Genomic DNA, 1,153,433 nt, shown 5'->3' on the forward strand with positions numbered 1-1,153,433 from the left:
CTTGAAAGATGGCAAAGAGATGATGTCTATTTTAAGCCCCATTGTGATGCATTTTTAATTCTTCTTTTTAGCTTTGCGTTGTGCATCAATATATAATCACTATATATAGATATATTATCCATGGTTGAAGTAGTGTATTGTCTTTGTTTGGTTCTATAATCATTATTATTCTACTGCTGTGATTATTTTCAGAAATGCACTTGTGTTGCTGCATTTGACATAAACTTTCACATAAATCTTTCCCTGTACAAACCTTTTGGAAGTGCCTTAATAAATCTATTACTCAGACTAAGAGTACTGAATTCTTGGCATTCCTTTAATTTGTCTCCTCTCAGTCTGAAGCAGGCAAAACAACATCACACCTATGTGGCCTCTGAAATGTAGACTCCTTAAGCATGAATGCATTAAAACGCTCACACTCTGTGAGATTGATTCTCTGAATACAGTTCCTGCAGGCTACTGCCAGAGTACAAACTCGAACATTACACATGGGTAACAATGAGGGGACTGGCATGGTGGGTACAGAAATTGTATACCCTATCCATGTGTGGACATGTGGACTTACAAATGCATACTCATGCTACAGAACATGCTTTTGGACATGTGTGTCCATCCTATAGAGATGGCATCCAACAAACAAAGCTATGTATTTTCCAGTTACTGATATGTGACTAAGCTAGTGAATCACATATTATGGCTTCCCACAAATCAACACACTGTCTGTACTGTGGGACTATCATTTATGAAATAAGTCTGCACAGGACTAATTTGACCTGTGTGAAGGTGACAACAGGGCTGTGTGAATAAGGGACCTGTAAGGGGACAGATACGCACATTGACAATGATGCCAAGTGCAGATTGATCACAGATCATTAACTCTTCCCTAAAAATATTTTCATACTCCTCAGGGAAAGAGCCTCAAAAAGCTGCAAATCAGCACAATGCCTAGATTGGCCACATGACAGGATCAACTGAGAAACAGGGGGTGGGCACAGTGCCACAGTTGCATAGCAAAAGTGACTCAATACCAGCCTAGACTTGGACCCATAATGGGAGATACATTTGACAGTCCCAGCTCTCTGCAGGCTGAACAGACGGAACCTACATGAAACATCACTTCCATGCATGACAGTACATCATGTAGCGAACAACAATTTGGCATGTGTTGTTTATGTGGCCAGCTGAAGGGCAGAGTGGGTCAGGATATGCCTTCAAACCAAAATTTTAGCAAGGCCAGATGTGATTTTAAATCTCAGTGCCAACATACACATAGCTCACTTTATACATGTCTCACAAATGCAACATGCATACACAGCTAATGCTGTAATGCAAATACATGTTTTCTGCCATTGACAACATCCATGTGTTAAAAGATGTATGGGGATGGCAGTGAAGTCACCTCACCCAGTTTTGTGCGGCCAACATAAGGTAGATCAGGATACACAAAACACACACAACAATGTATTAGGACTCAACATATGGCACTGAACACAGATACATGCACATTGACTCTCCAATTGATGCCATGCAGACTGCGCCTCCATGGCTTTGACTTTACATTCTGGCATACATGGGCACAATCTAGCCTGTGAGGAGGGAACATATGGTGAAGTACAGAAAAATAAATGTGGATATGAGTCACTTGTCTTCTCCTCTGGTGCACCATAAAGCTGTTCATACAGGAGTAGGACCTTAGTGACCAGCCTCTCCAGCTTCTTCGGGGAGAAGGCAGGAGCCCTAGCACCTGATGGATGTGGCATGATTGCTCCCAGAGGTGGTACACAGCAGCTCAGGTAGTTGAGGTCCTGCTGGCAGCAGTGTCAGGAGTGAAGTGAGGGATTTTTCAGAACATGGTGATCACGTCCGCCATGTACATGGCCTTCACCGCCAGCAGACACAGCCGTTAGCCTGTGACCACCACTGGGCACATTAGCCTATGGCTGTGTACGCAACAGTTGCAACTGCCTATCGCCATGACGATTTCCACCGGTGGCCACGGGCGGTTCGTAATGTTCAGTGGAGTAGGTCAGGCAGCCGCCATATTAGAGGCCTAAAATGCATCATATTTCTCCAACAAATGTGTCACAAGTCAGAAAATGTTGTTTTTCCAGTGGTATGTGTCTGTCTTGTCCTGTCATGTAGCTCCTACTACTCAGACACCATTTTTGTACATGTGTCAATTTGCTTTTTGGGCACAGTCCTTCTGGGCAAAGGTCATTCTAGAGCTTGGGACATGAAGTAACAGTCCAACTGGCAAGTTTCATGCACAAACTGTTGATGACTGGATAGATGATGTGTACACATGTGTTGCAAAGCAAGGGGTTAACATGTTTCTTCTGTGTGATTAACAGTTGTGATGCCTTGTCACAGTTTGTCATTGCATGCATCATGTATGTTGCAAGGTACACATTAAATGATGGACAACATCTTTTCCTGTCATACTTAGGTACACAGGAAGGGGGAGGACCAGATAACCACCTGTCTATCATCCACTGCCAGACCTTCAGACCATGCAATAACTCCACATCATCCAGATCTATTGTCTGAATTGGCAAACAATCATGGATCTTTGTTGTTAGTTGGAGCCAGATCTGATGCCTGCCATTCATCATCAAAATAGCATACCACCCATTGCACAGGTCATGTCGGTGTAGCTCTTCCTGGCCACAGAGTCCTTCCAAAATACAGTGGCCCTACATGCAGGGATGCCCCAGCCTATGTTTAGTTTTGTTTTGAAGGATGTACTCTCAGCAATGGTGAAACACCTGGACAGCTACATCCGGTTTCCTCAATGTGAGGATTTCACCCAAGTGAAGGTAGAGTTTTATGGTTTGGCACACATCCCACATGTGGTGGGAGCCATTGAAGGTACACATGTTGCACTGGTCCCACTGCATGGCAATGAACAAGTGTATCGCAACAGGAAGAGCTTTCATTTCATCAATGTTCAAGTATTTTGTTTACCGGACCACTACATTTCACAGGTCTGTGCCCGTTATCCATGTTCAGTCCATGATGCCTTCATTATGCGGTACAGCGCGATCCTCCAGCTGATTTCACAACTGTACCCAGAGAGGGCCTGGCTGGTTGGTAGGTCACATATGTCCTGTTTGTTTTTGGGCAATGTCCACTGCAAACATTGTGATGAGAGCGACTCACAGTTGCACATATGTCCTATTCCATAAAAAAGGACTCTGCATACCCAAACTGTCCATGGTTGTTGACGCCGGTGAGGACCCCAGTTATGCCAGAGGAAGACCGCTTCAACGATGCCCATGGAAGAACACGCCATGTCGTGGAGCCAGCTTTTGGGCTCCTGAAGAACAGATTTAGGTGTCTGGACATGACGGGTGGAGCCATCCTCTACTCAGACGAAAACTTTTGTAAGATCATTGTGGCCTGCTGCATGCTCCACAACATTGCCCTGCGGAGGGATATCCCATACATTCCAGATGAGGGGAGCTAGCAGTGACTCTGGGTGAGAATCCTGATTGCTAAGTGAGACTTGAACATTTCACTACCCTGATTACCTGCTTTGCTTGTGTCAGTCTCCTTGCAAATGTAAGTGGATCTACTGGTGTTTGGTATGATGTTTTGGTCATAGGTATTAACCCCTTCGCTGCCAGGCCTTTTCCCCCTCCTGTGCCAAGCCTTTTTTGGCTATTTGGGGCAGTTTGCGCTTAGGCCCTCATAACTTTTTGTTCACATAAGCTACCCACGCCAAATTTGCGTCCTTTTTTTCCAACATCCTAGGGGTTCTAGAGGTATCCAGACTTTGTGGGTTCCCCAGAAGGAGGCCAAGAAATTAGCCAAAATACAGTGAAAATTTAGTTTTTTTCAAAAAAATGGGAAAAAGGGGCTGCAGAAGAAGGCTTCTGTTTTTTTCCCTGAAAATGGCATCAACAAAGGGTGTGCGGTGCTAAAATCACCAGCTTCCCACCTTTCAGGAATCAGAAAACCCAATTTTGCAACACAATTTTGGCATTTTACTGGGACATACCCCATTTTTACGATTTGTTGTGCTTTCAGCCTCCTTCCAGTCAGTGACAGAAATGGGCATGAAACCAATGCTGGATCCCAGAACCCGCAACATTACTGAAAAGTAGACAAAATTCTGAATTCAGCAAGGGGTAATTTGTGTAGCTCCTACAAGGGTTTCCTACAGAAAATAACAACTGAAAAAAAAATATTGAAATTGAGGTGAATAAATCTGCAATTTTTCTCTACGTTTTACTCTGTAACTTTTTCCTGCAATGTCAGATTTTTTAAAGCAATATACCGTTACGTCTGCTGGACTCTTCTGGATGCGGGGCTATATAGGGCTTGTAGGTTCATCAAGAACTCTAGGTACCCAGAGCCAATAAATGACCTGCACCCTGCAGTGGGTTTTCATTCTATACCGGGTATACAGCAATTAATTTGCTGAAATATAAAGAGTAAAAAATAGCTATCAAGAAAACCTTTGTATTTCCAAAATGGGCACAAGATAAGGTGTTGAGGAGCAGTGGTTATTTGCACATCTCTGAATTCCGGGGTGCCCATACTAGCATGTGAATTACAGGGCATTTCTCAAATAACGTCTTTTTTACACACTTTCTTACATTTGGAAGGAAAAAATGTAGAGAAAGACAAGGGGCAATAACACTTGTTTTGCTATTCTATGTTCCCCCAAGTCTCCCAATAAAAATGATACCTCACTTGTGTGGGTAGGCCTAGCGCCCGCGACAGGATATGCCCCAAAACACAACTTGGACACATCACATTTTCAGAAAGAAAACAGAGCTGTTTTTTACTGAGTTCTTAGCTGTGGATTTTGGCCTCTAGCTCAGCCGGCACCTGGGGAAACCTACCAAACCTAAGCATTTTTGAAAACTAGACACCTAGGGGAATCCAAGATGGGGTGACTTGTGGGGCTCTGACCAGGTTCTGTTACCCAGAATCCTTTGCAAACCTCAAATTTGGCTAAAAAAAACACCTTTTCCTGTCATTTCGGTGACAGAAAGTCCTGGAATCTGAGAGGAGCCACAAATTTCCTTCCACCCAGCGTTCCCCCAAGTCTCCCAATAAAAATGGTACCTCACTTGGGTGGGTAAGCCTAGCACCCGCGACAGGATATGCCCCAAAACACAACGTGGACACATCACATTTTTTCACAGAAAACAGAGCTGTTTTTTGCAAAGTGCCTTCCTGTAGATTTTGGCCTCTAGCTCAGCCCGCACCTAAGGAAACCTACCAAACCTGTGCATTTTTGAAAACTAGAGACCTAGGGGAATCCAAGATAGGGTGACTTGTGGGGCTCTGACCAGGTTCTGTTACCCAGAATCCTTTGCAAACCTCAAAATTTGGCTAAAAAAACACTTTTTCCTGTCATTTCGGTGACAGAAAGTTCTGGAATCTGAGAGGAGCCACAAATTTCCTTCCACCCAGCGTTTCCCCAAGTCTCCCAATAAAAATGGTACCTCACTTGGGTGGGTAAGCCTAGCACCCGCGACAGGATATGCCCCAAAACACAACGTGGACACATCACATTTTTTCACAGAAAAGAGCTGTTTTTTGCAAAGTGCCTTCCTGTAGATTTTGGCCTCTAGCTCAGCCCGCACCTAAGGAAACCTACCAAACCTGTGCATTTTTGAAAACTAGAGACCTAGGGGAATCCAAGATAGGGTGACTTGTGGGGCTCTGACCAGGTTCTGTTACCCAGAATCCTTTGCAAACCTCAAAATTTGGCTAAAAAAACACTTTTTCCTCTCATTTCGGTGACAGAAAGTTCTGGAATCTGAGAGGAGCCACAAATTTCCTTCCACCCAGCGTTTCCCCAAGTCTTCCAATAAAAATGGTACCTCACTTGTGTGGGTAGGCCTAGCGCCCGCGACAGGATATGCCCCAAAACACAACGTGGACACATCCCATTTTTTCACAGAAAACAGAGCTGTTTTTTGCAAAGTGCCTACCTGTAGATTTTGGCCTCTAGCTCAGCCGGCACCTAGGGAAACCTACCAAACCTGTGCAGTTTTGAAAACTAGAGACCTAGGGGAATCCAAGATGGGGTGACTTGTGGGGCTCTGACCAGGTTCTGTTACCCAGAATCCTTTGCAAACCTCAAAATTTGGCTTAAAAAACAAATTTTCCTCACATTTTGGTGACAGAAAGGTCTGGAATCTGAGAGGAGGCACAAATTTCCTTCCACCCAGCGTTCCCCCAAGTCTGCCGATAAAAATGATACCTCACTTGTGTGGGTGGGCCAGGTGCCTGCAACAGAATAAGGCCCACTCTGCTTTGGGGACCCACATAAGTGAGGTGTCATTTTACTTGGGAGACTGAGGGGAACACTGGGGAGTAGGAATTTTGTGCTGGAGTGGTGATCCTACTAAGAAAAGTCAGGAAAATATGCTTTTTTGAGGTTTACAGAGGAGTCTGGGTAAGAAAATGTTGGGGGATCCACGCAAGCCACACCTCCCTGGACTCCTTGGGGTGTCTAGTTTTAAAAAATGTCTGGGTTTGGTAGGTTTCCCTAGATGAAGGCCGCACCCAGGACCAAAAACATAGGTGCCCCCTCCCCCCCAAACAAAGGTAGTTTTGTAATATATCATTTTGATGTGTCCACATACGTCTGTGATGTGCCAAACACTAAAATTGTGAAAAGAAACGCACTTAGGTCATGTGAAAAAGACCCCTCACCCATCAACCAAGTTGGTGGCATGCTTCATCATCGGGGTCCCACCCGAGGCACCTAGCGTGTCACAGGTGTGCTGCAACGCCTGATTACAGCAGAGCAGATTTTGTCATTTTTACCACACATATTGGTTGGATTTGGCACGAGGGTGAGTGATGGTTCAGTGGATCAAATTTTATTAACAAGAGATTTCACAAAAATGAAATGCACTGTTAATAACTGAAAGGCAAAAAACTGAACCAATGACTCACAGCTAGTGAGCTGTAAAGCCGCGACAAGGCACCAACCGCTTTATAGTCCATTCACACACCTTTCATACATGACACGCACAAGACCATTCACACCGCCAGCCATGGGCCCAGCACATTACAACACTCACATCGACAGACAGCGCCACTCAAGGGCCCATCACTTACATACGCCCACATGCCTGATACAACAATCACACCAGCTGATGGGAGTGTGTGGACTGGTGTTTGGCTGGCAGTGTGTTTCAGTAGCCAACAGCAAATCAATATGTACACTATGTACACCCTCAGACAAGCCCCACTCCACACACAAAGGCATAATTTTTTTTTTTTTTTTTTTTTTAAAGAGAGGAACCCCTAACTAAGTAGAAATAATTACAAAACTACAAACACAAAAGCTCTAACTAAGTACATGACAGAAATGCTAACCATGAAACTGAACACATGAAAATACAAAACATACATGAGTTTACACGCATGGTTGTTCCCAGTAATTCTTCTGGGTGTGGTAATTCTTAAAACAACCCCCACACACAGCCCAGGCTTTGAAGGACAATCTGGGCAGTACATTCGAGTCTCCCTCCGGATACCTCTTCGAAAACGCACTCTACATTTCTTAGCTGGAAAGTCTTTTTTGGGTGTGGGAGGAATGTGCTCAGCAAAGTGGCGATCTTTCAATCTAGCCACATCCTCCACTACTGCTTCTCTAGGAACTCTGGCCTGTTCCACCACAATAAGGCTCTCTATCACTGACTCCTGAAATTTCACAAATGTCATCTTTGACTCTGGAGACCTATCCCTAAACACAATAAAAGCATTAAAGGTTGCTAAGTGGAAGAGGTGAATTGGTAACTTCTTATATAAGACTTACGAATAGCAGTATAAGGTTCCAACCTCTGATCAACTCTATCTACACCTCCCATGTGCTTATTATAATCTAAAATGCAACAGGTTTGCGCACTTCAGCAACCCGGCCCCAAACAGTCACGGGGGAAGTACTCTCATCATGGATGGTACTTAGCATGTAGACATCCCTCTTGTCTGAAAATTTTAAAGCTAGCAGCTCATCATTCCGCAAGGCACAGCACTGTCCCCTCTCAAGTTTTTTTTACAAACAAGCTCCCTTGGATAACCTTTCCGGTTACAACGAATTGTGCCACAAGCAACAGTGTCCACTTTAAACAATTCCTTGAACAACTGCACTCCAGTGTAGAAGTTATCTACATACAAATGGTGACCTTTGTTGAACAGTCGTCTACCAAGATCCCACACAATTTTCTCAGTGACTCCAAAAGTGGGAGGACAACCAGGGGGGTCAATATTGGAATCCCTACCAGTGTAGACACGGAAACTATACACATATCCTGTACTACTTTCAGACAGCATATACAATTTAATTCCATATCGTGCCCTTTTGCTAGGAATGTACTGCCTAAAAACCAAACGAACCCTTGAAGAGGACCAAAGACTCGTCCACACTTATCTCTTTGCCTGGAACATAGACCTCAAAAAACCGATCTACAAAATGATCAAGGACAGGCCTAATCTTAAAAAGACGGTCAGAATCTGGGTGATCTTGTGGCAAGGCTAATGCATTGTCAACAAAATGCAGCATCCTAAGAAGAAGCAAATACCGATTAAGACTCATGGTCGCAGGAAATATAGCTGTTGCCATCAAGGGACTAGTAGACCAATAAGAAGCCAGTGACGGCTTCCTTATCAACCCCATCAAAAAAGTCAAACCCAAAAACTTTTTTATCTCCTCCAAATTTGTGGGAATCCAATGGGCAGCTCTAGAGTGTGGCCTAAGTCTAGTAGCGTTGTCCCTCAAATGCTGCTCCGCATACAAATTAGTCTGCTCAACAATCTCTTCCAAAAACACATCATCCATGAATAACTCAAAGAAATTGACAGGCAAAAAGTTATCTGTATTGGCGCTAAACCCCGGGAGACCAGTAAAGGCAGGCAACTCTGGCTGCTCCATGTTTGGGGCAACCCAGAGATCAGGTCTTATAACGGGAAACCTTTCAGCCCCAGGTTGCTGCACTAATGGCACATCAGTGTCCTCCTCTAAAACAGGCCCTTCATCTGCACTGAGTGTGGCTTCCTCATCAGAAGATTCCTCTCCAACAGAAACATCACTGCCAGAATCTCTCACTTCCTCCTGTGCCTCAGATGCAGAGTCCGTGTCATAATCATGATCAGACAATGACTCAAAAAGCATACCAACCACCTGCTGAGCGGTCATCCTGCGGCTAGCCATGATCTTTCCTACTAAAATTAACTGGACAAATTCACCACTAACAACCAGCACTGTGTAAGATAAGTAACAAAGTGTAGCTTTATTAGTAAGAGTTATAAACTCAAAAACTATACCGCTCACTTGCCTGAAAAAGCTTGATTCACCAGCAACTACTCTGCACAGACACAGCAATCACCAATGATATCCCACTAAAAAGAAAGAAAGAAAAGCAAATTAGAAATAAGACAAAACAAATATAATTGTGCACAAATCTAAGCACAATTTCACACACAATCCTGCATTTAGTACACCCCCTACAAACATGTCATTCATGCATGGCAACAATACTCCCTTGGAGTAAATTGTTTTTACTTACCTAAAACATGCAACAATGCAAACCGCAGGTCAACCACCGCCAAAACCGCAAGGAGCCACAGCAAATAAAGCAAAACCTTTGAACTAGAACAAAAAGGAGGAAAACATTTTTTATCACAAATGCAAATACTTCATCAGTTGACAAACACCCCACCATCAAACATTTAGAAATTGGTGCCTAAGTGGATTCTGCCATAGGGGCAGATGGGCCGACTAAAAAAATAGGCCTATCTGCCCCAAGGAGGGCAGAAAATACCTTTAGTAGTGTGTCCCCATGGGGAGCGACCCTTGCCCAAAGGGACAGCCCCAAACAAAAAAACACACACACACTATCCCTGGTGCCTAAGTGGCTTCTGCCCTCCTTGGGGCAGATAGGCCTAAAAATAATAGGCTGATCTGTCCCCAAGGGGTGCAGAAATGGCCTTGGTACATGTGCCCCCAAAGGGGGGGGGCGACCCTTGCCCAATGCCCCCCCCCATCCACTAATACACACACACACTATCCCTGGTTTCGAAGTACCTTCTTCCCCCCCTTGGGGGCAGATGGGCCTAAAAAAATATGCCCATCTGCCCCCAAGAGGGGCAGAAATGGCCAACAGGTCAATGCTCCCCTATGGGGGTTCGCCCCGTGCCCAAGGGGACGCCCCCCCCACAAAAATAAACAAATAAAAAAAAATCCCTGGCGTTCTAGTGGTTTCTGCCCCCCTTGTGGGCAGATCAGCCTAAAAATAAATAGGCCGATCTGTCTCCAAGGGGGCCAGAAATGGCCCTAAAAGACATGCCCCCCCAAAGGGGAGTGACCCTTGCCCAAGGGTCCGCCCCCCCATCCACTAAACACACAATCCCTGGTGCCTAAGTGGCTTCTGCCCCCTTTGGGGGCAGATGGACCTAAAAAAAATAGGCTGATCTGCCTCCAAGGGGGGCAGAAAAGGCCAACAGTTCTATGCCCCCTTGGGGGGGGTGCCCTTGCCCAAGGGGGCACCCCCCCACACATAAATAAACAAAAATAAAAACATCCCTGGCGTTCCAGTGGTTTCTGCCCCCCTTGGGGGCAGATCAGCCTAAAATAGTAGGCCGATCTGCCCCCAAGGGGGTCAGAAATGGCCGTTTTATATTTTGCCCCCAAAAGGGGAGCGACCCTTGCCCAAGGGGCCGCTCCCCGACACTCAAATCACACATAAATAACAAACAAACAAAAAAATCCCTGGCGTCTAGTGGGCATTCGTGCTGCCCGATCGCAATGCGATTGGGCAGCAGGAATGCTCAAAGAGACACCGGGGGAAAGGAAAACCCTTTCCTTTCCCTCAGTGCCTCTTTTTGCAAACCCCCCACCCACCGGGAAGACAAACTCAACTCTTCCTCTTTCGCCGCGCAGGAAGCAAATGGCTTCCTGTGCGACCAGCACCCTGTAATGAAGTCAGTGCGCGATCGCGCGCTGACGTCATTATGGGGGGGGGGGAGGGGAGGGGAAGGGCTTTCCCTTCCATCCCTGCTTTGGGGGGTGGGGGGAAGCACACAGAGGGAGCGAGAGCGCTCCCTCTGGGCACTGTGCCGCAGGACGTAACCATTACGTCCGTGGCACAGAACCGGTTAACTTTTCTGCCTAAACGTCTTGTATTGTTTTTGACCAGGTATCTTTACTGTGCCATCCTCATGTGAGCATTTTAGAGTTATGACATGAGCAGGTATCTGTTGCTGTTCTGACATATGAAGTGGACATGGTTTGATCCAGGTAATGTTGGTCACAGATTTAGGGTGTATAAGTTCTGTGGCAAGGCAGCTTGGACAGTGGGTGGGTAGAAGTCTGAACTGCAGAATACACTGGTTTGATGTGGTATGTTGGTCCAATTGTCTCATGTGTGTGATCATATAGCACTGAAATATATAGTCATCAGGTGCAATCCATGCATTCTCCCGTCACATTGTGTAGACAATGATCCAATATGACCTTTTTGTAGCTGTCAATGTGTTTCATCATTGCAGGCCACGGTGCCTGTGCCACAACACTGACATAGGTTTGTATCACACCACCAAATGCTTGGTCATTATAATGGGATGGATCAGTGACTGTTGTACTGCCCTCTGTGCAATGGTGTATTTCATGTTGGCAGACCTGGTTTTGGTATGTGATAATGCTCAATCTGGTGACAACATCCACCAAACAGTTAGCCTTTTCTACAAGATGAGGTCTGACAATGTCCTTTCTTCTGTGCTCTGGGGATGGTACCTTGGGATATCTAGCCAGACTCAATATGGCTCGGCCATTCTTGGCCACGGCATTCCAGACATTTTAACAGCCCATGTGCTGTACAATACAACAAAATGTTGGTGTGACCAGACACTTGTATCATTGTGTTGTTAGTAATCCTCAGGATGACACTACTTGAGACATATCCCTTCTTCCATTACCATCATGTGTCTTCTTCATGTGCATCACACAGACTTACATTTCAATATTTCAAAATGTGGACAAGAAGGTAGCAGGCAATGTTTTAGTGATAGGTGAGTTTATTGACATAGGTGCAGGAAATAACTAAGAGATACAACAGAAAAGTAAAGTGGAGGAATCAATCATGATGCATGTAATCATATTAGTAGATGCCACCACATTTGAAGTTCACATTCCAGTGTCCTACTGCCATAGGAAATGGACGGTTGTCAAAGAACAGTCAACAGAGTAAATATGTGGCACACAAAGGAGTTCCTTCAGGAAGAGGTACCTTGCTTGCAGTGATTGGTGTCTTACCATCTGCACCTCCTGGATGCTTGGCTAGACGTCCCCGTTTGGGGAGGGGGGTGGATTCTGCTGCTACAGAGGCAGAGGTGTCTGAGGTAGGTCCTTCCCCTGACAGGGCCTCCCTTCCAGTGGCTACCACAGATGTTCACAGGACTGGTGTTGCTTGACCAAAGGAAGGGTGTGGTGTTGCGCACAGTCCCTGATTAGGGTACTGCTGATCTCCCCGAACACCCTTGATACGGTAGCCTCCTACTTTTCAGAGACTCATGATGGAAGTCCCTCTGCAGCTGCTTGAGTTCCCTGACTACTGCATGTACCTGGCCTATCACACCTTGGGATTCTTGATAGGCTCCCCAGACTTGGATGATGGTGTCCTGGCCAGGACCTTACCCCCACGTGCCTGCGCCCTTTTCACAGTTTGCCCCCTACCACTGGTTCCAGGACCATCATTGTCGGAGGTGTTTTGCTATGTCTCAGGATCCTTGACTGGGGTGCACAAGATGGTTGTCACAGTCCTCGGGACACTGGTTGGGGGGTGATTGGCTGCCTGAGATGTAGAAGCAACCAGACTGGGAGGACTTGATGTGGTCACTGTGAGGCTCACTGGTGTCATCTGACCACATTGCCCTGATGGGCCAGAATTGTCCTCAATATACAGACATCCAGGAGTGTTGTCCTCACTGAGGGCTTCATCCATTGGGGCAGTGCAGTCTCTTGAATAGGCTCGGAGTTCCCAGTGGCAGCCAGACCTGTTGATGTGAGGGATACAATGTTACAGGTTGTATTGTGACATCTACCTCTGACAGTTTACAGTGACATTTGTCAAACGCCATGTACACACTGGATTTGAAGGTTTACCTTATGTGAGAGGGACACATGCTATCAATTGTATTGAACTTTGAATGACATATCAATTCCATTTCAGTCAACCAGCTACAGATTGTATGAGTTCATTAGCACTTGAGAGGATGGTCATAGACTTACATCTTGCCAGCAGTGCAGGCAAAACAGTGGCTGGGCAGACTGTGGTTTAGATCATTTTTCGCCTAGTTGACAGTTATTCAGGAAGACCCAGGATTTTGTTGTGTATGGGATTGTTGTCATCATGTGGTCATTACATTTTTAATGTGTCTGCTGCCAATACCATTCAGGTGATGCATTTTTGAGGCCCTTGATTTTTTCCTCATTTTGGGGCACACTGGTTGAGCTGTCCTTGCCTACATTAGTTTCATCTTAGCTGCTCAAGATGGATCTAGGTTGTTAGCCAAATCACAGAGTCTACCATGATCTGTATCTTGGTTCCTCCCAGGTGTGTATACTTTATTTGTGATTTCCAAAATAAGAGTATATTTTCAAGTGTACACTGGACTGGTGTATGGAGTGACATTATTTGTGTGTTCACAGGCAGATGTACAATGTCATATGGGCACTAGCCTGGTTATTGGAGTTACCTGGACTGGCCCTCCTGTGATCTACAGTCATATTACTCCAAATACTACACACAGTATACATAGGTCATCCTCTCAGGTTAGTACACTTACATTGCAAGTTAACAGACATGATTTTTGGTGAGATGCACACTGGGCTTGAGTTTGGATTTGGGAAGACAGAGCTTCTTGACGTTAGCAGTCATGTCACTCTCTGTACTTCATGCACTTGTTATATGTCATCACCCCCAGGTATGTATACTTCATGTGTGATTTCCAAAATAAGAGTATATTTGCAAGTGTACACCGGAGTGGGGTATGGAGTGACATTAAGGGAGGCTCCTCTGAACTGCAGCCATGTAACACCCTTATTACACACACTAGACTGATGGTTTCCTCCCAGGTGAGAACACTTCAATGATGAGTTGGTGCACAGGTGTATTTTGGAGGAGGAAACAGTTCTGTTGTTTGTAGGGGAGCATTGCCTGCTATGATTTGAAATACTGTTGTCTTCAGGGAAGGGGACACTGTTCTGGTGTTCGTAGTGACAGTGACAGTGCCTCTTGGCCTTATCATTCCTGTCAGTGCCGGTACTACACACACACTATACAAATATCATCCTTCCATGCGAGTACCCTTCAATGGTGAGTTCAGGGACAAGGGTCATTGGAGCAGAGGACACTGTGTTGGCTGAGTGGAGTGACAGGACTGATAAGGCCAGGAGGAATTGCTACTGTCAGTGCCTGTACTACACACACACTGAACAAATGTCATCCTTACAGGTGAGTACCCTTCAGTGGTGAGTTCAGGGACAAGGGTCATTAAAGCAGAGGACACTGTGTTGGCTGATTGGAGTGACAGTAGCAGTGCCTCCTGGCAGTATCCATTATGTCAGTGACTGTACTACAGACACACGGTACAGATGTCATCCTTCAATGGTGAGTTCAGGGAGAAGGATCATTGGAGCAGAGGACGCTGTGTTGACTAAGTGGAGTGATAGTAGCAGTGACTCCTGGTCTTATCAGTCCTGTCAGTGCCTGTACCACACACACAGACTATACTGATGCCATCCTCTCAGGAGGGTACACTCCACTGGGGAGTTGACATACAAGGTAATTTTGAGTAGAATACACTTCTGGTTTTTGTAATTGTAGAAAAGTGCCTGCTGGGAATTGTAGTGCAGTCAATCCCTGTACTACACACAATATACAGTGATGTTGTTCCTCTAGGTGTGTCTACTTCACTTGTGAGATGCCTGACCAGGGTCTATGGACTGGTTGGCACTGGGATGCCGATTGGGGTGTGTAGGAAAGTACCATCTTGCCTGGCATGTTACCGTCATATTTCACTGTATATATGTTGTTTTAGTCTACGTGTCACTGGGACCCTGCCAGGCAGGGCCCCAGTGCTCATAAGTATGTGCCCTGTATGTGTTCCCTGTGTGATGCCTAACTGTCTCACTGAGGCTCTACGAACCAGAACCTCAGTGGTTATGCTCTCTCTGCTTTCCAAATTTGTCACTAACAGGCTAGTGACTAAATTTACCAATTCACATTGGCATACTGGTACACCCATATAATTCCCTAGTATATGGTACTGAGGTACCCAGGGTATTGGGGTTCCAGGAGATCCCTATGGGCTGCAGCATTTCATTTGCCACCCATAGGGAGCTCTGACAATTCTTACACAGGCCTGCCAGTGCAGCCTGAGTGAAATAACATCCACGTTATTTCACAGCCATTTACCACTGCACTTAAGTAACTTATAAGTTACCCATATGTCTAACCTTCACCTGGTGAAGGTTGGGTGCAAAGTTACTTAGTGTGTGGGCACCCTGGCACTAGCCAAGGTGCCCCCACATTGTTCAGGGCAAATTCCCCAGACTTTGTGAGTGCGGGGACACCATTACACGTGTGCACTATACATAGGTCACTACCTATGTATATCGTCACAATAGTAACTCCGAACATGGCCATGTAACATGTCTAAGATCATGGAATTGTCACCCCAATGCCATTCTGGCATTGGGGGGACAACTCCATGATCCCCCGGGTCTCTAGCACAGCACCCGGGTACTGCCAAACTGCCTTTCCGGGGTCTCCACTGCAGCTGCTGCTGCTACCAACCCCTCAGACAGGTTTCTGCCCTCCTGGGGTCCAGGCAGCCCTGGCCCAGGAAGGCAGAACAAAGGATTTCCTCCGAGAGAGGGTGTTACACCCTCTCCCTTTGGAAATAGGTGTGAAGGCTGGGGAGTAGTAGCCTCCCCCAGCCTCTGGAAATGCTTTGATTGGCACAGATGGTGCCCATCTCTGCATAAGCCAGTCTACACTGGTTTAGGGATCCCCCAGCCCTGCTCTGGTGCGAAACTGGACAAAGGAAAGGGGAGTGACCACTCCCCTGACCCGCACCTCCCAGGGGAGGTCCCAGGGCTCCTCCAGTGTGTCCCAGACCCCTGCCATCTTGGAAACAGAGGTGTTGGGGGCACACTGGACTGCTCTGAGTGGCCAGTGCCATCAGGTGATGTCAGAGGCTCCTTCTGAGAGGCTCTTACCTCTCTTGGTAGCCAATCCTCCTAACCTGGTAGCCAAACCTCCTTTTCTGGCTATTTAGGGTCTCTGCTTTGGGGAATTCTTCAGATGACGAATGCAAGAGCTCATCAGAGCTCCTCTTCATCTCCCTCTTCACCTTCTGCCAAAGGATCGACCGCTGACTGCTCAAGACGCCTGCAAAACCGCAACAAAGTAGCAAGACGACTACTAGCAACCTTGTATCGCCTCATCCTGCTGGCTTTCTCGACTGTTTCCAGGTGGTGCATGCTCTGGGGATAGCCTGCCTCCTCCCTGCACCAGGAGAACTGAAGAAATCTCCTGTGGGTCGACGGAATCTTCCCCCTGCTAACGTAGGCACCAAAAGACTGCAACACTGGTCCTCTGGGTCCCCTCTCATCGTGACGAGCGTGGTTTCTGGAACTCAGCAACACGGTCCAAGTGGCTCCGACAGTGCAGTGACTCTTCAGTCCATGTTTGGTGGAGGTAAGTTCTTGCCTCCCCACGCTAGACTGCATTGCTGGGTACCACATGATTTATAGCTGCTCCGGCTCCTGTGCACTCTTCCAGGATTTCCTTTGTGCACAGCCAAGCCTGGGTCCCCGACACTCTATCCTGCAGTGCACAACCTACTGAGTTGTCCTCCTGAGTCATGGGTCTCCCTTTTGTGACTTTGCGTGGACTCCGGTTTACTTTCCTTCCAAGTGCCTGTTCAGGTACTTTTGCATGTGCTGCCTGCTTCTGTGAGGGCTCCCTGAGTTGCTGGACGCCCCCTCTGTCTCCTCCTCCAAGTGGCGACATCCTGGTGCCTCCTGGGCCACAGTCGCACCCAAAAACCTCTACGGCAACCCTTGCAGCTAGCAAGGCTTGTTTGCGGACTTTCTGCATGGAAACACCTCTGCAAGCTTCATCGCGAAGTGGGACATCTGTCTTCCAAAGGAGAAGTCCCTAGCTCTCTTCTTTCTTGCAGAACTCCAAGCTTCTTCTATCCGGTGGCAGCTTCCTTGCACCCTCAGCTGGCCTTTCCTGGGCTCCTGCCCACTCTCGACACTGTCGCGCATATTGGACTTGGTCCCCTTGTCTTACAAGTACTCAGGTCCGGAAATCCACTGTTGTTGCATTGCTGGTGTTTGTTCTTCCTGCATAATCCCCCTATCACGACTTCTGTGCTTTCTGGGGGTAGTAGGTGCCCTTTACACCTACCTTTCAGGGTCTTGGGGTGGGCTTTTTTTCTAACCCTCACTGTTTTCTTACAGTCCCAGCAACCCTCTACAAGCTCACATAGGTTTGGGGTCCATTCGTGGTTCGCATTCCACTTTTGGAGTATATGGTTTGTGTTGCCCCTATACCTATGTGCTCCTATTGCAATCTATTGTAATTCTACATTGTTTGCATTACTTTTCTTGCTATTACTTACCTAAGTTTGGTTTGTGTACATATATCTTGTGTATATAACTTATCCTCATACTGAGGGTACTCACCGATATACTTTTGGCGTATTGTCATAAAAATAAAGTACCTTTATTTTTAGTAATTATGTGTATTGTGTTTTCTTATGATATTGTGCATATGACACCAGTGGCATAAGTAGGAGCTTTACATGTCTCCTAGTTCAGCCTAAGCTGCTTTGCCATAGCTACCTTCTATCTGCCTAAGCTGCTAGAAACACCTCTTCTACACTAATAAGGGATAACTGGATCTGGCACAAGGTGTAAGTACCTCTGGTACCCACTACAAGCCAGGCCAGCCTCCTACATTGGTTGTGCAGCTGTGGGATAAGTACTTGTAACTACTTACCACTTTGTCATTGTGTTCTTTTCATAAGAGAATAATATACAAAACAGTTCAGTGTATGTACACCTAACCAAAAAGTTTTGCTTTTCTTCTCTCAAACTTTTTACAAAGTGCTGAAAAGTATTCTAAAACTTCTAAAAGTTTCTAAAAGTTAGGAAAAGTTTTTTTACTCTGTTCTTTAAAAAGTTCTGAAACTTTTTCTTCCTTCTCACTATTTCTAAACCTTTTACTATCATGTCTGTAGAAGACCCTACTCTTAAAATGGTCAATACTACTTATGACAATTTGAATTACAAGAGCCTAAGGAGTCTCTGCTTAGAAAGAGGTTTAGTGATAGGAAAGATCCCTACCAAAGAATTTCTATTTAACATGCTTATTGTAAATGACGAGTCCCAAGCAGGCACATCAAATGAGAGGTTAATAGAAGGTTCCCAATCTGACTCAGGGGATCTCCTTGAGGGAGGTAGGAAGGGTTCTGATCAGGATCTGCCCTCTAACAGGACACCCAGTAATGTTGGTAGTAATGGAGGTTTCCATCACAGTAGGGAAGTCTTTATTCCTAGGGGCCAAGTTGCTAGAGTTCAGTCAGTTAGGGAGAGATCCCCCTCTGTTGTTTCCAATTTATCTTCTGTGTCCAAGCATTCCCAACCCACCCACCCTGAGGATAACTTGTTAGAAAGGGAACTCAAAAAGTTGAGGGTTGAAGAGACCAGGCTGAAGCTTAAACAGCAACAGCTGGCTCTAGACAGGGAATCCCTAGACTTAGAAAAAGAGAGACAGAGGTTGGGGTTTGGACCCCATGGTGGCAGCAGCAGTATTCCTGATAGTAATCCTGTTAGAGAGCCTGATTCCAGGAATCTGCACAAGATAATCCCCCCTTACAAGGAGGGGGATGACATCAACAAGTGGCTTGCTGCACTTGAGAGGGCCTGTATGGTACAGGGGGTCCCTCAAAGGCAGTGGGCTGTTATATTGGGGCTATCTTTCACTGGAAAGGGTAGGGATAGGATCCTTACTGTTAGAGAAAGTGATGCTAACAATTTTGCAGTTTTGAAGAATGCAGTCTTGGATGGATTTGGCTTAACCACTGCACAATACAGGATTAAGTTCAGAGACACCAGAAAAGAGTCCTCACAATACTGGACAGACTTTGTAGACTGTTCAGTGAAGGCCTTGGAGGAGTGGTTACATGGCAGAAGAGTTTCTGACTATGAACGCCTGTATAATCTTATTCTGAGAGAGCATATTCTGAATAACTGTGTGTCTGACTTGTTACACCAATATCTAGTGGACTCAAATCTGACCTCTCCCCAAGAATTGGGAAAGAAGGCAGACAAATGGGTAAGAACAAGAGTGAACAGAAACGTTCATACAGGGGGTGACAAGGATGGCAAGAAGAAGGACGGTAAGTCTTCTGACAAAGGTGGGGACAAAAGTAAAACTGAGTCTTCATCGGGCCCACAAAAATACTCTGGTGGGGGTGGTGGGTCCAAATCCTCTTCCAATAATCAAGCTAAAAAGCCTTGGTGTTATTTGTGTAAAGTCAAAGGCCATTGGACAACTGATGCCAGTTGTCCAAAGAAAAACACCAAACCTCCCACTACCACAACCCCTACTGCAAATTCTAGTGTCCCTAGTAATAGCAGTGGTGGTGGGAGAAAACCTACAAATAGCCAATCCAAGGGAGTAGCTGGGCTCACTATTGGTAATTTAGTTGGGGTTGGTCTTGATAGGGAGACCACAGAGGCTGTGTTAGTCTCTGAAGGTGCCATTGATTTGGCCACCTTGGTTGCTTGTCCCCTTAATATGGATAAGTACAAGCAACTTCCCCTAATAAGTGGTGTTGAGGTTCAGGACTACAGGGACACAGGTGCCAGTGTTACCATGGTGATAGAGAAACTGGTGCACCCTGAACAACACCTACTGGGTCAGCAGTACCGAGTGACAGACGCTCATAACAACACTCTTAGCCACCCCATGGCTGTTGGGAATGTCAACTGGGGGGGGTTACTGGTCCAAAGAAAGTTGTGGTTGCCTCAGATTTACCTGTAGACCGTCTACTAGGGAACGATTTCGAGACATCAGCTTGGGCAGAAGTGGAGTTGGAGGCTCATGCAGCAATGCTGGGCATTCCTGGGCATATTTTTGCTTTGACAAGGGCTCAGGCCAAAAAGCAAAAAGGGCAGGGTAACTTGGATCCTGGAACAATGGACCAAGTGTTCCCTAAAGCTAGGGGTAGCAAGGATAAATCCCTACCCACTATCCCTCTCTCTACAGATGATTCTCCTTCTGAGGAAGAAGAATTTCCTCCCTGTGCAGAACCTTCACTAGATGAGCTGGCAGCAGACACTGCTGAGCTTTTGGGTGGAGGGGGGCCTGCCAGGGAAGAGCTGAGTGTGGCACAGCAATCCTGTCCCACATTAGAGGGTCTCAGACAGCAAGCTGTCAAGCAGCAAAATGGGGATGTCAGTGACTCACATTGAGTTTACTGGGACGACAACCTCTTGTACACCGAGGCAAGGGACCCAAAACCTGGAGAAGCCAGGAGATTGGTCATTCCCCTGCAGTACAGAGAGTTCCTCTTAACTCTTGCACATGACATTCCTTTGGCTGGGCATTTGGGCCAGATCAAAACATTGGAAAGGCTTGTCCCCCTGTTTCACTAGCCTAGGATGTCAGAGGACACTAAAGATTTTTGCAAGTCTTGTGTGACCTGCCAGGCCAGTGGGAAGACTGGTGGCATACCAAAGGCTTCCCTTATTCCACTACCTGTGGTTGGGGTCCCTTCTGAAAGGGTAGGGGTTGACATAGTTGGCCCCCTTGACCCTCCTACTGCTTCAGGCAATAGGGTTATCTTGGTGGTTGTGGGCCATGCCACAAGATATCCTGAAGCAATTCCTCTAAGGACCACTGGAGCTCCTGCAGTGACAAAGGCCCTCCTGGGAATCTTTTCCAGGGTGGGTTTCCCTAAAGAGGTTGTATCAGACTGGGGTAGCAACTTTATGTCTGCATACTTGAAGGCAACGTGGAAGGAATGTGGTGTAACATACAAATTCACCACTCCTTATCATCCACAGACTAATGGACTGGTAGAGAGGTTTAATAAAACTCTCAAAGGTATGATAATGGGACTCCCTGAAAAACTCAGGAGAGATGGGATGTCCTGTTACCTTGCCTCCTTTTTGCTTACAGGGAGGTACCCCAGAAAGGAGTGGGCTTCAGCACCTTTGAACTCCTCTTTGGACACCCTGTAAGAGGTCCACTAACACTTGTGAAGGAGGGTTGGGAACAACCTTTAAAAGCTCCCAAACAGGACATAGCGGACTATGTACTTGGCCTAAGATCCAGAATGACTGAGTACATGAAAAAGGCCAGTAAAAACCTTCAGGCCAGCCAAGAGCTCCAAAAGCAATGGCATGACCAGAAGGCTGTTCTGATCTAGTACCAACCAGGACAGAAGTTGTGGGTATTGGAGCCTGTGGCCCCAAGAGCACTCCAGGACAAATGGAGTGGACCCCATCTAATTGTTGAGAAAAAGGGTGAGCTTACCTATCTGGTAGACCTGGGCACTGCCAGGAGTCCCCTTAGGGTGATTTATGTCAACTGCCTAAAACCCTACTATGACAGGGTTGATCTCACCCTGCTCATGGCAACAGATGAGGGACAGGAAGAAGAGAGTGACCCTCTCCCTGATCTCTTTTCCACCACTGAATCTGATGCTTTAGTGGAGGGAGTAGTTTTGGCAGACTGTTTTACTGCAGAACAGAAAGACAACTGATCTCCTTGGACAGTTTTCTGACCTCTTTTCAATTGTGCCAGGAACAACCTCCTGGTGTGAACACACAATTGATACTGGAGACAGCTTGCCTGTCAAAAGTAAAATCTATAGGCAGCCTGGCCATGTAAGAGACTGCATAAAACAAGAGGTGCAGAAAATGCTTGATCTAGGAGTGTTTGAACTTTCTGAAAGCACATGGGCGAGTCCTGTGGTGCTTGTACCAAAGCCTCACTCAAAAGATGGAAAAAGGGAGATGAGGTTTTGTGTAGACTACAGAGGTCTCAATCAGGTAACAAAAACTGATGCTCACCCTATACTCAGGGCAGATGAGCTCATAGATACACTGGCATCTGTCAAGTATCTAAGCACCTTTGATTTGACTGCAGGGAATTGGCAGATCAAATTGGCTGAGGATGCTAAACCTAAAACTGCATTTTCAACTATAGGAGGGCACTACCAATTTGCAGTAATGCCCTTTGGTTTGAAAAATGCCCCTGCCACTTTTCAGAGGTTGGTGAACACAGTCCTGCAAGGGTTGGAGGCTTTTAGTGCAGCATATCTAGATGATATAGCTGTCTTTAGCTCCACCTGGGATGAGCACCTGGTCCACCTTTGGAAAGTTTTGGAGGCCCTGCAAAAGGCAGGCCTCACTATCAAGGACTCGAAGTGCCAGGTAGGGCAGGGAAAGGTGGTTTATCTGGGACACCTGGTAGGTGGAGAACAGATTGCACCACTTCAGGGGAAAATCCAGACAATCATGGATTGGGTTCCCCCTACAACACAGACCCAGGTGAGAGCCTTCTTAGGCCTCACTGGGTATTACAGGAGATTCATTAAAAACTATGGCTCCATAGCAGCCCCACTTAATGATCTCACTAGTAAGAAGATGCCTAAAAAGGTATTGTGGACAGCTAGCTGTCAGAAAGCTTTTGAGGAACTCAAACAGTCCATGTGCTATGCACCTGTCCTAAAAAGCCCATGTTACTCCAAGAAATTCATTGTTCAAACTGATGCATCTGAATTAGGGGTAGGGGCAGTCTTATTACAACTGAATTCTGAGGGCCAGGATCAACCAGTTGCTTTTATCAGCAGAAGGTTGACCCCTAGAGAAAAGCGTTGGTCTGTCATAGAGAGGGAGGCCTTTGCTGTGGTCTGGGCACTGAAGAAGTTGAGGCCATACCTGTTTGGCACTCAATTTATTGTTCAGACAGACCACAAACCTCTACTTTGGCTAAAACAAATGAAAGGTGAAAATCCTAAATTATTGAGGTGGTCCATATCTCTACAGGGTTGATGGACTATACAGTGGAACATAGACCTGGGAGTACCCACTCCAATGCAGATGGACTCTCCAGATATTTCCACTTAGACAATGAAGACTCATCAGGTCATGGCTAGTCTTATTGTCCTTCGTTTGGGGGGCGTTGTGTAGGAAAGTACCATCTTGCCTGGCATGTAACCCCCATATTTCACTGTATATATGTTGTTTTAGTCTATGTGTCACTGGGACCCTGCCAGGCAGGGCCTCAGTGCTCATAAGTATGTGCCCTGTATGTGTTCCCTGTGTGATGCCTAACTGTCTCACTGAGGCTCTGCTAACCAGAACCTCAGTGGTTATGCTCTCTCTGCTTTCCAAATTTGTCACTAACAGGCTAGTGACTAAATTTACCAATTCACATTGGCATGCTGGTACACCCATATAATTCCCTACTATATGGTACTGAGGTACTCAGGGTACTGGGCTTCCAGGAGATCCCTATGGGCTGCAGCATTTCTTTTGCCACCCATAGGGAGCTCTGACAATTCTTACACAGGCCTGCCAGTGCAGCCTGAGTGAAATAACATCCACGCTATTACACAGCCATTTACCACTGCACTTAAGTAACTTATAAGTCACCCATATGTCTAACCTTCACCTGGTGAAGGTTGGGTGCAAAGTTACTTAGTGTGTGGGCACCCTGGCACTAGCCAAGGTGCCCCCACATCGTTCAGGGCAAATTCCCCATACTTTGTGAGTGCAGGGACACCATTACACGCGTACACTATACATAGGTCACTACCTATGTATAGCGTCACAATGGTAACTCCGAACATGGCCATGTAACATGTCTAAGATCATGGAATTGTCACCCCAATGCCATTCTGGCATTGGGGGGACAATTCCATGATCCCCCGGGTCTCTAGCAAAGTACCTGCGTACTGCCAAACTGCCTTTCCGGGGTCTCCACTGCAGCTGCTGCTGCTGCCAACCCCTCAGACAGGTTTCTGCCCTCCTGGGGTCCAGGCAGCCCTGGCCCAGGAAGGCAGAACAAAGGACTTCCTCTGAGAGAGGGTGTAACACCCTCTCCCTTTGGAAATAGGTGTCAGGGCTGGGGAGGAGTAGCCTCCCCCAGTCTCTGGAAATGCTTTGATGGGTACAGATGGTGCCCATCTCTGCATAAGCCAGTCTACACCGGTTTAGGGATCCCCCAGCCCTGCTCTGGTGCGAAACTGGACAAAGGAAAGGGGAGTGACCACTCCCCTGACCTGCACCTTCCAGGGGAGGTGCCCAGAGCTCCTCCATTGTGTCCCAGACCTCTGCCATCTTGGAAACAGAGGTGTTTGTGGCACACTGGACTGCTCTGAGTGGCCAGTGCCAGCAGGTGACGTCAGAGGCTCCTTCTGATAGGCTCTTACCTCTCTTGGTAGCCAATCCTCCTTCCTCGGTAGCCAAACCTCCTTTTCTAGCTATCTAGGGTCTCTGCTTTGGGGATCTCACCAGATAACTAATGTGTAAGGAAATGCCTCCTTGGCATGGTTGCCCCCTGACTTTTTGCCTTTGCTGATGCTATGTTTACAATTGAAAGTGTGCTGAGGCCTGCTAACCAGGCCCCAGCACCAGTGTTCTTTCCCTAACCTGTACTTTTGTATCCACAATTGGCAGACCCTGGCATCCAGATAAGTCCCTTGTAACTGGTACTTCTAGTACCAAGGGCCCTGATGCCAAGGAAGGTCTCTAAGGGCTGCAGCATGTCTTATGCCACCCTGGAGACCTCTCACTCAGCACAGACACACTGCTTGCCAGCTTGTGTGCGCTAGTGAGGACAAAACGAGTAAGTCGACATGGCACTCCCCTCAGGGTGCCATGCCAGCCTCTCACTGCCTATGCAGTATAGGTAAGACACCCCTCTAGCAGGCCTTACAGCCCTAAGGCAGGGTGCACTATACCATAGGTGAGGGTACCAGTGCATGAGCATGGTACCCCTACAGTGTCTAAACAAAACCTTAGACATTGTAAGTGCAGGGTAGCCATAAGAGTATATGGTCTGGGAGTTTGTCAAACACGAACTCCACAGCACCATAATGGCTACACTGAAAACTGGGAAGTTTGGTATCAAACTTCTCAGCACAATAAATGCACACTGATGCCAGTGTACATTTTATTGTAAAATACACCACAGAGGGCACCTTAGAGGTGCCCCCTGAAACTTAACCGACTATCTGTGTAGGCTGACTAGTTTTAGCAGCCGGCCACAAACCGAGACATGTTGCTGGCCCCATGGGGAGAGTGCCTTTGTCACTCTGAGGCCAGTAACAAAGCCTGCACTGGGTGGAGATGCTAACACCTCTCCCAGGCAGGAATTGTCACACCTGGCGGTGAGCCTCAAAGGCTCACCTCCTTTGTGCCAACCCAGCAGGACACTCCAGCTAGTGGAGTTGCCCGCCCCCTCCGGCCAGGCCCCACTTTTGGCGGCAAGGCCGGAGAAAATAATGAGAAAAACAAGGAGGAGTCACTGGCCAGTCAGGACAGCCCCTAAGGTGTCCTGAGCTGAGGTGACTCTGACTTTTAGAAATCCTCCATCTTGCAGATGGAGGATTCCCCCAATAGGGTTAGGATTGTGACCCCCTCCCCTTGGGAGGAGGCACAAAGAGGGTGTACCCACCCTCAGGGCTAGTAGCCATTGGCTACTAACCCCCCAGACCTAAACACGCCCTTAAATTTAGTATTTAAGGGCTACCCTGAACCCTAGAAAATTAGATTCCTGCAACTACAAGAAGAAGGACTGCCTAGCTGAAAACCCCTGCAGAGGAAGACCAGAAGACAACAACTGCCTTGGCTCCAGAAACTCACCGGCCTGTCTCCTGCCTTCCAAAGATCCTGCTCCAGCGACGCCTTCCAAAGGGACCAGCGACCTCGACATCCTCTGAGGACTGCCCCTGCTTCGAAAAGACAAGAAACTCCCGAGGACAGCGGACCTGCTCCAAGAAAAGCTGCAACTTTGTTTCCAGCAGCTTTAAAGAACCCTGCAAGCTCCCCGCAAGAAGCGTGAGACTTGTAACACTGCACCCGGCGACCTCGACTCGGCTGGTGGCGATCCAACACCTCAGGAGGGACCCCAGGACTACTCTAAGACTGTGAGTACAAAAACCTGTCCCCCCTGAGCCCCCACAGCGCCGCCTGCAGAGGGAAATCCCGAGGCTTCCCCTGACCGCGACTCTTTGAACCTAAAGTCCCGACGCCTGGGAGAGACCCTGCACCCGCAGCCCCCAGGACCTGAAGGACCGGACTTTCACTGGAGAAGTGACCCCCAGGAGTCCCTCTCCCTTGCCCAAGTGGAGGTTTCCCCGAGGAATCCCCCCCTTGCCTGCCGGCAGCGCTGAAGAGATCCCGAGATCTCTCATAGACTAACATTGAAAACCCGACGCTGGTTTCTACACTGCACCCGGCCGCCCCCGCGCTGCTGAGGGTGAAATTTCTGTGTGGACTTGTGTCCCCCCCGGTGCCCTACAAAACCCCCCTGGTCTGCCCTCTGAAGACGCGGGTACTTACCTGCAAGCAGACCGGAACCGGGGCACCCCCTTCTCTCCATTCTAGCCTATGTGTTTTGGGCACCACTTTGAACTCTGCACCTGACCGGCCCTGAGCTGCTGGTGTGGTGACTTTGGGGTTGCTCTGAACCCCCAACGGTGGGCTACCTTGGACCAAGAACTAAGCCCTGTAAGTGCCTTACTTACCTGGTAAAACTAACAAATACTTACCTCCCCTAGGAACTGTGAAAATTGCACTGTGTCCACTTTTAAAACAGCTATTGGTGAATAACTTGAAAAGTATACATGCAATTTTGATGATTTGAAGTTCCTAAAGTACTTACCTGCAATACCTTTCGAATGAGATATTACATGTAGAATTTGAACCTGTGGTTCTTAAAATAAACTAAGAAAAGATATTTTTCTATATAAAAACCTATTGGCTGGATTTGTCTCTGAGTGTGTGTACCTCATTTATTGTCTATGTGTATGTACAACAAATGCTTAACACTACTCCTTGGATAAGCCTACTGCTCGACCACACTACCACAAAATAGAGCATTAGTATTATCTATTTTTACCACTATTTTACCTCTAAGGGGAACCCTTGGACTCTGTGCATGCTATTCCTTACTTTGAAATAGCACATACAGAGCCAACTTCCTACATTGGTGGATCAGCGGTGGGGTACAAGACTTTGCATTTGCTGGACTACTCAGCCAATACCTGATCACACGACAAATTCCAAAATTGTCATTAGAAATTGATTTTTGCAATTTGAAAAGTTTTCTAAATTCTTAAAAGACCTGCTAGGGCCTTGTGTTAGATCCTGTTTAGCATTTCTTTTAGAGTTTAAAAGTTTGTAAAAGTTTGAATTAGATTCTAGAACCAGTTGTAGATTCTTAAAAAGTATTCCAACTTTTAGAAGCAAAATGTCTAGCACAGATGTGACTGTGGTGGAACTCGACACCACACCTTACCTCCATCTTAAGATGAGGGAGCTAAGGTCACTCTGTAAAATAAAGAAAATAACAATGGGCCCCAAACCTACCAAAATACAGCTCCAGGAGCTTTTGGCAGAGTTTGAAAAGGCCAACCCCTCTGAGGGTGGCAACTCAGAGGAAGAGGATAGTGACTTGGAGGAAAATTCCCCCCTACCAATCCTATCTAGGGAGAACAGGGTCCCTCAAACCCTGACTCCAAAAATAATAGTCAGAGATGCTGGTTCCCTCACAGGAGAGACCAACACCTCTGAAATCACTGAGGATAGCCCCAGTGAAGAGGACATCCAGTTAGCCAGGATGGCCAAAAGATTGGCTTTGGAAAGACAGATCCTAGCCATAGAAAGGGAAAGACAAGAGATGGGCCTAGGACCCATCAATGGTGGCAGCAATATAAATAGGGTCAGAGATTCTCCTGACATGTTGAAAATCCCTAAAGGGATTGTAACTAAATATGAAGATGGTGATGACATCACCAAATGGTTCACAGCTTTTGAGAGGGCTTGTGTAACCAGAAAAGTGAACAGATCTCACTGGGGTGCTCTCCTTTGGGAAATGTTCACAGGAAAGTGTAGGGATAGACTCCTCACACTCTCTGGACAAGATGCAGAATCTTATGACCTCATGAAGGGTACCCTGATTGAGGGCTTTGGATTCTCCACTGAGGAGTACAGGATTAGGTTCAGGGGGGCTCAAAAATCCTCGAGCCAGACCTGGGTTGACTTTGTTGACTACTCAGTGAAAACACTAGATGGTTGGATTCAAGGCAGTGGTGTAAGTAATTATGATGGGCTGTACAATTTATTTGTGAAAGAACACCTGTTAAGTAATTGTTTCAATGATAAACTGCATCAGCATCTGGTAGACCTAGGACCAATTTCTCCCCAAGAATTGGGAAAGAAGGCGGACCATTGGGTCAAGACAAGGGTGTCCAAGACTTCAACAGGGGGTGACCAAAAGAAAGGGGTCACAAAGACTCCCCAGGGGAAGGGTGATGAGACAACCAAAACTAAAAATAGTAAAGAGTCTTCTACAGGCCCCCAAAAACCTGCACAGGAGGGTGGGCCCAGAGCCTCTTCACAAAACAATGGGTACAAGGGTAAAAACTTTGATCCCAAAAAGGCCTGGTGTCATAGCTGTAAACAGCATGGACACCAAACTGGAGACAAGGCCTGTCCCAAGAAAGGTTCCACTCCAAACTCCCATCCAGGTAACACTGGTATGGCTAGTCTCCAAGTGGGATCAACAGTGTGCCCAGAGCAAATCAGGGTCCACACTGAAGCTACTCTAGTTTCTGAGGGTGGGGTGGATTTAGCCACACTAGCTGTCTGGCCGCCTAACATGCAAAAATACAGACAGCAACTCTTAATTAATGGGACTAGAATAGAGGGCCTGAGGGATACAGGTGCCAGTGTCACCATGGTGACAGAGAAACTGGTTTCCCCTGGCCAATACCTGACTGGAAAAACTTACACAGTCACCAACGCTGACAATCAGAGAAAAGTACATCCCATGGCAATGGTTACTTTAGAATGGGGAGGGGTCAATGGCCTGAAACAGGTGGTGGTCTCCTCAAATATCCCAGTGGACTGTCTGCTTGGAAATGACCTGGAGTCCTCAGCATGGGCTGAGGTAGAACTAAAAACCCATGCAGCAATGCTGGGTATCCCTGAACTGGTGTGTGTGAAAACAAGAGCACAGTGCAAGGCACAGGGTGAAAAAGTAGAGCTGGAGTCTGGAAAAATGGCCCAGCCTACCAAGAGAACAGGAAAGTCAGTTGGGAAACCAACTGCAACACAGCAAAAGGAAGGGAACCTCTCTTCTCAGGAAGAAGTTCTGCCCTCTGAGGGAACTGAGCCTTTGGAGCTTGAACCTTATCAGGTTGAGCTCTTAGGCCCAGGGGGACCCTCAAGGGAGGAGCTGTGTAAGGGACAAGAAACCTGTCCCTCTCTTGAAGGCCTTAGGCAGCAAGCTGCTGAAGAGTCCAAAGGCAAGAAAAATGGAACGCATAGGGTCTATTGGGAAGATGGACTCCTGTACACTGAGGCCAGAGACCCCAAACCTGGTGCCACTAGGAGAGTGGTAGTGCCTCAGCTGTTCAGGAAGTTCATCCTAACATTGGCCCATGACATTCCCCTTGCTGGACATTTGGGACAAACCAAGACGTGGGAGAGGTTAGTCAACCACTTCTACTGGCCCAATATGTCCAACATGGTTAAGGAGTTTTGCCTCTCCTGCCCCACCTGTCAAGCCAGTGGTAAGACAGGTGGGCACCCAAAGGCCCCCCTCATTCCACTTCCAGTGGTGGGGGTTCCCTTTGAAAGAGTGGGTGTGGACATAGTTGGTCCACTAGAACCTCCCACAGCCTCAGGAAATATGTATATCCTGGTAGTAGTGGATCATGCTACCAGGTATCCTGAAGCTATTCCCCTTAGGTCGACTACTGCCCCTGCAGTAGCCAAGGCCCTCATTGGTATCTTTACCAGAGTGGGTTTCCCTAAGGAGGTGGTGTCTGACAGAGGTACCAACTTCATGTCAGCATACCTAAAGCACATGTGGAATGAGTGTGGAGTGACTTATAAATTCACTACACCATACCACCCACAAACTAATGGCTTGGTTGAGAGATTCAACAAGACATTAAAAGGCATGATCATGGGGCTCCCAGAAAAGCTCAAAAGGAGATGGGATGTCCTCTTGCCATGTCTGCTTTTCGCTTACAGAGAGGTGCCACAGAAGGGAGTAGGATTCTCACCCTTTGAACTTCTGTTTGGTCATCCTGTAAGGGGACCACTTGCTCTTGTTAAAGAAGGCTGGGAGAGACCTCTCCATGAGCCAAAACAAGACATAGTGGACTATGTACTTGGCCTTCGCTCTAGAATGGCAGAGTACATGGAAAAGGCAACCAAAAACCTTGAGGCCAGCCAACAGCTCCAGAAGTTTTGGTATGACCAAAAGGCTGCACTGGTTGAGTTCCAACCAGGGCAGAAAGTCTGGGTTCTGGAGCCTGTGGCTCCCAGGGCACTCCAGGACAAATGGAGTGGCCCTTACCCAGTACTAGAAAGGAAGAGTCAGGTCACCTACTTGGTGGACCTGGGCACAAGCAGGAGCCCCAAGAGGGTGATCCATGTAAACCGCCTTAAGCTCTTCCACGACAGGGCTGATGTCAATCTGTTGATGGTAACAGATGAGGATCAGGAGGCAGAGAGTGAACCTCTCCCTGATCTTCTGTCATCAGACCCAAAAGATGGTACAGTAGATGGAGTGATCTACTCAGACACCCTCTCTGGCCAACAGCAAGCTGATTGTAGGAGAGTCCTACAACAGTTTCCTGAACTCTTCTCCTTAACCCCTGGTCAGACACACCTGTGTACCCATGATGTGGACACAGGAGACAGCATGCCTGTCAAGAACAAAATCTTTAGACAATCTGACCATGTTAAAGAAAGCATCAAGGTGGAAGTCCACAAGATGCTGGAATTGGGAGTAATTGAGCGCTCTGACAGCCCCTGGGCTAGCCCAGTGGTCTTAGTCCCCAAACCTCACACCAAAGATGGAAAGAAAGAGATGAGGTTTTGTGTGGACTACAGAGGGCTCAATTCTGTCACCAAGACAGATGCCCATCCAATTCCAAGAGCTGATGAGCTCATTGATAAATTAGGTGCTGCCAAATTTCTAAGTACCTTTGACTTGACAGCAGGGTACTGGCAAATAAAAATGGCACCTGGAGCAAAAGAGAAAACAGCATTCTCCACACCTGATGGGCATTATCAGTTTACTGTTATGCCCTTTGGTTTAAAGAATGCCCCTGCCACCTTCCAAAGGTTGGTGAATCAAGTCCTTGCTGGCTTGGAGTCCTTTAGCACAGCTTATCTTGATGATATTGCTGTCTTTAGCTCCACCTGGCAGGATCACCTGGTCCACCTGAAGAAGGTTTTGAAGGCACTGCAATCTGCAGGCCTCTCTATCAAGGCATCCAAATGCCAGATAGGGCAGGGAACTGTGGTTTACTTGGGACACCTTGTAGGTGGAGGCCAAGTTCAGCCACTCCAACCCAAGATCCAGACTATTCTGGACTGGGTAGCTCCAAAAACCCAGACTCAAGTCAGGGCATTCCTTGGCTTGACTGGGTATTATAGGAGGTTTGTGAAGGGATATGGATCCATTGTGCCAGCCCTCACTGAACTCACCTCCAAGAAAATGCCCAAGAAAGTGAACTGGACTGTGGAATGCCAACAGGCCTTTGACACCCTGAAACAAGCAATGTGCTCAGCACCAGTTCTAAAAGCTCCCGATTATTCTAAGCAGTTCATTGTGCAGACTGATGCCTCTGAACATGGGATAGGGGCAGTTTTGTCCCAAACAAATGATGATGGCCTTGACCAGCCTGTTGCTTTCATTAGCAGGAGGTTACTCCCCAGGGAGCAGCGTTGGAGTGCCATTGAGAGGGAGGCCTTTGCTGTGGTTTGGTCCCTGAAGAAGCTGAGACCATACCTCTTTGGGACTCACTTCCTAGTTCAAACTGACCACAGACCTCTCAAATGGCTGATGCAAATGAAAGGTGAAAATCCTAAACTGTTGAGGTGGTCCATCTCCCTACAGGGAATGGACTTTATAGTGGAACACAGACCTGGGACTGCCCATGCCAATGCAGATGGCCTTTCCAGGTTCTTCCACTTAGAAAATGAAGACTCTCTTGGGAAAGGTTAGTCTCATCCTCTTTCGTTTGGGGGGGGGTTGTGTAAGGAAATGCCTCCTTGGCATGGTTGCCCCCTGACTTTTTGCCTTTGCTGATGCTATGTTTACAATTGAAAGTGTGCTGAGGCCTGCTAACCAGGCCCCAGCACCAGTGTTCTTTCCCTAACCTGTACTTTTGTATCCACAATTGGCAGACCCTGGCATCCAGATAAGTCCCTTGTAACTGGTACTTCTAGTACCAAGGGCCCTGATGCCAAGGAAGGTCTCTAAGGGCTGCAGCATGTCTTATGCCACCCTGGAGACCTCTCACTCAGCACAGACACACTGCTTGCCAGCTTGTGTGCGCTAGTGAGGACAAAACGAGTAAGTCGACATGGCACTCCCCTCAGGGTGCCATGCCAGCCTCTCACTGCCTATGCAGTATAGGTAAGACACCCCTCTAGCAGGCCTTACAGCCCTAAGGCAGGGTGCACTATACCATAGGTGAGGGTACCAGTGCATGAGCATGGTACCCCTACAGTGTCTAAACAAAACCTTAGACATTGTAAGTGCAGGGTAGCCATAAGAGTATATGGTCTGGGAGTTTGTCAAACACGAACTCCACAGCACCATAATGGCTACACTGAAAACTGGGAAGTTTGGTATCAAACTTCTCAGCACAATAAATGCACACTGATGCCAGTGTACATTTTATTGTAAAATACACCACAGAGGGCACCTTAGAGGTGCCCCCTGAAACTTAACCGACTATCTGTGTAGGCTGACTAGTTTTAGCAGCCGGCCACAAACCGAGACATGTTGCTGGCCCCATGGGGAGAGTGCCTTTGTCACTCTGAGGCCAGTAACAAAGCCTGCACTGGGTGGAGATGCTAACACCTCTCCCAGGCAGGAATTGTCACACCTGGCGGTGAGCCTCAAAGGCTCACCTCCTTTGTGCCAACCCAGCAGGACACTCCAGCTAGTGGAGTTGCCCGCCCCCTCCGGCCAGGCCCCACTTTTGGCGGCAAGGCCGGAGAAAATAATGAGAAAAACAAGGAGGAGTCACTGGCCAGTCAGGACAGCCCCTAAGGTGTCCTGAGCTGAGGTGACTCTGACTTTTAGAAATCCTCCATCTTGCAGATGGAGGATTCCCCCAATAGGGTTAGGATTGTGACCCCCTCCCCTTGGGAGGAGGCACAAAGAGGGTGTACCCACCCTCAGGGCTAGTAGCCATTGGCTACTAACCCCCCAGACCTAAACACGCCCTTAAATTTAGTATTTAAGGGCTACCCTGAACCCTAGAAAATTAGATTCCTGCAACTACAAGAAGAAGGACTGCCTAGCTGAAAACCCCTGCAGAGGAAGACCAGAAGACAACAACTGCCTTGGCTCCAGAAACTCACCGGCCTGTCTCCTGCCTTCCAAAGATCCTGCTCCAGCGACGCCTTCCAAAGGGACCAGCGACCTCGACATCCTCTGAGGACTGCCCCTGCTTCGAAAAGACAAGAAACTCCCGAGGACAGCGGACCTGCTCCAAGAAAAGCTGCAACTTTGTTTCCAGCAGCTTTAAAGAACCCTGCAAGCTCCCCGCAAGAAGCGTGAGACTTGTAACACTGCACCCGGCGACCCCGACTCGGCTGGTGGCGATCCAACACCTCAGGAGGGACCCCAGGACTACTCTAAGACTGTGAGTACAAAAACCTGTCCCCCCTGAGCCCCCACAGCGCCGCCTGCAGAGGGAAATCCCGAGGCTTCCCCTGACCGCGACTCTTTGAACCTAAAGTCCCGACGCCTGGGAGAGACCCTGCACCCGCAGCCCCCAGGACCTGAAGGACCGGACTTTCACTGGAGAAGTGACCCCCAGGAGTCCCTCTCCCTTGCCCAAGTGGAGGTTTCCCCGAGGAATCCCCCCCTTGCCTGCCGGCAGCGCTGAAGAGATCCCGAGATCTCTCATAGACTAACATTGAAAACCCGACGCTGGTTTCTACACTGCACCCGGCCGCCCCCGCGCTGCTGAGGGTGAAATTTCTGTGTGGACTTGTGTCCCCCCCGGTGCCCTACAAAACCCCCCTGGTCTGCCCTCCGAAGACGCGGGTACTTACCTGCAAGCAGACCGGAACCGGGGCACCCCCTTCTCTCCATTCTAGCCTATGTGTTTTGGGCACCACTTTGAACTCTGCACCTGACCGGCCCTGAGCTGCTGGTGTGGTGACTTTGGGGTTGCTCTGAACCCCCAACGGTGGGCTACCTTGGACCAAGAACTAAGCCCTGTAAGTGCCTTACTTACCTGGTAAAACTAACAAATACTTACCTCCCCTAGGAACTGTGAAAATTGCACTGTGTCCACTTTTAAAACAGCTATTGGTGAATAACTTGAAAAGTATACATGCAATTTTGATGATTTGAAGTTCCTAAAGTACTTACCTGCAATACCTTTCGAATGAGATATTACATGTAGAATTTGAACCTGTGGTTCTTAAAATAAACTAAGAAAAGATATTTTTCTATATAAAAACCTATTGGCTGGATTTGTCTCTGAGTGTGTGTACCTCATTTATTGTCTATGTGTATGTACAACAAATGCTTAACACTACTCCTTGGATAAGCCTACTGCTCGACCACACTACCACAAAATAGAGCATTAGTATTATCTATTTTTACCACTATTTTACCTCTAAGGGGAACCCTTGGACTCTGTGCATGCTATTCCTTACTTTGAAATAGCACATACAGAGCCAACTTCCTACATAATGCAAGAGCTCACCAGAGTTCCTCTGCATCTCCCTCTTCACCTTCTGCCAAAGGATCGACCGCTGACTGCTCAGGACGCCTGCAAAACCGCAACAAAGTAGCAAGATGACTACTAGCAACCTTGTATCGCCTCATCCTGCCGGCTTTCTCGACTGTTTCCAGGTGGTGCATGCTCTGGGGTTAGCCTGCCTCCTCCCTGCACCAGGAGCTCTGAAGAAATCTCCTGTGGGTTGACGGAATCCTCCCCCTGCTAGCGCAGGCACCAAAAGACTGCAACACTGGTCCTCTGGGTCCCCTCTCATCGTGACGAGCGTGGTTTCTGGAACTCAGCAACACTGTCCAAGTGGCTCCCACAGTCCAGTGACTCTTCAGTCCAAGTTTGGTGGAGGTAAGTCCTTGCCTCCCCATGCTAGACTGCATTACCGGGTACCGCGTGATGTGCAGCTGCTCCGGCTCCTGTGCACTCTTCCAGGATATCCTTTGTGCACAGCCAAGCCTGGGTCCCCGACACTCTATCCTGCAGTGCACACCCTTCTGAGTTGTCCTCTGGTGTCGTGGGACTCCCTTTTGTGACTTCACATGGACTTCAGTTCACTTTCCTTCCAAGTGCCTGTTCAGGTACTTTTGCATGTGCCTGCTTCTGTGGGGGCTCCCTGAGTTGCTGGGCACCCCCTCTGTCTCTTCCTCCAAGTGGCGACATCCTGGTCCCTCCTGGGCCATAGCAGCACCCAAAAACTTCTACTGTAACCCTTGCAGCTAGCAAGGCTTGTTTGCGGTCTTTCTGCGTGGGAATACTTGTGCATGCTTCATCCCGACGTGGGACATCCATCTTCCAAAGGAGAAGTCCCTAGCTTTCTTCTTTCTTGCAGAACTCCAAGCTTCTTCCATCCGGTGGCAGCTTCCTTGCACCCGCAGCTGGCATTTCCTGGGCTCCTGCCCACTCTCAACACTGTTGCGACTATTGGACTTGGTCCCCTTGTCTTACAGGTACTCAGGTCTGGAAATCCACTGTTGTTGCATTGCTGGTGTTTGTTCTTCCTGCAGAATCCCCCTATCACGACTTCTGTGCTCTCTGGGGGTAGTAGGTGCACTTTACACCTACCTTTCAGGGTCTTGGGGTGGGCTATTTTTCTAACCCTCACTGTTTTCTTACAGTCCCAGTGACCCTCTACAAGCTCACATAGGTTTGGGGTCCATTCGTGGTTCGCATTCCACTTTTGGAGTATATGGTTTGTGTTGCCCCTATACCTATGTGCTCCTATTGCAATCTATTGTAATTCTACACTGTTTGCATTACTTTTCTTGCTATTACTTACCTAAGTTTGGTTTGTGTACATATATCTTGTGTATATAACTTCTCCTCATACTGAGGGTACTCACTGATATACTTTTGGCATACTGTCATAAAAATAAAGTACCTTTATTTTTAGTAATTCTGTGTATTGTGTTTTCTTATGATGTTGTGCATATGACACCAGTGGTATAGTAGGAGCTTTACATGCCTCCTAGTTCAGCCTAAGCTGCTTTGCCATAGCTACCTTCTCTATCAGCCTAAGCTGCTAGAAACACCTCTTCTACACTAATAAGGGATAACTGGACCAGGCACAAGGTGTAAGTACCTCTGGTACCCACTACAAGCCAGGCCAGCCTCCTACAGGGTGACAATGAAGGTGGTAAAAGATGAGCAGTGAGCATGCATGACAATACATTATGGTGATATTTTTGTGTTGTGACCTACCAGACTCAACTCCCCCAGGTATTCCTGCAAGCCCTCAGGAGACAGGATGGCTAAAACGTTCTCCTCCCAGGATGTGAGTTGTAAGGGCGGAGGTGGGGCCCACTGCCAGTCTTCTGGACAACCAGCTGGTTCCTGGATGCCATGGACCTTCCCCTGAGGTCGTTCCACCTTTTCCTGTCGTCCCTTGTGCGTGGGGTGGGGCCTACAGGATTCAATCTGTTGACTATCCTTTGCCAAATTTCCATTTTCTTGGTGATAGTAGCGTGATGGACTTGGGCTCCAAATAAATATGGCTTGACTCATGATTTCATCCACCATGACTCAACTCATCCTCAGTGGAACAGAGATTTGTTGGGGGTGACATGATGGGGACAAAAAAATAAGTGGTGGGAAATGAAAAGGTGAGGATGAGTTTATGGGGTTGGGAAGTGCAAATGGATGTGATTGGAAATAGGAGGTGTTTAATCTTCCTTCCAGGGCTATTTAGGGTCTCTCTCTCTTGGGTGGTTCCTCAGGTTTGGATTGCAAGACTCCAGCAGGAATTCTCTGCACTCTCTACTTTGACTTCCAAAGAAACTGCATCTGGACGCTCAAGGACACGACAAGCTGCAACAAAGAAGCAAGATGACTACTGCAACATTGTATCAACAGCTCCTTCTAGCATCTGCAACATTTCACCAGTCGTACATCCCCTGAGGACAGCCCATCTTCAGCCTGCATCAGAAAGAAGAATGAGTCTCCCTTGGGGTGAAGGAGTCACTCCCATGTTCTACAGATACCAACAGCAATGATGACCGGCTGCATGGATCCCCTCTCCTGCTGACCTGCGTGGATCCTGCACCACAGGTAGTGGAATTAAGTGGTCTAGATGGTCCTCTCTTCCAGCTGTTAAACTTGGGTGGAGGTAAGCCCTTGCCTGCCCATGCAGGACAGTACCACTGTGCACTGCATCCTTTCAGCTTCCAAGGCTTATTGGCATCTTTTCACAAGATCTTCAGGTGTCCTGAAGCTCCAGCCCCCAGCAATCCATCCTGCAGTGCACAGCTCCCTGAGTAGCGCTCTGGCATCATGGGAGCCCTTTTTATAGGGCCTCTTCTGCGACTTTCGTGTTCCCATCCTGTGAGGCTTCTATGGGTGTTGCCTGGGTTTCTGTGGCTCTCTGTGTTGCTGAGGGCCTGTATTGCTACATGCACTACGTGCAAGGTAAACAGTGGTGCAGGGTGTGGACCATTGGCCTCTGCTTCCATTGGCCTTCGCTTCCATTTTGGTTCACGACTCCATTTTGTCGAGTCTGGTTCTGTGCGTAAGGCACTGTTCTGTGTTTTTCCACAAGCTTCGGCAAGCCGCAGGGTGGGGTGTTTTTCTGCTCAACTTCGCTCCATCTGCCTGATACGATGGGCGCTATTTACATTCCACGAGCTATCAGTTAGAACAACAGGGGGATGCGCCTGTACTCAAGGAGGAATGCAAGCTTCAGCTTGGAGCCCTCTTCTGGGAACTTGGCCCGTTCTGAGGAGACGTCTCGAAGGGTGAACAAGGTACCGTCGATTGCACAATTTGTAAAGGAGGGGGTCTTTTTCTAGAAAAGACTCCTCGGCGTTAGTAAATACTATAAAGGTTGGGGGCCTGGATGGACTGGTTTAGGAACTCTCTTCTGGGTTGGACGCAACACCAGGAGGACTGATTGTCCAGAAGGAGGCTCCCTGTGCCAGCCGATTTGGGTTCCCCGGCTTTGTGTACGGCGGAGGGATGCAGACGCTCTTTTCGGTGATGCTTTTCAATTTATTAAGCATTGAAGTATATTGTGTGTGCGTGAGTGATATGCACTTATTCTTGCAGTCATTTTCATGCTATTGAGCATTGAAGTATATTGTGTGCGTGTATTATATGCATTTACTCTTGCAGTTATTTTCATGCTATTCTTCATGATATCGCAGAGTGCTTATATTCTCACCATTATTCTCATGTTATTCTCTTGATATATATATATTAGTGTGGTTAGTTTTGCCATCTGAGAACTTGCCCCTTAAATAAACTTGATTATTCTACTCACTAAGGTGTCTGAGAGTGATTGCTTTACATTGTGCCTTAAAATATCCTGAAGTGCATAGTTTTGATATTCTGAAGAGTAAAGCAACACAAATTGGCGTAGTCGTTTGCAGGATTCGAAAAAAAAAAAAAAAAGGAAAATGCTTAATAAGATCAAAGCGAGCTCAAAAGCTAGTTCTCATGTAGCAAATCCGGACATAGAAATACCGGGGTGGGAAACTGCCCCGTATAAACTTTTAGCTCAGGAATGGTCACATTGTGCTGGTTTGTGTGAAAATTGGAATGTGTGTATGTCAAATGCAGAACCTGAAGATGTTCTTACATGTTTACAAAAGGTATCAATTGATAAGGGAAGGGAGATTTGTGCGTTGGGGAGGCAAGGCTGGATCTTGCTTTCTGCGTACCGAAAGTTGTATGAAAAATGTTTACAGTTACAAAAAGACCACGAGCAGCTGGAGAAGGAGTTAGTAGGAGCCCGAAATTCCTCTACCATGTTAGCTTGTCAAAATAAATTATTAAGTGATAAGCTTGAAATGTACCAGTTGGTTGCAGAGAGAACGGCCGTTAGCGTAGCTCAATATAAACACAAGAAACGAAGAGGGAAAGTTAATAAAAAGAAGGTGCATTTAGCTGTCTCTCAGGCAGGATTAGCCTTTGATCCTGAATTTTGGGATGGAAACATCTGGGATACGTCTGATTTTTCAGATGAGTCCGGGGGTGATAACTGTCAAGATGTTAGTCAGGAAAAGACAGAGCGCAGGAATGTTGTCCGTGCGCAGCCCATATAACGGCGAAAGTTACAGCATAGCCCAGCTAACCCTGGAGGGGTGATGTTGGATGCCCTGGAGGATTATACACAGCAAGAACTAAGTGATGTGATAGACAGATTTCGACAGAGGTCTGGGGAAACATTGCTTACGTGGATGGTGCGAGTGCATGATATGGGGGGTCAGGGGGTCCAATTGGATCACGGCGATGCCCCGAGGCTTTGTATGTTAAGTACAGACCCGGTTATCCAAAATGAGTTTAGAACTTATCCAGGGAATGGTCCCATGACCAATTTGTTAGAGTTAGCTGCGCAAGGGTGTGCTCAGAAGTATCCGACAGAGTCAGACTGGCCGCCTAACGATAAACCTTGGTATACTTTGAGAGATGCAGTACAGAGATTGAAGGAAGAAGGGATGAAAACAGCTATCTTTATGGGTAATGCCCATGATTTGATGAATGGAATTTTAAATGTGTCTGTGCGAAACCGGTTGATTAGGGCCGCTCCTCCTGCATATAAGTATGTCATCATGAATTTGTTAATTAATCAGACGGGTAACCCATTGTCTCAGGTGGTAGAAGCGGTGCATGAGTTAAGTGATTTAGGAGAATGGGCTAAGCCAGAGAGGAATTCACGGTCTGAGAATCGTACTGAAAACAACAGGGTGACAAGGCGGGACATGTTTCAGGCCTTGTTGCGAGATGGGGTGACCAGGGATGAAATTGATGGGATAACCACCAAGGACATGTGGGAAATGTACTGCAAACGCGGCTTGGATAAAAAGGAGGGGAGCAGGAAAGGGAACAAGAAGGATAACAAAGTGGTGAACCAGAGAAAGGCAGGAGGGGAGGAGCGTGAGGGTGAAAAGGGAGAGAGAGGGAGAGAGCCCCACAGTAGAGAGAGATCCCCAGATGATGGAGATTGGGAGGAAGAGCACCGAAGCTCAGAGGGAACCCGGAGCAGGGAGAGAGACCGGGAACTGACAGGTTCTGGGAAAACTCGAGGAAGAGAGTGGGAGAGGGAGCTGGTAAGCTCAGAGAGGTTGCGAAGTAGAGACAGGGAGGAGGAGTTCCCTGAGAATTACCGCAAACTGTATCCAGATCTGACTTGGGCAGACTCTGATGTGCGCAGAGTGAAAATAGATTAGGAAACAGGTCAAACTCCGGTGCAGGGATGGGCTCGCAAAGATAACAGACCTCATGTCAAAGTAGAAATTTATTGGAAACGTGGAAATGTTCAAAAAGTTCGAGCCCTCGTTGACACCGGAGCAGAGGCCTCTTTGATTCATGGCAACCCAAGAAAGTTCAGGGGACAGTACTTCACCATTACGGGATTGGGTGGAAAAGAAACCCAGGCAATGCAGATAGTGGTTCCCATGAAAATAGGGGCACTTCCAAAGAGAGAATACACTGTCTTGATTGTGCCCATTCCCGAGTACATTATTGGAATTTACATTTTGAAAGGGATGACCCTACATTTGGAAGATGGATGTTATCAATTTGGTTCCAAAAGATTTATATCAATAGCCGCCGCAAGGGTGGGGCTGTTGAAGATTCCTCCGGTAATACTTCCCCAAGCTACTAAGGTGATTCAAATGAAACAGTACAGAATACCGGGAGGACATGAGGAGATTAGCCAGACTATACATGACTTACTGGAGGCCGGGGTAATAGTTCCCATCACCACTGTGTGGAATAATGCCCTCTGGCCTGTTCGTAAAAGTGATAACAGTTGGAGGATTTGCATTGATTATCGCCAATTGAATAAATATACACCTCCTCTGACTGCAGCGGTCCCAGACACCATTACCTTGATTGAGAACGTACAGAAACACAGTGGGACTTGGTATGCCACCATTGACATTGCCAATGCGTTCTTTACGATACCAATAGCTACTGAGAGCCAGCCTCAACTGGCATTCCAGTGGGTGGGGCGTCAGTACACCTTCTGTAGATTGCCCATGGGGTATTTACACAGCCCCACTATCTGTCACCGGCTGGTGGCAGAGCATTTGGATGAAGTACCAGTGGTTCCTGGAGTGCAAATTTCCCACTATATAGATGACGTGATGATGCAGGGAGAGACACAAGAACAGGTGCAGATTCAGCTAGACTGGGTGGTGGAACATTTGCAGAATAAAGGGTGGGAGATTAACCCCGATAAAGTGCAGGGACCGTCTCAGAGCGTGACATTTTTGGGCATTCAGTGGAATCAGGGACACAGAGAAGTGTTGCCAAAAGTGAAACAAAAGATTAAGGAATTTGCAGTGCCGCGAAATCGGAAGGAAGCCCAGAGTTTTATTGGACTATTTGGGTATTGGAGACAGCATATACCCAATTTGTCTCAGATTTTGGCCCCATTGTACAAAGTTACACGAAAGAAAAATGCGTTTGAATGGGGAGAGCAGGAGCAGCGCGCGTTTGAATTGGCGAAAGACGCCATTCAGCATGCTTTGGATGTGTGGCCGATTCGGGAGGGAGACATCGAGTTGAATGTGACAGTCCAGGGGCAGCATGCTAATTGGAGTTTATGGCAAAAACAAGGAAGAAAGAGGGTGCCCCTGGGATTTTGGACAAAGAAGTTACCCGAGGCAGGAGAGCGATATACTCCCTTTGAGAAGCAGCTGCTGGCCTGCTATTGGGCCCTGGTTGATACTGAGCAAATTACACTGGGACACAATGTGATTTTAAGGCCTGAAATTCCCATCATGCAGTGGGTGATGAGTTCCCCTAAGACTCATAGAATTGGACATGCACAGGAAGCCAGCATTATCAAATGGTATGTCCAGGACAGGGCACGAGCGGGTCCAAAAGGAACCGCAGTTTTGCATGAGCAGGTAGCGCAGGCTCCAGTAGAGAATTCCGAAATGTTGCACGATGTACCTTCAGTGTGTGAATCCCCAGTAGGGTGGGGCCAGCCGTTCGCAGACTTGTCTGCAGATGACAAAAAACATGTGTGGTTCACGGATGGCTCAGCAAAATATGTTGGAGCGAAAAGGCACTGGAAGGCAGTGTCCTATAATCCTGTTACAAAGAAGCTTTTGACAACTACAGGACAGGGAAGAAGTAGCCAGTTTGCAGAGCTTTATGCTGTGTATCAGGCTTTAAAACAAGAGCTACCCGGAAAATGTCACATTTATACAGATTCCTGGTCTACCGCCAATGGGTTAGCTACTTGGCTTCCCACGTGGCATGCACATCAGTACAAAATCCATAACAAAGAGGTATGGGGGAAGGAGTTATGGCAGGAGATCTGGGAAATGTTACCTCAAAGCACCGTGACTGTCTATCATATGGACGCTCACTGTCCAACTGATTCATTAGACCGATGGTTCAATTGTCTTGCAGACGATCGAGCCAAGATTCAAGAGGCTGAAGTGGAGGCGCAGAATTCTGATTTGGTGGGAATGGCTAAATGGGCACACCAGAAATGCGGACATCTTGGAGAAAAGGCTACTCACAGGTGGGCCGAGATTAGAGGGATGCATCTTCCCCTAGATTTGATTAAAACAGCAATCATTGAATGTCCCATTTGTCAGCATGCACAGCACAGACCGGTCCCACAGGTAGTGAGAGGCCAGCTAGGCAGAGGTAAATTGCCAGGACAGATATGGCAGATTGATTACATTGGACCAATGCCAGTGAGCAGAGGGTGTCAGTATGCCTGCACAGTGGTAGACACTTACTCTGGTTATCTCATAGCCTTTCCCTGCAAGCGCGCAACCCAGCAGAGCACCCTGAAAACATTAGATCTGTTGATTCTGTACTATGGAGTGCCGCTCCAGATTCAAAGTGATAACGCCAGCCACTTCAAGGGCAGACTAGTGCAGGACTATTGTGCACAGCACAATATTGAGTGGATTTTACACATACCTTACTACCCACAAGCAGCGGGACTGATTGAGAGAATGAATGGGTTGTTGAAAGAACAATTGCCTAAACTGTCTGATGGGACACTGAAGGGGTGGAGGGATAATTTGTACGATGCTTTGCAAATTCTGAACAACCGACCCCTTACGAATGCTGAGACACCTCTCATGAGAATGCTCACACCTGCTTTACAGATTAATCCTTTTACAGCAAGCAATACCATTGTGTATTGGGAAACAGCTCCAGGAGCTTTGGCCCCATATCGAGCTACACCAGAATCTGCAGGACTTGACTTGCATGCTTTACACATGCATCGATTGAAGCCTAGAGACATCACTCTAATTGAAACAGGGGTGGGAATTCAGATTCCCCCTGAGCATTACGGTCTGATCGCCCCTCAATCTGGGCTTGCCCTGAGAGGCATCCAAGTTTTAGGAGGCGTGATAGATGCAGACTACCAAGGCGAGTTAAAAGTCATTCTCTTGAACAGTGGTGATGCAGACCTAGTGGTGCAACCTGGTGATCGCGTTGCCCAAATTGTCATCATGCCGGTTTATGGAGGTGTTGTTAAGAAGGGGAGCGCCCCAGCTCTTCTCACTGTAAGAGGCAAAGGAGGGTTTGGATCTACTGACAAGAACCCAGGGGCCAAAGTGTGGATTGAATCCCCAAATAACCCTCCTCAACCCGCTGATGTCATCGCCACTGGAACAGACAATGTCCTGGTAGTTATGCGACCTGGTCAAGACAAATGGGAACATGTTCCAGCTGACAAATGCTATTTGCCAGAATGATAATACATGTTTTGTCCTTTGTTCTTTTCAGATCATCCTGTGGAGTGCCTGTGCCATGAGTGTGGTGTATGGAGCCCATTCGGGAGACTCCACCGGGGAGCGGGAGGGGCTCATAGCCCAAAAATTCAACCGTCAGCCGCAGATGCCGACGCTACTGCATCAACCGAACAATGTTTGGATTCATCTGGTGCAGGAAGTGCTGAATATATCTCACTTTTGTATGAGTAACATGCAAAGCGTTCAAGATCTGATTACCACTTGTCTAGTGGCAGTGCCCACTCCTGCTGCTGTACTATTGCACATCTTTAACAATACAAACCAGGATGGAATGGTGGATGTGAGTGACGTTCGCTCCCATCTGTCACTCTATGAGTACTGCCGTCATTGCCCGGAGGTGGGCAGGCGCTTGTGGAGGAACATGACATCTATACTCACGTTTAACATCTCAAATGGGGATGTGTGCTATTCATTGACCTGTGATCCTATGAAAATAGGTAAATGTGCTCAGCTCAAATTGGAGAAAAGAGACAAAAACTTAACTGCTGCACAATGAACGTTGTGCCACTCACGGAATGACCTGACCTGTTTGAATGTAAATAATTCGATGTTTTGCCAGAATGTGGTGCCTGCTGCCAGCCACATTCAAAATGTTAAGTTGCCTAAAGATTGGCTCTTTTCTTGTGGTAACCTTTCTTTTACTTATATTCCAGCCAATCTAACCGGAGGGCCTTGTGCCTAGTCACGCTTAGGCTTTCTCATGTTTCCTATGGATACTGCTCTACACCCTCGCTATACCAGAGACACTATTCAATTACCTACGGACTGTGATTCTGAAATTTCATTGCTTTCCAAAACAGAATATGTCAGTTTAGCTGGTTCTATCGTAGGGGTGCCAGGACTCGCAGTACATAATACCAGAGTTATTAATAAACTTGCATGCCTAGTAGTCAAGAACATTAACTATACATCAGCTGCTTTAGCTGAGCTGTTATTAGATGTACAGGGAACTAGAAAAGCTGCTTTGCAGAATCGCGCTGCTATTGATTATTTACTGCTTAAACACAACCATGGCTGCAGTGATTTTGAAGGGTTGTGTTGTTTCAATTTATCCGACCACTCCATATCAATCAACTCCCACATAGAGGCCCTGCATAAGTTAGTGAAGGGGGTGCAGCAGGATGTTGATAAGGGGTGGTGGGATTGGGCTTTTGGATGGCTGCCTAATTTAGGCCAACTGCGTTATATCCTTGGTGTAATCATTATCATAACAGTTATTTTAATTTCGTTATGTTGTTGTATTCAGTGTGTGCCTAACCTTCTATCTCAGTGTCGCCCAAGAGCATTGCCATTTCAGCTTATAGGATATACTTAGTTGTAAGTTGGCCAAATGGTCCAAGGGTGGAGTGTATTGCTACATGCACTACGTGCAAGGTAAACAGTGGTGCAGGGTGTGGACCATTGGCCTCTGCTTCCATTGGCCTTCGCTTCCATTTTGGTTCACAACTCCATTTTGTCGAGTCTGGTTCTGTGCGTAAGGCACTGTTCTGTGTTTTTCCACAAGCTTCGGCAAGCCGCAGGGTGGGGTGTTTTACTGCTCAACTTCGCTCCATCTGCCTGATACGATGGGCGCTATTTACATTCCACGAGCTATCAGTTAGAACAACAGGGGGATGCGCCTGTACTCAAGGAGGAATGCAAGCTTCACCTTGGAGCCCTCTTCTGGGAACTTGGCCCGTTCCGATGGGGACGTCTCGAAGGGTGAACAAGGTACTGCCGATTGCACAATTTGTAAAGGAGGGGGTCTTTTTCTAGAAAAGACTCCTGGGCGTTAGTAAATACTATAAAGGTTGGAGGCCTGGATGGACCGGTTTAGGAACTCTCTTCTGGGTTGGACGCAACGCCAGGAGGACTGATTGTCCCGAAGGAGGCTCCCTGTGCCAGCCGATTTGGGTTCCCCGGCTTTGTGTACGGCGGAGGGATGCAGACGCTCTTTTCAGTGAAGCTTTTCAATTTATTAAGCATTGAAGTATATTGTGTGTGCGTGAGTGATATGCACTTATTCTTGCAGTCATTTTCATGCTATTGAGCATTGAAGTATATTGTGTGCGTGTATTATATGCATTTACTCTTGCAGTTATTTTCATGCTATTCTTCATGATATCGCAGAGTGCTTATATTCTCACCATTATTCTCATGTTATTCTCTTGATATATATATATATATTAGTGTGGTTAGTTTTGCCATCTGAGAACTTGCCCCTTAAATAAACTTGATTATTCTACTCACTAAGGTGTCTGAGAGTGATTGCTTTACATTGTGCCTTAAAATATCCTGAAGTGCATAGTTTTGATATTCTGAAGAGTAAAGCAACACAGGGCCCCCTCTGACTCTCCCTCCTGGGTGGAGTCCACCTGGTCCTTCCTGATCCCCGGCAGCTCCACCTTCTGCTAACTGCGGTTTTTGCATGTCCCAAGGCTTGTTGGCTGAATCCAAAGACGCAAACCCAACTGCAATCCTCCTTCCGGTGTGGGACATCACCTGCATCCTCAAGGAACTCAACTTCATCTTCTTGGGTGCAGTGACTCTCCTTCTTCACCGTCGACTCACCTCTTGCACCTTAAGTCTGCTGGATGGGGGCTCATGCCCTTCCTGGACTATGCTGTGCTCCTTGGACTTGGTCCCATTCTTCCACAGGTCCAGGAATCCACTGTTGGTGTCTTGCAGCTCTTCTGGGTTTTGCATTCTTCTTCTTCCCTTCTCTGTGTGTGATCTGGGAACTTACCGTGATTTACTCCTGCTTTCCTGGTCACTGGGGTGGGTTGTGGTACTTACCTTTGGGCTTTCCTAGTACTTCCAGCTCCCCTCTACACACTACACTTACCTAGGTGGGGGGCCGACTTTTGCATTCCACTTATACGATTTGTGCTCCCCCTAGGACTATTTCTCTCTGATTTTCACTAATTGCAGTTTTCTAACTGTTTTTATGCCTATTTCTGCATACTAGTGTATATAATTTGTGTATTACTTACCTCCTGAAGGAGTATAGCCTCTGTGGTATTTTTGAAATTTGTGTCACCAAAATAAAGTACCTTTATTTTTGTAACTCTGAGTGTTTTCTTTCATGTGTGTAAGTACTAATTGGGACTACAGTGGTATTGCATGAGCTTTACATGTCTTCTAAATAAGCCTTGGCTTCTCATCCACAGCTACCTCTAGAGGGCCTGGCTTCTAGACACTGACTACACTATTAAGGGATACCTGGACCTGGTATAAGGTGTAAGTACCATAGGTACCCACTACACACCAGGCCAGCCTCCTACATACAGTACTTGTTGTTTTAATCTTATAGGTCATAATCTCACCAACCAGAAAACCAAGCAAACTTTCTAATTAGCAAGCAAACCAATATTCTCTTCAAAGAACACATTTCAAAACCATCAGGTAAACACCTTAACAACTGTTTCCTTAAAAACATCAAATGCAAAAAGAACAGAAGCTTGAATCCAGTGGCACAGTAAGCACAGGTCCCACATCTGGGCATACCCTTCCCACTTAGGGCGACAAAAGAAAAGAGAACAGATGATGGACGGAATGCGGAACAAATGAAACATGCACCCCCAGTCACAGATCTTTGTTTAATCCATTAGTTGTTTTGCTCCCCATGTCATTTCAGTTTGGACCCAGCCATATGCAAATCAGTCTTGATCCTTCTCCCCATGGGAACTATCCAGCCCGAACTGCCAGGCCAGGTCCTCCCTGGGCAGTAGGGTTAAGACTGATTTGCATATGTCTGGGTCCGAACGGGGGTGGTGGGCAAAAAAACGGATGGATTCAGTCGTGGCCTGCGATGCTCAAAAGGGATTGGGTGGTGCAGTGCGTGGCAGAGGGGGAGAATGACAAAAATAAATAATTTTATTTTAAAAACATACCTGAGTTGCTGCTGCCTCTGCCTCACCTCTCCTTGGTCCTAGTCACAGCAGGCACACGCTGCCAGCCTGCCCTATGGCCCATCTTAAAGCTGCTTTCATGCTGCTGGCAGCATGAGAGCAGCGTTATGATTGGCCAGGGCATCCTGGCTTGGCGTTCCAAGGTAGACTGGGAGCCTTTTCCTCTATCTCCAAACCGGCAACACATTGCTGGGTTGGAGAGAGTACAGTGCACATGTGGGTTTGGCCGGCACGAGACGGCCGCCCAAGCACACATGCGCACTGAGGGGAGTGCAATTGTATTGTATTGTTAAAGGTTTGCAGCTGCTGCTGCTGGCAGGGGGCAACGCTGGATGGATTAAACATCGATCTGTGACTGGTGAAGAATATTTCATTTGTTCTGTATTTAGTCCATCATCTGTTTTTTTTGCTTTTTTCACCCTAAGTGGGAAGGGTATGCCTTGATGTGGGTCCGGGGTCTATTGCGCCACTGGATTAAAGTTAGCCTGGCTAAAGAGGGGTGAAACCCCGAAACCAGACTCAGGGGGTCATTACAACCCTGGCGGACGGTGTTAAAGCTGCGTAAATACCGCAAACAGGCCGGCGGACAAAAAAAGGGAAATATGACCCTGGCGGTAACCACCAACAAAGACAGCCACTTTAACACACCGCCCGCCACGGCAGTACAGACAAGCAGCGTGGCGGTTACCGCCAACAGACAGGCGGGAGACAATGTACCGCCCACACAATTACAATCCGCCACCTTTTCCGGGGCGGATTCACCGTGGATAAAAACACGGCGGAAACAGCTTTTGCTATGGGAAAACGCTCACCTGAACACATCCCACAAGGAAGGAGGACACCATGGAGCCCGAATTACAAATCCTACCTGCCCTTGTCTTTCTGCTCCTCTACGACCAACAGCTACGTAGGCGCCGAAGACACCGGTGAGTACTGCACCTACGACACGGGGGAGGCAAAAGTTAGGGGGACACCCAACAAACACCCCCTCCCCCACTCTCGCATATTACAACATACACACCAATGCAGTCACAAAAATCATAGTAACAACCCACAATCCCCCCGGAAGAATGAAAACACAAAGCGAATTTCGGGCAAACATTGTAATGTGGCAATATACATGTCATACAAAAATATACAGATATATAAATCTCAAAATCACTCTTATTTACACATACAATCCGAGAAGTAGTGCAGATATGTACACCACAATGTCCGTGCACCAACAGTCCAAAAATGCATGGGCGAGGCCCACAAACTATGCCTGACCAAAATCGTAGAGAACACTGCCGGGGAATCAGATAGAAACACTACAGGCACCTCAGGGGGAATGGAAGGGGGGGCACCTCAGCCACATGAATGCGAAGCCAGATCCACGACGGGGCTCCATGCCCATTGATGTATCCTGGGGAGTGCAAAGCCACAGTCTCTCAAGTCTCTACAGTGGGTGGGTTGCCGACTGTGCCATCTTGGGGAGTGCAAAGCCACAGTCTCTCAAGTCTCTACAGTGGGTGGGTTGCCCACTGTCCAATCCTGGGGAGTGCAAAGCCACAGTCTCTCAAGTCTCTACAGTGGGTGGGTTGCCCACTGTGCCATCCTGGGGAGTGCAAAGCCACAGTCTCTCAAGTCTCTACAGTGGGTGGGTTGCCCTCTGTGCCATCCTGGGGAGTGCAAAGCCACAGTCTCTCAAGGCTCTACAGTGGGTGGGTTGCCCACTGTCCAATCCTGGGGAGTGCAAAGCCACAGTCTCTCAAGTCTCTACAGTGGGTGGGTTGCCCACTGTCCAATCCTGGGGAGCGCAAAGCCACAGTCTCTCAAGTGGATAACAGTGGGTGGGTTGCCCACTGTGCCATCCTGGGGAGTGCAAAGCCACAGTCTCTCAAGTAGATGCAGTTCTCTACTGGTACTGGGTGGGACTGGTGCCCAGACTGGATGAGTCTCCCCGTGAAAGTTCATGTCCTGTCACTGTCCCAGCTGCACATGGGAGAAGGATGCCTGATGTGGCGGCCTCTTCATTCCTACACGGTGCATGTCCTGTTCAGCGGTGCTTTGACATGGCGGTTCAGGACTGTTCAGCGGTGCTTTGACATGGCGGTTCAGGACTGTTCAGCGGTGCTTTGACATGGCGGTTCTGGACTGTTCAGCAGTGCTTTCACATGGGGGTTCTGGACTGTTCAGCGGTGCTTTGCCATGGCGGTCTTTGCCCTGTTCAGCGGTGCTTTGACATGGCGGTTCAGGACTGTTCAGCGGTGCTTTCACATAGCGGTTCTGGACTGTTCAGCGGTGCTTTGCCATGGCGGTCTTTGCCCTGTTCAGCGGTGCTTTGCCATGGCGGTCTTTGCCCTGTTCAGCGGTGCTTTGACATGGCGGTTCTGGACTGTTCAGCGGTGCTTTGCTATGGCGGTCTTTGCCCTGTTCAGCGGTGCTTTGACATGGCGGTTCAGGACTGTTCAGCGGTGCTTTGACATGGCGGTTCTGGACTGTTCAGCGGTGCTTTGCCATGGCGGTCTTTGCCCTGTTCAGCGGTGCTTTGACATGGCGGTTCTGGACTGTTCAGCGGTGCTTTGCCATGGCGGTCTTTGCCCTGTTCAGCGGTGCTTTGACATGGCGGTTCAGGACTGTTCAGCGGTGCTTTCATATGGTGGTTCTGGACTGTTCAGCAGTGCTTTGCCATGGCGGTCTTTGCCCTGTTCAGCGGTGCTTTGACATGGCGGTTCTGGACTGTTCAGCAGTGCTTTGCCATGACGGTCTTTGCCCTGTTCAGCGGTGCTTTGACATGGCGGTTCATGACTGTTCAGCGGTGCTTTCACATGGCGGTTCTAGACTGTTCAGCGGTGCTTTGCCATGGCGGTCTTTGCCCTGTTCAGCGGTGCTTTGACATGGCGGTTCTGGACTGTTCAGCGGTGCTTTCACATGGCGGTTCTGATACGGACATTGGTGTGTGGCATGACGTTCTCTACAATGGGCATTGGTGGGTGGCATGACGTCCCATCATTGCCCAGCGGGGCTGTGGCATCCGGGGCCCTCCTGGCCTGTGACTCCGGCGGTGGTCTCCTGACCAGTAACGATACTTGGGCCCTCCTGGGCTGTGACTCCGGTGGTGGTCACCTGACCACTGACGATACTTGGGCCCTCCTGGGCTGTGACTCCGGCGGTGGTCTCCTGACCACTGACGATACTTGGGCCCTCCTGGGCTGTGACTCCGGCGGTGGTTTCTGGACCAGTGACGATACTTGGGCCCTCCTGGGCTGTGACTCCGGCGGTGGTCTCTGGACCAGTGACGACGGTGCTGGCGGTTGTGTCTGGACCACCGGAAATGATGGCGCACTTCTCCGCTGTGACACTCACAACTGGCTGGGCAGACTTCCTCTGGACCTTCCCCACCTTTGTTGGAGTTACAGCTGACTCACAAATCCCCTTCGAACCCATGTCACTTGTTGTCCCACCAGGAGTCTTAACACGGTCCCGTCGGCCACTCTCCAATTTCAGAGCCTTTACAGGGGGTGGGCTGCCAGTGCCTTGGCTCCGGGTCCTACTGCCTGCCCTGGTGGCCGGTGCACTCCACAAACCTTGAACACGCACCACTGGTATTGGAGGCTTTTTGGCTGAGGCGCTACGACAGGACTGATGAATTGGAGGGGGGGTGGGGGCAAAAAGGTCAATTTGACATAGGGACAGTTTCTGACGGACACTGGGATGGGTAGCTGGAGGGGGTCTGGGAGTGGAGGAAGAGGAGGTGGTTGTAGGAGGTGTCACTTTAGGTGTTTTGGGTGCAGGTACTGGAGGCTGTCGTGAGGTGCATGGATGTTGGGTGAGTGATTGCTGGCGTTTGTGTACTTTGGGAGGGGGCGTCACAGACACACTGGGAGAGGACACAGGGGACGTGTAAATGGCAGTGGAGGTGGTGAGTGCAGGTGATCCGCTTGTGGTGCTGGGTGTCCTGGAGTGAGTCCTAGTGCCTGTAGATGTGGTGAATGCAGGTGTGTGTGTAGACGAGACTGGGAGGGAGGAGGGAGAAGAGGAGGAGGGGGACACAGTGGAGACAGTGGATGTTGCTGTGTCTGTATGTGGGTGAGGCTTTCGTGAGTGCCTGTGGTGTGTGTGGTGCCTATGTTTGCTTGAGCTACTTGTGTGTGTTGACTTGTGTGCATGCTGGTCTGTAGGTGTGCTTGGGATGGGCTGGGGTACAGGGGATTGGGTCTAGGAGGAGGAAGTTGGAGGGGGGAGGCTGGACACAGGGACAATGGCTGCCATCAGTGCTGAGGCCAGAGATTGCAGGGTTAGCTGAAGGACAGCCTGACCAGAATGAATGCCCTCCAGGAATGCATTACCATGTTGCAACTCTCGTGCTACACCCTGGATGGCATTCACAATGGTAGACTGGCCAACAGTGAGTGACCTGAGGAGGTCAATGGCCTCCTCACTGAGGGCAGCTGGGGTGACTGGGGCAGGGCCTGAGGTGCCGGGGGCGAAGGTGATGCCCACCCTTCTGGGTGAGCGGGCACGGGGCGAACGCTGAGGGGCTGCTGGGAGGGCGGTGCTGGTAGGGGATGTGGCGGCTGTACCTGTAGAAGTGGGGCGCACAGATGGTGCCGCCACCACAGGGGAGCTCCCATCGGCGGACGAGTCCGTGTCATTGGTTGGTGATCCGGTGGCCGACGTGAAGCTCCCCTCGCCCTCCGTCCCACTGGTGCATTCAGAGTCTGTGGTGTGGCCCTCCATGGGCATGTGGGATGCAGCTCCCTCGTGCTCCGGTGCCACTGTACCTCCACCTGATGATGCTGATGTACAAGAGGACAGGGAGAGCAGGAAAAGGGGGGGAGACAGAAGAAAGAGAGTTTTAGTGCATGGCGGACAAGACAGACGCAGCAGCCCCCTGCATAACGCCGTGCTCCTGCCCTCTGCACATGCAATTTCTGGGATATTGCCTACATGGCAATGGTGGACATCTGCGCACATGGATGCCACGGGGCAACTATACCTCAACTTGGCACTCTGCTGAGGTGGGGTTGAGTGCCACATGGCCTACATTACGGAGGGGCCTTGCCTACAGAATTCGCCCTGGCCTAGGGACACCCACAGCCCACCTCCCCACCCAGACACCTCCACTGCACGCAAAGTCCGCAGAATGAGGTTGTACTCACCCCCTTGTGTCTGCTGTGATGTCCTCAAGCGCCCATCCAACTCCGGGTAGGCCACCGCCAGGATCCGGAACATCAGGGGGGTCATGGTGCGACGGGCACCCCTCCCACGTTGGGAGGCCATCCCCAGCTGAGCCTCCGCCGTCTTCTTACTGCAGCGGCAAATGTCCTCCCATCTCTTCCGGCAGTGGGAGACCTGTCTCTGGTGGGCCCCCAGGGTCCGGACCTCCTTGGCGATGGCACGCCAAATGTCCCTCTTCTGGTGGGTGCTGACCTACATGACATGCACAAGGGAAGAGGAACAGTCATTACCAACTGCACCGTCAATGTGAGTGGCCCCCTCCCTACTCTGGCCATGTGGCCCATTCATTCACATGCATTAATGTTCTATGTACTCTGCCCCCTTACCTCTTCCACCCAGCCCTCTCCACCCAGGCCTAGCCCATCCAACGTGCTCCCTGTGTACTAACCTGTTGGTCTGGAGGACCGTAGAGTAGCGTGTACTGGGGGAGGACCCCATCCACAAGTTTCTCCAACTCCTGAGCAGTGAAGGCAGGGGCCCTTTCCCCAGATGCAGTAGCCATCGTCGCTTCCAGACCGAGTTCACAGCAGCACTAGCAGTGTAGGTCCTCTCCTGTCGAAGGTCAGGTATCTAGTGATTGAAGAGATAAAAAATGGTGGTGACATCCGCGGCGATGCGCATCATCACCGCCGGCGCACCTGTTCTTTGGCTCCTGGGACCCATAGGGTCCAATGTTAACCAATGCAGCATTGCACCGCGGTCTACAACCGCCTACCGCGACGGTGTGCAACACCAGCGCAGTTACCCCACAATCCCATTGTCCCAGTTTAGAGGTCAGGCAGCCGCCATTTCAGGGGCCCACATGGCTTCATTTACTACTGCGTCACACATAGCTAGGCCTACACTCAACACACATACAGGAAGGGTTTTGTGTCTGGTGTGGTCTTGTGTGTAACTGTGGGTACATACCTGGAGGAATAGTGACTGGTTCTTTGCTGTTGTCCTTCGTAGGCACCGTCAGCTGGGACATATGAGAAGATGGCAGAATCCTCCGGTGTACCGACTGCTGGTGGACCTGTTGACAATGGAAGAAAGACATGTCATCGTCACCTACAGGTTTGACCGTGCCACTATCCAGAAACTATGTACCCAGTTGGAGCCAGACCTGATGTCACCGATCCGCCATCCGACTGGAATCCCCCCTGACGTGCAGGTGCTGTCAGTGCTCCATTTCCTTGCAAGTGGATCATTTCAGACAACAGTAGCCATGGCATCAGGGATGTCCCAGCCTATGTTTTCCAAAGTCTTGTCCAGAGTGTTGTCTGCCCTGCTGAAACACGTAAGGAGATACATCATATTCCCTCAGGTGGAGGATTTACCTACAGTGAAAGGTGACTTCTATGCCCTTGGACATATCCCCAACGTCATAGGTGCCATTGATGGGACCCATGTAGCTCTGGTCGCCCCTGCAGGAGTGAACAGGTGTACAGGAACAGGAAGAGTTATCATTCCATGAATGTCCAGATGGTCTGTTTGGCAGACCAGTACATCTCGCAGGTAAATGCTATGTTCCCTGGCTCTGTGCATGACGCCTACATCCTGCGCAATGCGCGATCCCTGATATGATGGGTCAACTCCAGAGGCACCGTGTATGGCTATTGGGGGACTCTGGTTACCCCAACCTTTCCTGGCTATTGACCCCAGTGAGGAATCCCAGGACCAGGGCAGAGGAACGGTACAATGATGGCCATGGGCGGACTAGGAGGGTTATCAAACGCACCTTCGGCCTCCTTAAGGCCAGGTTCAGGTGCCTCCATATGACAGGTGAATCCCTATTCTACTCACCGAAGAAGGTGTGCAACATCATCGTCGCCTGCTCCATGCTCCATAATTTGGCATTGCGACGCCAGGTGCATTTTCTGCAGGAGGATGATCCAGATGACGGTGTTGTAGCAGCTGAGGAGCCTGTGGAGCCTGTGGACAGTGATGAGGATGAAGCTGAGGAAGAAGAAAATGACAACAGGGAGTCAGTCATACAGCAATATTTCTAGTGACACACAGGTGAGAACATTTTCTGGTTTGACATTACATTAACTTTCACACGTCTACCTCTATCCTGTACCTACATTTCACTCACTATTTGTTAATTGAGTTGTACCCTTCCATTTCAGTTTCACAAGTGTGGTAACCTACGTGTCAACTGCTTGCATCCTTAGGGGCTTGTGATGTTTGACATAGGTATGTTAGCCTTACAATGAGTAACCCATTATGACACTGTGATTGATAATACAAAGTACCAAATCATAGACTGACTCCAGATTTTTGGGTGTTTCAAGGGTGTTTATTTAAGTGCTCATAAAATGTTGGGGGGTTGTAAAATGGTGATGGTTGAGGGTGGAGGAATGTCCATGGCAGAGTCCAGTCTATTAGTTTCACAGGTGCACTGGCCATCTGGGCTTTGGAAGTGGAGCTGGGGCAGTTCAAATATGGACAGGGTAACAAAGTGGGACAGTGGGGGGGACAATCAGGGTGGTCTTATTCCCTGGCGGGGGACTTGCCATCTTGCTCTGTCCTGTTCCTGGATCTCAGGGACCGCTTGCGTGGTGGTTGTCTGTCTGCAGGGGGTGGGGTGCTGGTGTGGTGGTCCTGTGGCGGTGCCTCCTGTCCACTAGCGCCGGCGGAGGTGGTTGGCAGTTCATCGTCCTGGCTAGTGTCAGGGGCCCCTTGGAGTGCCACGGTGTCCCTCAAGGTCTTTTGAATGTCCGTCAGCACCCCTACGATGGTGCCCAGGGCGGAGCCGATGGTCCTGAGCTCCTCCCTGAACCCCAAATACTGCTCCTCCTGCAGACGCAGGGTCTCCTGCAACTTGTCCAGGACTGTTGCCATCGTCTCCTGGGAGTGGTGGTAGGCTCCCATGATGGAGGAGAGGGCCTCGTGGAGAGTTGGTTCCCTTGGCCTGTCCTCCCTCTGTCGCACAGCAGCCCTCTCAGTTCCCCGGTGTTCCTGTGCCTCCGTCCCCTGGACCGTGTGCCCACTACCACTGCCCCCAGGTCCCTGTTGTTGTTGGGGTGGTGGGTTACCCAGGGTGCCCTGTAGTGGTGGACACACCGCTGATAGACCTGTCCTGGGTAGGGAGGTTTGGGCCCGCTGGGTGGGTGCTGTGCTGGTGTTACCAGAGGGTGGCAGCTCGGTGTTGGGATGTGGCTGGGCAAGGGGAACCGACTGTCCTGAGGCCCACGATGGTCCGGGTTGGTCATCAAGATCCAGTGGGGCAGAGCTGCTGTCGTCACTGTGGGCCTCTTCTGGGGGTGGAGTGGTGTTGTCTGGACCAACTGGTGTGGTGACGGACCTTCGGGTTCCTGCAGGGGTATAAGTACATGATTATTGCATGTGTGTGTTTCATGGTGTGCAATGGGTGGGTGTGCGTTAACCCCAGTGCAGGCATTCCTGTGTGGGGGCTTGTGTGATGATGGTTGGGGGGGTGTTCTGGGTATGTGCAGTGAGCATGCTTTAGTGAGGGGTGAACATGCTTAGTTGTGTCATGCAGGGCTTGGTGTTGGGATGGGTGGTTTGTGTTATGGATAGATTAGTGAGGATTTGGGGTGATAGGGGAGGGTGTGAGGGTGGGGGGGTGTGATAGCATGCAGGTAGGGTGGGGGATGTGATAGTTAAGATTTGACTTACCAGTGTCCCATCCTCCACCGACTCCTCCGAGGCCCTCAGGATGCAGATGGTCAAGACTTGCTCCTCCCATGTTGTTAGTTGTGGGGGAGGAGGTGGGGGTCTGCCGCCAGTCCGCTGTACCGCGATGTTGTGCCTGGAGACCGTGGAACGCACCTTCCCCCGTAGGTCGTTCCACCTCTTCCTGATGTCCTCCCTATTTCTTGGGTGCTGTCCCACGGCGTTCACCCTGTCCACTATTCTGCGCCATAACTCCATCTTCCTGGCTATTGATGTGTGCTGTACCTGTGAGCCAAATAGCTGTGGCTCTACCCGGACGATTTCCTCCACCATGACCCTGAGCTCCTCCTCGGAGAAGCAGGGGTGTCTTTGGCGTGACATGGGGTGGTGTGTGTGAGTGTGGGGTGGTGTATGTGGTGATGAGTGTGGTCAGTGTAGTGGTATGTGGTGTTTTGTGCGTGGATGTTGTGTGGGTGATGGTGTTGTGTGCCTCTGTGTGATGGGGTTGTCAATAGCTTTGCTCTCTCTCTCGCCTTCTCTCAGAATTTCTGGTTGTAGGGGTTTGTGGGTGATGTGGGTGTGTATTTTATATTGTGTTGGGTGTGTGGGAGTGGTGTGTTTATGTGTATCAGGTGTGTGTATTTGTAATTGTCCAATGTGGCGGTGTTTGGAGCTGTGTGTGTATTTTGAGCGCGGCGGTGTGTACCGCCAATGGAATACCGCGGTTGAATGACCGCTGCGTGGATTCGTGGGTCGTAATAGCATGGGCGTGTTTCTGTTGGCGTGAAGGTGGAGGATTTGTTTCCGCATGTTTATCGCTGGCCTTTGGTGTGGCGGTGTTGTGTGGGTGTCTGAATTTCGGCGGATTCCGTGATGTGTGTCATAATTGCTGTGGTGGCCTACCGCGGCCGCGGCGGAGTATTGGCGTTCTTCTGCACGGCGGTAAGCGCCTTATACCGCCAATGTTGTAATGACCCCTCAGTATGCCTGTTTCCTGTTCAAGGAGGACCTGGCCTGGCAGTTCAGTCTGGACTGTTCCCATGGGGAGCAGGCTCAAGACTAATTTGCATATGATGGGATCCAAACTGGGGTGGCGAGCAAAATAAACTGATGGATTAAACCCGGATATGTGACTGGGGTGAATGTTTGATTCCTTCCACATTCTGTCCAACATCTGTTCTTTTTGCTTTTGTCTTCCTAAGTGGGAAGGGTATGCCCAGATGTGGGTCTTGCGCACACTATGCCACTGGATTCAAGTTAGCCTGGCTGATGAGGGGTGATACCCCAAAACTAGTCTCAGGATGCTTGTTTCCAGTCCAGAGTGGACCTGATCTGGCAGTTCGGGCTGGACTGTTCCCATGGGGAGCAGGGTAAAGACTGATTTGGCTGAGTCCAAACTGGGGTTGTGTGTTGAGCAAAAAAACTGATGGACTAAACCTAGATCTGTGACTGGGGGCGAATGTTTGATTTCTTCTGCATTCCGTCCATCATCTATTATTTTTCCTTAAAATCATCAACCAATTTTTCTAGTGCTAAACAGACAAAGAACTTCTATTTTTAACTTTCTTACTACAGACTCCAAACCATTTTTTTTTTTAAATGGTGTCTAAAATGTACATGTTTGTTCTTTTTAACATAATTAAAGAAAACCTATTAAGACAATATACACACATTTTTGCATGAGAGTTAAATATCTTTCTCTAGCAATATTCGGCACTTTGGGCCTAATTAAGAGTTTGGTGGATGGGATACCCTGTCTGTCAAACTCCTGACAGGGTGGCTGCCTCCATAGATGCTTCCTGCCTTGCTGATGGGCAAAAACCTCAGTTTCCACCCGTCAGCCTAGCGGGAAACAGATGGTAGCATTGTCTCGGGCTCCAAATCGAGCCAGCGGCAATGCTGTTTCCTGAAGGGTGCACCAGCACACTCACAATGTTCAGTGTCTGCACAACAGACAGTGAACATTGCGAGGGTGCTGGGCAGGGGGACCCCTGCACTGCTCATGCCAAGTGCATGGGCAGTATAGGGGCCCCCCCTTTGACCTCTGCACCTGTTCGCTGCCAGTCTTTTCATGCAGTGAGAACGCCATGAAAAGGCTGGTGGAGAACAAGGTCATAATCTGCAGGGCAGCAGTGCATGCAGCGCTGCTCTGGTGGATTGCGACCTCCCCCGGCCGTCAACCCTTCTGGAACACCGATCCCAGTGGAGACGGCAGAACCCTTGCAGTCTGACCGCCAGGGTCTTAATGTGGCGGTCGGACCGCCACAGCAGCAGCCGTCCTAACCGGCACCGTGAGTCACACACTGGAGACCGCCACTAAACAGCCACATATCCAACATCGCCAGGACACAGGTGGGAGGGAAAGAGGCAGTCCCACCACCAGCGGACCGACAACTATCCACCCACCACATTACGAGCCACAAATTACCACAGTGGTTCTTCCATCACGGAAAACCATTGGTGGTGCAAATTGCCGAACTTACAAACCCACTTCAGACGGAACACAGCACCACATTAGCCAGTTCAAATACCCCACAGCTGACACACATACACACAGCAAACACACCTACTCGCTGCACTATATAACACACCCCAAACAACCCACAATCCTTTGCAACCAAAATGACAATCGCATACACAGAGAGCAGGCAAAAATTGACAGATACCACCTTTACACAACGGGCATACATACACATCTTACTCAGCACATACCATACAACTGCATGAACAACACAATACGCACATAACAAATACAAGCAACCACCACAACCGACCTTCGCATACAACTAAACACCCCAACCCCACCAAGCACCCTACACCGCACCCTTGCACACACAACACCCACCCCCATCTACAACACAACCACCACCATGTCCCAACAAAAGCACCCACGCTTCACAGACAATGAGGTGAGGGTCGTGGTCGATTAAATTGTCAGGGTAGAGCCACAACTGTTTGGAGCACAGGCCCAGCAAGCATCCATTGTCAGGAAAATAGAGTTATGGCAGAGAATTGTCAACAGGGTCAACTCAGTAGGCAACCATCCATGCACAAGGGAGGACATCAGGAAGAGGTGAAATGACCTATGGAGAAAGGTGCGTTTCATGACATTACGCCACCAGATTGCTGTGCGGAAGACTGGCGGCAGGCCCACACCTCCTTCCCCAGAGTTCACATCATAGGAGGAGAAGCTCAACGCCATCCTGCACCCAGAGGGCCTGACTAGAATACCCGGAGGACTTGACTCTGGTAAGTAGCTGCCACACTCCTGGCACAGATTCGTCCTACCCAGCATGCTTCCAAACCACCCAAACACTCCCAAATTCACTCTATCTCCCACTATACCTCCCACCTAATCACCTATTGCCCCTTTGCTGCATGCCACACCACCACCACCACCCAGCCCCAATGCCCAAACAGTCCCTGGCAAATGCGCATATAGCATTGCCAATAACAATCACTACGACTCCCACAATGCATTAGGCCATCTACAACAAAACCTGCACTGTGCACTTCACAGCATATCTCTTGCATGTATGACTATTGCATTAACTACACCAACTGTATGCTTTGACTGAGGACCACTACATGGCAATGAGAGCAATGCAATGGCACTACACAATAGCAAACATGGCCAAACACAGCCACAGCACTGTCACCAAACCTAATGGCCACTAATCCAGATCAACAGCCCTACACTGACTGATCATGGGCTTGAAAGTAAGAAGTTATACCCCATGCACCAAAGGCACAGACAGGACAAGCTACCATGCATACACACATACCCTCTTCCCACTTGGAAACTATGCTGCAATGTACAGCCATCCCCACTCACATCTAGCAAGACTTATTTGCCACAAGCTAGCAGGGCACACCTGTCATGTAAACCATCACACAGGACCTGAATCCACCCACCCAGCAAACGTTACCTATCCTGATTGGCACCTACCTCAATGAAGCATGGTACACATCTCCCTAACAAACAATGTTTGCAGTGCTGCATTTGTCATTACCATTGCTGGGAATCATGTCAAGCCACTGTATACATCACACAAAGAGATAACCAATCACACGACTACCATTTAACTATCTCTCACTCCATCCACAGGTACCCCTGCCACTGCCACCATGGAGAGGATACCAGAGACAGACAGCCCCAGATGAAGGCCTCCGTGAGGAAAACACCTCTGGATGTCTGGACATTGATGACTTACCTGGCCCATCTGGGACACCTATTCACTCCACCATCTGAACCCCACCCTGCCCACATCAACGCCCCCCACCCCACCCTGTGGCATCAGCATCACAGCCAATCCTTTGTCCCCAAACCTGTGTCCCAAGGACAGTTCAATCAACAGTGTGTCCCACAGTACAGGGACCTGAGTTGACCCCTCACACCCAAGACAATAAAGGTCCTGGTGAGACTGGGAGTGGGCACACCGTACCAGGGGCGCAGGCACATGGGGGCAGGGGGAGTGGGAGTAAATCCAGGGGACAGGGCACCCAAGGGAGTCAACTGGCCAGCAAACTATCTCCCATGTCCTTGGAGCATACCAACAATCCAAGGACAGGACGGGCCAGATGATTACCATGTTGGAGGAAAACCAAAATCTGCAGAGGGACTACCACCAAGAGGTCATGCAGCAGTGGCAGGCCCACAATTTCACCATCGCCTTCATTGCATGGGTGCTTAGGGACATCAACAGCAACCAGGGTGCTTTCTCCTCCCACCAGCAGGCCCCTTCCATTAGTCACATCACATCTGAGCCTTCCACATCTACCGCAGCTCATGGAATGGAGGCCCTGTCAGGGGAACCCCAGGCCTCTGGCACCCCTCTCTCTGTAGCTGAGGAACCCCCCACAAATGTGGACATCCATCCAGACATCCAGCTGGAGCAGATGCCAAGACCAAACCCAGTGCCAGGAAGTGAAACTCTCCTGCTTTCTCTCCCTTGTGTGCCACTGAGACACCGTGTTGATTGTTCAATGGCATTACTCCAATTTTCCCAAGGCCCATGGACACTGGACCTGTCCTACATACTGCTGTGCCACCTACTCTGATGATTACAACTACCATAACCCCACTCATCACCTGTTTGTCAATGTATGCATCATATCATTTATTTTCACATTCCCCTGTATGTACAATTAACACTATTGATCGCAGTAACAGCAAATGGGTCTTTACTTGATCAAATACAAATGTTTTGTATGCAAAATGTTATGTGGGTATGGCCCAATAAACCAACAGGCAATGTAATGGACATCAGAGGAAGGCATCTACTGCAGGGCACACAGTACAACAGTTATATCCCAGGGCAGATGTAAGATAGTCACTATACACTCATCCAACCTGCAAAAGAGACCATGACAGGGGGTTACCTCACGATAGAAGGCCTGGGCCACACAAAGCACATATGCAGTACATAGTTGTCCATCCCGGTATTGATTGCCACCAAAGCAGGGCACAACAGATAACATTTCTACATCCCCAATCACAGGAAATACATCACAATACATTGTAGCTGCCATCTGTCATGTGCAAAACTCTATTCTGTAAACAGTTACCAAAGGCTAAAGTGTATGAATGCCTCAAGTCGTAGATAGCAGGGGCATTGATTGACATAACACAGTCAGTCGGTGGAAATCCATGAAAACAGGAGAATGCAGGACACATAGCTCAACACAGGTCTAACCACAGGATTTGTGAATCTAACACCTTGCAGTGAGTACACATGCAAGACATGATACATTTAAAGTCTACACCTAACATCCAAGCTGTACCCTCCTCCAACACACACACACATAGGGATGGGAACACATTACAACACCACTGATGATTCTAATCAGGAGGACAATTGTCACCAATTAATGTGTATATATATGGCTTGCAAATAAACAGTCAGCATACCTGAATGTTACTGAAAGTACTGATTGAGGAGCTCAGTCCTAGAGTCAGCTGCACCATCCACATCTGTTCCTCATCACTTTCCATGTCTGCATCACCAGCCACTGGTCCAGCTGCCTCGTCATCATCAGCTAGCAACGGTATCTGACATCTCAGGGCAACATTGTGGAGCATGCAGCAAGCAACTATGATCTGACATACCTTTGTGAGAGTGTAGAGGAGGGCACCTCCAGAGACGTGCAGGCACCTGTACCTGGCTCTCAGAAGGCCAAATGTCCTTTCAATTACACTCCTCATCCTGTCATGGGCCTCATTTAAATGGAGTTTCCCTTCTGTGGCAGGGTACCTTACTGGTGTCACAGCCAGGGAAGGTTAGGACAGCCAGAGTCACCTGTGTGCACAAAGGTAAGAACTATTACAATACAGGTACAGCCACAGGAAAGAATGTGATGACAGGTGTCATAACAAATACACACATCCAAATGCATACATACCAATGAGCCAAGCCCTCTCTGTGTGAAGTTGTGCCATCATATGTGGGACATTGCTGTTCCTCATAATGTAGGAGTCATGCACAGATCCAGGAAACTTGGCTGTCACCTGTACGATGTACTGGTCTGCCAGACACAGCACCTGATCATTTATCGAGTGGCAGCTCTTCCTGTTCCTATACACCTGTTCTTTGGCACTCGGAGGGACTAAGGCTCTATGGATTCAATTTATGGCCCCTATCACATTAGGGATGTGTCCCATGTCATAGAAGTCTGTCTTCACATAGGCCAAATCTGCACGTTGGGGGACCCTGATGTAGCTGTCCAGGTGTTTCAATAGAGCACAAAGTACATCCTTCAACACAAGACTGAAAATGGGCTGAGACATCCCTCCTCGCAAGCTAGCTGTAGTCTGAAAGCACCCAGTAGCAAGAAAGTGCAGCACTGACAGAACAACTTGTACTGTGGGAGGGATGGCATAGGGATTGCGTATGGCAGGCAATAGATCAGGCTCCAACTGGCCACATAGATCCATGATGGTCTGACAATTCAGACGATAGGTCTGAATGATATGCCTGTCCTCCATGGTTGCAAGGTCAACTAGTGGTCGGTATACTGGTGCATGTCTCAATTACCTCATGGCATGGTATCTAGGATAGACAGTAGAAAATGTACTATGTGATAAGTACTTCACACATGTAAGCAGAACATGTCATCATAATACACACCTAACCTTGTTCACATGTGTCGCACTGCTGATACATACCATTATGGGCCTGCAAAGAGTCACTGTTACATGCATGTCACATGTATTAGCTAAACTATGATGGCACGACATAGGCCTACTCTGCAGTTTGTACATAAGTGTGTATGACACACTTATTTAGGGACAGCAAAGCATGATACGTGCATAAAATGGCAGCACAGGACAGTTGGAAGCGACCTAAGTCCGCCGGCGTATGTCGTTATGGCGGTAGGCAGTCGCAACCGCAGTGCAACTTCTCATTGGTTAACATTCCTACCTATGGGGAATTGGGGCCAATGGCAATCACCACAGGTGGTGACGGTCCTGTATGCGGCGGCAGTGACCACCATTTTCTGCAGCCTTGCTCACTTGACTCCTGACAGTCTTGCAAACAAGATCTCCACAACGTGAGCTGCTGTGCACTGTCTCTGGAAACCATCATGCCATGTCCTGCAGGTGATCGGGCCCAAGCCTTCACCCCACAAGAGCTGGTGAAGCTTGTGGATGGGGTCCTACCCCTGTAAGGACAGCTGTTTGGGGCACCAGAGGAAAAGGTGAACCCAATGACAGTCATGTGAGATCGGGGTGTGTGTGATGGTGTAAGGGGTAAGTGTACTGGGAAGGGAATACATGCATGCAGGTGTCGAGACGAGCCACTCACCTGAAAAGCAGGGTGTCTGCAGGGGCGATGGTATGCCCCCGACCTCCTGGAACACCTCTCGGCACTTCCTGGTGGACACAGGAACCCAAGTAGGTGTCCCAAAAGGAAAGGGGGAGTGGAAGAGAAAGAGACAAAACACTGCCACATCTTGCCGGTCCAGCAACACCCTGTATCTTCGGGGGGCAGGTCGTTGTTGATAGAGTGATAGTAGAGTTAGTGCACTCAACTTCCTTGAAACTGAATCTCTCTTTCTGATAAGGGCACGGGAGTGGTTGAAGAACACCGGGATGTTCCATCACTTTTCTTGGATAATAATAACTGTTGCCACAATTAATAACACTACAGTACCAAAAACCCAAACTGAGTACCATAACAATAAGTACTGCAACACTATGGCTGGCTTCACAGAGATTCACTGTTGCACACTACAATTAGAACTGTGGTTGCACTTATCATGCACAGGAAAGACAAACAAGGGCATTAATTATATCACATATAACTTTCCTGCATGCATAGGGTTAAACTAAAAGGAACAAAAACAATTCAAGAAATACAAATGTCCACTCTGGGTTTAAACAATTAGGGTGGCACCGTTTGGTTTGGTTTCACAGTGTGTGTGAAAAACCCTTCAAAAGCAAATTCCTCAAACCTGAAACACAGGTATGAATGACACAATTTAAATCCAAGAGTTATGCTATTAGAGAAAGAAAATTCACGTAAATGCTTTTTAAAAATTGCACTGTCACTTTTTGTAGTACTTGAGCTCAAGCAGATTTCCTGAAGCACATTTAGGCAAGTAACTACAATAATAATGTAGAATGTTCAGAAATGCATTAATCTCTTCAAGATAAGCACTCTGCCAAAATACGAGGTCTGAAATACACCAGCTGTTCTAGGAAAGCGCAGCGCTCAAAGAACAAACTCCCTAGAGAATACTAGTCACTTAGCCTTAGTCTTTTCCGGAGTGCTGGAGGAATGCCTGGTGTCAGCTGGTACAGGAACGAAGGAAATAATTGCCTCAAAAGTCCTGAATACGAGGATGACAGCAGGGACTGGACTGCCAAATCAGATGCTGAGATCAGGAAGCAAAACAAAGCCAAGCAGAGAGGCATGCTTCACTCTGCTATTTATAGCCAATCAGGAAAGCAGTTGAGTTTCCACATGTGGATGAGTCACCACACCCAATTAGAAGCACATGTCTACACCACACACAATTAGAAGCACATGTCTACATCTGCTCACATTAGCAAACAAGCATTGGTAAAACAAGCATTGATAAAACCAATTGTGTAACACAGCACATTATGTTTACTTAGAAACATGAAGGTTTAACCAAGAACAGAGATATGATTTAACCCTAATCCCTGGGGATGCTGACAGATAACGCAGGAGGCACCTTGGGGATTCCTGACAGCAGGGGGGCTGGAGTTGAGGCATGTGAGCCAGGATAAAGGGCATGTGTAGGCACTTGGTGAGTCAGATGTGTATTGTTCAATGCTGTTGGAATGGGGCATGTGTAACTGACTTTCTCATTCTGTTTGTGTCATCCATGCAGGCGAACACACATCAGAAGAAAAGGATCTGACGTGCAATCCCCGAGCAAGTGTGGACCCTAGGGGTCCACAGCCGGTGGAGCACCCATTGCAGAAAGCCCGGGCCCGGAAGACCACAGAGGTCAAGCTGGAGATGTCCTCCCTATGAGGGAGGGGTACCCAGTGGACTCTGACCCCCCCCAAAGGCCTCCATTGTGGTGGTGACCTACCCTGAGGTGGATGGGCATTTGAGAGCAGCGCAGCAGCCACAAGGGATTGCATACTGACTGTATCTTGGTACTTGGCTGGGCTTAATAGGGATTAGGTGCCTCAATGCAGGCAAAGTGACATTGTTGTAAAGACATCCTCTATTTCGTTTATTGTAAATGGAGTCTGAAAGGACCCATTGGCAAGAAAGTGCAGCACTTGTACTGTGGAAGGGATGGCATAGGGATTGCGTATGGCAGGCAATAGATCAGGCTCCAACTGGCAATATAGATCCATGATGGTCTGACGATTCAGACGATAGGTCTGGATGATATGCCTGTCCTCCATGGTTGCAAGGTCAACTAGTGGTCAGTACACTTGTGCATGTCTCAGTCTACTCATGGCAGGGTATCTAGGATAGACAGTAGAAAATGTACTAAGTGATAAGTAGTTCACACATGTAAGCAGAGCATGTCATCATAGCACACACCTAACACTGTAGACATGCATCACACTGCTGATACATACCATTCGGGGCATGCAGAAGTGCAACTGTTACATGCATGTCACATGTATTAGCTAAACTATGATGGCACAACATAGTCTTACTCCGCAATTTGTACATAAATGTGTATGACACACTTATTTATGAAGAGCAAAGCATGATATGTACATAAAATGGCAGCCGTCTGGCCTGCTGCACAGGACAGTTAGAAGTGACCTAAGTCCGCTGGCGTATGTCATCATGGTGGTAGGCGGTCGCAAACGCAGTGCAACTTCTCATTGGTTAACATTGCTGCCTATGGTGGATTGAGACCAATGGCAATCACTGCCGACGGTGACGGTCCTGTACGCGGCGGCCATGACCACCATTTTCTGCAGCCTTGCTTACTTAACTCCTGACAGTCTTGCAAGCAAAACCTCCATGACGTGAGCTGCTGTGTTCTGTCTCTGGGACCCATCATGCCATGTCCTGCAGGTGATAGGGCCCAAGCCTTCACCCCTCAAGAGCTGGTGAAGCTTGTGGATGGGGTCCTACCCCTGTAAGGACAGCTGTTTGGGGCACTAGAGGAACAGGTGAGCCCAATGCCATAGTCATGTGTGATAGGGGTGTGTGTGTGATGGTGTAAGGGGTAAGTGTACTGTGGAGGGAGTACATGGATGCAGGGGGCATGGAGTTGAGGCATGTGAGCCAAGATGAAGGGCATGTGTGGGCACTTGGTGAGTCAGATGTGTATTGTTCAATGCTGTTAGAATGGGACATGTGTACCTGACTTTCTCATTCTGCCTGTGTCATCCATGCAGGTGAACGCCCATCAGAAGAAAGGGATCTGGCATGCCATCCCGAAGCAAGTGCAGACCCTAGGGGTCCACAGCCGGCAGAGCACCCATTGCAGAAAGCCCAGGCCCGAAAGACCGCAGAGGCCCAGCAGGGGATGTCCTCCTGATGAGGGAGGTGAACCCATCGGACTCTAACCCCCTAATTGCCTGCATTGTGGGGGTGGCCTACCCTGAAGTGGTTGGGCATTTGAGGGCAGCACAGCAGCCACAAGGGGTTGAGTACTGACTCTATCCTGGCACATGGCTGGGCTTAATAGGGATTAAGTGCCTCACTGCAGGCGAAGTGACATTGTTGTAAAGACATCCTATATTTTGTCTATTGTAAATGGATTTCATGCACCCTGGCTGAGTTTATATAATAGATGTGTTGACATGGTTTATTGTCAGTGGATGTACATCTCCCATTCCTTGACCTTTCCGTTTCTGGAATGTGGAGATGGTCTAATGACATAGGCACATGTGTGAGCCCATCTAACCTATGCAAAGGTTCTGAGTATATGTATCACCCTAAGCATTGAGTATGACCAGCTCCATCCATCTGCATTTGTGGCTCTGAGATGTCAGCCCAATCCCATCTGTGTATAATACCTGTATATACTAATGTGTGCCTCTAGTGTAATCATAAGGACTAAATACATCATGTACTAGTAATGGGATTGACTGAATGTGGGGCTGCCATTGTAGTTCCACAACAGATATAGCCTTAATGGGACTGGATTATTGAATTGATAGCTGTATTGTCACATATATATGTGATCTGTTGGCTGTAGGGTATGTGGAATTAGGCAAACTGGGATATTCCTAAATGTACCATTGATGAGGTCTGGTTGCAGACACCCTGCAATCCTAGGTGCAATACTTGTGGGGATGTAACTGTTATACAAATGGGATGGTACAAGAGGTGGTAAGGGCCTTTGCCAGGTCTCATATATCTCACCATGGTATGTACATGGGATGAATGACAATGCTCTAGCTATTGATATGCTACATTGCACAGTTACTCCCTACATCATGTCCTAATGGTAAGTTGGGGAAACATCTGATGGCCTGGAGCTTTTCTGCTTGTCTTGGCCATACTGAAGTGGCAGATTAGGACAGGTTGGCCTGTTGCATGACACATGGCATGTATATGTGAATCTACTGATGCATTTAGTCTCCGCAGGCTGGCTCATGTAGTAGTGGAATGTGTAAGTGGTGTACAGGCAGTGGTGTTGGTCCGTGTGTTCCTAATGCATCCTGACATTAACCATCTGAGATTTGTTTTGTCTTGGCTCTGTGACAGGTATTATCATTTCTGGAATGGTGAGTGAGGGCAGAGTTGTCATGTTGCGCAGTCTAACAGGTGTAACTGCATGTGTTGTGGCACTGTAAGTGGAACATGATTTAATTTGTGTGTTCCTGAAGTACATCTGTTGTGACACTGCACTCAGTGATTGAGTATGGATGTGTTATATGTGATATATGGTCCTTTGTAGATGCTACTAGCAGTATGATCAGTTGTGATGTATGTGTTTGGTGTCTGCTGATCCGGCTCTATGATTGGGTCAGACTATTCAAATGGCTATACCACAGACTCATATTTTCAACATCAGATGTCAATTGTTTGGGTGTCTGACTTTTAATGGACAAATCAGTGTTGATTTCTATATTGGATCACTCTACAGAGTGTTTGGTTTGGCATATAATGTGACAGGCAGGTGCTGTGCACTCTGTGAGTGGAGTTGTCTTCAAAGTAATGGATATGTTACATGGTAGGCAGGAGTGTTTTGTGCAATCACCTGGACATCCAATGGGTGATAGGGGCGTGGAGAGGTATGATGTGTATTCAGGCAAACAATTGATACTGCATCCATGGCATGCTGTGCCAGCAGATATGGCTTTGGCAGTCATAATGTGGATGACTTCAGTTGGGCTGTCCAACTTTGATATTGAATTAGGTGTGAGGGTGGGCATACAGGTGTGGGTAGAAGTAACTGGTTGTGACATGACATAGGTAATGTGTATTGGCAGCTGCAATGGCCTACCCAGGATACGTATTGTAACAGATGTGCTTGTCAACCAGTGTGTGTGAGAGCTATATTTTAACCCATTTTCGTCCGATCTCTCTTTCTCTCTCTCTATCCCTCTCTCTCTATTTGTGTGCATCAGCATCGTCAGGCAAAGGAGAAGGGGCACAGGTGAGTGGGGAAGCAGCAGCCCACAGGACCCAGGAAGCTAGAACCAATGACAGCGAGGTACCCACTGGGACGGAGGGCAAGGGGAGTGCCACAGGGGTGACCGGATCTAACACCTCTTCTTCAGAATTCTCCTCCAGTGGACACTCCCTGGTGGTGGTGGGCCCATCTGGGACCATCCCAGCACCATCTTTGTCTGCCACTACCTTTACTAGCACCTCACTCCCTGTAGCTCCCTACCCTGTTGCCTGTGCCCGTTCACCCAGGAGGGTGGGCATCTCCTCTGCCACAGGCACCTCCCCTGCCCCAGTCAGCTCTGCTGCCCTCAGTGAGGAGGGTATTGACCTCCTGAGGTCCATCTCTGTGGATCAGTTCATCATTGTGAATGCCATCAAGGGACTGGCACCTCAAGCCCAACAGAGCAATGTGATAATGGAGGGCATTCACGGTGCCCTGGCTGGCCTCCACAGATCCTTTCTAGCTCTGGCCTCCACGCTGATGGCAGCCAGTCTGCCTTTGTCTACCATCCCCCCTCACCTACCTCTTCCCAGTCCTATACTCATCCAAAGCACACATACATACAGGTATGCATCCACCTCAACACACAAGGATACCACAGACAAGCACAAGCACCACAAAACCCACCACTGGGATGGACATAAACAATACCCACCTGCAGGCACACCAACGTCCACTACCTACACTGACTCCCCACCACTGCCCTCCTTGACAGACACTACTGCAGCCACCACACCATCAGTCACGGATCCAGCCACAACACTTGTCTTACCCACAGTCACCACAATATCAGAACCGCTGACATCCACCCTAGTCACCACACCCGCACCCACTACAACCACCGACACCCCTACATGCAGCACATATACCATACCTGCAGACACTACCCCAACAGACAGTCACCCATCCAGCATGGTACCTCCCTGCACCTCCTGCCCCCTCCTCCGAAGACACCTAACCGCCTGCACTCACCCACCCAAAGACATTCAGTACCCACAAGCATTCCACGCACGCACTGCATCCAAGACATCCACACGGACACATCTTACAACCAATTGTTCCCCCTCCACTGCCAAACCCTTTTGCCATGACTGGCCATGTGTGTCTAAGAAGCATTTCCTCTCAGAGTTATCCATGTTCCCTACTCCTCTCCCACCCGGTGATACCCCTAAGCATTCTTCCTCCCTTCCCAAGTCCAGTCATTCCACCTCCAAGTCCTCCCCTGCCCCCCTGCTAGTGCCTATGCCCCTCCCCCTGCCAAAAAGTATACTCCTCCCAAGCCCAGGCACAAGGACTCATAGCCCAAGCCCAAAGACCCCCCTCCCAAACCCAAGCCCAACTCCCCCATCACTCCCTCTAATCCCTGAGGTGCCTACCTGACCCCTTGATGTTCCTACCCTATGGAGGTTATTTTGCAGTCAGGAGTCAAGTTGAGGCACCCTAAAGTGGCATTTCTGCCTTTGGCACTTTGGTCTAGCCATTGGCCTTTTAATTGTAAATATGTTTGTTTTAATAATGTTTCTCACCTAAAACACCTGGCCCAACATGTTGTTGGATTCGATGTTGACATACTTCTCCTGCCTTTCTTTCAATATGTCTGTTTGTGGGCTTTGGTTTGTGCGTGTGTGACGTGTGTGTGTTGGTTGTGCCAGCTGTTGTGCCTGGGCTGCATGTGTCGGTGTGGCCCCACCATTTTTCCTGCTGTCATTGCTGTGTAATGTGTGTTGGATAGGTTTGTGTTTGTCACATGCATGTATGTTGCAAAATTGTGTTGTGTTTGTGTAAGGACGTGTTATGGTGCTGCTGTGTGCCCTTGTGTGGTTGTGGCGTGTGTGTGGTGATGGCTATGTCATATGCGTTGTGTGTCGTGTTAGCGTGTTGTGATGTATGCTTCGTTGTATGGCAGTGTGATTGTTTATATTGGTTGTCTGATGTTGTTACATGTTGTTGGCATGTGTTTCATGTGGAGGTGTGCAATGACATTCCTTGGTGAAGCATTTGTGTAGCTGCAGTTGTGATGTCATATATATTAGTGCTGTTGTGGGTGGTTGTGTTAGAGAGTGCTGGTGCTGTGTGTCTGTGGGTTGGTGTGTGTGTGTGTGCCAAGTGTGTGTTGGCCGTCATGTGTAGTACGGGCCCTGGTGTGTGATGTATGGGTGTGCGTGTATGTATGTGTGTGTGGATGTGCATATGAGTGTGTGCTTACGTGTGTGTGTCGCCGTTGCAACCCGTCCCGGATGTGAATGTTGTGTATGTGTGCGTAGTGTGGGTTTTCCCTACAGTGTCAGGTAGGTGGGTGTACTCATGGTTGTTGTCTTTGTCGCTGGTTCGGGAGTCATTGTGCAGGCAGGAGCAGTGGGAGGATTTCCAGTTCAGGTTTTATGGTGTCTCTATTCGGATACATGCTCCAGAAAGTGGATGTTTCCTTTTATAGAGTTGGTTTCCCCCAGGTTTTTCGTGGTGGTGTGACCGTGGTGCAAACCTTGGGGGTGTGCAGCTTCATAATATATGTCTGGCGGGAACATGGTCCTTGCTGGCCTGAATGTGCCTACCACCGTCCGTGGCAGCATGTCCCCGGTACTGGCGGTTGTTTGACTGTGTTCTCTTGGGAACACTGCCATGGTCATAATTTGGCGGGCTTCACCACCGGCCCCTTGGCAGTACGACCACCACTGTCAACATGGCGGTCCTGGTACCACCAAACTCGTAATGACCCCCTATGTCATATACAAAACAGCAATCCATCTTCTTAAGTGTGGTGAGTACATTTATTGAAAAGAGAGACGTACTGAGCCCAAGAGTCATTAGAAGTCTTTAGACTATTTCTCAACCTGTTGCAAAGGGATAGCTCTTACTCCTAGAGATATAGGTAACCACTCTGCCTCTGCAACTGAGTTAGAAGTGAGGGAATATCTTCAACATATCCAGTCACTTGGTGCCACTCCAATGAATCCTGTGGCTCAGTAGTGAGAGAGGTAGCATAGAATATCCACATGCATGTTGCAAGCAGTATGCCCACAGTTCCAAATTTGAGAAGACACACAACAAAAACAGGCATGTAATCCATTCCACAGAACCCCAGCACCCTATTCTGATATTAACATTCCCCCAAACTAACAGAATCCTGTAACAATGAATCTTTCCTCCTTTATGATAACAAGCACCCTCAAAAATGTGTACTAATCTTAGCTCTCCTACAGAAGCATGTTATCCTAGCAAACAGTGACATTTGATAATGGAGGGGATATTTGTCAAAGCCCCAGCCATTTCCCCAGTTTTGCACTGTACCTGCTAACATAAATAATACTACTGCACCACTAATTTATGCTTTGACAAACAATCTTCAATTAAGACTGAGGGCCTGATTTAGATCTCAGTGAAGAGAAATAATCTGTCACAAATGTGACTGATATCCTGTCCCCCGTATTACGATCCCATTACATCCTATGGAGACTGTAATACAGCAGTCACATTTGAGATGGAGTATTCCATCTGCAGAGATCTAAATTAGGCCCTGAATTTTTTATTGGATGTGAAGTCAAAAACAACAAAGAAAAGACACAGGTAAATGATAGTTGACTTTGAATTAAAAATGATACATTCTATTACTAAACTATATCCAAACACCCAAATTCGAGCATGCTACTTTAATTTTTTTCACACATATTGGAAAACGTTTTTAAAAAACATCTGTATCTAACAATTATAAGTCAAGCAGTAAACTTCAACTTGAACTGAGAAAACTTATAGTTTTGTGTTTTGTACCTCATGAATGTGTAGATGAATTCTAAAATCATTTATACAATCAGATTATTTTCTATAAAATGAAGAAAAATTGGCACCACTTCTAAATTATTTTGAAGAAACATGATTTGGCCATCTAAACAGGATGGGTCACAGGAGAAATCATGATTTGCAATTGAACTATAAATTTGCTACTTGGCCTCCTTAACCCGTTGGCAGCCAAGGACGTAACGGCTACGTCCTTGATTGCAGCGCTGTGGCGCCAAGGAAGTAACCGTTAAGTCCTTGACCTGGCTCATGAGGGGAGCGGTAGCGCTCCATCCATGCACCTCACCCCCAGGGCATGGATTGAAGGGGAATTGTCTCCCCTTCCACCCCGCCACCCCATCCCCCGTGACGTGTGATGACGTCAGCTGGCGATCGCGCGCTGACCTCATCGGAGGCTGCCCCCACTGCGCTGGAAGCTCAGCTTCCAACGCAGATCGAAAGAGAAATGCAAAAGCATTTCTCTTCCGATCTTGTGCTGGGGGAAGGAGAGGCATCAAAGGAAAGGAAAGGCCTTTCCTTTCCTTTGATGTCTCTCTGAGTATTTCTGCTGCTCAACCGTGAAGCAATTGCACAGCAGAAATGCCCACTAGACGCCAGGGAGTTTGTTTTTTGGGTGAAATTGGCATGAGGGGAGTGGCCCCTTGGGCAAGGGCACTCCCCAAGGTGGGCATTTTTTAGAAGGAATTTTCTGCCCCCCCCCAGGGTCAGATCAGCCTATTTTCATTAGGCCGAGCGGCCCCCATGGAGTGGAGACACCAGGGATGTTTTTTTATGTGTTATTGACATGAGGGTAGCGACCTCTTGGGCAAGGGTCGCTCCCCAGGGGGGCAAATTATTTTAAAGCCATTGCAGATCGGCCTATTGCAATTAGGCCAATCTGCCCCTGGAGGGGCAGAAAACTCTAAACAACATTTTTTTTTGTTTGTTTTTTACACATGGGTGAGCCACCCCTTAGGCAAGGGTCGCTCCCCTGCAGGGCAAATTATCTTTAGGCCATTTCTGCCCTCCTTGGGGCGAAGATCAGCCTCTTTTTATTAGGCCAATCTGCTCCCAATGGGGCAGAAACCACTAGGCTCCAGGGTTTCTTTTTTTACATCAATGTCACGCAAGGGGAGCAACCCCTTAGGCAAGGGTCGCTCCCCTGGGGGCAAATTTATTTTAGGCCATTTCTGAACCCCTTAGGGGCTGATCAGCCTATTTCTATGGGGCAGAAACCTCTTAGGCACCAGGGATTGGTGTGTATGTGTGTTTTGTTTGGGGGGGCAGCCTCTTGGGCAAGGGTCGCTCCCCATGGGGGCACATTACTGTTGGCCATTTCTGCCCCCATGGGGAGATCAGCCTATTTTTGTAACGCCCATCTGCCCCCAGAGGTGGCAGAAAGCACACCGGAGACCAGGGAAGATTTTTTTTTTTTTAAAGAGGGTGGGGGTATGTCCATCCCCCCGCCTCAAATAAATGACAAAGTTGTACATCCCTCCGGTGGACAGATGGGGCAATTACCCCCGATCTTCTCCCCGGGCGGGCAGAAAGCCTAGTAGATGCCAGGGAATTTTAAAAAAAAATAGTCGGGTGGTGGCTACCAACCAATATGGGCATGGTTAGGCCCCCACCCCAACTGAAGGGGGTAACAGTCTTTCAGCTCTCCCCCCACACACTAAAACATCTTATCCCACAGCAAACAAGAGGACATCTGATTATTTTGGGTTTTGGTTTTACATTTGGGCCATGAGAGCTTGTCTAACTGTCAAAATCGTCCCACTTGGAATGGTGAGGGCTACACTTTTTGGACTTTGGGACGCTGCCATGCAGAAAAATCTCCGAGACCTAAACACATCTGAAAACTAAACATCCGGTGGGTCCAGGGTTGTGTACTTCACATGCACCCGCACCATTTTCTTACCCACAATGTCCTGCAAATCTCTAACTTTGCTGGAAATCACACATTTTTCCCACATTTTTGGGATGGAACCTTCCGGAATCTGCAGGAATCCAGAAAATTCCTACCACCCAGCATTGTTGCATCTATACCAATACAAATTCTGCCCCACTTGTCAACCTAAAAACATTTTTTTTCAAATTGCTCTTTTTGTACCCGCTTTGGTTCTCCCTCAATTTCAACATGTTTTTGGCTCTTCCATTTCACAGGCAATTGGTCCACCTACACAAGTGAGGTATCGTTTTTACCAGGAGACTGAAGGAAACATTGGGTTGTACCGGTGCGGAGATCCCACACAGAAATGTGGGAAAAATTTGATTTTTTAGCTACAGTTGAGGTTTGCTGAGGATTCTGGGTAAGAAAACACTGGGGGATTCACGCAAGTCACACCTCCCTATACTCCCTTGGGTGTCTAGTTTTCAGAAATGTTTCGGTTTAGTAGGTTTCCCTACATGGCTGCTGAGCCCAGGACCAAAAACGCAGATGCCCCCCGCAAAAACAGGTTGTTTTGTCTTTGATCATTTGGATGTGTCCACATAGTGTTTTGGGGCATTTCCTTCCGCGGGGAGTACGCCTACCTACACAAGTGAGGTACCATTTTTATTGGGAGACTTGAGGGAATGCTGGGTGGAAGGAAATTTGTGGCTCCTCCCAGATTCTTGAACTTTCTATCACCGAAATGTGAGGAAAAAGTGTTGTTTTTTTGGCCAAATTTTAAGGTTTGCAAAGGATTCTGGGTAACAGAATCTGGTGAGAGCACCACAAGTCACCCCATCTTGGATTCCCCTAGGTGTCTAGTTTTAAAAAATGCATAGGTTTGGTAGGTTTCCCTAGGTGCCGGCTGAGCTAGAGGCCAACATCCACAGCTAGGCACTTTGCAAAAAACAGGTATGTTTTCTTTGCAAAAATGTGATGTGTCCACGTTGGGTTTTTGGGTAATTTCCTATCACGGGCACTAGGGCTACCCACACAAGTGAGGTACCATTTTTATCGAGAAACTTGGGGGAACACTGGGTGGAAGGAACTTTGTGGCTCCTCTCAGATTCCAGAACTTTCTATCACCGAAAAAAGTCTTTTTTTTGCCAAATGTTAAGGTTTGCAAAGGATTCTGGGCAACAGAACCTGATGAGAGCCAAACAAGTCACCCCATCCTGGATTCCCCTAGGTATCTAGTTTTCAGAAATGCACAGATTTGGTAGGTTTCCCTATGTGCCGGCTGTGCTAGAGGCCAAAATCCACAGCTAGGCACTTTTCAAACACACGTCAGATTTCAATGTAAAAATGTGATGTGTCCATGTTGCGTTTCCTGTCGCGGGCATTAGGCCTACCCATGCAAGTGAGGTACCATTTTTATCAGGAGACTTGGGGGAACACAGAATAGCAGATCAAGTGTTATTGTCCCTTCTCTTTCTCTACATTTTTTCCTTCGAAATGTGCAAATAACCACTGCTTTTCAACACCTTATCTTGTGCCCATTTTGGAAAGACAAAAGTTTCTTTGATACCTATTTTTCACTCTTTATATTTCACCAAATGAATCACTGTATACCTGGTATACAATGAAAACCCATTACAAGGTGCAGCTCCTTTATTGGCTCTGGGTACCTAGGGTTCTTGATGAACCTACAAGCCCTATATACCCCCACAACCAGAAGAGTTCAGCGGACGTACCAGTATATTACTTTTGAAAATCTGACATCGCAGAAAAAAGTTACAGAGTAAAACACAGAGAAAAATTGCTTTTTTTTCACCTCAATTTCAATATGTTTTCATTTCAGCTGTTATTTTCTGTCGGAAAACCTTGTAGGATCTATACAAATGACCCCTTGCTGGATTCAGAATTTTGTCTACTTTTCAGAAATGTTTAGCTGTCCGGGATCCAGCATTGGTTTCACACCATTTTTGTCACTAAATGGAAGGAGGCTAAAAGCACAAAAGTAGTAAAAATGGGGCATGTACCAGTAAAATGCCACAATTGTGTTGAAAAATGTATTTTTCTGATTCACATCTGCCTGTTCCTGAAAGCTGGGAAGATGGTGATTTTAGCTCCGCAAATCCTTTGTTGATGCCATCTTCAGGGAAAAACCACAAGCCTACTTCTGCAGCCCTTTTTCACATTTTATTTGAAAAAACTGCGTATTCACTGTATTGTGGCTAATTTCTTGGTCTCCTCAAGGGAACCCACAAACTCTGGGTACCTCTAGAATCCCGATGATTTTGGAAAAAAAGGCAGCAAATTTGTCAGGGGCAGCTTATGTGCTGCCCAAAACAGCCAAAAAAAGGCCTGGCACCTGAGGGCGAAAAGGCCTGGCAGCAAAGAGGTTAAAGGGAGATGCAAAAAAAAAAAAAATGGAGGTGAGGTTGGCATAACTCTTTTAACAATTCCATAGGGAAAAAGTCACTCCAGTCCATTTAATTTCCTATACGTTTTGAAAAAGGTACAAAGTTTCCAGGAAATTAGACAATCACTGAAAGGTAGTCTGAATTCTCGAATTTCCAAAAGAAGTAAAGAAATGTCTAAAAGACTATTGGCCAAAACCGAACAGTTTTCATTGTCTGGAGCTTCCGACCTCTGGACAATGTTGCTTGCATCTGGCCTTACTAATAATATTATTTAGTTTAAAACATTACTCTCTTGTTTGAAAAATTTACAAAATTCTATTGGCATCTCTCTAATGTTTTTAATTAAATATCTTTTTCGTACCTGATGTTGTCTTCTTCATTAGACGCTTGGTGATTACTTAAACATCCACTCACCAAGAGTCTCAGGTAATCAAAAAATTCATTATAATGTTTCATAATCCACACACAATTTTTTTTTTTCTTCTATTGTATTCCTTCTATTCAACTTCTTCTACCTCTGTATCATCATACAAAAAAACTATTATGTTTTTTTTTTAAGTGTACACCCAAATTCACAATGCCATGGTCTTTGTTCAATGACATCTCTCCATGCATTGTATGAAACTTTAGCCATTTTATTACTTTCTGTTTTTAAATAGGTTTTGCTGCACCTTTTATGGTCCACTGTTGTGTGATCAAATGAAAATTATTAACAATGACATCTCTATATCAAATTACTACCAATAACGAAAATCCTGAAATAATTTTTTTTTTTTACATTTTAGTCTTTTAAAAACTGGAGTAATGTAATTCCATCATTCTGTATTCTTTCTTTTAAGTCAGGGTCTTCTTTAAAAATATATCCCCAATATAAAACTAGTCAAGAAAAAATTGTTATCTATCTTTTTTCTTTTTGATTTAAACAAACTCTTTAAAAAAATGTTTAATCCATATAATAAAAAATGACAACCGGCCAGACATGCATATACAAATACAATCTGTATAGGTATGGGAAACTAGCTACAACTCACAATAAATACAATAATCTTTTATCTAACACCTAACTACCTTCCTCCCTCTCACCTTAAAATAGATTTCCTGTTCTATATGTTACTTTAAGTAAACCAAATTGTTCCTAACTGTCCACACTTCCACTGTACATCGCTCTATTGGAAGCACAGGAAATTATTTCACTATTGTTGTTTTCACATATATTTATAAAAAGTTTTTAAAAGTAAGATGTTAGTATTAAAAATGAATATTGTTTTAGTTTTTTTACAACAATTCATTTATTTCAATTCATTTTTTATTTTAGGATTGATTGTCTTTTGTATTTTTTAATTTATTATTTATTTTATTCTTTGTTATCTATATTTTCTATAAATTATAGTTATTGATTAGGCAATTATTAACATTCATTATATTTTCTACCATTTTTCTATAGCATATTTAACTTTATTTTTTGAATGTGATACAATTATTGGGCATTTTAGTTAAAACCCCACCCATTATCCCCAGATCCTTTTATTCCCATCCCTGAGAAATGATTTCAGATATTTTCAACTAATATGCATTTTAATATTAATAGTTATCAATTGAATTAAAATATTTATACTTAGGTATTTCTATTCATGCCTGAATATTAATACACTGTCCCACCGATTAACATTAGAGGCAGATGTAGCAAATGTTTTTTCATGGAACAAATTGCAAAATTCGCAGTTTGCGCCATGCAAAATGCGAATCGCGATGCACATTCCCATTTTGCGGGTCGGGACTGACTCGCTAAATGGGTGTGCGACTCGCAAATAGGAAGGGGTGTTCCCCTTCCTATTTGCGAGTCACACCGCAATGCAGAATTGTTTTGTGACCGCGAACGCGGTCGCAAAGCAATTCGCAGTTAGCACCGATGTGAAGTGGGTGCTAACTCATTCGCAAAAGGGAAGGGGTCCCTGTGCGCCCCAAAAAAATTTTCAGAGCAGGCAGTGGTCCAATGGACCACTGCCTACTCTGAAAAAATGAAACCAAATGGTTTCATTTTCCCGAGTGTGTTGCAACTCGTTTTCCTTTAAGGAAAACGGGCTACAATACAAAAAAAAAAACTGCTTTATTAAAAAAGCTGTCACAGGCATGGTGGTCTGCTGTCTCCAGCAGGACACCATCCCTGTGAGTGCAGGGAATCGCAAGGGGGTCGTAAATTGCGACCCACCTCATTAATATTATTGTGGTGGGTCTTTGCGACCCCCTTCAGGGACACCATTCTGCCAGGGACACCATTCTGCATATGGTTTTGCAACTTGCAAATTGCGAGTCGCTCCGACTCGCAATTTGCAAGTCGCAAAACCATTTCTACCTACATCTGGCCCTAAGTACTTTACATCCTGCTCCATAAAAGTTAACTTTGCCTTTTAAATAAATATAAATGTTTTAATTCTAATAATCATTAATCAAATTAGATTACTAAAGTATTTCTACCAGGGTATTTTAATTAACACCCTAGTATTAATACACTTCCCTATTCTTTAACCCTAGATCCCTTAAACCCTATTCTTAAAAATGTTTAGCATATTTTAAATAAATATGCATTTTTATTCTAATAATTAAAAATGAAACTAAATTATTTATAACCAGGTACTTCAATTAATACCTGACTATTAATACTTCCACACCCATTTTTCCCAGATCGCTTTCATCCCACCCCAAAGCTATTTTGCATACTTTAACCAAATATGCATTTTAAATCTAAGAATTAAAAATGTAATAAGAGTTTTTATACCCAGGTATTTCAATGCATACATGAGTATTGATTCACTTCACTACCCTTTGCCCCTAGATCCATTACATCCCAACATAAAAAAATATTTTGCATATATTAAACAAATAAACATTTTCATTTTAATAGTCATAAATTACATCTATTATATCCAGTTTTTTAAATTAATAGGCAAGTATTAATACACTTCTTTATCCATTACCCCTACATCCTTTAAATACCACTCCTTAGAAATATTTTGAATTTTAGAAACAAATATGCTTACACAAAAATAAAATAAGCAAATATTTAAATTTTAAAAAATGATTACAACTTAATTTGCTCCAAAATGTAACTCAAAAACACAATAACATATACTTACCATTATGCGTAGTAAAGACATCTATCTAAAGTCATGCATGGTAAAGGCCCATGTATGGTAAAGATGGCATTGTAAAGCTTCACCACGGTAAAGACTGTGTGATAAAGGCTGTTTCCCTTCTTAAAGTCTGAATTATATCCTTCTCAAATGTAATTAGTTGCATTGGTACTACCCTAACAAACTTGTTGAAAATGCTGCATAACAGAACCTCACTAAAGCCATTAGAGGACAAATGAGAAACAGACATTGGGTGGGTACTGCACGACAAAGACAGACAAAAAACCATAGAATACCCGCACAAAGGGCCTCATTTCAATTTTGGCGGTCAGACTGTCAGACTGCCATAGGCACGGCTGTAAAAAGATCGCCATGTTGGCGGTCATACAGACCGCCGTATTACGAGTTACACAGCCAGGACCGACAAAAGCCATCTTAGAAAACAACACTGCCAGTATGTTAGAGGGCGGGAAATAGGCGGTCCGATCACCAGCACCGAGAGCCCATCAACCAACCACTGAACCTCTTACAAGTTCAAAACTGCAGTGGCAGTCATGCCCTGGCAGTCCTCAAATGGCGGTACGAAACAAGGCAGCTCGCGGCCACCACAGTAATACACAACACCACATTGGATGATTTTAAAAACAACACAGCTGACACTCATTCACACACCCAACACTCCCACAAGCCACACTATAAAACATACACATCCACACACCACAATCCTTTGCAACTCCGACGCAAAATACACCATTTAGTGCACCCCAAAAAATAAAAATTCCAATGTGATTGGCACCCCTCCATGTCTCACTGAGCAAATATCCCACACCCTCAACAAATCCACATCACACTGATGAACAGTAAAGCCTACTCAAAGTTAACATTTAGATCAAAGTCCACATTGGAGTTTACTCACTTGAGAGGATGGCATTTGTATAGTCTGTGTGTAGGACAGGCACTGACAGCAATGCTAAGGCCAGGAGACCCTGCTACCCTCACTCTACTTAGCCACAACACTGTCCTCTGCCACTATTACCCTTCTTCCTCTACTCAACCATTAAGCTGTACTCACCTGGGAGCATGGCATCTGTATAGTCTGTGTGTATGACAGGCACTGACAGCAATGCTAAGGCCAGGAGACACTGTATACCCAACGCCAAACATCAGCGTACTGTACATCTGTTCAAATATCCCTCTATGTTAACTTGCAATGGAACTGTACTCACCTGACAGGATGACCCATGGACACTGTGTGTACATCTTGAAGTAACATGACTGTATGGCCAAGGAGGGCATGTCCCTATAACTCCAAAACCAGGCTAGTTCCCATATTACAATATGCATCTACCTGTGAACTCACATATAACATTTACCCACCTTGAAGGGACCAAGACACAGATCATGGTGCACTCTGTGATGTGGCCAACCACCTAGTTCCATCTTGAGCAGCTAGGCCAAGATACCAAAAATGCGGACAGGAAGGACAGCGCAAACTGTGAGCCAAAAACATTAAAGACAGATCAAAGGCACCAAAATGCATCATCTGAATGGTATTGGCAGCCGGCATATTCCTAAAGCACTGACCATATGATGACAACTATCAAATATACAACAAGGTTCTGGTTCTGCCTGCATGACAGTGAACTACTTCTTAAGATGACCTAAACTACATCCTGCCCAGCTACTGTTTTCATTGCACTGCTGGCAAGATTTACGTCTATTACCACCCCTCCAAGTGCTAATAAACTCAGACATCCTGACTGAAATCTAATTGGTATGTTACCAAATTGTCAGGTCCACACCGTTGATAGCATGAGTGCCTGTCACATAAGGAAAATTGGCAAATCCAGTGTGTACATGGTCTTAGTCCAATGTCACTGTTAACTATCGGAGGTAGATGTCACAATACAACCTTCAACATTCTGTCTCTCACATCAACAGGTCTACCTGCCACTTGAAACACAGAGACCACTCAAGAGACTACCACAACTCCCTATGGATGAAGCCCTCCGTGACGACAACACTCCAGGATGTGTGGACATTGATGATGGTTCTGGTCCATCTGGGCAACCGGGTCAGACGACCCCCGTCAGCGTCACCGTGCCCACTTTGACTCCTCCCAGCCCCATTGCTTCAACATCTCAGGCAACCATTCGCCCCCAAACCTGTGTCCCAAGAACAATGACATCAATCTTGTGCTCCCAGTCCAGGATCCTTAGTCACAGCAAGGCACCTCTGAAAATGATGGTCCTGGAACCAGTAGTAGGGGAAAAGATGTGCCAAGGGTGCAGGCACGTGGCAGTAGGATGCATGGGAGAAATGGTGTGGGCCAGCAACATGTATCTGCTGGGGATGGTTCTGGCCAGGACAACATCACCCAAGACTTGGGAGTATACCAACCATTCCAAGGCATGATGGGCCAGGAACTTGATGAACTTGGAGAGCTCAAGGAGCTACAGAGGGACTTCCATCATGACATTTGTGAACAGTAGCAACATGACCTCCCTAACAGGGGTGCTGAGAAACATCAACACCACCCTGAGCAGGGATTGTCAACAACACCAGACCCCTTCAACTGGCCAGTCTATTCCAGCCCCTTCTACATATGTGGCAACACTGGAAAGGAGGCTCTGCCCAGGGAAGGACCTGCCTCAGAAACCCCTGTAACTGAAGAACACCCCCTGCAAGCGGGGACATCCACACAAGCATCCTGGAGGTGCGGATGGTAAGACACAAACAACTGCCAGGAAGTGAGCCCTTCCTGATATAACTCCTTTGTGTGCCACTGATTCACCCCGTTGACTGTTCTCCAACCACTTTCCATTAGTAGGACACTGGACTTTGAACTTCAACTTGTGCCATCTACCATAATCATTACATCCACCATGACTGATTCCTTCACTGTCAATTTATTTTTCAGAGTTTTACCTTTATTTTGTGTGCACATGTAAATAAACACACCTAACACTAAAACAATGCCTACTAGTAATTTTTCATCATTTTGAAATGTTGAATGTTGAATGTTAAATCCATGTGATGTCAATGATGAATACATAAGATGGTGATGGAAAGAGGGATATGTCACAGGTAGTGTTTTGCTGAGGATTACAACTAACACAATGACTCAAGAGACTAGTCACACCAAACATTGTACAGCACATAGGCTGCCAAAATTACTGGACCGTCATAGCCAAGAATGGCAGGACTATGTTGAGTCAGGCTAAATATCTCAAGGTACCGTCCCTCAGACCACAGAAGAAAGGGCTATGTCAAAACCACTGTCATTCTCACTTTGCATTTCAGGATTCTCACCCGGTGGCAATGCTTGCGCCCCCTCCTCTGGTATAAAAGGGAAGTTCCTCCTCAGCACAATGTTGTGAAGCATGCAGCAGGCCACTATGATCATACACACTTTTTTGGGTGAGTAGAGGAGGGCTCCACCAGTCTTGTCTATGCTCCTAAATCTGGCTTTCAGGAGCCTAAAAGCCCACTCCAGGACACAATGGGGGTGATTCTGACTTCGGCGGGCGGCGGGCGGCGGGCGGCGGAGGCCGCCCGCCGAAGTTCCCCCGTCAAAATACCGCTCCGCGGTCCAAAGACCGCTGACGGTATTTTGAGGTTTGCCCTGGGCTGGCGGGCGGCTGCCAAAAGGCCGCCCGCCAGCCCAGGGCAAACCAACCTTCCCACGAGGACGCCGGCTCCGAATGGAGCCGGCGTAGTGGGAAGGTGCGACGGGTGCAGTGGCACCCGTCGCGTATTTCAGTGTCTGCACAGCAGACACTGAAATACTTTGCGGGGCCCTCTTACGGGGGCCCCTGCAGTGCCCATGCCATTGGCATGGGCACTGCAGGGGCCCCCAGGGGCCCCGCGGCACCCCCTACCGCCATCCTGTTCATGGCGGGTTTCCCGCCATGAACAGGATGGCGGTAGGGGGTGTCTGAATCCCCATGGCGGCGGAGCGCGCTCTGCCGCCATGGAGGATTCAACAGGGCAGCGGAAAACCGGCGGGAGACTGCCGGTTTTCCTTGTCTGACCGCGGCCGAACCGCCGCGGTCAGAATGCCCTGCGGGGCACCGCCGGTCTGTCGGCGGTGCTACCGCCGACCCAGGCCCCGGCGGTCCGTGACCGCCGGGGTCAGAATGACCCCCAATGTGTTCTTCCATGGGCATTGTTAAAGTGGACTTCCCTGATGTCATTGGATTCCTCACAAGAGTCAACAACCATGGATGGTTTGGGTATACAGAGTCCCCTGTAATGGAATGGGACATATGTGCAACTATTAGTCCCTCTCATTGTTTCTTCTGCAGCATACATTTGATACGAAAACACACCTGACATATGTGATGTACCAACCAGCCAGGCCCTCTCTGGGTAGTCAGGACATCAGCTGTGGAACTGCGCTGATCTGTTAGATGAGGCATCATGGACTAAACCCGGATAACGGGTACAGACATGCGAAATGTATAGGTCCGCCAAAAAAACAACATGGATATTGATGCAATGGATGTTCTTCCTGTTTGGATAGATTTGTTCGTTGGCATGCGGTGGAACCAAGGTAACAGGTGTACCATCAATGACTCTCACCAGATGTGGAATGTTGCCAAACCATAGAAGTCTGCCTTCACATGTGCGAAATACTCACATTGAGGAAACCGGATATAGCTGTTCAGGTGTTTCACCACTGCTGAGAGTACATACTTCAATATAAGACTGAAAACAGGCTGGACATTTCAGCAGATAGGGCCACTTTATTTTGGAATGACGATCTGGCCAGGAAGTGCAACACTGTCATAACTTGTACAATGAGTGGTATGCTATTTGGATGAAAAATGGCAGGCTGGCTCTAACTGACCACAGAGATTCCCAATTGTTTGCCTATTCAGATTGTACATCTGGATGATGTCTGTCTTCCATGACTTGAAGGTCTGGCAGTGAACAGCAGACATGAGGATGTCTGATCTTTCCGCTCCCTGGGTACCTATGTGGGACAAGAAATGAGTAGAGCCACCATCCATTTTTATTTCCTTGCAACACACATAATGCATATACTCACATACTGTGACAAGACATGCCATGATTTGATGACCTGATGCTCAGCACACATTACCAATGTCAATTCCACAGAAGTAATATGTTTCCCCATTGTTTTACCACAAATGTCTATACATCATTTATCTGGACAGCAACACATTTTTCCCTGAAACATGCTACTCATAATGTGAAATAAGTTCCAGAATTTGAAATGACCCAGGGGGGCGGGGGAGGAGAGAGGCTGTCTGTGGCCAAAATAAACTTGTCATATGTGCCTAGCGATGTATACAAATGCTGTCAAAGTAGAAGAATATACATGACATGTCAAGAATCAGTTGCTTAGACCATTATTCGGAGTTGTGATGCATTTATTATTAGCCAAATACTACCTAAAATGCTTTTAAAATGGCAGGTGCCTGACCTACTCCACTGGACACTAGGAACTGCCCACGTCCACCAGCGGAACTCATCATGGCGGTAGGCAGCTGCAATCGTGGCGGACACAGCCTTAGGCTAACGTTGTTGCCAGTGTCAGTCTTGGGCCACATCCCACTGCCGGTGGGATGTGTCCACTGGCAGTGATTGCCGTGTGCATGGCAGAAGTGACTGCCATGTTCTGAATAATCCCTCACTTCATGCCTGACACTGCTGCCAGCAAGACCTCCACGACCTGAGCTGCTGTGTACCACCTCTGGGAGCAATAATATCACATTCAACAGGTGATAGCACTCCTGCCTTCTCCCCGGAGGAGGTGGAGAAGCTGTTGGAGGTGGTCCTACCTCTGTATGGACAGCTCTATGGTGCACCAGAGGAGCAGGTTGGCGCCACTTGTTCACTTTTTTCCCTGTACTTCAACATATATTCCCTCCTCACATGCTAGATTGTGCTCATCTGTGCCAAACATTTTAGTAAAGGCCATGGAGCTGTAGTCCCAATGGCTTAGGAAGCCAGAAAGTTGTGCTGTGTCCCATACTTTTTGAAATCTCTGCCAGAATGCCAGGGCATACCTCACAAGATGTCAGTTGACCCACCTAATTTGTGGAGGGCCTGAGCAAGGTGGTGGATTGGTCTACGGGTTGGGAAATGTCTGCAGAATTGCCCATGGACTCAGTGACTGGTATGTGCCCCGCTTGGGAATTTTGGACTAAACAGATTGTTCATTGCAATGTGTACTAATATGTATGTAGCTATGTCATTTTGTATGTGATCTGAGGACATAATTTCCTGTCTTGTGTTTATGCATCCATGCAGGTAAACACCCATCAAAAGAAAGGGATTTGGAGAGTAATCGCCAAGAAAGTGTGGACTCAGGTGGTCCACAGCCACAGAGCGCCCACTGCAGAAAGAGGTGGAAGGACCTGAGATGCTAGGCCCGGAAGATTGCAGAGGCCCAGCTGGGGCTGCCCTCTCAAAGTGGGCAGGGTGTCTGTTGGACCAATTACCTCCAAGAGGCCCGCATTCTGGCAGTGGCATATCCGAAGCTGGATTGGCGTTTAAGGGCAGAACAACAGCCACAAGGGGTGAGTGCACAGAGAACTGCTGCTTATCCCATTGCCAGATAATTGTGTGGGGTACTGATTCATCTCCCTGACAACTAGGGATGAGCCATGTGTCACTCAGTATTTGGGACTCTGTTTGTATTGACATGTCATGTGTATCTAACTGTTGTACCTTGCCTACCTAGGACCTAGTACAAACCTTGGGAGAATTCACAAATCACTTACTCTGCAGGGTCCAAAAAAGACTATGCCTACTCCTCTACTATTTGTTGCTGTAGTGTTATTTGTGAGCCAATAATCACTTCCCTTCAATGTCCCAGACAAAAGGTAATTGCAAGAAGTCTACATTTAAGACACATTACTAGAAGCAATTCCAAGACATTATTCACTTATGTTGTGGATAGTCCATATATAAAGGAATGTTCATTCATAAGATGAATGGTGGTGGTGTTGCTTCTCATTGGACAAACAGGATGGAGTCATTCTATCTGTGACTGTGAGTTCCGTATCTCAACAACATTAAAGGGACAGATGGGTACTACTGACACACTCAGATGTTGTCATTGTCATGGGTGTCAGACATTTATGGTGACTATCCAGAGGCTTACTGATTCTTTGTTGTGTATATCCTTGAGACATTTCTCCCTGAAATATTTTGCAGGGGCTCCCCTGCCCAGCACCATCGCAATGCTCACTGTGCGCTTTGCAGACAGTGAACATTGCAAGGGTGCTGGGGCATCATGCAGACTACAGCATTGCCACCGGCTCGATTTTGAGCCAGTGACAATGCTATAGCTTGTTTCCCACTAGGCTTGTGGACAGAAACCGAGGTTTCCAGCCACCATCCTAGCAGTAAACTTTTAATGGCGCCGGTGGGGAGGTAGCCTGTGTGGCGGCAACCTTCCCATCAGACGTTTGGCAGACAGTGAAAACCGAACTTGTAATGACCCCTTTAGTGTATGGGTGTAACTCACATGACTAGGCCACAATCCTCTGGGACCAGGGCAGGATCAGTAACCTTCCTCAGAATGGCTGGAGAGCTACCATTTAGCAGGGGATAGCTCAGTCCAGGCTCAATGTTTTAACACTGAGTTGCTGGAGCATCCATTTGTTCTAGTGTTGGAGAGAGCCCAATGTATGTCACACCTCTTCAAAACTGCGCTGGGGCCTCTCTTTCCCCAGATGACCTCAGGTAAGTCCTCATGGGGTCGTTGTCCTCCTACTGACTCAGTGTCTGTAGTATCTTCAAGGTTGTGACAGAGCGGGCATTAAAATCTTTCTTCTTTATTTATCATCCTCCACTTTCCTTTTCCTGTTCGTCGTCCTTCTCTTATTTTATCCACTTCCGCTTGATCTTTACCTCATTTCCTGCATCCCTTTTATCTGACTGAGGTTCGGTTTCTTTATTTTAACTTGCCAATTCCTCAGGCTCTCTAACGATCTTCCCACAATCCCAGACTAAAAAAGAAAATAAGAAAACAGTTACATGGGTGACAGCACTTATGATTGTTTGCTAGCTGCAGGACAAAGAAGATTGGCATTTTATCCTTAATTAAACAGAATTTTCATGTTGTTTAGTAGGAATCACTTGCATTTAAAGGAATCATTGAGTTCTTGATATACTATGGCTTTTAATCAGAGATGGTGGATGTTTTGTAAGAGACAGCTAGCAAATTTGGTAAAGGGGTATCCAGCTGCAAAGACCCTCCTTTTCCGTTCCTGATTGTGAGATACATGCTTGGACACAAAATCCAAACAGCTATCTAAGAAAAAACAGTTGCAAACTTCGAAATTGTTTTGGGGACAAATAATATTTTAAGGAGCCAGAAATGACTGCCATCCAATGTCATTCCTTTTACCCATCAATCTAGCAATATTCCAACGCAAAATATCAAGGAAGGGAAGAGGTCTATCCTTAATGGCTGCTCCTCCCAAAGAAATAGCCAATTGTTTTGACACAGAAACGGACAGTCAATTATTTCCATCCAGGTTACTTAAAGTATCAAAAGTATTACTGATAAGTATATTGTAGGATTCCTTGGTCAATTACAGAATATTGGTACGAGTCATTGTAACTGTCCAAACTGGGAGGGATGTAAAATAGTTTAGATTGTAGATGCCTGTAAAAAAGTCCAAAGGGAGAGGTGCAATACCAGTAAATGTTACCTTCATTCAAGAAAGGTCCCTTAACATATAACCTGCAAAAGAGGCATTGTTAAAATTGACCACTACATAGCCATCGTCAAAGATCTTTCAAGCCTTATCCAACAACGAATACCTGCAGACGACATAAGGCTGCCTGAATAAATTGGGAGTATATTCCACGTGCCTTTCAAACCAATAGACAAACTTATTTCTAAAATTGAATATGATCCTCCTTAGATCCAGCCTGAAAAGTTGGAACATCCAGCTTCATAAACATACTGCTGCCTCGCAATAAAAGCATCAGGCCTTGTTGCTCCTAAAGTGGCCCTTGTCTGAACCCAAGCATGTCCTGTGCTCATCCTGCGCTGCCAGGCTCCTGAAGGCACTTGGTAGCGTAGTCGTGGGGACCCTACCCTTCTTGTGACAGGAAACTGTAGATCCTGTAGCCCATGCTCACCAACAGCGTCATCTGTTCCTTTGTAATAGATATCATGAAGCATCTGGAAATAACCTAATTTGCTGTTAAACTTTAAATGAAGAAAGGAAAGAGTTCTAAATACCATTATAAGCATAATTACTTAATGAGGAGCCCTATAGAACTTTGACATTAATGCACTTTTTGCATTCATGCGTAATGAATCAAGACGTGTTTCTTGGCTAAATGTTTGTACTTTCCTATATCTAAAATGTAGCATTTTTTCTGTACTTTTCATTTGTTTCTCATATTATCAGATCATATCCACCTTTTAAACTAATTTGTTTTATGTTTTATGTACAATAAATAAGGTATTTACTAAATCATAATTGAGGAGCGTACATGTCCAAAGAACCAACCAAGATGGACATATATCCTTAGTGCTTTGCACCTAAAGACAATAAATACATCCAAGTACATCTTTAAGTGTTGAATTGCCAACCTGACATGGCCGAGGAGGGAAAAAAATGCTTGTGATGGTGCTTTAGGGAAACACCATGTGGGCGGAGCAGTAATATTCATAATCAGTCTTTGACATTGAAGGAGAACTGTGAGGTTGTGATGGAGAAGACAAGGGCAAAAAGCCCTTGGCCGGTATGAGGAACTGTGACCCAAATCTGAACGGTGTCTATAGTTCTCTACTGCCAATTAACTAAGAGGGAGTGGAAGCAACTCGTAACAATGCAAGCCACTATGGGAATAAGTCTTGGTTGCGTGGTAAGACCTGCCCGCACATTGCCTACCGGCTTGGACATATAAAACTAAGATGGTGCTCATGCTTTGGAATCTATGATAGTGAGAGCAAGGGGTATCTGGTGAATCCACTGGTGTGCATCACGCTTAAGATAACAGTGTGTACCAGTAAATACTACTGAAAAAGGTAACAGAAAAGGCAGTACTGCTGGACCTCCCGACAGCAGCACAATGCCCTACAAACATATTTTGGAGTTTCCCACTGTAGCCAATAGTTAATGCCCTGTTTTGTGACAATATACGAAAAGCCTTTATACACTATGTGGACATTAAGGGGCTTAAATGAGAGGCTGTGCTCTAGTAGGTCTTGTCTTTAAGACCTGTACCTAGGGTGTGAGGATCGCCAAATACTCTGATGTATTGGTGCACTTAAAAGCAACTTTGTCTGATTTAGGGCCTCATTACGAGTCTGGCAGTCTTAAGACCACCTGACTCATGGTGGCAGTTGGACCACTGCACTCCTGGTGGTCTGACCTCCCGATTTCAACCCTGATGGTCGGACTGCCAGGGGACCGCTGTCAACAAAAGGAACATGGTTCCCAACTGTGGCGGTGGACAGAGTTGTGGTCAGCCACAGTGGTGTTGAGTTTAGCACTATCGTGCTGATCACGAGTACCCTTTATGCCAGCCTTTTCATGGGGAGGTCCCTGGAAGAAAGGCAGTGCTGGGGTCCACAGAGGAGGCTCTGCACTGCCCACCGTCATGTCGGGGCTGGGCAGCGGGTCCCCTGCCCAGCACCCTTGGAGTGCGCATTCAGAGGGTGCTGGAGGCCCCCTCGATGTTACAGCATTGGCCTCGGCTCCAATGCCGCCGCACTGCTTCCACCTGGATGACTAGCGGAAACCTCCCCTCTAAATATAGACGTTTCAGCCGGTCAACCCAGTGGAACCATCATAATAGGGCCAGGGGAGACCACCAGCTCAGCAGCAGTATCCTCCTCACGGGGCTGGCGGGCCAGCGTTTGACCCGCCAGCTTCGTAATGAGGCCCTTAGAAACCAGACAAGGGACAAAGCTAAATTCTATAATACCGAAGTTCAAGGTATTGGCAGACAAAGGGATCCTATATTTATGGACAGCAGAGCACACAGAGTACATATTTGCCTGGCTGATTAAAATGCATAATACTGTAGATAGGAATCTAGAAGTTAGAAATAACACAAACAATGTTATAACAGAAAGTAAAAGTATCCTTGATGTTTTTCTCTTTACTGGTCCCTGCCACGTTTTTTCCATATCCTCTGGTCTCCAAACTTTCCGTGTGTTTGGGGTGGGCGAACCCCTTTGTTTTCTTTGTGGGCAAGTTTGATTCTGATCGGAGGCTTACCTCTCAGTCACGGTGTCGCGTTGGCTCTCATTATCCTAAATGAGACTACTGGATTCCTAGGTAGCAGGATCGTTCACGGTGTGGGGGACTGAGTCTGACCCACTTGGAAGGACCTCTGTCACCCCAAATCCGGTTTTGCTCCGGCTAACTAGCAGTGCCTCATCTCTCCCAAGGGGAAGGGATGATTGGGCAGCCGAGCGCATGACATCTTTGGAACTTCTCAGGGAAGTCGTGGTCACTCAGATCCAAACCAGCTCTCTCATTTACAGTATGATCTCATATACAAATGACAAAGGCAGTTTAAGTTTTATATATTGTTTTAATAAAACAACTGCATTTTAGATATTAAGGCGTACATACAACATAGTAGGATTGAAATAGTCACGAGGAGAGTGAAACATAAGAATAACGCTATCATGGTGTTAACAATTTCTACTCTCTCTCAGCTAGTTCTATTTCAAGCACAGCATGTTAAGCTTCTAACTTGCCTTTCAGATTCCCTGGGAAGCCATCAACCCTCATACCTGAGCAAAGGCCTGTGATCTGGTTCAGCATCTGCAATGAGGCAGTCAGCGTCTAGTTGTGGTTCCCTGGTCGGAATCTCCCTCTCGCGTGTATTGGGACAAGGAAGTGTTTTTATAACTAATATGTCAGCGTGATCACAAAATGTCCCTACGCAAGAATGCCAAAGACTAAACTCCTACCACGTCTATCGGCAATGTACCAGACTGTATCCTTGACTGAAGCACAGAATGAACAAGAATGTGTTATTGAGAACTCCAGTGCTGAAGTAGGCTAAACAGTGTGATATAAAAAATAAAACAAGACCGTAGAACTGTTTTTTTGAAAAATAACAGTACGAAGCCGAATAAAAAGCATTTAGAGCAAAGTGCACAGAGGCTCTAAGCTGCGAGCAAAGGAATAAAATACATCCAGGGCAAAGTGCACAAAGGCCTAAGCCTGAAGCTAACGCGCAAAGGATACATAAAACTGACCACACTACACGCTCCCCTTGTCGGTAGCAAGTGGTTCTAATAATATAAAAATATGCCCCAGATACAAAAAATACATCAAATAGATTTCGAGAAGTCCAGAGGACAGCAAAGCAGAAAACTAATTTAAATTGGGAAGCATGTGGCATTAAAGCCAAATTTGATACAATGTCAATTTTAATTTTAAAAAAATCAAATTCTTAGACAGAAGCCACGGAAAGCAGGAGATCCTCCACTTCAACAGATGTCAATATCGGAAAATCCACGCCAAAAACTAACATGGAGCAGGTGTGTTCCAAAGCCCCAGAACCATCCAGGGTGGCACCCCGTGCAGGGCCTATGAATGAGACAATACCATCTTCCTCCAGGAAGGGAATCTCATAAACTGCCTCACGAAGCAAACGCAACCGTAGTGCACAAGTCTGGGAATGAGCCCTAATCGGGAACATCAACAGATCAGTATCGACCACTGGGGGGCGCTGCAGTGAGAGACAGAGAGCCAGTGCATGTTCAAACGAGCACCAAAGGCACCGAAACACGGGTTGCACACAATCCAAAACCGGTCGGAATGACAGAGACCAGTCACACTCCAATTGTCCCAGGAGTGTTGCTCCAAAATGCTGCATCACGCGTTCACGACACAGCTGCGCTGACGGGAGTGCCAATATGGGATCTCGTCGCGGTGGGACAGCCATTGCGGAAGAACAGCAGCAACAGCAAAACACCAGCCAACAAAGCCAAAGTAATCGGAAATCCCCCAAAGATGCTTCTGAAAATAGAATGAATAGCCGAAGGTATTAAACCGAATATGGAAGAGAAGGTATGAGCAAAACCAACACCAACAGCTTTGAAAAAATGTGCAATTCCAGCAGTGCTGGACGCATTAAATATACGTCCCACAAGTTCACCAAAGTGACTCGGAAAGTTAGTATTCAAAAGGGACTGTATTTCTGCTGATGACCTTGCCACCTGAAGTGCGTAGGTCTCGCTAGCAGATGTAAGGGCCACATGCTTTTGAAACAATAGAGCTTTCAGTCGACTCAACTTGTCGAAATTCACCTTGGAAGTAGCGATATGAGGCCAGATGTCCGCTACCTCCCTAATTTGAGTGGGGGGAAACAACACATTCCCGCAGCACGTAACGGCCTTGGTGACAACGACCACGTAAACTATTCCGGCACGCATGCCACAACAGGGTTCACTGTTAAGAAGGACGTAGCTGCCGTTTGAAAGCACCTGGAAAGTGTTTTTAATTACCGGGACTGGAACTCCCTTAAGATAACAGCTAAGTTAGCAATCGAGGCATTACACGCCCCGTGCAAAGACAGCTGTTTACAAACCATCGAATGGCTGACAGAGGTTTCTCATTCGGCACCGCTAAGAAAAACCTCCCTCATACCATTAAGACATCTGTATAGAAAGGGAAGCTCCCACACCTCATGTATGTAACTGTCTCCCAACCGTTCATATCTACCCACCCGAATGTGCTTTAAACAAGAAGTAAATTGCAGAGTGGAGATAGGCAAATTAATAACCCCGTGAATCAACCACTCAGCTGACGGAATCTCAGCCACAGTAAAAGGCAATTTCTCCAACTTTTCAATATTTAACATAACATATGTTGCTTCTTTCTTAGCCATCAGCTGTTGTTGACGTGTCAAATTAAAGGAAATAAATATCTCCCTGGCACGAATGTGCTGCCATGGAACGCGACCCGCCTTCAAGGTCTGTAGAGTCCAACCCAACTGCATGATGGACCGCGTATCAGACATATCAGATTTAATATTGTCTATAGCAGAGGAAACAATGTTGTCAATTGTATATACACGGTCCGAAAGGGTATGCATCCCATTATCCACAACAGAGAAAGCCTGTATCAAATTTTCCTGATCAATTTGCCTCAACCGGGCCGCTGCCTCTTGTTGTGAAAGCTTCCAAATCTCATTATATACTTCATACAAAAAACGTTTCTTCCGCGGTATTCTTGGTCCTGACAACAAATCTTGCAAGTCAGTATCATTAGACAGTAACGTGAGATGTGTCTTAACTGCATCCAGCGTGGATGACTTCAACCATTGTTGACAAAGTTTCCCCACGCTGTATGTAGTAATGATATCAGCATGTTCTGGTGATATGTAGCGAGGGTCTGCCCTACTAGTCCTGAACCCCCTCAAAGAGGGGACAAAAAATCTGATGACACCCATTAGTGTCTATGGGCTACAATAACCACCCGCCCGGACGTATCAATGAAGTGTTAAGCGTACCATTCTGGACCCAGTCTGTAAGCTCACTAAACGTGGCATTAATATATTGCTGCCAATTGTTCAATTTGGAAGGGACAGGTATGCTAGGCAAATTCAAATCTCTAATCGTTGCTAAGCCCAAACAACTAGTCTGTTGTACAGTTTCATTTAGGAAAATCATTTGAACAGGAATACATGCCCTAAACAATGTGTCCGTACCTCGCATTTGCCAATTTTGTGTTCCCCTGACACTTTTTAAATCAACAGTTTTGGACCAGTATTCATACCCCTCAACTGAAAGTTTGGACACAAACAAATTTGAATACAGTAATTTAGTATCAGTCAATAACATTTGCTTATTAGCATGCGGAGTAACTTTAAAATAGTAAGACTTAGCACTCTGTTGATTATGCCCAGAAAAATATGCAAATTTATCAGAATATGTTTTAGAGCTCCCCTTTGGAGGAGTTGGGCAATGTTCCCATTGCATATATTCAAATATCGAAGTGGTGTCCATAATAATTGTAGCAAAACATGTCACCATAATTATCTCTAAATAGGTAAGCATCTTCATTTTCATAGACAGTATAATATTGCAATTCCGTCAACATAGAATCCACTGTCTTTACATTCCAATCATCAGAAACAATGCCTTGTATAACGATATCATTCATTGATAATTTGAGAACATACGGTATTTGAATTATTTCAGTGGGACCATATATATCAAACATCACTCTATCCCACACAATCCCATCCGGAATCGGCACTGCAGAAATGTTCACAAAGGACAAGTCCCTTCGAACCATATGTGACGAAAAATGTGGTTTCAACACCATCTCCACGTGCTCAATGTCAGATCGTTCAGGAAGAAAATGATCATGTATCACCAAAAAAAAGGTAACTACAAACCCCAGCCATAAGAAAAGAGTCATCACAGTCATAAAAAGCCACAGATAGTTCCAAGGAACAATAAAATACATGTTTGTGATCCAACACAGCAGCCTACCTGGACCCGAGGCTGGTGTTGAAGAGGACGAGGAGTCCGACACGGTATCATCAGTGGTGTTGAAGCAGCCAGAGGCAGTTCTCGCAAAAGGTGCAATCGTAAACAAAGAAGCAGATGGTGGCTCTCGCCTTGGCATGCTATAAACCACATGTTCAGCAATATCAGTAGAACGTACAGCAACTTGATCAAAAGATTCCAAATTATTCGCCGTCTGTGGAACAATCGCAAGATCAGCTTCCACCCTCCCCAAGCTCGGAGAGGAAATAGCGTTGGTGCAAATCACCTGCAGCGGAACTTCTTCCCCAGTAGTGAGAGGGATTCCGGAACTACTGGGTGTCCCTCTTGGTCTGCTGTGCAGAATCGGCCACATGTTGTAACTTGACATTGTCAATGGAAACAAAGCGATTTCCTTTGGCCCCTTGCAACGGTGGCAAAATTACAGTTCTTGTGCCGTGGATCCCTAACACAGGGACAGGCATCCGATAGGAAGGACCAAACGCTTTTTTCACTGCGACCTTTTCACGCACAAGATCCCCAATCTTTGGAATCCAACCAGTAGCCGTTACTGGTTCATCCTTAATTCCTGTGGAGGCAGCACTGGCAGAAGAGTTATCTTCACGAAATTGTTGTAAATCCTGCAAAACAGTGACACAATCATTTATGTCACAGGGCGTATCTGCCGTCTCCACACCAGGACCATCTAGATCAGGAACATACATTTGTGTTCCAAACAGGCACTCATATGAAGTACGATCCCTCAGGGACCTTCTAGGCAGGTTATTAAGTGCTCTCTGTACTCCATATAGGTGGGCTAGCCAACTATGACCCGTACCTATAACTCTGGCCGTTAAGGATTGCTTTAAATCGCGATTTAAACGCTCCACGACAGAATTTCCCTCGGGATGAAATGGAGACGAGAACTGGAGCTGGACCCCCAACAAAGCCATGGTGTCCCTGAATGCCTTAGAGGCAAAAGCAGGGCTCTGGTCCGAATGAAAAGCCGCAACTGCATATGTATCGACAAAGATGCGCAAATCTTTAATAACAGTCCGAGTGTCAGCCGAGCGCTGTGGCCAGACCCACACAAATCTGGAGCACGAATCTACAGCAACCAATATATATTTGTATGCACTATCTGGCGTCAGTGGACCACAATGATCCATCGGTATATATGACCACCTGATATTGGTCAATAGGCAATGTGCCAGCGGGAACTGGGTACTCCATTTCATATTGAAGAAATTCTTGAGTCTGCAGTTTAGGGTCAAATATGGAATCTACATCAGTGGCTGTCAAAGACGTTGCCCATTGTATCCATCGCAGGTGAAAAGCTTTCGAATTAGGAACACTCGCTTTTGTAACAGCCTCTAAGGCTGGAATCGGGGAAACAACAATGATGCGTTGGCACTGGGCAAGAGGTCGTTCTTTAATCACAGCCATCTGTACAGCAGTGAGAATTTTCTCAGTTTGTGCAAAACCTTGTTCTGCAGCAGAATACAAGTGCGACTTGTATGCTATCGGGACTGTCTCACCCTCATTAAAGGTGACATATGTAAACCCAATGGCACCAGGTATAACCCTGATGATCAGATGCGTTTTATTGTCCCGAGTGTGTAAATGCTTTACTGCTAAGAGATCAGTTTGCAAATCTTGAAGAACACGTGTATGCTCATTCGTCCAAAATCTACTCTAAAAATTTGGGCGAATCAACTCGTATAATGGCTTTATACGTGTAGCATAATCAGGAATGTAAATTCTGCCAAAAATTAGAAACCCCAATAACGACTGGAGTTTCCGAACCGTATTAGGAGGTTGCAACTGAGCACATTTCTCCAAAAAGTGTGGCACTAAGCTCTTGTCCTCATTCGACAACTCATATCCCAGGAAAATGACGCTGAGGAAGGCAATCTTCGATTTTTTTAAATTAAATTTGTAGCCAATTTCAGCAAATCCCACAACAATGCATGCTACCCGCGATAGATGTTGCAGTAACTCATCGTCCGTCAGATAAATATCATCAGCATATGATCAAACTTCAGGGTCCAACTCGTGCAGAATTTCAGTTACACAAGCCGAAAATAGTCCTGGGCTATTCTTATACCCCTGAGGCAGACGACAAAACTTTTTTTGAGAGCCAAACGCACTAAAGCTCATATAGGCGGTCATTCCTACCCTGGCGGTCCGAGACCGCCAGGGTAGGGTACCGCGGATGCACCGCCAACAGGCTGGCGGTGCATCCAGGGCAATTCTGACCGCGGCGGTACAGCCGCGGTCAGAAACGGAAAACCGGCGGTGTACCGCCGGTTTTCCGCTGCCCAGGGGAATCCTCCATGGCGGCGCAGCTTGCTGCGCCGCCATGGGGATTCCGACCCCCATACCGCCATCCTGTTCCTGGCAGTTTTGGCCGCCAGGAACAGGATGGCGGTATGGGGTGTTGTGGGGCCCCTGGGGGCCCCACCATGATTTTCATGATTTTCAGTGTCTGCTATGCATCCGTCGCATGCCTTCAACTCTGCCGGCTCCAGTCGGAGCCGGCTTCCTCGTTGAAGGCGCTTTCCCGCTGGGCTGGCGGGCAGCATTCTGGCGCCAAAGTAGGAATGACCCCCATAGTCCCTACTTTTGGGTGCTATATTTTGGCAGAAGAATCCATTCGAGATATCTAATGTTGTTTTGTATTTCTTAAGCACTATATTATTCATGAGCGCTGCGCTGTGTGAATTTTGTATAGCATACGTGCGTGTATGTCCATTTAAATGTCTGTAATCCACTACTATCCTATAAGAATGGTCCGGTTTAGCCACCGGAAAGAAGGGATTATTCATCAGCGAGACACAGGATTCAATTACTCCCTGGTACTCCAATTGTGTAAGTATTTTCCTTACTGATGCCCTCGCTTCAAATTTTATAGGATATTGCGGTTGCAGCTGAGGTTCGCCCTTTATCGGAATTACATGATAAGGTGAATCCCTATCCCACCCCACATTATTTCTATATAAGGCGGGAGCCTGTGCCAGAGCCCATGTTTTACTATAGGACTCTGCTAGTTCTCCCGGAACAAGTGGTGAGAATGAAGGTGTAATAACCTCCTCCCCAACTGGACAGTCGCAAATAAAGTCTGGGGGCCAATCCTGTTCGGCCAGCAGAATGTCATACAATTTGACCACACGGTCCCAAAAGATGGTGTTTATAGTGCGCTCAATGTCCCCTTCTAATTGTAAAGTTACTGTATAAACACTATCGGGATCAGAGACACGCATATCTGCTGTTTCAACTTGTATGAAGTCATCAGTTGCTTTCACCTCCAGATGCTCTAGAAGATTCCGGCAAAATATTGTGACCTCTGCCGGGCTGTCTAACAGTGCTAACGCCCATGTCTTGTTCTTCAAGAGAACTCTCTTCTTGAGTGGCATGTCTAACTGAGACTGCCTCCACCTTCTTTTTAAATTGCTGCTTTTGTTGGATCGGTTTCTCTTCCTTCTTGACAGAAACCTCAGTTGAGCGTTGTGATTCCTGTCTCGGTTTCACGTACTCCGTTCTCCGCTCTGACCGCCCACCTCTCTCATTTCTCTTTTCCGACGAGTCCTGAAAGGAACGAGATTGGCGTGTATCATTATATTGATATCTATCAGGCATCTTCAAATTATCCCTATTTCTGAGATTATACCTAGTCTGCGGGGTCTCTGGTTGCGGAGATTCTCCCCTTTCTTTTTTAGGTGTTTGTTGTTTTTTCTCCCAGCGCTTTTTAGTACCCTCAGGTTGCTGCTGTTTAGTAGTATCCTTACTATTCTTACTCTGAAACTGAGGTTTCTGCGGTCTAGCCCCTAGGCTATCACGACCGATACTCGAATATGTTTCCGCTATTATTCTCGGCAGCTCCCGCTCCTGATCAAGTTGCGGGACGTCACGAAGATGCATACGCACTGCTAGTGCCACTGCCTCCCCTTTTAGATTACTCAGTATGATGGAAGAAACTGTGGCAAAATTGCCAATCAGTTGCATCCCTAGATCTAAGGCTGGGGCAGCCCAATATTCATCTTGAATTTGTTTAAGCACTTCCGGTAAATTAGCCAGTGTCGGTGTACCGTGTCCTGTAGTGTAGAGCGTGGCAAACACCGTGCCCCATGTATTACAATGGTCCACAGTAGGAACCATACCAAACGGTAAACACATCGTCAATATTCTATGTTTATCCTGAGGTCCCGTATGGGGAAATACTGCTTCCAGCGTATTCATTTTTTGCGCCAGCCAAAATGGAATTTCCTCTCGTTTTGCCGGTACTTTACCAATATCTGAGTGTACAGTGGCCGGATTGATACCCGGAACCACTGCATGTGGTTGCGCCGGAGCGGCACGCGCTGGGTTTGTGTTCAGTATCTGCATCACAAATTGAACTAAACGTCTATATGTAGCTGTTAATTCCGTATATAAGCGACGAACTTCAGCCACCGCCAATTGAGCAACCGCAGGACGTGGTGTATATGTAGCCAATAAAGGCCAGGTAGGACCATCATTACTCAGTGGACCTAACCTAACAGGTGCTATGGTGTGATGTAGGGCGCCATCAAGCCAATTGTTATGTTCTTGATAAGATAGAGGTATCTCTAAATATGCATATGCCCTGTATTGTCCAGGGACATTAGCAAGAGTGTAATCGTGAAATGTGTGCGTATTCCCATCAACAGCCGGAAATACTACCCAAGAATAAAAAAGTTCTGTTCTATAGGATGCATGGGCATCCACCACAAACGTGACTGGACCCCCCTGGTTCGTTAGACCATGTGCTAACAGGTGTCCTGTGAGGGGGTGTTGCATATTAGGTACGATGTTTACTGCCTGGGGATTCGCCATTATGAAAACAGCGCTAGTTCAGAGAAGGCACACCAATATCGGGGTTTTCCTTTTCAAAGTTCAAGCTTGAACAACCGACCACTAAGTAACAGGATGTACCTATCTCGTGGTGGTGGAAATCCTCAGCCCCACGGACGTCTCCGTTAACATAACCGAGGAGTCAATATATATATATGAGACCGAGAGAGTCAACCGGACCCGAAAATTAGAGCCAGACCAATCGTTGGCAGCGCCATGTCGCGTTGGCTCTCATTATCCTAAATTAGACTACTGGATTCCTAGGTAGCAGGATCGTTCACGGTGTGGGGGACTGAGTCTGACCCACTTGGAAGGACCTCTGTCACCCTAAATCCGGTTTTGCTCCGGCTAACTAGCAGTGCCTCATCTCTCCCAAGGGGAAGGGATGATTGGGCAGCCGAGCGCATGACATCTTTGGAACTTCTCAGGGAAGTCGTGGTCACTCAGATCCAAACCAGCTCTCTCATTTACAGTATGATCTCATATACAAATGACAAAGGCAGTGTAAGTTTTATATATTGTTTTAATAAAACGACTGCATTTTAGATATTAAGGCGTGAGCCGCAATAACCAGAACCGTACAACACAGTAGGATTGAAATAGTCATGAGGAGAGTGAAACATAAGAATAACGCTATCATGGTGTTAGCAATTTCTACTCTCTCTCAGTTAGTTCTATTTCGAGCACAGCATGTTAAGCTTCTAACTTGCCTTTCAGATTCCCTGGGAAGCCATCAACCCTCATACCTGAGCAAAGGCCTATGATCTGGTTCAGCATCTGCCACGAGGCAGTCAATGTCTAGTTGTGGTTCCCTGGTTGGAATCTCCCTCTCGCGTGTATTGGGACAAGGAAGTGTTTTTATAACTAATATGTCAGTGTGATCACAAAATGTCCCTACGCAAGAATGCCAAAGACTAAACTCCTACCACATCTATCGGCAATGTACCAGACTGTATCCTTGACTGAAGCACAGAGTGAACAAGAATGTGTTATTGAGAACTCCAGTGCTGAAGAAGGCTAAACAGTGTGATATAAAAAATAAAACAAGACCGTAGAACTGGTTATTTGAAAAATAACAGTACGAAGCCGAATAAAAAGCATTTAGAGCAAAGTGCACAGAGGCTCTAAGCTGCGAGCAAAGGAATAAAATACATCCAGGGCAAAGTGCACAAAGGCCTAAAGCCTGAAGCTAACGTGCAAAGGATACATAAAACTGACCACATTACAATGGAAGGCTACCATTTTGTGCTCCATTGCTTCTGAGGAACAGAGCTGCTGTTTGGAGAGATTTCTTTTCATTGTCTTCTTGCCTATGGACAATTTAATTTTCTTTTTTCATACTCTTACTCTGTAATGAGAGGTTGCCCTAATTACTATACTCCATTAAATGAAGATTTCTGCAGTGTGCTTTTTCTACCCAATGGAGAATGATGTCGAACTGATATCCTGGACATAATAAGTAAAGATAAGGTACCTGGTTTTGCTCTCTTGGCTTTTCTACATTATATAAGTTCCTGTATTAAACCCCATTATAAATTACCTTATACCACTCTGGCTGTCATGTGTTACGATTACATAATTATTAAGTGGTGCTTCACTTCCCTTTTGTCTGGCTTATACTAATCTGTATTATGCCTTACAATCCTGAATGCTGTTTTTGAGCCCCCTACTTCTTTTTTATATCTAGGCAGAAGAACGAGTTACTTACCTTCGGTAACGACTTTTCTGGTGGATACATTAGCTACTTGTGGATTCCTCACCTAATGAATACTCCCATTGCACCAGCATTCGACGGAAATCATCTTCCTAGCTTCTGCACGTAGACGAGGACGTCACATTTGTCCACGCGACGCCGTCTGACGTCATACAGGCAATAAGAGGTCCTCGCCGACGTGCCGACGTCAGTACCAATATTTTTTACGTGCCTGAGAACAATTAGCCAAAGAGATGAAAGACACAAGCAATATTTCATGACATTGTAAACAACACATCATTGCGAGAAAATAGGCTGCTAATTTATTAATAATTTTATTTTTATTTTTTAATAAATATATACACTAAATATAAATAAATATATATATATATAAAAATATAGATATATACACATGCATATATATATACATAATCTATACCAGTCCTCAAAACCAAGAGGAGCACACTCAAGAATTACTTGGTTAGACAAAACAGGTAAACGGGGAGGCGGGTGGGACCGTGAGGAATCCACAGGTAGCTAATGTATCCACCAGAAAAGTCGTTACCGAAGGTAAGTAATTCGTTCTTCTGATGGATACAACTACCTGTGGATTCCTCACCTAATGAATAGAGTCCCAAAGCAGTACCGCGCCCGGTGGTGGGTGCCTGAATGGTCAAACCAAGAAATCCTGCAGCACTGACTGTGCAAAATGGCCGTCCCTTCTGACCTCAGAGTCCAAACAGTAATGTTTCGCAAAAGTGTGAAGGGACGACCAAGTTGCGGCCTTGCAGATGTCGACCACAGGAACACCTCTGGCCAAGGCCGAAGTGGCCGACTTAGCTCTGGTGGAATGAGCTCTAATACTATCAGGAGGATCCTTCTTTGCCAAAGAGTAACACATTTTAATGCAAAGAACAACCCACCTGAAGAGTGTTCTCTTGTGGACTGCCTTTCCTCTACTCTTTCCCACGTATCCGATGAAAAGCTGATCCTCCAGCCTGAAATCCTTCGTCCTGTCTACGTAAAAGCTTAACGCCCTCTTTGGGTCCAAGCGATGTAGTCTCTCTTCTTCCTTTGAAGGATGAGGCGGAGGATAAAACGTGGACAGAGTAATTGTCTGGGCCAAATGAAAGGGAGAAACAACCTTCGGAAGGAAAGCAGCCTTGGTCCTCAACACCACCTTATCCCCATAAAAAGTTGTATAAGGGGGTTTTACCGATAAAGCCTGCAACTCACTCACTCTCCTTGCAGAAGTTCTAGCAACCAGGAAAACTGTTTTAAGAACTAACAATCTTAAGGGGCAAGAATGCATAGGCTCAAAAGGGGACCCCATAAGGAAAGCTAGGACCAAGGACAAATCCCATGGAGGCATAACGAAAGGATTGGGAGGACATTTATTCATAAGACCCTAGAATCTAAGTACTATAGGAGATTTAAATAACAAAGGCTGGTCTGGAAGGCAAATGAAGGCTGACAGAGCAGACAAGTAACCCTTAACAGTAGCCACTGCACAACCCCTCTGTGCTAAAGACAAAGCGAAAGATAAAACATCTGACAAATGAGCACGTAAGGGATCAATCTGCCTCTCTCCACACCATACCACAAATTTAGGCCACCTATTAGCGTAGATAGATTTAGTGGAGTGTCGCCTGGCCGCTAAAATAACATCCACTACATCAGGCGGGAGAGAAAAGGAACTCAGGTTGCCCCGCTCAATCTCCAGGCATGAAGGTGCAGACTCTGGAGGTTGGGGTGTAAAACCTGCCCCTGCGACTGCGAGAGGAGGTCTGCCCTGAGAGGGAGACGGAGCGGAGGGCACAGTGAGAGTTGGAGAAGGTTGGAATACCACACCCTCCTTGGCCAATCCGGAGCAATTAGAATTACTTGGGCCCGGTCTTGGCGTATTTTCCTCAATACTCGAGGAATCAAGGGTATGGGGGCAAACGCGTAAAGCAACTGGTCGCACCAGGTCATCTGAAACGCGTCCCCCAACGCTCCCTGTACTGGATACTGGAGGCTGCAGAATAACGGGCAGTGCGAGTTCTCCCGGGTGGCAAACAGATCTATCCGAGGAAACCCCCACATCTGGAAGATTAACCGGACTTGATCTGGATGGAGACGCCACTCGTGGTCGGTCGAAAAACGACGACTGAGACTGTCCGCACGTACATTCAAGACTCCGGCCAGATGATTTGCTACCAAGCAAATCTGATGGTCCTCTGCCCAGGACCATAGCCGAAGAGCTTCTCTGCAGAGAAGGTACGACCCCACTCCTCCCTGTTTGTTTATATACCACATTGCGGTAGTATTGTCCGTCAGGACCTGAACCAACTGACCACAAAGGGATGGGAGGAAGGCCTTGAGAGCCAGACGTACAGCCCGTAACTCTAACAGATTGACATGAAACATCTGTTCCTCTGGAGACCAAAGCCCTTTGATCTCCAGGTCCCCCCAGATGAGCTCCCCACCCTAGAGTGGAAGCATCCGTTATGACCGTGGTCACTGGTGGAGGCTGCGTGAACGGCCTTCCCCGGGAAAGATTGTCGTCCGCAATCCACCACTTCAAATCCGTGGCAGCATCTCTGGAGATCTTGACAGACCCTTCGAGATCCCCTTTGTGTTGAGACCACTGCCTTCGGAGGCATCACTGAAGAGCCCTCATGTGCCAGCGAGCATGCATGACCAACAGTATGCAGGAGGCAAACAGACCGAGCAGACGTAGGACCTTGAGGACTGGAATGACCGCTCCACTTTGAAACATTGGAACCAACGCCTGAATGTCTTGAATCCGCTGAGGCGGATGAAAGGCTTGATTAAATGTTGTATCCAGTACTGCCCCTATGAACAGGAGACGTTGAGAGGGCTCTAGGTGAGATTTGGACACGTTCACCGAAAAGCCCAGGTCGAACAACAACTGGGTTGTCGACTGCAGATGATGCAGCACAAGCTCCGGGGACTTGACTTTGATCAACCAGTCGTCCAGGTAAGGGAATACTGCTATCCCCTTCCTTCTGAGCTCTGCCGCAACCACCAACATCACCTTCGTGAAGACTTGAGGTGATGAAGTAAGACCAAATCGGAGGACCGCAAACTGATAGTGCTGCGACCCCACCACAAACCAGAGATACTTCCTGTGTGACTTGAGTATCGGGATATGAAAATAAGCATCCTGCAAGTCGACAGACACCATCCAATCTCCCTTGTTCAACGCCAAAAGCACCTGAGCTAGGGCCAGCATCTTGAACTTTTCCTGTTTGAGGAACCAATTCAACATCCTCAGGTCCAGGATTGGTCTCAACCGACCATCCTTCTTGGGAATCAGGAAATACCTTAAATAACAACCTTGACCCTTTTCCTGCTCTAGAACCAACTCCACCGCGCCCTTTAAAAGGAGGACTTGAACCTCCTGTTCTAACAACAGGAGGTGTTCTTCTGAACAATAAGATGGGCGGGGCGGGATGGGGGGCGGAAACTCCCGAAAGGGAAGGGTGTAGCCTTTTCTCACAATGCTAGTAACCCAGGCGTCTGATGTGATGACCTCCCACTTGCGAAGAAAAAACAGTAACCTTCCCCTACTGCACCCCTCCAGAGGAAGAGGAAGAGGCAGAGTGCTGCTGAGAGGCTCCCCTGGTACGAACCCTACCCCTCCCTCTAAAAGACCTATAGGTGAGAGAAGAGGTAGGCTGTTGGAATTTCCCCCAAAAGGAGGAAGAGGATGAGCCACGACCAAATCCTTGAAACCTCCTAAAAAATCTGGAGGAAGCAGAAGAAGTGGCTGTGGCCCTGCTCTCCTTAAACCTTTCCAAAGCCGAATCTGCCTTGGCACCAAAGAGCTTGTCCCCATCAAAAGGGAGGTCCAATAGGGTCGACTGCACATCCAAAGAGAACCCTGAGTTGCAAAGCCAAGCCTGTCTTCTCGCAACCACAGCCGTGCCCATCGCTCTGGCCACCGAGTCAGTTGTATCCAACCCAGATTGGATAACCTGGGTTGCAGCAGCTTGAGCGTCTGACACGAGATTCAACAGCCCTTGAGGAACCTCTGTATGGATGAGATGTTATCTCATCCATCAGAGCATAAATGTACCTCCCCAAAATACACGTAGCATTGGTGGACTTTAACGCCATGCTACATGACGAGAACCCTTTCTTTGACTGCATATCCATCTTTTTGGAGTCCCTGTCCACCGGCACTGATGGAAAAGATCCAGGCGCAGATCTTGTCGAACAGGAAGCCTGGACCACCAAGCTTTCAGGCGTAGGGTGTCTGGAAAGAAAGCCAGGGTCAGATAGTGCAGCCCGATACCTCCTGGCCACAGACCTATTGACAGCCGGGGAAGATACCGGCTTCTTCCAGACCTCCAACACAGGCTCCAGCAGCGCCTCGTTAAATGGCAAAAGAGGTTCTGCTGATGTAGAGGCCGGATGTAAAACCTCAGTCAGCAGATTTTGCTTCGCCTCAGTTACCGGCAAAGGCAGCTCCAGGAAGTCAGCTGCCTTCTTTTTCACAGCATGAAAAGTGGCTGCCTCTTCAGTATACTCCCCTGGAGATGACAAGTCCCACTCAGGGGAAGTATCAAGGCCACTAGCTGTGTCCAGCCCATGAAGACCCTCGCCAGAGTCCTCAATTTCTCCTTCCTCCAGGACCTGCTGATACTCTTGTTCTTCCAAGAGACGGAGAGCACGTCTCCTCGAATGCAGCCTCTACTCAATCCTCGGCGTCGACATGGCGTCAGCGGATGTCGAAGAACGATGCCGATCACCGGATCCGTCCGACGCCGGGTCAACAGGCGCCACAGGTAGCTTTGGCGCCGAACCAGGAGTCGGATGAAGAGAAGACTGCCTCGGAGTCGCAGAAGGCCCAGACGGCGTCACTGGCCGAAACACTGAAGCCGATGGAGCCGCAACCTCCGGAGCCGAAGCCTCTGGAGCCACCGGAGCCAACACCGGTGCCGAGCCCACGTTCCCCAGGGGGAGAAAGGGCATGAAGGGTGCTGGTCGCAGCGGAGCCGGAGTACCCAAACTGAAAGCCAAAGGACCCGAAGGCCCAGCCGGTGCGCCACCTGGAGCCATCTGCTGAAAGATGGAAAACATTGCATTTAAAAATGCGGTATTATCGGCTCCAGGGGCCGGAAAAGCCGGATACTGGGGTGCCTGGGTCGAATGCGACACCGATGCCGGCCTCGACGTCTGCAACGGCGGTGAGAACATTTGAGGGTGTGGCACCTCAAAAACTGAAGGCGGCTGGCCCGAAGACCCGGGTGAAGTTGGCGAGGCTGGAGAAGGCAACGGCGTTGATGGATGAGGAGTGACTGTGGGACTGACCTCCCAAGTCTTCCGACGCCGAGTCGATGGCGACCTCGACCGAGACCTCTCCTTACTCGACCGGCGCAGTGATTCCCGACGGCGCCGGGAGTCTCGATGACGTCGATGAGACTTCGGCGAGGAGGATTTTCTATGGTGCCTCTTCTCCTTTCTCTTCGACTTTGCCATAAAAAGTTTGGCCTCTCGCTCCTTCAGGGCTTTCGGATTCATGTGCTGACATGAATCACACCTGGCCACATCATGGTCGGAACTCAAACACCACAAACAGTCCGAATGTGGGTCAGTAACCGACATTTTGCCCCCACATTCTCGACAGGGCTTGAAACCAGATTTCCTCTGAGACATAGTAACCTCAGAGAAAAAACACACAGCCAAAAACACACTGTAACTGCCAAACAGCAACAGTAGCTCCCTCGAAGATAACCGTTTCGAATGGCACGGAAAAAACTGACGTCGGCACGTCGGCGAGGACCTCTTATTGCCTGTATGACGTCAGACGGCGTCGCGTGGGCAAATGTGATGTCCTCTTCGACGTGCAGAAGCTAGGAAGAAGATTTCCGTCGAATGCTGGCGCAATGGGAGTATTCATTAGGTGAGGAATCCACAGGTAGGTGTATCCATCAGAAAACCTATTTTAAGATATTGCACAACAAATATTCAGTTGGAAGATGGCTAATGATTCTACTGCTGGTTCAAAAATGGTCCCTTCTAAAGTTGAATCCAAAAGACTTAAGAATGACCCTCCATTTCCTAAAGTGTCTTCAAATAGTCAAACTTTGGAGATCACGTGAGTTGCAGCAGTGAAGTCCCAGGACTCTGAGGGGCAGACAAGGAGTCCCATGCAAAAATCACCTGTGGCCAGTTAGGACTATAAAGCGCGTCTAACACACCTACTGCACAGGACATTGGGGGTGGCAGCAGTGAGGGAGTCCAAGTCCTAAAATTCTGAGGGGCAGGTAAGAAGCCCAGTACAAACTTAACCTGTGACCAAAAAACAGTATAAAGCACGGTTAACACACCCGCTGTGTGGGACATTGGGAGCAGCATCAATGAGGGACTACAAGTGCCAGGACTCTGAGGGGAGGGCAAGGAGCCCCGTGCAAAAATAACCTGTGGCCAGTTAGTGCTATAAGGCACCTTTGACACACCTGCTGCACAGGACATTGGGCTGGCAGCAGTGAGGGAGTCCTAGCCTCAGGACTCTGATGGGCAGGCAAGCAGCCCAATGTAAACATCACTTGTGGCCAGTTAGTGCTATAAAGTATGTTTAACACACCGAAGTGTGGGACATTGGGAGGGGCATCACTGAGGTACTCCAAGCCCCAGGACCTCTGAGGGGCATGCAAGGAGCCCAGTGCAACCATCACCTGTGGCCAGTTAGGGCTATAAAGAGTGTTTAGCACACCCGCTGAACGGGACACACCTGGACCAAGGGTGGGCCCATCCTGCACCTGTCAGCACCAGAAAGAGGCCGGACCAACCCCCTGGACTCTGTGGCTGGACATCGCTGGGGAACTCTGTGTGAATGTACTTTTATGACATTGGCTCCTAATTAGCCTACAGTTCCTCTTTGGACAATCTGCCCTCTGACTCTTCAGTCAGCCTTTCCTTTATTAGGCCCTTTAGTTGGTTAGGGCTTCCCCCAAATCTCCTGCATTGGAGAGTTGGTAGACCCCCTTGTGCTTGATTGTGGAAATATTTATTAGGCCTCGATCCCCACAGAGGAAGGGTATTGTTTTATGACTAACGAGTATGTTCTGTTTTTAGTTGGTGGTACTGTCTGTGGGCTATCACAAATGTTATTGGTTTCTGATCAGGCGGGGGCCCTTCAGACCAAATAGTGTTACATGTGGGGGTTGATATTGCTGGGTCGAGTCGGGCATTGGGTAGGGCCCTGTTGGGAGGGAGCATTGGTCCAAAAATTAGCCTATTACGTTTTTTTCCGTTTTTTTCTTTACTCATAATTATGCTATAGTTTGTTGGCTGGTTTTGTATGGCCGATTATAGTCCCAAAGGGTGGGCTTGTTACATATCAAATATACAATTGTCACCCTCCTTCACCAATATTCATCAACAGTGTACAGTTGTCTGCTGGGCTCTTCGTCTCTACCTATATGGTGATAATTATCCAGTGGCCCTTTGTTAACGATCGGATAAGATGGGCAACAGGAAAGCCGTAGAAAGCTACCGCATTGCTACACCCCCTGCCAAGAGCACCTCTATTGATATGATGCTAAACAGGGCCTTGGGGGTCATTAGCACAGAGATTGAGCTTAACGAACAACAATTGTCCTTACAATCTGGACCATCCCCAGACCTGGGCTCAGCACCAGCTACACCACCTCCTAACTTATAATAGTCCATGCCTATTTCACCTTATCTCATCGATAGTGAACTTGCCACTGAATCTGCGCCTGTTCCCGGGCCCTCTACCAATGGAACTACTAGACCTGCAGGGAGAGCCAAGAGTGCTAGACAGCCAGCAGGACATCTAAATCACGCTGCCAGCCATACCTCCCTCAGTTTTATGCACCCTAGCAAGCTACCGCCCAGTGCACCCTCAAGGAATCTGCTAGTGAAGTTCCCCTGCACAAACCTGCATGGATAGAGCAATTTATTGAGTATTGTATTTGTAAAGTTAGAGAACTTCTTTGGAGTGACCTTCGCCCCTCTGTGCCTGGTTGGAAACTATTGAGAATGATTTGACCCTCAGACAGGCTCAGGGCCAACCAGTGACAGAAAATCCCTCTGAACCCAAGAACTATAGGCCACCCAGGAAGAAACGGCCACAAGTGCCCCATTGCCAACAGACACAGGCCCCTAATAAGTACACTGCCTTAGTAATCCTAGCTAGAGTCCCACAATTGCGAGTAGTAGCGAGCAAGACAGAGTGAGTCATATGAAGAGCTCCATAACAAAACCCTTGGTTGGCGTGAGCAGCATAGAGACTTTCCTCTATCACACACCAATAACAGGGTTGCCTGGATAGGGCCTGTTAGGATGAACTGAGGTGAAGATTATGTCATAATTTTTTCTTCTCTGGCCCAAAAAGTGCTATTGGCTTGCGCACATAATAATCTTTCAGCACATTAAGCCATTGCTTTAGATTATTTTCAAAGGACATTTGCCCAACAATATCCCTTCACCCATCAACTTCCAATTTGAACCCCTGAGCATTGATTGTAGGAAAGTGCCCTCTTTCATGGCATGGTTAACCCCATTTTTTGCCTGATGTCAGTCTGTTTGTCTGTGTTCACTGGGATCCAGCTAACCAGGACCCCATTGATTATGCTCTCTCTCCCAAAAGTCTGTATTTCACCCACAATTGGCATACTGGTGCCCCCTTATGAGTCTCTATGGTACCTAAGCACCGAGGCACTGGAGTTCCAGGGGATCCCTATGGAATGCAGCATATATTTTGCCACCCATAGGGAGCCCATACAAAGGCTTCTGCAGGACTGCCATTGCAGCCTGTGTGAATAAGTGTAAGCACCCTTTCACTGCCATTTTCACTACACCAGGTCACTTATAAGTCACCGCTAGAGCAGGACCTCCAGTCCTGAGGACAGGGTGCAAAGTACCTTTGTGTAAGGGAACAGCTGCACTAGCAGAGATGCCCCCAAAAACTCCAGGCCCCTTTTCCCAGACTCTGTGAGTGCGGGGATGCCATTTTATGGGTGTCATGGACATTTGTCACTACCTATGTCCAGCTACATAATGGTAACTCAAAACATAGGCATGTTTGGTATCAAACATGTTGGAATCATACACTTAGAGGACACCCCAGTATTGCCATTTCAGCCTTTTCCAGGTTTTCTAGGCAGCCCCAGCTGCTGCCCCCTTCCAGACAAGTTTCTGCCCTCCTGTTGCTTGAGAAGCTCGGGCCCAGGAAGGCAGAACACAGGATTTCCTTTTGGAGAGGGGTGTTACACCCTCTCCCTTTGAAAATATGTGTTACAGGCTGGGGAGGGGTAGCCTCCCCAAGCTACTGGAAATACTTTGAAGGGCACATTTGGTGCCCTCCTTGCATAAACCATTCTATACCTGTTCAGGGACCCCCAGTCCCTGCTCTGGTGTGAACCTGGACAAAGAAAAGGGGAGTGACCACTCCCCTGTCCATCACCACCCTAGGGGTGGTGCTCTGAGCTCCTACAGAGGGTCCCTGGGATTTGCCATCTTGGATTCAAGGTTGGAAGGGAACTCTGGGAGCATCTGAGTGGCCAGTGCCAGCAGGAGACGTCAGAGCCCTCCCCTAATAGGTGCTTACCTGGTTAGGTGACCAATCCCCCTTTCAGGGCTATTTAGGGTCTCTCCTTTGGGTGGTTCCTCAGATTCGGATTGTAAGACTCCAGCAGGAATCCTCTACATCCTCCACTTCGACTTCTCACTGAAGAAACTGCATCTAGATCCTCCAGGAACCTACAAGCTGTAACAAAGAAGCAAGATGCCTACTGCAAAATTGTATCTCCAGCCAGCAACTGTAACAGTTTCCCAGTTGCTCATCCTTTGTTGCTCATCCTCTGAAGACAGCGCGTCTTCAGCCTGCATCAGAAGGAAGTGTCGTAGTTTGGACTCTTGCTCTAGGCAAGACTGCTGGTTAAAGGATGACAGTACTTTTGCTTGTAGGCGACTATGCCTATCCTACAACAAGTCGCAACTGTTGTCCCAACCTTATCGGGTCAATAGGAGCACCTCACCAGAAACACAATCGTAAAAGGTGATTTTTGGCAGCCTTTACGCATGGACTCGAGAATAAGACATCTCAGGGAGTGTCGTGGTTAAACGGAGATTACCCCTTTCTCACAGATTTATCATGTCTCATACAAACACAGGCAATGACAAAGATGCAGTAAAGTTTCAATGGTTTTTATTAAACACAACTGCAGTTTGTGACATGTTGCATGGGCTGCAATGATTAGGATAATGAATAATGCAAGAAACAGAATTGTGAAAACAAGAGTCATTATTACAAAGACCCCCACCATCTTGCAATGCATGTAAAAGACATACAAGATGTGATATGCCCTAATACCCTAATGTGAGAGGCCTAACCTCCTACCTAAAGGAGAGCTGGGTTTGCTAAACCTAATCTGCCAATGCCATGTCCAGGAGAGGAGCCCCCAACCCTCGTTACCATGGAATGAGGTCTCTATTTCCGACTCCGCAGGGACACGAAGACTGGGTCAGCGTCAAGACGACGTGCAGCATCGGTATCAGCGATGGTGGCGATGTCCTCTGGTCGGAATCCCTCTGATTATCTGTCTAAGTGTGATGTATTTATACAGATCTACCAGGACCCCTGACGTAGGTGTGTTCCCAAACAATAGATAACAGACATGCTTGGGACGGCAATTATTATAAACAAATCCCTAGAAAGTATAGAGAGGGAAAATCGCTAAGTGTGAACACCTACTGTTTGTTTGTCTTTGTTGCTTGATCTTGACACCTTAGCGCGGTGGCACTGATAATGCAAAGCATAACAAGTGGCCTAACTACAAACAAGGCAGCCATCTTAGATGAATTAAATAATTAAAAGGGCTAAGACAGAGCAAGCTAAGTAGGTTAAAAGTCACTAGGTGACGGGGGCACGATTCTGCAAGCCAGAGGCTAATCTAACTCCTGTTATCCCATTAAAACAAACTAGGATTCACTACACTCCCTTGGGGTGAAGGAGTCACTCCCCTGCTTCTGCAGACACCAACTGAAACGACAACTGGCTGCATGGATCCCCTCCCCCGCTAAGCTGCGTGCATCCCGGGTGGTGGACTGAAGTGGTCCAGACGGTCCGCTCTTCCAGCTTTCCCACTTTGGTGGATGTAAGACCTCTCCTCCCCACGCAAGAGTACCCCCATGCACTGCATCTTTTGCAACTTCCAAGATTTGTTGGCATCCTTCCTCCAAGTCGTTTGTGCGTCTTGTAAATCTGGCCCCAGCACTTTATCTTGTGATGCATAGCTTCCTGAGTGGTTCTCCAGAGGTGTGGGAGCCTTAGTCATAGTGCTGCGTGGGCCTCTTTTGCAACTTTCTTGTCCCCATCCTGTGGGACTCCTGTGTGCGCTGCCTGGCATTCCGTGGGCTCTCTGTGTTGCTGAGGGCCCCCCTCTGATTACCCCTTCTGGGTAGAGTCCACCTGGTCCATCCTGGTCTCTGGCAGCCCCAATTTCCCCTAACTGTGAGCTTTGCGTGTGCCAAGGCTTATTGGCAGACTCCGACGACGCAAACCCGACTGCAAACCTCCATCCAGCGTGGGACATCACTTGCACCCTCCAGAAACCCAAATTTATCTTCTTGGGTGCAGTACAGAATTTTCTTCTCCACCGGTGGTTCTCCTTTTGCACCTTCATCCGGGTTAGCAGGGGATCCTGCTCTTCCTGGACTCATATGTGCTTCTTGGACTTCGTCCCCTTTTTCCACAGGCCTTCTTGTCCAGGAATCCACTGTTGGTGTCTTGCAGTCTCTTCTGGGTTTGCATACTTCTTCTCGTTTCTGTGTGTGTTCTGGGAAAGTTATTGTAATTTACTCCTGTTTTCCTGGTCGCTAAGGTGGGTTGTAGCACTTACCTTTGGGCTTTTCTACTACTCCCAGCTCCCCTCTACACACTACACTTGCCTAGGTGGGGGACTGACTCTCGCATTCCACTTTCTTAGTATATAGTGTGTGCTCCCCTAGGCCCATTTCTAACTATTGTGATTTTCACTATTGCACTGTTTTCTGTTTTATGCCTATTTCTGCATACTAGGGTATATAATTTGTGTATTACTTACCTCCTAAGGGAGTATAGTCTCTATTTTCTTTTTGGTATTTGTGTCACCAAAATAAAGTATCTTTATTTTTGTAACACTGACTATTTTCTTTCATGTGTGTGACTACAGTGGTATTGCATGAGCTTTGCATGTCTCCTAGATAAGCCTTGCTTGCTCATCCACAGCTACCTCCTGAGAGCCTGGCTACTAGACACTGCCTACACTACACTAATAAGGGATAACTGGACCTGGTATAAGATGTAAGTACCCATCACACTCCAGGCCACCCTCCCACATTGATTGCCAGGCCTTTATGGCAGACGAGAAAGCGGTCTGGTTAATCTCTATGTTAGAAATCCCTCCTTTCAAGAAATACTCTCCAATAGCAGTCCAAATCAATACCCTTACTTTAAATTAGGCGTAGTGTGCCTATAATGGCAGTTCAAGCTCTGATAGGTTAGGCAGACACTCATTCAATCAGATACACCATACCAACATAATAAATTACGTAATGCTGGATATTAGATTACGGACAAACCAGACTGATATGGCAGTCATTGCCCACTCTGATAGTGATCGCAATGCCCTGATTCTTAAGCTGAGTATATCCACTAGCACACATTCTAGCACCCAAGGTGAGATTTTTGATAGAAGATTGAGAATCACCAGCAACAGACTCAGGGTTAAATGGTGCAGAGTGAAATATTCACAGGAGTCCATTAGAGGGATTTATAGATTGGTCGCGATGGCATGAAGGGCTTGATATCACTGGAATGGGCACGGTGTACTATTGCGGAACATGAGGAACTATTTCTACGCTGAGACCGGGAGAACAGTGGAGAGAAAGTGCCTTCTATCCTGGTATTGTAACTTATGTAGAGATGCTAAAACCAAATTGTTTGATGTGATTATAAAGCAAGACAGACCACTGATTCAGTCCAGCAGATGGTCCTATAAAATGTGCGATTAGCCGCTAAAAAGAGTGGGTGCGGGGAATATGGGAGGGTCTCTTAAATGCTGCCGGATCAGATGACCATTGTTCTTTCTGGGACTAGGTGTTCTCTGGTAGTAGGGACAGGTATTGTTCCATAGAAAATAATGTGTCAGCCAGTGACTGGGTCACTCATATCTCTAGCTTAGATGTGCAGCAGGGAGACCAGAAGGGCGCCATATGTAATTTAATGGGCTCCAGGGAACCACAACAGCTATGCAAAGTTAGAGGGGGAGGAGGCCATAAACCCTATAGCTGTTTTGCCAGTGCTCGTAATATGAAAATAAGATCCTGATGTCCTGGAGATCGCAGTGCTGGAAATAAGCCTGTCATCAGGAGGACTGCCCCTAATACAGCCCCAGGACTGGACAAATTCCCTGTTGACTTATTTTTGAGTGAGATAGGCATCAGGAGTGCCTATTTCTCAGTATTATTTACAGCTATCATGAAAGGGGCACCAATCCCATCGACGTGGGTAGGTGGTGAAATTATCCCAATTTTTAAAAAGGGCTCACATGACTTGCCTCAGTCTATATATCAGAAAGTCTTACAGATAGCACACAAAAGCTACTCAGCAGGGTTATCCTGGGTAGACTTTAGGAATGGCTATCAGCTAATGAAATCTTAACATCTCTTCAGGCGGGCTTCAGACAGTCCTTTAGTACAATCAACCAAGTGGTCTGCCTGCAGATGGTAATAGTCATTATTCTGGGTGGGCGCCGACTTTATGTAGTGTTTGTAGATTTATGCTCTGCCTTTGACTTAGTTCCGAGATCGACCTTCTGGCAGGTACTTTCTGAGATGGGGGTCCAAAGCCATCTGCTAGACATTATATATGCGCAGGTAAGATGTGGCCGAGCAGGTGAGTTAACCGAACCTTTCTCTGTAACTACAGGAGTCAGGCAGTGATGCCTACTTGCAACCACTCTATTCACACTTTACATTATTGGCTTGGTAAACATTTTAGATCAGTGTGATAATGACGCATCCAGATTGGCAAACCTGAGGGTACCTGCCCTCATGTTTGCTGGTGATGCATTACTCCTTTCTAAATCTCCTATGGGTCTCGAGAAACTATTGGACCACTTCGAGAGCTTCTGTAGTCAAAGGGCTTAGAGTTCAATGTGAGCAAACCCAAGTATATGGTCCTGAACCCAGGGTGTTCAACTAGGGCAAATCCAACGCTAGCCAGGATCCCTCTTGAGCGCATGTACACATTTGTCCATTTAGACATAACACTAATAGAATATCTGCGGTGGCATACACACATTACACAGCACAGGCTAAAACTGGAACAAGTTGTTGGAGGAATCACTAAGATGTCGCTTAGCTCACATTTCACCCTATACAGCCAGCTCTACAGATTTACAACCACCAGGCTCTAGTGACAGCCTCCTGTGGAGCAGACTTGTGGGGACATCTGGGTGAGATGACATTAGCCATAGTGGAAAACTGATTCCTGCGCCAGTTGGTTGGTGTACCATTATGCACTCCCCTTCTCCCACTCAGGCTGGATTTTGGGCCAAGAGCAATACCTTACAGCATTGGTCTGCACCCTTTAATTTATTAAAGGAGAACTTGGGCCACCCCAGAGCTCCGATCCCTTCTTCAAGGGCTAGAGGAAATGCTTTTCCTCGCTGGTTCTAGTAATATACCCTGGATAAAATATGTGAAAGCCACCCTGTTAAAGATCGAGATAGCAAGACTATGGAGCACCCATGGTGAGGCCAGGGCAATCATCAAGTCCCACATAAAACTAGCTTACTGGCAATATAAAGATTCACTTTTAGACACAAGTTTTGAGTTAAAGACCTCTTTATAAAGGAGGATTTCCTGGAGAAGATAGAGCCACCCTTAGCTAAGCGGTTGAATCTGCAATTCCAGTATGGGACATTGCCCCTCTGTTCCTTCACAGCCAAGTCGGCACAACCTTTTAGGAGGTGTGATTGGTGGTGCCTGGCCTCTGGCGCCCCAAATCAAACCACTGAGCATGCCATGTTTTTTTGTTCTGCCTACATGAGCAGTAGGAGGCATTGAATAGTCCTGTTGTGCTTGGATTTGGGTGTTAGGGAGCATAAAGAGGCCCTTAGGATACTGAGATTCAACACTAATAAAATAATGGTATTTGCATTTACACAATATCTAAAGGGAGTGTGGAGATTAAGGCAAAAAATGTGTGCCACTCCTGGAAAATTGGATAGCGGTGACTCATCCGATGTATGGTATATTGAGCACCCAACTAATACTAACAGTCAGAGTGTTGTGTGAACTAAACTGTTTGTTGCTGGCCCTTACTTATTATTATGTTGCCTGCGCTCATTTATTGCCATAGCTATGGGGAACCCCTGCCTGAAAGGTGATGGAGAACCAGATAAACAATGTGTGTCAGCCCAGATAATCTTGAAAGTGATGACATTCTTTTTTGATGTGCAATATACTTACACCACCCTACTTTCCCCAGCTAGAGTACTATAGGAATCCTGCTTGCTGCGGTATATCACTCTTTTACCTTTTTCATGCTGTTTTAACTTATTTATTGTCTATGGAGCTCAGGGAAGCAAGTATATGAAAGGTCTTGTTTATTGCTTTTAAGTGTAAGCAACTTGTTTGATCATTTTGCATTATATGTTTTAATGTAACAACTTTTATGTCTTTTTATGTGCCTCTGTGCTCAAGTTCGTTAATAAAGATCCTTTTTTGGAAACAATTCTGCATGAAGTGAGAGTCTAGAGCCATTTATGAGTGCTACTCATAACAAACTACAAAAAATTGAAGACAGATGAATTGTTATAGAAAATAGGAATTTTGAGATGGAGCAACACGTTAGTATGGTTCAAGATATTTCCAAAAAATTATCTCAAGTGGAACGGGAAATTGAGAAGTTGAAGCTTCATGTTGAGGATTTGAAAAACAGAAATTGTTGCAGTAATTTATGATTAGATGGTTTGGTGTAGGGGGTTGAAGGTCTTAACCACCTTGACTTTTCGAAGCAAATTGTTCCAGAACTCATCAACATTACCAATTCCACTCCCATTAACCTACAAAGTTCTCACTGCTTGGGAAGACTTTAATATCATTTATCTAAACCTAGGTGCATTATTGTATTGTTTCTCAAGTTACCTGATCGCCCTGAAAGCAGAGAAAGATAAAAAAGACTTGTTTGGTTGGTCATCATCTGTTTATTTCTCAAAATATAGCTAATGATACTTATGCCAGGAAAAAGGGGTTTCTTGCTAAGACACCTCTAAGGGGACAACTGAATGTCTGATATGGGTTTCTTCATCCTTGTCTCTGCTAAATAGCTCAATGTTAATATTGAATTCTGGGGACATGGCTAACTAAGCCATGATGCGGGACACATTCTGAGGGAGCTTGCCTATACCTCCGTTAAATCCTGTAACATCCTTAGGCATAGCTGCTGCCCAAGAGCAGACAAAGAGCTTCTGAAGTGCCCCTATGTCAGCTCTGGCCCCTTTGAACCGGCTGCAGGAAACACTGGTACGGACACTGGATCAGAGTACCTAAGTGGCCCACTTAAGGCCTCTGAGGTGTCCTGGCTGGGGGTGAAGTGGTGTGAACTCCTCCCTCTTGCCTTTGGTGCCTCCCTCAGTCCTCTTGTGCCGTCCTGAGAACAATCTCTGCAGAGGATGGGGATGGGCACCCATAGCCCGTGCTGCTGCCGTCATGGCAGCTGAGCACAACGAAGGCCTGGCCATCATGATCCAGTTGGCACCTTCTGACTGCATGTACAGCAAAGTTCCTGTGCTGTGGCCACCCTAGATGACTAGGTGAGTCTGGATGTACACCTCCAGCTGCAGCCACCGCCCACTCCTGAACCACCTCCCCTTGAAGGCCCCCTTGGAATCTGCCCATGCAAAGAGACTGCTTGACCCCAATGCTGTGAGGAAGTCTGTAGCTGCAGTGCAGCTAATCTCAGGACTGGACTATGCTGGATAGGAGGTCCCCCTGCACCCCACCCTGCTGGGAATAAGATGAACCCACATTTCAAGCAGCATCTGAAGTCCAGATCAAATGCATCCCATGCTGCAATACTGGGGACTGGACCACGGTTTCTGACTGGAGAGGGGATGCTAGTTCTCATTAATATTTGTGAGACACCTGACTGCTCGTATTGCTTTGAGCCTAGCTACTGCTTTATCTTTGACAGAATCCCGGAAAGGGCAAGTGAATCAGGTTTTTGAACTTGAATTGAATCAGGGTCTTGAAGCCAACTACCCAAGCTACATAGTGCCAACTTGACACAGGGTGACGCTGCCCCCTCCACCCTTCTGCCTCCTTGCAAAACTCACATGCTCACTTTTTCAGAACCCCAGAGAAGGATTGGGACTGGATGGCTGTTAGACCTGACAGGTTTTTGGTGGTCACCCCTAACTTTTTGCCTGCCTCCCTCCACTTTTTGGACACTGTTTTTACTGGCTTTTAGACTCTGCGCACTTTACCACTGCTAACCAGTGCTAAAGTGCCTGTGCTCTCTCCCTTTAAACATGGTAACCTTGGATCATACCCAATTGGACTATTTAATCTACTTATAAGTCCCTAGTAATGTGCACTATATTTGCCTAGGGCCTGTAGATTAAATGCTACTAGTGGGCCTGCAGCACTGGTTGAGCCACCCACTTAAGTAGCCCCTTTACCTTGTCTCAGGCCTGCCATTGCAAGGCCTGTGTGTGCAGTTTCACTGTCACCTCAACTTGGCATTTAAAAGTACTTGCCAAGCCTAAACCTCCCCTTTCTCAACATATAAGTCACCTCTAATGGGTGCCCTAGGTAACCCCTAGAGCAGGGTGCTGTGTGGGTGAAAGGCAGGATATGTACCTATGTAGTTTACATGTCCTGGTAGTGTAAAACTCCTAAATTCGCTTTTACACTACTGTGAGGCCTGCTCCCTTCATAAGCTAACATTGGGGCTGCCCTCATACATTGTTGAAGTGGTAGCTGCTGATCTGAAAGGAGTAGGAAGGTCATATTTAGTATGGCCAGAATGGTAATACAAAGTCCTGCTGACTGGTAAAGTTGGATTTAATATTACTATTCTAGAAATGGCACTTTTAGAAAGTGAGCATTTCTTTGCACTTAAATCTTTCTGTGCCTTACAATCCACGTCTGGCTGGGTTTAGGTGACAGCTCCTTGTGCATTCACTCAGACACACCCCAAACACAGTACTCCGCCTCACTTGCATACATCTGCATTTGGAATGGGTCTTCCTGGGCTGGGAGGGTGGAGGGCCTGCTGTCACACAAAGGACTGCCACACCCCCTACTGGGACCCTGGCAGACAGGATTGAACTGAAAGGGGAGCTGGTGCACTTCTAAGCCACTCTTTGAAGTTTCCCCCACTTCAAAGGCACATTTGGGTATAAAACAGGGCCTCTGCCTTACCACCACAGACACTTGCTGGAGAAGAAACCTGAACCAGAACCTGCATCCTGCCAAGAAGAACTGCCTGGCTGTCCAAAGGACTCACCTGACTGCTTTCTACAAAGGACTGCTGCCTTGCTGTTGGCCTGCTGCCTTGCTGAACTCTTGCCTTGCTTCAGAAGTGCTCTCCAAGGGCTTGGATAGAGCTTGCCTCCTGTTCCCTCAAGTGTCAGGACCAAAAAGACTTCCATCTTTCAACTGGACTCCTTGTGTGCCGAAAAATTCGACGCACAGCTTGCTCCGCGGTGAAAAATTCACTGCACGCCGATCCGGAAAGACGCCGCTCGACCCCGCAAGGAAAAGATCGATGCGACGCCTGCGGTGCGACCGGAACTTCGACGCATGGCCCGCCTGGACAACACCGCCCGACTTCCAGAGAGGAAATCGACGCATCGCCTGCCGTGAGGAAGAAAATTCCACGCACAGCCCACCGGAACGACACGCAGCCGGACAACAAGCCCAGGATTCCACGCACAGACCCCGGAGTGTCTGAAACCCCCACGACCCACAGAGGAGACCTGTCCGCACGCCGGAAATCGACGCACGTCTTCCCCGTGTGAAAAATAACGACGCAAGTCTGTGTGTGAAGGGGCGAAACCGACGCACACACCATTTTTCCACGCATCTCCTCCTGTGTCCCTTTGCAGAGATTTTTCACTCCAAACAAGGTACTTTGTGCTTGAAAGAGACTTTGTTTACTTTTTAAAGACTTAAGACACTTCATATCACTTTTCAGTGATATCTCCACAATTTCTTATTGCATCATTTATCGTTTTTGACCTGCAAATACCCAGATAAATATTATATATTTTTCTAAACACTGTTTGGTGTATTTTTGTGGTGCTATCTTGTGTTATTGTATGATTTATTGCACAAATACTTTACACATTGCCTTCTAAGTTAAGCCTGACTGCTCAGTGCCAAGCTACCAGAGGGTGGGCACAGGATAATTTGGATTGTGTGTGACTTACCCTGACTAGAGTGAGGGTTCTTGCTTGGACAGGGGGTAACCTGACTGCCAACCAAAGACCCCATTTCTACCAATGGCTATATGAAGTCATTGGCTCTGCAGCTGAAACAGGAAGCCCCAGGAAGCTCATGGAGAGAGACTACCAATTATTTTTTGCCCCTGGCCCAGACTTAAAAGAAGATCCCACAAATGTTGTGCTACCTCTTGCAGATCCCCAGAATCCTCTGATGCAGAGATGAACCCACCATGGCTGTGCTCACCTGATCGCGTGGCTGACCTAGCCGCTCCGGTCCAACAGGTGGACTCCCCGGGGAGATCCGAATTTATCCAACATTTCTGTGGATCTGAAGAGATTGCCCTTGACAGTGGATGACCTACAGGAATACTGACCATTTATCCTGATCCATTGGGGCTGTCACTTATAAACATGACACTACTACCGGCCACAAGATGCAGAAGCATAACCATCACTCCTGAGGAACCACAATGAGTCTGTCATGCAGCAGAGACTATGTTTGGTTTCAGGGATGTTTAAGTGTGACAAATACTTCTGAGTGGGAAGTACTGGGTGGGGGAGGTAGGGGTGATGAAATTTCATTTGGCTTGTTTTGTGTTCACTATAACTTAGCCCACAACATCAAACTTCACCACGTTTGTCTCACACCACACACTTGCCTAAAGCTCACTCCATGCTGATCTGGAGTGTAATGAAACATCTGACAGGTTTCCTACCTACACCTTTCGCGACCAACTGATCCAAAACGGTTAACATCTCCATAATGTATAGGCTTTTAATGGACTACAGGGCAGGATCAAAAGGTCTTCCATGCTCCACTATGCTAAGAGAATATTTCAGATAGTCATTATACTTCAGGAGGCCCACCTAATTGCTGTCCAATGACTCTTCCTGCTATGCTTCAGCTATGACCAACTGTTCCATGGGGACAAGAGGTGTGGGATACTTCTTCACAAGTCCTTTCCATTGACTCATACAATAACCCTCAAAGACCCGAAGGGCAGATACCTCAACATAGAGGGAACTCTTAGTTTTTTGCTGGTCTTAGGACTCTGCACATTACCACTGCTAACATGTCTGTGCTCTCTCCTTAAAACATGGTAGACTGGCTTATACCCAATTGGCATATTTAACTTGATTGTAAGCCCCCAGTACATTGGTACTATCTGTGCCCAGGCCCTCAAACTAAATGTTACTAGTGGGCCTGCTGCTCTGATTGCGACACCCACTTAAGTAGCCTTTTAAATATGTCTCAGGCCTTCCACTGTAGTCTGTGTGTACAGCTTTAAATTGCTATTTTGACCTGGCAAAAAACCTTTTGCCAAGCTTATATCCTACAAATATAATACATCTGTCACCCCCATGGTAGGCCCTAAACAGCCCCAAGGACAGGGTGCAGTGCATTTAAAATGTTAGACATGCACATTTAAGTTTGACATGTCCTGGTAGTGAAAAACGCTTAACTTTGGTTTTCACTACTGCAAGGTCTACCTCTACAAAAAGACAACATTAGAATTACCTTATTACATTTTATAAGTGTGATTTCCAAATGGGAACAGGTAAACCCTTCAGGTTTGGTGCCTCTGGAATCGCAATTTAAAATTCTAAGTTATGATGAAGCTGGATTAAATTTACAATTCTGAAAATGCCACCTTTGGAAAGTTGGCATTTTTTGTCTTAACCATTTGGTGCCTGCAGTCTGGGTCTTGGCATGGGTGACAGTTGGCCTTAGTGTATTTCTCATAGACAGCCACACTAAATGGGGAGCCTAGGTGTGACTGGCTGGGCCATCACTGGAAGGGTGAGAGAGAGGATTTGGGCCCATTTCCCACTTACACTTGAATAGTTTGCGTCCGGTCGCCACACAAAGGGCTGACTATCTCCTGTGGTTAGGAGCCAAGGCCAGGATGTCAGGGCACCTGTGCACTTTAAATGCATGCTTCTAGAAGCTTCTCCCCACTTCAAAGGGACAACTGGGTATGTATGTATGTGTATATATATATATATATATATATATATATATATATATATATATATATACATACATACACATACATACACTGGACCTCACATACCACCACTTCAGTACACATCCTGACCTGTGGATACTCTGCCAGGAAGGACTGTTGTGCAGGGTGCAGCGAGGACATCTTTGCAGGAATTATAAACTCAGATCTCAATCTCCACCACAAAATTCCACAACTACAGCTGAGACATGCACTCTTTTCCTATCTGTAGAAACTGACAAACCCACCTGAATATAACCCACTTGAGGCTAAACTATTCCAAAGAACCATGGGGAAGGGGGGATCTCCCAAATCTAAAATCAAAATAAAGCAGGTAAGATACTCGGTAATTATTCAAAGATCAAATCAGAATACAGAACCATTGGTTCTATTGATTCTACTATTAATGAAATTTAGGATACCATGACAATTACTAAAATAGATATCCCCAATTCTTTCCAAATGTTCTAAAACTCCTTGAATACTAAGGATGTACATCTTTGTGATTATTTGATGAGATTCCATTGCATGATGCAGCTGAGGCTCTTGAAGTGGATCTAATGCTTCAAGAATTACTATAAACTATATAATATTATGGTTGAAGCCTTTTTAAAACCTATAGAGCCGAACACATTACACAATCACTTTTTGATTTACAATACATTTGAAGTCACCCCAGTTCACATTCATACGTTTGATTTTGCTACTTCCTCTCTTTGTTGATGTACCAGAGAAAATGGGTCTATAATGTACATGTAATTCGATTGTCATAATGTTCAATCCTTTTGGAAACAAGATCAGTCTAAATGTTTACAGGTTTTTAATTGTAATTCTCTACTCACTTTTTCAAATGGCTTTTTGGGTCTGTATCACCTGATTTAGACATCTTTACTTATTAGATCTCTTGATGATTTTTTTCATGTTCAAAGGATTATTCCAAGCTTCCAGTTTCTTCTTGGTGGAATAAAATATGTGACCACGATAGAATACACACTGTGTCTTCTTTTACCCTTCAACAAAGATTTTCTTCTAACTTAGGCCCTCATTACAACCCTGGCGGACGGTGCAATGTTGGCGGTAGCAGCGCAAACAGGCTGGTGGTAATTACCGCCCCATTATGACATTTAAACATGCCAAACTGCCAATGTCCCCCACTGTCCGCCATGGCAGTAACGACAGCCAGGCTGGAGACAACGGTCCGCCTGCGGGATCATGACCGTGCATACCACCATGGATTTCGAACCGCCACGAAATCCATGGCGGTAGGCACTATCAGTGTCAGGGAATTCATTCCCTGGCACTGATTGGGGTCTCCCCCATCCCTCTACTGAGTCCTCCCCCAACACCCACGACCCCCCTACTACCCACCCAAAGGTGGTAGGGCCCCCTCCCAACCCACTCCCCCCTCGACCTCCATAGGCCACCCTAAACACACACCCCAACTCACACACACCATTCACACACACACGCACATACAAGCACACATGCACACACGTTACAACCCCACTACACACATCACACCCCCGCAAACATACACGCACCCACACACCCCCTCTAAACACTCACACCTACATTCACATACACACCACACAACACCCCCCACCCCATTCCCCTGTCGGACGATCACCTTACCTGCTTCAGTGGTCCTCCGGGTGGGAATGGGATCCATGGGGGCTGCTCCACTGCCAGCGCCCCGTCATCAGAACACCGCCACGCCGAACACTGGTACATAATTCGGTGCAGTGTTCTGATGATGTGGCGGTGACAGAGGAGCAACCTCCACTACACAGCCGACTGCCAGTATGGCTTCTGGCGGCTCTCCGTCAAAATAATGGCGGAGAGTCGCCACCAGTCATGATCTGGTTGTTGGAAGACCACCAACACTCGCAGTCTTCTGTCCGGCGGGACCTCGGCGGTCTTCAAAAAAGACCGCCGAGGTCGAAATGAGGGCCTTAGTCTGGTGTACTTTTACAATTTTGTTATATTCACAATCAGTCTCTACTCCTTCTATTTCATCATGTTAAAAATAAAAAAACTTTCCTTTTCATTTCTTTTTCTATCTTCCTTCTCATTCTTTTCCTGGTTCTGTTTTTCTTCTTTCTTTTATTAAAACAATTCTGTAATCTAAATTTATATATGCAATTCTGTATAGTATTTTTTAGAAGATTGTAATATTTCTTTTTTATTCCTATCTTGTTCTCAAAATAAAACAATATTTAACTAAACAAAATATCCCCCTGGCAAGGATGGATAGTGCATACAGACATATATTGGTAGAGCAAATCCTAAGTATTAAAGATCAAGACCACAACGTCATTGGTTAGCAGTAAAGCACTGGGGATAGATAGGCTGATGGTCAAATTCTCTAAGGAATTTCAGGAAAATCGGGCCCACAGACTCTTGTTGATCCGTGCGGAAACCATCAAAAACTATGCTGCCCACCACTGTGGGACGCAGGAATCTCTGCCTTTTTGATATCAGGAAAGGATGAGACACTGTCAATCATATTGGCTTATACCACTGAAAAATATGGACAGTAAAACAAGAGCCAGGATAATTTCATAAAGACTGATGCCACTGATGATAGGTTTAGCACGCTTCAGTCGTTCTATGTCTCAAAATCTTCATGCACTGTTTTGCAACATTTCATTACATGTATTCAAAGCTGCAGATACCTGCTGTCTTCCTAAACACTAATAATTACTTTGATTTTATAAAGGTGGTATGGGGAAGGATGGGTTTAGACTCCTCTATGTCTAAACTCACAGACTTGTTGTATGCTGGTCCTCAGTATATATACCTGCACATGGGTATTTAACTACTCGTTTTAAGATAGCCAAATAAAACAGGCAGGACTGCTCCCTGCCTCCCCTCTTGTGTACGACTGTAATGGAACCAGTGACTGGGGGTTAAAGTTTGCATTGTTCAGCATTCCGTCCATCATCTGTTCGTATTGTTTTTGTAGTCCTAAGTGATAAGGGTATGCCGAGGCATGGGTCCTGTGCTCACTGCACCACTGGATTCAAGCTAGCCTGGCTGTTGAGGGGTGATACCCTGAAACTGGTCCCAGGATGCTTGATTCTGGCCGAGGGATGCCCTAGCCTGGTGGTTCGGGCTGGATTGGTCACATGGGTAACATGGTCAGGACCGATTCGCATATGGCTGGGTCCAAACTGGGGTGATGTGGTGGGCAAAAAAATTATGGATTAAACTGAGATCTTTGTGACTCTGGGTGAATGTTTGCATTGTTTGGCATTCCACTCATCATCTGTTCTAAACCAGGTTAGGGGCACTATAGTAAGTGACAACTACATGCCATTGTTTTCAGCAATGGCAACCTAAACAGATGGATCAAGATTCCTCTGGTAAAGGCAGAACAAATGACATTTGTAAAGACAACTTTAATGCCAAAGATCTTTCTTTGTCAATATTCCCATTTCACTAACTAAACATATTTCAGACTCCACACACCTTGCTGCTTCATCTGGTATGGGACGGTGGGTGGACCCATGTCAGCAGGGCAATATTGACAATGTCATATCACAAAGTGGGGTGACGTTTGCTGAATTTGAGGTCTGCCTTCTAGCTGCCAAGCCCACATATCTGCAGCATCCCCCACCATATATGCCTCAATTGATAGGTGAACATGGGTCACTGGAGGTAGGCAAACTTCAAACAATTAAAGCCTTAAAACCTCAGGGTTAGCAACCCATTATCAACCCAGTGACTTCAACTGTCCAGGTCTAGCATGCTCTGGCCAAGGTCACCAGACATATCCATATCCTACAGAGATTTTTTTACTTGACAATCCTAGATAACCACAGAACATATAAGGAATGGTACAATCAGTGTTTTAGAAGGGGAATTTATAAACACGGGCAAATGCACCAACAAAATACTCTTGATGCGTTAGTAAGTTAACTGGATAATTTATCATAAATTGTTTGACCAGTAATGGCCCCTTACATTATAAAACTGTGGGGTGGAGTTTTTGAACTCTGAGAAACCTGCACAGCTCTCAATTGTGGCCCATTATAAACAGTGCATATAATAGGGCACAATTGACAGCTCTGGATTTGAGGCTGAATCAAGGCAGTGCAAGTTTCTCACAGAGCCTGCAAGTGGGTATTGAAGCAGTTTTATTCAAAACTAAATGACAACTTACCCACTACCTCTTCCTTGTGTTGTTCTGCGGTCCTGCTGAAGTCCGAGGCTCCAGGGCAGCAAGAGTCTCAGAGCCACTCCCCTAACAAATCCTGATGCTGCTCCCATGCTGCTGATAATGTTAGGCAGCATAAGAGAAGCACCAGAATTGGCAGGAGAGGGCTGCCTGAACACCCCCTGGGATAGTGGGGCCTGTGTCTGCTCTCCACCCAGCTATATAAGACAGCCAAGTGGAGAGGTTAATAATGCACGTCAGGCTGGCCATCGCAAGAGAGCTGGCCAAAGTGACATGCAGTTTAAACTGGAGCTGCAAAACACTGTTCTCCACTGGCAATCAGGAGCTATGGCTGCGTCCTGTTCTGCCACTTGTCTCAGCTGGACTGAAAAATAAAATGGCAAAGAAATCTATTCATTACCGTTTTATTTTTCACGCTTGCTTCACTAAAAGTGAGGGGCGACACTCCTCCACCATAAGAGAGGAACCACTGATTTTGGCATTAAGCTTCTAAAGCCTTTTGCTGTTCTTTTGAGAAGTCTTTTAAGCAAACTTCTGTTTGCGCTTCATGATGTTCCCTCTTCATTTGTCCTATATGAAAGGTCAATTGCTCCTTCTCGAGATGCTTTCAACTTCCACCACTTAATACACAGTTATAATATCCGTCAAGTAGGTCTTAAAGGTGGGGGCATAACCAAAACACATGACCTTCCAAATGTGCCCCTGTGAAGCTCCCCCTTTCCATCAGACAACCCTAGCTGCTAAAAATGCAAAACACAGCAAATCTGCATGATCTGTAGAGTAGTAGAGTGGAGTGCTGTGGCTTAAAGGGTCACCGACCGGGCCAGGCTGGGGAACCAAAAGCAGCCCTAGCAAAAATGCTCAACACAGCCACGCATGCTTCTTCCCTTAACAAAAGCTTGTTTTCTCTTCTCCCTCTCTGCTTTCTCTCTACCGTCCTCCTCCCTCTCTTTTTATTGCTCTTGAAGCATACCGTGCCTTCTGCAATTAACACTGGGACCTTGGGAAGGCGAGAGAGGCACCAGAGGCGTGCCTGGGCTCTCAAATCTGGCCTGGAATAGTCTGATGGAATAAAAAAGACCTGCCCTGGACACCACTGTGAATAACACCCTTAGCAAATGAAAAGAAAGTCAGTGAATGGAGGCTCTCTGCTTGGTCTAGGGTATCAGGTGAGAGATTAGTCTGTGACCTGCTAAAACATGCCAGATAAATTAGGTTTTGGCAGCGCCCCATGGTTTCCTTAGAGACTGGAGATGAATCTGGAGCCCAGCTGTGAGGTGCCCAGTAGACACCGAGAGACTTCCAGGGCTGAGCACATTGCTGGCTGGATGAAGCAAGATCAACAATAAGGTGATTTTATAACAGGCTGGTGTGTATGAAAGTAGGGCATAAGCTTGGACTGATTCAGCCACATGCTGAGAGACAATTTAATTGAATTATTCACTCTGACGCAGCCCTATCAGGTTTTTAGAGACACAACCTGCACTAAATCCTTACCATTAATGTTCAATTAGTATTTTAGCATTTCCAAAGTGTTTTCTGCACCTTTGCACCTCTGAGGCCTCAGAGCACTTTCCAAGGAGGCTACTAGATAGGACCCGATCTTACAGGTCATGGATGTTGACAGGTGTTGGTTGTGGTATCACCCAAAGTTTATAGTTTTGTTGCGCAAGAGTGCCCTGAGAGTGTGTTTTCAATTTGTCACACATGAACACACTTGACACATAGGGGGTCATTATGAGTTTGGGAGAGAGTTTTTACTGTCCGCTGAACTTCTGACGGGGAGGATGCTGCCACATATGCTACCACCACGCCGCCCCCATTAAGAGTTTCCCACTAGGCTGATGGGCAGAAACCTCAGTTTCCTCCCGTCATCTTAGCAGGAAACTGGCAACAGCATAGTCACTGGCTCGTAATCGAGCTGGCAGCAATGGTGTAGCCTGCAAGATGCACCAGCACACCCACAATGTTCACTGTCTGCAAAGTAGACAGAGAACTTTGCGATGGTGCTGGTTTCATGGCAGTGGTACCGCCATTAAACCTCTGGTAGAGAAGGGGGTTGTAGTCCCCAGGGCAGCACTGCCATGGCGAATTAGGACCATCACCACCTCCAGACTGCTGAGATCTCCGATCCCGGCAGAGATGCCGGCCCGACCGCCAGGGTTGCAAAGTGGCACTCGGACCACCACCTCCCTCCGTGAGTCTGGCGGTCTAGTGACCGCCAGACTCATTATGACCCCCATAATCTCTGTTGGTGATCTGCATAACGTTAGCTTTGACATTCATTATTCTTTATAGAGGTGAGATCCAATATTTGCCAGGCAAGTCAAGGGAAGGTGCCCCCTCAAGAGGAAATAGTTGGAGTTGGTCCTGGCAAAGAATTACCCAACCCCTGATGAGTTGTGATAGGAGCCTGACCACCGGAGGCCCTGTTGCACCACCAGTAGGTCTCTGTGTAGAATGCAGCCAGGTACAATTGAAGTCCCAAGGCCATGCAGGCACATTTAGGCTAGGGCTAGATAACCACTACATTTCATAGTGAAATCCAGCTTAGTTGCGTGCACTTCCCTATTGCATCCAGTGCTGGAAAAGGATCAACATTTCTTGGAATCCCACAAATTAAAGGTCAAGGTGTGGCAGTAAAAAGGGGGTGGATTTGCGGGTGACACAGTCATCAACAAGAGCATATGTGATAGTAAATCCATTCTGGCTTACTTAATTGGTTATAAACAAGCTGCATTTTGAAACATCTTACGGGATTAAGGCATCTGGTGCAGAGATCTTTGTGAGTCTAGAAATTTTGAGCACCTGCTGGAGATATGTGTTTTAACTAGTTACAGTTGTAATACGGAGGGTTAACGTGCATGCTCCACAGCACAATGTGATATAAAGATCACAGATTTGAATTTCATGTAGATAGTTAATTACTGTGTTCGTAACAGAGATCCTTTTGTTATTTGCAATACATAAGTCACAATACTGAGCTATGAACCAGAATCAAGGAACCACAGGTGAAACGCATGGTACAGGTTTAGAACCGTATTGTTTTTTTCCAATCATACAAAATTCTAAGGTTGCTAAAAAGGGCTCCTTTGGGTAGTAATAAAATCTTATTAGTATAGACAACTTCATTACATTTTAAATCCTTACTTTGTGTTTTTCCACACCAAGTGTTCTTAACGTAGTAAATGCTAAACTTTATTACTGTTATTAATAATACAGTTACATCTGACATTCTTAACAGTGCATGCATATCTTACAGACAGGTGTTGAACAAAGTCAAAAACTTGCCTCCAAATCACCGTTTCTTTTAAGCATTTGTGAAGTAATAACAAGCTGGGTGCCTTTGGTACCCTCCATTTCATTGGTATGGTAGTTACGTACCAGATAGCTCCTAGCTGGGATTAGACTCCAATAAAAGAAGGGCTGTTGGGGTTTTAAGTGAGGCCATTCTATTGGGCGCAGCGTGAAGTGAAAATAAGAATTTCCTTTAACCCCTTGCAGGTTGCTACACTGAACGAAAAGTAGGCAATATACAGAAGTTGCTGAATGTATCCCAGGGTTTGCAAATTACATCAGGACAAATTCAGCATGGGGCCACCCATATGTACCTTAATAAAAGCTGACGAGTACGGAATCCTGCTGGATCCCTCTCACTTCCAGTGCTACGTCGGGTTATATCACACAACAAACATATGCCTAAAATTAAACAAATCAATAGGCTTTTCCAATGCTTATTAGCAGTATCAAATTCATGTGTATAACAATAATAGCGCAAATAATTATAATAGAAAATGGTTACATTTTAAATTCTGAAAAGAACAGTTTATGAATTAAACATTACTATCGTCTGCAGAAGAGGTAGTGATCTTTGGAGCGTCTCAGTATCTTTCATTCTCCCCTTAGTAAAACTTTCTTGTGCAATCTCTCACTCGGGTAAACTTTTACTGCCCTTTTCTGCCCACAATTCTCAAAAATCCTCCATCACCACATCTCACTCATTTCCTTCCTCTTCATCACTGTCTTTTTCTTCTGTCCTTCTGCATATAATTTCTTGTATCACCTCCCATTCACTGTTCCCTCCCCTCTTGTTCCTTACCTTAAAAAAACTGCATTTTGTTTTCCTTTGGTGCTGTCAATATTTCACAGCTGTGGACACCCCCTCCACATACTTACATATAAAAATGCCAATTACAAATACAACATAGGTGACCATTGCTCTGTGTGCTCTGCAGAAAGGTCAAGTATTGCAGGTATATGAAATCTGAATACCTTTATGGCCAGGTGACAGGCACCCATAACAGGCAATGTAAGAAACGTGCACTGTCTTTTCCCTCAACTCCAGAGCTCTCAATCGTGGCCAGTAACAAAGTGCCATACTCATAATGAGCTCATCAAGACACCTAGAGGAGATTCAGGTCACTGCATGCCCTGTACAAGCCTCATATGTTGCATGAACGAAAATAAAAACTGCAGGAATACTTCTGAAAAAAAAAAATATGCGTAGGCAAGGCAGGAGGTGGTGTAAGGTGAAAGATAAACAGGGACTGCAATCGCTGACATTGACAAGCTTTTTACAAAAATTGTTGAGCATTCGATCATTGTTTTTGCTTGTTAAGTTAGGGATCCATCGCAAAGTAAGTTTTTAGTCTAATGACAGGTCTTGCCAACCTTTAAGTCCTGACTGAACCCTAAATGGTTACATGAGCCGCTGTTCACTGTGTCTACAACACACACAGGAGGCTGGGGTTTTTCCTTAGAATCTAAGCCGCTTCTGGCGGGGTCTGTGGAAGCACAGGCCCTTGAATAATAGACTCAGCTGCACACCCACTGTGACTGCCCTATCATACAGACAGAAAGCATTCTGATTCCTTGCTAGTTATCTAACAAGCGCTTAGAGGAGGCAGAAACCTGCAGGCACACCTGAAACTTTAAAGATGGGGACGGGAGAGGGTGTGACTTTATGGCCACAGCTGCCAACGCTGGAACTAAGGAACCAGAGTCGAGTCCCAGCGTTGGCTCAGCATCCTGGGATTCTGGGAAAATCATTTAATCTCCCTGTGCCTAAATAATGAATGTGTCCTTACACAATGTAACTAGTGCTCAAGTAAACTACTCCAATACAGTCCTCAGACCCTGGTTCTGTAACTGCTCTCCTTGCCTTAATGTTTAATTAAACAAACCATTCCTGTTTTGCCAGACTCTTGTCTTTTTTGTTTTTTTTTAAGGTAAATTCTCATCAGATCAACTAGGGATTGGCCCATGCATCAAACCCTGGCAACACTTTGCCCTGCACTCACGTCTCAGTAGTTCTCCCAAGTCGAAAAGAAAAATCTTCCGGAAGTCATCCGATGACTTCAGCTGGACTATTCATGGAACTATTTGGGGAAGTCATCCCAAGCCATACTGAAGTATGCTTATAGGGCAACATATTTAAATGAGATGATTCCAGAGTCATCAGTAAAATTACCCCAGGATGAGGTGCTGATTACTTCAACTTAAAGTGTGATGATTTCATATTACTCCAGAAATACTATGTGACAACTTTAGGATGAGTGTGAATTACTCTTGGATGACTTCAGGAAAACGTCAGGATTACTCTTAATTAATCAGGATGATTCCAGGACAATTTCAGTATGAGTTTGAATTACATCAGGATGATTCCAGGACAACTTCAGGATGAGCCTTTAATTACATCAGGATGATTCCAGGACAACTTCAGAATGGCTGTGTGTTATTTAGGAATTACATCAAGACAACTTAAGAATGGGTGTGAACTACTCTATGATGATTTTATGACATCTTTAGAACGCACATGGGTTACTCCATTGTTATTTTCTATCATCTTTAAAATTATCATTAAATACTTTTGAAAAATATAATGACAATTATGTGATGAATTTAAATAATTTTTCAAAGGTTTGAATGCTTGCAGATTACTCCCAAATTATTAAATATTCAGTATATGTTAGGGTTGGATCACTTCAAGGATTCTGTGCGGGGCGTACATTCTCTGACACTTTTCCTATTCAGGGGCCATTAGGAAGACATTTTAACAAGCATTTGCAATGCAATGGGTCTCGCTTTTGCTTGTGTTAGAGCTATTAGCATTGTAAAATCCTAACTGGACTTTCCTTGTCACATAAATTAAAAATCAAAAGTAAAACAGTTGACAGAAGCACCCAGTTTTACATATAATAAACTTGCTTTTATACACCGCTTCATACTTTAGTTCTGCCATTTTTATTTTTTAAGCTCGGCAGATAACAGATGTTACTTTTATCAAATAAACAGTACCCCAGAAAAGCAGCCTCCTAGCTCAAGAACAAACTCAATTTAGGGGGTTATAAATCCGTGGTTATTTACATAATAGTGATCCAATCGGAGTTTAATTCTGGTTTGGTGCAGACATAAAAACAAAAGTAAATATTAATTTTAGAGGGGCAAGATAAAAACACACAGAATCAGCAAAAGCATTATTTTACAATAATTTGAATAAAAGAATGATACTTTGAGTTATGTCGAACAAACTTAGCATCTTGAAACTGCACAAATGTTAATGACTACTCCCAAAATCCCAGAATTGTTTTCAGCTCAAGAATGTGTCCTGAGACGCGGCTGTTTTCTAGTCATCATCATCATTTAACTTTATTTCGGTAAGTAAAAAAATACCATAAAAGTACAATACATACATCAAAAAATATTTTTAAATTAAAAAAAACACTAAAAGTATAAGCACAATGGGAAATTAAAAAAGTTAAGAGAAGTTCAGATCCAGGTAAAATAATCAGAATATATGTCTCCTAATAATGAAAAGTTCCACGCAACAAGAGGCCAATTTCCTGTGTCCATAAATACTCAATAGTATAGTAAGACAGTACCTTTGTGCTAAAAGTTCAGTACTAAAATCAAACATCAAAGAATCAATAAATATATATAAATAAGTCTCAAAATTAGCTACCCAGTCTTATTCTTTAAAATTGCTAATCTAAAACGCCAGATAGATTCGAGAAATTTTGCCACTGATAAAACTATCTGGACAGATGAGTCTGATTTTAAAATTCTCTCAGCATGACGATAGGACCTAGCACCTATATATTTACAAAGTGGAACAATCCAAAGGGCTCTTTGTTTGTGGTATGCATGGCAATGAAAAAGAACACGTGAGACAGACTCTTCACTTTTACAACCCATCGGACAGGACTTAGATCTACTGGTGGAACTAGGCCATTTGTACGTTAAAGAGCACAAAGGAAGCGACCCTATTCTAAATCTGATAAAAAGAGCTCGTGCAAATGGGGATAATGGTACATCCATGAAGGGCTCAAATTCATAATGGCATTTGATTGATAAATAACTATCAGACATAGACAACGGGACAATCTTAGTAAATTGCACAATCTGGACATTGTGCCAAAAATCATCTTTCAATGACTGCACAGCATTTTTGGGAATGGAAGATGGATCCAACCAATAGGACCCTAAGCCAAGATTAATTAAGGACTGTTTGACATAAGCACACCATTTGGTTTTGATGATAGTATTACGGCCCACCAATTCGAGAAGCCCGCATCAAAATGGAGAGAGGGCGTCTGTTGACCAAAGCCGGATCCAGAATAACAAGGGCCTTAAGGCGGCAATCTGCGAGATAGAAAAAAAGTTTAGATCCATTCGGATGGGCAAAGATGGAGTGCTAGAGGGAACTTTTAGCAACCGTTGCAAGAATTGGTTTTCTGCCCTTACAAAATTCGCCAGGTTACAATGGCCCCAAAGTTCGGCGCCATATAGGGCCCCCCCCCCCCCGGCTTGGGATTTATATATATCAAGGGCGGGAGACATTGCGAACTTAGGAGATCTAGAAGCAAATCTTACAATGCCACCCGCCCTTTGCTTCAGGCACAATAGAGATTTCTGGCGGTGAGCATGCCAAAGGTGTGAGTCTTCCAAATTAATACCTAGATATTCGAAGGTGCCCACTCTTTCCAGGGGAGCACCTTCTAAGTAGACCGGCCTCTTCATTTTACACCTATTATCCCTAAAGACCATGTATTTTGTTTTGTCTGAGTTGATTTCCAACCCGTGGTCCTTGCAAAACTCCGTAAATTGGGAAAGCAATCTGGAAAGGCCCATGGCAGTTCGTGAGAGTAACAAGGTATCATCCGCAAACAGAAGACAAGGGAGCTTCTGCCCACCCAAGCTAGGGGCATCGCCGTGGCAATCTGACAGGTATGGAATACATGCCTTAATGAACAATAAGAATAAAGTAGGCGCAAGAACGCATCCCTGCCTCACACCTCGAGCTGTTGGAAAAGCTGGAGTCAGATCGCCAGCCGGAGAGCTTTATAAAGAGCTTTAATAATGTTGATCATAGAACCCGGGACTCCAGTGTTGCTCAGGACCTCCCAGAGCTTAGTGCGCGGGACAAGGTCGAACGCAGATTTTAAATCAACAAAGGCCACAAATAAGTGGCCTTGATTTGCGTCAACGATCTTCCACTTGATGGTGGTGAATCGGAAGACCTGATCGATGGTACTGACCTTGTCCCTAAATCCAGTCTGGAGATGGCTTAAAACCTGATTTTTCGTTATCCAGTTTTTTAATCTGGATAGCAGCTGGAAAGAAAATATTTTTTGCAAGTTATCCAATAGACTAACTGAGCTATAATTTCCTGGGGAGCTCGTATCTCCTTTTTTGTGAATGGGGACAATAATTGCCACCTTCCACGAATCCGGATAGGATCATGTTGCCAAAACAATATTCGATACCCTATTGATGTACCGAGTCCATGCGGATAAGTCTGATTTGTACAAATCAGAAGGAATACCGTCTGAACCAGGAGCCTTCCCTGTTCTTTGGGCACAAATTGCCAGCTCTGTTTCTTTTAGGGTAAAGGGCGGCACAGCAGGAGGGCACAATAAAGAATCATTAGGTGTATTGTCCGGATCCGGGCAGGATCCATACAGTTCCCCAAAATGGGAGAGACAAGTTTCTGCATCAATGTGGCACTCAGGAATAAATGAAAGGGCAGGATCTCTGCGTGAAACCAAAGTCCCAAAAAGTTTGGCATCATGCGCACTGGCCGCCTCCGGCAGGTGCTCCCATAGGTTTTCCTCATGTTTGAGTTTAGATAACTTGCAAGTAGAAACATTGATTCTACTTGCTTGTGAGATGGCACTTTAGTTTTAGAGCTTTAGACAGGCGGCTCTTGGTCTCCCGACACTCCTTATCAAGCCATTTGCAGTTAGGTACAAAGGATTTCTTTTGGGTTGTAGGAGATTTAGTAAAAAGCTCCTTGAGATCCACAATAAAAGCCACATGAGAAGACAAAACTTCTGAGGGAGATAATACAGTAAGATCATCAAAGAGCTGGTGACAGGAAACTAAGGCGCGAAGCTTATCATTGAGCAGATTGGATTTAAAAAAAGAAGGCCAACTCAACACGCGCCTATTGCTGGATAAGGCCAGAAAATCCTTAGAGGCATCCGGGACATGAGACGGAGCATGCCCTTTAAAGAGAGTTGCGTTGTATACAATCTGTAAAGGGGCATGGTCACTAGTGCACCGAGAGCCCACCTCTACATCAATTATAAAATGCCAAACTTGAAGATCAAAAATGATGTAATCCAGAAAGCTACTATAAGAGCCTCTGAAAAAGGTGGGTCTAACAGGATTGTCATTAGGAAATCGACCATTTCCAAAGCGAAGACCATATGTTACTACTAAATCTATTATATGCGACACCCTAAGGGAAGGAGTACATAATACTGAAGGGTTTAAAAGCGGGGGAACATTCCACACCTCATCTTCTGCCTGAGTAGCCTCAGCGAAGGCTGAGTCAAATTCAATTTGAACATTGAGATCACCTGCAATAATAACACGATATTTAAAATGGAGTTCAGATAAAAGATTATACAGCAAGTGGATAGTGTCAGACTGATAATTAGAGGGACCTGGTCTGTTATAAATATTAATGCATAACACAGGAGTGCCTAAGTTTGGCGATATTGCTATTGCTAGGATATCACAAGAGTCGACAGTGATTTCCTTAACCCTGCCCACCTCAGTCAGCTTGACCCAAGTACATAGTCCCCCAGTCGCCTTTCCCCTAGGGGACTGATTGCTTTTTTGGTGAAACAGCAATAGCCTTGCCTGAACACACAATCCGTAGACCAAGTTTCCTGGAACATACATATAGAGAAAGATTCGACATAAGCCCCCCACTCAGGGTCAGATAGTTTACTCTTAATGCCAGCCACATTCCAAAATAATAGTTTCCCTGGTGTGGTGCTACAAACAGGCATGCAAAAGTTGACATCAGAAGCTAAATTGGAAATCGCATTAGGGATGCAAGGTGGAGCCCCTATAATATTGACACCCATACCAAGTACAGGACTTGGAAGTGGCACTGCCTGGGGGTATGGAGCGCTGTGTTTGCAAGAATTGGGATGGTGTAGTCAATCCACATCTGATGTGTCCCCTAGAGGAATGGGGACTCTAGTATTAACATCTTTGATGTTGCAAACCATGGCAGCCCCATCACCAGGGAAAGACAACAAGCCGGAAGAGGCAACAGGAACAGGAACATTGCAAGGAATTGTCTTAACCCTAGGTGGACAAGAAGACAAGATCTTATGACCCATAGCAGGCAGGCTTTCTCTAAAAAATATATCAGAATCCATTCTTAGCAGGTTGCGAGCTTCCATCTGCAAAAGCCCCTTGACTAAAGCGGGGTTGGCAAGGTTGAGTTTGATGGTATCCCGCCCACCTAGACAACCTCGCACACGTGTGGCAAAAACAATATCAGCATGGATGATGGAGCCACAACCCCTGGTGTGGCGAATCCAATATGACACCTTGTTGATAAGAGAAGAAGTATCTTCCCTCATATGGGGTGTAAGTTGGGGAACATTACACATGTCAATACAATTTTGATTGGACGCATAGGTAGGACGGGCCACAGATTGATCAAAATTAGGAGAAGAGGATAACGAGTTTGCTGGAAATGGGGCCGAATGGTTTCCATGATAAGGTCTGTGACTGGGGCCCTTGTCAACTTCCCGTAGCAGTGGAGAATCAGCTGGCAGGGTGGGAGGAACCAAAGGGGGGAGGAGCTTGTGATGACACTGGAATCAAAGAACACAGAGGGGTTTTATCGGATTTTTTAAGGACCTCAAACAGTAGACCCTTAAGCTCCCCAACTTCACGTTTTAGACTGGAAACTATTGTTAGGATATCTTCACTAGGAGGATCGCAATTGGGGTTAGAAGGCACAGGAGGCAAAAGCTGATTGGCACCCGCCAATTCTGGTTGATCCAGGACAGAAAACCGGTTTGCGCAAGGAATCCCATTGAGAATGGGATCCAAAAAGTTACATCCAAATTGGAACCAGAACCAGGCGGAGAGGAAGGACTGGCCAAACAAGTCGAACTGGAAGGAACAGGGACTTGGGTTGAAGTTTTCGAAAGTTGAGCATCAGTAGAGTTGTTAAGGCCTGATGTTAAAAAAGGGAGTAAAGATCCTGGTTTCAGTCTCTTACGGGCATTACCCTCTTTTTCCTTAAGGATAGATTCCAATTCCTCAATTAAGTTATCAATTTCTCTAGAAACACAATTAGAATGAATTTGCGTTGCTCTGTTAGATTTAGTGGTTTTGGACTTGGCTGAAGCTGGCTCAGGACTAGAGCGGACCTTACGCTTTCCCATACTGAATAGCAAAAAAGCAAAAAAGACTCATTCAGCGCCGCTGAGAGGCACAACACAAGAAAACAAAAATTAAGAGAAGTGGCCCAGCCCAGGCTCTTCCGGGCGCTGACGGGCGAAGGACGGGCCCGCCCTTGGCCCGGGCACGTCTCAGTTTTTAAAAGGGGGACTTGGCCCCGCCCCCTGGTTCCTCGGCTCGGGCTTCCTGGATCGGTCCTCCGTTGAGCACGTCCCGCGATGCGGGCGCGCTGCTCAGTTTTTAAAAGGGGGACTTGGCCCCGCCCCCTGGTTCCTCGGCTCGGGCTTCCTGGATCGGTCCTCCGTTGAGCGCGTCCCGCGATGTGGGCGCGCTGCTCAGTTTTTAAAAGGGGGACTTGGGCCCGACCCCTGGTTCCACGGGTCGGGCTTCCTGGATCGGTCCTTCGTTGAGCGCGTCCCCTTCCGTTGATCGCGTCCCTCACTGTTTTCTAGTCAATGTGAGAAAAAAGGAACAGCATTTCAAGAAGTAAATATAAAACACAGAGAAGGCTGAGTGAGCAGAGCCACTCTTTTTAGTGCGCGCCTTGTCCAGGAATTATGCCACTGAGGAATGTGCTCATCTCTGCAATAGGGCTGCCTGCCCGGCCCCTTTAACTTTGTCCTGCCAAGGTATCGGCCAATCACCTGTGGTTAAATCAAAAACACAATTCCAGTGATGAAGTAAGCTGACCTACAAGATCAAGCTGCGTAAAAAAACAGATGCAACAATGCCTTTGGAGAGCATGTTAGCAAACTCAAGAAAATCCTGTGAATTTCGGTCTACATAAATGCCTGCGTCTCTTTATAGTCTTTTGATCTCTGGCTCACCGAGCACAGAGAGCGGACTGATTCCCGCAGGCTCAGAAATACTGCATGCCAGATTTGCAGATGGATGTCAGACTGTCTGAACTTCCTATTCCTGACCAGTGGAGGTCATGTGGGAGACAGTTTCCTCCCAAAGGAACTTCCACAGAGCAGGTAAGGCTGAAAGGCACAAAAGAAGGAAAGAATCTGAGGGTATGGCATACCAACGGCCTATTGGGGCAGACTGGCATTGACACACATGGTACATACCATCTGTAGCGCGGTACCCTGAAGAGAACTATCTGGGCGCGAGCAGATGCCAGGATTTATAGTAACAGCTACCAGATGTAGCATCTCGCATCTCACTGTATAGGGATGTGATGGGAATCACGGGCAGCGTTAATGTTTCTCTGCTCTCTTAAGTCGAGTGGACGTGGCCTACAGCATGCCAAATAAGGGGCCCACGTTTACAGCTGCCCCATCACAGAATAATACTTCTAAAAACGAGTTAGAGCTATTAGCATTTTAAATTCCTATCAGGACTTTTCTTGCCACATAAATTGAAAAAAACAAAACAAAAAACAAGCGTTTTCGGACTATGTAAAACCCAGTGCAACCGCGCTGCGTAGAAAATAAAAAGAGAGTAGTCCAGAAACCATGCTGAAAACATGGAGCCTCATATGTTTTCAGTAGTTGGCCGATGCGCTCGAGGAGAGCTAAACACCAGAAAAGGCATGACGGAGGCATGTCTTTCTCAAATAAAATAAAGCAATTTTTAAAAGGCAAGCCCACGAATCAACAAAAGTGATGTATGTGACAAGGGTGTGGTAAAAGCCCACACAGAGATTACAACAGGGACGGAGGGCTTGCGCGCTCGACCCTAAAAAACTGATTTGTAAGTATTTACTTTGAGAAGCAGCATCCCCTTTTTAAAATGGCATTTGCATTTGGGTGTAACAGATGTTCCTAATTTGTACAATACACTGAATTAAAAAAATAACTAGTAATCAGACCAACCAGTGCTCCCTCTTTGGCCTATAATTTCATGCAGTTTCACAGTAGAAGGTGGACAGTGATACGAACCTGTGTGAAAAGTAGATGGCAGCAAAATGGTCATATGATTTGTATTTAAAACTAGAACTGCATCTTGTGACATTCACCAATACTCACAGAGTCTTGACTTTGAGCTACAGTTTATTATACTATGTTTTTTTACTATAGTGATGTGCTGATTGAAATAAAATGGAACTGAATGACATATTAACATTTAATTTTATTTAGCTAAAAAAAAAACAACAACAAAAAACGTACTTCTCTTTATAGGAACCCAGGACAATATCAATTTAATATTAAAGATATGCTAAAAGAAAAGTAGTCAATGAAAACAAACAATATTGTTGGAATTTTAACTATTTAGCATTTTCTTCATTTCTCTCCGCCAAAGCATTATGATGCCAAGCTTCCTCTTCATAGGTCTGTTTGGAGATTGCCAGCTGTTGTGCGCGGTACACAGGTTTCGTAAACTCTTTTACAAAATTATAGATTAGTACCTTGCTTCTATTAGACTGACCTGCCTTCCAAAATCAGCAAATGTATTTATAGTGAGCATGATGAGATATTAAGAACATAAAGGTTCATAGGTTTTTAACAGAAAGTGCACTTCCCATAGGGACTGTGTAAAAGTTGCAAAAAGAAGCACATGCAAAATTAAGTCATTTATAGGAAGGTAGGAAATGAAAGAAAATATACCTCTCTCCCATCTATAAGAGTGATGGGCCAGAATGTGGATGCTGCTAGAAAAGTTCAATCTGCAAATGTGCAAATAATTGTTGTTCTGTTTTCTTAACTGAAAAGTAAAGGGGAGAATCTTAGCTCTGTCCCACGGAAATGCCATAGTTTTACAAGGTAGTCTAGGCACAGCCTCTCTGGATTTTCAAATCTAGAGATCATGGCATGAAGGAAGAAACACAAAGTTAAAGTACAGACGTAGAAAAGTAAAACCCAATAGAATGTTTTCCAGGTAGCAGCAATTGTGGTCAACAGATGTCAATTGTGCAAACAGAGGACAAACAGACATGGACTCAATATATGGCTTCATCAAGATAGGCACTGAGGGAGATGTTATATTGAACTGAGCTTGCATTATGAATGTCTTGAAAAAGGTTAAGAAACTTCTCTGGCAAACAGTAGGTTATGGCAATTAGAAACCTTAACACAATGCTTGATAAAAAGCCTGCCAAACAAAGCCTTAAATAACAATAACCTCTTTTGTGGGGGGCGGGAGCGAGAGAGAGAGAGAAAATAGTGAGGAGTTATACCTTTTGCAATGTGATTTACTAGGGTGACAACACTTGCCAAGAGGTTTTAAGGCTCAAAACAAACAACATGAACTTTACATTTTTTATGGAAACAATACATATCTTTGACCTGAATGGTTGTTGCTAGGTATTCCCCGTGCAATGCTCTCTTCTGAACCAGGCCATTTGGTACCCCAGAGGGCCCATTAGAATACTTCAGCTGGTGCTGTAGAGCAGTCTGCATATAACAACAAAGAGATTTAGTATACATATCGTCATTTATACATACTGTAAAAATTGTAGATGGTGATTTGACATCTAAACAGAGCATGTGTAACAGTGAATAAAATCAGATGAATATTACAATTTTTGTGCAGAGAATACATATATTTGACCTGAATGGTTGTTACTAGTTGCTTCTTCTACAACGCTCTCTTTTGTACCAGGGTATTTGCTAATCAGCAGGGCCCATTAGTATAGTTCAGCAAGTGCGGTAGATCAATCTACATATAGCAACACAGTATTATTATACTTGTCATCATTTACGCATACCATGAAAAAAATGAATAAATAAAGGCAGTGAATGTAGATGGTGATTTGACATGTAAACAGAGCATATGTAACTGTGAATAAAATCAGATGGTTAGCACCAAAAATGCATATTAGCCATAATCTATCCATTGAACAGTTTCCTTATGTAGGTAATGTTTGTTTCACAAACATAAACTATTGATACTACAGAAATACTATCTAGTCTAAGAAAAAAAATATAGTAAGAGGGTGGAAAATAAGCAAGTCACCTTATGTACTGTAAATGAGTCACTGCATATTTTAGAGAATTCCTAAAAATGTTGCCTGGCCAAATAATTTCCATGTGTACCTCATAACTGTGCCACTATTTAATAACGGTTATAAAGGCATCACATTTGGTACATGCAAACTTACTTTTGAGCTATGCAAGTGTAAGGTGGAAACAAAGGTGTCACAGAATTAGGTGCTGAGGGTTATGTGCTCTGGTTTTAATCCAGGAGTATCACATACCTTTTAAGTAATCATGCTCACCTTCTAAAGGTTTCACTTTTGCTTATTTTAATACATGCTTTTCGTGCTCTCCGGACCATTCCCGTTTTCTGCATGTCTCACTGCTGGCTCCAGTCTTCCACCTTCCTGCCTTGATGCTCCTCTGGTATTGCACTGTGTATGAATCACTGGAACTTGCTTTGTCTTACAGAGCACTATGCCTGTACAAGCGACCCCCTTCACCATCTTCTGTCTGTGCTGACCCTGTTCACCAGGTCCAGGTCAGAATAGCACATCCAGTCCAGGATTCTGATTTCAATTTTACATGTGGAGTCTTGTTCATCCCATTAGGGAAAGAGGACTACAAGTAGTTCAACGTAAAAAAAAAAAACAAAGGATGCAATACTCTTACATGGATTTTGGAATCTTAGGCTCTGAACCCCGGGAATCATTTCTGAACATCAGCTGCTGAGGGCTCTGTGTAGGTGGAGGCTTGAAAGGAGGGCATACTGACAGCATTTGCGTCGGAAAGTGATATTGAGGAAGGCACATCAATAAAGGAGGAGGTTTCGAAGGATCCTATGCTGGAAACCCCTTGCATGCAAAAACAAGATTCCAACAGTGGTTTAAAGTTAAAGGAGTACTACAATTAAAACAATAGTGTGTTGCAAAAAGATGAGGAAGATCATGTACTTGGTTCTTGCTCCAGGGAGTAACTAAGACAAGAAAGAGAGGGAAGCCTACCAGAGCTAAGCAATTGAAAGATTGCAAATGAAAACAACTAATGGCATGCTGTGGGTGGGCTGTAAATCCGCTGAATTAAGAATATCCCTTCAGCACAGCTGTTAAAAAACAAATATAATAATAATAATAAAAACAAGCATTGGCAAAGCCAATAAGTCTCACCTATTCAACAGCTATTGGGTTTGCAATGTATTTTCGCCGTGCTGTACACCAGTGTGGATACTCTTCGGCATGGTAAAAAGTTAGTAGCCTGGAGTGTCAGAGTGGAATGGGGGAGAAGTGCTAAAGAGCGGATTAGGTGGAGTAGAGTCTTGTAGAGTGGAGTACGGGAAGTAGAGTGTCCAACCCAATCCACTAACTCAAATCCCACCCACCACAACTCAATTCAGAGAGTTGAGCAGAGGGGAGTAGAGTTCAGTGACAGAGTGTCATAGAGTAAAGTGGTGTAGAGGAGAGTGGCGTAGAGTGGGATGGAACGGGGTGAAGTGGATTGAGGTAGTCTGGTGGATTGAAATGGGGTAAGGTGGATTTGACTGGGGTGGAGTGGGGTACAGTAGAGTGGATTGGGGTGGGTAGATTGAACTGGAGTGACAGGACTGGGGTGGTGTTGATTGGATTTGGGGTGGTTTGGAGTATAGTGAATTGGAGTGAAGTGAATTTGATTGGACTGGAGAGTAGTGGATTAAATTCAACTGGAGTGGTATGGATTGGATTGAGTGGGCTGGAGTGGAGTTCATGGGGTTAACTGGATTTGAGTGGGATGGGGTGGGGAAGATTGAAGTTGAGCGGATGGGACTGCAGTGGGTAGATGTAATTGAAGTGAGGTGCACTGGATTGGGCTGTACTGGACTGGGGTGGATTGGAGTGGGGCAGAGTGGAATGGGCAGATGGTTTTGGATTGGAGTGGGCAGACTGGAGTGAAGCCGCTTGTTTTGGACCGGAGTAGGGCAGATTGTTTTGAATTTGAGTGGGGCAGATTGTTTTGGATTGTAGTGGGTCACATTGGAGTGGGGCAGATTAGAGTGGTGGGGACTGGAGTGGAGTGGTGCAGATTGTTTTGGATTGGATTGAGGCAAATTAATTTGGATTGGAACTGGGCAGATTGTTTGGGACTGGAGTAGGGCAGATTGTTTCGGATTGGTTTTGGTCAGATTAATTTAGATTGGGCTGTGGCAGACTGGATTGGAGTGTGGCAGATTGGAGCTGTGCAAATTGTTTTGGACTGGATGGGGCAGATTGGAGTTGGGCGGATTGTTTTGGATTGGAGGGAGGGACATCTTTTTGGACTGGAATGGAGCAGATCAATTTCGATTGGAATGGGGCAGATTGTTTTGGATTGGGGTGGGGTGAGGTGGATTGAACTGGATTGGGTGGATTGGAGAGGGCAGCCTATTTTGGATTTTAGTGGGTCAGATTGGAATAGAGCAGATTGGAGTTGGGCAGACTGTTTTAGATTGGATTGGTGCGGATTGGAGTGGAGTGGGCTGGACTGGACTGGGGTGAAGCAGATTATTTTGGATTAAGTGCAGCAGATTGATTTGAATTGAGTGGGGCAGACTGAGTGAGTGGTTTGGGGGTCATTGGGGTACGTGGTTTGGTTTGAAGTGGGGTGGATTGGAGTAAGGCAGATTGTTTCAGATTGGAGTGGGGGAGATTGGAGTGAGGCAGATTGTTTTGGATTGGAGTGAACCAGATTGTTTTGGATTGGAATGCAGCAGACTGGAGTGGGGTAGATGGGGTAGATTCTAGTGTGTGGGTTGGGAGGATTGGAGTGTGTTGGATTGGAAGGGGGCTGGGGTGAACGGTTTGGTTTGGAGTGGATTAGATTAAGTGGGGTTGATTGGGGTGAGGTGGGGTGGATTAGGGTCAACTAGAGTAGGGCAGGCAGGTATTGGAGTGGTAAGGGGTATACTGTACGATTATAAATTAAAGAAACATTTCAGAAATACACATATGAAAGAAATGATGTCACATTGTAATATTTAGGTTAAGACAATTGCTGTCTTTTGAGAACAGCGCTCATAAGCCAAAACAAAACATTAGAAGTGCAAAATGAGAAAAGAAGACTTTGCAAAATATAAGAAAAGACTTAACTATAGAAAATAAAAAATTGCAATTTTGTTTGTCCTGCTGGGCATGTATTTGCCAATCTCACTTCTTTTGTTTGCAGAGCCCTAGAAGTCAAAAAGAAGTATGTCCATCATGTCTGGAGCAGCAGATGAGCACTGATTAAGTTGAATCAATGAGTGCTTGGTCCCTGCGCCACAGACAGGAACGGAAATTATAATAGGCCTACAGTGACCAACTATGGGGTTGTAAAGAACCGTGCCAGGCAAGAAAACAAATGGTAAGCAACTGGAGGGGTACTATCTCTTTTTAGATAAAGTACAGTCTTGCAGGATTGACTATAAAAAGTAGACAGGAGCCAACAGCAAGGTGGGGAGTCTAGACGAATTTATCAGTTATAGTATGTACTTGAACATCTACACAGGTATGTTTCCATGTAGCATCTAATCATAATGCAAGAACAATAAAAGCACTTCTGGAAAGGGTACAGGTATGGACAATATGACAGACCAAAGTGACAAATTCCCCTTATCAGTGTTTCGTCTGGTGAAGCAAAAAAAAAAAAGGGCAACCGTCCTGACCAGGGTTTTGTTGCTGGAACCTTAGTGTTCTTAAATGTGCATTACTTTTTATTTTTTTATTTTGCCCTCGTCTTATGGAGCACTTGGAACCATTTATGAGAGAAATTTGATGAAGTCTTCACAGGTGTGTGTATCAACAGATGAGTGGCTCTTGATGCGCATCTAAGCAAATGTGACACAGACCTGACAAACAATTATAATCTGGGTTATAGGAAGGCCTGCGAGAAACTACAAAATTTGTGAATTACACACAGTTACACAGAATGAAGTTGTGTGGTTATCTTGGGTAAAAATTGATTGCTTACCTCACATTTGAAAGCTAGGGAACTGATTCGAGGAGAAAAAGGTCTCTATCCAGAAATGACGTGCTTAAACCAGTCTTACGTGGAAAAAGATGTGAGAAATGTTGTGTAACCTAAAATGTTGTAATTTCACCAGTCCTGGGGGTTTTGCATAGGCCTGGTCAAGTGTGGGCTGTAATGAAACTATCTGGTTTGGCAAGGTTCTGATGGAAGTGGCAGGAGAGAATGTAGGGAGGAAGCAGCAGGTAATGTATGGGTTTGTAAAGTTCAATGAGAAAGGAACGTATGGACTGCAATAAACAGTGAAGAGGGCTCAGTGGAGACAGAAGATGGAAGCACTTTGTTTCCATCTTCAGTGAAGATGCATTTATATAAATCACCTAACCATGTACAAAGATTCTTGACGAAGTAGAAGGTGTCTGTTGTTTTCGGTTTGTTGCTTGGTACAGTATCTTGACCAAAATGTTCTCCATTCCAGTACAGTGGTGAAGGGAAAAAATCTACTAGCAGCGGCTTGTGCTGCAATGTCCTTTTCCTGAGTGCGGACCACTGCTATGAGGGCTCTTTTCTGTGTTGATTGATGGATTAGGCTGATCAAAACCAAAGACGATAGGATGGGAGTCTGAATGGAAAATCATAAGTGAAGGGCATTTTGGTTGAAAAGAATCGCATGAGAGCAGTGATCGGAGGTGCACAGCACAAGATGGTATTCATTATCAAATTGTCAATATGTTGCATTAATGTTGGAAAGATGAAAGACTGACTTCACCACACGAGAATTCAGAGGGATCCTAAAGTTGCGGTGCTTAACCCAATGAGTTATCCCTATTTGAAATACTGTTACAAATGGTGAATTGAGAACTCAATGGGTTAATAAGACTGCTTCTAAGAACTTTATTCAAAATGCACTTAAAGGTATCATTCCCAGTATCCATACCTCAGACTTTCATTTACACAATATTGTAATTCATTTATGAGGCAATTGTTGCAGCGGTTGGTGGAGTAAAGCACTTAAGTGTAAGGATATTTTGTGAAAATAATAGCTACCTAGAAATTTGGTAGAGTAATGTCACTTGGTAAGTTTTCCAACTGCTGCTAGGATTTCCACCTGGCCAGTTTTACATAAGTTAGGAAAATTCCCTAATGACTGTATATTTGCTATTAGATTACATAATGAGTGCCTGTATACTTGCCATTTTATAACATAAAAGTATATGTAAGACGAAAACAATGTAAAATGTGTTCTACAGCAGCCTTGTGACCCCTAAATGACAAAGTAAACAAAAACAAAAAGGCTGTGTTAACAATGAATACAGGCGATTTAATATACAGTTATATTTAAGAATCGCTGTATTCTCTTAAAACATTTACAGATGATTGGTATTTTTTCTGGAAAAAGAGAAACCCTACTTATTGCTAATCATCAGATAAACACTGTGGTAGTAACAGACTAAGTAAGTGGTGCAACGTAGTGGAAGAAAACATACTGAAGAGAAAAAAGCAATTACTAATAAATAATCAGTTTAACGTTACAGATCTTTTATAAACCCTCTGAAAATCTAAATGCCTGTGCCACTAAAATTGCTTAATGCGGATGAACGTAACCGGAAGGAGAACATTCCAGACCAAAGGGAGGTTTGCAACACACACATGAGATTTTTTTTTTGTGGGATGGCTTTTTGACGGTGATAATCTCCAAATGGAAGGCAAGCATGCCTCTGATACCTGCTGGCAGCAAACCGATTTTTGCTTGCTGATTAAATCTTCCCATGAAGCGAAACTCTTGAAGGTGGCAGAAATTAAAGCAAGAGCACGGAATAGCCATAGTACTTGATGTAACAAGACTCCACTAAGATCTCTTCAAGTTGCATTGTTTCCACAAGTGCCCGGGTGCATGCAGTGACGTCATTTTCGGCACCACAGGATGAGCGTAAGGTGTTTCACTAACGATACTAAATCTGGTCTCTTGCAACTGTTGCACATAACCCAGTTACCAAACGTTTGCTGGAAAAGTTCTATTTCTTCAAGTTTGGCTCTAGACTTCGTCTTACTACAAAAACATTTCCCAGCCTCAATTGGTAAGGGACTCTAGAAATCGTACATTTTAGTTTACTTTTTTGTGATGCTCACATTTCCCTCTCATGGAAGAGCACACGATGAAAAGAGGTTAATTGTTAAAAGGCGTCTCCTGCATCGCTGCCTCCCTGATTCATACAGCACAGCAGACACTAAAGTAGTGTGAATCGCCTGGAGACACAAGAGACATACAAACAGGAAAAAGTATCACCTGTATGCCTCTGAACTTCGCAACATTGTGAAAAGGAGATAAGTTATTTATTAAAAACAGTACTTTGCAGTGTTTTCGTCCCTCAGCATTTAGCTGCCATAGATATAATTGTAATGCTGCGCAAAGGGTGAAAAGAGGACCTGACTTTAATTTTTGTCTACTTGCATAGGATTAACGTAAATAATTTTTGTCATGAAATAATGTAAATTTTTCACTGCTTGACTGGAAGGCAGATTAGCGGTAATCTTTCTTGACTTTCTTATGTCTGGTTTGCCCTACAGTTCTGAGAGGCAGTACATGTATTTGTTAGTCACTGTTCAAAGCAGAGTACTTGTGTTTATTTAACTAAAAATGTACAGAACTTGCACCTCTGCACGGATGAAATATTTTAATCTGAGAGTTCCAGCACTTCTTGAAGGGAACAGATATTTAACAGTGAGTCCCTGCATTTCTATATCTTTATTTCAAGCACTGCCATAAGATATCCACTGCAGACTTACATACTGGCGTTCAAGGTCAGTGCCAACATTTAAGGCTGTGTCTGTCTGTGGCATCGCCCAGTTTTTAGTTTTACAATTTTGATCACTAAAAGCTCAGGTTAGGATGCAAGAGCTGCATAAAACCACATTTTGGAATTCACCTTTAGGTGAGGTGGGTGGGAATGCAAAATAGGTAATTTGGGTTTGCGTTTGGGAAGTAGCCGAATGGGTTTGCGTTTGGGAAGTAGCTGGTAGAGAAATGGTAGGGGGCAGCACGTTTAAATATCACAGCATGCGTGTGTCTAGATAACAGAGCATATGCTTCATAATGTTCCCTATTTGATTGCAGTATATATACTATAACTTGCCTCACCCTACTGCTTGGTTCAGTCTACCCTGCTGTATTATAGCATACTTTATTTAAACTTAATCCCATTGGTACAGCCTTTAATGTTTTATTTACATCATTAATATTAAGTTTAGATCATTTTAATGCTTAGGTCTATCTTATTATCAATTTGAATATAAAAACAATTGAATTAAAAAGCCCGTAAAAATATTTACTGACATATCTAAAACACGGCTGTCTGATATCTTTTGGATTTTTATTTGCATGTAATAAAAGATACATGTAATATCTAAAATGGTGCTCACTGTGCAGTAATCAGCAGGCAATTCTAACTGCATAAGTGGCTAAACTTTTCTAACAAAAATGAAACCAAAATAGAGGATGTGTTCTACAGTAATCATCAGATCTTCCTCAAGCCATCAAAAACACTGTCATCTTGCTCAATGCAAATAGTGTTTGTGAAGTAACCAATACTCCTTTTCAAATAATCTTCAAAATATCACAAAGTCGTCTTGGAAAAGTAATCACACACTCATTCTAAGTCATCCTGAAATCATCATGAACAACCACACCTTGTAAAGTCATCAGACCTCATTTTCAAGTCCTCCTCAAATTGTCAGGTCAAGTTTCCAAACCCGCGGATGACTTCAAGAGCTTGATGATGTGGGATGACCAGAATATAACTTCTAATATCATTGGATGATCATCCAATGACTCTGGGATGGATTCTAACGTAATCCTTTTTGACCTGGGCACGCTGGCCGCAAGGAAAAGAGTGCGTCCGCTGCCTACGAGGCGAGCAATCTCTGAACACCGCGACGAAAACCGACCCCCGCCGTAGAGCGAACTAACGTACAACTTTCGAGACTCTAGTCACATGAACATCAACTGCTCTCGTGGTTCTCAACGGCGCATCTACGGACATTACGAAGCACACCTGCAGCGATCACCTGCGAAACAAGACTCTTAGGAGCACGCTCACGTTGTGCGGGGCTGCTAAGAGAGCCTTTGGGTTGTTCCTCTAATGGCAAGAGCCTTGAGCCCCCTTCTCGAATGCTACAATCTACTTCTGCTTTAGGCAAGATGGCGGCATTACACCGCATTCATTCTAATTCATTGACCACACGCACAAGTCGTTGCCATTTTCATTACAGGCTCGTCGTGTCTGGCTTCATATCACGGGCGACCAATCTAAATTGCCGTATCTGTTGCCTCACTTAAGATGGCGGCCCGTTGACTCCGCTCGCCTAACATATTTCATGCAGCTGTCAATGGTGCGCGCAGTGCTCTCTGGTATTGAAGCCCGTCCTCCTCTGCTCCCCTTTACCCTGCCTTCGGGCGCAGTTACTGGAGAATCAGCTTGTTCCGCCATGTTGCTGTCAGCTGTTTCTCTGCAGCCCGCGACCTAAAAGTACCAGTCTCTGGGGGGCTGGCCGAAGACCGGCAGCTCAGAGTGGGGAGTGTCCCTGCCGCCCTGCTGACACCTCCCACCGCACCTCGCCCACAGTAATGTCCACCAAGGAAGGGAGACAGTCGAGCACCGAACGGGCGGTGAAATGTGAGTGCTTGTGCTAGCCGCCCCCACAGCCCTCTGGCAACTTATGTGGCTTAGTGCGCTGCGTCCCCTCCCGGTGGTATATGGCGGGGGCTGCTCAAATACCGAGGGAGTGGCAACCCAGTGTGTCCTCCGGCCTTCCATCACTTTCCAAAGATGTAGGTGACAACAACAACAATAACCGCGTGGCCTGGCAATTATCCTGCTGCCAACAGCGTGTTCGCCCAAATAGGCTGTGTAAACGTTGGGACGTGACAGGTGTCTGTATCCAAATGCATGTGAAAAATGTGAGGTATTCAGGTTCGTGTTTTTGCGAGAGTCTCTGCCTGTATCATTGAATGGTAAGTAGTAAAACCTTGTGGCTGGTGCAAGTATGTGTTGGCGTTTGTTATATGCATGAGCCTGAGTGTGTATATGTTACAGGTGTAGGGATTCGCATTTCTTAATCTGGACCTGAGCGTTCATGTGCGATGGGTGTGTGCATGCGCCCTTGCTTGTGACAGTTGTTTGAGGTAGTGTGTGACTAGTGTGCATGTTTGCAAAATGTGTATATGGCATTTGGGCCATGGTAGTTTGTGACTTGTCCACAAAAGCAGTGGAATGTCTGCTAGTTTACAGTCGGGCTTCAGCCCAAATACATAATGTTCCTCCCTCTTTATCAGACTAAATACCAGATGCTATTTACCGTATGTCTGAGCAAATAGTGAAGAAAACTTGACTTTCCAACATTCATCTAAATACATTATAAAGATATTTATTGCAAGTCACACAATGAGTCCCGTGACCGTATAGACTATAGTGGAACAAAGATGAAGGCCTTGTTACTTTAAACGGTCGTAGAATCTCGGAAGTGACTTCCAGTATGCTTTCAATGCACAGCAGAACTTATTTTATTTCTTATAATAAATTGCTAGACCTTGACTCTTCTAAGAAAAAAAAAAACAAGTAACGCAATTGGTGTCTTGTTTTTGTGTATAGATATGAAGGATGCCAGCAGCACCTGTCCTGTGAATTTAAACACATACAAAAGCACTATTTTATGCAAAAAAATATCAGTTTAATATAAATTGGAGTGAAAACTAATGTGGCACATTGTGTAGGAGCATGCGACTATTACATCTTTCCAATGACGATCTATATCATAAAAAATAAACATGTTAACATAAATATCGTCTTTCTAATGTTCACGTTTTCCCTTTATTTAAAAAAAAATCAGGAGGAAAAGCCAATTCTCATTTTCCTTCTATTAAGTCATACTGTAATTATTCTCCACGACATGCTTTTCACTCTCATTGCTGGTTCTGGTTGCATGCATTTTGATATCAGATCTCAAAGGTAATAACTTATTACAGTAAAGCAATTACATTGTTTCTTTACTACAGTTGAGTAGATGTGTCATAACTCAACTGCAATATTGAAATAAGAGACAGGGTTACCTACCTGGGTTCCAGGCTATCTTATATGAAATACTATTTTGGCTGCCAGAGGGGTAAACAGCAATTATTTACTCAGCTGCTAAGTATCAGAAGTTACGTACTGTTTGGATCGTTGCCCTGCAACTATCAAATAAATGTCATTATGTACACCCTCACCAGATAAACAGCTTAAACTCTACTATTTGAACAGTGTCGAGGCAAATGGGCAAACCTCTCTTTTTTTCCGGACCCAGGCTAAACACCAGAAATGTACTAATTAGCCATCTTCCAGAAGTGATTGGAGAGGATGGTCAAAACCTCGGATCACTGCCAATACTAAAGTCGAGACCCACTCCCCAAATAATTGTTTAGTAGTGTTTAGTGTAACCGACCTGCGGATGATGAAAATTCAGCCGTAGCGTAATCTTGAAGTCTGGTCCAAAACAAGGCAAGAATTTAATGTATTTAACATTAAGGTATTATTCCAGAGTAAAGTAGGAACAATTTCGCCTTCAAATAATATAAAAAAAAATACAGAAAGCCAAGACCTGCTTAGTTGTGGAAAACACCAAGCTCACAGTTGACATCATTACTTTCTTTTTTACGTTCAAGTATTGATGCAAACACAAAAGCGTCCCGCAGGAAATTGAAGGATCTGTGTTGAGGAGGCCATCTGTCAGGGCTGCCCTCTTATGGTGTGGTGTGTTGTTTGTTGAGATATTACATCGTTGCCTGGAAACCTGGAGTACTGGACTCTGGGGAATATATATTTTTATAGCTTGCAGCTGTGAATAGAAGTGAAGTACAGACACTTCCAAGTCATGGACCGAGACTCTGACTTTTGTGTCGGCATTGATGCCTCCTTTCTACGCCTCTAAACAAGTAGTGGTTTAGTTTCATCGACAAAGGGGATGAAAGTATTGACAGTGGAGTGCAGGACTTTATTTTTTGGTCAAGAAAAAATACAGGCTATGTGTGGGATTACAGTACTTGGCAGCCCTCGTAGTCAAGGTCTATTCTAGTGAATATCAGATACCTTTTTCCCACAAAAAAAGTTGACTAGGTTGCTCGCTCTACACGTTTTTTGAATGTACAGCATGACTTTAATATTCCCGGACAGCCTGATCTAATCTGTTGTCTTGTTCATATGGAGTTTTCTTGGTCCGTGTTATTTCTTGAAATGTTGCTTCCTTTCTGTCACAACTGCATAACTCCTATTTATTACTGCACAACAACTGGCAGTTGCTTCTTCCAATGGGTATTCTGACCCCGGTACATTTAATGGACATTCCACAAACGAGTACTTTAAAAAAATAAAATAATATGTAGTGATTAGTGCTAGTACGAGATAAATAATTGAATGTGACAGATGGCATTATGATTGAGTGTTCTTTTTAGTTGTTAAATAGTCCCTCATACATTCCACCAAATAACAGGTGTAAAAGAGATTAATAGTCCTCAGGGCGAGCCACATCCCACTCTGTGTATTTCAAAGAACGTGTAACAGTACTTCTCACAGATGGATGTGCTGCCATGCAAGACCTAAGAATTCCACATGCTATACACATGACTAGTAGTTCCAGTCTGAAATGAAAGCCCCAAAACAGCATAAGTGGAAAATGAATAAAGAAGTGGCATCAAATATGTTTACCCAAAAGCTTCAATTTACAGCCTAATGTATTATTATTGAAACCCCAAGAGTCACGACTTGTGTGACAAAATGTCACCACTGTCTTACTCAACCAAAGAATTATTTTCTTCAGCCCACTCCATTTCATCTCCGCAACTAGGCCATGATTTACTAAGAGTCCATTCACAAAAAGCGGTCTTGGATTGCTCACTGACTTTTTGCGAGCCAACCTATGTTCTATTAGGTTGGTTAGCAAAATCGCCATTCACCAAGAGTTGCAAAAAGACCTGCCTAATGAATATTAATTAGCCAGGTAGCAATTTGTGACTCCCTGTGATTGGCTACAAACCCAGTAATGGCGGCCTGCAGATACCTTCCCTGTGGTTGATTTCCCAAAAGGGGAAACTTTTTATTTTTATTTATTTTTTTAAAGCAGTCCAAATACCTAATGGAACCGCTGCTGCTTCAAAAAAAAAAAAGTAAATACAAGATTTCTATTTGGGAATATATCAGAGAGAGCATGTTGTCCTCCCCCAGACTGCTGTCTATTCCTTCTGAGTCTGCCAACACATAAAGCACATGTACCCAAGCATGCTGTTACACATAACATACAAGAGGAGACTTTGGTGCATGTCTTGACATACCCTATATTTATGAGTAAGAGCCAGTAGACAGCCTCCACAATGCATTGAAGGGGAAATCACCTGCAGCCCATTGCTACAATGAGCTGCTATCGCTTCCATCAACGTTTAGTTAAGGGGTCGGTAATCACCCATGTGACCCCTATCACCACAGTGTTGTGTACTTTACTGGTGAGAAACAAAAAAAAAATCATGTTGACCATTTGTCAAGAAGCTTCTGACATGGGTCTTGAGAAAAATTACAAATTCTGCCAGAATTAAAATAAAAATAAAGGTTAGGTTGCCATGAAGACAATTCCCCAGGGACTTTGTTTTACCTTCAGACTTCTTCCACTTAAGTTATATTTAAATCTATAACAAACAAGTGAAGCAGACATTCAGACTTGAAGCCACATACTCGACTACGCTGGACAATTTCCTGCATGCGCAAAACCTCATGAATGTACAGAGTAGCATGTGCAGCTTGTGGAAAACCATGCTGGGAGAAGCATGGGTATAGAGAGCACATCTCCATTAACAGATATAAAAAAAGAAAAAATAGGATTTTAGAGCGGCACACCGTGTACAAAAAACAGTAAAAAAATAATAATAATAATAAAATATGCATGGAAGCAGGCTGCCAAAACCGAACGTGGTTTATATCTTGTTAGCCAACATCTTTCAGCCTTAAAGCAAGCAATGCTGTTTCGTCCCTGAAAAGTAACCAGGAGTTCGGGTAAGAGTGGTACAGGAAAAAAGGTTACATGATGGCTTTAGAGGGATAGGGGTTACTTGAGGTGGGTAACTAGAGAAAAATGCCATAATCTGATAACAGACCACAGTCACAGAGGCTGAGTGTTTCGCAGTGAAAAATCTGAAAATCAGTAATGCATTATATGGTTCATATCTTTTTATTTGTTTTTAACAAGAGAGCAGCAATGTTAGGAGTGTTGCATCACTCTTTGCATTAACTCCAGTCATGAACAACAATATGCCCCAAGAAAACAATAAAAAGGAAAATAAAATAAGAAACAAAGTACTCCTTGAGATAGTATGCTGAGGATGATGGGGAGCGTCACCGTTGATGGTCAGGTTTTAGGACTCCGGTTGGTGTCGGGGTAGCATCATCTTTTGATCATAGAAGACATAGGTACTTGTGGCCTGTAAGCTCTTGGAACTCTTTGGTGAGTAAAATGTTGAATGGGTTGCACAGTTCCCTCTAGGAGTCAACCAGAGCGGCAAGGATGAGTGTAATTCTTTCCGTCCTCAGAGTGTGCCATAAACGGTGGAACCACAAGAGTTGTGTTAGGATGTGGTCTGTGCCCCAGTGTGTTAAAACCTTCTGTAGTGCCGCGTTTAGAGCCAGCCCTGTCTGGTGCCCCATACAAGATTTGAGCAGGAATGTAAGAGCACTGGGGAGTCCTAGGACTATATAGTCGGAAATCGGGGAAGTAGTGTGTCAAAACGTGTATTAAGTTCATCTATAATAGTAGACCAGTATTTCATAAGTTTAGGGCAATCCCACAGCAGGTGAAACAGCGTTCCAGAGGATCCATAGCCCCTCTAGCAGCGTGCAAAACTATCTTTGTGGCAGTTTCGGTACTGGGCACGTTTTGTGTGATGTGTCATGTGCTATAGTATACCTCCGCCCATTCCTTTTGAGTGAGTTCTAACCAAATTTCTGCTTCCCACCTCCTCTGGCCTGCTGTTTTACTAAGTAATGTGACTTGGCGCAATATTCAATATAGCTTAGTGACTAAACATCTGCCAGAAGTCATAGTCACCTGCCATTTCTCAAAAGTGGTGAGAGTCCTCTGTGCTCCGGGTCGAATGGCCTGATGTATAAGCCAGTGACGGACCGGAAGATAGCACATCCGTTCTGATTCAGGTAGGTTATAGTCCAGTCTGAGTTGCTGAAAACGGAGCAGGCCCTCTTCGTCGAACAAGTGCCACACAGAGCGGTATTGTTCTCGCTGCCATACAGAGAATGACACATGATCTACACCCAGCGCGAAATCTGCATTGCCTGTGAGTGGTGTCAGAGAGGACAGAAAAGATGATAGGCCTTTACATAGGCACACTTGATCTCATACTTCCATGGTAGTTCTGAAGACTGGGGAGGAGCAGAGACTCCGTGCAGGGTGTGGTCCTTTAAGAAGGGGAATCTTTAATACGTGCTTTCCAGCTACTGCCCGATCTATCAAGAGCCAGCATTTCTCAGACTCTTCCTTACCCCACTCTAGCAGGTATCTGAGTTGTGTCACCTGATAGTGTTGCATGAGGTTTGGGATACCCAATCCTCCTTCGTCTGGAGGTCTATAGCTAGGTCTTGCCGTATTGTAGGGCATCCTCCATCCCAGACAAAGAAGTTAATTTCCCTTTGAAGGGAATAGATCATGCCTGCCGGAGGTATCACAGATAAGGTCTGAAAAAGAAATAATATCTTAGATAGGACTATCATCTTGAGAGCGGCTACTCAGCCCAGCCAGGAAAACCAAAAGTTTTTCCACAAGGCTAGATCTTGTTGAGTTGGCGTAGAAGGCACCCTTAGTTAAGGGACACAGTCGCCGTGGCTGAAGATGCTATATGAATCCCCAAGTAAGGGATAGATTCAGTCGCCCATTGGATCGGGTATTGCCGTGCAAGATGTGCTACTGTCTCCTGAGAAACTGAGAGGTTGAGACCCTGGGATCTATCTACATTGATGCAAAACCTTGATGCCTTTCCAATGGTCTCCAGTTCCACCAAAAAGGCTGTTAGAGATATAGTCTGGTTATCTAACGTCACCAAGATGTCATCCTGTAGACATCCACATCTATCCCCCCCAATATAGTAGGAATGACGGACTCGCAACACGTCAGGTTCAATCTTATTGATATCGAGGCCCACCAGATGTGCTCGGGCTGTTTCCAATTGTCACCATATCCTTGGGGCTCCTGTGCGCTTATGGTGCAAGTGCTTCTTTTTATCTCTGCAGAGTTTATTATCTGCTGCCAAAACGGTGATGAACTCCCCCTGGGTGACAACCTTTAGGATTTCCCAGAGTGTAGTTATGGAAGTGTCTGCTGTGTCATTTGTTTCTAGAAAATCTACCATAGCTTTTTGAAGCCTAATGACCACTTCTGGTCTATATAGCAGGGTATTTCGCAATCTTCATGATTTGGAGGGGCGTGGTACTGGGGGAAGATCAAGGGTAAGAGATAGCAGCATGGTTGGAAAAAGATCGCTGCTCAATTTCTGACTCAGTTGTGAGGGTTTGGAGCGCTTTGGACCCTAGGAAGTGGTCAAGTTGGGCATATGTTTTTTGGATATGTGAGTAAAAAGTGTAATCTTTCATTTGAGGGTGTTCTCACCATATGTCGCTCAACCCCATCTCATGTTACCATTGTACCCCCTCCTGTGAGGGAGACCCTTTGTTGATGTAGATTTGCATGGACCTATCTTAAGTCCTTATCAAATACCAGGTTAAGGACTTCCCTAAGTTGGAGTAATCTGTCTTGGGTAGACATTGTGTCTGCCACCACCCTACGGAGGAAGCGCTCTTGGCCTTCATGGGGAGCCTAGTGGGACCCCAATGTGAAACTGTAATCCCCAACTTGTACAGTGTGGGACAGCAACCGGCCTTTAATTTCAACTACTTTGCCTCTAATCTGGTCGCTGGAAGAACGGGATGCCAGTAAGGCAACACCTGCCGTTTTAGTTGGAGCAGAGGAGAAGAATTTGTGGGGAAAGGCTCGACCTCAACCTGTGCCAGTCACTAGCTACTAAATGGTTCTTCTGTAGGAGGCAGAGATCTTCTCCTCACTGATCCAGATAGGAAAGAAGTGTCTAGCGTTTGACTGGGTTATTGAGTCCCTTCATATTAAGGGTTACAGTTGTAATGGTGGTGTGTATAGCATATGTGGAAGAGACATGCAGTTTAGTCACTATGAGTGGTACCGGTTTCCTTTCAGTGTTGACTACCTCGTTGTGGGAGTTTCCATGTGTGGATATGTCAGTGATGAGGTCGAACCGCCTGTGTAAGTACACCCCCCAGCCACATTAATAAGCAATAACTAAACATCGTAAAGAATTAGCGTATTGCTTCAAATAGAAGTGGACTGTCCCACTGAACAAGGATTATGGGGCTGTTCTGTGGCTCAAGGCTCCAACCCTCTGTCCTCGCCCGCCTCTCGTGGTGCAGTCGTCTCGGAAGTCCTGTGTGCCTCAGGTTGCTTCAGTTTTGTCGGGATCACCGGACAGTGACTCCATCATTGCCCTCCTCTCCACTGCCTTAGTCCCTGGTTCAGGCCTATGACCTCCGGGCAGCTTTTCATTCTTTCCCCAACATGAATGTTTACGGGCTTGCCAGCTAACTTGTCTTTTGACGTCAGTGGATTCTTCAATGCCCAGTACTTGGCAGGCCTCCTATAATGATCTAATTTGATTGAGTCAACTCTCAAACCGGAAGATGATCTGAAAAGGATGTCCCTAGGAGTATGAAACGCCAGCACTTCTCAGGTGTGCCGTCACAGGCCGGAAGTCGCATTGCTTTTGTAATGTGATGGTGGCCAGATCTTGGTAAAGCATGTGCGTGTGGCCTCTAAACTGAACCGGATGACGATCCCAGGGTCTGTGCAGTATACTTTCTTTTAGCTTAAAACTGTGGATACAAACTAGTATGTCTGAAGGGTGCTTTCTCTGGTTTTGTTGGGCCCACTCTATGTACCCGATCAAGTTGCATTGCTTTGTCTGCTGGTGCGTGAAGGATCTGGAGGAAAAGGGCCCAAACCTATTCATCCAGATCATTCCCCTCAGCATTCGTCACCACCCCTTTAATATGTATATTGTTTCGCTGTGATCCGTTCTCAAGGCCCTTCAGATAGGTCTGCAGTACATTCTGTTTTTCCAGTAGTCTGATCATTTCCTGTTGTAGCTGCTCCATTTCTTTTTCTCAACCAGATTTGTAGTAATTTAATTCATCTTTCTTAAATGCCTGGAGGACATTGCACAAGGATGCAAACAAGCTCTTGAGGAAGGATCTGGTCACTAGCCCTTCTGTGTCTTCAATCTTTGAGTGGTAATGTGAGCCGACTGGCGGTGTGCAGTCGTCAAGTGCCCCCCGGTAGGCTTGGTCAGCCTTTCTCCTGGAGAGCGGTCCTAACTACCCACCATCTTGGCCAAGCCCCTCACTAAAGCATTAAATAAGGAATGTAGAAGTACTTCTCAAATACATGCTGTTGAAAACCTGTAGCCCGAGAGCAAGCACAGTGCCATCCAATACCTCATTGTCTGGTTGATTTACTTTACCCCCTTGAGGTGCCGGAGTTGTCATGAAATACTTTAGCCCCAAGATGCCCTAGAGTATTTGCCTGTTCTGTAAATTTCAAATCATGTGTTTGTTGAGCAAGGAGTCTATTGATGTACGTCCTTATAAGTGAAGTACTCCGCTTTAATCATGTTTAACTTTATATATTAGAAAATAAAACAGATGCTCTTTGATCTGTGCAGCTACCTGGATTACTTCTGATGTATCAGCCTTCTTTCTCATGCCCAGCCCCATTTGAGACTGAATCATAAATGTTTCCTAAGTAGAAAATACACACATTTATATTGTCAGGTTGATTGTTTGTACGACTCATATTTTGTAGAGTAAACCTAACTTGATTTAACCCACTGTACTAATTTATCTCTTGAACAACAAGGCATTATTTTTTTAGTAAAACTGCAGTAGACCAGAGTTCTTGTACGTTAGCTGCTTTGCAGACTGCGTCACTGGAGACACGGGGAACAATTCCTGGTATCCCAGTTCACCAAGTTGTGTGGCCCTTGACTGCCAAATCTGGCACCACCTATAAATTATAAAATTCAGACTGTGAGCTAAAGAGCACTTGTGTATGTAAATATATGTATTTTAAAACAACCTAATGTTACCCCATAGATTATAATAAAATTGACTGTTCATTAAATGTTTTTCAAAAATTGAGTTGTTCTTTCTTTCACTTATGGCAGTATTGGCATGGCTTTTTGTGGGAGGATAGTTTATTTCTGGACCTATTCTAAGCTTGCTTACTGATTATTAATTCAATAAATGTCACTTAAGCAGTAATGTTACCTAAAACACTAAATGTAAATCCATGCATAGAATAAAGATGCAAACTGTTACTTGCATGGCAATTATTTTAATGGCATGGCTTGTATTTTTGGGTCTTTGGACCAAGCAAGGCTCCTGGCTCAGCTTTCCTTATGAATGTGCTGGCGTTGCCACCTTTTGTTGGGTCCCTGTCAGTTAAAAGCTATAGTTTCTCCCCTTCTTAAAAACATCCTTACAGGTCCCTAAGCTCCCCAGCGGCTTCCGGCGTTCTGCAGTTTGCCAGCTCTGATCAGACATGTGTAGAAAGTTGTTAAAACAGCTCTCATACCAACTCGAATATGTAAACTTTTTGTTTAGATGCAATCTGGGTTCTGTCATGGTCACAGTCAGGGCTTGAAAAATCTCCTCAAGGTCGAGCTATTTTTAGATTCCACTCCGACCCTTCTGGCCAGTGAACAAAAAAACAGGTGTTCTATTCAGTCAGAATCGGGATTAGTAATTAAGATGCCTTGAAATCTTTATTTTTTTTTGATAAACAGTTTTTATTATTTTCAAAAGGGAAAGGGAGAAAAATACAAAGCAGTAGACACATGTACCTTATGAAGTTCCGTCATTTCATCTTCAATGTTAACAGTCAACAACATTACTGGCCGTGAAGCTGGCAACAGTTCGGGCAACAATTCAGGTCTCATTACTACATTACCAGTTATGCGATCCTTCTGGTCTATGTCAATAATTCTAACCATTGTCCCCATATCTTCTCAAATGTTTGTGGGCATCCCCTAGATTTAAATACCAATTTCTCCTGGTTTGCACACCAGTCTACCCCCCTTTTCCACTTCCGGAATGATGGGCCCTCAGGGGAACTCCAGGCAGCGGCAGTATCCCTCTTGGCGACCAATAACGCCGTGGCCGTTAGGGCGCGCTTTGCGCGTGTTCCTCCCATCTCTTCCATTACTCACATTAGGATTAGTTTAGCAGATTTTTGTACTTCTTGTCCCAGGGCCCTTCCCAGTTCCCGGATCACCCCATTCCAATATTTCTGTATTATTCAGCAGGTCCATACCATATGGAAGAAATTTGCTGGATCGCTCTGGCATCTTGGGCATTTGGCAGAGGGGCGGGCTCCCATCCTGTGCAGTCTGGACGGTGTCAAATACGCTCCGTACAAATAGTAGAATTGTACCACGCGGAGTCTAGCAGACACCGCCAGTATCCTGGGTGCCATCAGGGCCTCCCTCCATTATGCATCCTCCAGGGCTCCAACCCAGGATTCCCACTTGGTCCTAATTAGATTTAAGTTATCAGGGGCATTGTTAATTACCGTTTTATAGATTTGAGAAATGCCTTTCCCCTCTAAATTTCCCATGAGCAATTTGTCTTTGAGTGGATTAAATTCCGGTATGGGGCCTGTGGTGGGCAAGTGGACCCTCAGGGGATGTCTTAGTTGGAGGTATCTGAAGAATTGTGTTTGATTTGGATGAAAATATACCTGCAGGTCTTGAAATGATTTCATAGTTCCCCTTTTCCATACATCTCCCACCAGGGAAATGCCTATTAGGTCCCATTCTGCAAATCCTTCCAGCGCATCCGGGGCGCTTAACCATTTCCCTCTCCATAATGGAGTCTGGAGGGTGACAACGGCATTCCAGTGGGTGTACCGCAATGCGGCGCGCCATGCCAAAAAGACCACCTTAGTTATTTCTTCCATATCACGGGGTAGCGGTGATCCGTATAGCATGTCGAGGATATGTGGGAAACCCAGGATTTCCAGTTCTGTCCGGTAGGCCGGGTCTTCCAAACCCCCAGCGAACCAATCATGGATCACAATTAATTGAGTGGCCAAATAATATAAGTAGGGGTCCGAGGCACCCATGCCCCTGTCGTATACCCCCTTTCGACAGTGCTGTATCGCTACTCTGTGCCTGGCGCCTCGCCAGAGAAATCGTCCTGTGATGCTTTCTAGGCTTCTGAACCAGGAGTGAGGAATAGGGAGGGGGAAGTTCTGAAATATGTATAAGAGCCTCGGTAAGATCATAATTTTATATAAGGCCACTCAGCCCATCACATTTAGTGGTAGGGTTTGCCATCTCTGCAGATCTGCTTTAACTTGTGTTAGCAAAGTAGATAGGTTTTTGGCCCATGTCATTTCAGGCAGAAGGTACACCCAGATGCCTAGATACTTAAAACTAAGCCTGCATAGGGGTATTGTATCTTGCCAGTCAAAGCAGTCACGTGAGCTCGCCAGTGGGATCAGAATTGATTTGGTGGAGTTCATCTTGAGTACCGATATTTGTTCATATTGCCGTAAAAAGCAGAGACTTCTTGGACCAGTTAAATTAGGTTCCTCCATGTATAACAGGACATCATCTGCAAATAACGTTATCCTGTCTTCTCGGGCGGGGCCCCATTTCCATCCTCGATATGTTGGGTCTGTCCTGATCGTCTGAGCCAAAGGCTCAAAGGCCAGGGTGAATAAAAGAGGGGATAGAGGACATCCCTGCCCGTGTGCCTCTGCGAACCTCGAACGTGGAGGACAAGGTCCTGTTGACCTGCACACAGGCCGTAGGGTTAGTGTATAACGCTTGGATCAGGCGGCGGAATCGCGGTCCCAGACCCACGCGTCGGAGCACCAGGAGAAGAAATCCCCAATCAACTGAATCGAAGGCCTTTTCGAAGTCAATATGCAAAAGGGCGAGGTTTCGGGGCAATCAGCGTCTCTCCGCCAGAGCCACATGTAATCGACGGATACAGTGTTGTGTGCTGCGGGTTGCCATAAACCCACATTGATCTAAGTGGATTAGTTGCGGTAAGACCCTTTTGAGACGAGTGGGAGGATGGAGGCGAAGATTTTAATTTCGGTGTTAATCAGTGATATTGGCCTATAGTCCGCACAGTGTTGCGAGGGGGGTTGAGTTTTGGGGAGCACTACAATCGTGGCAGTATCTAGCTCTTGGGGGAAGGATCTGGTTTTTTTTCTACCTCTGTAAAAAGGCGCATCAGGTGTGGGGTCAGGTCTTCCCTATATGCTTTGTAATATTCCTAGGGGAACCCATCGGGACCCGGCGTCTTGCCCGTACTCAGTGTCGAGATCGCCACCCCCAATTTCCTCTGCCTTAATGGGTTCTTCTAAGATCTGTGTTTCTGACGTGGGTAACTGCAAGAGGGGAACCTCATCTAATAGTCGTCGGGCCTGACGTAGGTCTATTCCTGTAGACGCCTGGTACAGAGTACGGTAGTAGTTGGCAAAGGCATTCGCAATTTCGGAGTGTCCTGTAACGAGGTTCTCTTCTCCGTCATAAATTTCGGGGTCAATCCTGGAGGCATGTTGGCGGGAGACCAGCCAGTATAGCATTTTCCCGGTTTTGCCTCCCCCCCCCTCCCCCCCCCATAGATTTTCCCCGTGCTGGCCCTCCATATGTGTTTCGCGACCTCCAAGGGCTGATCTCGGATTTCTTCCCGAATTAGGAGGAGTTGTCGCATCAGCCCCTCACTTGGGTTCCTTGCACTCTCTTTTTCCAGACACATCGCCCGGAGCTCTAGCTGTGCAATTTGCTGAGTTTTGGTGCGTTCCTGGTTTCGTATCAGAATTTTAGCCGTATCTCGTAACACCGCTTTACCCGTTGCCCATAGAACGCCGATTGAGGTCACTTATCCTTCGTTTAAATGAAAGTATTCTCTTTGCGCCTGTTGCAGTTGTTCCATATAATGTTTATCTTGGAGGTACCATGCGTTTAGCCGCCACATAGGGCGGAACTGGGATTGTGCGGGGCCCAATGTGAGCCGGAGCGGGGCATGATCAGAGACTCCTCTAGCTAATATTTCAATGTGCGAAAGGGCTGTGCAATCTGTGCTTAGGAGAAGCACCAGATCTATTCTGGATTGGAAGCCATGGGCTGCCGATGTGTGGGTGAATTGTCGCAGTCTCGGGTGCCATATCCTCCAGGCATCACAGAGCCCCGTCGCAGAGAGCCACCCATTGATCTCGTTGCTAATGTGTGTCTGTACGCAGAGAGCAGACCGGCTACATCTAAGGTCGGGTCTGGGGTTGCGTTGAAATAGCCTCCCAGCATAGTACGCCCAGGGGGAAGGTCTGAAAGTAGTTTGGTGAGTGCCTGGAGAGTTCAGCTGATCAGGGGGGGGGGGGGCATAGACACTGATTATATTGATTGTGACCCATTCGACCTTGCCGGTAATGGCTACATAATGTCCCTGTCTGTCTCTCCATATCTGAATGTGTGTCATGGGGAAGGTACGGTGTAATAATATGGCTACCCCCGTGATCCGCGTGTGAACCCCGCGTGATATACCCTATCAAATCCCCAGCGGGCCAAGAAGGGGCAATTATCACCTAAGAGATGTGTCTCCTGCAACAGGAGTATTTCTGGTCCGTATCTATGTATAAAGGTGAACACTGTGGTACGTTTGATCTTGTCAAGGAGACCATTAACATTCCATGAGATAATTTGTGTTTGATTCATGGGGGATGGGTGGTTTTGAATAGAGTTTCACAGTGGATATCCCAGCTTTTCACTATTGAGCTGTGAGATTCTGGGGAGCCTGCCTCTTGACCTCCCTGTTGCGGATCGCACATCCCCATTGTGTCGACCGTATCCCTTAGTCCTCTGCTTTGTATACTAACTAACAAGCATAAACATTGCATTAATATAAAGACCCTAACATTGGCCTCTGAAACTGGGCCTGAACTCCCTTGCCCCCCAACTCCCTCCCCATCCCATACTTCCCCCCCGAAGCATCTGTCGCCCATATATATAACACCTCACTTCTAGAACTGGTAAGGTGGATCTTCAACTGGTAGAGCTGTGGTAGTGGTGGTGGACCCCTCCATATTGTCGGATCATGGGTAGATATACAGTAACTGGAAGCTAATCAAATTAGGCATAGCGCTCTTTTCGATGGTTCGCTTCTTTCCCAGAACAGTTTCTTGTCTGTGGGATCACAGAACCGGGCTGCGGGGACAAGTCTGTCTTCCAATGTCTCCAGCTGGGATTGGGTCTCATCTTGTGGGCCTTGGCTTTTCGGAGTGTTTTCAGAGTTCTCCAGTGGTTGTGGGTTTCGCAGCTCAGGCCAGCGGGTCTCCAAAGGGGATTCTGATCGGGATCTACGTCTCCCCCTTTGCTGCCGAGAGTGCGTACGTTGGCTTCGGTCTGACTGTTTCCCCCTTTGGTGAATTGGCATTGTCTTGGGCAGTGGTCGAAGATGCCTTGAAATCTTATTTTGTCACATTTGCTCTGTGTTCAGAGACAGAGGTCAAAAGTCAGTTTGTCTTCTTGCAATGCAAATACTTATCTGTGTGACGGCAGAGTTCCAGGATTTTGTAAGGTGCACTGTCTGACCTATGTAAAGTGAAAGGCCTTTGGTCTCCGCTTTCTTTCTAACACATAACCTTTATATAACTAAGTCAACTTTACAAACATATCAAAATATATTTCAGTAGCTGTGAAAGACCTTTTTTGTACTTCTGTGTGATGGAAAAAAAATATTTTAATAGGATGAAAAAAAGTCAGAACACTGTACTTGGTGATGTGCAAATGATAAATGTTTTCTGAAACCTAATTTTCACAGATTATTGTTAATACATTATATAGTTTTATCAGTAAAGCCGCAAGTTAGTGGGAAGGTTTTTGGACATTTCTTGGAAGTTTACTGTCTGTAAAGTGCGCTACCACATCATGCTGAGTGTTTAAACATAAACTGAGAAACACTCCTACCCTGATGGCAAAGCTATTCGTAAACTAAGAGGCAAGTCATGCATGGATCATGTGTACCCTATACTTGTGCTAGATTTATTATACATGGAGCAAATATTTAGTGTATTTAATCAAACAAAAGTGGATTTTTTTTTACAGCAGAAATGCTAAACTCACATATGTAGAGGTGCACGCATGTGAGAATGAAAAAAAAAAGTGACTGTAAAATACCATATTTTCCTAGGATCACACAATTTGATACTTGTTTCCGGGTCAAGTACATAATTACAGTTAGGTCAAGTAGATTATTCAAGCTACTTGACCTGCAGGTCTAGTAACATTTTTGTCATTTTTCGAGGCCTGACAATATTTAAATCAAGGTGTTAGACAATGTTGGAAATATTATTGGCAGAGGGTAGATTAGAGATATATATAATATATATTTTTTGGTCCTTCAGTGCTTCTCAACACCTTTTGGTATGCTTAACTGTGACCTTCTGTTTACACACCTCAAATTGGTGGGAGGAGTGCTTTTAGTTTGTTCTAAATTTTAGCCAGAGACACTGTGTTAAACGGAAGCCTTTCCTTTCGGTCCTCGCCTGTGCTGTACCTCAGGACTACTGTTTGTTCCCAATATGCCCAACATCGATATAGAACCGATGATGGAAATGATTGTGGAGTACTAGCTGAGATTACCCAACTGTTGATTGAAGTCAGTGGGGATCAACTGTGCTTCAAATGTCTGAAAAACTTAATCATTTCGATGTCTTGCTAAACATCCCACTCCTACTTAATGTGGCCAAAAAAGAGTTTAATTAGTTTGGTTCACAGGCTCATTTAGTCACAGCCTCGTTTTCTTCTCTTGCCATTTTCAATCTTGTCATTTCAGTTAAACCAGTAGTGTCTGAAGTGGTGATGGAGTGTCATCATATGGTATTTGCAGAACTTCTATTGTGGAAAACTTCTCTGACACTTTAGAAGCTGAACCTAGCTCCCCAGGCTTTATACACCTTCTAAACCTCAGCATTTTCCAATCCGAAGACTTCCTGCAGACCAGTGTCTCGAGACATCTTTTAATGCAAAAGTGTGCTTTATATATGTCTTTGTTCAACTATGCACTCACCCACTTCCTTTCTCATATTCACTCCTTTTCCAACCCTAGATCAGAGCTTGTTTATGGTGAAGAGTGGACTTCAGGTATGCTCACCATTCTGCATCCCTCTCTTCTTAATCTCTTCCTTTGTAAAGTGCTTTAAGTTTGTAACGTTGGCATATTGATGGAACCTTCTGGAAATGTTGGGACATCCACGTTTATTTTTACTTAGAAGACTGGCTGGTTAGTTCTTCTTTTACCTATAACGTTCTGTGCACCAGATAACATAGTTGTTATACTACCTGTGCTGTTAATAAATTGTCATTTTACCTGCTATCATCAGATGATCACTATTGTGATTATTTTGTTAATGCTGGTCAGAAACAGTTTCTCCCCATGATATCCTGGGCCAGTATTGATGCTTTTTTACACTTAAGGTGTCTTACATTTACTGTACTGGAATTGTATGGAGGACACTGTTCCTGTGTCTCAAGGTCTCCTTGGTCTAAAATGTCTCACATGCTTAGCACCGGATGTGCTGCTTCCAATAGTAATTATCTCAGAACTGTTGCAAAGAGGGTGAGCACTCAACTTATTGATCCCATCCCTGATGAAGTTAAACAGCATCTTGGATGCTTGAACTATCACCACAGTCGGCACCATAATCTATGCTATTGTGATTCAAAATAGCATAACCAGGAATTAGAAGAACCGCCTTGAAATGCTTACAATCAAGGCGGTCTCTAGACTCCTTGGCTTACTTCTTTAAGATTCAAGAGGGTGGCAGTTCATTGTGCGGCTTCCCAGTGTCCCTTCTTGCCTTTCACTGTATCTTTTGTATGAACACATTTTTATTGAATTTTCTCAGAGAAAACCATAAACCCCTATAATACATGTCGCCTAGGACATCTAAAAAATAACTGGTGCATACATTTCATCATGTGTGTCATTTCACCTCGTAATAACCCCACCGTTTCCTCACATCCTCATATTATTATGGGAAAAGCCTCTTGCAAAGTAGATGGATCCTCCATTTTTGTACACCATTCCATAGCTTGCTCCAGACTGACACTGGAGTTGGGTTCACTGATTCCACAACCAGGCATTTGGCAACCAGTTCCCACAAAAGAAGTTTAGCATTGCCCCCCAGGAGCTCTAGTAAGCTGAAAAGGGCAATACATGGGGAGGGGTTGATCAGTTTATCCAGCACTTGGGATAAGGAGCGAAAAATAGTTGTCCATTACCTTACAATTACTGCGCTAGCACAGACCACATGAAAGAAGTTGGCAGCCTCCTTGCCATATAAAGAGCATGCAGATGATAAACACTGGCCTGCCCTCCATAAAGTCAGCCACGTCAGGTACATGATTGTCAGGAATTTCAGTTGTATTACGATTTCCATGCCATACTTCACCTAACAGATAATATGCTGATAGCGGGATATGAGAAAGTTTATCGAACATAGTGATAGGCACTGTTCGCAACAGTCTCATCACTATGTCGCCAGCTACCTCTTCTTTGCCGAAATGTTTAAAAGGTCATAGTGTTATTCCTCTTTTTACTCTTTCAAGTCCATAAATAAATATCCCTGTGAGCTGCAGCATGCTAGCTTGCAATGTCATTGTTTTCTTGTATGCCCACGATCTTGGCTCTATCTTGTGCCGATCGCCCCACCCCTTCCTCTTTGTAATTGAAAGTGATGTTAAACAAGAAACTTTGTGACACAGAATATTGTTTCAGGTAAAGGTTACCCGGTAACTGTATGGACAATTGAAGACTGGTATCCAAATTCCCATTTATTGCAAACCAGTTAAAAGAGTAACCTTCAACCAACTTAACGCTTTCGTGGAAAAATAAAACCTGCATTTAACCCCAGTAGGTTTCTGTGCGGAATGTGGCACTGAAATCATTATTCCATTTGGTTGTATGGGGACAGGGATATACCAGCAACTCTAATTTTATTGGGTTTGTCAGCTATATTCAGTACTGGGGACCACCAGCTGTTAATACAGTGGGGTGCTGGGATGTGGTTTCAATTGTATAATCCTAATTTGGCTCACAGTTTCTCAAATAATCGAGTGGCTCACATTAAATAATGGCCCAGCCTCTCAGCAGAGAAAATATTAGACTGTGGTGTCTGTTGTAAGACCTACTTATGATCATTAAAACCTTCTCCGAACAGCCAATATTCTTAGTGTTGTAATAGAGAATATATCAGACAAGAGTACATTAGCGGCCACCTCATACAAGATTGTCAATAGTGATCCCATTAATGAGTTAAGGAGGGTTGCCAGCAGTGATGTAAAAAAATCTCTATCAAGTTGGAATTCACAACCATAGTTGCAATGCCTGTGGCATCAGGGTAATTCACCTCAGTGCCGCATTATTTATCATTCAAATATCAGATTTTAAATGTTTTTCAAATTAATCTATTTTTCTCCAAATATCAACTTGTGAGTTATGAAAATACACACATTTTCAGCTCCAAAACACATTTTTGAATTTCGATTATATTAATTCAACCAAGCAAAAGTTTTATAGGTTGGGCTGCTCACAGGAGGGCTACTTACAGTTAGCTGGAGAGCTGCACTAGCCTCCAAGGTACTTGTTGGAAAAGCCTGGTACAGGACCATGCTTTTTGGCGTATTTCTTCAGGCCATAAACGTAATCTTAGTATGTTCCCTGTAGCTCCCTTTCAGTCATGATTCTCTTAAAACATATACATATCTATACTTTTTATAAGAAACTTCATACCTGCTTAGGTCTTTGCATTTAACAGCAGCAGAAAATGGATGGAAATCAACTGGCTGTTTGGATTGACTGACAGTCTTTGTCATAAAAGAATATCTTGGTTAATCGATCACGAAACAAGTATACCAGGAGCATATATACTATTCACACGTTCCCCTTCCTTATTTATGTTTTATCGATCCCTGAGTCTCTATCAATCTTTCCATTCTTCAAACAATGCTCCTTTCCTCTTGAAATCGTCAAGAATAACTTTAGTGATATGGTCAGTTGTTTCTCCCAGGGGCATGAAAAATTGTCTGAATGTCCCTTTGACTCTTTGGAGTTTTTGAAATCACATCTTACTGTTGTTCAATAAAAATGTAAGATCATTAAGCAAACTTTCTGGATCACATTAATCGAAGACTGAAATTTATTTTGGGATTCATTCTTTCACGATAAGGAACTCTCTCTGTTCTCCTCTTTCTCTTAGGCAGTTTCAGAAGTCAGGTGTGTCTGGCTTTGAATAAGTCTCTTCTTGTCTTCTTACTCAGTGAAATAAAATCAGATGGGAGAAAGAAGCTCTCTCTCGCTGACTTCTGTGAATTTTCAAATGAGGAGTAATTTGTAGAGTTATATTGTACTCCGTGTTGCCGCCGCTAGCTGGTCAGTCTTTAAATCAATCAATTCAGATTTATTTAGGTACAAAATACCATAAAAGAACAATATACAAAACACTATTAATAAATATAAAAATTAAAAACCAAGATTTTTAAAATATATACTGCTTTACATAATAGTAAAATGAGACATCAATCAATCGGGGATTTGTAAAGCGCACTACCCACCTGTGAGGGTCGTAAGGCGCTGAGACATGGAGGGGAGATGGAGGAGGGGGTGCTGCTATTGCTCGAACAGCCAGGTCTTGAGAAGTTTCCTGAAGGTAAGGAGGTCTTTTGACTGGAGTAGGTGGGTGGGAAGAGTGTTCCACGTTTTGTAAGTGAGGTGCGAGAATGATCTACCACCGGTTGTAGTTCTGCAGATGCGTGGGACGGCTGGGCGAGGTTGGCAGAACGGAGATGCCGGGTCGAGGTTTAGGAGCAGACTCATCTGTTGAGGTATTCTGGTCCGGTGTTGTGCATTGCTTTGTGAGCGTGGGTGAGGAGTTTGAAGGTGCTTCTCTTGTTGACTGGGAGCCAGTGCAGGTTTTTTCAGGTGGTCTGTGATGTGGCAGTGGCTGGGGATGTCCAGGATGAGGTGTGCGGGGGCATTGCAGCCTCTTCTGGAGTTTGGCCGTGGTTCCTGCATAGAGGGCATTGCCGTAGTCCAGTTTGCTGCTTGCAAGGGCTTGGGTGACTGTTCTTCTTATTTCGGTGGGTATCCATTTGTAGACCTTTCGGAGCATGCCAAAGGTGTTGAAGCAGGAGGAGGAGATGGCGTTGACTTGCTGGATCATGACTAGTGAGGGGTCCAGGATATATCCTAGGTTGCGTGCATGGTCGGTGGGAGCCGGAGCGGTTCCAAGCGTGGCAGGCCACCAGGAGTCATCCCATACGGAGGGGGTGGGGCTGAAGATGAGGACTTCCATCTTGTCAGATTTGTGCTTGAGGCAGCTGATCTTCATCCATTCGGCGATGGCCTTAATTCCTTCGTGGAAGTAGGTCTTGGCCGAGTCCATGGTGTGGGAGAGGATAAGCTGGATGTTGTTGGCGTATGAGATAATGTTGAGGTAGTGGGATCGGGCGATGTTAGCGAGCGGGGCCATGTAGACGAAGAGGGTCGGGCTGAGGGACGAACCCTAGGGTCCCCGCAATTGATTTCGGTGGCCTCCAAGCGGAATGGGGGGAGACGGACTCTCTGGGTTCTGCCGGTGAGAAAGGAGGTGACCCAGTCCAGGGCTCTGTTGCGGATTCCAGCATTGCTGAGGCGTGAGCGTAGGGTGTGGTGGCAGACTGTGTAAAACGCAGCTGAGAGGTCCAGGAGGATGAGGGCCGTGGTTTTGCCGCTGTCCAGTATGGTTCCGATATCGGCGGCAGCGATGAGGGCGGTTTTGGTGCTGTGGTTGCTGCAGAATCTGGATTGGGAAGGGTCCAGGGTGCGGTTCTCCTCTAGGAAGCGGGTTAGTTGTCTGACAGCCTTCTTGATGACTTTTGCTGGGGAGGGGGGGAGAGATAGGCCGGAAGTTCTTGAGGTCCTTTAGGTCCACCTTGGGTTTTTTGAGGAGGATGTTGATCTCTGCGTGTTTCCAGCTCTCCGGGAAGGTGGTGGACTTGAAGGAGCTGTTGATGATCTTCCGTAGTTGGGGTGCGATGACGGAGCTTGCTTTGTTGAGGATGTGGTAAGGGCAGGGGTTAGATGGAGAGCCAGAGTGGATGGTGTTCATGATTTCGATGGTGGCGTTGTCGTTGACGGGGGTCCAGGAGAGCAGAAGGTTGTTCGGAGGTGAATCTGTGGTGTTGGTGGTTGCTGGGGGAGTCTGGGTGCTGAAGCTGTCGTGGATTTCTGCAATCTTGCGGTGGAAGTAGGAGGGCTAGGGAGTCTCAGAGGTCTTGGGATGGCGGGATGTCGATGGCGTTGGAGTTGGAGCTGGGGTTGGAGAGTTCATTCACGACGTTGAAGAGTTTCTTGTGGCTGTGTGCATTGTTGTTGATTGTCTTTGAAGGCGGTTCTTTTGGCGGCTTGGATGAGTTGGTGGTGTCTGTGGATGGCGTTTTTGAAGGCTGTGTGGTTGTCCAGAGTCTGATCTTGGCACCACTTTCTTTCGAGTCTTCGCCAGCTTTGCTTAGCTTTGTGGAGGTCAGCAGTAAACCAGAAGAACCTTCTGTCGGTGCGTCTACTGGAGGGATTCTTGATTGGGGCGAGAGTATTGGCACAGGTGTTGACCCATTGCCTGAGGTTGCAGTGTCGGTGGTGTCGATGGATGGGTTCTGGGAGAGGGTTGTGATAAGCTGGTCTTCGGTGACCTTGTTCCAAATGCGGTGGCGGATCCGTTGTGGGTGTGTTGTGGGTTTCTGGAAGGAGAAGTGGATGCAGCGGTGGTCTGTCCAGGGGAGTTCGGTGGTGTGGCTGAAAGGTGCATGATTGCTGGCAGAGAAAATAGACTATAGTGTCCTGTGGAGTGGGTTGGTGTCGTGATGAGCTGTTTGAGGCCGAGGTTGGAGAGGTTGTCGAGCAGGGTGGCGGTGTTGTTGTCATTGGTGTTCTCGAGGTGGAAGTTTAAGTCTCCGAGGAGTATGTAGTCCGTGGATGCGAGAGCCTGCATGCTGATGATGTCGGTAATGGAGTTGCTGAACTGCTGTTGTGGGCCAGGAGCCCTGTAGACGAGGGTCCCATCGGAGGGTGGTGTTTGGGTCAGTGTGGATTTGGAAGTGCAGGAGTTCGGCGGTGCTGAGGGTGTCTCCGGTGTTGGTCGCGATCCTGAGGGTGTTCTTGTGGAAGATGTCAATGCCTCCTCCTGGTTTGTTGGAGCGGACCCTGCGGGGGATCTTGTAGCCGTCTGGTATTGCTATGGCAATATCAAAGTAATACAATGAGGCAATTGCCCGCTAACCCTCATGACCAGGGTAATAAATGTAATAATAATAATAAAAGTCAGTGCAAGGGGAAAGTAGCCTAGACTTCCATTGAATATAAACAGCTTAATAAAATCTCTCTATAACATAAATGTAAAACAAATGAGATTTATTAATACTTTCAGGCGTTATCTCCATATGAATCTTATGCTAACATATAATTCTAATAATAACAAATTGGCATACTATTTATAAGCAAAGGTAGGTGCTCCTAAAAGATACGTTGATATAATGTAATATGACACGATATAGATATAGATGTAGATGTTATGATACATGTTTGATGTTTGCTACAGTAATGTATAATTTCATTTTGCTTGCATGTTCGCCTAACTGCAGCAACTCAATCATTTAGACACCAGGCATGCTCACAATCTCCGTCGAGATAAGGGGCGGGCACGTTGCATATTGCAGACCACATCCATTCATCACATCACAAATTGTTCCCCCTAACAACCAAAGCGTATGCATGCGGCATCCATGACGGACACTCACTAGACTAATTCCCTTAGCAGCCTGCACTCGGCTACATTATATATGAACCCGGACGAGCAGACCAGAAGGGGAACACCCTCTTCCCGGGCCGACGGTCCGGCCCACCAGTGGGCGATGCGGCTTGCTGATTGGAGGGTCCTTCCTCAAATCGCAACTTGGATTACCCGCTCCATTATGGAAACGGAGCCTTTTATACAGAACGTCCGCGGTAAGAGCGGCGTTCATGCTGAATTTAGGAGACCGCACGTCTGACTACCTGGGCACTGGCCGATTAACGAGGCCGTCTGAAGGACACAAGAGTGTTCTCGACCACAAGTAGGTGAGATTCCACCACACCTGACACACGCTTCCCCACCATTGGAGGTACTGATAATCCTTTTTCTACCCCTTGTTCTGGTCCATAGATATCGGGAGCACCATATCTTTGTCGCTTCCTGGCTATACATAGCCTACGGATTGTTCTAGTTGATGTGAGTTTTTTACCACACTCTTTAATATATATATATATATATATATATATATATATATATATATATATATATATATATATATATATAATTTCTAATATATATTTCAGTAAATCTCCTGAACACTGGATTCAAGCGACATTTGGCTTATCCAAATAGCAAGAGCCATCTGATTGACACCAAATAACAGACTCCTGGGACTGCGACTCCTGTAAGTCCCTTTTCGCTTTATATATATATAAAAATTATTTAGGGTTTGACTCAAACTCTGACTGATGTTCTTGACTCACAGTTTATTTTCCAATAGGGAGACCCCAGCCATTGCGTGTCAATTTCCCCACATTGGAGCATAGGTGAGTTGCACTTAGATATCCCTATTAATAGATAGTAATTCACATGAACCCCAATAATCCGGTGATTTATGACCCCGTAGGTGCTTCCATTGCAATCATCCCTGTCCTGATGATGACCCCATCCTGATTTGCCTGCATACGCGGTCGAAAGGTCGACACATTTCTAAAAGAGTGGATGTGAAAAACATAAAAGACATTTAATGATACTCCAGGGCCTCCTGGATTGTAGGAGCCACTGGAAGATCATTTTATACAACCACACTCTGCACTACTTGTATATATCACCGTCACTCACTTGCACTTCTGCACTTTCACTGTTCTTTTAGGAGCACCTACCTTTGCTTATAAATAGTATGACAATTTGTTATTAGAATTATATGTTAGCATAAGATTCATATGGAGATAACGCCTGAAAGTATTAATAAATCTTGTTTGTTTTACATTTATGGTATAGAGAGATTTTATTAAGCTGTTTATATTCCGTGGAAGTCTAGGCTTAGGCTACTTTCCCCTTGCACTGACCTTTATTATTATTATTGTATGGCAATATCAGGCACTGAGGATGGGTTCATCCAGGTCTCGGTCAGGAAGGCGATGTCTGGGGATGCTGAGTCGAATAGATTCCATAGCTCTACTGCGTGCTTGTGCACGGAGCAGGTGTTGAGAAGGGTACATCTGAGATGCTTGCGTCCTGCCTTGGTGGGTGGTTCGTTGGCGTGGAGGCTGGTGAAGGTGCAGTTCTGGCAGGAGAAGGGCCCGCGGGTGGTCTGCGGGGAGGCTTGAAGGCAGGCGGAGAGCAGCTGGTGTTGAGGGCATGGAGGGTGGCAGCGACGCGGTGAAGACGTGCATGGTGGCGGTGGGGGGGGGGGGAGGGTGCCAGGGGTTCTGGTGCTGGGTGCGGTCAAGGCGCGAATGGACACAGATGGGCTTGCTTGGCGCGCCTGCTGCGCGGCCACGCAGTGGCCACCATTAAGTAGGGAGGTGGGGGGGGAGAAGAGCACAGCTGGGAGGCGGGAGGTGGATGAAAAACGGTGCAAAAAAGGGGCGGAGCCGCGGGGGCAGCAGCAGCAGCGGGAGGAGAGAGAGGGGGGAGAGTGAGAGAGAGCGCGGAGAGAGAGTGGAAGGAGGAAAAGACGCGCTAAGGGACAGTAGTGGAGCAGAGAGCAAAGGAAAGCAAAAGGAGGAGAGGCGCAGAAGGTAGCCTAGTAGGACAGCAGAGGTCTCCCACTAGATACCAGGGATGAGGTGCAGGCAGAAGCCTGCGGGTGGAGGGTGGCCTCGAACTCCTGACAGGGGTCAGGAGTTCTGAGGAGCCAGGGAAAGGTAGTGCATATCATTAACAAGATCCAATGTTAAAAATATAGATAAAGTGTATATACACGACCAGGAAGTTGGTTAAAAAAACTAAATAGTAAAACAATCATTCCGGAGGTAACAAATCTCTCGGCACTACAATACCTCACAAATCAAAGATTAATTTCTAATAAAAATACGTAGTGGACCACAACTTGGGGTCTACACTCAAGTTGGACATTCAGAAGTAAATGTTCTGCATCTGCCTTCACAGTTTTTGCTCTAATACGCCATATTGCCTCTAGGAATTTTGACAGAGCGCATGCAACATATCCTTGAGAATTTGTTTTGTAGATCCTAACAGTCAAAAGACGTTGCCTAAAGCCCAAGGATCGACATAATGGTAAAATCCAACGAGCCCTTTGCTTAGAGTAAGCAGGACAGTGAAATAAAACATGGTCAATGCACTCCATGTTTTCACAACCCATTGGGCATAAATCTGTATGACCTTCGGAATTATTCCATTTATGAGTAAAGCACGCCAAGGTAAAGATCCTATTCTAAATCTAATGTAAAGTGCATGTGCTAAGGGAGATGTAATCAAGTCCATATAGTGCTCAAATTCATAATGGCACTTAACTGATAAAAACTATCTGATACTAAAAGAGGGGACCGCTGCTAACTTTTCTACTTGCAAATTTAACCAGTATGCATCCTTTGTTATCTGAATAGTATTCTTGGGAAGACAGGACGGATTTGACCAATAAGCGCCCAACCCGAGTTTAAAGAAAGTGTTTTTAACGTGACTACACTACGCAATTTTTTTTTTGGTTTTGATTGAGGGAGCATTTAACATGGCGTTCAACCATACTCTATATGGGATCAAGCTATCCGTGGACCAAATCCTAATCCAGTACAACAATGGTTTTATAGCAGTTATGTCTGAGATTGAATATAAATTTAGGTCCATGCAAATAGGCAGTGTAAGGGAGCTAGCAGGTATTTTTAATAGCGCTTTTATAAAATAATTCTCTGCTTTCCTTAAACGTTTTAGATTGCCATGGCCCCATATTTCTGCGCCAAATAGTATCCCCTCGTCTAATTTGACTTTTGTAAATTTCCATTGCGGGAGTAATGGTGAATCTAGGAGATCTAGCAGCATATCTCAGGATGCCCCTGACTTTTGTTTCAAACTCATGGAACACTTCAGCAATAGGGCTGACCATTTATGTGAGTCCTCCAACCGAACCTAAAATTTTACCCTCCAACAGTATCTGTTTCCTTACTTTATTTTTTATATCACCAGAAACCAAATATTTGGTTTTAATGGCATTTATTTGTAGACCATGCTCCCTGCAAAATTCCTTTAGAATACTCCAGATCTGATAAGATAATATTTTTTGCAAATTATCTAGGAGGCTAATTGGTCTATAGTTACCTGGAATTAGCCTATCCCCTTTTTTTATAGATGGGAACAGTTATCGCTCCTTTCCAAGAGCGGGGATAGTTTCCACCCTCCAAGACTGCATTCAACACACTATTGACATAGGGACCCCAATAGTTAAGGACAGATTTAAACAAATCGGACGGTATTCCATCTAAACCAGGGGCCTTTCCAGATTTTTGTGCTTTAATAGCTAACTCAGTTTCCTTGAGGGTAAACGGTGTAAGTCTGTTTGGCGCAGGCGAAGCACGCATAATTACACTTTCTCTGCAATTAAGAAGGCCAGACTCCTGACAATATAGATCAGTAAAGTGGCCAGTCCAATTTTCAGGAGGAATATGACAATCGGGTCTAGGATTCTCATTCCGCCCCCTTTGAGCCACCAATGACCAAAAACGTTAGGAATTGCTATCCTTTGTAGCTAGTAATAATTCCTGCCAAGTTTTCTCTTCCCAGTAGATTTTGCTAGTCTTCATTGCAGATGCATACTTGTGCCTAGCAAAAGTTATCATAGGTCTATCTTTTGGTTTTATTGCTTTTAAAAGAGTGTGCTTGCCATCTTTACACATTTTATTAAACCACCTGTGTTGCATTCCTACTTTGTTATTTCTTCCCTCTGCTAGATCTGAAAAAAGACCTTTAAGGGGAGAAAAAAAAATCTTTGTGGAGGGCCAAAATCTCATTCGAGGTATGCATACCGGGGATAACAAGTAAATGGTTGGTTGAAACTAAACCGTGCAATTTCACCACTAAATCATTGGAGCTTTTAACGGATTCCCATCTTATGGCATGCTTATTATTTGACACCACTACAGGGGGTGCACCTTCAGACTCTTGCCGAACATCACCTTTAGCAAAAAAACACCCATCATATGCTACCAGAATCGGCGAGTGATCACTAATATATATGTTACCCACCCTAAGATCTTTGATAACATACCAGATCCTCACGTCAATGAGCACAAAATCAAGTAATCTGTTATAGGATCCTCTAAAGAAGGAAGGTTTAGCTGGCATGTCTGAAGGAACGTGTCCATTTCCTATATGTAGACCATGAGTTATCATAAGATTGATTACCCCCAAGGCACTAGTACTAGATTTGTGCTGTTTCGTCGAAGACGAAAAAGGAGGAATTCCACAATTAGAATCCTCTGCCTGGGTTATCTCAGAAAAGAGAGAATTCGGCTCCATGGATGCATTAAAGTCACCAGCTACAATAATAAAATGAGATGGAAGAAAATCCAGTAAGAGAGCATTCAACTGAGAAATGGTTTTAGACGTTTGGTTTGAAGGACCAGGTATAAATGTTAACAGACAAAAGCAAGAGACCCTGGTTTAGCTGCACTGAGAGTGCCAATATATCATCTGAATCCACATAAATTTCCTTGATTTCTCCCACCTCAGATATTTTTATCCATGTAATGAGACCCCCAACTGCTTTTCCAGCAGAAGATGGGATAGCCTTCTTACAGAATGAGCTATACCCCTGCCTATAGACATTTGAAGTAGCCCCTGTTTCCTGAAATAAACTGAAATTAAAATTATCAATATAAAGCCCCCAATCTGCATCATCCTACTTATTTTGTATCTCAGCTACATTCCATGACATAAATGTAGGAGTTAAGGGCCCTGTTCTCATGTGATCACTCTGGGGGAGCTCCAGTGTACAATCAGTAGTGGTGCTCCTAGTGGATTTTGGCGTATTTGGTTTGATTGCTTGGTCAAATTTCCTGGGAAGGGAACAATCAAAGACTGGTTCAGTATCTAACATATCGAACATTATTGGTTCATTATCGACAACAGAGAATGGTTTATCAGTCCAGGGAACAGAAAAAGAATACAGTCAATCAGTGACTGGGGGAACATCTGTGTACATTGGGTCCCATAGAGTCTTTTCCTTGTTCAAATCCATGCGCTCCCTTTTCGAAGACATAAGATGCAACATTTCAGTTGGAAGAGGGTCCCCGCTTCCCTTAACATGCGGACCAATGCTCTCAGTATTAGAGGATTTCTTACTCGAAGAACTGTTCCCGGGCTCACAACGTTCGAAACAAATATTTGAACCATTTCACAGAGGATTACGTGCCTCCAGGGATAGCAAACCATTTACCACCTTGTGGCTAGATAACATTAGCTTACCAGTGTCCCAGCACCCTGCCTTCTCTGTAAGACGTAAGTGAACAATAGAGCCACATTGTCTCACCTGCCGAATACAGTGGGTCACCTTATTTTTTAGTGATAAGCTATCTTCACAAATATTAGTGGATAGAGGAGGTACCTTACACAAATAAATTGGATAGCCACTATTGAAAGATTTGGCAGAAGTTTGCATAATGGTAGAGTCCCACTCCATTTTCACACGTAGGCTGGATGTACTTGCAGCGCAAATGTGATCCTTATGCTTTCAGGAATGAGGGGGCTAACATGTAATACTCTCTCAGCATGGGCAGAGTATAGCAGACAAGCTAGAGCATGCCCCATTTCTTATATACCTCAAATTTGAAGAGAGAGCGGTAATGGGGATCGTCTCTTCCTTTTGTAATGGTACGATGTCCCTCTTCCAGGCAGTGGGTCGAAGGACATTAAGTACCCACATCATTATTTATTTCAGCTCCCTCACTTCTTCTCTTATGTCAGTAATGGAGGAGACCATTTCCTCCTTAGAGAGCACCACAGTAGGTTGGTGACTAACAGATTGTGGATTAAAAATAAATCCTCTGGGATCAGGTATTGATCAAGAACCTCCAATGACGCACAACAATTTACACAAAGGATGTCATGAAGTAATACATTGTGTAGCAAAGCACTCTCTGAAGTTGAGTGTGAAGAACTGCTTCCCATGTCTTTCATAATTGGGCCTTCATCCTGGACCACCAGGGCCAGCAAGGCATCACCGTTAAGGGCAGTAGGCTCCTTACTATGAAATTTAACCTTGAAAAAGGTAGAGAGGGAACCACTTATCGGCCCTTTCCGAGGGCGCTGCTCTTTTTTCTTCAACATGGATTCTACTTCATTATTCAGACTGTCAATTTCATTGGTTACACAATTTGACAAGTTTTGTGAAGATTGATGAAGCTTAAGGATTTTGGTTTGAGCTGGGTCCACTGCCGGGCTTTCCTTCTCCTTGGGCTTCCCCATCTCTAACTAGACAACTAACAACAACTCACGTGTGCTGTAACAATAATAACTGAGAAACAGGTCCTACCTCAAAATCAAGGAAGCAAGGGACCTGTCTCAGACGGTCTCTGACGGGCCCGCCCACGTCCCGTGCCGCAGGTAAACTGGAGCACTGAAGTAGCATGTCTGGTGCTCAAGGTGCCACCCCATACATCCGTGGGGCAATGCGGCAACTGTGAGGCGTCCCACTCCGTGAGGAAACTGGAGCGCTGAAGTAGCGCGTCTGGTGCTCAAGGTGCCGCCCCCTACGTCCCTGGGGCAGCGTGGCAACTGTGAGGCGTTCCACGAAGTGAGGAAACTGGAGCACTGAAGTAGCGCATCTGGTGCTCAAGGGGCCACCCCCTATATCCCCAGGGCAGAAGGGAACTGGTCAGTCTTGATACTTCCACAAAGCACTGCGCTTACCTTGCAGTGTCTTTTTTGGGTGATAGTCAGATCTGCCTTTTTTTTCTTCTTCTCTGCTTGTTAACCTCATTGGCTAGCAGTTGATGCTGGACTTGGATCCAACCTATAGGAGAGATGTTCTGAGTTACTTCACTCTGAACAGCGAAGAACCTAACTTTAAACAGAAGTCCAAAAGTGTCTTTGGCCTACGCAGCCTACTGCACAAACTAACCCAGTGCAGGTTGCAGCCTTACATTGTCACTTTCTCCGAATTAACTTAAAAGAGAGGCCTAACACTGATGTATCAAAGGATTAATTCCAAGGCGCTCCTTCTAGTGCCTAATGCGATTTCGGATGACAAACCTATCCCTTGACCAAAAAGTTTATCTTCAATATACCATGTCTGAATGTGTGCTTGGAGAAGGCGCCCTAGTAAATGTACCCAGTTTCTGTCGAAAGATCATTGGTGGTCAAGCTTTCTTAATAGCGATACCAAGAAAATAGAACAATATCCTATATGAACTTTGAAAATAAAAATCCCTATTAAAATTTAGGGAACTTTTGATGCTGCTCAGCCTCTCGGTGACATTCTGCACAGTCTTCCACCACACCCTGATGGAGAGGTTTCACTGGATCAGCATCCGAGACGATAACATCAAATGGATCTCATCCTTCCTCTCTGGAAGAACTGAGTCCTCCTCACTCCCTTCACATCAGAGCCCAAGAACATAATCTGCGGCGTCTTTCAGGGCTCATCCCTCAGCTTCACCTTTTTCAACACCTAAATTACACCCCTGGTCAACATCATCACAAACCAAGGGTTGAACATCATCTACGCAGACAACACCCAGCTTATCTGCTGGCTATCCAAGCACCCCTCTACCGCAGAAGCCAATTTCCACTGCTGCCTGACCAGCGTTGCTAACTAGATGCAAGACTACTGCCTCAAACTCCTAGCTGACAAAACAGAAGTATTGATCAACAAGCGCACCACCTCATAGTGGGATGTCTCCTGGTGGCCTGACGACCAAGGACCTTCCCACAGACCAAGCCTGAAACTTCTGAATCATCCTGGAAAACAAACTCGCCATGAAGAGCCAGATCAATGCAGTCTCCTCTGCCTGCTTCCACACCCTTTGCATGCCCTGTAGTCTCCACCAGACTGACCATCATTCAAGCTGTCGTAACCAGCCGCCTGGACTGTTACAACACCCTGTACACCGGAATCACATTGCACTTCACGAAGAGACTTCAAATCATATACAACACAGCAGCTAGACTCCTACCAGACCTCCCCAGGTGGACCCACATCACCCCCACCTGAGAAAACGCCACTGGCTCCCCACAAACAAAAGATGCCAGTTCAAGATGCTGACGCGTGCCTACAAAGCCTTTCACAACCAAGTACCAGCATACTTCAGCAGCTGCCTGAGCTTCCACCAACTCTCCAAACCATTGCGCGATACCTCTCGCTCTCCCTCACTCATCTCACGCATCCACTGCAGCAACAGTGGCGGTCGTTCCTTCTCCTACCTAACCACAAAAACCTGAAACAGCCTTCCCATCCACCTCAGGACTTCCCCTTCCTCCAGGAATTCAGGAGGAGTCTCAATAACTGGCTCTTGGACTGATGCCCCCAATAAGCCTGGATATTGCCATGGGTGACAAGGACCCTCTACAAATCCTGATTGATTGATTGCAAAACACGGCTATATCCCTAAATCACATCTTATAATGTCTATTTGGTGGTAACTTACGGTCAGTAAGCCTAATAGAACCCAAGTGCCAAGAAGCCCACAGGTGGACGTTGCACTTTTAAAATGTATAAATAATCTATTCAATTTCTTTTCACCAGACTACAGCATGCTACATTTAATAGCAAGCTGTTGGGATAGGAATGTCCCTTGCATGATGGTGTTTTTTCCTGCACTGAGTGCCTGACTACGAACATCTTGTATCTTGATCTTTGATTTTGGCTTTAGCCTCATGGTAATCTAGTGTTGTGTGACTACCTATACCTATCACTTTACAAAAGGGAAATCGTGGACGGTCCTGTGACCTTGAGGGATGCACTCAGTATACCTTCCTTTGAAAAACAGTGGACTACCACCCCTCTCACAGGTTGAGCATTTAGAGTGGTGGTGGTAGCATATCGTGTATTGTGAACGAGTAGTTGGGATCACACCTTTTTATCTGTACCACTGGAGTGTAGACCTACAGATCCACTTCTGTAAAGTTCCACTTCTGTGCGCTATCCTAGTGATAACATCCCAAAAGTACATTCTGCATGTGAACCTGGGTTGTACATAAATTGTATGCGAGAACCAGTAATGGATGCCTGCTTGTTCCATAATGGATGCTACTTGTTCATTTTCGCAAGGTGTAGGTGAGCTTTTTTTTCCAGACATAAGCGAATTGCTGACTTTCCTGAAGCTGGAGAGAGGAGACAGTGCTCCCTTTAGAAATTCAGCTGGGCAGTTTTGCTGCGAACCTTTGCAGACTAAGTCTTTCTGAGCTCTGCCATTTGGTAGATGGTGGAGGTGAAGGGAGGGACTGCAGTCTGTTGTTCAGTGTGTGAAGGGTCCTCTAGGTGAGGCCATCCTTTTGTCTTTCCTAATCATTGTTCACTATGGCTGTTGCTTGACAAGCGCAGGAAAGCTCCCAATGTTTTGTGTCTCAGTTGTGGGTACTCCAGGCCGAGGGCTACCCTGCTGTGGGGGCATCACACTACACCAGTGGTTCCCAACCTGTGGGCTGGGGACCCCTGGGGGTCCGCGAAGCCTCCTCAGGGGGTCCGCGGCTGCTTAAAACATTTAATAATATTAGGTCCCAGCTATCAGTAATGACTCCTCGGGGGTCCCCGTGTTCCAATAATGATTCAGTGGGGGTCCCCGGGCTCCAGTATTGATAAAATGGGGGTCCACAGAAGTCAAAAGGTTGGGAACCACTGCACTACACAAAGGCTGCGTCTGGCGAACAGCCTCTACAAGACATCTGAAAAAAACTTGTTTTGAAAATGCAGACACAGAATCCACAACACCCTGCTGCTTTAACCGTATAAAGGTGGGAGCCAGTGATCCACTTGTGGTTCCAGTTCCAGGTTTTCTTTGCCCAAGTAAGAGAGTGCTCTTTAGAGTGCACAGGAGACTGCTGTGCATCCAGAGCTGGTGCCTACCCGTCAGACAGCTTCCCAGAGGTGAGGAGACATCACCTGAAGTCGACCTGGAGGGATGAAGCTTCCCGATGCCCTACAGCATCTACAAGAAGATAGAGGGGAGCAATCTGCTTCATCCAGGGACCAGAGCGCAGTCTCTCACAATGAACAGTCAGCACCCAGTCAACGTTGTGAAGTTGTGCTTCAGCAGACCGTGCTGCTGCATCTTAGTGAGGTTGTGCCTGAGTGGATTGTGCTGCTTTAATGTCCTGAATTTGTCCCTAGACGTACTGGGCTCCTGTAACATTGTGGGCCCAAACAGATTAGACCTCTGGCACTTTAAACAGCACCAGAGTGAACTGTGCTGATAACCCAGCTTTCTGAGACATGGCTAGCTCATACTGTCAGAGGAGGAGTGCCCTGAGGCGTACCTGTGACCTTTGACCTTGTGATCCACCACCTCACCCAAAGCACAGACGTGGACGTGTGACCTGCTGGCTAGCTGTAACGTTTTAATAGCATGCATGCCTGTGCAGACTCTGAATGTAGTTTTTTTTGCTGATGCCATCCTTAGACTTGATCTGAGTGCTGCAGCATTTTGCAGTCAGTGTGTCTCCTTTCAGAAGAGGAATAGAAAGTCAAATGCATTATACGGGCCCCTGCCATCGCCAAAGAGCACACTAAACATTGCAGTGATGAGATAAGGAACAGCAGGGATGTGGAATTCCTATCGCCCGACGCCCGGGACATCTTGTTTGGGGTCAAGGGCAATAAGTTTTTATGTTTACTTTGTCCTTGGGACAAGTAGGCCCAACCCTCTGCAGCACAAACCCTTTGGTTGCCTGTTTACAGAGAGTGGAACTGTCTGCAGTTGAGGTAATGTGTTTCCAATAGATAATGCTGTTCGAACTTGTATTTATGGTTCATTATTTGAAAGCCTTCATTATTAGGGTGAGTGCTGTAAAAAAATGTTTTAAGGTCACACTTCACTACTGACGTTGGTTCCAGTACAAAAAAAAAAAACGTGTATACACATGTTTGAAAAGTTTAGGCTATGAGGCTAAGTATAATGCTCCCAGAATGCTCTCTGATTAGATGCAAATGAAGTGTCATTTAGTAAAATGTTTTGATGCATGCTAGTATTTCCCAAAAATATTTCTAATGGAAAATCAGTGTAACCATTTTCAACACGATTATGGGAAGCATGAAAATAAACAAACACTGACAAAGCCAACTGATCTGACATATTTTTATAAGTCTTTTAGTTTCATCAATGCGTGTCTTGTTTTGACATGGCTTTTGTAACACTTTATTGTTGTGGGAGCTACCAGGCCCTCAACATTGTAACAAACACTGGCAAAAAAAAAAAAAAACGTTTTTGAACTCTAAAAGAACAAGTTGCCACCAGTGGCATAACAAAGGCCCCGCAGCCGCCCTCCAGGGGGCCCCTTCAGCACAGCACCTGCCCTGAGTGAGTCTGGATAGGGGGCTCCTCCAAGTTCTTTGCAAAGGGGCACCCTCCAGTTTCGTTACGTCACTGATTGCCACTGTAGTTCCTGACACTGAACAAAACTACTTTGTGTGCCAATATGCTCCTGGTGGAAGAGCAGAATGCAATCACTCACAGTAAAGCCAGCCGAAAGAGAGAGAAATAGAAGTTTAATAAAAACAAAATGTCTTTGTTAACACCAGACCTAATTAGGGGCCAAGACCCACATGTAGGTAGCTTTTTGCATGTCGTAAACAGCGACTTGCGCTGTGTGCAACGTGCAAAAAGCACATTGCGATGCACAAACCCAGTTTTGCGATTCGGTAACCTGGTTACCGAATCGCAAAACGGGTTTGCGACTCGCATTTAGGAAGGGGTGTTCCCTTCCTAATTGCAACTTGCAGTGCAATGTAGGATTGTTCTGCGAACGCAGGTGCAAACCAATCGCAGTTTTTCAAATGGGTGCTAACACTTTCGCAAAAGGGAAGGGGTCTCCATGGGACCCCTTCCCCATTGTGAATGTCACTGTAAACATTTTTTCAGAGCAGGCAGTGGTCCTAAGGACCAATGCCTGCTCTGAAAAAATGAAACAAAAACGTTTGTTTTTTCGTTTTTGTAATGCATCTCGTTTTCCTTTAAGGAAAACGGGCTGCATTACAAAAAAAAAAAAAAAACTGTTTTATTGAAAAGCAGTCACAGACATGGTGGTCTGATGTCTCCAGCAGGCCACCATCCCTGTGAGGGCCGCCATTCGCAAGGGGGTCGCAAATTGCGACCCACCTCGTGATTATTCATGAGGTGGGCATTTGCGAAGCCCTTGCGAATGTAGGATGGTGTCAGGAACACCATCCTACATTCGGATTTGCGACTCGCAAATTGCGACTCGCTCTGACTCACAATTTGCGGGTCGCAAATCTGAACCTACCTACATGTGGCCCCAGATTCTTAAAGAAAGTCACAAAAGTGCACCCATGGTATATGTCGTACCCCTATAAAATATCTGTGAACTGTATTTTAGCATGGATAAATACGCATGTGTAGATTTGCTCATGTGAAAATCTATGGAGCATTTGCAAGTTCATTTTCCCTCCAGCCACTTTCTTCCCAACCCTGGAAGAAGTTCTAATTCTGCCATTGTCAGGAGTAAATGTCCAACCTTTCTTATTATGGGAAAATATTAGAGAGAAGCTTGTGAAAATCTTTAAAACATGCAGGTTTGTAGGTTTGCAGACTCAAAGGCATTCCAGCCCTGGAACTATTGCTTACTGCTTCCTCCAGCCCCAGTATGCAGATCTGCAGAAAGGTGGCAAAATAAGGAAATTGCTACAGTAGGGATTGAAACTGCAAGTATTCAAGCCCTACTATGGTAGTAGCCCTGGCATAATCAGAGAGGTTATTATCAGAGCTCTTATATAATGAGATTGCTGCCGTAATTTGGCGCCACACTACATGGCACCAAAGGGACAAGTAGATTATTTTACAGGACAAGTAGATTTGAGAAGCAACCTGTCCCCTGGACAAGTAGATATTTTAATAAATTCCACACCCCTGGGAACAGTTGGGGCTAGTAGGTAACTAAGGGCCAGATGTAGGAAAGCTTTAGCGACTCGCCGTTTTCCGAGTCTCTAAAGCCCATCTGGTATGTAGAAATGCATTTTGCGAGTCGGAACCGACTCACAAAATGCATTTCCGAGTCGCAAATAGGAAGGGGTGTTCCCTTCCTATTTGCGAGTCGCACTGGTATGCAATTCCAAATGGACTCGCAGTTCCCATCCACTTGAAGTGGATGGTAACCCAGTCGCAAACGGGAAGGGGTCCCTATGGGACCCCTTCTCCTTTGTGTCTGGCCTAAAAAAACAACAATTCAGAGCAGGCAGTGGTCCAATGGACCACTACCTGCCCTGAAAAATACCGAAACAAAAGGTTTTGGTTTATTTTTCAAAGTGCAGCTCGTTTTCCTTTAAAGAAAACTGGTTGCACTTTGAAAAAAAAAAAAAAAATGCTTTAGTTAAAAGCAGCCACGGACATGGAGGTCTGCTGTTCCCAGCAGGCCTCCATGTCCGTGAGTGCCCTGAATCGCTATGGGGTCGCAAATTGCGACCCACCTCATTAATATTAATGAGGTGGGTCTTTGCGACCCCATAGCGACTCGCAGAAGGTGTCTGAGATACCTTTCTGCATCCCAAATTGCGACTTGCAATTTGCGAGTCGCAGGGACTCGCAAATTGCAAGTCGCAATTTGGGAAGTTGCTACATCTGACCCTAAGTGCACAAACCCAATAGAAATGGTAATGCTGCACCTCTATCCGATACTTACCCAAGGCAGAACTAAAACCGGTGAGAGTGCTGGCAGAGTGGAAGGGGGATGACCAGTCCCAATTGGAGTTGCCCATCACTAGATGAGGGTCCATATTTGTGGCCTGTAGAGTCTAGTATTGAGTTTTCAGTGTGCATTGCAGGATACTTTTTTCGATAAAGGCAGGGACTATTATGGACAATCTGTTATTGCGCTTATGAGTGATTGTTGACTTCTGAGCTTGAGCACCCTAAACTACCTGTCTGAGAAGTCTGCTCACCACCTCTATGACTGAGTCAGATGCTGAACGGGTTGTATTTGGACCTGTTTGCAAAGCTACAGTAGGATTGTCCCAGGGAAATTGGAAGCAAATGACCCAGCCCCCGTTACTGAGGCCCAGTAAGGTCTGTATACTCTCTGGACCATCGATCAGGAGCTAGCAGTGTGGATTTATAGAAAGATGAAGGTAAAGGTGCAGACTTGTAAGGTAGTTGCATGAGACCTTATTTTAATGTAATCATTTACTCGAGTGAGGGTGTCTGGCAGGCATGAGGTCGAGTTGTTTTATGTTTTATTTGGGAGAGGTGAAATAACCTGGGTGCTATGAATGTAATTTCAGTCGCATTCAGATCCTACAGTTTGTCCACAAACAGTTTTTTCACTGTATTAGCTTTTATACAGCAGTCAATTGACAAACTGTACAACATCAAACTGGCAGTATACATTTGATAAGAACTATGGGATTGCAGGACAGAACTGGTAGACTATATGATAAAGAGGGAGCAATAGCCAGTTATGAGTCCGTGTTTGAGGAGCAAGAATGTCAGGGTAGGGAATCCGAAGAGGAGGGGCGAGGTTATGGAGTGTACAAGTTAAGAGACATATTGTTATACACAGATGTTTTGCAGTGGTTTATTACTGTTCTGTCTGAAGCAGTCCTTTATGGATATAGACGTAGATGATTTTCTATTGAGGCATGCCATAAAAAATTGTCAGGGGTTATTTCTACTAAGACCGACGTTTTAAGTAAGTGGTATATTAAATAGGAGTCTGCAAGTGGGGTAATGACATACCACATCTTGTTGAAAACAAGGGCTCAATGAGGTTCCATAACTTAAAACTTCCCATGCGTTATCCATTTTTTGCAAACAGAGAAACTCTTAAACAAGCACATAAAGAACAGAGAATTAACTAAATAAATGTGGTGTAACAGTTGTATTTTCTACAGAGATAAAAATACAGAGCACAATATCCATTCTGGAACACACGGATCGAAAGGAGGAGTCGAGACACTAGTCCATCTCTATCAAATGAACCACCAAAGTCAACTGTTGGAAGGAATTGAACAGCTCAACCTGCTCATATTTCGAAGGTTGTCTCCCTGCATCCAAAACACAATCGCAAAACAAATATTTACAACAGATTGCACTTGTAATTGGACACAAATAAACCATTCACCGCCATCAATTCAACTTAAATGTTTGCTGTGTGATTAATGCATGGGCTGAAAAATTCAACCTCTCATTGACTGAACTAATGTTCAGCATATTCTAGGAAAGAGTCCACAAATGTTCAAGGTCAGTCTCATCTACACAAACCATGTTATATATTGTCCACAGATTGCTATGGTCTCTTGAAAGACTACACCAGGCTGGTTTGCGAGAGAATAACACAATCTGCAAGTGGCAAGAAAATGGAGACTCACTGGAAGGCATGCCTTTTAAGGAGTCATTCCTTCTTGTGGGTCCGTGAAAATTAGTGCTTGCAATAGACATGCTTTTGTTCAAAGGATGTCACTGGTCTTTACCCAGGTAACCCTGCTGACATGTACTGCATCTAGTTAAACAGGCAGCACGCTCAGATGTTACAGCTCAGGATGCCCTAAATATGACTAACAATATGTGGCATCTTTTGGTAGATAATTACTTGTGCTTTGTAGTCTCTGAGATCACATGAGTAACTGGGATGTTCCCTCGAACGCAAAATGCAAGACTGTGTCTTCATAAATTGTGACTTTATAATTCCCCCAGAGTTCCTTCTTTCACAACCCTTTAGCTCTTGCATATGATGGCTGTCGATATAAATGGATGGGAGGAGAGTCACTTCTTCCACAAAGCAGCTTGGGACACTTAAATGCACCTTTGCTGTTACTTGTATGGGCAACCACTTCCACTGTCTCCTTTTCCACCAGACAGATCTCTAATCGCTCTATACTGACTGGACTTTTAACAGGGCAGACATGGTGTTGCAGATTCAAGTCTGCTGCTTCCTGATGTGTTTCTTGGCTCCACCCGGGTTCTTCCCCCCCCCCCCCCCCCCCCCCCTGGGAATTCTGTCCAGGCCCTCTTCTTTACAACACAGACCAACAGCAATGTTGGCAAGGAAGCCTCTTCTCTTGGGCTGATCAATGCCTGGCAAACAGGATCTACCATCTTGAATTTCTCAATGAGTGGGAGGGAGGCGGAACTTACCTCAGACAGTAATTCGGGGACTGCAGCAAAAGTAGGACTTTATTGTGCAGAATTGGAGTCTGCCCATTAGTTGGCTTCATAGTTAGTCTTGCCTGTTAGCTCCTGTATGTAAAAAAAACAAATAGTTCAGAACTTTTGCATCATAGCACTTAAAAAAAAAAAGTACTTTCAGTGGTGCTCCACGGAAACCACGCTGGTGTACAGCGTAGCTAAGAAACATTAACAAAGCCAACAGATCTCGCATAAACAAGATCTATTGCCTTGGCTAATGCTTGTTAAAAGACAACCATCCTCCTGTGATAGTTAATTCCGACAGTTGAGATGCCTTAGCTGAAAGGGAAAATAAGGAGGTCTCTTTTGGTGTAAAGGAACATATATGTAAAGGAGTAATAGGCCTTCTCACCAGGATGCCTGCTCCCTGAAACAAATATAGTTTTGTGCAATTGGTTAATCTGCTAGTGTAAAGGCTGTTTAGACTCCTGTTTGGATTTAATTGATGGAATCACTTGAAACTTTAGAATGACAAATATTTATTCTTTTTGAGAGGTGGTGCAAGGTTGTTAACTAGTTCCGGGTTGTCTGCTTGTAATGGACAGTTGTAAAAAAAATTTGCACTGAGTTCAGTCTGCGTTCATATTACTAAAATCTATATTTTGAAAGCACTTTGTCTCAAAGTAAAATCTTTTGTGCATTTTGAAGCACCCTATTTTAACTGTGTAAGGCAAATTTGAAATGATGAAATTCGTGTTCACGTGCTTTCTGTCGCGTGCTGGGACCTTGTAGAACTAAAAATACAGGATTCGGTCCTGGGGCTCTGTGATCACCCGCAGACATGTGCAGTGACTGTATTATCCAGGTCATGTGTCCAGTAAAATAGTTCATCCTACTTTTATTTTTCGTTTAAGGTGTGCGTATTGTTCTACACGTAATAAGCGAAAGGCGGAACAACAAAGTTAAAGATTATTTTGTTCTTTTTAGCCATGCCTTTTGATCTCGTTCCCACACTCCCTAACTCCACCCTCATTACACTTAGGGTCACAGTTCCTAAATTTTTTTGATGCACTTCGACCGCTGCTTGATGTTAATACCACTCCGTGAGACTGCACTTAAAGAAAAAAAAAAAGAGCCTGTGGAATGTCTCGATAAAAGGCTGCTTAATGGTCTTGTTATATTTCAATTTGATATAAAATTCCACACTTGTTTTTTTTCTTATTTGTCGTCTTCTCTACATCGCCACATGTTTATGCCATGCTTTTTGCTTGGGTTTTACCATTTGAATTGTCTTTATTCTGGTAATTCGTATTAAAAGTGCAGCCGAGTCGATCTTTGGTGTACTGTTATGAACGTGCTTACTTTGTTTTATAGCGCGCCAACCTGCCACCTCAAAGCAACTGTAGATCGCTACCGAAGCCCCCTACGACCTTGTTCGCTGACCTAGACTAAGTATTGCACTCAGTCTCAGAAACTGATATCCCATTCCTGGAAGTGCTGCTGCGTTTATGAAATAAAGATGAACCAGCACATAAATTAAGAAATCATTGGGCGTCATGTTGATTATTATTTTTGGTGTGTTCCTTTTTTAGTAAGATTCTTTATATGCTGTTATAGTACTACTAGATGTATTGCATTAATAATATCAACCTGCTCTTGTACTTAGTGACATCTGGGAAGGCATATTTAAAATTCACATGCAGGCATACTTTCATAGACTTATCATGTCCTATGTTTCAGGCGTCTTTATTCATTTTAGAGAAAGATAATCATTCAACATCAGACAGACAGCCCACCACTGTAATCTCTCTCTACCACGATTTACAAACTCCCCCAACTTCCGACCCCCCCATCTCCACCTCCCTCTCATGCCTTTATGGTACACTTCCATCCATTTCCTGCTCTTCACTGTGCATGGAATCACCTTTTACCTCTATTTTGTGCATTGTCAACAATTTACCTGTTTTTATTGAGGAATATCAAGGCTCTCAAGTTCCCTGGACAAGCCAGTCCTTTTGAGATAGGACAACATGGGGCCACTTAACCTATTTAACAAGTGATACTGGTGCACTTCATTATAATTTGTGGTTGTATATTACTGTAAATTCAGAGTTAACGTGAACCCTAAGTACTGGACCCTGGCCATTGACCATCTGAATGGTGTGCATGTTAGTTCCTTTAAAAACGTAGGCTCTTGAAACTATTAACCCTTCGAATTTTGGTTAGGTTAATGTGAAAGCACACCACCCCTTGAAACCTATCTAATTCTCCCAGCAATTCCAAGAGAGATCTCTTGTGGCCTGCTTGTGTAACTAGCATGTAATCGGCGAAGGCAGACATCTGAAACGTTTTATGGCTTAGTGTAGTAATAACATTGATAAAGGAAATGTCTTTGATTCTTTGAAGTAGGATTTATAGAGAGTGCTGAAAAAGCTGTGTGGAAGGGGCCTTGACTTGTTTCCTTACAGATATCTTCGCATCTTTTGTACTGTTCATTCGCTGTGACCCTTGACAATAGTTTCCACCTCTTCATTTTGTCTGGGAATATCCATGAGATGTAGTCCCTTCTTTTTAAGTTGTCTCTAGTGGTGTGGTCCTTAGTAAAGTGGCAAGATCCATTCCACTCTGTTGGTAAACTCTTCATGGCTATTTTCCCATGGAAGTTCAATAGAGATATCACTTGCATGAAGCACAATACATGGGTTTCTTATTTAGCTTAATGATGAGCATCTTCTTGTTACTGTTTCCTCCCTTGACCAGGTCACTCCTTGATGACCACTAAAGCTATTCAAGACCCTGCCAAAAGGTGCAACAGGAAGGGTGCAAAAATCTAATAGATATTACTTGTCTGCACAGCCATTCAGCCCCAGGGCCGTGGCACATTTCGGGCCCTTGGTTACTTCCCTCATTTCTTCCTTTAGTAATTAAAGCCTGCCTCCTGTTCATCTGCTACTGTATTGCTAAGTTTGGGTTGATTGAAAGTGGCTAGATACAGGTGCCTATCATTTGAACTTCTAGCCTTGGGTGTGTAGAGGTGTTGGTAAAATGATTGAAAGGCCACAAACTCTTTACAGATGACCCTATCCTTGCTGTGGGTTATACATTTTAGGAAAGCAGTGCTATTCGCACAAGCACTCCTGAGGGGATTTCCGTCACATGTTTCTCTTGTCAACACTCTCCTTGATGGATATGCGTCTTTACATGTCCCGATCACCTTGGTTTTGAGTGTTTTAATAGATCTGAGGAAAGCTCGTATCCCATCTGCTTATTGTTCGTCAGCAGCAGTTTAGGTATAGAGCCAAGAACCACTAACGAAGAGCCCAGGCAAAGCAACTGGTAGGTTTAGTTAGGGCTTCTACACCAAGTTTGATCCCTCCTCCTCTACCCTCTGGTTATTTGCTGGCACACCTCTTATGGTTCGCTATGCAATGGGTCTGTGTCCAAAAAAACGTTTGAAGGCCTCAAACTGTTTCAAAGATCTCTTGGCTGACATACGTGACTGACTGGCTCATGCAATTCCATCACCGATGTCGCCATGTCTCCTCAGAGCGGCTTACAGATCCCTAAATCCCCAACAAGGCAGGGTCTCAATAGCCAGGCGGGTCTGTTAGACCACAATTGGGCAAAAAGTTAGTTCCCCTCTATCTGCATTCTCCTATGTCTGTGCCTGTTTATTTGCAGATCTCGCGTGTGCTGTTCAAGGGGCACTTCTCCCAGTCATCCTAGTGATCCCTGTTCGCCACCCACCCAGGTGACTATTTAGAGACTGAAGAACCCAGTGGCAACTCACCACACAGCGCCCCTCTCAGGCGGTCTCTGCTGGCATTCTCAGCATTGTCTTGTGGCTTCCACCACATAGATAAGTACATCTTTATATTCTTTTCCTCCTTTGCACCATGGAGCTGTCACACCAGCCTCAGTGATATCTCCAGTTCCTCGGGTGCTCCAGCTGCAGTTCTTAGCTGCCTCTCTCACACTCGCACAAGACTGTCAGTGGTCTTTCTGAGGGCAGTTCCGTTGCCACATAACAAGTCGTTATGTTTTTCCCAGCTAGCTTGGCTGAACAGGGGTGATACCCCAAAACAGGTCCCAGGATGCTTGTTTCTGGTCCAGGGAGGACCTGGTCTGACAGTTTGGGCTGGGCTGTTCCCATGGGGAGCAGGTTTAAGACTGATTTGCATATGGCAGGGTCCAAACTGGAATGGCATAGTGAGCACAAAACTGATGGATTAAACCCAGATCTGTGACAGGGGTGAATGGTTGATTTGTTCTGCATTCCGTCCATTACCTGTTCGTTTTACGTTATGTTTTTTCCTGGCCTTTTGTGGGACTTTCACCATATCATTTGTGACGCTGGCAGAGCACAAGATCTGCCTTCGCTGCTCTTGCCTGTGGGGCCTCGATCTTCTAGTATGCTCTCCTGTTTCAGCCTTTGTGTATTCTTGATTATTGCACATCAGTTGGGCTAGTGTTTAGCGGATCTGAATCTTTACTTCTGTAACCACACCCCAGCTAATTTTTTGTAACATATAGTTCAAAGCAGAACACTGTTGATTATAATGCTGTCATATTATTAAAACAATTATATCAATGAGTGTATTTCAAATTGTTGAATTATGTTCTACTATGTCTCTTAAATTCTAAAGTTGTGCCTACCTGTTACTTAACAGTTTTTGTCAAGTGGGCTTAGTTATTTAAATGCTGAAGTTCTTGTATATTTTTGGGTTAACTTGCCTAAACCCACGTATAGCTTTTAACACTTAATACTTTTAAATAAAAAAGTACAGTGTATCTGTATACAAAACTGTTTGTCCTTGCCTTCCCAAGCCAGGAGCCATTGTAGTTCTTAAATTTTGCAATCACATTTATTTTGTCTGGCTAAGGGTATAATCCTTACTTTATGAGTTGAAGGTTTTGCACATAACAAAGTGCATGCAGTACATTGCAGACACTGTAATGTAAACAGAAGAAATCTATTCGCACCAAAGGATCTACGCAGTAGGCTCAGTGCTATTAGAAGCAATGGATTTCAGTAAAACCCCATCAATTTAAATCAGCGGTGGTGTTATATGCACATAGATAGAACTGCAGAAATCCACACTTAAAGCTTCTTGGGATCGGCTTGCTGTGGGCGCACAGAGAATTTTCTGTTCCACATTTTATTAAGATTAAGAGCAAATTATTCTGTGACACAGCAATCAATTATCATTTATTGATGAAAAGTGCTACTTAGGATCGAAGAACCACGTATAGGTTGGCATCTTGAGCTCCCTTTGCAGTTTGAATCACCCACAATAATTATAGTAAGTATGTGCGTGAAGTTCTTTGAACTTTGTAAAATAACTTGCCTTTTTTAAAAATAATATGTTGAGCATGCTCTATGCACAAGTGGACCCTTTAGGCCTTAGCCAGCCTTATGTAGTCAACAAAATGAAAACATGAAATTTATATACATGCTTTAGAGGGGTTCTGGATCAGCCCTCTTTAACCACTGTGTTCAGCTCTTATTCATACGTTATTACCATCCACCATAGCACATAGAATGAGACTCTGTGTCAGTCCACAGCAGCCATAAGATCTCTTGCACATATTCCTAAACCAAAGTTCACGTCAGGGCTGGTGGCCAAAACTTCATTTTGTCAGTGCATTTTTTTTCTTTTCATTTTGCATTTTTTTTATAGATATCCTTGTCTGTTTAAACTATAATTTCAAATTACAGCAACTGAAAGCTAGTAGTGCCTTTCTATGGACCAAAAAGAATCCTATTTTCCTCTGATGCGTCCTAAAGTTAGCAAGCATTAGCAAGGCCAATAACCTTTGCCTATGCAAAAGCAACTGGCTTTGAAAATATGTTTTGGCCTTGTCGTACACAGCATGGCTGGTGTTCAGCATGGCAAAAAGTTAATAGGGTAAAGGAAAGTGGTGTGGGGTGGCGTAGAGTGATGTGGAGTTCAGTGGTATGGAGGTGATCATCATGGAGTAGTGTAGTGTTGTGGAGTGCCATGGAGGAAATAGTGTTGTTAATTGGAGTGGCATGCTGTCGCAGAGTGGTGTAGAGCTGAGTGGAGTGACTTAGATGCTGTTGCTATGAGTGGAGTGTTGTAGAGTGGCATGGAGCGGAGTAAATCGCTGTAGAATAGAGTAGTGTACGGGAATGGAATGCCAGAGTGGAGTAGAGTGTTGTAGAGCTGAGTGGCATAGTGCCATAGAGTGGAGTGGTGTGGGGTAGAATAGAGTTGGAGTAGTGTGTTGTAGAATGTAGTGGAGTAAAGTGGCATTTAGGGAGTAGCATAGAGCCTTGTAGAGTGGAGTAGTGTTGAGTGGCATAGTGTGGAGTAGAGCTTTGTAGAGTGGAGAGACACAGTGGAGTAGAGTTCAATGGATTACAGCACCATAGAGATGAGTATTGTAGAGTTTTGAGTTGTAGAGTGGAGTACAGTGGCATGGAGTGTAGTGGTGTTAAGTACAGTGGTGCACAGTAGATTGGTGTAGAGTGTATTGGTTTTGAGTAAAGTGGGGTAGAATGTGTTTGCATAGGTTGTAGTGATGTATAGTGCAGTGACGTACAGTAGATTTTCAGAGTAGAGTGAAGTGGGGTAAAGTGAAGTGGTGCAGGGTAGAGTACAGTAGCATAGACTAGAGTGCAGTGGAATTAAGTGGTGCAGAAAAGATTAGAATGGCAGGGAGTGCCATCCAGTGTAGTGATGCGGCATGCAGTGGTAGAGAGTGCAGTCTTGCAGAGTGTGGTAGAGTGCAGTGGCGCAAGCGCAGTGCTGAAGAATACAGTGGTGCAGAATAGAAAAGTGTGATGCCGAGTGAAGTGACGTAGAGCGCAATGGCGTAGCATGCAGTGGTGTAGAGTATAGTGGCACAGAGTGCAGTGCTACAGTGTAGTTGGCATAGAGTGCATAGTTATGAGTAAAGTGGTGTTGTGTAGTGATGTAGAGTGGTGGAGTTTACAGTGGCATAGAGTGGATTGTTTTAGAGTACAGTGAAGGGGTGTAGAATGGAGGGGTGCAGTGGCACAGAGTGGAGTAAAGTGGCGTAGAGTTCAGTAGCATTGAGTATAGTGTTTGCAGAGTAGATTGGTGTAGAGTGCAGTGGTGAAAAATATTGATTTTGAGTAAAGCGGCGTGGAGTGGTGCAGGGTGTATTGGAGTGGCGTAGAGTGGAATGACAGAGTGTAGAGTGCAGTGGTGCATAGTAGAGTGCATTGGCATTGAGTGGAATGGCATAGAGACTAATAGAGTGGCATAAAGTGCACTGGCATAGAGTAGATTGTTTCAGAGTGCAGTGGTGCAGGATAGCGTGTAGTGACGTAGTGCATTAGTGTAGAGTACTGTAGCGTGGTGCTGATTAGAGCTCAGGTGTGCAGATTAGAGTGGGGTAGAGGAGTGGTGCAGGATAGTGCAGTAGCATAGAGTGTGGTGATGTAGAGTGTATTAGAGTAGAGTGGCAGAGAGTGTTGATTTGCAGAATAGACTTGTACAATGCTGGTAGGGGTGTATAGTAGTGTAGCATAGAATGCATTGGCATGGAATGCTGTAGAGTGGTGCAGAATAGGGTGGCTTAGAGTAAAGTGGCATAGAGTGCTGTGGCATAAAGTGTTGTAGAGTATAGTGGCGTAGGGTATTATAGAGTGCAATGTAGATGGTGTAGAGTGCAGTGGCATAGAGTACATTGGTTCTGAGTAGAGTGATGTAAAGTGCATTGACAAAGTGCAGTGGGGCAGAGTGGAGCGGCGTGGAGTGGCTCAGAGTGTAGAGTGCAGTGGTGCATAGTCGAGCAGTGTGGGGTAGAGTGCATTGGTGTAGAGTGGTGTACAGTAGAGGCATACAGAGAAGAGGCATAGAGTATTAGAGTGGTGCAGAGTAGAGTGCAGTGATGCAATGTGGAGTGGAGCAGAGCACAGTAGAGTAGAGGGGAGTGGAGAATAATGGAGTATGCATGGAGTGGTAGCAACTTCCATTACAGTCAACACACCTTCCATTGAAATGACCATTACATTTGCACAGACATACCGTTTTACTGATAAAAGTATAAAGCGCACAAATGATAATGTGTTGAAATGTCATCACCTAGTGTATTGATTTGTTTTGATCATTTTAAAATATTTGTTTCCACCTCACTTCAGAATTACCAAAAATGTTTCATTGGGGCTTTTCAAATTCTGAAATATCTGCAGTTTTATTTACAGACATTTACATTTTATTATGTACTAGGAAAACCACATCGTACAGCCTTCACCAAGTACTCCCCTGGAGCCAGCCTGATTGTCACATAAATCCTCTCACTTTGAAGTTCGAGAAAGAAAAGTAAACCCCAGCTCCATGGAAGACCGAGCCTGACATTTGACCTTTGTCTTTGAATACATAGCAGATGTGACAAGATGAGAACAAGGTTTAAGGGCCTATTTAGTAAAATGCATATAACTGTTGCACCAGCTTTCCAGGGCCTGTTCTGTTTGGCTAATGCTTGTTATTTAGATCAGCACAAACGTCTTCTGTTTCTTTGCATTTTGTGAACCTGTACTGATTAGAATAAATATTCTTTTACAGCTTTGGGAAGTGAGTTTGTTTTAGAAATATCCAAGAGGAGATCCTGGCACATTTGTTGGGATGGCATTGCAACCCTCTGTCCTTTTCGTTGCCTGTCCGTGACCCAATTAGGGATAACTGTACACTTAAAAAATTTTTTTTTGCCAGGCTGCTCGTTACCATTTTCATACTGCCTGCATCAAAACGCTGGGCTTGCTAGATTCCTCCCTACCTCCATGCAGGTCATAAAGCCTAGAGGTGGGCTTACAATGGGCTGGACATGAGGTAGCCTGCTGCAGCATTCTATGCATTATTCCTCATTATAAATCGTTTTCTTCCATACGATAACGGCAATGAGTAGATCTGGTCTGTGTGTGTTTTATCTCTTCTCTTATGCCTCCCTAAAGTATAAAGACGACCTTTGCAAGGGTTTGCAAGAAATGTGCAGCTCTGCATCGTAATGTCTGTGAACAAAACCTATTCTATTTAAGACTGTTTCTCTTACAACAGGATGCAGACATAAACCGGGTGTATAGTCTGAATCTGGGTGAGCAGGACTTTAAAACTCCCGATCTTTTACATACCCTTCTTTTACCATCACCCTTGTATTCACCCACCCTTTGAGTTTTATTGTGTTTCTGTGCAGCACATTCCTCTTCTGCATCATCTTGGTAACATTATATATCTATCCTGCCTATACATCTCTTAAGGTGGCAGGATGGCTATCTTAACTTTCAACTCTATCAGCTGTTTCACCTTGCTGTTGGGTCAGCTCAGTGAATTAGGACCTAAATTCAGTAGCAGATCTGCCATTTTCCTTTCCTCCATTACAATTATACCCCTTTTCACAGTCAACCACTATCCCTTAGGGTTTCCTTGTAAAGCAAGCAGACTGGCCTCTCTCTTCTGAAGCATTGGTGCTCATTGACATATACATTTACTTAGAAGATTGCCTTCTCCTGCATCTTGGGGGCACTTGTCTTGCTGCTCATTCTTTCCACATTGTTGTTTTAATATTAGTAGTTAGTATCAAAGATTTACAAAATGCCCTTCTGAGGCCCCTTTGGTGCATGGTTTAAGCTAGCTGACCAGGTGCCAAGTCACCCATTAAGGATGTCGTGTAGACCTGAGATTACATAAGGTTTTAGAGATGAAGAAGTTAATGCTCCGCCGAGGAAATTCTAACATCTTTTGATGCCAGCCAACACCACTGATTAAAACTGCTGCTTTAATAAGCTGTAGATTCTGAGCGCCTTGACACTACCATTCTATAACCGTCCCCTTGCCATTATGGAGGTTTATATTAGTTCAAATACATCCTACGTCTCTTGCTGTTCTCAGAACAGACCTCTCCATACAAAGAGCTGAATGGGACTATACCACCGTCATCTTTGTTTCAGAGGTATTTATGGTGAATTCAGCTGGATGGTCTGAGTTCTGAAGCCCACCTTTGCGTAAGACAGACATTTTCCCGTAAGCAGCTTTGACATTTCGTGTTGATTATAAGTATGTATTTTGATTTATTTCGGTTTCTGCTAGTTTTTAGTTTTTGTTTGATGTTAGACCTGACAGCCTTAGGGTGGTCACCCCCAACTTTTTGCCTGCCTCCCTCCACTCTTTTGACACAGTTTTTGCTGGTTTTAGGACTCTGTGCACGTTACCACTGCTAATTAGTGGTAAAGTGCATATGCTCTCTCCCTGAAAACATGGTATCATTGGTTCAAACCCAATTGGCATATTTACTTGTAAGTCACTAGTAAAGTGCCCAGGGCCTTTAGATTGAATGCTACTAGTGGGCCTGCAGCACTGGTTGTGCCACCCTCATAAGTAGCCCCCTAGCCATGTCTCAGGCCTGCCATTGCAAGACCTGTGGGTGCAGTTTCACTGCCACTTCGACTTGGCATTTAAAAATACTTACCACACCTTAAACTTCAGTTCTTCTACATATGTCACCCCTAAGGTAGGCCCTAGGTAACCCATAGGGCAGGGTGCTGTGTAGGTAGAAGGCAGGACATATACCTGTGTGTTTTTATGTGTCCTGGTAGTGGAATACTCCTAAATTGATTTTTCACTGCTGTGAGGCCTGCTCTATTCATAGGTTAATTTTGGGGCTACCCTCATATATTGTTTGAGTGGTAGATTCTGATTATAAAGTGGTAAAAAGGGGTATATTTAGTATGGCCAGAATGGTAATACAAAATCCTGCTTATTGGTGAGGTTGGATTTTATATTACTATTTTAGAAATGCCACTTTTAGAAAGTGAGCATTTCTCTGCACTTAAAGTCCATCTGTGCCTTACAGCCTGTCTCCAATACACGTCTGGGTTGGGCTGGTTGACAGCTGCCTTGTGCGTTTCACCCAGACAACCAAAAACACAGGATTCTCAGTCTTACTTGCACACATCTGCTTACTGAATGGGTCTTCCTGGGCTGGAAGGGGGAGGGGCTTGACACTTACATTTCAAAGGCTAGTGGCCTGCCCTCACACATTGGACTGCCAAACCCCGTACTGGGACCCTGGCAGACGAACCTGTACTGAAAGGGGACCTTGTGCACTTCAAAACCACTCTTTGAAGTCTCCCCCACTTCAAAGGCACTTTTGGGTATATAAACTGGGTCCCTGACCCTACCAGGGACAGACACTGAACAGACATTGAACCAGACCCTGTAACCTCCCAAGAGGAGTTTCCTGGCTGCCCAAAGGACTCACCTGGACTGCATTGCCGTGAAGGACTGCTGCCTTGACGTTGTCCTGCTGCCTGGCTGGCCTCTGGCTATGCTGAGAAGGGCTCTCCAAGGGCTTGGATTGAGCTTGCCTCCTGTTCCTAAAGTCTCAGGGCCAAAAATACTTTTTCCACTTGAAAGGAACACCTTGTGTGGTGGAAAATCAAAGCAAAGCCTGCCAGAATCGACGCACAGCCTGCCTAGCGGTGAAAGAATCACAGTATTGCTGACCCGGAACGACGCAGCCCGGCTCCCCAAGTGGAGATTGACAAAGCGCCAGCGTTGCGACCGGAACTTCGATGCACGGCCCACCGGATCGACGCATCGCTGAGGCAGAACAATGCAACCTGACTTCCTGCGTGAGGAATTGACGCAGCTCCTGTTGTGCAACTGAAATTCCAACCATATCGATACAGCATCCACTCTACACCACCGCATCGCAGTGAGGATCCAAGACTGCACACCGGAAATCGACGCAAAGCCCTTGCAACGTGGGAAGAATCAACACATAGTCTGTGTGCGTCCGGAAATGTGACTCACACCTTCCTTTTTCCACGCATCTCCTCCTCCGCGGTCTTCGTGCTTGTAATTTTGACGGATACCAGGTTCTTTGTGCACACAAGATACCATTGTTGATTTTTAAAGACTTACGACTCTTCTGGTAATTGCAAAAGTGATATTTCAACTTGTACTTCTCAAATCTTGATCGTTTTTTACCTTAATGTACTCGGATAAATATCTTATATTTTTCTAAACCTGTGTGGTGTATTTTTTGTGGTGTTCTTACAGTATTCTTGTGTGATTTATTTCACAAATACTTTACACATTGCCTTCTAAGTTAAGCCTGACTGCTGAGTGCCAAGCTACCAGAGGGTGTGCACAGGTTATTTTGAATTGTGTGTGACTTACCCCAACTAGGATAGTGGTCCCTACTTGGACAAGGGTGTATACCTCTGCCAAAGAGACCCCCTTTCTATCATTTAGGGTTCTGGCATTTAGCACCCAAAATAGAAAATCCTTTGCAACAACTTTGAAATGACCACCACCGATTGAATCTGATTGGTGTGGAAACGAAAAGCAGTATGCTCATCTGTCGTGAAAGGAGTGCAATTTTGGACCTAAAGCACAACTTAAACTTATCCCAATTAGAACTTAATCTTGAAGTGAACTAAGCACCAAAACAAATCTTAAAACCAAGGCTTTGTGTGTCTACCTAAATAGTGTGTCTTCTTGATTCAAGGTGTGAATCATGCATATCTGTCCAAACCATGAAAACAAAGACAAATTGGAGAAAATAGTATGGAGTAGAACTCAGTCAGTATTTTATTTTATTTCTGGCAGCATTATTAAAGGAGCTTGTTAACTACTGAAGCCTGTCAATTAGAATGCCCCCTAGAGAAATGTGAATGTTCTCGTCTCTACTAGGAGGAACTCCTTCCTGATCTTTCAAATGTTAGTTTGTGACAGCTGAGCCATATAGCCTTGTAGGATGTATTCTGTATAAAAAAAGGTAAGGCTGACTTTCATTGGGCCTTTGCTTTCTGAAACTGTATGCAGTTCTGTTCAACACCCACAAGAGACCACAGCTCATAAACTACATATGTCCATGTTAAATCTACCAAGGAATAGGTCAACAGTTCGTAAAGGTCTAAAGGAGGTTGGCATGATTATCACTAATAAGGGTCTATGATTCTGCTATGCCACTCTCTTTGTCAGTTGTTGTGTCTTTTAATAAGACATTTTCACTGGTAAAGTGACCCGTGAACAGACAGTTTATTTCTCTGCCTCCCACTTTACAATGGGCTACTAATGCAAGGGCTGCTTAAAGCACATCCGCCCTCCTCAGATGCCTTTGTGTCCAGGTTCTCTCGCTTCCACCTGAGCCTAAGGTTTCCCAACAGGCACACATGTAGTTACTACTGCATGCTTAACAAATGACATGCTTGTTAAGTTTACTACTTTTTATAATGGTCTTTCATCCTTCAACAAAAATATGGTGGAATGTCGTCCTTTTTTCTGTAGCTCACATCCGTGTTCCCTTGAGCTCGCATAACACAAGGGATATTAACACCCTGGGCAATTGAACCTTTCCATCCAGTGTCCCTTGCCTTACTGGACCTTAGTGCTTACGCTAATGTCACCATCTCTATGGAAGCATCAGTAGGTCCTGCCTCTACACTGTGAAGACTAGCAAACTCAATCCTTTGGATGCCTAGCCTTCTGTGTGACTTTTTTGCATCCTTTTTATCTTGGTTTAGGCTCCTATTCACAACCTAAGCACTTAAGACATATTGCCACGCATCTTCTTAGCTGATTTTGGTGACAATTATTCTGTGATCTGTCATTCACAGATGCCCTTCTTTGAACACATCTTGAGACTCTCATCTTCCCAGTGAACTTTGACTTTATATAGGAGATGCCATACTTATATTGGAACATAAGTAGCCCAGGGGCATCTTAGCTGGTCCTCTCTGGCTGTTGTGTGCTTGTGCAGACCAGCATTGTTGCCACACTCCGTCTATTACATAAAATATGCCATGTAGGGATCTCTGGCTGCTTGCAGCTATGATTGCTCTTGGTATATCCCCAAGATCGTAAGTTAACAAAGCCTCCATAACTCTGCAGTGCTCTGCAGCTGTGCCTTTTTGCTCCTAGATCTCTCTTCTGTTCTTGCATTCGGCAATGCACTTTCGGAATTGTGAAGCCACCCTCATGAAACACCTCTCACCAAAGACAATGTTCTAGGTATTATATTAGACCACCAGTATCGGAGTTACCCCATATATCTGCTCCACAAGTAATTGCACAGAGGGATTACTTTTATAGATTGTCAAGATTTCTTTATCTGCTTATTGCCTAACCTTTTTGCAAATCTAAACACTGCCTCATTTAGGACAATAAGCAGTGGATTTCTAATAGTCTTCAGGTGCCCCAGCTACCAGCTGTATGAAATGAAATACCCAAATATGAAAACTAATTCACTCTCATTATATGTCCCTCATTTATTTTGCAGGGTTGAGTCTTGGGTTTTCTGGCCATAAATTATGCTAAATTATGTTTTTAGGCTTATTCTCCTATCCCTTTTTCTCTTTATACACTGAATAGGTCAGTCAATTGCTGTAGACCATTTTCATTTCTGAGTAAGAGCACTGAATCATCTGTATACAGTAAAATTAGAACCTACTTTGTTCTAGTTCTAGGCGACTCAAAATTTCCAATTTGCAGTGACTTATCAACCCTATTAATGCATAATGAAAAGAGAAATGGGGCCAGCACGCACACTGCCTTACCCCTCTCTTGAATGAATGAGTATGCCAGTGAGTGATGAACATCTGAATTAGCAGGACTGAAATAACCAAGATTTCAACCGTTGTTTGAAAGAAGATTTGTCAGGAGAGGCACAGATGTTCGAAGGCACTGCATTCCAGAATTCAGGAACCAAGCAAAAAAATGAACCCCACCCCCAAGTGAGTGTGACACAGTAGGAACCACAAGCAACAACTGATTAGAGGATCTCAAAAATCTTGATGGAGCGTAGACCTGAATTCTATTCCTCAGATAAATAGGACTTTTGTGATTGAAAGCATGGAAACTAAACAGCAAACATCTAAATAAGATGTGCTGGCGGGCCGGTAGTCAAAGCAAAGATTTTAAGCCATCAAAGATGGAATCATGTCAGGGAATGTTTAACGGAAGCAGAGGTGCAGTATTCTGGATTAACTGAAGGTGCTGCAGGAGATATGCAGGAAGGCCAAGGCACAAACTATTTTCAAAATCAAGGTGAAACGTGATCAAAGAGTCTATAATCGTTTTTTTTGGTGAATTCAGGTACCAATCTCAAACATTTTTTTAAGCTAATAAAATCGAGAAACGGATATGGTCTTCACCTGAGGTACAAAAGAAAGATTTTTATCATATTTGACCCCCAGGTTCCTGGCATGTTCCACAGAGCATGCGGTGGGTGGGGCCAACTTCCGCAAGCACTAGTCCAGAGAGAGGATGAAAATCATAGCTTCATTTTTTGACACATTCAACTTTAAACAGTTATGCTTCATCCAGCCTGCCACTCTTGCCAGACAAGATTGTACTGTTGGCCTCAGAAAAAGACAACAGTAGTTGGGTGTCATTCACATATGACACAACCTTAAAACCTAGTGACTAAAGAATTTCTGCAAGTGGAGCCATATAAAAGTTGAAAAGCATGGGACTCAAGGCCGAACCTTGTGGTAATCCATGAGTTAATGGCTTCAAATCCTTGTTTCATCCATAGTGGATTCTGGATGTTGCCCTTTGGTATAACCTGGCCAGTACTGAGATTATCTTAATTGGGAACCCAGAGATTTCTTAATCTCCCATAATTTAACATGATTGACAAGATCAAAAGCATTACTCAGGTCCATAAAACAGAGGTGCAAATGGCCAGGCTTCACCTTGTTATATTTGCCAATTATCAATTTCAGGTTTATACACTATTCAAAAGTACCAAGACCTCTCCTGAACCCATACTGCTTATCGGTAAGGATAAAGTTCTCTTCTGCCCACGTTTCCTGCTTACCCAAAATAACCCTAGCGAGTACCTTCAACGGATAAATCCAGGAGAGAAATGTTTCGGTAGCATTTAGGATCACTTCTATTGCCCTTTTTGAATATCAGCACAATGACTGATTCTGTCAAGTTGTTTGGGATTTATCCTCTTACAGAAGTATTTAATACTACTGTCAATACTGGCACCCATGGTTCTATTAATTAATTATATGCATCTAGTGGTTTCCCATCTGCTCCTGGGGCCTTTCCCTTCCTAGACTCTTTTAGGGATTTCATCACTCCCTGGATTGTAATTATGAGTTACCCAGTATTTAATTGTGCATAAGTGCATAGGCCTTAATCTGATCTCATTTCAGTATTTGGAAGGGTCATTATAGTCGTCACTTCAAAATACCTAATCTATATGGCATGTGTTACTGTTTTCTGACGGAATTCCGGTCTCAAAACAGTAATACCTTTCCACCCTTTTAAAATCCATTCTCCTTTGAGAATGTTACAAATAGTTTTAAGAACAGGATTGATCTAACAGACCACTGCCTACTCTTAAAAAGAAATTAAACTGCAAAGTTGAATTTTTGCTTTTTAAACGCTGATCTCAGCAGGCCACCATATCTGTGATGACTGCGGTTCTTATTGGGTTGCAAATTGCAACCTGCCTCATTAATATGCATGAGCTAGGTCTGCTTGCAACCCACTAGGAATCGCTATGAAAACCCAGAAGAGTTTCATACATTAAGAATACAGATTTCCTAATTGCGATTCGGAGTGAATTGCAATTAAGGAACCCGTATTTCTAATGTTTGTACATCTGGCCTTTCATCACTAGAGTTAAATTTTAGCCCAAAATGTGTAGTCCAGCGGTCTGGAGATATCACTACAACAAATTGGTGGTGTCTATTTTCTCTGATGAAAGTTAGATTAACAGTTTTCTGGAACAAGGTGTTATCATTGGTGTTACTTGCCTGCACCAGCATAGCCCAAGCTTCCGTCTGAATTTCTTCCTCTTTGCCTGTGCTGATTTACATCTTTGCCTGCAGTAATGTACATGCTGTTTATCCCTTGGTTCCTTATGGAGTGCATCTTTTAGATCTGCTAAGGCCGACTTAAATTCTTGATCATACTAGCTATTCTATGTGCCCTTGTCCTCCCTGGCTTGCTATGTAAACGTTCTGTTAGGGGATGCCCAAATAGTCTCATAATACTCAATCACACAGCCATAATTAGAATCATTAAGCATACATAAAGTGAGTCCTGACATTGAAATCCTCGATAAGTGTCAAAGAATTTAAAAATACCAGAATTAAATCTGTAAATGATTATGCACCTCTTCCTATAAATGTGGGTGCAAAAGTCGCTCCAGTTGTCTGGGTGTCATTAGCGAATCTCAGATCATATTTACATAATGCCCAATTCATTATTTTCCCATATTCAGTATGCACAAAATGCCTTTGGCCCTGACATTTTACATCTAGGACTCCACAGTCTTCTTCTGACAGGAAGGTACAAAGTGTAGTATTAAAGTCACCAGCTCACAAGAGAAGAAGATCCCTGCCTCTCCTGCATAAAAACTGATCTAAGTCCGTATCGGTGTTAGTGGCAACCTCAAAAGGTTTGGCATCAAATGTGTTACTATAAAAAATATTTAGTATCAAATTGGGGTAAATATTTACCGCCTGCGGAACAAATTGATAGAAATTTGCATTTATGAAGGTTTTTTTATTTTAACAGGTAAGTCAAAGATAAAGGACCACCTTTCGGCATTCCTGCCACAAATAGAATCTCATTATGCAAAAGTTTCAGATAACCAACCCTGCTTAACAGCCAATATAAAACTTTATTTTTTAAATCTGTCTAGTTTTCAATAGTATTGGGCTGTAATAGAGGGACTCCTTTTAAAACTATTGTGTAGGGGTGCAATTAAGCAATTGGTGCAAAAGTTCACTAGCCTTTACTTAAGTTCTTGAGGTACCATCAATATATTGTCATGGAAGGTGTGATTAGAGCTACCTCATGGAGACTTGAAATATTCCCTCAGTCGTCCAACTGGATTTGGAAATGTTTGAGAAGTACCCCCTGCGTGCCGATAGGTGGCATTGATTGGCTCTGTGTCGACATCTTCCACGCATGAAGTGATATGCGAGGTGCCTATATAGGCACTATCCAAATACGCTGATGTCCTTTTTTTTTTTTTTTTTTTTTTTTGTTCTTTTGGCACCAGTTAGCTCTGAACCACGAAGAGCTACCCCTCAGTCATTTTGTGACTGTTTTCTTCTTGACTTTTTTTGCAACTTTTTGAGAACTTATTCTCCTGGTGTGTCAAGGTTGTCCCCTAAGAATCCTACATGCTTCAAGCCATGTAGTGCCTGTCACGGGCAGGTGTCTGTGACAGACTCACTCTTGGTCTGTCTGTGGTGCTTGGAGAGGAACATGACTTCAAGATCTGCTAGGACTGCCACGCCATGCACCTAAAGGAGCTGAGGAATGTTCCTCAAGCCCCTCGCCACCTGAAGTTGACCACCACACAATGTTCAAGATCCTTGATGTGCGGAAGGTCCCAGGATTGCTCACAGAAAGACCACCTTGTAGTTGTCGTCTCAATCAGCTAAGTCCCACCACAAGAAGTCCAAGTGGCAGAGTCTTTGACTTCACTGCACCCATCCAAATTCTGGGACGTGGCACAGGAGTATCTGTATTTCACGTGCTGCTTCTTGGTGGAGCCTGGGCCAGGTTCCGCTCTGTGCCACCCTAATATTCCTGGAGTGGAGCAACCCCGCCCCCAACTGAAAACGTTCTATGAGACTCTGCACCTCATATTTGGGTGGCCAACCCCTCTGGAGCACTGTCGGGGCCCAGGGGTTTTGGGAGGGGCTCCCACTGGATTCCCACCAGCGTATTCGTCCTGGGTGTCATTCTGGCCCCTTGGATCTGGAGCTGGATCCGGAGCAGCCCCATCTGTGAGACCACGACCTGCCTCAGCGCCCACTCCCAGTGCCACGAATGTCCCAAGGCAGTGCCATCTACATAGTAATTCCTGACTCCGACACAGAGCCCGATGAGCGTCATCTGTCTGGACCATGCCTTCCGAATAAGAATCAGTGCCTTTTTACTTTCTACAGGCCTGGCGAGGGAGAGAAATGGGAGAGCTCTGAGAAACATTATGGATACCATCATCCCCTAGATGACACAGAGAACAACTGGTATAAAGAACAGGCAGGTGCCAGTGGGTTATATACTTCATCATACACTGACTTCATCTCTCCCCCTACTGTGGCTATGGAGGAGCGAGTCTTATTTGCTATGGTTGTACGAAGGGCGGCTGAGGTCTTGTACCTTCAGTTGCCCTCAGTGGCAGTGAAAACAGAGTGTCTAACCAAGGGGCTAGCCCAAGCCCGTTTTAGGGGCTGCTATGCACAGGGTAACTGCCTGTCGCTATCGCCCGCATCTGGGGAACCCAGTTTCCAAACCCAGTACCCCACCCAAGAAAGCTTGGTGGTACAAGCCTTTACTTCCCAAGTCAACCCTGGTCCGTTTCACACTGCTCCAGCAAATAGGGAATCCAGGAGGCTGAGTACCTTTGATTTTGTCAGCCTAGCACTGTGGTTGGTGAACACGGTGTGCCTTTTAGGTTTGTATGACCATATGATCTGGAACTTGGGTGCGCAAGTGCTGCCCATGGTCTCAGAGGAGACACGATCCATTTGGTTGCAGGCCATTACAGACAGCAGATATGCAGTAAAGTTCACCATCATATGTGGACTAGATATGACTGACTAGCTGGGCGGAGCAATTTTATCATCTGTGGCCCTTGCGGGCCACGCCTGGCTGAGAACCACTGCATTTTCGGGGATGTCCAAGCTTCACTTATAGACCTGCCCTCTGTTAGCTCTAGCCTTTTTGATGAGAAGGTGGACTCGGCCCTGGAGCACTTGAAGTATAGCAGAGCTACAGCCAGGTCCTTGTGCCTATCCATTGCTCCTCACCAACCCCAGTTCCCCTTATGCCCCTTTCATGGCAACAGAAAGTGATAACATCTACGTCCATTCCCATCTAGCCACCATGCTATTCCCATCTAGCTACTGGCTTTGCTGTAATTTTGTGATTGAGGACGACATTCCCGCAGACCCCGTGGGGCCACTCGCCAGAGGTAGACCCAGTCCATCACCCCCGGCAGCTGCTGCTTTCTAACCACTATAGGGTGCCCTCATACCAACATGGGCATTGATTTGGGGTCAGGATACACCATCACCTGCACCACTGGCAGTCGATAATATCTGATAGATAGCTTTACAGATATTCCAAAGGGGCTATTCCATCCCCTTTCTGGACACCCCTCCACTGATTCTTCCTACTTACAACCGACTGACAGAGGACCATCTTTCCTTACTCTGTCAGGAAGTGCTGGCTGTCTTGGCCATTGAGAAGGTGCTGGCATCACAATTTAGTTGTGGTTCCTGTTCCCGCTACTTTCTGGTGCCCAAGAAGTACGAATACCTTTGTCCTATTCTAGAACTGCACCATCTCAACAACATCATTAAAAAGTAGAAGTTCAAAATGCTCACATTACCTCAAGTCTTGTCTGCCTGGAGACTGGATGGTAGCGTCGAACCTGCAGAATGCATACTTTCACATCCCTGTCCTGTCTGCCCACAGGTGTTAGCTACAGTTCACAGTGGGCCAAGAGCATTTCCAGGTTTCTGCACTCCCTTTCAGGTTTACCAGCTGCCCAAAATGTTAATTGAAGTAGTGGTTGAAGCACATCTGGCGGTCAGGGGTTCCGGTCTTCCCCTACTTAGATTTTTTGGCTGTTGAAGTTGGACTCACCCCAGGCAGTTCTTTCCCACCTCCAGACTGCAGCAGACCTTGTGCATTTGCTGGGGTTCACTGTAAACGTGCCAGCCTTACCTGACTCCCTCTCAGACTCTCCCTTTTGTCAGTGCGGTTATCGACACAGTGCAGTTTAGGACCTATCCCACCGAATGGCGAGTCCTAGATATCCAGACTATGATACCGATGTTTCAGCCTCTATCCTGGATTTTGGTAAGACTGACTCTGGGGGTGATGGGCCTCCTGGCCTCCTGCATCCTGCTGGTTATACATGTTCTGTACCATATGTGGGCCCTGCAGTGGGACCTGAAGCACCAGTGGGCACAGCATCAGGGAAATCTCTCCAGATTTTGAAGGGAATTGCAAAAGATCTGCAGTGATGGCTGACTAATCACAATTTGGTCAGTGGCCGACTCCTCTCCCTTCAACAGCCACAGTTGATTGTAGTGACCGATGCTTTGCTCTTAGGCTGGGTTGGCAATCTGGGAGAGGTAGAGATCAGAACACACTGGCTCCGGTGGAGCCCTAGCTCCACATCAACCTGTTGGAGCTTCGGGTGATCCAAATGCCATTGAAGGCCTTTCTTCCCTTGATCAGGGAAAGTCTGGTGCAGGTGTTCATGAACAACATCACCGCCAGGTGGTATTGCAAAAACAGAGCCCATAGCTAGGACATAAATGGTCCTAGGTTGCTTGTGTTCCAGTTCAGGGAGGACCTGGCTTGGCAGTTTGGGCTGGACTGTTCCTATTGGTACAGGGTCAAGACTGATTTGCATATAGCAGGACCCAAACTGAGGTGGTATGGTGTGCAAAATAAAGATGGACTGGGATGTGGCACGAGTGATTACCAATAGCTGAGATTAATTCAAGCATTCAATCCATCACTGTTTTGTATATTTATGTGTCGCCCTAAGTGGGACAGGTATTCCCAGACGTGGGCCCTGCACAATTTGTCAATGGAACCAAGCTGTACCAGGCTGATGAACCCATAAGTAGGGCAAAACCAGTTCTGGGTTGCTTGTGTTCAGGTTCAGGGAGGACCTGGCTTCGCAGTTCTGGCTGGACTGTTTTTTCGGAGCAGGGTCAGGACTGATTTGCGTATAGTTGGGTCCAAACTGTGGTGACGTGGTGTGCAAAATAAAGATGGACTGCGATGTGCCACGAGTGATTGCCAATAGCTGATATTCATTCAAGCATTCAATCCATCACCATTTTGTATATTTATGTGTCGCCTTAAGTGGGACAGTTATTCCCATATGTTGGCCCTGCACAATCTGTCAATGAAACCGAGTGGACCAGGCTTATAAACCCATAAGTAGGGTAAAACCAGTTCTGGGATTCTTGTGTTCAGGTTCAGGGAGGACCTGGCTTGGCAATTCTGTCCGGACTGTTTTTTCAGAGCAGGGTCAGGACTGATTTGCATATAGTTGGGTCCAAACTGTGGTGACGTGGTGTGCAAAATAATGATAGATTGAGATGCAGCCTGAGTGATTATCAGTGACTGAATTATTCAAGCATTCAATCCATCACTGTTTTGTATATTTATGTTTTGCCCTATGTGGGGCGGTGTTAGAAATGGAGTCTTTGGTTGGCAGTCAGGTTACCCCCTGTCCAAGCCAGGACTCTCACTCCAATCAGGGTAAAAGAGAATCACCTTCTGCTAACCCCTGCTTACCCCCTTGGTAGCTTGGCACGAGCAGTAGGCTTAACTTCAGAGTGCTAGGTGTAAAGTGTACAGTAACTTAATGAAAATACAAAAAAATGACACAACACAGGTTTATAAAAATAGAGAATATTTATCTAACCAAAACAAGACCACAACGACAAAAATCCACAATACACAAGTGAAGTTATCACAAAAAATGCAAAAAAAGAGTCTTCATGTAATTTTAAACACATACTAACATTTTTAGCGTGAAAATGTACTTTAGGTGTATCAAAAATAACCCCGCATGGGCGAGTGTGCGTCAAAAAGGGCTTGCGATGCGTTGATTTCACTCACGAGTGAGACCTTGCGTCGTTTCTCCTTTAGTCGGGTCGGCGTGCGTCGTTTCTTCTCTCGGCAGGAGAGTGATGCGTCAATCCGGTCAGCACCCTCGGGTCTGGGCAGGCCTTGCGTTGTTTTTACACGCCCAGTGGTGTTTGTGTCGGAAATCCAGCCGCACGATGATCTGAAAACCACGCAGCCCGGGTTGCGATCTCACCAACCTCTGTCAGCGATGCTGTGTGTCATTTCTCCATCCCCGGGTGTCTATCTTCGGGTCGTGTTGTAGGCGAGCGTCGCATTTCAGCTTCAGATCGCAGTTGCGTCAATCTTTTTCCCCGCACTGCGTTCTGTGTGTGTATTGTCTTGGGCTGCCAGCTTCTCCTTTCAGGGTCCCAGGAACTGGATGGGCACCACTTGGCAGAGTAGGAGTCTCCCCAGAGACTCCTGGTTCTGGCAGAGAGAAGTCTTTGCTGTCCCTGAGACTTCAAACAGGAGCCAAGCTCTAAATCAAGCCCTTGGAAATCTTCACAAGATGGAAGCACACAAAGTCCAGTCTTTGCCCTCTTACTCTGGCAGAAGCAGCAACTGCAGGATAGCTCCACAAAGCACAGTCACAGACAGGACAGCTTTTCTTCCTCAGCTCTTCAGCTCTTCACCAGGCAGAGGTTCCTCTTGGTTTCCAGAAGTGTTCTAAAGTCTGTAGTTTTGAGTGCCCTTCTTACACACATTTTCTCCTTTGAAGTAGGCCTACTTCAAAGCAAAGTCTCTCTTGATTGTGAAATCCTGTCTTGCCCAGGCCAGGCCTCAGATACTCACCAGGGGGGTTGCACTTTAGCACTGGTTAGCAGTGGTAAAGTGCCCAGAGTAACAAAAGCAGCAAAAACAGAGTCCAGCACTCATCAACAACCTGGGAAACAGAGGCAAAAAGTGAAGGGAGGCCACGCCAAGGATGAAAAGTCTAACAGGTGGGTATTCTCAGACGTGGGTCCTGTGCACACTGCCACTGGAACCAAGCTGTACCCGGCTGATGAACCTATAACTAGGGCAAAACCTGTCCTGGTTTTCTTGTGTTCCAGTTCAGGGAGAAGCCTGGCTTGGCAGTCCAGGCTGGACTCTTCCTATTGGAGCAAGTTCAACACTTATTTACATATAGCTGGGTCCAAACTAAGGTGGCATGTTATACACAATAACAGTGGATTGGGATACGGCCCGAGTGATTACCAGCGGCTGAGATTGAGTCAAGCATTCCATCCATCACTTTTCTGTATATTTATGTGATGTTATCCTGGCAGCCAGGCGTCCCGCCACCAAAGTGGTATATGGCTGCCGATGGCACGATTTGTGGCAGGGTGCGTATTGAAAACAATCAACCTTCTTTCTGCACCAATTTGCCAGCTTTTACTTTTTGTACTCTTTGGCCTAGCAGGCCTGTGCTCTGGGCACAGTTAAGGGCTTCTTATCAGCCACAAGTCACCTGTTGTGACTAAGTTCTTTAAAGGTCTCCAACATATGTTTCCTCCCAGACCATTCATCATGCCCCAGTGGGACTTGAACTGAGTTCCAGCCTTTTCGACGTACTTGTTGTTTGAGCTGCTGCTTAATTGCCCAATGTGATTGCTAACCATAAAGACAATTTTTCTAGTGGCCATCACAACAGCTAGGAGTTTAAGCGAACTGCAGGCACTTTATGTGCACCCTCCTTATACCAACTTTTACCCAGACAAGCCGGTCCTATGAACACCTGCCTCCTTCCTTCTGAAGGTAGTGACACTCTCATGTAGACCCAGATTTTACCTTGTCTACCTTCTTTGCTCCAGCTCACCCTTCTAAGGAAGAGTATAGACTCCACCACCCGGACCCAAAAACAGAATTGTTGTTCTACCTTGATCGTGCCAATAAGTTCCGGGTATACAATCAACTGTTAGAAGGATATGTTGGAGTTAAAAAGGGGAAAGCCATGCAGAAATGGACCATCTCACGATGGATAGTGATCCTCCTAAAGATCTGCTAAGCATTGGCCAAAAAAAAACATGGTGGCTTGCATGCTCATTCTACTAGAGCCAAGGTCTCAAAAACTGCATTAGCTCACGGAGTCCCTGTCCTGGATATCAGTCAGGCTTCTACGTGGGCATCTCTGCACATGTTTACCAAACACTACTGCCTGGACAGGCAGGTCCATCGTGATGGGCACTTTGCCCATTCGGTCCAGGAGGACTTTTGGTTTGAATAGGTTTTTCAGGCCCACCTCTGGGGAGCCTTTGGTTGGGTATCTATTCTGAGATCCGGAATCTGCACCTAGAAGTTTCTCTCAGATGAAAAAAATGTACTTAACTTCGGTAACCCTTTGTCTGTTAGAGACTCTATCTAGCCATAGATTCCTTACCCACCCACCCTCCCTGCTCTGGGAACTAATTACAGTGTAAGGGTCACCCTTCAAAGGCCTTAAAGATTAACCCCAGTTGTCTGTGTTCCTTGTGGCTCCATGCTGCAGGCGTGAACAGTCACAAAAAGAAACTGACAGCCTGCTGGGGTGTTGCCTTTATAAGCACCGGGCACGTCCCTTCATGGATGACCCTGACATGGAGCTGAACGATGACCCCTTTCACTTCAGTTTGTACCTTTGCAGACATTTAATGATTAAGTTGTTCTGTACTGACATGATCACATTTGCCCTCAGTACTATCATTATGCCTTGCGGAATTAAGAGGTGGTGATAAGCTTTCTGCCATTTTGTCCTCTATTGTGGCTAGGGCGGCCTTGATTGATTCTGTTTTCTTATGTACTTCTGTCATTGAAGTTTTTGAAACACAGCTCTAGATTGTCCTGTTTCTTCTTAATGGCTGCAATAAGAGACCCTGCTGTGTCCTCATTTGTGGACCTTGTGTCCTGGGAGGCAGTACACTTTCAAGGGCCACTGTTCTTTCTAGTAGCTGGATGTTTGGTTTTCGACCTCATTGCATGTCTCCATACTTTTTATTTTTTGCAGGTGGTAATTTAAGGACTAACAAGGCCAAAGTAGTGATGCAATCAAGTAACTCATTACATTTGCAAGTATTGCGATGTTTAACTGTAACAGGTGCTGTGTTCTGCAAAGCGTCCAACTTAGTGTCCAGATGTGTATCACTTTCCCCTATTGCAGCAGATGACAAACTAGTTACTGCACTCAAGGTACTTTTTATTTCTGACAGCCTCTCCCCTACAATTCCAGCTTGCTGTTAATCCCATAGCACGAGTCAGATAATTTGTAATACTATTTACCCAATGCGCTTCTTACCACAGCCTCCTGAAATGTATTTCCATTTCCCCATAATTAGGCACTGGAACATCAGGTGGTGATGTCTGACTGTCAGGCATCAAACAACTGATATCCGGGGGTGGCCCAGTTCAGCTGTGTATGGTCCCAGATGGGTCCAGATAGGCCTATCTTGGCCCCGTCTTCCCCTAGGCAATGGTCGAGAACCTGTTGCACGCGTCCCATGCCACAATGGATGAAGTGTGCCTTTAAGTGCTTTGGCCAGGAGAGGAAGGGCTCACGGCCCCCACCACTGCCTTCTCTATTCACCTGTGCGTTTGGAGACAGAATCCTGTGATTCGAAGTCCTGCTGTTTAAGTGTCCTGTGCAGTTGGGGATGAAGAGTGCTTTTAAGCATCTTGGCCAGGAGAGGACGGGCTCACTACCTTCGCCTCCTCTCTCCACCTGTGTGTTTGGAGATAGAATCCTAGGACTTGAAGTCCTGCTGCTGAAGCATTCCCAAACAGTAAGTAAATTGGTCAGTTAATGAGAGTTCAGGTAACTTTGATGGCTTTAATTGGTTTTACATAGGACACGAGTAGTGCTGTCACTGCTTATTCTACCTTGTGAGAGCGGTTTGTTAGGTCTTAAATATTCCAAGCTTTCCTGTGTTGCATACCCTGTGAGGGTATGGAAACGTCATTTCATGTGAATGTGACTGTGGCACTTCAGACACTGAGATGGAGCTAAAATGTAGTTTGGAAAGTCTTTTTGTGTGGAAAATCTGATTCTGGCAGTGAGCACCCTTGCCACATTCTTCTGAGTGATATTCAGTGCTGACTACACAGAAAGGGATTGAACCACTTGAAAACTAGTATGGAGATGGAACGCCATTAACATTTAATGGATTTAAAGAGTGATGCAATGTCCCACGGTCTGTTTTCTAAACTATGCTTCACTGAAGACATTAATTCTAGATGTGCTCTCCACTCAACTCTTCTAATCAAGACTACTCTCCCTTTTTACACTTTGTTCCCTAGGCATCTAGCCAAGACATTTATGGATCTCAGAGAGATGAATGTGTTTAACTCAAACAAGCTAATGCCCATTACTCCCTGTCTTACCTGTGTTGACCTCATAGCATGTAGTGTGGCTTGTTCATATGCTGGTACTTCCCATGAGTAGTCTGATGCCTCTCCTGGGTGGGCTTCATAGAGAATATACCAAGGCTAATTTAGTACTAGGAATTCTCAAGTGTTTCTGCTCTGCCACTCCTAATTTATATTCCTGTGATCATATTGCATGGCTGTATGATGCTTATTCCTATTGGTTGCTCCTGGCCTCTCTTGGATGGTCTCCTCAGGGCTCATATCATAGATGGTTGTATGATTTCTCATTCCCCTGTGACTTCTGGATGGACTCATCAAAACAAGTACCCTCGCTGGCCCTACAGTTCTCATTCAAAGCTCCCTGCCACACCTGATGGGTTCCTATTATTTCTGATTAAATAATGGCTGCTCCTTTGTTAGTGCACAGTGTAAATGGTTGACCTACAAAAGCATATGCCATGACCACTACATAATGTCCATTTCTATGAGTCTTCGCTCTCTCTTATGAAGCTAATCATCAAGCACATACTGTGTCTTATATAATGATTGCTTATTCATGCATGGACCCATGGCTGTTTTTATTATGTCCATTATTATTGGTTGCTCTCTGTTGCTCCACATGGATTCCACGGAGCATACGTCATGACTGGTTGTAAATTTTCTCATTGCTGTTGTCAGGACTGTTGTCATGGTACTTGCTTTCACCTAGTATACTTATCATTGCTATCAGTAGCTCCTCAGCATTATGTTGAGGCTGTCTCTCTAATGTACATTTCTATGGGTCTGTTTATCAGACATATACTATAGTTGGTCACGTAATGGTTACTCATCCATCGATGGCCTTATCATATTATATACAATTGCTAGTTATATAATTCCCATCTCAACGGATTGCACCCTGTTGCACCTGGGTGGACTCCCTAGTCGCAAGATAGTCTATGACTGGTCCAAAGTTTGATTTTCATACTTTCCGCAATAAACCATCAGAGCATATACTTCTGCTGGGTGTATAATGTCCATGTCGATGGATTGCCCCCCTGTAGCTCCTTGGTGGACTTACTACAGCATATTCCATGGTAGTTATAATATTTCCAATTCCGGTGCTAACTGCTGCTTCTGGGTACACTACTCGGAGCAAATAACATGGCTGGTTATGTAATTTCTGATTCCAAGAGGTTACTCTTTGCTGCACCTAGGTAGACGCAGTGCATACAGCATAGCTAGCTGCATAATGTGCATTGCTATGGATTGCTTCCCACTGAACCGGGTAGATCACTCAGATCGTATAGCATATCTAGTTGAATAATGCTCAGTGCAATGGATTGTTTCTTTGCTGCACCTGTGTGGACTCCATATAATATGCATTAATAGATCCAAGCTTGCAAATGTTATTGCCCTTCAGCTCTGGACACTTCTGCTGGACTCATAACTAATAAAGTTTAAATTGTATTCTAAAGACTAGGGACCTTCAACCATTTCAGGAGCTACTTATGTTCAATGAAAATCACCTTGAACTACAAATATTATTTGTTTTGGAAAAGAGACCGCTTTAGGCAAGATTACCAGCAGTGATCACCTCAGTACTTCAGACAGAGTTGCCAGCAGTAGTATAAAAGAAGCATTTTCAATGCAATGGGTCTTGCGTTTGCTTGAGTCCGAGCTAAGAGCTATTAGTGTTGTAAATTCCTAACTGGAGTTTTCTTGCCACTTAAATTGAAAATATAATGTTAAACAGTTTACATAAGCAGATTCACGGCCGTCATGAGCATGAGTGCGAAGGAGAGACACAAAAGGAAAAAGAAGTTTGCTTGCAGACAAACGCATCTGCAAACGTGCAATTATCCACGTAACAAGGCCGATGACCAGGGCAGTAACAAAACTGCCCCAAGGAGGGACAAATCTAAAGAATTCAGATTCCTTCTTAAAGATTTAAAATGTGAGGAGAAGGGGAAAGGTAAAAAGAGGACAAAGACACAGCGGGTGTCACAGCACCCAACAGTCCCTGAGGAGAAACAGGCAACAGGCCGATTTCCCTCCCCGTCCACTCTCTCTCCCCCACCCCCTCCACCCCCAGGAGCGCTTGCTTATAGTCACGGCTGTGGGACTAATAATGGTATCTCAAAGGCATCGGCGCCCCCTCCCCAGTTCATGCGTCAGGGAGTCTCCTGTTCTTGTAAACTGAGAAGTCGCAAATATCTAGGGCATGTCAATTCTCTAAACTCCCCGGAAAGCAAAGCCAAGAAGGGGTGCCATAACTCCCTATAGGAGTTCCCCTTGTGACGTAAGGGATAAGGTGATCTTTTCCATCCCCAGGATCAACCAAATTGTATGTAACCATCCCAGCTGCGTCGGAATCTGAGATGTTCCCCAGTGAGTCAGTATATTTTTGAGAGCTGCCCCCAGTGCTAGATCGATCTATCATCCCCGCATGGATTTGAGCAGAAATGTTAGGGGGTTTGGAAGGCCCAGTATGATATAAGCCAAGAAGCGTGGGTGTTGGGTGTTCATGTTAGTGTCAATGTCATGTAGTTTTCCCTCCCAGTACATAGCCAGCTTCGGGCATTCCCATAGGATGTGGGTCAAAGTGCCTATACTATTGCATCCTCTCCAGCAAAGAGGTGATCGTGTGCCGTTCATCTGATAGCCAGGCTAGGCCGCGATACCAATAAGTCGCTAACTTTATCGCAGTCTCCGTGCTCACGGCGCAACGTGTTGTGTGGTGTGCCTTGCAGTGGATCACCTCCCAGCGAGCCTGACTCAGTATTTTGTTATTTTGTGTCGCCCGGGTCTGCAGCCCTCGCGCTTTATGCTCCAAGGCCAGACGAGGCCCACCTCATGCGTCCCTGTGGCTGGCGGGGTGTGTCCTTGGTGCTGGGGGTGTTGTGGCCGAGCTAATGGTGCCCCCCCACCTCCCAAGAGGTACAGGCAAGGGATACCCTGAAAGAGGGGATGGAGAGGCGCAAACGTGCAACCTATCTGTCCACCATCTTGGCTCCGCCCAGATAAAGGATTTTTGAAAGGCAAGCCCATGAATGAGTGATAATGCTGGGCGTGGTTAAAAGTCCACAGATTGATGACAACAGGCCAGAGCGCTTGCGCGCTCGACCTAACCAGGATTTGACATTTTGAAATGCTTGTACATCGGTAATATTGAACAGCCATAGCTGCAATGCCGCTGATATCAAAGTAATAATAATAGTAATTAGTCTCCCCAATAACACACGATTTATCAGTCAAATATCAGCTTTAAATATATTGTGGGAATCCAACCTTCTTTTCCAACGCTCAGCATTTTTGTTGGTTCAATTTTTATATGCATATATTTTATTTAGCTAAGCAAAAGCTTCTTATTTAGGAGGCACAACACAGCTAGTTGGTGAGTTTGAGAGCTTCCAGCAGCTCATGAGTTGCTCGTTAGAGAAGCCTGAAACAGACTATTCCAAAGATGGTAGAGATCCACAGCCCCCCTCGTATTTTTTGAAGTCATGAGTATGCCCAGTTTTTTCCCAGAAAGGGTTTAAGCAGCCTTTGTCATACTTACATTAAATCAGAACACCTAGCAAAAGAGGTCAGACTACGCTGAAGTATTTCTAGCCATCCACACAGTAGCATTTCATGCATAAGCCTCCTATCTCTCGCACCCTTTTTCTTCAATTCATGATACGTTGCAGGGACAAAAACATGACAAAAGCAAATCTAAAGTTCTCATGTACATTAAAACAGTGAACCTTTAACCCTCTTAACAGACACAGACTCTTTAATTTTTTTTCAGGAATCTTTTTATTGGTATTTCAAATGTTGTAACAATTATCTCATAGCATTTAGACATTGTGATTGTAGCCACACAGTAAATAGTTGCAACGACAACGCATTACATAGGTACACGAACAGTGCTTACATCAGCTTGTGCATTTACCGTGTCTTTAGTTAGGCTATTAAGTGGATTATCTAAGTTGTTGTTCGTCATTATACAGGTAGCAAGCTTTACCCGGATTCGTTTGACAACATTACAGCCATTTACTCCCCTTAGTCTTATATTGAGGAGAAGTTATTTATAATTGAAGATCCTGGAGCAACAACAAATAAGAACAATAACCTTCATAAACAGTGGCGTTCATTATTTACTGATTTGTGATGGTGGTAGTGTTGTATCCTCTTGTGTGTGGAAATTTTCTCGATATTATATGCATGCGTTAGTGTAGCGCTGAGCCGCGGGTGGGTCACTGTTGTGTAGCAAACACCATGTCTGTTTGGCTGGTTGGGATCAGAGTGGAATGCTCTGTGGGCGTATCAGTAAGCGTCCCATATTGCTCCCTGTGTCTGATGCGTACTGGGCTGACCTGCAACGCTAGTCTGTCCCCGCCGTTGTGGGATCCCCCTCTGGGGATTGTAAGTGTGTCATCATGGTGTCCCAGCTGTCTGATAGTGGATATTTACGCAGGCCAAGTATATCCTCTCTCCTCAGTGCCACCCCCTCAGCGCCCGCCCATGCCACAAATGATCGCTTCCAGGCCAGCACATTTGGAGCCTCTGCCGACTTCCAGCTGCGAGTTCTAAGTCGTTTTGCTGTTATGAATTCCAAATCTAGGAATCTTGTAGTAGCTCTGTGGTGAGGGCCCCTAGGGAATAGACCCAGCACACAACTCTCCCATGTAAACTGTATGGCGCGTTCTGTGCATACTGTCAAACTGTTGACCACGGCTACCCAGTAACCATGTAGGGAGGGGCAGGACCACAGCATGTGCTAGAGATCTGCATTTACACATTTACATCAGGGACAGGCTGCATCAGAGCGAAGGAAGTATTTATTAATACGAGCTGGCGTGAGATATGCCCTATGTATTATGTAAAATTGTATAAGTCTAAATCTGGAATTGCGGGGTATGTTAGTGTGACTAGCAATGACAGACGCCCATTGCTTGTCCGTGAAGGGTGTGGCTGAGTTGCTTTCCCAAGCTGTGCGCAGCGCATCGTTCTCGTGCGCCGAGTGAGTTCTGAGAGCTTCCGTGAACCATTTGATCAGATGCCTGCCCTGTCCCATTACCTGCATGTATTGAATGAGCAGATGGGTCGGGGGAGCTGTCGTTAAATCTCCCCACTCCCTTGATAATAAACGTAGTAGTGTGGTATATAATAGAAACTGTCTGGCGGGGAGGCCTGTGCCAGCAACCAGAGCAGCGAACGGAATCAGCTTACCCTCGCTATACAGGTTGTCCAAAGTGTGCAGTTCTGCATTGTGCCAAGTCCTTAGCTCCACCCCAGTTACTGTTCCAGAGGCACAGGGCGTGCCCAAGAGCGCCAAGGCTGGGTCAAATGGAATGATCCCGCTCGTGAGTCGTAGGGACCTACGATAGCAGCTATGGGCCACTTTAAGAAGAAGCTCCTCCGGCGGTGCCGAGCGCGCGAGCGGGTGGAATAGATTTGTAACTCCTAATGGAGACCAGGGTCCTGCGGTAGTTGCCAGATCTGAGAGCTGGAGCCCCGCTAGCCATCTAGACACCCACTGAAGCTGCGACGCTAAGTAGTAGTGCTCCAAGTTAGGAGCCAAGAGTCCACCTTGTGCCAGTGGCAGATACAGTTTCTTAAGCGCCACTCTACAGCGCCCTTTGTTCCAAATAAATTCTCTTAATTTAGGTTCCAGTTCCCTAAAGAAGCTGACCGGTACATAATGTGGAAGCTTGGAAAAATAATATAATAGTCGTGGCAGCACAATCATTTTCAAAAGGGCAATTCTGCCTGCCACTGATAGTGGCAGTGTTTGCCAGAAGACCATCTGGGATCTAATGGATGACACTGCCCTTCTAAGGTTTACATCAAACAGGTCCTCTTTTCGGGGATAAATTTGGATGCCCAGATATCTAAACGTGTGTGGTTGCCAGGGAACTACCACTCCAGAAAGGTGCAGCTACGGGCCTGGGAGTGTAGGATCAAAGGGAAAGAGGCAGGATTTTGCCCAGTTGACCCATAGCCTGGAAAGGGTGGCAAATTGCTGCCAGATTGTCCCAACTTCCGGAGGGATCCGGGTGACATCTCTAAAGTACAGTAAGAGGTCGTTAGCATACAGTGACACTGTATGTATACCGTCTCCCAGTGGAATGCCCCAGTGGGGGCCCCGGCTGCAGAGCTTCTCAGCTTGGGGTTCCATGGCAAGAGAGAACAGCAGGCGAGAAAGAAGGCAGCCCTGTCTGGTGCCCCCGTGCACCTCTACCGGCTCCGAGATACCCCCGCTCGTCCTGACCAGGACCCGGGGGCTCGTATATAGCAATTTGATCATACAGAGGAAAAGAGGGCCAAGGCCAAATTGCCGCAGAACTCCAAAGAGGTATGGCCATTCCAACGAATCAAAGGCCTTATCCAGGTCCAGATCCAGACAAGCCCGCCAGCGGCCATTCCGATGTCAAGTAATGCATAACACGAAACAGCCGCCTGATATTATGCGATGTATCCTGTGCAGGCACAAAGCCGTTCTGGTCCGCGTGTACAAGGTCTGCACCATTGGCCCCACCCGCTCTGCTAGCGTCTTGGCTAGTATTTTATAGTCTGTATTAAGCATTGCCGATGGGCGATAGGCGCCAAGCTCCAGAGGGTCCTTCCCTGGCTTGGGGAGCGACACCAACAGCGCCTCATTCTGTGATACCGACAATGAGCCCTCCTGCACTGACTCTTCATACATGCGGAGAAGGTGGAGCGCAAGGACAGTGGCAAAGGTCTTACAGAAGTCGGCAGGGAGTCCATCTGGGCCAGGAGTTCTGCCCGCAGAGAAGTCATGAATGCTAGCCTGTATTTCAGAGAGCTCAAGAGGCTCCTCTAGTGCGGCGCATTGTGCCGCTGTCAGTCGGGGTAGTGTGATTTCCGAGAGGAATTCTGCACAGGCTTGTCTGCCCGGCTGCACGACCGAGCGATAGAGGGTTCTATAGTGGTGTGTGAACTCTGCGTGTATCTCTGAGGGTGTATGAAGCACTGTGCCAGACACTGAGCGTATTTCTACAATTGGGCCACACTCCTGTTCGCCCCTAGTCAGCCACGCCAGAAGTCTGCCCAATTTATCTGCCGAAGCATGGGTGCGAGCCGAGTGGGCAGCATAATTTAAGCAGCGCAGTCTGTCCAATAAAGCAAGGTGTTCAGTCCTCGCCGCTGACAGGAGCGCCATCTCCCTGGGTCCCCGAGCAGCCTCTCGTTCAGGGTGCAGTAGGGTTCGTTCCACCCGAGTGAGTTCATTTTTGACAGAGCGCCGTTGACTCCACTGCGTTCCCATACAGTGGCCTCTGATGAAGACCTTAAAGGCATCCCACTCCACCAAACCGGAGGATGCCATTCCTCTGTTGTCCTCAAAGTATTCGGGGATTGCTTCATCTAATAATGCTTTAAACATTGCGTCTTCCAGAAGCTCGGGCCTGAGCTTCCAGGTGTGGATCGCTGGTAGACAGGCATCCCATCCTAGTCGTACTATTTGTGGGTTGTGATCTGAGTGAGTGTGGCCTAAGTAGTCAGTGTCTTGGATTGCAGTGTATAAATTATGAGTGCACATTATTCTATCTAGGCGCACATGCAGCAAATGTGGGGCAGAATAGTATGAATAAATTCGGTCTGTGGGGTTACGGTGGCGCCATATGTCTAGCAGGTGCCAATTTGTGGTCCAGGTGTTTAACGCTCATGCTGCTGCCAGAGTAGGAGCTGTGGGTAATGGTGGAAAGGAGCGGCCTAGGTCTGGGTCCAGTACACTGTTAAAGCCCCCTCCCAGGAGCCAGGAGTAATCGCTCCACCCTGATAACTGGTGGGACATATTGTGGAGAAACGAGGCCTGATCCAAGTTCGGTGCATATATGGAGCCCAACACCAGTGCCCTGCCTGCAAGTCGTCCCCTCACCACCACGTACCGCCCTTGTTTGTCAATTATCTGGCCCTCTTCCACAAAAGGTATACCCGGTTTGATCCAGATCAGAGCGCCCCTTGCGAAAGTGGAATATCCTGCCGCATATAACTGACCTCTCCATCTACGCCGCAGACGAGGCACTCAGGAAGCACCAAGTGGGTCTCTTGCAAGAAAGCAATGTTTGCTGAGTGCCATTTAAGGTAGGAGTATATTGAATATCTTCTCTTTGGCGTGTGTGTATGCCGTGCACATTCCATGTAAGAGTGGTGTAGGTACTCATGGTGGGTTTTGGTAATGAGTGCAGCTAACTAACAACGCGGACCACGCATGCGGGGTTATGTGTGGAGTAATAGGGTTCCAACACTCCATCAGGCTGCTAGAATATGATCTCCAAAATAACAAATACAATACCATAGGAGCAGAGGCGCAACAAGCACCCGCCCAAACCATGTAGCCCACTGGGTCAATATAGCAACTGTATGTAATGAGTCTCCGCGGGCAGGAGAGTGGGGTAGGCCGTGTGCTTGAAAGACGAGTGTGCGGTGAGGCGCATTTCCCGGTATGCGCTAATGGCTGTGTGCGGGGCCAGTGTATATTGCTGACCGTAAGGAGGGGAAAAGAACAGGAGCGCGGGGGGGGAGGGACCGAGGCGTTATTGCACAGGTGCGCCCCCAACCCGCCTGATCAGCCATATAGTACCGTTTAGTTCTCAAGGTGTGGATTGGTCATTAAAGAGACTGGGGCTTAAGGGGCGTGCAGCCATAACGTCAAGGGGTTATGATAAGTGCAGGGGCGCAGGCTAGAATAACTTGTCTGCTGTATGTGGGGTCACCCCCAGGCGTGCCGGGGAGTCTGCCCTGGAGGGGCGGTCTGGTGTGACAAGTTCCTCGCTATTGGGCTGTGAGGCTTCTGTTCCTATCTCCAAAGCCGTCGAGGGAGAGTTAATGGCCGCCGCTGACTGCAGTGCCTCTCGCAGTTCCTGAAAAATCTGCTCCAGATAAGGGACATGCTTCGCCCTCTCCGGAGTGACATCACGTGTCCTGTGGGCACATTTCACACGAGTGCGCCTGTTCGTCGGCGTCTTTTCCGGTTCTCTACCACTGATTCTGCCAGTGGACTCCAGCCATTACCAATCCGCTTCTGGCGTGGTAAAGAAATGTGATTTGTTATCCACTATTATACGGAGCTTGGCCGGAAATAGTAGAGAGTATTCAAGATTCAGGGTCCGAGCTTTCACTTTAAGGGCAGATAAGAGGCACAATCTTTTTGCACTGCCAGTGTGTAATCCGGAAACATGGTGACCTGGGCATTTTCCACTCGAGGCGGCGGGACGATCTGATTGACCTCCGGATGTTTTCTCTGTCAGCATAGTGGAGCAGACAAAGTATGAAGGGACGTGGGCCGTTTCCCGGTGGTCGCGCTCTAGTGGGGATCCTATGCGCACGTTCCACTGAAAAGAAAGGAGACCGTGTTCCCTCCGGTACCAACCCTAAAAGCCAGGTCTCAGAGTATGCAACAGCGTCACGCCCTCCGGTAGTCCAACAACTCATATGTTGTTCCTTCGGGTGCGGCCTTCAGCATCCTCGACACGACGTTGGCGCTCCTTTGTGCGGGCTAGTACATCTCCCATTGTATTCTCCAACCGAGCTGTTGTGGGCGTCAGCTCATCCAGTCGTGTCTCAAGTGTTTCTGTCTTGTCCACCTTGTCTATCTTGCCTTCCAAGGATGTTCGGGCTCGCTCCAGAGATGCGCCTATTCGCTCCACCGCTGCCAGTACGCCATCTAGTTTTTGACTGTCTTGGGCCTCAGGCTCCTGCGTGCCCATTGCGCCGGCGCCAGAGCGGAGGGGACCAACCCCCGCCATAGCCACTGCCCGTGTGAACTCCCGCAGGGAGGCAGATCGTCACGCCCTTCACAGGACAGCTCCAAGGGATCCCCGCTGCTCCTGACTCACCAATCCGTCTTTTAGGGCGAGCAGGATGAAGCGCACAGGATATCGTTCGGCCACGCTCCCACGCAGCTGGCTATACACTGACTGGTCAACGGAGTCTGTCCCCACACCTCACAATGCGATGGGAGCCCGCCACTGGCTCCACAGGTCACAGAGCTGCATCAAGTGACGAGGTATCCAGTAGTGATGTCCCTCGAAGCCCCCCAAGTGGCAGTCTTCTGCAGCTCCGTCATGCTGGGCAACCGGGCCAAGCCCGCTTGCATGCTCCACCAGGCCACAGCGGAGCAGCAGCATGAGCAGCCTAGGCACCGGCGTCTCCTCAATCCCACAGGGACCTGGTCCTCAGTACTGCCCAGGGGGCCCCACCATCTAGGCCACAAACCTCTGCAGGGTGCCAGGAGTGCACCGATTCAGCCTCACCTCGCTCCCACGCTCTCGTCCGCTCCGGGCCGAAGCTCGGCCCCCCTCCGGTCGCGCACCACACAACCGCGGGGCCGTTGATGTGGCTCTCCAGCCGCAATCTCCACTGCTTCCCCCGGCGCCCACTCAGGAGCCGTCTGCTCCGCGGGCAGCACGCTGCCCCTGCACTCCAGGCCAGCCACCCCAGTCAGTCACCCGCGCGCAGGCTTCCGCATCCGGCCGCACGTGCGCCGCTGCCATGTGACATGGGCCCGCAGGTCCGCGAACGGAGACTCCGACGCGTCGGGGGGACCCAGCGCAGCAGGGCGGTCGCTGTCGCTGGCCCCGCGTGCTGCTCCTAATGCCGGATAATCCGGGATTCGGGCGCGGAGCTCTAGCTGCTCACGTCCACCATTTTAGATGGCTGCAGACACAGACTCTCATGTGTAGCGCTTCCACGGAATAACATGTGTCTAATCCAAAAATGCAAACAGAAACTACTCGGGGTATCAAGTATTAGTTAAAGGTAGCTACAATTTAATACAATACAACCTGCACAACATTTACAAGTTATGCAGTTACATTTGCCCAGGATAAAGCAGGTCTCGAATACATACTCAAGATATACAGGAGGCTTTTGGTATTTACATTTTCTTAAAAGAACAGGTATGTTCAGTGCTCACCCCAAAATCACGAGATGCACAGTATTTCACAAAGCCATTTAATTGCCTAAGCAAGTTGTGCATGTTTTCTTACTAGCTAAGCACAATTTAGCAAAGCTGGAATAAAGTCTGCTTCATTAACTAATAGGCAACTCGGAACTGAGCCTATACACGTGTATTTTGTCACGCTAATATGTGTATGAACAAAGAAATGTAGATTCATCCTGACCATGGTTCATTTGAACCAAATAAGTACATTTAAATCAGTCTGTTATTATTTTGGGTGTTGCATATATCGCAACCTTAAATTCCATTAAAGCCTTTGTAGTTTTAATTGAGCAAATGTATAGCAACTTTTGTTTTACATAGTGTTGCTATGGTAGAATTTGCTGCGTTAAGAAATCTAAATCTAAAAAGTATGCCAATTAGTCAAATCAGTGGCATTCATGTTATCCAGCTCAGAAGAGTAAAAAACTGAGATTCGTTTGTTGGAATTGAAACGTGTCCTACATATTGTGTATAGAATCCTGCAGGAGGAAATATGCAGAGACTTGCATCCAGCTATATATATTTGCATATCATTCTTTCTTGGGAGGGTGACAGCATTGTTTCTTTCGTTTCAGTATGTCATTCGTAATTATACTTTGATGCCACTTTTCAGTGCATCATCTTTTATAGTTAGAGAATTGCAGAATACTGCTGATGTTTAATAAAAGTGAGAGGGATATCGCAACACAGTTGTAATCCCTGCAGATTTTACACTGATTCACAGATGATTTCATTAGCCCAAGACATTGCTGCTTAACATACAAATAACCCAGAGCAGTTGGTAAGCCTACCTGAGGCGTTGAAACAAAACCGAGATTTATCCAACTGTGAAAACGCTTTGCCGGCCTGGGGCCTCCTTTGGATGGGCATGGTCTACCCATCACTTTCGCCATAATCAGCCTAGTGCAAGTGAGCATAACAAGTTGTGATGTTTTTAGCTTTAATTGATGGCTTTAATTATTTATACTGTAATCCAATTAGAGGAAGCAAAATATAGATTTATTGGTAATCCAGTAGGGGCCAAGATCAACCTTACATTTTCTGTAGGTGAATACAGGGCAAGTTGAGTACATTTACACTATTGCCTTTTAACTTTATGATCCAGTCACACGATTCTGTACACAAAGTTAGATTAGTGGGTGTTTGCTGTGTACTTCATTGCTTTTATGTTTCTATTGTCAGAAACTGATTTTTTTTTTAGAATGTTTTCTGTTTTATTACTTAGTTGAATACATTGATGTTGGCGCACACTCCCATTATAATTGGTCTGGCCTTCCAGTGAGAGACTGCAAGTCTTTAACAATGAGGTCAATGGGATCATTTTTTCAAATCCGATCTTAAAGCACTCAACTGGCTCCTACTTTGTGCCAGTATCATTTTTTCCTCTGCTCCTTCCATAAAGCATAATGTTGCAGAGTTCCGGAATACCCCAGAAACTGGCCCCCATTGGACATCAACCAGGAACCTTTGTTGACCACCTATGTGGTTATTTTATGGTTGGAAGGAACACCTGCTGGGAGCCAATGTAGCCTGGCTTCCCTATCTTCTTTCTCTGTCTGTAGTTCTCTGCGGTGAGCCCTCTGCAGGATTTGGACATCTCCAGGTCTGCCACAGGCAGTGATTGTCCCCACCCAGAAATCCACCCTAGGATCACGACTCACATGCTGCTTACGCCTGGAATCCGCAGATGAGTGCCGTGGGTCTTGAATGTTCGGCTTTGGCCCAGAAAGGGGCGACTCTTTCTGGTAGCCACGGTGCTGTAGGCAATGGAAACGCCAAGAACAGACCGTGCTCTTCAGAAATAGCGCCAGAGGGAAAAAAAAACTGAAAAGGGGAAAAACCTCCAAACAGATAGATTCCTGAAACAGGAACAAAATAACAGGAATCAACCGAGGCAAAATATAAGTAATACACAGAATTGACGAGATCCAGAACCGATAGGCTAAGAATCAGGAGCGAAGACACCATCAAAACAGAAAGTGTTGCAGCGCAAGGAAAGAAAGAAAACACACCCCTTAAATACCACTAAACAGGAAACGACCAACAGGAAGTTAAAGGACACCATCTTAGATAGGGAAAAGTACAAAGAATAGAATAGACTAGGAACCATAGAGAATAGGGAACAAGGAATGCTGGGAAGAAAAAGGTAACATGGGAAAGGGGAAAAAACATAAAGGAAGGTACAACCAGATGTCCCAGAAAAAGAAGAAAAGAACAGGAAAGGAAAGAACAGGTAAGAGGGGTCAGGGGGCATGAAAAACGTGGTGCACATAAACAGAGCGAGGCCCCATGCCCATTCTGGGGCCTCGCAAGGTACACAGCAGACTGGGGGCGCGCCGCGTCCTGTAGACGCGTTGTGCGGCCCGAGCCGAATGTTCGGCTCGGGCGGCAGTACGCGGCGCGACAGTAGGTCCCCCCCTCGAAGGCCCAGGTTTGTGTGGAAATAAGCGGTGAAAACGACGAATCAGAAGAGGTGCGTGAACAGAAGATGCATCTTCCCAAGAGCATTCACTGAGAGGATAACCCTTCCAATGAATCAGATACTGAAGATGTTTGTGAAAAATACGAGAGTCACAAATTTCTTGTACCTCATATTCAGGTACATCATCCACTAACACAGGAGGAGGACAAGGAAACTGACTTGAGTAAGGGTCAGGTACATAAGGCTTGAGCTGGGGAACATGAAAGACCGGATGAATTTTCCATGTACGAGGCAAGCGAAGATGGACAGTGACAGGATTAATCAGCTGAAGGATACGGAAAGGCCCGTAGTAGCAGGTTGTGAACTTATTCTGAGAAAGTTGTAAGGGCAAGAATTTGGATGAAAGCCAGACTTTATCCTGAAGGTGATAGTCTGGAATGTTCCTACGTTTCTTGTCTGCTATTTTCTTCATATATCTCTTGGTGTTCAACAAATTGGATCGAATTAGTCTATGGATTTGTAGAAGTCGTCTGGAAAGGGAAGTAATCGCAGGCAGAGGAGAGGTAGACTGAGGAAAAGTAGGAAAAGAAGTAGGATGATAGCCATAAGAACAGAAAAAAGGAGTGACCTTGCGACACTATGGACAGTATTATTGTAGGAGAATTCAGCAATAGGGAGATAAGTGTTCCAGTTGCTCTGGGTAGAATTACAAAAACAACTAAGTTATTGCTCTAATCCTTGGTTCAGACGCTTGGTCTGTCCATTGGTCTGAGGATGGAAACCCGATGACAGTGCTATATTGATATTTAGTGTCCTACAAAAATATTTCCAAAACCGGGAAATGTACTGAGGTCCTCTGTCAGAGACAATGGTATGTGGAAGTCCATGGAGACGGAAAATATGATAGATAAATATCTGGCTTAGTTCTTGGGACGTAGGTAATCTTTTCAGGGCAGTAACGTGAGCCATCTTAGTAAAGGAATCAACAGTGACCATGATAACCCTGTTTCCTGCTGATGGAGGGAGCGAACACATGAAGTCAGTAGAAATGGTGTGCCAGGGAGCTGGTGGAACAGGCAATGGCTGTAGTAATCCTGCAGGTCTGGTACGGGGAATCTTGACTTGGGCACAAATGGGACAAGCCTGAACGTATCTTTCAACATCCGATTTCCAGGTAGGCCACCAGAAAAATCGCGAGAGAAGTTCTTGTGTGGCCTTGATGCCTCTATGACCAGCAACTGGCGAATCATGGCACATTTCTAATGCCTTTTCTCTAACTCTGTTAGTAGGAAGGAACAACAGATTCTGATAATAATAATATCCTTGCTTTTGACATATAAGGGGTTTTAGTTTCTCTACTTCTTGGTCAGACAGGCTGGAGTATTCCAGTTGTACCTCATCCAGGAAAGACTGAGCTACTCCGATGATCTTACTAGGTTCAAGTAGATACTGAGATTGGGTAGGAGTACAATCTGGATAACGGCGAGACAGAGCATCAGCCAGAATGTTTTGGGATCCAGGAATATAGGTGATGTAAAAATCATACTGACTGAAGAAAAAGGCCCAACGAGCCTGGCGACTATTCTGGCATACAAAATTACGTAAACATTGTAGATTACGATGGTCTGTTCTCACCTCAAAAGGCTCCTTGGAACCCATAAGAAACTGTCTCCATTCTAGGCAGGCTGTTTTCAGAGCTAATAACTCACTTTCTAGTACTGAGTAATGTTGTTCCGATGTAGAGAGTACATGGGACAAATAGAAAACAGGATGTTCAAGACCATCATCTTCTTGTTGTTGGAGTAAGACAGCTCCGATAGCTCTTTCGGAAGCATCGGTAACTACAATAAATTGTTTGTTGGTATCTGGGTGTCTCAAGATGGGGGCTTGAGTGAAAGCCTTCTTTAAACCTTGAAAAGCTGTTTCAGCCACCTTAGTCCAGACAAAACCTTTCGTTAAATTTTCCTTCTTTAAAGTGTGGGTTATGTGGCTGGTTTGTTTCGCAAAGTCTAAGATAAACTGCTGATAAAAGTTTGCTAATCCTAGAAAACATTGTGTTTCCTTAATAGAAGAAGGAGAAGGCCACTCTAGGATGGCTTGTACCTTTTCTTGGTCCATAGCTATGCCGGTGGGACTTAAATGGTAACCCAGATATTTGACTCCCGTCTTGTCAAACTCACACTTTTCTGGTTTGCAAGATAGTTGATGTTCCCGGAGTCTTTGAAGGACTTGTTTCACGTGAGAAGAATGGAGTTCGGGACGTCTAGAATAAATAAGAATATCGTCTAAGTAGATTACAACTGTCTGGTTCAAAAGGTCAGAAAACACAGAGTCCATAAATCTTTGGTAGATAGCGGGGGCATTAGTGAGACCAAAAGGCATAACCTTGTACTCAAAGTGACCAAATGGGGTCCTGAAAGCTGTTTTCCACTCGTCTCCTTCTTTAATACGTAAAAGGTGGTAGGCTCCCCGTAGATCCAGTTTGGTAAAACGTTGAGCCCCTCTGACTGCCTCTAGAATATCCTTGATGAGAGGCAAAGGATAACGATCCTTTATAGTTATCTTATTCAGGCCTCGAAAATCCAGGCAAGGACGAAGATCCTTTGTCTTCTTGGGTAGAAAAAAGAGGGGAGCCCCTGCCGGAGAAGACGATGGAACAATAAGACCACTCTGTAAATTCTCTTCCAGATACACCTTGAGAACTTCCTTTTCGGGTTCCGTGAGGGAATACATCCTCCCAAAGGGAACGACAGTTCCAGGTTCCAAGGGAATAGCACAATCGTAATCTCGATGTGGAGGTAACACAGGTCTGGATGGTTTTTGGAACACATCTTGAAATTCTAAATAGTGTTCAGGGACTCGTTGGACAGTATTGATGGAATATCCGGTAGTACTTTCAGTAGGTGTCATTCTTTTAGGTGACCAATATTTGTCGGAAGCAAAACAGTTCTCATGACAAAACTGTGAAGACAAGGAAATAGTCCGGGTTTCCCAATTCACCTACGGATTATGTCTTATGAACCACGGAATTCCTAGAATGATGGTATGGTTGGGGGATGATATGAGATCAAAGGAGATGTGTTCTTGATGGTTTCCAAACTGTAAACTTAACGACAGGGTAGTAGTATCGACTGGACCAGAGGATATCAAGGATCCATCCACTGTGTGCACTTGTTCTGGAATTTCTTTGGGTTGTGTTGAATTTGTTGAGTAGTGGCCCAAGTCTTATCCAGGTAAATACCACTAGCACCACAATCTAGTAAGGCCATAGTTCCTTCTTGATGGCCGTCAGGTAGCTGTAACATGACAGGTAACATGAACAAGGACGTGGTATTGTCCTTAAATGAACTGATGGAAGGTATAGCCGATGATCCCGTCCCCTCCCTTCTTACAGAGGACGGGAAGTGGTGTTTCCCGATGGCCTTTGAGGACGTACAGGGCAGGTACGAAGCATGTGTCCAGCAGCACCACAGTACAGACACAATCCTTTCTTACGTCTGTCTTCCCGCTCGCTAATGGAGAGCGGGCCTCGAGTAGTATCCACTTGCATGGGTTCTCCCTCTATGTCTCTAGCAGGAGGGCGAGGTTCCTCAGAACGATGCAACTAAACCTGTGAGGTGCTTGGCTGGGAAGATCCTCTATTCTTTCTCTTTTCCAATCATCGTTCTTGAAGATGGTACTCGATGGAAAGTGCTTGATCCATCAGACCACGAAGATCTTCAACTCTGGTGGAGTGTACTAACTCATCTTTTATTTCACCAGAGTACGCTCCACCCAGGTGGTCTCTGCCGCTAGCTGACGAAAACGCGTAATATATTGAAGGACATCTTGTGAGCCTTGTTGGATGTCACATAAGGCTTCTTCCGCAGAGGCCTCCAATCCTGGACGACTAAACATTTGTTTTAAACGATTCACGAAGGCGGAATAGTCCGACAATACCGGGTCGTTGGATGATACCATCGGGGTTGCCCAGGCCAAGGCAGGACCGGATAATGCACTGATAAGATAACCCACCTTTGTCCTGTCATGGGAGAATTGGGTAGGTCGGAAGGCGAAATACACCGTTAATGTATCAAGGAATTCCCGTAGTTTAGTTGGTTCACCGGAGAAACGAGGAGTAGAGGCGGAGATAGTCGGAACATCGCCACTGCGGAAAGCCACAGCCTGTCGTAACGCAGCATTTTCATTGCGTAGTTGTTGCAATTCCTGAGCTTGTTGCTGAATAGTTGTCAGAAGAGATTGATCAGGATCTGCAGCAGCCGCCACCGTATCATCCATGGTGTTAGAGGACGTCGGGAGAATTTTGCGCTGCAATCTGTCACGACTCACGTGCTGCTTACGCCAGGAATCCGCAGATCGAGTGGCGTGGGTCTTGAATGTTCGGCTTTGGCCCAGAAAGGGGCGACTCTTTCTGGTAGCCACGGTGCTGTAGGCAATGGAAACGCCAAGAACCGACCGTGCCCTTCAGAAATAGCGCCAGAGGGAAAAAAACCCTGAAAAGGGGAAAAAACCTCCAAACAGATAGATTCCTGAAACAGGAACAAAAGAACAGGAATCAACAGAGGCAAAATATAAGTAATGCACAGAATTGACGAGATCCAGAACCGATAGGCTAAGAATCAGGAGCGAAGACACCATCAAAACAGAAAGTGTTGCAGCGCAAGGAAAGAAAGAAAACACATCCCTTAAATACCACTAAACAGGAAACGACCAACAGGAAGTTAAAGGACACCATTTTAGATAGGGAAAAGTACATAGAATAGAATAGGTTAGGAACCATAGAGAATAGGGAACAAGGAACGCTGGGAAGAAAAAGGTAACATGGGAAAGGGGAAAAAACATAAAGGAAGGTACAACCAGATGTCCCAGAAAAAGAAGAAAAGAACAGAAAAAGAAAGAACAGGTAAGAGGGGTCAGGGGGCACGAAAAACGCGGTGCACATAAACAGAGCGAGGCCCCATGCCCAATCTGGGGCCTCGCAAGGTACACAGCAGACTGGGGGTGCACCGCGTCCTGTAGACGCGTTGTGCGGCCCGAGCCGAATGTTCGGCTCGCGCTGCAGTACGCGGCGCGACACCTAGTGGGACAACAGGATTGCCTCCTTAATGTATGTTGACTGGAGCTACACTGGATTGCTGCCATTCATCCTCAAGTGTGGGGATCGACCCCCTGGTTCCTTCAGGCGCTTGTCCATGCCAGGAATGAATGGAGGCTCATCAGACCTGAACCCTACTGCCCTGTGCAGTGCCGGGTGACAAACTCCTTTGCAAACACCCTGAGTATATGTTACTGAGTTACTATGTGGATTAGAAGAGCGTTGGAAGCGGTTAAGGCAGAGTAGGGTGCCCTCTGCCTTGGAATGTCAGTACTTGTCTGGGCCACTTGTAAGGGCGAGCACCTTTACACAATTATGGGATTTCTGCTGTAGGGTTTGGAGAAGGCGGAACAGGAATATTTGATTCCTTCTGACCAAATGTGTTTGCACCACGGCAATGAGAGTATGAATGTGTTGCTAGCATACAGGGAGTGCAGAATTATTAGGCAAGTTGTATTTTTGAGGATTAATTTTATTATTGAACAACAACCATGTTCTCAATGAACCCAAAAAACTCATTAATATCAAAGCTGAATATTTTTTGAAGTAGTTTTTAGTTTGTTTTTAGTTTTAGCTATGTTAGGGGGATATCTGTGTGTGCAGGTGACTATTACTGTGCATAATTATTAGGCAACTTAACAAAAAAAAATATATACCCATTTCAATTATTTATAATTACCAGTGAAACCAATATAACATCTCAACATTCACAAATATACATTTCTGACATTCAAAAACAAAACAAAAACAAATCAGTGACCAATATAGCCACCTTTCTTTGCAAGGACACTCAAAAGCCTGCCATCCATGGATTCTGTCAGTGTTTTGATCTGTTCACCATCAACATTGCGTGCAGCAGCAACCACAGCCTCCCAGACACTGTTCAGAGAGGTGTACTGTTTTCCCTCCTTGTAAATCTCACATTTGATGATGGACCACAGGTTCTCAATGGGGTTCAGATCAGGTGAACAAGGAGGCCAGGTCATTAGATTTCCTTCTTTTATACCCTTTCTTGCCAGCCACGCTGTGGAGTACTTGGACGCGTGTGATGGAGCATTGTCCTGCATGAAAATCATGTTTTTCTTGAAGGATGCAGACTTCTTCCTGTACCACTGCTTGAAGAAGGTGTCTTCCAGGAACTGGCAGTAGGACTGGGAGTTGAGCTTGACCCCATCCTCAACCCGAAAAGGCCCCACAAGCTCATCTTTGATGATACCAGCCCAAACCAGTACTCCACCTCCACCTTGCTGGCGTCTGAGTCGGACTGGAGCTCTCTGCCCTTTACCAATCCAGCCATGGGCCCATCCATCTGGCCCATCAAGACTCACTCTCATTTCATCAGTCCATAAAACCTTAGAAAAATCAGTCTTGAGATATTTCTTGGCCCAGTCTTGACGTTTCAGCTTGTGTGTCTTGTTCAGTGGTGGTCGTCTTTCAGCCTTTCTTACCTTGGCCATGTCTCTGAGTATTGCACACCTTGTGCTTTTGGGCACTCCAGTGATGTTGCAGCTCTGAAATATGGCCAAACTGGTGGCAAGTGGCATCGTGGCAGCTGCACGCTTGACTTTTCTCAGTTCATGGGCAGTTATTTTGCGCCTTGGTTTTTCCACACGCTTCTTGTGACCCTGTTGACTATTTTGAATGAAACGCTTGATTGTTCGATGATCACGCTTCAGAAGCTTTGCAATTTTAAGAGTGCTGCATCCCTCTGCAAGATATCTCACTATTTTTGACTTTTCTGAGCCTGTCAAGTCCTTCTTTTGACCCATTTTGCCAAAGGAAAGGAAGTTGCCTAATAATTATGCACACCTGATATAGGGTGTTGATGTCATTAGACCACACCCCTTCTCATTACAGAGATGCACATCACCTAATATGCTTAATTGGTAGTAGGCTTTCGAGCCTATACAGCTTGGAGTAAGACAACATGCATAAAGAGGATGATGTGGTCAAAATACTAATTTGCCTAATAATTCTGCACTCCCTGTAGATGTTTCACTTCTGCTTTTATAAAGGGGCCCATGAAAATATGGCATATTTTTCATTTGATCGCATAGAACATTTGTTCTGTGCACAAAATCAGCAATACAGAGTGAGGTTGGGCTAAGGCTCTTGTGAAATGCAACATGCAAGAATAAAACAGGGCTTACTCATTAACTTTAAAGCTCTTTTAAAAAAAATCTTTTGGCAGATGTACCTTGTGTTTGATAGCTCAGCCACATGAGGTCTAATGTAAAATATCTGTAAGTAAAGACTGAGGAAAAACGATGCTATCACTATTACCAGCTGACTGTTAATCCCCAGGAATTTCTCTAAAAACTGCCTACCATGAAGCGACAGAGAACATCTTTCATTTTTAGGGTAGAGCGTGCAAGCACTCCGGCCCCTGTTGTAATCTCTCTGTGGGCTTTTAATCACGCCCATGTCACGCTCGTCCCTTACATTGGTTCGTGGGCTTGCCTTTTGAAATTTGCTTTATTTGATTTGTGAAAGGCTTGCCTACGTCATGCCTTTTCTGGTGTTTATCCCTCCTCGAGCGCACCGGTAAACTAATGAAAACATACGAGGCTCGGTGTTTTCCGTATGGTTTTGGGACTACCTTTTCCTTTTATTTCCTACGCAGCACAATCCCGCTGGGCAGCAGTCAAGCGCTTTGCATGATATTGACCCTGTTGCATGAATAATTGCACTTTTGCCGGTTTCATGGATAATTGCACCTTTGAGGATACGTTTGACTGTGAGCAAACTTGTCTTTCCTTTTGTGTGTCTCCTTCACACTCAAGGCGGCCGTCGGCCACTTATGTGAAACTGTTTTACTTTTCATTTTCAGTTTGTGGCAAGAAAAGTCTGGTTAGGAGTTTACAAAGCTAATAGCTCTAACTAGAGCAAATGCGAAACCCATTGTAATACAAATGCTTGTTATTTACAGTATTTGTTATGCCTCTACTCTGAACCACATCACCCTTGGGCATTGGAGAACAGGTTGAGGAGGAATGCGACTAATATAGTAGTGACTTGTGGGGGAATAGGAAAACGGCCAATATTGGAGTCTGTCACAACAATGAGAGACTAGTGCAATAAAAAGGTCTTAATGGCTTTCCTGGAGAACATTAATGTGGGGGTAAATATCGCATTCCCAATTGAAGATGGTTCCATTTTATAGGTCTGTGATGGAAATCTACGTTCACAAAGGTTGATGAATCTGGACACATAGAAAGGGGAGACTGCTGTATCAAGTGTCTGTTAGGAACTTAAGGACAGATTTTCTCTCATAGGTATGGGGTGCCTTGTCAGATAGACTATGTCAGTTAGCTAAAGAATTTTAAATTGGATTCGGGAATGCATGGAGAGTCAATTGAGATATCTAAGAAAAGACAAAAACAATCTAACTTTCTGATGAACGCTACCAGGCAACCTGCAATGTTTTGTGATTGTTAAAGGAAGGAATTTGGTACTCTGGGGTGCATAGTTGAGTTTAGGATGGACTAGGGTGCCGGACACACTTTGTTGGGGTGGAAAGGAATGAAATTAAAGGTTCCAGTTAAATGATGAAGAATGTTTTAGATGGCAGCACTGATATACGGTCTCATGCATGTGTAACTGGTCAGGAGAATACCCAGCTTTTTTAACAATACTTGTTGTGAGGATTCGTGCAGTTAGGATGGAGCAATCTCTGAAGAGTTTGAATGCTAGTTTTTTTTTTTTTTTCTTTTTATAACGTGCTGGCAAAATATAATTATATATTTTTCCCCAAAGGATATGGCCGTTAATATAGTGAACACGTTTATTCCTAGGCATGAAAGTCTATTATTCCATATAGTTTATAAACCAAAGCTACCGATCCCAGTGTACTTAGGTGTGGTTTGCTTATTTAATGCAGTCGCCACGTGGAGCATATCTGTGAAGCAGACTTTTAATGTATCTGAAAACCACATAACAAATCTAGATTATAATCAGAAAGTAGCGTTTGAGTAGGGAGGCTGCAGAGTTTTGAATGGAGCAGCAATCGTGCCGAAAACAACGTATTTTGTATTGAAAGCACGAGTCCCAAAATATCATAAATAAATGAAAGAATGCATATCGGAGTGTTAAATCGTTTAAAGGTGTAGGAACGAGTAATGCAGACAATGTGGGTAGAAACGATGAATGTAAAGTCAAAGGTGATGCCCTAGCTGTAGGCAGAGGGCGAGGCTAAAGGGAAGAAAGTAAGGGAAGAGCTGTGGTATTTATTAATTCCAGTTTTCCTGCTCCTCTGTGTCTCTTCTTCTCCTGCTTTCCCTCTATCTAGTTACCTATTTGTGCCTTAGGTCAGCTGTAGGTCGATATATGAACTATATAGGAAAAAATTTATTCTAACATAGAACTTGAACATACAACAGCAGCATTGGAGATACTGGAGGAGATTGGAATAATATATATAGAGATAAAAAGAATGAACTAAGCACAAATATTATTTAACCTTGCATACTAGAAACATTTCCGAAAATAAGTAAAACAAATGAGTCAATTTGTGCAATCCCACATTCACCAAGATAAACTGTGATTATGCCCCCATTTTAGTACCAGTTCTTGCACCATGAAATATTTGAGCGTGATAATTTGTGTTTGTGGTATTTTCTCTGTATGTTGCATTTCTTCAACGCTTGAGTCTTTCTAAACGCTGTGAAGACCAACTACCAGTAGCTTAGATTTATCAAAGGAGGAATTCAGTCCACCTACAACCATGAAGAATGTCTTCCCTACTGTATGTGTGAATTTCAGAGCGTGATATCATTGGGGGCATTGCTTTGCAGACCAATGGGCATGCCCAATTTTAGGAGGCTTTGTAGAAGGCACAAAATTGTATCTCAAGCCAAGAAGGAAAGAGGGAGTAATTGGGGTGTACCCGGAGCCACGTCAGGAGGGATTGATAGTGCCTGCAGTGATTTGCTTTGTTTGTTATTATACAAGAGAGATTGATATAACGTGTAGAATGTGTCCAGAGCTGTACAGTGAGTAAAACCTGTAGAGTGATGAGTAGTGTAGGGCGTTGGTCCTGTCGAGCCCCAGCTGGATGGTAGGAGGAAGAGAAGATTTGCTTTTTTGAAAGGCTTAAGGCTGGGGCAGGGCCCCATCCTGGAGAATTAACTAGACCCTTGGGGACCCAAGAGCTTGATGTCCTTGCACTGATTCATGCCAGAGCCACCGGATCATTCTTCCTGGCCACCCATGTCAGAGTCCATCCTTAACGGAGAAGGGTCAAAGAGGATGGAGAAGATATACAGAAATGTGTCAAGCTCAATCCTGTGTGTTCCGTAAGTGGAAAGCGCACTTGTCTGTCACCACTGTTATGTCTGACTACCCTAGAGCATGGGTTTGGGTCACCAAACCTAAACTTGACTAACCTTGGGGTAGGATCTGTTCCAGACATTGACTCGCAGGTGTCATTATGCGTCTTGTTTTCCTGAAAGGAGTTGTAAGCAATGCCTGGCATTTAGGTGACTGTTTGGGGGCTTAAAAGGGAAGAACCTCGCAGGATTTTGAACCCTATTACTGATTTTGCTACCAGAGATGTTAGAAACATTACCTCTCTTCTTTTAATGTGAGCTACAAAGACCTGTACATGTTGACAATTATTGTCTGTTCCCAGCATAAAGGGCATTTGTTTATCTGGTTACTATCCGTAGTCACGGACTGTGGACATTTCCAGAATGTTTATGTTCTGTTGACACAAGTGCAGATGATGTGTAAGGAAAGTATCAAAGTGTGGCATCCAGCCTTCTAGGTATTTGTTGTTACTCTGAAAGGAGTGTGTAAATGGTTTCCTGCACATTGATAACCAGGTGAATGAACCGAGAGTATCCAAATATGGAACTGGGTTATTTCTGTGTTTTACAGTAGCACATCGGAATGTCATACTGCACTTGGAAAATTGAGTGACAAACCTACATTGATTTCCATAGAGGCATAAGTGTAAGAAGAATGGGAAATCCGGGCTACAAACAAACTTTCTTTTCGATTAACTGATGGATGTATATTCTTCATAAAGGCTCTTTCAGTGGCAGCAAATTTGTTATTGTCAGGGAATGCATACCTGGACCACTGATCACACCTCCGAAGCAGTTGATTCAGAGTTTAAACAAACCTTCAAGTTCTGTCTTGTTGCAACCTGGCGAAACATGTTGATGTGAACCATAATGTGTGCCGCTTAGAGATTTGTGTTTCCTGTTAAAGAGATTTTTTTTCGTTTTATATAGGCCACCCAGCCTACTCATTCATTTATTACCAGGTAACAGCTTGGTGGTTTCAGGGGCTTCTGAACCTAAAAGCCAAGTATATAAACTGCATCTTGTAAAGACATTGCGCCACTTGCAACAACTCTTCTTCCACTCTTTGAACTTCACACTTGTCTGATCATTAGGATGAGTTACAGAAATCACAAAACAAGGTGCTCCAGATGACAGCCTAAATGCAATGATGGGCCTACTCTTCCAACTGTCGTCTTAATCTCCTTTTCAGTCCCCCACCTCTACTGATTGTTTTACCACTGATTCCTGTGAGTTCACTAGAAACTAAACACCCCGCAGCCAGCAATTTCAGATGGTTAGAGGAGAATTTATTGCGTCATGCACACGTTTTGGAAATGGAAACAGTCTAGCAAATCCTAAAAGCCTTGTTCCGATCCCCAGTTTGGAATGTAATGTTCATTAATGCAGACTTCATGTATTATATTATGAAACATCGTTGGACACACACTTTCTCTCTCAGTTGTCAACAGGGTTATTGTATCTGAAACAGCTTACACTATGCCTCTCATTAAGGCCCTAAAAGCAAGAGTTTAGAACAATGAAGCTTACCATTTGTATAACATTGTCCATGAGTGGAAGTTACGTCCGCTAGTAGTGTTTGTCCATGAATGGAAGTTATTTCAGATCATGGCGTCAAGGCTTCCTCGAAGTACACCAAATGATCAACCTGATAACAAGACCCAACTATATCAACCTGTTAACAATCAGCCAAATCCCAAAGAGCACATCATTACCTACATGGAATACATACTGACTGAAAGATGCCTCAATCTTAAATTAGCCAAGGAAGTTCCTCTGATTTCAAATGTTAAGCAACCCCCATAAGTTAATGCATATTTCTCGTGCTCCCTATTTGCCATCTACATTTTTTGTCTCTAAAATACTCCAGCTCTTGAACAATATTTTGATTCTCCGTGTTTAGTCATATATTTGAGGCACACTGAATCCTCATACTCTCTTGGCCATCTTTGAACTTATTCCCACGATCCTCTCCATACCAACAGTGGGAAGATGGGGAAGATGGGTAGGAGGGGAGTAAAACTCCTAATATCTTTGTAGTAGCAGCATAGGGTCAATATGCAGAGCAGCATGCTCAAATAGTGCATTCTGAATTTGAAGAAAGTTAGCATCCAGGGTGAATGGAATGCAGTAACAGCAGGTGACAGCATGCCAGTGAGTTCCTTTCCAAGCAAGCCATCCATCAATCTTTTGGCAGCAGATGGTAGATCCAAGGTCTAAAGTTAAAGAGCTCAGTAACACAGACTTTCCACAGGACATTCCAGAGCACTAAGCATAAATAGATGTTTAATGAGCTCCCTGGGCCCCTACTAACGATTAGGAGAAATGGTAATTAGTACGGAAAGTCAATTTGGACCTGTAGTTACAAGGTTTACTTCAGGGCGGCTCATATCTCATTTTCACATAAAAAGTATGAGTAACGACCTGATCAGATCGAAGGCTAAACTAAATCTATAGGGCCTCTCACCTGGGGTGCTGCGTTGTTAAACTGCTGATACCTTTCCTTGCTGATGGGGCCTGGCCACTGAAGGGATGGTGGAGCCAGTCCAGCTTGTCACCTACTGGTGGAGTAGTGCATGGGCTGACCGTTCTGACTCTTTTGGACTCCCTGCGTCCACTGTGTGATGAAGGATTTGATCTCCAGCCAATTGAACGTCCTAGAACCATGAGCACTAGATAGTGTCACCCTTTAACTAGAAACCTCCCGAGACCCCCTCCAAAAATAGCTTCATTGTCATTTCCCGTTTATAGTGCGATACAGGGATGTGGAATTTTTATCGCCTGATGTCTGGGACATATTGTTTCAGGTCTAGGGCAACAAGTTTTCATGCTTATTTTGTCTTTGGAACAAGTATATCCGACCCCTTGCAGCACAAACCCTTTGGCTGCCAGTTTACAGAGAAGGGAGCTTCCTGCAGTTGAGGTAATGTGTGTCCATTTATTAATGCTGTTCGAACTTGTATTTATGGTTCATTAATGAAAAGCCTTCATTATAAGGGTGAGCTCAGTAAATAAGTGTTATAAGGTCACACTTCACTACTGACAGTGGTTCCAGTAAAAATATAAAAAAAGCATTTGCAATGCAATGGGTCTCGTGTTTGCTCGATTTAAAGCTATTAGCGTTGTAAACTCCTAACCTGACTTTTCTTGCAAGGAAACAGAAGTTTGCTCGCAGTGAAACGTACCAGCAAAAGTGCAGTTATCCCTGTAACTGCCAAAAGTGCAATTATCCCTGTAGCTGGGTCGATGTCCTGCAAAGCGCTCTACTACTGCCCAGCAAGAGAGCGCAGCCTATGAAGTAAAGAGAAAAAGTAGTCCAGAAACCACATAGAAAACATAGAGCCTCGTATATTTTCAGTAGTTGGCTGGTGTGCTCGAAGTGGGCTAAACACTGGAAAAGGCATGACTTGTGAAATCGACCGAATTTTAAAAGGCAAGCCTACAAACCAACCAAGCGGATGTGCTTGACATGGGTGTGGTTAAAAGCCCACAGAGCGATTAGACCAGGGACAGAGCACTTTGTGCTCAACCCTAAAAAAGTGTACACATGTTTGAAATGTTTAACAATATGAGGCTAAGTATAATGCTCCCAGAATTCTCTCTGATTAGATGCATATATTTGCAGAAGCTTGTAGGCAAGAGTGATGATTCTTTGCTTTCAGAAAGAAAATGTTCTGAAAAAATGCAAATGGGAAAAAAAATGGTTTGCTACTATTAAACGTTAGGTGCTATTTCTTTGAAGTGTCATTTAGTAAAATGTGTTGATGTATGCTAGTATTGTCAAGAAATATTCCTAATAGAAAATGAGCGTAACCATTTGCAATAAGATTAAGGGAAGCTTGAAAATAAACAAGCACTGGAAAGCCAACCGATCCAACAGTTTTTGTGAGTCTTTTGGTTTTATTAATGCGTGCCTTGTTTTGACATGGCTTTTGTAACACTTTATTGTTGTGGGTGCTGCCAGGCTCTCACCATTGTAACAAACACTGCTAACAAGAAAAAACGTTTTTGGTCCCAAAAAGCACATACTGCCAGCAGTGGCATAACAAACCTACCTTTAGCCCCCCCCCCTTCAACACAGAATCTGCCCAGAGTGAGTCTGGAGCCCCTCCATGTTCTTTGCAGGGCAGCCCCCGCCAGTTTCATTTGTGTCAATATGTTCCTTGTGCAAGAGCAGGATGCAATCCCTGACAGTAAAGCCAGCTAATAGAGAGAGGAATAGAAGTTAAATAAAAACAAAATTTCTTTGTTAACACCAGACCTAATTAAGGACCCAATTCTTAAAGAAAGTCATAAAGGTGCACCCAATGTATATGTCTTCTAATTAGTGGTTTTCATTAATTCACAAGATCTTACAGAAGTAGACGAGGAAATCGTACTCCTAGAAAATATTTGTGAACTGTATTTTAGCACGAGTAAATAAGAATGTGTAGATTTGCTCATGTTAAAACCTATTGAGTGTTTACAAGTTCACTTTCTCTCCAACCACTTTTTTCCCAACCCTGGAAGAGCTTCTACTTCTGCCCTTGTCAGGACTACATTTTCACTCTTTCTCATGGGAAAAGATTTGAGAAGAGCTGGTGAAGATCTTTAAAACATGCACGTTAATAGGTTTGCAGACTTGAAGCCATTCCAGCCCTGGGTTTATTGCTTACTGCTTCCTCCAGCCCCAGTATGTAGATCAGCTGGAAGGTGGCTAAATAAGGAAATTGCTATAGTAGGGATTGAAATTGCATGTATTCAAGCCCTACTATAGTAGTAGCTCTGGCATAATCAGAGAGGCTATTATCAGAGCTCTTACATAATGAAATTGCTGCCCTAATTTGTCGCCACACTACATGGCACCAAAGGGACAAGTAGATTTTCTTTTACAGGATAGTATATTTAAGAAGCAAAATGTCCCATGGACAAGTAGATGTTTATTAAATTCCTCACCCCTGGCGATACTACCATCAATTTAGCCTTGTGTTTTTGTAGCATTGGACTTTTGTTGGGAAATACAAGCAAGGGCATCCATGTTTGCATAGGGAAGAAGCCTGTTGTGAGACCTATAGAGTGATTGTATATATATACACATCACTTTTGTTGTCTGGCTATGCGAGATTAGTATTGACATGGCATGTGGTGGTAAAGATGTAGAATTTTTGAGAAAAACTATAAGCACAGCATGAAGAGTACATCATAGGCTTTTAATGTGTTAATACAAGAAGAGTAAGTTTACCACTAAGTTTGTGTAGGCACCACTCAAGAGATGTTATCCATACAGTACTCAGTGAGCAATGCAACAACTAAGCTGTGAGAAGTAAGGGTTTACACTATGATACTCACCAGAGGTTAGAGTGCTTATGTGCGTCAGAATAGTAAGTTGTTCAGGTCGTATGGAGGCAGTGAGTTCCAGAGTTCGTAAATAGGGGGAAGAATGTTAAGCCTCGTGTCATTGTAGATTGGATTAGAACAGGATCTTTGAAAGACTGCCTCTTCCTATGGGATGTCTCCTAGTGATATATACTGGTCTTCAATTTTCATTTGGCAAATCTATTGACAAAGTAACTTGCAGTCAGGTGGAACTTTAAGTGAATTGGTTAGAGTGCTTCAGAGCCCAGTAGTATTGGCAAGTGAGGAAAATATGTGATATAGACCAAAAATGGGTGTTTTAGTGTAGGACGTCCAACTCCACAGTTCAGGCTATTTGAGACTTGCGTATTATCTCAGACGCTCGATCTTTGGTGAAGGTTTAAATAGAAGGCCTGGACAAAGATATTTATCAGGGATACTACTGATTGTAACCTGCCACTCCAGAAAACCCTAAAACGTAAGGCTGCGCCTGAAGTGAAATGGGCCCGGACTATAACAGTTTAGGTGTCAATGCTGTTATTGCTTACTTCGTACAGGTCACAGTACAGTGTTGCTGGAACAGTTTTCACAATTGGGGGTGCTGTCATCAGTGTTACCGCACCCAAGTCATAGCAAATGTGATAAATTCAAGCATCATGCACAGAATAGATGTAGCAAAGGAGCTAAGTCCATTCTTCAAGATAGTGGTATGGGTGTGGTATGTAGCCAGGGTTGAATTTCGGAGCATACAGTCACAAATATATTACTAAAGCATGCTGTAGTAATGCACTGCTGTTTACAGGCAGACTATTTTTGTTGAAGTGGCAGCAAAATGTACAGAGACATGCAGTTTTAGTGATAAATTGACAATGTGTGGAAATCAGGTTTAAGTAAATAATCAGCTTTTCCATATAATTTCCAACAGCCTTTCCTTTCACACTCCCTGTACTGCTGCAACATTGTCATATAGTACACTTTACTTTCACTTTGTAGTCATTGAATAATAAGTAAATACTGGTGTCCATGTTAAATAAATAAGCAGCAATTTGTCAGAAGACATAGCTTGACATTTGATCACTGACTATGAAACCAGAGAAACGTGACAAGATAAAGACACATTGTAAACGTATCTTTATTGCCCATTCACTTTCTGACCTCCAGCATGGTTATTTCTGGGGGTGCTGCAGCACCCCACACTCATACTTCCAGCACCTGTGTATGGAAGCAGCCAGGTTTTATTATCCCTGGAGCACCCAAGGTGATCGTAAATATTTCGAAAAGGGGTTGGAAGAGCCTATTGGAAGGATACTTACATAGATTTGTATGTAAGAAGCTGACTTCAAAATTGTTTTGTAAAAGTTAGCCTTTTTCATTTTGCACATTTAGCACAATTCACTCATTGTGTTCTCTGAGCCTTTTTGTGTTTTTTCATGATCACTGTTTGGTCCTCTAGAAACACTCTTATTTTGTCACCCACCCAAACTGTACTGAAGATAGAACATGCCTCTTTTCATTTGCTGTCCTGATAATACTACTATTAAAATAATATTTATAATATTGTTGCTATATGGTCTTAGAGGTTCAACCTGTGTTTTCTCACATCTTCACAGTGGGCCTAAAGTACAGAGGCTTCTTTTGCAAAGTAGGTGATAGTATTACATATTTTTGTGCAGACTTACCGTTCATATTTATCAGCCAAGATTTGCTCAGACTCAAGCAGAACTAAGATGTCCGTTTCTCTACAGGACAGTTACATGGTGATGCCACACACATTTTGTGTACATTACCTACACATCCACACCAAGCTTTTTCATCACTTTTGTTGCACTTTCATCACGGTACTAAGGGAAAATGAAACAGATTTATGCAACTCTGAAACACAAATGAACTTAGCGAGACATATGTAGCAGGTATGTGTGGAGTCATAGGCTTTGCAAGAATACCATGGTCTCTAACGCATCAAGGAAAACAGGCTTCAATCACCAGTTTGAGTGGAATGGATGTTTTTTTTCTTTAGTTTGAGGTTTTTCCGATGCAGTTCTTGGTCCCAAAAATGGGAGTTAATTTGTCACATAATGTTAACCCCTTCGCTGCCAGGCCTTTTCCCCTCCTGTGCTGAGCCATATTTTGGCTATTTGGGGCAGTTTGCGTTTGGGCTCTCATAACATTTTGTTCACATAAGCTACCCACGCCAAATTTGCGTCCTTTTTTTCCAACATCCTAGGGATTCTAGAGGAACCCAGACTTTGTGGGTTCCCCTGAAGGAGACCAAGAAATTAGCCAAAATACAGCAAAAACTTCGTTTTTTAAAAACAAATGGAAAAAAAGGGCTGCAGAAGAAGGCTCGTGTTTTTTCCCCTGAAAATTGCATCAACAAAGGGTTTGCGGTGGTAAAATCACCATCCTCCCAGCTTTCAGGAACAGGCAGACTTGAATTTGAAAACCCAATTTTTTAACACAATTTTGACATTTTACTGGGACATACCCCATTTTTACTATTTTTTGTGCTTTCAGCCTCCTTCCAGTTAGTGACAGAAATGGGTGAGAAACCAATGTGGGATCACAGCAGCTAAACATTTCTGAAATGTAGACAAAATTCTGAATTCAGCAAGGGGTAATTTGTGTAGATCCTACAAGTGTTTCCTACTGAAAATAACAGCTGAAATAAAAGAATATTGAAATTGAGGTGAAAAAAACAGCCATTTTTCTCCACGTTTTACTCTGTAACTTTTTCCTGCGATGTCAAATTCTTGAAAGCAATATACCGTTACGTCAGCTGGACTCTTCTGGTTGCGGGGATATATAGGCCTTGTAGGTTCATCAAGAACCCTAGGTACCCAGAGCCAATAAATGAGCTGCACCTTGCAATGGGTTTTCATTCTATACTGGGTATACAGCGATTAGTTTGCTGAAATATAAAAAGTGACAAATAGGTATCAAGAAAACCTTTGTATTTCTGAAATGGCCACAAGATAAGGTGTTGAGAAGCAGTGGTTATTTGCACATCTCAGAATTCCGGGGTGCCCATACTAGCATGTGAATTACAGGGCATGGGTAGGCCTAGCGCCCGCAACAGGAACTGCCCCAAAACAGAACGTGGACACATCAGATTTTCACAAAGAAAACAGAGCTGTTTTTTGCAAAGTGCCTAGCTGTCGATTTTGGCCTCTAGCTCAGCCGGCACCTAAGGAAACCTAGCAAACCTGTGAAGTTTTGAAAACTAAACACCTATAGGAATCCAAGATGGGGTGATTTGTGGGGCTACGACCAGGTTCTGTTACCCGTTGAACCCTTTGCAAATCTCAAAATGTGGCCCAAAAGACACTTTTTTTCTCTCATTTCGGTGACAGAAAGTTCTGGAATCAGAGAGGAGCCACAAATTTCCTTCTACCCAGCGTTTCCCCAAGTCTCCCGATAAAAATGGTACCTCACTGGTGGGGGTAGGCCTAGCGCCCACGACAGCAGAAGTCCCAAAACACAACGTGGACACATCACATTTTCACAAAGAAAACAGAGCTGTTTTTTTGCAAAGTGCCTAGCTGTGGATTTTGGCCTCTAGCTCAGCCGGCACCTAGGGAAACCTAGCAAACCTTCACAGTTTTGAAAACTAGACACCTAAGGGAATCCAAGATGGGGTGACTTGTGGGGCTCTGACCAGGTTCTGTTACCCAGAATCCTTTACAAACCTCAAAATGTGGCCAAAAAAACACTTTTTCCTCTCATTTCGGTGACAGAAAGTTCTGGAATCAGAGAGGAGCCACAAATTTCCTTCCACCCAGCATTTCCCCAAGTCTTCAGATAAAAATGGTACCTCACTTGAGGGGGTAGGCCTACTCCCCGCGAAAGGAAATGCCCCAAAACACTATCTGGACACATCAAAATTTTCAAGTACAAAACTACCTGTTTTTGCAGGGGGCACCTGCGTTTTTGGTCCTGGGCTCAGCAGCCTTCTAGGGAAACCTACCAAACCCAGACATTTCTGTAAACTAGACACCCGAGGGAGTCCAGTGAGGTGTGACTTGCGTGAATCCCCCAATGTTTTCTTACCCAGAATCCTCAGCAAACCTCAAATTTAGCTATCCCATTTTTCCCACATTTCTGTGTGGGATCACTGCACTGGGACAAATTTCATACCACCCAGTGTTCACCTCAGTCTCCCGGTAAAAATTATAACCTCATTTGTGTAGGTGGGCCAAGTGCTTGTGAAAGGGAAGAGCCAAAAACATGTCGATATTGAGGGGGAACCAAAGGGAGTCCAAAATGGCAGTTTTGCAAAAAATCATTTTTAGGCTGACAAGTGCAGCAGAATTTTTTATTGGTATAGATGAGACAATGCTGGGTGGTAGGAATTTTGTGGATTTCTGCAGATTCCGGAAGGTTCCGTCACAAAAACGTGGGAAAAATATGTGATTTCCAGCAAAGTTGGAGGTTTGCAGGGCATTGTGGGTACAAAAATGGAGCGGGGTGCATGTGAAACACCACCCTGAAATCACCCAGATGTTTAGTTTTCAGATGTGTCTAGGTCTTATGGATTTTTCTACATGGCAGCGTCCCAAAGTCCATAAAGTGCAGCCCTCACCATTCCAAGTGGGACGATTTTGAGAGTTAGCCAAGCTCTCAAGGCCCAAATGTAAAACCAAAACCCAAAATAATCAAAGGTCTTCTTGCTTGCTGTGGGATAAGATGTTTTAGTATGTGGGGGGAGAGCTGAAAGACTGTTACCCCCTTCAGTTGCGGGTGGGGGCATAACTAGGCCCATACTGGTTGGTAGCCACCACCCCAATTATTATTATTATTTTTTTTTTTTATTCCCTGGCATCTAGTAGACTTTCTGCCCCCCTGGTTTGTGGATCAGGGGTAATTGCCCCATCTGCCCACTGGTGGGCAGAACAACTTTGGCTCCATTTATTTGGGGTGGGGGTATGGCCATACCCCCACCCTCTTATTTTGGAAAAAAAACTTGCCTTGTCTCTGGTGGGCTTTCTGCCCCCCCCCCCCCCCCCCCCCTTGGGGGAAGATGGGCCTTTGAAAAATAGGCCCATCTGCCCCCAAGGGGGGCAGCTATGGCCAACGATAATATGCCCCCATGGGGAGCAACCCTTACCCAAGGGGCTACCCCCTAAAGAAAACACACGCATACACACACACACACACACACACACCAATCCCTGGTGCCTAAGTGGTTTCTGCCACCCTTGGGGGCAGATTGGCCTAACAAAAATCGGCCGATCTGACCCCCAGGGAGCAGAAATGGTCTAAATACAATTTGCCCATTAGACGTTTTTGCCCCCCAGGGGCAGATCGGCCTGATAACAATAGGCCGATCTGCCCCCAGGGGGGTAGAAATAGCCTAAAATAAATTTGCTCCTCCTCCCCCGGGAGACCCTTGCGTGAAATTGGCGCAAAAAAAAAAAATATTCCCAGTGCCTAGTTGTATCTGCCCCCCCTTAGGGGCAGATTGGCCTAACAAAAATTGTCCGATCTGACCCCAAGCGGGGGGGGGGGGGGGAATGGTCTAAATACAATGCCTAAGGGGTCGCTCCCCATCTCTTTAAAAAAAAAAAAAATAGCCCTTGCGCATAGGCCCTCTGGTGTCTAGAGGTTTCTACCCCCCTTGGGGGAAGACTAGCCTTATCAAAATAGGCCGTCCTATTTCAACGAGTTGGGGGGTACACATTCCCAACTTTTGGCAGAGATAGCCAGGATTTTTGGTGTTTCTGCCTGAAACACCAGATTTCCTTGACAGCAGAATATATTCTGGGCAAGGTGAATTTTTTAGCGGATTGGAACTCCTCATTTCTTCAAGATTCCAGCAACTGGAGACTTCACCCTTGTGTTTTTTAGGTTCTGAATCATCTATGGGGTCCTGGCTCGATCGTCTTCTGTGTATCCCACCTGAATACTCATCTTCTGTGGTTTTACAGGTGGAGACCAGATCCTTTGGCGGTGAGCTCGGATGCTTTTCTGCACTCCTGGATGGGAGATCTGAAATATGCATTTCCTCCGTTCTCGATGATTTGCAGAGTTCTCTCCCAAGTTCGACAGTCAGTGGACATAATCTTAGTAACCCCATATTGGAAGGCACAATCGTGGTTCCCTGTAGTGATGGCTCTGTGTTGTGCCCCTCCGGTTCAGATCTTGTCCCCAGACCTTCTGTTAGATACAATGGGTTCCCCTCAAACACTGATTCAGGAGTGGCAGTTGTCCCTTATTGCATGGAGGCTCTTGGGGGATTTGAACAAGTGTCTGATTTTTTTTGGACCACACTAGGTTCTTTCTCTCAATCCTTGGCGCCTAGTATGCAAAAGCGATATGCCTCAGTCTGGAAATGATGGGTGGATTGGTGCAATCAATGGTGTGTGGATACCATGGGGACAACGGTTAAAATGATAGCCAATTTTTTATCCCATTTGGCCTCTGAGGATCCATCATATAGAACAGGGAATAATTTTCTATCTACGATTTTGGCAAAACATCTTCAGATAGATGGTAAACCAGTGGGTGAACACCCCATGATATGTAAACTTTCTCAGGGTGTACGCATAGTAAGACCTCCTCTTCCCAAATACTCCACCCTTTGGTATGTTACTTTTGTATTAACATTTTTGCAGTCTTGGCCCACTAATGACGATCTTTCAAGAAAACAATTATCGGCCAAACTGACACTCCTGCTTTGTTTGATTTCTTGTCAACGAAAGTCTGATGTCAAGGTTCAGGATATTCCAGGTAGAGGATTTACTCTCACTGGCGTCGCTTTCTGTATTTCCAAATGTTAAAAAAATGTAATTTGAAATGTATCAGTTACCCAAGTTTTATGGGTAACTCAAAACTGCATGTTGTCAAACGTATTAAAGTTTATGAAGCTGTAACTCCTGAGTTGCATAGAGAACAAGCAGATCAACTGTTGATTTCGCTGCAAAGGCCTTTTGGTCCAGTTTCTTCCCCTATCTATTGTGCTGAGTAAGATGGATTTTAGGAGAGGCTGGTTTTTGGGTCTCATTCAGTGAGAGGAACTATGGCTTCTAAGGCTTTTTCCTCAGGGTCTAGACTGGAAGATATTATGACTGCGGCTGATAGGTCATCAGATTCTACATTCAAGTTGTTTCATCATAAACCAGTTGTTGATGAGGCATCTTGAGTTATTGCACAGCCTTAAACTAGCATAATCCGAAGCCTCGGGTCCTGACATAGAATAAAACATTTTTAAACATTTGATTCAAGAATTTTCAAATCTATTAACGTCATGGAGGCGTGGATTATCCAAACCCAAAAAGAGGATCAATGTTTATACATTTCATGATGCTTGATATTGATTTGTAATGATTCTGTTTTCCCGCGGCTTCTCTGTTGATGATTTGGAGTCATGAAGCTGGAATGCTAGGATGATTCTTTCTCTTTTCAGACCCAGAACCAACTTAGGCATTAGGGATCGTCCTTTGGAGTCCTGTGATAAGTGGCACAGACTTCTGCGTCTGAAGCTCTGTTGTGCCAGTTCTTCTGTCCTCGTCTATCGTGGGACTACAGTGGATAAGTAGGGGACTTTGGTTGCAGGTGTTTAGATAACTGTTGTTCTTTGGTCAAGTGTATTTTTGAATATGGCTCTATTATATGAGCAAAGGAAGGAAGGAAGGAAGGGCTACCTGATTTGGTGGACTTTATAGTATTTGATAGGTCCTGATTGGTGGGCCATATAGAGAGTCTTCATGCTTCATCGATAATGTAGTTTTTATCTGTTTTCACTCTTTTGGCTGCTGTTTTTGCAGTAAAATGAAAGAGAAGCACACACTTCGCCTCTGTGTCCTTACTAGAATTGCAAATTCTTGGTGTGAATGATAGAAAATGTTTTATTCTGCTTCTCATCCACCCTGATTTTCAAAGGCTGTGTAATTGACAGCTCAATTAGTCGTAGATTAGTGAACAGCCAGCAAAAACAACTTTTTGCAAAACCACAAGATTGTTCAGGTAAAACATCCTACATCAAGCTTGCACTCGAGCCATAACAAAATCATTATTACAAAGGGTTGCTTTTTGTCTGTAATACATTGAGACGCAGAAATTAATGTGACAAAACGTGTCATGACTGAGTGTACAGTTCAGATGTAAAAACTAGTCCCTGGAATATTGCAGTGGATCCACTTCCTATTGTGTTGAATGATGCACCAACTAGCCAGTAGCAAGATGTGAAATACTACACTCTTCTGGACTCATCCAATGCGTGTGAGAAATACACAAAGCAATATGTGAAGGTGGATGACCCAAAGCCAGGGTCGGATTGGTAACGCAACCCTTCTGGGACGAATTCTTTTTTTTGGTGCATTGATGATGCCCGTTTTGAAGGGTTTGGGGATCAGCTATGTTGTCTGGCATTGCTGATGCTGTGACTCTAGGGAGGCTAAGCGCCCTCTCTGAAAGCCTGCAGCAGGGACAGACGGTCTCCTCCCTATCCCCTGCGGCATTGTCCCTACCCGTCCCTTGCTGGGTCTGTCAGTTAGTGTGTGGAGTGGTTTGGTCCGACTACAGCCACGCTTGATAAATGCAGATCGATACCTGTGACAAAAGAGAGAGTGAGCCTCCTCACTGGAGCACAGGTGGGAAGAGCTACTATCACCCCTCACCTCTCTGTAGGAGGCAGACAGTATCCTACATATGACCTCTCCCCTGCCTAGTTCCACATGAAGGGCATTGTGGTAGAGGGGCAGGCGTTCCTGAGCAGCCACCCTGGAGCCTGGGTGAGGTGGGCCATTTCACACCCCCACCTTTCCCTAGGTGACTGGCTTTGTACTGCCCTGATCCCTGCCCTGCCAGGCTCTGTACAGTTTCACCACAGAGGGAACTGGATGGCAGGGAGCGATGTTTGTCCCTGCAAAGCTGTGCACATTGGGACTGCCTGGACATAGGCAGATTGAGGGAGACGCTTACAAGTGACTGGGCGAAGAAAGGATAGAGGACAAGCTGAAGGAGGAGAGATAGACAGGTAGAGGGGGTGAGCTATGGAATAGATGGGAAAGAGACAGAGCAATGGAAAGAGTAAGAGAGGCAAAGAAAGACAAGAAGATCGAAGATGAGAAAAAGAAAGTGCTGTGTGGGGAGACAGTACAGCTGTGCTGCAGAAGAGGGAAAGAGAAACAGAAGTGAGTGGAAGAGAGAACGAAAGATTTGAGACAGTGAAAGAAGAATGAGGAGTATAGAGATAAAAAGTGTGTGCGAGGTAGAGAATTCTGTATGCATACAAAAAGGAGAGTGACAGATCAGACAGAAATTATGTAGGCCATATGCCTCACTGGTTTCTCCCATTGGGGGTATGCAACTGTTGTGCATTCATTTTCTGTGATGCAAGAGCTGAAGCTGCATGTCTAGATATGATATGACTACCTGTTTATCTGTAGTGTGTGTTTGTAGAGGATGGCCGAGTGCTTTCATACAGCGCTTCACTTTGCATTTTGCTAAGCACCATCTGGTCAAGTGTTACTTTTACCTCATTTAAAAGTACTCCGTATTCCTAGGATCAAGTTTGTTTATCCTTTATTAGGCCACTTGACCTGCCCATTGCAGCAGATGTCAGCAACGGTCACAACTCCTTGAGCCCTCTTGAGTACATTACTAATAACAGCAGCCACCATACCCTTGGTGCTTTCGTGGGGCAGTTCACAAGGCCTCTACAAAAACTGCTGCTTATGTCCTATAGCTCAGCAGTGAAGCAAGTTAAATATACTCATTCCCCATCTTTAAGTGTGTGCGAGGTTATTTATAATAGGCTCAGTACATTCAGTGAGTACTGCCACATTTAAGCAGGTACCACTGGCTGCCACTTCAAAGAGGTTTGTGATAGGACAGCAATAGCACTTCTAAACTCATTGGTAATTCTTCAGTGAGGCAATACTTGGATTTCTAATAAGGTTTTTAAAAATGTTGGGTGATGTTCTTCTACTCTCCAGCAGTAAGGGACATTCAAGCTTCCCGCTTCACCTACCAATGGCTGGGCACCTACCTCTCTCGCCTCCCTATAGCTGGGCACCTACCTCTCTCGCCTCCCTATAGCTGGGCACCTACCTCTCTCTCCTCCCTATAGCTGGGCACCCTCTGCACTCTCCTCCCTATAGCTGGGTACCTTCCTCTCTCTCTCTGCCCTATAGCTGGGAACCTTCCTCTCTCTCCTCCCTAACGCTGGGCACATCCCTCTCTCTCCTCCCTATAACTGGGCACTTTGCTCTCACTCTTCGCTATGGCTGGGCACCTTTATCTCTCTCCTCCCCATAGCCTGACACCCTCTGCACTGTCTTCCCTATGACTGGGCACCAGTGCTTAATTTGTCAGTAAAAAGTGCTGGTGTCCAAAGCCCTCCTCTAAAAAACATGGCTGCTGCAATTAAATGTGTGAACACGGAATACCGAGGCATCATAATCCTGAAGCCATCTTAAGCCTCTTCAATCCATTTAAAGCCACTCCCTGCCCCCTCAGCTCACTTTTGAAGCATTGTGCTTTCACCCTTTGTGACGCTCTTTTGTTTTTCACTTCCTCCTTCTTTCCCAAATGTCTTTTGCTCGCATTAAATGCTTGAGGCAGAAAAATAGGTGCTAGCCCTCAAAAATAAGTTCCGGTGCTCCGCACCAGACACAACAAGCACAAATTAAGCACTGCTGGGCACCTTCCTCACTGCATTACATCTTCATTGTGGACAATTGTAAAGGCCCAAACCTCCCAAAGTCCTCCTAATAAAATTATCTTTTGCTCTCTTTTCTCACACCTTTCACTTCCTATGTCAGTCTGCAACTGTGTCTCTCTTCCTTTCTGTCTCACCACTTGCTACCTTTCTCTCTGCCTCTCTTTCTCCTCTCACCCATCACCTGTTCTAGCATCTGTCACTATCTGGCATCATCCTTCTTTACTAAGCTCTCTTCTTTATTTGCCTACTTCCTTCTCCAACTTCACCTCGCCTCCCTCTATTTACCTAATCTCTCTCTACATCTCCCTTCTCATTGTACTACACCTTTTCTACTTCATCTCTTTCTACCTATCTTTTTGTGCCTCATTTCTTTCTACCTCACCGGTCACCAAAACCCTGCTAAAAATCACCCAGTCTCTCTGCCTACCCAATCACCTTTTATGACTGCCTCTTTCTCTGCTTCACTTATCTTTGTGTCAGATCTCTTCCCTACACCTTTGACCTAAAACCGTTACTTTCCCTCTCTCCTCTCTGATATCTAGAATGTATGTACCTATCCCTAATTTCTGTTTTAGTCCTTTCTACCACATTTCTGTCCACCACACCTCTTTCTTGCAAATACATTTCTCTGTATCCCTCCTGTCTCTACCTCTCTGTCCCCTACTCCGTGTCTAACACCACACCCTCCCTACTCTGACACCACCTCACCCTTTCCCAGCACCTGGCAGTCCTTTTCATATTAATGCACTGTCTTTCTCCTCCACCTGCTTTGCCTCTCTCACTGCCTCATCTGTTTTATCTATTTCTTTACCTCACCAGTCTCTGTGTCTCAGCTCTCTCTATCTTTTTAACCTATCCCTCTCCCTTATTTCTCTCTACTTCACATTTCATACACTACTTCATTTTTCTCTCATCACATTTCTCCCTCTCTTACACTTCCCAACCTCTCAGTTTCTCTTATCATTTGAACACTCTCTCACCTCACCACTTCTTTCTAGCTCTAATCCCATTGTGTTGCTTCACTCACAACTGTATTCTTTTATCACTAATTATTTCACTATCTCTAGCCATCTTTTTAGACTATCATTGCTTTTCTCTCTGTCTTCCATCTCTTTCTCTCTGGTCCACCTTTAAACGGACCTTCTGTGCTTCACATTGTTGGCTCTTTCTTTGTATATCCATCTACTTCACCTCTCTGGCTCTTCCTTACACTTTCACTCTTTATCTATCTCAATTCTCACTCTTTTTCTCCACCTCACCTCCTGTCTCTACTTCACTTCTTTTTATTACAAATAATCTCCTTTTCTTACGTTCACTCTTCTCAACCTACCTTTCTCTCTACCCAACAGCACACTTTACCTAACCAATCTTTCTGTACCTTAATTATCATTTTGCCCCTCTCTTAACCTTACAGCTGTCTCTTGCATTTCTGCCTCATATTTGTGCCTAGGTACTCCTGCAGCAACCTTCTTCCTACATTACCTTTCCCTCTACTACATCCCTCTGTGTACCCCACGCTCTTACTTACATTTCATTATTATTATCTCCCTCTATATGTATCTACCTCTCTGCCACACTCCAAAATGCTATCTATCACTCAACATCGCTCTTCCTATCTGCCTCTTCCTACATCTCCATATCTTTTTTTGGCCTCCTTATCATTCCCTTCCTACCTGTGTGTCCTCATCTCTCTTTATCATCTCAGTTTTACCTCCCTTGTCCCTCTACATCTCACCTGAACATTCTCATTACCTCGCTGTCCTTTCAATTTTGCTTACTCAGCAGTGGAGGAGCTTACGATCAAACCAGCGAAAGAAAGGAGGGACAAGGCAGGGGAAGAGAATTAAGCAGAACATTATTTTATTTCACCCAATAGAACAGTGAAAATCCTCAGATTAGTACTTTGGTTTTCATGACTGCAGCAAGAGGGAAAGTGGTAAAGAGAGATTTATGTACGATTGTAGATATTCATCAATCAAAGCTACAATCTGAAGCACCAGCATGCTTTAATGCTGTGCCCTGGTCCACCAAGCCGCCCTTACTGTGTCTTTCCTAGAATGGGGGGAACTGGTGGATTAGATAGTGATTTGCACATAAAGAATTGTTTTTGCATGACAAAACCGTTTCTTTTTGCAGTTGAGTCTAAATTTTTTATAACTGCTTGTTCAAGCTTTATTTTGGTACTTTTTGACTGGCAGGTGCAAGGTAGCTCCAGCCTTTGGCTGTTTTTGTGTGCCCCCTTATCTGGAAAGTTAACATATAATATAGTGTTGTTTGACATGATGAAGTATTACATTAACTGAAAATAGATTTTTTTTTAAATCACAGGTCTTCTGAATAGGTGCCCCAAAATAGGTTCTGCCTGCCCCCCCTAAATCCTTAAGATGGCTCTGAAAATACAAGACCTGTAGGGGCTTTGTGTGTCCAGGATGTCCTCTCACTCATTTCTCATCCAGTCAGCAAAGTGGGGTTTCTGTAGGGAAGGAAAGAGATAATTAAAGCTTTCCTTCCTGCTTCCTAATTTCCATGCCTACTTTTGCCAGGCAAAATCAATAAAGCACCTGGATTCTACAATTCCCAATACAGCAGCATTTAATCAAAACGTTGCAGGAGGAGGACTAGGAAAATAGCTAATCAGCCCTGCAGGTCGACAGGAGAATCTTCTTCAATAGACTGTGTTTCCGACCATTTCTTCAACTCCTTATGTCCAGTCATCTCCTCCCTCTTAGAAAGGAATCCTGGCTTGAACCAAGGCTTTCAGTGGCCCACTCCAGTTCCTGAGGCCCAGGCAGAAGGCAGGCCACAGCTAACACCTCCAAATCTAATCAGGCTTACCTAGCCCTTTGTTTTCTGTAACTCTGTCAAGCCAGAAGGACCACAGGTCACCAAACCCAGAGGACAGTCACATCCACCTATCATCCCCACTCCCGTACCCAGAGGACTGACTAATGCAGGCTGTCCTAAACCCTTACATCTTTGGTTTGAGCTAGATTTCTATGATTGACACTGCAAGTATGTATTCAGCTTTTAAATATATAGTATTTCTTGGCTTGACCAATGTTGCTACCCACTATTAGTTTCAAATGCTTTATTTACCACACATATTTGCAAAAATGAGCCCCCCATGATATTAATCCAGCATTATTTCATTTAAATACTGCGATCCGCAAATGTGTGCAACCATTTTTGGGGTGCCCAGGCCGTTTTTTTACCCCAATCTGACCCTACCCAATGCCCACTCACTATTGAAAAAAAAATAGGTATTGGAGAAAAGCAGTGTTGTTTAGTCTAGTTCTAAAAAGGTCTAGCACGTCCCTCCAAGCATGAGGAAATATTCTAGGCCGCATCTGAACTTAAATAAGCTAGCAAAGAGACTGTTGTTACACGTAAGTAACTTTTTCATTGAGATTAACTTATTTCATTGGCTGTGGTGCCCTTCAAGTGTTCTAACGTTAGACATAATTCCATAGAATTCATTGCATTCTAACTTTGTGGTATTTTCTTAAATCAGCTGCACAACCTAAAACGATTTACTGATTTTAACTTAACAAAGTGTTTTCACTATCATACACGTATATGATGATGAGAAACACTGATTTGTATTATACGCTGAGACACTACTCTTTCTATTGTAGCAGTCCCTTTTCCTCCAACACATCGCTTGACATCGGAGGAAATATTTGATTCAGATGGGAGACCTAGGGTTGATGTACTGAAGAACCATTTAATCAAAGAAGGTCGTGTGGTTGAAGATATTGCGCTTAGAATTATTAATGACGGTGCAGCGTTATTACGGCGGGAGAAAAACTTAGTAGAAGTCGAAGCTCCTATAACAGGTAAAAAATGTTGCTTTTGTTTGGGTAACCCAAAGTTATTTTGTGCTAAATTATTTCAATACACTGACGGAGGAAATTGCTGCTGTGCCGAAATATTAAGTTGCTGTTGCAGACAACAGGTTTATTACTAAGTTTGTAAATAAATGTTTAACTTTTGTTAGTTATGTTTATTTTAAAAAAAAGAAAACACAGAAACTTAATACACATACAGTTGGACACGACCCCCTCACTTTTTGTTTTCTTTTACCTTCCAGTTTCGATATTTTCGTCACACCCTTCATAACATGAAAGCGAGGGGTGGCCGAATGCAAACTACACAGATGTTGCGATTTTATCCCTTGACAGCTCAGATGTGTCTCAGTTTAGGTAGACATTACAGTCTCCGACAGCAGATCTATACAACACCATCTTACAGGAGTTAGTAACGCCATAGATCTGAGCGATACAACACATGAAATGCTTCCTCGGGAGTTTGAAAGTAACCATCACTGTAGGAAGAAATTGCTTCCTATGGTGATGTGATTGATGCCATAACATCAGCAATACATGTCCTCATGTAAGCATCAGCAATGCTTAATTTGTAAAACAGAGTGCCAGTGCCCAAAGCTCTGGTCAGGAGCCCGCCACCGGTAAAATGCTCTAAATTCTAAGGCTGGTAGTTTTAAATCCACCTCGTGACTCTAATCCACTACCAGACACTCCTTTCTCCTTTCTTTATCTTTCTCTAGCAGTTGCCTGTTTTCTCCTTTTGTGACTTTTTATGCTCCTTTCTTTCTCTTTTTCCATCTTTGCGGTTTGTGTGTGCTCTTGCTCTCTGGAAGTATGTGATGTGAAAAAATAAGTGCTGGTCCCCACAAATATGTGCCTGTGGCCCCCACTGGAAACCACCGGCTCCAGTGAAGCACTGAGCATCAGCTCTAAAATCCAAAATATTAAGCTTCAAATATTTTGCAAATGCACTAATTGGTACCTGAACACCAGATTGACATTTTCTGAAAAGACATTCATTTTGACACCCCAAATATCGATTAATTTTCAGGAAATATAGCCATATTTTCTCGAAATATTCTTTCACGTTTAAAAAACATACGTAACAATCTTTACAATCAATTTCCTAAATAATGCTGTCATTCCATAATTTTTTTAGATTCCTAGTCATATAAAAAATCATTGGTATTGTATGCCTAGAGTTCACCTGTTGTATACCTCATAAAGCAGCCATTGCCATAATGTGTCCCAGCTGTCGACCACTCGGCTGACTGCAGTGCCCCATATACCTGCCAGTGCCATGCCATTCACACAGAAGGATGCACATGTGTTCTAGAAAAACCTCTTGACGCCGCCACACCAGTACCAACTTACCTAGCTGCGTTGATCCTGATGAGAATCAGAGGAGCGAGGCCCGCAGGATGACATAAATTTACGGCAACTCCAGCAGGGCCTGTGAGCATCCACATGGGCCCAGTGTTAAGCCGATATGGGTCGCCATAGGATAGATAACTATGCTCTGTATTCTTGACCCCCAGGCACTATCATTCCTGCGTAGTCCTACAAGAGAGCTGTGAGGGTCTGGAGACTGAAAGGAGACCACTTGGCGTGGCAGAGGGGACAAGTGGTGGCTGGCAGACTTTTTCTGCCCTGTCCCACCCAGATCTTGCCTCCTCACCTCTTTTGGTGGCTTCTGAGTCTGATTGCATAACACTGTGTTAGTGAGCACAGCCAGCAGTGACTAGAGCTTCCTGGAGGGCTTTTTCATGCCCGGACAATTCACTACAATATTTAGGTAAAAACACAGTCCCTTTCTTGTATACAAACTATACAGGTGAATGACTGTGACCGGCATGCAATGTGACCCATATCCACAGTATGCATATAAGAATCTGTTAATAAACCCTTGGATTGAACTGAGTTTATGCCACTGGCCTATTCACGTTGACAGCCTGGTTTCAAAACATGAGAGGATCCGCCCCACACGCCCTGATGGGCCTCCAGCCACTGCACCAGTAGCAGACTAAAACCTCACTGTTTTTAAAGTTGTTTTGGCGGTGAGAGGTTGGAATGCTTATTTGTGGTAGAGCAATCAGACTGCTATTGGTGGTCTGGGGCCTCTTACTTGTATGTTGCTGGTGATTGCAATGAGTTTGGATTATGCCACTCACATGATGTGATTTACACTAAATAAAATAAATATGCTGCAAGCAATTATTTAAAAGAAGTCCTTTAGGAATTAGATAAGACTGGATCTTTTCTCAAGTGACACATTGCACCATTTCTGTGTTTTAAAGCAAGTGAGAAATACATAGCATCAGCTGGTTACTTCCTGGTAATGCTGCTTGCGCATACGAGGACGCATATCAAGCCCTTTTTATGTGTACCTAATGTAAGATCAAAAAGATAACTACTAAAATATACTTTAGTTTGAAAGCATGTATTAATAAACTCAGGCTAGCCCATGAACATTTACATAGTCAGCTTTTTAACTTTTCTACTGGTTGTGAACCCAGGGATTTATAAATGTCTGCTTACGCAGGGTTGGCAGGCTGTAAGATACAGCGGACCACCATCCTTGCACTTTCTTTCTCAGATAGAAAACGATTTTTTTTTAAGTAGCTTGTTTCCATTAGAGGGACAGGTGCTGCTTTAAAAAATGTTTACTGTTTGGGTGCACATTGGGGTGAGCAAGCAATGGTCAGGTGGACCTCGGCCTGTTTCCCCGTTGGTGTCCAACATGATTCTCAAAGGGGAAAATGTACCTCAGACACAGCTGCTTTCTCCTTTCAAATGTTATAACCATCTTTATAGTCTTGATAACGTTTCAGTTCTTGAGGCAGCACTTGCAGGCACATACCATTAATATATATGATTGCAATCGTAATTAGGCATGGGAAGCCCTGTTCACACATCACGATTCATTCTAATTTTCGAAACTCCTTTTGCAATTGCAAATCTTTCTTAGACTTCCTTTTAGAAATGGGGTCATTGGTTGGTGGTCAGGTTACCCCCTGTCCAGGCAAGGACCCGCACTCTAATCAGTGCACAGGAGAAACACATTAACCCCTACTCACCCCCTTGGTAGCTTGGCAAGAGCAGGCAGGCTTAACTCAGAAGCAATGTGTAAAGTATTTGTACCAACACACACAGTAATACAGTGAAAACACTACAAAATGGATGCCGCACAGGTTTGGAAAAATAGGTAATATTTATCTAAATTAAACAAGACCAAAATGACAAAAAAATCCAACATACAGTGAAAATATGAATTTTCGAAAGACTATGGGTCTTACTCCTTAGAAAACAATGGAAACGATGATTTTGCACAAAGTACCTGGTTAGCGTAAAAAATAAAGCCGCACAGGGGAGCGTGCATCGGAAAAGGCAGCAATGGGTCGATACCTTCCCCACAAGAGGGTGGGTCATTTCTTCTCTGGTCGGTTCGGTGATGCGTCATTTTTCTCCCTCACAAGAGAGCGATGCATCGATTTCCAGACGGGGCATCTCGGATCCGTGCAGAGTTGGGTTGACTTTGACGCCCAGGGACGATGCGTGGAAAATCCTATTGCATGTTGTTTGCGTTGTTATTAGCAGCCGCAAGCGGGTTTTGTGTGTCATTTCTCCAACTGCGATGCGACGATCTTCCAGCTGCGATGCCAATTTTAGCCGCTAAGCCGGCGCGTGTCGTTTATCAGCCGTGTTGCAGCTGGTGCGTCGAAAATTTCCTGGCCTGGCGTTCGTGTGTGGATTTTCAGCTCTTGCCTGCCAACATCACCTTTCAAAGGCCTAGGGACTGATAGGGCACCACTTGGCAGGGCAGGAGTCTCGGCAGAGAGTCCAGATGTTAGCAGAGGAAGTCTTTGATGGCCCTGAGACTTCAAAACAGGAGGCAGCCTCAACTCAAGCCCTTGGAGATTATTCACAAGCAGAAATATACCACAAAGTCCATTCTTTGTCCCCTTTCACAGGCAGAAGCAGCAACTGCCCAACAAAGCACAGCCACAGGCAGGGACAGCACTCCTCCTCAGCTCTTTTCCTTGGCAGAAGTTCCTCATGGTTCCAAAAGTGAACTAATTTTCAGGGGTTCTGGGTCCAATACTTATACCCCTTTCTGCCTTTCAGATAGGCCTACTTCAAAAAAAAGTCTGATGTTTACAAGGACCTGCCTTTCCCAGGCCAGGCCCCAGGCACACACCAGGGGGTTGGAGACTGCATTCTGAGATGGCTGACACAGCCCATTCAGGTGTAAGTGACCATTCCTCCCTCCACCCTAGAACAGATGGCTCATCTGGATATGCAGGCTACACTCCAGCTCCCTTTGTCTTGCTGTCTAGAGGGGATTCAAAAACAGCTAAAATGTCAAACTGATCCAGACAGGGAATCCACAAACAGGCAGAGTCACAGAAAGGTTTAAGCAAGAAAATGCCTTCTTTCTAAAAGTGGCATTTTCAAACTAACAATCTAAAAAAACAACTTTACTAAAATATTTTATTTTTTAATTGGATCTAGAGACCCCAAACTCCATAATTCTGTCTGCTCTCAAAGGGAATCTGCACTTTAATAATATATAAAGGCCGTCCCCATGGTAACCTATGAGACAGATTTTCCTTGAAGACTGAATTTAACAGTATTTCACTATTAGAACACGTAACACACATCAGTACATGTCCCAACTTTAACATAGACTGCACTCTGCCCATGGGGCTACCTAGAACCTACCTTGGGGGAGCCTTACATGTATGAGAAGGGAAGGTTTAGGCCTGACAAGTGTGTACCCTTGCCAGATCGAATCAGCAGTTTAAAACTGCACACACAGACACTGCAGTGGCAGGGTTGAGCCATGTTTACAGGGCTACTAAGGTGGGTGCTGCAGGCCCACTAGCAGCATTTGATTTACAGGCCCTGAGCACCTCTAGTTCACTTTACTAGGGGCTTACTAGGAAATCAAATATGCTAATCATGGACAAGCCAATTACACATATGTTTTAGCACTGGCTAGCAGTGGTAAAGTGCCCAGAGTGTCCTAAAAATAGAGTCCAGCACACATCATCAACCTGGGAAGCAGAGGAAAACAGTTAGGGGAGACCACGCCAAGGATGCCAAGTCTAACACTCCCAAAATGGGTTTTGTATATGGGCCAGCGTAATATGCGGTATCAAAACCTATGATCTTTTTTTAATTGCAGAATTTGCATGCAGAAAATGGTTTGGTCCGTCTGCCCCTTTAAGGTGCTAATCTTTTTATATTGCATATTATGCTTTAATCTTGAAGTAACTCTCCAACATTTAAGATAAAAACGTTAATGTAACTGTTTCTTGTAAATGGAAGGGTGTGCCATATTGGTTACACATGCTTGTGACATGGTTGGCCTGCCCCTTGCCCAACATAAGTAAAGTCGTATAGTTGGCGGTGAGGAGTGCAGTGAAATTCCTTTATATTCATTGTCAAAGTATTTTCAAGTTCCTCCGAGACTGTTACCTTCCTGCACAACTAAGCATTTTTAATTCACTTGCACTGTAAATTTAAGATACTCTTCCAGTGGCGTGAGGGGATCCTACCCTGTTCCTAGACTTCTCTAATGATTCTAGTCAATCTGGTCATGAAAATATTAACCTAAATAAAAGGAAATCCTGCAACATGCTATATTTTAAGGAGATACACTCCTAAAATGATGTTCCTGTATTTATTAATAACCACCACCTTGTCAAAAATTGTGATGAGTGGCTTTTAGCTAGAAGCTCTCAACGGTATGCTTTCTAGGCATGTTTTATTATGAGGCTGGGTATACATTTTTAAGATACGGGTGTTGTCACACCAGATGGTAGCTATATACTAGAGCAGTTTGTTGTTAAATGTCAAAGCAGTTGTACTCAACATTGTTTCAAAGTTCTTGTGTGATTTCAACAAGTGCTTTAGATCAGTGGGTCCCAAATTTTTGACTTCTGTGAACCCCCACATTATCATTACTGGAACCTGGGGGCCCCCATTGAATCGTTATTAGAATCTGGGGACCCGCTCCACTATCTGCTGGGATCTAATTTGTTAATATTTAATTTTTTAAGTAGTCACGGACCCCTCGAGGAAGCTTCGCGGACACCCAGGGGTCACCGGACCACAGGTTGGGAACCACTGCTTTAGACTATTTTCTGTAACTTTTCACACAATCCTCAGTATGTTCCCTTTGAATGCTTTGCCTAGTCTGATCACTGTACAACGAGACGGTAGAGAATGGTGAAAGATAGGTCCTGGGTATTGTAAGGCTATAAAATGGGAAAGGGATACTGGCTAAACGAATCCATTGTTAAAACCGCAGCAATCTCTAGTTAGGGTGCCACCTGGCTGGTATTGTTGCGTTTTGATCACTATTTCTAGGTCAAAGCCAGTATTAAAAAATAATCAGCAAAACTGGTATTTATTTCACTTTAACATGTAAATTCAAAAACATAAAATACAAGAAATAATCACTTAGTTTTTTGGAACTGTTTCCAGTAGTGCTAAATGTGTATTAATGCAAAAATCTATATTCAAGTACAAGCTCCTTGGTTCCAAGATTTCAAAAATAATTACCAGTATTTCTCTCTGTAGAAGGTAGCAACCATACTTATGATGTGCAGAAACAGGTGTGTTTGCCCTATCATCTTTAATTCAAACTGTATAATTGTGCGTATTTTGTGTGATTAGTTTGAAGGAACACAGAAGAACAAATCAAATGAAAAAAGTGATCTTAAAACCATTTGGCATTTCTGAATGTGCCATGCGCTCGTTTTGTTTAAATATGCAGCTGCTTACCGGGCAGAGGGAATAGAACTCACTATAAATACCTTTTCAACTCTAGCCTGAAAAAATTAGATTGTATTGTTGCAGAGAAACTGGATAGTGAAAGGGAGATTGTATTGTTGCAGAGAAACTAGATAGTGAAAGGTCTGCTTGTTCTCAGTTTTTTGCGAGGCTTTCTTTGGAAAATATGTGGTAGATTTGTGGGGGTGCTGCAGCACTCCTATTTTTAGCCTAACTATAGGGATAGGACATGGAAGGTATGATGTTTCCACGAGACCATGCTTACCAGTACTTGTAAGCCTTTTATTAAGTGCTGCGGAAGTGCCTTATTGTACCACCCCTGGAGGCTGAGATAGTCTCAAGTCAGTAATACAAAGTAAGGGCCTCATGACTAAAATGAACAGAATCACAAAAAAGTTAAATTGAACTTACTTTTAGATCTGTCTTAAAGGCAGCATTAACTGTTTTGACAGGCACATGTCGCCCCCCCCCCGAAAAAAGCCCCCTAGTCGACGCTTTCACCATTGATCTTTTGACATTTCACTTACATTATATTTCCACCCCACCCCACCCCAACAGAAAGCATATATCAACAGACCAGCCCACTCCAGCCATTGGATGCTTTCACTTTGAATGACTACATTTTGCTTTTGCACATGTACACATACACCTAATCAAATACTTCCTCAGCAATAGCAATTTTCCCAATGACTGATACTCCCTATGCATAGTTTGGTTCCATCAACTATTTTCGTAACTCCTCAAACGTTTATTGTAAACTGCAATGTTCATCATCACTATAAAGCAGTTTTTCTATATTTATTTATCCAACTGAAAGTAAGACTAACCCATTAAAGTAGCTAAAGAGTATATGCATATTTTTAAGTTGAAACCACATCCCTACAGGTTTGTGATTGACATTTTAACCACTTGAGAGAGCCCTCTAGCATCTACTTGTATAACTACATCACCACTGTTGGAAGTTGTACCAGCGCTTTTTCTATGCAGAAAGCACTCGTTTCAACTCAGACACACCCCTACATCCACTGAAACATAAACACCCAAAACAAGCTATATAAAAGTAGTAGTATATACCAATGAATAAAAGTACCTGTAAGTAGTAGGGTGTGATCACAAACTGGAAAAAAAAAAGAAATTTATTGAAATATGCAATTTAGAGCTTTTACTAACAAGTAGCCTGGGCTAGTAATTAACCCTATGAGAACCAAGCACAAATTATTAAAATAGCAAAAGTGTGTAAGCCCATTTCTATACAAAAACAATGCCCCTGACCTTGGTGCAGGTAATTTGAAGCAATTGCTTTTGACTTGAGCTGGATCTCTCTTAACAAGTGGAAGTGCAGCCTCATTTCAGTGCTTTTACATTTGACTTGTGAGGCACGCGTAGTAACAGCAAGTGGAACTGCAACTTCATGAAAGAATTTCAGTGCTCTTGCATTTCACTTTTGATAGACACCTAGTGATAACTAGTGGAATTGTGGCTTGATGTAAGAATTTCAATGCTTTTTTATTTGACTTGCAAAGGACACATAGTAATTTCTTGTGGAGCTGCACCTTCAGGAAAGAATATTAAAGCATTTAACTTGGGAGGGACACCTAGTATCAACTTGTGGAACTGCAGATCTAGGCAGAAGTTTTGAAGATTTAACATTTTAGCATTTAGCTTAAGAGGGACATCTAGTAACAACTTGAGGAATTGCAGGTTTGAGTATAGGTGTGTGTGAGAAAAAATAAATAAAATCTATATGTGTATATAAGCACACACACGGGGCGCCAGAGAGCCGGCATGCAAGATGGCCACACTGTAATCCGCCAACATCGACTGCACTCCATCCATTCCCCAAACAAGTGAACATAGCTCTGCATGCATGCAATGATTCCCATTAGACTGTGAGACTTTATTGAGTTGAAAACCTCTGGAAGACTACTAAACTTGCTTCAGCACTGGAGCCACCGAGAGACCCAAGATGCGACCGCAGTACTGAGCTTGGATCCACCATCAGAATGACAGTGCTGAATGGAACCCAAATACCCTGCGTGACTTTGGGGTAGCTGCTGGGGGTCGACCACAAGCTGTGGAGGATTGGCAGCAGCTGAGACTGGCATTCCCTGAGGAAAGAACGGGCACGCTGTGGTGACGAGATGGGATGACCTGAAATTTTGGGAATGAGTGCTTGTCATTCAATGACTACCTAGTAAGTCTTCCTTTTTCTGACAGTGTGCGTTAGACGGAATGGAACTGTGAGGCACCTAAGGAGACTTGAAAGCAGCTACTCGGAATGCCGCTGAAGGCCTAGGCATGGATTGGCTGTTTTAGCGAACCACTCATAGGCTTGGTGAGGTGCGCCCCTTCTAACTGCCCCTAATTGCAAAGCAACTCTCATATAGCGCATGGGTCCTACCTTGCACAAAAAAATCAAACAAACTATTTTCTAGCTTCTGCTGCTCACACTACCGCTGGTTCCTCTCTGCTGTTGACTGCAGGCTGCATTCAGGTTTAAGCTGTAGTGTGGGCAGACTTCAGAAACTCCAAAGATGTGCTCGGTGAACTCCATCTATCATTCCACCACATGGATTCTGACTGGCGTGCATCCTGAGAACCAGCTCCAATTGCGCTTACTGGGATGTACTACCTCTATCCTGTTGGACGCTTCCTGACGATTGTGCCGGGCTGCGGCGGAACCTTCAAGATCCTTGTGACCAGCTGCCATTAGTCATGTGTGGTGCATAGTCACCAAAAGTAGTGCCCAGACTGCTTGTGGCACACTGGTCCTGGGTTGTGGCGGGTCCAGACAGCCCATTTACAAACAGAATTGCAGAAAGACGCACACCCAGACCTCAGCTCTGTTTTTGAGCAGACCCAGTGACGCATTCACGTATACCCAAACTCAATAAGCAAAGCTCCATCACGATAACCTTGCAGCCTGTGCTGGGATCAGGGATTGACAATTTTGAATGAGTGTATGGTGATTGCATGAGCCAACTGGGCAGCTTTCTGCATTACGGCACTTCTGCAGCGTAATACAGGAAACAACTGATGGACCTTCCCTCCTGAATGCAACTGTATTAACAGCACATTTTCACTTAAGCCAGACCATTTCTACATGACTATACCAACATGGGGAAAGCAGATGGCCATGAGACCAAGCTGCAGTTTGACTCATGCAAATCAGCAAAGGATTCAACTGACAATCTGGCACAGCTTTGGGCATAACAGACCTAAATAATGAAGATGCTGATATGAAGATGCTCCTTTTAGCAAGAAGCACAGCTTAACTTCTGTAGAGGCCAAAATGGACACCATGTGCACTAGAACTGACTCTGTCTCACAAACCTGAGAAACATGATATCTTTCTCTCTCTTTCTCTCTCTCTCTCTCTCTCTCTCTCTCTCTCTCTCTCTCTCACACACACTCACACACACACACACACCTCTTTCACCAAATAGCTTTATAAATTGGCTTGCATTTTCCTTCTTCCTCCCACAGCCCATGTCAATAAGCATTTTACTGGAACATAAATATAGTGCCACTCAACACACTTTCTCAACAGTACGGTAGAAGGCAGTGCATATACCAGCATTGCCACATTTACTTATCCTATTGTAATCCAGCACAATTTATTAGATCAGTAGAAGTGGATATGTACCCTTTTATGTTGAAGCCACATCCCCACAACTTTGTGGAGGACATTTGAAGCACTTGCATCTCACTAATTTGTAAAAATATGAGTTATTGTAGATTTGTGACAGACTTGTTCCTCTCAAGTCCGAAGGAACTGCTTAACATCTTGTTAAGGTCTGAAAGACTGAAGTCTTGTTAAAGACTTCACACTGTTTCTTCTGACTCGAAAAGAACATCTAATAATTACTTGAGTTACTGTAGCCATATGGACGGCCAGACCGGTTCGCTTTGCAGGTACTTCTTAACCTAATGATGATTTCCAAAGATCTATCTCTGTCGAGAGATTATTCAATTTCGGTAATGGTAAGAGACCTTAAAGATAATTAAAAAAAAAAAAAAAAAAAAAGAGCTGGACAATGGACAGGCTAAGAGTGTAGAGTTATTGGTGATCCTCATCCCTCTGACTGGAAGAATGAACGAGGACTGATGTTCCAGTCACTTATGCAGGCCATTCAAACTGTTACAGATGGGCTTGCTTGTTTGTCTTCACAATACATGAGAGATATGTTTCTTTTTTTTTTTTTTTTTTTTTTTAGGAAACTTTGGTTTTATTCATAGGCAAGTCTCTTCTTGGGAGTAAGCTTCTTGCCATTTTAATTTTACTCAGAAGTGTTGTGTGGCGCTGGAATAATCACAAGCTATGTATCACAAAACTGGTATATCAACTTGCCTTGAATGTGTTTTGTTATGTTCCCTGTACTTTTATAGCACACTATCACTGGTGAGGGTACCCTGGCACTGTCGCAGGTGTGTGAGGCTGGCCTGGGGCACACTTATTTAAAGGGCCAGACATTCAGCTTCTTGTGGAGTTTAGGAAAGCAGGAGGATGCTCTAATATGTTGTGGGAGGTTGTTCCCAGCTTTAGGAACACTGTATGAAATGGTATGATCCTTACCTGCTTTTGTATATTCGTGGGTGTGTGCTAGTGAAAGTCCAGCAGAAATCTTGTGCCTGGAGGGCTGGTAAAATTGTAGGTGGACGTTCAAGTAGTCAGTTGTTGTGAATTGCGTTGTACATTTTTGTCAGGAGGTAAGTGTGCACTTGTTTATCGGACCAAGTGGAGTTCCCTTAGGTGAGTTATGATATGAGCTCGGCCCTCACGACAGAGAACTTGGCTGGCTGCAAAAATCTGGATGGTCTGAAGTCTTTTTGTGAGTTGGTTGGTAATTCCTGCATATAGGACTATCCCATAGTCCAGTCAACAGGTGATGAAGGTTTGGGTAACAGTTTTCCTGATGTTCTTAGGTGGCCTCTTTTGAGCATCTTTAGGGTGTAAACACAGGATGGTGCAACTGCGTTAACTTGAACAAACATGGCCAGTTTGCTCCTTTAACCCCTTCGCTGCCAGGCCTTTTCCCCCTCCTGTGCCAGGCCTTTTTTTGCCTATTTGGGGCAGTTCGCGCTTAGGCACTCATAACTTTTTGTCCACATAAGCTAACCAAGCCAAATTTGCGTCCTTTTTTTCCAACATCCTAGGGATTCTAGAGGTACCCAGACTTTGTGGGTTCCCCTGAAGGAGGCCAAGAAATTGGCCAAAATACAGTGAAAATTTCTTTTTTTTCAAACAAATTGGAAAAAGTGGCTGCAGAAGAAGGCTTGTGGTTTCCCCCCTGAAAATGGCATCAACAAAGGGGTTGCAGTGCTAAACTCAGCAGCTTCCCAGCTTTCAGGCAGACTTGAATCAGAAAACCCAATTTTTCAACACAATTTTGGCATTTTACTGGGGCATACCCCATTTTTGCAATTTTTTGTGCTTTCAGCCTCCTTCCAGTCAGTGACCGAATTGGGCATGAAACCAATGCTGGATCCCAGAAACCTAAACATTTCTGAAAAGTAGACAAAATTCTGAATTCAGCAAGGGGTCATTTGTGTAGATCCTACAAGGGTTTCCTACAGAAAATAGCAACTGAAAAAGAAAAATATTGAAATTGAGGTGAAAAAACCATCAATTTTTCTCTACGTTTTACTCTGTAACTTTTCCCTGCAATGTCAGATTATCGAAAGCAATATACCGTTACGTCTGCTGGACTCCTCTGGTTGCGGGGATATCAAGAACCCGAGGAACCCAGAGCCAATATTTGAGCTGCACCCTGCAGTGCGTTTTCATTCTATACCGGGTATACAGCAATTCATTTGCTGAAATATAAAGAGTAAAAAATTGCTATCAAGAAAACCTTTGTATTTCCAAAAAGGGCACAAGATAAGGTGTTGAGGAGCAGTGGTTATTTGCACATCTCTGAATTCCGGGGAGACCATACTAGCATGTGAATTACAGGGAATTTCTCAAATATATGTCTTTTTTACACACTCTCCTATATTTGGAAGGAAAAAATGTAGAGAAAGACAAGGGGCAATAGCACTTGTTTTGCTAATCTATGTTCCCCCAAGTCTCCCAATAAAAATGATACCTCACTTGTGTGTGTAGGCCTAGCGCCCGCGACAGGAAACGCCCCAAAGCGCAACGTGGATGCATCCAATTTTTTGAAAGAAAACAGTGCCTACCTGTGGATTTTGGCCTGTAGCTCAGCCGGCACCTAGGAAACCTACCAGCCCTGTGCATGTTTGAAAACTAGAGACCTAGGGGAATCCAAGGAGGGGTGACTTGCGGGGCTCGGACCAGGTACTGTTACCCAGAATCCTTTGCAAACCTTAAAATTTTGCTAAAAAAACACATGTTCCTCACATTTCTGTGGCAGAAAGTTCTGGAATCTGAGAGGAGCCACAAATTTCCTTCCACCCAGCGTTCCCCCAAGTCTCCCGATAAAAATGATACCTCACTTGTGTGGGTAGGCCTAGCGCCCGCGACAGGAAACGCCCCAAAGCGCAACGTGGACACATCCCATTTTTTTGAAAGAAAACAGAGGTGTTTTTTGCAAAGTGCCTACCTGTAGATTTTGGCCTCTAGCTCAGCCAGCACCTAGGGAAACCTACCACACCTGTGCATTTCTGAAAACTAGAGACCTAGGGGAATCCAAGGAGGGCTGACTTGCGGGGCTCGGACCAGGTTCTGTTACCCAGAATCCTTTGCAAACCTCAAAATTTGGCAAAAAAAAACACATTCCTCACATTTCTGTGGCAGAAAGTTCTGGAATCTGAGAGGAGCCACAAATTTCCTTCCACCCAGTGTTCCCCCAAGTCTCCCGATAAAAATTATACCTCACTTGTGTGGGTGGGTCTAGCGCCCGCGACAGGAAACGCCCCAAAGCGCAACGTGGATGCATCCCATTTTTTGAAAGAAAACAGTGCCTACCTGTGGATTTTGGCCTGTAGCTCAGCCGGCACCTAGGGAAACCTACCAACCCTGTGCATGTTTGAAAACTAGAGACCTAGGGGAATCCAAGATGGGGTGACTTGTGGGGTTCGGACCAGGTTCTGTTACCCAGAATCCTTTGCAAACCTCAAAGTTTTGCTAAAAAAACACCCTTTCCTCTCATTTCGGTGACAGAAAGTTCTGGAATCTGAGAGGAGCCACAAATCTCCTTCCACCCTGCGTTCCCCCAAGTCTCCCGATAAAAATGATACCTCACTTGTGTGGGTGGGCCAGGTGCCTGCAACAGAATAAGGCCCAAAACTTGAAGAGATAGAAGGGATAGCACAGCGAGTTTATAAGGGCATATTCTTTTATACATCTTTAGACGGACTCTGCTTTGGGGACCCACATAAGTGAGGTGTCATTTTACTTGGGAGACTGAGGGGAAAACTGGGGAGTAGGAATTTTGTGCTGGAGCGGTGATCCTACTAAGAAAAGTCAGGAAAATATACCTTTTTATGCAAATTTTGAGGTTTACAGAGGAGTCTGTGTAAGAAAATGTTGGGGGAGCCACGCAAGCCACACCTCCTTGGGGTGTCTAGTTTTAAAAAATGTCTGGGTTTTGTAGGTTTCCCTAGATGAAGGCCGCACCCAGGACCAAAAACATAGGTGGGCCCTCCCCCCCCAAAAACAGGTATTTTTGTAATATATCATATTGATGTGTGCACATACGTCCGTGATGTGCCAAACACTAAAATTGTGAAAAGAAACACACTTAGGTTATGTGACGAAGACCCCTCAGCCACCAACCAAGTTGGTGGCATGCTTCATCATCGGGGTCCCACCCGAGGCACCTAGTGTATCACAGGTGTGCTGCGACGCCTGATTACAGCGGAGCAGGTTTTTTTACCACACATACTGGTTGGATTTGGCACGAGGGTGAGTGATGGTTCAGTGGATCAAATTTTATTAACAAGAGATTTCACAAAAATGAAATGCACTGCTAATAACTGAAAGGCAAAAAACTGAACCAATGACTCACAGCTCGTGAGCTGTAAAGCCACGACAAGGCACCAACCGCTTTACAGTCCATTCACACACCTTTCATACATGACACGCACAAGACCATTCACACCGCCAGCCACGGGCCCAGCACATTACAACACTCACATCGACAGACCGCGCCACTCAAGGGCCCATCACTTACAAACGCCCACATGCCTGATACAAGAATCACACCAGCTGATGGGAGTGTGGACTGGCGTTTGGCTGGCACTTCCAGCCAAGCGCCACCCCACGCACACTGCCAGCCAAGCGCCATCCCACGCACACTGCCAGCCAAGCGCCACCCCACGCACACCGCCAGCCAAGCGCCACCCCAAGCACACCACCATCACTTTTTTTGTTTATAAACAACAAAGAAACCACTAATTATAAAATAAGCACAAAACTACAAACACAAAAGCTCTAACTAAATACATGACAGAGATGCCAACCGTGAAACATCTGAAAATATAAAACAGACCGCTTACGCTCAAGGAATTTCCCAGATTTTTTTTGGGGTATGGTAACTTCTGTAACAGCCGGGCACACACAGCCCAGGCTTTGAAGGGCATTCGGGGTAGTACATCCGGCTCTCCCTCCGGATTAATCTCCGGGCACATACTCTACATTTCTTTGTGGGCATGTCTTGTTTGGGAGTGGGAGGAATGTGATCTGGAAAGTGCCGATCTTTCAATCTAGCCACATCCTCCACCACTTCTACTCTAGGAACTCTTGCCGGTTCCACCACAATAAGGCTTTCTATCACCGACTCCTGAAATTTAATAAATGTCATCCTTGACTCAGGTGAACAATCCTTGTATACAATAAAGGCATTAAAAGTTGCCAAATGAAATAAATGTAGGGCCAACTTTTTATACCACACATAAGACTTACGAAGAGCAGTGTAAGGTTCCAACCTCTGATATACTCTATCAACACCACCCATGTGCCTATTGTAGTCCAAAATGCACGCAGGTTTGCGCACTTCCGCAACCTGACCCCAAACAGCCACAGGGGAAGTACTCTCATCATGGATGGTCGATAGCATGTACACATCCCTCCTGTCTGAAAATTTCAGAGCTAGCAGCTCATTATTCCGCAAGTCACTGCACTGTCCCCTCTCAAGTTTTTTACAGACAAGCTCCCTTGGATAGCCTTTCCGGTTAGAACGGATTGTGCCACAAGCAACAGTGTCCACCCTAAACAACTCCTTGAACAACTGCACTCCAGTGTAGAAATTATCTACGTACAAATGGTGACCTTTGTTAAACAGCTGTCTAGCAAGTTCCCACACAATTTTTTCGCTAACTCCAAAAGTGGCCGGACAACCAGGAGGGTCAATACTGGAATCCCTACCAGTGTAGACCCGGAAATTATACACATATCCTGTACTGCTTTCTGACAGCAGATACAATTTAATCCCATACCGTGCCCTCTTACTAGGAATGTACTGCTTAAAAACTAAACGCCCCTTGAAAAGGACCAAAGACTCGTCCACACTTATCTCTTTGCCTGGAACATAGACCTCTGAAAACCGATCCACAAAATGATCAAGGACAGGCCTAATCTTAAAAAGGCGGTCACAATCAGGGTGATCTTGTGGCAAGGCTAAAGCATTGTCTACAAAATGCAGCATACGAAGAAGAAGCAAATACCGATTACGTGTCATAGTTGCAGGAAATATAGCAGTTGCCATCAAGGGACTAGTAGACCAATAAGAAGCCAGTGACGGCTTCCTGATCAACCCCATCAAAAAAGACAAACCTAAAAACCTTTTCATCTCTTCCAGATATGTGGGAACCCACTGAGTAGCTCTAGACTGAGGCTTAAGTCTGGCAGCGTTGTCCCGCAAATATTGCTCTGCATACACATTTGTCTGCTCCACAATCTCTTCCAAAAATACATCGTCCATAAACAAGTGAAAGAAATGGACAGGTAAAAAGTTTTCCGTATTAACTCTACACCCTGGGAGACCAGTAAATGCAGGTAACTGTGGCTGCTCCATGTTTGGGGCAATCCAGGTGTCAGGTCTTCCAATGGGAAACCCTTCAGCCCCAGGCTGCTGCACTCTTGGCACATCAATGTCCTCCTCTAACACAGGCCCTTCATCTGCACTGAGAGTAGCTTCCTCATCAGAAGAATACTCTCGGACAGAAAACTCACTTCCAGAATCTCCTGCTTCCTCCTCTGCCTCAGATGCAGAGTCAGTGTCGTAATCATGGTCTGAAGACGACTCAAAGAGCATGCGAACAACCTGCTGAGCGGTCACTTTGCGGCTAACCATGATCCTAACAACAAATGGATTGCCAACAACAACTAGCACTAAAATAAGTAATAGACAAAGTGTAGCTTTATCACAAAGAGTTATGTACTACAAAAAAACTATACCACTCAGTTGCCTGAAATAGCTACTCACCAAGCAACTACTCTGCACAGACACAGCAATCACCAATGATATCCCACTAAAAAGAAAAAAGCAAATTAGACATATGACAACACAAACATCACTGTGCTAAAATCTAAGGACAATGTCAAACACACAATACTGCACTTAGTACACCACCTACAAACATGTCATTCATGCATGTCAACAATACTCCTTTGGAGTAAATTGCTTTCACTTACCTAAAACATGCAACTATGCAAACCGCAGGACAACTACTGCCAAAACCGCAAAGATCCACAGCAAAGGAAGCAAAAGCGTTGAACTAGAAGAAAAAGAAGAAATAAATTGTTATAATCACAAATACAAATACTTTGCCAGTTGACAAACACCCCATCACCAAGACACCACCAAGAACTTAGAAGTTGTCCCTGGTACCTAAGTGGATCCTGCCCCCCTCGGGGGTAGATGGGCGTAAAAAAATTGGCCAATCTGCCCCCAAGGGGGGCAGAAATGGGCAACACCTCTGTGCCCCCTTTTAGGGGGCGACCGTTCCCAAAGGGGGCACCCCCAGCACAACACAAAACAAAAAAATCCCTGCTGTATTGGTGGTTCTGCCCTCCTTGGGGGCAGATGGGCCTACAAAATTAGGGGCAGAGATGGCCAATACGAATTTTCCCCACCTTAGGGGAGCGACCGTTGCCCAAACACACACCACACACACACACCACACAATCCTCGGCGCCTAGTGAGCTTCCACCCCCCCGGGGGCCAGATCGTCCAAAAAATGGCTGGTCTGCCATCGGGGGGGCCGAAACAGAAAAAAAAATAGCTCCCCAGGGGAGCGACCCTTGCCCAAGGGGTCGCCCCCAAAATACACACCAAAAATAAAATCCCTGGTGTCTAGTGGTTTTCGCTGCCCCCGGGTGGGGCAAAATACAAAAAAGAAATTGCCCCGGGGGGAGGGGGGGGCGACCCTTGCCCAAGGGGTCGCCCCGAAAATACACATAATAAACAACATCCCTGGTGTCTAGTGGTTTTCGCGCCCCCCCCCAGGGGCATATCCGCCGAAAATACTAAAAACAATTGCCCCCAAAATAAACAAAAAAGAAAATCCCTGGTGTCCTAGTGGAGATTCCTGCTCCACGATCGCGGGCCCTGCCCGCGATCGTGGAGAAGGAATCTTGTGAAAACAGGCACTGAGGGAAAGGAAAAACCCTTTCCTTTCCCCCTGTGTCTGTTTTCACCACCCCCGCCCCCCAAAAACGGAGAGGACTCACCTTTTGTGTCCTTCTCCGAAGACGCGCTGGAAGCAAATGGCTTCCAGCGCGCCCGGCAACACTAGATGATGTCAGCGCGCTGTGCGCGTGCTGACGTCATCGGATTGCCGTGGGGGGGGCGGGGGTGGAAGGGGAAGGTCTTCCCCTTCCATCCCCGCCTGGGGGGGCGAGGGGGGTGCATGGGGGGCGCACTAGCGCTCCCCCAAGTTCCCCTGTGCCTAGGACGAGATGATCTTGTCCAAGGCACAGGGGAACTGTAGCCTTGGACGAGATCATCTCGTCCAAGGCATAGAAGCGGTTAATATTTCCAATGTTTCTAGCTTGTGTGTTGAGCATGGGAGCAGGTCCAAAAACGATAGGCCACCAGATTGAGTCTCATGTCGAGGAGTCCTTCCCAAAAATCACCTCTTCGGTATTTTCCATGTTCAGCATGAGGCACTTGGACTTCCCCTAGGTGGCTACTTAAGTCATGCATGCCATGGACATATTCCTGGTGCAGGGTGTTTTGTCCAAGAGGGACAATATAAGTTGTGTGTCATGTCATCTGCGTAGGTGAGGATGTTGATGTAGTGGTCCCGGATGATGTCTGCCTGTGAGGGCATGTATATGTTGAAGAGGGTCGGACTCAGCGAGGAGCCCTGGGTGACATTATCGAAAATAATACATTTTTTGCCAGTTACTCTTGTTCCAGTGGCGTAGCTGGATTTTCTTCTGTTATTGGGAATCTGCCCAAACCTTACACCTTAATTGTCCTCCTGGAAATAATTTGTTCTAGGTCTGTTGTCAGTCAGGCTCCTAAACCGGCTTCCAGTGATGTGGAGCACTCTGTCTGGCGTAGATAGTGTATTTGTGTACTGGGACCTCTGCTTATGAAATTGTGGCCTAGAGCAGGCCTTGTGATTGTAGAGTTGGGCCTGGAACTATAAGTAAACTGAAAACAGTTGTGTGGTCTACTCTAGATAAAGGTGAAACCTGTTTCCATGGTGGAAATTCCATGCAATATTTTTTCTAGCACACAGTCACTAGAGACCCGCCTGAGATTTCAGAAAAATAGCTAACAGAATTGTTTCAACAGTTAATCCACATATCTGATTGGGGGACAACCCTGCATTTTATGGTGGGCTGCTTGCACTATTTGGGCAGCTTTTTCTGCAGCCTTCTTGTGCTCTGAACTCTTGTTAACAGATGTGGTTGACTAGGGCCTCCAGGAAGATCTTTTCATTCTCCTGGAATCTACATCTTTGTGCTAAAGGTGCTCTTATTTATGAAACTCAGATGAGAAGCAGCCTCCATGTTGGTCCTGCTGGACATGTTTGACCACCCTAATTTTGTTAGTGGAAGCCGTCTACTTTTTATTTAAACAAAATCAGTTTCAGGGGTGCTCAGGTCATTCATAAAGTATTTTGGTATTTTCCCCTGTTTGGCATCCCCACGATTTTCAGGGTGATCTTAAATCTTTATTTTCCTTGGTGATATGTGTTTTAAGTGTTGGTATTCCATTTGTTATTAATGTAACCCTTTTTGTACTTGGTGACATCTTCTAAATATTTTTGTATTGTTTTTTATTTGGATTTCTGGAGTTTGACACTGGCACTTGTGACAGCTTGCTACATGGTGTAGCTGTTTGTCAATTTAGATATGAGCAAAACAACTGTTTATTACTTCAATATACATTGAAAATTACTAATAACTTTTACCCAAGTCGTTCTTATAGCTTTGGGGGCCTGGGATATTCTGAATTGTCACACTTGTAGAAGTTTGAGGTTTAGTAGTTTTGTTGGTAGTGTCATTGGCAGTGCTGCCCTGGGCAAGGAGTGGTGCAAGCAGCAATATCCTCATGACAAGAGCAGCCTGGGAGAAACCTTCAGCATACGCAATTAATAGACTGATAGTCAGATGCTATTAACCTGCTCTTAGGAACTCAACCTTACTCTCCGTGCACCCTTCCCTGAGAGTTTGGTCACGCAAGCCACCTGCTCCTCAGGCCCGATGGCTGATACCTTCCCTACAATTCCCTCAGTCAGGGAATCTAAATGAATGAAAGCATTGTGAAAGAAAAATATTTCAGCTGGCAGTATGCCACTGAAATCTTTGAATGCTAATTGCCTTTTGGCCTGCATTATGCGTGCATTTTAGGAAATGACCCAGTTGGGTGCCACGTATGTCCAGAAGGACATAAAGTAACACTTTCAAGAGGTCCTAAAGAACGAACAAAATGCTGCCAGGCATACCATCAAGTAAGACCTTGATACAGCCGACTCTGTGGCGTGAGCTATGGGTACTTCAATCTTCATTCTGTGAAATGTCCGGCTCAGGACTTCAGGATTTTACATTGACATGCAGGCCAATCTCATTCTCTCCTGTTCAGTGGCACTCGTTTATTTGGGAGCAAGGCTGACACAGCCTGGGACCAAATTAAGGCCACTAAAGCACAGACACAATCTCTGGGCCTCCAGCAACCCCAACTCCAAAGAGACCACTGTTAGTTTTGGCAATTTTGTGAGATTCTCCAGGGCTTCACCCTTCTTAAGTCAGAGGTAAAGGCAGTGGATCCCTCCAGCAAGCCTTCTCCTGCTCTTCTTTTTCCTCACTGGTCCCCACCCCCCCCATCCCAAACAAAAGCAGTCTTAGTTGTCCTCCCCAAGCCCACTTGAAGCCTGTGGGAGGGTGAGTGCCCACCTGTCGGATGGCCCGGAAGACCTAGTACTCTGGATCTTTGGGTACTTCAAGTAGTAGAAAGAGGTTACAGCCTTTCTTTCCATCAAGCTCCACCCCCCATTTTGCCCATGCTTTTCTCCTCTCCTCCGTATCAAGCTTGTAATGCTCCCTTTTGGATTAACTTTGGCACCTCAGATCTTCGCCAAGATGGTGGCGGTGGTTGCAGCCTATCTCAGATTGCTCGGACATCGCAATGTTTTCTTTTCATAAGTGCACGATCAAAGCTGGGTCGCCAGAGGTGGAATTACCCTATCTGCAGTCTACTGTTGAATCTTGACTTTTTGCTCAACAATGCCAAACCTCACCCGAGGCCCTCCCAGTGATAACAGTTAATAGTATCTGTGTTGAACACCACCTTTCTCTGTGCCTTCCATCTCCTTCAGAAGTTTGTCGACGTAAGGGAGATGCACCTGTTCTTCCAAAAAAGCATGTGAGTTCAGTTCTGAGAGTTCTGAGTTTATTAGGTCTGCTGGCTCCTGTATTCTCCTACTCACTCATGTATACTGGGACTTGATGGCCTTGCAATGGTGCCTCTGCAGGCAGTGGCGACTGCACAGAGGAGACCTGGCGCCTGGCAGACTCCATCGTATTTCTTCCCCAGTGCTATAGCGGAAATGGTTTGGTGAGGGAAAGAGTTGAACCGGGAGCTGCAGGATGGCCTTCTCTCCCTCTCCAACCTTGACTTCGGTTGTCACCAGTGCCTCCTCCGTAGGTTGGTGAGCTTTCCTGGAGCACCTGGAGATCAGAGACCACTGATCTCCAGAAGAGCAGATGCTTCATATCAATCTGCTAGAAATTTGGATGGCTCAGGTAGCCCTCAAGGCCTTCCTCCCCTCCATCCAAATTCAGTTAGTTGAGATCTTGACGGACAATGTGACTGCTGTGTGTTATAACAACAAGCAATGGAGAGTAGGGTCTCACCTTCTTTACTTGGAAGCATTGAGACAAGTTTTGGGGAGCAATGGGATCCGGCTCGTCAGCAATCACCTAGCGCAGTCGCTGAATCTCAGGGCTGACAGCGTGAACAAGCCCTATCTTGCCAGCCGCGAGTGGTGTCTCCTATCAGAGATAAATGTGGACATATTTACCCAGTGGGGAACTCCTCAGGTGGAATTGTTCACCTCTTTGGAAAATGCTCAATGCCACTAGTTCATAATGTTGAGGAGTGCTTTGGTGGACCTGTTTCAGTTGAAGTGGAACTTTCAACAGCACTGTATCTCCCTCCCTTCCCACCCAACTTAGGTTCCTCAGGTTCTGAGGAAGAACTATCAAGACCGAGCCCAAGTCATTTAAATAGCCCTGGAGCGGCCAAGGAGGATGTGGTACGCAGACCTTTCATTTCTTTTAAATCCCTCAATCAAGCTGCCGTTCATACTGGACCTTCTCTTCCAGTCAGAGGGGATGGTACTGCACACCAATCTCTGAGGCCTCCACATTCATGCCCGGAGATTGGGCAGGACATCTGGGCTCCTTCCAGCTACCTCCGGAGATGGCTGACAGCATGTTGCCTCTCCCTTAGTCAGCTTACTCTGAAAGAGTAAAAACTTTACACGTTGCGTGGACAACAGCATAAACCCCTGGCAGCCGATGTTTTCTCAAGTTGTGCAGTCTACACTTTCCCCTTGCAAAATGGGTTTGTGTGATTGACACTGTCAAGAGATAATTGTCTGCATTGCCAACATTCCTCTGTCTTCCAGAGCAACCGTCCCTTTTTAAATCAGCCATTGGGATGCATTTTTGAAGACTGAAGTTTGTATCCTCCAACCCCCTTAGTTGTATCCCAGTGGGACCGTATTTTTATTTTGGCTTCTCTAAAAGGGGCTCGGTTTGAGCCACTGCATAGTTGTCCCTAAAGTAAGTGAACTCAGAAAACAGCGTTTTGGTGGTTATTACATTGCCCAGGTAGGTGAACTTGTTGCAGACTATAGGTTCCCATCCTTCTTCTATATGTTATCTGGTTAAATTGGTGTTGCGAATCAGGGCTGCTTTCCTGCCTAAAATGTGACTCGTTTACTTCTGATTCATTTCATCATCTTTCCAACTTTTTACCCCGTCCCACAAAGGAGAAGAGTTGTCACAGACTGGATCCTACGTGGGCAGTCAACTACTAATTAGAGTGCACCAGGGAGATAGGACCACCTCGCCCTATCATATTGTGGTGCCATGGAAGGCAAAGCTGTGCATACAGGAACCATATCCATGTGGCTTATGCTCTGTCTCAAGACATGCTATGGTTTGGCCAACTATGAAGCTTTTGAAGGGATCAGACCCCACTTCATTTGGGTTAAATCCACCATTTCTGCCCTTTCAAGAGGAGTTCCTATTGAGAGATCAGTAAAGTGGGCATCTCTGCACAACGTATTGCTTGGATTCCGAAGTCCGCAGAGATGGTCACTTTGCCAGATCCATCCTGAAGGATTTGCTTCTGCCCATCTTATCCTATGGCTTGGGGCAGTTTGGCAGCTCACTGTATTTACTGGCTGTCTTCACTTTGAGAGACTGCACAAACCCTGTACACATTGTTCACATGTGCCTAAAAATCAAGCTGGTTCAAAATTTGCTTTTTAAAATATATTTTCTTTTAATCTTAAATACTGGCTGTTTATTTTGCTTGCATTTTCTCTCCTCAGTTAGACAAGAAGTTATTTTTATGTGCTTTTGGACATTGGTGTTATAAAGTCTTCAAGTTATCCTGTAACATTGTAGTTGCCTACAGTTTGAGTTCTTGTTTAGGTTGTGATTTATTCTCACCTCCTTCAGAAACAATTATATTAAAAAAAATATGCAGTGCATCTGAAAGTCTTTTTTTTTTTTAAACCAGAGTAAAACAGTCAAGTCATTGAATGTTCTTTAAATGTAACATTTTTAATCCAGTCATATGCCTGTCATGTTTAGCTGGCAGCAAATGTTATTTTATTCTGTTTGTAGAATATACCTGCACTAAAAATAAGTAAATAAATAAATTAGCCATTGTGCTAGCTTGCCAAGGCCAGACCTTGTTGGCTTTGCCACGCTTGTTATATAACATGAGGTCTGGTAGAAGATACCTCAAGGTCAGACCTAAAAACACTGCCTTAAGGAAACGTTCTGTCTTTGAGGAATCTGGGCGTTGTCTCGTTTTCTTTCTCCAGACTGCCTTCAGTAGGCAATTCAAGTACCTAGGCACGGGAAGAAACGAGAATCACTAATGTGCGCTAATTTCAATGATAAATGCTCAGTGAAATCACGCTTGCTTGTAGCAGCCAGCTGTCATTAGTGGCTACTACCCGTATTTTAAGAAAACATTTGTAGTGCATACTTAGCACTGTCTGGGCAGGTACTTCCCACACAATCTTACCTCTGTTCTTCGTAGGAGCACTGCACCACTTTGAAGCTTACAGCAGCCCCCTGCAGTGTTTTTGATCTCTGCTGGATCCCGTCTCTCTGTCTCTACTCTACTACGTGATCACCCACTCTGATATTTGCACTGATGCTCAGGTTACTTGGAGCCATACCTGTCAGTCTCATAGCCGTTGATTTCATGCCTGCTTCTCTAATTTTGATATCACTATACAGTTCTATTGAAGAGAAGATGATTTGTTTTCTCTTCTGATAATTTTAAATGTTTTACATGCTCTTACTGAAGTTCTTCTGCCTGCTTCTTGGTTGTTCTACTGCTCTCACATTCTGTTGATGCACAAATGTCATGGCTGGCATTCCTCCAAATGAGTCCCTATGAATAGAATGACACACCATTGTCACTTGCTCTGGGGTGAATGACGTTGGTTTATGTGTCTCAAAATGTTTTTTGGCATTACAAGAGTGGAAGTGTGGAAAAGGTTAAGACATCCATGCTATTTCACTTGGAAGGTGAGGTCATTTTCAAACTGTTGAGGTTCTGGAATGAAGCTGGTCAACTGCTTTCTTTCGCCACTGCGGTTGTTTCCCTGAACTATCATTTTATCCATGACTAACCCAGATTATGAGTGATCCCTTTGGCACCAAGCGAGGCATAAAAGATTCAATTGACAATTTTGGCTCCTGTTTGAAAATACTGTCTAGAGCCTGCACACTACATGAGAGGAGATCAGGGCACGAGTGAACCAAAGATGTGCCTCAGCCAAGTTTCAGCACCTTAATTTAGGTGCACTTGTTACGATCCTACCCAGCATGTCCAGACTATGCTTTGACTTGAACTGTCCATACCTCGTCATACACTGAAGTAGCCTTAGCAAGTCCGGCCATCTAAACAGAACCGCTGAGTCAAATAGCCAGGAGTTGCCACCAGGTCAAACCTGACAACCCATTGCACTTTTTCCCTCAAACCAACAGCTGCCTAGCTAAGGGCAAGCAGTGCTTCATGTGGCAAACCCTGAACCATGTTGCTTACGTGTGCTGCAACAGAGCGTACGCCCTCCTTGAGAAGGAGCACGTTCTCCACATCATAAAGTTTGGACTGTGGGTTATTTATTTAAAGACTTTTTAAAGTGAGCTTTCATGCCAAAGGAGTCTCCTGGTGCTAAGGAATAGACGCATTCAAACTGGCTAAGACAAATGATGCCAGGTGACATTGATTAAACTGCGAGTTCTCGAGCTTCTTATGAAGCCTTAACAGATTCTTCTCTGAGCGACTTGCTAGATGGATGCCTGTCCAAAAATGGGCACTTTGGACCAGAAGGGCTCTGCTACTCCATCTCATACGTTATTGCAGTGATTTAAAAAAACAATAGCTATGGTTAGGATATCAAAGAGCTTCTGTGAGAATATTCTTTAAATTTGTGCAAGAGGCATTTGGTTGCCTTACTGCAAAATATCTTAAATATGAGGCAAGCAGCCTGAAAGTTAATTATTTTTTCTTTGTCTTTTAAGAGCCCGTGTTGCTGACAAATATATTTTGTCAGTGGTTGTCATTTTGCAAGTTGAAAAGTTGTCTAACAGTGTTCTGAATCTTTTGTTGCCTTTGGATGCTGTTCTAAAGGAGACCTAGATGAGGTGCATTACCAAAATCAATATGCCATTGAGTGAAAGAATTGCATGTTCACCCTATGACAGAATGTGATGCAAGCAAGATATGCAGATGGTACATACAAGATTTAGTTGTCAATTACATTTGATGGTTTGATTCAATTCTAAACTTAGCCCAAAAACTTAAATTCCTTACTACTGGGTCTAGTTTTTCACATTCCACTGGGAATTTGAGCAAGAGTTTAGGTTAGAGGTTAGATTGTTGATATTATTACTGATTATATAAAATTTTGATTTATTCGGATTGAGCTTGAAAGTACACTTGCTTATTCAAGCATTTATAGCTTCCATCGCAAATCGTAAGTCCAACATAGTGTCAGGAGATTTCACGGCTAGACATATTCAGATGGCTATCGTCTGCATAACAGTAAATGATTACCTTACATTGTTATAGCAAATCCACACTGTGTGTTAAGACATTGTCTAAATATATGAATATCCGAGGTATCAAAGGCCATAGAGAGACCTCAAAAAAGTGTTGTATTCTATGGTGGAATCCTTTCCTGCAGTGATGTTATGTGCGAAAGTAAATATAGAATGTCTCAGTATGAAACTGGAGTGAATTTGAAGCAGGGCCCAGGTGGGTGGGACTTGGTCAGGGTCTTCTTGATTGCATTGTACCTACAAAATAAAGAAATCTCAACAAAACAGGAGAGTCTTGACTTATTCACTGCAACGTGTTTTAGTGCTCACCACTGAAAGACTCCAAAACATTTGCTTTTCCATCCATCTACTGACTTTTTATTCTCTGAAATGCATTTTACACAAGAAATACAGACAGTGAAAGTGTGTTTCATCTAGAAACCAAACAAAAAGAAAGGACAGTACAATTACTTATCGTATTTCAAATTAATATTTACAAGGTTTTGTTTGAAACGTCAAAGGAAAATACATTTGACCACCACAGCAATACTGCTTGATGACTTCATTTAAGAACTTTCAGCTCTCGCCAGCCATGCCCGTCACCTTTACTTCAAGCTCCTGCAGTGGCCTGTATTTTCTGTTGCACATGTCAAATAAGTTTCCCTTTATTCAATGCACTGCGTAGATTGTGACCCGGTGCTCCACATTGTTTCTCATCATGATAACCTAGCTTAAAAAAAAGCAGACGCTGAACATGGATTTTGGCAAATAACAGCAGTAATTCTCTACATATAATTTGTCTACTTAACAGTTATTTACAAAACAAAGGAACTATCAATAACTTACACTTCATATGACAACGGTGACAACTTTTATTATTTCTATTTTGTCTTAACAGCATCTCATGACACAAAGTGACCATGGTAACTACCTTTATTCTGTTAATTATTTCTATCCACATTCTTCCATAAGACTACAGTGTCTACTTGTTTTAAGTCATTATTTTGTATAATTATTGCCTGTCATTTAAAATAGAATCAATAGTATATATACGCTTGTATTGCTACAAAGACCAGGGGTTCCAGATACGCCATGGGAAGATTGGAAGGAAGCTTTTGAGGGTTTGCTTTGAAGCTGTTGGGGAGGGGGCACTTAAACCTCTGTCTGGGCACCGAAGATCAAACATTTACTCAATTTTAACACACCACAAATTGATGATATATGAAAAGGCCTTTGCTGTGTCGTAAGAGAACTCTGGTAAGAAAGTTTAATATTGTTGTGGAAAGACCAATATTTTTCAAGTGTTCGACTGGGAGGTAAAAGCGTTGAGGAGTGTTTTGATTGTTTGTGCATATTAGCAGCTACATGTAGATTTGAAATATGAGATTGTTAGGGATCAGTTGATAAATAGAAACACAAACTTGAAAATTCAAGAGAAACTGTTGAGTTTAGATAAAGAGCCCACATTAAAAAAACAATTGCCATTGCTAATAGAATAGAACATTCTTCCACCTACCTGAAGGTATTGAAACGAAGAAAAAACAAGTTTGTGTGTGATAGAAATGAAAATCAGAATGCTGAAGCAGAAGTGAATGTGGTAGTCAAGAAAAAAAAAACTAACCCAAAGCAGCAGTAAGGAGAATAACATTGAAAAAAAGAACAAATCCCAATGTTTTAAATGGTGGAATTTCAAACATCTCGCATCATCTTGAATTTGTCTGGCTATAACATCCAATGTTATAGCTATAGGAAAGCAGGGTATTTTCTCATGTATGCAAGGCTGTTATAGAAGAGAAAAAACTAAGTGTTTCTCCTAAGTAACTTACGGTATATAATTGATTTAATGCAATAGTAGTGATGATGATGAGGTTTTAGTAGTCCCTGATCCTGAGTAAAATGACACAAATAACCCATTCACAGTTTACTTTAAATTAAGGAAATCTACAACGATTTAAAGATATGTATACAATAGAACCCTATAATCCACCTAAATGTTGTGTGTATATCATGGAAATTTAAGTTGAGATGTGGGCCAACTCATGTTCACCATACATGTTGATTGATTTTCAAGCTTTAATTTTAGTGAATGATTGTGTAACATTACAAGAATGTGATGTTTCTCCAGTGGGCTATTTTGGCAGATTGGCAAAAGGTAGGATATGTTGTTAAAAAAGAAGGATTTTGCTTGGATGGAGAGCAAAAGAATCTTGGGATTGCTGATCAGGTGGCAGTGATGAATGTATCAGAGGTAGTCACAGAGAATTCCCAGAGGGTTTTCCAAAATGTTGTTAAAATTGAATGATTTTAACACACCCAATGATTTGCGACAAGGTTCTGTGCCTAAGGTACATGAGATGCGGAATGTTCCCTTGGCATTAAGAGATTCTCTTAAGGAGTAACTACTATGTTGTGTGAATGTGTAAATAAACTCATAGATCATCAGACCGGTAGAGCCCAGTGGTTTTATGCATGTTTGCTCATCTACGCGATCTTAACAACGGTACATGGGTGGATTGACATCCACTGCTTAATTAAACATAATATCTGATTGAGACTTCTACTTGCAGATTCCTTATCTTTGAATTTCCCCAGGCGTCAGACTGCATCCGGAGAATTTTTCTTCGAGCAGTACCCCTGCTCCGTTAGGTGGCGACAGTCGACTCCGCGGGTGTCGTGATGACATCGTGGTCATATATAGGTGCCACCCCAGCGTGCTGACGTCAGTTCTTTTTTTCCGCACCAGCCTATATGCATATCAGGAGAATAGCTACCCCAGTAATTTTTTTTATTAACCGCGACATTTTGTCAAATTAGTTTTTGATGAGTTTTGATGTGTCAAGGGATGTCCTTTCACCGCATGATGTCGGTGACTGATCTGCACCTCGTGTGCCTTTGGTGTTTGGAGCGCGACCATGACCTGAAGTCGTGGTCCGAGTGTCGGGCCACGAACCTGAAAGCTTTGAGGGAGCGGTCTCTGAAGCTCATGGTGGCCCGACAGGTGACTCCGTGTCGTTCCCATTTGAGAGGAAAGTCGGGAGACCGGCGCTGAGTCACCACCATTCTTCTTTGTCCAAGTCATCTGGACATTTGAGTAAGAAGAAGTTGTCGAAGAAGGCAAAACGTTCTTCAACTTCGCCCCGTCACACAACGCGACGCACGAAGAGCGTCGATAATCTAGGCCTTCGTCTTCGTAGCCTCCGTCTGGGTCTGCTCCGCACCTCACTGAATTTCCAGGAGCCCAACTAAAGGAGTTCTATGAGGCTATGCGCCTCATATTTGGGCAGCCTGACCCATCCTCGGTGCCTTCGGGCCCAGGGGAGTCGGTGACGGCCCCCTGGGGTTCAAAGTCGGTGACTTTGGTCCCGACTCCGGAGGGCACCTCAGGATCGTGCCAACGTGACCTTCCCTGGTCAGACTTAGACGCTCCCGGTGCCGATTGGGCCCACAGTTGACATCGACCCAATACTCATTCCCGACGACCCCGAACAACATCGCTCGATGCCAATTCCATTTTCCATGGGCTCTGCTGTGCCCAGTGTTGATCCTGAACCCTTTTACTATGGGTATGGATACGGGGATAGTTTAGAGGGGTCGCTGGACCCTTTAGAAGACCAGCTTGATCCTGAACTGGGCTGGGTACAGGATTTGGGTGATGCCAGTGAGTTGAACACCTCCCCTGACACTGGCATGTTCTCTCCCTGTACTGTGGCTGCGGAGGAGGGTGCGTCTTATTCTATGGTGGTGAGAAGGGCAGCTGAGGTTTTGAACCTCGAGTTTCCTTCTGTGTAGGTCAGGCCTAACCTCCTGACTGAAGTGCTTCAGCTTGGGACCTTCAACTCGGAACCCCTTCTTCCCTCCAACAAAGTACTTATTCACGTCCTCCTGGAGACCTGGTCCAAACCCAGTACAGGGGCTCCTGTGAATAGGATGATTGCCTGCCACCATCGGCCTGCGCCGATTGACCTAAATTTCCTTACCCAACACAGTACGTCTGAGAGCCTTGTCATCCAGGCTTCTTCATCCTCTGGCGCATTCCCTTCCGCTCCCCTGGACAGGGAATCAAAAAGAATGGACAACTTAGGGAAGAAAATGTTTTCTTCTGCCCGTTTAGCACTGCGGACCCTGAACACTGCATGCCTTTTGGGCTGCTATTCCCATACTCTCTGGGATATGGTCGCGCAAGTGCTGCCCCAAGTTGTGGAAGAGGCCCGGAATGTTCTCTCTCAAGCCATTATAGATGGGTCAGCGTAGGAGACTGGCTAATGGCAAGCATGTATTACGTTTCTAAAGGTGCCATTTCTAAGGAAGAATGGGAGAGTGAAGTAGTAACAGATCCTCAACTGGCAAGTGTGAAAAATCAGTTGTCCTATGGGTGGAAGAAGATGTTTAGTAAAAGCGCGGTTTATGTCAATATAGACTCATATTGTTGGAATTATTTGTGGTGGATAATCTGATTTACGGAGGTGACAGATAAGTGGTGTTTGTTTGTTGAGAGAGAGAGAGAATAATGTCCTTACTACACTAAGGTCATGGATAAATGACAACCATGAAGGAGTCAAGGATGGATTTTTGGTGGCCCGCAATGGATCAAGATTTGGAAAGATGTGTAAGGAATTGCTCTAATTGCATGCAGTGTGACGAATTGTATGTAGTAAGCGAGTCTCCTATTGTTCCATTGCAAGTCCCCAATGGTCCATGGAGAAAACAAAGTTTAGATAGCAGTTTGAAGAATAAATATGCAATAGTAATGACTGAATTTTACTCAAAATAGCCAGAGGTCAGTAAGGTAAATAAAACACGTTCAGAGAATGTTAATAATTTTCTCAGTGGTGTAGTTTCAAGAGAGGGAATATCAGAGGCAGTAGTCATGGATTATTTACATCTTCAAAGTTTGAGGAGTTTTTGTAGAGGCATGGAATGGAGCATCAAAAAACTGCTTTGTATCATCCCTTGGAAAACGACCAGTTTCGTTGTGGGCGATCGCATTCAGATGACAATGAGCTGTGAATTGGATTGGAAGTATGAGTTGACGTGTATGTTGTGGAACTACAGGACCACTCCCTCTCCATTCAGCTACAAATGAACTTCCTTTTGTTTTGTTATGACAAGGATCCCTGCAACACTGCCATGTCCAAATTGGATGAAGGGACGCAGTAAAAAGTTATGTGATGCAGAAACTATGCTAGAAGAAAGTGAAGACAAAGCAAAACAGAGACCTAATAAGAAATTGAAATTGCACCCAAAGCAATACCCTCACCTTTTCCAGAGTTAAGCAGCACAAGTGCAGTGGTGGCAGTATTCAGTGTAAACACCACTAGGTGTGAACAGTTGCTTTTTAACCTCTGTCATTGGAGAGAGGCCTACAGGCTCACTTGCTTTTTAAAGGTTCAGCTCCTGTGTGCTTAACTCAGTCTTAGCATACATCAAATTAGTGTGAAGTGGTGTGCTGTGCAGAAGTGGTGCCCTGGCTGTATGTGTTGCCTGGAGAGAGAGTGCCATCCAGGGATAATGCAGTACTGAGTAGTGTATGCATGCTGTTTACATGTGCTGGAGGTGCATGTGCCCATGAGTGGTACAGTACTTAAGGATGTTGAGCTGTGCAGTGGGTACAGGATAAGTGCGTGTGCTGGTTGTATGTTTGCCTGTGAGTGGTACAGTACATGAAGGATATAGTGCATGCATGTTAAATGTGTATGCTGTAGGTATACGTGTCTGTGAGTGGGTACAGTACATGGACTGTGCAGTGCATATATGCTGTATGAATGCCAAGGCCTACATGTCGTCCTGCTGGGTGAGGGGATATCACCCAAGGAATCCAAGACCACTTGCCCTGGAACCTGAAGCTCCAGTGACTTCCTGCTTGAAAATTCAGTGTGCCCTGTGAGGAAGAGGAGAACGTTGGAGGGAGCAAGGTCCCTTGTGGAGCCCTGTAGAGTAGAATCTGTGCGGTGTGAGGAAACGACTGCAGCACCAATCAAGTAATTTCCCGTGTGCATGACTGACTCTGCAACCTTCATGGGGAAAGACTGGTGTTCGGTAAGGACCAATGGATGCCTGGTAACGTTGCGGCGACCTCGTATGCCAGGGGACCACTGTGTTAAATATTGCCATGGTGATAAGAGCTGAAGCCTTGTGTGGCAGCTGTTCAGAGGGCTGCTAGCAATACTTGTGGTTTGTTGATTGGTCCGGAGCCTGTAGAGTGCAAGTGGTGGTGACCAGTGAGCCATGAGGAGCAATTAAGACTGTGGCTGGTCCGATCCCAGTGAGAAGGCCATGGGAGCATAGTCACCCAAGTTCAGTGTTGAAAATGGGGCTTCTGGCTGGCTAGGATATGCACCTCAGCCAGGCAGAACCCACCACTCTAGTCAAGTTACACACTAAAGATAACATGTGCTCACCCCATGGTAGCTTTGCAGAAAACAGTCAGGCTTATCTCCAAAGGACATGTGTAAAGCATTTGCATAACACATTCACACCAGTGAAAAAATAACTACACCACAAAAGAGACTCCACACGTAATTATATAAAAAATGTCTTCTATAGTAAATATAGATCATGGACCAAGAACATCATAAATCTTAGATACTGTGCATGAAATGCATTTGCTAAAAGATAACAATCGTCATCCAGAATTTGGAGAATCCAGAACAACATATTTCCCCATATCAGTGTGCATTATGAAATGCAGTATTTGTGCAAGCACATGAGCCATTATTTTAGTGTGAATAATGCCACTCAGTTCAGAGAAGCAAATACCTGCAGCACTGTAAAGCACCATAACGACATAACCCACAAATACTGTTCTTTGTAGGTATTAGAACGACCTCCACCACAACCGTAGAGTGTGGAGTAGTAATGCATATGTATCATCACAGGCAATCTCATATCAACTCCCCCTTGGTGTCTTCATCAGTGCATGACACATACTGTCCGGGCTCATTAGGTATGATTTAAGGCAGTCAGGGTAAAAAATGACATAGAAGCCCAAACAGTAGGTCATGAAAGTTAGTGACTTTGGTTTGGGGCAAACCACTCATCAGGCACACGTGATCACTATACCGATCCCTAGGGCCCTGGGATACCCGTGCAGCTCCTAGGGAGGTTATGGCACCTCTTGCAAGGAGCCACTGGTGCGGTGAGGGTTCCAGATGAGGAGCAAGATCTCCGTTGAGGCTTCTCACCCCGGGATGGGTAGCCAGGGTAAAAAATGCCATAGGAGATTAAACAGTAGAGCATGAAAGTTAGTGACTTTGGTTTGGGGCAAACCACTCATCAAGCACACCTCATCTCTACACAGATCCCTGGGGTGCTGGGATACCCTTGCAATTACTAGGGAGATTACAGCGCCTCTTGTAAGGAACCCCCAGCGCGGTGAAGGTTCCAGAAGAGGAACAAGACCTCCATTGAGGCTTCTCACCCCAGGATGGGTATTGTGATCAGTGCCCCCAAGGTGGGTCCTAAAGGAAGTGGGAAGGCACATGCTCAGTAAATTCCCCCAGCTGGGCACGGTATCCATGTGCAGTTCCCTAGCCTTCCCTGAGAAGCAATAAGGCGGGCGCCTCCTTTAGAGGGAGTCCGGCACGGGCGCAAATTGTTTCTTGGCTCCGGCCCAAAATCTAGCTAATTGCGCTCTTTTTGTGGCCCCGGCTGCATCTGTGGCTATCCCCCGCAGCGGTGATAGTTGATCCCTGACAGCTTAGGACTCCAGCGCACCCATCCAGGTCAGCACAAGTCACGGGTGGGGTCTAGAAAGCCCAGCTCCACTTCTCCGGTGTGTGAACAGAGGCCACTGCTAGGGAATGCCTTGTCTGTTGAATTCCAAGCAAGGTCCCCAGTCTCTCCTCCAGAGTCAAGTAGGTGTGGTGGGAAATCACCCCAGTACTTCTCTGGCCCAGGCAGCAGTGATGGACAGTGTTGTGCTGTTGTCAGCAAAGGAAAACGCATCTCGGTGTCTTGTGGTGACTCTGGGAGCTTAAAGTGGCACTAGCTAGCGCTTCCCACACGCTGGGAGGTAGCAGAGCGCCCACTCTGCGCTAGTCACATAGGAGGTAAAATCCCAAAGTGCTCACCACATGCTTATGTAGAAGTTTCATTTGGTCAGCCACAGAGCCCCTTGGCGATCCTGCTAAGATAGGAACTCAGAGGAACCAGGGGTCCTCCAACCAGCCCACCCCTGGAGACCACTGGGTGCGGGACACACAGGGGGCTAGCTAGTAGCCGACCAGCACATAGGGCAAGTAGTCCTGATAGCGGTTCCCCTCAGATTTAGCAGTCCTCTGGTAACCCAGAATCAGGGAGCAGCTGGCATCAGAGCAACAAGCAGAAAAGCAGTCCAGGAAGTCCTTTATGCCAGACAGCAGATAGCAGGGCAACTGCAGAAGAGCAGTCCAGATGAGTCCTTTGTGCAGTCCTGGGGTCCTTCTGACAGAGGTTCAGTCCCAAAGGTGCTCTAAAATTGAGGTTGAGCCTCTATACCTATACTCCAAAAATACCTTTGTTCAGGGGTAACTACAAAGGGATCCTTTCAAGTGAAGCACAACACCCTTCAACCCAGCCCTGGCTCTGGGCATCACTAGGGGGTTAATCAGTCCATTGTGTGAGGGTAGGACACAGCCTGCTGACATGTAGGATGTGAACGGCCCTTCCTCTCCCTGATCCCGGAAGACTGTCCGTATGCAGATACCGTTTTCTGTCACATCCAGTCCCTCCTGTGTGTTGGCTGTCTGAAAAATATGCACCAAGTAGAGCTGTCACTCTGCCCCAGACGTGGTTTGGAGTCAGGCTGCAAAGTACTAGAGTCATAACCACAGAGAAATGCTCAATTTCTAAAAGTGGCATTTCTAAATTAGTAATGTAAAGTCTACCTACACCAGTAAGCAGAATTTCTTGCTACCATTCCAAATGACGTACCAAACATGCTCACGCTACTCCCCACAGATCAGAAATTACTACTTAGACACATATAACGGAATTCACAATGCAAACCTATGTGAGGTATAGCATTCATAGTGAAAAACGAAATAGGCTGTTTGTAACTACTAGCACATGTAGCACATACAGATATACATCTGAATTTTTACATACACAGCACCTTGCTCATAGGGCTATCTAGGGCCTACTTTAGGGGGTGACCTAGGTCTAGTAAAAAGGGAGTTTAGCCTTGCCAAGTAGTTTGATTTGCCAAGTCAACGTGGCAGTAAACTGCGCATGCAGACGCTGCAGTGGTAGGCCTGAGACAAGTTTGAAAGGCTATTTCTGTGGGTGGTGCAATCAGCGCTGCAGGCTCACTAGAAGCATTTTATTTACAGGCTCTGGGTATATGATATACCACTTTACAAGCGACTTACAGATAAATTAAATAAGCCAAATAGGTGTAAGCCAATTATACCAAATATTAGGGGAGAGAGCACATGCACTTTAGCACTGATTTTCAGTGGTAAAGTGCCCAGACTCCTAAAAGTAACAAAAAGGGGGTCAGAAAAATAGGAGGGGAAGGGCAAAACATTTGGGGATAACCCTGCAGAAAGTGCCATTTCCAAGATTCAGGAAACAGGACTGAAGTCATACTTTGTTTATCTCTTCTCCTGCTGTTGCGAGCCTCACTATCAGTTGTCTACTACAAATCAAACTAAATACCAGACTTGTGAAAAATTACAGCATCTGCTGTGAAAAAGAAATAAATCTTGTGCAAAACAACAATTCAACATGAAAACAGGCCTTTCACTGCTAATGTATTTGCTAGTAATATGGCAGCAATAATAAAGCTACTTTATTCAAGCATTGTTTTATTCTACTTATGTGTTCACAGTGACTAAATATGACTAACCACTACAAATTTACTAGGTACACATTACATAAATGTTGGATATGGCCCTTTTTGCATGGTTATCCCCAAACTTTTTGCCTTCTTCCTCCTATTTTTTCAGGTCTGCTTTTGCTGGTTTATTGTCTCTGCGCACTCTACCACTGCTAATCAGTACTAAAGTGCAACTGCTCCCTATAGAAATTGTACTGTTGATTGATTTATCCATGATTGACATATTTGATTTACTGGTAAGTCCCTAGTAAAGTGCACTAGAGGTGCCTAGGGCCTGTAAATCAAATGCTACTAGTTGGCCTGCAGCACAGGTTGTGCCACCCACATAAGTAGCTCTGTAATCATGCCTCAGACCTGCCACTGCAGTGTCTGTGTTTGCGCAGTTTTGACTGTAACTTCGACTTAGCAAGTGTACCCACTTGCCAGGCCTAAACCTTCCCTTTTCTTACATGTAAGGCACCCCTAAGGTAGGCTCTAGGTAGCCCCAAGGGCAGGGTGCAGTGTATGGTTAAGGTAGGGCCTATAGGCCCTCATTACAACCCTGGCGGTCGGTGTTAAAGCGGTGGGAAGACCGCCAACAGGCCGGCGGTAAAAAAAAATTAATCACGACCATGGCGGAAACTGGCAACATAGACAGCCACTTTAACACTCTGACCACCACGGCGGTAGAAACAAACACAGTTGCGGTCACCGCCAACAGACAGGCGGAAGACAATGTACCGCCCACACTATTATGACAGGCCAATCTGCCACTTTTTCCGGGGCGGATTCAACGCGAACAAAAACACGGTGGAAACAGAACTTGGAAGGGGAAACACTCACCTCTACACAACCCACGAGGAACCAGGACATCATGGAGCCAGAACGCCAAATACTCCCTGCGATAGTATTCCTGCTCCTCTACCAGGAGCACAAAAGACGGCGGCGGCGACGACGACCACGGTGAGTACTGCACCTACAACACAGGGGAGGGAGGAGGGAAAAGAGTGACACACACACGCAACACCCCCACCCTCACCCACAACAACATACACATGCTGCAACATTACATTTACACCACTCAACCCCCCCCCCCCCCCCCCCCCCCCCTGGAAGAACGCAATGACAAAAGCAAATGAGTTGAACGATTATAATCAATAAAAATCCATTAGTCAAACCTTTAAATACAGTATAAACAATTATGTATACCAACTATTCAAGTCCGGGTAGTGCACCATTCATAGTCCGTGGACCACTGGGCCCAAAATGCATGGGCGAGGACCACACTAAATACCAGATTCGAAATGGAGAGAACACTGCTGGGGCATCAGATCGAAATGAAACAGGCACCTCAGGGGGAAGGGGGAGCACCTCAGCCGGATGAGTGCACGACGCCAGCTCCACGAGGGGGCTCCATGCCCATTGATGTGTCCTGGGGAGTGCAAAGCCACAGTCTCTCCAGTGGGTGGTTTGCCCACTGCTTTATCCTGGGGAGCACAAAGCCACAGCTCTCAAGTCTTTTCAGTGGGTGGTTTGCCCACTGCTTTATCCTGGGGAGTGCAAAGCCACAGTCTCAAGTCTCACAAGTGGGTGGTTTGCCCACTGTTTTATCCTGGGGAGTGCAAAATCACAGTCTCTGAAGTGGATAACAGTCTCCACTGGTTCTGGAGGGGGCTTTGTGCCCAGAGTGCTTCACCTTGCCAAGGACTGAGGTAGTGGATGTGATACTCCACTGGCTCTGGAGGGGGCTTTGTGCCCAGAGTGCTTCACCCTGCCAAGGACTGAGGTAGTGGATGTATCTCTCCACTGGTTCTGGAGGGGGCTTTGTGCCCAGTGTGCTTCATCCTGCCAAGGACTGAGGTAGTGGATGAATTTCTCCACTGGTTCTGGAGGGGGCTTTGTGCCCAGAGTGCTTCATCTTGCCAAAGACTGAGGTAGTGGATGTGACACTCCACTGACGGTGGTGCAACATGCAAGCTGCCCAGGCTCCTGGAACTGACCACCACCCTTGTACGACTGACCACTGGGGATGGCAGCCATGTTTGCGGTGGTGCCACTGGCTCAGGATGTTGCGGGCTGCTGGCGGCGTGGTCAGTAGCGGCGGTGCATGCGGCGGGCTCTGTGGCGTCGGTGCTGGTGGCGGCCTCACTGACTGTGGTGCTGGTGGCGGCCTCACTGACTGCGGTGATGGCGGCGGTGTCAGTAGTGGCGGTGCTGGTGACTGCCTCACTGACTGCAGTGCTGGCAGCAGTGTCAGTAGCGTCGGTGCTGGTGCCAGCCTCACTGACTGTGGTGCTGGTGAAGGGCTCAGTGTCTGGGGTGCTGGCGGCATTGTCTGTGGCGGCGGTGTCTGTGGCGGTGCCGGTGGCGGTTTTGTCCGCCGTGCAGGTTGGCATCGACGTGGACCTGCCTTTGATTTTCAGGCCCTTCCCCACCTTGGATGGTGGCGCAGCTGTCTTGCCACTATCCACTTTTGTTTTGCCTGAGCCCTTGGTGGCAGGTGTTTTTGCCTTCTCCCTCCAGTATGTGGGCAATGTTTTGACTTTTGGAGGTGGCGGAATGTCCTTGCCCTCGCTCCGTGGAACACTGGCAGCCCTGTTGCTTGGTGCACTCCAAAAGCCCGCAATTGCTGGCACCACTGTGCCCGGTGATGTGGTGGCTGAGGTACTGGGTTGGAACCTGGAAAGGTGGGCCCTAGGGGACGGATGGGGGGAGGTGTAGGGAAGAGGTCAACATTAGATAGGAAAAGCTTTTTAGACACACTGGGACGGGTAGATGGGGGAGGGTTGGGAGTGGAGGAAGAGGTAGTGGATGTAGGAGGTATACGTTTGCTGACTTTGGGTGAAGGTGCATTGGCTGGAGGCTGTTGTGAGGTGGATGGCTGTTGGGTGGGTGTGTGACTGCGTTTGTGTACTTTAGGAGGAGGGCTCACAGACACACTGGTAGAGGACACAGGGGATGTGTTAATGGTAGTGGGGTGGTGAGTGCACGTGAGCGGTGTGTGGAGATGGGCGTGCTGGTGATGGAGGTAGTGACCGAGGATGTAGTGCATGCAGGTGTGAGTGGAGACGAGACTGGGAGGGAGGAGGGGGACACAGTCGAGGCAGTGGATGTTGGTATGTGCATGGGTATGATGCTTGTGTGAGTGCCTGTGGGATATGTGGAGCTTATGTTTGCCTGAGCCACCCTTGTGTGTTGATGTGTGTGCATGCTGGTCTGATGGTGTGCTTGGGATAGGCTGAGGTACAGAGGATTGGGTCTGGGTGGAGGAAGTTGGAGGGGGGAGGCTGGACACAGGGACAATGGCTGCCATCAGTGCTGAGGCCAAAGCCTGAAATGCTCTCTGTTGGGCTGCCTGGCCAGAATGAATGCCCTCCAGGTATGCATTTGTTTGTTGCAACTGCCTCTCTACACCCTGGATGGCCTTCAGAATGGTAAACCGCCCAACATTGAGGGATCTCAGGAGGTCAATAGCCTCCTCACTGAGGGCAGCAGGGCTGACTGGGGCAGGGCCTGAGGTGCCTGGGGCAAAGGAGATGCCCACCCTCCTGGGTGAGCGGCCACGGGACACACGCTAAGGGGCTGCTGGGAGGGCGGTGCTGGTAGGTGGAGTGGCGGCTGTACCTGTTGATGCAGTGGGCTCAGAGGGGCCCGCCACCGCAAGGGAGCTCCCATCAGAGGAGTAGCCGGTGTCGCTGGTCTCTGCTCCTGTCCCCGCCATGGAGCTCTCCTCTCCCTCCAGGGCCATGTGGGATGTAGCTCCCTCCTGCTCCGGTGGCACTGCTCCTCTGCCTGTTAATGCTAATGCCCACAAGAACAGGGAGACCACAAAAAGGGGGGGGGGGATAAAGAAGAAAGGCATGTTCAGTGCATGCATTACTTCTACAGTTGGCGGACACTACAGACACAGCAGCCCTCTGCACTACGCCATGCACTTAGAGTTCCCTAATTAATCACAGGGACATGGGGTACATGGCCTATGCCCGATTGCTGCACACATGGAAGTCACAGGAGCCTGATTAGGTGTAGATGGCTCTTACTATTGGTGTGGTTGGGGTGCCACATAGCCTGCCTCACAAAGGGTCCTTGCCTACAAAGCTCGCCCTGGCCTAGGGTGAGCCACTGCCCACCTCCCCCAACCAGACACCTCGTAATGCGTGTAGAGTCAGATGGATGTGACGGTACTCACCCCCTTGTGGCTGCTGTGATGCCCTCAAGCGCCCATCCAACTCCGGATACGCCAGTGCCAGGATCCTGAAGATCAGGGGGGTCATGGTGCGACAGGCACCCCTCCCACGTTGGGAGGCCATCCCCAGCTGGGCCTCCGTCGTCTTCTTGCTCCAGAGCGAATGTCCTCCCATCTTTTCCGGCAGTGGGTGCTCCGTCTGTGGTGGACTCCCAGGGTCCGGACGTCCTTGGCGATGGCACGCCAGATATCCTTCTTCTGGTGGGCGCTGACCTATAGGAATAGTACAAGGGAAAAGGAAAAACTTTAACCATCTGGACCGCCACAGTCATTGGCCCACGTTCCCACCCTTGCCCTGGTGCACATACACTCACCGTCCACTCCAGTCCCCCCCACCCCTGTATCTTCCATCCACACCACTCCAAACAGGCATTGCCCATACAGCATGCTCACAGTGTACTCCCCTGTTTGTCTGGAGGACCGTAGAGTAGCGTGTACTGGGGGAGGACCCCATCCACTAACTTCTCCAACTCCTCCGAAGTGAAGGCAGGGGCCCTTTCCCCAGACACATGAGCCATCGTCACTTCCAGACACAGGTCACAGCAGCACTTGCAGTGTAGGTCCTCTCCTGTCGAAGGTCAGGTATCAAGTGAGAGACAGAAAATGGCGGTCACGTCCGCAGTGGTGCTTACCGTCACTGCCGGTGTACATCGTCATTGGCTTCTGGGACCAATAGGGTCCAATCTTCAACCGCCTACCGCGACGGTGTACAACACCAGCGCAGTTACCTCATATCCCCTTGTCCCACATTACAGGTCAGGCAGCTGCCATTTCAGGTGGCCACATGGCATTATTTTTTAATTCGTCACACATATCTAGGCCTTTCATACACACAGAGACAGGCACATAGCGGATTGACAAATCTGTGCAATAAATTCTTTTTTTTTTTTAATACCTCAGTGTTGGCTGACTCTGTTTTCGTTGTTCTCGTCCATAGGGCACGTCCGCTGGGGCATGTGAGGAGATGGCGGCATCCTCCGGCGTACAGACCGCTGGTGGACCTGTCGACAATGGAAGAGAGACATGTAATAGTCACCTACAGACTTGATAGTGCCACAAACCAGGAACTGTGTACCCAGTTGGAGCCTGACTTGATTTCAGCTCTCCGCCATCCCACAGGAATCCCCCCTCTAGTGCAGGTCCTGTCAGTACTCCATTTCCTGGCATGTGGGTCCTTTCAAACAACAGTGGCCATGGCATCAGGGATGTCCCAGCGTATGTTCTCAAACGTGTTGTCTGCCCTGCTGAAACACCTGCTCAGCTACATCGCTTTTGCCTCAGGTGGAGGATTTGCCTACAGTGAAAGATGTCTTCTATGCCCTGGGACATATCCCCAACATCATAGGTGCCATTGATGGGACACATGTGGCCTTGGTACCCCCCACAGGAGTGAACAGGTGTACAGAAACAGGAAGAGCTATCATTCAATGAATGTGCAGATGGTGTGTTAAGCCGACCAGTACATCTCCCATGTGAACGCCAAGTTTCCTGGCTCAGTGCATGACGCTTACATTCTGAGGAATAGCAGCATCCCTTATGTGATGGGACAACTCCAGAGGCACCGTGTGTGGCTAATAGGTGAGGACAAGGACCCTATAACCTGTGAATAGTTGTCTGGGGTTGTCCCTAAGGGTTAGTGTGTGTCTAACAGTTGTCCCTCGACATTTGCAGGTGACTCTGGGTACCCCAACCTGTCATGGCTACTGACCCCAGTGAGAAATCCCAGGACAAGGGCAGAGGAACGCTACAATGAGACACATGGGCAAACTAGGAGGATTATAGAAAGAACCTTCGGCCTCCTGAAAGCCAGATTCCGGTGCCTCCATACGATAGGTGGTTCTCTGTACTACTCACCAAAGAAGGTGTGCTAGATCATTGTGGCCTGGTGTATGCTGCACAACTTGGCTTTGCGACGACAGGTGGCTTTTCTGCAGGAGGATGGTCCAGAAGGAGGTCTTGTGGCAGCTGTGGAGCCTGTGGACAGTGAGGAAGAGGATATCGACGACAGAAACAACGTGATCCAGCAATACTTCCAGTGAGACACAGGTAAGAAGACATCACTGCCTCCTACATCTCATACAATTGTTAGACCTATCAGATGTCTGTCACTTTCACCCAGTGTATGGACCCTGACCTGTCACTTTGCCTTTCCATTTCACAGATGGGGGTCCCACTATGTGACCTCTGCTATGTTACCTCATGGACTAGAGCTGTGTGACATAGGTATGCTGACAATACAACGGACATGGCTGTTTTCCTTAGCTATTGCAAATACACATTTGTGAAAGCACAGACTGACTCCAGATTGTTTTGTGATTCAAGGGTGTTTATTTAAGTGCAAATTAGTGGAGGGGGTTGTAAATGGTCAGGGGTGATGGTGGAGGAATGTCCATGGCAGAATCCAGTCTATTTGTCTCACAGGTGCATTGTCCAAAGGGGCATAGGAAGTGGAGCTAGGGCAGTTTAAGGATGGACAGGGTGAAGAAGTGGGACAGAAGGATGACATTCAGGGTGGTCTCATTTCTTGGCGGGGGTATTGGCATTGTTCTCTGTCTTTGTCCTGGATCTCGGGGACTGTTTGCAGGGTGGTTCTCAACCAGCAGTGGGTGGGGTGCTGGTGTCGTGGTCCTGTGGCGGTGCCTCCTGTCCACTAGCGCCGGCAGAAGTGGTGGGCAGTTCATCATCGAGGCTAGTGTCAGGGGCCCCTTGTTGTGCCACAGTGTCCCTCCTGGTGTTCACAAGGTCCTTCAGCACCGCTACAATGGTGACCAGGGTGGTATTGATGGACTTGAGTTCCTCCCTGATCCCCAAATACCGTTCCTCCTGCAGCCGCTGGGTCTCCTGAAACTTGGCCAGTACTGTTGCCATTGTCTCCTGGGAATGATGGTACGCTCCCATGATGTTGGAGCGGGCCTCGTGGAGAGTGGGTTCCCTGGGCCTGTCCTCCCCCTGTAGCACAGCAGTCCTCCCAGTTCCCCTGTTTTCCTGTTCCTCTGTCCCCTGAACCGTGTGCCCACTGCCACTGCCCCCAGGTCCCTGATGTTCTTGGGTTTGTGGGTTTGCCTGGGTTCCCTATAGTGGTGGACACTGCTGCTTGACGTGTCCTAGGGACAGAGGTATGGGCCTGCTGGGTGGGTGCTGTGCTGGTATTTCCTGAGGTGGGAGGCTGTGTGGTGGCATGTGCCAGTGTGAGGGGAACCAACTGTCCCGACGTCCCAGATGGGCCGGGCTGGTCATCTAGGTCCAGTTGGACAGAGCTGCTGTCATCACTGTGCCCCTCTTCTGTGGGGGGAGTGGACATGTCTGGAACCTCCTGTCCGGTGACGTTGGGTAGGGGTCCTGCAGGGGTGTAAAGGCATGATTATTGCATCTGTGTGTGCCATCGTGTGCAATGGGTGGGTGACCTTGTACCCCAGTGCTTACATTCTTGTCTGGGACCTTGTGTGATATTTGGTTTGGGGATCTGTGTGGGAATCTGTAGTGGACATGCTTTGGTGTTGCATGCAGGGCTTGGTGTTGGGATGTGTGGGTTGTGATAGTGGGACATATGTGAGGTGTTGGAGTGATGGGGTTGGGGGTGAAGGGTGGGGGTATGTGATAGCATGCAGGTAGGGTGGGGGATGTAATAGTTAAGAGTTGACTTACCAGAGTCCATTCCTCCTGCTACTCCTGCAAGGCCCTCAGGATGCAGAATAGCCAAGACCTGCTCCTCCCATGTTGTTAGTTGTGGGGGAGGAGATGGGGGTCCGCCGCCAGTCCTCTGAACTGGAATCTGGTGTCTTGAGACCACGGAACGCACCTTTCCCCCGTAGGTTGTTCCACCTCTTCCTGATGTCATCCTGTGTTCTTGGATGCTGTCCCACTGCGTTGACCCTGTCCACGATTCTGCGCCATAGCTCCATCTTCCTAGCTATGGAGGTGTGCTGCACATGTGATCCGAATAGCTGTGGCTCTACCCGGATGATTTCCTCCACCATGACCCTGAGCTCCTCCTCAGATAATCTGGGGTGTCTTTGCGATGCAATGGGGTGGTGTGGGTGATGTGTGAGATGGTGTGTGTTGTGATGTGTGAGGGGATGTGTTTGTGTTGTGTGAGTGATGGTGTTGTGTGCCTGTGGATGCTAGTTTGTTGATGGTGGTGTATCTCTCCGTGCTTCATTCTCAATTTTTGTTGTATATGTTTGTGGGTGATGTGGATGTGCATTTTATATTGTATTGGGTGTGTGGGAGTGTTGTGTGTATTTGTGTCAGGGGTGTGTATTTCGAATTGTCCAATGTGGTTGTGTTTTGTAAATGTGTGTGTATTTTGAGCGCGATAGGGTGTACCGCTAGTGGAATACCGGGTTGAAAGACTGCTGCGTGGGTCGTGATAGTGTGGGCGTATTCCTGTTGGCGTGACAGTGGAGGTTTTGTTATCGCCAGTTTATCACTGACCTTTGGTGTGGCGGGCTTGTGTGGGTGTCTAGATTTTGGCGGATTCCGAGCTGTGGGTCGTAATAGCTGTAGCGGAATTCTGCCACCGCAGTGGTGTGTTGACGGTCTTCTGCACGGCGGTAAGCGGGATTTACCAGCAATGTTGTAATGAGGGCCGTAGTAATGTGTTTTAAATGTCCTGACAGTGAAATATTGCTAAATTCGTTTTTCACTGTTGCAAGGCCTGTCCCTCTCATAGGTTAACATGGGGGCTACCTTTAAATCTGATTAAAGTGTAGATTCCCTTTGGGAGCGGATGGACATGTGGAGTTTGGGGTCTCTGAGCTCACAATTTAAAAATACATCTTTTAGTAAAGTTGATTTTGAGATTGTGCGTTTGAAAATGCCACTTTTAGAAAGTAGGCATTTTTTTTCTTAATCCATTCTGTGACTCTGCCTGTTTGTGGATTCCCTGTCTGGGTCAGTTTGACAGTTGGGCTGTTCACACCTCTCCTCTAGACAGTGACACAAAGGGGGCTGGGGTGTAGCCTGCATATCTTGATTAGCCATCTGTGCTGGAGGGGAGGGGAGGAGTAGTCACTCACACCTGAAAGGACTGTGCCTGCCCTCACACAATGCCGCCTCCGTCCCCCTGGTGAGTGTCTGGGGCCTGGCCTGGACAAAGAAAGATCTTGCAAACACTTGAGACTTTGCTTTGAAGTTTGTAAACTTCAAAGGCAGAACTGGGTATAAGAAGCAGACCCAAACCCCAGACTTTTATAATCTTTCTGGCTGCAACGCCGTGGCCGGCCTGAACTGTTGGTTTTGTTGATCACGACGCCGTGATAGCCCCAGGTGGAGCTATCGACTTCAAGGAACTGTAGTTTTGAGTAAATCTTGCAGAATTCATATTTTTCTTACTGTATGTAGGATTTTTATCATATTTGGTCTTGTTTTATATAGATAAATATTGGCTATTTTTCTAAAACTGGTGTGGTGTCCTTTTGTAGCGTTTACACTTATTAATGTGTGTTATGTGCAAATGCTTTACAAATTGCTTCTGCGATAAGCCTGACAGCTCGTGCTAAACTACCAAGGGGGTGAGCAGGGGTTATCTGAGATGGTATCTCCCTTATCCTGACTAGAGTGAGGGTCCCTACTTGGACAGGGTGCAAACCGACTGCCAACTTGAGACCCCATTTCTAACAATAAACGTTTGCTGTTCCCAGTTAAATGTTTTTTTTTCTTCTTTTTCTCAAAATGGAACATTCACTTCCGCAACCTCTCACCTCTGTCTAGAATGGCCATCAAAGTTTTAATCACAAATTATTCTGCAATTTGCACCTTCCTTCCTAGCTGTGTTTTCAACTTTGCTTTTAAAAATTCAACTTCTTTCAGCTTATTGTGTGCCTTAATTTTCCTTTCTTCAATTTCTATTTCTTCTCTTTTGCCTTTCTCTTTTTCCTTCTTGTTAAGTAACACCTAAATCTCTCATATTAAGAAAATAAACGTAATAAGCAAATTCCAATGATTAACACGTTAAGTATTGCTATTTATCTCCTAAAAAACCCCTTGCCTTAATTTCAAACCAATTACTTATAGCAGAAATGTCTTAGCCTAACGTTCCTAACACACTAATAGTTTCTAGAATTTCTAATTCAGGTTCAATGCTAGAAATGTTCTTTGCTAATTCTTCAGTCACCTTACTCTCATTAGGTATGTATGAGGAGCAGTGTTGAGCCATCAGCATTTTACAGATTCCACCTTTTTCTGCCAGCATGATTTTACAGCTCATCGATAGCCATTAATTCTGTATTAACCTACAGCAAAGCTCCAGGTGTACTAATAGGCAGCTTGTCTACTACAGTAGAAAGCTTTCTTATTTTCTTGTCATTCAGGACTACTCCTACTGGAGAAATGATTGCCCCCAAAATATCTCCCACTAATTGTGTTCCATCAGTAGTACTGCATTTATGTCTGTGAGATGGAGTCATTGTTAAAACATGCATGTTATTTACATGATACACATTAGGGAGCAGTAGCGCTAAATAGCAAATTCCCAATCAGCAGGCAACTGGAAAAATGCATCTTGTGCATACATAAACAAAATAGATTCCTGGATTAACTGCCTCCTCTCCCATTATTATATGAACAGGCTATCCAAGAACTTCAAATATGCATTTACAGCTACTTATTCCAATTTGTCTTTTTGTAAACACAGTTTCCCTTTTATGTTGTCTATCTAATTTTAGTTTGGGGTATATCATTTATTCAACTTCCTCTTTCTTCCAGACATTCCTTAACCCATCTTCCCATTGCATTATGAAATGTGAGCTTTTCTTTCTTCTAATGCTAAAATACATTTATTTTCCAATGGTCTTATAAAACGTATAATTTATTTTGGGTGCCTTAACAGTATCTGTCTTTGTAGGAGATCTAAGAACTACCAAGCCACTTTAATATCCTTTGCTTATGGGTGAGGGTTCATTCTTTGCTAGAGAGAAACTTTAGAAAGAATCATGTTATAGTTGGAAAAATACTATTCAAAATGTTCCCATCTATAGAACAAACTAAGCAATATACTACATGCAACTGCATATGAAATTTGAATATGATGTTAGGTTACATCTTCCGCAGCCAAAGACTGGATGTGTGCACAAACATAGCATGTTTAAGTATCTAAAGCTTGGGTGTATTTCCGTACTAATCTGGAATAAACGTTTGTTGTGAAATTTTCATTTGAAACATCTATAAATTAAGCTTTTAATTTCTTCTCATCTATTGTATGTCATTGCAAATGTAAGCGTTTATGTCTCTGGGGATAGAGTCATACCAACTAAAAATTCTAACGCAACTGTTACTGCGATAGCCATGACTATTCTACATCTAGCCTTGATAAAGAAACGGATTTGTCTACAATCAGACCTTTAGTAAATTATAGCAGCAGACAGATTCAGTTATCTGAGTTGACTTATCTTTCTAATGCAAAATGAGCAAACTTTGACTGCTTATTCATATAGCTTATGTACAGTGTTCTTCATGAGACATCTTAATCCCTATTCTTCCTTCTTCTAAAAGTGCTATCCCTACTTTTCTACTGCAACCTTGGCCCTAGGAAGTTCTTCTAAGTTCTTTTCATTTGTCATTATTAATGAATAATTGTCATATTCATTTATCACAGTCTTTATAATTCAGTTAAACAAAGTTCTTTCTAGAATCAGATTTCTCTACTTTGAATCGGCTAAATATTGATTATCCAGTCTTATTTGTAGGATTGTTTCAGGAATCTACATCAAATGCTGCTTCAGTGTGGCATTTTATGGAGGTTCAAGTGATTCTCATTTCAGTTCATTGGGATCTTGACCTTTTAAATTAGGGATGTTCTCTATAGAGTAACTCCACTCCGGTGCAGGGTACCTATGAAAGGTTACTCTTGCTCTCTTGGATCTCCTTTGTGTCTTTTATCTTCTGATTCTCTGATAACAGTGAATTCTCTTTCTTCGACAATTGTTTGTGGTATGTGTTCAACTGACACACTAGACCACAGTTGTCTCCTAATATTTGCCCTTTCTGATTTTTCTGTGTAGTTTTTCTTTTCTCACACTTGTTCCATCACCGGGATCGCCCAGTGGCTGTGGTGAAAATTGAATGATTCCCATACTTTCCGCTGTTAGTTCTTCATTTTCAGGGGATACTTCCACACTACTTTGCGATATCTGAGAAACTTAAACAGGTGAGGACATCTGCCATACTCCCTCACTCTGGTCCATCATGACTTGTGAACACACAAGTTCTCAGACTTGTCTCAAATGTCACCACTTCAGCAAGTGTACACCTCACTCTGGGTGTGAAACGCATGCACCCAATTAAGTATCCCAGGGCATTTCACAGCAGTCTTGGTGATACGTGGAAAAGTTCTTTCCACCTTGGTTTTTGTCACAATTTTCAGACATGTTATTTTAATCGGGTCCCAGTCACCAGGGTTAAGGTTGCAACACTCCTTTTGGCTTGGAGTGGTAGTGACAGCTCCAACCTGGTGAGAAACAGAATACACCACATTAACCAACCTTTTTCAATAGTCGAGGATCATGTCATCTGTGATATTTAAAAGTGCATTCACAGGCACAACAAGCAGTCGCATAACACGTCCTATGAGTGTCTTGTGAGGTGATAATCCACTCCTCCTGTCAGGAGTGCTTTGAAGACTCATCAATACAAATGGCAAAGCGTCTGGCCTTTTCAATAAAGTGAATGCAAAGACTTTGGCCAAACGTAATTTCAGCATCCCATATAGCTATTCAGCTTTACCTGAAGCCTCCGGGCTATGGATGCAATGCAGTCTCTGCTCCACTTGAAGTGCCACTCTCAGCATTCAAATGACCTCAGTGTTAAAAATTGTCCCTCGGACTGACTCTAGAAAAAACGGAAAACCTGAACAGTGGTGTGAGTTCACGTAATAGCAGTTTGGCTACTGTGAGACCCTCATATCTATGTATTGGGTAGGCATCCACCCATCGAGAAAAAATGCACACTGTAACCAGGATATATCTCAGTCCCTTGCAAATATCAAAAATAGCCTTTGTGCAAAAGGTTCAAATTATTCACAAAAAATCCTTGATCTTCTAGAAATGTCATCGTGTTTCTACTTGCAAATGTTCATAAAGCTTCTAAAAAAAGTTAAAATGTGTCTAATAAAACTACAGCTCATGATCACTAATAATAACTTCCAAAGCATAACAAAAGCAGAAATGAGATTTCAAACTTCAGTTCCATCACAATCTCAAAATCAAGAATATTGAACTGGATTCAAATTGACAGTGCAAAAGGTTGCAAACTGCTTCACCCAATCATTGGCAGCAAAATATGTCCATTCAGATGCTTAGTATTTTCGGCTTGGTACTCTTTTCTTCTTTGATCTTCTATTTACTCAACCCTCAGCATCATTGTCACTTTGGCTTGTGTCTTCAGTTTCTTCAGCAGTCTTTTGAGGCACTTGTATAGCAGCTGCTGTTTGTCCACTTGGTCAATTGTTTTCTGGTACAGCTCCTTTATCTACTGCAACTGGTCCTTCATCGGCATCCGAGCTCGCATGAGTCAACTGATTCTGTCTTGACCTTTCTGTACCACCACTGATGTTGACTTGCTCATACCCCCCTTAGGCCATACATGTGCTGTAGCAGCCACTTGTCCAGTTTGACTAACCTGATCCCTCTCGCTCACTGTAACCGACTGTAGGAAGTTGGCTCTGTATGTGCTATTTCAAAGTAAGGAATAGCATGCACAGAGTCCAAGGGTTCCCCTTAGAGGTAAAATAGTGGTAAAAATAGATAATACTAATGCTCTATTTTGTGGTAGTGTGGTCGAGCAGTAGGCTTATCCAAGGAGTAGTGTTAAGCATTTGTTGTACATACACATAGACAATAAATGAGGTACACACAAATCCAGCCAATAGGTTTTGTTATAGAAAAATATATTTTCTTAGTTTATTTTAAGAACCACAGGTTCAAATTTAACATGTAATATCTTGTTTGAAAGGTATTGCAGGTAAGTACATTAGGAGCTTTGAATCATTTCAATTGCATGTATACTTTTCAAGTTATTGACAAATAGCTATTTCAAAAGTGGACACTGCAATTTTCACAGTTCCTGGGGGAGGTAAGTTTTTGTTAGTTTTACCAGGTAAGTAAGACACTTACAGGGTTCAGTTCTTGGTCCAAGGTAGCCCACCGTTGGGGGTTCAGAGCAACCCCAAAGTCACCACACCAGCAGCTCAGGGCCGGTCAGGTGCAGAGTTCAAAGTGGTGCCCAAAACGCATAGGCTAGAATGGAGAGAAGGGGGTGCCCCGGTTCCGGTCTGCTTGCAGGTAAGTACCCGCGTCTTCGGAGGGCAGACCAGGGGGGGTTTTGTAGGGCACCGGGGGGGACACAAGCCCACACAGAAATTTCACCCTCAGCGGCGCGGGGGCGGCCGGGTGCAGTGTTAGAACAAGCGTCGGGTTCGCAATGGAAGTCAATGAGAGATCAAGGGATCTCTTCAGCGCTGCAGGCAGGCAAGGGGGGGCTTCCTCGGGGAAACCTCCACTTGGGCAAGGGAGAGGGACTCCTGGGGGTCACTTCTGCAGTGAAAGGCCGGTCCTTCAGGTCCTGGGGGCTGCGGGTGCAGGGTCTTTTCCAGGCGTCGGGACTTAGGTTTCAGAGAGTCGCGGTCAGGGGAAGCCTCGGGATTCCCTCTGCAGGCGGCGCTGTGGGGGCTCAGGGGGGACAGGTTTTGGTACTCACAGTCGTAGAGTTGTCCGGGGGTCCTCCCTGAGGTGTTGGTTCTCCACCAGTCGAGTCGGGGTCGCCGGGTGCAGTGTTGCAAGTCTCACGCTTCTTGCGGGGAGATTGCAGGGTTCTTTAAAGCTGCTTCTTTGGCTAAAGTTGCAGTCTTTTTGGAGCAGGTCCGCTGTCCTCGGGAGTTTCTTGTCGTCGTCGAAGCAGGGCAGTCCTCAGAGGATTCAGAGGTCGCTGGTCCCTTTGGAAGGCGTCGCTGGAGCAGAGTTCTTTGGAAGGCAGGAGACAGGCCAGTGAGTTTCTGGAGCCAAGGCAGTTGTTGTCTTCTGATCTTCCTCTGCAGGGGTTTCAGCTAGGCAGTCCTTCTTCTTGTTGTTGCAGGAATCTAATTTTCTAGGGTTCAGGGTAGCCCTTAAATACTAAATTTAAGGGCGTGTTTAGGTCTGGGGGGTTAGTAGCCAATGGCTACTAGCCCTGAGGGTGGGTACACCCTCTTTGTGCCTCCTCCCAAGGGGAGGGGGACACAATCCTAACCCTATTGGGGGAATCCTCCATCTGCAAGATGGAGGATTTCTAAAAGTTAGTCACCTCAGCTCAGGACACCTTAGGGGCTGTCCTGACTGGTCAGTGACTCCTCCTTGTGCTTTCTTTGTTCCCTCCTGCCTTGCCGCCAAAAGTGGGGGCCGTGGCCGGAGGGGGCGGGCAACTCCACTAAGCTGGAGTGCCCTGCTGGGCTGTGACAAAGGGGTGAGCCTTTGAGGCTCACCGCCAGGTGTCACAGCTCCTGCCTGGGGGAGGTGTTAGCATCTCCACCCAGTGCAGGCTTTGTTACTGGCCTCAGAGTGACAAAGGCACTCTCCCCATGGGGCCAGCAACATGTCTCTGGTGTGGCAGGCTGCTGGAACTAGTCAGCCTACACAGACAGTCGGTTAAGTTTCAGGGGGCACCTCTAAGGTGCCCTCTGTGGTGTATTTTACAATAAAATGTACACTGGCATCAGTGTGCATTTATTGTGCTGAGAAGTTTGATACCAAACTTCCCAGTTTTCAGTGTAGCCATTATGGTGCTGTGGAGTTCGTGTTTGACAGACTCCCAGACCATATACTCTTATGGCTACCCTGCACTTACAATGTCTAAGGTTTTGTTTAGACACTGTAGGGGTACCATGCTCATGCACTGGTACCCTCACCTATGGTATAGTGCACCCTGCCTTAGGGCTGTAAGGCCTGCTAGAGGGGTGTCTTACCTATACTGCATAGGCAGTGAGAGGCTGGCATGGCACCCTGAGGGGAGTGCCATGTCGACTTACTCGTTTTGTCCTCACTAGCACACACAAGCTGGCAAGCAGTGTGTCTGTGCTGAGTGAGAGGTCTCCAGGGTGGCATAAGACATGCTGCAGCCCTTAGAGACCTTCCTTGGCATCAGGGCCCTTGGTACTAGAAGTACCAGTTACAAGGGACTTATCTGGATGCCAGGGTCTGCCAATTGTGGATACAAAAGTACAGGTTAGGGAAAGAACACTGGTGCTGGGGCCTGGTTAGCAGGCCTCAGCACACTTTCAATTGTAAACATAGCATCAGCAAAGGCAAAAAGTCAGGGGGCAACCATGCCAAGGAGGCATTTCCTTACACCGACCCTTCTGGAACAGGTGTTTTATGATCCAGTGAACCTGAAACTTTGCAAGTATGGCTAGCGTGCACCAGGTTAGGGAGCCCAGCCCACTTGATGGATGTTGTACTGAATAAAAGAGCCTGATGGGGACCTTTCCAAAGTTGTTCCAAATATAACTTCCTTACATGCTTCATCACCATGACCCAGTTGCCTCGACACAGGTGAGGGCAGAGCTCCTGCTGCGGCTGTACTGTAGCCTCTCCAACCTGACAAGACAAAGAACGAACCACGTCAGTCAGTCCTCTGCAATAATCCAGCACCAAGTCATCTGTAAAGTTCACAAGTGTATTTGCAGGGACAGCTGGCAATCTCATGGCTCTCCGCATTATAATTTCATGTGGGGATAACCAAGTTTTTCTGTATGGTATGCTGTGCATACTCAAGACCAGAGAGAATGCCTCTGGCCATTTCAAAGTGATGAATGCACTTAATTTTGCCAGTCTAGACTTCAGAGTATATTTCTTTACTTGTTCCACCAGCCAGAAGCCTCAGATCTGAAACTGCAATGCAATCTTTGCTCGATTTGCAATGCCACACATAATAATTTCAGGACCTCACTATTGAAGTTTGTTCCTCAGTCTGACTCTAGAGACCTCAGGAAGCCAAACCTCAGAATCAACTCCCTAAGCAACAGCTTCGCTACTGTGAAACTGTTATTTCTCCTGGTAGGGTATGCTTCAACCAATGAGAAAAGATGCACACAATGATCAAGACAAAGCTGAGTCCACTGCACACAGGTAGTTCTATAAAATCCAGCGGCATCTTGTTAAAGGGTCCTCCTGATCTTCCTGTAAGGCTCAGTGTTGCATTGGTTCTCCTACCTTCATTCATCTGCTGACATGTCACACACCTATGGCATAGCTCTTCAGCTAAAACTCAGAACCGGGGAGTAAATCAGTTCTTCCTGAATAATCTCACCATTCCATCGCTCCAGTGTGCGCAGGGACATGAAAATTTCTCATCATGGGAAATAACAGGTTATCTGGCAACACTGCTCTTCCATCTCCTAAAACCCAAATGTCATTAGTATTTTTAAACCATCCTAATCTGACCCATTCTTACAGCTCTTCCTCAGAAACTTCTTCCTGCAGTATTTTAATTTTCTTCCACATAGCAGCTACTGTCCTGATTCATTAGTGTATTCTATGCTAAATGTTCATGCCACAATCTCACAGCATGGAGCATCTTCGTCAGCATATCTGTTTCCAACAGTGACCTAGTCATTGCCACTTCTGTGGGCTGCACATTTAACTACTGCAATTTCTTGTGATAATTACAGTGCCTCTAGCAATCTCATCACATATTCCCCATCCTGGATCCCTGATCCAGATGAAGTCATGAGTCCCTTTTGGGACCACAGCTGTCCAAAACCATGGACCCACACCACAGCCATACTGATTATTTGTAAATATAGTCACTCGCAATTGAGCTGAAAGATTTCAGGCTCATGTAAAAGCGATCATTTCTGCCACTTGTGCAGAGGAAGCACCTCAAAGGGAGGAGGTTTCCACCATTTTTTGGATTGTACAACAGCATAAGCTGCTCTCACGTTACTCGCATTGTGACTTAAACATGACCCACCTTCAAAGATTACATAGTTGGGCTCATCAAGATGTTCATCCTTAATATCAGATCTTGGCTTGATGGATAGATCTGCAACATCAAGACAGTCATGCTCACTTTCTTCCCCATCAGTTTCATTTTCAGGCAGTGGTTCTCAGTGTAGCTGGATTAAGTGTTTGACATCTTTTCTGTAAGACATTATTAGCAGCAAAAATGTGTTCATATTTTATAAGTCTGCTGTTTATCCGATACTCGGTTTTTATTTGGAGTGAGCAATATTCTCCTGAGTTGGGGGACCAACACTGAAAAAAGATGGCCCATCACTATGCTCTCACTTCTCTCAGTACTGACCCCAACTGCGGTAGCCACTTTAAGGCAGCTGGGCAGTCCCCCAGCAACAAGGTCAGGACTAGTTAAAAAAAATATGCCTCTAGAGTCTCCTTGCAGCTGAGTAAGCACTAAGAGAACGCAGCCCATCCTCTCACTGCAGAAGAATGTAAACATTTTAATGTAATCACGTATTCCTAGTGCGGAGGTTAGAAATACTTTCAAGTAGTCATTGTCCCATGGAAGCCAATTGGGCGCATCCTTATGTGTCAGCCTCAGTAAAAGCATGGCCTTTAGGGAAAAGTTGGGTATCCACTATCTACAGTAGCCCACCATTTCCAGGAACATTCTTACTTCTCTATTTGTTCTGGGCGGATTCATTTTTAAAATGATCTCTGGTGATACCTTTCTCATTCCCTTTTCAATAAAATGTCCAGAGTCTATGACCTTTTTCTGGCAATATTGTAACTTGCTCTGAGGCACTGTGTCCATTCTCAGCTGATTGATTCAAAAAGTAATTGTGTCCTGTCTAAAAGCTTCTTCTGTATTTTATGCCACACTAAGGTCACCAGTGTAGTGCACAGGAACTGAGTTGCAAGGCATTTGTAAAGTTTCAAGATTCATTTTCAAGATCTGATTAAAGGCTTTCTGTATACCTTTGACACCGTGTCAAAACTCAATCTGTAAATAAGTACAAGAATGGACTGTCTTCGTGCAACGGGATAGAGAAAAAGACCTGGAAGAGATGCACACCAGTAAACCATTCTGTATCACAGAGAATTTGAAATAGTATTGTAGCTGTATATGATACCATGGGACAAATTAATTTTCAAACATCCTATATAATTCCATACTTGTCGTTAGGCTTCTGTAAACCCAAATTGGCAAAATATAAGGACTTCTGACAGTTTCTTAAAAAAATTCCTTGTTTTAGCATTATTTCAATCACTGAAGTAATTCCAGCCACTGTTGTAGGTGTGAGATTATATGGCTTTATAGTAATTCAGACTGGGTCTGCACCTTTTATTAGTCCGATGTCTTTTCCTGAAAAATCCTACACTTCTGATATTACAGTATCTTCCAAATCAGAAGCTAAATCCGCTACCATTCCTAAAGGATGTAGAGCCTGATTTAGGTCTTTGCGTCAGGGAATACTTCATCACAAATATGACAGATATCCCATCCGCCTTATTAGGATCCCATGATATCCTATGGAGATCATAATTAAGCGGCCGGGATATCCGTCCCATTTGTGACTGTATTCCCTCTGCCAAGAACTAAATCAAGCCCATAATCCTACAGCTGTTACTTGTCTGGCCATTTTAAATTCAACGTATTCCTAATGTGTTTGAAAGTCAACACCATCGGATGTACAGTAAATTGTGGTATTTCGATTGCACAAAAGACCCCTTCCTAACAGGTTCACAGGACTTGAATCACACACAACAAACTGGTTATCTTCCTCAAATGATCCTACTTTTAAAGGAACTTTCTTTGAAACTGGGTTAATTCATTGCTTATTTGTGACACCTACGATTTGGATCTTCTTTCCTTAGAGAGGGTCAAACCCCCTCCTTGGCTCCCCCACCCCAAGTGTCAGTAAGAAACAACATTTGGTGGCCATTTACGACTCCTACAGATGGTCCACTTTGGTCTACCTCCAAGGATTCATCCCTCTCCCGCCCCTTTCCCTCAGGCACCGTCATTGCCAGTTGTCAGACTCGAAGCTCTCATTCTCAGAAATGGAAAACTGTTGAAATGGGTTCTGATTTTAGAACGGGTTCGAATTTGCTCTTGGTACTTGATTCATATTGAATCTGAAATTTCTCATGTTCTATGAGGCCTTCATAGCAACCTATGATGGATATGGTGTCTGCATTGCTTGAATCTGACCTGAACTGGAACATTTAGCATTTGTGTTTGATTTACAACCTTGCATTTGCCCATCACCACTTACTTGGTTGGATATCTGTCCACACTCACTTTTCCAGTGCCTGAGCCTTGTAGGAAAGTACCCTCTTTCTTGGCATGGTTACCCCCTTTTTCTGCCTGATGTCATTGTGCTTGACTTTGTTCACTGGAACCACCCATGTCATGTGCGCGAATCCTGCATCCAGTAATCAGCACCATGGACAACACATCCCAGCCCCCCCAATATGAGCGTCAGCCGACGTTGGGTTAGGTAAGTCCTATGTGCGTAGGTATTTTGTATATATTTTAGTCCGGTGTTTCGGGAGAGTGAGGGAGCGTACGCAGGAATCCTGTTCCATTCCCCCGTCAGTGAGGTGTCTGTCTAGGTCCCTCTCCCACTTAGCCCATAGAGCATCCATCAGATTATGTACCATTGCCAGTAGTGCCCTATAAAGCCAGGAGACCAAATGTGAGCCTCCCCAATGGACCGCATTGTCTGTAAGACCTTGTGTGTGGGAGTTTCACCCTCTATTCCTCTCCAGAGGGTCCAAATAGTCCCTATTATCGCCTTGTGTGCCAGAAACTGCCCGCAAGGCAAACCAGTGTGGTCCGCAAGATCCTCAAACGGGATCAGCAATCCCTGACTATACAGTGCGCCTAGCATATGCAGGTCCGTGGTTGTCCAGCAGTGTAGTTGTCGTTTTGTAAAATGAGAGGGGGTTGCCATGGGGCATTCCCACTCGTGGTATATCTGGCGCATAAGGCACCTCCGTGTGTGTTCTTCTAAGGACTCTCCGCCAATTGGTCAGAGCTGTTGTCAGTAATACCCCCTCTTAGTGCCGCGTATGTTAGGCAAAAGCAGCCCATCCACCAGCCCGATGCTACTGAGATCCCCATCTGTTGTCAGTTCCGTAAGCCCCACTCCACTGAGCCACTGCGCAAGCCACTGCATCTGGGCTGCTAGAAAATAAAACTCAAAGTCGATGACTCCAAGTCCCCCGGCGTCTGGGAATAGTCGCAGAGTGGCCAGTGCCACTCGCTGCCATCCACCATCGCAAATCAGTTCCCTAAGCAGCATGTCCAGCGGTCGAAACAAAGAGGGCAGCAGGGTGACAGGCAAATTAGTAAAATAATAGAGCAGTCTGGGCAGCAAAACCATCTTAATAAGAGATATGCAGTCCATAATCGGCAAGCGAAGGGAATGCCAGAAGGTGACACTGGACCGCATTGCCCGAATCGCTGGACCCAAGTTACCTTCCCTGAGGTCCTGTGTCTCATGGTAAATCTGGATGCCCAGATAGCGGAAGGTATGTGGTGCCGAAGATACCTCCTCTGGGCATGAAGACGGATGGCTCGTTCCACGAACCGCCGGGAAGATACAAGTCTTCCTTTTGTTTAGTCAGATACCAGAACAGACCCCGAACTCATCTAGCAGTTGGAACACCTGAGGCAATGTTTCTGGACCATTGTTAAGAAAGAAAAGTAGATCATCTGCGTATAAGGAGACTACATGGAAACGTCCACGTCAAAATATGGCCCATTCTTGGGCCTTATCTTGGAGTCTCGCCGCCAGGGGCTCTATGGCAATGGTGAATAGCAAGGTAGATAGAGGACATCCTTGTCTGGCTCCTCTATGTATCTCGTAGCTACAGGAAATCGTTTGTCCTGTTTTGACCCAAGCCTTAGGTTGCGTGTAGAGCAACGTAACCCTGTCACCCCAGGCCCTGCCCAAGCCCAACCACATCATAGTGGCGTCCAGAAACTCCCAACTCACTGTGCCGAAGCCTTTTTCAAGATCCACCAACACAATCATTGCCGTCGGGGTAGTGGGATGTAGAGCAGGGAATATAACCTACGGAGATTATTGGAGGTGCTGTGAGTTGGAATGAACCCACTCTGTTCCCCGTGGATGAGGGTATTCATATGGGTAAACAGTCTTGCGGCAAAAGCTTTACTAAGGATTTTAAAATCGGTGTTGAGCATGGACAGAGGCCTAAAGTCAGTAACTCTTCTGTCTGCATGTTTAGATTTTGGTAATGGGATCTCTATGGCCTCCCTGTTCGTGGCCGGTAACAGTTTGGTCTCATAGGCTTCAGCATACATCTCCACCAGTCTAGGAGCCAGGACATCACAGCCCAATTTATAGAACTCCGAGGGCAAGCCATCAGTACCCGGGGTCTTACCTGCCGCTAGCGTTTTAATGGCTGTCTTAATCTCCCCCACCGATACCTGCACACCAAACTCCTCCCTGTCCTCGCCAGTCAGGAAATTCCGAGGCAGTGCAGACATGAATCTCTCCCTCTAGGTAGATGAGTCCACCTGGGGAGGACCCTACAAGGAATTATAGTAAGCCGTGAACTCAGCATTGATCTTGAGTAGGTGTGTAAAAAATGTTTCACTCCCTAGTCATTAGGCGAGTGATCGGATCCCCCGGTCTCTGGACGGATCAGCCATGTCAGTAGTCTCCCCGCTTTCCCTTCCTCATCATGCACTTTGGCCATATAAGTCTTATAGTCATGACATCTATGGCCTTCTAGCGCAGATGAGTATTTCTCATGAGCTCCAGTAGTTTTGCCTGTGCTTCTGGTGAGCCATCTAGGTCATTGTCACATCTATGTAAGTCGTCCTCTAAGTGTGAAATGTCCTGTTCAAGGTCCAATCGGCTGTCCATCGTCTGTCCAAGGCAATGACTTTACTGGACGCTGACCCTGGGTTCAGCGTCAAGTATTCCGTCAACCTTTGTAGTAGTGCTGTGCGATATACATCATCTTCCAATGCTGCTGGGTGCAAGCGCCATGTTGGGACAGGTTGGCCAGTCTCCATCGTGGTTAGATGGATCAACAAGGGACTATGATCTGATACAGTCCAGCCTAAGTATTCAGAGTGTGTAGCCGACCCTCTAAGAGAGGCTGAGCAGAGCATTCTATCGATTCTTGAGTGCACACAGTAGAGATGAGAATAGTAGGAGTAATCTCTCCCAAGAGGGTTCTGAAGGTGCAAGATATCCACCAGGTCCCAATGAGCGATCCAGGTCGACATGTCCTTGGCCACTCTGGTAGTGGCTGCCCCCCGCAGCTGAGCGGTTGAACAGTCTAGGTCAGGGTCCAGTACCCCATTGAAGTCTCCCCTAAGTAAGAATGGAACATTAGTAAAACGTCCTAGCCGGGCAGACAATGTGTGTAGGAACTGAAGTTGGTCCTGATTCGGGACGTAGATGCTACTCTGGATCAGCGGCCTACCATACAGTCGCCCCTCCACCAAAACATATTGGCCCTCTTTATCTGTGTCAATATTGCCACCCCCCTTGCATAGGCCGAGTATGTAGTTGCAAACAATTGCCAACGCCAACGAAGGCGATCTGTTTCCACTTGGGTCAGGTGAGATTCCTGTAACATGGCAATTTGTACTCCCTTATACTTCATATAGGAAAATATCTTGTGTTGTTTTGCAGTCTAACCCATACCCCTGACATTCCAAGATAGTATTTTAGAAAAGGTATGTGTCATAGCCATGCCATCTTAAAGGGCCACCAGGGAGCATGTACCTCGTTCCGACGCAGCTCCTTATTGACCATTGCAATAGCACATCACATATGTCTAAGGTACCACAGGCTAAAACAGGCAATACTAACAATCCCCAACTCCCCATCTCTAGAGCAGACAAGCAACTGCCGCCTGCCCAAACAATAATAACCAGTATATGAACAAGTGGTATCATCATCCGACTGGATTGTCCGACGGGTGATCTGGGGTGGTCCGGGAGCACAAAACTGATCTGTTCGTGCTCAAGCCGGCCCACATCTGAGCTGTACGGGAACGGCAGGGCTAAGAGTATCTAGCCCCCAAGGATTCAGACAGTGTCATCTGACGTCTGAGGCATCACGTGGGGGAGCCCTTCCACCACACTAGCCATTGATTCTACATCTGTGGAGTGCTCCCTGTCCAAAGACTCAGGCTCTGATCTCTGGCCGTCCTCAGAACTTCTCGCCTCCGTCAGGCAGGCCGTCGCCTGGAGCGCAGCTCTCTTCCCTTGGTGCGCCTGTTGGTTTGTGGGTTTTGTCACCTGGCGATCGCCCAGAGAGTCTCTGTTGTGGCGTTTGTCCATAATGGTGCGCAGCCAGGTCTATAGGTAGGCCACCGCATCAGGGCCCTCAACACCCTCTGCCATTCCAACAATTCATATATTATTGTGCTGACTGCGGTCCTCTGCATCCTCCGTGCGGTGTTCCAATACCAGAACCCACTCAGAGAGGTGGGTGACCTGGACCCGGAAGGCCCTGTGCGCTAGTTGTACCTCCAGGGTTGGTTCAGTAGCTTCCACCCGGTCAACCAGTTTGTGGTGGTCTGTTCATAAGTGACTTAGTTCAGAAGAGACCTTTCCGGTTGCCTGGCTCAGAGTTAGCTTAGTATCTTCAATCGCCCCAAGGATCTTATTCAGGGTGTCCTGGATCGTGGTAGGCGCTGCGCTCTCCCCAGGCTCACCATTAGCCAACTGTCGGGCAGGCCCCAGCTCCGTCTGGGGTGCCCCTTGTGATTTGGGCCTGAGTTTTCCCATATTCAGTAAGGCTCTGGGAGCAGCCGGGACTCACCTCTGTCTAGTGTCCAGCAATGTGGATGAGCCTCGCAGCACAGAGCACCAGCGACCACCTGCCCCGCAGACCTCCACACACGGCAAGGGAGTTCCCCAGGTCAGTTCCTCACAAGGGGGTCAATCCTGCACCACCACAGCCTCCTCCGTGCTGGCATCTCTACTTGGCATACAGTAGGGGACATGGGGGCAGCCGCAGCCTCTGGCCCTGCGTCAGGCACCCCAAAGACAGCCCCTCCAACGTCGTAGGGGAGGGCGAGGCAAGAAACAGCCCCTGCCATTAACACTCCTTGTGGGGCGCTAGTCACCAAGGCCCCCCCCCACACAGGTGACCACTGAGTTCAGGGGTCTCTCTCGACTTCCCTGCTGCCTCCTCACTTCGTTCCAGGCTCCCCACGCGCCTCAAGACAAGTCCAGGGGGGGCCCCTTCTGTTGCACCATCAACTGTGCTTCTTCACGTAGATCCGAGCCGGGCCACACCCCTAGCACTTCTCCAGTCGCGCTCGGGGCATCACAGCGCACCCCTTAGCGGCATCCCTCAAGTCAGCTGGCAGCCGAATATCCAGGCGTATGCCCGCACCTCGATTTTCCCCCTTCACTGCTTGTTTTCTGGGAAGTCAGCGGACCGCGTAGTGGTCAACCCCAGGCTGCGCCACTCCAGTCAATGGAGACGACCTCTTGGCTAGCGGTGCCAGCTGCGGCACTCAGTGCTCCCCGGGGTGCCTCCAGGGTCTGGCAGAGCCGCATGGCCAGTGCCCCGTCGACCTCACTCGGGGGCACCACAACTCTCCTCACTGCCCCGCTCCAGCTTCTGGGTAGCCGACAAGCACGGTGGCGCACGTTCGCACCACCAGTTCTCCTGCGCCTCTGAACCAGCGGCCTACACGGTAGGCCAGCCGGGCCTTCTGCTCGGCCCGCGGCAACACCCAGCACCTCTAGAGACTCTGTCTCCGGGTCTCTCTTGGCTAGTGGGCCCCCACCCGCTCACAGTATCAGGAATTTAGGAGGGCCGGCTCGGAGCTCCGGCAATAAGCGGCCGCCATCTTAGCTAGTCAAGCTCCTCTCCCGTCTCTTAGATAAGCCTTGGCTGCTCATCCACAGCTCCCTCTAGAGAGCCTAGCTTCTAGATACTGCCTGCACTACACTAATATGGGATGACTGGACCTGGTATAAGGTGTAAGTACCATAGGTACCCACTACACACCACGCCAGTCTCCTACAAGCCTGTTATAATACAAGAACAAGGAGTTGATTTTGTCAGCGTTTAAATATGTACTCCTGAATTGGGATCTACTGGAACACCTCAACCTCTGTCCTGCGGAAAGCCAACTCAACCTTGTTCCATTTGAGCTCTATTCTGAAACCCAACATCTTGAATCCCGCCAACATTCCCTACATACAAATGATTCTAAAATCCTTTCTGAGTCAGCTTCGTTTAGTCCACAATAAATTTCTCCTTAAGCCTTTCCCGCTATATCTTTTGGTTATCATTACAGTATTTTGTATACCTCAGGATATCATGTAAGGACTTTCAAGAATAAGCTGTAACACAAAACTCCCCATATCTCCCTTGTCGAGATTTTCTTGTCAATTGTGCTGTTTAAACACCTGCAATAATTGTTCATAATAAGCACGCACTGATTCTTTTGCTTCTCGAGCAGATTTTCAACCAGTCAATGTTCCTTCCTGGAGCTTTGTCAGCACCGTACTTTGTCATCACCGTAGGTGAGGTGCACGGGCACGCACTTTTTTTGAAGGCTCTTTAAGTAGCCATTGGACAGCTATTTTACATTCATCCCACAGTATCAAAGAAAGCATTCAAATCTGTCTAAAAATCCTTCAAAATCTTCATAAACCTCTCAACTTTTGTCTATACAACTGGGCAGGATTTTCTCTCGACTTTGGAAACTTGTATGTGAATGTTGCAAGATCACCTCTACTCTTTTGCACATAAACATAACTCTCCGCCTAGCATCTCCCTCATAGGCAGAGTTAAAGCCTCATCTTCATCTGGAATTGCTGATTTACCATTAGCTTCTGTAGTATTCCTTGTTTTTTGCCCATTTACTCTCTTATCTGTCAAACCATTTCCGAAAGCACTTCACCAATTCAGCAATGTGCAATCTCATTCCTGAAGATTGCATGGTCAAAATTGCTTCATCTTCTGTTGCCATCAGTGTTGGTTTATTATGTGGGTCTGCTGCATGTCGGCTAATTTCCCTGCTATTGATTCAAATGTACAATCTCTTAATATCTGCTGATTCCACTTTAATTTTTGGTACATCTTAGGGTCTTTCTTTTTCCTGGCTATGCATCTCCTGTTCCTTTATTTTCAGGAGTTTCCTTAAACCATGTGGGGGAAAATTTCATCATTAAATGGTCCTCTCTCTCCCTATGTAATTGGGGGTGTAAATAAGATTATTTTCTCTTCTCTCAAAATGATTAAACATTCTGGGGTGGGCTTCAGGCAACAAACTGTGAATTTTGTGATGTTGTGATTAAACCCTTTTGCTGCTACTTACCCTGCAGCTAGTAGATCTGCAGGCTTTGGTACAGTTGTGGCAGTTCCAACAACTATTGCTAACATCTGAGCTGATACAACCTGTGACACTGGTGCAGGAACGGTCACAATAGAAGCTGTAACACCTGGAGCAATTACACCAGTTGCAAGTAAGAGTGTTGGAGGTGGTCCTCCAATCTGAATCACATTCACATCAATAAGGGTTGTAGACTCCTTACCACTAGTGGTTGTAACACTTTCTGAAACCGCTGTTGCAGCCACATATGGTGGTGGACATGAGGATAACAAGGCATCTAAAATGTAATCCTCCGAATCAGTATCAGTTTTTCTTGTGGGCCCCTCCTCATTTTCCTGCTTTAAATTAATTTTAGGCTTTTCTGTTATTACCGGGTGCATTCTAGCGTCCTCTATCATGCATTTCCTCTGTCTCTGTTGTATTTTATCCCTTTGAGCGTCTGCGTAATTTTGTGCTACTCTTTGCCCTATTCTGGTACCTTTCTTTCTCTTTGATATGAGCCGCTCTCTCCCAAGCATTGAATGCTTCATACTATGTGAGTCTAGGGGTGGTTTAATTTCATATAACTTTTACCTTCATTTTTCCAAAATCTTTAAATCAAAAGTACCATAGTGTGGAAATCTGAATGCTCCTTCTTTTTCAGTGATCTTGTGTCGTTGACGAAGTCAAAAACCTATATGAAGGCCTACATCTGTCACTGTTTATTGACCTGGTGTACCTTCTTTTGGAGCGTCCTCACCCTCCCAAATAGAGACTCACAAATCACCTCTCTAAGGGCCTTAAAGCATTTCATGATTGCAAAAAATTCAACAATAAATGAACAAATATCAATTTAATAATTTCATTGTTTTTCTTTCGGTTAGTTCATAGTCACACAAAATTCAATATTTTCCTCCAGTTCAAGCACACTCCTTTGTGAGTCTATCACAGTACAGCACCTGATGATTTGCGAGCCAATCCTAGTGCAACTCTTCGCACTAACTGACCTATCCTAGCTCGGGGTACTCTGGCATAATTCTAACTCCTCGCAGCCGTTCACCCTCCTTTACAATGTTCTCTTATTTACAGTGGACATACGAGGAGAGTGAATATGCCAGCAGATTCCTTGCTTGACAGGCTCAGGAGAGGCACATCCCACTGTTACCTTATTCTATGAGAAAGAAACTAAGATCCGGATTTCTGATCCTAAACAAATTCAAGATACATTTCAGAAACACTATGAGCATGTGTATAGTGTGGAGCAGGGGGGTGGTGAACATTGTCCATCTTAGACTCTTTTGTGTAGAATTCCTATTCGTAAGCTAAGGTGCTGGTGACAGTGCTCACCTTAGAGGAAGTTTTTGAGGTTCTCACATTTTTAACTAATAGGAAGGCTTGTGGGGAAGACGGCATACCTGCTGAATTTTATAAGAAGCTCTTATTCGCTTTAAGTCTAGAAATACTGAAGCTCACTAAACACGGCCATTGTAGTCAGTTTCTTGAAAAAAGATAAAAACCAGAAAAATATCCATTCCTAAATACTGATTACAAAATAATGGTGGAACTCTTCGCAAACAGAATGAACAGAAAGGTCAGAACACTTATTAATTGGGATCAATGTGTTTTTTGCTGGCAAGTGGCTAACAATGCAGATGTTTTGGGAGAGGCTTTTGATTTGTTTAAACTAAAGCAGGTTCCTGCCCAAGTGTTGCAGTTAGATGCGAAAAAGACTTTTGATTTGATTAGGAGGGGAGAGTCTTTTTTTATACTTGAAGTTCTGCTTCGTTATGAATTCTATCCAGGTCATAGCCAGAACATTTAAGAGTGCTAAGCATTTTTTTAGGCTATTTAGGATAGTTCAAGCTTAGGCGGCCACACCATTTTGTCCACATAAGCTATCCAAACCAAATGTGGGTCATTAATTTTCCAACATCCAGGGTTTGTGGATTCCCCTGGACGGAACCAAGAAATTTGCCAAAATATAGCTACATTTTTGGGGGGGAGGGAGGAGGGTGTATGGGAAAAAACGGTGCAAATGAAAGTGTCTGTTTCTTCCCAGCAAATGGCATCAACAGAAGGTTTGCAATGCTAAAATAACTTGCTTCCCAGCTATCTGTATCAAGCAGACTTTATTCAGAAAACATTTTTTTTTATCACAGTGTTGGCATTTTACTGGTATCGAGCCAATTTTTCCTACTTGCTTTCAACCTCCTGCCAATTTGTGGTGGAAATGGTTTTGAAACCCACGGTGGATGATGGAAAGCTATATATTTCTGAAAGCTAGACACAATTCTAATTCAGCAAAGGGTCATTTGTGAAGGTCCTTCAAGGTTTTCCCAAATAAACTAAGTGTTGAAATAAAGAAAATATTGGAAATTAGAAGGGAAAGACCGACATTTGTGATAATGTTTTCATCAGTACCTTCTCATCACAATGGCTTATTTACAAAAGCAATACTCCATTACATCTGCTAGACCCTTCTGCTTGCTGGTATATACAGGGTTTGTCGGTTTTCTAAGAATTCAAGGTACCCAGGGCCAATAACTGACCTGCACCTTACAATGTTTTTTCATTGTGTACTGGGTGTACTGCAACTCATTCGGTAGAATATAAAAAGTGAAAAATAGCTATCAAGTAAACCTATGTTTCTTTTGAAATGGGCACAAGATATGGAGTTTAGAAGCAGTGGTTATTTGGACATTTCTGATTTTGTAAGTACCCATACGAACACGTGAATTAGAGGTCATTACACATGATCTACTATTCTGTGTTGCCCTAAGTCCACTGATTACAAAATTATACCTCACTTGTTTGGGTAGGCTTAGCGCGATACAGCAAATGGCCCAAACCTCAACATGTACACATTACATTCTTCCACTGAAAACTGACCCTTTTTTTGCAACATACCTAGCTTTGGATTTTGGGCCTCAGCTCAGCTGGTACCTAGAGAAACCTAGCAAACCTTTAAATGTTTTAATACTAGACACCTAGGAGAATCCAGGATGCGGTAATTTGTATGGCTCTCACTAGGTTGTCTTATCGATAATCCCTTGCAAACCTCATACTTTGACTGAAGAAACACGTTGTACTCTAATTTCTTTGATTGAAAGTTCTGGAATCTGTGGGGAGACACAGATTTCGTTTGACGCAGCACTCCATCCAAGTCGTCTTATAAAAATGGTACTTCACTTGTGTGGGTAGGCTTAGTGCCCACAACAGGAAATGGCCCAAAACACACTATGGGCACTTCACATTTTACGCTGAAAACAGACCCTTTTTTGCAACGTGCTAGCTGTGGATTTTGGGCGTCTGCTCATCCGGCATCTAGGATAACCTTGCAGACTTGTACATTTGTGAAAACTAGACACCTAGGAGAATCCAGGATGGGGTGACTTGCCTGACTCTTGCCAAGTTGTAACCCAGAATCCCTTGCACACCTCAACATTTGACCAAAATAATTAATTTTCCTCATGTTTCTGTGATGGAAAGTTCCAGAATCTGCTGTGATACACATATTTACTTCTATCAGACATTTTCCCCAGTCTTAAAAAAACAAAATAGTACCTGCCTTGTTACGGGTAGTCTTAGTGCCCACAACAGGAAACGGTCCAAAAAATCAAATTTCTCCACTGAAAACTGATCTTTTTGTTTTTTGCAACGTGCCTAGCTGTGGATTTTTGGCCCTAGCTCATCCGGCACCTAGGGAATCTTTGTAAAGCTGCACGTTTGTGAAAACTAGACACCTAGAGGAATCCAGGATGGAGTGACTTGCATGGCTCTCACCAAGTTGTTACCCAGAATCCCTTGCAAGCCTCAAAAAGTGACCAGAAGAATACAATTTCCTCACATTTCTGTGATGGAAAGTTCTAGAATCTGTGGGGATCCACAAATTTACTTCCATCCAGCATTTCTTTAAGTATTAAAAACCAAAATGGTTTCAAGTCCTACTCTGTGACAGCATTTACAACTTAATTCTGTAAAGTGCTCTATTGCTAGGATTGTACTGCCTAAAAAAACAAACGTCCCTTGAACACGACCAAAGAATCTTCTACAGCTGTTTCTTTCCCTGACACTTAGCTCTCTGAAAAGGAGGAGAGGCAGAATCTTGATGGAGACGGTCACAATCAGGGTGATCTTGTGGCAATGCTGAAGCATTATCAACACAATGCAGTATTCGACGCTAAAGCAAATACTGATCAGGACTTGTAGACCAACATGAAGACAGAGACTGCTTCCTTATCAAGCCCATCAAAAAAGCTAAACACTGAACTTGTTCAACTCATCCAGATTTGTGGGAGTCCTTTCGCTAGCTCTAAAGTGGGGCTTCGTTCTGGCGCTGTTATCCCTCAAATGCTGTTCAGCATACAAATTACTCTGGTCAACATTCTCATCCACAAATACATTGTCGATAAACAACTGAAAATAATGTATAGACAAAAAGTTATCAATATTCACTCTACACCCTGTGACACCATGTTGCACCACAGAGTTCATCATTTCCAGTGGGAAACCTTTCAACCCCAAGCTGCAATCCAGATTCATCTTGCTGCACTATCGGCATATCGGTGTCCTCCTCTAAAAGAGGCACTTCCTCTGCACGGAGAATGGCTTCATCATACGATTCCTCGTGGACAGAAACTTTTGTGTTAGAATCTCGGACCTCCTCTGCCTCTGATGCAGAGTCATCCTTGGAACAATGGTCAGAGAGGAAGATTAAGAAAGCAAGTTAGCAACCTCTTGAGTGGTAATCCTGCAGCTAGCCTTAATTCTTACTAATAAAAGTAACACAACGAAATACGTCAACAATAGCCAATACTGTGTAAAATAAGTAACAGGTTGTGACTTGATCAAACTGAAAGTAAAACTGCTGGCATATAGTAATCTGGAAGGAGTAGTCAATCAAATTAAAGCAATCAAAGGCCTGTATACTCAAAACCTATACCACTTACTTACCAGAGACAGCTAGACTGAGGATCACCTGCACCTACTCTGCACAGACACAGCAAGCACCAACGATATCCCACTAGAAAGGAAAAACAAAACAAAATTACAAACAAGAAAATGCAGTACGCATCTTGCATAAATCCTAAGAGAATTTGACACAGAATCAACAGAAGCTAAATATGCTGTAATTATTACACCATTTAAAAAACCCACATTCATGCTTGGCAATGATACTCTTTTGAAGTAAGCATTACAAAAAGCTTTTTCTTACCAAACACATGCAACTACATAAAAACTCCCGATCTACCAGTGCCGAAACCACAAGCAGGAGCCACCACCAAGGAAATCAAAAGCTTTACACTAGAATAAAAAAATAAATAAAACATTAAGTTCACAAATGCAAATGATGTCAAGAAATAAAATGGTTAACATTATAAAACACTATCAAGTAGATCACCATATCAAGCTTCCGATCTGCCCCCAAGGGGGGCATAAAGCAAAGGCAAGAATATGACACCTGAGAGGGGCGTGACCCTTACCCCACCCAAACACCACTTCACACTCACCACCCTTCAAATGCCAGCCACACACATCGGCAGCCAGAAGCCGGTTGACACACACCGCTAGCAAAATCTTAAATTCAAACTCCTCATCAGCCAAACGCCAGTCCCCACACACTGCCAGTCAAATGCTAGTACACACACAGCCAGCCAAATACCAGTACATGCAGACAGTCAGCCAAACTCCAGTTCACACAGACACAGAAACTTTCCGTGGTGTCTAGTGGTTTTCTGTCCCATGGACACAGATGGGCCTAGAAATATGGGCGATCTGCCCCAGAGGGGGCAAAAACCAGCCAAAATATTGCCCTAATAAAGGGGAGCAACCCATGCCCAAGGGACTGATTCCCGACATATAAATAGAATACTCCCCGATGTCTAGTGGGTTTCTGCCCCACTTGGGGGCAGATAGGCCCAAAAATATGAGTAATCTGCCTCTAGGCGTGGTAAAAAATGGCCAGAGCATTGCCCTTATAATGGGAAGTAACCCTTGTCTAAAGGGCTCCTCCCCAACATATAAATATACAACTCCAAGGTGTCTAGTGGCTTTCTGCCTTTCTGTCCCTTTGGAGCAGGTGGGCCTAAAAATATGGCCAATCTGCTGGGGCGTGGTGTAAATTTTGGGTGGGGGACAGAAAATAGACAAAACATTGCCCCTATACAGGGGAGTGACCCTTGCCGAAGGGGCCGCTCTCCAACATGCAAATAAAATTATCCCTCCCATAAAGGGGAAGGACCCTTATCCAAAAGGCTGCTCCTGACTTGCAAATAAATGTAAACCTGGTGTCTAGTGCCTTTCTGCCCCCGTTCGGGGCAGATTGGCCTAAAAATATGACTGATCGGCCCCACAGGGGGGCAGAAACAGCCAAAATGTGCCCCCATAATGGATAGCAACCCTTGCCCAAGGGGCAGCTCCCCAAAAGAAAAGAAAATCCCTGGTGGCCTAGTGGGTGCATTCCTGCTACATGATTGTGGCCTCAACCATGGTCGCACAGCAGGAATGCACTTCAAAGAGACATCGGGGGAAAGAAAAAACTTTTCCATTTCCCCCCGGTGCCTCTTTGCTCACCCTGGAGGAAAAACTCACTTTATTCCTCTGACACTCTGGAAGCAAATGGCTTCTAATGTGTCCTATTGTTTTTTTGTTATCAGATCACTGAGGTTGGGGTGTTAAAAGACGCTCTTCCGCTGCCACCCTCAATGGAGGCATGTTGCGAGAAGTCCATGGGAAGAGCGCCTTTGCGTCCCTCATGAGTGAGTGCTAGGACAGCTTGGAGCCATCCTCACCATCCTCACCATCCTCACCATCGAAGGCTTATAGAACCACTGTCGATGGTTATAAGAGAAAACAGGAGTATAGAATCTCCTTTAAATGGGATGGCAAAGATCAAGTTGTACACAATGATGTAGCGTTGTTCTTAAAACCCAGCCTTGACATCTAGAAAAACGTCATTGATGTCTTTCAAGAATTGCAATCAGTGGGGTGGATATAAGATCAACTGGTTAAAAACTGAGGTTCTCTAATGTAACTGCACAATTGACACTTTGCCTTTAGAACTCCGTCCCCTCGTCAATCCAAAACCTGAGAGATATCTGGTAATATATACAACGGAGGACACAAATAACCCATTTGCATTTAACTTTGTACCTCTCATGAACACACATTGATATAAAATTACAAAAACTCACGTTAAAACAACTGGTACATTCCCCGTTCTTAACGCCTAGTAGGATTTCAGCAAACCCCGGGAGCAGGTAAACTCCCTAATTTCTCATGTTCTCACAGTAGACCACAGAAACACATCCTTGAAAAGCTACTTGGTCCACTTCTTTAAAGTTAGACATTTCTTCCCACGAGTCATGCTTCCTGTCATATCCTCTCCTCCCTTTGAGAACTGTGCTATCAGTTGTCCAATACAAAACACATTCTTATCCACTAATTAACATAAACTTTTGAACAATTCTAGCATCTGCAGTGAAAAAGAAAATTAATCTTGTGCACAACAACTCAACATGAAAAACCAGCCTTCCAGTGCTAATTTATAGTTTGCTGTTAATATGGCAGCAATAATCAAGTTAATATATCAAAATATTGTGTTATTCTACTTATGTTTTTACAGTGACAAAATATGACTACTCACTACAATTTTTCATTTAATAGGCGTGCATTATTTTGCATAAATGTTTACTCTTTTCAATTGAATGCATTTTTCCCAAAATGAGAAATTTACTCCAGCACCCCACGCCAAATTGCAGCTATTCTGAGTTGTGTTTTGGTAATAAAACGACGGACTGGAGGGTTGGTTCTTGAAGTGGGTTTCTCCTGTTCCAGTGGCAAATCTAGTATCATTTTCCACTTGCTTGAAGCAGGAGGAATATGTCAGTGAGAGCACCAGTGGGTATCTAGGGGAATGGGGGAAATGCAAGTGCGTTGAGGGTCTAGGCTTTCCAGGACATGGCCTGTGGAGTGTTGTTAACTTCCCCCATTATGTGCTGTGGGTTGGGGGGTGGGTTCTCCTTGGTCTCTTCCATTATCCTCTGGCTTTTATTTGTCGGGGGACAGTAGGGGAAATGTGGTACGAGGGAAGTCCAGGAAGTCTGGAGTATACCTCTCTCCCTCTCCTTGATCCCCCCCATTGGGAAATCACCCTGACTGGGGTAGTGTTGATTTTAGAAGCACTAAAAGTAGGAAGCCTAACTGATCGTTTTCAGTCAGCAAGGAACGATCTTAGTGTTGCCTTCGATTATTGCTGCCACCAGACAGGCTAAGGTGATGGTATTGTCTACCATGTAAAAGCCATCAACATGTCCAAAAGGATTGCCTATCATTGGTAGTGAAACGTTTCATAACCAAGCACTGGGCACAAATCTACTTGTAAGTTGCCCAGGAAATTGGGTTCCTGAACATGTTTGCACAGTTGTTTGGAAATATTGCTTTCTACAAACTTAGCCCTTGCTAGCAGTAAAGAAATCCATCAACAGTTCTTCAGTTTTAGCAGATCAACCTCGTGTTTGTTAAAAAGCAGGGACCCAAACAGTCTTTGCAGTACTGGGGGCGCAATTCCTTGTTCTAAAGATGAGTATAAATTAAATGAAGGCAGTTGCAATTGTGCACTCATTTGTTGTAGAATAATAGGTGGACATGGGTGTAAATGGGAACCTTATTTTAATTTGGAAGCTACCGAAAAACGACCATCACATTACAATCTTTCAGCTGATGTTACCTTCTTGGTAATTATGGGTAAGTACACTTGAGGCTGGTGAAAAGCGATCTTTCAAAATCTCTGTTCTAATAAGTGCGAGTTTATCCACAAAGTGTTTAACCAATCACAGAACATCTGTCAAAGGAGAATTTCAGACAATATGTTTGTGATATCAGAGAGCTCTTTTATAATGTGGAATGTTTTCTTTTGTGTGTTAATGGCGATTTTATAAGCATAAAAATGTTGTTTGGTGCTAAAGTCATTTTTTTTAAAAATTATTGCCCAGTCCTTGTTTAAATTGTATTTTGACTGGCTCCTCGTAGTGCTTTCTACATTTATTTTTACATTGCCATAGATTTGATTTAGGAATTTTCTGGCATTGGGAGAACATGGAGTTGGATTATTCCCCTCAGTAACTTGCTTAGAGATCAACTAAGCATATACATCTGCTGCCTTACTTAACCAAGTAATCTTTATCTCACTTTTTGTGTTCACTGATCTGAGTTCCAGGTAATCCAATTCACTTAGGGCCTGATTTAAATGTTGTCTGATGGGTTACTTCAGCACCACGGTGTCGGATATCCCATCCACCGAAATATAAATCCCATTATTTCGAAAGGGATTTGGATTTCGGCAGATGGGATGTCTGTCACCATTGTGAGAGAGTAACACATCTGACAGTATCTAGATCATGGCCCTTAATCTTTGTCTCTCTGCTTCCTGGTCACCTTTTTTTTTTTTTTGATTGACGCAAAGTTTTTATTACTGTATTAATTGCAATCTTTATGTCGAGACAAGATAAGAAAAGGTCATGATGTGATGCAAATACAAGGAGAGGTTAAGTTAAACAAGGGGGTGTTGTAGATTCAGGTGTGGTCTAAGAAGCGCTCTTTATAATGGGTTGGCTCCTGGATGTTTTTGAGTAATTTGAGGGAAGCCAGCAAATCAAACAGTTCTTTGTCTTTTGGGCTGCTAGAGCCCAGTATTTAAAATCCCCAAACGAATATTCATTTGCAGCACAATCTATGTAGGGAGCAGATACATTCCTAATAATCCATTGGAAGAATATTCATATGTGTTGGAAGTTAATAAGTTAAGATGATTGCAGTAGTAGTTGAGTCAAGAATCCTCAGTAGCAAGATATTTGCAATGTTGTTTAGTCTACTTACTGGCTGTGTGGTGACCGTTATATTACTCTTAGCAATGATAGCTACTTCACTTACAGGTTATGATTGGCCCTGTTTTGTTTATATTGTACTATCTCAGAATGGGGGGGAAAGCCCTGAAGGCAAAAATCCTGAGAGAGGACCCAAATATCCTGGACTTGAACGCTGACCATCCTGACCAGGACTCATTGCTAGAGACACTGCTGGAGAAGAAGATATCTTTCCAGAAAAGTTCCAAGGAGGAACCCGGAGAGGACTTGTACAGCAACCCAAAGGAAGAAGGATAGGTTGAGAGCTAACAATCCTGAGTAAAGAATTGCCATTCAGTCAGGAGCGCTGGAACAAAATGATAGGTATGCATGGATCGTTGCGATGGAAGGAATGAAAAACTTTTTCTCTTTTTATAGGCCAAAGGAAATACTTAAGATTCCTAATAGGATTGGGAAACAAAAGTTATAGACTTCAGTACTGTGAGGGCCATCTTTAATTGGGTAAAACATTATTCTTCAGAAATCCTCACTAAGGTTTCTGAGACAAAGGTCTGGAAGCCTAGAGGTGCCAATAGGGTAACCCGACAGAGACCCCCTGGGGAGGAAAAGTAGCGTAGGGAACAACATCGGCAGGCTGACCACCTGAAGGTAAGTTTAGATTGAGAGCGCGGTGGCCCACTGGCAAGATCATCTAGCTCTGCAAAAACCACACTTCCCACCTGCCCAACGTTGCTTTGGGCACTGACATTGGGAGGGACGCTGACAGCAGTGCAACAGGAACTGCTATAAGAACTTGTGGTATAGAATTTCCTCTTAGCCATGTTTGCATAAGCAATATGGACAGAAATTATATTTAATTACTGTGTCATTAAAATAATCTACAAGCCTGCAGTTTGCGCCTGTTCTTGTGTGCTCTTTTGCAGTAATAGTCTTACAATCTACAGCACCTCACCATATATGATCAAACCTTACAGTCTTTTTCTCTATCTGGACTCTTAGCAAATTCTTTCTCAGCAGTTCCTAACTTTTTGTGTGTCCTGTCCAGAATGGACAAGGGTTTTCTGTGTGCAGAGGTGTGTTTTTTTTTTTTTTTTTTTTTTAGCGCTCTATTAACCTGTTTGTGGCTTAATGAGTGAGACCCAGAAACTAGATGTAATTATCCAATATCTCTCTATAACTATGGAGCGTTGGTATGTAAGGAGACTGCTCTCACTGACATGTGCATTTCTGACTAGGTTCACATGCTTGCTGCCCAGAAATAGCAAAGTCATAAAGTCCTTTTCAGGTTGTCACAGTTCTCTTTTTCTCTGTTTTGTCCAGATGTTATTTGTTGCTGTATCTGTGGAATAGGCGCGACTCCATAGCCCGAGCATTCAAAGTTAGTTTTTATCTTATGTCATTGTATACTGTCATGCTGAATGCTTCTGGTCAACCACTCAACTCCTCATTCATATTTCTACTGAATAAGTCATGACAATGAGTGGGACCTTTCATATTAATGGCCATTATAAATCAGCTTTTACTGTGGCCCAGATGGTATTGAAGGTACTGAAATCTGATTGTCTTCAGCAGTGTGAAGCCTATGCTGCCTCATCTGTGCAATCTACTGGCCCAGAAAAATTCAGAACAAGGCACATACAAGCTGGGTTCCTTTTAATTGGTTGGTCTACAGGGTAATTGACCTGCTGCAGACCAGCCGGTTATATAGATTACAGTATTCAGAATGACACATCTTACCTTCTATCAGCTGGTCAAGCGCTGTCCTCCAGATTGGGTAGCACAGGCACAGCACCTGAGCTAGTACCATAATGTGTTGGTAGTGTGTTAATGCTTTACCATATCACTGATTGAATGATCAGTCAGACTTATGTGCTCAGGAATAATTCCCTAGACCCAGAGCTTCAAACACCAGCACAAAGTAAGAAATAGTGTGAAAATGTTGTGATAGATGTTTAATAGCTATTGTAAGGTGGAGGCTATGCACCATTTTATTAGATAAAGTAAAAGGATCGGCTGGGGATGCGCAGCATTTTGCAAGATAACAATTTGCAATAATATTATAATGATAAGCACCATTTTTTTCTATTTCTGCATGGAATGTTCTCACTCTCCAACCAGCTGCTGCACTCTTGAGGAAATTTTAAACAAAGATCAATTACAGATGTCAGCCTTTCAACTGTTAAAAGAAAAATAAAATGAGGGAGGGTTTAGGGGGGAGGTGTGGTTTAGTGGTTAGAGCTGTCAACTTTGGAGCCTGGGAACCCAGGTTTGATTTTGGGCTTGGCTCAACATCATACAATTCTGGGTGAATCGCTATGGTTGTCATAACATTGGCTCTAAAAAACGCCAACTACCGCGGTGACGGCCGCCAGCATACCGTCAGGGCAGAAATCCCAGAGTGTTCATACTGGCAGATGGTGGTAAGCTGGCGCTGCAACCACAAGCACCACCACGCCAGTAGAACACTGCCAGCTGTATTATGTCCAGTAATACGGCCTGTTGGTTTTCTGCCGGGGGTGGGTGCTGCTGGAAGACCTCCCTGACCAAGGTAAGTCGGGCTTCCGACAGGTAAGGAGGGTAGGCGGGTGGGGGGGGTGTTGTTTGTGTGTGTGTGTGTGTGTATGTCTGCGTGTTGGGGTGTGTGCATGAATGTCTGAGCTTGTGTGTGTGTGATGCATCTGTGTGTGTTGTGGTGTTTGCGTGGTTGTATTCGTGTGAGTGAATGCGTGTAAGAATGGTGAAGTGAGTGCGTGTCTGCATGTCAGTGTGCCTTTGTGTAAGAATGTGTGCGAGCATGTCTGGAAGTATGCTTGTATGCCAGTGTGAGTGATTGGGTGTATGCATGGTGCGTGTCTGCCGGTGTGTGTGTATGGGGGGGATGAGTGTGAGGATCGGAGGCGGTGGGGGGTGAGTTTGGATGGAGGAGTTGTGGGGGGTGTCAGGTGTGTGTTGGGAGGTTTGGGGGAGCCGCCTACCCGTGACAGGGAAGGTAGGGCCTACCACCATGGTAACCCCACAAAAACTATGGTGGCAGGCTCATAATGCCGCCAACAGTACTTTGCCGGGCTGGAGATAGATATCTCTGGCCTGGTGGCTGATACTGCCATGGCGGTATGAGTGAAGAAGTGGCAGGTTGGCTGCAGCCAACCCGCCATTCTCATAATGTGGCAGTATGTACCACCAGCCTGTTGGCGATATTGTCGCCACTTACCACTCACCGCCGGGGCTATAATGACCCCCTTAATCTCTGTAACCCATAACATTTGAAATGTAAAGTGTGAAATGTCTGTGTAGTCCACCCTTGACATATACAATCTTGTACACTGCTTCCCATTCCTCCATGTAATCCACAGCTCTCCGATGTTTCCAGCTAGGTTTGCACTATATAAGTATCAGTATATACATAAAATAAGCCTGATATAGCTCAAAGCCTATGCTGCCCCTCCTCTCCGGTGCAGCCTTCTTGGAGCATCTAGGAATTCTTAGTTTCAGAATAGCATACGGACTGAATAATTTAACCAAGTCAGGCATAAATTCTGGGGAGATTTTGTACTGAAGCAGTATTGCATCAGACTAGGCCAGAAGAAGTCCCTCCCAGCCTTTCAGCATAAGGAAATGCCAACAGTACATCTGTACCATGCAAGGGGCACCCAAGTTGGGAGGCAGACATTCATCAACCTCTTCAAAATCACCAGCACCTAAAGAATGTGAAGGGCTGTTAGATTAAAGTCCCCAGGAAATAATACATTCAAGAGGGACTTCAGCGCAGTCTGTACAACACAGGCACTATGATTCAACCAGACCTCAAGAAACCTCGCCTAATGTGAAGGTTACTACCACCATTTCAAACAAATGTAATGTGAAACTGAGGAGAGCCACCAAATCCTTCCACTCTGGTCGGAATGACCACTGAGCAATGTGTACATGGTACATATCTGATGCTCCGATCTTCTTAGACACCCTACTTCCAGAAAAATATAGTATCATACTTGAAATTAGAGTTGAGGAGAGAGGTTGGCCATCATTTACCATAAATCACCAGCATGCCAGTAGATTGAAAAGCCCAGCTATTCCTCCTTTGATCATTAAATAGCACACTTCTTCACCTTCCACAACTCTCCCTTTACTCTAACTATGATATACTGAAAACCAGGCTCCTCCTCTGAATCTGAAATTCTCCTTCAGTTTTCTCAACCTACTAGCAGGTTCTGACACAGGAAACCATAGGATCCTGCTCAATTGATTAGAAAATTGGGCTAGGATAAACAGACCAACACTTCTGTGGTGCAACTTGTTCTTTTCAGGTGAATGCTAATGAATAAAATGGGTTCATTCAAGTCAAATAACAGAGCCCAGTAGCTGTGAGTTTCCCAAGCCCCCCTCTTTGTCCTGGTCACAGTTTACCCCTTATATACGACCCCTAATACAGATCATCTCCCAACACCAATTTAATTTCCAAATTTACTCAGATGACATGCATATCCACTTCTGTTTAGGAGACCTCTCAAACCAAGTTATGAATATGACTGCATGCCAGAAACATGTCTACCGCTCAATGAAGGACAGTTAGCCTCCACCTAAATAGTTGAATAACTAATATCCTGATATCCAACAAGGTACCATGAAGCAGCCTCCTATTTGAATGGCTAAGGGAAGTAGGTCACAGCTCCCAGCACCCCCCAATCTCCTAAAAAGTCAGTGCGAAACCTTGGGATTTGTTTCGACAAATAACTTTCCTTCAAACACTAGCTTTCAACAGTTGTCAGAAGTACTAATGAACACCTCATGATATGATAGGAAGAAGGCTCGAACTTGAATGGATGCTGTTGAGCCTCAACAATTGCAATTTACTCTACATAGGAGCAGATAAACAGGACCTTCAAAAGCTTCAAAATAAAGTGGCCAAAATTTGTCTCAGTCAGTAATCGGAGCACATCACACCAGACCTAAAAAATCTCCACTGGTTCCTATTGGAGCAAAGGATCAATTTCAAACTCAAATGTACAATTGTAAAATCTCAGGCCGAATCAGGCTCTAAACACCTGCAATCCCTACCTTTATCCTGCACACTAAATTGGGTCTTCTAAATGGTCAATACAATCTCACACGAAAATCTCATGAAGAATACATAATTGGAACTCTAGATGCATGGCTAGGAAACCCATGGAGTCCAGACCTAAGCCCTCAACCAACCCTGATGTCCTTCCCGAGAAACCTGAGTCCTAGCGGAGGTCAATCCTGTTTGTTAGCGGTATAGGGACTGCCAAGCCACCTTACTAGAGAAAAGCCCCCCTTTACTGTAATCTTTATCCTCATGAGACAATAAAAGCTCTCAATATCTACTGGATTTATCAGTCTCAACCAGCTAACATCTCATGAAAAGATCATCCACGTATGGAATGTTTTGCGCTAAAAAGTGGTGACATATCACAATCTAGCGTTTGAAAACTCAAATGTCAAAATTCAGTTTAGATTTGCATTTAGGATGAATATTTTATTTGACATTCATTACACTTTTAACAACTGGGATCGCTAATATTCATAAAATTTGTTGAGGCCACAAAGATCATTCATTGTAACTGCATTTATGCTGTTTTTGATAATCCTGGTCTGAGTGTAGGAAAATCTTTTTATGTATCTTCCCTAAAAACAAAATTTTATATTATAGGGGCTCTGGTATTGAGGAAATGAGGAGGCTTCCGATGAATTAATTTGCAACTCCGATGTAAAGGTATTCTTTAACATTTGAGTTTGCTGGTGTGAAAACACATCCCAAAAGTGTTAAATTCTAGTGCAAAAGACACTCTTAAAATGGCAATTACAAGTTAGTTGGGCCACACTTTTAGTTTGAATTGGAGAGCTGTGTTCTCTAACCCTGCTTAATAAACTGTAGTCCTAGATGTTAGATGTGTTGGGAAACTGATTTTGGAAAGCATTTTACTCTAAGGACCCATTGGTCTTACGACCAGGGGCGGCTCCTCCGTTAGGGCGGAAGGAGCGTTGCCCCACAGCCCCCACCCCCCAGCAGCAGAAGCTGCAAAACCTTTAACAAACAAAATAATAATAAACCATGTTTATTATTGCTTTTGTTAAAGGGGCTGGGCCATGGGGGTGACAAGCAGTGAGGGGGAGTGCACCTCAGCCCCCCTACCCCCCCCAGAGCACATGTGTGTTTGGCCGGCCAAACACACATGCGCGCTGTAGGCTCTCTCCAGCCTGGCAACACAGTTGCCGGGCTGGAAAGAGCCTGCATATGCTTCCAGTCTGCCTGGGAGCACCCTGGCTGGGTGCTCCCAGGCAATCCTGGCGCTGCTCTGAGCAGCATTAGGATTGGCCGCAGGAAAGGCTGGGCTTGTTTAACACATTTTTCAGAGAGTACACATTCATTGATACAGAAATTCTGAGTTTAAAAGTAAATCTTCTAATGACTTTTGCCTGTTGTGACTAAGTAATGGTGTTATAGTTTTAAGATGAAAATAGGCAAATGCTTTTTAAACATGGGTAGGTGGCAGTTAGTAAAAGAAAACGGGAGAGCTAGTGAAAGGCTTCAGACAATCATAATGTGTTTTACTTTAAATCAGTTGGAGATTTTCATAAAAAAATGTTTTCGTTGCAGTGTGTGGCGATGTTCATGGACAGTTTTTCGATCTAATGAAGTTATTCGAAGTGGGCGGATCACCAGCTAATACAAGATACCTCTTCCTTGGTGATTATGTTGACAGAGGTTATTTTAGCATAGAGGTAATAGTATACATTAATATACTTTCTATAATTCACTGTCTCTATGGGTTTGTGTTTATGAAATACGTTGCTGAAATTATGGTGCAGAAGCTTTATGCATCTTGCACAAGCATAAGTACAGGTATTTCTGATGAATACTTCTAACGGCAGATGCCTCACCTTGAGAATACCCACAGGCGCCAGACTGGATTCAGAGATTTTTTTTTCCCAGCAATTACTGCACATACTGGTAGGTGGCATCATGCGGCTTTGTGTTTATTCCATCCTGCCCAGAAGTAACACAACAGCCACAAAATCTGCCGTCCCTGCATAATGATGTCAGTTACTTAGTTTCCTCACCTTCGGACACAGATCCGTAGCTTACTCCCTCATCCTTTCTGTCATTTGACAAGTATTTTTGCCCAAATGTTCTCATAGTGTGAAAGGGATACAGGATTTGAACCCGAAAGGGCTCTCACAAGCAGTTGTCTGTGACAAACCCCTTCCAGGTTTGTCTCTGAGTGGGTTCCTCACACATTTTGACAGGATGAATCCAAAGGCGATCTGGGACCTCAAAGCCAAGCACTGTTGCCAAACACTAAGGGTACGTTTTAGGGTTGGTCTCAGTCAAAGTTGAGGACACAGATCCGGCGTCGGTTTTGAGGCTTTTCTTGAGAAAAGTCTTATTCAGATTCAAAGTCATCAGGTAACTCACAGAAAAAACCCACACAAATGTCTAATTATGACTCTCCATTTTCCCACCACTCTAGTCTGGAGAAGTCACATGGATGTCAGGATGCCTCGTGACTCCGGTTTCACTTTTATAATGTGTAACAATCACACAACTTATCCTGATCCAACCCGAACTCCCTGGCCCATCGGCAACACCCCAGCAGGTCAAGAACTTAAAGAAGGCTACTTTGCGTATCTTTGTCACCCTTCTGGCTACGTCTGGTATGCCTCCGAGACGCAAAGATCCAAGGAGGCCTCCAGCTGGATTAACATTGGTAGTTCTGTCCTCGATGCGGTCTGTGCCTCTTGACCCTACTAGGGTGTCTGCCCCCAACTCTGGAGCAAACCTCTATCCTGGAACGGATAACCTAAGCAGAGTATGTGGCCCCACCCCCTTCAGACACAAACACAGCCACTTCAACCCCATTCTGACTCACATGGAATGAAGCCTTTATTCAGGCCACTGCATATTCCTTTAGCTTCTGAATCTGACCAACACAAGGGTGGGGGTGACAGATGTCAGACATCGTTTCTGAGGGCTATGAGGCAAGCAGGAGCTAGTAGGTTAAACGGTGGTGCTTGTGTCCTTTTACTGTTGATGTCCTAGGGTCTGACCTGTTGTGAGTCCTAAAAACTGGGCCAATCACCCCTTCACCACTTGCCTCTCAGTGGTAATGCTTTTTAGGGAGGAAAGAGGTGCAAGGTGAACAAAGGTATAAGACTCAAAATATACCCAGCAACACCAATACATTAATGTTCAGCCAGATACTAGATTTCATGAAAAAGTAATATTTATGTATGAACACTAAGTGAAATATGACACCCACAAACGATATACCAAGCCCTCCTAGGGCGGCACTCTAGCCTTGTCTGGGAAGAGTCACACATACCTGTCTACTGGCATTGAGTATTACCAATTTCTGATAGGCTATATTCAGTTTAGGTGCCGCTACGAGTCCCACTCTGGCTTTTAAGAAGTCAGAGTGTTCCAGAGCTACAGGGCTTTGAGGCACTGCAAATTTCCCTTGGGCTCTTTGGCCCAGCTCCCGCTGGTACTGCAGTACGGAAGGCCTTGGGACCTTTTAGCACTCTGGCATTGCGGTGGACTAGAGCAGCTGCCGGCATTGTGCTGTAGTCTCATCGCTGCAAGGCTGACATCTGGTTGTCCGTGGATGATGTGGTAAGTACTTCATGTCCTGCTGGCAGGTTGGGTACAGTCACTCTGCTTGCGATGCCCTTACATTGGCGCCGGGTGCACAGATCAGAACCTACTGCTTCCTTGTTGTCACACGTTGCTCCTGCAACATCCCTCCTTCTTGGCATATGGTCCATTAGGGTGATAGCCCTTACACTTCACTGCAGCCCCCTCTGGCATACAGGGCTGCCAACTGAAGTCTGCACAAGCCCAATTGGAGGAACAGCAGTTCCCTTCACAGTGGCCCCTTTGGAATACGGTGTGAACAACTTTAGTCTGCACACAAATAATGACCAGATCGGTCCAGCAGCCATTTCCTCACACCTTGCTATGAAGATCCACTTGCCAGCATCCCCCACTGGGCCTTGCTCCCTCCAGGCACTCTCCTCCACCTCATAGGGCCCTCTGGTCTCCAGAGTCAGGCAGACACTGGTGCTCCAGGGCAGGTGTTGTTGATTTTCTTGGGTGATGTCCCCTCACCTGGCTAAGAAACTGGTAAACATTGATCCCCAGGCTTGGTCACATAAGGCGGAACTCTTGATGAGCTTCTCCACCTAAATGTGACAGTTGGCATTACAAGAGCTTCCAGGTCACCTTTTTATAATCAACTCCCAGACACAAATGTGAATTAGTGCCCCAAGCTTTGAAGTGCATGTTGCAGGGGCTACCATTTTTTCTGTCCTGTCTTTTGCTGAGAAAGCAGGCTGTCACAGCAGGAGTGACGCCAACACAGGCCATTGGATTTACTTGTGGATCAACCCTGAGTGTCAGGCTCTCAAATATATGCCTAACAAAAGGGTATAAAGCCCCCCCCCCCCCCAGCCCTACTCTTCATGATTTCCCCTATCAGTGACATCTCCTTCTTGAGATGTTCCCAGCCCACTCTGACCATGGTCCTTTTCATAATCAAAAAGAAAGTCCTTTGGAAATGCCCAGGATAGCCTTACTCTCCCTTCGTTCAGTTTGTGTCCCATGAAGCTCTTAGGAATAGAGCAATCAACAAATCTGTTTGGGGGGCTCCCTCACCTTAACATGATTTTGGGTTTCTGATATGGATTGCACTGGCCTCCATATATTGTACCATTTCCAGACACTTATACATAACAAAAGGCACATACACTCTCTGCACAGCATTACTTTCGTACCCCATGTAGGCCAAGGTTGATTTAAAGCAGCAGAACTTTGAGTGGGCTGGTAGACCCTGTTTCAGTAATACCAGTAAAAATGACCTGTTTACAATACAGATCATCATTACTAAAACACAAATCTCATAGAGACTTCTATTTGCAGATTCCTTACCTTAGAATTTCCCCCAGGCATCATACTGGATCCGGAGATTCTACCTCAAGCAATACCCTTGCGTCTTGGTAGGTGGCATTGGTCGACTCTGCGGACGTCGTTGGCGTCATAGTACATAGACGCTGCCTCAGGGCAGTGACGTCGGTTCTTTTCTTTCCGTGCCATGTGCTGATCCAGAGAGAGCTACCCTGGTCTCTTTTGGACTGATTTCGACCCTTCTGTCAAGTTTTGTGGGAGTTTTTTGGTGCGTCGAGGATTTCCCTGAAGACCGGGTTCAAGCCGTGCGAGGACTGTCACTGCATGATGTCTGTTACGGATCCGCATCAGGTTTGTTTGTGGTGCCTGGAGCGCGACCACAATCCGAAGTCGTGCTCCGAGTGTCTGGCCATGCACCTGAAGGCCTTGAGGGTGCGTTCTCTCAAGCTCATGGCGGCCCGATGCTGGATTCTGCGTAGGTCCCGGTCTCACTGGAGAGGAAGTTCTCAAGACCATTCGCAGAGCAACCACCACTCGTCTTCCTCCAAATCTTCAGGTACAGGTAAGAAAAAGAAGTCGAAGCGGTCTCATCGCACTTCGACTTCGCCCCATCTCTCGGCTGATGTTGACGATGCTCAAGGCCTCCATCCTCGGAGCCTGCTTCTGGGTCCACTCCGTGCTTCCCCAAGTTTCCGGGAGCTTGAGCGACCCCAGTCCAACTTAGAGTTCTATTAGGCCATGTGCCTCATATTTGGGTGGACCAGCCCCAATACGGTGCCTTCGGGCCAAAGGGGTTCGGTTAAGGGGCCTTCGGGTTCCGTGCCGGTGGTTTCGGCTTCGGCCACGAGGTCCCCTCCGGATTTGCACTGATGCCGGTCGCACCACTGAGATCTTCCCCGGCGCCGGGTCAGTTGTCGACGCTCCCGACATCTGTAGTGCCCACTATAGACATCAACCGGATCCTTAACCCCGGCGAGTTGGAGCGCCGTCTGCTGACGCAGCCTCTGTCTTCGATGGGGCCTACGCTCCCCAGGATGGATTTAGACCCTTTTGCCTATGGGTACAAATTTGGGGATGGATTGGAGGGGTCCCTGGACCCTTATGAATACCAGGAAGACCCATCTTTGGACTGGGCACAGGAATTGGGCGAGGCCAGTGGACTGGACACGTCTCCAGACGCTGGCATGCTGTCTCCTCCTAGTATGGCTACAACGAAGGGAGCGACTTATGCTATGGTGGTCTATAGGGCGGCTGAGGTCCTTGGCTTTGAGCTACCTACTGTAGAGGTCAGGTCCAACCTCCTGACAGAGGTGCTTCAACTAGGAGCTTCCACATCTGAGCCCCTTTTACCATTCAATGAAGCCCTCACCGATGTCCTTTTGGGTACTTGGTCCAAACCCCCACGCAGGGGTTCCTGTGAATAGGACCATCGCATGCTGCCATCGGCCCACCCCGAACAACCCTAAATTCCTGTCCCAACAACCCATGCCTGAGAGTCTTGTCATCCAGGCTTCCTCAAGCGCATTCCCTTCCGCCCCCCCCCCCCCCCCCCCCGGCTGGAACAGTTTGGGAAGAAGCTGTTTTCTTCCTCCAGTCTCGCGCTGCAGTCTGTGAACACCACATGCCTTTTGGGCCGCTATACCCACTCTTTGTGGGATACGGTTGCGCAAGTTCTGCCGCAGATACTGGAGGAGGCCCGTGCTGTTGTCTCCCAAGCTGTCAACAATGGGAGAGATGTGGCGAAGTTCATGATCCAATGTGGGCTGGACACGATCGACTCTCTGGGCAGATCTGTTGCTACGATGGTGGCCTTGAGACGCCACGCCTGGTTGCGTACTTCTATTTTTTCAGGGGATGTCCAACAGTCTCTCATGGACATGCCCTTTGATGGCACTACTCTCTTTGGAGACAAAGTTGACTCGGCCTTGAAGAGATTCAGGGATTCCTGGGATACGGTTCTCTCCTTTCGTCTTTCCACTGCCCCTCGCCCCCAGCTGTCTGCTTTTTACCCCTTTCGTGGCCCCTGTCACATCCCCCACCCAGCCACTGTGCCACCCATGCTGTTCACCTGCTGCGTGGCTGGGTACGTAGAATCCCACGTGGGACAGGGAACCAGAGGTCTGCCCAGACCACCTCTGCCCCTGCTGCAGCCTCCAAACCCTCCTAGTCCGTCCCCTCACTCCCATCCAGTTGGCAGATTTGCCATCACCTGTCCCATTAGGAATCCATCACTACAGACAGGTGGGGTTTGCAGATCGTTCGAAAGGGTAACTCACTCCCTTTTGAATCTACCCCACCGGCCATGCCTTCATCACTCAGCCAACTCCCAGAGGATCATTTGGCACTTCTGCTGCAGGAAGTCCCGGCTCCCTTGGCCAAGGGAGCTATAGAGAAGGTCCCTGTGCGAGAAGTAGGTCATTGTTGCTATTCCCGCTACTTTGTGGTACCGATAAATGAAAAGGGCTTACGTCCTATCCTAGGCCTTCAGGACCTCAACTACTTCCTCAAGAAGGAGAAATTCAAAATGCTCACCCTGGCTCAGGATCTGTCTGCATTAGACCCAGGAGACTGGATGGTAGCGTTGGACTTGCAGGATGCTTATTTTCACATCCCCATTCTGCCTGCCCACAGATGTTACCTTTGATTCGTGGTAGGTCACAAGCACTATCAGTTTAGCCTGCTCCCCTTTGGCCTTACCAGCGCCCCTCGGGTGTTCACGAAAGTGGTGGTAGTGGTTGCAGCTCACCTGCGCAGGTTAGGGGGTCTTGATCTTCACCTACCTCGACGACTAGCTATTGAAGACGGACTCTCCCCAGAAAGTCGTCTTCCACCTTCAGACTACGGTGAGCCTCTTGCACACTCTGGGGTTCACTATAGACGTGCCGAAGTCACACCTGACTCCCTCTCAGACACTCCCTTTCATCGGAGCTGTTCAGGACACAGTGCAGTTTCGGGTTTATTCTCCCGAAAAGCGAGTCCAAGATATTTAGGCTATGATTCCGATCGTTCAGCATCTGTCTTGGGTTTCAGTGAGACTGACTCTGAGGCTGCTGGGCCTCATGGGTCCTGCATCACGCTAGTGACACATGTCAGATGGCATATGCAGGCTCTGCAGTGGGACTTGAAGTTCCAGTGGATGCAGCATCAGGGGAATCTCTCCGACATGGTCCAGATCTCGGAGGGGACTGCGAAAGACCTGCAGTGGAGGCCTTCGAGTCTGCATTGGGTCAATGGCCGATCCCTCGACCTTTCCCAACCGGATCTATATATAGTTAGAGATGTGTCGCTCTTGGGATGGGGCGGCCACATGAGAGAGGTGGAGATCAGAAGCATCTGGTCTTCGGCAGAGTCTGGGCTCCATAATCAATCTTCTGGAGTTCGGGTCGATCAGGCTTGCATTGAAATCATTTCATCCTTCTCTCAAAGGGAAGTTAGTGCAGGTGTTCACTTGACAATACTACCACCATGTGGTACTGCAACAAACAGGGCAGAGTAGGGTCCTGGACCCTTTGTCAGGAGGCACTACGTCTCTGGACATGCCTGGAACATCAGGGCATTACCCTGGTTGTTCAACATCTGGCAGGTTCTCTCAACTCCAGAGCGGACGAACTCAGCCGTTGATGCACAGCTGATCATGAATGGCGTCTCCATCCTGAGGTGGCGCATGATCTCTTTCATCAGTGGGGAGAGCCTTAGTTAGATCTGTTCGCCTCTGCAGAGATCACGCAATGTCAGCTGTTTTGTATGTTGGCGTTTCCAAGGCAGTACTCACTCGAAGATGCTTTTCGTCTTGAGTGGAACTCCAGCCTCCTTTCCGCCTATACCACTTCTGGCCAGAGTTTTCAAGAAGATCAAGAACAGCCGGGCCCAAGTCATCTTGGTGACTCCAGACTGGGCACGGAGAGTATGGTACCCAGAGCTATTGAGTATGGCCATCGATCCTTCACTCAGACTGCCTCTTCGGGCGGATCTTCTGTCGCAGCAGCAGGGGACTTTCTCCACCGACCCTGGTCAATCCGTGCCTTCATGCGTCGAGATTGAGCGGCGCAAGATGACGACTTTTGATCTTCCACCCAACATCTGGGATGTTATCTTGGCAGCCAAGCGTCCCTCCACCAAAACGGTATACGCCTGTTGTTGGCATAGATTTGTGGCATGCTGCACCAACAAATCTGTTGATCCCCTCTGCGCCCCTCTATCTGAGGTTCTTTTGTTCATTTTTTCTTTGGCCACCCTTAAAGGGTATTTATCTGCTCATTTCGGCCTTTCTTAGGTTACTTGATCAGCCCTCACTCTTCAAATCTCCTATTGTGAGTAGATTCCTAAAAGGTCTCCCCCATTTATTTCCTCCCACTTCATTTATCATGCGTCAGTGGGACCTCAATCTTGTCCTTACTTATTTAATGTGTACTCCCTTTGAGCCGATGCACAATTGTCCCTTATGGCTCATCACCTTCAAAACTGTCTTTCTTTTTGCCAACACTTCTGCTTGCAGGGTGAGTGATCTTCAGGCCCTTTTGTCCAAACCTCCATTCTTGTTTGTGCACCCTAACAAAGTGGTGTTGCGCACTAAGGCTTCCTTCCTTCCCAAGATGATTGTGCGTTTTCATATAGGCCAGTCCATCACCCTGCCTACTTTTTACACCCCCTCCTCCATCTTTTCCATGAGGAGGAGTGAGTCCACCGTCTGGACCCAAAAAGAGCATTGGCATTCTTTCTTAATCGTACTAAAGATTTCCAGGTGGACGATCAACTCTGTCGGCTGTGGGTGCGAAGAAAGGGAAGGTGGTGCAGAAATGTACCATCTCTCGATGGGTACTTCTTTGCATCAAGATGTGCTACGCTTTGGCCAAAAAGCAACCCCCTTAGGACTTGCATGCTCATTCCACCACGACTGCTGCTTCCACTGCATTAGCATGCGGAGTTCCTGTCCTGGATATCTGACAGACGGCTAGGTGGGCGTCCCTGTACACGTTTGCTAAACACTACTGCCTAGACAGTCCGGTCCGTTGGGATTGCTACTTTTGTCGTTCGGTCCTGCAGGACTTTCTAGTATGATCTTGGTTTGCAGCCCACCTCCGAGGATAGCATTGCTTGGGTATCTATCCTAAGGTAGGGAATTTTCAACTAGAAGTCTCTATCAGATGTACAAGTTACTTTCCTTCGGTAACGAAATATCTGGTAGAGACATATTCTAGTTGCAGATTCCTTACCGACCCACCAATGCTCCCAGCTTGTGAACTTATTTCTAGGGACAGGGATTCCCCCTTCAGGTCCTTAGCTCTCGCACACCAATCTCAGTGTTCTTAGCGACTCTGCTCTTTGGCGTGGAGAGTCGTTAAAAGAAACTGACATCACTGCACTGAGACAGCATCTATGTACTACTCCCGACATCATCACGGTGACTACAATGCCAACGATGCCCGCAGAGTCGACCTACGCCAACTACTGACGCGCAAGGGTATTGCACGAATAAAAATCTTGGATCCAGTCTGACGCCTGGGGGAAATTCTAAGGGAAGGAATCTGCAACTAGAATATGTCTCTACCAGATAGTTTGTTACCGAAGGTAAGTAACTTGTACTATGCTGCCATCACCATGCTTGTGTTATTTAGCCCTTTGATAAGGGCAATAGTCCTTTATGACTTATAAAGGTATCACTTTGTTTATCCATCCCAGTCTATTCAATACCACAGTCTGTGAGACAGGCCAAGGTCATGGCGCTCACAAGTGATCCATGTTCGCCCATGACCAAAAGTCAGCACCAGGGCTCTAGATATTGTTGCAGCTAGGGCACTCAGTCCAGGAGTGCAAGTCTGTCACCATGCAATGGACCTTTCCATCCAAACAACGGGATGCTGCATCCCACTGCTGTGATGAGAAAAATCTTTTTATAGACCTTTAAGATGCCAGTGAGTTGGACACCTCTCTGGACACTGGGTTAAACTCCCCAAGCCCCGTCCACAGATGATTCAGTTTCCTTTGCCATGGTAATACGAAGGGGTGCATACGTTTTGAACCTCCAACTCTCTTCAGTTGAAGTCAAAACCAGTGCCCTGACAGAATTACTGCAACATAGACAGAACCATTCCTCCACTTTAAAGAGCCTCCTTTGGGCACACTAATGGGCACTTGGACCAAACACAGGTTCTTTCCCACCAGATAAATGAAAGGTTGCCAGGCAACACAGACCTGCTCCTGGAGACCCCGTCCTTCCTCCTCTGCCAACATACTCTTAAAAGTCTAGTGGTCCAGGCATAAAAAATCTGCCTCAACTCGAATTCATTCCTTACTATGCCTCTTGAGAGGAAATACAAACAAATGGAGGCTTTTGGAAAGCAGATGCTGTCTTCAGCCAATCTTGCCCCCCACTCAGTGTCACCCTCCACTAGTTGCCTCCAGACGTGTTATGGAACATGAACCTCTAGAACTTGCCTGCAATGCCTGAAGAAGTCTGCACCAATCTTGTGCAGATTATACAGGATAGGCAAGATGCAGTGAAGTACGTCTTCTACACTAGGCTGGACACCAACAACTGCTTGGGCAGGGCAGTCCATACCATCGTTCTGGTGCCACATGGGCTTCTCTAGTGATTGGCAGGTGTCAGCGATGAACATGCCATTTGATGGCACCTGTTTCTTCAGAGGCAAGGCAGACTTTCTCTCGAGCGCTTTAGAGGGAGCAGGGCCACAGTGTGCTCCCTCAGCCTCTGTGTCTGTGCGTCATTATCTCCAACAGTATCTACCCTTTTAAACGACAAGGTCCACCTCTGCAACAACAGACCACCCAGACATTTTGAGATCTGGAAACCGCCACACAATGTCTAGGCCCCCTAGGGCAACATACTGCTTAATTTCCAGTCCACCCACCGCCAAACTACTTTAACTTGCCCTTAGTGCCACATGGCCATCCTGTTGGAGGCAGGATATTATATTACCTTCACGGGTAGAGCATCACATATGACAAATGGGTGATTAAAAGTATATGCTCTACCATTCCTTTCCACTCCACCACATATAACACTTACACCAGATTAGCTATTGGAGGACCATTTGTCCATCTTATAGAAGGAAGTTCAGGCTCTCTTGAACAAAGGAGCCATTGAGAGGGTCCTGCTTTGGAATAGTGACTGGATGTTACTCCTATCAGTTCCTGGTGCTGGAAAACAGAGACCTCGTCCTTTTTTTAAGACATTCCTATTGTGTTGATTTGCAGGGCACCCATTTCCATATCCCCGTCCTGCAGTCCCACATACGTTACCTGCGTTCAAGTTGAGCGACATACATCTTCAGTTTTCTGTACTCCCCTTCAGGCTCACCAGTGTCCCTCAGGTATTGGTGATCGCAGTACGTCTTTGGAGGTTGGGAATACCAATTTTTTCATACCTTGACGATTGGAAGCTGAAGGCAGGCTCACAGTAGTCCGTCATAGTCCACCTCTAGAAGAGGGCCAACCTCCTCACATTTTTGGGGCTCTCGATCAACATGTCAAAGTCGCACCTGATTTCTTCCCATACAGCTTCAATGAATGGAAGCCTTCTGGTTACAGTGCTATGGTGGGCCTTTTCTCTGGCTCAGTGAGGTCAGGATATTTGAGCTATGATGCTGATGTTTCAACCTCTATCCTGGGAATCCGTGATAGTAGATCTGAGGCTTCTTGTAATTCTCGACTCTTGCTTGTGGAACGTGCCAGATGGCATATGTGGGCTCTGCATTGGGATCTGAAATCTCAGTGGGCTCAGCAGCAAAGAAACCGATCACATTCCATCCAGGTTCTGAATGACTGTAAAAAACCTACATTGGTGGGTACTCTACTGGAATAGGGCCGGTGGCAGATCCTCTTCGTACCCCACCCAGAGTTGACGCTATGACTGATGCATTTTTGCTGGGTTAGGAAGGCCATCTGCGAGAGGTGGATATCAGAGGACTTTGGTTCCTGGCAAATTGCTTCCACGGAGGTATGTGGAGTTGGAGGCTATTTACGTGGCACTAAATGCCTTCCTCCCATCCATCATGGGAAGACTGGTTTAGGTTTGCATGGACACAATCATGTGGTATTGCAGCAGACAGGGCATAGTGGAGTTCTTGATCTTGTGCCAGGGGGCTCCACACCTCTACAACTGGCTTAGGAGCCAGGGCATTTCCCTGTACCAACCACCTGGCAAGATCTTTGAACACTAGAGTGGGTAAACTCAGCCAGCATTGCCTAGAGGATCACGAGTGGAAATTACAGTCATAGTTGGCACAGTGTGTCTTACAGCAATGGGGAGAACCGTGGCCCAAGTTTTTTTTGTGCCTCCTCTGAGAATGTGCACTGCATGAGCTTTTACTTGTTTTAGTTCCCAAGTCTGCTCACTCTATGAGATACCTTCCACCTAAAGTGTAGTTTGAGATTCCTTTATGCCTTTCTACTCCTCCCTCTCCTGCCAAAAGGAACCACTGAGCCACAGTCCTTTGTGGTTTCGGATTGGGCCAGGAGAGTGTGGTACTCAGAATTTCAGGCCACGAGCATCTGTCCCCCTGTCAGAATGCCGCTTCAGGGGGATCGTCTGTCACTGCTCCAGGGCCGAGTCCTACACCCGGGGCTGCACAACCTACACCAGCATGCGGGGAGACTAAGCCGAAACAGCCGCCTTCCTTTATTCCTTCCTGAATAGGTAGATGTTATCTTAGCAGCCTGACATCCATCCACAAAAATCTTTAATGCTGGACGTTGGGAGAAGTTTGTGGCTTTGCTTACCTCTCTACAGATAGAAGGGCCGTAAGTTGAATTGTCAGATGTATTACTGTTTATGCTATCTTTGGTCCAGTAAGGCATTGCTGAGCCACAGTTAAGTTATCTGCCTTCTCCACCTTTTTTTTGTTTACTAGATCTACCATCATTGTTTAAATCACCTGTTGTGATGCATTTTCAGGAAGGGATACTCCACTGGTTTTTACTGAAATATTTTGGGATGCCAAAGTGGGACGATAATTTTGTTCTTAAATACTTTATATGCACCCTATTTTGGTCAATGCGCAGCCGTACTTTTCATCTTGTGACTCTGCAGTCTTACTAATTGCAAGATCAACAGCTTGTCTGGTGAGTGATTTGCATGCGCTGTTTGTTGAGCCACCACATACCACCTTTTTTCCAGACTGACTGCAGCTGTGAGATAGGGTGGCGTTCCAGCCCAAGATTGCAACACCTTTACATGTCAAACAGCCCATTACCCTTCTGGCATTCTTTGCTCCATGTCATCCCTTCTGAAGCTGAAGAAAATTTTTCATTATTTGGATCCCAAAAGAGTTTTGAGCTTTTGCATCAATCGCACGAAGGACCATTGAATGAACAATTCGCTCTTGGTGAGGTTCCCTGGAGCAACAAAGGGTAAGGCAGTGCAGAAAAGAACCATCTGAAGGTAGATAGTTCTCTGCATCACAATCTACCATGCATTGAACAAGAAGCAGCCCCCAGAGGGCTTGAGGGTTTATTTCACAAGGGCCAAGGATGCTACCTGTGCATTGACACATGGAGTGCCTGTCCTTGACATCTGTTACGCAGCAGAATAGGCATCAGGCCATATGTTCACAAAGCATTACTGCCTTTATAGCCAGGTCTGTTGGGACAGATGTTTTGCCTGGTGGTCCTGCAGAGTTTTTTTATCCGAGTCATTCCACAGGCACCACCTTAGGAGGTACTTGCCTGGAGATCAGCATACTGCAATATTTCATCAACCAATGGCTCCTCATCTGACGAAGGCAAAATAAAAAAAGAAACTGACGTCAGTGCACAAGAGTGGCAGGTTATATTTGGCTCTAGCATAACTTCTAGGGCCAGACGAGGTTGAGGTGAAGCCTCACAACATCACCTAGTGTGCGAGGGGATTACTGAAATAAAAATTCTCCAGATCCAGTCTGGTGCCTGGGGGTATTCACAAGGTGAAGAGTCTGTGGTTAGATAGAGTATCCACCAGAAAGACTGCTACCAAACGTAACTAACTTGTCTGGTATAATCATACACTTCCTCAAGCCAATTATGTTAAAAAAATTCACAACATACCCTTGTCTGTAATTATTCTGTCACACGCTTTTTAAGTTCAGTTTTTTTTTTTTTTTTTTTTACATATTTAACAGTTGTCTGTTAACTTCATTTGTTGGAACAATAGCTGCTTGCAAATTATGAGCTGAAGCTGCAACTTTTATTCTTGCCTTGAGAGTAAAAAGAGAGTGATTGTCTTTGCGATTTACAAAATTTTAAAATGCTGTTGCTGTGATTTTAGGGTGGGGATTAGTGGTTGAGTTGGTATGGTAAGGTTGGGAAGCAATGACAGGGCTTGTTAAGTAAAGGTGTGAATATAAACAGGGCTAGGTGGTTTGCAAGGCTGGTTTGAATTTGAGGACTTTCAGTTGTCTTCCAAGCACAGTCCGATTCTTGATGAAGAAATGGGGGTGAGTTATGAGACTTAAATGGTGGTGGGATTGAAATCTTCTCTGTTTAGGACACTGTGGGATGCAAGGGCATCCAGGTGCTGATGGGGATCTAGTAGAGCTGCTGTTGCGTGCGGGTGATGTGTTTCTAAGGGCTTGGGTCCCCTACTAGCCTGAGATAGTTAAGTAAATACAAGAGAAGAGTTAGGACATCGGCATTTGTAGTTCTCATGCTGGAAAATGTTGTGGGCTTAACTATGAATTTATGAAGCTTTAACATTTTTAAAAGTGTTGTATTGTGCACATGCCAGGAAAGTGTGTTGAAAACGATGCCAAGGGCACTGTCTAGATCAGACGTGTAAGCAGCAGTTAGTCCTGACTAACAAATAGGCGATTCTGGTTTGGTGTTTTTAATATTGTGGAGCAGCCACACTGATTATCATATTTTAGATGTTACTCTTTCAGGATATTCTGTTCCTTTGATTCAGATAGGTTTTGATATAGTCTGCAGAATGGTTATAAGTGAAACCATAGAATTGATCAGGACACTAAGTGGACAAATACATTCATTAACAGAAGTGATGATTCTGTGTGGCTGCGGGGTATTCACAAGTCAGTAGATGTTTTTGAATTGACATGGAGGCTAGGATCACTAATTGGATAAGGTTTTGTAAGTTGTTGTTGCACATGGGTCCACTAGAAACCCACAATTGTGAACAAACTTTTCAAATTTCTCGTTATTCGCTGCTGTGGCATCCATCACTGAGAAACAAAGCATATTTATCACTGTTGTGACCTATCAGTGCCAAACCCTTTGTTTAAAATGTAAAAACTTTAAAAGCATGTATAAGAAATTGGGACACTGGTTGATGGGGTTGCAGTCCTTCTTAACCACCAACCACAATTCTTCTCAGGGTGCAGTCACAAGCAAACCCCAAATTAACCTGTGCCCAACCCACTTGTAGTTTAGCACAGGACGGTCAGGCTTAACATAGAGGCAATGTGTAAAATATTTGATAAAGACTTCTAGCTGCAGATTTGTTACCTTAGAGTTATCCCAAGTGTCAGACTCAATCTGGAAGATATCTTTCCATGAGCAGTACCCCTGCGCACCAGTGGTTGGCAACGATTGGCTCTATGTGCGTCGTTCGCTCTGGAACTGATGTCCACAGCATCTATATAGGCAGAACCCAGGGGTGCTGACGTCAGTTCTTTTCTTTCTGCGCCAGTCAGTGCCCATCCGGGAAGAGCTAGCTCTTCAGTCACTTTTTGACTGGGCTTTTTTCAACGTTTTGTCAATACTTTTTGACGTCCTATTGGTGTGGTAGGATGTCATTCAAGAAGGCCGGGCTCAAGCCATGCAGCGCTTGTCACAGGCCGATGACTGTGACAGATCTGCATCTAGTTTGCCTGTTCCGCTTCGAGCCCGACCACGACCCAAAGTCATGCTCTGTGTAGGAAGTTGGCTCTGTATGTGCTATTTCAAAGTAAGGAATAGCATGCACAGAGTCCAAGGGTTCCCCTTAGAGGTAAAATAGTGGTAAAAATAGATAATACCAATGCTCTATTTTGTGGTAGTGTGGTCGAGCAGTAGGCTTATCCAAGGAGTAGTGTTAAGCATTTGTTGTACATACACATAGACAATAAATGAGGTACACACACTCAGAGACAAATCCAGCCAATAGGTTTTTATATAGAAAAATATCTTTTCTTAGTTTATTTTAAGAACCACAGGTTCAAATTCTACATGTAATAGCTCGTTCGAAAGGTATTGCAGGTAAGTACTTTAGGAACTTCAAATCATCAAAATTGCATGTATACTTTTCAAGTTATTGACAAATAGCTGTTTTAAAAGTGGACACTTAGTGCAATTTTCACAGTTCCTAGGGGAGGTAAGTTTTGATTAGTTTTTCCAGGTAAGTAAGACACTTACAGGGTTCAGTTCTTGGTCCAAGGTAGCCCACCGTTGGGGGTTCAGAGCAACCCCAAAGTCACCACACCAGCAGCTCAGGGCCGGTCAGGTGCAGAGTTCAAAGTGGTGCCCAAAACACATAGGCTAGAATGGAGAGAAGGGGGTGCCCCGGTTCCGGTCTGCTTGCAGGTAAGTACCCGCGTCTTCGGAGGGCAGACCAGGGGGGTTTTGTAGGGCACCGGGGGGGACACAAGTCCACACAGAAATTTCACCCTCAGCGGCGCGGGGGCGGCCGGGTGCAGTGTAGCAACAAGCGTCGGGTTTGTAATGGAAGTCAATGGGAGATCTAGGGATCTCTTCAGCGCTGCAGGCAGGCAAGGGGGGGGTTCCTCGGGGAAACCTCCACTTGGTCAAGGGAGAGGGACTCCTGGGGGTCACTCCTCCAGTGAAAGTCCGGTCCTTCAGGTCCTGGGGGCTGCGGGTGCAGGGTCTCTCCCAGGTGTCGGGACTTTGGATTCAAGGAGTCGCGGTCAGGGGAAGCCTCGGGATTCCCTCTGCAGGCGGCGCTGTGGGGGCTCAGGGGGGACAGGTTTTGGTACTCACAGTATCAGAGTAGTCCTGGGGTCCCTCCTGAGGCGTCGGATCTCCACCAGCCGAGTCGGGGTCGCCGGGTGCAGTGTTGCAAGTCTCACGCTTCTTGCGGGGAGCTTGCAGGGTTCTTTAAAGCTGCTGGAAACAAAGTTGCAGCTTTTCTTGGAGCAGGTCCGCTGTCCTCGGGAGTTTCTTGTCTTTTCGAAGCAGGGGCAGTCCTCAGAGGATGTCGAGGTCGCTGGTCCCTTCGGAAGGCGTCGCTGGAGCAGGATCTTTGGAAGGCAGGAGACAGGCCGGTGAGTTTCTGGAGCCAAGGCAGTTGTCGTCTTCTGGTCTTCCTCTGCAGGGGTTTTTCAGCTAGGCAGTCCTTCTTCTTGTAGTTGCAGGAATCTAATTTTCTAGGGTTCAGGGTAGCCCTTAAATACTAAATTTAAGGGCGTGTTTAGGTCTGGGGGGTTAGTAGCCAATGGCTACTAGCCCTGAGGGTGGGTACACCCTCTTTGTGCCTCCTCCCAAGGGGAGGGGGTCACAATCCTAACCCTATTGGGGGAATCCTCCATCTGCAAGATGGAGGATTTCTAAAAGTTAGAGTCACCTCAGCTCAGGACACCTTAGGGGCTGTCCTGACTGGCCAGTGACTCCTCCTTGTTATTCTCATTATTTTCTCCGGCCTTGCCGCCAAAAGTGGGGCCTGGCCGGAGGGGGCGGGCAACTCCACTAGCTGGAGTGTCCTGCTGGGTTGGCACAAAGGAGGTGAGCCTTTGAGGCTCACCGCCAGGTGTGACAATTCCTGCCTGGGAGAGGTGTTAGCATCTCCACCCAGTGCAGGCTTTGTTACTGGCCTCAGAGTGACAAAGGCACTCTCCCCATGGGGCCAGCAACATGTCTCGGTTTGTGGCAGGCTGCTAAAACTAGTCAGCCTACACAGACAGTCGGTTAAGTTTCAGGGGGCACCTCTAAGGTGCCCTCTGTGGTGTATTTTACAATAAAATGTACACTGGCATCAGTGTGCAGTTATTGTGCTGAGAAGTTTGATACCAAACTTCCCAGTTTTCAGTGTAGCCATTATGGTGCTGTGGAGTTCGTGTAAAACAGACTCCCAGACCATATACTCTTATGGCTACCCTGCACTTACAATGTCTAAGGTTTTGCTTAGACACTGTAGGGGCACAGTGCTCATGCACTGGTACCCTCACCTATGGTATAGTGCACCCTGCCTTAGGGCTGTAAGGCCTGCTAGAGGGGTGTCTTACCTATACTGCATAGGCAGTGAGAGGCTGGCATGGCACCCTGAGGGGAGTGCCATGTCGACTTACTCATTTTGTTCTCACTAGCACACACAGGCTTGTAAGCAGTGTGTCTGTGCTGAGTGAGGGGTCTCTAGGGTGGCATAATACATGCTACAGCCCTTAGAGACCTTCCCTGGCATCAGGGCCCTTGGTACCAGAGGTACCAGTTACAAGGGACTTATCTGGATGCCAGGGTGTGCCAATTGTGGAAACAATGGTACATTTTAGGTGAAAGAACACTGGTGCTGGGGCCTGGTTAGCAGGGTCCCAGCACACTTCTCAGTCAAGTCAGCATCAGTATCAGGCAAAAAGTGGGGGGTAACTGCAACAGGGAGCCATTTCTTTACACTCTGACTGTCACAGCATCTATCCCAAGGCTTTGAAGGCACGAGCCCTCAAGCTGATGGGGCCCATCGTGCAGCGCCTCGACAATCGAGGTGTCACTCAAGAGAATGGTCCCAGGATCTGTTATAGAGCCTGAGAGCGACATCCCACTCCAAATCTTTGTGACATCCGGGTAAGTCCTGGCATAAGAAAAATAAGTCAAAGCGTGCTTTGACTTCTCCAGGTCCGTCAGCTGACGAGATGAAGGAGAGTCCGTATTCTAGATCTCTGTCTGCAGTTGAGCCTGCACCTGGGCCGACTCTGCGCTTCCCTGAGTTTCCAGGAGCCAGAGTGACCCCCACCAAACTTAAGGAGTTTTATGACGCCATGTGCCTGATATTTGGGTGAGTCGAACCCTCCGGTGCACATTTGGGCTCTGTGGGGTTCGCAAGGGCCACTTCTGGTTCAGTGCCGCAGCTCTGGCTCCATCGCCAGTGGAGCCGGAGGGATCCATTCCTAGATCCGGATCGGTGCCGGTTGTACCACCTGGACCTTCGAACGGCTCTGGTCCTGATGCCACCCTCCAGCTGTGCCATCCCATCCCCATTTTCATCAATGATACAGAGCCGGAGGGGCATCACTCAGCATTGTATCAGGCACCACCTAGAGCCTTGCCTCCTAGGTCGGATCCTGACCCCTATTCCTATGGGTTAGGACACTTGGAGGAATGGGAGGGGTCACTGGACCCTGAGGAAATCCAGCCTTATGAACATGATACTTACTAGTGTAAGGAACTGGGTGAAACTAGTGGTCTGAACACTTACTCAGATGTTGGCATGCTTTCTCTCCCTACCCTGGCTATGGAGGAGGGAATGTCTTTCACAATGGTGGTGCGAAGGTCCTCGAACATTAGTTAACCCAGTGGCATTCTAGAACAGTGTCTTGACAGACGCGCTTCATCTGGGAGTCTCCCCATCTGAACTACTCCTCCTGTTCTATGAAGCCCTCACAGATGTCCTTTTGGGTAACTGGTCCAAGCCCAAAACAGGGGCTCCTGTGACTAGGACAGTCCCCCATTGCCACTGCCTCTCCCCAGGTATGCCAAGTTTCCTCAATCAAAAAGCCACCCCTGAGAGTTTGGTGGCCCACGCTTCCACCTCCCATGTTAACCCTGGCACTTTCCCTACCACTCTGCTGGATAAGGAATCTTAGAGGCTGGAGGTACTTGGAAAGAAGATGTTGTCTTCTGCCAGCCTGACATTGTGTTCTGTGAACACCACATGGCTTTTGGGCCACTACTTCAAGCCTCTCTGGAATATGGTTGTGCAAGTGCTTCCTTCTGTTTAGGAGGACGCCATTGCCGTGCTCTCCCAAACCATGGCAGTCAGGACAGATGCTGCAAAGTTCACAATTTGCTATGGACACTACACAACTGACTCGCTGGACAGAGCGGTTACGTTGACGGTGGCCTATAGGTGCCACGCCTGGCTTAGTACTACTGGCTTTTCGAGGGCTGTCATGTCTTCTTTGATGTACAAGCCCTGCGATGGCTCCTGTCTCTTCGAGACAAAGCGGACTGGGCACTCAAATGTTTTAAAGACAATTGGCCTACGGCCTGATCCTTGGGCTTATCTTCTGCCACACGCCACCCCAGTCTGCTTTTTACCCTTTTCATGGCTAGAGTAGGGACTACCAACCGCCTCAGTACCCACCTAGCCACCGTACCCCACATGCTCCACAGTCTCTGCACAGCCTGAGAAGTGGTATCCACAGACCTCGTGGATCAGGTACCCGAAGGTCCGGTCAGTCCACCTCCTGGGGCAGCTGCTGCCTCAAACCCTTCCTATCTGCCCTTATAGCATCACAGGTCACCAGTTGGTGGCAGGATTCACCATCACCTGCTCTACTGGCAGTCCATAAGGCCAGACAGGTGAGTTTTGCAGATAGTTCAGAGGTGCTACTCCCTCCCCTTTGTGACTGCCCTTCCCCCCCCATTTCACCATCTGAAGACAAGTTGAAGGAGGATCATCTTTTTCATCTCCACAAAGAAGTTGCGGTTCTCTTGACGAAGGGAGCTATGGAGATACTCCCAATGCCAGAAGTAGTTGGTGGTTGCCATTCCTGCTATTTTTTTATAGGTCTAGGATAGGATGCCTCTGTCCTATCCTAGACCTGTGGTCCCTCAACTACTTTCTCAAGAAGGATAAACTGAAGATGCTCACTTTGGCTCAGGTTTCGTCTGCCCTGGACCCAGAAGACTGGATGGAAGCATTAGACTTGAAGGATTCATATTTTCCCACCCCGATCCTGTCTGCCCACAGGTGTTACCTGGGGTTCAAGGTCGGCTACGAGTATTTCCAGTTTGCCATGCTCCCCTTTGGCCTGACAGCGCACCTTGGGTGTTCAGCAAAGTGATGGTGTGGTCGCAGCTCACCTACGGAGATCAGGGGTGTAAGTCTTCCCCTATCTCGGTGACTGGCTGTTGAAGGAGGCCTCGCCTCAGGCTGTTGTCTCCCACCTCCAGACTACAGCAGACCTCCTGCACATGCTGGGATTCACTGTAAATGTGCCAAAGTCACACCTGACTCCTCGTATGCTTTTCTTCATCGGATCGTTTCTGGACAGTGAAGTTTCAAGCTTATTCTCTATGACACTGATGTTTCAGCCTCTAACTTGGGTTTTGGTGAGACAGGCTCTGAAGTTGATGAGTTATTTTGTGGCACTGGATTGAGCATGGAGAGTCTGGTATCCTGAGTGCCTGAGTATGGCAATTGATCCTCTGATCAGGATGCCCCTTCCGGAGGATCTTCCATTGCAGCAGCAGGGGAGGGTTCACCACCTTAACCTGTCCAGTCTCTGCCCTTTTGCATGGTGATTGAGCAGCAGCAGTTGACAGTCTTTGACCTTCCTCTTAAAGTCAGCAACGTAATTTTGGCAGCCAGGCATTTCTCTACCAAGATAGAATACTCCTGCCGTTGGAAAAAATAAAATGTGTGGCCTGGTGTTCTGACAGAAATGTAGATCCCCTTTTCACAGGTACAACTCATTATTCTATGTCTTGTGCTGCAGGGCTCTTCCCTGGAAACTCCTAAGGGTTATCTTTCTTCCTCAGATTTCTTGATCAACCCTCAGTCTTCAAATCTCCTGTTGTATATAGATTCTTGAAAGGTTTAGTTCATCTTTTTGGTCCCTTCTGCTTTTATCATGCCTCAATGGGACTTGCATCTAATACTCACATTCTTGATGTGCGCTAACTTTGAGCCGCTTCACAATTGTCCCCTGCAGTTGCTCACCATCAAACGGCTTTCCTCGTGGCTATAGCATCTGTCCAGTGAGTTAGTGAGCTTCAGGCCTTATCATCTAAGCCACTCTATTTATCCAGTCATCCTTACAAAGTGGTGCTTAGCACGTGGGTCTCCTTTGTTCCAAAAGTAGGTCAACCCATCACCTCGCCTACTTTCTATGTTCCACCTCACCCTTCCAAGGATGAGGAGCGTCCCCGTCTTCTGGACCGCAAACAAGCTTTGTTGTTCTACCTTGACCGCACGCTGGAATTCGAGGTGGACAACCAACTCTTGAAGGACATGTAGGAGCTTAAAACGGTTGTGCCTTGTAGAAAAGGGCCATCTTCAGGAAGGTTGTTCGCTGCATTAATATCTGCTGCGCATTGGCCAAGAAGTAACCCCCTTAGGGCTTATTCATTCTACCAAAGACAAAGCTGCAACCACTGCTTTAGCATGCAGAGTTCCAGTCCTGGATACCTGCCAAGCAGCATGTTGGCTTCCCTGCACATGTTTACCAAACATTACTGCCTGAATAGTCAGGTTATTTTGTCTGTTTGGTCCTGCAGGACTACCTGATCTGAAATTGGTTCACAGAACCACCTCCGGGAATGTTATTTCTTGGGTATCTATCCTAAGACAAGGAATCTGCAGCTAGAAGTCTCTATCAAGATGAACAAGTTACTTACCTTTGGTATCGTCTTATCTGGTATATCCAGCTGCTGATCCCTTACCAACCTACTCATCCTCCCTGCTCTGCGAATGGATTTCAAGAGAGAGGGCTAAATACCTTTCAGGACCCTAGTTTTCCATACCGGTGGTCAGTGTTCTTCATGTCTCCGCACTTCTACAAAAAAGTCCTGAAAAGAAACTCACAACAGCTTGCTTGGGTGATGCCTATTAGATCCTGCAGGCAACACTTCTGGTGTGGATGATGCTGTCGCACATGGAGCAGATCAACGCCACCTACCGGCACACAGGGGTACTGCTCACAAAAAATCTTTTGAATCAAGTCTGACGCCTTGAATAATTCTAAGGTAAGGAACCTGCAGCTAGATAAGGGGTTACAAAAAATAAGTAACTTGTTCATTTGTGTAAAATTTCAAACAGCAGCTAAGTTTAAACGCACCACAAAAGAATCCCACAACAGATTTAAAAAAAAAAGAGTAATTTTTACCAAAACAACAAAAATGCAATACGTTGAACTAGAGATGTGCAGGTTTAAAGATTCTAGTAAAAATAGCACCTAAAAAACAAAAACCTCCAACTGTGGAAAGCTTGCTGCGCTGGACCAGAAAAAGGTCACAAGTTCAGGCCAACTGCGATAGAGCGCAGGCCAGCTACAAGGAGCCAGTTAGGCCTGCTGAACAAAGTACCTTAAATCCTAGTTGCAGAGTGGTGTGAGTATCCGCGTTGAAGATGCGTTGTGCAGGCAGAGAAATATGTCGGTTCTGAAATGCAGGGAGGCTGTGGTGTGTGGTCCCGCATCATCGTTGAGGGTCCCATCAAGGGTTTGCAATGTGAAGTTCCGTATCAAGGATGCGTTGCAAAGTCGGGTGATGCTTCGGTTCCAAGGAGCTGTGGGGCTGCAATGCAGAGTCCATTATCATAGTCGAGGCAGCCGTTGACAAGGAATGCAAGGGCCTGCGCCAAGGATGCGTTCCACAGCAGCGGTTTCACTGCGGCGACTGATTACAATGAGATGCGCATCTTTGCCATGGTTCGTGTACACACAGAAGCTGCAATCCTCCAGTCCTGCTTGGAGTTGCAGCGAGCAGCAGAGGATGGGCGGTGGTTCTACTGAATCCACATAGGCTTGCAGAGCACCTTAGGCCCACTTCCAAGGGTGCAGGATTGGGGTGGCACAACTTGACAGGGTACATTCACAGATGGCAGAGACCACGTACTGGGTTCAAGGCTTCTGTTAATGAAACTCTAGTCAGGAGGCCAGCCAACTAGCCCTTGGGGTCACTTTGGGGTCCTGGGTGGCACAGATGCAAGTCCAGTCCTTCTCACCTAGGAAAGTGGTCAGTAGGTCAGCACAGCAAGGTAGCAGGGTGGCAGGCCAGCAGAGTGGCAGTCCTTCAGCAGCACAGCAGTCCTTCTTTCTACTAGAGTATCCGCAAGTGCCTAGGTATACTGAAGAGGTGGTGTATGAGGGCCAATAATTATACATGGTACCCTTCCTCTGCACAGCGGGATGAGTCTCTAAATTTCCCTTTGAAATCCCCTAGCATCCTGCCTTCCCTGTCCTGGCTCCAGACTAACTACAGGAAGAATAGAGCCCTTTGTGTGGTGGCAAGGCACAGCTTATTCAAGGTTAAGTAGGGCTAAGCACAGCTCCCCCCTCCCATACTGCCAGTGATGTTGCATACAAGCACACCTAAGTTGCCTTTTGTGTGTGGCTGTCTAGCAGAAATACACAAAGCCCAACTGTTAGCTGTACCCAGTCATATGACCCAGGTACTGGCTACAGGCACTTAATGGCTAAATCAAGAAAATGCCACCTTTTTATAAAACTGGCATTTTCAGAATTGTTATCTAACTTCTGACTTTATCACAAAAGAGGATTTTTCTTACAATTCTAAAGACATCAAACATGAACTGATCACCTGTTCCCATTTGGAAATTACAGTAATAAGATAATTCCAATGTAATCCTATGGGCAAGGTAAGCCTTGCAGTAGTTTTTCACTACCAGGACATGTAAAACTTAAACACTACATGTCCCTCTTTTGAAATCCAACACACCCTGCACTCTGGGCTGTCCAGGGCCTAACCTTTGTGTGACTTATATGTATTAAAAATGAATGTTTGGGTCTGACAAAAGTTTTTTTTTGTTGCCAGGTCGAAGTGGCAGTTTTAAAACTGCACATAGGCTGCAGTGGCAGGCCTGAGACATGTTTGAAAGGGCTACTAAATTATGCGGGACCATCAGTGTTGCAGTTCCACTATTAGCATTTTATTTACAGACCTTGGTTACATGTTGTACCAGTATACCAGGGACTTATAAGTGAATTAACTATGCCAGTTGGTTATGAGCCAATTTTACCATGCTTTGAGGAGTGACCACTTGCACTTTAGCACTGGTTAGCAGAGGGAAAGGGCACAGAGTCCTACGGTCAGGAAAAACAATATAAACAAAATAAATGGAAGTGGAAGCTAAATTGTTTGGAGGAAGACCCACCCTAAGGATGACAGGTCTAACAGTCTATTTACATTAGTGGACAAGTTTGGAATCTGTATACCATATATTATTGTACTTAGGTCAGACACATTCCTGCAGATAGATGTGTTGACAGGAATTTCCAGATTGCTCTGCTTTCAAAGACACTCTGTCAGAACGAAACCAGCTGTGGTGGTGATGGGGAGGACGGATAGCAGACATATAGATCTTCAGCCAAACACTGTTTTAAACTCTACAAACCACTGAAATTCTACAGTTATCCCAATCAACTAGAACTCGTGCCCTAAGCTAACTATAACTCGCACCATTCCAGTGTTCAGTATTCTCAATACTTTCACTGCAAATGTTGCAGTGATATTATCAGTGGTGTCATAGAAGATGTCATGAGTGATGTAGTATGTGAGGTAATTAGCAGCACGTGGCGAAGGCTCAATATATAGTTACCTGAGAGCATGAGTTCTAGTTACTTGAGGTAACTATAACTGGTGAATTTCATTTTTTTTAGAGTTAAAATGTTACATTGTTACTCAGCATTTCACCTAACTATCAAGTTACTTTAACCTTTGTTTTTAAGTGAATTTCTATTTGTTTTAATGTAAAGTAATGTTTTATTAACATATGTAAATCCAACCCCCCCCCCGTGACACCTCCTCCCTCTCCAAATGCAGCCAACCCCAAGGTGGATTCCAAGGGGATCAAAACTTATATTTAATAAAGATTGTTACGTCACTACTGGGAGTCGCCAATAAGCCACCCAGCGGAAAGGAGACAAGAAGTAAAGTAACAGAAAAACCTGAATGAATCGATGATATGAAAGAGTATCCCAAAAGAATACCACTACATAAGAAAGTGAGTTAATAAAATATTTGCTCACCTAGAACCAAATCCTCAGTGTGTAGATAAGTTCCAAAATAATCAACTACACAGTGATCTAGAATCTGAAATATACACGGGATTGTGTCATTTACAGTAAAAAGAAAAACATATACTCACTTTTTGGTAAAAACAAAAAATATATCATATGCTCACCTAAAATGGAAAAAACGAAATGTACGTGGTGTCCCACAATCTCAAAAGACTATTAGTCCAATCTCTGCAAATTCTAGTACAGAGCCATGTTACTCATAACAACCTATCCTAGAATAGACTTCAGTAGGACCTATAATGTGCACCACGTAATAATACGTCATAACCAAATATTCAAAATTGTAACAGTATAAGACTTACTATCTAACGTGCTCATAAGGTCCAAAGCGCGTCTGTGCATTTTTATAGGATAAAGTTGAAAATTATCTTCTAAACATTAAAGAAACGCCCCCGACACACCGTTATATATCGCACCAAACACTGCATTAAATGCGCCAAAGAGTGCAAAAATATCCAAATATATCTCTGTAATAGCAATCATTCAGTCAAGGATGGCAGGTAGGCTTAATCCTTTAGCCAACCTGAAAAGCAGAGAGGTCTGCGAGATAACACTAGGGCCGGAGTGTGATTTGTAAATCAGAGATAACGTCAAAAGAATAATAAGAGGGAAACCTCGAACTCTCACACATCTGTTACTGTTCAGACACCAGAAAATTCAGAAATGGTAGAGGCTCTGCATAACTAAGCACAAATATGTTAATATGCAGCACTACCCTGCAGTGTTTTCCTGCAGCAATAGCTGATAACATCACAGTGTATTAAGGCTGTAGTTAACATAGTCATCTCAACACATGCACCTCAAATAACCCAGACCTATTAGCTTTACCAATGCTTGCTTATTTCTACTTTTATGATGGCTCTGGAGCATAATAACGGTGAGGTTTCAGAAACTCCCTTGATAGTATAACATTATGGATTTGAGCCTTGCCCACTTAGTGTCGTGGTTAAGGTGGGCATTTTCCAGTGTAACTTGCATTTATACTTTAAGTTAAAGCAAGTCGGCTTAACCACGCTCCATTTCGGTGGTATCATTGTATAATTTGGTGCAGTTTTGTGTCCTGCTGTTGATGTACTGCAGAGGTGCGATGTCGTCTTTCGTTTAAAAGCCAGCCACGGAGTGTGCCTGGGTAGTCTCTCTTGGGAATTGATTACAAGCCGGCATATTTCGTTAAGTTGTTTTTCCTGTTACCAGCCGTTTGGGACTGTTATGATTTTGTGGCAATCCCGCCATATTTTTTTCAAAATGTATGCAACATAAAGGTCTCCTTTACTAGTACCATGTATAACTATTCTTCCCACGTAGTTAACTAATTTCCACAACCGTTATGTATTCTGCTGCCCATCTAATTTTCGTATGTTCTTCCCAGCGAGCAATTCTAGTTCCTATTAGTAAATGACACTCCCTCCTGATTGAGGTTAAAACGATAACTATTCTGATTTCCATAATTTCGTGTTTTTCTTCAATGCCTTTCTTGGGCAGCTTACGTTGACGTAGTATCCTATGTAGCATGGTCTAGTGTACACCATTTAGCTTACTTAGTAGAAACTGTTTTTTGCAGCTTACCTGAATCATCTGCCTGTGAAAAAGACATACACCCCTGCTAGGTTGTAACTGAAATTGCTTACACGTCGTTAACTCCAATTTATGAAAAACAAACGCAGGAATGAATTCTGCTAAATAATATGAAGTGGATGATCGAGACTATCAACGTCAATTGACACCCTGTTGTGTCGTCAGCAAACGTTCTCGTCATACTGGGTCTGATTTTTTTCATGGCAATATACCCATGGCTTCAAACAGTTTTATCTAGGATCAACTCGGTTAGCCTCAAGACCTTTGATGTTCCATTAAGAAATTAGTTGTTCAGCCCAACACTTGTGCATACTGTAGCTTAGAGGGTTTGCAGCACGTCTAGATAAAACCCCTTTTCACGTTGGGTTTAATCAAGGCTCTTCAAAATCTTCCAGGATTTGGGTTGATCCAGTGCCATAAAACCGCTACTTCAGAATATGGATTGACCCTCTCCTGAGCAGATTTGTAATAAGTGCAAGATAGCTAGTGAAACTCTCACGCAGTTCCTGTTCTTTTTATATATATTTTCATTTTAAGTTAGGTATTGTACAATGCTAACAGAAATACCTTCCAATACATGGTCACGTTCAATCCATCACATATATCTAGTAGTCAGTTTGAACAAAACAGTTCATCTGCAGTTCACTCATTTTACATCATATCCTGAGACTTCCCATCTGTATCGCCACCAGGTAGAGTACAAGCAGATCTACAGGTCCATCTTGCGCTACAACTCAGGTGGCTGTGTATCACTGTCAGAGCTCGACTTGGCTGCTCTGTCCATTAGGGATTGTCTAAAGGGGTCCCATTTGTCTTTGTGTCTGGACTCCCTTGGCAGTGGTTCCCTGTATATTTCTGACAGCATGTTACACCATACTAGATCCTTCATCCAATGTTTGTTAGGTGACCAGCCCCTGACTCAACATATGCTTGGCCAACAGCAGTGCCAGTGTTGTAAACTTTCTGCAGTGTTTGGGGACACCCACCTGAGTAATACAAGAAGTGGTGTCAAGTCCAGGTTCTCTCTCAACATGTCATTTAACCAAGGTCGCTCTCTAATACCCATGGTCTGAAGCCGTCTGCTAGCCAAGCGTTTCCTAGCAGCAGGTTCACATTACCTGGAGTGCAGAATTTTCCAGTAGAGGCATCATCAAAATACTTCATCCAGTCATTAGTCTCGCCCATGCCCATACTGTACACTCCACAGTGTTGATATCTCTTGTGGGTGTTGTGGATGGCTTCATGAGCAGTGTTTTTAGTGGCCTGAGGACCGCCAAACCTCCTTCCATCTCGTAGTGTGGTGCCTGCCTAATGTTATGCATCCAGTGGTGTACGTTCTGCATCTGAGCAATTAGATCATAAATTTCAAAGTTGGGTGCAGCAAATCTCTGTGAGGCATATGGCAATTACAGAGGGGGTTATTACAACTTTGGAGGAGGTGTTAATCCGTTCCAAAAGTGACGGTAAAGTGACGGTTATACCACCAGCCGAATTACGAGTTCCATAGGATATAATGGACTCGTAATACGGCTGGTGGTATATCCGTCACTTTACCGTCACTTTTGGGACGGATTAACACCTCCTCCAAAGTTGTAATAACCCCCTTTGTCTCCTATTCACCCTTGCCACTTTTTTCAGCCCATGCTAACTTACCCATCATTGAGTGCAATGTGTGGAAGAACTGGCGAGTCAGCAGGAGTGCCAAACTCTGGAAGAGCTAGAGTAGTTGTGGGAGAACTAGCATTTTCATTATGCCAGTCCTCCCCGCTATAGATATTGGTAGGCTATACCATTTGTCTATATTTGAAGTTAGGTTATTTATGGATATTCCGTAGTTGGATCTATATAGTGTATCTATATTTCGGTGGTATTGTATGCGCAAATACCTTATTGGTTCCTTGCTCCAAAGCAGTGGATCTTCCATTGTTATGGCCTTAGTGAACTTGGTTAGTGGGACCATCACAAACTTATCCTAGATTGTTGTTAGCCCTGACTATCGTCAAAAGTGTATTACTTCTCTATTGATTGGATTTACATTGTTGGCCTGTTTCATGTCTAGCAATAGTATATCATCAGCCTAAAGCAAGAGAAAGATTCTACACCTGCCAAATTTAACCCCTGATCCGCTATGGTATTCTTGCTAGAGGTTACACGGCCAGAGCAAATAGTATCGAAGAACGTGGTCAACCCTATTATGGCCCACACTGTATGGGTACAGTCTTGGACAGAGTCCCATTCGCTTTTATCCTAGCCCTCATTGATTGTACAATACTCTGACCCATTTTACTATTTCTCCTCCCAGTTCTTCGTTACTGTGGTGATGAGGAAAGGTGTAGGAAGGTAGCCTCTTTCTTGCCTTGTTACCCCCACTTTTGGCCTGTTTGTGAGTATATATCAGGGTTTTTTTACTGTCTCACTGGGATTCTGCTAGGCAGGGCCCAGTGCTCATAGTGAAAACCCTATGTTGTCAGTGTGTTTGATATGTGTCACTGGGACCTGCTAGCCAGGACCCCAGTGTTCATACGTTTGTGGCCTATATGTGTTCCCTGTGTGGTGCCTAACTGTATCACTGAGGCTCTGCTAACCAGAACCTCAGTGTTTATGCTCTCTCTCTCTGCTTTAAAATTGTCACTACAGGCTAGTGACTAATTTGACCAATTCTCATTGGCACACTGGAGCACCCTTATAATTCCCTTGTATATGGTACTTAGATACCCAGGGTATTGGGGTTCCAGGAGATCCCTATGGGCGGCGGCATTTCTTTTGCCACCCATAGGGAGCTCTGACAATTCTTACACAGGACTGCCACTGCAGCCTGAGTGAAATAACGTCCACGTTATTTCACAGCCATTTTTCACTGCACATAGGTAACTTATAAGTCAGCTATATGTCTAACCGTCACTTGGTGAAGGTTAGGTGCCAAGTTACTTAGTGTGTGGGCACCCTGGCACTAGCCAAGGTGCCCCCACATTGTTCAGGGCAATTTCCCCGGACTTTGTGAGTGCGGGGACACCATTGCACGCATGCACTACATGTAGGTCACTACCTATATGTAGCGTCACAATGGTAACTCCAAACATGGCCATGTAACATGTCTAGGATCATGGAATTGTCACCCCAATACCATTCTGGTATTGAGGTACACAGAACCCGGGTACTGCCAAACTGCCTTTCCGGGGTCTCCACTGCAGCTGCTGCTGCTGCCAACCCCTCAGACAGGATTCTGCCCCCCTGGGGCCTGGGCAGCCCAGTCCCAGGAAGGCAGATCAAAGGAATTCCTCTGAGAGAGGGTGTTACACCCTCTCCCTTTGGAAATAGGTGTGAAGGGCTGGGAGGAGTAGCCTCCCCCAGCCTCTGGAAATGCATTGATGGGCACAGATGGTGCCCATCTCTACATAAGCCAGTCTACACCGGTTCAGGGATCCCCCAGCCCTGCTCTGGTGCGAAACTGGACAAAGGAAAAGGGAGTGACCACTCCCCTGACTTGCACCTCCCAGGGTAGGTGCCCAGAGCTCTTCCAGTGTGTCCCAGATCTCTGCCATCTTGGATTCAGAGGTGTTGGGGCACAATGGACAGCTCTGAGTGGCCAATGCCAGCAGGTGACGTCAGAGACCCCTCCTGATAGGAGCTTACCTTTTTCAGTAGCCAAGCCTCCTTTTTCAGTAGCCAAACCTCCTTTTCTGGCTATTTAGGTTCTCTCCTCTGGGCTATTCCTCAGATAACGAATGCAAGAGCTCACCAGAGTTCCTCTACACTTCCCTCTTCGACTTCGGCCAAGGATCGACCGCTGACTGCTCCAGGACGCCTGCAAAACCGCAACAAAGTAGCAGGACGACTACCAGCAACATTGTAGCGCCTCATCCTGCTGGCTTTCTCGACTGTTTCCTGGTGGTGCATGCTCTGAGGGCTGTCTGCCTTCACCCTGCACTGGAAGCCAATAAGAAATCTCCTGTGGGTCGACGGAATCTTCCCCATGCTAACGCAGGCACCAAACTTCTGCATCACCGGTCCTCTGGGTCCTCTCTCATCCTGACAAGCGTGGTCCCTGGAACACAGGAGCTGGGTCCAAGTGTCTCCCACAGTCCAGTGGCCCTTCGGTCCATATTTGGTGGAGGTAAGTCCTTGCCTCCCCACACCAGACAGTAATCCTGTGTACTGCGTGATCTGCAGCCGCTCCGGCTTCTGCACACTTTTCCAAGGATTCCTTTGTGCACAGCCTAGCCTGGGTCCCCAGCACTCCGTCCTGCATTGCCCAACTCGCTGATTTGGACTCCAATGTCGTGGGACCCTCCTTTGTGACTCTGAGTCGACCGCTGTCCTCAGATCTTCTAAGTGCCTCTTCTGGTACTTCTGCTGGTGCTGCCTGCTTCTGTGGGGGCTCTCTGAGTTGCTGAGCTCCCCCTCTGTCTCCTCCAAGGGGCGACATCCTGGTCCTTCCTGGCCCCAGCACCACCCAAAATCCTCAAACGTGACTCTTGCAGCTAGCAAGGCTTGTCTGTGGTATTTCTGCGTGGAAACACTTCTGCAACCTCCAGCACGCAGTGGGACATCTTCTGACCAAAGGAGAAGTTCCTGGCACCTTCCGTTGTTGCAGAATCTTCAGCTTTTTACACCTGGAGGCAGCCCTTTTGCACCTTCATCCGGGGCTTAGTGGGCTCCTGGACACTTGCGTGACTCTTGGCCTTGGTCCCCTTCTTTTACAGGTCCTCAGGTCCAGGAATCCGTCTTCAGTGTTTTGCTGGTGATTGTGGTTCTTGCAGAATCCCATATCTCAACTATACTGTCTTTCTGGAGTAGTACGGTACCTTTACTCCTACTTTTCAGGGTCTTGGGTTGGGGTATTTTGGACACCCTTACTGTTTTCTCACAGTCCCAGCATCCCTCTACAACCTACACTAGGCCTGGGGTCCATTTGTGGTTCGCATTCCACTTTTGGAGTATATGGTTTGTGTTGCCCCTAGGCCTATTTCTACCTATTGTGATTCTACATTGTCTGCACTACTTTTCTTACTGTTACTTACCTGATTTTGGTTTGTGTACATATAATTTGTGTATATTACTTACCTCCTAAGTGAGGGTATCCTCTGAGATACTTTTGGCATATTGTCACTAAAATAAAGTCCCTTAATTTTAGTAACTCTGAGTATTGTGTTTTCTTATAATATTGTGCTATATGATGTAAGTGGTATAGTAGGAGCTTTGCATGTCTCCTAGTTCAGCCTAAGCTGCTTTGCCATAGCTACCTCTAACAGCCTAATCTGTTAGAAACACCTCTATTTTACTAATAAGGGATAACTGGACCTGGCACAAGGTGTAAGTACCACAAGGTACCCACTATAAGCCAGGCCAGCCTCCTACAAAAGGCCACGCCTGAGAATCAAAGGCCTTAGCCACTTCCAAGAGCACCATTGCAGCCTTGGTTATCGGGTGTATTTAATGTGTGATAGTGAACAGCGTTCTTAAATTATCCGCCAATGGATCGTCCGCGGGTACACCCGGATTGATCTGGTAGTATTAGTCTATGAAGTAGTGGCAGTATTATTTTTGTTACAATTTTAGTTAGTATCTTATTGTCAATGTTTGAGAGATAGCAGGGAGTATGGGTCGTATTGCTCAGGCTGTTTTCCCAGTTTTAAAAGAGTAGTCACCACTGCTTCTCGCATGGTTGGTGGTAGGGATACCGTCACCAGTAACTCCTCATAGACTGACAGCAGCTCCGGGGCCAGCTTTTCGATATATTCTTTATATAAAGTCACCAGTGAGGTCATCCCTCCCAGGTGCCTTATTATTCTTTCATGTTTTAATGGTGCCATGTACCACCGCCAGCGTGAGCTGCGCACACAATGTTTCTCTCGGCGCCCAAACCCAGGACAGAGTTGCCCGCTCTAGAGATTGATTACTGTCAGCGGCCTTTCGATCCGTTTTGAATAGATTCTGGCATAGTAGTCAGTAAATTCCTGCGAGAGTGCATCAGCCTGAGTCTTGACCGGTGCCGCTTGCTTCCTCCTTAGGGGTTATCATGGACATTGCCCATTTTGGTGTAATAAGCCTGGCGAGCGCATGTCCAGGTCTATCCTTCTCCCCATATGATCTTGCCACAGCATATTTGGTTAGAAATGTCAACTCTGCCGAAATAATTTTTATATTTTTGTATGCAGTTTGTGTAGGCTTTCGCGGGTACTGTACTCACTTTTCGCAATTTCCAGTTTGTGGAGCTCGGTTTCTAGCTCAGCTAAGGTATGTCTGATTGATTTTAGTATGTCCTTTAGCCATTCACTCTTCCCGTATTACGGCCTTGAAGGCCTGTGTTTTCTTTGAAATAATTAGGGATAACCTGCCTTATCTCTTCTCTGAACGTAGTGTCTAGCAGCATGGTTGAGTGAAGGCACCACTTCCCTCATGCAATTCTTTGATCTGCCATTCTCAATATGAGCATGATTTGGGGATGAACTTAGTATGTGCGTGCGAGATGTCAAACATCTGTTATCCTTCCGGCAGCGTTGTTCGATACCAGCCAATAATCCAGCCTAAAGGAGGACTCAATGGTGGGTGTGTAGCTGTAGCATATATACCTTCGCTCCTGTGGGCTGTGCATTCTCCAGAGAACTCGCATCGTAAGGTCATGCATGAGTTCATGTATTGCCTTACTCGCCTTTGGTTGAACTCTCCTCATCCCCAATGTGGTCTAATGTGGGTTGTAATGTGACATTGTGATCTCCTTCCCATAGCAGCACCGATGGGACTGTTCGTTGTGATTTTGCAGCATGTTGTAAAAAATTCAGAATTCTCATTTTGGGGGCAATTTGAATTCAATATTTTCACTGTATACATATATAGGTGGCCTTGTATGATTACATATCTACCTTATGGTTCAGCAGTGTCTTGTAGGGGAGTCTACTGTAGACCCTTATGAATTAATATTACGACTCCTCTTTCATATGCTATGTGTGAAGCCAAGAATATATGTGCACTCCAACTTTGGCCATGTTATGCTTGCGAGTGAGGACCTGGTGGGTCTCATGTAGGTGTAGTACATCGATCCTGTGGTGTTGGGTTGTTTAGAACTTGGACATTCCAGATAAGCAATTAGACTCTTTGTTCTCTATTTACTTGTGACGTATTCCACAGTGATTCCTATGTATTTTCTGCATGTGAAATCCTCAGATGGTACAGTATCTGATCGCTTTCTGGATTTTACATTGGTAACAGTGACCATGTTATACGACCACCACTGCACCAACACTGAATTTCAACTCTCCTATGAATTCCCCCCCATAATCTCTATGTACACAAATCAACAAAATTACGTCAGCCAAAAATAACTGTTGTCTTAAGCCCAATTTGATAGCCGTAGCTAGTGGTTGGTGGCTAGAGTCATAAGTGTTCCTTGCAGGTCGTCATCAATTACTCTACAGTATAGTGGGGTCAGGGTCCAGACCCCACGGTTCTTGCAGCAAGTTTCATTGCAACATGCTCCAACTATGCGCCGGGTTCCCCCTTTCCCATGGAACTTATAAAGTTCTCAAATTCACCACTGGCATTGTTCGGTTCCTAACTTGCGCTCCACATTGGAGCGAACCATGTCGCCCCCATATCCCGCTAGGGATGTGTTTAAGGTACATGTCCCTTCGGTACAAATCATATAGCTGTGTAGCAATCGTACTATACGTTACCCTTGACATAACCTGTAGTTTAGCGTCCATTTACTGTACATCACTGATAGGGTTTAACGTGGACATTTCCTTTGTTTTGTTCCTTCTAGGTCATTTAAGGGCATGTTTATTGAGGAATTCAGATGTCATCTACGGGTCATTGAAGATCTGGACCTTTCTGTCCTATAAAAGTGGCGACCACACTAGGTACATCATTGAGTAGTGTATGGCCAAGTTTAAAAAAAAAAAAAAAAAAAAAATCTTAATGCTAATTGACGTCCGTCATACTTCCTGCACTGACATTATAAAATCTGGGTAAATCAATACCTTGTTGCATTTATATTGTTGTTCTCCCTTTTCTCTTGCCAAAGATAAGATTCTGTCGTTATCTCAATAACACAACAGTTTGCCTATGATCGTGGCTCCAGGTATTGGTTGCATAGCAAGTGAGCGGTGCACCTGCTTAGCCATGTACATGCAGGACACATTTCCATCCGGCCAGTTGCTTCAAGGATCCCCAATGATTCTTATGTTGTTTCTAGTGTTGTTCCACCAGGAACAGGTTTCTAAATCTTCATTGTGGAGTTTGAGACTCTCAATGGTGCTTTCCATTTCCAGTTAGGGCTTTGACTTTCCTATCAATGGATGCAGGCTGTTATACATTTCCAGCAGTAGGTATTCAGTGTCCCATTCGTTCACATTCATCTCAGCCTCCCCCGCGGCGCTTGAAGCATTCTGTATCTTGAAGTTGGAGCTTTTCTTGACCTCACACTGAAGTCACAATTGTTTTTGATTTGTTTTTCCCATTCAGTGGCAGGCGGTAAGCAGTGCACATTGACACTGAATATGTGAAGCATTTTTTTCCCATAGCAACCACTCGCATATTCAGCTATTCCAAAATGTTTATTATGTGCTGACAGCCCCCTATTGGGTTACCCCAGGCCTGTGGTACAACCAGTGTTAATTGGATTTCCTTAGTCTCACCCGTACAGCTGGGTGTTTATCGCGGACCGCTAGTCCCAGTTGTGTTATAGCTGTACGAGAAGGTCACCTCCACAGGGGTCCACAGCATTATATCTGGGGGGCACACTCACCACAGTAGCTTGGCAGCTGGAAGCTGCTGGGCCACGCCAGAGTCCACAGCACTCAGTGTGCTATCCTCTTTATTGTACATCCTTGATGCGAGTTGCAGTTTTGGAAGCAGGTATTATGCTGGAGCGCCCTATGCTCCCCACCGTGCCACCAGGTGAAGTCTGTCCGACATGTTCCTAAATCTGAGGACAGGCTGCGTCCACTCCCCAAAGGGCTCACCATCGTCGCAGGCCCGCCTCAGGCTCGCTGTGCATTGATGACTGTTCGCGTTTTGGAGGCCCTTCCGCTATTAGCAATTCACGCCGGTCCCCAGAAGGGTGTGGGTGTCCACCAAAGGTATTTTATTTTCTCCGCAACTCCACTGCCATAGTGGGACCAGGTTGTCCCCAGGGCCTGCCTCTGTGCTGTCCAGCGGCTTCTGACGCTATCATAGCAGGCTACGACACCCTGTGCTCTTCCTCCGGGAATTCCTCAGCGGCCACTCACAGCGCAGAACCCTGGTGCCCACACCCATCGCAGCTGCAGTTCTGCTCTGCCATCTTGCTGCAGCTCTCTACTGCCACCACTAAGGCTGCATTACTGTTCCATTTTTATCACCCCCCCCTTGTCCTAGGCTGTAACAAACATTTCTTTTACTCAGCAAGGTTCATGCACCAAAAAAAACCACTGAGATAAAGAGATAATTCTGGCTCTGGTGTTTCTAAGCCTATATATTCTTTGCTACTGTATCATAAGTGCTTCCTCAGTGATGAGCCACAAGAACCAATAAAGTGACACGATTGGCCACATTGGTTTGACCCACAGTTACGTTACATCATGTGCGCCTTACCTGTTGGATCCAGTTTATTAAACAAGAAAAGACTATTTGCATAGCAATTTCACAGCTCTTTACTTCTTTTGCTTGCTTTCTGTTCGATTTGCCTTTACCAGAACCCTTGGAATCTCACTATCCGGGCAATTCTCAAACCAGGGAAACCTCTGACACGAGGATTTTTAAATCATACTAGGTTTGCAATTTCTGATGATTAGGCTTCCACCCCAGTTCGTGATACCTACCGTTGAATTTTGTTATGCTTAGCTTTGAGCATCTTCGGTTTTGAGTGTTTGTAGTACGTCCTAAAAACAGTTAAGAACTTGCTCTATACATTTGTGTTATCCCTTGAAGGCTGCATCGAATGCAGAATAAAACAATTAAAAAGGAAAAAAGACGTAGGTTGAGTTCTTGGATTTATTTCAGCCACTGGTAGGTAGTTTGAGCTGCATTCTAGTCCATTTGTTCGCCCAATATGCCACTACAGACTGGACCTAAAATGTGGATATCAGCTTAGTTCCTGCTCCAAAAGCAGTTTTTCAGCCTGAACTGCAGATCATTTCACCTCTGATCAGGAATGACCAGTTTTGTACTTGCTGGTCTTTAATAATTAGGTGACTCTTGAGCCTTAAGGCAGAGCATGGACAGGACCCATTGCTGTAAATACGTATCACCTTTAGCGCTTTTCACTGCAGAAAATATATGGAGGAATGCTTAAATCATTCTCAGTCACTGGTAATTTACTCTGGGTTCTACTGCACTCCATTTCTGGTTCAGAAGTTATTAGCCTGTAATATTTGGGTTACCCAAGCGCCGTTGTGATCTGAGGTGTTAACAAATTGTGCCCCAAGTATAAATTGGACTCAAATGAATAGCTAGAAAGATTGTTGATCCAGTGGCTGGATGAACGATTGGTTGGGTCTCTTATTTTCCCCTTTTATTGTGTCTTAATACAAATACAGATTAGAAGTATTTCATAAATTAGTTGAGCTGAAAATATGTGGCTTTCATACTAGGGAGCTGGAACCCTTTGTTAAGTATTTCATTTTTGGTCGATAGCATAGAGTAATCTTTCTTCATCCTTTTAATGTATGTTCTTTGAGAATTGACTTGTCCCTCACCAAGAATTCTAGAGCTTTTTTTTCTTTTAATTTCATGTTTTCCTGAATACAAAAAGTTACCCTGTGAGGGTTGTGTATAAAAACCATGTATTATTATCTTTTTGGCATCATTATCTGTTCCATCCTTCCTCTTGGAGTTGAATTTTCTTTTTAAATCAGTGGGTTAATTGTTATTGGTGGATTTCGGCCACGTTAGCTCCTGCTACTGGATTTTAAAATATTCCTTCACTATTTTCATAGGCACTGTATGAAACTGTTAGGCTGTATATCTGTGGAAACAGCTGTCAGATGTTGACTTTGACTATAGTTTCTAGTGCCACAACCTTCTCTATCATCCAAGAAACGTAACTTTTGAGAGAGGAATGGGAGAAAGGGAAATATTGAATGAGCCTCTCTGCTCTATTCTGTGTCTTTCCTAATATTACTTCTTCCAGTGCTCTTACTTCTTAATAAGTGAACCTTCTTCCTTCTGTCATATTACTGTTCTATTACTGTCAGTTCTTTCTGGTCTTGTAACTTTAATTAAACTATCATCATGGACGTCAATGAGGGGTCGCCAGGGGTTGCAACTGCAACCCCCGACTTGCCCCTTGCCTTCCCTGGCACTGCCTTTGTGACCCTTGGCCTCAGAGGTGGGTGGCAATATCAGTGGCAGGAACACAGTGTCAGCTCGTCCTTATGGACGTCTTTGGGCCTCCACTCTTTGTTTTCGGTCAGCTTTTTTTATAGCACTAATAGTGATAACCATCACATTTTCACTATGAATGTTATAAAACATGGAGTACAATTAGCTGGAATACCTTCGCTGGGTGCTGAAGTTAGTAAACAAAAAAAAATGCTTTCATATGCAGATTGTGTGCATACTTACGGGTGAGAGTGTATTTACGTGATAGTGAGTCTGTGTAAATTTGAATGAGTGTATGTGTGAGCATGTTTGTGAGTGAACGTGAAGGTTAAAGGGTGTGTGATGTCACTTCCACTACCCTTGGTATTTTGGTGAATTGACATACATGACTGTCGTATACTTTGATCTGCTTTCACCTGCACTCTAACATTTCTTCAGAGAGGCAAACACATCTCAGACCTAAATGATGGGATCCATCATATTTCGCTTGTAAGTAAGTTTTTTTTTTTTTTGTAACCTTGGTTTTCTGCTTTTTATATAAGAATAATTATACATGTTTATTTATGTCTATATTTAAACATTGCCCTGAAGAAAATATATATTGATGTGAGGGCATTGAATCTTCAAACTATGTACACTCACTGTAATGCTAGTGTTGTTTTCATTGTTAGTTCTCATAACACACCCTGAAACAAGCAACAGCTTCGATTTGCCTCATGTCACTTAGGTTTTATTGAGAAGTGGTCTAATTGGGAACGAGCAAGCTTGCCCGTATTTTTTGCAATGCTACATCTGTCTCCAGTTGAAAACTATCCTGAGTCTTCACGAGGGTTCCAGATAATGCTGATTGTGCCCAGGATAGAGTAATATATCCTCGACCTTTTCTGATTTACGAGCTTAAGCACCCAAAAACTAGTTTTTCTACTTCCTCCTGCATGGCAAAAATAGCAACTCAAATTTTAGCACACCATCATGTAATATACTCTCTAAATTCACTTCTCCTCAAGACCTAAGATTTCAGGTCTAACCTTACCTGTCGTCTTTCCTGAAATGCAACCTTTCCAGGGCACTCCATTCCAAACTGGAATCTTAGCTGTCATTCTAAACACATCAACTCTAAACACTAGACCGTCAACTAATTAATGTCTGATGCCAGGCTCTAGAATAGTTACCTACACTCAAAACCAGTGTCTTTTAAAATAATTAGCATATCTTATTTCTTCACTGTACTCTCCCTGAAAGGAGGATTTTTTGGTCAGTGTTAACTAGATTCTGTTGATGGAACTTTTTCAAAAGTCTGAGTGCATATACTTTTTGTTGAGAATCCCATCGACTTTTATCAGGACCATACATTTTTTAATACATCAGATAATCTACTTTGCCTCTAACTCTTTTGGTATTCAAGATCTTTTTACATTTAAAACTCCTCTTGTCCTTCAATTTCTTTTGGTGGAGTCCTTATCCTGGTTCCCACTGCTTCTTTTTTCAATAGCAAAATATCAAAGACAAGATTAATCTTGAATACCTTCAGCAACCATAAACATACCACTACTGGACCGAGTGTTTTTTTTAATTAAGTAAGGCCCCCAGATAGTGCGGTTGAAACTTTTTATGACATTTTAGCCTTAAATGCTTTAAAGAGATCCAAACAAGATTTCCCACCTTTTTATTTTGACCCTTCATGTCTCGTTTTATCTGTCTGTTTTTAGCGATTCTTTTTCCTTTTTCTAAATTGCCCTTGACTTGTCCATTTAACAACTGTTTTATTATTTCATCAACTTCTGACACTATTGAAACCTCCCGATTAATTGATAGCTTCAAAAATCTACCACAGATTACATAGATTTGTATATATTCAGTAGAAACATTAACTGCATTGTTATATGCAAACTCCGTAGTCAAAATTCCATCTAATCAATGTCCATCTGATCCAATAGATATAACTAAGTATTTTCTAATTGCTGGGTTTATAGTGTGCCGTTCTCTTTCAGATGGATACTTCTAACTGCAGATTCCTCACCTTTAAAAAAAACAACAACAAAAAAAAAAAAAACATTCATAGATCTAGAAATTTTCTCAGCAGTGCTCCAGCACATCGCAAGGTCGCACTGTTCGGCTCCAGTTTGACTTTGTTCCGTACAGACATGGAGTGTTGCTGCATATAAGCGCTACCCCTGCGCACTAACGCGAGTTGCTTTTTTTTCCCGCACCCTCTAACACATATTCAAAGCGCTCCACCCAGTTAGATGAGTTTTTGACAATTGAATTCCAGCCTGCAAGGGAACGATATCCCCACCTAAAACTACAAGGTTCAAGTCATGCCGTGACCTCTATAAACAGGTGTTGGTGATTGACCCACACAAGGTTAATCACTGGTGTTTGGGCCTGGGTCACAACTCCATTCTGTGAGGAATGTGCCCACATGTACTCAAAGGCGAAGCAGGTACATTGTGAACATCGAAAGAAGCCACACAAGTCCTGCTTGAATTCAAGGGTGCAGTTCTGTACCCGCTCTTGAGGCCAATCACGCTATAGATCCCCTTTGCAGACAAGGTCATGCAGTAAGTTAAAGTCTAAATCAAACCAGAAACTCAAAAAGGCAAAGTGGGGGTCAGTCCTACCCGAAAACTCTATAATGAAAGAAAAGTCCTGATGGCATCAAGATGCTACTGGGTCTCAATCCCGATCTCTGATTGAGAAGCTGATCCCAAAGTTGAGAAAAAAAATACTACCACTACCACAGAACCATATTCAATTGCTCCATCAGCTTTTCTGTTCTGACTCCGACCAGAGCTTGCTTGCACTAGTAGAAGACAGACCGTGTCGATGGTGGGGATGATTTACCTCACATTATGATGGCAGTTTATATATGGAGTTTCAAGTGGCCAGTAGATCTGACACTTCCCCTGATACAGGATTGATTTCTTCATTTGTTCTCGTTAACGGAAGAGCATTCTTCAAAACTAGAATGTAATCCCACAGTTTTCTCTGGTAAAGGGCCCACTGAGACTTCAGATTCCTCTGTAGGGTGTGCATAAGCCGTCTGGCATAGTCAACAAGTGGGATAAAGAAGGCCTACAGGCCAATATGTCTCAGAACTACTGTCACTGAGCCCCAGGACTGAGGTTGAAACATCAGGATTATAGTCCAGACTTCCTGGATTCGTTGTGACAATGAGACAGTCCTGAACTGCCCCATATCAAGACAGCTCCTACGAAAGGGAGTCTCTGCAAAGGAGTCTAATGCAACTTTGGGAAGCCCAGCAATGTCAGAAGGTGTGCTATCGCAAGCTAACCTGTCAAAAGTTTTGTTGTAAGTTTTGTCTTTGGCCTAGGAAGGGCTTCCAGTATGCACCATTAAAGGGCATTTGTCAGCACTTTCAGACATTTTGTGTTTGCTTTACCAACCGTGCTTGTTTAAATCACCTTTTGTGATGTGATTTATTACAGGTGTGATGTTTTCTTCCAAACCGTTTGTAATACCACCTATGAGACCTTAACTTTGTTCTCACTTTGCTCATGTGCACCTCTTTTGAGATGATGTAAAGGACCCAGGCAGGGTTTTTAAGAAAATTGTGGCTTCTATTCACATAAGACAGTCCTTCACTCTCCCAAACTTCTTTGCCCCTCCTCATCCCTCGAAAGAGTAGGAAAGTTACATCAGTTGATCTGCAAAAGTTTTTTAAAGCTTTTACGTTGATTAAAACAAAGACCATTGAGTAGCTGATAACCCTTTTGTAGGGTATTGTGGGGCAAGGCGGTGCCGAAAAGGACTCTGTTCAGGTGGATATTTGGATAGTCCACTGCATAAAAATCTGCTATACATTGGGAAAATAACAGCCTCCAGTGGGCCTGAGAGCCCTTTCCACAAGGGCTAAAGCTGCTGCCACTGCATTGGCTCGTAGAGTGCTGTTCTGGATGTTCGTCAAGCTGCACTGTGGGCCTCAGAAAGAACATTCACAAAGCACTACTTCCTTTACAGTGAGGTTCCAAGGGAAGGCCATTTTGCATGTTCTGTCCTGCATGTTCGGGCTGGATTGTTCCCATGAGGAACAGGGTCAAGACTGATTTGCATATGGCTGGGTTCAAACTGGGGTGGCATGGTGAGAAAAATAATGGATGGATTAAACCCAGATCTGTGACTGGGGGTGAATGTTTGATTGGTTCTGCATTCCGTCCATCCAGTTACGCTATCCCACAGCGTTTGTTTTGCTTTGCTTTTGCCGCCCTAAGTGCGCCGGGTATGCCCAGTCGTGGGCCCCGGGCTCACTGTGCCACTGGATTCAAGCTAGCCTGGCTGATGAGGGGTGAAACCCCGAAACCGGTCCCAGGATGCTTGTTTCCGGCCCAGGGAGAACCTGGCCTGGCAGTTCGGGCTGGACTGTTCCCATGAGGAACAGGGTCAAGACTGATTTGCATACGGCTGGGCTCAAACTGGGGTGGCATGGTGAGCAAAATAATGGATGGATTAAACCCAGATCTGTGACTGGGGGTGAATGTTTGATTGGTTCCGCATTCCGTCCATCCAGTTACGCTATCCCACAGCGTTTGTTTTGCTCTGCAATACTTCTTGGGCCAAGCCCACTCCACAGACCTTCCACCTTTGGCAGTTATTGCTTTGGTATTTATTCTAAAGGTGAGCGATCTTCAATTAGATGTATCCATCGGAAGATCAAGTTACTTACCTTCGGCAATGCCTTTTCTGATGGATTCTCTTATCTAACCGGAGATTCCTCACTGCCTTCCTGCTTGCTCGTTCTTTGAAGTGGTCTCTTTTTATCATTGAGAAAGGTCCCAAATTAGAGGTGTGCACACTGGTGCTGATAATGTTTGGTGCTTGGAGGCCGGTAAAGAGTGAAGCAAGAACCGGACGTCAATGTTCATGGGTGGCAATTATATGCGTCTCTTCTTGTTCAGTTCCTGGGCAGAACAAAGCTAATGTGGAGCAGCACTGTGCACAAGAGTATTGCTGAGAAAATGTACTGAACCAGTCTGGCACCAATGGATGTTCTAAAGGTGAGGAATCTGCAGCTGGTGTGTCCTCGAGAAAGAGAGTTACACAAGGTAAGCAGATTATTCTTCTGGATAATAACTAGTAAAATACCTAATTTTAGTAATATATTGCCAAAGGTGAGATACAAAATGAGAATCACGATCTGATATCACTACAGATGGCACCCCATGAAGGCACACAACTAGCTACATGAACAAAGTTGATGGCACTTTTGCATTTGGCTTTCTCTATACATGTACAAAATGATTCACCAAATAAACACCAAAAGATATCATAACCCTTGCAGCCAAGCAAATCTTAGTATTGTATCCATTGTCATGGTATGCCAAGGGTGTAGAACATTCTGCAAAACTGTTATTAACCGCTGAGAAGCAGGTCCACTAGACTTGGCCCTAGTGCAGATCTCACAATTATTTACTTATTTCTTCACATCCTTACTAATCCCTGGTCAGCCGAACTTCCTTCTGACTAGCCCTTCATTATTCTCGATTACTTTATGATCTGCTAAATATTTTTCATTACATTGTTGTAAAACCTTCTGTTCTAACTTATTTAGTGGGTACTTACAAGGCTTTTCCAAAATACGGTAATCTATCTCTCATTTCAATATCCCTGTTTGTCAGAATTTCCTGACTCCTAGTTTTCTTGGTTGCTTCTCAAATTCACTTTCGGTTTACACTCCTTGGTAGACCCTTTTGTGTTTCCTTAGCAAGGATTGGTTGTTAAGGAATCAGTTGCCTTAGTTCTTCAGCATGTAACCTAGCTAGGAATCTGCCTTTCCACTTTTACTTTCTGGTCCATAAGCTTTTTTGGCTGTCTGTTTTCAATTTTAAGGCTAATATTACAGATATACAGTCATACGACATCACAAAATAATAATAGCATATACATATTTTCATCCAGAGGTTGATTTACATAGTTCATTAATGCAGTTGAATCTAATTCTCTACAATCGCTGATCTTATAACCAAATCAATATATGTTTCCCCCATCATGTTGGAGTCTTGCTTAACGGTGTAACAATTTGTAGTTTAGTTGGCATCTAATCCATCATGTTTATTATTCCCTCCTTGCATGTGGATTTAACCCCATATGTCTCTAGGCCTAGATACAGAAGTGTTGTGTATCTTTCTTAATGTGTTACACTGTATTAAATCTTGTAGCCAGTCATCAAACCTAGGACATGGCCACCCTTTGCGTCCACAACATGAGCGCCGAAGCGCTGTATTTTCTACTCGCATTCGGCATGTTTTTCACATATCCTAAAAGTGCGATATGGGAGGATGATACCAAATGATGTCCTAACAGTTTATTTAATACTTCAGAAATGTCCAGTAACCCCTGCCATTAGGGCAGTTTCAGTCTAAATGTGGAAAACCATCTTCTGGGGCAGCAGATCTTTGGGCCAGCACATCTCCAGCATGCTGTGCCTCTCCATTCCAAATTTCACATAGCTACACAAACAAATTTATAATAGATTATTCTAGTTCTCTGTTCTGCTGGCAGCAGTAATCCTGCTGGGCATGTGCTATTTTATGATCTATTGCTCGAATCCAGTATTTCTTAGCATATGGATATTCTAACAGCATATCTTTTAATAGTGCATTGTACATGGTGGTAAACTTTTCCGGGAATGGGCTTTGTATTAGCATGTTTCCCCTCTGCAGGCTGCATTGGTGAGGATGGGAAAATGTCAAACACAATGGGGTACATTCTGTTGGATACTTCTAACTGCAGATTTCTCACCTTTAGAATACCCTTAGGTGCCTGACTAGACCTGGATGATTTAAACAGCATTGCTCCCACATGCCAGTAGGTAGCACTGCGTGGTTCTTTGTGGACTTTGTTTTGACCCAGAAGTGACAAGGGTGCTGCACATAAACGCTGTCCCTAATATCAGCATCAGTTCCTTTGTTTCCATGCCCTCATACGCAGATACTGAGCTCGCACCTCTTTCCTTGTCCGTTGACAAATTTTGTCTGAAAATGTTATTGTGTTCCAGTGTGCCAATGAACTATGGTCAAAGCCATGTGGTACTGCAGCAACTAGGGCTTGGAGGGGTACTATGCCAAGAAGGACTATGTCTTTGGTGCTGGTTGGCGCGTCAAGGCATTTCCCTGGTTGTAACCCACCTAGGGTGATCTTTGAACTTCAAGGCAGACAAACTCCACCGTTGGCACCTGGTGGATTACAAATGGCAGCTATACCCGTGGCGCAAGGCATCTTACAGCAAAGGGGAGAACCCTCTTTTGATCTTTTCACCACCTCCAAGAACACGCATTGTCAAATCTTTTGTGCACTAAAGTTCTCAGGAAAGCTCTTTCTTAGAAATTCATTTCAGATAGAGTAGAGCTTGTCACTCTTGTATGCATCTCCACCGCTGCCTCTCCTGCCCTGAATTCTGAAGAAAATCTGGAACGAATGGGCACAAGTCATCCTAGTTTCTCTTGATTGAGCAAGAAGAGTGTGGTATCTGGAACTTCTGAACATGGGCTTCTGTCTTCCAACTGGGCTACCTCTTCTGGAGGAGTTGTAGTAGGAGTGCAGGCTCTTGCACCCAAACCTGCATATTCTGCACCTCCAGAGATGAACTGGTGGCAGTTGACTACTTTTGATCCTCCTCACAAAGTTGTGGATACAGCCTTGCTGTCAAGCATCCCCTTACAAAGTCTGTTTACTTTGAACGCAGGACCAAATGTATATCCTGGTGTGCTACCCACAATAAGGTCCTGTTACATGCCAAATTGTTGGATATCTTGTTTGTTTTATCTCTGGCCCAGCAAGAACTTGAAGTGGGTACTGTGAAATGTTATTTGTCTGCCATGTTGGCCTTTTACATTTGTCAAACCATCCTTATTCAAATCACTTGTTTTGTTGTGGTTTCTCCAAGATCTGGCACATATGTTTCCCCTAAGCCTCTTTGTGATGCCACAGTGGGATCTCATTGTGGTCCTCACTTTCCTCATGTACAGTCCCTCCGAACCAATGCACAGTTGTCCACTACATCTGACTGAAGACGGTGTTCCTGGTAGCGGTAACTTCAACTCATTGCGTGAGTGAGCTCCAAGCTATCTCTATGCATCTGCCTAACACCACATTCCTTCTAGATAAAGTGGTGTTGAGGATGGGGGTGGGCTTTTTGCCAAAGGTTATTACTGCTTTTCACGTTGTGCAATCCATCACTCTCCCAACGTTCTTTTCTCCTCCTCACCACTCAAAAGACCAGGAGAGATTCTATTGGTTGGCCTAAGAAGAGCTTTGAGCTTTACATCGATTCCCACCACGGACCATCTGGTAGATCAGCTTTTTGTGGGCTTCTCTGGAGCAAATAAAGACAAAGCAATGCAGAAAGTGACTCAAAGTGGATAATCCTCTGCATTAAGAAGCTGCCTCTGGGAGGACTGAGTCCATATTCCACCACAGCTAAGGTTGCTGCCACTGTGCTGACATGCAGACCTTGTGTCCTTGACTTTTGCCAGGCCACAACAAGGGCAGCAGCAGTTCGGTCCTGCAGCAATTGTTGGTCTTAGACATTCCACAGACCTAGCAATTTGGGAGGCACTGCTTTGGTATCAAAGGTGAAGAAACTGCAGTTAGATGTATCTATTGGAAGAACAAGTTACTTACCTTCCGTAGATCTCTTTATGGTGAATATTCCATCTGACCGTATATTCTGCACCACCCTCTCTCCTCCTCATTCTGTAGAAGTGACTAGTTTGAGACCTTTTTAGGTGTAAAAATATAGATCCGTACACTGGTATCACTGATTATTGGTGAGCTCTGCATCAATGACTCATACAGTTTCTAGAAATAATTTGAGGTTGCCACGCAGGTGTGGTACTTATATATGGTTCATTGTCCCTTCTGGGGCAGAACAAAGTTAGTGTGCAGCTGCATGGCACCACCTACCAGCTCAAGTTCAAGATGCTCACCTTAACTTGGGTACTGGTTTCCCTGGACACTGGAGACTAGATGGTAGCATTGGCCTTTCAAGACGCATATTTCCACATCCCTGACCAGCCTGCCCACAGACACTACCTGTGGTTCATGGTGGGCCAAGAGCACTTTCAGTGTGCCATGATCCCCTTTGGCTTCACCAGCACCCCTCTGGTGTTTACGAAAGTGATGGTGGTGGTTCCAAAACATCTGCGGAGATCATGGGTTCCAGTCTTTACCCACCTTCATGATTGTCTGTTGAAGTTGAACTTGCCTCAACAAGTGGTCTCCCACCTCCAGACTACGGTGGACCTCTGGCATTCACTAGGGTTCACTGTCAATGTGCGGAAGTCACACCTGACTCCCTCTGAGAGGCTACCTTTCATTGAGGCCGTTCTGAGCACGGTGCAGTTTCGGGCTTATCTTCCCGAGAGGTGAACCCATGATATTCAGGCTATGATACCAATGTTTCAGCCTTTATCTTAGATTTCAGACTGACTCTGAGGCTGTTAGGTTTCATTGCCTTCAGTATCCTTCTTGTGGTTCATGCCTGTTGGCATATGAGGGCTCTGCAGTAAGACCTGAGTGACAGTTACCACAGCATCAGGACAATCTCTCTCATGTGGTCCAGATCTCGGAGGGAACTGCAAATGACCTGCTGCGGTGGCTGACAAACCCCAATTGGGTCAGTGGCAGACCCCTCTCCTTCTCCTACCAGAGTTGACTTCAGTAACAAATGCATCGCTCCCGGACGGGGGCAGCCACCACCAGGGAGATCAGAGAACCCTGGTCTCCTGTGGAGTCCGTGCTTTGTATCCACTTGCTAGAGGTCCAGGCTACCTGGTTGGCATTAAAAACCTTTTTTCCTTCAATCAAGGGAAGGCTGGTACAGGTATTCACTGACAACACCACCACTATGTGGTAGTGCAAATTAACAGGGTGGGATACGGTCGTGGACCCTTTGTCATGAAGTCCTGCACCTCTGGAAATGGCTTGAACGTCAGGACATTTTCAAGGTGGTTGAACACTCTGACTCTGAACTCTGGGGCAGACAAACTCAGCCATCTATGCCTAGCGGATCACAAATAGCATTCTCAAGAATGGGGAATTCCTTGGTTAGATCCATTCAGAATAGATGCAGTTTAATTTCCTGACCCAGGCATACAGGGCTGTACACAACTGCGGACCCACCTACTTAAACCACCACCTGAACTTTCAAAAACCCACCAGCCACCTCTGCTGTGAGTCCCTTTCTCTAACCCTCACACCCTGCATCCGTCATAGCAGGTGTTCAAGTCATTCCTTCTCCTACCTACCAGCGAAGACCTAGAACAAACTACCCTTTCATCTACAGACCTCCCCAGCTCTTCAAGAGCTCTGAAATTCCCGGAAGACCTGGCTGCTCGACTAATCAGTTGGACCCTGCCAGCATCTTGATACCCTCATAGGTGACAAGTAGCGCTCCACAAATCCCACCAATACCACTCCTACCCAGAGTTCTCAAAAAGACCAGGAATGACTGGACCCAAGTCATTCTTGTGGCACTGGATTGGGCACAGATACTCTAGTATCCCGAACTCCTGAGCATGACCATTGATCCTTCGTTCGGGCTGCAAATTCAGGAGATCGTCTGTCGCAACACTAGGGAAGGGCCCTGCACCAAACCTGCTCACTCTCAGCCTTCATGCTTTGGGATTGAGCGATGTAAAAACGTAATGATCTGAAATTAAATAAACAGTCAATACACAGACGTGGTGATAAACAAAGTGTAATGTTCATTGCAAATATTCAAGTGAAAATATGCCTTTGACCAAACTGCCAAGTGTTCTGTCTTACTTAAATTGCACTGTTCCTTTTGTACATGTGAACATTAATTGGGGTACATTGTATATACTTAATGATTCTTGTGCAAGCAACTACATAATTAAAACATCAAAGAAGCTATGCCGTGATTTCAACTGATGAGCATTTTGCCACAAACTCTATAACTTGTAGTTAATTATCTCAGTTTCAAGGCCCTCAGTCAGAAGCAATCACCATTGACCAACCCATCCCCAAGGCCACATTCTGGTTACATCTTGCACCTGTATTTTCATATTTGCAAGCATAAAAATTTAAAATTACATTTTTTAGTCACACAGGCACTTTTGCAAGAGCAGCATGATAAAACGTGAAATAGAGGTTTTATTTTTTTTAGAAATGGTTGCTTAGTTTTCAAATCCCAAGGCCCCAATCAAGCATTCCTGTGATAAGGCTAATTTTCTGTCCCTGCACCTACATTTATCACAGTCTGTGATCACACTGTGGAAACTTACAAGTTTCTGTCAACCAGCATCTTTTAAACATGCATATTGAAAACAATCTACAGGAAGATATAAAATGGAAGATTATTTCAAAATAGTTAAACAATGGTTTGCATATATTTTATGCTTCGACAAACCGTCCTTTGAATCTTTGTTCAAACATCAGTCCTATTGTTTATTCAATCAACTTCTATTCTGCATAGTTCTATAACAGTATCTTGCATTATCATAGCATTGGTCACAGCGATATTTACAGGTTTGGCTATAAGTTGGCAGAGATAGTGGAGTAACAGGCACCCATCAGTGTAGACAGGCACTGTACACAACAACAGTCCAGCAACAATCCTGTTTACTAGTATTAGTATCCATTTGAAAATTGTCCAGCCCCATGACTTAAACCATTCTAGTATGCCACAGGACCAATCTGTTATTGTACCCTCATCATGATGTAGATACTGCAATGCTTTAATTACACTTGGAAGAGATCCAGTATGTACATGCAGCACTCTGACCCCACAATTTTACACACTCCATCCTTTTTTATTCCAGAAGTACGTGTAAAACCATCCTATTCTGAAGTGTTACCAGTCTAATAGCTTGCATCTCTGTGGACATGTTTGTTGTCATAGCAGTAATGTCATTCATCACTGCTTCAATGACTGTTCAATTTCCAAATCCCCCTGGCGTTTATCACTGGACCCCAAAAAGCCATGAAACCCTTTGCTATGTCCCCAGCCACTTGTCCTGGTGCATCTCCTGGCCATTCTGCCGTCTCCACACCCCTTCCACCCCACATGTGATGCTGTTGCTCTTTGTGTTTGTTTTAAACAAACTTGTTTTAACTGAGGGGACTGTGATACCAAGTAGGCCAAATACCAGCTCCCATTCAAGTCGGGCATGAGCCAATAATAGGCCTCCCCCTCCCACCCATACAAACACAATTCCCCTACCAGCCCATTTCAATGTCCATGCTGTAGGTAAATAATATTGGCACTTACTATAACCCATAGTATCCGTGCCTGCACCTACATTTATCACAGTCTTTGATCACAAGGTGGAAACTTAAAAGTTTCTGTCAACCAGCTTCCATTAAACAAGCATATTGAAAACAGTCTACAGGAATATATAAAATGGAAGAATATTTCAAAATGGTTGAATGATGGTTAATATATGTTTTATGCTTTGACAAACTCGCCTATGAACTTTCGTTCAAACATCAGTTTATTTAATAAACTTCTATTCTGCATAGTTTTATAGCAGCATCTTGCATTATCATAGCATTGGTCATAGCAACTTTTACAGGTTTTGGCGATAAGGTGGCAGAGATAGTGGAGTAACAGGTGCCCATCAGAGCGGCCAGGCATTGTACATAACAACAGACCAGCAACAATCCTGTTACCAGTATTACTATCAATTTGACAATTGTCCAGCCCCATGACCTAAACCACCCCAGTATGCCAAAGGGCCAATCTTTCATTCCCTTATTATGATGCACTAAATCTCCCAGGCAATGTAGGTGTTGCAGTGCTTTCATTACAGTGGAATGGGTATCCAGTATGCACATGTACCAATCTGACCCCCCAATCTTACACATGCTGCCCTTTTTTATTCCCAGAGAATGGCTAAAACATAATCTTTTCCTGACGGAAACCTGTGATAGCCAAGTAGGCCAAGTAGGACCTCCCATTCCAGCTGAGAGGGAGCCAATAATAGGAAGACCTGTCCTGCATGCATACATACACAATTTCCCTACAAACCCATTTCAGTGCCCATGCTGTAGGGAAATAATATTGTCACTTACTGTAACCCATATTATCAGTGCCATTGCAGATCAAACGCAATGACCCTTCCCTAAGGTGAACGTACATTGGGTGCAGCAGGTCTTGTGTTGTGATCATGTCCTTCTGTATTGATTTAAATCTAAGATAGTTTGCTGAGAAGAATGTGTAAAACTTTACAAGGGAAGGAATATTATAGGGTTATCTATAAAAGTACCCAAGTAGAACTCATTCTGTCGTCTTGCAGTGCAAGAGTCCCGTGCTGTTGGTGGTACATTGAGGAAATCCTGTCTGTGTCTAGTGGCTGTAGGAAGCTTTTCGCAAATGTAGCAGTCAGTCACAGTGAAAACCTTGTGTTTTTCATGTAATATTTTGACAAAAACGTTTGTGTTCAAAGGACTGGATATGATCATCATGATGTTTGTTGTCAGTACTATTACTATCTCTCAGTGCATCACTCATATTGTTACTACTCACTTTTGTCTCTTCCTCAGTACCATTCACAAGTTTTCCCTTCTGTGATGTGATATATCTGCTATGTACAGAGTGCACCAAACACTGATAAGCAAATCAAAAGTATGAACATAGTAACAAGGTACCATTTACCACATATTTTTGACAAGAGTCTCTTGGCTGCCAGGACAGCTGCAGCCCCTAGTCTTTCAATAACTGAATTGAAGGGTTCAACAGGTGAGTACATTTTCTTCACCATCACGAAGGCTGGTAGCAGCTTCTAGCACTTACCAGCTAGTGGTCCTGGGTTACTGTGCACAGATATCACACCATAGATTGGCCACCAAGATGGACTTTTAGCAGCTTTCACTCTGTGTTAGAAATGGGGTCTAAAGTTGGCAGAGGTATACACCCTTTTTCAAGTAGGGACCACAATCTCCTAGTCAAGATAAGTCACAACACAATACACATTATCCTCTGCCCTCCCTCTGGTAGCCTTCACAGAGCAGTCAGGCTCAACTTAGAAGGCAATTTGTAAAGTATTTGTGCAATAAATCATACAGTAACACATTAAACACCACAAAAATATACCACACAGGTTTAAAAAAACGATAATATTTATGTGAATAAGATAAGGTCAAAACAACAAAGATACAATAAGCTCAAGTTGAAATATCACTTTTAAAAGGTTTAAAAGAGTCTCAATACTTAGAAATCAACAGTTGTTTCTTTGCTACACCCAGTACCTGGGAGGAATAAAAAATGAAGCACAGGCACCGCAGAGGAGGAGATGCGTGGAAAAATAAGGTGTTGCGCAGACCTTCCGGCGTGGCACAGACAATGCATCGTTTTTTTCTGCACTGCAAGGGGTTGCGTAATTTTTCAGCCTTGCAGTCGTGGTTCATCACGGCGATGCTGGGTTATTTTGAAGCCCAGGGATGATGTTTGAAAATCCTTTAGGTGCTGGTAGAGGGAGCCTGCACTACGACGATCCTGTGCACGATGTGTCAAATTTTCTGTCGCAAGGCAAGCGCTGCATCAAATTTCCAGTCTGGAAGTCCGTGCTGCTTGGTCCGAGTCAGCGGTGTGGCGATGTCTCAGCCGCAGTGCAGTCTTTGCATCCATTTCTGCAGGTGTTGAGTTGATTTTCAACACAAAAGGATTTCCTTGAAGAGATGAAGTCTTTGTTGGCCTTGAAACTTCAGAAACAGGATGCAAGCGCAATCTAAGCCCTTGGAGAGCACCTCAGGGGGAAGGCAGAGTCAGAGGCCAGCAGGGCAGCAGTCCTTCTCAGCAAAGCAGTCCAGATGAGACCTGTGGGCAGCCAGACAGTTCCTCTGACAGAGTGCAGATGTAGGTCCAGAAGTGTCTGATTTGGTGGGGTCAGAATCCCAGTTTTTATACCCAAAAATGCCTTTGACGCGGGGGAGACTTCAAAGAGTGGATTTGAAGTGCACAAGTTCCCCTTTCAGCCCAGCCCTGTCTGCCAGGATCCCTGTGGGGGGTTATCATTCCTTTGTTTGAGGGCAGGCCACTGGTCTTTTAAATGTAAATATGAGCCCCTCCACCCTTCCTGCCCAGGAAGGCCCATTCAGTATTGAGATGAATGCAAATGTGACTGAGGCCCTCATTATGACATTGGCGGTAAGTGCTGCTTACCGCCATGCTGACTGCCGCCAACATACTGTGACCGCGGCGATATACCGCAACGCGTATTATGGCACACACACATAGAAATCTGCCACTATACAGACACACACACAGAAGCCCGTCACACCAAAGGTCAGTGATACAATGACGGTAACAAAACCGACACTGTACACCAACAGAAATACGGCCACAGCATTATGACCCACTAATCCATTGGCGGTACAGACCGCCGCTCTCAAAATACACATACCCTTACTAAACACCACCACATTGGACAATTCGAACTACATACACCTGACACACATACACACACCACACCTACACACCACACCAATATAAAACACACACACTACCCACAACCCTTTACGAAAAAAAATAATTGACATCTGAGAGAGAGACACGCCAGGAGCACCCACTGAATCAGAGCCACAGAACACCATCACTCATACACCATTAACACACCTCACAACACATCACCCCACACACCCTCACACACGCCACACACACACTACACCTATGGCACCACAAAGACACCCCAGATTCTCTAAGGAGGAGCTAGGGCTCATGGTGAGCCACAGCTATTCGGATCACAGGTGCAGCAGACATCCTTTGCTAGGAAGATGGAGCTATGGCGTAGAGTCGTGGACAGGGTCAACACCGTGGGACAGCACCTCAGAACAAGGGATGACAACAGGAAGAGTTGGAACGACCTACGAGGGAAGGTGTGTTCCGTGGTTGCAAGACACCAGATAGCTGTTCAGAGGACTTGCGGTGGGCCCCCATCTCCCCCACAACTAACAACATGGGAGGAGCAAGTCTTGGCGATCATGCATACTGAGGGACTGGTAGGAGTAGCAGGAGGACTGGACTCTGGTAAGCCAAATCTTTACTACTTTCACCCGCCCTACCTGCATGCCATCACAAACTCCTACCCCTACCCTCACCCCCATCACTCCACCACCTCACATATACCCCACCATCACAACCCACCCATCCCAATACCAAGCCCTGCATGCAACACCAATGCATGGACCCTCATCACAGAACTGCATGGACACCCATCACCACACCATGCACACTAGTGACAATCACTTAGCCAACCAAATCACAACTCACACAAGCCAAAGCTGCCTTGGTAATAACAAACAAAGAGGGAAACATACCCATGCACAAGATGTCACACGCAGAAACAATAACACTGCATTTACATCCCCACAGGACCCCCACACAACGTCACCAGAGAGGAGGTGCCAGCAACATCCAGTCCCCACTCCCACAAGAGGCCCAGAGTGATGACAGCAGCTCTGCACGCCTGGATCAGGATGACCAACCTGGAACATCAGGGACCTCTGGCCAGTCGGTGACCCAGCCACAGTCCCAAACCACCACAGAGCCTCCCCCTCAGGAAACACCAGCACAGCACCCACTTAGAAGGCCCATCCCTCTGTCCCCAGGACACGTCAATCAGCAGTGTGTCCACCACTACGTGGACCCCAGGCAAACCCACAAACACATTACGATCAGGGACCTGGGGGTCAGTGGCAGTGGGCACACAGTTCTGGGGACAGAGACACAGGACAACAGGGAAGCTGGGAGGACTGCTGTGCAACAGGGGGAGGACAGGCCAAGGTAAGCGACTCTCCACGAGGCACTCACCAACATCCTGGGAGCATACCACCATTCCCAGGAGACGATGAGCCACATACTGGCCAAGCTGCAGGAGACCCTGCGGCTGCAGGAGGGACAGTACTTGGGGATCAGGGAGAACCTGAGAGGCATCTACACCACCCTGGTCACCATTGCAGGGGTGCCTTGCAGCCATGGGCAACACCATGAGGGAGCCAGTAACACACCAACAGGCCCCTGACACTAGCCACACTGAAGAACAGCCCTCCACCTCCATCAACGCTAGTGGACAGGAGGCCCCCTCCACAGGAACAACAGGCCACCAGCACCTACCCAATGCAGAAGGAGAACCACCACGCAAAAGGTCCCTGCAATCCAGGCAGAAGCCAGAGAACATTGCCAAGACCCCCGCCAGGAAATAAAACTCTCATGATTGTCACCCTTGTGTCTCACCCTGTCACCCCGTCCACCTTGAACTGCCATTGCTTTACTTCCTAGGCCCCCTTGGACAATGCATCTGTGATACCAATAGACTGGACTCTATCCTGGACATTTCTTCACTCTCAACCCAGCCCACTGCAGTACCCCCTACACTTATCACAGAAATAAACACCATTGGAACTAATACAAGTATGGAGTCTGTCAATTGATTGAAATATATATTAGTTTAACAAGATGTAAACATTGCAATTCAAAAGTACAGTTATATTTACATAGGTATGACCTGTAGTGGGCAGCAGTAAACACACCAGGAGCCAGAGGAGGGCACAGATATCTGAAAATAGAGATGCCAAAGGGTACAGTAAGTGGTCATAGAAATAGGGAAATCAGGTTGCCATGTACAGTGTCCAACACAAAACTGCAGTGGAACGTGAAGTTACAGTGTCTTACCTGTATGTTACTGGAAGTACTGCTGTATGATATTACTTCTGTTGTCCACAGCCTCTTCCTCTGCCTCCTCTTCGTCACTGTCTACAGGCTCCACGGCTGCCACACGACCATCTTGAGGCTCATCCTCCTGCAGAAAAGGCACCTAGTGTCTCAAGGCTAAGTTGTGCAACATGCAGCATGCAACGATGATCTGGCAGACCTTCTTGGGTGAGTAGTACAGGGATCCACCTGTCAGATAGAGGCACCAGAATCTGGCCTTCAGGAGGCCAAAGGTGCGCTCAGTGATCCTCCTTGTTCGCCCATGTGCCTCATTGTAATGTTCCTCTACCCTTGTCCTGGCCTTCCTCACTTGGGTGAGTAGCCATGAGAGGTTGGGGTAACTAGAGTCACCTGCAAATATTGAGGGACAACTGTTAGACACACACACTAACCCTTAGGGACAACACAACACCCATATACCTACATCAACTGGGTGGGGACCATGGGCACACCTATAAGCCATACCCTGTGCCTCTGGATATGAGAGATCACATAAGGGATTCTGTTATTCCTCAAGATGAGGGCATCAGGCACAGAGCCAGGATACTTTGCATTGACATGGGAGATGTACTGGTCCGCCAAACACACCATCTGCACATTCAGATAGTGAAAGCTCTTTCGATTTCTGAACACTTGTTCATTTCTCCGGGGTGGGACAAAGGCAATATGTGTACCGTCAAGAGCACCTATGATGTTGGGGAAATGTTCCATTGCATAGAAGTCAGCCTTCACTGTGGCCAAATCCTCCACCTGGGGGGGATACGATGTAGCTGCGCATGTGTTTCATCAGGGCAGACAACACTCTGGATCGCACATTTGAGAACATAGGCTGTGACATCCCTTGACAAGAAATGGAGCACTGACAGGACCTGTACTAGAGGGGGGATACCTCTGGAGTGGCGGATAGCTGAAATCGGGTCTGGCTCCATTTGGATTGTGGCCCTATCAAGTCTGTAGGTTAGGATAATGTGCCTGTCCTCCATTGTCTCCAGGTCCACCAGGGGTCTGTACACGGGTGTATGTCGCCATCTCCTATTCATCCTCAGCGGTTGAACTCCAGGGTGAAAAACGATGAGAAGATGGTCATAATCAAATATATACTCAGATCAATATGCCTTTCTTTTTTTTTACAGAAACAGTATGTGAACGTGTAGGTCCGTTGATGTGCCTATGTCTGCTGTGACGTGGTTAGTTGCCATGGCCTGTGTCCCCCTGAAATGGCGGCCGTCTGACCTGTGAAGAAGGACAAGTGGAAATGAGGTCCACCAGGGGTCTGTACACTGGTGTATGTCGCCATCTCCTATTCATCCTCAGCGGTTGAACTCCAGGGTGAAAAACGATGAGAAGATGGTCTTAATCAAATATATACTCAGATCAATATGCCTTTCTTTTTTTACAGAAACTGTATGTGAACGTGTAGGTCCGTTGATGTGCCTATGTCTGCTGTGACGCGGTTAGTTGCCATGGCCTGTGTCCCCCTGAAATGGCGGCCGTCTGACCTGTGAAGAAGGACAAGTGGAAATGAGGTAATTCCACTGGCATTGTGTGCTGTTGTGGTAGGCAGTCGACGACCGCCGTGCAACACATCATTGGTTATCATTGGGGCCTGCGGGTTCCAGGAGCCAATGGCGATGTACGTCGGCGGTGACGGTACGCACCACTGCGGACGTGACCGCCATTTTCTATCTGTTCACTCACTTGGTACCTGACCTTCAACAGGAGAGGACCTACACTGCAAGTGCTGCTGTGACCTGTGTCTGAAGGCGACCGTGGCTCGAGTGTCTGGGGAAAGGGCCCCTGCCTTCACTTCGGAGGAGTTGGAGAGGCTAGTGGATGGATAGTACCCCAGTACCCTTTACTTTATGGTCCTGCAGACAAACAGGTGAGTACACTGTGAGCACGATGCGTGGGGCATGAATGTATGGAGCCTCGTGTGGAGAGGGGCTGAGGGGTCCTGGGCAGAGTGCTGCATGTTGGGTGGGCAATGTCTGTGTGTAAGGGGGTGGGAGGGATATAGTGGGCCATGAGTTTAACAGTCCGGACAGTATGAATCATACTGTTTCTGCGGTATCTTTTTCTGTAGGTCAGCGCCCATCAGAAAAAGGGTATTTGGCGTACCATTGCCAAGGAGGTGCGGACCCTGGGGGTCTTTGACAGGCGGAGGACCCACTGACGCAAACGGTGGTAGGACCTGTGCCGCTGGGCAAGGAAGACGGCGGAGGCCCAGCTGTGGCTGGCCTCCCAATGAGGAAGGGGTGCCCGTCGTACCCTGACCTGACCCCCCTGATGTTCCACATCCTGGCGGTGGCCTATCTGGAGTTGGATGTGCGCTTGAAGGCATCACAGCAGCCACATGGGGGTGAGTACAAGTTCAAAATGATGATTTTGCGCGTTAAGGTGTTACCTGGGTGGGGGATGTAGGTCTGTGTGGGCCCCATGCCAGGACGAACATGGCAGGGTAGGTTCCATTATGGGCAACCTCAGCTGCACTCCAACCCCAATAATGCTAGTGGGCATCTACTACTGGGCAGAGTCCTGTGGGTTTCATGTGCAGCTAATGGCGTTAGGCATTGTACCCCATGGCCCGGTGGCTAGCATTGTAACTGGTAGTGCATGGTCTAGCGCATAGGGCTGTTCCCTGTGAGTTGTGTACGCCAACGGTAGGGTTGTTGCTGGCATTGACCAAGTGTATCCTCTGTCTACCCCCCTTTTTTGTTTTGTCACCCCGTCCTTGTGTGCATTAGCATCATCTGGCAGAGGAGCAGAGGCACCGGCGACGGAGGGAGCTGCATCCCACATGTGCCTGGAGGCCGAATCCACCGACAGTTAGGGCACCAGTGGGGACGGAGGGCGACGGGGAGCACCATGACGGAGACAGGAGGGGACAGTTCTGACAGCAACACCTCCTCCGATGGAAGCTCCCTGGCGGTGGCAGACACCTCTGTGCCCACTCCAACTACAGGTATAGCCGCCATCCCCGTACCAGCACCGAACTCCCAGCAGCCCCTCAGTGAGTTTCCCGTGCCAACTCACCCAGGAGGGTGGGCATCTCCTTCGCCCCAGGCACCTCAGGCCCTGCCCCAGTCAGCCCTGCTGCCCTCAGTGAGGAGGCTATTGACCTCCTGAAATCCCTCACTGTTGGGCAGTCAACTATTCTGAATGCCGCCAGGGTGTCGAGAGGCATTTGCAACAAACAAATGCATACCTGGAGGGCATTCACTCTGGCGTGGCGGCCCAAAAGAGAGCATTTCAGGCTCTGGCCTCCGCACTGATGGCAGCCATTGTCCGTGTCTCGAGTCTTCCCCCCCCTGCCCCCCCCCAGCTTCCTCTACCCAGTCCCCTCAACCCCATCTTATCCCAAGCACACCTTCAGACCGGCATTCACCCAAATCAACACACAGAAGTGTGTTGATTTGGGTGAATGCTGGTCTGAAGGTGTGGCAAACAAAGGCAAACACAAGCACCACACTTCATCTCACAGGCACTCACACAAACACCATCCCCATGCAGTCACACCAACATCCACTGCCTCCACTGTGTCCCCCTCCTCCTCGTCGTAAACCTCCCTCCCAGTAGCATCTTCACTCACACCTGCATGCACTACATCCTCATCCACTACCTCCATCACCAGCACGCCAATCACTACACACCTCTTACTGGCAGTCACCACCCCCACATGCATGCATGCATGCACACGTCCCCTGTGTCCTCTCCCACTGTATCTGTGACCCCTCCTCCCAAAGTACACAAACGCAAGCACCCACCCACCTACAGCCATCCACCTCACAACAGCATCCACCTCACAACAGCATCCCTCTTCCCACCCCAGTGTCCATAAGAAGCTTTTCCTGGCAAACATTGACCTCTTCCACCACTACCAGCAGCAGGAGCCCCAGTGGGCAGCCGTCTGAGGCTGCAGGAGAAGGGCTGGAGCCTCCCTCCACCACTGGCAGCACCCCCACCAGCACTGGCACTACCTCCAGTTTGCAGCCGTAGCCACCGTCGGATGGAGTCTAGCCCTGCCTCCATGGACTATCATGCAACCTGTTCCCTGCATATATCATGCCTCAAGCACCCAGGTGAGTGACTTTGAACTGCCACACCCCATGTGTTGCATAACTGGGCGCAAAGCCCCTTCCAGAACCAGTGGAGATATGCATCCACTCATTTTATTATTTGCAGGATGTAGCACACTGGGCACAAAACCCCCTCCAGAACCAGTGGAGCAATGCATCCACTCACCCTATCCTTTGCAGGATGAAGCACACTGGGCACAAAGCCCCCTCCAGAACCAGTTGAAGAAGGCATCCACTTGAGAGACTGTGGCCTTGCACTCCCCAGGACCAAGCAGTGAGCAAACCACCCACTATAGAGACTGTGGCTTTGCATTCCCCAGGACCAAGCAGTGGGCAGACCACCCACTTGAGACTGTGGCTTTGCACTCCCCAGGACCAAGCAGTGGGCAAACTACCCACTTGAGAGAATGTGTCTTTACACTCCCCAGGACATCGCTGTGGGCATGGAGCCTCCTCCAGGAGCAGTGGCACTATTCCATCTTCCGGCCGAGGTGCCCCCCCTTCCCCGTCCTCCTGAGGTGCCTGTGTGTTTTCGACATGATGCCCCTGCAGTGTTCTCTCCGTATTGAGGCAGGAGTCAAGTGTGGGCTTGGCCTATGAGTTTTGCCCAGTGGCCCACGGACGTTTTGAGTGGACAATGTAGAACCTTATGTACATATTGTATATTTTTGTAAATACTGTCTTTTCTAATTATTACGTAAATCTGACTATTTCTAATATATCACTCATTTGACTCAATTCCTTTTGTCCTGCATTCTTCCAGGGTGTTACGTGGTGTAAATGTAATGTTGATGCATGTGTGTCTGGTGTTGTGGGTGAGGGTGGGGTGTTGCATGTGTGTGTGTCACTCTTTTTCCTCCCCACCTTCCCTGTGTACTAAGTGCAGTACTCACCGTGGTCGCCGCCGCCGTTCGTACTCCTGGTAGATGAGGAGGTAGACCAGCATGGGCAGGACCTGCAGCTGGCGTCCTGGTTCTTCGTTAAGTGTCGAGAGGTGAGTGTTTTCCCTTCTGTGTACTGTTTCCGCCGTGCTTTTGATGGCGTTGATACCACCCTGGAAAAGCTGGCAGATGGGCGGGTTGTCTGTTGGCGGTTACCGCCGCGGAGTTTGTTGCTACTGCTGTGGCGGTTGGAGTGTTAAAGTGGCTGTATGTGTTGGCGGTTTCCGCCGTGGTCGTGATCCCATTTTTTTTTCCCACCGGCCTGTTGCCGGTATTACCGTTGCTTTAACACCGACCGCCAGGGTTGTAATGAGGTCCTTAATATTTTAGAATAACTTATCTTGAGATGTTAACTAAATGTTCCCTATGTGTCAGTGTGTCATGTTTATCTTCATTATGTACCATACTTAATGCAACTTTTGTGGAGACATATCCCACCAGAGAAGGTAGGTACAACAACAGGCCAACTAAGATTATTAGTATCATTAGTAAGTCAATTAGACTAATAATTTTGCAGCATTTGCTGTACTCCATTTTCTATTGAGACAAAAAATATTGTGGAACTTCCAAAATTAGCTCAGGTTTTCTTTAAAAAATAATAATAAACTTTTTCCTTTCTTCTTATTACTTTGAACATTGTCATAATAAAAACATTGAAAATCTTTTTTTCCCCGAAAGTTCATTTCAGTTCATTGTCTCAAAATATAATTTTTCTTCTTTTAGATTTAGCTGAGAGTTCTCAATTTTAGCTTTTTTAGTTTTTTAAAACCTTCAAGGTGGTACTACTTCTGCCACTGATTCACCTTCTAGTTCACATCAAAGGTGTAGTGTCAACGATTTTCTGGAATTTAGATCTCTGGTTCTGAATACACTTTTCCTCTGACAATGTTGTTAGATCTACCCATTCAGATAATGCATACTTTATATTTGGAGTTCTTTCTTGCTGGTCTTTAGTAACAGGTGATTCTCTCTCACTGTTTTCTGAATCTAATTCAGTTACTTCAGGTTTTTCATTGATTGACTTCTGTCTTTCTTGTTGTTAGTGCTTTATTTTACTGGTTCTTTTCAGTGAATCATTTTCGTCAGTCCTTTCTTCCTCATAAGTAACTACTGCTGAATCTTCTTCAGCAGGTGATGAACTTGAACTCTGATCAGCTTCAACAGGACTATTTCTTGTGAACTGCTTTCTTCCTCCAGGGTTCTTGTGACTAATTTTGACATTAAAACAGCTCATTGGGCGTGGCTAAGGGTGTCAAGATGGCAGACGCACTGTAGGAGTGCTCTGGACCACTCCGTCATCCGCCCTGTCAGGCTGGCTGCCCGAGACATTTCTGTGCCTTGATCGGCGCTCCGGAGGAGGCGAACGGTGGGCTGGGGTCCCTTGTGAGGGACCTGGGTGCGTGTCTGGCTTTGCGGCCTGCTGCTGCAAGATCTGTGAGCCGCGGTGGGTTGTCTCAAGGAGGTGGAAGACCGGGTTTCCCAGGCCGAAGATGAGATCGCAGATCTTAAGTCAAGGTTGCACAGTTGCAAACACGTACTGGTGAGCTGCATCACAGAGCGGAAGACGCGGAAAATTGAGCCAGGCGCAACAACCTGCGTATTGTGGGCTTTCCCGAAGATGCAGAGGTAGGGCGCACAGTTGACATCTTGGAGAGTTGGATAAAGTTGTGGGTCCCTGCCCAGAAACTCCCTCACTGGTTTGCCATTGAACGCGCGCACAGGGCCCTGGCGCCCCAGCCCCCGCCTGGCGGTCCCTGGAGGCTGATGATTGCGCAGTTCCTCAACTTCAGAGATCGAGACGTCATCCTCCGAGAGGCGAGGGCGCAACCGGACCTTCATTGGGACAATCATGCGATCCTCATATTTCCCGACTACACCTGGGAAGTGGAGGCCAGGAGGCGTTCATATGAAGGGGTCAAACAGAAGCGCCGGGCGATGCAGCTGACCTACATGCTCCTTTTCACCGCTCGTCTAAGGTTCTCCATGACGGAAAATCCTTCTTTGAGTCCCTAGAGGCGGCTTGGGACTGGCTTACGGAGGAGCACTGAGTGGCCCGGAAGAGCTCCTCTGGGTCGAACGGGGAGAGGAGGGCGCCCGCTCCCGGTGGCTCCCCCTGGGTCCGTGGGGGGCGCAGGAGGAGGTGGAGCGGCCTGCGTGGAGGGTCGACAAAGGACGGCCGGGTGGGCCTGAACCAGCCAGTGGAGGGGGCTACGCCGGAGGTCCTTGAAAGCGAGGGCCAGGTGCCGGCCCAGGAGTGTGAGCACCTCAGCCAGTCCCCTTGGATTTCTTGTGGCTGATCTCTTGGGGCTCCGTGCCGGCGGAGAGAGTCTGGGCATCGATGTTTGTACAACATTGGACTTGGAGCGGCAGAGGGCCGAATTGCAATTCTCCGACATACAGGAGCGGTCCACCACTCCACGCTTATGATTAAGAATCTGTACTTACAATTTTGGGTGACAGATGCTTCGGGTTGGAAGTATGAGTTGGGGGGGCAAGGTGGGACTGTTCATACATTGTTGCCTGCGGTTGGGCGCATATCACGTTTTTATATGTTTGGTCCACTGGTCACAAAGGGAGGTTAAGGTAGGGGCACTACACGGGAAGCTATCACACAAGTATCTTCACTGGAACACTCTAAACGAGTCCTCTCATGGAATGTGAATGGGCTCTTAGATAAAATTAAACGGTCCGCTGTGTTTTCCTCTATCCGCAGGTCTACCCCGTCCGTGGTTATGCTCCAGGTAACCCATCTGTTGGGTACTAGGTGCCCGGTGCTTATGAGGTGGGGTACAACAGAGTCTATCATGTCGTATTTTCCAGGGGCTCGAGAGGAGTGGCGATCTTGCTGCACCGTTCCTTGCTGCTAGTGGTGGCGGATTCCAGGTCTGACCCGCAGGGGCGATACCTAGTGGTGTCCGGTCTGCTTGGAGGGTACCCGATTAATCTCCTAAGTGTTTACGCCTCTCCGGGGGCACGAGAGCAGTTTTTTGTGTCCCTTGGGGAGGTTGTGGCAGGACTTCCCCCGGGTCTGACCGTGTTGGGTGGGGACTTTAACTCTGTCGTGGACCCTGAGGTTGATGTCACGGGGCCCCCGTCCTTGAGTCACAGAGTGGGGACGTCCGGTTTGCGAAGATGGATGGATGGTCTGGGTCTTTGCGATGTGTGGCACCCCCTTTTGCGGCAGTATACACATACGTCGGCGGCTCACTACACGCACGTGCACATTTATCTCTTTCTAGTGTCCGCCATCGACGTACCCCGATTCACAGGTGTGGAGATCCTTCTGCATGGGGTATCGGATCATGCACCGCTCCTCCTTTGTCTGGATGGAGGGAGCCCTGGAAGTCGACCGGTGTGGCGACTCAACGCCTGGTGTCTGCAGGATGGTGAGTATGCCCAGGAATTGGGCGACCGGCTCTCTGAGTTTTTTTAGCATAATCTGGGATCTGTGGCGTCACCGGGTATCCTCTGGGAGGCCTGTAAGGCCACAGTTAGGGGGCATGCTAGGCAGCTCCTCCGAGCAAGAGAGTGCGCACATAACCATAAAATATTGATACTTGAGGCGCGGGCGTTACGCCTGGAGGGCCATATTAACGGGTCGGCGGGGACGGAGGTGGCACGGCAGTTGGTCCGGGAGGAGATCAAGCACGTAATGCTTGAGACTGCGAAGCACATGTGGCGAGCCTCCGTAGCCCATATGTACGGGTGGGGGGGACAAAAACAGCAAGCTCCTGCATTGGATCGCCACCAGACCGATGGTTGACAGGGTGGTCCTGGAGATCGTCGACAAATCGGGCGCTGTCTTGCGGACCCCGTAGGCGATCGCACAGAGCTTTGCTGCCTATCACCGGAGACTCTACAAGGTAAGGCCCAGACCTCTTGCTGAGCCTGAGGCCCCATTGTTGATGGAGATGACCCTTCCCACTGTTTCCGATGTGAAGAGGCGTGAGCTTGATGAGCCCCTCAGTCTAGAGGAGGTTGAGGCAGCAATGACGGAGCTGGCGATGGGGATGACGCCTGGTCTGGACGGGTTCCCCGCTGAGTTTTACACGAGGTTCCGAGAGACGTTGGTCCCCCACCTTCTGGCAATGTATGAGGAGGCCCAGGGGGCTTCCCTTCGTACTTGGATGAGGCCTCTATCATGGTGATCCCAAAGACTAGGCTTCCCTCGCGGGATTGCTCAGCTTACCGACCCATATCGCTCCTCAACACGGAGCTTAAGATTTTCTCTACAGTACTGGCCCGGAGATTGAAAAGATTGCTGCCCGTGTTGGTTCACCAGGACCAGTGCGGTTTCATGCCTGCCAGAAGTACCCGTCACTGTATCAGGCGTTTGCACGTAGCCCTGGCCCACAGGGCTCTTCTTACTCCTCCACTGGCGCATCTGCTGGTGGACTTTGAAAAGGCATTCGACACAGTAGATTAGTCATACCTACGTTGTGTCCTTGCGAGGATGGGGCTTGGGGCTTGGGGCTTGGGCTGCGGTTCCGTGCGTTAGTGGGCCTCCTTTATTCTACCCTGTCAGCCCAGGTGCAGGTCAATGGGGCGGTCTTGATCGGTTTCCTATTTGCAGGGGGACCCTCCAGGGTTGTCCCCTCCCCTCCCCTCTTTGGTTTGGCGATGGAGCTGCTGGCGAAACTAGTTTGGGAGGACCCCCTGGTTGAGCGATGGTCCTGGCCCACCAGGAGGGAGGACCCTATAGCATTGTACATGGCTAACCCGGCCAGCAGTGGTCCCAGGGTGATGCAGCTTCTGGGGCTGTTCGCAGAAGCGTCTAGTGGTTAATCCTAGTAAATCTTTATTGATCCGGCTCAACCACTCTAGGAATTGCTACGACTGGCAGCACAGCATTCCTATCAAACGAAATAGCTTTTGGTACTTGAGGATCCACATAGCTCTGTTGCCGGAGTTGACATGGGCTCTGAATGTCAAGCCTCTGATCAGGTGGGTCAGAGAGGACCTTCACAGATGGAGATCCCTTCCGCTCAATACCCTCGGGCGGATCGCGCTTTATAAGATGATGGCCCTCCCCCGGTTTCTTTACCTACTTCAAAACATCCCTTATCACGTACCCAGATGGTGGTTCGCCGACATGGATGCAGCGGCACAACAGTTTTTTTAACATGGGTCCCGTCCGCGCTTGGTGCTTCGGGTCTGTTAGCAGGATGTCTACAAGGGTGGAATGGGGATGTCCACCCTTCACCTTTACCACTTAGCAATGCACCTGCTGGTAATTAGCGACTGGCTGGGGGGTGGATGGTCGGAACCCGCCTATCAGCTGGAGCTCCTGTCCATTGGTTTCCCTGACTTGTTCGGGATGCTCTAAGGGGTCCCTGTGTCCCGTGGGATTCCCGAGGTGACAAGGATGGTGCTTATAGGGTGGAGGGCGGTGTAGCATGCGTCTGGGTGGTGGCATCGGCTTACCCAAAAAAAAACATTGTGGCAGGGTGCTTGGCTGAGGGAGATCTCGACGCTCTGGGGGTTCCATAGGTGGGATCTTATCGGCTTATCAGTACTCTGAGACATCTGGGTGGGCACGCACATGTGGTCCTTCCAGGAACTTCAACAGCAATTCCCGCTCAGCCAGACCCAGTTCCATAAATACTTGCAGCTCCGTCATGCCCTTCAGGTGCACCTTCGGGTGGGGTCGGTTCTCCCAGAATTTAGCCCTGTGGAAACCAAGACACTTATGGGACACCTTGCCAAAGGCGGGGTGTCGCGTATATACCGCATGTTGACTACTAATATATCGCAGCCACTTGACACGCTTCGTGCCAAATGGGATGCCCTGATGGCTCAGAGACTGTTGACTATGTCCTCACGTTTGAGATTGGTGCAGACTTATTTTCTTCATGCAGCATATCTCTCGCCTGGAAGGCTGCATGCGGCCGGCCTCAGGCAGCAAGCGGAGTGCCCACGGTGTGCGAGCCCGTCTGCAGACATTTTCCATATGGTGTGGACATGCCCCGAGATCGTTGCCTACTGGTGTGCAGTGTTAGCGGAGGTGTCCAGGGTGTTGCAGGAAGCGATGGAGCCCGCCCCCATACCTGTCCTGCTGGGAGTTCTCGAGGGAGTGGGCTCCAGCAGGGCAGAACGCACTTTTGTAGGGATGGCTTGTCTGGTGGCCAAAAGGGACATTGCCTCAGGCTGGAGAGTGGAGGCGGCCCCTACTCTGGCAAAGTGGCACCGAGGGATGGACTGGTGTGCCTCTCAAGAAAAACTGGTGTACGAAGCACGGGGCTGTCCTGCTAAATATGAGCGGGTGTTGGGGAGATGGACGGGATCCTGGGAGGAAGACTTGGGGTGTGGTCCCTAGGTGTGAATGGGGGGGTAGCACACCCAAGACTTTATGCAGTATATATGGGGATTGTAAGTCCAGTGCAAATGATTTATCTGTGTAGTGCTCATTCAGAGGCAGTGTATTGTGGCCAGTGGTGTTCTGCCATGTTGGCTTTTTGTTCAGTAATAAAATCAATAAAGCTGTTTTATAAAAGAATAATTTAAAAGCAGCTCATCATGCTGATCCTCACTTAGAAGTAGGACACCACTATTAGGGCCATATGTAGCAAAGGTTTTTACCCATTCTGTGTCTATGGGAAAAAGTGTTCGTACATATGGCCCCTAGTTCCTTCATCTGGATCTTCACTTTCATCGATCTGAACGTCTATAACTTTTTCGTCTTTAAAGATCTGTGCTGCGAACTTGAGCTAGACACTGTGAATCAGTGCCTTCACTCTTTTTGTGTGAGCGACGTAGATCTGTTCTGGGATTCAAACACCCTTTAGCAGTGTTTGTTACTAATATTAATTGGTATAGGTCTTTTCACCTCTTCTCCAGGCAGGTCTTCCTCACTTGTCTTTGGACAACTACCCAATTGCTGGGGCTTAGGCTATGGCACTGTATTTCTTTTGTGGCTTCTATTGCCAAGTTCACCTGATGAGAAACAGATTTCACCATATCAGCCTGACCTTTGCAGCAATCTAGGATGGTTTCATCAGTAACTAAAGCAAGTGTAGCTGAAGGAGTATTGGACAGTCTTATTGCTTTAGTCATAAGCACCTAATGGAGTCAGAGACTAGTCTTTTTTTCAGTTTACCTAATGCTCATTAAAATAAGGGAAGAGCATCTGGTCACTTAAGACCAGTAAAGGCACATATTTTACAATGTTTCTGATGAGAGCTCAAGAAGATCGAACAAAACCTCTTTGTGACCACAGCTGTCTGAAACCATGGACCACTTGAAATCCATACGAATTGTCTGTATAAATTGTCACATTAAACTTTTCTGACAAGCAACAAGCTCTTGTCAATAAAACCTCCTCGGACACTTGTGCAGAAGTTACATTTGGCAGGTGTGATGCTTCAAGGATTTAAGAAATGGAACACACTGCATAGGCAGTTTTCAATTCTCAATATTCTTCTCTTACACAGGAACCACCCAAAAATAAATTCAGGGTGTGTGGCCTAGATGGCGGAGCAGTGAGATGCTCTTTCCTATCGCTTCCACTGGCCATCTGACTTCGGAGCGTCTCCTGTGTCTGAACTCCACCAGATGGCCATGCTTTGGCCTGGACAGTGTTAAGAGAGCAGTGGACCCCAGCATTCAGCCATGAGCTGAGAAGCCAAGTGAGGCAGTTCCTGTGATCATTGCGGCTGCCCACGAGATGCAGCCCCTTTCCTGAGCATGAGGCTGAGGTCACCGCACAGGAGACTCTGGTGGCCCACTAGTTCATCCAAGGGCCCCCACTGCAACTGCTCCTTATGAGTCCATCGGAGCTCCTGTGCCATGATGATGGACAGCGCCCTCCCCTTTGGGGTAGCAGCAGACTGGAGAGAGTGGGGCTGGGATGTGCGAGTGGCAGGCCCTAGAGAGACGTCATAGAAGGGTGAAACACTGTGGCCCATTTGCCATGAAGCGGCCCAGTGCACCAACTAGAAGGCCTGCTGGTGTGGGTGAGGAGAGATCACACAATGTGATTGACCGTGCAGAAGAGGAAGCCCGGCCCTACTCCATTGGGGCAACCTCCCCCCGCATACATTGATCACCCCATCACTTGGTGTGGGCTGGTCGAATTTTGGCACCTGGAGAGACTCGAGAGGCCGACAGCCCCAGGAAACACAACCCACAGTGTGCGACTGCCCTTTGGGATGCTAACTGACTGAGCCTCCTACCTGGTTGAGAGACACCCCTAAGTGAGCTGTGCCCCGGGTGGCAAGGGGTGTGTAGTGGCTTTCCCCAGATGTCCAAGTCTAGCCTTGAGTCACTTTCAGAAATTGGCACATGGCTTCGCCCACTATAGACAGTGTTGACTGTGCAGGCGGTCGAAGCCCCTTTCACTCCCCCTAAAAAGAAATCCCAAGCATGAGGAATGCTCCTAGTTTAGTTGGACTGTACCCGTCCAGGCACAGCACGGAGGCACAGCAACACCCCTGGACCTATAATGGCATTAGCAAAGGCAGATCTCCAGTACAGCCTCTGAGGGTTCAAGGGGTAGCTCAGGGTTGAAGGTAAGCAAGACTTCACAAAGGGCTTAGTGGACCACCTCGCTGACCTGGGCAACTAAATTACGGTCTTCAGAGGGGATGTGGGCTCAGGGCTGCAATGCACTGTAGAGACTGATGCACGCCTGGAAACAGTTGCAATGGCTCAAGTTATCATGGCAGCGACCCACTCAGCTATTGTAGACCAATTCACGACGGCCTTGAAAAACTTAAGGGGAAAGAAAACTGCTCAAAACTGGAAAATCTCCACCTCCGAGGTTTGAGCGAGGAGATCCTGGATACCAATCTTGAGGTCTTGGTAGTGGGGATTCTCTCCTTAATAATGGGGGACGTCCTCCCTGAAATAACGGTTAATCAGATACATCAAACGGGCCCTATAGTGTCCTTTCAAGACCTATCCCAAGCTTTGTTCCAGTGGCATGCAGCATTTCGGTCCATCACAAAAAAACTCAGACGATGGCATCCTCTACATGTGGACGTATGTCTTTTGTCTCTCCTCTGAACTGGGCAGCAAATGCCACATGGTCATGAAGGCAATACTCAGCACGGCCATTGAAACTTCTAGCAACCCTACCTCCTCTTCGTGGCTCAGAACCTGCACCCTCAGGAAAAGGAAACAGGGCAGCACAAATTTTCATTCCTCAGCTAAGCTTTCCAAACATGGGGCGGTTCTAGGCACCAGTAAATCTCCTAGGACTTTTTTTTTTTAATGTCTGTTGAAGCCCAGGCTACCCAACAGAGGGCCAGGGATCAGACTTATGGAGTGGCCATAGTGGATCAAGAACGGCTCTGGCCTGTTTAGACTTGGCACACTGGGCCACTGTGCACAAGCGACTCGCCCCCTGGGGTGGGTCAGTAGGGAGCCCTCGACCTCCTGCCTTGGGAGCAGAGGTGCGCCAGGAAGGGAACTCTCAGACCAGGTAAGCACCATGAAGGATCTTGCAGCGTATCTATAAAATGGACCAAGCACCCTGATGGGGAGAGCCCACCAAAGGCAACAAACATAGGAGAAACATTTAAAACACTGAAGCTCATTCGGGGCGGGATGGAGGCCCACTAACTCTTGACGGCAGTCGGATTCTAACTGATTGGAACCTGGCAGGCTCCGGTCGAGCTGTGGAGAGTGGCCTGCCCCTGCTCATTGGTACATTAGGGGCCTCGAGGCCCTACTACCTGCCATCTCCTCCTGCCTGTTTGTCACAGTTTAACTTAGCTTTTTCTTTTTCTAGTTCAAAATTACTGTTGGGGAAGTTGGGAGGGGATGAGGGAGGGAGAGATATACCTCTCCCACTCAGGCAACGTCATTATAAAATATTTCCTGGGGGAAACGGAGGAAAATCATTATTCAGAATCAATGGAATCTGTTGTTGCCTGGATTACTTAGCATCTTGTTGTTAATATTTAGCTGCAACCTGCGGATGTAGGCGTATCCATGTGAAAATATTTCTGATCATGCATACACTGCACAGAAGTTGATTGGGCTGCGACCACTCAATGTATGATTTTCTGCATTTGGAGAGCAAATTGATTGTAGATTCAATCTAGGTTTTGTCAACATTGCAGTTTCCAGTGCCTGAATTTGCCATAGAAATGACAAGCAGTGTTTTTCTTCAACACATCGGTATTTGCATTCATTCCAGAATTATTCACCATACCTCTTCCATGCTCCTGCATTTGCATTGTTCCATTTACCATTTTCACACCTTGCATTTGAGGCATACATTCATACCCGTATTTCCAGACTGAAAGTAATAGAATTCCGAAATCAACTGATTCCTGGAACTCCTCTCAAGTTGCCTTGTCTGGGCAACCATCAGCTTCTCTGATTTTCTTCTGCTTTGGATCAAACAAATAACTTACGTATTTAGCAAGTTTCAAAATCTCATCTATACTCTTTGTTTGGTGGCACATTTAATTTTGTTGTATATGGTTACTAAGCTCTGGATGCAAACCTATGAAAAAAACAGAGATGAAATACTAGCAACTTCTTTCTCAGTGTCTTCGACTCTGCTGTGCTTCCTGAAAATCTGCACACGACACTCATAATCTGTATGGACTGATTCTCTCAGCTCCTGCAAAGTTCTTAAAATATTCTCCCAATGAATATTTCTCTCAAACACTTTCATATTCAAATGCTATATTATCTGCCTAAATTTGTTAGCTACCTCGCCAGAAACAGCATTATATCGCGGAACCCTAGCTGGTTTTTCAGTTGGCCAAGCGACAGCCTCTAAGCACTCAGACCATAAATCACTAGGGACCACAATCTCAACCAACAAATTCAAATCAGTCCATGCAATTTTTTAAGTTGATGTCAACCTATGAACTTCTTTGTACCGCTTGCAATTTTGGTAAATGCATTGTAAAAGCATAACAATCCTTTCTCGACCAGGGCACATGCATATAATTCCCTCCATGTACATATCCTAATGGAAATTCTGTCAGTCTCCCTATTTCTAAATCACTATTGAATCCCTTTGCCTTCTTCCCTGTATCTGTAGATTTATTTTTACTTGCAGTCCCTCTAATCCACCTTTCTCTATATTTCTTTAAGTCACTCCATCTGCTTGCTTTTTCAACTAAATCTTCAATGTGTGCCTCCTTAAGTCATTGCAGCCAATTCCTTTATTTCATCATCGGTTAAATCCATTTTGTACCTCCTCACATTTTTCATTTTAATTATGTCAACCCCACACTTACCAGCCAATTCTTCTAGCTTCTCATGTGCCTCATTTGCACACCTAGCTGCTTCCTTGATCAAATATCACATTTCATTAACATTTTATGACATGAAAACAGTCGTATAATAGTTTATACTGAAGCACTCATTACAATATAGTCTGAGCAGTACAAGTAAAATCCAAGAATTGTCAGTGTAGGTGAAGTAAACCAAAGTCTGTTTATTAGTGAAGTCTTCACGACATCCATTCAAACCTTACAATGTGGGTAGACTGCTACATACAAGAGATCACAGGAAGCCAGCACGTGTTTTGTCTGCATAACTTTTTCAAGGCTGCAAATAGTACATATGAATGCGTTACAAAGGAATAATGACCATAGGAATGTAATCAATAGAATCGGCGAAGGGCCTAAGTGCGTAATGTGAAGCAACTAAAAGACAGAAAGGATGTCTATGTATAAGTGCTGTGTTCTGTAAATTGAAGCGTATAAAGCCACAACCAACCCAGTGAAAGCCAATTTCCTAAGAATACTCTCTCCCGGCAGCTCGCGCACCAAGATCATGTGATGAGGAGCTTAAGTTAGATTGATAAGAATATATGACTCCAAAGACAAAAGAGCTTGATAAGGTACCAGATCTATTAGTGTACATCCAAGCTGAAGTAAGCCAATGGATGTCGTGAGGACTGCATTAATACTTCATCTACACTGAGACTTCTTGAAATTTACTTTTATTGTTAGGAATATATTGTAGTGAGCGCTTCTGTATCCGCTGTTATGAAAATTGCAGCTCTAGGATCTTGATTCTAGGACTATCACCGCCCCCTTCTATGGCAGGGTGAATTTACCTTGTAGGCACTAATGAACACAAAAAATGTATTTTACTCCATTACAAGGCTCCTTCATGTTGGTGTCAATCCAGATATGCGATCGCAGGTCATAGCCATCAGTCTTTTTTGTTCCTCTGTTTATGACAACAGTCTTTTTAGATCAATTGTCCCCTGTAAAATGTCTTTAAATTACATTTTTAAAAGAGCAACATTGATAGTTCTATGTATAGAAATCATTCATGCCACAACTGTAGTACTGTGTGGATCAATCTTACTTCGAGGAATAGCATTTTTATCTCTACTAGTACTTGCCAATGCTGTCATTATAGTCTCAGGTTGGGCACCCGCTATTGTGCTCAGCCATAGATGTAGTTCAGCCCTGTGTTTGGACACCTGCACTATCTACTAGTGCACCCGTATCTGGTACCATAACAGAATCAGGTCCATTTCCTTGTCTGTGTACCTAATCAATATATGGAGGCTGCCTGGAATTCAAAAAAACATTAAAAAAGATATCCTTCTCATCTGAATCTTGATTCTGCTTTCTTTCTTTCCCTCACTACTTTTATTTTTCTCTGTTCTTTTTTAAACTATTGTAAGAAAGACTCTTTCTCCCTCCATTATGTCCTCCCTTCAGCATCTTTCCTGACGATCCCGTTTCCTCTCAAGCCATTGTTTAAGGGAACCCTTCACCTGCTTTGACATTTTATTTATTTACTTCTCTGTTACCATGCAATCCCATTCGTTCAAAGCCTCAAACTGTGTAGGTTTAGATAATAACTTTTTGTCGTTCATTGCTTATCTCAAGAAATCTAGGTTTCTAATGTTAAATGGACCTTTTAAAGGGAACTGCAAATCTTTATCAGAAGCAGTATTTCATGCCATTCGAAATACAGGTACAGTATAAAACCCAATGCCTCTCGGCATTTCGTGAGCAGCCGTGTTCCCTCTGTGGGAATTTTGTGACCCTCAGTGGAAGGTATAACAGAAACATTAGGCTTATTCAACATGGCACCCAATATTCTCATTCACAAATAGTCTAAAACTATACAAGAAAAAACTAGTGAACAACAACAAATGCCAGTGTGGCTCTGTCAAGGGTCTAGCTTTCATAATGTGGCTCTGTCAGCAATCAACCCAATGACAGTACAGCTTTGTGATATCTTGCCAATCCCCGCACAGCTCCCTGGATGACAAACCAGTCATAGAGCAACTTCCTTGTGAATGAGGAAAACAGTTGCAAAGTCTTTTCTTAATGAACTTACACTAAATAAACTTTGTGTGCTCAACCTAAATAGGAAGAAATAAGCATGTTAGGGCAAGGCAACTCTCACAAATATTAGTAAAAAAGAGCAGTGCCTTTTCAGTACTGGTTCAACCCAGTTCACACTAGGCAGCCCCCTGTCTAGTGGCAATCTGCCGTGGCTAATGTACCGACTCATGTGCACCTAGGAGCAAAGAACATCAACCCAGATTAGAGACACAATTTCCTGGAAAGGAAAATGTATTAATTCAGGTAACCCTATCTGTTTGCACGCTGTGCATTGCAAAACGCACTACCTTATGAAGATAGGTAAACCACAGTATCACAAGATCTTGAGTTTCACCGAATCCGATAACCAAACAAACCAATAATACAATAAAGTATTTTCAAGAATAACATCAATGTAAGAATGATACATCAGAACGACAGCTAGCAAAAAACAATGTAATCCAAATCCATCACTGCATAACCAAACAGATGAGACACAGTGACACACAGCATAACAATTCAACTCTCAATCAGAACCTCAATACTTTTCTGTAGACACAGCAGAATCACTTTGTCATCAAAATCATTCTAATCGGTATATTCTTACAATCCAACTTACTCAGGGACAGCACTGTAAGTCAGGTTTCTCAGAACCATTCTTTAGGAACTCCTGCATAGGATACTCCACTATCTCGATGGACTGGACAAAAGTGGGATCAGCAATAACAAAAGGAGGTGCTCTTTAACGTGCAGCTATTCTCTGCTACCAAGCTTTTGTGGGATCAAAAGGGTACCCCAAAATATGGGCACCCCAACATTTTACCTCCGTCAAACTTACCACATTTACTGGATCTGAAAGGGTATCGAACCTCAGTTTCCTGAGTCAGTGTCTCCACGTTAAGGCATCTCAACAAAACAAAAATTAAACTGGGCCCATTCAATAATTCATTTCAAGATCAAGGAAAGGTTAAGGGATTTTACTACAAAATTGAACTATATGTAGTACAGAGTCAGTGTCTTGAAGGGTCTCTAATCGAGAATTGTGCTGAGTATGTAAAAATCAGAAATTAGTCTAAGTCTCAATGGACAGCAAAATCAGAAAACAGTCGACAGCATCCCTCGTATAATAGGAATATCAAGGAATTTATATTCAGTTCTTGTATAGGAAAAGAGAATTTCTGCAGATTTAATATTGGTGTGAGTGTATCTTTTCTTCAGCAAATCAGAGCACATGAAAAATAAATGTCACATTATCTTAAGACCTAAACACTAAAGCACTACTTGAATAATTATGCAGCACCCCCAATGCTAATATCATCAAAAGATGCTTCAACACAATAAGATCCATTAACAATAACATATTATGTGAATTAATAGGTCTCAGTCAACAAATGGAAGGCATAGATGCCAACATATGTGAAGTTACAGCTGAAATGGGGAAGGTTCTTTGTGAGCAGAATAATAGCAGAAATAGTCCAACAAATTTCAGCTTGACTGTTAAGCAGAGTTGGTGGGGGAGCAGATGGTGAGCTACAGAAATGACTTCCTTCTTGATCATTACAGCATTTTACACTTAATGTCACCTAGTTAACACACACTAGAACTCTCATAGTACTCTTGTTTCAAAAGTATTACACTATATTAGTCTGTATGTATGAAATCCGATGTAAAAATGCATTTTGGTCATAGTTAATCCACAAGCATATAAATACATAAAATTCCCTTATAAAGTCAAGAAAAAAGATTTTTTGTTTTTTAAAAAATAAATTCTTTTGGTGACATTAGAGGTGCCACTGTGATAGCAAATCCTCTGAAGGCACAGAGATCTCCCCAGGGCCAGTGGAGGTCTCTGAACATGGTGGCAGTAGTCTTCAATGTTCGCATCCATGCTTGGCTGCCCCCCAGGGACACCTGCTATACCATGACATTTCCAAAAAACTAGACACACATGGGAATCCAGATCGGTGTGCCTTGCATGTATCCCACAGTATATTAGTACACAAAGAGAGAGTATAAGGGAGTAAGAAAAGACACCTATCGTACTCGACTCCCCAAACACAATACTAAGTCACAAAAGAGAGTATGGGGAAAGTGAGCACCAGAATTTGCGAACATAGAAGCACGATTAGGTGTAAACGAGATGCAACGAAGCTCACTAGCCATTTCCTACAAAGAAATCACTCTCCAGATGACATGTCTTGGACGGTCCTGGAACAATTCTCTCCTTCAACCCCCAGCTTGTCCGATAAACTTTTTAGGGCAGAACAACGCTGGATTTGGAGAGTGCACACCGACATGGCTGGATTGAATGACGAGATACCGTGGTTCTCTCTTCACAATTAGAACCCCCTTCTTTCCCCCCTCCCTCTCGCCTCGCTGGCGGTGCTGCTTCCCCTCCCCGCCTCTCAACTCCTTTTCTCTTCCCCTTTGTTCTTTTTCCTCTCTTTGTTCCTTTCTTTCGCTCATACGTTTCCCTTCTTTTTTCTCCACCCTTCCCCTCCCTTCTCCTTCTCGACCTGCAGTCTCTCCTTGAATCCTCCTTTTCCCTCTTTCCCCCTTCCTCCCTTCCCCCTTGCTCTTCTTTTCTCTGCCGTTTCCTTCCTCCTCTTTTATTCACTGCGTCCTCCTCTCCCAATTTTTCCCTCCCCCTTTTTCCTCTTCCCCTTCTGTCCTACACTCCCCCACTCCTACTCCTCCTAATTTTCATCAATTTCAGTGTTCGATCCCTTTTTCTTTCTTCTTATTTTCTTCTTATTCACTTGTTTTTCCCCGCCTAATTTTATTCTATTTTATTTTATTAATGTTATTTTCATTTTCATTTTTATTTTCAATTTTGTCATAATTATTCTTATTTTATTTTCAATTTAATTTTTGGAAACCACCCCCCCCTCCCCTTTTTTCACCCCCCGACCTTCACCCCCCCCCCCCCCCACCACCTCACCCCCCTGTTTTTCCTCTGTAACCCTTTTCTCCCTTTTCAAGCCTCACTCGCAGCCGGGACACTTCATTTCCCAGCTTACGAGTGACGGCGACCCGCATGGCTGCACGGGAACTACAATTCCCGGCAGCCTCAGCGGGATCGCGCCCCCGCCCTCACAGGGCTTTCACAAAGCTGCGGTCACTGACCGCGGCAGCCTCGGCCCTCGCGGAGGGGGCTTGTCATGTGTGATTACGCCACTAACGAGCGCCCCACCCTCTATGGGCCTTTTACGACCATTTCCGGGCCTCGGCACCTCCGAAGGGACCACAATCCAATCCGGTGCATAAAACGTTCACAGCTCGTTTTACTTCCGGCCCCCGGGCCGCGACGGTGATTACCCACAGCTGCAGGCAATTCATCCCCATTAAGAGTACTATATAAACTAACCACTTTCAGGTCACTTTACCCAAGCGGTCCTGACAGAGAGGTCGGTATAGGCGCACAGCGAGCGCCCACCTTTGATGCAGTGAGCCTACCATCGATGGATACACAGATGAGAATCCCTTCTCTTCTCTTCTTTTCTGTTCTTCTGTCTCTTTGCCCTCCTTTCTTTTTCCAAGCTGTCTCCCCTTGTCTTCTTTCTTTCTTTCTTTCTTTTTTCTTCCTTTTTCTTTTTCTTTTTCTTTTTTCTTTTTCTCTTTCTTTCTCTTTAATTTCTTTTCCATGTTTGCCTTATTGCCTTCTTATTCCTTTGCCCCCACTCCTTTTTGCTCCCTCCCTCTCTTTTCCTTCCCTTTTTTCCCCCTCTGTTCCCCCTTCTCTTCTTTCTTTCCCTTTTCTCTTCTTCTTCTTCTTCTTCTTCTTCTTCTTCTTCTTCTTCTTTCTTTTTCTTCTCTTTTCTTTTTCCTTTTTCTTTTCTTTTTTTCCCTGTCCTATTCCTATTCCCTCATATATATTTTCTTTTCTTTACTCCCCTTCTGCTCTCTCCCTTTCTAACCCTAGAGTCTGACTATAAGGGGACGCTCCCTCTCCAGGATACCAGAGGCTAGTAGCCTTTATTGTTAGGGTAAGGAATTGTCTTCCCTGACCTACCAATCGCCGCGCATAACCTGCATTGCTGCGACCGTTCTATCTGCAACCATTACTATTGTGTTATGCATGATATTTTGTCACGTGTGCTGTGGTTTGCCGTGAATTTTCTTTCTCACCGCCAATTTTGGTCTGTTTGTGTTATTGTATTTACCATAGGTCCTCCCCAGGTATTCCCTTGGCTAAGGTAGGCCCTTCCTTCCCTTCCCTCGTTTTTTCCTATTGCGAATTAAACTGCAGCGCGCTATTAGCATCCGCAACAGGGATCCAACGCCCTGATGAATGCCCAGAGACCCTCCATAGCTCAATCACAAGGGCAGAAACATGTCGGCTAGATAGGTGACCTTGTGAGTCATTGTTCTCACACTGGTCTCCCTTTTCTTTTAATCACACCACACAGAACCTTCTATTAAAACTCACCCTGGTATCTGAGTAGGTGTTTTTATTCCCATAGCATAGCTGGATCCCTATTTTCCAGAAATCTAACTAATTTACGCACTCCCTCCTGTTCCTTTAACAGCAAGGTCGAGTCCGCCCAGGTGGTATTGCCCTACCTGGGTGGGGCTAGGTGGTCATATGATGAAGCATGACACTATATAGTGTGTGAGACCACCTAGTCCGTAAAGGAAATCCCCCTCCACAGACCTTAAACCACCCCTCGTAGTATCTCTAGTTGAGATTTAGGACTGGCACGGTGACGCAATTAGCACACTTCCAATCCATTTGTATCCCACAGTAGACTGCAAACTTCAATCTTAGGCAACAAAAAAAAAAACATTGTGTTCAGCATTCCTGCAGTTCTTCAGATAAAAATACTACCCCAATCGTGAGGCTCAGCCTAGCACCTGTGACACAAAAGTCCCCATATTACATTGTGGAGACATGGCAGCAGGGGTAGCTGCAGCATTTGGGCCCAGACTTGGCCACCACCCTGAGAAACCTATGAAGCACGGACATTTTTGAAAATGAGGCTCCGGGGGGCCACGGTGGTGTGCCTTGCATGGATCACATGACGTTCTGTTATTTACAGTGCCCTGCAAACCTCACACTGCCTAAAATCACACATTTCCTCACATATTTATGATGGACACTTATAGAATTGTTGAAAATAGAGGGGCCTTGGCAAGGCTACAGCGCATTATGGTAATGCTGTGATGAAGCTGTTAATTCATGATGGTGAAGTGCAGTTGCATGCGTGCTGTCTCAGGCATGTGATGTCTGGAACCTGGCGAAAGTGTCAGAGGGCACAAGTGCAGCTAGCCACTTCTGAGGAGGAAAGAAGTAACGGAGATTCCTTCCTCTGCAAAATGCAAGATCGCCAAAAATGTACTACAGTCACGGAAATGCGGGTCGGGGGGGGGGGGGGGGGGGGGCGGGATGGAAGTACACCAAAAAGGAGAGACAATAAACATATGGGAACAATAGAGTTGTGAGATGGGATGACAGAAAGTGAGTTTGTGGGCAGAGAGAGAAAATGTGAGGAGAGCCAGGAAAGTACGAGGGGAAATGAGGCATGGGCAAATTGATTCAAGTCAGAGGAAAAGAAGAGTGAAGAACGGGAGAAGGATGAGTCAAGTGACACAAACGAAGAGAGTAGATGAAAAATACAGTGGAAGGGAGAAGGGGGAGGAGTGTACTGAGAGGGAGAGACTTAAGGGAGTAGAGATATGGTGAGTGAGAAGAGAAAGAAAAAAATGAAGTAGGGTGGCAGTGGAGATTAGTGAGATAACAGGCAGAGGGGTCCAAGGGTAGGAGAAAATGGAGGAGGAGGAAAAAGCCAAAAGTAGGATGAGTGGCAAGTGGGGATGGAGGAAAGGCAATAGAAAGAGAAGAGAGGAAGGAACATTTAAAAAAACAGCAAAAGAGTTAGACAGTGATGAGCTGTAAGAAAAGAGGTAGGGAAGGTGGCATTAAAGATAGAGAAGCGAAGAAAAGAGGTACAGACGAGACATGAAGAAATGTGGGAGTGGGGAAAAGATGAAGGGGGGAAAAGTAGAAGATTGAAACAATAGTGAGTGAAGTTATGGGACGAATGAGATTAGTAAAATAAAAAGGGTAGGGTGGGACAGTGTGAAGAGCAGCTTTGAAGGCAAATGTGGAGCTTTGTGAGACGGTAAAGGAAACAAAAGTGTGGCGTAAATGGCAAAGTGAAGGCTAAAGAGGAGTGGAAAAGGAGCATGAGTGGAGAATTTCCTGAAATGTAACAAGTTAAGGATGCATTGGGCCTGCTGTATACTCTCTTAGATATTTGAGGTCCAGCAGTGTAGGGGGCTGATTCTGAGATGAGTGGTAAAAGAAAATGCACCAATTTGCGAAGGAAGTGCAAACGTTTCAGCACAATACGCTAGTGATTTTTTTTTTTCTATAGGTATAGCATGGTGAAGGAAATATCACTGGTGGTTTCCACGTAAGGTTACCCTCTGACTGTCCATGGTGCCAGTAGCCCAGCTGGCATACCCTCCTGTCCCGTCCTGTATCTTATCTCTGCTTTTCCTCTGTTTCTGACCTGCAGTAAATTATCTGGAATATTTTTGGAACACAGTCAAGAGGGAGTCAAAGGAGTTAATGAAACATGTAACATATGCATTCTTTTTTATTAAAGAAACTATTAAACCCTGACATTGTCATCTCATTATGCCATTTGGCTTGAAGGATATTATGAAGGATTTTGACTGTCCACTTTCCGTAAACCATCCTACACAGGTGGGAGTAATATTGTAGGCTTGTCAAACTTTAATAACTTCAGGCGTCATCCACTGCACGGCATGCAATTTCGTCCCAGTAGATCACCGAATCACATAACAGAAGACGGTGGAGGCAAAAGAACAAAGGACCAGAAATGATAAAGTATTAAGATGAAACAATACTCGACTCTCGAACTCCGAACATAACTCCGAACACTCAAATGAAGGAGAGAGTATGGTTGTCTGAAACCTGCTGGGGTTATTTTGGAAAACGTTCTGACTGAAACTAGTAAGACTTTGAGTTATGTTTTTATAACCTTTCTGTGTTAAAACAGATTTTTCTTCAGTTTTCGGTAATTCTTTCAATGTTTTCCAGTGTAGGTTTTTCTAAATTCAAATCTTTATTGACGTTTTTCTTACACAAGAATCAAACTTTTAACCGCCTAACACAGCATGAATAAAACTGTGTAGATACAAATCCTAACATATGGTGAAGATCCGTTCTTCAAAATATAACATGTTTTGATAGAAATATTCACAGCAATTTCACGAAATCAGACCTACAGTGAGCACCTGCTTGACTTTTCGGGGAACACTTCATGATGAGACCCATTATCCATTAATCCCGAATCCCTATTCTTGCAGTATCATGATGTGGTGCCAGTGCACAATTAGCCACTGTTATGTTGTTTTTCCGGTCTTCGCATACTTGTTTCACTTTTGTTTTTCATTCCCTGCAATGCAGTCCTTAAATTCTTATCCATATATTCCCATGTTGCTCTCGACATCGCGTCATGTTGCTCTCTACATCTATATTAAGTAAGTCTTTATTTAATAGTTAATTTAAACCAAATAATTTAAAACATACCTTCCTCAATACCCGGGTCAATACTTAGGTGGATAATTTGACAAACTTACTTTCATCTGTACCAAGGTAACATTTAGTTCACCTTGAGCAAAATTATTTTCTCATGTTTCTTCTTGAGCTCACTTTTGGTCAAATCTCACGGCTACGGTGTCCATGAGCTTCTCAAAGCGGGTAGTAAGTCTGCTGTCCTTTGCCCTGGAAGTAGTGATTAATTACCTCCTGCCAGACCCAGATATTCCGTTCTATAAATATGGGCTTTAGCCAGTAACGTCGTTCCCACTCAGAGCTGGAGCAGGCACACAATACATGGACCAGAGTTTCCTTCAGAAAAGCACAGCAGAAACAACAGCTATCAACTCATAGGTGCTTCAAAGTTTGAGTCACTTCTCCTATATCGAAAAGGCCCATCAACAGTTGGAGAAACCTTAGCTTGTAATTTTGTGATAAGGGCAGTGACATAAAAGTTTGGAGTTTCAACTCGGTATAGGTTACAGATGCATATCAATTATGAACTTTTTATTGAGGGTTCAAAAGGTCTTTATTCGCTGGCAGCTTGCTTACTGGCTTTCCTAAAAGCATCTTAAGGACCAAATACTATATATTCAAGATCCACCGGATGTTTCACTTCCAGCTCCCCTGAACACTTCCATACCACCAACTGCCAGAGAGATGAGGGTGAATTAAACAGATCTTTGCCCAGGTGTAATTTGAGACTCCCAGCTTCATACCTTATTTAATTTAAACCAGAATTTCAGTAAGGCGTCCCTTTGTGCTAGTGTTTATTCTATAAGGCATAATTCTAGTCTTATCTGGGTTCTCTCATGGAATTTTGGAGCATGGATGTATCTTGATTAGTCCCCTCTACTTCTAGGCCAGTGCTACGATACCTTTGCTGGTGATAATGCACCTTAGAAATAGACACAACATAACATTAGTTGCAAGGTCTGTTAAAAAAAAATATATATCTTAATACACTAGAGTTTATAGCCGGGCTGGTTCACAGATTTTTCGTGCCGTAGGTAAAATTGCATTTCGCTACATAATCGCTTGTCACAGTAGCCATTTGTGCATTGTGTTACACCCTTGCCAGAGGAGGGCGATGGAACTGTCTAATATCACCTTAATGTAAATAACGGAGCTAATGTCCAAAAACAATGTTCTTTACATTTCTGTGTGGAAACAGTTTATAGTGAATGCTCCTGAAACTGTAATTGTCTCAAGAACTCTTCTTTGACATTTCAAGAACTTCTGACTCTTCTTCTTAGCAGTGTTAAAAGGCCATGATCTCGGGGAGAACTGACAAAGACACAGGCAATACATCATTGGCAAATAATGGCATAAAGGCAAATGATACTCACTAGGTATAGAGTATTTACTAGTATGTAGAACTCCTATGTGAAAATTAAACATATTTCCGAAATTACTTTTGTAAATGCTTGAAAATGTTAGCCTAGTTACGATTTCAAGAATACCTGTCACAAGGCAAGCACTTACCATACTTTCTTTTTAGTTTACCTAGTAGATCTCAAAACTCAGGACTGCTTTTCCGGCATAGCATCATTCATTCAAGACAGACACTGCTCCATTGTGAGATGATACACATAGGGGAAAAGTTCCCATGTTAACTACTTGTAGGTGACAGTGTAAGTTCACTACAATTTATGATAACTGTATAGGTGAATTTCTACTCAGAAGCCATCAGGTGACAGGCTTAAATACTATAAGAGTTAATTCTGCCACTGATGTGTACAATGTCACTGAAATGAATACAGCCAGGTTGGTTAATAGTAATAATTGTTAATGTTGTGGTTTGACAAATGAAGTTTGTGGTTTGTGTGTCTCACAAAATTATTTTTGCTATTATTTTTCTGTTCAGCACTTGTATCAATATGTTTAGCGTTGTAGATAGTAAAGGAGCAATACATGTATTCTAGTTACCTTAAGACTAGAAATCATCTCTGTTTGCAGAACTACTGCAAGTAGTGGATGCAAGCTCATGGCTTTTAAAAAGGACACTGTGGTGTTCTGTAACCTAGGGGATGGTGTGGTATTCTTTTACCACCACAAAAGTTCAGGAATGGTAGGGATGTTGCTAAGGATGGAATTCTATGGTCAGAGAGACTCACGCTGAGCTGACTGCTGGCTGCTGTTGTGGTTGGGGTCTCTGGTACTTCACACTTAACAAAGGAGTTTTCTACCTCAACTACTGAAGTTGTGCTAGCCTTCTTTTAATAACTTAATATTGATGACAAGCAATTTGCTTACCTCAACGTGAAGGCAACTCTGAACTTAAAGGAGCGACATACCGGGACCCCAATACAGCCCTGTTTTTGTTTTCTTTTCTCACTTCAGTGTCAATCAGTGACCTGCACCTGCAATAAGGACTGATAGAAGTACTTTTACCATTTTGACATACTATTTAATGCAATTTAAGATTGTTTTTGGTGGGAGACTGCTCCTGCTCGATCTTTACAATCTTAACAGCTGTGTGAGGCTCGAGTGTCAGTAAGGCTTGTGAGCGCATCACGCGATGCTGCATGCACACTGAGTTGTATGCTGAGCCGAGCGTGGCCCCGGCAAGAGTGCTCAGGCGTCACTTGGCAACTGTACAAGAGTATACAAGTGTCACTTGGCAACAATACGTCTAGGGGAGCGAGTCGGAGAACAGAGCATAGCTCTGACAAATGCCAAGAGGACATAGGTGTCATAGCTTCAAGTAGTTGCTTGCTAACAGTGCAAGATAGGCAGTGAGGCAGCAAAATCTCCAGGCGTGCTTGGCAACAGCATGAAGAACATGAACGAATTGATGCTGCATCATGAATAGTGCCTGTTGATGTATGATTAAAAATCGCATAAGTACTGTGAGCTGGAAAACCACTAATACTCATTAAAGGTTAAGACGAGGAACTTAAATTACTGCATCACATCAGACATTGGCAAATTGGGCATAAGAAGAAGTCTGAGAAGTCAAAGCTTTCTTCTGCTTCTCCTCATCCGTCGGCCGTTGAGACGAGGGAGCATCAACGCTTTTGGACTCGTCCTGCGGAACCTGTGCCAACTCCGCGTCTCTCCGAGTTTCCAGGAGCTGGAGTGACCCCTGCCCAACTCTGAGAGTTTTACGGGGCTGGGTGACCCTCAGCACTGAGGGTCACCCAGAGACCCAGTCCTGGATCCTGACCGACATTGGTTGTACCACCCCGACCTTTCCCAACATCGGTATTGACCCTCCCAAGAGCATCCCAGTCCATGGGCAGCACCATCCCCATTGTAATCCCCGACTTGGATACAGAGCTGGCTCCGATGCCAGCAGGAGCTTTGCCTCCTAGATCTGATCCTGAGCCCTTTTACTATGGGTTAGGTCTCGGGGATGAAAGGAAGGGTAGGGGGTCACTGAACCCTGTAGAATACCAGCCCCATGAAGGATTGGACTAGTGTGATGTCTTGGATGAGGCCAGCGGACTGGATTCTTCTCCAGATACTGGCATACTACTGTGGCTACGGAAGAGGGAGCGTCTTATGCTATGGTGGTGAGAAGAGCAGCTGAGGTCCTGGGTCTTCAACTGCCCTCGGTGGCTGTCAAGACTCATCTCTTGACTGAGGTGCTGTAACAAGGATCTTCCACCTCAGAACTGTTGCTCCCTTTTATTGAGGCTCTCACGGACATCCTATTGGGTACCTGGTCCAAACCCAGCACAGGTGCTCCTCTGAACATGACGATTGCCCACTGCCATTGCTCCGCATCACGGGACCCAAGTGTCTTGACGCAACACCCCACCCCTGAGAGCTTGGTGGTTCAAGCCTCTACCTCCCAAGGTGTGTTACCTACCACTTCCCTGGATACGGAATCCAAAAGGGTGGACTCACTTGGGAAGATGATGTTTTCTTCTGCCTGCCTTGCGTTGTGGACCATAAACACTGCATGACGTTTGGCCCGTTATTCCCACAAGCTGTGGGATACGGTTGTGCAAGTGCTGCCACAGGTCCTATAGGAGGCCCAGGCCGTACTCTCTCAGGCTGTTGCCGATGGGAGGGACACAACGAAGTTCACAATCCATTGTAGACTGGAGAGCAGTTTCATCAACAGGGGCCCTGAGGCCCCACACCTGGCTGAGGATGTCTGGATTTTGAGAGAATGTCCAACTTTCTTTGATGGACAATCCCTTTGATGGGACCCATCTCTTCGGAGACAAGGCAGACCCTGCACTCGAGCCTCCCTTTACCACAGCCTTCAAACCTTCCTAGTCTGACTCTACCCCCACCCTGGGCCAGTTGGAGGCAGGATTTGCCATCGCCTGCTCCACAGACAAGCCATCACATCACACAGTTGGGTTTTACAGATAATCCTTAGGGGCTACTCCCTCCCCTTCTAGACTACTCCTCCATCCATGCCATCTTCCTTTGATTGGATGACAGAGGATCACTTGTCCCTTCTCTGCGTGGGAGTTACAACTCTCTCTTGGCCAAGGGAGGCTTAGAGAGCTGCTATTCCGCTACTTTCTGGTCTCCAAAAAAGACAAGGGCTGCCGTCCTATCCTAGACGTTTGGTCCCCCAAGAAAGAGAAAATCAAGATACTCTCTTTGACTCAGGTGCTATCTGCCCTGGACCCAGGAGACTGGATGGTAGAGTTGGACTTGCAGGACACTTATTTTCTTATCCCCGTCCAGCCTGCCCACAATCATTACGTGCAGCTCACGATGGGCCACACACACTTCAGTTCACCTTGCTCCCCTTTGGAATTACTTTGAGGCTGCTGGGCCTCATGGCCTCCTACAGCCAGCTGGTGACACATGCCAGATGGCTTATGCGGGCTCTGCAGTGGGACCTTAAGTTCATGAGTGGAATCTCTCTGACAGGGTCCAGATCTTGGAGGGAGCTACGAAAGATCTACAGTGGTGGTTAGAAAAACAAGATTGGGTCAGAGGCAGATCCCTCTCCCTTCCCCAACCAGATCTGGCAATAGTGACAAATGTGTCACTCCTGGGATGGGGCGTTCACCTAGGAGATGTGGAGATGAGGCATCTGGTCTTCGGCAGAAGCCAGACTCCACATTAAACTGTTGAAGCTCCGTGTGATCCAGTTGGCATTGAAAGCCTTTCTTCCCTCTATCAAGGGAAGATGGTGCAGGTGTTCACGGACAACGCCACGGCCATATGGTATTGCAACAAGCATAGGGGGGTCATGAACCCTTTGTGAAAGGCTCTGTACGTGGCTAGAACAGCAGGGCATATCCCTGGTGGTTCAACATCTAGCAGGATCTTTGAACACCAGTGTGCACAAACTCAGCTGAAGATGTCTAGCGAATAACTAATGGAGTCTTCTTCATCCAGAGGTGATGCAAGGTCTCTTTCAGCAGTGGGGAGAGCTTTGGTAAGATCTGTTCGCCTACGCAATGACAGCAGTTTTGCACATTGGAGTTTCCAATGCAGCAATCGCTCGGAGATGCTTTTCAGATCAAGTGGAACTCAGGCCTCCTGTATGCCTTTCCGTCCATACCACTTCTGTCCAGATTTCTTAAGAAGATCTAGAACGACTGGGCCCAAGTAATCCTTGTGCCTCCGGACATGGCACAGAGAGTCTGATATTCCGAGCCGCTGAGCTTGTCCATCGATCCTCCCATCAGACTGCCCCTTTGAAAGGATCTTCTGTCGCAACAGCAAGGGAGGGTTGTGCACCTGAACCTGTCCACTCTCTGTCTTCTTGCATGGAGATTGAGCGGTGACGGTTGACAGCTTTTGACCTTCCTCCCGAAGTCTGTAACGTAATCTTGGCAGCCATGCGTCCCTCCACCAAAACAGTATACGCCTGTTGTTCGAAGAAATGTGTGGCATGGTGCATAGGTAAGTCTTTTGACCCCTTTCATCCCCACTCTCTGAGGCTCTGCTGTTTATCCTTTCTTTGCCCCAGCAGTTCTCAGCACCTGTTATTTGTCTGCTATTTCTTATTTTTTGAGGTTGCCTGATCAACCTTCTTTAAGTCTCAGACATCTCTTTTCTCCATCCCCATTCATTGTGCCCCAGTGAGATCTGAATTTGGTTTTGACACTTCTGATGTGCACTCCTTTCAACCCTCTTTTTTGGCAATGATTGAATTTAAGGACAAAATCATACCAGGAAATGTATATGTCTCCATCAAAGGAGATTCACTGATCAGCTGGATTAATTAGCTGGAACTATTTGTATATCTGGATCCCAACGTGAATCCCTCTGTCGATGTCCAGCTCGCAAATGTATTTCTGAGGGATGTTATGATTTAATGAAGGAACTCCCCAATGTATTTGCAGACAATTTGGGGTATCTCAAAGATTACGTACATCTGATTAGACTCAAATTTACCTAAGAGTGGGTAAAGTGAGGAATTTTATTTTATTGGTGAGAGTCTGTATGAGGAAAGAATTGGATAGGCCGTTTAATAATGAAAATATCCAGGAGGTGGAAGCCACGGAATGGTTGGCTCCTGTGGTAATGGCCCACGGGGCAAATGAAGAGGCCAGGCTTTGTGTGGACCTTATAGAACTCAAAAGATCAGTGGTAATTGATCACAATCCCTGCTAAACATCAACAAAATGTTTTGTTCTCTTAATATCGCCAAACATTTTTTTCTCACTCGACTTAACCTCAGCTTACCACTTGATAAAATTGCACCCCTGATCTCTAGAATTAACAGCCTTTGTTACGCCATTTTCCACCTTCAAGTTTTGAGAATGCCATTTGGGCTAATATCTGCTGCCTCATTTTTTCAAAGGGCAATGGAGAGGATTTGATGTATTGATGTTTGGGGCTCAACTAGACAAGCACAGTGGTAGGTTGCCTGAGGTGTTGGGAAGATTACAAAATAGTGGACTGACATAACTAGAGAAATGCAGGTTCAGTGTGCTTGAGGTTGAATATTTAGGACACTTAATTACAGCATCTGGCATTAGACCCAAAAGTAGATTAGTGGATGCCATGAAGAACTTACGTTCTCCTCAGAATAAGGAGAAGCTGATGAAGTTCCTTGCCATGGCAGGATTTTACAGCAAGTTCATACCCCAGTTTGCTAACAAGACGGAATGCATGAGAAGCTTGCTGAGAAAAGGCAAGGGGTTTGTCTGATGCAGTGTGTTTGACAGTACATTTGAAGATGTAAAATCTTGTTTAGATAAGGCTTCAAATTCAGGAAGCTTTGAGACCAAGTATGAAACCTTTGTGATGACTGATGCCAGCTCTGAAGGCTTGGGAGCTGACCTTCTGCAAAGATCAAGGGGCAAGGACAGAACCATATTGTTGTGTCACGAGGGTTGAGAGGAGCAGAGATCAGCTTCTTGGTGATGGAGAAAGAAGTGCTTGGAGTCTATTAGGCTGTGAGGAAATTAAATTAATTTCTCTGGGGACCCAAATTTGAAATCAAGATAGATTTTTTTGAAGATAGGAGTGGATTTTGTGTCTAATCGAAAAGTGGGTAGTTGCTCTTCAGGAATCTGAGTTTGACTCAGTCCCACGTGCAAACAATTTATTGGCGGACTGCTTCTCAAGAATGTGTAAAGTACGTGATGAGGAAGATACAGGAAATGTTGAATACTTCGGTGGGGAAGAGCGTGAAGAAGTGAATGTGTGCTTAATCATTGACTGTATAGTACAGGAAGAAGAGTGGAGAAAAGAACTAATGGAAGACGCGTTGTTGCAGAGGGTTACGGTATGGTACTAGGTGGATGGTGCTGTAAGAACAAGTGTGAGGAATATCTCAGGGGGTAATGGCAGGTGAAGGATGAATTGGTCATGGAAGATGATTTGTTGATTTGTTGATGAGAGTGAGCAAACTAGTACCTCCATACAGCTTGATGAAACGTTTGGTGGATAATCCCTATACAATTCGTATGGGTATATCCAAGTCCAAAGAGAGGCAGAGAAGGCTATTGGTGGTCTGCAATGAACCTAATGGTTGAGAGAGAAGTGAGGAACTGCATAGATGTTGTGTGGAGTGACAGAGTGCTAAAATCCAATCTATGGTTTTAAGAGAACAAGTCTCTGGCCCATGGGTAGACATTGCAGGGGACATTCTTGGTCCGTCAAGGTCAAATCGTGTGAGAGGTATGTTCTCGTGTTCATTGATATGTTCTCGCATTGATTAAAGATAGATTGTGAACTCTGTGGAGTCTAGTGTGGTAATAAAATTCCTAGAAGAGATGTTTGAGAGAGAGAACATTTCTTACACACTGCTTACAGACAGTGGAGCGCAGCTGTCCTCTGAAAGTGTGGAGAAGTTCTTGAGGACAAGGGGTATAAAACATAAAAAGGCAGCACTATGCCACCCAGAAACCAATGGTCTAGTGGAAATCTTTATAAGGGTGTTGAAGGAGAATTTGCAGCAATTCTAAGTGAGTGGTGTGGACTGGGAAAACGAGATTAGGAAAAAGGTGTTGGAATATCGTCTCACACTGCATTCCACCACAGGAGTCTCACCATTCAAACTGTTCAGAGGAGGAATTCATAATAGTGTGGTGACTCCTGAATTGGTGAATGAGAAAAGGGTGAAAGTAGACAATAGTGTAGGAAATGTGGAGGGGTGAAAGGAGAAGGAAAGAGAGAAAATAGTGTCTAGGAAGGAACTTTATGATGAGCGGAAAGCTGTGAAGAAAACCATTGTGCAAGTCGAGGATTGGATAAAATAAAAGTTTCCAAGAAAAGAGGGTATGATCTCCAAGTTTAGCCCGCCGTTTAATGTAATAAAAGTGTTGAACAATGCAGTGAAGACGAACAGTCATAGGATCTGGTACCTCAACATGGTGAGACTCTATGCCCTCTTGTTAAACAACCAGTGAAAACCAGTTTAAGAGATGACAATGCATCAAGGGGAAGCCACTGCATTATGTTTAAAACAAGTAGCTATCCACTTGAACTTTGTCTGGTATCAAAGTGTATATGTTTATTACGTAAGGATGTATGTTTCACATTTTGTTCTTTTGTTTAGTGTTGAGTGAGGGAGGTGATGTGTTCTGTTTCCTAGGGATGATGTGGTATTCTGTAGCAACCAAGGACACCTCTGATATTGCAACCATTCAAAACCCTCTGCTTGATGTAGACCGGTAGGAAGTACCAAAGATTACTTGGAGAAGCATTAGCAAAGCACAGGGTTTGCATGATGTTACCACATTAAAGTGCAGACCCATTGCTTTGCTAGTGCTTGTCTTTCTTACGTTAAATGAGCTCTAATCTTGTATTCTATGTGAAAGATGACCCTTTAGAGTCAAAAGGTGGGAGAGACTGTCCCTGTCTCGTTGGTTTTATGAAGTCCCGAAAATACCACATTGTGTTAATGCTTTTGTGTAGTGCTTTCTGGAGCAGTGCATAAGTTTCTTAAAATGCTGAAGCAGATGCATATACTTAGGGAATGGCAACTGAATTACTAAGAAGTACATACAGAAATCTTCATAGTACCATTGATTATCTAGTCAATCCACAATCCATTTTAAGCCTGCTTTGAAAAGCAGATATAATCCAGTTTGAAGATTGTCTGTTGGGGATCAGGATTTACTTACTATGTCTCTTGTATGACGTTTGCTCCAGTAAAATGTCTGACTGACGGTAAAGAAGATAAACTCCCTGCTTTGGTGACTAATAACTTGAAGAACTCCAGTGCCTCTTGATTCTCGGCCTTCCTTAGGCAGTCTCATACATAAAGCAGCAGATGCTGTCACTCACACTGCCTGAAGGTGATGGGAACAACAATGCTAGGCACCCTAACTATATCTGAAGTTCTAAAAAAATACCTCAAACGTTTAAAGCATTACTTTCCTTACAAGTCTTAATTTTCTCCACCATCACCTGCACAACATTGACTAAACCTGCCTTACCGGTTTGTTTTCTCGTTTCATACACTCAATGTTTTTTCCAAGTTGAATACATAGATAACTTTACTATTTGTTCTGTCATTTGTTGCTGTACAGCATAATCTAGGCGCTGAAAAACTGGCCAAAGCTGGTAATGAGCCAGCATTCAGGGGGCATCTTGGCAAAATGAACATGTACTTATCTTGTGTGGACACAGCAGGTTTTTGAAGTTTGCTTAATATAAAGATGTCTTTATGTATTTCTTAAAGAGTCACATTCAAATGTTGTGCTTCTGCCATAGAGAACTTTTATGAAGCTGCTCACCTTTCCCTTAAAAAATGTGAAGCAGCGAGAACCAGACTGCCTTGAATTCCATTCTTCACCCCACCGCTTCCAGTGGGCAGATCGCAGCGGTGGAGTGATTTTACCAAATTTATTTAACTTGAATGTGATAGTTTAATTCAGAGCAGGAAAAACACATTAATACTGAGAAAAGACATGGGAAACAAAAGATCAGGTCTAACTATTCTTCTTTCTAAAGTACATTAGAAGATAACCCTCACATGCACCCCATCTGTGGATGTCCATCTTGTAATAGTCAACCCTCAAGATGTCTTGAATAGAGAAAATGCAATAAAGTACTTCACTATGCTTCCATGGTCTAGTGTTTCCTGTCCATCTTGGCACGTCACTGGACTGACACAATTTTTTTTTTGTAGACTATCCACGGGCACTGAGTTTCTTAGCCTTACCCACAAGTACTTTGTAATTCTTATAATAGTCCTAATCCTGATTTATTTATCCCCATTACTTCCACTCTTCCGTTTTCAATTGCACTTTCTGACATGCATTGGCCAAATGCCTTTGTTTACCAAAACTCAAATAATACGTAATGATGATTTTTTTACGTTATCAGGTACTTTGACATTTTCTTCTCTTTGGTAAAGTCAGCAGCTTGGTGACATAAGTAATATGTGAGCCAGAGGTATTTAAAGCACAGGGATATGATTTCACAGGTTGTGGATGGCTCACATATTATTCACTGGTCTTCTTAACCATTCAAGTGGTTGCATTAGGTCATGGGTACTCGCAAACATTTTCCCAGGGGCCAAAAGGTTTGGTCTGTGACGTGCCTGGGGGCCGCATTGATGCCAGGGCGGTGGCGGTTGGGTGGGGTGACTAGGGGGATTGGTGGCAAGGTAGGTGTAGGGGAAGTAAAGGATATACATCTAGTGGCTGAAATAAACAATGGGAAACCAGAAAACCTGGAATTAATCCCGCTTACCCACTTTTCAAATTGTGTGATCCTAGGCAATTGTTTAGTGTCACTTTCCCTCCTTTTTCTGCATTATCACATTTAAGATGACCTTGAAATACATGATTCATGGTGTGCGCTGAACAAAACCTGCTTCTATGTTTGATTTAATAAACTATAATGTTGTTTATGTATGATAGGAACCCAGGCCACCCATAAAGTGCACATAACAACTGATTTGCCTCTTTAATTTACTATTGGTGGTGTTTTCAGGGTAAGGGAAATAATTAATGTTTCCAAATTTATGTTTGAAAATGCACTGATAAAATAAATAGTACTAAGGCGAAAAGGTTCTGCATGTTAACTAAATACACTTAATTCATTTTGAAGAGTCTGTCTTAGTTTTACACTTATGCTGCAAGATGTCTTTAAAAATGAAGGCGTTTCTTAAGTGCAGGAGTCCCTAGTTGCTTCCTTTCTTTAACACCAATTAAGTTTGAAATAAATGAGTGTGTGTGTACTTAATATTTTTGTTAGTCCGGAGTCGAGCAAACAGCTGCCCAGTGCTCCTGTTGCCCCAGGGGCCGCATGTAAAGGTAAGAAGGGCCGCATGAGGCCCGCGGGCCGTACTTTGAGTATCCCTGCATTAGATGTTTGTAAGACCCAAGGATGTTCGATTTTCTTGATGGGCAACAGTAAGATTCTTTTTGCACAATAAGTCTGTTTTACTTTTAGGCATTCTGTAATTTTCTAAGAGACAATAAATGCCTTACTTCTACTGATCATATCCTCAGGGACAATAAAAAAAAAAGGATGGTGCCTTCTTACCAACTAAGTGGCACGCTTCATTACTGGGGCGACTCCTCGACCAATGGATGCTCGTGGAAGGGAAAAGGGGCAGGGCGGCACATGTTGGGGGGGGCTAGGGGAACTGCAAAAAAATATAAAATAGTTGAAAAAATAACTTGGCTGACCGCAGCTCCGCTTCTCTTCGCTTCAGGCACAGTCTCCCAGCCTGCCCTGCATCCAATCCTAACGCTACTTTCCTGCTGTTGGCAGCGTTAGGGTTGAACAGAGTGCCCAGCCAGGGCGCTCCGAGGCAGAGTGGAAGTCTCTGCCTGCTGTCTCCAACCCAGCAACGCAGTGCCAGGTTAGAAAGAGCCTAGTGTGCATTTGTGTTTGGCCAGCTTGGCTCTGCTGGCCAAACATACATGCGCACTGTGCACTCCCCCTCAGTTCCTGTCATCCCCGCTTTTACAAGAAAATTGTAATAAACATGGGGGGGGGGTGGAGGGCAACGCTCCTCCGTCACAGTGGACGAGCTGCCCCTGTTGACTGGAACTGATTGTGTTCTCTCCATGAACTTTGTTCTTACAAATTAAATGTGTGTAAGTTTGTTTAATTTCGAGTACTACTTACTAAATGTGTTATGATTGGTTACCTGCTTAAATAGTTCAAGCAGTATCTAGTTGGATGCGAAACATTATTAAGCATTGGCAAAACCAACAGGTCTTGCCTATGCAAGAGCTATTGGCTTTGCCAATGTGTATTAGCCATGTTGTATACCAGCGTGGAGTGTCGTAGAGCGGAATGGTGAAGAGGGGCAGAGAGTTATGTATTGGACTGGCATAGTATGGAGTTGTGTAGAGTGGGGTACACTAGAGGAGCATGGAGTAGAGTGGACTGGTGTAGAATGTATTGGCGTAGAGTGTTTCAGAGAACAGTGATGTAGAGTGCAGTGACATTGAGTGCAGAGGCATTGAATTCAGTGACATACAGTGCAGTGCCATACAAAGCAGTGGCGTAGATTAGAATGGTGCATAGTAGAGTGGAGTGACTCAGAGTGGCACAGAGTGCAGTAGCATACATTAGAGTGGTGCAAAGTGGATTGATGCAGAGGGCGCAGAGTAGAGTTGAGTGACATAGAGCGCAGAGTCGAATGACATAGAGTGCAGTGGTATAGAGTGGTGCAGAGTAGAGTATAGTGCCCTAGAGAGCAGTGGCGTTGAGTGGAGAAGTGCAGAGCAGAGTGGCATAGAGTTCAGTGGCCGAGCGTCCAAAGTTTCAGAGTAGAATATCAGAGTGCAGTGGTGTAGAGTTGAGTAGAGTGGTGTAGAGAGCAGTGGCGTAAAGTAAAGTGATGCAGAGAAGAATTCATAAGAGTGGAGTGCAGTGACAAAGAGTGAAGTTGTATAGAGTGCATTGGTTAAGAGTACAGTGACTTTGAGTGCAGTGGCATAGAGTGGGTAGCACAGAGTAGAGTAGCGTTGCTTAGAGTGCAGTGGCATAGAGTAAATTCTTTCAAAGTAGAGTGGAGCGGTCTAGGGTAGAGTGGAGTGGTACAGGGTAGAGTGTATTTGCGTAGAGTGGCATAGAATGTAATGGCATAGAGTAAAGTGGCATAGAGAACAGTGGTGCAGAGTAAATTAGAGTGGTTTACTGTATAGAGTGCAAGGGCATTGATTTGAGTGTCACAAAGTAAAGTTCATTGGCGTAGAGTGTACTGGCATAGAGTGCAGTGACACAGAGTGTAGTTTTGCAGAGTAGATTGGTGTAGCCTAGACTGGAGTGGTGTAGAGTGCAGTGGCAAAGAGTGCTAGGGTGTAGACTAGAGTCTTGAAGAGTGCATATTCATAGAATAGAGTGCTACAGGGTAGAGTAGAGAGGTATAATGTGAAGTAGAGTGCAGTGGTGTGGAGTGGTGCCGAGCGCAGTGACATGGAGTTTTGTAAAGTGGAGTGGTGCAGAGCAGACTGCAGTTGTGTGGAGTGATGTAGAATGGAGTAGGGTATTCATGGTGTGGTAGCACACTGCTAGTACAGACAACACATTTTCAAGTAAAATGACCATTACATTTGCACAGGCATAGTTCTACTAATAAAGCTAAACAGTGTACAAGTGAAAATGTGTGAAAATGGCATCACCTATTTTAATGATTTATTGTGACATATTAAAGTATTTGTTTTCAGCACACTTTGAAAATAACAAAAAATGTGCTTCATTTATGTTCTTAATTCTTAAATATTCTGAAATACTTACACAGTTCATTTAAATGTTGTCCTATTTTTGAAAGAAACCTCTTTCCTATCCCCAGTATTCAGCAAGATTGTGACATAAATCCTCTCATTTTGAAGTCAGAGAAAGAAAAGTAATGAAGCGCCATCGAAAGACAGCGCCTGACATTTACCTCTGTCTTTGAATGCACAGCACATGTGATGAGATAAGTACAAGATGTACAGGCTTGTTTACAGAAAGGGAGCATTCAGAAGGATGCTCTAAATAAGGTTTGGGCAAGGGAAGGTCTAAACTCAAGCTGGAAAGCCTAAAACAAATGAAGCTTACAAATGGAAACCAAGAAGCTGTGAGTTACAAATCACAAAGCCAATCACAAGCAACAGGCAGAATGCATTCCTAGGTTAGCTTTATGAATATTCATGTCCCCAAGATGCCTTTAGCAAGCACAGGGGGTTAGTCAGGTGCCTACTTCATCATTAATAAAAGTCAACATGTTTCTGCTCCCTAGGACGCATCCTTTTGTTGGTCGTGGGGCATTCTTCAGGAACACACAGACCCCTTGTTCTTGCTAACTTTTAATTCCCTAGTTAGCATTGTGTTTAGTATCAGTGCAAGAGAAGGGTAAGTGTAAAAGTGTACTCCTGGAAAATACAGGCATGATCTCTTCATGAAGGATTATCCTGTAGGGTTTTCATCAGAGGGAACTTAATAGTAAAAGCTAAACAAAGTGCATAGTAAATCACAGTTGTTCTGTATTTTTCTATGTTGGAGTAGTATTGCTTTGTGTGCTGGTTGCACACTTATTTTTAACCTCCACTCACACCCCCCACAGATGTACACACTGCTAGCAAAGTTGCAAATAAGAGTGTAGACTACTATTGTCAAACCTTTGTCCCCTCCTTTAGACAGGCTAGTTTCTTACTATGATGACTGGCAAAAGCGTTTAGTCAGGGCACACCTGTATGCTCGACAGAGGGTTAATCTTGCAGAGAGAAACCTGCAATCCAAAATCTACACAACCAAACTCTGGAAATGCCAGTATAATGTATAACACCCTCTTCTCTTTGTCATCCTTGGATAAGGGACTAGTATTATTTAAAGCTAATGTACTAGAATCAAACAAATTCAGAGGAAACTGATGTGCAAAAAATGCAGTTAGTCAATTACATTTCCATGTCCTTACATGGTTGATCCGAGTTTCTTGCAGCTAAATTATTTGTTGTCTCACAGCTTTTTAAACATTAGTGGCTGTAGAGAGGTCCTTTCGTTTTCTAAATAATGGTACCAGAAATGCATACTTGTTATTTAAAATATTTGAATGTTTTCTATGTTTCATTGGACATTTTTGGTTTTCCACAGTGTGTTTTGTATTTATGGGTCCTGAAGATTCTTTACCCAAATACATTGTTTCTTTTGAGAGGCAACCATGAATGTAGACACCTTACAGAATATTTCACCTTCAAACAAGAATGTAAGTATTGAAATACTTTGTTTGTTAAATAGCTTTCTTGACTTTTGTCTGTTATTATGTGCTTACACTTGTAGTAGTTACTATTGTTGCTGCAACTTGAAAAGTCCTTTTCTTACTGTTGGTTAGGTGTAAACCACTAACATTTCCTCTTGATTCTGTTCTTGTTCAAGTGGTAAGATGTTAGAGTATGTCTAGTTGATGATTTAAGATGGTGTCGAAAGGCTGGTATAGTAGAGTGGCTCTATTTCACATCTTTGCCAAAATTCCTATTTTGTTATTTTTTACTAAACCCCATTTATTTCCTAAGTAAGACAATCTTCTTAGGTTGCCGTAAATTTGCTGTCCGCCCACATCATTGTAATGATTGTTGCCCCTTCACATTACTGAGAAAATCTGGCCTAAATAACCTATGCCATTTTTCTTCCTTTTGTCTTCTGCAGGGGTGGAGAAACCTTAAACAGGCTAGTGACAAAATCCAGTGGCATTACTACACTTAGCATGTTTGGTTGTACAAAGGTCACTATTTGTCTCCTTCCAGTTGACAAGGGAGGATTCCAGTAATTTGACCTAAGCTGCTTATAAGCAGTATGTAAAACACCCCAAATTAAGGAATAGTTTTCTCTGGTGCAGACAAGAACTGCAGCACCCATATCTGTAGATTTTGCAGCACCTGTACGAGGAAGAGCTGGATTGCTAAAACAATCCGTGTGAGTTTGGTGACCTGAGTAAACTGCATCTACCATAGTGCATTGGCAGAAGATGGTGGCACATTGTGTATGTTCAGCGCCTTTTATGTGTTTCAGTAAAATTTAGCATAGTGATCAATCTTCATAGTTTGTGTTTTTATTCCGCTGAACTTCATTAATGGCCTATACCTGAATTGTGCCATTTGTTTCAGAATGTTGTGGTCCCCTGCAGCATACAAAACGTTGGTTGATTGTGTTTGCAACATAGGCTTTTGCCACGCTCTCGTGAAAACAGTTGTGGTTTAATTGGTGTCACTAGTGGTCCCTATGACTGAATGTGCCTCTACTGGAGTCACTCAGATTACAGTTAATCCATTTTGTTAATCTCTCCTAGGGTAGGGATTCATTTGTCGAACATCCTCCCCTTAAGATACCCAAAGAGGCTACAACACTACAGCAGTGTTTTGCACAGCAACTGATGGCACAACCTATCATTTCGAGATCATCAGGGTTACACCATTGAAACCAGAATGCTCCCTCTTGAAACATCTACGACTGACCTTAACTGTGTCATTGACACACATACATTATTTTTTTACTTTTACTCTTATAGTGCACTTTTTATCTATTTCTTCTTACTTTAGCATGGACACAAAAGGCATGATGTCACATCATGTGACATAATAAGGAGGTCAGTAGACATGCTACCACTTCTGCTCCCCACTGATTTTTGGTGAAAAATTGCCAGTGCCACCTTTTATCAAACCAGACACTTGAAAGACTTCCTTGTTTATTCTGACTCTCCTATTATTTCCAGAGTTGAAAAAGCGGGTCTGCTGTAGTTTAGAAGGCGTTCCATTTAGATTGATTCACTTATACTAGTGTCAACATCATATCTTAAGAAGGCATTAAACAGATCCCGAAAGAGGACACAGCAGTTTGTATGGAGAATTTATTGCTTGGTTATTGAACTCTATAGATCAGCTACCAGTAGTGAGCATGACAGTGTTACTATGTCTGCTATCTCAGCCCCGAATGATGAACTAAACGTTCTTGAGATAATTTAAGAGTTTGAGAGCATTTTATCCTCAATATATGGTCTATGCTAAAATCCCCAGCATAGTTATTTCACATGAAGACCTTAAAATCATAAGCTGTTAAAATGGCCAGCCTGAATGCTTTCTCAGATACATAGCCATTCTCCTCTTGATTGCAAAGAAGAGTAAAGAACTAACACTACACCGGTGTAACTGCATCCAGCCCTGTGATAAATGCTATCCAGCTCACACCTGCTAAGCCGATGTATACCCTTTGCATGTGGGCACAGCCCATGATTTAAATAGGAAGGAAAACCCTCTTTATAAAAGTACTTAAAATATTGGAGGGTTGAGGGAGGTTTCCCAGGGAGTTCTTCACAGTCGTGGTCTCTGTGCAAGATTATTTAGAGAGCCTGGTAAATGTCAGGGCTGAATACCATACTTGCCTTGACTATTGCTTTCCCACACATTGCAGGATTTATTCTGTGTGGAGCACTGATTTGCTTGTCTACATGGACAGCAAGCTGTGTCATGTAAGGTGTGTAGACAAAAAGGTTGTTCTTTGTTTTGTGATCTTATGTGAGATGAATTTCCATGTTGTTCATGATGACCACTCAGGTGCAGTTATCAATTTATAGAACCTAGTGCTAACCAGTGTGGTGGATGATGGAGTGTGAGAGTTAGACATGCAGGTTATGGTTGTCAGTAAGATGAGAGCTTTGCATAGTTCTGTAGGTCCTATTATTGTATTTCTTATGATCATAGACTACTTAGTTGGTTACTGCACTGGATTGTCCAACCTGAAATCTTGTTCATAATTTTGGTCCTGAGCTGGCATGGTTGGAGACAGAAAAAAGTGGAGAGATGCTGATGATGATTTGGGATGATTTGTTGCTATCATCCCATTAATGAGTATCATTGTGAGATGTAAAAAAGCAGTCATAGTATATATTTATTTGGATATGGAGTGGTGGACTACATTAAAATCCTTCCATTGACCAGAAGTATGTGACGGATCTCTTCAATTATTCCATGCCCATTCATTTGTTGATGGCTAGTTTATTTGGCTGGTACAGTACTGTGATGGACAAGCTCGATAGCAGATATATCTTAAATGAGTGTAGGAGGGATGATTTTCATTTGGCTGCCGACTGCTGATATGGTATTAGTATTTGTGTGGGCAAGAAATGTTATAGATGAACTGATATGCCTATATAATACCCAGGGGAACGATTGATCAGCTATTTTTTGCTGGCCTGCATATAGAAAATAGTTTGCTGGTTGAGTTATTCCTTATCTGTTGGTTGTAAGCTCAAGCCTGAACTTGAAGGTGTCATTTTCTTTCCATGATGTAGTTATGGCTAGAGTAGCCATGTTTCCAACTGTCTTCTGAAGTGTATTTGCTTCAGGGTGGTTTAATGTTGTCTGGGAGTGAGTTTTAGAGCTTGGTGGCTGGACCTAAGAAAGCAGTGCTTCATATGAATTTCTTATGGTAAGGTGATATGATGATAATTGTTGTAATTCTGTAGCACAGTGCCCTGTTTTGTTTTTGTTTTGCTTCAGTTTAACTTGTTGGCATAGTGGTATTTTTGGTTTTGGGGTCCTGTGGACAATGCAGAGTCCTTCTAGCTATAGGTAACCAGGGAACTGATTGCAGAACTGGAGTAATCTGTTCTCTGGGTGAAAGCAGAAATCTTGTCTTGTAGCAGCATTTTGAATGAGTTGTATTTTGTGTTTGTTTTATTTTGGGTGCAGCAAAGTATAAGTTGTTCAGGGCTCGAAAAACCTACTCGATCACTTGCGTTGGCAAGTTTTGTTTTTTTATGAGTTCGAGCTATTTTTAGATTTCACTCCACCCTTCTGGGGAGTGGACAAAGAACAGGTGTCCTGTTCTGTCAGAATCTGAATTAGCAATTAAGATGCTTCTAAATCTTATTCTACATTTGTTCTGTGTTCAGAGACAGAGGTCAAAAGTCAGTTTGTTTTCTTGCAATGCAGATACTTATCCTTGTGACTGCAGAGTTCCAGGATTTTGAAAGGTGAACTGTCTGACCTATGTGAAGTGAAAGGCTTTTGGTATCAGCTTTTTTCTAACACACAACATTTATATAACTAAGTAAACTTTACAAACATTTCAAAATATATTTCAGTAGCTGTGAAAGACCATTTTTTGTACTTCTTTGTGATGAAAAAAATATTTTAATAGGATGAAAAAAAAAGTCTGAACACTTTACTTGGTGATGTGCAAATGATAAATGTTTTCTGAAACCCAATTTTCACAGATTATTGTTAATTCATTATATAGTTTTATCGGTAAAGCTGCAAGTTAGTGGGACATTTCTTGGAAATTTGCTGTCAGTGCGCTACCACATCATGCAGAGTGTTTAAACATAAACTAAGAAACACTCCTGCCCTAAAGGCAAAGCTATTAGTACACTAAGAGGCAAGTCTTGAATGGATCATGTGTACCCTATATGTGTGCTAGATTTATTATACATGGAGCAAACGTTTAGTGTATTTACTCAAACAAAAGAGGATTCTTTTTTTTACAGCAGATATGCGAACTCACATATTTGAAGGTGCACTCATATGTGAAAATGAAGAAATAGGCGACTGTCTAATACAATATTTGAGACCCGTTTCCTTGTCACGTACATTACAGTTAGGTCGAGTAGATTATTCAAGCTATTTGACCTGCAGGTCTAGTAACATTTTATGACTTTTTTGGGGACTTTTGGCATAGTAAATATTAGAGATTACTGGTGTGAGGCAGTCCTGTAATTTCTTTTTTTTAACATCTTTTCATTATTATTCAAAGTGTAGGGTTCATTCTGTTGTATACAATAGAACATAGAGGGAACTTGTTCAATAATCCAAAACATTTTGCATAATGCCACATAGTATGCCAACGCAATCTGTATGGTTCTTTTATGACCACTACCCCATTTGACAGAAAACGCCTACCAACTCTTAGTATCCATTCTCAGGACTCCCCTGAAGATCCACCCCACCTCCCCCACCTCAGACAGATGCCCAATCTCTCCATACTTTTTCCCATTTTTTGGGACATCACCTTCCTTTATGTATCGATTTCTCTGCCCTCTGACACCAATCCAGGTCAAGCTGCCAGTCAATCAGTCGAGGAGTGGCAGTGCCGCCCCAGGCTCTTGCAATATTGTCTCTGGCTACTCCTGCTGCTAGCCTCAGCCATATTCCCTGGTATCTGTTCTCCCAAGATTCCCAGAAGGGAACCATTTAGGATCCAGGGGTATCTCTAGTGTGGTAATCTGGGACATCTTCTGGGCTATGCTGGACCTTTATTCCCTCATCACGGGACACCCCCAGAGTTATTCGAAATGTGCCTTCTTCCTTGCAGCACCTCAGGCACAGTGGATTCTCTGCTCTGCCAATTTTGTGTAGGAGCATACAGGAGTAGTACAACCTATCCAGTATCTTTAACTGTATTAGTCGGAACATGGCCCTGATGGCTATCTCCATGGGGCCACCAAGAGCTTCCTCCCATTCAACATATCCTAATGTTCCCAGGCCAGCCTCCCATGCCTCCCTTAATGTACTCAGTACATCCGGAGAGTTATTGACTAGTATCCTTTAGATCACAGAGATCCCCTTTTTTTGGAATCTGTTCAGCCAGAATCCTGCCCACCGGGGGGGGGGCCTCCGGCAGCTGTTCCCCCCCCTTCTTTAATGTGTCAGAGCGTGTCTCACCTATAAGTATCAGTAACTAATAAAGGCCTGCCCCTTTACACGTCACCCAAGTGTTCTGTGCCATTCAATTCCCACTTCTGGAACCCCTGCAACCCTTGCATCTCTGCCAGCTGATCACTGTAGCAGAGTGGGGAGAGGCCAGTGAGTTTCCCGCCCACCCAAGATACTTGTTTGCCTGCTTCCAGGCCCTGAATACTGGCCGGGTGTGCTGTGCACTAAGGGAACTATAACTTGCACCCTTGCATGCACTGCTAATTACCACACAAATTACGGCACTCTTGGCATCTTTGATAACATTGATAATTTCAATTAAATATTTGCAGTAAAATATTTGCCGAAAAAACTGTGCATGGTGGGGGCGCGAGTTATAGTTACCTTAGGACACAAGTTAGTTACTTCAGATAACTCTTAACTATAACAAGTGAATTTCTGTGGTTTTATATGTTTAAAATGTAAACCTAACTATAACGTCCCTGTAACCTTTGTTTTTTTTGGAGTGAACATATATATACATATACATACATCTGTTGGACCTGAAAAACAAAAGCAGATGAAGGTTAGGGATATTGTTGCTCAGCTGTTGCTGTTGATGACAATTGAGTAAAAGTGTCTCCAAACTTCATCTGCTGTTCTTCAAGTCGCAAGTATTTTTCTGTTCCATTATATTTTGGAAGTAAACAAACCACTTGATAATTATCGTCCATATGTTTTGCAGAGGAAAATGTATTTGGTAAATTTTCTTTTGAAAGAAAACAATATCCTTCCCTAGTTTTTCTGTATATGTTTACTTATAAACAAGAGACATTATAAGAGATTTAAAATTACATTTTTAACAGTTTTGGAAACATTAATGCATATTTTTATATTGAAACCACTTTGTTACGAATGCTCTACCTGCAGTTCACTAGGAGCACTTGCCCTAACAATAAAGGCTTTTCAATATTGAATCAAAAAAGGATTTTGCACATCCTGAACTCATACTCATACTCAGTCATACTGTGCGGCACAGTAATGTAGCAGCAAAAATGTTTTTGCTGTATGGGGCTCAACCTTCCTGATTACTAGACAAACTAAACCCGAATACTTGTAACTCCTGATCCCAAGCAATGCGTCCTGGGTCTCTGGGTATATGAATTGCCCAATCAGCAGTTTTTTGTCAAGCATGCCTAAAAATTAATCTTTCTTAACCCATCTCCTTTATCAAGAGCATGGAGCAGATACCCTATAGCCAGTTTCAATCATATGTTTGGTAAACAATTTACTGGTTTGTATTGTAGTTGAAAATCTGCCAGAAATGTGGTGGGTTATTTATTTTTCCACGGTCTATGTCACCGTGAGGTAAACAAGTTGTATAGGAAACCTATCATTTACCTGTAAGAATGGTTCTGTGTCTGAAGATACTTTCAATTCAAATGCTAGTGCATGTGCATTTTATGGTATCTTTTGATTCCTGAATATAATACTTAATAGCTCCTCTTGCATCCACTGTGTGTAGTGATCTGTTCACCACATTTGATGGTTTTTGAAAAGATGATTGTAATTGTAATGTTTAGCACAAGAACATGAAGTCACTTTGAGTATATATTTTCGGTGCGTTCTCATAATAAACCAGCCCTTTAAATATAATTAAATATAATTTCTGAATAATAAGTACCTTTTTTTTTTTTGTATCCTTGTATCCTTTTTTAAAGAGTTTAGGACGTTTGAGAATGCTATTCTAAGACTTAATCCTGATAGGACTAAATTTATATCCCATTAAATTTGTGGAAACGAGAATATAACCTTGTTGCCCTCTCAAGGAAAAGTTTGATGACTGAAATGGTAAAATGTGCTATTTACTCATACCTCTGATATAAGCTGCAATCGCTGATAAATATACTCTTAAAGAGGCATAGCTGCGCTTGCAATCGAGCATGTGCTTCAAGAATTGGATTATGAGGATCTGTGGCTTTTCCTTGTACCCGAACTGCAAACAATTACACTTGGGGAATACACAATTTTGTCCCCTGATTCCTAATTGCGTGAAAGTTTCCTTTGCAAATAATAGCAGTTCTGCCTTCAGCTGAGTAACTGAGAGAAGGAAATACAGGTCCTTGGCACAAAGGCCCTTATTTTCCTGTCAGAGCCTGACATGCCCTTGGTCAAAAGTGCATTTGCTTCCTATCATCTGGTCCCTCTGGATTAGAACCTTGAGTTGTGTTCTACTGTTGCATTTAGCAGACTTGAGAGGTATTCCGCCTGAATCAAAAGCCTCCTGCCAAGACCATTATGTGGCAACTATATGGCAAGTATTCCATATATTTTGTGTTACCGCTGACACATTGGTATGATATCTAGCTTGCTTGATTCCAGGCAACCAGATGGACCACAAGAGTTCTGAAATGGTAGAACTGTATAAAGGTCGCCAGTTGGTGTGGTTTCTGTGTAGGAAGAAGCTGTGTGTGCCTACTCTCCAGTAAACTTACTACTACCACTAGTCCTTGTGTGGTTAATTGCTCCTTCAAATTGGCAATGCTTTTTCCACGAAGCACCTAATGTGGGAGAGCAGGTGGAGAACAGTGGTGCTTTTCATTCAAGGGTAACAGAGGGTCTTTGGGTTTAGCAGATTGAGCAGCGAAGAACCGGATAGTCAGCTGGTGAACGTCTTATCTGCTGATTGTGGACAACATACTGGCACAAACCGACAAGCTAAGTAGGGTCTTGGCAAGCACTGTGAGTGCAAGCAATCAGCTTCACTCACGTTCAGTCTTGTGCACCCTCCATTGACGGTGAGGCTGCGTATACGTGCAGCGCGCCTACTGTAGCTGTGAGGTGCACTATTGAGTGTCTATGCACAAGGAAGCTAGCATGCACGTCGGAGTGTCAGGCAGCGGCCATTTTTAATTGGGATAGGCCATTCAAACAAGGCTTATTGCCAATAGAGATCATTTTAAATCCTGGAAGCCATTTTGAATCTGGATTAGTGTAATTTACCAGCAAGTTCTAACTGCTATAAATTGAATCTGAGTATACATTAAACCTGCTGCTGAAATGAATAAAGTATTGGTGTGTGTGTGTGTCAGTGATGCATGCACCTCAAGCGTTGGATTTTTTAATATTATTCAGTGTACATTATTACTCCATATCAATACATCATCTGCGTAATAATTGCACATTAAGCATAATAACTTGCTGAGAAGTATCGCACACCTGCTAATAGTGGATTACTGCAATTCAGCGGTCATTCGCTCACCTATTAAGTAGTGGATTGCTGCATTACATTTATGGTCATTGATACACTTATTATGGTGATTCAAATACTTATGAATAGCGGATAGCTGCAATTTATCTTAGTGATTCACACACCTGTCAAATAGTGGATTATTATATTACTTTGAACCAGTGATTAGCACACCCTGGCAGTCGCATCCATTATACCAAAATTATAGAGCGTGTCATTGTTGAGGTGATATGCACACCTTGTAAAACTTATACAGCAAGGCTGAAACATGCAAAACTTTGGACTAACTTCACCTGTGCCTTGTCTTCCATGTGCTGGGGACCTTCAGATGAAATGGCCAGATTGGAAGGAATTTTAACTACTTATCCGTTAACGACAAAGAAAAGGTAGAATTCACCTTCTCTGGGAAGAAAAATAAATTATTACATAGCCTTGGTCTAGAAGGCTTACAAATTTGTAGCCAGATGGTAAATAACATAAAAGCTAAAGAAGGTACAGATGTAGAAGCCCTAGAGTATTTGGATGCACATTATCAACCCACTTCGTGTGTAGCTATAGACGGATTCAACTCTTTCCAAAGGAAACGGGCAAAAACAGAATCTGTAGAATATTATGTAGCTGTCCTCAAGAAATAAGTTGTAATGTGCAAATTTGGGCCATTGAATAAAGACCTAATAAGAGACCAAATTGTCATGCAGTCGAACAATGAGAGCTTACAAGACAAATTGTGAGTTTGTGGCAAGGCGCCAAGGTGAATGAAAGCGTGAATGAGAAGCAGGGTTGAAAAATACTCTTTGTACAAGGTTCTGTATGGAACTTTAAGTTTGCAAACTTATTGGGTGAACAGTTAAACGTCTACCAATGTACACCATGTTACCTTTATGGGTGGGAAAATTCACGCAGTTGGGTACAGAATAGTCACATTTGAATTTAGAGAAAGGAAATCCCATGTACATTTGTGGCAGAAAAAGGTCCATCAGTACTTGGGTGGATAGATCAAGGAGATTTGGGTATTTCCCTTGATCCCAATAGCAGCCACCAAGTTATGTTTTAGGTGAACCTTTGAGTCCCATGGAAGAAGAACTGCTGGAAAGATTTCCTGATGTGTTTTCACTCAAAGTTAGGAAAATGAGTGGGTTTGTTCACAAAATTGTCTTGAAAGATGGAGCTGTGCCTGTATGTCACAAATCCAGGAATATACCTGTAAGGATAAAGGGAAATGTTATGGATTGATTGGATACTTTGAAAAGCAAGAAGATCATAGAGCCTGTCAACAGTGCATAATGGTTGCTCTGAAACATAGTGGTCACATACGATTATAAATAGATCTCATAGATTTGAATAAGAATATTGTTGCAAGCAAGTTCTCCCTTTCCACGATTTATGAACTCTTGTCACAGAATAAAGGCGTCAAATGGTTCTCAACCATTGACTTGACCTCGGCTTATTACAAGATTGAACTGCATTCAGACAGTAGGAGCTTAACATCGTTTGTCACGCCTTTTTGTTTGTTACAGGTGAGTACGCATGTCATTTGGTCTTGCAGCGGCAGTTTTCCGATGCCAGATGCACCAGTTCTTCAAAGGCACTAGAGGAGTGATATACTTCCAGGATGATATTTTGGTGATGGCCCGAGACAAGCAGCAACATGATGCTAGGTTGGAATTAGTCTTGAAGAAGTTGGCTGGAAAAGGATTAACAGCAGAGTTAGAAACAGAGTAAATTTGCTTCAAGATCTATTTGGTGTATGAAGAAGGCAGCAAGAGTATTTTACTCAAAAAGAACATAAAGCAGTCAGCATTCCTTTGCTCCTACTTCAAAAAAAGAAATTAGATACTGCCTTTGCCTGGAATTTTATTCTAAATCTGTGCAGACTTTCGCCATGAAGACATGTGGGTTAAGACAGTTATTGAAGGCAAGGCAGAAATTAAATAGGAATGTCGAGTTACAAGCGGATTTTGAAAGGATCAAGACTGATGTATGTTCAGCTGTTACTTTGCAAGGTTTTGAGTTTGGTGCCTGTCGTATTATGATGACTGATGCCAGTGGCAATGGTCTGGGTGCAGTTTTAACCCAAGTGTCTGAAATAGGGGTAGGATGCACAGTAGCCTGTGCTTTCCGTTCACTAACTCATGCAGAAGAGAAGTTTTCAAATATTGAAAAGAGATGCTGGATGATATATGGGCCCTGCCGAAATGTAGACAACATGTGTGGAGGTCAAGATTAAAATTACGCACAGATCATAAACTATTTGTGAAAGCCCTTACATCCAGTGGTATAGCTAGGGTGACACCACATAGTGCAAGAAGGACACTAAGGTTGCCTTATTTTGTATATGAGGTAGAGTACCTGCCTGGTAACAAGTAGAAAGTGGCAAACTATTTGAGCTGTTCACCATTGCCATTGGGTGAACATAGTGAAAATTAATGGGATGAATAGCGTGGCTATGATCAATTAAATTATTTCAGTGATTTGGATGAAGAGTGTTAGACTTGGCATCCTTGGCATGGTTTCCCCTAACTTTTTGCCTCCGCCTCCCAGGTTGTTGATGTGTGCTGTACTCTTTCTGCTGTTTTTGATACTCTGGGTGCTTTACCACTACTAACCAGCGCTAAAGTGCGAGTGCTCCTATGTAAAATGTATGAGTAATTGATTTAGCCATTATTGGCATAGTTGATTTACTAGTAAGTCCCTGGTAAAGGGCACTAAAGGTGCCCAGGGCCTATAAATCAAATGCTACTTGTGGGCCTGCAGCACTGGTTGTGCCACCCACATAAGTAGCCCTGTAAACATGGCTCAGACCTGCAACTACAGTGTCTGTGGGTGCGGTTTTAAACTGCCAATTTGACTTGGCAAGTGTACCCATTTGCCAGGCCTAAACCTTCCCTTTTTTTATACATGTAAGGTACCCCTAAGGTAGGCCCTAGGTAGACCCATGGGCAGGGTGCAGTGTATGTTAAAGGTGGGGCATGTACTGATGTGTGTTACATGTCCTAACAGTGAAATACTGCTACATTCAGTCTTCACTGTTGCAAGGGAGCTGCACTTTAAATATTATTAAAGTGCAGATTCCCTTTGAGAGCAGATGGACATGTGGAGTTTGGGGTCTCTGAACTCACAATTTAACAATACATCTTTTAGTGAAGTTGGTTTTTAGAGTGTTAGTTTGAAAATGGCATTTTCTTGCTTAAACCATTCTGTGACTCTGTCTGTTTGTGGATTCACTGTCTGGGTCAGTTTGACAGTTGGGCTGTTGATAAATCTCCTCTAGATGGTGAGACAAAGGGAGCTGGGGTGTAGCCTTCATATCCTGATGAGCCATCTGTGCTAGAGTGGAGGGAGGAGTGGTCACTTATACCTGAATGGGCTGTGCCTGCCCTCTCACAACACTGTCTCCAACCCCCTGGTGTGCGTCTGGGGCCTGTCCTGGGCAAGGCAGGATCTTGTGAACAACAGAGACTTTCGTTTGAAGTATGCCTACTTCAAAGGCAGAAAGGGGTATAAGTATTGGACCCAAAAGCCCCAAAGATTAGATCACTTCTGGAACCAAGAGGAACCTCTGCCAAGGAGAAGAGCTGTGCTGCCCCTACCTGTGACTGTGCTTTGTTGGGCTATCCTGTAGTTGCTGTTTCTGCCTATGAAAGGGGACAAAGAATGGACTTTGTGGTATATTCCTGCTTGTAAAGAATCTCCGGGGAGGGGAGGCCGATTACTGTTCGAAAAGCCATGTCTTGAGGTGTTTTCTGAAGAGCAGGAGGTTCGGAGTCTTGCGGAGGTTGGTGGGGAGGAAATTCCAGCTTTTGGGTCGAGGTAGGAGAAGGATCTGCCTCCGGTGGTGGCGCGTTGGATACGAGGGACTGTGGCGAGTGCGAGGTCGGTGGAGCGGAGGTGGCGAGTGTGAGTGTGGAAGTTCACTCTTTCGTTGAGGTAGGTTGGTCCAGTTTTGTGGAGGGATTTGTGTGTGTGGATGAGGATTTTGAAGGTGATCCTCTTGTCGATCGGAAGCCAGTGAAGGGATCTGAGGTGTGTGAGGAGATGTTGGGTCATGGAGAGGGAAGAGTCCAAGATGATGCCGAGGTTGCGTGCGTGGGCTGCGGGCGTTGGTGGGGATCGTAGGGCAGTGGGCCACCAGGAGACATCCCATATAGTTTTGTTGGGGCCAAAGATGATGATTTTGTTTTTTTTGGAGTTTAGCTTGAGGTGGTTTGCTGGCATCCATTTGGCGGTGTCAAGGAGTCCGGCGTGGAGGTTGGTTTTGACGGTGGTAGGGTTTCGGGTGAGGGAGATGACGAGCTGGGTGTCGTCTGCGTAGGATATGATGGTGATTCCCGGTGGCCGGAGGATGTTGGCGAGCGGGCCATGTAAATGTTGAGAAGGGTGGGGCTGAAGGAGGACCCTTGGGGGACTCTGCAGATGATCCTGGTGGCTGTGGAGTGGAAGGGAGGGAGGTGGACTTTCTGGGTTCTTTCGGTGAGGAAGAAGGCAAGCCAGTCTAGGGCCTTGTGTCGAATACCTGCGTTGTGGAGGCGTGTGCAGAGTATTTGGTGGCAGACAGTATTGAAGGCAGCGGAGAGGTCCAGGAGGATGAGTGCAACGGTCTCGCCCTTGTCAACTCTGGTTCTGATGTCGTCAGTACATGCGATGAGGGTGGTCTCAGTGCTCTGGTTCTTGCGGAATCCAGACTGGGAGGTGTCAAGTGCGTTGCTTTCCTCTAGGAAGTGAGACAGGCGGGTGTTCACTAGTGTTCACTGTGTATCCATCATTTTATTTCATTAATATATTAGCTGCAAGCATACTATCAGGATGTATTATACGTCGAATGCACATGTTTTATGTGGTATTGAATATAGCTGCATGCTGGTAAGAGCATGCTGAGATAAGTCACATATGGGTTTGTTTTCTTAGGAATGCAGGCCAAGAGCTCCAAGCTGAAGGAGTTGCTTTTGAGAAGGCTTGTTTATGTGTCATGAACGTATGGCATTTGTGAACTTTCAGGAGTAGATTGTCTTTGCTACACAAACTTCTCACTTGCCAGATATGGTAAGTTGGTTTGCCAGCTGTGATGGATTGTTTTTGACTTTGGCCTTGTGAACGAAGCAATACATGGTGAATTTAATTCTGGCCAATATAGGCGGCATGGTATTGGTATGATGCTTTTGTCGCTCTTCATGCAATGGAGAATGATGGCTTGTCCTCCCAGCCTTATTCACTGATGATATATCCTGTACCTTGATTTACAAAACTCTAGTGGACTTGATTCCTCCCCTGAGACAGAGCCTGACTTGCCAAATAGCCACTAACGGAAGAATGTGCCTTGTTCACAATATTGATTCAGAGGGCAGATTAAGTGCCCTCCTTTAAAACTACGACAAATATTATGACGGAAAACCTACAGCCTGGGCCGGCACCATCTAAACCCTTAATATTTTTTTTTTAAGAGGTCCTCAGTTACTGTTGTGCCTTTCTGGTTAAAAGCAAGTGTTGCCTGTCTGTGAACAGACATCATAAACTGATGCCCGATTACCTGGATTTTCTCACAAACCACACTCCAGAGAGACGTATTGTAGAAGCCATGACCAGTAAGGTAAACCCGAGCCCATTTCCCACCAATCGCCTAGAGAAATAATCCAACTGAATTAACACCTTTGGCAAGCATGACTTCATCTTCTGGTTTTTACTGCAGTCACTAAGCACAGGCTGTCTGTTAGGCTGATACACACTTGCTTGTTGGAACATGGACAGTTAGATCTTGATGGCAGTCCTGGTTGATCTCAGGGCCACTCTGGTTCAGAAGATACATGTAGGGCAGTAGGTGGCCTAGTATGTTATCCATGCTGGTCTGGATACCCTGAATGACATTGGCAGGGCACTCAGTACAAATGCTGTAGTTCGTAGATCTCCCTGCATGAAATCCACTGGGTTCTCCAGCAGCATACCCTTTGATGGGCCTAGACCTTATGGGGAGAAGGTGGACTTCACTTTGGAACACATTGAAGATGTACCTATAGCATGTCCCTTGGGTCAACTGGCCCAAGCTCGGCTATTTCAGCAACACTTCAGGTAATTTAGGGGCTACTTTAAGGGTCTGGCATGCAGACAGTGACATACATTCTTGACTAATGATGCAGCAGACAACCTAGTCATTTCAGGATGTGGAACTGGCAGACAGTTTACAGGTCAGCAGGGGCATCAGTCCTCCAGCTCCTTCTCCCGTGCTACTGCTTTATTGTTCTGACCACAGATTCCTTGCCTTGTAAATATTCCCCTGGCATCAGATTGGATCCAGAACATTTGAAAGCAGTACTCCTTACTCCTACATGCTGGGTGGTGCCGTTGTGTAGCTCTGCGTCAGTGACATTTTGTTCGGACGTATTGTGCCGCATAAAGGTGCCACTTAAGCATGCTGACCTCAGTTCCTTCCTCTCTGTGCCTTCAGATGTCGATCCGGAGCTGTACTCCTTCCGTATATGATAAGCTTTTTATAATCTGTTTCACAAAATATTACCAGTGTCCGGGGGTAATGTCCCCTCCTAAAACAACAGAGTTTAAACATTGTAGGGACTACCATCAATGGGTATCTTACATGTCTCCACTAGATCTACCTCTGGTACGTACGGTAGGAACACGACTCCAGGGCCTGCAATGACTGTGCTGTGATTAACATGAAAGGCATAAGTGATCGCAAAGCTCTACGTCGTAAAACAATGCAAGACTCTGTGCTATTTCCTTTAGGGGTGGCAAGACTTTGACAGGTGGGTCCTCCATATTGTCCAACCGGGCTACACCCTCCCATTTTTTTCTACCCCACCATACCTTACACCCCCATCAGGGTGAATGACGGAGGACCACGTGTCTGTTTTGCAGCAGGCAATGCATGTCCTTTTGGACAGAGGAGCCATAGACAGGGTTCTGACCTCGGAAACAGGAACTATGTGTTATTCCCACAACTATCCCTAAGGACAGTGGCCTCCATTCGGTTTTAGATTTCCACCTTCTCTACAACCTCTGGTGAAAGGATAAATTCAGGATATTTTTCAATCCTCTCCTATGTCGACGACTGCCACCTCCAGGTAAAGGCAAACCTACCAACATCATTAGGAGTCTTTATCAACGTGCTGAACTCACAGCAGACTACTTTGTAGATTCTCCTATTCATTGGAGCCATCCTGCATACAGTGCGATTTTGTGCCTTTTTACTGGAGTGTAGAGTCCAGAACATTTGACCTATGGTCCCAGTGTTTTAGCCTGTGTTTTGAATCTATGGGATTCTATTGAAGCTTCACATGAAATTCCAAAAGATCTGCAGTACAGCCTGCTCAACTGCGATTGGTCCAGCCCCCTCTTTTTACCCTACCAAGAGTTGTGGTATATGTAGTGGATTGGGAAGGCTATCTGGGAAAGATGAGAATCAGAGACCTCTGGCGTCTGGCGAAATCCAAGCTCCACATCAGACTCTTGGAATTGTGGGGAATCCATATGGCGTTGAACGCCTTCCTGCTAACCCTCAAAGGGAGGCTGGTACAAATTTGTCAAAGACAACGCCACTGCCATATGTTACTACAACAAGCAAGTTGGGGTGAAGTTTTGGGTCCTGTGTCAGGAGGCTCTAAACCTCTGGAAGTGTCTGAATTGCAAGGGTATTTCTCCTATCGTGAACCACCTGGCGAGATATCTAACTGCCATGACAATAGTTAGCAGATCATGAATGGCAGTTACATTCAGAAGCGGTGCAAAGTGTCTTCAGCATTGGGGAGAACATTGGCTCTATCTTTTCGCCACCGCTGAGAAAGCTCAATTTCAACACTCTTGGAGAAACATTCTATCAAGAGTGGAGCTCAGGAATGCCTGTATGCCTTTCTTCCCTATGTCTCCTGGCTCTTCTTATGAGAAAGTGTAGGAGCAACTGGGCCCAAGTCATCTTAATGGCTCCAGATTGGGCCAGGAGAATGTGGTACCTGTGACTCCTGGCCATGAGCATTTGTCCTCTGATAATTCTGCCACTTTGGGAGGATCTTCTATCACAACAGCAGGGCAGGGTCTTGAACCAAGACCTTCGTAACCTGCACCTCCATGTGTGGATTGTGAATTGAGGCAGTTGAATTGACCTTCTGGAGGTTGTTGATGTTATCTTGACAGCTAGGTACCCTTCCATAAATTTGGTATACGCTGGGCGCCTGGCAAAATTTGTGGCTTCTTTTAGCCATAGAGCATCACCAAAGGTAACTTGTCTGTTTTCCATCAGTGGCAAATATTCAACCAGCGGGAGAGAGAATCCAGCATTTCCTCCCTAATTGGCTATTCATCACGTCCAACAGATTGGTCGTACAAGTTGTGAAAAACAGGCAGTGTCCTACCTTTTCTCTCCTTCCCACATAATATTCTTCCTACACTGAAGAAAATCTCAGCAGGACATCTTTCAATCCTGCTACAGGAAGTATGGCTGTTGCTTGCCAGTGTTCTAGTTGAGAGAGTACAGATCTCGAAGAAAGAAGGTGGTTATTACTCATGTTATTTTCTCATTGTGAAAAAGGGCAAGGGCCCCAACATTCTTTTAGAACTCCAACCCACCTGAAAGCTCCCTCGTAGGAGGATTAATTCAAACTACTCACATTGGCTCAGATCCTATTTTCACTCGATCCAAGAGACCGTATGATGTCCTTGGATGTGCACAATGTGTATTTTCATACACCCTTTCTGTAGTCTCAGAAGCGTTACCTGTGGTTCAAAGTGGGTCAGGAGCATTTTCAGTTTGCCATCCCCTTTCTGGTGTTCACAAAAGTGATGGGGGTGGTCAGTCCCTGTCTTCGGAGGTCGAGAGTTCCTCCATTCCCGTACCTTGATGACTGGTTGGTAAAGGCAGGCTCACTACAGTCAGATGTGAACCACCCCCAGAGAGCGGAGCTTTTAACATTGTTGGGTTCTACCAGAAATGAGCCAAACTCCCACCTGATTCCCTCAAAGAGGTGTCCATTCATTTTGGGTATCCCTGAACATGGGGGAGTTCAGGGCTTTCACCACACCTACAAGTCCAGGACTTTTGGGCTGTGATCCAGATTTTTCAGGCTCAATCCTGGATAAAGGCAAAGGTAGCTCTGGAGCTTCTTGGCCTTTTAGCTTCATGCATCCTCCCTGTCAACCACTCGGGGTAACACATGTGAGCACTGCAGTGGAACTTGAACTGCCAGAGGGCCGAGCTTTAGGGCTGTCTTTCCGTCTTTCTGACATCATCCAGGTCTCGAAGGAGACTGCTCAAGATTGACATTGGTCGGCAGCATATCGCATTTTTGCTCTCTACTAGGCCACTTTCTCTTCTACAACCAGAGATGACAGTGGTGATGGATATATTGCTGCTGGTTTAGGGGGTCACCTGGGGAGCAAGAGATCAGGGACATTATTGTCCAGTGGATTGCTGGCTTCACATCAACCTACAGGAGCTACAGGCCATTCATCTAGACCTAAAGACCATCTTGTCATCATTCAAGGAGAGGCTGGTACAGATCGTCACAGTAAACACATTCACCATGTTGCTTTGCAACAAGCAAAGCAGAGTGGGGCACTAGTTCCTGTTCCAGGAGGCTGCGAAACTCTAGAGGTGGCTCTGGAGGACATACTTCTGTTCACCAACTACCTGGCAGGCTCTCCGAATCAAACTGAGCCAATGTCATCAGGCATATCACAAGTGCATCTCAAGGTGCTTCACGGTGTCCTCCACCAGTGGGGTGGGGGGGGGGGGAGCAAACTGACTAGCTGTTTTTGCCACTGTTGGGTATGTAGTGTAAACTATTTTTTGTGTGCAAGAATCAGGAAGAACATTTGTTATAAGTTGATTGTGGCTGAAATGAAACAAAAGGCTCCTGTATGCCTTCCTGCTGCTACCTCTCCTACCTGAGTTTTGAAGAAGATTAAGAATGACTGGGCCCCTTGGGAGGGTTAACAAGGTGGCTGATCGGTTGTGATCCTCACTGGCTCTGTTGAGCCTGCACAATAAACCTGTACTCATAATGTGCATGGATCGCCCTAAATGCCCTAGGGTGATTCCCCAAAATATGGAGTGACTGACTGGTGAGCGGGGAGGCTGTGAGAGACACCCAGAGTGGATTGCTGTGCTTAGAGATCCTTGATGAGGCCTGCCTCGGTGCTTGCTTCAGTGAATTACCAATTATGTATGATTGGGTGAATGATAACAGGACATGATCACTGGGGGAGTGTTTGAGGGGTAGAGATCCCCCTTCACTTGATCCTCAAGCTAAATAGGGGACTCTATGGTGCTCCTGAGAACGTACAAAATGAGAGTGAGGGAGAAGAGGTTTGGAGCATTCCAGTTAAAGTTCATTGTATATTCTCAAAACAGTTCGTACTCATGACCAAGACACAGGGGCAGAGGCAGGATCACTGCATAGGAGGGAAAAAAAGAATCTTGGCAAGATTGCACTTACGGAGCAAAAAGATAATTAAATATACCCTTCTGTGCTGTAAATAGTCTTGGAGGTTAAATCAGGAGATTAATTGTGGCCCAGTGTATATGCTGGGAAGCCCCAGGTATTGCGCAGCTCTAGGAATTTTTTTTGCTGGGGCCTGGGTACAAGTTCATTATGTTTCAGTAGCCAATGGTCCAGAGAGGTGTTAAAACTGGTAAAGAAAACCACCCTTTTCAAATAGCTAGGAAATGGAGGGAAGGAACTATCTGAAAATTAAATGCATGGGAGTTAACTAACCGAGCAATTGTGGCAAAGACTAGTGCAAACTCTGTGACGTATTTGAAGGGGAATGAGGGAACAGTAGACACCCAACTGATTCTGTGGAATGCATACAAGGCAATACTCTGAGGAAAAAATGCAGAATATTATCACCCGTAAGAAAAAGTGTAAGATAGATGAAAATTAAGGTGTAAAGCCCAAGTGTTTGAAAGTAGAAAAACACTGCCCACTATTTCAAACCCGCAACTTATGAGGTAATTGAAGATGTTCAGACAAGAATTCCAGAATGAGGTGTGGGGTCCAGTGCGTCAGCAATACCTGGCAATGCAATGTAAGTTGTATGCGTGAGTATAAGGTGGGTCATCTTCAATCCTGGTTTAGCAAGAGGGAGGAAGCAGTTAGATGGCTAGGAGAGTGAATAGAGGTTAGGGGAGGTAAGTAAAAGTGACTCAGCTCTCACATTTGCGTTTGGACAATACCATAGCGCATTCTGTAACATTGAGAACTCGCCTGGGGATGGTGAAATTAAGTGATTCCTATGTAAACATGACCTCCCAACACTGTGATGATAATAGGGAAACAATGACAAATGATTTAATGCTAGTGGAGGTTGCAGAAACTAATCCTTTGAGAAACCCACAACACACCATCACCTGCTAAAGATCCCCCACCGCAGATCGAGCAAGGTCACCGAAGCCCAGCTGATCACTACCCTCTCCCTGAACCCACCTATCAACACCACCGACAGTGGCACAGCAGCCTGAACTTCAGGCAATGAATCGACGACTGTGCCAACACTCTCAACCCGATCAAGAATCTTTCCAACAGACACACCGACAAAGGCCTTCTGGTTCACCGCTGACCTCCAAGATTCTAAGCAAACATGCTGAAGACTCGAAAAGAAATGATGCCAAGATCAGACAATGTACAACCACACAGCCTTCTAGAAGGCCATCCTCAGACACCACCAACTCATCCGAACTGCCAAGAGAACCACCTACAAAGAACGCATCAACAACAACGCGCACAGCCACAAGGAGCTCTTTGACATCGTGTAGGAGCTCTCCAACCCCAGCTCTAACATCAACGACATCCCACAGTCACAAGATCTCTGTGACTCCCTAGCCATCTTCTTCTACAGCAAGATCGCAGACATACATGACCGCTTCAATACTCAGACCCCCCGTCAACTACTGACACCACAGACTCACCAGCCTCCTGCTCTCCTGGACCCAGGACAACGGCACCATCAAAATCATGAACACCGTCCACTCCGGCTCACCATCCGACCCCTGCTGTCACCACATCTTCAACAAAGCTAGATCTGTCATCGCACCCCAACTTTGGAAGATCATTAACAGTTTCTTGGAGACCGCCTCCTTCCCAGAGAGCTGGAAACACACCGAGATCAACACCCTCCTCAAGAAACCCAAGGCGGACCCAAAAGACCTCAAGGACTTACGGCCCATCTCCCTGCTCCACTTCCCGGCAAAATTCATAGAGAAAATTGTCAACAAACAGCTGACCCCTTTCCTCAAGGAGAACAACACTCTGGACCCATCCCAATCCGGATTCCGCAGCAACCACAGCACTGAAATTGCCACCATAGACGACATCAGGACCAAAATGGACAATGGCGAAACTGCAGCCCTCATCCTCCTGGACCTCTCAGCCGTGTTAGACACCGTCTTCCACCACACCCAAGGGACTCGCCTCTACAACGCAGGAATCCGTGACAGAGCCCTGGACTACATCCTCTCCTTCCCCACTGGTAGAACGCAGAGAGTCTGCCTCCCTCCCTTCAGCTCTGAAGCCACCAAAATAATCTGCGGCGTACCCCAGGGCTCGTCCCTCAGCCTGACCCTCTTCAACGTCTACATTGCTCCGCTCGCTAACATCGCCCGTTCTCACAACTTCAACACCATCTCATACGCCGATGACACCCAGCTGATCCTCTCCCTCACCAATGACCCTGCCACCGTTAAGACCAACCTCCACGAAGGAATGAAGGCCATCGCCGAATGGATGAAGAACAGCTGTCTGAAACTGAATTCTGAGAAGACGGAGGTCCTCATCTTCGGCTCCACCACTTCCGCATGGGATGACTTTTGGTGGCTTGCAACACTGGGAACCGCACTAACACCCACTAACCACGCATGCAACCTGGAATTCATTCTGGACTCCACTATCTGAGACCCAGCAAGTCAACGCCATCTCCACCTCCTGCTTCAACACCCTCCACATGCTTCGGAAGATCTACAAATGGATCCTGCCTGAAACCAGAAGAACAGTCCCCCAAGCCCTCGTAAGCAGTGGACTGGACTACAGCAATGCCCTCTACGCTGGAACCACGGCCAAACTCCAGAAAAGACTGCAACGCCTCTGCACGCCTCATCCTGGACATCCCCTGCCACTGCTACATCACAGCCAACCTGAGAGACCTACACTGCCTTCCCGTCAACAAGAGAATCACGTTCAAACTCCTCCCCCATGCTCACAAGGCACTGCACAACACCGGACCAGAATACCTCAACAGGCAGCTCTCCTTCTACACCATGACCGACAGCTTCGCTCTGCCAACCTTGCCCTTGCCACCGTCCCTCGCATCCGCAGAACAACCACCGGCAGCAGATCGTTCTCCCACCTCGCCACCAAGACGAGGAACACTCTTCCCACCCACCTGCCTCAGACTGAGGACATACTTACTTTCAGGAGACTGCTCAAGGCATGGCTGTTCGAGCAGTAGCAGCCCCACCCCCCTTGATCGCCTTGAGACCCTCACAGGTGAATAGTGCGCTTTACAAATTCCATGATTGATTGATTGAAAAGTGGGAAAACACCATAGTCCCATTGGAATGTCAGTGGAACTATGCAAATAAAAAAAAAACTCTCCACATTATTGGGACCCAGCCTACACAGCATGTAAAGAGAAGCCCAAGAACATGGCACTCTGCCCATGACCTTAGGCACTTGGTCATTGCAGTGATCCATAATGGAGGGAAACCCAAAGATTACTGTGCCATTTTCATTATTCAATTTAGGAAAGAAGATACTAGGGACAGTTTGGCAACCAGACCGCAGGAGAACTATACACTCCCTTCCGCATACAAAAAGACTTGGCGCTCTCAACCGCTTCAATTTTAGAAGGGTATATGTATCTGGCTGGCTGCAATACATACTAAAACAGAATTCCTAGCAATAATTTTCTTTTTTGCAGAAAAGCTGTTTGATTCTGTGCACTTACTATTCTTGTTCTCAACACTACCTAGGTTGTGATTTGGCCCTATCTTCTGTCATTTGGTGGCCCTCTTTTATCAGAATCTAGCGGATGTGGTTAGGGTTAACAGGATGATGTCCCATTTACACCCTTTGAGAAGGATGCCAGCTCTCCCTGCTGCCTTACTCACTGTGTGTAGAACCATTGACATGCTGAGTCTGGTTGCTCAATGGGTTAAAGGGTTTCACATAAACACAAGCTTCTTAGAGGTAAAAGCTCACGGTATGACGATGATAGCCTGCTTTACACTGCCTAACCACATGTAACCATACAAAAGATCTTCCAACTGCAAGTTGTACTGGCTGAAAACGAATTGGGAAAAATCCATTGTATATAAAACTAATGGCTGGACCATAGTGAAATAACTCCCTACAGGAAATAAGGCCTCCGAAGATATGTTTAAATAACTTGAGATAAATATAACACAAGCAGCAGACCTAGTCATAGAAAGAAACATAGGACAGATATTGGGTGACGTCCAAGCGCATGTAAATCACTGGATATTCTTCCCTCTTCCAATAATGGGTTGAGCTGAGGTCCACAAAATGTTCATTTTGCCAAAATGACTTTATGTAATACACAATAAACCCTTCCCCCATGCCAGAGGTGATCTTCCTCTGGTTGGAGAGAAAATTATGGACTCTACTGAGGGATGCAGAATTGCAATGAAAATGCTCAGTGGATCCATATATAATGGAGGAATTGTTCTACCAGATGGAAGAGCCTGCTACTGGGCTGCCCAGATCTAACCAATAAATAAATGGATTTGTGCACAGAGAGATGACCATTCAGTTAGACTAAATAGTTTGACAAGGGAAATATCATTGTGTGTGCACTATATATATATGGTGGCAAGGGAAGAAAAAACCTACTACCAGCTGCCCCCCAGTACTGGCAGCTAGGATAGAGCAACACACATCTGAGAGGAAGTGTAAAGTCATGAAAGAAACACCACTCTGGGGTGGGAATATGCTACAAGAAATCTAATCTAAGAGGATTTGAAGCATGGGGCCATATTGTAATCTCCATGCTAGGGGGTTTCATAGAGGAAGACAATTTAAAACCCTTTTCAGCCCTGCAAGATACATATAACTTGATGAAGGGCCCGATTTACAAATATACACGTTTAAGGCATGCTCTACAAGGAACTAGACTGGACTGAAATTCCTGAATATGCTCCACTTGAAAAGGAAGAACTGGGGAAGAGGGCAATTGCTTCATGTGGTGATAGGACCCTTACTAACAGCAAGTCGGACAGCCTGCAGGAATTGAGGGTAAATTGGTGGAAGCAGTGTTAGATATATATTGGAATGCCATGCTGTTTCACAATATGTTAGTTTCAATAAAGGCAAAGCTATGCCTGATACAACTGAAAGTCCTTTGCAGGGTGTACTTAATACAAGCAAGTAGTATCTATAAGATGGCACAGGTCCTTTCACCGCCCCACTCCAAAACTACCTCTGTGTTCAATTCTGCAGATCCCTAATAATGCAGATCTTCCAAGAAGCAAACTCACTTGTTGTATGTCAAGACTTTTTGTAGAGAAAAAGGGCTTGTCACATAGGCTCTCATTATTCTAATGAGACTACTGGATTTTAGCAGTAGAATCTCTTGGGGTGTGGGGGACTGAGTCTCCCCCACTACAGGTGACACCTATCGGCCTAATCCGGGTTTAGCTCCGGGCTAACTAGCAGTGTCTACACCTAAGAGCAGGGATAATTTGGCAGCCAAGCGCATGACACAGTTGATTCCTCAGGGAAATCGTGGTCACTCAGATCGCATCAGTTTCTCATTTACTTTAGTCTCACATATACAAGGACAATCATAGGCAGTATATATTTCAATAAGGTTTTAATGAAGCAACTTCATCTTAGATAATAAACCATGTACTGCAATAACCAGGACGATAAGGCATGACAGAATTAGAATTGTGACATGGAGAGTAAAGCATAAAAATAACGCTAGCATATTGTCACTAAAATCGTTAAAGGAATTCCTACCTAGGCCATGTTAGAGCACAGCATGTTAAGCTCTAATTCCGCCCTTCAGGTTCCTCTGGGACGTCATCATCCCTCATACCTGAGCAAGGGGCTACATGCCTGCATAAGCAGCTTTGCGAAGTGTTAGGCAATCAGCATACAGTCGTGGTCATCTGGCCGGAATCTCCCTCTAACGTATTGAACAGAGAAGTGTTTTTATAATAAAACAGCTGATGTTCTGAGAAAATGTCACTACGTAACGAAGTATATATTTCTATGAACACAAGAGACAAAGTGTTACCGCGTTTACCGGCAACCTATCTTACTGCAGCCTTGAAAAAAGCACAGAGTGAAAGAAATGTCTTGTTTAAGAGCACAGTGCTGGCCTAGGCAAAGAACAGCTCGACAGAGAGAAATAAGACAAGATCGCATATGTAGCTATTGTTAAAATAATAAATGAAGCTGAATAAAATATATCTAGGTTAAAGTGCACAGCGGCAGGCCTAGTTCGCTAAAATAACGTGTATGAAGCTATAACTAAAATGGCTACACAACAGCTTGCAAAAAATGGGATTCCTGGAGCATACCTATGAAACAAGAGTGGTCGAATGGCATGGGCTTGTACACGAGGGCTCAAAAATTGACAAATGAAAGCAGAGGTTGGCCAGAATTATTATTTTTTGTTTTTTTTAAACCTGGGTTTGGGGGAGGCACTTTCATGAGATAACTGATGATGCTGAAATCTCGAGCAGTCATGGAAGGGAAAACAAAAATGTACATGAGGGTCTGATAGAGAAGGAAGGATAAGACCCTTTACCTCCACACACTAGAGAGTATCAGCATAACAGAGGATACTGATATGCTTCTGTGTTATCTGTACACTGTTGTGAAGTGACTGGAAAGGGGAAGTGATTTGTGATAAATCTGAAATGTTTAGTTAAAAATATGAAAAAATAATGGCCAAGCAACCCTAAGTAGACCCGGATCTCCCAAGCATGAAGATCTGCCCTCTGATTAGGCTACTAACCTCGGGAGAACCCCCTGTTTAATCAGTCATGCAGTGTCCTCCATCCACATTTCTTACAACGTACCGTATGAGGTGATCAAGTGGAGGCAATTAGCGGCTTTCGATCTGCTATCTGAGGTGGTAGGTGTCATCCTTCTGCCAGATGTCCCTCCATGAAATCAACCTACTCTAGGTGGTAGGATAAGTTTGTAAGCTGGTATGGAGCCACGGACACTGATTCCTTACAGGTGAAGCAGTCCGATGACTTTTTGTTTGTTAGCCTTTAGTTTATCAAGGCCTTGCATTGAGCACTGTAAAAGGTTATTTGTCAGCCCTTTACACTTTCTACCTTTATTGGGCCAACCGTTTGTGTTTAAATGATTGGTTGTGATGAGGTTTACTAACGGTTTGACACACATGTTCCCGCTCATACCATTTGTGATGCCACACTGGGACCTTAATTTGGCCTGAACACTCCTCGTGTATTTCTTTTAAGCTGATGCACAGCTCTTCACTGTGCCACCTGACCCTGAAGACCTCATTCCTCATTCGGTTAGGATGTGTGAGTGAGCTAAAGGCACTCTCAATGCAAATGCCCATCACCATGTTTCTTCCTGACAAATTGGTGCTGAGGACTTGGGTGGCCTTCCTACCACAAATTGTGACTCCTTTCTATTTTGGGCTGTATATCCATCCACCAGCATCCTTTGCTTCCCCTCACCCTGTGAAAAAGGAGGAGAGGTTCCATCAGTTGGATTCGAAAACACTTTAAGCTTTGGTATAGATCGAAACTATGGACTATCAAATGCACAAGCAACGTTCTGAAGAGTTCTCTGGACTTAAGAGGGCAAGCCTGGCGAGAAGATTACTTTCTTGAGGTGGACATTCCTCTGCATTAGGATGTGCCATGCACTGGCCACGAAGCAGTCCCTGGAATGGCAAAGAGCCTATTCCAACAGGGCCAATGCCACTACCACTTGTTTGGTGGGCAGGATGCCTGGTCTTGACCTCTGCCAGGCTTTGAAGTGAGCACTGCTGCATGCGTTCACAAAGCTCTACTGCCTTGACAGCCAGGGCCTGTGGGAAGGTCACTTTGCCTGCTCGTTTCTGCAAGACGTATTTGTCTCATCCCACTCCCCAGAGACTCCACCTTGGGTAGGTACTGCTTTGGTACCCATTCTAAGGTGAGAAATCTGCGGTTAAAAGTATCCAGGAGAAGCACAAGTTAATTCCTTTTAGTAATACTCTTAGGGTGGATATTGTATATTTCCACATATTCCTTGCTTCCATCCCACATAACCATTCTGAGGATTGGCCTTTTTTACCATTTAACCCTCAGCACACTTTTATTCTCAGTGGTTGTTGCCCCTGCGTCTCAGGCATGGAAAGGAAGACCGGAAACGCTTATATTGTGCTTTGTCACTTCTGGGGCAGTATGAAGTCCAAGAAACGTACCTAGAGGTATGCAGTAGCATTGCTACAAAAGATCTCCGATTTAGTCTGGTACCTGGGGTTATTTTAAGGTGATGGTTCCGCTGTTTCTATCAGAAAGAATATTACCAAAGATAACTTGTTCATCACTGCCTGTTCTGATTTGAGGTTGTTCCATTGGGATAAAAGTGCTACTAAACACTATATTATAAATGTAGTAAGTGAGCAATGTCTCAACATGGTTGCAGACCTTCTACTGTCCCTTGATGCATTATCATATCCTTGGTTGCCACCTAATATTAGGTTTGACCTTAAACTAATTCGTTGACTAGTTCTGTGAATTTTCCCTTTGAAAAATCGCAGCTAGGTTTGGATGTCATGATAATCAGCTGGTTGTCAATAGTGACTAGAGACAGAAGAGGTAAGGGATCATTTCCAGCTTCAAAATGTGTCAGTAACATTTATTAGTAACACTTGTTAGCTCCTATGCCTGGAGATGGTTGTTTTTGTCCAGAGGTACCAGAGATATTTGGAAATACTACTCTTTCCTTAACCAGAAGTGATCCAGTCATACTCTGACTCTCATTCAATAATATGGTTTCATTAAAGGAATATAAAGTTCTGTGTGTAAACGTCTTCTCGAACTGCTGTGTTCTTGAAAAATCAGGGTGTTTTTTCTGTGTGGTTTCACTAATAATTACATTCTTGGGTCGTCAGTTAGATCTATCTTTTAACATGTGAGTTTGTTTTTTTCCACTTGAGCATAGTACCCTTCTCTGGAAGAAGAATTGAAACAAAATATAGGTTCCCTTCAAATCTGTTATTTATTTCTGGCGCTCAGAACCAGAGAGTGAGTGGCGTTCTCTTGAGCGGTTATAGTTACTCTGTTAGTTTTCCTCTAAAAACACTGGCTCAAACACCAGTTTGTTTGAGGCCAACAGCATCTCGGGCAGAGACATTTTAGGGTTGTTAGATTGCGAGAAAGTAGTTTGAGTTGCATGGGTCAGGTTTGTTTTTTTCTTAACCTCATTTCCACTTAACTTAACTACACATATTTTGTAACACCATGTAGATTTTCAGGCCATCTTCCTTGGGAGCGGATCAGTGACTTTGTTTTACCACAAGTAAGTGTGATTAAGTTCTTATCCATGAACATCTCACTGTTCCTCTCAGATTCAAGGTTTTTAGCAGGCCATTGCCTAAGCTGCCCACTCATGGGAGTCTTGGTTTCTGGTCGCATGATGAGAAGAGTTGTGTTTTATCGTTTGCTTTTCAATCAGCGAATGTAGTGTAAGGTGGTGATGGACAGGGACCTGTGTTACCATCTCATCCAGGCTCCTTTCTCTTTCACTGTCTTATCTTTCTCCAAAATGTGTTCCATTCATGCCTGGCTACTGCCATAAATTTCACTTAGAGACAGGGGACCAGGTGCATTTATCCACCAGCATTCACTGTAGTGTAATGTGTATTGTGTTTGTGTACTGTGTATCTTAAACTTGCAACCTTCAATTTTGCTTCTTCTCTATTTTTCCATTTTTGCCTTGTCAAAATAGACCTCAGCTCTTATTACCATTGCTTCCACTGCTCTCCTAATTGAATTATTCACCTATGTCTCTGATGTGAAAGGAATCTTCCTGTCGGAAGCAGGTTGGCTGTTTGCACGCATCTGGAAGAGCAGGCCCAATACTATATTTTTTCATGGCCATCACTGCTAGAAGCACACTAGTGTCTGTATACTTGGATAACATCTGATGAACTACAAGATCTATAGTTTTTCACGTGACACTTGCCATTAAAGGGATGCCTGATGAGTTTTTTGGAATAATGAAGCCTAGACTGTGGGTAGTTAAACAACAGGTTAACTGGATAAAGTGGACACAGGATAAAGTCCCCAGCTCTTCTAGTCATCTTCTTTCTTGAAATTTGTACCCAGTCCCCTCTCTCTACCTTGACCCTCTTGCCACCATTGACTCGTCAGCTGGCACGGTCAGTTCTTAAAGGTCTACAGCCTTCTGCTACCTTAAATCCATAGGTAGCACTGCTATGGAGGAAACCGTACTAATTAAAGGGACAGTAAGTGAGAACAGAGTTAATAACTATACAAAACAGTATTAAATGAATGCTTGATTTAATCTCAGCCGCTGACAATCACATGGGGCTGCATCCCAATCCGTCATTATTTTGCACACCATGTCACCTCAGTTGGGACCAGCAATATGCAAAGCATTATTGACTCTGCTCCAGTAGGAACAGTCCAGCCTGAACATCCAAGCCAGGCCCTCCCTATTTTGGACACAAGCAACCCAGCATTCCAACTATCACCTTGTTTTTGCACATCAGTAATAACAACAAATGCAATAAAAAGAGAGTGCAGCTTATGGTATTACCGGTAAACGCAGTCCCAAGAATTTTGAAACTTAAAAGGATCTAGTAGCTGTGGAAAGTTTAATGTAGCCTTAAAACCCTCTGCCAAGGGCTATATCAGTTATTAAAGGGCCTGAACTCGACCTGCAGCTCAGACCTATAACGAGGAAGAGGGCCTTTAAAAACCAGTATAGCCCGAGGTGATGGGGCTATAAGGCTATTAGAACATTCCTCTCACTAAGGATAGAATGTTTTAAGGCTTATAATGCGGATGAGGGCCTTTACCGAGAGGTATATCCTGTTGCACAAGGGCTATACCATTCCACCCATTAGGGGTAGAATGTTCTGAATTAAAATGGGAGGAACAGACTAACATTGGAATGTTGGAGCAGGCATCTTATATCAACCATTATAAGCCCAGAGCCACTCCCGATTAGTAAAAACATTATGCAAATTCAGCAAGGTGGAACCCTCAGGTCAACATAAAAAAAGGTATCTTATGTTAAAATGTTTGTACATCCTGCGATTACCCAAAATAATACATCCGCACACTAAACCATTAAACAGCTTCCTATCACGAATAACGGAATAGGGCAAAACAACCATGTTTTTGAAGACTTCCCAAAAGCGAGCTGTTTAGTAGCCGTACACTACAGGCACGACAAAAAATTCCACAGTTGGTGGCACGGAAAGCAAAGGAGGAACAACCCACTTTCATTTTATCAACTTAGACAAAACCAGGAGACTAGGGTAGCAGATTGCATTGACCCAAAAATATGGTAAATCTGAATGACGATAACAGCATGACACACACTGAGTGAGTACATAGACGTGTCTGTGTGCCAGTCGCCAAAAATCAGGAAATACATTTTTGTGGATTGCAGATTAACTGAATTCACCCAATAAAAATAATAATTTTAGCCGTATTTCATAGTTGAGCCAACACTCTTCACCCTCATTTACACCCCGGAGAAACAGCATGGTTGGGCACTTGCAGGGTCTTGCTTCGTTTCTGGTCGTATAATTATCATGCAGGACACACATACTGCTCTGAATGTCCTCGGTCTACCTCATGGCACTAGGCAGTATGGAAAAAGGAAGAACACCTCGAAGAACAGGATTTTCTAATGTTCTTCACAGTAAACCACAGGCAGAAAAGTGCTCATACACACCATCACATGCAAGACCGTAAGCATGATTCAATCATTATTTGTTATATAACTTCTAATAAAGGTGGACTGGATGAATTGCATTTGAGTAGGATGGACTGAACTGGGATGAGTGGGATGGATTGGATTAGGGTAGAGTGAGATGGATTGGATTGAAGTGGGGTGGATTTCATTCAAGTGGGATTGATTGAAATGGGTAGGGCAGATTGATTTGCGGTGTGGTGGGCTGGAGTGGGATGGATTGGATTTGAGTGAGTTGCAGTGGATTGGATTGGATTGGATTAGGGTGGGGTGGGGTGGGGTGGGTTGGGTGTTAGTGGGGTGGATTGCATTGAGTTGGTGTGGACTGAACTGGGGTGAATTGGATTGAGTGGGGTAGGTTGGACTGAATTAGGATGGTATGGGGTGTATGGGATTGGGGTTGAAGAGACTGGAGTGAAGTAGGTTGCACTGAGGTGCGGTGGATTGGATTGGCATGAGGTGGATTGAAGTGGGGTAGGCTGGATGGATTGGGTGGGAACTGATGATTAGCAATATCTTTCAGACACTGCTCAACTGCCCCACAACTTTGACTAAAGCCATACTGAATCCTTGAATGTATTTTTTTCACTGCCCCACACTTCCAAACGAGCTAACAGCACTCTGCCCAGAACCTTGGCCATTGCCTCTATCAGAGAGATTGGCCTGTAGCATACCAGGTCATTTCTTTCCACTTTTTTGAAAATTGGGAACACACTGGCCTCTTTCCAAGAAGCAGGAAGTGTGCCAAGAACAGCTGCCATAATAATATTAGTAAGGATTAGGGCCCAAAGAGCGTTTTAAAAAAAAGCTCCAGCAAGACACCATCCAGGCCAGGCGCTTTCCTGCAACTGCCCTGAATAGTGTCTGACTCCATCTCCTTCAAAGAGATTGATTGACTAAATTGAGTGGCCTGTTCCATATCTTTAATTACCACGGTGTTGTTTTCCTCCTCATCAATCACCTTGCCTGGGGGATTAAAGATGCAAATAAATGTGCATCCCATTCCGTCCCAGTAATCAGGCAGTCAATTTTAGATTCAGGTCCCTCAGTGAGCAATGGATGATTGACAATATCCCAAAACTTCCTTGAGTCCCTAAGATGACCAGCGGCCAATAAGTCAGACCATGCTTCATTTCTAAGCTCTTTCTTTCTACCTTCAAGTGCAGCCTTGTAGTTCTTCTGTGCTACACTAATTTTTCTTGGGGCCACGTGAAGAGCATCCTTTAACTATTTATGGGCTTTTCTGCATGCAAACTGACGAAAAGGCAGGACTGATGGGGTTCAGCGTTAAACTATTAACTCGGATGATATGGCACAACACAGTGACTCAGAATCTGTAATCCGGGCAATAGGGGTAGCCTCAGATGACAAACATCTGTCTATTAAACAAGAATTTTTCCTACTTAAGCTTCAAAGGCTTGTAGGTCTATCCACATTTTAGTCTCTGGCCCCGGTTTGAACTATACTTAATGGCAATTGGGTGGGTTACCCAAATCCCTCCCTCATATTCTACATTTAAACTAGTTACTAAAGGATTGTGATCACTAGCACATTTCGAAATGATGCTAAAGTCCATGACCAGGCAACTATAGTTGCTAGAAATTACCATAACATCAATTATACTTGATTTCATCCCTCTCAAAAAGGTAGGGTAAGATGAAAAGTTATCTTTTACACAAACAAAAATTTAACTATTAGAGATAAGTGATATTTAAAGCATCTCCATAGTGAGAGTGTCTAAAAGTGTCACTGTCTAACTGCCCTTATTTTCCAGGCCACATACTTGTGTCACTAAACTCAGACTGAACAGTTAAAATCACCAACCCACAAAGTGCACAGAGGGCGGCTAGAAAGATTTACTCTCACAATACATGTATTTCTTGATCTACTACATCTTGATAAATATCAACCAACAGGACATCCATAGTGCCCAACACCGTTATCAACAACAGTTGAAACCAGGGTGAAGAATTTAGGGACTTAACATTCACATTACTACATTCATGGGAGAGCAAGACACCTTGCCCTCCCCAAAGAAACGGATAATGCAGGGTTACAAACCGAGCCATACGCATTGATATAAAAGTCTATTAGAGACCATGTCTCTTGTAAGCAGATCAACTCATAACCTGAAACAAAGCCCAATAAGTTCTCATTTCCCAACTAAGCACATATCCCTGCAATATTATAAGACAGCACGTTAATGGGAGGATCACTGCCACAAGAGTGTAAAATAGCTCCTGAGCCTGATCTTGAAATCTCAGGCTCGTCAAGAGTTATAGGGAGGGGTAAAACATCACCCAAATCAAGATCAGGGTCCAACAATGTACATGTTACAATAGAGCCTGGAGACACATAAGTCGATGGCAGTCAATCATTCTCCTCCAAATTGTACAGAACAGAGAAAAGGTTGTTAGAAAAGAACTGAGGCGAAGGTGGGCGAGTTACTGGATTGACAGGGGCCCTGGAGTTAGCAGATGGACCTCCATACAAAACCCTCCGTGGCGCATGAAAATAATGGGAATCTTCCAGGCAACTTAATATGTATTAGAGCTTCCTCACCAACCCAAGTGATCTAAAGTTGACAACCACACAGTCTCAATCTGATAATGATGGGCAGTAACCAATGCTCGACACTTGTCTAACTGTAAGAATCTCATATGAGAGGCCCATTGACCTTCCCCGCACTGGATCTGAAACAGTGTAGAACTTTGTTTCAGGTCTTCTTCCAGTTCGGTCTCCCCTTCTGCTAGAGTAGATTCAAGATAATAACATAAGAGGTTGAGTCAGGGGGAAGATGTAAATGTGACTGAGCTGGATGATTACTTGATAGCTTTGCAGAGGGTGCCTTTACACTAGCAGAAAGAGCTGCTCTTGCCTGGAACCCTGTCTGATCTGGATTGAAACTTCAGAATCAGGCACAGACAGTGTCTCAGCCGTCCCATTAAGCTGTGTTTGGCTACGTGTAGATTTAGGGTGAATGATCCCCGATGTCGTTGATGAGTGGGCTAGTGGGGCTCGAGAATTGTTCTCAGCTTTGCAATCCCCCTGTGAATTAGGCAGTTGTTGACCATTCAGAGCTACACATTTTTCAAGACCTTGATCTAACTTGGCAAAGAAATCCTTTTTGAAAGCATGGACTACAGTTGCTATTCTGTTAAAAAGATCGTCATGTGAAGAGTTTAACAAAGCACCGAGATGAGTAAGAGTTCCTACTTGGGAACTAGTATTTCAAAGAGGATCACATGGATCGCCCTAATTAGAGGGCTGCTGATAAGGCTTCCTCTTTGTAGGCGGCTGCCTACTCTGTTTGTATGGTGGAGAATCAGATTCGGAACTGGCGACAGCAACAGAGGAGTTTCCAATAGGAGTCTTGAGTTCCCCACATCTGCCCACCAAATCGCCAGCATTGTGATCATTACCACTACTAGGCATAACAGGCCTGGCAATGAGATTCAAACTTGTACAAGCTCTGCCCGGTACTCTACTAGTGATCGGCAAATCTCTAGACAGAGGCATCACATCTTCATTAGGCTCTATTTGGACAGAGAGTTCTTGCGAGATGGTCAGAGGCAGAGAGCGCCTACTTGCGGCATTAATTTTTTCTTCAACCTGTCCAATTTCAGTTTTCAAGGCACCCATGATTGTGAACAGGTAGTCAGTAATAGGTGGTGTGTTTGAGGGAGTGGATGCTACCATTGGGGTCGCCTTGAGAGTCCCCTGGACCTTGCAATTTCCTTTAACCGTTGATCTCAGTTCATATAAATCGATATAAAAGAAATACTACAGGCTGACAGACTTCTGATGTAGGTCTGGGGGGCACGTGATGCACTTTATAGCACTGAAACCTCTCCAGGAGGGAAAAATTCAAAGAGCTGCCTCCAGGGGCCCAGGGTTTGATGGTTATTGCAGTTCTCCGTAGTATACAAACAACAGCAACCCACGCTGTGGGGACACGTGATGCACTTTATATCCCTGTGACCTCTTCAGGTGTGAAAAATTCAAAGAGCTGCCTCCAGGGGCCCAGGGATTGATGGTTATTGCAATCCTCAGTAGTGGCATAAACAAACAGCACCCCGTGCTGCGTGGATGCGTGATGCACTTTATATCCGTGAGACTTCTCCAGGTGTGAAAAATCCAAAGTGCTGCCTCCAGGTGCTCAAGATTTGATGGTTATTGCAGTTCTCCATAGTATACAAACAAACAGCAACAGATGCACGACACACTTTATAGCATTGAGCCCTCTCCAGGTGTGACAAATTCAAAGATCCGCCTCCAGGGGCTCAGGGCTTGATAATTATTGCAGTCCTCAGTAGGGACACAAACAAACAGCAACCCAGTCTCAGTCAAAAATCTGGATTCGGTCAGTCAAATTGTCCACACAAGTAGTGTTCCTAAGTGTACTTCATTGATCATCTTATATACATCTACATATGCCCTTGGATGCTCATGGGAGTAGTGCGACAGGCAGCCAGCTACTCAGTTGCTTCTGCACCCTTGCAAGTGTCTTGAAGTAGCAGCTTTCCCCTCCTTCAGCGTAGTCTGCACAGGCACACAATTCACAAGTGATAGGGCTGACCACCATCGTATTCCAGTTGGCACACACTTGGGGTGAGTTTTGCCTCACAAGTTTTTTTTTTCTTCTGTGGCGCAGACAGCTCAGGCACAAACAGCAAGTGCCATGGCTCAGTAAGTCACTTTAGCCACAGAACCAAAGGCCACAAGTACGGGTTGGCCCCTTTGTCAGAAGCACAGACCACTTGGGCCACAAGTCTCTGGTGGATGGACCCACAGCACTGGGCTTAACTGCTCTTGTCCACAAAAGTAGTCAGATCCTCCTGAGGGGTGGCTTGCTCCTTCCCCTTTCAGGCAGGCATACCAGGAAAGGGAAAACAGTTTTCACCTAGCCCAGATTCTTGGTGTTGACACCTCACCTCTGGCAATCTGGCTTTCATACAGACACCAATTTTGGTTGAGTGGTAGACCTTTGGGTACTCTGTGGAGCTTCCCCTTTTTGGTTAACAAGAACTTGTAATAGAACAAGTGGATCACTTTTATGCATGGATGGCGGACAGAGGATGCAAATTCCCTATCTGCGTTCTCATTATGAATGGGTCGGTTAATTTTTTATATGTGCAGCTCATGCGGACTTCCAGATTCAGCCATTGTCTAGAGTGATGCTTCTCATAGCAGGGTCGCTTCAAGTTGGAGCACCCACACGAGAGCCACAAAGTGGTGTGATCATTCTGCACTGACTGTCAACAGGCGTGACTGACAGTGGTCGGGAGGAGAGACAAAAGGCTAACTCACCTAAAAAAAAATTTTTTAACTTCATATTTTGACAAATTGCTGTCTCAAAAGACTAATATAGCACTCAGAAGGAACCTCATCAGATTTCTCAGAAAGAAACACATATCCTCTTTCCCATATTAAGTATCTAGGTTCCCTCCAGTCTCAGGAATGTCAGCAACACACTTCCACCCACTGTCTGGGAAAGTTCACATCTATTTTGTACACTTGAACAGATCAGGAACTTCCAAAATGAACTTGTGTGCCACTCTGGTTCACTTAGACAATCATTCAGTGTATCACGCTTACCATGCCCAACATGCACCTGTCCACGTGGTCCGGACCTCAGCATTAGAATCTGGGTTTATTGGTAGCAGTTGAAATTGTGTGCCAGTAGGCTCCAGTCTTTGTGACATGGATAAAAATGCCTGGTCATGCTATAAATGCTAAAACAAAACATGATATACTGTCACACCATGCTACTTGCATAAACCTGTGACAGGGACTGTACTCCTGTGCCACGATGGAAGACATGCTTGATGCAGGCAAGTCCAAGACCAAACTCTTTATCCACGGCAGGCCTAGGCCATCACACAAATGCTAGATCAGCTTGAGGCATGGGCTAAAATCCAGGATATCAGATACTTGCAACTTGCGCACAGGGAAGGGACGCAACTGTACACCATGCAGGGGACACTTCCATACCAACAATCTTTTAGGGATAAAATCATTAAGACATATTTGCTGGGTAAAAATCTACTGACACAGACAACTTGAAGTTTTGTAATATGTTCTGAAACAGCGGCACACACTCAATGCTTTTTGTCTCAACTGTCTCATCTGTCTTAACCTGCATGAGAAATGTGGACTTGGACTCTCAAATGTCGTGCCCTTCTGCCAGAATGCTTACTCCGGCCCATGACCTTAAAGGACTACTGAGTACGTACAATTAAAACACACAAGTGAAATCCTCACATTTTCAACTTGTATTTTCCAAGGTGGGGTAGCCCAAACCTAGATGATCTGTTCACAACAACCCAAAATAAAAAAATGCCATCGAGGTTTCAAGACCTCCTGTCTGAAGGGAATACTATGTGGATTATTTGCTTATTTGTTTAAGAGGAAACAATTTTTCATTATTGTGACCAAACATATGCACATCTAATTACTGAAAATCGATTGCACATAATGTGATTTTCATTCCCTTATGGAAGCGGATGTAGTCTCCACTTTTAATGGTGGTCCTTTATTGGCTGTGACGGCGTACATACAAAACAGACCTTCCATCTCTGAAAAAGACCTGACAGCTGTCATGGACAGATTAGAGTCATCCCACCAAGTGTACACTGCATACCTACTTGGGACCTTACTATTGTTTTGCCAGACTAAAGGGTCCCTCTTTTCAGCCACAATGCTCATGCTCACTAAAGGCATTAACATGAAACTTTGTGTTTCTGATTGCACTCACTTCCTTGCGCAGGTGCTGACAGGGCAAGACCCTTTGATTGAGGTCAACAAGCTCACGGTAGGCTTACAGAGACGTCCATAATTTCTTCTAAAAGTTTACCAACTTTACACCTCAAACAATTGAACTTCTAACATTGGTTCCAAATTATTCGAGCTGAGGTAGTACTCCGTACACTAGATGTCAAACAAGCACTTGCACACTACATGGATAAAATGAAGGCTTTATGCAGATGGAATCAACATTTCCTTTGTGTCCATAGAACTAAGTGCCAGATGTACTAAGATTGAAGTGGTCATAAACCCTCAGATTCATTAAATCAGAGGGATCACACATACTAAGAAGTACTTTTCTGTGTACTAAATACGTTTTAGGAGTCAGTAAAGTTTTACCGACTTAAAATAGGTTTAGAAATGGATAGGAAATTGCAATCTGGAAGGGACGTCATGTTGGCGTCCCTTCCAAACTGCAATCCAGCATCTTTTGTAATGATGATTTGCAACTGGAATTTTCATCACAAATAATTGATATGATACTGACTCTCAAGTAGAGGTCCCCTTTAGCCCCTTCCCTTTGTTAATTAGTGTGGAAGTTTCAGGGGTAAAAGACCGTATTCTACTGGACGACTGCCAACTGTCACTTAAATTTTTCAAAATTGATTTTTTTTTTTAATTAGCCCCATTTTGTGTGAAAAAAATAATCCGTCTGGTCAAAAAAGAGCACGTTTTTAATTTTGAAAAGCAATCACATGGATGATGGTCTGCTGACCCTTGAGGGCAAGCATTTCTGTGATTTTAGCTTATCGTAGTGTATTATCAATTGCAGCTTGCGTGATTAATATTCATTAGGCATGTTGGTCTGCAAACCACTGATGAGGGCATAGGTTGCTGTATAGTGCCATGCGTTTAGGTTTATATGGATGTGCGCACAGACAACTCCTGATGTCATTAACTTGCAAAAAGCATGTGTTTCTTTCGCAACATCCCACCCATGGATACTTGCAAGGGAGCAAGCAATATGTACATCCACAAATACATTCAGGAAATTATTATAATGACATTCAGGCAAGAAAAGAGGCCCAGTTGGGCTAAACAGTTTAAAAACATTATTTAAATACTTCTGCTTTATGACCACCTCAGCATTAAGGGGTTAGTGCACAGCTTTTAAGTCTGTGCACAGCACACTTTTTGTAGCTTGTAATGTAGATTCACACAAACCATCCACTTCCTCTGTGGGTATAAAACAAAACTCTTGATAGTTTTCTTTACTAAACATTATGTATTTCACAGGTTCAAGCACACATACCTATTCCAAAAGGGAAAATATAATATTTGTGGTATTGTATTGTAGATTTAATCTAAGTGATCACAAGTTCTACTCGAGCACAAATTTAAACCTTAAAGTAAACACATCTATTTGTCTGAATCCAACCCTAGATGAAAGGCTAATGTAGCGCATGGTGAATCTACAACATGACAAGCCCAAACATTTGGTTGCAGGTAAGTAAATGTTTCTTTCTAATGCTTACCCTTCCTTTGAAATCCCAGTCAATGGCAGTCTGAGAACAGAAAAACATATATCGGCCCATATTTTATATAATGTAGAGCTCAGATAATTTATGGTATGATTCTTTGTTGAGTTGATTTCATAATTTCTAATATTTCTTGTTTAGTTGTATAATTCTGATTCGGATGTTGTTACATTATTTGTGATTCATGATTTTCCCTAATATTTGCTGTAAATCTCTGCAGGTAAAATCAAATATTCTGAGAGAGTCTATGATGCTTGCATGGAAGCTTTTGATTGCCTCCCCCTTGCTGCACTTTTAAATCAACAATTCCTTTGTGTCCATGGTGGACTTTCTCCAGAAATACATACACTGGATGACCTTAAAAGAGTGCGTATTTTAAAATTTCTTTACTGCTTTTAACGACGTTTGTTTTAATGAATGTTTACACTGCTTATTGCTTTTGCAATCCATGGTAATTTTCCAACAGAAAATAGTGGTCTCTGGATTGTTTGTTTGAATTACAGAAGTGTTGGGGCCACCGAACAATTAAGGTTCATTTGGTCCTCTTATGGTTGTTTGTTAACCTTGCATGTATTCCCATGGAATAAAGCCTTTGTATGTGGGATTTCTTAGCCAATGTTAGTGCTTAGTAATTTTTCAATCTATCACACAACCATCCCCCAAATTACTGATGCACATACATCAACTACTGTTAGTGAAAAGCAGCAGTGGCTCCTTATCTGGGGAGAAGGGACATAACCCTGCCTTCTGAGAGGCTCCACATTCTGCCCCTTGCATCTGCTGATAAAGATTTAACTGACCATTGTCCATGAAAACACGAGTTTCTTGTTTTCATAGACACTGTTAGTGTGCAGGTCAGCCCTCTTGTTCTCCTCTCAGGCTCCAGAAGAAAAGAGGAGGAGGGAGGCTAAGGGAGATGAGGCACGATCTAGCTACAGAGTGTTGTTTCAAAATATGTCAATATATATCTGGATATCTGATTGTGCATATGAGGGGCATAGTTCAACTATGATACGCGCAAACTAGCAAAATCTATGTGTTTAGCAGACATAGGGTCAGATGTATGAAGTTTTTTTTATGTTCGCAAACAGCCCTATTCTTATGTACCAAGCTCAAATTGCGATTCAGTAACTTGTTACCAAATCACAAATTTGGGATTGCGAATCGTGATTTCAAAGGGGCGTGTTCAGGGCGTCCGTACCTTATATTGATTCACTTTGCTATGTACAGATATGTTGCGACCAAAATGCGGTTGCAAAATATTTGCATTTTACCACGAACTCGATGTTGAGGCCAATAGGGAGCAAGACAGTGCTGCGCAGGCAGTGTCTCAAGCACGATTCCAGCTTCCTGTAGGGTTGCACTTCCCGTCAAGGAGCTGGGAGAGAGATTGAGTTGACCTTCCTGTTTGCAAATCTAGCCTTGCTATTTTTCTGGCTCCTCGCTGGGAATCATTGCTTGCTAGTTCTAATGCCCAGCACCAGATTCCTGCTCTGCTGCTGCCAGTAGGCCTCAGAGTTGCCATTGCAGGAAGCAAGATAAGTAAGAAAAATTTTGTTTCCCTGTGCATGTATTTGTATGTTTGAGTGTGTTTGTGAGTGATTGACAGTAACTGAGATTGAATTAGAGTGTGTCAATGTGTTTTAGAGTGTCAATGAGAATGAAAGTGAGTGGGACTCTGAGTGTGAGAGAGTGTATGGATACGTTTAAGTTAGTGTGAGGGAGTGGGTGAAGAGTGTTAATGTAATAGAGGCAAGATTGTGAGAGGATGTGGAAGGGCATTAGGTATTTAGCCTTTAATGGGGCAGCAGGTGTAATTGCACCAGGGCCCAGAGTCTTTGCATGTGAAAGGGTGTGTGTGTGTGTGCGTTTGTGAAAGTGAGAACCAGTGAGTATGCCTGTGTGTAACTGTGAAATGGGAGTGAGTATGAGTGAGATTGGAGTTACATTGAGAGAGGGGGAAGAGAGTGAGAGGGAGTGAGTATGAGTGAGAGAGTGTGAGTGAGTAAGAGACTTTCTGATCAAGTATGCCGCTGGCCATGGCATACTCCATATAATTCTGGTTTATAGGGGCTTCCAAGGTAACATGCTGCTGGTGGCGAATTGGAGATAATTCTTGTCATAAGAAAGAACACCCATGCAAAATAGAGGCCCTGATAAACTAGAAGCAATCCTTGGAAAAAAGCTTGTGTTTGCATACTGGAGGAAATTCATTGCATGGAGGCACCCTTGGCAAAATGCTTTCGCTGGGGCTGTGGAGGTCAGTGTTGGCATAAAGGAGGGATTCCAAGGTAAAATGCACACCCTGAAATACTGGAAGAAATACTTGACATAAAAGGACACCTATTTAGGCCATGAGCCAGGACGCCATATTTAAGGTATTGACCTCACTGGGGGGTTTGTGGGGAGTAGGTTCTAACATGCTTTGTTTTGCATGCATAGATGCCTAGAGATCAAAAAATTGTGATAGCAGATCATCCATCTTTGCCTTATGTCTGACGTTATTGAATTAGTGGCAATAGCTGAAAAAAAGACTGCTTTTCATATTTTTGATAAGTAGCATACACATTCTGTGTCAGAACTGGAGGCTCAGATTATGCTTAACTCTTCCTTTAATTTCCACTCAGCAGCCTTAAATTACAACATTAACATTTCAAAGACTAAAAATCCCATAAGTCTTTGCTTCAACCAGACAACCATAGAAATACCTTCAGGACCACACTTCCTCTCTCTTCACTCTTCAGCAGCCAGGTAAGTGCCATTCATAGTTGTTTTGTATTAGTGTGTTTTATTCACTGCCTTTTTCCCTTTACCCAATTCTGTAAAGGGAAGTGAGTCACTGGTTTTGTGTTTCTTGCTAAGTTGCTTTTGTTCTCCATCTGACTGGGTGCTGCTTGCGCTTCCCTCACGCGATCGGATTGTTGACCTGGACGGGCCTCGGCCCTCTGTGCGTACCTCCTCTGCTAGCAGCTTTTTCCCTGGGACTACTGGCGTGCCTGCTGGTGTTTTCCTGGCACACATTGGCCCTGCAGGTGAGAGTGCCTTCCTGTTGTGTTCCCTTTGGGCCTCTGGGTAGCTCTCGGCTGCCGCCTGAGCGTGTGTTTACCCCTGAAGACATTTCCTGTTCTCCCTCCAAGAGACAGATGACACTTCCGTGGAAGAGTCTGTTAACCCTGAGGGGGACTTGGGAGATGAGCCAAGCCTGAGTAGGCCGTGGCATTCGGAAGGTGGTGCCAAGAGAGCCGGGCTGGATGATGACGATGAAGTTGAGAAGGACTCCTCAGGGGTGCCGGGGATGCTTAAGTGGGAAGACATTTACCACCCTTGCTTAGCAGACTGGGTCCCTGTGTAAAAGGTGTCACGCTATGTTGCCAGCCGGATACGCAAGCGCATGGGCTAAGATGTGCGGGCTGTCTGAGGGCAGAATGCTAGCCAATAAAGTCACCTCTACACATGAGATTGATTCCAAGATGGCGACTTTTATTGCCAAATTCATTAAAGATCCTAAGAAAGGTCTAGACTGATTCTGGAGGACTTGCCAGGATAAGGTCCTGGATGTCTTGGGAGACCACTCATGAAGATCTTGGACTTGGCAGAAGATGCCATTGAATCCGGCAATCCAATTGTCCCTACCATCCTTTCAGGTTGGGCCCAATAAGCCCTGTGTTTTTTGGACAATGTGAAATGTGCCCTCTCCACAAAGAGAAGATGTTCTCTATTAATAAAGTTAGAGACTCGGATGAGTGAACTTGCCTCTACGGAGGCGGGTCTTGTTGCAAAAAGGGGTCTCTTCAGAGATCCCTTCATAAAAGAGCTTACCTACTTTGTAAATACCTTTCCTCCAACCTTCCCTCCAACAGTCTATTAAGAAAGTTTTTAACCAGCAAATGTTTTCCGGGCCAGAAGAGGTAGGGGTGCGTCTCTGGTCGCTCCCTCACTAATCCCCAAAGGCCACAAACAAAGAGATACATCTAGTGGCAGGATCAGAAATGCTTCGGGAACTTCTACCCCTCACAAGGATGTGGCGGAGGCTATGGCAGAAGAGGAGCATATCATGGAGCAAACAACGCACCTGGAGGTGGCTCTGGTAAACAATACTCCTTTCCCCTGTGTGGTAGGGGCCAGGCTACGGTGGTTTGCCCAAAAGTGGATGTCCATCACAGGGGATGCTTGGGTTCTTCAAACCATTCAGGGTTTTCACATAGAACTTTATGGGACCCCCAGTCCAACCTACCCATCCATGTCTTTTGGTGTTTTCCCAGGAAGGCACACAGGTGGTGGATCACAAGGTGTCCGAACTTCTCAAGAAAGGTGCAATATCTCACTCAACTCTCCATCCCAGGGGTTTTGTGAGCAATATTTTCATTTTGAAAAGAAAAACAAGGGTTTCTAAGCTATTATCAAGAAAGTGGATGATGTACCGCCATTTCAAGATGGAGGGTATTTACCTCCTTAGAAATATTCTACTACCTAACGACTGGTTAGTGAGGCTTGAACTAAAAGGCGCCTTCCTCACAGAGCCCATTTTTCCACTATGCCGATGGTTTCTTCCATTCGAATGGAGGGGTCAAGTCTACGAATTCACATGCCTTCCAGTCGGACTTTCTTGTGTGGCTTGGTGCTTCATCCAGATGATGAGACTGGTAGTGGAATGGTTGAGGGCCAGGTGAATCAGGCTCATCGTATATTTAGAAGATATTCTCCTGATGCACCAGAACAGGGAGGCCTTCCTCCGACAACTAGATTTGACCAAGAATCTCTTACAAGATCTTGGCTTCCTCTTGAATTGTCAATAAACAGATTTCACTCTGGCCCAGCAAATGCCTTTCTTGGGGTTCCAAATAGATACTGTGCAACAGTCCCTTTGTCTTCTCCAGAAGAAAATGGCGTTTATTCACAGGGAGCTGCGGAAGATGGTGGACAGGGAGAAGGTTTCTCTGTGCAATCTTGCCAGGGTAGTGGGTCTCCTTTCCTTTTCTATTCAGATGATTTTTCCTGGACCCCTACCCTATTGGGCACTCAGGCGTCAGAGAGTGTTGGTCCTTCTGCCTTCAACACAACCTTTCTATGACAGCGGAGTACCTTCTCGGGAGGCTGAATCAGATGGCAGATTGGCAGTCTTGACAGCTAAAGGTTTACAGCAATTGGTAACTAGACCCTGTTCTCTTTCAGCAGATCATGGTTCAGTGGCACCCTTGTCAAGTGGACCTGTTTGCGTCCCTACATCTCAGGAGATGTCTAATGTACGCCCAGAAGATCTGACCTTTGCCCAGAAGCTCGCACAGATCACATGCTTGCCTGGAATGGCAGAGCCAATTCTGGGTCCGTCCCAGATCTAGTCATATAGTCCAATGGCAGTCTGATTGGAAGGGGCGCTCGAAGTGGAGAGCAATTGTCAGTTAGGCCCTGTTCTCTTGCAGCAGATCATGGTTCCGTGGGGCCCTTGTCAAGTGAACCTGTTTGCGTCCCGACTCAACTACCAGCTACCCGGATTCTTCATTTGGCAACCGGACTCTCTGGTGGAAGCAATCAATAATTTTCTCCATGACTGGTCCCAGTTTCGGGGCTATGTGTTTCCCCTCCTTTTTGATGATAACCAGACTGTCGGCCAAGGTCAGGCAACAGAAGGTGGAGGTGATCCTAGTGACACCGTTCTGTAGATCTCAAGCCTGTTTTCTAGTTCCTCTGGAACTTTCTATGGCTTCTCCAGTCCTTCTTCCCCAGACCTCTCAGATGCTGAGGGATCCACACGCAACTCACACCCTCTGGTTCAGGATGGCAGTCTCACTCTGAGGATTACAGGAGCAGTTGGGAAGTCTCAGGCCTTTCAGTACAAGCTGGGTCCCTTATCAAACGAGCCTGGTCGGATTCTAAAGTTGGAACAGTATGGATCAGCCTGGCCTAGGTGGTCGTGCTGATGTTTACAGTGGGATTTGGATCCTGTGGGGGCAGATGTAGTGCAGGTTGTCAATTTCCTGACCCAGTTAGAAGACAAGGGGTTGGCATACCGTACTTTAAATCCTCTTGTATGTCGTCTTCTCAGGAGCATCCGGTTATCAGTTACAAAGGAGCCATGACATTCCGCACACTGGGACATTAATGTAGTTTTGCATATGCTCCAATCTTGGCAGGACAAGCAGTATCTTTCTCCTAAAGAACTGTCAGGTAAATTGATTATGTTAATATGTCCAATCTCCAGCAAAAGGGTGTCAGATGTTCGTGCCTTGGACAGTACGGCATGTATGTTTATTCAAGAGAGAGTTTCCTTTACGGTTTCGAAGCATACCAAATCTCATACCAGGGTGGTTCATTATCCCTCTTTTCTTGACCACCCTAAACTATATGTAGTCCATTGTCTAAGAGCATATGAGACCATGACATTGAGTACCGTAGGCTGGGACAGATCAATTGGTTTTTTCACCCAAAAAACCCTTTAAACCGGTGTCATCTAACATTGCTGTTTGGGGTTAGATGGGTTATTTAGGAAGTGGGGATTGACACAATCTCTTTTGGCATCCATTCTACAAGGGGGTGCCATGGCCTCAGAAGCTTTTTCTCTGAGAGATAGACTTGAGGATATTCTCAGAGCAGCAGATTGGTCATCTGAATCTACCTATAAGACCTTATTATTTTAAGCCAATTCCCTTTTGTTGTGCTTTTGTTGTCAATCAGCTTAAACTAGCATAATCTGAGCCTCCGGTCCTGACGTAGAATATAAAATTTCCTAGCTATAGTGAAGGAAAGTTTCAATTCTATTTTCTTGCTGCTTAACCTCCGACATTCCTTGTAATCTCAATGTTGGAATAAGTATACGTTTGTTTGATTTTGTACTGTATATTTTACTGTGTTTTTTCTTAATTATACTGTTTAATACCCTCTTGTTCCCTTGTCAATTAAGTATGATCACTATTGTTTCATGATTCCAGACAATTGTTTCAGAATATATTATGTCTGTTTGTTTTCTTTCTTCATAGGATCGGATCAAAAACAGGATTTTTGAAAGGCACTAGGATCAGGCAGCATGCTCGAAGAAAGAGGAACTGCAGTCCTGGGTGGTTATTCTTATAGGATGGTATATCTATTAATGGTAGTTACTTAAGGCTGCTTGAGTGGAAATTAAAGGAAGAGTTAAGCGTAATTCTTGTCTCCGTGTCCTTAATAGAATTGAAACTTTCCTTCACGATAGCTTGGAAATTTTATATTCATCATAATATGTGGCCAAATAAATCTAATTCCACCAGATTGGTTAAATTCAATATAATTTAAAAATAGTTATTGTTGTTAGTTGTAATAGCAATATAGTCCTTAAAATAATAACAGTAAACCTTAATTGTATTCCTCAAATATTGATATAGATTATATACATAATTTTCACTTAAAATTTCAAATAATAGTTGTCACATCTTACATATGTCATGAGTGAACATAAACACAATCTTATCATTCACATTCGTCGTCATCATCTTCTGAATAGGTATCATCATTCTCTGTGTCTGTTTGATTTTCACAGGGGGGGGATTTGAACATGCCAATGCACCTGAGGTAATTTAGACAGCAGACACATATTGGCAGTTTGCAGTTCCTTATGCAGTAGCAAGCTAATAGATCTAACACAGCCTGAGGTGCTTGCTGCCCCCGTACAGTCTACTACCTGTTGCTGTGCTCCCTCATGTTTTTCCAACTTCCACCCTCTCCCAATTGGACTAGGTGTATGTGGATCATTCAGAAGACATCTCTTGCTTATAGCAGCTTGATAACTTGCACGCTCGTCATGTTTCTTCACAGGCCCTGCAAGATGGAAGTTGATGGCTGTCTATCTCACCCTTCTTTGCTCAGTATAGATGATATCTCAAGTCATTCATGCGATGAACCGAAGATTTTAGTGCATACAGCAAGCATGAGAATTGTTTCAATTTGTCCATTAGTTCTCCAGAGAAATCCCATTCGTCCCCAAATTGCAAAAATGTTTCCCATGTGTGTCTGTTGGCGGACAGGATTTTGAATGCATGTACTTTTGCTTTTCCTGCAAATGTGTTTTCTATGTCCTATTCGGTAAACGTATGGAGACCTATCATAGCTCGACAAACATTTTCACCAAGCGTTGAAGCTATTTTCCCAATGCCAAGGACTCGCATGCGCATTTTAGTACCACATTTCAGAAACAATTTGGCCATGATTCTGTCATGAAATACCAAACACATAATCAACACATCAGTGTCATCTGAGCTTATCACAAGTACCTAATAACCCTCATTAGCAGAGTGTGCAGCATGCAGCAACAAAGGACCATCTGCTTCTTCATTTGTACTGTTGAGATCAAGCACTTCATGGATCCTTTCAGATGTGATTTTGTAGCATTTATCTTCTCAGTTTGCAAAGCGTTTTATTCTCAACTTTTACAAAATACTCTGGTTTCCTCTATTTGTTATCAAGAAATGCCATCAGAGTTGTTTTATTCCTTACGTGGCTTAGGAATTTCCTTCACTGTTGGACAACCTGGGAAGATGAGATACTCCGTAACTGGTGCCCGGGTTCTCCCCTCTGATGTCCTTTCACTGTTCTTAATAGACATCTCATTGTATGTATCAAACACAGCATTGATTATTTGACTCCTATTTTCGTACTGCAAAGCCATGGACAAGACAGAAGTAGCCACCTCACTAAAGTTTGATTCCACTCCCTTTACTCTCTGAACAAGAACCATACCACCAATCAGCATGGCTGAATTTCCAAATATTTCCTCAGAATGGGTAGTGTTTTTCTGCAAGTATGTTGCTAAAACAGCATTGTTTGTCTTTTGAAACTGACCTTCTGGAGTTCCTAGAGATGAGAAAGTATATTGATAATTTGAAGGTTCTGATTCTGTGCTGTCACAATGATTCGACCAAATAGTGCTTTGTCTGCTTTCATGATGATTGTCCTGCCATTGCTGTTCACTGCCTTCTTCTTGGACATGTTAGTGAAGGTTTTTAATTTGTTCATTTTCAGTTGGTCATGAAACTTCTTAATAGGTGGATTATTCTCAAGTTCCTCAAGTTTGAAGTCTGTTTAGCACTGTTCGGCTATTTCATGCGCCTTATTTATGTTGGATGCTATGTCTTAGGATGCCTTTTATGCAGTGGAGAAACTAGTGAGATCATGTTTCTCAACAAATGAGTTTATTTAGCTTTGAACCAGACCTACAGCTCTCGCAACAGTTTCTTTGTGTTTTTCAATTCGTGAATTTAGTAGTTCGCATGAGTTATCTCTGATTTGTTGTTAGAAACCATTTTCCTTATCTGACCCAAAAAGCCGCTTCTGTGTTCAGCCATCATATAATATCTTTTCACAGCACCTGCATTGAGGTTCAACCTTCTTGTACCACCCGGAGTCTGTGTGTCTTTGTTGACTGTTACATCTATTGTTTGATAGACCGGAATTCATCCAAATGGATGAACATCTGACAGTTGAACTGTGGTGTACCTCTGGATGTTTCACTGCAAGTAATGCCATAGTATGCAGGAAGATATCTAGCGTAGTTCATCCTCTCATATGCAAAACACCATGGGATCATAGAGCTTATTGGTGGTAAGATGTAAATGTCAATTTCCTTCTCGAGCAGCGCACAGCAGAGCCACCAAGACATTTTTTTAACAATATCCACATGCAACATCCAAAATGCAGAGACAGTTTCATTGTCATGACGAAGATGTTCCAGGAATACACCCCAAAGCTGTTTTACTTCAGCAAGGCCAGCATTCTGCAAGAGGTTGTCTAATCTCTGTTGGCATAAGTCTTTTTCAAATTCATTAACATCCTAAGTGAAGGAGTAGACTCCCCTGAGTGTTTTCTTTGTAATTCTTCTCCACCCAATGGATACATTTCAACCAAGCCAGTCTCAACATAGTTTCTTACACGCACTTGTGTACTCTAATTTCATGGCACGATTGTACATATGACCTTCTAGTAATGATGATATTGATCCTTCTATCATGTCTGCTTCAATGCAAAGGTCACGAAAGCCAATGTCTTGAAAGCGTTTTCCAAGAATGGATGTGACATTGCAAATGTTGTGAAAGGTGCCTATTTGAAGAATGATTCTGTCATACCTTGATTTAAGCTTCCACCTGATCTCAGTTGCTTTTGCGTTGCGAGCTTGATCCGTGACCACTACAATTTTCGTCAAATGCAGTGATTCCCTTATCAGCTCTGATTGTTACAAAATGTCAGAAACAATTGTCAATGAAGTTGCAGGGGCATTAATGGTGGGTAAGTAGCCAATGGAATCCAGTGATACACTAACTAGGTCTCTAGTATTGATGTTAAATCCTGTTGAAACTTGGTATTATCTGTGTGAGGCTCGCTTCTTGTCTTGTAACAACCCAGATTAAGTTCTTATTTTGTGCACGCTTCAATTGGACAACACATTTCGGCATGACTTCTGTACTTGTCATCAATGGCTGAGGCCCAACTCGTTCACCAGAAACATACATGAAAATTCTTCAGTATTTATGGTGGTCAGGTTTTTTGCTTTTGTTCCTCAATGCTTTAGAGAGGAGCTTTAAAATGTTGTGGTCCAAATCACTTGGACTGCACAGCAATAATGTTGACTCAATGAATTGTCTTCTTAGCAGTAAGGGTCTCTTCCAGCCTATCAGTGTTATCCCATGCTAAGTTAGTGAGTTCACAAGGCTCAATGTCAGCTGGAAGAACAATTTGCTAATTTAAGGTAACAGCAAGTTTCTGAAGACACGAGGCGGTACCATTTTCTTATAGTTGTGAGTATAAAATCCCATGACTAAGTCTGTTTAGAGTGCAAATGATTTCAACATTGCCTTTCAGCTTTTTTTATGGCATATGGGAGCAACAATTGCTGGGTGGGGGGGGTTGCTGGCCATTTGTTGCTGCATATATAATGTATTGACTGATTGCAAGTAAGGCAACCCTTATGGATGGCTTTGTGTTTTCTGGATCTCCAGTCAGAAGTCGTAATAGGAACCATTTAAGTTAATCAGGCACTGTAAATGAATCTTTATCAATGTCTGATGATTATATGGCCATGGTGTTGATGTCAAGTTTGTTTTAATCATAGTTCTCATGCACAATGAAGTTTGATCAGTGATCTTGTTCATGTCTTTTGCCTTAACCTTTAAAACCGATAATTCTCTTTTCAAACTCTTATTTTCTCTTACAACGTCCTGTAGCATGACACTATCAGGTTGGGCCAGTAATTTTCCTTGGTTGTCTGGGAATATGTGGAGGCTGTCACAGAACTCAGTTTTCTTCTTATTTGCTTCTTGGTTGATTTGTCAATTCCCTGCATTTCTCTGTGTGTCAGGGTTTCAAGCCTTTCATTGAGAGTTGTCACACACATTACCTCTTTGTTAGGAATAATCACAGTTCTAATGTATTGAAATAGTTCATCATGTGCTTCATCTCTCATATTTTTGTAGTGATCATCAGTTTGAATGCTAGATGCATGGCCTTCCTCCTTTGCTTTAACCCTTGTATAGTTCATATTATAAGATGCATAGTAATTGTGTTCTGCAGCTACTTTGTCCCTACTACAAACTGCTAACATCTTTGAATCACAATTAATGGTTGCACACTCCTGAAGCCTTTTGGCAACTCTAAGCTCTGTGGCTTTGATTATTTTTCCTGCCTTGATGTTCCCGTGTAGCATCTTTCCCCAAAATATACATTCTTCAGCATACACGTTTGAATTTAATGATGTTCCTAGGTTTAAGCATTTACTTGTGCGCTCACTCGTTCCAACATTATCACTGACACTTGCTTCAGTTTTTTGCTTCATAGTCTTTCAATCTCTCTCTTTATAGTAAACAGACTCCTGCACTTCCTGTGGTAAAATACTTAGGGAACCAAGTTGCTTTCCACATTTCTCGCAGTGTCTAACAGTAGAATGTGATGCCTTACCTGAGCTGCCTGTAACAAAGTATTCCATGATGAGTATTCCAGCGGGCTTGTCAATGAAACTCCATGTTGGACATTTGACCATAAATTAACTAAGCACTGGGGATCAGAGGGACAGGATGTGCTTGTTTCAGTCTTCTTTATGATGCTGCACGGTCATTCACCACCAGCTCTGGAAAAACAAACAATTAAAAGATTTTACTTGGTGTACTTAATATGATAATACATATTATAATTATCAATGTATGTAATCACATTTACTGTAATTGTAATGTTTAATAACATTCACAATAATAAAAATTATGAAAAATGTCCATTTAAATTAAGGTATCTTGGGAGTGGAATGGTAACTCGCATAAGGCAGAGTTACAACTTGCTATCACATATTTTCCAACTCTGGGCATCCATACCTTGCCAATATATCATATGAGAACCCATCCCCTCAAGTGGTACCGATAACATGGTTGACTCAAGGCCTAATTGTGAAATCCTGGTGCTGGCGTACTGGTGATAATTATTTGATTTAGGCATAACAGCCATGGCCAATGGGGCTGTAGGGGTGGGTTGGGGAAAGTATACCATGATAAAATACTGCCTCTGAAATAATGGAGTTAATTGTTTATATTTGGGCAAATCTAGTGGCAACATTGTGGACCTGGAATATTGAATGTAAGTATTGCCATAGAGGGTCCCCATAAAAATATACAAGCATTGATACAATGAAGTTAATTCTTAACCAGTTCACAACGTTCAAGGGAAATTTAGAAAATATTGGGGTGACCTCTGGCAACTATTACACCCCACCATGTTTAAAGATCACCAACCACCACTGGTGACAAGATCGCCCATGAAAAGTGCCCCTCTCCTTGGCCGAGGGAACTGCTAGGCACTGCAGTGCTTGTCCCAACGAGGTGGGTGAGGGTTCCTATTCTTGAATAAGGGATGCCCTGAACAGCACCTCTGGTATAAATTAGGACAGACCTTATTGATCAACCGCTGCCAAAAAGTTGGACTGAGAGTACTACTTTGGAACATCACTTTTTAAAATTATTTTGAATAGTAGTAGGGAAGACGTGTAGAAAAAAAAGGATTGAAATAGTGGAATTTACACCTCCGATTTACTGCAAATTATTGAACAAAAGAGTATTCAAATACAGCTTTTCAAAGCACAAATGTGAAAAAACATTAGAAAGAAGTCGCACTGGACAGGTATGCACCAGAGCATGGAATCCAAGTAGACAAGCACTACACACGTATGCACCAGAGGGTGAAATCAAAGCGGACAGACACTCCACATTATGAAGGGGGTGGGATACAAGAGTAGTGGTACTGCACATGTATGTTTGGGAGGAGGGAATCAAAGCGGGCAGGTAATCCACAGGCATGCATACAAGGATGGGATAAAATGGGCTGGCACTGCACAGGTATACATACAAGGGTGGGAACAAAGCAGCCAGGCATTGCACAGGTATGCATGGGAGGAGGGAATCAAAGTGGACACACACTGCACAAGTATGCAAGAGGTGGATTCCAAGAGTGGTACTGCACCGGTATGCACTGGATGAGTAAATCAAAGCGGGTAGGCACTGCACAGGAAGGCATACAAAAGAGGGATCAAAGCAGTCAGTTATTGCACATGTATGAAAAGAAACTGAGCAGACATACATGTTGCTCTACATCCGGTTTCTTGGAGCACGAGGGGGTAGCAGGGGGGTTTAAGTGGCACACCGCTCACTTTCAGAGCACGAGCAGGATCCAGTTGTGCAGACGGAAGCAAGCGATTATTGCAAAGGTGACGAGTGCTCCCGGAAAAGCAGGCTCCGTTTGTGAGGCTGGCCCTTCAGTGGCACTGCTCCCCCATCGGCACCGGGGAAGGTTAAAGAATCGCCACCACCCCACAATGCTTTCATGCCTCAGTAGCACTCAAGGTTGCCCTCACTGTTGCCCTCGGCAGGCCTGGCCCCACATAGCATTGACCCTCACTGACACTGGGAAATAAACATGCATCGCCATGGCTGAAGTCCCAACTGAAGGCTGTCCCAGGGGTGGACTCCTACTGCTGCCCTGTGGTGGCACAGCTCAGGCCATAGTCACACCCCATGACACTGTCAGCCACCCACTGGAGCGGTAATACCCCAGAGGGTTAATGATCCAGTACTGCTGGATGCCCACGGTCCATGTGAGCCTTGACCTGCACGCAATCACACCCCATGACCCTGCCGCCAACTGGAGAGGGAATACCCCTGCCTCCCCACACTGCTTTCATGCTCTAGAACACGAGGCTGTGCCCCAGGTGTGCTGTGTGCCTGGACATGCCCAGAGTACACTGGGGAGGGAGGAACACGTGCCCTCGCACGCCTTTCATGTCCCACTAATAGAAATGGCAAACAATGAGGTAATACTAAAACAAAATGTGCTGCACTACACCGCATAACTTGCCTTTTTCGACGCATAATTTAGTCAGTCCTACCTTATAATTTGAACGACGTCTGCAACATAATTCCAGTGGCCCTTGCTATGCATCATTCATCCTTTCATTTAAGTACAAGTGAATAAAAACTCCGGAATCTTTGTTTCAGTGGCGCAACTAAAGCCTGATGAAGGGTGTCCAGAACATTAAAAAGTCCCCTCTGCTCTGTAGTGTACAGACACACTGCACACACTACGCTGAGGAAGTTGTCTGTTGTTGCCTGCGCTCCGGCTGCACTCCCTCAGCCTGTGATGTCCGATACCTGCAATGTGGGTACAGTACTGAGACCGAACGACGCGACCACGGGCGCAATTCATAGCAGGATACAATGCCACACGTACCCAGTGTTACTCCGTGAGGCAACATCAGATTCATTGTCACAAATTGCATTTTCAGACCAAACCACACTCCTGTTTGTCGCACCAAAATAAAGGCTGGTTCGCTCAACGTGGTGAAATGGAGAGCTTGAAAATCCCACCTAAGTAGCAGCTCTGCGCTTCTTAATATAATAATTTACCATACACTAAGCGCCCAATAGGCACTGAAGGCCCCTGAGATAGGAATATTAGTGTTACTATTCACAAAAATACAATACTGCCAGAAGTCAGACCTGTAAACTTCAGAATGACAGATCGCTACAGCATGAACATTAACTCACTGAGCTATCTGGCACGGAAATTCAAAAGGCAAGCCTCACACATATGTGCCCCGTGCACCTTACCCCATTACACTATTTTTTTTGTGATTTGAGGACGTGAAGTGCATCTCACATACACTTCTTTGGAGCAAGTGCATTATCCTGCTGAGGAATCCTACTGGGATTGGTACGGATCACACATACACTACATATTGATTTCTATAGTTCTGGGCCTTGCTCCGACATGTTATTCTGCAGATTATAGGGTTCACAGAAAGCCTGACATCATATGACTGACTTTTCCCCCGCCCAACCTTTCAGACACCCGTCGTATCAATATACATCCACATTTCTTTACAGACTAGTCAGCCTTGGACTGGGGGCACAGTGTGTACTGCCGAACCTGGAACCTTACCGGAGTCGCAGAGTTCGGCTGAGACGGTGCTGCTTTCAGTGTCCACCAGAATTGCTGCAGCCAGAGCTGGCAGAGGGGGAGCCCCTCAGTCAAGCACTTCCAGCGGTGCTCTCAGAAGATAATTCCAGGATCTACAGGAGGGCAAGCAGGGAGCCTCTTCAAGCATGTCCATGTCAAGCAGTACTGAAGGCTGCCCAAGTCGTGCTGTGGACTTGGACCTTCAAGCAGATAAATCCCATGCACTGCCAGCCACTGTTGGGGGAGACGTCGAAGAGCACCCCATGTTCTTTTGAGGTGTTTTTGTCCATGCTCACTAAAAGTAGGTGGCACATCCAGCCAGGTGCACAGCTCTGTCTTTGTTTTTACCCTGACAGTATGTCCAACATGCCAAAATGTCAACATCTGGGATGCCTACGCCTGTGCACCCTACCTAGCCTCCAGAATGGGCAGTGATGACAGGCCAGCACCATCAACACTTCCCTCTCCTCCGAGGCCTTTACCTACATCGATTGCTCAACTATGTCGCAGTCTGAACGGAATTCCTCATATATGCACAGGAGAAGGGACTGGCACTTCACAAGGAGTCCCGAGGTCTAGCCAGCGTGCCAGGTCCTATGGTAGATGCCATGTGTGAGGCTATTGTAGAACTGAGAATGAGAGAGCTTCCTGCAAGGGAAGGCAGGGTGGACCACAGCAGGCCAAAACAAAACTTTTCGCAAAACTCACTCACCCAGGCTATGGTAGATGCCATGTGTCACAAGTAGTCCCGAGGTCTAGCCAGCGTGCCAGGTCCTATGGTAGATGCCATGTGTCACAAGTAGTCCCGAGGTCTAGCCAGCGTGCCAGGTCCTATGGTAGATGCCATGTGCCACAAGGAGTCCCGATGTCTAGCCAGAGTGCCAGGTCCTATGGTAGATGCCATGTGCCGCAAGGAGTCCTGATGTCTAGCCAGAGTGCCAGGTCCTATGGTAGATGCCATGTGCCGCAAGTAGTCCCGAGGTCTAGCCAGCGTGCCAGGTCCTATGGTAGATGCCATGTGCCGCAAGTAGTACCGAGGTCTAGCCAGCGTGCCAGGTCCTATGGTAGATGCCACGTGTGAGGCTATTGTAGAACTGAGAATGAGGGAGCTTCATGCGAGGGAAGGCAGGGTGGACCGCAGCAGGCCAAACAAAACTTTACGCAAAACTCACTCACCCAGGCTATGCTCTTATTCTCCCTGGGCCTAGTGACTGGGCTGCAGTGGGACAAACAACCCACACTTTAGAAGAACCTGGAAGGAAGCTGCCGGACTCCTTCCTCAACCCCCAGCCCACCTATGATAGATAAATCATTAGGAGTTGCTGGGTCTCGGTGGAAGAGACAGAGGCCACTGGCACACCCACTCTTTCGTTGTCTCAGGTGGGCTGCCCTGCTCCCAGCCATTGAGTCTAATAGAAGTCTTCCGACTCCTCCCTGGGCCATGAAATAACACCCAAAGTCAAGCGCTGTTCTCAGCAGTATCATACAAACTGCACCCACCAATGTATCGTCACTGTCCTGATCTATGCCTCCAGCTCGAAGAAATCATTGCCCGGCCAAGGCATGAGCAGGGCCAAGGGCCACCCTCTTCCACCCCCTTAAAAAAAAACAGATTTACACATAGTTGTCACCGAGCAGCGTGCACAGTTTATTGATTGCTGGCTGGTCGGTGTTTCTTTTCACCCTTTTGTACTCTCCTAGGGTGGCAAGGAGCGCCCATCTCGCCCCTTAAGGCCAGCCGCCCCTGATACGGGAGATTACCCGAACACTCCCGATAACCCTGAACGAGTTCGGCTGCTAGAATACAGACAATAATCAAAAGCACTTTGCTTGGTTTTTTTTCATTATTTACTGCATGTTCAAAGTCAGAGTGCCGAATATCAGGCAACTGTTTCTGGCTAAAGGTTTAACATGTCTTGGCATTTGCTTTCTCTGGTAGGGGGAGGTGGGAGTAAATCACCCTCCTCAGCTACCTGCCAGTTGGGCAGAAGGAATGTATTTCTAATTTTTTGGGGGTACCACTTGCCCATGGCTGGTCGGGCACTCCTCCGCAAAACACCATCCCGGGGGGCCAGTGGGTGGATCGTTGTTTGCGAACCACTCGCTTGCGGTACACTCCAAGCCAGGTACAACTGGAAAGGGGACATTGTACCCGTTCTAGCGCTATCTGTCTCACTTTAACCAGTGCTTTGAGGGTGGGGGTTGGGGGGGGGGGGGGGGGAGAGCGGGGCTGGGATATGCTCCTAAAACACCGATCACAGTGAAAGCTATCGGTGCCTAATGGTGCTGACTTCTTCACTTTCAGGTGTGTGGCGTTAGTATGCTGTGCAAGCTTCTCATATAAGTAAAACAATAAATTGTTGCTCTTTCCCTGCATCCAGACCTAAGTTTTAAAAAATAACTCTGTTGCTCACACCAGAAGGATTTTATGCTTTAGTTCGGTGTACACTGCATTGCAGAGGTAATACGGTGGACATGAATGGTTTTTCAACTGCGTTAAAGTAGTTAAAAACCAAGGCACAGTTAAATTATAAATACTAAAATAACGTCGGCAATGAGCCTGATAATATATAGCAATGTTTAGCATTTCACTCAATGTGGTGATCTCTTGTCAAAGCAAACTTATTTAAACATTTCTTCGACTTCAGGTATGATAGATGTACGAGTCAAATAATACTAGTAACATCGTAATACATTATTTTGAAGACCTCTGTTTTTTTTCTTTAGATTATCCCACAGTGCATATGCTTCATCTGGAGAATTTTGAAATGGAGACCTATTTGAATGATGTATTTTAAGGATGTATATGGTGATAAAATGAGTTTTAAATTAGTTTTGAAACGCCAGTCACCTTCAGAAAAATGATTCCTTCCTTGTTGATGCCTTTTGATTATATCTTAAAACATGCTAAATATTTACTCTTGCGGGCTCAGCTGCTTAACCCCTAAAGTCTCAGAAAATGTTTCTTTTTTTTTTTTAATGTAAGGAATTGTTCACAATCTAATCGGGGAAATTGTGATTACGTTTCATCACGCCCTGTCCATTAGGCACTATCAATTGCTCCGCCCAGCTAGTTGTGGTCAGCAAGTATTACGAAAACAATGATGTACCAATCGAAGGATACTAATCACTCTTCGCCTTCTTAGCTCGCCCTCAGAGCTTTAAAACGTTTGTCTAGGCCATGGAATTCTCTTTTAAGTCATCTTCAAATAATTTGCTTTTACTCTCTTTGTAGTAATCTTTCACACAAACACTATCATTCTGATTTGCAAAGTATACGCAGAGGCCCATACTTTGTCAGAACAGTCTACTGTGTATTGTAGAATGATAATATTCGACTTCGAAGACTTGGATTTGTTTGGCCTGCAATCTGATCTCTGGTTTTACCGTGCTTTGCTTAATTTCCTCACCTCAGGTGAAGGTGCGTCCTCCTTGTTGACATAATACTGTATGAGTTACAAATATGAAGATAAATGTATATAAACTGTTTGCCAAAGTCTGACTTAAGCATGTAGGCCTTAGCATGAAGATACTCGGAGCACCTGTTGTCTCCTTTTCAAACTGCTGAACTCCATCAGTTAGTTCGCCTTTTTATGAAAACAGCTTCCCTTTGAAAATTCTTCTTGAATAATGTGATAACTTTAGCAGAACCAAACATATAGCATACTAAAATGGTTCACACTTATGGAATTATAGGTAAAGGTATTGTTCACCAGGCAGGTCGACCGCTTTTTAGGTCTGGGGTTGACTGAGGCGTTTATATTTTACTTAAATCTGTATTATATACTTAAGGGCTTCAGCAACCTCTCTTAATCCATTGATCTGTTGTTGTCATTCACATTTTGCTTCTGCCTACTACAGTGTGTAGCACGGGGCAGTGGGTCAGCCTACTTAAGCCATTGGTTAACTTAATGTTTGAGTGACTGCATTTTGCGTATCCACACACAATCCAGTTCATTCAGTGCAAGTGTTTACTTTAGTGTTGCCTTTGTGTTTACAGCCTGCTGTGATAGCAGGACTCTTATGATGTGAACAGATGGCTTATACCACCTTTACCAGATCCCATCTCCTGCCATGCTGCTGTCAATTCATTTGGGAGTGTTTTGCTTTTCTGACTGAGCATAGCAGATAATGTCCATTGAAGCTGTTTTGTATTGTTATCCACTTTTCTTTCTTTCGTTCTTTCTTTCTTTCCTTCTCACCTTTTCTTTCTCTGCTTATTTTTTCATTGCCTTCCTTCTTCCCTTCCTACTTTCTTTCCTTCATAGCTTCTTACCTTCCTTCCTTCTTTCTGTCTTTGATAGTTACTTACAGGTATCTGAGCTAGACGTCATCCATTAGTCTGTGGTTGGTGGTGTCATTCAAATTTTCTTCCCCCCACTCCAGCGTGCATTAAGGAGCAATGCATCTGCCCCGTAAGCTACTAGCATTGACACAACCAAGTAGTTTGCTTTGGTGGCAGGGGGTACTGTGATAATGTGTGTATTTTTTATAGTCCTTAAATCTTTTTTTGCACGTAGTAAATTAATTTTACATTGATGAGGGCATATTCCCAAACAATAAAGTTATGCAATAACCCCTAATGATCTCCATTGCCTTTTGAAACATAGTATGGTAGGCCCTGCTAGTCATATTTAAAACAAGAGGCTTAATACAGTACACCTTTTTTTTAGGCTGTTTGTTACAAGTTATTGGACGTAAAGTTGTTGTGGATACCCTTCAGAACTGACTCTGTTGGTGTGAAATTCAGTTATTGTTGCAAATAGTACTGGGAATAGGGACAATTATTTTAATTGGCTCCACTATCTACAGCAATTTACTTAACCCCTTTTTTGCCAGGCCTTTTCCACCTCCTGTGCAAGCCTTTTTTTATATTTGGGGCAGTTCGCGCTTAAGCCCTCATAACTTTTTGTCCACATAAGCTACCCACGCCAAGTTTGCATCCTTATTTACCAACATCCTAGGGATTCTAGAGGTACCCAGAGTTTGTGGGTTGCCCTGGAGTAGACCAAGAAATTAGCCAAAATACAGCAAAAATATCGTTTTTTTTGTTTTGTTTTTTTGCAAAAAGCAGGAAAAAGTGCTGCAGAAGAAAGCATGTTTTTTTCCTCTGAAAATGGCATCAACAAAGGGTTTGCTGTGATACAATCACCTTCTTACCCCAGCTTTCAGGAACAAGCAGACTTGAATCAGAAAACCACATTTTCAACACAGTTTTGGCAGTTTGCTAGGACATACCCTATTTTTACTATTTTTTTATTCTTTTAGCCTCCTTCCAGCTAGTGACAGAACTGGGTATGAAATCAGTGCTGGATCCCGGACAGCTAAACATTTCTGAAAAGTAGACAAAATTCTGAATTCAGCAAGGGGTCATTTATGTACATATACTACAAGGTTTCCCTACAGAAAATAACAGCAGAAATAAAACAATATTGAAATTGAAGTGAAAAAAACAGCCATTTCTCTCCACGTAACTTTTTCCTGCAATGTCAGATTTTCAAAAGCAATATACCGTTACGTCTTCTGGACTTCTCTTGTTGAGGGAATATATAGGGCGTGTAGGTTTATCAAGAACCCTAGGTAAGCAGAGCCAATAAATGAGCTACACCTTACAATGGGTTTTCATTGTGTATCGGGTATACAGCAAATCATTTGGTGAAATATAAAAAGGGAAAAATAGGTATCAAGGAAACCTTTGTATTTCCAAAATGGACACAAGATAAGGTGTTGAGAAGCAGTAGTTATTTGCACATCTCTGAATTTCTGGGTCCCCATAATAGCATGTGAATTTAAGGGCATTTCTCAAATAGTCATCTTTTTTTACACACTGTGTTACATTTGGGATGAGACAATGTAGAGAAAGACAAGGGGCAATAACACTTGTTCTTCTATTCTGTGTTCCCCCAAGTCTCCTGATAAAAATGGTACCTCACTTGTGTGGGTAGGCCTAATGCCCGCGACAGGAAACGCAACATGGACACATCACGTTTTTACATTGAAATCTGATGTGTTTTTTGGAAAGTGCCTAGCTGTTGATTTTGGCCTCTAGCTCACCGGCACCTAGGGAAACCTACCAAACCTGTGCATTTTTCAAAACTAGACACCTAGGGGAATCCAAGATGGAGTGACTTGTGGGGCTCTCACAAGGTTCTGTTACCCAGAATCCTTTGCAAACCTCATAATGTGGCAAAAAACACTTTTTCCTCACATTTCGGTGGCAGAAAGTTCTGGAATCTGAGAGGAGCCACAAATTTCCTTCCACCCAGTACTCCCCGGAGTCTCACAATAAGAATGGTACCTCACTTGTGAGAGTAGGCCTAGTGCCCCCGACAGGAAATGCCCCAAAACACTATGGACACATCAAAATGATCAAATACAAAACTACCTGTTTTTGCGGGGGCAAGTGAATTTTTGGTCCTGGGCTCAGTAGCCATCTAGGCAAACCTACCAAACCCAGACATTTCTGAAACCTAGACTCCAAAGGGAGTCCAGCGAGGTGTGACTTGCGTGGATCCCTCAGTGTTTTCTTACCCAGAATCCTCAGCAAACCTCAAATTTAGCTAAATCTCATTTTTCCCACTTTTCTGTGTGGGATAACTGCACCAACACAAATTTCCTACCACCAAACGTTCCCCTCGGTCATCCGATAAAAATTATACCTCACTTGTGTAGGTGGGCCAAGTGCCTAAAACATGTAGAAATGGAAGGGGAACCAAAGAGGGTCCAAAAGAACAGTTTGTAAAAAAATAAATATTTTTAGGCTGTCAAGTGGGTCAGAATTTTTATCGGTATATATGCAACAATGCTGGGAGGTAGGAATTTTGTGGATTCCTGCAGATTCCAGAAGGTTCCATCATAAAAAATATAGGCAAAATGTGTGATTTCAAGCAAAGTTGGAGGTTTGTAGGGCATTGTGGGTAAGAAAATGGCGCAGGTGCATATGAAGCACATCACCCTGGACTCACCCAGATGTTTAGTTTTCAGATGTGTCTAGGTCTCGTGGATTTTTCTAGATGGCAGCTTCCCAGGGTCCCAAAAGTGCAGCCCTCACCAGTCCAAGTGGGACGATTTCGAGAGTTAGCCAAGCTATCATGGCCCAAATGTAAAATCAAAACCCAAAATAATCAGATGTTTTCTTGCTTGCTGTTGGGATAAGATCTTTTAGTGTGCGGGGAGAGCTGAAAGACAGTTCAGCTCACTTTTGCACACTGACATCATCAGATGTCACTGGGGGATGGGTCTGAGGTGGAAGGGGAAGTGATTCCCCTTCCTCCCTGCCCTAGGGGGGAGGCCCACAGTAGGATTGTATCGCTCCCCCTATGCTCCAGTGCCAGGATGTAACCATTACGTCTGCGGCACGGAAGGGGTTAATATAATGCATTAGAGAAGTTTATGAAAACCAGAAATACAATTATTTGCATTTTTAACATGTTCCTCAGACAGTAGCTGTGGAATTCTCGCATTATTCAAGGTTGAGTAGATAGTTCAAAATGCATATTGCTCACAAAGGATGATGTTTATTGTGCTAGCAGTTTTGCAAATACTTTTTTTTTTTTTTTTAAGAGAATAGAATAGCATCTTCATCTTCTAGTTCTCAGAGTCGCTCATTGGGTCTGTCTTAAACATTGAGAGTACTAGTCTACCTCACTAGGATGTCAGTGTCTGGACTAGACCGATTGAGATAACAAGCAAAAAAGGGAAGTTTTGACCGCGAGGTTGAATTGACTTGGAGGTCAATTATGAGAATACAATCTGGGCCCTGGCACTTGATGACTTAAGATTTCATAATAGCTTACGGATGGAATGAAATGTGGGAACTGTTATTTTCTGAGACTTATAAAAACCTACACGTATTGTCTTTTTCTGTTTTTCAGTTTATCGAGCTTTGTGGTGTGGTTGTTTAATACATCAGAAAGGCCTAAAAGAAACTTATTGACCAGGATCAATCAGGGGAATATCCCATTGGAAAGGATCCCCCTGTTGGACTTCATCCTGCATACTGGCTGTAAAATTTGGGTCTATTTACAAGATATTAATGAATACTTTGCCAGATAATCTCAATAGGAAGTTATGTGTGATACATAAGTTGAGAGAAGAAGCTGCAGATATACAAACGGCTCTAGCAATATGGCTGAAGTCCTTCTTTCATCTAATTTAGGAGGTCAGCATTATAAAACCCTTGTTAGACTATATTTTACTCCCCATAGGCTTTTCAGATGGGGAAAGAGAGAGACCGATAAATGTCCTAGGTGTGGGGATAACCCAGCAGACTTGTTGCACATGTTGTTTAGTTGTGGCGAACAGCAGCCCCTCTTAAAGAGAATTGAGTCTTTCTGGACACTGATTTTTGCGAGAGAGGTTTGAATTACCCCCAGCATAATGCTCCTTGGGTATGATCGTTCTTTTGAGGTGGAGTTAAATGAGTTGTATTTTATCTTTGTTTCACTTGCAATAGCATGTCTCCGTATTACAACGGTATGGAAAAGTGCTGAACCGCCTTCAGTTCATCACTGAGTTGGGTGTTTGGCAGTCGTTAACTTGGGACAGTCCCTATAAAAATGCAAGGGTAAACCAGCTAGGAACCTTGGTCAACTGATCTGGCTTGTTTTCTCTAGATGGCTCTCCTACTGATTAGTAGCGGTAGATTGGCTAGGCGTCTAGATAGAATTAGATCCAGTTGCTCTGGAATTCATTTTTGCTGTTGTATTTTCATTGTAAAATCTTTTGTTCAGATATCATGAATGAATGTATTACATTGATTTGCTTGTATGATCGCTGTTGGTTAATGCATTTGTTTGAATTTGTAATGTGATTGTGGGCTATATAAATAAAAAACATTTAAAAAAAAGGCAGCTTTCAAAGTGCATCAGCGAGGCACTTAACAAATTGGCTCACCTGTTTGTTCTGAAACGCAGACGGTGTGTAACTCAACAACTTTGTGAGAATATATATTAGGACTTTGCATCCAAAATGTATAACTCTGTGTCCATCCTGCGCATCTCGTTAGCTTTTCAAGTTTGTTGCACCCAGTGGTTACCATACACAATTGTTTTAGTTTTATTTTGCTTCTTTTCAACATTTGCATTAAGTCTCAGCAGTGTATAGCGTGCTTATAACATAAAACTACAGGCTGGAGTATGTGTGGGCACAGCTACTCATGGCTTGGCATACTCCTGCCATCTAGTGTTGGGCTCAAACATTACAAGTTGTTTTTCCTGGGCAAAGCTTCGAAGCACAGGATGTTGTGCGACTCCTGTCTTATTGTTCCAATGATCATGGGCACTGACTCCACTAGTAGATTGTTTTTTTTTCCCATCAGGTTGGGGCGCGATCTATTTTGGCTCCAAGGTTGGTGGCTTCCGGGGCATGCCTCAGACGATACCTCTGGCAACCTTTGATACACAAGCAAGGTGAAAAATTCCTCTGATCCTGTGATAAGTGGAGAATGATAGAAATCGACAAAAGAGTAATTTCTGCAGTACTGTAGTAAACAGTCAGGTTTTGGAATCATGGCCTTCATCAAGAGTTTCTTCCCCCTGACTTAGAGACTAAAAGAATGTGCACAAATACACGTTATTGGAATGAACATCCCTTCCTCTTTTTTTCCTAAGTGTAGCGCCCAGGTATCCTTGGACTGACCACCACGACGTCTGCAATCTTTGACTCTCCCCTGAGAACTGCGAGGTCTCTTTTTAGGTGAAAAGAGAAACAACATTATTAAAGTGAGAGATATTGATTGCATCTAAAAAGCGAAAAGCTCACTTTCAACAAGAAAAACATCTTAAAGGTACCTTGGGGCTGTGCAGCAAGGAGGTAAAAAGACAGGGCCACAAGTCCTATGCCATTATTACATTCACCTAGGCACCCACCACCACCACCACCACCTCCTCCTCCTCCTCCTCCTCCTCCTCCTCCTCCACTGCCACATTCACATTCTCCACCATCTCCACCTCCTAAGTGGCCAGTGCACTCTTAATATGTTATGTGTATTTGTAACACGCACTATCACCAGTGAGGGTATCCTGGTGTGGTGATGTAATATGAGTTATGTGTGGAAGGTTGAGGATAAGTCTGGCCGCAAAGTTCTAGATGGTTTGTAATCTTCTGGTAAGATGCTTGGTGATCCCGACATATGGTGTTCATGACATAGAGGGTGCTACCATAGCCTGACATGCTGGTGACAAGGGTGTAAGTGACTGTTTTTCTGGTGTTCCTTGGGAGCCATTGAAGACCTTCCTCAGTATCGTCAGGGTGTGGAAGACCAATGGACTTGTGCCGTCATGTGGCTGGCGATCATTCTGAGTTTCCCAGTTTGGGTGCTCAGTGTGGGTTCAAGTTTGGCCGGCCACAAATTGGAGTCCCATGGCGAGGAGATCACTATTTCTCTCTTGTTGGTTTTGAGCTTAAGACAGTTGGTTTAATAAAATTAGCTACTTAGGTGATGCAGGCAGTGAACTTGTTTCTTGTGGTGTGGGTCTTTGGAGTAGGAGGGTATGTCGGTGTTGTGTGCATGAATTATGTTGGCAAGAGCAATTATTTATGCATTAAAGAGGATGGAGCTGAGCGATGAACCTTGAGGTAGTCTGGAGAGGAGTTGTGGTCTTCTTGGGTGTAAAATGCCAGGTTAACAGCTTGTGTTTCCTCTGTTAAGAGGGAGCAGATCTGACAACAGAAATTGCTAGTGGGGGAGACCATATGACCAGCATGTGGGGGAAGAAGCAGGGGATGAACAATGGAACCACTATATTGTCAACACACCAGATGCCCAGACCCTGAGCCCTACCCATCCAGCCATCTCCCCCCAGTGGCACTACTGTGTACCACATAGTGATCTAAAGGGCGGATCGTCCTCATAGAAGAGAAGGAAGACTTCCTCGTAGAAACACTTTCACAGACTGAGCGCACACTCCAAATTCAGACGGTGCTCAAAGTGATGCTTAAAACAGCCCACAAGAAATTTAAGGACCCAATTAGGGCAAAGGTAGTAATGCTCTTGGTGGAGAGGAGATGTAAGGTGTCTCCAAGCGACCCACTGTACATTAAAGGACAAGTATCTTCTCACTCCCTGATCATGCACACGGCACAGAAGGGGGTGTCTGTCCAGGCAGTACCTTCCTCACCCTCCAGTCAAGGAGAATAAGTATCCTGATGCTGCCGGGAAGAGGGCGGCAGAAGGGCAAACTACCCACTGGCCAGTAGCCCATTCAACAGCTTTACTGTCCTGCTACCACAGATACTACTAGGAGGAGACAGAAGCCCTCATACAGCACCTTCCAGAGGCCTATAAAAAGAGGGTTGAGAAATTTATAGTGGAAGACTTCTGTAACGCAACCATCAGGTGTGTTCTTGATGCAATGACACGACATTCCGCAGTGTCAATACTAGTGTTTTCCACTGGCATGCATGGCTTCACATCCCCAGTTTTAATCCAGTGGTGCAGTAACATCTTTTTAATTACTCATTCGACAGGAAACATATATTTGGAGCCTAAGTCAACGAGGTATTAGAGAAGATTAAGAAAGGCACTGAATTTGTTAAGTACATGGGTACACTACAGTCCTTGAGTCCAAGGGGGTCAATTCTTAGGCACCAGGCGAGAGGGGGAAACAATCCTTCACCCCCAAAAAAGGAACAGTCACATCAATGACAGCAGCAGCCCTTCCAGTACTCCCACGTATGCATGTTTTTTTCATGGGGTGGCTGTATGAGGAACAACGGTAAGAGCGGAGAAAGAGGTGGCTCAAGCAGGGCAGCCCCTGCTCCTAAGCACGGACTCCTCCTTAACCTCCCGGTCATCCAACACCTTTCATGGGAAGAAATCAAATTTCTAGCACTGCTAGATGGAAATCACATCAAATCACTGGGTCCAGCAGTGACTACTGCCTCAAATTCCAATCCATCCCACCCAATATACCACAGGGACGCCACAGCCAAGACTATAGATCCCTTTTTCAAGAGAAGGTCTCAGCCTTGCTCCACATGGGCACAATACAGTCAGTGTCCCAACACCAGTGAGGAGAAGGAGTCTATCCGCTATATTTCATCATTCCAAAGAAGAACAGTTTGCTTCACCCAATAGTAACTATGAGGCCACTCAATCAATATATCCTTTTGAATCATTTCCGTACGACCACTCTTCAGTATGACCATGTTAAATCTAAAAGATGCATATTTCCACAGCCCGGTGCATTCCCAAAGTGTTTGGCAGAGGGGTTGCTCATCTTCGCAGAGCATGAATCCAGGTATTTCGGTATCTAGGTGACTAGTGGATCAAGAGCAACAGCAGACAACAATGTCTAGCACACACTAGTGGACAGCACTGAATTCACTGTACAGCCTAGACTTCACAGTGAGTGACAGAAAAATCAACCCTGCCTAGGGTCACTCGTCAGTTTTGCCACTGAGAGAGCATACATCAATTAGCAGAGGGTGATGGCATTTCAGCAGATGCTGTCTTTATTCACACCACTTGTCCTACAATTGTACGAATTATGATGAAGTTATAGGCATGATGGTATCATGCATAGCAATTGTGCTACATGCCGGACTACACACACTCTGCTTTGGAGTTTCTTGCCAGACAGTAGTCATAAGTAGAAGGTCAATAGAAAGATCATAGTGTCAATAAAGGCCAGCACTCAGCACACCCTCGAATGGTGGAACACCAACAATCTGCCAGTAGGCAGGTTTTTTGCTGTCCCTCTTTTGCATGTGATTGTTACAGCCAACGTATCACTCATGAGGTGGAGTGTATGGAGGGGGCCACATTGGATACTATGACCATTCAGGGCACTTGGGACCAGGGAAAGCATATCACTATCCTAGAATTATAGACATTTTCCTGGCCCTCAAAGCATTTTATTCCATGGTATGGCACAAGGTGGCATTTGTTCAGACAGCATGAGATCCATGTACTACCTTCAGATGCATTGGAGAGTGCACTACCTCCTTGTTTAACACTTAACACTTGGCACACAGGAAAGGATGTGGCATTAGGAGACTCAACATGACTTCTATTTTGTGCCAGAGCATCTCCCGGGGTTGAACAACTATGTAGATCCATGAGGGGGAATCCAACCACAAGTTTTCAGAAAGTACTGTAATGATGGGGGACCCCACACATAGATCTGTTTGCCACTCCAGAAAATGCCAATTGCCAAAGCTTTGCCTCCAGGTGCCCCTACCCACAATCCATGTGTAATGTATTATGGATGAAATAGTCAGGGATATCGTGGCCAATGCTGTTCTGCCTCTCAGACTGATCCCACACGTAATCAGGAAGATGAGGCAGGTATTTGTTACCATCATTCTTCTAGGCCAACCCGGGCCAGACAGCCCTTATATTTCATACTTATAGAGATATTCATCAGCCCACACGAAAAACTACAAATCTGGTAGGACCTTGTCGCTCAGCAAAAAAAAAAAAAAAAACAGAACCATGGAGGGGACAACTGAGGTCTTGAGGTTTGGATATTTGCAGCTACCAGAGGAGTGTATAGCCATGCTACGTGAAGCACGCAAGCCCACCGCTAGGGTCTGTTATGCAGCCAAATGGAAACAGTTCGCCCACCTCTGCATTACTACAAACCTAAACTCAATAAGGTTTCTACACGTTTTCTGTCTTCATAAGTAGGTGTGGGCGGAACCCGTGGAGTTTTTACTCCGTTGAATTCTGTGGAGTTACAGAAAAACACTGCGAGATCCTGCGGAGTTCCGCTCACCCCGCCCGGTCTCCTTCCACTCTCCTTTATAAGGTATAATGGCCTTGTTTGAGACTACGTGCCATCATACTCTTTACACATACTCAATACAAATTCAATAAAAATTAATTACTTTTCTGGGTAACCATACTTGCCACTTGCGAGCTACATTAGGATTTAGTAACCTGCCCAACCTAATACAGCACTATGACCTAGGCCAGAAGATGACAGGAGAGATGCTCAGACTGAGTAGATGTGTCTTGATCCACAACTATTCACTGCCACAGAAGAGCAGACACGTGGTGCTGTCAGAGATATCCGAAATTAAAGTGAACATCATTACTTCCAAGGATGCAGGTCCCTGGCATGTCTGATTCATGCATCTGCCGTGCATGACTGTGGTTGCAGCTCTGACACAAAATACCATCCCAGGAATCTGAGAGGGGCTAGCAGAGGCACCCACGCCGCCTGCTCCTTCCAGCACTGCAAATCCGTACATCTCGAACCATATCCCCTGACGAACGCTAGCGACTTTAGGACTTCAGCCTACTTCTAAGGTCCTCCGTCAGCACGCAGTTTTAAGCCATTCGTTTTTTTTTTTTATTTATTTATTTTTTAAGCAAAGTAGCTATTAAACTGTGGTATTTCAAACAACCATGTAGGTTGAAAGTTTTCACAGAAGGTGATTAAACGTCACTTTTAATCTTGGAGTACGTAGTTTCGGTGCTTTGATTTAGCCTTTGGGTGAAACAAGCACTATAAAAATAACTCGCAACGCAACACATCGAGCTTGTGCTCCCCTGTCAATGCCAATACAGCAGCTATAATGAAAGGGGGATAGATGCACTACTTGTGGACTCGCAGGGCTGATGTTCGTTTCTGAAAACATGACCAATGCTTTCCTCTTCACACCCTGGCAGCCAGACTGAAAGGCTGAACTTTCCTCCTCACAGGAAGATGACCCAGTGACACCAGTCCCAGGCCACAAAATTAGAGCAGGTATGTGAACGTGAAAATGCACCTGGGCCACATAGCTCTGTTTGGCACGTGAGCGACAGATGGCGCATGGCAGCAGCAGCATAGGCACGGAAGGCATTAAACGAGGAGTGCAGGTGCAGGCAGCATATGGTGAAACACAGGTGTGCGAAGCAAGGCACGACGCCCACCTGGCAGACTAGCAAATGAAATTCACACTCTGCACACCAATTATAAACACTTGCAATCTACCAATTACACCCCTGTAATATTTACAGACCTGAAACAGGAGCGAAATCTCTGTAAACTGATTACAGCCCTGATACTTCATGCACTGGGACTGAAAGTATCCGTGCGCGAGCTGCCATTGTAAAAACCGTTAAAAAAAATTCACTTGATAATATATGTTACTCTTTGTTTTAATATTTTTCTATCCCGCCAACTTGAAGTATATTATTAAGTGATATTCTTTAAAAAAATGGTTTATACAATGGCAGCACTTGGAAAAATAAAAGTGCAGTTACTCAGCGCCAGAGTACCTGCTTATTTCTGAGAAGTGCCGGTACTCTATAGTTAAAAGTATCACTTTTTTCTTGAGAAGTGGAGGAACTCTCCCTCTTAAAATAAAAAAGTGCCGGTACTCCGTACCGGACAGTACCGGCCCATTGAAAGCACTGCTTGCTCGGATAGAAATGTGTACTTCTTGGGTAAGGGGGCGCAGTGAGACAAAGGCGGCACCATACAAACCGAGGTCGGCCTGCTCCCTATATAGGCTCATGGAAGCTGCAGCGCCAGCACCCGCTGAGGCCGAGAGCCAGCTCCGGGCCGGAAGACACGGATGTGGGGAGCAGGGACTAATTGTGACAAAGGTGAAGGGCAGGTGGCTCTCGTTGGCGGATCACACTAAAGAACTAGTGCGTGGCTGATAGTCCTATCCACGTGAGCATGCCTTAGTTGACGAACCTACTTACTAGGGATAATCTCAACCGCACAAGCCGCCGCTGTCTTCTGGATGACCTGAAGCGTGGGCCCTGACTGCAGGGCCGGTTCCTAGGATTTTTGGGGACCCGGCAAAAGGGAAGATGTGAGGCCCCGCTAATTTGCATGTGAAATCACAGGACTTTTAATCTTCTTTGATATCGCCAAGTGACCTAGGGTGGATATCAGTAACATGGATAACAAGCATTTTCAATGTAACGGGGCTCGCGTTTGCTCGAGTTAGAGCTATTTGCATTGTAAACTACTAACCGGACTTTTCTTGACACAAATGAAAAGAAAAAAAAAAAAAAAACACAGCGCGATTGCGCTATGTAAAATGCAGTGCAATCGTGCTGAAATTGAAAACGTAAAAACGCAGTGCGATCACGCTATGTAAACCGCAGCGTGATCGCGCTGCGGGGAAAATAAACAGATAAAGTAGTCCGGAAACCCGGGCTGAAAAAATAGGCGTAGGACTCACAAAGATGGATTTCCTTAGTGTCAACTGATTGTTTCTAGATCAGTGCATGATGTAAGGCCCAGAGCACTGCAGAATATTAATTATTATTAATTAAATATTAATTGAATGGCATCACTAAGTAAAAATTATGCAACCAGGTATAGCAAAATACATTTGAGTTCAAATACATGTAGCTTTTCATTTTTATTTGAAAGCTTTATAAATCACAGGCCAGAACTAAAAGAGCAGCAGAGTTCTGTGGCAACAAAGCAAAGAATGTATTGTAGACAAGTGCCATGCTTCCATGTGAGTCTTCCTCAAAGAAGGGTTAACATCACCCGTGTACCTAAAAGGCTATTTAAAATGTGAGTTTTTACAGTTCCCAAACTTGTATGTCTTTTGATTTATTCCTTTCTTTTGGATCTTGTACTGCTGCATTTATGATGGAAAAATGAAAAGTCAAGTTCCAGAATGCAAGAAAATAACAGCAGAACTACTTACATGTGGTATAAAGAAGCAACTTGAGACCTCCTTTGGTGGACGTCTGTGCTAATGAGAGTTACAGTTTTCATATAAATCCTTTATATTGTGACTGAAGGAAAAGTTTGATGATGCACTTATTTTGGAACCATTAGTGAAGCCAGTTGTGAGGAAAAGGCAATGGACAGCTTCAACAGGACTGTATTCACTCAAGTGTGTGTGTGTGTGTTAGTTGCAACAGTATACCCGTACTGTTTATTCCTGCTACTGCTATGAGATGAGAGTTTAGATATTTGTATCGCCTGGACAGAGAAACTATATCAGCAATTAGGTGTTGCCTCAAGATGACTGCAGAATAGCTCAATTTCTTAGCTAGAAGCTGATGCCTTACTCATCAGCGGAGAATCAGTCTTATATACTATTAAAGCATTACAAAGTTCTCGCATCACATTTCTGAGGGGATTTTACTAAAGAGCTCTTGCTGTGGTGGTGAACTAAGGGGGGATTGCCATGGTGGACCCACTATAGGGGTGCATTATAAGTGTGTCAACAAGTGGGACTTAAAATAGTGAGTCATACTGTTTATGGGGGCATTGCATAGAGCTGCAGTAAGTTTGCCGGAGGCTAGCACTGTCTGGCAGGGTCGAAAAGGTTTTTTCTCAGCAGCGCTCTTGAAGAAGGTACTGAGAATACACTATTACACATCTTATTTTAGACACCTTGCCTATTGCTACAACCACAATATACACCTCAACCACAGTACATGGCACTGTAAAGTTCTCCTAGAGCCTTACATTTAAAACAAAACATGCTACAATTTTCAATTACTAGTGTAACTTTCAAGTAGCAGTTGGGTGTCACTCAAAATGTCATACATATGATGTAGATATGCCATAAGTAAACACATAGCAAATACAGAAATGTCACACATAGGCAAAGGATATCCAGGAAATTAAAATACCTCTCACTTTGAACCAAAGTTTTTATTGCACCAAGCACGTCATTGTAACAACCCCCAGAAGAGCTCTCTTGTGTTTTCCATCTAAGCATCTGTCCATCCATCCTCCCATCCACCGCTGAAATCCACCATTTCCCCTTTACATTCTGTTATCCGTTCATTCTTTCATCCATCATTCAGTCTTTCACCATTCTGTGTGTCCGTCCATCCATGTTCCCATCCATATCCAAACCTATCCATCCATCTCCAAACCTATCCATCCATCCATCTTTTCACTCATAAATCCACCTTTTCACTCTTCATCCACCCATCCTTTTGATCATCCATTCATCCACACATTTACTCCATCCGTTCCTCATCCATCCATTTACCCTTCTACCCATTCGTTCACTTACTCATCTATCCATCATCCATTCATGCATCCGTTTCCTTTTTTTTTTTTTTTTTTTTTTTATAGCGCTACTCATCCCAATACAGGGTGTCACAATGCTTTATATCACAGATACACATTATGCATTTAAAATAAATCATATGTGAGTAAATCAATGTGTAGGAGGTGTTACATAAGAAAGTGAGGTTTGCAAGGTGTAGGAGCTACACGTCCTTCATAGCTCACTCTGCTATATTAGAAGGATGACAATTTATAAACTGCAAGTAGCAAATGGATCTCTGTGTTAAAAGGAGAAAATCACTTATCCATCTAAGTAAAATAAAAATCTGTTATCTGCTTCATACATGATGCGCCTTGTAGGAGACATATTAACCCTCTATGCTACTCTGATTCAAAACTGGCACTAAACAAAAACACATATCTCGCCAGCAGACACGTTAACCTCCAGGGTTATCTTACTGTTATTATTACCTAAGATTTACTTGGCACATAAAGATCTCTGCAGCAGGTGCTTTAACACCATAAGATAGTTTATAATGCAGACTTTGCAACCAACTAAGCAGATCAGATTTACTTCCACACGTCTCGCTGTTGGCAATTCTTTTGTGGCAGAGTTTAAAAAAAACATAAATGTATAAGTTGAGGCCAACGCTTTGCGTCCGGGTTGCATCACTTTTTAGGCACAACCCCTAATGCAAAATGTCATTTATCGTAATGATCAAATGTATTCATGATACACCTGCTAAACATATGTGTGAGGTCTTAAGATCTGATGTCACTTCTTGTGATGTCACGTCCTGTGAGGTCATGGATTGTGATACCACTTTCTATGATGCCACGTTTGAAGTCACACGCCGTGTTGTGAACCAGTCCCATTACAAAATGTCAGGGTGTTTTAGCCACGGGGAGAATAATGATTTGACCAGAATCGCAGGATTTATAGCAGATGCCAGGACTTGTACCTGGTACCCCACTTCCATTAAACTACTCCATGTGCTGCGGGGCTCAAGTGAGGGAGTTTCTTCCACTGGGCTTCACAGCACTCAGACCAAGGAGAGGGAGGTCCCCTTTCCTGGGCCATGCAGCACTGAATAATGGCAGCATGGCCCAGGGAAGGGGCCTCATACCTGGACCTTTCAGCCTGATGCAGCACTTCAAGGCCCAGGGGACCGAGCTTTGCTAAACACTGCCCTGCCATGTCGTTTCTTTTCTGGATGCTCCATCCTTCCCCAACCCACCTCTTCTCTCTTGATAATGTCTGTCCGGTCTTTGGAAAAAAGGGGCCCTTTTGTTGCCTGGCAGAACAAAAGAGAAAAGGTAGGCAAGGCTTCAGGGCATGTTTTTAAGGGAGGTGCTGCCTCACCCCTGTTTTTGTGAACCAACAGAATTGCTGGCTTTTCTGCAATCCCCTACTCCACCCACTGTTTTCCTTTCCCCAACCCTGCACCCCTAGAAATTCCACCACGCCCTGGGTGAATAGGGTTGCCACCTGGACGGTTTCCTACTGGCACTACCGGTATTTTAGTATCCCGGATGGAAAAAAAGAAAGCAAAATTTCCAAAGCCTCTATACCTGATTGAGACTTCTAGATGCATATGCCTTTCCTTGCCTTCAGAATTTCCAGGCATCAGCTTGCAATCCAGAACTTTTGCTGAGCAGTACCCTTGCACCATCGGGTGGCATCGTTCGGATCCGCTTGCCATCGTTGGAGCTGTCTGCGATGTCACGGTCGCCCTTAAAGGCCCCATTGAGGCACGCATATGTCAGTTCTTTTTCTTTCGTGCTGGCTAAGGTCAGATCCAGAACTGAGCTACCCTCTGTTTTTGACTGGCCTTTTTCGAACTTTTTGACACAACTTTTTGCGTCTGTGCGAGGATTACCTCAAGAAAGACTGGATTCAAACCGTGTAGCACCTTCCATCAAATCATGTTGTGACGGATCCACACCAGGTATGTCTGTGGTGTCTCAAGCGCAACCACAATTCGAAGTCATGCTCGGACTGCCAGGCCATGGCTCCGAAAACCTTGAGGGAGTGGTCCCTGAAGCTATTGGTGGCCTGGCAGTCGACTTCAGCTGGTGCGACTTCAAGGATGTCCAGGACAAGGAAAAAGTCACAGGACTGCCCCGGGAGCGGACATTCGGGAAGAGGCACAAGAAGAAGTCCAAGCAGAGTTTGACTGTGCCTTGACCGTCAGCTGACGAGGCGACTCGGGAATGTCGACGTTCCAGCCACAGTTTTGCTGAACCAATGCCAGGGCCGACTCCGTGCCTTCCTCCCTATCTGGGAGCTGGAGTGATCCGCACTAAACTTAGAGAGTTTTATGAGGCCATGCACCTCATGTTTGAGTGGGCTGGCCACGCCGGAGAGGCCCAATCAGGTTCCACACCGACGGCTTTGGCCTCTGCTTCAATGGGGCTTCGTGGATCCTATTCTGGATCCAGAATGGCACCAGCCTCACACAGTTGTTCTTCTCTGGTGCCGCTCCTGACGTTAACACTCCCTGTGCCACCAGCGCCCACTGGTGGCATGTGTCCCGTTATGATCATGGACATTCCAGAGACAAAATGGCGTTGCACTATGCCGATTTCGGCACCAACATGGCCCACAGGTGCCAGGTCTATGTCCGAGCATTTGTTTGAACAACCAGGCACTGGTGAAAAATGGGAGGAGTCTTTGGACCCTCTCCAAACCCACATGGAGCCATTGGACTGGTATGAGGAACTAGGACAGTGGACTGGATATCTCTCCAGATACTGGCTTTCTCTCTCCTCCTACAGTAGCTATGGAGGAGGGTGCATCATACGCAATGGTGGTGTGTAGGGCAGCGGAGGTCCTGGACCAAGATCTGCCTAAGGTGCTTGTCAGGACTAACCTCCTGACAGAGGTACTTCAGCCGGGGATATCTACATTGGAACCGATGTTGCCCTTCAATGAAGCCCTCACTGATGTTCTGCTGTGGACCTGGTCCAAACCCAGCACAGGGGCTCCTGTAAACAAGACCATCAGCCGCCGCCATTGCCCGGCTCCGGGGTAACCTAGTTTCCACACTCAACACCCTACTCCAGGGAGCCAGACCAGGAGTTTGTCTTCCCCTACCTCGACGACTGGCTGTTGAAGGCTCCTTCGCCCCAGGCCGTTGCCACCCACCTTCAGACGATGGCGAACCGCCTGCACTCGCTGGGGTTCCCTATAAACATGCTGAATTTGCACCTTACTCCATCTCAGATGCTTCCTTTCATCGGAGCTGTTCTGGACGCAGTGCAGTTTCGGGCCTATCCTCCCGTTCAGTGAGTCCAGGATATTCAGGTCATGATTCCGATGTTTTGGCCTCTATCCTGGATTTCAGTGAGACACTCTGAGGCTGCAGGGCCTCATGGCCTCCTGCATCCTATTAGTAAAAACATGCCAGATGGCATATGAGGGCTCTGCAGTGGGACCTGAAGTTCCATTGGGAGCAGCATCAGGAAAATCTCACCGACATGGTTCATATCTCAGAAGGAACCGCAAAAGATCTGCAGTGATGGTTAATAAACCGCAATTGGGTCAGAGGCAGATTCCTCTCCCTTCCCCAACCAGACTTTACAGTAGTGACAGATGTGTCACTTCTGGGATGGGGTGCCCACCTGGGAGTGGAGGAGATCAGAGGCCTCTGGCAGAATGCAGAATCCATATCAACTTGCTGGAGCTCCGGGCGATTCAGTTAGCATTGAAGGCATTTCTTCCAGTTGTCAAGGGGCAGTTAGTGCAGGTGTTCACAGGCAACAGCACCGCAATGTGGTGATGCAACAAGCAGGCCAGTGTGGGGTCGTGGACCCTATGCCAAGAGGCCTTGCATCTCTGGACATGGCTGGAACAGCAGGGTATAATTTTGGTGATTCAACACCTGGCAGGTTCTCTGAACTCCAGGACAGACAAGCTCCTAGCAGATCACAAGTGGTGTCTCTATCAGGAAGTGGCACAAGGACTCTTTCAGCAGTGGGGAGAGCCTTGGTTAGATCTGTTTACCCTGCAGAGAACGCGCAATGTCATTAGTATTGCACATTGAGGTTTCCAAGGCGGCACTTGCTTGGTGGCGCTTTTCGTCATGAGTGGGACTCAGGCCATCTGTATGCCTTTCTGCCCATACCACTTCTGCCCAGAGTTCTCAAGAAGATCAGGAACAACCAGGCCCAAGTAATCCTGGTGGCTCCAGACTAGGCACGGAGAGTCTGGTATCCAGAGCTTCTGAAAATGAGCATTGATCCTCCGATCAGGCAGCAGCAGCAGGGAAAGGTTCTTCACCCGAACCTGTCAACTCTGTGCCTTCATGTGTGGAGATTGAGCTACGACCTTCCTCACTGAAGTCTGTAAAGTTATTCTGGCAGCCAGATGTTCCTCCACCAAGGCTGTGTACACCTACCATTAGAACCGCTTTGTACATTATTTTAAAGAAAGATCTATTGATCCTCTTTCTGCTTCTCTCTCTGACATTCTTATTTTTATCTTGTCCCTTGTCCAGCAGGGCTCCACATTGGGCACTCTTGCAGGTTATCTTTCTGCCTTATTAGCTTTTCTTCAGCTGCCCGATCAGCCTCCATTATTCAAATGTATTGTAAAAAGATTCCTTAAAGGGCTTGTACTTAGGTTTCCTCCTAAGTCCTTTATTGTGCCTCAGAGGGACTTAAATCTAGTTCTCACCTATCTTATGTGTGCTCCCTTTGGCCTTTACACAATTGTCTCCTCCGGCTGCTCACCATCAAGACAGCTTTCTTAGTGGGAATAACATCTGCCAGGAGGGTGAGTGATATGCAGGCTCTCTCGTCAAAACCTTTGTATCTCACCATGTTTTTGGATAGGGCAGTGCTTTGCACCCGTGGCTCTTTACTCCCTGAGGTGGTGACCCTATTCACCTGGGTCAAAACATCACCCTACCCACCTTCCTTTCCCCACCACATCCCTCTAAGGAAGAGAAGTGACTCAATTGACTGGACCCAAAAAGTCAGCTGTCCTGTGCATCTGGGATCATCTGAAAGTCATGGTGGGCAAGAACAGAGTAGTGTCCTGTTGCTTATGGATTTATCAGCTGCATTTGACACCATCCACCACCACACGCTACCACCACCACCAAGACTCCGCTGTCTTGCAGTCCATGAAAATGCCCAAAATAGATTGATTCTTATCTCACTAATAGACAAAATGTATTTTACCTGCCACCTTTCACATCAGCTCCTCGCATACAACACTGGGTTCTCTCAGGGTACCATATTATTCCCTCTAATATTCAGTATTTACCTAATCTCCTTATTAAGCCTGATTTAACCATTCACCCTCACCCGTTATAGCTATGCAGATAACACCAAATTCGTTTAAAAAATTCATAGTCTGGAAGACCTCTACAATTCAAAATTTGATGTCTGCCTTTTTGCCATAAACACATGGATGATAAATAACCATCTAAAGCTCAATACCACAAAGACAGCCATATTTACCTGCGTACGACGAAAAATACCAACCTGAACGGGCTCCCCTAACATCATCAAGAAAAGTTAGAAACCTAGGGGTAACCATGAATGTAAACCTATCCTTGATATCACATATCAGCATCATAAAGAGTGCCTTCTACACAATCAAAATACTTTGTTGCATTTTCCATAACTCACATAAACCACATAAACTAAGCTGTCCTCAAACTCTTAATTTCCAATCTTGTTTATGCCCACAGCCTTTACCTTGGTGCATCCATGTTAACCATTTGCAGAATACTTTCCATCTAAAATGCTGCCACAAGGTTTCTTTTCTGCCTTCAATCAAGAGGAATCATAACTTTAGTCGCTCCACTGGCTACCTCTAGTTAGTAGGGCAAAGTTGGAAGCACCATTCATTGTCCACAGATCCTCCGAAGGGAAAGGAGCGCTATGCCTACAACTATAATTCAAGCAACACAAACAAAGCAGAACACTGCACTCAAGGCTGGCACCTCTTATCATCATACCACCTTACCATAAGAAATCCTTAGTAGGCCGTGCTTTCTCAGTACAAGCTTCTAAGCTCTGGAACTGACTACCACTCAGGTTTAAAAGTATCCAGGAGCATGTACAATTCAGAAGACAGTTGAAAACATGACAAATTCCAAAATAAAAAAAATATCCAACATCCTGCCAACCGAGTCTATAAAGATCCTTGATCAGTCATCCTGCATTATCTTCGGCATCATTACAAACCTAATGGGGGTTCATGGTGGTGTGTCTCAGTTCTTTTCACAATGATGAACGTTGGCTTTGGATGGACACCTCAGTGCATTTGCTCATTAGCTCCTACCTGACTTCCATAGATCCATATTTAAAAAACAAAAACTCTTTTTATTGTTTTCCGATATTCGTAGGAAAAAACAAACATCAGACATTGACATCATACAGTTACAAGAATGTGATACAAAATAAGCTGTGGGTTCATACTCACATTATCATGTTCTGTGGGTGATCCACCCGGGCACCTTTGGATAGATTTCTTTGGGCACCCCTTGCCCTTATAAACAGTACGTTCCGCTGGCATGTACCAGTTAATTCCACTCTCCCATTGGGACAGGGAGGGTAGGTCCCTACTACCCCACGTCCTTGCAATATCCCGGCATGCTGTGATCACTGCTATGTTACAGAAGAGTAGTGTGTACCTAGACTGGGTCCGTTTCCCCAAATTTCCAGGGTGCACAGTGGTCTAGTTATTTAAATTGGGGTCTCTACCACCTCAGACAGACAGCCCTTCACCGCCTTCCAGATGGGCTGTATGCGAGGGCAGTCCCACAACATATGGACCACCATTTCCTGTTCGCCACATCTCCACAGACATCCATCAGAGTCTACTCTACCCATCCAATAGTCTAGTCCTTGTGATGTATGCACGATGTATCATCTTCTGTTGTATAAGCCTATAACCAGCCTTAATAGCTACCTCTCGCAGATTCCAGCTGTCTTGCCCCAGACTTCATCCGCTAATGTGCCTAGGTCTTACTTGTAGGAAAGTACCATCTTTCTTGGCATGTTACTCTCAAGTTCTACCTATTCGTCAGTATGTTTTTCCTGTTTCACTAGGAAACTGCGGGTCAGGACCCCAGTGCTCATAATTTATGGCCCAATGTGTGTGTTGTCAGTAGTGCTTAACTGTGCCACTCAAGTTCTGCTAACCAGAACATCAGTGCTTATGCTCTCTCTGCTTCCAAATTAGTCACTATAGTTTAGTGACTTCATTTACCAATTCCAATTGGCACACTGGACCCCCCTTATAAGTCCCTAGTATATGGTACCTAGGTTCCCAGGGCATTGGGGTTCCAGGAGATCCTTATTGGCTGCAGCATTTCCTTTGCCACCCATAAGGAGCTCAGAGAAACCCTTTTGACTGTTTGAAGTCATGTCTTCGGGAAAGACAGGGTTCAAGCTGTGTGGTGTGTTGCATCGCACCATGTCTGTGATGGACCCGCACCATGTTTGTCTTTGGTGCCTGGAGAAGGACCACGATTCCACCTCGTGCTTTGACTTTCAGGCCATGGCTCCAAAGGCCTTGATGGAGAGATCCTGCAAGCTTCTTGCGGCCCGGCATATGTCCTCGGTTGGCATGACTCCGCGGAGGTCGCGGTCCCGCAGTAGGAGGAGGTCGCGGCACCGCTCCCGGAGCTCTAAGTCCTCTTCCTCGCATTCAAGGTCATCTGAAGGTAAGAGGCACAACAAGAAGAAGAAGAAGTCCAAGCGGACTTCGTTTTCACCACACCCGTCGGCCGACGAGGTGTCTGTGGAACATCGACGTCTCGAGCGCGGTTCTGCAGAGCCGTTGTTGCCAGGGCAGACTCCGCGTCTTACCCCCTTTCCGGGGACCGGACCGACCCCCGCTCAGATAAAATAATTTTACGAGGCCATGCATCTCGTTTTTGAGCGGGCTGTGCCCGTGGAAGGGTCTTTGGGGCCTGCGGGGTCAGCAATTGTCCCTTCAGGTTCGACATCGGCGGCTTTGGCCTCGGCGCCATAGGGGACCCCAGAATCCGATATTGGATCCGGACCAGCGCCGGTCTCACACAGTCGACCTCCTTCGGCGCTGGTTCCAACGTCGACGATTCCGCCACCGGCACCCCCCAGTGGTAGCCCCATCCTTATTCCAGATGATCCTGAGCCGGAGCAACGTCGTACGACGTTGATTCCGACGGAGCCAGTTCGGCCATTCATTGTCTGAGCATTATTTAGATCAGCCAGACGCAGGAGAGGAATGGGAGGGGTCTGAGGACCCTTTAGAATGTGGTTTACAACAGGACTGGTATAAGGATCTAGGGGAGGCCAGTGGACTGGACACGTCTCCAGATACTGGTATGCTCTCTCCTCCTAATGTGGCTACGGAGGAGGGTGCTTAATTTGCTATGGTGGTGCGTAGGGCAGCTGAGGTCTTGGACCTAGATTTGCCTATGGTGCCAGTCAGGATAAATATCCTGACAGAAGTGCTTCAGCTGGGGGTGACAACATCAGAGCCGATGTTGCCCTTCAATGAGGCTCTTACAGACGTCCTTCTGGGTACATGGTCCAAAACCAGCACAGGGGCTCCTGTGAATAGGACGGTCGGCCGCCGCCATAGACCTGCTCCGAGCGACCCTACTTTCCTCACTCAACACCCCACTCCGGGGAGCTTGGTTGTCCAAGCCTCTACTTCCCGTGGTGCCTTCCCTTCCGCTCCCCCGGATAGGGAATCCAAGAGGCTGGACGAGCTTGGGAAGAAGATGTTTTCTTCCACCAGCCTGGCATTGAGGTCCATAAACACCTCTTGCCTATTGGGCCGTTATTCCCATACTTTATGGGATACAGTGGCACAGGTGCTGCCCCAGGTCCTGGAGTGCCTACGTGACACTCTCACCCAGGCTGTCAAGGATGGGAGAGATGCAGCCAAGTTTGCGATCAGGTGTGGTTTGGACACGACCGACTCGCTGGGCAGAGCGATTTCATAGTCAGTGGCCCTACATCGCCACGCCTGGCTGCGTTCAACTGGTTTCTCAGGGGATGTCCAGTCCAGCTTGATGGACATTCCCTTTGATGGCTCCTGCCTTTTTTGCAAAAAGGCAGACCCCACGCTTGAGAGGTTCAAGGATTCTCGAGCTACGGCCAGATCCTTGGGCCTTTCAGCGCCAGTACGACAGCAGTCTGTCTTTCGCCCCTTTCGAGGCTTCAGAAGGGGCGTGGTACCACGCCAGCCACAGTTTAGCCACCGTCCTCAGGCTTCACAACATCCCGGAAGAGGACGTGGTTGTGGTACCATCAGACCTAGAGGGTCTGGCCAGAGGTCAGCCACCACACAGCCCCCCCATCCACTGTGCCCAAGCCTTCCTAGTGTGGTTCTGCAGGGTCACGTCTGTCCAGTTGGAGGGAGGATTCATTTTCATCTCCCTCACTGGCTTTCCATCACAACGGACAAGTGGGTCCTGCAGATCATACAGAAGGGCTACTCCCTTCCCTTCCAGTCTTTCCCTCCCTCTATCCCTCCGACAAAGGAATGGCTGATGGAGGCCCATCTGGTTTTGCTCTGCGAGGAAGTTACGGCTCTCTTGGCCAAGTGAGACATAGAAAGAGTGCTGATAACAGAAGTAGGCAGTGGTTGTTATTCCTGCTACTTTCTGATTCCCAAAAAGACTAAAGGCATTCGCCTTATTTGGATTTAAGGGACGTCAATCTCTTCCTCAAGAAGGAGAAATTCAAGATGCTCACTCTTGCTCAGGTTTTGTCTGCCCTAGACCAAGGAGACTGGATGGTAGCGTTGGATTGGCAGAATGCGTATTTCCACATTCCTATCCTGACAGCCCACAGGCGTTACCTGCGGTTCAAGGTGGGCCACGAGCACTTTCAGTTTACCGTGCTTCCTTTCAGTCTCACCAGTGCCCCTCGGGTGTTCACAAAGGTGATGGCAGTTGTGGCAGCTCATCTGCGCAGGTCAGGGATTTCAGTCTTCCCCTACCTAGACGATTGGCTCCTGAAGGCTTCTACGCCCCAGGCTCTCGTCACCCACCTCCAGACGACGGTGGACCTCCTGCCTTTGCTGGGGTTCACTATAAATGTGCCGAAGTCACACCTGACTCCCTCTAAGAAGCTCACTTTCATCGGAGCTGTTCTGGACACAGTGCAGTATCAGGCTTATCCTCCCGAACAGCGGGTCCAGGATATTCAGGTTATGATACCAATGTTTCGGCCTCTATCCTGGATTTCGGTGAGGCGGACTCTGAGGCTGCTGGGACTCATGGCTTCCTGCATCCTGTTGGTCAAGTATGCCAGATAGCGCATGAGGGCTCTGCAGTGGGACCTGAAGTTCCAATGGGCACAGCATCAGGGAAATCATACCGGCGTGGTTCAGATCTCGGAGGGAACTGCAAAGGATCTGCAGTGGTGGTTAGTGAACTGTGATTGGGTCAAAGGCAGACTCCTCTCCCTTCCCCAACCAGATCTCACAGTAGTGACAGATGCGTCACTTCTGGGATAGGGCGGCCATCTGGGAGAGGTGGAGGTCAGAGGTCACTAGTCTCCGGCAGAATCTGGACTCCACATCAACTTGCTGGAGCTTCGGGCGATCTGACTAGCATTAAAAGCATTTCTTCCTGTTGTGAAAGGGAAGGTGGTGCAGGTGTTCACGGACAACACTATCGCAATGTGGTACTGCAACAAGCATGGCAGTGTATGGTAGTGGACCCTTTGTCAAGGGGCTTTACGTCTCTGGACATGGCTGGAACATCAGAGCATGACCCTGGTGGTTCAACACCTGGCAGGTTCTCTGAACGCCAGGGCGGACGAGCTCAGCCGAAAAACCTTGAAGGATCACGAATGGTGTCTCCATCCGGAGGTGGCGCAAGGACTCTTTCAGCAGTGGGGAGAGCCTTGGTTGGATCTGTTCGCCTCCGTAGAGAACGCGCAATGTCAGCAGTTTTGCACGTTGGAGTTTCCAAAGAGGCTATCGCTAGGCGATGCTTTTCGTCGTGAGTGGAGTTCAGGTCTCCTGTACGCCTTTCCGCCTATACCACTTCTGCCCAGAGTTCTCAAGGAAATCAAGAACGACCGGGCGCAGGTAATTCTAGTGGCTCAGGATTGGGCACGGAGAGTTTGGTATCCAGAGCTTCTCAAAATCAGCATCGGTCCTCCAATCAGGCTGCCTCTTCGGGAGGATCTTCTGTCGCAGCAACAGGGAAGTTTCTCCACCCGAACCTGTCAACTCTGCGCCTTCATGCGTGGAGATTGAGCGGCGACAGTTGATGGTTTATGACCTCCCTCCCGAGGTGTGTGATGTCATTCTGGCAGCCAGACGTCCCTCTGCTAAGTCGATGTACTCCTGCCGTTGGAAACGTTTTGTTTCATATTGTACAGAGAGGTCTATTGATCCTCTTTCTTCTTCTCTATCTAATATCCTTTTGTTTGTATTGTCTCTCGCCCAGCAGGGTTCCTCCTTAGGGACTCTCATGGGCTATCTTGCAGCCTTATTGGCCTTTCTTCAGTTGCCTGATCTACCATCTTTGTTTAAATCACCTATAATAGAGATTTTTTAAAGGGCTGGTGCATGTGTTCGCCCCCTGTGCCTTTCGTTATGCCCCAGTGGGACCTTAATCTAGTTCTTACCTTCCTTATGTGTGCTCCTTTCGAGCCTTACATAACTGTCCTCTTCGGCTGCTCACTATTAAGACAGCCTTTTTGGTGGCAATTACATCTGCCAGAAGAGTGAGTGAGCTACAGGCTTTGTCATCAAAACTGCCGTATCTCACAATCTTTCCTGAAAAAGTGGTTCTCAGAACTCGTGCCCCTTTCCTCCCCAAGGTGGTGACCCCTTTCCATCTTGGTCAAAGTATCACCTTGCCTACCTTCTTTGCACCACTGCATTCCTCTAAGGAAGAAAAGCATCTCCATCGGCTGGACCCAAAAAGAGCGTTATCGTTCTATCTTGACCGCACTAAAGAGTTCTGGGTGGATGACCAACTCTTTGTGGGGTACGTTGGTGCAAAGAGGGATTGGGCAGTACAGAAACGATCCATTTCGCGCTGGGTCATTCTCTGTATAAAGATCTGCTACGCTTTGGCAAAGAAGCAGCCTCATGAGGGCTTGAGAGCTCATTCTACTAGGGGGAAGGCTGCTACCAATGCATTAGCAGGTGGTGTACCTGTGGTGAACATCTGTCAGGCTGCAACGTCGGCTTCCTGGCATACGTTTGCAAAGCACTACTGCCTGGATAGCCAGGTGAGAAGAGAGGGGCAGTTTGCCCGTTCTGTCTTGCAGGACTTCTTGATATAAAAATCTCCTTGAAGCCCCACTGCCAGTGGTTATAGCTTGGGTATCTATTCTAAGGTAAGGAAGCTGCAGCTAGAAGTCTCTAATAGATGGATACTGCTCAGAAAAAGTCCAGATTCGAAGCTGATGCAAGGGAATACTAAGGTAGGGAATCTGCAGCTAGATAGACTCTCTACCAGTTACCTCGTTACCGAAGGTAAGTAACTTGTTCTTCACAGCCATTTTCACTGCCCTTAAGTAACTTATAAGTCACCTATATGTCTAACCTTCATTTACTGAAGGCTAGGTGCAAAGTTACTAAGTGTGAGGGCACCCTTGCACTAGCAAAGGTATTCCCACGCTGTCCAGGGCCAATTCCCCAGACTTCGCGAGTGCTGGGATACCATTACACGAGTGCACTACATATAGGTCAATACCTATATGTAGCTTCACAATGCTAACTCCAAATATGGCCATATGGGGTGTCTAAGATCATGGAATTGTCCCCCCCATTCCACATCTGGTATTGGGGGGCCAATCCCATGCATCATGGGGGCTCCATCATGGACCCCCAGTCCTGCCAAACCAGCTCTCTGAGGCTTGCACTGATGCTACAGCTGCTGCCACCTCACAGACCGGGTTCTGCCCTCCTGGGGTCTGAGCAGCTCAGTCCCAGGAAGGCAGAACAAAGCATTTCCTTTGGTAGGAGGGTGTTACAACCCTTTCCCTTTGGAAATAGGTGTTACAGGCTTGGGAGAGGTAGCCTCCCACAGCCTCTGGAAATGCTTTGAAGGGCACAGATGGTGCCCTCTTTGCATAAACCAGTCTACACCGGTTCAGGGACCCCCAGTCCTTGTTCTGGTGTGAAACTGGACAAAGGAAAGGGAAGTGACCACTCCGCCGTCCATCACCACCCCAGGGGTGGTGCCCAGAGCTCCTCTAGTGTGTCCCTGACATTAGCCATCTTGTTTTCCAAGGTGTGGGGACACTCTGGAGATCTCTGAGTGGCCAGTGCCAGCAGGTGACATCAGAGACCCCTCCTGATAGGTGCATACCTGGTTAGGTAGCCAGTCCCCCTCTCAGGGCTATCTAGGGTCTCTCCTCTGGGTTCCTCTTCAGATTCAGCCTGCAAGTTTCCACCAGTGATCATCTGCACCTCCTGCTTCATTCTCTGACTGTTGGATCAACCACAGGCTGCTCCAGGAACTGTTGTAATTGCAACAAAGTATCCAAGAAGGCTCTACAACTCTACAACTTCAGCTCCAGCCAGCAACTGAAACAGTTTCCAAGGTGTGCACGCTCTGAGGACTCCTTGTCTTCACCCTGCACCAGAAGGACCAAAGAAATCTCCAGTGGAGTGACGAAGGCACTTCACTGCTTCAGCAGGCATCTTCTAAGATGACAACTGGTTCTCTGGGACTCCTCTCCTGACGAGTGTGCTCCCTGGAACACAGGTGGTGGACCCCTTCGACCCAGACTGTCCTAAGGTTCAGCTGTCCAAATTTGGCAGAGGTAAGAGCTTGCCTTCCTGGGTTGCGACAGTACCTCTGTGCACCACGTCAGCTCTAGCTCCCGAGGGCTCTGTGCACTATTTGCAAGAATCCTTCGTGCACAGCTTGGCCCAAGTCCCCAGCACTCCATCCTGCAACGCTCATTTCACTGAGTTGGTCTCCGGTGGCGTGGGACCTTCTTTTGGAGTGCTGCAGCAGTCGCAATTCGCACCTTCTTTGTCCCCATGTCCTGGGACTCCCGTGGGTGATGCCTGGTCATCTGGGGTTTCCCTCCAGTGTTGGGAGTGCCTTCTGCCTCCTCAGTCCTAGTTGAGGCCCCCAGGTCCCTCCTGGGTCCAGGCAGTGCCATTTTGATGCAAACCACTACATTGCTTGAACCAAGGTTTGTTGGATGAATCCAGTGCTGCAACTCACCTGCATCCAACATCCCGACGTGGGACATCCTTTGTGTCACACAGGAACCCGCAGCCATCTTCTTTGGAGCTTTCTCCAGACTTCTTCTAACCGGAGAATCCTCTTTTGCACCATCTTCTAGGTTGGCAGGGTCTCCTGTCCTTCCTGGAATCTTCTGCGACTTCTGGACTTGGCCTCCTCTCTTCACAGGTCTTTAGGTCCAGGAATTCACCATTTGTTGCTTACAGTCTTGCTTGGTTCTTGCAATAACTCTTATCACAACTTGTAGTGTGTCCTGAGGAAACTTGCAGTACTTTTCTCCTACTTTCCTGGCCTCTGGGGTGGGGTATTTTACTCACCTTTGTGGTTTTCTTACACTCCCAGCGCCCGTCTACACACTAAACTTGCCTAGGGGGGAAATTCTTGATTTGCATTCGATTTTCTTACTATATGGTTTGTGTTGCTCTAGGCCTATTTCTTCCTATTGCATTCAATGGTATTTTCTACTGTTTGCACTATTCTGTGAGTACTTACTTACCTGATTTTGGTCCTTAGTGTATATATTGTGTATAATACTTACCTCCAGAAGGAGTATTGTCTCTAAGATATTTTTAGCCTTGTATCACTAAAATAAAGTACCTTTATTTTTTGGTAACACAGAGTATTGTCTTTTATTGTGTAGAAGTACTGTGTAACTATAGTGGTATTGCAGGAGCTTTGATGTCTCCTAGTCCAGCGTAAGCTGCTCTGCTACAGCTACCTCTAACAGACTAAGCTGCTAGAACACTGACTACATTTCACTAATAAGGGATAACTGGACCTGGTATAAGGTGTACCTAGGGTACCCAATACAAACGAGGCCAGCAAGTGGGGGCTTGCAGTTATGTGCCAATGTCCTGTATGGAAGGGAGATTGCGTGGGTGTGGGGCGAGAATGGCAGAAGTCGCTATTTCAGTGGTGACACTGCAGTCAAGTCAGCTCATGTTGCGTCTGCAGGTCGGCAAAGAGGAACAAGCTCTGCAGGCCCGAGACATCCCCCATTTTTGAGCCATTTGCACCCCAAGTCCAGCCCCTGTAAGGTCTTCGGAATAGCTGATACCCTCAGAGGAGCCTCCAGTGTAGGTTTCCCCTGACAACCCATCATCCTGTTACCTGCTTTCCAAAATGTTATCAACAGGCATGTTGGGGTAGGTACACTGTGGGGTTTACATCCATTGTATAAGTACCAAACATATCCCTCTAGGGAGAGACACTCCCGGTCCGCTCTTAAAGATGGTTCTATGTGCAGAGAGAAAGCCCAGTCATTGATAACCCGGAGCTGGGTGGCCCAGTAGTACTGTCAGAGGTCAGCAGACCACTGCCCCCATCATAAGAGCCTGAGGTCAGGATACACAGCACGATGTGTGAGGATCCGCCATCTCATATCGGCTGTGTTAGTGCATATACTGATTGGAAGAAGTCATCCTGGACCTCCAGTAGCGAATTGTGGAGCAGGTGGAGGAAGTTGGGAACTACAACCTTTTTGTAAAGGATAGCTGTGTCCATCAATGGTAACAGGAGCGATCTCCAATGCCCCACATCCTTCCTGGACCGCTTCAGTACCCGGTCAAAGTTGTGTTCCCAGAAGGTTACAAGGTCCAGCATGAGCTATACCCCCAACTATTGGACATCCAACTAGCGGGCAGGTCAGTTCCCTTGTGGAGGGGAGCAAGGACTTAGCCGAAACAGGACCAGTTTCTCCCAATTAATGACCGACTTCATGGGATCGGCCAAATACAATAAGATATAGTCCGCTTAGAGCGAGATATCTTCTCAATTTGCAGTCCACTGTAGCACACGGCGTTGGGTGTCCACCATAACCTACCTTGCCAGTGACTCCAGACCCAGCGTGAAGAGCAGGGGGAAAATGGGCACTCTGGGGAACCTCTGGGACAACAACCCATTCAGCCTCGTTCCGGCCACCAGGTTCGTGTGTAGCAGTCTGATCCACTACACAAGTTCCGTGCTGAAGCCTATTTCATCCAGGACAGCCTATAGGACATCTCCTGCTTAGGAGTCAAATGCCATCTTTGCATCCAGAGACAGCAACACTGCTGGTTCCTCCACCTCAGTGTTCCCATTAGACACCCAAACAGTCTGCACCAGTTCTGTCGGGTGGAGCCCCCAGGCATAAAGCCCAGTTGGTCCAGGTCTGTCAGTTTGTTGTTTACTTCCATTAGCCTGTTCGCAGGTAACTTTAACAAGAATTTTGACCTCTGTATGAGTAGGATGATTGGGTGGTAGGAATCACAATGTTCAGATGTTTTGTTCTCTTTATGGATCAGGACAAAGAGGTAGCATGCCCTCTTCCCTGGCTGCATAAAAGATTTGCTTCAATGTCTCAGGGTGCCTCCCCCTTATTTGATGTATGGCATCACTGATCTTCTCTGCCTGTATTTCTCCAGCTGGAGTTTTCAAGTCAGCAGGAGACAGCCTCTGGGTAGGTAGTTCACTGACAAAGACCTGTAGGTCCGCCACCAGGCGGCGTGGCCCCAAGCTATATAAGCTAGTCAAGTGTGTTGCAAAGGTGCTGGAAATGTCGCCTGCCTTATGGTGTGCTACACCCTGGACATCTTCCAGGTAATGGACCCATTTCCTCCCCTTATCCTGGGACGCCAACCACGCAATCATTTCCCCTACCTTGTTACCAACATTATATAGTGTGTGTTGTTCGGAACAGTATTGGACCTTCACCTCCTCCTCAACCAATGTGCGATATTTCTCCCTCGCTTGGGCCAACCAATGGGTCTGGTAGGGTGTATGGGTACCATCCCACTAAGATTCTCACTGCGCTAAGTAGGCTTCTAGTATGGTAAACTTTTTTTTATTTCTCTTTTTCCCCATTATATCTGTGATTAGGTCAGCCCTTGCTTCAGTTTTGTAAGCCTCCCAGATTGTAATGCCTGAGGGGACCGTCCAGTGTTTGTTTTGAAATGGAGTTCTGTGATGGAAGTCAGGTGTGTTCTCTTGTCCACATCTCTCAACTCCAAGGGGTCCAGTCTCCAGGTCTCTCCCCCTTTTGGTGTCCGCCCCCCCTAGGCATGTGTAGAACGACGAGTCGTCAGATTTTCCCCTGGGTACAAATGTAGCATCAGAGTATTGCTTGGACTGTTTCCAGGGGACCAGGAGGTATTCGGTTTGGGACATATAGACCTTCTCTCTGGCTGCATCTGAGTAGCATGAGCTGCAGGCCTTGACTCCTGCCATATGTCTGTCAGGGTCATCGATAATAAAAATGTTTTCAATCATGTGTCTTTGCCACTTGTTCCCCCATCTCGCATGATCCTATCTGTGTCCTTGTCTAATACCAGATTCAGGTCATCCCCCAGTATCTTTATTGCATTTGGGAATCTATGTCAGCCATTCCTCAGCCCTCTGCAACATATCTGTTTGTAGGACTGGCAGGAAATACCATGAGGCGATTGTAATCAGTTCCCCATTTCAGTCCCCCCAAATCACCACATAGCAGCCTTTTGGGTCATCCAGGTCTTCAGGACTTCCAGAGGGAGAGTTCTCAGCAGCAGTATTCCAAACCTTCCTGGATCCCGTGGTGAATCCTGAATGTGCTAGCCAGCGGTACTTCCCAGAAACGTACTTCTGTTAGCCACCAGATGAATTTCCTGGATGAGAATTGTCAGGATTCAGTCAGTTGAGGTATTGGGACACCACTCCCCTTTTAAGTTTACTCTCTAGGCCATTCACATTCCAGGATAGTAGAGTGAACCTGGTGTTGTCCGTTTCATTGTCCTTCTCCATTTCTGACCTTCCCCTCCATGTCTTCAAGACCCTTAGCTCCTCCCATATTGAAATTACTGTGCTGTTGTGTCAATCAAGCCCCCCCTCCCTCAAAGCAGGTCCCCAAACCATACATCCTCAGGCTGCAAGCGTAGAACTACCCACTTCCCACACATCTTTGGTGTCTATTGCTCTTCCCACTAAAACATCAAACCTTGTGAATACCAAACAGTGTTCAGGAACAACATTTGCCTTCTGAGGTAGAAGACAGCCTTGGTTTATCCCCACTGGATGTGCTGGGCGATTCTGCCCGCTCCTCATCGTCCACCGCAGCCATGGTGCTCTTCTGCTCAGTTCCATTCTTCTCCCCTCCTGAAGGGGAGCTTCCAGTCGGCTTTGCATTGCTGCTCAGGGGCCTGTCTGTGCGGCCGTCACCCCTCTGACCAGTTATAGCTGAAGTCCACAGCACTCCTCCTGTCACTCGGGAAGTCTTTCTCAATCCCGTGGCAGATCCCTTGTAACCTTAAACTCAGTGGATGTCTTGTCGCCCTTCCTTGGCAGATCACAACCCAGTTCTTCATGGCTACATGCTGCTTTAGGGTGACAGCCCTCTTACTTCACCATAGCCCAACTGGCACATGGGGAATGCACATAGGGGTCACAGTACTGTACACAATACACAGTCGCAGCTTTCTGCTCATTACAGCGATGCACTGTGGTGTAGCTGGGGAATTCATGGCAAGGCTACACATTTATTACTATGCAAGGGACTTTTCCATCCTAACAAATGGCATCTACATTGCTAAAGGCTGTAGGAAATTGGATTACTGGTCGGAGCGGGTGAAAACCAACTCAAGATGCAACCACAATCCTTGTTATGGTGAAGTCACAAGCAAAGCCCAAATTGAGCTGTGCTTAGCCCTCTGGTAGTTTGGCACAAATGCAGTCGGGCTTAACCTAGAGGCAATGTGTACAGTATTTATGCAGCACTTCAGATAGTAATAAAGTGAAACCGAACAAAAGAAAAATCCCTCACCAATGTAAAAAAAAGAGTCAAATTTAATAAATGATTTAAGACCAAAACAATGAAAGTCTAAGTAGTAGAACGGTATCCGTGCAATTTTAAAAATGTAGGTCAAAATAGTGCCTAAAAGCATAAAACGCAAACTGTGGTTATCTAGTTGCGTCAGACCAGGACAACGTCACAAGTTCAGACCACCACGTTGAAGCACTGGCTGGATACAGGGATCAAGTTAAGTCTGCTAGACAGTACCTTATGTATTTGGTGCATGACCTTTGCAGTGTTGTTTTGTAAGACTTCACATTGTCTGCCATTGGCTCTGAGAAGGTGCGAAAGCTGTGATGTGAGGTCCTGGGTCGAGTTGTGTTGCACTTTGTTGATTCCAGTGAAGAGTTGGGAGGGTGGTGATGTGAGTTCCTGCATCAAGTTGTGTCGCGCTGCATCAGTTGATGAAGCTGTGGGACGAGTCTTTGTGTGGGTTCTGATGAATCTGGGCGGCGAGGCTTCATGTTACTTGGCGTTGAATCCATTGAGGCGGGGCAGCAAGGCTTTGCGTGGCTTAGTGTTGTTGAGTGTCAGTGCCGGTGAAGCTTGTAGCTGTGCGGCAAGGATTTATGGGGCTTCATGTCGGATTTGATGAGAACCAGAGCTGGGCTGTCATAGTACCTTCAGGCCCACTTTCAAGGGTCCAGGACTGCAGTATTATCTCTTGGGGGCAGGATGCACAGCAGGCAGAGTCCAGGAGCAGATTCAAGGTAGTGGGAGCCTTTTCTGTCCCTAGGCTCTGATCAGGAGAGCAGCCAAGCTACCCTTGCAGTTACTTTAGTGGTCCTGGGTTCAAGGTGCAGGTCCAGTCCTTCGCACACAGGCAGCTGAGTAGCAATCCTTTATCCTTTTTGCAGCAGAACAGCAGAGCAAACCCTTTGAGGTCCAGATGTGTACTGGGAAGTGGGTCTGAGGGTCTAGTGTTTATATCTGGTGACTTCTTCAAAGTAGGAGATGTTTCTGGAAGTTCACATCCTCAAAGGTGTTTGAAGTTTCCTTCCTCCCTGCCCTGGCCCCAGCTTGTTTAGGAAGACAAAAGACTAGTGTTAAACCCTTTGAGCGTGTGCTGGGCAAAGCCCTTTCTGATGTACTAGGGTCATATGTGAAAGCTCTTCCCCCTCATCCTGACAGAGATTGCTCATTCTGCCAACACCTATGCTCCATTTATCTTACTGTCTGGGGGAAATACACAAACATCAACTGCCAGTTACACCTAGTCATGTGACCCAGGATACAGGCTACAGGCACCAAACGTTTAGGACAAGCAAATGGCAACTTTCTAAAAGTACCATTTTCATAATTGTAACTTAAAAATCGACTTTACCATTAAAGAGGGTTTTAAATTACAATTCGTTAGACACCAAACTCAACATTTCCTCCCTCTCCTAATTGAAAGTTACCACTTATTAACTGTAGTAAGGGATCCCAGTGTTATCCTTTGGGAGAAGTAGACTTTGCGGTATTGAAAAACAAATGTTTTTCACTACCAGGACATGTAAAGCCTAAAAGTACATGACCTACTCTTTAAATAAACCGCAGCATGCCCTCTGGGCTGGTTAGGGCCTACATTAGGGGCGACATATATATTAAAAAGGAAGGTTTAAGCATGGTTAAAGGTTTAGTTTGCCAGGTGAAAATATCAGCTTAAAACTGATCACTCAGGCTGCAGTAGCAGGCCTGAGACATGTTTTAAAGGATTACTTTAGTTGGTTGCACAATCTGTGTCACAGGCCCACTACTAACATTTAATTTACAGGCCCAGGTTTCAGAGAATATCACTTTACCTGCAACTTACAAGTAAATTAAATGTGCCAATTGGATGCAAGCCAATTTCACCATGTTTAGGGGAGGGGCACAAGTATTTTCGCACTGGTTAGCAGTGGTAAAGTGCTTAGAGTCCTAAGGCCAACTAAAGCGAATTTAGGAAACATTGGAGGATTGAAGGCAAAACGTATGGAGGAAGACCACCCTAAGGCTAACAAGTCTAACTAAGGCTATTCAATTTCATTGCATTATTTCATGAAAGCAGGTGAAAGTTCTGTTAATGTGACCATTTCAATTTTGAGTGCCCTATATAATGGGAAAGTGAAGGAACTATTTTTGTAGAACACTTTTCATTAACATGTTGTTTTTTGTAACAGTTAGATCGGTTCAAGGAGCCCCCAGCATTCGGACCTATGTGTGACTTGCTATGGTCTGATCCCTCAGAAGATTTTGGAAACGAAAAGTCGCAAGAACATTTCAGTCATAACACTGTGCGTGGATGTTCTTATTTTTATAGGTAATTACTGAGACTAAATGTGTGTGAGTTTGTAAGACCATACAGAGACAGAAGTTTTTTTAAACTTATGTTGCTTCCAGAGACCTATGAAGAAATACACCAAAGTTAAAAGCCCAAGTTATAGGAGTAGAAAAGATAGGCCAGTATATTGTATCACCCATTAAGTGCTACCCCTGATGGCGTTTCAAGAGGACATTATAGTTGCTGCTGTATCAATGAGGCTCATTGGTCCCGTAATACAAGTCAGTGACATTTGCTACATTTTCTGTAGCCACAAAACTTGGATGTCATGAAAAAAAGTTCTTAAAATTATATTCAGGATACACCAAATTATTTTGTTCAGTGGCCCCTGTGCATTCGACATTTAATGTGTAGGCTTGAATTTAGACCTGTGGCACAGTTTAAATAAGCACAATATAACAGTGTTGACCGTGAATGTAGTCAGAGTTATCTGACCACAGACATGCAAGCAAAATAGGATACAGATGCTAGGAATTTCAAAGTTGGACCCAACCATTCTACTATTGAAAATAGAACTCTCAAAAGAGACATCAAGTCTTTGACCTAATTATTGATGGGAACAGATATTAATTTAAATGACAATGTAACTGTATTTAAAAAGGAAGACATGTTTGGACTCTATCTAGGATAAATTATCTACCCCTTAACACACCAAAAAAAGGTTAGACGGGACTATTGGCAACTGATACTTTTTTGTGTTCCTTGTGGAAATGAGAAGATGTTTTGAACTTTCTCTTGATGTGTCCCTAGTCTAGGTCACAATTATTGATTCACCTATTGTAGTGAACAGTGACTCTAATACTCCAGGCCAAGCTTGAGTCACTTTTTCCTATGTAGTAATGATGTGGATATCATATTTGTTCACTAGATTTATTGAAAGAATTTTGGAGGCCAAGACAACAAAATGAGGCATTTATATTAGCAATTAATATCAATGAGTTAAGTGCATATGGTATATGATTAGATATGCCCCACTGAGGCCATTAATAAATTTTAATATGTTTTTAGATTTGTTTTGTATTTAAAAAATGATCTAATGAGTCTAAGACTGACATTGTGATACTGGCTGTTCAGTTTAATGTGTGTTTTGATGTCATACATTTATTTTACTGTGTTTATAAATACAGTACTTAGATATGTCTAACAACTGAATGAATCTCTTACAATTCTGATTTCTATTTTTTTTTTTATATATACACACAGCTATCCTGCTGTTTGCGATTTTTTGCAACAGAATAATTTACTGTCCATCATTAGAGCTCACGAAGCCCAGGATGCAGGGTAAGCAAATGGCTAAATCATTTTCAGGTATTCTAAACTGTGTCTGAGATTTGTGTTTTTAACATATATTGTTTTTTCTTTTATAGCTATAGAATGTACAGGAAAAGTCAGACAACAGGGTTTCCATCACTCATAACAATTTTTTCAGCTCCGAACTACTTAGATGTCTACAATAATAAAGGTAAGGCAAATTAAAATAACTGTGTTATCTATGGTTTCTGACAGTACCTACGTGTTTTCATGCATGTAATAAAATGCTTTTCACTCTAGTATTGCCCCCCTGGTTGAAGGCATCTTGCATAGCAATCATTGTATTTTTATTTTGCCATGTTCAATGGTTATACCTCATAAAGCAAATAACTTCACAGTTGAAAATGAAATGGCTTTACATCTCAATCGCTCTTGTGGTTTAAATAATTGATCCTATTTTAGACCTTCTGTGTAATGCTCCTTATCGCTTGTAGACCTTTGCAACATAGTGTGCTGTACACATTTCTGAATGAAATAAAATATGAGCGGGCAAAGTATTTTGTTCTGGTTGTCTTTTTTGATTATTTTTTTATATATATTTGATATTTTCATTGAAAATTATGCAGATATTAAACATACGCACATTAATTGATGTTTAACTTGAGGATCCCCGCATAGGTTAATTCTGTTGTTGTTCATGGCACTGTAAGTATTGGAATTAATGGCTATTTTGGAGACCAGCACAGCCATGTAACCATGTGCAAAGGGATCATTAAGGACTGCCATTTTGTAGACTGAAGTCTCTCAAATCATACGTGACAATAATTCACTACACACCGCTCCCAGTTTATAATATGAAAACATCAGCTATAAACAATGCAGGCTTTGAACATGACCAAGTTGTAAGTACAAACACATTACACCATGTTTTTGGTTTTGAGGTGACTTGGAATCGCTCCACCTGAAACCCACAATGCACCAGGAGACTAACCTAGATTGTTTTCTTTTCCACCACAGTGCACCCGGAGACCAACCTAGGTTTTTTTTTTTTTCCACCACTAGGCTTAGATCTCTTTTCAAGTGCTCTTGACTGTTTTGCTGAACATGCAAGTATTTTTTTGGAACACTGGAAAAAGGTTGCATAGTTAGTGAGAACAACAAGGTCATCATTCTTTAGTTAACTGCTTCAGAACTGAAGCAACGAAGACCATTGGGCCATTTCATAGAAGAATATCTCATTGGAGGGTGGAGGCGGCGATATATATGGAAAATACATCTTTTAAGTTCTGTGCTGTGTGCAAAAGTAAATTCCTGTGATTGGACCAATATTGGGTCTGTAACTTTTGTTTTCTGAGAGTCCACAACCAAAGTGTGTGTTCAACTTGTAACACCTTTCATTTTAAGACAAGTATATGCCTCCAAAATGATTGGGGGTAGGTACTAAACTCAAAGATAGAGTGCTGGTGGTCTTTTGGATCAGGCTGTTCAGCACTGAGAGAAGGTGCGATGCTAGAACTTCCTATAGGCCATGTCTCCAGACTGAGAGTTTGCCATTCTACCCTCAGTGCTGAGATCAGATTTGAAGGCGAGAACACTTTCAGTGCCCTCAGCTACTACTCCTTCTCATGAAGAGAGTGGAACAGCATGGCACTTGCCAGCCACCATCTGCATTCACCTAGAGAGTGGTTGCATTCTTGTGTGACCACCTTCTGCAGAACATGTTGCACACAAGAAATTAAAGGTTGCTTTTGAGGAAGCCATTTAAGATGAATTGTGGTCATATACGATTCCTAGAAAAGAGAAGGATGGCACAGCCATGCCTCCACATCAATTACAGATCACATTGGATTATATATTTGCATTTCTGTTCAAAGTACTCATCTGATGCACTCCTCTGTACCAAGACCCAGTGTTAACTGTTGAACAGGAGGATGCTTGGCACGACTACAGGACATCCTCAGGATGACCTTCTCTGATACCTTACATCGCCAGGTGACACAACTACTTACCAACCAGTCATATTTGGAGCAGCAGAACATCATAAGGTCCCCATGTTTTTGTGAATGAGGAGGAAGATGATTTCCTTATAGAAACAGTCTGTAAGACTAAGCAGCTAACTGAGTTCCCACGCTTAAAACTGTGCTGAAGAGCTCTAACAACTCAGTCAAACCTGGAGAGTTTGCATCACAAATGAAGAAAAGGTTTAAACTAGTTCCCACTACAATCGTCATTTGTTGTCATGTCTTACTGGATTCCTTGGTGAATCCAGTAAAACATGTAACAGTGGCTTCACTTCCCACTTATTTTGTGCTTTTATTTGGAAGATGAGTGGATTAATTTTTTCATTGTTGAGGCACAGCAACAATGTACATGTTTGCAATTCACAAGAATGCAAAACTTAAACCTTTGCCTCCAGATACCCTCACCCTCAGTCACCGCACACTTGATCAGGGATATTTGCAATTGCTCTTCCACCAATCCCTTTGATTTCAAATGTAATAAAAAATGCATAAAGTGTTCAGGTCACTTATAGCTTTCACCTGGGCGAGTCAATCCTGATTCTCCTTGCTTCTTGAAATGTCCTGTGACTCTTGTGAAAAGCTCAGGCTGTACCCCAACCTTCTTATGCAACAAAAAGCCCAGTTGCTCTGTCCAGATGCCAGGGCATTAAGTATTGTGGTTTGGCACCTGAAGTTTTAGAATTTGGTTATTGCAGATTAAAAATGAATTATGCAGCTCTTAAAAGAGGCTCAAAAACCTGCTATAGGAACCTATTACATTGCTAATTGGGAGGTTTTTGTGCTTTACTGTGATTGTCATGGAAGCATTAAGGAGTTGTATGTGAATACAAACATTGCATGTTACCTGTTACACCTTTAAAAGACAGAGTTAGCCTACACTATGATATGAGTGCATCTTGCAGCAGTCACTGATTACCTCTTAAATAGTCAGGGCCAGTCAATTTCTAAAATACCTGTCTTTACAGCTTTTATGGAGGGACTAAAATAGTCATTCCCCTAGGTTACCACCTATTTCTTCAAGGAAACTCAACATTGTCCTTCCTAGAGTCAAAAACATCCTTTAGAGCCACTGCATCTGTGCCTACTGCAGATCCTGTCCAGGAAAGTGGCTCTTTTAGATGCTGTTACTTCCCTTTGAATGGTCATTAAATTGCAGACATTGTCAATAAGGGATGTTTTATGGAAGTACACAAGGACCAGGGAACCTTAGGACCTGTCCTTGTTTTCTGCTGAAAGTCATCTCTCCTTTTCATGACTACCCGTTAATTGAGTTGCTGTCTTTCTTTCCAAATCCCACATCAGTTGTGCAAAAATGCCTTACACACACTATAGGGGGCATTACAAGTTTGGCGTGCGGAAAAGTCTACCTGCCAAACTCCTGCGGTCAGGTTACCGCCAATGCGGCCGCCTTCCCGTGGGCCCCATTACGAGTTCCCCACTGGGTCAGCGGTTTCCGCCTGCTGGTCCAGCGGGGGAAAAGCCCACAACATTGCTGCTGGCTCATAATTGAGCCAGCTGCAATGTTGCGGTGCGTCGGGTGCAACAGCACCCATCTGCAATGTAGACAGAGAAAAGCACGACAGAGCAGCCCAAGGGGGGCCCTGCACTGCCCATGCCAAGTGCAGGGGCCCCCATGGGGCCCCCTGCATCCCGTCTCTGCGAACTTTTACATGGTGGTTTAACCACCATCATGTAAAAGCTGGCGGAGAGGGCGGTTAATAACCCCCAGGGCGCCGCTGAATTAGGACTGCCATTCCCACCAGTGGAGGGTAACTGGCGTTGCTGGCATTCTGACTGTGGCGCAACCACCGCAGTCATAATGTGGCGGTCAGACCACTGCCAGAGCTGTGGGACCACCATTTTGGCGGCAGTCAGACTGCCACTGCAACCCTGGCAGTCTGACAACCACCAGGGTCGTAATGAGGCCCTATGTGTTAAAAATGCTTTTATGTATTGTTAACCACACAAAATCAATTAGAAAAATTTAATTGTTCCTTATTGCTTTTGCCTAATCTCAATTTGCCAATCCTGCATTGAGGTGTGGTATAGACAGGTGCTTTGTCAAGTGTAATAACATTTGCATACTAAAGCTAAGTGCACATTGTTCCCTGCACTGAATGGATACTCTACCTGAACAAAGCCACCAAGTTCTTTCTAGGTACCATTCTCTTAAAAGATATCTTCAAATCTGCAACTTAGTCATCTATCCACATGTTCTTTAAGCATTACTATGTGGACAATCTGATATAGACTTCTAGCCACAGATTCCTTACCTTAGAATTTATCCCCAGGCATCAGACTGGGTCCGGAAATATGCTCATGCGCAGTACCCCTGTGTACTGGTAAGTGGCGTCATTCGGCTCCATGTGGCATCATCTGCGCTGGGAATTTGACGTGTGGTTCTTAAATAGGCCCCACCAATACAGTATGCTGACATCAGTTCTTTTCTTTCTGCCCAATTCAGTGCAGATCTGAAGAATAGCTACCCCAGTCACTGATTGACCATTTCCATCATTTTGTCAAATAATTTTTGAGACATTGTCTGGTGTGACAGAGATGTCCACAACGAAGGCTGATTTTAAGCTCTGTTGCAGCTGTCACCGGCAAATATCAGTCACATACCCACACCTCATCTGTCTCATGTCTTGAGCGTGACCACAATGCCAAGACCTTTGTTGACTGTTACTCCATGCATCCCAAGGACTTGAGGGAGCAATCCCTCAAGCTCCTTGCCACTCGAAGTGTGACACTGCAACAGTCTCATCCAAGAGGAAGGTCCCCAGATCTGTGGCTGAGCCATTGATCTTTGTTGCAGTCAAAGTCGTCCAGTTGTTCGGGTAAGTCTCACACAAAGAAGAAAAACAAGAAGTCGAAGAGGTCTTCGTCTTTGCATTGTCCATCAGAGTAATCTAAAGAGACGCCCTCAGACCCCACTGGTGTGGGACCTGCCCATAATGGTTTTCTGCCTGCGGGATAGCCCCCAGTGTAAGTTGGGTCCTTTGGATCAATGAATCAAAGACAGATCCAGACTGATGCCAGTCAAGCCAAATCCACTACTAACATGTGCAGTGTCATCAGCACCGCCCCATTCTTATCCCCGACACAAAGATGGGTGAGTGTTGTACGACTGGAGGCATTCCATCCAGAGTGGAGCCTGAGCCCTGTTCCTATAGGTAAGACTTGGGGAAGATTGGAAGGGGCCACTGGACCCTTACGAATATCAGCCCCTACGCTCCAATAAGGACAACTGGCATGAGGATTTGGCGGATGCCATTGAACTGGACTCTCAGACCTGTGAGAACTGTCGTGGCATGCACCCGAAGCGACTGATCCTTGCCGCTGAAGTTGTACATCACCACGATGTTCAAGATCCCAGTCATGCTGAAGGTTCCGGAATCATATGAGGACTAACACCCAGTGATCACCTTCACACTCAGTCATTTGATAAGACAGGTATGTCCCACAAGTATAAGAAATCAAAGTGGTCTTTGAAGTCATTCAACGAGGCTAGGGAGCATTGGCATTCCAGGCCTCTCACTTCAGTGGAGCCTGAGTCAGGGTCTGCTATGCGCTCCCTGACTTTCCAGGAGCTGGAGCAACCCCTGCCCAGCTTAAAGAATTTTTTGAGGCCATGGACCTCATGTTTGGGCAGCCCAGCCCTTCTTGATGCCCTAAAGGCCTGTAGGTTTGAGATGGGCCATCACTAGTGTAGTGCTTTCCTCTTATCTAGTTTCTAAGCACTAACATAACACAACAGAAATGCACTTCTGAGGTCAAAGAAGACTTTTATTGTTGTTAATTCTTCCCCAACCACAATATTTTATGTATGACGAATTAGTAGCTTTCAAGTCCGCGTTAATCAAACAAAATATATCAGTTTGCAATATACACAGCAGGTTATATTTATAAGATATTGAATGCAAAGCAAAACAAATACTTCACCGTGTGGGAATTATCTACAGCTTCATCTTTCTAAGGTCTGCAAGCTGATGACCCCTGTCAGCCGCGAGAAAGAGAGATTCATCTACCCACACGGGATTGCTGCCAGCTGGCGCCAAGCTCCAGCACGAGGTCCGGCAGATTCGAATCTGACTCTCTGCAGCCTGTTACATTCGTTACAAAGGTGTGCCCCCTCCTCTCAGACCTGGGAAACTGAGCAAGCCTTTTGGAGACTGGCCAGGTCTCCAAGACTACTCCTGTTCCCAAGCTCAAGCGAAGAAAAAACAACACCCATGTACTCTCTCTTATCATGTCTAGTCTACTGTGAGAACAAAACATCTTGGTTCATCTTGTGCAAAAACACAGCTTGGAAAAATACAGCTTGGATTCTCAACTGCAAGATCTAACTCCACGTTAAAGGCAATAGGCAGCTAACCTAAGTATCAAATGCAATGTCATGTTAAAGGCAATAGGCAGCTAACCTAAATATCAAATGCAATGTCTAGTGTCATGTCAAAGCCAATAGGCATCTAAGCTGAATACAAAATGCAATGTCTTATATCATGTCAAAGCCAATAGGCAGCGGAGCTGAATACAAAATGTAATGTATAATATCATGTCAAAGCCAATAGGCAGCGGAGCTGAATACAAAGTGTAATGTATAATATCATGTCAAAGCCAATAGGCAGTTAAGCTGAATACAAAATGCAATATATAATATCATGTCAAAGCCAATAGGCAGAATATCTAATAGCATGTCAAAGTCAATAGGCAGCTAAACTGAATACATCATGTCAAAGCCAATAGGAATGCAATGTCAAAGCCAATAGGCGGCTAGACTGGATACAGCATGTCAAAGCCAATAGGCAGAATACAGAATGTAATGGCTAATGCGATGTCAAAGCCCATAGGCGGCTCAACTGAACAAAACATACCATGTGCTACTGGTGAACATTGAGCAACTAATATGCGCAGTGGTGAAACACAAAGTCATTGGTCAAAACAAAATTTAACAAATGGCAGTACAACTAGATACCAGCCAGTGAGTCTGCCCTCAGTGCCAGTTGGACCCCATGGAACCCTTGGAGGATGCAGAGTGGAGCCTCCGACAAGTCCAAGACCTTCCTTGGCACCCGTCCCAGTGCAGATCCCCCACTGGTATTGTTGTGGTTGGACTCTCGCTCCTAAGCAAGACTGCTGGTTTAGGGATGACAGCACTTATGTTTGTAGGCGACTAGGCCAATCCTACAACAAGTCACAACTGTTGGCCCAACCCTCCCAGCTCACAAGCAGTACCTCACCAAAAACCCAACAGTAAAAGGTGATTTCTGGTAGCCTTACGCATGGACTCTAGAATGTGACATCACAGGATAGTCGTAGTAGAATGGAGATTACCCTTTTCTCATATTAGCAATAAGTTTCAATCACACACAGACATTAAAGGAGATGCAGAAAAGTTTTCAATTGGTTTATTAAAAAGACTGCAATCTCCTGTAAAATGCATGAGCTGCAATGATTAGGATATTGAACGATGCAAGAAGCAGAATTGTAAAAATGAGAGTCGTGAATAGAAAGACCCTCAACCATCCTGCAATAAACATGAAATGTAAAATATCCCTAAAACCCTAGCACGGAGAACATAATCTCTAACTTAACGAGAGCTAGGTGTGTTAAACCTTATCTGCCAGTATCTTGGAATTAGGTCTCTAGATCAGACTCCGTGGTGACACGAAGGCTGGGTCTGCATCAAGGCGACGAGCAGCATAGATGGTGTTGATAGCATCTGGTAGGAATCCCTCTGATAACCTTGTCTGTTTGAGATGTACTTCTACAGATCTGGTAGAACCCTTGAGGCAGGTATGTTCGCAAACAATAGATAAGGAGATAATTCCCTCCAAAAGTACATTATGTTCCTGTCACACGTAAGTGGGAAAGGGAATGTTGCAAATACCTTTGTATCTCACTTAACTTTGACGCCGATGGTGACGCCTTCACAGAGTGGCACTAATAACGTAAAATCAAAACATTTCACTAACGACAAACATAGCTGCCATTTGAAAGAGGTAATTAAATAAATAGTCTAAGACAGTGCTAGCTGAGTGGGTTAGAAGTCACTAGGTGACAGGGCACAGGCCTGCAAGGCAGAAGTCTAAGCTAAATTCCTGATTCCCATTAGAACAAAATAGGATCCACTACAGTATGAGGTGCAGCCAGTGGGTTACATACTTCGTCTGACATGGTCTTGGCCTCTCCTCTTACTGTGGCTACGTAGGAGAAAGCCCTCTTTTGCTGTGGTGGTGCATTGGGTAGCCAAAGCCGTGCACCTTAAGCTACCCACAGTGGTAGTCAAGACAAACATCTTGACAGAGGTGCTTCAGCTAGGAGTAACCCCCTCCAAACCTTTACCCCTTTAATTCAACCTTTACCAACGTCATACTTGGGGTCTGGCCCAACCCCTGCACAGGGACTCATGTGCATAGGACTATTGCCCGCAGCCATCACCCCGCTCATTGGGACCCTAGTTTCTTTATCCAGCCCCCCACCTCGTAGAGCCCGGTGCTTCAACCCTCCATCTCTAGGATCAACTCCGACACGCTCCCTACCATGCCACCAAATAGGGAATCCAAGAGGCCAGATACCTTTGGCAAGAGAATGTTCTCTTCATTGCACTGTGGTTGGTGAACACAGCGTGCCTTTTGGGCTGATATTCACATATGATCTTGGATTCAGTTGCACAAGTGCTGCCTATGGTCTTGGAGGAGGTCCGAGCCAAGCTATTTCTGGCGGGAGGGACGCAGTAAATTTCATCATATGATGTGGACTGGACACGATTGATAAACTGGGTAGAGCGATTTCATCGTCAGTTGCTATGCTGTGCCATGCCTGGCTAAGAATGACTGGTTTCTTAGGGAGTGTACAGGATTTGTTTATGGACAGGCCTTTTGTTGTCTCATCTTTTTGGAGAGAAGAAGTACTTCACGTTTGAGCCACGTAAAGTGTCTCCAACCACGTCCATACAATTCCAGCCACCATGGCCAGCAGGCTTCTGAGCCTTTTTGCAGTCTAGGACGAGGGTCCCATAGTCTGCTCTGGACAAGTATCCAGGGGTTGAACCAGTCTGCCACTCCTACAGCAGCCACACCTTCCAAACCAATTTAGTTTGCCCTTCGACCACCATGGCCATCCAGTGAAAGGCAGGGTACCCCATAACCTGCACCACTGGTGGTCAGTAACATCAGACCTTTGGGTTTTGCAAATTGTCTGAAGGGTCTGCTCCCTCCCCTTTGTGACCACCCCTCCACCCATACCACAGGCTTACGACCTGCTGACAGAAGAACACCTGTCCCTGCTCTGTCAGGAAGTGTTGGCTCTCTAGGTGAGGATGCAGGCATCAGAAGATCATGATTGCTGTTCCTGCTACTTTCTCATGCTCACGAAGTACGGATGCCTTCGTCCTGTCCTAGACCTGTGCCTTCTCAACCTCTTTCTGAATAAGGAGAAATTCAGGATGCTCACGCTTCCATAAGTCCTGTCTGCTCTAGCCCCAGGAGACTGGATGGTAGCACTGGACTTGCAGGACACATTTCTACATCCCTTCCTGCCTCCCCACAGATGTTACCTGCAGTTCACTATAGACCAAGAGCAGTTTCAGTTTGCCATGCTCCACTTCGGCCTTACTGGTGCCCTTTGGGTGTTCACAAAAGTGATGGCAGTGATTGCAACACATCTGCAGAGTTTGGGGGCTCCAGTTTTCCCCTATCTCTACGATTGGCTGTTGAAGGTGAGCTTGCAGTTTCCCATTTCTAGATTATGACAAACCTTCTTCTCTCGCTGGGATTCACTGTCATTGTGCCGAAGTCACACCTCACTGCCTCTCAAACTCTCCTTTTCATTGGATCTGTTGTGGATACATAATCAGGCTAGGATACTAATGTTTTCAGCCTCTATTCTAATCTCGGTCAGAATGTCCCTTAGATTGTTGGGCCTCTTGAATCCTTCTTGTTACTCATGCTCATTGGAATATGTGGGCTCTGCATTGGGGCCTGAAGTCCCAGTGGATGCAGCATCAACAAAATTACCCTGACATTGTTCAGATCTCGGAGAGAACTACAAAAGATCTGTCAGTGGCTGACAAACTGCAATTAGGCCAGTGGCAGACCCCTCTCCCTTCTTAGACCAGAGATGACTGTGGTGACAGATGCATCACTTGTAGATTCCTGTCTATGGTGGAGTCTGAGCACTGCATCAATCTGCTTAAGCTATGGGCGATTCCCTTGGCATTGAAAGTCTTTTTCCTTCAAAGATCATGGACCCTTTTTAAAGATGCTCTGTGCTTTTGGACAAGGTTGGAATGCCAGGGCATTTTCTGGGTGATTCAACACCTGATGGGTGGTGTGAACTCAGCAGTTGAAGCCTAGTGGATCACAAATGGCGTCTTCATCCAGAGGTGGTAGAAGGACTCTTTCAGCAGTGGAGAGGGGCCTTGGTTAGATCTGTTGGCCGCCCCAAGAATGCACAATGTTAGTAGTTTTGTGTGCTGCAGTTTTCAAGGTGACTCTTGCTTGTAGACACTCTTCGTCTTGAGTGGAACTCCAGCATCTTGTATGCCTTTTCGCTAGTACCCCTCGTGGCCAGAGCTCTCAAAAAGATAGATGACTGGGGCCAAGTCATTTTGTGGCCCTAGATTGGGAAAGGAGAGTCTGATATCCTGAGCTGTTGAGCCTGAGGCTTGGTCCTCCGATCAGACTACCTCTTTGAGAGGATCTTCTGTCACAGCAACAGGGGAGGGTTCTGTGCCCGAACCTAAGCACCCTTTACCTTCATGCATGGAGATTGAGTGCCTACAGTTGACATCTTTCGACCTTCCTCCTGAAGTCTGTGATGTTATTCTGGCAGCCAGGCATCCCTCCACCAAGTCGGAATACACCTGTGGTTGGGATACATTTGTGACATGGTGCGGTTCCCACAATATCGAACCCCTTTCAACACTTCTATCCAATGTTCTGCCATTTCCTCCTTCGTTGGCCCAAGAGGGCTCTGATAGGGACATGGTCAAAGGTTATTCTTCAGCCATTTCATTATTTTTGCGGTTGCTGGACCAACCTTCTTTATTTAAGTCACCTGTTGTGGCTAGGTTTCTGAAACACTTGCAGCAGACTTTCCCCCCAGGCCATTCATCATGTCCCAGTGAGATCTAAATCTTGTTCTCACCTTCTTGATGTGTGCACCCTTGTGCTTGTACACATTTGTCCTCTTAGGCTTTTGGCCATTAAAACTGCCTTTCTAGTGGCCATAACATCTGCCAGGAGGGTCAGTGAACTGCAGGCACTCTCAGAAGACCCTCCGTACACCACCTTGTACCCAGACAGGCTGGTTCTCCAGGCATGTTCCTCCTTCCTTTCAAAAGTTATGACTCCCTTCTGTGTAAGCCCTAGCTTCACCCTGCCTACCATTTTTGCTAAAGAAAAAGTGCTGTTGTTTACCTTGACCACCCCAAGGGGTTCAATGTGGACTATCAACACTCTGTTGGGTATGTAGGAGCTAAGAAGGGGTAGGGCTTGTTGAAATGAACCATCTCAAGCTGGATAGTACTCAGCATTAAGATATGCTATGCACTGGCCAAGAAGTAACCCCCTGAGGGTTTTCATGCTCATTCCACCAAAGCTAAGGCTGCATCCACTACATTAGCCGGCAGAGTCTCTGTCCAGGACATCTGTCAGGTGGCAACTTGAGCATCTTTGCACACCTTTATCAAACACTTCTGTCTGCAAAGTCCAGTTCTTCATAAGGGGCACTTTGCCCATTCGGTCCTACATTACTTTTTGATTTAAAGTTGGCTTCACAGACCAGCTCTGGGGAGGCATTTCTTGGGTATCTATTCTAAGATAAGGATTCTGCGGCTAGAAATTTCTATCAGATTAACAAGTTACTTACCTTCTATATTGATTATCAGGTAGAGACTATCTAGACGCAGATTCCTTACCAAACCTTCCCACTTTGCCAACCGATGTCAGTATGATGGACACCCTTCTCAGGGCCTTATTTTTTTCACAGCAGTGGTTAGTTCTTATTGTGGCTCCTCGTTCCTTGCGTGAAAAGTTGCAAAAGTAACTGATGTACGCGAACTGTATAGGTACCATGCACATCATTCCGCCTTGGATGACGCTGACGCAGAGCCAAAGGACACCACCTTTCGATACTGCTTAAAAAGCTTTAGGAACTGATGCCGGAGGATTATTCTAAGATAAGGAATCTGCGTCTAGACAGAGTCTCTACCAGATAAGGCGTTACTGAAGGTAAGTAATTTCTTCAGCAAATACTTGGGGTTTTTTGCTGGATGAGGAACATATGCATAAGTTGTCCAGTGTCCTGCTCTGGAAAAACATTAAATAACCCCTTAAGTAACCAGATATGCAGATAGAAATGAACAGCATAAATAAATAGTCAAAAAACAGAAATTAGCTTTTATCTTGCTGAAGCATCACCATAAAGAGACTGGCCTATGGCCTATTCTGGCGGATGTATATGTAGGATATATTTACTCTGTAATTCAGCAAAGACTAGGGAAATCTATTGTGGATACCTAGAGGGTCCCTAGGGACCTTGGGTAGTATCATTTTGCTTGAATTACACTCGGCCTACTCAAACAAATCTCAGTTGAACTAGTAAGATTACTTGATAGAAAGCTCCATCATTAGTATTTATAAATGTTTTTTTTATTGTTATTTTAAACCCACATTTCATGAGAGTAAAAAATAAAACAGCAAATGGAATTTAGATTTGAATACATTGTAACTAAATGTATGTGTGCAACAGCTCATTGAGTTCAACTGTAACTTTGGTGCTGTACATTTTATATAAAACAAATGCATTAGAATTCTATTCTTATTATAGAGTTAACAATGTATGTTGAATTCACAGCACTGTCAAATAATGACCGGCAAATAAAGTAAAATAAATTGATGATAGTTTCAGCTCCCCTTCATTCTGGAGTCTTCCCCAGGGCAAAACCTTAATAAAATTCAAATGCTTGTCACAAAAGTATGATTACGATTGTCTAGAACTTAAAAAAGGCAAAGTATTTTTGGTCTAGAGGGTCCTCAGTATATATTTGAGATATAGATGCACAAGGAGTAGTGTTGTCCTTTAATTTATCTGGAGGCCTGCATCTTACTGATGTTTGTCTTCCGATAGCCAGGTTTAAAAAAAGATTTCAATGCATTCCTACTGAACACAAGTAGGTTTCACTTAATATGATTGTTACTGACTAGTAATGCATGTGAGAGAATTTGGTACAATGATGTTATGGGCATGGTCACAAGTATGATCAGTTTCTCCAGCTGGAGAATGAGTCTGAATTGACATTTGGTAGTACTAATGGAGACAGTATTGCTATTGATTGGTTTTTATCAAGCTCATAAATGCCAGTGGTGTCTTGGCGTATATCTGAACAAACTTTCCTTGGTGCTTTGATGTGAACAGTTGCCCTTTGGGGATGCATACTAATATTTCTGGCCACTAGAAGATCTTCTGCCTGTTGTAGTATCCCTTTAGCACATACATCAGACACCCATATATTAGCATTAGGCCTGCAGCTTGTGCCTTTTACACGCATATACATTTTATTTGTTTTAATATTTTTAGCAAAGCCTGCTTTTAGCTCGTTGTTTTTGTATTTTAATCAGCTGCCTCTTTTTAAAAAGACAGAGTTCACGATGTAGATTTTTATCAGCGATTGTACAATGTGCCTTGTCCAAGGCTGTCATGCACAGTACATGATATGCTAACTGGTATTACCAGGCCAGGAGCTAGTTACTATCAACTTGACACATCAGTACGCCAGGCCTGTTCTTCGAACTCTGTATGAGTTATTATAGAAACAATACATAGGCATAAGGAGGGTTGAGAGCATTCTGGTCATGACAGCTCTGGGACACTTACCACACTACAGACAGCTTTGCTGATCCTGGTGCTTACTCTTCAACTTCCGGAGAGGATTGCCATCCAGACAGCAGGCAGACCTTTGCTATCCTATTCAGGTTTGGGGTTGGGGTTACTCCAATAGATCAAGACAGGCAGAAGGGTTACAACCACTATGCTCTCAGATCTATTCATAGGGTTTAGGCAGAAATCTGTAGAATCTCTAGGTTTTCTCAAGTCCTACAAACGGTGGGGTTGTTTATCCCCTTTACCTTGGTTGTAATGATGATTACTGTATTGTTTCATCTGCCTTATTATTGCAGCCCATGCTTGTTACACTGGTATGCAGTTGCTTCAATAAATACATTGAAATCCACTTAGCATCTCGTGTCCTGCCTTCACATGTGTGAGTCCCTGAGTAACTGAGGAAAAGGGGTATAATCTATTTCCACTACTTATCTGAGGAGTAAGAATGTCAGGTGTAGGTTGCAGCAAATCACCTCTTCCCTTCCAGGATTGGGGGGAACACTGGGTCAGCCAGAAGTTAGGCTGACAGCTTCCAAGTGGCGTGGGACTGACTCAGTCTCTCGCACTCTGTGTTCTGATGCCCTAAACACAGTCTTATTATCATAATAGGAAACATACATCATGGCGCTACCAATGTTAGGTCAGGTACATATCTGACGGATCTCCTGCGTAACTATCTCTTGCATGCCAAAAGTACGCTAATCACCATTTTTTGTAGGGAGACATCCATGATGTTAGGAAAAAATCCTCCTCATCTATATAGGTAGTACGTCTATTAGTCTGTAAGTTGCTCAAGCTTGAACCTTAAAAGGATACCCCATTTGCTGTTTCTACCTCTGAATCCTATCTTTAAAATATAGCACAACTAGTAGTAATTCCAGTAAATTGTAGACATGTTGTCACACAATATTTACATGCTAATGGGCTTGCTAATGAGGCTGTAAATGTTAGGTTTGTGGTAGAAGCACACAATTCGTAGACTACAGAAACATTATACTCATGGGTCACTTTTCCTTCAGTTGATGCAAATGCAAACACTTTTTTCACACATACATTATGGCTACCAGTACAATATAGAGCTTATCAGTGACTAGAAATCCCACTAACATATCAAGAACACCAAAATTGGTTTAAAGGTACCCTCCCCCTCGTAACTCAACACATTAGATTAGGTCCTCTAAGTAATGAAGGACCTACATAGTCAGCATTGACTTCATACACACCACATCCAGAAGTACAAAATATGCAACCAGCAGATTTACGTCCCTTATATAATAATTTAGCAAGCTAATACAGATGCTTAACACAGTTCATAATGCAGTCTTTGAACACCACCCCAACAAGGGCTGCTCCAGCTTCCCAACAATTGTAAACACCAGGGATAAACTTAGTAACTAACACTGCAATTATGGGCAAGGTTCCCACCAAACATGAGGAAATTCCATTTTGGATTGCACATAAAACAAACCAGCTGAAAGCAGTTTTTCCCCATATGGGATCCCAGGACAAACACAGAATTCTCACAATATGCTTGCCATTTGGGATGGTTCTCTCCATAGATAACTGTGCCACTTGTGGCATAGTGTTTGCTGCTATTTATACCACAACACATGGTAGACCAACACTTTTGAACTTTCTGGAAGTGTTAAAGCAAATACAAAATGAACACGGCCTGCCCCTCTCTCAGATTTGGTGATGAAATTAATAGGCAATTTTGCCACAGTCTCCTCATTTGTTTTAAGTAGTCTTAAAGGGGAAGCAGCAGCATTGGCAATATGCTAATGGCTCAAAGATGTCCATCAAATTGACCCGAAACTTGAGCTACCAAAGATTATTTCCAAAGCTTATACTTGTATAGTTTGGCACAGTATGGGGGCCAGACCAAGTAAGCCACAGTTTAAAGGTAATTCCGAGAGGGATAATACCAAGCAAGCACAGGAGTGTTCTACAAAAACGCTAGGACAAACAGAAATCTCATAAATATAAAGCAAAACATTGGGGAGAATCTCCGCGGTCGGAGACCGCAGAAAAATGTTATCACCTTTGAAAACATGACAATTTAAAAACCCCTGACAGGTATCAGTACACTGATACAAGCCCTTCTTGTAGCTTTCAGGACTCAATGGACAAACTGGCCAAGAGAGGTGGGCAGTCGGAACACAGAAACAAGTGTGTGAAACCAAAAAAGGACTTCTAATGCTCATCTGACATCACGATAAACAAGGATGAGAAACTTCTAGAGCACCGACTTCAATTTAAAATGAGAAAGTTGCTGCAATTTTGGCTAAGTATGCCACACATATTGAGAACATTTAGCAGTGACTGCTAGACAACGCGGCAGAGGTAACAATAGTTTGCCAGAACCTTCAAGAGCTTCTGGAGGTGACAGCAACTTCCTTGAAGTTGAAACCCCAGATAGGCACGACGCCCCACCCAGTAGGGTTTATAAATCAAAAAATCAAATTGAGGTGGACATTTAGCACACAATTAAAGTCATTTTCTGGGAAAAATTAATACTAAGCTATGAGATTCTCCCGATAGAAAAATATTGTCCACCAGAATGTGTCTGAACACTCCCACAAGGGAAAGAAGTCATTTTGCCATCTTTTTCAGCCTAATTCGAGATCCAGTAAAATAAGCCTATGCCGCAGATTGGGCTCTGCCACAGACTCCATCTCTGTACCACAACCACATGGGTTGGGATACGGATTCTCCTTAAGTTATACCTATACTGTCCAACCCACAAATACAGTCTCAGTACCCAATAAAACATGATGCTAAAGCTCCAGTGAGAAAGATTCTCTCAACTCGAGAACCAGGGAGTAGTTGAACCCTATGTATCAGTTATGAATAATCCATTGTTTCCAGAAGCTAAATCAGACAGTCTTTATAGAATAGTCTTAGATGACAGACATTTAAACAGTCACACATGCACATTTGCCGTACGAAATTCCCATTGCACAGATCCTATGAACAACACTGTGCGTAAAAATTACAAAACAACCCCGAATATTTCCAGCATGTTTTTCTGCCAGCATCTAGCACCTGAAAGCTGAGATTTAAGTGCTTTTACTGCGTTAGACTCTTAGCGTCGCTTTTGCCGACATCCTCAAGGGTATAAGAACAGTCCAGGCCGTGTGACCTCAATATTACATAATATTGATCCTGAGGCGATGTGTTATGTAGATGATATTTATCTGACAGATGACAACCTCAACACACATCTGGCCAGGGGAGATTGCATTGTATTGAAATTTGCTGAGTAAGTCTATGAATTCAATTTTAAGAAAACTAAAATTGTTTTCATTAGTGTTCTGTTTCTGGGATACAAGCTCTCTAATGAGGGGAAAAGTCTGGAACTACACTTCTTAGAGACGTGTGCCCAATTACAACCACCAAATAATATATAAAAAATGCACTCTTTGTTAGGATTCTTAGATTTTGGCAGAACATGCATTTTGGATTATGCACAACGCATAAAGACATTTTTTGATTTCATATATTCAGATTCCTCAAGCAAATATTGGACAACACAACATACACAGATTCTTGGATTATTGCAACGTGCTTTAAGCAAAACACTTACACTCAGATGAAAACAAAACAAATTTGGTAATCCCAGTCATTGCTGGTGCCATTGGATTCACATATGTCACACTTAATGAAGGTGAGACAGTACCCATCACTTACAAATCGCCCTTACACTGAAATACATAAATGCGTTTAGCACCAACAGAAAAATACAGACTGCAGTTCAAATGGTGGTCATCTAAGAGAGACCAGCAGCTCAGGGTAAGCTCATTATTGTTGTTCCCCCGATACCAGCCCTTGAGGCTGTTAACAACGCCAGCGTTCCAAATGCAAAAGCATTACAACCACATTGGATACAGTGGGCTACCTCCTTGACTGCTACTCATGTTGATTATGTTTTTGATTCAAAACTGTAGACTCAAGAATTTCTCCAATTAAATGAGTACCTCATGCCGCTAATGCCATGCCTTTTGACCATTACAGAATCATCATTTACACTGATAGTTCAGTTCAACTAGCTGTAGGTACCAAGTACCAATGCTCTGCGACTTGCGCAGGCGTCTGTGGAGTTGGGAGGGATGGTAATTTCCACCCTCTACAAACCTATACGCAATCCCTGGGGAATTACATAGCACAGCTTGCTGAGCTTATAGCATTGCTTTTGGTGTTGGAACATACAGATCCTGAAATTCCTACACTTATTGTGTGTGATTCGTATTATTGTGTCCAGTCCTTCAATGACAACTTATACTAGTGGTGCCCTAATGGGTTGAAAGATTCAAAAGGAAACACCATCAAACACATTTTTGTAGGGGAAGATGGCAGGGTCTTAAGGACAAACTGCAATGGGCTCATGTAATATATACCCTGGGCCACCAACATGTTGGAATACACTTTGTAAGAAAGTTGGCTGATGAAGCTGCCACATCTGCAGTTGGTACGGCATCTATTGCTGTGATAGCTCGTTCTCATACTAGGGTGGATGATGACATACTGGCTGCTGTGAATGTTTCAGCTGGTGGTAAGTCCTCACCAAATGCATACCTAACCAAATATTTACATCACTTAAGTGCCCAAAATATTGCCTTTGTAAGGTTAGAATGATCGGAGCAGCTTATGCTTCTGCCCATACTGTGTGGCAGCTACCATCTCTTTTACAAAAATGCTCTTGGTGGCACTGTCTATACAAACAGGCAAAGCAGTATGTCCTTAGTTGTGGCATCTGTCATCAAATTAAATGTTCCACTATTAAAAATTAAACGCCCAACGCAGAAACCCCTCTTAATTTCAAACAAGCCTATGCAGTGTGTGGACCTGGATCATTACTGTCCCCTAAATTCAAATGGTGCATACAAATACAATGTGTATATATATGTTCGATGGCATGTGTAGCTGCAGATACACATGCTTTGCACATCCCGCCATCTAGTGTTGGGCTCGGAGTGTTACAAGTTGTTTTTCTTCGAAGAAGTCTTTCGAGTCACGAGATCGAGGGACTCCTCCCCTTTCGGCTCCATTGTGCATGGGCGTCGACTCCATCTTAGATTGTTTTTTTCCGCCATCGGGTTCGGACGTGTTCCTTTTCGCTCCGTGTTTCGGTTCGGAAAGATAGTTAGAATCTCTGAAAAATCGACGGTATTGTTTGCGTTCGGTATCGGGTTAGTTACTACAGATCGACACCGATTTTTGAAGAGCTCCAGTGGCCCTTCAGGGTTTTTTCAATCCCCCGTTGGGGCCTGGTCGGCCCGGCCACGTGTATCTTCAAGGCTGATGGAACGGACCCCATTCCGCTTCTGTCCAAAATGTCACAACAAGTATCCGTATACAGATCAGCACCTGGTCTGTAACTTGTGTTTGTCTCCAGAACACAAAGAAGATACGTGTGAAGCCTGTCGAGCGTTTCGGTCGAGGAAGACATTAAGGGACCGAAGAGCGAGAAGACTGCAAATGGCGTCGGTGCCGACAGGACAAAGGCATTTGGAGGAGGAAGAGGAAGAGGAAAGCTTCTCCATCCAGGAGTCGGACTCAGACGAGCTTGATCCCGAAGAAACGGCAAAAACCGTGAGTAAGACGTTGAAACATAAAACTCACGAGAAGACCACAAAAGCCCAGGGGACGCCACCGCCAACAGGCCATGACTTAACCCGTAAAATAGGTGACCGACCATCGGCACCGAAAAAGGGCACGCTTGTGTCAAAGTTATCCGACTCCGGTCGAGATACCGGCACACAGCAATCTCGAGCCCGAGACAGCGGCTCCGAGCAAGTTCGGCACCGAGACAGCGGCACCGAAATGGGTCGGCACCGAGAGATCACGAAGCCGAAAATAAAGAAAGTGTCGTCGGAGCCGAAAAAGGCTACCGAAAAGGTTTCCATTCCGAAACATCCAGCCTCGGAACCGAAATCAGGTTCCTACACAGAGGAACAGGGATTGTCCTCCCAAATGCAAGGACATAAGTTCGGACAAGAACTAGAATCGATGGAGCCAGACTACACTCAAAGGAGGCTCCACATTCAAAAGGACACAGGGAAAATAAGCACTCTTCCCCCAATTAAAATGAAAAGAAGGCTTGCCTTTCAGGAAAAGAACAAGGAGCCACAGGCGAAAGTGGCAAGACAAACAACTCCGCCACCATCTCCACCACCATCAATGCACACATCACCGGTGGACACTCCACCACTGATGGAGTCTCCAACGCATACTGCAATAAGTCAAGATGATCCCGACGCATGGGACCTCTATGATGCACCAGTATCGGATAACAGCCCAGACTGTTACCCAGCGAGACCTTCCCCACCGGAGGACAGTACATCCTACATGCAGGTGGTCTCAAGGGCAGCGGCTTTTCATAATGTCACCTTTCATGCAGAACCGATTGAGGATGTTTTTTTATTCAATACACTATCCTACACTCATAGCCAATACCAGAGCTTACCTATGTTACCGGGAATGCTAAAACACTCCAAACAGGTGTTTCAGGAGCCTGTGAAGGGCAGGGCCATAACTCCAAGAGTGGAGAAAAAGTACAAGCCACCGCCTACAGATCCTGTGTATATCATGCAGCAGTTAACACCAGACTCTGTAGTAGTAGGGGCAGCTCGCAAGAGAGCAAACTCTCACACCTCGGGAGACGCACCACCTCCAGACAAGGAGAGTCGCAAATTTGGCGCTGCAGGAAAAAGGGTCGCAGCACAAGCAGCAAACCAATGGCGCATTGCCAACTCACAAGCACTTCTGGCAAGATATGATAGGGCGCATTGGGACGAAATGCAGCATTTCATAGAACTCTTACCCAAGGAGTTCCAGAAAAGGGCAAAACAAGTGGTGGAGGAAGGACAAAGTATCTCAAATAACCAAATACGGTCAGCAATGGATGCAGCAGATACAGCTGCAAGGACAGTAAATACTGCGGTAACAATAAGGAGACACGCATGGTTGCGTACATCAGGATTCAAGCCAGAAATACAACAAGCCGTGCTGAATATGCCCTTTAATGGACAGCAGTTGTTTGGGCCGGAGGTGGACACTGCTATAGAAAAACTTAAAAAAGACACGGCTACGGCCAAAGCCATGGGTGCACTCTACTCCCCACAGAGCAGAGGCACATTTCGCAAAACGCAGTTTAGAGGGGGGTTTCGAGGACAAGCTACAGAACCCACAACCTCACAAACAAGGCCCACTTATCAAAGTCAATATCAGCGGGGACGTTTTCGGGGACATTATAGAGGGGGACAATTCCCAAAAAATAGAGGAAAGTTCCAAAGCTCCTCAAAACAAACAGTGACTTCCAAGTCACAAATCCCCAACACATAACACCTGTGGGGGGTAGACTAAGCAATTTTTACAAACATTGGGAGGAGATAACGACAGACACTTGGGTACTGGCAATTATCCAGCATGGTTATTGCATAGAATTTCTCAGATTCCCTCCAAACGTTCTACCGAAAACACACCATATGTCAAAACAACACATGGATCTTCTAGGACTAAAGGTCCAGGCATTGCTACAAAAAGGAGCAATAGAATTAGTACCAATGCAACAAAAAGGAACAGGAGTTTACGCTCTGTACTTTCTCATACCCAAAAAGGACAAAACACTGAGACCTATATTAGATCTCAGAACTTTAAATACCTACATCAGATCAGACCACTTTCACATGGTGACATTACAAGACGTAATCCCACTGCTAAAACAACAAGACTACATGACAACACTAGACCTAAAGGATGCATATTTCCATATACCGATACATCCTTCACACAGAAAGTACCTAAGGTTTGTTTTCCAAGGGGTACATTACCAATTCAAGATGTTGCCATTCGGAATAACAACTGCGCCAAGAGTTTTTACAAAATGCCTGGCAGTGGTAGCTGCACATATCAGAAGGCAGCAAATACATGTGTTCCCGTACCTAGACGATTGGTTAATCAAAACCAACACACTAGAACAGTGTTTACAACACACAAAGTATGTCATAAAAACCCTACACAAACTAGGTTTCTCAATCAACTACACAAAGTCACACCTTCAGCCGTGTCAGACACAGCAATACTTAGGGGCAACAATCGACACAGCAAAAGCAATTGCCACTCCAAGTCCACAAAGAGTGCAAGCATTTCACAATGTTATACAGGGCATGTATCCAAACCAAAGTATATAAGTCAAAATAGTAATGAAACTACTAGGCATGATGTCCTCATGCATAGCCATTGTCCCAAATGCCAGATTGCCCATGCGACCCTTACAGCAGTACCTAGCATCACAATGGTCACAGGCACAGGGTCAACTTCTAGATCTAGTGTTGATAGACCGCCAAAGATACACCTCGCTTCAATGGTGGAACAATATAAATTTAAACCTATGGCGGCCTTTTCAAGTCCCAGTGCCTCAATACGTAATAACTACAGATACCTCCATGATAGGGTGGGGAGCACATCTCAATCAACACAGCATTCAGGGACAATGGGACTCTCGGCAAAAACAGTTTCACATAAATCACTTAGAACTATTGGCAGTATTTCTAGCGTTAAAAGCATTTCAACCAATAATAAGCCACAAACACATTCTTGTCAAAACAGACAACATGACAACAATGTATTACCTAAACAAACAAGGAGGAACACACTTAACACAGTTGTGTCTCCTAACACAGAAAATATGGCATTGGGCGATACACAACCCCATTCGCCTAATAGCACAGTTCATTCCAGGGATACAGAATCAATTAGCAGACAATCTCTCTCGGGATCACCAACAGATCCACAAATGGGAGATTCACCCACAAGTACTACACACTTACTTCCAAAAGTGGGGAACACCACAAATAGACCTGTTTGCAACAAAAGAAAACGCAAAATGCCAAAACTTTGCATCCAGGTACCCACAAGATCAGTCTCTGGGCAATGCGTTATGGATGAGTTGGTCAGGGATATTTGCATACGCTTTTCCCCCTCTCCCACTCCTTCCATATCTAGTAAACAAGTTGAGTCAAAACAAACTCAAACTCATACTCATAGCACCAACTTGGGCAAGACAACCTTGGTACACAACACTACTAGACCTCTCAGTAGTGCCTCATATCAAACTACCAAACAGACCAGATCTGTTAACTCAACACAATCAACCGATCAGACACCCCAATCCAGCATCGCTGAATCTAGCAATTTGGCTCCTGAAGTCTTAGAGTTCGGACACTTAAAACTTACACAGGAATGTATGGAAGTCATAAAACAAGCTAGAAAACCAACCACTAGACATTGCTATGCAAATAAGTGGACAAGGTTTGTTTATTATTGCCATAATAATCAAATTCAACCCTTACACGCATCTGCTACAGACATCGTAACCTATTTGCTACATTTGCAAAAGTCAAAAATAGCTTTTTCATCCATTAAGATACATCTTACCACAATTTCAGCTTACCTGCAAATTACCCACTCAACTTCACTGTTTAGGATCCCAGTCATAAAAGCCTTTATGGAAGGACTAAAAAGAATTATACCACCAAGGACACCACCAGTTCCTTCATGGAACCTCAACATTGTCTTAACACGACTCATGGGACCACCATTTGAACCCATGCACTCATGCACCCAAGGGTAGGTCGCTCCCCCTGCCGCTGCAGCTCCTCCAGGTTCCTGAGTTCCTGAGACCCACCCCACAGTAAGTACCCCCCACCTCCCAGCCCCTCGTTCTGCCCCGCGCTACTCACCCTCTCTCCTGCTCCTGCTTCTTTTCCTCTTTTCTTCTTCTCGGTTCTTCCTCCTCTCTCCTCGTCTGTATTCTTCTTCTGTACTCCTCTTCTCTCCTCTTCTCTTCTTCCTCATCTTCTGCTGTGGTCTTCTGCACTCTGTTTCTTCGTTTTTTGTATCTTCCTCTGTGTTCTTCTGTGTTCCTCTGTGTTCTTCTGTGTTCCTCTGTCTTCTTCTGTCTTCCTCGGTCTTCTTCTGTCTTCCTCGGTGTTCTTCTGTCTTCCTCGGTGTTCTTCTGTCTTCCTCGGTGTTCTTCTGTCTTCCTCGGTGTTCTTCTGTCTTCCTCGGTGTTCTTCTGTCTTCCTCGGTGTTCTTCTGTCTTCCTCGGTGTTCTTCTGTCTTCCTCGGTGTTCTTCTGTCTTCCTCGGTGTTCTTCTGTCTTCCTCGGTGTTCTTCTGTCTTCCTCTCTGTTCTTCTGTCTTCCTCTCTGTTCTTCTGTCTTCCTCTCTGTTCTTCTGTCTTCCTCTCTGTTCTTCTGTCTTCCTCTCTGTTCTTCTGTCTTCCTCGGTGTTCTTCTGTCTTCCTCGGTGTTCTTCTGTCTTCCTCGGTGTTCTTCTGTCTTCCTCTGTGTTCTTCTGTATTCTTCTCTGTTCTTCTGTCTTCCTCGGTGTTCTTCTGTCTTCCTCTCTGTTCTTCTGTGTTTCTTCTGTTCTTCCGGTCTTCTGCTCTTCCGGTCTTCAGTCCTTCCGGTCTTCTGCTCTTCTGCTCTTCTGCTCTTCTGCTCTTCTGTTCTTCTGGTCTTCTGGTCTTCTGGTCTTCTGGTCTTCTGCCTTCGGCTCTTCTGCCTCCTCCGTCCTCTTCTCCCCGCGCCTGCCCTCCTGCTCCTGCCTCATCCCCCTCCCCCACTCGCACCCCCCCTCTATCTCCCCTATCTAACCCGTTCACTTTCTACCTCCCTCACTCCTCCTATCTACCTATCTCTCCATCTCTCTATCCCACTATCCAACTCCCTCACTCTCCCCCTCCTCCTATCTTCCTATCTCTCTATCTTTTTCCCTATCTATCGATTTCTCTATCTACCTTTTCTCTCTACCTATTTCTCTATCTCTCCCCCCCTCCCGCCACCCCCTCTATTACCTATCTTCCTATCCCCTCACTCTACCTCTCACCCTCACCCACCTCTACAACCCCCCCTCCCCTATCTTCACAACCCTACACCTATCTTTCTCCCTAATCTCCTAAACCTCCTAACACTCTCCCCCCTCCACCCTTAAACCCCCCTCCCCCAGCTCTTCTCACTCTACCTGTCCCCCCCTCCCTCGCACTTTCCCGCCGCGACCTCCTGCACGCCCCCGCCCCCCAGCTCCCATTCGCCCCCAGCTGACCCCTGTCCCCCCTCCTACCTCATATGGCGGCCGCTGCGCGACAGTGGTAGCGACCCTTGACCCAAGGGTAGGTCGCTCCCCCTGCCGCTGCAGCTCCTCCAGGTTCCTGAGTTCCTGAGACCCACCCCACAGTAAGTACCCCCCACCTCCCAGCCCCTCGTTCTGCCCCGCGCTACTCACCCTCTCTCCTGCTTCTTTTCCTCTTTTCTTCTTCTCTGTTCTTCCTCCTCTCTCCTCGTCTGTATTCTTCTTCTGTACTCCTCTTCTCCCCGTCTTCTCTCCTCTTCTCTTCTTCCTCATCTTCTGCTGTGGTCTTCTGCACTCTGTTTCTTCGTTTTTTGTATCTTCCTCCGTGTTCTTCTGTGTTCCTCTGTCTTCTTCTGTGTTCCTCTGTCTTCTTCTGTCTTCCTCTGTGTTCTTCTGTCTTCCTCGGTGTTCTTCTGTCTTCCTCTGTGTTCTTCTGTACTCTTCTGTGTTCTTCTGTCTTCCTCTGTGTTCTTCTGTCTTCCTCTCTGTTCTTCTGTCTTCCTCTCTGTTCTTCTGTCTTCCTCTCTGTTCTTCTGTCTTCCTCTCTGTTCTTCTGTCTTCCTCTCTGTTCTTCTGTCTTCCTCTCTGTTCTTCTGTCTTCCTCGGTGTTCTTCTGTCTTCCTCTGTGTTCTTCTGTATTCTTCTCTGTTCTTCTGTATTCTTCTCTGTTCTTCTGTATTCTTCTCTGTTCTTCTGTCTTCCTCAGTGTTCTTCTGTATTCCTCTCTGTTCTTCTGTATTCCTCTCTGTTCTTCCGGTCTTCTGCTCTTCTGTTCTTCTGCTCTTCTGTTCTTCTGCTCTTCTGCTCTTCTGCTCTTCTGTTCTTCTGCTCTTCTGTTCTTCTGTTCTTCTGTTCTTCTGTTCTTCTGTTCTTCTGTTCTTCTGTTCTTCTGTTCTTCTGTTCTTCTTGTCTTCTTGTCTTCTTGTCTTCTGCCTTCGGCTCTTCTGCCTCCTCCGTCCTCTTCTCCCCGCGCCTGCCCTCCTGCTCCTGCCTCATCCCCCTCCCCCACTCGCATCCCCCCCTCTATCTCCCCTATCTAACCCGTTCACTTTCTACCTCCCTCACTCCTCCTATTTACCTATCTCTCCATCTCTCTATCCCACTATCCAACTCCCTCACTCTCCACCTCCTCCTATCTTCCTATCTCTCTATCTTTTTCCCTATCTATCGATTTCTCTATCTACCTTTTCTCTCTACCTATTTCTCTATCTCTCCCCCCCTCCCGCCACCCCCTCTATTACCTATCTTCCTATCCCCTCACTCTACCTCTCACCCACCTCTACAACCCCCCCCATCTTCACAACCCTACACCTATCTTTCTCCCTAATCTCCTAAACCTCCTAACACTCTCCCCCCTCCACCCTTAAACCCCCCTCCCCCAGCTCTTCTCACTCTACCTGTCCCCCCCCTCCCTCGCGCTTTCCCGCCGTGACCTCCTGCACGCCCCCGCCCCCCAGCTCCCATTCGCCCCCAGCTGACCCCTCCCCCCCCCTACCTCATATGGCGGCCGCTGCGCGTCCGCGCAGCGGGTGCGCCGCTGGCGCGCCAGAGGCAAGCCCATCTGTGCCCGTCCACGCCTGGCCCGCGCCCAGCGCCACGACCCCTGGTCCCCAGCTCTCCCAAGCCCCGATGATCCGCTACGACCCCACCACCCTCCATGCCCTCAACCCAGGACGCTCCAACACCTGCTTCCAAGCTCACCCCAAACGCACCCATGGACCCTTCGCCTGCAACTCCTGCAAACGCATCTTCCACCACGCAACTACCACGACCACAAGCCCACGCGCCATCAACCACCTCAAGTGCATCCTAGTCAACGCTCGCTCCGTTCACAAACACGCCGTTGAACTCTGGGACCTCCTAGACTCCACAGCACCGGACGTCGCCTTCATCACGGAGACCTGGATGAACGCCTCCTCTGCTCCAGACATCGCCACCGCCATCCCCGAAGGCTACAAGATCTCCAGGAAAGACCGCACCAACCAAGTAGGAGGAGGTATCGCCATCGTCTTCAAAGACTCCATCAGCGTCACCACCTCCACTGAAGACTCCCCTCTCGCCGCTGAACACCTGCATTTTCAGATTCGCACCGACCCGAGGACCACCCTCAGAGGATCCCTCGTCTACCGTCCTCCCGGACCTCGCGACGCCATCGCCGACTTCATCTCCCCGCACGCCCTCGCCTCACCGGACTACATCCACCTAGGCGACCTCAACTTCCATCTGGAACAAAACAACGACCCCAACACCACCACCCTGCTCGACAACCTCGCCAACCTCGGCCTCAAACAACTGGTGAACACTGCCACCCACATCGCCGGACACACACTCGACCCTATCTTCTCCGCCAGCAAACACGTCTTCTTCAGCCACGCCTCCGCCCTTCATTGGACCGACCACAGCTGCGTCCACTTCACATTCCGACGCGAGACCCGCCACCTCCGCACTCAACCCATCCCTCGCCGACAGTGGAACAAGATCCCTGAAGAGCAACTCTTCTCCGCACTCGCCGCCAACCAACCCACCCTCACCACCGACCCCAACGACGCAGCCCTCAACCTCACAAACTGGATCTCCAACTGATGAATGATGGAATGATGGGTGTTACAGTGCATTATTCTAGTCCAGCCCCTGCCTGCACCGCGACCCGTGGGCCCCACACTGACCTTGCCCTGCATCGTACTGCAGCCCTACTGACAACGCTTCAGGTCTCACAGATGCCGCAGGATGCCGTTACCGACCCGCTGCCTGAACCGTGACCTGTCGGCCCCGCAAGCTGCATCATCCCACTTAGCACCGCAGCCCGACGCCATCAACGCCAGCGGTCCTGACTTCGTTATCAGCACAGAGTTCGATCTGCAGCACGTGTGACTTCAAGGGCCCAACGACCCCTGCACCATTCTCCGGAACTGACGCCAGCGACGGCGCACTTGAGATCTCATCGCAAGGACTGCGACGCCTTGCATTTCCAAGGTACTCTTTGCGGGTCTTCCCAACACCGTAGCTGGCCAGCAACCTCGCAGTCGGCCTGAACTGTTGGATTTGTTGTTCACAACGCCGTGATAGCCCGAGTGGAGCTATTGACTCCAAGGAACTGTATTTTTAAGTTGATTCTTGCAAAACTCATATCTTTATTATTGTATGTTGGATTATTCTCGTTTTGGTCTTGTTTTACACTGACAAATATTGGATACTTTTCTAAAACTGGTGTGGTGTCCTTCTGTGTAGAGTTTTCACTACATTATTGTGTGTTATGTGGAGTTGCTTTACACTTTGCCTCAGGGATAAGCCTGACTGCTTGTGGCAGCTACCAAGTGGGTGAGCAGGGGTTATCCTAGGTGTGTGACTCCCTTATCCTGGCTAAGAAAAAGAGTCCCTATGTGAACAGGGTGCAAGCCACTGCCAAATAGAGACTCCAATTTCAAACTGTAAGCTTTCTAACTGGCTAAAAGATAACTATTTGATTCGTCCATGGACTATCTGTGGATTATATTGGCATTGCCTGCTTCCCTTCTATGGATTGGATTTATTGTCTTGTTCCTGCTAATACATGGCCATTATCTTCCTGAGCGCTCTGCTGTTGAACTGGTGGATGAGGTTTTAAAGCCTTATTTGTCTTCCCACAAAGTGTGAAAAGACTTGTCCCTTGTGAACATTTCTGCTGTTCCAGTTCCTGGCTGGATTGTTTGGGGATAAAGTACCACATGATATATTTGACCCAACTGAAATGATAGAGATACCATATGTTTTAAAAATGTCAGTGAATTATATTATTACACCTAAGTTTGCTTCTGTAGACTGGGATGTTAAAACAGTTGATTCTATTCTTTATGAGCTTGAATATTATACTGTATTTTAAAGTGAATTTATGTACCCAAACAATGCAAATATGGGGAAAAGTTCTGTTACCATCATTTTTTACATCGAGCTAGTACTCCCAGAATAGTTTTTAATTGCCCGCTATGGGAACATTGTCCGACTCCACCTGTGGGGAGTTCCAAATTCTATGTAGAGAAATTCATCTATTTGTCTGGGCATGATGTCACTGATCCCAAGTCATATTATTTCAAATTAAATGCATCAAAAGCAAGGAAGATATTGCTAACGGCCACTGCATTAATTTGTTCAGATTAATTTGTTTCTCCGTAGACCACACAAGGCTATGAGTAATGGAAAAAGTCGATAGAACTAAAAACAGTTTAGGGAATGAAAGATTGGCATATACAAGGCATGGACGCTCTATTTAGAGCATGTTTAATTCCATGACTAATGATCTTCTTGAACAACACTGTACAGCAAACAACTTGCCTTGGGTTAGCAAAATAAAAGAAAATGAATGAGCCAGGTATTTTACCTCCATAGCTAAATTGGACAATTGGCAGAAAATTGTGAACTTTTCAGACAAACAGCTCAATAGTATGGTTCAGAACGGTACCTTTAATTCATCACTTTCAGGTCCCAACTGGTGGTTATAGTGGCCAGTGCACACAAATATTTGTCATGAGCGATTTATCAACTTCACATGGGGTTTTAGAGCGAGCAGACTGGACCCTCGTTATGTCATCACACAGCACTCGAGTATCATCACAACATACAGCATGGGTAATTTGCATCAGCGGGGTTGCAATCTTCCCGGTAACAGCTGTAAAAGAAAACCTCTTTCTCGTTTCCAAAGACATTGACTTAAAAGTTTTATTGTTAGGTCCTAGAAAACCACGCTTTAAAAGATTTCTGTATGCATTATAGAATGAAATTTGGAGGCTTTCACAAATGGAAGCAGCTGCTTGTTTAAGGCAAATAGATATGGAAAACTTAGAGGAAGAATTAGCCATTGTCGATAATGGTATGAAAACATTGTCCACTCGTATACACACATGGGCAGTCAGCTTAGGTCCTATATGCAGTTGAGTTTGACTTTACAATTTCTGAAAGCAGGTCTTGTGCTTTGGAAGCACGTTAACTATAAAGAGTTATTGCTGCATTCAACCATACACGTAAACAATAGTTGTGAAAAAGGCATCTAGTTATATCAAGCTTAATATAGAGAAGCTAGAAAAGTTGCCTTTTACAGCAGCTGAAACACCATCATCAGTGTGGTTAATACATGGGGTGATATCCCTGCCGATATCCACATTCCAATTAACCTCCTGTTTGAAATACTTTCCTATTGGCAGGTTTGAACATTTAGAGATAGCTACATCCATGAGGTTTGGGAGCTGCCCTTTGATTTCAAGTGCTGGAGTGGTGAAAAAGAGTTTTTTCTTAGCGGAAGCAAACATAAGACTTCTGTAAGCTATTCAATAATTTGCACACAGGTGGCATTGTACGGTGCTTATAATGCGTCGGCGGCTAACTGAGCCTTGTATTTGAAGGGTATTCCCAACTCTGTAATCTGCCCGGTATTTCAGTTTCTCTCAAATGGGAGTTACTTGATGCTGAGTGATCAAGGCTGTGTGGGATGAGAGCAGGTGTCCCATTTGTGATTTCTGTTTCTGATTTAGTGACCTGCAGTGGAAAAGTTATTTTCCCTCCCACGCAAGAGATAAAAGTAGCAGATCTGTGGCCTCACATTGCTACTCATTTTGTCAATTTCGACAAGATGAGCAGGCCAAAGACACTATTGTTTCAAATATACATGGCGCTCACCCCCGCCTGTGAAACTTCTAACCTGCAAGGGACAAGGTCTTCAGCTGAGACCCTTTTAAATGCAAACATTCCAAGACACTTTGGTGAATTGGTGAGTCACATTTGTAATGCATCCAAGACAGCAGGGATTGTGCACCTATTTAAAGTCGTTGGGTCTGGATTATCTGATAGAGACTTCTAGTTGCAGATTCTTTACCTTAGAATTCCCCCGGGCATCAGACTGGATCCAGAGATTTTCTTCAAGCAGTACCCTTGTGTGCCGTCAGGTGGCGTCAGTCGACTCCATGTGCGTTGTTGGAGTCGTATTCGCAGTGATGACATTGAGGTTGTATATAGGCGCCACCCTGGCGCGCTGATCTCAGTTCTTTTCTTTCTGTACCAGCCTGCGCGCAGATCAGGGGAGAGCTACATTTAGTAATTTTTTGACTGACTTTGACTGTTTTGTCGAGTTCTTTGACACTCTTTGGTTCATCAAGGATGTCACGGAAGACCGGATTTCAGCTGTGTGAGTCCTGTCACTGCATGCTGTCGGTGACTGATCCATACTGCGTGTGTTTGTGGTACCTGGAGCACGACCACGACCCAGTCATGCTCGAGTGCAGCGTCATGAACATGAAAGCTTTGAGGGAGCGGTCCCTAAAGCTCATGGCGGCCCAGCGCTCGACTCCATGTCGCTCCCGGTCTCGATCAATAGGAAGGTCATGAGACTGCTCACGGAGCCACCACCACTCCTCTTTGTCCCACTTGAAGTTTTCGGGACATTCATGTCACAAGAAGACAAGAAGAAGTACAGGCATTCTTCGACTGCCCTGTTGCTCAGACGATGCGACGCAGGAAGACCGTCAGCGCTGAAGGGCTCTGTCTTAGTAGGCTGTTTCTGGGTTGGCTCTGCGCATCCCCGAGTGTCCAGGAGCCAGAGCCACTCCTGCCCAACTCAAGGAATTCTATGAGACCCTGGGCCTCATTTTTGGGCTGAACGTCCCCCCTCCGCCCTAAGATGCATTCAGGCCCAGTGGGGTCAGAGAGGTCCCCCTCGAATTCTGTGCTGATGGCTTCAGCCCTGGCTCCAGAGGTCCCCTCGGGATCCGTGTCAGATCTGTGGTGACGCCGGTCGTGCCAGCACAACCTTCCCCGGCAAAGAAGTCAACGCTTCCGATGTCGGTAGGGCCCACAATCTACGTTAAACCCATACTTATGCCTGACTGTGACACAAAGGTTGATGCCGGTTCTGTATTCAACGGGGTCTACATTCCCCAGGTTGGATCCTGACCCTTATTGGGAAAGTGTGGAGGGGGTTGCTGAACCCTTCAGAATTCCAGTGGGAAGATCCTAAAATGGACTGGGCACCATAATTGGGCGAAGACCCAGCATAGAGGCTCCGGTGAACAGGAAAATCGCCCGCCATCGTCCTGTGCCCAACGACCCTACATTCCTAACCCAACACCCTACGCCTTAGAGTCTTGCCATCCAGGCTTCTTCATCAGGTGCATTGCCATCTACGCTCTCCGATGGGAAGACTGGATTAACTTGAGAAGAAAATGTTCTCTTCCTCCTGTATAGCATTGCAATCTGTGAGCACCATATGCCTTTTGAGCCACTATTCATATACCGTGTGGTCCCGAAGGAGGTCTGCGCCGTTCTCGCTTGAGCCTTTGCTGACAGTTCACCATACGTTGTGGACTGGACACGATCGACTCACAGAGCAGATCAGTTGCATTGACGGTGGCGCCTCGCATGGTTGAGGACATCTGGCTTTTCTGGGGATGTCCAACAATCACGCATGGACATGCCCTTCAATGGCACTGGTCTCTTCAGAGACAAAGCAGACTCTGCGTTTGAACATGCTTTAAGGAGTCCCGGGCTACGGATCGGTCCTTTGGCCTCATAGCTTCTCCTAGCCCACCACAGTCTGCTTTTCACCCCTTTCGTGTCTACAGAAGGGGCACCCAACTGCATCCATTCCCTCCAGCCACCAAGCCGCGCATGCTGCACAGCCTCTGCATGGCTGCAGATGCAGGATCCCCCATGCTCGTGGATCAGGGAGCCAGCGGTCCACCACCACTGCCCCTGCTGCATCCTCCAAACCTTCCTAGTCTGTCGCTCAATCCTGGACCAGTTGGAGGATCTGCCATCACCTGCCTCAATGGAAATCCTTCAGTACATACAGGTGGGTTTTGCAAATAATCCGAAGGGGTAGCCTCTCCTCTTTGAGACTACCCCTCTGGCCTTGCCTGTAGGCAAGTACCCTGTTTTTGGCATGGTTACCCCCACATTTTGCCTGCTGTCAGTGTGCTTTGACTGTTTTCACTGTGATCCTGCTATCCAGTATCCCAGTGATGGTGCTCGCTCTAAATTGGGTTACTTAGGACTTTGCACACCCCAGAATTGGCATACTGGTGCCCCGATATAAGGCCCTAGTATGTGGTGCTTAGGTACCCAGGGCATTAGGGCACCAGGGGTTCCCCATGGGCTGCAGCATGTATTGTGCCACCCATGGGAGCCTATGCAAAATGTATCTGCAGGCCTGCCATTGCAGCCTGCCTGAAAAGGTGCATGCACCCTTTCACTACAGGTCACAGCAAGTCACCCCTATGGTAGGCCCTCCTAGCCAAGAGGGCAGGGTGCAAGTACCTGGGTGTGAGGGCACTTCTGCATGAGCAGAGTTGCCCCTACACACTCCAGCTCCATTACTCTGGACTTCGTAAGTGCCAGAAAGCCATTTTACCTGTGTCCCGGTACATAATGGTAACTCCGAACCTGGACATGTTTGGTATTAAACATGTCAGAATCATTCCCTAATACTGTTGCAGTAGTGGTTGTATGATTCCAAGCACTCTTGGGCTCCTTAGAGGACCCCCAGCATTGCCTGCTACCAGTCTTATGGGTCTGCGGGCTGCCCACGCTGCTGCCACCCCTCAGACAGGTTTCTGCCCTCTTGCTACTTGACCAGCTCAGAAAGAGAAAGGCAGAACAAAGGATTTTCTGTGGGAGAGGAAGGTAACACCTTCTCTCTTGGAAATAGGTGTTACATGGCTTGGGAGGGGTAGCCCCCCAAAGCCACCGGTATGTTTTGAGGGACACATGTGGCACCCACCTTGCATAAACCGGTTTGCACCAGTACAGGGACCCCCGGACCCTGATCTGGTGCAAAACTGGATAAAGGAAGGGGAGTGACCACTCCCCTGTTCATCACCACCCTAGGGGTGGTGCCCAGAGCCCCTCACCCCAAGTGGCCACTTGAGTCTGCCATCTTGAATCCAAGGTGGGCAGAGGCACCTAAGAGCATCGGAGTGGCCTGATCAGGCAGATGACATACCAGGTCCCTCCTGATAGGGGGCTGGGATGTCACCTACCTAGGATAGGGCTAGGTGCCCAGTCCCTCTTCCTGGGCTACTTAGGGTCTCCCTATTGGGTGGGTCCTCAGATTCGACATGCAAGATTCACCCAGGACTCCTCTGCATTGCTTACTTCATATTCTGGCCACTGGGACTGCAACTAGACCCTCCAGGAACCGACAACCTGTAACTACAGTGACGACTCAGCTCTGCAACATTGTTTTCAGATGTCCAATGAGTTTGCGGGGCACCATGACGCCTTCTATGAATCACCCTTCATGGATCATGTCATTTTGGCTCCCAGTGCCCCGACATAAGGCACAGCACGGAATGCTGCCTCCTTGGCTATGGCTGAGGCTACGGATCATGCATGCGTCTTTGACCTCTTGAATGAGACTTTGATGATTTTATCATCTGCTGAAGTGGGGTCTGTCCTTGATTCCATCTCCACCCCTATGTATGATGATCACATGCAGGATTCCACTGACTTTTAATTTGGCATTGTCTCTTTGGATTGCTCTTCTTGTCGGATTGGACACTTTTATTATTTTTTAAAATAGTTTTTATATAGATTTCATAGGTTTTATGCTAGTTATATTCAAATACTAGACTCTACACTCCTGTTCCAGCAATAGGGGGGTGTTGTAGAATCCCTTTAGCCCCTAGATTGGACTCCCTTATTGTAGCAATAGCCCCGCAGCCTGTGCCTTTTAGCTCGTATACACTTTATTATTTGTTTTCATATTTTTAGCAATCCCTACTCTTAGCTCATAGTTTTCATATTTTAATCAGCTTCCTCTTTCTAAGAAGGCAGAGTTCACGCTGCACATTTTATCAGCCATTGTACAATGTGCACTTTGTGGCTTGTCAAAGGCTGCCATGTATGGTACATGACATGCTAACTGGTATTGCCAGTCCAGGAGTCCAGGTGCCAGTTCCTATCAACTAGACACATCAAAATATCAGGCTTATTCTTCGAACTCTGTATTGGTTATTATATTAACAACACATATGCCTAAGGAGGGTAGAGGGTATTCCGACATTGTGGTCATGACCGTCCTGGGATGAGTACCACACTACAGACAGCTTTAATGATCCTTGGGCTGACTCTTCTGCTTTTTGAGAGGATTGCCATCCAGACAACTGTCAGACCCCTGCTATCCTATTCAGGTATGGGGTAGGGGGTTACTCCCTTAGATTGGGATAGGATGATTGGTTACAACCACTATGCTGTCTGATCTAAACATAGGGTTTAGGCAGGAATCTGTCAAAACTCTAGGCTTTCTGGAATCATACAAAAATGTGGGGCTGTTTTTCTTCTTTACCTTGGTTTATATGATGATGACTGCATTGTGTTTCATCTGCTTGTTATCACAGCCCATGCTTTTTACACTAGGATGCAGTTGCTTCAATAAATGCATTGAAATCCAGTTTGCATCTTGTGTCCTGCCTTGGCATGTGTGAGTACTGAGTAACTGAATGAAAGGGGTATGGTCTCTTTCTACGACTTTCCTGAGGAGTCAATGTGTCAGGTTTAGGTTGCGACTAATCACCTCTTCCCTTCCAGGGTTGGGTGAAGCACTGCGGGCTAGCCCGGAGTTAAACCAACAGCTTCTACTTTGTGGTGTTGCCACCGTAAACACACAGTCTTAGTATCACAATAGGAACTGCCTGACCTGCTCACGTTCTGCCTACCAGGAAGTCTTCAGATCATCTCATCAGCAGCATATTTTTGTAGCTTTATGAAGAAAACTGCCTAGCATGACCAGGAATATTTTGTGAAAGTGGCAAAATATCAATGGCTATTTTCTCTATGCACAGTTTAAAAGAAGCATTGGCAAACCCATAGGGTTCACCTATGTGAGAGTTACTGGCTTTGCCAATGTCTTTCAGCCATGTTGTATAGAAGCTCAGAATGACTAAACGTTAGTGGCTTGTGCACTAAACAGTACCTGAATCGCAGCCAAATTAGGGGACAGACATTAAGTTGAATTGATATGTGCTTAGTCCATGCTCCACAGATAAAAAAGGGAGTGGCGCCCGGCATGCGCTAGCCAATTAGGGAGGTAGCATAGCAAAGTGACAGTGAAGCCAATGAATGGTAAGCAATCGGTGGGATCCAAGCCCTTTATTCTAAACAATGTCCCTCGCAAGTGCTGGGCAAGCGATGTGCAGATTAGACCTAAAAAACACAACCATAAGCACACTTTCAATTTGCACAGCAGTTTTGGTAGAAAATGTAAGTAACTAAGAAGCCGATCCACAGCTTCTCCTTAGAGTTCAGCAAACACCTTTAGTGGCAGCGCTGAAACAAGTGCATGTTAAATGTTTTAGGAGTCTAGCGTACAAGGAGAGAGTACTGGAGTGTAAACAGATTTCTCTTGAAATATGATCAGTACATAGAATCCAGTTCAGTAATTTATAGTCCAAAAGCAGGTTTCAGTGCCATGATACTGTCACGGAACTGTCTGTAAAGACAATGTGCTTAATTTGGTATGTATTTGTTACTTGAGTGTGAATTTACCTTGAAAATACGAAAGACAAGGCGTTTCGCAAGGCACAAACAGTTTGTTTAGTTAAACATTACGGCTGGGAGAACAGTCACAGAACCGGTGTCTGAGGACTGTCTCAAGGTACAGTTGATCTAAGCAGTGTTTTATACCATTCTCTGAGTAGCATAAAACAATTACAGCATTCCGTTTAGGATAAAGAATGTGAACAGGTAGAAGATGCAGACCTCGGAGCTGGGGGAATCGAGTATAAGTCTTGGTGTTGGCTTAACAGTCTGTGATTCTGGGGAAATCAATTAATCTCCCCGTTGCCTACAGTTCAGCATCTTGAGACCCTCATGGATGATTTGCTGCGCTTTACAAATCCTAGATTTCTTTATTTCTTTAACAGTTGTCTTAGAGTCATAAATTGGGGACCTGATAACAATTGCAGGGGGGCCTTGACCTTGCATGGACACAGTGAGGGGCAGTGGATAACCTCTCCGGATGTCCGGCCTGAGGGGCGCGTGATCATGGTGTTATTATGTGGCTGAGTGTTCCTAACTGCATGTGGCATCTGAATTAATGGTGTTTGGGAATGTGCGCACCCCTCTGGTCATTTGTGCTTTATTGGGGCTGATGTCAAGGGACCATTATGGTGTTGCTGCACCTGTCTGTGGGAATGATCTTGAGTTTCCTGTTTGCACGTTTGTTTGCTGGCTACGTGCTGCCCCACCTGTGACCTCTCAGTCCGTAAGCTCAGGCATAGGTCTCACAGCCTGCCCGAATTACTTTGGAGTCAGGTTTGACAGAGAGTTGATGATGGGTGAATTTAGCTACTAATTATGTGATGTCGTTCTTATATGCGAATGTATCATGGTGTAGATTGACATAGATTTTTCCCATATTAATATTCCTCCCTCTAGTTGATATTTCAACTACACCATCTAACCCATACTTCAAGACATTCACATTATTGGGGACTTGTTGTTCTACATACCTAGCCACTTGCATTCTACCTAATTTGAGGACTACTGTTTTACAGCAGGAAACCCCTACTTGTAGGAAACCACACAAAAACAATAACAATATGAAAGTGGGCAACAATGACGTGCACATTTCGGTCAGCCTTCGAGGGAGCCAAGAGAATCAGTCCGTCAACCACTCCTTCTCTTCACACATCTCTTTGTGATCGGTGCAGTGCTTGGATGGCAAGAGTCAGAGTCTCATAGTCCATGTCATTGCCTGGTATAAACGTGCAGCACTAAGCAATGCTCTTGGTACACACTCCTCCCTCCATTGAGGTCATTAGGAGAATAGTCTGAATTCTTCCTGGATGTCCTTGTACTGAGCCCTGCCAAAATAAGCAGCAGTTATTTTTTCACGAGCCTGATGAAACAGAGTTGTCTTCTTCCTTAGTGGATGTTGTTACAGCTCTGTCAGACCTTCTCCGGGAATGACCAGGGTCGGGTGTGTATGGTGAAGAGGGTGCAGAGACCACGCCATCTGGGGATGAGCTGAGTGTAGGCAAACTCGGCACTTTGCCAGTAAGTGTCCATCAGCCTGGAGGTGCCCCACTGCATGTCCAGAGTGTGCAGGATTGCGCCACAGTTTTCATTTGTTCCCAGCGGAGCTGTTCCTTTGCCTGTGAAACTTATGAAATACAGTATGAGTTTCTGTACAGTTAGGGTTTGCCTCTTCCCTTCTATCCACCAATATCTATCTCAGAATCCCAGATTTCCTGACATGGGGTCTCTGTGCTATCATTAAACCCTCACCTACAAGACTCATTTCCCATTGTATCATCAAGGTGGATGGCCCTACACTGGAATTTCATGTCTCGGGTACGTTAACCAAGACAGTCCCAGATATGTTAAGGGTTACCATGGGACCACAGATGGAAGCAGGTTGTGTTTGTGCATTGGTTTGGTGGTTTTGCTACCTCCAAAAATCTCTTTTCTGGAAAACCTAGGGACCAAACTGTATCCTCCCCTATAGTATCCTTCCTGCGCATCTTATCTATCCCAGTTTGGATATCATCAGCCTTGGTGTAAAGGTACAGTGCAGTGGGATTGGTCTTGAATCGGGTCGGATTTACCACTACACTATGGGGTTCTGCTGTGTTGGGTTGTATTTTGGCCCTAATTATTCATAGGTATAGGTGGAGAAAGCATTTAGCTTTTTCAGGTGCTACCTCTTGGGACAAGTAGAGCCTGTCCGTGCTTGGTGCATGCAGTATCAGCGGACAAACGTACTATGACCCGGCTGATATTTCGGAACCCACAGTGGTCATGTGCTGATAACATGTGTTGTGTAGAAGGGCGCTGTGTAGTGCGTGTGGAATGCTAATGTGTGGTGTGGTGTAATTGTAGGTGACATGGAAGAGATTCCTATGCAAGCGCGGTGACAATTTGTGGGTGGACTCCATTAGATTAGGCCGTTGTTTGGAAATGAATGGACTTAGCAACACCCCTAGTAAACAAAGAGTATACAAATGTACTTCAATACATAACTTATTGATGAGTGTATGTCTTGCGATGAACCCAGGGGAGATCTCTGTAGTCCTCTGATTATGGGGGTTTCTTAGTGTTAACAGTTCAAACAATTTGCAGTGCAGTTAATGTGGCATTTGCCCTTGAAGGTTTCAGTTGCACGTCAGAGTGGTGGACCCTAGCATCTTAGCCCTCCTCCTTGAAAGCAGTAGGTGTTGTGAAGATCACTCTGTAGGGTCCTTCAAATTTGGCTTGCTTCCATTTCCTTACAAAAGTTTGGGCGTAGACTTCTTGTCCAGGTTGTGCTATTTGATAGGCTAGCTTGGCAGTAGTGCACTCTGAGTTCCCATGATTGATCTGATTGGATAGGTACTTAGCGGTTTTGGTTAGTTCATCCCCTAGTGCTTGAGAGCTAGCCTCATCACTTAATTTGGTCTGTGTTTTTGGAATGGGTGTCCTCATCAGTCTACCAGTTACAATCTTGTGTGGTGTGAGATGGTGATCGCTGCTGAGTGTATTCCTTAATGCAAACAAGAGTAGGGGCAGACAATTGAGCCACCCTTATTAAGGCTGGCACATATTTTGCTTATTTTATTTTTTAACAGACCGTTAAGTCTCAACGACGCTGTTGCTGTAGGGGTGATACACTGAGGCCAGTTTGTGTTATTTCTAAATGGGTGTAGATGTGATTGAACATGGAGTTATCAAAGTGTTTTCTGTTTCGTGACCGAATTATGTCTCGTACTCCAGACCTGGTTATTACTTCTCTGACAAGGAATGTTGCAGCTGCCTTGGCGTACAAGTGCACTCAAAGGCCAGCTTCAGTCCACCTAGAGTATGGGCAGACTACTACAATCAGGTATTGATAACTAGCACATTGATCATGTCAATAAAGTTGATGTGTGACGCCCTGAAAGGCCCCGTTGGTCTTGGGACAGTTGATGAAATGGCCTAGAGTGTAGGTTTGGGTGAGTATAATTGGCAGACGGTACATCCGTTTAAATACATTGTCATGGTTTCTGCAAGGTTGGGGGATAAACCAGTTACTAGGAAGTTCCGCTATCGTATTGTCTTTGGCTGTGTGTGTTGGTAAATGTAAATGGGTCAACGCTATGCTGACTAAGCTCTGTGGCATGACTGGTTTCCCTGTGGGTGAGTGTCTGTATATGAGGTAATGTGCGGTGTGTGCACCCTGTGGCTATACATTGGTCCTTCTCGACAGGCAGCACAGTTTCCTGCAACTCCCTCAAGTACAATGCTGCTGTTTCTGTGTAAGACTTGTCCTGAGTGGGTTCCGCCTCGGAAGCCTGTTGTAAGAGAAGTTTGTGTGCTTCCTTAACCATGCCATAAGGTGCCCTTTTTGCAAAGTGGTCAGCTAATGCATTTCCCTAGGATATGAAATCCTCGCCCCCAGTATGAGTGGCGCATTTTACCATGGCCACTCGTTTGGGTAGGATCAGTGCATTGATCAGTAATTCTAGTAGGTCACGGTGTGTGACAGGCATGCCGTCTGATTTCAGAAACCCTTGTCTTTTCCATCTTCTGATGCTAGATTGCATTGTAATGGTGACATAGGCTGAATCTGAGTAAATAGTTACCGTCTTTCCTGAGCTTTGGGTGAGGGCTTTGATTAATGATGTTCGCTCTGCCACCTGTGCTGGGAGGTGAGGAAGGAGAGTTAGCTGTGCAGTGACCTGCAGTTTCTGTGAGGCTACGTGGTCACGAGCCATTACTTATGCTGCCCCCGTGTGTCTTATCCCCGTGTCTTGTCCTATCATGAAGGAAGTGTCGATGAACAGTGCCTCACTATCTAGGATGGGATCCTCCTCTGCCTGGCGGATCCCCTCTGCGTGGTCATGAATCTTCTCACCATCTTTCCTTTGGTCACTGTCGGATCAGAGCAACCAATCGCCTCCAATGTGGCTCACCAAAATGTTGCTCGAATGTAAATTTACCTTGAAAAAGCAAAAGGCAAGAGACGTTTGGCAAAGCAGGAAGTTTGTTTAATTAAACCTTATGTCCAGGAGAACAGTTACAGAGCCGGTGTCTGAGGACTGTCTCAAGGTACAGTTGGTCTAAGCTGTGTTTTATACATTTCTCTAAGTACAATAAAACAATTACAGCACTCTTTTTAGTGTACAGAATGTGAACAGTTGTCTTGGAGTCACAAATAGTCCTGATAACAAATTCAGGCGGGCCTCGAGCTTGAGTGGACACAGTGAGGACCAGTGGATAACGTATCCAGAAAGTCCAGCCTGAGGGGGGCATTTGATTGTGTTATTGTGCGTGCTGTATTCTGATTAGCTGAGTGTTCCAAACTACATATGGCATCTGACTTTACAGTGTTTGGGAATGCCTGTGCCTCTCTGGCCATATGTGCTTTATTGGGCCCAACCTAGTGGGACCATTGTGGTATCACTGCACCTTTCTGTGGTTCCAATCTTGAGTTTCGTATTCACACATTTGCTGGCCACGTACTGCCCCAGCTGTGACCTGTCAAGCAGTAACCTCAGACCTAGGTCTCAGAGCCTGCCTGACCACGTTCTTTTGAGTCTCAATTGACAGAGAGTTCAACTTCTGACTGATGATAAACACACAGGAATTCAACCCCATCATGGAGCACCTTCACTTCCAAGTGCACCCCACCCCTAAGACCAAAACGCATGGCACCCTCATCTACAGACTCCCGGACCACGCCCAGCAATGCCACTGTCGACCTCATAGCCCCCCACGCTCTTGCCTGCAGCAACTACAATCTCCTCTGCGACCTCAGCTTCCATTTCAACGAACTCGGTGACCTCAACACTACCCGAGAACCTGAACACAATCGAGCTGAAGCAACTGGTCACCTCACCAACGCACACCGTTGGGCATACACTCAACCCCATTTTCCCCACCAGGAGCAACATCACTATCGTCGACTCAACCCTATTACACTGGACTGACCACCACTGCTCAACTCGTCCCACCTACAGGATGTGGAACCAGATATCAGGGGACCAGCTCATCAACACCCTGAGCAACTACCCACCTCACGACACAACAGATGCCAACACTTCAGCTCGCAACCTCCACAAATGGATCAACAACTGCAACAACACCCTAGCCCCTCTCCCAGAATACCTGAAAAACCACCACTGGCTCACCGTTGAGAAAAGGATCGACTTCAAATTCCTCGTACATGCCTACAGAGCTCTCCACGACAGCGACCCAGCTACCTCAACCACTGCATCACATGGTACTCCCCTTCCAGACCTCTCCACTCATCCTATCAATCGCTCGCCAACATACCCCGAATAAAGAAGTTCTCAGCAGGAGGAAGAACTTTCTCATACCTGTCAGCAAAAGGTTGGAACACCTTACCTCCGCACCTCAGACAGTCACCATCGCTGCCTCAATTCAGAAAGGACATCAAGACCTGGCTCTTCAACTGATGTCTGAGGACACACCCCTCAGCGTCTTGAGACCATATGGGTGAGTAGTGTGCTCAAAAAATACATGATTGATTGATGATGGGTGAATTCACCAATAATGATGTGATTTTGTTCCTATATGCTAACGTTTCGTGGTGTACATCAACATTGATTTTTCCAATATTAACTTATTCAAAGTTTTAGCACCCATCCGGCATGACTATAAGTGTTGTATTTTATGACGCCTGAGCAAATGGAGGCATCACTGAGCTATTTGTTCAGAAAAATCCTTGTTCCCGCCAGCCTCATCTTAATTCCTACCTCCATTGTTCCCATTTCATCTGCCATCTGCACACTGGAATTTGGATAACTAGCGACACTGGTTGACTGGAATTCACATCCCTTTTGTGAACTGGACTCAAGAACGCACGTGTTACTGCTGTGTTATAAATTGCATTCAACCAAGTAACTTGGATCTTAGGAAAACGGTATTTTGACTGACATTACAAAACGTCTAGATGCCCTGTGTTGGTCCGAGGAGACAAGCCACAAAGATATTTATTGTGAAGCGTGCTGATTGCCTCATATAATGCTAACGCTCCCTCAGTGCAAAGTGAGGACAGGGTGACACCACAAAGCACTCAGTTATCCTAGACCCTATGCTGAGATTTTATTACCATTTCTTCACTGGCCTCATTCATCATTGAGTCAAACCGGTCTAAGAAATGTTTATGTTCATGGGTTTTAGAGATAAATGCATGACTTTCTGACCCTTATATTTAACCCCTCAGGCACCGATATAGGTGACAGAGCTTATCTGATCTCATGATCAAGCTGCCTAAACAGCCTTTACAATGAAGTCTATACCACGCGATGTCTTTACTACAGTCTTTATCATGCAGGTAAGTATTTTTTCTAAATAGCATAATTAGTATGTTATTAAAAAGGGTTTAACTGCTGGTAGTGTTAAGGGGAGGGAAGGGTAATTGTAGGGTTGAGGGATGCATAGTGGTAAAGGGTCATTTTCGGGGTGTTTAGGGGATTAGCAGTGGTAAAGGGTGGTTAGGGTAATTTGAAGGTTAACGTTTGGGGAGTGGTCAAGGGAGGTTATTGTAATTGTAGGGTTTAGGGTTGGATGGAGGTAAAGGGATGTAAGAATGATTTTAGGGTTTGGGAGGGGGTAGATGCAAAGGGAGGTAAGCCATAAAGTGGGAGGTAAAATATAACCCTGTCCTACACCCTTAAGAATTGGGATTCTTTTCGTAAACTCCCCCTGCCTGGCCTATTTTACTTGAGCTTAGTTTACACTATTGAGTTTCATCAAAATATAAAGTGATTCATGAATGCCATATTTGTTCATGACTTCCCATAATAATTTCCTAGGGACTAGGTCAAAAGCAGCTCTCATGTCAACAAAAGCAATATTGAGATGATGATTGTTCGTTAACAAAATATACAATGTTTGGATGAGAAAAATCTGATCTATGGTGCTTATCTTTTCCCCAAAACCAGCTTGTAAATCTAATAGAATATGGTTCTCAGTTATCCGGACCTGCAATTTAAGTAATGCTTGTTTACAGAAAATATTCAGTAAATTATCGATCAAGTTTACGGACCTATAATTTGCGGGATCACTTTTACACCCTTTTTTTAAATATAAATGGGAATGATCTGCGCACTCCAGCAGGAATCGGGGATTTCATCTGCTGCTGCTATGGCATGTGGTAGAATGTTGACGTAGGGAACTAGGATCAAAGGCTTTGACAGATATGTCACCTGGGAATTATCAAGCACAGGTAATTTTTCTTTTTTCAATAAAACGAATTCCTTCTCAGTATGAAAATATCAAAGGATGTGAGATGATGTTAGTTATTTAGCAACGGTTTTAACAGTGTTCTTCTCCAAGAGGGGTGCGGAGGACAATCCAGATGGAAGTGATTAATCAGTTACTTACACGATGAAAAGAGTACATAACAAACAAACAGAGCCCTTTGATCAGGCTAGGACGTAATATTGCAAACTTACATAATTGTTTTGTAGAAAGGTATGAATAACAACATGGCATGTGCCACATTCAGAGTTTAGCAAGAGATCTATCATGGCCAGTGCATTAGCAGTTCTATGATATTGAACTTAAAATCCTGTCTGGTTACAGTGTTTGCGTAAAGCAGCATAAAATTGCTAGAACATTGTCAGAATGGGATGTGTTTTTTAAAGTGCACATTCTTCTTCATTGCCTCTTGGAAGGACGCTTTGCATAAGGAGCATGCCTTTCACATACTTCATAGCCACAATGGACCAGTGACCTGTTAAGCATAGCTTTAACCAAGTGCAACATGCTCAGGGTGCAGTTAATGTCCTTTGGCAATTTCCTCTTCCTTCACCATCTGCTGCTCACAAGCTTTGGTCACACTCTGTCGTCAATTCCTCTCTGCTCCAAGTCGCACCACAAGACCTTTGATCTAAGGCAGTTTCATGTAAACACAGGAGGGGCATTGTTCTTTGATTTATTTTTCCATCCAAATATAGTTTATAAGCTCAGCATCTTTTTCTATGTAAATATCTTCTGAAATACTGAGCGATTTCGCACCAAGCCAACAAAGGACCTATTCTGAGTAAAGTTCTATCTTCAGACCAAGTGTGGTGTGATTTCCTTTTAGCAGAGCAATCTGTAACAGACAACAGAAATTCCTATCCGACTTAAAATGGGAAATGCTAATTCTGGACAACCGAGTACTTTTCCCCACCAACCAAATTCTACAGTAGGTGAAAGAACCACTTATCTGACAAAATCTGTGCAGATTCATCAAATTAGTAATACAATATTGTGACTTGCTTTGGACTATCCACCTTACAAATATAAGTACAGAGACTATTAGTGACTCAAAAATATATGTATATATTACTGGGACCACCTGCATAGCTTCCCCCTCTCCTCTATTGTCATTAAACCTTTCCATTTTACACCAATACCTGTTTACCTACAGAGCCAGAACTGTGGTTGTAGTCGATACAGCACAGGGACTTCCGAAGCGAACATTTAGTACTTAAGTCAAAGCAATGGACCTGACCGGTATGTTAGTGTGGCATACATTTTTCACAGGTACAGTCTTCACTAATTGAGGGTATAACCAAACCGAAAAAGTGTATGACCACAGCAAACATGAGTTAAAAAAACAAATAGACATTAACTCAAAATTGGACATCAACCCAGGATGAAGTTAGTCAGTAATACCAGTCCTTCAGTATGATCACAGGTCAGATATGATAATGTACTCTGAATCATATCTAACTGATCTGATTATCCTCAGTAGTAAATATTCATTAGCCTCAGTGGTTGTCAATTATTAATTGCACAGTGTCATTCATTGCTAAGTGTTATTAGCCATTTAGTAACATTGATGATTGAATAACTCTAGCAGAAGCATATAATAATTTGAATATTACTATGTGCATCCCTTGCAGTCCTGTGAGATTTGATCTGCAGGTCATAAATTACTGAGTAGATTGGCACTGGTAGCTGCAGTAGGGTGACACCGGCCAGGATCAGTAAACAGTGTCCATATTGCAAGACCCCCAATGCCTTGACAATGCAGTTGCACCAACCTGAGTAGACCTTTTAAAGTGCCAATCAGGGGTGACGTTAGCCCTGTAGATGTGCTTTCTGACAAATGTCTTCATGGAAAACGTTGACACAGACAGACAGAAATACCCAACATGTGGTTCAGACCATGTTACCAATTCCTGATACAATCTCCCAGTTTCCTCAAATGGTTGTAGTGTGATTTAGAGACTTTCAATTAATATTTTTTTCTTCATATTATCACTTTTCTTGGGTCCACCTTTGTAACCTGTAATATCACAAGTTATAATTATACTCTCCCTCCTTCCCACATCCCTTTCATCAGCCCATGCCCTAGTTAGTTGATACATTCCTGTAGAATGACAGTTGGAATCTTGTAGATGAGTTCAGAGGACTGCTAACTTAGAATGACCATGGAACATCTCTACTCTTGAGGAATAAACATCTTACTTTTAACACATTGCGTGATCAGTTCACTGAAGAGGAAGGGTTTCAAAACCACACATACAAAGCACATTTGTTTAGTAATATTAGTTAGAAAATTCTTCATTTTCCCTGAGGTGAAGTGTAGTCTGTTATCCATCATAAGAGCTCTTTAACTACCCTTCATCAAGGAATGGGTTGGACAGGAGTTTAATAATGGATCTAGGAGCAATGTAGTTTACCACTCTTGTCATGATCCAGTGAGAGTGGTAATCAAACAACACTTGACAATCAAGTTGAGCTGTTTAAGTGGTCCTATAGTGTATTGTGCTTGCTTGTACAATGGCTTCTTTGGTATATTCACATGGGATAATGGGATCTTCGTAGTGGATTTATTTTTGCATTAATCACACAACTCATGCAATCTCTCAATTTGTTCTCAATAATGGAATCCATACCTGGAAACAAGTACTTCACTGTTGCCTTACACTTTATGATGTTCCTGCCCAAGTTCCTCTTGTGTGCTAAGTCTGTACGGAATCCCCACAAGTGTTTAGGCGGTATCAGCTTATCACCTCATCACCATAGCATAATTTACAATCAACTCGTTCCTCACTTCCCAAACACACTTGATCTCCTCCTGTAACTTGTTGGCCAACCATATAATATGCTGTCCTTTACAGGTATCAGTGTTCCATCTTTCTTCAAACACTGTTCCCATCATGCTTCACAGTTCTGGCAATATTGATTGAAAATACTATTCCTCACCCCTCATTTCTTCTGACTCGCTGTCACTCAGTGCATGTGGGAGGGACAGCCTGCGACCCTGCTATGCACCCCCAGAATATACTAAAGCTGGAAGTTGTACCCTTGTAAGCCTAACACCCACCTAGCAATGTGAGGGGTGGTATGCTCTACTCCTTTAGAAGTGAAGATAAATGCAATAGATTTATCATCTCTCCGTAAAGTGAAAGATAGCCCATACAGGAAAAATGTAACATATACATAGCCTAATCACAGTCTAAGGCCTTCCTTCCCACAGTGGAGTAGTTACATCCAGAATCTTTTTGGAGCCTGGCACAAAGGAAACTAACTTTTCTTTTCCCTCAATGATCTGTGAAAGGGTGAGCCTCCTTGGCGCTAGCATCAGTAGTGAAAATAGTCATATGATTTACTAAACAATTCTCTAGAAAGGGGAATAATAACAGGTGGCAGGGATTTAGAGTCAGGATGGAGTCAGTTATACTAAAGCAATTGGCATCCCCAGTTAGACTCAGCATTTCACTTATCCTGTGTAGGGGAAACCTATCCACCTAAATGTTCGCGTTTAGGTGTCTCATGTGTACAAATGAAGGTTAATGGACTACAGGTCACCTTGGTAGAAATGAAGGATTTCCCAACTAATATGTCCTTTTGGCATTTGAGGACAGCTTGATATAGCTCCATGGCGAATGGGCTAATGAGTGGGTAATTAAGATGATTAAAAAATGCATCCAACTATCTTTTGTGTCAGGAGACTCTGTAGAAAGATTCCTTCAGGTATGTTGGTGTGCTACTAAACTGCTCCTGATTTAGTCTTTGAAATGTCCCCTTTCATGACACTCAAAGGTAGACATCCAGAAACTAAGCGCTGGTTGAATAGGGGGATCCTCTGTAGGCTCAGAGAGATAAAGTGGGAAAACTTGTGAATCAACATCAGAATGAGGATAATATGTATGATATGAAACTGTGCAAAATTTAGTAAATGGTTGGTCAGGATCTAATAATAGTTAGGGAACCGGATTTACACAAGTAGAAAGACAGCATCTTCTCCAAACCATTGAGAATAATTCAAGTTGAATGTAATATTGTGATCCTGGAGAATGGGTGCACAAGGAGCATTCAGAAGTCTTGCTGAATGCCCTATTGCTCTTGGAGTGTGATCCTCCGGCTCGCAATGAGTCCCATGCACTTTCACACAATATAATGCAGAAATTCAAAGAAACAGATGTTTGCCAACTTCATATAATTCAATTTGTTGGAAAAGATTTCTATGTAACCTGTTATATCACAAATTATACTCATAATCTCTCAGCTTCGCCCATCCTTTTCATCACCCAGTTAGTTAGTTCCTATGGAATGACATAAGGAGTCTTGTAGATGAGTTTTGAGAGTGAGCTTGGAAGGTCTCTGCTCTTGAGGGATAAACATCCTACTTACCTTTTACATGCCGACGGCTCTCTTCAGATGCATTTATGTTTTTAGGGATTATATTAATTGGTGCCTCTTCACCAGAGCAAACAAAGTGTTCTTCAATACAGTCAAGACATTTAAAATAATATAATGGAACTACGATCTTGGCTAGGAAATAGATGTAAAGCATAAAAGCTAGGAAAGCCATTAAGAGAGAGTAGGGAGTGATGCCTGTTCAGGGCTTTGGGAAAGGGGGAATAACAAGGGAAAGGGAGGGAGAAGGCTAGAAAGTTGTTTTTTCCATTGTAATTCTAATAGCAAATGTTAGTCTGTGCTACAGCAAGAGCATTGAACAGAATTAGGCTACGTTTTTAGTCAGACTAGAATTTTACTCAAATGTATTTTTACTTGACTTAGGTAGAATCTGTTCAGCAATTTCTTTTAGAAAACTGTGTTACGAAAAAGTGTTAGGTAGGCTTTGAAAAGGATACTGGAAACAAGACTTATCTCTTCTTTGACTGCTAATTTGCAGATGCTTCACTGTTCTGGATAGCTGAATCATTTGAGGGTAATACATTAGAAACATAAGTCTAATTTGTAAAGGGAGCATTTATTCTCCTTTCTCCAATGGGGGATTGTCGGATTGTCTATTGATTTGAGGATCCGGTCGATCTGATTAGCCAGCAGCAAATGACAATTTATGCTGATGCAGCCATTACAAGATGCCGGGCACTGAAACCTGTGTCCTAAAAACAGTGTTAGAGCAGGTTGTAAGGAGTCTCAGAAAGGAAACCTGGAAAAAATTTAAAATCTCAAAAAACATGATGCAGTTGTCGTAATTGAACTGTTGCTCTTAGGCAAGACAGCTGGTTTAGGGATGACAGCACTTTTGTTGGTAGGCGACTAAGCCAATCTTACAACAAGTCGCAACTGTCAGCCCTACCCACCCGGCTCACAAGCAGTACCTCACGAAAAATACAAACAGTAAAAGGTAATTTTATTAGCCTCTATGCATGGACTCAAGAGTACATCTCAGGGGAGTCGTGGTTAAACGGAGAATACCCTGTTCGGTGGCATGTGTAGCTGCAGATACACATGCTGTGCATAGTCTGCCGTCTGGTGTTGGGCTCGGAGTGTTACAAGTTGTTTTTCCTCGAAGAAGTCTTTTCGAGTCAGGAGACCGAGGGACTCCTCCTACCTTGGTTCCATTGCGCATGGGCGTCGACTCCATCTTAGATTGTTTTTTTTCCGCCATCGGGTTCGGACGTGTTCCTTTTCGCTCCGTGTTTCGGGTCGGAAAGTTAGTCAGAATCTCGGAAAAATTTGTCGGTATTGTTTCGTTCGGTATCGGGATAGTTAGAACAAATCGACACCGAACCTTGAAGAGCTCCGGTGACCCTTCGGGGTAATTTCGACCCCTGTCGGGGCCTGGTCGGCCCGACCGCGTGCAACATTGAGACTGATGGAACGGACCCCGTTCCGATTCTGTCCTAAATGCCACAATAAGTATCCGTATACGGATCAACATTTGGTCTGTAACTTGTGCCTGTCCCCCGAGCACAAGGAGGATACGTGCGAAGCCTGTCGTGCGTTTCGGTCGAGAAAAACGCTCAGAGACCGAAGAGCCAGGAGGTTGCAGATGGCGTCCACGCCGACAGGACAACAACAGTTCGAGGAGGAAGAAGAAACTTTCTCCATCCACGAGTCGGATTCCGAAGAATTCGACGTCGAAGATCAACCAACCGTGAGTAAGACGTCGAAACAAAAAACACATGAAAAGACTGACAAAGCCCAGGGGACGCCACTGCCAACAGGCCATGGCTTAACCCGGAAAGTAGGTGACCGTCCATCGGCACCGAAAAAGGGCGAGCTGGTGTCGAAGTCGTCCGACTCGGGTCGAGACACAGGCACGCAGCAATCTCGGGACCGACAGAGTGGTGCAGAAAAGGGTCGACACCGAGACAGCGGCACCGAAGCTGCTCAGCACAGCGGCACCGAAGTTGGTCGACACCGAGACGGAACGACACCGAAAAAGAAAAAGATCTTGTCGGAGCCGAGAAAATCCAAAGACACGGTTTCGGTGCCGAAACACCCGGCAACCGAACCGAAAACTGGTTCCTACTCAGAGGAACAAGGAATGTCCTCTCAACTAAAAAGACATAGATTTGAGGAGGAATTACAAACAATAGAGCCAGATCACACGCAAAAGCGGATCTTTATTCAAAAGGATACAGGGAAGATCAGCACTCTTCCCCCAATCAAAAGAAAAAGGAAACTTGACTTCCAGCAAGGAGACAAGCAACCACAAGCAAAAGTGGTAAAGAAGGTAACTCCACCACCATCAACTCATGCATCACTGGCACAAACTCCACCATTAACACACTCACCAACTCATACCACAATGAGCCAGGATGATCCGGATGCATGGGACCTCTACGATGTTCCAGTATCGGACAATAGCCCAGAGTCGTACCCAACTAAACCGTCACCACCTGAGGACAGTACATCATATGCACAGGTGGTAGCTAGGGCAGCCGAATTCCATAATGTATCGCTACATTCGGAGCCTATTGATGATGACTTCCTCTTTAACACCCTGTCCTCCACCCATAGCCATTATCAAAGCCTTCCCATGCTCCCAGGAATGCTAAGACACTCAAAACAGATATTTCAGGAGCCAGTTAAAAGCAGAGCCATAACTCCAAGGGTGGAGAAAAAATACAAGGCACCGCCCACAGACCCTGCTTTTATCACATCACAACTGACACCGGACTCAGTAGTTGTGGGGGCAGCTCGTAAGAGAGCCAACTCGCATACATCAGGCGACGCACCACCTCCGGACAAGGAGAGCCGCAAATTTGATGCAGCGGGAAAAAGGGTTGCAGCACAAGCGGCAAATCAGTGGCGCATCGCCAACTCGCAAGCACTCCTAGCGAGATACGACAGGGCTCATTGGGATGAGATGCAACATTTCATCGAGTATCTCCCCAAAGAGATCCAAAAACGAGCGCAACAGGTGGTGGAAGAGGGGCAAAGTATCTCGAACAACCAGATACGATCTGCCATGGATGCAGCGGATACAGCTGCAAGAACAATAAATACTGCAGTCACGATAAGGAGGCACGCATGGCTGCACACATCTGGCTTCAAACCTGAAATACAACAGGCTGTGCTCAATATGCTGTTTAATGAACAGCAATTGTTTGGGCCGGAGGTGGACACTGCAATTGAAAAATTAAAAAAGGACACCGACACAGCCAAAGCCATGGGCGCACTCTACTCCCCGCAGGGCAGAGGCACATTTGGCACATTTCGTAAAACAACTTTTAGGGGAGGGTTTCGAGGCCAACCCACAGACGCCAGCACCTCACAAACAAGACCACCTACCTACCAGGGACAATATCAAAGGGGAGGCTTTCGGGGACAATACAGAGGGGGCCAATTCCCAAGAAACCGGGGAAAATTTCAAGGTCCCAAAACCCCTCAAAATAAACAGTGACTCACAGGTCACACAACCCCTTCACCCAACACCAGTGGGGGGAAGACTAAGCCAGTTCTACAAATCTTGGGAGGAAATAACAACAGACACTTGGGTCTTAGCAATTATCCAACATGGTTATTGCATAGAATTTCTCCAACTCCCTCCACACGTCCCACTGAAAACACACAATATGTCAAAACAGCATATAGACCTTCTAGGACTAGAAGTTCAAGCATTACTGCAAAAAGACGCAATAGAATTAGTACCAATTCCACAAAAGAACACAGGAGTTTACTCACTGTACTTTCTAATACCAAAAAAGGACAAAACTCTAAGACCAATACTAGATCTCAGAACACTAAACACCTACATCAAATCAGACCACTTTCACATGGTCACGTTACAAGACGTAATCCCATTGCTCAAACAGCAGGACTACATGACAACATTAGATCTAAAGGACGCGTATTTCCATATACCGATACATCCCTCGCTCAGGAAATACCTAAGGTTCGTATTCAAGGGAATACATTACCAATTCAAAGTGTTGCCATTCGGAATAACAACTGCGCCAAGAGTCTTTACAAAATGTCTAGCAGTAGTAGCTGCACATATGAGGAGGCAGCAAATACACGTGTTCCCTTACTTAGACGACTGGTTAATCAAGACCAACACGCTAACAAAGTGTTCACATCACACATTATGTTATACAAACCCTTTACAAGCTGGGTTTCTCCATCAACTATGCAAAGTCACACCTTTTGCCGTGTCAAACACAGCAATACTTAGGAGCGACAATCAACACAACAGCAGGGATAGCCACTCCAAGTCCTCAAAGGGTTCAAACATTTCACAAAGTGATACAGGCCATGTATCCAACACAAAAGATACATGCAAAGATGGTATTAAAACTCCTAGGCATGATGTCCTCATGCATAGCCATTGTCCCAAACGCAAGATTGCACATGCGGCCCTTACAACAGTGCCTAGCATCACAATGGTCACATGCACAGGGTCAACTTCTAGATCTGGTGTTGATAGACCGCCAAACATACATCTCGCTTCTATGGTGGAACAGTACAAATTTAAACAAAGGGCGGCCTTTCCAAGACCCAGTGCCAACATACGTTATAACAACGGATGCTTCCATGACAGGGTGGGGAGCACACCTCAATCAACACAGCATCCAAGGACAATGGGACGTACATCAAAGAAAGTTTCATATAAATCACCTAGAACTACTAGCAGTATTTCTAGCGTTGAAAGCATTCCAACCCATGATAACCAACAAATACATTCTTGTCAAAACAGACAACATGACGACAATGTATTATTTAAACAAACAGGGGGGGACACACTCGACACAGTTGTGTCTCCTAACACAAAAAATATGGCATTGGGCAATTCACAACCACATTCGCCTAATAGCACAATTTATTCCAGGAATCCAGAACCAGCTAGCAGACAATCTCTCTCGGGATCACCAACAAATCCACGAATGGGAAATTCACCCCCAAATACTGAACACTTACTTTCAAATTTGGGGAACACCTCAAATAGATCTATTTGCAACAAAAGAAAACGCAAAATGCCAAAACTTCGCATCCAGGTACCCACACCAGCAATCCCAAGGCAATGCTCTATGGATGAATTGGTCAGGGATATTTGCGTACGCTTTTCCCCCTCTCCCTCTCCTTCCATATCTAGTAAACAGATTGAGTCAAAACAAACTCAAACTCATACTAATAGCACCAACATGGGCAAGACAACCTTGGTATACGACACTACTAGACCTGTCAGTAGTACCTCATGTCAAACTACCCAACAGACCAGATCTGTTAACACAACACAAACAACAGATCAGGCATCCAAACCCAGCATCGCTGAATCTAGCAATTTGGCTCCTGAAATCCTAGAATTTGGACACTTAGACCTCACACAAGAATGTATGGAGGTCATAAAACAAGCTAGAAAACCATCCACTAGACACTGCTATGCAAGTAAATAGAGAAGATTTGTTTGTTACTGCCATATTAATCAAATTCAACCATTGCATGCATCTCCAAAAGATGTAGTAGGATATTTACTACATTTGCAAAAATCAAATCTAGCTTTCTCTTCCATAAAGATACATCTCGCAGCAATATCTGCGTACCTGCAAATTACTCATTCAACTTCCCTATTTAGAATACCTGTCATTAAAGCGTTTATGGAAGGCCTAAAGAGAATTATACCACCAAGGACACCACCTGTTCCTTCATGGAACCTCAACATTGTCTTAACAAGGCTCATGGGTCCACCTTTCGAACCCATGCATTCTTGTGAAATGCAATACTTAACGTGGAAAGTTGCATTTCTCATTGCCATCACATCGCTAAGAAGAGTAAGTGAAATTCAGGCATTTACCATACAAGAACCATGTATTCAAATACACAAGAATAAGGTAGCTCTAAGAACAAATCCAAAATTCTTACCAAAAGTTATCTCACCGTTCCACTTAAATCAAACAGTAGAATTACCAGTGTTCTTCCCACAGCCAGATTCAATAGCTGAAAGAGCACTACATACATTAGACATCAAGAGAGCACTAATGTACTACATTGACAGAACAAAACTAATTAGAAAGACAAAACAACTATTTATTGCCTTTCAAAAACCTCATGCAGGAAATCCAATTTCAAAACAAGGTATTGCTAGATGGATAGTTAGGTGCAGCCAAACCTGCTATCTTAAAGCAAAGAGAGAGCTGCCTATTACACCAAAGGCACACTCAACCAGAAAGAAAGGTGCTACCATGGCCTTTCTAGGAAATATTCCAATGAACTAAATATGTAAGGCAGCAACATGGTCTACGCCTCATACATTTACTAAGCACTACTGTGTAGATGTGTTATCTGCACAACAAGCCACAGTAGGTCAAGCTGTACTAAGAACTTTATTTCAAACTACTTCCACTCCTACAGGCTGAACCACCGCTTTTGGGGAGATAACTGCTTACTAGTCTATGCACAGCATGTGTATCTGCAGCTACACATGCCACCGAACGGAAAATGTCACTTACCCAGTGTACATCTGTTCGTGGCATTAGTCGCTGCAGATTCACATGCGCCCACCCGCCTCCCCGGGAGCCTGTAGCCGTTTAGAAGTAGATCTTCAACATTTGTACATTTGTAAATATATTACATTAAACCTTCATTTTGTACATACGTATTTATTCCATTGCATGGGCACTATTATTAGCATACACAACTCCTACCTCACCCTCTGCGGGGAAAACAATCTAAGATGGAGTCGACGCCCATGCGCAATGGAACCAAGGTGGGAGGAGTCCCTCGGTCTTGTGACGCGAAAAGACTTCTTCGAGGAAAAACAACTTGTAACACTCCGAGCCCAACACCAGACGGCGGACTATGCACAGCATGTGAATCTGCAGCGACTAATGCCACGAACAGATGTACACTGGGTAAGTGACATTTTCCTTCTCACACGAGCAATAAGCCTCAGTCACAAATAGGCAATGACAGAGATGCAGTGAGGATTTTAATAGGTTTTATTAACAAGACTGTAATCTACTGTAAAATGTATGAGCTGCAATGATTAGGATAATGAACAATGCAAGGAGCAGAATGGTAAAGACGAGAGTCGTGAATACAAAGGCCCCCAGCATCTTGCAATAACCTGAAAAGTAGAATACCTCTAAAACCATAGCATGGCGAACCTAATCTCTAACCTAAAGAGAACTAGGTGTGATAAACCTAATCTGCCAGTACCATGTCCATGAGAGGCATCCCCAACCCTTGTTACTTTGGAATGAGGTCTCTAGATCAGACTCGGTGGTGACACGAAGGTTGGGTCTGCATCAAATCAACGTGCATCATGATGGTGTCGATATCATCTGGTATAAATCCCTCTGATAACCTTGTCTGCGTGAGATGTATTTACACAGGTCTGGTAGGACCCCTGACACAAGTATGTTTCCAAACAAAAGATAAGGGGGCATGCTTGGGCTGGCAGTTATATAAACAATTCCCTCCAAAAGTACATTGTGTTCCTGTCACTAATAAGTGGGAAAGGGACCTACGTATCTCATGTAACTATTTTGCTGATAGAGATGCCATTACAGAGTGGCGCTGATAACGTAAAATCAAAACATTTTACTAACTATAAACATAGCAGCTGTTCTGAAAGAAATAATTAAATAAAGAGGGTAAGACAGAGCAGGCTAAGTAGGTTAAAAGTACTAGGTGACGGGGGCACAGGCCTGCAAGGCAGAAAGATAAGCTAAATTACTGTTTCCCATTATAACTAAATAGGATCAACTACACAGTTATGCATGGTAAAGACCATCCACAGTGAACACTGTAGACAGCAGAGCAGAAGGCTTTATTCGGCAGGGTTTGGGTTAGTGACACCTGAATGGTTGGGCAGAGGGCCTATCCTTAGACCAATCCATGCAGTCTACTCTTGCCGCACACTGTCAAAAGCATGTTTCTTAAACAACTGATATTTGAGGTTTATGGTCTCTCATTGGAGAAGTTGGATGTCCTGGTGAATGACAAAAAATCCCCAAGTACGAACCCCATACAAGGACTGTAGCTGAGTTTATTACAATTAAGCAGCAATGAAGAAACATCATCCTGCCCATTGCACATTTTTATAAACTTTTTGAATCAATTGGCCAAAACCTGGGCACACTTGCAATAGCCTTCCTGTGATTAAAGGGCCTACCATACAGCCTGAGGGAGACCTTTTATGATGCCCAATAGTGGTATCGAAATGCTCCTAAATAAACTCTTCCCTCCATTAATGTTTCTACGTCACTAATCTTTTCAAACCAGTGGCTTCCTTTGACAGCCTTTTCGGTGGCCATGATATTGGCGAGTCACATAACTAAGCTTTATACTGTTTGTGTATCAAATTGTTCACAATATTCCAGAGGGACTAAGTAGTCATTCAGACTCACTCTTCCTGGATAATGAATGTACTGTCAGTGTTCCATTTGAATGACTGATTTGTCCCCTTGACAAACTTTCCCAGTGCCCAACCTCCTTGTTTTGATAAATATGTTGCAAAATCCTGGTCATCAAGCAAGCCTGTCTCTTTAGTCTTCATTCTGCATTTGTTAGATCAGCTTCTGTGATATTTGGGGCGGTCTTGTGGCTGCTAACACCACCATCACCAGATCAATAACATCAGTCAGTGTCACACATTAGAGGGAGCCCAACTTCCATCAGTGTCAGGCATACTTTACAAGGACTAAGGCATCAGCTATTGCAGGTATACACCTATGACCGACTGCTATGTTAGCTATCCCAAATACATTCTGTACCCTTACACTTTCACAACATTTTCCTGGGGGAATGCAGAATTTACCTATGATGATGTTTTGTGCACCCTTGCTTGGCACTGCCTTTCTACCTCTGCCTTCTCATTCTCAATTGCTGTGGAAACTGCCCACAACTTGAGACAGTAAGGTAAAGTCATGTTTATAGTGACCTTGTAACTCTGTAGAATCTTCTCTAACACTAACTCCCTCCTGTCAACTATTCAGACATCAGTCTGAAAACACAGGTTGATTGGATTAATTTTAATTAAATGTGTGTGGACACTACATTGGGCGTGCATATACATAAGCATTAATGAAACCAAAATCTTTATTTACGAGAACTAATGCCTTTTCCACCTCCTCTGCCTTTGTACAAAGGACCCATAAGTTGATAATGAAATGCTGGTGGTCGGAGAGTTTCAGCCACCATAAAGGTGACTGTTTCCCTTCCCCAGCATTCTCTCTCCAGACAAGCATCTTCCCTGAACTCCACCCCTTGAGAAATCTGCTTAGTAGTCACTTGTCTCTCCATTTCTGTCCTGCCTCCCACTTTACTTAGGAAAATAAGGGTTGCCCGGACAAACCCAAAGAATCTGGGTGTTAATTAATATTACAACAAAGCTGTTTTCTAAGGGAATAAATATGGATCTACGTCATTTTCTACAATTAAATAGAAACTTACCTTCACACATATTCCTTCTAAAGATTCTTTTTATAAAGCCCCCAGTAAAAGGTCTGTCGCCCAATTTTGAAAGATGTTATATCAAAAAATATAGTCAAGACAACCATATATATGAAACAAATATAGAATTGTATATTTATTTGTACAAGAGATCAATTCTACTTTTTAAAGTCTGCATGAATCATTTAATTCCTTGTCTCTCATTGATTCTGAACACTTTTTTCCCGTTTTATGTCTGTCTGGCACTGAGGAACTGGTCACCTTCAGCTACTCTGCACCTTCGTTCCTGTAGGGGAACACTGCATGGAAACAGGTGGCAGCTCACTTGCTCTTTGCTTGTCTTGTAAACCCCTCTTGCTTTTAGGCAAGGTTAAAGATAGGATGCTCAGTTGTCACCCCTCGTCTTAGAGAAAGATTAGGGGAGCTTAATGCTATCCACAGCCCCTGCTCATAGGCAAGGAAGATACGACTTATAAATTAAACAAGCACAGCACTGGGAAAGGTGGAGGACAGGTGCCTTTAATGCACTCCCCTCCCTGGAGACGTCTATGGTACGTTTTAGCCCAGGACTAGGTGGGGTGTTTATTTAACACCACCAATTAGCATTTTTTTAACCACTTGTCTGCGTTGGACGGCTCACCGCCATCCATGTATAAGACACTGGAAATCCCTCTGGTGTGTTCATTAGAGGGATTTCCTCCTGCCTCCTGCAAAAAAAACAGCCTTGGGAGGTCGGGAACAACTTAACTATCTCCGAGGCTGTTTTTTTGGTTTTCAGGGAAATGATGATCAGAGCACATGGTGCGCTGATGTCATTTCTCTAAAAACAAAAGTGAAATGAGCTGATCGGCTCATTTCACTTTCTCTACATCTGTGCTCGTGGAGCCACTGATCTGCCCCAAGGGGGGCAAAAGCCCACTAGGCACCAAGGACTATTTTCTGAGAGTGTAGATTTGGGGGCTACACAGTTTGGACATGGCAAATCGCCCACCGACCACAAAATGTGGGTACAGTCTTTCTGCCCAACCCTGCGGACTAAAGCATCTCATCCCAATAGCAAGCAAAACGAGATCCAACTCTTTTGGGTGTTGATTTTACATGTGGGCAAGCAGAGCTTGGCTGACTCCTGATATTGTACCACTTACAATGGTGAATGGCTGCACAGTTTGGGCTTGGGTAGGCTACTACCTGAAAAACCTACCAAACCCAGTCATTTCTGAAAAGTAAGCATCTGGGAAAGTCCAGGGTGGTGTGCTTCACATAGACCCCACACCTTTTTCTTACCTTGCAAACCTCCAACTTTAACAGAAGTCATGCATTTTCCCTACATTTCTGTGATGGAAACTTCCGGAATCTGCAGGAATCCACAAAATTCCTTCCACCAGCATTGCCCCACCTGTGCTGAAAAAAACTCCCCACGTATCTGGCTGGGCCCAGAACAGAGAACAGAAAAAATACAGCGCTACCCACATCGGAAACAGAGATCCAGTTTTTGGTAGAAAAACATACTGTATACATGTTGTGTTTTGGGCCATTTCCTGTTGGGGGCCCTAGGTCTGGCCACACAAGTGAAGTACCATTTATATCCGGAGACTTGGGGGAATACCGGGTGGGAGGAAGTTTGTGGCTCCCCACAGTTTCCCGAACTTTCCTTCACAGAAGTGTGAGGAAAAGGTGTTTTTTGCCAAAGTTTCAGGTTTGCAAGGGTTTCTGGGTTAAAAAAAAACATTGATGAGAGCCAAGCAAGTCAGCCCACCCTGGAACCCCCTAGGTTTCTAGGTTTTCAAAAATGCACAAGTTGGCTGGGATTCCCTAAGTGTTACCTGAGCTAGGTCCCAAATCTGCAGTTACACACATTGGACAAAGAGAGTCAATTTCTGATGAAAAATGTGATGCGTCCATGTTATGATTTGGGCCATTTCCTGTTGTGGGTACTAGGCCTATCCACCGAAGTGGGGTACCATTTTTATTGGGAGGTTTGTGGGAACCTAGAAAAGTAGAACATTTGTTATTACCAATTATATGTTGCTGCATTTGTGCGTTTCAAATGTAAGCCAGTGTTTAAGAAAGATGACATTTTGAAAAATACCCTCCAAATTAGACGCTAGTACATGTACCCACACATTCAGAGATGTAGAACTAACCACTGCTCCTAAGCTATATATCTTGTGTCCATTTTCAGAAATTTTCCTTGATACCCATTTTTCACTCTGCCTATTTTGCAATGAGAATTGGACTATAATTGGTAGTCGGTGAAAAACCATTGTACTGTGCAGCTCAGTTGTCAGCTCTGGTTACCATGGGTTCTTGGAGAACCTACAAGCTCTATATATCCGCGCAACTAGAAGGGTGGACTTAATGGTGTATTGCTTTTGTCAATCAGCCATTGTGACAAAAAGTTACAGATGAAAATGTTGTCACAAATGACTGTTTTTTCCTACTCATTTTCAATATTTCTTTATTTCAACAGTTATTTTCTTTGGGAAGACGTTGAGAAATCTACACATATGATCCCTTGCTGAACGTAGTGTGTCTACTTTTCAGAAATGTATAGCTTTTCTGGGTCACCCATGGGTTTTACAGTGGTTTCCACAACAAACTGAAGGTAGGTTGAGAGCACAAAAATAGGGCAAATAGGCTACCTCTTAAAACATGCTAAAACTGTGGTACAAAATTTGTTTTTTTTATTCAGTTCCTCATGTTCCTGAAAGCTGGTGACTCTAGGACAGCAAACTCTTTGTGGAAGTCATTTTTAGGTAAAAAATAGACACTTTTATCTGGTACACTTTTCCCTATTTTTCTCAAAATATTCACAATGCTGCTATATTTTGCTCTTTTTCTCAGTCCCCTCCAGGGGAATTCCCAATTCCTGGGGAACTTTGAAATCCCCAGGATGTTGGAAAAAAGGGCACATATTTTTTGTGGATAGCTTTTGTGTACAAAATGTTATGGAGGACTAAACACAAACTACCCCAAATAGCCGAGAAAGGGCTTAGCACAGAATGGGAAAAAGCCTAGCAGCGAAAAGGTTAAACACAAAATCTCTCCTTGAGTTTGCAAACATCAGACTCAATTTAAAAATAGTGGCAAACCTTGAGGTCTAGCTTCCGTTTTATTTGCACGCCATCCTTACTGACTTCAAAAGTGTTATGGGGAGGGAGCACACAGTGAAGGGTTGCTGATGATTGGCAGGGGACTCAGGATGGAGGGTGTTGCACACATGAATGCTTTATAGTTCAGTTAATTAAAACTTACAATTAAAATATTAAGAAATACGATCATCACCTTGTTAAAACCAGTCTAAAATCAGCTTTCACTCTGCCTTAGTCCTGTCAGTGCCCGAAGTTTGACCAGGTAATGAGCACCCATCAGAATAATATTGCACTCATAGTGTAGGAGGCTACCTAGATATAAGATTTGTATCCTGTCTATCATGAAAAGTGCAGTCAGTACAATAACAGTTAAGAGCTGATTGTTTTACAATGTTAAAGAACACAGGTAGGCAATGTACAATCAAAGCTTTAGCAACAAGAGTTATGTCCTGTTACTCTGGGGCTTGCTTAATCAGCTTTCTTTCTGCCAGTGACAACAATTCAAGAATTTCCCACAAAGGTCAAGCAGTCAGTTCCTTAACAGTAAAGTGCTAATGGTTTTACAGGTAGCAATAGGGGGCACACAGTGAATGGTTACTGAAGATTGGCAGGGGACATAGGCTGGAGGGTGTTGCCAATTAGTGCACTAACTGCAGAGGAAATTCCCAAATAGGGCCTGCAGGGGCCTTACAGGGCACGCAGTGGAGCAGTATAATAGACATGGGTGGCATGTACACACAGAGGGGCTCCACGGTACTGAGTGTACATAGGGGGAAGATATGGGCACACAGATGGACCACAGGGGTTGATGGATTGTAGAGGCAAGGCAGGGCAAAGGTGTTAGAGCAACAGAATCACACAGGTAGAGCAAAGCAGGCACATGTCGCCTAGAGGGGCTGTAGAAGGGGGTACAGGGGCACACTGAGATCATGCAAGGGTAGATCAGAATGGCACACAAGGGTAGCAACAGGAAAACGTAAGGGCTGCATGGGGAGTGGGATGTGGAGAAAGTGGATGCATCAAACATGGGTAATTAGTTTTGAAAAATGAGTTAATGTAGTAGCAATATTTCTAATGTAATTACATTTAATATAAATTAGATCATTTCAAATATATTTTATACAAAGTAATTGATTTAAAATGTCATTTACCCCTCCAAACGTTAGGGCCCCTTATTACCCTTTAACACTTGACATCCCTGAGTTCTAAAACCCTCTTACTGCCCCTATACACTACCCATCCTTGAACCTTAAAAATCCCTTAACCCTATTCTCAACTCTTCCATGAATCATAAAACACTTTACTAACCTATACACTACCCATCCCTGAACCCTAAAAGCCCCTTACCGCCCCTTAACACTACCCATCCCTGAAACCTAAAAACCAAGAATTAGTACTAAATGCTACCCATCCCCTGAACCCTAACAACCCATTAGTACACCTAAGTGAAATGCAACAAAAATAACCATATATCCATGTATCCATGTATTTATATTTTTTATAAAACGTTTTACTTGTTACATTAAAATTAATGGAAATTAAACTTTTAATGAACAATTATTCAAATTCATTTCAATTATTTAAAATTACTTTTACGTTTTTATGCAACTTAACCTTAATACAATCCCTCTATGTACTGAATTTCCTCTCTAAAATCCACATAGAAACCTGTACATTGTGCATTTGCGCACGGATGATCATTCTCTCAGCTACTATTTAATGCATTGTAATGAGGTGTAGAAGAGTATGTATTCAAGCAGAAGGCAGCTACCTCGACCACAGAAGCTTAGACAAAAGGCAGAGGATTCCATGGACAGTATGGTGGTACCAAAAAGGCTGGAAAGGGAGTGCCCGCCCTCATACAGAAGTGTTTTAGCAAACTAAAGAGAAGGAGGGAACCGGATACGCAGTCCCACTACTGGCATGCAAGGCAGACAAATCAAACACACACAATTGGTAGTATTTATTACCTGTAAGGATGGCAGGTGTCTGACAAGGAAGCCAAAATAACAGGCAGTTAACTGTCTGGGTGGAGTCTCAGCTACCCCGGTGTGCCAGGGAACAAACATTTTGAGCCTGGTGAGTAAACAGTTGGGGGAATCATTGCTCTAAGGACTTTTGCCAAAAGCACTTTAAGCAAAATGATGGACACATAGATTATTATGTACTATGCCATTGCACTTTTGTAGTTTTTTCTAACAAACAGAATATAGTGGATATCCTACAGTAATTGCTGACCTGTTTATACTACCTAAACACAGTAGACATTACGTTTTAACCCTTTAGTTGAAAGGCCTTCCCGCACACCCAACCCCTCCCCACCACGTGCTAAGCCCTTTTTAGCTGTTTAGGTTAGTTTGCGCGTAGGCCTCCATAACATTTTGTATCCACGTCAAATGTGGGTCCTTTTGTTCCAACACCCTGTGGCTTCTAAAGGTACCCAGAGTTTGTGAATTTCCCTGGAGGGGACCGAGAAATTGGCCAAAATGCAGCCGAAATGTTTTGGGAAACATGGGAAAAAAGTGCTGCAGAAGAAAGTGTTTTCTTTTTTCCCTAGAAATGGCATCAACGAAGGGTTTGTGATATCAAAATCACCATCTTCGCAGCTTTCAGGAACAGCAGACTTAAGTCAGAAAACCATGGTTTTTCAACACAGTTTTGACATTTTACTGGACCATAGCCCATTTTTCCTATTTTTTTGTATGTACTTTCAACCTCCTTCCAGTTAGTGGTAGAAATGGGTGTAAAAGCATTGGTGGATCCTGGAAAGCTATGCATTTCTGAAAAGTAGGCAAAATTCTAAACTCAGCAAGGGATCATTTATGTAGATCCTTCAAGGTTTTCCTATTTAAAGTAACAGTTGAAATGAAAATAATATTGAAATTGAGTTGAAAAAAACAGCCATCTGTGTCAACGTTTTTATCTGTAACTTCTAACTATGGCAGATTTTTCAAAGCAATATACTGTTATGTCCGCTGGACTCCTCTGGTTGCAGGGGTATATAGGGCTTGTAGGTTCACCAAGAACCCAACGTACCCAGAGCCAATAACTGAGCTGCACCTTCCAAAGTATTTTTCATTGTGTGCCGGGTACACAGCTATTCATTTTGTAAAATCTAAAGAGTGAAAAATAGGTTTCAAGGAAACCTATGTATTTCCAAAATGGGCACAAGATATGAAGTTTAAAAGCCGTAGGTATTTGCACATCTCTGAATTTGTGGGCACTCATGCTAGCATGTGAATAAGAGACCATTTCTCAAAATGACTTCTTTTTTTACATACTGTCTTACTTTTGGAAGTGCAAATGCAGAGAAAGACATTTGGCAATAACACCTGTTCTACTATTCTGTGTTCCTCTAAATCTCCCGATAAAAAATGGTACCTTACTTGTGTGGGTAGGCCTAGTGCTCCTGACAGGAAACAGCCCAAAATGTAATGTGGCCAGATCACATTTTTCCACCAAAACTGATTCTTTATTTGCAATGTGCCTGGCTGTGGAGTTTAGACCCTAGCTCTGCCGGCACCTAGGGAAATCTAGCAAACCTGTACATTTTTATAAACTAGACACCCAGGGGAATACAGGATGGGATAACTTGTGTGGCTCTCACTAGGTTCTGTTACCCACAATTCCTTGCAAACCTCAACATTTGTCTTTTAAAAAAACAAATTTTCCTCACATTTCTGTATTGGAAAGTTCTGGAATCTGAGAGGAGAGACAGACTTCTTTCCAGTCAGCATTCCCCCAAGTCTCCTGATAAATATGGTACCCCACTTGTGTGGGTAGTCCTAGTTCCGTAACAGGCAATGACCCAAAACGCAATGTGGGCACATCACATTTCTCCACTGAAAACTGACCCTTTTTTGCAGTATGCCTAGCTGTGGATTTTGGGCCCTAGCTCAGTGGGCACCTAGGGAAACTTAGACAATCTGTAAATTTTTGAAAACTAGACACTTAGAGGTATCAACAGTAGGCTGACTAGCATGGCTGTCAAAACATTTATTTACCCAGAATCCCTTGCAAACCGCAAACTTGGACTAAAAAACACATTTTCCTCACATTTCTGTGATGGAAAGTTCTGGCGTTTACAGGTAGCCACAAACATCCTTCTACTCCGCATCCTCCCAGGTCTCCCGATTAAAATGGTACTTAACTTGTGTGGTAGGCCTAGTGCCCACAACAGGAAATGGCCCAAAACACAACAAGGACACAGCACACTGAAGTGTCACTGAAACCTGACAGTTTTTCCAATGTTGGTAGCTTGCGATTTCGGACCCTAGCTCAGCTGGCACCTAAGGAAACCTAGCCATCCTGTATATTTTTTTAAACTAAACACTTAGGGGTACCCACAGTGGGCTGATTTGCATGGCTCAGGCCACATCTTTTTGCCCAGAATCCCTTGCAAACGTCAAACATTCACTAAAAAGACAAATTTTCCTCACATTTCGGTGCTGAAAAGTTCTGGAATCTGTAGGGAACCACAAACTTCCTTCCACCCGGCATTCTTCCAGGTCGCCTGATAAAAATAGTACCTCACTTGTGTGGGTAGGTCTGGACAGGAAAAGGTACAAAACGTATTGTGGAGATATCAAAATTATCTATCACAAAACAACCCAGTTTGCAAGGAGGTAATCTATGTGTTTGGTCCCGGGCTCGGCGACCATGTAGGGAAACCTACATATTCATAAATTTTCAAAACTAGACACCTAGGGGAGTCCAGGGAGAGATGGCTCACGTAGATCCTCCAATGTTTTCATACCCAGAATCCCCTGCAAATCTCAAATATAGCTATAAATTCATATTTTGTTCTGTGTTGGAACCCCACGCCGGCACAAATAAAAATGATCCCTCACTTCTGTGGCTGGGCCTAGTGCCTGCGACAGGGAAGGGCCACAAATGTGTAGAGATTAAGGGGCTGCCAAAGTGTGTTCATAAGCACAGTTTTCTTTACACGTTTTTTGTCTGACTCTGCTTTGAGCACCCACACAAGTGAGTTATAATTTTTATTGGGAGACCTAGGGGAACGCTCGGAGGGTAGAAAGACTGTGCCCATTGTTTTTCAGGTGGGGTGGGGACATCGGCGTGCCCATTCTGGGAAGTCGCCACCCCTTACACAGGGAAACAGATAGTCCCTGGTGCCTAGTGGGCTTTCTGCCCCCTGGGGTTGGGGGGACTGTTGTCCATATCTGCCCCTCAGGAGGGCAAAAAAACTATGCCCATTTTTTGGAAGGCACAATGGGGGTATTAGCAGCCCCCACCCCTACTCATAATACAACATAATTTATCTTCATGATTTGGAACTCCGAAGAGGTCCACATGCACACAATAAAACAAATTGAAAGGTTGTATACAACACTTCCAAAAACTAAGTTCATTCCTTACAATTAATTTTCTAAACCCCTACTCTGCTGGGAAAAAATACTACCTGGTGCCTAGTGGCCTCCCCACCCCCCCCCCATCCCACCACTCCCAAGGGGAGCATATCAGGGGTTATTGCCCCAGAAAGACACTCTCCTTCCAATGACACCTCTCCCATCTGCCTCGGAGCTCAGGGGGCTGAGATAGCTCCCTGAGCACCGAGGCAGAGAAAGTGAAATGAGCATATCGGCTCATTTCACTTTAGTTTTCGTTTTGTTGCTCGTCATTACAGTGAAAACTAAAAACAGCCTTTAGAGCTGGGAAAGCTCTTTCCTAGGTCCCAAGGCTGTTTTAGAAAAACCAAATCCCTCTGCTCTAAACAGCAGAGGAATTTGGTTGTCTCATGATCCGGACGAAACAGTTCTGTCCTCAGCACCAAAGGGGTTAACTGATTATTATCTGACTGTTTTTATGTCGTTTTGTAATTACTTATTTGAAAAACTGACACATTTTGTAATTTATTTTTACTATACAATAAAGCTACAAAGAAAAAGACCAGGTGGAGAGCAGGGAAGGTGGTGGCTAACGGATACCTAGAAATAAGAAGAGTGGAACAACTAAGGAAGAGCCAGTCCTTATAAACACCTGGTAGGGATTAGTAAGGGGAGGGTGGGGACTGGAAACACGGCGAGTCCTTACATGAGAAACCTCAGTATTTCGTTCAAGTATGGGGAGTGGAAAGGGAGGGTATAGACTTAGGCATAGGAGCAATTGTTACCTGAGAAACCTCTTTTTCAGGGAGATGAAATTTCTGTCCATTTTGCGTGAAAGGGAGAGTAATACGTGGGTCCAGTTCGATTAATGAAAGAAAGACAAAGAGACTGAAACAAGAAGTATGAATCCTTGTGTGATGGTGTTGTAGCCTCCTTAAAGAATAGGAGTAAACTTTGGTACTTGGCTTAATTCACAATACATGGACTTTATTAGTGAATGACATTATAAGAGCTGTGCTGTTTGCTCAAAGAAGATATTTGGATAAAACAAATTACCTGACATATCGAATAAAGTCATATTCAATTTAAAAAAGAAACCTTGTTTACGGTATGATCTTTACACTCTTGGATGTGTCCCCTGCCACAAAACATTTTCAATCAGCAACAGTTTCAACTATATGCGGATGACCCTCAAATCTTCATAAAACTAAATGAAAACATATCTGACAAAAATACATGCCCAGCCTTTTTGGAGTACATAATCTCGACAGTGAGTTTTTGACCCTTTTGGGGTGGGGGGAAGGGGTTAAGAGGGGAAAAAAGACCAGGCAAACTACCAGCCAAAATACACAACACTCTTTTATTTGGTAAGCCTAAAATATTGTGTCAACCTTCCACACCATAAAAAAGTGGAAAAAAAACCTGCGAATTATCTTTCACTTGGTGATGTCTTTCGACCTTCAGGTAAACTGCAATTAAGCGTTCCAGTCATCATCTACTCGTGCTGATAAAAAACAGAGTTTACTTCTTCCTAACTTTCTCGTTTAACTTCAAAGGGGAAGACTTTCAGGTACTAGAAGGCAAATTCATAAACTACAAAGGATTCAGAACTAAGAAGGCAGAACCTACTTTGACTTCAGAAAACTAGGGCCAATCTCGCCCCACGGGCACACATTTTTTCCAATTTTTTTTTTTATTCCATTAACAAACGGAAAGAGAAAACTGTTCACATTACATGTAAAGGAAATCGCTGTATCTTTAAGGGAAGAGATATCAAAATAGAAATAGGTAGCATTCTTCGACCATTTCTCGCAGAGTGTCCATTAGTTGCAGATGGAAATGTTAGTACCCTTTTGACACAGATAAGCATTGTACTGTGAATACTATTATTTTACACCAGGGGAAATACCCCTATCCTGGACTTATACTGTGTGTGTGTGTGTGTGTGTGTGTGTCTGCTCAGGTAATAGTATAAAATAACATCTTGTCTTCCTTTAGAATCTCTCTGATCCTACACTAACACTATTAACATCTGACTTGATCACTCTATGTGGAGTATTTATCATTTCTGCCCTATGGGCAGTGTCCTCAGCCGTTTTATCATGAAATCTGACTTTTAATCTCTTCTCTTCCTTAAGTGCCATTTCTGTCATATCCCTCAGCCACTTAGTGACCAAGGGATCTCTTTTAGACAGCCAGTGGATGGCTATCCTCTGTTTTCCGAGGGCTAACCACAACATCGCAAATTTGTTATTGCATTTTACTTTTCCGGGCTCAAGAACTAGCCTCAACACACACTGTTACTGTACTTTCTATGTTTACCAACATCCACTGCCTTTTTTACATTTGTGTGGGTCTCCACTCCCAAATCACATAGAGACACTCCCTATTATTATTGCAGCTCTAAGGACAATCAGGAGATCTGTCATCATGAATTCTGTGGATCCTATTTGGTGTAAGGTAAGAAGTTTAAATCTAGCATTGCCAGCTATCAGTTGGACAGGATCGCTGGTTGTCTCCCTCTCTCCATCAGCTAGAGACTCATGTAGATTGGCTTCCTATTGCTGGTGTAGTTTTAATCAGAATTTCACACTTTGTTGCTTAAAGGGCTTTATAGAATATTGTTAATAATTTTCCCCCACCACTTCCTTCAAGTACCAGCTCAAGCATCTCAGAGATGGGTGGCATATGGCAGAATTATGTCAATATCTCTCTCACTATCTTTGTTTGCTTGGCAAATTGTAAATCCTGTTGTGGTATTCCATTCTGAGGTCATCTTTGACATCAGCACGGAGTGTAGCTCCTCTCCCCTCTTCATGGTTGAGCCTTGTATCTTCGGATCTAAATAAACAGTTATTACACTTCACCCGGATGAAGTATACTTGGTTTCACTGGTGACGAGATGAGATTCTGTCAAGGCTCAACATAGTTGCATTGGATCGCTTTTGTCGAGAGGCTGTTTGGAGAGGCCTTCGTTCTCAAAGGTTCGGCTTTCCTGGATCCGTGCGGCTTTTTATGTGGTTCTGGACTTGCTCGGGCCCGGTATCATTTTTCTTTAAAGTATTCAGCATTGTCCGTGATCCATAAGTTTTTTTTTTTTTTTTTTACGTTTGGTTCCTTGTTTTGGTTTGACTCAGGCGCGAGGATTATCGCCTAGACAACCATCTTCTGACACGTGCCGTCCTTCCTAACAGCCACTTCCTGACGCCTCTCAGTTTCCCTGGAAACCATTCGCACCCCTGATTCTTGCACATTATTTTCTTTCAGTGGTTGCCATAACAATTGACGTGCGATTTTCTACGAGGCAAGCTCCAGTGTTTAAGGAAAATAAGCTGTAAAGGAAAAAATGCTGGAACACGAGCTGTGCTTTCAGCTCTTCAAAGTCGGCTCTTCAAGGCCTACAATTCTTTGTGTGTTGTTAATTTTGAAGAGTGTGTTTCTACGAGTTTCTGCAAATTTGAAGAAAATGCTGTAACACGAGCTGTACCTTCACCTCTTCAAAGTCAGCTCTAGAGGGAATGTAACATTGCAGCACGAAGGAACCCTCTCACCTTCACATTGTTGTTATCTTGAGTTATTTGTAGTATGTTGGAGTTCTAACTTTATTTCCTCATTTTACAGTACGAAGGATTTTCTCTTGTACAACCCTGGCTTATCGCTGATGTGCATAGCTTTCTTAGTGGTTTATACAATATTTGAACTATTGTTTCATGTATATTATTGATGTGCACTTCTTTAATCTTGTTAGGTAATTACGTTTTATTGCTTTTATCTTCTGTTCTATGACATTCTGTATATAATATTCTTCCTCTAGCTCGGTTATACAAAATCTTTCTAACATGCAAAATGTTCCAGCACCTCAGTTTTTCCTGTCATCTCCTGGTGAGCCGCCTATCGAATGGGCTAAATGGACTAAATGGAAAAAAGTATTTGAGCGTTATGCAAAAGTGCGTGGAACTTCGTTAAGTGCTGAAAGGAGAACTGCTCTATTACTTCACTGTCTGGGCTCAGAGGGTCAAGAGGTGTTTGATCATTTACTGGACATTCCTGACAGTGAAGCAATAGATCTTAATGAGTATGAGACTTGTATACGCAAGTTGGATATTCACTATCTTCCCAAGGTGGGCACCATTCTAGAGCGCTATTACTTTGGGAACTAAATTACAAAGAGAAGGCCAATGTATTGAGAATTACGTAACAGATCTCTGACGTCTTGCTTCATCCTGTAAATTTGGGGTATTAACTGATGAAATAATTAGAGATCAATTCATGTTAGGTTGTCACATCGAAACATAGGTGAGGAGTTATGGCTCAGAGATGAACCTCCTCTTGAGGATGTGCTTGCCATTGCTAAGAAAATTGAGCATTCTTTGAAATGTGTTGATGCAATCAAGAATGATACGTCCACTCAAGTGTGTGCGGTTGCCAAAAGCACTGGTACCTCTTTGGGTGTTAAACAAAAGGATAACAAGGGGTCCACTAGAGATAAGAGATGCTTCATATTTGACAAATTGGGTTATTTTGCAAATGATATATGCTCTCCCGCTCTGAATGCAGTATGTTCATTTTGTAAGAAATGGGGTCATTTCTTTTCAGTTTGCAAGTTGAGAATATCTAAACAATCTGTCTGTGAGGTTATTACTAAAGATAGTGAGGTTGTGTACCCTGCGGATTTTGATTGTGGACAAATTGTCTTACAAATAGAAACTGGGAATTGTGTTGGCCCCCTTGATTTTATTACGGTCGAAGGCAAAAGAACCAGGGTTCTTTTTGAATCTGGTGCCAAGATTACTATTATCTCTAATTATTTCTTCAATCTTCACTTGAAAGACACTGTTGGGTTGCTCAAACCTGACATTAGACCATGCACCTATGGAGGTGAACTTATACCATTACATGGATATTTCATAGGCCTAATTGAATATAAGGATCGCTATACCTCTGGCAAAGTATATGTTTTGAAGAAGGGTGATAGTATTATCAGTTGGTGGCATCAAAGGGACTTATGAGTTATGTTGGATCCCACTTCTGATAATCCTATCATATTAAAGGAAATACCTCCCGTCAATGCAGTGATACAACAGACAAATTTAGATTTACAACAAGCTTTGCGTTCTGAATTCCCTAATGTATTTAAAAGTGAATTGGGGTGTTTAAAGGGTTATAGGCACAAAATAAAAATGTGTCCAGGTTCTGTGCCTGTTTGTAGCAAGGTAAGGAGTGTTCCGGTAAACATAAGAGGGGAAGTGCAGTGTGAATTAAACAAACTCAAGAATCAAGGTGTAATTGAGGAGGTGAAGGGTACTGCATGGTTGGCCCCTGTGGTTACGGCTAGAAAACCTGATGGTTCTCTCAGGTTATGCATTGATCTCCGACAACTGAACAAATGTGTTGTGGTTGATAAGTACCCTCTACCCAACATTTCTCAATTGCTCATGATGGATGATGCTAAGGTGTTCAGTACCATTGACCTAGCGTCAGCCTTTCATCAGATTCAGCTGGATGAAAAGTCTATGGATCTCACTGCGTTCATAACATCCTTTGGCACGTTTAGATATACTTGTCTTCCTTTTGGGCTAATTTCGCCTGCCTCTGTTTTTCAAAGGGTTATGGAAAAGGTTTTGAAAACCTTAGAAGGGGTTTGTGTATACCAGGACGACATTTTAGTGTATGGTAAGGACAGGAATGAACATGGCATGAGTCAGGCAGGTTTTGAAGAGGTTGTGTGATCACAATTTAACCGTAAGGTTTGAGAAGTGTAAATTTGGGCACGGAGACCATTGATTATCTCGACACACCATAACAGGTGATGGGGTCATACCCAAAGCTGATTTGGTTGATACTATTCAAAACATGGTTCCTCCCACTTCTAGGGAAGAACTAATGCGTTTTCTGGGGATGGTGGAATACTATCATAAGTTTGTTAAGAACTTCGCAGAGGTTACTTATAACATGAGAGGTCTGTTAAAGAAGGGAGCAAACTTTGCATGGAGTGAGGAGTGTGGGAAGGAATTTGACCTGATGAAGAAAATGTTGGCTCTAGCCCCTAAACTTAAAAACTTTGATCCTAAGAAAAATTCCATAATTACCATTGATGCCAGCCTTAAAGGTCTTTCTGCGGTCTTACAGCAATATGGGTGTGGTCAAGATAATACCATTATGTTTTTGTCTAAAGGTATTCTGTGATTGAAAGGGAAGCTCTTGCAGTGCATTGGGCTGTTAATAAAAACGTAAAACATTTTTGTGGGGTACCACGTTCATGATTAAGACTGACCACAAACCTTTGTGTGAAGTTTTCAATAAGAGAGGCATTGATTCTATTTCATCCAGAAAATCCAGATGGGTGATTGACTTTCAAGAGTACAACTTTGAAGTAAAATACATTCCGGGGGTGGAAAATGTAATTGCTGATACCTTGTCTAGGTTAGTGGGAGAGGACAGAATTGATCATACTGACAGTGATACCTTTAAGGATTATACAAATTTTGTGTGTGAACTTGATTGTGAAACTGTTTCGAAGGATAGATGGTGTGAAGAGGTTAAGGGTGATGATGCTCTACAAAAGGTTATGGATCTAATAAGTCAGGGTTGGTCACACAAGAATAAAGGGGGAGATCTGTGTAAGGACTTTTGGATGGTCAGGGATCAGCTAGCCGCTAGGAAAGGTTTTACTTTTACGTGGTACGAGGCTAGTTCCTCCGGTCAAATTAAGGGAAGATTTACTCAACTTAGCCCATGAGGGTCATTTAGGTATCTCTACGATGAAGGAGAGGCTTCGGCTCAGCTATTGGTGGCCAGGTATGGATGTACAAGTTGAACACCTGGTAAGGAAATGTATACAATGTGCTGTGGGTGAGAAAAGCAGGAAGCCAAAAGTTCAACCGATGATGATGAGAGATCGCCCAGATAAACCATGGAAAGACATCGCATTAGATATTCTAGGGCCAATACATAATGGTGGACAAGCAAGCTATGTTATAGTTGTGATGGATATGTTTTCACGTTGACCTGAAATTTGTTTGTCCAGAGGTGTTGAAACTGGACATGTTATAAAGTTTTTGAAAGATCTGTTCATAAGGGAGGGTATTCCTGAAACGTTGCTTACTGATAATGGTGTCCAGCTAATTTCTAAAGAAATGGAGACATTTCTTGTGGAGTGTGATAAAAAGCACAAAAATGTGCCCTGTACCATCCAGAATCCAATGGGATGGTTGAGAGATTCAATAGAGTATTGAAAGAAACAGTTGCTTTGGCTAAATGTGATGGTAGGAATTGGCAGGAGGAAGTAATCAAAAGAATTGGGGTATACAAATTCACACCTCATACAACCACAAGTATGTCTCCTTTTGAATTGTTTCGGGGTAGGCGTCCCAATAATATACTCGAGCCACCTTGGGTTAACGCATTTTTGGGGAATGACAATCGAACTGTTGATGACAATAAAAGGAAGTAAAGAGAAAGTGTTAAAGCGAACAATCGCAAGATGTATTTTGATCACAGACATTCTGTTAAAGTGACTAAGGTAAATGTTGGTGACTTAGTTATGATAAAACATCCTGGTTTTCAGTCTGGGAGTAATAGGTTATCTGAACCAATGAAGGTAATTAAAGTTTTCAACAATGCCATCAGAACAGATGATCATCGTGTATGGAATCTTAACAGAGTAGTTGTGTTTAAAGGGAAGGTTATACAAGATGCGGGGCTGAAGGTCAACTCGCAGAAGGAAGAAACCAACATTCCCATTGGTGGGTCACTTAAGGAGGTCTGATAGGAAAATCTAAAAGACTATGGGGGTCATACAACCCTGGCGGACGGTGTTAAAGCGGCGGTAAGACCGCCAACAGGCCGGTGGTAAAATTTTTGCAATTACGACCGTGGCAGAAACTGCCAACAAAGACAGCCACTTTAACACTCAGACTGCCACGGCGGTACAGACAAACAGCGCGGCGGTCACCACCAACAGACAGGCGGGAGACAATGTACAGCCCACACTATTATGATAGGCCAATCCGCCACCTTTTCCGGGGCGGATTCACCGCAGATGAAAACACAGCGGAAACAGGCATTTCGAATGAAAAACTCTCACCTCTACACACTCCACGAGGATGGAGGACAGCATGGATCCGGAACTTCATAGTCTCCCAGCGCTAGTCTTCCTGCTCTTCTACGAGGAGCACCAACGCCGGCGGCGAAGACCACGGTGAGTACTGCACCTACGACATAGGGGAGGCAAAAAACAGGGAGACACACTCTCAACACCCCAACCCCCACCCCGACCCTCACCCACTACAACACACACACCAATGCACATCTATACATTACAGTAACACCCCCCAGAAGAATGCAAAGACAGAAGGAAAATGAGTGTAACTATTGAAATAGATCAAAAATCAGTAAGCAAAAATATACATATATATATATATATATATACACTATAAACAAAATATATACCACGATTAGTAGTCCAGGTTTTGCATCATTCATAGTCCGTGGACCACTGGGCCCAAAATGCATGGGCGAGGCCCACACAAGATACCCGAACATGACGGAGAGAACACTGCAGGGGCATCAGATAGAAATACAACAGGTACCTCAGGGGGAAAGGAGGGGGAGGCACCTCAGCCGGATGAGTGCACGACGCCAGATCCACGAGGGGGCACCATGCCCATTGATGTATCCTGGGGAGTGCAAAGCCACAGTCTCTCAAGTCTCTACAGTGGGTGGTTTGCCCACTGTTTCATCCTGGGGAGTGCAAAGCCACAGTCTCTCAAGTCTCTGCAGTGGGTGGTTTGCCCACTGATCAATCCTGGGGAGTGCAAAGCCACAGTCTCTCAAGTCGATGCATGTCTCCACAGGTTCTGGAGGGGGACTGGTGCCCAGAGTGCTTCATCCTGTGCAGGACAGATGGAGTGGATGCATGTCTCCACTGGTTCTGGAGGGGGACTGGTGCCCAGAGTGCTTCATCCTGTGCAGGACAGACGGAGTGGATGCTGTTCTCCACTGGTTCTGGAGGGGGACTGGTGCCCAGAGTGCAGCACTCACCCCGTGACAGTCCCAGTTGCGTCACTGCCCCTGCAGCTAATGGGCTAGTGGTGCTTGCCATGGCGGTCTTTGCCCTGTTCAGCGGTGCTTGCCATGGCGGTCTTTGCCCTGTTCAGCGGTGCTTGAGTTGGCAGTTTCTGACCTGTTCAGCGGTGCTTGCCCTGTTCAGCGGTGCTTGAGTTGGCAGTCTCTGACCTGTTCAGCAGTGCTTGCCCTGTTCAGCGGTGCTTGAGTTGGCAGTCTCTGACCTGTTCAGCGGTGCTTGCCCTGTTCAGCGGTGCTTGAGTTGGCGGTCTTTGCCCTGTTAAGCGGTGCTTGCCATGGCGATCTTTGCCCTGTTCAGCGGTGCTTGTCATAGCAGTCCTTGCCCTGTTCAGCTGTGCTTGAGTTGGCAGTTTCTGACCTGTTCAGCAGTGCTTGCCCTGTTCAGCGGTGCTTGAGTTGGCAGTCTCTGACCTGTTCAGTGGTGCTTGCCCTGTTCAGTGGTGCTTGAGTTGGCGGTCTTTGCCCTGTTCAGCGGTGCTTGCCATGGCGGTCTTTGCACTGTTCAGCGGTGCTTGCCCTGTTCATCGGTGCTTGAGTGGGCAGTCTCTGCCCTGTTCAGCGGTGCTTGCCCTGTTCAGTGGTGCTTGAGTTGGCGGTCTTTGCCCTGTTCAGCGGTGCTTGCCATGGCGGTCTTTGCCCTGTTCAGCAGTGCTTGCCCTGTTCAGCGGTCCTTGCCCTGGCGGTCCGTCATTGCCCAGCTGGGCTGTTGGTGGCGGTCCTTCATGGGTCAGCTGGGCTGTGGCTTGCGGGGCCCTCCTGGGCAGCTGGGCTGTGGCTTGCGGGGCCCTCCTAGGCTGTGGCTTGTGGGGCCCTCCTGGGCAGTTGCGGGGCCCTCCTGGGCAGCTGGGCTGTGGCTTGCGGGGCCCTCCTGGGCAGCTGGGCTGTGGCTTGCGGGGCCCTCCTGGGCAGCTGGGCTGTGGCTTGCGGGGCCCTCCTGGGCAGCTGTGCTGTGGCTTGCGGGCCCTCCTGGGCAGCTGGGCTGTGGCTTGCGGGCCCCCCTGGGCAGCGACAATGGGGCTGGCGGTGGCCTCCTGGGCAGCAACGATGGGGCTGGAGGTGGCCTCCTGGGCAGCAACGATGGGGCTGGAGGTGGCCTCCTGGCCAGCGGGGATGATGGCGGTCTTCTCCGCCGTGCTGCTCCTCCCAGACTTTGCAGGTTTCTTCTGCCCCTTCCCCACCTTGGGAGGAGTCACAGCTGAGTCCACACTCCCCCCGGGACCCCTGTGAGCGCCTTGGCTGGCTGGAGTCTTCCCCCTCTCCCGCCGGGCACTGTCCAACTTCTGGTGCTTCACGGGGGGGACTGGCTGTGCTGTGGCTCCATGACAGACTGGCTGGCCTGGTGGCCGGTGCACTCCACATACCTGTAACAACAGGCACCACTGGTCCCGGAGATTTTTTGGCTGAGGTGCTAGTACGGGACCTATGAGTTGGGGGGGTGGGTGGGTTAGGTTAAGGGGGGACAGGAAAAGTTGTTTGGACACACTGGGACGGGTAGCTGGAGGGGGTTTGGGAGTGGAGGAAGTGGTGGTGGTTGTAGGAGGTGTAACCTTTGTGGATTTGGGTGCAGGTGCAGGTGCATGCGCTGGAGGCTGTTGGGAGAGGGATGGCTTTTGGGTGGGTGTGTGCCTGCGTTTGTGTATCTTAGGAGGGGGCGTCACAGACACACTGGGAGACGACACAGGGGACGTGCAAATGGTAGTGGGGGTGGTGAGTGCACGTGAGCGGGGTGTGGTGGTGGGTGTGCTGGTGCGGGACGTAGTGGCTGTAGTTGTAGTGCATGCAGGTGTGAGTGTAGACGAGACTGGGAGGGAGGAGGGAGATGAGGAGGAGGGGGACACAGTGAAGGCAGTGGATGTTGGTGTGTCTGTATGTGGGTGATGCTTGTGTGAGTGTCTGTGGGATGTGTGGTGCTTATGTTTGCCTGAGCTTCCCTTGTGTGGTGAGGTGTGTGCAGGCTGGTCTGATGGTGTGCTTGGGATAGGCAGAGGTACAGGGAATTGGGTCTGGTTGGAGGAAGTTGGAGGGGGGAGGCTAGACACAGGGACAATGGCTGCCATCAGTGCTGAGGCCAGAGTTTGAAGGGTTCGATGAAGGGCAGCCTGACCAGAATGAATGCCCTCCAGGAATGCATTTGTGTGTTGCAACTCCCTTTCTACACCCTGGATGGCATTCAAAATGGTAGACTTCCCAACAGTGAGTGACCTGAGGAGGTCAATGGCCTCCTCACTGAGGGCAGCAGAGGTGGCAGGGGCTGAGGTGCCTGGGGCAAAGGTGATGCCCACCCTCCTGGGTGAGCGGGCATGGGGCGAAGGCTGAGGGGCTGCTGGGAGGGCGGTGCTGGTAGGGGGGGTGGCGGCTGTACCTGTTGAAGTGGGGGGCACAGATGTTGCCGCCACCACAAGGGAGCTCCCATCGGAGGACGAGTCCGTGTCGCTGGTTGCAGATCCTGTGACCGACGTGGTGCTCCCCTCGCCCTCCGTCCCACTGGTGTATTCAGAGTCCGTAGTGTGGGCCTCCATGCCCATGTGGGATGCAGCTCCCTCGTGCTCCGGTGCCACTGTACCTCTGCCTGATGATGCTAATGCACACAAGAACAGGGAGACCGCAAAAAAAGGGGGGGGGGGGGGAACAGAAGAAAGACAGGTTGAGTGCATGGTTTACCGCTACCGTTGACTGACATTACCGACACAGCAGCCCCCTGCACTATGTTGCGCTGTTGGGCTCTACAGTGCAATTCCTGGGAAATGGCCTACAAGGCTATGGATGACATCTGCACACATAGATGACCCTGGGGCATGAATAGCTGTACTTGGCACTCTACAGAGGTGTGGTGGGGGGCCACAGGGCCATGCCTTACGAATGGGCCTAGCCTACGGAACTCACCCTGGCATAGGGGAACTCACAGCCCTCCTCCCCCACCCAGACACCTTCACTGCGCGCAAAGTCAGCTGAATGATAGTGTACTCACCCCCTTGTGTCTGCTGTGATGCCCTCAAGCGCCCATCCAACTCAGGGTAGGCCACCGCCAGGATCCGAAACATCAGGGGGGTCATGGTTCGAAGGGCACCCCTCCCACGTTGGGAGGCCATCCCCAGATGAGCCTCCGCCATCTTCTTGCTCCAGCGGCGAATGTCCTCCCATCTCTTCCGGCAGTGGGTGCTCCATCTGTGGTGGACCCCCAGGGTCCCGACGTCCTTGGCGATGGCACGCCAAATATCCTTCTTCTGGTAGGTGCTGACCTACATGAAATGTACAAGGGAAGAAGAGAAGCATTACCAACTGCACCGTAAAAGTGAGTGGCCCGCATCCCTACCCTTGCCATGTGGCACATGCATTCACCGTCTTCCATGCACGCAGAACTCTGCCCCCTTCCTTCTCACAACCAGCCCTCTCCACACAGGCATAGCCCATGCAACGTGCTCCCTGTGTACTTACCTGTTGGTCTGGAGGACCGTAGAGTAGCGTGTACTGGGGGAGGACCTGTCGACGAGCTTCTCCAACTCCTCTGCAGTGAAGGCAGGGGCCCTTTCCCCAGATGCACGAGCCATTGTCTCTTCCAGACCGAGGTCACAGCAGCACTTGCAGTGTAGGTCCTCTCCTGTCGAAGATCAGGTATCGATTGATTAAACAGTTAGAAAATGGCGGTCACGTCCGCGGCGGTGTGTACCATCACCGCCGGCGTACATCGTCATTGACTCCTGGGACCCATAGGGTCCAATGCAGCATTGCGCCGTGGTCTTCGACCGCCTACAGCGACGGTGTACAATGCTAGCGCAGTTACCTCACATCCCATTGTCCCGCTTTAGAGGTCAGGCAGTCGCCATTTCAGGGGCCCACATGGCCTAATTACCAACTGCGTCACACATACCTAGGCCTACTCTCAACACACATACAGGCCAGATTTTATGTATCATTGGTGTTCTGTGTAGACTGTAGGTACATACCTCTGAGTTGTTTGACTCTGTGCTCGCTGTTGTCCTTCATAGGCACCGTCCGCTGGGACATGTGAGGAGATGGCGGAATCCTCCGGTGTACCGACCGCTGGTGGACCTGTTGACAATGGAGGAAAGAAATTTAATCATCACCTACAGGTTTGACCGTGCCACAATCCAGGAACTGTGTACCCAGTTGGAGCCAGACCTGATGTCAGCAATCCGCCATCCCACTGGAATCCCCCCTCAAGTGCAGGTGCTATCAGTGCTCCATTTCCTTGAAAGTGGGTCTTTTTAAACAACTGTGGCCATGGCATCAGGGATGTCCCAGCCAATGTTTTCCAACGTGTTGTCCAGAGTGTTGTCTGCCCCGCTGAAACACATGCGGAGCTACATCGTTTTCCCTCAGGTGGAAGACTTGCCTACAGAGAAAGGTGACTTCTATGCCCTTGGACATATCCCCAACATCATAGGTGCTATTGATGGGACCCATGTGGCTTTGGTCCCCCCCCCACAGGAGTGAACAGGTGTACAGGAACCGGAAGAGTTATCATTCCATGAATGTACAGATGGTATGTTTGGCAGACCAGTACATCTCCCATATGAAATCCATGTTCCCTGGCTCAGTACATGATGCCTACATCATGCGGAATAGCAGCATCCCTTATGTGATGGGTCAACTACAGAGGCACCGGGTGTGGTTATTAGGGGACTCTAGTTACCCCAACCTGTCATGGCTACTGACCCCAGTGAGGAATCCCAGAACCAGGGCAGAGGAATCCTACAATGAGGCCCACGGGCGGACTAGGAGGCTGATCGAACGCACCTGAAGGCCAGGTTCAGGTGCCTCCATATGACAGGTGGATCCCTATTCTACTCACCAAAGAAGGTGTGTCAGATCATCGTGGCCTGCTGTATGCTTCATAATTTGGCCTTGCGACGACAGGTGCCTTTTCTGCAGGAGAATGGTCCAGATGGCGGTGTTGTGGCAGCTGTGGAGCCTGTGGACAGTGATGAGCAGGAAGCAGAGGAAGAAGACATTGACAACAGGGACTCTGTCATACAGCAATATTTCCAGTGAAACACAAGTGAGAATACATTCCTGCCTACTACAAGTACTTTTACACTTCTACCTCTATCCTGTCTGTCGATTTCACCCAGTGTATGGTCACTGAGTTGTCACTTTCCCTTACGGTTTCACAGGTGTGGGTTCCGTGTGTCATCTGCTTAGATTCCTCATGGACTAGAGCTGTGTGACATAGGTATGTTGACATTACTATTTCCTGGACATTTTGTCACTGTAATTGCCAATACACTATTTCAAAATCACAGACAGACTCCAGATCTTTTGGTGCTTTAGGTGTGTTTATTTACATACAAAATATTGGAGGGGGAAGTTAAATGGTGAGGGGTGATGGCGGAGGAGTGTCCATGGCAGAGTTCAGTCTATTTGTCTCATAGGTGCATTGCCCATATGGGCATAGGAAGTGGAGCTGGGGTAGTTCCAATATGGACAGGGTGACAAAGTGGGACAGTGGGTTGACAGTCAGGGTGGTCTCATTTCTTGGCGGGGGTCTTGGCATCGTGCTCTGTCTTGTTCCTGGATCTCAGGGACCGCTTGCGGGGTGGTTCTCCATCTGCAGGGGTTGGGGTGCTGGTGTGGTGGTCCTGTGGCGGTGCCTCCTGTCCACTAGTGCTGGCGGAGGTGGTGGGCAGTTCATAGCCCATGCTAGTGTCAGGGGCCCCTTGGAGTGCCACAGTGTCCCTTCTGGTGTTGAGTATTTCCTTCAACACCCCCTACGATGGTGCCCAGGGCGGAGCTGATGGTTCTGAGTTCCTCCCTGAACCCCAAATACTGTTCCTCCTGCATGCGCTGGGTCTCCTGAAACTTGGCCAGGACCGTTGCCATCGTCTCCTGGGAGTGGTGGTATGCCCCCATGATAGAGGAGAGGGCCTCGTGGAGAGTGGGTTCCCTTGGCCTGTCCGCCCCCTGTCGCACAGCAGCCCTCCCAGTTCCCCTGTGTTCCTGTGCCTCCGTCCCCTGGACCGTGTGCCCACTGCCACTGCCCCCAGGTCCCTGTTGTTGGGGTGGTGGGTTATCCTGGGTTCCCTGTAGTGGTGGACACACAGCTGATTGACGTGTCCTGGGGATGGAGGTATGGGCCCGCTGGGTGGGTGCTGTGCTGGTGTTACCAGAGGGTGGAAGGTCTGTGGTGGCCTGTGCCTGTGTGAGGGGAACCGACTGTCCCGAGGCCCACGATGGTCCGGGCTGGTCATCTGGATCCATTTGGACAGGGCTGCTGTCATCACTGTGGGTCTCTTCTGTGGGTGGGGTGGAGATGTCTGGACCCTCCTGTCTGGTGACGTTGGGTAGTGGTCCTGCAGGGGTGTAAAAGCTTAATTATTGCATCTGTGTGTGTCATGGTGGGCAATGGGTGGGTGACCGTGTACCCCAGTGCTTGCATTCCTATGTGGGGACTTGTGTGATGATGGTTTAGGGGGGTGTATGGGTATGTGCAGTGGGCATGCTTTAGTGATGGGTGTCCATGCGTTGGTGTTGCATGCAGGGCTTGGTGTTGGGATGGGTGGTTTGTGATAGTGGGGTATATGTGAGGTGGTGGAGTGATGAGGGTGAGGGTACGGGTAGGAGTTTGTGATGGCATGCAGGAAGGGTGGGGGATATAGTAGTAAAGATTTGACTTACCAGAGTCCATTCCTCCCCCAACTCCTGCGAGGCCCTCAGGATGCAGAATCGCAAAGACCTGCTCCTCCCATGTTGTTAGTTGTGGGGGAGGAGGTGGGGGTCCGCCGCCAGTCCGCTGAACCGCCAGGTGGTGTCTGGAGACCACAGAACGCACCTTCCCCGGTAGGTCGTTCCACCTCTTCCTGATGTCGTCCCAATTTCTTGGGTGTGGTCCCACTGCGTTGACCCTGTCGACTATTCTTTGCCATAGCTCCATCTTCCTTGCAATTGAGGTGTGCTGCACCTGTGCTCCAAATAGCTGTGGCTCTACCCGGGCGATTTACTCCACAATGACCCTGAGCTCCTCCTCCGAGAACCTGGGGTGTCTTTGCCGTGCCGTGGGGTGGTGTAGGTGATGTGTGGGGTGGTGTGTGTGGTGATAAGTGTGGTGATATGTAGTGGTGTGTGGTGTTTTGTTCGTGGAAGTTGTGTGGGTGATGGTGTTGAGTGCCTGTGGATGCTAGTTTGTGGATGGTGGTGTCTCTCTCTGGCCTTCTCTCTGTAATATTGGTCGTAGGGATTTGTGGGTGATGTGGGTGTGTGTTTTATATTGTAATGGGTGTGTGGGAGTGGTGTGTGTGTATTTTGAATTGTCCAATGTGGCTGTGTTTTGTAAATGTGTGTGTATATTGAGCGCGGCGGTGTGTACCGCCAATGGAATACCGCGGTTGAAAGACCGCGGCGTGGATTCGTGGGTCGTGATAGCACGGCCGTATTTCTGTTGGCGTGACGGTGGAGGTTTTATTTTCGCCAGTTTATCACTGACCTTTGGTGTGGCGGACTTGTGTGACTGTCTGAATTTTGTCGGATTTCGAGATGTGGGTCTTAATAGCTGTGGCGGAATTCTGCGGTCGCGGAGGTATGTTGGCGGTCTTCTGCACGGCGGTAAGTGGCTTTAACGCCAATGTTGTAATGACCACCACTGTGTAATTATTATGTTTAATTGTTTTTTTTGTTTTTTTTTTTGTTCAAAGGTTACCATTTGTACATATGTTTCCTTTGTTATCCTTGGTTCTTGCACACCTATTTATTGCAATCTCTTTCATGAATGTTTTGTTTTGGTATATAAAGGAGGGGGTGTGTGGTATACCATTCTGAGGTCATCCTTGACATCAGCATGGAAAGCAAGCATGGAGGAGGGTCGGAGAGAGACAGCGCAGAGTCTAGCTCCTCTCCCCTCTTCATGTTTGAGCCTTGTATCTTCGGATCTAAATAAAAAAAGTTATTACACTTCTCCTGGATGAAGTGTACTTTGTTTCACCTGTCCCCCCGCCCCCAATCTCTTTCCATGCCACTGCAAATGTAACCAACCAGTCACCTGTATACAGATCCCCCATAGTTAGACAACCGCCTTATCTCTACTCATTAATCAAAGTATCATGTGTGATAGTGCGAAAAGGCTGCAGCCACCAAATCTGTAGTGACTTTGCGAAAAAGTTATTTAAGCACCCTCTTTATTGTCATTCCGTGGACAAAGTGATCAGTCCATTAGTCACTGGAAGATCCAGTGGGTCATGTGTTTGTTCATCAGAAAAGTGGTAATGAGGGTATATCTAAAGAACCACTAAGGAAACCGTTCTCCCAATTCCAGTCCTCAGTACACCACTACACAGCGTGCTGAAGCTGAGTAGCTATATAATGCAACTCTAAATCTGGGCGACCAACCCCTCTTCAGGTTTATCCTTTTTCAGGGGTGCTAGTTGCACTCTACTTCTTTTTCATGTTTACATGACGGAGGTTAATAGCCTATCAAGCTTTTAAATGTTGACCGGGGTTTGAACACAGTACGCTCTGCAACATATACAAGCATTGCAGAAGGAGGACCATATTATCCAGTGCCACTGCCCATCACTGACAACAACAGTGTATTCCAGAATCATACTGAGGTTTTGAATCCCTGCATAACCCTACCCAAATGATATGTGTATTGTCTATCAGCAGTGTGCACATTCTGTATAAATACATTTCGGAATCTCTCCCAAGTCATACCCACATGGACAATTTTGCTTATATTGCCAATGGGAACAACTCTGTTTTACATTGCTTAAGTCATAGACTGGATATTCTACTGAAGTTTTGTAATTCTCGTATTAAAACCGGTATTGCCACCATTGGATGGGGCATATAAATCCATGTGCTTTAACGTTCATTAGTACTACGTGATTTGTGTCTTTCACCTTGATGCACCCTTCCTTCATGGTTGTACAAAGGTGTATTACCAGGATTGTCACTGCCAGAGCAAACAGCAAAGGTGAGAGTGGGCTGACCCTGTCTTGTGCCCCTTTCTGCTGACCACTTCCTATGAGACCCATGACATACCCTGCCCAAGGGGTCAGTTCATAGCAACTTTATTCAGCTCCGAATTTTTGGACCTCATCCCATTGTCTTTAACATGGCATACATGAAATCCCATTCTTGTATGTCAAAGATTTTTTCTATAGGTCCATCAGGGCACCCTTCCACGGGCATTGGTGATTCTCCATTCACTCCCGTACAACACAGGATAACATTTTAAATTCTGTGTAAAAAACTTTGCACAAAACCTGCACTAGCTGTCTCCAACAACTGGCTACATCACACCAATCATCCAAGAAGACCACTGCCATTTAAAAAAAGAACTGATAATTGTCCTCTTAACAGAAACTTACTGCCCATCATCTTACTACAAGGCTAATATATAAAGACTTCACTGCCTCATTGCTTCACCTTTTAGCATAGCTTTATGAATTACATGAACCCTTTCCTTCCATCTTTTCATATCACTTAAAGCCCCTTACTTATAATGCTTTAATTTGTTCTAATACTCTTTCCACACAGATAATGCTATGAAATGTCCATGTCAAAAGTAAATAAACACATTGCATTTGTCATACATAGTTAAGAGTGTAATTCACAAAATATAAATCAACAGATAAAGAGGAGTAACATTTCTAATAAGCAACAAGAGAAAAATATAAGGTGTACCGGAGAAAAGTAAATAATGTTATTAGTTTCCAGGTGATGTTTCTACATAATTAATAAACTTTTTTTAATCATTAATATATTGTTTCCATTCCTCACCATGTATTATACAATTTACACTGGGCTGATCTAAAAAGCATATCATGCATACTACCACAGTAAATCAACCATTAATGGTAGACACCATAATTAAGTATTCCAATATTATTATTATTCTTGTTCTGTTTTTAATGGTTTTAGAATACATATCTATTGGTGTTATCAACATTCGGCATTGTGTAATAGATATTGATAATAGCGAGTACCTTTTGCTAAGCTGCAGTCTCATATATAAACCATTTGAACAATTATATCCAATAACTTTTTCGCTTTCTTTAAAATGTAATAAAGTATATTAGCTTCCTTCATACAATATTAACAATCTGAAGGTCTATCATATCTTCAAAATATATTAATGTATAATTTAACTCTCTTTTTTGGTAAAATAAGAAGTTACACATACACCTGCCTACAACCAGCGGTCTGCTGTGGGCTTTTGGCATAATCAGCTATATAAGGCATAGCAGAGTGTCAAAACACATTCAACACCCACAATAAACCTCCCCTCCTCTCATCCTACTACCCACAAACTCGGTTTTAGGTTGCCCTGTGCGGCGCTGAGTGGCAGCTATAGGACTGTTGCTATGAAGGGCCAGCTCCCTCCTCCACGAGTCAGAGAAGTCTTGGATGTTCCGGGCAGGTTATTTTGCAGAACTCTTTCGATAGAAGCCCTATATATGGTTTCCAGAGGCCAAAGTAAAGGTCCCCTTGTGAGGCTAACACTAAGGACAGCTTCTCCATCCCTAGGGTGTGCCAGAGGCGCTGGAGCAACATCATATGTGTCAGAATTCTGTTGCTCCCCGAGTGAGCTACGAATGATTGGTAAGCCGCCCCTAGGGCTATACTGATTTGCCTGCCTCTACATGTCTTAAGGGGGAATATTAGGCCTACGATTGTATAAGCTGAAAAGGGAGGTGCGTGGTATTGAGCCATTCATCTATGTTGTTTCGGACAGAGTACCAAAAGGAAGCTATTTCGGGGCTGTTCCACAATATGTGGAGCAACGTGTCCGGGTGGCCGCTATGATGCTAGGGTGCCCACACACTAAGTAACTTTGCACCTAACCTTCACCAAGTGAGGGTTAGACATATAAGTGACTTATAAGTTACTTATGTGTAGTGTAAAATGGCTGTGAAATAATGTGGACGTTATTTCACTCAGGCTGCAGTGGCAGTCCTGTGTAAGAATTGTCTGAGCTCCCTATTGGTGGCACAAGAAATGCTGCTGCCCATAGGGATCTCCTGGAACCCCAATACCCTGGGTACCATATACAATAGAATTATAAGGGTGTTCCAGTGTGCCAATGAGAATTGGTCAAATTTGTCACTATCCTGCAGTGACAATTTTAAAAGCAGAGAGAGCATAAACACTGAGGTTCTGGTTAGTAGAGCCTCGTGATACCGTTAGGCACCACACAGGGACCACATACAGGGCATACTTTATGAGCACTGGAGTCCTGACTTGCAGCTTCCCAGTGACAAATAGGCAAAAACAAACATACATACAGTAAAATTGGGGGTGACATGCCAGGCAAGATGGTACTTTCCTACAGAGATGCAATAAGAATGACATAATTCTAGATCCTAAACCACTTGTTGGCGGAGTCGCCCATAGTTAAGAGACGTGGTGGCCTCTATTGATGTCGCAAGATGGACCCCAAGGTAGGTGATTGACCGTTCAGCCCTCGGGATGGTGAAACAGCGGAAAAGGTGTTCTTGCATGCAGGGAACAGTGAGATTGAGGGCCTGTGGTTTATAGATATTAATGCTGAAGCCCCCTGCTTCACTGAATCTCCTTGCCCCTGAAAGAAGGCCGGCCGGGAGGATATGGGGTTTGTAAGGGCCACCAAGTCATTGTCCACGTAGAGGCTACTAGTGTGGATGTTTCCCTCTGAAGCAAATCCCTGTGATAGCTGGATCGTCACATATCCGATTAGTGAACGTCTCTATATATAATGTGAACAGCTGAGGAGATGGGGGGCAACCCTGTCTTGTACCCTGCTGGATGGTGAAGGCTGGGAATATGTAACCATTGACGCGTACTGTGTCCCTGGGGCAGCTATAACACCTATGGATCCAGGCATGAAATTGTTCGCCAAAATAGAAATGCGCCAATGTCAACATTAGATAAGGCTAATGGACACGGTTGAAATGCCTTCTTGGCATTTACTGATGGGAGCATGGTGGTTGGGTTAGACCGTTGTGCTTTGCCTATTAAATGGAGAAGTAGTTTCGTATTGTCGGAACATTGTCTCTGCAATATAAACCCAGCCTGATCAACATCAATCAGGCCTGGCATGAGCGGGTTCAGCCTTACTGCCAGAATCCCGTGAAGATCTTAAAATCCACGTTGAGGAGGGAAATAGGTCTGTGGGATCCACATTGTCTTTTCTCTCTGCCGGGCTCCAGAAGGACAATGATCAAGACCTCCTTTATTTCCGGAAAAGACTGATTGGGGTCCTCGAAGGAGTTGAATAGCCTACTCAGTATCAGGGCCATGTCGATGGCCTGGTCTGGGGTCAGTTAGAACACTGTCACCTCTTAAGGTACTGGGTCAGAGCAATCTCCGGGTGGTTCTGAGTTGCATATAGGTCGGCATGAAACCTCTGAAAACGAGCTGTAATGTCCCTGTCTGTCATAAACGTCTCCCCATCCTCTCTCTCTAGAGCCACTACTTTCGTAGGTGTGCGCGGGGCCTGGAGGCGATTCGCCAGAAGTCTGCCGCACTTGTTGCTGCTGGTGCAGAATGTATGCTTTAGACAGAGGAGCGCATATTCGGCTTTGACCATGTTTAGCCCTGCTATTTTCTGGGGGCTTCCAGCTGCCCTCAGATCCTCGGGGCACCTGTGAGTTTGTGTATACGCTCCATCTCCCTCACCTGTTCGAGCAAGAGCCCTCGCTTCTCACTGTGAAATGTATTATGTGCAAAGGATTTAGCCACAAATTCCCCCCCTTATAGCTGCCTTCAGCACGGCCCACAGGAAGGAGATATGTGTTCCGGTCTTGTCATTAAGGGTCATGTATGTTTTAAGAGCCCCCTGTATCTGGTGGATCACATCAGGTTTGTGTAGGAGTGGGATCTGCAGGCACCAGGGATGGTGAGTGGGTGTCAGGGGTGGGATATTCAAATATTCACCTCCATTTTGAGTTCCTCTGTGCATTCTCTCCTGTGTCCTGATACAGCCCAGTGTTCAAGGATTGCAAAGAGACCAAGGTAACGAGCCCAAAGATATTTTCTAGTCAAATAGTATTAATTGTTCAATCAGTGTTTGTTTTACTGTGGACTCTCTGTGTTTTCAGGCAGCCTGGCCTCTTTTAAAGTGGTGTTTGTTTCAAAATCGTTTTTGCTGTGACTGTGTGAATTCCCTTGCTAGTTTGTGGCTCCCCCCCCCCCATTTTCCCCTCCCTCTGCCCCCCTTTTTTTCACCCCTATTCTTAGTAAAAAGACTACATAGATCTTTCAGAGTGTGGTTTTTAGGAGACTGTTTTTTAATCTGTTTGTGTGATTTAAATTGTGCTTAAAAGCTGTCTGCCCCCCTGTATTTTTTGCCTTAAAAAGCACGATTTTTAGAGTGTGCGCCCAGAACTATTGCAGTGTTTGTCTCTTAAACAATCTCCCCCTTACCTGAAAAGTAGACTCTGCTAGCTTGAAAGTGTGGATTCAGCCTGTCTGTATCCAAGGAGATACTGAATAGAGCACCAGTAACCTCCCCCCAGGCCCCAGGGACTGGACTTTAGTTAACTTGCTCCCTTTTATAGGTTCCTCGTGGTTGTTGCATATGCTGTTATGATAGTTTTTTTTTTTTTGGGAGATGGTGTTTCATTGGTTGCTAGCTCCAGGGATGCATTTATGATTGGTGGATAGGGCTGGGATTCTGATTGGCTGTTGGTTCTAGGGCTGGGGCTGTGATTGGGGGTCAGGAAATAGGGCTGTGACTGGTGATTAGGGCTGGGTCTCCCATTAATTGGCTAAATCAGGGTTTAAAATCTGATTGGCTAGGGTTAGGACCAGCTTCTTATTGGCCACTAGGGCTATAAAAGGCTAGGATTCAGGGCGTCTGTGCCCGGGCGTCGAGGCAAAGGGCGGAGAGGACAAGGGCAGTTGCCTGTTTGGGCCTGTTCGGGACAGGTAGGGACTAGGGCCAGAAATGCTGCCCAATTCATATTTCACCAGGAATGGTTTCTACCCCATCACATCCCTCAACATGCAAACACATTATCTGCAAAGACATCCAACTCATGCATCACAAACTGACCACAGACATATTGCATTGCCCCACCACCCAACACAATACCGTACATACAACACATATACACATACCCCCCACAACTACTACAGTCAAACACCTTCATACTCACAGCAAACACTACTCTATCCCCTCCCACTAACACTACCTGCCACCGCCCACACAATACAAAACTACAACATACAATTCTCTCAGTTTCAGTCTCCCAGATACACACTCTCTACACATACAAACCAAAAACACTATCCGCTGTTCGCTTCACACAGACCGCCTGAACTCATAACAATGCCAAAACCCTGCCTTCAAACACATCATCTACACACACTCTTCCCCTCTGCTCACCAATTACACACAACCATACAATCCCCACATTTCACTCCACCACACATATTACCTCTTCCAGTCATCTCAACTAATACTTATCTCCCTGACACACATCCATCACCCCATATACACCTCATACATTCATCTCCAAAACACATCAACACCCCATCTAACACTCAAATTCCACTTAACAGCACTAACTCACATACAAGTCCCTCACCAAAAACAACTACACCAATATCCCCTCTCATTATTCCACAAAAACAATACCAACGACAAACATCAGCACATCAAAGCAACACAAACTTACATTACACTCATCATCATACCCACTCTCACCCCCAAGACTACACAAAGGATACAAATTCCACCCTATCTCCACCCCTACCACCCCACTCTTCACAAACACCTACCACAAGCACCCCATCCCAGCAACCTTCATTCACTCGCCTCTCCTCCATTGCACAATTTAGAGCCTTACATCATGATCCACATGCTCCTCCACCACCCCTAACCCATACTCCATCCACACTAAACAAACGTAAACAAAATAAAAAACATGCCACTCATAGCAACCTCGCATCCCCTTGTTTGTTTCATAATAAAACTACCCTACAAAAAACACTACACTCCTCATGGCTCTCTCAGCCACCAAGTTCACCACCCACACACACAGACCCAACAAAATGCCTCCTTATCCTGCTGGAAGAGGAACACTATGTTGAAAAGCAAGACTATTGTGAGCCTCAAACAGTTAACACAACTAGCAACACTCCTGCTTCAAGCTCACATTATACTACTTACCCTTCTACTAAACAAAACAACACTACCACTAACACACCCTATCTAAACTGCCAGCTCATCAATGCTCGATCACTCTCAAAAAACAAGCAACACATCTACCACCTGCTCACAGACACACAACCTGACTTACTATTCATTACGGAAACCTGGTTGGGAGATGACATGGCACCAGTATTGCACGAAGCCCTTCCTCCGGGCTATCAAACCATCACACAAAACCGTATAGGCAAGAGAGGAGGTGGACTAGCTATTATATTCAAACAGGCAATAAACCTCAGTAAAACAGACAACATCTCCATACAAGGTTGTGAAGCCCTCCTTACCAGATGCCACCCTACTCCAACTTCCACCTGTAACTTTCTCCTCCTTTACAGACCTCCACCTAACAACTCCACTTTCTCAGATGCCTTTCTTGACATAGTCTCAAACCTCATTACACTATACTCCAATCTATGCATTCTTGGGGATCTAAACATTTGGTTTGACAAAACCAATATGCCCCATCCAAAAGCTATCACCACTGGCCTACTCGCATTGAATGTACATCAGATTGTACACAATCCCACACACATCGCTGGTCACATCCTAGATGTAATTTTTGCTAAGCCTGAACTTGTTACTATTCATAGCATCACACCAACCACCTGGTCAGACCACCATCTGATAACTTTCCGACAGACAACTCCACAAATCAACACACCCCTCAACCACTTACATATATACACCTATCGACCATGGAGAAAACTCAATTTGGATCACTTAGAAACACAACTAACAGCAAACACAGATCTAGATACAATCAATTCTGTACTTAAACTTTGAGTGGCTACAGGAAGCTTTTGATGTCCTAATACCACTCAGAAAAACTAAACATGACAAAAGAAAACCAACACCTTGGAGAAACACAGAACATAAAAAGATTAAAAAACAAATCAGAAAGTTGCAACGGACCTGGCTCAAAACAAACAACAGTCAAGACAAACTGCAGCTACACAAACTTAACAGGATATACAAATCATCAATCAAAAAAGCTAAAAAAAGATACTACTCAGACAGAATTCAAAATGCTCAATCTACAACCAAGGAATTTTACAAAATCCTCAATGAATTTCGAAAACCCACATGCATGGAAGGAAGTCATCCCACCACTCAAGATTTCACAAACAAATTGGCAACTCATTACACAACCAAGGCAGACACATTGGACTCCTATTTAAAACAGAAGAAAACCATCAGCACCAACCCCTTTACTAAAATACCCTTTAAGAATAAACCATCCCAACCTCTACAGTCCTTCAAACAAATATCCCAGGATGAATTTATGGATTTGGTCAAAGCAAGCAGACCTTCTGGTTGCCCTTCTGACCCTTGCCCACCACAGATCTTCAAGAACATCCTGCTATCTACTTCCGCTGCCACACCTGTAAGAAGAATCATCAACAACTCTTTAACTTCAGGAACTTTTCCTACAGACCTGAAAAAGGCATACATACGACCATTATTAAAGAAAACAAATCTAGACCCGCAAGACCCCAACAACTACAGACCTATCACAAATGGACCTTTCCTGGGCAAATTGATAGAAAGAGCAGCATTCGCCCAGATGTCACAATTCATTGAAGACAATTCTATACTTTCAGACTTCCAAACTGGATTCCGCCCAGGAAGAAGCACTGAATCGGCACTCATGGCAATCTGGGACGATCTTAAAAACACAGTTGACCGAAATGGAGTTGCTGCACTACTTCTCTTGGACCTCTCAGCTGCCTTTGATACAGTTGACCATGACACCCTAACTCAAAGACTCCACGAAGCCGGCATACAAGGGATTGCGCTCGACTGGATTACTTCCTATCTCCAAAAAAGAGCAAATATCATCCACTCACCCCCCTTCTCATCCGAACCCTACCTCACAAAAACAGGGGTCCCCCAAGGGTCAATCATCTCACCTTTGCTTTTTAACATCTACATGATATCTTTACCAGAACTGATCAATGATTTCCATCTCACATGCTACAACTATGCAGATGACACACAAATACTACTTCAATTAGAAGACCCCAAAAACATTGAAAACTCTCAAATCTTCAGTTGCCTCAGAGCCGTTGATCAGTGGATGACCTGGAGCCATCTCAAACTAAATACCTCCAAAACTGAAATACTCACATGTGGTGTCTGGAAACATTATGACCCTCTGTGCGTCTGGCCTGACGATCTCGGACCACCTCCTCAATTATCCAAGGAAGTGAAAAAGCTAGGAATCACCATGGATTCCAAACTAACTATGAATACCCAAGTAGACAAATTAGCACGCACAAGCTTCATCACCTTAAAGACTTTACAACGCATTTTCCCTCACCTCGGATTTCCACACAAGGTGCAAGCTACTATCTCACTTGTATTATCCAAGCTGGATTATGCCAATAGCCTCTACCATGGATCATCTCTATCTGTTATGAAAAAACTACAACGTATCCAGAATTCCGCAGCCAGGCTACTACTACATATAAAGCCGCAAGCCCACATCTCCCCTGCCTTGAGAGCACTACACTGGTTACCCGTTGCCAGAAGATGCACTTTCAAGCTGCTTTGTATCACCCACAAAGCTATACATGGAACAGGACCGCTTTTCATCAGAAAGAAAATTACCAAATACATCCAACAAAGAACCCTCCGCTCAAGACTGGCACCCCGCCTTAGAAAACCACCATACAAGAAAAAGACCGTAGGTGGTACATCCTTCTCCGTCCAAGCAGCCAAACTATGGAATTCATTACCCCCAACTATAAGAGCCACAGATAACTTTCTTGTTTTCAGGAAACTACTCAAGAGTTGGCTCTTTCCTTCATAACCACCTTTTTCAAACAACTATGAACTGCATATGCCTATGTGGATTTTTTTTTTTTCAGATTATATGTATATTTCTATTTATTTATAGTTTCTTTGGAAACTAAAGCAAGGCTGTGCGCTCAGAGATCCCATATCAGAAAAGATCTAGAATCCTTCCTGGAGGTGAACTGATGATGTACTGGAGCGTAAGCTGTATCTGACTGTGACGCGCGGGTTCTATCCTCCTCCTCTCCTGGAGACACAGAGTAGAAGGTTCCCCCTTTTTAAAGCACCTGTAAGCTCCGCCCGCTGAGCCACGCCCGTCCACCCTCGAAGTAGGTAAAGGAAATCCCGCCTTTTACCAGGATGATGGACAGCTTTCCAAAAACGACCCCAATGCGTTTTACCGCCAATTCCGGTGGTACGTTGTTAATGCTCAGAAACACGAGGACATCTCCACAAAGACGCACTAGTATCAATCAAATTGCCAAAGGAACACACGGTTGCTGGAGACGTTTTACCCCGTGACCCATCACGTACCCTTAGTGTACAATATAAACGGGGCGTATATAAAACATGCTAGGTTACGCTTACTGACATACTCGTAGAAATACTCCGGTTGGGTAGGCCACGATGCTCATTTTTCAGAAACTAAACCTCAAAGGAAGCACTTCCAAATATAAGCGTAGCAGGTGCCGCAGTTGAAGCTCAGCTTCTGGAAAGGACAAGCCACCCTAACTCTTGGGCTTGGCAAAGATAAAGCAAGGCTATGCGCTCAGAGATCCCATAGCAGAAATGATCTAGAATCCTTCCTGGAGGTGAACTGATGATGTACTGGAGCGTAATCTGTATCTGACTGTGACGCGCGAGTTCTATCTTCCTCTCCTGGAGATACAGAGTAGAAGGTTCTCCCTTCATAAAGCACCTGTAAGCTCCGCCCGCTGAGCCACGCCCGTCCACCCTCGAAGTAGGTAAAGGAATTCCCGCCTCTTACCAGGATGATGGACAGCTTTCCAAAACGACCCTACTGCGTTTACCGCCGATTCCGGTGGTGCGTTGTTGATGCTCAGAAGCACGAGGACATCTCCACAAAGACGCACTAGTAACAAGCACATTGCCAAAGGCACACAAGCTTGCTGGAGACGTTTACCCCGTGGCCCATCACGTACCCTTAGTGTACAATATAAACGGGGCGTATAAAACATGCTAGGTAACGCTTACTGACATACTCGTAGAAAAGACCCCAGTTGGGTAGGCCACGATGCTCATTTTACAGAAACTAAACCTCAAAGGAAGCACTTACAATTATAATCGTAGCAGGTGCCGCAGTCGAAGCTCAGTTTCTGGAGGTGAACTGATGATGTACTGGAGCGTAATCCGTATCTGACTGTGACGCGCGGTTTCTATCTTTCCTCTCCGGGAGACACAGAGTAGAAGGTTCTCCCTTTATAAAGCACCTGTAAGCTCCGCCCGCTGAGCCACGCCCCGTTCACCCTCGAAGTAGGTAAAGGAATTCCCGCCTCTTACCAGGATGATGGACAGCTTTCCAAAACGACCCCACTGCGTTTTACCGCCGATTCCGGTGGTACGTTGTTAATGCTCAGAAGCATGAGGACATCTCCACAAAGACGCACTAGTAACAATCACATTGCCAAAGGCACACAAGGTTGCTGGAGACGTTTACCCCATGGCCCATCACGTACCCCTAGTGTACAATATAAACGCAGCAGATGCCGCAGTTGAAGCTCACCTTCTGGAAAGGACAAGCCACCCTAACTCTTGGGCTTGGCTAAGATAAAGCAAGGCTGTGCGCTCAGAGATCCCATAGCAGAAAAGATCTAGAATCCTTCCTGGAGGTGAACTGATGATGTACTGGAGCGTAAGCTGTATCTGACTGTGACGCGCGGGTTCTATCTTCCTCTCCTGGAGACACAGAGTAGGAGGTTCTCCCTTCATAAAGCACCTGTAAGCTCCGCCCGCTGAGCCACGCCCGTCCACCCTCGAAGTAGGTAAAGGAATTCCCGCCTCTTACCAGGATGATGGACAGCTTTCCAAAACGACCCCACCGCGTTTTCCGCCGATTCCGGTGGTGCGTTGTTTGTGCTCAGAAGCACGAGGACATCTCCACAAAGACGTACTAGTAACAATCACATTGCCAAAGGCACACAAGGTTGCTGGAGACGTTTACCCCGTGGCCCATCACGTACCCTTAGTGTACAATATAAACGGGGCGTATAAAACATGCTAGGTAACGCTTACTGACATACTCGTAGAAAATACCCCGGTTGGGTAGGCCACGATGCTCATTTTACAGAAACTAAACCTCAAAGGAAGCACTTCCAAATATAAACGTAGCAGGTGCCGCAGTTGAAGCTCAGCTTCTGGAAAGGACAAGCCACCATAACTCTTGGGCTTGGCAAAGATAAAGCAAGGCTGTGCACTCAGAGATCCCATAGCAGAAAAAGATCTAGAATCCTTCCTGGAGGTTGAACTGATGATGTACTGGAGCGTAATCTGTATCTGACTGTGACGCGCGGTTTCTATCTTCCTCTCCTGGAGACACAGAGTAGAAGGTTTCTCCCTTCATAAAGCACCTGTAAGCTCCGCCCGTTGAGCCACGCCCGTCCACCCTCGAAGTAGGTAAAGGAATTCCCGCCTTTTACCAGGATGATGGATGGATGACTAAGTATTTTTTACCCATGATTCTAATTATGTATTATATGTGCATATGTGTGTTGTATTCATATGTGTGTGTGTGTATAAATATATATATATATATATATATGTGTATGTATGTGTATATGTTGTTTCTGTGCCTGGCATGTTTGTGGATCTTTGCATGGCTCCTGGTTTTTTGGGTTGTTATACTAGATATCTATGAATTTCTGCTCTCTTTTATCACACTTATCTACTCATCACTCTTATGTCATGTCTCTATCAAACTATCCTCCATTCTCACTCGGACTCATCCCAAATCCCTTCGACCACTTTCGTCTCCTAAACATCTCTGCCTAAGCTCTTCCCTCCACATCTAACTCGCCAAACCTCACTGTACCTCTGTGACCTCCCACACAACCCTACTAAATTCTCCTGCATTCATCTCACCCTCCTACTATGCTCTCCCTAACCCTTCCACATCCTCTTTCCCCTCCGCTCCCCCTTTTATTCATCTCAAGCCTTTGGATTGAGTAAATGAAGGATAAACTCCCAATTAACACTTCTGGATTTCTTTCCTCCTCCACCCCTCCATTACTCCAGTCAATCTAACTAACAAACTCTCATATCCGCAACTCAAATTAACTCATAATAATACTAAAACTGTACTCCTTATTAAATTATACTAATCCATCACTAATTCTTTTGGGTACCGGAGTAGCATGCTACTCATCGAAAAGCGCTTCGACGCCTCGTCAGGGGTAGTAAGCGCTATATAAATACGATTACAATACAATACAATCTGTACACAGTGCGGCATGTTTAGGCAGGGAGCGAGTCTCAATGTCAACTGAACTCACCATGTCCTGCACCCCTTGTTTCCTGAGAAAGTGGTCCAGCCGAGTCTAAGTCTTGTGTGCATTTGAATAGAATGTGTAGGCCCTTGTTGTAGGGTTATGTAGCCTCCAGATGGGTCGAAGGCAGAGGTCTGTTAGCCATTGTATCGTGCCCTATGATAGTGCCCCGTGGCCCTCTGCCGCTATGCGGTATGATCTATTTCGTTGTTGAAGACTATGTTGAAGTCCTCCCCCCGCCCCCAATAAAATCCTCCTGCAATTAGAGTTGAAGACATTCACTATTGCTCTGCACATGAAGGACTCCTGTCCCTCAATGGGGGCATTCAAGGATCCCAGGACAAAAGCCTGGTCGCTCACTTGTAGTTGTTAGGCTAGACGTCTCCCCCTGATTTCGGCTATCTTGTCGCATATGATCCCTTGACATTTTTTTTCGAAATCAGTATCCCCACCCCTGATTTCTTAGAAGGACCAGATGAGAAGAGTTGATGTGGGAACGAATGTGATCTGAGTCTGTGCCAGTCGGCAGGAATTAGGCAGGTTTCTTGCATTAGTCACATCTGTGTCCCGGTTTGCTCCTGGTAGGACAATAGGGCCCTCTTTTTGACCAGGTTATTCAGCCCCTCAGCGTTCATGGAGACTATACACAATTTATCCATCATGCAGGGCATAGTGTAGGTGTGTAAAGTGGTGCTCAGGGCTCTCAACTCCCCACCCTTCGGCAGGGGCAAAAGCGGACCTAAACTCATTGTTGCCGGAATCTGCATGTAACGTTCTGCATGGGAGACCTAAGTGTGGATGTGAGCACCCAACTAACTTAACAAAACACATTAATAAACATAATGCCTATGGTGTACCCTGGGCCCTAGAAGGTATCCCCGGGAGACCAGTGGGATCTACAGAAACAGGGATGTTGGTTAGACAACTTTCGGATTTTGTTGTGTTCTAATGGGGGGGGGGGTTGTTGGAAATGGCCCTTTCTGCAGGTTTACCCCCAAACTTTTTGCCTTTCTCCTTCTATTTTTCTGAACCTCTTCTTGTTGATTTTCGGACTCTGGGCACTTTACCACTGCTACTCAGTGCTAACGTGCATGTGCTCTCCCCTACAACTTGGTATAATGGGTTTACATCTGATTGGCTTCTTTAATTTACCTGTACGTCTCTTGTAAAGTAATATACTATATGCCCAGAATCTGTAAATTGAATGCTACTAGTGGGCCTGGAGCGCAGCTTGCGCCACCCCAAGAAGTAGCCTTTCAAACCTGTCTCAGGCCTGCCACTGCAGAGCCTGCGTGTGCAGTTTACTGCCACACTAACTTTGCAAGTCAAACTACTTGCCAAGACCTCAACTCCCTTTTTGCTATACCTAAGTCACCCCTAAGGTAGGCCATAGATAGCCCTTTGGGCCGGGTGCCTAATATGTAAAAGGAAAGACCTATGTCTTCATGTTCTACATGTCCTAGTGGTGACAAACAGCATATTTAGTTTCCTACTGCTGTGAGTGCTGCCTCTCTCATAGAGTTGAATTAGGAATGCCCTTCCATATGGCTAAGTGGTATTGTCTGATCTATGAAGGGTGGCGTGGGCATGTTTGGTATGTTTGGAATGGTAGTTAGAAATGCTGCTTACTGGTGCAGGTGGATTTGTTATTATCAGTATAGAAATGCCACTTTCAGAAAGTGAGCATTTCTCTGTGCTTATGACTCTGGTGTTTTGCAGCTTGACTCCAATCCATGTCTGGGGCAGAGTGACAGCTGGGCTTGTGCATACTTTTCAGTCAGCCAGTACACAGGGAGGGTGGAGGTGTAACAGGATTGCATCTGCATACTGAGTGGTCTTCCTGAGCTGGGGCACACATGCATCTGTAAAGGCTGTGCCCTGGCCTCACACACCGGGCTTGTTTACCCCCTACTGATCTCTGGAGCCAGTGCTGGAGGAGAAGGGGACATTCCTGGAACTGGTTAGAGCAGATTGGAACCCCTCTTCTCTCCTTTGTGAAAGCTGAGCAAAAACGAGCATAAGAACAGGGGGATGTCCCCCACCTTTTTAGACAGACGGTGATGTACAGTTCTGGACCCAGAGAAACTCTGCTGGAGTTAAGATTGCTCAGCGCCAGGATTTCCACCCTGCCAGACCTGACTGTTCCCTGGAACTGCTGCTCTGACCTGCTGTGCTCCCCTGCTGCCTGCTGATCTCTGCCCTGCACACTGAAAGGATTCTTCCACGCAACTTCCGAGTGTCTCCAGGGCCTACCTGGCAAGCCCTGCTTTCCTCGAGAATGGCTCTCAGAAAGGCAGGGATCAGCCCTGACTGACTGTTGCCGGAGGCCCCCGGGGCCCACTTCCTTGATCAGAGACACCACCTGATTGCCGCTGGAAGTAATGAGCCCTTCTCCAAAGCTGCCCCCGTTACAAGGCTGCTGGAGTGACCCTGCCGCGTTTACCCCCACCCCAGATCCTGCTCCTGAGGACGCCGCTGCACCCGGTGTCATTTGCCAGGGGACTCTAAGACCTGGCCTGGCCCCACAACCGCAGCCACCGCCATGGCCCAGAATCTGCAGCACCAGTCTGGGCCGAAGTACCGTCACTGGACTCCTGGTCCACATCCACACAGAGGAGCACACAACTCTGCCCGCAGCACTTTTCCCAGCCTCTCCGGAGGAGCAAGGGCAACCAGCGAAATACAGTACTTTCTCAAGGCGAAGCATCTCCATCTTCTCTGCCCACCTGATCCTGAATCTGACTCCATTGCTGGCACCCTTCCTCGGCCGCTCAAGTCAGGAGAGCGTGTCCAGGGCCGAAGACAGACATCACAGGCGAAGTGCCTCCACCTTCTCTGCCCACCTAGTCCTGAACCAAGGTACAGTTGGGGCACTACTCTTCGGCTGCTTATACATAGGAGAGCACGACTGTGAGAATAGTACCATAGTACCCTGAGAGAACATGCCACATGAATTATTCACGTCACCCTGCGAGTGTGCCGAGCCTGCAGCTGACCACCGGAGCCCTGCACTGGTCTCAACTTCTTCGCATCCTTTTTCAGCAGCCAGGGGAAAGGCCAGGATTCTGACCCGGACCTCATTCCCAGCAGCACAGGAAAAGGGTAGCACAGCCAGGAGGAAGTGCAGTATGGGCAGGAGGTAAACCTCCTCAACAAATATTCCTACTACCCCCATGATTGTGCCTATATTTTGGTGGCAGTGCTGATTTGCCTTTGGGTAATATTGCATGCTACATGCCCTTATTTTTGGTGATAATACTGACCTGCCATACAGAAATATTTTCATAACGTGCCTTTATTCCTGGTAATAATGTGTTTACCTGACTGCTGCTTGCTTTTGCAGAGTACTAGTAATCTGTGTGATGATCTGATAACTGCTGGTCTAGCAGAGGGCTCACTCTATGTGCATCAGTGATGATAATGGTGATTTGACAACTTGTTTAGCGGAGTACTTATAATCTATGTGATGATCTGACAACTGTTTGTGTAGCAGAGTACTACTGATCCATGTCGTTTTTTGTTTTGTTTTATGTGCAATACAGTATATTTTTATATAATGTGTTGTAGAGTCTCTTTTGTTGTGTATTTATTGTGTCACTGGTGTGTGTGCATGTTGTGCAAGTGCTTTGCACATTGGATCTGGGATAAACCTGACTGCTGATGCCAAGCTACCAAGAAGGTGAGCAGGGGTTATCTTGGGTGAGTAGCTCCCTTTCCTTGACTAGAGTGATGGTACCTGCCTGGTTGAGGTGCCAATCTAGCCATCCAGGAAGCCCATTTCTAACAAGGGTCCTCTCCCTCGCATTTCTCCCCAGCTGGTATCAGCAAGCAGATCTCTTCCAGAGCGTCACTTGTAAGAGTCTTGTGAAAATGACTCAAGGACAGCTTTCCTCTCCAGTGCGATGGTCTCTAAGTCAGAAGTTCCCAGAGGCTGAGGGTCTTCTTCCCCTGTGGTGCTCTGCACCACCCGAATCCCCTTTGGGGGAATCCAATAGCCTCACACTGATTTGCGGCAAACCCCAACAGCTCTTTTTGTTAGCTGCCACGGAGCGTAGTTGGTGGAGCCTGCTGTCCCACTGGAAGATAAGGCGAAAAGGGTGTTCCCATGGGTAGGATACATTTTTCTCCCGTAGGAAGAAGGTGACTGAAGTCTTTGCGCTTCTGTAATGTGAGGGTGGATAAGTCTTGGTACATTGTGGCAGTATGGCCTCAGAACCGGAGCAGGTGAAACCCTCAGCCTTTATGAAGGATCTGTTCTTTCACTGGGAAGTCATGTATGTCTGGAGAGGGGGGTGCAGTCCCGGACCGTGGGGGAGTGTTGTTACTCCAGGATCGATTATCCAGATCTTCTGCATGTGCTTGGAGGTCTATTTGCTCTTTTCTTAAGCAGAGGATCTCCTGCTGTAGTTGAGCGAATTCCTCACCCTTAATTATCTCCTGGGGCTCCAGGGTGGAAACTCTGTCCCCAAGATCCAATATATCAGGCGGTTCCAGTAGTAGTGCACTTCAGCTACACAATGTGCAATTTCTTCTTAACCTGGTCAGTTTTCTCAATAGCTAACTCAAATTCCCAAGGTGAAGCGCTTTGTGTGTAGTGTAGGTTGTCTAAAAAACACACGTGTAGAAAAAACACCTTTTCTGCATGGTTATCCTGGATTTTTTGCCTTTGGGAAATGCTATCTTTATTTGCTGGCTTTAGAGCTCTCTATACTTAACACCCTTTAAACATGGTTAAATTGTCTTATTGGGCGTGGCCAGTGAACATTATGCTAAGTCTTTACTACAATGATAATCATTCATGCACCCGTGTATCGGCTGTCTTAAAGGTCAGTATTTGGTTAGTATTGTGTCACCTAATCCTCATATTACAAGTCCATTAATCGCCTAAAGTTATAAAATGCTTATATGATCAAAGGGTATCAGAGCGCTGTACAGTATACACATAACACCCACCAAAGATTGGTGGTTACAGTTCACATGGAATTACAGACAATACCATTTCAGATGGTAGGTTATTGGGTTGAGTATGTACAGGACACCTACCAATATATTTAAGGTAACATAGCATATGCTTTAACAGCTAATGTTCACCATCGCAAATTGTAGTGTACAGAGTTAAGCAGGTAATATGAGGTCAGACAGTGTTGTAGGGTGAGTTACCTTGATGGGCTCTGTTTTTTTTGTCTCTACTAGTGTTCCATTGAGAATACGGTAAATTGGAGCTTGTTTCACCTTGCTGGCCATCAGTGAATTTGAGAAGAGTTATTTCCTGGAGAGGATTTGGTGTCTTATGAGTAAGAGTCCTTTGATGCTTCTCTTGAAGCTCACTAAAGACGGGTTTGTGCATATCTCCAGTGGAAGGGTTTTCCATATTCTGCACATATTTCAATTGAAGGAGCGTGTGCATGGCCTTTCCTTCTTGAATCTAGGCGGTTTCACTAGTAGCGCACGTCAGCTTCACAACGTGCAATTGCTTCTTAACTTGGTCAGTTTTCTCAATAGGTAACAAAGTCCCAAAGTGAAGTGCTTTGTGTGTAGTGTAGGTTGTGTAAAAAATACACGTTTAGAAAAAATGCCTTTTCTGCATGGTTATCCTGGACTTTTTGCCTTTGGGAAACACTATCTTTATTTGCTGGCTTTAGAACTCTCTGTACTTAACACCCTTTAAACATGGTTACATTGTCTTATTCGGCGTGGCCGGCGAACATGGCCGAGTGGCAGTGAACCACCCGAGCTCTGCTGCATTCCAGTGCAATATTGAGGCAGCAGGAGCCCCTGTTTGACTAATTGACCAGATTCTACATTCCCCAAGTCCAGATTGACAAGCGAGATATCCGGACACCCCTGGGGGCTGCTACCTACCATCTGTGAAATTTGGCGGACTCAGGCAAATGTAGGAGAGCACAGGCCATCATTACCATGTGCACCGTGCTGCTGGTGAGTACAGATGCTGAAGCGAGATGGCTGCCCTAAACCCCCTTCTTCACAGCTCCGCTGCAGTCAAAGGTGCGCTGCATCCCTAGGGCCCACTGCTTTCTGCCCCCCTCCCCTTCCCTCCCCCGCCACCGGCGTGGAGTAGAGATGGCACACCTGACCGAAAGATGGCAGTAATAGGGGACAGTGCCTGACTTGAGAAATGAGGTCCAGGAGGTCGGGCCTGCTGAGGCTTCCCCCTCTCTGCGCTGGCACTCGACATGTTGCCTCCCTTTGGGCTTGCTCCTAAACATGGCACTTTATTACTGGGATTATTAACTCTGCCTCTCAAGTGATAGAGAGGTGCCTCTTGGGTATCCAGGAGAGACAGCAACAAGGGGGCCTGGAATCCTGAGTTGACGGTCTAAACAGCTCCTTTAGGAAACAGGGCCTATGCTCGTTAGTGCCCTGCATACTTTTTGCGAATGGACTCTTTGAGAATGGGCAGCTTCCCGGGGTTGGCGTGTAAGCTGGTCAGTCTATCGCAACCCACCAGAGTGAGCTCTCAATTGCTCTCTTTCCTCCCCTCCTTAGAGCAATCGATTGAATGACTGGAAGGCTCCTCTATGCATCTCCGAGAACAGGTGCAAGTCACATCCATCCAATCTGAAGGCTTAGAAAATGGCTCCAGAAGAGACACGATTCGTCTACGAGATTTGGAAGAGAGAGCCGAGGGCTCTGACTTTGGAAGCACTTGTGGTCAAATTTATCTCATCGTCTGCTAAAAGCTCAGAGAACAAAGTCGAGCTCAATCGAGTTTGCGTGGGTCTGCCCACGCTCAGTAAGGGTAAGGGACCTAGGGATGTCCTAGCCAAGCTACACTCCTTCAAGGTGAAGAAAGTGATCCTGCAAGTGGCAAGGAAAAAGGACTCCTTCTCCTTCCAAGGGGTGACATGCTCTTTATTTCAGGACAAAGCGCCGTCTACTCTTGCTAGGTGACTCCAATTTGCAAGAGTGCTGGACTGGTATGCGTCTGTGTCTGCCACTTCTGCCAGGGAGCTGTTCACCTGCACCACAAACTCAACCGCCCAGCTCCCAATCAGCTGCTGCAGTAGCTCCTGCACAACCTGGGTCTGGGTGGCATCAGCTGCCTGGGGCTTCAGGTGCTCCAGCGTGGCAAACGTCTTGTTGGGCCACTCTAGGCCCAGCTGCTGCAGCAGGCTTCTGAGACCTGAAACTGGAGAAAGTTAAGCCTCTTCCTAAGGCGTCTCGTGATTGGCTGCAAGGAGCAAAGTATGGGTTGTGTTTCAGAAGCATGCTCAAATTGGCTTCTGTTCCGAGACAGTTCTCTCTGCCTGAATGTGCACTTAATTGTTGCAGTTGGTTCACCCCTGACTCACAAAGTAAATATTGATTAATTTACAACTTGTATGGTAAGGAATCTGAATGGTATTTAATGCAAAATCAGTTGCAGTGTCCTATTCAAACCTACACAGGGTTACCCCAGTCCCATGTGGCACACACAAAGTGTGCAGTGGGAGCTGGTAAACTCGCCATGCAGCAGATGATGGAGTTTTTGCTGGTGCCAGTAGTTGGAAACCCAGACCGGCTTTGTACAATCCTGTCTCTTCCTGTTGGGAGAGTTCTCTGAAGGGGAAATACTCCTGATGGGAGTTGTAACCTGACATGGCAGCCAGATCTTGATAGCACCCATCTGCATCGCACTGTCACAGAGAATTTTTCCAAAGCCCTGAAACAAAGATTTTCCTCCTCTGACCTCATAGATACTTGGAGGATTGTATACCCTGGGGCTCGAGACTACACCTTCTTTTCTCACTCCCACTGCACATACTCCCGTTGTAATCATAGTTTTGTAAGTCAGTATTTAGAAGAGTCTGTATTACACTCAGAAATCCATCTCTTAGGTCTCTCGGACCACACCCTTGTTGATGTAACATTTGAGTGGTCTCCTCCTACCCCCAAACACCGCAGGTGGTTCTTCACCAACGAACTTGTTCGAGACCGCCTCTTTCAGGATGAATTACGTAAGGCTATCAGGGACTTCTTTAATGTGAATGACCCATGGGACACTGACTAATCTAAACCTGGGGTGCTTTTAAAGGCGTTCGTAGGGGGAAATGTATTTTATTACTGATTGCACTATCTAAACAAAATCAAAAACTAGAGAGGTAAGCGGTGGAGGAGGAACTGCAACAAGCAGAACAGGCTCACAAAGGCAGCCCCTCCGTACTTTAGCAACGGAAAGTTACCGATCGGAGAGGCAAGCTAAATGCAATAAACATGAAAAGAATGGGACTCACATTGCTACGTTTCAAACTTGGGACCTATGATCGAGGGAACAAGATGTGATCCCGCCTGGCTCTCCAGTTGTGATTCAAATACGAAAAGGAGTACATGGACCACATCCAACTAGAGGGAGGGGGAATGGCAACCCCAGAAGCTGACAAAGAAAGCTGCAGCCGTCTAAGACTCCTGTCAGCGATCGTATACAACAGAACCATGTGAGATGGTCAACAACACTACCTCAGTAATATATCTCTCCTGGGTGACGATGACCAAAATGAAATTCTGGGCAGCCCGATTAGTGAGGAGGAAGATTGAGAAGCCATTTCTCCTTCAAAACTTAAAAACTCGCCAGTGCCTGATGGCTTCACAGCCCAATTTTATAAAATGTTTAGCTCTGATTTGGTGCCCCACCTGACTCAATTGTTTAACCACATAGCTACCTCTCTAGAAGTTACTCGATAGCTGAAGCTCTTATTTTCATGTTGCCTATGCCCAGGAAAAAGCCCTGCCAATGTGCTTCATATAGGCCCATTGCCTTATTGAACTGCAACGCTAAATTATATACTGAAATTTTGGTGACACGATTGGAAGATATTATGCCAGATCTGATCCATCCATATCAGTCTGGATTTATTAAGGGGAGACATACGCATTGTGTTTTGAGGAGGGTGTTTCACCTGGTTGAAAAGACTACTAGAAAATGCTCATCAGCATTCTTTCTGGCGCCAGGCGGGGGGGAAAGGCTTTTGACCAGGTGGTCTTTTCTTTTTCACAGTCTCTGCAAATTCTGAATGTGCAAACAATATTTTAACATTGTCCAGACCAACTATGCACATCTGTAGGAAGGTAGCCTCTTGTTAGCATGGTTATCCCCACGTTTGGCCTGTTTGAGAAAGTGTGTCAGTGTGTTTTTACTGTGTCACTATGATCCTGCTAGCCAGGAACCCAGTGCTCATAGAGGAAAAACCTATATGTCAGTGTGTTTTGCCTGTCTCACTGGGATCCTGCTAGCCAGGACCCCAGAGCTCATAGTTTGTGGCCTAATGCGTATGCCTGTGTAGTGCCTAACTGTGTCACTGAGGCTCTGATAACCAGAACCTCAGTGCTTATGCTCTCTCTGCTTTTAAATTTGTCACTGTAGCCCAGTGACTTCATTTACCAATTTCAATTGGCATACTGGACCCCCCTAATAAGTCCCTAGTATATGGTACCTAGGTACCCAGGGCATTGGGGTTCCAGGAGATCCATATAGGCTGCAGCATTTCTTTCACCACCCATAAGCATCTCAGACAAACCGTTACACAGGACTGCCACTGCAGCCTGCGTGAAATAACGCACACATTATTTCACAGCCATTTTCACTGCACCTAAGTTACTTATAAGTCACCTATATATCTAACCTTCACTTGGTGAAGGTTAGGTGCAAAGTTAGGTGCAAAGTTACTAAGTGTGAGGGCACCCTTGCATTAGCAAATGGTGCCCCCACATAGTTCAGGGCCATTTCCCCGGACTTTGTGAGTGCGGGGACAACATTACACGCATGCACTACATATAGGTCAATACCTATATGTAGCTTCACAATGGCAACTCCGAATATGGCCATGTAACATGTCTAAGATCATGGAATTGTCCCCCCATTCCAAATCTGGTATTGGAGAGCCAATTCCATGCATCCTGGGGGCTCCACCATGGACCCCCAGTACTGCCAGACCAGCTCTCTGAGGCTTGCACTGTAGCTACAGCTGCTGCCACCTCATAGACAGGGTTCTGCCCTCCAGGGTTCTGGGCAGCCTAGTCCCAGGAAGTCAGAACAAAGCATTTCCTCTAAGAGTAGGGTATTACACCCTCTCCCTTTGGAAATAGGTGTTACAGGCTGGGGAGGGTTAGCCTCCTCCAGCCACTGGAAATGCTTTGAAGGGCACAGATGGTGCCCCCCTTGCATAAACCAGTCTACACCAGTTCAGGGACCCCTTCTCCCCTTCTCTGGCAGGAAACTGGACAAAGGAAATGGGAGTGACCCCTCCCCTGTCCATCACCACCCCAGTGGTTGTGCCCAGAACTCCTCCAGTGTGTCCTAGACATCAGCCATCTTGCTTTGCAAGGTGTGGGGGCACTCAGCAGGGCTCTGAGTTGCCAGTGCCAACAGGTGACGTCAGAGACCCCTCCTGATAGGTCCATACCTGATAAGGTAGCCAATCCTCCTCTCAGGGCTACTTAAGGTCTCTCCTCTGGGTTCTCTTGGGATTCTACTTGCCAGTTTCCTTCAGGAATCCTCTGCAACAACTTCAGACTCTTTTGACCTCGGATCAACCGCAGCCTGCTCCAAGAAACGCTGTAACTGCAACAAAGTGTCTACAAGAGACACTTTTCTTCAGCAACCTCAGCTCCAAGTCAGAAACTGCAACAGTTTTCACGGTGTGCACGCTCGGGGGACTCCCTGTCTTCATCCTGCACCAGAAGAACCGAAGAAATCTCCAGTGGAGTGATGGAGTCACTCCCCTGCTCCAAGCAGGCACCTTCCAAGGTGATGACCGGTACCCCGGGACTCCTCTCACGGCGATGAGCATACTCCTAAGGACACAGAGGGTGGACATCATTGACATAGACTGTCCTGAGGTCCTGCTGACATAATTTGGAGGAAGTAAGACCTTGCCTTCCCTGAGAACGACGGTAACCCTGTGTATTGTGTCTTCTTCGCCTGCTGAGGCCTCTGTGCACTCTTTGCAAAATTCCTTCGTGCACACCCTGGTCCAGGTCCCCAGCACCTCACTCTGCAACGCTCAACTCGCTGAGTTATTCTCTGGCGGCGTGGGACTTTCTTTTGTTGTGCTGATCAACTGCGTTTTGCACCTCCTTTGAACCCGAATCCTGCGGTTTCTGAGGATGCTGGCTAGCATCCTGAGGGCTCTATAAAGTGCTGAGAGCCCTCTCTTCCTCCTCACACAGAGTTGTGGCCGCCAGGTCCCTCCTGGGTCCATCCAGCGCCATTTTGATGAAAAACTCACTTTTGTCGTAGCCCAGGCTTGTTGGCACCTTCCAACACGAAATCTCTTCTGCAACAATCTTCAGGCCGTGGGACATCTTTTGCATCATGCAGGAACCCGCTGGCATCTTCCTAGGGTGCATTTCTGCAGTCTTCTACTAACCGGGGACTCATGTTTTGCACCCTCTTCTGGGTTGGTAGGGGCTCCTGTTCTTCCTGGAACTTCTTTCTACTTCTGGACTTAGTCCCCTTGCTTTGCAGGTCTTCAGGTCCAATAATCCAGCAATTGTTCTTTGCAGACATGGTTGACTGCTGCAAAATCCTAAAAACGAGGTGTAGTGTGTCCTAAGGAAACGTGCAGTAATTTACTCCTGCTTTTCTGGGCTCTGGGGTGGGGAAATTTACTTACCTTAACTGTATTCTTACTCTCCCAGCGATTCTTCACACAGTACACTTGTCTGGGGGGGACTCGTGATTCACATTCCACTTTTTTAGTATATGGTTTGTGTTGCCCCTAGACCTATTTTCTTCCATTGCATTCTATAGGAATTCCTACTGTTTGCATTGTTGTATGACTATTTACTTGTCTAACTTTGGTGTCTAGTGTATATATTGTGTTTAATACTTACCTCCAGAAGGAGTATTGTCTCTAAGATATTTTTGGTACTGTGTCACCCAAATAAATAACTTTATTTTGGTAACACTGAGTATTGTCTTTACTTGTGTATAAGTACTGTGTAACTATAAGTGGTATTGCATGAGCTTTGCATGTCTCCTAGTTCAGCCTAAGCTGCTCTGCTATAGCTACCACTATCAGCCTAAACTGCTAGAACACTACTACATTTACTAACAAGGTATAACTGGACCTGGTGTAAGGTGTAAATACCCAAGGTACCCACTACAAACCAGGCAAGCCTCCTACAACATCCACTTTCAAGAGTAATAGTGAATGAGGTTGGGTCAGAACTCTTTAAATTGTAATGGGGAAGTCTACAAGGTTGCCCTCTCACACTGCTCTTATTTGCTCTCAGTATTGAGCACCTTGCAGCGAAAGCTAGAGAGAGGAGAAAGAGAGTGAGGGCCTCCCATTTGAGTCCGTTACCCATAAGATGTCACTTTTTTCAGACAACGTGCTGATTTCCCTAACTTCACCTGAGACCTCTCTAGCAGCTTTAAAACAAGAATTAGTCCTTTTTGAGAAAGTGGCAGGCTACTGTAATAATCTTCACAAATCCTTAATGCTGAATCTGACTCCGTCTTTCGGAGAAGCTGACTCATGATACCCACTTTCACTGGGCCAAAAAATAACTTATATACTTGGGGATCAAAATCACTCCTAAATCTTACCTATATGAAACCAAATTTCCCCCACTTATTCATCAACCTAAGGTGAATCTTAAAAGGTGGGCTCCTCTATTTATCACACATAGGCTGTAATCAAGCAATCAAAATGACTGTCTTGCTGCAATTTCTCTATCTGTTTCTCGGCCTTCCAATTGAGGTGGATCATGGACTTTTTCTCAACAATCTGCTCCTTAGTGACCAACTTCATTTGGCAAAATCTTAGATTCCGACTCTCCTATAAAGTGTTGTGATTGCCGAGGGAGGCGAGAGGGTTGGCTGTCTGACTACTCATCTTAATATAAAGCTATGCAACTGAGAGCGAGCTCTGAATGGTCCCTGAGGTATTTGGATAAACATTGGGTCTACCTGGACCGGGCTGTGGTGGGTTGATATATTTGGGATTTGTTGTGGAAATCTATAGCTGACTGCCCCCCAGTGCATATTTCAGCCTGCCTAGAGTAACAACCTTGAAAGTGCGGTGCTGTGAATCTTGGACTACATTCACCTCTGTTTACCCTGATTCACTTTATTCTGGCCTTTTCCCCAGTGCTGAAGTCTGGCCCTTTTGATCCATGGATAGAGGGTGGATGCCTCACTGTTTCGGACCTATTTCATGGGTGGGATAGTCTGACGTTTGAATACTGCCAGCAAACCTTTTGCCTTCCCAATACTGAGTCGTATCGCTGTGCGCAATTGAAGCATTGATATGAGGTAGGTCGCCACAAGAGATCTCTCTCTAATTTAACACTTTGTAAAGCATACAAAGGGCACCAAAGGCACCATTTCCTTTATTTATTCTCTTTTCAGTGACACATCCCCAACGATCAGACCACTGCACATGGACTTTTGGTCCACTGTAGTTGGAGAGGAGACCTCAGAGGATCATTGGTGGAAATAATGGCATAACATACCCAGGTTTAATCACTCTGTGGGGATAAGAGACACCTACTACAAATTGCTTTATGACTGGTACCTCTACACCATGAAAGTAAATTAATTTTTTCTGGACACAACAGACCTTTGTTGAAGAGGGTGTGGCTTTTTCTGGGACTTTCGATACAAGGTGGGACTGCCCTGTAATTCACCTATTTTGATCAGAAATGTTAGCACAAATTAAAGCTATATCACGCAGTTCACCTTGTTGGGGCTACAAGACAAACCTCTCAAGCACCAAACCTCAAAAGATCGTTCAGGCGTTTGGCTCTGCTTTGGGGGCAGCCAAATAGATCCTGGCAGCCTCATGGAAGAAACCGTGCCTCCTATAATTAAGCAGTGGCATGTCCTTGACTATGGAAAGGTTGGCTGATATCCTAATGGATAACTGTAGAAATGTTGAAAATGTCTGGGGCCCTCTAGTGAACTTTTTGTCCATCGGGCTCCCGCTCACAGCTTGCCCCACATGAACACCAGTGCTGCAACTTTTCCAAATATACTTCCATACAAAAGGCCTATGTAGACTTGGGGCTTTCAAGGAAGGACCCCACCCCAGGTCCAGTTATTCCACACTCATCACAACTCAAAACTCTGATGATCCCACTCAAGATACTGGGGTGTTTTGAGGGGTGGGGGTTTATAGTTGGTCACTGGACAAGATGCTTTGAGAAAGATTATTCGCAGTCACTGTTAACACTGGACTATTTGTTTGCAACAGCAGTTGTCTGTGCATTGGAAACTGTTTGTTTCAATAGCATTCTCTTGTTTACTACTGATGATCCTGCTGCCTATCGATGCTGTGATTTCTGGTTATGTCCTGTTAAAACTCAATAAAGAAAAATTTGACTAAATTGTCTTATTCCTAATTGCTATATTTAACTTCTCTATAAGTACCTAGTACACAATGTAAAAAGTATAGGAAGGACATGAAAGTTAAATTTCACAAAAGGACTGAAACACCTTTTGTACCATTCACTGCAGTGGCAATGCAAACATGGCTACAGTCGCATTCTGTGCAGCCTGACAGTTGCAGTTCGACCTTTCAAAATAGCCCGTTTTGACAGATAAAAACCTCCCCAAATATTAGTAATTCACAAGGTAAAGTGCATAGCATTTAAAAGTAGGATAAGTAGAAAATCACTATTAACGTCCATAAATATGACAAGGCCCAAAAAGTATTTTCACTGTGGTGGGCCTAACTGTCCTGTGTTGAAAACCAGAGTGCAAATTCTAACGCGGGAATTGGACCAGTTAGAAAAGTATTTTAAATACTTAATCCAATTAAATGATGACACTTTTTTAAAATGAATATTTGGGAAAAGTAACTTTTAGAAAGTTCCTGGAAGCTAATTTTCATTCGCTCTCTGCTTTCTCCCAGCCAGTGATTCTGTGAATTCAAGAGCAAACTATAGGCTGACCTGAATGGACAGCGATGACTCCTCTGTACTCCACGTATTACGCAAGCTGGGGCTGTGGGACTCCGTTTGACAGCACAGTCTTAAATCCTGCTTGAACGGTCTGCTGAGTCACATGTAACAATTAGGGCACCCTTGAAAAGGAGAGAAGAGGATAGAAAGAGAACTCAGGTGTATCTGTTTTCTGGTGACAAAATGACCCTGTTTTTTGGGTACTGTACCTGCTCCAAACTGGATTTTAGTGTTCAGTGTGGAATGACACTAGGATTACCATAGTATACTCCCTACACACTCTGGCCCTCATAGCTCAAGTGGAGTGTAGCCGAAGACTTTACCCATCTTGAAAATGCCCTTACAAGTGACATAATGGTCCTCTTTGTAGTAAGCCAAACAGGAACTATTGAAAAGGTGGGTGTGGTTGGCCTCATGAACATTTACCCATTGGTTAGGCCGAGGCTGGAAGTTACTCCTACCCTCTAGCTAGTGCCAGGCATAAGTGTGACACCTCCAGGCACCCACTTCAGAACGGTTTCTGGACCTGCTGAAGATCCGAAGAGGAGTAGATCTGATGTATGTGACCTGAGAGGAGCCTTGAGGGACTGAACCAGCTCCCTCTTGTACCTAGGACAAAGATGTAGGGCCAGATGTATCAAGCGATTTTGCATTCGCAAATGGTGCGAATCGCAAAATTCAGCCATTTGCGAATGCAAAAATGACTTTCAGAATGTATGAAAGGCATTCGCAGTGCAATTTTAAGGAATCGCTAAAATAGCGATTCCTTAAAATTGCGATCCCACTTAGAGAATCGCAAATTGCGATTCTCTAAATAGGAAATCGCAAATAAGGAATCCTTATTTGCGATTTCTTAAGCACATGTATCAAGCATTTCCTAAATGCAAATTGGGCATTTAGGAAATGCAATTACCACCAACAGAAGTTTGGTGGTAACCATGTGCAAATTTTAAAAATGCATTTTTAAAATTTACATGTAGCGCACACATGCCCCTAAGGCATGTGTGTGCTTCACATGTCCGTAAAAATATTTTTGGGGTGCAGCAGACGGGGCCTTAGGCCCCTAGAACCCTGGGATTTGCATTTCCTAAATTGCGAATTCCTAACTGGAATTTGCAATTTAGGAAATGCAAAACCATTTGGAGCAGGCCCATAGGTGCAAATGGAGTTGGATTCTCTATTTGCGATTCGGTAATAGCATTTGCGAATTTTAAGAAATCGCTATTACCGAATAGCAAAAATCATGCATACCATTTTGCATTTCTTAAATAGCGATTTCTTAAAATTCGCTATTTAAGAAATGCAATTTGGTTTTTTGATACATCTGGCCCGTAGTCTTTAAGGGTCAGTTCGCTGACCTCCAGTGTGTCTACAGCAGACAACAAGCTGCAAGAGACTTTTTTTCTGGAAGTATTGTTGTTATTATTATTATTATTATTATTATTATTAATATTATTATTAGGTTTTTGTTAAGCGCACAGCTACTTGAAAAATGCCTAGGTGCTAGCTGAGAAGTAACCAATAATCAGAAAGGAGATGAATCCAGAAGGTGTGTGAAAACAGTCACATTTTTTGCCTGTTTCAAAGAAAAGGAGCACACTGCCTACACTCCAGCAACAAACTGTGACCCCTAAGCATCATGGTAAATGCAGTCTAATCCTTAGTCCATTCAAAAAGTAATAGTCTTTCACCTCCGTAGGTGCAGCAAGTGCTGTATATCCATGTACACATGTTTCTGGGTTTAACCCGTCATCAGCGGGGAGCAGCATGTTTTAGGGGCTTGCTTGAAATGCCGCCAAATGTCTTCTCGAGTTTAAGTACCACTCATGGCGCACAGGTGCCTCCCAAGACTCGTCAGCTGTGGCACAAGGGAGCCATCAATAAGACAATAAGCTAGAAAAATCAAATTTTCCTAACTTTTCTTTGTAGGATCACTGCGCTGGCACAAATTTCCTACCACCCAGTGTTCCCCTTGGGCTGCCGACAAAAACAATACTTCAGTTGTGTGGGTGGCCCAGGTACCTGCAACAGGGAAGGGCCAACAACATGTAGAGATTGAGGGGATAGGACAGCGAGTTGATAAGCACAATTAATTTTTTATGCATTTTTAGGTTGACTCTGTTTTGGGTAACCACACAAGTGAGGTATCATTTTTACTTGGGAGAGTGAGGGGAACGCTGGGTGGTAGGAAATTTGTGACGGCATGATGATCCTACAAAGAAAAGTGAGGAAAGTGTGTTTTTATAAGCAAATTGTGAGGTTTGCAAAGGAGTCTGGATAAGAAAATGTTGGGGCATCCCAAGCCACACCTTCCAGGACTCCACTGCATGTCTAGTTTTCAAAAATGTCTGGGTTTGATAGGATTCCCTAGATGACCACCGCGCCCGGGAGGAAAAACGCAGGTGCCCCACCTGCAAAAACAGGTAGTTTTGTAATAGATCATTTTGATGTGTCCACCTTGTGTTTTGGCCCCTTCCCTGTCGTGGGCACTAGGCCCACCCACACAAGTGAGGTATCATTTTTATCAGGAGATTGGTGAGAATAGTGGGAGGTATACGTTTCTGGAAATGCAAGAAAAATGTGTGAGAAATGCAAGATAAATGTTTGATTTTAGTCACATTCTAAAGTTTACAGGGCATTGTGATTAAGAAACATGTTGGGATCCACATGAGGCACACCATCCTGTACTCCACCAGGAGTCTGGTTTTCGAACCATTCTAGAGCTGGTACTGTTTCCCTAGAGAAGAATCAAACACACTACTAAGACTCTTACTCTGTGTTGTTTCAAACATTCAAACTGTGAAAAGAAATGTCTTTAGGTCATGCTAAAAAGACCCTCACCCACCAATCTAGTCGGTGTCATGCTTCATCAAAGGGTTCCCACCCGAGACACTATTCACACACCTTTCATATGTGACATGCACAAGACCATTCACGTTGCCAGCCATGGGCTGAGCACATAACAACACTCACATCAACAGACAGCACCATTCAAGGGCCTGTCACTTTCACACACCCACAGGCCACCGTCAGCTGGTGTGGCACAGCAATCACACCAGCTGACAGAGTCTTTAGACTGGCATTTGGCTAGCCGTGTGTTGTAGTGGCTAACAGCAAGTCACTGTTTACACTGCCAGCCAAGCGCCACTCCATGAACACCGCCAGCCAAGCGCTACTCAACGCACACTGCCATCACTTTTTTTTAAACAAAAAAGAAAGCACTGACTAATTATAAGAACAAAACTGCAAACAGAAATCTCTGACTAGAAATACATGACAGTATTGCCAACCGTGCAACTGAACAAAAAATATAAAACAACATAGAACAGGCAGTTTACTCTCATGGTAGTTCCCAATAATTGTTTTGGGTGTGGTAACTTCTGAAACAGCTGGCCACACACAGCCCAGGCTTAGAAGGACAATCGGGGCAGTACATATGAGTCTCCTTCCAGATACCTCCTGGGGCACAGACTCTACATTCCTTAGTGGGGGAAGCATTTTTTGGGAGTGGGAGGAATGTGATCAGGAAAGTGGTGATATTTCAATCTAGGCACGTCCTGCACCACTGCTACTCAAGAAACACTTGCCTTTTCCACCATAACAAGGCTCTCTATCACAGACTCCTGAAATTTCATCTTTGACTCAGGGGAACAATCCTTAAACACAACAAAAGCATTAAAAGTTGCTGAATGGAAGAGATGTATAGCCAACTTTTTATACCAAACATAAGACTTACGAACAGCAGTGTAATGTTCCAACCACTGATCTACTCTATCTACACCACCCCTGTGCTTATTGTAGTCTAAAATGCACACAGATTTGCGCACTTCAGCCACTTGACCCCAAACAGTCACAGGGGAAGTAGGCTCATCATGGATGATAGTTAGCATGTAGACATCCTTCCTGTCTGCAAATTTCACAGCTAGCAGCTCATCATTACGCAAGGCACTGCACTGTCCCCTCTCAAGTTTTTTAACACACAAGCTCCCTTGGATAGCCATTACGGTTAGAGCGGATTGTGCCACAAGAAACAATGTCCACTCTGAACAATTCCCTGAACAATTGCACTCCAGTGTAGAAGTTATCTTGGTACAAATGGTGACATTTCTTAAACTGTGGTCTACCAAGTTCCCACACAATTTTCTCACTAACTCCAAAAGTGGGCAGACAACGAGGTGGGTCGATACCAGAATCCCTACCATTTTAGACCCGGAAATTACAGTCATATCTTGAACTACTTTCAAACAGCATATACATCTTAATTCCATACCGTGCCCTCTGGCTAGGAATGGATTGCCTAAAAACCAAATGACCCTTGAACAGGATCAAAGACTCGTCCACAGCTATTTCTTTCCCTGAAACATAGACCTATGAAAACTGATCTGCAGAATGATCAAGGACAGGCCTAATCTTAAAAAAACTGTCAGAATCAGGGTGATCTCGTGGCGTGGCTAAAACATTATTAACAAAATGCAGCATCCGAAGGACAAGCAAATACCGATTGCTACTCATGGTTGCTGGAAATATAGGGGGTCATTCCGACCCCGGCGGGCGGCGGGCACCGCCCGCCGGGCGGAAACCTCCAAAAGACCGCACCGCGGTCAAATGACCGCGGGGGTCATTACAACTTTCCCGCTGGGCCGGCGGGCGATCTCCAAAAGATCGCCCGCCGGCCCAGTGGGAAAGCCCCTGCAAAGAGGAAGCCGGCTCCGAATGGAGCCGGCGGATTTGCAGGGGTGCGACGGGTGCAGTGGCACCCGTCGCGATTTTTAGTGTCTGCAAAGCAGACACTGAAAATCTTTGTGGGGCCCTGTTAGGGGGCCCCTGCACTGCCCATGCCAGTGGCCCAGTGGGAAAGCCCCTGCAAAGAGGAAGCCGGCTCCGAATGGAGCCGGCGGATTTGCAGGGGTGCGACGGGTGCAGTGGCACCCGTCGCGATTTTTAGTGTCTGCAAAGCAGACACTGAAAATCTTTGTGGGGCCCTGTTAGGGGGCCCCTGCACTGCCCATGCCAGTGGCATGGGCAGTGCAGGGGCCCCCAGGGGCCCCACGACACCCGTTCCCGCCAGCCTCTTCCTGGCGGTGTAAACCGCCAGGAACAGGCTGGTGGGAAGGGGGTCGGAATCCCCATGGCGGTGCTGCAAGCAGCGCCGCCATGGAGGATTCCCTGGGCCAGGGGAAAACCGGAGGGAAACTGCTGGTTCCCCTTTTCTGACCGCGGCTTTACCGCCGCGGTCAGAATGGCCCGGGAAGCACCGCCAGCCTGTTGCCGGTGCTTCCTCTGCCCTCCACCCTGGCGGTTTGAAACCGCCAGGGTCGGAATGAGGGCCATAGTCTTTGCCATCAAGGCACTAGTAGACTGATATAAAGACAGTGACAGCTTCCTTATCAACCCCATCATCTCTTCCAGATTTGTGGAAATCTACTGGGTAGCTCTAGAGTGTTGCCTAAGTCTGGCATTGTTGTCCCTCAAATACTGCTCAGCATACAAATGAGTCTGCTCAACAATCTCTTCCAAAAATACATTGTCCATAAACATCTGAAAGAAATCGATCAGCAAAAGGTTTTCTGTGTTCACTCTACACCCCGGGAAACCAATAAAGGCAGGCAACTCTGTCTGCTCCATGTCTGGGGCAACCCAGAGTTCATGTCTACCAGTGGTAAGCCTTTCACCCCCGGCTGCTGCACTATTGGCACCTCAGTGTGCTACTCTAAAACAAGCACTTCGCATCCTCAGAATCAGATGATTCCTCTCGGGCAGAAAATTCACACCAGAATCTTATACTTCCGTCTCTGATGAGTCAGTCTCATAATCAAGGTCAGAAGATGACTCAGAAAGCATACCAACAACCTGCTGAGTTGTCACCCTGCAGCTAGCCATGATCCGTTCTAAGAATATTAACTTAACAAATGTGCCAACCACACCCAGCACTGTGTAAAATAAGTAATAAACAAAGTGTGGCTTTATCACAAAGAGTTATGTACTCCAAAACTATACCACTCCTGTGCCTGAAAAAGCTAGACTCGCCAGCAACTACTCTGCACAGGCAGAGCAATCACCAATGATATCCCACTAAATAGGAAAAAGAAAAGAAAATTACACACAAGTCAACACAAATATAACTGTTTACTAATCTAAGGACAAGTTCACACAGAATCCTTCATTTAGTACACCATTTACAAAAATGTCATTCATGTATGGCAGCAATACTTATTTGGAGTAAATTGTTTTTTCTTACCCAAAGCATGCAACTTCGCAAACTGCAGGTCAGCACTGCCAAAACCACAAGGAGTCACAGCAAATGAAGCAAAAGCTTTGAATTAGAACAAAAAGGAGAAATAAACTGTTACAATAGCATGCACAAATACTTGGCCAGTTGACAACAACCCGCCACCAAATATTTAGAAATTGTCCCTGGTGTCTAGTGGTTTCAAAACAATCCTTGGTGCCTTAGTGGATTCTGCCCCATGGACCTAAAATAACATAGGCCAATCTGCCCCCAAGGGGGCAGAAATGGCCACACACACACAAAAAAAAAACGAAAACAATTTCTGGTGTCGTTGTGACTTCTATGGGCAGATGGGCCTAAAAATAGGTTGATCTGCCCCCAAGAAATGACCAACAGCCATGTCCCCCCTTTGGGGGGGGTGGGGGGACTGCCCCCCACACAAACAATAGAGAAACAAACACAATCCCTGGTGCCTTAGTGGATTCTGCTTCCCTTGGGGGCAGATAGGCCTAAAAATAATAGACTGGTCTGCCCCCAAGGGGCCATCAGTTTGTTCCCCCTTTGGGGAGCGACCCTTGCCCAAGGGGCCGCGCCAACAAAGAAAAAACACACACACATTCCTGCCGCCTAGTGGGTTTCAACCCCTCCAGGGCCAGATAAGCCAAATAAATGGCCGATCTAGCCCCAGGATTGGGCTGAAACATAGAAAAAAATATTTCCCCAAGGGCAACAACCCTTGCCCAAGGGGTCGCTGCCCTAAAATTAAAATTGCACCAATCCCTGGTGCCTGGTGGGTTTTGACCCCCACGGTGGGCAGACCAGCAGAAAAAACAGCTCATCTAGCCCCAATTCGGGGTGGGGGGGGGCTGAAACACAGATCCAATATTGCACCCCAGGGTGAGACCCTTGCCTAAGGGGTCTCTCCCCTAAATCACCAAAATTACTTGCCTGGTGTCTAGTGGGTGAATCCCAGTAAGCAGGAATCCATTCAAAACAGGCACGGGGGAAAGGAAAAAACTCTTTCCTTTCCTCCTGTGTCTGTTTTCCCACGCTTCAATATTTATAAACCACTCTTCTTTTGCCTTGTGTTTTTGAATGTCAGCAGAACCCCACTGTTGCACTGGGGTCTGCCCCAGCAGTACACTGAGATGTACTGCTTTTTTGATCACCCGTTTTTTGGACTTTTTACTGTGGATGAACCTCACTTCTGATGTCTCACCCACGGGAATCACACAGTAAAAGGACTGCACGCATTTACTACCAGTATCTGCCTTTGAAGATAAGGCCACTGCGACACAGCAAGGGTAAGGTGTAGTTGGCTGGTTACACGTGAACACGTATGCACGTGTGTAGGCTGCGCTTAGGAGACTACCGTCATGTGCAACCCGGTAACAGTCACAGGTAGTTTGGTGCAGTGCTGACTCTGGAGGTATAGGTGTTCACCTGGGACAGGCATCATGGTGGTAGTACACTATTAGGGAATGTCAGTATGCTTGACTGTTTTAACTATAGTGAGACTCCATTATACTTAACCCCTTCTGTGCCGGGGACGTAATGGTTACGTCCACCGGCACAGTGCTCCTGTGCAGAGGACGTAACCATTACGTCCTGGCACATGAGCTCAGAGGGAGTGCTAGCACTCTGTGGGCTTCCCTCCCACCCCCCCCAGGCCAGGGATGGAAGGGGAAGCCATTCCACCCCGATCCCCCCCTTAACTCCCTTGTGACGTCTGATGACAGCGCGTGATCGCGAGCTGACCTCATCAGAGGCCACCTCTGGAAGCTGAGCTTCCAGCACGATTGGAAGAGAAATGCTAAGCATTTCTCTTCCGATCATGTTATGGGGCCTGAGAGGCTTCAAAGGGAAGGAAAGGATTTTCCCTTTGAAGTGTCTCTGAGCAGTTTAGCAGCCAGATTGTGAAGCGATCCGGCAGCTGAAATGCCAACTAGACACCAGGGATTTTTTACAATAAGGAAATTGGCATCAGGGGAGTGACCCCTTGGGCAAGGGTCGCTCCCCAGGTGGCAGTTTTTTTCAAGACCTTTTCTGCCCCCCTGGGGGTAAATCAGCCTATTGTTATTAGGCTGATCTGTCCCCGGGGGGCAGAAATCTCTAGGCATGAGGGATACATTTTTGTTCTTCGTTTTTTAGAGGTGGGATGTGACCCCTTAGGCAAGGGTTGCTCCCCTGTGAGGGAAAATTTATTTTAGGCCATTTCTGCCCACTTGGGGGCAGATCGGCCTGTTTTTATTAGGCCAATCTGCCCCTAAGGGGGGCAGAAACTGCTTAGGCTCCAGGGATTGGTGTGTGTGTTTTGTTTGGGGGCAGCCCTTTGGGTAAGGGTTGCTCCCCATGGGAGCACATCAGTTTTGGCCATATCTACCTCCCTTGGGGGCAGATTGGCTTATTTTTGGAAGGCCCATCTGCCCCAAAAGGGGGCAGATAGCCCACCAGAGACCAGGGAAGATTCAAAATAAGAGGGTGGGGATATGGCTGTACCCCCACCCCAAATAAATGGGGCCAAAGTTGTTCTGTCCACCAGTGGGCAGATAGGACAATAACCCCTGATCCACACCCGGGGGGGAGGGGCAGAAAGTCTACAAAATGCAAGGAAATAAAAAAAAAAAAAATGGGGTGGTGGCTACCAACTAGTATGGGCCTGTGTATGCCCCCACCCCAACTGAAGGGGTTAACAGTCTTTCAGCTCTCCCCGCACACTAAAACATCTTATCCCACAACAAGCAAGAGGACATTTGATTAATTTAGGTTTTGTTTTACATTTGGGCCAAGTGAGCTTGCCTAACTCTCAAAATCGTCCCACTTGGAATGGTGAGGGCCGCACTTTATGGACTTTGGGACGCTGCCATGTAGAAAAATCCACAAGACCTAGACACATCTGAAAACTAAACGTCTGGGTGATTCCAGGGTGGTGTGCTTCACATGCACCCCGCACCATTTTCTTACCCACAGTGCCCTGCAGACCTCCAACTTTGTTGGAAATCACACATTTTTGTGATGGAACCTTCCAGAATCTGCCGGAATCCACAAAATTCCTACCACCCAGCATTGCCTCATCTATACTGATAAAAATTCTGCTGCACTTGTCAGCCTAAAAATTTTTTTTTTCAAACTGTCCTTTTGGACCCGCTTTGGTTCCCCCTCAATTTCAACATGTTTTTGGCTCTTCCCTGTCACGAGCACTTGGCCCACCTACGCAAGTGAGTTATCATTTTAACTGGGAGAATGCGAGGAACGCTGGGTGGTAAGAAATTTGTCTCTGTGCACTGATCCCACACAGAAATGTGGGAAAAATTTGATTTTTTTATTAAGCTAAATTTGAGATTTGCTGAGGATTCTGGGTAAGAAAACATTGGGAGATCCACGCAAATCACACCTCCCTGGAATCCCTTGGGTGCCTAGTTTTTAGATATGTCTGGGTTTGGTAGGTTTCCTTAGATGACTGCTGAGCTTAGGACCAAAACCGAAAAAGGAAAAAGTATTTTTTTTTTGGCCAAATTGTGAGGTTTGCAAAGGATTCTGGGTAACGGAACCTGGTCACCCCATCTTGGATTCCCCTAGGTGTCTAGTTTTTAAAAAAGCGCAGGTTTGCTAGGTTACCCTAGGTGTGCTGGCTGAGCTAGAGGGCAAAATTCACAGCTAGGCACTTTACAAAAAACAGGTCTGTTTTCTTTGGAAAAATGTGATGTGTCCACGTTGCGTTTTGGGGCATTTCACTGTTGCGGGTGCTCGGCCTACCCACACAAGTAAGGTACCATTTTTATTGGGAGACTTGGGGAAACGCTGGGTGGAAGGAAATTTGTGGCTCCTCTCAGATTCCAGAACTTTCTGTCACCGAAATGAGAGGAAAAAGTGTTTTTGGGCCAAATTTTGAGGTATGCAAAGGATTCTGGGTAACAGAACCTGGTCAGAGCCCCACAAGTCATCCCATCTTAGATTCCCCTAGGTGTCTTGTTTTCAAAAGTGTGCAGGTTGGGGTAGGTTTCCCTAGGTGCCGGCTGAGCTAGAGGACAAATTCTACAGCGAGGCACTTTGCAAAAAAACATGTCAGATTTCAATGGAAAAATTTGATGTGTCCATGTTGTGTTTCCTGTTGCGAGCATTAGACCTACCCATGCAAGTGAGGTACCATTTTTATCAGGAGACTTGGGGGAACACAGAATAGCAAAACAAGTGTTATTGCCCCTTGTCTTTCTCTACATTTTTTCCTTCCAAATGTAAGATAGTGTGTAAAAACGACATCTGTTTGAGAAATGCCCTGTAATTCACATGCTAGTATGGGCACCCCGGAATTGTGTAAATAACCACTGCTTCTCAACACCTTATCTTGTGCCCATTTTAGAAATACATAGGTTTTCTTGATTCCTATTTCTCACTTTTTATATTTCACCAAATTAATTGCTGTATGCCCAGTATACAATGAAAACCCGTTGCAATGTGCCTTTTCTTTATTGGCTCTGGGTACCTAGAGTTCTTGATGAACCTACAAGCCCTATATATCCCCGCAACCAGAAGAGTCCAGTAGATGTAAAAGTATATTACTTTTGAAAATATGACATTGCATGAAAATGTTAGAGTAAAACGTGGAGAAAAATGGCAGTTTCTTTCACCTCAATTTCAAGATTTTTTTTTTCCCGCTGTTATTTTCTGTAGAACACACTTGTAGGATCTACACAAATTACCCCTTGCTGAATTCAGAATTGTGTCTGCTATTCATAAATGTTTAGCTTTCTAGGATCCAGCATTGGTTTCACACCCATTTCTGTCACTAACTGGAAGGAGGCTCAAAGCACAACAAATAGTAAAAATGGGGTATGTCCCAGTAAAATGCCAAAATTGTGTTTTTCTGATTCAAGTCTGCCTGTTCCTGAAAACTGGGAAGATGGTGATTTTAGCACCGCAAACCCTTTGTTGATGCAATTTTCAGGGAAAAAAACCACAAGCCTTCTTCTGCAGCCCTTTTTCCCATTTTTTTTAAAACAATAACATGTTCACTGTATTTTGGCTAATTTCTTGGTCTGCTCCAGGGGAACCCACAAACTCTGGGTACCTCTAGAATCCCTAGGATGTTTGAAAAAAAGGACACACATTTGGAGTGGATAGCTTATGTGGACAAAACGTTATGAGGGCCTAAGCGCAAACTGCCCCAAATAGCAAAAAAAAGGCTGGGCATAGGAAGGGAAAATGCCTGGCAGCGAAGGGGTTAAGGGAGGGAGTTTCCCTTCTCCTTGGCCAGGAGAGACAATCAATGTCTTGAATTAGAGTGTAACCTGTGCAAGAAAATCAAATTTGCCTCTTTTAAAATTATAACTGTACATCTTGTGGGTCATTTAGAGTTTTCATATTTTCCTGGCTTAGCTCAGGATCATAGACCCAGGCCTGTTGTCACCCTGCTGTGTCCAGTAATTATATTTTTTCCAACTGCAGGAACAAAGGTCACCTTTTCTTCTTGCTCCTGAGGAAGAATAGGGGTGGGACAAAATGCTCTGTATCAATCACCCAGCTGTCACACTGCACCAGGGATCAACCTGCCCAAGACCACCGAACAAAAGAGAGTGCCCACTCAGCTGGAGCCAAACCATGAGGGATCCGCCTTTAAAATTCTAGTGTGCAGGTCCCTGGCAGTGATGTCAGCAAGGGATGGAGCGGAGACCCCAGAAGCAGATATAACCAGTGGCATGTTGGATTGTTCCAACATGCTGTGGAGGAGGGTTGGGACAGGGGTGGAGAGGTGATGTGGCACCCCAGGATTGGTTAGCTGTGCCTGTCTTCTGGAACCTTCTTCTCCCCTTTATTAACTCTTGATCATCAGGCTGGGGATGCCGCCCTGCTTGGAACCCCTCCCTGTTCTGCTTCCTCGCTTGGGGACCCCATTCTCTGGGTGAAATTCGATGCGTGTGCCACCAAGTGATGTGGAGAAGTGCTGTTGCGCTGCCTCTGAGTTTTGAGCTGGCCCCTCTAAAAAAAGAGGAGGATGGGGGAGTGCCGCTGCTCCCCCTAACACCCATCTCTTCCAACTCCTGCCCCCCCCCCCCCCCCCCCTTAAACATGTTCCACGCTCCCTGTGCACATGTCTGGGGGTAGTGGGAGTAGGCCATCATGAAATGCATGACCTAAATGCCTGAGTGGGACCAGGCACCCCCACACCCAAAGGGAAAACATTGCACAAAGCCGCAGTTACAGGAGAAACAAGAGAAAACCATCACCACAGCGCTCCCCGGCACAGCGAGAGAGCTGCTACTATAATATTCACTGCACTTGGGAAACTCGCCCCATAATGCATTGCTGAGCTTTTCATTTGATTCACATTTTTGTCCATAATCAGCCTGTGGTGGTCCTAGGATGATGAGACCACCACCAAAGCGTTCAGCATGATATGCCCTTCCTCCCTGGATCATCTTCTGGGTTCCCACCCAGACTCTAAAATCATCACCTTCCTTGATTTATCTTGCATTTCCATGCTCTCCCATGGCTGGAGCAGTTGCTCTACAGCTCGGAGAGTTTGCCCTCTAGGGGCCTTGTGTATGATAACTTTTAAGAAGGCCTGGAGACCCTTGAAGTGTGTATTGTACTACACCCTCTAGGGGCTGATTATATGGTTACTCTGTAACCATATAATGATATTCTATGTGGTTATGCCATCTATGAGCTGAAGTACAGTTACATATAAAGTGTTTTTACATATTGTTTTCATGTAGCTACGTCCACTAGGGGCTGACAATATGGTTACATCTCAATACTTTTTGAAAATGCTACTTTGTTATTGTGGTGCCCTCTAGGGGTGGTTCTGATCATTACAGTCTTAGTCAAGTGTGTGAAAGAATGCACAAACACATTTCTTATAAATGTTTTTATTGGGTTTACATGATGATTACATATGTTTTATTGATCCATAATTATTGCAATTATGATTCATGCCAAAGTAATATCCTTATTACACCATGACTATTTGAACACTCTTGACATGTTTAGGTGACCCCTCTAGGGGGTCACCAGTTGTTGTACAGTGTCAGCTATGGTTTGTTCCATCTGCCGATTTATATTTGTAAATTATTGCGTAGTATTTAGTAGTGCATGCATAATAAATGTACTTCTCCTTTTCTAAAGAAAAAATACTGACTGGACAATCATTTATTGAGTGTTATTATTGTGTGCCAGTGATTGGTGATTCCTAGACCACACCACACCCTTTGAGTAGGCCTTAAACTGCTCTGCCTCACTACCCAGTGAGAGTCAAATGCTACAATGGGGTGTTTGATTCCCACTGAGGACAATGGAGGAACTATTATTTGTGCTGGCCACACGACTAGTAGCCCAATGTCCAATACCAAACATTCACTAATTTATTTCTCAGTGCACAGGCTAAATTGTGGTTCATTACCACAGTAGAGCCATATTGATATGAGAAACACACTATCTACTGAATAGTACAATCACTTTGCCCTGAATAGAAATCTCCAAGCTAGGAACCATCATCAATGTGATTTCATCTTGTTGGAATATTTAACTCATTGCTGGTTTGATTAAATAGTTAAAAAAATAAAGAAATACACATGAAACATGCCATGTCATCACCAATATGTGCAGAGCATAATATGCTAATTATTACTATTGTTGACATAGCAAAGGGACTGATACAAGGCTTGGACTCTTTGAGTCTTGGCCCTTCTCCACACTCAACTGAGGAAATTAATAGCATGTTACCTTGTGCACATGTACGTAAATGCTGTGTTGTAATCAAGTTATTATTATATATGATGCATGTACATATCATGTATATTTTAGATATCTTGTTGCAGACTTTTACCTCTTTTATTAACAGAAGTAGGCTGTGCTTGTGGCAGTTGATTTAACCTAATAAAAGCACTTCTCTGCAGCTGCATGCTTTTCTGTCCAGAAAAATAAACAAATGCAAACTGTAGCATGTGATGTATATAGGTTTCTTAATGAAGCTTTGGAATTATGGATCTGTTGGCGAGGTTCTTTATTGTGTAAAGAAAAGGCACCTGCGTCCCTGATTTGGATTCACATTTGAGAGAAGATTTAAGTAAGCTAGAAAGAGAGAGATATGTACAGAGCCTCTGCTTCACATTTACAGTACATTATTCAAACACCCATCATTTTCAGAGTTGACTATTGCAATTGTTTTCTAGGTTATACCCGTAACTATTCTCTCCTTAAAATCATGCACCATGACACATGCTACATCCAAAGCTTTCTTATAGTTTTGATCTTTGAAGAGTGTCTAAAACTGGGTTTTAATTTGGAAAGGGAATGACCTCTAACACCTTAATACGCACATACTGTTAGGTGAAAATGCAGTTTTTAGAGCGAAAGCAGCCGGTGGTCCCCAGAGAATTTCAAGTAGTATCAGTTTTAAAGTAAAGAAGGAAAAAAACAATAAAATCCCCAAACCAGGTGAGAAAATAGAGACAAATTAATGAACATGTCATATATGTGAATGGTACAAATACACACTGCAGCTCACATTTGGCATTAAATTCCCTTGCTTTTGGGGCATAATCTGCACCATGTGCTATGGCCTTACGGGATAGTTAAATACGCAAATTTAGTGAAATCAATTTTACAATTACCATTTTAGGGCCAGTATACCACACACTTTGGCACTGGATAGAAGTGTCACATTGCACAAATTCCTAATACCAGCAAAAATAAGGTCTAAAAAAGGACGAAAATCTAAAGTGACCATGCAGAAAAGGCTAATTAGTGACAGAACCTTTCTGCTGCTCACTTCCCGAAACCCATTAAATCCAAGAGACCTCGATGGGGGTTTGTGGCCTGAACCTCTAAAAGAGTAGCGATTCTTGGAAAGAACCCCTGCTATTTGAGCACTGTCATGAAACTTGTTGCAGTGACATTTCTGGTGCACATTTGTGGGGCTTGAACCCTTCACCCTAGAATATAAAGTTTATCATAATATTACTCAGGCAAGACAGTTGTACATTTCCAGACTTCCCACGTGCAGCATATGGTCAATCAAAATATGGTTTCTGCAAAACGGTATAATTAGACTCAACAACCCCAAATGGTTGGGGTGCATGCTTCTCCAAGCAATATATATCAGATAAGGACTTTTAGGTGCAGATTCCTTACCTTAGAAAATTCGCTAGGCATCAGATTACATCCAGAAACGTTTGGTGAGCAATACCCAGGCTCGCCGGTAGGTGGCGTGGTTCATATCCGCTTGAAGTCGTGTATGCCAGAAGTGACGTGTGCAGTGCCTATATAGCAGCCACCCTAACACGCTGATGTCAGGTCTTTTCTATCCGCACCAGTCATAACAGATCTGGAAAGGGCTTCTTGTATTCACTTTTTGACAGACCATTTTTCGAGCTATTGTTATAGATTTTTTGAGACTTTGCTGGTGTGCAGGATGTCCATCAGAAAGATAGGTTTTAAATCGTGTGGCGCCTGAATCTGACAGATGTTAGTGAAAGGCCCTCACTTGGTTTGTCTTTGATGTCTTTAGTGAGATCACAACACTAAGACATGTGAGGATTGCTGTGCCATGCACCCTTAGGTGTTGAGGGAGCAGTCCCTCAAACTGCTTGCTGTCTGATGCTGATCAACGCCGTTCCACTCTAGATCTCCATCACAAAGAAGGTCCTGAGATCATTTGCAAAGTCGTACCTGCCAATCGTCCCATTCCAAGTTGTTGGGTAAGTCCCACAAAAAGAAGTCATCAAAGAGATCTTCGACTTTGCCACGCAAGTGTTTGGACGAGATGTGGGGCCGTCGCCACTTGAGGTCTAGGTCTGTGGTGAAGCCTGTATTTGGCCAGCTCCACACCTCCTTGAATTTCTGTGATCCAGTGCAACAAACCCAACTTAAAGAATTTTACAAGGCCATGCACCTCATCTGTGGGTCGCCTAAACCCTGTGGGGTGCCCTCTTCCATCAGCGGGTTTGCCCTTACTGCCAATCGGTCCCTGGGGATCCTTTGACGGGTCCAGAGTGGTGCTGGTCGAGCAGCCTTGACCGGCCTCAGTGCCGATGCCCCAAGTTCCACTGATGTCCGGCGGTGGCCCCCATTGTCTTACCTTTTCCAATGAGGAGCCAGCTGGGTGTCATCCTGTGCCTACTGGGGGGAAACTCCGCATATTGGAGCTAGTGCCTTATTCTTATGACAGGCCTGGATTAGGTGACAAATGGCAGGGGTCTGTACGCCCTTATGGTTACCTTGAGGACACCTGGTATGGGGATCTGGCAGATGCCGGTGGACTGGATACCTCCCCAAACACTAGCCTGGTCTGCTCCCCTACAGTGGCTATGGAGGAAGGTGCCTCATTCGCAGTGGTTGCACAGAAGGTGATTAAGGTCTTGGACCTTATGCTACCCTGTGTGGCAGTCAAGACAAATCTGTTGACAGAGGTGCTTCTCACGACTATTACTCTTATTTAATGAAGCCCTTACCAACATTCTACTCAGGCCTTGTTCAAGCCATGCAGAGGGGCTCCTGTACATAGGACAATTGTCTGCTGCCATCCCCCTGCCCTAAGTGACCCCAGTTTCTTCACCCAGCACACCACCCGGATAGCCTGGTGGTCCAGGCATCCACTTCCTAAATTAATCCTGGCGCATTCCCTACTGCTCAACTGGATAGGGAATCCAAAAGGCTTGATACCTTCAGGAAGTGAATGTTCTCTTCTGCCAGCCTGGCACTGAAGTCAGCTGATACACCCATATGATCTGGGATTCAGTTGCGCAAGTGCTGCTCATGGTCTCGAAGGAGGCCCAAGCCATACTCTCTCAATTCATTACAGATGGGTGGGTTGAAGCCAAGTGCACCTTAAGATGTAGGTTGGACACAACAGATTCGCTGGCAGGGCATTTTCGTCAGTGGCCCTTATGTGCCAGGCCTGGTTGAGAACGACCGGCATTTCAGGGGATGTCCAGTCTCATGGACATGCCCTTTGATGGCTTCCGTCTCTTTGGAAAGGCGCTGGAGTGCTTCATGGAAAGCAGGGCTACAGCCAGGTCATTGGGACTTTCTATGGCCCCTCGCCATCCCCAAGTCTGCCTTCCACTCCCAGAAGGGATTTTCAAGCTCCTCTATACACTCCCAGCCACCACTCCCCACAAGTTTTGCAGTCTTTTCATGGCTGAGGATGAGGTTCGCACAGACCCAAGGGATAAGTAGCCAGAAGTCAGGCCAGTCCCCTAACCCTCTAAGCAGCCACAGCCTCTGAACCCCTTTAGTTTGACCTCTGACCATCAAAGCATTCAGTGGGGAGCAGGATATCCCATCACCTGCACCAAAGGAGGACTATAACATCTGACCATTGGGTTTTGCAGTTCGTCCAAAGAGGCTACTTCTTCCCCTTTGTGACCAAGCCTCCACTCATGCCACCCACTTACCAGAAGTTGACTGAAGACCCCCTCTCCTTGCTCCATCAGGAAATGTTAGCTCTCTTGGCCAAGGGAGTTATAGAGAGGGTGCTGCTGGCACCTGAAGTAGGTTGTAATTGTTATTCCTGCTACGTTTTGGTGCCCATGAAGGATGGAGGCCTTCACCCTATTCTAAACCTTGTCCTTCTCAACCTCTTCCATGGAAAAGACGAAATTCAAGATGCTCATGCTTGCACAAGTCCTGTCTGCCCTAGATCCGGGAGCCTGGATGTTGACGTTGTACTACCAGGACACACATTTCCACATCCTCATCCTGTCCGCTTACAGATGTTCTGTGCGGTTCACGGTGGGCCAAGAGCACTTTCAGTTTGCTGTGCTCCCACTTGGCCTTACCGGTGCCCCTCAGGTGTTCACCAAGGTGATGGCGATGATCGCATCTCATCTACGGAGGACAGGGGTTCCAGCCCTTTCCTACGTTGATGAATGGCAGCTGATGGCAGGGTTGCTATAGGCAGTCGTCTCCCACCTCCAGACTATGGTGATTCTTCAGCACTCATTGGAATTCACCATCAATGTGCCAAGGTCACACCTGGCTCCCTCTCAGATGCCTCCATTCATCAGAGCTGCTCTGGACACATTACAGTTTTGGGCTTATCCTCTTGAGCCACGAGTCCAGGATAATCAGTCTATGATCCTGATGTTTCAGCCTCTATCCTGGATTTTGGTGAGAATAACACTGAGTTTAATGACCTCCTGCATCCTGCTTGTAACATATGCCTGTTTACATATGCAGGCTCTGCGGTGGGATCTGAAGTTCCAGTGGACACAGCATCTAGAAAATCTTTCTGACATGGTCCAGATCTCTGATGCAACTGCAAAAGATCTGCAGTCGTGGCTAACTAATTGCAGTTGGGTCAGTGGCAGACAACTCTCCCTTTCCTAACCAGAACTAACTAGTGACAGATGTATCACTCCTGGGCTAGGGTGGCCATCTGGCAGAGATGGAGATTAAGGGACTCTGGTCTCTGCCGAAATCCAGCCTCCACATCAGTCTGTTGGAGCGTTGGGTGACCTTTCTTCCTTAAGTCTTAGGAAGGCTGGTGCAGGTGTTCATGGACACCACCACCTCCATGTGGTATCTCAACAAACAGGGTGTGGTGGGGTAGTGGACCCTGTGTCAAAAGACTTTGTGCCTGTGGACATGGCTCTAACATAAGAGTATATCCCTAGAGGTTCTACACCTCGTGGGCTCTCTGAACGCCAGAGCAGACAAACTCAGCCATCAGTGCATAGCAGATCATGAATGGCATCTCTATCAGGAGTTGCCCTAGGTCTCTTCCAAGAGTGTGGAGTGCCTTGGTTTGATTTGTTCGCCTCCGCCAAGAATGTGCAATGTCAGAAGTTTTGTGCATTGAGGTTTTTAAGGCTGCTCCCTCTCGGAGATGCTTTTCGTCTTGAGTGGAGCTCTGGCCTCCTGTTAATACCACTCCTGCCCAAAGCTCTTAATAAGATTAAGAATGACCGGACCAAGTCATTTTTGTGGCTCCGAATTGGACACGGAGATTCTAGAATCCTGAGCTGTTGAGAATGAGCATTTGCTCCCACGATCAGGTTGTCTCTTTGGGAGGATCTTCTGTCACAACAGCAGTGTAGGGTTCTGCAGCCGAACTGGAAACACTGATTTAATGCGTGGAGATTCAGCAGTGACAATGGACAATTTTTGACCTTCAGCCCTAAGTCTGCAATATTATTTTGACAGCCAGATGTTCCTGCACCAAGACATTGTGCGCCTGCCATTAGAGCAAGTATTTGACAATGTGTACAGATAAACGTTTGTAGTGTCTTGCATGTTTTAGGATGGAACCTTTCTGGCTCCAAATGGACTGCGTATCAGTGTTATGTTATCGCTAGAATAGAATGTAATGAAACCTTGGTTTCAAATGTTGTAGTTCACAGGCACACAGAAAAATAAAGATGTATGATTTACAGCTCGGTGTTTGGCACAATCATTGGAGGGTACCTAGGCTGGGGAGGTCACACAGCTGGGGACAAGATAGGGGATAAGTAACCTGAAGAAGAATGTGCTCTCCTGGAGAGTTTTTGTAGTCCAACCAAACTGCGTATGTGTGCCATTGTCCAAGTGCTGAGTCAACGGTTGCCATATGTGGAGCCAAAGTGCAACTTCAAACAGTGTGAAGCATTTAAATGGAAAGAAAACTTCACCAAGGAGCCTCAGTAGGACCTCAATCTGGTACTCCGTTTTCTGATGTGCCCACCCTTTGAGCTGCTCCACAACTGTCCACTCACATTTTTAACAATCAAAGTAACCCTCTTAGTGGCAATAACATCTGCCTAGAGGGTTCAGTCAGCTGCAGGTACTATATGCACATCCTCCATACCTTGGATTCTGCCTAGATAAGCTTCTTCTTCAAACTAGAACATCCTTCTTACTGAAGGTGGTCCCTCCTTTCAATGGTGGTCATCACTCTGCCTGCATTGCCCCTATAAAGAAGAGGAGAGATTCCACTGGATGGACCCAAAAAGAGTGTTGTTCTACCTTTATCCTACTCGTGAGTTTCAGTTGACAATCAGCTCTTTGTGGGCTATATCGGAGCCAAGAAAGGGAAGCAGAAGAGGACCATCTTACGATGGATAGAGTTCTGCATCAAGTTCTGCTAAGCATTAGCCAAAAGAAAACCCACTGAGGGCATGGGTGCTCACTGTACCAGAGCCAAAGCTGCAACCGCTGTGTTAGCCCTTGGAGTTCCTTCCTGGATATCTGTCAGGCACAGTGCTTAATTTGTGCTTGTTGTTTCCGGTGCTGATCACCGGCACTTATTTTTGAGGGCCGACGCTTATTCTTCTGCCTCAAGCAATTGCTGAGAGCAAAAGGCACATATGGTAAAGACGGAGGAAGAGAAAAACGAAAAAGCATCACAAAGGTAGAAAGCAAAAAGCTGCAAGAGTGAGCTGAAGGGGCAGGGAGTGGCTTCAAATGAATTGAAGAGGCCCGAGATGGCTTCAGTATTAGGCTGCCTCAGTATTCCTTGTTCCCACATTTAATTGCAGCAGCCACATGTTTAAGAGGAAAGCTCTGCGCCCCAGCAGGTTTGTATTTACAAACTAAGCACTGGTCAGGCAGCAACATGGGCCACCTTGCACACGTTACAAATCACTACTGCCTAGACAGTCAGGTCCAGCTTAACAATCATATTGCCCATCTGGTGATACAGGACTTTTTAGTCCAATCCATATCACAGCCCAACCTCCTGGTGGGTATAGCTTGGGTATCTATTCTAAGGTAAGGAATCTGGAGCTATCAGACTCTATTAGAAGAGCAAGTTACTTACCTTCAATATCTCCATATCTGGTAGAGACTGTACCTAGCTGTAGATTCCTTATCGACCCCCTCCCCCCCAGTCCTCTCCGTGACCAGATTGTAGAGTTAAGGATTAACCCTTCTAAGAGCTCTAGATTCACACACCAGTGGTCAGTGTTCCTCGTGACTCTACACCTCCGGCTTAGAAAGTAGCAAAATAGGCTGATGTCAGCACGCTTAGGTGGCACCTGTATGGGCACTGTACATGTCACTTCTGGGCATGGATGATGCCAACAACGCCAAATGAAGCTAAAGAGTTATATTAATGCCAAACCAAATTTTAACTCTAGCCTGATATTTGTACCCCTTATAATTTTTGTTTTCATCTACATATTCTCCTTACTGATCGGTTGGTGGAAAAATCTATTTGAGATGAGTGTTTAATCATTAATTTAATTTCTTGTTGACCTGATTAGCTCGGCAGGTATTTTATAACAAGTCTGCGCAATATCTTTCTCTATTTGATGTCTCTACCAATTACATTCCCTTGTGTAATTTACAGATTGCCATTAAAGGGTACAATGGTCTTTTATAGCTGTCATCTTTTGTCCTTGCTTTGTATAAGTGCACTGCTTCTTTAATTGCCAATTTTCAAATAATGCCTAATTGTTTACAAATGTTTCACCGTTATCCACTGTGTTCATGGATTTCTGCTGACTAAATTAGAGGGCATTGGGCATCTCATTGACTTACCGGGTTTAGAAGTTAAATGTTTTTAATGTTTCCAAAACTTCTATTACAGCTGCTGTGTTAAAGTATGAAAATAATGTGATGAATATTCGACAGTTTAACTGTTCTCCGCATCCTTATTGGTTACCAAATTTTATGGATGTTTTTACTTGGTCTTTGCCATTTGTTGGAGAAAAAGGTAAGAGATTTTCCACGTATCGCAGTGCTCTCATTAAAAATGCTCAACCAATGTATTATTTTACTTAAAAGAATGTTGTTTTTTTTCACTTGCAACGTCATTGGAGAATTATCAAATGTTTCTTTCTGGGGGTCCTTCTGTATTATTAAACAAGGTTTGTCCGAGTTATCCCGCGAGGCAGGTAACTTGTAATAGTGTAAATAACTGCAGCGCAATAAAATAATAGACAGAATCAGTACATGGGCGTACTGGCATCAAAGCGTACCTTCCAAATCACAAAACGTTTTGCTTTTTTTTTTTTTATTATTAAAATGTGTTTGATTCAAGAATGCATATTTTTGACTATACACAGTAGGCCCTCTGTTACCAATTTGATAGTAAGCAGACAGCGAAAAAACTATTTTTGCCATAGTCATGTGATACTTAGCTGAACAAGGCCCCTCTATGCATTTGTGTGACATTCCTATGAGACACTTTAGGCGATAATGTATCACAAACAGAAAATAAGTGTTTCTTCGTTTGCTTTCTAGCTGATCTTAAAACCACAGTTATCAGAATGCAATTAAAAATTAAATGACCAGATCTCCTATGAGATCAGCCTGGCAGGTAATGATCTCAGAAGGTGCGTTTTAGTTACCAATGCATTCGAAACAGTGATAAAGTAAATTTCATAGAAAAAGATGTTCTGAATCCTGGAGATCTAGCCTTGTTCTTTGTCTTGGTCAGTAGTTTATGCGGACCTTTTTTATTTAAGATTTGTTTATAGAGCTGTCTGCTGGGAGTGCTATTGTCATAAATTCTTCGAGAAACTACAAAAAGACATTTAGATACAGTGGGCTTTAAGTTAACCCCCTTCAGCCAATGGCTTTTCAGCATTTTTCAGCATTATAAATTGGAATTTTTCACAGATGCATACGTTACAGCACTGACTTTGTTACAAATTTTGTGATCAGGTGTAAAGCAGTTCCTTTCAGCGCTCGAGTACTGATACTTTTCTTTGTAGGGTCAAGCGCACAAATTGCTCTGTCCCTGGTGTAATCTCTCGATGGGCTTTAAACCACGCCAATGTCACGCCCATCAGTTTGGTTCGTTCATGGGCTTGCCTTTTAAACTTCGCTTGGTTTCTTTAGTGAAAGGCATGCACGTGTCATGCACATGTCATGCCTTTTCCGGTGTTTAGCCCTGCTCGAGCTCACCGGCCAACTACTGAAAACACACAAGGCGATGTTTTCCTTATGGTTTCTGGACTGTTTTTTATTTTTTTATTTTTCGGAGGCAACTTCTGTTTCTCTTTGTGCTCATGGCAGTTGTCGGCTTGCTAATGTGAAACTTTTTTACTTTTCAGGTTATGTGGCAAGAAAAGTCCGGTTAGGACTTTAAAACGCTAATAGCTCTAACTTGAGCAAACGCGAGATGCTCGTTTTAACCATGTGGTGTGTCTTCACATATCGGCTGCTCTCCTCTCATTTCCTGCGTTCTCTCGACCAGGCAACATGCTTTTCCCCAGTCCTACTGTGCAGGCCCCTGCAGTGGCATAATATTATCCCTGTATCTACCGTGGTGCAGGGTGGCCCTCATCGCAGTTAGCCCCTGGCCTAAGAGCTCCTTACTGGGTCCTGGGAGGGAGGGTGCCCCTGCATGTCCTGCAGGGAGCCCCCCTCAAGTTTTGTTATGCCACTGGGTGTCTGCTTACGGATTTGTCTCCGCATCAGATGAACAAAGCAGCCCAAGGCAGGACAGGGGCCTAGCATGGACGTCATTTAGGTGATGTCCCGGGTCGCAGCTGCAACCCCTGGCTTGCCCTTTGCAAGCCCTAGCACTGCCTTTGTGACCCCTGGCCTCAGAGTTGGTAAAATAAGTGCCAGGAATACAAGGGCAGCGCATCCTTATAGATGTCAGTTGGAGCGCCAGTTTCCTTGTTTTTTGTCAGATTTTTATTACAGTAATAGAGGATGATATTTGGCTATTAATCGTTACTGTGAAATGGAATATATTACAATTAGCTGGGATGTGTCCCTCACTGGCAAATACGGTAAGCAAAAAATGCTTTTTAAATATATGTTGTGTGTGTGATTGTTGGAGGGAGTGTGTTTAAGCTAGAGAGAGTGTGTGAATGTGTACATATGTGAAAGCATGCATGCGTGTGTAAATGAAAGAAAAGATTAAATGGCATGTGACTTCACTTCTGCTACCCATGTCATTTTGGTGAATGACGTTCATGGTGCCTAGCATTGCTGCTGTGTTTCAGATCACCCCGTTCCCTCCTCATTCAGGAACAAGCAGGCAGGCAGTAGGGTGACCCAGCACAACACTACCATCAAGGAAATTAATTAAAGACAACACCCCTTGTTGTCAAATACATTTATTAGTTTATTTTATTTGGAAAAGGTGTTGTACTGTCTTTGGACCTGTTAAGAGAGGTTTCAATCTTTGTTTAGAAAAAAATAGCTTGCATTCAGAGAATCTTTTAGTAGATTTTTCTTGCAGCCTTAAAAGTTCTCCGGGATGTGCAGAATGTCTTGGGTCTTTATTAATCTTCTAGACAAGAAAGGTTTCTTATTTTAGAAAGGAGGGTGTCAGTGAACCAGAGGTTTCCATTTTTTTCCAATTTTACCAGTTTGTTTACTTTATGTTAATAAGGGATATTTTGTTGATTAATAAATAGTTCAGTGCCGTTGTGCTAATTATCAAACGAATTGTTGAACTCCTCATAGGTTTGAATTTTAGCAATGATTATTGCAGAGTAATCAAAAGAGTCATAGATACGAGGGAACGATATTCTTTAAATTATTTTGAGAGACCTGTGGGAGGCTGGGCAGTTTCAGGTAGATGGGTGTTAGTGTAGGAAATCTGCCTTTTTTTTTAATGGTCACCCTGGTTATTCAACTTTCGCTTGACCATATATTTTCTGCTGGCTTTAGAACTCTGTGAACCTTACCCCCCTGCTAACCAGTAATAAAGTGCTATGCTTTCCCTTTATATGTGGTTGAATTGGCATATGCCTAATTTATATATTTATCTTTCCTATAAATACCTTGTATTTGGTACAAAGTATACAGGGCCTGGAAGTTACTTGCCACTAGTGGACTGCAGCACCCATTATGCCACCCACTACACTGACAGTGCACACATGACACTATGCTTATTATTTGTAGCCTGACTGTTGCAATTTAATACTGCAAATGTGACCTGTCACAATTACCCATATTAACAGGTTGATCCCTCATTTTAAATGTTTGTCACCCCATGTAGGCCCTTTTGCTCACAAAGAAGGGTGCATGGTATTTAAATGTAGGATCTTTATGAACCTAATGGTATACATTTCCTTACAGTGAAAAAAACAGAACAGCTATTTTCACAGTAGAAAAGTTGGCTGTTCTGTAGGAGAACACAGGAGTTTTAGTAACTATTTAGGGGTAATGAAGTTTGCAGAGTTACTTTTTCCCTCCATGAAGTTCCTGGAAGCTAAATTTGCATTTGCCTTCCCACTTGTCACACCCAGTAATTAGTATTTGAAAAAGTGTGTGTGCAATGTCTCCCAGGAGCAAACAATAGGCTGAATAGAATAGACAGATATGTCTCCTCTGAAACTTGTAGAATATGGAGGATGGGGGCTGTGAGCATCCTTTTTGACATTACAGTGTCAAATCCTGTTGGAGTGTGCATGACAGGGCTCGGTTTTACATATAGCACTTGAGGCACAATTCAAACGGTAAAAATAGGATGTCATTCAAATGGTTGTGTATCCAGTGTCTGGTTGCCAAAGAACCTGCTTTGTCCAACCAGATCTGTCTTTTGGGTTTTACATATGGCGTAGGGGACACATTTTGAAAGAAGGAGAAACAGTATGCCAACACAATTCTTCTGTATTTGATTGCCTGAAAGCCCTGCTCCCTTCTACCAGACTTCTGTATCTGGGTTTATTGATAGTACAGTGACTGCCCAAAGTTGAGTTTAGTGTTAAATGTGGTGGGTCACTAGGGTTACCAGAGTACACTCCCCACAAACACCCTCAGCCCTCCGAGCCCAGGCTTAGTGTGGCCGAAGACATCTGCCATCTTGAAAATGTCCAGTGGGTAGGTTGGAACCTTTACCCCATTGATTTGGGTGTGCCCAGGAATCATCCCACCCACCATCTCATGCCAGACATAAATGTGGCATCTCTCGGCACGCACTTCAGAATGCTCATGGACCTGTGGAAGATCATAAGAGAACTCAACCTGCTGTCTGTGACCTGAGAAGGGCCCTGGAAGGTCTGTATCGGTTCTCTCTAGTACCCAGGGCAAGGAAGTGGACCCCAAGGGTCATGATGCTTACTTCCTCTTAAAGCTACAGGGACCCAGCATGCTATAAGAGGTCTCTTTCTGCTGCTGACCTGTGAAAACAAGACCAGGAGTGGACATGCTATTTGAACTACGCCTAATACTCTGTGAGTCTCTAAGTGCTTCCAGTGAGGTCTTGAGGAGCTTTAGAGGTATACCCCTGTGCTGGATGGGGATTTAAAGAAATAAAGTCAGAAGATAACCTCTTTGACCAGGATGATCCTTCTTGGTGTATCCCACCTGCCATCCATCCCAGTCAGTGTCAAATTGACCTAGGTCCCAATCTACAGCAACTATTGACTATCAATGGCACTTAATGCTTCTTGACACTATTCCTACATAAAACTTTAATAATTAATATCTCCAGTTCCCCTACTGGATTTTTGTCTTTATGGTGTCCTTTTGTTTATTACATTTTACTCTATTTTTCCAGTTCGTTTTAGGATTTTCATGTTTTGGATTCCAACTTATTTACTGTTTTGGTACTGCATGATTAATTAAGCATGGCCTCTATGTTAAGCCAGTTTGTTCTGTGCTGTAGCTACCAGGAGTTTGAGCTCATGTTTGTTTACTGACTTTGAGGGTTCAAGGTTTGGTATTGTTCTTTGGGTGGGTAGTCACCCCCTATATTAATTCAATCTCTTACTGTCATTAACAGTTTTCTTGCAAATTGTGGACCACATAGTTATGTCGCATTTTCCTAGATTGGAGTTCAGTCATAGCTTTGTCACTCTGTCCCTTTTTTACTTTGACCTCCGTCCCAAGAAGGCTCAAGTCCCTCTTTTATGCTGCAGTTCTTCTGAGAGCATTTTTTTCCATTGAGTTTTACAGATGGCTTGTCAACAGTATTTCTAAATCACCCACACCTAGACTAGGTCTCTTGGTGCTGGTGATACAATTGCACAGCTAAACAGACGTGTTTTCAACTTGTTTAAAGGAAGCCAGTGAGGTGAAGAGTCCTATAAGCCAAAGATGAGGCATTCCACATGCAAGAAACTTGAACTGAAAAATAGCAAGTCCTCTTTTACGATAATATGATATTTTAGTAGCTTAAGAAGTACTTTTAATCTTTTTATCTTTGCTCTAAAGATTGTGAAGCTGTGAGTAAGGGCACATTTTTATCTGCCAGAGGAAATTGGGTCAGGAGGTGCAGGCATTTTGCTAGGACTGCATTTTCTTTTATCTGCATGGTAAAGAAAATGAAAGAGAACTGCAGACTGAATCTGCAACATTTTGCTGACTTTATTCCCCCTGCCTAGGATGAAAAAAAAGATAAGCTTCCAGAAATGTTGCCGCAAGACAAGAACTGCTTTGCTCATGGGCAATGGGGGCAGTTTATGAAGTTCCCACTCCCAAAACAAGATCCAGCAGTAACCATAGAAATTGCCCGAACTGTCCAGTTACTTGGACCTAGACCTTGTGGAAGGCTGACACCATCCACATAAAAATTCTAAATTTACCCATTTTTCTGGTTCATCTGCTGACTGAAGTTTGGTATTTTTATTGTCCAGTTTCACTTTGATGTTGAATAGAAAAAACTGGTAGATTTCATCCATCACTTTGATTTTGCCCCCTCCCTACATTTGAACACTTGACTAGCAGCTTTGAATCAAGTTATTTACGTAATGAAAGCCAATGTAGGACCCTCTTTGAAGCCAAAGCACAACTTTTTCTGCTTAGACTTGTGACAACCCTTACTTCTGTGTTCTGAACTCTTTAATGTAGGTGGAGCAAGTGTTTTGGAATGTAAAAATAAATGGCATTACAATACATTAAGTGGTCGTTAATCCTCACACCCATCACCTGAGCATGGTTTTGTGACTCAGGTAAGAAAGGAAGGCATTCACTATAGTATGCTGGAAAATGCTGTTCAACAACAAAATTTACCTTTGACCCGGGAGAGCATATAGGGTATCAAAGTACAGGAAGATAACTAATTTATTAATTTTATCAGTGAAAGTAAAATCGAAGCCAAAAGATTTAGATAGTTTAAGAGCAGAAATACCAATCTCTTTTCGAATCCTAGGAGGGTGGCCTAACTCTTGACATGGAAAAGAAGAAAACAGTTACTGATCATCCATATCCAGAGCACCAGTTGAGGCCAGTATTTGGAGTGGAGTCAAGTGAGAATTCAGCATATTCTTTGGGGACCAAATTGAAATGTGCAACAGGGGAGAAAGATGTGGATTAAATACTTCAAAGGACATCTCCAACCTCTGAAGAATGCCAGAGTTCAGAGTGCTAGTTTTTGAGATGAAAGTGCCCAGTTTGAGCTGTTGGTTATCATCTTAAAGGGGGATTCAATTCATATTATGGCATGATCTGAGGCCCATAACAGGGGTGGACAGACACTCTAACTGTATGAAATAGCTCGCACCTCAAATGTCTTGGGGAGGTCCAGAAAAAAACACTAAGGGCCTTCAGTTTCAGCAGGCTTCATCCCATGTAAGTATTGCAGCTGCTGGCTAGTAGCTCTCTCAATTAATGTAGTAACTACCAGTAGGGTGGCAATATGCCTACAGTTGAGTAAAACTGAAATGGGAGGTTAGCCTTGCTTAGAAGACGTGAAACAGGACCTTTGTTCAGGCACCAGGGTACTCTTTTGAATGGAAAGTTTGATAAATTATTGAATACGTAATTCTTAACAGTTCTACATTGTACTTAATAAATCAGTTTCAACAAATTAAGTTTCAGCAAAGTTTCTCAAGGATACATTTGACTCCAAATTGTTTTCACTCCATGGTGACCTTCCTCAAGTACTCATAATTTCTGCAGTACAGGTGCACTGATAAAACACAACTATATCTCAATGTCTTTTATTCTGAGGACAATGTAGTACCGGCCAGGATTGTCTGGCTTGACACCTCTTGTAACTTAACTAGGGGTGGACGAAATGTTCTGTTCCGCCAGCGGAATTTTGGCAACTCTGTATTACTGTTGTAACACAGAGTTACGGCCAAATTCCACCAAGTGTCCAGTGATGGAATTTCATCTCACGTGCAAGGCAAAATGGGAAGTGAGTAAGTGAAATTTGTTGTCCCCTAGCACGATTTTCAGTTGCTAGGATGACATCCGGTGAGATTTTAGCATCTTGGGCGGTCCCAACCTCGCTTGAGTAGAAAATCCGCTTGAGCTGCAGCAAAATCAATTCAAGTAGCTACGCCCTTTGGCATCCCGCGTGGTGCCATTTGTGCTAATTTTTCAGTCTGAAAGCGATCCTGGTGCTAAATCACAGCGCAAGCAGCCTGACGTGCCTGTTTCCACCCGATGGCGGAACTCCGCAGAATCTGACGCAGCTTTTTGGTAACTTTGCGGAAATCTCCTGAGTCAAATTTCACGAGTTCCACCTACCCCTAAAGTTAACCATAGAAAACAGAATTCTTTTAAATCTCTCCTCCACACTACAGTATCCAGTTCAATCCTGGTTAGACACTAGCAGCTTTCTAGATTGTAAGCGTTTGCTCACAGCCCTCACATCAATAAATCATTAAATGCTACTTTAGACTACAGACTGGAACATCTTGCCTCTCATCACTAACATGGAGAACAACGCCTGTTTCCATTTGAGGTTACTTGGACTAATACAATAGTTCGTAGCTAAATAGGACTTCAAAACCATAGGACAGCATCTTTTCTTTCGAGGCTCAACTATGTGGTTTGCCTTATTTTCACCTTGCCCCAATTGAGGCTTCTCGCCATGTAGAAACTACCTATCACTCCAGCACTAAGAGTACTTACAGTACTTCGTAGTCCCGCCTCAGCACTGTAGCTGTCTTGTTGGATTTATCAGCATTTTTAAAACAGGACATAATGACACACAAAGCCATTCTCTGGCAGTACTACAAACAGTTTACCTACTAGTATTTTATAATGACTGTTATGCAAGATTGAATATAAAGATCTTAAAGTTCTTCCTCTTGGTTGAGTTTTTTAATGTAGATCTTTCTGACTGACCTTGTGATTTGTATCTGGCACCTACTTTTCCATTTGCAATCTTGCTGTCTCTTCCTTCAACTGTGTCTAATTTTCTTCCTATTCTTTTTCTTCATCGTCGAACTAGAATCTTCTTTGGCTTATTCTCCTTTACCGTTCTGTACAGAGTTCATCTAGTATGCTTTTGCCCTTGTCCCTACTATTGATTATTGTAGGCTCTTGCAAGGTCTCTACCTTTACATATGTAAGCATCCTATCATTTTCACCACATTTTATCATTAACTTACTCCTATCAGTCTGTAAGTCTGATATAATACCATGTACATTTGTACTGTTTACTATATGTGTATAGATCTTTATAAATATCCACAGTCCAAACCACAGCATTCTAGAAGGCTCCAAACCACAGCAGCACAGGCATTGTCAATCCGTGTTCAAAGTATTCCTCATTCGCCTACAAGCAGCATGGAGACGGACTCCTGCACTCCAGCTTCTCTGGTGGCCACTTTTTATAATATTTTCTTTTAGAATATATTTTTCCCTTTTCTCTTTTTTTATTGTCTATTATTCTCCCTTTAGAGCCTTGAAACACAGAACGGACAAATGTACCAAATTACATTTATTCTCTCATCAAAATTTGTTTGAGATTTCTACGAGGCTGAGAAATTGAATCATGCTGTTATACCGTATAATGGAATAAAGAGGAGACCACTACAAAATGCCCGCCTTTTCAATATACACTTTGTAGCCATTTGTTTCAATCTGGGCAGGTCACATGACTTATGGTAAAATTATGTTATTGCCCGTAAAGGTGACTATTGTGAACAAGGCTTTGATAGCAGAAATGTGTCACCTTCTGTTCTCATAAGATGCATAAAAATATTATTTGCACTTAACTCTTGGAATGCCAGTGCCTGTCTGTACTATGCTCGCGGCTGAATCCTTAGTCTTTGAAGGGCTCAAATGTATATATTCAGATATTCTTGTTTTCCATTATTATTGTGCATCTGTAGCTGTCTCAATTTGTAAAGCACGCTAACGTGCTTGTGACGTTTGTGCTATATAAAACCACAAAGAAAGGGTGGGTTATGGCAGATCCAAACAAATATGCATGTTATTTAAGCACCTAAACCCTTGTGGGGTCTCTAGCAGAATCAGTGAATTTGAGATTAAGTAAATGCAGATCTCTTTGTAGATAAATAATGATTTAAGATTAAACTCGGGCAAAGCAGAGGAGTAAGTGCAAGCACATCAAAAGTCAACTTTACTGCTGCATCTTAACAGTTTTTTTGGCAACGCATTAGTTTAGCTCATCATATAACTCTTTGGGTCTAGGGACCTCTGCATCTTTCTCCCTTTGTTGAGCATGTCCAGTTTGGATTCTGGATTCATCTCGCCTCACTACACATCACTCAAATGTATTCACGTTTTCCATGGAGGAGTTCAACTGTTAAATGACCAATAAAGGTACACCTTGCAGTTTCAAATCTGTTTCTCAGTCAAGTTTAATGGCCTTCCCCTCAGAGGATAAGCAGGTCTCACATACTAGATTCAAATTATACTTTATTTCGGCTAAAAGCCATAAAAGTAAACAATAAAACATCATATCATAGTTGAGCAGTATGCCAGTTACAAATGGAAATCAGCAGCAATTACCACATTATACATTAAGACCCTAGCTAAATAATAAAATTGCTTTTTATAAAACCAATGTAAAACAGACATTATTCTAAGAATCTTTTGTCTTAGGGTGTTAAATTTGTAGTGCGATGACCACTGTATCTTGGCTCTGGTCAATTTACAACTTGCTTCTTAAGATAAATAGATGAGTAGAATCTAAAACCAATATGTTAAAACACACAATTATAACAATTCTCTATTTCTTATTGCCCATGCACTTTGCAGGTATCTTGCGACAGAAAAAAATATTTTTTCATTTGCGTCAGTCATGAAGAGACGTAAGGCTGTGTTCCATTCCCTTATCCCCATTAACCTACATAACGGGGCAATCCACTTCTTCCTGGGCACCAGATATCTAGGGCAAAAGAACATAAAGTGCGCGAGTGACTCTTTTGTCTTTTGGCAATAATGACAAAATATTGAGTTACAGTCCTCCACGCTCCATCGTGCAGTGAATGTCTTAAGCGGGAGGATCCCTAATCTAAACTTAATAAAAAGTGTTTAGGTATAGGGAGGATTTATGTTATCCATATAGGCCTCAAATTTGGGACTGCATTTATGATCCAGGAACTGTAGCGTCAGACTACTTTGGCTTTTTGTCCAAGTTTGCACCAGGATGTTCTCCCAATAACACCTATTGATACGCTCTTTTGCTTCCTTGGTCAGGTTATATGGAGCACTCCACACCTCCTCCATTTTAAGAATTTTACACGTGTCTCTAATGTGTCTAAGCCAAGGGATCTTTAATACGCAGTCACCTACAAGAAACTCCTTTAATGCTATGCGTAGGATAGACAGGTGCTCAGAAGTCCAAAGACGCACCCAATACTTAAGTGGTCTTAGCGCAATTTCGTAGTGGATTTCATTTAATGCTAGGTTGAGTCGAAGCGGAGTAAGAGGGGTACTCGTCGGCAGTCACAGAAAGTTCCGTAAAAAACAGTTTTCTGCCATAGTCAAACACCTGGAATTAGTATGGCCCCAGAGCTCAGCACCATAGGTTGAGGCTGCAACTGCCGCAGCTTTATAAACAGTAATAGCAGGTGATATCTCCCCTTGCGAGGTATTTGCAATATTCCTCCCTATAACTGAAGCCCTTTGCCTCAAGGATGTCCGACTCTTCCCAATCTGCGCCGACCACTTTTGGTCATCGCTTAGCCTGATCCCCAGATAATCAAATTGGCTGACTCTCTCCACTGGTTGGCCTGCTATGGTCATTTTCCCCCTAAACGGTTTATGTGGGTTAAAAGCCATGAACTTTGATTTTGTTGGATTTATTTCAAGCCCTCTGTTCGAACAAAATTTATAAAAAGCATCCAATTCATTTTGCAAGCCCATAGGTGTTCTTGAAATTAGTAGAGTATCGTCAGCGAACATTAAAATGGGGACAGGGGTTCCAGCGAGCTTTTGGGCATTGTGATTACATTATAATAATTGGTCTGCCGCACCATTAATATAAAGATTAAACAATATTGGGGCCAGAACGCACCCCTGCCTAACCCCCCTGTTAACAGGTATTGCTTCTGTTAAGTCGCCACTTTGAGACCAACGTACTTGAGCGTACGTTCCCTCATGAAGATACCTAATCAATCTTAGTAGTTCTCCATCAAGTTGATAGCTCTCCAAGACATTCCACAATAGATCACGGGGGACCATGTCAAAAGCAGATTTTAGATCAATGAAAGCTACATACAGGTGGCTCTTATTCAGTGACAGATATTTCCAACAAAGGAGATTGAACCTGAATACCTGATCTATTGTACTCATTCCTTTCCTAAATCCTGCCTGGAAGTCGGAAAGAATGTGAAAATCCTCTGTCCATGCCTGCAATCTATTCAATACCTGCTTGCTAAATATTTTTTGAGTGACATCGAGTAGGCTAATCAGCCTATAGTTAGTAGGTTCTTCTCTTGGCCCTTTCTTGTGAATAGGGACTATGATTGCTCCTTGCCACGTGGGGGGGGGAAGTCCACGCATTTAAGTACAGGGACCAAATTGTCGGTCGAGACAGGTATAAATCACCTGGGATGCCATCCAGCCCAGGGGCCTTCCCTTTGCGCACTGATTGTAGGGCCAAAGTTGTTTCTTTTAGGGAAAAGGAAGCCAGAGCAAATTTGGGTGATATAGCTCTCCCAGCAGGTAGTGTATTAACAACAAGATCATTAGATTTAAGTAAAGGGATGGTAATACTATTAATTTCAGGTTTTCCATATACTTTACTAAAATGTGTCACCCAAGTTTCTGTCTGGATTGCGGGATAAGTCTCCCCATCTTTAGAGCTACCTTTGTCTGCCACTAATTTCCAAAATAGTTTGAAATCCTTCTCGTGGAGTGCATCTACCAGCCCATTCCAATATTTGTCTTCCCACTCTTTTTTTGCATTTTTGAGTGCAACTTTGTACGCAACCCTGGATTCTCTTATCTCTAAATGGCCCCCTGCCTTTAGTGCGCCCAATAACTGTATTTTGGCCTGGCGACAGGAGTTAGAGAACCAGCTTACAGTTCTAATTCCAATCGCTGTCCGCCTCCTTGCTACCTGGAAGTGTGGTTTTAGCCGGTTGGTCAAAATGCTATGCAGACTGATCAAATCCACCAGTGTGGCTTCAATGGGAAAAGCGTTGTTGCAACTATTCTATATATGGAAAGCTGGACGTTTGGATCATCTTCTACCCGTTCCCATTTTACACTTTTAAGATCATTCGTCATAGCTAGGACATTGCCCTTAACCCATGTTGTCAGTGTTTTACAGCTGAATGAGATTGTAGAAAAGACGGTGCTCAGGGCTTAGTAATAACTATCATTTCGAGGTAGGACAACCATGTCAATGAGAGATTTCCAGAGGACATCGTCTACTAAGACGTAGTCAAGATGGCTAGTGTATAGTCCTCCCCTATAAGTGGGCGAGGCCGGACTGTCTGATCTGGTGTTTCCATTTACTATTCTTAGTCCCCTTGTTGGTATTAGGTCATCTAATATATTTAATGCTCCCCCTTCTCTTTTAGCCGTGGCTCGAACCTGCCCAGATCTATCCCAAGGCTCTGCAAACTGGATTTCTTTTTGCTGATTTACAACTCTCGAATTCAGTTGCATATTGAAATCTCCTGCGATGATTAGGCCCTGCCCTCCCGGTAGACAGTTAAGAAAATCTGCTAACATGCTCATCAATGCAATCTGCGTCCTTTGAATGCCAGGTTTAACATATATGTTTGCAATTACTATGCTAACAGGTCCCCTGGCAGTGCTAAGTTCCACCTCAATGGCTAATAGATCTCTTGTGGGAGTTATTAGCTCCTTCACCTTTGGGAACAGATCGTGTTTTATCCAAATTATCAAACCCCCTGACGCCCTACCAGATGGTGAGGGAAGCGCGGTCTTCTGAAAGGCCCAGTAACCTTCCCTGTTAGTCACTGTTGACGCCCATGTCTCCTGTAGTAAAATGATATGGTGTTGGTCTATAAAACTACACCAGTCAGGGTTATCTGATTTCTGAAGCAGCCCTGCCACATTCCAAGATAAAAACCTGATCGGAGGATTAAGACCATTCCCCGTATCTGGTGGGATCTCTCTGTTCTCATTTAAACAAGGCATTACTCCATAGTCCAGCTCCTGTAGTGGATCACTACAATGTGCTCCTAGTTCCGCTCCCCGGGTGTACAGTGTCTGGTTACTTGGCTTAGAGGGTTCTAGATTGGATATGCCATCTTTCCCCTCCTCCAACATATGGGCCTCACGTCAGTCTATGGCTGAAGTTGGGCTCCTCTTTTGATGCCTTCTGGGTGTGTTTATGTGCAGGGCCGTTGAGATGTTGTATCTCTCTTGGGGAGACAGATTTGCCAATGGTTGAGGGATTTTTTGAGCGAGTGACATTTGTGAAAAAGTACCAGGTCTCACTCTTGAATCCAGTGCCAAGAGACCCTTTACTAGGCTCTGGCTACTCAGTTTAAGGCCTATGATGTCTGTTGTTGAACCTACTCTTGTATGTCTGTGAGCAGTGACTATGTCGTCCCTTATGATGGAGCTACACTTCTTCATCCCCCTTATCCAATGGATTACTTTATTTGTGAGGGAATCTCTCTGCTCCTTTTGGCCATTGCTTAACTTGGGTACATTTATCATGTATATGTCGTAGTTACTATATCTAGTCTGGCTTGGGGGGACATTTCACAATGGGCCTATAGTCCTCTTGTCTAAAAGATCATTCCTATGCACCTCATAGCTAGGCCCTCTATTACACATTGTGTCATACTTGTTAGAAACGCCCACAGTCGGAGGTACACCTTTGCCCCCCTGAAAGTTCTGCTTTACCACTTCGGTCCTTTTGTCCCTACACATTCCTGTCATAGATGTTCCAACTGGATGGGTTTGCTTAGGGAGGGGGTTGGGGTCAGATTGGGGTGATGAATTCCTTATGTCCCCGATTGCAGCAGATATGTCGTCCAGTTTCTTATGCATCATGAGGCTAAAGGACGTGAGGTATTCTTTTAAGCTCAGTATTTCAGTTCTTATCTGTACTAGCTGTGGCTCGGCGGGTTCATCCCTCTGCCTGGCTGATGTAGTTGGTGACTCCTCTACCTCCCTGTTTCTGCTCCTCTCTAATTCAGGTGGCGTCAATAGGGCGAGTGGCGCAAAACGGTTGTTACAGTTTAAAAGTGGGGACACACCACCCTGGTAGCTAGGCTGGCTCTGTTTAGGACTCGCTATTAGGTTGTTTGAGTTTCCTGGCCTGGTAGGTTCTGTATTAGGTCCTTGTAATGCAGGCAGCTGTGGGTCTCTGCTCACAGGGACAAAGAAAGTTTTTATGTCATTGGTAGTAACAGTCACGTCTTTCTTGTGAGATTTTGCAGGCTTGGTGGCTAAGAGGCTTTCCACTTCCTCAATGAGCTTGTCAATTTGAGTCCGAGTGCAATTTTCGGCGGCATGTCGAGGAACTTTCTTTGCCCCTCCCTGGTCAGTGGAATTACCACTGGCTTTCCTCTTCCCCATCCTTGTAAGTTAGTTAAATATCCTCTGTTTAATTGGCACCAAATAGGAAGGTGAAAGAGAGGAGGAATATAAGCGCCGCAGCAGTATGTGGGAACTCGACCTAGCCTAGCCACAATGACTAAATACTGGTGTTTAAGTTTATTCCCCTAAATACTGAAGGTTGAGTCCAATCACAAGGTGGTATGTAAAACAACCAAAACAAACACCAAACAGTACCTCTAGGCAGACACGCGCCTGTGTGCCACCTAATCCTGCAGTCTTTGGGAGGATGTCGGGGGGGGGGCCCTGCCCTGCCTCTTCCTGGCGATGACGGGCGCTGCCCGCACGCATCCCGCGAGCGGGAGCGCGATTGTGTAATTTAAAGGGCTCCTGCCCTAGTCAAGTGCCGCTGCCGCCGCCTCCAGGCAAGAAACGCGCTTCCCGGGAGCGGGAGCGCGATTGTGGAATTTAAAGGGCTCCTGCCCTAGTCAAGTGCCGCTGCCGCCGCCTCCAGGCAAGAAACGCGCTCCACTACATTGTTGCATTGCTTCATCTCAGCATCCTTGAGGTGCAAATTAAGGAAGCACTAACTGCAGCGTTGTATTATTAAAACCAGAAGGGTAATAATCCTGTTTTCTCAAAGTGATCATGTTTGCTATCTTGTGCAAAGTGATTTCATTCCTAGAAGCTGAGCCTTATTACAAGCAAAATCTGACTCGTGCTAAGTGTTTTAACAAAAAGTGGTCATGCTGTTCTCATCTGCAAAAACACCCCCCCCCCCACCTCCCCAAACCACTTATAACACCAGCCTCACCAGTACCTGCAGTGTTAAAGGTGCCTTAACACCATCTTAGACTCAGTAGTCTTGTGGGAGGCAGATAGGTGCAGACGTGCCTGTCTTCACTGCCTCAACTCAGTAGGTGGAGCTTTGTACACCAGTGTACAGTTACTACTAGTAACTCAACACGCGCAGGTGAAGATCTCCCTGTGGCCAAATATAGGGAAACTAATATAGTTTATTATTCTTTTAAAAATGTTTTAGTATGTCTTCTGAATGCAAAGTAAATGCAATATGTGGTATTAACTCGGAACTATAAAAATAAAATGTTACAGCACATTAACTCATCAAATTAAATGTGTATTAAGTAATTAATGTAGTTACATTACTTTATGATTACAATTTAAATAATAAATAGTTCCCACCTTCAATAACATTTGTATTTTTATATATTATTCTGTCAATTTTGGTAAATGTTATATTTCAATGTAATTTATTTTCAAAATATATTGATTATTGAATGTATAATAATATAAAAAATTATGTATAAGCCTATGTCCTTTTTTAACACACACGCATATACATATATAAATGTTCCTATGGGGGTAATATGTTTTTCCATGCCTACATTGTTTTGTATGGAAGTGTGCTGCAGTACTTGTGCCTGGCTATGTGTGGTGCTTGACAGGAGTAAATGTAAGCCTGTTTTGACACTTTCAGGGCTGTAGTAACTTTAGAAGTGTAGTTTGTGTGTAGCTAGGTCTTACTATTTTGTGTTGAGTGTTTTATTATGACAACCCTCCCTAAAACCTTTTTAATTTTCACTAAACCCCTTCCATTTGATATCAAGTCATGTCTATTTTCCAACCACTCCCTCTAGTACTGCTCACATTTACTAAAAAAAAACATATATCCACGTGTTCAGAGATCTCCACTCAAGAAAGCTACATGTGGGGTACAGGTGGATGTCTCCATTTGTAGGTTTGTGACTAGCATTTTGTAGCTTGTGAGTATAGCTACTGCTGTACTACTTTATGTGCTACAAAATGCAGTTTGTTTATCGCCTCCTGCATGATTCCGGTAATCGTTAACATTCCATGAATCAGTACATCAGGGCGGAAGTCCTGAACGGTCATCTACACACTGTGCACAAATCATAAATACTGCAGCATGTAATTAATTTCCACATTCGAGAACTAAGATTGTCAAACTATAGATTTCTTTGCCACTGAACTGAGACCCAGATATGATCAGTTTGCCTTCTGAATTACCAGGTGAACCCAGCTCTGTAGGTGATGACCTGTTGTTGACCGTGTCCTTTCTGGCCCTGCCTTACCTTTCCAAGTCTTTTTTTTTTTTTTTTGACCTGCCACATCTGCTGCAGGGAAGAAGTCATCAAACCACTGCACACTTTAGTGAGGTTGGTTCATACAAGGATCACAGTATCCAGTGCCATTCTCATTACAGGTAGGTTGGTAGATGAGATACATATTGTATTTAACATCATCAAGACAACTGTCAGTTCCTACTCAACTGGGGCAGTCATTTTCGCATGTGCCAGAGGTAACAGTATTCTGTGGTATGCCACCCTTGTAACAACCCGCTCTGAATTATTTTTTTTCCAGACAGGATTCCATTGCACTGTTGGTAAAAGTAGTGAGGTCATATGTAAGTGGAGCGTGAATGCATGCCACCCAGGTAGATTACCATGTGAAGTGTGCCCTTTTTGTGCAATTAGCTTGCACATTGGTGTTGAGAAACCTGTTTAAAAATAGTAGCGTCATTAACAGATGAAAAAGAAGTGTACACTGAATTACTGAGCCAGGTGCCTTGGAAAATAAGAATCTTGACACCCATGTCAATCACTGTTTTCTTTTTGTATGTAAGTATGAGTGTTTGCAGTGAAGGTTTCCTCGTGTTCTCTTCCTCCTGTCCATTGAGAGAGGGAGAGTGCTGATCCCACCGAGTGCAACTAATCAAATTTAGCACATGGTTCTTCAGCAGATAACATTTGCATATCCAAGTCACGCTTCAAGTTTCTGTTTGCTGCCAGGTAGTCCTCCATCAGACCCTGGCCCTGTAGAGAGTAGTACAGTAGTAAGTAGAACTTAGTACAGCAGTAAATGTAATGGGATTCTGTAACTGTACACATGTAAAAACCAACAACATGCTTATGTGCTTATTGGATGAAGATATGCTTTTCCTGCTTCACATGGCATGAAGGTGAATACCTGAATCATTTTATTATTGCCCATTGGAGCCAATAGTAATATGCCTAGATACTCCAGGTCTGTGGCCATAAAGGATGTCAAAAGACATTTCATGTATCTAAAGCACCAGTGTCCTCCATTTAGATGCCCATGATCATCTGGCACCTGAACTTGGTCTAGGACAGATGGATCTTTTGAGCTGCTGGCATTTTGTGACTTAAGGTATCTTACATGGACAACTTATGTTTTTGAAGGCCATGCAAATGGCCCAGCACAAAAGAGTTGCAGGTCATTTGTATCTTGGAATCTTTCAGAGTTTTCTATATGTTCAATGTGGGTTTAAGGATTCCATTCCATCTTGTTTCTGAAGGTACTTTGGAGTGCATTGCAATAAGGACATAGTTCTCTTCTGAGGAGACATTACACAGTCCAGCTGTCAGGTGTGCCTTGCACTTGTATCTTGCTAGATCCGGGGACTTTCTGTCTTATGAGCAACTGTTAGTGACTTTTGAAAGGAATGATCCTGGCAAAGTGGCTGCTAAGGCCACCGTTGGACATGTGGAGATGGATAATGCAAGTATCATTAAAACACGCCACAAGGAAAACTTCACAAGGTAGGAAGGCAGGAGCATGTGGTGTAACTTGCTAGAATGTTGGGCATGCAGATATACAGTACTCTTGGGGCCAATCTGAAATGGAGGCTAATAAAGAGCAAAGGGTTTTGCTCTAATAAAATATGATGGATTTTAGTCTGTTGATCCGTTGCTGGATAATACAACTTTATTAATTGCCCAGTGGGCTTTGGAGTGATTCCATAGATTACTAAGACTGTGTGATGTGACTGTATGCAAGGGTGATTCTAGATAAGGAGAGTAAATGAAGTCAACACCAGTAACAGACTACAATACAGCAACGCTGCTCGAGAATCTTGCAAAATATGGATTTAGGGAGTTATTTAGAGTTTGACAGACAGATTATTCTGTAACAAACTTGACAAATATCCCGTCCGCCATATTACAATTTCCATAGGATATTAAGGAATCCTAATATGAGATAGCCATCACATTTGTGACAGAGTAACCCCATCCGCCATACTTTAAATCAGGCTCTTAATGTATATGGGATGCCTTTCCATGACTATTCCTTGTTTGATTCAGATGTATGAAGGGAGCCTACAAGTATTCGCTGCTAAAAAGTTGCATTAATGAGTGTTGTCTGCATTTTACCTAGTTGCACTTAGTGCCTGTTTTTTCCAGAAAGGTTTACTGACTGGCACTTTAGGGTACAAGAGTTGGAAAGGTGGATGTTGTCCTTTAATTATATGTGTTTGAATATATTATGTATTTGAATTAGGATCACTCAATTGACATTGTTTATTCTTTCAACGTCTTTGTTTTCACCATCACTGTGTGATTCGATTGATTCGGTTTTGTTATACCATGTGCTATTTCTCTCATTGGTGTTATGATGATTGTGCTGATACACTGGATATAATGTTGTAGATGAATTGATGTTTAAAAAGATTTGGAGCTATAAAATGTTAATTGACCAGTTTATTCCAATTTGGGGACACACAGAATTACTTGCTTCCCTTTTTGACTGAGTTGTGGCTTTTTCCTTCATTCTAGCATCCTGTATATCGCTCTTTCTTATGCTCTCCCTTGCCTAGCTTGCATCTAGAATTCAGATACATTCTACCAGGGCTCTTGTGGCATCATGGCATTCCTCAATCAAGTACATTTCAGAGACATAATCCCCGGGGGTTATGCAGGCCACCCCTACACACATTCTGCCAACACTGTGTTTTTGAGGCTTCCTTCCGGAGTGATGCAAGATTTGTATAAGCTTGTGCTAGAGCACCTGGTCTTTAGTAAGTAAACTTACAAGGGAACGCGTGTAGGTCGGTGAACTTTTTGATTCGCATGGAGTATCCTAGCTACGGTGTAACCACAGTGCACCAATAATCAATACATAAACCAATTATCAATAAGCAAAACAATAGTCAACATTATGAAAAACCACAACTCAACATAAGTTTAGCAATTTTATTTCCCTATTGGTTACAATACTAAGTCATGAGGTTAAATCAAACTTTATTCAATTCCACTCAAGATTAATTCATTAGTGACCACCAATAACATAATGTAATCAGAACTTGAGAAAACATGCGTTCTAATTCCGCAACATAAGCCAATAACGATGAATATGTTAACATGAGTAGCAGAGTTCAGCAAATCAATCCGTCAATCACTTGTCACCGTTATGTCAACGTCTCAGAATAGGAACCCTTCCTAACCCAGATTAGCATTAGCATGTGGGACTTCATATGAAAACAGTTTAGGACATGAATTTGGAAAAATATCTAGCTCAGGAGAAAAACTATAAAACAGCACAGAAAGAAAGAAAAGGCACAAAAATCAATCAGTCACATTGTTATAGCTACCTATCCACGGTATGGATAAGCAACAAAGTCAGTCTTCGTCTTCAGGTCATCAATCGATCAGCATCCCATCAGGCTCTCAAGAACATGAGCCCAATGACAGAATCTCTTCTTCCCCCCCTGTATCACCTCAATTTCAGAATAAGGTCTTTCCTCCAACATCTGCCCCAAACATCTCTCCATCGGTTCTGAAGTTTTTTTTCCCCCTTGTCACGGCATTATATCAAAGTCACCCAATTCCTAATTGGTCAGTTAGTAATTAGTTATGACTCTACCCAATAATTTCAGTTCTTCAAATCTATGAATCTATGAATTCTAGTATTACACAGTTCCCAAGGTGTCGATTGGTTCACTGTACGATGTTCTGATCATCCGGTTCGTCAAGTATAACATTTTTTACATCTTCTTCTCCAGTCAGTGTCTCCATTGTTCGAGTCCTGGGAAAGTATATCTAGTCTGCTTTACACAGTCCTTGATACATTTATGATTCCATCATCTCCTGTCCGTCGGTTCACAAACAGAATTTTTGCTGAGCAGATTTTATTAAACAATAAGCAGTTCAAGGTCAAGTTCAACACATTAGCATCTCGACATGCTAGTAATTCAGCTTCTGCATGAGGCCTGGCAAAACTAGGCCACAACTTTGGCTAAGTTAATTCTACAATTTAATGCAAAACATATGTTATATATCTCAATATGACATACTACTACATTATTTAATATATTTTCTATATTTCATACATGTTAATCAAATTATTAGTACATTTGTGAATCTTGGTGACCACTCTCCGAGGGCACATTTTCAAATGTGCACATTAATTCTCTACATTATTTATTTCTACAATTGATTATTATTATTCAAAATGCATAAACACTTATTAATATCTCTAATTAACATATTGGCTTCAACACTTGTTATGCGTAAATGCAGTCTATCTGGTGCTGCCTTCTCCTTCTCACTTTCTAATTCACAACTGTTGCCAAATCCACCTTCATTCTGAGAATGAGAAAGAGGCAGGACACAAGAGTCAAAACAAAGTTACATGACCATTTTACTGAGTGAATACATTTACCGAATTTATCAGTTGCACTCCGACCGTAGAAGGTTTCCTGGTACTCAGGATATTAGCACAGGACATGGAACCAGGGCACATATAGCACGTTGAGAGCTAGGTTTTTAAGTTACATCGTGATGACATGGAAGAGTGTTCTATAGCTTGGCCGTGAAATAGGAAACTGCTCTGCTACCCAAGTTGGTATATTTAATGTGGGGAAGGGCAAAGAGAATCTCACTTTCCTAGTAGATATGTAGAAATCCTACAGGGAGAGAAGAAAGATATGGACTAAATTATGGAACGCTTTGTGATATACACAGAAGCGTTTTAAAATGTTCCTGTTCGAAACGGGAGCCAATGCAGGAAGGTAACGTGGCATGAGACAGTCCCTCTCTGCAGCTGACTACATGCAAGTTTAGCTGACGGGCTCTGATTTAGCTGCACTTGTTGCAGCATATACTTCGGAAGTCCATTATATGTGGCACTGCTTTGATCTCTTCTTGGGTAAATAATGATCTGTATGGTATTGGTAATAGAAAGAAAAAGGAGACTGTGTTGCAGTTTTTCTTAAGCAAGGAAATAAGAGATGGCCACCTTGGATATTTGAGACCTGAAAAGCGGGGGGGCATCCGAAACCAAGCCATAGTACAAACAGCAGACAGCAAGTTGCCAGTGGAAGTAGGCCCCTGCGAGGTGGTTCATCAAGAAGTAGAGCCTCTGAATATCAATACTTCAATCTTCTAAGTATTGTTTTAAACACGTTTTATTAAGATGTTTGTTAGATGAAGCAAAATATGAAGAAAAAAAGTTATGTCAGCTCTGTGAAGTGAGAAATTGTCAGAACACTGATTAGTGTTATGTGGAGAAAACAGCAGGTGTACGTTCTCTAGTTGGCTGACCAAAACTCAAGCACCCAATTCATCCCCCTGAGCATTGTACGTTCTGAAGAGAAAGGGACAGGCAGGGTTTCACCATGCAACAACAGCAGATCTGGTAAACAATCTGAGGTGGCGCTGCAACCCTCATCATATATTATTAAACATTTTCAGGCACTCATAGGCCTTGTACACCACCCTGGCTGAAGCTGTCCACCAGCCCATTCCCCTAACACAGCCCCCAGTGGAGATAATGAGAAAAACAAGAAGGAATTACCCACCAGTCAGGACAGCCCCTAAGGTGTCCTGAACTGAGGTGACCCTTGCCTTTAGAAATCATCCATCTTGATTTTGGAGGATTCCCCCAATAGGAATAGGGATGTACCCCCTCCCCTCCGGGAGGAGGCTCAAGGAGGGTGTAGCCACCCTCCAGGACAGTAGTCATTGGCTACTGCCCCCCAGACCTAAAAACACCCCTAAATTGAGTATTTAGGGGTGACCCTCAACCCATGAAATAAAATTCCTGCAACCTGAAGAAACAAGAAGGACTGCTGACCTACAAGCCTGCAGAGACGACAGATGACGACTACTGCTTTGGCCCTAGCCCTACCACCGGCCTGTCTCCTGAGTCGAAAAACCTGTAACCAGCGATGAATCCAACAGGGACCAGCGACTTCTGAAGCCTCAGTGGACTGCCCTGACCCCCAAGGACCAAGAAACTCCAGTGAGCAGCAGCTCTGCTCCACAACAGCAACATCATTGCAACAAAGAAGCAACTTGTTCCAGCAGCTTGCATAGCCCCATTTCCGGGTTATATCCCCCCTAGCTGCTGTCAGTCTTAAGAAATAGAGTTTAAGGAAATGCCTCAGCAGCTCCTAGTAGTTTGAGTTCTCCAAGCACTATTTGTGGATGTACAATATTTCTGCACCCAACTCCGCCAAGTACATTTTAGACAAAGCCTAACAGTGGCTCCTCCCAAGATAAACAGTTTAGTGTGGTTGTTGTATGCCCTGTGCAAAAGTGTAAGCTAAATATGTTGCAGGCTTGTGTGGGTTGTCGCTTTTGGGGGATGCATGAATTACTCCACCCAGTCTCTTTCTTCACTCAGTCTCCTTTCCAATTTGCCCTCAGATTTCCCTTGGGAATACACTTCAGAGATCGCTTATTTACCCAACCTTTCTGCTAGGACAGTTGACTCCAGTGCTGAAGAGTCAGAAACATCCTCTCATTTCACTTGACCGGCCCTGAGGGAGTGCCTCTGATGGGTGAACTTATAGAGCTCATTCACGCGCAAGTTTAATTTAACTTGAAGATCCTGCAAAGATTTAATTACCTCCCTATCCCTCTCCCTCTCGGTGATCTACAGCAGCGATACCTATTAAATCCCATTTTCTGAAATTTCCAACTTTGCTACCTGTGGCAGCCTTTACTCCACCTACGGGGGGGGGCTTCTGAGAGAACATGGCCCTCCAAACTAGCTACTTCTCCTCATTCTACACATTAGACATAATAGGTCTCATTCTGGAAAACCTGCAAGTTATTTTCAGTCATACAGGTAATGCAATTAGCACTTGGCACCCATTTCACACCTCTTTTTTGTATTAAAGTATCCTCCAGTGGAGTGAACACCCAGTTGTTTACTACAACCAAGCATGAGGCCCAAAAGTAGTATTAATAGCTTGGGAAGGAGATACCACCCTCATCACTGGACCTATACCGTCAGTAGAGATTTTTGCATCACTGTTTAGTCCCACAGAAGAATCCTTAGATTCTCTTCTACTTTCTAGAAGAAGCTTCTCAGTACATATTAAAGCATGTTTTGCAGAATTTACACGAATTTTAGTAGCATAATAATTTAATAAAAGAATGCACGCCCGATGGCTACAAAGGGAGTAAACGCCAGTACTTTGCAGCCTGTTGGAACCCGTTCTCTACCTTCTCAAGGAGAAGCCCCAGGTTGTCTGTGGTAATCTCCATCCCCAGATGTCGTAATTCATCCCGACACTTCAATGCCATAATCCATCTTGCATCCCAGTTTCCGTGAGTGAAACCAGTACCTGACTTACATTTTCCAATTGATTTTATATCCGAATTGGACATCACCCTTTAGAAGAGGAGGATATTATTTGCATAAACAAGATCTTGGCCTCTCCACCAGCCTCTCATTGAAATCTCTGTGTCGTATCTTTAACCTTTACCCAGCACACTGGTAGCTATATTGATATGGTACACACTAAGTGTAAAGGGGCAACCATACTTACTCTGCTTTCTCCAGTCTGAACACCTGGGACACTACTCACGTCACTTTTATCACTGCAGTTGGTTCTGAATATAGCAGCCTGAACCAGGTCCTAAATACAGGACCCAGCTGAGAGCACTCCAGAGTTCGGTGGACGACCTCCCACTCAAAGAAAACTACAATCTAACTCATCCCTAGCCCCCCCGCCCAGGTGTCTCAAAGAAACCAAAGAGCCTGGTAAACAACTGAGCCAGGACTCTACCATCAACACCAACCCCGTTTTCCAGGTAGTAAGCTTTAAATGGCAAATAAACATCCATCAAGTGATAGCTAGAAGACCTCATGGAGTTATTACTGGATAGAATATTAAAATTGGATCACTAATGATCTGATTAGAGCTGCCAGAATAGGCATGTAAACATTCAAAATAAAAAAGTGTAGTGCTGAGAGACATTCCCTCTGGGACATCACACAGCACTTCACAAAACGTGGACCATAAAGGTGGAAGTGTGATGGCCTGTTCCTGGTCAGTCATAGTTAATGTCAGCCAATCCAGAGCCAGTAATCCTACCTCATCGACCCTCCAGATGGACAATATAAAGGACTGGGAGACTGTGTCAAAGGTTCCATATAGTTAAAGAAGAATAATTGTAGCTTGTCCAATGTAATTGAGTTTAATAGGTGGGTAGTAAACTGCATCAGTATGTCCTGATTTAGTTCTTTGGGAGCCTAAGCCTTCCTGCTTGTGGTAGGTCATTCGGAAAGTGAGGTTTGAGAAAAAGGCAATTTTGGGAATTGACCACTGACCCAGGTATCTTAGCAAGAAATGGAGAAAGGATATGTACGTGAGGAGTTAGTGAGCAGTATTTGAACTGCTCCAGATGTTTTCAGAAGAAGGGAACTATTGCTGTTTTGCAGAAAAGGTAGAACGCTAGGTGAGGTGACAAAATAATCAGAAGATTCTAGAGCTTGTGGTCAGATAAGTAATTTTAATCGAAAGTTCTACATGCAAAATTACTACATAGTAAAGCAGTATAGTAATCAACAGACCATGGTTCAATTACTGTTATCCCTTAAGTTCTTGCCTATATTTAAACCCTCCTACAGACTCTTATGTCATTAGCCAAAGAACACACATCAATTGGATCCTTTCTTAAGAAGAGAAATCGCAACAGTATGGCGCATAAAAGGGGGTCCTCTGCCTGTAATAGCACACAAAAGCTGTTACAGGCATGGGAAGGGTATCCTCCCAGAGCCTCTGGAAATGCTTTGAAGGGCACAAACACTGCCCTCCTTTCATAATCCAGTTTACAGCGGTTCAGGGACCCCCCAGTCCCTGCTCTGGCATGAAACTGGACAAAGAAAAGGGGAGTAACCACTCCCCTGTCCATCACCACCTCAGGGGTTGTCCCCAGAGCTCCTCCAGACTGTCCCTGGCGTTATCCATCTTGGATTCCAAGGTGTGGGGACCCTCTGGGAGCATCTGAGTGGCCAGTGCCAGCAGGTGACATCAGAGACCCCTCCTGATAGGTGCATACCTGGGTAGGTAGCCAATCCCCCTCTCATGGCTATTTAGGGTCTCTCCTCTTGGTGTTTCCTCAGATTCGGTTGGCAAAACTCCACCAGGACTCCTCTGCATCCTCTGCTTCAGCTTCTGATCGTCGGATCAACCACACAATGCTGCAGGAACTGCTGTAACTGCAACAAAGTATCCAGGAAGGCCACTGTGACCTGCAACTTCAGCTCCAGCCAGCAACTGCAACAGTTTCCAAGGTGTGCATGCTCTAAGGACTGCCTGTTTTCACCCTGCACCAGACGAACTGAAGGAACATCCTGTGGAGTGACGGAGTCACTTCCCTGCTTCAGCAGGCACCTCTCTGCCTCGACGATCGGTACTCTGGGACTCCTCTCCTGTCGACGAGCGTGATCCCTAGAACACAGGTGGTGGACTGAAGTGATCCTGATGTCCAAAGGTCCAGCTGTCCAAATTTGGTGGAGGTAAGAGCTTGCCTCTCCGTGCCAGGCAGTACCCCAGTGCATCACGTCTTCTGCAGCTCCTTGGCACAGCTTAGCCCAGGTCCCTAGCAATCTATCCTGCGACGTACAGCTCCCTGAGTTGTTCTCCAGCGGCGTGGGATCCTTCTGTGTAGTGCTGCGACGACTTCACTTTGCTACTCCTTTGTCTCCGTGTCCTAGGACTCCCGTGGGTGCTGCCTGGTCTTCTGAGGGCTCTCTGAAGTGCTGAGAGCCCCTTCTGTCTCCTCAATCCAAGTTGAGACTACTATGTCCCTCCTGGGTCCAAGCAGCTCCTCTTTGACGCAAAACGCGTTCTTGCATGAATCAAGGCCTGTTGGCGGAATCCAGCGATGCAAACAGCCTGCATCCAACAACTCGACATGGGACATCTCTTGCACCAAGCAGGAACCCGCAGCTATCTTCTTTGGTGCATTTCAGTACTTTTCTTTCAACCGGAGAATCCACTTTTGCACCTTCTTCCAGGTGGGCAGGGGCTCCTGTTCATCCTGGACTCTTCATCGACTTCTGGACTTGGTCGCCTCTCTCCACAATTCTTCAGGTCCAGGAATCCATTGTTGGTTGCTTGCAGTCTTGCTTGGTTCTTGCATAATTCTTTATCACGACTTTTGTGTTCTGGGGAAACTTGCTGTACTTTACTCCTGCTTTCCTGGGCTCTGGGGTCGGGTACTTTACTTACCTTTGGTGTTTTCTTACATTCCCAGCGCCCCTCTACACACTACACTTGCCTAGGGGGGAATCCAACTTTCGCATTCCACTATTTTAGTATATGATTTGTTTTGCCCCTAGGCCCATAGCAATCTACTGTTTTTCACTGTTTGCACTATTCTATGACTGTTTACTTACCTGATTTTGGTTACTAGTGTATATATTGTGTATTTTTTTTATTTATTTAAATTCATTCGGTCTAGAGATCTGGACCATTTAGAATTACAAAGATAACAATGTTACATAATAAATAATATATGTTAAAATTCATGATAACAATACAAGGTACTAATAAGACCAATAATAATCAAAGAAATATAACTATAAAATCATCAAGACTAAGCTTTTGATCGTAGATAAAATACAATGGATAAAACATAGATAAAATAGTAAGAAAATTAAAAAAGGTGAGAGCTAGGATATAAAACTTATATCTAACATACCAGTGTGTGCAGCTATTTTTCCATAAGACTTGGCCCTCGTCAATTCAAAAAACAAATAGAATTCCCTTCCAGATATAAAATATTTTGTCAAGGAGCACATCAAATTTCGAGTGCAAAAATAACTCTGTAAACTTATGCAATCTCTATTGGTCGTATGGGGGGCAACAAGTTCCTAGTGAAATTTCTGCTGAAACTACATAGAGAATAACAATTGAGTCTCCCTCTGTGGACTATTGTCAAGTTAGCTCAAATGCCCTTTGTTACATAAACCTACGGCGGATGCACCAGGCCTCCGATAGATATTTGGTTACTGTAGCTACCAGGGAAGATGTATCATATGTGCAAATTCTGGTGGCGTTAGCTCTATCCTGCAGTAAAAAAAAATTGCAGAGGGGAATGATCCACCTCCCTCTGGCACTCTTATACAAAGGGCAGAAGAATAGTATATGCTCTGTTGTTTCTTTACTGTGTTGGCAAGAAATGCATCTATCAGTTGAGGAAATGTTAGATGGCCAGTGGGCCGTGAAACTATTGATAGGCAATGTACCATATCTTAGCTGGAGATATAGAACACGGGCATACGGAGGCATAGGAAGGTTAAAAAAATTCTCGGACCAGGGCTCGTGCTTAAGTTGGAGAAATTCCATTGTTAGCCTGCCCGCCCCCTTTTGGTGCAAGGAATCTTCATTAATTTTCTCCCAATATCTTCTTGTAACGAATTTCCTTGAATTGTTGGGGATTAGATCCGGATGTTTCCAGTAATGGGGGAGTCCTATTTTATTCCAGGCAGATTTAATCTCCTTCAGCCAATGAATTTTCTCCAAGACCTGGGGGGCGGCTTTGAGCTCCCTTATCGCCAACCTATATGGTTTGAGTTCAACAGTTTTCCATAAACGAATCCAGTAGGAAAGAGGTCTTAGGGCCGCTGTGGCTTTGATGCTATTTAAACCTAAGTCGAGCCTAAGAGGGGTCATTGGTGTGCCCATACCTAACCGGGACACCTGTCTAAGGAAATTATTTTCTTTAGTTTGCAGAATGTCCACATTTTTGTGGGACCCCCAAAGTTCCGCTCCATATAGGGCCGCCGCACGGATTTGGACATTGTAAATCTCCGCAAGTATGTTCAAGGGAGGGCTCGGAGCCTTTCTAGATCTACGGACAAGGGCCCCACCTCTTTGGCTTATAATAAGATCCCCTTTATCAATAGCTGCCTTCCATTTGCCTGTAGTCGATAGTCTGATACCCAAATAGTCGAACTCTTCCACTTTTTCCAGCGGAATCGAGTTCATTTCTTTTCTAATGCGCAGTCGTTTCCTTGAAGTACTATATATCATGAGTTTTGTTTTCTTGACGTTTACGTCCATACCATAGTCACTACAATAGACACAGAATTGATTGATCAAGTTTTGGATTCCCATTGGCGATTTCGATAGCAAGATTGTATCATCTGCATATAGCAGACACAGGATTTTTTTCCCAACCAATTTAGGTGAATCATTTGTGCAATTCTCTAAGTAGTGAATACAATTATTAATATAGAGCAGGAAAAGAGTGGGCGCCAGGACACATCCCTGTCTGACTCCTTTTTTAATAGCTACGGGGTCAGTCAACTCACCCCCCTGACCACAACTAATTTGAGCAAAAGTATTTTCATGCAGTTGGGCAATGAGTTTCAAAAGACCAGATGGCACCCCCATGTTTGATAGTGTTGACCACAGCAAGTTCCTGGGGATCAAATCAAATGCGGCTCTAAGATCTATAAAGACCACATACAGATTACCCCCCCCAGGTCAACATTCTTCCATTTTATTGACAGGAATCTCAGGGCTTGGTCTATTGTACTCACTGCAGGTCTAAATCCCGCTTGTAGGTCAGAGAGAGCTTCAGACTCCATAATCCATTCATCAAGATGGAGCAAGAGATGTTTTGCATACATTTTTTGGGAGTTATCAAGAAGACAAATTGGACGATAATTGGCGGGGGTGTTGGGGTTACCTTTTTTAAAAATGGGTACTATTTCAGCCCCTTTCCAAGTAGGTGGGGCGGGAGCCCCCGCTGCAATTGCATTGCAGATAAGGTTAAGATATGGTGCCCATATATCGGGTCTTGACTTATATAGATCGCCTGGAATCTTATCTGGGCCAGGGGCCTTTCCCCATTTCAGTGATTCTATTGCTGCTCTTGTTTCAGTTAGAGAGAATATAATCAGGGTGGTCTCTTGGGTTATTGAGGCATCAGGGGCCCACAAAGATGCTTCAGATGGACCTTCATATAGTTGTCCAAAATGCTCCACCCATGCTGCTGAGAGAATTGAGGAGCCAGGTGCGGCAGGGGAATCACTGCAATCATCAGCTATTAGCTTCCAGAACCTGAATGTGTTGTTGGATTTAGCAGTCTCCAGAATGGTGGCCCATCTGGCCTCTTCCCAGCTTCTGCGTGCCTTGGAACATTCCTTCTTATAATCCTTCCTGGCTATTCTTAACGACTCAGCATGGCCTTCTTTTATTGCTTTCAGGAGAGATAATTGTGCTTCCCTGCAAAAATTGTTAAACCAGGGAGCGCAGTGCTTTTTATTTGGGTTGTTAAAGAATCTTTTTTGTAAAGAGATGCTTTAAAGATTGAAACAATTCGGTGTGGGCTGCTAAGAGTCTGTCGCCCTCCCCCTCCTCGTTAAGCCAAATCATACACTCCATTTGGTTGGCAAGCAGATTGTATATAGATGCAAGGTGTTTAGGGGAAGAGATAACAGATTCCCATTTTAAGTTGCGTCTATTGTTTGTTAAGGCCAGCTGAAGGTCATGAGTCTTAGAGTGGGACGCTTTAAACGAAGGGAAGAGTCCTCTAGTCAATAAAATCAACGGGTCATGATCACTCTCAACCTGCTCTTGGACCCTCATATCGAACATGTGGCTCCACAGTCGGATGTCAAGGAGTATATAATCAATCTGGCTACTATGCCCTCCGTGCCTAAAGGTGGCTTGCAAATTTATATCCGAGCGCGAACGACCATTACACGCTCGGAGGCCATGTGCTAGTGTAATATCAGCCAGTAAGCACGCAGATTTACTCAGTCTTGGTCTTTTGTTGGAGACTAGCTGAGGGATGCCCCAATAGGCATCCTCTTCTTTGCATATCCCTTGGACTAAGGGATTGGGTTCGAATGTGACATTAAAGTCCCCTCCAATCAAGACAAAATAGGAAGAATTGTTTTTAAGAAAACAATCCAGAATGGACAGGGCATCAGAGTCAGGATGGGAGCTCACGTTCCTATTATAGATATTAATTAATAGTAGGGGTCTCTCTTCAGAAATCGTTATTAATAAGGTTTGCAAATCAGGGCAACCCATGTCTATTTCTTCTATCTTACACCTAAGAGAACTGTTTAACCAAACAAGCAGCCCTCCCGATGGTCTCCCAAAAGATTACTTGCGTGCTGGAACCCAATAGCTTTTAAAGCCTAATCTGTATTTAGGTTCCAATGCCCACGTTTCTTGAAAAAGACAAATCTGGTGTTCGTCAATAAAGTTGCCCCATCTGGAGCTATGTAGTTTACTTTCCAACCCTGCTATGTTCCAGCTGAGTACCTCACCGAGATCCTCTATTTTTGTGGACCCTACTTCATTCTGGGAATATTTCCTACAGTGGAGGGTACAGCTAGGAACCATACTATTTCCCTCAGGTATATTGAGACCTATAGCTTTCTCACTCTGTGCCCTGTTCACCTCGCTGGATGCTACACCAGCTATATTTATATTTGGTGAATTAGCCATGCGGGTGAACCCCAGATTACAAGGAACGATTGTCAGGCTGGGAGTCCCTTCCTCATTTGCTTGGCACATGGTGCTTGCGGGTGATCCCTGATTGTCAAAGTCTGCCAAGGTTGATGAAATAACAGAATTAGAGACGCTGAGGACAAGATGGTGGGTGTCCTCAACTTCACAAATACTCAGAGCCACTTCCGAAAGGTCATCTCCTAGTCAATCTATCTCAGAAAGAGATGGTGAAAGGCATCTAGGGCCAAGTACGGGGATAGGCTGTGTTTGGGTAGCGGGGGAAGCCCAATGTAACAGCGGCGATTGTCTACTCCAAGATGGCATAGAGGGAGGATAAAATACTTGTAACCTGCAAAGGGAAACTTTACCTATTAAAGGATAAGGTCTGTTAGCATTTAAAAAGAGCCGTTGAACAAGGTCAGGAGAGTTGAAGTTGATAACAATACAGTCGCCTGAACCGATCTTCGCTAAGGAGCCCACCCACCCTACCCTTCTCACCATCAGTATCGAAAGGTATCATGGGGAAAGCAAACCCCGCATTCGCTTGTAACCAATGAATGACCTTGTTTTTGAGTTCGATAAAAGATTCAGTGGAGTGAGGTTTGAGTTCAGGTACATTCGATATAATGAGAACATATGGGCATGATTCTGGTGGTAAATGTAGCACTTTTGGATCTAACAGACCACTGATCTGGCCCCTCTTCTGGGGACCTAATTGAAGGTGCTCACAGGTGGGGTTACCTTCTCCCGAATTAGTTACTGGGCTATTCCATGGGGCGGATCCTTTTGGAAGGGGAACTGAGACTATACGAGGCTTATTCATTAAAATACTAGCTGCTTTAACGGAGCTGGGCCAATCTTGATTAAAAGAGGAAAGAGGAGACTTGGCTATTTGGCCGGATGGTCTGTTGGCAATAATGAGATCATAATTGGGGGGGGGAATGGGATTGAGTTTCTACAGTTGGAGCAGTTATTGGTAGCTGGCTATTGATAAGACTTTCCAGTTTGTCCTCTATTGTTTGGAGACGAGTTAAAATAGGAAGAAATAGTTTTGATAGCTCGTCTCTTATGAGATCCCTGGTATGCTCATTTGCCTGTCGTTCGTCAGTGTTGTGAGAGGGGATTAAAATCGCATCCTTATTAGAAGGCTGAGCCAAGTTAGAGGGGCTCAAAGTCCTAGATCGTTTGTTTTTAATAACAGGTTCCCTTCGTTTCCTTTTTCCTTTGGTATTAGAGTCTACTGAGGTAAAGGGACCTTCATTTGAGGGACTCCGAATCAGCAAGATTGGCGCGGCACGGGTGGTGGTTACGTTTGGCGTTTCATCCTGGAACTCCTGGGGGATTCTAGATGGGGAGGGGAGAGGGGTAGTCAGCACAGACTGCAATTCTGTTCGCAGGGGGGGCTGTGGGGCAGAGCTATCATTGACTAGACTGTTAATTAGAGATGGGGGAACAGCTAAGCGTCGCTGCACTAACTCTATTTCTTTTTCAAGTTCCCCAACAGCCTTTTGCAGGAATCCATCTAGGGTTTTGTTAGTACGCTGCTTTCCTTCCAACGCCCCCCCACGTCGTCGACCTATTTTCCTTCCTTGGAACCAGGGGCCTCTAATGAGCCGCTGGCTTATGGCGATGTTAGGCCTTTAGGACCCACCCTCTGCCGCTAAAGATGAAAGGAAAGAAAAATACAACACGACTTATGAGCTTCTCAGACCCTACTGTTCGCAAGTCACAGAAACAAGTCCAAAGTCAAAAACCAAGGGATGTAGCCCGGCCCGGCCTCTTTCGGTCGCGGACGGGCGCAGGACGGGCCCGCCCTTGGCCCGGGCTTCGACCGGGCGCGGCCCGCGCGCGTCGAGCGGGCGCGCGTTAAAGTTTAAAGGGGCTTCTCCCGCCCCGAAGTCAGGTGAACAACAGCCAATTAGGAGGGGAACCCGGCTCCAGCCCCTGTCTCCATTGTGTATAATACTTATCTCCAGAAGTAGTATTGCCTCTAAGATATTTTTTGGCCTTGTGTCAAAATAAAGTACCTTTATTTTTGGTAACACTGAGTATTGTATTTTATTGTGTATAAGTACTGTGTGACTATGGTGGTATTGCAAGAGCTTTGCATGTCTCCTAGTTCAGCCTTAGCTGCTCTGCCACAGCAACCCCTAGACAGTCTAAGCTGCTAGACACTGCCTGCATTTCACTAATAAGACATAACTGGACCTGGTATAAGGTGTAAGTACCTTAGCTACCCACTACAAACCAGGCCAGCCTCCTACAACTGTTACTAGGCTTTTAATCTTGTTTTTTCCTTTTACTTTAAATTTAGCACTTTCTTGATAGTTGCAGTTTATGAATTTCCTTGATTATAGCATCCTCTGAAGATGACTGTTGGAAATTGCCCTTCCTGCAGGGTTATCCACAAACTTTTTGCCTTTACCTCCTGTTTTGTTGCTGTACATTTTGTCGGTCTTAGGACTCTGAGCACTTTATTACTGCTGGCCAGTACTAAAGTGCAAGTGCTTCTCCCCTACAACATGGTAATGTTAGTGGATCCACAATTGGCATTTTTAATTTATCTGTGGGTCCCTTGTAGAGTGGTATACCCAAACTCAAGGCCTGTAGATGAAATGCTACTATTGGGCATGCAGCGCTAATTGTGCCACCCACTTGAATAGCTCTGTAAACATGTCTCAGGCCTACCACCAAAGAGCCTGTGTGTGGAGTCTAACTGCAAACCTACTTGGTATTTAAAACCTTTGCCAAACCTTAATCTCCCCTTTTCTTACATTAAGTCACCCCTAAGGTAGGCCATAAGAAGCCCATAGGGCAGGGCCCCATGTAAGCAAAAGGCAGGACATACGCTTTTAAGTTCTCATGTCATGGTAATGAAAAACTCCCCAAAGTCCTTTTTCAATACAGTGTTGTCTGCCCCTCTCATAGGCCTGCATTTGGAATTCCTTATATTGCCTTTAAGGTCCAATTCCTTATCTGCTATGACTAGCTGCATCATGTTTAGTACCATTGGAATGGTTATAATAAATCCTTTCTACTGGTAAGGTTGGATTTATTATTACTATTTTCAAAATGCCACTTTTAGAAAGTAGGCATTTCTTTGGAGGCATTTCTTAGCACTTTGTGCCCTGTGCGCCCACAGCCTCCAATACACGTTGGGCTTGGGTTAGGTGACAGTTACACTTGTGCATTCCATTCAAACACCAACAACACAGGATACTCAATTGCATCTGCATGCATCTTTATACTGCTTGGTTTTCCTGAGGAGGAGGTTGGGAGGGGTAGCATCTGGAGTCCACACATAGAGGCTCTTACTTCCCACTGATAGTCTGGAGCAGAGGCTGACCTGAAAGCCGGACCTGTGCACTTCACAAGAATTCTTTGTATTCACTCCACACATCAAAGGCACTTTTTAATGTAAATATTGGGCCCAAGACAAGACAGTACACTTCTGGACTCAAGACACCCTGCTGAAGTAAAGACTGCTGTGTGCCAGGATTGCACTCTGTCAGGATTGACTGCTCTCAGGAACTGCTGCCCTGCTTGGTTGTGCCGCCCTGCTGCCTGCTGATCTATGCCTAGTAACCCATGGCTTGACCTCCAAGCATAGAGCGACCCCGAGCGGTCCTACTTTTTCCACACTGCTCACCTCGCAACTGTCATCCGAGCAGCCTCTGCCCTGCTTTGCTGCTTGCTTTGCAACAACTTCTCCCAGGTGCCTCCTGACCTGCTTTGCCTCTTGTATCGCAAAAACTTCCCCCAAGCGACTTCGACCCTGCTTTGCCGCTTGTATCACAACAACTTCCCCCGAGCGACTTCGGCCCTGCTTTGCTGCTTGTATCGCAACAACTTCCCCCGAGCGACTTCTGCCCTGCTTTGCCACTTGCATTGCATCAACCTCATCCGAGTGGCTTTGGACCTGCTTTGCTACTTGCATCGCATCAACCCCACCCAAACAGCTTTGGACCTGCTTTGCCGCTTACATCACATCATCCTCACCTGAGTGGCTTCTGCCCTGCTTTGCTGCTCGCAATGCATCAAACTCATCCGAGCAGCTTCTGTCCTGCTTTGCCAGTCTCATGGCTTCAACCTCACCTGAGTAGCTTCTGCCCTGCTTTGCCCCTCTCGTCGCATCGACTTTTCAGCCAAGCGGCTTCTGTCCTGCTTCGCCACTCTGACCCCATTAACTTCACCGAGGCAGCTTCTGCCTTTGCTGCTCTCATTGCAACAACCTCATCTGAGCCGCTTCTGCTTAGCTTCACCCCTCTCATCTTGTCAGCTTCACCTGAGCGGCCTCTGCCCCGTGCATGCCACTCACTCTTATTCAGCGTCACTCATGCAGCACCTGAACCGCTCTGCCTCATCCACTTCTTCAACTTCAACCCGAGTAGCTGTGGCCCTGCATTGCCGCATCCCCCTACTGATAGGAACACAACCACGGATATTGGACACCTGTGCCGAGGAGTCCCCGGCACCATCAGTTTGACCCATTACTCTTTTCTTGCACATTGATCTTACTACCTTCAAAGCTAAATATTTCTGTATTGTATTGAACTTAAATGTATCTAGATAAACAAAATATTTTTTTTTATATACCCGTGTGAAGTCTTTTACCGGGGTGCGCCTCATATGGTTTTGTGTGGGTGGAGCACAAGTACTTTACACATAGCCTGCTAAGTTAGGCCTGCCTGCTGAGGTCCAAGCTACCAGAGGGTGAACACAGGCTAATTTATGATGTGTCATTGACTTGCCCAGACTAGAGCTGTGGTCCCTACTTGACAGGGTGCATACCTCTGCCAACAACAGACGTGGTTTCTAACAGTGACACACTCTGTGTCTTCCTTCTCCTCAAGAAAGCAAACCTTGGTGCAAATCTGGGGGCAAGACTAGGTGACAACACTATGGGTGCAGATCATGTGTTTTAGTGAGTCTTCGTCCCATATTCTGATTCCGGGAAGAAGATCTTGGATTAATGCAATAACATGATTTCCTTCTGTGGGATGCCTCAGATTCACTCTTGCACTATTTGCCACATCTTCTTGTATGGCCTCACATGCTTTCATCTTTTCTTCCACGGACAGCAGTCTCACCCCTATTTAAGCAAGCTTCTTTAATTTCTATTCCAGCATCTACTTTTTTTTTTTTTAACAGATTTTATTAAGTTTCAAATACAAACATTACAACCCTCTCATGGGCTCCTTTTGTTAGTTGTGCCCCACCGCAATAGACACTTTCAATGTCTTATACAGGATAAAGTATATCTGGCATGTTATTACATTTAGCACGTAACATTGACAGTGGTAGCGTCGTACCCAGTTATTGCACAGTGTCCCTTATTCTCCTGATATTTCTCGCTGTGGCATGTGGTCTGGTGGGTATTTCCTTTTGACAGGGGTCCCTCGGGGGCCTAAACTCCCCCCGCTCCCTCCTCGTGTGCCTAGATGTTGCGATATTTCAGTGTGTGGTAGGTATCTCGGACTGCTATGTGGGAGGAGATCCTCTCAGTTTTCGGCCTACTCTCATGTCTCCTTATGTGTCTGTGTGGTCCCTATTGGTGCTGAATTCGGGTGTCATGGTTCCATATTGAGTGTCAGCGCAGAACGTTCAGGGTGGTGTCGCCTCATCTTGTGGCCCCTCCCCCAGGTGTTCTAGTTCCTAATGTGCCCCATGCCCTCTCCAGTGGTCCTTGGCCTCTCCGCGCTTCCCTGTGCCTAGCTGCCTCTTCTGCCTTTGCCCATTTCAACACTTCTCTCTCCCATATGCTTTCGCGGGGCCCTGTGTCGCCTTCCAAGTCATTGCTATTTCTCTTTTAGCCAAAACCAAAGCCAAAATCCTGAAACTGGTCTGCGACTTTGTTCTGAATTTGTTGGCGATAGCCTCCTAATAAACAGTGTCTGCGATCAACTGGTACTTCTCGATCGATCGGATCTGTGATGTGATGTGTAATCGATCTCCAGAACTCTCGTATGTTCGGACAAGACCAAAACTTGTGGAGAAATTCTGCGTCCTCCTCTCCGCATCTAGGACACTTGGCCTCTGTGAGACCGAAGTGCCTCTTAATTCTGCCTGAGGTCAGGTAGGCTCTATGTAACACGTACATATTGATAAGTTTAAATCGGGCGTTCCTAGAGGTCTACGGGGTCTGAGCCAATATTCCCTCCCATTCATTATCTGTGATAGGGGCCCCCAAGTCTGTCTCCCATTTATGCTTAAGGATTCTTAACAGCTTGCAGAACACGGATCTGATTTTCCTATAAAGGCAGGTCACTGCCTTAAGTGTACCCATGGCACTTCCAAGATATTGAGTCACTTCCGATATTGGTGACTTTATTCCGCCCCACCTGCCAGTGCTGGACAATCGTCTCTGTGACTGCTCTATAAAGCAAAAAGTGCCCCACTGGAATCCGACACCGGGCGCAGAAATCTTCAAAGGGCAAGAGAGAATCTGCTTCGTATAGAGTCTCCACAGTGGTTGCCCCCGCCGCCTCCCATCGTAAGAGTCTCCTCCAGTCCCCTCTATGCGGTAATGCCAGCAAGCATTTCAGTGGTATGTCAGGCGCGTAGGGCGTGGCACATTGTGATCTGCGGAGATGTCGTAGTCAACATCTGTGCATCACTTTCAGCTCACAGGAGACAGAGACAGGCGGGGGCCCTAGCTGTAGTAAAAAGGGGAAGTCTCCCTATCTGGCATTATCCGGCCAGCAAGTCATCGAGTCAGCCACTGCAGTTGACCCGCTAAATAGTAAGCTTCGAAGTGAGGGACAGCCAGTCCCCCCTCCTCAAGTGGGCGTTGCAGGACCGTGAGTGCCAAACATCGTCTGCCTGTAGTCTATGATCATTGAGTTTAATTTTTTGAAGAAGGTTCTCAGAGTCCACAACAGGAGAGTGGTGAAAAGGTACAACAGACGGGGTAGCGCCATCATTTTTAAGAGTGGCAGTCGTCCCACCACGGATATTGGCAGTGAGACCCAGAAAGTCATATTCCCCAGAATTCCTCTCAAAGTCTGCTGTGTTTCCCTCCAGCAGGTCTAAGTTACTATGGTAAACCTGAACTCCCAAGTAAGGCAGGCATTGTGGTTCCCACTGTAGGTTCCCAAGATCCAAGGGGGCACTCTGCCCTCGAGGACAGGAAATAAGCTAGATTTTTGCCAATTTACTCTGAGGCCAGATATACCCCCAGCTCCAATAGGCTGCGGGCTCCATCCTGCAGGAAGAGCAATAGATCATCTGCATACAAGGCGATGTGGTGCATTTGTCCCACTATCGTTATGCCCGCATAAGCCCTTTCCGCCCTGGCAATACAAGCCAGCGGTTCGATAGCTAAAGTAAAAAGCAATGGAGAGAGGGGACAACCCTGTCTGGTCCCCCTCTCCACCCAATAGCTTTCCGATATTGTAGTGTAGATAAATTACTCCCCCAGCCCAAATTTACAAAGCACTTCATAAAGATATTACCACTCAAGGCTATCAAAGGCTTTTTCTAAATAGATTCCTAATATCATCGCCTTTTGTTTAGCTTAGGCTTCACTATGAAGAGAAGAGGCGCCTCATATTCATTTCTGTTTGAAGTCCTGGGATGAACCCAGCCTGGTCTATATGGACCAGGTGTGGCATACGCCGCAATAGGCGCGTAGCCAGAATTTTGCTCAGTATCTTATAATCCACAGGCAGCATCGACAGGGGGTGGTATGAGGCCACATCTGTGGGCGGCTTCCTCGGTTTCAGCAGAGGAATGATCAAGGCCTCCTAGAGCTGTTCTCTACCTTCTTCATATACCTCAATCAGTCTTGGGCCCAATTTATCTATATATGTTGAGTAAAATTCAACCGGGAGTCCATCTGGTCACCTGGTATTGTTTCACACTGTGCTGCTAACGGCCGCCTTCACTTCAGCTACAATAATCGCTTTCCCCAGCTCCGTCGCCTCGAGCTCAGAGACTGTTGGGACTACAATATGTGATAAGAAATTGTGTATCTCTGCTTCCGTTGATCAGACTTTGTTCTCATAAAGGTCGGCATAGTATTTATAGAATTCGCAATTGATCTCTGTCTGGGTGCATCTGCTGTGCTCCATGGGGTGGGTTAATTCAACTATAGCTGTGCTCATATGCGTAGGATTTGCTAACCTGTAATGAACTTGCATAGTTCCCCTCTGAGTGTGCGTGTGTGCTATATAGGCTTTATAGTCATAACAGCTTAGTTGTTCAACTGCTACTGCTGTCGTTTCTCGTACTGTGAGGAGTGTTGTTTGTAATTCTGGAGCGTTTGGATGTTGCTTTTCAAGTGAGCGCAGCACTTGCTCTGCTTTCTGTATGTCATGTAGTAGCATCCGACGTGCATCGGTAGCTGTTGAAATGCAGTTCCCTCTAGTGACCACCTTGAATGCGTCCCATTCTGCCAATTTTGAGCTTGTCGAGCTTCTGTTAACCTCCAAGTAAGCATCTATTGTTGCGCTAATGGTATGTGTAAAAGCTGGATCCTCCAATAGAGCTGGCTGGAGTCGCCAGGTGGGAATCGGCACGTGAGTCCATGACCACCCCAGCTTAATTAACAATGGGTTATGATCGGCTAGCGTTCGGGTTAGATACTCGGTCAGGTGTGTTCATGGATGTATATCTGGAGAGCATAGGAATGTGTCCAGCCTCACATGCAAATCATACATTGGCGAGTAAAAGTAGGAGTCCCTGCAATCTGGATGCTGGATGCACCACGAGTCAACCAGGCCTCAGTCCCTCTGCCAAGTGCGGTAACCTTGAGCTGTTCTGTTAACCGGTGAAGAGGGTGGGGTGGGATGCGATCTATCTGGCATCGTATGTGCTATGCAATTAAAATCTCCCCCTAGCAGTACCAATCCCGTTAAGTGCACTGCTAATTGTTCAGAGATGGAGGCAAGGAATCCCACCTGGTCTGTATTGGGACCATGAATGCTGCCCAGCACTATTTCCCTCCCATCTAACTTTCAAACAATTATAGTGTAGCGTCCCAACAGGTCTATGACAGTCGTTGTGTGTTGGTATGGTACCCCATGTTTGACCCATAATAAAGTCCCTCTGGCATAAGCCGAATAAGTGGTACAGTAGACCTGACCTCTCCTTCTCTGGAGGGCACGGCTCTCTACAGTATCTAGGTGCATCTTCTGAAGCATCGCAATTTGAATTTCCCTTCTATTGAGATAGGAAAATACCTTGTGTCTTTTAGTCATGGATCGTATTCCTGTAACATTCCATGTGAGGAACTTAAAACTCAGTGTGGCCTCCATGAGTTGTATGGTGAAGAACACATTGGGTCCCAGTCCCACCCCAGAAGAGCCCCTTCCTGATCAGTATGTATATGAGACATATCCAGGCAACACAACATAAACTGTTATGTAACTAAATACAATTTTCCCCAACTCCCCTTACCCAGGGCAAAAAACTAAATGTTCTCGCCCAAACAGTCAAAGAACTGAGTCAAAAATACTCATGCCCTCTAACGTTCAGGCTACATTGTGAGCTGGGGTGGTGATTCCGTTGTGCTGCGGCAGGGTGCTCTGGGTGCCTCCATCCCACCCCTCAACTTGCTGTCTGCCATGTGGAGATTAGGCATACTCGTGTAGTAAGGGTGATGTTAACAACACCACGGGGGCAGGACGCACCAATCTCAATAGCTTTTGGTAGAAGCTAGCCGGCCGGCTGGCCAATGTTTGGAGGTCCCAGTCAAGTACAGCTGCAGTGCTCCGCTGCCTATCTATAAGAGTTCATCTGCAGTGTTTGGGGTGACCACTGATAGAACTACAATCGAACAGGTTGAAACTGTGGTCTCGCTCTCAGAGTCTGTTCATCACACATCTGTCTACTCGGGGATATCATGCGCTGCTAGGCCCCACCCAGCCATGTGACCACCACCATCACCTTCTGCCATTCTTCCTGTACTACTACTGGTGTGGGTGGGTCAGTCCAGGGCTGTGGCTGTTTCCTACGTTGACGCTTCCTCTTTCTGTGTCGGACAAGGGTGTCTGAGTCAATGTTTGGCAAGAGTTCAAGCCAGGTCCACGCCTCTTGGGGCGTGTTAAAGAAATCCACCCCTATGTGGGTGACCACTCGAAGCCGAGCCGGAAATTGAATGGAGTATGGGAGCTCCAACTCTCTGAGTTTTTGTTTCACAGACATGAAAGCTGCCCTCTGACGTTACAATTCTTGAGAGAAGTCAGGGATTACTGATACTTTGCTGTTGTAAACCTTCAGGTCTTCCCAAAGGCATGACCTGGCGCAGTATGGTGTCCGGATCTTTATAATGAAGTAGCCGCACTATCACTGACCTTGGCGGAGGTGCCCTGGCAGGCACTCTATGGGTTCTCTCCAGTGCGAAGAAGGGCAAAAGTCCTTCCGGTGCCACGACGGATTTGAACCATTCTTCCAGATAGCCCACCATGTCGGAGCCTTCAATTTTTTTTTTTCTTTTTCCTGTGAATCCACTCACCCTGATGTTGTTGTGTCTTGCTTTGTTCTCGGCATCCTATGCTCTATGCTCTAATTCTTTTAACCAGGCTTCGATGGCCGTCATGCGCCCATCTGCTGAGGCCAAGGTAGGAGTTGCTGCTGATAGCTTCCTTCTGTCGCAGTGACTCTCTCTTTCAAGCGGGCCGTCTCGAAGGAGGCCCAAATCTATGCTCAGTGTCTTTTTTTTTTTAATTCAGTTGCTGTCCATGAGTCTGCTATGGCCTAAAGTACGTCTGGTAGGGTTGGGCTAGTTACAGCGGACTGATTTGGCTCCGCCATCTCGTTGGTTAGTTGTGCCGGCGAGGGCCCTTCCAGATCTCCACTCCTCTTCTTGGTTGCTTTCCCCATTTGCCTCTGCATGAAGGGTAGACTCTCGTTCTCAGGTGTCTACAACGACCAGATACGAGGTTCTCCTCTATGCTACGTAACACCATCCTGCCTGAAACCCTTGCGGTGAGGCTGACCGTTGCATTCTGGTGAAACTGGAGTTCTGGCCCCTCTTAGGACTCTGAAGCTACATGCGAACCCCAGCTGTGTCCCTATTAACTGTCAGTATGTTGGCTGTTTCATGGATGGGGGTCTGCTGAGTCAGCAAATTCACTCTTGTCCTTCTTCCCTTAGTCTGTTCGGGTTGTGTGGGGGAGGTCTCATCTTCCACAGAGCAGGTGAGAGCGTTGCCTCAGGTCGCCTTGTTACGTCGCTTCCTTCTCCTCTACTGGGGACTACTCCCCATAGTGCCCCTGGTATTACTGGTCTTTCTGCCTGGTATGTCTCCCTTGCCAGATGTGATACCTTGATCTTTTCTCTGTTCTCAGGGGTTTGCAGTAGTGTCCTGTGTCCCCATCAGGTGGCCCCGCTTGTTCAGGCAGTCCAAGTCCCTCAGGAGGTCCCCCAGGGGTTCATCGTGTTAAACGCTGCAGCTGTAGTTCACTTTAATTCGCCATGTGGCAACCATGGCAGCCAGGGCCCATTGTAGTTGGCCCCCTCTTCCCCAGCCAGGCTACCCAGGTGTCCCTCCCAGGAGTCTCTCCTCCGCCCCCTGCACTACCGGGGCCTCCTCTATTGAAAGGTCTACATTCAGCTCCAGCTGGCCGCCGTCAAGAATATCTTGCCCGGTGGCCTGCCTCAATGCCCTGCAGCAGCACTTCGCCACTCCGGCCCCTCAGCCCAAATGTCACTGCCTTAGGAGTACCTATGTCTGTGGCCAGTCGGTCTCTACTCAGTTAAGTCCTTCCTCCGCCGCAGCTCTCCAGCCACTGAGGCCACCGCTGCCAGGGTCCCGCCCCCGAGCAATCTGAAGCTCGTGTGGGTCCCCAATGGTGCCACCCGGATGGGACGCTCAGTGGCCCATCAGGAATCTAGTTGCCTCGACCTGGCCGGGCCCAGCCTCCCCTCTCCTCCTCCCGCTGTCGATCGGGCCCACGTCCTCAGACTCAGCCTCTAGGAACACGGCCGAGTCGCCCAGCCACCATCTTGTGAAGGTCGCGCTTCTCCACTTCAGGCCCCAGATTCAGCTGGTTGCCGGCTTTAGGGTGCCCAATGATCCAGTATCTACTTCTAGTTGTATACTCTACTGCCTCTTCTGGAAATGTTTCTCTTGTTCCCTTACAGACTAGTTTTTACATTTGTTCAGATGGTGTTTACTTCTAATGTAATCTCCTTTAAAAAATAGTTTCAGGTCGGCTTGTGTGACTGTTCTTGTTTACGAGGAATTATTCCTCTGTTCACTATTAAGGGCCAGTAGTTTCCTGACCTCGGAGTCCTCTTTCCACTTTCTCAGCCAAACTGATTATTTCATTCTGGAGTGTCCCTTTACTTGGTTTAATTAGTTAAGGAGAATTTTGTTGAACGGGGATGTTAAAGTATTTCTGTTTGATGTTTTTGTACTTCCTGGATGTCCGGATTCTCCACTAAGATAGTTAAAGCCAGATGGCAATCCCAGGGAATCCCTTTCCCTTTTAGGGTGATTGAAATGGAAAATGTTCTGTGTCCTGTCAGTGAGGCTGCAAAAACTTTAAACAGAACATATAGCCCTTTGAATGGTTCACTACCTTGTTTGACCTGGAAAGAACAGGACTTGGTCACTCTTTATTAGTTTTCTTGGCCGTGTATTTCAGTCATAGCTCCTCTTTTACTTTATGTAGCTAGGCTTTAACTTAATCTTGGGACAAGTTTTAGCTCTTGCCATTTGTTTGTGGAAATCTGGTCATATGAATCCAATGTGTCCGGAGCTGTGGTTGCCTCTTCTATTCTCTCCTGATCATGTCCACAGTATGGGAATTTGCTTTCCACCTACTAATTCGGAAAGGCTGAGCCCCATTCTGTCTGAGGGGGAAAAAACAGCCCAGGTAAGCAAGTGCTCCCAGCATTGATTTTATGTGACCACAAGCTTTTTGAGTATTATTTGAAGCAATTGAAACATCTGTCTTGGGAAGGTACGCCATGCTTGATGCTTCACTTCAGATACAAACCCTGTACTTCAGATTGCAGTAGGTGGAACAGTCTGGGGGACTGTTGACCATGCCCTAATATTATGGCATGTGTTGGCATTTTCCTTTTCCTGCACATTTGAGGGAAGTGGTTCTCTATAAGCATCAACCTTCCAGCTAACCATTTCCTTCACTCAGCTCAATGTTCTAGATAAGCCTGGCTCCTTCACATCCATGCATGTCAGAAAGGGGGAACAGCAGGTGAGTATATCCCACCCTTGTGGGAATTATCGACATCCTGCAATGCTACAGGCGCCTCTATGGGATCTTTATAGATAGACTATAGTTGATTTTACTATTCACATCATCCCTGTTGAATTTTCTTATTGGGCACTTTGCAGATTATCATTCTTCGTTAAATTCCCTCCTGTTCCACGTGAACTCTACACAGTTTTTACTTGTGAAGAATTAATTGCTCTTACCTGTAAGGCAGTGCCATCTGATTATGCATATTAATTCTACAGCCATTTACCTTGATAACAATGTAAGGATTGTCATTGCTAAGTTATGAACACTCCACCCAAGCTGTGAGTAAAATTGCTGCTCACCAAACGATAAATATAAGTTGAAATCTCCCCATTTTACCCTACAGGTATTTGGGTGTGTATAGTTATAAGCACTGCTTCTGTGTGTTTCTTTTTTTCCTATATAAACAGAATAGATATATTCATTGATTTGCATATGCAGCAGACATCCCATGTGGTTATCTTTAAAAACAGGAACTTAAGTATTTGTGTAACCTTGCCCTCGACCTGATATCAATAAAAGCTGACCCTATATTTGATGTATCCATGTCCCAGCAGCAGCTCATTGAATAAAGGATTTGCACCCAGGATCCTGAGGCACTATGGTGAAGTACAACACTTCCCTCCCTGCCTCCATTATTGTACAGAGCCAGTTCTCCCCAAATGACCCTATTGTTGGTTTTGATGGGTTGAGCTGCGATGCAATGCATGCCTTAACCATGCATGCTTTAACCATGTATGATAAGTATAATAACATAAGTAAAAAAAAAACAATGTGTAAATGCCCTATGGCTTTTGAAAAAGCAGGGGCTCCACCAGCCATCTTTTAATGTTGTGGTAAATAAGTATCCTGGGTCAGTCCATGTCACCAGGAGAGATTTACCATATCTTTAAATATCTCCGAGCTGGAGGTGTTTGTTCTTAAGCTGAAGTGCAAGGCCACCTTGTGGTCTAGGGCTGAATTTTGTGGCCTGAAAAGTTATTTTAAAAAAATAGACTAAACGACATGCTTATTTTTTGGTAAGGGTGTATTAAAATATTTTATGACAGTCACTTGTATTAGATATTGCAATTCTGGAATTTATAACAGGTTCATTTGGCTATAGTTACTGGTGATTATTTTGACGAAGACAGTAGCCCTGCTTTACATATGTTGATGGTGCTGACCTACTGATAAATCCATTACACCTTCTTCCTATATTTTTGTGTTCTGACCCTTTGTCAAAGTCAGTAGGTCTGCTTTACTTCAAATGAAACCCTTTTAAGGACTGCCTTATTTTAAATTACACCCTTTATATTGATACATCACATGGTCAGCCGTGCATGGGTTTGGACTCCAGTGTGGATTGGGCAAAGAGCCTTGACAGGCCCTGTCTCCAACCCCATACTGCACACTGCGACGGACATCATACTTTATGTAAAAAATTAAAAAATAGACATTGAATGAAAACAAAGGTTAAGGTGATGTTATAGTTAGAAATCATAACAATATGTTACTTAACGATAAAGACAAATGAAAAATAATTGAAAAAACAAAGGTTAAAGGAACACTATAGTTAGGTGAAAATATCAGTTAAAAAATACCGTTTTAAACCAATGAAATGTATTAGTTTTAATTATCTCAAATAACTACAACTCATGCTCGAAATTAACTAACTCACTTCCATCCAATGCACTGATAATTACCTCCCAAATTACTCATGACATATTCTATGACATCATTGATAACATCACTGCAACATTTGAAATGACATAGATGACAACACTCACAGCAGGGGTGGCAAGTCATATTTACTTTAGAGTACGAATATATATATATATATAAATATATATATATATTTCTATCACAGAAAGCACAGATAAAAACGCTGAGACAGGGCATAGTGCAGTTGGTTTACTTAAAAAATGTAAAAAATCTCTGACCCCTTTCGATCGACTTGTGGTCTTGCTCACATGTACATATATATTACATTTTTTTCTTGCTTGGGAGAAACTGCCCCAAACATCTTAACCCCCTCCTATTTTAATTTACTCCTAACCTGCCTTACCACTAGCCACCCCACATCCAAAAATGACCATACCTTCCTTTACCACTACCCACTTCTGAGCCCTAAACTTATAATCAGTGCTTACCATGCGGGTAAATGTTCAAATACTTACCTGCGTGGTAAAAGCATCTATATAAAGAGTGCATATCCTTTTGGTGGTGCTAGAGGCAGTGGAACTCTGGTTGTGCTTTTTGATGACCAGCGTAATTCAAGCACGTTAACTCTACATATTCTTGAGTGATTTAATACGCTTGATGCTCACTAAGGAAAGAACGGTGTGATATGAGTTGGAACTTATGCATTCCAAATGTGCTGCTCACTGCCGGGATGTACATTAAGAAGAGGAACACAATAGTAAATAAAGCTGTTGGTTCTTAGTTTTAGTCTTGGCACGAGGTAAGCACTGCAGCCCATAGAATAGGTGACTGAAGAACAACTCTTAAGGTTCTTATCAAAAGACCTCCACATTTTTTTGTCCGTAAGCACGTTTTATAACAAATAGTTTATATTGTAAGCAAACATTGTTACTTCATTATCACTGTCAAGGAATTCGAAAAACTGAAGCATTACAACGATTGCCATAAAAATCTTCAGTATCACTTCCTCTCTTTGGTGATTAGGGTAAGTTATCACCCAGCGTGCAAGTTAAATGAACCTCCAAAAACAAATACAGTGAAACAAGAGGATTGAGCAGAGGCTTAGCCTCTTAGTAAGTAAGACAAAATACCCTCCGGGGGAGGTGGGGCAAGAGGTAGAGTGGAAGAGTAATGTGACCCAACAACATCATTGCTTCTTATCTAAGGCGAGTATGTCAGTGGTTTATTTTTAAGGGTCAGCAACAACTAAAGAAGCCGTCATCATAGGTTTGTGAAGAGAATTGGGGTTTACAGAGAATATCATCATAAAAGCCCACAAGTCCTCCTTAAACTTAGGGGGAGCACCTTACAGAAGGATGGGCATGTTTCCTCATCACAAAGAAATCCCAGAATGTCACCAGCTTCTCTTACCATCATAGTGGAATTGCATTTTTCCACCGGGGTCAACCTTGTATTTCTAGCATGCATCATAAGTGCCTACAATTGGAGTTCTCTCCTGGGTCTCCAAAAAGTATTGACAACTGAGTTTCTAATTTCAAGATTGTCACCTGTTTAACAAAGATGCTTTGACATGCCCATTCCAGGAAATATGCTGGATTTTGCTGGCAAGGGTAAAGTGGCGGATGTATGTCTTCTCTTTCAGATGAATATTGGATATGGGGCTCACTCACAAGCCTTGAGTGTAATCTGCTGAAATCCTCAACATAATGCAATGACACGATCTCTGCTGGCAACATAGGCAGTGTATGGCGAGGGTAGCATTGCTTCTGAGGTGTCGAGGGCCTAGATTCGGTAGTTTCCCAAGGAAAACACGAACTTCTCAAATCGAGACACACTTTGTATCCTGTGCATGTTGCCACAAGTAATCACAAGACTTTGACTTTAGGGACTTCCTCACATATGGCATGATAGCACAGTCCAGGAAACTGGATAGGGCTTTCTTGATCATGAGGATGTAAAGGAATACTGTAAGGTACCAACAAATGTATGCTCTACCATTTTGGGCCCCTGTTGAGCGGTCCAATAATATGTCCACATGTTGTGATGCAGTCTAAAGCTGCACTGAACAATATTCAAAAGCTTTACCTATTACAATAGACCTATATTCAGTGAAAATCCATATCCAGATGTTTGGTTGCTAGTGAATGATTTGTAATTCTTACACAATTAGCCTACATTTTGCAGTCCCATTTATTTAAAGTCTTACGCTATCAGTTTCAGAGTTGCTGGAACAGGGTCTGCTTGTAGAACTCTTTAAAGATGTTTTTCAAGCTTGAGATTGTCTTTGTCCTGCTTGTTTGTTTAGCTGAATATTAACAGGACTACTTTCCCTTTTCCATATGACTCAAGGCCTTATTCTAGCCACAGCGATATCAGGGCGCACTGGAAAACCAAAATGCTCAAACCAGCCCCACTCCGTACCTCTAAGCCTGCTCTTACTTTCTTTGCACCCAGAAATTCTCCCGCTTTCTCTCCTCTCTGGTCACTTTCTCTGTACCTTCCTCCTCCGCCTCTTCCTCTTCTCTCTCTTGAAGCCTCACGATGTCTGCGCAATCAAACTCGTGGCGTGAGGGAAAGTGACAGAGGCAGGATGGCGGCCCTGTGCTTTTAAAACCGTTTCCCAGCAACCGGCAAATGCCGGGGGAGCAAACGCCATTCTGAGCTGCATTATGGCTCTGATTACTGATATCAGCCGACAATACAACGTTTACTTCGGGGTAGGGTGAGGAGGAGACGAACGAGTTCCATTTTCAGGGCAATAAGCATTGAAAGGTTTTTGTTTTGCACACTGAAGATAAGGTGGACACTGTTAATACTTAAAACACGAAATTATCCTAATATTTCTCAAAAGTGCTTGACTTTCAGCTAAAAAGCTGCCTGGCATTTTCTTTGTTTTTTGTCAGGCAATTTATATATTTTTTATTTTGATACAGTGACGGAAATGCTGGTGAATGTTCTCAGTATTTGCTCAGATGATGAACTGATGACTGAAGGAGAAGATCAGTTTGACGGTAGGATTATTTTCAAGCCTATTATAAATTCACGGGATTTCATTTATTTGTTGAGATGGTTCTTTTTCGCTAAAGCCTTCTGTCTTGTGTATGATTCATTTGCACGTTTTAGTTTAAGTATATGCCAATCTTGGCAATTTAATTACATTACCACAAGACTCTGAGACATATTTGCATTACTTGTACATAATCTGTTTAGTTTGTTGCAAAACCTCCACTAATTTATTTTATAACTGAGGTCGGTGCACTGTACTGCCATTAGTTTAAGGCCGTTCAGCATTTCTTGTTCATTTACAATGTATTCTCTACTTTTGAAATGTTTGTCTGCTACACTTGGGTACTGAATTATAACACAACATGACTTTATATAAAAATGACATGTATTTAATGCTCAGGCATTCGGCATATATAAAAGTATGATTCCAGGAAGATTTAAATACGGGTTTAATTTCCCAAATATCATGTACAAGTTATGCAAGCGGTTATAACTTTTCATTCATATTACATGCTTGAATCTTCATCCAGTCTGTTCCACTAAAGTGGAGTCCTTTCTAAAAGCTTAAGTATGTGCGTTTACATATTTTTGTTTGTGTCCCAGTGGCGGCCGGCAGCTTTGGGAGGGGGGCGGGCGGGGCACAAACACAAACACACACACAGGCTCATTATTTCACACACACACACAGACACGCACGCACGCTCACCCATTAACACTCATTCCATTCAAACATACACGCACGCACCAAACATTCATTTTCCAAGATCACACACATTCATTCTTTCACACACACACACGCACGCACTCACATCCATTAACAACACTCATAACACTGAAACATGCACGCGCGCACCAAACATTCAATGTAAAACATAACAGACAGACAGACAGACATACATACATACATACATACATACATACATACATACATACATACATACATACATATATACACACACACACTTACCTTCAGCCTCGGAGGTCCCAGGAGGGTTGGGACTGCTGCCTTCCCTCATTGGCTGACCTGAGGTCAGCCAATGAGGGAAGGCAGAAGTCCCAGCCTCGTCACAGAGTGGGATGGGGTCAGTGAGACTGCTGACCCCACCCCACTCTGTGACAGTGTCACTGATTGACACTCGCCTTGGGCGCTTCAGGGCTGAAACCTGAAGCGCCCAGGGAGAGTGTCAATGGGTGACGCTTTCCTCGTCACCCAGGGGAGGGCCTCGAGGCACCTTTGCTGGGCCGAGGAGGTCACGCCCATAGGGGTCGTGATCTCCTCAGCCCAGCAAAGTTCAGCTCAGGCAGCCAGGAGTCTGCGCAAATCGCGCATGTTTGCTCCTGGCTGCCTGACCTGAACATGAAGAGTGTCTGTCAGGCTGACCTTTGTTCAGCCTGACAGACACTCTTCATGGGGTGGGGGGGGTGGCCCCTCCGCCCTAAAGGACGGGCCGCCACTGTTGTGTCCGTTTTCTAGCAGATGGGTTTACATTAAGATAGGGTGATGACTTTTTATCTATTAATTAATTTGTTTATTTATTTATTGGAAAAGTGTAATGATTTAGACAGGTTCTCCACACAAACTTGAAAGCAGATTATTTTTGGCAACAACTTGACGACATTTTGTGTCTCCACTAATTTTCTCAACTAATGCATTTTTCAGTAGTTTGGCTGCTGTACCTTTTTCATTTTTTTCTTTTCTGGAATCATTTTCTATTACCACTGGCAGTAAAAATATCTCTGCTTTTTATTTGTCTCACTCACCTTTTTCTCCATCATTCACTTCCTCTTTTCTGGATTCTCCATCTGAAGAGCGACTCATATATGGCAATAAAAAAGGTACAGACCAGACAGAGCTACACTGTTTTGAAATATGACTTCAAAAACTACTGTAACACGATTTACAGAATGTGATAAGTGACTTACTTTTTATTCATTCATTTTAATGCACCCTTTTGATTGCTAATATTTCCCCCAAAACATAAAGCGTTTAAGTTGTGCAGTCTTCAGAAGTCATATTCCTGGACATCTGTCTTTCTGTGCATGATAATTTTCTCAACCTTTCCCCTTCATTTTCTTAGATTTTCATCCTTATCTGTTTCTAACATTTTGCATATCTGAACTTGCATGTCTGTTGACCTTTTTATTTGTTTCTCTTGTCTCTGTGCTTTTGTGGTTTCTTCGTGCATATCTTTATTTGATAAGTGTGCATGTAAAGTGTATAATTATTAACAGATATGTGCACTGGAAATATGATTTATTATTAAAATGTTTGAATTTACTCGTTCTATATGTTTTTCCCATAGGCTTTTAAAAAGTTTGTACTTTAGTAACAGCTCTTTGTGAGTGGTATTTGTAAATAGAGAATTTTTCATGAAGGTTTTTTCTCTTATGGATAAATAACACTTGTGCAAATAAAAAAAAAGACAGGGAGTTTTGAGGTTAGAATTTAACACATTCAAAAAAGCCTTAAAAGAGTCGTATATAATAAACAGAGCTATTTTGAAAAAGGTAATGCAAAATGTATTTGTATCATTGATAGGAATATACCAGTGTTTCACCTCCGAGTTAGGGACACATTCTATCTAAGCAAACTTTGCTTTCATTTGTATCACTTTTCTATCTAATTAAATGTTTACTATTGTGCTTTGGTGCATTGATTTCTTGGTAGACAGACAGTTTGTTAGCTGTAGAATTGCTTTCGAAGAACAAACACAGATTGATCCTCAAAAACTATTTGTTCTTTGTTGACACAAAAAATTCCAAAAGCCCAACAATACAGGGATATGTTGGTCACTTCATAGACACAAAGTGGAATGTTCTAAAATGGCCTACTTTGGCATCCTTTTATCATATTAGGATTATGCTGCCTCATGTTTGTAAAGGTTTTTGTTAGCAGCTTATGCAATTTCAATTTTCCACAGTATAAGCAGTTCGTTATCAAGGGCTATATTTACCGTAAAATCACATCAAAATAAAGTCCACACAAAGGCATTGTTTGTCCTGCATGGCCTATAAAGTCTTCAGAGTGAAAGGTCTTTTTAAGGTTTTCACATCGGGAGAATGGGTTATATGGAAATAGGTGCCTAATTATTTCATAGGCTGCTCCAACCGTTCAGCTACACATACGGATCTCAATAATAGTGTGTATGGCATATTGTATTGTATAAAAGAATGAAATTACTAAGTTTGTAAAATGGTTATCCATGTGATACATTTTTTTTCCTTTTAAAGTAGGTACAGCCGCAGCACGAAAAGAAATAATCAGAAACAAAATTCGTGCAATTGGCAAGATGGCAAGGGTATTCTCCGTCCTGAGGTAATCATAACATTTGTGCTTCTTTATCGTTGATTGTTATGCAGCTCGTGATCTTGTGTTTTTTCATAGTTATGGCCTATTTCATAAAACCATGAATGTTATCTCTTCAACGAAGTGATAAAATGCAAAAATGTTTTACGAACAATGGGTACTCAGAGCTCTATGGCTTTGGGCTTGAAGAAATAGTACACTGCTGTTGGTGCGCCCCATTTTGTAAGAGAAATTAACTTAATTTTGTAGATTCTAAAATGCTATGCACACACAATTCTCAGTATATTAATTATACTGATATTTTAACAGTCACAAACCTTTTATCAAAGTATGTGAATTTATGAACAGCTGTGCTGGAATGTCCTTCTGCATGGCAAAGGATATGTACCCCAGTCCTGAGTGACCCAACTGCAAGTCAGTCTGGTACTCTGACTCTAATTTTGCCTCCACACTCACAAAATCACAGTGCACACTGCAAACCCAGGCCCAAAATTGACAGTGAGGCTCACATCCTGTCTCTTAGGTCATGGAGGTAAACCAGAAGCGAACCCTTGGCTGGGCATGAGATTACTGTTCCTGCCCCTGGCTAAATACAGTGAGTAATGATGGCAGCATAGCATATTTTTAATGCTCATTAACTGAAACAGGCCTTTTTACCCTGCTCATAGATGAGCGCGATGCCCTTAAGCCCAATAGAGTAAAGGTACATTTATGTGTCATGACCAGACCCTGTGTTGTCGTCTTTGTTTGAATATCGAATGTATGTACATGTATATGGTAGCAGGACACCCATACTGTTAGAGCGTTTATATAAGCTTTTACCAGGTTATTGTCCACCCGGTCTGAATTGCCACAAGATGGAAGTTGTGAAACAACCTCCAGACAGTGGAAGTGTATTACGTGCATTTCTGAGGTGCATCTACAAGCTTTGCTGGAGTAAGCTGTCAGTAACACTGGTAGCTGTTTGCCTGAGCACAGAGAGCCTTGTCCTGCCTGCCCAAGGATTAGCATCCAGCTGCAGAGCCCGATGTGAGTATCAATCCAAAATGAGCACAGCAAATGTGGCAGAGTACCAAGACGAGTAAATACCCTTGGTTCCCTGGTTTCCCTGCTGAGTTAAGTCTGACTGAAGAGAATTTATGTCCAACTTGCCAGTGTTAATTGCTGTAGAAAAGAACTCTGTACCATTGTTAAAACGTTCACTGTACCGGAAACCACCTCCAATAACATAACCCCTCACAAGATCTCAGCAACAAGCTCTCAGAGTGCTTCTGCAACAATATCACATTCATATGCTACAACTTTGACCCGCTACTGGACCCCTTTACCTTCACAACTTATGTCCCGATCTCGGTGGAAGAACTAACCCTGACCACATGGGCCTCCGTCACTTTGAATGAGACTGCAGCTATTAGGAATTCCATCAATTCTGGAGCCCTATCCAACCCCGACCCACACCTTCACCAAAAGACTCACACCCATCAACGAAGCTCTTACTTCTGTCCTCATTGCCTCCATTTACTCAGCCACCTTCCCAGATGCACTGAAATGCGTACAGTCACTCCTCTGTTCGAGAAGCCCTCAGCGGACCCAATTTCCTTCACCAACTTCAGATCAGTGTCCCTCCCACTGTATCCAACAAAGATCCCTAAGAAGCTCATCAACAGACACCTCGCTGACCACTTCATGAACAACAAGCTCATGGACACCGCACATTCTGGCTTCAGGCCTAACCACAGTACAGAAACAGCACTTGTTGCTGGCACAGACACCATCCAGATGATCCTGAACAGAGGAGATATGGCAACCCTCATCCCTTTGGCTCTCTTCAGCCTTCAGCATCCTCGCACATCCTCAGCAGACGCCTTCACAGGATTGGCATCCAAGGACCTGCTCCCCGTCAGATCTACTCATTCCTGACAGACAGAACACAAGTGGTCAGCCTTACACCATACTCCTTGAAGCCCACAAACTCTTTTGCAGAGTGATTCAAGGTTTGCCCATCAGCACTACCCTCTTTGATGCTTACATGACCCCTGCGGCCAACGTGATTGGCATCACAACCATGGGACACCATGGGGCAATATTTATCTACAGAAAAACCATCTCACCATGTGACGCCACCTGGAGCACGGCCGACCTTGGACCAACACCATCCTCCCAGCCAACAAGCCAGGAGAATTTTGACCAACATTGACCTCAAGCTGGACATAACCATGCAAATCAATGCTTTCATTGCTTCTTGATTCCATACTCTGAAGATGCTCAGGAACATCTTCAAAGGCTCCATACAAAACTAGAAAACCATCAATCACACCCTCATCACTAGCTAGCCCTGTACACTGCAATCACTAAGCAATTCACTAGAAGACTACAAACCATCCAGCAGCTAGACTTATCCTCAACATCTCAACTCAGAGAGATCTACTGGCTCCTGATACACAAATGCTCTGTCCAGGCAACTTACTCACACATTCAAGGCAATACACAACATAGACCCACCTGTCTGACAAGCTGCAACTCCTTCTATCAACCATCCACACATCTCAGCTCCACCAGACTCCAACTTGTCCACAACCCACTCATATACAGAAACAAGTCCGGAGGTCAGTCCTTCTCATACATCGCCTCCAAAGTGTGGAACAACCTTCTGACACACAAAGGAGCTGCTTCCTCACTTCTTGAGTTTTGCAAGAAGCTAAAGTCCTTGCTTTTTAAATATCCATATGACATATGCAAGGCTAGGCGCACACACTTGCTCAGTCAAGTTGCCCTCATGGGTGTCAATGCATGTTACAAATAAATGTGACATAACTGCAGAATAAAGACTGCCTGATTTGGAGACTGCCTCAGAAAAATATGTAGAAGTCCTGTACTAACTGTACCTTCACTGTACTTCAGTCACTACAGCAGTGCCTCGACCTACAGGAGAAATATCCTTGTACTGTGACTGCTGGAACAGACTGTTGGAGTTCTCTTCATGGAGACACTGTAGTGCCAGCGAAGGAAGCAGGTTTGCCCAAACCAACCCTGTGAGCATGACAGCTTGCCCTATACCCTGTCCACAGGCACTCCCAGGCATGGGAATTCCAAGTGCACATCACATCACATTAATTCCATATATGTGACAGGCACTGACTGAATGCTTCGCTAACTGAGTTTTGTGGGACAACATATCAAACATGGCTCACCCAGCACAATGACTGAATAGCCATTTGCTATGGACTGACGTCTGAGTCAAAGAACTGTAGGAAGCTACTCCGCTACAGCATAGTGATGCAGCACCTGAGCTTAAATGTTATTACTACCATGCTTTCATTCTATAGAGGGCCCCGAAGAGCGTCTTTGTAGATTCATCTACTCAGTATGTACTGTATTACGTTCTTTGGTGATTAAAATATTTATCTTTTTCTAAAAAAAAAAAAAAGTGTTGAGCTCAGTATTGCGTTAATGCACTTTTTGTCTGATTGTCATGCATCGTTTCCCCCAACATTAACTCTCTGAGATGCCATTGACTTCTCGTCTTCGCTACTTAGATATTCAAATGTGGAAACTTTGTACTTGGCCCAGTTTGCAGAGCCATGGTAGAACGACCCATAGGACAGCATTTATCCAACTACCTCAGTCACTATGGTTAGCCTGTCTGCCCTGTGATCCTCCAAAAGGTGTCTGACATTCTGTGACACAGCATTTTGCATGTTTTTGTGAGACAGGTGGTACCACTTTTTACTAATGCCCCTTTTTTGACACTTATACAATTTAAGGGAAAGGACTAGGAGGAAACCTAATGATGGTTTGATTCAACGTAGCCAGTTCTGCTACATTCAATTCCCATTCAGACTGTGAAAATACTGTTGGACAGAAAATTGTTATCTAAGTCACTGAGTAAATATCAAGAATTATGGCTACACAAAGTTGTCTGGCAAGTTCCTTTTTACAGCGTGTGAGAGACATCCAAGCTGAGATCTCTCAGGAAGACCTTGATGCTCTACAAAGTCAAGTATCCCTTTGTTACTACCAGAATTTATATTTTTTCCATCAGGCCTACTTGATCCCTATTAATATCCTTCAAACCAAGGTGCTGGGAATGTGACTTGACATCATGGTAGCATGTCCTCGCAGGGTTTAGTCAACCTTAAGGCTATTCCTATGTTCCTTCTGGTGGCCTACTGTGCGAAAGAATGTAGTGCTTATGGTGAATCCTTTTCCGTTTGTGTACATTAAAATGAAGTCCATGATAAGCCTTTTGATTTTCTTCAGTCTTTGTTTGTCCCTCTTCATCTATGGTACACAATTTCCACTGACTTTATTGTGGAGTCAATCCCTTCAGCCGGGGCACCGAGTGATCATGGTCACAGTAGTACTCTTTTCTAAAATGGCTCACTTTTCTTTGTTCTGGAAATTTCCATCTGCCAACATGATAGCAAGGAAATTTCTGTCTGATGTACCCCGCCTGCATGGGATTCCCCAACACAATAATCTAGGCAGGAGACTCTCAGGGCATTTCTTGGGTTCTGGCACTCAATTTGCTTTAATGTGGGTATCCACCAAGCTCTGACCTTGGATTACCATCCTTGATCCAATTGACAGACTAAGAGGGCTAACCATAGTCTTGAACAGTATGTGAGGTGATTCTTCAATGCCACTCAAAACAACGGGCAGTATTCTTACCCATAGCAGAGTTGTCCTTTATTCACTACTCTTGTGTCTTTTGCTCCTGATTTCCTTGGTAAACTTAACTCTGAATGAAAAGTGATTGCCCAGAATTCACAACATTCTAAAACTGCTGTGAAGGCTAGAATCTGTAACTAAAGAAGACTGGTCTGAAACTTTAGGGTGGGAGAGATGGCTTGACTGTCTTCCAAGTTTATGCCCACTCGAAAATTGTCCATCCTGTTTTGTCTCAAACATTGTTTAGTCCCAAATAAGCTTTTAGGCTTAGTTTGAAGATTTGCCCTACTTTACATGCCTTCTAGGTGAAGTCTTTTGTGCTTGATTATTTTTGTTAGAGCTCTCCTCCCCCTCCTTATGGTTATGGTGTATGACGTTTGTGAGATCAGTGATCCCTGAATTCTTGGACTCCTCCCTGGTACGTCTGTGTCCCTAAATTGGTTGGTCAATTTTTTCTGGCCTTCCCTGACAAGCATGGGGCATTGGGAAGAGGTATACATTTACAGCTGTGGCATCTTGGCTGCCTTGGAGCCGAAAAACCAGGTACCATGCACAGTCCTGCAGTACCTGAGTCTGAGAAACACCCCACGAATCTTACAGCTGTGAGTGTCACACATCTAGGACTGCCTTCCCTTGTGCTCCTGGGGTCCTAAATGTTGCTCCTTTCTTCTCCATCTCTGAAATGACAATCAATTGCCTGAGGCTTTACAACTGCCCTTTAAAACTGTTTCGCCGCCAGTCCAGTTCAGATTTTTGTTCCTGATTTCTTTCTGGTTTTCCAAATACATTGTGTATCCGTCATGTGATGTTTGATGTAATTTCCTTTTCCTGTTCTTTTACTATACCAAGGATTCAGTTTGGTTGTATGGTGCATCACAATAAAGCTGGTTCCTTCACTTGGCTGAAGAAAGGTGATACCCTGAAACCGGTCCCATGATGCTTGTTTGTGGTTCAGGGAGGACCTGGCCCGGCAGTACGGGCTCGACTGTTCTGATGGGGGACAGGGTCAAGACTGATTTGCAAATGGCTGGGTCCAAACTGGAATGACATGGCAAGCAAAAAAATGATGGTTTAAACCCAAATCTGTGACTGGGGGTGAATGTTTGATTTGCTCTGCATTCCGTCCATCACCTGTTGTTTTTGCAATTTTTGTCCCAAGTGGGAAGGGTATGCCCAGACATGGGCCTCGTGCTTGCTATGCCACCAGATTCAAGCTAGCCTGACTGATGAAGGGTGATACCCTGAAACCGGTCCCAGGATGCCTGTTTCTGGTTTACTGAGGACCTGGCCTGGCAGTTCGGGCTGGACTGTTTCCATGGGGAACAGGCTCAAGGCTGATTTGTATATGGCTGGGTCCAAACTGGAATGACGTGGCAAGCAAAAAAACTGTTGGATTAAACCCAAATCTGTGACTGGGAGTGAATGTTTGATTTGATCTGCATTCCGTCCAACATCTGTTGTTTTTGCAACTGGAATTATATGGCAGAAAAAGAGAAAATTATGAGGCAGGGTTGGCCAATTTATGTGGCAAGAAAAGTCCAGTAATGAATTTACAATGCCAATAGCTCTAACTCAAGCGAATGCAAGACCTATTGCATTGCAAATGCATGTTCTAATTTAGGGACAAGAAGACAGAAATATGTCTGCTAAATTGCAGTGGCAGCCCATAAGGACAAGACAGTTTTGCCCGTTGGTATTGCTTATTTAGTTTCAACAGGGACGGTAGGGGCGCCAAGGTCTTGGCATTGGTCTGGGGAGATTTGTGTCCCTGGGATGCCCTGTAGAAAAACAGGAAGGTTCTGAGGAGGGGTGTATAATGCCTGATAATGGTGGAAGAAGGTATGTACACTTTACTGTCTAATGTGCCTGGCCAATAAGTGTCTGGTTTCTCTCGATTGGCCTATGCTTTTGCTACGTGAGCTACACAGTTGGCATACTGTAACCATTCGAATAAAACATAATTTGTCTATATTTTGCCCAGATCTGTACAATCTAATTTATAGAAAACATTAATTGCATTTTCATTAGACAGTGTTGGAATGAGCTTAGATTTATTTTTCAAACCACCTTCGCTCTATAAGTTGCCCTATGTTTTCATACTATTTTACATTTGTTACATATCATGGAATTCTATATCTTTAAGATCCCTAATGGTAACCCCAGCGAGATCAGCCATATTTCTGGTTCCCTGTCTAGTTGTACTAGATGTTAATCCTCTATTTAGTACCCCAATAGCAAATTGACAACTAAATTATCCAGTTTTTTTGGTGAATATAATTGTTGATCTATTTCTGAACATATAGATTTAATACGGTTTTGGTATTTGCCCCTGAATCCCTTAACACCTTACATTTATGTTTGCCAACATTTTTGGAGAGAGTAGATGGGTAAGAATTGTCATAAGTGTGTGGATATGATGTTTGTAGTAAGCTTAAGAGGGAAAAAGGAGACAGGGTCACCTGCACATCTTCAACTAAAAAGGAAAACCTATACAAGTATCAAAATGCCCCAGTTACTGGTCCTTGACATCACCACCTAGATCTTAAATACAATCCATATGAAACCATGTAGAACATCCTTTTGAAGTTGTGTGGCCCACAACAAAATCCAAGAGAGTGGCATTAACTACGGGCCATGTAGACAAGTGATAGCAATTAACTCTAGAAGAGAAGCAGCAGTCCATATTTCATTGTTACAGATTGAACTGTCCCCTCTGTTCACCATGCACAAGGGCACATCAGTAAATAAATGTAGGACATGATTATAAATGAGGTGACCAGAGCTGATTTCTGTGACTGCAAATTATATAGTAGCAAAGGTCCATGCATCATTGTTAGAGCCCATCCATCCAAGCAAGTGTGTCTCCAATTAGAATCATACTATATCTGATGAAAGTGGTGATTGAGAGGTAGTATACATTCCTCTTAACCTGCTGCTTGGTTTGATAGCTGTATTTAAACAATATCACCAAGAAAAGTGACTTCACTTGTCAGGCAAAAAAACTGATTTAAAAGTGTATTGATAACCTCAGTTCTTAGGAATAATTAGAAAGCACGTTAGTGTTGTACTACTTGAATCTTCACTGAAGTTTCTGCTAAAGTTTTGTGTCCAGAATTTAGGGACATGTGTGCTGTTCAAAAATATAAATTACTTTTGAAATGCCAAGGAACCTCCCATTATTCAGTGAATTTTCAGAGAAGGAGCATGTCACTCCAGGTTGGCAGTCAAGAGATTTTTCCCTAGTCAGTCTTCAAAGATGTCTACTGTTATAGGAGATTTTTCGCACCTGCAACAAAAAAAGACGATTAGTCACAGCAGTTGCCTTCATACATTTATTTTGACTAATTGTGAACACAATGAGCAGAGTCAAACGGCTAAAGACAACTGTCACAATAACATTCAGTATATATAGAAAGTTAGCTCATTTTAAATGGAACTGAAAGCATGCAGTACAAGAAAAGCAAAGAAATCCTAACACATCTCCCCATCTTTTACCACTCAGAATGGAAACACACTAACCACGCAACATTGCACAACCCGAATACAACAGCAACAAACAAAGCAGGCTAAACAGTAAACGTTCACACCACGCAACATTGCACAACCCGAATACAACAGCAACAAACAAAGCAGGCTAAACAGTAAACGTTCACATACAAAATCTTCTTGCAGGGCCACAATTCCTTTGAGAACTTCAAGCACACTGTTACTTATTCAGGAAGGTTGCATCTCCACACTTGTTCTCAAAGGTTCAACAGGTCCTATGTGTTCAGAACCATCCATATGTGGTTGCAGGCACACAAGCACAACTAATCATTTTTACTTGTTGCTCCACTTGCCATTCTCCAATGGAATCATACAGTCCTAGACTATAACAACACTTCTCATGCACACAAATCTTACACTACCCTTGAGTCTCTACCCTGTATCCTCAGGCTTTCTAAATTCCTGAGCTTCAAATTATAACTGTATCACACTACAACTGGGCATGGTTCTGTTTGTCCACAATATCACATGCTTTGTCTTTAGGTAAACTGATATTTCTCATCTACAACTTGTTCACCTTGGACCCCAGGCTCTGTCCCTTAAAACGTTAAATTACACACAGGTGTTAGTGTAGGGTGGGTGACCCATAACAACTTCTTCAACACCTGAAACCACCCCAGACTGCATCACAAAGGATAATTGTATGTTATCCTTAATCACCCGTTGCACCTTTCCACCAGATCATTGGTCCTGGGATGATACAACAGTGTGTTCACATGCCTGATGCCCAAGTCAGAAAGGAACCAGGAAAACTCTCCAGAAGTTAATTGTAGATGATTATCTGTTACAATCCCAAATGGTACTTGCTTTCTTGCAAGCCCCTGATGTTGGCACTGTCGGTGCCAGACACAAACACTCCATCCAATAGGAATGATAACTAACTGCCACAATACCATATCTCACAGTTCTATCAAATATTAAGTATATTAATAATATCCATGCCTAACTTTGACCATATCTTATCCTGCATAGGCACTAGGTCAACCAGGCCAGGCATTGTTACTTGAGATTTATCACTGATTGCAAATGCCAGATACTGTCACAAATTGTTCTACTCTCTTATCCAAACACACCAAGAGAAATTATCCCTTATTCTGCATTTCACGTCTCTCATGCTTATGTGACATTCATGTATCACCTCTACTAATTTGCTACAAAGACAATCAGGAACTAACTCAGCAACCCATCAACAAGGGAGAGTTCATCTGAAATCTGTTGGTAAGCCTCCACATTGTTGTCTTATTTCTTGGAAAATCTTCAGTCTGACTCCACATATTGTGTTACCATCTTGAGCACCTCATCCTCCTGAAGTGCTTCCAGGCTTTCAGATTCAGACATTGCACCACAAGTAACACTCACCAAGTGTAGGAAGTTGGCTCTGTATGTGCTATTTCAAAGTAAGGAATAGCATGCACAGAGTCCAAGGGTTCCCCTTAGAGGTAAAATAGTGGTAAAAAGAGATAATACTAATGCTCTATTTTGTGGTAGTGTGGTCGAGCAGTAGGCTTATCCAAGGAGTAGTGTTAAGCATTTGTTGTACATACACATAGACAATAAATGAGGTACACACACTCAGAGACAAATCCAGCCAATAGGTTTTTATATAGAAAAATATCTTTTCTTAGTTTATTTTAAGAACCACAGGTTCAAATTCTACATGTAATAGCTCATTCGAAAGGTATTGCAGGTAAGTACTTTAGGAACTTCAAATCATCAAAATTGCATGTATACTTTTCAAGTTATTCACAAATAGCTGTTTTAAAAGTGGACACTTAGTGCAATTTTCACAGTTCCTAGGGGAGGTAAGTATTTGTTAGTTTTACCAGGTAAGTAAGACACTTACAGGGTTCAGTTCTTGGTCCAAGGTAGCCCACCGTTGGGGGTTCAGAGCAACCCCAAAGTCACCACACCAGCAGCTCAGGGCCGGTCAGGTGCAGAGTTCAAAGTGGTGCCCAAAACACATAGGCTAGAATGGAGAGAAGGGGGTGCCCCGGTTCCGGTCTGCTTGCAGGTAAGTACCCGCGTCTTCGGAGGGCAGACCAGGGGGGTTTTGTAGGGCACCGGGGGGGACACAAGTCCACACAGAAATTTCACCCTCAGCAGCGCGGGGGCGGCCGGGTGCAGTGTAGAAACAAGCGTCGGGTTTGTAATGGAAGTCAATGGGAGATCTAGGGATCTCTTCAGCGCTGCAGGCAGGCAAGGGGGGGGTTCCTCGGGGAAACCTCCACTTGGGCAAGGGAGAGGGACTCCTGGGGGTCACTCCTCCAGTGAAAGTCCGGTCCTTCAGGTCCTGGGGGCTGCGGGTGCAGGGTCTCTCCCAGGTGTCGGGACTTAGGATTCAAAGAGTCGCGGTCCGGGGAAGCCTCGGGATTCCCTCTGCAGGCGGCGCTGTGGGGGCTCAGGGGGGACAGGTTTTTGTACTCACAGTCTTAGAGTAGTCCTGGGGTCCCTCCTGAGGTGTTGGATCGCCACCAGCCGAGTCGGGGTCGCCGGGTGCAGTGTTGCAAGTCTCGCGCCTTTTGCGGGGAGCTTGCAGGGTTCTTTAAAGCTGCTGGAAACAAAGTTGCAGCCTTTCTTGGAGCAGGTCCGCTGTCCTCGGGAGTTTCTTGTCTTTTCGAAGCAGGGGCAGTCCTCAGAGGATGTCGAGGTCGCTGGTCCCTTTGGAAGGCGTCGCTGGAGCAGGATCTTTGGAAGGCAGGAGACAGGCCGGTGAGTTTCTGGAGCCAAGGCAGTAGTCGTCTTCTGGTCTTCCTCTGCAGGGGTTTTCAGCTAGGCAGTCCTTCTTCTTGTAGGTGCAGGAATCTAATTTTCTAGGGTTCAGGATAGCCCTTAAATACTAAATTTAAGGGCGTGTTTAGGTCTGGGGGGTTAGTAGCCAATGGCTACTAGCCCTGAGGGTGGGTACACCCTCTTTGTGCCTCCTCCCAAGGGGAGGGGGTCACAATCCTAACCCTATTGGGGGAATCCTCCATCTGCAAGATGGAGGATTTCTAAAAGTCAGAGTCACCTCAGCTCAGGACACCTTAGGGGCTGTCCTGACTGGCCAGTGACTCCTCCTTGTTGCTTTCTTTGTTCCCTCCAGCCTTGCCGCCAAAAGTGGGGGCCGTGGCCGGAGGGGGCGGGCAACTCCACTAAGCTGGAGTGCCCTGCTGGGCTGTGACAAAGGGGTGAGCCTTTGAGGCTCACCGCCAGGTGTCACAGCTCCTGCCTGGGGGAGGTGTTAGCATCTCCACCCAGTGCAGGCTTTGTTACTGGCCTCAGAGTGACAAAGGCACTCTCCCCATGGGGCCAGCAACATGTCTCTGGTGTGGCAGGCTGCTGGAACTAGTCAGCCTACACAGACAGTCGGTTAAGTTTCAGGGGGCACCTCTAAGGTGCCCTCTGTGGTGTATTTTACAATAAAATGTACACTGGCATCAGTGTGCATTTATTGTGCTGAGAAGTTTGATACCAAACTTCCCAGTTTTCAGTGTAGCCATTATGGTGCTGTGGAGTTCGTGTTTGACAGACTCCCAGACCATATACTCTTATGGCTACCCTGCACTTACAATGTCTAAGGTTTTGTTTAGACACTGTAGGGGTACCATGCTCATGCACTGGTACCCTCACCTATGGTATAGTGCACCCTGCCTTAGGGCTGTAAGGCCTGCTAGAGGGGTGTCTTACCTATACTGCATAGGCAGTGAGAGGCTGGCATGGCACCCTGAGGGGAGTGCCATGTCGACTTACTCGTTTTGTCCTCACTAGCACACACAAGCTGGCAAGCAGTGTGTCTGTGCTGAGTGAGAGGTCTCCAGGGTGGCATAAGACATGCTGCATCCCTTAGAGACCTTCCTTGGCATCAGGGCCCTTGGTACTAGAAGTACCAGTTACAAGGGACTTATCTGGATGCCAGGGTCTGCCAATTGTGGATACAAAAGTACAGGTTAGGGAAAGAACACTGGTGCTGGGGCCTGGTTAGCAGGCCTCAGCACACTTTCAATTGTAAACATAGCATCAGCAAAGGCAAAAAGTCAGGGGGCAACCATGCCAAGGAGGCATTTCCTTACACAACCCCCCCCCAAACGAAAGAGGATGAGACTAACCTTTCCCAAGAGAGTCTTCATTTTCTAAGTGGAAGAACCTGGAAAGGCCATCTGCATTGGCATGGGCAGTCCCAGGTCTGTGTTCCACTATAAAGTCCATTCCCTGTAGGGAGATGGACCACCTCAACAGTTTAGGATTTTCACCTTTCATTTGCATCAGCCATTTGAGAGGTCTGTGGTCAGTTTGAACTAGGAAGTGAGTCCCAAAGAGGTATGGTCTCAGCTTCTTCAGGGACCAAACCACAGCAAAGGCCTCCCTCTCAATGGCACTCCAACGCTGCTCCCTGGGGAGTAACCTCCTGCTAATGAAAGCAACAGGCTGGTCAAGGCCATCATCATTTGTTTGGGACAAAACTGCCCCTATCCCATGTTCAGAGGCATCAGTCTGCACAATGAACTGCTTAGAATAATCTGGAGCTTTGAGAACTGGTGCTGAGCACATTGCTTGTTTCAGGGTGTCAAAGGCCTGTTGGCAGTCCACAGTCCAGTTCACTTTCTTGGGCATTTTCTTGGAGGTGAGCTCAGTGAGGGCTGTCACAATGGATCCATATCCCTTCACAAACCTCCTGTAGTACCCAGTCAAGCCAAGGAATGCCCTGACTTGAGTCTGGGTTTTTGGAGCTACCCAGTCCAGAATGGTCTGGATCTTGGGTTGGAGTGGCTGAACTTGGCCTCCACCTACAAGGTGGCCCAAGTAAACCACAGTTCCCTGCCCTATCTGGCATTTGGATGCCTTGATAGAGAGGCCTGCAGATTGCAGAGCCTTCAAAACCTTCTTCAGGTGGACCAGGTGATCCTGCCAGGTGGAGCTAAAGACAGCAATATCATCAAGATAAGCTGTGCTAAAGGACTCCAAGCCAGCAAGGACTTGATTCACCAACCTTTGGAAGGTGGCAGGGGCATTCTTTAAACCAAAGGGCATAACAGTAAACTGATAATGCCCATCAGGTGTGGAGAATGCTGTCTTTTCTTTTGCTCCAGGTGCCATTTTTATTTGCCAGTACCCTGCTGTCAAGTCAAAGGTACTTAGAAATTTGGCAGCACCTAACTTATCAATGAGCTCATCAGCTCTTGGAATTGGATGGGCATCTGTCTTGGTGACAGAGTTGAGCCCTCTGTAGTCCACACAAAACCTCATCTCTTTCTTTCCATCTTTGGTGTGAGGTTTGGGGACTAAGACCACTGGGCTAGCCCAGGGGCTGTCAGAGCGCTCAATCACTCCCAATTCCAGCATCTTGTGGACTTCCATCTTGATGCTTTCCTTAACATGGTCAGACTGTCTGAAGATTTTGTTCTTGACAGGCATGCTGTCTCCTGTGTCCACATCATGGGTACACAGGTGTGTCTGACCAGGGGTTAGGGAGAAAAGCTCAGGAAACTGTTGTAGGACTCTCCTACAATCAGCCTGCTGTTGGCCAGAGAGGGTGTCTGAGTAGATCACTCCATCTACTGTGCCATCTTTTGGGTCTGATGACAGAAGATCAGGGAGAGGTTCACTCTCTGCCTCCTGATCCTCATCTGTTACCATTAACAGATTCACATCAGCCCTGTCATGGAAGAGCTTAAGGCGGTTCACATGGATCACCCTCTTGGGGCTCCTGCTTGTGCCCAGGTCCACCAGGTAGGTGACCTGACTCTTCCTCTCTAGCACTGGGTAAGGGCCACTCCATTTGTCCTGGAGTGCCCTGGGAGCCACAGGCTCCAGAACCCAGACTTTCTGCCCTGGTTGGAACTCAACCAGTGCAGCCTTTTGGTCATACCAAAACTTCTGGAGTTGTTGGCTGGCCTCAAGGTTTTTGGTTGCCTTTTCCATGTACTCTGCCATTCTAGAGCGAAGGCCAAGTACATAGTCCACTATGTCCTGTTTAGGCTCATGGAGAGGTCTCTCCCAGCCTTCTTTAACCAGGGCAAGTGGTCCCCTTACAGGATGACCAAACAGAAGTTCAAAGGGTGAGAACCCTACTCCCTTCTGTGGTACCTCCCTGTAAGCGAAAAGCAGACATGGCAGGAGGACATCCCATCTCCTTTTGAGTTTTTCTGGGAGCCCCATGATCATGCCCTTTAATGTCTTGTTGAATCTCTCAACTAAGCCATTAGTTTGTGGATGGTAAGGTGTAGTGAATTTATAAGTCACTCCACACTCATTCCACATGTGCTTTAGGTATGCTGACATGAAGTTGGTACCTCTGTCAGACACCACCTCCTTAGGGAAACCCACTCTGGTAAAGATACCAATGAGGGCCTTGGCTACTGCAGGGGCAGTAGTCGACCTAAGGGGAATAGCTTCAGGATACCTGGTAGCATGATCCACTACTACCAGGATATACATATTTCCTGAGGCTGTGGGAGGTTCCAGTGGACCAACTATGTCCACACCCACTCTTTCAAAGGGCACCCCCACCACAGGAAGTGGAATGAGGGGGGCCTTTGGATGCCCACCTGTCTTACCACTGGCTTGACAGGTGGGGCAGGAGAGGCAAAACTCCTTAACCATGTTGGACATATTGGGCCAGTAGAAGTGGTTGACTAACCTCTCCCACGTCTTGGTTTGTCCCAAATGTCCAGCAAGGGGAATGTCATGGGCCAATGTTAGGATGAACTCTCTGAACAGCTGAGGCACTACCACTCTCCTAGTGGCACCAGGTTTGGGGTCTCTGGCCTCAGTGTACAGGAGCCCATCTTCCCAATAGACCCTATGTGTTCCATTTTTCTTGCCTTTGGACTCTTCAGCAGCTTGCTGCCTAAGGCCTTCAAGAGAGGGACAGGTTTCTTGTCCCTTACACAGCTCCTCCCTTGAGGGTCCCCCTGGGCCTAAGAGCTCAACCTGATAAGGTTCAAGCTCCAAAGGCTCAGTTCCCTCAGAGGGCAGAACTTCTTCCTGAGAAGAGAGGTTCCCTTTCTTTTGCTGTGTTGCAGTTGGTTTCCCAACTGACTTTCCTGTTCTCTTGGTAGGCTGGGCCATTTTTCCAGACTCCAGCTCTACTTTTTCACCCCGTGCCTTGCATTGTGCTCTTGTTTTCACACACACCAGTTCAGGGATACCCAGCATTGCTGCATGGGTTTTTAGCTCTACCTCAGCCCATGCTGAGGACTCCAGGTCATTTCCAAGCAGACAGTCCACTGGGATATTTGAGGAGACCACCACCTGCTTCAGGCCATTGACCCCTCCCCATTCTAAAGTAACCATTGCCATGGGATGTACTTTTCTCTGATTGTCAGCGTTGGTGACTGTGTAAGTTTTTCCAGTCAGGTATTGGCCAGGGGAAACCAGTTTCTCTGCCACCATGGTGACACTGGCACCTGTATCCCTCAGGCCCTCTATTCTAGTCCCATTAATTAAGAGTTGCTGTCTGTATTTTTGCATGTTAGGCGGCCAGACAGCTAGTGTGGCTAAATCCACCCCACCCTCAGAAACTAGAGTAGCTTCAGTGTGGACCCTGATTTGCTCTGGGCACACTGTTGATCCCACTTGGAGACTAGCCATACCAGTGTTACCTGGATGGGAGTTTGGAGTGGAACCTTTCTTGGGACAGGCCTTGTCTCCAGTTTGGTGTCCATGCTGTTTACAGCTATGACACCAGGCCTTTTTGGGATCAAAGTTTTTACCCTTGTACCCATTGTTTTGTGAAGAGGCTCTGGGCCCACCCTCCTGTGCAGGTTTTTGGGGGCCTGTAGAAGACTCTTTACTATTTTTAGTTTTGGTTGTCTCATCACCCTTCTGCTGGGGAGTCTTCGTGACCCCTTTCTTTTGGTCACCCCCTGTTGAAGTCTTGGACACCCTTGTCTTGACCCAATGGTCCGCCTTCTTTCCCAATTCTTGGGGAGAAATTGGTCCTAGGTCTACCAGATGCTGATGCAGTTTATCATTGAAACAATTACTTAACAGGTGTTCTTTCACAAATAAATTGTACAGCCCATCATAATTACTTACACCACTGCCTTGAATCCAACCATCTAGTGTTTTCACTGAGTAGTCAACAAAGTCAACCCAGGTCTGGCTCGAGGATTTTTGAGCCCCCCTGAACCTAATCCTGTACTCCTCAGTGGAGAATCCAAAGCCCTCAATCAGGGTACCCTTCATGAGGTCATAAGATTCTGCATCTTGTCCAGAGAGTGTGAGGAGTCTATCCCTACACTTTCCTGTGAACATTTCCCAAAGGAGAGCACCCCAGTGAGATCTGTTCACTTTTCTGGTTACACAAGCCCTCTCAAAAGCTGTGAACCATTTGGTGATGTCATCACCATCTTCATATTTAGTTACAATCCCTTTGGGGATTTTCAACATGTCAGGAGAATCTCTGACCCTATTTATGTTGCTGCCACCATTGATGGGTCCTAGGCCCATCTCTTGTCTTTCCCTCTCTATGGCTAGGATCTGTCTTTCCAAAGCCAATCTTTTGGCCATCCTGGCTAACTGGATGTCCTCTTCACTGGAGTTATCCTCAGTGATTTCAGAGTTGTTGGTCCCTCCTGTGAGGGAACCAGCATCTCTGACTATTATTTGTGGAGTCAGGGCTTGAGAAGCCCTGCTCTCCCTAAGTAGGACTGGAGGGGGGGAATTTCCCTCCAAGTCACTATCTTCATCCTCTGAGTTGCCATCCTCAGAGGGGTTGGCCTTTTCAAACTCTGCCAAAAGCTCCTGGAGCTGTACTTTGGTAGGTTTGGGGCCCATTGCTATTTTCTTTAGTTTACAGAGTGACCTTAGCTCTCTCATCTGTAGATGGAGGTAAGGTGTGGTGTCGAGTTCCACCACATTCACATCTGTGCTAGACATTATGCTTCTAAAAGTTGGAATACTTTTTAAGAAACTAAAACTGGTTCTAGAATCTAATTCAAACTTTTACAAACTTTTAAACTCTAAAAGAAATGCTAAACAGGATCTAACACAAGGCCCTAGCAGGTCTTTTAAGAATTTAGAAAACTTTTCAAATTGCAAAAATCAATTTCTAATGACAATTTTGGAATTTGTCGTGTGATCAGGTATTGGCTGAGTAGTCCAGCAAATGCAAAGTCTTGTACCCCACCGCTGATCCACCAATGTAGGAAGTTGGCTCTGTATGTGCTATTTCAAAGTAAGGAATAGCATGCACAGAGTCCAAGGGTTCCCCTTAGAGGTAAAATAGTGGTAAAAAGAGATAATACTAATGCTCTATTTTGTGGTAGTGTGGTCGAGCAGTAGGCTTATCCAAGGAGTAGTGTTACGCATTTGTTGTACATACACATAGACAATAAATGAGGTACACACACTCAGAGACAAATCCAGCCAATAGGTTTTTATATAGAAAAATATCTTTTCTTAGTTTATTTTAAGAACCACAGGTTCAAATTCTACATGTAATAGCTCATTCGAAAGGTATTGCAGGTAAGTACTTTAGGAACTTCAAATCATCAAAATTGCATGTATACTTTTCAAGTTATTCACAAATAGCTGTTTTAAAAGTGGACACTGCAATTTTCACAGTTCCTAGGGGAGGTAAGTATTTGTTAGTTTTACCAGGTAAGTAAGACACTTACAGGGTTCAGTTCTTGGTCCAAGGTAGCCCACCGTTGGGGGTTCAGAGCAACCCCAAAGTCACCACACCAGCAGCTCAGGGCCGGTCAGGTGCAGAGTTCAAAGTGGTGCCCAAAACACATAGGCTAGAATGGAGAGAAGGGGGTGCCCCGGTTCCGGTCTGCTTGCAGGTAAGTACCCGCGTCTTCGGAGGGCAGACCAGGGGGGTTTTGTAGGGCACCGGGGGGGACACAAGTCCACACAGAAATTTCACCCTCAGCAGCGCGGGGGCGGCCGGGTGCAGTGTAGAAACAAGTGTCGGGTTTGTAATGGAAGTCAATGGGAGATCTAGGGATCTCTTCAGCGCTGCAGGCAGGCAAGGGGGGGGTTCCTCGGGGAAACCTCCACTTGGGCAAGGGAGAGGGACTCCTGGGGGTCACTCCTCCAGTGAAAGTCCGGTCCTTCAGGTCCTGGGGGCTGCGGGTGCAGGGTCTCTCCCAGGTGTCGGGACTTAGGATTCAAAGAGTCGCGGTCCGGGGAAGCCTCGGGATTCCCTCTGCAGGCGGCGCTGTGGGGGCTCAGGGGGGACAGGTTTTTGTACTCACAGTCTTAGAGTAGTCCTGGGGTCCCTCCTGAGGTGTTGGATCGCCACCAGCCGAGTCGGGGTCGCCGGGTGCAGTGTTGCAAGTCTCACGCCTTTTGCGGGGAGCTTGCAGGGTTCTTTAAAGCTGCTGGAAACAAAGTTGCAGCCTTTCTTGGAGCAGGTCCGCTGTCCTCGGGAGTTTCTTGTCTTTTCGAAGCAGGGGCAGTCCTCAGAGGATGTCGAGGTCGCTGGTCCCTTTGGAAGGCGTCGCTGGAGCAGGATCTTTGGAAGGCAGGAGACAGGCCGGTGAGTTTCTGGAGCCAAGGCAGTAGTCGTCTTCTGGTCTTCCTCTGCAGGGGTTTTCAGCTAGGCAGTCCTTCTTCTTGTAGGTGCAGGAATCTAATTTTCTAGGGTTCAGGATAGCCCTTAAATACTAAATTTAAGGGCGTGTTTAGGTCTGGGGGGTTAGTAGCCAATGGCTACTAGCCCTGAGGGTGGGTACACCCTCTTTGTGCCTCCTCCCAAGGGGAGGGGGTCACAATCCTAACCCTATTGGGGGAATCCTCCATCTGCAAGATGGAGGATTTCTAAAAGTCAGAGTCACCTCAGCTCAGGACACCTTAGGGGCTGTCCTGACTGGCCAGTGACTCCTCCTTGTTGCTTTCTTTGTTCCCTCCAGCCTTGCCGCCAAAAGTGGGGGCCGTGGCCGGAGGGGGCGGGCAACTCCACTAAGCTGGAGTGCCCTGCTGGGCTGTGACAAAGGGGTGAGCCTTTGAGGCTCACCGCCAGGTGTCACAGCTCCTGCCTGGGGGAGGTGTTAGCATCTCCACCCAGTGCAGGCTTTGTTACTGGCCTCAGAGTGACAAAGGCACTCTCCCCATGGGGCCAGCAACATGTCTCTGGTGTGGCAGGCTGCTGGAACTAGTCAGCCTACACAGACAGTCGGTTAAGTTTCAGGGGGCACCTCTAAGGTGCCCTCTGTGGTGTATTTTACAATAAAATGTACACTGGCATCAGTGTGCATTTATTGTGCTGAGAAGTTTGATACCAAACTTCCCAGTTTTCAGTGTAGCCATTATGGTGCTGTGGAGTTCGTGTTTGACAGACTCCCAGACCATATACTCTTATGGCTACCCTGCACTTACAATGTCTAAGGTTTTGTTTAGACACTGTAGGGGTACCATGCTCATGCACTGGTACCCTCACCTATGGTATAGTGCACCCTGCCTTAGGGCTGTAAGGCCTGCTAGAGGGGTGTCTTACCTATACTGCATAGGCAGTGAGAGGCTGGCATGGCACCCTGAGGGGAGTGCCATGTCGACTTACTCGTTTTGTCCTCACTAGCACACACAAGCTGGCAAGCAGTGTGTCTGTGCTGAGTGAGAGGTCTCCAGGGTGGCATAAGACATGCTGCATCCCTTAGAGACCTTCCTTGGCATCAGGGCCCTTGGTACTAGAAGTACCAGTTACAAGGGACTTATCTGGATGCCAGGGTCTGCCAATTGTGGATACAAAAGTACAGGTTAGGGAAAGAACACTGGTGCTGGGGCCTGGTTAGCAGGCCTCAGCACACTTTCAATTGTAAACATAGCATCAGCAAAGGCAAAAAGTCAGGGGGCAACCATGCCAAGGAGGCATTTCCTTACACCAAGGCTCCGACTCGGATACATCCTCTTCAGTAAACTGCAAGGGTAGCCTAGGTAAGTATGTCTATGGTAACAGTCTTGGCACCTGGAATATACTGTGTTTGATAACATTTATGAGGGTTGTACTGCTATATTGCACCCCTAGAGGTTAAAAGGGCCACAATTGACTTGTTGTCCACACAGTATCATTCAGTTCCTCACAGGTAGTTCCAAAGGTTATTGACACTGCACAAACGCTTCATGGTCCACTGTAGAACACATAGCTTATGCGACTCTCATACTCCTTGTCAAAGATGACACAGCTTCATCTCTTCTATTTCTGACCCATAGCAACTTGCCACCTAGCCCATGCAGACTGGCATCTTTAACCACAAAACTGGGATCCCGAGTGTCAAAGAGTTTAAGTTAAATGGCATCTGCACCGTCTTACTGGATGTGGTCAAACTCACTGACACACCCATCATACCAAACAAACCTTTCATTTCCCCCCCAATAATTTAGAGGCATCACATTTTCTTTGCACAACTGGGAATGAATCTGGAGAAATTTGCAATTGGACTAGCAATGACCAAAGCTGTTTCATGAGTCAACAATACCCCATACATAATTCTCTTTCGGATCAACACTAGTGGCTGATGGTTGGTGCTCCAGATATTCATTGCATGGTACCCCAGATGTTCACCAACTGCTCATAAGTGTTACCCCTTTTCTCTCCGGAATACTGAATATCTGGGCCACTTTCCTGTTATGTTTCTCTGTTAGTGGCGTAAATTGAGACATCGTACTGGAAGCAGACTACACCTGGAACCCCTTTACTAAGAGAGACTATCCCTCTTTGAAAAGGAGCTAAAACTGACATCTGCTCAAAAGGCTTCCCTTTAAAATGGAGCAGGCCTTCAGGAGTGAGAAATGATGCAGGCTTGATTCCTTATGCAAAGCTCACTGGTGGTAGGTTGACACCGTATCCAAAGTTGTGAAAATCTATGCTACCTTCACCAATGTCAGCATTTCTGTGATGTTAGAGAGAGGATGTCTGTCAACTCAAAACCTAGAATGGAAATAACTATGGCTCACACATTGTAAAAGAACCATTGGCCATACTTAACAGAACCACAGAGCACAGCTACTCAGATTCTTTTTATCAACTCATTGACACCATGAGAGTACAGCAGTTTAATTCCTTCTTCAGTTTATCATGCCTAGTCAAGGGAACTCTGCACACCTTGTTATTACAGGTTGAGAATTAGACTTCAAAAGGATATGGTGGGAATACTCTTTCAATTATTTTAATTGGGCAGAATATACATGAGGAAATTTCTTCTCCTATGTCGATAGCCCCACTGGCTTAATTTTCGAATTGTCCCTCCTCAATAACTTCTTCTTCTCCACCCATTCAGGGTCATTGGTCTCCTACAAAATTTTGAAGTTCTTTTCTTGCAACTACCCAGTCTTTCTTGGGTAACATACACACTACTTGGCGTGAATCTCCCCTTAAAGTGCATCACTGTTTCAGACTCACATAAAGAGTTTATGGGTTTGCCACTGTACACCACGGGGTCTAACACTATCAATTCACAGAAACAAATTCCACTCACCCACCCATATTAAAGTAAACGGTGATCCAAAGTCATCCATCATTCTTACATCATCTCCCACATCATCTCCTAAACCAGTCTGTCAAAATGAGCTTTGTATAACCGTGCCCTCCATCCGCATGACCATGCCATCCACATGTTTACAGTTATCCCCACTAATATGACACTCTTATCACCAGAATCTTTGGAAAACTCTTCTTCTAAATCCATCACAACAACAGTTCTGGAACTTGATGATTTTACTGTATTCTTGCAAACTTTGGTAAAATGCCCCTTTTTGCACTTGTCACACTTGATTGCCAGTCATGTTTGAGAATTACTCAAATAAATACTACTACAATGATAGCACATGAAATCTTTAAACTTCTTTCAGACTAAATAACTACTTTAGCTTTTATAGGAATTCTAATCATAGACTACACTATATACACACTGGGCTTGAGGTGATTATTTGTTTCTTCTATATATGGCACAATGTTTTTAGTACCTGATTCCAGTTTGATTACCTTATATAAAGGTAACTTAGGTTTCCTAAATTTTCCAGTTGCTGGTTTTCTCAAACACCTGATCTCCATTTATTTCATACTTAACATCTCTGTACTTGCATGCTGCTGCTAAAATCATGGTGGTACCTACAAAACTTTCTATGAGTTCTGAAAGCAGCTGGTCTCCTACAAAATGTGCGGATTTCTACTATGACTTTTTCCATGGTTTGTTGTGAGTATCAAGCACTTTATAGCAGAAGTATAATTGTTCGATGGCATGTGTAGCTTCAGATACACATGCTATGCATAGTCTGCCATCTAGTGTTGGGCTCGGAGTGTTACAAGTTGTTTTTCTTTGAAAAAGTGTTTTCGAGTCACGGGATCGAGTGACTCCTCCTCTTCGGCTCTATTGCGTATGGGCATCGACTCCATGTTAGATTGTTTTCTTTCCACCATTGGTTTCGGGCTTGTTTCCTTTCGCTCCGATAGTTCGAGTCGGAAATGTTTCAAAACTCTCTAATTCTCGTTGGTATTGTTTCGATCGCACACCATTCTCTATCAACACTTCGGTACCGTCGGTTAAACATCTCTACGCGCCCAACTCTGGCCTGGTCAGGCCAACCGCGTGGAAGCCTCAATGACCGGACCCCATTCCGCTTTTGTCCTCGGTGCCACGCTAAATTTCCCTACACAGACCAACATCTTGTCTGTAATTTCTGCCTTTCCCCAGACCATCGGGAAAAAAATTGCGAGGCCTGCAGATCCTTCCACTCCAAGAAAACGCTCCGAGACAGAAGAGCACGGAGACTGGAGGTGGCATACAAGAGCACTGAACGTCTCGATGTCGAAGAGGCGGAGATCATGCAGACGACTGTCTCCGTTTGAGGGTCCGACTCCGACCAGGAATCCGAGGAGGACAGACCGGTCACGGCAGGACAGCACGTGAGTACGCCTGCCCCCGTCCCAGCCAAGTACAAACATAAGGCCTTGGGGACGCCACTGCCGGAAGGCCATGGCTCGACCCGGAAAAAGACCATCGGTGACCAACCCACAACTTAGGCACCGAAAAAGGCCACGCCACCCAAGCCATCGGACTCGAGCCGAGGCTCTGTCTCCGAGCCCACCAAACATCGAACCTTCGAGTCGAAATCTCAAAAATAGTTTTCGGAGCCGAGACCATCCTCAACCGCGACTTCTTCGATACCGAAAAAAACAGCTTCAGAGCCGAAAAAGCCAATTTACACAGAGGAACATGGACTTTCACAAGCACTCAAAGAAAGCCATAACATTACTGAGGAACACTCACAATTGGAGGCAATGGATGAAAGGCAAGCCAGGATTCACATCCATAAAGAGACTGGCAGAATTTTAACAGCACCTCCTCTAAAGCCAAAGAGGAAATTAGCCTTTCAGGAAGAATTGGACACTGCTCAACCTTCACTTAAAGTGCCAAGAACCAAAGAGAAACCTCCATCTCCTCAATTCTCTCCTCCTCACTCTCCTCATTTACAGATTTCTCCCCCTACTAGTCCTACACCTATGCAATCACCAGCACACTCATTCGATTTGCAGCAGGACAATGTGGATCCATGAGATCTTTATGATCCAGACCCCATTCCAGACAACAACCAAGATTGCTATCCCTCTAAGCCCTCACCACCAGAGGATAGTACAGGCTACACTCGGGTTATAGCTAGGTCGGCATCCTATCACAATGTCGCCATGCATACAGAGCCATTAGAGGATGACTTCCTTTTTAATACACTCTCCTCTACACATGCCACTTATCAGTCGCTTCCCATGCCACCCGGCATGTTAAAACATGCTGACCAAATATTCAAGGAGCCAGTAAGAACTAGAATAATGACTCCTAGGGTGCAGAAAAAATATAAGCCACCTCCCTCTGATCCCGTCTTTATCACATAACAGTTGCCTCCAGACTATTTAGTAGTAGGCGCAGCCAGAAAAAGAGCAAACTCGCAGTCATCAGGGATGCACCCCACCATACAAGGAGAGTAGGAAGTTTGATGCCGCGAGGAAAAGGGTGGCATCTCAGGCTGCTAGCCAGTGGAGGATAGCCAACTCTCAGGCATTGTTGGCTAGATACGATACGGCCCACTGGGATGAGATGAGACATAATACAACATCTCCCCAAGGAACAACCGAAGAGGGCACAACAAATAGTTGAGGAAGGGCAAGCCATCACAAACAATCAGATCAGGTCAGCCCTAGACTTTGCAGATACAGCAGCTAGAACCATCAACACTGCTGTCACCATAAGAAGACACCCATGGCTTAGGTCTTCAGGATTTAAGCCTGAAATACAACAGGCTGTCCTCAATATGCTGTTTAACCAAAAACAGCTTTTTGGCCCAGAGGTGGACACGGCGATTGAAAAAATGAAAAAAGATTTGGACACAGCTAAAGCCATGTGTGCCTTATATACCACGCAATACAGAGGATCCTTTTGTAGACCCCAATACAGAGGTGGATTTAGAACCCAAACAGCCGTGACTTCCACCTCACAAACAAAGTCGGCCTACCAACCTCAATATCAACAAGGTGGTTTCAAAAGTACTTAGAGGCCAGTACCCTAGACCCTAGAGGCAGGGGAAAATATCAGCCAGCAAGACAAGCCTCACATCCAACAAAGCAGTGACTTAACACTTAACACATCCCTTCCCAAGTCACACCTCACCTGTGGGGGAAGACTGCAAAGGTTCCACAACAATTGCCTAACCATTACCATAGCCAGCTGGGTATTATCAATTATCCGCAATGGCTATTGCATAGAATTGACACAAACTCCAACAGATATTCAAACGGATATTCCACCAAAACCACACAACCTCTCCACACAACACACCACCCTGTTGCAAGAGGAAGTAAAATCTCTATTACTCAAACAAGAAATAGAGCCAGTGCCACAAAATCAAATAGGAACAGGAGTTTACTCACTGTATTTCCTCATTCCAAAAAAGGATGGAACCTTAAGGCCAATATTAGATCTCAGAACCCTCAATCTTTACATCCTGCCAGAACATTTTCACATGGTAACACTACAGGATGTTGTCCCACTACTTCAACAGCACAATTTCATGGCAACATTAGACCTCAAAGATGCGTATTTTCACATACCCATCCATCCAGCGCACAGAAAATATCTCCGGTTTGTCATTCAAGGAAAGCATTTTCAGTTCATAGTGATACCCTTCGGAATAACAACAGCTCCCAGAGCAGTCACAAAATGTCTGGCGGTAGTTGCAGCCTACCTAAGAAGGCAACACATTCATGTCTTTCTATATCTGAACGATTGGCTAATAAAATCAAACAGTCATACACCGTGTCAAAACCATACGCATTATGTAATACAAACCCTACACAATATAGGGTTCTCCATAAACTACCAAAAATCACACCTACAACCTGCGCAAATTCAACAGTTTTTGGGGCAACACTAAATACGCAAACAGCGCTTGCAAGCCCAAGTCCACAAAGAATACAAGCATTTGGCAATATATTGACGTTCACATACTGTGCTCTTCTTACTGTATCCAAGGAACTACGGTACCTTTATTCTTGTGCACCAAGAATACGTGTGCATATTGCTGTGATGATGCTGCCACTGGACCGGTAAGTTCTGTTCAAGACAGAAAACCCAAAGCCCACATGAACCGCTAGATATTTTTTGTAACGACCCTTATGGCAGAGGTTTCAGCTCTTCTGGCCAGGGAATTGCATCGGGAGGATGAAAGGAGGGTAATCTATATCAATGTCAGGCTTTTAGATTCATCTCACCCTAAGGAATCTATTTGCGGACGATGATTTCTTCCCACATACAGAAGCATATCAGATGGAAATGGGACCACACATATATTTTTACAAGGGTCTGATGTGGGTAGAGTGCAGGCAAATTAGCTCAGTAAATGACTGGGTGTTCGCGGCTTTATATGATGTGGCCCAGTGGTTCCTAACCTTCTGACTTCTGTGGACCCCCACTTTATCATTACTGGAACCTGGGGACCCCATTGAATCATCATTAGAATCCAAGGACCCCCTCCACTGACTGCTGGGACCTACTCTGTTAATATTATTTAATTTTCTAAGTAGTCGCGGACCCCCTGTGGAGGCTTCCGGGACCCTCAGGGGTACCCGGACCACAGGTTGGGAACCACTGATGTGGCCTATTGCAAAGCCTATTGCAATGTCCGAGACACAGTGGGAGTGTAGGGTTTACCTCCATGTTCTTTATGGTGGTAAACTAGATTCCAGTGGCCAAGATGCAACTAAGACAGTGCGTAGGATTTGGGAGACCCTATTTAAGGAAATGGGGTGGGGGAAGAGGCTGACCCCCAGAACCCCATTGTGGGTAGGTATGTGACTTGTGACGATGTCGAATGTGCAGGGTTTTAGAGGGTGGGAGCTGATCGACCTCACCACACTTGGAGATTTTTGGTATGGTGCTGTTCGCACACTAAAGAGAGGAATACAACGTGGTCCCCTTGCAGTTTCTTAAATACTACCAGTTGAGACACACCCTAAGGAAACATATAGCACCAAATGACACAATGGAGGCATCCCCATTAGAGAAGACTCCACATGCTATTTAAGGCTATCTCCTTAATTTATAAAACTCTCATAAACAATACTCAGGGAGAACTTAAACATTACAAATGAAATGGTGGGTGGATGTTGAGGATTTAAAGGATGAGTGGCAGGAGGCACTACAATTCCAGAGAGAGGTAGCTATACAGTTACGATTCCATCTCATTCAATTTAAAATCCTGCATAGAATTTACTACACTGGGACACCCCTGCACAAGATAGGGAGGGCAGTGAATGAAGAGTGCCTGCATGCATGTGATCAGTAGAGGTTTTTTATACAACTCTGTGAGAAAGCCCCACACTTCACCTGTTTTGTGAGGGCGTAAAAGCTTGCTTGGAGAAACAGCAATCGAGGAACCGCTTGCAGCTCAGGCTCATCTAAACTGTTTGGCATGTTGGGGTCTACAAATCTTAACTCTTCTCAGAAAACCTTCTGTAAGTTGAGGTTTCTCCTAGAGATTGCACGGAGATGGGTAGTAGGCTTTGTCCAAGAGTACAATATTGGGCATGCGAGATGGATGTGTACTGCAAATGGGAATGTCTGATCTACGAAGGTGGGGTTGCCCGAGGAAATTTGAGATGGTGGGGGGGTGGACTTCAAGGGAATAAGTGAGAGGAACCACGAGACGGGGGTGTGAAGTGGAGGACACTTAAGCGATGACTGGTAGGGTGAGAACCTAATGGGCAAGGACAGACTAGAGGGTGACTCTCCTGATAGAGCAATGGAAGTATTGATGTGATTTTCCATGTATGTGGGTATGTCTTTTTCTGCTGGTCGTTTGATATGTCACATTTCCTGTCATGGAGGGTGGGAGTGCAGGGGTCGGAGTATACGTCACTGCACTGTTTTGGTTGTTCTTATGATGACGTTACATTATACATTTATTTGTTTCGGGAAAAAAATAATGATTTTTTTTTTTTTAAAGACCTGTCCTGGTTCAAATTGTGGAGGCAACTCCACAGCCACTCTTTTGGGTACACTCTCTAACATGCCATAAGAAGACATGCTCATGCGGCATAGCAAGTTTAAAAAATACAGGTGGAATTCATGAAGGAAACCTCCCACTTTGATTCGTAGGACTACACTGAGGTCCCAGTGTTTTTAGCAATCAAGCAGGGGAAAATACTACAAACCTCCCTTCTAGCTGAGTGTTGAGAGCTTAATTAGGACCCTGAGTTTACTCAAACATTCAGCTTCTCTGGTTTGATTAGCTCTAGATTGGCACCACATCAGATATGTTGCTGTGGTCTTTTATTTATACTTTTGCTGCGATATAGGCTGAAGTCTGTAGAAGAGTTAATTTAAAAGCAGTAATTTGCATTTAGGCAACACCTCGTAAGTTCGTATTGTACTGCTCCCCTTTCTTAATATGGGCACCCTTTTCACATGGTTCGGCGATTTTTGAGGATCATTGTATTTGGTTGTGTATGGTTACAGGATTTTTAAATGCCTAATAGTTTTGGTAGTTTTATTAGGTATTGCATAGGTAAAGTGTGTTGTATTGTATAGCCGTGTCCAAAGACTGCTTTTTTGAGCTGGCTGGTGGGATGCCAATTGCCTTGCTTGTTCGGATTATTTTCTAGGCTGGTATTGCTAGACACATAAATAGCTGTGAGGTGATTTGTACTCATAAGGCAGTGGTAGATGTAATTCTTGGTTTTTTTTTTGCTTTCCTTCTCTGGTCTACTTTTAGGCAGTAAAATATTCATCAGTTTTCAATAAGATCATCTTCCTTCATTTATGCAGTTCCATGTTTACTGCGGTATCCTCCTGACATTAGGGTGTTTCGTTCTCAATAAATATCTTTTCAGAGGAACACAACCTCGCTACGTTGTGCTCACCTTGAATGCCACAGAGTAATACAAATCCTGAGGTACCCAAGTACTTCTTCCAGCGATGGCTTAACCTCCAGGTACAGACAGTTGGCCCCTGAAGCTGCAAGTTTTACAGGCAGGACTGCTTTTTAACTGACCGGCTGTATTTGGGGTTCTAAGTTTTGGCTTTTCTTTGTGTCTGGACTTGGGCCCAAATTTAACCCTTTCGCTGTCTTGCCTTTTCCCCCTCCTGTGCCAAGCCTTTTTTTTTGGCTATGTGGGGTAGTTTGCGCTTAAGCCCTCATAACATTTTGTCCACATAAGCTATCTGCGCCACTTTTGTGTCCTTTTTTATCACCATTCTGGGGATTCTAACTTTACTCAAAGTTTGTGGGTTCCCCTGGAGGAGACCAAGAAATTAGCCAAAATACAGCTAAAATTATTTTTTTCCCGGGAAAAAGGGAAAAACGTGCTGCATAAGAAAGCATCTGTGTTTTTCCATGCAAATAGCATCAACAAAGGGTTTGCTGTGCTAAAATCACCATCTTCCCGGCTTTCAGAAATAGGCAGACTCGAATCAGAAAACCACATTTTTCAACACAGTTATGGCATTTTACCTGGACATCACCATTTTGTTGCTTTCACCCTTCTTCCAGTTAGTGACAGAAATAGGTATGCAACCAGTGGTGGATCCCCTACAGATAAACATTTCTGAAACGTAGACAGCATTCTGAATTCAGCAAGGGGTCATTTGTGTAGCGCCTTCAAGGTTTTACTATAGAAAGTAAAAGTTGAAATAACAAAAAAAGAAAGAAATTGGGTTGAAATAAACAGCCATTTCTGTTTTCATTTTCCTGTGTACCTTTTTCCAGCTATGTCAGATTTTTGAAAGCATTATACTGTTAAGTCTGCTAGACTCTTCTGGTTGCGGGAAAACCTACCAAACCTGTGACATTTTCGGTAAGTAGACACCTATGGGAATCCAGGATGGGGTGACTTGTGGGGCTCTTTCTGGATTCCGTCACCTTGAATCCTTTGCGAACATCAAGATGTGGCTAAAAACACTTTTTCCTCACATTTCAGTGCTGCAAGGTTCTACAATCTGAGGAGAGTCACAAACTTCCTTCCACCCAGCATTCCCCCAAGTCTCCAGATAAAATTGGTACTTCACTCGTATGGGTAGGCCTAGTGCCTGCAACAGGAAATGCCCCAAAAACACAACCTGGACACATCACAATTTCCAAGTGGAAACTGACATGCTTTTTGCAAAGTGCCTAGCTGTGGATTTTGGCCTTTAGCTTAGCGGGCAACTAGGGAAACATACCAAATCTGTACATTTTTGGAACGTAGACACCTAACGGAATCCAGGATGGGGTGACTTGTGGGACTCTCACTGGGTTCTGTCTCCCAGAATCCTTTGCAAACCTTTACATTGGGCTAAAAAACACTTTTTCCTTGCATTTCTGTTCTGCAGTGTTCTGTAATCTGAAGGGAGCCACAGACTTCCTTCCACCCAGTATTCCCCCAAGTCTCCTGATAAAAATGTTACTTCGCTTGTGTTGGCAGGCCTAGTGCCTGCGACAGGAAATGCCACAAAACACAACATTCACATCACATTTTTCCAATGAAAATGGACTTGTTTTTTGCGAAGTGTCTAGCTGTGGATTTTGGCCTGTAGCTCTGCTATCACCTTGGGAAACCTCCCAAACTTTAAAATTTTTGGAAAGTAGGCACCTAGAGAAATAAGGGATAGGGTGACCTGTGGGACTCTTACTGGGATCTGTCACCCAGAATCCTTTGCAAACCTTAAAAGTGGGCTAAAAAACACTTTTTCCTCACATTTCGGTGCTGCAAAGTTCTGAAATCAGATGGTAGTTACAAACTTCCTTCCACCCAGCATTCCTCCAAGTCTCCCGATAAGAATGGTACCTCACTTGTGTGGGTAGGCCTAGTGCATGAGCAGGAAATGCCCCAAAACACAACATGGACACATCACAGTTTTCCAGTGAAAATAGACGTGTTTTTTGCAATGTGCCTAGCTGTGGATTTTGGCCTCTAGCTCAGCCGGCACCTAGGGAAACTTACCAAATCTGTACATTTTTGGAAAGTAGACACCTAGGGGAATCCAGGATGGGGTGACTTGTGTGGCTCTCACTGGGTTCTGTCACCCAGAATCATTTGCAAACCTCAAAATTGGGCTAAAAAAACACCTTTTTCCCTCATTTCGGTGCTGCAAAGTTCTGGAATCTTACGGGAGATACAAACTTCCTTACACCCAGCATTTCCCATGCCTCCTGATAAGAATGGTACATCACTTGTGTGGGTAGGCCTTGTGCCCGCGACAGGAAATGCCCTAAAACTCACTCTGGACACATCAGAATTATCTGTTACAAAACGACCTGTTTTTGCAAGGTGGGGGCACCTGCGTTTTTGGCCCTGGGCGTGGCGGTCATCTAGGGAAACCTACTAAACCCAGACATTTCTGAAAACTAGACTCCTGCTGAAGTCCATGGAGGTATGGCTTGCATGGATCCCCTAAAGTTTTCTTACCAAGAATCCCTTGTAAAGCTTAAATTTAGCTTAAAAAGGCACATTATCCTCACATTTCTGTGTAGGATCACTTTGTCAGCACAGATTTCCTGCCACCCAGCGTTCCCCTCCGTCTCCTGATAAAAACGATGCCTCACTTGCGTGGGTAGCCCAAGTGCCTCTGACAGGGAAGGGCCAAAAACGTGTAGAGATTGAGGGGACATCAACGAGAGTTGATAAGCACAATTTTCTTTTATACGCTTTTAGGCTCACTCTGCTTTTAGCACCCACACGAGTGAGGTATCATTTTACTTGGAAGACCGAAGGGAACGCAGGGTGATATGAAAATTGTGCCAGCTCAGTGATCCCATACAGAAAAGTGAGGAAATGTTTTTTTTTTTTTTTTAACTATATTTGAGGTTTGCAGGGGAGTATGCATAAGAAAATGTTGCGGGATCAACGCAAGCCACACATACGTGAACTCCACCTTGTGTCTAGTTTTCAGAAATACCTGGGTGTAGTAGGTTTCCTAAGATGGCTGCCGCACCTGGGACCAAAAACGCAGGTTCTCTCCCCCCCCCAACCCCTGCAAAAACAGTTTTGTAATAGATAATTTTGATGTGTCCAAGTTGTATTTTGTGCCCCTTCCCTGTCATGGGCACTTGACCCACCCACACAAGTGAGGTAGCCTTTTTATCAGGAGACTGGAGAGGGGGCAGTGGGTGGTAGGAAGTTTCTGGTTTATTTTTGCTTCTGGAAGAATATGGGAGAGAGATGCTAGAAAAACGTGTGATTTTAGTTGTATTTTGAAGTTTACAGAGCATTGTGTCTAAGAAACTTGTTGGGATCCACAAGAGGCATACCACCCTGTATTCCACCAGGTGTCTTACTTTTTAAACTTATCTAGAGTTTGTACATTTTCACTAGAGAAGAAGTGAGCACCTTACCAAGACACTTCTGTGATGTTCAAAACACTTAAATTGTGAAAAGAAACACCCTTAAGTTTTGTTAAAAAGACCACTTACCCACCAATCTAGTTGGTGGGCTTCATCATTGGGGTGTGTTTCAACGCCTGATTAGAGCCGAGCCGGTTTTTTTGTTTTTTTATTTTACTACACATATACTAGTTGGATTTGGCACGAGGGTAACTGATGGTTCAATAGATCACTATTTATTAACATATGAGATTTCACAAAAATGAAATACAAGCCTAATAACTGAAAGGCCAAAAATCTGAACCAATGGCTCAAAGATCGTGAGCTGTAAAGCCACGTCAAGGCACCAACCTCTTTACAGTCCATTCATACACCTTTCATACGGGACATGCACAAGACCATTCACGACGCCAGAATCTGGCCCAGCACATTACAACACTCACATCAACAGACAGCGCCATTCAAGGGCCCGTCACTTTCATACTCCCACATGCCTGACACAGCAATCACACCAGCTAATGGAGTCTGTGGACTGGCTTTTGGCTAGCAGTGCGTTGTAGTCACCAACAGCAAGTCACTGTTTACACCGCCAGCCAAGCTCCAGCACACGCACACCGTCAGCCATGCACCACTCCACGCACACCGCCAGCCAAGCGCCAGTTCACGCACACCACCAGCCATGTGCCACTCCTCGCATACTGCTACCCAAGCGCCAATCCATGCACACTGCCATCACTTTTTTTTTTTTTACAAAAAATAAAACACTAATTATAAGTACGTACAAAACTGCAAACACAAAAGTTCTAACTAAATACATGGCAGTAATGCCAACTGTGAAACGGAACAAAAAATAATAAACAATACAGAACAGGTAGTTCACTTTTATGGTATTTCCTAATAATTATTTTGGGTGTGGTTCTTTTGAAATAGCCTGCCACACACAGTCCAGGCTTCGAAGGACAATCGGGGCAGTACATTAGAGTCTCCCTCGGATACCTCTTCGGGCACACTCTACATTTCTTAGCGGGAAAGTCTTTTTTGGGTGTGAGAGAAATGTGGTCAGGAAAGTAGCGATCCTCCACCACTGCTTCTCTACAAACTCTTGCCTGTTCCATTACAACAAGGCTCTCTATCACAGACTCCTGAAGCTTAAAAATGTCATCTTTGACTCAGGGTAACAATCCTTGACCACAACAATAGCATTAAAAGTTGTTATATGTGGAAGAGATGTATAGCCAACTTCTTTTACCAAACGTAAACCTACGAACAGCAATTTAAGGTTCCAACCCCACCTCCCATGTGATTATTGTAGTCTAAAATGCATGCAGGTTTGCACACTTCAGACAACTGACCCCAAACAATCATAGATGAAGTATGCTCATCATGGATGGTAGTGAACATGTAGACATCCCTCCTGTCTGCAGATTTCACAGCTAGCAGCTAATCACTATGCAAGGCACTGCACTGTCCCCTCTAACGGTTTTTACATACAAGCTCCCTTGGATAGCCTTTATGGTTAGAGTGGATTGTGCCACAAGCAACCAAGCAACAGTGTTCACTTTGAACAATTCCCTGAACAATTGCACACCAGTGTAGAAGTTATCTAGGTACAAATGATGACCTTTATTAAATAGTTGTCTACCAAGTTCCCACACAATTTTCTCGCTAACTCCAAAAGTGAATGGACAACCCGGGTGGGGGGGCAATACTGGAATCCAATGTAGACCCACAAATTATAGACATCTCCTGTACTACTCTCGGACAGCATATACATCTTAATTCCATAAAGTGCACTCTTGCTAGAAATGTACTGCCTAAAAACCAAATAGCCTTTGGACAGGACCAAAGACTTGTCCACAGCTATTTCTTTCCCTGGAACATAGATCCCTGAAAAACAATCTAGAAAGTGATCAAGGACAGGTGGAGTCTTAAAAGGACGGTCACAATCAGGGTGATCTTGTGACAATGCTAAAGCATTATCAACAAAATGCAGCATCCGAAGAAAAAGCAAATACAGATTACGACTCATAGTTGCAGGAAATATAGCCATTGCCATCAGAGGACTAGTAGACCAATGTGAAGACCGTGATGGCTTTCTTATCAGCCCTATAATAAAAGTGGGGGATGTTAGTTCACCCAGGCCCCGAACTCCAGGAAATGCTTTGGGAGGCCTAGAGGCTCACTGCTCATACTGTCGTTAGCTTGCGGCATGCGGGTTGTGCCTCCACTGTCAGATGTTTTCTACTGCTGAACTTACTACCTACCATGGGTAAGGACAAATCCACCCGACCACTGACCTCACAAACAAGAATGGACTAATATACCACTGGGCAGGCTGGCAGCGCATGCCGGTAGAGATCTCATCTTTTGGAGTGTGACCTTGCCATAATCCGCCAAGCTATTCAGACCTCTCAGACCACAGTGGAAGCAAATATTGGAGAAGTATAGGTGGATGTTGCTCTGTTTCGCCAAGACCTCTGGAACACCATGTACAGAATTGCCAAGGCTGAAACCTGAATCTCCAGTGTGGAGAACGGCTGCAGACTTCCTTGAAACCTGTATCAAGCCATGGATGCCCTTGGCATAATTGTCATTCTGGTTTGCAATAGAAAGGGCCCACTGGGCTCTGACCCCTAGACAAATGATTGCTTGCATCCTTAACTTTAGAGACAGAGATGCTATAATTAAGGAAGCCAACTGAAAAGCAGGAATCTGCTGTGGAGATACCAAGGCCCTTATCATCCCTGATTACACCTGGGAGGTCCAGCAGCAACATCACTCATATTTGGAGCTCAAGCAAAAACTCAGACCGATGGAGCTCCAGTACTGCATTCTCTTTCCTGCCAGACTCCGTGTAATCCGTGCTAATAAATCCCATTTCTTCGATACCCCGGAATCTGCCAGGTCATGCCTTACAGAGAAACACCCACTCCAGGCTCAAAAAGAGATTCCTTCTCGAGAGTCAATAACTAATGGACCCCGCCCAAATGAGACGATACCTAAACCGCGGAGGTATCGCACTTGCTCACGAAGAAAGTACCACACCAGACCCGCAAAATCCCCCTTGCAACCACCTCAGGAGAGAGGTCCCTTTCTGTTGCTATCACGCTCCTCCCAAGTACCAGCAGTAGAGGAACATCATCTGGATCATGAAAACTCCTTGGTCGCTGGGCCACCACTAGTCACTGATGACCCTGAGGCCATGGACCTTTATCAGTGTCCCGCTATCTGAGGATGACCTATCGCCCTTGTGGTGCAAGATGGCATCAAACTACAAACTTTTTAACACCGCTTTACTGGTTAATGATTATCCTTGATTAAGGAGGGTCTAGCACTCTAATTTCTTTCTTTATGGTCACTTGCACCTTGGTTTTCTTTTTCAGGATGAGATGCTTCTTGGGTGGATGTGTGGGGTGGGATGGAAGTTGGGTGGTGGGGAATCAATACAATGTTACTGTTAATTTTAGTACTTATTTTGACTTGTTCGAATGTTTGTTTGTTTCTGTTTCATTACACCTGCAACACATACTGGCAACATATTTCATGTGCTCCGCACCAAGCCATAGTCATATACCCAACATAACCAGCACACAAGTCTGCCCATCCCTTATCCTGATCGCATCAAGGCCCATTTGCCTCTGCGATGACTCCCTTCAGAATTATGTCTTGGAACGTTAACGGTCTTCCAGACCGTATGAAGCGGGTCTCAATCCTTACCTTCACCCACCGATTTCTTGCCGAGGTACTATTGCTCCAAGAGACCCATCTTCTGGGCCATCACTACCTACTCTTGGCGCACATGGGCTATGTCAGGATCTTCCATTTGGGTTACTCCCATGGATCCCGGGGAGTGGCTATCTTGCTGCGGCGCTCCTTTCCACTAACTATATCTCGCGAAGTGCAGGCCCACAGGGCCATTTCCTTGCACTAATGGAGTGTTGGAAGGCCAAACTATTAAACTAGTGAGTGTTTACACCCCCCTCTGCATACTCTTTCCAAGGCCCTTCTAGACTTCCCACAAGGCCCTACCGCAATAGGTGATGACTTCAATGCAGTTCCAGGAACCTGAGGCTGACTCCACTGGGCCCCCTACTGAATTTAAACGCTCAGGAGCCCCTTGTCTCTCCAATTGGGCCACTTCTCTAGGCCTCTGTGACGTATGGTGATATGGAGCCCCCAACGTCACCCTTTTACACATACCTTAGCAGCGCACTAGACTCACTCACATATAGATACTATATATATGCCTGCTCATGATTGCCGGCTGTTTCCCAATCCCAAATTCTTCTCCATGGAATATCAGATCATGCTCCTGTTCTTCTTCACCTTGGCTCCTCTCAGAACGGCTGACGCACAATGTGGTGCCTCAAAGCCTGGTACCTTCAAGACAAAGCTTATGTTTGCGATCTTTGCATCGAACTCCAAGCTTACTTCGGTAGCAATGAGGGTTCCGTTGCCCCAGCTGACCCCCTATGGGCATCCAGTAAAGAGGGAATTTGCCTGAGGACGGATCCGGGCACAGGAACTTGCCCGTTCCCTCCACATTACCCAGCTTGAGGCACGTGCTCTCCTGATGGCGTGTTGCCTTGCGGCAGATCCACAAGGAGTCATATCTCGCCATTTGGGCCTAATACGGGCAGAAATAGGTCTCCAATCCTTGGAGGTCCTCAAACAACTTTGGTGCGCCAAAACTTTGGTGCGCCACAGTGGTCAGAGTCTACGGGTAGAGGACAAAGACAAGAAATTGCTGTATTGGCATGCTTCTCATCACCAACCGACTAGAAATGTGCCTGAAATTACTGCAAAAAAATGCACATGATAACCCTTTCACTACCCTCTCTGAGATAACACAAGCATTTGCCTGCTACTACCACCAGCTATACACAGTGGCTCCTGCAAAAGGTACGCACTCCCCACTCAGTTCCTTCACGAGATACCCTTGCCCCAGTTATCCTGGGCCAAAGAACGCATTTTAGATGAACCAAACATGACCGAAGAGGTAAACGCAGACTTGTCCACAGTAGCCTCTGTGAAAACTCCTGGACCCGATGGGTTTTCAGCGGAATACTATACTTCATTTTCTCGATACCCAGATTCCCCATCTCCTGGCCCTTTATAAGGAAGTGGGACAGAAGGGCACCTTTCCCCCAGAGCTAGATACTGCCACAATCATAGTGATCCCCAAAACACACCCTCCCTCCCCAACCTGTACTGACTACCACCCCATATCCCATATAATTATCTACAACTGGTTTAACGGGAGGTGGTTAGACCCTGCTTATCGTCTAGAATTTCCCAATTAGGACACCCCCAAATAATAGATATGCTCTACGGCTACCCGATTCCCCCAGATCACTCCCCCAGTGACCAAAACAGATCTCTTAGCTTGGAGAGCAGCCCTACATCACACTCAGTGAGATAAGACACACACAACAGTGAGCCCTTTGGCACGTTACCTAGTTACGGGAGTCCGAATCACTGCAGGAGCTTGAGAAGTGGGACCTTATTAGTATTGCACAACTGGGTGATGTCTAGGAAGGCACACACATGCGGGCCTTCCAGGAACTCCAGACTACCTATGCCTTCTAAAATATCAAATTTTACAAATATTTCCAGCTAAGACACGCCCGCCACTTCCATATTGTCCAAACCAGTCCTCTTTCTGAATTTAGCCTATTGGAATCCAAACTCCTCCCGGGTGCACTAGGCAAGGGCGGGGTACCTAGGATATACTGTACCTTGAGCGTCAACTCCCTAGGCAATCTAGATCACCTTCAAGTCAGATGGAAGAACTGGATAAGCCCCCTCGAAGGACGATGATTGAAGGGATGCACTTATGGCACGTAGAACAATTATCATACCCTCAAAGCTACACCTATTTCAGTCATACTACCTATACATTGCTTACCTGTCCCGACCTGGATGCACTTCTCCCTGAAACCATTTTCCCACGCTGTTCTTACACTCCCACCGACTTCTACCATGTGGCCTGGCTGTATCCCAAGATTCAAGAGTTTTGGTCTGCAATAGTGAGTGAGCTGACTGAGGTGCTGGGGTGGGAGGTTCCCCTTTCCCCGTTAATGCTTCTGTTGGGGGTCCTTCATTGGTCCGGGGGTACGAGGACTGATAACATTTTTCTAGGCATGGCTCTTATGGTAGCCAAATGTGACATTGCGACCCTTTGGAAGAATCCCAGAACATTTCCTATTGGCGCCGAGGTGGGGACTGGTGTGCGCAACAGGAGAAGCCGGTTTCTGAGACCCAGGGCTGCCCTCGCAAGCACGGTAGGGTGTGGGGAAAATGGCTTGGTCAGTTGTTATAGGAAATCATGAGGGGGAAAAGTGCCAAATCTATATTGCACACAGTTATTTATTGTCATTGCTGTGGTCAAATGCCATCTAGCTTTCTTCGCTGCACTGATTGTGTTTCCAATTGCATGAACGTATGCAAAACCCAATAACCCCGGTTTATAAAAACAAAACAAAAAAAAAAACATTACTTAACTGTAGGTAAGAAAATCGGAATATGCATTTTTTAATTCATTTTAAATTCTGAAAATGTACATGAAATTAGATATTGTTTAATTTTGTAGCACATAATATGAAAAACACACTCCAAGAAAAAACTTCAGTAAAACAACACACAGATAGTCAAAATAAATTTGACCTATTAAAAAAGGTCGAACAAAAACACATTCAGTCTGTACCTTTCTACACAACTCTGGCACTGGGAGTTTTCTGCATCATGGATTATCTGCACTACGGATTTAAATTTTTCAAAGATCTTGCAAACAACATTGCGGGTCCAAAATTTACAATAGAGAAGATTCAAGGGGCTCTGCTGCCACCTATAGGCTTCCTAAAGGAATTGGACATAAATGTTTCCCTGCTCCTCAGAATCCGAGGCTTTGGAAAAGAGAGGGCCGTATAAAATCGTGTAGAGGGCCAGGTGAGGCCTGAAGGCCATAATTTGGAGACCCCTGGTGTAAAGGAATCATTTTGAGGGTCACAGAAGAATTTACTTTTCTGGGAATGGAGGTGAATGAGGCTGGACTTGCCAAATGAAACACTGTGCTGTTGGTAGGCTGGGGAGCACGCAGTAGATTTCAGGGTGATGTGTGCTGAAGGATTCTTTGGGTCACCCAACCCTGGAAGCAGCGGCATTCAATTTCACCTGCATACATTGTTTTTTCTGCTGTTGAGAAATAATACTCCTGGGTGCTCTACCAGCCACTAAAGGTCTGGGCCATTTAATAATTGTCATCTTTAGAACTGCCTTTAACCAATGATGTACTCTAGAGAGCCTGTCTTGTTAGCTAGGATTATTTTCTACAATATGAAGATGACCTTACAATGTTTTTGAGGGCTGCTTTTAGCTGCCAGTGCAGCTTTGAATATGAGAGGCAAATATTTGTGGAAGAATCTATATTATGGTCACAAGAAGGCTGTGAAAGATAATTGCCTGATGGGTACATCAGACAATTAAGTGCTCTGCAGCAAAAATGTCATATAGTGAGGATCCTAAATTGGGTGATCGTTCAGGAGTAGTATCAGACTTCTGTTCAGATTGTCCAGATTTTTCATAAATCCTATGTCTACGAATATAGGTTGATTGTCAGCCTCATATAAGCAAAACAATTTCTAAATGAAAAAAATATAGGTTCCAGGCATGTGGGCCTGTAGATACTCATGCTCTGCATAATCTTGCCATCTAGTGTTGGTCCTGGGTGTGTGCAAGTTGCTTTTCTTCAAAGAAAATCTTCAAGTCACATGCTATTGTGACTCCTCCTCAAGCTGGTAATGCACATGATCATCGGTTCATTGTTTTCTTTCTGCTGTCGGGTTTGGACATCTGCTCCTGTGTTCTGGTTCGTGGTGCATTTGTTCAGTTTACACAGTTTACTTCACACCGTCAGTATTGTTCTTGATCGCCTTTTATATTTCCCTCCCTTTCGGATCGATTCCTGATTCGACCCGGGGTTGCTCTCCAGCGACGTCCGGCCCACGAGGGCCTTCGCCCTTTAGGGATTTCTTCAGTTCCCAATCAATTTCCCCCACCATGTCCTCATGGTGATGGAATGGAAACTTTTTCGCTACTGTCCTTGATGTCTCGCAAAATATCCCCAAACCGATTTTCACCAGGTCTGCAATTTGTGTCTGACTCTTGAGCACAACAATGTTGCTTGTGATGCCTGCTGCTCCTTCCGTCCGAAGAAAACACAATGCAACCGTTGGGCTTAACATCTCGAGATGTCGCGTAGGAGTGGAGACAACACCCCAGACTTTTTTAACACTGAGGACATTACAGGAAAACACCATCCACAATCATCGAATGTGGAAAATAGGACTTTCTCCCCTGACAACAGCTCAGGCTCCAAACTGGAAATCGCAGTGCAGCCAGCTGTGAGTACAGTACCTCCCCAACCTTGACACCAGTCCAACACTGACCAACCCTTTCCAAATAGTCAGCCAGATTCTCTGGAACACCAGAGACAGACTTCCGGACTTGGACTGCCTTCAGGGATGGTCGGCACCGAGCACCATCTTTGGCTGTAATGCCAAGCCCCAGCTCGGTGCCGAAGAAATCATTGAGACCAACTAGTTGATTTTCGGCCCCTCAAGCCTTGGAGCAAAACCGGCTGTCAAAGCCAAAAACCTTGGCATTGAAGTCAAAATCGTCATCGGAACCAAGTGCCTTGTGGTGCTGGCCGCTAATCTACGCAGACAGGGTATCCACTTTTTCCCCATATTTGGACGACTGGCTCATAAAGAGTGCTACTTGTCAGAAATGGCATGAACACATTCAGGTCACCATCAGCCTACTTCACAAACTAGGTTTCACTATCCACACCTAAATATCCCACCTTCAATCCCTCCAGCTTCAACCTTACCTGGGAGCCATTCTCAAGGCTGAAGTAGGCATGGCCTACCCAAATGTTGCCAGGATAAGTCTTTTTAGACACTCCCCCCTCTTTTTCAACCAGACCAACAAATCATCAAGTGCCAGGTTATACATGCTTCCATTGCAGGAGTGCTTAGTGCACCAGTGATCTCAGGCGGAGGTTCAGGTGAATGATGTAGTGATGGTTGGCCGTCAAACGTGTCGCTCTCTGTAGTGGTGGAACATCAGCAACCTGTTGCAGGGGCGCCCTTTTCTCAACCCAGTTCTGCAGAGGGCCATCACAAGTTATGCCTCCCTTTCAGGAGTGTGAGCACCCCTCACATGACCTGACTATCCAAGGCCAGTGAACGCCCAGTCACTGTGGTCTCTGCATAAATTACCTGGAACTCCTGGCCCTTCACCGTGTGTTAAAAGCTTTCCTTTCCCACCTGATCAGCAAGGTAACCCTCATTAAAATGGACAACATGACAGCCATGCATTATCGTCAAAAATAAGGGGGCACCAGATCCCCCTCAGCTTTCCCACCTAGCCCAGAGAATCTGGAGATGGGCCTATCGACACAAGATCCATCTGTTAATAGAATACTTGCCAGTAGCGGCCGGGGCTGGACAATGACTTTGCCGACCTTCTTAGCAGGATGCAGCAACAAGTCCAAGTGTGGGAAATCCGCTCACAAGTCCTTCTTCAGTACTTCCCCATTGAGGACTTCCAGAGATAGACCTCTTCACCACAGCAGAAAGCTTCATCTTTGCCTCCAGGTTCCCACAACTACAGTCCAAGGGCATTGCATGATGGATAAATTGCTCAGGGATATTTGCTTACGCTTTTGTTCCTCTCCCAGTGCTTCAGTTTGTGGTTCAGAGACTTCAGATGACCTCTCACATCCTCAACCTGGTGGCTTCCACCTGGGCATCCCAGCCATGGTTCACCACCCTCCTCCAACTCCCAGTTGTTCTCTGCAAGAGTTTCTCCAAAAGGCTGTACCTTCTCATGCAGATCCATGGAGAAATCAGGCACCCAGGTCCCAGGTCTCTTAAACTTGCAATCTGACTCCTGAAGTTGTAGAATTTTGGTACCTTAATCTTCCACCCAAATGCATGAATATTCCTAGAGGCACACGCTACTACTCTGGTCTGTCATGCTGCCAAGTGGAAGAAATTTGTCTGGTATTGTTGTTGCAAATATATTGACCTATTAGCAGTCAAAGTACAAGAAATTGTCTGCTAGATGCTTCAAATGCAAACTTATGGTTTAGCTTTGACATCCATATGGCTACACCCAGCAGATATAGACGGCTACCTTCAGAACAGGTAATAACATTTCCCTCTACAGAATATCTGTTATTAAAGCCTTATTGGTGGGACTTGAAAGAGAACCTTAACATTCTTTTGAGAACAAAATTAATGGGCCCTCGTTTGTTACCCTCCACTCTTGTCCCGTCCAGTTTCGATCTTGGAAGGTAGCATTTCTACTCACCATCCCATCACTTCACTCAGGTGTTACAGTGAGCTTTAGGCATTAACTTTGGAAGAACTTTTTTTCCCGAAACATAGAGAAATGGTTGTCTTATGCACCGTACCCCAGGTCTCTCCCAAAAGTGGTCTCACAGTTCCACAGCAATCAATCCATTGACCTGTCTATTTTTTTCCCTCAACCTGACTCAATTGTGGAACAGGCTCTCCATACTTTAGATGTTAAACGAGCACTCATGTATTATATTGAAAGAAATAAATCTTTTCGGAAAACACAACACCTGTTTATTGTTTTCTCAATGCCCCACAAAAGGAAAGCTATATCTAAATCAGGCATTGCAAGCTGTACTGTTAAATGTATCCAAACATTCCATGCCATTTCTAAAAGAACCTTGCCCATTCCACCCAGAAAAAAGACGTCTCTACGGCCTTCCTTGGGAACATTCCCATAGCTGACATCTGTAAAGCAGCTATGTGGTCCATGCCTTAAACTTTTTTGAAGCATTTTTGTGTAGGTGTGTTAATTTGCCAATAAGCCAGTGTTGGCCAGGCTGTTCTACATACACTTTTTCAAACCACTGCAACTTCCACAGGCTAGCCACTGATTTTGTGGGAGGACTGCTTTACAGTCTGTACATAGCATGTGTATCTATAGCCACAAATGTCTTGAACGGAAATGTAACTTACCCAGTAAGCACCTGGTCATGGCATGCAGTGCTGTTAATTCACATGTGCCCACCCTCCTCCTTGGACACATGTGGCTGTTGCAGTCTCCTTTCTATTTCAGTTTCCTATTTGTTTGCTTGGTCATCTCTGTACAACTCTTCGCTTCACATGCCACCCTCACCCGCCGTGCAGGAAAACAATCTAACAAATGGAGTTGATGACTATGTGCATTACCAGCAAGAGGAAGAGTTACAATACCTCTTGACTCGAAAGACTTGCTTCATAGAAAAATAACCTGCACTCATCCGGGCCCAATACTAGATGGCAGGATTACGCATAGCATATGAATCTACAGCCCTATATGCACAAACATGCTTACTGGGCCAGTAGCATTTTCCTTATCGACTGAGGGGCTTTTTGGCAGCCCTGTTCTTCCATTAGTCTGTTTAGCTGTCATTCAAATTTAGCTTCTGATCACCGCACATGGGGCAGCCCACTTCAACCACAGACCCTCTTGTTCTGTGAGTGACAGTATTTTGCTTGATAACATGTGCAAAGCCACCTAAAAATAATTGCTTCTCTATGCTAAGGCTCAGTGCGTTTACTTTACGTTCTTTATAATTTGTTTATTCATTTTCCTTGATAATCCTTTTGTGTTTAAACTGTCTCTTCAGATTAGAGTCATTCAGAGCCACTAGCACTGGTTATTTGGGTCTACATTATCATATTTCCTCAAGTTTATTAATACCCTTTCGGCTTTGTTGACCTATCATGCAACAGGTACAGAACACAAAAAATAACCAAATATATAATATTAAAAAAGAAAAAGGAGTTCTGGATAAACATCTTTGGAACATGAAAGGAAGGGGCATTCTGTAGCAAAACACCTTGCCATTTGGATTGGTGAAACAGTTTGACATATTAAGTTAAGGGGAATAGCACCACACTGTAAGAGATACTGAAAAAAACATAGCTCAAAGTGAAATTGGTAGCTTTAAGTAGAACAGTGTTCACCTTACATGTGATTTTCTAACACTTAAGGAACAAGCAACATTTAACTAAGATTGAATTTTTAAATGCATTTCATAACCGTAACCCAGAAACTGTACTATTTACTGAATCAACAACATCAGCTGATAAAGATACTTGAGGAACAAGCATTGGGCAAAGCCAATAGGTGTTGCCTATGCGAGATGTATTTATTTTGTAAATGCTTTTTTAGCCATATTGTATAGTAGTGTGGCTACTGTGCAGCATAGCGGAAAGTAAAAATGCTGGTTGCGTGGTAGTGTTTTTTCTTATTTTGTTTTACTTTCATCCTAGTTGCACAGCAGCCACGCTGCTGTAAAACATGGCAAAAACATTAACAAGGCCAAATAGTTTTATTCAACAACAACAACAACAACTAGCTTTATTCGGTCAATTGACCATCAAAGCAGCACAGTACAGTAAATAATCTCAATTAAATACAATCATCAATAATCTGATATGAAAAACATTGGTACATGTTAGTAAAATCAAGTTACACATAAAAATCTCATCCGGATCAACTACGTGGGTCCTTATTTTTTTTTAAAAGACAGCAGCGTATGTGCCACGCTGCCACTAAGAACTTGCTAACTGCAAGAATTAGGTCATTTGAGCTGTGACTTTTTAGGATCCTTATTGCAGAAATACGATTATTTAATCTCATGTCTCAGCAGATTTTGACCGTGGGGTAAAATAAGCAGGACAGAAAATCATAAAATGTTCAACGGTGTCTGGGACACCACCACAAGCAGGACATATATCAGAAAAAGTGGTCAGCCCCCAACTGCTAGTTAAAGACAACAATGGCAAGGTTCCAAACCGAAATCTTGCATATAGGCCCTTACCCTGCAGATCAGGTAAGGTATCTAAATAAGGTTCATACTGCGGGAACCATTTAAAATCAATAAAAAGGTTCGTTAGGCGGCCATGTGATTTGCAAATTATGTAATTGCCCCTTACATAAGACCAGTAGACTGATTTTTAAAAAAAATTGTGGCGTCTCTCTAAATTGTGAGGGTTTTCCCAGTAATAGCCCAGTCCCAGCAAGCGAAACCAATGGGACACATGTCTGATCCAAGGAATTGTGGCAACATTCAGACTTTTTCGTAAATCGAGTAGTGAGACCTTGTATATGTCCAATTCAGGAGTAGTCCATATCCTTATCCAATATAAAAGAGGTCTTAAGACAATTAGGTCAGCTACTCAATTTAGCCCCAGGTCAAAAAAAAAGTGGAATCAAGGGTGTACTGCGGGGGCATGCAATGAAGGCCCTCGCAAAATTGTTTTCGCCCACTGATATCTTACTGCATTTGCAAAATCCCCATACTTCCGCACCATATAGAGCTGCACCCTGTGCCTTAAGTACATAGATTTTATTCGCAGGAGATACTGCTTTTATTGTAGAGCTTTGGTAAAAGCGCAGTATGGACGCAGCTCTATGTTGTAACAGCCCTGCACTCTTCATAATCTGGTTTTCCCAGGATAGTTTGCTGGTTAGCCTAACGCCCAAATAGTCTATTATTCAAGGGTAGTCCTTCAATGTTGATAGTACACCTTTTACTGGGGCCTGTGCAGAGCACCATCAATTTGGTTTTGCTGACGTTTATCTCCAGCCCGTGTTCTTTACAAAATGAATTAAATCTATCAACAAGGGTTTGCAGCCCCTTTGGTGTCTTTCAGATAAGAAGTGAGTCATCTGCAAAAAGAAGAAGAATGGGGATTTTTTGTGCGTTCAAAGAAGGGGCGTCGTTCTGGCATGTAATTGTGTCCTTCACCACCTCATTAATAAATAGGGTAAATAGTAGGGGGGCCAGCACACAACCTTGGCGAACTCCCCTTTTAATTGGGATTTGTTTCGGTCAGCTCGCCTTGCTTGCCCCATATAACTTGTGCGTAGGTGTTTTCATGTAGTCGCTTTAACAAGAGTAGTATGTCGGCTGGAACCCCCAATCTACCTAACACTTCCCACAATTTAGCTCTAGGGACCATGTCGAAGGCAGATCGTAGATCTATGAATACAACATATAGGCACTGTTTAGAAAGAACTACATGTTTCCAATACAGAATAGCTAACCTAAAGACCTGATCCACGTGCTTGTTTTCAGATGAAATCCTGCCTGGAGTGGGGAAAGAATCTGGTGATCTTCGACCCAACTAGTTAGCCTCTGTAGGAGTTGTTGAGCAAAAATCTTTTGCAAGTTGTCAATGAAGCTAATCGGTCTATAGTTGGTAGGGAGATTTGCATTACCTTTTCTATAAAGTGGTATAATTTCGGTCCCCTTCGGCGTGTCAGGAATTTGCCCCCCTGCAGCTATACTATTTGAGATTGCATGTATATACCAGGACCATATATTTGGTTCTGATTTATAAAGATCTCCTGGGAGCTTATCCGACCCAGGTGCTTTGCCGGGTTTTAGGGAATTAATAGCGTCAAGATTTTCTTCCATAGCGAAGAAAACACAATCATCAGTGGCGTGGCCCCCCCCTCCCCCCCCCCCCCCTCCCCACCCCCCAGATAAAGGCAAACTAGAACTAGAATTTGGCCTTGCTGTTTGGGAATAAACTTCATCATATGCCATCAGATCTGCTGGCGGAGGATAGAGGCTAGAAAAATGCTCCACCCAGCTTTCAGGTTGTATATAGCTATCAGGGGAATTCCTGCCACCATTTTGCCTTTTGGTCAAAAGTTCCCAAAAGTGCTTATTATTATTTGATCTTGAGGCATATAATAGTTCCTGCCACAAGTGGTCCTCCCACAGCCTTTTTGCTTGTGTTAAAGTGTCTTTATATATACGTCTGGCTTGTTGGACCTCCCCTGGGAGCCTGAAATAACGGCTGCTTTTAACCCAGACTTTGCCCTGCGGACCCTTTTCCCTCCACTAGGCCTTAACCCTCCCTTTTTACAAAAAAAACTCTGCAGTTGTTTGGCCAAGCTGTCATGTATGTGGAGAATCGGGATATCAACAGCCTGATCCACGTATGCCGCCAGATTGTCTAAAAAAAAGTTGGTAGGTCCCTCTTAACAGGTGGGGGTTGGTCATCACTTTTGGCCAGGCAACCTTGGTGAAGTTGTTATTCCAGCATGTAATGGGACGACTGTGGGTAGGTTATTTAGTGTCCTCCTAAACATCTCCCCGGAGAAGGTGAGAAGCAGTGGAAAATGATGGCTCTTGCATCTCACTTCCACTCTCATGTCCCTCAGGTGAGGCCACAACCTAACATCCACAAGAAGATAATCAATAGTACTTGTAGACATACCCCGTTTAAAAGTCAGTGCAATATTTAAGTCAGATGGTGTTCTGCCGTTGCAGGCCCTAAAGGCCATGTTTTAAACATAATGTGGCCAATTGTGAGGCCACTCGAGAGCGTGTGCAGAACCGAGTACTGGCTAACTGTGGTACCCCCCATAGTTTTATTATTTGACTGCATCAGTGTTTTGTTTTTTTTTAAACACAAAAGTGCTTGGGAACACCCATGAATGCAGAAATATGATGTACATTTACCTTCATACCATTACTTCCTGTTTGCACACAGTTATGAAATCCTGATTTTGTTAAAACAAAAAAAAAGAACATACAAAGCACACCGAGTCCAAATAAACCTGCTGATGTGTTTACCTGTATTGCTCTCTGCTGCAAGACCAAAATACAGTCACGAAAAAGCACATTCCATAATTTATTAAATAATTTCCTTTGATTCGCCACGAGAAGGTTAAGTATTTGCGAAGTCCCAAAAAATGACTTGGGAGGGCAGTTGCCACAGCAATAGTGGAGATTCCCCAACCCACACCCAACAGTGATGGAAATCCTTGATGCATAATTTCCTTGTCCTTATCTCCTTACTCCAGACCCCTTCTGGTCCAATATTATTTCCAACCATTCTAGAACCTTATTTTTAGTGGCCTTCCATGGTTCTTTTCCTGCCATTTCAGGTACTTTAGTTACATTAATGTTCTAATCATCAAAAATGTGGGCTTTTGAGTCTGATTCTAGTATTTTGGCATTCTTCCTTTCGGTGCCATCATCCACTATTTATCTTCCTCTAATGTGGGAAGTAGGAGTAGTGCTGATGCATTAAATAACCTATATTACTAGCTCCTTTCTTCCAGGACCTCCACTTACTCGATCCCAGGATCTCTGATGTAATGGAGTGGGACATCATGTCAGCCATAGTCCCCCATGTATGTTCTTTAAGGCTGGGGTACCTGTGGGAGCATTACGAGAAGACAGCTTTCTCTTTGTGATCATTGAAATATCCGTGTTCTGCAACTTGTATTGTTGATTTTGTGCTTTTCTGTGACTTTGATTAGGATAGTATTCGTTGAGTAGTGCAATTTGCCATATTGTTCTTAATTGGTGTGTCCTAATTTGGTGCATTTTAGCTCCTTTCATTCTGTTGCTCTGCACAAGGACCAGCTGTTATAATTTTGTGTATTCAAACCAGGTTTGCCAGTCTGTCATATGTAGAAAGCCGCAGATGGAAGGAATCAACAGAGAGAGCGAGCAGGTGAATACTTGACAATGCGGCAAGTTACAAGTGATTGCCTCTGTATTTGCTTGCACCATTGGTTGTGACAAAGTCCCCAAGGAGTTTGTAGGTAGCTGAGGAGACAGATGGACTTTAGGGTGAAACGTAGGAGCCTTCTGCAGCCCTTTACCTTCAACTGCGGGATTTTTTGGTTGCTGTACCCTCACCTCGAGTGGGCTCTGCCTTTGCACTTCCTCAGAGGATTGGTGAGGACTCACTAGTGGTAACCAGAGGGCGGAAACTGTCTGTCTTCTTTGTCCTCTCTACCTCCTTTTTCAGGTCCAACTTCCTCCTTCTGTGCCCCCTCGTTAGTGTTGATTGGAATGATAGAATGGTTTGAGGGCAGTTTGCTTTCATTGGGGTTGATGTTTGTGCTTTTAATGCTATTGACAGTATCAGAGGTACCCCTCCCTGATTCAATGGGTGTGGACTCGATTCAGTTTAGTTTTTGTTTGCTTGATATTGTGTCAATAAGGCAACAAAAACATACTTTCCAATAACATAGTTAACATTACATTCAGCTATCCCAAAATTCATCATTATTTAACACATAACAGTAACTAAGCCATTTATCCTTCTATCTTTTAGCCAAATTTTATAATTGATAAAATATCGTATTACTACTCTACGGTCTGTAGTAGAAAAATTCACATCTATAAACGAGTCCAGGTCAATGTTGCACCTTACTATATCATATGAGCAGTTCACAAAAAAGCTACAAGATTTAAAAAAGTAGAAGAGGAAAATTTTCCAGCAGAATATTTAAAAGGGGACCCTATCTATACATGTTAAGGTCCCTCATGTTTTGCACAGAATTAATTATTATTTAATCCTTTTTGCTACACGCATATATCCAAGGGTCCCAAAATCTTTCGTAAAAAGTCCCATGATTTATATAACTCTCATATACCCACTTCGCCAGTATCAATATAGTAGATGGAAATTAGAAACATATAAGCTCACAAGCCTCCTAGTCTAAAACCATATATTCCAGCTATAATCAGAGTTTCCAATTTATAAAATCGTCCACGTAGAACAATTTCTAAGTGTAGTGAGCTTAACTATATAGAGGACAGCCCTGTCATCATATTCTTGACACAAACTCCACCATCAACCTATTTAATCCTCAAAGTGTCTAAGAATCTGCCTATTACACGATATAAGCAGACTTTATTGCATTTCATAATGTATACTAGCAGGTCACATAAATGACGAATGTTAATTTCTAGAAATATTGGCAATAACAATCTCTTCCTCTCACTATGAAGACAAATACAAAAGACCAAAAGGTGAACCAGTGTCAGACCACTTTTGAAACAAAAATGACGCACATTACCCTCTGCGACCACCTTTTATTTATCCTTGCTATGTATTGTTCATTTAAAAAGGGTTAGGGGGGCGTTGCCAAGATGGTGGATCAGTAGGATTGCTCTGCTGCTGCCTTGCTCACTCCACTGTAATGTCTTGCTCCGCCGACCACCTGCTGCCGAACAGCAGTACCCTGGAGAAAGCACAGCGTCCAGTGGCCATGCGATGAGGCTGTATAATGAGCAGAAGGAGGCGAGGGCTAGCCTGACCGGCAGAAACTGGCACAGTGCTCAGAAGGAACCTCCTCGACACCTGCTGCATTCCGAGAACACCTGAGAGTGGCATTGCGCCGATTGCGGCTACTGTGATAGTGAGGCACCGCCAGTGGTGTGGTGCTGGCAGGGACGCCCATGACATGAGAGAGGAGTTCTGTTGCATACATCCACATCCAGCAGGTGTGCTGAAGAGCCGATGGAGAACTGAACACTCCGGCAGGCCTTCAGAACTCCAAAGGAGACGGTGAGGGAGGGCGGCTCGGAGGCTGATCTGGCCTGATACACTGCAGAGGGCAGAGCAACCTAGGGCACGAGGACTAGGTTCCTAATTCTACAGGGCCAGCCCACAGGCTGGGGAGCCTGAGACGATACAGGCCGTGGGTGCTGCCGCCCACACTTTCAAGGGAGACACCTTGTATGCCTAGGAGCTGAGACTAGGAGGAGTATTACGCCCCTGCTGCAGGAAAGGTTGCGAGGATCTGCTGCGCCCCCTCCCGTGGAGAGGTCTGTCTAGTGAGGGGAAGGTAAGAGTAACAGGGATAGCGGTGCACCCTCTTGCTGCAAGCTGAGAGGCCCTCCATAAACATTCTGAGGCCAGACAGCAAGTGCAACTTGGGTTCCTGCAACACTGCCCCTCCAGAATCCGCAAACCAGATAATCCCTCTCCCTATTGCACGTACCCTGAAAACTTGCTTACCTCCTTCGTGTTTTCCCCCTCACCTCCCACGAGAGGCTCTAGCAGGCACAAGAACTTGAAGTTCAGTAGCAGCTCCCTCGCAGTTACCTTGCCCTTTGGGAAATACTGTGGCATTCAACGCGCAAACGTGCTGACGGCTCACCAAGGGCAGAACCTACATAGGGCTTGACGCTAGGGGCCCAACTGGTGACAACAAGCGACAGCGACCTAATTGCAAACAACAAAGCATTCAGTATGTCAGCAGCCAGGAGCAAGAAGGAACACTCACCTAAGGAGATTCTTACATTGTTATCTGGGGTCACAGCTGAGGAGGACTCGCAGACACAGCAACATGCTTCAGTTGGAGAAAGGGGCAATGAGGCAGCCCCAATAACAAGATCCTTCAACAAAGCTCTCTTTGTGTCTCTCCATGAGGACATTCAAGCAGTAAGGAAAGAGCTGAGCCAGGATCTCAAGGAAGTCAAGCGGGATCTGGCAGACGTGGGCAACAGGGTGTCCACCCTCGAGGATCATGAAACTGGTTGCGGCTAGGAGATTGAGCTGTTGCAACATTAAATTATCTGACTGCGTGAACCACATGTGAGCCTGCAAGCACATATCAAGAATCTTGAAAATCGCTCCCACAGGAATAATAGCTGCATCCGTGGTGCACCCGTCATGGCTGAAGGCGCGGACATCGTGGCCTATGTGAAGGCTCTCCTCCTGCAGATACTTGGTGCACAAGATGAAACAGAGGTATAATTGTACAGGGTACATAGGATCAGCCTCCCTATGGCGTCAGGAGCCAGCACGCCAGACATGCTCGTCAATAGCCATGATTTCCAGTTAGAAGATTCCATCATACGCAAAGCATGTGGTGCACAAACTGTCCAGTTCAGAGGCCATCCCCTAAAGTTATAGCAATACCTATCAGCGGTGAGTCTGCAGAGACAGAGACTTTTGACCTATCTCTACCTTTCTCCAGAGCACAGACATCTATACAATTGAGGACAGTCATACTGCCTCATTTTCTACTGGAATGACAAACTACACCAACTTACTTCCTTGAGGGAGCCTACTGCTTCCTATATCTCCCAGACTGCAACAAAGAGAGTTCACTACAATCAATAAATCAATCAAAAAGATTTATAGAGCGTGCTACTCACCCGTGAAGGTCTCAAGGCGCTAGTGTGGGGGGGTTAGGGGCGGTTACTGTTCGAACAGCCATGTCTTGAGGTTTTTTCTGAAGAGTAGGCGGTCTTTGGTTTTGCGGAGGTTGGTAGCGAGGGAGTTCCAGGTTGTGGGGGCGAGGTAGGAGAAGGCTCTGCCTCCTGTGGTGGTTCGATGGATGCAGGGGACTTTAGCTAGTGCGAGGTCGGCTGATCGGAGGTTGCGGGTGGGAGTGTGGAAGTTCACTCTTTCGTTGAGGTAGGTCGGGCCGGTGTTGTGGAGGGATTTTTGTGCGTGAATGAGGACCTTGAAAGTGATTCTCTTGTCTATGGGGAGCAAGTGAAGATATTTGAGGTGTGGTGAGATTCGTTCGTGGCAGGGGAGGCCAAGGACGAGGCGTGCGGCTGTGTTCTGGATTCTCTGGAGTTTGAGTTTGCCTTAGAGTTTGAGTGTGGTGCCGGCGTAGAGGGCGTTACCGTAGTCAAGTCTCCTGCTGATGAGTACATGGGTGACTGTCTTCCAGGTCTCTGGGGGAATCCATTTGAAGGATTTTTTTTTTTGAGTGCGGAGTGTGTGGAAGCAGAAGGAAGTTAGTGCATTGATTTGTTGTGTCATGGAGAGGGAGGGGTCCAGGATGATGCCGAGGTTGCGTGCATGGCTTGCGGGGGTGGGTGCGGGGCCTAGGGCAGTGGGCCACCAGGAGTCGTCCCATATGGTTTTGTTGGGGCGGAAGGAGGTGATCTCGGTTTTGTCGGAGTTAAGCTTGAGGTGGTTAGTTGTCATCCAGTTGGCGGTGTCGAGGAGGGCAGCATGTAGGTTGGTTTTGGCGGTGGTGGGGTTGCGGGTGCGGGAGAGGATGAGTTGAGTGTCATGTGCGTAGGAGAGGATGGTGATTCCGTTGGTCTGAACATGTTGGCTTGGGGGATAATGTAAATATTGAAGAGTGTGGGGCTGAGGGAGGACCCTTGGGGGACTCCACAGATGATCTTGGTAGCGGTGGAGTGGAAAGGTGGAAGGTGGACTCTCTGGGTCCGGTCGGTGAGGAAGGAGGTGAGCCAGTCTAAGGCTTTGTGGCGAATTCCTATGTTGTGGAGGCTTGTGCGGAGTGTGTAGTGGCAGACAGTGTCAAAGGCTGCGGAGAGGTCTAGGAGGATGAGTGCGATGGTCTTGCCTTTGTCGATTTTGGTCCTGATGTCATCAGTGCATGCGATGAGGGTGGTTTCCGTGCTGTGGTTCTTGCAGAACCCGGATTGTGAGGGGTCAAGAGTGTTGTTTTCATCAAGGAAGTGGAAGAGGCGGGCGTTGACTAGATTCTCGGCAACTTTGGTGGGGAAAGGGAGGATGGAGATGGGGCGATAGTTGGAGAGGATCTCCGGGTCGGCTTTGTTTTTTTTGTTTTTTTAGGAGAGCGGTGATTTCTGTGTGCTTCCAGGGGTCTGGGTAGGTGGCAGAGTCGAAAGAGGAGTTGATTATGTCGCGGAGTATGGGGGCGATGATTGGGCTGGCTTAGTTGTAGATGCGATGTGGACAGAGGTCAGAGGGGGGTCCGGAGTGGATGGAGTTGATGGTTATTTCAGTTTCTTCGTGTGTGGTGGGGGCCCAGGTGGTGAGTGTGGTGGGGGTTGAGTTGGGTGAGTGAGGGGTATGTGTGGTGGGTGTGTGTGGTATGAAGCTGTTGTGGATGTCTAGGATTTTGTGGTGGAAGTGGTTTGAGAGGGCGTAACATAGGGGCTGTGTGTGTGTGTGTGGGGGGTCTATTTTGCTGGCTTTGGGTTTGGCTAGCTCTTTAATGATGATGAAGAGTTCTTTGCTGTTTTGAGAGTTGTCCTAGCATGCCCAGGGAATGATGCCACAACCAGTGGGAAAGAGTCCAAACCACTTTGCGGGGCCATGGACCGGATCCTGCCATCATGGTGATGGAGTGGCGCGCAGTGCTTGACAGACTAGCAGGTAAAGTGGAGAAACATGATTTGGCCTTCGTTTATCACGGGCCAGGACCACCATGATCTCATTGCATTGACAGTGACTACTGTCTGCATCCTGGGTGGGGTGGTGGGCGGCAGGCAGCATAGTCTCATGTGGTTGGAGGCAATCTCGAGGGATAGTTACCCAGGTGCCCCATGGGACTTAGCCGGTTACCACAGGCACAAGGAGAAATTGTTTGGTCAAAGTTTTGATTTTGTTGTCAGATTGGGTTTTATAGGGGCTTTTGGGAGGGGTACTCACTCACTTCTTGACGGGTGGAACTAAGTCAGCCAGCTCCTTCCCATACCAAGGGCCAGAGGTAGTGGGACCTCAGACACATAGTTCTGTTCTGTCACAACACTGCCCACAGCAGGATGCATCAACATTCTCCCATGCCCCTGCACTCTGATCTGAAGAAAATCACCTTAAAAGTGAAAAGGCTAAACAGCTCAATTAAACGCAAAGCAATCTTATCTTGGGCCAGGATGATATTTTCCTCCTGTAAGAGACATTTTTACAAGCAGGAGACTGGCATAGACTGAAGTCATGCCATTTCTGGTGAGAATATATCTCCTGTAATTCTACCAAGACATTGGTGGGGGTCACCATCCTTAAAGTGTGTTCCTTCAAAGGCACAGTCAGATGACAAATTGTGGAATTGAAGGGGCGACTGTTAGCTTAGCAAATCCATAGAGGCACAGGTCACAGCAGTTGAGATCGAACCACAGAGTTTATCTGACCATTCCCCTCTAACTCTCACTCTTCGAGTGCCACCCTATGACGATCCTTCCATCCATGGCACCTGAGGGAAAACCAGCTACATCATCCAGAGACACTCAGCCGTGTTGCTCAGGTTGTTGAAGATATTCTCGAGATAAACTACCAGCTGGAAAACACTTTTGTCACGCTATGGGAATCCTTGAGACAGTTGTCCAAAGTGAATTCATCCCTCCCTCTGCTGTCGACAACAAGGCATGTAAAGAGAAGAGACGAGGTTGAGCGGAAAGTGAAGGAACTAGAGTATATTCACAAACGAACAGGGGCCCACCAAATATAGCTGCAACTTGAGTTTTCCTGTGTGCAGTTTAACAGCTTAGACTTGGATAAAGCAGGAAATGCAGTGTCTCACCTCCAGCACTCCTTCTACATTGGGGGAGATAAATGTGGAAAGCTGTTGGGCAACAGACTACGGGCCAAGCGACAATTGGAGAGGGTGGACACAATACTCCTTCTGACTGGCACAGAAATAAATGGAGATGTACCTTTAGTGGCATCCTTCCAGGGATATTACATGTCCCTATATGAGGCACAAGACTTGACACCAGTGGCGTCACAGGATTACCTTTGCGGCGCAAATACACCCCGGCTTATGCGCCAACAGACTGCCATTCTGGACTATCCCATACGCATTGAAGAGGTTGTGACTGCCATAGCTTGCCAGAAATTGCTTAAATCCCCTGACCCAAATGGGTTCCCTGCCCTCTTTTACAAGCATTTTTGCCAGATTCTCGCCCCTATTCTCACTTTGCCGCCCTCTGTGCTTGAGGCTTCAATTACGGTCATCCCCAAACCAGGGAAAGACAGGAAGCAGTGCAGTTTCTATAAGCCCATCTTGCTTATAGATGTGGATGCAAAGCTATTTACTAGCGTCATACCCGCGGGATTGGCACCTTACATGGCAGGTCTTGAGTATCCTGATCAGTCGGAATTCATACCGCGCCACCAGTATGATGACAGCGCAAAGCCTATCCTGCACTTAGTGGATAAGGCTGCGCATTTGTGCAAGGAGACAATGCTCCTAGCTTTCAATGCTAAAAAAACATACAATCAGATGCATTGGCATTATCGGGAAGTGGAGATGGCCCACTTGGGCATTGGAGACAGATTCTGAGCCTGGACTCTTAGCAACTTCGGAGCTCTGCGAATGACCATACAAGTTAATTACATGGCCTCCGCTCCCTTTCCTATCAACAGGGGGACTGTACAGGGGTGTCCGCAGTCACTCCTTCTGTTTGCTCTGTATATGTAGCCAATGACACAGAGTACAAGATAATTTACTCATCATTGTGGAGCCTTTCAGGAATGAGGAGCATAACGTCATCTTCTATGCTGATGATGTAATAGGGGCATTAGAAGACCAGCTGAAGGCCCTACCGGCTTTTTTTTTTTTCAAGAATTCGTAAAATTTGAAGAGGCCGCAGGCTTTCACATTAAACTTCCCAAGCCATAGGCTCTTAACCTCTCGAATCCCCCTGGGGGGGCTGACCCAACTAACAAACAGATACCCACTCTTGGGGTGGACACCTCCGTATACTACTTGGGGGTTCAGATTGCCGCTACACTGAGGGATACTGTAGTCATTAACTACTAAGTCTTATTCAGGCACATCTGCAACAATCTCACCCAATGGAAATACTTGTGCCTCTCATGGCTGGGACGGGTCTTGTGCTCAAAATGACCATTCTGCCACAAGCGCTTTTTTTGTTCCAAGCCCTACCGTTAGCACCCCCAGTAGGTATACTACAAGCCTAGCAGAAAGATGTCAACCATTTCGTACCGGAAGGCGAGAGGTCATGTATGAGTTGTGAGAAGCCTATCGGCTAGTCAGAGAACGGGGCGTGGGGATCCCTAACCTCTGGTGCTATCATCAAGCTGCACAGCTCCTCTTTCTCGTGGAGTGGAGTCGTGCAGAATCGGGGAAGCATTGGTTCTTCCTGGACAGGGTGGTAGCAGGCAGTCATCTTTGGAAGGTGCCCTTCTTGCTCAAAAGGCAGAGGGCGTGGGGCTTATACTCCTTCTTTAATACCAGAGCCATGCTTGGTGTCTTGGACCAGGTAGCTACCCAAAGCGGACTGACCTCCTTCCCATCGCCACTGACACCCATACTTAACAACTCCGAGGTTACCCTGGAACTTGACCCCACTGCATTCACAGCTTGGCAGGCTGCCGGTCAGTGGGCCACCTGTTTGATACCGATGGGCCCCTTTCTTTTGACTGTCAAGGATGGGTTGTGGGCTAGCAGACACAGAAAGCCTATGATACATGCACCCATCCAAACATACAAATGGTGCTCATGGCCCAATCATTCCCTTTGGGAAGTGGTTGCTCTCTAAGGACACTGACAGACACCTCATCACTATATTATGCACTTTCTTACACCACACGCCTGCCAAAGACAAAACCTCCGGGCATAAATTATGGGAACAGGAACTTAGGGTGGACTCTGACACAGAAGGAGTGGGACGAGATATACTATAGGGTGAAATACACAGTGCGCAACATCGCAAGCGTAGAGACCGCTGTTTAGATCGCAGCTATTTGGCACCTTTCTCCTGTTTGGCTTCACAGGGGCAATACCAGCCATAGTGCAGAGTGGAGAGGATGTGGGGCTCCCAGTGCATTGCTTCACCTCCTCTGTGACTTTCCGAAGCTCAAGCACTACTGAGAGGTGGTGTAAGCTGACATTGCCTAGTATCTTGACACAAAGGGCCTGATTTGGATATTGTCGGACAGGTTATTCGGTCACAGATACCCCTTCCGCTGAAATCTAAATCCCATTATGTCGTATAAGATTTAGATTTCGGCGGACGGGATATCCACACTGTTGTGATGGAGTAACCTGTCCACCAATATCCAATTGGGCCCAAAGCTACCACATTTTCCAGCTTAAATTATCCTGGGTCTCCCCAACCCACTGACTTTTCCACTCAAATCCGGGAGGGGGTGATACATTGGTCTGGCAATAGGAGCAGTGCTTCAGCTGTTCTCTCTCTCATTGGGGTACTGAGAAGCTTCCTACGCACATGGCTTGCCTACACAAGATGTGGCGGATATAGGGAATGGAGCGTCAGACCCTAGTATTACCATCCCAATCAGACGTCTATCGAAACCTATGGAGACCTTACATTGCACTGCTCTCTACTGAATTCTGTGAATTGATGTGCCCCATGTAACTCTATATACTGTGTTTGAAGGAGACAGATGACAGCACAAAGGAAGGAAGGCCTACCCCTGGATGAGCAATAGATATATCATGCAGGATAGCAACGCTATTGCAAAGTGAGTAATAACAGGGATGGAAAGGGGAGGAAGAGAGGGGAATGCTTGTTTGTGTTATATTTTTGCCCAATTATACTGCATGAGAGGGGAATGCTACGCAAGACCCTCTGTTTCATGTAGCTTTGTTTTCCTTAAAAGCAATAAAATAAATTTGAACCATAAAAAGGTTTGGCACTTTGTCAAGTCCTTCTTTTTATTACTAACTTTGATACCTTTTAAATACTGTTGGGGGAGTATTCTATAATCCGTGTACTTCAGGTGGTCCCACTGTAATCGACACAGACAGTTCTTCTGATCTTTTTCAATAGATTTTTCTTTAACTAACATTTTGATATGTTATTTCTGCATGCTGCTGAACTATCTTCAATATTGACTATCCCTACCATGTGACAACCTTTGATTATGATAGCCAAAATAATTGGCCAGGGAGCATGAATGTCACACTGAATTGTCTTTTAACCCAAAACCTGAATGACACTTCCATGGCCTTTAACAAGCTAAATCAATAGTTTTAGTAGTGTACACTCAGTTTGTTGGCCTGTGGTGAACTCCTGATGTGCTATGTTAAGTCGTCTTGCACATCACCCTTTGAAACAGCTCTGTTATTAGTCATTGCTCAGTCACAGGCCCATCATAAGTGAGAAACATTTTATAGGGTGGGTGATTCGAGTGAAAGGCCAATACCCTGAAAGAATGCACAGTGCTAGCTGTCACAGCTGTTTTGATGGGGCTGAGCCAGTAGAGGAGCAGCATTCAGTATACACTATATTCCAGAAGTTCAAAGTAATGACTATATATATGCAAATAGGATTAACTTGAACTTATCATCACTACTATCGAAATGGTTCAGTAATGGGGAAAAATGGATTGTAAAAGGAGCATATGATAATACAACAGAAAATGATGGGCAGTTCTTGCCAGATTTTTGTGTGTCACACACAATATTACTTTATTGGAACCTAATGTGTCCCTCCAATGTGCACTTACCCCCAGATGGTGCTAGCAGCATCTTGGTAGCGCACAAGCAAAATTAAAGCATTGCTTAGCAACTCGGGCCATTAGGGTAGGACAGTGGTTCCAGAATGACCAAAGGTTCAACACGGGCTAGGGCTGGGACCCAATTGCCAGGCGGTGATGAAGGGAAGGGCTGTAGAGATGTAAGCTGCCCTGCACAAGCCTGCAGCTGCATTTGTGCAGTTGTACAGCTGCTTGTCAGCACATGCTGTTATCAAAAGCCTGAATGACTGGTAGCTCTCAGAGCATTTACACTTAATAACTGCATTAACAGTAGAATTGTTTCTACTCCTCAAGCACACTTGTGTCATGCAGTTCCTACTTTGGTAATAGGACTGCATGTTTAGGACAGCAGAACGGCAAAGTGTTGGAGACTGAGTCTGCCCATGCAGCTAGTAACTGACGGTTTAACTCCTGGCTAGCTCACAGTGCCTCACCCAAACCTCCAAACCCACCGCGGTAATAGGTGATTATGGCAACCTAAGAATGAACCTCTGACTCTCCAGGAAAGCTGTGGAAACAGATTGTACACCTTTTGTACTACTACTCATGCATGCCAAAGAAAGACAAAAGATGTGAAATAAGTTTTCAATCATTTACTAGAGGCTCCTACCTAATCCTATTTCTGTTCTGAGAGTATAGCAGTTATAAACCTCTGCCTGGCTGGATGTCAGGGATTAGCCCCAGTCCCATACCTGGAAAGAGTGTCAGAAATCAGCCTGTGGTGTAGATGGCAATCAACTTAGGGAGCTGGCAGATCAGCCGCAGCTGAGCTGCAGATCTCAAAGCATGCGTTCCAGGATAGTTGTGGCCGGAATGCCCTCTGCTCTCCTTGGGTCACTGCATCGTTTATACAATAAACCATACTACATTGGAAATACATTTCTGTTGCAATGCTGTGTATAAGTGATAGAATCTGTATCCTGAATGGACAACACAAGTTAACCTTTCGTATATCGTGTTCTATAGCCTTGGACAGAAAGTACTGATTATATGTTGTGCAAAGGCTAACTAAGTGAGAAGCGTGTTCCTTGCTTTCCTGGAATAAAAAGCGTATAAGCCATCACTAAAAAGCAGCCTTATCAAAATGACTAAAATATGAGTCAAACAAACTATAAAACTAAGCTTAAAAAGGGGTGGCTAACCTGGGTCTTAAAGGTTCTCACAACACTTGCATGCTACGAAGCACCCTTACTGCCCTACTTAAATTATACTGAAGTATAAAAAAAAATTGATGGATGAAATGCTTGAATTAATCTCAGCCACTGGTAATTACTCTGAACTACTTCCCAGACCATTGTTTTTTGGCACGCCGCGACAGTCCAAATTCGGACCCAGCCATATGCAAATCAGTCTTGTCCCTGCTCCAGTAAGAACAGACCAGCCCAAACCTCCAGGTCAGTTGCTCCCTGAAGCAGAATACAAGCAACCCAAGCCCGGTTTTGCCTAGATCATGACTTTTTAGTCTGGTTACAGTGTCACAGTATGCACAGGACCCACATATGTGCATACCAGTCCTACTTAGGGTGTCACACTGAATTGTGCAGAAAAGTGATGGATAGAATGCATGATTTAATCTGAGCCACTAGTAATTACTCGTGTCACGTGCCAGGTCACCGTTTTTTGCCCACCATGCCACATCAGTTTGGACCCAGCTATACGCAAATACACTTTGACCCTGCTCCAATAAGAACACTGCAGCCTGAACTTCTTAGCAAATGCAAGAAACTAATTCAGGCATTCTATCCATCACCTTGTTTTTGTTGCTACTTAAATTGTATGCATTTTGTTTGATTTAAAACTTTATTACAAGCATTTGGCTCGTCATTTAGGCAGTGGCATGTTTTCTTTTCATGGTATATGCTTGGAATACAAAAGTGACAACCTTCCAAGGTCAAAGCTATTGGCTTTGATAATGCCTATTTTTTCTTTATATTTATGAAGGTATGGTTTAAATAAACAGCAGTAACCGTTACACCATCTTGCCATGGTCATACCTATTAACTTTACTACTGTGTGTCGTCATATTGGATGCATATATTGTAAACTCTGAGTAGTTTTAGGTTTGTTGTTTAAAGTTACTTTGGAATAATCTACATATTGTTGCTTGTTCATTGAATACAAAGTTGTATAAATGTCATGTTTACAATCACATGCCTAGATGTATATTGAAATATGCAGCTTGAATTTTACATTAAGATCGTAGCAGGCTTTATATGAATTACAGTCTGGACGGGAGACAACATGGAATTTCATCTACTAAAGCTATAGTTCAAAGAATTGGGACAATTGGCAAGCTAGTCTCTTGTGGAAGAGTAAGAAAATTGTTGTCCACTTCCTGTGTTGCATTATGAATTCATGAAAATGCATACTCTTTACAATGTGAAATCAACAGTGCTGATCTATGAGAGCACAAAAAGAAAATAAATATAAAAAGTACTCACCACCTGATTAACGTCCCCCATCGATCCCTGGGTCAAAGGGGAACTCTAACATAAAAAAATCCCCTAATAAGGAACTAATAGCCAACACAGAGCAGACCTGCACGAATGCAGCTACCCACCGGGGGGCATGACTAACACAGATCTTGTCCCAGTGCCTGCCGTAACTACAGCCCAAAAGGCCTGTTCAACATGGCCCATCCGGAAAGAACAAGCATCAACTTAAAGCAAGCCTGGAGAAGGGGTGTCTCCCCTCAACATCAGCACAGCTACAGTCAAAACTGCAGTGACTGGAGTTAACTGTCCGAAGAACGGGTGGGCAACATCCCTACAGTCAAAACAGCACAGGTCGCGCAAATTGTAGAGACTCCTTCCTATGAAGCCCACAATCCACTTGCATGCGAGGACTCACTGGACCTCATAGCCACCCTGCTGCAGGAATCCTCACAAATCAACCCTTCTCTTCCTAAGGGAAGATCTCAGAACGCGACCTGTAATCGAAACAGTCCCAAACAAGATACACAAGTGGCTGACAGCTGGCATGTGCGAAACAACCTCTAAAACCAGAACATGGGCAAAGTATTTAGTCAATCACTGCAAGAACCGGAGACACTCCCTGAGCATTTAGACACCAATATACTCATATTATGGCTGCACTATAAATCAAGAGGCACAGGTGGCATCTTGAACAGGGGTAATATCCTTTGTATGTTACCACAAATTCCAACCACTGTTGGCCTGTGCACAGCGGACCTCACTCGCCCAGCCGCATCTTCAGCACATGAAGTGACTAGGGCAATATGGAGGTCAAGCCTAAAGGCCCAAACAATTTTTGCGGCAAGAGCTATCTTTGAGCAATGGGGTATAACAATCACCAAGCACCACGATGTTGGGTATCCGCTCCCTCTACTAACGACTGGCCCTGATATAAAAACAGAGCCTCTGATCAAACAAACCTGTTCCGTACTCAAGAATGCCCTGGGATGCTCACTGTGGAACTTAACATCCACAACAGTTACCACCTCTGAAGCTCTGGGAGCTGCCCAATTCCAATAGACCTTCAACACCTTAACAAGGAGCTAAGGTGGATCTCTAGAACAATTAACAATTGTAACCGTACCGGGTGACAAAAGCTGCATAAAAGAAGGGGCGCCTCACCAACTAAGGCCATTCTTCATCTTTGCTCATGGAATGTGAATGGCCTCCTTGCTAAAACCTCACATCAAGCCTTCCTCATACTGATGCAAGGAACATGGCTAGATGAACCTTTCCACCTGCAGGGCTATATGTTTTTTTTTATTTATTTTTTAACACCAGCAACTATGAAGACGTGGTACAGTCATCTGCGCAGGGTGGCCTTGCCCCATATGTCTCCCTAGTTATGTCAATGAAAAAGCCACCTCCCTTGTCTCCAACCTACCTTTTGTCAACACTGACAAAATTACTACAACTGAGAATACGCCCAGAGCAGAGGTGGTCATTATTAATATTTACATCCATCCTAAGCTTAAATCCAGACGCCACTCAGCCGGTGGATCAGCTTGAGAACTACATAAGCAGTGGAGAAATAGCCTAAACTGCAAACATCATCCTCTCAAGTAACTTCAATCTGCACCGACTTGAAGCCTCCACTGATGAAGCTGCAGTTGCTCTTTCCACCACCTGGGGAATACCAATACAAGGGAAATAAGCACGGGCGACCCACAAAAACAAGTAGGGCGCTACTTAAAGGCCTGGAACAACTACAACTGAGAGCCCTGAACTGAAGATTCCAGGACGACTCCCCAACAGCCACCTCATACTTCTCAACAATCACCTCTGCAACGATTGACTACTCTTTTGTCTCTCTTTCATTGTTTGAACAAGTCAGCACCTGTCACCTAGGGGACAGGGACGAGAGAGACCACCCCCCCCACAAGAGCTAGCCCTTTCATTGACGGTCCCAAACTCAGACAGAACAAGACCCCCCCTTTAATACCACCTACACTATAAACCGCAAACAGGTCAAATGTGCTCAAACAGAGCACTTATCCCATACATCAGTGGAACTGGTAGTCGAACTGGAAGCCACAAGCAGCAGTGAGGTGGTCAAGTGGGAATTGCTAACCACTAAGTTACGTGATAAGTTTGCGGAATTCACTCCTGCCCAACTCATACTAAACAAAAGAACGTAAATGACTCCCATCTACTTGTGGCTGATGGAGCACATGTATTGAGAGAGCCATTGCTCAGCCACATTTTCCACAGAGTGAACATCAATTTCCATTACTCAAATAAATCTAAAATAGAAGTGTTCACCCTAGGCATGACGAACAGAAACACACTCCCTTGTACCTAAATCGGCTGTCTAGATGATGCTCCTTCACCTGTGCAGAAGAGAGAACTCATGGGGCCTTCTTTGGCTTGGGTCTATTATTTATTCTTCAAATGACCAGGTACATTTCATTATCAAGCTTAACATGTTTGGGAAGGAGGTTTTGCTGTTGCTTTTGTATGGATGTATGCATATGGTATTTCTATAGCACAAACCTAGCCAAAATACATCAGAGCACTGTACCTGGTTAAAGAAAAGGTTAGATGTATTGTAGGAAGCTGAGTTGTGGATGGCTAATTCTTTGTGATGTAGTGTTCTTTAAAGTGGTGGATCTTCAACACTTTCCTAAATTGGGGCAGCATTAGGGTAGTCCCAAGTGTGGAGCATTGAATCAAAATTCCCTGTTTTCTGGTTTTATTTAGCTCTCAGAACCTCTTTTAGAAGCACAGCTATAGTGTGTCCTTGCTCAAAACTCACCTGCCTGTCACCTGTATACTTAAAGGGTGTGCACATGTGCACCCCTGTCCCATACTTTAGATAGTGGTGGTGGGAGACATGAATCATTCCATGTTTCTCCAAGAGCCCACCATGATGGGGAGGGGCTGTCACTAAATAGTTGCCGCCTGTTCGGCAACTTACACAATATGGACCTCACCCAGGGCCTTCTGTGCACTCCTTCATAATAAGAACATGCTCACCAAGAATTTGAGTTCCCTTATGTCTTTTGGGATCACCTTTTTCTAAGTGAGTGAGCATCCCGTAATGGATCAAACATAAGGTTTTTTGTGAGATATATATATATACCAGACCTAGATGGGTAGTGTAGGAATTTGTGCTTTTTGCAGGGTCGCCATAGATATTTTTGCCTTTTGGTGCACCATATGGTTTTTCTGGTTGTAGAACTATCTGCACTTTAGTCCTGCTAACCATTGTTGACGTGCCTGTGTAGTGAATCCTATCTAGTTTTAATGGGAAGCAGGAGTTAACGTAGCCTTCTGGCTTGCAGACCTGTGCCCCTGTTACCCAGTGACTTTTACCCTATGTAGCTTGCTCTGTTTTAGCACAATTATTTAATTATATCTTTCCGAGATGGCTGCATTGTTTTTAGTTCGGACAATGTTTTAGTTTCCAGCGGTCAGTGCCACTCTGTTAAGGCGTCACTATCCGCGCCAGAAGATAGATAAGATGTAGGTATTCACAGTAGGTACTTTCCCACTTTGTGCTTTCGAGGAATTGTTTGTAATTGCCGCCCCAAGCATGACTTTTTATTTATTGTTTGGGAACAACCCTACGTCAGGAGTCTGAGCAAATCTGTATAAATGCACCTCACATAGACAGATAGTCAGAGGGATTCCTACCAGATGCCATCAATTGCTATCCATGCTGCACGCCGCCTTGATACTGACCCAGTCTTTGTGCCCCTACGGAGTCTGAGCTAGAGACTTCATTCCAAAGTAACAAGGGTTGAGGGGCTCTTCTCATAGACATGGCATTGGCAGATTAGGTTTAACACACCTAGCTCTCTTTAGGTTAGAGAATAGGTTCATCATGCTAGGGTATTAGGATATATTTAATATCTTATGTCTTTTTATGGTATTGCAAGATGGTGGGGTCTTTGTATTAATGACTATCGTGCTCACTATTCTGTTTCTTGCTGTATTCATCATCCTTATCATTGCAGCCCATGCAACTTACCTTAGATGGCAGTTTTGTTCATAAAACCTATTGAAAATGTTACTGCATCTCCTTCATTGCCTGTGAGTTTGACTGAGACATGTTGTTCATGTGAGAAAGGGGTCATCTCCGTGACACTCCCGAGATGTTGCACTCTTGAGTCCATGCGTAAAGGCTGCCACAAATCACCTTTTACTGTGTGGGTTTTTGGTGAGGTGCTGCTTGTGAGCCGGGAGGGTTGGGACAACAGTTGCGACTTGTTGTAGGACTGGCATAGTTGCCTACAAACATAAGTACTGTCATCCTTAAACCAGCAGTGTTGCCTATAGCAAGAGTCAAACTACGACACCTAGGCTCCCACTTTTAACGTAGTGAAATTAGCATACCCTTTGTTGGCATATTTAACTTAACTGTAAGTCCCTAGTATATAGTACATAGTGTACTGAGGGCCTGTAAGTCAAATGCCACTAGTGGACTGCAGTACTTATTATGCCGCCTGCTACAGTTACAGCACAAACATGACTACAGGCCTACCATTAGTAGCCAGGATGTTGCAGTTTTATATTGCAAATTCAACATGTCAAATAACCTTGTTTAATAGGTTAAAACATTCCTTTTAAGTATTTATGAGTTGCCCCGATGTAGACCTTTTTGCCCACAAGGCAGAGTGCATGGTATTTACAATTAAGCATGGAGAAATGTATTGTTAATCCCTTTACAGTGACTAGCACTCAAACGCTTTGCTACTTTATTACATTTAATAATGCTTATTTCAGAAACTGGTTAGAAAAATTATTAAACAACTATTTGTAATAGTCATTAAGTCAGATTTTTGATAAATATTAAAGAAAAGGTAGTTTTGAAAGTTACCTTTTCCCTGCCTAAAGCCTAAATGTTAGTTGACACCTGGGCAGGGCCCTTCCTTTGTAGACTTCTTCCCCCCTTCTCCCTCCCCCACCCCATTCGACCCACGCAAGCTTCAGTCACAGTGGGCCTCTATTTGACATTACAATGTCAAATCCTGATTGAAGTTCAAATCCTACTTGCCAGGTATCGGTTTATTGGGCGGAGTAGTAAGTGCACCAAACTGAATTTTAGTGTTAGATGTGGGAGGACACATGAATTACTGTAGTAAATTCCTGACAGACACCACTTGCCATCAGTGGCTAAGTTTAGTGTGGCCAAAGATTTCTGCCATCTTGAAAATGCCCAAAATGGGTAGGGTTGTCTCCATTAACTTTGGTCCCATTGTTTAGGGCATGCCCAGGAATCATTGTCGCCCACTAGCTTGTACCAAGCATAAATGTGGGATCTCCAGGCACCCACTTTAGAACATCCTGGATCTGAAAAATAGCAGAGGGCATGACTAGGGTTTTTTCTACCCTCTGTGACTTTTAATGTTCAGAGTGTAGTTCATGTTTTGTACTTGTCCACCTGAGTGGACATGGCAAACATCATGTACATTGTCAATGAGATCTTGCCCTGAAATTCTATAGGTATCTGGTGGGCTTGGAGAACCTACCTCATCTTCCTACCAGGCAGTTTTTGCCTGCCACAGTATTAGAGCTGCCCTTCCTTCTTCCTGGGTCGCTTTGGATTTCACTTTGCAATCTAGGACCTTGACTGAATCACTGGTTTAAGTTTGAGGTTAATCCTTCTAGGTTGACCAATTGATACCAGTCTACTCCTATTTTTTAAAGCCCATGAAGAGACAGTCCATCCTAATTGACAGAGTATATTAAATTAAAAATACTTCTGCTTTGTGTCACCTGGATTCCCACCACTGTGTTGGAAGAGGGGCAACTTCTGGTCTCTTTCAGCCAGTGACAATACTACTTCTAGACTTCTGAAGGAAACTCTTTACAGAACCTAGTCAGGAAAAGTACTGTGCTTGTTGATGTTTCCTTCTACCTCAAAACTGGATGTGCCTCAGTGAATTGAAATTGAAACACTGAAAAAACTGAGATTCTCAACATAGGTCGCAACTTTGATCTTAATCTGGAAGTGCATTGGGCAGAAGGTTCCACTCCACCCAATATGCAAGCAGAAGATGTTAAAAACGTGGGGGTCAAATTTGACAAAACTTTGTCTATCCATACTTGTATCAGCTATATGGTTGGTGTGTGCTTTGGCATGCTGTGCATGGTGAAGACATGTTTGCACTTTTTTTTTTGGTACAGATAAAATTACTGTAATTTTGGTCTTAGTGATGTCTAGGCTGGACTATGCCAAATCTCTTTATGCTGGCCTCCTGCAGAACATGCTGAGGTAATTACAGATGGTATAGAATGCTGCTGCAATGCTTGCTTTTAGCCTTCCTAGAAGGGAGCATATCGCTTACAAAGCCTATATTGATTTCATGTGAATAAGTGGATCCTATTCAAGACCTCTCTCCTGATGCACAGAGTGCTCTACCATGCTGGACCTGGCTACCTGTCCTCTAGGATTTCTTATTTTACCCCTCCTTGAAACCTGCAATCTGCCAATAATTTGGGGCTATTGTCCCTAGGATTCACTTGGCCAAGGTGGGTGGGTGATCCTTCTCTTTCCTGGGACCAATGATCTGGAGCAATTTGCCTTTAGAACTTACCAGATTTAGAATGAAGGCTTATTCAGGAAAAAGCTTAAAACCTGGCTGTTTGTTCAGTAGCTGTGCCTCTACTCTCTTATGGTTTTGCATAGCACCGGAACACTCTGTGAGTAGCAGCGTGCTCTAAAAATCCCTCTACATCAGCAATATTAACATCAACTAGTCCTAGATTCCAGAAAATCCCTGTTGATGTGCATTACAGTAGAAGAGGAGAAAATGTACTGTATATACCAGAGTAGGCACCTAGCCAAAAAGACAACGAGCAAGACCAGTTGACTTAATCTGACATAGAGGTCATACTGAATGTGGGAGCCTGTTAGGAACCATGATAACCTTGCAGTCAAGCTGGCAAGGTGGGTGGGTGATCCTTCTCTTTCCTGGGACCAATGAACTGGAGCAATTTGCCTTTAGAACTTACCAGATTTAGAATGAAGGCTTATTCAGGAAAAAGCTTAAAACCTGGCTGTTTGTTCAGTAGCTGTGCCTCTACTCTCTTATGGTTTTGCACAGCACCGGAACACTCTGTGAGTAGCAGCGTGCTCTAAAAATCCCTCTACATCAGCAATATTAACATCAACTAGTCCTAGATTCCAGAAAATCCCTGTTGCTGTGCATTACAGTAGAAGAGGAGAAAATGTACTGTGTATACCAGAGTAGGCACCTAGCCATAAAGACAACGAGCAAGACCAGTTGACTTAATCTGACATAGAGGTCATACTGAATGTGGGAGCCTGTTAGGAACCATGGTAACCTTGCAGACAAGCTGGCTAGAATTTATTCAAGGAGCATCTATGTGGTCATTTGTTGTGGCTTTGCAGAAGCAATTCAGAACTGTCAGTGTTATATGCTTGTCTTGTCCCCGGCATGCCAAAATGCTGTCTCTAACCCCTGGAAAGTCTTCATTTGTCGATTTCCAGTCCCAGATGTATACTAAGTGTTTTCATTTTTGCCTAATGCCATGGCGTAGTATAATTTTGGCTGCACCTGGTTGCCTGACAATCTGCTGTGTACAGTCTTTGACCCCAGCAAAGCCCATATCTGCAAATGAGAAGCCCCAGAAGAAAACATAATTTTTTCATCAAACCTCTTTAGGCACCTGTGCTATAGGGTAATGTCCCATATGCTGTGTCCGTTAATGTTGTTTCTGGAACTATTTCAGGGTTCCATCTAGTATTCTGTGCCCCCAAGAGGAGCCCATATCTACTGACAGGGTCAAGACTGATTTGCATATGGCTGGGTCCAAACATGGATGGCATGGTGAGCAAACTAATGATGGATTAAACCCAGATCTGTAACTGGGGGTGAGTGTTTGCATTGTTCAGCACTCCGTCCATCATCCTTTTGTGTCGCTAAAGTTGCCCTAAGTGGGAAGGGTATGCCCAGACGTGGGTCCCATGCTCACTATGCCACTGGATTCAAGCTAGCCTGGCTGATGAAAGGTGATACCCTGAAACCGGTCCCAGGATGCTTGTTTCCGGTCCAGGGAGGACATGGCTTGGCAGTTCGGGCTGGATTGTTCCCATGAGGGACAAGGTCAAGACTGATTTGCATATGGCTGGGTCCAAACTGGGATGGCATGGTGAGCAAAAGAAAGATAGATGAAACCCAGATCTGTGACTGGGGGTGAGTGAGTGCATTGTTCAGCACTCCGTCCATCATCCTTTTGTGTTGCATATCTACTGATCAACAGTCCCAGGACAGCACAGAAAATGTTCCTCTTCACACCATGCTCTATATATTGTCCTATTGTATACAGTTGTATGAATACCACTGGAGCAACACTTAAACCCAAAATGTACATATAAGTAGCAATATAAATCAGAATATATATATATTCCACAGTACCAGCAGTGTACAGTAAGTACAACAAATGTAATTTATTAATAGGATTTTGAAACATGGCCATATTGTTGCATGAAAAGGATTTATATGAGATTTCAGCATAATAACCCCTGAATATATACAAGATAAACTATATATATATATATGTGCCCAGTGTATAAAAGAGGACACGTGTAAACTGAGAAAATGTGTGAATCAAAACAGTAATCGTATATAATGTGCGCGATTATGGTAAAAAAGACGAAACAATTTTTAATGAACCGAGCACACATAATTGGTAAAATCTCCAGAAACGTACATTTCTCTTTGTAGCTAATTTACAAAAGTATGTAATGCCATATTGTGTTCAGTGGAGTTTTAACTCCTCTGTCAATCGTTTATCATCAGGACCAGGAAACAGTATTTTCTGAGCAATTCAGGACTGGGATGACTGAATCAAGGAAGAGTGTGATCAGAAAGCAATTCTCTAATACACCTACTTATTATGTCCAATGCTGGTCATGTTGTAAGCTACACAAGTATACTAGGTAAGATAGACAATATAATCATAATAAGTATAGAAAACAATTGTGAATTGTGGAATGCCTGTGTGGGGTGCAGTCCTCCCACGGTGAAACAATTGATACTCCGGAGGAGTTCACAATTTAAGAAATTCAGTCAGTACAAAGCAAGGTGATAGAAACATGCAAAAATTGGGCTGTTTTCAGGGGAACGTGTAACGGCAACCAATCAGACAGGACGAGCATACCCAAATAGGAAGGAAAAAGGATGTTAATTAAACATCAGAAGGACTGGTGTCTGTCCAGCCTTGCAGAGTGCCTATAGAGTAAAATATCAGACCATCACAAGTAACGTGGGCTGCAACAGGAAAATCCCTCAAAAGGTCAGCATGGCAAATTACAGTAAGGAAGGAATAGATTCCGAAAACCAACTGCATTGGAGCAACTTGTCCTGGTAAGTAGGCAATTGATGCCAAAAATGCTAAAAGAAGGACCAACGTCCGTCCGGTCTCCAAGGATGGTTCATTTGCTTTACCCTGTTGTTGACTGATTGCGGTCTCAGAACCTGATCAGAGTTCAAGAAATAAGACTATGGTACGGAATCAGGCCAGGCTGTGTCAAAGTCTCATTCACTCTGGTTGAAAAAGACACTGCCGTTACTATTTTCACTCAGTCCGTAAGCGCTACAAGCTGGGTGAACTGCAGGAGGTAAGATTTGTTAGTCAAATAGATGGAAGCCCACAGTTGAAAGGAGAATGTGAATAGTTGCATTGTCACATTCAGAGAGGGAAGCACCCATGGAGATTTGTTTCAAGGTATTGTTCAGGCTTATCTAAGAGTATAGGAACCATAGGCACTCCTCCTTTAGAATCCGCTAGAAGAAATCCAGCATGAACAAAGTTTGTGAGCCTGCTTGCTTTGTTCCAGGAAATGCAGGAAAGTATTGAAACAATAGTGTGAAGTGTTTTTCCCGGACGTTGACAGCAGGCCCAGTACAGTTGATTGCTTCCTGTTTTCAGCCTGCACCTTCCAGACACAGCCCTATGGTGAACCAACCAAGCTGGGGTGCACCGAAAAGGGTCAGTCAGATACATTGAGGGATTGGGTAGCTGGGAGACTTCCCACTACCGGGGTTGTAGATTGGAGGTGATGTATTGGAAGGACATCCATACAGCTGTTCTACATCAACAGGACCTCTTCCAAGCAGGTGTACAGTGATCATCTAATGCAGCAGCAGTAGTTCATGCAACAGGCACAAGAACTCCTCAACTATTAGAAGCTGGTGCAATTGCAGTTTAGTCTATAGATATGGAGTCTTTCAGTTTGATGATCTGCATACAGTACATGCATGGATCATGGGAGGTAGGCCTTGGCACCTTAGAGTGTTTTTGTTGTGAGCAAAATCTGGTAAGGATCTCACCAGTGGACTGGAGTGCAGACTCCCCTTGAGAACATTCATATGGATGCACTTTTTGGGCTGTAGATTGTGTTAGTGTTATGGGGTTCCAACTTTGGTAATATGACTGCATGTTTAGGCAGAACGACAAAGTGTGGGAGATTGAGTCTATCCACGCAGTTTGTAGCTGCCGTCCTGACTCCTGGCTAGCTCACAGTGCCTCACCCAAACCTCCAAACCCACCAGGGTAAAAGGTGATTATGGCATCCTGAGCATGACACTCTGATTCCCCAGGGAAGCTGTGGAAACAGATCGTACCCCTTTCGTACTAATACTCAAGCATGCCAAGGAAACACAAAAAGATGCAAAATAAGAGTTCAATATATTAAATTAAACAATCACAATCTAGCATATAATGAGTGAGCCGTGATAATTAGGTAGATGAAACAAAGCAAGGTAATCAGCATTACAATCATGTTAAAGAAGATAAACGATCCAACCATGATGTTTGTCGTTCTAGATGTACCACCCTATGTCTGCTTTGAGAGCATGGTGGTTGTAACCCTCTGCCTGGCCCGATCTAAGTGATTAGACCCAGCCCCACTAACACCTCAATATAATGATCTCCCACCTGGTAGTAGAGCCTATGAATGAGACATATTTAACCTTACTTTATCATAAATTCTTTATCATATATTGCATAATCTAGATCTGCTACACATAATGGTTTAGACTAATCATTAATTCTATGTTCTCTCTTGATCAGGGCTGCCTTAAAGTCTTTATTGATGCATCTTTTTGTTTTTTTAAATAGCAATTTTTTTTAAGTATCAAGTCGACATGGGAAAGGAATTGTTTTATACTCATATATATTAAAGGTTGAACCATAAGCTAATATTGCATGTTGAATGAGCAAAAGATGTTAGCAAAGATGAGTGGTCTTTGTATGGCCTTCAGAGATCTCAGTTTTGTCTTATGTATTGTTACATCATTTTGTGTTTTGCATCCCAGAACTTCCACTTCTGCAATATGGAATATGAACTTTATAGCTTGCCATAGTATTGGGGTTAGAAAAGTGACTGGAATTCTTCTTACAGATAGTTCTCTGTTGAAATCCAGAGCATAATTAAATAGATGTTCAATATCACCATACCTTCAGGTTTATTCTTTATATTCTGGAAGATATCAATCAAAGACACTATAAATAATCAGATGTAATGCAAAGGTAAATAAAAAAAACATAAAAAACTGCTAATAATGGAAATAGTTGTGGTGGATCACTATACCCATAGTTAAGGAATTCACCAACCTCACAATGGCAACAAGCTGCATCTCTCCCTTTCAGGAACTATGCAACATGCTAGGAGATTTCTTCCGTGCCAAAATCTAAAGAAAGTTCAAACTCCATCTCAAGCCTTTCTCAACTGCCATATCTCCACAGACACCACCATCCCAAGGCTAGCCACGTGCAATCTCCTCACCACTCAGGACACTATCATGAAATCCATACACTCAGAGGCCCCATCCAACCCATGCCTTGCCATTTCTTCAACCTTGGGGCATCATGGATCGGCCTCGAACTTTCCACCCTATTCCACACGTCACTGGATTCTGCCACCTTGCCAGATGATGGAAAGCATGCAGAAATCGAACCCCTTTTGAAGAAACCTTTAGCGGACTAAAATAAACTCAGCAAATACAGACCCATGTTCCTGTTCCCTTTCCTTGCCAAAGTAATTGAAAAAGCCGTCAACCAACCACCATCTACCTGGAACACAATCTCCTCAACAACTCCCAAGCCAGATACTGCAGCAACCACAGCACCGAGACAGCCTTGATCACGGCCACAGATTACATCAGGGCCCTCCTTGACAAAAGAGAGACATCTTCGCTTATTCTCCTTGATCTCTTAGCAGCCTTCGACACCGTCTCCCACCACACACTCATCACCAGACTTCACAACAAAGGCATCCAACAGCTGCCCTCAGATGGATGTCCTCCTTCCTCACTGACCAACGCAATGAGTCCACCTTCACCCCGAACCCACACCAATCATATAGGAAGTCCCTCAAGACTCATCACTGCTCCGCCCTCTTCAACATCTACATGCCTCCCCCCCTTACCAACATAGTCAGATCTCAAGGACTGAACATTGTATCCTAGGCCAACAACACACAACTCATTCTTTCCTAAATTTCTACCACAGCCAGAACTAATGTCCACCATTGCATGACCAGCGTCGCCAATTGGATGAGGAGTAACGGCCTCGAGTTCAAAAGAGACAAGATGGAACTCTTGATTTATGGCAGTGACAACTCCCCTGGGACGCCTCCTGGTGGCCCATAGAACTGGGGGCCCACTCCAGCCCCAGCTGATGAGCACACTAGGAATCTCATTATCATCCTGGACAGCAAGCTCATTATAAGGTCCCAAGTCACACAGTGTCATCTTCCTGCTGCTTCATCCTGCACATGTTACGTAAGATGTTCCAGTGGCTTCCCCAAAACTCAAGACCCACGATCACCCAAGCCCTTTTCACCAGTCGACTGGACTACGGAAACACCTTCTATGTGGCAGTCGAGCCCACTCAGTTCATAGGGTACAGACCCTTCAGAATGCCGTAGCAAGGCTCATCCTGGATCCCCCTCGTTGCACCTATTTCACCCCACCTCAAAAAACTCAACTGGCTCCTGGTTCAGAAGAGATGCGAGTTCAAGCTTCTCACCCATGTGTTCAAGGCCCTGCATGACTTTAACCACTGCCTAAGGTTCCACAAACCCCCGAGACAGCTCCACTCGGCCTACATCGCGCTGGCCCATAAACCCTGCATGCAGAGCAGGAGGATGCTCCTTCTCCTACCTCACAACCAAAGCCTGGAATGTCCTCCCCCTGTACCTCAGAGCCTCCCCTACTCTACAGGAGTTCCATAGGATGCCGAAAATCTGGCCGTTCGACTGAGACCTTGGACCCTGCCAGCACCTGGATCCACTCACGGGTGACAAATCGCTCTCGACAAGTCGACTGATTGATGGGAACTCTTGATGGAGAAATTGTTGGACTCATTTTAGCCCAGCAATTTACATTTGATAAGTCTGTATTGGTAATTGCGATGTTTGCCTATACTGGACCTAGAATAAAGTTTGCTGATTTTTATGTGCACATCTTGAAATATATTATTAAGCTAATCAAGCTCCATTGATGTATCATTGGTGATAATGAAAAAGTATACTTCTGAAACGATGGGGAGTATTAACAGGCTATTTTTTGTGGAGAAGATAGTGGCTGGTGAGGAAATGTTGGAATTCTAAAATCAGTGGTGCACGCCCAGACTGAAAAAATAGCGTGGAAAAGAAAGAATTAGGGACTCATGTATGAAGGAAGCCCTTGAAAAAAGGAATGTCATTTTGTTCTGGCTATGAGTCGCTGATGGTAGTGTAAGTAGAAAGACTGAGTGGAACACAGTAATAAGCAACACACTTTGGGTCTACTTTTCTAAATTACAAGTTAATCATCGTGGTATATTCGTTTATCTAAGTTCATCCAACTTCTGCACAACTTTTTCAGGCCTTGTCATCACTGAATATCACAATTGTCAAAAAAGACCAGATGGATTTGACGTAAAATAAAACATGCTTCCACGTCCCCTGATCAGCAATGATGAAATGGTGTTCATAATTCTCCTGCCACTCCCCTGCTTCTATCAGTGTTTAGGCCTAGATATTGTGCCTGGCATCTGTGCTGTTAGGGTATTAGTACATCTAGGCAAGTTTTTGGTGGCTGTCATAGTATACCCCTATTTGTGGTTGTAGGAAGTTGGCTCTGTATGTACTATTTCAAAGTAAGAAATAGCATGCACAGAGTCCAAGGGTTCCCCTTAGGGGTAAGATAGTGGCAAAAAGTGATAATTCTAATGCTCTATTTTGTGGTAGTGTGGTCGAGCAGTAGGCTTATCAGTGGAGTAGTGTTAAGCATTTGTTGTACACACACGGGCAATAAATGAGGAACACACACTCAGAGACAATTCCAGGCCAATAGGTTTTTGTATAGAAAAATATATTTTCTTAGTTTATTTTAAGAACCACAGGTTCAATATTTACAAGTAATACTTCAAATGAAAGGTATTTCAGGTAGGTACTTTAGGAACTTTGAATTAGCAAAATAGCACATACAGTTTTCACATAAATGACATATTGCTATTTTAAAACTAGACACAGTGCAATTTTCAACAGTTCCTGGGGAGGTAAGTGTGTGTTAGTAGTTTGCAGGTAAGTAAACCACCTACGGGGTTCAAGTTTGGGTCCAAGCTAGCCCACCACTGGGGGTTCAGAGCAACCCCAAAGTTACCACACCAGCAGCTCAGGGCCGGTCAGGTGCAGAGGTCAAAGTGGTGCCCAAAACACATAGACTTCAATGGAGCAGGGGGTGCCCCGGTTCCAGTCTGCCAGCAGGTAAGTACCCGCGTCTTTGGAGGGCAGACCAGGGGGGTTTTGTAGGGCACCGGGGGACACACAAGTCCACACAAAAAGTACACCCTCAGCAGCAAGGGGGCGGCCGGGTGCAGTGTGTAAACAGGCGTCAGGTTCGCAGTAGAAATCAATGGGAGACCAAGGGGTCTCTTCAGCGATGCAGGCAAGCAAGGGGGGGCTCCTCGGGGTAGCCACCACCTGGGCAAGGGAGAGGGCCACCTGGGGGTCGCTCCTGCACTGGAGGTCGGATCCTTCAGGTCCTGGGGGCTTCGGGTGCAGAGTCTTTACCAGGCATTGGTCTTTGAAGCAGTCAGTCGCGGTCAGGGGGAGCCTCGGGATTCCCTCTGCAGGCGTCGCTGTGGGGGCTCAGGAGGGTCAACTCTGGCTACTCACGGTCTTGTAGTCACCGGGGAGTCCTCCCTGTGGTGTTTGTTCTTCACAAGTCGAGCCGAGGGTGTCGGGTGCAGAGTGCAAAGTCTCACGCTTCCGGCGGGAAACGTGTGTGTTTTCAAAGTTGCTTCTTTGTTGCAAAGTTGCAGTCTTTGGTGAACAGAGCCGCTGTCCTCTGGAGTTCTTGGTTCTTCTAGATGCAGGGTAGTCCTCTGAGGCTTCAGAGGCTGCTGGACCCTGGGAACGCATCGCTGGAGCAGTGTCTTTAGAAGTGGGGAGACAGGCCGGTAGAGCTGGTGCCAAAGCAGTTGGTGTCTCCGTCTTCTCTGCAGGTTTTTCCGCTCAGCAGTCCTCTTCTTCTTAGGTTGCAGGAATCTGAGTTCCTAGGTTCTGGGGAGCCCCTAAATACAGAATTTAGGGGTGTGTTTAGGTCTGGGGGGTTAGTAGCCAACGGCTACTAGCCCTGAGGGTGGCTACACCCTCTTTGTGCCTCATGCCTGAGGGGAGGGTGGCACATCCCTAATCCTATTGGGGGAATCCTCCATCTGCAAGATGGAGGATTTCTAAAAGTTAGTCACCTCAGCTCAGGACACCTTAGGGGCTGTCCTGACTGGCCAGTGACTCCTCCTTGTTTTTCTCAGTATCTCCTCCGGCCTTGCCGCCAAAAGTGGGGCCGTGGCCGGAGGGGGCGGGCAACTCCACTAGCTGGAGTGCCCTGGGGTGCTGTAACAAAGGGGGTGAGTCTTTGAGGCTCACCGCCAGGTGTTACAGTTCCTGCAGGGGGAGGTGAGAAGCACCTCCACCCAGTACAGGGTTTGTTACTAGCCACAGAGTGACAAAGTCACTCTCCCCATGTGGCCAGCAACATGTCTGGTGTGTGGCAGGCTGCTAAAACTAGTCAGCCTACACGGATAGCCGGTGTATGTTATAATAAAATGTACACTGGCATCAGTGTGCATTTATTGTGCTGAGAAGTTTGATACCAAACTTCACAGTTTTCAGTGTAGCCATTATGGTGCTGTGGAGTTCGTGCATGACAGACTCCCAGACCATATACTCTTATGGCTACCCTGCACTTACAATGCCTAAGGTTTTGCTTAGACACTGTAGGGGCATAGTGCTCATGCACTTATGCCCTCAACTATGGTATAGTGCACCCTGCCTTAGGGCTGTAAGGCCTGCTAGAGGGGTGACTTACCTATACTCCATAGGCAGTGTGAGGTTGGCTTGGCACCCTGAGGGGAGTGCCATGTCGACTTAGTCATTTTATCTACACTAGCACACACAAGCTGGCAAGCAGTGTGTCTGTGCTGAGTGAGGGGTCCCCGGGGTGGCATAAGATATGCTGCAGCCCTTAGAGACCTTCCCTGGCATCAGGGCCCTTGGTACTAGCGGTACCAGTTACAAGGGACTTACCTGGATGCCAGGGTGTGCCAATTGTGGGAACAAAAGTACAGGTTAGGGAAAGAACACTGGTGCTGGGGCCTGGTTAGCCGGCCTCAGCACACTTTCAAATCATAACTTAGCATCAGCAAAGGCAAAAAGTCAGTGGGTAACCATGCCAAGGAGGCATTTCCTTACAGTGGTTGTTTGTTTTGAAAAATGTTGGACATGGGACATTTCTATTGAGAACTTGGGATGTTCAGCAGGGCCACTAATCGCTGGTCTATTCATAACCTTAGAACAACCCATTCCTCCTATTAGTAACCTTAAACTTAGAATTTCTATTATGTATCATTGTCAATGGCAACTACTGTCAGAATGGTGCTGGAACCTTCATGCTGAGGTATTTTCTTCACAGGTGCAGTTGGTAAAGGTGGTCTGCCATACTACTCTGTAATTTACGGCCATGTCTCCATGTCAAATGTAGAAGAGTCATCGGGCATTGTTGTAATGAATTGCAAAGAAAACCTTTAAAATGATCAATATCTGTATTTGGTATGTCAAAGGTCACCAGTACTTTTTTTTTATTTATTTTTTTAAACTATTTTATTGTTTCAGTCAGTAAGAAAATACAATTTTGTTCCATATAATCACTGTTACACACTTATTTTCGTGCTCCAAATCCAATTACATTTGCATATCTTTTGCACTCTTGGCCATGTGATTACTATTTATAGTTTCAACTGAAATTATTTAGAAACATTGTTAACATGAGGAAATTTGTGAAGAAAGAGAGGATAGAGAAAGGAGGAAAGAAGAGAAATGAGAGATTGTGCTCGGAGGAACTGTTCGGGGGTGTCCGCGCTTCCCATTATGAGAGCCCCACGTCGGAAGGGGGGTGTAGTGTGCCATATGTTCCCACAATGGTTGGAGCGGTAGGGCCGTGTAGGTGACACGCCGGTCACGAGGGGAGGTGAGGGGGGAAAATGAAAATAGGGGATGGGGGGCGATCCTCGGTGATCTATTGCGACATGTTCCCTGTTGTGAGTTGGACTTGGCCTGGTATATTTGCGTCCTGTTGCTCCCTGTGTCCCGCTACCTTTGTACCACTGTTGTTGCAGTTGTTCACTGCTAAGTTCATTAATTTCTGCTTATCTTGGGGTGCACATTCAGTGCCTCTGTTTGCGTGTGCTCCCCTATCAGCATTGTCTTATTGTTTGTCGAACCTATTCGCTCAAGGGGGTCGCTTGTCGTCTTTGCTTTCCAATTTAGTTACAAAGGAGTCCCAGGTGTCTGTGCCCTTGACCCGGACCCCTCTGTCTTGCAATGATTGCAGTGTGTGTGCTTCTGCCTTTGCCCAACGTAGCAGGTCTTCCTGCCACTGATGGGGACTTGGTGAACTAGGTGCTTTCCAATGCATTGCTATCAGTCGCCTATATAGCACAAGCGCTAAGTCAATGCATCTGTCTGTCTGCTTCCGTCCTTTGGGTCTATCTCTGATTCCCAATAGGCATAACTCCGGGGTAGGGGACAGAGGGGCGTCTAGCCATTTGGTTATCGAAGATACTATGTCATTCCATGCCTTCATAATTGGGGGGCATTCCCATGTCATGTGGAAAAAAGTGGCTGCAACAACTCCGCATCTGGGGCACCCCTGCGGTGACTGTGGGAACATACGTGCGAGTCGATATGGTGATAAATATGTTTGGTGTAGGTAGTTAAACTGTGTGTATCTAAGCCGGGGATTGCGTGACACTGCGTAAGTCATTGTCATGGCTTGGGTCCATGCATGCTGTGAGAGTGGTGTAGCACGAACCTGGTCCCATCAATTTTTTGCTTGCTCCTGTCTATGTTCAGTATGTGTGGTTAGGATTCCATATAATCTCGATATATTTATCGGGGTGTCTGAATTATCTAGTAAGTCATGTAGGATAGGGGCCGCCTTGGGTTCGTCATTTCCACAGTTCCATGCGGACCGTACTAATTGTCGCAATGCTCCAAACGCTATGAAGCCCCCCTGTCCCAGATCATGGGCGCTGGCCAGTGTTGCATAGGTTAAGAGGTGACTGTCACCATATATGTCCCTGGCTGTTTGTATGCCTTTCTCAGGCCATGTTGTCAGGCCTAGCTGTGCTGCTATCATTCCGATTTTTGGGATGGCCAACAGCGGGATCTTGGGGGAGTACTGTGGATTTTTATTCCCAGTTGATACGAATCGATTCCAAACCCAGCGGGCATTGTTTAATAGAGTGTTATGTGTGTATCGTGGGCCTTCTCGGTTCAGCAGCCAGCTTAGTATGTTGGTATGACCTAAGTCAGTGTGCACCGTCTGTGCCTCAGCGCTCGTGGGATTACAGAGTCATTTCATCACCCATTGTAAGTGGGCGGATGCGTAATACAGCTCAAATCGTGGTGCCCCCAGACCTCCCTGCGTAAGTGGTTGGTGTATTTTCGCTAGTGCAACCCGTCGGCGTCCATTGCCCCACACCAGGTCAATCAGTATACTGGTCAAATTTTTGAAAAAGGAATTCGGGAGTGCCAGTGGGAGCGCCATGAAGAAATATAATAGTCGCGGTAGCACAATCATCATTGCTATGGCCACTCTTCCCATGGGAGAGAGTGGGAGTGAGCACCAGAAGGGCAGGGAGCCCCTGAAGGACCTAATCGCCTTTCCTTGGTTGCCCTCTTTGAGATCTAGGGTGTCGTGGTACACGTTTATCCCTAAGTATTTGAAAGTGGTGTAACACCATTTTAGGTCGCAGAGCGTGGGGACTAAACGATGCATCTCTGGCACCGCTCGCATCGGAAATAAACAGGATTTTGACCAATTCACTTTTAATCCAGAGACTACCCCAAACTGATCCAGCAGGTCAAGTAGGGCAGGGAGGGATTCAGTGTGGTTTCAGAGGAATATTAGTGCATCATCTGCATACAGTGACACTATGCGATGTGCGCGACCATCCAGGATGCCCCACTCCGGGGCAAGTGCGCGTAGCCAGGCAGCTAATGGTTCAATAGCAAGGGCGAACAGTAATGAGGACAATGGGCAGCCCTGTCTGGTGCCTCTTTCAATATTGAACTTCTCAGATATAGTGTCACCTGTCTTGACCCTCGCCGACGGTGCCGAGTATAAGACCCTAACCCATCTTATGTATGTCTTGCCGAATCCCATTCGATTGAGTGTCTCCATCAGGAAGTGCCATCCCAGAGTATTGAACGCTTTTTCGATATCTACTGATACTGCCACTTGCTTGTAATCGCCCTCCAGTGTGTTTGCCATCAGGCACAGGAGGTTCCATATGTTGATAAAGGTATTACGGCCAGGTATAAATCCAGACTGGTCTTGGTGTACCAGGTCCGGCATCAAATGGAGCAGGCGATTTGCTAATACTTTACCGAGCAGTTTGCAATCTGCATTCAGCAGTGAGAGCGGTCGGTATGAACGGACATCCAAAGGGTCGCGTCCCGGTTCAGGTAGTACTGCTATTACCGCCTCACGTTGAGTTTCTGGCAATTGACCTCTCTCAAGAGCCTCGCCCAACATATCGAGGTATGGCGCTAATGTTTGTGCCGAGAAAGTACTGTAGTACTCTACAGGATGGCCATCGCTACCAGGTGCTTTACCATGTGCCAACTGTTGCAATGCCTGTTGTATCTCTTCAAGGTCGATCGGGCTCTCCAGGGCTCCTATCTGTGTTTCCGTGAGGTGATTTAATTGTGTCTATTTGAAGAACTCACTTATTTGTTCTGGTGTGGGGGTGGTTGGGCTTTATATAGCATGCTATAATATTCTCCAAAGGCGTCGTTTATTTCCGCCTGAGTGTTTATTATTGCCCCTGTGTCGAGGCGGATGGCGCCTATGGGAGTATTGCGTTGTTCGTTCTTTAGGAGCCATGCCAGCAGCCTCCCTGGCCTGTCACCTTCTGCATGTGTTTGGCTAAGTAGTGGCGGTAATCATATTGTCTGAGGCGATGATCTGCCTCCTTCCACTGTGTTTGCAGTCTCCCGAACTCCGCCACTGTTGTACCTTCTGCAAGTTTACACTCTGCAGTGCGTACTTCTTGTTCATATTTACGGAGGTCTTGGGTTAATGTCTGTCGTACACCCCCAGCCACCGATATGCATGTGCCCCGTCTTACCACCTTATGCTCATCCCATTCAGTTGCCCTAGAGCTCGTTGTCCCGCTATTTAGTGTGAAGTAAGAAGTGATATGGGTTGCTAGTTCTTTTCTGAACGGAGGATCCTGTAGTAAGTTTGGTTGGAGGCGCCATGTTGAAATGCGAGCACGTGGTCTGCCCCATTGAATGTGTACTATGAGTGGACAATGATCTGAGATTACTCTTGCCGTGTATGCAGCGCCTGTGAACTTGTGTATCAGATCTTGCGAGCTGAGTATCAGATCTATGTGAGTGTGTAGGAGGTGCACAGGAGAGTAATAAGAATACTCCCTATCTAGTGGGTGTGAGTGCCTCCAAACGTCTATTAGTCGACGTTCCGACATCCAGGATTGCAGGATATGTGAGTTTTTCCTAACTGGGGCAGCGACCAATGGGGGTGTGACCTGTCCATCTCTACCTGTGATGCGCAGTTCAGGTCCCCTCCCCAAATACTAGGCAGGGTTGGTATATTTGACAGGCGAGGGATAGTACTCTGTAGGAATTCACCCTGTCTGACATTTGGGGCATACAGCCCTATGATTGCCAACTGTTCCCCGTCAAGCGAGCCTGCCAGCTGGATAAACCTGCCGTCTTTTATGGTGCGCGTAACTATTTAGGGGACCCCTGAAGCTATCCAGATCAGGAATCCCCTCGCATAAGTCGATGTCCCAGTACCGTATACTAGTCCCGTCCATTTCCTTTCCATCATTTTAAGATCTTCTGGAGTGAGATGCATTTCTTGTATTATAGCTATGTGTATGTGATGGCGCTTTAAATATGCGTGTATTCTATTTCGTTTTTTCGTGCCCGCCATTCCCTTCACGTTCCAAGCTAGTATGTTATATGCAGACTCTTTGTGTGACATGTTTTAGTATAACATCTTTCCCGCTCTGGTTCTGCACAGGGGTCCGGAATTTCGTTCCACTCCCCCCACCTGGCGTCCCCCCAGCATGTGCCCCCACGTACCCCGCCGTCTCACCTCAGTCTTTTGTGTAGGATGGCAGTAACAAAAGATGAACGAAGTGTACTCCTCCAATAGAGATAAGAAGCTAGAAGAACATCTAAGGTAAAAGAAGAGACGAATTGAGTGAGGCCCAACTTTGAACAATTTGGCACAACTGGTGCCTAAACAAGTGTTTACACAAGTCTGTTCCATTCAGGGACCGTTCAGGTGTTGGGGGACGTAGGTTAGTGGTGGTAGAGATCGTTGCGTGACCCACCTCCATGTTGTTGTTACCTTGCGCAGCCATGAATAAAGTTGCAAGAGCCGTGGCCAGTGCTTCTGCGGGTTCCAGGGTCGCCGCCGGACCGGGTCCAGCCGAGCGGTGTTCATGTGTGCCCATTTCCAAGACCCGGAGGATTGCTCTCAACTGTCCCGGGTCCGGCACCCTAGTAATTATTTTTTCGTCTAGGTCTTTTTTTTTGTTTTTCCTTTTTTTTTTTTTTTAAAAGACTTTCAAGTCTGTAGCGAGTGTCTCGGGCCAAAGATGTCGCCGGGGTGGGCTTCCTATGTCGTCCGCCATATGTGGTGTGAGGTCCGGGCCTCCAATCAGTGGAGAGAGGGGGGAGCTGGATCCGCTGCGTAGCGGGCTGTTATCTTTGAGTTCTGCTTCACTTCTAGCGTCCAGTTGTGAGCGTGCGAATGTGCTGGCTTCCTGCTAGGCCTGCGCCTGGTCGACCGCTACCTGCGATTTTGTTGGGCGTACCAGTGAGCTTTTCTTTTTCTTTCTGCGGAGGCTGGGTGTAATCCATTCTTCCTGAGCTGTGTCTTCTTTGGATGATTCAACTAGGCCCTTGGCATGTATCCATGTCCATGCGTCTTCCAGAGTCAGGAACATTAGGGTCTTTTCGTCGATTACTACTCTGAGGCGAGCTGGGAACATAAGTGAGTAAGTAATTTTGTGTTCACAGAGTAACTGCTTGATTTTGACGAACAATGCTCTTTTGCGTTGTACTTCCATCGTGTAATCTGGGTAGGCCGGGATGTTGCAATTCTCCAGATTAACTGTTCCTGAGGATCTGAAGTATTGCAGAACTTGGTCCCAGTAATTTAGGAAATGCGCTATCAGTGGTCGAGGTGGGGCTCCAGGTCGTGGTGGTCTGCTAGGGATTCTGTGTGCTCTTTCTACTACTGGTACTTTAGTGGTGTCTTGTATTTTCATTATATCTTTCAGCCAGTCCTCTAAGAATTCCTCAGCTTTTGTTGATTCTTTTCTTTCTGGGACACCAAGAAATCTGACATTGTTGCGCCTGGAGCGACCCTCCGCGTCTTCGGCTCTGCGCTGTAATTGTGCTATTTCGGTTTCCATCTGTTGAATTTTAGTTTTCATGCTTGCGACCTCTGGCTGGACAGTTTCCAGTGCTAGCTCTGTATTGGCGACCCTATCTGTTAGTTTGCGGTGATTAGCTTGGAGTAGTGTGACCTTCATGACAACAGTGTCGATCTTTCCTTCGAGCGAGGCCTTAGTGTCCATTACTGCTTGTAATAATTTATCAAATTGTAGAGAATGTGTGCGCAGCGTTTCACTCACTTGTAGGAGTGTTGTGATCTGCGTGTCTGGACTGTTCACGGCGGGCAGGATTCCATCGTCCATGTGGGTCACCGCCCTGGGTTGTTTCGGTTTGACCATCGTGCTCTTTCGTGATGATTGCTATTGAACTATCCTCTGGCTCTGTACTCTTTTGGGATTATCGTGGGTCAGAGGGCCTGTTAATGGGTCCAAATTTCTTGCTTCCGAATGACACTCCAAATGCGGGGGGTCTCTCGGGTGTTTCCTTGACTGTTCCTCTGTCGTGATCTTTAGGGCTCCAGATTGACGCTGCCCCACAAGTGTCCCGATGCTGGGTCTACTATCTGTGCTTTTCGCCCACTGAGCCCGTGCTGTGAGTGTACTATTACTTTGGTAGGATCTTAGATCGCCTTCAAGAGGTGGAGACCATTTCTCCAAGTGTCCGTAGAGACTCAGATTTTTCCATTTGCACAGTCCCAGCCGCCTTGAGGAGTTGTTCTAAGTGCCTTCAGATTACGTTCCCAGCGTGACCTCTACATGTGGGCTTCCCGCCTCGGATTTTACCTGCACGATGGTTCAGCACAGTCCCCAAGCTGATTCCTGTTCATGGGGAAAAGTCCTCGTTGGGCTTCGTTCGTACCTCTGTGGCCTTTTGAGCGTGCTTTCAGGGCAGGTCTCGCAGTGACCGGAAGGGGTGTGTAGGGAGATCTGGTGCGACCCTACTTATTCCTTGTTTCTTAGCGTTTTTCTTTTTTTCTCACTTTTTTTGTTTTTTCACTTTATTTCTTATTTGCCCAGGGTTGCCTTCTTTGTTTCTTGTGCCGCTTCCGCCGTTCACCCGGGGCTGTAATATCTGTTTTCACTGCATCCCAGGGGAGCTCCAGTGCCCCCACTGTCTCCGTACGCTAGACGCTTGAGGCCGCGTCCGCCCCCTCACCTAACGCGGCTCCGGTGTCTTCACGAATCTTGGAGCAAGTCGTTGCGAGGGCCCAATCTCGGCCGCATGCGAGCCCCACCCCACCTGTTGTGGTGCAGGGGCCACGCTCGGCCGAACGGCCCAGGAGTCTCTCAGGTCCACACCCGGCGGCGACCCCGGCGCTCACTTTGGCTCTGCCTAGCGAGGGCCGCTCGGATACAGGCCGCCCCGCCGCATCGTCTCGTCGGTGCTGTGTTCTCCACCCTCTTTGTTTTATTTATTTTGTTTCTTTTTCAGGCATCCGGGTCCCCCAGCTTCTAGTGGGGGCTCCATGCACGACAATCCCGTCTGTAGGGGCGCGCAGGGGCAGGATAGTTGCTGATTATGGTGGGCCGTGAGCAGAGCTCTGTGCTCAAGCGTCCGCTCCGACCGCCATCTTGGCCACGCCCCCAAAGGTCACCAGTACTTACCACCCAGGTGATTTAAAATGGAGGTTCTAGTGATGTCCTTCAGCCAGAACTGCAGGTGGTGAAGTTGATTACCCTGGTCCTTGTTGTTGCTCCAGTGGTGGAGGCACCTTCTTGATGTGAGAGTAGTGCACCAATGTTAGCCTCTCACACTTCACAGGTGACCCAGTCCCAATCTCCCAGGTTCTGATCGTGTCCAGCTGTTATTGTTGAGTCAGGAAGGGCCTGGAGCATCTGATGATGAAGGTAACTCAACATGTCTGTTAGTCACTTGCAGTAATGTAAAATCAAATCATCAGATCCGTATTTCATGGAGGCCAGGTTTGGTCACTCTGTCAGGGGTGCTTCTCATAGCTAATAAAACAAATGGTACTGCATCAATCCATGACATCAGAACAGATGCACAAATCTTTCCAATTTCGTTTTTAGCACACAATTCCTGCTATCTAGTACACCCGCTGCTGGATAATGGTAGACACAGTGTAATTTTGTCTGTTCCCAAGTCCCTTACGGAAGACTTTTGATCACTTTGGAAACAAATGTTGCTCCATTGTCAGAACTCAGAAATCAAATATTTGGCCACAGTCATAGTTCACTGTTCTTTTCTGGAGTATAACTCTAGTTCATTTTAATTGCAGCAGAAATTTAGAAATAAATCCTTATAAAGGGAAATCCTGATCCAGTGGTGTTAATACAACTGTTAGCTCATGAGGGCCTGCAGAAAAAGTAATTCTTTGATGGAAACAGCTCATTGTCATATGGGGTAAATCAATTAACCCCCTCCTGTCATCTTTGCGCACACCTAATCTCACAGACTCTTATTCTACGTGTGGTGTAACTCATGATAAAATCAGTTGATTCATGAAGCATGTAACATTCAACATCACCCTTAATGGGACAGTTCAGGACAGCAATAATAAGTTTTCATTCACCTAGCATTTATTAAGGGCACAATAGTTTCATTGCAAACCATACTTGTACTATATTTGGAACCTGTAACTTTACTAGTGAGGCTGAAGCGGTGCTAGAGGGGCACATCAACTTATCTCTAAATCAGGGAAACCATTCTAGCTGTGCAGTGGTAGAAAGGTCCCTCCTCTGTTCACAACTGCATCACTTTGGAAGAACAATGCATATTAGGACATGATATTCAAATTCTGCAGGTGGACACAAATGTATTATTTTCCTGTGATAACTTTGTCACGCATTTACAACATAATATTATTTCATTATACATGAAAAGAAAGTAATAAAAAGTTTAAAAAACAATCATCATAAATGTGAATAGCCAACCATCATTGCATAGCCATTATCTATCTATAATCGCATGACACGTTATCTTTCTTTATTATTCAATCACAAAATCTTCCCTTTTTTAAACTTTCTGTCCCTCTCCCAGCCAATGCACCATCATCACTTATTTTACATTTCACTAAACACTTATGTCCGTTCCTAAAAGTCCATATTGTGTAAGGCTGCCCATACCCCGGAAAGGGCTGTGCATGCTTCCCACAGCTAGGCAGTGCTCTCCACCCACTGCCCCGTGAGCATGACCACTCATGTCTAGCCCCCTGGCTTCCCACTGCTTTCATTTTCTCTAGTTAATTGCTGCGCTGCTCCTAACCCGTTCCCTACTTACAGTTATTGAGTTGATATTTGTTGCTCTACGATTCTTGACTACGAGATTTGCCTTGCAGGGACTCCCTTTGATTATTAAATAAAACTCTTGCTACAATTAATACTGGCTGATGCTATTGATGCTGTGGTAAATGTCTGTCCTTGCAAATTTTTCTGTACCTATTACTGCTTTGCAAAATTCTCAATAAAGAGAATGTTAAAAAAATAAATATGTGTTTTATGGCATGTGTAGCTGCAGATTCACATGCTATGCATTTCTTCTGCCATCTAGTGTTCGGCTCGGAGTGTTACAAGTTGTTTTTCTTCAAATAAGTCTTTTTGGAGTCATGGGATCGAGTGACTTCTCTTCTCGGTTATACTGCGCATGTGCATAGACTTCTTTGTTAGATTGTTTTCTTTCCGCTGTCGGGTTCGGACGTGTTTCCTCTCGCTCCCAGATTTCGAATCGGAAACTATAGATAACTTTCTTTGACCGTCAGTATTGTTTCGATCGCGTTTCCATCTATAATCGAACTGATAGTACCATCGAAAACCAGATTTCGCACTTTTGGGCGTGAGTGCCCAACTCTGGCTTACCACGCCGAAGCCTAATGTATCGGACTCCATTCCGATTCGGTCCTCGCTGCCACGCAAAATTTCCATACACAGACCAACGCCTGGTATGTAAGCTGTGTTCTTCTCCTGATCACGGAGAAGAAGATTGTGAGGCCTGTCGATCGTTCCAATTCAAGAAGACACTGCTTGACCAGAGAGCCAGGAGACTGGAAATGGCATTGAAGAGTGCAGAATATATCAACACCGTTGAGGAAGAACAGGTGCAAATGGCAGTTTCCACACAGGACACGGACTCCAAAGAAGACTCGGAGGAAGATAGCCAACTCATCACTGCAGGTCAGCATGTGAGTATGACTGCCCCTACGCCCACTCCTAAAAAATCATTAAAGGTCTTGGGTGCACCACTGCCAGAAGACCATGGTTCAACCCAAAAGAAAAAGCCACAACAACTTCAATACCAGAGTCGAGCAAATCCACCAAAAGTTCAACATCTGAACCAAGCCAGTGTCCACACTCTTCGGAGTCGAAACCTCGACGTCCTGCCTCGGAGCTGAAACAGGCTGTATTTTTGGCCCCGAAAAATTGGCAAACTTCGGAGCCGAAAATGTATTCTTACACAGAAGAACAAGGACTTTTGATCTGATTAAAGTAGAGCTTCAAACCATATGATGAACTGTCCTCTAAGTCACAAAAACCATCAGAATACATTTCTGAGGACACTGACATTCAACCCATTCTGGAAATCATGGATGAAAGACAGTCAATGATCCATATCCATAAAGAGACTGGGAGGATCATTGCTGCACCTCCTCCACAAACAAAAAGAAAGATGGCTTTCCAAGAACATCTAGATACTGCTCCATCACCAGCAAGGAATTTTAAAAGGAAGGATAAGCCATTACCCTTGCATACTTCTCCCCCACATTCACCACAACTTTCTTTTTCACCACCACCTGTTAGCCCACCACCATTGTCTTCACCTCACTCACATACTTATTCCCATGGTGATACCTTTGATCTTTGGGATCTGTATGATCCAGATCCCATACCAACTAATGACCCAGACCTATATTCTTCAAAACCTTTGCCACCAGAAGATACAACTGCATATTCACAGGTCACCTCTAGGGCAGCTGCGTACCATGGGATACTCATGCATAGAGAGCGCCTAGAAGAGGATTTCCTTTTTAATACGCTATCCTCAACGCACTCATGTTACCAGTGCCTACCAATGCTACTTGGCATGATCAAGCATGCAGACTAAATATTTAAGGAACCTGTTAAAGCTAGGTTTTTAACACCACACATAGATAATAAATATAAGCCTGCACCTACAGATCCTGCTTACATTACACATCAGGTACCTCCAGACTTAGTGGTTGTCAGTGCTGCCAGGAAAAGGGCCAATAGTCAATCATTAGGGGATGCCCCTCCCCCTGACAAAGAAAGCAGGAACTTTTATGCTGCTGGCAAGAGGTTAGCTACATAGGCAACTAACCAATGGCGCATTGCCAATTCTCAAGCCTTGCTAGCAAGGTATGATAGAGCAACTGGGACGAGATGCAGAAACTATTACAACACCTGCCAAAATACCATCAGAGGAGGGCTCAACAAATTGTTGAAGAAGGTCAGGCAATAAGTAATAACCAAATGAGGTCTTCTCTTGATGCTGCGGATACAGCAGCTAGAAGTGTAAATACTGCTGTAACCATACGCAGACATGCATGGTTACGTTCTTCTGGATTCAAACCAGAAATACAGCAGGCAGTACTAAATATGCATTTCGACAAGAAACACCTGTTTGATCCTGAGGTTGATACCACAATGGAAAAACTCAGGAAAGATTCACACACTGCTAAAGCAATGGGAGCACTATACACAACACCTTACAGAGGCTCCTTTCGTAAGCAGCAATTTAGAGGAGGATTCGAGCCTCAATCTACAGAGTCTTCTACCTCCCAAACAAAACAAGGTCAACAACAACAGTACCAAAGTGGGGAATTTAGAGGCTCTTAAAGAGGCCAACACTTCAGAGCCGGAGGCAAATTTCAGGCCTCAAAAATGTCACTACCCCATCAAAACAGTGACTTCATAAGCATGCCACAACCCCACACATCTCCTATGGGGGGAAGACTGCAGCAATTCCACTCCCATTGGCAAAATATCACCACAGACCAATGGGTACTTTCAATTATCCTCAATGGTTACTGCCTAGGATTGATTTCTACCACTCCAAATATTCCTCCTCGTTATCACAGGCTGTCCTCAGAACACAACGTTTTGTTACAACAAGAAGTACAATCGCTACTACTAAAAGAGGCAATAGAATTAGTTCCAAAATCTCAACACGGGTATACTCACTATACTTCCTCATTCCAAAAAAGGATGACACTCTCAGACCCATCCTAGATCTCAGACCACTAAATCTATATATCCTGTCAGAACACTTTCACATGGTAATTCTGCAGGATGTCATTCCACTACTACAAAAACAAGATTACATGACTGCATTAGACCTCAAAGATGCGTATTTCCATATTCCCATCCATCCAGCTCACAGAAAATACCTAAGGTTTGTGAAAGCAGTAAAACACTGCCAATTCAAAGTTCTACCATTCGACATAACCACAGCTCCAAGAATATTCCCAAAATACCTAGCCGTAGTAGCAGCTTACTTAAGAAGACAACACATATATGTCTTTCCTTATCTAGATGATTGGCTAATAAAATCAAGCAATATTACACAATGTCAACAACATACTCAATACACAGTAAAAACCCTACATACATTAGGGTTCACTCTCAAATACCAGAAATCGCATCTTCAGCCAGCACAGGTTCACCCTTACCTAGGTGCTATTCTCAATATGCAAAAAGCCTTAGCCTATCCAAATCCACAAAGGATACAAGCTTTCCAAAATCTCATACCACAAGTGGAGCCAAACCAACAATAAACTGTAAGATTTATCATGAAACTATTGGGAATGATGGCATCCTGCATAGCGATAGTACCGCATGCAAGACTAAATAAGAGAACACTACAACAGTGCCTCTGACAACGGTCTCAAGCACCGGGTCAATTGCAATATCTAGTATTGTTTGACCGCCAAACGCACAAGTCCCTTCAATGGTGGAATCTCAGCAATTTAATGAAGGGGCGGTCATTTCAAGACCCTGTGCCTCAGACCATACTAAAAACAGATGCATCAATGATAGGTTGGGGAGCACATCTCAACAACCTTACCATACAAGAGGAATGGGATTCAAAACAGTTCAATTATCACATAACCCATTTAGAATTATTAGCTGTGTTCCTTGCCCTAAAAGCGTTTCAACCAGCTCTCAAACACAAGACTGTCTTTATGAAAACAAACAATATGACAACCATGTATTATCTAAAGAAGCAAAGCAGGACACATTCATCTCAACTGTCCTTTCTGGCCCAAACAATATGGAAATGGGCAATTCACAATCCCATTCACCTACTAGCAGAATACATTCCAGGAATACACAATCAGCTAGCGGATCTCCTAAGCAGAACACACCAACAGATACATGAATGAGAGATTCACTCTCTGGTACTTCAAAAGTACTTTAAAAAGTGGGGAACACCAGAAATTGTTCAGCACTCTGTCCATCATCCTTCTGTGAACATCAGAAATAGACCTATTCGCAACAAGCAAAAACGCAAAATGCCAAAACTTCGCATCCAGGCACCCACGCCCTCTGTCCAAGGGCAATGCTCTGTGGATCAACTGGGCAGGGATATTTGCTTACGCTTTCCCCACCCTCCCACTACCTCCATTTCTGGTCAACAAACTGTGTCAAACATCTCTTAACATGATACTCATAGCCCCCCCCCCCTTGGGCACGACAACATTGGTACACAACACTCCTAGACCTGTCAGTAGTACCTCACTGCAAACTTCCAAACAGACCAGAATTGTTTACACAAAACAAAGGACAAATCAGACATCCCAATCCCAGTGCTCTCAACTTAGTGATTTGGCTCCTGAAGTCATAGAATTAGGATACTTGCATCTTCCATTAGAATGTATGGAAGTCCTCAAGTAAGCATGCAAGCCTACAACTAGACAATGCTATGCTAACAAGTGGAAACAATTTGTTTATTACTGTCAATCTAAAAATACTGACCCACTGACAGCATCAATACAAGATATTGTATGCTACCTTCTTCATTTACAAAAGTCTAATTTAGCTTTCTCATCTATTAAAATTCATCTTACTGCCATATCAGCATACTTACAGACTATACAACATACCTCTCTCTTTAGGGTTCCAGTTATTAAATCCTTCATGGAAGGGCTTAAACTTATTATTCCACAGAGAACACCATCAGTTCCTGCTTGGGATCTCAATATTGTACTCACAAGACTAATGGTTCCACCTTTTGAACCCATGCATTAGTGTGAGATTCAGTTTCTAACTTGGAAAGTTGCTTTCTTAGTAGCAATTCCTCCATTAAGAAGAGTTAGTGAAATACAGGCATTCACACTCGAGGAACCATTTTTCCAAGTACACGAGCATAAAGTTGTACTTGGAACCAATCCAACATTTTTGCCAAAGGTTGTATCACCTTTTCACATAAACCAAACAGTGGAATTGCCAGTCGTCTTCCCACAGCCAGATTCAACTGCAGAAAGAGCCCTCCACACTCTTGATCTTAAAAGAGCTCTAATGTATTATGTGGATAGAACAAAAGAGTTTATTCCTACAGGCTAGCCACTGCATTATTTTTGGGGGAACAATTGTTTTTTAGTCTATGCATAGCATGTGTATCTGCAGCTACACATGCCATTGAACGGAAAATGTCACTTACCCAGTGTACATCTGTTCGTGGCATGTAGTGCTGCAGATTCACATGTACCCTCCCTCCTCCCAGGAAGCCTGTAGTTGTTGCAGTTTCTTATTTGCATTTACATTTGCATGGACATCTATTTTACTTATTACTTTTATAGTACATTTACATTCTTACACTCTATCACTCCTTCCTACACCCTTTTGTGGGAAAACAATCTAACAAAGAAGTCGATGCCCATGCACAGTATGACCGAGAGGAGGAGTCACTCGATCCCGTGACTCCGAAAAGACTTCTTTGAAGAAAAAGAACTTGTAACACTCGAACCCAACACTAGATTGAGGAAGCAATGCATAGCATGTGAATCTGCGGCACTACATGCCATGAACAGATGTACACTGGGTAAGTGACATTTTCCATACTGAGCAAGGCTGTCTCCTTCTTGACTAATCCCCTTACTCCACTCATGCTATCCTGAATTACACCTGCAAGTACCTTTATTCCCATTAACACATTTAAGGCGTTGTATGTTCTAGAGAACAGGAAAACAGCAAATGGAGAAATGAGGGGGAGAAAATTTAAATATAGGTATTTTCAATACTCACGGCCAGTATACAGTTGTATACTGCTGACACACTGAGGCAAATCCATGTCACCATACAAAATGTACCCCAAAAATGGCCACAAACAATAAAAAACACCTGAAACAAAGCACAGACAGTCATATACATATCTCCATGTCCATGTTCTGAAACCCATGAAAGGCATGGAAGGAAAAAATACACTTGCACCAACCATTTTTTTTTCAATCATCAATATCCAGGGTGTATGAAAAACCATACAAACCTCAAAATTAAGAAAAAAACAAATATTTATTGACATCAACATTCAGTTTAAACAATCTTTGTGCATTCTCCACTACCAAGAACACACGCTAAACCATCTAAGTTATCCATCCTGTCTACTGTGAACTGTACACGGCTGTGGTGAGCTTTCAAAGGGGACGTTAATCTCCGCTAACACAATTTAATATGAAAACACTTGTATCTTTAATTCTGTTAATATCACAGTTAATTTTACTTTATATGGATTGTGGCTCTCACACTTTTCAAATTAGTGGGGAATTTTGTACCATCGGTCTTTCGAGCAGATCATCATCATGTAGAAAAACAGCAGAAGCATGAGGTGGAGATGTTCCCTCTCATGTACTTCTTTCTTGCTATTGTTAACTGTGACCCACACAAGTAATAGGTGCAGCAGGGCTAGATGGGCTGGTGCGGTGCAGGCGTCGCATGCCACCTTCCCCTTTGTACAAGCAGGATGTTGCACATTTACTGCTTCCATATAGCGTAAGCACCGCAAAAGCAGCTGAAGCTTGTAACACATTCCAACAACTTTAGGTATCTTTTAACATGAATGCAAATGTATCATGCTTACCTCAAATGTCCTAACATTTTTAAATGGCCATTACTGTCTTTCTAAACACTCCTATTTGAACTGCAGCCTGCTGATGGTGAGATGGTATTTTTGCTGAATCTTGTGTCTTTAACTCGCTTGCAGTAAAACAAAACACTTAAGAGGGCACATTGTACTCATCAGCCATGTTCTGGTTTCTAAGGCTACCTTCTAATGACATGCCTGAGACACTAATGTAGTGGTCATAGAGACCATAGAAAAAAGAAGAGTTTTCCTATGCCCAGTGACACGCGAGGAGCAGAAGTTCAGCCAGCTTATCTCGGGAACCCACAGATGGAGGCCATTGCAAAATTTCAAGTTGTAAATCAATTAATTTATGTAATATTTCTGCACATTTCATTGTGGCTTTACTGACAAGCATTTATATGGGAAGGGGGGTTGCAATCTCATGCTGGTCCCTTTTACAATGCAAGCCTCTTTCCGCTTCTTGAATATATTTTACTGATGCGTACACCACTCTCAAATTTTAGTGTCCATTTCGAAAATGAGACAATTAAGTGCAGAGGTCGTCATTGAGGAAATAAAATAAGAATTATCCTATTTCTGAGGCCAGGCGAGACTCTGTCAAACAGGAGCAATCTCCTTCATCTTCTTCAGAATACTGGTGAATAATGTTGTAGTTAACTTGATGAGCATTTGTCAAGTCTCAACAAGCAACCTGAAATATACTGCACAGTGTATTCCCATGCGCTTAAAACTGGAAGCCACAGATTGCAAGCTCTTTATGTGCCAATTGAGAAAACACATTTGTTGAATCTAATTCTGGTACCCACACAGAGGGCAGTGGTCTCTGGTGCCACCAAATCACCTCTGTTCATGTCTCCCAAACCCTATGCACATAAAGTGGCAAGAGAAGGACAGATGGTTGCCACCATTTCCTCCCTTTGTCCCATCTTGAACCTGGCTGTTAACCAGATTAACAATATGCAATGTGCAAAACACCAAAACAGTACACTTGGGTCAATGTTTTGGACAGTCCTTTTTACTGTCCAAAATCTCCTTTACTTATTTGCTGCCCACTAGTACTCAGTGATACAGTAACAGTCCCTATAGTGTAACAAAAATGTTCATCCACACTGGACGAAGAATGCAGTCCGAGGTCTCTGGAACTAGTTCCTGAGCTCATAACCAAGGACAACAAGGGGAAATCACATCCACGTACATCTCCTATGCATTCAGCCATGCACAATATTTTTGGTGGGAAGCAAGAAATACACTCAGCCAAACCAGAATTTCAGGGACAAGGTCTTGGGATACTAATTCTCCATTAGCATGCATACATAACACAAGCGTGAAAGTGTCTTTTAGACAAAAAGAGCGCCATAGGTGCTGGTTCCCCAGTGTCTTAGCCACCGAAATAAAGGGAACAGAAAAGTCAGAATAAGTGTTCTGCATGAATTCCATTGCTTTCGGCCAGTGGCTCAGTTCGAGGCAGGCAGGTGCGGCTGAATTCATGTGTAAAGACATACAGAATCCACCATTAGTAAAAACACACAGGACTTGCAGACACTGGTGAACCCTCTTTCAGTCAGATATGCATTCATGCACAAAGAAGCGGGAAAATTAACCCTAATAGCCTGTGTGTGTCCTACCCACAATCTCGAAGTCTTCTCCTGGGGAAAAATGGAAGGGGGGAAAAAGAATGGCCACAATACAAGCCAGCGATATTGAGTATATGTGATATTTAAAATATGCCAAATACAAATTCAACCACTAATAAAATGTGTAAATCACCCTAACTTCCTCCTGTCAGTCTCCTCTTGTAACCAGAGTGTACTACCCCTGGTTACAACTGGAGCCCACCAACCCCCCCCTCTCCCTGCAGGTGCCAGGCTTCTTGATAAGCAGCCTGAAATATACTGTACAGTGTATCCTCATGCACTAAAAGCTGGAAGCCACAATTTGTAAGCTCTTTATGTGCTAACTGAGAAAACACATTTGCTGAATCCCGTTATGGTACCCATGTGTAGGGTGGTGGCCTATGGTGCCACCAAATCACCTCTGTTCTTGTCTCCCAAGGCCTCTGCACATGAAGTTTCGAGAGAAGAACAGATGAGTGCCGCCATTTCCTCCCTTTGCCACATCTTGAAACTGGCTGTTAACCAGATAAACAGTATGCAATGTTAAAAGCGCCAAAGCAATACACTTGTGTCAGTGTTCTGGACAGTCCTTTTTACTGTCCAAAATCTCTTTTAATTGTTTGTTGCCCCCTTGTACTCAGTGATATAGCAACTGTCCCTATAGTGTAACAAAAATGTTCATCCACACCGGTAAAGGATGCTGGTCTAGGTCCCTGGAACTAGTTCCCGAGCTCATACCCTTTGACGACAAGAGGAAATCACATTCACATACATACATCCATTCCATTGCTTTCTGCCAGCAGCTCAGTTTGAGGCAGGCAGATGTGGCTGAGTTCATGTGGAGAAACCGACGGAATCCACTGTTAATAAAAACATACAGGACTTGCAGACAGTGGTGAACCATTTTTCAGTCAGATGTGTGTTCACGCACAAAGAAGGATGGAAACTAACCCTAAAAGCCTGGTTGTATCTTACCCACACACCAACATCCCAAGCTCCTCTCCTGGGGAACAATGGAAGGGGAAAAAGGGAATGGCCACGACACAAACCAGCAATACAGAGCATACATGATATTTAAAATATACCAAATAAAAATTCAACAACTAATAAAATGTGTAAATCACCCTAATTTCCTCCTGTCACTCTCCTCTTGTAACCAGTGTGTACTGCCCCTGGTTACAACCGGAGGCCCCCTCTTGCAGGTGCTAGGTGTCCTGAAACTAGTGACATCAACTGCCAAGCGCACCCTCGTTAAGAGCAAGTCAGGAAGTCGGCTGATAAGATGAGTCAAATCACTAAGTGCTCCTCGCCATTCCAGAAGGACAACAACTTTCCTGTTTTCACCAGTGTTCCAATCTAACATAGTAACCGTCCAGACACCCAATGGTAGGACCTCCGAACGTCAGGAACCGTCTCTGTACAAGGTCTGTCGTATGGTTCATGAAGCAAGCGAAAGGACACCCATCCGCCAGGCATCGTCTCAGTTCAATTTGCACACCTGGTGTATGAATGTCAGTGTGTCAGGGAGGTGACAGTTAAAACCAAAGAAACCAGAGCAAGGAAACATTCAACAAAGGTAAATGTTACAGTATTACGTTTGGTAATATATCCTGAAGTAAAGCTACGTATGAAACCCACAATGTCACAATACAATGCGAGAAACAAAACTGCAAGCGCAGGGAACTGCTTGGATGAATACAGTATGGACACACCATACAGGCAGGGAGGGCAGAGCTGTCTTGTTAGTCATTGTATCATCTGTCCACTGATCCAGAGCAAAGGCAGAAAAAGGGAAGCAAGAAGCTGTGTACGATGTCTAGTTGGGTCACCAAGCCTACGACCACATTTTCCACCAAGTGTAGAAGCTAAATTAAGGAAACACAGAAACAAAGTCAAGTTTCATAGGCAGCGTGTATACGTGAGTCACTTAAACCATGAGCATTTCAGCAACATGTTGAATAAGTGGACCCTTCATCGGTCCTTTAAACCCTCAAAGGTGTGAAAACACATTACCCAGTCATGATGCAGTAAAAGGTGATTTCTTCATTATTATACACAAATACATGACATGATGTTTATCAGAATATTAGAAAATTACACAAGTGTTAAGTACCTAGCCAATCATAGACAAATAACAGTTTGTTTAACTAGTGTGTTGCAGCGTGATACAGGACGCCGAGGGGTGTGATGTCCTCGTACCCAATGCATGGGACTTTCCAATGCATCAACAAAATAATTTCTTCACAATCCTGTTCGGACAAGTGCAGGTTTGTGGTCTCAGATCTATGTGGACATCAAGATATCTGGCTGTTGCTGGGCATATGAAGCAATGCATGTCGCGTGAGGTGTCTCTTTTTAGCAAGCCTTGTGTTACAAGCTATTCATCGGAATTACATACTATAATCATTACGTACTAAGGTCATCCTTCTTTTGCACATACTTTTCTGGCCTTGTCATTACTGAATATCAAAAACGTGAACAAGACAAGATAGATTCCAGATAAAATAAAACAGGCTTCCACACTGGTTGTACCTTAGAGTGCTTCAAAGAAAGCTGATCCATAGAGCCCTCTTTGGGCCTTTGGACACCTGCCATTTTTCTCATTAGTGTTGACTCTTCTGGGGCTACTTCACAGGTTTGGTGTACAAGCAAAGCCAGGCCCCCACCCACTTCCGCTTCAGCCCTTATCACTTTTGTGGGCAGAGCAGGTCTACCAGGGAGAGCAACCGTCCTGGTCCCCAACCCTGTGGCATCAACCTCCAGGCCACTTTAGTTTTATCTTAGCGGCACATGTACACTCTGTGAAGACAGAACTTGCGATGTTATCCAAGAGACAAGATATCCTGGCTGTTACTGGCCAACTGATGGGCCCTTCAGTCTTACCATTCATTTCCAATCCACCGCATATTCCACCCACATCAGAGTGGCTCTCAGAGAAACACTTCTCCAACTTTTTGCAAGCGGTGCAGGCTTTTCTGTTCAAATGGACCATAGAGAGGGTAATCAGACTCAGAAATAGGGATTGGTTGTCACTCAGGCTATTTCCTCATGCAGACGAATGACATAGGCCTTCATCAATTTTATAACTTCGCCCTCGGAACACCTTCAAGATGCTCACACTAGCCCAGGTTCTGTCTGTGCTTGATCCAGGTGACTGGATGGTTGTATTAGACCTGCAGTACGTAAACTTTCTGATGCCTGTCCTACATTCCCACTGACATTACCTGCGGTTCAAGGTGGGCCAGAAGCATTTTCAACTTAATAGGAGTTCAGTCTCACCAATGCTCCTCCAATGTTCACGAAAGCGAAGTCAGTGGTCACAGCTCATCTTCAGAGGCTAAAGATGTCAATAGTCCCTTACCTTGACGACTGGCTGCTTGAAGCATGCACGTCTGAAGCAGTGATAGGCCACCTCCACATGATGATGTAACTCCTGACATTTGTAGACTTCATGATCAATGTGCTAAAGTCATACCTGACTCCTTTGCAAAGGCTTTCCTTCATTGGAGCCATCTGGGATACAGTACAATTCAGGGCCTTCCCTCCATGACAATTGAGTGTAAGCCAATCAGATTATGATCCCAATATTTCAGCTCAGGTCCTTGGTTTCATTGATAGTGGTATGGAGGTTTCTTCTTCATCCAGCACGTAGGCCATGCTGAGTAGCCTACATTGATTCTGCAGTAGAATCTGAAATCTCTCTGGGTCCAGAACAAAGCTAACCTGTCAGATTACATCCAGGTTTTGGAGGAGACTACAAAAGATTTGCAGTGGTGGCTGCTAGAGCAAAATTGGAGCAGCAGCAGATCCCTCTTATTTCCCCACCTACAGCTAATGCTTGTGATGGATGCTGGTTTGTGTAGGTTATCTTAGAGAGGTGAAAATAAGACAACACTGTTTTCCGGTAGAAACCTAACTCCACATAAACCTGTTGGAGTTGTGGGAGCATTCACCTGGCATTAAAATCCTACTGTCTATCAAGGGGAGCCTGTTACAGGTTCTCACAGACCACCCTACCGCTATGTGAGATCCCAATAAAGAGGGTAGAATAGTGTTTTGGTCTTGTGCCAATTGGCTCTACTCCTCTGGATTTGGTTGGGGCGTCATGGCATCTGCATGATCGTGAACCACCTGACAAAATCTTTGAATGCCAGAGCAGATGAGCTAAACCAGCAAAGCCTTGTGGATCACCAATGGAGGTTACACCCTGAGATGGCACCAAATATCTTCCAACAGTGAGGAGAACCCTGGCTAGGTCTTTTTGCCACCACTAAGAATGTGCAGTATCAAAACTTGTGCTGGCTGGAATTTCTATGAAGGTTGTCTCTGGGAGACTCATTGCAGCTAGAGTGAAGCACACGACTCCTGTACCCCTTTCCACCTCTGTCTCTTCTGCCCTGAGTTCTGAAGAAGATACTGTCCTGTGTTCTGAAGAAGATCATTAACGTCCTGGCTCAAGTGAATAAAGTGACTCCAGACTAGCCAGGAATGTGTGGTGCCTGGAATTTCTGGGCATAAGAGTCTTGTCTCCGAATGGGGTATGGCTTCAGGAGGTTCTTCTGCAACAGCAAAAGGGTAGGGTTTGGCACCTGGGCATGAGCAATCTAAACCTCCAGGCCTGGAAATTGAGTGGTGGCAGGTGACTATGTTTGAGCTACCTCCTGAGATTGTGGATGTGATTGTTGTTTCCAGGCGTCCCTCTACAAAGTCTGTTTATGCCAGGCACTGGAACAAATTTGTGACCTGGTTTGGAACTCACAATACGCACTCATTACAAGCCAAATTGCCAGATGTTTTGTTTTTGTTTTGTCTTTAGCAGAGCAAAACCCTGCAGTGTGCACCATTAAGGGTTGTTTGTTAGCCCTTTTGTCCATTTTGCAGGTACCAGACTAACAATTCTTGTTTAAAAGTCTTATTGTGATGCGTATTATTAAAGGTTTGGCACACATTTTCCCCCAAACCTATTTTAATGCCAGTATGGGACCTTAATTTTCGGTTGTTACTTTTCTCATGTGTACTCCCTTTAAGGAGATGCAGAGCTTCTCCTTACATCTTTTGACTCTAAAGATTATCTTCCTCCGTGATCACTTCAGCTCATCATTGAGTGAGCTCCAGGCTTTTTGGGCAACCCCGCAAACTTCTGCTGAAGACCAGGGTTGCGGCCTTGTCAAAAGTCGATACTCCTTTTCACGTTGGGAAATCTGTCACCCTCTCAATGTTTTTTGCCCTGCCTCACCCCTCACAAGAGGAGGAGAGACTTAATCGGTTGGATCTCAAAAGAGCTTTAAGCTTTTGCATTGATCGCTCGCGCCAAAGACCAACAGTGAACGATCAGCTTTTTGTGTGGGTCTCTGGGGCAAAAAAAGGTAAGGAGGTACAGAAACGGACTTTGTTCAAATGGATAATCCTCTTCATTAAGATCTGCTATGCACTGGCCTAGAAGCAGCCTTCGGAAAGACTGGGGGCCTATTCCTCAAGGGCTAAGGCTGCTACCTCTGCGTTTGCACACAGAGTTATGGCAGCCTTTGCCTGTTATTGAAGTCTACCAGGCTACAATGTGGGCATCGGTGTTCATGAAGCAATACTGCTTTGACACCCAGGTCCAGCAGTAAGGGAATATCACCCATTCTGTCTGCCAGGACTTTTTTGGTCTTAGTCCACTCCACAGACCCGCCACCTTGTGGATTACTGCTTTGGTATCTATTCCACAGGTGAAGAATCTGTGGTTAGAGGTATCCATTGGAAGAACAACTTACTTCCCTCTTGTAATGCTCTTTATAGGAATGCCAGAGATTCCTCATTGCCCTTCAAACCCCTCGTTTGGATTGACCTCTTTTTACGATCTGTAAAGGTCCCTAATTAGAGATCTGCACACTGGAACCTCCACTTGTTTTGTGCTCCCCATGTCAGAGGACATAGAAGGGGTCAAGAAAAAAAATTATGTTGCAACATGGGTGTTGCACTTGTATACAGCGCCGCTCCATCACTTCTGAGGCAAAACAAAGTCAAGAGGCAGCCACACTGCACCACCTGCCTGCATGCTAGAGCCCTACTGTGAAAGCTTCCGGATCCAGTCTGGCGCCACGTGATAGCTTACAGGTGAGAAGTAGAGAGAATATCCTCCTGACAGAGCATTGCTGAAGGTAAATAACTTATCCTTCTGGACTCTTCCGCTTTCCTTTTGCTTTTTTATTTACAGATCAATTTCAGATTGGTAAATAAAATAAATAGCACCTGATCATTTAATAGATGCTTGGAGGTATGATACGCATATGTCATCACGCATGAGCGTGCCATGTAGATCATTGCACCTTTTTTTTTTTTTTTATCTTTGGACAGAGTTGCACAGCATCGCAAAAAGGATTTCTAGCCATGCTGCTTAGTGTCACTAAAAGGCTTTGGGAAATACAAACGTTTTCAAATGCGAGATCCCAAATCAGCTTTGAAAATCATGGAATGTTTCCTGCACTTGCAACCAGGGAGGGCGGGAACTACGCTTATTAGCATCACCTTCAGTAACCACATTACTAATAAGTCTAAACTGTAATCCTCAGAAGATTACTGTATTTCTGGATGTTTCTGAGTTTGAGTGTTGGACATTTTAATATATAAAAGGATTTCCAACACATCCACTTGCCAGAACGAGCTGATGTTGCCTAGCACAAATGCTTTCCACGTACATAATCATTGTTTGGATCTTGTGATGTTTATGAAAATGGAGGTAAGGAAAACGGATCCAGCTCGTAGACAACTGAGGTTATTTCTGATCTCATCTGTAGGACCGTCTAGTCTTTGTAATAAGCAAACAATTCGTTCATTCACTCAGTATAGAATTAAAGACTAATGTATTTTAATAATACTTACATATTAACGTCTCACGTGTATAATAAACTTGCCTCACTCAGAATCAGAAGAGCCAGGTAAGTTCGTCACCACGGTTCAACTTCACGTTGGCAAAATGCAAGTGCAGCCAAATGCCGAGTGAAGCAAAGTGCGCAAAACCAAACTAACAAAATGTTTATCTCGAAACGTAGTGACACCGGCAACTATGTAAGATGGGCAGGTGAGGGAGAAAATACTCCTTCATTGATAAACTTGAGGCCACAGCTAACTGACAGAAAGCCTTTTTCTGGTACAGCAGACATTTATCAATCCCTCACTTCTTTTTCCGTCCCCTTCTTCCTATACAGAGAACACAGGAAAAAATGAATACATGGTTAAAGATTTCAGACTTTCAACATTTTGTTTCTTAGCAAAGATGATATTACTCTAGAAGAATTCCGTAAAAGTGTAAATTTTTAGTGGCCTCGATGATTAAAATACATCTTATAATTCTAAAATCTTAGGGAACTATTGTTCCGTGGTTGGTCGGGCTTGGATATCAAATCCTTTACCGAGGATAGAATCATCCCAGTTCCTGGGTTTTAAAGACACTGAACAACTTCTCTAGTTACCCATGGGTCAGCATTGCGATATTGTCACAGTATCTCGACAGTACAAGCTGCTTTGCTCAATGACGTGCTTGTTGCTTTCGATGAGGGTAGGTTTGTTGTACTTATCGCCCCGTTCGACACAGTGGTCTTTGGCTTGTTGCTTCTAAGACTGCTGTTTGCGGCCATTCTTTCAGACGTGTCAATCAAATGATATAAATATCTTCGTTTTGGCAAAACACAAAGGGACACACTGTGCAGTTTTCACGATATTAAAGTAACTCTTGTGCACATGACTCATAGGTTTATCTGCGTCAGAAGACCCCTGATGTTGATTTGCCACTTTGAAAGAATTACTGACTGCGTATAATGCGTCTCTTTTAAGAATACGTTGGAATTAAGTTAAGTGACTTAATTTACAGCGGTATTTATTTTGTAAAACTCTGGTAGGACTAAAAATGATACACATTTTTCTGCCTTGAATATCATTACATAAAAGGAGAACATAAAAGAAGAGGAATGAAAGTACATTCACATGCGAGATCAGGTAGAATAAAAATGAAGCCCCGATGGGGTTATGGGTATTATTACCATGAACAAGGAGGATGAAAAGGGCTTTGCACCAGGTATACATTTGCAAGTGATAAAAAGAACACGCATATGTAATGTACTGATTGGGAAAAACTGATAAGGCGAATCAACTTTTCCAACTGTTTGCATTTGTCAGGTCAGAAACATCAGACGGGTCATAGATGTATTAAAATGTTATCGAACTCCCATGCCATCTGGTTACGAAACATATTGACTTCTTAAGGGTAGCTCAGTCTTTTGTTGTGTGTAATAAATCGTATTTATTGTTACTAACCACTGATTTTTCAAATACTCACAGCTGTCATGAGTAGTATAATGAATGTCTCCCTTCTAAGTCTCAGGGTTAATGAATCACTAAAAAATGCTGTGATCCTACTTTTCTAAAGAAACGATGGCAGACTCTCCAAAGTTGTGGTGCCTTATCTAAGCAAAATCTAGGAAAACTAATGGCAAGAATACGTATATCTGAGCTGGCTCCTGAATGATCATCAGTTTGAATTCAGACTATCTCAAGAGCACAGAACCAGCCTTAGCAAATATCGGAGATCTTCTCATTACTCTTGATGAAGGTCACTACGCAACCATGATCTTCTTGATCTGTGGGCAGCTTACAACTAAATGGCCCATAGTATTCTGCTGTGTAGACTTAATGACTTGGCAAGGATATCAGAGACAGCTCGTTCTCAGAGATGAGCCATTCTTTTAAAATCTGAGCCAGCAAAGTCTATTGCCTCTTCTAGAAAAAATCATCAGTGCCTTTCTCCATGTTCTCTTGCACAACTGCTAGCTAATAGTCTGACACAATTCCAAATAAAAGCTGATGGTACTCAGATATACATGCGCCTAAAAAGCAGTGCTGCGAACCAGGTGAACATAGCAGAATATCTTGATGACATTCACTTTATTTTAAAGAAAGCTTCCCATGCTTAAATGGTTAAACTCTTAGTGGAAGGGTAAGTGCAAGCCACTTTTTTTGATTGGCCTGCCAGCGTCTGAGGCTAACAGTCACCACTGCAACAGGCAATAAATCTGGGAATCGTCTTCAATTTAGAGGTCTGTTTTGTCTCACAAATCAATTCTGTTGTCAACCCATTTCCAACTTTCTCTCCTCCAGAAGGTCCTTCCACACTTCTAAATCAACCTTTGTTTTGAACTAAATTGTGCTTCGGTTTTGGCATGTCTGGACTACTGCGGCATAGACTTCATCTGATTTCCCAAATTACTAGGTTGTTAAGTGTACAAGTTCAAAATGCCAACTGGTGCTTGCTTTGCTCGCAAATGTGGCCATGCTAAACCAGTACTGAAGGATCTCTATTGGCTTCCAGTGGAATTCATGATCAATTTTTAAAGCTCTGCATTATGCATAAAATATGTGGCGCAAATGTACTTGCTGCCTTAAGAAACTAGACCCACGGTACTTACCCCGCTGTCTGCTTCAGCACATGTGAAATACGAACACCTATTTAGGAGACATAAGTTTAAGCTCTTTCTGGGCCAATTGCCCTAGACTTGAGAATGATTTTAGATATCAGCTCAGAGCAGACTGAGAATCCCCCCACATTTCAGGAAGCATTCAACAATTGAACTCTCCAGACTAACGAAATGCCCACCCTCATTATGTGAACGATTGATATTATTCCTCTTGCTTCTATATAATGTAAATGTTATTGACGATGTCAGAAAATCAGAGAACATTATGAAAGCATACTACATACCATCTGACAGTGATGAAGCTTGCTTTATGCAGTTAAACGAGTCTTCTGGCAATGGATGCTAGAATTATTTAGGATATGTTCAGAACGAAAAGTAAGAGATCAGTGTTACTAATGATTGGGCTGTCTATATGATGCAAACCAAAATAAATCTAATAATACTTAATAATGAGGTACTATAATCAGACCAAACTGTATTTTTATCTTCATGGACTAAACATGACCATTTATGGTTTATCTTGTTATCAACTATGGATGATCATAATGTAATATTGTTTTATCACTGTTGGTTTGACAGAATATGAAGCTCATATTTGATAGTTTGAACAAATAGTGAGTTATCATGTATTTGAGATAATATGCTTGGGAATGGAACCTAAGTCGTCTATATTATAATAGAAGGGCAACAATAATGCTACTCAACCAACATTCTTTGCATCAATAACAGTGATAGCATTAGCCAGTTGGGTGTATCCTTAGGAGAATGTAAAGTTAATGGCTGCTGGGTGGTTGGCTAATTTCGTGCGATTCATATTCACCTTGTCAAGAACTGCATTCTCCTGTCAACAACCTTGTAATTGAGTTTCAGCCTTAAATTGGATGTTTGCCAACTAAGCCCAAGTTTTTCCTCATTTTAACCCAGCCTTGTTAAGGGCCTATTTAAACTGGCAGGTGAGCTGTAGTATGCAGGATTTGATGAGAGTATAGTCAAAGTGTAGTAATTAATACCAGCCCTTCCATAGCTTATCAGTAGTGAGTTTAAATACTCGGGATCAGTGCTGCAGTTTTGGGTACTTCCATGAGAATACAGGCAGTATAATGGGGGACAAGAGGCAGGAGTTGGAAGCAAGTAGAGTGATTGCTGCCATACGCACTAGGCTACACTAAGAGCTAGAGCAGAAAACATTACCTATGGTAAAAACAACACACCTCAGCACAGTAAGAGTAGGACAAGAACCAAGGTTTCTTATGGAGATAGGAATTGGATCCAGAAGAGAGTACGGAAATTGCTGCACTGATGGAGATAAAAGGAAACTGAATTGAGGAAGAACAAATAACTGTTCCAGTGAAGAGTGGAACGCGAGACCTTTGCAGAATAACAAAAAAGCTCTCCAAAGTATTATTTAATGAAGGCAGGAAAGTAAAGCACAATTATTACTTCATGTATGTAGACCAGAGAGTCAGGCAAATGCATGCATTGTAAAAAGTACCCAACTTGTGTCTAAGTTGGGATGGGATTGGAGAGAGCAAGACTGGGCGAGTGGCAAGACTGCCGGCTGGATATAGAGTAGTATTAACATAACCCAAAGTAGGCATGACACTTTTCCTTTCTTTCCTATTTTTCTTACTTCTCCTTTCACTTTCTTACTGCAGATATTGTTTTCCTGATAGTTGTGGATCCCATTTGTGCCAATCAGAAGTGATGAAACAGGCCCATAAAAGACCACCATGCACCAGCGATATATGTTCCTTTAGGCCTTATAGGTGTTGAATGTATTTATTTTTTCAACACTTAATGAGATGCTATCTAAATTTTTTTCTCCACTAAATTAGATGATATACGTAATGAAAAGCCCTCCATCGTTCAGCCCAGCTGCATTTGCAGATGTGAAATGTCCTATATAGACCCATGCGTGTCATGCTTGTGGCCCCTAGGGTGTGTCATGTGGACAGTGCTTAATCTGTAAATAAAAAGGTGCCGGTGCCCAAAGCCATCCTCTTAAACACGCGGCTGCTGCAATTGAATGTGCGAGCACGGAATCCTGAAGGCAAGGTAATCCTGAAGCCATCTCGGGCCTCTTCAATCCATTTATAGCCATTCCCTGCCTATTCAGCACACTCTTGCAGCTTTCTACTTTCTCCCTCTGTGACGCTTTTTAATTTTTCTTTTCCTCCGCATTTCCCATACGTGTCTTTTGCTCACAGTAAATGCCTGAGGGGAAATAATAAACGCCGGACCTCAAAAATAAGTGCCGGTGCTCAGCACCGGAAACAGCAAGCACAAATTAAGCACTGCATGTGGACATCTGTGACCTTTTGTGCCCAAAGTTTATAGGACACAGTGAGCCTAAACGGTAGGTGACCCAACATGGAAACTGTTCAGGGCCCAACATAGGTCAGCTTGTTCAAACTCATAATATTGTGCACTCATGAGCAGCGATCCTAGACAGTCTCCACATTATTATAAATATAATCACTGCTAATATAAGCACATGAGCTCATCTTCAGCCAGCACAATACACATGCAGCAGTTGAGGAATGAGCTCTCTGATCCTTTTACATTTAGAGGTTGCCCCTCCAGCCTATAAGTTTCTCTTAATCTGCTGAATGAATGAACGAAAAGCACTTATAAGGTGCGCTGATCTCCAACAAGAGGTGTTGTGGAAATGAGAGCAATGGCTGGCAACGTAAATGCTTGACAACAGCTAAGTCTTCAATTTTTCCTGGGGATGGTATGGTCTGTGATAGATTGATCCTTCCTGAACAGAGAGTACAGAGAAAGATTTGCCACCCAGCCGAGATCGCATAAATCTGGGATCTAAGCCAAGGAAATCAGAAACAGAGTAAAGGTCTCTGGTGTTAAACTAGTGAGATACAAGTCACTGTAGATAAGGAGGGCAGGAGAACTCTCTGACAGAAGCAAAGTGCTCTAAAGGGATTGGCCACTGATAACCAGAGAAAAGAAACAATATCAAATGGAATACAGAAGGGGTGCCTCAGTATCACACTGGAGTTGTGCACTAGTTAAAGCTTCCAATTGGTATAGGTGGAAAGGCCATTGCAATAGTCAATCCCTTACCCCGTTGCTGGATGGTAGTTCAGGTAAAAACATGATCTTCAAGTAAGCACCCCCTATTGGATTATTTTTTGACCATCACACACCATATTGGTGTCATGCTTCATCATTAGGTCTCCTCCAGATCCCCGAGATGGGCTTAGCCATTTTCAGGGAGAACTTTTGATATTTTATCTGACAGGGCTCTACTTGTTAAGTGATGAAAATACGCAGAGTTTACCCTGGTGTCCCTTTAATATTGGGATGGTTACAATGTAAGGAATGCAGCTGTAATAAAAGGGATACAATGTCTTTACATCCTGTTTTTCGTAGATATGATTCAACCCACTTACTCACCCCATTTGGGTCCGGGACTTTTGTCAGGATTAGTAATGCTATTCCCCTGTCTTGCCTGTTAGTTTCTTTGTCTCACTGTCCTACCCTTTTCAGGCAAGGTCCCTTAGGGTAACACATACCAAACAACATAAGCACACATAATAACTTGCTTTTCTTTTTTCAAATGGCAGTGAACCACCTATTGTACTGTCCTTTTGTGTTCCTACTAGCCAATATATGTCTTCAAAACCATACTGATGGAGGACATTGGGGTAATTCTGTGCACACTGCTGCATCAGTTTGTTTGTCCATGTGCAGTCTGTCCAGTACTTGTGTAATTGAAACTTATGTCTGTGTTTCTGTGTATTATTATGTGTGTTGTTTGTCATGTTTTACCACAAGAGACCTTGACTGAGAGGTGTAGGACAAGGAGGCATAGAACATCACAGACAAGATGGGGGGGCAGGAGGAAGAGGGGATACTATTAGTAGGCCTGGCTAAAGCATCTGGGCCTCACGTGGCCAGTGCAAGTGGGCTGAAACATGTCGGAGAAAAACAGGGTGCATGGACATTGTATTCCTTTTATAAGACCCGTATTCCATAAAAGTTAACCCTACTAGAGGTACCCAGTATTAAAAGGATTCTACCCTTCAGGTGTTTTATCTCTTAACAAACAGCCACCCATTGCAGAAAATATAAAAAATGCCCCCTGTAATGTAGCCCATCCTGGTTTTGTTGGGTTAAATAGACCTGGATGAACCCCAGTGATGAAGCTTGACACCAATAGGGCGTGTGAGGGTCACAAAAATAACCCAATAAAGGGGTTGTACTTGAAGCATTCAGGTAGAGTGACTTTGCACCCATTCCGAAAGTTTGATGTATACTATAGTCAATCCTGGTCATAATAATAGCTTGGCGGTGAGTCCCATGATGACAGAAGGGAAGGATAGGAATGACCTTGCGCAAAACATGAAGATGATACTAACATGTGGGGGTCTTTGATCTAGAATGAAACAGAGATCCTCTGTGACTACGTGTAGGGCTACCTCTGTACTGAAAGAAGAGTGGAAGACAGATTGTATAGGATCTAGTAGGTAAAAAGACTGAATATAGCAATTCTGCTGACCGTTAGATTATTGCCCCAGAATTTTGGTCGTTAAAAGTGGTAAAGGCCTACATTTGCTCAGTATTTAATGATCTGCAGCAGGTCAGCAGTGGGACGTTAAGAGCCTGTATCCACTGTGAAATAATTTTGGTAGTAGAACATTATCTGTTGCATAAGCCAGCCAGTGCTAGTGTTTAGGTAACAAGTGCCATGTAATAGATGCAGCTAAGAGATCAAGTAGAGTGTCTTCATTGCTTTAGCAGTCCTGATATTGTTAGTGGGAAAGGGGGAGAACTCCTAAACGAGTGGGGGTCGCTGTTTCTTTGATATGGCACGAATCGGTTGTAGCTGTATGTTGAAAGCTTGACCAAATGTAGGCTTTTTTCCTAAAAAAAATAAAAAGTAGGAAGCTCCTGAGGGGGAGAGATGGATTTCGGTCAGGAGTCTGGCATTCACAAATCTTTAGCAATCTTGACCAGATCTCTGGGAGAGTTGTGAGCATCTTTGACATTTTGGAAATAAAATTAGGCTGACGCTTTGCAGACTACAGCTTGCATTGCCATTTAATAATGATTAGAAAATTGGAATGTTGCTAGCTCCATTGAAAACAATGGAGTGCTGCGGGCTTTTACTGGCCGGTAAAAGCCCGCAGCGCCAACATTCCAATGTTCGCTTTGTTCACAGCAACAGTTGTGAACAAAGCCTCACGGAGCCCGAGGGGATTTTAATCCCCTCGGGCTCCGTGAACATTTTTTTTTTTTTTAAAGAACATTCTGCCCTGAGTGGCAGAATGTTTTAATAGCCTTAGAACCCGCCGTAGCGGGCTCTACCGGCTATTAAAGTCCCTCTCCCTTGTTAAATGCCCTCACCTTCGGCTCGGGCATTTAACGCGGGGAGCGGGCCTTTAATAGCCGGTAGAGCCCGCTACGGCGGGTTCTAAGGCTATAATAGGTCTTCTGTTATGTGTTACTGCTGAACACATTCAGTATTTGCAAAAAGTCCTGTTTGTTATCATTGGCTGGAAAAGGGACAGCTCTCTTTACCTGTGTACCTTTAGTGCACTATATCACTCCACCAGGTGCTTTGGCCCTAGGTCTTTTTGGCTTTCAAACATTTCCTCTGGTGCTTTCGTTGGTGCATTTCTCGTCTTTCTTTCCACTGCTTAGGAAGCCTTTTGTGCTAGGTTTGGTGCCTTGAGAGTTAATATCAAATGCACGAACACTTCAGCTGGAATATGGCTTCTGTGCTTTTGCACCCATTTGGAGAGATTATCCATGCAAATAGGCCAGATATGATGATGCTGGCCAGTACCATGCCAAGAAATAGTTAACTGCAAGTATGGGGTGTGTTTTCCTTAGTAAATGATGCAGAGGGTAACATCCTCATCAACAAACTTTATCTGGCTAAAAAAGACATAGACGTATACGTCATTAAAAACTATTCATATTGCCTATAATTAAAAATACACACAGTGAACAATAAAACCACAAATAAAGACAGTTCTCGTACACTATTCACAGAGTAAAAACATAGAATTCAGATCATAAAATGTCTTTACAAAGTGCCATATATATTCCCACTCTCCAACGCACAACAAATATAATTAGCCACTGGAACACATATATCCAAACTGTTTGCCATTGCACAAAACTAGGGATTCCTTATGTTGTCTAATAGTAGTGCACAAAACTGGTACCCAGAAGGGTTTCCGTGCACAAGAATATAGCTGACAAACAAGCATAAAGTGAATTGTCCTTTGTGGGGAGGCTTATCACAAAGGCAGTTTGGGAGTGTTGAGTTCCAGTGGGCCTGTCTTGGAAATGCTGCTAAAAGGTGAGTAACATTAAAAGGAAATCGTGTGAGATAAAACCTGTTCTTAACATTAAAACAATTACCAAATAAAACTCACAACCGTGGGACTGTTTGATTAAGCTATAATTATTACTGGCATGTAGTTTGTCAAAGTCCTACTGGTGAAGTCTTGTTTGCCTCTCCAAAAACAAATCTTTCACCTGCTTCTTTGGTCATGCCTCTGTATTCTTTGGATTACAGAAAAGCTCCCATCAACCCAAATCTAAAAAACTACTTTTGACATAAGCAATCTAGGGAATTGCCATAGCATTGTCTAGCGAAAGACAGTCTGGGAGCAGTTCCCTTGTAAAACAGGCTTCTGGATTCCCCCAAATTCTTAACCAGAGAAGTAAAGAGCCCAATTCAGTCCTGTCCACCAAAAGATCCAATCCAACCTCAGAATAACATATAAAAAAAGTGTGAATTGTCTGTGCAGGAATTTGTTTTCATCCCGCTGTTACTGATTAGTATATTTGTACCACCAGACACTAGTTCTGTGGACCTCAAATGAGACACATTTTTATAAATATTGACTAACTCTTTCACAGGTTTGTGGCCGAACTAAAAATAGAATATATAGCTCTCTGGCATTGTATTGCCATGGGATTAAATAAACTATTCCAATCAAAGTTTGAGTCGGGGGGAAGCCCAAATATGTGAAAGTTGTCACTTTAGAGATTACCAACTCCCCCATAAAAGTATAAAAAGCATCAAGAAAAAGATGTAGACCATTTGCCATTCTCGAGATAAAAACCTCATCATCTGCATAAAGTAAAACTGGTATTGTATATGATTTTATTTGCAGTAAATCTTTTCCGATATTGCACACGTATTGTTCTAGGCCATTTATATAAATAAGGAACAGTAATGGTGCCATAACACAGCCTTGGCAGACTGCTGAAGAGGATTTGATCATGGATTGAGTTCACCCTCTGTCCCAAATATGATCCTTGCCGGTGTATTCTAGTGTATTCTTCGTTGTAAATTAGTCCGGGACAGGTCAATCCCCATCTTCCCCATAATAAAACCAAATTTTCACTCTGTTAACCATGTCAGAGGCACAGAAGAGGTCTATAAATGTAAGGTGAATAGATCCCTGCCTGGCCTTGACACAATTCCCAATTTTTACTGCACGTTTAACACTGTGCCACGATACCCAACCCTGGAAGGAAACTATACTGCTCTCTAGACAAGGCCTGTTTTATCTCTAGCCAGTCCTCTAATTTGGCAGCCAAAATCCTGCCTAATATTTTAAGAGAACTGTCTAAGAGATGAATTGGGCGATAACAATGCCCTTTTTAAAGATGGGCACTACTACTGCTTCCTTCCAAGGTGATACAAGTAGCCCCTTTATAACAACCCTGATAACATTGGTTAAAAATGGGGTCCAAAAGGCTATGTTATCTTTATATAAGTCTAATTGCACATCATCCAGCCCAGGGGCCTTTCCAGGGGGACTCAAATTAATATTGCCAATTGCATCCCTTACCTCAATAGTTTCACTAAATTGGGCAAAATCCTTACATTTACAGATTACGGCTTCCCTTTTGTCCAAGGAGGTATCCTTATTACCCGTGTTAAAGGTGTTGATAAAATGGTCCACCCAAGCCTGAACTGGTATAATGGATTCAAACAGAGGCTCTTCATAACTCGACAGGAATGATTGATTTGATTTACAACCTTCCAGAAACCAGCACTATCTCCTTTAATAGCTGCTTCCTCCAACTCCTCCCAGACTTTTCTTCTGCTTCAGTTTTCCTAGCCTCAAGGATTTCCTTATAATATCTCCTGGCACACATATCTATCTCGGAGCACAGATGTTTTGATAAAGCTAATTTTAGTTTCTTATTGGCAGCTGTACATGCATAGTTAAATTATCCCTGAGGATGGACTTTTTAGAGGATTTGTTTAAAGTGAATCCCTTGGCTGTAGTTATGTATAAAGCAATAAAAGCCTTTAAAATATTCTCAGGGGTTTCATTAAAAAAAGTCAATATTGAAATTGCTTGGCTTTTATCTGTAATGAGCCTAGGTATGAAGGCCTTTTAATCTATTCTGTCCCATTTAATCCTAGTACCTTTATTATGTGAGTATAACAAATGCAAATTCTCCTTATGACCTATGTCATTGTAAAGGTATAAATCTGATCGAGACTTCTACTGCAGACTCCTTACCTTAGAATTTCCACCAGGTGTCAGACTGGATCCGGAGATTTTTCTTCAAGCAGTACCCTTGCAAGCCGTCAGTTGGTGTAGGTCGACTCTGCGTCCATCGTTGGTGTTGTGGTCGCTGTGATGACATCGGGGGCATATATAGGTGCCACCTCGGCATAGTGACGTAAGTTCTTTTCTTTCGTGTCCTGCGCTGATCCAGAGAAGAGCTACCCTGGTAATTTTTTTACCAAATTCGACCCTTTTGTATAGTTTTTGTGGTGATCCTTGGTGCGTCTAGGATGTCCCTGAAGATCAGGTTTAAACCTTGCAAGGCCTGTCTCCGTATAATGTCAGTGACGGATCCGCAGTCGTGATCCAAGTGCCGGGCCATGCACCAGAATGCTTTGATGAAGTGGTCCCAGAAGATTATGGCGGCCTGGTGCTCAATTCCGTATCGTTCAAGGTCTCGCTCGAGAGGAAGGTCACCACCACTCATCATCGAAATCTTCGGGTAAGAAAAAGAAGTCGAAGAATGCTAAGCATTATTTGACTTCACTGCATCACCGGGCCGACGGGGGAGGAGCGCCAGTGCTCCAGGCATCCATCTGTGGGGCCTATTAATGGGTCTGCTCTGCGCCTCCCCGAGTTTCTGGGACCTAGGGCGACCCCTGCCCAACTCAAGGAGTTTTATGAGGCCATCCGCCTCATATCTGACTCCTCTGCAGCGCCTTCAGGGCTTTGGTTTCAGATGAAAGCCCTTCGGGTTCTGCGCTAGCGGATTCAGCCTCGGCTCCCTAGGGTCCCTCCAGATCCACTACCAAATCTGTGCCGACGCCAGTCATGCCCTCGCGACCTTCTCCGGCGCCAGCCAAGTCATCGCCTCTCTCCCGACGTCTGTTGTGCCCACGATTGATGTTGACCCGATCCTTATCCCCAGCGACCATGTGCCGGACCGGCAGGAGCGATGCCGCTTTCAACTTCAATAGGGTCTTGTCACCCCAGGTTGGATTTGGACCCTTATTACACTGGGTACGAATACAAGGAAGGATTGGAGGGGACGCTGGACCCTTTCGAATACCAGTTAGAAAATCCTGATTTGGACTGGGCACAGGAATTGGGCGAGGCCAGTGGTCTGGATACTTCTCCAGACGCTGGCATGTGCTCTCCTCCTACTGTGGCTAAGGCAGAGGGAGCCTCTTATTCTATGGTGGTCAGTAGGGGGGCTGAGGTCCTTGGCCTAGAACTGCCCACTGTAACGGTCAGGACGAATCTCCTGACAGAGGTGCTTCAACCTGGGGCTTCCATCTCTGAGCCTCTCCTCCCCTTCAGTGAAGCGCTCACTAATGTCCTTCTGGGTACTTGGTCCAGACCCAGCACAGGGGCTCCTGTGAACAGGACAATTGCTCACTGTCATTGGCCCGCTCCAAGCGACCCTAAATTCCTGTCCCAACACCCCACGCCTGAGAGACTTGCCATCCAGGCATCCTCGTCATCTGGCACATTCCCTTCCACTCCCCCGGATAGGGAATCAAAGAGACTGGACCAACTTGGGAAGATGTTTTCTTCCTCTAGTCTGGCGTTGTGGTTGGTGAACACTGCATGCCTTTTGGGTCACTATACCCACTCTTTGTCGGATACGGTTGCGCAAGTTCTGCCGCAGATCCTGGAGGAGGCCCAGGCTATCGTCTCTCAAACAGTTGCTGATGGGAGAGATGTGGCTATGTTCACCATTCGATGTGGACTGGACACAACCGACTCTAGGTAAATCGGTTGGGTCGACGGTGGCCTTGAGGCACCACGCCTGGTTGAGGACATCTGTTTTTACAGGGGATCGCCAACAGACACTCATGGACATGCCTTTTGATGGCACCAGTCTCTTTGGAGACAAGGGGGACTCTGCGCTTAAGAGATTTAAGGAGTCCAGGGCTACAGCTCGATCCCTTGGCCTCTCAGTTGCCCCCTGCCCCCAACAGTAAGCCTTTCGCCCCTTTCGTGGCCACAGAAGGGGCTCCCGGTCCTAACCCTTTTTCAGCCACCATGCCACCCACACTGCTCAGCCGGGGACATGGAATCCCAAGAGCTCATGGGACAGGGAAGCAGTCCACTCCAGCCCCTGCTGCAGCCTCTAAACCTTCATAGTCCGTACCCCCCTCATATAACAGTTGGTGGGGAGGATTCGCCATCCCCTGCCCCACTGGGAAACCATCACGACGGACAGGTGGGTTTCGCAGAACATCCAAAGGGGCTACTCCCTTCCCTTCAAGACTACCCCACCAGCCATGCCTCTATCTTATGGCCCCTTACCGGAGGATTATGGGGCACTTCTCCGCAAGGAAGTCACTGCTCTCTTGACCAAGGGGGCCATAGAGAAGGTCACTGTGCCAGAAGTAGGTTGTGGTTGTTATTCCCACTACTTTCTGGTGCCCAAAAAGGACAAGGGCTTATGTCCTATCCTAGACCTCTGGGCCCTCAATCTCTTCCTCGAGAAGGAAAACTTCAAAATGCTCACTCTGGCTCAGGTCTTGCCTGCCTTGTACACAGCAGACTGGGTGGTGGCATTGGACTTGCAGGACTCTTATTTCCATATTCCCATCCTGCCTGCCTACAGGTGCTACCTACTGTTCATGGTAGGTCATAAGCACTTTGAATTTACTGTGCTTTCCTTTTGCTTTACCAGTGCCCCTGAGGTGTTCACGAATGTGATGGCGGTGCTTGAAGCTCCTCTGCGCAGGTTAGGGGTTTATCTTACCCTACTTCGACGACTGGCTGTTGAAGGCGGACATGCCCCAGAAAGTCGTCTCCCACCTTCAGAATACAGCAAACCTCCTGCACATGGAGGGGTTCACTATAAACATGCTAAAGTCACACCTGACTCCCTGTGAGACACTCCCTTTCCTCTGAGCGTTTTTTTTTTACTCAGTGCAGTTTCGGGTCTACCCTTCTGAAAAGCGAGTCCAGGATATGATTCTGATGTTTTAGCCTCTATCCTGGATTTCGGTGAGAATGACTCTTAGGCGGCTGGGACTCATGGCCTCCTACATCCTGCTAGTGACACATGCCAGATGGCATATGCAGGTTCTGCAGTGGGACTTGAAATTCCAGTATGTGCAGTATCAGGAAATCTCTCCGACATGGTCCAGATCTCAGAGGGGACTGCGAAAGATCTACAGTGGTGGCTTTTGAATCAGGATTGGATCAACGGCAGATCCCTCCCCCTTCCCCAACCAGATCTGACAGGAGTGACAGATGTGTCACTCCTGCGATGGGGCGACCACATAGGAGAGGTAGAGATCAGAGGGCTTGGGTCTCTGGTGGAGTCTGGGCTCCACATCAACCTTCTGGAGCTCCGGGGGATCAGGCGTGCATTGAAAGCATTCTTTCCCTCTCTCAAAGGGAAAGGGTGTTCACGGACAGCACTACTGCCATGTGGTGCTGCAACAAACAGGGTGGAGTAGGGTCCTGGACCCTTTGTCTGTAGGCTCTGCACCTCTGGACATGGTAGGCACATCAGGGCATATACCTGGTGGTTTGATATCTAGTGGAATCTCTGAACCCCAGAGCAGACAAACTCAGGTGTCGATGCATAGTCGATCACAAATGGCGTCTCCATCCGGAGGTGGCACAAGGTCTCTTTCTCAAATGGGGAAGGTCTTGGTTAGATCTGTTTGCCTCCATAAAGAATGTGCAATGTCAGCTGTTTTGCACTTTTCATCTCAAGTGGAACTCAGACCTCCTTTACACCTGCCCGCCAATATCACTTCTGTCCAGAGTTCCAAAGAAGATCAAGAACGACTGGGCCAAGTAATCCTTGTGGCTCCAGACTGGGCACGGAGAGTATGATATCCAGAGCTATATAGCATGGCCACCGATCCTCAAGTCAGACTGCCTCTTTGGGAGGATCTTCTGTCACAGCAACATGGGAGGGTTCTCCATCCAAACCTGTCCAATCTTCGCCTTCATGCGTGGAGATTGAGCGGTGGGGGTAGATGGCTTTTGACCTTCCACCCGAAGTCTGTGAGGTTATCTTGGCAGCTAGGCATCCCTTCACCAAATGGCATACGCCTGTTGTTGGCATAAATTTATGGCATGGTGTACAAACAAGTCTCTTGATCCCCTCTCTGCTCCTTTCTCTGAGGTTCTTCTGTTCATCCTATCTTTAGCCCAGCAGGACTCTGCATTGCCCACTCTTAAAGGTTACTTGTCAGCTAGCTCAGCCTTCCTAAGGTTGACAGACCTGCCTTCTCTTTTAAAGTCTCCTCTTGTGGGTAGATTCCTTAAGGGTCTTACCCATTTGTTTCCTCCCACTCCATTTATCATGCGTCAGTGGGACCTTAATCTTGTTCTTACTTACCTGATGTGTGCTCCCTTTGAGCCGTTACACAACTGTCCTTTGCAGCTCCATACTCCTAAAACTGCATTTCTTGTTGCCATCACCTCTGCTTGCAGGGTGGTGAGTGAGCTTCAGCCTCTTTCTTCTAAACCCCCGCTCTTGTCTGTTTTCCGTGACAAGGTGGTGCTCCGTACGAGGGCCTCCTTCCTTCCCAAAGTGGTCACGCCCTTTCATGTAGGCCAATCCATCACTTTGCCTACTTTTTACTCACTCCCACATCCTTCTCATGAAGAGTAGAGGCTCCACCATCTGGATCCAAAAAGAGCGTTGGCGTTCTACCTCAATAGTACCAAAGATGTCCGGGTGGACGATCAACTCTTTGTTGGATATGTGGGTGCTAAGAAAGGGAAGGCGGTGCAGAAGCGAACCATCTCATGATGGGTGCTTCTTTGCATCAAAATGTGCTACACTTTTGCTAAGAAGCAACCCTCTGAGGGTTTGCACACTGACTCCACCAGAGCAACTGCTGCTACCACAGCGTTAGCATGTGGAGTTCCTGTCCTGGATATCTGTCAGGCAGCAACGTGGGCATCTCTGCAAACTTGTACAAAGCATTACTGTCTGGACAGTCAGGCCCGCAGAGATGGCTACTTTGGTTGTTCGGTCCTACAAGACTTTCTAGTATGATCTTGGTTTGCAGCCCACCTCTATATATTCTGAGGTAAGGATCCTGCAAATAGAAGACTATCAGATGAACAAGTTACTTACCTTTTGGTAACGATTTATCTGATATAAGATATATTCTAGTTGCAGATTCCTTACTGACCCACTCATCCTCCCAGCTTGCAAGCTTATTTCTAGGGATAGGGATTACCCTTTCCGGGCCTTAGTTAAAAGAAACTGACATCACTACGCCAAGGCGGTGACTATATATGACCGAAACATCATCACAGTGACCACGAAGCCAACAAGGGACGCGGAGTCAACTGACGCCACCTGACGACGCGCAAGGGTACTGCTCAAAGAAAAATCTCCAGATCCAGTCTGACACCTGGAGAAAATTCTGAGGTAAGGAATCTCCAACTAGAATATATTTCTACCAGATAAATCGTTACGGAAGGTAAGTACCTTGTTCATCAGGGACAATGACAAGTGGTTTATGATCTCTCAGAGCAGATTTCAACATTAAAGTCTCAGTAAAACAGTTAAATCTGAAGGCAGCATTATAAAATCTATCTCACTACCAATCCCAGTCCCCTTTTTGGTGGGAGGAGGAGGTGACTTTTGTCCTGTATTCTTTAGCAAATACCAAATTTTTAGACACTATAATCCTGTTGAGGGCCTCCCCATATGCGATGTGCTGAATACATCACATCCATCCCGTCCATCAATTTTGTACCACAGATTAATAAAACCTCCTTTGTATGTCCATCTTTAAATTTTATCAGACAGTCTTCAAGGTCATCTATTACAGTAGTGACACGCATATCAAAAACATTGGTATAAAAATTAACAAGATATCAAAAGAATAGGGGATCAAGGAGATCACCAATTGATAATAAGGATTTCCCCAGTTGAGCTTCAGCAATATGCTTACATCACTGAGCCGCTAATTCTGCTTTAGGACAAAGTCAGTCCAGCACATCCAAGGAGGCAGTGCATCAAAGGAGTTTGTACTTCCACATTAAAAATTTACCTATCATTTACTTGGCATGAAGCATTTGCAATTGGGTTGGTAGTTAAAGAACCAAGGTTCTATGAAAGTATCCCAAGAGCAGGGCCTAAATTGATCCTGGGGCTCGTTTCAGATTGTACAGACAATTAGGAAGTGATTTAGCAGTTTTCAATCAGTCAGTACATTTGTAGAGCACTACTTGTCACTCGTGAGGGTGTTTAGGTGCTGGCAGGGTCCAGTTGATTAGCCAAATAGCTAGATCTTCAGGGACTTTCAGAATTTTGGAAGAGATGGGGAGGTCTGTAGATGAAAGAGTAGCTTGATCCATGTCTTCGCTGCTAAGTAGGAGAAGGAGTGACCTCTGCATCTGCTATGCCAGTGAGAGTTAGAGGAAGGGACGCAAAGCAGAGGGGTCTGGTGGGCTGATGGAAGTTCAGGTGGCTGTTCAAATAGGCGGGTCTGCAGTTGTGTAGGGCCTTGTATGCATGGATGAGGAGCTTGAAGTGGTGTCTTTTCTGTACAGGGAGCCAGTTGAGTTCCCTGAGGTAGGGGGTAATGTGGGTTCATCCAGGCCGATCCAGGAAAAGTCTGGCTGCAGTGTTTGGTATGATCTGAAGCCATTGGAGGAGGAGAGTTGCGATCCCTGTGTAGAGAGTGTTGCCGTAGTCCAGTCAGCTGGAGATGAAGGCCTGGGTGATAGTGCGTCTGGAGCTTTGGGGTAGCCTTTTGAATATGTTACAAAGCATATGGAGGATGAAGAAGCAGAAGGAGATGGAGTTGATTTAGTAGTTATTGTTAGCTTGTCGTCCAGAGTGATGCCTAGGTTCCGAGTGTGATCAGTGGGGGTAGGATTAGGTCCGAGTTCTGAGGGCCACCAAAATTGGGACATTTTGTTCCTGAAAATCAGTACCTCTGTCTTGTCCGTTTTGAGCTTCAGGCAGTTGTCCTTCATCCAGTTGCGATGTCTGTAATGCAGTTGTGGAAGTTGGTCTTGGAGAGGATGGGATGGTGTAGACCTCGGTGATAGTGTATTGTTGGGTGCAGGAGTGTCAGGGGTTGTGGCGCTGGGCACTGCCCAGGTGCAGACGGGCTTACCTTTGGAGGTCTTCAGCACTACCACCGCTCTGTGGCATGCATTAAGTAGGTCCTGGGGGGGGGGCAGGGCTTCTGTTAGCAGAAAGAACGGTCAATAGGAAAACCCAGGCAAGAAAACCAAGGTAGAAGTGTGTCGCAGGCATAGATTATGACGTTGAGTCTGTGGGTTTTGGCAATGCTGGTCAGAGGTATCAAATAAGTGTTGAAGAGGATGGGGCTCAGCGAGGATACTTGGGGTACAACACAGATTATTTCCTTGGGTTCAGAGGTGAAGGTGGACTTTTTGCATTCTTCTGGTGAGGAAAGAGACTATCCATCTGAGGGCAGCTCCTTGGGCGCCTAAGTTGTGCAGCCTTGTGATGAGTCTCTGGTGCGAGACAATATCAGAGGCTGCTGAGAGGTCTAGGAGGATCAGAGCCACAGTCTCTCCTCGGTTGAGTAGGGCTTAGATGTTGTTGGTAACTATGATGAGGGCTGTCGTCTGTGTCTTGTGGTTGCTGCGGAATCCAGATTGGGAGGAGCCAAGTAGGAGGTTCCACTCCAGATGTGAGAAGAGTTGTTGGTTGATGGCTTTTTCGAACACTTTTGCGGGGAACCAGAGCTGGGAAATCGGTCAATAGTTGTTGCTGGAGTCTGCCAATGGTTTCTTTAGTAGGGTGTTGACTTCTGCTTGTTTCCAGCCCTTGGGGAAGGTGGCCGTGGGGATTGAGGTGTTGAACAAGCTGGTGAGTACGCGGCTGATTCTGGCTTCACCTAGGTTGAAGATGTGGTGAGGGCAAGAATTGGTTGGGGCCCCTGAGTGGACCGAGTTCATGACGGAGGTGGTGTCCTGGGGTGAGTTGACTTCATTTGTTTAGTCAGATGTCTGTGTGGTATCTGGTCGTTGTGTTGCTTGAAGAAGTTAATGGCTTTGGGGTGGGGTTTGGAGTTGCTGTAGATGTTGGCAATCTTTGTTGTGTAAGGATTTGCAAGGTTGTCACAGAGTCCCTGTGTGAAGTTAGTGTTGTTTGTTGCAGCTGAGGGGTTGGATAATTCTTTGATGATGCTGAAGAGTTATTTGCTGTTACTGAAGCTTGACTTGATGCATGAGGTTAAGGCCTTTTTCTCCAAGTCTCTTAACTGTCTGTGGTAGAATTTGAGGGCTGTCTTGAAAGTGGTCTTGTTGGTTGTGTCTTTGCTAGTGCTCCATCACCTTTCCAGTTGTTTACAATGTCGTTTAGCAGTTCTGAGGTCTTGAGTGTACCAGCTAGCCTGCTTGGTGGACCTTCTGTGGGTGCTTTCGCTGTTAGGAGCAATGCTGTTTGCGCAGGTGGTGATCCAATTATAAAAATTTCTGACGTTCTGGTCTACGTTGTTAGAGGAGAAGGAGTGGATTGTGCTTAGAGTGTTGATCCATGTGTCTGAGATTTTGCTCCGGCTGCAGTAGAGGTGTTGGGCAGACTGGGGCTGTGAGCTGGTGATGTTGAAGTGGATGATGGAGTGGTCAGTCCAGTTGAGTTCCATGGTGTGGCACTACCTGATGCGGTCACTTGAGGTGTTGATGGGGTCTAGTATGTGCCTTGGGGTCGTGGAGGATTTGGGTGAGTCCAATGCTGTTCAGGCTATTGAGAAGATTGGTCGTCGAGATGGAAGTTGAAGTGGAAGTTGAAGTCGGTAAGGAAAATGTAGTTGTTGGAAACTACGGTGAGGGGGGCAACGAAGCCAGGGATGAAAATGCAAAAGGCTGGTAATGGTCCTAGGTGCCTCTGATCGTCATTCTGCTATCTGTTTGGACTCAGAAGTTGAGGTGTTTCCTGGCTGGGGTGATGTCATTTATGGTGGTGCATTGGATGCATTCCTTGTACATGATGGTGTTCCCTCCTCCAGGCTTGTTGTCATTGTGGGTGCTTTTATATCCTTCGGGTATTGCAGTGGTGATGTTGGGCACAAAAGTGGGGTTAAGCCAGGTCTCTCTGGTGTCTTGGTGTCAAGGGTGTAGAGCTCGGTGATAGCGTATTGTCAGATGCAGGAGGGCCAGGGGTTGTGGCGCTGGGCACTGTCCAGGTGCAGACGGGCTTACCTTTGGAGGTCTTCAGCGCTACCACCGCACGGTGGTGTGCATTAAATAGTTCCTGGGGTGGGCTGGGCTTCTGTTAGCAGAAAGAACGGTCAATAGGAAAACCCAGGCAGGAAAACTCAGGTAGTGGTGGGGTACCTGGGTCAAGCTGGAACAAACAGGGACCGGAGGACACAAGAAGATGTCAGGCTAGGTGTCCAGGTGCCTACTCATGCAGTTGTGCTGTGGCCTGCATTAAGAAGGTCCTTGGGTGGGTGGGGCCTCTGTTGGCAGGAAGAACAGTGAGTGTAAAAACCTAGGCAGCAGCGGTGTCACTGGATCAGGTTGGTACAAGCAGGAACAAGAGGCCACAGGCTAGGGAGCCAGGTGATTTGAAGTTGATGACTACACAGTCACCCAGTATTTTCTATTTGCCAGAACCAATCCTAGGAGTTCTTCTTGCCAAAAGTACTTCAGCTGATAACTCGTGGCCAATCAGACGTTTTCCTTAGCCAATGAAGTTTCTTAATTTTTCTTAGGGCTAAATATTCTTCCTTCAAGGTTGGCGATACTGTTGGTACATATTATATTATTATATACCAGGTACACTCTGGTGGTAACTGAGTGAAAGCTTTTCTCCTATTTAGGAGAGCTACCAGGTCTCCGCCATTGACTGGAATGTCATTCATATTATTACCAGTAAGATGTGCAGCCCTAATCCTTACTACTGGATGGTTAGTCTCGACACCAGGCTCAATATGTATAACTTCTCAGTTTATAGCAGACTCGCCTGCACCTTGAACAGAATAGTTTGTTTGACTTCCCTGGTATTTTCCTAACCGTGAGGTAGTGGCCTTTAATTCATCTAGTTTGCAAGTTGTTTGAAATTTGCATAATACATCTAAACAAAAATTATTTAACAGCCTCCAACTTGTGCAACTGATTCAAGAAATCAATTGTGTGAGATTTCTGATTTAGCAGATCCTTTGAGAATAAAAACCTTGAATTGTTAGTTTGTTTCTTTTTAGTATCCCTAGACTGCGTATTTTTTGCTTCAAGACTGTAAATAGGAACAGCCTGTGCCCCTAATAGAGGTACAATCCCCTTTTTTTTAGGGTCGAGTCTGCTTCACATGTGCTTGCGCATGCCTTTAGCTTGCGAGACGCTTTAGTAGATAGAAAAGGGCTCAGAGCCACATCCATGTTACGTCAGTGTCCTTAATTGATTAGTGGGCTTGCCTTTCAAAATCTGCTTGCTTTCATTAGTAGAAGGCCTGCATACGTCATGCCTTTTCCGGTTGTTAGCCCTCCTCGAGCGCAGCGACCAAGTACTGAAAACATGGGAGGCTCACTGTTTCCAGTCAGGTTTGTGGACTACTTTTTATCTTTTTTTCACAGCGCAGTCTCGCTTGGCAGAAGTCCAGTGCTTTGCATGACATCGACCCTGTTACAAAGTTAATTGCATTTTTTCCGGTTACGTACATAATTGCACTTTTGCCAATAGGGTTCACTACGAGTGAACTGTTGCAGCGCGATCGTGCTCTTTTTTTGCATTTTACTGTAGCAGCGCGATCGCGCTGTTTTTTTCCATTTAATGTGGCAAGAAAAGTCCGATTGGGAGTTTACAACTACTTATAGCTGTAACTCGGAGAAATGCGAGACCGTATTGCATTGCAAATGCTTGTCTGTTCAGTGAGTGGTGGTAGTTGTTAAATGACCTATCTCTGTACGTCACCCCCTCTTTCAGATTCTCCCATCGGACTTTGTAAATGAGCCAATGATACAAGTGCTACCTCCCCCTTCTCTATACATGGCAAATTGTCGACAGGGCTCTTGAACTCGGTACCTCCAGTAACTTGGGGGGAGTTTAAATGGACCCTATGCACCCCAGATGCTGCAATGAATCATGGGCAATGTAATGTTCAGGGCCCCCACTAGTTAGTAGATCCGTCCTACGCCTCCAAAGTCCCAGGTCTGTTCTATACGCCCGCCCGGTGCGTAGAGGAGTCAGGTGCGGCTAGGGTGACCACCGGTCCGTAAATTTCACGGACTGTCCGTAATTTCGCCCTGCTGTCCGTTGTCCGTGATGAAAGCTTTAACGGACGGCATTTGTCCGTAATTTTAGCTTTCACTTAAAGGGCAAGGGAGGCAGGGCGAAATTACGGGCAGAGGAGTTTCCCCAGCTGGGCTGGAAGGCAGGGGGTCTCCTGTGCTCTGAGGGAGGGAGGGGCAGACAGATAAGAATAGGCCTTCTTGCCAGGGGGTCTCCTTCCCTAAACACATGCAAATGTGGGCAAATCTGCAAATACAAAGGGGCTTGAAAACCTGCATTGACTTTACTAAAAGGAGTCACTTGAAGTTTTCTGGTGGCAAAGATATTTTTTTCAGAGAGGTATTGTAATGGTGTTCCAAGGTGAGCTGTGGAGTGTGTGGTTTTAATGGAGTGTTATAATTTTTTTTATCACTAGCTATAAACTGTATATTATTCAAATCTGTATTTGAGAAGCACTTTTTATTTATTTAACCGAAATGTATTTGCGCATTTTGTAGCAGCTTTTATTATGATGTAATTGTATTTTATACAGTTCTTTCAGGTACCACGGTACCTCATAGTACTAACAAACATTGGCACAGCCAATAGGTCTCATCTACGAAAGAGTTAGTGGCTTTGCTAATGTGTTTTAGCCATTAGCCATGTTATACACCAGAGTAGCTGCTGTTCAGCACGGCCTAAAGCAAGTGGCATAGTGGTGTGGAGTGGAGTGGAGTGGAGTGGAGTAGAGTAGCTTAGGAGCAGTGGTGTAGAGCCCAGTGGTGCAAAGTACAGTGCAGTGGGGTACAGTGCAGTTGTTTAGAGTGCATTATCGTAGAGTGCAGTGGTTTAGAGTGCAGTGGCATGGAGTGACATGGGACAGAGTAGAGTGGCATATAGTGCAGTGGAGTAGAGTGGCATACAATAGAGTAGCAGAGAGAGCGGTAGTGTAGAGTGGTGCAGTGGCATAGATTGCAGAGTAGACTCACATTGCAGGGAGTGCAGTGGTGTAGTGTAGAGTGGTGCAGAGTAGGGCAAAGTGCTGTAGAGTGGAGTGATGCAGAGTAGAGTGGCATAGAGTGCAGTGGCATAGAATGCAGTAGTACATAGTACATTGGTGTATAGTATGATGGTGGAGAGTGCAACACTGCAGGGTAGAGTGTCAGTGCAGTGATGTAGAGTGGAGTAGAGTGGCACAGAGAGCAGTGGCATAGAGTACAGTGGTACAGAGTAGAGGGCAGTGGCGTACAGTGCAGTGGCATAGAGTGGCATGGGGTAGAGTTACATAGAGTGCAGTGGAGTAGAGTGGCATACAATAGAGTAGCAGAGAGCGCAGTAATGCAGAGTGGTGTCATAGAGTGCAGAGTAGACTCATGTGGCATAGAGTGTAGTGGTGTAGAGTGGTGCAGAGTAGAGTGGTGTAGAGTATAGTGCCTAGAGTGCAGTGGCATAGAGTAGAGTGGTGTAGAGTGCAGAGTTGCAGAGTAGAGTGTCAGTGCAGTGGTGTAGAGTGGTACAGAGAACAGTGGCATAGAGTACAGTGGTGCAGATTAAAGGGCAGTGCAGTTGTTTAGAGTGCACTGGTGTAGAGTGCAGTAGCATAGAGTGGCATTGTGCAGAGTAGAGTGGCATAGAATGCAGTGGAATAGAGTATATTGGTGCAAAATGCAGTAGTACAGGGCAGAGTGGTGTAGAGTATAGTGGTGGCCAGTGCAGTGTTGCAGAGTGTCAGCTTGCAGTGGTGTAGAGTGCATTGAACTAGAGTGCAGTGGTCAGAGTGGTATAGAGTACAGTGGCGTAGAATAGATTGTTTCAGAGTAGAGTGCAGTTGCATAGAGTGGAGAGGTGCAGGGTAGAGTGCAGTGGCATAGAATGCAGTGGCACAGAGTGCAGTGGCATAAAGTAGATTATTTCACAGTAGAGTGAGGTGGCTTAGAGTGGAGAAGTGCAGGTTAGAGTGGAGTTGCATAAAGTGGCATAGAGTGTGATGGCATAGAGTAAAGTAGTGTAGAGTGCCGTGGCATAGAGTGCAGAGGTGCAGAGTAGATTAGAATGATGTACAGTGTATTGATGTAGAGTGCAGGGACATAGAGTTGAGTGTTACAGAGTAAAGTGCATTAGCATAGAGTGTATTAGCTTAGAGTGCAGTGGCGTACAGTGCAGTGTTGCAGAGTGGCAGAGAGTGGAGTTGTGCGGATTAGATTGGTGTTGCCTAGACTGGAGTGGTATGGCGTGCAGACGAGCAGAGCGCAGTGGTGTAGAGAGGTGCAAAGTGCGGTGGTTTAGAGTAGAGTAGTACAGAGTAGAGTACAGAGGCATAGAGTGAAGTAGCATAGAGAGCAGTGACATAATGTAGAGTGGTTCCGAATGGAGAAGAGAACAGTGGCATGGAGTGGCATAAAGTGGAGTGATACAGAGTAGGGTGCAATTCTGATATATTCTGAAGTCTATTTAAATGTTGTCATGTGATAGAAAAAACTCTTTCCTAACCCCAGTATCCAGCAAGATTGTTGCATAAATCCTCTCACTTTGAAGTCAGAGAAAGGAAAGTAAACACTAAGTTCCCACCGAAGACAGAGCCTGACATTTGACTTTGTTCTTTGAATGCACAGCAAATATGATGAGATAAGAACAAGATTTACAGGCCTGTTTACAGAAAGGGAGCACTCGGCAGGATACTGTAAATAAGGTTTTGGCAAGGGAAGGGACAAATTCAAGCTGCATGGCCTAAAACAAATAAAGCCAGCAAATTGAAAGCAACAAATTGTGAGTTACAAACAACAAGGCCAATGGCAAGCAACGGGCAGAATGCATTCACAAGGAAGCACTATGAATTTACTTAAAGTGACAGCTGTGGGATACTTTGTGGGGAAAGTCCAGTATTTTAGACCATATCTTGCAGAGGTTTGGCTACATCAATCACCCAGGTAGTATGACAAGAAGACCTGCAGTGGTTTCCATGTTGCAGGATAGGTCTGTACACCCATTCTATCAGTTTGCCACCATTTCCTATGGTACAGAGCTTCTGGCACACCTCTTGTAGGGTTATTGCTAGGTAGCAGACATGAAATAGGGCATTTAATGATTATTTAAGGTGGTTGTAAGTAAATAGTTGACCGGGGTGAAGATGGTAGTCTGCCACAAGGGTTTGGAAATTTAGTAGCTCACTGTTCAGAAACAAAGTCCCCAATTTTAAGACACCTGCAACATGCCACTGATAGAGTTGCTCTGAGCACAGCCATCCTGTGCGAGTGGGAAGGCTTAGCAAAGGTAGTGCAGGAGCACAGGGTTTCTTTGTGTCAGTGAGTTTACAGGTTCTGGCAAGGCAAGAGAAAGCCATGCATGATAACCCCGGATGGTGATCCATAGAATGGTCAGTAGGAAACGATGAGCAGTGCATTAAGCCTTCCTTAAAAGTCTTTACTGGTAAACCCCATCTCATGCAGGGAGGTGGGCAGAAAGCCAGTGAGCCACCCATTGGACATCTGCAGCTGAATAAAAGCATTCTAAGTCCAGAAGACCTAATCCAACCGCAGTCACAGTTAGCTTTAGAGTGGAAAGAGCTCCTGATGGCGCCGCAGTGACCAAATCAGACGTGTGGCCTATCTGAAGAAGGAATGAAGGACGAGCAGGGGAAGGTTTGCAAAATAATACTATCATTGGGGTACCACACCATCTTCACTAGTGCCACATGGCCTCTACAGAAAGCAGAAGAGAAGACCAAAAAGCAAACTGGGCTTGGAGGGACCGTTTGCTCTGCCGAGATTTTCATCCTGGAAATCAGTATAAGAATGGTAGATATTAATCACTAGGTATCAAAAGGTAACTTGTTCCCAGTTCAATCTGAGATCTAATTGTGTATGAAGGCGAAAACAGTGCCATATGTTAATGAAACACTAATTCAATTTTAAAATTTGTAAATTTTGTTTGTGCAATTTACATCCCAAATATTTTGAAGATTGTATGTGTACTTGACACTTAGGGATAACCCAGATCTCTAGTTTGGCTTTTGCTCAATTTCAAAACCATATAAAGACATGGACTAAGCGGGCAATTGCCTTGCACAACCTTGCAAGGGGTCTGGCCCCTGCTCACCCTTCACAAGCACTAACAGCGAACCATTGCACCAGAAGAGTTTGCCAAGGTGGATGGGTGTTGATTATTCAACCACTTGATAGTGCCCCTTCTGTTTCGCTCCTGTGTGCAGACAACTCCCCAGGTACCCAATACCTTCAAATAGTCTTGGTGGACCCATCTTGTCTGATTTTAGGAATTGTCCCACCTTGTTCTTCTCTTCTTTATTTATCCAGTTGTTAGCAACAACCCTTTGAATTACTTGCCGTGGATCTCACATTTGATCTCGATTTCACCCTACTCTTTTATTATCTTTGATTGGTAGTCCGGGCTCCCATTTCTGAGATAAATGTAGAGTCCCAAACATACACTCTAGTGCAGTGAGACTACAGACAAGTTATGGGTACATCACATCCTGTCATTAGGTGTGAGACTGTCACCCACACCATCTGCCCTGCCTCTTTAAAAAAAAATAGGTTGAAAGTCCATGGGCGGTTGGGGTAAGCCAGATGTTTTTGTTCAATTTGTTTAAACTAGCATAAGGTTAATTACCTTAATGTTTCCCAAACTGTTTGCCAGGGGTTTTGAAATGTTCAGAAACATAATCAAAATGTTGCTGTTACTTTCTCTTCAGGAAAGATCGGGTAGATTTGGGTAGGGGTGATGGCCTTGCCGTGAAGGGCATTAATTTACTACTGAACAAGGACGTAATGTGACACCTATCTGTAGCACACCAGGAGGCAATCACAAAAGGTCTACAGTGAATAAATAGTGCTATGTTGAAAAAGAGTACATAACTGCACTGACAACATAGTGAGGCATGGCCTCTCTTGCGTTTGTCTGTAAAACTGGCGTTTGTTCTTGAATTTTTGTCCTGAATTTTGACCCTTTGTCCTGAATTTTTGTCCTGAATTTTGACCCTTTGTCCTGAATTTTTTACAGTCCTGTCCAGAATTTGCCTCAATGCCAGGTGGTCACCCTAGGTGCGGCGTCCTCGACACAATGAATTGTGGGCAATGTAGTGTTCTGGGACCCCACTGGGCAGTAGATGTTTTCCGCACCGGAGGAGTCCCGGGTCTGCTTTCTGATCCCGCCCGGCGCTAAGAGGAAACAGGTGCGGCCTCCTTGATCCATACCCCCACCAGGCAGTGGATGCGTCCCGCCTACGGGAGTTCCGGACTGCTGTGCTTCTTTGCCACACTGAATCGTGGAAATGTAAAGTTCTGGCCCCCACCAGGCAGTATTGTGGGCTTCATTGTGAGCACAATTTCCAGAAGACTATTGATAAGATCCTAGTACCGTGAGTGCACAGACCGGTATAGCTTATTGGTGGGTACTTTTCGTGCTCTCTTGAACATTATGGTGATGCATCTTTTGTTTACCTTTGAACTTTTTCGTGATGTTTATTTTGAATGGTTTGTAGCACCCTCTTCAATTACTGTTCCTGTCACCTTTGTATGCTATCTCTTGATTGCTAAATTTGGATTCACTTGTTACCCTCGGTATTGCATCGAATCGTTGCTAGTAATTTTCCTTGGAAACACTAACATTATTCAGACAGAAAACTTTTTTTTTAATCAAACACTGCATCTTTCTTATATATTTGCGTCACTGAATCATTCAAAGTCGTCAGAATGGGAGTATCCGGTAACTTTAACGTTAATGTTAAGTGGCATTAAAGTGCGAGTATTATAATGCATCAATATTTATGTATCAGTGCACATACTTGTAAATACCCAAGCAACATCCAACGAAGGGACTATGCTTTAACCTTCCCTACACTGAAAGGCCATAGTTCAGATTTCTACCGCATGTCCACGAGTTACTTTCAAGCCTTGCTCTCACCAGCTGTCTTCAAACACAACCTATCAATTTTTAGTCGTAAAGTTTCTAATATTAACAATTTTTTTTTGTCTTTTGATTTTTTCAGCTGCACCCCAGGTCTTTTCATTCAACCTAAAACTGAGCTCTTTAGTATGGCAGGATCGTCTTTCAAGGCGAGGAGACAGCTTTTCAGTCTATGCACCACTAGCAGCTTAAAAAACATTTATGCTGTCTACGACCTCATGTGGCAAAATATGACAGTTCTTAATCCAAAGTTATCCCTTGTAAGAAAAGAAAATGAAGTTTAAAGCACTAGTATACTTGTCACCAGCAAAATTATTGCACTTTATTTGCACAAGCCCTTTCATGGCATGAGTTTTTCTTGCATCCATCTGGTTCCACCGTGCTGGCTATGAAGATGGCTAGCACATCAGGTACTAGACAAGCAATAAAAGCTTTTATAAAGCACCTAGGAGGGCAAAGCCAAACTTTTCCTACACTGGGAGGTGATAGTACAACACTGAGACTCTGTCACTGGGTCTTTATTTCTATAGCCGGTGCCCTAAATTCATCCGTACATCGGGCACCTCTGTTTATGAGTGGGGGCCACATTTGTAAAATCTTTGTACTAGGTGCAACAGAAAAGCAATGTCCTGTCAATGTGCTGAAGTTAATAAATGTTTTGGGTCAGCTGATTTTTTTTATCTTTACATCAAGTATTCCCTGGTGATGCTAAAAACCGATAGTATGACATCAACATATGCCAGGGTAAAAGTAGCATTAAAGTACCTATTTTATAGGAAAAAGCACAATTCCTCTAGTGGTTGACTATTGACAACAGTGTTTCATTCTAGCAGAAACATAACCAGGAAAATAGAAGAATGAGTGGATTCACTAAACCAAAATACTACTTTTTTTTTTATTTCAGGAGTTTTTTATTGTTATTTTGTACAACAGAAGAATGAAATAACATAAAGATAAAACATAGAGAAACAGTTCATTGTATGGTACCATCCAGTCATGTGGGAACAGCAGTCTAAGATGAAGCATAAGGAGTTGAGCCACATATGTAAAAAATTAGAGGGTGGATATAAGTGTATTTGTTTGTGATGATGGTGTAAGATTGTTCAGTGTGTGACCCACTGGACTCTTGCCAAACTTTATAAACTAGGTCTCTGACCCTCCAACACATGCTGAAGTTGTGAGAAGGAAACAGCAGACTTAAAACACATGCTAATGGAGTGTACACCACTAAAAAGTTCTAGTAGGACATCAGTATTACCATATCACAAATACTCCATATAAAATTGACTCCTACTTTAGCCTCCATTACACTTTGTATCCTCCCCCCTGGGTTTAAACAGACTCTAAACAAAGAGGACCGTCTCCTATGGAACATTCAGGTCACATCTGGCCTTAAGGTTATCCCTAATGAATGGAAAGACTCATCCAAACTGTCCTCTCACACCTGGTGAGAATTGGTCAAATTCACCAGAACTGCTAGTAACTCACAAAATGTATACTTGAAGACAACAGCAATGAAGAATGGTAAATTCTGGTGCAAACTAGACAGCTTCATGTCTCACTCGTCTATGTAACCACCCATTCACACCCCAAACTCCCCCCACCCCCCACTCGCACCACCCCCTCCACTCCCTACCCACTCATCCCCACAAACTTGTTTCTGTACACCCCCATTACCTTCTTCTCTCTTCTCGTTTCCTTTCTCTCACTCTAGAGCAAAATACTTCTATTGCTAGTGCGAGTTGGATGTTTGCCAGCTAAAGTCTGTGTTTGGGGAATGTGTCAAGCTCTTTCTGATCCTTTATATTTTTGACAAAATAAGAAATCCCTACTCCTTTCCAAGAGATATAGGCTGTATGGAACTCTGGGGAAGCCTTTTTGATTAAATAGTTGGGGATGTTTGCTTATGCTTCTTTGTCATTTTACATTTGCCCATATGTTTTTATCAGCTGATAACAGAACCAAGCCTTCTTATCCGTATAGTGACAGCCTGGGCCAACCAGATTGGTTCACAGAGCTACACCATCTGTCCCGCAAACCCCTTCTCACTCTAAAAATCTCCCCTGTAGGAATATTAGTATAGATGTAGGACTGGCACCTGTGTGCTACTTGTCATGTTTTCACCTAGCCATAGAAGATATGAATATGACAGAGTGGAAAAGAGGGGGCAGCCTGAAAATGGGAGACATACATAAGAATGGACAGTTCATAACCTTCAAAAGAGCACAATAAATATACCAGGTCGGTCATGGGCAGTTTCTGCACTAATGTAGACTATCAAAAGTGGCTAGTGACATGTGAGACACTTCTCCAAACTTGCCAAACACTTGCAAACACTGACTGTTTTGCTGGAAGCATAGCCCATAAAGAGACTTAACCACTGGCTTGCACTGAGCCCTTAAATCAGGTCCCGTAAATGAACTTTACCAGTAAATTTGAAAGGTGGTAGATAATGCTGGTTGGGGATTACTTGTAGAGATTAGAACAAGATCCTAACACATATTAGGACATTTTGTAGCAACACACATTTTTGTTCTGTGCTGTTTAACATTGTCCATTGCACCTGCTTGGACCCCTTCCATGGTATATAAAATTACATCAAGTGAACGTAATACATGCTCCCAATGTAGATCAATGAGGAATCCCTTTCTGCATATGATGTGGCCAGTTCTGCATAAGTAGCTGGAGCAGTATCTCGTGGCATTCAAGGGCAGCAATGTTTCTATTATCTTGATTTTGCTTCTATGGGAACTGACAGAAGTCTATCACTGGCAGATATCTTTAAAATGCTATTGGACAACGCTTCAAAGTGCATGGAGTGGGCCTTGGGCACTATTGATGGTAGAAGCACGGACTATAGAGAGCCGGATGCAATGAGCGCCCGACAGGAGCATCTGGGCCTCCAGACGGAATCAATGTAATTGGTGCCTAACAGGAACATTAAGGGAATTTAGTAATCTGAATATGAATAAGCATCGAGTGGGACCACCAGGCGAGAAAAGTGAGCTAGTGAATGACACTTTCATTCATTCCATCACAGAAGAGATGTACACATCTGCGAAATGCAGTGGGCTGACACCAAACGAGGGACAACCCATCCAGCCAGTGCTTGAAGGGGGCTCAGCCATACATCCCAGTTGCTAAAGAGGGCAAACCTAAAGCCCCTTTCACAGTGGCGGCTTCTGCATTTACAGTGTTGGGACTCTGCACCTCTGATATTAAGGGATGTACATTTTTTTTCAGTCTTACACTTAATCAGTGCCTTCCTGTCTCACATTACCTCTGAGCAGCATTGGGCAGACACACAAAAATGGGATGATCATTCTGCTTTTGTAGGTATCTTTCCCTTAGAGCATTCCTTTTTACGGCCCTTGATTGTCCAGAGAAAGGTACTGCAGCAGTGATGCCAACACACTGAAAAGAGCAAGGCATTGTAGAGCTTGGCTTCATGCTGTGAGCCCACACACCACACTTTCAGCATGAAATATTAATTTTGCAGCAGTCACTATTCAATGTTTAATAGATGACAGACTTCCCACTCTGAATGTTGTGGCATAGTTGATCGTTCAGGTGGATCTGAAACCTCCACTAAGCACTGCTGCACCATGTACTTTATTTACAGATTGACACAAATCTGTAACTGGTGCTTCATTCTTAACAGGGAATACATCTGTGAGTTTTTTCACAGTAAGCGATGCCAGAAATGCTTCGAATGACTATAGTTTAGTGAGCCAGCGGAAGCGTTCAAACTTCTTCCTGATTTGTATACTACTGTATTTTGTTACCATATGTCTCTTGCCAATATTCCTGATATAATGCAGTTTTGTGAAGTAATCAAACATTGTCACCTTCTGGAAGGTTCCAACTAATGTTTAGTTTTAACTAAAAATAAAAGCATGTTTGTCAACCCTCCGTGAAATGTTTCGCTATGGCATCAGCTAAAGGGCTCTGCATTCATTGATTTAGGTTGGCATATATACGCCTCAGAAGCCATGTGCAGTGTATTTGGTGCTTGCTTGTTTCTGATCCTGGCTGGGAATAGACTCCTTTTCTCATACACTGTCTCACAATAGTACTTTCCGTGGTAGAAACCATCCCTCTGCCGAGCCCATCTTTTAAGAGTAGAGCAGCCTTGAGATGAGAGGCAAGTTAGAACACTAGTTTAGTGATTTGGAGCAAAACAGAGTGGGCAAAAGAAATTCCTCCTTCAAAAAGGGTGTCAGCATGAGCGTCGAGAGATGGTGAAATGACCATCTACAATAATGCAAACAACCGGAACGCAACTCATGCATATGGACAAAAGATTCTTAACTGAGGCACAAATTAAAAATAAAAACAGAACTGGGAACTACAAATTCATGCATTTGGAGACAAAAGATCCTGGAGCTACAGTACCAGGTTAGAGGTGACTTCTTATGAGAGCGAGTGTAACTGCAGGCTTATCATATGTGATGAGTTCAGTGTGGATAATTTACGTAGACTATTGGAAGTGCAAGAAGAATAGTGGGGCGCACAAAGAGCCACTGCAGACAAACTAGAAACTAATCGACTGTATCTGAAGTATCATGTGACGTTCTGGATGCATTGACTCTCAATGGTTACACATAGACTGGAGAGAGCTAGCGGGTGCTACCCCAAAAGTATAGAGCTTTTTAGATCTTGTTCTGCAGCCAGCGATATTTAATTGGAAATAAACGTGTGGCTGTTTCTACGTGAACCGACAGAAGTCTATCACTGGTGGATGTCTTTATAATGCTATTGGACTATCCTTCACAGAATGCCTGGATTGGGCTGTGCAGGCGTGCAGGTTCTAGTCTTTAACAGGCACAGATATTTCTGCAGTCTGCTGCGAAGTCTTCGGTATGTACTCTGGAACCATGTTCTCACATGCAGCAAGCCGGGGTGGTGACAGAGTAGTATGGGACTTTTCTTTTGAAATGATATCTTTATTAACAGTTTCATGCTTTTTTTTGCAAGTTTTACAGCTCAATAAAATACATCAGAAAACGTATTTAAAGTTATCGGTGAAGTTTATGGCTGGGGTATTACTCATGGTACAGGCTACTTATCGTCATTCCAGGTATTCATTAGGGAGGAATTTCCGTTTTAGGATTCTTCTGTTCTAGGCATTACCAGGTGGTGACATCATGTCTTAATTTCAGTGATAACCACACATGTTATGGATTTAAAATAATCAGCTAAATTCAAGTTCTAGTTTTCATTGGATCATGCCTTAACAATTCAATTGTCCAATTCATTAACTAAATGAAAGTTTGAAGGCATTCAGTTCTAGTACGTATAGCAGGCTGTAGCATACAATAATTTACACTACATGCTAAATCCCTTAATTGTGTCTTCAGTGATTTATTCCTAACTTTGATGCTCAACAGTCTGTTGGCTGTTTTATGATTTTAGTTACTTTTTTACTCTTTTTCTTCAATACTTGAAGGTAATTTTACTTCCTGTATCATTACCTAGCTCTTCCACTTGCGTTACACATTACTCATAAGACAAGACAACAAAAATCTTAACACCTTTGAAAGAGAGGCCTTTTTTCAGTACCCTTGCAGTTTTCCATGTGCTCATTGACCTGTGAGGCATACAAGGCAATGATTTGATAGCGATACAGTTACACGCCCTTGTCCATAGGTTCTAGGTCATTGTTTCTCCCATTTTTGAAAAAAAAAATGCTTACACCTTTAGACCCTTCAAAGTTTTGTTGTCTTATACTGACTTTTATACTGAAGGCATCTTAAGTAAAAACTGGTTGGCTTTTTGTGGAGGCCGGGCCCATCTGAACAACTGCTGCCAGCTTTTCTACCTTAGTGACGTACTGAATCTCTCTCTTCTTAACGTCCCTGAACAAACCTAAGTTGCTGAAAAATGTTGCCAGTCTTGAAGCTCTGACCCCTATAGATCTGTCAGCTGTCGTTGACATGTTTTCAACTGTACCATTTTCTTTAATAGCCTTCATAGCAATGGGATTGGTTTTACAGTCCTCAAATGGTATTTATGGTATATGTACATCAGTGCTTTAAATGGGAAAAAATAAGTGCAGGTACTCATTAACATATACTAGTAGTGTGGTGGGTGGGGCTAGGGGCGGGGCTAAGAGCAAGACATGAGATGCTTTCACTTATATACCAGTTGCAGCACATGCCAAGGCCCATGAGAAATGTGTTTGAACAAACAAAACAAGTTAACTCGTTAAACGAAATGTAAGCGAAACACAATGCTATTTATCTTACTGGCAAACATATTTGCTGTCGTTTTGCACAATACTATATATTCTTGAACGTGCACACACAGAAAGAAACAAGCAGAGGCGCACACCCAAAGCATTCCACACAGTCCTCCTTAAAGTGCCCCGATTCTCTATCTTTCATTCGCTTTTCTCTCACACAAAGACACACACATACCAGCAGGCAAACACACATACATAAGCAGACCCTCGTTCAAGAGACTCAGGTGGGATCAAAGCCATTTTAAACTTTCCTCCCATGGCTTTCTTAGTTGTCACAGCTGGGCTGCCTCAATTCCTGTGTTTACACAAAAGCACACGAGTGTGTAAATGTGATTGACAGCACAGGGCCTGAATGGACCCTGTTCTGACAACACAGCGTGATCGTAAATACCCAGACATTAGGCACATAATCCCCGCTGAATAGCTCAGCGGAGCTCAGTTTAGGGCGACAGAAGCACCTTTGCTGTCAGAGGCGGGTTCAACTCTGAGAGCCCAGTGCTCACCAGCACTAGCAGCTAATGAGCCTACCCTTCATGAGTACCGGTACTCTCCTTGGCAGCAGAGAAGTGCCGGTACTCAGAGTGAAAAAAATAAGAAGTGCCGGTACTCAGTACCGGTGAGTACCGGCCCATTTAAAGCACTGATGTACATACAACAGTTTATACTAAAGTTGCCCTTTTCATTTGCGGCAGACTGTGAGATTGGCAAGAGACTGCATTTTGCAGACACGGAGAATGTGAAAACGCTTTGGAGAGGCATTCTTTCTAGGTTTTGCCCTATCTCTTTGTTGTAGGATATCCGAAGCACTAAATTCTACCATTTGTTTGTTCAGAAAATATTTTTAAAATTGTAATTTTCAATTCATGTTTTCTTCCATGATTTATTACACTGTTCAGTGCCCTGAAGACTATAGGCAACCACGAATTCCAGGAATGCTAACATTCCAAAGGAGTGAAATGAATAACTTTCTTTGAGCACAGGCAGTAAAGGAGTTGTGCAGGGCAGATGTTGAAGATGTGCGTGTCTTGAACACCTTGATAACATTGGTCAAGAACCACATGTACAAAAACCCCTGTACAAGGTTGCGCTCCTGTGATAAGTGACTTTAAGTGACTTAGGGTAATCCGGTCTAAAAACTATTACTCGCCCATTCCCTGACTAGTTAATAATTATTGCAACAAATATATGGAAAATACTGGATTTGATCTTTTTGTAAACCATTTGTGATGTGTTATCCTATAACTTCCATAATTTAAACGATTGGGGACTGATTTAGGTCTTGGCGGAGGGAATACTCCACCACGAACGTGACAGATATTCCGTCCGCCACATTACGATCCCATTTCTCCTATAGGGATCGTAATAAGGTGGATGGGATATCCGTCACATTTGTGACTGAGTATTACCCTCGCCAAGACCTAAATCAGGCCCTTACTATCTTAAGACATATATCGTAAGATGGAGCAACACTGTATTCCAAGGAATATGTGCAATTAAGTATAAACAAATAGTTGTTCCGAAGGATTCACTCAAACCTATTTTGAAATTTGTAGTCACTAAAGTCTATATATCTAAATTGGAGAAAATAGTGAGAGAAAATCATTTCTATTCTTTGAATGCATCATTAACATGAACTGAATCAAAATAGGGTCAGTCTACTGTGTTGGTAGGTTAGTGTATTAAAACAACAGCATCCAAAGTGCTGCATAGAAAGCCAGTAGTGGTATGAGGCGCTATAGAAACACATGAGTGAACAATGTGTGTAGGGACCACCTGTGAAAATGGGAGGGATGATTTACTGCCTGTTTCTGGTTCACTAGCAAGTAAGAAGTCACCCAAGAATAGAGGAAAAAAAGAACCCTACGCAAATCTCTTAAATAGGTTTAAAACCTTACCAAGCACTGCAACGAATTACAAAGTGCATAGGGTAGTGAAATATCTGTATGATGCACAATTTTAAAAACAAATGTAAAATACTATCACCCGTAGGTTGGTGAGCACAATTATCTGTAGGTGAAAAAAGATCACCCTCACCTAACATGAATGTCTGACGTACTCGTTGCGTACATCTAGAAAACCTATCAGTAGACAAAATAATTCAACTTAAGTTAGAAGCCATTTAACAGGAGGTTGAGAATAAACAACGTTTCTGGGTCAGACAGGGGCATAGCTTCAAGGGGAGTGTTTGGGATGTGACACCACCCTAATAAATGCATTCCTGTCTTGGTACTTGGGTCCGGGGGTCCTGAATCGGGTCTGCTGTTTCTGTGTTGGCTTTCTTTGTAATTCTAAATTCACTGTGATGTTTTAAACCTTTGCAGTACTAGGCTTGGAAAACTGCGCTATTCTCAGTGTTAGTTCTGGTTTGTGAAGTCATGGGGTGTGTCCTCGTCGAGCCATGCAGTCAGCAGTCCTCGAGCAGGGGTGCGACACCAAACTTCCTTTGCACAGGTAATGCGTCATGATGGTTCTGAACTGCACAGTTGGTGCTGTGAAGTCTTTGTCCTCGGCAGCAGCAGTGATGTGTCCGCGCCAGGAGGTGTTGCAGTGGTTCCGATCGCGCAGTGGTGTCGACGCAGAGAGTTGCAGCACAGAAGAACCTTTTTTCAAGGTTTCAGAACAGGATTGGTACCACATAGCAGGGCAGGACTCACGGTGGCAGAGTCCAGATGCTGTTGGAGATACAGGTAGTCTGTGACGTCCCTGAGACTGCAGAACAGGAGGCAAGCCAGCAAGCCCTTGGCGTCACTTGGTTCTGGGGATGTAGATATTCAGGTCCAGTCCTTCTGACTCACAAGCAAGGGGGCAGCAGGTCAGGCACAGCAAAGCAAAGTTCGGCAGAATGACAGTCCCTTCAGCACAACAGTCATTCTTCACTAACTACAAAGAGGGGCTTTGAAGTGCACACAGGTCCTCCCTTTTCTTCCATGAATTCATACACACTACGTTTGTGTGTCTGTGAGGGGGGGTGTTATGCAGCTCAGTGTGGGGACAGGCACAGTCCTTTTCAGGTGCAAGTGTCAGCTCTTTCCTCCCACCCAATTCGGGAAGGCCCATTAACCTAGTGACGGGCCATGAGGATGTAAATGGCACACCTCAGCATCATTTGTCTGTGACTGTCTAGAGGGAATGCACAAAGCCCAGCTGCCACCCAACCCATATGTGTATTGGAGGCAGGCAGAAGGCACACAGGGCTTAGGAGGAGAAAAATGTCAACTTTCTAAAAGTGTCATTTTTAAAGTTGTAATCACAAATCCAACTTTGCCATTAAAGAGGGTTCATTATTAAAAGTCCATAGGTACCAAACTTTACAGTCCTGCACCTTTGCAATCAGGCATTACACTTAATAAATATATTAAGGAATCCCCAGTGCTATCCTGTGAGTGGGGTAGGCCTCACACTAGTGAAAAATGAATTTGGGAGTTTTTCACTACCAGGACATGTAAAACTGAAACGTGTATGTCCTGCCTTTTACTTACACCACACCCTGCCCTATGGGCTACCTAGGGACTCCCTTAGGGGTGTCTTATGTGTAACAAAAGGGGAGTTTAAGGCATGGCAAGGGGTTTTGAATGCCAGCTCGACATGGCAGTGAAGCTGCACATACAGGTACTGCAGTGGTAGACCTGAGACAAGTTTAAAGAAGGGCTACTTAAGTGGATGGCACAATCAGTGCTGCAGGCCCACTATTAGCATCTAATTTACAGGCCATGGGCACATATAATGCACTTTAATAGGGACTTATAAGTAAATTAAATATGCCAGATTTAGATCCATTAATGTTATCTTGTTTTAGCAGAGTGAACACATAGACTTTAGCACTGGTTAGTTGTGGTAAAGTGCCAGAGTCCTAAGATTAACAAAAACACATCAGAAAAAGTGAGGCAAGGCAGGCAACACATTTGGGGGAAGAACAATCAATCAAACAATCAATCAGATAGATGTTAAGTGCGCTACTCACCCGGCAGGGTATCAAGGCGCTTGGGGGGGGGGTGCTACTGTTCAAAGAGCCAGGTCTTGAGGTGCTTCCTGAAGGTCAGGAGGTCCTGGGTTGCACATAGGTTGACGGGGAGGTAGTTCCAGGTATTGGCGGCATGGTGGGAGAAGGATCTGCCGCCAGTTGTAGTAGAGTGAATGAGGGGGACGGTTGCAAGAACACCATAAGGCTGCCAGGTCCGACACGCGTCCCCCAAACAGAAAGTGGGGAGAGCTACCCAACCCCTTGGGAGCTCTCATTGCTAAGGTGGAAGAACCTGTATAGACCTTCAGCATTGGCGTGGTCTGACCCAGGTCTGTTTTACCATAAAGTCCATACCCTGTATGGAGATGGACCAGATTAACAGTTTTGGATTCTCACCCCTCATTTGCATAAGCCACCTGAGATGCCTGCGGTCAGTCTGAATCCAGAAGTGAGACCCAAACAAGTATGGTCTCAACTTTGTCAGTGCCCAAACCACAGCAAATGCTTCCCACTCACTAGCACTCCACCTGTGTTCCCAGGGTAGTAACCTGCTGGAAATTAAAGCTACAGGTTGGTCCATGCCCTCATCACTAAACTGTGACAGTACTGCCCCTACCCCATGCTATGAGGCATCAGTTTGAACTGAATACTCCTTGGGAACGTCAGGGGCCTTAAGCACAGGGGGCTGTGCACATGGCTTGTTTCAGGGAGTCAAATGATTTCTGGCATGCCTGAGTCCAGATCACATTTCTGGCTTGCTTTTTTAATGTTAGTTCAGTACAGCGGCCCACAATGGTGCCATACCCTTTAACGCACCTACTGTAGTACCCACTTAGGCTTAAAAGGGCTCTCACCTCTGTCTGAGGCTTTGGGGGCTTCCTGGCCATGGTGGAGGTGGAAGAGGTTGCCTTTCGTGCTGCTGTGCTGAAGGCAGCTATGTCATCATTTGTCACAGCACTTAAGGCTTCTATCCCAGCCAAGACTTGGTTTACCAATCTCTGGAAGGTGGCAGGGACGTTCTTGAGACCTAAGGGCATTACCCTAAAATAGTAGTGGCCCTCTGGGGTGGAGAATGCTGACCTTTCCTTTGCTTCTTCAGTTAGGACGATCTGCCAGTATCCTAAAGTGAGGTCACAAGTACTCAAGAGCGGGAGCAACTCCTAATATGTCAATCACACCTGTGGGATTCAATGAGCATCAGTTTTGGTGACTAAATTGAGCCCCTATAGTCTACACAGAACCTGAGTTTTGGTGTAGTACCCATCAGGGCAGCTTTTGGTACCAGCACCACAGAGCTGGACCTCAGGATACTATAAGGTTCAGTCACCCCCAATTCCAGCATTTTGGAAACCACTTCCTTGATGTTAAACCCCACTTTGACTGAGAGACGGTAAATTGTATTCTTGAAAGGGGGCTGTTTCCTGTGTTTGTCGTGGGTACATAAGTGTGTAACCCCAAGAGTGATGGAAAACAGAGAGGCGAACTGTCCTGGCAACTGGTGACAGTCCCTCTGCTGTTCAGAAGCTAGGGTAGGGGAAAGGTTTACACCTTCTAATGATCCATCCTTCTCTTTGGAGGCTAAGAGGTCAGGGAAAGGTTCACTCTCCTCCCCCTCCCCTCCATCTGTCACCACAGCATGGTGACCTCTGACCTTTCATAATGGCACTTGAGACAGTTGAGGTGGATAACCCTTAAGGGGTATCTGGGGGTCTTGAGGTCCACCACATAGGTGGCCTTCCCCTTCCACTCAACAATCTCATGTTACGCAGTCCAGCAGTTTTGGAGGACCCCGGGCTTCACAGGCTCCATCACCCACACGTTCTGTCCATGTTGCAAGTACACAGGAAGGTCATCCAATCGTACCACTGCTTCATTACTTCCTAGCTGGCCTCTAAGTTGTCTGAAGCTTGCTTCCACAACTTGGCCATATGCCTTCGGAAGGTCAGCATGCAGTTCACTACATCCTGGGGAGGTTTTCTGGGAGACTGCTCTCATTCTTCCTTATATTGTGCCCGAACAGAAGCTCAAAGGGGCTCAACCCAACCCCCTTCTGTGGCACCTCTCTGTATGCAAAAAGTAGCCATGGCAGAAGGACGTCCTACTCATGCTTCAGAGCCTCAGGCAGACTCCTGATCATGCCTTTCAGGGTCTTGTTGAATCTCTCAACAAGCACATTGGTTTGTGGACGATTGGGGGGGGGTAGAGATCTTATAAGTAACTCCACACTACTTCCAAATTGACTGCATATAAGCTGACATAAAGTTTGTCCCCTTGTCCAAATCCACTTCATTGGGGTAAAAATCCCCATCAGGGCCTTAGCCACTGCGGGTGCAGTAGTAGTTTTCAGAGGAATAGCCTCTGGGTACCTAGTGGAGTTATCCACCAGGACTAGGATGTACTTGTCACCAGAAGAGGTCTGGGGATTCCTGGACCTTATAATGCCCACCCATTCGAAAGTTACCAACGGCATACGGGTCCCACAGAATGCATCTAATGACCTCCTCATCTGGGGCCAGTAAAAGTGAGGGACAAACCTGGCAATGGTCTTGTCCTGGCCCAGATGTCCTGCCAGAGGGATTTTGTGAGCCTGCCCCAGTAGGAAGGACTGGTAGCTTTGGGGGGAAACCCACGAGCTGCTTCCTTAGGCTCACTGTGCAGGAGGTTGTCCTCCCTGTAAATGCAGTAATTACAAGAGGCATCACCTGCAGCCCGGGCTTTGGCCTGTTGCCTCATGCCCTTCAAGGCAGGGCACTCCTTCTGAGCCTTGCAGAGGTCCTCCCTAATAGTTCCTTCTGCATGCCATCCAGCAAGATCCCGTAGATCACCAAGCGAGACAGTGTCCACTGGGCTCCTCAGGTGCCCTATCCACCTCAGTTGGAAGACAATCAGGGTTTGGTTCGCCAGTCCCTCTACCCTTCCTTGACTTGTCAGCTGTCTCTGCCATTGTTCCAGGCTACAGAACTTTTTGACTCCCCTCTTCGGGTAGCCATGGACCTGATGGTAGCACAAGCCCACTCAGGTACCCCCAACATTTCCAGGAGTGACTTGAGCTCAACTTCCTTCCAGGCAGTGTGCTCCAGGTCATTCTCTAGTAAACAGCCCATAGGCATGGCAGGTCTCAGCTCCTTGCAGAAGACCTGAGACCTCCACCCTACTCAAAGGAAACAAGGGCCACTGGGTAGTGACCCTCGTGGTTGTGTGCTACCAAGACCTAGTGGAATACATTAGGTAAAATCTGATCTGGGGGCACCAGATGACTCCTTACGATAGTTATACTGGTATCTGTGTCCCTCAAAGCCTACGCACCTTGTCCACTAATGGCAACCTATTCTCTATACTTGGTAGTATTGGAGGGACCATGTCTGTGTCACCCAGGGACACTAGGGTAACCCACACTAGGCTCCCCCTCCACTAATTGGGATAAACTCCCTCTTCAACCCCCCACGGTCTGCACTTGCCACCCCTAGGGTCTTTCCTTCAGTGGGAAGTGGTGCTCTTTTTGGGCACTTTAGATCCCCCTTGATATTCCCTTACCCAATTAACTCATAGCGTTTGGGAGGTTTGTACTGGCTCTTGTCAGCAACGCTCTTTTTCTGGTGGCCAGATTGGTTATGGTACCCTTCCCCTGAGAACTATTTTGGGGGCCTTGAGAGCTCTCCTTTTTTTCTCTCCCTCTTTCTTCTGGTGGAAACCCTGATCACACTTTTGGGAGTTGTCCCCATATACCTGGGCTACCCAGTTCGGTCAAAAATTATCCTCTTTCGAGTTTTGGTATGCATCTTCTTGCAGCCGTTTGGGTGTCCGACCACTTGGAGGAAGTCATCCAATCTTGTATACTGCTGTAGCACTGCTGAAGATGTCCTGCAATTCTGTATGGTGCAAGAGCAACGGTTAATTACAGTTGCTGTCATTCTATTTTTTTGGCGTAGTTCAAACTTATGAGTGGTATATAAAGAGGCCAGAGGCATTATTATGACGATTCCGAGGTTTATTTCTTTGACTGCCCTGCTCCTGAGGAGTCGTCCTAGAATTTCTGTAGGCCAAAACGCTTTGACATTCTTTTGAAGGAGTCTGACAACATTTATTTGTATTAAACTGGGACAAGTTAGGAGGATTAGCAGGCTTTTGTCCTTGCTTCCTCGTCTGGTTAAGGACTACCCTCAGGTGAATTGCATATTGAAATATCTTAGACAATCATCTTACCCTTGCTGGAAAAATACAGGAAGTCACAAGGAAATGAATATAATATGATATGATTTGTCTATTTTGTATATTTGTATTGTATTTATATGGTGACGAGTTGTAACAATACAGACTCTGTATATAATACTTGTTCATAAGCGATTAAAAAAACCTGATGTCTAGTGATAGTTTATTGATTTATTGTGTAATTGTTGAAAAGAAAACATTTAATTGATCCCCTGTTTTTCCACTGTTTATTGTTTGAGTAGTCTCAGGTTTCCAGGCAGACTACTGGCAATCAGGCACCCAAACTGTTATGGGATGAATGCTTGCATATTGTCTAACCACTGGCAATTGCTTTTGGTAGTATTCAAACTAGGCATGTTCGAAATGTTAATAGGCCACCGGTTTTCAGGAATTATGTGTTACTCTTGTCACACGTAATTCCAAATGTTACTTTATTACGCCACTTTGCATAATTATGCGCCATTCATGGTAAAACAAATTACAGTGAATGATATCATTCACAATAAAAAAATTATAGTGAGAGCACAGTAACAGAATGCAAGTGGAGAAGTGTGGCACAATGGTTAGAGCGGCAGACCCTGAAGCAGAGTTCTGGCTCAAGACCAGGGTTCAAGTCCCGCTTCGGCAGGTCTTGGGCTCAATTCCCTTGGACCAGATAATTCTCGCTTCAGTGCCTAATCTAACTAATAAGTCCCACTCTGCAACTCTGGGCAATAGCTTGCTTAATCTCCACACCGGCCCCAACAGCGCTTGGATGCCTGGCTTCACCCTGGGGGTGCCCAGGAGTGGGCACCTCACAGGGAAAAGCCAGGAGGGGTTCCATAGCGGTATGAGTACAGCGCCTTGAGACCCTAACGGGTGAGTAGTGCGCTATACAAGTGCAAAGTTTACAAGTGGCTTTTTTTTGCAGTGCTCCTATTTAAAAGCATCTGGGTGCCAAAAAATGCCACGAGGATGCATCAAATATATTAGAAAATGATTTTGCTTGATTTCAGTGTAATTTAATGTAATTATGCAAAAGCAAATTACGTACACCCTTAATTCTAACCCATTGTTTTTCGCCCACTGTGCCACTTTAGACAGAGGTCCAGCTAATGCAAAACAGTAACGACCATGTTCATCATGTGAACAGTTCATTCTGAACCTTGGTCATCTCAGCCCTCCACCCTGTGGCCCATCTCTTTTTTTTTTTTTTGTTGGGTTATTTGAGGTTCACACTCACAAATCTCATTGTCTCCGGTTAAGACAGACATACTTTGCTGACCACGAAACAAATTTCTAAATTAGCTTGAGTGAATCCTTTAAACCATTGTTCATACAGATGCATCCCTGATATGAATATATGCATGGGTGTGTGTGTATATGTATATGTGTATATATATGTGTGTATATATATATATATAAAACATTTAGAGTCCAAGCGCTAACAGAGGTGGTACTGTTTAATTTCGAGGATAGCAAAAATGTAATTGATTTACATGATGATTCTGACTAGATTGTATCAGATTGGACATGTATGTATGAGAGTTCCTCTGTATGGTTCAAAATACGAGTTTGAAACGTTCACTCTTTCATGCCTTTTGTTTTTTATGTCTCCCAAAAAGATTTTTTGTGTTTTTTTTTCTTTCTAGGGAGGAGAGTGAAAGTGTGCTAACACTCAAAGGCTTAACTCCTACTGGAATGTTACCTAGTGGAGTGTTGGCTGGAGGACGACAGACTCTGCAAAGTGGTAATAATGCTATGCAACTTGTTGTGCCTCAGATGGACTGGGGCATATATCATTCTTTTTCTAGTCAATCACCTAGGACATGCTGGATGTGCTTTTAACCCTTTTCAGTCCCAGTCTCAGAGTATAATTTAAACATGCTTCAGTTTGGCACTGGAAAATGTTTACCCTTTTTGGGTGTAGAACCAAACTGGATGGAAATAAAATCCGCACTGCATACGTTTCATTTCCCTCAAACAATGCATACCTACGTAAAATAATCTGTGGGTTAATTTTGGGTTTCAGCATAGTAACCAGTCATTGGTAATCATAGTCCATCCCTCGGCAATCATAATTAATCGCTCGGACGAAGGTGCGTGAATTAAACACTGTTCATTTTATTTAAAGCGACGCCTGCCTTACTGTCCATGTATTTATGACACGTTTAATTATCCTTTTCGATGCAGCATAGTAAGCAATACATAAACCTTTATGTACAGTTTAGAATCCCTAAATTGTTCTTATGAATAGTAGTTTATTTCATTTGTAGTTATAGCTGTTTTTAATGTTTGTCTTATTAGAAATAGCTGTCTGTCTGTATCCGTATGTTAAAATTAAACCACTTTCCGAGACACTGACGTCTGTCTTTTGTTGTTAAAGTAGCTACCACCCAGCTTGTGAGGTGTGCCCAGTTTGTTTTAGCACTTTGTCTGTGCGATGGATGTTTAAATGAGCAGCAGTTGTCAAGAAAATAGATCCAATAAAAAGTGCAGCTTTATTAGGCCATGGATATTGTATACGTGTGTGCAGATTTTTTTTTTTTTACATTGGTCTATTGAGCGATCGCCTATTACCAAAGCACCTCCGAATATTGAAGAGTCTCCCTCTCCATATTGTAAATTCCTAAATACATTTGATGTTAATAATTTCCAATGTGAGCTCAGTTTAAAGCCTTGCCAGTAGCGAATGTGTGTGATGCAAAAAACAAACCATTACAAATGTATATAATCCTATGATGTGATTGCCGTTACAATTGTTAATTTGAATTGAACACATGTATTTTAAAGAAGGGCGCTTTTTGCACAGGTCGAGAGCAAACCACTAATTTTGCTGTGCGGGTGACTATATGAATCAGTATTTTAGTTATTTTGCTTATGCACAATATTTTAAAGTAAGTTGGAGTTCGTTATCTCCCTGAAAACGGGCAGTTTATTTTCTTATTACTCTACGCTCTGACGTCAAAACACAACTGGAATAACAAAGAACAAACATGGGCAAAGCTAATAGATCTTGGCCTTGCATGTATTGGTTTTAACAGTGATTTTTGTTTATGGTAAATGGGCACCAAAAATTTGCCCATGTTTGTGGTAGCCAAATTTGAATGGAATTTGTACAAAGAACATAAAATGTATTCTAAGATGGCATTCACAGATGCATTCACATCGTGGATGTACGTGTAACGTCGCTGATCGGTGATGTAACCGATCAGTCGACTGTCTGCCTTAAACGTGGTTACCCAGTTGGGTGTTCCCCGGATGTGGAGGCGGGTTCCCCCCTCCTTGAATATGTCCTGTTGGTTTGCCCCGAGGCCTCGGCCCCGGGGCTATAACCAAAGATGGGCGTGGTCGGGGGAGGCACTGCAGCAGCACACCGCGGTCCGATAGCACTACGACGGACCGCGAGTGAATGGGGCCGGGCCGCTGCCGACCACGCGGCAACTGTTAAAGAAAAACAAACGTGTCTGGTGTATGATTTAACGCAGCGCGTGCAGCGCTAAAGTGTCGGGAACCGGCGGTGGTTCTCCCACATCACACTGGCGACGAGGGGGGCGGCCCCACGTGCCAGAACTGCCCCGCAGCGGCCGCATTTCGCGGTGCTCGTGCGTCAGGGGCAGTTTTGGGGGGGCAATTCACATAGCAGAGCGGCGGCCGCACTCCAGGCAGTGCTCGTGCCGTCTATGTGACTCCCTGCCCTGGCTGACGACCAGGCCCGGAAAAAAAAACTAAAAAAAAAAAAGAACTGAGAGAATTCCAACCACTGAAGCAGGATCCTGACTCCCAACAACAGGATCCCATCCACACTGCTGCACAGGAAGAAGAATTAATGTGAGTACAAGAGACCCCTACTCCCTGCACGCAGTGCAAAAAAAAAAAACTTCCAAGAAGAGCGGGGGGAAAACAATGCCTGTTTTTTTGAATGTTGAAACAACACCCAGGCCACCCAGCAACCATGTCTGCCATACCCCCAGTAGAGCCCTTCATTGTCAAAGGGGCGCCCTCTGCTCAGGCCCCGAGATGGAAAGAGTGGGTAGAAAGAGTGTTACTTTTCTTCGAAGCCACCAAAGTAGCAAATGACCAGAACCGTGCCATGCTAATCCATATAGGAGGAAGGGACATATACAAAATATCGAAGAACCTTGTAGAAGACGCCCCAAAAACACACACAACGCTCATAGCTGCATTGAACAGGCACTTCGAGCCCATGGTCAACACCGACTATGAGAGGTTCATATTCAGACAGGCCAGACAACAGACAGACGAATCATTGGATGCATTCCATATGAGGCTGAGAGAGTTAGCCAGCACCTGCCGTTTCAATGATGAGACGGAAGAAGTGAGGGGACAACTCATCCAGGAATGCGCTTCCCTAAAGCTCAGGGAACGCATTCTAGAGGAATCGGGAAAGCCGTTGCCGGACATCCTGCAATTGGGGCGCACAAAAGAACTATCACGGGCCCGCGCTTCCCACATGGAGGCTGCTCTACAGCGACCCATAAAGGAAGAGACAGCCAATACGATCACGACACCCACGGGCAGATTTAAACAACGGCCGAACAAAACACCGACCAGGCAATGTGGGTATTGCGGGGGAGTCCCACACAAATCCTTGGAGTGCCCAGCGAGAGGCAAGATATGCTCTGGCTGTGGTAAGACAAACCACTTCGCGAAAGTCTGCAGGTCTAGAAAAGCTAGAACAGGGAATGCGTCCGTCAATGCCGCAGTCGAAAGTACGACGTCCAGCAAGTCAGAGCCTGGAAGTGACATGGACGACGATGAGGCCATGATCCATGTAGTTCATGCCCTCTTCACAGTCAAACATACTCACTCTCGTCAGGCCAAACTGCCATGGTGTCAGATTCAAATGGGCACCCACGAGACAATCGCAGTAGTGGATACAGGGGCGTCCATCAACCTCTTAGCAGCGGAAGAACATTGCCGGATGATACCGAGCCCAACACTAACAAAAGCGAATATAAGAGTTTACGCCTACAGACAGAACACTCCACTGGCCCTGAAGGGCATGTTCCGAACCACCCTCACTCAAGGGTCCCGGTCCATCCCAGCAAAAGTCTATGTGACAGAAGAGGGACAAGGAATGCTACTGGGCTGCAAGGCTGCTGAGGCATTGGAGATAGTCACGTTTGCACTTAGCATCCATCACGAATCTGTAATAGACCTACTGGCGAAGTACTCAGGAATCTTCAAAGGGATTGGCTGCCTCCGGGACTGTGAAATCAAACTCCACATCGACGAGACGGTACAACCAGTAGCCCTCCGACACCGACGAGTCGCTTTTCACCTTCGACCACAGGTGGAAAAGGAACTGGACCATCTTGAAAAGGCTGGCATCATTGAAAAGGTGTCAGGACCCACTCCGTGGGTCTCACCCATTGTGGTAGCCCGCAAACCCAAGCAACCGGGGGAGGTATGCATATGTGTGGACATGCGCCTCCCCAATGCTGCCATCAAACGAGAGAGACATCTGACCCCCACCATTGATGATATCCTCGGGGAGCTCAGCAACTCCCAATGGTTTTCAAAACTTGACCTCCGGTCAGGATACCACCAACTAGTATTAGCGAAAGACTCCAGGTATATCACAACCTTCTCTACGCACGTCGGGCAAAGGAGGTACAAACGGCTCAACTTTGGGATATCTAGTGCTGCAGAAGTATTCCAAAACATCATCCAGGAACTGCTGGCCGACCTGCCCGGAACCATCAACGTCAGCGACGATATTCTCGTCCACGCCCCCACCATTGCGGAACATCACTCTCGCCTCCAGAGTGTCTTGCAGCGCATTCATGAATCTGGACTCACTCTGCACCGCCGTAAATGTGAATTCCTCAAGGATAAGATACAGTTCTTTGGCTACACTTTCTCGGCAGATGGTGTTGCTCCATATCCAGCCAAGGTGGAGGACATCAAGAACGCGTCACCTCCTACGAGTGCCACTGAAGTCCGGAGCTTCCTCGGCATGGTCAATTATTGTGGCCGGTTCATTAAAGACCTGTCCAACATCTCCCAACCCCTGCGGAGGTTGACGAAAGCTGCGGAACCCTGGAAGTGGGAAGCCGAAGAACAAACAGCCTTTGAGACTATTAAGGACGCCCTGTCCAGCGATACCACCCTAAGGTATTTCGACCCGAAGAGGAACACGAAGATTGCCGTTGACGCAGGACCAAAGGGGCTAGGTGCTGTGCTACTCCAGGAGCAAATGGAAGGAATGTGGTCCCCGGTCGCATATGCCAGGCCGGTTGCTTACCGAGACGGAACAGCGCTACTCTCAAATAGAGAAGGAGGCCATCGCTGTACACTGGGGCTGCAAACACTATCATATCTACGTCTACGGCCGTCCGTTCAGTGTAACCACCGACCACAAGCCGTTGCTTCCCCTTTTTAATGGTACCGCCTCTAAACCTCCACCGAGGATAGAAAAGTGGATGTTGCAGCTGCAGGACTACCATTGTCAACTGGAGTATCGTCCAGGGTCCGAGAACCCGGCAGACTACCTGTCCAGGCATCCCCGAGCAGCGTCAGATGTCGAGGTAGACGAGGCCCGAGAGACTGAAGAATATGTGAGGTACGTCACGGATCGGTCCCGACCACAGCCTATGTCAATAGATGAAATTGTGCAGGCCACCCAAGATGACGAATGTCTACAAAGGGTCATCGCAGCCATGAGAGACAACCAGTGGCATGTGCTGAAGAAGCAATTGCCAGTGCTAACTCGGGAGTCCCAGCGCATAATCAGGAATCTGCATAGCGTAAGGAATGAACTCCTCACCATCCGGGCTGTCAAGCTAGCACACAACGGCCATCAGGGTATGGTCAAAATCAAAGGGCGATTGCGATCCAAAGTGTGGTTTCCCCTCATGGACGAACAGGTTGAAGCGATGGTGCGATTGTGCGTGTGGTGTCAGGCCACTGGAAAGCCGACCCGACCCGCCCCGCCCCTATTGAGACTGAACCTTCCCCAGCAGGGCCTTGGGTGTCTGCCAGCCTCGATTTCGGGAGTCTGCCTGATGGTCGCCACACCATGGTCCTGATAGATGATTTCTCAAAATATCCGGAGGTGGAGATCATACCCGCCCTCACAGCGGACGTAGTGGTGTCGGTTTTGGAAAAATCCATGGCCACTCACGGTTTGATAGCGGAGATCAAGACCGACAATGGACCACCCTTCCAAAGCCGTGAACTGGCAGAGTATCTGAGCGTTACTGGCACCCATCATCGACGAATCACTCCCCGATGGCCTCAGGCTAATGGTGAGGTGGAGAGGTTCATGCGAACTCTCAACAAAGTGATCCGTATCACCGTTGCGGATGGTCAAGCTGTGGGTTATGCCATATTCTCTTTCCTGCACAATTACCGACAAACACCCCACCGAACCGGGCGCCGAGTCATATTGTGTTTGGAAGAGTGTCTCGGGACACCGTCCCTCATCACCAGTTGTGGGGCCCGCCAGCAATGGACAGTGGTCGTGCTCAGGAGAACAGGCGTGTAACCAATCAACAGGCCAGCCTGAGGCGGAGGAGTGCTCCGTCGGACCTCACTGCTGGAGATAAGGTGTTGTTGAAGCGCGCCTTGCCGGGAAGTAAGTTCCACACGCCTTTCGACACTGCCCCATGGACCGTCGTTCATCGAAAAGGGTCTGCTGTGGTGGCTCAGCGAGGAGGTGAGTCTGTCACACGCAATGTATCCTTTTTCAAAAAGTATTGTCCCAGGGACGAGAACCCCAGGGGTGATCTGCATTGCGATGTTGACGATGATTCACCGATGCTGCCGGGTGACGATAGTGGTTCTGATCTTTCACCTGACCTCCACCATATCGAACTACCATGCCAGGTGCATGTGGGCCCGCCGGACGACATGTCTGCTATGAACTCGACTCAGAGCCGGTCCGAGACGTCCAAGTACAATTTGCGTAACAATCCTTGCCCCTCCAGTCGTCTGCGTGACCATTATTGTGAGGTGTGAACATTTTTCCGTGTTTGTGTGTACCGTTAATTTGTTTATAAATTTTTGGAGGAATGTAATGTCGCTGATCGGAGATGTAACCGATCAGTCGACTGTCTGCCTTAAACGGGGTTACCCAGTTGGGTGTTCCCCGGATGTGGAGGCGGGTTCCCCCCTCCTTGAATATGTCCTGTTGGTTTGCCCCGAGGCCTCGGCCCCGGGGCTGTAAATAAAGATGGGCGTGGGTGGGGGGGGGCACTGCAGCAGCACACCGCGGTCCGCCAGCACTACGATGGACCACGAGTGAATGGGGCCAGGCCGCTGCCGACCACGCGGCAACTGTTAAAGAAAAACAAACGCGTCTGGTGTATGATTTAACGCAGCGCGTGCAGCGCTAAAGTGTTTGGAACCGGCGGTGGTTCTCCGACATCACAGTACGTACAGCAGTGGCGCACATCTTTGAAAGCATTTTTTTTTCTAATACCATAAAAAAATGTCCGCTGTGGTTGCCTGAGCTTCCACAGTGATAATCTTTGAATTGAATTGGGGAAATGATAGGTATTGGAAGCTGCTCGCAGCGCATGCGCGCTCGAGGGCACACATCTCGATTTGATTTTTGACATGGATTAATTTGTGAATAAAAATGTGCCGGTGCATTTTAAAAAGCGCCCGACTACCCAGAGGTAGTGAAATAATGAAATATGTTTTCTTTCTTGCTACCATCTGCTAGTAGGGCCTTTTATCTCTACCCATCAAGAACGTGCATATTTAAGAAGGCGTGCCAGTGGCTCTGCTAAGTACCTGTGGTCCATTTTTCAACAGTTGCAGGAGAAGCAAACACCGTCCCTGGCTGCACTTTCTTCATGGTCTTAGGTGCGTCATGTGGCAGTTCACTCACTCTCACCGTTGGCAAGGGAAATTGCTAAATGGTCAGTATGGCTGTTTCAGGCATCCATACGTTTGCTCGCAACATTCTTGGTGGTTGAATCAGCTACACTCAGCCCAAGACTCTTGCATAATGCTGTGGCCTTCGGGTGAGCCACGCTTGGCCACATAGAGGCTAAATTGTCAATTTCCTTCATTCAGCCAGTTCCTGCTTTCAGTCCACTACATCAGTCAGGACTGGTTGCCAATGTAAAGCAGATCGGATGGGGAAGAGTGAGCAATAGATGGAAGCAGAGGCAAGAGCAGAAGGTGACTCTGAGACCAGGCATTTATGGCGTGAGAAGGCAACATTCCTCTGACCTTAAGTCATTTGGCCCAATTCACAAAGCCATTAGCAAGTGTACGTTCATTGTGCAGTCATGAATGCATATAGCCATAGGTACAGTTACTTGAGGACGCTTTAATATTGCACATGGTTAAATCCTATTCCAGGGTCGGGTAGTGGACCTTCCAGTGAGACTAAATGGCCTGTAAGGTTTAGGACACCTACAGATTTTGAAACACCACTTGTTTCGGTCTCATTCCGACTCTGACAATAGTGGGAGATTTGCTCCAGACATAAAGGCAGAATTTTTGTTTTGTTAGTGGAATAGTTTTAACTCCTCCTAAATTACTGGGGCGAGGAGAAGGTGTTTGGCCACGGCAACACGTACATTTACTTTTGAATATAAAAGGGGGGGCGGTTGAGTGGCAGATATATGAAGGCCTTTATCAGTCTACTATTGTACACTATACACAGGTTCAAATGCAGAAAGTCCTTTACTTAACTGCAAGAGGCAGTTCACCCATCCGAGCATGTAAACCAGGCGGCATTAGATATCTAATTATTTTTGTGAATCAGCCCCACTGTTTTGTGCGCTCCAACCTGCTCCCCTATTCTTGAGAGCACACAACTGTGCCAGCTCTTTCCTTAGGGTGTTAGATAGGGTTCTGACACTGTATATGGCAGACCTGTAATGACCATGCAACTGTTATTCCTAGACGGAGAGAAGCCAAGAGCCCACCTAAAATAATTAATAATTAAAAAGCTCTCACACTGATAAAGGATAGCACTAGTGACCTTAGGGTTTTGTGATCTCGTAATGTTGCTCATCCTGATTCCTCGTACCTCTGTAGGGCAACAGAACTCCTGTATGCCTTGCACTGTCCTTAAATGTATAGGTGAGAGTACGTAATCCCAACTACAACATCATAATCACTGACATATTTTGTTATATTTTAACAACAGATAAACATTTACATCATTAAAGTTCTGAGGCCAGCGCATTAGTAATATGTCGCTTGTGCTCCCACATCACAACACATATACTATGCCTATTTTTTACTTTCTTCTGACAGGGATTCGTAGGCTACATATATATTACAAAAATCAGTGGCTACACAGGAGCCATGCTTGTAACTGCATGGAACCTCCCGTGTTTGTTTCTGCATGTGTTTGTTTCTTTGTGCTTTCTTGTCTGTTGTGTGTAGTTCGCATTTGTTGTAACTGTATCGTGTATAAGTCATAGGCTCGACTACATAAGCAAAGGATAGCTAAGGACACTTCTGTCTCTTAATACAGACAGTTTCTACATTACAGGTTGTATTTTGTATGTATAAATACATTCTTTTTAGCTGTGTGTTTCAGGTATGATTTGTACAATTAGACCGCTGTTAAGCCCTTGATATAGAAAAAAAAGAACTCTTAAGTGTTATTAGAAGAAATGCATATTTTAAAGTTGTACTCGTGGTTAATGTTTTGGACAAAATGACGCTTGCGCTTTTATGGCAAATATTGCCTACAATATACGAGGAGGGGCATCGGGTACTTACACAGTTAGTTGATTTGGAATTAGATAAAAGGCAGAGGTATGCAGGCGTTTTGGCCCAGGAATGTAACCTTTATCTTTTAAATGGTAATTCATAATTTCTTATTTTCATTGGCTACTCCCCGGAACTGGTAGAAGTGCGTTTGAACGGAGCGCTGTTTGAAACTTGCATTTCTTGTAATAGCAGCGTTACCTATATTATTACATGTCTGATTGATGGTAACACGCCAATTTCAAAACAGGATTCTCCTGCTATCACACTGATTAATCACTTGGAAGCAGCTGGCACTAATTTAAAACAAGCATTTACAGTGCAATGGGTCTCGCGTTTGCTCGAGTTAGAGCTATTAGTGTTGTAAATTCCTAACTGGACTTTTCTTGCCACATAAATTGAAAATGATAAGTAAAACAGTTGACATAAGCAAGCTGATTCAAAGCACCACGGCCACCATGAGCGCAAATGGAGAGACACAAAAGGAAAAAGAAGTTTGCTTGCAATCAAACGCATCGGCAAACCTGCAATTATCCATGTAACAGGGTCAATGGCCAAGGCAGCAACAAAACTGCCCAAGGAAGGACAAACGTAAAGCATTTACCAATAATAACAAAGGATTTTTGAAAGGCAAACCCATGAACGAGTGATAGTGATGGGTGTGAGGTGGGCATAGTTAAAAGCCCACAGATAGATTACAACAGCCCAGAGCGCTTGCACGTGCGACCTAAAAACTGATGCAGCTAGTCAAGCATAGTGAAAGAATTATTTTTGTACTGCTGAAATCAAATTTGTTTATTTCTAGCTTAGTTGCTCCATCCGCTTTCAGGACCATGTTCCTGGTCCTCTACTTTCATTTACCAAATCAATGCGTGCTAGGGGTTGCAATCTAGTTGCTAGCCGTTATTTATAAAGCGAAAAACCAGGTTGGTTACATAGGCCCTTATTACAAGTAAAGGCCTAAATTCTGAATTGATTGGGTTACAAGGTGTGTGTTCATTATTACACTCTCCCGGTTTTCTTTTAATACGTTTCAGCAGGCCAAACCTGCTGAAATTTATCGGGCCTAGACAAAAGCAAAACCAGCCTGATTCGGTGTGTTAAAAAACAATCTTGCGTGTTACGCCTCAGTTTTATGACACGTGGTAAATATCTCAGCCTGGGATAATGGTAGTTAGTATTGAAGAAATTAAGTCTACGTGTCTTCAGTCTACCATTCTTAGCTGAACACCAGGACCCAGTGCCTCACTCTGTTTCACTCATTTCTTTTATCTCTCCTACTCTATCCTGGTTTCTTGTGCAGCCCATTTTCATACTTTGCTTGCTCGTTGCCAACCAGATGCCTAAGGTTAGGTGCAAATGAATGATCTGTTTTGTAGAAGAACATCCCATTAATAAGGTTCCTTTCCTCAATCTTTCTCTCTTTTTCCTTCCTTTCTACTCACCTGTCATATCTTTTCTGTTGGCCTAAGAGCATTCTAAAGTGCTATAGATGCAACCCAGCATAACATGTCTGTCAGTATGGGTGACTGCTTGTCATGTTTTGAGCCTGAGCTGACTCTGCACCTCACCGAGTTTCTGAGGGCCAGAATGTCCTCTGACTGGAGCCTGAGTCCTATTCCCATGGGTTAGGACTTGGGGAAGATTGGGAGGGGGCACTGGACCCTGAAGAATACCAGCTCTACCCTCATCATGGACTGGTGGGGGGAATTGGCAGACCCCACTGCATTGGACAGGTCCCCACATACTGGCATGGTCTCTCCTCAAACATGGCTACGGAGAAGGGAGCCTCTTTTGCAATGATGATGAGAAGAACAGCCAAGGTCCTGGACCTAGGCCTGCCCTCAGTGGCAGTCAAGACTAAGGTCTTGGCAGAGGTGTTTCAGCCAGGAGTTTTCCCCTCAGAACTGCTTCTCCCAGTTAGTGAAGCCCTTACAGATGTCCTCCTTTGAACCTGGTCCAAGCCCTGCACAGGGGCTCCTGTGAACAGAACAATTGCCCGCCACCATCCCCCACCCCAGGGGACCCCAAGTCTTTTGGGCTGTTACCCCCATGCACTGTGGGATTTGGTGGTGCAGTTGTTTCCCATGGTCCCTTGGCTGAGGCCCTGGCCTTACTCTCCCAAGCTATGGCAGATGGGAGGGATGCATCCAAGTTCACGATCAGATGTGGACTGGATATGACTGACTCACTAGGCAGAGTGGTTTCTTTGTCTGTGGCACTACAGCGCCACACATGGTTGAGAATCACTGGTTTTTCAGGGGATGCCCAAGCCTCGCTTAAGGACATGCCCTTTAATGGCTCCCATCTCTTCAGAGATAAGGTGGGCTCAGTGGCTCAGGATAGCAGAGCTACTGCCATATCCGTGGACCTCGCCATGGCTGCCTGCCAACTCCAGTCTTCCTTCCTTTCTTTTCCTGGCCACAAAAGGGGCCTCCGGCATTGTCTTTACCCCTTTAGCCACAAAAGCGCAGAAACTCTTTCCTAGCCTCTGCATGGCCTAGGGCGCAGTACCCCAAAGCCTCGGGGTTAGGCAGCCAGAGGTTGGACCAGTCCACCCTCCACAGCAGGCACAGCCTCCGGACCCCTTTAGTTCGCCCTCCAACCATCATAGGCACCGAGTGGGAAGTAGGGTACACCAACACCTACAGGACTGGATGTTGAAAACGTCAGACCACTGGGTTATCCAACTTGTCCGAAGGTGCTACTCCCTCCCCCTCGTGTCTACCTCTCCACCCGAGCCATAGAGAGGGTGCTGACGGCAGAAGTACGTCATAGTTGTTATTCCTGCTACTTTCTGGTGCCCAAAAAGGACAGAGTCTTTCATCCTATCCTAGACCTGTGCCTTCTCAATTTCTTTCTCAAAAAGGAGACAATCAGAATGCTCGCACTGACTCAAGTCCTGTCTGCCCTGGGCCCAGGAGACTGGGTGGTAGCCTTGGACTTGCAGGACGGATACCTCTACATTCCCGTTGTGCCTGCTCCTGACATTACCAGTGGTTATGGTGGGCCACGATCACTTTGAGTTCGTCATGCTCTCTTTTAACCTTACCAACACCCTTCAGGTGTTCACCAAGGTGACAACTGTGGTTGCAGCTTATCTGTGGAGATCAGGGGTACCAGTTATCCCCTATCTCAACAACTGGCAGTTGAAGGCAGGCTCGCCCCAGGCGATTGTGTCTCACCTCCAGACTATGGGAGACCTCCTGCACTTGCTGGAGTTCACTATCAGTGTGCTGAAGACACACCTGACTCCCTCTCAGATGCTCCCTTTCACCAGAGATATTCTGGACTAGGTGCAATTTCAGGCTTATTTTCCAAAACGACGACTCCAGGATATTGAGGCAATGATACAAGTGTTTCAGCCTCCATCCTGGGTTTCAGTGTGACTGACACTGAGGCTGCTGGGCCTCATGGTCTCATGCATCTTGCTTGTGACACATGACCGATGGATTATACGGGCTGTGTGGTGGGACCTGAAGTTCCAGTGGGCACAGCTTCAGGGGAATCTCTCTGACGTGGTTAAGATTTCAGAGGGTACTGTACAAGATTTACAGTGATGGTTAACGAACCACAATTGGTTAAGCGGCCTACCCTTCTTCCATCCCCAGGCAGAACTGACTGTTGTAACAGATGTGTCACTCCTTGGAGGGGGCAGCCATCAAGGAGAGGTGGAAATCAGAGGCCTATGGGCTCCAGCAGAATCCAGACTCCATATTACCCTACTGCAGCTCCCGGCGATTTGGCTGGCATTGAAAGCCTTCTTACCCTTCATCAAGGGAAGGATAGTCCAGGTGTTCACGGACAACACCACTGCCATGTGGTACTGCAACAAACAGGGTGGGGTGGGGTTTTGGACCATTTGTCAAGAGGACATGGCTGGAACATTAAGGCATATCCCTGGTGGTTCAGCACCTGGTGGGCTTTCTGATCACCAGGGCAGATAAACTCAGCAAAAGATACCTAGCGGATCACAAATGGCGTTTCCATTAGGAGGTAGTGCAAGGTCTCCTTTAGCAGTGAGGAGACCCTTGGGTAGATCTGTTTGCCACCACTGAGAACGCATAATGTCAGCAGTTTTGCTTGCTGGAGTTTCCAAGGCGGCTCTCACTCTGAGGCACTTTTCATCTTGAGTGGATCTCAGGCGTCCTGTACTTGTTTACGCCCATACCAATCCTGCCCAGACTTCTCAAGAAGATCAGGTTTGTGTGAGCGTGCGTGTGTGTGAGTGAGATGGATGGATGAGTGACAGTGAGTGGGTAATAGTGAGTGAGAAAGACTGCAAGTGAGTGTGATGGTGTGCGAATGAGTGAGTGTGACTGAGTGAGAATGAGTTAAAGTAAAAGCGAGTAAAAATGTGAGTGTAAGTATAAAAGTAAATGTATGAGAGGTAAAATTAATGTAATCGAGTGAGAGAATAGTCAATGAAGAGGAGGGTGGGTTTTCGGAATGTAAGTGAGTAAGAATGTGGTCTTATACTTGAAAGTGTGCTATGGACCCTGAGGTACCCATAGCAAATTGCTGACACTAGCATGCTGGAGGCAGGTCTTCACATAACAGACTCCTGTGATCAAATACTGACACTGGTGTACTAGAGTTAATACTTAAGATTTGGGGCTATTTTGGCAAATTGCTGGTGCTGACCTAATGGAAGTAAGTCTTGGCATAACGTCCACCCTTGGAAGAATGTTGGTGCTGGCATAATAGAGGAAACTCTTGGCATATGGGCAGCCAAAACAAAATGTTTGTGCTGACACACTGGAGGGGTGATCTCCGGCATAAGGGAGGACAACTGTGACATATGATGGTGGAGAGGGACCACTGTGACAAAATGCTGGCACTGACATTAAATAGGTCGTTTTTGATAGGTTCACCTACTGTATTGAGACCAATGGCAATATTCTGACAATGGCATATTGTATGTCAGTTTTGGCAAAAGGGGCACCATTGGCAAAATGCTGATCCTGATACCTTCAAAGTAATCTTTGACATATAGAGGCACCCAAAGCACAATTTGAATAAGTGAGCGTCTGTTCCGTTGGTTTAGCACACCATAACACGGTTTGAATATTTAATAAGTGCTCTTTCAGAGTTTGTGGCTTCCTTTTTAGTAGATATATGTGAAAATGATTCTTTACACTATTCGACTCAATTATTTTAAATAAATGATAATTGGGAGGCCTTGCCACCCACCCAAACCCCATCCAAGAAGTCAGGCTCACACCCCTGTCCTCGCACTCCCTCGAAGACGTCAGGGTCGGGCTTGTTTTCTTCGCTCAATCTGTGCTACTCGGGACAAGTATTACACCTGCCATTTTAAAAGATCACCATCTGCCACTGTCAGTTAGTGATTTATCTTAATTTCTTATGCAAGAATATTGACACTAGGCACTAAGATACTCACATTCTGCCAAAAATCATCAAGCGCAAAGCAGGTGAGGAACATATGCATATTGCCGTGTGAATCGCATTTGGGACAGCGAATGTCTCTGCTTTGCTTGAACACTTCACTGGTGTCTAATATATTCTGTTGAGCATAAATACATAATCCTTCTTTGTGTAGGCGGCCTGACAATTTTTAAAGCATAGCACAGATATTTGAAATTTATCTTGGTACTTAAGCGTTGGTAAGTGTGAGGCCAAACTCTCTTCACAGGACACACATTCTCCTGTTTCCATAAGAAAGATAGTTCAATAATCTTGCTATTTTTTTCAGAAGTTGGCTGTCTGAGTTTAGCTTCAAATATATCCTTTATGACTCCAGTTGGACCTGAGATGCCCATGAGTTCATCTGGAGATGTTTAAACGAAGAAAGACCATTAGTTTTATTAGCCCTCAGACAGCAAATCTCCACAGGTTTGAATCATGACTACCGCACGAGAATTGATAAGCAGTCTGTTAAACATTCTCTAGACCCTGGTGTTTCCATATGGTCTGCCACCTCCCATGATATGGTATTACATTCACTTTTCTCATCTCATACAATGTTTTAGCAGCACTACGCAAAACTTTTACACTGCCATTATTAAAGAACTTAGGCACCAAAAATTGTTAAAAGAAAGTTTTCTTTCAAACAAGGTTTTACCATAGTCCTAAGGAGCAGATCGTATTTAGAATCACCTGGTACTGTCGATAATGATCTAACATTATTTAACTGTAAAGCTAAGTGATAGAACTGGAAATCTGGCAGTGCCAATGCACCTTTATTTTAAGAGTACCAACGTTTTTTCCACGATAGACTTCCCCCTGATAAGCCCTCACAAAGCTTAGTGCACGTTGCTTGGATTTTAGTAATCAGTGTAGTACCAATCCCCAGTAGGACAAATAAAACAAGAAGTTATATTTAGGTACGATCAACATTTTAAAAATATTTATTCTACTGATCATGATTAGGGAAGATTGTTCCATTTATTTAACATAGCCGCTTCTTCCCTATTGATTTTTATTAACGTTATTAGATAGACAAATATATATTAATGCGTGATTAATTAAAAGTATTGTAAAATACATTCTTTCTTACCTTCCCCCCAGTAGCTATTAGTAATAACAAACTTTCATTCGTTGATGATTCTCCCCACGCACATCTTCACTTCATCTCTGTAAACCAAATTATTTATATGGGGGAAAACACTGAAGTGCAAAGTGCAAGCAAGTTGTAAAGTGCATGTGGGCATTCAACTCCATGTGGTGACCACACTGAACTGAAAGCCTCAAGTCTGCCCTTTCAGCATTCTGGCAAGTGTATCGCTCTCCATGCTACCAATGGGGTTGTAGCAGTGCAATCCATGAAATAGTTATATTAGTTGGGAGATTTGCTCTTGTCTCATCCACCTCCAAGATTGAGTGAGGTTGCCAATAAAGACCCCTACTGGGAGTTAGATTCGTGCATTCTCTGCCAGAGAAGGTGTTTCCTGGAGGTTTTTAGTTTTTGGCAATACAACACATACTTTGCACAGAGCACCAGATCCTGTTTTGTCTGGTTAAATTACAGCCTGGTTTGAGCATGACTTGTGCAATCTGTTAAGGCAAACAGCTGGTGATAGCAGGTGCATCATTGTTTATCCACACAGAGCTGGTATTTTAAAGTAATGGCTCCATACGATATTGTTGGGCATTAGTTTACTCGCCACTATATCAGCAAGGTTCTGGTATTTTGACAGGCCAGGTGTTTGTTTGGCGTCTCAGACAGCATGTCATGTTTTTGATTTGTTGCCTTCCAAACATCTAGTTGTGCCTCTGAGCCACCCCTTTTGTCAAGAAAAACATCCAACATATCACGGAGCCTTCTTGGAGCTATTCACAAGGGATCTACACTCGCAGCTGCTGATGTCCTACAGCTCAGCAGAGAACGAAGCCAAGCATACCCCTTCCCCGGCCTTTGGAGCACATTGGTACATTTGTAATATGTTGTGTATCTTCAATGAGTACTGCCACTTGTAAGCAGGTGTCACTGGCTGCCACTAGTAAGGGACCTATAATTTGGCTATTTGGAGCAGTTTGCGCTTAGGCCCTCATAACTTTTTGTTCACATAAGCTACCCACGCCAAATTTGCGTCCTTTTTTTCCAACATCCTAGGGATTCTAGAGGTACCCAGACTTTGTGGGTTCCCCAGAAGGAGCCCAAGAAATTAGCCAAAAAACAGTGAAAATTTCGTTTTTTTTTTTTAAAAATGGGAAAAATGGGCTGCAGAAGAAGGCTTGTGGTTTTTCCCCTGAAAAGGGCATCAACAAAGGGTTTGCGGTGCTAAAATCACCAGCTTCCCAGCTTTCAGGAACAGGCAGACTTGAATCAGAAAACCCAATTTTTCCACACAATTTTGGCATTTTACTGGGACATACCCAATTTTTACGATTTTTTGTGCTTTCAGCCTCCTTCCAGTCAGTGACAGAAATGGGCATGAAACCAACGCTGGATCCCAGAAACCGCAACATTTCTGAAAAGTAGACAAAATTCTTAATTCAGCAAGGGGTAATTTGTGTAGATCCTACAAGGGTTTCCTACAGAAAATAACAACTGAAAAAGAAAAATATTGAAATTGAGGTGAAAAAAAAATCAATTTTTCTCTAAGTTTCACTCTGTAACTTTTTCCTGCAATGTCAGATTTTCGAAAGCCATATACTGTTACGTCTGCTGGACCCTTCTTGTTGCGGGGATATATAGGGCTCGTAGGTTCATCAAGAACTCTAGGTACCCAGAGCCAATAAATGACCTGCACCTTGCAGTGGGTTTTCATTCTATGCCGGGTATACAGCAATTCATTTGCTGAAATATAAAGAGCAAAAAATAGCTATCAAGAAAACCTTTGTATTTCCAAAATGGACACAAGATAAGGTGTTGAGAAGCAGTGGTTATTTGCACATCTCTGAATTCCGGGGTGCCCATACTAGCATGTGAATTACAGGGCATTTCTCAAATAGATGTCTTTTTTACACACTGTCTTACATTTGGAAGGGAAAAATGTAGAGAAAGACAAGGGGCAATAACACTTGTTTTGCTATTCTATGTTCCCCCAAGTCTCCCGATAAAAATGATACCTCACTTGTGTGGGTAGGACTAGCGCCCGCGACAGGATATGCCCCAAAACACAACGTGGACATATCACAGAAAACAGAGGTGTTTTTTGCAAAGTGACTACCTGTAGATTTTGGCCTCTAGCTCAGCCGCCACCTAGGGAAACCTACCAAACCTGTGCATTTCTGAAAACTAGAGACCTAGGGGAATCCATGATGGGGTGACTTGTGTGGCTCGGACCAGGTTCTGTTACCCAGAATCCTTTGCAAACCTCCAAATTTGGCTCAAAAAACACATGTTCCTCACATTTATGTGGCAGAAAGTTCTGGAATCTGAGAGGAGCCACACATTTCCTTCCACCCAGCGTTCCCCCACGTCTCCCGATAAAAATGATACCTCACTTGTGTGGGTAGGCCTAGCGCCCGCGACAGGAAACGCCCCAAAGCGCAACGTGGACACAGCCAAATTTTTGAAGGAAAACAGAGGTGTTTTTTGCAAAGTGACTACCTGTAGATTTTGGCCTGTAGCTCAGCCGCCACCTAGGGAAACCTATCAAACCTGTGCATTTCTGAAAACTAGAGACCTAGGGGAATCCAAGATGGGGTGACTTGTGTGGCTCGGACCAGGTTCTATTACCCAGAATCCTTCGCAAACCTCAAAATTTGGCTAAACAAACACATGTTCCTCACATTTCTGTGGCAGAAAGTTCTGGAATCTGAGAGGAGCCACAAATTTCCTTCCACCCAGCGTTCCCCCACGTCTCCCGATAAAAATGATACCTCACTTGTGTGGGTAGGCCTAGCGCTCGCGACAGGAAACGGCCCAAAAAACAACGTGGACACATCACATTTTTTCATAGAAAACAGTGCCTACCTGTGGATTTTGGCCTCTAGCTCAGCCGGCACCTGGGGAAACCTAGAAAACCAGCGCATTTTTGAAAACTAGAGACCTAGGGGAATCCAAGATGGGGTGATTTGCGGGGCTCTGACCAGGTTCTGTTACCCAGAATCCTTTGCAAACATCAAAATGTGGCCAAAAAACACTTTTTCCTCTCATTTCGGTGACAGAAAGTTCTGGAATCTGAGAGGAGCCACAAATTTCCTTCCACCCAGCGTTCCCCTAAGTCTCTCCATAAAAATGGTACCTCACTTTTGTGGGTAGGCCTAGCGCCCACGAAAGGAAATGGCCCAAAACACAACGTGGACACAACATATTTTTTCACAGAAAACAGAGGTGTTTTTTGCAAAGTGCCTACCTGTGGATTTTGACCTCTAGCTCAGCCGGCCCCAGGGGGGAGGGGGAAATGCCCCTAAAATAAATTTGACCCCCCCACACCACCAAACCCCCCCTGCCCAGGAGCGACCCTTGCCTACGGGGTCGCTCCCCCTGCGTGACATTGGCACCAAAAAACAAATCCCCGGTGCCTAGTGGTTTCTGCCCCCTTGGGGGCAGATTGACCTAAAATCGACCAATCTGCCCCCAAGGGGGGCAGAAATGGTCTAAATACAGTTTGCCCCCCAGGGGAGCGACCCTTGTCTGATGGGTCGCTCCCCATCTCTAAAAAAACAAACAAACCAAAAAAAAAACACAAAAAAAAAATTGCCCTGGGGCCTACAGGTTTCTGCCCCCCTGGGGGCAGATTGGCCTAATAATAGGCCGATCTGCCCCCAGGGGGGGCAGAAATGGCCTAAAATAAATTTGCCACCCAACCCCCACCCACCACCCCCTCGGAGCGACCCTTGCCTACGGGGTCGCTCCCCCTGCGTGACATTGGCGCCAAAAAACAAATCCCCGGTGCCTAGTGGTTTCTGCCCCCTTGGGGGCAGATTGACCTAAAATCGACCAATCTTCCCCCAAGGGGGCAGAAATGGTCTAAATACAGTGTGCCCCCTAGGGGAGCGACCCTTGTCTGATGGGTCGCTCCCCATCTCTAAAAAAACAAACAAACAAAAAAAAAAAAACACAAAAAAAATATTTGCCCTGGCGCCTACAGGTTTCTGCCCCCCCTGGGGGCAGAAATGGCCTAAAATAATTTTTCCCCCCCAACCTTCACCCCACCCCCGGGAGCGACCCTTGCCTAACAGGTTGCTCCCCCTGCGTGACATTGGCGCCAAAAAACAAATCCCTGGTGCCTAGTGGTTTCTGCCCCCTTGGGGCAGATTGACCTAAAATCGACCAATCTGCCCTCAAGGGGGGCAGAAATGGTCTAAATACAATTTGCCCCCCAGGGGAGCGACCCTTGCCTGATGGGTCGCTCCCCATCTAAAAAAAAAAAAAAAAAAAAAACCACAAACAAAATAATTGCCCTGGCAACAAGAGGTTTCTGCCCCCAGGGGGTTCAGAAATGGCCTAAAATAAATTTGCCCCCTGAACCCCCAACCCCCTCCCCCCCGGGAGCGACCCTTGCCTACGGGGTCGCTCCCCCTGCGTGACATTGGCACCAAAAAACAAATCCCCGGTGCCTTGTGGTTTCTGCCTCCTTGGGGGAAGATTGACCTAAAATCGACCAATCTGCCCCCAAGGGGGGCAGAAATGGTCTAAACACAGTTTGCCCCCCAGGGGACCGACCCTTGTCTGATGGGTCGCTCCCCATATCTAAAAAAACAAACAAACAAAAAAAAAAAACACAAAAAAAAAATTTGCCCTGGCGCCTACAGGTTTCTGCCCCCCCTGGGGGCAGATCGGCCTAATACCAATAGGCCGATCTGCCCCCAGGGGGGCAGAGATGGCCTAAAATAATTTTGCCCCCCCCTCCCCCGGGGAGCGACCCTTGACTACAAGGTCACTCCCCTTGCGTGACGGCGCAAAAAAAAGATCCCTGGTGCCCAGTGGTTTCTGCCCCCCTTGGGGGCAGATTGACCTAAAATCGGCCGATCTGCCCCCAAAGCGGGCAGAAATGGCCTTAATACATTTTGCCCCTCCAGGGGAGCGACCCTTGTCCAAGGGGTCGCTCCCCATCTGTAAAACAGAAAAACAAAAAAATCCCTGGTGCCTAGTGGTTTCTGCCCCCCTTGGGGGCAGATCAGCCGAATCAAAATAGGCTGATCTACCCCCCAGGGGGGCAGAAATGGCCTAAAATAATCCCCCCTCCCCCAGGGAGCGACCCTTGCCTAAGTGGTCGCTCCCCTTGCGTGAAATTCACGCAAAAAAAAAAACTCCCTGGTGTCTAATGGTTTCTGCCCCCCTTGGGGGCAGATTGGCCTCATCAAAATAGGCCAATCTGCTCCCAAGGGGGGCAGAAATGGCCTAAATATAATTTGTCCCCTAGGGGGGCGACCCTTGCCTAAGGGGTCGCTCCCCACCTAAAAAAAAGAAGACATCACAAAAAAAAAAAAAAAGGTCCCTGGTGCCTAGAGGTTTCTGCCCCCCTGGGGGCAGATCGGCCTAATAATAGGCCAATCTGCCCCCAGGGGGGGCAGAAAAGGCCTTCCTAAAAAAATGCCCCCCCCCGGAGCGACCCTTGCCCAAGGGGTCGCTCCCTTTTGACAATTTCATTGAAAAAAAAAAAAATCCCTGGTGTCTAGTGGGGTTTCAAAAGCCGGATTGCAAGCAATCCGGCTTTTGAAACCTGTGAGAGACTTCAAAGGGAAGGAAATACATTTCCTTCCCTTTGAAGCCTCTCGGGCCTCCCCCATGGGATTGAAAGAGAAATGCAAAAGCATTTCTCTTTCAATCGCGCTGGAAGCTCTGCTTCCAGCGCGATGGGGGAGACCCTGTGATTAATCAGCGCGCGCTCACGCGCTGACGTCACAGGGGGGTTTGGGGGCATCGGGGGTGGGAGGGGAAGGGCTTCCCCTTCCATCCCTGACTTGGGGGGTGGAGGGGAACCCCACAGAGGGAGCGCTAGCGCTCCCTCTGGGCTCTGTGCACAGGACGTAATGGTTACGTCCTGGGCACAGCAGCACTGTGCCTCAGGACGTAACCATTACGTCCTTGGCACAGAAGGGGTTAATGGGTCAATACCTGGATTTCTAATAATGTTCTTAATGATTTTGAGTTATGTATGTGTTCTCATCCCATCCCCAGCAGTAAGGACATTCAATCTTCCCACTTCTCGTCACTTTTGGGGAACCACCTTCCTCACTCTGTAGCCTGTCAGAGCAGGAAAGCAGCCAGGGACTTTTCAATGAGAACAATATCAAAGGTCCCTACTTTTTAGGGCCCCTCTTGATAAAATGATATCTCACTCTTTTTGTCATACTTCATTTTTAAAACAACCACTCTCTCCCCCTTTCTCTACTTCTGACTCTGTCCCTTTTCCTATCCTTTTTTCACCACTTACTACCTTTCCATCTTTTTCTCTCCTCATCTTTCACTTGCTCCAGCATCTCTCTATCTACCATCACCTTTCTTTACCAATCTCTCTAATTTTGTGTCTATCGCCCTCTAAATTACTCTTGACTTCACTTCTCATTGTTTACCTTCCCTTCGCTTTGTACTTCACCTTTTGCTACTTCCTCTCTCTTCAACCTGTCTTTTTGTGCCTTATTTCTACTTTCCCCACCAGTCACTAAATCCCTCTCCATATCTGTCTACCTCCTCTGACTACCTTTATGTCCCTTCTTTTTTACTCTCTAACTCTTTCTCTGCCCCACCTATATGTCTGCCTCACATATCTCACTTTACTTTCCCTCTGTCTCCGCTAAGCTCTATACCTCTACATACTCATTCCTCAGTCTCTTTTAAGCCCTTTGTACCACATTTCTGTCTACCTCATCTCTCTCCTTCAAATACACCTCTCGGTATCCCACCTGTCTCTACTTCTCTCTCTCCTACCATCGTTACCTACCTCCACATCTCTTCCTCCCAACTCCCTGTTTACCTCACCCCTTTCTCAGCACCTCATAGCCACTTTCATCTCACTGCTGTGTCTATTTCCTTCGTCTACTTTACCTCTCTCTCAAACACATCTATTTCTTTACCTCAGAACTCTGTCTATGCCTTACCTCTCTCTGCCTTTCCCATCCCCTCTAACTCACCACTCTCTTTATCACCTCTGTCTCTAGTTCATATCACAAACATTACCTCATCTTTCTCCCTAAAATTAAATTCTCACTGCACAAACTCTCAATATCCATCATAATTCGATCACTGTCTCACCTCACCTCTGCACTTCTACCACTGTTCCCCTTGTCACCTCTTTCAGAACCTTAAACCTTTATCTCTAACACTTTCTTTACCTATAGCCCTCTTTTTAAACTACCATTGCCTCTTCTCTCTTTAATCTCCCTCGCTGGACCCCCTATCAACACACCTTCCCTGCAACTCTTTGTACACTCCCTCTATTCCTGCCTTACTCTCCCCTCTTTCCCAACTTTACCACATCTCTCTACTTCACCTTTTTTCTCTACAAAGAATCTTTTTTTTCTAATGTTCACACCTCTCAATCTACCTTTCTCTCATACAGCGCTGCCCACTGTAGCTAATTTATCTTTCTGTACCCTATTTCTCATTCTGCCCTTATCTGTACACCAGTGCTCTCTGTAGCTTTTCTCTATACTTCATTGTTAGAAATGGGGTCTTTGGTTGACAGTCAGGTTACCCCCTATCCAAGCAAGGACCCTCACTCTAGTCAGGGTAAGTCACACACAATCCAAATTATCCTGTGCCCACCCTCTGGCAGCTTGGCACTGAGCTGTCAGGCTTAACTTAGAAGGTACCTGGTTTGTGTTCAAATTCTCTGCAAGGGACCGCAGAGGAGGAGTTGCGTGGAAAACGGGGAGGTGTGCGTTGATTTTTCCAGCACACACAGATGATGCGTCATCGAATTTTCACACAGAGCAGGCTTTGCATCAATTTCGGGCACACAGACTGGGATCCTCTTCGGGTTGCAGGGTTTTCAGACGCCCCGGGGACAATACGTTGAAATCCTGGGCGCGCATGACGAAGTCATGAGCTGCGTCGATCCGGTGGGTGATGCGTGGAAAATTGTGCAGCACTGCAGGTGCTGGGTCGATTCCTCTCAGGAAGTCAGGCTGCATCATTCCAGCTCAGCTCTGCGTCAATCCAGTGGGCCATGCGTCGAATTTTCAGTTGCAATGCTGGCGCTGCATCGTTCTCTTCAGGAAGTCTGGCTGCGTCGATCCGGTTCGGCGTGCTGTGATTTTCTCACTGCAATGCAGGCTGTGCGTCGTTTCTTGCAGGCTGTGCGTAGATTTTCACCACACAAGGAGTTCTTTTGTAGAAATGAAGTCTTTTTGGTCCTGAGACTTCAGGGAACAGAAGGCAAGCTCTATCCAAGCCCTTGGAGAGCACTTCTCAGCAGAGCCAGAGGACAGTAAGGCAGCAGGGCAACAGCAGGGCAGTAGTCCTTTGCAGAAAAGCAGTCAGGTGAGTTCTTTGGAAAGCCAGGCAGTTCCTCTTGGCAGGTTGCAGGTTCTGGTTCAGAGTTTCTTCTCCAGTGGTATCTTGTCCAGAAGTGTCTGAGTTGGTAGGGTCAGAGACCCTGCTTAAATACCCAAAGGTACCTTTGAAGTGGGGGAGACTTCAAAGAGTGGCTTAGAAGTGCATAAGGTCCCCTTTCAATTCCATCCTGTCTGCCAGGGTCCCAGCAGGGGGTGTGGCAGTCCTTTGTGTGAGGGTAGGCTACTATCCTTTGACATGTAAGTGTCAGGCCCTCCACCCTCCCAGCCAAGAAGACCCATTCAATATGCAGGTGTGTGCAAGTGTGACTGAGCATCCTGTGTTTGGGGTTTGTCTGAGTGGAATGCACGAGGGAACTATCAACCAACCCAGCCAGATGTGGATTGTAAGGCACAGAAGCATTTAAGTGCAGAGAAATGCTCACTTTCTAAAAGTGGCATTTCTAAAATAGTAATATTAAATCTAACTTCACCAGTCAGCAGGATTTTGTATTACCATTATGCCCATACTAAATATGACCTTGTTACTCCTTTCAGATCAGAACCTACCACTCAAACAGTATATGAGGGTATCCCTAATGTTAGTCTATGAAAGGAGCAGGCCTCAGAGCAGTGTAAAAACGAATTTAGGAGTTTTACACTACCAGGACATATAAACTGCACAGGTACATGTCCTGCCTTTTATCTGCATAGCACACTGCCCTATAGGTTACCTAGGGCCTACCTTAGGGGTGACGTATATGTAGAAAAAGGGGAGTTTAAGGCTTGGCAAGTACTTTTAAATGCCAAGTTGAAGTGTCAGTGACAGTGAAACTGCACATACAGTCCTTATAATGGCAGGCCTGAGGTATGGTTAAGAGGCCACTTATGTGGGTGGCACAATCAGTGTTGCAAGCCCACTAGCAGCATTTAATCTACAGGCCCTGGGCACCTGCAGTGCTCTTTGCTGGGGTTTTACAAGTAGATTAAATAACCCAATTGGGTATGAACCAATGTCACCATGTTTAAGGGAGGAAGCATATGCACTTTAGCACTGGATAGCAGTGGTAAAGTGTGCAGACTCCTAAAACCAGCAAAACAAAGTATCCAGAAAGTGGAGGGAGGCAGGCACAAAGTTAGGGGTGACCACCCTAAGGTTGTCAGGTCTAACATTCATCCTCCTCTTTTCGCTTGTTTCTAGAGGTCTACAGCTCTGGCTTTAGCTCTCTCTAAGAAAATCCTCTTCATACATTACCTTTCTCTCTAACTCCCTTTTCAGTATAACCCCCCTTCTCTTTACATTTCATTACCTCAATCTCTAGCTAGCTACATATCTACCTCACTCTAAAATATTATCTATCTTTTTACCTCCCTTTTTCTGTGTGCTGTTTTCTCTATTTTATGACATTCTCATAACCTCATTGTCCTTTCTAATTTGTTCACTCAGTAGAACTGGAGATCACGATCTAGCTGGAGTTTCTGCTCTGTCCCTGTAATCCTTCTTCTTAGGCAGAGGAAAAGGAAGGGGAAGAGAATCATGCGGAAAATTATTATATTTGTCCTGATAAAGCAGTGAAAATCTTCAGAGAACTGGTTTGATTTTCACTATTGCAGCAAGAAGACCAGTGGCCAAGAGGAATATATTTGTGATTACAAATATTAAGCAGTGAAAGCTACAATGTCGAGCACTATGTGCATATGGTTTCATATTATGCAATGGTCAACTAAGCATCCAGCAGGTTACTTTTACTGTGCCTTTTCTACAGTGATAGGAACAAGTATGTTAGACACTGATTTTAACATAAAATATTGCTTTCGCATGACAAAATATTTAGATCCAAACACAGAAAGAAATGGCCGTATCGATACTTGTTCAAGCTTTTATTACCTTATCAAAACTGGTTTCTTATTTTGGTACTGTTTGGCTGGCAGGCGTTAGACAGCTTCAGCTGTTTTATATGCGCCCATTCCTGAAAGGTTAACATATAATTCGGTGATCTTTGAGATCATGAAGACTTCCATTAGCTGAAAATGTGTAGAACATTCACAACTATTTTGAACAAGGGCCCCCATAATAGGTCCTGCCTGGGGCTCAAAAATCCTTTATGCGGCAGTGAAAACAGAGGCCTATGGTGTTTGTGCCTCAAGGCTCTGAACCACACTTCCTTCTCATCCAGCCAGCGAGTTGGGGTTTCTGGGAATGAAGGGTAGTGATAATGGAAGATTTCCTTCCTGTTTTCTGATTTCCATACCTACTTTTGCCAGGTGCAACTGAATTTTTCAGGCCCGCTATCAGCAGCATCTAATCAAAAGTTTGCGGCAGGAGGACAAAGCAGTGCTAACCAGCCCATAGGTGGACCGGAAACTCCGCTTCAGACTCTTTCTTAATCTCCTTATGTACTAGCTATTTTATGTCCTGCTTTGTAGGGAGAAATCAAGGCCTATACTAAAGCAGCCCGTGGCCCAGTCCTACTCATGAGGCCCAGGCAGAAAGCAGATCACAACCCTAATTTCCAAAACCACCCAGTCACACAGCCCTTTGTTTTCTGTAACTCTGCCAAACAAGGAGGTTCATGGGCGAGTGCACAAATTCCAGAGATCCATCTAATTAATCTTTCAACCCCACTCGCCTCCACCGAGGACTGACCAACACAGGCTGACCTACTCTTCCATCTTGGCTTTGGTCTAGGTCTGTGTGATAATCAGAGCCAGGACATGTTCGGTGGCGACAGGATATGTCACTTCGTTTTGCAACGCACTGATACTGCAAAGTAAGCAATTTTCACAGTTGCAGTGTTTCTAGTCTTAGCCAATGTAACTGTCTCGTATAAGCTTTAAAATGATTAGTTTATCACACATAATTGCAAAAATGAGCCACTTGATACCAAGCTAGCAGTGCTTCACAACGGCTGGGATTCGCGAATGTGAACCACCATTGTTGTGGTGCACTGGCTGTATTTTTGATCCCAATCTGATCATGCTGACATTGTAGCTTGTCTTTTCCCTTTTTGCTCTCCCGAGTTTATGCACTTCATTGTCAAATACAAGAAAATTAAAGTGGCAAATTAGGTTGTTAAAGTGCAGTAAATGGAATTTCTTATTGAAAAAGCAATCTGAACGTTCCAGCATCAGTGTTTTGAATTAATTCACATGCCTTTATTTTATATAACTTTGCTGCCATCATTTGGCTGTATGTATAGTGACATGTCAGAGAGCTGGATTATTGAGGTCCAGCAAATTTACCTTTATTACAAGGTACGGTACCCCTAGCGTTTGTATGCTGTTTATTTTCTTTGTCTTAAAAGGCAAGAGTTCACGTTCAGCATATTTCTCCATCTGTTCTACACTGTGCTTCAATCAGATTTTGAAAGATTTCCCTTCCAAGCTCGCATAGACATAGATTGCAATTAAACTACTATATCTATAGGTCTTTGGCTGTAATTCTGTGAGATACTTCAAAAGATTGTTATTCCAGGATGTAAGGATTCAGTGATGCCTAGTGATTGCTGTTTAGAAACCCTGACAAAAAACTTAGTGGGTAAATGCGACAGTGGCAGAAAATGTGTCTACAGAGCACGTCACGTTTTAATCCTTATAGTCTAATGGTTCTGCAGCAGAGATCTGTATGCAATTTGCGAGTCACTCTTTGCAAACATATTGACATAGTCTAATGGGTTAGTGCACCCACTGCAGATATTTGTCATCATCAATAAGCTTTATTTTGGTTTAAAAAACATAAAAGCACATATGCAAATATACAGTAATAAAACACAATCCAGCTATATACAAAAAACAATATAAAATAATTATTCTGCTCGTTTATCAAAATTCATAAAACATGCAGGTTATTAAAACAAACTGCAGGGAGAAAATCACAGTAATCAATGGCGCCGTCATCTGTACAAAGAACCTCACGTGTTAAAAAAAATCCTCTGGACATAAAATCAAGCAACCCCTTTAGAGCATCATCAGTGATTGCACAATTCTTAGATGCCTCGTCTAGGGTATCGCAGCTTGAGTTGAACTACAACTATACAGATATCAGACTTCTTGTACTTTACGAATAATCCAGGCCGCATGCACAAACTTGGCTAGACTGACAACAATCACCCCACGTGTGTCTGATTTTAATATCCAAAGGGCTAACACAATGGTCCTCATAACCAAAAGTTTACATACCGGGATAATCCACTTCTTCCTTGGGAACCTGTACGCAACACAGAAGAAAACAAAGTGCAGGATTGTTTCAGGAGTGCTACCACAGGCTTGACAAACAGTACTGGCCACTCTATTTCCCCCCATCTCACTGTAAACTCTAGCGCGGGGAAAGTCCTATATCTGAACTTCAAGTACAGCTGTCTTGGTAGAGAGCCCTGGATGGCATTTAGTGCAGGCTCGTAAAATGGGACAGTCTTATGATCTAAAAATTGATCTGACAAATTCCCCAATCTACAATTCTTGATCATTTTGCCACAGAGATAATCCCTGCATTGATCTTTAATCAACTTCCTCAAGATCAAATGTGAATCATCAGGGTTATCCCCAAAACTCTCAAGAGTGAGATTTTAACATTTTCTTTACATAGGATAGCCATGGAATCCTTGCGTTCCCAGCTGTACTTAAAACTTCTCTAAGAGAAGATCTATAACACTCGAGGTCTGGTGTTATCCATAATCTATGCCAAAATAATAAAGGCCTTAGCTAGATTGTAAATAAAATTGGGAACAAACCCAAATCTTGCAGCATGGGCAGAGCTGGAGTACAAGCTGGAAGGTTGGTTAGGTGCTTAATAAACTTACTCTCTACCACAGATATCTCATTAGTTGCAGAATGGCCCCACAACTGTGCCCCATAAATGGCAGAACTTTTTGCCTTAACCTTCTGTAACTCTATTGCAAGGGTTAAACTTACTGACTCCAGTTTTTTCCCAGACTTAATATTGCCCCAGTCTCCTGCTGCAATTTCAGCACATTTCTAGTTATTTCAACTTTCCAGCTTTAGTTGCTAGAGTCACCCCCAAATATACAAAGTTGCTCACATTTGTGTGTCTCCTGTACGTCACAGCCACATACAGTGTTGGACTGGCCTGTCAGGCACTCGGGCATTGCCTGATAGTCCAGCTTGAGGGGTCAGTGTGTTATTAAAAAAATCATGTGGCTATAAACATCTGAACACACTTCAGGACAGTTGTACTCGCCTGCCCAAGGCAGGCCCGGCCCTAAGGTGGTGTGACTGCTGCAGCTGCACCTGGCCCAGAGTTTGGGAGGGTGTGTGTGGAAATAACGTGGGTTTAAAAGCACCTGCTGCGGAGTTCCTTGTGTATCCAGCAGTTTTTAGGCAGCAATAAAAACGTCACTATAACTCCATATATATATATATATATGTTCGATGGCATGTGTAGCTGCAGATACACATGCTGTGCACATCCCGCCATCTGGTGTTGGGCTCGGAGTGTTACAAGTTGTTTTTCTTCGAAGAAGTCTTTTTTCGAGTCACGAGACCGAGGAACTCCTCCCATTTCGACTCCATTGTGCATGGGCGTCGACTCCATCTTAGATTGTTTTTTTTCCGCCATCGGGTTCGGACGTGTTCCTTTTCGCTCCGTATTTCGGGTCGGAAAGTTAGTTAGAATCTCGGAAAAATCGTCGGTATTGTTTGCGTTCGGTATCGGGTTAGTTACAACAGATCGACACCGAATTAAGAAGAGCTCCGGTGGCCCTTCGGGGTTTTTTTCCATCCCCGTCGGGGCCTGGTCAGCCCGGCCACGTGTCTCTTCAAGGCTGATGGAACGGACCCCATTCCGCTTCTGTCCAAAATGCCATAACAAGTATCCATATACAGATCAACATCTGGTCTGTAACTTGTGTTTGTCACCAAAACACAAGGAGGATACTTGTGAGGCCTGTCGAGCGTTTCGGTCCAGGAAGACACTCAGGGACCGAAGAGCAAGAGGACTGCAAATGGCGTCGGCGCCGACAGGACAAGAGCGTTTCGAGGAGGAGGAAGAAACATTCTCCACCCAGGAGTCGGACTCTGAGGAGATCGATCCCGAGGAAACGCCTAAAACCGTGAGTAAGACGTCGAAACCAAGAACTCACGAGAAAAGCGCTAAAGCCCATGGGACGCCACCGCCAACAGGCCATGGCTTAACCCGAAAAGTAGGTGACCGTTCATCGGCACCGAAAAAGGGCGAGCTGGTGTCGAAGTTATCCAACTCCGGTCGAGATACCGGCACACAGCAATCTCGGGCCCGAGATAGTGGCTCAGAGAAGATTCGGCACCGAGACAGCGGCACCGAAACGGGTCGGCACCGAGAGAGCACGACGCCGAAAGTAAAAAAGGTTTCGTCGGAGCCGAAAAAAGCAGCCGAAAAGGTTTCGGTACCGAAATATCCAGCCTCGGAACCGAAAACAAGTTCCTACACTGAGGAACAAGGACTGTCCACACAAATGAAGACACATAGATTTGGACAGGAATTACAGGCAATAGAGCCAGATCACACACAAGGACGGCCCTTTATTCAAAAAGATACAGGGAAGATCAGCACTCTTCCTCCAGTCAAAATGAAACACAAGCTTGCCTTCCAAGACAAGGACAAACAGCCACACGCAAAGGTGGCTAAACAAGTAACACTGCCACCATCCCCACATCACTCTCTGCAACCATCACCGGTAGCCACTCCACCAATGATGCAATCCCCAACTCATACAGGAATGAGTCAAGATGACCCTGACGCATGGGACCTTTATGACGCACCAGTGTCAGATAATAGTCCAAAATGCTATCCAGCTAAACCATCGCCACCAGAGGATAGTACAGGCTACGCACAGGTGGTGTCAAGAGCAGCGGCATTTCATAATGTCAGCCTTCATTCAGAGCCCATTGAAGGCGACGTTCTTTTTAATACACTGTCGTCCACACACAGCCAATATCAGAGTCTTCCTATGCTACTCGGAATGCTAAAACACTCCAAACAAGTGTTTGAGGAGCCTGTTAAAGGGAGAGCCATTGCTCCAAGAGTAGATAAAAAATATAAACCGCCACCAACAGACCCAGTGTACATTACACAACAGCTAAGACCAGACTCTGTTGTAGTGGGAGCAGCGCGCAAAAGAGCCAACTCTCATATTTCAGGAGATGCACCACCTCCAGATAAAGAAAGTCGAAAATTCGATGCTGCAGGCAAAAGGGTGGCGGCACAGGCAGCAAACCAGTGGCGTATTGCAAATTCGCAAGCTTTGCTAGCCAGATATGATAGGGCCCATTGGGATGAGATGCAACACCTTATTGAACATTTACCCAAGGAGTTCCAAAAAAGAGCGCAGCAAGTAGTAGAAGAAGGACAGGGTATCGCCAATAATCAGATACGGTCAGCAATGGATGCTGCAGACACAGCTGCTAGAACTGTCAACACAGCAGTAACAATAAGGAGACATGCATGGCTGCGTACATCAGGATTTAAACCAGAGATACAGCAAGCTGTGCTGAATATGCCATTCAACGGACAGCAGTTGTTTGGGCCGGAGGTGGACACTGCGATCGAAAAACTTAAGAAAGACACTGACACGGCCAAAGCCATGGGCGCACTCTACTCCCCACAGAGCAGAGGCACATTTCGAAAGACACAATTTCGAGGGGGGTTTCGAGGGCAAACCACAGAAGCCACAACCTCACAAACAAAGCCCACTTACCAGAGCCAGTATCAGCGGGGAGGTTTTCGGGGACAATATAGAGGGGGACAATTTCAAAGGAATAGAGGAAAGTTCCAAAGTCCCAAAACTCCTCCAAACAAGCAGTGACTTCAAGGTCACAAATCCCCAACACATAACACCTGTGGGGGGGAGACTAACCAAGTTTTACAAACATTGGGAGGAAATAACAACAGACACTTGGGTCTTAGCAATTATCCAGCATGGTTATTGCATAGAATTTCTCAAATTCCCTCCAAACATCCCACCGAAAACACACAATATGTCAAAACAACATATAGATCTTCTAGGACTAGAAGTTCAGGCATTGCTACAAAAAGAAGCAATAGAGTTAGTACCAAAACAACAAATAAACACAGGAGTTTACTCCCTGTACTTTCTGATACCCAAAAAAGACAAGAGTCTGAGACCTATACTAGATCTCAGAACATTAAATACCTACATCAAATCAGATCACTTTCACATGGTTACATTACAAGACGTAATCCCACTGCTCAAACAACAAGACTACATGACAACACTAGACCTAAAGGATGCATATTTCCATATACCAATACATCCTTCACACAGAAAGTACCTAAGGTTTGTATTCCAAGGGATACATTACCAATTCAAAGTGTTGCCATTCGGAATAACAACTGCACCAAGAGTTTTTACAAAATGCTTAGCAGTAGTAGCTGCACATATCAGAAGGCAGCAAATACATGTGTTCCCGTACCTAGACGATTGGTTAATCAAAACCAACACGCTAAGACGGTGTTCACAACATACAAAATATGTCATAGAAATCCTCCACAAACTAGGTTTCTCAATCAACTACACAAAGTCACACCTTCTGCCGTGTCAAACACAGCAATACTTAGGAGCAACAATCAACACAGCAAAAGGGATTGCCACTCCAAGTCCACAAAGAGTTCACACATTTCACAATGTGATACAGACCATGTATCCAAATCAAAAGATACAAGTCAAACTGGTGATGAAACTACTAGGCATGATGTCTTCATGCATAGCCATTGTCCCAAACGCAAGGTTGCACATGCAGCCCTTACAACAGTGCCTAGCATCACAATGGTCACAAGCACTGGGTCAGCTTCTAGATCTGGTGTTGATAGACCGCCAAACATACATCTCGCTTCAATGGTGGAACAGTATAAATTTAAACCAAGGGCGGCCTTTCCAAGACCCAGTGCCACAATACGTAATAACAACAGATGCTTCCATGATAGGGTGGGGAGCACACCTCAATCAACACAGCATCCAAGGACAATGGGACATACAGCAAAAACAGTTTCACATAAATCACTTAGAACTGTTAGCGGTATTTCTAGCGCTCAAAGCATTTCAACCCATAATAAGCCACAAACACATTCTTGTCAAAACAGACAACATGACAACAATGTATTACCTAAACAAACAGGGAGGCACACACTCAACACAGTTGTGTCTCCTAACACAGAAAATATGGCATTGGGCGATTCACAACCACATTCGCCTAATAGCACAATTTATTCCAGGAATTCAGAACCAGTTAGCAGACAATCTCTCTCGGGATCACCAACAGATCCACGAATGGGAGATTCACCCCCAAATACTAAACACTTACTTTCAAATGTGGGGAACACCACAAATAGATCTATTTGCAACAAAGGAAAACCCAAAATGCCAAAACTTCGCATCCAGGTACCCACAAGATCAGTCTCCGGGCAATGCGTTATGGATGAGCTGGTCAGGGATATTTGCTTACGCTTTTCCCCCTCTCCCACTCCTTCCATATCTAGTAAACAAATTGAGTCAAAACAAACTCAAACTCATACTAATAGCACCGACATGGGCAAGACAACCTTGGTACACAACACTACTAGACCTCTCAGTAGTACCTCATGTCAAACTACCAAACAGACCAGATCTGTTGACACAACACAAAAAACAGATCAGACACCCAAATCCAGCATCGCTGAATCTAGCAATTTGGCTCCTGAAATCCTAGAATTCGGACACTTAGACCTCACACAAGAATGTATGGAGGTCATAAAACAAGCTAGGAAACCTACCACTAGACATTGCTATGCAAATAAGCGGAAAAGATTTGTTTATTACTGCCATAATAATCAAATTCAACCCTTACACGCATCTGCCAAAGATATAGTAGGATACTTACTACAATTGCAAAAGTCAAAGCTAGCTTTCTCTTCAATAAAGATACATCTGACCGTAATTTCAGCCTACCTGCAAATTACGCACTCAACTTCATTATTTAGGATACCAGTCATAAAAGCATTTATGGAAGGCCTAAAGAGAATTATACCACCACGAACACCACCAGTTCCTTCATGGAACCTCAACATTGTCTTAACACGACTCATGGGTCCACCTTTTGAGCCCATGCACTCTTGTGAAATGCAATACTTAACATGGAAAGTTGCATTTTTGATTGCCATCACATCTCTAAGAAGAGTGAGTGAAATTCAAGCATTTACCATACAAGAACCATTTATTCAAATACACAAGCATAAAGTAGTACTACAGACAAATCCAATTTTGTTACCAAAAGTGATCTCACTGTTCCACTTGAATCAAACGGTAGAATTACCAGTGTTCTTCCCACAGCCAGATTCTGTAGCTGAAAGAGCACTGCATACATTAGACATCAAAAGAGCACTAATGTACTACATTGACAGAAAAAAACTAATTCAAAAAACAAAACAACTATTTATTGCTTTCCAAAAACCTCATACAGGGAATCCAATTTCTAAACAAGGCATTGCTAGATGGATAGTTAAGTGTATTCAAACCTGCTATCTTAAAGCAAAGAGAGAGCTGCCTATTACACCAAAGGCACACTCAACCAGAAAAAAAGGTGCTACCATGGCCTTTCTAGGAAATATTCCAATGAACGAAATATGTAAGGCAGCAACATGGTCTACGCCTCATACATTTACCAAACACTACTGTGTAGATGTGTTAACGGCACAACAAGCCACAGTAGTTCAAGCTGTACTACGAACATTATTTCAAACAACTTCAACTCCTACAGGCTGAACCACCGCTTTTGGGGAGATAACTGCTTACTAGTCTATGCACAGCATGTGTATCTGCAGCTACACATGCCATAGAACGGAAAATGTCACTTACCCAGTGTACATCTGTTCGTGGCATTTGTCGCTGCAGATTCACATGCGCCCACCCGCCTCCCCGGGAGCCTGTAGCCGTTTAGAAGTTGATCTTGAACATTTGTAAATTTGTAAATATATTACTTTAAACTTCATTATGTACATACGTATTCACTCCATTGCATGGGCACTATTACTAGCATACACAACTCCTACCCCACCCTCTGCGGGGAAAACAATCTAAGATGGAGTCGACGCCCATGCTCAATGGAGTCGAAATCCCTCGGTCTCGTGACTCGAAAAAAGACTTCTTCGAAGAAAAACAACTTGTAACACTCCGAGCCCAACACCAGATGGTGGGATGTGCACAGCATGTGAATCTGCAGCGACTAATGCCACGAACAGATGTACACTGGGTAAGTGACATTTTCCATATATATAACTCTAGTTATTAACGTTCGTCTGGAGAGAGATTGGAGTTTTGTGTAGTGGCAGTTTTGACCTATAAAGTAGTGTAAATGGATAGTAAACCTACAACAAAAAATAAGTACCATGAACATCAAAAAATGTATTTTATGTAGCTACCACTGTGAGTTAGTGCTTTTGTCACAGAGATCCTTTTGTTACTTGCAGTTCATGAGTTACAATCCTAATACCGCACAGTAAACTATCAAAGAGCTGCATGCAAACTGTATAATATAGGTTAGAATGGTATGTTTTTTTCTACCATCTTTCATTATCCCAATGTTGCTAAAAAATGTTTATTTTGGTAGAAATACATTCTTATTATGTGAGAGTGGTGGCTATGGAAAGATGAGGGAAACTGTTGAAGGGTGGTATTGAGGGAATCCGTGGAGAAGGTTATTGGGAGGGTACCAAAAACGGTACTGGGCACCACTAGTGCTAAAGCCAACTCTTGCACAAGGAACTCCATGATTTTGTTGTCCGCCCCACCACCTTCAAAGTTCATCAGCCGCCACTATCTGCCATTCTTCCAGCATCACACCTTCTTAACCAGCCACACCATAACGTACTGAAATGCCCAAGCTTGATACTTAGCTTAAATCTTCAGGAAGTCGTCTCTTGCCCCCATCCCCTCTCTATACCCCTCCCTCCCCCCCACACCCAATTCAAGCGTAGTGGCGTTGCAGGACAAGAGAGAGTCCTGACTTACTAAGAAAAAACCTGCCTGTTCATGCAGTCAGATTATGCCACCTTTTGTCTGGAGAAGCTGATGAACACTGATTAATACATTTTTCCATTTTAAACCCCTGGTCCGCCTTATGAGTATTTGGTGGTGTGCAGTCCTGACCAAGACTGTTGGTGCTGCGTCCTACACGGAGGGAGGCAAGGAGTATTTTTTCTGTTTGCAATTCTTTACATGTTTTTGTCTATTTCTCTGTTTCTATCTGTGCCACTCTGCTTTTTCCTCCCTTTCCTCGTGTCCAGTAGACTTGGCAGGCAAAGTTGTTTTTTGGGACATCATTTGGGACTAGAGTAAAATATTAAAGTTTCAGTGTAGCCAGCCGACACCACCACCACACTAAATCGTACTGTTATTATTTGTTATTAATGGAGTGCAGTGCCCTTGATATGAGCTGTGCATTGATTCTTTTGACTTTAGAAATAATATTTATTAATGAAAAAACATGATACTGTGTTACACATGGGAAATTATCAGTAGGAGTGTCTTTGACTGCAAAACAGTACAGGCAATTAGAATGACACTATATCCTGGACTGTGAGTGACCATGTGTCTTGTATGAATATGTGTCGTAATGATGAAAGGAATCCCTCCCTGCTGAAAGAAAACCACCTCGCACCATATGCAGAACAGCACAGCCTAAACATTAACCCAGCATAATTCATTTCTGTAGGTACATTAATTCCTTCATTTTAGCTTTTCTTCAGCCATGCAGAACGGAGCCTTCCATATACAAATCAGACTTAGGCCTGTTCCTAAAGCAAACGCCCATCCCACAAAATACCAGTTTGGGCCAATACATGTTATTTTAGTTTGTTGAAGGTGTTTATGTAGCACATACGTAGCTCCGAGGTGCAGAGAACTGTTTACCTAGCACAACTAGATATGAGCCAAGGTGAGCCAGAGAAGGAAGTCCGTGGTAATCTACAAAAGCAGAAGACTGGAGACAACGGGAGGGGAAGAAGGGAGGTAGCATGTACATGTTGCGAAAAGGGAAGAAGTTGGGCTAAAGAACTTGGGTGAGCTGTTTATTCTTAAAATACAAGTAATACAAAGAACACAGGATGATCTGATTTGACAAGATGTACAGATGGAAAATCAGTTATGTAAATGCAACAACTTTCTGTTAAAGTCGACAGGAACAGTAATAAAAATACAATGGCTCGAGGCCCCTTACTTAACAAGTGTCATGCTGGAAGCCAAACTGTTTTGGCAGGTAAAGCATGGTTGCAACGCATGCATTCCCATTACCCTTAAACATAAAGTACCTGTGACAACTGAGGTAATATCCACATTATTATAGCCCTTTTCCAGGCTAGAACCCACACCGCATAATTTTGTATAGTACAACTGTCAGAAGATAGTTCCCCCACTGTGAAAAAATGCTCTTGTGCAATATATACACAATTGGCACTAACGTCATAAGCGTATACATTGATGTCCACATTCTAGCACGCACATTCCAATCTCTGATTAATATTTAGGATATAAAGACAGTCATTTGCCCACTTGTTAGAGAAGTCCTTCGCCTAGGTTATCACACAAGAGCCTGACAGAGACAATCTCATCTACTGCCAGCGCGCTTCACAGTTCGCAGATGATGCATCTAACCTGTTGCTGATGGAGCCCAGTCCCGGACGAAGACCGACCAACTGCTATCTCAGTTGGTATTTGCCCATCATGGGGAAAATTGTCTTCATGCGTCCACTGATAAAGACAGTTTTTGCTGCCAACAAGGTATGCACTGCATCCCTTCTCCCTAAGAGACTCTACAATACAAGTTTCTGTGCCTTTCATTCCCTCAGGGTATATAGTACATAGAAACAGGCGATAGGGTGTTAGGTTTTAGACAATATATTATTGATGTTTTAGCAATTCTAGAAACGTTCGTTTTTTTTCTTGTTACTTGTAACATGTCATATGGCTGTTTTTATAATATTCTATGTGTTTGGTTTGGAAACAGAATAGAAACAGATTCTGTCTGCAGTAATAAATACTTTTAAGATAAGAACATTTAATTTGTCTTAGTATAATGTGTGTGTTAGTATGAGTAACAAAAGGAGGTTGTTGCTGTTTCCACAGTGCCCCTGACCTCTTTGTGGGAATGTTTTTTTTTTTTTAAAAACATCTTTTTATTGCATACAAATCAAAAAGAATCATAGTGTCACTAAGCAGCAAGCATCCTAATAAGAAAAACATTGGTACACAGTGACAAACTCCCATCCGGACTTAGTAACCCCAGGACCATTGAGCCAACCCCCCAACAGTTCAGATGGAAGCAACAAACTTCAGGCGTCCTTGACCACAGACATCTTGATTGGTATTCATAATAGGAGCTCACAGCTCTCCCTGATATACTTTCCATTTCCCCCATATTTTTGTCCACTTGTTAGGACAAGTAGACCACCTTTTCTGCCTGAATACACCAGTCCCTAAATCTCTTCAAGTCGCTAAAGTGCGGTGTTGCTTCAGCTCCCCACAACCGTCCATACAAGGGAGATCAGTTTCGTCTCAAATATTTAGGAGGCACCATTGCGTTATTGGTGCCATGTTACACCCACACACACTGTTGAGACAGTCAATCACATCTATCCAATGTCTTTGGAGAGCCGGCCAGCTCCATATCAATGGAAAGTTTTTCCTCCTGACAGTATTTCTTGGGACAGAGTGCTGTATCTGTTTAACCTATTTTGACCAATGTTGTACCTGCATAATAACACCGATGGAGGATTTTGATCTGTATCAGGTGAAATCTTGACCTTATGACCACCTCTGTAGGGGATGCCAAAGCCTCAGGCCATTTATCATCCTCCAAGCCTCCAAGAGCACACTCTCAACTCCCTCACGAGCGGGTCAAAGTGTCAGGGGAATTATTTAACCAGTTTTGGTAGGTAATTAAGATTGCCTTTCTGGGAATGTAGTCATCCAATACCCAATCTGCTAGTGGGGAGGATGCAGGCAGCACCTTACCCCTTGAGAGTACTTTTTATAAGGCATGGCGGATTTGCAGATATAGTTAAGTCTCAGTGGGTGCCATTTGGTATTATCTTTGTAATTATGCACATAGGTGCATCTCACCCTGCTTCTACAAGTCACCCACCCTAAAAAGGCAAATAAGATCTCATCTGTCAAAGCCCCCTTATAAGGCCAGAGTTCCCAACTGTGCGGTATCCCATAAGGGAGTGGCTTGCTAGATCTTACCCGCCAACCCATAGCATTCAGTGCTGTGTGCCAAAGAGCAAGTGTGACCGCTGTAGGTCTGGGGAGGGTTGTGCTGCGTGTTCCCCTATGGATGGCTCTTAGATAACCCCTGGGCTACATGTTTCTCCTATCCATCCTATAGGGCAGTTCATCCCCTGGGAGATGAACCCATTGACTGATGACAATTGGTTGTAATGCCCAATAATATTTTTGGAGATCAGTTTGTGCAATCCCTCCATCATACCAGCCCCCTGTTAGTTTCTTGAGCGCGGTTCGAGGACCCCCATCTCAAGAGTGTACCGGTTGTACTGTCTATTGCTTGGAAGTAGGACTGCGAGACTGAGTAAGGTGTGTTTTGAAGTACGTATAGAAAGCGGGGAGAGCAATAATTTTGAATAAGATGACTTTACCCAGGAAGGAGAGAGGCAAGGCCCTCCGATGTTGAACATTCCCTCGTAAGCATGTAAGTGATGGTTCAAAATTGTGTACGGTAAACACGTGAGGGTTTCTGGTGACGAAAATCCCCATGTAGCGGAACCCCCCATGACCACCGAGCCGCACACTCATCAGGTAGGCACAGTATAGGTCCACTGAGGACATAGATCGAAGACTTGCTCCAGTTAGTGGTGTAGCTCGGGTAGCAACGGAAAAGTGTGACTATGTTAATTACCCTTTTGGAGTGGACTTCCAGTCAGCTATAGAGAGGAAGATATTGTCTGCTTAAAGGGAGATTCAATCCTCCCAGTCTGCACTCCATTGCAGTCCTCTGATCAAGGGATCACTATGATCCAGGCCACAAGTGGTTCGAGGACTAAAGCAAAAATTGAGGGAGAGAGCGGACAACCCTGCCTTGTTAGAGATGAAATAATTCAGACGTTCCCCCATTTACCAACACTAGAACGAGGAGATCAGAATATAGGAGCAGTATCGAGGAGATAAAGTGGGGGCCGAACCCCAGTTTCTCCAGAACCTCATAAATGAAGGGTCATTTGACTGTGTGAAAGGCCATCTGTGCGCCAACACAAGAGCCTCTTCTCAGATTCTCGTTGCACGGCCCACGACCCAATGCAGATGTTGCAGTGTTTCTCCCCTACATGAAGCCGGATTGATCTGGGTAGACCAATGATCAAATCACCTTAACCAACCGTGTAGCTAAAAGCTTCACCAGAATTTTCACTTTCACAACTAATAATGATACAGGCCTATAGGAGGAACACATTTCCAGCGGTCAGCTAATCTCTGGTCTTTGGGCAGTACTCCGTCATCTCGGCACTCCAAAAAACATCCTCAGGAGATAGGGACAATTTTTGTTGCTGTAAGTTTATAGTTTTATAGGTAGGCCACTGGGACCCACAGCTTTATCTGATGTCAAATCGCAGATTTTCTGCGTCACTTCACTTCCCGTCAGTTCCTGCTCTTGAAACTTTGTCTGTCTGCGAAGCCCTAGCATCTGGATATCAGATAGCAGCTCGCAAGATTCTTCAGCAGTGGCCGTAACTGTTGGGGAATACAGGGGGCATAATAGTCCACAAAGACATCAGCCACGCCTTGCCTATCCTTAGCAATTTTACCCCCATCCTTTAAGACCTCGAGGACCCACAGATATGCTGCCTCCTTTTTATCCAGCCGAACCAGAAGCCTCCCAGCCCTATCGCTCACCTCATACGTGCAGTGCTGAGATGCATGGTGACGAGCCCCTGGGGCCTCTGTCGTGGCATCTCTGTATTCTTTTCGCTTCAGGGATAGATTATGTTGCAAGTTCCCCTGTTCATCCTCAGTGAGTTGGGGTTCCAACTCCCGGATTTCCCCCTTGAGTTTTTCCAATGGCACTCTCTTTTCCTTTTTATGCCCCGCTAGCAATGCTATACCCTGACCCCTTATGACAGTTTTCAACGCTTCCCACAATGTCTGTGCAGAGTCTACTGAACCCTCGGTTTCATTGAAATATTGTTCTGTTGTCTCATGGAGGCTCACCCAAATGTAAGGTATCTTAACGTACCAGGGATCAAGCACCACTCTTGGTCTGTTGCTATGCTCCGCCAGTCTGTAGGTTGCACAAACTGGGGAGTGATCGGAGATGCCTCTGGCAATGTGGAATCTCACCCATCTCGCCAATGTGTAAAAGTTGCTGAGCCAGGGTAAGTATATAATCGGTGTGGAAGAGGCTTCCATGCACTATCGAGTGATCTGTAAACTGTCCTGCTGTAGGGTCAGCTGTGTCAGCAAGGCCAATCACCAGCATAAAGTCGGCCAATGGATGACAGGCTGACAGCAACTGGCGAGGAGGCCAGCAGTTGTTCGCGTCACAGAGGGCTGCATTAAAGTCCCCCCCCCCCCCACAACAACAACCCACTGTCTAGGAGTCTGAGAAGAAGCGCACTGAGGTCAGAAAATGCTGCATCCTGGAGTGTTGGGGTTATATAGAGTGAGATGAGGTTAATGGTTTTACCCTCCCATTGTCCCATTAGCACCACATATCTACCTTGTGAGTCAGGACAGGTATTTTGTATAATAAATGGGAGGGATCAACGCATAAGGATGCCCACCCCCTCGATTCTGTTGTGTATCCTGCATGGGCAACCATTTTATAACCCCATCTATCTAGGGTGTGGTAGGTGCTCCCCTGTAAGTGCGTCACCTGTAATAGGACTACATCAGGTGAGTATCTCTTAAGGTATTGCAACACCGCCCCTCTTTCCATTCTATCTCCGAATGTGTTGACATTCCAGAAGAAGATCCTGAAACTAGGAATTCCTAGGATGGAAGCCATGAATAGTTGATAGCTGAGAGCGCGGAGTCAACCCATGGGTGAAGGCCCTCACCTTGTTCTGGGGTTGCCCAGTAAGCAGTAGAGGGGGCAGTAACGCCATTCAAGAGGTCATGGAGAATTGCAGGTGTGGGACAGAGCCGGGTCCCCTGAGCTTTGGGGACAGTCAGTGGAGGAAATAATGTAATGGTCATCCTGAGCTGCTGCTGCGTAAATGTGAGAACGTCACCATAACACTGATATGACAAAAAAATGAATGAATGTTAACACAAACTCCAATGTCATACCCCCACCCTGCCTCTCTGCTTGACTGACCTAAAACTGCCCCCCCCAACTGTGCAGAGTGCCTGTTGACCAAAACATGATACACACTAAAGGAGGCTGTTGATCTAGCCAGATTGCCACCCAACTGCCCTCCCCACATGCACAAATGTTATCACTGATTTTCTCAAGATTTAAAGAGTTCCAGTCCCAAGTTATGAAGTATAGCATCCATTCGGGCAGAGGGTTAGTGACCCTGCAGTCTCAGTGTCTGCTCCAGACAATCTGGATGAACAAGGAGCAGATCCTGAGCTGTCTCAGCCACGTGGTGTCAGGTAATGTGCCTCAGGAAAGCCCAGGAGAGGTTCTCGTTCCTGGTCAGGTGATTTTCTCATCTCTTGCCGGCTGCCTCCTGTGGCCCATCTGTAGTCCCAGCACCAGTCTGTCTTTCCGATAGGGAACAGGTTCCTGCACCTCCAAACATCCAGCCAGTCCCAAACTTCCTCTGGGGTGGTGAAGTACTAGTTTGTACCAGCTGCCACCACTCACACCTTCGCCGGGAATATCAAGGAGTACTTTATTTCACGGTCCCTCACTGCTTTTTTGACTTCAAGAAAAGACCGACAAAGTTTTTGCACTTGGAATGCAAGAAGGTGACAGAATTGTCGCATGTGACCTGTAGCTGACTGCCAGTGGCTTGTAAAATTAAGTCTTGATCACAGTAGTTAAAGATGCGTGCTGTTATAGGGCGCAGTGGCACACCCGGTCTTGGTGGAGTGCCAGGAATTCTGAAGGCACAATCCACAGAGAAGTATTTTGAGAGGGCGCAAGGCTGCAACTGTTTGAGTATAAGGTCTTCAACAAATAAATCAACTGCCGGCCCCTCTGAATGCTCAGGGACTCCTATTATAATGACATTGTTCCTCCTTGAAATCTTCCAGCTTTCCTTGTAGGGCATTGGTAGTAGCTCACAACTGCTTGATGTGTGCACTCTAAGGCTTAGCATCTGCCTGTAGAGTTGTGGTCTATTCCTCCGCCTCCTTGATGCGGGCACAGAGTAACCTCAGTAAATACTGACTATTTTGCATTCAAGGGCTATGTGGACTTCGTTTATTGCCACCATTACATCAGTGAGGGTGGGTGTCTTTGCTGTCAGAGGGGCTTGGGCATCTGGAGTCTCGTGTCCCTCCGCCATTGGTGTTGCAGTGGGCTCTCTCAGCCGGGTATATTTGTCCAACTTGGTTTGGTGGGCAGTGCGGTTTCCCTTGCCACCAGTCATCGCTAGTGTGTCACCGTGCACACCTCTATGCAGCGTCTGACCGAAGTTGAGATAGATAGGGGGGTACTTCATTTCTTGCTGCTACCTGCCATGGAGCAGAAATAGAGTCCTCCTGGAGCCTGTCAGTTTTCCCTTCTCCTCCCTCTGTCTTCCTGGGGATCCTCTTCTGGCCGGTAGGTTCAACTGGTGTAACACACTTTACCACCAACAGTGGGGTAAATGGCAATTCTCTCTTCCCTTTCGGAATGCACGGCGGGAGGCAGAACCAGCGGAGAGGAACATGAGGGGATACCCCACCAACAGTGCCTGATTAGGAGGCAGACAAAGCCTTGCAGCAGGGAACACTCACCAAAGATGCCCCCGAGGCAGCAGAGTAGCAGTCGCTGGTTACCAGTAGTCATTTCTGTTGGGTGGTGTTCCCTTCAACACCGCATCGCTATAGCCAACTGAGGCATGTCTCCCATGGACTATCTGAAGAGGCATGCTGCACTGTGTTCCAAAGCAGAGAATTCAGTTGCCACATGAGAATTGGCGCTCAAAGAGAGGAAACAGCTGCTTATTCTTGTCACCCATCCTCCCCCCCCCCCCCCCCAAAGGCCTGCTGCTCTACTAGACTTGCTTCTGCCCCTCCAAGTCACATTACAGTGTTGATTCTGGATGTCGGCCTCCCAGCATAGAAAGGCCCCGGTGTATAATTTACATACGGCGCCACTACGACACATACAGGGGCCAGCATGTGGAGAGGCAGGCCGCTGCAGCTGAGTGTCCCAAGCACCTCACCAAGGCAAGCGATATGTCTCACTCCTTGTGTGCCCGAGTGGTCAAAACAGTTGTGCCAGGAAGGCAATTACTGTGGGGGACACAGGTGCTCACACCTCCGGTGTGCCGCTCGCTAATCACCAGTCCCACAGTCAAAGCCTAAGGCCCTTCCAGAGCACCTCACCTGTGAAGTTGTTGCAGGTTCTTACATTACCCTCTGTGTCAGTCCTAGGCTGTGTAGCAGCCCAGTGGCAGACTCCGGGGAGTGCTACCAGTTTCCGTCACCACTTGCACTCACAGTCGCCATGCTGCTGACATACGCAAGGCAGTATTTTTGTCTCACAGCACAGGCTGCACCACTTCTCTTGCCATGGGGCAGATATTGGGCACTGGCAGCTACATTTACAGGTAGTGTGTTGCTATACTGATACATGCATTATTTTTTGTCATGGCGGACAGATATTTGCTCGGATGGTAGGGGATTTATGCAGCGGGTGACAGGAGCCACTTCAGAAAGCGGCAATCTTCCTTGGCTGTTGGACAGCCCTCCCCCCCCATCCCACCCCCCTTTTTTGGGATTGTTAGTAGCCCAAAAGAAATACTTTGACAGTTCCACATTGAATAGTGTCTCGCAGGGCTACTGTGATTTGTCCTTCACGCTAGTGTGTTGAACTAAGTGTACTAGTACCATCTGTGGGTGGGCAAGGACCCCTTGTAGAGTTACGCCAGAGTCAAAACTAACACAACAAGGACACATCTATGCTACTAGCTGTTCCACATACACCAGGTATACACTCATTTTGGTGATGTCCGAGGTCCCGGTAGATCCCATCTCAGTACATATAGACTGTTAGGGTGGATACATGCTTCTGAAAGCACGACTGAATGGGAATGAGGTGCAGATGCGTTCGAAGTGGGCCATGTGCAATATTTACGTGCACTAGCACCTGTACTCACCTAAGCAAGGAGTCTCCCTATATTGCTGGGTGAGGGACTATAACTGAGTGGAAAACGTGGACCTTGACAGATTGCACCCACTACTGGCTGATAATCCCCAGATTAAGTTGGCTTGTTGGCTTGCGACTTCCGAATGTAGGTGGGGCAGTGGGACCTAGCAGATGTGTAGCGCATATGAAATGGTCTTAGCCAAGAGTGCTCCTTTTATTGCCCAGTACATCACCCTCACATAAGATTAGACAGATTCCTGTACACTGATGGTCTTGGTGAAAATGCACACACTGAATACCGAGACCGCACACTGTTGGATCATAATCACCTCCTCCTGAAGGTGCCTTTTGGCACACGGCAGGCAGCAATCCCTACGTGGTGGCTACAGCCCTCGCACCTTCAGGAGACCACCTTCCGAGTTCTGTTGGGCACAGCTATAGCTTAATGCTTCCAGCTTAACAATGGAACTGCCCAGCACCATTTCTGCAGAGTGGAAAGTGTTTAAAATGGTCATATGGGACACTGGTTGGCCAAATGGTAGGAATCATGGAAACACCTGAGTCTGAGTTAATAATCCTAGAAAGCACTATCCTCCCTTAGAAATCAACTTCCCAACTGATCCTTCCTTGCGCCCCACATAGGTGTCAGAGAAAGAACAATACAAGGAGGTATTGGACAGATTTCGAACTCTCACATATCATGACTATCTGCCTACCAGTCAGCATGCAGAAGGGGGCAGGGTGGGCACTCTACCAGCATGGTTGGCACGATCAGAGGAGTGGGGGCCATCCTGTCACGTGGATCTGTAGTGACAGGTGAGATACTGTTTCAGCAGACTGATGGAGATGATGTCCTTACGAATCATTTTAGAGAACTATAATCAAATCAACAGCAAATTCCTTGCGCTTCTACTAAGACCTATCTGAGCCAGGTGCAAGTACCTGGGCTGGGCCCCCAGATGTCTGGTGAGTTAGGCGAACCAATAACGTTGGAGGAGATTAGAAGTGGACATTAAGGACCTAGTAAGACATAAGATACTGGGAACGGACGGCTCGAGTGGATCTCCGGCCTCCTTTATGCCTTTACGCCTATCCCTCTTCTCAAGAAAATCAGGAACGACCGGGCCAAAGTCATCTTGGTGGCTCCGGACTGGGCAACGAGAGGGTGGTATCCAGAGCTATTGAGCATGTCCAGCGAGCCTCCACTCAGACTACCTCTTCGGGCGGATCTGTTGCAGCAAGAAGGGATGGTTCTTCACCTGAACCTGTCCAACTTCCGCCTTCGTGCGTGGAGATTGAGCGGCACCAGTTGACGGCTTTTGCCCTTCCACCCTAAGTCTGCAATGTTATCTTGGCAGCCAGGCGTCCATCAACCAAAACTGTATACGTCTGTCGTTGGAATAAATTTGTGCATGGTGTACCAACAAATCTGTTGATCCCCTTTCAGCCCCTCTATCCGAGGTTCTTCTGTTCATTCTTTCTTTGGCCCAGCAGGGCTCTGCTTTGGGCACCCTTAAAGGGTATGTATCTGCCATTTCAGCCTTTCTTAGGCTACCTGATCAGCCCTCACTCTTTAAGTCTCCTATTGTGAGTAGATTCCTAAAAGGGCTTACCCATTTATTTCCTCCCACTCCATTTATCATGCCTCAGTGAGACCTTAATCTTGTACTTACTTACTTCATGTGTACCCCCTTTGAGCCAATGCATAATTGTCCCTTGCGGCTCCTCACCTTCAAAACTGTCTTTCTGGTCGCTATCACCTCTGCTCGCAGGGTGAGTGAGCTTCAGGCCCTTTCCTCAAAACCTCCATACTTGTCTGTGCACCCTGACAAAGTTGTGTTGTGCAGTAGGGCTTTCTTCCTAAGGTGGTTACACCCTTTCATGTAGGCCAGTCCATCACTCTGCCTACTTTCTACGTACCCCCACATCCTTCCCATGAGGAGGAGAGACTGCACCGTCTGGACCCAAAAAGAGCGTTGGTGTTCTACCTCAATCGTACGAAAGATTTCCGGGTGGACAATCAACTCTTCGTTGGGTATGTGGGTGCGAAAAAAGGGAAAGTGGAGCAAAAGCGTACCATCTCTTGATGAGTGCTTCTTTGCATCAAAATGTGCCACACTTTGGCCAAAAAGCAACCTCCTGAAGGCTTGCATGCTCATTCCACCAGAGCAACTGCTGCTTCCACCGCGTTAGCACGCAGAGTTCCTGCCCGGGATATCTGCCAGGCAGCTACTTGGGCGTCACTGCACACGTGTGCTAAGCACTACTGCCTGAACAGTCAGGTCCGTCGGGACGGCTATTTTGGTTGTTCGGTCCTGCAGGACTTCCTAGTATGATCTTGGTTTGCAGCCCACCACCGAGGCTGGCATTGCTTGGGTATCTATTCTAAGGTAAGGAATCTGCAAATAGAAGTCTCTATCAGATGTACAAGTTAGTTACCTTTGGTAACGAAATATCTGGTAGAGACATATTCTAGTTGCAGATTCCTTACCGCCAACCCATCCTCCCCGCTTGCGAACTGATTTCTAGGGACAGGGATTCCCCCTTTCAGGTCCTTAGCTCTGGTGCACCAATCTCAGTGTTCTTAGCAGCTCTGCGCTTTGGCGTAGAAAGTCGTTAAAAGAAACTGACGTCACTGCACAACGGTGGCGTCTATATACTACTCCCGAGGTCATCACGGCGACCACGACGCCCGCGGAGTCGACCAACGCCACCTACTGACGAGCAAGGGTATTGCTCGAAGAACAATCTCTGGATCCAGTCTGACGCCTGGGGAAAATTCTAAGGTAAGGATTCTGCAACTAGAATATGTCTCTACCAGATATTTTGTTACCGAAGTTAAGTAACTTGTACTTTGATGTGTGTATGATTAAAGTGTAAACTGATGCTGTATATGAATCTGTATGTGCAGAACTGTTGCAGTGCCCATGCTTGAAAACTATCAATAAAAAACAGTTAAAGAAATAACTTCTGAGCCTCTCAACTTGTCAAGTCAGTGTGGAACTTCCCCTCCTAGGGTTGTTTGTCATTTAGTATTTGCAATGGTGAGCCTGTAGACTTGAAATACTGTCGTTTGCCAGCAAAGAAGGTGGATAATATGTCAGCTTTAGGTCAGAATTCTTCATGTAATGGCCTTAAACATATCCGAGCACCACACTACCTTTAGTTAAAATGTTGGTATTCCCAAATCACTGTGGGAATGAGATCGTAGTGGACGTGCTGAAAGAAGTGATATCTCCTCATGGCTATGGACTCATTTGAATGTAAGAGACATGCACATGGAACATTGTGTGCATGTTGATATGGAGGAGCTTCATATGGTTTCTTTCTCAATTCATGAGATTGTATGATGCCAGAGGTAAAGCTAACTCAAGATGATGGTTTCCAGCTAACACATCATTGGTGCCTTCAGATATCCCAGCAGCCATTCCTCATTTGGACTGACATGAACAGGTACTTGCATTTGAAGCATTGGAGATGGCTCTTCACCCATATATCTCTCCTTCCATTCAGAGTTTGAGGGCCATTGCACGGTCATGATGGCCCAGGTATAGTTGCCTGTACTCTGTGGTCATCATGAGGTGACAATCGTACAGCATATTGATTGAGCCTTTTGCTAGGTCAAATGGAGGAGCCCTTTTATGCTGGATCAGCTAGGGGGGTTTAGGTTTTCAGGTGCACTCTTGTGTAGAAGCAGCAGCGTGGCCACTTCATGGGGTGCTACCTTTCAAAGGGCAAATGAACCAGAGAAGTTTTATTATTAAGAACACATTAGTCCTGGATCGGCCTGAACAGTGTTTTAATGCTATACCGGGGGTGGCAATCGTACACCTTGAGTAACAGGAAAAGTAAGGATACAAGCTTCCATTACAAATAAAGAACTATCCGCTTTCTCACATACAGGAGGGCAAATAAGCTATGTGACTTTTACAGCAAAGAAACAGGGGACTTTAGAAATTACTATCAACTTCTGACAGGTTTGGATAGTGGTGCTACATGTGTGGTGGAAGCTGCCTCTCATTTTTGCCTTCTTTCATAATGCAGCTTGCCGCATCCTTCAACTCAGTTCTCTCCATGAGTTTACAGCAGCTCCAGCTTCTATTTTCTTTTGGCTCTCATTCTGGATTTTTATCTGCACTACTTATCTTTGGTCCAGATGACTGGTGCTTTATTAATTGAGAGAAAGTGCGTGTGCCCCTGCACTCCTGAAGCAGTTTCCCCACCGGCAGCACCTGGAATGAAGTATATCTCTGTCCAGGGGAGTCAGCTGTGGATGTGTGGTGTGCTTGACTCCTCCTGTAGAAGGGGGACAAAACGAGGCTTCTGCCAATATGACCGCACAAAGCAGCATGCCCCTCATAGTATGAGAATCAGTTAGAAAGGAGAGTACAGCACTATCTAGCATTGATCCCTTTTGTTCCCTCCAAAGCTTTTCTTGATGTTCTCAACTCTCATAGTAGGAAATGTATTGTGAGTCATTATCGCTAGCTTTTTCGTACACTTGTAACGCTCTGTTACTTGCAGATTCACATTTAATTCAATTCAGTGTCAGGTCTTAAAAATATATATCTTGCCTTTCTCACATATAGGGAGTTGTGGCCTTTGCAGCAGATCCTAACCAGCCTCCTTTACCACCTATACATACTGGGCAGAAAAGTACACTATATGTAAGTTTGAGAGTCATCAGCAGCCAGGAGTTTTTGTGCCCACTTTGACATTTTCATCTATTCTTGTTCCAGTGGCACCAACAAGTGCCTCTGCTTTGCAGAAGCTGGTCACTGGTACACAGAGCCCTAGGGGGCGCATACCATAGACGTTTTTGTGAATGGGTAATAGAAAATGGGAATTAATGTTGATAAACACCTTTCACTTGCCCTTCTTCAGTCTCCATCTTCTGTAACCTGTCTCACGGAAGCCTTGTCTGAAGAGCTGCAGCCACATCAATCCTCATATAGCTTCAGAAAGTAAAAGTTAACCGAGGCCAGAAGGTTATTCAAATATCGGGGCAAGAAGTAGCATTAAGGTTAGCTGTGGGTAGTCATTCCATCCAACCAAACCTGGTAGTCTTAGAAGAAGATGTAAACTGGATATTGGAAAGGGATATTAAGAGGCCCAAATTTCGCAAAACCCAAATTTCTGGATACTTCAGTCCACAGATTTCTCACCTTCCACAATCCCTCAGAGGGCCTGTCTGGCGTTTGAGAATTTAGAACCAATGCTCCCATGTACCACTAGTTTGCATCATGCAGCTCCATGTTGGCTTCCTACCTCCCGGGAAGTGATGGAGCTGAATAACATATAAATGCTGCCCCTGCACGTTGACGTCAGATTCTTTCTTTTCACTTCTTCCGATGCGGATGCCGAACTCTGTTCCCAGCTCTGTTAGTCTTCTGAAACCTTTTTCACAATGTGCTAGGGAACAATACCAACACTGAAAACTAAAGGATTCAAGCTGTGCCGTGACTGTAGGAGTCAGTTTCGGTCCCTTGCATTATGTGCCTGTGGTGCTTAATTCTTCACAAACCACTCATTCAAAGTGAAAAGTGCACCCTAATCCACCCAAAGGCGAATAGATACCAGGAGACAAAGTTGTAAGTCACTGTACATAAGGAAAGGTACAGGCTTTGTGCAGATTCCATTCCGGTTAAAGGACTGCTCCTGTGACCGCTCCACTTCTGCTTTAAGTTCTCTGACAAGTCCAAGTCTAACCACAGATAGCCAATGAAGTGAGACTCAACCTCCATCCTGCCACTCCTCACTCAAGGGCGTAAAGATGTAAGCCTCACTCCATTGACATTGCCGGCCACTGAACCGTTTCCGCAGTTGATCCGATATTCCCTGTGTTTCCTGGGCCATCATCAGCCCTGCAGCAGATCGAAGCCTTCCAAGAGGCTGTGCTGCAAATTTTTAATGCCCCTCCGACTCCATCTGGAACATTTTTATTTTTAGTGCCCTTCCAACTCCCTCTGGCATGTGTTTGAGCCCCACTGAACTGTGGGGGTCTCTAGTTAAGATACTGGCAGTGGGAGTCATTCCTCTGCGCCTTCTGTCCCCTTGGGACTTATTACCGGGCCTAGATCTACTTTAGCTCAGACTTCCATTCTAGCCCCATGATCCACTCCGATGCCACTGGAGCTGGAGAATGATCCAGTGCTGACACCCATATGGTATCCCGAACCAACATACGCTTGAGCTTGACTGATTTGCGCAATGTGATTCCACAGACACAACCAGTTGTCATCCATTCAGACTTTAACCCTGTATTTCTACCACATCACAGCTAATAACAGAGACTCCATTGTTTTGTTGGCCCTAATTCTGATCTTGTGCCACTGTAAGGTACACCTCAGGATATTGAAGATGATAGTGGGGAGGTTAGCTTGTTCCCACCTCATGACACATATGATGATGCCATATGCCTTAATTTACAAAGTGACAATGAGCATGATACCTCCCCTGAGACAGAACTTGAGTTTTCATGTGAAACACCAATGGAAGAAAGTATAGCATTTGTAATGGTAGTTGGGAAGGCAGCACAAATACTTTAATTACATGTACCCTCCATTAATACTAAAACAACTGCTTAGACGTACATTCTACTGCCGGATCCAACAACGTTCTAGCTCTTGCCACCATCTATTGATTCCCTCACAGATTCCTTGATGACCACTAGGTCGAACTATGTTCTTGCCTGCGTCTTAGCCAGCAGGCAGAGTTGGGTCATAGATCTGCACTTGGTGATTGGACATTTTCACCAAGAACCCTGCTCTAAAGGACCTTATTGTACAAGCCTCGACCAGAGAATGAAAACTAACTTGTTTACAACCAGTTCTCTGGATATGGACCCCAAAAGGACTGATGGCTTTGATACATGTGTGCTTGTTTTCTGGTAGTTTGGCGTTGCACTCCACGAACGTGGCTGCCTGTAAGGGCTACTATGCATATGCCCTTTGGGTCTTGGCCAGCGAAATCATGCTGGCAGTCCCAGTGGACTTTCTGGCTCAGACAATACATGACAAGTAGGAAGCCGTCAAGTATGTTTTCTGTTTGGTAGTCTTAACCCAGATTCCTCACCTTTAGAGTAATCCCGAGGCGGCAAACTGGATCCAGAAACTTTCACAGTAGTGTTCTTGCATGCTGGTTGGTGGTGCTGTGCATTTAATCAGTTTCACCACAGAAGTGACAGAGCAGAGCCCGTACAGGCCATACTGCATGCAAACTGCCGTTCTTTTCTTTTTGCACCTTCAGTCGTGGATCCGGAGCTCTGCTATTCCATTTCTTCATTGTGTGACAACCACTTTGCCAAAAATTGCAACCAGTGTGCTAGAGAACTATGTCTACTCCAAGAACTACTAAGGTTTAAACTATTGAAGGACTTTCGCAAACTGATGGCTGAGACTGACACCTACCAGATTTACCTTTGGTGTTTTGGTCTCAGGACAAAAATAATGTGAGGAATACTCCCTCATAAACGTGAAGGTCACCTTAGACCTTATAATGGGGCCTTGTGTTGCCAAACACCAGAAGAAATGTGTAAGTCCCACCCCCTTTCGAAGTCAAGAGCAGGGACCTGCTCCCCTTATATCATTTCCACAATGGGTCTTTGTCACAGTCAAAATCTTTGGGTCAGTCTAAATATAAGTTGGAAAAAAAACAAGCAGGGGTGTAAATGTGCCATATCATCTCACTACTAATCCACCAATGAGCTTATATTGTAGTTGATTTCGAAGCACCCCAAATTTCCCAAGTCACTAGCAGCATCGCAACAGACTTTTGAGGCTCCCTGACACAACCCATTTGGGATGGCCACAAAGCTGCTAAATGTCATTAGGTTTGACATGGACACCAATGAGTGCTTAGACCGAGCAGTCGGTCCTAGTGTGATCCTTTTTCGCCATGCTTGAATGAAATATTCTGCTTTTTCTGGAGATGTCCAATCCTCCCGTATGGTTTTCCATTTGGCGGGTCTCTCCTGTTTACCGAAAAAACAGGTTCAGCAATGGTACGTTTTAAGGAAAGCTGGGCCACAGCTGGTTCTTTGGGCCTTTCATCTCTTACTAGGCAAGTACTTAACAAAGGGGTGGCATACAGACAATGCCAGGCTTGCATCCCTCCCCCTGCCACCACAGTAAGCGCCTAAGTCCTTTTGGGAAGGGGGATGAGGATCAGAATGATAATAAGCTGGTCAACAGTGACACCGATCTTCTCAGCCCCCTGGTCCATTTCCAATAGCCTCCAAGCCACTTTAACTTACCTAGAGCAGCTCATGCCCACCCAGTAGGAGGCTGGATCAAACACTAATTTCAGGGGTGGGGAAAGATTACATCAGACAGATGGGTCCTCATAATTGTCCAACCGGGCTACGTCCTACCTTTCTTTTTTTTCCTGTCACATCTTCCACCTACTCTTAAAGGACTCTTAGGGGCAGCTCTAAGAGGGCCACCTGGCAGTCCTATTGCAGGAAGTGCAGACCCTCTTGTCCAAAGGGGAGCGTGCTGCCCATGGAAATAGGTGCTGGATGTTATGCCTGTTATTTCCTGATGAAGAACAAGGACTGAGGCCTTCATCCTATTTTGGATATTTCCCCTCGGATTGGCTTCCTGCAGAAGGACATTTTCAAGATGCTCATGTTGGTCAAGGTTTTGCCTGGCCAGGATCCAGGCGGCAGGATGGTAGAACAGTGTGGCAGATTCCGCTGCCCGTCAGCATGTGCTGCTGAGAGCCGAAAAACATGGTTTAGTGTTCCCTGACTGCACGCTGGCGGCCCCACCCCACTAGTCTCACAGTATGGTTCTAGAGGCAGATTTAAGGCATAACCAAGAGCCAACGCATTTGCCAGCAATTTAGAAGTTTTCAGCATTTGGGTCCATGTTTTTTGCCTATTATATTTCTGGATGGATTTTTTCACACTTCTTGTTTTCTGGACTACTGTACTCAAGGGGTAATAATTTTTTTGTGACCTGGCTAGTCTTTTTGGAAACAACTCACCTAGTTTTCCAGAGAAGGCATCGATCCAGGAGGTGGTGAGCATAGAGGGTCCTGAAAAGAAATAACAAATAAAGACATTTTAAACACCAGCGATCTATTCAACAAACCTAGTACGGTGCATGGTGTTATTATAGTTAATAAAAGGAACTCTCTAAATCAATAACTGGAGGGAGGGTCGAGCACGTCAACCCCCTGTGACTCTCCGATGCCAGAACTGTCAAATACTAATCAAGACATGTTTTTAAAAAAAAAAATAGGTAATAAAAGGAACTTGCCGTCCTGTATGAACTTTTACCATCCTTCTTTGATGGTAGACCTTCCTTTCAGCGCTGTTGCCTTCTATGTTTCGAAAGAATCTACAAGGAGGAAAGATACAGTGAAATACTTTTATGTATATGTGTATATCGGTATTCAGAGAAAAAACGATTAAAGATGGCACTTTGTGAAAGAGACTTGCTAAATCCGAATTACATGAATTTAGGAATTCATGTTTTTCTGTAAAGTTCCCTTGGGATTTTGCTGATGTGTGGTCAGTGGAAAGGACTCAGTCCTTGTAGAAGACTCATTTTGAAGGTGTAATTCAGAGAGAGGGGGGTCGAGCAGAAAGGGATATTATAGAAATGTTCCTGCCCATACTTCCATTTTACAGGTTCTTGCTTAATAGGAACTTGAGTCTAGTGTGAGAGAGTTTTCAGGCCAGTGGGGATTAAGGGAATGTTGGAGTAAGATTATACATAGAAGTATAGTATCATGAACCTCTTAAACTTGGAAACTCTGCCAATAGGGAAGGCATAAACAAACGTAACTCTGTTTTCTCCTTTAGATTACTGAGGCCTTAGATGTGAGCCAGAGAGATGGTGGGTGGTTGCAGCACATCTTTGGAGATTGAGGCTGTTTTCCGTCACAACTGGTTCTTGAAGCCAGGTTCGTCACATTCAGTCGGATGAAGTTGAATCCCCTTTACATTGTTGGGGTTCACTGTCAGTTTGCCTGAGTCACACATGACTCCTTCGCAGAGGCTCATCTTTATTGGAACCACTCTGGATTCAGTGTTGTTACTGGGCTTCCCTCTTTACACTGATCCAGGACATTTGGGATATAGTCACAATATTTCATTCTCGGTCTTGGATCTCAGTGAGAGTGGTTGTTAAGCTTTTTGGCCTATTGGCTTCCTGTATCCTGCTTATCGACAGTGCCAGGTGGCAAATGCGGGCTTTGCAGTAGGATCTTGTGTCTTAGTGGGCCTAGCATCAAAAGACCCTGCCAGATTTCTTCCAGGTTTTGGAGGAGTCTGCAGGGGATCTGCATTAGTGGCTGCTTAACCACATTTCTATTCGCAGATCCCTTTTCTTTTTCCACCCAGAGTTAACAGTGGTGACTGATGCATTGCTACTTGGTTGACGAGGTCACCTGGATGTGGTGGAGACCACAGGACTCTTGTGGAACCCAACTTCACATCAGTCTGTTGGAGTTACAAGCCATGTACCTTTTGTCAGAGGCCTTTGCAGTAACCATGAATGTGAGGATAATGGAGGTTACCACAGACGACAACACTGCTATCATGTGTTACTGCAACAAGCAAGGCAGAGTGGGCTTCTTGGTCCTGTGCCATGAGGCTCTTTGCCTCTGCATTTAGCTGGACACCAAGCCATATATCTGGTTGCGAACCATTCGGCGTAATTTTTGAATTCCTAGGCATATGAACTGGGCTGCTAACACATGGAGGATCACAAAAGCTATTGCATCCTCAGTTGGTGTAGCAATCTTCCAGCAATAGGTGAACCCTGCTTAAATATTTTCACCACAATCGAGAATGCCCGGTGTCACATTTGCTCCCTGGAGTTCCCAAGAAACCCATCTAGGAGATGCATTCAGGCTATAGTGGAGAATGGGACTCTGGCACGCCTTTCCCTCATTGCCTTTCCTGCCATGAGTTCCGAAGATCAGGAACAACTGGGTCCAAATTATTCTAGTGACTCTGGAGCATCTGTCCCTCAATGGGAGGACCTTCTGCCATCCGCAGCGGAGCAGGGTTATGCACCTAAGCCTGTGCAGTCTACACCTCCATACATGGAGGTTGAGCAACAGCACTTGACTGTGTTCCATCGACCTCCTGAGGTTGTGGTTGTTATCCTTGCTACGAAGATCCCCTCTACAAAATCATTTATGCAGTGCACTGGGACAGGCTTTTGTCTTGGTGTGGAGCCTGCAACAGGCTAAACTTGCTGACATTTTAGTGTTTGTTTTGTCTTTGACCCTTCAAGGACTTGCAGTGGGCACTATTAAAGGTTATCTGTCAGTCGTTTTGACTTTTTGCATTTACCTGACCAGCCATCCTTGTTTAAGTCACCTATTGTGATGAGGTTTTTAAAAAGTTTGATATATATGTTGCCTCCCAACCTCTTTGTGATCCCACAATGGGATCTGTTTGGTTCTTTCTTATGTGCATTCCGTTCAAGCTGATGTGTAGTTTTGCATTTCCTCTCCTGACTGAAATCTGTTTTCCATGTTCCAGTTACTTTAGCCTACCACTTGACTGAGCTGCAGGCAACTGCCTTACACCTCTTTTTTGTCGGACAAACTGGTGTTGAGAAAACCAAAACCAGGGTGTCTTTTTTGCCTACAGTTAAGACTAATTTTCACATTGGACAAGCCATCACCCCACTTTGCTCATCTTCTTTGCCTTACCCCTTGAAAGAGGTGGAGGGACTCACTGGCTGAACTCCAAAAGATGTTCAAGCTTTTACATCGATCGCACTAAAGACTTCCGGTTGGACGGTCAGCTCATTGGGGTTCTTTGGAGCAGGGAAAGGCAAGGTGATGCAGAAAAGACATTTGTCCAGATGGATAGTTTTCTGCATTAAGGTCTGATTTGCAATGGGTAAGTAACATCCCCTAGAGGGTTTGAGGGCTCATTCTGAAAGGGCCAAAGCTGCTACCACCTCGTTGCCATGCAGAGTGCCTGCTTTGGACAACTCTTATGGTGCCATAAGACGTGGGTGTCAAGGCATATGTTCGTGAAGCATTACTGCCTTAATAACAAGGTCCTCCAGGGCTATTTTTCCTGTTTGGTCCAGCAGGACTTTTTGTCTGAACCCATTCCACAGGCCCACCAGTACTGGGAAGTACTGCTTCGGTATCTATTCTATAGGTGAAGAATCTTTGGTTAAAAGTAGCCATCAGGCAAACAAGATGTTTACTTCTGGTAATGCCCTTTCTGATGATTAGTCTGTCTAACCGCAGATTCCTCACTGCCCTTGCCCCTCCCTGTTCTATAGAATGGTCTCTTTTTGCATCTAAAAAGGTCCCAACCAGAGATCTACACACTAGTACCTGTAATCAATTTCCAGGCTCCATGTTTGTGGGCATGGATAGAGTTAAGGAAGAAACTGACATCAGCGCATGGGATGGCTCCTATATCAGGTTCATTCAGTCACTTTGGGAGCAGAATGAAGTCAATGCAGATCCACACAGTGCCACCTACTTGCACGTAAAAGCACAGCTGTGAAGGGCTTCTAGATCCCATCTAATGACTTGGGATTATTGTAAAGGTTAGGAATCGCTGTTTGATGGAGTACCCAGAAGAAAGAGCGTTACCAAAGGTAAGTAACTTGTTTCTCTGTGCGAGTTTGGATACCACAGACAGAATTGCCAGAGCAGTCAGTACCAACATCTTCCTTCAGAGATATGCCTGAATGAGGTCCACTGGTTTTCCCAGTAATGTACACGCTTTTCTAATGTATATGCCCTTTGAAAGGTCTTGCCTGTTTGGGTAGAAGGTACTCCTCCTCTTTGAAATACTTCAAATACAGCAGAGCCACAGTGCATCTCTTAGGGCTTTTTGACACCAGCCATACAATCTCTGCACCAGTTCAGAAAATTTAGAGCTAGCCTAAGAGTCTAGCACATATGTATAGACAGCCCAGTCCTTTCACAGCTGTGGATGTGAATCCAGAACAGTTACCCAGCATGCTGGCTAGCAGGGTCATCATTCCTCTACCTCCTCTTCCACTGCTACAACAAACCTCTTCAATTTGTCCTTAGTGGTGTATGCGCACCCAGAGGAAGGCAGGCTTCAGCAGTTCCTAGTGGGTTGGTGATCCATTACACTTGACAAATGGTTCTTGCAAATTATTACAAAGGGCTACACTCTAGCTTTTCTCTCCTCCCTGACCAATATTCCTCCCACACAAGGACAAATTTCAACAGACAAATTGTCAATCCAGTAACCTTTTGTTCACCTGTTGCTCTTTAAAGGTGCCACAGAGAGGGTTCCAGACTCAGATGGGAGTTGCTACTCCCTACTACTGCTACTTCCTGATTTGAAGAAGGACAGAGGCCTCAGGCCTTGCTTGGACCTCCAACCTCTGAAACCCTTTTCTGTGCACAGACAAATTAAAAATGCTCACATCAACCCAGATCCTAGCTACTCTGGACCCAGGAGATTGGATGGTGTTCTTAGATATATATATATATATATAGGACACATATCTTCATTTACTTGTCCTACTGTCCCAGAGGCATTACTTGCGGTTCAAGGTGGACCAGGAGCATTTTCGTTTTTCTCTGATCTCCTTTGGCCTCACCAGCTCCCTCTGGTGTCTATAAAAGTGATGGTGATGGCTGCTGCCCATCTTTGGGGGTCATGAGTCTCTATATTACCATACCTCGATGACTGGCTGCTGAAGGGGAGCTTGCCGCAAACAGTCGTGGACCACGTCCTGCAGATGGCGGATTTTTGTCTTTATTGGATTTCCCCATAAACAAGCCAAGGTCCCACCTAGTTCTCTCCCAGAGGCTTCGATCCAAAGGCACGATCTTGGGTATGGTGAAGGTCAGGGCTTTTCCTCCAGAGCAACAAGCCCAGGACATCTGGGCTGTGATCCTGATGTTCAACACTCGATCCAGGTGAGAGGGGCTCTGAGGCTTTGTTCCCTCTTAGCTTCGTGCATCCTGCTTGTCAACTATGCCAGGTGGCCTGTGAACCCTGCAGTGGAACGTGAAATCCCAATGGACCCAGTATCAAGAATGCCTTTTCAATACCAAACATGTCTCTGAAGAGATGACTCAAGATCTAGTGTCCAGGGAAGGACCAGCTACAAATCAGTCTGCTGGATTCGTTGGCCATTCATCTGGCTGTAAAAGCTTTCCTAGCATCCAACAATGGGAGACGTGTGCAGATTCTCACAAATAACACCACTTCCATGTTGAACTGCAACATGCAGGGTGGAGTGGGGTCCTGGGTCCTGTGCCTGAAGGCTTTGTGTCCTTAAAGGGGGTTGTAGCACCAGGGAATCCTTTCCTGTTGCCAATTACATGGCAAGGTCCCAGAATTCTTGAGTGGGCAAACTGAGCAGACGTCATCTGGCAGATTACGAATGGCGTCTGGATCCTCAGGTGGCACAGGCATCTTCCACAAGTGGGGAAAACTCTGGCTAGAACTTTTTGCCACCATCAAGAACACGCAAAGGCCACAATTTTGTGCATTGGATATGTCTACAAGGGCACTTGTTAGGAGCTGTATTTCTGACACTATTTATCCTGTCTTGCGTTCTGAAAAAGATCAAGAATGACCTGGCCCAAGTCAAACTATTTGCCTCAGATAGAGCCAGGTGAATGTGGTACCCAGAATTGCAGGGCCTGAGCATCTTTCCTCTGTTTAGGCTACCACTTTGCGAGGTCAGGGCAGGGTCCTCCTCCTTGTCATCTACACAATCTACACCTCTGTGTGTTGAGACTGAGTAGCGGCAATTAATTGTGTTTGAAGTGATGGGAGTTATTCTCGCTGTCAGAAACCTCTCCATGAAATCCATTTATGCCTGAGACTGGGATACATTTTAATCTGGTTTAGTGCCTAAGACACTGACCTCTTGCAGGGAATACTGTTGTACTTCCTTATATTTGTTATGTATTTTGGCCCAGCAAGGCCTTGCAGTGGATAGTGTAAAAGGTTATTTGTCAGCTCTTTCAGACTTTCTGGGTGTGCCAGACCAACAGTGATTGATTAGATACATTTATGTGATGAAATTTCTTTAAGGTTTGACACTCATTCCCTCCCAAGTTGTTTGTGATGCCTCAGTGGTATCTTAACTTGGTCTTAACATTCCTTATATGTGCACCCTTTTGGCCTGTGACAGCTGCTCGCTGCGACTTTTTACTTTGAATACTGTCTTCCTTATTGCGATTAAATCAGCTTGTTGTGTGAGTGCATTGCAGGTGCTGTTTGTGCACCCAACTAACACCATGGTTTCCAACAAATTGGTGGTGAGAACTTGGTTGGCTTTCTCGTCAAACGTCATGACACCCTTCCACGTTGGGTAGTCTATCACTCTACCAGAATTCTTTATTCATCTTTCCCCTGGAAAAAAAAGGAGAGGGTCCATTGATTGGACCCAAAAAGGCTTTAAGGTAAATTAGTCCAAGGATCATACAACAACTGAACAATCAACTTTTTGTGAGGTTGTCTAAAGTAAAGAAAGGGAAGGCTGTGCAGATGAAGAACTTGTTGAAGTAGATAGTCCTGTGCATTGAGATCTGCAATGCACTGGAAAGGAAGCAGCCTCTAGAAGGTCTTACAGCAAATTCAACAAGGGCTTATATCCTCCAAATTGCCAGACCTTGACATCTGCTAGGCTGCAATGTTGGTAACAATGCATTTGTTTACAGAACACCATTCTCTAGACAGCCTGGTCCGGTGTGAAGGACACTGTACCAGCTCTGCAAGTTCTGCAAGACTTTTTGGTCTGAGCCCTCTCTGCAGACCCACTGCCTTGGGCGTTTATTGCTTCAGTACCTATTCCATGGTAAGGAATCTGGAGTTAGAAGTATCCATCTGAAGAACTAGTTACTTACCTTTGATAACTCTCTTTCTGGTGGGTAGTCTATGAAACCGTCTGTGGACTGGTTTCTTTTTTATAACTCTAATGGTCGCAAGTTAGTCTTTAGCACAGTCTAGCAATTGTTCATGGTTTGCATCTGAAAAGGGGGGGAGGTGGAATAGGAGGGGGCATGGAAGGGAAAAGATAAGAAGCTGACATCTGCATGCAGAGGTGGCGCCTTCATGCCACTCCTCTTCTGTCGCTTCTGGGTTTGTTTGGAACCAGTGTGCTGCTGCAAGAGTCCACCTAGTGGCGTGCAGGGTCATAGCTTCAAAATGCTTCAAATCCAGTCTGGCATCTGGATGGGGATATCCTAAGGTAGGAATCTGCAAGTAGATAGAATATCCACTAGGAAGACAGCTGTCAACACCAGGACAGTGCACGCTCTACGGGCATCTAGAATGCAAAAACCCAGCACTCGCAAGATAATGTAATTTATGCATTGATGATATGTTATTGTTTAACCTTTTGCATTGCAGAATTCCATCCAAAAGATTCATTTTTAAGGTGCTTAGAAATATTGTACATTTGCAATGTATTGCTGCAGACATTCAGAGTGTGTTAGGGTGTGGTCCCTTTCCAGGGCCTTCTAGAGACTTTCCCTGCAACATGCCTGGGCGGGGTTCTAGGCTGGGCCAAGACTCTATAAAAGAGAGTCAGCCCAACTTCCAGTGCTCACTATTCAGAGGTCCTGGTGCAGAGCAGCAGCTTCTTCCTGAGCTTCTGTCCCCGCGGCCTATTTGGATTTTCCAGTCTTCTGCACTCCTCTCTCATTGGTGATCACTGTTTCCAGGCGGTAAGACGGTGTTTGGACATTTCCCAACACTGTAATTGAGAATTTTCATATTCTTGATTTTAATTCTTAAATGAATAACAGATTACTTGTGCGCTGCCATTTTTTGACATTTGTATGGTGGTTTGCAAATAGGGAGGACGCGCAATTTATTCCATAAAGATTTGACTTCGTTATTACATTGTTGTTCATTGCGTGCTGATATTTCTTGACATTTACATGATGTTTTACGAGTTGGCAAGACGTGCAACTCGTTTCATGAGCATTTAACTTTGTTGTTCATTGCGCGCTACCTTTTCTTGACATTTACGTGGTGGCATTCGAATCGGCGAAACGCGCAATTCACTTCTCGTGTGCAATTCATGCTGTTCATTGTGCGCTACCATTTTCTGGCATTTACATGGTGGCATTCGAATCGGCAACACGCGCAATTCTTTCCTTGAGTGTTTTTTCATGTTATTCATTGTGCGCTACCATTTCTTGGCATTTGCATGGTGCCATTTGAATCGACAAGACGCGCGATTCTTTCCCTGAGTGCTTTTCATGTTGTTCATTGTGCGCTACCATTTCTTGGCATTTGTATGGTGGCATTTGAATCGGCAAGACGCGCAATTCTTTCCTTGTGTATAAATAATGTAAATTACTGTGCGCTACTATTCTAAGACATTTTCTTGGTAGCATTTCAAGTTGACACGTTGCGTGATTTATTCCTTGAATCTACGTTGTGTGATTTCATGGTGCACAATCCTTTATGGTGTTTAATACTCATATAAAAATCTGCAATGTGCGCAATTCATTTCCCAATGTTTTTTCTGAGATGAACACAACAAAACCAGAGTTCTAGATGTAATGCTGTGTGTTCCTGATATGTATTCTTAAAAGGAGATTCAAATGGTTGTTTAGAAATTGCTCAGAGTGTTTCCTGATTCTCATGCTAAAGAAAGTACTCGAATCTGAAAGTCCTGTTTAACTTTTCCTGTTTCCTCCTCAGGTATTCGGTCATCTAAAGTCTAGTCAGTTTTAGGACTATTCTAGGGTTGTTCATGTTTTTCGGAAAAGATGAAGCTTAGAGTTGTAGCATGGTACTGATTTCATAAGATGTAATTTTGAAGTTGTGTTTTAACCTTTTGCTTCCTACAGGTCTCCTTCCCAGCTGTTCCCGTCCTAATCCCCTTTTCCCCACTTGGACTCTCTTAGACTCTGTGATAAATCTAATCAGAGTATTGAGCTGTTTTGTGGTGGAAGTGTTGGGAACGTGCACAGACCCGAGGATCTGGTGACTCTGACAGAATAGTTAGCCCACAAATTATTATCCTCCTGGTTTGTGTATGTTCTCAGCATGGCCACACTGGACGAGCTAGACAAGGCTAACACCCAGCTCCAATCAGAAGTGGTATCATCAAAGGATTTGACAAATAGTCTAGCTGAGAGGGTGAGTCAGTTACAGAATAAGGTTGAGAAGAAAGAACAAAGTCCCACAGGTGTGTCTTTGCCAGGTACTTCTTCTCAGACTTCTGGAGGTAATCCGACTAACATTTCTCTCAATGTTCCTTCAGCCATTCCTTTAGCTCCCCCAGAACGCTTCTCAGGTGATCCCTTGAAAGCGCAATCTTTTCTGGTTCAAGTGGAACTTCACTTCACCTGCAGACCACAAACTTTCCCCGACGCCCAGTATAAAGTAGCTTTCTTGTTGTCATATCTGTCTGGAGATGCAGCTACCTGGGCTATTCCTCTTGTGCATAAAAATAGTCCCCTGTTATACAACTGGAAAAATTTTGTTCGTGAAGTTGAGAGAGTTTTCGATCGTAGAACCGTAACACAGTCAGCAGATCGTGAATTATTAGACTTACGCCAAGGGAATCAGGACTTAGTGTCATATTTAGCCAACTTTAATCGGCTGGTCGCTGAGACATCCTGGCCTGAAGAAAAACAAGCAGCCTTGTTTTACAGGGGACTCAAAGAGGAGCTAAAAGACATCTTAGCGCAAATTGACCCACAACCTGCAAACTGTCAAGATTTAATAAACCTTGTCTTGAGGCATGATCATCATTTAAATGAACGAAAAGGAACGCGTAAAAAGACTGAAAAACATTCTTGGCATGCTCATGATAACAAAGGCTCAAGAACTCCGAGAGAAAGAACGCCGGAACCGATGGAAATTGGAACCATCAGGGAGACCTTTGACCAAAGATGAAAAGGATCTACGCAGACAAAATGGGCAATGTCTCTATTGTGGGCAGAAAGGTCATTTCGCCAAAGATTGTCCAATCAAAACAAAGAGCAAGCGAGGCCCAGTTCAGAAAGTTGCAACCAATGCCTCAGTCGAGTCGGAAAATCTAAAGCACCCAAGTTGCAGAGAAGGGTTGCTCTTGGGTGTCACCGTGGATCCTTCACAATCCAAACATCTAAAATTGGGAATAAGAGTTCAGGTAAAAAAAAGACCTATTTCAAGAAGGCTCTAGTCGACTCTGGGGCTACCGGAAACTTTGTTGACGCCCAATTGGTTTGTGCTTGGGGAATCACATGTATTGAAAAGAAGACCCCAGAAACCATCCAGGCAGTTGATGGAAAACTCTTGACTGGAGGTCCGATAACTCTTCAGACTGTCCCCTTGACAATAATTTGTGAAGGTAAAAATCAAAGAAAGAAACATAAAGAGGAACTCATCCTTGAAGTGATCCATACTCCCCAGTATGGGATCATCCTTGGCTTGCCATGGTTAACTCATCACAATCCAGAGATTAATTGGGCAGAACAAAAGATCGTGTTCTCATCAGTGCTATGTAAAGAACATTGTCTCCAAAGGACTCAAGAATAAGAAGTTCGCCATTCTTACATAGCTACCGCCGCAGAGAAAGAAGTTCAGTTGGCCAAACAGTATTCGTCTTATGAAGATGTATTTGATGAGAAGGAAGCAGAGAACTTACCTCCTCATAGATCTTATGACTGTCAAATTGATCTAGTCCCAGGGGGGATACTTCCCAACTGTCATGTGTATGCCCTGTCAGAACATGAAAATCAACATTTACGAAAATACTTGGATCAATTCGTAGAGAATGGTTTCATCCGCCCCTCTAAGTCTCCCACAGCTTCTCCTTTGTTTTTTGTTTCAAAAGCGAACGGAGAGCTTCGAACTTGTATCGACTATAGGGGCTTGAATAAAATCACCATCAAGAACAAATATCCTTTGCCTCTAATTCCGGTCTTACTGGAACAAGTAAAGAAAGCAAAAATCTACACGAAGCTTGATCTTCGAGGTGCTTACCATTTGGTCAGAATGAGAGAGGGTGACGAATGGAAAATGGCATTCAAAACAAGATATGGCCTTTTTGAATACACTGTCATGCCTTTTGGTCTGTGCAATGCTCCAGCAGCATTTCAATTTTTCTTAAATGACGTTCTTAGAGAGTACCTCGATATCTTTGCCATAGTTTACATTGATGACATTTTGATCTACTCAGACAATGAGAATGAACATGTTCAACATGTCAAGAAAATTTTGGCAGCCCTTCGTAAACACCATTTATATTGCAAGCTAACCAAGTGTGAGTTTCATGTTACCACAGTTGAGTTTTTAGGGGTTATCCTTACCCCTCAAGGTATGGTGATGGCAGAAAGGAAAGTAAAAGCCGTATCTGAATGGCCCATCCCAAAGACTGTTCGTGATGTACAATGTTTCCTGGGCTTTGCAAATTTTTACCGGAGGTTCATCAATCATTTCTCCCAGACAGTGGCTCCAATTACTAAGTTATTAAGAAAGAAAGAAAAATTTGTATGGTCCCCAGAAGCAGACCAAGCCTTTTCAACTTTGAAAGAAGCTTTCTCCACTGCCCCAGTCTTGAATCATCCAGAAGCGGATCGACCTTTAATTGTGGAAGCTGATGCTTCAGATGTGGCGATAGGAGCAGTCGTGTCACAACGAAACAAAGACACTGGTCAGCTTCATCCTGTAGCTTACATGTCTCGGAAGTTGAACGAAGCCGAACAAAACTATGTCATTGCTGAAAAAGAGCTTTTGGCAATTCGTGACACCTTTAAAGAATGGAGACATCATTTGTTGGGAGCTAAATATACTGTCACAGTATATACTGATCATCGCAATCTTCAATTCATGAGTTCTGCCAGACTTTTGACTCCTCGGCAATTACGCTGGATGCCGTTTTTTGCCGAGTTTGATTTTGTGGTAACCTTCCGGCCTGGTAAAGATAATCGCAAAGCTGACGCCTTGTCCCGCCAAGAGTCTACCACATTGCCTACAGTTCAAACCTCCAGAGCTATCATTGCTCCTGACAAGGTCCTACGTATCATAAAAACAGAAGATTTCTTTGAAGACATCCGCAATTCATTCACTGTTGAAAAATGGCAGGCGTGGGCCCAAGCAGATCCGAAAAGATCAATCAAGCAAGGATTACCCTTTCACGATGCTTGTTTGTTCGTGGCCACTACCAAACTTCGCAAGATAGTGTTTCATTGGTTGCATGTTATACCTACAGCAGGTCACCATGGTACTCCTAAAACCCTTGAATTAATCCAACGCTATTTTTGGTGGCCTACCTTAACAAAGGATGTAAAAACAATGGTAAACAACTGCGAAGTCTGTGCTCGCACTAAAACAAGTCATTCAAAACCGAAAGGATTGTTACACCCACTCCCAACCCCAAGTCGTCCGTGGGAACACATCTCTTTAGACTTTATTACAGGTCTGCCAGTGGGTCAACAGCATTCAGTAATTCTGGTGGTAGTAGATAGTCTCACGAAATATGGACCTTTCATTGCCTGTAAGAAATTACCCACCTCTAGTGAACTGGCAACTATCTTACTGAATAGAGTGGTTCGTTATCATGGACTGCCAAAAGTGATCCTCTCCGATCAGGGATCGCAATTTGCCTCCAACTTCTGGAAGACATGGTGTAAAACACTCCAAGTGACATCTACCCTATCTACTAGCCACCATCCTCAAACAGATGGTCAAACGGAAGACTAAATCAGACTTTGAAGCAATACCTACGTGCTTACGCTGAAAAAGCACTTAATTCATGGACATCAATGCTCTGGTTAGCTGAGTTAGCCTACAACAACTCCTTCCACACTTCTACTGGCGTTACACCCTTCTTTGGTTTGTTTGGCTATCATCCTGACACCTTACCCATCACAATTCCTCAAGAAAGTTCTCTCACTCCAGCTGTGTCAGAAATCATTCAACATTTGCATCAAACTCAGAAATCGATTCAACAACATTTAGAAAAAGCCCCCAAAAAATACAAAAAGCATTATGACAAGAAACATTGTGAGGGACCACAGTATCAACCTGGTGACAAAGTGTGGCTTTCCACAAAACATATAGACTTCAAGAAGAAGCACATGTTCAACCCCAAATTTATAGGTCCTTACACTGTTCTTCAGCAAATCAATCCTGTGACCTATAAACTACAATTGCCAAAATAATTTACGGATTCATCCAGTGTTCCATACTTCCCTCTTAAAAAAGGCAGTCCAAAAGGTCCACCCTCATCCAGCTCCTGTTCTAGTACAGGGGGAAGAAGAATATGAAGTCAAGAAAGTGTTGGACTCTAAACTGAGAGGGCGTAACCTATGGTACTTAATCTCATGGAAAGGTTATGGCCCTGAAAGTAATTCATGGGTTTCCGCATCTGATGTTCATGCTTCAGTACTTGTGAGACGCTTTCATCGTATCAATCCAGATAAACCAGACCTTAGAGCGCGTCTGGGAGAGGGGAGTACTGTCAACACCAGGACAGTGCACGTTCTACGGGCATCTAGAATGCAAAAAAACAGCACTCGCAAGATAATGTAATTTATGCATTGTGATGATATGTTATTGTTTAACCTTTTGCATTGCAGAATTCCATCCAAAAGATTCATTTTTAAGGTGCTTATAAATACTGTACATTTGCAATGTATTGCTGCAGACATTCAGAGTGTGTTAGGGTGTGGTCCCTTTGCAGGGCCTTCTAGAGACTTTCCCTGCAACATGCCTGGGCGTGGTTCTAGGCTGGGCCAAGACTCTATAAAAGAGAGTCAGACCAACTTCCAGTGCTCACTATTCAGAGGTCCCGGTGCAGAGCAGCAGCTTCTTCCTGAGCTCCTATCCCGGCGGCCTATTTGGATTTTCCAGTCTTCTGCACTCATCTCTCATTGGTGATCACTGTTTCCAGGCGGTAAGACGGTGTTTGGACATTTCCCAACACCGTAATTGAGAATTTTCATATTCTTGATTTTAATTCTTAAATGAATAACAGATTACTTGTGCGCTGCCATTTTTTGACATTTGTATGGTGGTTTGCAAATAGGGAGGACGCGCAATTTATTCCATAAAGATTTGACTTCGTTATTACATTGTTGTTCATTGCGCGCTGATATTTCTTGACATTTACATGATGTTTTACGAGTTGGCAAGACGTGCAACTCGTTTCATGAGCATTTAACTTTGTTGTTCATTGCGCGCTACCTTTTCTTGACATTTACATGGTGGCATTCGAATCGGCGAAACGCGCGATTCACTTCTCGTATGTAATTCATGCTGTTCATTGTGCGCTACCATTTTCTGGCATTTACATGGTGGCATTCGAATCGGCAACACGCGCGATTCTTTCCTTGAGTGTTTTTTCATGTTATTCATTGTGCGCTACCATTTCTTGGCATTTGCATGGTGGCATTTGAATCGACAAGACGCGCGATTCTTTCCCTGAGTGCTTTTCATGTTGTTAATTGTGCGCTACCATTTCATGGCATTTGTATGGTGGCATTTGAATCGGCAAGACGCGCAATTCTTTCCTCGTGTATAAATAATGTAAATTACTGTGCGCTACTATTCTAAGACATTTTCTTGGTAGCATTTCAAGTTGACACGATGCATGATTTGTTCCTTGAATCTACGTTGTGTGATTTCATGGTGCACAATCCTTTATGGTGTTTAATACTCATATAAAAATCTGCAATGTGCGCAATTCATTTTCCAATGTTTTTTCTGAGATGATCAGAACAAAACCAGAGTTCTAGATGTAATGCTGTGTGTTCCTGATATGTATTCTTAAAAGGAGATTCATATGGTTGTTTAGAAATTGCTCAGAGTGTTTCCTGATTCTCATGCTAAAGAAAGTACTTAAATCTGAAAGTCCTATTTAACTTTTCCTGTTTCCTCCTCAGGTATTCTGTCATCTAAAGCCTAGTCAATTTTAGGACTATTCTAGGGTTGTTCATGTTTTTCGGAAAAGACGAAGCTTAGAGTTGTAGCATGGTACTGATTTCATGAGATGTAATTTTGATGTTGTGTTTTAACCTTTTGCTTCCTACAGGTCTCCTTCCCAGCTGTTCCCGTCCTAATCCCCTTTTCCCCACTTGGACTCTCTTAGACTTTGTGATAAATCTAATCAGAGTATTGGAGCTGTCTTGTGGTGGAAGTGTTGGGAACGTGCACAGACCCCGAGGATCTGGTGACTCTGACAACAGCTACTGAAAGTAAGTAACTTATTCTTCTTGACCAGAAGCTCTAAAAGCTTCAAACAGAGTGCCTGTCACAAAATTACCCAGAGACGGAGCACTCAAGTGTTTACCATGTCCCAAACAAGTAAATGCCCTACAACTAAACAGGATTCCTCAATCAGTCAATTAATCAGGATTTGCAAAGCATGGCTAATCACCCAACAGGGTCTCCAGGCGCTTGCAGGTTCCGGAGAAAGCAGTGACAATGAGGGAAAACCAAGGAGAAGGCACACAAAAAAACAGGAGGAAAAGCACAGAAAAAGCAGTGAAAAACAAGGAAAAGAGAAAAGGCAAGGGGAAAAAGCAAGGAGAAAGCAGTGAGAACAAGGGAAAAGCAAGGAGAAGGCACACAAACAATTAGGAGAAAGCAAGGATAAAGTAGTGAAACAGAGGGAAAAGCAAGGAACAGGCATACTATAAAAAGGGGGGGGGCAAGGGAAAGCAGTAAAAACTAGGGAAAAGCAAGGGGAAGGCACTCAAAAAACTGGAAAAAGTAAGGAGAAAGCAGTAAGAACAAGAGAAAAGCAAGGAGAAGGCACACAAAAAAACGGGGAAAAGGGCAAGGCGAAAGCCATGAAAATGAGGGACTAGCAAGGAGGGGTTAGACAGAAAAAAGGGAAAAGCAAGAGAAGACACACAAAAAACGTGGGCAAAGCAAAGAGAAGACAGGAGCAAGAGCGATGCAGCAGTACGGGGAGAGCTAGGCCTGGGACCTCCTCGTGAGTAGAGTATTAGCAGAAAAGAGGCTAGAAACTTAATAAATGGCATGAACATCCCTGCAACAGGTGTTTTCCCTTTCAGCACATAAAAAAAAACTAATGGCATCAGAACAATTTGGCACGTCACCTCTAGAGTATCATATGTATAGCTGGCGAGACTTGTGCAGCTACAGAAAACGGAGATAGAAAGACTTCATGGGGATTTGCAAAATATGACATCTCTCAAAAGTTGTTTTGGTAAAATACCCGATTATTTCTCACTACAACTAGACAGGTCTGATCCAGTCCTCAAGAAACAAAAATTAGTCCAAGACTACAGAGTATGCACCATGCAACTCATGGCCAGTTTGGCGTGCTAAGTAAAACTGGCAACAAACAGTTGGAATATAGTTTGATGTTAAACCCCTCAGGTGGCATACCTCATAATCCTCTATGTCTGCAACAGCCCTTCCATGAATAAGTACAACTTCTTCACAGATAATGGCTGTCCCAGAAATTTACCAAAGTCCATCTCACAAGATAAAACAACAGTACCTCCAGAGGCTACTCAAAGTTGACTAAAACGCTATAATCAATAATTTCCCCTATGCAGAAAGACATGAACTTCAGCAGTCACTAAAATCTGATAAACATGTGATAAAAGTAATAGAAACCATTATTATACATTGCTTCTATTCCCACTATTATCGTCTCTGTAATGAAAGCCAGAAAATAGCTCGTTATAAGCAAGCGGCTGTTGAATTTCAGTCTTAAAGTGTCTGTTTTGCAACAATAGTGTGTTTATCTCAATAATTTAACTGATGGCATTTATAATTATGCGGCTCTTGAACCCAAATATTTAGAGTTTGTCTTAAAGTCAAATTGGCATAACTTATCAAAACCATAGGGGTAGCGAAAACTCTTTGACCTCCTGTTGATATAACAGAGAGTGAAATACATAATCTTTAATACTCTCGACATCACAGAAAGTGGCTCTAGTAGTTGTTAGTCTCTTGTTGATAGGCATCTTTCTCATCGTTCCACTGCGTACTCTTATATTCCTTTATTCACAATTTTTTTTTGTGTTCAAAAGGTTTAAACGTTTTATGAATTCGATTGAGAAGCCACTTGTTGTGGTCCACTTTGTGTCCTTGATATCACTAATGTTCTCAAACCAGTTGTGCCGCCCTTCACCAGCATTTTCATACTTTGTAAATCGTCGTATTCCAGTAAGAGTGCTCTCAATCTGCACACCCAGTTTCATTCAAAGAAGCTTCCATTGCTTGTAGGCCCCGGTGGGTTGCGGTTGGGGGTGCAATAATGGATTACTGCGGGAAAATAAAACCTATACACATGGCATTCCTTTAAAAGATGTTAGTATTGCAACCATCGTTTCAAACTCAATTTAACATTTTTCAAATTTGATTTAATAGAGCACGCCCAGGTTAGAGATTTGTGTGACAGAAGTGAACTTTAAAGCGTGGTCAGTACCCCTTGTTTTGGGAATGCTACTGTACAACTGTTATACCTGCTTCTGAATGGGAAGACCATTTTCAGAATATGTATGGTTGCGAGAACGCAGGATATAAATCACTGTGTGAACTTTGATGGTCTGGAAGTTAAGGCAGCTGTTATCAATAGCCTGAAAAGGAAGGCACCAGGACCAGACGGGGTTTCAGTTGATCTTTTAAAAGATGATGTCGAGCTTTGGGCCCCATTAGTTACCAGTGTGCAGACGGCTGCTGCAAGCACTAGACCCACTAGTTCTTAGACTCGCTTGATTATCGTCCCAGTGTACCAACAGAAGACACAGCTGACCCTGCATGTTACAGGACGATTTAAATTTTAGATGTAGTAATGAAAATGGTGACGGGGAGGGTCTACTGGAAAATTGGGCCCACGCAAATTCTATTCTTTCTGAAATTTAATATTGCTTCTGCCACGGCCTAGGAACCATAGAACAGTGTCTCATTCTTTTTTTTCTGACTTACAAATACACTGTGGCTAAATGTGGAGCAATGCACCTAGCCTTCATGGACTTGTCACATGCCTTTGATGTAGTGAATCACTCTAAATTGTGGTGCAGGCTGTTGACTTCGAGCGTGGACAAGCCAATTGTCTATTGCCCAACTTTATGCCAGCAATTCTGCTGGTATACACTATGACTTGGCAGGTGAATACATTGTCATTTATGTGGGATTGGCAGGGAATTACTCAGTGACCTTTAGGCTATCTCAAGTTGGCTGGCCAGGACATGCCCTATATACACTCTCACCCAGTCCCATTGTTTTTATATGCAGACAGTGCAGTCAATGGTTTGCCCAGCAACCAGGCTACAAACATGTTTAGATTCATTTGTAATGTTTATGAAAATATAGATTTACAAGTAAACCTAAGCAAATCTTATTTTATGGTCTGTGGCCCTAAATCACTGAAAACATCACAGCAGCTTCAAAGAACTACCAAAGCAATGTTTCACTTCTCCAGTAAACTGGACTTAATACAACATAGAGAAATGCTTTCAATCTACAATACTAAGTGCATATTAATTGCAAGATATAGGGCGGGACTTCAGGTGCTCACTGATCTCTAATGTTTCAATTGTCAGAAAAATCCTTCTTAGGAAGGTTACTGTCAGTCCTAGTCAGTACATAATCTAATTTGTTATGCCGAACTGAGAAATAAATGAATGACAAACTTTGTTAGGTTTCACCCAAATGCACTTTGGTTTTCCATATGAAAAAGCAGGAGGCGTCTCTGACTGTTTATATCTTAAATTTGGGCTTCTAATCCCATGATTGAAATTTGTCAAAGATGGGTTTGACTGGATTCGGAGACCTAGGGTCTTTACTACACCTACCTTTTTCTGTGACTGGACAATGGAGGAGTTTGCCCCTTTCACCATGCATCAGTTATTCACTCCAATCAACCATCAACTTCATTTTATTGTGTCGTTCTTATGAAGCACAAAGGAATATGTTTTTGTGAGGTATTTCATAAGCACAAATTTAGAATTCACAGATCTGCTTTTGTACATCGGCAACACCCTTATATAGAGGGTGTTTGTTTTGAGTTTGGTAATTTCATTCAGTATTCACTGAAAGTTAGAAGTGTCCTCACGTGACTTTATTGAGATACAATCATAATGTGAATTGAAATGCTGTTTTTAATTGCTGTTTTAATATTTTTGTGTTTTAATGGTACTGGTGGTTTTTTAGAGAATTGTGAATTGACTACTGGTCTGTTTTTGTATCTTTTATGGCAAATTCGCAAAACAAAGATAATTGAATTGATATCTTCACTCCCGGCTATCGTTTTTTTTTTTTATACTTCACAAGAGAAATAAGATAAGCCAGAATTCAAACAACATTCTCTGTAATAGAAAAGTGAGAAGAAAAGATTTACAACAAAGTAGTAGTTAGATAGCATATCCCTATGCCCCCTAACACAGGACATTGTAGAAAGATTGATAGTTACTTCAAAATATAAATGATGTGGTATGAAATAGAAGAACAAGTGTTTTACACAAGTTTTCGTGTATGGGTGTGCGAACATAATTTCAAAGGTGTTCCGCAGCCCCAGGGAGGCGCAGAGCTTTCCAAACCAGAGGCCATGCGTTGGACAATAGAAAGAGCCTATGGATGAATCAGTGGTATGGTAGAGGACATGACCAACATGACACAGACCAGGTCCTCTACCTTTGAAGAGTCTGTGCTTATGTTATTGACAGAGAAGATTATAGTAGCGCAAAAGGAACATAAAAATAGTTATATGTAAATAAGTATTATTTGTATGTTACACAATAGCCTGGACTGTAATAGACAGTCATATAGTTGAGCTGGGTAATGTGTCACTTGAGCTTTAACAATAAGAAAATACTTAGAAACCATGAACGTTAGTACTAGATAAGACTGGAGCGTTTAACAAAATTAAAATACCATCTAGACGTACAGAAAGAAATGCTCACTACCCTCTAACTTTTGAACTTCTAGGTCTGCACCTTAGCACAGTAAACATCTCGGCCCCTTCTTAGGTCTTACCTGAGACAGCACATGTGCTGTAATTTGCTGTTATCTGTTGTTTCTTTAAAAAAAAAAAACTCTTAAAAAGGGGCTCTTAGCCCACCCATTACTTACCATAGGTTAGCTTAATTATCAGACTTATTTTCTTCCATTTCATTGGTGAGAACGTGTCAGCTTCACTTTGTCTTCATGTGTTTGTTTTCTTCACTGGACCATGGACCAAGTACCAGTGGATTTCTTGATTAGTGTTCTTCTGCGCAGATTGTGACACTTTATTTTTTTATTTTCTTCTTTTTTTTTGCCTACAAGACAGCCTGAAACCAACAAAGTTGAACTTGCACTTTTGCACTTCCCGGTATTTCCAAGCGCTGAACATAAACAACTAGCAATAATGAAACTTTGTTGTATGTGATCAATTTCCAGAATGGCTGCATGACACTTTTATTTATAATGAAGATGTAAGCATTCTCCCTTTGTTCAAGACTGCTGCCATTCAGTATGCGTTTATCTGAATTAACATTTGCTGCTGTGTCACATTTACTTTTTTGTTGGTCACAGCTTATATAATTTAGAGGATGTTTTATTTTTCCTATACCCTAAAGTCCTCCTTGCTTCCTTTTACCTCTACCCACCCACAAACCTTACATTCACCCATAGCTAATTTCACCTCCACCCACCACAAACTCTAAAATTACCCTTTACTCTCTTTACCTCCACCCACCCCTGAATCCTAAAATCACCCTTGCCTCCCTTGACATCTACCCACACCGACCCCTAAAATCACCCTTATCCCCTTTACCTCCACCCACTTCTGAACCCTAAAATCACCCTTTACCTCCCTTTACCTTTGCCCACCCCTGAACCCTAAGATCACCCTTACATCCCTTTACCTCTACCCAACACAAACCCTAAAATCACCCTTACCCCCTTTACATATACTTACCCCAAACACAAAAATCAACCTTATTTTCCTTCACCTCTGCCCGCCCCTGAACTCTAAAATCACCCTTACCTCCTTTTACCTCTACTCACCTCTGAACTCTAAATTCACCCTTACATTACTTTACCTCTACCATCACTGAACCTTCTACCCGCCTCTGAACCATAAAACTTACCTTACTTCCTTTTGCCTCTACCCATCCCAAGCCTTAAAATCACCCTTACCTCCCTTTACTTCTACCCACCCGATCCCTAAATTCACCCCTACATCCCTTTACCTCTACCCACCCGAGATCCTAAAATCAGCTTTACCTACTCCTGAAATCTAAAATCACTCTTATCTTCCTTTAACTCTGCCCACCATAAAATCACCCTTGCCTCACTTTACCTCTACCAACCCCAGCGCTAAAATCAGACTTACACCCTTTACCAGTACCCATCCCAAACCCTAAAATCAGTTACCTCCCTTTACCCACCGCTGAACCCTAAAACTCTTACCATCCTTTACCTTGACTCACCCCTGAACCCTAAAACTCATACCTCCCTTTACCTCTATCCACTCCAAACCCTAAATTTACCCTTACCTCAGTTTACCTCTATCATTCCCTGAAACCTAAAATCACCCTTACCTCACTTTACCTCTGCCCACCCCTAAACCCTTAAATCATCTTTATCTAGGTTTACCTCTCCCCATCCCTAAACCCTAAAATCACCTTTTTTATATTACATAACAAGTATGTTATTTAAAAAATGTTTAATAAAGTACTGCTTGGTAAAGGCACAAATGATTACCTGTGTGGTAAAGTTCCTGTGTTCTAAAGCCTGTATAGTAAAGGCTCTTTCTCAGCAGGCAGAACATATTCCCACCCCCTCTTTTAACTCTCTCCTTCCTTCACTCTTGTCCCCCTAAGTGTTTTGGGGGCACTGTCAGTTGCTTTATGACCTTTCATATGTTTGGTGGGCTCCTTCACCTTTTAGACAGTTTGCACCCCCCACGCCATATACTCTAGGTCCCGCCTAAGATAGCGCGTGCACTGTCGCTAGCAAGACATTTTGTTTACTTACATGGGACTTAGAGCCTGCCATTACTTACCATTGGTTAGCTACATCATCACTCTAATTTCTTTGCTCCTCTTTGGTCAGCGAGTGCCAGCTTCACTTTCTTTTTGTGTGTTTACCCCTACATTGGAGCATGACCCAAGTACTGCTTCCCTTCCCCAGTGTCCTTCCACTGCTCACCACTTTTAGAGGTACTTTTTTTCATTTTACTTGCACCCCTTCCTTACTCCCAGCTGCATTGTTGCTTGTTCTGCTCCCCCCACACGTTGTTGCTTGCCAAGTCCATTGCATACCCCTCCTGTGTTGTTACTTTCCCGATGACTCCACCACCTCTTCCCCTTATTTACTTGCCCACTTCTGTCCAACTAGAAAATAATAAGCACCCAAATGTCATGTCAACAGGTTTCAGCATATTACAAAAATGCAATTATGGCTTAGCTCCCTGCTCTGCTTGGCCTTTTTTGTACTTTCTTGTAATGGGGCCAACACAGTGCACTTCAGCTCGTAAGTAAGATAATTAAACAAGCACGTTTTTTTTCCTTGAATGCCTCTTATGTATTCATGAGTTTCAGACATCGCAGGCATACCATGATCCTTCTCGCTTTTGACATCTTCAGACTGCTTTAAGTGTATTGCTGCCCTCGCACCCGTTTATGGCTTGTGATTATCATTTATCTTTGTTATCATTACTTAGTTTGCTTTTTACCAGCACCATAAGCCTTTGGCTCACATTCCCTGCCACTATTAAAACAGATTGTATATTTTAATTTCTTGTAGATGATTTACGTTTGCTTACAAAGTGTTTTTGTCATTTGCTCCTGACAAGGTTTTTTGTGTAGACAGAGAATAACCCTATACTTACCAAATGGATCACTGCCTCTTGTGGTCAGCGCTGGCTGCGTCATGGTGCTTTTTTCATTTCCAACGTGCAGCCATGTTGCTGTTCAACATGGCTAATAGACATTGACAAAGGCTATTGGTTTGGTCAATGCTTGTCTTGGGCACCATGCATAAAACAAGTCATCACTTACGGGACCAGGTTGTAAGATAATTGGGAATACTGATCATTAACCTCCTATAATCATCCTCAATTATCGCAGGTTATTTATTTCACTTAAGATGATTGCAGAGCATTCCTATATTGTGTTTATAGGAATTAAAGAGTTTCCTTTCCTCAAAGACTTGTTCTTAAGTGTTAAGGTGTTGACAATGGATGCCTCTGTAGGATACACACAACATTATTTGACTGTATCCTCCACTGGCGGCCAGTTTAGCAGCTTGATCAATTCAGATCCATTAGGCACCTGCCAAATACTTTGCAGGGACAGTAAAGGTTTATGTAGCCTCGATACTCTGCAACGCATGCTGATTTCACATAGCCTACGAAAGAATCATCAAGGTTAATTTGTTGTTAAGCACTGAAAATGATAAAATATTTCATTACAAAAAAAGCTTAATATGTGAGAAGTGGGAGTTTGGAAGTGGGAGGTGACAATAGTTCATACTGTGACTGACATGCCAATATGTTAAGATAACTACTGTAAGTATGCTCAAAAGTTACAACTACGGGAAGTAGGCACACCGAGTCTTTAAGAATAAACATTGAAATGCAGAATACATAAGTACCTCCCAAAAAAAAGCCATGAGTTTTACTTCGTTATTGGTAGAACTTGCGGAGTGAATGCATGTCAATGAACTGAGGGTAAAGGACTTAAGATTTTGAGGGCTACTAATAAAAAGTGCCTCACCCTCTCCTTCCTTTTTTGCAGTTTATATTTCCTAAACTCGGCCTAAGGGCATTAGAACGTTTTACATGAGCAACAGTTATATTTCACTAGGTCAGTTTGATTTTCTTTAGGCACAAGGAAATAATGATTTGCCCAGAATCAGGGGATGCTGCGCCGACAGTGGGACTCGAATCTGTTTCACTAGGTCCAGACTCGGAAGTTTTGGCCGTAAGTCCACATCTTCTCCCATTAATCAATGAATGAATGAATAAATTAATTCTTTGTGTAATGGGTAAATAATCAGAAAGCATCATTTGTCAGTTCTGTGATGATATTTAACTTCTGATGGAGAGGTTTAACTTTAAGGGTTGCAGGTTCCATAAATCCCCCGAGCTCTATGGCCTGCAATTCCATAGATAAAGATTGAAAACACTAATACATGATCTAGCATTTGTATAAAGCTTAGTGGGACAACATTCAGACCTGTATGTTTGGTTGGGAGAGTGTTTGGTTGTGGAATGACCTTTGGGGGAAGGAAGTCCCTAACTTGTGGTCTGGTGGACTCATTGTTAATTTGCATACATGCCAACCATCTGGAGTGAGATGGAGGACTACCCATTTCAGGGCTATTCTCCCACCTCCCGATTCCTGCACGCAAAGCCTGATTCGTCGGTGGGCTTCTGCTGACAGGGACTGGTCTTGTGTGACCCGGAGGATACACTTCAAGGAAACTGCTTCCGCAGGTCACTGCACAACATTTTTGTCACACTCTCTCTAGCAGCTATGGTACTTTCTCTGTGCTCCTGACAAACTAGAAAGAAAAAAGTATATTTGCATTTCTGGTACCCGATCCTGCAGCAGTACTATTACAAGTCCCATACATGACAACAGACCTGATTCAGGCCTCTACAGAAGTCAACGGGGAAAAATATGAGCAAACATGCACACTAAGCAAAATTTGACCGCCAACATAAAGGGCAGTCGTCACATGATTCTGCCTCCTTATCATGAAGTGTCAGTAACAGAAACAGTGCTATGTTCTTTAACATGGAATTACAGGCAGTGGTACTATTAGTTATACATTTTGATTTTGAAAGTATACTTTTTTTATCAGAACTGGCAACATACATGCCAGTAGTCCTTATTCAGTCAGAAGACTCCCAATTTTTTAAGCAAAATAGCTTTATTTTGGTTGTCTCTCCCCGAAATTCCCTATGCTTCAATAGAAATCAACGGGGGTAATACCTGATGATGATTATTTTTTTAATCTCCTACTTTCCTCTTCTAAAATGTTGGCATGTATGAACTTGTTGCTTTTGTTGTGCTTGGCAATGTTGTATATGTGTATGTGTTGGGATTGAGCACAAGTTATGTAACATTTGCCCTATGTAGCTTGTTGACGAATCATCACATATTGTTGCTAGCCAAATGTTTCGATCAAAAATCCTTGTGTAAAGCATCAGAATAGCCTAAGTCTTTAGTAATACGATAGGTATTGGGACGTAGGTTGCTGTGGTTTCTTAGATTGCTACACATCACTCCAGGGTCTAATGTTTGAAGATCCCAAATCGTAAATTATGCACAACTGGTGAGGTTACTATTAGATGCGAACCAGATAACAAGTTCTCAAATTGAAGAAAAATCTAATTTGTGAAACCTACTTGGTGAAGCTTACTAGCAAAATACCAGTTTGGTGACATTTCACAATTATGTTCCTTTTCCAAGTCTGAAGAACTGACAAAAATTGCGATGGACCAGGTATCAAATATTGGTTCTGTGGTAAAGAAAAATAAAAAAAAAATCAAGAAAGCACCACTATGCTTTCTTCCTCTTATAATGAAGCCTACAGCAAGTGAAAATACACTAACGACAAAAATGTAGGCCTATAAATACACTTTTGATTACAAAAGTAAGCAAGCAGTGTAGTAGAAGCCTGTTTCACAAAAAGATTGAGCAAAGATCCTGAACTGAGCAACGTTTTGACACCGCATGATGTTGCAGCATGTCCTCAGTGTGAAAGAGGAGGTGAGGAAAAGGAGGGATGGAAGACAGAGGTACCAGATTTTTTAAAAACACTTTACTTTTTGATTTTTGGTTTCTCAATTACGAAAACGACCCAGGTAATATTTGTGAGAGGAGGCCTCTTTTTGCATGGTTAGCACCCACTTTTTGCCTGATGTTGATGTGTTCTAGAAATTGGTAGTGCCCAAGGCCCCTGCTAATCAGGTTCCCTGGGCCAGAGCTCTTTCCCTAAATTTGTTGTAATGCTTGGCACAATTGTATAAACTCTTAATTCTCCCGATAGGTCCCTAGTAAATGGGTACCCCAGTACCCAGGGCAAGAGACAGTAAGAGTAGACCCCTGAGGGCAGCAGCACTGATTGTGCCACCCCCAAGGGTCCTGCATCCAGATGCACCCAGCACTGCCATTGCAGGCTGAGTGTACTGGGGCAAACCTAAAAAGACAAACTCGACATGGCACGCCCTGTCCACCATACACTGCATATATTATGGGTATGGCACCCATCTGGCAGGCCTTCCAGCTCTAAGGCAGGGTGCACCATGCTATGTATGAGGGCATAGCTGCATGAGCAATATGCCCCCACTTTGTCCTTGAATAACCCAAGACATAGTGAGTGAACAGAGCAGGCAGTACTTTGCACTTGTCAAACATGAGTTTTCCAGTTACATCATGGCTTCTCTGCACCCGGGGTTGTTTGGTATCAAACAGCTCAGAATAATAAATCCAAACGAGTACCAGTATTGGATTTATCCCTAAATGTACCCAGGGGTCACCTTAGAGGTGCCCTATGCAAAAGCTAACCCTAACTGGCGTAGCTCCTGACTGGTTCCATCCAGCCTGCCACTCCAGTCGGCCAATATACAAACCTGAGGGAGAGCCATGGCTCTCTGGTTTGTAAGACAATGCCCTTCCTGGGTGGAGGAGCTAACCATGGCGGTGGGCTTCAAAGGCCTACAGCCCCTGAAACTCGAACCCCCAGGCCTGCTGCTAGCAGCAGAGGGCTTCCCCCCCCTTGTAAGCCCCCACTTTGGGTGGGAGCAAAGGCGGGAAACCAGACAAAGGGCAGGAGGAGTGGCCTCACTGAGCATGCACCACCCCTGAGGGCTTGGATGTGTAGTGGACCCTCTATCTAATTTTTCTGCATCTTGGAATGGAGGAAAATAGCCGATCAGGTTTAGGGAAGTGACCCTTCCCACAGGAAGTGGTCACTGTAGTGGATGTAGCCACCCAAGGGTAAGTGTCCATTGGACACTACCAGGTTCCCCCTAAAATGCCCACTAAAATCGGTATTTAGTGGGCTACCCTAGACCAGGAATGCAGATTGAACAGGAAGAAAGAAGACAGCACCAGAGAACCCGCCAGGATGAGAACCGATGACCTGCTGCACCAGAAGAGGCTCCAAGACCCCTGCTTGCTGCATCAGAGTCCCAACAATCGCCACTGCGGAGGAGCTGACCACTGGACCGACCTCAAAAGTCCCAGAGGACCTCCAGGCTTCACAAATAGCCTAAATCTCCCTCCTGAGTGGAGGCACCACTCAAGAAAATCAAGAAACCTGCAAAGGACCAACAAATAAGTGAGGGTCACTTCACTGAATTGCTGATATCTCCACGACCAGAAGTCACAGCTGGAGCCGACAACACACCAATGACCACCTGGATGTGACCTGTATCTGTGCCAAGGTTGATGGCACTGCGCCCTCTAGTGGCCAAGATACAGCAATAACCTGAGTACTGGTCAGCTGACATTGGAACAGTAGAAAACCAGCTCCTGCAGAGCTGAAAAAAGATCAGAAGGAATCCCCAGTCGAGGGACTTCAGAACACCCCGGACCTCCGACCAGAGTGCCCCCGTTGTCCTGTAAGCTGCCCGCAAAGAGAATCACCTCCAGCGGACTCTGTTGCGCACAACATCCAAGACCTCCAGAACACCCTGCACCAGGCTGCTCTGGGCCTTGCTTCGCAGGATCTGCTCCTTGCCCCAGGTCCCCAACCCCTTGCGACCTCAACAGCCCGAGGGAACCCAAGGCACCATCTTTAAATCTGCAAACCAGCTCCTTTTCCAAGTGGCCCGTGCCTGTGCCAATAACCTCTCCAACGCTGCTCGCACGGGAACCAGGAGCTGCCCGAGACTCTCAAGCTGGCTTAGCCTGCCTACCGACTGCTGCAACCACCCTGAAAAAGAAGAGACTGGTAACTCAACCGTGCAATTTTTAATGCATTTTTTAAAGTGACTGCCTATTGATTCTAAAGATCTTGGTCTTAAAATTTATATAAAAATCTGAAGTATTTTTATAAATTCTGGTCTCAATTTATTAATTCAGTGTGTGGTGTATGATTGGAGTTGTAAGTACAGAAAATACTTAGCACATCTCCTGGATTAGCCTAACTGCTCGACCAGCTACCTTAAAAATAGGAGCATTCAGGTGACCTAATTTTTACCTCTGGAAACCAATGTGTGGTTGCCTGAACCCTCTGCATAGTGTGCTTGCACAGAGGGCCAGCCTCTAACAATATTACACAACTGAGCAAAACTCAGAGAACATCACACATTTCATCTAAAAAAGGTGCACATTGCTTTAGTGTGAGAGGTAACAGATTGAAGGGCTTGTCAGTTTTAAAAATGGTCTTAGGGCAGGGGATAGGTGAAATGGTGTATAGGTGTATACATTAGTGAGAGCAAAAAGGAGCAAGGAAAAGGGTCTTCGAAAACAAACATTATCAGGATAGCAAAAAAACTAAATGAAAAAGCAAGGGAGGTGAGTGAACAGCCTGTATCTTTATGAAAGGCAACTGCATTCAAAAAGCACTTCTCAAACAAAAAGGCAATAAACCTACCTATGTTTCCTCCCTGCACTGACCTTCATGAAACTAATTCAAAGTAAGTATCCGGGTTGTGTTACTGTAGTGTTGGAGTTGCATTGATATAATGTGTTATTTTGTTTAGTTGTTGTGGTACTAAGTGATCTTGTCTTATGGCTATGCTTGTTTTGTCTTGATGTTTGTGTCTGTCTGTGTTCCTGATGCTAATAAGCTCATATTCCCTAAACAGCGTAATTGTGAATTATGGCTCTGGTGGAACCATGTACAGATGAAGAAGAACCTCTCTCTCTCTCTCTCTCTCTCTCTCTATATATATATATATATATATATATATATATATATATATATATATATGTGTACATATATATATATATATATATATACACTCCAGGGGGTGTGGAAATTGATAAAATATCTACTTGTCCATGTGACCGGCTGCTTCATATATCTTCTTGTCCTAAAAAAAAAAAAAAAAAGAAAAATCTACTTGTCCCTTTAGTGCCAAATAATGTGGTGACAAGTTATGGCACTAATCTCATTATATAACAGCCCTGAAACTAGCCTCTTTGAGTATGCCAGGAATAATACTAAAGTAGGGCATGAATACTAGCAATTTCCCTATTTTGGCACTTTTATGAGGATCTACATACTTAGGCTGGAGTTAGCAGTGAGCAATCGTTCAAGGGTTGGAATGCCCTTTTGAGTCTGTGCAAACCTACTAACTTGCATGTTTTAAGGGTTTTCATCAGGTCTTCCCAAATCATTTCCCACAATGAGAAAGGTTGGAAAATTACTCCTGACAAGGGTCAGAAGTAAAACTTCTTCCAGGGTTGGGAAAAAAGTGGTTAAAAGGAAAGTGAACTTCTAAACGCTCAGCATATTTACGCATGAGCAAATCTACACCTGCATATTTGCTTGTGCTAAAATACAGTTCACAAATGTTTATAAGGGGTACGATTTCCTGGTCTACTTCTCTTAAATCTTGCAAATTCATGAAATACGTAAATCTGCACTAATGCAAAAACATATACCATGGGTACCCTTTTGTGCCTTTATTTAAGAATTGGGCCCCTAATTAGGTCTGACGTTATCCAAGACCTTTTGTTTTTATTACAATTCTATTTCTCTATCCATCTATTGGCTGCCTTTGCTGTGACTGATCCTACTTGAAGAGCCCGCTTAAACTCAGAGCTTGGGTGCCCTCATGGGTGACAAGTTCCGCAATCTACAAATCCATGTTACATTACATTACAATGATTGCAATCTACTCTTTCACAAGGAGCATATCGGCACACAAAGTAGTTTTGTTCAGTGCCAGGAACTACTGTGGCAATGTGTGCTGTTTGCAACCAAAAAATGTTTTTGATTTTTGCAAATATTTGTTACAAGGGTGAGGGGACCCAGCAGGCCCCACAACAATAAAGTTTAACAAAAACCATGTCAAAACAAGACACACATTGACAAAACCAAAAGACTGACGGCCAATGTCGGACCAATTGCCTTTGCCAATGCTTGTTTATACTCCTATTTCTCAAAATCTTGTTGAAACTGGTAACATGACTTCCAATTATGAATATCTTTAGACAAAAAAATGGTGCCTAAAATTGCTCAGTAGTTTAGCTGAATGTTTTTTTTCTAGGTGCATTTTTTTGTGAACATTTTATTTTGATAGAAAAAAATCATCAATCTTGCTTTCATGCTTCTGTGAATATATGCATTTAATCAGAGAGCATTTCTGGAAGCATGATACATAGCCTCATATTTTTACATTTTGCAAACATGTATACATATCTTTTTTACTGGACCACTGTCAGTAGTGCAGTTTGAACTTACAACATGTATTTAGAACACTCACCGTAATAATTAAGGCTTTGCAATAATAAACCATAAATACAAGTTTGAACATTATTATTTATTAAAATATGGACACAAATATACCTCTACTGTAGGCAATTTCTTTCCCTGTTCTGCAATATGGTACTGTAAATTGGCTGCCAAAGTATTTATGCTGCCGGGGGCTCAGCCTACTTGTCCCAAGGACAAAATAAACCTGAAAACGTGTTGTCCTTGACCCCAAACAATATGTCCTGGGCATTGGGCTATAGGAATGCCACACCCCTGATATTCTAATAAACTACAGTTTTAAACCAAAAAACAGTGAAATTCACTAGTTATACATGCCGATCTTGGCCCCAGGGACCCTATATATATATATATATATATATATATATATATTTTCTAATAATAAGAAACTACAGTTTTAAACCAAAAAACTGTGAAATTCACTGAAATTCACTAGTTATACATGCCGCAGGGCCTGGCCTGCGGACTACACCCGAAGCGTCCCACCCCGTGCCAAGCATGGTCTTCGGCCTTGCGCAGTGGAGGTTGGCTGCACAGCCTGGCCTGCAGCTAGGTCCTGTGGCCCTCCTCCCATATTTGGGCAACCCAGAAGGGGGACCCGCAGCCCCCCTCCCAGGCTGATTTTGGCCCCTGGGACCCCATCCCCCAGGGCCAGGCCAATTCATGAAAGGGGGTGCGGCCACCCTCCCTGAGCCAATTGTGGCCCCAAGGGCCCCATCCTCCAGGGCTCAGCCAATTCAAAAAGGAAAAAGAGGAGAGGGCCACATTGCTCCGCAACCCCCAGGGCCTAGCCAGTTTTTTGAATGGGGGGGGCTCGCAGCCCCCCACCCAGGCCAATTGTGGCCTCGGGACCCCACCTCCTGAGGCCTGGCCACTTGCTCCTGCATGTCCTGGCCCCACCCAGGGTGCACTTTTGGGGTCCGCAGAGGTAGCCTCAATTTCCTGCGTGCTGGAGCAATTCTTTCATCTGTTTTTCCTCCTGCTTGATAGCGGACAGGAAAGCAGATATAAAGTCCGTGAGTGGGAGGAGGTTTACTTCTTCCGCCTGCTGTCAAAGCTCATGCCAAGTGACAGCAAACAACTATATCCCAAGGGTGGGCACCTCTGGACATAAGGAACCGGCCCTGGGGGATAGAGGTCCACAGGGCCATAAATGGCTTCAGGAGGGGGGCCACACAGCCCCCTCTTTTATTTATGCAAGTCCAGCCCCAGGGAGGTGGTGGTCTCCACGGCCAAAAATGGGCTGGGAGAGGACCACAGGAGACCCCCTCCCAGTTAGAAATTTGCCCAATTCCCAGGGAGGTGGTGGTCCCTGGGGCAAATATGACCCTAGATGAGGGGGAAGGGCACGGCCTCCCTCCCCCTTAGAAAAATTACTGTGACCATGGAGAGGTGATGGCCCCCAGGGCCCTATTGGGCTGATAAGGGGGTCTACGTGGCCCCCCCTCTTAGTTTCAGGCCTAGCCCTGGGGAGGTGGCGGTCCTCAAGGGCTGCGTCCCCAATTTAAAATTGCCCCCAGGACCTGGCTCACCAGGGGGCCGTGTTTAAACAAGTGCGAGAGACTGCACAAATCTTTTGGTAATATTTGCCAGGATTCACGGATCCTCTGTGACTTTCTCTGCACATTAAAAAAAAAAGAAAAATGCTTTTAGGCCCAGACGGGGTCCCTTGGAGACCCAACCACCAGGCATGCTACCCTACTCCCTTCTCTTTTTTTTTTTTACTTTTGTTTTGGGACTCGGCTGAGTCCGAGTTCCCAAATGGCTGCCAACACTTCCTGGCTGAAGTGTTGGCAGCCAATCGGATCTCAGCATGAGATCTGTCGGATCCACTGAGGATCTGCGTCCCTAGATATCTATATTTTACATCAAATAACAAAAAGCATGCCTTGTGGACCAGTATCTAGCTTTCTGCTAAATTTGGTGCAAAGTCGTCCAGTGGTTCAGGCTGTAGTTGTCTAAAAATCCCTATGGGATATTGCATGGGAAAAAAGCATTTTGGCCCCCCTCTTCTCCACCCCAGCTGGTCGAAGCAGCCCGAACCAATCAAAACAGCGGCTGAAGTGAGTGGCAAACTAGTTTAGAAAACTTTGTGATGATTCATCAAACGGCTTCAAAGTGATTGACAAAACAAAAAACGATTTTCCGATGGAAACTAGGTCCTAACTAGAACTACCTACTGGCGACCTCCAGTAGTTTTTTTTTATTTATATATATATATTCACTGAAAAAAACAAAGGTTACAGGGACGTTATAGTTGGGTTCTGAATTTACTCATACAAAACCATAGAAATTCAGCAGTTATAGTTAGTTCTTTCAAGTAACTATAACTTGTGCCCTTGCTCTGCACAGCTTTCTTATAAATAATTTTACTGTAAATATTGTAGTGATAATATGAAAGATGCCATGCAAGAGCTCATCAATGATCTAATATGGGGAGTAATTAGCCGTGCATGGTGAAGGTGCGAGTTATGGTTACCTGAAGGCGCGAGTTATAGTTACTTGAAAGAACTCTACCATAACTGCTAAATTTCGATGGTTTTGTACGAGTAACTTCAGAACCTAACTATAACATCCCGTTACCTTTGTTTTTTTCAGTGAATTTCTATGTTTTTTTAACATAAAATAAATTTAATTACTATACATTATTTCAACCCCCGCTGCGCACGACTCTTGGCCCTGCACAGTGGGGGTTGGTCATATGGCCTGGCCTGGCCTGCAGCCAGACCTTGCAGCCAAGCCCTTATAACCACCCATCACTGCACCACAGACTTGGCCAGAGGGCCTGTCTCTCTCAGTGGATCTCTGAGTGGGTGCATGAGTGTCTGAGTGGGCTTGAAAGTGGGTGTGTGAATCTATGAGTGGGTGCATGAATGTCTGAGTGGGTATGTGAGTGGGCACATGAGTCTGAGTGCATGCATGAGGGAATTAATTAGTGTATGAATAAGTGTGTTTTTTCTTTAAAATTTCTTCACATTTGCAAATATTTTGTGAATAATTTGTGAAAATTCGTGACTTTTCGTGACTCATAAATTCATGAATTTTGCGCACGGTGATGCAAAAATATTTTGACCCCATAATTTTTCCCTAAAACACACCTCTATCACACCCCTGGGGTCTCAAGGTACCTTCACCCTGACCCCTCTCAATTAGGATTTTTACTTCTTGGGACCATATCCCATGAAATAAAATGGCGGCCGCAATTTCGTAGTCAGGTTGCGGTCAGCCAACTGCAGCACTTCTTTCCTGAAAATTCACGATTTTTCCATGAAATATTCGCGAAGTCTCTGCAGCCAGAGCTATACACTTTTGGATTTCCCTAAATTTCTCAAAAACTACTGAATGGATTTACACCAAATAAGCGAAAGCACAGCCTGCGTACCGAAAGCTAGCTTTTTGCCAAATTTGGTGTAATTCCATCCAGCGGTTCGGGCTGTAGTCGTGCCTAAAAGTCCAATGGGAATTAACATGGGAAACTCAACTTTTTTCATCCCCCCTTCAAGGATCACCCTGAAACTTTCTGCGCACAACAAGAATCACTTTAACACTTTTTTTCGAAACTTTTGGGAAGATTCGTCAAACGGGGCCAAAGATATTGGTAAGTCAAAAAACGCTCTTTCTGTGGAAACATGGTCCTAACTTTAACTACCTAGTGGCAAGCAGCACTACGTAATACACTGCTGATAGCTTCTCACCATCGATTCCATTTGCACTGTAACTGACAATCCTGCCACTCTGCAGCAGTAAAGACCGGACTGAGCAGGACAGCTTTGTGCATTTTATTGGCAAACAGTGCACCATACCACACGTAAAGGCCAATGCATTCCGACTTACGCCTTCAACCGGACAACCCAAATTCAAACTATCCCTTGTTTAAATGGTCCTTTGTCTGTTGCACCACCCCATAGCCCGGCAATGTTAACATCACGTTTGTTCAAGCCTAACCGGCGCCTTCTTGAAAATCAGAGCATATCCGTATTACAACTCAGTGACTCATAAGTAGTAATACATTTATAAATCTCCCAAGATCCTGAAAGGCGCCTAAGCACAATCTTATTGAGAATAGCTGTTTAAAGCTGTGGCTCATGTATCTAATAATAACAATACTGTTTGGCAGTGAGTTCCTGTCCTGCACCAGGCGCCATCTTAAAGTGCAGCACATGTCAGCCAAAGCTGCAGATCTCAAACAGTTGTCTAGAAACACGTACATAAATTCTTTATTTCGAAGCCTCCATGGGTCGTCTCATAACATAGTGGTGGAATAAAGCCTCATATAAATGGCACTATGCAGCATAATGACAAATTCAACTCAAATCATAAAGTAGAAGCAATTCATTCAGATATATTTTGACATTCGCATAGGTTCATTTGATCGCTACATAAGAAATGTTAAATTGTTGTATGCTGTGCAAACCCCTTACAGTGATGAAGTGCATATATGTAGAACATCCTAAGTGCAACATCAGGTAGTCTCCTTATCAAATAACACCGAGTTTGGCATGCACGTAAACATCATTCCACATTTCATTGTTAGGTTCATTAAGATTATAAATACTGTATACATTACTCTAACAATATATATATATAAAAACACAAGTTATAGTTAAGATTGTGTTTCCATAGGAAAAACCTTTTTTTTGTTTGGCACCATTTGACAAATCTTCCTAAAACTTTCCATAAAAAATGTTCTTCCACCTCAACTCCTAACTGGAAAGTTCTAGGGTGATGTGTCAAGCAGGGACTATGAAAAAGAGAGTGGTCCCGAATTCCCGAAAGTGTTTTCCTGAGAGTGTTTTCCCAATTCATTTTTCCGTAGAAAATCTAGACACAGCTACTGCCCAAATGGCTAAACTGATCTATTCCAAATTTGGACGAAAGCTAGACCTTGTTCCAGAAGCATGCCTTTTTTAGTAATTTGGTGTAAATTTGTTCAGTAGTTTTTGAGTAATTAAGTGTAAAAAACATTGTATATTTCATGCAGCAGCGTAACCACAGAGCTGACAATATCTTACAATGAGATCTGACTGTTTGCCACCACACCAACAATGAAATGGCGACAGCCATCTTATTACTTGAGCCCTAGAGAAAAACATGAACAGTAGCTATAAGGGGGTCAGGTTAGGGGAACCCTGCACCACCACCCCCCCCCCCCCCAAGGCCTAGTGGGCATGTAGCATCCCCTCCCTGAGCCTTAGGGAGGCCCAGGGGATCCTATCTCCCGAGGCTGACATTATCCGACAGGGGAGGGGACCGCAAGACCCCCTCCCCCAGCCTGAAAAGACAGCTGGGATATCATTCAGTGGGGTCGATATTCAATAGAAGGGGAGGGGGCTTGTGGCTCCCCTCCCCATCCTCTAGATGCACCAGAGAGCCCATCCCCTGGGCCAAACGTATTTTAAAATGGGAGCGGGGCTGCAGGCCCCACTCCCAATGCCAGTATCTGTCCCGGGGACCCCATTTCCCAGGGCCCCGATCCCTGAGGTTCTACACATTGTCCCAGGAAGGCCACCCCCTAGAAACTATGGTTCCCTACTTGGGAGAGGGCAGGCACACCCTGCCCGTACTCCCCAGGCAGGAAATTGAACTTAGCTCCCACCTGGTGGAAGCATTAAAAAAAACAAGCATTTGCAATGCACTAGGGTCTCGCATTTGTTTGAGTTACAGCTATTACCAGTTGTAAACTCCCAACCAGATTTTTCTTGCCACGTTAAAAGAAACAAATAGAGCGATCGCGCTGCTACAGTTCACTCGTAATGAAACCTATCAGCAAAAGTGCAATTATGTACGTAACCCTCAAAAGTGCAATTAACTGTGTAAGAGGGTCGATGTTATGCAAAGCGCTCGACTTCTGCCAAGCGAGATCGCGTGGCGAAAATAGAGAAAAAGTAGTCCACAAACCGGACACAAAACAGCGAGCCTCGCATGTTTTCTGTACTTGGTCGCTGCGCTCGAGGAGGGCTAACCATCGGAAAAGGCATGACGTATGCGTGCCTTCCACTAATCAAAGGAAGCAGATTCTAATCGGCAAGCCCGCGAACCAATGAAAGACACTGAGGTGACGTGGACAGGGCTCCAAGCCCTTTTCTAATTCCTAAAGCATCTCGCTAGCGATATGCATGCGCAAGCGCATGCGACGCAGGCTCGACCCTAATAATATCCCTGCCAAGGCAGAAGCAAAGGAATGATGCCAGCTCTTGCCAGCACACAGTATGGTGCTGGCTGGGAGCACGCAGGGGTTGTGGGATCCTTGGAGCTCCTCTTTTGGTCCCAAATGACCCCCTACATTGTATGTGCCACCACAGAGGGAACCAGCAGGGATCCCCCACCCCCTAAGTAAAATAAAACATATGGGTGTCATGGTTGGGCACTGGGGAATTCACAAAAGTGTTTAAAAAGTAGGAGGCGCTCACTGATTATTTCCAGCTATAATGCACTGCAAGGGATAGTTATATTTTTCTTTACCTTGGTGGTGTCCCTACAAGGAGCAGGGGCTCCACCAACCATTTTTGTCATGTTGTGGGGGGTTGCAAGAAGTAAAACAGCACCCCAGCAACGTTAAAAATGTTTTTGTTTTTTTATTGTTTTTTAAAACAGTAAGTCTCCTGGGTCATTAAAACCATGACCTGAGGAGAACTTGCCATATGTTTTTTTTAAACCACTCCTACCTGGAGCTCTATGCTCTTAAGCTACAATGCAAAGTCCTTTTGTGTTTGTTTTTGTGATTGCACTTTGTAGGCTGAAAAATGTAAACTTTTTTCAGCCCTCAAAATGCAATATCAAAAACTATATTAAAATACTCATGTTTTTTTAGTTAAAACTTTAATAAACATTTTTAAAATAATCACTATTATTAAACATTGCATTGTGTGATTTACTGAAATATAAATTGGATTAAAAATATTGGTTATTTTTGGAGAATGACGATAGATCTCCTTTATATACACTGATATGCTTACCCTTTGAGATAGCAAATAGGCACACTTTTTCTGGTGCTGTGACTCTTTTGACAAGCCAGTAAGTCTGCCTGAGTGCGGCCAGGACCTGCGAGACAGACTGCATTCTGTGCATGTCTTCAACCGTGCATGTCGTGTGGCTGCTTGTCTGTGAGGGGTTGGATGCAGAGCCTGGGCTCAGGGCAGGCCCTGCAACCAACCCCACACTGCTAGAGGTTGGCTTTACATATGGTAATAACATTTTACTTTACATTGAAACAACTCTAGAAATTCACTAATAAAACTAAAGGTGATAGTGATGTTAGAGTTAGGAATTGTAATGATAGCTTCCTTTACATTTTTTAAAAACCTTTCGAAATTCTCTAACCAAAGGTTCAAGAAACATTAAGGGTAAATTAAAATGTCAGTTAAAACCACTGAAATTCACCAGTTATAGTTATGTCAAGTAACTGTAACTCATGCCTAAGCTAACTATAACTCACACCCTCACCATGCACTGCTAAATACCCCACATATTACATTACCTATGACATGTCTGTGACATCACTTATATCACTGCAACACCTGAAATGAGATCATTGATGACAAGACTGTCCACGGCTGGGGCGTAAGTTATAGTTACCTCAGAGCACCAGTTAAAGTAACTTGATAAAACTGGTGAATTTCAGTGTGTTGTTTTATATTAAACATTGTATGTTTTAACTGATAATTTTCATCTAACTAGAACTCTCCTCTAGCTTCAAAAGACCCATAGTCACCTTTTCCTTTAAGCATTGTCCTGACACAATGTATGCCATAATAGCAATTTTAATACCTTCACATCCACAAATAATTGCTTAGACATTAGTCTACATTACAAAAAAGTGTATTTATATTTCTTCGATTTTCATCACATTCATAAAAAACACAACAATACATTTATCATCTTTGTGGGGTAATATACAGTTAACAAAATTATGAGTCATTTTCTTGGTCTATACAATATATGTGTGCTCTAGATGTAATTTATGTTGTTCACTTGTATGTGTGCTATAATTTATTACGGGTGAACAGTAACAGCCCAGTTGTTTGCAGGATTTCATTGTCCCAAACCAAGTCTACGATTTTGGTAATTTTAGCAGAAATGTATAAAATAGTACCCAGTACCTCACTTAAGTTCTAAGTTACTCTGTGTCATGGAAGTCGTTTACAAAGTGCTTGGCCTGAAAGTATTTTGATTTCCAAAAAATGCAATACCTCCATTTTTTAAAATGTTTTGTTTAATAGGTTCCTCGTTAGAAAATATCTCAAACCCTCAGTTGTATTGTACCTCAAATCAATTACTTAAAGTATAACCTAGAATAAAAGGGAAATGTTGGAGTGATTATGTCAGAAGAACACTATTCTACTGTATCATTCCCTATAAATGTAAGGAAAATGGTCACTGGCTACATTAAAATGTCTTAAACATGACAATTTCATCACTGGTCAAGGGTTGTTGTTACTGAGTTCCTTTCATATTACTGGAACATTCGTCTGTGCCGTTAAGAATCAGACATGTATTTGCAGGTTGATGATGTACTTGCCTAATGAAGTCAAGGATGGCCAATTCTGATATAGATTGGTTCCCTTTTCTCCCTGCTTTGATTCAGTTAGTTTCCAAAAGTCACCCTTGCCAATTTTCTTTTAAATATAAAAAGGCTGTGCATTATCACAGGGAATTAATCTCACTAATACAAAGTCATAATGTTAATGATTAGACGAACAGTACAATATTTTTGCAAAATGTAAATTGACTGAAAGTGGCTAGTATCTGCCTGCAAAATAGTATTAAATATAATTTTTTCAGCTGCTGTTTCCACATTTCTTATTAAAAAGAAAAGCTCTGGTACACTTTTAATGTACAAAAAGACATAAACAACAGAACTGAGATCATAACCACTTTAGTGGACTACTGTCTAAAATGATTACCACAGGCGGTCAATGCTGGGTCTTGCCCTCCCTCTAACAACTTCAGGAGCAGAAATTGGCCTTAGCGGGTGAGGCCTGGTTTTCTTACTTGCACTCTTGTTATTCTGTAAATTCCCTAGCCACATAATGGCTAAACCCAAGGTAAATGACCGCGCTGCACAACCTTTGCGGCCCAATAGCATGAATATAATGCTTGAAAGGACCAAAAGGCTCCCCCTGGGGTATGTGGTGTGGGGATGCCGGGGGTATTGGCGGTGTGCACTCAAACTACTGCAGCATTGAGTCAAACTGCCCTGAAACTACCTCTGTAGCAGCTGACGCATTTACCAACAAGTGTAGCCGGGCAAGGGATTTAGATTCACATGGCCGGGCACCCTGCAAAAGCCTGAGCAACAGCCACAATAGCAATTCATGCCTAAGCCAGCTACAGGAACGGCTTTAAAGCGGAAACGGGCAGGGGTCACTTTGTTGGCGGAGGTTTTATAAGAAAAACTCAGTCCTTTAAGGGAGCATTTGGACGTTATTGAAGGCCACCTTACTGAGTTACGGTTGCCGAGGAATGTTAGTGCTGAGCGGGGTGATGGCCTAATAAATAGTGCTCCTGAGGACAGGCCCCTAAGGAGGCCTACGTCTGTATCAAATCCGGATAGCTTGGAGACACCAACCGCAACTGACATTCGCAAAAAATTTAGACTGGAACAAAAAGGGCCTGGAGTGAGGTTTTTTTTTATACTCACTCATTATGTAACCCCCTCCTGGCAGCAACAGCTGGGCCTGATGTTGTACCTTTCGCCCAGGGGATTAATTGACCTCAAGAAATGGCATCATGCACCACCATTCTTAATTTAACCTCAACCCCCCCCTGACCCTCCCCCCAGGATCCTGTCCATATGTGCTAACAATGACAGGGGTGCCCCCTCTGAGGAAAGATCAAACAGAGTCTTGGGAGCAAGCAAGAAATAAGGTTGTGCATTGGTTGGGAGTTAATAAAAGTTGTAACTATGCATCAGTGGCAGGACATTTCAATGGTCAGGAAGGTTAGCTGGCTAGGACACAGCAAAAAGGATATACCTGGCTATTGCATTGTTGTCAATTTCAGGCATTCCAAGCACTGTGAGATATATATTGGGGTGCAACAATGTGATTACTTTCAGAAGTTCAAATATTGTTGTACTTCCTCTAGGTTACTTTTATAAGCCTCCTGACTGTCTACAATGTCCTATGCTACCTACGCACATGGTGCCGACACCCGCCAGCTGGATGAGTGGAAATAGATATGCACCACTGGCAGATTTCAATTGAATTGATTGACGAAAGGCTTGCGTCAGGTGGCGTCCCCGAAATCATTTCTGGGGATAAGCAAACATGCTACTGAGAAAACCCTATTTGTCAGGTACAACTCCCTCCCATTCAGTCCATTCTGCTGTTTCGGAAAGCCCTGAGATGTCACACATTTTAGACAACTATGGTTCATCGAATAGACTTGCAGCAACAAAATGTGTGGTAGCTTTTCCCCCGGATTTGCGCATTCTGACTTGGAATGTTGCTGGGCTCCAAAACAAATTGCTCTTACCTGATTGGATAGCATTCATCACGTCATTTGATGATCTTTTATTGCAGGAAACGTGGGATGTGAATACAGTCGACATGGAGGGTTTTCAATGTATTAGTTTGCCTGCTACACCTTCTTGTGTAGGATGTTCGTCAGGAGGGTTAGTTATTGGGATTAACCTGATGTTTGGTGGTTGTGCCTCAGCGCTGCAGGCCCTGGGAAATGACTTTTTAGGTAGTCCTATTTAATGGGGCCCTGCCTCTTTGTTTTATACAATTTTAAATATCACTAATAAAAGGTTCTCCGGCCTCTTTGAACACATCTCCTCCCTTGTGGATTCCGCAGCTAATACAAATCAGCAACTCTGTGTGCTTGGAAGGTGACTTCAATGATAAATTGCCTGATCCCAAACATATCACACAGGTTAGGGGACACGGCGTGGATACGCAAGGTAAAGAGCTAGCAGCATTTATTCCCTCGGTGGATCTATGTAACTCAATGGAGATTGCGGGGCACATTAATCAGAGCCTGACAACTTTTAGGGGTAGGAACTGTCATTCAGTTATTTATTAACTTTCTTTTTATATCCTGTAACCTTGTCTGTCCAGTTGCCGCTAGTGCTACTATCAAAACTTACTTTGGGGATCATAACCCTGTGTCTCTGGAACTTGTGGTTCCCAGCCATAAGCATTTTAAAACTTTGCCTACTTTGGTTAATTTAACAACTTCCTCTGATATGCTGGAGGATGCCTGATGCCTCGGCCCTTTTGAAAAAGGTATTTGTGGCAATTATGACCTTGTTTTTGAGTGTTTAGCCAAGTCAGCTATTCCCAGCTATTTGGTCGGGTATTTCGGGGCCCTATGCTTGAAGATCATCAAGTCACTGTGCAAGCCGGTAAGTGCACCACAGTCAGCCTCCCATTGATTTGATCACAAATGTTCATCTCTAAAGTTCTGACTGTATCCAATTTGCTTGCATCGGGCCAGCACCTAAGCCACATTAGTGTCCATATAAATGGCGAGACATGGGTGACACTTCTCACAAATTTATTTCACCCCAAATTATAATATTGATCCCATGGGTCCCAGGGTAGAAGCTCTCCCCATGGTTAACACGTTTGATCTTCAGGAGGTCACTCTGGCCATTGAGCAGAGTCCAGGTGGTAAAGCCCTGGCCCCGGATGGTGGCCCCAAAGATCTTAAGTGCATTGAGGACCTATGGGCCCCTTTGCTGAATAATGTTTTTAATAGCTTTATTTGCAGCTACATTCTCTTGGCTGTGCTCTATAATCGTGCCAATTTTCAAGAAGGGGAATCGCGCCCAGCCTTATTGCTACCACCCCATATCCTTGATAGATATACGAGCCAAGATTTTTGGAAAGGTTCTTTACAATAAGTTACATGACTAGGTGTTAGATAATAACATTTTGCACGCTATTCAATATGGCTTACACACTGGCATTGGTACAACTGAACAGTGTCTGAATCTCAACCTTATTATCGGAAAATTCACTGTAGGCAAAGCGGTGGCACTTTATTTGAAGTTCCTGGACCTTTCCATGGCATTTGATTGCGTTAATAGATCCAAACTTTGGCATACTGTAGTTGATATGGGAATTGATTTGGCCATTCTTAACATCTTGATTTCGTTATATTCCAACACCAAAACAAGGGTCAGGTGGGGACAGAATGGTAATGTAACTGATGAGTTTTGTATAGGGCGGGGAGTTCACCAAGAATGCGCTCTTTCCCCCTTGCTTTTTATTCTATGTATTAATAATCTCAGTTCCCACTTTACTTTGTCGATGGCAGACATCCCAAACATTAAGAGTGCTCCTTTATGTGGACACTGCCGTCCTAATAGCGGGTACACTGAATGCCCACCGTAAACTTGTCCAGTCGTTTGGTTCCTTTATGCAAGATCTTGATTTGCAAACTAATGTGTCAAAATCTTTTCTTATGGTTTGTGGGTCTTAGTGAACAAAAATCTCTCCAATTAAACTGGGCTCCAATCTATTAACCTGCGTGAATTATTTTTCTTATTTAGGTATGAGTTTCAGTTCAGCTGTTTCTTAGGCCCCTCATATTTATAGTGCAGGACAGAACTGGCCAGGTCCACGGGCTCGCTGCTAAGCCTCCCTCGTCCTAAGGGCAGTAAGGCTCTGGAGCCTCTGCTGCAAATTTAGAAGGCCCAATGTAATCCTTGTGCTATCTATGGGGCCGGCGTGTTGGGTACCCGCGACTTTCCAGCACTGCAAAGAAAGGAAAATTGTTTTTGTAGGAAAGTGTTGGGTGTCCCTATTTCCTCGTCACACTTTGCCTGTCATAAAGGATTAGAACTCAGTTATTTGTCAGATTTGTGGCTTTCAGCGTAGCGTGTAGAGGAAGCAGCACTAACTAAAGAAATCATCACAGATTGCCTCTCGTGTGATAACGGTTTGTCCGTTCTGTGGTTGACCTATGTTAAAAATTCCTTGGTCAATATTGACATGGGTCATGTTTTCACAAATCATTTGAAATGTTAAACCAAAAAGCACGTGCAGACTCTATTATTAACCCAGCTTTTAGAAACAAGGACCAAAAAGGAATATGTGAAGCCTACAGTAGCATCCTACATGAAGGCTCCCCCCTACTAACTTTGGAACGCTGTGGGAGTTGGGAGCGTTCATTGTTGTTTTGTTTAATTTTAGAACTGACTCATGTAAATTCTTCTTATGCTTCCCTCTCTAGTTTCAACACAATCATCAGTTGAGGGTGTGCCCATGTTACAATACGTCTAAACAGACTATGATGCAATTTTAATTTTTCTGTAATTTTTACATTTTGTATACAAAGCTCTTTCTTGTACGCTTTTTAAAATCAATACATTTTAGGCAGCGTGCAGCAGTCTATTGCTTTCCCCAACAACTGACAGATGAGGCGTTGAGACAATGCGTAATCTCATTTCTCCACAAAGCTGTACGCTCAAGGGCGACCATGCTTTCTTAACTTTTGAGTTTACTTAATTTGGCTCTCAATTAACTTTATACCGTGTAGACCTCCTGATGTTCCATTTTTAGTCTTACTGTATGTACAATTTTTTTGCAGATTTATCATGTGTTTTCTATTGTCTGTATTTATTACTTGTGTAGTTTCATGGCTCCTTTTAACACCCAAATGAAGAAAAAAAGAAGAAAGAAAGATTACCATCACTGTAAACAAACATCTGAGTTTTTTTTGTAGCTTTCTGAAGTAATCTACCCAGGACTTGGCAGAGTGATATAATTTAAATCACACATTCAGATATCAGAGGTTCTGAGAGATGAATTGAGATGTCATTGTCATTTTGACTTAACATGTGCTGTATAATGCTAACAGATTAATCAATGTACTCCTGTTTCTCTGTGGGTAAACAATATCAGTTTCCTCTTTCTCATTTATTTTGCACGCTTCTGGTTCCTTCTGTGCAGCCACAGTTGAGGCAATTGAGGCTGACAAAGGTATGCCCAGATAATTTGCACTATTCACAGATTTGTATTGTTTTGGTGGATATTCAAATTTATGTTTTATGGCTATGTCTAAGTCAGCTGTTACACAGAGATGAATCCTATACTGATTTATCGTATTTAGGTATTTTTGTCTCACCTTATCTGGTTTTCTAGTTACCAGAACATGATTTTCTAGAGTGGTTAATTCTAATGTATATCTTTTCAGATTTGTTTCTGCGTGTTTGTTCACGTTTGTTTTGGTTTCTTGAATCAAAAAGCAAGTGTGTAAAATGATGCATTCATTTTATTTCCTACTTGTTCATTAAATGTTTTTAGCGACTGTCCCTTTTTAAGTGTATCAATTAACCTTTCGGTGCAAGATACATTATTTGTTATGGAAATTGTTTGGTGTATCTATATTTCTAATATGGAATTCATGTGAAGTATTAAGGCAGTGTAACAACATTTCTCATAAAAGTTTTTACAGGGATGTATGGTTTAGCCTACTTTATAAACCTCATCTTTTGATGAGAATGGAGGAGTACAGAAATTAAAATAGAACCTTTAGGTGGACAGTGGTTTGAAGCTCTGAAATGTTGTGAGCACTTTATGAAACTTCTAATGCAAGAACGCATATACACATGCATAGGGAATAGGATCCAAATCCATTTTAAGCTAACAGTGGTTTTCACTACCATCACGATTGACTGAGATGTACCTGTCAATGGAATTTGCATTTACAATTTCAGTCAAAAAGGTTTAAATACATAGTAATTAATTTGCAATGGTACTCAATTATTATGACCCTAGTTTGAGGCTATAAAGTTCATTGCAGTTGGTGCAAGTATGAAACATATGGACCGTCAAATATCTCAGAAAGAAGCACCCCAGTACATAAGGAACATCATTCATAAATAGAGCTTAGCTAACTTTTTTAACACGTCTTGCTGTAATATTTCTCAAAGGTTTCTAATTTTAATGTATTGGGTTTATAGTTGTATATACAATAGAGTGTTAAAAATAAAGATTGTGACTAATCTAAATTACTGTCTTAATTCTCAACCACAAATGCTGATGAGTTTATGGAATTGTTGCCCTTTAACACTTCTCAGCTTCTTAAATTGCCTGATGCAGAGATCTATGTTCATTCTGAGAAAAGCATATTGAAATCCTTCCAGTGTCAGTGAATTGAGTACAATTAATCTGGGTGAAGGTAACATCTAACCATGCATTAAAACAATTGCTGTCTGGGATTTATTATAGATATTTCTGGTAAGTACTACAAGTACCAACATGTAATCACTGTTTATATTACATCATTACACAACATTGTGTATTTTTTTTGTCGTCGTCAAATTGCTAAATTGTGTGTCAATATTTGCACCTTCATGAGTTGCTGTATCTGATAAATTGTTTTTAAACAACTTTTTGAACAATCTCACTCTGCTTTTTGCAATATAACTGACATGTTGCCTTTGCATTTTGCCTAAGCAATACGAGGATTCTCTCCGCAACATAAGATATGCAGTTTTGAAGAAGCAAAAGGCTTGGATAGAATTAATGAAAGGATGCCACCAAGAAAAGATGCACAACTGCAAGATGGAATTAGCTCAGACCATACTAAAAATGCAAATGAAAACATTGGAACAAACAACAATAATGTACAGTGACATCTTCCAGTTTTCCTATTCATCCTGGCAACAATTCATGCTTTTGACCCGGCTACAGTTGCAAGAGAAATTATTTTGGCCAACTAAAGCCTTCACTAGGATCTGAGAAATATAATTCACCTTCAAGAAGAACCATCATGCTTCCAAGACAACAGAAGCTGTGTAACTGATGAGTGAACACATCTTGGCATGATGTGTCTGAGAAGCATTTATAAGTGTGGCTGCTTGAGATGTATTGTTCGGCTGTTATTTTTAAGGCACATTATAGACTCACATCTCACGCTAATCATTGATAACACAACTAAGTTTACAAATAGGATTTTTCTTTAAAAGGATTGTTTTTAGCCCATGTTTAAAGATATTGCAAGAGCTAACTACTTATTCATGGACATTTTTTTTTTATAAAATGTCTCTAAAATATAGATTTGTGGTCTTAAACTATATAATCCGGAGACTTCATCAGTGTACTTTTAAATGAAAAAAGCAAAATGCCAAAAATTTAGTTGACAGTTTTTTAAGATGCTGACCTCAGGTGTAATACTTAGATGTTGCTAATTATGTACTATATGAAATGTTTCTGTTATTTTGATGCTGATCTGACAATTATTTTATGCAGAATCGGTTATTACTTGAACAGAGATCATAAATGCAACCTAAAACATTTCCCATTGAGATTTAGAAGCATAAACCATTTTTTTAAGGTTAAAACAATACATTGATTGTCATTCTAATGCAATTATATTTTACTTTGTAAATTTTATTTAAATAATTATGATTCATATCATTTCTGTAAATCATGTCGTATATTGTCTATGCACATTTTCATATTGCAGCTATTTAATGTACAGGCTTGTAATGAATAGGAACAGCATTTTAGGAGTTACTTTGATGTTATTGGTCATTTTTAAATAGTTGTGATTTATGATGTTGCTTGAATAATAAATAATTACTTGGTTATAAAGGAAAATAAAAAAATTAAGTACTTTTCATTTTCTGATATAACCTGCAAGTAATGCTGCAGCCTGTCAATAAATCTTTCAGTTAAGGCATAAAAGACCACATACATCTGTATGATAAAGGGCTGCTGGGTAAAATGAAACCCCAATTGGTACACCCCACTTTCACCTTTTTAGGGTGTATTCATTGCTGCTTAGTTGTAATAATCTGACTTGTTGTGAATTGGAATCTAATTTGAAATCTATAGTTACTCATGTCCATCAATCCTTTTGTTTGCCATAAATATCACCTTGGCTAAATGCAATATTTTATTCATGTTCTAAAGTAATCAGATACTTTACAGATGCACACAATAAAGTTTGTGCATATGTTCCCTCTGCAATGTGTGTGTGTTTGGTCCTAATATGCATATGTGGGTGACACTTGACCTTCAAACGTTTTACTAAAGTACCTTAAACAAAACAATCCCAAGAAGTGCTTTTTCTGGTCCATGATCTTGAAAGCTCACTTGATACCTCAATGAATGACTCTCTGCCATCCCTAATTTTGTTGTTAGTTAATTTTTCTAATTGTGATGATAGAAATACACACTTTACCAAATTCACTAAATATATAATTATATATCATAGAAATGTTGCAGCCTTTTAAAGTCAATATGTGCATTCTTCTTGGAGAAAACCATAGAAAATAATATTCTGCCTTATAAGTCTACAATAGATATAAAGGCTACAAAATTTGGCCATTTATATCCGCTGAATGTACAGATATCTCAGGTTTGATGCCGCACTGGTAACGTGTTTGTGATATGTTTGTATGTAAGAAAACTTGTACAACCTGTGCTGTACACTAACAAAATGTACTGTACATTTTTGCATTAAGGTATATTTTCACAGGGTAAAGAGTAGTGGGGTGTGTAATCGCACACATATAATTTTCATTTTTCTGGAGAAAACTTCATTTATACGACAAAACTTCAGCAGTACGCATCCCAAGAGTCAGTAAGCATGTATGCTTAAAGACTCCTGTGCCTGCTACCAGTCCTATATATGATATATCCTGAGATCTGCATACAGAGTTTAGGAAAATAGTGGTCTGCTGCATAAACACTGTACATTGGCTCCAACTAATGCCAGACACCGGCAAAATCACACTTTGGGTCACAGCTTCTTTAGATAAAGGACTGACCTTTGTCAGTCGTACTCTGCCCTCAGCACCGGGCTATAATTTATTTAAACATGTCAAACTCAAAGTACATGTGAATTGTCAGAACTCACCAGGGGACCAGATATTTACCTCTGGTTAAAAAGGCCATAATCAGCAGTGCTAAAAGCCTACAGAAAGGATACTGATGATGACCAGGAAGCCGGACAATTAGCAAATACAACTCAGAATTTAGATCCTGAATGGAATCAGTACATGGCTACCGTTCTGGAGATGTCACGCTGTCCGCAGTGGATTCTCCACCAAATGATATAGGTGGTTTTCACAGCTATATTGGAAGGGCATCAAAGAGTTTTTGATTTACCGGTAAAGACAAAGGAAAACTATTGTTTTCCATATGATTTCAAGGAGCCTACCAAGAAAACTGTAAAATCTGTCCTTATAATAGATTCTATTGGGGGGGAAGGTTTTAAGATTGTGAAGATACCAGTCACAACTATGTCATTCCACAACTGGATAGAAATATAAGGCATCAAATCAATCAATCAATCGTAAAGCATGCTACTCACCTGCTAGGGTCTCAAGGCACTGATGGGGGGGGGGGGGGGGCAGGAATTGCTACTGCTCGAATAGCCAGGTCTTGAGGTGTTTCCTGAAGGTCAGGAGGTCCTGGGTCTGTCGGAGGTGGACAGGGAGGTGGGAGAAGGATCTGCCACCGGCTGTAGTTCGGTGAATGCGAGGGACGGTGGCGAGGGTGAGGTTGGCGGAGCGGAGTTGGCGGAGCGGAGTTGGCGGTTGGGAGTGTGGAACACTTATGTATGCCTACTTAGTCATCCTCGAGCAGATTCAGTTGTTAGGCCGCTCAAAGAAGGTCTAGAAATCCAACAACACCATGTAGAGTTCCACCAGATAGAGAAGTTAGAAAACATGTTAACATCAGAAAAGGTTTTACTGCCACTGCTGCGACTTCTATAGGAGCCTCAAATGCTCTAGCAATTCTCGTTAGATATGATTGACAGAAGTAGTCCAACCCAGGTCCTTATCTTGATTGCATAATAGGGGAATAGAAAGTGGAGGTACAAGCAATATTACGAGAGGGATAAAGAATATCCTCAGCGATCATTTAGGTAGCCATGGATATATCAACAGGCTTTAGACAACTAGCAGGAGCAGTAATACTATATAGATAAGGCTGTCTGCAAGCAACTTGTTCCAGACCTGAAGTGCAAAGCAGGATTTTAGACAGGCCTTACGATGGTGAATCTCTATTTGAAAGTCATTTTGGTGAGGCACTAAAGTCTATCCAATCAGACACTGAGACAGACAAAGCTTAAGGTGTCCTCTTACAGAGGATTGTTTTTAAACCCATAGATACCAGCAATATAGTTCATCACAATTTAAATCTAGACAATCTTACCAGCAGCAACATAGAGCCCCACCATCCGCAGTTTACCATAACCAGGCACCTTAGAGCAGGACATCAAGCCAGAAACAATGAGGGATTTTACCATATATGCTGCATCTATCAAATTCAGATCTCAGTCATGCTTCAGTTAACTGCCATCTCTCTCTTCAACAGAGGACGGAATCAGCCTTCTAGTCCAGTGGTTCCCAACCTGTGGTTCAAGGATCCATGGGGGTCTGCAAAGCCACCTCAGGTGGACTGCGTAGAAAATGTAATAATTGTAACAGATTAGGTCTCCAGTTTTCAGTAATGACTCAGTGGGGGTTCCCCAGATTCCAATAATGATTAAGTGGGGGTCCATAGAAGTCAAAAGGATGGGAACCACTGTTCTAGTCAGTCCAATAGAATCATACAGTAATTTCTAAAAGGCATTTTAAGAACCTTTTCTCCAAAAGACCTCCTCCTCCATCATAGAGGTTAAATATGGTATTGGCTCGACTGTTTAAATCCATTCACATTGCAGAACTGAAATATATCTCATGGAAATTAGCAATATATTTTTTGTCATAAAGAAGCAGGTCACCCTATACAAGGAAATGCAAAAGCTCATTCAATGAGAAGTGTGCTTAGGTCTACAGCACACTTTGCTGGTGTATCACTAACAAATGTAGAGCAGCAAATGGAAGAATAGACAGTAGAGAAATAGAAATTGTGTTGTTTATTCCAATAAGGTATATCCCTTCTACAGCTTTTAGTAACTATTTTACTGCTTGCTAAGCTTATTCGAGCATCCGAATCTATGAAAAATCCAATACTGCAGAAGAAAAAAGTTACCTATCTGAAACCGAAGTTCTCCAGTATTTTTATTTTCTTTCATAGATTCGCATGCAACCCATCCTCCTCCCCCAACTTAGGCTAAACAAACCCTACTTTAATCCTGAGATTTGAAATCTGACCTTGTTAGCCTGAGTGAGAAGAGGTTAATACTGTACTTGACTCTGATTGGCTGAGTTTGGGTGTTTTCTAATGACATGGATAGGCTACTGTGTTCTGGCTATGTTGAAGCTGTTGTGTATGTTTAACAGTGTACTAATATATATTTATATATATATATATATATATTCAGTGAAAAAAACAAAGGTTACAGGGACGTTATAGTTAGGAAATAGATTTTTAAAAACATACAAATTCACCTAAATAAACAAAAGTTACAGGAATGTTATAGTTAGACTCACATTTTAAACATATACAACTATAGAAATTCATCAGTTATAGTTAGTTACCTTAAGTAGTGATAACTTGTTCCTTAAGGTAGCTATAACTCACGTCCCCGCCATGAACAGTTTTTTTGTCAAAAATGTTACTGAAAATATTACATTGATATTATCAATTATGTTACCAAAGGTGTTCTTACTGATTTATTTTGTGGGGTAATTAACAGTGCAAGTGAGGGCGCAAGTTATAGTTACCTTAGGGCACGAGTTATAGTTACTTGAGGTACCTCTAACTATAACTTGGGAATTTCTATGGTTTTGTACTTTTAAAATGTGAATCTAACTAGAATGTCCCTGTAACCTTAGGTTTCTAAGTGAATTTTATGGGTGTTTTTAAAATTATTTTTCTTAACTACAACGTCCCTGTAACCTTTGTTTTTTTCAATTTTTTTCTAGTTTTTTTTTTAACATATAGTAATTTTCATTAGTATACATTAATCCAAACACCACCACTCACGGCCTTTGGCCATGCGTGGTGGTGGTTGGCAACAGGGCCTGGCCTGTGGCCAGACCCTGAGGCCAACCCCCTATAAGGACCCCACCGTGCATCATGCACGGCCTTCACCCATGCACAGGGGAGGTTGCCCGCCAGACTTGGCCTGCAGCCAACCCCCTAACCACCCAACTCTAAGCTGTGCACAGCCCTTTGGCCGTGCACAGCAGGAGTTGCCCACGGCCTCTGGGAGTCAAAAGTGTGAGGGGGTGTTTGTGGGGATGAGAGTGGCTGTGAGAGTGTCTGGGTGTGCGAGAGCGTACATCAGTGTTTTAGTGGGTGCATCAGTGTGTGCACGGGTCTGTGAGTGGGCGCATGAGGATGTCAGTTGGTTTGTGAGTGGGTGTGTATGAGTGGGTGTATAACTATCTGAGTGGGTCTGTGAGTGGGCACATGAGGGTGTGTCTGGGGCTATGAGTGATTGTACGAGGGTCTGAGTGGATCTGTGAGTGGGTGCGTGAGTGTCTGAGTGGGTCTGTGAGTGGGTGCATAATTGTGTGGGTGGGTGTGTGAGTGGGAGAAAGATTGAAAGAGGAGAGAGAGAGAGGATTTTTTTAGGCTTTGATATATGATATACTTAGAATGAGATAATTCTGAACAAATTGAAAAGAAAAATGTATTTGTCATTAAAAAAAGAGTAAGATCACCTTTCAGTATGAGGCTTAAACATTTGTAGTTAAAAAAATAAATAAAAGGAGGGAAACAAGACCGGCTGGACTCAAATCCTCTGTCTGTGACCTTCACACTGAGCTGTTCTATTTTTTTTTTTTTTTTTTTTTAAATAAATAAATAGCAGCTTCTTGGTTGCTGAAGCAAACCTTTCATCTCTGTTCCCTGCATGCATACCTGCGTGCAGGGAACGGAGATAAAAGCTCATCTTTTTGACAGCAGGACCTGCTTTACAGATCCCGCTGTCAAAAAGTGGAGTGTTTTCTGTGACTTGGCTGCAGTATTCAGAGCTGCAGCCAAGCCACAACAAACAGCTATGTCCTGGGGTTTGGCACCCTGGGACATAGCAGGAGCTGGCCCTGGCAGGTGGCGGTCCCCAGGGCCATTAGTGGCTCCATGAGGGCCCCCTCCAACCAAGAATGCATCAGGGAAGTGGTGGTCCCTGGGGCTAAGGAGGTCAAAAACTGAGCCCCTATTATTGTTTTCTTTATAGGGCTGGGGAGGTGGTGGTCCCCTGGGCTGCAGGGTGGGCTCTGTGGCCCCCCGCAAGTCAATAAAATGAAAGTTGGGGAGATGGTGGTCCCCGGGGCTGTGGGTAGGCCATCGGCCCCCGCATAAATTACATTAATTGCCCCAGGGGGGTGGTGGTCCCCAGGGCTGGAAGGGGGCCAGGAGGCCCACCCCTGTTAAAAAGAAAACAGTGACCCCGGGACCTGGCCCACCCAGGGGGTTATTTAAAAACAAGCACAGGAGCCCACACTTTAAAAAAAAAATCCACAGTAAAATTAAAAACAAAATAATGCTTTTTAGCCCTGGGGGGTCCATTTGGGACCTCAGCACCAGGGCTAAGGGTGTCTAAACCCTGGCCCCTTTTCTTATTTTTTACATTTTTGTCTGAGACTCAGCTGGGTCCCAACATGACTTCCTTGTTGAAGTGTTGGCAGCCAATCAGATCTCACCACGAGATTGTGAGGAGTCGCGAATCCTTCATGTCGCCAAATATACAAGTTTGGATTCCTTTAAATTTCTCAAAAACGATTAAACGGATTTACACCAAATAACAAAAAGGGCTCTTTCTGGAACAAGAGCTACCTTTCTTCCAAATTTGGTGTAATTCCGTCCAGTTGTTTTTGTGCTGTCGTTGTTCAATTTTTGCTATCGGAATTAACATTGGAAACGCTCTAAATTTCACCCCGTCCTTTATCTTGGCCCCGCTTGATGGATCACCCCAAAATGGTCCTGACAGTAGCTGAAATTTTTGGGGGACATTTCGTGAAGATTCATCAAGCGGCACCAAAGATGTAGGCACGCAAAACAGCTTTTTCTATAGAAACTAGGTCCTAACTATAACTACCTACTGGCTACTGTGCCAATAGGAGCTATATGTATGTATGTATATATATATATATATATATATATATATATATATATATATATACATACATACACATAGCTACACATATACATACATACATACAAACATACATGTATCGTGGTACTCCCGCCTTGATGAATAGGATGACTCAAGCATGTGGATCTATGAAAGATGTCAATACTGAAGAACTTCAGTTATAAGTGAGTAACTTTTTGCTTCCTTTCTTGAAACTTACCTGGTGCATGTTTCATTTTCATCCTGATAGATTCATACTTGTTTATTGGATCCTTGTAATCTCCCAGCCATAATTTGACACTACCTTGATGATTAGAAAGCTGCTCTGGGCACCTCTTTTATAAGTCTTTAGCTGATCCTTCAATTATAAGAAACTATCACCCTATATTGCAGCTGGCTTTTGTAGCGGAAAACATGAGCAATAAAAAAATTATCTGCCTTTATCACTGACAACATTGTTATAGGTAATCCGCCAACAGGTTTGTACACTGTTCTTTGAAGTTGCTGTAATTTCTGTTCTGATGGATACTTCTAAGTGCAAATTCTCCTTTGATTGCAAGTAACTGACTGTGAAAAGCACATATTGCTGCATCCGGGCAAGATTATATTACAATGGTTTCACATTTTTTCCTGTAACTCATTATTCCCCCCCACCCCCTCTCGTTGATCAGGAGCTAGCATCTGTGACTGAGTGTTCGATGTATGATATTCTTGTTGGTGCCCAAAACTGGTGGGGACAGATTGACCCAATATGTATTCCATTTTCCCATAGTCTGGACCATTTGTTAGGACACCCTCTGCTTTCATAAACTTCCTTTTCAGCTAACATACACCAGTCCATATCACGCTTCCAGTCTGACAGGAGCACTACAAAAGAGGGTCCCACGCCGCTGGAGAACAACTCAGCGAGCTGAATGTAGGAAAGTACCATCTTGCCTGGCATGTTACCCCCATTTTCACTGTATGTATGTTTGTTTTTGCCCATGTGTCACTGGGATCCTGCTAGGCAGGACCCCAGTGCTCATAATGTATGCCCTGTATGTGTTCCCTGTGTGCTGCCTAACTGTATCACTGAGGCTCTGCTAACCAGAACCTCAGTGTTTATGCTCTCTGCTTTCTAAAATTGTCACTGCAGGCTAGTGACTAATTTTACCAATTCTCATTGGCACACTGGAACACCCATATAATTCCCTTGTATATGGTACCTAGGTACCCAGGGTATTGGGGTTCCAGGAGATCCCTATGGGCTGCAGCATTTCTTTTGCCACCCATAGGGAGCTCAGACAATTCTTACACAGGACTGCCACTGCAGCCTGAGTGAAATAACGTTCAAGTTATATCACAGCCATTTTTCACTGCACATAAGTAACTTATAAGTCACCTATATGTCTAACCCTCACTTGGTGAAGGTTAGGTGCCAAGTTACTTATGCCCATATTTATACTTTTTTAGCGCCGCATTTGCGCCGCTTTTTAACGCAAAAACGGTGCAAATTTACAAAATACAATTGTATTTTGCAAGTTAGCGCCGCTTTTGCTTAAAAAAATGACGCAAATGCGGCGCTAACAAAGTATAAATATGGGCCTTAGTGTGTGGGCACCCGGGCACTAGCCAAGGTGCCCCCACATTGTTCAGGGCAAATTCCCCAAACTTTGTGAGTGCGGGGACACCATTACACGCGTGCACTACACACAGTCTATGTGTAGCGTCACAATGGTAACTCCGAACATGGCCATGTAACATGTCTAAGATCATGGAATTGTCACCCCAATACCATTCTGGTATTGGGGGAACAATTTCATGATCCCCCGTGTCTCTAGCACAGAACCCGGGTACTGCCAAACTGCCTTTCCGGGGTTTCCACTGCAGCTGCTGCCAACCCCTCAGACAGGTTTCTGCCCCCCTGGGGTCTGGGCAGCCCAGTCCCAGGAAGGCAGAACAAAGGATTTCCTCTGACAGGGTGTGTTACACCCTCTCTCTTTGGAAATAGGTGTGAAGGGCTGGGGAGGAGTAGCTTCCCCCAGCCTCTGGAAATGCTTTGATGGGCACAGATGGTGCCCTTCCCTGCGTAAGCTAGTCTGCACCGGTTCAGGGATCCCCCAGCCCTGCTCTGGCACGAATCTGGACAAAGGAAAGGAGAGTGACCACTCCCCTGACCAGCACCTCCCAGGGGAGGTGCCCAGAGCTCCTCCAGTGTGTCCCAGACCTCTGCCATCTTGGATTCAGAGGTGTTGGGGCACAATGGACTGCTCTGAGTGGCCAGTGCCAGCAGGTGACGTCAGAGACCCCTCCTGATAGGTACTTAGCTCTTTCAGTAGCCAAGCCTCTTTTCTTAGTAGCAAAACCTCCTTTTCTGGCTATTTAGGGTCTCTCCTCTGGGCTATTCCTCAGATAACGAATGCAAGAGCTCACCAGAGTTCCTCTGCACTTTCCTCTTCGACTTCTGCCAAGGATCGACCGCTCACTGCTCCAGGACGCCTGCAAAACCGCAACAAAGTAGCAAGAAGACTACCAGCAACATTGAAGCGCCTCATCCTGCTGGCTTTCTCGACTGTTTCCTGATGGTGCATGCTCTGAGGGTTGTCTGCCTTCACCCTGCACTGGAACCCAAGAAGAAATCTCCCGTGGGTCAACGGAATCTTCCCCCTGCCAACGCAGGCACCAAACATCTGCATCACCAGTCCTCTGGGTCCCCTCTCATCCTGACGAGCGTGGTCCCTGGAACACAGGAGCTGGGTCCAAGTGTCTTCCACAGTCCAGTGGCCCTTCTGTCCAAAGTTGGTGGAGGTAAGCCTGTGCCTCCCCACGCCAGACAGCAAACCTGTGTACTGCGTGATTTGCAGCTGCTCCGGCTTCTGTGCACTTTTCCAAGGATTCCTTTGTGCACAGCCTAGCCTGGGTCCCCAGCACTCCGTCCTGCAGTGCCCAACTCGCTGAGTTGAAATCCGACGTCGTGGGACCCTCCTTTGTGACTCTGAGTCAACTGCTGTCCTCAGATCTTCTAAGTGCCTGTTCCGGTACTTCTGCGGGTGCTGCCTGCTTCTGCGGGGGCTCTCTGAGTTGCTGAGCACCCCCTCTGTCTCCTCCTCCAAGGGGCGACATCCTGGTCCTTCCTGGTCCCCATCAGCACCCAAAATCCTCAACCGCGACCCTTGCAGCTAGCAAGGCTTGTTTGCAGTATTTCTGCCTGGAAACACTTCTGCAACTTCCAGCACGCCGTGGGATCTCTTCCATCCAAAGGAGAAGTTCCTAGCCCTTTTCGTTGTTGCAGAATCTTCGGCTTCTTCCACCCGGAGGCAGCCCTTTTGCACCCTCATCTGGGGTTTAGTGGGCTCCTGCCCCCCCTGGACACTTTTGTGACTCTTGGACTTGGTCCCCTTCCTTTACAGGTCCTCAGGTCCAGGAATCCGTCTTCAGTGTTTTGCTGGTGCTTGTGGTTCCTGCAGAATCCCCTGTCACAACTATTTTGTCTTTCTGGGGTAGTAGGGTAACTTCACTCCTACTTTTCAGGGTCTTTGGGTGGGGTATTTTGGACACCCTTACTGTTTTCCCACAGTCCCAGCGACCCTCTACAATCTCCCATAGGTCTGGGGTCCATTCGTGATTCACATTCCACTTTTGGAGTATATGGGTTGTGTTGCCCCTAGACCTAGGTCGATCTATTGCATCCTATTGTGATTCTACATTGTTTGCACTACTTTTCTTACTGTTACCTACCTGTTTTGGATTTGTGTACATATAATTTGTGTATATTACCTACCTCCTAAGTGAGGGTATCCTCTGAGATACTTTTGGCATATTGTCACTAAAATAAAGTACCTTTATTGTTGGTAACTCTGAGTATTGTGTTTTCTAATGATATAGTACTATATGATATAAGTGGTATAGTAGGAGCTTTGCATGTCTCCTAGTTCAGCCTAAGCTGCTTTGCCATAGCTACCTCTAACAGCCTAAGCTCCTAGAAACACCTCTATTCTACTAATAAGGGATAAGTGGACCTGGAACAAGGTTTAAGTACCACAAGGTACCCACTATAAGCCAGGCCAGCCTCCTACATCACAGGATAGAGTGCTGGGGACCTGGGACAGGCTGTGCACAAAGGATTCTTGCAAATAGTGCACAGAGGCCTCAGGAGGTGAAGGTGAAGGTGACGCAGTGCACAGGGGTACTGTCGCAAATGGGGAAGGCAAGCTCTTATCTCCTCCAAATTTGGACAGGAGGACCTTAGGACAGTCTGTGTCGAATGGTTCCACCACCTGTGTTCCAAGGAGCACGCTTGTCTCCAGGAGAGGAGTCCAAGAGAACCGGTCGGCGTCTTAGAAGGTGCCTGCTGGAGCAGGGAAGTGACTCCGTCACTCCACAGAAGAATTCTTCGGTCCTTCTGGTGCAGGGTGAAGACAGTGAGTCCCCAGAGCATGCACACAGTGGAAACTGTTGCAGTTTCTGTCTGGAGCTGAAGTTGCAGAATCAAAGTATCCCTTCAGGATACTTTGTTGCAGTTACAGCGGTTACTGGTGCAGTCTGTGGTCGATCCGAGGTCAGAGGATGAAGTAGAAGTTGCAGAGGATTCCTGATGGAAACTTGCAAGTAGAATCTGAAGAGAAACCCACAGGAAAGACCCTAAATAGCCCTGAGAAGGGGATTGTCTACCTTATCAGCTGTGGACCTATCCGGAGGGGTATCTGATGTCACCTGCTGGCACTGGCCACTCCGAGGCCTCCAGAGTGTCCCCACACCTTGGAAAACAAGATGGCTGAAGTCTGGGACACACTGGAAGAGCTCTGGGCACCAGCCCTGGGGTGGTGATGGGCAGGGAAGTGGTCCCTCCCTTTTACTGTGTCCAGTTTCGCGCCAGAGCAGGGACTGGGGGTCCATGAACCGGTGTAGACTGGTTTATGCAAGCAGGGCACCATCTGTGCCCTTCAAAGCATTTCCAGAGGCTCTGGGAGGCTACCCCTCCCAAGCCTGTAACACCTATTTCCAAAGGGAGAGGGTGTAACACCCTCCTCGCAAAGGAAATGCTTTGTTCTGCCTTCCTGGGACTGAGCTGCACAGACCCCGGGAGGGCAGAACCCTGTCTGTGAGGTGGCAGCAGCTGTAGCTGCAGTGCAAGCCTCAGACAGCTGGTTCAGCAGTACTGGAAGTCCATGGTGGAGCCCCCAGGATGCATGGTATTGGCTCCCCAGTACCAGATTTGGAATGGGGGGACAATTCCATGATCTTAAGACACCTTACATGGCCATATTCAGAGTTACCATTGTGAAGCTACATATAGGTATTGACCTATTTGTAGTGCATGTGTGTAATGGTGTCCCTGCACTCTCAAAGTCTGGGGAATTGGCCCTGGACTGCGTGGGGGCACCTTTGCCAGTGCAAGGGTGCCCTCACACTTAGTAACTTTGCACCTAGCCTCCAGTAAATGAAGGTTCGACATATAGGTGACTTTGTTACTTAAGTGCAGTGAAAATCTCTGTGAAATAGTGTGTGCACTATTCCACACAGGCTGCAGTGGCAGTCATGTGAAAGAGTTTGTCTGAGCTCCTTATGGGTGGCAAAAGAAATGCTGCAGCCCATAAGGATCTCCTGAAACCCCAATGCCCTGGGTACCTAGGTGCCAAATACTAGGGACTTATGAGGGGTGTCCAGTGTGCCAATTGGAACTGGAATTGGTAAATGCAGTCACTAGCCTATAGTGACAAATTTAGAAGCAGAGAGAGAGCATAAACACTGAGGTTATGGTTAGCAGAGCCTCGGTTACACAGTTAAGCACTACTGACAACACAGACATTAGGCCACAAACTATGAGCACTGGGTCCTGGCTAGCAGGATCCCAGTGAGACAGGCAAAACACACGACACACACAAACAGGCCAAAAGTGGGGGGTAACCATGCTAGAAAGAGGCTACTTTCTCGCGCTCCCATTGTCCCGTTAGGGCTGCACATCTCCCGTGGGTATCTGTCCAGATGTTTTGTATGGAAAAGGGAAGTGTCTTACGTAGCAGAATACCGACCTCCCCGGATCCTCTAGTGTAGCCGGCATGTACAATCATTTTATACACCCACCTGTCCAGTGCCTGATAGGTGTTTTCCTGCAGGTGTGTCTCTTGAAGGAGAACTATATCAGGAGCATGTCTTTTAAGATATTGCAGTGCCACCCCCGTTCAATTTTATCGCTAAGACCTTTGACGTTCTAGGAAAGAACTTTAAAACTGGAAGATTGTGTTCTATCTGTCATGAAAGGTGAGTAGTAACAATGACCCCTCTAGCAACAATTTCCAGGGCCGCAGTCAGGACAGTATTGTAGTGAATCCTAGTTCGTTTTAATGGGATAGCATGAGTTAGCTTAGCCGCTGGCTTGTAGACTCGTGTCCCGTTCACCTAGTGACTTTTAACCTACTTAGCTTGCTCTGTCTTAGCCCATTTAATTATTTATTTCTTCTAAGATGGCTGCCTTGTTTATAGTTAGGCCACTTGTTATGAGTTACATTATCATTGTCACCGTGCCAAGGCGTCAAGATCAAGCACCTAAGACAAACAAACAGTAGGTGTTCACACTTAGGGATTTTCCCTCTCTATACTTTCGAGGGATTGTTGATATTAATTGCCGTCCCAAGCATGCCTGTTATCTATTGTTTTGGAATACACCTACGTCAGGGGACCTTGTAGATCTGTATAAATACATCACCTTTTAGACAGATAATCAGAGGGATTCCGACCAGAGGGCATTGCCACCATCGCTGATACCGATGCTGCAGTCGTCAAGACGCTGACCCAGTCTTCGTGTCCCTACGGAGTCTGAGATAGAGACCTCATTCCAAGGTAACAAGGGTTGGGGGCTCCACTCATGGACACGGTTTTGGCAGATTAGGTTTAGCAAACCCAGCTCTCCTTTAGGTAGGAGGTTAGGCCTATTCTCATTAGGATATTAGGGTATTAGGGCATATTCCATCTTATACATACATATATATATACATTTCTTTCATATATTGCAAAAATGGTGGGGGTCTTTATAACCATGACTCTCTTCTTCACAATACTGTTTCTTGGTATATTCATTATCCTAATCATTGCAGTTCATGCAACTTATCGCAAATTGCAGTTATGTTAAATAAAAGCTATTATGACTTTACTGCATCTGTGTCATTGCCTGTGTTTGTATGAGACATAATATATCTGTGAGAAAAGGGTAATCTCTGTTCAACCACGACATACCCTGAGATATCTTACTTTGAGTCCATGCGTAAGCGACTGCCACAAATCACCTTTTACTATTGTGTTTCTGGTGAGGTGCTGCTAGTGAGCCGGTGAGGCTGGGACAACAGCTGCGACTTGTTGTAGGAAAGACTCAGTCGCCTACAAACAAAAGTACTGTTATCTTTAAACCAGTAGTCTTACCCAGAGCAAGAGTCCAAACTACGACATGGCGCCACCAACGATGGTGTTTAGGCACTAATTTACGGATACCCTGACTATCACTGTCTCACAGACAACAGGTGCCCTAAGTACCATTATACGGAGACGTCCGTGGTCTTTGGGAGATTCCTCCTCAGCTGAACAGGTAACACCTAATTAAGCTGTAGGTTGTTCGAGCTCGAACTCATAAAAAGGAAAAACTTCCCCTATTTTGGTGTTCCATTTCTCTAAACAACTATGGCTAATACCATAGACATTCCTGCAAATGCTAGACATGCACTTTCCCGACATTTATTAGCGCATGGCCTTACAGAAGAGGGCGGGGATGTTACTTTGATAATAGAAGCAACTGAAGCATACCAAACAGAAACATTTTACTGTTGGGTCACCTTTCCTGAGGCTGACCAAAGAACGCACACATTTCATACATATGAAATTGCGAACGTACCTGTACGGTACGAAGCATACCAGTATCATGAGATTTCGCTCACATATCAAGAGCATCAGAACTGGTTTGAAGGCGCCCTACCACATGTACTACGGAGAGTGAGGCTAGGTCCCTTAAGTAATGAGGGACCTACGTGGCCTATGTTTGCCACATATACACCTCACCCAGGCATACAGACCATGCCGATCACCGATTTACGAGTATTATATAATGAATTAGTGGCATTACATAGACGATTGGTTCAGTTCGTACTACGAACGTTGAACACTACGCCAGCGCGTCCAGCACCGCCAGTAGCTGGTGGTTATCAATTGGCCACTGGGATTAATCCACAAACTGTGCATACTATTATGGGTAAAGTGCCCACGGAACGGGAAAAAATACCGTTCTGGATTGCCCAGAAAACTAATCAGCTGGAATCTGTGTTTCCCCATACGGGACCACAGGAAAAACATAGACTGCTCACGATGTGCTTGCCGTTTGGGATGGTTCCCTCGGTGGATGACTGTGCCACATCGGGTACAGTCTTCGCTGCCGTGTATACTACCACACATGGTACCCCGACACTTGCCAATTTACCGGAGGTGTTAAAACAAATACAAAATGAACATGGGGCTGCACCAGCCCTGGATCTGGGGATGAAATTGATGCGTAACTTTGACGCCGTCTCCTCAATTATACTGGGTAACATTAAAGGGGAAGCGGTAGCACTGGCAATACGCCAGCGTCTCCGGGAAACTCCAAATTTGGAACAAGAGAGACCGCTACCGAAAATCATTTCCGATACTTATACTAGTATAGGACGGGATAGTTTGGGAGCCAAACCTAAAAAAAATTGAATTACCATGTACCACACATAAGGAAGGTACAAAGCAGGCACAAGAGGGCTCTAAAAAGCGCTGGGACAAACAAAAAGATTTCAAAGAAAAAAGAAATAAGAGAGCTTATTCTCCACATCTGGAGTACTCCGAAAGGAGGTATAATCTCAGAAGTAGGGAGCACATTAGAACTCCAGACAGATATACTGATTCACGTCCCTCTCGTTCCTTTCAGGACGCACCGGATAAATGTAGCGAGAGAGGGGGCCGTCAAGATCGACGTCCGGAATACGTGAAAGAAAAGGAAGACTCACCACAGTCTACCATTAAAAAAGAAGAAAAGATTCCGCAGCAAAAGCCACAGTTTAAAAAAAAGAAGGTGGCAGCACTGACAGTTAAAAATGCCAGTAATATTGAGAACGCTGTTGAGGAACAAGAGGTGGGCAGTGACTCTGTTAGACAGTGCGGCAGAGGTCCCGATATGTCGCCGGAGTCTGAAAGATCGTCTGGATGCGACAGCAACTAGCGATTACATCGCGGTTGAAACAGCAGATGGACGCGTTCTTCCCCCCGATAGGGTTTATGATTTAACAATTCAGATAGAGGGAGACGTGGAACGCACTATTAGTGTGATATTTTGGGATGAACTTACTAGTGATATCCTACTGCCCGAGAGAGACTGGCCACCTGAACACGTCCGCAAGCTCCCGCATGGGGAAGATGTCATTTTGCCTTCTTTCTCCAATCTTGTTCCCGAAGCAGCAAAAGAAGCCTATGGTGCTGAATGGGCTTTAGTGCAGGCACCTGCACTATACCGTAATCATGTAGGTTCGGACAAGGACTCTCCTTGTCATATTATTCCGGTTCGGTCTACACCCCAACCGCAGCAACAGTACCCTGTTAAACATGAAGCGAAGGCTCCGGTGAAGGAGATATTGTCACAACTTGAGTACCAGGGAGTAATTGAGCCCTGTACATCGGCAATGAATAATCCACTATTCCCCGTTGCAAAGCCAGATCATTCATATAGAATAGTGGTTGATTATAGACACTTGAATAGTCATATTCGCACATATGCTATACAAAACTCCCACAGCACAGCACTGATAAATAATATAGTGCGTAAAAAGTATAAAACAACATTGGATATATCTAATGGATTTTTCTGCCAGAATTTAGCGCATGAGAGTAGGGACCTAAGTGCATTTTCATTTAGCTCCCAGAAACGCTTTTGTCGTTTACCTCAAGGCTATAAAAATAGCCCAGGCCTGTTTTCAGCCCGTGTAACATCAATTTTGAACAAAATTGATTCTGATGCATTGTCCTATGTGGATGATATCTATCTCACTGACGACACCCTCGACAGTCATCTTGCGAGGGTCGATCGGATCATTTTGGGGTTTGCAGACCTGGGGTATAAATTCAATTTTAAGAAAAACAAGATAGCCTTTCTTAGTGTGTTATTCCTGGGATATGAGCAATCTTACAAAGGGATGAGCCTGGCCCTGCACTTTCTAGAAATATTTGCTCAACTACAGCCTCCCAACACACTTAAGAAATTACAGTCATTACTGGGTTTCTTCAATTTTGGCAGAACATGCATTCTAGATTATGCAGAACGCATCAAGCCACTTTATGACTTAATACAGCCCAATTTTTCTAGCAGACGATGGACGATTGAACACACACATATCCTTAGGGATATGCAACGGGACATGCTCGATGCTAAACACTTACACACACGTGACAATAAAACAAATTTGGTCATCAGAATAATTGCTGGAGCACTTGGATTTACTTATGTCACCTTTAATGAGGATGACACAGTGCCGATAGCATATAAATCACATTTATATTCCAATGCTGAAAAGCGTTTTGCACCTACAGAAAAGATTCTGACAGCAGTTCAGATGGCCGTCATAAAGGAGAGGCCACTTGCTCAGGGGAAACGCATTATTGTTGTCTCCCCGGTGCCGGCCTTCGAGGCGGTCACTAAAGCAAGCGTTCCAAACGCTAAGGTATTACAGCCACGTTGGATTCAATGGGCAACATCTCTGACCGCCACTGATGTCGATTATGTATTCGATCACAGACTTCAGACACAAAAGTTTCTCCAGTATGAACAGGAGTACCCGCTCCTCTAAATATTTTGCCACTAGACAGTTATGATACTATCAATTATACTGACGGATCAGCACAACCGGCTGTAGGTACTAAACATCAATACTCGGCAGCTTGCGCAGCCGTGTGTGGAGTGATGGAAGATGGAGTTTTCCACCCTCACAATACCTACACGCAGACCCTAGGGGACTGCACAGCCCAGTTGGCTGAGCTTAAAGCTCTTCTTCTAGCGCTCGAACATACTGAGACAGGAAGCCAGACTTTGATAGTCTGTGATTCATATTACTGCGTCCAGTCATACAATGAATATCTCAATCATTGGAGACTGAACGGGTTTAGAGATTCCAAGGGGAATACCATTAAACACAAAACATTGTGGGGGAGGGTGGCTGATCTTAGGGATAAGCTGCCGTGTGTCCATGTAGTTCATACATTAGGACACCAGCGTGTAGGAATACACGTTGCCGGTAATACATTGGCTGATGAAGCAGCCAAAGCATCAGTAGCTACGGCTTCTGTGGCTGCAGTGACTCGTTCTCGGACAAGGTTGGATAATGAAATACTGATTGCCGTTAAAGCTTTGGCTGCTGGCAAGGCCCTTCCGAAAGAATACCCTACAAACTCTACTTACCATATCAGTGCACAGAATGTTGCTTATACAACAATTCCTGGGGTTGGAGATCGAGTGATCCCCAATGAAGACCAGAGATTAGAGCTGATTACAGCAGCACATGAGGGTGTCGCTTCTGCACATGCTGGTGTTCAGGCCACGATAACAATACTACAGCAACGATACTGGTGGCCTGGTCTATGCAGACGAACTAAACAGTATGTCTTTTGCTGTGACATATGCCAGCAGATTAAGGGCTCTAATATCAAACGCCCTCCGCAGACATCCCTCTTAGTGTCAGACAAGCCACTTCAGTGTGTGTACCTAGACCATTGTGGTCCCTTACAGCCTGATGGTGCATACAAATATATTTTAGTGGCTGTGGATTCCTGTTCTAGTTTCCTGTGGGTATGGCCAGAGCGGTCGGCTGACGCCCGGACTGTTATAAAAGATTTGCTGATCTTTATCGGTACATATGCGGTTGCAGCATTCCATTCGGACCAGGGCCCTGCGTTTGCCTCTAAGGCATTCAGGGACACCATGGGGACGATGGGTGTTGAACTCCATTACTCCTCACCATACCATCCCGAGGGAAATTCGGTCGCGTAGAGGCGGAATCGTGATCTAAAGCAATCCTTAACAGCTCGAGTATTAGGTTCAGGCCGCAGTTGGTTACACCACCTATATGGGGTCCAGAGAGCACTGAATAATCTGCCAAGACGGTCCTTGGGGGGAAAGTCTCCATATGAGGTTCTCTTTGGGATACCTATGTATGTCCCAGATCTTGATGCCCCTGGTATGGTGGCAGCAGAAACGCCATTTGACATAAAAGAACGTCTCACTGTTTTACAGGAGCTGCAACAATTTTGTGATGATAGATCATCTGCAAGTGCTGCCACCTTAAGAATAAGGGAATTGGCGAAAACTTCGACTGGCTGGATTCCTAACGTTGGGGATCTGGTTCGTGAGAAGACCGCTGTGAAAACGGAGTTCGGTCCATCATACAGAGCACCTGTACCTGTATTGGGAATAAAAGGCACCAGGGTTGTCATCCTACCACCATTGTCTGGTTCTAAATCGAATAGATTCATCTCCATTGATGACATCAAATTACACCATGTGGACGATTCTCCACAGTAGACCAGGAGGTCCCTTGGGTGGTTCCCGATCCCCTCTCACTACCCAACAGGACATCCATCTACATAGTAGGATGAACATCACTGCTACTGACTATGCAAGCATGTCAACTGCTGTTCCAGACACTTCCTCGACCATGGGAGGGCGGAAAATGAACTTTTGTTGGTTCCAGTCACATATTCCGTGACCACCCCGCTTCAAGATTTGGCTGTATTTTACACGAACACTTCCACGACTAATGATGTTGTCTATCAAGAACCTCCACGAGCAGTGGATCAAAATTCAGCGGGTCCTGTGTTTGCAGAGACTTCCTCTGGCTATTTCATTGACATTGATGATTTTTCTTCGGATTCATCCTCAACTCTGTCTGACAAACTTTCAAAAAGTAGTAAGCTGTATCGATGGCTTAAAAAGAACTATTTGATCTACCCATGGAACTATCTATGGTTCTGTTTGACATTTATTGCGTTATTTTTATGGATTGGTTTTGTGACTGTGTTCTTTTTGCTGATTAATGGTCACTATATTCCTGATCGCTCCTCTGTGGAGCCTGTTGATGAAATTTTTACACCACATCATTCTTCACATAAGGTCCAACGGGATTTGTCCCCTGTAAATATTACAGCTATGCCAATTACTGATGGGATTGTGTGGGACAGAGTTCCATTCTATATATACGGGCCTACAGAGATAATTCAAATCCCATATGTGTTCAAAATTTCAATGTCTGATGTTATTACACCTAATGTTGTCTCTGATGATTGGGATGTCCTAACAGTTGATTCCATGCTAGCTGAAATGAAGGACTATTCCACTTTTGGAAGTGATGATGTATATGATTATACAATGAATTATGGGGAAATGTTCTGCTATAACAATTGGGGACATCACTACCTACACCGTGCAACTAAATATAGGCCTCTCTTGAACTACACGCAGTGGGAACACTGTTCCACACCAAGGGTGGGGAGTCCAAAGTATTACAGCGATAAATTTACATACTTTTCCGGGCATGATACAAGAAAAGCAGAGTCGTATTATTTTAAAATACCTCCGGCACAAATTAGAAAACTTTTGCTAACAGATACAAAACTGATTTATTCAGATCCCTTTGTTTCCCGGCTCTCGCTTGAGGGTTACGAATATTGGAAAAACACTATTGATTTGAAAAGTGTATGGGGAACACAAGATTGGCAGATACAGGGTAAAGAGGCTTTGTTTCGGGCATGCCTGATTCCTGTGCAAATGATTTTCTTAAATGACACTATTGAGCAGACATCCTGTCTGGGGTTAGCAAAAATAAAAGAACTGAACACGCCCAGTATCCCTACTCTGACAAAATTTAGAGATTGACAACACTTTCTTAATGTCTCCGAAGACAGGCTAGATGCACTGGTTAAGGCTGGAACCTATAATTCTTCACTTTCCCGTCCCGGCGGGTGGTTGGTATGGCCCTCCGACACTGATGAGTGTCAAAAGAGTTTTTTGAACTCTTCAGTGGGTTTTTCAATTACCAGGCCTGACCCTCGCTTTCTATCAGGTCAACATACAGGTATAATTACGACATACAGTGTGGGTAAGCTGTGCCAGCAATGGGTGCAGACAAACACGTTGACAGCGGTTAAGAAACACCTGAACACTCTTTCTGACAGTATAGACTTGCAGGATTTCCTGTTAGGTCCTAGAAAACAACGCTCGAAACGGTTTTTATATGCTGTGTACAATGAAATTTGGAAACTTTCCCAGATAGAGGCTGCTACACGTTTAAGGCAACTCGATAAAGAAAATTTGGAAAAAACATTAGCTGTTGTCGACAATGGCATGAACACGCTGTCCAACAGGATTTATACACTATCAAATATAGTGTTGTCTGCTATTGATATCACTCAGACAGACTTGTCCCGGTTATATCATGGGCAAACACAGCTACGTTCCATCATGCAGCTGGGTTGGACATTGCAGACACTGAAAAGTGGCCACATTCCATGGAGGTACATTAATGGGAGTGAACTATTTACTGCTATTAATTTTTCCAGGGAACAAGAGACAATGGCTAAAAGAGAGGCTAGTTTCACCCTGCTTCAAGTAGAAAAGTTAGATAATTTGCCCTTCACAGTAGCAGAGAGTCCTTCGACTATTTGGCTCTTGCACGGCATTATTAATTTACCGATTTCAACGTTTCGTTTCTCGAGCTGCCTGAAACATCTTGCCGTGGGACGATATGAGCGGCTAGGAGATAGCTTTATTAAGGAAGAGTGGGAGTTGCCCTTTGATTATAAATGTCTGAACGGTGAACAGGAGGTCTTTCTTAGTGGAAGTGAATGTGAGACTGCTGTTCGTCATTCAATGATATGCAAACAGGTGTCTCTTCACGGTCTTTGCAATGCGGGGGTCGCGAATTTGGCCTGTTTTCTGAAGGGTACTCCCGTCCCCTTGATTCGTCCAGTGTTTCATGTACTTTCCAATGGAAGTTATGTTCTACTAAACGATCAAAGCTGTTGCGGCATGCGACCTGGAATTGCCTACGCAATCTCAGTCACGAAGGTCGTTACGTGTTGTGGACATATTTTGTTTCCCCCACACGAGAGATAAAAGTATCTGACATGTGGCCCCACATAGATACTATTAATATGAACTATGACAAGTTGAGTAGACTTAAGGCGCTATTGTTTCAGAAACAGGTCGCCTTGACATCCGCAAAAGAGACGTATGCTCTCCAGATTGCGAGATCATCAGCCGAGATACAATCCCTTTTAAATACCTATTTCCCCAAACACTTTGGAGAGCTGGTATCCAGAATATTCAATGCTTCAAGCACCACTGGGATTGTGCATTTCTTTAAGGCTGTCGGGTCTGGTTTCGTGTCCATCTTCCATACTGTCTTCGGAGTCATCCCATCAGCCATCCATTCTCTCTTTTCCAGTGTGTTTGGTGGCTTTCCAATTATTTTGGCTTTAATTGGCGGACTACTACTGCTATTTCTTCTGATTCGCGGTGGTTGTTTCTTTCCGGCAACACAGAGCAATGGAGCCGCTCCAGCCAACTCCACTGTGCCGTGAGCGCATGGTTCGGATCTTCGGTGCACCTTTGCTGGTGGAACTGGAGCTTGACTGGTCGTTGTCATTCCGGCCACTTCTCTGGTGTGTTCAACCAGTCTTCCGCTGCACATGGTGTCTCTTTGAAAATCTGCCTATGGTCTGTCTTGCTGTTGCACCGACATCTCCTGTGGACCACGAACTGCTGATGTCCTCGATGAGGGTTCATACACGGTCATGCCCCTTGAGAATGAGGTTGCTCCGCGAGGCCACCTATGAGCCTTCCGTTATGAGATCTACCATGGATGAGGACACTGCAGCAAGTATTGATGCACCAGGAAATATGGCTCTCTTCTGCTCTGTGGATCCGTTTGTCCGCCCAGAACTAGACTTAACTTCGGACGATGTTGTCTCATTTTTTTGGTCCTTGACTGGTGACTTCGATGACATTCTTCAAGATCATGCGTATAACACATAATTTGATGAATTGACTTGCCATTCCCGATTCCAAATTATGCAATTAAATAGAGATTTGCTGTTGCACGCTGTACTTGTCATAGTTGATATTAACATCTCTGTATGTATTTATAGACGGATTTGTTTTTAACACATGCAAATGCTTTTTTTGCCTTGTTTTAGCATTTAGCTTTTAGTTCAGGAGCAGTTTTTTTTAGCTTTTTGGGTTCCTGTACCTTCATCATACCTGTAACGGCAATGGGGAGGGTGTAGTGAACCCTAGTTCGTTTTAATGGGATAGTATGAGTTAGCTTAGCCGCTGGCTTGTAGACTCGTGCCCCCGTCACCTAGTGACTTTTAACCTACTTAGCTTGCTCTGTCTTAGCCCATTTAATTATTTATTTCTTCTAAGATGGCTGCCTTGTTTATAGTTAGGCCACTTGTTATGAGTTATATTATCAGTGTCACCGTGCCAAGGCGTCAAGATCAAGCACCTAAGACAAACAAACAGTAGGTGTTCACACTTAGGGATTTTCCCTCTCTATACTTTCGAGGGATTGTTGATATTAATTGCCGTCCCAAGCATGCCTGTTATCTATTGTTTTGGAATACACCTACGTCAGGGGACCTAGTAGATCTGTATTAATACATCACACTTTAGACAGATAATCAGAGGGATTCCGACCAGAGGGCATCGCCACCATCGCTGATACCGATGCTGCAGTCGTCAAGACGCTGACCCAGTCTTCGTGTCCCTACGAAGTCTGAGATAGAGACCTCATTCCAAGGTAATGAGGGTTGGGGGCTCCACTCATGGACACGGTTTTGGCAGATTAGGTTTAGCAAACCCAGCTCTCCTTTAGGTAGGAGGTTAGGCCTATTCTCATTAGGATATTAGGGTATTAGGGCATATTCCATCTTATACATACATATATATATTTCTTTCATATATTGCAAAAATGGTGGGGGTCTTTATAACCATGACTCTCTTCTTCACAATACTGTTTCTTGGTATATTCATTATCCTAATCATTGCAGTTCATGCAACTTATCGCAAATTGCAGTTATGTTAAATAAAAGCTATTATAACTTTACTGCATCTGTGTCATTGCCTGTGTTTGTATGAGACATAATATATCTGTGAGAAAAGGGTAATCTCCGTTCACCCACGACATACCCTGAGATATCTTACTTTGATTCCATGCGTAAGCGACTGCCACAAATCACCTTTTACTATTGTGTTTCTGGTGAGGTGCTGCTAGTGAGCTGGTGAGGTTGGGACAACAGCTGCGACTTGTTGTAGGAAAGACTCAGTCGCCTACAAACAAAAGTACTGTTATCTTTAAACCAGTAGTCTTGCCCAGAGCAAGAGTCCAAACTACGACAGTATGCTGGTCAGAGAGGTAGCTAGGTACTAGTTGGCCTAGTATGTGGGTCTTGTGGATTGAGGAGCTGGTCTGGGGAGTTCCAGCCAAAATATGTGCCCCCCATAGAGACCCATCTTGGAATGTATGGCACCGGTTTGGTTGCTGTTTCAGTGCTAAGGTATCACTGTGTGGTTGAAAAAGCAAAGAATAAACACATAACACAACAGAAATTCTCACCCAAAACTCCCTCCCTGCAGGACGGACTTAAAACTGCCTGCCCCCCTGACTCTTCAGAGCGCCTCTTGGTCAAAAACATAGAATGAACTGTGGGGATTGTAGGCTCCCCCCGAACTGCCAACTGGCCAATGGTCCCTCCCACCCCCACCCCCCTGGAAGAGAGTTACCAAGGCTATGCAAATACAAGGAGTTTCTTGTCCATTCTTCTGAGAGTGTAGTTAGACAGAGAATGTCAGTGGACGGTTGCGTGTCTCAACATGCAATGGTACATTATATAAGAATTGCAAGTAAGCGAGTATAAGTTCAATTAATCGGTTTTGATCACCTCCCAGTCAACAGTGTATTCACAGGCAGCTGCATCTCTCATCCACTTCCTCAGTCTTCCGATTCTCACAGCTCCATTAGGGGGTTGGGTTTGCTTCCTTGACATTGTGGACGAAGGCCAGGTCCAGCACCGCCAACTGTTCTCCATCCTTTGCGCCATTCCTAGGTTTCCTCAGTAGCATTGAAGGAGCACCCATCTGAGGCCACACATAGTTTAGCTGTAAATGTCATTGAGTACTTAGGGGCATATTTATACTCTGCTTGCGCTGAATTTGCGTAATTTTTTTAATGCAAATTCGGCGCAAAACTAACACCATATTTATATTTTGACGCTAGACCCTGCTAGTGTCAAAATATCTCCGTGTGCGTAATTTTCTGGATGCATGAAACCACCTTGCGTTAATGACATGCAAGGTAGGCGTTCCAGTCCAAAAAATGACTTAAACACCCGCACGCCATATATATCCAACCGCGCAAAAATGCCACATGGCTGGGAGGCGGAGTCGAAAAATGTCACACAGCCCGATTTGCGTCAAAAATTAACATCTGGGTCAGGGCAGGCGTTAAAATGGGGCAAACACACCAGTACTTAAGGAAAACACACAGAAGCAACATCAGAACTCCAAAAGGAAGACATGGAGGTGCTATTCATCCAGCATGAACGAAGACGCAGAGCACAGGACCAACAGCAGCAGCTTCCACCACACCAGCAGGGACCCCAAGGGCAACGCAGAAGGCAGGAGAGGATATTCCGGACCAGGACAACCCTTCAGGGCCTCAGGGAACATGACATCATCCAGAGGTACAGACTAAACTGGCAAGCCATACAGCAGCTGCTGCGCCACATTGAGCCACAGTTGGCACCCAGCTTGCAGTTACCCCACATCATTCCACCAGAGACCAAGCTGCTAGCTGTCCTCCACATGTTGGCAAGTGGCTCTTTTCAAACCACTGGTGCCCTGGTTGCCGAGATCTCACAGCCCTCATTCTCTGCCTTTCTACCCAAGGTATTGGATGCCATCATCTCCCTCACATCCCGCCACATCAGCTTCCCCAACACACAGCAGAAGCAGCAGGAGACCAAACAGGGCTTTTATCAAATTCATGGCTTCCAGCACGTGCTTGGTGCCATTGACTGCACACATTGTGCCACCTGCTGCAACCAAGCATTTATACTGCAACAGGAAGCACATACACTCCATCAATGTGCAGGCCATTGTGGAACACCGGGGATTGAACACCAACATTGTGGCAAAGTATCCTGGGAGTGTACATGATTCATTCATCTTCCACCACTGCACCATCAATCAAGACTTGGACAGGATGGACAATATGGAAATGGCCTACTTGGTGGTAAGTACAGAAAACTAGTTATATACACACTGCACAGCAACCCTGTAGGACATAGAACACGTACACCAGTACATGGACATGTGGCCAGGAAGACACTGAGGTTGTGACACTGCTAATCATGTTTGAAATCCTGACCCAATGGGATGCACACCTGACAGATGTAAATAACAATAGATGCCACACCAGAGCCACAATGGACAAATTTAAAACCACACAGTGACAATGACATGGCCTTAACTGGCAGTACAACTTGGAAGATGAATCTTACAATATCACATCAATAACACTTAATCACACGCCCTTCCAAGCAATACGTACTGTGTAAGGGGTGTGTAATGTGTTTCGCTGCAGGTCAAATACCATGAGACACATAGCAGGATGATGCTGACTCTAATGAAGGTGACATGGAAACATTGAGGCCGTACCAACATCTCACATCACTCCTGGGGTGACATTGCCCGCTACCAATAAGGAATTGGACTGTGCAAAGAAAACATATTGATGTGACAATATTGCAAAATGCACATTGCTACACACACAGATTGAGACAATTACACATATACACAACAGATGTACAAGCACATGAACCTTCTGACACTTAAACCTTCACCCCCACAACCAAGTTAGCCGGCGTACCTGGACCAGGTTCACGTTTGCACAAGAGCCAACTTGGTGAGGGCACAAAAAAAGGTTTGCATAGAACTTGTCACACATGGGATATTTGTGCATTGTCAATTGTGAACACTTCAGTGCTGCAAACATATGGAGATGTGTTGTACATTGTCACCTAGCCAAATCAAAGGTCCTCACTGTGTTTTTCACATACTATTACATATGTTGAATTGGATGGGATGTTCAGGCCATATAGTGCTACCACCACAGTGGAATCAATTCGGTGTGTGGAAGTATCATGTCGCCTCCAGTGAAGGCACATGGACACTTCTTTCACATGACATAATGCATGGGAGATACTCAATGAACTGCAAGTTTACAAATATACCGCTGATATCAGGTCAATCAGCATAACACCAGTTTAGATAAATAAACAACCCAATTCTGAAAGAAAATCCTAGAAGCCTAGGATCCCACACAGTAACACAAACAGATGAGTCACAGACGACACAAGATAACTGCCATGCAAAGTGATAATCAAGGTGCAAGCAACATCCAAATATTTACACTCATTTTCTCTTTCAGCTGATTAGGGTTATGGGATCCAGCCATGGATCATGACCCCATTTGCCAACCCAAGCACAGCAGCAGAGCGTGCCTATAATGAGGCACATCGGAGGACACGCACCATAGTAGAGAGGACTTTTGGCATCCTGAAGTCAAGATTCAGGTGTCTCGACATCACCGGAGGCAGCCTCTTATATTCACCTGAAATGGCCTGCAAGATCATTTTGACCTGTGGCATCCTGCACAACATTTGTGTAAGGAGGAACATTCCCCTCTATGAACCAGACCCACAAATGCCTGAAGAGGAGGATGCTGTTCGTCAACATGAGGGGGACCATCCAAACACTGCTGCTGGATTGCGTCGGAGACAACACATTGTACAAAACCTCTTCGAACTATAGTCACCATCACCACTTTCTTACCATATGTCATTAAACACCTCACTTCAACACTCAATCATGCTCTGGGTAATTTTATATGCATCAACTGATCCCTAGGAATCATAATCAGAGTTTAGCCTCATGGAGCATAGCAGAAATACAGATTAGGATACTGAAAAAGCAACATCACGTTTGATGGGTCTGAATGTACACCCAACATCACACACAGTGGAAATTACATATGTCCTGTCTATTTCACATGTGAAGGGAAAAATCAGAGGACCACAGCTATGACACACATCCATGTTGCCAACATGGTTCATTGCAGCACATGACACACAACTAAGACACCATCAATCATAAGGTAAAAAAGTGTTTCCTACATTAGGCAGTGGATGTGCTATTGCATTGGTAACAGGAATGTATGACCAGACCCTTGACAGCAGTAAGTGTGACATCAGCTATCTTTGCAAGGAGCATGTGTGACAAGGAGTCCAACTACACTGAAAATGGATAACACGAGTGCCCCAGGTATGACAAGCATTGCTCACAAGACAGTCCACAGTCCATCCCAGGTAATAAGTCCTGCCACTGCCATGTTTTCAGTCTCTCCCCACCCTTCTCTAGGGTGCCATGTAAATGGACTCTCTGTACCCTGATAACCTTCATCTACACTCACCCAGACTCCCATTCTGACTCCTGTGTGCTTCCCTCTTCAGTATTGCATGCCATAGTCATAGTTCATCAGTCTGCATGGACTTCAGGTCCGATAATGCACTGCCTGGTAGTCGGTAGGATCTGTAATCAGCTGTCCATTGCTTCCCATGTGAAAGGTCCACTTGACCCTTTGAACTTGATTCTCAACTACAGGACTTGTGAGAGACTGAAGCTGCACACACCTGTGAGCACTTCCATGCAGACCAGCCATTTGACCCTGCTTTGCCATTGCTGCTGCCTGGAACTGCTTAGAAGCTGCCATTTTCTGAATATCCTTGTTGTGCATTGCTGTATAAATCGCTTGTGTAACCCAGCCCTTGGTGGATTGTGTAACGTTGCAGCCCACAGCACAAATACAGTTTTTTGTTCCCACAGTGTTGTACCAGCTTTTCCCAGTCAGAGTCTGCTCACTGTGTATTTGCCTTGTTCATGTTTGTTCCTGACAGAGCCTGCATCCTGTTAGCCTGACTGGTTCCTGTCTTTGCGTTAACCATAGAGGTTCCATGTGGCTACATTTGTCTCATAGTTGCTTTCCACGCCCTCTCTTTCCTCATGGGGTATTGTGTCTGGTAGGTCTACGATGAATCCTCAAACAGATAGTATAGTGTAATCAGTTTACTTATCGTTTTATGGTCTGGGACATGTATTCAAATTGCCTAATCCAGCCCCCATCCCTTGCCTGCGTTTCATGTATTCATGAGTGACAAACAGTGACAGTGTACTATGGCTGTATGCATGGATTTTGTATGGTGCCTCCAGCACAACAAACAACGTTTGCTAATGTGTATGAAAGGACAAAACATGTTTGTGCCCTGACGGTCCACACACAGATTCACATTGGTAGCAACCTATTGATGGTGCTTGCGTGGTGACTAGCTGTGAGATTAATCAGCACAGAGGATGTTCCCTGTTGCAGTGGGAATTTTAGAGGCCATCCTGTGTACAAATGTTGTGATGAAGCCTGCCTGTTTCATATTACTGATGCATAAAGTTTTTGAGGACACCAAGGTTGCCCTGTTGTCAGCCTTATAAAAGTTCTGCAGTGCAATAGCTGGACTATCCCCATGTGTGTTGTCAATTTATCTTTGGCTTTAGATCAATTCTGCTTTGAAGGATACTCTGTTAATGCAGGGAATGGCTCCACAGACTCATGACTAGACCTGCACGTAACTGTGACAACATGGAGGCCAATACTGACACGGAGTACACATGGCCACAGACTTGAACTGGACACCTTTGTGCAATGAACCACTGGAAATATGTGAACACATGCTGCATTGTCTGCTGGTCCTCCACTGCCACAGGAGAAACATAGGTCATTTATATGACTCAAACTGTGGTGTAACATAACATTTTCGGATTGGTTTTGGGACTATGTGTAACAAACACTGTACCTACCTAGCATGTTCAAATGCCTGACTCATGGGTAGTATACAAACAAGTGACCAGGAAGTGGTATCCAACATTCCAGTACATGTGATGGCTTACCCTTGTAACATTGCCATTATCAACCTTCCTCTATCTATCCTGTGCATAGTTTGTCACGGGAGATGTTTTGTCCCCAAAGTCAGGGAACTTCACACAGCATTAGACGCTTCGGGTATGACAAACACATATCCTGACTGATGAACCACAATGAATGACATCTGATGTTATCCACATTTACAGCACATGCACAAAAGCACATTATTCAAAACACGGCTTGTGACATTCACACAGAGGCACAACAACAATTGAAATAGCCAATTCACAGACATATACAGACAGGCCGTGAGTGAATGTATTTAGTTGCGTAGCCTTGCTATCCTCTATTGACGGACCACCTGCTCAAACTAGGGAATGGCAATTTTTATTCCAAATGTTTGGGTTGCTCTTGCGTCAGTTAAGAGTACTAATCCGGCACAACAAGATGAGTATAATGGTCCGCAGTAGTGTGGTCTGCCACATGTGCCCAAACAATGGAATACACACAGCAGGCCCTAACAGCCTATCTCTGTATAGTTACAGCTTTCATGTGCGTTAAAAATGAGAAAAATGACACAAACACAGTTAAAGACAGATATTTTGACGCAAACATGTAAAAAAAGACGCATATGCGTCAAATTTTGCTGCATATGCGTTGAAAAATGACGCTCACAGCCATTATACATCCATTGGGCCGTATCGGTAATTCCAACACTGCACCCCATGAAATTGGTTATCCATGAAAAATATATTGATCTTTGGATGCAGGGGAACTTTTAAGCATTTGCGTAAAAAATGTTTTACGCAAAGCCCGTAAGCGTCATAAATGTTCACACATCAGAATATAAACGCACCGCATTTGAGACAGGAAGTGATGTGATGGGATATCCTGTTTACAGAAATGGTACAGTGGGTGTACTTTCACTTTCACTTTGCAATCTGTGATTCTTCTAGACGGTGTGGCTGTGCTGAGAGTTTTGTCTGTCCAAATTATGCTTTTGTCTCCTGTGTGCCATTTAAATTGTCATCTGTTGGTTTTGTAATTGTCTCAGTGAATCAGTGTAAGTATGTATTTGTCATTTTTTGTTTCTGATTTTGTCTTTGTACTGTTGGGAGTGTGTAGTGGGTATTGTTAGTTGGGGTATTGTTGGGCTGTTTGTGGGTTATTTTTAAGTTTCATTTTCCTCCCTCCTTTCCCTGTATTTTCCTCTTTGCCCTTTCCTATCCCTATTATTTTTGTCATGTTGGGAAGGCCACGTCTGGGGAGAATGGGTGAGGAGGAGCTAGGGGCTTTCATTTGGCTGGTGTGCCATTTCCTCCCCCTGATGTTAGAGGCTGGTGGCAGGGTGATACAGGGATTTCACACAGAGGCGAGGAGGCTCAGGCGGTCCAAGGAGCTGTACCATCTGAAGAGAATATTCAACGCACAGCGCAACGAACACCAACTCAAGCATCACTGGGCTGACCTTGTTGCCAGAGAGCAAGACCTGCTGGACCACCTGGGTGTGGTGATTGGTGGACCTGTTGGTGAGTTCAATTCAGACTAATGTGCACATTTAAATGCTCTGTATTGACAGTATCAGATTTGTTGACATGCTGCATGCAATGTTTGGGGACATGTGGAATGCAAGTTAAATATACAGTGGCCCTGATTCATACAATATTTGCTACACATTACTGTCATTTGTTGACGCAAAAGCTGCGCAAACTTACAAAACACAACTTGATCTTGTCAATTAGTGCTGCTTTGATGTCAATAGATGATGGTAATGCGGCTCAAACTTATGTTTTATTCATGGTCTGTGAGTATACCAGGAATGAGATGTATTTCACATGCTAAAGCAAGGAATTAATGTAGTCCCCAATTATTTGGAACTGTATTCATGGCCATACGTACAAAGTTCTTCCTAACCTCTGGTAATATCTTAGGCTGATACTTTGACTTGGTTTGTGCAGCATTTGAATTAGAAATGGATGCCAAAGTAATGCACATGGGATAATATCTAAATGTTTGGTGCTACTTTCCTTAGCTGAGGCGTAAAACATGAGGCAAATGCTACACATTGAAGAAAAAAAAATATCTGGCCCTCTGTTCATTGTTCCTGTGTGTTTTAATTTGCCTTGGGCACAATTGCTGGAACAGAGCTGATGCATTTGCCATCTGTGTCACTTTATAGCCATGCAATTCTCATAAGTTAATGGGTCATCATGGAATACCTGAACTTGGTGAATGCATGGTCACAAATTATTAGTTGCATGATGTTGTGCAAGGGACCCCTGAAGGCTTCCATCATACATATAAAGTGATGAAATAGTTTGCTAGTTTAGGTTTGGTTCACCCCTGCTGATCTAGTGCAGCATATGTACAATAGTTAACTTCTCAGTAGGAAGGCTATCACAGACATGGGTGTATGCTAAGATCAGCAGACCAGCATTCCTGTGACTGCTGCCATTCCCAAGATGCTTACAAATTGAGACCTACCTGATCAAGATTGCCACAGTAGGAAATTTGCTAAACCATGTTTCAATTAGGGGACAGTGCCAGTTCGTTGTATACCCACAGATCACCCAACTTGGCAAATGTAAGATGATGAATGTAGCTAACTGTGATTTACAATACCTGATATAGGTACACAGGGCAATGAGTAACACATTTCAGGTGCAATTACTACACCTGTGCCCATGCATTCTGTCACGGATGATCAAAATAGACACTGTCAGCATATATTTCTTTGTTGTTTTGATTTAGATAAATGGCCAATCCATGTTTAGCATAAGATTGTCATCAAGTAACACACAGGATCCCTGCCATCATGGTGTCATAGGGGGGCATATGCGGCTCTGGGTACACTGGCAATGTGGCATATGTAACCTACAGACAACACAGGCACACATATAATGGACTATTGAAAGAATATTAATTCATGAGCTAAACTCAACCCACGTGAGCATCACACAGTAACTGATTGTCCCTTGATGCACAAGCCACAATACCTGAGTGACTGGTATTGCAGTGCACCAGGAATGTGGCTTTGCATGCCTCTCATAACAACAAATGAAGAAATAGAGTAACCTCTATAAATGAATCTGCACCCAATTGAGTAATCATGTTTGTCACCACATAATTGTTAGGGCCACTGCATGTGTGCATATGTATGTGCATCACTCACTGGAGTGACAGGGTCAATACATGTTTGCAGTGGTATGTCTGTTGGGGTGTCTACATGTCTGAGGTGCTGGCCTATCATATATAATGTCGCACACAGTGAGTTTTTGTTCCAAGTGTTGTACAGTGCGCAGACATTGAGCACATTTCACCCTTCCATGTTTTACAGGTGGACCAGCCCCCTACACAATTGGAGAAGTGGCTTGATTTGCGGACCCAGACATATTCAGTAAGTGTTGATATGTTAGTTCTGTGTTGTGTTTGCAGCTGTTGTGTGATTGACTCCAGTGTGTCCGACACATAGCAAGGTATGATGTGCTGGCACATGATCTGATATGGGACTTAACTGGAGTTTGACTTGTTTTTCCATATTTGAGTTGGACAATTAGTGGCATAGAGTCATATTTTGGGAATCTAGTGCTGCGCTGTAGGCATGGGCAGGTGAACAGGGTGATATTTGTTGCTACATTTATGCCAATGAAAATTTTGGAGGTAGCCATTTTCATGATTTAGTCAGCAAGTCATACCCTGATTCACACAGACCAGTAATGCCAAAGTATTACCCACAGACTTGAGCCTCCCTGTTAACTAATGAACATGTAGGACTGTATGTTTGACTTCCTAGCAGCATCTAGCTCCACATGTTGTGCTACGTTTATGTGGCCCTAGAGTAGAATGTCATAGGTGTGTATGCAGCTCAAGCCCAGATGGGTGCTTGCATCTATGTGCTTGTTTTTGGAAAGGTATTAGTGATATCAAATGATGTGGACAATTGTCCGCAATTAGGAACATAAATGTGGATGTGATTGTCCAATGTTTGTGTCTATCCTAGTTGGAAGCCCTCCTTACCTGTGGTGGACTGACTAAACCCATGGACAGCTGTCCACAGCTTCATGGCTGTCCTTGATGTTTGAAAGTATGTGTTGCATGTCCATCACCCCCTGAGGCACAGGGTTAGGTTTATGAAATATGTGTAGCTAGGTGTGAGGATCCCAGTGTAGAAGACAGACATGAAATTCCAACATTCATTTGTTCCAACCTAGGATACCCCCTCATGATTAGCAACTGCATACCGTCCTGGCAATTCCATTCACAGATCTTGTGGCCCTTGATTGTCATCCAGAAGATGGTCATTAGTTGGCCTGTCACATGTGGACTACTTGCAGCATTTGTTATGTGACTAATGGAAAAACAATGATACATAGATCATTTAAGTAAGTACACACCTTTTTGAGCATTGCTGTGCTGTTAGATAGGAGATGTGTAGGCTGCTTTGGCATGTAATTTCTCAGGGACAATCTATGATCTGTACTTTGATTTGGGCTGTTTAAGCTAATTTTGAGGAAGTGTTTGAATATCATCAGTCGATGTATCACACAATGATGTAACTAATGTTTGGCTTTCTCTGTTTTTACAGCTGCCAACATGGATGCCAATCAGATCCGAGAATTCCAAAGGATGGCGATGCGTTACCGCCACATTCTGGATATGGAGTCTGGGTGCCGCAACATGGCACAGCGTTATCGCCATGAGAGAGCCACAGGGGTCTGGAGGACATTTGCCCAAGGGGGGTCATCCGTGCTTACAACAGCCGCCAGCACCACCACTCCGACCCAAGTGGCACCAAGGATGACAGCCACCATTGCAGGTCCCTCTACATCATCCGCTCCTGACCCACTAACAGCAGCTCCTGCACCTCCCCCTCCAAGCATGGCACCGGCACCAGCACAACCATCCACTAGTGGCACACAGACCACCCCTGCTGCAGTCATAGACAATGCGGAATTTATGAACATGCCACGTGACATGCAACGGATGTTGCGCAGGATGGACAGGCTGCAGCAGGAGGTGTCCCGCAATAGCAGGAGACTGCGTGGGATAAAGAAGATTCTGCGGAGGGCAAACTTGTGACTGTTGGACCCTCAGCCATGATTCCCTCCCCTCCCTCCTCTTTCCTGGTTCTTATATTTAGTGGGTTTAGGGGGGTTAGTGTTAGGTTAGAATAAGCTGTTAGTTTAGTTAGTATAAGTGGGTTGGGCAGTGGAGGGGATTATATTTTTACATGTGTTTTTTTTTGTGGGTGGGAGGGTTGTTTGATGATGATGGGGTTTTTGTGTATAAAAAAAATAAAAATTACAAAACAAAAATATATATATATTTGTTTAGGATAAGATAGTATGTGTTTAGGTTAGTATATGTTGTCCTACATGTGTCCCGTCATATAAGGGGGGTTGATGTTTGGAGTGTTTAGTTAAATGTGATAAGTAAGTTTAGCTTAGGGTAGTTAGGGCCAGTTGTGGGTAATGTGTAGTTAGGATAGGTTAGGTTAGTTAAGGTGTTTCCCCTAGTTTTAGTATCCTTTTTTTACTGTTAAATAAATATTTAGGTACTCCTTTACAGTATGTGTCATATGCTTGGGGATCAGGGCCTTGGCATGGGTGAACAGTGTCAATTTAGTATTTGCATTTGTGCTCCATCCTGCATCCAAATCCCATTATTGACATGGTTATTCCCAATTCCAATTGAGCTGTCACATTGGCTGCTACACCAAAGCGACTTCCCTATGCATCTGCCATCCATTGCACCCACCATTCAAGGTTACTATGGTTCCCAATGTGTTGTTAAGTTTGGATGTGTGTTTTCAATATACCATCGTTTGAGACCTGATTTGGAATCTTGGGCACTGTGGTACGTCTGCCTGCATCCTGATGTTCATGTGAACCCTGATAAGGTGAGTGATGGAATAATCTTATGTAGTATTGTATACATAACTCACACCTATCATTTCTTACATTGTATTCCCAGGTCACATATTTGTCCATACAATCGTACACATCCATTCCTGCTGTATGCTGTGTTTGTGTAATGAAAGTTTATAGTCAGATGTCACATACATAAAGATTGTCTAGAAGGGAATTTAGAACACATTGATTTTCTGCTTAAACATCCCTTGAAGCGGACCTTTTCAGTCCAACACAGCATTATACTGTTAGTTTTCTATTTACTGCAGAAATAACCCTCAGGAAGCGCATATGACGATACAATCCAGACCACAGTGCATAGTTATCAGCCCACATTCTTTCAACACTGGTGGTTCTATGGCCCTTGACATGTGACATACATCACTAATCTTCTACACAGTTGATGTGTCACATTACACCGAGACAAAGTGGTTGTGTAAGTGCTATTTATTTTAAAGTGCTGTAGTGCAATATTTACATAGGCCAGGATTGTGAGTCCATTAGTGTGACTCATTTGATTGTGATACTACACAGGTGCAATGGGACATGTCATTGGACATGCTGGGGTGAAGTATCATACAGTGCAGAGGGACATGAATTGCCAATGAGGTAGTGAGAGACAATCAGAGAGCATAGTGTCAAGGTAAACAGTGGGCTGGAGAACAGTGCATGTGAGCAGCTGTTTCAAGACTGGCATGTTAACAAGCACAGGACATAGGATATAATTGGCCATTTGGCATGGACTTATGCTACCGGGTACTCTTAGGGTAAAAAGTGATCTGTTCTATGTCTTCTTCTTCTGATGTGTGTGTTGTCTCCTCTGCCTTTGGTGGTGGTGGGTTTGAAGGGGCAACACACACTTCAGTGTTTGAAGACGTGGAGTCAGAAATCCCGGTAGCTGCCAACTGTGGGGCTATTAAGGGCAGTACTGGAGCTGCTGGTTCTTAAGTATAGCAGCTACATCACTGTTGTAGGCAGCCAGGTCGGCCCTGAGGGGGTCATGATTACATTCATGCACGCAGTGAAAGGTTTGGTGTGCGAGGTGTTGTGGCAACTCCCTTACTACAGTGCTGATTTCCTTTACACTTTGTTGAAGTCCTTGCAAGATAGATGTTTGCACTTGCATGGCTGCTACCTGTTCTGCAGATGACATCATGCACGAGCGCACCCCCTCAAGGTTGGCTGCCATATTTTACATCCCCAACCGCACCTCTTTGGTCAGCTCCCGCTGTACTCCAACTACAGTCCTCTCAAAGCTGGTGCCAGTGCCCTCAGAGTCCTCATCTGCGTTGGAGCTGGCAGGTCGTACAACTGGGGTGGTTTGTGGGTCCTCTCTAATGGCTGCTACTTCTGTGCTCCTCGTTGTGACTGAAGATGGGGTCTGGAGGGTTCCAAGGATATCTTGGAGGGTCTGCTGGCCAATGTTTGTCAGCTCGTCATCCATGTCATCAGGGAAGTCCAGGACAGGCACATCCCCAGGAGAGCCATCGTCCTCTGCAATGAGGTATTGTACAATTAGTGTGAATGCGTTGTGGCATTTGTAATGTGACGTGCCTGACTTCCTATTAGTTGCACATTGTGATCTTGGTTCCGGTCATTAAGATTAGCAGTCTCCCAGGCCTATGCCCCACCTGCATGTCACATGTAGTGTGGGCAGTTTGGGGAAATGTCTGCCTCACATCCTCTAGGTGTAGGTTCTGCCCAAATTGTATGTTGCCACCTTCTTGTCCTATTCAACCATCCGTCTACTTCCATTATCATGGTGTGGCCTGGCAATGGCTGTGGGTGTTCTGATGGCACTTGCACCACACTTAACAATCTGGAACTGACCCAGTTTCTGATATTTCACATCCACCTAGAGGTTGCTGAGACCTAGCATATACTATGTATAGCATTGGCATGGCATAATACAGGTGTCACCATTGGTAGTGTGTACTGCTGATGTTGGGAAATGTGTGCTACACTAGATTGCACTGATGGTCCTAGTAGTGTTCAATTTCCTCTTATGACTGTGCAGGGGTGTTTCACTAGCTGGAAACATGTCCTCCCCCTCAATGCTCTTGTCTTAGCACTATGACACTTGAGATGTTGCATGGTGGCATTGCAGCTATTGTGACACAGGCACATAGTAAACCCTGACATGTGCAGCATGGGTGTGACATTACTGCTGTGTACCTCATAATGTTACATACAATACCTCATGTCTGTAGCGCCTATAGACATGAGCATTTGACAGGATTTGCTCATTTTTATTAATTACAGGGGATTGATAACGTTGTCATCCTGAACCCTCTATTTTGGGTGTGTTTGATCCATGGGCACGTAACTGCCATTAGCTACTTGACCTCCACACACAGCAGAGGTGGTAGTGGCAACTGCTGTCATTGGTAAATACCACTTGCAAATATGGCCTGAGACTGGAAATTGAGCCCTAGTTCATGTAGCGACAATACCAGCTGGCGTGTGACAGCAGGCCAGTTTTACCTTGTACCCTACCCTCCTGGACTGGCTTTGCTTATCCAACATCCTTAGCATGGCAGAGTACCCCCATGCAAAGGTTGTTGGTTCAGTGATGTGCTGTGCCCCAGGTTTGCCCTGCACAGCCCATGCCCCCGTGCCGTGCCCCTTTGCCCTTTCCACTACCTGATTATCATGGCTGACGTGCATTGTGTAGGAGGTATGCCCCCCGCTTGCAATTAACAAATAGGCATTTTTGTTCCCCTTGCCACTTACCCAGCATCTGTGTTGTATCCTGGTAGTCTGCGCTGTCCTGTCCTTGAATCCCTGTGACGATCTCCTCTGGGATGAAGACTTCCACCATCTCCTCCAAGTGGTCCAGGGCCTCCTGCGGTGCTGGACTCCCACCTCCAGTCTGCAGTGCTGCCTTTCTGTTCCCTGCCATTTTTTCCTTGGTCCTGCGCTTGCAGACATGCCAGTGTTTCTTGAATTCGGTGACTGTTCTCCGTACTTCTGCCACACTGTTGATTTTATCGACAATTTGTTGCCAAATTGCCTCTCTCCTACCAATTGGCAGTTTAGAGGTGACAAATAGTTGGTGCTGGTGTTCCGTCACCTCTTTCACCAGTATTTCATGCTCCTCTGCACTGAACTGACACTTCCTTTTCTTCTTCTCCCTCTCCTGGGTCTTGGTGGGTCCTCCTGGCTGGTTCCTGGTCGGTTGTCATCTTCCTGGGGTCTGTCATGGCTTCTGGGATCCATTTTGGGTCTCCTTTGCACATTTTGCAGTGTTTTTGAGCTGCTTTTTGACACTATTGCGGTGAAAAGTGGCGTGTATCCGGTTTGTGACGTCGTAAACCAGATTAAAGTCATTTTCACTGCATTAACGCCGTTTTTCTTTACGATGTGGCGCATTGGTTTGAGTACAAAAAATTGACTCTAACCAGTGGTTTGCGCCTCCGAGTGTCAAAGTATGACTTTGACGCCTGGGTGGCGCAAGGATATGGCATTAGCCGGCGTTAAAATGTTTTACGCAAAACTGCGTTGCCGCAGTTTTGCGTCAAAACGTATAAATATGGCCCTTAATCTCTCATGCCCTGAGGACTTTTTTGACTTCCAAGAAATGATGGCATAGTTTTTGAACCCACTGTGTGAAGTACTGAAAAAAGGTGATGGTGGCACTAGCACATTTGATTGGATTTTGGCATTCTATCTTAATCGTACCCGTGAGTTCCAGGTAGACGACCAACTCTTTGGGGAATATGCAGGTCGAAGAAAGTTAGGGCAGTGCAGATGCGAATCATCTCTCGTCCGTTCTCTCCATAAATAGCTGCTACGCACTGGCCAAAAAGCAAACTCCGGAAGGAATGCAAGCTCATTCCCCTGAACTAAAGTTGTGACCACTGCATTAGCACACATAGTTCCCGTCCTGGACATCTGCCAAGCAGCAACGTGGGCCTCTGCACTTGTTTACACAACATTACTGCCTGGACAATCGGGTCCAAAGGAATGCGCATTTTGCCTGTTCGGTCCTGCAGGACTTTTTTGTTTGAAATTGGTTCACAGACCCACCTCCAGGGATGGAATTGCTTTGGTAGCTATTCAAAGGTAAGGAAACTGCAGTTTGAGATCACTGTCAGATAAACAAGCTACTTACCTTCCGCAATGCCTTATCTGGTAGAGACTATGGCCCTCATTACAACATTGGCGGCAAAAGCCGTTTACCGCTGTGCAGAAGACCGCCGCGGCTGTGGAATTCCGCCACGGTCATTATGACCCACTGCTCGGAATCCGCCAAAATTGAGACATCCACACAAGTCCGCCACACCAAAGGTCAGTGATAAACTGGCGAAAACAAAACCTCCACCGTCACGCCAACAGAAATACACCCACACTATCACGATCCACAAATCCACACGGCGGTCTTTCAACCGCGGTATTCCATTGGCGGTACTCTGGTACTGAAAAATTCTGGCCCCGTGTTATAAACATCGTCGTATCACAACGATTTTGGTATCAGCAGACCGGGAATGATTAGAATAGTATGCACAAGCATCGTATTCATATTCGGGTAACGAAATCACCCGAATATCAGAGTTTCCGTCCTGAACCCTCGTGTTCCATTTAAACGACAGCCATTTTTTGATTGCCCTCACATAGGCCAATGTCTAATGCTGAAAATGAGTCTGAAGGACACGTACACCTTTGCTGACTCCTCTGTGAGCTGGGCAAGCTGACTCCACTGCCTGAAGCCAAACCTGTTCGGACAGTTTCTTTCCCAGTGGCCGAATGAGATTAGTATCAAGGCACAACACATCATAAAACCTTTCATCACACACAAACCATGCCTAATCTTACACACACCTGTCCCTGTTTCTTTCTTTATGACTTGCTTTACAAGGAGGAGGTGCCCGTTTATAATGGGGGTCTGTCGATATCTGATGAAAGTACTAAGCCTTGCCGGGTAATTGATTGAGGGCTGGACAAACTGAAATATGGGCTTGTCATCATAACCCTGCTATTTCTTTGTAGTGAAAATATGTGAATGGTCAACTGTAAAATAAGGAATGTTTGCCTAAAGCATAATATTTTGTATAAAAGAGAAGGTTAGCTTTGCAAGAGGAGCAGTCTCCTGAGAATATACACCGTGTTGTACTTCTAGGATACCTGTTACTGGCTGCAGCCAATAAACAAGATCTTTGATTTCACCAAGAAGACTCTGTGTTTCTGTAGTCTGAAACAGGAAGGACTCGAAGTCTTAGGGTGTGTTCCCTGGCACCACTGGGTTCTGAAAAACCCAGTACTTCAGTACACACCGCTGCGCTCAAAATACACACACTCTTACAAAACACAGCCACATTGGACAAATCGAAATACACACACCTGATAAACATACACACACCACTCCCACTTACCCAATACAATATAAAACACACACCCACATCACCCACAAACCCCTATGACCAAAATACCAAAAGAAGGCCAGAGAGAGACACTACAAACTACTACCAAGCATCCACAGGCACACAATACCATCACCCACATAACTTCCACTCACCTCACACTACACACCACTAAATATCACCCCACTTATCACAACACACACCACCCCACACATCACCCACACCACCCCATGGCACGGCAAAGACACCCCAGGTTCTCTGAGGAGGAGCTCAGGGTCATGGTGGAGGAAATCGTCCGGGTAGAGCCACAGCTATTCGGATCACAGGTGCAGCACACCTCCATAGCTAGGAAGATGGAGCTATGGCGAAGAATAGTGGACAGGGTCAACGCAGTGGGACAGCACCCAAGAAAAAGGGATGACATCAGGAAGAGGTGGAACGACCTACGGGGGAAGGTGCGTTCCGTGGTATCAAGACACCACCTTGCGGTTCAGCGGACTGGCGGCGGACCCCCACCTCCTCCCCCACAACTAACAACATGGGAGGAGCAAGTCTTGGCGATTCTGCATTCTGAGGGCCTCGCAGGAGTAGATGGAGGAATGGACTCTGGTAAGTCAAACCTTAACTATTACATCCCCCACCCTACCTGCATGCTATCACATACCCCCACCCTCGCCCTCACCCCCATCACTTCAACTCCTCACAAATGTCCCAATATCACAAACCACACATCCCAACACCAAGCCCTGCATGCAACAACAAAGCATGGACAACCATCACCAAAGCATGGCCACTGCACATACCCATACACCCCCCTAAAACACCATCACACAAGGTCCCACACAGGAATGCAAGCACTGGGGTACACGGTCACCCACCCATTGCACACCATGGCACAAACAGATGCAATAAGCATCCTTTTATACCCCTGCAGGACCCCTACCCAACGTCACCGGACAGGAGGGTCCACACATGTCCACACCACCAACAGAAGAGGCCCACAGTGATGACAGCAGCTCTGTCCAACTGGATCTAGATGACCAGCCCGGCCCATGTGGGACCTCGGGACAGTCGGTTCCCCTCACACTGGCACAGGCCACCACAGAGCTTCCCCCCTCTGGAAATACCAGCACAGCACCCACCCAGCGGGCCCATACCTCTGTCCCCAGGACACGTCAATCAGCAGTGTGTCCACCACTACAGGGAACCCAGGCTAACCCACCACCCCAACAACAGGGACCTGGGGGCAGTGGCAGTGGGCACACGGTCCAGGGGACAGAAGCCCAGGAACACAGGGGAACTGGGAGGGCTGCTGTGCAACAGGGGGAGGACAGGCCCAGGGAACCCACTCTCCACGAGGCCCTCTCCAACGTCATGGGAGTCAACCATCATTCCCAGGAGACAATGGCAACGGTACTGGACAGGTTTCAGGAGACCCAGCGGCTGCAGGAGGAACAGTATTTGGGCTTCAGGGAGGAACTCAGATCCATCAATTCCACCATGGGCACCATTGTAGGGGTGCTGAAGGAAGTCCTCAACACCAGGAGGGACACTGTGGCACAATAAGGGGCCCCTGACACTAGCCTGGACGATGAACTGCCCACCACCTCCGCCGGCGCTAGTGGACAGGATGCACCACCACAGGACCACCACACCAGCACCCCACCCCCTGCAGAGGGAGGACCACCCCGCAAACGGTTCCTGAAATCCAGGACAAAGACAGAGAACAATGCCAAGACCCCCGCCAAGAAATGAGACCGTCCTGAATGTCATCCTTTTGTCCCACCTTGTCACCCTGTCCATCCTCAAACTGCCCCAGCTCCACTTCCTATGCCCCTTTGGGCAATGCACCTGTGAGACTAATAGACTGGACTCCTCCACCATCACCCCTCACCATTTTACAGCACCCTCCAATATTGAGCACTTAAATAAACACCCTTAAAGCACAAAAAAATCTGGAGTCTGTCTGTGATTTCGAAATAGTGTATTAGCAATTACAGTGACAAAATGCTCTTTCAATTGTAATGTCAACATACCTATGTCACACAGCTCTAGTCCATGAGGAAACAAAGCAGATGTCACACAGTGGGACCCACATCTGTGAAATCGTAAGGGAAAGTGACAACTCAGTGACCATACACTGGGTGAAAACGAGAGACAGTAGAGAGGTAGTAGTGTTAAAGTACATGAAGTAGGCAGGTTTGTATTCTTACCTGTGTCTCACTGGAAGTATTGCAGGATCACCGAGTTCCTGTTGTCGATGTCCTCTTCTTCTGCTTCCTCGTCTTCACTGTCCACAGCTGCCACAACACCTCCATCTGGACCATCCTCCTGCAGAAAAGGCACCTGTCGTCGCAAAGCCAAGTTGTGAAGCATACAGCAAGCCACGATGATCTGGCACACCTTCTTTGGTGAGTAGAATAGGGAACCACCTGTCATATGGAGGCACCTGAACCTGGCCTTCAGGAGGCCGAAGGGCCGCTCTATAATCCTCCTAGTTCACCCATGGGCCTCATTGTAGCGTTCCTCTGCCCTTGTCCTGGGATTCCTCACTGGGGTCAGTAGCCATGACAGGTTGGGGTAACCAGAGTCACCTGCAAATGGCGAGGGACAACTGTTAGACACACAATAAACTGTAGGGATATCCCCAGACCCAGACAACCATTCCCACTGACTTGCTTCTAGGTGCTCACCTAATAGCCACGCACGGTGCCTCTGGAGTTGACCCATCACATAAGGGATGCTGCTATTCCGCGGAATGTAAGCGTCATGCACTGAGCCAGGGAATTTGGCATTCACATGGGAGATGTACTGGTCTGCCAAACACACCATCTGCACATTAATTGAATGATAACTCTTCCGGTTTCTGTACACCTGTTCACTCCTGCGGGGGGTACCAAAGCCACATGTGTCCCATCAATGGCACCTATGATGTTGGGGATATGTCCCAGGGCATGGAAGTCACCTTTCACTGTAGGCAAACCCTCCACCTGAGGGAAAACGATGTAGCTCCGCATGTGTTTCAGCAGGGCAGACAACACTCTGGACAACACGTTTGAAATGACCCACTTGCAAGGAAATGGAGTACTAACAGCACCTGCATCCTGTGGGATGGCGGATAGCTGACATCAGGTCTGGCTCCAACTGGGCACACAGTTCCAGGATTGTGGCACGATCAAGCCTGTAAGTGATGATCACATGTCTTAAGGACAACAGGGAGCACAGAGTCAACCACCTCAGAGGTACGTACACACAGTTTACACAGAACACAATTCATAATCCGAAATTTGCATGTATGAGTGTTTAGGCAAGGCCTAGGTATGTGTGACGCAGTTAAAAATTAAGCCATGTGGGCCCCTGAAATGGCGGCTGCCTGACCTGTAGCGTGGGACAATGGGATGTGAGGTAACTGTGCTGGCGTTGTACACCCTCACGGTAGGCCGCCGAAGATCACAGCGCAATTCTGCATTGGTTAACATTTGACTCTATCGGTCCCAGGAGCCAAGGACGATGTACGCCGGCAGTGACGGTACACACCGCCGCGGACGTGACTGCCATTTTCTATCTGTTCAATCACTCAATACCTGATCTTCGACAGGAGAGGACCTACACTGGAAGTGCTGCTGTGACCTCAGCCTGGAAGAGACAATGGCTCATGCGTCTGGGGAAAGGGCCCCTGCCTTCACCACGGAGGAGTTGTAGAAACTCGTGGATGGGGTCCATCCCCAGTACACGCTACTCTGCGGTCCTCCAGACAAACAGGTGAGTACACTGGGAGCATGCTGTATGGGCTATGCCTGTGTGGAGTGGGGTGGATGAAAGATGGGGGGGGAGAATGAGGCGTGCATGAAACGACAGTGAGTGCATGTGCCACATGGCAAGGCTAGGGATGGGGGCCAATGACTGTGACGATGCAGTCTGTAATAACTTCTCTTTTTCCCCTGTACAATTCATGTAGGTCAGCGCCCACCAGAAGAAGGACATCTGGCATGCCATCGCCAAGGACGTCCGGACCCTTGGGGTCTATCACAGACGGAGCACCCACTGCCGTAAGAGATGGGAGGACATTCGCCACTGGAGCAAGAAGACGGCGGAGGCCAGCTGGGGATGGCCTCCCAACGTGGGAGGGGTGCCCGTCGCACCATGACCCCCCTGATGTTCAGGATCCTGGCGGTGGCGTACCCGGAGTTGGATGGGCGCTTGAGGGCATCACAGCAGCCACAAGTGGGTGAGTACACTCTCATTCAGCTGATTCAGCGCGCAGTGGAGGTGTCTGGGTAGGGGAGGTGGGCTGTGGGTTTCCCTAGGCCAGGGCGAGTGTGCTAGTTAGGTCCCCTTCTTCTGGCACAACCTGTGGCACCCCACCCCACCTGTGTACAGTGCCAACTACACCTAGTCATGCTCCTGTGACATCCATGTGTGCAGATGTCGGCCATAGCCTTGTAGGCCATGTCCCAGGGATTGAATAGTGGACCCCAAGTGCACGGCGTAGTGCAGGTGGCTTCTGTGTCTGTCGTGTCCGCCAACGTTAGCGGTAATGCATGCACTCAACTTGTCTTTCTTCTGTCTCCCCCCCCCCCCTTTTTGTGGTCTCCCTGTTCTTGTGTGCATTAGCATCATCAGGCAGAGGAGCAGTGGCACCGGAGCAGGAGGGAGCTGCATCCCACATGGCCCTGGAGGGTGACACTACGGAGCCTGAATTCACCAGTGGGACTGAGGGTGAGGGGAGCTCCACGGCGGGGATAGGAGCTGACACCAGTGATACGGACTCGTCCTCTGATGGGAGCTCCCTTGTGGTGGTGGCCACATCTGTGCCCCCTGTATCTACAGGTACAGCCGCCACCCCCCCTACCAGCACCGCCCTCCCAGCAGCCCCTCAGCCTTTGCCCCGTGCCCACTCACCCAGGAGGGTGGGCATCCCCTTCGCCCCAGGCACCTCAGGCCCTGCCCCAGTCACCCCTGCTGCCCTTAGTGAGGAGGCCATTGACCTCCTCAGGTCCCTCACTGTTGGGCAGTCTACCGTTCTGAATGCCATCCAGGGTGTAGAGAGGCAGTTGCAACAAACCAATGCATTCCTGGAGGGCATTCATTCTGGTCAGGCAGCCCTTCAGCAAGCATTTCAGACTCTGGCCTCAGCACTGATGGCAGCCATTGTCCCTGTCTCTAACCTCCCCCCTCCAACTTCCTTCACCCAGACCCAATCCCCTATACCTCAGCCTATCCCAAGCACACCATCAGACCAGCATGCACACACCTCAACACACAAAGGAAGCTCAGGCAAACATAAGCACCACACATCCCACAAGCACTCACGCAAGCATCACACACATGCAGACACACAAACATCCACTGCCTCCAGTGTCCCCCTCCTCCTCGTCTCCCTCCCAGTCTCGTCTCCACTCACACCTGCATGCACTACATCTACAGCCACTACTTCCATCACCAGCACACCCACCACCACACCCCGCTCACGTGCAGTCACCACCCCCACTACCATTCACACGTCCCCTGTATCCTCTCCCAGTGTGTCTGTGACGCCACCTCTCAAGGTAAACAAACGCAGGCACACACCCACCCAACAGCCATCCACCTCACGACAGCCTCCAGAGCATGCACCTTCACCCAAAGTCACCAAACGTACACCTCCTACAACCATAACCTCTTCCTCCACTCCCAAACCCCCTCCAGCTACCCGTCCCAGGGTTCCCAAGAAACTTTTCCTGTCCACCCTTGACCTCTTTCCCTCACCTCCCCCACCCCTTCAGTCTCCTAGGGCCCGACTCTCCACGTCCCAACCTTACACCTCAGCCACAACATCTCCGGGACCATTGGTGCCAGTAGTCACCGGATTCTGGAGTGCACCAGGCAGCAGGGCAGCCAGTGTGGCAAGGAGCCACAGCACAGACAGTCCCCCACCTGTCAAGCATCAAAAGTTGGCCAGTGCCCGGCAGGAGAGGGGGAAGACTCCAGCCACCAAAGCCGCTCCCATGGGTACAGGTGAGATTGTGGAGTCAGCTGCGACACCTTCCAAGGTGGGAAGGGCCACAAGAAACTCAGCAAGTCTGGGAAGAGCAGCACAGCGGAGAAGACCGCCATCAGCCCTGCTGCCCAGGAGACCACCGCCATCAGCCCCACTGCCCAGGAGGCCACCGCCATCATACCCGCTGCCCAGGAGGCCATACCCGCTGCCCAGGAGGCAACCGCTATCAGCCCCACTGCCCAGGAGGCCACCGCCATCAGCCCCGCTGCCCAGGAGGCCACCGCCATCAACCCTGCTGCCCAGGAGGCCACCGCCCACAGCCCCACCGGGCCAGACAGGACCGCCAGCACCAGCCCTGCTGGGCCAGACAGGACCGCCAGCACCAGCCCCGCTGGGCCAGACAGGACCGCCAGCACCAGCCCCGCTGGGCCAGAAAGGACCGCCAATACCAGCACCGCTGGGCCAGACAGGACCGCCAGCAGCTGAGTCGCTGCCAAGAATCCCCCCGCAACAAGCACCGCTGAATAGGACACCTCCGCCACGAGCACCGCTGAACAGGACACCTCCGCCACAGGCACCGCTGCCAAGGACACCGCCGCCACAAGCACCGCTGAACAGGACACCTCCGCCACAAGTACCGCTGAACAGGACACCGCCGCCACAAGCACCGCTGAACAGGACACCGCTGCCACAGGCACCGCTGCCAAGGACACCGCCGCCACAAGCACTGCTGAACAGGACACCACCGCCACAAGCACCGCTGAACCGGACACCGCCGCCACAAGCACCGCTGAACAGGACACCGCCGCCACAAGCACCGCTGGCCCATGAGCGCCAAGGGCACTGACGCTACTGAGTCCGCCACGAGCAGGATGAAGCACTCTGGGCACAAAGCCTCCTCCTGAACCAGTGGAGAAAGGCATCCACTACCTCTGTCCTTGGGAGGATGAAGCACTCCACTACCTCTGTCCTTGGGAGGATGAAGCACTCTGGGCACAAAGCCCCCTCCAGAACCAGTGGAGAATGGCATCCACTACCTCTGTCCTTGGCAGGATGAAGCACTCTGGGCACAAAGCCCCCTCCAGAACCAGTGGAGAGATACATCCACTACCTCTGTCCTTGGCAGGATGAAGCACTCTGGGCACAAAGCCCCCTCCAGAACCAGTGGAGAAAGGCATCCACTACCTCTGTCCTTGGCAGGATGAAGCACTCTGGGCACAAAGCCCCCTCCAGAACCAGTGGAAAAAGGCATCACTACCTCTGTCCTTGGCAGGATGAAGCACTCTGGGCACAAAGCCCCCTCCAGAACCAGTGGAGACTGTTATCCACTTGAGAGACTGTGGCTTTGCACTCCCCATGATTGAACAGTGGGCAACCCACCCACTGTAGAGACTTGAGAGACTGTGGCTTTGCACTCCCCAGGATTGAACAGTGGGCAAACCACCCACTGTAGAGACTTGAGAGACTGTGGCTTTGCACTCCCAAGGATTGAACAGTGGGCATGGGGCCCCCTCGTGGATTTGGCGTCGGGCACTCAACCGGCTGTGGTGACCCCCCTTTCCCTTCCCCCTGAGGTGCCTGTTTTATTTCTATCTGATGCCCCTGCAGTGTTCTCTCCGTCATGTTTGGGTATTGAGTGTGGGCCCAGTGTTCCACGGACTTCAATGGAGCAATACCTGGACTACTATTCTTGGTGTATATATTTGTTTATAGTGTATATATATTTTTGCATACTGGATTTTAATAGATTACAATGGTTACACTAATTTCCTTTTGTCTTTGCATTCTTCTGGGAGGTTTGGGAGGTGTAACTGTAATGTATCATGCTGTATTAGTGTGTGTGTTGTCGTGGGTGAGGGTGAGGGTGGGGGTGGGGGTGTTGCGTGTTGGGTGTGTGTGTCCCTGTTTTTTCCCTCCCCCTCCCCTGTGTCGTAGGTGCAGTACTCCCCCTGGTCGCCGCCGGCGTTCGTGCTCCTGATAGAGGAGCAAGAAGATAAGGGCAGGGAAAATGTGAAGCTCTGGTTCCATGGCATCCTGGTTCCTCGTGGGGTGTGTAGAGGTGAGCGTTTTCCCTTCGAAGTCCTGTTTCCACTGTGTTTTTGTTCGCAGTGAATCCGCCATGGAAAAGGTGGCGGATTGGTAGGTTGTGATACTGTGGGCGGTACATTGTCTCCCGCCTGTCTGTTGGCGGTGACCGCCGTGCTGTTTGTTTGTACCGCTGTGGCGGTCGGAGTGTTAAAGTGGCTGTCTTTGTTGGCGGTTTCCGCCACGGTCGTGATTCCATTTTTTTCCCGCTGGCCTGTTGGCGGTCTTACCGCCGATTTACCACTGACTGCCAGGGTTGTAATGACCACCTATATCTAGCTGCAGGTGCCTTATGACACATCCATCCTATCCTCTCTGCAAACGGATTTCAATGGACAGGAATCACCCTTTCAGGGCCCTGTGGCCAGTGTTCTTCATGGCTCTGCGCCTCTGCCGTGGAAAGTCATGAAAAGAAACTAACCTTGGTGCGCATAGGTGGCGCTGATAGAGGTACTGCAACGTCATTGCCTTTGCAGATGACACCGACGATGGACACACAGCCAACTGATGCCACGTACTGGTTATAGAGGGGTACTGCTCACGAAAAAAAAATCTTCAGAATCCTATCTGCAGTAAGATATAGTCTTTACCAGATAATGTGCTGAAGGTAGGTAACTTGTTCGTCAACTCCTTCCTACCCAGCAGATGAAACTGGATACATATAGCCACCACCCCTGCATGCTGATGTCTGTTCTTTTCTTTCTGTGCCCTCACATGCATCCATACCTTATTCCCCAGTTTTATGTCACCTGACACCATTTTTGCCAAAACTTTAACTTTCACATTGGGCAAAGGACAGGTCTACCTCTAGAACTACAAGCTTCACACTCTGAAAGATCACCATAAGCAGATGCCTGTTACAGACACACTCCAGGTATGTCTCTTATGTATGTGCACCTCCCACAACGCAAAGAGTGCACCAGAAGAAACCTGAGAGCCATTGGGACAACAAGGCCAAGCTCTGCCTTGCTGAACACTGCTAAAAAAGCATGCAAGGATTGACTCGCTTGAAGTTGAGGATGCAGCCACCTCGCTCTCGAGCACACTCTTGAGAGGTCTCTTTTCCTTTCCAAGAGTCAGGTAAGTTCAAGTCCAAGAAAATGCACATGAAGTCAAAACTCAACTTCCCTTTTTTCTGCCATTTGTCAAGAAAAGTTGTTTAGACGTTAAGATGTCTCCTAATCTCTGTCCCGGCCCCCCATTCCAGAGCCAGTTCATCAGCTTGTCTTGATCTAACACCAATTTCAGGGACTCAGCGACACTGCAACAGGTCAAAGCCTTCAAAGAGGCCATGTGGCGAACATTAACCACCATAGCATAGCAGTTCCTCTAGTGCTCCTATGAGCTCCAAAAACCTGAGGAGTTCCCCAGTCGGTCTATTGCCAACAGAACCATCCCCAACTGTGCTTCTGGACCCTGTGCTCCTAGGCCAAGCCCAACTCCAGGGCAGATGCCTGACTGACTTCTCACCAGGCACCAAGATCCTTGTTGGTACCCAGTGCATCAACACCGGGACCTACACCACCAATGCTGGGGAGGATCGGATTGTCTCCTTGGACTCTGAAGTGAATCCATCATGACCTTGATCAAAGTTGTGCCTATTTCAACCTGAAATACAACCCATCCGGCCACATTCTAAATTGAATGGAACACTACCAACAATTTACTCTGATCTAAAACCACACGAAAAGGGCAATGATGGTGATGATGATTCCCAGGTCTGTGTAGAAGAAAATCTTTTTTAGATCTACAAGATGTAATTGGACGAGACAGATTAGAAAAAGTCCTCTTCCTCTGGCTTAAACTCACCACGTGGCCCTTCCACAGAGAATTTGGCATACTTTGCTATAGTCATTAGGAGGGTTGCGGAAGCCCTTGACCTCCAACTGCCATCTATGTAGATCCTGTAGCCCAGGCAGACCTCTTCGGATCCGCTCCTCCCATTCAGTGATTCCCTTAAGGGACTCCTTGGCAAAGCTTGGCTCTTGACAGCTGTGAACAGCATATTGCTAGGGCACACAGACTTGCTCCTGGGGACCGATCTTTTCCAGCACCCTACTACAGAGAGTCTGAAGCAGGCTGAATCCTAATGCTTTCCGAACTGCACCTCCAGATGAAGAATCTAAACAGAAGAAAACTTTTGAAAAAAGGATGTTCTTCTCTGCCAGCCTAGCCTTCAGATCAGTCAACTCCAGTTGCCTCTTGGGACGTTACTTACACATTTTATGGGACATGGTGAGCAACACTGGACCTCCCAGTAATTTCTGGGTAGAATTCAGAGATCCAGCCAACAATGTAAAGACCCTCTGGTGCAAGCACTACCCAGTCTACTTCGCACTGCTGCTTCAAACCCCCCTTTTGTAATACCTTTATTTGTCATTTTTGCATAACGTAACATTCCAGTGGTATGAGTCACAATCACAATGCGTGAAGCAGGTGTCTACTCATGTTCATGCAGCATGTAAACGTACACAAGTTCAGTGTCAAAAGGATGTGAAGCAGTCGACTATACAACACACCCACTTTTACCCTGTTCAGGGGGCTTAACCGGCCATATGTCATCTGCCAGCGCCTTCAGAGCTGGTAGTACAGTCATCATCCCCACTCGTCATGTCAGAGTCAGGGTCCAGGAGCTTGTTGCTCATGCTTTGCCATACTTGGAGATCCTCCCTTACCTTGTCTTATCTAGTTAGCTTCATATGAGTTTCCTTAGCCAACAACCATTCCACTACATCTCTGTGTAAATGAGCTAACCCTGGGTTATGCTGTCCCAGCCACATAGGCGGTCATTCTGACCCTGGCGGTCATGGACCGCCAGGGCCGGGGACCGCGGGAGCACCGCCAACAGGCTGGCGGTGCTCCCAAGGGCATTCTGACCGCGGCGGTATGGCCGCGGTCAGAAACGGAAAACCGGCGGTCTCCCGCCGGTTTTCCGCTGCCCTGAGGAATCATCCATGGCGGCGCAGCTTGCTGCGCCGCCATGGGGATTCCGACCCCCTCACCGCCATCCTGTTCCTGGCGGTTTTGACCGCCAGGAACAGGATGGCGGTGAGGGGTGTTGTGGGGCCCCTGGGGGCCCCTGCAGTGCCCATGCCAATGGCATGGGCACTGCAGGGGCCCGCGTAAGAGGGCCCCTAAAAGATTTTCAGTGTCTGCCATGCAGACACTGAAAATCGCTACGGGTGCTACTGCACCCGTCGCACCCTTCCCACTCCGCCGGCTCCATTCGGAGCCGGCTTCCTCGTGGGAAGGGGTTTCCCGCTGGGCTGGCGGGCGGCCTTCTGGCGGTCGCCCGCCAGCCCAGCGGGAAACACAGAATAACCGCGGCGGTCTTCTGACCGCGCAGCGGTATTCTGGCGGCTCCCGCCGGCACTGCGGTTGCCGCGGCCGGCGGGAGTCAGAATGACCCCCATAATGTCCACTCACTCTTGGCAAGTACCAGAGCTTACTGCAAATATTTGTATACCATCTTCCGATCTTTGGTCTTTTTGATGTTTGTTGACAAGCAGCATTGAGGGTTGTCACCACTCGCACGGAGGGGACTCTCCCCAGCTTGCCCACCACTTTGCTTGAGAAGACCTATACTGCTTGGCAGTCCCATATCATATGGAGGAAATCTGCTCCTGGTCGTCCCTATCAGGGACAATTATCAAGGCGAGTGTGTGAAATGTGAATGATAACCCTGGGGGTCACATACGTGCTGTGCAAAAAATTGCAATGTACTAGTTTAAAGCGGGCATTGCTCAAAACTGTCTTCGTGAGCCCGCAAAGACATGACCAATCCTCATCCCCCTAGGTGCTCCAGGTCCGTATCCCAGGCCACATGAGCCCACAATTGGGGTTCCGCCACGTTCGCCCTCAGGTCTTTGTAGAGCAGAGTGATCAAGTGCCTACTCGATTTGCAAGACAACTGAGTCCCTTAGGTGTTTGAAGCCCCTGGCACTGTGGGATAGGTGGACCAAGTCTGTTTGGTTGTCTCCACCAAGACGTCATGGTGCAAGAAATGTCCTAATCAGGGCAAACTCTGCTTGCGTGTCCTCGAGGTAATGAAGGTCTGATGGGTTACAAATCTCCCATAAATTCGTAGCCCATATTCTTCCATGACTAGAAGGACCTAATTTGTAGCCAACTGTCAGGCCAGTCTCTACACCGGCTACTCCTGGTGGAAGGGGAGCGTCTCAACACCATGGTTACGAGTCATTGCCATGTTTGTGTTGTTTGTCGCACCACAAATGGCACAGCATCTGGCACCCTCGCTCCCTCCATCAGCATCGCCGGTACTTGACCAACCTCAACCAACCCAACTGTCCTTGGGTTTTAGCCAGTGCGCCACATTCTGCATGTGCACTGCATAGTAGTACAGATCCAGCTGTGGCACCTCCAGGCCCCCCTCTCCATATGATGTAGTCAGCATGGAAAAGGCCACTCTGCTGCGTCTACTGGCCCCGTGAAAGGACAGGAGGATTGAGTCCAACTGCCAGAACACTCTAGCCTGCGGAGGACACAGAGTTCTGAAGGACGTTACAAACAGTGCGGCAGGTACACCATCTTGGAGATGGTCAGCCTGCCCATCAGTGACAGTGGGAGCATGTTCCAACAGGTGACTGATGCTCTTAGTGCATCCCCTACCCTATACATGTTCACGCGCAGTTGTTGTGCCAGAGTGTGTGCCACCATGATTCCCAGGTACCTGAATTGGGCCAATTCCCAGCGCATACCAATGTCAGGCACCCTCTCCACTGGCGTTCCAGCCGGAGATGCAAGAGGAAACAGTAGGGACTTGCCTTCGTTGATCCAGAGGCCTGACAGGATCCCAAAGTCATCCAACAGGCACAACAGAATCGGCATGCAGTCCCGGGGGAGCTGAAATAAAACAGAGCTTCATCTATCTTCATAAAGATATGACAGGCTGGACATTTCCCAGTCTTACACCTCAGTCTTGCAGTTCCTATTGAGCCCAGACTGCCAGGGGTTTCATGACAAGTGCAAAGAGGAGGGGGTAGGTGGCAGTCCAGGTGCATTCCTCAGCCCCGGACCCAGTTCTCGGAGCGACACCATCCCACTCACACACTGGCACTGAGTTTGGTGTAGCACAGTTGGACCCAGCCCCGAAATTGTGGACCAAAACCCATGACCAGTGGTACCTCCACAGTGTCAAAGGCCTTTTTTATGTCAATTGAGATCAGGGCAATTTCGTCTTCACAATGGTCACACTCATGCATGAAATGGGACAGTCGGCATAAGTTCACCCTTATGTTGGAACCTAGCATAAGCCTGCACTGGTCCTTACGAACCAGGCTGGTCATGTGGGGATTTAGGCTATTGTTGCCACACAAAAGTGGAGCGAGGCAGGGGTGAGTCCCCGCACTAGGGAGGGAAAGGAAGAAATTTTCCTAACAAGAGGGGGTCAAAGGAATACACTCTTCCTTACATCAATCCTACACCAAACTAAGTATTCCTCACCAAAGAAAGGTCTTCAACTCTTTCTCTAGGCAAGCAAATCAGAAGTTTATTAATGAAGAAAATAATTATTTTCTTTATATGTGACCCTCACCTACTCTAGTAGTGGCATGCTTCATCATCGGGTCCACCTCAGCCCCTAAAAGTCAGGGTGGGCTCAACCATGTTTTTGGGAGCACTTAAGTATAGCCTACTTTACGGTCAATGCGGGTATAGACTAAAAACACATGGGAGTGGGAATTACTAGGATTTTATGGTCCTAAGACACTTACTTAAGCCGTTGACTTGTTTCAGCCATTGTCTTGGGCAGCTATTTACCTCCTTAATCGTCTGAAACATATTCGAAATGCTGCTGCTAGACTGCTGCTCAAACTCCCTTGAGAAGCTGTGTATTTGTCACAAGGTGGTCAGTGGAACAGGACCTACATTTTTTCAAAGCGTCTTAAAAACCTCACACTCCAAGCAAGAAATTTCTCTTTTCTGCAGCCAGGCTTTTGTCTGCAGCCAGGCTTTAAAACATTAGCAGACTCAGTGATGGTGGATACTTCAGTTTTCTCTTCATATACAGAATGTCTTCTTAAATAAGAGTCAATTACAACTTCAATTAAAAGCCCTATAAGCTATATCATATTTAAGAATTCATCGTAAAAATGTATATTTTTTCTTTGCTTTTCCAGTCAGTTCCCCAAACATTTTGTATGGTTCTTGTAAATGTAACTGTATTTGCAGGAGCGCCCGAAAATGGTTGTATGATGGAACCATGCATGCCGGAACAACGCATGCCTTAACAACGCGGTCGGAACCACGAGCACATTGTTTCCATACATGCCTTCATCACGAATGCCTTTACAACAAATTTCGTTGTAAAAGCATGCCTAGTAAAGGCATGTGTGGAAACGGCATGAGAAATGCCATGCGTGGTTCTTTCATGCTACCCCCAACCTGCCCTGAGGCCCGAAGCTACCTCCACCCCTAATACCTAAACTACCTCAACCCCCCCCAAACATCATGAACCCTAAAAACAAAAAACTACCCCTGCCCCATAAAACTAAACTACCCCGACACCCCTGCCCGCTCTGAGACATAAAATCTTCCCCCAATAAGTAAATTAGCCCGACAGCCCCACCCACCCTAAGCCCTAAAAAAAAAACTACCCTTGCTCCATAACACTAAACCACCCCGACACCCCCACCTGCCCTGAGCCCTAAAAAAGAGAAAAACTATGCCGACCTCCCACCCCTAAAAACTAAATGACCCCGACCTGCCCTAAGCCCTAAAACCTTCTCCCCTAATAAGTAAACTACCCCGACCCCCCATCCACCCTAAGCTCTAAAAAAACAAACTATCCCAACCCCGCTACTAAAAGCTAAACTACCCCAACCCCCACCTAAGCACTAAATCCACCCCACTGATAAAAACTACCCACCAACCCTGCCCCACTTACCTCACCACGTCCTCTCCCGATCCGTCCTCTTCTCTTCTCCCTCCTCCTGCCCTTCCTTAAACCTTCCCCTTTAAAAATAAACTACCCTGCCCGCACCCTAAGCCCTAAATAAACAAAAAATACCCAATCCCCCCACTCCCACCCTAAAAAATGTTTTTTGAAAAATAGATCGACCCCCCAAACCCCTGCCCCTTAAAAAAAGAATTACCCACCCCAATCCCTTAATCCACCCCCCACCCCTGCCCCAGTCCCACTTACCTCACCACATCCTGTACCGAACAACGCATGGCTTTTTCTATGCCTTAACCACGCATATGCGTAGATTAACATATATGTGGTTAAGACACGGAAAAAGACATGCATTGTTCCGGCAAGCATGGTTACCCTTGCGTGGGAAACATCTGCGTTGTTTACAATTCGTGGTTAAGGGTGTTTCCCCCCCAGAATGTATGAGGAATCACAGGTTTTATATTCATTTTATAATAAATACATTTGTTTGGAGTGAAGACATAGACAAGTCTTTTAAAACCCACACACACACATATATGCATGTATAGTATATATATGTGTGTGTGTGTGTGTGTGTATATACATCACCTTAGGCCGGTCGCCACTAGGTAGTTATAGTTAGAACCTAGTTTCTATAGAAAAAAGTGTTTTTGCTTTGCTAATAACTTTGGCGATGTTTGATGAATCTTCACGAAATTTTACAAGAAAATACGACACTCACTTCAGCTGCTATCTGAAAAGTTTGGGGTGATCCGTCAAGTGGGGGCCGAGAGAAAGGGGAGAATCCCAAAACACGTTTTTCTCATTAATTTTTCCATAGGGATTTTGAACAGCAATAGTGCCCGAATCCTTGGACCGAATTACACCAAATTTGGCAGAAAGGAAGCTCTAGGTCCAGAAAGCGCCCTTTTTGTTATTTGGTGTAAATACGTTCAGTAGTTTTTTGAAACATTAAAGAAAATCCAATTTTTTATATTTAGCAAAGCGAAGGCTCCACAAATCCTCCCGATCTTGTGCTAAGATCTGCATGGATGTCAACACATAAACAAGGAAGTGTTGGCAGCCATCTTGGGACTTTGCTTTAACTGAGTTTCAGACAAAAACGTAAAAATAAGAAAAAGGGACAAGGTAGAAACATCCTGACCCTTTAGCTCTGGTGCTGGGGTCCCAGGGGGACCCCTCAGAGCAAAAAATCATTTCTTTAAAAACTTTCAGCAGGAGATACAGAGGATTGGCTACAAATTTGAAAAAAAAAACAAGCACAGGCTCCAGGACTTGTTTCTCTGAAGCCCCGGGTGGGCCAAGTCGCTGGGGCATTGGAATCATCAATGTGGGGGGGGGGAGTCCACCTCCGAGGGACTAATGTTTTTTTATATTAGGGGGGCTGCCTAGCCACCTCCCCGGGCTTAGTGACAATGAAACGGGGGAGTGTGCCTGCGTCCCTTCTGCAGCCCCTAGGGACCACCACCTCCAGGGGCTTTAAACCAAAGAAACACGGGGGTAATCCAACACGGGGTGACCGCCCACTCCCCACAGCCTGGGGGCCCACCACCTCCCTGGGGCTTTAGTGAATCTAATGTTGGGGGCCACTGGGTCCGCCCGCAGCCCCAGGGACCTCCACCTCCCCGGGGCTTTACATAAATGTAATGTGAGGGGGCCACTCGGCCCGCTCCCAGCTCCAGGGACCATCACCCACCAGGGCTTTGATAAGACAATGAAGGGGTCTGTTGCAGACCCCGGGGACCACCACTAGGGAGTGGGGTTCCTGGGCCGAGATCTGTCTGGGGAGGGGGCACAGTGTAGGGTTGGGTTGTTGTAGGGGTTGGCCGAAGGGCCCGGCGACAGCCCAGGCCCTGTGCCAAAAAAAACCTGTGCACAGCCAGGTGGTTATAGGGGTTGGCCGCAAGCTAGGCCCTGCGGCCAACCCCCGCTGTGCAGGGCCTTCGACATGTGGATTAACGTATAGTAGTGAAAATTACTTTACATTAAAAAAACATAGAAACTCAATTAAAAAAAACAAAGGTTGCAGGGACGTTATAGCTAGGCTGACATTTTTAAAGTAACAAACCATAGAAATTCACCTGTTATAGTTAGAGTTATCTCAAGTAACTATAACTTGCGCCATCACCATGCATGGCTAATTACCCCACATAATACATCACTCATGACATCTTTGATAACATCATTGATAATATCAATGTAACATTAGCAGTAAAATTATTTAGCCGAAAACTGTGGATGGCAGGGGCGCCAGTAAATAGTTACAGTTAGACCAACTTTTCCCATAGACACAGCATTTTTTTGTTTTCTAATAACTTTGCCACCTTTTGACAAATCTCAATAAACTTTTCAAAAGCAGCCTACAAGTTATTTTAGGGTGCGGGGGGAGGGGGGGTGGCAAGACCGGGCTGCTTTGGCTGTGCAGGGTGGTGGTTGTGTTAACATACAGTATATTACTTTGTTAAAAAAACATAGAAATTCACTGAAAAAAACAAAGGTTACAGGGACATTATAGTTAAGTTCACGTTTTACCCACACAAAACCATTGAAATTCAGAAGGTACAGTTATACTTATAGTATAGTTATAGTTATACTTACCTGAAGAAACTATAACTTCTGAAGGAGTTTCTTAACATAAGTATAACTATAGTATAACTATTATAGCTGAATTAAATGTTATTGTAACTTTTGTTTTCATCAGTGAGTATATATATATATATATATATATATATATATATATATATATATATATATATATATATATATATATATATATATATATATATATATATATATATATATCATGATGCTCTGTCACACATCTCTTATCAAAATATTTGCATAATCATCTTATGGTGTGTGACAAATCCCTTTGTATTTCTTCTAATACTATAAACAGACTGTTGACGTTCCCTAATCATACTTAATTTACCACATCATAATGCAGTTCCAAGCCTAGGCAAAATAAAAGCATATAATTTAAGGTATTTAGTTCACTTCTGCCAATCAATACCAGTAACCTGAGAGACAGTCACCATTGTCTCATTCACTGTCATTCTGCATATTAATAATGCACTACCCATTAATCTAAGGTACCCTTTCTTTTTCTTTACAGTTTCTTTTCATTTTAAGCAAAACAATACCGGCCTATACAGTAAATTGTCACTATCATCGCAAGCAGACATGACATGTACACAGGGCATTCAATCGAGTACTATACAAAATTATATGCAAACAACATTATATCAGTGAGTGCGCCCACAATATCATTCTCAGGCAGCGCGGGCTCCCTCAGTTTGTGTGTTGGTGTGGTTTGCCTATTGACATGCCCAAGAGGGTCTTAAGGGTCTTTGGGTCAAGCCCACCAGGTGTTAATAAAGGGGTGCCCCCGAGGAGAGAGGGAGGAGTATGTTGAGGTTTTCTGCATGTCCGGTGCAGGTTGTAAGGTCCTGGAGCCATTGGGTGTATCTGGGTGGAAGAGTGGTCTGGGATTTCCAGGACATGACTATGCTGTGTTTCTCAAGCAGTACGTTTAAGTTAAGGCTATAAGTTTACAGTAGGTTTTGGGGACATCTTTGACATATCCAAGAAGAGCTACCCTAAGTATTATGTTTAAGTTTAGGACCGTCATTGACTGAAATTCTGTTGAAATCTTTTTCCTGTAGGAATTAACACCAGGGCATGTGTGGAAGACCGCCAACATACCGTTGCGGTGGCGGAATTCCGCTACAGGTATTACGAACCACATCTCAGAATCCGCCACAATACAGACACCCACACAAGTCCGCCACACCAAAGGTCAGTGATAAACAGGCGATACCAAAACCTACACCATCACGGCAACAAGAATACGCCCACACTATCACGACCCACGAATCAACTCAGCGGTCTGTCAACCCTGGTAATCCATTGGCGGTACACACCGCTGCGCTCAAAATACACACACACTTACAAAATACAACCACATTGGGCAATTTGAAATACACACACCTGATACACATACACACACCACACCCACACACCCACAACACTATAAAACACACACACACATTACACACAAACCCTTACAACTATTTTTTTGGGAGAAGCCCAGAGAGAGAGATTAGCAAACACAACACCAGCATCCACAGGCACACAACACCATCACCCATATAACATCCACGGACCTCAAACAACACACACCAACACATCCCTCCACACATCACAACAGACAGCAACTCACACATCACCCACACCGCATCATGGCACCTCAAAGACACCCCAGGTTTTCAGAGGAGGAGCTCAGGGTCATGGTGGAGGAAATCATCCGGGTAGAGCCACAGATTTCGGATCACAGGTGCAGCACACCTCCATTGCAAGGAAGATGGAGCTATGGCGGAGACTCGTCTACAGGGTCTACGCAGTGGGACAGCATCCAAGAACACAGGATGACATCAGGAAGAGGTGGAATGACCTACGGGGGAAGGTGCGTTCCGTGGTATCCAGACACCAGATTGCTGTACAGAGGACTGGCGGTGGACCCCCACCTCCTCCCCCACAACTAACAACATGGGAAGAGCAAGGCTTGGCAATATTGCATCCTGAGGGCCTTGCAGGAGTAGCAGGAGGACTGGACTCTGGTAAGTCATATCTTTATTACCATATCCCCCCTACCTCACCTGCATGCCATCACATACCTCCACCCTTACCCTCACTCCCATCACTCCATCATCTCACATATGTCCCACTATCACAACCCACACACATATCCATTCCCCCCACAGAAGAGGCCCACAGTGATGACAGAAGCAGCTCTGCACACCTGGATCAAGATGACCAGCTTGGCCCATCAGGGACCTCTGGACAGTCGGTTCCCCTGCCACTGTCACAAGCCACCACAGACCCTCCCCTGTCAGGAAACACCAGCACAGCACCCACCCAGCGGGCCCATCCCTCTGGCCCCAGGACACGTCAATCAGCAGTGTGTCCACCACTACAGGGAACACAGGCAAACCCACCAACCCAAGAAAATCAGGGACCTGGGGTCAGTGGCAGTGGGCACACAGTTCAGGGGACAGAGGCACAGGATAACTGGGAAGCTGGGAGGACTGCTGTGCGACAGGGGCAGGACAGGCCCAGGGAATCAACACTCCATGAGGCACTCTCCAACATCATGGGAGCATACCACCATTCCCAAGAGACCATGGGCACGGTGCTGGTTTCAGGAGACCCAACGGCTGCAGGAGGAACACTACCTGGGGATCAGGGAGGACTTGAAGTCCATTAACAACAACCTGGTCACCATTGCAGGGGTGCTGGCAGACCTTGTCAACAACATGAGGGACACAGTGGGACACAAACGGGCCCCTGACACTAGCCTGGATGATAAACAGCCCTCCACCTCCGCCGGCACTAGTGGACAGGAGGCACTGCCACAGGACAAACAGGGCACCAGCTCCCCACCCCCTGCAGAAGGAGAACCACCCCGCAAACAGTCCCTGAGATCCAGGAACAAGACAGAGAACATTGCCAAGACCCCCGCTAGGAAATAAGACCTTCCTGATTGTCACCCTTCTGTCCCACTTTGTCACCCTGTCCAACTTAAACTGCCATTGCTCCCCTTCCTATGCCCCATTGGACAATGCACCCGTGAGACCATGGACATTCCTCCACCATCACCCCAGCCCATTTCACACACCCTCCACTTATTAGCACAGAAATAAACACCCTTGAATCACCAAACAATCTGGAGTCAGTCTGTGGTTTCACAAATGTGTAATTGCAACATCTCTGAAATATAGCAATGTCAATGTACTTGTTCACATACCAATGTTACACAGCTGTAGGCCAGGAGTAAACCTAGCAGATGGCACAAATTGGGACCCAGATCTGTGAAATGGAAAGCCAAAGTGACAAGTCAGGGGCCATACACAGAGGTAAAAAGGCAGACTTATGCTAGGTCCTACAATTGTATGAGATGTGGGAAGCAGTGCCATCCTCTTACCTGTGTCTCACTGGAAGTATTGCATGATGATGTTGTTTCAGTTGTCTACATCTTCTTCTTCTGCCTCCTCTTCTTCACTGTCCACAGCCGCCACAATACCACCATCAGGCCCATCCTCCTGCAGAAAAGGCACCTGGCGTCGCAAAGCCAGGTTGTGAAACATACAGCAGGCCATGATGATCTGGCACACCTTCTTCAGTGAATAGTATAGGGATCCACCTGTCAGATGGAGGCACCGGAATCTGGCCTTCAGGAGGCCGAAGGTGCACTCTATTATCCTCCTAGTTCACCCATGTGCCTCACTGTAGCGTTCCTCTGCCCTTGTCCTGGGATTCCTCACTGGGATCAGTAGCCATGACAGGTTGGGGTAACCAGAGTCACCTGCAAATATCGAGGGACAACTGTTAGACATCCTCCAAACATTAGGGAATCTCCCATACCCAGACAGCAAATGAAACTGTGTGGGGACTTTAGGCTCATCTATTAGCCACACACGGTGCCGCTGGAGTTGCCCCATCACATAAGGGATGCTGCTATTCCTCAAAATGTAAGCGTCATGCACTGAGCCAGGATACTTGCCATTCACATGGGAGATGTACTGGTCTGCCAAACACACCATCTGCACATTCATTGAATGGTAGCTTTTCCGGTTTCTGTACACCAGTTCATTCCTGGGGGGGGGAGAGGGGGGGCGGGGAGACAAATGCCACATGTGTACCGTCAATGGTACCAATGATGTTGGAGATATGTCCCAGGGCACAGAAGTCACCTTTCACTGTGGGCAAATCCTCCACCTGAGGAAACACGATGTAGCTGCGCATGTGTTTCAGCAGGGCAGATAACACTGAACATTGACTGTGACATCCCTGATGCCATGGCTACTGTTGTTTGAAAGGGTCCACTGGCCAGGAAATGGAGTATTGACAGGACCTGCACTAGAGGGGGGATTCCTGTGGGATGGCAGATAGCTGACATCAGGTCAGGCTCCAACTGGGCACACAGTTCCTGGATTGTTGCACAATCAAGTCTGTAAGTGATAATGATGTGTCTGTCTTCCATTGTCGACAGGTCCACCAAGGGTCTGTACACCGGAGGATGCCACATTCTCATCACCTGCCCCAGCGGACGTGCCCTATGAAGGAGAACGGTGAGCAGAGGGTCATACAACACATAGGTTTCACAAGGCTGTTTAGCACAAACGTTAAAATTTCTCCATGTGCCTTTGTCTGTCTGTATGCATGGCCTAAATAGGTGTGACACAGTTATTTGGCCTGCAGTTTGGCCCCCTGAAATGGCAGCTGCCTGACCTGTAAGGTGGGACAAGGGGAAATGAGGTAACTGTGCTGGCGTTGTACACTGTCGCGGTAGGCGGTCAAAGACCGCAGCGCAATTCAGCATTGGTTATAATTGGGCCCTATGGGTTCCAGGAGGCAATGACGATGTACACCGGCGGTGACGGTACGCACCGCCGCAGACGTGACCGCCATTTTCTATCAGTTCCCTCACTTGATACCTGACCTTCAACAGGAGAGGACCTACACTGCAAGTGCTGCTGTGACCTGGGTCTGGAAGCGACAATGGTTACAGTGTCTGGGGAAAGGGCCCTTGCCTTCACTGCGGAGGAGTTGGAGAAACTGGTAGATGGGGTCCTCCCCCAGTACACGCAACTGTACGATCCTCCAGACAAAAAGGTGAGTCAACTGTGTGCATGGTGGATGGCACATGATTGTATGGAGTGTCGTGGATGGAAGAGATGGGGGGGACAGGCCAGCATGTGAGGATGGTGTGTGTATGTATGTCTGGGCCATGGTGGGAGACTTGTGGGTAATGTATGAGAAGAACTGTATGGGAGAGTAACATCCATTATAACTTCACTTTTCCTCTAGGTCAGCGCCCACCAGAAGAAGGGGATTTGGCGTTCCATCGCCAAGGGAGTGCGGACCCTGGGGCTCTACCATAGACGGAGCACCCACTGCCGGAAAAGATGGAAGGATCTGCGCCACTGGAGCAAGAAGACGCGGAGGCCCAACTGGGGATGGCCTCCCAACGCGGAAGGGATGCCCGCCGCACCATGACCCCCCTGATGTTCCAGATCCTGGCGGTGGCATATCCGGAGTTGGATGGGCGCTTGAGGGCATCACAGCAGCCACAAGGGGGTGAGTACACTCTCATTCAGCTGAGTCTGCGCGCATTACGAGGTGTCTGGGTGGGGGAGGTGGGCTGTGTGTTCCCCTAGGCCAGGGCAGACGTGCAAAGGTAGATCCATTGATTTGCAGCCTCATTCCCTGTCCAACCCCAAAGGTGGTATTTGCCCTCTACACCTAGTCTATGGCTTCCAGCTGTGCATAAAATGGTTCTCGACAGAGTCGCCTATAGGCATGTGCTTTTCCCCTGCCCTGTCAGTGCATGGCTTAGTGGTGTTCCATGCATTGACCATGTGTCCCCTCTGTCTCCCCCCCTTTTTGTTTTGTCACCCTGTCCTTTTGTGCATTAGCATCATCTGGCGGAGGAGCAGTGGCACCGGAGCAGGAGGTAGCTGCATCCCACATGGCCCTAGAGGGTGCAGTAATGGAGTCAGAAGGCACCAGTGGGACGCAGGGCGAGGGTAGCTCCATGACGGGGACAGGAGCAGCCACCAGCGACACCGACTCCTCCTCTGATGGGAGCTCCCTTGCGGTGGCGGGCACCTCTGTGCCCACCACATCAACAGGTACAGCCGCCACCCCCCCTACCAGCACCACCCTCCCAGCAGCCCCTCATCGAGTTTCCCGTGCCCACTCACCCAGGAGAGTGGGCATCTCCTTCGCCCCAGGCACCTCAGCCCCTGCCCCAGTCAGCCCTGCTGCCCTCAGTGAGGAGGCTATTGACCTCCTGAGATCCCTTACTATTGGGCAATCTACCATTCTGAATGCCATCCAGGGTGTTGAGAGGCATTTGCAGCAAACAAATGCATACCTGGAGGGCATTCATTCTGGCCAGGCAGCCCAACAGAGAGCATTTCAGGCTCTGGCCTCAGCACTGATGGCAGCCACTGTCCCTGTGTCCAGCCTCCCCCCTCCAACTTCCTCCACCCAGACCTAATCCCCTGTACCTCAGCCTATCCCAAACATACCATCAGACCAGCATGCACACTCATCAACACACAAGAGTGGACATGGCAAACATAAGCGCCACACATCCCACCGACACTCACACAAGCACCATCCCCATGCAGACACACCAACATCCACTGCCTCCACTGTGTCCCCCTCCTCCACGTCCTCTTCCTACCTCCCTGTCTCGTCTCCACTCACACCTGCGTGCACTACATCATCATCCACTACCTTCATCACCAGCACGCCCATCACCACACACCGCTCACGTGCACTCACCACCCTACTACCATTCACACATCCCCTGTGTCCTCCCAGTGTGTCTGTGAGCCCTCCTCCCAAACTACACAAACGCAGGCACACACCCACCCAACAGCCATCCACCTCACAACAGCCTCTGGCCCATGCACCTTCAACCAAATTCAACAAACGTACACCTCCTACAACCATTACCTCTTCCTCCACTCCCAAACACCCTCCATCTTCCCGTCCCAGTGTGTCTAAGAAACTTGTCCGGGCTAACACTGACCTCTTCCCTACACCTCCCCTCCCCCGTCCTTCCCCTAGGGCCAGGCTGTCCAGGTCCCAGCACCTCAGCCACCAAATCCTCCAGCACAGTGGTCTCAGCAAGTCCAGTCTCATCGCGGGCGCCACCCATCAGGGCTGCCAGTGTGCCACCTAGCGAGGCCAAGGAGCAGGCCATTCCGCCACCTGCCAAGGTGAAGAAGGTGCCCACATCCCGGAGGGAGAAGCCGCACCTACCAGCAAGCAAGGGCTCCTCCGAGCCAAAAGGGGACAGTGGCAAGGTACCAGCGGCGACATCAAAGGTGGGGAAGGGACACAAGCCGAAGAGCAGGTCAGGACAGGGCAGGGTGGCTCTGGATGAGGGACCAGAGTCACCCCTTCTGTCACCCACAACATCAACTTGTACGGCGGTGGACACCGCCACCTGCACCGCCATCAACCTCCACCTGCACATCTGCTGCCTCAGCAACAGTCCCAAGCATCATCCCCAGTGGGCAGCCGTCCGAGGCTGCAGGAGATGTCCTGCTGTGTCCCTCAACAGGTGCAGACACATGCACCACCGCCAGCACCTCTGCCACAGACACCGCCGCAAGCACCGCCACCAGCCCCACGACGTGCTCAGACAGTGCCACCACCGCTGACATGGCAATCATCCCCAGTGGGCAGCCGTCCGAGGCTGCAGGAGACGTCCTGGACCCTGCCCAGCGTACATGAGGCACAACACCCAGCACTGTTTGTACCTGCAGGTGGCAGGCGAAGTAGCAGCAGGGTGGAGTGTGTCTCTGCCTCCATGGAGTATCATACTACCTGTTCCCAAGCAATCTCGTGGCACACACACACAGGTGAGGGAATGGGACCTGCCACACTGCATGTGAAGCACTCTGGGCACAATGCCCCCTCCTGAACCAGTGGAGATTCACATCCACTAACTCAGTCCTTGGCAGGATGAAGCACTCTGGGCACAATGCCCCCTTCCAGAACCAGTGGAGATTCACATCTACTACCTCAGTCCTTGGCAGGATGAAGCACTCTGGGCACAATGCCCCCTCCAGAACCAGTGGAGAATCACATCCACTACCTCAGTCCTTAGCAGGATGAAGCACTTTGGGCACAATGCCCCCTCCAGAACCAGTGGAGACTGTTATCCACTTGAGAGACTGTGGCTTTGCACTCCCCAGGATAGAGCAGTGGGCAAACCACCCACTGGAAAGACTTGAGAGACTGTGGCTTTGCACCCCACAGGATAGAGCAGTGGGCAAACCACCCACAGGAAAGACTTGAGAGACTGTGGCTTTGCACGCCCCAGGATAAAGCAGTGGGCAAACCACCCACTAGAAAGACTTGAGAGACTGTGGCTTTGCACTCCCCAGGATAGAGCAGTGGGCAAACCACCCACTGGAAAGACTTGAGAGACTGTGGCTTTGCACTCCCCAGGATAGAGCAGTGGGCAACCCACCCACTTTAGAGACTTGAGAGACTGTGGCTTTGCACTCCCCAGGACCAATCAGTGGGCATGGAGCCCCCTCGTGGAGCAGTGGCGTTGTCCATTCATCCGGCTGAGGTGCGCCCCTCCCCCTGAGGTGCCTGTTTATTTTCCATCTGATGCCCCTGCAGTGTTCTCTCCGTTTCGAGTCAGTTATCTTGTGTGGGCTTCGCCCATGCATTTTGGGACACTAATCCACGGACAATGATTTATTTAATATCTGGACTTGTGTAGCTGGTGTACATATTTGTATATACTGATTTTTGAATTTGCCCTATCTGATTTTTTATTGATTACACTCATTACAATAATTTCCTTTTGTCCTTGCGTTCTTCCAGGGGGTGATGGGGTGTATATATAATGTTGCTGCATGTATTTGTGTGTATGGGGTTGTGGGTGAGGGTGGGGGGTGGAGGTGTTGCGTGTTGCATGTGTGTGTCACTCTCTTCCCCCCCCCCCTGTGTGCTAGGTGCAGTACTCGCCGTGGTCGTCGCCGGCGACTTTCCTGCTCCTGATACAAGAGGAGGTAGACCAGCATGGGCAGGACCTGAAGTTTGGGCTCCATGGTGTCCTGGTTTTTCGTAAAGTGTCGAAAAGTGAGTGGTTTCCGTTCCAAGTCCTGTTTCCGTGGTGCTTTTGATGTCGTTCGTCCTGCCCCGGAAAAGGAGGTGGATAGGCGTGTTGTAATACAATGGGCGGAACCTTGTGTTACGCCTGTCTGTTGGCGGTGACCGCCGCGGTGTTTGTTTCTACCGCCGTGGCGGTCGGAGTGTTAAAGTGGCTGTCTATGTTGGCGATTTCGGCCATGGTCGTGATTCCATTTTCTTTTCTGCCGGCCTGTTGGCGGTATTACCGCTGCTTTAACACCGACCACCAGGGTTGTACTGAGGGCCTAAGTGATTTGCTCAGAATCACAGGACGTTGAGCCGACACTGAGGCTCAAACCCGGATCTCCAGCACCCAAGGCGGTCACTCTGACCACCACTGCGCTACATCCTCATCCCCTTGGGGAATATCTTTTGAGTTTGTTCACAACATTTTTCTCATTGTCAGGTCTTGTCCAATTTCACGCTCCCAACTGGACTATATTATACATCCAAGTTTATATTATATTGGACGTGGGATTTGTGAAAAGCACTGTTAGCAATTGGCACTCCAGTGGTTCCTCAGAAAACGACGGGTATAGTTCCCGCATGGTGCTACAGAGTCAATGATATGTCAGGATATGTAGGTACTTGCTAGTGGCACTGTGTAGGTAATCTGAATATGATAGAAAACATTTCTTTATGAATAGGTCACCTACTGTATGTAGTGTTTGCTTTCAGAGCTGTTTTGGAACACCTATATCCAATGTAGGGAGCAAAACAGGGTTGTTCTGTAGAGGAAAGTGTGGGGAGTACCATGTTTCAGCATGTATCTGACCTGCAAGTCTGGTCCATGCCAAACGTGTGCATTGGACCGTATGCATTTCGTATTGAGGATGCTGGAGCTTTAGTAGGGCTGCTTGATGCAATGGGATGGGGTAAATCAACCCACCTCCACATTCAGGAATGGCTGGGTGCTGTTTGTCATGAAGTCTGTGGTGCAGATACTGTACCTGGACTTCTAGTTAGTAAATTTTAAAGTTGGGATAGAGAATCTGCCGATCTTGTATGATAGTTGTATTCTCGTACAGGCAGTTCTGGGTTATGGCGAGCCCTCACCAGTGTCAGCATAAATGTTTTAAGTTAGTTAAACAATGCTCTTGTAAGTGGAATTAGTAAACTTTGATGTGGGTAGAGTAGCCTGGGGTGCACTACCTTTTTCATGGGAGTCACCCTTGCCTCCACCTATACTGGCAGTTTGATCAAACAGTCTATCATGTCATTTATACTGGATATGTACACCCTGTAGTTCGCCCTGGTGAGGACTATATTGTCTGTGTGGTATTGAATACCAAGGTGTCTACTGGGTCAGTTTGGCATTTAAGCGGGTAGTGTAGCACAGGCTTTTGACTATCTGGCGTGAGGGGCATTAGTATGGATTTCACCCAATTTATTTAGAGGCCAGTCTGTGCACCAAATCGTGTAATTTTGTCCAGTATGGGTGTCAGATGCAAAGATGGTTGCTTAATCATGAGTAAGATGCAGTCAGCTACATTGACAGTAACAGATGTCATGTTCCCAATGTTATGCCTCGGTGATGGTGGTATTCACAAAGGATGCAGGTCAATGGTTCCATGACTGAAGCGAAAATAATGTGGGAGAAGGGGCACCCCTCTCTGGTTCTCCTGCTGATGAAGAAAGGTGCTGAGAATATGGAGTTGACCTTGACCACTGGTTCAGTATAAAGCAATGTGATCCATTTAAAGAAATCACTCCCAACTCTCACGGTTAACATGTATTCCCATTCTGTAGTTTGCTTAGGGAGATTCATATTGATTTGAGTAGGGCGTGCATTTTCAAGATGCATTCTCCATGTATTACTGCCTTCGATGCCTCCCACTGGGAATCCATAGTTGTGACTGTTTTTGTTGAGTTCAAAATATGAAAGTATGGAAGTGCAGATTTCTGAGACAAACATTTAGTCCAGTAATTCTGTAACATGCAGCCTCAACAGTCGGCAGGAGTGGGGAGTCGCTGAGTCATTCAATTAAATGTTTCGGGGTGGTCAGATAGTGTTCCGGGTAGGTATTTTATGGAGCCCATCCAGTCCATCAAGTCTCTATTGCCCAGCTAATAATCTAGTCTAGAGTGGGATCCATCACCGCAGAGTAGGAGTAAACGGTGTTGTCCAGGTTGTGGACATGGTATAAGTCTATGATTTGAAATTGGGAGAGGACATTTTTAAGTCTATCTTGTGGAAGCTTGTGCCTATCCGGTGTATTGCCCATATAATCTCGGTGTGTTTGCAAAGTGATGTTGAGGTCTCCTCCCCAAAGTATTGTGTAGGGAGAGACAGTGGTAAGATCTTGCAATATAGATGGAAAAAACTCAGGATCATCTGAGTTCGGCCTACATGTGTTCAGTAGCATGACGTGTATTATGTCCAGCATGCCCTGCACTCGGATATAGTGACTCTGGTTGTCTGTCATATGATTGAGGCGTCTGAATTGCATTCCTCTTTTTATTAGGGTGGCAACTCCTCTGGATTAGGAAGAGTGAGATGATGCACATCTATGCATATTTTATTTGTTGACAAAGCTACTCTCATGGGACCTAGTCAAGAGTACTTCTTGAAGAAATGCAATATCTATCTCTTGACTTAAGAGGCATGCCAATATAAGACATGCCTTATGAGAGTTGTAGATCCAGTGGACATTCTAGAACATGAGTTTGCTTGGGGTGTTTAGGTGGTTGGCATGAGGTATTGGAGTAGCTGATACTGTGTCATTTACCTGGATTGTGTCAGCCATATTCAGTTGCTACGTGCTGCATGTGAATGTCTCTGTGTCATGTAGAGTTATGTGTGTTCTGCCTGTGATCCCTTCCCTCCACCCCCTTCCTGCGTCAATCCCAAACTTCTTGACCTTAAAATCCCTCCCCTGTAACAGAACTGATAAACATAAAGTAAAACAATATTCATTTCATTTGGTATAGAAACGGTCAGTACTCAAGGATCAGAGGTCGGCCAGAGGTATCATTGATGAGTTTCTCGTCCTGAGCTGCAGCTGTATAGTGCTGTCCACCCCCTCAGCAATAAGAGGCGTAGTGGCTGCAGGGTTGGTCCGCAGCGCTCCAGGTGCCGCTGCACAGGGTCTTGCCATTAAAAGGTTTTTTGGCTCCCTCCTCATGCTGTCACCGGATGTGGAAACCACTGCAGCCCACGCCATCCACTAAAACCAGTAGGGTGGCAAAGCGGGCCAACACCACCACAAAATATCTGTTGGTATTAGATAGTATGTTGTTCTTTCCACATCATCAAGCGTATTGGATGTAGGAGCGTTATGTGACCCCTGCCCAGTGTGCACTGTCTGGGCAGTTGTTTGACTAGTTTATTGGCTTCATCCGGGATGTCGACAATGCAAGTTTTCCCACTGACAGTAACGCGCAGCCTGGTGGGACAAAGCATGTCATGTGGTATCTCCATCTCGGGAAGTCTCTTTTTCGCAGGCCCCAATCTCCTGCGGGCGTCTTGAACCATTTGGGTGAAATCACTGTTTAAGAAGACCTCCATTCGATCATGTCTTATGTTTTTCTCAGGCCAGCTGCATTATTTTATCTATGTCTCTGTAGTTAAGCAGCTTTACAATTATTGGGCATTGTGGGGGCCCGGTGATGGTTCAGGTAAAACCGTACAGTGGGCCCTTTTGACGATGAACATCTGGGAAAGGTTTTTGCAGCTAAAAACAGTTGCTAGCAACATTTCAATGTAGATTCCTCCTGTTTTTTTCATATTCATGGATTCAAGGATGCCAATGAAGCAGAAGTTATAGCACTGTGAATGAACTTCCAAATCGTCTCTTTTAGCTTTAAGTGCATTGATCTCTGGTTGGAGGTTTTTACCCATCTTGGCTGCTTGGACTGCATCATCTTCCACATCAGAAATGCTCTGCTTGGTCTATTTGCTTAGTTTGCCGGTCTAGCCTCACCTTATTGTCATCTAGTCTATAGGAAAACGAGTCTATTTTAGTGGTAATGGTAATTAGACATCCTTTCATTTCAAGTAGCAACATCAGCGGTATTTCTGCCATATAATCCTGAGGAGGGTCAGAGTCTCCCACCTGAAAGTGCTTCTCCTGCAAGCGCAGGCCTTTTTACACATGATCAAACCTCAAACGTTAGCTTGGCTCGTCTTCAATTCAGCATGCCCATGCTAAGCAATGCTGCATAGGAAATCATTGGTGGCCTGGCTGTATTGTTGTAGAGCAGTGGTTCCCAACCTTTTGACTTCTGTGGACCCCCACTTTATCATTACTGGAACCCAGGGACCCCTACTCAATCATTATTGGAATCCAGGGACTCCTCACTTGGTCATTAGTGAAAGCTGGGTACCAAATACGTATTATTTAATTTTCTAAGCAGTCGCGGACCCCCGGAAGAGGCTTCGCGGAACCCCATGGGTCCCTGGACCACAGGTTGGGAACCACTGTTGTAGAGTAATGGGCCAACGAGGGGGCCTCCCACCCCTTACCCTTCACAGTTCTCCTGTCAGTGGGGGCTCAGATGCAGATACAGGCCCGTCTCCCCAGGGCAGCTTTTCAGTGCAGGGTAGTCGCTTGGGGGTGCACACATAGAAAGGTGTAGCACATTCAAGGAGTTATCTACGGGCACTGGTGCAGGAGTTAGTCTTGATGCAAAGCTGATGCAGCCTTAATGTGAGCACAGCCCAGACTCTTATGCCTCCTGGCTTTCAGCTTGTCTGGGTCAGTGCAGGTGCATGGTTGCAGGGCTCCAAGGAATTCTGAGCTCTCCGCAGTCAGAGTGAGTTCAGTGCGCTTGAGGGAAGGCAAGTTCATTCCGGTCTCAGCCAGGCACTATTACTAGCCATGGGCACTTCCCCAGCCTGGCGGTCTCTTCCAGGCATTTATGGGCTGCAAACATTGTCTTGACTTGGTCTGGCTCACAGGACTCGGGATGTTGCTTTTCAAGCCCTCTAGTCCCCAGCTCTATAGTAAGTTTTTCAAACTATGTGAGCAAAATTGCTCCCGGAAGCCTTTTTATTTTCATGGGTGCTTGAGGAGAGATGGGTTTGCCCGGTCTCCCGCTGGGCTAATCGGGAGTGGTGGTGCATTCCACACCGCTCCTGGGTTGCCATTGGGTTAAACATTATAGTGAGTGGGACGTAGGAAGGGTTTTGAAAGGAGGTGGAGGTTGTGGAGGACCTCTTTCACACCCAGGTGCTGTCAGTTTCAGTCATCACAGACAGGGTAGGTAGGCTAGAGAAAAAGTTAGTATTGTTGGTGGCATTTGGTGGTATTTGTAGTCCTTAAACTAAATAATGGCTACTACCAGCAGAGTGTTGCAGGAGGAAGATATGGAGAACTTGCTTAAAGAGGGCATGCTGGAACAGGCATGGGTGGGATTAAAACATACTAAAAAGGCGTCTGCTGAAGGAGTGGCCACTGCAGTTTTTGCCAGTACCTCACTGGGCCTCTTTAAACAAAAGAGTGTTACCGGGAGGTGGGTGTGTTCATTACCTGCATCAGTTTCTGCCAGGGACGCTGTTGCCGAGCCAGCATTGCTGCCTATAATCAGGAGCGGGTCGGCGATTTTGAGGGAAGGCCCAAGGCTGGAGTGTCGATCGGGCGGGTTCACGAGGCAGCGTGTTGGGGGCGGGGTAAAGGTTTTGCTGTGGAGAGTGCAGTGTCGCATGATCCTCGACAGGGGGGTTATGGTGTTGGCGTGCTTGCACCAGTGGTGGGCGCACATAAGGATGAGGACGCTGGGAGTGTTGTGGCAGCTGGTGACGTGTCGGCTGCTGATTGGTGGCTGGGCAGCATGTTAGAGGAAAGACACCGTGGAGTGCCTGCCAAGACGGCAGCACACACTGTGTTTAACGATCGAATGGTTATAATTGAATTGGATGAGGACAAGGGTAAAGGACAAGAGGGGACGTGGTCCAGGGTAAATATTTGGGCACTGTGAAGGCGTTGAACACTGAGGGATGGCTTCACATTACTCAACATTTGGTCACCAGCAGGGTCAGCCCCATGATAAATAAAGTGCAGAGATGAGGCAACTGGTCATGGAGGGACAGTAGGTATGGGTGTTAGTGTGGGTGGTATGTGAGGAAGCTGGTAGTATGACGTTAGGGAGGTGCCTTATTTGGAGAGTGGAGGTCTTATGGGTAAAGCAAAAGAACTGCTTTTCAAGCCCAGGATGGCTTTTAGTAAGCTGGGGTGTAAGAACTTCTCTGTGTTGGGTGGCTTGAAGGAGAATGCCCAGCTGTGGCGCAACCCTTCAGGCGCCAACGATGTACGGATTCCGGTGGTTGTCTGAGCACCCTCTGGGCACAGGTCCAAAGTGAGTGCAGGTTCCAGAGCAACTTGCTTGACATAGTGGGAGCCCTTTGATGCTGCGGTAGAACCAGGTGGTGAGGTAAACTACGGGGAGCAGCCAAGCTCTAGCTGCGTCACAGCTGGCTTTGCTGGTATAACAGGATGTGAGGACGAAATCTTAGATTAGGATGAGGAGGGTTATTTTGAGGAAGGTGAAATAGTGGAAGAGGAAGCTGTTGCTCCGTTAGTGACAACACTGTCTTTTGAGGATGGGCGAACAGTTAACACCAGGAGGAGTGTTGGTGTTTTTCAGAAGGGTCCAGAAGCCAGTCCAGAAAAGAAGTGAAGAATACCAGAAAGTAAAGAGCAGCGTCTAACCGGCCCTAGAGGCAAGCAAAGAGTGATTTGGGGAGTTGGTGAACAGGCACAAAGTGATTATAGGGTGGTGTCTGTGGAAGTGGGAAACAGTCCGGTTAAAGCATCACCAAGTGAGAAGTGTGGGAATCAAGGCAAGAACATGGCGATACAAATGACTGTGGAAGAGAATAACATTAAAAGCAATGGATGATGGTAAGACAAGGGGGATATTGGGATAAACCACAGGCAGTGATAAGCACTGCCATCGACTTTACCTGTCTTAAGAGGGTAGTATCAAGGATAAGAGATTGCTTTATGTGGGGGTGTTGTTGCCTTTGGGGGTGCATCTCACACAGCAGATGAAGGTCAAGATCTGCAATGAGTAATTTGCGAACGTTTTGAAGTTGTTGCACAGGGAGGTACAGGCAAAAGAGGGCTCAAAGGAGGAAGAGTGGGAGCTAGCATGTAGGCCTAAGGTGCCTACTACAATCGAGAACTGGACTTTCACTTTTTTAATCTTTGCAAATGTGTGTTGTGAGACACATCCAGAGCGATGTGTTGTAGTTTTCAAATATATGGATGTGGTGCGAGGAGCACAGGTAGACTAGATTGGTTTCAGTAAGACAAGGAATTTATTTTGTGGCAGATTAGTGGTTAATCCAGAAAAGGAGTAGGGGTAGAGAGATAATGAGCTCTGGATGCATTGGCTTCATATGGCTAAGAATGTCCCAGTGGTCCAGCCTGCTAGTGGGCTGACCTTGCATTACAAGCCCTTTCAGGAACACCCCACCCGATTTGGGGTGGGGAATTTCAGGAAGGGAGCAATTTCCCTAAAATGGATCTTGCTGGCTTTTCAACAGAGGGGCATGTACATACCTCAAATGTAAATTTAGGCATGGCCCCTCCAACTGTAGGGGAAAGCAGCCATTGGTCCAGTGTTTTGGATGGGTTCAGTGGGGTTGACAGGGAAATCTAAGCAGGGGGGGGGACATGAGAAGAGGCCAGATGCAGTAGGTGGTGGTAAAAGGGCATTATTCCTATTAAATTTCAGATCTTACGTTACTGATTGCAGTTCTGTCCGAAGCAGGAGGAAGCTATGGCCCATATTTATACTTTTTGACGCAAACCAGCGCCAGTGCTGGTTTGCGTCAAAAAATGTACCCGCTAATGCCATAAGGATTTCAATGGTGTGACTGTGGAGCGATAATGAGGATTGATTGTGGCAGATGCAGTTTTTTTTCGGATGCGTCAGGAGTGCATGGTTTTGGTGTTTTTTTGGGATGGCCACTGGGTGGCAGATGATTGGCCGGAGGCATGAAAGTCAGCCAGACATAGTATTGCATTTTGGTAATTTTTACCATTGTGGTGGCTCTGGTATTATGGGGTGAGATGCTGGCTAACAGGCGGGTAGTCTTCAATGTGGATAATCAAACTGTGGTCATTTTGGCGAATTCCCAAAAAGCAGGTGATGAAAAAGTTTTGAAGCTGCTCAGGATTTTTCTCCTGGGAGGCTTGAAGTTTAATATTATGTTCAAGGCCAGATACGTTCCAGGTGTGAATAATGCTATTGCTGACAAGCTATCTTGTTCACAGTGGCAGAGGTCTGTGGTCGTTGGGAGAATGAGGATGTTGCGCTTGATTCAGCAATCCTTTGCAGCATCACTCAGGAGTTATGCTCAGACCTGGTCTGATTTTGTTCATTTAGGTGCTACTAGGAGGGTGGGTGACCTGTTGGCTTTGTTACGCAGAAGGGAGTATGCAGTTTGTTTTATTATGATTGATGCCGGATTATCAGCAGTGACTAAATCGGGTACAATGTCAGGGATCTCGTACTATGGGAAGTGTTTTTGGGGATATGATCCAGTGGAGGGAAAGGTTGGCAAAATAATTGGAGCAGGTTGGGCTAGAGAAGGTAGGGCTCATGTGCACAGGAGAGGACCGATTTCTGGTAAGTTATTGTGGGACATCATTGTTGAGGTGGGGGTTTTACAGTGCTTTTTGTGTTTCTGAATTGTTGGGTATGAGCGGAAAGGAAGGTTTGCTGTTTTCTAATATTTTGGTGGGTGACAAGGGGATCCGGATATGGTTTGCTAGATCCACAATGGATCAATTAGGTAGAGGACACAAAGTTCTATTGCAACCGTCAGTTCCCCCAGCATGTCTGGTGGGTTGCTAACTTTCTTTTGCTCATTTTCTGCCTGTGTACTTGAGATATGTGTTTCCTCATGAGGACGGGTCTCACCTGCATTATTTTCAGAGACTATCCATTTTAAGGATTTCGCTGGGGAAGTTAGGTATTTCCGCTGAAGAGTATGGCATGCACTCCTTTCGTATAGGAGCAGCTACTGAAGCCTGGAGGTCCGGCACTTCTGATACAGGTATCATGAACATGGAGCGCTAAAGGTCACAGTGTTATAAACAATATGTTCGCTCAAGTCTGCTTGATGCTAGTTGCATGTTCTTTGCGTAATTTTCTTGTTTTTTTCAGGTTGTGTGGCAGGTCCCAGCATCGGCACTTCCTCAGTTTAAATAGTTGGGCGGCGAAGCAAATGGAATCAAGGCATTTTGGCTGGCAGTTGGGACTCGATGGAGCTCGTATGGTGGTGGGAGGAAAGTGGTATGCAATGGGGTGAGTTGCTCAGTGTACTATCTAAGAGATAAGCAGCTGTTTTTTGCCCGGACATATTGGTGGGGCATCTAGAGAGAAGGATTTAGTGTCTTTTTCAGGCACTGGCTTGTTAAAAGCAATTAAAGTAGACTTCACCAGGATCAAAGAGAGATGAGCTGGCATGCAGATTTTATGGATGGAGTAGGAACCAGAAGGTATTGGTGAGGAGCAAGGAATCCTGGGGCCATAGAAAACCAACGGAAAAAGGTCAACAGAGAGATGAGAGGATTTGTCAAGGCATTCGATATTTTAGTTTTGGCACACAAGGAGATCATGCAGGATAATGTTTCTCTGTTCAGAAAGGATGGGGTGCATTTGTCTCTACTTGGTACTGAGCTTTATTTGTTGGAATTGAGGCTTAAGATTGCTGATCTTTTGGGGGAGAGGCTCTGGGACTAAGGGCACAGTTTTATGGGAATTCTCTTGTCAGGTGGGGCAGGAAAACACTGCAGGTTTCCCTGGTTGTTGGGTTAAACAGTATTTCTTGGATGGAAGGGGTGTTAGAAACAACAGCAATGAGAGGTCAGGGATATTGAGCAAGGATCAAATGGTTGGAGGACCAAGGGTAACAATGCAAGATGGAGACCAGGGCAGAGGGGTACTGGATTTTGGGTACAAGTTTTTGAATGGGAAGGTTTTGCGCACCGTCTCGCCTGATGGGGGATTGGGGGCCATGGGCTTGCCTGGTCTCCCCCCTGTCCAGTCGGGTGTGGTGGAGCATTCCATGGTGCCCCAGGGTTGCCACTGGGTTAAGCATTAAAATGGGTGGGACTGTCGTAGTTGGACTCTTGCTCAAGGCAAAACTGCTGGTTTAGGGATGACAGCGGTTTTGTTTGTAGGTGACTAGGCTAATCCTACAACAAGTCGCAACTGTCGGCGCAACCCTCCCAGCTCACAAGCAGTACCTCACCAAAAACCTGAATAGTAAAAGGTGATTTGTGGCAGCCTTTACGCATGGACTCAAGAGTGCGACATCCCATGGGAGTCGCGGTTCAACTGAGAATACCCTTTTCTCACATGCGCAACAAGTCTCAATCACACACAGGCAATAAAGGAGATGCAGTAAAGTTTTCAATATGTTTTATTAACAAGACTGAAATCTACTGTAAATTGCATGGGCTGCAATGATTAGGATAATAAACAATGCGATGAACAGAATTGTAAAAACAAGAGTCATGAATATAAAGGCCCTCACCATCTTACAATAACATGAGATGTAAAATATGCCCTAATACCCTAGCATGATGAAACTAATCTCTAACCTAAAGAGAGCTAGGTGTGTTCAACCTAATCTACTTGTACCATGTCCATGAGAAGAGCCCCCCAGCCCTCATTACCTTGGAATGAGGTCTCTAGATCAGACTTCGTGGGGACACGAAGGCTGGGTCTGCATCAAGACGACGTGTAGCATAGACAGCATTGATGGCATCTGGTAGGAATCGCTTTGATAAACCTGTCTGCTTGAGATGTATTTATACAGATCTTGTAGGACCCCTAACGCAGGTATGTTCCCAAACAATAGATAAGAAGGCATGCTTGGGGCGGCAATTATATAAAAAATTCCCTGAAAAGTTACATTATGGTACTGTCAAAAGTAAGTGGGAAAGTACATAATGTGAATACCTATGTATCTCATTTGTCTTTGATGCTGATAGTGATGCATTCAGATTGGCACTGATACCGTGAAATCAAAATATCTTCCTAACTATAAACATGGAAGCCATCTTAGAAGAAATAATCAAATAAATAGGCTAAAACAGAGCAAGCTAAGGAGGTTAAAAGTCACTAGGTGATGGGGGCACATGCTTGTAAAGCCAGAAGGCCAAGCTATCTCCTGAGTCCCAATACAATTAAATAGGATCCACTATAGGACATAGGAAGGGTTTTATAAAGAGGTGGAGGGTGTGGGTGGTCTCTTTGGGTGTTGTCGCACCCAGGCGCAGGGCATGGTTATTTTTTGTCAACTCTCCCACTCACCACATTCCTTTTGCTGGAGTAGATTTTTTTATAAGGGCGACAGTGCTGTTCATGGTGGATTTATGAATTTTGATGCTTTCGCATTGCAGATCTTGGAAGAGGTTAAGTTTGTTTTGCTGCTGGTAGGCGGGTCTGGCTTTGGGCGGGTTATAAGGCATTTCTTGGATGGGAATGGGTCTGAAAGGAGGGTAATGAGTGTTCAGGGATATTGAGCAATGATCAAAGGGATGGAGGGCCAAGGAATAACGTAAGGTGGAGACCAATGCAGAGGGTTACTGAATTTTGGGTACAAGGTTTGAGATGGGAAGGGTCATCTCGGGGGGGTAAGTTTTATTACGGGGGAGGGGTTGGGTGTTTAGGTGGTTTTGATGTATTAGTGAGGGTGGTTAGTTTTGTAAGGCCTGTTGCAGAGGTTGTTTGCCAAAACTGTTCTATTAAAGCAGCCTTTTGCCCTTTACATGGTGTGAGTGTTGTGGTTTGCACGCTATCTCGCCCAATGAGGGCTTCTCTGTAACTGATAAGATGCTTCTTTGTGCCAGTTGGTGATTAGTACACATCGGGCCATATTTATACTTTTTGACGCACAACTGCGCCAACGCAGTTGTGCGTCAAAAATTTTAATGCCGGCTAACGCCATTCCAAAGCGCCATGCGGGCGCCTTATTTATTGAATGACGTTAGCCAGCGCAGCTGACTGGTGTGCGTCAAAAAAAATGACTCACACCAGGCAGCGCCGGCGTAGGGGAAAATGGAGCTTGGGCGTCAAAAAATGGGGCAAGTCAGGTCTGAGGCAAAATTTTGGCCTCAACCCAATATGCGCCATTTTTTTTTACGCCCAACCCCCATTGAAATGACTCCTGTCTTAGCACAGACAGGAGTCATGCCCCCTTGCCCAATGGCCATGCCCAGGGGACTTATGTCCCCTGGGCATGGTCATTGGGCATAGTGGCATGTAGGGGGGCACAAATCAGGCCCCCCTATGCCACAAAAAAAAAAATATATATACTTACCTGAACTTACCTTAAGTTCCCTGGGATGGGTCCCTCCATCCTTGGGCGTCCTCCTGGGGTGGGCAAGGGTGGCAGGGGGTGTCCCTGGGGGCATGGGAGGGCACCTCTGGGCTCCTTCCGAGCCCACAGGTCCCTTAACGCCTGCCCTGACCAGGCGTTAAAAAATGACGCAAAAGCGGCTGGACGTAATTTTTTAAGGCCCGCCCACTCCCGTGCGTCATTTTTGCACGGGAGTTTAAATAAGGCGCACATGCCTTAGAGCAATTTTTTAGAAGGGAACGCCTACCTTGCATATCATTAACGCACGGTAGGTGTCCACGCAAAAAAATGACGCAAACTCCAAGATCTTTGGCGCTAGACGGGTCTAACGCCAAAGTATAAATATGGAGTTAGCTTTGCGTCGGATTTGCGTAAAAAAAAACGACGCAAATCCGGCGCAAACAGAGTATAAATATGCCCCATAATGCCTAATTCTAACACTATTGGTTTTTCAGCGGGTACTAGTGGGTAATATGGACTCTGCTTTAATACACTTGCCAACCCAGCTTCATTCTAACTCCAACTCCGAGTTAATCAAATACCTGGACACTCTCAACCAGAGAACCATCGCAGCTTTCTAGACTCTGTGTTACAATCTTAGGTTTGAAAAACATTGTCTTAGGTCTTGTAAGATTTACTACAAGGGATTTGTCACTCTAATAACTAAAAAAATCATCAGTTTGTGAAAGAAGGCCTGTGTCATCCGCAAAAAGTAAAAAAAAAAAGGTATCTACTCGTCTCATCTTCCCAATATTCTAGTTTACCCATACTCCCAAAATTAAGTTAATTGTTCACAATCTGTATTTATATTTACTAAAGGCTCCTAGAAATGTAATCCAGCTGTAGAAATATCCTGTAGAATTTTAATTCCTTATTATGTGATATATTAATGTGACCACTTAAAGTGACTCTTACCATCACAATTCTTGAAAAAAGTTCAGTAGAGATGGGAAGAAATCTAGCTTCTATACATTCAGTTTTTTAACCAGAAAGATTGTCATGACTGTCAATTATTCTTTCTGTGCAATTCAGGAAAAACATTTGCATAAGAAAGCAACGAAAGGATGCAATGCACATAAAAAAGAATTCCCTGTTTCTTGCCAAAATCAGACTTCATTAACTTGATCATCATTCCTTGATACTGCTGCCAAAGTTTGTACAACTTGATCAAATAAAATAGGTGAAAAAGACAGCCTTGTTAAGTTCCCTTAATCAAGTATTAAAAAGTCTAATACTACTGGGGGACAAAACCTGATAATATTACATTCTACCCCCTTCTGTGCCTAGGACGTAATTGTTACGTCCTGAGGCACAGTGCTCGTGTGCCCAGGACGTAACCATTACGTCCTGGGCACAGAGCCCAGAGGGAGCGCTAGCGCTTCCTCTGTGGGGTTCCCCCCACCCCCCCAAGGCAGGGATGGAAGGGGAAACCCTTCCCCTTCCACCCCTGATCCCCCCCACCCCCCTGTGACGTCATTGCGCGATCGCGCGCTGATTGTCACAAGGCCTCCTCCCATCCAGCGCGATCGGAAGAGAAATGCAAAAGTATTTCTCTTCCGATCACGTGGAGGAGGCCGAGAGACTTCAAAGGGAAGGAAAGTTATTTCCTTCCCTTTGAAGTCTCTCTCAGCGTTTTAGCAGCCGGATTGCAAGCCACAGGTAGGCACTTTGTAAAAAACACCTCTGTTTTCTGTGAAAAAATGTGATGTGTCCACGTTGTGTTTTGGGCCATTTCCTTTCGTGGGCGCTAGGCCTACCCACACCAGTGAGGTACCATTTTTATTGGGAGACTTGGGGGAACGCTGGGTGGAAGGACATTTGTGGCTCCTCTTAGATTCCAGAACTTTTTGTCACTGAAATGAGAGCAAAAAGTGTTTTTTTGGTCACATTTTGAGGTTTGCAAAGGATTCTGGGTAACATAACCTGATCAGAGCCCCACAAGTCACCCCATCTTGGATTCCCCTAGGTGTCTAGTTTTCAAAAATGCGCTGGTTTGCTAGGTTTCCCCAGGTGGCGGCTACGCTAGAGGCCAAAATCCACAGGTAGGCACTTTGCAAAAAACTCCTCTGTTTTCTGTGAAAAAATGTGATGTGTCCACGTTGTGTTTTGAGCCATTTCCTTTTGTGGGCGCTAGGCCTACCCACACAAGTGAGGTACCATTTTTATCGGGAGACTTGGGGGAACACACAATAGCAAAACAAGTGTTATTGTCCCTTGTCTTTCTCTACATTTTTTCCTTCCAAATGTAAGGCAGTGTGTAAAAAAGACGTCTATTTGAGAAATGCCCTGTAATTCACATGCTAGTATGGGAACCCCGGAATTCAGAGATGTGCAAATAACCACTGCTTCTCAACACCTTATCTTGTGGCCATTTTGGAAATACAAAGGTTTTCTTGATGCCTATTTTTCACTTTTTATATTTCAGCAAATGCATTGCTGTATACCCGGTATAGAATAAAAACCCATTGCAAGGTGCAGCTCATTTATTGGCTCTGGGTACCTAGAGTTCTTGATGAACCTACAAGCCCTATATATCCCCGCAACCAGAAGAGTCCAGCTGACGTAACGGTATATTGCTTTAAAAAATCTGACATCGCAGGAAAAAGTTACAGAGTAAAACGTGGAGAAAAATCGCTGTTTTTTTCACCTCAATTTCAATATTTTTTTATTTCAGCTGTTATTTTCTGTAGAAAACACTTGTAGGATGTACACAAATGACCCTTTGCTGAATTCAGAATTTTGTCTACTTTTCAGAAATGTTTAGCTTTCTGGGATCCAGCATTGGTTTCTCACCCATTTTGGTCACTAACTGGAAGGAGGCTGAAAGCACAAAAAATAGTAAAAATGGGGTATGTCCCAGTAAAATGTCAAAATTGTATTGAAAAATTGGGATTTCCAATTCAAGTCTGCCTGTTCCTGAAAGCTGGGAAGATGGTGATCTTGCCACCACAAACCCTTTGTTGATGCCATTTTCAGGGAAAAAAACACGAGCTGCCTTCTGCAGCCCTTTTTTCCTATTTGTTTTAAAAAAAACAAAATGTTCACGGTATTTTGGCTAATTTCTTGGTCTCCTTCAGGGGAACCCACAAAGTATGGGTACCTCTAGGATCCCTAGGATGTTGGAAAAAAAGGACGCAAATTTGGCGTGGGTAGCTTATGTGAACAAAAAGTTATCAAGGCCTAAGCGGGAACTGCCCCAAATAGCCAAAGAAAGGCTTGGCACAGGAGGGGGAAAAGGCCTGGCTACACAGTCAGTGCATACTTTTAAGTGACTTTTTCTACATCTAATTTTCAAATCTAGAATGAGCCTATCAATATTAAGTTAGTTAAATCAATTAAGGTTTCTCTACTTGAATGGTCAAAACTGATTTTAACAAGATCACATTTAGAGACATGAATCGACTTTGGTATAATGAACTCGCTCTGTAGTGGCGGCTATTGTGAAGGAAATCTGGTGGGGACCACTGGGGCAGTGTGTGTGTGTGGCGGGGGGGAGGAATAAGAAAAAAAATAGTACTTACCTGCTGGCCGCAGCCTTGCTTCTCTTCTACTCCTCTGCTCCTGTTAACTCCCAGCAGCCAATGCACAGGCTCCCAGACACCCCATGGCCAATTCAGACACTGTTCTTATCCCAGTAATAATATTACCCAGCATGAGAGCAGCGCCAGGATTGGTGTGAGCGGCCAGGTTTGACGCTCTCTAAGGGACTGGAGAGATGTAAGTGAGCATATCGGTTTGGGAATCATAAGGCAGCCAGCCAAACCAACATGTGCACACACAATACCCACCACTCCTCCCTGCGGAAGCTCCTGTCCATCAGGATGAACCCGCCCCGCTCTAGACTCGGCTCAGGTAGGAAAAATAAAATGATAATAACATTGTTTTATTATCATTTTATTTTTCATTTTAGCACTGCTTAAGAGTGCAGTGGGGCAACGTTTCTCCACATTAATGGAGGAGCCTCCGCTGACGCTGTGTACTGCTTAAATCCTGGTGAGAATTGTAAGGGTACAAGGAGATTTAGGCCCATATTTATACTTTTTTTGCGCCACATTTGCATAATTTTTTGACGCAAAAGCAGCGCAAACTTACAAAATTCAATTGTATTTTGTACATTTGCGCCGCTTTTACGTCAAAAAGCAGTGCAAATGCGGCACTAAAAAAGTATAAATATGGGCCTTAGTTTTAAGACTCCCAGGGATATTTGATGAATTTGTGGAGCAGAATACACAAAGTAGAGTTTCAGAAAACTATGTAGTGTTTACATTTGTGTCTGGTAAGGGGTAAGATTCCTAGACAGCTCTCATAAAATGCATCTGCTTTTAATTGCTTTGCAGAGGAATAGTGAGTGAGCTATGCATAGCACCCTGTCCTCCCTGTCCCACATGTAAAAAAAAATACCTAGCATCCAAACCCCCTCGGGCACCAGTCTCTGCTCCTTCCCTCCTCAGCTGTACTGAATCTTTGTTCTCTATCAGCCTTGTAAGGAAATGCCTTCCTTGGCATGGTTACCCCCTGACTTTTTGCCTTTTGTTGATGCCAGTTATAATTGAAAGTGTGCTGGGACCCTGCTAACCAGGCCCTAGCACCAGTGTTCTTTCCCTAAACTGTACCTTTGTTCTCACAATTGGCACAGCCCTGGCATACAGATAAGTCCCTTGTAAATGGTAACCCTAGTACCAAGGGCCCTGTGGCTAGGGAAGGTCTCTAAGGGCTGCAGCATGTATTATGCCACCCTGGGGACCCCTAACTTAGCACATGCACACTGCCTCACAGCTTGTGTGTGCTGGTGGGGAGAAAATGACTGTCGACATGGCACTCCCCTCAGGGTGCCATGCCCACCTCTCACTGCCTATGGCATAGGTGAGTCACCCCTCTAGCAGGCCTCACAGCCCTAAGGCAGGGTGCACTATACCACAGGTGAGGGTATAGTTGCATGAGCACCATGCCCCTACAGTGTCTGAGCAAAACTTTAGACATTGTAAGTGCAGGGTAGCCATAAACAGTATATGGTCTGGGAGTCTGTCAATTACGAACTCCACAGTTCCATAATGGCTACACCGAAATCTGGGAAGCTTGGTATCAAACTTCTCAGCACAATAAACGCACACTGATGCCAGTGTGGAATTTATTGTAAAATACACCCAGAGGGCATCTTAGAGATGCCCCCTGAATACCAGTCTGACTCCTAGTGCTAGGCTGACCAGTTTCTGCCAGCCTGCCACAACCAGACAAGTTTCTGGCCACATGGGGTGAGTGCCTTTGTCACTCTGTGGCCAGGAACAAAGCTTGTACAGGGTGGAGGTGCTTCTCACCTCCCCCTGCAGGAACTGTAACACCTGGCGGTGAGCCTCAAAGGCTCATGCCTTTTGTTACAGTACCCCAGGGTATCCCAGCTAGTGGAGATGCCCACCCCTCTGGCCTTCACACTCTGCACCCAATGCCCCCGGCCCAAGTTCAGGAGAATCAACACCGCAGAGAGGACTCCCAGGCGACTACGACAACGTGGGCACCCTGAGTCGACCCACCTGCACCCCCCACAGAGACGCCTGCAGAGAGGATCCAGAGGCTCCCCCTGACCGCGACTGCCTGGTGACAAGGAACCTGACACCTGGACCAAGCACTGCACCTGCAGCCCCCAGGACCGAGAGGAACCACCTACCAGTGCAGGAGTGACCAGCAGCCGGCCCTCATCCTAGCCCAGTTGGTGGCTGGCCCAAGAAGCCGCCCTGTACCCTGCCTGCATCACCCAGGTGACCCCCGGGTCCCTCCGTTGCTTTCAATAGCAAACCCGATGCCTTCTTTGCCTACTGCACCTGGTCGCCCCTGCGCCACTGAGGGTGTGTTTTGTGGGCTTGCGTGTCCCCCCCCCCAGTGCTCTACAAAACCCCCCTGGTCTGCTCCCCGAGGACGCAGGTACTTACCTGTAAGCAGACTAGGACCGGAGCACCCCTGTTCTCCTTAGGCCCCTATGTGTTTTGGGCCCTCCTTTGACCTCTGCACCTGACCGGCTCTGTGTTGCTGGTGCGGTGGCTTTGGGGTTGCCTTGAACCCCCAACGGTGGGCTACTGATGCCCACGAGACTGACTGTGTAAGTGCTTTACTTACCTGAGAAACTTAACCAAACTTACCTCCCCCAGGAACTGTTGGTTTTTGCAGTGTCCACTTTTTAAAATAGCGTATTACCATTTTAACCTAAACTGTGTGTACTACTGGTTTAAATCAAAGTTCTCTACTTACCTGTGTGAAGTACATTGCATTTTATGTACTTACCTCAAATCTTGAATCTTGTGGTTCTAAAATAAATTAAGAACGTATATTTTTCTATATAAAAACTATTGGCCTGGAGTTAAGTCTTTGAGTGTGTGTTCCTCATTTATTGCCTGTGTGTGTACAACAAATGCTTAACATTACCCTCTGATAAGCCTACTGCTTGACCACACTACCACAAAATACAGCATTAGTATTATCTAATTTTGCCACTATCAACCTCTAAGGGGAACCCTTGGACTCCGTGCACACTATCTCTCACTTTGAGATAGTATATACAGAGCCAACTTTCTACAAGTCTGAAAGCAGGCACTGCGTAGGCAGGCTTTTTTAAAGTCTTGTCAGAGCAGGCTGAATTTAATTGTAAAATAGTAAAAGTTGTAAACAACTTAGCAGTAAAACTATTTTTTTAAATCTGGAATTTAGGCTAGTAGTGCTCAATGAGAGAGATACATAACAATTTACTTGCTGCCTCCCGCAGTAACAGTAACTTGTGTACTCTTTTTATGACTTGCTGCACCTTCAAGTTTAACAAGCTGCAAAATAAATGTTATAAGTTCATGCAGGGTGTTGTACTTTGCTCTCTGTAGGGTCACTCCCAAACATTTTGCCTTCACCCCTCATGTTTTCTGAAATTTTTTTTGTTGTAAGCAATTGGGTTACTGGTTGAGGGGAATGAAACCCTACTCAAGCAGCAATCACAATCATTGTCAGGGTGAAGATGCGAGCAGACCCCAAATTAACCTGTGCTCAAGCTTCTGGAAGCTTGGCACGGAGCACTTCGGCTTAACTTAGAGGCAAGGTGTAAAGTATTTGTGCAACACTTTCAACAGTAACAAAATAACACTACAGTCGGTGCTGCAGCACAAAGTGGCGGCCTGATGGGCCTATGCCTTGGCGGGCTGTGCGAGTGACACAATGTCAGCGCCAATAGGCCAGTATGTGAAGAGCCCAGAAACTTCGATTCAGCCTCTTGGAAGCTACACTGAAGGTGCTGGAACTGAGGGGCACCCCTTGGGGGTCAGATGCTCCCACATGCTGAATCTGTGCTGGTTAAATTGGTTGGGTGCCTGTTATGTCCCCATGGCTGTGGACAGGAGGCCAACAGACTAGCCCTTGCAGTCACTGTGGGAGTCCAGGTTCAGGTGTAGGTCCAAATGCCTCTGACTCGGGCAAGAGGGCAGAAGGCAGAAGGTCAGCAGTCCAGCAAGGCAAAAGTCGAGGTGGACATCAGCCCAGCCGAGAGGCAATCCTTTCAGCAGCACAATGGCCCTTCTTCCTGGTAGAGTCTCCACAGGTCCACAAGTGTACTAAAGAGTTGGTGTCCGAGGTCCAATATTTATACCTGGTTCTTCCTTTAAAATGAGAGAAGCTTCTAGAGGTTACCCTTTGAAGTCCGCAGGCATCCTGCCTTTTCTGCCCTTGCTCCAGACTAACTACAAGGGGTATGCAGCCCTTTGTGTGGTAGCAGGACACAGCCAATTCAAGGGTAAGAAGGACTGTGCCCAGTTCTGCCCTGCCATCCTGCCTGTGATGGCCCATCCAGGCACCCCTAAGCTCTCTATTGTGTGTGACTGTCTAGTGGGAATACACAAAGCCAGTTGTCACCAGAGACAGGTTACAGGCACTAAATGGCTACGGCAAGAAAATGGCAACTTTCTAAAAGTGGCAACCTTAAAAACTGTAATTTAAAACCTGACTTTCTCATATGGCAAGATGTTTCATTCCAATCCTAACACCACCAAACATGAACTGATTACATGTTCCCATTTGGACAGTAAAGCTTATTAAATGTAATGATGTAACTCCAATGTTATCCTATGGGAAATGTAGGCCTTGCAATACCGAAAAACAAATTTAAGAGTTTTTCACTACCAGGGCATGTAAAACGTAAAAAAGTACATGTCCAACTTTTTAAATATACTGCACCCTGACCTCTGGGGTGTCCAGGGCCTACACTATGGGTGAAATATATGTATTGAAAGGAAGGTGTGGGCCTGGCAAAAGGTTTATTTTTCCATGTTGAAATAGCAGTTTAAGACTGCACACACAGGCTGCAGTGGCAGGCCGGTGACATGTTTATAGGGCTACTTAAGTGGGTGGCACAATAAGTGTTGGAGGTCAACTAGTAGCATTTACTTTACAGGCCCTGGGTACATGTAGTACCACTTTAGTAGGGACTGATAAATATATTAAATATGTAAAATGTGTGTAAGCCAATTGTACTTTGTTTAAAGGTGAGAGCACAAGCAGTTTAGCACTGGTCAGCCAATGTAAGGTGCACAGAGTCCTAAGAGCCAATAAAAACGGGTTCAGAAGATAATAGGGTGAAGGCAAAACGTTTGGGAATGATCCTGTGCAATGGGCCAAGTCCAACAGTTTGCTTTTAGGACTCTGCACTTTGTTGGAAATGGCTCTTTTCTGTAGAGTCATTCCTAGACTTGTTGCCTTTCTCCTCCTCTTTTTCTGACCCTTTTATTCTTGACTTTAGTGCACTTTTCACAGCTGATCAGTGCTAAAGTGCACATGCTCTTTGTTGGCTCCTCCTTGATTGGCATATTTGATTTACTAGTAAGTCCCTAGTAAAGTGCACTGTGTGTGCCTATGGCATGTAAGTCAAAGGCTACTAGTGGGCCTGCAGCACTGGTTGTGCTACTGTACTGTAGCCTTTCAAGTATGTCTCAGGCTTGCCATTGCAGAGCCTATGTGTGCAGTTTAAACTGCCATTTCAACCTGGCAAGTGTACCCACTTGCCAGGCACAAATCTTCCTATTTATTACATCTAAGTCATCTCTAAAGTAGTCCCTGGTTAGCCCCAAGGGCAGGGTGCAGTGTATTTAAAATGTTGGGCATGTACTTTTAAGTTTAATATGACCAAGTAAAGAAAAACTCTTACATTTGTTTTTTCACTTTTGTAAGGACTATCTCTCCCATAGGCTAATGGTGGGGTTACCTTGGAACATTTTCGAAATGTAATTTCCAATTGGGAAAAGATAGAAAATTGAGTTTGGTGTCTCTGGACTCACAATCTAAAAATATATATTTTGGTAATGTTGGTTTTTAAAATTCAGGTCTGAAAATGACACTTTTAGATAGATGGCATTTTCTTACTTTAACCATTTAGGCCCTCATTCCGACTCTGGCGGGCGGCAGTAGCCGCCCGCCAGGCGGGAACCGGCATTTGGCCGCCATGCGGCCAAAATACCGCTTCCCGCATTTGGACATTCCCGCTGGGCCGGCGGGCGCTAACCAGCGGGAATGGGGGTCGCAACACAGGAGCCGGCTCCGAATGGAGCTGGCGGTGTTGCGGCGGTGCGACGGTTGCAGTTGCACCCGTCGCGCTTTTCACTGTCTGCTAGGCAGACAGTGAAAAGCATAATGGGGCCCTGTTAGGGGGCCCCTGCACTGCCCATGCCGGTGGCATGGGCAGTGCAGGGGCCCCCAGGGGCCCCAAGACACCCGTTCCCGCCAGCCTCTTCCTGGCGGTGACAACCGCCAGAAACAGGCTGGCGGGAAGGGGGTCAGAATCCCCATGGCAGCGCTGCTTGCAGCGCTGCCCTGGCGGATTCGCCCAGCCAGTGGAAAACTGGCGGGAAACCGCCGGTCCCGGTTTTCTGACCGCGGCTTTACCGCCGCGGTCAGAATGGGCATGGAAGCACCGCCAGCCTGTTGGCGGTGCTTCCGTCATTCGCGACCCTGGCACTCTCGGACCGCCAGGGTCAGAATGACCCCCATAGTGCCTTAGCCTGTCTCTAAATGCACGTCTGGGTTAAGGTGGCAGCTACGTTTGTGCATTTCCTTCAGACAGCCACATACAAGAAGGGCTGGGTGTGACTGGAGATACATCTGCATACTGATAGTCATCCTGGGCAGGGAGAGAAAGAGGCAGTTAAAGCATATATCTGAATAAGATGTGTCCTGCCCTCACAGAAATGACTGATTACCCCCTACTGGTAGTCTGGAGCCAGGGCTTGGTTGAAAGGGAACCTTGTGCACTTCAGAGAATTCTCTTGACATACCCCTACATCAGAGGCCGTTTTAGGTATAAGTACTGGGCCTCTTACACCATATACTTAGAACTCTTCTGGACTGATGACATTCTACCAGGAAGAAGGACCGCCGTGCTGTCAGGGGGGACTGCCACTTTGCTGTTTGCTCTGCTGTGTTGTCTTGCTGCCTGCTACTTCTTGCCTGGGAGTGAGAGGACTGGATCTAACTCTCTACATCCTGCAATCTAAAGTTTCCCCAAGAGCCTGAATGAGCCTGCTTCCTGTTTCTTAAGTATCAGGAATATCTAAGACTTCACCTACATCTTGCTCTCAGCACCTCGGCTCCTCTGCTGTGAGTCCTACTCTGCTAAGTGGTGCCAAATCCAGTCTTGGGCCCTTAGAGTGACTGTGGTGTTGCTACACAAGAACTGATGCAATAACACAGGCACATCATTTGGAACTGATGAATCTTGCTGCAGAAACGCAGCTTTTCCACTGCCTGCACTGAAGCCCTGAACACCGCTCGCTGACTGCGCACCGCAACGACCCCAACATACAACGCAGCCCCGGCTTGGTTGACGCAGCACTAACGCATCGGAACCAGTACTCATCGCTTTTGGACATCAATGCATCAACGACGTTGCCCGATCAGGAAACAATGCATCGCCTGCAAACAGAGGCATCCCCTCCTATAGATCAACGCATCATGACCGAGCATTGATGCCACAAAGGTACTGCCAGCGGGTCTGCGTGACACCTGTACCCAAGCCCACGCCAATGCCAGATGACGTGAAGCCTCACAAATCAACACCAGGAAACTGGGCACCTAGGACATAGGCATACAATACTTAATGGGACAAACTTGGTCCTGTTCCTGTCCTGCACTCCCCGCTGTTGGCCTCAATTGGGACTTTGTCCCGGTACAATGTGACCAGACACCCTCAGTAGGTGCCTTGCACCTTTTGGCACTGTTTTGTATCTAAATCTTTAAAATTGCCTATACCCAGTTCTACATTGCCTCTAAGTTAAGCCAGACTGCTTTTATACCAAGCTACCAGAGGGTGGAACACAGTTTAATTTAGTGACTTTTTGTGGTTCACCCTGATGAGGATTTTGGTTATTGCTTGAGTAGGGCTCCACTCCTCGCAACCAATCAAACCATATTCTCACACTCAGTGAATTGGAAAATAAGCATATCCACAATATTGACCCTCAAGCTGTTGTTATTAAAAATTAAAAAATCAAATTATTTTTTTGTGCTCAAGAATAATTTCTGATCTTACCTCAAAGAAAAGCCTTAAGAGTATCTCACAACACTGGTGATTAATTTACTAATTGTCATTCAACACCAAGATACTTATCTGATGTCAAAGTATCAGAAAAAGAGCATGTATTAAGTTTACATGATTCATTAAAAGCAAGAAAATAAACTTAGGCCCGATTTATTGTTTGGTGGGTGGTCTGCCATTTTGTCAGGGTGGCAAAAGGTATTATGCCCACAAACTTGACAGATTACTGCTTGACAAATTTAGAGAAGGATCACGAGCCCAGAAGTGAACACTGTGTGGTGGTTCCTCTGAAGGCACTATGGGGCAGGTTTAAGAAAAGTGTTGCTGCACCCAGTGCAGCGTCACTTTCCTTGCACCCCTTAGCACCCCCCTAACGCACCATGTGTGCACCGTATTTAAAATATGTGCACAATGGCGCAGGGTAGGGAGCAAAAGCATCTGAATTTTTGTCGCTATCGATGTACTGTTCAGGGTTAACACCAGCATTTTTGCACTAACCCTGAACAGTACATAGGAGCCCGTTGTAACCAATGGTGTGCCCCCTTTTAATACCTGCTCTGAGTAGGCGTAAAAAAGTTGCAGAAAAAAATGGCAGAAAGAAATACCATTTTCCTAAAGGTCTCCACATGTTTGTGCTTCCACTTGGAGGAAGTAGTTGGGAAGATATTAGGATTTATCAAACTTGTAGATGCCCGCTACACCAAGCATTCAGGGGAGGGTTGCTGAAATAAAAATGAAAGTGGCAGGGTGGTGATGTCTACAATCTGGCAATTGACCGGGGGAGCACAGCAAGGGTTAGCCCAAGCCATCAATAGGGTATCCGTAGGGCGTGGTCAAGATGGCTGGTGGATATGATGCTTCTACTGTCGCTTAGTCCTCACCATATCTCCAGCTTCTTACTAGCACCCTAACCGTAGCCCTGTGCAGCCTCCGGAGGGAGGAGCAGGAGGTGGCTGGCTCAGGGCATTGAAACGGTGAGCTGGTCCCCTGCAGGAACTCATCAGAGTCGGGTTTGCAAGCCTGGGCACTCCGGCCTGGCACAGCTCATTTCAAAATGACGGGAGGCACGAGTGGCCTAACTTCCTGGAACCGCTCCTGATCGGGTCACACGCTTGACCCAGCTTCGGAGGCGCCATGCCCTGTCTATGTGCCTCCAGGACACCTTCAACCGGCTCTTGTTCCGTCTCCACATCGGCCTTCCGTGCATGCCTTTGCCTGCGGGCCCCCCCACACCTTGCTCCTCTGTGCCTCGAGAAACTGGTCCTGCCACACAGTTTCTCCACATTGCACAGTGGCCTTGAAGGGAGCAACCAGCCTCCAGCTGCTGCTACTTGGGGAGTCTGGCTACGGGCCCCTCTACCGTGCCATCCATCTTCTACTCCACTTCAGAAAGATGCTTGCTGCTGGTGAAAGTGGGGGAGGGCCTGGCCATTCCTGTGGGGCTGAAAGATAAAGACTGGGCCTGGGCCTCTCCTGCACAACACTGTGATGCCCGGCTGGGGACTCACCATGAATTAGCTGAAACTGCGGGGTGTCATAGGGGCTCAGATCTTGGAAAGCAATGCCAGCAGAGTCTATTTTGAAAAACAAGTATGTACCCTTCCACTCTGAAGCTTTCTGCAGAGGGGCCCCTTTTCCTCTCCCGTGCCTTAGATTCACTGGGGCCCTCCTCCACGTGCAGCTACGCCCATGGTCACGCACCACTGGGCCCCTAACCATAATTGCCCAGCTATGGCGAATCAGACTGTCCTGCACAGCCATTAAACTTCAGATCAATCACAACAAATGCAGTTGCCCCCCGCCAAGGATCCTTGAGCCCTCCATCTGCCTGCCAGGAGCAGCCTCCTCGGTGCACGGGCCACACAATTATCACCTACAAAAATTCAAAACGTAGGCATGGCTACACTAGTTTCTAAGACCTCAACACCCCTGGCTCCTTTCATCAAGCATCCATTGAAGGACACGTGGCGCTTTGAACATGAAGGGTCATCGCCTAAGCTTAGCAGCTACTCAGTCAGCCAACTCGTCTGGGGGGGACTAAATGCCTATCACCTGACTGCCCCTCGGAGCTGCCAGTCGGGGGCGACCCTCTACTAGCGTACCAGCCTCAACTATGTCGTCCCCCAGAAGCAAAAAAGATTGCTCACATAAAGACATGTTATCCAAGACTCCCAGAGGCCACACATAGAACATCTTGTTATACAGTCTTTCCTTCGGCGCTCTTTGCTTTTCTTCGGGAGGACGTCCAAACAGTCAAAAAAAGACCTCTCATCTGATCTCCGGGAGGTTCGGCGTGATCTGGACAGCATCAGTGAAAGAGTGGCTGCCTTAGAAGATAAAGACAGCAAACTCAGCTAAGAAACGGAATAACTCCATCAAGAGATTATCTGGTTACAAGAGTAGCAAACTGACCCGCAGTCCGACATTGAGGATCTTGAGAACCGTTCACACTGGAATAACATCCATTTTTGGGGGATCCACACGGCCTCCGATGGCTCAGATTTGAGAGAATATGTAGATGCCCTCTTCCGACACATTCTGGGAGAACCAGGGGCCAGAGAGTTGAAGTTAGACTGGCTCCACAGAGTCAGACTCCTGAAACCTTCTAATGGCCCCCCATGGACATCCTTGTCTGTGTACATGATTTTCAGATCAAACAGTCGATTCTATGGCCAGAGAACAACATTCACTCCAATTTCAGGACCATACACCTATGATCTATCAAGACCTGGCGGCCATCACTCTGCAAAAGAGAAGGGATTTTAAACCAGGAAAGACCCACTTGAGGAAAAAAGGGATCTCATACTCGTGAGGACACCCCTTTCAGATCATCTTCAAGCTTGATGGTAAACTCTATCAAATCAGGCTGCTCACCGAGGCGTGCTAGATATCTCTGTGCCCACTCTAGGCTCTCCCCCAGATAGCCTGTAACATCGAATGACATCTAAAAGGATGCACGGGCGGAGACCATGTAGGCACTTGGACTCTATGCGACCTGACCGGGCTACCATGGCTTCGGAGAGACAAGCAGTTATAGATACGCTTTCTGTAGACACAGCCAATCCTGGGACCCTATAATGGCAGGGATCATCCTCTGTTAGGGAATGGAACTGCTTGGGGCTCATAAGGGCGGGGATGGGAGATGACGATCCTGGATTCCTCACCCTAGTTCGTCATGTCTCACCATAGGGGCTGTCCCTCCTCGCTGATGCTCTTTCCTACCTGGAACTCAGCCCGCTGAGCACGCACCTCTTCCCACCTATCCATGTTTGATGGACTGATACCTGATGCTGTTTACGTTCTTTGTTGTCATTTACCTTACACTGTTTAGGATATACTGGCTCCTATATATATTTCACACTATACGGCATCCCAGCGGCCAACAGCACCTCACTGTCACCCACACCTACACACACTCCCATAGATTGTAAAATAATCACTCAATGTCCGGGGACTAAACAATCCCACTAAGAGGTTGGCAGTCCTCTCGCTTCTGGAGAATTCGAGGGATGACATCTGTTTGTTACATGAGACACATCTGCCCCTTAAGGACACTCACAGAATGTGCTACCTGTGGTTTCCGCATCAGATTTGGTCCTCCTATTCAGTAAAGAAGGGGGGGAGTGGCCATCCTAGTCTCACATAAATTTGAGGGGATAACCCTGTCCACTTTAGCCAAAATTAAGGGCCGCTTCCTTTCAATCTGCCTTAGGGTTGGCTCTGTCTCTTTAACACTTGTGATGATATATGCTCCTAATGAACGTCAGGAGGCGTTTGTTACATACTCCCTAGCCACGGTACTTCAGACCCCCGAGGTGGAGGTATTGGTGGGGGGGCCTGAACCTGGTCATGGACAACAACATAGATTGCTCTGGCCAGCGCTCTATGCACACAGGGGCCTTCATGGCATCCGGCCTGGGCTGGCTCTCTGACAGAGGTATGCACAATGGAGCAAACTGCACCCTTCAACCAGGGATTATACCTTGTACTCCGCTGCCCACAAGACATACGCCTGCAATCATTAATTTTTTAGCAACTCTGCCCCACTGGACGTAGTCACTGATGCACTATCACCCCCACTCACTCCCATTCACTCTCAGATCACACACCGCTATCGCTCTCACTTAATTTGCCCTTGCTAAGACCTCAAACTCCCCATGGTTCTGACGAGACTCGCTGCTGCAAGCCAATGTTGCCCGCATCAAAGCGGCAATCGCGACATACCTACAAACCAACGACGACAAGAAACCTCCCTTCCCTCTCTTTAGGAATCCTTGAAGCTGTTGATCCGAGGAGAGGTCATTGCAATCTCAGCAGTGGAGAACTGCCACCAAAGAGAGCAACGGGGTGCTCTTGAGCGGAAGGTAGCAGAGTTTGAAAGTATACATAAACGCATGAGCGCCCATAGAATAAGGAGGGAACTTGAGCACACCTGTCTTCTTCTCAAGTGTCTTGACTTAGACAGGGCAGAATATGCCCTGGCCTGTCTTAAGCATAAATTCTATTTGAGCAGCAACCAGTGCGGCCGCATACTAGCGCGCTGTCTCCGCAACAAGATTTATTCGGGGGTCGGTGAAAATAATTCATACTGGCCCGGACACTGAAGTACGCTCTGCGTACGGAATTGCATTAGCTATTCTGGATTTCTAAAGTTCCCTCAATACTAATAATGATAGGCCTGGTAGCTCACCAGTGTGTTTACCTTCAAGAGATTCCGATCACTATTTTCCCGGCCAGCGAAGACTCAGCAGTGGAACAGCCTATCCAGATATATGAAGTAATCTCGGCCATAGCCAGGTTGCAGTAGGGGAAAGCCCGTGGACCGGACAGGTGTAGCTCACTCTTCTTTAAAGCCTTCTGCCAGGAGCTGGCCCCAGTACTCATCTGCCTGTACAATTGCTTCGCTGAGTCTGGGGCCCTGACAGACTCCATGTGGGAGGTCATCATATCAGTTATCCTGAAACCTGAGAAGGACGTGGCACTCAGCGGGTCATACAGTCCCATTTCATTCCTGAACATAGATGCAGTTCATTTCCAGCACTCTAGCTCGCTATCTTGACCCCTTGATGATCCAGGCCTGGTGGGCTTCCTCTCCACCCGTCAATGCGTGGACTATACCAAACGATTGCGCCACCTGATAGACAAAGTCAAGAGAGCCCGCATGGAAGCTTTTCTCTTATCCATTGATGTGGCAAAAGCTTTTGACCTGTGTCAAGGTAAACAGTGTTTTATCTCCACCCTTCCACGTCCAGAGGGGCAATCAGCAGGGATTGAAAGGAACTGACATCAGCATGTGGGAGTGGTTCCTGTACTGGCCCTGCACTTAACTTCTAGAGTGGAATGGCATCAGTGCTTTGCCACACGGCAACACCTACCAGCGCACAGAGGTACTGCTCAAAAATTTCCAGATCCAATCTGACACCTGGGGAATATTTAAATTTGAAGAATCTGCGCTATGAAGTCTCTCTCAGAATGTCTGTTTTTTTCATGGTGGTGTAGGCCAGAAAAAAAGTCATTAGACCATCTGCTTTAGACAGGGGAGGCAGTATGATGTCCTACTCCATCTGGCTGTCAAAGTAAGTTTTCCGACCATGGAGCCAGTGAGGATACGGATGTTAGAAAAATGACTATCCACCCGACTCAGAACACAGCAGACAAACTGAGGGTTCGGCAGAAAGGTTACTCCTTCAAGTTTGTGATAGAGCACACTTTTTGTCAAACTTTAAACCAGTTGGATACAGAGATAACAATAATACCCATTGTTGGGATGGAAATTTCCCCTGCATGGTGCGCAAATCGTATCACCCACTGGACTGTTGTTATCTTGTATCCTGATTTCTGGATTTTTTGCTTCAGTCTCACAATAATCTACTGTGTGGGAAAAGGACTAAGCATCTCCCTTGATGTGAATGCAGTCCTGAACCTGCCCTGGACCCACGTGGCACACCAAGTGTACTTCCCTTAGTGGCAATGGACTACCACCCAAGTCATGGGGTCTAACCTGTAGCGCGGTGGTGGCAGCATACATAGTTTTGGTGATCCTGTAGTGACTAGACCTTTTTTTTCTGTCTGCGTCACAAGAGCAGTAGCCTACTAGCTTACTCATGGAAATTTCTCCTGTTACAAGCTAGCCTGGTTCCTTGCTCCAGGTTATCTTGATCGATGCTAACAGAACCAGTCAACTTATAAAATAGTCATTAGTATTCTGTGATGAATTAAGCACCTCCTTTGTTGACAAGATAAAAGCTATTAACCCCTTCTGTGCCGCGGATGTAATGGTTACGTCCCGCCGCACAGTCCTCCTGTGCCGAGGACGTAACCATTACGTCCTCGGCCTGGAGCACGGAGGGAGCGCTAGCGCTCCCTCCGTGGGCTTCCCTCCCAAATCCCCAAGGCAGGATTGGAAGGGGAAGCCCTTCCCCTTCCACCCCCGACCCACCCTGACCCCCAGTGACGTCTGATGACATCAGCACGCATTTGCGAGCTTACCTCATCAGAGGCCACTTCCCCATCACGCTGAAAGCTCAGCTTCCAGTGCGATCGGAAGAGAAATGCTTTGCATTTCTCTTCCGATCATGTGATGGGGGCCTGAGAGGCTTCAAAGTGAAGGAAAGGAATTTCCTTCCCTTTGAAGCTTCTCAGAGCATTTCAAAAGCGGGATCGTAAAGCGATCTGGCTTTTGAAATGCCCACTAGGCACCAGGGATTTATTTTCATATGGAAACTGGCATGAGGGGACCGACCCCTTGGGTAAAGGTCGCTCCCCAGGGGGTCAATATTTTTCAGGGCATTTTCTGCCCCCGTTAGGCCGATCTGCCCCCAGGGGGGGCAGAATCTACTAGGCGCCAGGTATCTTTTTTTTGGGGGGGGGGTTAGTTGGGGAGCGACCCCTTAGGCAAGGGTCACTCCCTAGGGGGCAAATTATATTTAGGCCATTTCTGCCCCCCTTGGGGGCAGATCGGCCTATTTTTATGAGGCCAGTCTGCACCACTAGACACCAGGGAGTTTTTTTTACGCTAAATTCGCGGAAGGGGAGCGACCCCTGAGGCAAGGGTCGCTCCCCAGGGGGGACAAATTTATTTTAGGCCATTTCTGCCCCCCCGGAGGCAGATCGGCCTATTGTTAGGCCGATCTGTCCCCAGGGGGGGCAGAATCCACGAGGTGTCAGGGATAAAAAAAAAATGTTTTTTTTTTTAGTTGGGGAGCGACCCCTTAGGCAAGGGTCGCTCCCTAGGAGGCAAATTATATTTAGGCCATTTCTGCCCCCTATTTTTATGAGGCTAATCTGCCCCCAAGGGGGGCAGAAACCACTAGGCACCGGTGATTTTTTTTTTGTGCCAATTTCACGCAAGGGGAGCGACCCATTAGGCAAGAGTCGCTCCCGGGGTGGGGGTGGGGGGAATTTATTTTAGGCCATTCCTGCCCCCCCTGGGGACAGATCTGCCTATTGTTATTAGGCCAATCTGCCCCCAGGGGAGGCAGAAACCTCTATGCGCGAGGGATAAAAAAAAAAAAAAAAAATTGTTTTTTAGAGGTGGGGGGTCCCCCTTAGGCAAGGGTTGCTCCCCTGGGGGGCAAATTGTATATAGACCATTTCTGCCCCCCTGGGGATCTTTTTTTTTTTGGCACCAATTTCACGCAAGGTCGCTCCCCGGGGAGGGGGGGGAAAGTTATTTGAGGCCATTTCTGCCCCCCACAGGGGCAGATCGGCCTATTGTTATTAGGCCAATATGCCTATTGTTATTAGGATGATCTGCCCCCGTGGGACATTTTTTTTCTTTTTTTGTTTTTTTAGAGGTGGAGAGAGACCCCTTAGGCAGGGGTCACTCCCCTGGGGGACAAATTGTATTTAGACCATTTCTGCCCCCCTTGGGGGCAGATCGGCCGATTTTTGTTAGGCCAATCTGCCCCCAGGGGAGGCAGAACCCACTTAGGCACCAGGGATTGGTGTGTGTATATGCATGTGTTTTCTTTAGGGGGGCAGCACCTTGGGTAAGGGTCGCTCCCCATGGGGCACATTACTGTTGGCCATATCTGCCCACCTTAGGCCCAGCTGCCCCCAAGGGGGGAGGGGCAGAACGCCCACCAGAGACCAGGGAAGTTTTGTTTTCCAAAATAAGAGGGTGGGGGTATGCCCATACCCCCACCCCAAATAAATAAGGCCAAAGTTGTTCTGCCCACCAGTGGGCAGATGTGGCAATTACCCCTGATTCACATCCCGGGGGGCAGAAAGTCTACTAGATGCCAGGGAATAAAAAAAAATATATATATATCTATTGGGGTGGTGGCTACCAACCAGTATGGGCCTGGATATGCTCCCACCCCAACTGAAGGGGGTAACAGCCTTTCAGCTCTCCCCGCACTCTAAAACATCTTATCCCACAGCAAGCAAAAAGACATTTGATTATTTTGGGTTTTGGTTTTACATTTGGGCCATGAGAGCTTGGCTAACTCTCGAAATCGACCCACTTGGAATGGTGAGGGCTGCACTTTATGGACTATGGGACGCCGCCATGTAGAAAAATCCACAAGACCTAGACACATCTGAAAACTAAACATCTGGGTGATTCCAGGGTGGTGTTTCACATGCACCCCGCACCATTTTTGTACCCACAATGCCCTGCAAACCTCCAACTTTGCTGGAATTCACACATTTTTCCCACGTTTTTGTGATGGAACCTTCCGGAATCTGCAGGAATCCACAAAATTCCTACCACCCAGCATTGTCTCATCTATACCGATAAAAAATCTGCTGCACTTGTCAGCCTAAAAATGTTTTTTTGCAAACTGCCCTTTTGGACCCCCTTTGGTTCCCCCTCAATATCGACATGTTTTTGGCTCTGCCCTTTAACAAGCACTTGGCCCACCTACACAAATGAGGTATAATGTTTACTGGGAGACTGAGGGGAACATTGGGTGGTATGAAATTTGTCCCAGTGCGGTGATCCCACACAGAAATGTGGGAAAAATATGATTTTTTTTAGCTAAATTTGAGGTTTGCTGAGGATTCTGGGTAAGAAAACATTGGGGGATCCACGCAAGTCACACCTCACTGGACTCCCTCAGGTGTCTAGTTTTCAGAAATGTCTGGGTTTGGTAGGTTTCCCTAGAAGGCTGCTGAGCCCAGGACCAAAAACGCAGGTGCCCCCCGCAAAAACAGGTAGTTTTGTATTTGGTCATTTTGATGTGTCCAGATAGTGTTTTGGGGCATTTCCTTTCGCGGGGAGTAGGCCCACCCACTAAAGTGAGGTACAATTTTTACGGGAGACTTGGGGGAACGCTGGGTGGAAGGAAATTTGTGGCTCCTCTCTGATTCCAGAACTTTCTGTCACCGAAATGAGAGGAAAAAGTGTTTTTTTTGGCCAAATTGTGAGGTTTGCAAAGGATTCTGGGTAACAGAACTTGGTGAGAGCCCCACAAGTCACCCCATCTTGGATTCCCCTAGGTGTCTAGTTTTCAAAACTACGCAGGTTTGCTAGGTTTCCTTCGGTGCCGGCTGAGTTGGAGGCCAAAATCCACAGCTAAGCACTTTGCAAAAAACAGCTCTGTTTTCTTTGTGAAAATGTGATGTGTCCACGTTGTGTTTTGGGGCTTTTGCTGTCTCTGGGAGTAGGCCCACCCACAAAAGTGAGGTACCATTTTTATTGGGAGACTTGGGGGAACGCTGGGTGGAAGGAAATTTGTGGCTCCTCTCCGATTCCAGAACTTTCTGTCACCGACATGAGAGGAAAAAGTGTTTTTTTTGGCCAAATTTTGAGGTTTGCAGAGGATTCTGGGTAACAGAACCTAGTCAGAGCCCCACAAGTCACCCCATCTTGGGTTCCCCTAGGTGTCTAGTTTTCAAAACTGCACAGGTTTGCTAAGTTTCCCTAGGGGCCGGCTGAGCTAGAGGCCAAAATCCACAGCTAACCACTTTGCAAAAAACAGCTCTGTTTTCTTTGTGAAAATGTGATGTGTCCACGTTGTGTTTTGGGGCTGTTTGTCACGGGCGCTAGGCCTACCCACGCAAGTGAGGTACCATTTTCATCGGGAGACATGGGGGAACACAGAATAGCAAATCAAGTGGTATTGCCCCTTGTCTTTCTCTACATTTTTTCCTTCCAAATGTAAGACAGTGTGTAAAAAAGACGACTATTTGAGAAATGCCCTGTAATTCACATGCTAGTACAGGCACCCCGGAATTCAGAGATGTGCAAATAACCACTGCTTCTCAACACCTTATCTTGTGGTCATTTTGGAAATACAAAGGTATTCTTGATACCTATTTTTCACTTTTTATATTTCAGCAAATGAATTGCTGTATACCCGGTATAGAATGAAAACCCATTGCAAGGTGCAGCTCATTTATTGGCTCTGGGTACCTAGGGTTCTTGATGAACCTACAAGCCCTATATCCCCGCAACAAGAAGAGTCCAGCTGACGTAACGGTATATTGCTTTAAAAATTCTGACATCGCAGGAAAAAGTTACAGAGTAAAATGTGGAGAAAAATTGCTGTTTTTTTCACCCCAATTTCAATATTCTTTTATTTCAGCTGTTATTTTCTTAGGAAACACTTGTAGGATCTACACAAATGACCCCTTGCTGAATTCAGAATTGTGTCTACTGTTTCTGGGATCCAGCATTGGTTTCTCACCCATTTCTATCACTAACTGGAAGGAGGCTGAAAGCACAAAAAATAGTAAGAATGGGGTATGTCCCAGTAAAATGTCAAAATTGTGTTGAAAAATTGGGTTTTCTAATTCAAGTCTGCCTGTTCCAGGAACCTGGGAAGATGGTGATTTTACCACCGCAAACCCTTTGTTGATGCCATTTTCAGGGAAAAAAACACAAGCCTTCTTCTGCAGCCCTTTTTTCCCGTTTTTTTTTTTTAAACAAATTGTTTGCAGTATTCTGGCTAATTTCTTGGCCTCCTTCAGGGGAACCCACAAGGTCTGGGTACCTCTAGAATCCCTAGGATGTTGGGAAAAAAGGACGCAAATTTGGCGTGGGTAGCTTATGTGAACAAAAAGTTATGAGGGCCTAAGCGCGAACTGCCCCATACAGCCAAAAAAAGGCTCGTCACAGGAGGGGAAAAGGCCTGGCAGCGAAGGGGTTAAAGAAGGCATTGCAAATAATCCTTCAATTACAGTTGACTCTCTTGCTGATGATTTTAACCAGGTAAAACTGAATGAGTTTATTCCTACATATATGGATACCTTGCAGCATTCATTAAGAAGAGTTAGATATGGATCTCCTTTAAACCCATGCCCACCAGAAGTAATGAAATGGATGGCACTGGTTATTATGGAATCATTAGTTTCAATTGGCAAATATTTGCTGGTTCTAGGTTAAGTTCCAGGAAGATTTAGGAAAGCTACTGTAATTCCAATAATGAAAAAATCCTGGTGATGACTCTTCGATATTTAAGAAATATTGTGTGAAATCTCTACTATCTTCATGTGACAAAATACTAGAATTGCACATGTCCCAAGTTATCTATACATTTTTACACAATTTGAACTATTTGACCACTCTAAAACTGGCTTTCATCAATGTCATAACAATGAGACCATTACACGATCAGTCATTGATGATTTTAAAGGGGATCTAGCTAGAGGCTTAATCTGAGCTTTAGTACTGCTGGATTTATCTGGAGCTTTCGACTCAATAGATCATAACATCCTACTACAGCTTGTCCAAGCTGCAGGTATAACAGGTATTCTTATGTAAGGATACAGCCCTATTTAAAAGACAGTTCTCAAGCTGTCCAACTTCCACCCATCACGTTGTGCAGGTCCATATAAAGTGTGAAGTACCTCAGGGTTCTGCATTATCTTTACATATATTTAAAATCTACATGAGACCTCAGATTAGAGAGTTGACTGAAAGAGGGTGCTGCCTCTACAATTAGTTTGATGATTCTAAGACTCGCCTGGATGGGGACAAGGCTGTCCAACAAATACTTCAAGATATAATGTACTTTATCAATGGCTGGATGAGGAGCAACCGTCTAAAACGTAACACGGCAAGAATGAAAAAAAAAGTAGTCTTGAATAACAGCTCTGACATTTGGACCCAACTCTATAGGTCTGTAGAATTCTGCACACTACCTACATCTAGGAAGCCTGCTAAAAGCTTTGGTGTACTGAATGATCAACAGCTCTCAGTGAAACCGAGTAGTAACTAGGTAGTGTCAAAATGTGCCTATCTTCTATGGACTATTAGAGAATTGCTCAGATACTTTTCCACTGAGGCACTGAAAAACATTGTGGCATTATGGCGGCTATTACTTGCTGCCGTTTGGATAGCGCCAGTGCTATCTACTTGGAACTGCCTAAATGCGATCTGAGACGACTGCGGTAGTAGAGAATTAAGCAGCTGGATTAATCTTTAAAGCAACCATGTAAACTCATACCACCCCATCCTAAAACAGCTGCACTGGCTACCTTTTAGGCAAAGGATACAGGGGCATATTTACAAGGAATTCACACAATGCAGAAAATACGGTTGCTGCATTGCATTAAAGGAAAAGGAGAAAGAAGAACTGGGCAAAATCTTCAAAGAAATGGTGCATTTCTGCTCCTTCCGCACTTTTTGCTGCCTATCACCAGCGCAGGCACCTTGGCATCATAGAGCAAGGATGTCTCCGTTATAGTCAGGATATATTTATTTTTAACAGAAAAGGGAACTTTCCTGCACAAAAACTATCCTTGAAGGCTTTTTCCTCTTTGCATGTGTTCTGCAGAATGTAGCACACATGCACAGAGGAAATAACGAGGAGAAATAAACATATTTCTCATTGTTAAGCCATCCTCAGACAGGTGCGCCATTTTAGTGCAAACCCATGTCTATATCTCTGTAAATATGGGATGGCTTCAAAATCCATGTGTGGATGCACACAAGCTTCCACGCACCACCTATGGAATGCCCATCTGACGTAAAGTAACAAGAGGCAGTGGCATGCCAGGTTTTGTTACTTTTTCTTACAAATAGATGCAAAACAGCATTTGCTTTGTTTTGTAAATACCAAAAGCGACTTTGTGCTGTGGCTGCATCTAAAACCTAATGCAATCCCAATACAAAATCTTTGTATATCTGGGCCACAAGGTAAAACCTGTTGCTTTTTCTTGAAGGACTTGCATGATAGGGTCCCTCAGTTTATAACCAAACAGTTCTGTACATATGTACCACCACAGGCTCTCCGATCCTTCTCAGTGTATGAAACACAAAAAAATAAAATAAACAAATAAAGTATAGGGTAACCAGTCCCCTTCCACCTGCTCTCTCTCCATGTACTACATTTATATAAGTACCTGAAACCTCAGATTTTGTATTGTATTTATCAATCAATGCATATTAGTACAAGGTGCCAGAGTGCTTTGTAGAAGGTTAGCTCCTAACTCCGCAGGGCGTGCTTGGTTTTAAAAGGATGCAGATTTGTTCTATGGCCTACATAAGGAGCATTTAGGGGCATATTTATACTCTGTTTGCGCCGGAATTGCGTTGTTTATTTTGACGCAATTCCGACGCAAAACTAACTCCATATTTATACTTTGGCGTTAGACGCGTCTCGCGCCAAAGTCCATGGAGTTTGCGTCATTTTTTAGCGTGGACACCTACTTTGCGTTAATGATATGCAAGGTAGGCGTTCCCATCTAAAAAATTGACTCCGAGGCATGTGCGCCGTATTTACACTCCCGGGCAAAATTCACGCCCGGGAGTGGGCGGGTCAAAAAAAATTACGTACGGCCGCTTTTGCGCCGTTTTTTAGCGCCTGGAAAAGGCAGGCGTTAAGGGACCTGTGGGCTCGGAAGGAGCCCAGAGGTGCCCTCCCATGCCCCCAGGGACACCCCCTGTCACCCTTGCCCACCCCAGGAGGACACCCAAGGCTGGAGGGACCCATCCCAGGGACATTAAGGTAAGTTCCGGTAAGTATATATATTTTTTTTTTTGTGGCATAGGGGGGCCTGATTTGTGCTCCCCTACATGCCACTATGCCCAATGACCATGCCCAGGGGACAGAAGTCCCCTGGGCATGGCCATTGGGCAAGGGGGCATGACTCCTGTCTTTGCTAAGACAGGAGTCATTTCTATGGGGTTTGGGAGTCGAAAAAAATGGCGCAAATCGGGTTGAGGCGAAAAATTTGCCTCAGCCTGACTTGCCCCATTTTTTGACGCCCAAGCTCCATATCCCCCTACGCCGACGCTGCCTGGTGTACGTCGTTTTTTTCCACGCACACCAGGCAGCGCCGGCGGCTAACGCCGGCTAACGTCATTGATTAAATACGGCGCCCGCATGGCGCTTCAGAATGGCGTTAGCCGGCGCTAATTTTTTTGACGCAAAACTGCGTTAGCGCAGTTTTGCATCAAAAAGTATAAATATGGCCCTTAGTGTTGTTTTGTTAAAGTGTTACCTGGAACTCCACATGGCGTGGAGTGAAGAAGAGTGATAGCCCTAGCTAACATCTTATTGGGAGATTTGGATCCATTCTTAGGGTAGATCCAGAGACCTGTGCCATCCTCATTATCCATTGGATGCTGAATGCTATTTTTTGGTTGGTTAGTATAATCCTTCATTATATTTTTGGGAAATAGCCCATTAACCCCTTCGCTGCCAGGCCTTTTCCCCCTCCTGTGCCGAGCCTTTTTTTGGCTATTTGGGGCAGTTCGCGCTTAGGCCCTCATAACTTTTTGTTCACATAAGCTACCCACGCCAAATTTGCGTCCTTTTTTTCCAACCTCCTAGGGATTCTAGAGGTACCCAGACTTTGTGGGTTCCCCAGAAGGAGGCCAAGAAATTAGCCAAAATACAGTGAAAATTTCGTTTTTTTCAAAAAAATGGGAAAAAGGGGCTGCAGAAGAAGGCTTGTGTTTTTTTCCCTGAAAATGGCATCAACAAAGGGGTTGCGGTGCTAAAATCACCAGCTTCCCAGCTTTCAGGGACAGGCAGACTTGAATCAGAAAACCCAATTTTTCAACACAATTTTGGCATTTTACTGGGACATACCCCATTTTTACGATTTTTTGTGCTTTCAGTCTCCTTCCAGTCAGTGACAGAAATGGGCATGAAACCAATGCTGGATCCCAGGAACCGCAACATTTCTGAAAAGTAGACAAAATTCTGAATTCAGCAAGCGGTGATTTGTGTAGATCCTACAAGGGTTTCCTACAGAAAATAACAACTGAAAAAGAAAAATATTGAAATTGAGGTGAAAAAAACAGCACATTTTCTCTACGTTTTACTCTGTAACTTTTTCCTGCAATGTCAGATTTTCGAAAGCAATATACCGTTACGTCTGCTGGACTCCTCTGGTTGCGGGGATATATAGGGCTTGTAGGTTCATCAAGAACCCTAGGTACCCAGAGCCAATAAATGAGCTGCACCCTGCAGTGCGTTTTCATTCTATACCGGGTACAACAATTCATTTGGTGAAATATAAAGAGTGAAAAATAGCTATCAAGAAAACCTTTGTATTTCCAAAAAGGGCACAAGATAAGGTGTTGAGGAGCAGTGGTTATTTGCACATCCCTGAATTCCGGGGTGACCATACTGGCATGTGAATTACAGGGCATTTCTCAAATAGATGTCTTTTTTACACACTCTCTTATATTTGGAAGGAAAAATGTAGAGAAAGACAAGGGGCAATAACACTTGTTTTGCTAATCTATGTTCCCCCAAGTCTCCCGATAAAAATGATACCTCACTTGTGTGGGTAGGCCTAGCGCCCGCGACAGGAAACGCCCCAAAACGCAACGTGGACACATCACATTTTTTTAAAGAAATCAGAGGTGTTTTTTGCAAAGTGCCTACCTGTAGATTTTGGCCTCTAGCTTAGCCGGCACCTAGGGAAACCTACCAAACCTGTGCATTTTTGAAAACTAGAGATCTAGGGGAATCCAAGATGGGGTGACTTGTGGGGCTCTGACCAGGTTCTGTTACCCAGAATCCTTTGCAAACCTCAAAATATGGCTAAAAAACACATTTTCCTCACATTTTGGTGACAGAAAGTTCTGGAATCAGAGAGGAGCCACAAATTTCCTTCCACCCAGCGTTCCCCCAAGTCTCCCGATAAAAATGATACCTCACTTGTGTGGGTAGGCCTAGCGCCCGCGACAGGAAATGCCCCATACGCAACGTGGACACATCACATTTTTTTAAAGAAAACAGAGGTGTTTTTTGCAAAGTGTCTACCTGTAGATTTTGCCATCTAGCTCAGCCGGCACCTAGGGAAACCTACCAAACCTGTGCATTTTTTAAAACTAGAGATCTAGGGGAATCCACGATGGGGTGACTTGTGGGGCTCTGACCAGGTTCTGTTACCCAGAATCCTTTGCAAACCTCAAAATATGGCTAAAAAACACATTTTCCTCACATTTTGGTGACAGAAAGTTCTGGAATCAGAGAGGAGCCACAAATTTCCTTCCACCCAGCGTTCCCCCAAGTCTCCCGATAAAAATGATACCTCACTTGTGTGGGTAGGCCTAGCGCCCGCGACAGGAAATGCCCCATACGCAACGTGGACACATCACATTTTTTTAAAGAAAACAGAGGTGTTTTTTGCAAAGTGTCTACCTGTAGATTTTGGCATCTAGCTCAGCCGGCACCTAGGGAAACCTACCAAACCTGTGCATTTTTTAAAAATAGAGACCTAGGGGAATCCAAGATGGGCTGACTTTTGGGGCTCTGACCAGGTTCTGTTACCCAGAATCCTTTGCAAACCTCACAATTTGGCTAAAAAAACACATTTTCCTCACATTTCGGTGACAGAAAGTTTTGGAATCTGAGAGGAGCCACAAATTTCCTTCCACCCAGCGTTCCCCCAAGGCTCCTGATAAAAATGATACCTCACTTGTGTGGGTAGGCCTAGCGCCCGTGACAGGAAACGCCCCAAAACACAACGTGGACACATCACATTTTTTTAAGGAAAACAGAGGTGTTTTTTGCAAAGTGCCTACCTGTAGTTTTGGCCTCTAGCTCAGCCGGCACCTAGGGAAACCTACCAAACCTGTGCATTTTTGAAAACTAGAGACCTAGGGGAATCCAAGATGGGGTGACTTGTGGGGCTCTGACCAGGTTCTGTTACCCAGAATCCTTTGCAAACCTCAAAATATGGCTAAAAAAAAACACATTTTCCTCACATTTTGGTGACAGAAAGTTCTGGAATCAGAGAGGAGCCACAAATTTCCTTCCACCCAGCGTTCCCCCAAGTCTCCCGATAAAAATGATATCTCACTTGTGTGGGTAGGCCTAGCGCCCGCGACAGGAAATGCCCCAAAACGCAACGTGGACACATCACATTTTTTGAAAGAAAACAGAGGTGTTTTTTGCAAAGTGTCTACCTGTAGATTTTGGCCTCTAGCTAAGCCGGCACCTAGGGAAACCTACCAAACCTGTGCATTTTTTAAAACTAGAGACCTAGGGGAATCCAAGATGGGCTGACTTTTGGGGCTCTGACCAGGTTCCGTTACCCAGAATCCTTTGCAAACCTCAAAATTTAGCTAAAAAAACAAGTTTTCCTCACATTTTGGTGACAGAAAGTTCTGGAATCTGAGAGGAGCCACAAATGTCCTTGCACCCAGCGTTCCCCCAAGTCTCCTGATAAAAATGATACCTCACTTGTGTGGGTAGGCCTAGCGCCCGTGACAGGAAACGCCCCAAAACACAACGTGGACACATCAAATTTTTTTAAAGAAAACAGAGGTGTTTTTTGCAAAGTGTCTACCTGTAGATTTTGGCATCTAGCTCAGCCGGCACCTAGGGAAACCTACCAAACCTGTGCATTTTTTAAAACTAGAGACCTAGGGGAATCCAAGATGGGCTGACTTTTGGGGCTCTGACCAGGTTCTGTTACCCAGAATCCTTTGCAAACCTCACAATTTGGCTAAACAAAAACACATTTTCCTCACATTTCGGTGACAGAAAGTTTTGGAATCTGAGAGGAGCCACAAATTTCCTTCCACCCAGCGTTCCCCCAAGGCTCCTGATAAAAATGATACCTCACTTGTGTGGGTAGGCCTAGCGCCCGTGACTGGAAACGCCCCAAAACACAACGTGGACACATCAAATTTTTTTAAGGAAAACAGAGGTGTTTTTTGCAAAGTGCCTACCTGTAGTTTTGGCCTCTAGCTCAGCCGGCACCTAGGGAAACCTACCAAACCTGTGCATTTTTGAAAACTAGAGACCTAGGGGAATCCAAGATGGGGTGACTTGTGGGGCTCTGACCAGGTTCTGTTACCCAGAATCCTTTGCAAACCTCAAAATATGGCTAAAAAAACACATTTTCCTCACATTTTGGTGACAGAAAGTTCTGGAATCAGAGAGGAGCCACAAATTTCCTTCCACCCAGCGTTCCCCCAAGTCTCCCGATAAAAATGATATCTCACTTGTGTGGGTAGGCCTAGCGCCCGCGACAGGAAATGCCCCAAAACGCAACGTGGACACATCACATTTTTTGAAAGAAAACAGAGGTGTTTTTTGCAAAGTGTCTACCTGTAGATTTTGGCCTCTAGCTCAGCCGGCACCTAGGGAAACCTACCAAACCTGTGCATTTTTTAAAACTAGAGACCTAGGGGAATCCAAGATGGGCTGACTTTTGGGGCTCTGACCAGGTTCCGTTACCCAGAATCCTTTGCAAACCTCAAAATTTAGCTAAAAAAACAAGTTTTCCTCACATTTTGGTGACAGAAAGTTCTGGAATCTGAGAGGAGCCACAAATGTCCTTGCACCCAGCGTTCCCCCAAGTCTCCTGATAAAAATGATACCTCACTTGTGTGGGTAGGCCTAGCGCCCGTGACAGGAAACGCCCCAAAACACAACGTGGACACATCACATTTTTTTAAAGAAAACAGAGGTGTTTTTTGCAAAGTGCCTACCTGTAGATTTTGGCCTCTAGCTCAGCCGGCACCTAGGGAAACCTACCAAACCTGTGCATTTATGAAAACTAGAGACCTAGGGGAATCCAAGATAGGGTAACTTGTGGGGCTCTGACCAGTTCTGTTACCCAGAATCCTTTGCAAACCTCAAAATTTGGCTAAAAAAACACATTTTCCTCACATTTTGGTGACAGAAAGTTCTGGAATCAAAGAGGAGCCACAAATTTCCTTGCACCCAGCGTTCCCCCAAGTCTCCCGATAAAAATGATACCTCACTTGTGTGGGTAGGCCTAGCGCCCGCGACAGGAAATGCCCCAAAACGCAACGTGAACACATCACATTTTTTTAAAGAAAACAGAGGTGTTTTTTGCAAAGTGTCTACCTGTAGATTTTGGCCTCTTGCTCAGCCGGCACCTAGGGAAACCTACCAAATCTGTGCATTTTTGAAAACTAGAGACCTAGGGGAATCCAAGATGGGGTGACTTGTGGGGCTCTGACCAGTTCTGTTACCCAGAATCCTTTGCAAACCTCAAAGTTTGGCTAAAAAAACACGTTTTCCTCAAATTTCGGTGACAGAAAGTTCTGGAATCTGAGAGGAGCCACAAATTTCCTTCCACCCAGCGTTCCCCCAAGTCTCCCGATAAAAATAAATACCTCACTTGTGTGGGTAGGCTTAGCGCCTGCGACAGGAAATGGCCCAAAACACAACGTGGACACATCACATTTTTTCATAGAAAACCGTGCCTACCTGTGGATTTTGGCCTCTAGTTCAGCCGGCACCTGGGGAAACCTAGCAAACCAGCGCATTTTTGAAAACTATAAACCCAGCGGAATCCAAGATGGGGTGACTTGTGGGGCTCTGACCAGGTTCTGTTACCCAGAATCCTTTGCAAACCTCAGAATTTGGCTACAAAAACAAGTTTTCCTCACATTTCGGTGACAGAAAGTTCTGGAATCTGAGAGGAGCCCCAAATTTCCTTCCACCCAGCGTTCCCCCAAGTCTCCCGATAAAAATGATACCTCACTTGTGTGGGTATGCCTAGCGCCTGCGACAGGAAATGGCCCAAAACACAATGTGGACACATCACATTTTTTTAAAGAAAACAGAGGTGTTTTTTGCAAAGTGCCTACCTGTAGATTTTGGCCTCTAGCTCAGCCGGCACCTAGGGAAACCTACCAAACCTGTGCATTTATGAAAACTAGAGACCTAGGGGAATCCAAGATAGGGTAACTTGTGGGGCTCTGATCAGTTCTGTTACCCAGAATCCTTTGCAAACCTCAAAATTTGGCTAAAAAAACACATTTTCCTCACATTTTGGTGACAGAAAGTTCTGGAATCAAAGAGGAGCCACACATTTCCTTCCACCCAGCGTTCCCCCAAGTCTCCCGATAAAAATGATACCTCACTTGTGTGGGTAGGCCTAGCGCCCGCGACAGGAAATGCCCCAAAACGCAACGTGAACACATCACATTTTTTTAAAGAAAACAGAGGTGTTTTTGCAAAGTGTCTACCTGTAGATTTTGGCCTCTTGCTCAGCCGGCACCTAGGGAAACCTACCAAACCTGTGCATTTTTGAAAACTAGAGACCTAGGGGAATCCAAGATGGGGTGATTTGTGGGGCTCTGACCAGTTCTGTTACCCAGAATCCTTTGCAAACCTCAAAGTTTGGCTAAAAAAACACGTTTTCCTCAAATTTCGGTGACAGAAAGTTCTGGAATCTGAGAGGAGCCACAAATTTCCTTCCACCCAGCGTTCCCCCAAGTCTCCCGATAAAAATAAATACCTCACTCGTGTGGGTAGGCTTAGCGCCTGCAACAGGAAATGGCCCAAAACACAACGTGGACACATCACATTTTTTCATAGAAAACAGTGCCTACCTGTGGATTTTGGCCTCTAGTTCAGCCGGCACCTGGGGAAACCTAGCAAACCAGCGCATTTTTGAAAACTATAAACCCAGCGGAATCCAAGATGGGGTGACTTGTGGGGCTCTGACCAGGTTCTGTTACCCAGAATCCTTTGCAAACCTCAAAATTTGGCTACAAAAACAAGTTTTCCTCACATTTCGGTGACAGAAAGTTCTGGAATCTGAGAGGAGCCCCAAATTTCCTTCCACCCAGCGTTCCCCCAAGTCTCCCGATAAAAATGATACCTCACTTGTGTGGGTATGCCTAGCGCCTGCGACAGGAAACGGCCCAAAACACAATGTGGACACATCACATTTTTTAAAAGAAAACAGAGGTGTTTTTTGCAAAGTGCCTACCTGTAGATTTTGGCCTCTGGCTCAGCCGGCACCTAGGGAAACCTACCAAACCTGTGCATTTTTGAAAACTAGAGACCTAGGGGAATCCAAGATGGGGTGACTTGTGCAGCTCTGACCAGGTTCTGTTACCCAGAAACCTTTGCAAAGCTCAAAATTTGGCTAAAAAAACACATTTTCCTCACGTTTTGGTGACAAAAAGTTCTGGAATCAGAGAGGAGCCACAAATTTCCTTCCACCCAGCGTTCCCCCAAGTCTCCCGATAAAAATGATACCCTACTTGTGTGGGTAGGCCTAGCGCCCGCGACAGGAAATGCCCCAAAACGCAACGTGGACACATCACATTTTTTGAAAGAAAACAGTGCCTACCTGTCGATTTTGGCCTCTAGCTCAACCGGCACCTGGGGAAACCTAGCAAACCAGCGCATTTTTGAAAACTAGAAACCCAGGGGAATCCAAGATGGGGTGACTTGTGGGGCTCTGACCAGGTTCTGTTACCCAGAATCCTTTGCAAACCTCAAAATTTGGCTAAAAAAACAAGTTTTCCTCAAATTTCGGTGACAGAAAGTTCTGGAATCTGAGAGGAGCCACAAATTTCCTTCCACCGAGCGTTCCCCCAAGTCTCCCGATAAAAATGATACCTCACTTGTGTGGGTAGACCTAGCGCCTGCGACAGGAAATGGACCAAAACACAACGTGGACAGATCACATTTTTTCATAGAAAACAGTGCCTACCTGTGGATTTTGGCCTCTAGCAGGGGGGGCAGAAATGGCCTAAAATAAATTTGTCCCCCACCCCCTCACACCCCCCCCGGGAGCGACCCTTGCCTACGGGGTCGCTCCCCCTGCGTGACATTGGCGCCCAAAAAAAAATCCCCGGTGCCTAGTGGTTTCTGCCCCCTTGGGGGCAGATTGACCTACAATCGGCCAATCTGCCCCCAAGGGGGACAGAAATGGTCTAAATACAATTTGCACCCCAGGGGAGCGACCCTTGCCTAAGGGGTCGCTCCCCATCTCTAAAAAAACAAACAGACAAAAAAAAAAATTGCCCTGGCGCCTAGAGGTTTCTGCCCCCCCTGGGGGCAGATCGGCCTAATAACAATAGGCCGATCTGCCCCCAGGGGGGGCAGAAATGGCCTAAAATAAATTTGTCCCCCCACCCCCCGGGGAGCGACCCTTGCCTACAAGGTCGCTCCCCTTGCGTGACGGCGCAAAAAAAAGATCCCTGGTGCCTAGTGGTTTCTGCCACCCTTGGGGGCAGATTGACCTAAAATCGGCCGATCTGCCCCCAAAGCGGACAGAAATGGCCTAAATACAATTTGCCCCTCCAGGGGAGCGACCCTTGTCCAAGGGGTCGCTCCCCATCTGTAAAACGAAAAAAAACAAAAAATCCCTGGTGCCTAGTGGTTTCTGCCCAGATCACCCTAATCAAAATAGGCTGATCTACCCCCCAGGGGGGCAGAAATGGCCTAAAATAATCCCCCCCCAGGGAGCGACCCTTGCCTAAGGGGTCGCTCCCCTTGCGTGAAATTCACGTAAAAAAAAAACCTCCCTGGTGTCTAGTGGTTTCTGTCCCCCTTGGGGGCAGATTGGCCTCATAAAAATAGGTCAATCTTCCCCCAAGGGGGGCAGAAATGGCCTAAATATGATTTGCCCCTAGGGGAGTGACCCTTGCCTAAGGGGTCACTCCCCACACCTAAATCAAAAACATAAACAAAAACAAAAGAAAAAAATATATATATATCCCTGGGGCACCTCTGGGGGACCCCCTTTCTGCCCCCAGGGGGGGGGGGGCAGAAAAGGCCTTCCCAAAAAATGCCCCCCCCCCCGGGAGCGACCCTTGCCCAAGGGGTCGCTCCGTTATGTCTATTTAAAAAAAAAAAAAAATCCCTGGTGTCTAGTGGTTTCTGCCCCCCTTGGGAGCAGATTGACCTCATCCAAATAGGCCAATCTGCCCCCAAGGGGGGCAGAAATGGCCTAAATATAATTTGCCCTCTAGGGGAGCGATCCTTGCCTAAGGGGTCGCTCCCCACCTAAAAAGAACCAAAACAAAACAAAAAGAAAAAAAAAAAATGATCCCTGGTGCCTAGAGGTTTCTGCCCCCCCCTGGGGGCAGATCGGCCTATTAATAGGCCGATCTGCCCCTAGGGGGGGCAGAAAAGGCCTTCCCAAAAAAATGTCCCCCCTGGGAGCGACCCTTGCCCAAGGGGTCGCTCCCTTATGTCAGTTTCAGAAAGAAAAAAAAAATCCCTGGTGTCTAGTGGGGTTTCAAAAGCCAGATTGCAAGCAATCTGGCTTTTGAAACGCTGGGAGAGACTTCAAAGGGAAGGAAATACATTTCCTTCCCTTTGAAGCCTCTCCGGGCCTCCCCCACGTGATTGAACGAGAAATGCTGAGCATTTCTCTTTCAATCACGCTGGAAGCAGAGCTTCCAGCGCGATGGGGGAGACCCTGTGACAAATCAGCGCGCGCTGACGTCACAGGGGGGGTCGGGTGGAAGGGGGAGGGCTTCCCCTTCCATCCCTGACTTGGGGGGTGGGGGGGAACCCCACAGAGGGAGCGCTAGCGCTCCCTCTGGGCTCTGTGACCAGGACGTAATGGTTACGTCCTGGGCACAGCAGCACTGTGCCTCAGGACGTAACCATTACGTCCTGGGCACAGAACCGGTTAATAACGAGGCAAATACCAACCCCCAACAACACTCGTAAAGCCATACCAGAAGTATGTTCAGGATTGGTCAGCTTTTACGCATTTTCTGTCTGAAGCATTGCCCACAACATCAACTTACAGTGGGTAAAACTCTCACTAAATCCCGATGTAAATCAATGGTACACTAAATCTCTGGCTCTGGAAACAAAAAATGTTTCCACTTAACTGAAGACAAGCTCAACTGTCTGCTGTCACTGAGCTTTGTATGAATACAAAAAGGGTCTGGAGGGCTAAAACCGACAGCCAGCATAAAATGTGAGCTTGTTAGCGCGTCAGACCTTAATAAGTATACTTACAAAGGGACGCAAATAGGTTGATGAACCTTTTGACTCGCAATTAAGAAGTTCTTACCATAGCTCCAGTACATAATCAGTACACAATAAACAATAATCAATAATCATTACCAATCAATAAAATCAATAATCACTGGAGTCAGTAAATGTCACACACCACCATGGCCTTTCAGCCATGAATAACCACACATTTAATGAAAGTTTAGTAAATTTATTTCTCTATATTAACAATGCTAAGGTCATGTAGATTAATCTCAAAATCAAATGGAACACATATAAAAATAACACTGGTTGTCCGAAGCGGCGGAAGAAACGCAATCTAATCAAAGCTTGGACCACAACACATTCCAGAGCTACAGTGCAAATCAATAGCAGAGTCAGCTGCGAGAAAGGTATAGCATACATGGAATTCAGCAAGGTAATTCATCAATCATTAGTCCCTGTAATTGTCAGTCATTTATGAGGGCACTTAACTAATGTCAGATTAGAATCAGCATGACAGGCTTCATGCAAAACAATTTAGAAACACAAATTTGGAAAAACATCTAACTATGGATCTGTCAAAGGAGCGCAGTTGGTACCTAGAAAGAAAAAGCATAAAATGCATAAGTCACATTTCATTATACCTACTTATCCTCGGTATGGGTCAGCAAAGCAGAATCAGTCTTCATCCTCAGGTCATCAATCAGTCAGCAAAGCATCAGGCTCTCGGTCAGAGAATATGAGGGCAATGTCGGAATGAATCTCGAATCTCTCAAAATCAGGTCTCTCTAGATCTGAATCTCTTCTTTAGTCTGAATAATTCTCCTCTGTTGCGTTGTTATATCAAAGTCACCTAAACTATCCCCTAATTCCCTATTGGTCAGTTAACCGTACGTTCATACTTTACCCAATAATATTTCTATACCAAATCTATGAATTCTAATATTTCACTCTTAACATGCAGTTGATTGGTCCACTTTACGATGTTCTCATCATCCAGCTCGTCAGGTAACAATATTGTTACATCTTCAGCTCCAGTCAGTATCTTCATTGTTCTCGTCCTGGGAAAGTACGTCTCACACACATTACACATTAGTTGTTACACCGGCGGGAACATCATCTCCTTGCAGTCGGGTTTTAACACAAAAAGCTTTTGTTAAGCACTTTTAACAAGACAATGGACATTTCACAGTTTAATTCACTCTGTCAGCATTTTTCATTAACCGCTAAGAAATACAGCTTCTGCATGAGGCCTGGCAAAATAGGCCAAGACACTTGCTAAGCTTAGGCCTACAATTAATAACACTAGAGCATACTTCATAACCCCTTAATATGACCTATTACTGCATTAATCTAGTACATTTTCAATATTTCCTAAGTATTAATCATTATTTAGTACATTTCGTGAAAACTGCTGGCCATTCTTTGAGGTCACATTTTCAAATGCGTGCATTATGTTTCTACGTTATTCATTTTCTACATAACTCATTATTCAAAAATACATAAAAATTCATTAATAATTTCTAATAAAAACACCTGCGCTAGCAATCCCTCCTCTGATGACTAAATGTGTCATCACACTAACTACCACCCACAAACTTTTACAGTTCAATTTCTTCATAATTTTGTCTTCTCCTTGAATTTTCCCTGTAAAAGTTTTCCCTCCTCTTTTCTTCCCTCCTCTGATTATTCTTAGACCTTTTCAATGTAATTCTTTTGCATAATCTACATAATCCCCATATCCCCAATAGACAAACCACGACAATTAATATTCCCTGTTATATGTTCAATAGAACCCCATTCCAAATGTTGCTGAACCAATTTCCCACTGAAGGAAACCCTTTGCCAACTTTTTCCTAAACACCTGTTTTTTTAATTCCTTTAAATCAGCACTTGCATTAGTCTGATTAGTAAGTAAGGGCCATATTTATACTTTTTGACGCAAAACCGCGCTATCACAGTTTTGCGTCAAAAAATTTAACACGGGCTAACCCCATTCCAACGCACCAGCCGGGCGCTGCTGCCTGGTTAGCGTAAAAAAAATGACGCGAACCGGGCAGCGCTGGAGTAGGGAATAATGGGGGTTGTGCGTCAAAAAATGGTGCAAGTCAGGTTAGAGTCAAAAATTTTGACGCTAACCTGACTCGCGTCATTTTATGACGCACAACCACCATGGAAATGACTCCTGTCTTAGCAAAGACAGGAGTCATGCCCCACTGCCCAATGGCCATGCCCAGGGGACTTGTGGCCCCTGGGCATGGCCATTGGGCACAGTGGCATGTAGGGGGGCCCAAGTTAGGCCCCCCTATGCCACTTAAAAATAAATAAAAAAATACTTACCTCTACTTACCTGTACTTACCTGAGATGTGTCCCCCATCCATGGGTGTCCTCCAGGGGTGGGCGAGGGTGGCAGGGGGTGTCCCTGGGGGCATGGGAGGGCACCTCTGGGCTCCTTCCGAGCCCACAGATCCCTTAACGCCTGCCCTGACCAGGAGTTAAAAAATGACGCAAAGGCGGCTGCCCGTCATTTTTTAAGGCCAGCCCCCTCCCATGCGTCATTTTTGCACGGGAGTTTAAATAAGGCGCAAAGGCCTTAGAGTCAATTCTAGCGTGGAAACGCCCACCCTGCATCTCATTAACGCAAGGTAGGTGTCCACGCTAAAAAATGACGCAAACTCCAAGAATTTTGATGCTAGACGGGTCTAGCGTCAAAGTATAAATATGGAGTTAGCTTTGCGTCGGATTTGCGTAAAAAAAAACGACGCAAATCCGGCGCAAACAGAGTATAAATATGCCCCTAAGTCTCTTATCACTTTACTATTGTCAGGTATATATGAACAACAATGCCTAGAGTTAATCATTCTACAGACTCCACCATCCTTCGCTAAATGATTGTCTAAAGCAAGACGATTTTGAAGAGTCATAGCGATATCCGCAGCAAATTCAGTATCTATCAGGAGTATAGCCCCTGAAAGATTTGTCAGTGTGTCATCCACAATAGTAGACAACTTTCGAATCTTAATCGAATTCAGGATGACTCCCACCGAAGGAATCACTGCAACAAATATATTTCCTACTATCGCAGAAGAGGACTCCCTCCTCTGTCTCTTATAATGTAATTCAGTCACTTTCAGTAACTTTTTTAAATCCTCCATCTGATAAGTCTTTGGGAAAACTATCCCCAAATAACATGTCCCATACCATCCTCTTGGAAGACGGTAATAAGCATTAAGTCCACAAGTATAGTATATCCCTGGAATTGCAGGGTCCTGCCCATTCCACAAAAATGTCCATTTACTCTGAAACAAAAACACATGCCTGCATTCACTCGTACCCACAAATAAAGTGTCAGTGCGCGATTTAGGCCTATGTATACAAAGCTTCCCTACGTGTTGTGCATCTAAAGCTAATTTACCTTGCGTTTTAATTGCACTATAAGCATAATCATTCTTGTAAGTCCTTTTCTCTAAGACTTTTTCTAATTTCTTCTTTAATGCCTTTCTCCTGTCATCAGTGTGATCTAAGAAGCTCTTCTCTAAAGGTGTAAGCAAGCATGTCAAGTTGTTGCAGTGCACATAAGCTGTGCCAAACGCCCTCATTACAACCCTGGCGGTCGGTGTTAAAGTGACGGTAATACCGCCAACAGGCTGGCAGTTAAAAAAAAAATGGAATCACGACCATGGCGGAAACCGCCAACACAGACAGCCACTTTAACACTCCGACCGGCACAGCGGTAGCAACAAACACCGCTGTGGTAACCGCCAACAGATAGGCGGAAGACAATGTAACGCCCACACTATTACAAGGCACCAATCTGCCAGCTTTTCCAGGGCGGTACCAACGCCATCAAAAGCACTGCAGAAACAGTACTCTGAAGGGAAACCACTCACCTCTCGACACCCAAGGAAGAACTAGGACGCCATGGAGCCCGAATTGCAGATCCTACCCATGTTGCTGTATCTATTAATACACCACGAAGTGGAAAGAAGGTGGCGTCGGCGGCGACGACAACGATGAGTACTGCACCTAGCACACAGGGGAGGGGAGGAGGGAAAAGAGAGTGACACACACACACGCGACACGCAACACCCCCACCCTCCACCCACAACATACACACACACATATCCAATAACATCACAGATACACCCCATCAAGCCCTGGAAGAACGCAAGGAGCAAACAAAATTAGTTTAACTAGTGTAATATTCGAACAATCAGATAGACCAAGAGAACAGCAAATAATCAGTATACACAAATATTTACAGCAAGTACACAAGTCCGTACACTGTCCCATGAAATGTCTGTGGACCAGTGGTCCCAAAAAAGCATGGGCGAAGCCCACACATGACACCTGCCTCAAAACGGAGAGAACACTGCAGGGGCATCAGGTCGGAAAAAAAATAACAGGCACCTCAGGGGGAAGGGGAAGGGGGGCACCTCAGCCGGATGATGGTACAATGCCACTGCTCCTGGAGGGGGCTCCATGCCCACTGCTTGGTCCTGGGGAATGCAAAGCCACAGTCTCTCAAGTCTCTCAAGTGGGTGGTTTGCCGACTGGTCCTGGGGAGTGCAAAGCCACAGTCTCTCAAGTCTCTCAAGTGGGTGGTTTGCGTACTGTTTGGTCCTGGGGAGTGCAAAGCCACAGTCTCTCAAGTGGGTGGTTTGCCCACTGCTTGGTCCTGGGGAGTGCAAAGCCACAGTCTCTCAAGTCTCAAGTGAGTGGGTTGCCCACTGTTTGGCCCTGGGGAGTGCAAAGCCACAGTCTCTCCAGTGTGTGGTTTGCCCACTGCTTGGTCCTGGGGAGTGCAAAGCCACAGTCTCTCAAGTGGGTGGTTTGCCCACTGCTTGGTCATGGGGAGTGCAAAGCCACAGTCTCTCAAGTGGGTAGTTTGCCCACTGCTTGGTCCTGGGGAATGCAAAGCCACAGACTCTCAAGTCTCTCAAGTGGGTGGGTTGCCCACTGCTTGGTCCTAGGGAGTGCAAAGCCACAATCTCTCAAGTGGGTGGTTTGCCCACTGCTTGCTCCTGGGGAGTGCAAAGCCACAGTCTCCCAAATGGATATATCTCTCCACTGGTTCTGGAGGGGGCTTTATGCCCAGAGTGCTTCATCCTGCCAAGGACTGGGTGAGTGGATGTATCTCTCCACTGGTTCTGGAGGGGGCTTTGTGCCCAGAGTGCTTCATCCTGCCAAGGATAGGGGGAGTGGATGCCTTTCTCCACTGGTTCTGGAGGGGGCTTTGCGCCCAGTGATGTTGCACCTGGGTGTGGCAGGTGACTTTCTTCTCACCTTGGTGTCTCAGCCACGCGATGTACCTGGAACAGGTAGCATGATACTCCATGTAGTCAGAGCCACACTCCATCCTGCAGCGACCTAGGCTGCCAATTGGAGGTGGTGTCTCAAGTGGCGTGTTCAGGGTCCAGGATGTCACCTGCAGACTCTGACGGCTGCCCAGTGGAGGAAGAGGTAGTGGTTGTAGGAGGTGTACGTCTGCTGAGTTTGGGTGAAGGTGCATGGGTTGGAGGCTGCTGTGAGGTGGATGGCTGTTGAGTGGGTGTGTGCCTGCGTTTGTGTACTTTGGGAGGAGGGCTTACAGACACACTGGGAAAGGACACAGGGGATGTGTGAATAGTAGTGGGGGTGGTGATTTCACATGAGCGGTGTGTAGTGAAGGGCATGCTGGTGATGGAGGCAGTGGCTGATGATGTAGTGCATGCAGCTGTGAGTGGAGACGAGACTGGGAGGTAGGTGGAGGACGTGGAGGAGGGGGACACAGTGGAGGAAGTAGATGTTGGTATGTGTGCATGGGTATGGTGCTTGTTTGAGTGCCTGTGGGATGTGTAGTGCTTATGTTTGCCTGAGCCACTTTTGTGTGATGATGTGTGTGCCTGCTGGTCTGATGTTGTGCTTGGGATAGGCTGAGGTAGAGGGGATTGGGTCTGGGTAGTGGAAGTTGGAGGGGGGAGGCTGGACACAGGGACAATGGCTGTCATCAGTGCTGAGGCCAGAGCCTGAAATGCTCTCTGTTGGGCCGCCACACCAGAATGAATGCCCTCCAGGTATGCATTTGTTTGCTGCAAATGCCTCTCGACACCCTGGATGGCATTCAGAATGGTTGACTGCCCAACAGTGAGGGATCTCAGGAGGTCAATAGCCTCCTCACTGAGGGCAGCAGGGCTGACTGGGGCAGGGCCTGAGGTGCCTGGGGCGAAGGAGATGCTCACCCTCCTGGGTGAGTGGGCACGGGAAACACGCTGAGGGGCTGCTGGGAGGGTGGTGCTGGTAGGGGGGGGTGGCGGCTGTACCTGTTGTTGGGGTGGGCACAGAGGTGTCCACCACCGCCAGGGAGCTTCCATCAGAGGAGAAGTCGCTGTCGCTGGTATCCCCTCCTGTCCCCGTTGTGGAGCTCCCCTCGCCCTCCATCCCACTGGTGCCTTCACCCTCCGTAGATTCACCCTCCAGGGCCATGTGGGATGCAGCTCCCTCCGTCGCCGGTGCCCCTGCTCCTCTGCCAGATAATGCTAATGCACACAAGGACAGGGTGACAAAACAAGAAGGGGGGCAAGACAGAAAACACACATGGTCAATGCCAGCAACACCACTATCATTGGCGGACACAACACACAGGGAGCAGCCCAATGCACTAGGCCATGCACTAGCAGTTAGTAGGAAATTCACCAGGCCATGGGGTACTATGCCTAACACCATTTGCTGCACCCCTGGAACCCACAGGAGCCTGCCCAGTTGTAGATGCCCACTAAAAATATTGGGGTTGGAGTGCCTCAGAGCCTGCCCAACAAGGGACCTACCCTACCAAGTTCGCCCTGACCTAGGGGAACCCGCAGCCCACATCCCCCACCGAGATAGTTCGTAAAGCGCGCAGAGTCAGCTTAATGACACTGTACTCACCCCCTTGTGGCTGCTGTGATGGCCTCAAGCGCCCATCCAACTCCGGATATGCCACCTCCAGGATCCGAGACATCAGGGGGGTCATGGTGCGACGTTGGTAGGCCAGCCCCAGCTGGGCCTCCGCCGTCTTCTTTCCCCCGCGGCGCAGGTCCTCCCATCTATTGCGGCAGTGGGTGCTCAGTCTATGATAGACCCCCAGGATCCGCACTTCTTTGGCGATGGCATGCCAAATACCCTTCTTCTGGTGGGCACTGACCCAGAGGAAAGGTACAGGAGCAAAGGAAATTACCCACCCGTCTGGACCGTCATACTAATTGCCCACCAGTTCCCACCCATGCCCTGACGCACATACACTCTCCATCCTCACATGCAGGCCTCAGCCCCTACCCCCCACATGTATCTTCCATCCACACCACTCTATACAGGCATTGCCCATGCATCATGCTCACAGTGTGCTCACCTGTTTGTCTGGAGGACCGTAGAGTAGCGTGTACTGAGGGAGGACCCCATCCACCAGTTTGTCCAACTCCTCCGCAGTGAAGGCAGGGGCCCTTTCTCCAGACACTCGAGCCACGGTCGCTTCCAGACTGAGGTCACAGCAGCACCTGCAGTGTAGGTCCTCTCCTGTTGAAGGTCAGGTATCAAGTGAGTGAACAGATAGAGAATGGCGGTCCCTTTCACGGCGGTGCGTACCGAAACCGCCGGTGTACATCGTCATTGGCTCCTGGAACCCATAGGGCCCAATGATAACCAATGCTGAATTGCATAGTGGTCTTCGACCGCCTACGGCGACGCTGTACAACGCCAGCGCAGTTACCTAATTTCCCCTTGTCCCTCCTCATAGGTCAGGCAGCCGCCATTTCAGGGGGGCACATGGCATGGCACATAACTGTGTCACAGCACAATTTGGCAGATATACGGACAAACTACGCCACACACGGATTTACTCACATTACTGCAAACACGCTTGTGCAACCTATGTGGTACATGACACTCTGCTCAACATTCTCCTCCATAGGGCACATCTGTTGGAGCAGATGATGAGATGGCGTCATCCTCCGGTGTACAGACCCCTGGTGGACCTGTCGACAATGGAAGACAGACACATCATTATCACCTACAGACTTGATCGTGCCACAATCCAAGACCTGAGTGCCCAGTTGGAGCCAGACCTGAGTCAGCTATCCGCCATCCCACTGGAATACCCCCCCTAATGCAGGTCCTGTCAGTGCTCCATTTCCTGGCAAGTGGCTCCTTTCAAACTACAGTGGCCATGGCATCTGGGATGTCTCAGCCAATGTTTTCTAACGTGTTGACCAGAGTGTTGTCTACTCTGCTGAAACACATGCGCAGCTACATCGTGTTTCCACAGGTGGAGGATTTGTCCACAGTGAAAGCTGACTTTTGTGCCCTGGGACATATCCCCAACATCATTAGTGCCATTGATGGTACACATGTGGCATTTGTCCCCCCCCCCACCAGAAATGAACAAGTGTACAGAAATCGAAAAAGCAATCATTCGATGAATGTGCAGATGGTGTGTTTGGCGGACCAGTACATCTCTCATGTGAATGCCAAGTATCCTGGCTCTGTGCATGACGCCTACATTTTGAGGAATAGCAGTATCCCTTATGTCAAGGCCTACTCAAGAGGCACCGGGTGTGGCTAATAGGTGAGTCCAAGGTCCCCACAGAGTATGAGTAGGTGTCTGGGTCTTGGGTAGTCCCTAAGGTTTAGTGTGTGTCTAACAGGTATCCCTCGACATCTGCAGGTGACTCTGGTTACCCCAGCCTCTCATGGCTACTGACCCCAGTGAGGAATGCCAGGACAAGGGCAGAGGAATGCTACAATGAGACAAATGGGTGAACTAGACATATTATTGAGAGGACCTTCGGCATCCTGAAGCCAGATTCCGGTGCCTCCATCTAACAGGTGGCTCCCTATACTAATCACCGAAGAAGGTATGCCAGATAATCGTGGCATGCTGCATGTTTCACAACCTGGCATTGCGACGCCAGGTGCCTCTTCTGCAGGAGGATGGGCCTGATGATGGTCTTGTGGCAGCGGTGGAGTATGTGGACAGTGAGAAAGAGGAGGCAGAGGAAGAAGATACTGACAACCAAACGAACATCATCATGCAGTAATAACAGTGACACAGGTAAGAGACTGTCACTGCTCCTCACATTTCTGAATACTGTAGGACATTGTATAAGTCAGCCTCTTCACCTCTGTCTATGGACACTGACAGTTCACTTTGGCTTTCCATTTTACAGATCTGGGTACCTCATTCTGCCTTCTGCTATATGTACTGCTGCCCAACAACTGTCATACATTGGTATGAGCAAATGAACATTTACATCGATATTTGTTGGTGATGTTGTAATAATACATTTGTGAACGATCAGACTGACTCCAGATTGGTTTGTGATTCGAGGGTGTTTATTTAGGGGCTAATGTGTATAGGGGTATGTGGAAGGGGCTGGGGTGATGGTGGAGGAAGGTCCATAGTAGAGTCCAGTCTCTTGGTATCACAGGTGTATTGTCCAATGGGGCATAGGAAGGGGAGTAATGGCAGTTCAAGGTGGACAGGGCGACATAGTGGGACAGAAAGGTGACAATAAGGACGGTCCTATTTCCTGGTGGGGGTCTTGGCAATGTTCTCTGTCTTCTGCCTGGATCACAGGGACCGTTTGCGGGGTGTTTCTCCTTCTGCAGGGGGTGGGGTGCTGGTGGGCTGTTGTTCCTGTGGCGGGGCCTCCTGTCCACCAGCGCCGGTGGAGTTGGAGGGCTGTTCCTCCATTTGGCTAGTGTCAGGGGCCCTTTGTTGTGCCACTGCCTCCCTCATAGTCTTGCCTATGTCAGCCAGCACCCCTGTAATGGTGACCAGGATGGTGTAGATGTTGATGAGGTCCTCCCTGATCCCCATGTAGTGTCCCTCCTGCAGCCGCTGGGTCTCCTGAAACTTGGCCAGTACTGTGCCCATGGTCTCCTGGGAATGGTGGTATGCTTCCATGATGTTTGATAGTGCCTCATGGAGGGTCGGTTCCCTGGGCCTGTCCTCCCCCTGTCACACAGCAGTCCTCCTAGCTTCCCTGTTGTCTTGTGCCTCTGTCCCCTGAACCGTGTGCCCACTGCCACTGACCACAGGTCCCTGATTGTCCTGGGTTAGTGGGTTTGCCTGGGGTCCCTGTAGTGGTGGACACACTGCTGATTGACGTGTCCTGGGGACAGTGGCATGGGCCCGCTGGGTGGGTGCTGTGGTGGTGTTTCCTGAGGGGGGAGGTTCTGTGGTGGCTTGGGACTGTGGCAGGGGAACCGACTGTCCAGAGGTCCCCGATGGGCCAGGCTGGTCATCTTGATCCAGGCGTGTAGAGATGCTGTCGTCACTGTGGGCCTCTTCTGTGGGGGGACTGGATATGGCTGGCACCTCCTGTCCGGTGATGTTGGGTAGGGGTCCTATTGGGGTGTAAATGCATTGTTATTTTATCTGGGTGCGCCATCTTGTGCAATGGGTGTGTTTCCCTCTATTACTGTGCTTGCACTATTGCCTTGGTCGTTGTGTGAGTGGTGCTTGTGTGCCCTGGGTGAGTCTCTCTATTGGACATGCTTTGATGATGGGTGTCCATGCATGTCTGTGACGGGTGTCCATGCATTGTTGTTGCATGCAGGGCTTGGTTGTGGGAGTGGTGGGGCGTGATGGTGGGGTGTGTGGGAGATGGTGGAGTCATGGGAGTGAGGGTGTGGGTGGGAGTGGGAGTATGTGATGGCTTGTAGGTAGGGTGGGGGATATAATAGTAAAGATATGACTTACCAGAGTCCAGTCCTCCGGCTACTCCTGCCAGGCCCTCAGGATGCATTACTACCAAGACTTGCTCCTCCCATGTTGTTAGTTGTGGGGGAGGAGGTGGGGGTCCACCGCCAGTCCTCTGTACAGCTACCTGGTGTCTGGATACCACGGAACGTACCTTCCCCCGTGGGTTGTTCCACCTCTTCCTGATGTCATCCCTTGTTCTTGGATGCTGTCCCACTGCGTTGACCCTGTTGACAATTCTCTGCCATAGCTCCATCTTCCTTGCAATGGATGTCTGCTGCACCTGTGATCCGAATAGCTGTGGCTTTACCCGGATGATTTCCTCCACCATGACCCTGAGCTCCTCCTCAGAAAACCTGGGGTGTCTTTGAGATGCCATGATGTGTTGTGAGTGATGTGTGAGGTGATGGTTGATGTGATGTGTGGGGTGATGTTTTGGGGTGTGTGGTGTGTTGTGCGTGGATGGTGTATGAGTGATGGTGTTGTGTGCCTCTGGATGCTGGTGTGGTCTTTGCTTTTCTCTCTCTCTGCTTCTTCAAATTTTTTCGGTGTAAGGGGTTGTGGGTAATGTGGGTGTGTGTTTTATATTGGATTGGGTGTGTGGGTGTGGTGTTTGTATGGGTGTCAGGTGTGTGTAGTTTGAATTGTCCAATGTGGTGTAGTTTTATAAGTGTGTGTGTATTTTGAGTGCGGCGGTGTGTACCGCCAATGGTTTACCGCGGTTGAATGACCACTGCGTTGATTCGTGGGCGTATTCCTGTTGGCGTAACAGTGTGGGTTTTGCTATCGCCAGTTTATCACTGACCTTTGGTCTGGCGGACTTGTGTGGGTGTCTGTATAGTGGCGGAATTCTCAGTGTGGGTCATAATACCCGTTGCGGATTTCCGCCGCGGACACGGTATGTTGGCGGCCGTCGGCACAGCGGTCAGCGGGATTTACCGCCAAGGTTGTAATGAGGGCCTATGTCATTATCCTTAGCTACTTTGCTCAAATACCTAATTATAGGAACAAACGAAAACACAAGATCATGATTTGAATAGAAGTCCTGAATATACTCCTTGTTATAAAATCTTGTTAGTAACAGACTACAACTTATCACCTAGGTTAGGGGCAAACTATGATAGGTGACTCCTTTCGCGACTGATGAAGGAATCTGTGTACACACAAAACAATTCTTCGCATCCATTGTCTCAACATATTCACTCAATAAGCGATAGAAAACATTAGAAGAAAGTTCTCCCTGCGCATTAGTGTAATCATGCAAATATTTCTCATCTAACTTAAATTTCTCTAATGCCATTATTGCAGTAGTCGTCTCAAAAGCAGAAATATGGTTGGCTCCTTTCGAATCAGGAACAGACATCCCCACAATCAACACCACAAAAAATATTCCACATATAATTGCCAAACCAATGCTCATATATTTACAGCACCTAGCATCTCTACCCTGTTTATTAAAGTCGTCCATGATCTGTAAAGAATCAGAAAATAGAAATAATTTAGGGCCAGATGTAGGAAGATTCCAAATTGCGGCCCGCAAATTGTGAGTCAGAGTGACTCATAATTTGCGAGTTGCAATTCGGAATGTTAAATGGTGTCCCTGATACCATCTGCGACTCGCAAGGGGGTCGCAAAGGCCCACCTCATGAATAATCATGAGGTGGGTCGCAATTTGTAACCCCCTTGCGAGTGGTGGTTCTCACAGGGATGGTGGCCTGCTGCAGACAGCAGACCACCATGTCTGTGACTGCTTCTTAATAAAGCATTTTTTTTTTTATAATGCAGCCCGTTTTCCTTAAAGGAAAACGAGATGCATTACAAAAATGAAAAATGAAACGTTTTTGTTTCATTTTTTCAGAGCAGGCTCTGAAAAAATGTTTGCAGTGCCATTCTCAATGGGGAAGGGGTCCCATGGGGACCCCTTCCCTTTTGCAAATGGGTTACCACCCATTACAAAAGGGTGCAAACTGCGATTGGTTTGCGACCGTGTTCGCGGTCACAAAGCAATCCTGCATTGCACTGCGACTCGCAATTAGGAAGGGGACACCCCTTCCTAATTGAGACTCGCCAACCCGATACTGAATCACAAAACGAGGTCTGTGCATTGCAAAGTGCATTTTGCACATCGCAAACAGCAAAATTTGCTTAGTACATCTGGCCCTTAGAAACTTGTAGCAAAAATAGACAACCCTCCTTCCACAGTTCAGTTCCACTTCCAGGAACTCTTCTTCCTTGCCAAATTTGGTTAGCAGCTTTGTCAAAATCAGGTTTCAAAAGTCAAATCAGGTTATCAATGTCTTTTCCTGTTACTTTCAATAGTCTTTTTTTCAAAAATATTTTATCTCAAATTGTTTCAACAGTTCAGTTCATTAATCTTCTTCACATCACCTCAAAATATTGACTTGGAACTTCTCTATCAAAACAAAAAGAGATAGGCCCTCATTACAACCCTGGCGGTTGGTGATAAAGTGTCGGTGGTAACAGAAATGGAATTACGACCACGGCAGAAACCGCTCAGACAGGCAGCCACTTTAACACACTGACCGCCACAGCGGTATCAACAAGCACCACGGCGGTAACCGCCAACAGCCAGGTGACAGACCTATCCGCCACCTTTTCCGGGGCAGGACCAACAACATCAAAAGCACAGCAGAAACAGAACACAGAAGTTAAAGGACTCACCTCCGGAGACTCAGGGAGCAATCATGATGCCATGGAGCCCGAGCTGCACAATTGTCAGGAATAAGCCTGTGCGGGATCCATTTGCGGCACTTTATGCGCACCACTTGTCATCCACTCTTGTTCCAAAAGTGGCCATCAGCGTCGTCTGCCCTGTGGTAAAGCTCATGTAGCTGCAGGTTCAGTACATTGGTGGACAAGATGCACTTATCAGTGCTATTCTATGAAGGGACTACAATTCCCATGTTTTTAGAGGCAGCAGCAATCTTGGTGTGTGGCAGGCCTATAAAGCCCAGCCACACCCAAGCACGTTGCTCACTATTTTGAAGACTTCGATGCAGTCAGACCTCGTGGGGGTTCCTCTGAAAAAGAGCAGATTTCCTGCACGGCAGACGGACGGCAAATCGGAGTATCCCTGTTTGCATGGTGAATTCAGATACGAGTAGGTCGTACTCGTAGCGGTAAGGTCTTGATGAGCCCAATCTTGAAGGGAGTTGTTACTTCCAAAAGGTAAAGCCCCCCTTTAGCACAACGAGCCAAGCATTTTCAGTTTTCAGAGTAAAGCAGCTTTGGCGCGACGATTAAAGTGCTTTGGAGCACAGAAGGAAAGCGCCCCTTAGCACAATGAGCAAAGCGCTTCAGGACACACATGTAAAGCGCCTTTGGCACGGCAATCAATGCGCTTCAGTCCACATGATTAAAGCGCCCTTGGCACAGCAATCAAAGCGCTTCAGTCCACATGAGTAAAGCGCCCTTGGCACAGCAATCAAAGCGCTTCAGTCCACATAGGGAAAGCGCCCTTGGCACGGCAATCAAAGCGCTTTAGTCCACATGAGGAAAGCGTCCTTGGCACGGCAATCAAAGCGCTTCAGTACGCATGAGTAAAGCGCCCTTGGCACGGCAATCAAAGCGCTTCAGTCCAAATAAGGAAAGCGCCCTTGGCACGGTAATCAAAGCGCTTCAGTCCACATGAGTAAAGCGCTCTTGGCACGGCAATCAAAGCGCTTCAGTCCGCATGAGCAAAGCGCCCTTGGTACGGCAATCAAAGCGCTTCAGTCCACATGAGTAAAGCGCCCTTGGCGCGGCAATCAAAGCGCTTCAGTCCACATGAGGAAAGCGCCCTTTGCACAGCAATCAAATCGCTTCAGTAGACATGCGTAAAAAGCCTTTGGCACAACAATCAAAGTGATTCAGGCCACATGAGTAAGGCGCCCCTTAGCATAACGAGTGTAGCCCTTCAGATGAAACAAATGAAAGCACTATCTGGCATAAGGAACAAAGCGCTTCAAGTTCAATGAGTAAAACTTTCCGGCCTGTAGTTGTGAATGTGAAAGCATTTTTGGAGATAAGCAAATTATAGTTTTCATTGTTTTTTGGAAAGCATAATAAGTGAAAAGCATATTTAATTCTTTGAGATTTTCTAGGCTATGATCAAAGGTTTATGTTATGAATGCATAGTTGTTACAGGATTGATTTTCAGAGTATGACCATAGTCCAAAACTCTTGCCATCTCTTGGTTCTGAGGTAGTAGTTCGTTCTTGTTCCATTATTCAAAGAAGGGGCTTTGCCCTCACTTCAAAAAGGGTCTCAATCTGATATCACGGAGGCGCCTTTAGTCGAGTCTATTGAGTTACACTGCTATGAATGAGTATGTGCATATTTGTTCTAACCTTTTCTTTTCAGATCTCTCTCCCTGCAGTTCCCTACCGTAATTCCCTTTCCCCCGACTGGCTTCATCATAACTCTGTGCTATAATAGCTTTCTGAGTTGGTGATGCCGGGAGGTGGGCCTTTTGTTCAGCAACGTGCAGATCCCGAGGACAGGACACTGTGACAACATATTTCCGATGCTCGTCTACCTTTTCCAGCATTATGAGCAGCAACGCCGGCGAAGACGACCACAGTGAGTACTGCCGCCTAGCACACAAGGGAGGGGGGAGGAAAAAGAGAGTGACACACATACGCAACCCCCCCCACCTCCAACACCATACACACAACCAGATGCACTAACATTACATATTTTCCCCGTACCCCTCAGGAATAATGCAAGGACAAAAAGATTGGAAGAAAGTGAGTGTAATACAATAAAATAACATGAATAAGTGCATCAAAATACAAAGTATATACATATTTACAAATGTAGGGACACTGCCCAGTTCTCAATGTCTGTGGGCTACAGAGCCACATCACATAGGCCACGGCCCCACCTCACTCCTGCAACAACACGGAGAGAACACTTCTGGGGCATCAGGTTGAAAATACAGAGGCACCTCAGGGAGACGGGGAATAGGGGGGCACCTCAGCCGGAAGATGGTACAACACCACTGGTCCTGTAGGGGGCTACATGTCCTGTGCGAGTCCTGGGGAGTGCAAGGCCACTGTCTCACAAGTGGGTGGTTTGCCCACTGGTTGGTCCTGGGGAGTGCAAGGCCACAGTCTCTCTAGTGGGTGGTTTGCCCACTGCTTGGTCCAGGAGAGTGGAAGGCCACAGTCTCTCTAGGGGGTGACTTCTCCACTGGTTCTGGAGGGGGCCTTGTGCCCAGTGTGCTTCATCCTGGGAAGGATGGGGTGAGTGGATGGCTTCTTCCACTGGTTTTGGAGGGGACATTGTGCCCTGCGATGCAGATCTTGGGGAGTGCAAGGTCACAGTCTCTCACCTGGGTGTTGAACCCACATGCTTTGCAGGGGCTAGGACGCACAACAGCCCATGGAGGCAGGACTACACACTGTCCACCGGCAGTGACGGCTGCTCAGTGGTGGCAGTGGCTGTGCTGGTGTCGGGGCTGGCAGTGGTGGTGGGAGGCTCCAGCCCATCCCCTGCAGCCTCGGATGGCTGCCCACTGGGGCCGATGCTGCTGGCAGTGGTGCTGGTGGCTGTGCTGGTGGCAGTGCTGGCAGTGGTGGGGGAGGCTACAGCCCATCTCCTGCAGCCTCGGACAGCTGCCCACTGGGGCTGCTGCTGGCAGTGGTGCTGGCGGCGGTGCTGGTGGCAGTGCTGGCTGTGGAGGGGGTGGCTCCAGCCCTTCCCCTGCAGCCTCGGATGGCTGAACCACCATGGTTGGTTGTGGGGGCTCCGAATGAGTCCCAGCACCAGGCCTCCTGTCCTTCCTGCCTGCTGGTGCAGGCCCCTTCCCCTTCCTGTCAGCAGCCTGAGATTGCCCCTTGCCCTTCCCTCCTGCAGCTGGTGGTGCCTCCTTGCCCTTCGTAGGCGCTGCTGGTGCTGCCTCCTTATCCTTCCCTGTCGCAGCTGGTGGTGCCTCCTTGCCCTTCCCAGTCGCAGCTGGTGGTGCCTCCTTGTCCTTACTTGATGCACCTGGTGCAGGCACCCTGTCAGTGTTGCTGCCTGGTGCCCGGGATCCTCTCCCACCTGTAGTAGCTGTCGACAATACTGTGGCCGTGGACTGGGTGGCTGAGGTGCTCGCCTGGATTCTGACCACCCTGGCCCAACAAGAAGGACAGTGGGGGGGAGTGGTAGGGAAGAGGTCAAGGGTGGAGAGGAAAAGCTTCTTAGGGACATTGGGGCGGGAACAGGGTGAAGGTTTGGTAGTGGAGGAAGAGGAAGTGGTTGTAGGCGGTGTCTGTCTGCTGTGTTTGGGTGTAGGTGCATGGGCTGGATGCTGTTGTGAAGTGGATGGCTGTTGGGTGTCTGAGTGCTTGCGTTTGTGTACTTTGGGAGGAGGGGGCACAGACACAGTGGGAGAGGACACAGGGGATGTGTGCATGGATGTGGGGGTGGTGACTGCCAGTGAGGGGCGTGTAGTGATAGGCGTGATGGTGGTAATGGATAAGGATGTAGTGCATGCAGGTGTGAGTGTAGACACTACTGGGAGGGAGGTGGATGACGAGAAGGAGGGGGACACAGTGGAGGCAGTGGATGTTGCCATGTCTGCATCTGGATGGTATTTGTGTAAGTGCCTGTGGGATGATGTGTGGTGCTTGTGTTTGCCTGAACCACTCCTGTGTGTTTTCCTGGGTGCATGCTGGTCTGCCAGTGTGCTTGGGATAGGTAGGGGTTGAGGGGAATAGGATTGGGCAGAGGAATTTGGAGGGGGGAGTCTAGAAAGAGGGACAATGGCTGCCATCAGGGTGGAGGACAGAGCCTGGATTGATCTCTGTTGGGCTGCCATGCCAGAGTGAATGCCCTCCAGGAATGCATTTCTTTGTTGCAAACAGGCTACTAGCCCTTGGATGGCATTCGCAATGGTTGACTGTCCAACATAGATGGATTGCAGGAGGTTTATAGCCTCCTCACTCAGGGCAGCAGGGCTAACTGGGGCGAGGCCTGAGGTGCCCTCACCCTCCTGGGTGAGCGGGCATGGGAAACACGCTGAGGGGCTGCTGGGAGGGCAGTGCTGGTATGGGGGTGGCGGCTGCACCTGTAGTTGAGGTGGGCACAGACATGTCCGCCACCACCAGGGAGCATCCATCAGTTGAGGTATCACTGTCAGAAACTGTCCCCTCCAGTCTCCGCCGTGGTGCTCCCCTCACCCTCCGTCCCACTGGTGCCCTCACCATCGGTGGATTCGGCCTCCTGGGCCCTGTGGGATGTAGCTCTCCCCGTCGCGGGTGCCTCTGCTCTTCCGCCAGATGATGCTAATGCACATAAGGACGGGGTGACAAAAAAAAAGGGGAGACAAAGGATACCCTTGGTCAATGGCAGCAACAACACCACCATTGGCGTACACGACACACACACACAGGGAACAGCCCTACGCACTAGGCAATGCACTAACAGTCACAATGCTAGTCACCAGCCCATGGACAGGGATACCTAACGCCAACTGCAGCATACCTGAGACCCACAGACACCTGCCCAGTAGTGGATGCCTACCAGCTTGGTTGGAGGAGGTGTACATCAGACCCTGCCCAACATGGGCCCTACCCTGCAATGTCCGGCCTGGCCTAGGGGCACCCACAGGCCCACATCCCCCACCCGGATGCCACCCCACCATGCGCATATTGGGGCACTGTACTTACCCCCTTGTGGCTGCTGTGATGCCCCCAAGTACCCATTCAGCTCCAGATAGACCCCAGTATGCAAGCCATCAGGGGGGTCAGGGTTCGACGGGCACCCCTTCCTTGTTGGGAGGCCATCCCCAGCTGGGCCTTTGCTGTCTTCCATGCCCAGCATCTCAGGTCCTCCCACCGTTTGCGACAGTGGGTGCGCACGTCCTTGGCGATGGCATGCCAGATACCCTTTTTTTGATTGGCGCTGACCTGCAGGGAAATAAAAGGTATCAGTCAGACCGTCCTGCCCGTTACACTCATGGCCCACCATAGCCCTCACATCGCCTTATGCACCGACATTGCCCACCATACATGCAGCACACTGCCCAGGGCCCTTCCACCAACCCCCCCTACAGGAGGCCCTCACACAGAGCACACCATGCATTCATGCCCCATGCAATGTGCTCACAGTGTACTCACCTGTTGGTCTGGAGGCCCATACAGCATTCAGTACTGGGGTAGGACCCCATCCACCTGTCTCTCCAACTCCGCAGCGGTGAAGGCAGGGGCCTTTTCCCCAGGGACACAAGCCATGGTCGGTTCCAGACACAGGTCACAGCAGCACTTGCAGTGTAGGTCGTCTCCTGTTGAAGGTCAGGTAGCAAGTGAGTAAACAGATAGAAAATGGCGGTCCGTGGCAGTGAGTACTGTCACCGTCAGCGTACATCACCATTGGCCACCGTAACCCATAGGGCCCAATGGTATCCAATGAGGAGTTGTACGGCAGTTCTTGACTGCCTCCCGCAACGGCGCACAACGTCAGCGGAATTACCTCATTTTCACCTGTCCCTCCATACAGGACAGGCGGATGCCATTTCAGCAGGGGGGCAGACCATGGCACCTAACTGTGTCACAGTACACATAGGCACGATTTGGGCCTATCCAACAATATACTGTTAGAGTCACAACTTGCAATGCAGTGTAGTGTTTTGAAGTATGGAATACTGACCAGCTGCTCACCATTTGCCCCCTAGATTGCAACCTCTGCGGATAAATAGGAGATGGAGACATCCCCCATATACAGGCCCCTGGTGGACTTGGCAACAATGGAGGACAGGCACATTATCCTCACCTATTGACTGGATAGGGCCACAATCACAGAGCTGTGTGCCCAACTGGAACCTGACCTGATATCTGCTATCCATCAGCCCACCGGGATACCCCCTCTTGTGCAAGTCCTATCAATCAATCAATCAATGAGGGGGATTTGTAAAGCGCACTACTCATCCATGATGGTCTCAAGGCGCTGAGGAGGGGAGGGTGAGAAGGAGGGAGTGGGTGGTGCTACTGCTCGAGCAGCCAGGTCTTGAGAAGTTTCCTGAAGGTAAGGAGGTCTTTGGTCTGGCGCAGGTGGGTGGGAAGAGTGTTCCACGTTTTGTCGGCGAGGTGTGAAAATGATCTACTGCCGGTTGTAGTTCTGCTGATGAGTGGGACGGTTGCGAGGGCGAGGTCAGCGGAGATGCCTGGTTGCGGTGTAGAAGGAGAGTTGTTTCGTTGATTTATTCTGGTCCGGTGCTGTGCAGTGCTTTGTGAGCGTGGGTGAGGAGTTTGAAGGTGATTCTCTTGTTGACTTGGAGCCAGTGCAGGTCTTTCAGGTGGTCTGTGATGTGGCAGTGGCGGGGATGTCCAGGATGAGGTGTGCAGAGGCGTTCTGGATGTGTTGCAGCCTCTTCTGGAGTTTGCCCGTGGTTCCTGCGTAGAGGGCATTGTCGTAGTTCAGTTTGCTGCTTACGAGGGCTTGGGTGACTGTTCTTCTGGTTTCTGAGGGTATCCATTTGTAGATCTTTCTGAGCATGCGGAGGGTGTTGAAGCAGGAGGAGGAGATGGCGTTGACTTGCTGGGTAATGTATAGTGATAGGTCCAAGATGATTCCTAGGTTGCGTGCATGGTCGGTAGGAGTCGGGCGGTTTCGAGAGTGGCAGGCCACCAGGAGTCAACCCATGCGGAGGGGGTGGAGCCGAAGATAATGACTTCTGTCTTGTCCGAATTGAGTTTGAGGCAGCTGCTCTTTATCCATTCGGCGATGGCCTTCATTCCTTCGTGGAGGTAGGTCTTGGTGGAGTCCTTGGTGAGGGAGAGGATCAGCTGGGTGTCGTCGGTGTATGAGATGATGTTGAGGTTGTGGGATCGGGCGATGTTAGCGAGCAGGGTCATGTAGACGTTGAAGAGGGTCGGGCTGAGGGATGAACCCTGGGGTATGCCGCAGTTGATTTTGGTGGCCTCTGAGCGGAATGGGGGAGGCGGACTCTCTGGGTTCTGCCAGTGAGAAAGGAGGTGACCCAGTCCAGGGCTCTGTGGACAGTGAAGATAAGGAGGCAGGGGATGAGGATGAGGACAACAGAAATACAACAATAATTCCAATGACACAATGGTAAGACACTGTAATTTCACTTTACATTGACAGTTTTGTGTTTGACATTGTCACTGACAGGCTGATTTTCCCACTTCTGTGACCACTTACTGTACCCTTTGGCATCTCTATTTTCAGATATTTGTGCCCCACTATCGCTCCTGGTGTGTTGACTGCAGCCAACTACAGGTCATTCCTATGTATACATTACTGTACAGTTGTATTGCAGTGTTTATTGCTTGTTAAATGAATACATATTTCAATAATTTGACAGACTCCATACTTGTATTTATTCTAATGGTGTTTATTTAAGTGCTAATAAGAAGAGGGATGTGTGCAATGGGCTGGGGTGATGGTGGAGGAATGTCCAGGATAGAGTCCAGTCTATTTGTATCACAGGTGCATTGTCCAGGGGAACATAGGAAGTAGAGCAATGGCAGTTCAAGGTGGACAGGGTGACAGAGTGGGACACAAGGGTGACAATCAGGAGAGTCTTATTTACTGGTGGGTGTCTTGGCAATAGTCTCTGGCTTCTACCTGGATCGCAGGGACTGTTTGCAGGGTTGTTCTCTTTCTACAGGGGGTGGGATGCTGGTGGCCTGTTGGTCTCGTGACGGGGCCTCCTGTCCACTAGCGGCAGCAGAGGCGAAAGGCTGTCCATCGGTTTGGCTAGTGTCAATGGCCCGCTGGTGTGCCACTGCCTCCCTCATGATATTGACCATGTCTGCCAGCACCCCTGCAATGGTGACCAGGGTGGTGTTGATGTCCTTCAAGTCCTCCCTGATCCCCAGGTACTGTCCCTCTAGCAGCCTCTGGGTCTCCTGCAACTTGCCCAGTATCTGGCACATCGTCTCCTGGGAATGGTGGTATGCTCCCAGGATGTTGGTGAGTGCCTCCTGGAGAGTCGGTTCCCTGGGCCTGTCCTCCCCCTGTCGCACAGCAGTCCTCCCAGCTTCCCTGTTGTCCTGTGCCTCTGTCCTCTGAACTGTGTGCCCACTGCCACTGACCCCAGGTCCCTTATCGTCCTGTGTTTGTGGAGTGGCCTGGGGTCCCTGTAGTGGTGGACACACTGCTGAATGACGTGTCCTGGGGACAAAGGTATGGGCCCGGGGTGGGTACTGTGCTGGTGTTTCTTGAGGGGGGAGGCTCTGTGGTGCTATGGGACTGTGCCTGGGTCAGCGACTGTCTAGAGATCCCTGATAGGCCAGGTTGGTCATCCAGATCCAGGCGTCCAGAGCTGCTGTCATCACTGTGGGCTTCCTCTGGGGAAGGGGGGGATGTTACTGGCACCTCCTCTCCAGTGATGTTGGGTGGGGGGCCTGTGGGGATCTAAATGCAGAGTTATTGTTTCTGTGTGTGTCATCTTGCGCATGGGTGTGTTGCCCTCTATGGTTGTTATTGCCCTGTCAGCTTTGCCTTGTGTGAGTAGTTATTTTGTGGGCTAGGTGATTCTCTCTACTGTGCATGCATTAGTGGCGAGTGTCCATGCAGGTTTGTGATGGGGGTCCATGCATTGGTGTTACATGCAGGGCTTGGGATTGGGAGGGGTGGGTTGTGATGGTGGGGTGTGTGTGAGGTGGTGGAGTGATGGGAGTGAGGGTAATGGGGGGGGTTTGTGATGGCATACAGGTGGAAGTGGTGATAGTAATAGAGAGTTGAACTACCATAGTCCAGTCCTCATCCTACTCCTGCCAGGCCCTCAGGATGCATGATTGCCAAGACTTGCTCCTCCCATTTTGTTAGTTGTGGGGGATGGGTTGGGGGTCCACCGCCAGTCCTCTGTACAGCTATTTGGTGTCTTGCTGCTGTGGAACGCACATTCCCCCGTAGGTTGTTCCACCTCTTCCAGATGTCATCCCTTGTTGTGGGGTGTTGTCCCACGGCGTTGACCCAGTTCACGATTCTCTGCCATAACTCCATCTTCTTAGCAAAGGATGACTGCTGCACCTGTGATACGAATAGCTGTGGCTCTACCCGGATGATTTCCTCCACCATGATCCTTAGCTCCTCCTCTGAGAACCTGGGGTGTCGTGGTGGTGCCATGGGTGTAGTTTGAGTGGTGTGGGTGAGGGTGTGTGGGGTGATGTGTTGGGGTGTGTGATGTAAGGTGCATGGATGGTGTATGGGTGATGGTGGTGTATGGCTGTGGTCTTGCCTGTGGTCTTGCTATCTCTCTTGTGGTACTTGTTTGTATTCGTAAAGGGTTGTGGGTAATGTGGGTGGGTGTTTTATAGTGGTGTGGGTGTGTGTGTGTACGTGTGTCAGGTGTGTGTTATTCATATTGTCCAATGTGGTGTTGTTTTGTTTGTGTGTGTGCATTTTGAGTGCGGCGGTATGTACCGCCAATGGTTTAGCACTATTGAATGTCTGCTGCGGTGATTCGTGGGTCATAATGATGTGGGCGTAGTTCTGTTGGCGTAACGGTGTGGGTTTTGCTATGGCCAGTTTATCACTGACCTTTGGGCTGGCAGACTTGTGTGTGTGGCTGCATAGTGACGGATTGTTATGTGTGGGTCATAATATGGGTGGCGGTAATCCGCTGCGGTGGTGGTATGTTGGCGATGGTCAGCATGGCGGTAAGTGGTACTTACCGCCAATGCCATAATGAGGGCCTTAAACTCTTGCTGCCGTTTGTTTGTAGTTGCATATGCCCATTCAGGACCTGCGTATCTTCGACTTACTATTCTCTTTCTCTTCAGTTTTCGATCATCATTCAGCTCTCCTTCACTTAGATCTTCTTTCCTTGTAGTATCTACTTCTTCCTCGATTATTGGTTCGACAACCACCTCTTTCCCTTTTTCCAGTTGCGATTCCGGCCACTTATCTCCATTCAATGGACCTTTTGTCAGTATTCTCTTCAAGATTGAACTCAAACCTTTTTCTTGCTCTGTGGTGTTTTCTCTTGACGGGCCTGCAAACGGTTCAGGAGGAGTTAGATCACCTTGACTCTGATCTACCTCAACTCCTTCCCCTTCTGGGTCTGGCAATTGCTCTGCTTGTCTCTCAGGATCGTCTGCTTCTGGGAAAGCCCTCCTCTGACTAGGCTCTCCTGCTGCTACTGATGAGATAGCTTCTGCGATACTCTCCTGGAGGTCTCTACCCTCGTCTCTCACAGGAATGACTGAACCATCCTCAACAAGCTCAGACCTGGTCTCAGTTCCTCTTTGTTCTTCTTCATGCTCTGAGACTTGTCGCACTGTTGTTGGTACTGTCAACAACGCTTCTTCATGATCCAGTGGACATGCCACTTTCTTTGTGTGACTGGTGTGAATGCATTTGGGGATCCCAGCACACTTCACAGCTGTAGTAGTCGTTAGGACCACTTGGTATAGTCCCTTCCAACGAGGCTCCAAACACGTCTTTCTCACATGCTTTCAGACGACAACCCAGTCCCCAGCTCTCAGGTTGTGCCCTGGGTCATGGATCGGTGGCAGTGTGGTAGCCTCCACCAGCTGAGAAAAAGAGCGGACTACACCAGCCAGACTCTTGCAGTAATCCAACACCATATCATCTGTAATGTTGACCAGTGAATTTGCTGGTACCGCTGGTAACCTCATTGCTCTGCTCATGAGGATCTCATGAGTAGACAGTCCTGCCTTCCTGTCAGGTGTGTTTCTCATTGACATCAACACTAAAGGCAATGCATCAGGCCATTTCAAATTCATAGCTGCACACACCTTTGCAATTCTTGACTTCAAGGTACCATTCATCTGCCCCACTAGTCCTGATTCTTCAGGGCGGTAACTACAATGCAACTTCTGGTCAATGTTCATTGCTGCACACAGTAATTTAATCACTTTGTTATTGAAGTGACTTCCCCTATCTGATTCTAAAGAGATCGGAAACCCGAAACGCGGTATCAGTTCCCTATGGAGCAGTTTCACTACTGTGAGACTGTAATTTCTTCGTGTAGGGTACACTTCAATCCAGTGGCTAAAGATGCAAGCAATCACCAACACATATCTCAAACCACCTCACACAGGCATCTCAATAAAATCCATTTGCATTCTGCTGAATGGACCTCCTGCTCTTCCAATGTGGCTCAAGTTAACCACTGTCCCAATTTAACTGTTGGCAAATGACACAATGGGGGCAAACTGCTTCAGCAACTTGTCTAAACTTTGGGTTGAACCAATCAAAATTGAACAGACGAACCATGGCATCCCTCCGAATATGTGCCTTACCATGATAGTACCCTGCCATTTGAGACAGCAGGCTATTTGGCAAAATCAATTGACCCTCCTCAGAAACCCACAATTCATCTTGTCTTTGAATGCATTTCAATTTACTCCATGAACGTTTTTCCTCTTTGTCTACATTGTTCTGCAAGGATTTTATTTTCTTCCAAAGTGTCAATTACTTTAAATGCGTAGCTCGTACATGTTACGTCTTCTTCGGGGAATAGTTCCCACTTGTCCTTGAAAGATATACAATTCAATGCGCAAAGCCTTGCGACTTGATCCGCATATCCATTTCCCAATGATACATAGTCCTGTGACTTCAGATGTGCACTGCACTTCACCACGGCAATCTTTTTAGGCAATTGTATTGCATATAACAACTCTTTGATCCTCTCACCATTTCTCACTTGTGACCCAGAAGAGGCCAGGAAACCTCCCTGCGACCACAATTGACCAAAATCATGAACTATTCCAAATCCGTACTGGCTCTCCGTATAGATAGTAACTCTCAACTGAGCAGAAACATGGCACACTCTAGTAAGGGCGACCAGTTCTGCTACATGGGCAGAATACACTCCTCGAAGCAAGGAAGCTTCCAGTTACCTGTAATCGTGCTCACAGATTATCCTGCTCTCAGTGTCCCTGTATTGTCTCTCAGACAAGAACCATCAACAAAAATAATTTGGTCATTTTCTCCCAATCTGGTATCTCCAATGTCAGGTCTTGGTTTTGTGCACAACTCAGTTACTTCGAGACAGTTATGCTCAACATCTTCCTCTTTTTCTATTTCAACATTTTCACTCGTAAGTAAGGTTGCCGGGTTCAGCACTGTACATCTTTTCAGTGTCACGTTTGGTGACCCCAAAATACTCATTTCATTCTTTTTCTATTTCAACATTTTCACTCGTAAGTAAGGTTGCCGGGTTCAGCACTGTACATCTTTTCAATGTCACGTTTGGTGACCCCAAAATACTAATTTCATATCTAGTCAACCTAGCACTAGTCAAGTATTGGATTTTTGTCCTTGTCAGTAAAATCTCAGTAGAGTGAGGGACCATTACAGTCAGGGGATATCCCATCACCACACCTTCACACTGTGAAAGTCTTTGACCAACTGCGGCAACTGCACACAAACAACCTGGTAAGGCTGCTGCAACTGGGTCCAAAGTAGCTGAAAAATATGCTTATGGGTGATGAGTGCCTCCATGGAACTGTGTCAAGACAGACAATGAATATGCATCACGCTCATGACAAAACAATGTGAAAGGCTTTGTGTAGTCAGGCATACCCAACGCTGGATCTCTGCACAAACTCTCTCTCAACTCAGTGAATGCTCTCATTTCATCCTGGTGTAGCACTATGGGATCGGCGACTTCCTTATGAGTCAGTTTCTGCAATGGTCTTGAAATGACAGAAAAATTTGGGGTCCATTGGCGACAGTATCCCACCATCCCCAGGACCATCCTGACATCTCTCTGTGTGGTTGGGGGACTTATCTGCAGTATTGTTGTAATCCTTTACCTGCATATTTTTCTTGACCCTTTCTTAATTTGGTGATCCAAATACTTCACTACCTTCTGGCAGTACTGCAATTTCAGTGGTGACACTTTATGGCCATTCTTTCACAAATGGTTCAACAAGGCAATCACATCATACTTGCACTCGTCCCTTGTTTTGGAAGCAATTAATAAGTCATCAATGTACTGCACCAAAGTCGATTGGAAAGGAAATTCCAACGACTTTAAATTCTTTTTCAAGATCTGGTTGAATATGGAAGGTGACCCCATATACCCTTGAGGAATTCTACACCAGCAATAAACTCAATCCATGAATTTAAAACGGCAGAGAAATTGGCTATCCTCATGAACAGGCACAGAAAAGAACGCTTGTGACAAATCAATGACCGTGAACCACTCTGCATCACATGGAATCTGAAATAGTATCACAGCTGGATTGGGTACTACTGGGCAACATTTGACTACAATCTCATTTATTTTTCTCAAATCCTGAACAATCTGAACCTTCCCACAGGGCTTCTTCAAACCCATTATCGGTGAGTTACATGGACTGCTCAAAACTTCCATCAGAACCCATTGTTTCACAAAATCTGCAATTATCTGAGCCACTTTCATCAGGACATCTTGTTTCATGTTGTACTGTGGAAGTTGAGGGAAAACTGCATTCGAGTTTATGGTAACTCTGACTGGCTCCACCCCTTTAATCAAACCTACTTCCTTTCCTGTCAAATTCCACACCTTCTCTTGTACCGTTCCCTGTAGATCAGGATGGAGCTACTTCACTGTGAACATCGGGAAAAGCTCAATCAATGGGTACTCCTCACTGGTATTTTCACACTCTGTTTCTGGGACTTGGTCAGCCTCATCATCGTTATTTGTCTGTATCTCAATTCCATCATTTGAGCAAGTAATCGAACATTTTGTTTTACACAGCAAGTCTCTTCCCAGTAGGGATACCGGACTTGAATCGCAGACCACAAACTTATGCAGACCCTGAAAATTGCCAATCTCGACTTGCACTGGATCTGTAATCGGGTTTATCAGATATTGGTTTGCTACCCCCACAACCTGAACTGTTCTACCTGAAAGGGGCAAATTTGGAACCTCTGCACTTCTCACTGTAGAGCATGTAGCTCCTGAGTCCACCAAGAATGAAACTCTGTGACCCATAACCTTTCCTCTCACATAGGGTCCTCTCTGATCTACTTCTAAAGAGGCCGCAAGCACACATGGCTCCTCATCTGAACTGTCACTCGTCCATTCACCATTTATTTCATCCTCACTGTGTAACGGGAATTGGTGCACTGTATTACTACTTCGTTCTTGTCTCTGACCCGTGACCTGTTGAGAAAGCATAATCTGTTGCTGCTCCATCGGGCTTGAGGTATTTGCATTTGCTGTCTAGGTACCAAAGGAACCTGCTGCTGCATCGGCTGCAACTGTGACATTTGTGCACGGGGCATTTGCACCCGCTCCATAGGCTGAAAAATCTGCACTTGATTTACATTATTCTGAAAATTTGGATTAGGACCCCTAAATCTCGGTCCTCTAACATTCTGAAATGAACTGATTTCATTACTCTGCTGAACAACACCATCCTGCGCCATCATCGGACACTCCCACTTCCAATGTCCCACAGCTCTGCAAATGTGACATGACAATATCTTCTTCATTCCCTTTACATCATTCTGAACCACTACAGTATTCAAATCTGGACCACGATTCATATTGCCTCCACGACCTCTACCTCTCATCTGGGGCTGAAACAAGACATTTCCATGCTGTTGTGGCATCTGCTGCACAAAATTCCCCTGCACTCCTGTTTGAGCAGCTTTGATCTGCATCACCATTGCTTTCTCTTTCAACTTTTTCTGTTTCAGTTCAATCTCATCACTTCAGTATTTTGCATACTGCAACACCTCATCAATCGGCTTTGCTCGCCAGCAAATCAAATGACTCCTAATCATCTGACCAATTTCAGGCTTCAATCCTTCCACAAATCTGAACACAAAATGTAGCATGTCTTTCGGCTCAATTGTTTCTGTACCACTATATTGCTTGAATTCCTGCAACAATCTGTCATAGTATGCATATATCGACTCCTTTGCTTCCTGTACTGTCCAGTCAATCCTCTGCCAATCAATATTTTTGGGCACAATCCTCGATTTCAGGAACTCAGTCACCTTATATTAATATTTCATTACCTCAGGAGATTTATCTCAATTTTGGATAATCATTCATAAATGATCGAATGTCACCTCTGCTCCAAGGGACATGAACAAAACTTCCCCCTGGAATCTCCCTCATTGGTAAAATCTTTACTGGATCTTTGTCCTGCTGTACATTCTCAGTCAGCTCCAAAGAATCTCTTTTCTTTACCCATCTGCCTTCCCATTTGTCTAATGCTCCCCAGATCTGAGCACTGTGCAGTAATTCGTTAAGGTGTGCCTTTATTCCGCCCTACCTCATGTGTTCAAAATCCTTAATCTGTACCTTCTCTACAAATGCTTTGTTTTCTCAATTTCTATGCTGTATTTCTCTGCCAAATCTGCTAATCGCTGATGTGCCCTGCTCACCTCTCTTGTAATCTTTGGGCACACATATCTCAACTCTGCCTCTGTGTAGGTTTCTAACCTATTCACCTCCATTGTTTCCTCAACGAGTTCACCCGCTTCCATGCCTAGTCTGACACAATTCAAGTGTTCTTCTCCTTTCGGGGCATTCTGTGGGGTATTCAGTTTATCTAACCGTTCAGTCAACTGCTGAGCTGTCAGTCCCTGTAACTAAATATTACTCGCTTGAGTCTGAGGCACCTGCTGTGCCACTGCATTCGGAGTCTGCGGTGTCAATAATTTCAGGCTCCAACCTACATTTGGTCCTGTCAGCATCTGGAAGTGCAACAAGTGGACATAAATCTAACAATGATCTTGATCCGTCAGAAGCCTGACCCACTGGAGAGACTACCTGAACTTTTTCATTATGTCCTCCCCTCATTAGACTCTGGGCCATTGCTCCCTCTTCACTTGCAGTTGTTTTCTTTTGTGCAAATAATGGTACTGCTGGACCAACAGTAATTGGCAGCGATATAGCATCCGGGGCTGCTCTGGCACCTACACTCTGTGGGAGAGTAACTCCTATACTCTGATTCATCATCTGAGTCAAATCTGACTGTGTCCCTGTCACTGGCGTAAATCTCGGCATTGCCTGCGGCTGCACTTGGGGCAACAAAATTGGAGTCAGCTCAGTCTGGACTAGTATTGGTCTCGGAACCACCTGCTCCGTGGGCACCACTAAGTTCGAAGTTGTTTCTAAAATGGGCACATCAGGATAGATTCTCTGTATCTGTGGCGGCTGCATCTGCGTCTGCACTACAGGAGTAGTTGGCACATTAGAATTACTTTGCACCGCATTCTGTCAGGTTAGCATTAACCTGCACCGGACTCGCTGTCCCCGTTACCTGTGTCGGGGCTGTCGGATCAGCACTAGTACTCGGACCACTCTCGTGTACTGTGTATGGTAGTGGTCGATCTCTCAATAACTGTGTAAGGAACTCTTCATTATCTGATTCCTCCTCTACTGTTGAAGACTTTCTAGCTCCTCTACTTTTGGGTGGACTTCTATTAGTCTTTCTAGTCACTTTCTTTTCTTCCTTCTATTCCTCCTGTGTAATCGCTGGAAACAGCTGAACTCCCTGCAAAGTCTCTGATCTCCATCTCTTCTGCTTCCAATACAATTTAGCCTCCGCTAAAGTATTTTCTGCCTTTCTCATCCTTCTCTTGAATTTCAATTGCTGTTGCTGTCTAGCTACTAGCTCCCAAACTGCTGATGCCTCAAACTGTACTGGTCTCAGAAGGGGCTTGATTCATATAGCGCCATCCAATATTGATCCAGAATCCTCAATTTGAACGTTCCATTTTCAGGAAATGCTAAGTTCCCATTTTTCTCTGTCAACGTGCACCATTGCTTTAACCAAAGACATGGCACGACTCCTCTCTCTTCCATTATAATGTAAGCTGGTGTATTCTCTGGCAGGGTAGGCTCCCCTAGACTCGCTGTAATGTATGTATCTCCCCCAGGGCACTTCTCAATGCTTTGAAAAACATCATCTTTTCCTCTTTTGTTTATGCAAAATCGAATCAGGAAATGACTTTTAATCCCAAGATTCCTTTCACCCACATTCTCAACCAATTGCCTCTCACGTTCGGATGCCAATCCGTGCGCAACCCTTCCCACTAACCGACCTATCCCAGCGTGGCTCCAATGATATCACACTCGCACGTACTGCAGCTGACAAAGTCTTGCGGCTCGTCCTCCTAAACTCCAATCCTCACAAAACTAATGCAAAATATTACGAGCACTAATCAAAAAACAAAAATAAATCTGCTGGTTTACTACAGGAAAGGTAACACAGTCGCTTCAGAAACCTTACGGATTTTCACTGATAGCTCTTTTCTCACATGCTGCTCTTCCTCTTTCTCGGTCTCCCAGATTCGCAAGCAAAATTTGACCCGCAAATTTTACTCTCAACTTATAAATGGGTCTGTCCTGGTGCACATAGGACTCGCCAAATCTCAGTCTAAATTTTCTCTGTCCCACTTTTACTCACACACTGACTTGTTGACCATGCCCGATCAACATACTAAACCAGGCAGATTACAACATATAATCAAGTGTCTCATACACTTTTCAATACACTCCGGAGTCTTTGACCACGCAGGGTCCGTACTTCAACAACCACGTGGACAATTTTTTAGCACAAAGCGCCACACACATATGAAGTTTCACGACTTCTCTTCTCTCACACTGCAGAGTATGCACACTCCTACTAAAACTTCATTTGGAGTACGCAAACTCCCTAAAAATCCTCCCAAACCTCACAATTCTTCTGCGTTTTGCATAAGCTGTGCAAGCGCGACCTAATTCTCTCACTCTATCACTAGAACGCCAGGAACATCCTCAACAACCATTAGCAGGATCCAGGATCTGGGAAAGTCGTTTCTGGGCTTAAGGGAACATCATTTTCTCTCCAATTATCATCAATGAAAAACAAAATCCAAATCTTGATAATAATGAACTCTTGAAAGGACGATTTCAAACAGCTATATTCACTGGGGGCACCTGTCACTGTATACTGCACGTCTATGTTAGGCTCCCAAGGAGACGAACCATCGGTCTCTTACCGGCTCTGTTACCACTCTGTACCAGACACCTATGGCAAGATCCTATGGAGACTATCAGTCTGCTACCGTAACTGTTAGCGTGTCAGACCTTAATAAGTATACTTAAAAGGGGACGCGAATAGGTTAATGAACCTTTTCACTTGCAATTAAGAAGTTCTTACCATAGCTCCTTTACTTTATCAATAATCAATACACAATAATCAATCATTAGCAATCAATAAAATCAATAATCAATGGAGTCAGTAAATGTCACGCACCATGACCTTTCAGCCATGAATAACCAAACATTTAATAAAAGTTTAGTAAGTTTTTTTCCCTATATTAACAATGCTAAGGTCATGTAGATTAATCTCAAAATCAAAAGGAACACATATAAAAACAACACTGGTTGTCCAAAGCGGCAGAAGAAATAAAATCTAATTAAAGCTTGAACCACAACACATTCCAGAGCTACTGTGCAAATCCATAGCAGAGTTAGCTGCGACAAAGATATAGCATACATGGAATTCAGCAAGGTAATTCATTCATCATTAGTCCCTGTAATTGTCAGAAATGTATGAGGACACTTAACTAACATCAGATTAGCATCAGCATGTTGGGCTTCATGCAAAACAATTTAGAAACACAAATTTGGAAAAACATCGAACCATGGATCTGTCAAAAGAGTGCAGTTGGTGCCTAAAAAGAAAGTATAAAATGCATAACAGTCACATTTCATTATATCTACCTATCCTCGGTATGGGTCAGAAAAGCAGAATCAATCTTCATCCGCAAAGCATCAGGCTCTCGGTCAGAGAATATGAGGCCAATGCCGAAATGAATCTTGAAGCTGGAGGCAGTCGAAAATCGAGATGAGGGCTCCTTTTGGAGGTTGCTGACCAACAGGCATAGAGAGGGTAATGTTACTTCAAATCTTCATATCCAGCCTGAAAGATGGGTGGCTCATTTCTCTGAGATTTATGCTTCATCCATGCAACAGGACCATGAGGACCATAGGGGCGTTGAACGTAGACCTCTCACTGAAGGTCCTATGGAGGACATTGTTTTTACAATTGCTGAAACCACAGCAGCTATTAGTTCTCTGAAACCCGCTAAGGCTCCTGGTCCTGACAAGATACCGGGGGACCTGTTTAAGTCAGAACCTGTTATTGGGCGTGCTATATTAATACATTATCAAATGCCATCGCAGCAGGTGGCCTCATTCCGGATTCGTGGCTTGGGGCCGAAATTATCCCTATCTACAAAAAAGGAGATGTGGGACTGCCCGTAAATTACCGCCCAATTAGTCTCATTGATAATCTCCAAAAGATTTTCTCTAAGCAAGTCCTAGACAGGCTTATGGACTGGGTCCAAGCCAACCAGGCCCTATCTCCCCTCCAGGCTGGTTTCCGTCCAAGAATTAGCACTATGGAAGAAGTTTTTAGATTCTTCCTGCTACTCTGGAAATACGTTACTTTGGCCAAACAAAACTTGTATGTTGCTTTTGTTGTCCTAAAGTCCGCTTTCGATCTCGTCCCAAGACAGAAATTGTGGGAAGTCCTAAAAAAAATTGGCGTCCCGAGGAATTTGGTGCACCTAATTCAAAGATTGCACAAGAACACCTATGCTCGAGTAAGATGGGGTAGTCAGGGGGAACTTACCGATCGCATTGATATCAGGCTGGGGGTACGCCAGGGCTCTGTCCTGGCACCCACTCTTTTTCCCTTGTTTATTAATGAGGTGGTGCAAGTTGTAACTGATTGTCAAAATGATGCCCCTTCACTGAACAATTCAAAAGTTCCAATCCTTTTATTTGCTGATGATTCCCTCTTGATCTCTAAAACACCTATGGGCCTTCAGGTCCTCCTGGATAGGTTCAGTGCTGTGCAGACCATGGATTGGAACTTACTTCTAGTAAAACAAAACTTATGATCTTTGGTCTTGGTTGCACAAAACGATGTAACATCTTATACAACGAGGTTCCTCTGAGCAAGGTATGCTCTATTGATTATCTAGGGGTGAGAATCAGCAATGATATGAACTGGCAGGCCCAGGTAGGAAAAAGCCTAGCTCTCTTAGCACATAGGTCAGGGGCAATTTTGCGTTTTCAAAAGTCTAATACTGCGAAAGTTGTTTCCCCAGCTATTAAAATGTATCTAGCCAAGGCTCAGAGTGCCGTGGTTTATGGCGCTGAGGTCTGGGGTTGCTCCAAAATTAGCAAGTTATCTGTGGGGAAAAATAACTTTGTAAGATCGCTCTTGGCATGTCCTCGTAGTACGCCTTTGGTTCCAGTGTTTTTGGACTTAGGGTTCCCCCATATTTCTGATGTAATAGCTCTAAGGCCTTTAACTTTCTGGGTTCGCATCTGGACCACTCCTGAATTAGTCATATATAAGGAGTCCTTGCAAGATTTATTGGATAGACCAAATGTACTTTCTATCCCTTGGTTCAAGTACATTTCGGAATGGTTCCACACCTTGGGACTCAGTGATTTTTGGAGCCAGCCTAATCATTTAAGGAGGGTTCACAAGGATCACTTAAAATCAGTTTATTGGTCCCATGTTAGGGAACAATATCTGTTATGCACTTCACATGGCAGGCTGACGTCTCAATTTCTCGATTACAAGTGGTTTCCCCACTTTGAACCCTTCTTAGACTTGGTTACCGATCAACTAAGTAAAAGCTTGTATGTCCGGTTCAGGTATGGATGCCTCCCCTTGAAGTCCTTTTCCAGTTCATGGTGCTCCACCCCGCTAACCAATCAATGCTCAAGTTGTAACGGCTCTGTGGAAACTGTAGTGCATTTTGTGTGTATTTGTCCTGCCTATGGCATTGTCGGCGGAAATGGCTCCGTCCCGTTTGCAGGAATATGGGGATGAGAATGTGCAAAGATGCCCTAAGGTTGATGTTGAGAGATTGTTCCTCCTTCCTAACTTGTGCGGTCAGCAAGTTCCTTGCGTCCGCATGGCATATACGTACACATTTTTTTTAAAAATCACAGTGATCTGTTACTAATTGAACCCTGATTTTAATTTATTTAATTCAATTATTGAAGGTGGGATTAAAAAAAGTCTGGTGAGGCTAACATAAAATCTACAAAAAAACATAAAATGAAGCATAGATTGTCCAGATAGGTCTTCATAACAACAGGACTTTGTTTCGAGATTATGTACCTTGCCCAGGGGAAAGCACGACAAATATTTCATAGTGCCAGATCTGAGGCGAAACAGCAAGGAATGTTCCCAATGAGTATGAGCAAGCCTGATGGAGTCAGTAGTGCAGTCAGAGTCCCACAAAAAAAAATTAAACCACACTAGTCTTCCTCTCCATGTCCCTACAACAACTTAATTCCTCAGGGTCATAAATTGATTTAGCCACAGCTTTCTTATTTACACACTCACATATTAACGGATCAGTAAACAAAGTTTGCATCACGATTTTGCTAAGTTTATCCTTTACACACACAAGCTAAAGGCTAATCCTTTATCTAGAGAGAGACATTCGCTTAGTATCCCCTTAGCTAAAACAGCCTCGGAATGTCGCAAATGGCAAGGCATGACAAGACTGGCTGCACCCTAATCAAATATATTATATAGAGAAGTCCAAGTTCCTTGTGGCAAATAAAATGCAAGGCTGAAATTGGGACAGATAAAGAGAGTTCTACAAAACCTGTTTTCTTCAAGCTATACGGCCATACAATTTGAAATCCCCCACACCTCGGCTCCATTAGGTTGTGGGAGACTACGTAATGACCCATTAGTCCATGAAAATTTGGTAGTGCGGAGGGAAATATTAGAGTACTAAAATCCCTGGGCAGAGGAAATAATGCCCATATAAGGAAAGTTATTGATACTACTCAGGCTATGATTGCCAAAAGACATATTCAGGAGAGAACCACCTTTAGGGCCACAGGACATAATATGATATTTTATAAAAATGAGTCTGGAGATCAAGGGAAAACATGAAATCAACAAAAGCATGGACCAACAAGTGCAATGCCCCGGAGATGCGTGCCAAAAGCACTGCATCATCTGCATAGAGGAATGTAGGGAGTGGTATGCCTTTTAGAACTGGTACAGCAAGTGTGACCCGTATTAAATGTGAGTATAAATTATTAATGTAAACGTTAAATAAAAGAGGAGCCGACACACATCCATGTCTCACTCCACGATGAATTCCAGTGTCCCCTGACACCTTGCCCTGTGTTCTAATACGAACCCAGGCCCTCATATCCTTATACAGATGAGCAAGAAAATAGACTAAAACTATGTCCAAACCTCATGCAGCAAGTAAATGGCATAATTTGGCCAGGTTCACACAATCAAATTCTGACGAGAGATCCATAAATACTAAATAAAGGTGATACTGTTTTGCCATCGTATATTTTCCTAGGACCAGATTTAAATTAAGACGCTGCTCAATGGTTCCTACTTTGCAACTAAACCCGTATTGACAATGGTGTAGAACAGACTCCTCTGACACCCAAGCCATAATCCTGTTATAGATAATTCTGCCAAGTATCTTTCTAGAGATATCAATAAGTGAAATTGGCCGATGTCAGTTAGGGGAAAGTCCCTGTCTTTTAAATATAGGGACTATTATGGAAGTACCTCAAGTATCAGGAACAGGACAATAGGCAAGGTTGTTAAAAAGATTCTTAAGCAAGGGAATCTATAGAGTGGTTTTACTTTTGATAAGATTGATCGAGACACCATCAGGGCCTGGTGCTTTGCCACCCACACTTTGGCTGACGGCATCCTCTAATTTCTCTAAAGTTGTCTGAAAACAAGATACTAAGCAATAATCTATAGTAAAGAGAACAGGAGATACGGGTGCTGCATATATTGTGCACAGTAAAATGGTCATTGGATGGCCTGTGAATCACAGCATGCACCAGGGATGCCTACTCTCACCTCCATGATGGAGCCATGCGCACAGCACCTCCTTCAGTTGGGAACAACCTGGGGAGTACTTCTCAATGATGAGATGCACACTGTCTTCCCCTATGCAGATGATGCCTTAACATATGTCAGAAATATCCGTTAGGGCGTAGACTAAATCACACTTATGCTATGTTCTTTTAAACCATTCTTTGGCCTGGGGGTCATTTGGGATAAAACCTGTCTGTTCCCGATGCATATGACCTGCCTGATGCTCAATGTCACAGTCAATGCTCACCAAATTACATGGAAACCTCACACATTGTAATACCTGGGCATCAATATCTACCACCAAGACTTACTTGATGGCAAAATGATGAAGGCAATCTCCTTTCTTCATCCTCAGATCGCATTCAGGTCACATTCTGTCTCTCTCTCCATTACAATACAGGACCGTGTAGCCCTCCTCAAAATGGTAATGCTGCCACTATTACTGTATCACTTGCCAATTCCCTTATCCCACAGCATAACCAGTCTAATAAACATCATGCTAGGCAGCCTTATATGGAACAAAGATCATCAGAGAGTTGCCCTTGCCAAGCTACAATTCTTCACTAACAGAGGAGGACTGGGATTCATATTTGAGAACTACTACTTGACTGTGAGATGCCAATGGCCAGTTCTTTGGCTGTTTAGCTGTAGTTTAGTCTAGGGAGTCAGAGGGGATGAGTAGAGTGCATTGAACACAGTTCGCAAACTGTTCCTACCAAAACAGTCTCTATCTTCGGTAACTTTCTTCATATAGCTCATAGTAGTTACCAATAGGCACTGTGAATGTCTCCCAGAGTGGCACCATATATACCTAAGATACACTTGAGGTTCTATGCGCACCTTCAGAATCACATCAGATTGCGAGGGAGTGGAGGACGGGGAGTCTGTGGGAGTCAGCCTACTTGGTGACTTATTTCAGGAAAGTGCCCTGATCCCCTTTGAAGTACTGTCTGAGCAGACTGGGCTCTTGACGGGATAATTCCTGGCATACTGACACCCGATATGACAAGAGTGTCTCTGGCGGATTGTGGTTTCTGAGCCATCTGCTCATCCGCTAACCTAAATTATGTTCATAATAGGTTCTGAATGGAGACTTGTCTCCTGGATTCCCAAAGCCAAAAGACACTGGTCCCACTACAACAGAGCAGAGTGAACAACAAAATGTTACTAAATTGACCTGTTCCTAACCCTGGGTAGCTTAGCACAGAGCACTGACCTAAGGACTTAAAAAAAATCATGAAGAATATTGCCTGAGAAGATAAATTTCAGCGGGGCAAGGCTGCAGGAGGTGTCGAAGGAGGGAGCTTCATTATCGGATGCCCTTGGGTTGAAGCCGCGGTGAAGATTTCTACGTTCTTACTTAGTTGCCAAAACAGAAATTGAAAAACTGTGGGACAGGGCAGAAGGCTGCCGCTGAAGGCAACTCCACAAGGTCGGATACCTCTTTGACAAAGGCCTGCTGAAATGGATTTTCTGCTGCGGCAAAAACCTAGTGGGAGAAACCGCAAAGCCAATCCATTCTGTGATGCACCTCGAGCAGATTGGTCTAGGTCTCCTCCAACTTCTCAGAGCACTTTCGGATACATTTTGCCTGTTCCCATGTTTGGAAATTGACCATCTGGGCACCTTTAGCACCACAACTAAGGGCCCAGAAGAGGTGGGACACCACCTGGGGGTTCAGGACTCACCCAGGCTGGGTCAAGGTGTAGGATCAAGATGGTAGGAGCCTTTTATGTCCTTGTGGACCTGAATAGGAGGCCAGCCAATTAGCCCTTAGAGTCACTTCTGGTAACCCTGGATGCAGATGAAGATGCAGAGTATAACAGCAGGGCTAGCCTCAGAGGAATCAAGGCAGGCTACAGGCATCAAAGAAGCCCTTCCAGGTGCAGCAGCAGTCTGGCAGGGTGCACAGCAGGTCACGGTAGCAGGCAGTCATCTGAAAATCCTTCTGCAGGTCCAGTAGCAAACTGAAGAGTGAGCATAAAGGTCTTATGTTACCACCTTGGTGCCCTTCTTCTGAAAGGTGGCAGAAGTCTCTGGAAAGGTTATTTGAAGCGCATGGAATTTCCTGACTCCTCTGTCCTGGCTCCAAACTGGCTTCAGTGACAATACAGGGTTGTTAAGCCCCTAGTGTGAAGACAGAGCACAGGCTGTTCAGGTGTAAGTGGAGCTGTGCTCAGCTTCACTTCCCAGTCTTGCCAGCAGATGGCACATTCAGGCACATCTAATCCCTCTATCGTGTGTCTGTCTGGGAGGAATTCACACAGTCTGTCAGTTACACCCAGTCATGCGACCTAAGACAGACTGCAAGCACAAAGGAGTGAGGGCAGGAAAATAGCAACTTTTTAAAGTGGTATTTTCAAAATTGTAATGACAATTCCGACTTTACCATTAAAAAGGGTTTATCACTACAATTTCATAGGTACCAAACATGACATATCTACCTGCCCCCATTTAAGAATTAAAGCTTATTAAATGTAATAAGGAATTTCCAATGTTATTCTACGAAAGGGGTAGACCCCACAGTAGTGAAAAATGAATTTGGAAGTTTTTCACTACCAGGACATGTAAAACCTAAAAGTACATGTCTAACCTTATAACTACACAGCACCCTGCCCTATGGGCTACCTAGGGCATACCTCAGGGGTGACTTTTATATAATAAAAGGAGAGTTTAAGGGTTGGCAGGGAGTTTGAATACCAAGTTGATCAGGCAGATTAAACCTGCCTTCAGGCTGCAAATATGCCAGAGACGAGGGGCGTGTTTTAAGGGGCTACTTTAAGTGGGTGGCACAATAAGTGCTTCAGGGCCACTGGTAGCATTTAACTCACAAGCCTTGGGTATATAGTATACCACTGTACGAGGGACTTGCAGGTAAATTAAATACACCAATTGGACATAAACCAATTTGACCCTGTTTTAGGGAGAGACCACAGGCATGTTAGCTCTGGTTAGTAGTGGTAAATTGTGCAGAGTGCTAAGGCCAAAAAAAACAAATTCAGCAAACAGTGGAGTGAGAAAGGCAAATAATTTGGGGTGGCCATGCAGAGAAGGCCAGGTCCAACAATATCCTACACAGATCCTACTTGACACCAGCACTGCACAAAATCCACCCCGCGGTGTCACCAAATTGCCCTCCATTCTGCGTCTCCCAGGCTGACATGCTCCACATGTTTTGGGACTGTTTGACTGCTCAGGCATTCTGGGATGAAATCTGCATGGATCTCCTCTGGGACATCCACTGCGTTGACTGTTGCATATTGGGGCTCTATAGGTGCCAGAAGGCTGGAGGAGTGACCAGCCCCTTTACAGACTTGGCCCTATTGCTGGCCAATTGAGATGAAATGGAAAAGCCTCTCACTGCCTAGAGCCTCACAGTGATAGGCTATGGTTCTCCACTGGGCAGCACTGAAGTTTGAGGCATTGCATTGAGAGGAAATATGTGGCCTCTGAAAGCGCCCAATTACAGCTGCCTTGAACGAGCGGCTTATTGCATTCCAAAAGGACGTCAGTGGCAACACCAGCACCTAAACTCCACCCCACTGTTTTTCTCACACCTCAAGACCCCCTTTAAGCTTGCTAGGTCAATTGACCCTGCCCTTAAATGTACTACCCACAGACTCTTCCTCACCACATACAACTTATAGATCACACAGGAACAGGCTCACCATTTATGCTCTCATTGCATGTTACGAGTTTCAAGTAATGTTCCAATTTGTTGCTACTTTGTTGATGCCTTTCTGCAGTTTCTTATAGAAATACACTATGGGCCAGATGTATAAAGAAATGGCATTGCGAATCGCAAATAGCGATTTTTAAGAAATCGCTATTTCCGAGTCGCAATAGGCCATGTACCATAATTGCGATTCGTAATTAGCGATTTCTTAAAAATCGATATTTGTGGTTTCTGAGGCCCAATTACCGAATTGCAATTTGCATTTTCGCAAATTGTGATTGAGTAATTGAAAATCGCAAATTGCGAGAAATTTCAGGAAAGCACACCTAGAGGAGCCTGATGACATCACAAGCAGGAAGTGAGTCATCCCAGGCAGTTTCAGGTGCCACACCCAAACCAGCATCCAGAGAGAGTCAGCCCAGCCACACTGAGCAACACTCTGAAGGAGGCAGCACACCTGAACAACCATGGACAACTCAGCCCAAGGAAAGGAGAAGGGAGAGAGAAAGCGGAAGCTCAAATTTAGCGAGCAAGAGCTGGAGGAGGTGCTGACAGAGGAGGTGGTCAGGAGCCATGACCGCCTTTTTGGCAAAAGCTCACTCCAGGTGCCGGAGAGTGAGAAAAGGAGACTCTGGGCAGACATCCAAACTAAGATCTGCGCTATTGGAGTGGCACAGCGCTCGGTCGAAGAAATTAAGAAGAGGTGGTATGACCTGCGGTCCCGTGCCAAGGAGAGGGTGGCAAGAAGTCTGCAGGAGGCCAGGGGCACAGGAGGCGGTACACCCACAGAGTCACCATCCACCCCGTTAGAGGACCTAGTTGAGTCCACACTCCTCCCTGAAGCAGTGAGTGGGGTCACAGAGATAGACACCTCCGGCACACCAAGTACCAGCAAAGGTAAGTGCAATATTGAATTGTAACCCCATATATGTATGCACAAAAGCCCCTTAGGAATTAGCAAGTAATGTAAAACATTGTGAGAAGTAGTCTATTCCACATCTTAGAAGCAGCACAACAATGCATTATGGGAGTGGCAGTCCACAACCCAGAGCTGAAAGTAGCACATACAATGTAATTAAGTAGCGCAACACCAAGAGGAACACAACACCCACAACACAGTGAAAAGAAGTACCTGTACCTTTATTACCATTGTGGGACCTTTATTGTAACAAACATAAGTGACATGCTGCATATTCTCGTTGCAGGTGGGCCAGGCCTAGCAGCCACAGAATGTGCCAGCGTAGGGGAGACTGACTCCCATCCAGCCTCAGACTCCAACACGAGTGGGTCGCTCACCATTGCGCCACTCCGACGCAGGCCCAGGGCACTGCCACTGCCAGAGCTCAGTCAGGACTCAGATGAGCAGCAGGAAGGGCCCCATGCACCATCCCCAACTGGCAGACGCACCCAGATGCAGGAGGCCAGTTCGCAGCAGACCACAGCACCCCACAGGATGGCGACAAATGCAGGTGCACAGGCGTATGAGGCAGGTGAGGGAACCTCCTTCTTTGGTGGCCTGGAAACAGCTATGTTGCAGCAGCTGCGCCTGCAGAACAAAAAGATCACTGGTTTACAAAAACAAATGCAGCAACATAATGCCAACATGGGGGGCCTGCATCGCCGGCTGGAGTGCCTGAATAAAAATATAGAACAGCTGCATGAGGGACAGGTGCAGGCATCGCAGGACACAAGGGAGCTCACTTCTGTTGTGCGGGAACTATGCCAGGAGCTGCGCCATGACAGGGTGAGCCACCACAGGCAGGAGCGACGATTCATGAACATGTTCGGGGGATTCTGTCGCTCTGTCAATAGGCTAGCTAATTCTATCTCACAGATTGCACGTCGTGCAGTGGCTGCACAGGTGGAGGCAGCACACAGCAGCAGGGATGTGGCTCACGGACTTGTCCAAATCTCAAATGTGATAGACAACATCATGGGACACAGGTCAGCCACACCTAGAGAGCTTGGACTGGGGGACACGGAGGACACTTCCAGCCTCAGCAGCCTAGCTGTACCCGCAATGGACACCAGACGGCGCAGTGCCAGGCACAGTACTGCAACTGAGGCAGACATTCGAGGTGCCAGTGAGGCAACTGGGCACCCCAGTAGTGTGCATGGCCGCCAGAAGTAACTGTAGCGGCCAGAGGGGTAATGAGCACACTATGAAGTAATAGTGCTTTACTCTGAACTTCTATTGTTTCTTTTCTTTAACTCACTTTTGTTGGTATTCGTTGGACTAACATTACCTGAAATTAAGGTAATAAATTTACTTCACTACAGGTACATTTGTCAGTGCATTTGTCTTATTCATACTTACATCTGAAATGGTTGTGTGTGATGTCAGCACGCCTTTGCCTTCCCTCTGCTGCACTGGTCCTGTCTGCTGGCTGTAGGAGTGGTATGGGATCATCATCCTCATTAGATTCAGTATCACATATTTCTACAGGTATGCCCCTGGTGGTAGCTATATTTTGCAAGATTGCACAAGTTGCCACTATTCTACATGTCGTCTCTGGGCTGTACTGTAGTGCCCCTCCACTTTTGTGGAGGCACCGGAAGCAACTCTTCAGCAGCCCAAAGGTGCGCTCCACCACGTTGCGGGTCGCCCTGTGTGCTGCATTGTATCTTCGTTAAGCAGGTGTTGCAGGATTGAGGTAGGGGGTCATCATGTAGGTGCGCACTGCGTAGGCACTGTCTCCTGGAAAGGACAGAAGGTATATTGAGTAGCTGAGCCATCTGACATCAGCACGCCATCAATGCGCCAGTGTACATAGGGACAATACCTAGTAGATATCCTTCTCCAAATTCCCCAGCTAGCAGTCTTGTGTGAATGCCGCTACGGCGAAAGATGCACGAATCATGTGTGCTCCCTGGGTACCTGGCCACCAGATCAGTAATGATGTAGGAGGCATTGCATATCACCTGTATATTCATGGAATGTTGGTAGTTACGGTTCCGGTACACATACTCTGTGGCTGATGGTGGACAGATTGCAACATGTGTCCCATCTATGGCACCTAGGACGTGGGGGAACTGTGCTATCTGGTAGAAATCTATTTTTGTCTGCTGTATATCCTGTGGGGTGGGGGGGAATCTGATGTACTGGTGTATCCTGATCAGCATGGTGTTGATAAATGCATTGAAAAATCTAGAGAGGGGACTCTGTGAGACCCCTCCAGCTGCTGCTATGACCCCGTGATAGCTACCTGAGGGTGGAGGGAGCATAATACCTGCACATGGGTGGGTATGCTATGAGTCCTTTGTGTTCTGCGCTGCAGTATGGGTCGTAGCTCAGCTATCAGATCAAGTATCATGGCTGAGTTCAACCTATACCTCTCAAATATTTCCTCCTTTGTCTGGTTAAAAAGTGTAATGCGCACTCTGAAAATGCGCTCCTGTTTCCTCCTCCCTCTCCTCAAACCTGTCAGGATCCTCATTTTCCTCGCCATGACGTAGAGTGCAGCCATTGTGAAAAAGAGTCTGAGGCATTCTGGGCCTCTTTATATAGGTTGCACCTGGTTACCACCTGGTTTCACTTAGTGGTATTGTGCATGTGCAAAATGCCATTCTGCGAAAAATCGCAATTTGCGATTTTTTGATGCATCGAATTGAGACTTGGATTTTGCGAATCGCATTTTGCGCCTCGCAATTTCCTACTGGAAATACCGAATCGTAAAATGTGACTCGCAAAACCAGGTCGCAACGCAAACAAAATCGCAATTTTTGCGATTTCTTATTTTTGGTCTGCGAATGCCTTTATGCATCGCAGACCACGTTTTTACATTTGCAAACGCCCGATTTTTGCGATTCGCAGTTTGCAAATGCAAAAACTTTTGATACATCTGGCCCTATGTTCCTGAGTAATTGCCTATGTCCGAAAAACAGAAAAATCAATAAAGATGGTTTTGGAAAAAAAGGTAATTGGACCAGGATTTGTCAACAGTTACTTCTTATAAATATTGGGGATCATTTTTGACATAAGGTCTAGCCTTACCCTGTATCTTACCTCTATAAAAGCCAAGGGCAGATTGTTAACATTTGCTTTCAAAGTACTACATAAGCAAATGAAGGACCTGTCATTGGACCCAGCAGCAAACTAGTACCATCCATATGCTAGGGGTCTGAAATTCTGAGAGGAAAATGCACCACACATTTGCTTATTCAACAAGCAGAGACATATAGGGGACCCTCTAACCTTCAACTGTCCACATTAAATGTGCATATCCTGTTAGAGTTTGGTCTTACAGAACAGGATTTTGCACAACAAGCAGCCTTTGTCAAAACCTGCAAAAAACTGACAGACTCACCAGAAAACTCTCTGGACTACTTGGTTTGGTAAGAAATAGTGACCCAAGCAAAGCGCAACCTATGGAGGCAATATTTGGAGCAATCATTGTCCACCCATGAAAGTAAAGATTTGTGGGATTCAGTGCCCTATTTAAAAAAACTAACAAACAAAGCGGTAAAGCAACTCCCACATATGCAAGCTAAAGCTCAATTATAAAAAAAGCACTACTAGGATGATAATGAACTCATATAACAAACAAATCCTTCAGCAATATTTAAGAACATATCTTTCACCCTACATCACACATTATTAAAAACTTTAATTAGGGAATATTCCAAATAAGCACTTTATACTACCCTGGAAACAGACCTGGAGTACTTCTATATTGCAGACTCTGTGGATATAAAGAGGATTTACTTTTTTTACACATCCTATGCATTTTTCCTGCTATGGCTTTGGATCAAAGTATTTTGCTTAGAAGTAAGGTTACCATTTTCAAATTCAGTCACACATACAAGCTGCAATTCAAATACTAAATGTTACACGTACTCAAATTAACTGCAAACTGGTGACATTTATGAAGTTTTTCACACAAGTGCACTAATTACTTAAAACCTCTAACTATTGTTCATGGAAGTCATCACTTCTCTTTTGTATACAATATCTGCAAATAATTAAGGAGATTTATATTGATTGTATTTAACTGAAGCTACCTATAGAATTTATTGGTTTATAACTGCTAATTTGCCTAAACCCAAGCTTTGATGTAATTATATTTTATTGTATATGCTTAAATTTGAACATTGAAAAAGATGATTGTTTACTGTTGCTAATTTGCACAGATTACGATTTTATTATGTAGTGGTTCCTTACTTTCTATAAGTTATTATACAACTATTTTTGTAAAGTTATTTACTGGCAAGATAATAAACAAATTCACTCCTATTACAATGTTCAAAAGTAAAACGATAGTCAATGCCATAATGGCTTTAGAGCAATACAGAGGAATGCAAAATCATAAATTAGTCTACGTCCCAAGTGGGCAGCAAAATCAAGAGTAAAAATGACAACTTTCCCAGTAGAACAGTAAAGTCTCTAGCTCTTCCCAAAATCAAGTGGTTTTATACATTATTTTTGCATATGAAATTAACAGATCTGCATAATCACTGTGGTGTGAGCCAGTGTATAATTTCAGTAGCAAATTAGTGCATAGTCTCATAAAACGTCACATTGTCTTAGTACCTAAGCACTATTCCACTACATGAATACTTATTCTGCACCCTCTATGCTAACATCATAGAGATGCTAGTACAACCCAGATGCATAAACAACAGCATGTTATGTGATTGAATAGGGCACAGTAATCTAGCAGAAAGACCTTAGAGAAATAGTTGCAGTTTTGTGACTGAGCCAGTGACAGTTTGTCAAAGACAGCATGAACAATGACAATGGAAATAAACAACTAATATTTTACTTACCTACGTGCTGCAGAAATGACAGGTAGCAAGATGTGCCGGGGAAATACAAGGATGACATCCATTTTGAAAATCATGTGGTTTAGAACCACTTTATGACTTAGTTAATGAGGGTCAGAAAAACACACTTCCACACATCATAGAAAATTTGTTCCAAAAGTAATAATGCTATATCAGTGTGTACAGCTGTAATCGAGTGTGAAAATACATCCTGCACTTTGTTAAAGATGTGCAAAAATATAAATGCCCAAAACTCTTTAACATCTTCCCACCTCTGAATATTCTATAATCACTAAAACACATAGTTAATCAGATTCAATTAGTCAACATTTATAACACATATATAGCTACATAACTCTCTTCTTCTTTTGAGTGGATTCCTTCATCAATTTTAGCTAGTTGTAAACACAATCATTGGCATCCTCCATTTCAAATTCTTCTTTCTTTCGCTTTAACAATTTCCTTTACTCCTACACCCACATTTTAAAAACAGATACTCAGAAAATTTAAACAAGAGACACATGACAATTGAACAAATCAATATAATTATTACAAGTGTTAAGATTAGCCTAAGCATACCCCCTCTCAAACTATCAAACCATTCACCAGTCTTGCTAAAACCCTTTCCTACCTCATTAACCCAGGAACCTAGTGCTGCTCTACAAGGTATATTAGTTACATTACTCACATGTGGATTAATAGCCCTAGAGTTATCAGGTATAAAGGTGCAGCATTCCTTCACCTTCAGTACTTTGCAAACACGTCTTTCTTCGCAAGAAGGATATCTAGTGTTAAGAGGTTTTGCATCAGCACTGCGTGCATGGTAAATAACTTAAAATTATTCTGGGTTAGGGCGCCAGCAGCATTATAAGCAAGCCGATCCCCAAGAGTAAGCAACATTTTTAATCGCCCTATCATTGGAATTATGGCTCTAAAATATCTATCTGTCCAAAACCATGTTTCACTATCTTCAACAAACTGCATCATTCACACCACTAGTGTGATCAACTCTAGGAAATACTGAAGCAAGATGAAATAAACCCACCCAATTTTGTGGGAGGTTGAAATAAACTGACTTACCACACACATAATATAAACCTCGCAAAATTGGTTCTTCAAATATATTCAGAAATTTACCATGTTACAATTCATTTTTTGGCTCTTTATAAACAGATGGATCCTCCAGCGAGACGTTGAAATCTGACAAATAAGGTGGTAGAAATTAATGTTTAATAAAACTACAAACACACACTGCACAAGACCATAAGACAAAGAAAGTTGTATGTAGGTTGTACCTTCACCTGCAGAAAAGGGAGAAAAGTAAATACAAAACAATTCTTGACCCCATAATATCCACATAGTCACTAAACATTTTAGTAGAAGCATTATCATGAAATCCACTAACTAGGGTTTCCTTGTGTGCCAACGTAGTAGATTTAGCCTAATGATGTACTGTAATTAATTCAGCTTCTATAGAATCATACCTCAGCAGAGAAAGGAAGCACTACAATAAGCCCACTAAGATTATTAGTGTCATTTCCATGGAGATTAGACCAATAATTTTGCAGCATCTGCTATATGCCAATTTTTACTGAGATAAAAAAACAAAAAGGCAGTGGAACTCCAAAAGTTAACAAAAAATTCCTTTAAAACAATAATAGAACTTTTCTTTTTTCCTTTGAAAATGAACAAATTAAAATAGACAAATTCTTTTTCAGTTCAGATTCATTTAGTTCATATTCTCAAACTGCTTTCTTTGTCTTTTCAAGTTAGACTAATCTGTATCAATCTTTTCTGAACGTTCAAGGTGGTTCTTCTTCTGGTTCACTTTCAAAGATGCATGAGCAACAATTTATTGGACCATAGATCTCTGTATCCAACTCTTCTTCTTCTTCTTCATATACTGATGCTAGATATTACCATTGAGGTGAAACATACTTTTTGTTTAGGATTCTTTTTCTTGCTGGTCTTTTAGCAGCTGCGATTTAGTTTTCTATGACTCGATTTGAATTACCTCAGGTACTTTATTGTTTGGCTTTTTTTCAATTGATCTTGTTAGAAATGGGGTCTTTGGTTGGCAGTCAGGTTAATCCCTGTCCAAGCAAGGACCCTCACTCTAGTCAGGGTAAGTCACACACAATCCAAATTGTCCTGTGCCCACCCTCTAGTAGCTTGGCACTGAGCAGTCAGGCTTAACTTAGAAGGCAATGTGTAAAGTATTTGTGCAATAAATCATACAATAACACCATATAGCACCACAAAAATACACCACACAGTGTTCAGAAAAATATATAATATTTATCTGGATAAATGCAGGTGAAAACGATTAAAATGCAATAGGTATATCTTGAGATATCATTGAAAAGTGATATAAAGTGTCTTAAGTCTTTTAAAAGCAAACAAAAGGCACTCATTATGAACGTGGCGGTTTGGCCCGCCATGCCGGCGTTGGTGGGTGAAACCGCCAGCCGGCATGGCGGGCCAAACTGTCACCAGGCTGCCTCCGTCAGGCAGCCTGGCGGCGGGTGGAAACATTATCCGACAGGGCAGCGGTGCTACCCCTCGGATAATGTTTCCTCAGCCTCCAGCCTTTCCCTGGCAGGTTTCCCCGCTAGAGAAAGGCTGGCGGAAGGGGTGCACCGGGGCACCCCTGGGGGCCCCTGCACTGCCCATGCACCTGGCATGGGCAGTGCAGGGGCCCGAAGCAGTGCCCCACCGCGCAGAGGCATTGGCTGCCGCCGTCAATGTCCCAGCCAGGCCTTCCTGTGGGCCGGCGTGTGGGAACAATGTTTCCGCCCGCCGGCCCACAGGAATGTTCTTTATGTGGCTGGCAGGGATTGGGGGCCCTGGCGGTCAGTGTTTTGACCGCCAGCATGAACACGGCGGTTTTTACCGACGTGTTCATAATAAAGGCCAAAGTGTCTTTTAAGGACAAAGTATCTGGTTCGCGTGAAAAATCTCTGCAAAGAACCACAAAGGAGGAGGAGCATGGAAACAAAGGGGTGTGCGTTGATTTCTCTGGCCACACACGGCAATGCGTCGTTTAGTTTTCACGCAGGGACAGCTGTGCATCGATTTCCGGCGCTCGGTCGTGGATCCTCTTTGGGTTGCAGGGTTTTCAGACGCCCCGGGGACAGTGCGTGGATTTCTTGCGCTGGCAGGACAAAGTCACAGGAGTTGCGTTGATCCGGTGTACGTTGCGTCAAATTTTCTCCCACATGGCAGGCGCTGCATCAATTCCTCTCTGGAAGTCTGGCTGTGTCGTTCTGGGTCGGCTGTGCGTTAATCCAGTGGGCCGTGCATCGAATTTCCGGTCGCTACGCTGGCGCTGCGTCGATCTTCTCGTTGCGAAGTCGGGCTGCGTCGTTCCGGTTCGGCGTGCGGTGAAATTCTCACCACGATGCAGGCTATGTGTCGTTTCTGGCAGGCTGTGCATCGAATTTCGCCGCACAAGGAGTCCTTCTTTGAAAAGACGAAGTGTTTTTGGTCCTGAGACTTAAGAGAACCGGAGGCAAGCTCTATCCAAGCCCTTGGAGAGCACTTCTTCACCACTGCCAGAGAGCAGCAAGGCATCAGGGCAACAGCAAGGCAGCAGTTCTTCACAGAAAGCAGTCAGGTGAGTCCTTTGGGCAGCCAGGCAGTTCTTCTTGGCAGGATGCAGGTTCTGGTTACAAGTTTCTTCTCCAGGAAGTGTCTGAGTTGGTAAGGGCAGAGGCCTGGTTTATGTACCCAAATGTGCCATTGAAGTGGGGGAGACTTCACAGTGTGGCTTAGAAGTGCACCAGGACCACTTTCAGTTCAATCCTGTCTGCCAGGGTCCCAGTAGGGTGTGTGGCAGTCCTTTGTGGGAAGGTAGGCTCTCCACCCTCCCAACCCAGGAAGACCCATTAAAAATGCAGATGTATGCAAGTGAGGCTGAGTATCCTGTGTTTGGGGTGTGTCTGAGTGAATGCACAAGGATCTGTCAACTAAACCCAGCCAGACGTGGATTGTAAGGCACAGAAAGATTTAAGTGCAGAAAAATGCTCACTTTCCAAAAGTGGCATTTCTAAAATAGTAATATTAAATCCAACTTCACCAGTCAGCAGGATTTTATAGCACCATTCTGGCCATACTAAATATGACCTTCCTACTCCTGTCAGATCAGCAGCTACCACTCAAACAATGTATGAGGGCAGCCCCAATGTTGTTGGGGTTGTTGTTTGTTGATCATAATGTTGGGAAGAATTCCAAAAAAATAAACGGAAGATTGGATTCAAGCTGCTGACTGTTGAATATTCGTAATTTGGGAAAATCCGAATAACATGAAGAAGATGGAATGCAACATGAGACATGGACACTAATATTTGTTAATTACGCGAGTGCCTTGGTTAATTTTGAATCTTGTTTGTTTCTCTTTGAGAAGTGTGGAGGAGTTGGGCGGACCCTCCTTCCAGGAGCACCGTGATATTAGAATAGTGGTTCACAAGTGATTTATGGTGAATTTTCCGTGAGCGCCAGTCCTATAAAAATCCCTCCTTATTGATTTGGCAACCCCAATGTTAACCTATGAAGGGAGCAGGCCTCACAGCAATGTAAAAACTAATTTAGGAGTTTTACACTACCAGGACATATAAAATACATAAGTACATGTCCTGCCTTTTGCCTACACAGCTCTCTGCCCTATGGGTTTCATAGGGCATACCTTAGGGGTGTCTTATATGTAGAAAAAGGAGAGTTTTGGGCTTGGCAAGTACTTTTAAATACCAAGTCGAATTGGCAGTGAAACTGTACATACAGGCCTTGCAATGGCAGGCCTGAGACAAGGTTAAGGGGCTACACAAGGTTAAGGGGCTACTTGAGTCTGTGGCACAATCAGCGCTGCAGTCCCACTAGTAGCATTTAATCTATAGGCCCTGGGCACACATAGTTCACTCTACAAGGGACTTATAAGTAAATTAAATAGTCCAATTGGGTAAGATCCAAACTTACCATGTTTAAAGGGAGAGAGCATATGCACTTTAGCACTGGTTAGCAGTGGTAAAGTGTGCAGAGTCTAAAAACCAGCAAAAACAGTATATAAAAAGTGGAGGGAGGCAGGCAGGCAAAAAGTTTGGGGTGACCACCCTAAGGCTGTCAGGTCTAACAGATCTTTACTAACATTTTTACCAGACATACGAACACCATATTCTGTTTCTTTTGTCAGTCCGAAACAGCACTCAAGCTTGTTTTTTTTTTTTAAACATTAAGAGCCTCGTTACAAGTCTGGTGGTCTTCAGACCGCAAGACTCGTTATGGTGGTCGGACCGCCACAGCTTTGATAGTCCGAATGGCAAATTACAACTTTGGAGGTCGGACCTGCAAAGGACCACCATCTCCGCCAGGAACATGGTTCCCGATGGCATGACGGCGGTCAGGCTTGTAATCAGCCATGGCTGCGCTTAACTAAGCACTGCCATGCAAATTATAACACCCCTTTTCCGCCACCCTTTTCATGGCTGGGACCTCGCCATGAAAAGGCTGGCAAAAAGGTAGTCCATGCCGTGGACAGTGCAGGGCCCCCCCGCCAAGCACCCTCAGAATGCACACTGTCTGCTATGCAGACAGTCGCATTCCGAGGATGCTGGTCGGCATTCCGAGGGTGTTGGTTGGCCCCCTCTGTACTACGAGATAACACTTGGCTCGCTCCTTCAAGGTAGCCAAGTGCTATCTCTTAGCAAAGTTCCTATCGGTCTGACCAAGGGGAACGCTCAATTGCAACATTCCTACCAGTCAGACTGGTGGGAACATTGTAATAGGGTGAGGGGACGCCACCGAGGTGGCGTCCTTCCAGTGAGTTTGGCGGTCCTTTGGTGGGGCAGCCAAACTCCTAATGAGACACTGTATGTGTAGTGATTTTGGTGCACTAGGGTCTCACTTGTCAGTGTGCATTAAAGTGAGGTATGGGTGTCCCTCCCAGACTGTATTTAGTATAGCTTTCAGAGTTGTTGTAGCAAAGCCCTGCTGTGATCATTTAAGGGCAATTGAGTAGAGGATCCAAGCCCACATGGGCTCGGTTTTTAGGAGGGGGCGCCATAAGATGTCAGAAGGCCGGATACCAGCCTTGTCTCATATTTCTACCTCCATCACTGTGCCCCAGCTTCCAAAACAGTCCCAGGGAGTAGCCCCTGATTGCCAGTCCGGGTCGTGCTCCAATGCCAGCAAAATCTTATCATGGCTTGTGATTCAGTTAAGGCTCCCTGTCTGTTAGTGGAGTGGTTGAAGCATGTCGCCCTCCACTTTCACCCAGCAGCAGACATCTCTTCCAAGACGCCATCAGTGATGCCAAGTCCGTCTCCCAGTGTATTGAAATCATTTGTTGTGCCAGTGCCAGGTCTATGAGCTTGCTTTCTACCTTATCTGCCTTGGGGTGGGACACCAGGCCCAGCAATCATCTTTTAGGTGTATTGATGTGTTGCCTACCCGTAACATGGGTGACATATAGGCAGACTTCAGTCCAGAATGATATCAGCTCCACTCACTTCCATGGCATATGGTAAAAATCTGCATTATCCTATCTGCACCTGGGGCAGTTTGTGACACTGTGCCAAACATCCTCTGAAGGCATGAGATATGTATGATGGACATAGTTGAACTGCAATTGCTTCAGCCATACTTTTCTGAAAACCATTGGGAAATGACTCAGGACCTTCGTGCAGTATGCATCAGCTAAGGCGATCTGCAGGTCATGGCTTCAGCGGCCCTTCAGGCTGGAGAGCACCTTATCTACCGCTTGACTGAATGCTGTGTATAAGTTAGTGAAACTGCATCTTGTTATGAGTACTTGCAATACTAGATCAACATACAATTCCCTGCCCAGGTCTCTCCATGTGTTGTAGATGGCCCCTCTGAGTACTGTACACGTTAAGGACTGTCCCGTTGGGACAGTGTAAAACCCTTGATGGTCTTCGAATTAAAGTTTAGCCCCCATCCGCAAACAGGTGGCTAAAGTTGACAATGGATGCACTTCGCCATTGGGACTGGTGCGCTGCCCTTACAACCCTGGAAAACGCCAGCAGGCACTAGAGATGCAGATTCAGTGAGTATGCCATTCCCTCGTACTGGTGACACTGATAGCACGACCAGCAATACTGAGCTACCAGGAGTGGTCTTTGCCTGTTCTGGGGGTCCGCCACCAGCACATCGCCGAGTATGCCTTCTCTCATTCTTCAAGGCTAGAGGCTATCCACCTCAGGTGATGTGTCTGGGTTTATCAAGTCATCAGCCATTGAAATTGACACACTAGCTAGTACAGTTCGTAGTCTGATGCCCCCAGTCCCCCACATCTATTAGGAGGCACAATTTCAGGGTGCAGATTCTGGAGCAGATACGAATACAGAATCACATGACACACAGGAACTTGAGGGAACCACTTGAACGGCATTTACAATTGTAACTTACAGGCCACAAGACCCACTTATGATTTTGAGATATTATAGGGGAATTCCAGGATAAAGGTGATACCACATATAAGCGGAAGCCACAACCTCCTACTGTACATGGGATCCCCCCACATTATGTTGGTGAAGATAGGTGATGCATAGATCATGCCCACTAAATGTGATTAAACTGAAAGCACACTATGTGAGTGATGAATGACCCTTAAGAAGGACCAAAGTTTGGTTTGTTCCGTTATTAGTTTGTAGTACAGTTAGATTCATATTGGCTGTCAGTAATTCTAGCTTCTTAGAAGTACTTAGCCAGAAAACAAATGTATTCTACAGTGTTTTATGATAATACACAGTTTCTTATGACAGGAAATAGGATCTCAACCTTTATGCTCCCTGTACAGTAATGATGTTTATACCTGAATATACACTGTGATGTACTATGATTCTTTCTTGATAAAGCCAATAAAATGTATTAAAAAAAGAATATAATCCGCATAAAGGAAGATAGCATGCATCCACTTGTACACCGTTAGCCGTGTCTCCTGCCCAGCGTCCGCATCTTACATGCCAATGGCTCCATGGTGAGCACGAACAGCAGCAGCAACAGTGGACAGCCCTGGATGGGACCTCTGTGTATCCACCATTGATCTGAATACTCATGTCTTACCTGGACTGTTGCCCTCAGGCTGCATATAACACCTGGATGCAGGCCAGCAATTCATCCCCAACCCCCATCTGATGGAGAACTGCAAAAAGGTATGCTCAGGAGATGCTGTCATAATCCTTCTCCGTGTTCACTGAAACTACCACAGGTCATTCGAGTTCCGCCGGAGGACCATCCATTATTTGAAACAGTTACTGTATGTTTGGGAAGGTAATTCCCCCAGGCACCTTTCTGGTCTGGGTGGATAAAGGACAGCAATTGAGGATGAATGCGGTTCATGCTGATTTTCCCTAGGATCTCACAATCCAAGTTATGAAGGGACAAGGGTCTGTAAGAACCCCTGTCTAGCCCATCTCTGCCCTGCATCGGAATCATTACTATCAGGGCTTCTGGGGAGGATTCTGGCAGCCAGACCACTCCTTGCACTGCTGCGTTCATTGCGACCAAGGGTTTTAGGACTTTTGCCTGACAGCACTTGTAAAATTGTAAAGAGGAGGCTGTTGCTACTGGGTGTCTTGCCTCTCACCAACTGTTTAATTTTGGGCTCTTCAGAGATTGGCATAAGTTTTTCATTCTGTCATTGCTTTCATTTACAAGTTTTCAGTAGTGTCTTTGTTGTTTTGACTCTTGCATCTTCACTTATGACTACAATTGAATCTTCTCCACTCATGGACTTGAATGTTGATCAGAATCAGCAACATGATATACTGTGAGCTGTTTTCTTCCTCTGGGGAACCTTGTGATTCAAATTTTCAACTAGAGTTTTTTACTGGTCAATTCAGAGACTACTTCTTGCTGCCACTCTATAACAACTTTTCATTATGACCCTGGATTTGAAACTGACCACTGTATACCCTTCACCAGGATCTTGACTTTCATCAACAGCAACTTCTATAACTTTGTCACCTTCAACAGTTTTGCCGGTTTAACGCTGAAATTTTCCACCCCCTTCTGGATTTATGCTGCAAACTTTAGCTTATCTCTGTGAATCAGTGGTTGCCGTCAACATTTCTTCATCCACTGTGGAACTCGAGCACACTTCACAGCAGTAGTAGTCACAGGTATGACTTGAAATAAGCTACACCAGTGTTCTTCCAGGAAGCTTTTGCAGACATGTTTCTTCGTGATGACCCAATCATCCAGATTCAACGGTGGCACTGAATTTCTTTGGTCGGTGCTGTTGGCAAATTCAACCTTGGATATTTCCAATGTGTTTTTCTGCCAAAATATAGGCCCTCATTACAACATTGTCGATAAATCCCGCTTTCTGCCGTGCAGAAGACCGCCAACATACCGTCGCGGCAGCGCAATTCCGCCACAGGTATCACGACCCACAGCTCAGAATCCGCCATAATACAGACACCCACACAAGTCTGCCACACCAAAGGTCAGTGATAAACTGGCGATACCAAAACCCACACCGTCACGCCAACAGGAATACGCCCATAGTATCACGACCCACGAATCAATGAGGCGGTCTTTCAACCACGGTAAACCATTGGTGGTACACACTGCCGCGCTCAAAATACACACACACTTACAAAACAAAGCCACATTGGACAATTCAAAATACACACATCTGATACACATACACACACCCAATCCAATATAAAGCACATACCCACATCACCCACAAACCCTTACAACCAGAAATTTGAAAGAAGGCCAGAGAGAGAGACTACCTAACACAACACCAGCATCCACAGACACACAACACCATCACTCATACAACATCCACGCACCTCAAACAACACACATCAACACATCCCCTAACACATCACAACAGACACCACCTCCCACATCACCCACACCACATCATGGCACCCCAAAGACACCCCAGGTTTTCAGAGGAGGAGCTCAGGGTCATGGTGGAGGAAATCGTCCGGGTAGAGCCACAGCTATTCGGATCACAGGTGCAGCAGACATCCATTGCAAGGAAGATGGAGCTATGGCGCAAAATTGTCGACAGGGTAAACGCATTGGGACAGCATCCAAGAACACGGGATGACATCAGGAAGAGGTGGAACGACCTACGGGGAAGGTACGTTCTGTGGTATCCAGACACCAGATTGCTCTACAGAGGACTGGTGGTGGACCCCCACCTCCTCCCCCACAACTAACAACATGGGAGGAACAAGTCTTGGCAATTATGCATCCTGAGGGCCTCACAGGAGTAGCAGGAGGACTGGACTCTGGTAAGGCAAATCTTTACTACTTTATCCCCCCCACCCCACCTGCATGCCATCATATACTCCCACCCTCACACCCATCACCCCAACAACCCACAGATATCCCACCAACACAACCCACACATCCCAAAACCGAGCCCTGCATGTAATATCAATGCATGGACACCCATCACCAAAGCATGTCCAGTAGAGAGACTCACTCATGCCCCAAAATCACCAATCACACAAGGAACAAGCCAATAATGCAAGCACAGGAGTAGAGGGTAACTCACCCATTGCACAAAATGGCACACACACATACAATAACTATGCATTTATACCCCAACAGGACCCCTACCCAACGTCACCAGGCAGGAGGTGCCAGACATATCCAGTCCCCCCACAGAAGAGACCCACAGTGATGACAGCAGCTCTGCACACCTGGATCAAGATGACCAGCCCTCGGGACAGTCGGTTCCCCTGACGCAGTCACAAACCACCATTGAACCTCCCCCCTCAGGAAACACCACCACAGCACCCACCCAGCGGGCCCATCCCTCTGTCCCCAGGACACGTCAATGAGCAGTGTGTCCACCACTACAGGGAACCCAGGCAACCCCACTAACACAGGATGATCAGGGACCTGGTGTTAGGGTTTGTGCACAGCAAAGAGCATGTCCCCTCTCACTGCACTAGTGGGTTCTGTAATAGCTCCCTTTTAAACTTACTATTGAAAGCCTTTCTTGTTATCTCACCTTCCCCCCTCCCCCTAGGCTTCTGTGTATGTTGTTTAATGTGCTGTTTTGTTTACACATTGGGCCTTGCTTTTACCAAGGCTTCTTTAAAACACTCCTCTCTAGGCCATGTGTTAATTTAACTCATTTGCATAATAACTGAAACTCTGCACACCTTTCAAGAACATGTGCAGCATGTGAGGACCACACCCAGCTCTTCAAACCACACCCAGCTCTGCACACCTTTCAAGAACATGTGCAGCATGTGAGGACCACACCCAGCCATGTCTATAAAAGGCAGCCCCCGAGCCTCACCCAGTGCTTGTGCTCGTCTACCTCCCGCTTACCTGAGGACAGATCCCTCGGCGCTGGCACTCCTGCTCTCTACAGACTTTCATTGGCTTCAATGGGCGCAGCTGCTGGCTCTTCCTTCTTCCGGTTTCCGGTTCCTCCTTGCCTCAGCCTCTCTCCTACAAGCAACCTGCAAAAGAGAAAGAAGACAAGGTTAGACTGATCAGTATCTCTTGCCAGCAACAAGTAAGTGCAAAACTTTTATTACCTGAAAGAACTTTGACAACAATTTCTGGATTCGTGTATAGACAATTTGAAACAAGATACCTTCCACGAACATTGTGATTCAAACTCTTTGTTACAAGAATACTTTGCGGAACTTTGTGAAGCAAACATTTTTTTATTTTTTTATGGAACTTTTAAGAATCGAACCGTGGAAACCATTAACAGCAAGGCAAACAGTAAATCAAGGACTTGCACAAATTACATGCTGTATTTTGACGTAAAAGTACAGTATTTGTTTTATAAAAGATTCTGGAAATATGGGAAAAGTGAGTCTGCTATTGGGAATTTAGGCTTTAGTTATATTAAGATGAATGTTTGATATTGGTAATTCTGATAACGGTATTTGTTTAATGTTTTAGAAGCTTTAGAGTAATAGAAAGCACATCCCAGAGCAGTAACACATTCCAAACCTGGAAACTAGAGACCAGGATCCAAGAGGTACTTTTAGAAGAAAATTTCTAATAAATAAAGGGATAGTCAGGAACCCAGTTAGGAATAGGTTGTACTTATCTGTTCTTTGTTTATGTTTCATTAGGCACCAGTTTCTACAGAAGTCAGAGAGGGCCGCAGATTTGTGCAGCACTTCAACAGTGGCAACGCAAGAACGGTGTTGTCTCTTTATTTTATTTTATCCACTTCCCCCCTTCCCTTGAGCTTCTGTTCTTAGTGCACTGTTTTTAAAACTAGTGTGCTGGAACAAGCAGTTTCAGGGTGGGGTCGGATTGTCTTCAACCTCCATCAGAACTGAACAAGGACTCAGGTGAGCTGGGCTTTGACACCTGGGGGCAGTGGCAGTGGGCACACGGTTCAGGGGACAGAGGCACAGGATAACAGGGAGCTGGGAGGACTGCTGTGCGACAGGGGGAGGACAGGCCCAGGGCACCGACACTCCACGAGGCACTCTCCAACATCATGGGAGCTTACCACCATTCCCAGGAGACCATGGGCACGGTACTGGCCAAGTTTCAGGAGACCCAGCAGCTGCAGGAGGAACACTACCTGGGGATCAGGGAGGACTTGAAGTCCATCAACACCAGCCTGGTCACCATTGCAGGGGTGCTGGCAGACCTTCTCAACACCAGGAGGGACACAGTGGCACACCAACGGGCCCCTAACACTAGCCTGGACAATGAACAGCCCTCCACCTCCACCGGCGCTAGCGGACAGGAGGCACCGCCACAGGAACAACAGGACACCAGCACCCCCCCCCCTGCAGATAGAGAACCACCCCTCAAACGGTCCCTGAGATCCAGGAACAAGACAGAGTACATTGCCAAGACCCCCGCCAGGAAATAAGACCCCCCTGAATGTCACCCTTCTGTCCCACTTTGTCACCCTATCCACCTGAAACTGCCATTGCTCCACTTCCTATGCCCCATTGGACAATGAACCTGTGAAACAAATAGACTGTACTCTGCCATGGACATTCCTCCACCATCACCCCAGCCCATTTTACACCCCCTCCACTTATTTGCACACAAATAAACACACTTGAATCACTAAACAAGCTGGAGTCAGTCTGTGCTTTCACAAAATTGTAATTGCTAAATCTCTGGAATATAGCAATGTCAATGTACTTGTTCACATACCAATGTAACACAGCTGTAGGCCAGCAGTAAACATAGCACAGGGCACAAAGTGGGAGCCATAGTTGTGAAATGGAAAGCCAAAGTAACAAGTCAGGGTCCATACACTGAAATGACAGACTTATGCTAGCTCCAACAATAGTATGAGATGTGGGAAGCAGTTACATCTTCTTACCTGTGTCTCACTGGAAGTATTGCAGGATTATGTTGTTTCGGTTGTCGACATCTTCTTCTTCTGCCTCCTCTTCTTCACTGTCCACAGGCTCCACAGCTGCCACAAGAACACCATCTGGCCCATCCTCCTGCAGAAAAGGCACCTGCCGTCGCAAAGCCAGGTTGTGCAGCATACAGCAGGCCAAGATTATTTGGCACACCTTCTTCGGTGAGTAGTATAGGGAGCCACCTGTCAGATGGAGGCACCGGAATCTGGCCTTCTGGAGGTTGAAAGTACGTTCTATAACCTTCCTAGTTCGCCTATGTGCCTCATTGTAGCATTCCTCTGCCCTTGTCCTGGGATTCCTCACTGGGGTCAGTAGCCATGACAGGTTGGGGTAAACAGAGTCACCTGCAAATGTCGAGGGACAATTGTTAGACACACACTAACCCTTAGGGACAATCCCATACCCAGACACCTATGTCAACTGTGTTGGGACCCTGGCCTCACCTATTAGCCACAGACAGTGCCTCTGGAGTTGGCCCATCACATAAGGGATGCTGCTATTCCTCAAAATGTTAGCGTCATGCACTGAGCCAGGATACTTGGCATTCACATGGGAGATGTACTGGTCTGCCAAACACACCATCTGCACATTAATCGAATGGTACCTTTTCCAGTTTCTGTACACCTGTTCATTCCTGCGGGGGGGACAAATTCCACACGTGTACCATCAATTGCACCAATGATGTTGGGGATATGTTCCAGGGCATAAAAGTCACCTTTCACTGTGGGCAAATCCTCCACCTGAGGGAAAACGATGTAGCTGCGCATGTGTTTCAGCAGGGCAGATGACACTCTGGGCAACACGTTACAGAACATTGGCTGGGACATCCCTGATGCCATGGCCACTGTTGTTTGAAAAGACCCACTGGCCAGGAAATGGAGTACAGACAGAACCTGCAATAGAGGGGGGATTACTGTAGGATGGCGGATAGCTGAAATCAGGTCTGGCTCCAACTGGGCACACAGTTCCAGGATTGTTGCACGATCAAGTCTGTATGTGATTATGATGTGTCTCTCTTCCATTGTCGTCAGGTCCACCAGGGGTCTGTACACCGGAGGATGCTGCCATCTCATCACCATCCCCAGCAGACGTGCCCTATGGAGGAGAACAGCGAGCAGAGGGTCATCCAACACTGAGGTATCACAATGTGTAATTTTCTGAAACGTTGGTAATTCGCAATGTGCCGGTATCTGTCTGTATTCCAGGCCTAGATAGGTGTGATGCAGTTTTTTCCCATCCCATGTGGCCCCCTGAAATGGCGGCTGCCTTACCTGTAAGGTGGGACAAGGGGCAATGAGGTAACTGCGCTGGCGTTGTACACCGTTCCGGTGAGCGGTCGAACACCACGGCGCTATTCAGCATTGGTTAACATTGGGCCCTATGGGTCCCAGGAGCCAATGACAATGTACGCCAGCGGTGACAGTACGCACCGCCGCGGACGTGACCGCCATTTTCTTTCTGTTCCCTCACTTGATACCTGACCTTCAACAGGAGAGGACCTACACTGCAAGTGCTGCTGTGACCTGTGTCTGGAAGCGACGATGGCTACAGTGTCTGGGGAAAGGGCCCCTACCTTCACTTCGGAGGAGTTGGAGAAACTGGTGTTTGGGGTCCTCCCCCAGTACACGCAACTGTACGGTCCTCTAGACAAACAGGTGAGTACACTGTGAGCATGCTGCGTGGGCAATGCCTGTTTAGAGTGGTGTGGATGGGAGATACTTGGGGGGAGTTGAGGCCTGCATGTGAGTGTATGTGCGTCAGGGCATGGGTGGGAACTGGTGGGCAATAAATATGACGGTCCGGATGGGTGAGTAATATCCTTTCCTCCTGTACCTTTCCTCTAAGTCAACGCCCACCAGAATAAGGGTATTTGGCGTGCCATCGCCAAGGACGTCCGGGCCTTGGGGGTCTACCACAGACCGATCTGCCGTAAGAGATGGGAGGACCTGCGCCGCTGGAGCAAGTAGACAGTGGAGGCCCAGCTGGGGATGGCCTTCCAACGTGGCAGGGTTGCCCGTCGCACCATGAACCCCCTGATGTCCCGGATCCTGGCGGTGGCCTATCCGGAGTTGTATGGGCGCTTGAGGGCATCACAGCAGCCACAAGGGGGTGAGTACACTCTCATTCAGCTGACTCTGCGCGCATTACGAGGTGTCTGGATGGGGGAGGTGGGCAGTGGGTTCCCCTAGGCCAGGACGGACTTGGTAGGCAAGGTCCCTTGTTAGGCAGGCTCTGTGGCACCCCAACCCCACTAGTGGTAATAGCCATCTAAACCTAGTCAGGCTCCTGTGACTTCCAGGTGTGCAGCAATTGGGCTTAGGCCTCGTATCCCATGGGCATGTGAATTTGCCAGGAATTGTTAGTGCATCGCATAGTGGAGAGGGCTGCTCCCTGTGTGTTGTGTCCGCCAACGGTAGTGGTCCTGCATGCACTGAACATGTTTTTCTTCTGTCTCCCCCCCACCCTTTTTGTTTTGTCTCCCTGTTCTTGTGTCCAATAGCATCATCTGGCGGAGGAGCAGTGGCACCGGAGCAGGAAGGAGCTGCAACCCACTTGGCCCTAGAGGGTGAAGCAACGGAGTCTGAAGCCACCAGTGGGATGGAAGGCGAGGGGAGCTCCACAACGGGGACTGGAGCATACACCAGCGACAGCAACTCCTCTTCTAATGGGAGCTCCCTTGCGGTGGCAGGCACTTCTGTGCCCACCGCATCAACAGGTACAGTCGCCACCCCCCCCACCAGCACCTCCCTACCAGCAGCCCCTCAGCGTGTCCCGTTCCCGCTCACCCAGGAGGGTGGCTATCTCCTTCACCCCAGGCACCTCAGGCCCTGCCCCAGTCAGCCCTGCTGCCCTCAGTGAGGAGACTATTGACCTCCTGAGATCCCTCACTGTTGGGCAGTCTACCATTTTGAATGCCATCTAGGGTGTTGAGAGGCATTTGCAACAAACAAATGCATACCTGGAGGGCATTCATTCTGGGCAGGTGGCCCAACAGAGAGCATTTCAGGCTCTGGCCTCAGCACTGATGGCAGCCATTGTCCCTGTGTCCAGCCTCCCCCCTCCAATTCCTCCATCCCGACCCAATCCCCCTGTACCTCAGCCTATCCCAAGCACACCATCAGACCAGTATGCACACTCATCAACACACAAGAGTGGACATGGCAAACATAAGCACCACACATCCCACAAGCACTCACACAAGCACCATACCCATGCAGACAGCAACATCCACTGCCTCCACTGTGTCCCCCTCTTCCACGTCCTCCTCCTCCCTCCGTCTTGTCTCCACTCACACTTCCATGCACTACATCCTCAGCCACTACCTCTATCACCAGCACGCCCATCACCACACACCGCTCACGTGCAATCACCACCCCCACTACCATGCACACATCCCCAGTGCCTCTCCCAGTGTGTCTGTGAGCCCTCCTCCCAAGGTACACAAACGCAGGCACACACCCACTCAACAGCCATCCACCTCACAACAGCCTGCGGCCCATGCACCTTCACCCAAATTCAGCAAACGTACACCTCCTACAACTACTACCTCTTCCTCCACTCCCAAACCCCCTTCATCTTCCCATCCCAGTGTGTCTAAAAAACCTTTCCTGGCAAACCTTGACCTCTTCCCTTCACCTCCCCCCCCGTCCTTCCCCTAGGGCCAGGCTTTCCAGGTCCCAGCACCTCAGGCACCAAATCCCCAGGCACAGTGGTGCCAGCAACTGCGGGGTCATCGAGTGCGCCACTCATCAGGGCTGCCATTGTGCCACGTAGCGAGGGCAAGGACATTCTGCCACCTGCCAAGGTGAAGAAGGTGCCCACATCCCGGAGGGAGAAGCCGCACCTACCAGCCACCAAGGGCTCCGCCAAAACAAAAGGGGACAGTGGCAAGACACCTGTGGCACCACCAAAGGTGGGGAAGGGACAAAAGCAGAAGAGCAGGTCAGGACAGGGCACGGTGGCACCGTCTGAGGGACTTGTGTCACCCCTTCTGTCCACGACTCCATCAACCTGTACGGCGGCGAACACCGCAACCTGCCCCTCCACCAGCACCATCACCTGTACCGCCACCTGCACCGCCACCTGCCCCGCCACCTGCACCGTCACCTGCACGTCTGGAGCCTCAGCAACAGTCCCCAGCATCTTCCCCAGTGGGCAGCCGTCCGAGGCTGCTGTGTCCCTCAACAGGTGCTGACCCATGCACCACCGCCAGCATCGCCACCAGCACCGCGACGTGCTTGGACAGTGGCACCACCGCTGACATGGCTACCATCCCCAGTGGTCAGTCGTCCGAGGCTGGAGGAGAGTTCCTGGACCCTGCCCAGCTTCCATGAGGAATGACCTCCGTCACCGTTTGCACCTGCAGGTGGAAGGCGAAGCCGCAGCAGTGTGGGGTATGTCGCTGCCTCCATGGCGTATCATGCTACCTGTTCCTAGGCAATCTCGTGGCACACACACCCAGGTGGGGGAATGGGACCGGCCACACTGCATATGGAGCACTCTGGGCACCATGCCCCCTCCAGAACCAGTGGACATTGACATCCACTACCTCAGTCCTTGGCAGGATGAAGCACTCTGGGCACCATGCCCCCTCCAGAACCAGTGGAGATTGACATCCACTACCTCAGTCCTTGGCAGGATGAAGCACTCTGGGCACCAGCGCCCCTCTAGAACCAGTGGAGATTGACATCCACTACCTCAGTCCTTGGCAGGATGAAGCACTCTGGGCACCATGCCCCCTCCAGAACCAGTGGAGACTGTTATCCACTTGAGAGAATGTGGCTTTGCACTCCCCAGGATAAAGCAGTGGGCAAGCCACCCACTGGAAAGACTTGAGAGACTGTGACTTTGCACTCCACAGGATAAAGCAATGGGCAAACCACCCACTTGAGAGACTCAAGAGACTGTGGCTTTGCACTCCCCAGGATAAAGCAGTGGGCAAACCACCCACTTCAGAGACTTGAGAGACTGTGGCTTTGCACTCCCCAGGATAAAGCAGTGGGCAAACCACCCACTTGAGAGACTGTGGCTTTGCACTTCCCAGGGTACAGCAATGGGCATGGAGCCCCCTCGTGCAGCAGTGGCATTGTGCGTTCATCCGGCTGAGGTGCCCCTCTTGCCTTCCCCCTGAGGTGCCTGTTTATTTTCGATCAGATGCCCCAGCAGTGTTTTCTCCGTTTTGAGTCAGGTATCTTGTGTGGGCTTCGCCCATGCATTTTGGGACCACTGGTCCACAGACAATGATTGGTACACTATCCGGACTTGTGTAGTTGGTGTACACATTTGTATATACTGAATTTTGAACTTTCACTATCAGATTTTTCATGATTACAATTGTTACAATCATTTCCTTTTGTCCTTGCGTTCTTCCAGGGGGTCGGGGGTGTATATGTAATGTTGCTGCATGTATTTGTTTGTATGTTGTTGTGGGTGAGGGAGGGGGTGGGGGTGTTGCGTGTGTGTGTCACTCTCTTTTCCCTCCCCCCCCTCCCCTGTGTTGTAGGTGCAGTACTCACCGTGCTCATCGACGGCGTCTGTCCTGATCCTGATAGAGCAGGAGGAAGACCAGCATTGGTAACACCTGTAGTGCGGGCTCTTTGGCGTCCTGGTTCCTCGTTGGATGTCGAGAGGTGAGTGTTTTCCCTTCTGTGTACTGTTTCCGCCGTGCTTTTGAGAGTGTTGGTTCCGCCCTGGAAAAGTTGGCGGATAGGCCCGTTGTGATACGGTGGGCGGTACTTTGTCCTCTGCCTGTCTGTTGGCGGTTACCGCCGCGGTGTTTGTTTCTACCGCCGTGGCGGTCAGAGTGTTAAAGTGGCTGTCTATGTTGGCGGTTTCCGCCATGGTCGTGATTCCATTTTTTTTCTGCCGGCCTGTTGGTGGTATTACCGCCGCTTTAACACCGACCGCCAGGGTTGTAATGAGGGCATTAGTGCCTGAAAGAAGGGACTTAACAAGTTTCAACGCTTTAGGCTCCCAGAAAAAAAAAATACAAAGGTATAAAAACAGTCCAGGACTGTTTTCAGCTTGTGTTACTTCTATTTTACACAACTTTGACCCTGAGGTGTTGTCCTATGTAGATGACATCTACCTTATGGAGGATGACCTCATACAACATGTAAGATGGGACGCATTGTTATGGGATTTGCCAAATTAGGCTACAAATTCAATTTAAAAAAACAAAAATAGCCTTCCTTAGTGTCTTGTTTTTGGAATACAAAATCAGATGAAGGCAAGAGCCTAGCGCTTCAATTTTTAGAAAAATGCGCACAACTACAACCTCCAAACACTAGAAAAACTCCAGTCTTTGTTGGGATTTTTAAACTTTGGCATAACATACATTTCAGATTATGAACAATGCATTAAACCATTATATGACCTCATATGTCCTGAATTGTCAAGCAAATATTGGGCAGTCAAACACACATATAGTCTCAGAGCAATGCAACAAGACATGCTTGCAGCTAAACACTTACAGACACAGGGCAACAAGACACACTTGGTCATCAGAGTATTTGCTGATGCCATTGGTTTCACCTATGTAACGTTCAATGAGGGTGAAACTGCCCCGATTACATACAAATCACATTTATATTCTACAGCAGAACGCTTTGCTCCCACAGAGAAAAGTCTCACTGCTTTTGGATGGTTGCCATTAAAGAGAGACCTCTGGCCCAGGGGAAACACATCATTGTCCGTATCTCCAATCCCAGCCCTTGAGACCGTCACCAAAGCCGGCGTTCCTACTGCTAAAGCACTACATCCACGTTGGATTCAATGGACAACGTCTCTGACGGCAACTGATGTAGACTAGATTTTTTACCCAAAATTACAAATGCAAGAATTTTTGCAAGATGAACTTGAATACCCTGTTCCGGCAAACACATTGCCTATTGAACAGTATCAAATAATTATGTACACTGATGGCTCAGCCTAACCTGCAGTAGGCACAAAACACCAATACTCCATCACTTGCATGGTCGTGAGTGGCTACATGAAGGATAGTGAATTCCATCCACAACACACTTACACATAGACCTTAGGGGACTGCACTTTACAATTAGCAGAGCTCAAGGCTCTGTTGATGGCACTAGAACAAACAGATTCAGAACGGTTAACATTAATCGTCTGTGATTCATACTATTGTGTCCTGTCCTTCAATTAATATATGCATTACTGGCGCCAGAATGGGTTCAAAGATTCAAAAGTTAAGACCATCAAACACAGACTCCTGGGGGGGGAAGTAGCGGATCTGAAGGAAATGCTACCCAATGTCCATGTTGTACATACACTGGGAAATCAGCATGTTGGAATACACGTTGCTGGCAATACCTTGGCTGATGAAGCAGCCAAGTAAGCAGTAGCTACTGCTTCTGTTGCTGCAGTAACTCGTTCTAGAACGAAATTGGATGATGAAACACTGGCTGCTGTGAAAGCTTTGGCTGATGGCAAGCCCATGCCCAAGACATATCTTGCAAAATACTCCTACCGCATTTCAAGCCTCAATACTGCCCTAGTAACGAAACCAGGGGTGGATGATCGTGTGATCCCCAACCAAGGTCAAAGACCAGAGTTGATCAAAGCAGCACATGAGGGAGTTGCTTCTGCCCATGCTGGTGGGGTGATTACAATATAATTGTTACTGGTGGCCAGGTCTATACAAACGGTCTAAGCAGTGTGTCCTTTGTTGTGACATCTGTCAGCAAATAAAAGAGTCCACCGTCAAACGCCCACCGCAGACACCCCTCCTAATTTCCAACAAACGTTTACAATATGTGTATTTGGAGAACTGTGGTCCCCTGATAGTGTATACAAACACATCTTAGTCACTGTTGACTCATGCTCCAGATTTCTATGGAATTGGCCGCAACGCTCGGCTGACATTCAAACTGTTATTAAATATTTGCAAGTCTTTATCGACACATATGTAATTGCAGCTTTCCACTCGGACCAGGGCCCTGCTTTCACCTCAAGGGCTTTCAGGGAAGCCATGGCTTTGTTAGGGGTCCAACTGTATTATTCGCCCCCCTTTCATCCAAAAGGAAATAGTGTTGTGGAGGGCAGAAACAGGATTTAAAGCAA

The 1,153,433-nt window shown here is 45.4% G+C and overlaps 1 protein-coding gene across 8 annotated transcripts; it reads left to right on the top strand.

The window, feature by feature from the left end:
- Window positions 1-152,878: 152,878 nt before the first annotated feature.
- PPP3CB (protein phosphatase 3 catalytic subunit beta) lies at window positions 152,879-971,007 on the top strand. Of its 8 annotated transcripts, none has more exons than XM_069240450.1 (14): window positions 152,879-153,221; window positions 263,419-263,619; window positions 343,914-344,038; window positions 440,977-441,088; window positions 480,207-480,352; window positions 534,507-534,646; window positions 535,871-535,948; window positions 536,035-536,129; window positions 669,621-669,746; window positions 718,984-719,061; window positions 722,288-722,372; window positions 869,613-869,710; window positions 967,981-968,010; window positions 969,490-971,007. In XM_069240450.1, the coding sequence occupies exons 1-14, from the start codon at window positions 153,173-153,175 to the stop codon at window positions 969,666-969,668; spliced, it is 1,542 nt and encodes a 513-aa protein (XP_069096551.1). In that variant the 5' UTR covers window positions 152,879-153,172; the 3' UTR covers window positions 969,669-971,007. The 8 variants fall into 8 exon arrangements, with proteins under 8 accessions (XP_069096551.1, XP_069096552.1, XP_069096546.1 ...); XM_069240445.1 differs by having other exon boundaries at window positions 152,979-153,376; XM_069240453.1 differs by having other exon boundaries at window positions 153,004-153,559.
- The last annotated feature ends 182,426 nt before the right edge of the window (window positions 971,008-1,153,433 follow it).

The sequence above is a fragment of the Pleurodeles waltl genome, chromosome 6, assembly GCF_031143425.1.
Source record: "Pleurodeles waltl isolate 20211129_DDA chromosome 6, aPleWal1.hap1.20221129, whole genome shotgun sequence".
In the NCBI taxonomy this organism is placed as follows: domain Eukaryota; kingdom Metazoa; phylum Chordata; class Amphibia; order Caudata; family Salamandridae; genus Pleurodeles; species Pleurodeles waltl.

Bases quoted from the DNA above. Each gene is read 5' to 3' on its own strand.
- PPP3CB (XM_069240445.1), top strand. From the start codon at position 153,265: ATGTGGCTTAGTGCGCTGCGTCCCCTCCCGGTGGTATATGGCGGGGGC. The intron at 153,377-263,418 runs GTAGGTGACAAC...TTTCTATTGTAG, and splicing joins TTCCATCACTTTCCAAAGAT to CAGTCCCTTTTCCTCCAACA. The intron at 480,353-534,506 runs GTGCGTATTTTA...TTTTTGTAACAG, and splicing joins CACTGGATGACCTTAAAAGA to TTAGATCGGTTCAAGGAGCC.